At 42.0% G+C, this 1040678-nt stretch overlaps 3 protein-coding genes and 1 long non-coding RNA gene across 17 annotated transcripts; 2 read left to right on the top strand and 2 right to left on the bottom strand.

The window, feature by feature from the left end:
- Positions 1 to 137958: 137958 nt before the first annotated feature.
- LOC142830154 (uncharacterized) lies at positions 137959 to 230712 on the bottom strand. Of its 2 annotated transcripts, none has more exons than XR_016350003.1 (3): positions 230581 to 230712; positions 175002 to 175164; positions 137959 to 138521 (listed from the first exon to the last, which is right to left on the bottom strand). It is a non-coding gene; the product is annotated as an uncharacterized LOC142830154 (long non-coding RNA). The 2 variants fall into 2 exon arrangements; XR_012905135.2 differs by lacking the exon at positions 137959 to 138521 and adding an exon at positions 159209 to 163554.
- NCKAP5 (NCK associated protein 5) lies at positions 147638 to 806710 on the top strand. Of its 10 annotated transcripts, none has more exons than XM_075933271.2 (20): positions 147638 to 147946; positions 215122 to 215250; positions 368917 to 368990; positions 436009 to 436072; positions 472563 to 472696; positions 561706 to 561796; positions 599107 to 599256; positions 650744 to 650812; positions 658268 to 658306; positions 667133 to 667252; positions 705636 to 705740; positions 708755 to 708946; positions 712461 to 716281; positions 716839 to 717016; positions 721118 to 721196; positions 753605 to 753913; positions 758658 to 758797; positions 760802 to 760931; positions 765114 to 765301; positions 805104 to 806710. In XM_075933271.2, exons 2-20 carry the CDS (start codon positions 215182 to 215184, stop codon positions 805383 to 805385), a joined length of 6234 nt encoding a protein of 2077 aa, XP_075789386.2. In that variant the 5' UTR covers positions 147638 to 147946; positions 215122 to 215181; the 3' UTR covers positions 805386 to 806710. The 10 variants fall into 10 exon arrangements, with proteins under 10 accessions (XP_075789386.2, XP_075789385.2, XP_025034550.3 ...); XM_075933270.2 differs by lacking the exon at positions 147638 to 147946 and adding an exon at positions 180231 to 180488; XM_025178765.3 differs by lacking the exons at positions 147638 to 147946; positions 215122 to 215250 and adding an exon at positions 295965 to 296443 and having other exon boundaries at positions 561706 to 561787.
- A 1691-nt stretch (positions 806711 to 808401) lies between these two features.
- LYPD1 (LY6/PLAUR domain containing 1) lies at positions 808402 to 837441 on the top strand. Of its 4 annotated transcripts, none has more exons than XM_089779707.1 (3): positions 808402 to 808529; positions 810405 to 810542; positions 835674 to 837441. In XM_089779707.1, exons 2-3 carry the CDS (start codon positions 810509 to 810511, stop codon positions 835910 to 835912), a joined length of 273 nt encoding a protein of 90 aa, XP_089635833.1. In that variant the 5' UTR covers positions 808402 to 808529; positions 810405 to 810508; the 3' UTR covers positions 835913 to 837441. The 4 variants fall into 4 exon arrangements, with proteins under 4 accessions (XP_089635833.1, XP_075789384.1, XP_025034555.3 ...); XM_075933269.2 differs by lacking the exon at positions 808402 to 808529 and adding an exon at positions 808801 to 809079; XM_025178770.3 differs by lacking the exon at positions 808402 to 808529 and adding an exon at positions 809148 to 809741.
- GPR39 (G protein-coupled receptor 39) lies at positions 835965 to 978123 on the bottom strand. Its single transcript, XM_006137616.5, has 2 exons — positions 976521 to 978123; positions 835965 to 836797 (listed from the first exon to the last, which is right to left on the bottom strand). The coding sequence occupies exons 1-2, from the start codon at positions 977386 to 977388 to the stop codon at positions 836271 to 836273; spliced, it is 1395 nt and encodes a 464-aa protein (XP_006137678.2). The 5' UTR covers positions 977389 to 978123; the 3' UTR covers positions 835965 to 836270.
- Positions 978124 to 1040678: the final 62555 nt, after the last annotated feature.

The following is a 1040678-nucleotide window of genomic DNA, read 5'->3' as shown; positions in this document are numbered from 1 at the left end:
GAGTAAAATAAAGAGACTAAGAGATATTAGACACTGAAAAAACAATTCAGAGAGATGTCCATTGCTTTAAGCAATTGTATGAGTAGAATAATTTGTCACCAGGCTTTTAATGACTTCCTTTACAAGTAAAATCAGTTACAGTAATGATTTCTTTTGTTTGTTTTTGCTGCCTCATTATCTGAACCACTAAAATGTCCACCAAGTGAGAGGAGAGTATTTTAGTGCATTTTGTGTTATTGATATACACATACTCTAGAGCCCACAGAGCTTGCAGAATCAAAGAATCATCAGCAAATGAATGAGCATGCAGCATTTTGAGCATGTACTACAGAGCATGATGTACATGGTAAGTCTTAGCAGTATTAATGCAAAAGCAGAAGCAAAATCAGGACTTAAAGAGCAATTTCAGGCTAAAATTAGAGACTGTTTGAATCCTAAATCTTATGGTGTGTTTGAAATCTGAGTCCAGACACATATCTGGATTCTATGTACAGTCTCTATCTTTCTTATCATCCAGCCAGAATCTCTATATAGGAACTCTCCCCTAATTTTGGAGAGGTCAGCACCTGTAGCTCAAGTCCATCCTGATGAAAGCACCCATCAGTAGAAACTCTTTGCACATCTGTCTATTAGGGATGTTAGCATGTAATTGAATGGTCATATAATTGCATGAATTTTTAGTGGCTACATGACTATTAGATAGTTCCTGGGGTGGGGCCAGTGCACTCCCAACCCAACTCCCAGGGAGGCCCCTGTCACTCCATGCTGCTGCCTCTCTATCGGAGGCAGCAATGCAGGGTGGCAGGTGGGAGCTGGTCTGCGAGGGGATCCGGTTTAAAAATGAGCTCCCCATGCAGACAGACTCACCTGCTGCCCCTGTCCGCTGGGGTTTGAGCTCCCTACGGACAGAAGCTGCTGTTTCTTTTAAACAAGAGCAGTGTCTGGAGCAGCCTCTGTCTGTGGGGAGCTTGGGCCTCTCATGGACAAGGGCTGCTGCCGTGGAGCAGTATTTTAATCTGGCTTACCCCAGCACCGGCTCCTGCCCCCTGCTGCCTCTGTAGGAGGCAGCGAGGGCGGGCAGACGGGTCTACGGAGCCAGCACACACAGGGAGTCTGTTTGAAAATCCAGCTCCTCAGGTATATTGGCCCCTCACCCTCCGTGCTGCTGCCTCTCTATCAGAATACATCTAGATTGTGGTGCTATTTTGAGATGCTGAAGGTATCCCACAATACCTATTCTGCGTCTTTTGAACCATCCCGTTATTTCAAAATAGATTTTGAAATAATGGACTCGCTATTCTGACATCCCTGTAACCCTTGTTCCATGAGCGTTACGGGACGTTTCAGAATAGCGTTTTATTTCAAAATTAGATCGAAATAAGATAAATTGAACTATGCAAATTATGTATCTTATTTCGACCTATAGGTGCAGTGTAGATGCACCCTCAGAAGCAGCAGTGCAAGGGGGGCAGGAGGATCTGATGCTTGCAGGGTGCCAGCTTTGAAGTCAGCTCCTCATGGGCACCGGCTCCTGCTCCTCCCCACGCTTGCTGCCTCTGTTACAGAGGCAGCAAGGTGGGTGAGTGCATGTAGTCAACAAGATTAACTGATAAGCCCAGGCTTATCGGTTAATCATGTAGTTGACTACATGCTCACATCACTACTGTCTGTCCATTTAATTGGTTGTGCCCTTGAGACTAATAGTGGATGGAATCTAAAGAAATTCTCTTTATTTTCTCTGGTTAGGAGAAAGGCACCCATCCTTCCTACCTCAGCAGGTGATTTGTCTTTGTCAAGTGACACTTCACCTCTAGCTTTTTCTCCTCCCTTGGTCCCCTTTTTGTAACAATCGTTCTTTAACTAACTGGGGTACTTGCTTGAATCACTCCACTCAGCCATCTAGTATGGATTTTGCTGGGAAAGTTTAAATATAATCTTCCCACTCTCAGAATGTGCATACTGGAGGTAGGAGTGGTTCTCTAGGATGAGCAAAAGTATTCTGGAGGACTGTAGTGGCGTCCAAAATGGGGAGATTTGAGCTGATGAAGACAAATCCTAGAAAAAGAGATCCAGCAGGGCTGGATTGAGCGGTTCTATAGGGTCTGCAGCTCAGGGTTCCAGGCTAAGAGGGGCCCCACAAATAGATCTCTGGGCCTCCCAAAGCTTAGAAGCTTTGTTAGGCCCCTTAGCGTGGGCTCTGGGCTGCAGGCACTAAAGCGCCTGTGCGTTATCCGGCCCTATGTGGCTGGGGGGGTGGGCGGGAAGAAAGGGGATTCTGCACATTGCTACCCTTCCCTGCCAGGCTGGAGCTGCATTTCAACAAGCGCTGGGTGAAGCACCATCTCCACTCTCCCTTCGCCTGCAGGCTCTGCCCCCTTGCAGATGAGCCAGGGCAGTGCCCGCAATGCTGAGCCAGCCCTGAGCTTCCTCCTGCACCTATTTTCCTAATTCCCTCCCAGATGGTCTGACCCAAACCCCACACCTCAGCCCTGAGCCCCCTCCTATACCTTAACTCCTGCCTGGACCCTGGAACCCCACCTCAACCTCCTGTATTAAGCCCTCTCCCACACTCCAAGCCCATTGACCCCAGTCTGGACCTCTCTTATGCACCCCAAATGCCTTCCCTACAGCCCCACCATAAAACCCATCACTCCTAGTCAGAGCCATTCACCCAGTCCCAGACCAACCCTTCTGCCTCAACTGAACCCTGGAGACCCACAAAATTTAATTGCCCAAGGCCCCTCAGAAGAGTTAATCCAACTCTAGAATCAAGTACAGACTTTACATACTGTGTTTGTAAAGCAGTGTGAAACATGCCTGTTTATAAATTCTTTGTGGAGATATAACTAGCTGTATTGCCTTTCATACATCTTGGCTTTTAAAAGAATCAAAAGTACAGCAAATCCTGGTTCCGCAAGAACATCTATTGAATTTAGTAAAGTTGTGTGTCAAGGACATGCAGGACGATGATCATGTATGCAAAAACCTAGCAGTACCAAATGCTTCAAAGCTTACAGAATATTTTTACTTTTCAAACAGAAATTTCTTGCCCATCTTTTTTGTGGGTTATTCATACGTTGAGCAGCCTTGAAAGATCAGACTCTGTAGGCTTCAATACAAAAATATTTTTAACTGGGATATTTCATTTATCAAAGGTTTAATCTTGTGACAATGTATTTGTTGTTATAAGTGCCTGAACTGCTCAGTAGATTAAAAAGAAGGAATTGAATTCAGACTTAGAAATACAGAGGAACGGAAAAAAAAATTAGAAGCATTATTCGGTATTCTCCTACACCGTAGCAACGTGTGCAATACATTTTACTACTAGTGTGGCTGACTGAGGTAACTATCAGTCTGTGGCTATGTCTACACTCGTGGCTTCTTGTGCAAGAAATATGCAAATGAGGCTAAGCATGGAATATCGCCAAGCCTCATTTGCATACCTAATAAGCCGCCATTTTTGCAGAAGATGCTCACTGCCCCTTCTTACGCAAGAAAAACCCTCTTGCGCAATGCTGTTATTCCTGAAAATAATCGGCGTAGCGGCATTGCGCAAGAGGGCTTTTCTTAAGCAAGGAGGGGCAGTGTAGACTGCTCCTTCTGACACCAAAGCCTCTTCTGCAAAAATGGTGGCTCATTAGGTATGCAAATGAGGCTCGGTGATATTCCACGCTTAGCCTTATTTGCATATTTCTCACGCAAGAAGTTGCGAGTGTAGACATAGCCTGTGTGTTCTTATAGGTCCTGAATATAATCATGAGCATACCAGGGATATGTTCAGTCATGCAGTTTTTATCTAGAAAATTTAATCCATTAACATTAGGAATTCTTTCTGCCAGTAGATCATCAGTACTTGTTCATACCAGGGCTGGATACTAATATTTCAGTTTTGTTTGGTGGCTCATACCCATAGCTCCCTTTATTTTTATTTGTTGCTCTTCCATTTACAAGTATAATCCCAGTTGTTGGGCTTCCTTGAATACAAGGAATACTCCCAAGTACATAAGAACAGCCATACTAGGTTGGACCAAAGGTCTGTCTATCCCAGCATCATGTCTTCCAACTGTGGCCAATGCCAGGTGCCCTAGAGGAAATGAATAAAACAGGTAATCATCAAATGATCCCTCCCCTGTCACCCATTCTCAGTCTCTGACAAACAGAGGTTAGGGACACCATTTCTACCTATCCTGGCTAATAGCCATTATTGGACCTAACGTCCATGAATTTATCTAGTGGGTTTTTTTTCACCGTTAGTCCTGTTCTTCACAGCAGCTTCTTGAGTTCCACAGGTTGACTGTGCATTGTATGAAGAAATAGTTCCTGTTTGTTTTAAACCTGCTGCCTATTAATTTCATTTGGGGTGTGTCTACACAGCACAGTTATTTCGAAATAACTGACAAAAAAACCAACGTGAGTTTCTACACAGCAATTCTGCTATTTCAAAATAAACTCAAAATAATGGATGGCTTATTCCAACCCCTGTAAACCTCATTTCATGAGGAATAACGCCTATTCTGAAATAGCTGCTCCTCAGGGCCATTCAAATTAATTGCTCCCCAGTGCCTCCTGGGGCTCTAAACTGAGGTAGCACGTCCACATTAGGGAAGCATGCCATGGATTAATTTTGAGGCTTCCCTGCAGCATCGATGTGCTGTTTTGAAATAAGCTAGTTAGGAGTATTTCTTTCGGACTAGCTTATTTCAAAATAAGTGTGCAATGTAAATGTACCCTTGGTGACCCTAATCCTTATGTTCTGGGAACAAGTAAATAACTTTTCCTTATTCCCTTTCTCCATACCTGTCGTGATTTTATAAACCTCTATCATAGTCTCTCTTAGTCTCCTTTTATCTAAACTGAAGTGTACCCGTCTTTTTAATCTCTCTTCATATGACGTCCATTCCAACCCCTAATTTTTGTTGCCCTTCTCTGAACTTTTCCAAAGCCAAGCAGCACTGTTCAGCACTTGCTTCTCTGTAGATATTGTTACCCCAGAGTCTCAGTAACAAGCATAATCTTTTGAATTAATTTAGAATTTAGGATAAGGGATCTGATTGATGATGTTAAATGCTCTGGTTACCAGAAGGGAGGACCTTGACACCGTATCTGATCACCGGTGATTTCTCCCCCCCAAAAAACACGCTTGGAGTCCAGATTAGAGTTCACTAATATATTGTAGAATTTAATTTGACAAGTGCATGAACAAGAACAAAAAAACAACAACCAATAAATCCAACCCCCACCCCAAAACAGAAGAGAAGGAAGACAGAAAGACCCCAATATAGGTAAGGTATTTGTACATTACAACAGTCTCTGTGTTGCCAATGGTGGTACTGCTGCTTGTGACCTTCTACCTTTGGGTTCAGGTTAGCCCTTAGGAAGGAACCGCTCTAACAATTTATGGTGATAACCCAGGCCTGTTTCACGCCACCTCGCTCCATGAGGGAATGGATCCTGCACTCAGTGAAAGAGTGTCGAAGAAGCTGCACTCTTTTGGGCTTCTGGGGCCAAAATGCCTCTAGGAGGTCCTACTGGAGTGGAAACACTTAGCACTCCCTCTACTGCAGTTTGCAATCAAGCTCTCAGCCTACTGTGCCATAAACGTGGCCCTAAATTAAGCATTGTTTCTTTCAAATATGAAGATAAATTTTATGTGGCCAGGGCTGGACAATGCACAAGGGCTTTAGTGCCTGTAGTCCCAGGCTAAGGGAGCATCACCAAAAAATCGGCACTTTTGTTAGCCCAGAGATATTTTTTGACACCTCCTACCCATCTTAGCCCAGGGATCTGAGCAGCAGCCCCTAAAGCCCCTATCTTAACCCAGCCCTGCTCAACTCCTTTTTCTGGGATGTGGCTTTATCAGCTCAAATCCAGCCCTTTTCCTTCCCATGCTATGCTGGTACTGTTAACCCTAATCATTGTGACTCTTTCAGAATGTAGTTTTGATGGCTACAGATCCCTTAATTAATTACAATTTAATTCTCTCCTGAGCATATTGGCAGCATTAGAGAAGTCCTCCTGCTGTCTTTGAAAGCATCACGAACAACATATAAATGAGAACCTTCTCTCTGAAATGCCAGTTGTTAGGTGACTCAGTATAGATTCGGTTGCCTAGCTGTTTGCCTAGCTTCTGTCTGGCATGTGCTCACTTTTTTAAAAGTTTCATTTATGGAGTAATGTTCTACACAGGATATCTGGTCAGCTGATTTACTGTAGGAAAGCTTCAGGCATTTCTGATGGAAGGACTGTTGTAGTCACAAAAAGGGCTTTATTATGGCATGTGGCAGACTTTCAAAGTTTATAAGGGGAAACTTCCTGGAGCAGTCTTACCCTTTTCTTAGAAAACAGAAACTACGGGTCAGGATACATGTTTGGAGAGGAAGTAATCTCCAGAAATCAGTCTGGTAGATGCAAAGTGCTGAGGATTCTGGTTTTAGGAACCAAGATTGAAGCTTCAAGAGCAGGATGGGTTGGAATTTTCTGTTTCTCCTCAAAACTGTGGGAAAAGTCCTGTCTCAGGTTGGCTTATAGCCATTCTTTTTTAGATTCTCAGGGAAGCAGCACTGCTAGGAATTATTCTCTCTCTCTGGAACCATTTTTACAGTCCTGGGTTTCGGTAAAGCCTACTGGAAAATAGGGGAGTAGTGCTATGTTTTGACACTACCAGGCAATGCGTAAATCTGCTAGTAGAATGGCAATAGTAAATACGCATACAGAGAGCTGTCCTACTACAGTACTTGCATTACCCCTAGATGATACTGTTCAGTAGCAGGTTTTAAAATGGCAACTGTAACTTTAAATCTGGTCAGAATGCAATTGTAAATTTTTCCCAGTTGAGAAGCATCTTCAGAGTTTTTAAAATTTGCGCCTCTGCCACATTGTTCCCAATTTCTTCTGGCAGCCTGTGAAGAAGCCTCAATGAAGATATTTTTCATTGCCTTCTATGTCTCATTCAAGGACATGCAGAGTATGTACATGCATGATAAAAAGGCTGCTTTTTCTTGCAATTTTGTATTCAGGATTTTTTATTTCCCAAGTATCTTGGAAGGTGCAACTATGCCTTAGCTATGCCTAGAAATACAAAATAAGTATCAAATGAGTGAAGAACCTGACTTTTATGTCTGTCTGTCTCTAAGGCTATGTCAACACAGCAGTGTTATTTTGGAATAACTGACCTTATTCTGAAATAACATAGTCTGTATCTATGAAGCATTTATTTTGACAGAACATCAAAATAATGTTGAGCTGGAGGACTTCTTACTCTGACTCCTGTAACCCTCATTTTATGAGTAAGGGAAGCTGGAGGAAGAGTGCTCTAACTGCTTTGTAGACAGCGCCAACGCCCGAAATAAGCTATTTCAACTTAAGCTATGCAATTGACGTAACTCAAGTTATGTAGCTCATTTTTGCCTTTAGCACTGCTGTGTAGACATGCCTTAATACAGGGCTACTCAACTTGGAAGCCCCGGAGGCCACAATGATACTCAAGCACATGTTGAGGGCCACAATTTAGGTGTGGTTGCATGTACATACAAATACATATGCAAATATCATCTTTCATACTGACGGGCATGAATACTAAGATTAAGGCAAGACTACACAACACGCAGGCCCCGTTTAAGTCAGTTCTGCTGATATTAATAAAATGCAGTATTTACTCATTTTCCACCCATATGACAGCACTTTTAATGAGCAATGATAATCCAGGAATTTAACTATTAAAACACATATCAACAGAAGACCATTATATTGACTCGCCGTTAGGGAGCATGTTCCCAATGAAGGCCATGTTCAAAAGATCCTACCCACAGACCACGTGTTGAGCTCCACATAAATCCAAACTGTGGGCTGCATGGGCCCACGGGCCGCGTGTTGAGTAGCCCTGCGCTAATATATCAGTGCTCTTCATATCATCAGATACTACTGTACCCAGTACCATTGTCATCTTAACACTACATATATGGGTATTAATACATTAAAAATATTTAAGAGCTAAGATGAATACAAACTAATACTTACAGTGCTGTATCTATAGGTCACTGTCTCCTAGGTCACTTCTGTTGTGTCTTGTAGAAAATAGCTATTATGGACATCTTTAATTTGAAAGAAAATTCCAACACAGCCATTGATAAATTCTAGATCAAGTGGAACATGGAGTATCTTTAAATACTGTCATCTGTTATGCTGATAGATCTAGAACCATACCTGTGAAGGATAAAGGAAAAAGTGCATATTTTTATGGCTGTGCAATGTAGTTGGGAGAGAAGATATTGTAGAGGATAATACAACTTTAGCCAGATCCGAAGAAGAGTTGTGTGTAAGCTTGTCTCTCTCACTAGCAGAAAACTGAATCTCTGAGTTGAAGACAAGTGAAGGTCAACAAAGGCTTCACGAGAGTGGTCAGGAGAACAGAGGAAAACCAAAGGCTATCTCTGGGGTTTCATGGCATGATAGGCTCCCAACATTTTTCTAATGGATTACTCTCAGGCACAAAAGCATGTTCTCAAACATCATTAATTTTAAAGGAAAAAATATGTAGCACTTTGAGGACTAACAAGGTAGTTTATTAGGTGATGAGCTTTCATGGGCCAGACCCACTTCCGATGGCCCATGAAAGCTCATCACCTAATAAACTATCTTCTTAGTCTTTAAAGTGCTACATATTTTTTCCTTTTGTTTTACCAAGATCAGACTAACACGGCTACCTCTCTATTACTATTCTTCATTAATTTAAGTGAAACTTGAGGATATCAAAGATACAGCATTGCCCCATGAATGTAACTTTGCTTGATTTAAATGTAAAACAAAAACTTTTAAAATAAGGGATAGAGAGGAAGGATAGTCCAGTGATTAGGTTACTAGTTTAGTGTAAGCAGGGGAATTGTCCCGCTATTGTCGGGAACTTTCCTGGCTTCTATACCACCCCGGTGAAATGGACCAGCGAAAGGATCTGAGGGTATGTCTACACTATCCCGCTAGTTCGAACTAGCGGGGTTAATGTAGTCATCCGCAATTGCAAATGAAGCCCGGGATTTGAATTTCCCAGGCTTCATTTGCATGAAGCCAGCCGGCGCCATTTTTAAATGCCGGCTAGTTCGAACCCCGTGCCGCGCGGCTACACGCGGCATGGGGTAGCTAGTTTGGATTAGGCTTCCTAATCCGAACTAGCTGTACTCCTCATTCCACTAGCGGGGTAGTGTAGACATACCCTGAGTCCCTGCTCCCACTTCCTTTACCCCACGGCCTCCCTGATCCTGAGGGCTCCCCTTCCACTCTCCTGAGTAGCAGAGTCCTCGAAACTCTAACAAGGCTGGGCCCAGGTTTCCTGGGGCTTAATCCCCGACCTTGTAGTCACTTGGGGCAGGGGCTAGGGTGTCCCCACTCAGAGGTGCTCTCTTCACACTGCATGCTTTCTTGGCCCAGTAATCATTTCATAAGGTTCAAAGCAAATACAATTTATTAAACATCAACTGATTAAAGAGAAAAGAATAAGAAAAAATGAGAATGGTTAAATGAGAACACACAGTCCTGCTCTGTAGCACGGGGACATCAAAACAGCAGTCTGCAGAATGTAAGGACAGTTCACAATCTCTTCCTTATAGGCCCCTTAGAGGCCCTGGATGTGCTGCAGGGGGGCTGCAGGCTGGACACGCTTACTCTGGCAGTGACCACACAGCCTCAAGTTCTAAGTGGCCAGACCCCTCTCCCAGTCTGGCCTGCTGGGCCTCTTGGCTGGTGATATCTTCCTGCCCAGAGCCTCTCCCCGCACTTTGCTGGTCCCAGTTGCTCACCACACCCAGCTGCAGGCTGTGCTGTTTTGCCAGTCTCCAGCTCCTTGTGTTGCTTCTCTGTCCCTTTTGGCTCTCTGAGCACTGCCGGTCTGCTGCTCAACACAGGGTCTGCACTCCTTGGGCTGTGTATGCCTGGCTCTGTTGCTGCAGGACTGTCTCTCCACACAGCGTGTTCCTCTTAGCTGTGTCTCAGCTCTCTCCTTGCTCAGAGAGACCCAGAACAATCCCAGCTCACAGGGAGGTTGGGGTCTGGCCTCTTACCTTCCTCACTGGCCTGTCCAACCTGTCAATCAGGCTGAGCTGGAGTGTTGGCTGCTTTCCATTGTCCCTGGGGTCTGCCAGGGTATGTCTAAACTACAAAGTTAATTCGAACTAATGGACGTTAGTTTGAATTAACTTTGATAGGCGCTACACTAGCGCTCTGCTAGTTCAAACTTAATTCGAACTAGCGGAGCGCTTAGTTCGAACTAGGTAAACCTCATTTTACAAGGACTAAGCCTAGTTTGAACTTACTAGTTCGAATTAAGGGGTGTGTAGCCCCTTAATTCGAACTAGTGGGAGGCTAGCCCTCCCCAGGTATCCCTGCTGGCCACTCTGGCCAACACCAGGGAAACTCTATTGCCCCCCTCCCGGCCCCAGACCCCTTAAAGGGGCACGGGCTGGCTACGGTGCCCGTGCCAGGTGTAAGCCTGCCAGCACCCAGCCAGCAGACCCTGCACCTGGAACGGCTCGAGCCAGCCACCCAATGCCCCCCAGCCCTCCCCCTCTTCCCGGGACCCGGCTGGCGGCTCCTGGGAGCTTGCCCGGAACCGCAAGAGGCGGGTCTAGTGCGGAGATCGTGGACCTCGTCCATGACCTCCACACTAGGCACAGGAAAGTGGCCATCTAGGGCAGGAGAGCTGCCAGCCTGGCCACCCAGGAGCAGATGTGCATGAAAATCAAGGTGGTCCACTGAGACCCCTGAGCCCTGAGCTTACAATGGCCGTACTGGGTCAGACCAAAGGTCCATCTAGCCCAGTAGCCTGTCTGCCGACAGCGGCCAACCCTAGGGACCCTGGAGGGGATGGACTGAAGACAGTGACCAAGCCATTTGTCTCGTGCCATCCCTCTCCAGCCTTCCACAAACTTTGAGCAGGGACACCACTCCTACCCCCTGGCTAATAGCACTCCATGGACCCAACCTTCATCACTTTATCTCACTTCTCTTTAAACTCTGTTCTAGTTGTAGCCTTCACAGCCTCCTGCAGCAAGGAGTTCCACAGGTTGACTCTTTGCTTTGTGAAGAACAACTTTCTGTTACTAGTTTGAAGCCTGCTACCCATTCCTTTCCTTTGGTGTCCTCTAATCCATCTATTATGGGAACTAATGAAGAACTTTTCTTTATGCACCCTCTCCACCCCACTCATGCTTTTATAGACCTCTATCATATCCCCCCTCAGTCTCCTCTTTTCTAAGCTGAGAAGTCCCAGTCTCTTTAGCCTCTCTTCATATGGGACCTGTTCCAAACCTCTGATTATTTTAGTTACCCTCCCCTCTCCCAGCCTCTCTCTTCCCCTCTCCCACCTCCTTTTCCCAGTCTCCCCAAATTTTGTTCAATAAAGAGAGATTCTATTTTTGACCACACGTTTTCTTTATTTTGTACATCAGGAAGGGGGGCTAGGGAAGGGTAAGTGGAAGGAGGTGAGGGAGGAATGGGGTACGAGCCCCCATGGGGAGGACTGGGCTGGCTCTGTGGGCCTCTGGGGGTGGAAGCTGTCCTGCAGCCTCCCAATTGCCCCCTCTCCCCAGATGGCAGCCTGCGGCAAGTGCAGCCGGTCTGATGGCCGAGTGCTGTGATGTGCCCAGTGTGGGCACTCAGGGCACTCCAAGCCAGGACTGGTTTTCAAGCGGGGCACCCCTGAGAACTGTCTGTCCGGGGTGGGGGTCGGGTCCCTTTAAGCACAGCCCTCGGCTAGCCTGAGACAGCAGCTCCACGCTCTAAGTCCTCATCTGATGCCCTGCCGGCACTGCTTCTGGCCATCCTTAACCCTGGTTCAGGGTCCACTTAATGTGGACATGCTAGTTCGAATTAGCAAAACGCTAATTCGAACTAGTTTTTTAGTCTGGATGCGTTAGTTCGAATTAACTTAGTTCGAATTAACTAATTCGAACTAAGTTAGTTCTAATTAGCGCTGTAGTGTAGACATACCCTCAGTCTCAGGGCTCTGATTTCTCATGGACCCTTCCCCTTTTGATACTGGGAGCTGGTGAACCAAAAACTCCCACAGAGTTTTAGTAAGAGGCTAACAGTCCCCTTACATTAGGACTTGGGAGTTCAAATTCTGGTGTGCAACGAGGCAAGCCACTTACCCTCTTCCTTAGCTTCCAATCTGCAAAATGGAAGTAATAGCAATGATGTGTTGTGAGGATAAATACACCAATATTTTCAAAATATTTTGGGATAAAAAGAACTATGTACAGGTTGGACCAGAGGAAGTCAATTCTGGCCCACTCCTACCCGTTCGATTCTGCTCCCAGTTGCCAACCCCCCATCGACACATGGACTGGCAGCTGCAGGGCTAGCTGTCTGAGCAGGCCAGCATCCAGGAGCCCAGCAAGGCACTGGCACCAGCCAAGCTGCCGCCTGGATCTGAACTGCAGCTGCCCAATCCAGGGCTGCCCCATATTGCCACCAGACCTGGCCAGTCTACCACTGGACCCATGGCTGCCCCATGGCTACCATTACCAGCTCCGCTGCCTTGCAGCAGAGCTCCCGGGCTGTCCCTCCTGCTGCCCAAGTCCCCGTCATCGGGGCTGTCTGGCCTGGCAATATCCTGGTCCTGCCAGAGCATGGATGTTGCTGGACCAGAAAGTCCTGGTTTTCAGAGGCCTCTACCTGTATCATAATTTAGATAAGGGCTGACAGATGAGATTATTAAAACAAAAGATACTATGGAGGTCAGCAAATGTTAAGATGAGAGACAACAAATGGGTATAACAAAGAAACAAATGGAGTAATGAGTCTCAAGTTTACAGATTTTAAAGAGAAGACTATTCATCTTTGAACATTTACAGTTCCAGAGCCTTAAAATTCCACTTGTCCTGTTGGTGGAATGTGTCTTTGCTTTACAGGAATTCAACGCAATTCAGTGGAATATTTCCTGAAGCATTAGTTGTCTCATGCAAGATGGGAGTTTTAAGGTGCAGGCCTTCATGGAACTTTTCCATTGTTCTGTGGTCTGATTTACTACACAATAAAACTTTGTTTCTATCTGCTTCATTTAGGATGTTTACTAGGAATCGTGTATCCTAATCTCTTAGTAGAGTGCATGTATATTCTCTTAAGAATTGCCACATAGGTCTGGCATATCATTTATTTTGCATTTTGTAGAATGTTGAAAGGACAGAGGAAACAACATTAAAGGAGACAAAAGCTCCGTTTGTTTTTATTTGTTTCAGCTGCTGTTGTAAATACCTAAATATCCACAGAGCTTCAAGGTGGAATTCAGAAATCTCTCCTTTTCAGCAGACATACAGGATGGCTGGAAAGATAGAGAATGCAAATGATAAATGTAGTGCATCATCTAATCTTGTCACGTAATCATTCATCACTGGAAAAAATACAAAGAACTTAATTCTGCTGTCTCTGTTTTCCCTGGATTTTTCATAGCCTAGACAAGACAAAAAAAAAATCTCTCAACTCATCGTCTCATTCTAGAATTGACTTTAATAGATAGCAATTTTAGCATGATTTGAAATGATTAAAGCTAACAAAGCACAGAAACAATGCTATCTCCTTCACCAGGCACCATCTGCACAAACAGTTCAGGTGGGAAACCAAAGTGAGTCTTGCATTGTTATAGATTAATGGGATATACTTGAATAGGTAAAGAGATTAAGAACAGAAATAGGCTCCTTCCTTTGTGAAAGAAAATATACAATGCACAATACAATGTGGCATTAATGTTCCTGCCATTGAAAGGCCCAGAATGCATGGATTACCTAGATAGGAAAACAAAATCCCCATGTACCATTGCACTTAGTGTTTCTCTTGGACCCTTTTAACACTAGAAAATATTAATTCAAATCCTGAAAATATACAGACGTGGGCAAATCTCTAAAGACTTATTTATGAAGTTGTTGTGGACGGTACAGTCTTTTATTAAATGGAGGATGAGGAGGGAAAGACTAAGTGAAATATTGGATGGCTATTCACTAAGCCTATCTCTTCCTTATCTATGCCAAGACCACAATTGTTAGGAATTGCTGTGCACGGCTGAATTGGCAACTGTCAGAAGGACTATTCAAGCATGTGACTAGTGTAGCAAGTAGTGTTTAACGCTGATCACTTAAGTAGCAGCTGTTTGTTGGTGTTGATGATATGTGGAAATTGGGAAAACAAAGACAAACTTAGTTTTTCAGTACAGAGCTGCAGGATAATTAACACATGTTTGAGAGCCACGGTCTAAATCCAAAATATTGACTGCATTACAGCTGTAAGCATTTGTATAGAAGAGCTCTGGATAATCGAGGTCTTACTTAAATTCAAAATAGCAAATCACTAATATTGGTACCATACTGTGTTCTGACGCTGGATCCTAACAGCTAACACTTCGCAGCAGCCTGGAAATGGTATAATGGCAAGGGAGCCACACTGGTATAGTCTAGGACAATGATTTTCAACCTCCCCCCTCCCCGCATTTGTGGACCCCTAAAATTTCAAATGGAGGCATGGATTCCTTTGGAAATCTTAGACATAGTCTGCAGACCCCCAGTAGTCTGAAGACCACAGGTTGAAATTCACTGGTGTAGACCAGTGATCCACGTAGCTAGGTAATCTGCCTCTGAGTGACCAATGCAAAGTGCTTAGGAAGACCTGAAAACCCTTTAATGCTACACTATATATCATGGAGGAAATGTCTTCCTGTCCTAACTTGGTGTTCATCATTTCATGTCCTAATGCATGAGGATTAATAGTCCTAGTAACTTTATCCTAGCAGAATTACAGATGCTATTCTTGAATGTAAGAAGATTTACTCCTGCTACACTCCACTTCAGACCTGGGAAGATGCATGGAATCAAGCACATGAACCTGTGTTTTCCTCCAAGTTCTCAAACTTTTTATTTTCAGCTATTCTGAGCCAAGTTTGCTGAGCAGCTACCACTAGACTACTTCACTGAATGTACTGCCTTGGTGGAGGAAAGCAAACTCATTGCTAGGGGCTCCTTGCAAACAATTCTTGATGATGTAGATGCAGATGCCTGAACCATGTCTATGGGGTAATCAGGGGAAAGAGCTCTTGACTCTAGGTCTCTGGACTACCTCTCAAAGTCCAACAGACCATTTAAGAATATCTTGCCCTGTTCTCTGAAAAGATGGACAGGAGACTGCACAATTTAAAAGATTCAAGGGCCACCTTCAAGTCCCTCAGCATGCACACCCCTGCTGCATAGTGCGAGCCTGTCACACATCCAACAACCAGTCCTGGCCTGGGACCTTAATGCTGGGTCCACCCTTTGAACCACTGGCAACTTGCTCCCTGCTCTCTCTCATGCAAGGTGGTGTTTCTGGTAGCAATAACCTCAGTTAGGAGGATGTCTGAGCACAAGGCTCTAACATCAAAGCTCCCTTAGGTGGTGTTCTGTATGGACAAAGTTCAGCTCAGGCTATAAGCAGCTTTTCTCTGGAAGGTTGTCTCCCAGTTTCATATTAACTAGGCATCTTCCTCCTTGTGTTCTATCCAAGGCATCTCTCAAGTGGCAGGGACTTCACAGATCACTAGCCTTCTACCTTGAGAGAATAAAGCCATTCCAAAAATCCACCCAAATTGTTGGTGGATGTGGCAGATTGAACAGAAGGCCTTTCTGTCCCTTCTCAATGGATTTCACCATGGATTGGGTCCTGCAATTGAGAGTGCTGCCACCTGGCACGGGTGCCTGCCCCTCTGATCACTGATTACTCCACCAGGGCACAGGCCTCTTCCATGGTGCTCCTGATTCAGGTTTCTACCCAGGAAATATGCAGAACAGTGACGTGATCCTCCACACACCCTTTCACCATGCACTATGTAATTACCTACCAGGCCAGAGACAATGTGGCCTTGGGTAGAGCAGCACTCCAGTCAGTCGACAACTCCAACCCCACCTTCTGAACTGGGGCTTATGAGTCACCTGTTTGAATTGGACATCAACAAGCTTGACTCAAAGAAATAAAAACTGGTTACTCACCTTCTCGTAACTGTTCTTCAGGATGTGTTGGTCATGTCCATTCCAATACCTTCCCTCCTACCCCTCTCAGAGCAGCTGTCAAGAAGGAGCTGAGGGGGCATTGGGTTGGCTGAGCCCTATATTATATGCCATGAAGGCATGACTGTGGGGAGCACACAGGCTGACCCTACGGATACTGCTAGGGGAAATATCTTCCCGCTGTCGTGCATGTGGTGCGAGATATGAACTAGGGAGGTGAAAAATCATGTAATAGGGTAACTTTGTAACTGTTGGAAAGCTCAGCAGTTACATGGTTACACGTGCTGTAAGCCCTTGCCTGCTTGGCTCCTGGGGAAGAGACACCCATTTATTGATTAAATGGTTAGTCATTTACTCCCTAATATCCCTACTATGAACACCACATTTCTAAGAACAGTTATGAGAGGGTAACTTTTTTTTATGGTGCCTGCCAATATGTATTAGCACACAACACACGCTTACACTGTAGGTGTCCACCCAATTAGCTATCACTGGTAGATAGGGAAAATACTGACCTTACCACAGTATGATAATACCGAGCACACTACCAAGCATTTATGCAATAAAGGTCCATGGTAATTTGTAAAACAAAGCCCTGCTTTGTGACATTCATGGTTTCACAATGCTGACAAAACAAATTACAACATTATAGACAGGTAAGTAAGGGAATAAAAAACCATGAAGAAGGACATTAATAGAGGAAAGAGCCTTGACAAAAATGGGTTTGAAGGAGCAGTCTTAAGTGGATATTAAGGAGAGGAAAGTTCACGTGGAAGAAAAGAAGTGTGAGATTGTTGAGAGTGGAGGGCTGTGGGGTGGAGAAGTGACACATAAGAACGCACAAAGGCAAGCGTAGGAGACAGACAGGATAAAATGAGCAGTAAGAGGAGAGGGCTAGGAGGAACACAGAAGGGGAGTGCAAAAGGAAAGTATGTCATAGGGCGTGGAAGGAAAGGGCAGAAGGGATTCCAGAAAGAGGTTGATGTGACTGAAGGGATGGGAAAGAAAGGTGACTTTTGTAATACTAGTTGGTCTTCCCTGGTCTGGCGCCCTTAAACTTGTTAGTCCTGGAGGGGTCTGCTGCCACTGGCCTAGCTTGCTGCCCCTCCCGCCACTGGCTCTGCTTCTGGCTCCTGTCACCATGCTACAAGCCAGATGTGCATCCAGCCCTGACTGAACTTGCCCTCTCTTGCTGTGCCCCCACCCCAGTATACCTGCCACCTGTGACCACCCTCCCTTGCTGTGCCCCCACCCCGGTATACCTGCCACCTGTGACCACCCTCCCTTGCTGTGCCCCCACCCTGGTATACTTGCCAGCACCGTCAACACCCATCTGCTGCAGGGATCCCCGCTTGTGCTGAAGGGCTCCTGGCCATGCCACCTCTCGGTCTCCATCGCCCCTTGGCTCTCTGGACTAGAGAGTTCCAGTTTAGGGAGCTACAATTTGTAATCTTTTCCATAGATTGTACTGGAAAAAAGTGAGAAATGAGAAATCCTAGAAGAGTATCAGGTAAACATTTCAAACACCGCCCCTCCCCCGTACTTGAATCAATTTTGAAAATGGAACATAGGCACATTTGAAAATTACACCTTGTATGTATATATTGATTGAAATTGTTTTTACTAAATGTATTGATTTTATAAGCATATTGCACATTTGAGTTGACAATTTCTCCTGCAGGTGCCTTCCAAAATCCAAGCCTAAATTCTTGGCATGTTCATACTTAATGCAGTTCACTGTGCAGAAATGTGGTTTTTGTGTCAAATGACGTGTGTAATCACTCTTCACATTGTTTGCTTTGTACTGTTGCACTATAAACCTTTTTCAAGTTGCATCATGAAACAGTGTGACTTTGTGTGTGTGTTACAGGTCATGTGTTTTCCCCTTCAATCTGAGCAGCAGACGTAGGCACATATCTTGAAGTAGTTCAGGCCCTAATGTAAATGGTTCACACAATGCTGTAAGTTTTTTGACTTGAGAAACAATCTCTGACCTTTGTGTGTGTTGGCAGTTATATCTGATTGGCTAGGTGAAAGGCAGTGAATTGACAGGTTCAGATTTTCTCGGATTTTTTCTCATTTGGAGACAGAGCTTGTTTATGCCTGCAGAAGTTGCTTTCAGTTGTGTAAGAAGAATTCTGGTTTTACTGGGATCAGAAACAGCCCTTTGAACCCAATCTTTATAAAAATGAATTCCAATTAAACAAATCAACCCTAGAAAACTTTACATGTTTTGTTCTATAACTATAGCAAAGCCATCTGTTGCTTTCAGAAATGCACTTAGCGTGTTAATAGATGTTGTACCATTACTAATTCCTGTTAAGTGTAAACATCCCTCCTTTCTCTTTGGCATTTTAGAAGGGTTATAATAACTGTCTTTTTGGCTTTAAGTATATGTGATAAGTCACAGCTGATAAGTCATTTAGTTATCTAGAGGAGGACACAGGAATGAGACCAATTAAAAGAAAAGCAGTGTTACATAATAGCTATTCTATTGCATAGTAGCTATTCTGGTCTCTTAATCTCCACTCAATGGATATTTCTTGCCTGTTATACTCATAGCAAATGTCACTTTCCAAATCCTCTGTCCTTTGAAAGCACAGTAGTTTATTTAGAGTTAATGGGTTGGTGTAAGTCGAAACTGTGCAACATGATTAGAGAAGACTTTTCTTCACAGAAGCATCAGTTATTCACAACATACTCACACCTTGGGAAATGACTCATGGACTCATTTGATAGAAAGCTAGTGTACATAATCACCAGGAACAAGGAGGGGAAGGAAAACACACACAATCTATATGTGTAAAAATGTGTGATACTGTATGTGTACTATAATAACTATAGTATAACACAGAAATCATTTGGAAAGGGTTCAGAAAAGGGCAACTAAAATGATTAGGGGTTTGGAACAGGTCCCATATGAGGAGAGGTTAAAGCGACTGGGACTTTTCAGTTTAGAAAAGAGGAGACTGAGGGGGGATATGATAGAGGTATATAAAATCATGAGTGGTGTGGAGAGGGCTGATAAAGAAAAGTTATTTATTAGTTCCCTAAAGAAAAGAACTAGAGGACACCAAATGAAATTAATGGGTAGCAGGTTTAAAACTAATAAAATAAAGTTCTTCTTCACACAGCGTGTAGTCAACCTGTGGAACTCCTTGCCAGAGGAGGCTGTGAAGGCTAGGACTATAATAGAGTTTAAAGAGAAGCTAGATAATTTCATGGAGGTTAGGTCCATAAAAGGCTATTAGCCAGGGGATAAAATGGTGTCCTTTTCCTCTGTTTGTCAGAGGCTGGGGAGGGATGGCAGGAGACAAATCGTTTGATCATTGTCTTTGGGGCACCTGGTGCTGGCCACTGTTGGTAGACAGGATACTGGGCTAGATGGACCTTTGGTCTGACCCAGTATGGCTGTTCTTATGTTCTTATTTGCAACACTTGGCAGAGAAACCTTTGAGAACAATTTTAAATTCAGTGGGCCAGAGGCCAGAGAATAATGTTAAGAGACCTGAAACAATTATAGGGCATTCCTTCTGTAAGTTGCCCCAATATACATCCTTTCCGTAATAATGTTGTTGATGCTTGTAGGAACTGATTCATTATAAGCCCTCCCATTCCCCGCTCTTAAGTCGCACAACCCCCTTCTCCCAATTTGTGGAAATGGAAGTCAGCCGCAGGAAAAAAATTCCTCACTCTAAGTTGTTTTGCTATAAGTCCAAGTTTTTTGGAATGTATCTTGGACTTATGGAGAGAATGGCCTGTATATAATCCTGTAGGACTAAAAAGCAGCAATGAGAACTTTGATAATATTACAATACAGCGTAGTAGGGGAAAGAAAAATTCTTCCCTTCAAAACTCATAGGAGCTATCACTGTGAAGATTCAGGACATGCATTTGCAGAACACAGACAAGAAAAGGAATCAAAGAGAGTTCTACAATTCCTTCAGTAACTCACTACTAGCTTTTTAAAGCATTGAACAGATTTATTCACTCTTCAAAGATGATGGCACTGCAGTCAGAGCAACAATGTATTTTAGCAAGCCTAAACTACTAATTACTAGAAAGCTACAGTCCAAAATGCAGTCAGTTTTTCAATGCTCACATACAAGGACGTGAAAGTGAGTGAGCACTATTAGCTTCCATTGAAGTAAATGTGACTTCAGAGTGCTCAGTGCCTGTCATGCTTTTATACTGCTGTCTATCACAACAGTATCTGAATGCCTTTTATGGAAATCAGATGGCAATACTGAAGTCCTAAGTAGTAGATGTCAGAGTCACAGGCATTTCTCCTTTGTCAGGGTCAAAGCTCTGCTTGGTTTGGGGGGGTTAGTGGTTTTGTTCGCATGTTTTAGTTTATTTACTTTAATATGTTTCAAGGTTTTGGTAATTTTTTTTTTCCTTCTTGGTTGGCATTGCTGTATAGAAAAAGAGTCAGAATTAGAGGTGTACCGCTGTTGTGAGTATCATTCTTGTGGTGGAAAGGTATTTTTGTTGGTGGTGGTGGTGGTAGTGATATAGAAAAGGAAGGTTGTACCATGGCTTTAAGGATGGCAAGATTTTACATTCACCTAGAATCACAGAATCATAGAGCTGGAAGAGACCTCAGGAGGTCATCAAGTCCAGCCCCCTGCCCAAGGCAGGACCAAGCTCAACTAAATCAACCCAACTAGGGCCCTGTCAAGCCCAGACTTAAAAATCTCCAGGGATGGAGATTCCACCGCCTCCCTAGGTAACCGATTCCAGTGTTTCACCATCCTTCTAGTGAAATAGTTTTTCCTAATGTCCAATCGAGACCTCTCCCACCACAACTTGAGACCATTGCTCCTTGTTCTGCCATCTGTCATCACCGAGAACAGCCTCTCTCCATCCTCTTTGGAACCTCCCTTCAGGAAGCTGAAGGCTGCTATCAAATCCCCCCTCACTCTTCTCTTCTGCAGACTAAACAAACCCAAATCCCTCAGTTTCTCCTTATAGTTCATGCACTCCAGCCCCCTAATCATTTTGGTTGCCCTCTGTTGGACCCTCTCCAATGCATCCACATCCTTTCTATAGTGGGGCCCCCAGAACTGGACAAAATACTCCAGGTGTGGCCTCACCAGAGCCGAATAAAGGGGAATAATCACTTCTTTAGATCTACTCTTCCTCTAGATCTACTCCTCCTAATGCAACCTAATATGCTATTAGCCTTCTTGGCTACAAGGGCACACTGTTGACTCATATCCAGCTTCTCATCCACTGTAATCCCCAGGTCCTTTTCTGCAGAGCTGCTACTTAGCCAGTTGGTCCCCAGCCTGTAACAATGCTTGGGATTCTTCCGTCCCAAGTGCAAGACTCTACACTTAGCCTTGTTGAGCTTCATCAGATTTTTTTTGTCCCAATCCTCTAATCTGACTCTGGACCCTATCTCTGCCCTTCAGCGTATCCACCTCTCCCCCTAGTTTAATGTCATCTGCAAACTTGCTGAGGGTGCAATTCATCCCCTTATCTAGGTCATTAATAAAAATGTTGAACAAAACCGGCCCTAGAACCCATTCTTGGGGCACTCTGTTAGAAACCGATAACCAACCTGACATCTAACTGTTGAGCACTACCCATTGGGCCTGACAGTCTAGCCAGCTTTCTATCCATCTGACAGTCCATGTATCCAATCCATACTCCCCTATTCTTGCTGGCAAGAATATTGTGGAAGACTTTATCAAAAGCACCTGATGTACTTTAAAAGTTTTTTCCATCGTTGGAATCCCTTAACTGAGAATGCTTCATCTCCAGTTCTCATGAGCTTTCTTTTGGTTTTCTGATATGCAGTGTCCCAGAGAAACACAGATTTCTCACTGGTGCATGCAATAAGAGCTGGGCTTGATCCATTTATTATGAAGAAGGTTAGTTAAGGTAACATTTGAAAAACTGGGGTGCTTATTGAAATGTAGTACAGGTTGGATCTCCCTGGTCCAGCACTCCCAGGACCTGACCAGTCTGAGAATGGTGATCTGCAGCCAATGGGAGCTGGAAGCAGCCATTCAAAGTGCTGGTGGCCAACCAGGAACTAACCCAAGTGAACTGCATCAGGCCCATGGGCCTTTTGCCCACCCCTAATCAAATGCTAAGAGTGATCTGTTAATTCAAAATATCTTTCAGGGTGGATCCAGTAGGCAGCCCCTGGGAAACTCTGGCTTCAGTTTAGAGTCTCTGGCCCTGCAGAATTGAAATAACCAAAGAGATGGAAAATTTTCCTGTGGCTTGGTTTTATTTTCCTTCATTCAGCCTGCAAGCCCACAGAATGAGCTTGAGTGTGTGTTGAATTTCCCAGGTGTGATAGGTCTGTGAACCAATCTTTTGTGTTGTGATGATCAGTGATTTCCATGCCCAAGTTCAGAGCAAACATTTTCAAAGTTATAAAACAAATCTTACCTATTTCCTTATGGCCTGGAATACAAGACATTGCAGTGAATGCAGCAACTTAAAAGCATTTCATAGTCTAAATGCTTAAATATATTCTTATAAGACTAATGCCTATTTTGACCAAAAAATAACATACAGGTGAATTGGTCTGGTCTCCAGCTGTGAGTTTATAGTTCTTAGCTTATGCCTGCAGTTCAGACAAAAGCTGGCATCTGATCTATCAAAGTCAGGTAGAATTAGGAATTAAGTTGAGGAAATATTTGATAATGGGATATTCAATTTAACACAGAAAGGTATAACGTGGTCCAGTAGCTGGAGGTTGAAGCCAAATACATAGGGGCTACGTCTAGACTACATGGCTCCGTCGACAGAGCCATGTAAAATAGTTTATTCAGCATAGTCAAGAAGCGGGGATTTAAATAATCCCCGCTTCATTAAAATAAAAATGGTTGCCGCGCTGTGCCGACAATCAGCTGATCTGGCACAGCGCAGCAGTCTAGATGCGGCGTGGTCGACAAGGGAAGCCTTTGTCGACCTCTCCAGTAAACCTCATTTCACGAGGCATACCAGAACAGTAGACAAAGGCTTCCCTTGTTGACCACGCCGTGCCTAGACTGCCGCGCTGTGCCAGATCAGCTGATCGTTGGCACAGCACGGCAGCCATTTTTTTTAATGAAGTGGGGATTATTTAAATCCCCGGTTCTTTGACTATGCTGAATAAACTATTTTACATGGCTCCATAGATGGAGCCATGTAGTCTAGACATAGCCTTAGACTGGAAATAAGATGTAAATGTATAACAATGAGAGTAATTACCTGATGAAGCAATTTGACAAGAACTGTGATGAGTTCTCCATCACTGGCTATTTTTAAATCAAACGAGGATGTTTTTCTAAAAGATATGCTCTACATTTTTTTTCAGAGAAGTTCTATGGGCTGTTTATATAGAAGATCTGAGCAGATGAACACAAAGGTCCCTTCTGACCTTAGAGCAAGGGTTGGCAAGTTGCCTCAAGCCATCAGATCTGGCCCATGGACACCCTACCAGGACCATGAGGCATGCAGGCGCTGCTGTTTCAAGCGCAGAGCTGATCTTTTTGCCTCTCTGCTCTAGAGGAAGGAGGAGGCTTCATGTAATCTCCTGGACCTCAGCCCAATCCTTAGCTCCTATTGGCTGGAAACAACTGGTCATAAGGAACTGACCCCCAGACAGTCTCTCAGCTCCTATTGGCCAGAATTAACTAGCCAATAGGAGGAGATATATTGTCCTGGAGGACAGGAGCAGCACAAGTCTCTTCCCCCTTCCTGAGCTGAGACCCAGAAGTAGGGAACAGCCTGCAATTTCAAGGGATCTGAGGCTATAGCAGGCAGGGAGCCCAGCCTGCCTTGGGGGTGCTGCAGGGCTGCACCCCTGTTCTCCAGTCACAACTCCCTCCCAGACCTTGTACCCCCTTCTACACTCCTCCCCCAGGTCAGTATCCTCTCCTGCACCCATGCCCCCTCACCAACCCTACAGCCCAATCTCCTGACCCAGGTCACAATCCCCTCCTTCATCCAAACTCCCTCTCAGAACTCACACCATCTCCTGCACCCTAGTCACTTGCCCTGTGCACCTTTCTGCACTATCCTAGACCCCACGCTCACTCCACAGAAAAGTGTGGCCCTTGACTGCTTTCAAAACAAAAAGTGACCCCCCCCCCAAAAAATTATTACCCACCCCTGCCTTAGAATGTATGGGAAAAGTATTTATGTATAATGATATTCCTGTGGGAATTCTGCACCACTGCACAAGTGCAGAATTCATATGCCAAGCAGAATTCTTCTTTTCGCAGGCCCTCTCGGCACTAAATTGCAAAGACGCAGGAAAGCCTTCGTTACTGGCCTGCTGTTTCTTGATTGGTTAGTAAGTCCTTCTGGCCCTTTTAGACCACTGTTTAGGCAAACTGTTTTGCTGGTTACCTCATCCAAATGGATTTTCATTAACTGGCCATGTTAAGGCCCAACCCTCTTAGTTTTTGTGCTCTTGAAATCACAACTTGGGGAGAAAGGATTGAATTAACTTAAATCTGATTTCATGGGGCCTATTCTCAGAGTAAAGTGAAGAAAGGCATCAGAGTCTGTCCCTATGTAAGTAACACATGTGGCATCAATAGGAGTGATTTTCACCACACGATCAACTTCATATACCAATTTGATTTATTTACCATGGATGACCAGGGAGAACTGGCTGTTCAAATAGCATGTGTGAAGGACAGTCCACAAAAAATATGGCATTTTCTCTACTTTTATACCTCCCCGTGCCTTTGGGATTTTTTTATTTTTATTTTCCATTCTGCTACAGTTGCTTAATGATAGCCTATTACTGCAACTAGAGGCATTTATGCTGAGGAGAAAGCCTGAAGATTCATTGTGAATTTTCTAAGAGAATATGAGGAAAACCACTAACTGATCCTGAGTCAATGGATTAAGGTTAATAATGCAGTGTAATATTTTTTAGCAAATGTTATTGCAAATCAGTATCAGCAGAGAAGGAGACATGCATTCCCTGGTTGGAAAGTTAAAATTACTGAACAGGACATTTTCTCCTCTCCCCACCCCCGCTTTATAAATAAATTAGTACCACACAATTAATATTCTTTTTGCTACATATTTACCAACCAGATATGTCAGTCTCCCTTCTACTTTGTTCAAAATACATTATGAGCAAGGTGCTACCAAATTCATGATTCATTTTCATAAATTTCACAGTGAAAGCATTTTAAAAATCTTTAGTTTTATCATTTCAGATATTTTAAAATCTCAGATTTCACAGTGTTGTAACAAGCCATGAATATGTATGTTAAAAACAGCAAAATGTGCACATGTAAAATCAGCATTTCTCAAACTGGGGATCCCAACCAAAAAAGGAGGCGCAAAGATATTGTAAGGGGTGTTGTGGTGTTGCCACAATTACTTGTACACTGCCTTCAGAGTTGGGCACCTAGCCAGCTGCAGCCACTTTCCAGCCATCCAGATGTGAAGGAGAGCATAAAAATGCACAAAAGACCCGATTTCATGGTCTGTGATGCATTTTTCATGGCCACGAACTGGATAGGGCCTTAACTGAGAAACAGGGCTACATCCAAAGCCGTGCATCTGGGCACCTGCCAGTTTTGGGTGTATTCAGATCGAGAGCTGCAAAGTAGAGACCTCTGTCTGCTTTTATTTGACATAGCCACCTATTCCTGTTGGTGTAAGTGGCTAGTTTATTGATTTAAGTATCAAGCCAAATCAGTACGCTTTAGTCTGAGCAGGAATGAACCACGATGCTATGTGTTATAGCAGGGGTGGGGAACCTTTTTTGGGTCGGGGTCTCTGACCCACAGAAAAATCAGTTGGGGGCTACACATCAGTGAAAAGCCCAATCTCCTCCCCCCCCCCCCGAAGATCCTTCATTGACGTGGCCCCTGACTGAGAAAGAGAAAGACACTCCCCACATTCCCCTCACACACCAGAGCCTAATGGGGCCCAAGCTAGTAGATTTTGTGTGCTTCAGTCCCACCATAAGTGCAGGCTCCCCATTGTTGGTGGGTGGAGCCCTGAGCCTTGGGGGCTGGATACAGGCATGCCCCGGGCCTGAGGTTCCTCATCCTTGCTATATAGTAACTGTGCTATGCTTTTATGGCTCCATGCATTTATAAAGATCTGAGAGGATTGATCTTTCCAGCAACATGGCTGGGAATTAAAATACTCTTTTCAGTATATACCTTTCTCCTCCTACCCCACTGCCTCTCAAGATTCAAATCCATAATGGAGTTCAAAATATCAGTACTCTTTGGCCTCAGATCTCCCTGCTTTACAAATCAGGACAACACAAGCCCATAAAAGTCAGGAACAAAGTCTGAAAAAACAAGCTATAAATTGATGATTAATTATAATGAGAGAGCTTAAACAAGATAAAAAATGAAAGTTTTTTGTCTGCACATTTTAAAATAGTATACAGAGCACATCAAAATCCTTAGGGGTAATAAAAACGATTGTTTTACAGTTTAATGCTTTAGTTTAACATTTGAACCTCTCCCCTCCTCCAACTGAAGACAATGGGACTTGGCAAACTTTGGATTGTTTGCTTTGCAGGGTGTTTTTGTCTGAACTGAAACTGCTAGGGAGGCTTGATTACTTCATGATCATTCTTATATGGCAGAATTTTTCTCTTATTCCTGACGACTCAATCCTGTCTTTCATTGGCTCCACTGAAAAGGCTGTGTAAGGACCGCAGAATCAGCCCCTACCTATGTTAAATATTTTTAATGCAGTAATAGATTGCACTATTGAGTTTTATGCAATTTAACAATAAATTTCTGTTTATAAATGAAACAAAAGCAATTGCCTTTTGCTTACAGCGACCCCCTTCAAAATTGCTTCTGGGAGAAGTGTTTCTTAAAAGCTTATCTGTGTTGTGCATTTAAAACAAGAAAATGGGTCTTGGGTCTTTTACTCAGAACTAATCTCTTCATATGACAGCACTAAAAGCTTTTTTTCTCTAACATTTCACAAGAATCATTATATAATAGCAATGCGGTTTTAAAGGGAGAGCGCTTCTTTAAAGGGGAGACCAATTTCATGAGTTTTGCATCAAAATCAATATATTGATTCCTCCCCCACATTGAAGATATTCTAGGGCATGTCACATTGATTTTGAGCCGTTCAAATTCTGTCTGTCTCCTTTGTCAGATCCCAAGTGACAGTCTTCACTCCTTCTAGCAGCCACTCTCATCCTCCCTCCCCTTCCCCCGCACCTCATACCTTCCTGGTCCTCTGTTCTTGAGCTGGGAAATAATGCTCAACTTCTCTTCTGAGACATGGGGAAATTCTTCTCCCTCCAGAATTAAAATAAAGAGTATTTTAATTCCCAGCCATGTTGCTGGAAAGATCAATCCTCTCAGATCTTTATAAATGGGAACTGTTTTGGGGGTTGGGGTGCAGAGGTGCAATTCCCCTTTAGACCTGTTGAGATGGGGTTGCTAACTCTCCGGAACCAGATGGATCAGATTCTACTGCTGCAAATGGCGCCTGGTCTCTCCAGTTCGGGAGTGTTGGCATCTCTCAAATGGCGCCTGGTCTCTTCAGTTCGGGAGTGGAGGCAGCTCAGAGCTCTGGGCTGGTGCTGGGATTCCGGGTGGGATGTGAAGCCTGTGGCAGGGCTGGTTTGACCCCAGGAGTCGACGGAGCCCATGTCTTGACCAGCATATGGGAAGATCCTGAGGGCTGAAAAAGCCCAGGGAGCCAGTGGGTGGCAGAACTCCAAGGGCCAGTGGAGTCTGTGAGCCCAGTGGGACCCTGGGGGGCTGAGAACGTTAATTGGGCCAACAAATGGCAGGACCCTATGGGGCCAGCAAAGCATGTGGGACCAGCAGGACCCTGTGGGGGCTACCCATAGGCCAAGACACAGGGCTGAAGAAGCTAGTAGCAGGGCCTTGGCCCCTCGTTGTGGGGTAGTCATTTGCAAAACTGGGTATTCTACAGCGCCCCTCCCATGCCCTCCCTTCTCACACCTATGTGGCTGGTTGCTAGGTGTCAGTGTCCTGGTTCACCTCCACCAGTGATACGGGGTTCACCTCCACCAGTCTTTTTCTAATGACCCCTGCAGGCTCAGACAGTTAGATGACATTCATACTCATATTTCTTAGCCTGCCTTGAGAGCAAACAGACCTTTCCTGTCCACTGGGTAACCATGCAAGATATAGGAAACTGAGGCACACATAAGAGTAATAAAAATATTGCAGAAAATGTCCACTTTGTGACACAATTTAAAAGGTTTCTCTAATACCACAAGTCCTGTAAACTCACTCTAGGATCTGATGTGTGACTCAGACATCATCAATATTCTGTGACGGAAACTTTGTGAATAATTCTACTGACAATATGTGAACTAGAAGAGAATCTATCTATCTATCCCAGAGCTGTACTGGGTGTGATGGGGTGGCCACCCCTCACTTGCTGTGAAAAGGTTAATTAACTAGACAGGCCACATCTGAGAGGAATCAGGCAGTGAAGCTATTTTCTGATTGAGGGAGGGCTTCCAGCTGGGGAGGAGGGAAGCTGGGTTTGACATCCCATTTCCAGCGTTTGTATCCAAAGGGGCTGCTGGGTGTCAGTCACTGAGAAAGAAGGAACCTTGGAGGCTACAGGGATAGTTAGTTTCCAATTACTCCTTTGGTAAGCCAGGGGGTGGGAGTGTTAAACCCAATCCCAGATGGCGGGGGGTGGGGAGAGTATTATATGGTAAGGGAAAAGCAGTTAGGGTCTAACAGGAAACAGAACTTGACAGCAGATTAGACGGTCCCTCAGTTGGAATCTGGTGTCGAGGGGGGTCCAGGTTCCTCTGGTAGCTACTGAGTGAATAACACCTTGAGGTGGTGAATAGGAAGAATGCCTAGAATTACTGGAGAAACTCCTTTGCCCATTGGAATGGTAAAATGTGTGGTGTGACCTAGACGGGCGACTGAGTCACGAAGAGGCAGCAGTCCTACTTGAAGAACAAGGTGGAGGTGGGGGCTATGGACTTACATAAAGAGGTGAGAAGTTAATAGACAGCCATGGGACAGGGTGTTGACTTCCCAAGCCATTCCCCAGAGTGACCAGGAGAAGTCACTGTCCTGGCAGTGAGTGAAGTACCTCTCACAGGCCCCAAAAGACTGATGGGGTAAAAAATACAAAGACAGGCCTCTTTCTGAAAGCTTTCTATCAGAGTTCTGCATATGAAGGGTGTTGTATCATGAAAGCAAGGTACAGGCAGTCACCAGGTTACATCAATCCGACTTACGTGGGATTCCTAGTTACAAATGGGGGAGGGGGCGCAGCTAGTGCGGGGTGCCTCCCCCACTGTCACCGCCTCCGGCGGCGCGGGGGGCACTTCCCCCCAGCAGACCAGGGAGACGTGGAGCTAGCGCCTCCCCCCCCCCAGCAGACTAGGGAGACGTGGAGCGGCTTTTTTCGCCACGGAGGACACGGGTCTGCTGGGGGGAACAAGACACCAGCCAAAAGGGGGCACCCCAGAGCGGAAAAATTAATTTCCTAGGGAACAGCAGGAGCAGCAGGCAGTGAGACCCATTGTGTTACAGTCCCCACCTTGGGAGCAACAGCTCTTTCCCTCTTCAGCACTAGAGCTGCAAGTATCTTGTTAGCGTCACGTGAAATTAACAAGTCCCTTCCAGCCTGGCAGAGGTGAAGCTGAAAAATTACCCAGTGGTGTGGGTGGGCAAGAACGGGGAGGAGCAGGACAGAAGGGAAGAGGGGATAAGCCCCAACCCCACACCCTGGCTGGAGCGGAGCAGGGTAAGCCCCGAGGGGATGGGTCTGGTTGCAAAGTGGGTGAGTGGACAATGAGGATCCACCTGTGGCTAAACAGAATTTTTCTTTAAAATTAATCCTGTGGATAAATTCACACACACACTTCACAGGAAGGGATTTCCATTTTCTGCTCAGCGGAATACAACAACAGCTTTGATTGTATCAATATTTCACTGTGCTCTCCAATGACCATTGATTACACTTAATACCCATTTTACTGAACCATCTGTAGCAAATTCTATTTGGAACAGTAATATGCATTGCATAAACTTTTTTTAGTTATAAAAAACAAAGATTCTGTCTATTAAATGAATAACTGGGATCTTTCAGGTACCCCAAAAGGAAGATTTGGATATAGCATGAAACACTGAAACTTATGATCAATTTTTAATTAAAATATCAACCAAAAAAACCTTCATATCAAAACAGTGTGTGTTTTTCTTAGAAAAAGGAAGTTGTATGAGAATCAGGGTCTTTTCCACCTAACTCCAGCTCCCCCCCCCCAAATATGTACCCGTTCCGACTTACATACAAATTCAACTTAAGAACAAACCTACAGTAACCCGGGGACTGCCTGTACTAACAAACTTCAAAAGGACTTTATTTACCAAAAGTGAAACCTCTTTATAAAGCTGCTGCATCCCTCTGTAGCTCTCACTCGGCCCCCAGCTAATCTTCTCCCCCCTCCTTCCTGTTTCCTGTGCTTCCAGACTCCCAACAGCCAGTGCTCTCAGTTCTAATTATTACAAGCAGCATCTAAAACACCACATTCCCTCCTCTCTTAAGAAGCACTCTCAATTATAAAATAAATATTGTTGTTATAACCACAGCAACAAATATGGAACAAATCACTATACTGCTGGCAGTAATATTACACTGAAAACACTGTAAATACTACATAATAGTCTCTAGTCCAGACAGGTGATCGTCTGGGTCTGACAGACCATCTCTCAAACCCCGTTTCTAGTGCAATGTCTTGTTGTGTTGGTACTACAATGAAGTCATCCAATGTGGCCTGGGTGTTGACATCATCTCCTATTGGTACGGCAGGTGCAAGATAAGAAGCATTCCATACATGCCCATCAGAAAGTCGATAGGTGCAAGGTCCCTTCTTCTCAATGATTTTAAGAGATGTGAATTTATGGTCCCCTTTGCGTAGAATTCCAGGTTTTCTTACTCTAACGAAGGAACCACACTCAAACTTCGGTTCCTTAGCACCCTGCCATTTGTCTGTGAAAGCCTTATACTTTTCTTGGTTCTGTCCAACTGTTTTTCTCACATCATCCTCTTTTGGTGCATCAGGTCTTGACTAACAATCCAGCAATGTTCAGTTTGGTAGTCATCTGTTTTCTATGTAGTAACTCTGTGGGTGATCTTTGCATTGTGGCATGTCATGTAGCCCTATATGCTTGCAAGTAATCAGTAGTGAAGGTTAACCACAATCGCCCTTCCAGTTGAGTCGTTTGCAAATTCTCTTTCAAGCTTCTGTTAAACTTTTTGATTTCCCCATTGGCTTGAGGGTAACACAGGGATGATTTTCTATGTAAAATGTTGCTTTCTGCTAGAAAAGTTTCAAATTACATGGAAGTAAATTGACTACCATTATCTGAAACCAGTTCTTTGGGCTTACCTTCCCTGCTAAAAACTGTAGGGTATGTCTACACTACCCCGCTAGTTCGAACTAGCGGGGTAATGTAGGCATACCTCAATTGCAAATGAAGCCCGGGATTTGAATTTCCCGGGCTTCATTTGCATAAGCGGGGCGCCGCCATTTTTAAATCCCCGCTGATTCGAACCCCGTGCCGCATGGCTACACGCGGCACGAACTAGGTAGTTTGAACTAGGCTTCCTAGTTCGAACTACCGTTACTCCTCATTCCACGAGGAATAACAGTAGTTCGAACTAGAAAGCCTAGTTCGAACTACCTAGTTCGTGCCGCGTGTAGCCGCGCGGCACGGGGTTCGAACGAGCGGGGATTTAAAAATGGCGGCGCCCCGCTTATGCAAATGAAGCCTGGGAAATTCAAATCCCAGGCTTCATTTGCAATTGCGGTATGCCTACATTACCCCGCTAGTTCGAACTAGCGGGGTAGTGTAGACATACCCATAGAGAGGACCTTAATTACTGTAGCAGAAGAGATTTGTGATGTAAACGCTACTTCCAGGCCATTTGCTGATATAGTCTATTAAAGTGATGGCATAACGACAGTCAATTGGAGCAGCATTAAAGGGTCCTATAATGTCAATCATAACTTTTTCCCATGCAGAATCAGGAAGAGGAACAGGCTGTAATGGTGGGGTACATATCACTGCTATCTTATCATGCATTTGGCAAGTGACACAGGATTTTATGATTGCTTCAGTTTGAGAGTCCATTCCTGGCCATCTGTTATGCTTAAACGAAGCACACAAAATCTTTTATAGGGGAAAAGGCAGTATGCCACATTTATTGAGAATACAACAGTTGTATATGCTTTTCAGTCACTCACACACAACACCATACACACACACAGTCCCACCAGATGATGTTATAGTTACCAGTCCAGAGTCTGTATCAATCTAGTGGCCAGCGAGATCGAACACAGAGGGAGAGCAGGGCCTTTCGTCGGTCACGATCCGATGCTCATCTGGACTTGGTGGCAAGATGAACCCAAAGTTCCATAGTAAGGCACCCTGCTTTTATAATCCTCTGTCCCTGTTGAAGTCTATGCATTTCACTGTGTCAGTCTGTGATCAGTTACTGTTATCTTGTTGATGTTAATCATTCTCAAAACATCTCCAAGAGGCTCATCCTGTCCTGGATTGTTAATCAGTTATTTTTAGGGGTGCCTTCATCTTAGAGCCATCAATCTGCCAATCTGATCAATTCCTGACCGTGGGTATGCACTGATGGTTCCTCTCACGCCGATATGTCTCTTTGCAGTCTGTCTTTTAGAGTTTGTCTTCATCCGCATTGCCCCATTCTCTCTTGACCATCTGGCTCTAACGATGACCTTCACACGTTATCTCATTCACACAAATAGTCTTTCACAGAGTCCTTCAAAGGTAAACAGTATTGTTTTATATTAAGCAAAACTAAAATCAAACAATTCACATCGAAGGCCCGAGCCTTCAATATTTCTAATCTCATTAGCATAGACACAATACCACAACCCTGTCTCTTTACTTATTAACCTCACTAAACTTTAAAACAAAGGAATATATAACTAAAGGGCTTAATTTAATAAAATATTAAATGTGATAATGTGTTACCTTACATTGCTAGATTATTAATCCTAAAATACAAATATAAAAAGAATAAAACTTTCAATTCCAACACACCAATACAGATCCCGTAGTCATTGTTTGGTTCTGACAATTCCTTGGTGAGTATCATGTGCCAGGTGTATGAGTTTTGACTATAATTCTTCTGGCACAAGTAGCCCGTGTGTATGTGATAGCAAACAGCCATTAAGAAAAGGAAGTTCATCCTGAACTCTAAAATAAAGCAGCAAAACTGTGTCAAAGCTTTTAGGGTTACTGGGCCATCTCTTCACCAGAAATTCCCATAGCTTTTGTTGAATTGGACATGCTAAACAAGCAGCTTGGAATTGCTCTCTTGTAACTTCAGTAAGAGTGCTTGTAATAAGAGCAACTACTTCATCCTCATCCTCTAGTGAACCATCTGCTATCACATTTTGGTTTCTGGGCTTATATTCTAGTTCATAATTGAAAGAAAATAGTTTTGCAGACCATCTAGCAATACAATTTCCTGCTCTTCCTAGTCCTTTTGTGGTTAGCAATGTTGTCAAAGGGCCGTGGATTGTGCGCAACTTGAATGTGCAGCCCCACAGGTAAGTTCTCCATTGTTCAGTAGCCCAGACACAAGCAAGTGCTTATTTTTCAACTGTGGAATATTTTCTCTCAGCATCACTGTGGGTATGTCTACACTACCCTGCTAGTTCGAACTAGCGGGGTAATGTAGGCATACCGCACTTGCAAATGAAGCCCGGGATTTGAATTTCCCAGGCTTCATTTGCATAAGCGGGGAGCCACCATTTTTAAAACCCCGCTGGTTCGAACCCCGTGCAGCGCGGCTACACGGGGCACGAACTAGGTAGTTTGAACTAGGCTTCCTAGTTCGAACTACCGTTACTCCTCGTGAAATGAGGAGTAACGGTAGTTCAAACTAGGAAGCCTAGTTCGAACTGCCTAGTTCGTGCCCCGTGTAGCCGCACTACACGGGGTTCGAACCAGCGGGGTTTTAAAAAAGGCGGCTCCCCGCTTATGCAAATGAAGCCCGGGAAATTCAAATCCCGGGCTTCATTTGCAAGTGCGGTATGCCTACATTACCCTCCTAGTTCGAACTAGCGGGGTAGTGTAGACATACCCTCAGTGTCCTTGGCAACAGTCCTCTTTGTGTTGTCCTCATGAAGTTGTGTGAGGACAGCCCCAAGTCCATAATCAGAAGCATTATGGACACAATTGTGGGCAATGCAGTACTGAATAATGCTACTACTGGACTATGTACAATCCAGTCTTTCACAGTTTCTGAACTAGCTTGTTCATCTGTTGTCCACACCAAGGTTATCATAGAATACTAGGACTGGAGGGGACCTCGAGAGGTCATCGAGTCCAGTCCCCTGCCCTCATGGCAGGACCAAATACTGTCTAGACCATCCCTGATAGACATTTATCTAATCTACTCTTAAATATCTCCAGAGATGGGGATTCCACAACCTCCTTGGGCAATTTATTCCAGTGTTTGACCACCCTGACAGTTAGGAACTTTTTCCTAATGTCCAACCTAAACCTCCCTTGCTGCAGTTTAAGCCCATTGCTTCTTGTTCTATACTCAGAGGCCAAGATGAACAAGTTTTCTCCCTCCTCCTTATGACACCCTTTTAGATACCTGAAAACGGCTATCATGTCCCCCCTCAATCTTCTCTTTTCTAAACTAAACAAACCCAATTCCTTTAGCCTTCCCTCATAGGTCATGTTCTTTAGACCTTTAATCATTCTTGTTGCTCTTCTCTGGACCTCTCCAATTTTTCCACATCTTTCATGAAATGCGGTGCCCAGAACTGGACACAATACTCCAACCGAGGCCTATCCAGCGCAGAGGAGAGTGGAAGAATGACTTCTCGTGTCTTGCTCACAACACACCTGTTAATGCATCCCAAAATAATGTTTGCTTTCTTTGCAACAGCATCACCCTGCTGACTCATATTTAATTTGTGGTCCACTATAACCCTTAGATCCCTTTCTGCCGTACTCCTTCCCAGACCGTCGCTTCCCATTCTGTATGTGTGGAACTGATTGTTCCTTCCTAAGTGGAGCACTTTGCATTTGTCTTTATTAAACTTCATCCTATTTATCTCAGACCATTTCTCCAATTTGTCCAGGTCATTTTGAATTATGACCCTATCCTCCAGATTAGTCGCAATCCCTCCCAACTTGGTATCATCTGCAAACTTAATAAGTGTATTTTCTATACCAATATCTAAATAGTTGATGAAGATATTGAATAGAGCTGGTCCCAAAACAGACCCCTGCAGAACCCCACTTGTTATGCCTTTCCAGCAGGATTGTGAACCATTAATAACTACTCTCTGAATACGGTTATCCAGCCAGTTATGCACCCACCTTATAGTAGCCCCATCTAAGTTGTATTTGCCTAGCTTATTGATAAGAATATCATGCGAGACCATATCAAACACCTTTCTAAAGTCTAGGTATACCACATCCACCGCTTCTCCCTTATCCACAAGACTCGTTATCCTATTAAAGAAAGCTATCAGATTGGTTTGACATGATTTGTTCTTTACAAAGGTTGAACTTCTCTGTAGTAATTCTCATAATGGTTCAATGACAGACGCATAATTGGGAATAAATTTTGCATACCAGGAGGTAAAACCCAAAAAGGAACATAAGGTTTGCAAAACTGTTGGAGGAGGAGCCTTTGAAATTGCTAGGATATTACCTGGATCAGGTTTTAGTCTAGCCGGTGAAATTGTATGCCCCAGAAAGGAGAGTTCTGTTTGTCTAAATTTGCATTTAGACAAGGTGAGCTTGAGGCCTGCTGTACTGATGCATTTTAGTACAGACTGCAGGTTATTCTCATGCTCCTCGGAAGTATTTCCAAACACAATAATATCAGCTAGATAGCACTGTACTCCATGCTGATTCTTCAGAATCCATGACATTTTTTGGATGGCACTTGGAGCAGATGTAAGACTGTATGAAACACGTTTAAAACAAAATAGTCCCTCATGTAATAAATGCTGTGAGGTCTCTGCTGTCTTCATGCAACATAACCTGGTGGTATGAGCTCTGCAAATCAAGAGTAGAAAACACCTTTGCTCCACAGAGTTCTGCAAACGGTACTTCTATGTGAGGCAGTGGGTGGCTGTCAATCACAACAGCTTTATTTGGCTCCCTTAAGTCCACACAAAGGCGAATGCCTCCATCCTTTTGTGTCACCACTATAGGTGAAACCCATTATGATGAGTCAATCTCTTCAATAATATCCTTTTGTACAAGTTTTTTAAGTTCCTCTGAAACAACTTCCCTGACTGAAAATGGTAAGCGCCGTAACTTCTGTCATACAGGCATCATATTGTTTCATTTTAACTTTGTGCACAAAGCCATAAGCACAGTCAAGTTTCTCCTCAACCTAGTCTTGGGTCCCAGCTGAAACTGGTGTGTATACTGCAAGAGTGCTTTTCTGAGGAAGATCAATTCGTCCATTAACTACCCTGAAGTTTAAAGCAGCCAGTAAATCTCTGCCATGGATAAGAATGCCTTTGTGGACAATGTAGAACTCTGCAGTTACACAGCAACTGTCAAAAATCGCCATTGCTGGCAGGCAGTCACGTACTGAAATTTGATTTTTCAAATAGTACACCAAGTGAAGTTTGGATTCAGTAAGAGGCACATCTTTAAAGTAATGCAAATAGATGGAATCAGGTAGTATAGATACTGCTAAGCCAGTGTCCAACATTAGCTGAATAGGATGTGATTTGCCTGAAGATGTGGCAGAAACATTTACAGTGCATGTTATCTGTTCTGGAATATGTGCAGTAGTGATCTTGTCCACACTCAGCACAGTAAAATCTGGTATTGTAACTGCATGCACCTGTCGATTGGACTGGCTACTGCGGCATACCTTAGCAAAATGCCCAATCTTATTGCAGTGATTGCACTGAGCTACTTTTTCAGGACTTGTGTAGCTTGCGAGGTGTTGTGGGGATCGACAGTGAAAGCATGCTTTTGCTGTGCTTTGAATTTGCTGATTCTGTAGTTTTTCATGAGTTTTCTCCTTGTAATTGTTTGTCTGCAGTGATAGTGGACTTTTCTGCAAAGGAGTCACAGCCTGGACTGGGTTTCCTGTGTCCATACTCATTATTTTGGCTTCTGCTATAGCTGACTCAATCTGGGTAGCAATGGTTATTGCTTTTTCCAGTGTAAGTTGTTGGTTGTTTTCTCAGTGAGCTGGTCTCTAATCATCTCATCTGCCATATTCCCAAAGCCACAAGTTACAATCAGACTCTTCAGAGAAGCAATATACTGCATTATAGTCTCCCCTGGTTTCTGCTCACGCTGGCAAAATCTATAGTGATTAGCGATTACACTTCTGGCACAAAAAAGTTCTTTAATGCAGTGAGTGCAGTCTCATATTTACCATCTGCAAGGGGAAAAGTGTAAAATATACGCTGCCCTTCTGCTCCAAGGCAGCGGGTTAGCAGAGCACATTTTCTTACCTCAGAATTCTCTGTAGCACTGATTGCAAGCAGATAAGCCTCAAGCATATGAATCCAGGCAGTAAAAGCAATTGGAGGCTCACCTGGGCTTTGCAGAAAGGGTGCAGGTGGGTTCAGAGGCAGAAGAGCCATCCTCATCGCCAAAATGTTGTATCATGCAAGTAAGGTACTAACAAACTTCAAAAGGACTTTATTTACCAAAAGTGAAATCTCTTTACAAAGCTGCTGCATCCCTCTGTAGCTCTCACTCAGCCTTGGCTAATTTTCTCCCCCCTTCTTCCTGTTTCCTGTGTGTAAGCGGGGGAATGGTCCCGCTATTGTGGGGAACTTTCCTGGCTTCTATACACCCCGGTGAAATGGACCAGCGAAAGGATCTGAGTCCCCACTCCCACTTCCTTTACCCCACGGCCTCCCTGATCCTGAGGGCTCCCCCTCCCCTCTCCTGAGTAGCAGAGCCCTTGAAACCCCAACAAGGCTGGGCCCAGGTTTCCTGGGGCTTAATCCCCGACCTTGTAGTCACTGGGGGCAGGAGTTAGGGTGTCCCCACTCCGAGGTGCTCTCTTTACACTGCAGGCCTTCTTGGCCCAGTGATCACTTCATAAGGTTCAAAGCAAATACAATTTATTAAACATCAACTGGTTAAAGAGAAAAGAATAAGAAAAAATGAGAATGGTTAAATGAGAACACACAGTCCTGCTCTGTAGCACAGGGACATCAAAACAGCAGTCTGCAGAGTGTAAGGACAGTCCACAGTCTCTTTCTTAGAGGCCCTGGATATGCTGCAGGGGGGGCTACAGGCTGGACACGCTAGCTCTGGTAGTGACCACACAGTCTCAAGCTCGAAGTGGCCAGACCCTTCTCCCAGTCCAGAGCCTTTCCCCACACTTTGCTGGTCCCAGGTGCTCACCACATCCAGCTGCAGGCTGTGCTGCTTGGCCAGTTCCAGCTCCTTATGTTGCTTCTCTGTTCCTTTTGGCTCTCTGAGCACTGCCAGTCTGCTGCTCAACACAGAGTCTGCACTCCTTGAGCAGTGTATGACTGGCTCTGCTGTTGCAAGACTGTCTCTCCACACAGCTTGCACTCCTTAGGCTGTCGGTGTCTGGTTCTGTCGCTGCAGGACTTCTTCTGCACACAGCTTGCACTACTCTTTCAGCTCTCTGTTTTTGCAGGACTTCTTCTGCACACAGCTTGCACTCCTTGGGCTGTGTCTCAGCTCTCTGTTTGCTCAGAGAGAGCCAGAACAATCCCAGCTTACAGGGAGGATGGGGCCTGGCCTCTCCCCTTCCTCACTGGCCTGTCCAACCTGTCAGTCAGGCTGAGCTGGAGTGTTGACTGCTTTCCATTGTCTCTGGGGTCTGTCAGTCTCATGAACCCTTCCCCTTCTGAAGCTGGGAGCTGGCAAACCAAAAAACTCCCACAGAGTTTTAGTAAGGGGTAACAGTCCCCTTACATGTGCTTCCAGACTCCCAACAGCTAGTGCTCCCAGTTCTAATTATTATAAGCAGCATCTAAAACACCACAAAGGGTTCCGTCCTTTGTCACTCAAGAAGCAGATGTATATGGGAATAAGCACATATCTGCACAGATTAAGAAGGTGTATTTCTAGTGAGTCAAAATTTATAGCTGCTTGATGGGTCTGATCCAATGCTCAGTGACGTCAGTGGGATTTTTCCCATTGATTTCAATAGGTTTGGGATCAGGGCTGATAGTACTCATATTTTTAAGTTAACTAAAACATTTAGGGCTGGATAGTGATTTTTTACACATACATCCATGTTGGGAGCTCTGCAGGAGCATTTCACCCCAGCTGAAGATCCGGCAGCCATCATGACTAAATGGAGCATGATGCTTCCAAGAAGGTTGAGGGAGCATGCCCTCCCTTGCATCCATCCTTTTAGAGGGTATGGTAGGGTAGGACTGGGGTAGGGAACATAATTTCTATCCTTTGGAGAGGGCAGTGCTAGCCTGGCATAATCTCTGTGTTTAGGGGAACATAAGTTCAACTGCTGTATACAGGCATCCGTTTTTGGGTGCTTTCCTTCTCTCAGAGCCTGCTGTTATACAGATGCACACAAATCTGGTCTGCCTTTTGCAGGCCCTTTTGTAGGCCCTACAATATTGAAGTTGTTCTCCAGTGATAGGCCCAAGACCATCCTTTCTGAAACAGTGGCCTCAGACTCAACAGAAATATTCCCAGGGACTCTCTGTAAGAACTTGGGTAAATCACCGAGGCCTATTTTTAAAAGGTATTTAAGCATTGCTACACTCAATCTTGCAATGCTCCAATAATTTAGGATCTTGTCTGCAAACAGGATTTAGGGTCCTAAATGCCTAAACCTCCTATGAAAATGAAATTTAGGCTGTACGTCATTAAGTGTGGTGACACAGCACAGCAGTGTCTAGCTAAGTTTGAAACCTGGACCTTAATCCCTGAGGGTATGTCTACACTACCCCCCTAGTTCAAACTAGAGGGGTAATGTATGCATACCGGACTTGCTAATGAAGCCCGGGATTTGAATTTCCCGGGCTTCATTAGCATAAAGCCGGCGCCGCCATTTTTAAAAGCCGGCTAGTGCGAACCCCGTGCCGCGCGGCTACACGCGGCACGGACTAGATAGTTCGAACCACGCGGCACGGGGTTCGCACTAGCCGGCTTTTAAAAATGGCGGCGCCGGCTTTATGCTAATGAAGCCCGGGAAATTCAAATCCCGGGCTTCATTAGCAAGTTCGGTATGCATACATTACCCCCCTAGTTCAAACTAGGGGGGTAGTGTAGACATACCCTGAGTCTCCATTCCTCACCTGTGAAATGGGGTTTAAAACATTTATGTACCTCATATGCATATTCTGAGAATAGATTAATTTAAGGTTTGTGATCTGCTCAGATACCACGCTAATGAGTGCCACAGATGACTATAAATGAGAAACTGTTCTATGCACGATCCCCTTTATAGTGGGAAATTAGAACCCAGTGTTTTAAAATGCTGTAAATGTGAAATGAAAATGTAGGGTATTTCCAATTTTTTTCTTTTTGTGGGTCTAATCCTGAAGTCCTCACAGCAAAACTCACATCAACTTCTAATGGGACTGAGAATTTTCAGGGCTATTTAAATTTGTCATGGCTATATGGGAATATCAGCTCATTTTAAGATGGTTTTAGAAGGAAAGTGGAAAGGAGGAGGCATTCATGTTTGGTGCTGATTGCAAGCCTGTGGGAGCTTAACGACACTTTGAAGTGATTGTTCAAGGAAAGATGGGGGGGGGGGGGGGAAGGAACATAAAAAATGCTTGGAGAGATTCATGTTCTCTCTTCTTTGGAATAAGGGGAGTCAGTGTGGTTTGTGTGACCTTGGTAAGACCTGCCAGAAGTGTTAATAAAGGATTTCTGTGAGCAAGAGACTGTAGCTGGAATCACAAGACAACTTGTTTAAATCCAGTATGATTCAGCAGATAAATCACAACTGAATTAGTTTATATCAGATAGTTGGTTTCCTAATCTTTCCAACTTTAGAATTCTTCTACTGTAGAGTAAGATTGATGACACCTAGAAACTGATGATCTGCTTCTCTTGCCATACCAGTAAAATGACATTGGGTGAAATCTTAGCCTGGTTGTAGACAATGGATATTTTGCACTTTACTTCAGTGGGGCTAGGATTTAATTCATTGATTCAAATGCATTAACTCCTGATGTTTCTCTCACAGTGGTGAAAATCAAGTTGCTAGTGTTTTGAAGGGTGGTGAGGACAAGCCACAAGAGTGAAATGCCTGCAAGCTGCATGGATTTTTTTTAAACACCATCGCAGAGACTCAAATTAATGTTTACCTCTAAATTAAAAAAAAAATAAGCAAATGGGGGAAAAAAGCCACCATGGATAAACAGAGTAGAAAAGGCACCCCTTAAAAGTTGGAAGTCCAGTCTCACAGGGGAAATAGAAAGGATTATAAATTCTGGCAAGTCCACTGTAAAAGTGTAATTAGGCAGGTAAAAGAGCAACTAGCAGGAAACACAAAGTAACAGCAAAATTAGGTAAATCAGAAGCAGGAAGCCTGCCAAACGATCAGGGGAATCTCTGGATGATTGACGTGCTAAAGTAGCACCCAAGGAAGACAAAGCCATTGCCATGGACAGCTGGTAATACAGGCAAGGGAAGGCATTGCCTACCTTGCCCAGCCACTCGGGAGGGCCTGGGGCCACACGGTGCAGCTCCCTGGTGGCTGGGGAAGGCTGGTGCCACACCATGTGGCAGCCCTGGTCCTCAGTTGGGGTTGGGCGGAGCTTGGCTGAAAGATGGGGGAAAGGTTGGGGTGAAGGGGCATAGTCTTGGGGGAAAGGATGTGGCTTCGGGCAGAAGGGGCAGGGCTTTGGCTGACTTCCCAAGCTGGGCCTTCACCCACTGCCCACTTCCATTGCAGAAAAGTTAAATTAATTCTTTGCACCGGTCTTTCCCATACCTAAGCTATTCTTTTTATGTGGCAAATCTGCGGAGTTGTCCAAGACTGTGGTGTCAGTAAATAAAGCTTTGGAACAAATTGATAAATTAAATTGTAACAAGTCACCAGGACCAGATGGTGTTCTCCCGAGAGTCCTAAAAAAACTCAAATATGAAACTGCATAATTATTAACTCTGGTATGTAACCTATAATTTAAATGAGGTTCTGTACAAGGTGACTGAAGGATGCTAATGTGACACTGATTTTTTTAAAGGCTCTGGAAATTATCCTGGAAATTACAGGTCAGTAATCCTAACTTCAGTTTTAGGCAAACCAGTTGAAACTATAATGAAGAAGAATTATCAAACACTTAGATGAACACAGTTAGTCAGGGAAGAATCCTGCTTCTACCCTTATCAGTAGCAGGGATCCCATTTAAGCAAAAGAACTGGACCTTGTGGGTCCACTAGAAAGGAGTGGTACAGGACAAAAGTATATCTTAGTAGACTATGCTACGTGGTATCCTGAAGCGGTATCCTCTGTGAATGGCCATGGCCCACACAACTGCTGAGGAGCTCCTGAAAATATTCTCAAGGGAGGAACTGCCTAGATAAATACTTATGTACCAAGGGACGAATGTGACCTCAAAACTCATGGCAGAGTTGTGCTGTTTATTGAACATCCATGCTCTCAGAACCTTGGTCTACCACCCTCAAATAGTTGGGTTGGTGGAACAAGTTAACAAGACGCTGAAGCCCATGCTACACAAGTTCATGGAAGTCAATCCCCGTCACTGGAATAAGATGCTGCCTGCCTTGATGTTTACAGTGAAGGAAGTACCCCAGTCTTCCATGGGTTTCTCACCCTTCAGACTCCTCTATAGAAAACTGCCCCAGGGGATTTTGGACCTCATGTGGGAGGCCTGGGAGGAACAAGAGATCCATGCTCAAGGGTCAGTGCAGTACCTTTTACAACTGCATGAATTAAGCCGTATGGCCTGGGAGAATATGGAGCAAGCCCAGAATGCCCAAGCTGCCCAGTACAACTGCAGGGCAAAGACTTGGATCTTCAAGCTGGGATATCAAGTGTTGCTACTGCTGCCCTAATCAGAGTCAAAACTGCTAGTGAAGAGGCAAGGACCATTTGAGGTAACTCGACACATGAGGCTCGTTGACTATCAAGTGTAGCTGCCTTGACAGAGGAGGGGGACACAAACCTACCATGTGAGTCTCCTCAAGGCCTGAAAGGAGTGAGAAACGCTGCTGATCACGCTGTATCCCACTGAGCCAGAATTGGGACCATTAGCAGAGGGAAGCCCCACGCTCCAACCCACCGATGTCAGACGAGAACTCAACCCTGAACAGCAAGAACAGCTGTCAGCTAATGAATGACTTTTCACATGTCCTGTCAACTAAGTGGGGAAGATGAGCCTGATGAGCCACCCCATCAGGCCAGAAGATACGACAACCATTGCCCGCTCCCCAGAAAGATATAGGACACAGTATGGGAGGAACTGAACCAGATGCTAACCCTGGGTGTAGTGGAGGAGTCTAGGAGCGAATGGAGGAGCCCAGTATTACTGGTGCCCAAACCAGGTGGAGCAGTCAGGTTCTGTGTGGACTTCAGGAAGGTGAATGCCATCTCAATTGATGCATACCCATTCCCTCATGTAGATGAGCTGCGGGAGTGGCTAGGCCATGCTAGGTTCATCTACCATTGATCCAACCAAAGGGTTCTGGCAGATCACTTTAACGCCAGCATCAAAGGAAAAGACAACATTCCCAACACTCTTTTGGGCTGTTTCAGTTTACCACCATGCCCTTTGGCTTGCATGGGGCAGCAGCCACCTTTCAGCAGCTTATGAACAAAGTCCTGGGTGCCCACAATGTCTATGAAATTGCCTACATTGACGACATTGTTGTCTATAGTAACAGTTGGGCAGAACACCTACAGCACCTAACCCAAGTTCTGCCAGCCTTGGCAGAAGTGGGCCTTAGTGAAAATCCGTCCAAGTGCCACTGGGGCCAACATGAGGTAAGCTATCTGGGCTACACCATTAGCAGAGGACAACTCCAGCTGCTGATAGATAAAGTGTAAGAGCTGCAAGACTACCTCACTCCGACTACAAAGAGGCAAGTATGGCAGTTCTTAGGGCTAGCGGGATACTACCAGTGCTTTATACTGAACTTTGTCACCCTAGCTACCCCTCTTATGCACCTCACAAAGAACCCCCGGTCTCAGCACATTGAGTGTTCAGAAGACTGCAAAGTCACCTTACAGACCTTACATGAGCAGCTGACCCAGGAACCAGTGCTCATCAGCCAGACTTCAACAGTCCATTTGTTCTATATATGCCTCACGGGCAGGTCTAGGAACAGTATTATCATAAGAGGTAGGAGGGGAAGAACACCCCATTTTGTATCTGAGCTGTAAGCTGTTCCTATGAGACATGTGGTACTCCATAATAGAAAAGGAGGCTCTCATGGTGAAATGGGCTGTGGAGACCCTGAAGTATTACCTGTTAGGGATCCGATTCACCCTGGTTACAGGCCACACACAGTTAAAATGGTTCCATACCATTAAAAACACCAATGTGCGAATCATGTGCTGATACCTGTAACTCCAGACTTATGAGTTTCTGGTGGCACACTGGCCAGGGAAGATCCATGCTAACACTGACTTTTTTCCACAGGCTGGGGAGAGCGGTGAAGGGGCATCCCCCCAGGAGCGCTTCTTAAGGGGGAGGGTGTGTGTCGGGGTGTACCAGCCTCACACTGGGAAAGCTGGGGTTAACCAGGCTCACCTGGCAGAAGAAGCCCAGCCCCCTCAGCCCTGCCAGGCATGCTCAGACTGCAGTCAGGGCTGGCTGAGACACCAATGCTGCAGCAGAGGATGTGTAGGAAGAACTCTGGAAGGAGGCCAGCAGAGAGGGGTAGAAAGTAGCCCAGGGTGGGATATTGTAGCCCATGGCTCTCAGCGTATTGTGGTGGGATTCCCTGCTGAGAGAGCAGTGAAACATGCCACTGCTAATAGGACCCTGGGGTGGGGCCTAGTGGAGTAGGGAGGGCCTGGGTCCCCCTGCCACCTCCTCAGTCCCTGAATTGGGGGGAGCTAGCACCTGTTTATGACTAGCGACTCTGACTGCTAGGCTGCATTGCTCTAGTGAGAGGAGTGTTTTCTATAGACGTTGGCCACTGGGCCACATTGCCCTGGTGAGAGGGGCATTTATGGGAGACTCCAGCTGCCATGACACATGGTCCCGATGGGAGGGTCATGGATATATAACCACAGTTTCATTGCAGAATATGCTGGGTTGGTCATGGTCCCAAGAAGCACAAGGACATGGCAGCTCCCCCTGGGAGAGGAGTGAGTGAATCACCCCACAACAGTGTTTCACGATAGTCCTCTTTTCTCTGTCCTTACTTCTGTCTTACTCTGGTACCATGTATTGTGGTGTGGATTTATAGGAAGGACGCATAGTCTTGACCCTGAGAAGTTAGACTTTTTATTAGAACTATATAAGACAAAGGAAAAGCCATGCTCTCCTAGCTGTGCATCAAATAAAGCTGACTTCAGACTGTTTCCAGACAACTCTTCCTAGCATGTACTTTGCTCTTATACTCCTGACAGTTTACTTTGTACTGTACCTTTGTTTGGGGGAAAATAAGCTGAAAAATAAAGTCTCTTTATTCTTCCTGCTCCTCTTTGAGCTATCACTCCAGCACTTCAGCACCCCTGTCCTGAGCTGTGGCTCAATTCAATCTCTATTTGAATTCCTCTATGTCCTCTTTCTCCAGCCAGCTGCAGTTCCCCAGGTTTTTGTCATTTCTTGGAGTTTCACCATCTTACGGGAGCTCTTTTGAGGAATACATCTTCTTAGCTCCTTGCTCTAATATGTTTCCTGGCTTTAGGCTTCCCTGCCCCTTCCCATATGAGTGCTGGTAAATCTTTATCAGGCTCCTTAGATAATTGCCTGCCACTAGCCATCTAGGAATTTAATTTCTTCCAGATTAGTCTGAGTTGACTCATTTTTCCTTAGGTAGGCTGGTCCCAGACAGCCCCTGGGATAGAGTAGAAATTGGTATCTGGAGAGAAAAGTAGGGTCCTTTCTTGTTTCTGTGTGATGTATAAACAAGGCCTTGTAGGTTTTGTTATACATTGTTTTTCATCTTTGGGTTTACCTTAGATTTATCCAGAATATCTAGCTTTGTGTTCTCTGCTTTTGCTGGCAGTCTTCTTGAAAATGAAAGTGGGAGTATTCGGGGCCCTCAATTTAAGAGGTACGTAGTTAGGTGTATGTATAACTCTTACAAAGAAAATTTATTCCAGGCATGTGGTGGGAGTGTAAGCTGCGTATGTGTTTAAAACAATAGCAGCTCTGGAGTTTTGGACAGAGTCAAAATTGTTTCCAGAACCTGCTGGAAAAATTCCCATTGACTTAAATGGGCTCTCAGGGCATATCTACGCTAGGAAATTATTTCAAAATAGCTAAAATTGAAATAACTCCCAAAATAACTATTTTGAAATAAGCTTATTACCCGAGAAATGCAGGACTACAGTCTTGGTAGTGTGCTTATTATTTCAAAATAAAGGGAGTTATTTTGAAATAACTCCCTAGCATAGACCAGGGCTCAGTGGTTCACATATCTGTCTCTCATGAAGTCTTAGGTTGTGTCTAGACTACATCCCTCTTTCGATAGAGGGATGTAAATTAGACTCTTCGAAATTGCAAAGGAAGCGGGGATTTAAATATCCTGTGCTTCATTTGCATAATCGCGTCATGGTGCTCTTTCGAACAAACGCCATTTTGAAAGTAAAACCGCGGTATAGACGCGGTTCTTTCAAAAACATCAGGCTTTTTCAAAAGATCCTGTATTCCTCAAAGTCAGGAGTACAGGATCTTTTGAAAAAGCTTGCTGTTTTCGAAAGAACCGCGTCTAAACTGTGGTTTACTTTCAAAATGGCACTTGTTTGAAAGAGCGCCATGATGTGATTATGCAAATGAAGCATGGGATATTTAAATCCCTGCTTCATTTGCACTTTTGAAGTGTCTAATTTACATCCCTCCCTCAAAAGAGGGATGTAGTCTAGACACAGCCTCGGTCAAGCCTGTCTGGCAAGGAATCTTCCAGAAAAACATGGAAGCTATGTCCTTTTTATTTCTAATGTAAAAATAAATACATTTAAAGGGTAGAAAAATAAATGGATTTGATTAAAATTAAACATTTTATTGTATTTTGTCAATAACCTTCAAGTTCAGCAAAAAGTATGTGTCAGGATATATTGATAGAGGCGGGAATGGTATTTTCCAGCTTCTCAGAAGAGGTTAAAAATGTATAGTATCATAAACGTTAAATTAGTCCAAATGCATCACAATAAAATATTCTCTGCATCCTGATTCCTTATATCTCAGGAATCCCCTCTACAAACTGTTTGAAAGAATTTTTCACTCACAACAAAACAAAAACATTTTGTCCCCTGAGATGAAAAATATTTAACAACTCCATGATATGCAATTATGGTAATTACAGTACATTTATAGCTAAAACTACATAATCTTACTAAGAGGCAGATTAATCATTTAAGAATTCCCAGTTTCAACAAAGGCTTTTAAAAGCAGATGGTAAGGAAAGAGCTCTATGGTATGCTGTTAGTAATAAAGCTGTGATCAATATTTCTTTTGGCCACTAGCAGAAATATTACAGCAGTGTTTGTGCCTGTTATTTGTGATGTTTGGCACCCACACTTTTAAAACATTGGCTAGTTTGCTATTTGTATTCAACATGTAGGAGTTTGATTAGCAAGTTTTTTAAGAGGTTGGTTTTAATTTTTTTTATCCTAATGTATAAGACTTGAAATTTCTCAATACTTGGTATAAAATGCTTTATAGCTTATAGTTTGGAGCGCCTGAGTGGGTGGATATCTTGTGTCCATATTTATTGGCAAATAAATGCTCTTTTCAGTTTTTGTATGGCACATTTTACAGTTTAAGCGTGGTAGCCAAGTTATTCTGTAACTGGAAAAACTTAAAAAACAACAAATAGTCTAGCAGTACCTTAGAGACTAACGAACCATGTAGATGGTATCATGAGCTTTCGTGGGCACAACCCACTTCTTCAGATGAATGGAATTATTAAAAGTCCAGTTTCTAAATAGGGGATGGTGGGGAAGAGAAGGAAAAGGAGGGGAGGGGAAGAAATAAACAATTAGGCTACATCTTCACTGCAGGCTTCTTGCACAAAAAGGCTTATTCCTCATAGAAAGAGGAATAATTCTTGCACAAAAAGCCCTCTCTTCTTATGATTTACTGTAAATTTTCTTGTGCAAAAAAGTGCTTGTAGCGTGGATGCTCCATGAGTTTTTGCATAAAAACAGCCGTTTTTGTGCAAAAACTCTGTAGTGTAGATGTAGCCCTAGCGTCCATGCTACATGAAGCTGATAGATAACGTACCAAATGTTCTTAAGTACCCATAGTTTTTTTTTTATGTCATTAAGATGTGGAATGTATCAGGCCATCCAGCCAATGTCTTTGTTAAGATTTCTGTTGTAAGAATCAAACTTGTAAATGAAATTAAATTCTGTAGTTTCCATGTTGAACTGGCTTTTGAAATTGGTTTGAAATAATATGGTGACTTGGAGATCCATTAGTGAGTGTCCAGGCAAGTTAAAATGTTCCCCAATAGGTTTCTGTGTGTTGTTGCCTTTTCAGATACCATTAATTCTCTCTCATAGAGACTGTCAAATTTGGCCAATATACATGGCAGAGGGCATTGCTGGCATAGATCACATTAGTGGATGTGCAGTTAAATGAGCCTCTGATGTGGTGGTTTATGTGGCTATGTCCTATGATTATATCAATTGTGTAGATATGGGGATAGAGTTGGCACCTGGGTTGATTACAGGGGTGTGTGCCTAGATGAGTATGATGGAGGTGTGTTGCATGGTTACTGGAAAGAATTTGTTTGAGGTTAAGTGGTTGTCAGTAGATGAGGACTGGCCTGTCCCTCAAGGCCTGTGACAGTGAGGGGTCATTTTCTAGGATAGGTTGTAGATTGTTGATAATGCATTGTAGGGCCTTAAGTTGGGGGGCTGTCGGTGATGACAAATGGTGTCCTGTTTTCTTTTCTGGGTCTGTCTTAAAGTGGCTGATGTCTGGGTACTCTTCTGGCTCTGTTGATCTGTTTTTTCACTTTTCTGGGTGGGTATATAGATCCTGTAGGTGTTTGTGGGATTGGAGCAAATTCGGTTGTATCTTCAGGCTTGACTATAAACAATAGATTGAGAAATGTGTCTTGTATGGAAGCTAGAGGCATGAAGGTAAGTGTAACAGTCAGTAGGTTTTCCGTATGTGGGATTGGAGCAAATTCGGTTGTATCTTCAGGCTTGACTATAAACAATAGATTGAGAAATGTGTCTTGGATGGAAGCTAGAGGCATGAAGGTAAGTGTAACAGTCAGTAGGTTTTCCGTATAAGGTGGTAGAAATGTGTCCGTCATGTAAATTCTACTGTAGTGTCAAAGAAGTGGATCTCTCTTGCGGACTGGTCCAGGCTGAGGTTGATAGTGGAGTGGAAATTGTAAAATTCTTGTGAAAGTCTTCATGGGTCTCTTTCTCATGGGCCCATATGATGAAGATCTCATCAATGTAACGTAAGCAGAGTAAGGGTTTTAGAGGGTGAGGGCTGAGGAAACAGAAATGTTGGCATACTGTGGGGCCATGTGGCAGCCCATGGCTGTGCCGCTGACTTGAAGATATAAATTGTCCTCCAATCGGAAATAGTTGTGGTTGAGGACAAAGTTGCAGAGTTTTGTAATGAGGTATGCAGTAGTGTCACCAGGGATTGTTTCCCTGACAACCTGTAATCCATTTTGATGTGGAATTTTGTTGTAAAGAGCTTCTACATCCCTGGTAGGCAGGATAGTGTTTTCAGGAAGATGACTGATGTTCTGTAGTTTCCTCAGGAAGTTAGTGGTGTCTTGAAGGTAGCTAACTATGCTGGCAGCATAGGGTCTGAGGACAGAGTCAATATTGCCAGACAATCCTGTTGTAAGTGTGCCAATGCTTGAGATGATGGGTTGTCCAGGATTTCCAGGTTTGTGTTTCTTGGGTGGCAGATAGAAGACTCCTGGTCGAGGATTAGGGGGTGTATTTGTGTAGATTTGGTCCTGAGTTGTATCGGGGAGTTTCATGAGCAGTAGTTGGGGGTTTTTTTTTTGGTATTCTTTAGTGGGATCAGAGTAGAGAAGTCTATAGAATCTAGTATTGGTGAGTTGTCTGACAGCCTCTTGTTCATAATCTGGTCTGTTCATGATGACTACAGTGCCCCCTTTGTCTGCCTCTTTGATTATCAAGTTAGAATTTTTTGGAGGCCGTGTATAAGCATTGTGTTCTGCATGACTGAGATTGTTACATGTTTGCTAACAATGTCAGCCTGTGAACGTGACATTTTACAGTGACATCTAGTGGCTAGTTGGGTTAATCACAAACATGTATTAGAAATCTATTCCCTTCTGTCATACCTCCATTTCTGTCACTCACTTGGACTTGCTTCCTCTGTCGCATGAAGAACAACTTATTGTTATAAATACACGCCGAACAATTTGTTATTAACATGGTTTCTGTGGTATTCTTTATTTTGGGACCAAGAATAATCTTGATATAAAAGAGACTAAAATAATTAATAGATTTCAAATTGTACTTTTCATTTTCTATAATATTTCTTCAGACTATAGCAGTTTGCTCTGGCACTTCTGTATTATTTTAGCAAGCAAAGTTTTTTTTATTTTCCTTGACTTTTCAACGAAGCTGATTTCACTTCTTTTATAGAAAATGGTTCTTTAACTTGTGCGTAGTTAGAGGAGACTACAATGAAATCATGTGTTGCAGAAAACAAACATGGTTCGTAGATAAATCACATCTGTAGCTGCCAAGGAGCAAACTTAAAAAAGGCAAAGCACAAATTCAAAGAGTAGATTATTACCATTTAGGCACCCATTTCTGCAGAGACTTGCAGGTGGTTAAATCAGTGGGATATTCACAAGTTAAGCATGAGTAAGTCAAATTGGATGCCATAGCAGTACCTTAGAGACATTAGATTGATGTTCTTTCTATGAGTCTTTCTGTTGTATTATAAATCACATCTTTAAAATGTTCAGATTTTGTGTAGGTGTGCAGAAAATTTTGCTGATTCATACGGTTAGTTACAACAATCTCCTTTTTTATTTACTTTGTTATGGTTACCTACTGCTTGCACTGTGCAAAGCTGGTTTTTTGTGAGTATGAAATCCTGTTCAATTTAACTTGCAGTGTGTTTGAAATATATAGGAATTTTATTTTTGGTTTGCAAAATTTAATAAGCGTGCTAGTTTGGCTACAGAATAAGGTAAAATGGCTGTCATAGAGAAAACAATTAAGTCTGAAAAAATCCAGTTTCATACTTCTTTTACATTAACAAAGTTGAAGCTGATTCCAATTAATTTCTATGGCAAAAGAATGGGTTGCCATAAAATAAAAGATTTTCTGGGTCAAGCTTTTCTTAGAGCTGTTTGAAAAAATTCTGATGGAACATCTTCCCTTGGAAAATATTGTTTTGCTGAAAATAGAAATGTTTCATAGGAATGTGTCAATGGAAAATTTGACAAAATTAGGCATTGAAATGGAATATTAATTTTTGAATGTATTGTTTTGTTCCAACTTTCTCATTTCATTTAAACATTTTATATTATATACTGATATTTGATATTCTGTGTTTTGACATCATAGAAACAAAACATTCCCATGATGTCAAAACAGAATACTTTCAAAAGGTTGTTTTGACATGTCTGAATGAAAACTTTTCAAAAATTCTGTTCTGCAAAATATTTTGAAATTACATCCTCTCCCAGTAGAGGATGAGAACAAAGTTCAAAATATCAGAATTTCTCATGGTTTAGAAGTTGCATTTCCCTGACCATCTGTAGTTTATGTTGACTAAAACCCACCAAGTTGAGAGTCAAGATAAATCCCTGTTTTGTCTCTTCACTTCAAGACATCTGAAAACTGGAAGGCTCTTCTGAAAATCTGGCTACTTATCTCAATGTCTAACTTAGCATTTAGGAGCCTAATTGGCATAGTCTACTATACAGGCAGTCCCCGACTTACGTGGATCCGACTTACGTCAGATCCCTAGATACGAACGGGGTGAGGCAACTCCCGCACATGCGCAGCAGCATTCCCGGGGCTCGCTCACCTGGGTCCTAGGATCCTCCTCCTCCTCGGGCCGGCTCCGACTGGGGTCCCGCAGAGCTGCCGGGCAGAGGAAAAGTGCCTCCCCACGCCCGCTGCTCCCCCCACCCCCCTGCCAGCAACAGGCTGCCCCCTCCCCTGAGCAACAGGCTGCCGAACAGACAAAAGCAGCCTCTCTGCCCCTCCTCCCCTCTATACATGCCGGGCTCCCCGAGCGCAGCAGCGTCCCCGGGGCTCGCTCACCTGGGTCCTAGAATCCACCTTCTCCTCTTCGGCCGGCTCCAACTGGCCTCTGCCTGCAGCAGCTGGCCACAGGGACAGGGATCCCGCAGAGCTGCCGGGCAGAGGAAAAGTGCCTCCCCACGCCCGCTGCCCTCCCCCCCCCGCGGCCTCGCATCCTGCACGCCTCCCCCCTCCCCCCCTGCCAGCAACAGGCTGCCCCCTCCCCTGAGCAACAGGCTGCCGAACAGCAGACAAAAGCAGCCTCTCCGCCCCTCCTCCCCCTATACATGCTGGGCTCCCTGGGCAAACAAAGACTCCACCAAAACAAACAAAGTGCTGGCCTCATTGTGTTAGCAAAAAAAGGACCCTCCTCCTAGAACCCTGGGTGGTGTGTGGAAATAAAGCTATTAGCTCAAAGCATGGTGCAGAGCTGTTTGGTATTTGATGAGTTACTCCTTTAGTCCTGAGTTTGTCACAGGGACAGAAATAGATGTGAAATCTTCTGAACAGGGGAACAGACAGCAAAACAAACATTAGAGGGGAGTTAACCTTTCCCTATGCTATCCAAAACTAAAAAAAATGTTTGGCTAGAGTTTCCCCTACAATATGTACCAGTTCCGACTTACATACAAATTCAACTTAAGAACAAACCTACAGTCCCTATCTTGTACGTAACCCGGGGACTGCCTGTATAGCTTCAATGATCCTTTCACAGTACCTTACATAGCAAAATGTGTTTTGTTACATTTTTGGTTACATAATTACAAGTCCCACTAATGAATCAGGATTCTTTTGTATGATCTTAATTATAATCTAATGTACTGTGTAAACTTTCAGAAAATATCTAATAACAATCTGATAAGAAATAATGAAGTTTCTACCTTAATACTTCAGCAATTTTTGAATGCGACATACCAACTGTTATGTTGCTGCCCTCTCCTGGCTGGCTTAGCAGAATGCTGTCTTTAGCTTTTAGGGTACATACAGAACTGCATTTTTTTTTAGAGACCACCATGATAGCATTGATTCTACTCCTTCTATGTGATTTGTGGACAGTTGTGTCCATGAGTGTATGACTATGTAACATTATATTACTGTTTCATAAAATATTTGCTGATAGTAATGTACTAGATGCAGTTTGGACTCGATAACCTCTTGAGGTCTCTTTCAACCCTCTGAGTCTAAGATTGGCCATATGGTCAGTTATAGTATGGCATTTGTAATGTATCTGCAGGTTAATTGTTTGAAGAGATATTAATCTCCGTTGCTGATTTTTATTGTAGCTTGGAAAATGCAGGATTCAGGGTTGCATGCAAAAAAAATGACTGCCTTTACAAGATCCCTATTGCCAGGGCAGGAAGGATCCTAAAACGTCCATATGAAACATAAGAAAATCAAAAACTACTGATGAAATTTCAGCCAGAATGTGTATCCCTGTCTAGACAGGGCAGCACATAGTATCCAGGAGCAGGAGGAATGTTCAGTCAGAACTTTAAGTCTGGTTATGTTTTATCTTTCAATTAACTGTTTTGATAGTGATTTGCTGTTTTAGAGCAGCTGTTTTCTAGTGACTGAGAAATAGGACTCCAGGTTTCTGTACAAAGTCTCTAGCTAGTTTGTTTGATCTTTAAAAATCATTTAACTGCTCTGCACTGAGTATCCCCGCCTGCATGAGACACTTAGTGATCCATCAATGAAATGTTCTGTAGAAATGCAAAATAATTATCTTACTGCAGTGTCTTCCCCTGAGGGTACATCTAGACTGCAGAGTTTTTCCGGGATACTGCTAGTATCCCGGAAAAACTCTGCCGCATCCAAGGAACGTGTCTGCTCTTCCAAAAATTTTTTCGAAAGAGCAGATGTGTTTTTTCAGCATCCCTGTAAACCTCATTTTACAAGGAAGAAGGTGTGGAAACCATTTCATATTTAGCTAGAAGCCATCTTGTATAACAGAAACCATTTCAGCTTCTTGCTTTTACACGTAGACCAGAGTGAACTTTCTATCACCCCCATGTGCCAGGCCAGACAGATGTGCTATTGGAATGTGTTAATTGAGCTGGTTGAGAAAGGAGATTCACTCCCTAGTACCTGCCCACCATCTTGCTGATAAGGCTTTGTTTTTCTAAGTTTAATTGATGATTTCTGTAATTGGATGCCCTGACGTCAGACTGTTTGGTTAAGGGTATAAAGATACTAGGATTGATTGTATTAGGCAGCCTTACTGGGCCCGGCTCTGCTGGGACCACGTTTGGCTCACTTTGTGCCTTATTGATCAATAAAGCTGTTTGTTAGCTGCCAAAACAGAGGGAAGCCCTTGCTTCAACAACTGGATGTTCCAAAAGATGTTTTTTCCCCCACATTTGGCCCAGTGTAGACAAGCCAAATTTCGGAAAAGCCTCTTCCAAAAAAAGAAGCAGAAAAAGCTATGCAAATTGTGGTTCGCAATTTGTGGTTGCGGATCTTTTTCTGGAAGAACTGTGTAGTCTAGACTCAGCCTGAGCTCTGAATGGAAGTGTATCAGGAAAGCCCTGTTTTAGAGTCAATGTAAAAGATCTTTTCCGTGAAGTTATAAACTCTTCAATTAGAAGTTCCTAATGGGTGGTGGGTGGGCTGGAGGATTCAATAACCATAGCAACACTATCAAATGCCTTTTCATTGCCAAAATAGAAGAGATTTTTACTCCTTCTCTCTGCTTTTAAAAATAAACAGCCAATTTTTTGTGGGGGACTGTTAGGGGGAAGTTTGGGGAGTGTTTTTTTCTGCTTTTTTTGAAGCTCCAGGGATGGTCATAGCTGGGGAAGAAATGCTTGACAGCATAGCCCAGTCCTCTGAGATGGTATCAGATATTCTCTTTCCCAGGTGCTTGGCTGCAATGGATTTGGTGCCTGAAGCTGGGAAGGAATCCCAAGTCAGATTAGCGGTGATACTGGGTTTTTTGATCTCTCTCTGAGGTGTGTGTGTGTGGGTCCTTTGCTATGATTACCTGGACATATCTCATTTAATCATTTCCCTGCCATTACAGAAGCATCTGTTAGTGATGCATCTTAGTCCTTCCTATTGTCTACTTGTGACACGAAATCTAGTCTCCTAGATTGCACATTGTAATACTTTGGTCGCTAGCTTTAGTGTGCGGGTGCTGAGTGGTATTGTCAGCCTGGGATATAAAGGAAATCAGACTAAATGATCTCATGGTCCCTTCTGACCTTAAGTACAATGATTCTATGAAGGTGCCACTCTTCTGGTAATTGAAAGTACTGCCTGCTTGAACTAGAGTTCATCTGAAGAAGTGGGCTGTGCCCACGAAAGCTCATGATACCATCTCCATGTTTTGTTAGTCTTTAAAGTGCTACTAGTCTATTTGTTGTTTTTTAAGGTTTTCCTGTTACAGACTAACTCAGCTACCCCTCTGTAGATTTCAGACGATCCATCAAGAGCTCTGTGATTGGGTTGTCTGCTAAGGGCGCCATATATGGGGGCTAAGGTTCCAGTAGCCCCCCTCCCACGTTTGTTATAAAAAGAGGGAGCCTGGATGATTAAGAATAGCAAAAGGCTGGGCATTCCAGCAATTGAAGGGTTGTTAGATCATCATGAAAACATTGCTGGGTACTCCACTTAAAAAAGAGGGGAGAAAAAGAGTAGAAATGAGTGTTGTGCTGCAGGGATCTACATTTGGACCAGGGCTGTTAAACTTCTCATATATGTTCTTGAAAAAGGGATAAACAATGACTAATCCAAAGCTCTGCCCCTTGTTTATGTGCCTTATCAGGGCAGGGCAGTTTGCATGTTCTTATGATCCCAGGAGCAATGATGGCAGGAGCTTAGTGCTCCTGATAGATTCAATGAAGCCAGAAAGGTTAAGGGGAGAGGAGCCAGATGAAGCATGAGGGTTTCCTCCTCCCTCAACCTCTGCATTTGGTGCTTGGCTTTTACTGTGCATGCTCAGTAACATTACTGAAGCCTCTCTCCTCAGTTCGCCCCCTCATGCTCTCACTGTCTTCCTCAGTTCCCCCCCATCACAGCATGCTCAGGTCCACCCCCCCCCCCCATTTGAAATGGCACCCTGTTGTCTACTCTTCAAGGATAGTGGTGCCTTGCATTATTTGGGAGGAAGTGCCATCACTGTTTCTTTAAAGGCCCAGGGCTAGAAGCCTTGCAGAATGGGTGGGGCAAACCAATTCTCACCCAGCCAATTGGAGTGAGCATTGGGGAGGGGACCAGCATATATGCCGCCTTCTCCTTTTGGAGAAAAAAAAACCCTATCAGGAAAAGGACTATCTGTTGCTCCATAGCTGGTGGCTGAAAGGACTAATGGCGGGGGTGGAGGCGAGGAGGCACCGTTGAAGGGGGAGTTGGCTGATGCTCTGCTTTGGGCTTAAATTACAACTCCAGCTCCATGGAGGAGAGCTGGAGACTCCCGTTGTAAGAAGAGACTAAAGGAATGTGGGAAGTACAATCCAGCTCTTAGAGGAGTGCTGGTCCCCCTGAACAGGGGCAAGGAAAAGCCACTAAGAGGACTTTGTATTGAGGGGGAAGTGACAGAGGCACCATTTCAGATTTTGTTGGGGTGAGACAGCTTTAACCATGATTTCAGAGCAGGGGTTGGCAATAAGATGATGATGGTTCACCAGGGTTAGCCCCTGGCACGCTGCCATTGCTATATTTACCTGCATCACTGCAGGTACAGCTTTTGCAGCTCCTGTTGGCCATGAATTGCCATGCTGGCCAATAGGAGCTGCGGGAAGTGGTGTGCACTGGGACATTGCTTCCTGCAGCTACCATTGGCCAGAAACGGTTATCCGTGACCAATGGGAGGTGCAAATAAATAAAGTGGTGGCTGCTTGCCAGGTGCTGATCTTGCTGAATGGATTGAAATTTGCCCACCACTCTTTTGGGGCTACTTGGGGACTTCAAAAGCCTAGTTTTCTGGCAGATAATGTAGACATTTTGGGCAGGATTTCTATATGAAAAAAAGACAAATATTGGATCCACTCAGCTCTAATAATAGCATATTTAGTTTAGAAGAGAAGACTGAGGGGGGATATGATAGCAGTTTTCAAGTATCTAAAAGTGTGATAAGGAGGAGGGAGAAAATTTGTTCTCCTTGGCCTCTGATGACAGGACAGGAAGCAATGGGCTTAAATTGCAGCAAGAAAGGTTTAGGTTGAACATTAAGAAAAACTTCTTAATATCAGAGGGTATGTCTACACTACCACCCTAGTTCGAACTAGGGTGGTAATGTAGGCAACCGGAGTTGCAAATGAAGCCCGGGATTTGAATTTCCTGGGCTTCATTTGCATAAAGCCGGGCGCCGCCATTTTTAAATGTTTGCTAGTGCGGACTCCGTGCCGCGCGGCTACACGCGGCACGGACTAGGTAGTTCGGACTAGGCTTCCTAGTCTGAACTACCATTACTCCTCGTGAAACTAGGAAGCCTAGTCCGAACTACCTAGTCCGTGCCGCGTGTAGCCGCGCGGCACGGAGTCCGCACTAGCAAACATTTAAAAATGGCGGCGCCCGGCTTTATGCAAATGAAGCCCAGGAAATTCAAATCCCGGGCTTCATTTGCAACTCTGGTTGCCTACATTACCACCCTAGTTCGAACTAGGGTGGTAGTGTAGACATACCCAGAGTGGTTAAACACTGGAATAAATTGCCTAGGGAGGTTGTGGAATCTCCATCACAGGAGATATTTAAGAGCAGATTAGACAGATATCTATCAGAGTTGATCTAGACAGTGCTTGGTCCTGCCATGAGGGCAGGGGACTGTAGTTGATGTCCTTTCAAGGTCCCTTCCAGTTCTAGTATTCTAGGAACTAGGGGTCATAGTGGACCACAGGCTAAATATGAGTCAACAGTGTGATGCTATGGCAAAAAAAGCAAAAATGATTCTGGGATGCATTAACAGGAGTGTTGTGAGCAAGACACGAGAAGTCATTCTTCCACTCTACTCTGCTCTGATTAGGCCTCAATTGGAGTATTCTGTCAGTTCTGGGTACCACATTTGAAGAAAGATGTGGAGAAATTGGAGAAGATCCGAAGAAGAACAATAAAAATGATTAAACGTCTAAAAAACATGAGCTATGAAGAAAGGCTGAAGGAATTGGGCTTGTTTACTTTGGAAAAGAGAAGACTGAGAGGGGACATAAAAATTTTCAGGTATCTAAATGGGCATCTGTAGGGGATCCACCCCCGGGGAGGGGCTCAAGTCCGCCCCCCCCCAGTTACCAAAGTCGTTTACAACCCAATGTGACTCACTTTGCTCGTTCGCTCGGCGGTTGGGGGAAGGGGGTCCGGGCCCGCCCTCGCTCCGGACCCCGACCCAGGGCCCTAAGGTCAGGGATAGGCTCCCCACCTAGCGAGGGGGGTGGAAAACCCTAAACTCCCCCGCTCTCAGGGTCCGCGTCCCTTCCCTGGGCCACTTCTTCCCCCAGAGCCCATAGGCTCACCTGGGCTTTTCCTCCGCCCCTGCCCAGGGCCTCCAGTACCAGCGTTCGTTCCCCGGTCCTTGGGGGGGAGCGTCTCCTCGGCGTCCCCCTCCCTGGCTGGTCCACGGTGCCCTTTTAAACTGCCCGCCCGTCGCAGGCAGATGACGTCCACTCCTTCGTCCGTCTCCAGCCCCTCCCCGGGCCGGCCTCCCCGTGACGTCATCGCCACGTCTGCTTGCCCCTGCCCCCTCTCCGCACTGCCTGCCGGCCCCGGCTCGTCACCCGGCCGGTGCGCCGGCCCCCCCGCGCTGGGGCAGCGGGCTGCTATCCATGCTGCACCGGGGGGTGAGCCTCCCCCCCGCGACCGCGGCGTCCCGGCGGTCCCTACGCTGCCTACCGGCCCCGGCTCGTTCCCCGGCCGGTGCGCCGGCTTCCCCCGCGATCGCGGCATCCCGGCGGTTTCCGGGAGGGGCAGGGCTACCCCGCCACAGCATCACATGGAGGAGGGGAGAAAATTGTTCTCCTTGGCCTCTGATAGGGCAAGAAGCAATGGGCTTAAACTGCAGTAAGTGCGATTTAGGTTAGATATTAAGAAAAACTTCCTAACTGTCAAGGTGGTTAAACACCTAAATAAATTGCCTAGGGAGGTTGTGGAATCTCCAGTGCTGGAGATATTTAAGAGCAGGTTAGAGACACATCTACCTGGGATGATCTAGACAGTGTGTGGCTCTGCCATGAGGCCAGGGTACTGGACTTGATGATCTCTTGAGGTCCTTTCCAGTTCTATGATTCTGATGTCTTGTGGCAAGTCACTTACGGGACACTGTTAGCTTTAGATTTTTTATATTGCCACATTGTTACTAACTCTGCGGCGAGAGAGACCCCTTCAGAACTCTTGGGTTGTATTTCGGCTCTGGGAGGGGTGTGAGAACTACTGGATTACAGCTGGGGGCAGATACATCTGGGTTCTGTGTAAGACCATCAGAATAGTAATAGTGGGTCAGACTAATGTCCATCTAGCTGTGGCGGGGTCCTCCCCGCCCCTTTCCCTTCTCCCCGTGATTAAAGCGCTAGCCACCGGCCCGGAGGCCTTGTCTAGTAGCCGCAACGGGCCCGGAGGCCTAGTCCACAGTCACAGCAGGCCCTGAGGCCTAGTCCAGCAATCGCCGCAGGCCCTGAGGCCTAGTCCAGCCTCCGCAACAGGCCCAGAGGCCTAGTCCACACCCTAAGAGGTTGGGGTAGGGGGGTCCGGGCCCTCCCTCTCCACCGGACCCCAACCCAGGGCCCTAATGGTGGTGGGTGGTTCCCACCACTGGCTTAGCGGGGGGGGGGGGTCTTCCCCGAAACGTGCTGAGCCCACTGGGGCCTTCCCTGCCCCTTGCCCTGGGTTGCTTCCTACCCCAGCCTTGTGGCCGATGGAGGTCCCACCTGGCGATGCTGGGCTTGCAGCGGTGGCAACGTCGGCTGGTCCCATTTCTGGGGCAGCAGCGCAGGGGGGTGTCTCCTGCAGCGGGGCGGGCGGCCCTCTGGCGTCGGCGTTGGGGGCGTGCTCGCCCCGGGGATGGTAGTAGCAATAGCGGCGGTCCCTCCGGCTCTGAATCTGGTGGCAGGGCCAGCGGCGGGCCTGCAGCTTGGGCCGGAGCTCCTTCCTTCCTGGCGGTCTGCCCCAACTGAGCAGCCCGGCAGTCTTTTATAGTGAGGCTGCACTTCGAGCATGCCCAGTAGGGCTGTGGGGGAGTGGCGTGCTCTACCCAATAAATGGGCTCCTCTCCCTCCTGCTCAGTGCGGGGCAGGTTAGCCCTGTCACACTAGCCCAGTATCCTATCTTCTGACAGTAGCCAATAGCAAGTGCTTCAGTGGGAATAAACATAATAGGCAATAATTGAGTGATTCAACCCATCACCCATTCCAAGCTTCTAGCAAACCGAGTTGAGGGATATACTGAACAGAGTATTGGATCTTTGCCCACACTGGCTAACAGCCATTGAGAGATCTATTCTCCATTAATGTAGCTAGTTCTTTTTGGAACCCCATTAAATCTTGCCTTCATAACATTCTCTGGCAAAGAGTTCTCCCCCTTAGTCATATATTTTTTTCACACTGAAAAGTCCCAGTGAATGGATAATATAAAATTTGCATTTTTATAATTTATGTATAACCCACACACCTACTGGGGTGTGTCTGGACTACAGGGTTTTTTCGAAAAAAGTGGCCGTTTTTCAAAAAAATTCCCCTGCATTTAGACTGCCTCCGCGTTTTTTCAAAATTAAATTGAAAGAACGCGGTGGTTTTTTCAACCATGGTAAACCTCATTTTATGAGGAATAATGCCTTTTTTCGAAAGTGCTTTTTTGGAAAAAGGCTTTATTGAATGCAAACAGGGATTTTTCTAAAGAGAGCATCCAGACTGCATGGGTGCTCTCTTTTGAAAAAGTGGCTCGCTCTTTCAAAAGAAGTGGTTGCAGTCTAGATGCTCTCTTTCGAAAGAGGCTTTTTTGTAAGATTCTTTAGAAAAAGCCTCTTTCGAAAGAGGCTTACAGTCTAGATGTAGCCCTTGCGTGGTTCACTGACCCACGTAGTGGCACTTAGACCACATACAACAAGAGATAAGAACAAGTGAGCTCTACAGCCTAAACTGAGAGCGAGTTGGCTTTACACCTCAAGCTGTAGTGACGCCTACTCTAAGCTCCAGAAGTCCCAGGTCTGAATCTGCTTGGTGATAGTTACATATGTGCTCTCTTAAATTGCAGGTAAAGTGATGTCAGTAAGGGGCGTGAAAGTGGTAATCCTTTGCCAGTATATTCGCTGAAAGTGGGGATTTCAGCTTCAGTCATGCATGTATTCTCACTTTGCATCTGTCATAATTGCTGAGTGCTATATGGCTACCACTAGAGCTGGTAGAAAAATTTCTGATGGAATGTTGTTCTGCTGTCAAATGCTGATTTGATCAAATCAAAACATTTCAATGAGGTTTGAAGCACAATAAAGTCTAATGTAACACAATGTTTTGACCTTGTTGAATTGAAATATAACAATATGGCCAAAATGAAATTTCATCTTGCTTTGGGAGGACACCAAATTTCAGCCTCAGAATTTCTCATAGGATGGAAATACACATTTTTTCAACCTGCTCTTTCACTGTTACCTGTTTGCTGAAACAATTCATTCAGCTGGAATTGCTTCCACAGAGAAGCTTGGCTCCTCCCTTCTTCCCCAGCAATATCTCTGCTCTGTATAGAGATCAATCCCTGTAAAGCTGTTGTGATAACAGAATGCTGAGACATTTTTGTGACGTCTGTAATTTTCATGGAAGTAGGTTGTCAAGTTTGTTTTGCAACAAAATACTAAAATTTCACCTTTTGAACCCTAAGGGGAATATTTAGTGACTTGCTAAGTTCAGGCCAAGTTCTTTATTTATATGCCTCAGTGTGATGGGGTGCTCTGGCCCCGTACTGGAGCGAGGGAAGAGCCCATGAGGGGGGGCGGGCGAGCCCCTCCCACCTGGTGCTGCTGCATATGCTCTCGCCGTGCGCTGGGAGATTTAAATGCCAGTGGCGCTGTAAGGGAGGCGGGAGGAAGAGGGGGCGGATCAACAGCGGCAGAGAAGATGATGCCACTGGCTGCAAGGGAGGGAGATTTCTCACCCTTGCCGTGGCTCCACCCTCCAGAGCCAGCCATGATCCCCAACTGCCGGGACCAGGAGGGACCAGAATCGCCCCCTCCAGGGACTTTGCCTGCAGAGCGCGTAAGACTGCCCCCATGGCTGGGGAAGACGGATTTTGGAAGGCCTGAGGAAGGTTCCCCCCCCCCCACCTGACGTTGTGAGGTAGGCACCGTGCCGGTAGGAAGTGGCCCAGGGTGGGGAGGACCTGAGAGGTTGACAAGTTTCGGGGTTCTGCCCTCACCAACCAGGTAGTGGTGATTGTCCCTACCCTTAGGGCCCTGGGCCAGGAGCCGGTGGAGAGGAAGGGTCTGGGTCCCCCTACCTCCGCCTGGGGGAAGGCAGGAGAGCTCTCTGTCGGCCTCAAGACCCTCTGGAGTGTAGCCTAACAGTGAACCCTGGAGCTGAGGATTTATAGCTAGACGTATTTAAGGGCCGAACTGTGGACCCCAGGGCGTGAGCCCCTATTAGATTGGATATAGAAAGGGCAAACTGTGGATCCTTGCTGGAAGTCAGCATCTCCCCTTCCCCACCCCCCTGTATAACACATCTCAGAATCTAAACTGAAACAAACTTTGTCCAAACCTGCTTATCTCATCCAGGGCAATAGTCTAGCGTTTCCAGCCAACATGGCTGTGGTTGTCCTTTCATGAATACAGAGAGCACTGGCCTTTTTATTTCTTCAGTGAAGGATAAAATGCATGAGCCCTGGCATCTCTCATTCATTACAAATGAAGCATTGTGTTGAATTGTATGCAAACCAGGAGAGATAAGTGAATCAACATCATCTGCCTGTCCCATAGGTGAATGGTGCACAAACATGAACAAAATAGTCCAGGCACAAACAGTACGACTCCTGCTTCTATGAGTTTGGGGAATCTGTAGTGGAAGTTATGGAAAAGCTTTTTTGGTGGAAGAAAAACTAGAAAAATCTGGAAAACAGTTCTGAAGAATGATCTGAGCAAGGAAATGTAATTTGTTTGGTTCATCAGAAGGAAACTGTATTCCCAGTTGTAAAGAGCAATGTGGGAAGTGACACCAAAATGAGAGTAGAACTGGAGCAAGCAAGAGTGTGCTCATTCTATTTAGTGAGGATAAAAAAATATCTGACCAAGTGGTAAGTCTAAACACCTCACCTCTTATTCTGAAATATCTTCTTCTGTCAGCTTGGCTTGGCTGAAATCTAATTGTTCCTCTTATTTTATATTTCAGAAATGACATCTTAGTAATGTATTCTGACATGTGGTGGAAAATAGAGTAATTCCATTTTTCGTACTACATCCACAGTGAGAGTTACATATCCCGGAATGAAATAATGCAAAAAAGCAGGAAGTGAAACCACATTCATCTGCTGCCAAGACACAAATGTGTAATACAGACCCAAAAAGAAGATCACGTCATTGTAATGCAGAAAAGTTAAAATGCTGTGGGATGCATCCTCTCGCTGAAACTCTTTCTGGCACCTCCATGTCTTCATTTAATTTCTGAGGTAAATAATGTTCAACAGTAAAAGGGAGGGGCACCAAATTCATGTTCAGGATAGGTAAAAAGAAAGGCACGAGCAGCTTAACTAGCTATATGTATTTGGCTGGACTTTGGAAATGCAGAACCAGAGCACAAACAGACTTTTACAGCTGGATTCTCTCTACTACCTTTACTTTTTCATTTAATTCCTTTGGCCAAAATAATTAAAGCTCAGGAAAAGACAGCTGTTCCCTCTCAGTCGGTAATCTCAGTGAAGGCATATCTATGGTCTCTTGCGTGAGTTCAGTCATGCCCATAAGTTGTAATGATATGGTGCCAGCTTCCCAGGTGGCTGGACATTTACCCTAGAGCAGAAATGCCCAAAAGTAATGGGTTTGGACAGGATACTTATATAACATTGTAGGTGCCATTTCTTCTTCAGTGATCCTGACTTTGTTCCAACATTCCCATGTTGAACCTACTTGAATCCATGCTCATGATTTCAAAATATATCCATCAAGAACAACTGAAGATAGAACTTGTCTAACACGTTCAGTCAATACTTTTTTTTAATGGAAATGTCCTTTTTTCAAAATAAAGAATATGGAATTTTTTTGTTTAATATGAAATGCTCTTCCTTTTAGCAAGAAAGGAAAACATCAGGTTTTTTAAATCACCTAAAAGTCTTGAAGAATAAATAGGTGGTGTTTTTTGACTAGCTTTCCCTTAGGTATTTTCATTAAGGAGGTCTATTAACAAAACAAGTTGTTTTGCAATAGATGTCTTAGAAATCATGGCTAATGAGGGGTACAGGAAACCCTGGGACTGATTTTGGTTCCTGGTGACAAACCATACCATGGAATGAAAGAAGCAGATCTTAGCACACAAATTGAACATTTGGGGATTGAATGGCTCAGTGAGACATACAGCCTTTTGTTTCTGGATAACTGGAATATTTCTGGCATATATTAGTCATTAAAGTGATACAGCATTTGGTGGCCGCTATAAAATGGGTTTTGTGGTTTCAGGCCAGTTCCTACTGGACAGATGACCACATTACAAAATCACCTTCATAAGTGGCCCCATCACCAGCAGTCTCAAAGTGAGAACAAAGAGGGGTAAGATCTCGATGAGAAATACCATCTCCATTTTTACTAGCCTATACACTAATTCCAGGAGACGGGGTAACAAAGAGGTGGAATTTGAATTTATGCTCAATTCCATCTAGCTGGCATTCCTGAAACCTGATGGGATGATTCACTCAATTGGAATGTTACAATCAACCTATGTAGGAACTAAAAGTTAGCCTTTGCTTAGGTACAAATGATTATGTCTTAATATAATTTATAATGTGCAAATGGAGCAAAGTTAAAATCAATAATATATTCATTTGGTTCGTTAAAAGGAAAAATTGCACAGACCTGAAAACAGTTATGAGCCAGATCAGTTGGGAGGAAAAATTTAACCAAAAAAATATGAATAATAACTGGGAATTGTTTAGATTACTTTACTAGATGCCCCAAAAGCCATAAATGATGAGGGCAGCCATAGGGATTTAAAAATTTCCCTTATTTAGAAGGGAAATGAAGGAAGCTATAAAAATGGATATGGCAACAGGAAGAAAGGGGAAGTTGTTGATGAATATAAACTAGATGTTTGGAACTGTAGAAAATTGACAAGGGATGCAAGGAGAAATCTGGACAGCAGAATTAAGGACAATCAGGAAATTTTAAATTATTTTAGAAGAAAGCGTACTGACAGTGGTATTGGTTCATTACTAGGTAGAAAAGGTAGAATTATTCATTCAGAAAAGGCAGAAGTTTTCAATTAACATTTCTGCTCTGTATTAAAACAGATAACATAGTCTCATCATATGATGATGATATTTCCATTCCATTACTCTTTGTTTAACAGCAGTTACTGAAGGATGTTTAACAGCAGTTACTGAAGCCAGAATTTTAAAATCAGCAGGTCCAAATAATCTGCATCTGTGAATTTTAAAGTTGCTGGTTGAAGATCTCACTGTACCATTTAATGTTGATTTCAATAAGTTTTGAACCATTGGAGAAGTTCCAGAAGACAAGCAGAAAGCTAATATTGTGCCCATATTTAAAAAGGGCAAATGGGATGACCTGGTACTTATATGACTGTCAGTGAGATCCTGGACAAGGTAATGGAGCATCTGATATGGAACTCGATTAATAAAGAATTAAAGAAGGGTAAAATAATTAATGCCAACCAGCATAAATTTATGGAAAATAGCTTGACAAGATCTAATGTGCTATCTTTTCTGATGATATTGCAAGATTGTTTAATAAAGGTAATAGTGTTGATCTAATAAACTTAGATGCCTGTAAGGCATTTGACTTAGTAACACCTGACATTTTGATTAAGAAACGAGAAAAATATAAATGAACATGGCACACATTAAATGGGTTAAAAGCTGGTTAACTAATAGGTCCCAAAATGTAATTATAAATGGGGAATCATAATTGAATATGTATGTTTTTAGTGGAATTTCACATAGATTGGTTCTTGGCCGTATACTATTTTACACTTTTATCAATGACCTGAAACATCATTGATAAAAGTGTTTGCAGGTGATTGAAATTGGGAGTGTTAAATAATCAAGAGGGATTTGTCACTGATATACAGAATGATCTATATTGCTGGTAAACTGTGTGCAAGAAAACAGACTGACTTTTTAATACAACATCTAGGAATAGAACTGGGGACTATTTTTAAGGAAGCAGTGACTTACAAAGATTTGGGCGTTATATTGGAGGATCAAATTAACACGAGCTCCCAGTCTGAAACTGTGGCCTTGTGGACTAAAGGTCATAGATCAGGGAGTCACAAGAAGGAGGAGAGTGCTTACAATACCTCTGTTTTGAGCACTACTGTGGTCACTACTGGAATACTGTGTCCTGGTTGACTGTCCCCCATCTAAGAAGGATGTTGATACATTAGAGAGGATTTCGAGAAAACCTGCCTTATAGTGATAGACTCAAGGAGCTCTTTGTTTAGTTTAACAAAGAGAAGGAATAAGGGGTGATGTGATTATAGCATAAAAGTAACTATAGGTTGAACCTCTCTAGTTCAGCAACCTCGGGGCTTGACCGATGCCGAACCACAGAATTTGCAAGACCATGGAGTGTCAATATTGCCTAGTAGCTTTACCAACCAGGGCTCTTAGAAGACACTTGCTGGGCTCTTAGAAGACATTTAGGGTTAACTTTGAGCTAAATAACAGCTCAGAACACTGAGAGCCAGGGCTGAGGGCTGTAAATAAATTTTATGGGACTGTGGGAAACTTGGCCACACCCATAGTAAGTGGATATCTGGCTAACTGAAATCATGCCAGACCATGAATGTTGCTAGAGAAAAGTGTGCCGGACTAGAGGGCTACGTCTACACTGGCCCCTTTTTCGAAAGGGGCATGCTAATTTTAAACTTCGGAATAGGGAAATCCACGGGGGATTTAAATATCCCCCGCGGGATTTAAATAAAGATGTCCGCTGCTTTTTTCCGGCTTGGGGAAAAGCCAGAAAAAAGCGTCTAGACTGGCCCGATCCTCCGGAATAAAGCCCTATTCCAGAGAATCTCTTATTCCTACTCTGCAACATGGAGCCAGAGCTGCTGTTGTACCAAATAAAACCAAGCAGGATCTTATGAGGGGGGATAAGGCAAAAAGCCACATTTATTGTAAAGATAATAATAAAAATAAAGAAAAGATAGAAGCAAACAACGTTGTTTAACTACTTATTCCTAACACTACTTAAACCTTATACACTCTGGTTCCATAGTTTTTTAGTTCAGTTCTTATAGGAATTTTTTCCTATGCCAGTCTATGGAAATTGCTGTATCATGCTGATGTTTCCAGGGTGGCTGCCAGGTGCTCATCAGTGATCTCATCGGGTGGACCTCCAGTTTCTCCACTTGACACCTTTTGGTTGCACTGGCACCTGACGCCTTCTTTAGCCCTTTGTTGCTGTATTCTCAGGCTGGCACCTCTCAGAGCCATTCATTCATCATCCAAGCACTCTCTCATACATTCATACAGTATTTTGTATAATAATAAAAGTTGTAGTTACAGAAAGTTTCTGGGTGGTATTGCTTAAAACATTCTCTGAGTGCTGAGTAAAGTTACAATGTTTCAAAGAGAACAGGCGTGAATTATGTAACAATGCCCTTAGTTAATTACAGGGCTTGGCTCCCATAGCAGAGTTAGTGGCTTGACAATGCATCCTTACAATGTATCTTTGCAATGTTAATTTCAAGCAGCCCCTTGCACAAGTTTGAGCATGCCCTGGAGCATAGAGAGGGGGGGGGCTGTTTCTGGCTACATAGGATTATATTTTTAACAGTTCTAAGTTACATGACCTAATACATTATATTCTAAAGGGACAATAATAATAATAATAAATCTAAACATTTAACAATCTTAACAAATAATAATAATAATAATAAGAATTAATAATAAATTTAAACACTAAGTTGTGGGGAACAAATTATGGGGAGTCACTTCCATTTGGAGGAATTATTTTTAATACATTAATATGTTATCCCTACACTGCCTCTGGGCACTCTAGTGCTTCTTGTGGATGCATTGCTCCGAGCCTGGCTGCACTTTCTGAAGGTTGCCATCTGGGAGATCCATCGGGGGGCTGTCAATATCCAGGAGGCCCTACGGGAGAGCTTCCACCCTATGGAGCGCTAAGAGCCTCTCTGGTCTTCCCCACTGGGGGCTTGTGCCTCATTCCTCCCTCATATCCTTCCACTTACCGCTCCTTAATCCCCATTCCTGATGTCAAATAAAATACACGTATTTTCATGAACACAAACTCTCTTTATTTAACAAAACTGGGGGGGAGGAGGAATGAAACTCTGGTGAGACTGAGGAAAGGAGGCAGGAGAGGGGAAGAAAGAGGGTGGGAGAGGGGAGGGGGAAACCTGGGAGGAGGGAGCTGGAAGGGGGAAGAAGGGAGAGGGGAAGCTCAGGGTTGGGGGTCTCCCTGGACCACCTTGATTTTCATGCAAACCTGTTCCTGGGTTTGCATATGGACCTTGTTGACCAGGCTGGTGGCTATCCTGCCATAGATGGCTGCATTCCTCTGTGTAGTGCAGAGATCATGGACTTTGGGGGTATCCCTCCCCACAAACCTGAATAAGGTCCATGATCTCTATCCTGGAGCAGGAAAACGCCTGCCTTCTCCGGGCCCTGGCAGGCTCCTGGGAGCTGGCAGACTGCACCTGGGGAGTGGTGTAGGGCTGGCTGCCAGTGGCTTGCTGGCTCTTGTTTTGGGGCCACTGGGTCAGGGGCAGTGACTGCTGGCTCTGGGCTGGCAGGCTTGGAGCTGGCACCGGCACTGTGGCCAGAGTCAACCCCTTTAAGGGCTCCGGGGAAAGGGAATGGAGAGGAGTGTTCTTGGTTGAGGCTGGAGTGGCCACCAGGGCACCCTGGGAAGGCTGGAGGCCCCCTATTTCGATATAGGTGTCTACACAGCACTTATTTCGAAATAGCTATTTTGAATTTGGCGTTATTCCTCGTGGAATGAGGTTTACTAAATTTGAAATAAGTGCTCCGCTATTCTGAATTAATTTCGAAATAGCGGTTTGGCTGTGTAGACTCTAGTAAAGTTATTTCAAAATAACGGCTCTTATTTCGAAATAACTTGGCTGTGTAGACATACCCTAACTGAAAAAAACGTAAACAGCAAATAGTCCTGTAGTACCTTAGGATATGTCTACACTACAGCACTAATTCGAACTAACTTAATTCGAATTAGTTAATTTGAACCAAGCTAATTCGAACTAGTGCATCTAGACCTAAAAACTAGTTCGAATTAGCATTTTGCTAATTCGAACTAGCATGTCCACATTGAGTGGACCCTGAACCAGGGTTAAGGATGGCCGGAAGCAGTGCCAACAGGGCATGAGATTAGGACTTAGAGCATGGAGCTGCTGACTCAGGCTAGCGGAGGGCTGTGCTTAAAGGGACCCAACCCCCACGCCGGACAGACAGTTCTCAGGGGTTCCCCGCTCGCTTGTCTAACTCGATGGAGGACAGCAAACCAGTCCTGGCTTGGAGTGCCCTGAGTGCCCACACTCGGCACATCACAGCACTCGGCCATCAGCCCGGCTGCACTTGCTGCAGGTGTAGGGATAACATATTAATGTATTGAAAATGATTCCTCCAAATGGAAGTGACTCCCCATAATTTGTTCCCCACAACTTAGTGTTTAGATTTATTATTAATTCTTCTTCTTATTATTATTATTATTAGTTAAGATTGTTAAATGTTTAGATTTATTATTATTATTGCCCCTTTAGAATATAATGTATTAGCTCATGTAACTTAGAACTGTTAAAAATATAATCCTAGGTAGCCAGAAACAGCCTCCCCCCCCTCTCTGTGCTCCAGGGCATGCTCAAGCTTGTGCAAGGGGCTGCTTGAAATTGACATTGCAGAGATACATTGTAACAATGCATTGTCAAGCCACTAACTCTGCTATGGGAGCCAAGCCCTGTAATTGACTAAGGGCATTGTTACTTAATTGAGGCCTGTTCTCTTTAAAACATTGTAACTTTACTCAGCACTCAGAGAATGTTTTAAGCAATACCACCCAGAAACTTTCTGTAACTACAACTTTTATTATTATACAAAATACTGTATGAATGTATGAGAGAGTGCTTGGACGATGAATGAATGGTTCTGAGAGGTGCCAGCCTGAGAATACAGCAACAAAGGGCTGAAGAAGGCGTCAGGTGCCAGTGCAACCAAAAGGTGTCAAGTGGAGAAACTGGAGGTCCACCCGATGAGATCACTGATGAGCACCTGGCAGCCACCCTGGAGACATCAGCATGATACAGCAATTTCCATAGACTGGCATAGGAAGAAATTCCTATAAGAACTGGACTAAAAAACTATGGAATCAGAGTCCAAGGTTCTGCTGCCAGCCTACCAGGAGCTTCAGATGCGCATCTGATCAGGACTTCGCTCCCCACTACCATCACTTGTGTACAGAGTACCTGGCCAGTATTCTGTCACAAGCAACTTCCAGGCTGGTAACTATACACAGAACTTGAATGAATGGATGTATGAATGAATGGTTTATATATATATATATATATATATATATATATATATATACACAAGTGTATAAGGGTTAAGTAGTGTTAGGAATAAGTAGTTAAACAACGTTGTTTGCTTCTATCTTTTCTTTATTTTTTATTATTATCTTTACAATAAATGTGGCTTTTTGCCTTATCCCCCTCATAAGATCCTGCTTGCTTTTATTTGGTACAACATTTTGGTGGAGAATGCGAAAGGGGGAATATTGGTAAAAAGCCTCAGGTATTGTGAACATTAGTGTGCACACAGCTGACTCTACAGAGAGCAGTTCTATTTTTTTTTCTTTTTCTCTTTTTTTTTTTTTGGTTAACCAAAGCCTGCTGACCTCCAGAGGGTAGAGGCTTCACAAAAGAGCTCATAATAAAGAGAGGCTACGGTTATTTATTGAAATAATCTAGGCTGTGTAACTAGAAGCTACAATTATTGAAATAATTTAGGCTGTAAATAGAAGCTACGACTATTGAAATAATCTAGGCTGTATAACTAGAAGCTACAATTATTAAAATAATTTAGGCTGTTAAAAGAAGCTATGATTATTAATTGATAGTCTAGGCTGTGTCACTCGCTGCAAGGGTTCAGGGGTGATAAAGGAAACTACACAAGTATTAAAGATGTTTAAGAAAAGTCCAGGGAAAGCAGTCTCAGAGGGAGGAATAGAGTTTGAAGGAGCTCTAACCTCACATTTCATAAAAAAATAACACCCTTTAAACAAATCCTTCAGAGATATGGGCACAGTCCTTGGACTGGACAAGCCCTTGAAGATGTTTGTAATATTTTGGACCTAGAGGATAGATTGGCACAGTATATCCTCATGTACAAACCTTCTAATGCTGCCAAAGAAGATGCAGCAGCAATTTGGCTATTATGGGAGGCATGTAATAACAGTTACCTCCACTTAGCTACCTGCAAAGAAGAAGAAAAATCTCTCTCTGCAGGAAAAGCTAAACCCAAAAGAAAAAGGAAAAAAAAACCACAGATTCAGTTTGGCTCTTATAAAACCTGTAATAAGGTGTTCCTCAAATTAACTAATTATAAAAATTCAAATAGGAAACTGCAAAATGTAAAAGCCTCTGCTGCAAAAGCAAAAAGTTGAAAATGTCTGTCCCTCAGTAAAGTGCTACATTGTCCTGCATTTTGCCTCAGTATCCAGACACAGTTAGATTCCCTTAAGGATGGGTACTGAGAGTTAAAGTAGCACTCTCAAAGTTTTCAGGGATATGCTTAAGGAAAAGAACCAGGAGGTGTGGGGTTTAGTGAACAAGGCCACCCTCCTTGCTAAACTGGTAATGGGACAAAGCCTGTGTCCATGGAAAAGGGCCATTCAGCAAGAAAAACAGGATCAGGCCCAAACAAGCAGGCAGGCAAAAGATAAATTAAAGGCCTTGTGGTAAAACTGGGAAAAAGCAGTAAGTACAGGCACTAAAAATCTAAATTCTTAAAACAATACTTACAAGAAGTAATATCTAAAGCAAGGCCAGTTTTCATTTTAAGAAATAAGAAAGCGTTTTAGGAAAGAAAAAAAAACACAGAAAAGTTAACTCTACAGAGTATGGAAGGAATTGAGCAGTTGTGAAAATGCTAAAATGTTATAGAAAAAAAACTTCTTGGTTTCTTTGCAGCCATTCTGAAGGAAAAATGGGCCCTTTTCCAAAAGAGTGTCTGTAAATAATCCAGGCAAATTTAACTAAAGAACTTCAAGGGGGTTCTATTGGGAACTTAACTACCCCCAAATGAATAAAAGTGAATGTAATCTTTGTACAGGTATGTAAAAATAGTGTTAGAAATATTCAGAGAATATATGCATGCATCTGTGTGTAAATATAGTGTAAATAGTAGGTAAGGTTTTTAAGATCCAGAACTCCTGTTTTGTAGGTTAGTAAACTGTTTTGTATGCTTAAAACAAATTGGTTTGTTTTGTTTTCAGTAAAGCCATTTCATACCAAGTTGTTTAATAAAAGTATAGGAAAACTCAGTGAGCATAAAAGAAATAGTTACACCCGATGCAAAAATTAATATGGCTAAATAACATTATAAACAAAGAATGCACATTTTCCTGTAACATGCAATGTATATTGTAAAAGGAGGTAAAAACTGCAAACAAATCAAAATCCTGTGAAGGCTTCAGGAGCCACAATAGGATGTAATTTCCTTTTCAGGTTGCTGTGAGAGAGAGCAGGACTTAAAGTAAAAACTCAAAACTGTAAATCTCTGGCAAAAGTTATAGTGTCCCTTTTTAAAACAAAGCTACAAACAGCTTTTAATCTAAAAGCAAGCCAGAAAGTGTTTGTGGTGCAAATGCCCTAGCTGGCAGCACAAAAAAATGTTTGCAGGTAAATAGATAGTTTGATTAGCAAACTACCTGAGACCAGAACAAAAAGGGGTCTGCATATGGAAAAATTTCGAGATGGTTTTAAACACACTGGTCTCAAAGCTAAGTTGTCTAAATAAAAGGCATGCTATCACAGGATACTTAAACACCTATTGGTAAGATCCACAGGGCTACTTGTTGTTTAATGCTAATGTTCATAAGTAACCCTGTAATATGTACATGATTTTCTTTTTAAAAAAAAGAAAAACCTTTAAAATGTTAAAATAATCATTGGAAACACATCTCACACTTAAAACCCTCCCAGCATTATAGTAATAATGCTTCTTGGTTACTCTCTATTCATAAACCTAACACAGCAGAAACTTACTAACTTAGTCTGCTGTATAAGAGGAAAACTAAAGTACACCTCCTAAATTTAATAATTACACAGTGGGGTAATTCACCCACAAGAAGGGGTAAAAAAAAACATAGAAATCTGTTTTGCCTACAAAACAAAAATATTTAACTATAGGAGTAAGTGTAAGCAGAGAGGAATAAAAACATATTTGTAAAAGAGAAAGTATGTAAATAATAATGCCACCCCCAAAGGGGTAGAAGCATGTTCTTGTTTTGTCTTTCAGAAAATCAAAACAAGATGGTACCAGCTAAATACCCTACAACACCATGGATGTATTGTTGCAACAAAGATTGTTTTATGTTTTGTGTTTGTCTCATGTCTGTCTGTCTTACTAACTAGTATACTATGTTAAAGATAATCTGCACTAGGCAGGAAAGGTTCAATAAGCATTAAACATTTTAACTGCATTTAGAGAAACCCAGTGTGGATGGCTGTGGAGAGATCTCAGAGGGACTGAGAGTTGTTTCAGAAGAGGCAGAATCAGCCAGGGAATTGGAGCAGTCTGGCAACCAAGTGACTGGGTATGACCAGCTTGCTGGGAAGTCAGTGTGTTTGGGACAGGAGTGTTCCCAGGGGAGGCACACCCAGTCAGGCCTTTTGTCTTTGGAAGAGGGAGCTTTGCATTTAAAACCACAGGGCAATGGGGCAAGACCTATGTGGCCAAGGAAGGCTGCAGATTTTTCAACCTAAAAACCCAAAATTGTCAGCGTACACTTGGGATGGATTTGTTCCTGCTACTTATGCTAACTTTCATAACCACTGTACTGCAGTTACTAAGAATGTAACAATGTTCAATGTGCAGGATATTGTACCAAAACCCTGGAAATGGTTAAAAAAATGTACGCAAAAGCACATTGTATGTTCAAAAGCCTTGTAACACTGGTATTTTACTGTTAGTACTTGTAATTAGTGTTGAAGCTTCTCACCTGAGAGAGGGGAATTCCAAAATTGGTGTGTGATGTAAAAAGGGAAACTGAGGCACACCACCAATTTTGTTTTCAGGGCTAAATGCAAAGATGCCTACACTATGTGGGATGAGAGCACGTACATTCATGCACTGTTAATTGGGTTTCAGACTGTTGCCCAAGCTGCCCTGGATAAAATCACTATTTTCTCTCGCTCTGGGCAAAGTCACCTAACCTGGATAAAAAGAATATTTGTTACATTACAATCACAAACACATGTTGCCTCACAATACAATCTCTTAAACAGATTAAATAGAAAGTGACACTACGAGTATACCAGATATCGTAGTGTCAAAAGGGGGAGTATGTAGGGATAACATATTAATGTATTGAAAATGATTCCTCCAAATGGAAGTGACTCCCCATAATTTGTTCCCCACAACTTAGTGTTTAGATTTATTATTAATTCTTCTTCTTCTTATTATTATTATTAGTTAAGATTGTTAAATGTTTAGATTTATTATTATTATTGCCCCTTTAGAATATAATGTATTAGCTCATGTAACTTAGAACTGTTAAAAATATAATCCTAGGTAGCCAGAAACAGCCCCCCCCCCTCTGTGCTCCAGGGCATGCTCAAGCTTGTGCAAGGGGCTGCTTGAAATTGACATTGCAGAGATACATTGTAACAATGCATTGTCAAGCCACTAACTCTGCTATGGGAGCCAAGCCCTGTAATTGACTAAGTGCATTGTTACTTAATTGAGGCCTGTTCTCTTTAAAACATTGTAACTTTATTCAGCACTCAGAGAATGTTTTAAGCAATACCACCCAGAAACTTTCTGTAACTACAACTTTTATTATTATACAAAATACTGTATGAATGTATGAGAGAGTGCTTGGACGATGAATGAATGGTTCTGAGAGGTGCCAGCCTGAGAATACAGCAACAAAGGGCTGAAGAAGGCGTCAGGTGCCAGTGCAAACAAAAGGTGTCAAGTGGAGAAACTGGAGGTCCACCCGATGAGATCACTGATGAGCACCTGGCAGCCACCCTGGAGACATCAGCATGATACAGCAATTTCCATAGACTGGCATAGGAAGAAATTCCTATAAGAACTGGACTAAAAAACTATGGAATCAGAGTCCAAGGTTCTGCTGCCAGCCTACCAGGAGCTTCAGATGCGCATCTGATCAGGACTTCGCTCCCCACTACCATCACTTGTGTACAGAGTACCTGGCCAGTATTCTGTCACAAGCAACTTCCAGGCTGGTAACTATACACAGAACTTGAATGAATGGATGTATGAATGAATGGTTATATATATATATATATATATATATATATATATATATATATATATATATATATATATATATATATATATATATATATATATATATATATAAGTGTATAAGGGTTAAGTAGTGTTAGGAATAAGTAGTTAAACAACGTTGTTTGCTTCTATCTTTTCTTTATTTTTTATTATTATCTTTACAATAAATGTGGCTTTTTGCCTTATCCCCCTCATAAGATCCTGCTTGCTTTTATTTGGTACAACACAGGCTGCCATCCGGGGGGAGGGGGTGGTGTCAATCGGGGGGCTGCAGGAGAGCTTCCACCTCGAGGAGCCCGCAGAGCCACCCCAGTCCTCCCCATTAGGGGCTCGTACCCCATTCCTCCCTCACCTCCTTCCACTTACCCCTCCCTAGCCCCCCTTCCTGATGTACAAAATAAAGGACACGTGTGTTCAAAAATAGAAACTCTCTTTATTTAACAAAATGGAGGGGGGGGGGGGTAACCTCTGGGGAGCCTGGGAAAAAAGGAGGTGGGAGAGGGGAAGAGAGAGGGTGGGAGAGGGGAGGGCAACTAAAATGATCAGGGGTTTGAAAGAGGTCCCATATGAAGAGAGGCTAAAGAGACTGGAACTTTTCAGCTTAGAAAAGAGGAGACTGAGGGGGGATATGATAGAGATCTATAAAAGCATGAGTGGTGTGGAGAGGGTGCATAAAGAAAAGTTCTTCATTAATTCCCATAATAGAAGGACTAGAGGACACCAAATGAAATGAATGGGTAGCAGGCTTCAACTAATAAAAGAAAGTTCTTCTTCACAAAGCAAATAGTCAACCTGTTGAACTCCGTGCTGCAGGAGGCTGTGAAGGCTAGAACTATAACAGAGTTTAAAGAGAATTTAGATAAATTCATGGAGGCTGGGTCCATGGAGTGGTATTAGCCAGGGGGTAGAAATGGTGTCCCTGGCCTCTGTTTGTGGAAGGCTGGAGATGGATGGCACGAGACAAATGGCTTGGTCATTGTTTCGGTCCATCCCCTCCAGGGTTCCTAGTGTTGGCCGCTGTCAGCAGACAGGCTACTGGTCTAGATGGACCTTTGATCTGACCCAGTACTGCCATTCTATGCTCAGGGCTCAGGGTCGGGGTTCTCACTGGACCACCCTGATTTTCATGCAAACCTGCTCCTGGGTGGCCAGGCTGGCAACTATCCTGCCCTAGATGGCCACTTTCTTGTGCCTAGTGCGGAGGTCGTGGATGAGGTCCATGATGTCCGCACTAGACCAGGTGGGCACCCGCCTCTTGCGGACCTGGGCAGGCTCCCGGAAGCCACCAGTCTGGTCCCAGGAAGAGGCGGAGGGCTGGGTGGCAGCAGGTGACTGGCTCGAGCTGTGCCAGGTGCAGGGTCTGATGGCTAGGTGCTGGCAGGCTTGCACCTGGCATGGGCACCATAGCCAGCCTGTGTCCCTTTAAGGGCTCCGGGGCCAGGAGGGGGGCAGAAGAGTTTCCCTGGTGGTGCCCAGAGTGGCCACCAGGGAAAGCTGGGGAGGGCTAGCCTCCCACTAGTTCGAATTAAGTGGCTACACAGCCCTTAATTCGAACTACTTAATTCGAACTAGGCGTTAGTCCTCGTGGAATGGTTTACCTAGTTCGAATTAAGCGCTCCGCTAGTTCGAATTAAGTTCGAACTAGCGGTTTGTATGTGTAGCGCCTATCAAAGTTAATTCAAACTAACGTCTGTTAGAGACTAACAAAAAATGTAGATGGTACCATGAGCTTTCAGCGGACAGGTTACGTTAGAGGGGCTGACTGTGAGATCACCCCCATCTCCCGCTCCGGGACTGCCACAGTCTTGAGTCCTCCCTACCCTGCTGCCGTTTTAGGCTTTTAAAGAAATCTTATTAAAGGCACAGAAAGAAACCATCCTGACACGCAGCAAGAAAAGCAAATATGATAGGTGACCAGATTGGCTTACTGGGGACATCTTTGGTGAGCTTAAACACAAAAAGGAAGCTTACAAGAAGTGGAAACTTGGACAGATGATTAGGGAGGAGTATAAATATATTGCTCGAGAATGCAGGGGAGTTATCAGGAAGGCGAAAGCGCAATTGGAATTGCAGCTAGCAAGGGATGTGAAGGATGACAAGAAAGGTTTCTACAGGAATATTAGCAATAAGAAGGTGATCAGAGAGGGTGTGGGGCCCTTATTGGATGAGGGAGGTAACCTAGTGACAGATGATGTGGGAAAAGTGGAAGTACTCAATGATTTCTTTGCCTCTGTCTTCATGGACAAGGTCAGCTCCCAGACAAATGCACAAGGCAATGCAGTATGGGAAGGAGGTGGACAGACCTTGGTGGGGAAAGAACAAGTTAGGAACTATTTAGAAAAGCTAAACATACACAAATTCATGGGCCCAGATTTAATGCATCCGAGGGTACTGAGGGAGTTGGCAAATGTCATTGCAGAGCCTTTGGCCATTATCTTTGAAAACTCACGGAGCTCGGGAGAGATCCCGGATGATTGGGAAAAGGCAAATGCAGTGCCCATCTTTAAAAAAGGGAAGAAAGACATTCCAGGGAACTATAGACCAGTCAGCCTTACCTCAGTACCCAGAAAAATCATGGAGGGGATTCTCAAGGAATCCATTTTGAAGCACTTGGAATAGGGGTAAGTGATCAGGAATAGTCAGCATAGATTTACGAAGGGCAAGTCGTGCCTGACCAATCTGATTAGCTTCTATGATGAGGTAACTGGCTCTGTGGATATGGGAAAGTCAGTGGATGTGATATACCTTGACTTTAGCAAAGCTTTTGATATGGTCTCCCACAATATTCTTGCCAGCAAGTTAAGGAAGTATGGATGGGATAAATGGACGGTAAGATGGATAAAAAGCTGGCTACACCGTCGGGCCCAACAGGTAGTGATCAATGGCTCGATGTCAGGTTGGTGGTTGGTTTCTAGTGGAGTGCCTCAAGGATCTGTTCTTGGACCAGTTTTCTTCAGATCTTTATTAATGACCTGGATGAGTGGATGTATTACACCCTCAGCAAGTTCGCAGATGACGCTAATCTAGGGGGAGAGGGATAGGGTCCAGAGTGACCTGGACAGATTAGAGGATTGGGCCAAAAGAAATCTGATGAGGTTCAACAAGGCTAAATGTAGAGTCCTGCACTTGGGACAGAAGAATCCTAAACATTGTTACAGGCTGGGGACTGAATGGCTAAGTAGCTTTTCTGCAGAAAAGGACCTGGGGATTACAGTGGATGAGAAGCTGGACATGAGTCAACAGTGTGCCCTTGTAGCCAAGAAGGCTAATGGCATATTAGGTGCATTAAGAGGAGCATTGCCAGCAGATCCAGTGATGTGATTATTCCCCTTTATTTGCCTCTGGTGAGGCAGTTCTGGGCCCCCCACTATAGAAAAGATGAGGACACGTTGGAGAGGGTCCAGCGGAGGGTGACCAAAATGATTAGGGGGTTGGAGCGCATGACCTATGAGGAGAGACTGAGGGATTTGGGTTTGTTTAGTGTGCAGAAGAGAAGAGTGAGGGGGGATTTGATAGCAGTCCTCAACTTCCTGAAGGGAGGTGTCAAAGAGGATGGAGAAAGGCCGTTCACAGTAGTGACGAATGGCAGAACAAGGAGCAATGGTCTCAAGTTACAGTGGAGGAGCTCTAGGTTAGATATTAGGAAAAACTATTTCACTAGGAGGGCAGTGAAGCACTAGAAAGGGTTACTGAGGGAGGTGATGGAATCTCCATCCCAGGAAATTTTTAAGTCTGCGCTTGACAGGGCCCTCGCTGGGTTGATTTAGTTGGGACTTGTCCTGCCTTGGGCAGGGGGCTGGACTTGATGACTTCCTGAGGTCTCGTCCAGCTCTATGATTTTATGAGGTGGGAGGGGGTACTGCAGCCTCACAGAGCAGGTTGGTGTTGCTTTTCCTGCTTCCTCTGACTAGGGAGCGAGGGAGAGTGGAGAGTATGTGTATTGCTCCTCTGCCCCTCCCTGGGCACCTGGGAGTGAGAGAGTTGCAGCAGGCTGGGCACTTCCCCTTTCTCCCTAGTCAGAGGAAGCAGGAAATGTTTCTTGTTATGTGTGGCTGCAGCCTCTGCCTTCACTTGTGCACATAACCAGCCCTTGCTTTGAATCCCACATCCCCATATGCCCCCTGCCCTGAGCCCCTCCTCATACCCCCCCAACTCTGATTTCTGCACCTTCTCTGGCCCCTGAGCCCCGCACTTAAAATTTTTAAATAGTAATAGAAATGTAGCCGTGTTAGTCTGGTGTAGCTGAAGCAAAATGCAGGACTATGTAGCACTTTAAAGACTAACAAGATGGTTTATTAGATGATGAGCTTTCGTGGGCCAGACCCACTTTTATCTGAGGAAGTGGGTCTGGCCCACGAAAGCTCATCATCTAATAAACCATCTTGTTAGTCTTTAAAGTGCTACATAGTCCTGCATTTTGCTTCAATTTTTTTAAAGGTACTGTTCTATTGCAAATCCCTCACCTATAGGAAATTTAAGTTACTTTCACCCCTGAACAGAACACAGAACTTCTCATGGTTTTGCTCTCACTTATGAGTGTAATTCCCTCTACTTTGTCAGCTCTACTCCTGATTTACCCAGGGTTAATGAGAGCACAGTCAAGCCCCTCTGACTGCAAGTCAGTCAGATGGTAGTTAGTTACTCACTGGGCCAATTTGCGCCTACGTGAAGCCATTATGGTGAACATGTAAAAGGACTCTTAATAAACTCCTGGCATTTTTTATTTAGGATCAGAAAAGAAAGTGGATTCTTGTATTTATTTACCATACATATAAGAAAAGAAAATGTAAAAGGGAAAGACCCATACAATAGCGAGAGGGAAGTGGTGTGACAATTATAGACTACAGAAATTGTTATTGCTGCCTTGAAATGAAAAAATTGTATAATTGTATTCTTTCCAGTTTGCATGCAAGAAAAGAAGGGTTTTGTTAGTAGAAAATAGACAGTAGCTACTGTTTATTATTTAATCCAACAGGTACAAGAACCGTAAGATCTAATTAAAGACTCTTCGCTAAATTGATTTCAATGTAATTCTACTCCAATGACTTCTGTGGAATTACATGCAGGGGGGCATTAAGCCCCTTGTTCTCTGCTTCCATGCTTTGTTCTGTCTCTGACAACCCACAGTTTGATGGCACTTTCTCTTTCAGTAAAGTATCTGGTATCAGTAAAATGCACCACCAACAGTAGTGTGGCTTTGTATTAGCGGGGCAGGGGATTTCTCAGCCTTGCTCAGTAACATAGGAGTGGTCCAGGGATACTGAATAAACAATTAATATTAAACTTAATGCCAGCTACACCTATAAAAATCTTGTATAATCTTGCTTGCCTAAACTCTGGAAGTCTAATTCTATCACAATAGACCCTGTATTTACTAAGAGGTCTCATTAAGATGGGGTTATTCCCAACATTGTATGATAAATTATTTAAAAACTTAAACAACAAATAGTCTAATAGCACGTTAAAGACTAACAAAACATGTTTTAACTCAATTATTTAGTTAGGGTTCTGTGTTACTTTTGCTTCTGTGCACGTGTAGCTTTTATTGATGGAAGTAAAACATACTTATCAAGAGGGCAACAGGCCCTCCTGAACAATGGAAGTTTCCGGAAAAACTTGCCAGCTGTCTACACTGGCCACTTGAATTTCCGCAAAAGAACTGACTTCCTACTGTAAGAAATCAGTGCTTCTTGCGGAAATACTATTCTGCTCCCATTCAGGCAAAAGTCCCTTTTGCGCAAAGCTTTTGTGCAAAAGGACCAGTGTAGACAGCTCAGATTTGTTTTCCACAAAAAAGCCCCGATCGCGAAAATTGCGATCGGGGCTTTTTTGTGGAAAAGCGCGTCTAGATTGGCACAGACGCTTTTCCGCAAAAAGTGCTTTTGCGAAAAGCGTCCATGCCAATCTAGATGCTTTGTTCCGAAAATGTTTTTAAAGGAAAACTTTTCCATTAAAAGCATTTCTGGAAAATCATGCCAATCTAGATGCAGCTGCAGTGTTTAAGGAAATTATCAAAATTGGGTCATAATCATTACTTTCCAGCAGATGGCAGTGCATGGCCTCTGAACAGCAGCAGGTAGAAACTGATTCACAGTAAGACACAGAACAAAATAAATGGGATGGAGATGATTCCAGTCTTATTAAAACACAAATTCCAAAGTATGTATCATATGTTGCCCCTTTTAAAATATATGAATATCTTTATGTGCATTAAATGATATTTTAACTTCTGCTTTAAATGCAAGTGGAATATAATAAGACTTGTGGGCTTTTGGAACCAAGACATTAGGTTGCCCTGTATTTTACGTGGCCATCTAGACAGGTAGTTTATTCCACAGTAATCCAAATAGGTTCTTGAAAAGGAGAGGAAGGAATTGTATCAGCTGGCACTGAATAATTGCAATGGAATAAAGAACATTTAATAACTTACCAACACAGCTGTAATGAGTTAAACCGATGGAATGACTTCACCATTACTTTAGGGCTCCTCTGTTCAAGTCATAAAAGACAAGCCACATGGTGATCTTTAAAATCTGCCTAGTATCCTTAATGCTATTTCAAATAGAGGAAGCTGTTATTTAAAAGGTTACAAGGTGGCTTTTTATTCCCCTCTCATCGCCTTATCATATTTAATGAAATTCAGGTCCCTTCTATTAGTATTAAAACAATATTGAGATTTGTTGTGGCTCAAAGCAAGAAAAGGTAGAATGGTAAATGCTCAGCTTGTGCCAATAACTCACTTGGTTGTAACACTCATGGTACAACTGTGCAAAGGAGGTTGTAACCTCACCTTTGCTGTGGGATTCCTAGCTTTTGTCAGCCTCTGTCCAAGCCGTAATGCTAGTGGATTTATATATTTAACTTGCACATTAAAGAGGAAATTTCTTAATGGAAAATTAGAAACTGCTCACTGTTTACCCATGGGAGTAAATCTGGTCTCCCCCAGCTGTTCCAGCCCATATGTAAATTTATACTTAATCTTTTAAAAAAATTACATTGCTAGCTAGCAACACAGTCTGTCAAAGTGATAGGTGCTGCTCCAGTTCCTCTAGAGCCATTCTGACTATACTTGTGCTTTCAAGCTGGAATGCAGTTGAGAAATGGCCTTGTAAGAGCTGTTCTAGCCTACAGGGTGAGCGTATATCTACAAATGTTGTTAATGGATACAATTTTTTAATCAACAGGCCACAGTGACTTTCAGAAATAAGTAATAAAAATAATCAAAAACTTGTTACTCTGCAATTAGCATCTTAAAAGTTTTCCCAGAATTCACAACATATAGTCATATTAATAGACATGAGTGATAGCTAAGATCCAATACATATCCACTTATGTACTGTAGCAACCTTCATTAAAGAATCTCAAAGCACTTTACAAACATACATTAATTAAGAATCATACTCGTAGGAAGTTATATCCATTTTACAGATGGGTAAGAAAAGACAAATGACTTATGCCAGTGAAAAGAGCTGTTAATAGAATACAGAATACCAACTCCCAGTCCTCTGCTCTAGACACAAGTATTTAGACACTAATACTGTCCCTGTCGAAATTCAAATTTTTCCAAAAAAGGTTTAAAAAAAGGAAAGAAATCCAACAAACCCTCAAAAGAAACATTTTGTTTGACCCAAAATGAATGGTTTTCAATTTTTTCAGTTTGTCTAAAATATACTTTAAAAATTAATTTTGGTTGAAATCATTAGGAAAAAATGATTTATTTTAAAGTTTATCCACTTAACTAAAAAAATCAGTCATTCATATAGATCTGCTTGGGGCTATTGATGGCTTTGGTCTGGAGTTATGTATATGAATCAAGCATTGTGGATATGCCTTGGAATCCAATTTTGCTCCTTTCATGATCTGTACAATTGTCTCACTTAATGAGGGTCTTTCCTGTTGGAGAAATTTTCAAGAGTAATAAGAAGATCGGGTGCTGATCTAGTGATTTTTTTCATTCAGAAATCTCTAATTTTTTTGTTAAAGGAAGATCAATATCACCCCATTTTACAGATGGAGGAACAAAGCACAGAGCAGGAAGTGAGTTTCCCAATGGCACCCAGAAAAGAAAGGAATAGAACCTGTCTCCCAAGTGCCAGTCTAGTAGTCTAGTCACTAGACTTCAGGCATGAACCCACTTACCTTAATCATATTTTTCATGTTTTTTATTGGCTTTGCTAATCACTGGAGATATTTATATTGAAACAGGAATGTCATGCTTCAATGGATCCTGTAACTGATCTTTTCCAAAAGAGTTTTTGTTTATAATAAAGAAGAATGAATAGGGTCACAACTTAATTTTTGTTGGTTTCAGTTGTAAACCACTAATAGCTTTGAGGCCTTGGGGAGGAAGTTGATTGCAACAGGATTGTAGGAGTCATGCCCCTTGTCACAGCCTTAGTTTAAATTTAATCTGCATAATACATGTTAGTCTAGATGGTCTCTTGACATGTATGTTTAGAAGGGACATTATGCAAACAGGCAAGTTCTTCTTAGTTTCCCCATAGTCTCCCTTCCTCTTGTTTCTATTTTTAACCTTTGGACAGACCTCATGAAGATTTCTGTGTGCAAACTTCTGTGTAATGGCAGAATCCATTCCAGTTACAATTTGTGAGCGGGCCATTCAAATGGTCGCCTTGCTTAAGGCCCTTATGGTATGATGTGCCAAGCAATCTTAACACTATCTTATGATACAAGGAGCCCAGGCAGGCATATGTAGCTTTTGCAGGGGCAAGTGCTTTATTAAGGCTCAATTTTGAGTAAGGGCAAACGCCCCCTTACCTCTCTATTGTTCCTTATTTGTATGACCATAGCCAGGCCTGCTGGCGGGAGGTGGGTGGACAAAAGGGACTGGGGCCTCATGAAGTGCACTCTGGGCAGTGCTTCAGGCTGCCTGGGGTATGCACAGAATGCACTGGGATGCTCTTCAGGCTACTTGGCCAGGCTAGGTCCAGCTCCACCTCTTCTGCCCAAGACCCCACCTCTTCCCCACTGAGCCCTCCTCGCCTTGCCTAGGGCCCTGGAGAGAGTTAGCACCTCCGACCATAATGCTTATGAACTTGGGCCATGGACCAGGATCCCATTGTGCTAGGCATGGTACAAATGCAGACCAAAAAGATGGTCCCTGCCCCAAAGAGCTTACAGTTTGTAATCCTTTGTGAATTGTCCACAGCGGTCTAGGTGAGGGACACCAATGGTCTGTTACTACTCTTCCTCTGAAAATGAATGGCCAGTGCGTGGAGACTTAGCTAAGACATGACAGAAAGGCAACCAACCCCAGGCTAGGTAATTGGCATTGTTCCATAGATCTTACCATTTCCCCTGCTTTTACCATAATCACCAAACTATCAGAAGGCTCTCCCCAATCATCCAAAAAAAGTCTAACATTCCTCTCGCCCCCCTCCAGGTTGAGAACCTCTGTTCTAGAAGAGGGGAGGGGACATGCTGAAGTTTTGCCTCATGATAATTTTCTTGCACATCACATGCTATGTCTAGTTCTAGGGAGATGTAGTCCTCCATAATTTCTATATTGCACAGGGTACCAATATTCTTTAATCAGGGACTGCTCTATGGGAGTCCGGTAGCATAGGCAGGGGAAGGTTTTCCCTTCCCAAACCTCCAGGCATGGCTCTGCCCACACTCCCCCCCCTAAAAAAAAAACATTCTGGGGGTGGAGTGTTGCTGTGCTCTGGGACCTGGGGGCTGGAACTGCATGGTCTCCTCCCTCCCTGGTGCACCAGGACTGGGGCCGGGCTGTGCATCCTTCTTCCTCCCTGGTGCTTCTGGGGTGGGGAGGCTGGGGCTTCCTACCCTCCCCCTTCCACTAGTGGTCAAGGGTTGGAGTGGCTGGGGCCATACCGCACACCCTCCTATCTCTCCCAGTGCTCTGGGGCTGGGGCGAGCACTCATCCACCCAGTCCCTTCCCGCTCCCCTCTCTGTGGTTGGTGGTGTGTGTGCAGTGCACTGCCCTGACCCTTCATAGGGGGTAGGGCCTCAGAAAAAGGGGCGGGGCTAGAGGTGGGGGATGGGCACTTGCCTCCTCCAGCCCTACCTTCACCAACCACCCAGGCCACTGTTCTCTCTAATACCAAGTAGAGATTTAAGGTGCCCAACATTTCATAAGATTGGCCCTATAATCAAGAGACAGATTTGTCCTGGCCATTCAGTTGAGGAATAAAGTAAATTCTACCTGTCCATCTCTGACAAGAATCAGTGGAAAATTGTATACAGAATTGCTATGTTCATGCCATAATGTTGAAATTTGTGGGAAATTGCAGGGAACTCTGTAGATTATTTTATTTTACAATTTTGAAACTTACTGTAATGGTTACTAACTACTAAATCTGTGGCTTGAAATTGATATTAAATTGTGTTCTCAGGCAAATAAAGACTAGATGAAATAGCAGCTAGGGGTCTCTGTGTAGCTATACCAGGCAGCAGCATAAGAGGTCCAGATGTATATCAGATTCGGCATTTTACTCTGGAAATGTGTAGATGCAAAGGTATTTGCTGCAAGTCCAGGCTTTGCGATTCCAAAGCACCTCCTGCTTCTGCTTTCCCATTAACTTTTTTTTCTTTTGTGTTTCCCATTCTCACATCTCCTAGAAAATGCACATCAGTTATAGGAATGTGATACCTTTTACTTTTTCTGTTGGGGTGTAAAATGCTGCTGCACAGATTGCTTGGTAAAGTGGGTCAGGGTCCTGCTATATATTTGTCTCCTATTTTGCTGCTTGCTACAGCTACTCAGAGACCCCTAGATCTATTTTATCTGCCAACACTGCTTAAAACTCCATGAAGACTCAGAATTTGGCCCAATGTCATTCTTTACAGTTCTCCAGCTCCTTCCGTGTTTTCAAATAATGTGAAATAGATCACAGCACTCTGAAAGATAGATAAACAATTATCAATTCCATTTCACAAGTGAAAGCCTTGTGAGGGGGGGACCATCCCACACAGAGTTGACAGGGGTTCCGATGGCCAGATAGACCAATTAGCTCCACAGTCTGCACCTGGAGGAGGAGTTAGGTAGCAGGGAGATAATTGAAAGCAAACTCAGCTGGGCAGGAGGGAGAGGAGTGCTGCTAGAAAAGTCTGTAGTTATGCCATGGAAAGAGTGTTTGGTGGCTACAGAGACAAGTTGCCTGAAGAAGAGATTGGCCAGCCCAGAGGAGGAGGGAAGGCTAAGCAGTATGGAAATGTCTCAGGAAAAAGCAACAGGATGCAGGGAATGGACTCTGGCTGTTGTACAGAGGTCTATGAGCCAGAACCTTGTGTTGGAGCTAGACTTGGGTTCTCTGCCTGCCCCTACAGCAGTGGTACTGCCTGAGACTACTGCAGAGTAGGAATCCTGAGGCCTTTCCCCCACAATGGGGACCTGGTTGGACTGCTGAGGCCCCTGAGAGCAAGGGGGGGGCTGCAGAAGGGAAAGTCAGGGGAATAGGCACTGACCTGAGTGAGCTAAACCCAGAACAGCCAGGAGGGCAGCGCTGTCCTAGAGTGGTGGGTGACAAACTCAGAGAGGTTAAAGGATGGCTTGCTTATGCCATGAAGCAGCATCATAGGCCTTTAGTAGTCTCATTTGCTTCAGTGGGACTGTTTGTGGAGTAAAGTACAACTCTTTCATGTTGCACAAGACCAGACAGTTCCACCACAACACAGAATGTTTCTGTGGTAGAACCATAATCAGAACAAAGTTTTCCAAAGTCCTAGTTCTGACTTTTGAATGCCACACTGGTGACTTTCCATTAATGGAGACTCTCTGTAGTAGTTGGTTACAGTCTCCTAACTTTAAATACATTGCAGAAAGAAAGGTAACTAACCAAAAGTAAGGGCAGAGGAATTTTGCAAAATGTGGGCAATGGGACCATATAAACCTGATGGACTGGTTCAGTTCCTTATGCCTTGAATTTTTTAGATCAAAGAAGTGGAATAGGTTATAGCATTAGAAACATGAGACCTCTGCAAATGCAATTCTTCTAATTTTATTCCTTTACAGGGTAGCTGACTCACAAGGGAGTGGATGATGTGGGGGTTTCTCTATTTGTAGATCAGAAGATCCCACAGTTTCTGTTTGAAGAGTTTGCTTCAGTTTAGCTTGATAAATGGCAGGTGGCTTATGGATGTTAATATATTTAATTTGTTAGGGTATTTTTTTCCAGCTTACACAGATGGGGAGTGTGATGGGTTGGATCACATAGATCCCCTTGAGATTATTACTTGGTGTGTTAACCATACCACTGAACCTGCCTGCCTCTGGGCCCCCCCCCCCACCCTGTCCTGCTGGGATGAGGGGCTTGGGTGCAGGAAAGTACTAAGGGCTGATGGCAGGCAGGCAGGAGGGAAACTCGAGGTGTGGCAGGGGGTTGGAGCTTGAACTTACTTGGTGATTCTCTGCTAGGGACATGGAGGAAGGGCTACTTTCCCCTGGCTGTGGCAGCTCAGTGCTGAGGCTGGTGGTGAGGGGCTCCCCTGCACTGACTGTGGTTGTTTTAGGACTTGGGGAGAGTCTCTTCCCCGCTGCAGCCCTGCACAGGGCTCAATAGCCCCAGTGTGGGTCTTAATGGGAAGCTGCACAGCCATGCAGCTTTGGGGGAATTCAGGCTGGCTCCTGTTCAATCTTAGTGCCCCTTAGGTTGTGGGTATAAAGAGAGCTGCTGTATTTGTTGCTTGGATGTGTATGATGCTGTACGGTCCCAGAGGTAAGGTCCCCACTGCATAGAGCTTGCAATCCAAAAGCCCCCCGGCCTGGTTTGTGCTGCTCTGACACCTAGGGTGCCATTCATCTGCTTCTGCAATGTCCATCCTCCCCCTTCTTTCTCCTCTAGTACTTAGGGCCCTACCCAAAAGCAAATTGGTGCAAACTTGTCTTTCCCAATCCTTTATATGCTGAAGGACGGTGGCTGTCCCTGCATAGCAGCTGCGATTGTGATCCTTCTGATGTATAAGTTGCCTGCAGAGAGGAGAGACAAGGCCCATTTCCTTTTCTCAGGTGGAAGTGACCCAGGACACAGTGTGCTGGGACATTTTCTTCTAACCCACAGTCAGTGGAAATTGCAGCTTCTACGTTCACCTGGAAATAACAGCAAGAACAGGGGAAACAAGGTTAAAATGAACCAATTATTTGAACCCTTTCTCTGAGACTTGAAAATGAATTCAGAACCTATCATCTGTGGGTATTTTAAAGGAACTTACCATGACCCAGGGTGCTAGACAGCTGGTTTCATTAATAACACCAGAAGCAATGGAAAGCAGCAAGGCACACCAAAGTAAATGTGGTTTTTGTACTTACTGCGAAATTTACTATGATAAGTACTATGTGTTTAGAACAGAGAGGGTCAAATTAAATCCATTGACAGGTGGTAGATCAGGGATAGATTTGGCTTGTGGCATCAAAAAGGAGTGATACACCAGGTAAACTGTATCCACTCCATGTTCATTTCAATATGATTACAAAAATGAGTGCTGCAGCGTGTATCGAATTCTGCCTGCTTGGGATTCACGTTGGGCACAAAGAATATATCACCTCATCCATGGAGCAGAGAATGTGGTTGGTAACACAGACTGCTCGATTGTGCTAGGTGCCCTGTAAAAAAAATATAAATATCTATCTATCATTGTCTCAATCTTCATAATCTACCCGTCACATTCTTAAGGTTAAAGTGGAGAACAGCTTGTGAATGTTGACTCCATAGTACATTGGCATCCAGCATTAATTCTTCTAGAATAAATACACATTGAATTGTGAGGTTTAAGAAGCAAGAGATTAGAGAAGTCACATGCAGCGAGTGACAGGGAAATAGACACATCTACACAGTGTCTGAAATGGATTAGACTGTATTAATAAAGAGAGACATGCATACAGTGCTATCTGCTAGCAAGTGAGGCAGTCCTGTGGAGGGGGTGCAAGTTTCCCATGGAATTAAATTAAATTATGTTTAATCCCATTTATTATTAAATTAAATGGCAGAGTAGCGGGAAGCCCGCATCATCTCCATAGGAGCCCTTCGGTCTTTAGTGTCTGGCCCTATATCATAGGGTGTGAGCTAGGCAGAGAGAATCCCCACAAACAATATCCTCTGTTTCAGGGCACAATTGTACCACTGTATATTTATTCCTTGTAAGAAAGCACATTATTGCCTATTGTTGCTTCATTAGTTCTGCTCAAGAGAGGAAAGGAGAGAAGGCAGACAAAGGACTCTTAGACAAGATGGACAGACAGTATTAGCAAGAATTTAATCAGTATTGGAGAGCCACTTTTAAAGATCTCTGATCTGAGAGATGGAGGTTAGTAACATATAAAGCCCTCCTTTTCTAGCCTTACATAAAGGCAGGAACTAAACACTGCTGCAGATCTGGCCATGCTCTAGAATCTTCTCAGAATAGCTGTGTCTAGACTGGCAAGTTTTTCCGCAAAAGCATCTGCTTTTGCAGAAAAACTTGTCAGCTGTCTACACTGGCCGCTCAAATTTCCGCAAGAACGCAAACGATCTCATGTAAGAAATCAGTGCTTCTTGCGGAAATGCTATGCTGCTCCCGTTCGGGCAAAAGGGCCAGTGTAGACAGCTCAGATTTGTTTTGCGCAAAAAAGCCCCGATCGCGAAAATGGTGATCGGGGCTTTTTTGCGCAAAAGCGCATCTAGATTGGCATGATGCTTTTCCACAAAAAGTGCTCTTGCGGAAAAGTGTCCATGCCAATCTAGATGCTCTTTTCCGCAAATGCTTTTAACAGAAAACTTTTCTGTTAAAAGCATTTGCAGAAAATCATGCCCGTCTAGATGTAGCCACTGTTTAAATGATGTGATAAAGACAATGTTAGGTGCTTGTTATGGTGTCTACCTCACACATGGGCTGAAAGGTTAATTGCCTAATTCAGCCTATAGGCTGCACCTGAAGGAAAGCCATGGAGTGCTAAGGCCTAATTTGCTGATGAAAGCCTTCTGGGGCAGTTGTCCTGGCTGGTCAAACCAGGAAGTTGGTATCAGGGAGGAGCAGCTAGGATGCAAACAATGATCACTCTCTGGGAGTTGTGTTTTGAGGCTATAGGGTTCTGTCTTTTAAGTTATGCCCTGTGAGGAAGGTGTTTGAGTTGGTTTGTGTGGGGTGGAATGGGAAGCTGTAAGGAGGAGTCAGAGGATGCGCCAGGGTTTGAGGAAGAGCCACAACTGCCAAGTGTGTGTCCCTGACTGGAAAGCTGAGAGAGTGGGTGGGCCTGGGTTCTCCACCGGGCTACATGGATGGTCTCTGGTATCCCAGCAGGGACATACATGGTGAGTGACTAGATGGAAGGCTGAGTCACAAAGAGGAGGCAGCAGGTTGTGGAGCGAGAGAGGGAAGTAGAGAAATGGCTTGCAATTGTGGGCAGGAGTGTTGAGCTATTCCCCTGATGACCAGCAGGAGGGACCATCCTAGAGGTGAATAGAGCACAATTCTAAGTACTGAATTTGTAAAGTCTGTAGTATGAGGATTCTGGCAACTTTAGTGGATGTATGTCTCCTCTTACTGTCTTAGCAGAATTATCATTAAGAACATCATGCTCCCTTTGAAAGGCCTGTTAGCAGAGAAGTCAGATTTCTAACTCCATGATGGATTGACCAACCAAAATTGATGATCGACCTTTATTTTTCAAGGGGGTCAATGGATTTATTATATCCCTTATCTACGTACTTAGGAAGCCAGTGAATCTAGTACCCTTTGACTTTTCAGAAAGCCTTTGACAAGGTCCCTCACCAAAGGCTCTTCCGCAAAGTAAGCAGTCAGGGGTAACAGAGGGTCAGCTTGTGGATCAGTAACTAGTTAAGATAGGAAATAAAGGGCAAGAATAAGTGGTCCATTTTCAGAATGGAGAGAGGTAAATGGTGGTTTCAGGTCTGTTCAATATATGTTGCTATTCAACATTCATACATAGTCTGAAAAAAGGGGAAACAGTGAAATGAGAATTTTTTGCAGATGATTCAAATTACTCTAATAGTTTAGTCCAGAGAAGACACTGGATACAGAGAGTGGATAACAGAGGGTGGATCTCTCAACAATTGCCTGTTGTGTTCATTCGCTCTGAAACAGCTGGCATTGGCCACTGTCAGAAGACAGGATACTGGGTTAGATGGACCATTGATATGACCCTGTACAGCCCTTTTAATGTTCTTAACGAGTGTCTGTAGTCAGGACAGAGAGGAGATTGTGGGCATTCATGTTTGCACTGGGAAATATTCATGCTTTTGCTCACTCAAATGGAGAGGTGTTTTATGCTTATTGTCCTACATGGATAATACAAGAGAACAAATCGCCTATATTGCCATAGCTGCTGCATTGCCATGGAAACAGATATGGTGTATTGCCTCAATTAAGTGACTTAATGGATAAATGGCACCTTGAGTCCATTTTAAGCAACACTCTTGACATACCTGTAAGTCTATTTATACTCCTTTACAGTTGGTACTCAGTTGCCATTTTCCAATATAAAGATCACACTATGCTTTTTTGTTCATTTTGAGACCGATCTCTGGGCATAGAATGGTAAATCAGACTTTGCTGTAACACTACGGTTCAATTGCAGTTCTTCTATTTGTAATGACTGTTTGTTATGCACAAAATGAAGACATTCTTTGCCCTGAAGAACTTAATCTACATGCTCAGTTTTCACTCTTTAGTTTAAGAACTAATTAATTTATTAGTTGAATAAATATTAGCATAATAATGACAAACTTCTATTGCATTGAGCCACTTTTGCGTTCTATTGCTTTGTTCTTCTAAAGTCTGCTCACTTTGAGAGAAATGGGGGTATTCATGATATCTTTTTGTCAATGGCTCCTATGTAGAAGGAGATATATTCTGAATCATGTTAAGTTTCCATCTCACTTGTAGGCAGGTGTCAGGTGGGAGTTAGTTTGTCAAAAAGAGATCTCAGTTGTCTCATGATTCCAAAAGTCTAAATAGGTCAACATGAACATCTTGTTCATGAAGTCAATGCTGCTTAGAATCCTGGAAGCATCATATTCTCTCTTTTTCCTAGTGTTCCTTTCTAATCCCCTTCTTTTTTACCTATAAGCTTCTCTCTAACATCCATCTTGTTACCCAGTCCTTTTTTTTGGGGGGGGGGGAGGGAGAGAGGAGGGCTTGGTTCTGCCAAGTTCACATTGCATGAAGATAAATGGGTCTCTGCTACTGAGCCAATTTCCTGTGCTACCATTGCAATGTGGTGGGGTCAAGGGCTATTCTTTCAATAGCAGAACAGATATAACTGGCTAGTCCTGTAAGTCAATCATTGGGTAATAAAACAGACTACAAAATGCTATCTTTACTCTCTACATTGAAAAGGTTCCAGACCCTCTTTATAAATGTTCACATGTAGTATGTGTAACTTAAGGAGGAAATCTGTAGCAATTTTTTGTCGTTCCCCCTTCTCTCCCCCCCCATGTAACTGTACTAGACCTCTCTCAAACAATGCTCTGAAGAGATCTGTACAGTATAAGGTCTGGTTTTTATTTTATAAATTCGGCTTATGATTCATATCTGTAATATTCAGGCACTATCTAATGTAAATTTATGTATGTAAAGTAAAAAAACAACAACCTTGAAGGTGTTTAGTTTGTGCATATTAGACTCATTTACCTTTAGGCTAGGTAGACTTAATGTTATCTGAAATGTTGCCATGGCAATAGTTTTATGCTGTCCTTCCTTTTCCACACTATTTCTTCTAGAAGTTAAAAAGACCGATACTATCATGGCATTGGTGAAATAGAAGTAAAGCCTTAATTATTAAATACGGATGGCTTTTATCCTGTAAAAAGTAGCTTTGGTGAAGTCAAGGGCCTTGTGCTAGTTTGCAGCAGTATCCAACCCTGAATTTTCACCTTTTTTCCTACCCCCAACAATAAATAATACTTCAAGTTCAAAATTGCATTTGTGATGCACAAGTTTCCTGAACAATGGACTCTGCTCAGTCACGACAGATGACTGAATCATCTCACATCTTTTTCACCTTATTACTGTCTCTGGATAAGGTGATTGGTTTGTGAAGACAAAGACCTGGCAGGAGGGATTAATGTTTTAATTTACCAAGAGTCTGTCTTTTTTTTCTTTGAAGATTCCATCAAAAGTTCTAGCCTGTGCAGTAGTGAAGTGCCTGTAAGTGTACACCCTCTCCATCATGGCACTGAAGTATGAAGGTCACTCACTGAATATATCAGAAACATGGTTATATAATTTGAAGACATCAAAGCAATAATAGATGGTAAAACTCATTGAAGGGGAAGCAGCCTGTCACACTGTTATAGCTCAGATTTCAATGAGGAAATAGGCAGCAGCTAAAATGAAAGAATCAAGAATGATTGTGTTCATATGATCCTTTATTTTGTAGGTGAACTTTCATCGATGTCTGAGAGCTGTACAGTGACACATCAGGAAAAGGTAGGGATTATATGCTAGCCAAGTGAACTGCTAACTTTTAAGACTATTTGACAGAAAGGAGCTGTAGTCAAGGTAACAGAACAGAAAATGACTGCTATCAGTTCAATCTTCGATCCTCTCAGAAGGCGCAATATTGTCTTGTATTGACTGCTCAGGCAGCGTACTTGTGGTAGGTAGTGCAACCACTGTATTCTAAAAGCTATTTGTTTTATATTGATCCTGTACTGACTCGCTATATCAACATAACTTTCTAATAATGCCACATGATAAATGCATGATTTGAGGGGATGTGTTATGTTGCCTCTCCTTCACTGAATTGAATTCAGTTTCACACTTGGAGGTCTGCTCCACCATAGTGATGTGGTTTAGCGGTTGAGCACTGAACTGGGAGTCAGGACACCTGAATTCTAACACTGGCTTTGCCACTGATCCACTGTGCAAGTTGTTCAACCTCAGTCTACTTTTGTTATCTGTAAAATGGAGATAACGGGGAGTTACAAAAGCCACACTTCTAAAAGCACATTTCAAGTGCTATAATCATGTAGTTAAAGTTTCATACCTGGAGGGACAGATTTGCCCTTCTTGTTGGAAAGGGCTTGGGCCGGGGCTTGTAGGGTATGTCTACATAGCAACATTATTTTGAAGTACTTAATCCGTGTCTACACAGCAGGCAGTTGTTATGAAATGTCGATATACTGTCAAGCTGGAGGACTTCTTATTCTGATTCCTGTAATTCTCATTGTACAAGGAGTACTGGAAGTTGGAGAAAGAGTGCTCTATTTTGAAATACGTCCTGTGTAGATGCTCCCAATTTTGAAATGAGCTACACCAATTGCATAGCTAACTTACATAGCTTATCGAGTTAAGCCCTGCTGTGTAGATGCACCCTTACTGCCAAAACAGTTAATGACCTTAGCCTGCAAATGGAATGCATGACCTTTAAATTCATGCTGAAGACTTGGAACCCCCCAGAGTACATAGTCCACCATGTTTGAAGACAAAAACTATTGTTAACTATGTAAATGGCACCCTTTTTGCTTTAATACCTTTATAAAGGCATATAACAGTTACAAAATTAATTGAATCCTATGCATTAGGATGAAAAGAGAAACTAAATGGGATGCTAGATGTGACTGGGTATATTAGCCCCATCACAAGGCTATCTTGGAAGCCATAGATCCCTAATCTGTTTTCTTAAAAAAAAAAAAGTACTCATAAATATCTGAGAATGGAAAGAAAAGCTAGCCTGACTACAAGCCCTATGTCCTCTTGTAAACAAACACATCTCTCACAGCTTCACATATGGGCCAGATTCTGTGGCGCTTCCTCAGGTAAGTCAACAAGGGCTGAAATAACAGCCACATTTGGCCCATATCCTTCCGGGATCTCTTCTAAAGCTTCCTTATCTTGTGTGTTTAAAGAAACAAAACTGGGTCAAATTCTGCTTTCAGCTATATATTTTATTTAGTAATCCTTTCTGCAAGAAAAATGGGATTCTTATGCACCAGAGGGTCCAGTGTCACCTGAAATCTGTTGAGGAGGATCATTCTCTCTCGTACTAACACCTTAAGCAATCTACTCTGTTTATTTAGCCTTATAGCAATAGCTGACATGTAAGGTTAAGAATAATTGCACTACAACACCATGTCTATTGTAAAGAACAAAAGGAAAAACTATGTAGCACTTTAAAGACTAACAAAATGGTTTAACAGGTGATGCGCTTTCGTGGGCCAGACCCACTTCCTCAGATCCAATTCTGGAAAAGAATTGGCATGACCATGTATACCAAAGGAATACAATGAAAAAAGTGAACATGTTGTTAAACTGACTAATCAGATTTAGTACAGAAGGTGGGGGGAGGGAGGGAATAGCTATTTGAGTCAATGAATGGCTAATCAAGGGTGATAAGTAGGGAAGCTATCTTTGTAATGGTTAAGGTAATTAGCATCTTTGTTAAAGCCCATTCGTAAAGTGTCAAATTTAAGCATGAAAGAAAGTTCTGAAGTTTCCCTCTGTAATCTGGTGTTAAAGTCTCTTTGAAGTAAAATGCATGTATTAAGGTCGTTAAGACTACATCCAGGTAGGTTGAAATGAAAAGCAACTAGTTTTTCCTTGTGAAAATGTCTGAGGTCTGATTTGTGGCCATTAATTCTTTGGCAAAGTGTCTGAGAAGTCTGTCCAATATACATAGCAAAAGGACACAGTTGGCACATGATGGCATAAATTCTATTTCTGGATGAACTGGAATATGTGTTCTTGATCATATAACTGACATGGTTAGGTCCAGTGATGGTGTCACCAGAGTAAATATGTGGACAAAGTTGGCAATGGGGTTTGTTGCAAGGGAAAGTTCCAGGGTTGGTATTAATGTGGTATGTCCTGTGGTGTTTGGTAAGAATCTTCCTGAGGTTAGGTGGTTGTCTATAGGAGACTATGGGTCTGTCTCTTCCCCTCCCCCCCCCCCCCGAGCCTCTCGGAGTGTAGTATCCTGTTTCAGTATAGGTTGTAGGTTATTGATAATGCATTGGAGGGGTTTAAGTTGGGGGCTATAGGTGATGACAAGTGGTGTTCTGTTGTTGTTGTTTTTTTTTCTTGGATCTATCTTGAAGTAGATGGTTTCTGGTTATTCATCTGGCTCTTTCAATTTGTTTTTTTTATTTCCCCTGGTGGGTAATTGAGATTTACAAATGCTTAGTAGAGATTTTGAAGTTTCTGGTCTCTGTCAGTGGGATTAGAGAAGATGCTGTTGTACCCAGGGCTTGACTATAGACAGATTGTATGGTGTGTCCTGGATGAAAGCTGGAGGCATGTAGGTAAGTGTAGCAGTCAGTAGGTTTTCTGTAGAGTGATATGTACTTTTCCATTAGTGATTTGTACTGGGGTGTCCAGGAAATGGATCTCTCATGTTGAATGCTCCAGGCTGAGATTGACGGTAGGGTGTAGGCTGTTAAAGTCTCTGTGGATTGTGTCCAGTGTTCCTTGGTCATGGGTCCAGATCATAAGGATGTCATAGATGTAGCATAAATAAAGAAGTAAAAAGGGATGAGATCTGAGTAAACATTGTTCTAAGTCAGCCATAAAGATGTTAGTGTACTGTGGGGCCATGTGGGTGCCCATGGCTGTGCTGTTGATCTGGAGGTATACGTTGTCCCCAAATTGGAAATAATTGTGGGGGAGAACAAAGTTACATAGGTCTGCTACCAGATTGGCCATGGTATCCTCTGGGATCATGTTTCTAATCACTTGTAATTCATCTTCATGTGGAATATTGGTGTAGAGAACACCATCCTTGCCACCATGGATGTAGAAGCTATCAGGGAGGTTATCGATGTTTTGTAGTTTTCTCAGGAAGTCAGTGGTAACTCGGAGATAGCTGGGAGTGTTGGTTACATAAAGTTTGAGGAGAGAGTCTACATAGCTGGATAATCCGGTAGTGAATGTGCCAATACCTGAAATGATGGGACGTCCGGGATGTCCAGGTTTATGGATTTTTGGGAAGCAAATAGAACAATCCTGGTCAGGGTTCAGAAGGTGTTTCTGTGTGAATTTGTTCCCGAGTAGAGGCAGGGAGTTCCTTAAGGAGATAGTGTAGTTTCTTTTTGTATTCTGAAGTGGGATCAGAGGAGAGAGGTCTGTAAAATGTGGTGTTGGAGAGTTGTCTAGTTGCCTCCTGGTCATAGTTTGACTTATTCATAATGACCACAGCGCCCCCTTTGTCAGCTGGCTTGATTATGTCAAGGTTGTTTTTGAGACTTTGGATAGCATAGCATTCAGTATGGCTGATATTCCATGTCACTTGCTGTTTGTGCATAATGTCAGTCTGTGCATTGTTGAGGAAGCATTGTATATAGAAAACCAGATTGTAATTACGACCGTCAGGGGGAGTCCACATAGAATTTTTTTTTCTTTACAAGTCATTATGAATAAGCTCATCACCTATTAAACCATCTTGTTAGTCTTTAAAGTGCTACATAGTTTTTCCTTTTGTTTTAGCAAGATCAGACTAACACTGCTACCTCTCTATTACTATTGCAAAGAAGTTCTTTTACTCTTCTTCTGTCTGTACAAATATATTAAACTTGTGATGTGATGGAATCCTAATGGAAATATAAATATTCTGTGTGTGCCAATTTTAAGGCAATGTTTTCTCTTTTTTTAAGAGCATTTACTCATGAGTAGGGTAACTAAAGTTCCATTCAGATAATATTAAATAACAAGAATAAGAAATCAGCAAATTCAAGAATTGAAAAAATACTCTAACAATTCAGCAAGGCAGTCATTATGAAAGAATCTTTCCGTATTTCTGTCAGTCTGCCTATTCATTTAAGCTCCTATCATATAATACAAACTTCTTTGTATGGTTCAGCATGCCTCAATTAAGACTTTACTGGCTCATCACCAAGTTCTGTACAAGCTGTCTGTTGGCACATTATACTTAGATCATAGTGAATGTTTCTAAATTTCCCAAAGTTTTCAGAAATTTTACAACCTCCACTATTTTTTTAAAATCCTAACGTACAGTTTTTCAGTTAGAGATATTGTTGCTGTGCACTGAATCCTCATTGGACCTTGGATAGCCAAAGAGAGGAAGTACATCTGACTGTTGCTTAGCATAATATTTCTGGTACCTATCAGGTAATAGAAATACCTAGAACCAGAGACTTTTACCATTAACAGCTTGATTGTGCAGATCATAGCTGTCATCCCTCCCACAACCCAGGTCAAGTTTTTACTTTTAAAATACACGTTATTAACGACTGAATTGATAGGGCCTGAATCATTGCTACCAGCCATATATCTAGCGAATGTGATACACAGCAGTGCTCGTTAAGTGCAAGGCTGAATTAACTCTTCTGAGTGCTGGGACTATTAGAATTTGTGGAACCCTCTAGGTTCTGGGATGTGGCCCAAGTGAGGGGCTGAGAGGGCAGGAGGGGGCTGTGGGTTGAGGAGAGAAGGTAGGTATACGAACAGATCAGTTCCAGCTGGGGGTGTAGTCTCTGGGGTGGAGCTGGAGATGAGGTGCAGAAGGGAGTTCCAGGCTGGGACCAAGGGGTTTGGAGTGTGGGAGCAGGCTCAAGGCTGGGGGGAAGGGGAGAGAAGTTGGAGTGTAGGAGAGGACTTAGGGCTGGAGCAGATGATTGGGGTGTAGGGTGCTTACCTGGGGTACCTCCCCTTTTGTGAGGGGCAGGTGGCTCTGAACACCAACATGCGCTTACCTGCAGGCCCTGCCCTCCATAGTTCCCATTGGCCATGATTCCTGGCCAATGGGAACTGAGGGGGTGGAACCTGCAGGCAAGGAAAATGCACAGATAGAGCTTCCTGGTGCTCACAGATCAAGCCCAGTGTGTGAGTGGTGGTGGGGAGGAGTGTAGTGGGGAGGAGTGTAATGTAGCATGCTGTCACCCCACTCCAGCTAGGCAGAACTGGAATGCAAGTAATCTAGTGACTACAGACCGGGGCTCTGCACTTTAGGGGATGTAACCCATGGCCCTATGCCACCGAAAGTCCTTTTCTGAATCCAGCCCTGGTTCAGTGTGTCTGAACTCTAGTTCTTGGCCTCAGTGACCTGTATGTGAGTGTAAACCACACACCTAGTGGGTATGGTTCACTGGCCCATGCAGTGGCACTTCAGACCACTTACAGCAAGAGATAAGAACAGGGAAGCTCTACAGCCTAAACCAAGAGCCAGCTGGCTCTATAGCTCAAGCTGTAGAGGCTCCTACACTAAGCTCCTAGAGGTCTCAGGTTCAAATCTGCTCCATGGCAGTTACATGAGCATGTTAAAAGGCTAATCCCTCTGTCATATGATGCTAATCAGCATCAGTTGTGTGACTGAACCAAAATAAAGGACATACAAATATTCTTGCAGGAAACTTAAAATGATGTGGGATTATCTCCTTTAACAAATGGTCTGTGATCTGAGTTTTGTGATTAATTATTGAGAATTCTTTACATCTAAAACAGAGAGAGGGGAACTCCAAATTTGTGAGGCTTGTAGGTTCCTTTGTGAACTGTATGATGTCCCCAAACAAGGGTAGCTGTTGAGAGTTACACAATGAGCGTTTTCAGGATCTAGAACTTGTTGATATAAATGTCTGCTGTTACATCTGCCCATGGAGCTAGCTGTGTGACTAGTGGCTCCCATAATTCATTGAGCTAATTTAGCTAAAAATAGTGGTGGTGCCATGATAGTGTGGGCAGCAGCAGTGACAGCCCAGGCTAGCCACCCTGATTGTGTACCCATGTGGTCCAAGAAGTAGGAGGGTGGGGAGGCTTTCACTGTTGCCCACGTAACTGTGGCTACTAGAGGTTGCATCTCTAAAATCCGGGATTCTCTGGTCCGGCAATATCTGTGGTCCGGCATAACCACGGATGTTCCAGGATCAGTGTGTCCCAGCATGCTGCAGGGGGATGGGGACCCAGGAGCCATTGTGTGGCACAGTTGTGGGGGCATGATGCTTGGCTCAGCTGGGTTTGTGGGGGCAGGAGCAGGTGCACAGTTTAGCTGGGCTGGGGAGGGGGGCAGAATCCATGCAAGACTCATCTGGGCTGTTGGGGGAGGGGGGAGGGCAGAGAGCCAGCGTGATGAGGTATACCTGGGTGGTCGACAAATACCTTTGATGTCGACACCTGCGCATCCAGACTATCACGCTGAGACGACAAACAGCTGATCAGCTGTTTGTCGGCTCAGCGCGGCAGCCATGTAAATTTAAATGAAGCGGCGATTATTTAATCGCCGCTTCATTTTCCTATGTCTGGTAGCCTAATCTACATGCCTCTGGTGACAGAGCCATGTAGTCTAGACGTACCCTGTGTTGTTCATACTCTTAGAAGCCTCTATATTATCAGTGTTTTGCCTGGATTGGTTATTTTGATTGATTCATCTTTTGTGTGTTTGAGATGCTCCAGGTGAAAATGACCTTCATTTTAAATACAAGTTTTAGTTATCTAACTTTTTGTTTGGCTTTAGGTCAACATCTAAAGGAGAATGAGAGAATGGCTCTATTGATATCAAATGGGAGTTCTTGCCACTGATTTGAGTGGAAAAGATTTCTCACACAATGTTTTACAACATTTTTTTACTAGTCTTGTCAGTCTTTAAATATGATGAGTCAAATTCAGGTCTGGAGTAAGAAGATGTATCTCTATTGGAATCTACTGATATGATTTTCAAACAGAAATGGAAAGAACACTTCAATCACGAGACCTACTTACTATCCTCTTTCTATACCGAAAAAGGCACTGCTATGTGCATATATCTATGTATGTACACAAATATATTTTACCTGTTTTTTATAGATTGCTCTTCAGGTGCTCTGGGACCATGATTATACCTTGGTCTTTGGCAGTGTTTAAAAAAAATACTGCTCCTTTTTGCCATGGCCGCCTTGCGCATCTGCATGAAGATATATCTTAGCATGTTGTTTACCAAGTGTCAAAAGAGACAGATGTGACAATGAGTGATTGAAATCCTCATTGCAAAATTTCTCTCAAATCCTCCTATCAAGCTATAATCCCTGATCTCACTAACATCCACACTCAGATAAAAGAAAGTCCACTAAAGTTCATACAATGGGTTTTGTATCTCATAATCACGTTGAACAAATATTCTAGACATCAGTTGCCCAGTTAAAAAGAAAGTGGACAATGGTAACATTCACACTCCCCTCCAAAACCAAGCCATTTCCTCATTAAGCTGCCTCCATCTTTCAAGTCTTCATTCTGTTCTGTCTCTGGGCCTTGGCCAGAGAAATTTAGATAACATCAGAATCATAAATTATGGCCCTGATCAGTCCTCTCTATTTTTCACGTGGGCAATAAGACAGTGGTGCCTTATGAAAAACAGCTTGACATTTACATGAGGAAATCACCCTGAGGGGGAAAAAATTATACTTGGCTTTAAGCATCTTTTAAGTCCTGTACTGAGTTGTATGTGGGCAGTGCAGCAGGGCTTGCTTGGAACCCTTCACAGCCTATGTGAAACAATGAGGGGATATCTCCAGGATGGGTGTTCCTGTGTAGGTAGAGCCCTGCAGGTTTTCAGATATCTGCTTTATATCCATGGCTTGTTTCTCGTGGATATAGATATGGATATGAAATTTTGTAGGGCTCTGTGTAGGCTGGGAAGGGGGGTGGCAATTTTGGTGGGTGGGCTAAAGGTGATCCTAGAAAAGAACCGAAGGAGCTATGATTAAGTATATCAATATTCCTGTACTCTGAGCAAGTGTCATGGAGGGACAGTGGCTGGTATTCTTAGTTGCAAAGTGTGATAGTAGTTGTTAAGTTAAATGGCAATCCTGCAACATTGCCACGGGGTGGGTGGGTGGGTGTGTGTGTGTGTGTGTGTGTGCGCGTGCGCATTCTTCTTTCCCAGCTCCCACATCCTCCTTCCAATTTACTAGGGTTTTATATGCTGCAGTGAATCCCACCCTTAATGCAGTTAGGTCACAAGGCTAAGAAAAGAGAGCTTTACCCTTGTTTAAAACATGACATCCTGCATAAAGTCTCAGTGAGCTTCCATTCATACACTAGGAGCTAGAACTGAGTTAAAACTTTTCAACTTGGGGCGGAGGAGAGTGTTCATTGAAACATTTATCAAAAACAAGTATTTTGGTGGAAAAATTGCTGTATTATTTTGCAAAAAAGTCTTACTTTTCAAGACCAATTTAAAAACTTTATTGAAAATGTTACATAAATATTTGGCTATTAAAATGTTCTTGGTTTTTTAATGTTTTTATAGATTTTAATGTTGGAAAAATCTGCCACAAACTGAAAAAACATACTTCAAAACTAAAAGCAATTTTGAAATGTCAGTGTTTTTCAGGAAAATTTTTTAATTTTTTTTAACCAGATCTTATGATAGCAAATCTGATTTTTATTAGACCCAATCATATCCTAATATAACTCTGTAGTAGGTGGGGATGGGTTTATCTTATGCCTTTACTGACTTGATTTATTAGTCCAAATGCAGTCCTAAATGTGTCTACATCTCTGTAACACCAACAATAGATCATCCCAGCAATTTGGAGCATGTAATGGAGGATAAAGAATCTGTGCTGCTGGTATGAGATGAATATCCTTGATTGGACAATTTCTGTCTCATTTTTTTACTCCTTTATGTGCATTAGGATTCAAGTTTGCCTTTGACAACTTGAGGAATGCAGTATTTTTATATTTAATATAAACTATCTGAGGATTTTAGATGCTGTCTTTAAAGATTAATGTGAATAGGTTTTTAATGTGTAGTGCTATATTTTAAAAACTTTGAGATGTGAAAGTAAACGCATCTTATTTGGGTTAGAGAACATCTTGTGCAGTTAGAAATGCTATGTGACTAGAGTGCATAAATCATATTTCCTTTTGCCAATAATTTTTATGTATTGGCTGATTCACACTGTAAAACAGATGCCAAGATATTAGTAACATAAATCATGAAAATGGAATAGCTGCATATGTGATAAGTAGTTACAAAATTCATATTTAACTATGGAAGAATATAAGTGAATAACAAAGTGCCAACATTCAAAATGTGATAGATGGAGTTAATCCACTAGTCTTCTTCAGTCTACATGGACTCCTATTTAATAACTTAGGGTTAATTAATAACTTGGGTGAAACACAGTTTGATCACACTTCTGTCTGTGGATAGTCCAGTAGTGAGAATACTATCTTCACATCCAAAAATCATTGGATTCAACCTCATTAGAATCTTACAGCATCACTAGAGGACTAAACTAAGACAGCTGTATGTAGAAGTTTTCATAAGACTTGCCCCGACTATGTATATAATCTAGGAAGTTTTAACAAGACCTAACCTTGAGTCTCCTTATTGCACACAATGAGCAGAAATATGAAAAAGGAAAATATGAAGTGCAAAGAACCAGAGTGCTAATGAGACTCAGTGGTTAACTCTTGCTTTCATTATAAAGTCAGAGATGACTATAGAATGCTAATCATACTGTAGCCATAGCATTTTGCATCCCATGCCTGTCACACAAAGGGTTGGGCTAATTACTGACCCTGTCAAAGGAGCTGTTTGAATTATGTAGCTTTAAGATGGAATTTCCTTCTTTTAAGCAAACATTCCTGTCATTATGACCTTGCTCTGCTTTGTTTAATATTGTATGTTGATGAACCAGACCAGAAACCATCTCTCACTTTATAAATGTTTGAAAAAATATTTTTAGGATCACAGTTCGGCTTAAACTTATTTCAAGAATGGTTTGAATGAGCCAAGACCGCTTGCTGAGTATATCAGCTGTGAATCCGTATGGTGGTGGGGAATGTGTTAATTCACCTAGTGTAATACAAATGTGTAATTTTTCCATTTAAGTAACACCACAAACTACCTGGCTATTTAAAAATAAACGTGTTACTAAAATTTATATCCTGTAACAGTAAAGCAAATTAGAATCAATGGAAAGAAGGTGCAAACTTCTTAAAAGTGAGGATAATTAACCACTGGAACAGTTTACCAAAGAATGTGGGAGATTCTCCATCCCATGACTGCATTAAATCAAGATTGGATGTTTGGCTAAAAGATAAACTGGACCACAAACAATTGGGCATGATGCTGGAATGGGAGTGAAATTAAACAGTCTTCGTTAGGACAACAGACTAGATGATCACAATGGTCCCTTATGTCTTTAACGTCTGTAGGTAAAATCCTAGTTTCACGGATGCTAATGGGAGCTTTGCCAATGACTTCAGTGGATCAAGGATTTTACCTTAGATAACACTCCCTTCTCAGTAAACTGTTTGCTTGAGTTTGTTCCCTTTTGGGGGGGCTTAATCTAATGAATATATGAATAAGACCCAAGAATTCAATGTATTTAATATGACTTGAGGGGAACTACTTGCAATAATAAGAATTGTGATCTATGCTAGTGGAATTCCAGAGAAACTCTAGTACTTCGATGCCCCTACTCTGGATTTAAAACAAGATCAGAATTTTGTCCTACTGAACTACTTGTTAGGAGTAAGGCAAAAAGTATTTGGGCTTAAATTGTAAAGAGAATGTATGTACGATAAGCAAGTTTTATCAATAACTAGAAGCAGGCCCATCAGTGGAAGAGGGAGGCTAAATCAGACAATTGACCAGGTGCCTGCACATTTTCAAAGGTCCCAGAGATCTGTGGCTGCACCAGTGGCAGTGCAGTGGAGCTTCCTGCCTGCCCTCACTTTGCACCACTCCTGGAAGTGGCCAGCAAGTGGGGAAGGGGTTCTCTGTGGGCTGCCCCCACTCTCAGTGCTGACTCTGCAGCTCCAATTGGCTGGGAATTGTGGCTACTGGGAACTGCAGGGATGGTGCCTGTGGGCAGTGGCACCATCATTTCCCAACCCCATCCTAGGATCTGCTGCCAGAGGGGTGTGCTGGTTGCTTTTGACAGGCACCTGAGGTAAGAGCTTCCCGAAACCCCTTTCCATTCCCCTACATCCAAACTCCTTCCCAGAACCTGCAGCCTCATCCTGCACCCAAACTCCCTCTCAGAACTGGCCAAGTGTCAGGCAGTCCATGTTTGTGCAGGCATGGCTTGTGCATATGTGGGCCCCACTGACTGTTCTGCCCTGGTGCCTGAAATTGCTTTTGGGCTTGACTAGATGCAAACATGCAGGGTCTACAGCCCCTCTGCCTGCCTTTGTTTTTTAGGAAGCTAGACGAAGATCATATTTAATGGTGAGCTAGGGATGTGGTGTTTGTTCTTTTCCCTGCTACCCTTTGCTAGCTGGTATGTTGGCATTTTTCTTTTTGGATCAAGAAGCCCTCATTATCAGGTTGCAGATGTCCTGGCTCAGTCTCTCTCTATTCATAACTCAATTTTCTTTTCCTCAAGGACATCAATTCTGATTGCGGCTCTTATAAACACATTTTAATATGCTGTGAGTTGCTAGTAAAATTTCAAAATATGCAGCAGAACAAAAACAGAACTATTAAACCATGACTCTCCCACATACGCTCTCTGCAGTGCACAGGAGTCTTGCTGAAAAAACTATTAAAAGGATGATTGCAAGTGTTGTGAAGTTAAATGCATCTCATAGAAGGTGTATTAACAGCTCCTGTTATGGTCTTGCATGACCATTTATTAGTGTTAAACATTAGTCAGAAGGTAAGTATTGGAGATTGGTAACTGTATCCATAAATGCACAAAACGTGTGTGACAGTTCTATAATATCTGGGAATTTTGGCCTCTGTTATGAGAATTTTTCAAGTAGTTCACTGTGATGAATAGCAAGGATCTTTATATTCCTCTTTTCCCAAAAGTTCTTACTGATAAATTTCTTGATCTCTGCAGCCATTGGACCAAACAGAGATGATGTGTCTGAACTGAGTTACGTGCTGTTAAGCAGGTGTAATGAGGCATAAAAGAAAAATGTTGGTGTAGTTTGCATGCTGAGGGACTGCAAGAAGGCATAGTCTCTTAGACTCTGTATGACATGTTCAGAGGGGAGTTTGTTGGATGCCAAAAAAATGAATATTGACAAAGAAAATGATTAAATTGTATAGTGCACAAAACACTTGTATCCACCCCACTTACTATATGTAATGACTGGTGATGAGCTTTAATGTATTCTGACTCTGACCTGACAGTGATTGGAGCTATACAAGATCTATGCATTCATCATGAACAATGAATCTGGTCTGTGAGGTTTCCCAAGCTACCTGGTAACAGCTGGGTTATGGCCTATGAAGCTACTAACTTGCCTGATTAGATTTAAAGTACCTGTTAAATCTAAAGGAGAATGGATAAATATTAAAGTGCCTAAATGCCATTAAATATTTCAGTTCATGTTGATTTCAGTTATTAGGTACCTAATATCTTTAAAAATCAATTGAAGATTTGTTTACATATCTGCTGAAATACCTTAGGGATTTTTGGCTCCTAAATCTCTTACCTGCTTTTGAGAATTTTAACCAGTTTATTTCTTGAAAATGTTTTCAGTCTTTTCCTGTGAAAATGGTTTCAAAATGCAAATTTATGCAAATAGATCTAATTGTCTGAACTCTTTGCCTTTCTTTTTTTTTTTTTTTTTGTATAGAGGTGGCACTAGGGGGAACAGAAATGTCTATTCATGGAAAGAGGGTAACAAAAATAGTTTTCCACATCTGCCCAAAATGGTAGAGCTGTGACTGACAGGTTGCCTCTGTGGACTGAATGGAGACTTGCTTTCATTCACTGGCTGATCCAAGAGGCTTAAAAAGAAGCATGTGAAACGCACATGTTTGCTAATAGGAGCAGAGTGTGTTAATATGAAATCACCTGCAGTATCTGGTTTCAGGAATATTTTTCTAAAGGGATAATTTACCCTCCAACATCCTCATTCTCTAATAAAACTACACTTACATGGCAGCTTTCAGTCCAAAGGATATAAAAGCTTAAACTGTATAAGCTTCATCTACTGTGGAGCAACAGATGCTAAAGATCTCACATCTCTTTTTATAATAGGAGTGTCCTTCACATAGTATCACAGACAGGACTTGAATGTTTAAAAGCTGGGCCTGGAACCCCTAATACATTATATTCCCATTAATAAGGCTGTCCAAATTCCATACTGGACAAATTGCACCTTTTGGAAGTGCTCCCTGTGCTCATGTCATATTTCTACTCTTCAGATTTTTTTTAACTCATTGTATTGAGGGCCTAATCAGAAAACTTAATAGCAACTCAAATCACACTGGACACAGAGTGCAGGCGTGAGGAAGAAGAAATATTTCCTTCTAATGTAATCTCAAATGGCTAGGTGTGGGAAAGGTTTGCTGTTCTGTTCTGTAAATAACCATTCTGTGAATTCCTCTCCAGCTTTACAGAGCCAATTGTGGAGTAGAGAGCTACCCCACTAGGACACTTATTTTGCATAAACCAGTTCAAATGTCTTGGCTACCCAATGATTGAAACCTCACTGTATATTACTTCTGAGCAACTAGAGGGATGTTCACTGGATGTATGTGTGTGTATATATGTGTATATATGTGGTTCTTTCTGGCTGACCTTGCTGATAGGGGCCTGTTAGTCAGCTGGGGAGCCATTCAGCTGAGCAAGGGACAAATATATAGACCATGGTAGGCAAGATTCTAGAGACGTTAATAAGAGATGAGATCACAAAACATCTGGAGAAATAAAAGCTTACAAAAACTAGCCATCTTGGATTTATAAAATGTAGCTCTTGTTTAACAAAGCTGACCTTTCTCCCCCCCCCCCCCCAAAAAAAAGAGATAATGCAGAAAGCAGAGAGGAATGAAGCAGTGGACAAAATCTAATGCTATCCAAAAGTCATTTGATTTAAATAGTGTACAGGAAACTTATGAATAAAGTTAGCAAGCACAGCACTAGAAACAACTTCTCAGCCCTGTTCAAAGAATTGGGCAGGTACATGAACTGGTGGTATATTAATGTGCACAGTCATTAGCTATCTGCTTTGGACCAAGTGGACCCCTAAAATTTCTTGGACTCTATTCTTGTTCTGTCACAGTGTAACTTCCTAGGATGCTTCTACAGAAGAAAATAAATAGAGCATGAGAATTGGCCCTGGATTACTCAGGTACATGGAGGAAAAAATACACCAGAAGAGAACTTTGGTAGGGATGGTTTCATTTTTTATTTATTTAGGGCTGTTTCCCCATGTATGATATTTTAAGATTAACACAAACAGTATACCCACACAACCTGTTGTACATGGCCATGTTGCAGAATTAAAGAGAATGACATGACACCAGTCTAAAGATCATTTCTCTTCCCCCTCCAATGCAATGCACTGTGAGACCCTGCTGATTGCTAGGAGGGCTCTGGTAACATCACACCTGTCCTCTGCATGGTTCTCCATCAAATTCAATTTGAAGTCTGACTCCTTATCTTCAAAGTGTTCCATGGTCGCAGGACAGCTCAAAGATCATCTGAAGCTGTAAGTGACTATGGTTGACAATTGTGCAGATCTTGCATAGTGGTTCTCTCTCCAAGAGCAGTAAATCTTATCTGTGCAAGAAATAGAACTTTCTCCAGGGGATGGTTTGAGACTGTGATATGAACTAAGGACCATTACAAATCTCAGCATTTTCTGCTTTAATCACCAGTAATGTCTTAACCTGGCATTCTCTAACACAATGTATGACTGCATATGTACAAATGTGTATTTTTATTAAAAAATAAACCCCTATATCCTACCAGCACAATATGCTCAATTGCTTGTGCTCTCCTACTAGAGATTGCATGATGGAACAAACCATACCTGACTGATGCGTAGTTGAATTCCTTAAAGTGCTACTAGGAGATGCTCGGACACTACAGAGGTGAGCATGGAATAAGAAATGACATACTATATTAACAATATTTCCATCTTGCAGATGCTCTCTATGGAAGGCACAAAGCCTTGAATTATTGTCTGTGTAAAACAATAGCTAAGGAACAGACCTTTAGAATTAGCGTCTCACAATAGCTTTTCACAGGTGGCATGAATATTTTCGTACCCTAACCCTAAAGTATTCACCCGTTTTCTTCCTGGCTGTACAGTGATGCTGATGGGTCCATGGCAACATTGGAAACTGGTACCCTCTACCCTTCACCACTGAGAGGAGGCAGGGAAAGCGGGGTGGGGCAGGAGAGGGGAGAGAGTGTTGGAAAGTGAATGTGCACTATGCTCCCTGCACAGTGGTGGTTCAGCTCCTATTCCACAAAACTATCTCCAGAACTCTGTTACAGCCATTATGATGTGGTAGGTGTGGTCACCATGCTGCTTAGGTATAGCCTGCAGTTGGTTCTCTGTCAGGACAAAGGAGTTGCAGGGGTAAATTTAAATGACAGGAGCATAGCAGCACTTGATTTAGGGGTGCCTCTCAAAAGGGGACTTGGGCAAACTGACTTCATCTTCCTCAGGCAGCCCTACAATAAGGACTAGGGTCTGCCTGCTCTGTATGTTCTCGATCCTTGAGACTGGATTGGCCCTTGGATAGACCAGCCTCGTGCCAGAGGAATTTTTAGCAGTTGAGTAAAGCCCTTACATGTATTCACATGTCTTTCTAAATAGCTTTTCTGAATGAGGGCTTCAGGACAGTTTAATGGGCCTGCAGGGTGAGATTTTGCCCCATTGTATTCACCTGGAATTATTGCACAAGACTGGACTCTGTCCTTGCTGGAGATGCACGTTTTTTATCTAACAGCTGAAAGACACTTCACAGTGAGAGAGTGCCTGAAAACACACTTACAGATTTCTTTTCTAATTATGCAGTAGTGTGACTCCAATGAAAACACAGCCACTTCTATAAGAGAGAGTAAGTAAAACATCGTGTCAGTTAAAACCAGCCTAATGTAGTGCCTTGCAAAACCTTCAAATGTAGTCTGTGATGATGCTGGGTACTGTTGAAAAGCACCTATTATAGGGAGAGAAACCGTTAATGGATGCAAAACACCTTGTGCCATCTTGGATCCCCTCAAATAACAGGGAATCCATTTTGACTGTTTTTCTACTCCAGTCCCATTACACTTTTTGCTGCAAGATGGGAAACTGCTAGATCACCTGAGCTGTAGAATGCCAACCATCGCCTCCTTAGATAAGGGCCAGAACGTTGCTGAAATGGGGATGCTGTGGCTCACGCCTTCAGAAGGGTAGGCCACCTAGCAACACACGGTTATAGAGAAGGTTTTCTACCTGCAGGAGAGAACAGCTAACAGCCTGTTGTTCTAATACAGTCTCAGCCCGTCCACCCATGACATGGCAGGGAAGAAGAGCTGTGTCTGCATCGAGACTGAGCTACCCTCAGCCTGTTTCTGAGGTCCTGCCTTCCACCTATTGTACCAGCTGGATGGAGTCGGGAGCCAGTCCTGTTGTGACGACGCCTGGGACAGATATGCAGGGCATGGTAGAAATGTAATCAATCCTATATCTCACCTACCTGGGGCCAATCTTGGAGAGGGAGGAAAACCCTTAGACTGTGTCTAGACTACATCCCTCTTTTGACAGATGTAAATTAGACACTTCAAAATTGCAAATGAAGCGGGGATTTAAATATCCCACGCTTCATTTGCATAATCATGTAATGGCGCTCTTTCGAAAAAGCACGATTTTGAAAGTAAAACCGCAGTCTAGATGCGGTTCTGTCAAAAATGGCAGAGGAGTACAGGATTTCAAAAAAGCCTGCCATTTTCGAAAGAACTGCATCCAGACCACGGTTTTACTTTCGAAATGGTGCTTTTTCGAAAAAGTGCCATTACATGATTATGCAAATGAAGCGTGGGATATTTAAATCCCAGCTTCATTTGCAATTTCAGTGTTTAATTTATATCTATCGAAAGAGGGTTGTAGTCTAGACACAGCCTTACTATCACAGCCTGCTCTCATCTGTGTTTCAGCCCTATGTTTTAGCTGTTGGGAGTTCTTATAGTGGTACTTACTACTTACCTGTGTTCTGTTCTTACCCTTGTTTACTGTTAGCCTAATACACTTATTTTTGTTTGCACCTCACCTATTCTCTTTTGCTGAGGGGAAAATAGAAACCCCATTGAAAGATGTGATACAAGAGAGACGATCCATAGGACTGATTTCCTGGTCAACTAGAGAAAATTCAGTTAACACTATGTTTCTTCTCAGAAAAGCATGCATACAGTAATAATGGAAGAACAATCTCTGTATATTTTTTACCTGTTTTAAGTCTGAATTTATTTGCGCATGTTATTAAGAGTCAATGACGACAAAGCAATTTGAAATAGTTGGGTGGATAGTGCAATAGGTGGTCAAAATACAAATAACTTTTGCTTAATATGGAATTTTTAGATTAGCTATGTACACAAGCAGCATGATACCATCATGTCATCCCCCTTCAGGTAGTGATGCAATTGCACAATTTATTCTGGAGCTCTTGTACTCTTTCTGGCATGAACAATTACAATAGATATACTATGATATTCTGTGTCACAGATATGTAAGTAATTTCAATACTTACAATGAAACATAGTGAGATTGTTGTGAAAACTAATCCCAATTCATAGAAAGGTCCTCTATACAGCTCACAATAAGGACACAAACTTAAAAATGTTGGATTGTGCTCCATTGAAGTCAGTGGCAAAACTCTCAGAAGCTATTGGGACAGGATCAGGCTATAACTGAGCATTGACTTTAATTCTGAGACTAACTGGGAACATTTAGAAAATGGGTCCAAGTATAAAAACACCATGTCCCTGAATAGTGGAAGAATTTGGAATCTGGATCCAAAGCTTCATGGGTTAAGCCCATCTCTGATTTAACTTGTTGCTCATCTTGTTTACTTTGGCTATCTCCATTTTTCACTAAATATGGGAATGGGTGTAATTCCTTGTCATTATTAAACGTTTTCCTTGGAGAGGAAAAAGCTTGAGCATTCTAAATTGTCCTCTTATTTATACTACAGGAAACCAACATAGTTATGCAAACCATAGCCAAAATAATCATGTGCTGCTGTATAGAGTTCTAAACTACCTCATGGACAAATAACTCCAATCTGGAATTCTTCCCAAGTGTGGGATTCTTAATGCTTCAGCAACTGAGGGTAGACAAAAATCATGTCATAAGATATAAATGTGAACTGCTGGTAAACCCTTTGGTAATGTGATATAATGTAAAATATGTAAGACATTAACATAAATGCTTTTTTAAAAAAGTATTATCTGTCACAACTGTTCAGTAGATGATCAATTTGTGTTTTAATTTATACATATTTAAATGTTCTGTAGTTTGATCAATAAAACCTAGCCAAAATGTTTTTTAACCTTTTTCTCCCTTGCATTTGAAAACATTATTCTCAGTACATTAGAATAATCTCACTCAAAGATGCCATGTATGTCGTGTGTACCAAAATTCATAGAGCATAAATTCTGCACAGACTGACATTAACAGTCTAGAATGGGAATCAAGATCCAAAACTTAACTGAAACCATGAAAACTGATAATTTGGTGTAAAATAATGTAGGTCTCTGAAGGAGGATTTGGCCCCTAATTTGACTTTTAATCACGCTAGGGTGTGTGATATGAACACCCATTTGTGGTTAGTTGCTCTGAGTCAGCAACTCTTCAGGCCTGACATTCTCCTAACACATTGTCATATCAAGAGGTGGCATGTAATATATCACTGGAAAACTAATAGCTCTCCTACAGACAACCACCTAACCTCAGGATGATTCTTACCAACAACCACAGGACATAGCACACTAATACCAACCCTGAAGCTTTTCCTTGCAACGAACCCTGTTGCCAGCTTTGTCCACATATTTACTCTGCTGACACCATTATTGGACCTAACCAATTCAGTTATAAGATCAAGAACATGTATTCCTGCTCATCCAGAAATATAATTTGTCATCATGTGCCACCAGTGTCTGTCTGCAATGTACATTGGACAAATGTTTCAGACACTTCGCCAAAGAATCAATGCACACAAAACAGATATCAGACAGTATCACAAAGAAAAAACAGTTTCTTGCCATTTCAACTAGAAAGGGCATTGTCTCAACGACTTGATTACCTGAATACTGCTTCAAAGGTATTTTACACCAGACTTGAAAGAGAAACCTCTGAACTGTCATTCATGCTTAAATTTGACAGTTTACGCCGGGGTCTTAACAAAGACGCGAATTATCTTAGCCATTACAAAGATAGCTTCCCCAATTATCGGCTCTAATATCATTAGCTCACAGACATTTACCTTCCCCCCCCCCCATTCCGCCCTCTGTTCTGAAATTTGATTTGTCCTTTTTATGTGTTCACTTTTATTGATTGTATCCCTTTGGTATATATGGTCATGCCTATTTACTTCCACAATTTGATCTGAGGAAGTGGGTCTGGCCGGTCAAAGCTCACCACCTAATAAACCATCGTTAGTCTTTAAAGTGCTCCTGTTTTTTGTAATAGCTCACTGATCATTAATATTATTGTACTCATCCTGCACATACATCATGCAAAGAGCTATGGATATGTTCTAGACTTATGTTTTTAAAATATATTTGGCAATCAATGCATAACTTTAGATAGATTTTCCTCCAGCAGGAGGGAAGGGAGCCCTTACCTTTCTTTCTTCCATGACATTAAACAAAGTGTGGAAAAAGGAAGCCCCATTTACATACAAATCAGTGGGGGAAGGAGGAGTTGGGAAGTCCTTAAGAAAGGAAGAACAGTATGAGGTCAACCTGAGTCGGGGGGGGGGGGGGAGGGGGAAGAGAATGAGTCTTGAAAGATATAAAGGGAAAGAGAAGCCATCTTAGCATTTGTCACTGAAAAGACACAAAGTACCAGAGCTTTTGCAAGCTAAGAAGGATGGATTCTTCATTTAAGGTGGCTGTCATCTCTAAGAACTGGATATAAGTGAAAAATCTGCTTAGGCAAAGATCTTTTATTCAGGAAGACAAGGGAAACCAGCACGTACTTCTGTGGAAGGTCCTGACTAAGAGAGAGTTGGCCATGTCTAGGGAAAAAAAGATTGGTAAGCAATCTACCTTAAACCAAGACAGTAGTTTGTAAGCCTCTGGCACTAGAAAGCATCTTTTACTTTTATTTGGTTGTAGCCATTTGATCTTTATCACTTGTACTTGAACTTGCATAATAAACTTGTTTTACTTTTGTTGAATATGAGTCAACAGTGTGATGCTGTTGCAAAAAAAGCAAATATGATTCTAGGTTGTATCAACAGGTGTGTTGTAAGCAAAACTCGTGAAGTCATTCTGCCACTCTACTCTGCACTAGTTAGGCCTCAGCTGGAGTACTGTGTCCAGTTCTGGGCGCCACATTTCAAGAAAGATGTGGAGAAATTGGAAAGGGTACAGAGAAGAGCGACAAGAATGATTACAGGTTTAGAGAACATGACCTATGAAGCCAGGCTTCATGAACTGGGCTTGTTTAGTTTGGAAAAAAGAAGATTAAGGGGGGACATGATGGTGGTTTTCAAATATCTAAAAGGGTGTCACAAGGAGGAAGGAGAAAATTTGTTCCTTTTGGTTTCTGAGGACAGGACAAGGAGTAATGGGCTTAAAGTGCAGCAGGGGAGGTTTAGATTGGACATTAGGAAAAAATTCCTAACTGTCAGGGTGGTCAAATATTGGAATAAATTGCCAAGAGAGGTGGTGGAATCTCCCTCTCTGGAGATATTTAAGAACAGGTTAGATAGACATCTGTCAGGGATGGTGTAGACAGAGCTTGGTCCTGCCTTGAGGGCGGGGGGCTGGACTCGATGACCTCTCGAGGTCCCTTCCAGTCCTATTATTCTATGATTCTATGATTCTAATGAAAAACAGCCCAGCATTGTATTTGAAGTGATTTGTTAACTTCAGTTAAAGCAACTTGCTCCTGTGCCATTAAAGCGACTTGCTGTTGTCTATTAAAAGGAACAATGGACTTCAGTGCACCTTTGAATGCTTCAGGAAGAGACTAGACATTTTGGGACAGGCTGAAATTCAGGAGTGGAAGTTTGTTGGGCTCACTTGGCTAGTAGTAACTGGAGTATGACTATGGATGTTACCCAGATAACCAGTTAATTGATAAGTGAGTGCTTAATCGGTTAATAGTCCCAGTTAATCACAACAACCCCCTCCCCCTCCTCAGCATGCTCTGCATTGTAAACTCAAACTAGCAGGCTGGTTCAGTCCCAGCCCACATGTCTGAGTTGTAAATGAAGAGCACGCGGGGGACCTGTCTGCCATCTTGCACTGCTGCCTTTGCTACAGGGACTCTCTGGTAATGGGGCCAGGAGTGCACTGACTGCTGGCCCTGCCCCTTGGGTGGCACCAAGTAACTATGTAACCACTAAGAATTTTAGCTATTACAGGCTTTTAAAAATAAACTATTTCTAACATCCCTAACTATGACATAACAAGTAGGCTGCTAGCATCAACAAGTAGGCTGCTAGCTGTGGAAACAGGCCTGGGTGTGGTCTGGGAGCATTTACAGAGGGAGCTCCAAGAGCAGAGCATTTTAAGGCACTTGGGCTGTGTCTACATTACATACTTCTTGTGCAAGAACAAGTGTTCTTGCGCAAAAACTTGCCATGTGTCTACACTGCATGCGTGTTCTTGAGCAAGTAAATTTACAGTACAGAGTCGGAAAACAGAGCTATTCTTCTCCCCATGAGGAATAAGCCCTCTTGTGCAAGAGCTCTTCCAAAAGAGGGCAGTGAAGACTGGCAACATGAATTTCTTGAGCAAGAAGCCCCTATGGCTAAAATGGCCATCAGAGCTTTCTTGTGCAAGAGAGCATCCACGCTGCCATGGACGCTCTTGCGCAAAAGCACATCTCTTGAGCAAAAGCACATGACAGTGTGGACGCGCCTCGTGTGGAAGATCTTTTGCACAAGAACTCTTCCGCAAAACAGTTCTTGTGCAAGAAGCTTGCAGTGTAGACGTAGCCTTGGGGGTTAAAGGATGAGCAATGACACAACCTCTCTCTAGTCTGAATTGCACCCCAAAATGTGACAGGGTGACATCATACCTAATTACAAATTAAACACAATATGACACTTTATTTTGAAGCTGCTCCTTTGTGACTTTACAAAACAGACTTTCACACTTTAAAAGAAACTAGTGAAAGACCAACCACTGACATAACCCAATACACTAGAATCAGATTCTCAGCTGTATACTATGGAACTATTACAATTTATAGCAGCTAAGGATCTGCCATCCCTGACACATAAATTGCAAACACATTCTACTCATGGCAAACCATCCCAAGTGAGGCAGAGGTGCTATGACAGTACAAAAAAGAGGACTTCTTAGCACCAGACTATGGACTCGTGTTTCAGAGTTGTCTTGCTTGTGCTCTACAACACAATATTTCTTCACAGATAAAAGGCAAAGGTCCAGTTTATGTTACAATGGTATATTCTCCATCTCTTGATGTCTTCAAATCAAGAATGAGTGCCTTTCTGGAACATATGTTTTAGTCAAACACAAGTTATTGAGCTCTGCAGAGGGGTAGCTGGGTGAAATTCTATGACATGTACAGGCAGGCAGTCAACATGAGCTAGTGGTTCCTTCTGGTCTTGAACACTATGAAATATTTTTCTGTAGAAGTAGGCTTAAGATTTAAAACAACTTGTGTTTGTCAGCTTTCATGGATCTCTCTAAGACCTATTCTTTAAACCAGGCCTTTGGTAAGATTGATAGGGTAGAGCAAATGTCATACGTAATTTTTTATATTGGCATTTGAAACTTTTTTGGGGCTGAACCATCTTTTTAAAATTTTGTGACTTGTACTGATGCCATATGGCAACTTCCATGTATATTTTGTGTATTATATGTGAACATAAATAACTATTTTTCCACAGCTGGGGAAGAGAGAATGTTTGTATTGCTGAGGTCACCGTTGACTTTATATTTGTATGTCTTATGAAAAGATACCAGGGAGATGGAACTAACATCTGTCTTATGTCACCTTCCTTGGAACTGATGGTTTCCAGCTAGTTTGATTTCATCCACCTCTTCAGCAGACTTTCACACAAGGAGGAAGTCAAAGTTGCATGTTTCACAGCTCTGGTTCAGATGGGAGGCTTGAAGACTGTTCACTTTTGGAGATCATCACCCTTATTAAGAACAGGCCTAAAAACATTTATAAAAGTAGCACAGCATAATGGTGTGATTTGTAACCATGGATAAGTCATCAATTATATTCTTGCCAGATAACAAGTATTACAGTACATTGTATATGCTTGGCAGAGGAGCCAGCTGGCCTTGTATCTGCAAAGCAATCTGGAAAATGTAGGACAGCTTGTGGGTAACAGCACTGACATTCAGAAGGTTTGCAAACCTCCTACTCAGTTTTAACCATTTATTATTTATAGTTGATAACAGCTGGAAAATACTTTGCTTATGAGCTAGCCTGCTAATTATGATACCTCAGGCTTGCGTGAGATAGCATGATACAGCATGCCACCCTGTACTATCTATCACGGAGCTATAGGAATAGTCTTTTTTTTGTCCTCGTTATCGGTTGTATGATTGGGTCTCCAATGTGCAGGTGCTGCTGAGAGACATTGTCCTGCTTAAAGACAGATGCCATTAAAAATGATAGACAGCATGCGCTATGGCTTGTTGCGATTACAACTGCAGCAGTATTCAAAGGCAGTGTGTAGTGATCTCATTAGTCTCTAGCCTGCCTCCTGAGCAGTCTGTTGGAAATCTTTACAAGGGCAGCCTCAAAAGGAAAAGTAATGTCATGTTTTGATACTACACCAGTCTTGAACAGCAAGCAGGAGACCTGCTACCTGGGGGAGATACCAATTTAAAAGAATAGGGCATGTCTCATATTACAGGTTTGCAAAATGGCTTATCCTCACAGTGTAGACTTAGTATAATCTTCTCAAAGGTCTACAGCATCCAGAAAGGAAGTGAAGGCATCCAGAATCCTCTGGATTTTTTTCAAGCTGAGATGTTTATCTCCTTGCTTTGCAGTCAGCCCCCACCATATGTTCATCTTCTGTAAGGAATCCAAATGGGACATCTGCAGAGTTGTTAGAACTTTCAGTTCAGCTTATAGCTGTGAAGGAAAACACATGACATGGATGACCTTCTGTTATACTCAGTCCAGCTCTATGACCCCTGTTTTGGTTGATGTTTGCAAATATTATTAGCACAGTGACATTCTGATTTTGACTGAACCAGGTGGATTTTCTAATGAGGATCAATTTTGGGGAAACCTTTTAATCACTGCATCCAAGTGACCACTACACTGAGTGCCCAGACACCTACCTGCAAGTAACATCATTTTTTTCATAAGCATAGAATGAAAAATAGTTTTAATAGTTTTCTGAAGCCTTGATAGAGTTTGAAGCTTGGCATTTTAATTACTAAGGTCCAGTCTATGTTACAAAGTTAGGAAACACAGTGTGAGTGTAGACCCTGCATTACCTTGGGCAACTCTAACTGTCCTCCAGAAAGTGTCCCACAATGCCTTATACTGATCACTCTGGTCATCATTGTGAATTCTACTGCTCAGCTCCCAGAGACTAGAATCTCCTTCCCCCCCATCAAAGCCCTCCGAATTTTTGAAATTCCTTTTCATAGAATCATAGAACCATAGAGCTGGAAGAGACCTCAGGAGGTTATCAAGTCCAGCTCCCTGCTCTAGGCAGGACCAATCCCAACTAAATCAACCCGGCCAGGGCTTTGTCAAGCTGAGACTTAAACACCTCTAGGGATGGAGACTCCACTACTTCCCTAGGTAACCCATTCCAGTGCTTCACCACCCTCCTAGTGAAATAGTTTTTCCTAATATCCAACCTGGACCTCTCCCACCACAACTTGAAACCATTGCTCCTTGTTCTGCCCTCTGTCACTACGGAGAACAGCCTCTCTCCATCCTCTTTGGAACCTCCCTTCAGGAAGTTGAAGGCTGCTATCAAATCCTTTTTGTAGTGGGGATGACTGGACACAATACTCCAGATGTGGCCTCACCAAAGCCGAATAAAGGGGAATAATGACATCTCTGGATCTGCTGGCAATGCTCCTCTTAAAGCACCCTAATATGCCATTAGCCTTCTTGGCTACAAGGGCACACTGTTGACTCATATCCAGCTTCTCATCCACTGTAATCCCCAGGTCCTTTTCTGCAGAACTACTACTTAACTGGTTGGTCCCCAGCTTGTAACTATGCTTGCGATTCTTCCGTCCCAAGTGCAGGACTCTGCACTTGTCCTTGTTGAACCAGATTTCTTGTGGCCCAATCCTCCAATTTGTCTAAGTCACTCTGGACCCTATCTCTGCCCTCAAGCATATCTACCTCTCCCCCTAGCTTAGTGTCACTTGCTGAGGGTTCAATCCATCCCCTCATCCAGGTCATTAATAAAGATATTGAACAAAACCAGTCCAAGAACCGAACTTTGGGGCACTCCGCTAGAAACCGACCGTCATCCTGACATCAAGCCGTTGATCACTACCCGCTGGGCTCGGCCTTCTGTCCATCTTTCTATCCATCTTACCATTCATTTATCCAATCCACATTCCCTTAACTTGCTGGCAAGAATATTGTGGGAGACTGTATCAAAAGCCTTGCTAAAGTCAAGGTATATCACATCCACTGACTTTCCCATGTCCACAGAGCCAGTTACCTCCTCATAGAAGCTAATCAGATTGGTCAGGCATGACTTGCCCTTTGTGAATCCATGCTGACTATTCCTAATCACTTGCCTCTCTTCCAAGTGCCTGAAAATGGATTCCTTAAGGATCCCTTCCATGATTTTTCCAGGAACCGAGGTAAGACTGACCGGCCTATAGTTCCCTGAATCGTCCTTCTTCCCTTTTTTGAAGATGGGCACTACATTTGCCTTTTTCCAGTCATCCGGGATCTCTCCTGATCTCCATGACTTTTCAAAGATAATGGCCAAAGGCTCCTCAATGACATTTGCTAACTCCCTCAGTACCCTTGGATGCATTAAGTCCGGACCCATAAATTTGTGTACTTTTAGCTTTTCTAAATAGTTCCTAACCTGTTCTTAACCCACCAAGGGCTGTCCATCTTCATCCCATCTTGCGTCACTTAGCGCATTAGTACAGGAGCCCACCCTGTCCATGAATACATAGGCAAAGAAAGCATTGAGTACTTCAGCTTTCCCCACATCATCTGTCACTAGGTTACCTCCTTCATCCAGTAGGGGCTGCACACCCTCTCTGATCACCTTCTTCTTGTTAACATGCCTGTAGAAAACTTTTTTGTTATCCTTCACATCCTTAGCCAGTCGCAATTCCATTTGCACTTTTGCCTTCCTGATAACCCCACGGCATTCTCGATCTATACGTTTAAACCCCTTCCTGGTCATTTGTCCAAGTTTCCACTTTTTGTAAGCTTCCTTTTTGTGCTTAAGTTCACCAAGGATTTCCCTTGTAAGCCAATCCGGTCTCCTACCATGTTTGTCTCTCTTGCTACGCGTCGGGATGGTTTCTTTCTTTGCCTACAATAAGGATTCTTTAAAATACTGCCAGCTGTCCTGGACTCCTTTCCCCTTCATGTTAGCATCCCAGGGGATTCTGCCCATCAGGTCTTTGAGGGAGTCAAAATCTGCTTTTTTGAAGTCCAAGGTGTGTATTTTACTACACTCTTTTCTTGCTTTGGTCAGGATCCTGAAATCTACCATCTCATGATCACTGCTTCCCCTATTAGTTCCTCCCTGTTTGTGAGCAGAAGGGCAAGCTGCCCACAGCCCCTGGTCGGATCCTTCAGCACTTGTGTCAAGAAGTTATCCCCAACATTCTCCAAAAACTTCCTGGATTGCCTATGTACTGCCGTATTTGTTTCCCAACAGATGTCAGGTGATTAAAGTCCCCCATAAGAACCAGGGCCTGTGATCTGGACCTTCTCTCAGTTGTGCGAGGAAAGCCTCATCTAACTCATCCACCTGATTCAGTGCCCTATAGCAGCGACCAACCACAACATCACTGCTGTTGTTTGCTTCTTTAAACTTAACCCATAGACTCTCAATAGGTTTTTCTCCCTCTTTATACTGGAGTTCAGAGCAATCATAAAGCTCTCTTACATATAGTGCAACTCCTCCTCCTTTTCTCCCCTGCCTGTTCTTCCTGAACAGTCTATACTTTTCCTTTGCCCAACTTGGTGCGCACTCTTAGCAGCTCTTGATTGTTGAATGCAACTGCTCAGCTGACCATGCCAGACCTGTTTCTTCTAGGCATAGATAAGAGAGTCTGAATCTCCTGGACCAGTAGGCAGAAGCGGCTTTGCAAACACAGCTCCGAATCAGCTGTAGAAACATCTACACCTATGAGCAGATTGCTCAGGAGATGCAGGGTTCCAGTGGGGACCAGCGGAAAACCTAAGCATCTGTGATTGGCATACCAGAAAGCCAACAATCAATCTAGTGCCAAGTGGCAGACCTGCTGGATGGGGCTCCGGTGGCGATTTAGAAGACCCAGGACTCCAGATGCTGCTGCTGCAGCTTCTCTTTGCCGACATCCTCCCTCCTTCGGCGGGCCTGGTAAGTACGCACTTTGCTGACACAGGGAGCCAAGAATGCACGCACATAAACCGTGTCCAAACTGAGGAGGCTCTGTGATGATATTACTTGAGTAGACAGAAGAGTGTAGGATAGGCATGGCTGAACATTAACATGTGTAGCTGGGTAGCACTCAAACTCTGCAGAGCAAAATTGTCCCCTGCCTGTGAAAAATCCAGACAGCAATAAAATAATTTTAATCTAAGTGTTGCAGAATACACGAGGAGCAAACATTTGGGCATCAATGAAAACTGGAGTAGGAAAATTAGATTACATACACATCATTTCCAAATAACTACAGATGAAAATCAGTAGACCCAAACACCGCTATATAGGAAATCCCTCCTGTATATTTCCATTATTTTACTCTGTCTTGCTGCCATGAGAAAGGGACTTTCCTACTTGCTTTAAGATTCTGTTTCCAAACCATGTGAAGGGCAGAAAACTTACCCCCTTCCTTGGGATTTGAATTGCTTAATGAACAAATAAGGCAACATATGATGTAGTTCAAATATTTGCCTTCAGTTTGGCTGATTCCAGGGTTTCCATTTCAGCCCTCATTCAAAGTCTTTTCTATTAAAAAAAAAAAGATCTCTCTATCAGGGCAGCATAGCTGGGAACTGTTTCTCCTTTTACATTGTCTTCAGCCAAAATACCTCTCTCCAGGCTTCTTAATGCTGGTGAATGCAAATTTAGCCCCTCTCCAGGGCAAATCATTAATTTTCAGCCCCTGTTTCAGGGTAGGATTTCTATTTTCTCTGTTCCTGAACTCAAAGGTAGTGTTCCCTGTAAGCTGTGCACATGCCTCTTGGGAGAAATGTAAATGCCACTCAGCTAATTAGCAGAGCACCCACAGCTAGATTTTGTATATCTACTGGTGGTGCACATTTGCATGTACCTTGATGCACATAAAAATTCATTCCACAAAGGGATGGGGAAAAAAATCCACACATGGATGGGAAAGAGTAGAGGGAACATTGCTCATGGGTTCTCAAACTGGTAGTTGTGAGGTTATTACATACATAGGGGGTTGTGAGCTGCCATATTCCATCTTCAAACCCTGCTTTCCCTCCAGCATTTATAATAGCATTAAACATTTTTAAAAGTATTTTTAATTGAAAAGTGGGGTTGCATTTAGAGGCTTGCTATGTGAAAGGGGGTCACCAATCTAAAAGTTTGAGAACCACAGAAAACTTCTCAACAGAGTGAATTTAGGCGTTCAGAACTGGAAGAGGGCATGGATATGCACCTGGAAGTGTTAGTGCCACCCACCCGAGTGAAGCACCAATGTGGATTTAGTAATTAGAGTTCTTTGCACTTAATTTAGGTTGATGCTGAGAAGTAGCAGGAATGTAGATAACTGAGGATAACTGCAGTGAAGACCCAGCCTTACAAATGCATCTAGCATACCCAGTTCCACTGGCTTAGCTCCTCTGGCCTGTTCAGTAATAAAACAATTCCTGAAGGCTAGAATCACTGCATATTCTAGCTGCAGGCTGTTAGTATTTTATATTACTTCAGTATTTCTTTATTAGGACAAAATACTATAAATTCCATTGTAATAAGGAACTAGGCAAAAAATGTAAAAATTGCCACAGTGACTGCATACTAGTTTTTATCCGTTTAAAAATATTTTGGCTAGGGAAAAACTAGTTACCTGCTCCTGCTCCAGCTCCTGCTCCTATCGAAAGTCAATGGAAAGATTCCCATTGAAGGACAATGAGAGTAGAATTGGGCATTAAGATTGAATAAGACCCACCATTAATATCTATAACTCTCAGTATTATTTACAGTAAAGATTTAAAAATAAAATAAACTGTATAAAAAGTAAATTGATTTGTTTCCTCTTTAATAATTGTTTGTATGGGCTTGACATTCATAGAAAAGGCCATTTATGGTAAGCGGTTGTTGTACTGCCCACCCCAGATTATAAAGAAGCAATCTAGCAAGATTTAAACAACTTCTTTTAACCAAATTAATATAATCTACACTATGATGGCTTTATGTTTCAGGTCTCTTAAATTACTGCAGAATCTTTTTATGAGGCCTGCGGGAAAGTCGAAGGTTGTGTTCTTTGCCTTCTTTTGTAAATATGTTACAGTCCATTTCATCCAGAGTCTCGCTCTTTTCACAGCTGGTTGTAGAGTCAGATCAATAGCCTTTATTATGGTTTAAATTACTTAACATCATACTTTGTTTTGCTTTCTGAAATGTGAAGAACTCAGGCCTGTAACAAAAGTACTGGTGGTTGTTGGACTGAACACCTAAATCTTTGTCATTTATCCTTTTTGGAATTTACCTGTGTAAATAGCAAATATTTTGTTTAGATCTATATATTTTAAAAGATTATATTAAGTTTTTAATAATGGCTCAATGAAATAACTCCATGATTGTTTATGCTGTATCAGCATATACTTCTTAATTGCATAGGTTGTCTTTTTGCCTGATGGATGCAGAATTATGAGAAGTGAAGTATGACAAACTATGCTGATTTCAGAGGAATGAATGTCAGAGACCACTTTTTCTGTCCTGTGGTATTCAGGCTATTAGATCATTCAGATCATGTAGTGTCCCTCAATGGAATCTAGGAGATCTGTACCATCACTTGGTTATTAGACAGCTTTGTAGAGACCCATAAAATAACAGCACAGAGTGAGTGACCTTGACAGCTCCCTGTACCACTGCAAACTTTATTATTTAAGCTGGTTGGGAATTTTATGTCAAAATATTTTTAGTGGAAAATGTGGTTTCGGCTGAATAAAAACTGTCCATGGGAAAACTTAAGTCTTTGTCTACAATAAGTGTCAAGTGCAGCCTTGGTAGCATTGCCGCATGGCAGTGTGGCCACGGCAGGGGTGCGAGGAGAGAGGTCTCTCATCACTCATTCTTGGTAAATCACCTCCACATGTTCCCAGCTCTGTAGCCCAGTTTATACTGGTGCTTTGCCTGACTAACTTGCTGCACTCTAGGGGGATGTGTGTGTGGCAGGGAGAGCGGGGCAGGAATGGGCTGTGGGGTTTTTTTTTTTTTTTAAACACCACGAACCAGAAGGTCGCAGCTTAGTATAGTGGCAATGTAGACTTAACCTAAGTTTTGCAACATGTTTTTGCTTTTCTGTTAGGAAAATCAAAATGAAATATTTTGTTTTTGCTCAGATCAACTTGCAGTTCAGCTAACCAAAAACAGTTCCAATTAATTAAATGTGGTTTTGTTTCAGATCTTTCTGACACTAATCAGCATCTGCCTGAGCTGCCACAATGTCTCAGGGAAGTGTAGTTCAGATACCTGCAAGGCTCTATGCAGCAATTTAACTTCAACCCCATTCTGTGCCCTTCCTGGCTCTACCCACTCTTCCTGCCCTACCCTGACCCAGCAGGCACTTCCTACCACCTCCTGCTCCTCATGATCTCCAGGCTGGGAGGAACTTGTTCTCTGCCCATCCCCACTGCCACTGTGGTCCTGGGGCCAAAAGAGTCCTGTGCCCCCTGCTTGAACCCTTCCTCCACACCTGGGATGCATCATTCCCCCAAAGGTTGGACTCCATATTTAGACTAAAACCCCTTCATATAGCAGCCTCCCTTGTTTTTGATCCACTGTGGTGCATGATGGAGGTTCTATGATTCCAGAGCTGTCAAGCATCTTACACCAACCTTTGGACTGTCAAGGAGCAGGGCACAGGCTTCACATTGGCTGTGTCTATACTTAGATTTTACCAACCAATCATCAACAGCCTTAATATGGAGTCCCTGTGGATACTCAGATCTATCTTGACACCTAGGTAAGTTAACCTTTATGATACATGGTCTCTCTCTAACGCCAAAGATCACAGCAATAACCCTAAAGGACCAGTCACTTACTCCAGGGCAATTCTACCTTTAGATCTCATGCCAAAGACATCATTTGTAGCCAATCCTATAATCTATCTAAAGATTTATTAACTGGGGGAAATAAGGGTTATTTACAAGTTTAAGGCAGGCACACAAGTATACAGGCAAATAAGTTCCAGTCTTAAGTTTCAAAAGTAATAGAAGTTTCTATAATAAGAAGGCTCTTCAGTCCTTTAGGGCTAAATCAAGTCAAGTACTGGGAATCTTTTGCTTATAGTTAGTAATTCTTTCCCCCTCAGAGTTCAAGCAGCATACAAGATACAGTTCCATCTTGTTACGGCTTTATATTCCTGCACCCCTTCTCCTTCTGCTTTGAGTTGCAAATTCAGCGGAGGGGAGGAATTCGCTTATCTCCTCTTCATGACCACAGCAGAGTTGCAGGGCTGAGTCTTTGGTTCCCCTGATGTTCTACAATATTTTGTATGGTTTTAAGGAGCCTTCGTTGTCGGGCATGAGAGAACACTTCCTGTTGGAAATTAGTGATGTTTCTGCCCTCTTATGAAACACTGAAAAACACCCAACCCAACCAATAAAATAAAATCAAATCAAAACAAAAAAACCCCAGGCCCCACAATCCCCTCCTCACACACACAGAGAAAAAAAAAAACCCATCCTGGCTTTGCTTGTGAAATTTCATACCAAAGTGGGAGGAAAAAAGATAAAAGCTGTTGGGTTTGGCCCCTTTCTCGCTGTTTTTCTGAACCTAAAAATGCAGCTTGTGCCCTTCCCCTATAATAGTTCAAGTTCATTCTTGATTTTTTACTTCTTTCATTTTATTGCCTGGGGGGTAGGTGGATCTGCTGCAGTGAGGAAAGATGAGTAAACTTGACCTGAAACTTAACAGATGGTAAATTCACTGGTTGGAATTGCATACTTACACTTCAGTACTAATTATTTAACCATACCTGTCAACAAATCTGCAGCGACCCATACAAACTTCATGGTCTGCATTAAGAAGTGAGTGAGAATGGAGCAGAATATGAAGCCAGTCATTTCATCATGAAGTCATTTTTAAAGAGCTTATGTTCCTTCCCAACTTTTTGATCAGTGGCGAGTTTCTTCTGAGACAACAGCTTACCCCATTTGGTTGGTGAATGTCAGGTGGGCCACTCATCTCTGATGGCACCTCCTGCTGGTTGCCTTGGTGATAAGCTCCGGACAGACATTGACATTGTCTCTGACAGAGTCTCTCTTTGTCCTCTCAGCCTACCGACTCCTTTTGTTCCAGGAACTGCAGCCTCCTTTTTGTGACTCTTCCCAGGGGTGCGGGTGGGTAGGTGTGGGAACAAAGTCCCACTGGAACAAGAAGTCCTAGGAAATCCACTATCCTTTGCCTGGTCTATGCCATTTCCTCAGTGACTTCTAGAGGAACCCAGGTGCACCCTCTACTCCAGGTTCCAGCTCAGGGGCCCTCCAATCAGCAGACAAAGCCTGCATTATCTTATCTGCTTCTTTCCCCCTGAGCCTTTCCTACCTTCCTGACTCCCCCAGAGGTCCAGAGTGTCCCAATTCCCTGCTTCCCAGGAACATCTGTGGACTAGTCTGTATAGTCCCATAAGTCCTTCCTTTCTCCCAGGGAGTGACTACCTTCTACAGCCCCTTCTGTTGCCAGTTACCTGGTTTATCCAGGTACCTTCTGTTCCTGTCCAGCGATCCTCATTTAATCAACCTCTGGCTTCTCTGCCATGTGCTGCCTGGCAAGTTGATTGGCCCATCTGCCACCTTAACCCCTTTAAGCCTCATGTGAGGTGACACCCGAACACAGTAGGACACTGCTTAAATGACAAAATTAATGGAAGTGCAGAGTCTAGGAAACCAAGGTACTGCAGCAGCTAATAGCAATACAATGGAGTCAATACAGTTATTCTTGGGAATAACCTGCCTTTTACTGATATATTAATAGTACGTCTGAATGGAGATCCAGTAGGCTCCAAAGTTCTGCCATTGTCACCATGTTTATTGTATGAATCTTGCTTTTTTAAAACTCACATTTCTGATTTCTAAATTAGGAACAGATTTTTTGCATCTTTGTTCTATAAAACCATAATTTATGAGTTTCATGCCATGAATAAGCACTTCGGGGGAAATTCACTTCCTTTCCTTCCATTCTGCACAGAGTAAATACACAGATACCATGTAGAAAAGTAGATGGTGGATGGGATCTGTTTCTCAGACATGTGAGAAGCACAAATGCAGCCCGTAGCTCTCCCTTGGCCCATATTCCACTCCTGCACTAGAACAGAGTTGCACTGCACGCATGGTGGTTTGTAGCTGCTGGATCTCTGCAATCATGGATCCTGAGGTGACAGCCCATTTCCAAACCATCTTTGTCCTACTGAGCTGATATGGAGTTTCATTTTTCCATGCCCAAGGGTTGCTGAATCCTCTGCATTCACACTGTGCAGCTGCTCAGAGCTCTGCTGTACTGGGAACCTTCTGCAACCCCTTTCCCACTCTAGGAGAAGCCTATCTGCCTCTTGCAATCTGCCGTGCTGACATTACCAAAGTGTATTCCCTCTACATTTTAATGGAACTTCAGAAGGTTGAACCAGGATTTCCTTTCAGTGCCCATATGGAGATTTTTAACTGGGGAAACATCTTTTTTATTATTTCATTGACAAGTCACAGCATGCCACTAAAATCACAATAGGATCCTAAATATTGCAAACCTGCTAGGAGCCTTCAGGCTGGTAGCCAAAAGCTTTGTTTCCATTAATCCTCTGTGAGACAAAATGTGGTGAGTTTTTTGTTTAGCTTTGCATTTTTTTTTTTTTTTTTTTTTTTTTGCTATTCCTTGCAAAAAAAATAGCATCAGAGAATTAATCAAATGTTGGGAAGTTCAGAAATTAATCATCCATTTTTAACAGATAAGCAGCCACCTTTCAGCAACATCTTCAACACTGTGCATACTACATACAGGTGCACATGGAGTATAGGTCAAAAGAAAAGAGGCAGCAGCAAAAGAACAATGACATGCCCCCTATCTGCTTCTGTGGCATTAGATGAGTCAACCTATCAAGAACAATCAGTCTAGCATCAGGGAGACCCAAAGGGGACATGTTGTAGCTTTCCTGTATCAGCAGTAGCGTCTCTATTGATGCTTTGTTAAAGTTACCGTCTAGTGAGGCCTCATGCATGATTGAAATGCTGGTTATTGCAATTGCTGTGGAGCAATCAATCATCATGAAGGATTCAAGGCCAGCCTGATTCTGGGCTCTTTTGATGTTTTCCTTTGTCTGATAGTGATTTTAGGATTCCACTCAGTGTTTTAAGAGCAAACAGGATGATTGTTCACTATGAACTATATAGTAAAGAAATTTCACTGTGATTATAACTGCTCGGTGTGGCAATGTTTGTTGTTAACCAACTAATTCCCAGGTGTTCCTTCATAGTCTTTAGCTTGCTGTCGATTCTGTTCTAAATATATATTCTTATGGATTATTTTTCAATGGCATCATTCAAGCATCTTTGTGAAGTCACCACACAGGTATCACCATCATTGTGATAAATCATCATTCCTGTTTAAAGTTTTACAGCCAGACTTTAGGCTAAAGAAGGGTGGGCATCTTCACTGGAGAGGCTTCACCTTCAGATTATCTGAAGGATTTTCAAGAGCTATTCAAGTGCTTTGCCGACAGCCAAAATGTATAGTTGGTGGAGGTTCAGCAGAAACAACATCATCTGCTTAGAAATCTACATCCCTCCCATTCATCCAAGGTCGCTCTCCCACTGGACGAGGTGATACTTGAGATAGCCAATGATATATGGCAAACTCCTGCCACGATGCCTCCGACCAATAAAAGGGCTGACAAAAAGTATTTTGTGCCGGCAAAGGGGATGGAATTTTTATTCAACCATCCTCAGCCTAACTTCCTGGTTGTTGACGGAGCTCAACAGAGGGCCAAAGCATCCCAATATAAAACCACCACTGGAGATAAGGACAGTAAACGCCTAGATCTCTTAGGCAGAAAGGTGTATTCCTCTGCCACACTAACACTCTGAATGGCCAACTACATGGCACTATTAGCAAATCATAATGTTGACAATTACATGAAATGAGTTCCTCTACTCGAATACCTCCCAGAGACTAAGCGTCAAGTGCTCAAAGCAATCGTCCAGGATTCACATCGCACTGGACACAGCAGATGCAGCAGCCCGGACAACAGCTACATCCGTCTTAATGCGCAGAGCCTCATGGCTCCATATGGTGGCGGTGCCAAAGGAACTCCAATCAAAAGTCGAGGACTTGTCCTTTGACAGCCAAGCCCTCTTTGCAGACAAAACAGATCAGGTGCTTCACTCGGGCAAAGATTCACTCACAACACTCAGGACCTTAGGCATGTATACGCCCCCATACCGACGAAGAAAATACACACCTCATCAGAGACAAAGATCCTTCTCGTACATGGCACTGCAACCACGACAATATGAACACCAATGACCCAGACAACGGCCTCAGAGATAATGGCCACAAACCACCAGACCACCAAACCAACAGGCAACTAAGCAGTAAGTTTGACGTGTGGATCGAGGGATTGCAAACCATTCAAATATCACCTGCTCCAAATGCCAATACTGCACTTTCCCACAACTGCTTAAAGCCCTTTCAACACCATTGCACCACAATAACAACAGACCGATGAGTCATGCAGCTAATAACATCAGGCTACAGTAATCCCCTTTATGTCTCTCTCCCCAACCATCCCTCCCCTCCCGTCCTTATTCAGGGACCCATCTCACAGACTCCTCCTCAAACAGGAGGTAACTCACTTACTCAATATTGGAGCAATAGAGAGGGTACCAAAGCCCTTCGAAGGGAGAAGGTTCTACTCCCGCTATTTTCTAACAGAAAAAATCTGGGGGTTGGAGGCCCATACTAGACCTTCGCCATCTCAACCAATACCTATGCAAGCAACATTTCAAAATGGTGACCCTAACAACCATCATACCAGCACTCAAGCAAAAAGACTGGTTTGCATCCCTCGATTTACAGGACGCCTATTTCCATGTGACAGTTCATCCAGCCCACAGGCGATTCCTTCGATTCCTGGTAGGTTCTGATCACTACCAGTACAAAGTCCTGCCATTCGGCCTTTCGTCAGCCCCCAAAGTTTTCTCCAAAACACTGGAGGGATGGTGGTGGCCTTCCTACGTCAACTAGGGATCATCATTTTTCCCTATCTGGATGACTGCCCCCTCAGGGTATGTCTACACTAGCCTCGAACTAGGGAGGCTAATGTAGGCATTTGAAGTTGCAAATGAAGCCCGGGATTTAAATATCCCGGACTTTATTTGCATCTTCCTGTCCAGGCGCCATTTTTAAATCCCCTTAGTCTGAACTAACTGCCCGCGGCTACACGCGGCAGTCAAACGTTAACTCGAACTAAGTCCTTAGTTTGAGTTAACTGTTTCACCTCATGGAATGCTGCATAGTTAGTTCGGACTAAGGGGATTTAAAAATGGCTCCCAGATGGGAAGATGCAAATAAAGCCCTGGATATTTAAATCCTGGGCTTCATTAGCAACTTCAAATGCCTACATTAGCCTCCCTAGTTTGAACTAGGGGGCTAGTGTAGACATACCCTCAGAGCTCAATCATTCGACGAAGCGTTAAGTGCTGTCAACACAACAAGAACTCTCTTTGACACCTTGGGCCTTATAATCAATGCCCCAAAGTCATCCCTCATACCACATCAATCCATAGAGTTTATAAGTGCTCGCCTTGACTCTGTTACGGCATGCGCCTACCAGCTCCAGACTTCACGCTATCCAGGATGTTGTACAGATTCTTACTACCAGTCCCACAGTTTCCATACTTACCTGCCTACAGCTTATGGGACACCTGGCAGTGACAACATATGTCATAGCAAATGCACGACTATATTTCTGATGCCTTCAGCACTGGATATCTACAATATACGCACCTCACCGACACGACATACACAGAATGGTTACTGTACCAAGCACGGTCAAGCAATTCCTGAAATGGTGGACCATTCCCCACAACATGCTGGCAGGTATACCATTCCACCGACCCCAGCCAACCATCCAGATTATAACAGATGCATCCCTACTCAGCAGAGGGGCCCATATGCAGGACAAACAAGTTCAAAGTTGTTAGTCAGCCCAAGAATCTCTCTATCACATAAACCTACTTGAATTACGAGCCGTATACAATGCCTGCAACCACTTTCTTCCTTGGATCCGCGACCAGGGAGTGCGAATACTTACAGACAACATGACAACAGTCTATTATATAAACAGGCAGGGAGGAGCCCGTTCCCGTTCCCTATGCAACGAAGCTGTACGCTTGTGGAACTGGTGCAACCGATACAATGTGATACTTACGGCAGCATACCTCCCTGGAGAACACAAAACTACAGCAGATATGCTCAGCAGGCACTTTGGCCAACAGCACGAATGGGAACTATACCCCGAGGCCCTACAGAGTATATTCTCCCACAAGGGTCACCCAGTGGTAGATCTCTTTGCCACATAGTACAATGCGAAGTGTGTTCATTATTGCTCCAGAGCGGGCATCGGCCACGCATCAAAGGGGGATGCTTTCCTATACAACTGGAGTCAACAGCTTCTATACGCATTCCCTCCCATTCCCCTAATCCCCAAGGTCATAGAGAAGGTGGCTGTGGACAGAGCAAGACTAATTCTAGTAGCACCATTCTGGCCGCGCCAGACTTGGTTCCTTTACTTGTTCTGCATGTCGCCTCATCCTCCATACCATCTTCCCAGTTGCCTCGATCTACTGACACAGGATCACGGGCAACTGCTTCATCCGCAACTGGATCGCCTCGCTCTGTCCGCGTGGCTCCTAACTGGATCCAACAAAAAGAAATGAGCTGTTCCAAAGCTGTTAAGCACATTCTCTTACATAGTAGAAAAGCTTCGACTCGTAATACTTATGGAACCTGCATAAATGGAGAAGGTTCCGTGAATGGTGCTTACACACAGACCTGGGCCCTGATGAAACACCCTTACATTTCATCTTGGAATATATTTTGCACCTCAAAAACCTCGGACTCTCTTTGCTATCACAGCTTTCCGCCAACCAATTGATGGCTATACTGTCTTCTTGCTTCCCACTATGAGAAGATTTATCAAAGGGCTGACCAACCTCTTTCCTGAGCACAAGCAACCTACAGACCCGTGGAACCTAGAATTGGTCCTAGACACTCTGATGCGACCACCGTTCGAACCTTTGGCCACATGTGACTTCAACACTCTCACCAGGAAGGTGGTGTTCCTCTTAGCAATCACCTCAGCACGCAGCGTAGAACTGGCAGCACTTTCGGCTTCACCTCCCTATACCATTTTCACAGCACAGGGAGTCATCCTATGTCCCCTGCCATTGTTTTTACCCAAGGTTAATTCCAGTTTCCATATAAACAAACCCATTATCCTGCCCATGTTTTATCCAAAACTACACTCTTCTGAATGTCACGCAAGACTTCACTCCCTCGACATCTGCAGGGCTTTGGTATTTTATATTGAGAGATGTCCCAACACCTACTAAGCTCTCTAGCCAACCACTCCAAAGGTCTCCCACTTTCAGCACAGCGAATATAAAAAATAATAGTATCCTGTATTGCAAGATGCTATGAATTAAGAAACATCGTGTTGCCACATACCATTAGATCCCACTCTACCAGAGCAGTGGTGTCCTCAACAGCCTTTCTCAAAGGAGTTTCCATCAAGGACATTTGCTGAGCAGCGACTTGGTCCTCCAATCTCACCTCTGAGAACCATTACACTCTACCAAAGATCATCATGTCTGACACGGCAGTAGCTACCGCAGTCCTTTCCTCAGTGGCAATGCACTAACTCTGCACCCACTGCCTTATTCCGGCTACTGCTGTGGAATCACCCACAGTGGCGCACCCATGATGACACTACCTGAAGAAGAAGAAGTTACTCACCTTGTGCAGTAATGATGGTTCTTCAAGGTGTGTGTCCCCATGGGTGTGCCATGACCCTCCCTGCTCCCCTCTTCGGAGTCTGTGATTGTGTCTTTCAGGCCTTGACGATCAGGAAGAACTGGCGGGAGCCGGACCGCATGACCAGAAACGGCGCGAAAAGCCACCAGATGGCTGCTGCACATGCATGGTCTGGCAGACAACGGCTAAAAGATCTCCAATCTGTGGCACCGTGACAAGCCTGACACCCACAGTGGAGCACCCACAGGGGGGGGGGGGGAGGACACTTCGAAGAACTATCGTTACTGCACAAGCTGAGTAACTTCTTCTTTTGAAATAATTTCCTAGTATAGACATGCCACAAGAGATGTTCTAAATAATCCACTGGACTGTTTTGAACTGAATTGAAACCCATATGTGAAATTTTATTTGTGGGCTGTTTCCTTGAGTGCCACAAGATGATGATGCTTTCTGATCCACTGGTAAACTTGGTTGCAAAAAATCACCTGAGCTGGCAAGCTCCTATTACCATTGTCGAAATACAGAATTCTGGGGCTGTATTTTATGCTCTGTTGTATCAGTTAAGGGATCCATACAACACAGAAAGGTGCTAAGAAATAAAATATCCCTATGAACCTGGGGATTACCATACTTAGAACATAAGAACGGCCGTACAAGGTCAGACCAAAGGTCCATCTAGCCCACTAGCCTGTCTGCCGACAGTGGCCAGCACCAGGTGCCCCAGAGAGGGTGGACCGAAGACAATGATCAAGCGATTTGTCTCCTGCCATCCTTCTCCAGCCTCTGACAAACAGAGGCCAGGAACATGACTTCTATCCCTTGGCTAATAGCTTTTTATGGACCTAACCTCCATGAAATTATCTAGCTTCTCTTTAAACTCTGTTATAGTCCTAGCCTTCACAGCCTCCTCTGGCAAGGAGTTCCATAGGTTGACTACACGCTGTGTGAAGAAGAACTTTATTTTATTAGTTCTAAACCTGCTACCCATTAATTTCGTTTGGTGTCCTTTATTTCTTCTATTATGGGAACTAATACATAACTTTTCTTTATCTGCCCTCTCCACAGCACTCATGATTTTATATACCTCTATCATATCCCCCCTCAGTCTCCTCTTTTCTAAACTGAAAAGTCCCAGTCACTTTAACCTCTCTTCATATGGGACCCGTTCCAAACCCCTAATCATTTTAGTTGCCTTTTTCTGATCCCTTTCCAAGGCCAAAATATCTTTTTTGAGGTGAGGAGACCACATCTGTACACAGTATTCAAGATGTGGGCATACCATAGTTTTATACAGGGGCAGTAAGATATTCTGGGTCTTATTTTCTATCCCTTTCTTAATAATTCCTAGCATTCTATTTGCCTTTTTGACCACCGCTGCACACTGTGTGGAAGTATCCACGATAATGCCAAGATCTCTTTCCTGATTTGTCATAGCCAAATTAGCCCCCATCATACTGTGCGTATAGTTGGGGTTATTTTTCCCGATGTGCATTACTTTACACTTATCCACATTAAATTTCATTTGCCATTTTGTTGCCCAATCACTCAGTTTGGTGAGATCTTTTTGGAGTTCCTCACAGTCTGCTTCTGTCTTGACTATCCTAAACAGTTTGGTATCATCCTCAAACTTTACCACCTCACTGCTTACCCCTTCCTCCAGATCATTTATGAATAAGTTGAAAAGGATTGGTCCCAGGACTGACCCTTGGGGGACACCACTAGTTACCCCTCTCCATTCTGAAAATTTACCATTTATTCCTACCCTTTGTTTCCTGTCTTTTAACTGGTTCTCAGTCTAAGAAAGGACCTTCCGTCTTATCCCATGGCCATGTAATTTACACAAGAGCCTTTGGTGAGGGACCGTGTCAGATTTTCAGAAAGCCTCTAAGTATACTATATCTACTGGATTCCCCCTTGTCTGCATGTTTGTTAACCCCTTCAAAGAACTCTAATAGATTAGTAAAACATGATTTCCCTTTACAGAAACCATGTTGACTTTTGTCCAACAAATTATGTTCTTCTACATGCCTCACAATTTTATTCTTTACTATTGATTCGACTAATTTGCCCGGTACTGAAGTTAGACTTACCAGTCTGTAATTGCCAGGATCGCCTCTAGAACCCTCTTTAAATATTGGTGTCACGTTGGCTACCTTCCAGTCATTAGGTACGGAAGCCGATTTAAAGGATAGGCTACAAACCACAGATAATAGTTCTTTTAGAACTTCAATCACTCCACTTGAGTCTGCAGTGTTGAAACACAGACCTCCCCCAAACCCAAACTTTTCTTCTTGATTGTAACATCCTCTTCTCCCTTGTTCAGTTCTAAGGTGACCACAAATTCCCTTATTCTAGGAGGATTGCCCTACTTTTCCCAAGCCCTAATCCATACATGTGTTCATTACTGCTTGCTTGGGTAACTGTAACTACCTTTGTTCTGTTGTGTCCTAGCTATGCTCTCAGCTTGTACAAAATTCAGCTACATAATTACTCACTTGATGCAGGATAATTGACCATATCACTGTCTTCTGACTGAAAGAGCTTTACAGTCTTCTGGTAAAGGAGCAGATCAGTTGGAAGACCCTGCAGCATACGTCTTGCTGTGCCCTGCTTTATCTTCATGACCTTAGAGCAACTCTAACTTGCTTTACTATTTACGGTATAACCCTATATCCCTCTCATATTTCCACATACATTACAAACAAAGACAATACTGTCAAAACATTACTTAAGTTCAAAAAAATGCAGAATATTTAGTGTTCTTTGTACAGGTTTTTGTAATGACATTTAATACAGGCAGTCCCCGGGTTACGTACAAGATAGGGACTGTAGGTTTGTTCTTAAGTTGAATTTGCATGTAAGTCGGAACTGGTACCTATTGTAGGGGAAACTCTAGCCAAACATTTCTCCAGAGCTCAGTTTTATTCTCCCACACCTCACTTCCCTCAGTCCTTTATTCTCAAGCTGAGGTGTCTGCTGAGAAAAGCCGCTCCGCATCTCCCTGGTCTGCTGGGGAGGGGCGCTAGCTTCGCGTCTCCCTGGTCTGCTGGGGGGAAGCAGCTAATGCGGGGTTGCCTCACCCCGTTTGTAAGTAGGGATCCGATGTAAGTCGGATCCATGTAACCCGGGGACTGCCTGTATAGTAATGCAGGTATTTATTTCTATAGTGTGATCCATCACCAGCTTTCAAAGCTCATTATTAATATGATTAAGCTTCACTACTAACTATGTTAGGTGGCATGATCCCCATTTTACTCACGGTGAAACAAATGCATAAGTGGGAGTAAGTGATTTCCCCAAAAATCATATGCTAAATCTGTGGCCAAGAACAGAATCCATGTCTTCCAGTGTCCAGTCCTTTTGCTTTAATCAGTAGGGCACTGTCTTTCAGAGACTTTTGTCTTCAGACTAGGGATGCTAAATCCCATTTAATCAGTTAAACTAATGTCCCAGGAGAGCCAGCAGCCCTGTGTGGGGGTCCTGCAAGGCTGGAGCTGCCCTCCTCCTACAGCAAGCTGCAGGCAGGGGGCTGTTCCCAGCACCAGTTTTCTTTAAGTAGGTAAGCATCACCCGGTAAGGCATTTTGATTCTTGTTTGGCAAGTTTCACCTTTTAGACAGAGTTACAGAATGCATAACAATATGTCTTTTGCATTGACTATTATTATTAATATTATATAATTTTAAATATGCGCACACATTAACAGCCGGCTCTTTTTTAGAAGCTTTTATTAAAAGATCTTAAGCTAGTTTACAAACACAAGTAATTTTCCCCACTGCGCTTTGAGTTAAGTAAGCACTATTGAATACTGCAGATGGGTAACAGAGATCGAAGAAGTCAGCATAACTTATGCAAGGCTACGCACACACAGCGATTGCCAGAGCTGGTGAAGGAAACCAGGAGTTTTCTTGCCTTGTTTCCTCCTAGACCATGCTCTCTCCCACGAGTGTTCAGGCAGACATTAAATACAATGCAAACGAATGTTTAGATACCACTAGTGAGACTTGTAGTGGATATGGTTACATAATTAAATGAGAGAAATGTATATGTAGGAAAAATAAATCATTAAGAGATTGCACATAATGAATATTAACTTCTTATAGCATTGTCAGGTAGATGGTGCTGTGCAGTAAGTAAAACGGGTCAAACGAATAGCAGCTCCTTGCTGTGAAGAGCTTAGTTATAGACACATGCCTGTGAGGAGTTGGCCCTGACCCTGCAACTGACTCTGCAAAGGAGGTGTCTGCATAGGTGTCCCTCATCCTCTCAGTCCATTGAAGTTGTTCATACCGCACAGACACAGTGGGCGCAATCTGAAACAGAAGAAACACTGAGTAACACATTTCAAATGTGCAGCACCAAGCCCTGTCAAGCACCACCTGTACTTTCAATACAGAGGGTTAGATTTCATTACAGCCTTTAGCTTTGGATTTGTGGTTAGTTCAGTTTAAGAGGACTTTACAAGGATTCTGATGCTAATGCAAAATCCCCAGCTATGATATTTGCCTGTTGTCTGGTTCTGTCCCTATGGGAAAAGGCCTGGAATAGCTCATTTTTAGGTGACGGCTTTAATTCAGGTTCAACAAGCAAGTCAGCTGCTTTTCTGCAGCTTCACACTGCTGAGGGATGAAGTTCTGCTTACCTGTTCTTCCAGAGCAGTATTCCTGGAGAAACATTAGATCTAGTTATGATCTGAGCTAGGAAATGTAACCCTTAAAACAAGAGCTTTCTGGGACAATCAGCTCATTCTTCAATCTACCTCTGGTAGCAGAGCTCTGTGTTGTGGTAAAACTGGGACAGGGAATGTTATGACCAAAAGGAGGACCTTTCTAATTGCAGCAGCTGTTCATCTCCTCGGAGGTAAGTTTGAGATTCTGAATAGCAAGGCTGTGCTTTTTTTCCCTTAACAATTTGGCTATCTATCTATTATTGACTTACCTACAGTGCTGAAAACACTAGTCTGTAGCGCCTGTCCCTGAACCCTTTATTTTTTGTTGACATTCGAAAAACCTAAGTACAGGGTTGTTTTCTTCTCCCTCCTGTAAGCTGGCGTATAAGTGTACAAAACACAAGGTCAGACACAGTCTGACTTCAAGAGCCCATTTTCTAAATCTTATGCTATGTCTACACTGCAGTGCTATTTCAGAATACTGGAGATATCCCAAAATACTATTGTGTGTCTTTTGAGCGCACCTGCTATTTCGAAATATAAGGGGCTCTCTATTCTGATGTCCTGTAAACTTAATTCCACGAGGAGTAAGGGGCATTTAATAGTGATTTATTTCAAAATAAATGCTGTGTAGACAGTGCCAAGTTTCGAAATAAGCTATTTTAAAATAAGCCACACCATTTGCATAGCTCAAATTGCGTATCATATTTCAAGCTATGGGTGCAGTGGAGACACACCCTTACGGACATTAGGTAGTGGGTGTTACTTCGCTTTTTTTGAAAGTAAGCAGACTGTCAGAGAAATGAAGGGACTTGGCCACAGTCACATGATCCTATTATTGGTACTGTGCATATGGCTCTCTGTGCCTATGCAAAGTTGCATTATAGTCAGCATAGATTTGCAGGGACTCATGAAACTGGCCATACTAATCTGATTGTGGCATTACTGCCTGAATAAATAGAAGAGTTCTTGACTCCCAGTCCTGTGACCTAACCAACTGGCCAAATTTTGCGCTCTCTTACACCAGAATAAATCCTGACTAATTTGGTTAAAATTAGTGCACATAGCTGGATTGGCAGTGGCTTACATGCAGAATTTGGTCCCAAATGTGCTCACGGAAATGTACCCTTTCTAGTTAGATTAATAATAGACATTAATCTTTTGAAAGACCTTACTAAAAGTATTTTCTTTTCTCTTGTCTGCCATATAGTGACATTAAGTTGTGTAATCTTGAAGTTAAGACAATTTTAGACTCCTTTGTACTCAGGCTTAAGTGTATAGTAAGTTATATTTTACCTGTCTGTCTCTGTGGAAGAAAAGCTTTAATTTACATCTTAATTTAATTATGTCCCAGCATTCTGTGCCTAAAATGCATGATGAGATGATGATAACATTTCCTACTTATCATGCTTACCTGCCTTTTGGGAGGGGTTAGAGGCTGAATTCACAGCCTATATAGCAAAATGTCTGTATGGTATTTTGAATACCATTATTAAAATAATATGTGAAACAAAATGTTTAATAAATACATTGTAATAGGAATTGCTGAGCAATTATAGTTAAAGGAAGCATAGTGCACACAGAGAAATTTAAGGCCTTATCCTGCAAATCAACCCCCCTGTGTCCATATACAATTCCATTGATGTGAGTGGGACTCTGATCAGAATTGGGCTAGATGTACCAACATGTGGCAAAAATCAAACTTTAATCTGCATTGTCTCATGGGTAATGTTATATATCACAGTACTGTGAAAATCTAAAAGGTTACTGAAAATCAAGTGTTGGTGAGTTGTTTCATTAAACTAATGAAGATCGTACAGTTACACATTATAATTGGTAATGCTGTCCTTGCAGTGACTTCCCAGGTTGGTTTTCTTACAGGTCTTGGCTGCCAAATTGATTGAATGGAGTCTGAGTAAACAAAATACTTAGCTTTACTACAGACCCCAAGGTTCTGGCTGTTTTGGGATCCCCAGTTTTCTTGCTTGGTCCAGTCCTCGTAACTCATGCACACACAGCCAAAAGCATAGCAGCTACAGCAGAATAAGAAATGAATCTGCAGAGTTCACCTTGAGTTGCCTTAAAAGATTAGTTATTTACTTCCACCCTCTCCCAGGTGAACAACACTGTATGAGTGGTATGGAAATGGCTACTTAAAGATGCCACACCTTATATCTGCATGTTCCAGAGAAAGCTGGCACAACCGTACCTTTTTCATCTTTTGTTTTTCTTTAATGAATGCATGCCTAAAAGTTGTTAGTGCATGACACCCAAACCACGTTCTGTCTAGTTACATGTCATTTTATCAGGCTAGCCAGAAGCATGAAGTAAATGAAAATGATACATTTGTCATGGTGCATCCAAGTGCTCATTTGAAGCTGAAAACATTACCTGAGGGTAATGTCACATGAGGGGTGATTTTCAGGAAGATGATTTTAGACTAGTTTGGTTCCACCTTGGACTTCCTGTTTTTATGTTGTCTGGATTGATTGCCTAGTCAATTTCATTTACATGTAATCTTTAGTGCCCTCTGCATACTTACTAACCCTTCATCTTATGCTCTGAGAACTTAATCCCTCATTTATGTAAATTCCTACCCACTTCATTTGTTAGCTCGGCAAAACAATCAGTAAACTATTTTCTTCTATCTTGGTGGACGCTGTCAGCCTGATGCAGTTATTCCAGCAGAGCATGACTGAAGTGAGTCTACCTCTGCAAATTATATATCATCAGGGTCATTAATGTAAAAAGTATCAGGAGAAGCACTTGTGCATTCATGGATGTGTGGAGCCTGATTGGCATTATTTGGCCACACAGAAAGTATTTCTAAGGACCATTCCTCAAGCTTGGCAGGGAATTACTATATACCGTGCAAGGATAATGTTGCTGATAATAAGTACAAAAAGGAATGTTTGCAAACATTTCTGTTAAAGTATTTGTTGTATTTATTAAAGATTCAGTCCTTTTATTTGTATTAACCCGTGACAAAATACCCATTGATTTCAGTAGTGCGTGATCATACCTTAAAAATAGCTGTTGACTTCTGGAAGTAGCTCTCAGGCCCTGATTCTGCTGGGAGCTGGGCAGAGAGTGTGAACCATTCTTTTAGCACATGTGTCCTGGCCGTTCCACTTCTCAGGCAGATTAGTGACAGAAAGAAGACAGCAGTAGGGGTTGCAGCCAGTCTGAACGCAGATTAATATTTAAAACAGCTTTTCCCCTTTTTGATCTGATTTGAGGAAAAGGAATGCCAGTACAAATTTAGGAACGTGATATCTGATAAGAAGAATTGCAAACGGATGTTAAGTCTGAGGGCATTGTACTCCAGTGAACTTGCAAATTGATGTTAATGTGCATTAATGTGCTCTGGTGCTTGAGCTAAATCTGTTCAGGGCATGAATTTGGCCTTAAGCTCAGTCTATGCGCATTCATTTTTTAAAAAGGTTTCTCCTCCATATAGATGTATTGCATGACCTACGCATAAAGACTTATATGTCATTGCAAATACCAGAAGATCAGGAAGGTATGTGATAGGTCATGGTACAAGATGTCAAAGCACGTCTATCAGATGCAAACTCTGGAGTTTCAGCAACGTAACTTGAAGTCAAGAGACATTGCCCCTTGAAAGAAGGTCAAGGAAAGTGATACTTCAGGGAGTGATATTTGAACTCTCAATTGGAATTGGAGATGTATTTGTTGGGGTGCGGTTTCTTGTGAAAGAGTATGGTGCTTCTAGAAGGGTGCAACAGGCAATAATAGATAAAATGGTGCATTTGGGGAACACTTTTCAGGTCCAGCTCTGGTGTCTGAAGAAGGCAATCTCACCATTGTTCAGAGTTTCAGAAGGGTAGCAAAGTTAGTCTGTAACAGGAAAAACTTAAAAAACAACAAATAGTAGTAGCACCTTAAAGGCTAACAAGGGTTGGAATTTAAATTCATTCACAAGTTTAATTCTTATGCAAATGGTATGAACCAGGATATGGGCTAGCTCACACATTATCTTCCACATCCTAATGACTTAACCAACCAACCTAATAATGGAGGTGCTAATTGTTCTTATCAGCCTTTTGTAACTATTTGAACTATCTACTCACTGTCTCTCTTTTTTTTCCTCCCCTCCTTTTTTCTCTCTTTTATTCCCCTCCCCCCCCTCCTTCCCTTATTTATTCTTGGATCTGGACTTCTAATACTCCTGTCATCTGAAGAAGTGGGTTGTGCCCATGAAAACTCATGATACCATCTACATGTTTTGTTAGTCTTTAAGGTGCTACTATTATTTGTTGTTTTGTAAGTTTTTCATTGTGCAGAGTATTTGGCATACTGTAACAGTAAATTCTCAATCATCGTTAGACTCAGACATCTCATTTCTGCATATTATTGCCTGCAAGCCCTTGTGCTTCCCATCAGTACTTATCTTATGATTGCTAACACTCTTGGCAACCTTACTTTTTTATATCTATTGTTGACTTGGGGGTAGATTGCTGTGTGCAGCCACAGCCCTGAGCAGGGAGGAGTGCAGAGATAGGCTCCTGAGGAATCTGGAAGTGGCATTGCACCTCCATAAAGCACAATTCCACCCCAACCCTCCCACTATTCAGGGATAATATGCTACACCAGTTGGTTTCCAAAAAATTTTTCCTCATGACTCAGTTGAAAAAAATTGTTGGTGTTCCCAATCCAACATAATTATATCTTTTGCTTAGAGTGTAGGCTCGGGAGGGAGGGAGTAACAGGAATGAGAGGTCTGAGATGCAGGAGGGACCTCCAGATTTCAGAAGGGCCTCCAGGCTGGGGTAGTGTGTTGGTGCTCGTGGTTGTTTACAGGCTTATCTCCAGTGGCTCCTGGTCAGCGGTGCAGCAGGGGTACTAAGGCAGGCTTCCTGCTTCCCCTCGCACTGTGGACCATGCTGTGCCCCAGAAGTGGCCAGCAGCAGGTCTGGATCATAGGCGGAAGTACGCAAGCAGCTCTGCCCACTGCCCTCACCCCAGGTACAGATCTTCCCCCATTTGGAAATTGACCAGTGGGAGTGTGGAGCCAGTGTTCAGGGTGGGAGCAGTGCACAGACCCCTGCGGTCCTCCCCCACTGCCTAGGAGCCAGACCTGTTGCTGGCTCTTTCTGGGATGCAGTGTGGATTGCAGTGCCAGGACAGGCACTATTCACTCACCTTTGCACCCTCATTAGTCATGGATCACTCTACAACAAGGTGACCCAGTGCCTGACAATGTGTGACCCAATGCTGTGTCATGGCCCATAGTTTGAAAACCACTGTGATACATCATCCTTTAGGATGCTTCTCCAAGTGCATGTAACCAGCTCCTAAGGCCACTGTGGAAGGGGGGGGACCTTGGTTCTGCTGCATCCTACTTCCCTCTGCCTATCTCTAGAGGAAGCAAAATGCAGGACAATGTAGCACTTTAAAGACTAGCAAGATGGTTTATTAGATGATGAGCTTTCGTGGGCCAGACCCACTTCCTCAGATCAAATAGTGGAAGAAAATAGTCACAACCATATATACCAAAGGATACAATTTAAAAAAATGAACACATATGAAAAGAACACATGTGATTTGTGATCCCAGACTAACACAGCTACATTTCTGTCACTATCTCTAGAGGGTTCTTGCAGCCCCCCCCCCTCTAGTCTGCAGGAGCCTAATGAAGGGAAATCTCCTTCTGTCTCTCCCTCCCCCTGCACACCTGAACTCTTGTATGGGACGTTCTGGCCTACCATGCAATCAGCACTGGAGCTAATTGAAATCTTTTAATAATGCTCTTGGGGGAGGAGGGTGGTGTTGAAATCAAGATGTTTTGTAGAAATCTATCTATTGTAACAATCATTTTGTTAGGACATTTGAGACCAACTCATCCATCCCAGACTACCTCAGCACATACTTGAACCCACTTCTCCCATATGCTGGGTCAGTGCCTTAATTACTAGGCTATCTGCTATTTTATGTGTCTGTCTTCTGCTAGCTGCAGGAAAGTAGTGAAGAAGTCCCATTAGGGACGGGGGAAGTATTCTTTGCTTGTTGATGCTGTTGCTTTTGAAGGCTTGATAATCTTTTCTTTGATAGCGCCTGTATGTCTTTCTCTCTGTTTTTGAAGTAATACTTTGCCTTCTCACTTTGCTTGGGGCTATTAACTGGCTTCATAGTCAGTATTTCAAATGCTTACATTTTGTCAGTGCAAAGGTTCTTCTTGTGTAACAGCTACCAGAAAATCAGTTAGCATAGAGCTTTTTTGAGGCTTACTGTGGTGGTGGCTTGTATCTGCCATCAGACTTGTGAATAAACTAGATTCTTCTGTGAAAGTTTGGTCTAGCTGTTCCTTTGGAAATTTTAGCCAGCTCCTTAAATGGAATTAATTTTAAAGGTAGCTATTGAACATAAATAAAAGCTGATTGTCTTCAACGTCCTGTAACACATGAAAGGTTGCTTCAGATTTCTGGCTCGCATTCATGATGCTGTGCATCGTGATCCTAGCAAAAGCAGAAATAGAACACTGGTCTTCCATCTTCTAAAACACAGGCTTTACCACTTCAGAGAGGAGCAAGGATGAAATGGTCTGTTCTGTAATCCTGTCTCTTCATGCACTCCCCTCCCCACCCCAGTCAGGGCTGTTCCCCACTCTGACACTTTGAGTGCAGAAGGTGGGGGTGGGAGAGGCGCAAAAACCCTTAAATAGGTTGCCTTTATAGGTTCTGCTTACAGAAAGCAAGCAAGCAAGCCTCCTCAATGTCACAGATGCCCTGGCTCTGGAAAAGAGGCTGCCACCATCAAGTGATTTAAACCCTGAAACAAAAGGAAGGAATATTTGAATTCCTTCCCCAGGGGTACTCCCAAGATCTTTTGCCATAAGAGAGCTTGAAAAAAGAAACAAAAAAGCACAGAAAACAAACTATCTCTGATAGCTGACTTCTCAGGCTAGAGAGACACTGAGGGTGTGTCTAGACTACATGGCTCCGGCGACAGAGCCATGTAGTTGAGTTTACTAGACATAGCAAAATGAAGCGGCGATTTAAATAATCGCTGCTTTATTTATGTCAGAATGGCCGCCACACTGTGCCGATCAGCTGTTTGTCTGCACAGTGCGGTAGTCTAGACAGGGATCAACTGACCCCAGATCCCTTTGTCATCAGATCCTGTAAGCCACTGTCTACACAGCCCCACCAGCTGGGCCATGTAGCAGCTATTGGATCTGGAACTGAGGCCACGGTGAGGCTTCCCTAGTAGGGACAGCCTCACCACTGCCCTGGCTCCGGCTCCAGCTCCAGCTCCAGCCCTGCCCACAACTCCATTCACCCTGCTGCTGCACGGTGAAGTGGGTAGAAGGGAATTCTTTTAAAGGCAATGTGCCTGCTGCTGGTCCGTGGGCCAGTAGTTGGGAACCACTGGTTTAGGGTATTGAGGGCTGGCAGGTCAAGGGTCTGTATCCTTATAGATTTAGGGAACATAGGTGCAAATTTCCAAAATGTTGCACAGAATCAAATTATAAAGCCATATGACTCAAGATTAGTATAATTAAGTCCTTCTCCTTTTCAGATAGAGCTCTTGAAATGCTATTTTTTTCTTTGCAGGTGACAAGTATTGTCATAATTTCTCTGAGAACTGTTCACCGTTAAAAGTAAAAAGCAGTCTTCATTGTACTCCTGCTTGAGCATAAACCTCTTTTCTTTTGCTCCTTCATTCTACCCAGTACATCAATGATAAGTGAACTCGCTAGCAGTTACAATTTCATAGAAGCCTTCCTGGGTTGCAGAATATTGGGTTTTCTCAGATGCCACGTGCTCAGTCAGGCACAGTTTGGAAGTGTCTCAGTGCTTTTAAACCTGACTTGTTAATATTTCTACATCAATTTTCAATATTGCAATTTACTGTCTGAATTCTTCTGGGTTTTTTTTAATGTCTTCCCATTTTTTCCATGCTGTTGTGAGCCCTTAAATCACTCTATATTACAGAATTAAAAAATACACACTGCACAATTAGAAATGGGATGAATTTACTAATTTAAATAAGACAGCGAAGTCCACTTATTATGTACATACTTAACCTCTCAGGCAGCAAAACATAAAGAAAAGGAGAATATGAGCAAATGTTAACAATTCCAATGTAGACTCAAACTTCTCTTGTTTTGTTTTTTACTATTGACTTGTATTCTATAGTATCTCCAGTGCCCAGTGTGTATTTCCTACAAACATTTAAATTGATAAGCCTTGTTGAACTGTAAATGTGTCCACAATTGTGCATGAGACTCACAAAAGAACTTCTAGCACTTCTTGAAATCTTCAAAAATATAATTGTCTTTGATTAGAAAAACTGTAAAGCTGTAGCCCTTTCAGTACATTTGTTTCTATACCAGGATTTTTTTCTTCAAGATTAATTAAGACCTTTAACAGAAAATTATTAATTACATCATCACAGCTATATAATAGAGTTCACTGTAGTTATGTAGGAGTCAATGGTATTCAAACTACATCTTTGATGAAGTAATCAGACAGCTTCTGGGTCCTGTTTCAGCTGCTATGGGCGTGCTTCACATGTAAATTACTGTCAAATGGATTCTTTCTAAATTCCAGCCAATTAAAATACATTTAAAGTGCAGCCGGTGGAAAGCAAAAGACTTACAATTGTGCAAGAAAGTTTAGGGCAATGAGATAAAATTCCCAAGTTTGGCTAACAAGATTATTAACTAATGCATTTTTGTAGAAGTGGGGAAACCAAACAAAGAGCTCCCCTAAACTCCAGTCAGAAGCAAAGATGACACTTTTAACACTATCTTAAAAGAGACAAAGCAGGGAGTGTGTTTGTTAGGGTGTCAGTTTTCTACCCGTGGCTCTTTAAACCATGTAAGTTTGGCAGCTTGCCCTATGTGGTGCTGCATACAAATATTGACAGAACACAGTGGTATTTGTTAAACCCCTTCTTGAGAAGCAAGTGATTAAAACTCTGAAGGAAGATCTGAGAACCTCAGACATTTTCCCCCCTCAATAACATTTACAGAATGAAAGCGAAAATACTGAGTTTGGTCAAATGAAAATATTGACCTTCTATTTCTGCTTTGCCTTGGAGGTAAGGACAGATTTTTGTTTGTTTTAAATCTTATTATTAAAAAAGAGCTTACATTTAGAACATTGAAAGGTGCTGTTAGCACTTTTGATTTAATCCTGTGATTTGGGAGGAAGCTGTGAGACTGTATGTGTAAATAGACAGAAGATGTTACCCAATAACTTTGTACCATCAGCATTAATATTCTAGTGCCCAATATGTGCTTGAATCTTTACAGACATTTTTAATACCCATTTGTAGTTTAATGTCTGGTACTTTCCTGACAAGTTCTACGCTGCATTCTGTCTAGTTGTATCAATAGCAGGATTTCAAAATTTGCTGCATGTACCATACTTGTGAAAAGTTGTTTTCTCTGCTATCTAATGGATCCATTGTCATTTTCGCTTTTCAGTGCAAACCAAGGACTTTTAAAAATGTGTCACCTGCTCTTTCTTTCATGTTTAATGAGTTGTTTTATCTGAAAATATCGGCTTCACATTTTCTGGTATTTAAAAAAATCCACATTAAGTCGCTTTAATGAAAAGTGTGCATTATCCCATGTAAAATAGTCCTTTGTAAATCATATCTGATTTCATTTATTAAATTCTGATATACTCTAAATATAAATGTTTGAAGGGACCTCAAGACAGTATTGGTTTATATCCATCATTTCATCTCAGCACTCTAAATCATCTAAGATTCCAGATAGATAATTCCTATTTCCACACACTTTGGTCAGTACTTTCTGGCTTCACTTTTGCTAACCATGAGCAAAGAATCTTGCACATTTCATGGTATGGGGTCATATTTCAGTAACAGGGATTCAGTTAAATGTGCCTTGTTAATCGTTAATGTGCAAGTAGCACTCAGCATATGCCAAGCTGAGACTTAGACAAGGTTCATGTGCCTACTGACAAAATAAATGCTGGTAAATCTATGCAATGAGAGTTTAAATGTATGAGTTCACACATCGTATGAAAATAAGTCTCCTGGAGTAAAAGCAAGTAAATTCAAGAAATACATATAACATTTCCCTATATTAAGGGCCTTGGTATTGGAAATTTTGCTCATGAACCTAGTCCCAATGAAGTGGATGGCACTATTTGTTTGGCTAGATACAATACACAGTATTAACTAGTATACAATTGGGGTCCACAGAATGAATGTGAATAATATTTGTAATATTTACTGTGGGCAATGGTGAGATACAGAAATCTATACATATAAAAAGCTCCACATGCTCCCAGATCCCCCTCAAAGACTAGAGCACATGTTTAACTTTAGACAAGTTTTTGCAGGATTGAATGAAAGTCTGTTTGAATATATAATGCAGTTTAAAAGCCTAGACAAAAATAGAAGGATAAGTGGGGGAAGCGTTCAGCACCACATTAAAAAACAAAAACATAAAACCCTCTGCTAGTATCAACATACCGGGAGCTAATGCTGCAGCAAAAGCTGCTTTCATGTTACCATCTTCTATATTTACCCACTTTCCTAGAGTTCACTGAGATGCTAAATATGATTATGATTATTGTTAAAGGGCACACTGAGAAAGTAACTTTTTAGGGGATTATGAAGCATAGTAGGGAAAGATGCCAGAGGCTAGTACACGGATGCCAGAAAAATGGATTAATTCCTCTGACACTTGGATTGTCTATATTCTCTTTATTAGGAGTTTCAGAAAAGGCTTGTTTCAAACTGAGAATTGTTCTCAAAGAGGCTTGATCCAGTTAGTGTAAACCAAAAACTGAATTTAGCCTTTTCTAGTCCTGGACTTTTCTGTAAGCTTCATTACAAACATGAATGATTGGTGTCTCTGGCTTTGTTTCTGTAAGACAGATCTATCCTCCTTCTAAATTCCATGCTCTATCTTCATATCATATAGTAGCCATTGGCCATAGTATTACTATCAGATATCAGAACCCACTGTACTATATACTGCTCAAAGCGAGAGCCAGCCACTGCTCTGAAGAGCTTACAGTCATACCGAAGACCGAGTGCATGTTGTAATTTTGTAGGGGATGCAGTGTATCATTGTGCCTAACTAAAGAGCTGCTTCACATGCAAAACACAGCTCATCCTTAACTATGGAGTCATGATAGGACAGACACAGAGCAGAAGAAGAAGCAGAGGCATGAAGAAGTGAAGCAGACGTTGGTAGATGATAGTGTTGATCCTGTACCTCAAATGTGGTTTGACTCCAATAGGAGTTTTGTCTGAATTTAGACTGTGGAATCTGGTCTCATGTTCAGAATAGCAAGCAGATGTAATCTTACTCTTTTCTGGAGCTTATGTTCCTTGCTTTTGCAGTATTATATCCATTACAGGCAGTCCCCGGGTTACGTACAAGATAGGGACTGTAGGTTTGTTCTTAAGTTGAATCTGTATGTAAGTCGGAACTGGCGTCCAGATTCAGCCGCTGCTGAAACTGATCAGTTTCAACAGCGGCTGAATCTGGATGCCAGTTCTGACTTACATACAGATTCAACTTAAGAACCCCAGGCATCCCCAAGTCAGCTGCTGCTGAAACTGATCAGCGGCTGATTCCAGGAAGCCCGAGGCAGGGGCTTCCTGTAGTCAGCCACTGGTCAGTTTCAGCAGCGGCTGACTTGGGGATGCCTGGGGCAGAGCAGCTGGGGTGCTGCTGGTTTGGTCCAGTAGCGCCGCTGCTCCTCGGCGCTACTGGACCAACCCAGCAGCACCCAAGCTGCTCTGCCCCAGGGTCCTGATTCAGCCGCTGCTGAAACTGACCAGCAGTGGCTGAATCACGACGCCTGGGGCAGAGCATCTGGGGTGCTGCCAGGTTGGTCCAGTAGCGCCCAGAGCGGCGCTACAGGGCCAACCGGCAGCACCCCAGCTGCTGTACCACAGGCGTCTGGAGCAAAGCCGTGGAGCACGGGGGCAGTGGGACAGCCCAGACGCGCCACGGCTGTCCTGCTGCCCTCGGGCTCCGCGGCTTTGCTTTGCTTTGCTCCCCGTCCCCCTGGTCTGCAGACCAGAAGGACGGGGAGCAAAGCGGCGGAACACACGGGCAGCAGACAGCCCAGCGGCAGAGCACGCGGGCAGCGGACAGCCCAGACGCGTCTGGGCTGTCCGCTGCCCGCGTGTTCCACCGCTTTGCTCCCCGTCCTTCTGGTCTGCAGACCAGGGGGACGGGGAGCAAAGCAGAGCAAAGCGGCAGAGCACGCAGGCAGCGGACAGCCCAGACGCGTCTGGGCTGTCCGCTGCCCGCGTGCTCTGCCGCTTTGCTTCCTCTCCCTGGTCTGCTGGAGACCAGGGAGAGGGCCCCGTTCGTAACTGCGGATCCGACGTAAGTCGGATCTGCGTAACTCGGGGACTGCCTGTACTCTGCTGCTGCTACAGCAGCCGCTACTATTTTCATGTCTTTGATGGACCAAATATGAAAGCCCTCATTGATCAGAAGGCTAGAGCAATGAAAAAAGAATCATGCATAGCAGAACAGATGCACTGCTTTTCATAGGAACAACAGGAAAACTTTATTTGGTTTCAGAATCAAGGGTAATTATTTTTTTCTTATCTCTTATATAAAACATGGCACTGTGGGCATTATATCCCTTTCTAATGGCTGGTCCATGTTAGAGGATAAGAATGACAGCATGACCCAGCTGAAGCTAATGGTAAAACACCCATTAACTTTGGTGAAGCAGGATTTCACTTAAACTGCTAGCAGTTAATGGAATTGCTCCTTTACTGCTAGAAATTGAGGCCTAAAGTGTTAGTGTTAAATATCCCAAGTTCAAAGCCGTGACTCATAGGAAAGGTCCATACAATTACAAACTCAAAGACAGAAACAAAGATGAGATGAAATGGGAGTCCCAGAAGATGGTATTAACTTGGAGTAAACTTTGAGATTTTTATCAGGACTTTAACAGGGTTCAAAAAAGAACTAGATAAATTCATGGAGAATATGTTCATCAATGGCTGTTAGCTAGGATGGGATGGAATGGTGTCCCTAGCCTCTGTTTGTCAGAGGCTGGGAATGGGCGACAGGGGTGAGATCACCTGATGATTACCTGTTCTGCTCATTTCAGTGAGGGTACATAAAAGACACAACAAAGAAGAGCAACTGCATACTTACCTATTTTTCTAGGCTACAAAAATGAAGGGACGGAGCATGTTTATACATCAGGAAGGATACTACCTGTTTTCGCCAGACTCTTAATCTGTCTTTCCAGACTGCAGAAATAAAGGGAAAAAACATGTTCAAGGGTAATGCCAACTGAGGCTGAACTCCTTAACCACCAGAGCATAGCCATCCCAGGCTGCTATTAATTTTTACATATCCCAATACTTTTGCAACTGGTAGTTCTGAGGAACAAGGAAAGAACCTGGCTTACTTTTCATATTCAGGGTGATTTTTCCAGAAGTTAGGAAAAAATATTTTTACTTTTAAATGGAGCAAATAGTGTATGGAATCACAGTGATGCTACGTCTAGACCACAAGCTTCTTTTGAAAGAGAGCGTCTAGACTACAAGCAGATTTTTCGAAAAAGCGAGCCACTTTTTCGAAAGAGAGGCTAGACGCTCTCTTTCGAAAAAACACAGTTTGCATTCAATAGCACCTTTTTTCGAAAGAGTACTTTTGAAAAAAGGTGTTATTCCTCGTAAAATGAGGTTTACCGTGAGCAAAAAAACTGCCCCATTCTTTCAATTTACTTTAGAAAGAACACGGGCTGCAGTCTAGACGCAGGTGAACTTTTCTTGAAAAAACCCTGTAGTCTAGACACACCCTGAGATACAAAGGACTTGTCTACACAAGAAAAACTTGTGGTTTAAACTATACAGGTGTTCAGGTATACAATATGATTGTCTCAAATTTCATTATTTTTCCAGCAACTAACAATGATAAATGAGAGGGAATATCAATTGAATGTGAAAGGCTTTGGCAATCAGTGCACATTACTGTGGTTTGCTAAATGGTACTCATGCTTTAATGGAATTACTGATTTTACTATCTGTGTCCTGCCCACATTACCATAGTGATTTTCCTATCCAAAGCCAAAGGGCTTTTCTCTGATCTGTGGTGGAAACCGCTAAGTAGGGATACAGAATCCTTTAAAAATTGCTACTTCTGTGGTAACCCACATGAATGTCGTCTTTATCACCAGTGAATCCACCCTAGATCCTTCAACTGGACACATTGCTGGGAGCTTTGTTTCCCTCAGGCTAGGTAGTGTTTGTAGACACAGTTTAATATAAGTCAAGTGTGGCCAAACTACAGCTCATGAGCCTCATGTGGCCCTTTTACAGTTAAAGTGAGGTTCACAGAGCTCGCTCTCCTCTCCTTGCCCCGTTCTCTGCCTACCACTCTGGGCAGGTGTTAGCCTGGGGCTTCTGTCCTGTGGTGGAGGGAGGGTACAATGGGGACGAAAATCAAGAGGGTTTCATCCTGTGCCCCAGTAGGCAGTGCCCCACAGGGTAGGTTATGCGTGTTTTGTGGTTCTTGAACTTCTGAAGAGTATCGTATGCAATGGAGAAGGTCAATAAATGTGGCCACTCTAGATATAACTCATGACTTTAGCTGCACTTCCTCAGCAAAAACCCCAACAAAGAACTGGTACCCTCTTCTCCATGTTCTCAGTGAGGAAATAATCTGTTACTGGTCCCACCAGATTACTTTCTTTCCCATCCTTTCACCCATGCTGGCTCAGTTATGCTAGGGGGAAAAGGCAAAGATAACACCTGCTTGTAGCTCAGGGTTCGAACTAGGGAGGCTAATGTAGTCATTCAAAGTTGCAAATGAAGCCCGGGTTTTAAATATCCCGGGCTTTATTTGCATCTTTCCGTCTGGGTGCCATTTTTAAATCCCCCTAGTCTGAACTAACTGCCCGTGGCTACACGCGGTAGTCAAATATTAACTCGAACTAAATCCTTAGTTCGAGTTAACTGTTACACCTTGTAACAGAGTTAACTGTTACACTTCATGGAAGAAGGTGTACCAGTTAACTCGAACTAAGGAACTAGTTCGAGTTAATGTTTGACTGCCACGTGTAGCCACGGGCAGTTAGTTCGGACTAGGGGGATTTAAAAATGGCGCCTGGACGGGAAGATGCAAATAAAGCCCAGGATATTTAAATCCCAGGCTTCATTTGCAACTTCAAATGCCTACATTAGCCTTCCTAGTTCAAACTAGGGGGCTTGTGTAGACATACCCTCAGAGTGGTTGGTTTTTTGAAGCACTTAGGTACACACAGGTATTTTTCTATACAGTAGGTCAGTGGTTCCCAACCTTTTTAAATATACAGACCCCTTTTCAATCTATTAAAATGTTATGGACCTCTAGCCCAACTAAACCCTTCCTGCCACCCTAATAGCTTTTGAACAGTAAGAGCAGGGTGTTGTATTCATGTAACATGATCACGGGACTAAATATGTAATACATTTATAATTACAGAATACATAAATATTTTCATTACTTAAAATACATACATGTTTTTATATAGTGTACACTTATTTTAATTTATATTTTAAACTTTCTGCAGACCCTGTACAGTACCATCGTGGACTACCACAGGTTTGCAGACCACAGGTTGGCAATCACTGCAGTAGGTTATCTTACGACACTACATATCATTATGGATAGTGCATGGTTACAACAAGATCACTAAAAATATACTTAACACTAAAACTATACTGACATAATTTAATCTTCCTTTGATTCAGAAGGCACTTCAGTATCTTGCAGTGCCTAAGGCTCATCATTATTACCATTATCATCATTATCACCATCAATTATTATTGTAGAAGCGGAGGTGTAGATGAGGCAGAATCTGTAAATACCTATGACACACCATGGAAGTTACTCTTTTTGAATAAATCCCTGACATCAGCTTACAGACTTGTCTTCTGCCTTTTTTGTGTACAAGTAGAGTGCAAAATGTGTAATTCCATAACATGCTGGTCCCAGTTACTAGACTGAAGACTTGTATTGGGTGATATAAAAAAATCTGGTTAATTGAGATTTCTGGTTAAGTGCTGGATAATTGAGAAATTACTATACATGATTGTTGGAACAAGGAACAAAATGTGTTGTCAACATTCTGAGCTCTTCCAATAATAATGCTGTTAACCTTTATATCATGGCAAAATATAAGGAGGAGTAGAGTTAACCTTGGGCTGCATGTACACTGGAAGCTGAGAGTCTGATCCCCAGCTTAAGTAGGTGTACATGAGCTAAAATAATAGTATAGCCACCATAGCTTATATAGTGGCAAGCAGCTAATTGCTCCGAGTTCATATCCGTCGGGATTGGACAGGCAGTGGAACTGACAGCCACTGTGGGCCCCTGGACAAGGCATTTCTCTGTGTGTGTGTGTAGGGGGGTGTGGCTCTGTGCTCCCGGAAGGGCCGGGGCCTGAGGCAGAAGGGGCAGTGCCAGGGGCAGCCAGTCCTCAGCACCTCCTGGAGTGCGGAGCGTTTCCACACCCCAAGCCACATGGAACATCCGGTGCAGTGCTCTAGCAGCGATTTAAAGGACCTGAGGCTCTGACAGCCACAGCTGCAGGAGTAGCGGTGGTGGCAGCCAGAGCCCTGGTCCCCTTTGAATTGCCAGGTCGTAGGGCAACTGCATAGCCTAATCACCTGCCGACAAACTGCCTTCCTTTGTCAGAGGGCCTGTGGGCAGGTGATTAGGTCATGACACCACTTGCCACTGCTTGTGATTCCGTGGCTACACAACTATTTTTTAGTCCGTTAGCTCAAAGAGAGTTACTGTTATGTCTATGCAAGCTGTGAATCTCACCCCAGGCCCAAGTATAGATGGAGCCTTGGTTTATATAGACTAGATTTTAAGTGTTACTCACTTGTTAGTGTTGTGATGAAATGAGCCAGTATTGCTTAGTCTCTTCATGTGTTCTGCTAATTTAATCATTTAGATATAGAAAACAATGTGCAATGGCTTTGAAATAAGAAGTGGCTTCTAGTTTTTGAATGTATTTCTGCATCTTAGGGATTTTTAAGTACACACACACACACACACACACCTGATCTTACAAACTAAATTGGGGTAAGTGTGATCTGTAATGGGAGTTTTCAAGGATTACCTAGGATGCTAAGAGTAAATGGTGTTTGTGATTCAAGGTGAGATTTCCCTCGAAGTCAGTGTAATATATGGGGCATGTATGTACAGCTGTATATAAAATATGTATTTTAAAGTACTTTGTGATCTTCTGGCAAGAAATGTGCAATATAGACACTATTAATAATAACAACTGAGTTGATATTTTATTGGCTGTAGTTCTGAACCATAGAACTATAAGACAGCAAAAAGTAGCAAATCATCCTGCACTCTACTTGGCTGCTCAGAAAAACGTGAACAAGAGCCAAATATGAGTAATTTTGAAACTAAGTGACTGTAAATAGATTCTTTGTTTATTAAAAGGAGACAGAAGGGAAAAGCTGTAGTCTACATCTGACAGATATCATGGTATTGTATAACACAAGGACTATGCATGGATCTCATATACTACAAAAGGATGTTAGTAGAAGAACCTGCCATTACAGGTATCTACTAGGAGCTCTCCAAGAGCACACCAAATTGAGGGGTTATAATCTTATTGCAGCCTCACTGTTCAAAATACTATTCTTTTCTGTGTATAAGAAATCGTTAATGAAAGGCAACCCTTTCGTCTGCCTCCTGAGAATTTTACCTAGTTGTACCCTGAGTGAAGAAACAGGGTACAACTAGGTAAATCTGAGAGTGATGCTGACTCTACCCTTTATCAGAAGATTAGTCTATTTAATGTGATATTCCACTTGTGATTGTATAAAACAGCCTCCGTATGCAGCAATTAGAAAAATCACATAGAACAAATGTGAGCCTCAATAATATTTGCCATTTGCATACTCTAATTTATTCACCTTACTTACTTTGGCACCTAAGGCTATATCTACACTGCAACTCCCGTGTCTTAACAGCAGCCTGTTATTTCAGTCTCACTATTCTGATGTTCCTGTAAACCTGATTCCAACCTCATTCTACTGTGTAGACAGTGCCAAATTATGAAATAAGCTATTTCAAAATAAGATTGAAATAAGATACGCAATTTGCATAGCTCAAATTGTGTATTTTATTTCGACCTATGTTGCAGTGTAGACTCATACTTAGAGACTAATGAATGTTGTCACAGAACTGTTCTTTGTTTTTAAAGTTACAGACTAACACAACTACCCCTCTGAGACTTACTTATTTTGAATAGTACTTTCATCTTCAAGTAGACTCACTGGGGGAAGATCCTCAGGTGGTGTAAATTGTTATCACCCAGTCAAAATCAATTATTGAACTTCAGTGGAAGTATGAGTCAACAGCGTGCCCTTGTAACCAAAAAGACTAACGGTATGTTGATGTGCATTAGTAGGAGTACTGCCAGCAGATCTAGGTAAGTGATTATTCCCCTTTATTCAGCACTAGTGAGACCACATCTGGAATATTATGTCTAATTCTGCCCCCTGCCCATTACAGAAAGGATGTGGATACATTGGAGAAAGTCCAGCAGAGGGCAACAAAAATGATTGGGGGCTGGAGCATGTGACTCATGAGGAGAGGCTGAGGGATTTGGGCTTATTTAGTCTACAGAAGCGAAGAGTGAGGGGGGATTTGAGAGCAGCCTTCAGCTACCTGAAGGGGGGTTCCAAAGAGGATGGAGAGAGGCTGTTCTCAGTGGTGACAGAAGACAGAATGAGGAGCAGTGGTCTCAAGTTGCAGTGGGAGAGGTCTAGGTTGGATATTAGGAAAAACTATTTCGCTAGAGGGTGGTGAAGCATTGGGATGGGTTACCTAGGGAGGTGGTCGAATCTCAACCCCGAGTGGTTTTTAAGTCCCAGCTTGACAAAGTCTTGACTGGGAAGATTTAGCTGGGATTGGACTCTATGACCTCCTGAGGTCTCTTCCTATGATTCGATGACAGTTTTCATCATCTGAGGATCTGCCTCATTGGTTTTAATGGGACTATGTAAGGAATAAGGCAGTGTTTGATTAATGTTAGGGTGTCTGATTCAAGCTACAGAGACTGGCAACACATTTTTAATCCAATTTGACTGAGCTTTTAGATAATGTTTAAAAGTAAGGGCTAGATCTTCAGTTACTACAAGTTGCAATCACTCCATCAAAGTGCATAGGGAGCAGTGTTGATTTTTTTTGTAATATTCTTTATTATAAAATGGATGCCTATTTTGTAAAAAAAAAAAAAAAAAAAAAAAAAAAGTCGTCACTCTTGGATTAGATTTGTAATATTATGTGAGTTTTTAAAGCAAGTCTTTTCATTCAGAAATACTGGAGGAATCTTTTGTGTTAGTATTTCTTATTCATTTAAAATGTTATTTCTTTTAGCTTGGTCATACTGTCTGAGAATTATGTACAGAGCATATTAGGACTTCCTGAGCTGTATAGCGTAATGATCTTGAAGCAATTATTGTTTTAGAATGATAAAAACAGATGTTTTGCAGGACTGGGTCCTTAGCCACACAAGTAGATCCAGTGAAGTCAATGAATCTACACACATGAAGGAAGGTTTTATAGAGTGGGCTCAAATCATAGCTTTTCTGATCCATGTCACTTCTGTAGTACCTTACTGATTAAGAAAATGCTGAATTGACAAACCACTGTACAGAAAATCCAGACTGTGGCATGAGGTTTTATCTGTATCAATTCAGTTGGAATTAGTAAGACCTGAATATAAATTCTTGTTACTCAGTGAAGAGTATTTTTCTAAATATTGGTCATAGATGTTCTGGGGCATTGAAGCTAACAGTGAAGCCCAATGTTGACCTTCTTTAATAAGATGGAAGATGAGAACCTATGGAGTCTCCTATAGGATCCAAAATAGATCTTGGTCCAAGTAGATTGGCTTTTGGATTAAGGATTCTATACACTTTGTATTCTGCAAACCACTCTATTACACAGAGTATCATAGATGATTCCAATGCCCTGATACTTAAAATAAGACAGTTCTGTTGGCCACGAAGAAGGACTCTTTCGATTATTTTTGTGCTACAGTCTGAGAACTGCTGAGACAGAATATTGCATATTTTGACTTGACTCCAGAGGCTACTTTATGCGTAGTTTAGGTGCAACCTTTAAGTCCTTTGCAAATGCTGACTACAGGGCTCAGTTGGACAGTTTGTGTACTTTGCTTTAGAGAGAAAATAGTTCTATAATTATTCAGGAAAAATATTTAATGTTTGACACTTTTTTCATATATATGAAATTTAAATATAGTTATCAGTTGTACAACTAGCTAAACAGTAATCAACGGAAAAGATTGTCTCAATAACCAAACCAACCAAAATGGAAAAAGCTGGAAATCTTTCAACAAAATAAATTCTGTTCTTCTCAGATGTCATGAAAACTGATGTCACTTTTAATTCTTCTGCAAAAATTGCTGCAGTTTGCAGCTAGTCAATGCACTCATTTTCTCCCTGACCAATCTATACAAAGACATTCTGTATACATTTCTATTTTCTGTGCCAGAAATGCATTCCTGGAATATAATGGAGGCCTTTTTGTTTTGTTTTTTATTTAGAAATGGAGAGAATACTTTCTCCATGAACTTTAATAACATTTGTTTATTATTATAAATTATTAGACCAACTTCTTTTGGCAAACCAAAGTGGAATCCCCCAGCAGTAAACTTCTCATTACATTATTTATTTTGTAAATATTATGCAAAAAAGAGCTTTGTATGACAGGTTTACATGAGTAACATAAAGCTTCATGTCTATAAAGGGAGGGTGGCTTTTAATGGACTGAACAAGAAACTTTTCTAGCTTCAGATGGCAATTTAGCCTTTATAAGTGTGTGTTGTTCAGACTGCTTATGATTGCAGTGGTTTGGACCATACCAGAAGTTAGTCTTTGTTGATGAGATCAGCTTTATTGTTGCAGTGTTTTGGGAATATCTGCTTCTCTGGAGATTATATCCAAGATTCTGGAGTGGAAACCTCTTTCAGACTACGTGAAGCAACTAAAGTACTGGCATGGGCTATTTAGGGAGGTGGTGGAATCTCCATCCCGAGGGGTTTTTAAGTCCTGGCTTGACAAAGCCCTGGCTGGGATGATTTAGTTAGGGTTGTTCCTGCTTTGGGTAGGAGATTAGACTCGATGACCTCTTGAGGTCTCTTCCAGCCCTAGGATTCTATGATTCTATGATTCCAAGTCATCTCAGAGATGACTATAAAGGAGAAGTGGTGTACAATGTAAGTATTAAACTTACCCGACAAAATAAAAAGATTAGAAGTGTTGGCTTATGAGTGACAGAACTGGATCAGATGGATTCTACCCTTGCACAGCCATTCAACCTTCTGGTGAAACACACTCATTTTTGGTTTGTGTGTGTCTGCTGTGCCGGTCCTTGTTTGTTAACCCAATGATAGGTGGGTGGCTTGGCGAGTAATGCTCTACTCTCTTGACTTCAACCATACCTACATATAATCAGAGGCATGACAGGCAGATTGATCACAGTGCAATATATCCCCTAATTTCTCTCTCTCCCTCTCCCAAGAAAAAGTGCACCTATGTGTCTTTGTTCAGTTGGATTTTTTTCTTTCCTTTTTTTTTAATGTATTTTGTTCCCCTGGTGTCTTGTCTTGAGTGTCTGACTGTGGATTGTATTTTTCTTGTTACTGACAGCAAGTAATACATGCTGAAGGTGATCAATGCAAGTTCAAGCTTTGTGATTTATTTTTAATTATCTCTTCTACCATACAATGGAGATGTATAGCACTGTGTTAAAATCAATGGGAAGTGGGAAGAGGCAGCATAGAAGGACCACCGGTGTGATGTGCCCATGAAGAAGACAAATGTGGATCTAACATGTTTTGGATGAGGTATTTCCAGTAGGTAGAAAGCAGTATTAGGATCATTGTACAAGGCACTTGTAAAACCTCATTTGGATTACTGAGTACAATTCTGGTCACCCATGTTCAAGAAAGATCAATTTAAACTGGAATGGGTGCAGAGACGAGGTACTAAGATGATCAGGGGAAGGAAGGGTCTGTCACATGGGAGGAGACTGAAAGGGTTTGGCTTGTTTAGTCTGGCGTGGAGAAGGGAGGTAATTGCTCTCTATAAATATATGAAAGGGGATAAATACCAGGGAGGGCGAAGAGCTAAGCTAAGGGACAGTTGGCACAAGAACAAATGGCTATAAACTGGCTCTGAACAAAATGAGGCTGGAAGTTAGAAGACCGTTTCTAACCGTCAGTGGGGGTAAGGTTCTTTCACAAGAAATCCATGTTGCCCATCCACACTGACTTCTTGCCCAAGAGTTCTTGTGCAAAAAGGCTTATTCCTCATGGGGAGAGGAATAACTCTTCCGCAAGAAGCCCTCTTTTCCAATGCTGTACTGTAAATTTACTTGCACAAGAAGGTGCATGCAGTGTAGATGCTCTGCAAGTTTTTGTGTAAGAACAGTTATTCTTGCGCAAAAAGCCTGCAATGTAGACGTAGCCTTATAGTATAGACAAATGAGTCTGTGGTTCCTTCTGGCCTTAAAGTTTATGACATATTGGCTGTGTCTACACTGGCATGAATTTCCGGAAATGCTTAAAACGGAATACTATTCCGTTTTCAATTTTTCCGGAAAAGGAGCGTCTACATTGGCAGGCTGCTTTTCCGGAAAAGCCCTTTTTCTGGAAAAGCGTCTGTGGCCAATGTAGACGCGCTTTTCCGGAAAAGATCCCCGATCGTCATTTTCGCGATCGGAGCTTTTTTTCCAGAAAAGACTACTGGGCTGTCTACACTGGCCCTTTTCCGGAACAGTGTTCCGGAATAAGGACTTATGCCTGAGCGGGAGCAGCGTAGCTTTTCCGGAATAGCGGCTGATTTTGTACAGTAGAGCGTCGTTGCTTTTCCGGAAATTCAAGGGCCAGTGTAGACAGCTCACAGCTTATTCCGGAAAAGCAGCTGATTTTCTGGAATAAGTGGCCCAGTGTAGACACAGCCAAAGTGATCAATAAGTACTGAGCTTACAGAGAGTTGTGTAGTACCGACAGATGGAGCCTGGGACCTCTGGAGCTTCGTGCACCAGCCTCTACCGCTACAACTCTCAGCTAAGGTTCTAGAGCATGCTCATTCTTTCTCTCTGTAAGTGGTCTAAGTGCCACTATATGGGACAGTACATCACATCCAGAAGGTGTGTGGGTGACAGTTGCACATATTAAGGCGGTAATTTTAAAACAAATTGTATACAAGCCAAGAACATCCAATGTAAGACTTGGGAAGAAATTAGGAGTTAAGGAAAAAAATGTTTAAAACCTGTTATACTGATAAGAACCATGTGAGGCTTTAAGTATGATTAAAATATTGATTCAGAGATCTTGGAACTTCACTGCAATTCCACAAGGGCTATATAATTAAAGTTCAAATGGCTAAGAGTAAACCAGTTTTCTGAGTTAGCTTAATTCTTATTTTTCCAAATGCCTCATATAGTCTCTAGCTAGAAATATCATGAATATTATCACATATCTCTCACGCTTACAGTACTTTTGGCTGGAAGCATGACTGATTTTGATAATATTTCAAGTATTTTGAATGGAATTATTGGTTGATCATCAAATGTAATTTATAGCTGCTTTAGTTTTTGCTTTATGTATTAGTCCTGTAGCACTGTAATATGGTTTCCCAAAGAACTGGCTTTTTCTCTTCTAGGCTCAAATCCTGATTTGATTTAATTTACGTTTTCCATTTACTTCAACATAACATGCAGTCCTTAGGGTTTGATCCAAAGCCCACTGAAATCAATAGGAGTCTTTCCATTGACATCAGTAAGCCATGGATCAGGCCCATCAAGCAAAATTATCTGTCTCTGCTCTGAAAGTACATTACAGAAGGTTGGGATCTTCAAAAGTGCCTAAGGGAGTTAAATGTCCAAATCACAACAAATTCCTATTTTAGTATATAACTCCTCTAGAATCTAGTGGAAGCAAAACAACAGGTAATTCCAGTAAATGTCAGAATGTCAGGCTGAACCCTCACTAGATATAGAAGATGTTCCATTATACTCCAATGGACATCTAATTCTTCTCACTTTACCACTCTCAGACTATTAGGAAATCAACAAGAAGGGTTATTGTCCACAGAGGAAATCACAACTAAACCAGCTAGGAGCTCACCCTAATAACCTGCACGGAAAACATCACATACTGTAACTTCTCATGACATTGAGGGGAAGAAGAATGTCCTACAATACTTCTCACAGCATGGGAACAGGCATGAGTTTGTCCTGTTAAAATCCGTTAAGTTTATTAGCAGACAGTGGTGGAAGACCTTGGAAAAACAGGAAGGTGCATTGTTTTCATTCAGTGCTATTGTATGTAATGAGAGATTTGACTTTTCAGGTTAAAAGAGACAACTGTCTCTAAAAAAAAAAAAAAAAAAAAAAAAAGATACTCCAGTGAATATTTGAGGACTTACATTCAGTTGTTCCCCTCAGGAAATTTTATTCATTTCCCCCAGAGTTCAAGCTTATGAGAAAAGTCTCCATTAAGGTCTCCTCTTCATGGGTGTGAAGAAGCAATCAACACAATCTTTTGTCCTCTGATGTTCCACAATTGGTTTGTCCGGTGTCTACCAGGCTTGTGGTAAATTAGTATTTCACAAGTTCTTAATACTTGGGGCTGGGGAAGAGAGGAGTTACAGTTTCAAAGGAAAAATTTTCTAGTGCAAAAACTTAAATATTACCTTATAACATGGGATACAGATATAATGAAATTCGTGCAGGTAGCAACTTCCAAAAGCATTTCAGAAAGCCAAAACACATTTTAATAAACCTAATACCTATCTGAACAATGTGAACACATAGGTGAGCCAGACTGGTTTGCAGCTATGCATTTGTCAGTGTTCAGTTAAGACCTACAGGCATTGGTATGAGTTGTCCTCTGGTCTGCTACCATTAAAATATATATTTGCTGAATAATATCTGATTAGCTTAGAACTGGTTGGCTATCCAATAAGTGTTAATACAGCAGCAATCTCTAATGAATACTGGAGATAAGAGATTCTGTTTGCTGAGTAGTAAGTACCATCTAATCAAAAGGGGTTTGTCAGGGTACTCTCAAGAGTAGCTGCTGAGTAATCAAATGTTTTTGAAAAATCTGGTTCTTCATGTCCTATCTAATCTCTTGTATGCCATAAGCGCTAGGTAACATGAATAGTCTCCAGTTCCTTTATAACTGGATGTCACAGAAGCTGGGAAAGTTAAATGGCAGCTTAATTTTCATGTCTAGACCTTCTCATTAGCACAGCTTCCCATAATATCAGTTTATTCTGTGTATTGTTCCATTGCATTGTGGAAAATCATAGAAGTACATATCTGTTAAAGCTAGGTATGCAAGTTTTTTGTAATCTGTCCCTGACAGCATCTGTCAAAACAATACAGGAAAATCCTCGGGCTTGGTATGTTATTAGGGAATGGGACTGTTTGTTTATTCACTAGAAGGAATAAAACACATTGAGAAGAAGCCAGAGGAGAGAGATTGATTCAGTTATAAAGACTTCCATCTTGCAGCTACAGGATATTTCAGTTCCAGCGTTTCACATCAATAATAAACAATCTTTATGGGAATCATCAAAAGAGAAAAAGAAATGAGGGCTAGAATATATATAAAAAAATTTGGTGCCTGCTGTAGCGACATGAGGTTCGATTTGAAGATTGGAAAGAAGCATGTTCCGTATCACAAGAGCTTGAATTTCAAATAAATGTTTGCCAGCTATATGAGGCATTATCAATAATGTATCATCCTAATTCTTTTGAGATGATCTGTTGATGCAAGCCATTGGAGCACATGGTACTAATAGGAGCATTTATTTGATTTACGGAGCTACAAAATAGCAAATAACTAGAATTTTTTTAAGCGACAGCCTGCATAGCCTCTTGAACACAGTGCAGTATAAATCATGCTTGTCTTTCTTAAGTGGTCTCCAGTGGTCTCAGGGTATAAGTAAATGCACTTAGATTGGCATCTTCATAGTCCATTTCCAATACCTGATTGACAGGTCATATTTTGTTGTATTATGCATTTTCTTTTAGATCTTTAGTAACTCCTTCATCCCCTGGATATTTGATGCTCATAGCAGGACATCTTGGAAAGGAGTGTTTATATATCTGTATAAATGTGTGTCCTCACACATTGTGTCTCTATAAATGTGTGCCTTCACACTGTGTATTGGGCCTGCCTTTTCTTAGAAAGATATACCTCTGGAAGCATGCTGAGGAGATAATGTGAAATCTTTTCCAGACCTCTGTTGGGTATTAAATATAAACATACTCAACCCTAAAGCTGCAGTGGTGGTTTTGCCCTCATGTTTTGCAAATTCAGGTGACAGTCATTGTTTGATAAACAGATTTATTTTAACTCCTTGTCCAGTATCTAACAGCACTGATGTGTGTATGTATGACACATGCATGCATGCTTGCCCCCACACTCTCGTACAACATATACTCCTATTAAAGCATGTTTTTGAAAATGTATTCACCTCAAAATTGATGGGATTTGTAGATGTTGGGGTGTCTGTGTGTACTGTCAGTGTTATGTGCCCTTATTCATAGTTTGAGAGTCAAGCTTAGAGCTGGTTGTGTTTCATATAATTGTCCGGCAGCCTGTCTGGTAGAGGAGCAATCTTACTGTGTGCTAGAAGTCTCTTCCTCTGCTGGCGGGTTGTTTGCCATGATATACAGCTTTGAGGGGATGAAAAAAAGAAGAAACATGAAGGGTTAAGCAGAATATGGTTGACTTGGGAAGAAGGATAGATGGGATTAAATACAAGGTTTCCTGCTTGTATTTGCAGTTCTTTCTGTAAATCAATGAATGCACTCAGGAGTCTTTTGAGTGATTTAAGAGCACTGGAGGGTAGTAAAGGGAGGCTGGGTGGATTTGGACGGTAGATGTAAGAAGTGTCCTAGCCTGAATGTGCAAAATACATGTTTAATGTAACCCTCTTGACTTCAGAGGAGTTCAAGCAGGGATGAATTTGATTGTGTACTAAAATATAAATGCATACAATTATTTTGGAGGCAAAAAGAAGATAATTATATTTCTTTCTTAGCTTACAGTGTGGAAGAGGAGTTAAAATTCCATATTGGTTCCTATTCACAGATGTATCCCTGTCCCTTCTAAGAGAATGATGCGAACTGGAACTTCATTTTGCATCATTTTATGGGTAATGGTTGACATCCCCTAGCTGAAGTGACCTAGAATTTGAATAAGTACTGCCATTGTACATTGTTTGTGTGGTTTTGTGCTGAGATAACATGGGTGCCTTGAAATGTGCCATGAACAAAAATGTTTGTCTGTTTATTGGTGGAGGCTGAGAGGGTTGCTGTCTGAGAGACAGCTGCGTGCAGTGGAGCAGCCACAAGCAGGGTACAGCAGGTCATTGTGGTTTTTGGTCTTGGTTTTGGAATGTTTGATAGAATGGAACTTTCTATTGGAAACATTCAGTACAATGGACCCCACTTCTGGCCTGATCCAAAGACTACTGAAGTCATTAGAACAATTCTCATTGATAGTAATTAATGGTCTTTAAATTAGGCCCTAAATCTGGACCTGTTTGCTTTCTTGCTGTTGGAAAGGGAACCAGCTCCGCAAATGCAGCTGGGTTGATTTGCATTAGAATCCCCATAATGCATAGTTTAGCCCAAGGGAGAAGAAACCTTTGAGGAACAATATCGCCCCACCAGAAAGCCTGGGACAGAAACACTGATTCCAAATTTGCATTCATTTTATGGCCTGTCATAGGAGATGCAATACTAGTCCCAATGGAAATAAACTCATGTATGTGCATGCTGCAGGAGCCTTATTTTGTATAATTTTAAAAATGCACCGAAAAGCTTTATAACACCCTTATGTGATGGTCTTTGCTGGATGGTAATCACACAATCATATCCCAGCATACCTATGTACAATACAAAGAACATCATGTGAGTCTGTTGATTGACTCAGCAGACAAGAATAATGATGAGTCAGATTCAGTTCCTTGTTGGGCCTTTCTTAAAACCAAACCAAGATATAGGAGTCTGCTTCACTGGAACAGGCAGCTTTTCCCAGGTTTTTGGAATGATAATTATAAAAATTTGTATGCCTTTCCGTAAGGTCTTACTCTTCTGACTTTAGTGAAAGTATGGTCGGGTCAAGACTGTAAGGAAGGGCTGGTGGATATGAATGTATATAACCTTTAAGGGGTTCAGTATGTACCATTGTCTGTGGCATTGTCTTACTCCCAAAATAAGGCTGCTGTTGCTACAAGGGAAATAATAAAGGAATGAGAATATTTTCACTAATTGTAGATTAGAGGACATTTTGGAAGAAAGAGCAGTTTGACTGTAACACCTCAGTGTACTTGCATGCAATCACATTTAGCTTTGATTTTATAGCATTTACAGCCTTTGGTGTCTATTCTACCCCATTAATGCAATGGCAGTTCTTTATGTGCTGAGGGAAGTACAGACTCTAAGGTAAACTGTTAGGAGTGAATACATTCTTGGAGTCATCTATCATTCCAAAAAAGAAAATTTGAATTCCCTCCCTCTCTTATTTAATTACTTTCACTTTTAAAAAGTTACAATATTTAAATGTAAACAAACATCTGGCACAATATATACCATTTCTGCTATCTGTATACATAAATTCACATTATAATTACTGTTTATCTTTCCAGCTACTGTGAACCATTGAATCTTTAAAGAAAGAAAATATGGAGCTTGCTTGCTTACAATTCACCAGTGTTGTCTTTATCATACTTTAATAGCTTCTAACTCAGTTATTTCTGCTTGGAAAATATTTTATTCTGTTATCTGTGTTTGGACAGGTGCTTATAAGAAATACAAGTAGTGAAACTCGGGGCCTGATCTGAAGTTACACCAGTGTAGAATTAAATATTTATTCATAATGTAAAAATCTTGTAGATTGGTCCCCAAGTCTTTACCGCTTTCAGCACAGTATTCAGGTCCTGGAATTACCTCTGTTCATGTACACATCTCCCATCTTTTATTTCTTTAAGCATTTGAAAAAAAAACTATTAAACCTTTCCTGCCTTGCTATTGTCATTAAATCACAAACAGAATAGATAGGTAGCCTTAACATTCATATATTTTTAAGTCTCCAAAGATCTGATTTCAAGATTTTATCATTTTCTTGCAAATTACTGTTAGTGGTTTGTAGGTGTACTGATAATAAAATTAAGGTGTGGGTCCCCTTGTACTAGGAACTGTACAGAAAAGTCACAGAGGATGATTTCTGATCCAGTCTGCAGCAGACAGACTGGTTGCTATAGATAAACATGTTGCAGATCTTTTGGTGGAAGTCTCAGGTCACCAATTTCTCACTCAATCATTTGAATTTAACATATAAGATATTCTCTACAAACATTTCATGAACAAGTCATAGCACAAGTATTTTCTTGAATACTGTGTATAGATGTGGTTGCTTCATCTCAAAAAAGATATATCGGCATTGGAAAAGGTTAAAAAAAGGGCAACACAAATGATTAGGGGTTTGGAACGGATCCCATATGAAGAGAGATTAAAAAGACTGGGACTTTTCAGCTTAGAAAAGAGGAGACTAAGGGGGGATATGATAGAGGTACATAAAATCATGACTGGCATGGAAAAAGTGAATAAGGAAAAGTTACTTATTCCCACAATATAAGAACTAATGGTCACTAAATGAAATTAATAGGCAGCAGTTTTAAAACAAACAAAAGGAAGTTTTTCTTCTCGCAGCACACAGTCAATCTGCAGAATTCCTTGCCAGAGGATGTGGTGAAGGCTATGACTTTAACAGGATTCAAAAAAGAACTAGATAGATTAATGGAGGTTAGGTCCATCAATGACTATTAGCCAGGATGGGTAGGAATGGTGTCCCTAGCCTCTGTTTGTCTGGAAATGGGTGACAGGAGAGGGATCATATGAGGATTACCTTTTGGGTCCCCTTTCTTTGGGGCAATTGGTATTGGCCATTGTCAGCAGACAGGATACTGGGCTAGATGGACCTTTGGTCTGGTCCAGTATAGCCGTTCTCATTATCACAAACACATAAGCACTTAATGGAGTACACCTGCTTTAGGTGTTTTGATGTTATTTCCAAGAGTAGCCATATTGAATTAGTAGGACCTTTGAGTAGGTTGAGCTTCACTGATTTTGCTTCATAAAAAAAAAAATGTTATTCTAAAATAAAAGCCATCTTCATGAATGAGGCAAATCATGGGTCTTGGTGTTGTACCAGAATGGATCGAGTGAGAGAGGCTATAGGAATATATGAGGGTATGTCTACACTACATTAGTTAATTCGAACTAAGCTAATTCGAACGAACGCGTCTAGAACTAAAAACTAGTTCAAATTAGCGTTTTGCTAATTCGAACTAGCATGTCCACATTGAGTGGACCCTGAACAGGGCTTAAGGATGGCCGGAAGCAGTGCCGGCAGGGCATCAGAGGAGGACTTAGAGCGTGGAGCTGCTGCCTCAGGCTAGCCGAGGGCTGCGCTTAAAGGGACCCGACCCCCACCCCGGACAGACAGTTCTCAGGGGTGCCACTCTTGAAAACCAGTCCTGGCTTGGAGTGCCCGGACTACCCACACTGGGCACATCACAGCACTCGGCCATCAGACCGGCTGCACTTGCCGCAGGCTGCCATCTGGGGAGAGGGAGTAATTGGGGGGCTGCAGGAGAGCTTCCACCCCCAGAAGCCCGCAGAGCCAGCCCAGTCCTCCCCATCGGGGGCTCGTACCCCATTCCTCCCTCACCTCCTTCCACTTACCCTTCCCTAGCCCCCCTTCCTGATGTACAAAATAAAGATAACGTTTCTTCCAACATTGACTCTGTTTTTATTGAACAAAACTGGGGGAGACTGGGAAAAGGAGGTGGGAGAGGGGAAGAGAAAGGCTGGGAGAGGGGAGGGCAACTAACATGATCAGGGGTTAGGAACTGGTCCCAGATGCAGAGAGGCTACAGAGACTGGGACTGTTCAGATTAGACAAGAGGAGACGGAGGGGGGACAGGATAGAGGTCTCTAAAAGCAGGGGTTGGGTAGAGAGGGTGCATTCAGAAAAGTTCTTCATGAGTTCCCATAAAGAAGGACTAGAGGACACAAAAGGAAAGGAATGGGTAGCAGGCTTCAAACTAGTAAGAGAAAGTTGTTCTTCACAAAGCAAAGAGTCAACCTGTGGAACTCCTTGCTGCAGGAGGCTGTGAAGGCTAGAACTAGAACAGAGTTTAAAGGGAAGTGAGATTAAGTCATGGAGGTTGGGTCCATGGAGTAGTCTTAGCCAGGGGGTAGGAGTGGTGTCCCTGCCCAAAGTTTGTGGAAGGCTGGAGAGGGATGGCACGAGACAAATGGCTTGGTCACTGTCTCCGGTCCACCCCCTCCAGGGTCCCTAGGGTTGGCCGCTGTCGGCAGACAGGCTACTGGGCTAGATGGACCTTTGGTCTGACCCAGGATGGCCATTGTAAGCCCAGGGCTCAGGGTCGGGGGTCTCAGTGGACCACCTTGATTTTCATGCACTCCTGCTCCTGGGTGGCCAGGCTGGCAGCTCTCCTGCCCTAGACGGCCACTTTCCTGTGCCTAGTGCGGAGATCATGGACGAGGTCCACAATGTCCGCACTAGCCCAGGAAGGTGCCCACCTCTTGCGGTCCCGGGCAAGCTCCCGGGAGCCGCCAGCCTGGTTCCGGGAAGAGGAGGTGGGCTGGGGGACATCGGGTGGGTGGCTCTGTGCCGTGCCAGGTGCAGGGTCTGCTGGCTGGGTGCTGGCAGGTTTGCACCTGGCACGGGCACCGTAGCCAGCCCGTGCCCCTTTAAGGGGTCCGGGGCCAGGAGGGGGGCATAGAGTTTCCCTGGTGTTGGCCAGAGTGGCCACCAGGGAAACCTGGGGAGGGCTAGCCTCCCACTAGTTCGAATTAAGGGGCTACACACCCCTTAATTCGAACTAGTAAGTTTGAACTAGGCTTAATCCTCGTAAAATGAGGTTTTCCTAGTTCGAACTAAGCGCTCCGCTAGTTCGATTTAAATTCGAACTAGCGGAGCGCTAGTGTAGCGCCTATGAATGTTAGTTCGAACTAACATTGTAGTGTAGACATACCCTAAGATTTTTTTCATAATATACTATAAAAAATAGAGAACCTTATTCAATACACCAGAGGCTGGGTCTAGACTGGCATGATTTAGTGCAAATACTTTTAACAGAAAAGTTTTTCTGTTAAAAGTATTTGCGCAAGAGAGCGTCTATATTGGCAAAAGATTTGCCTTTGCGCAAAAGCATCCGTGCCCAGTATAGATGCGCTTTTGCGCAAGAAAGCTCCAATGGCCATTTTAGCCATCGGGCTTTCTTGCACAAGAAATTAAGGTGCCTGTCTACACTGGCCCTCTTGCACAAGTATTCTTGCGCAAGAGAGTTTATTCCTGAGCGGGAGCGTCAAAATATTTGTGCAAAAAGCACTGATCTCTTATATTAGAACATCAGTGCTCTTGCGCAAATTCTCGTGGCCAGTGTAGACAGGCGGCAAGTTTTGCGCAAAAACGGCCGCTTTTGCAGAAAATCTTTCCAGTCTAGACACACCCCAGAGTGATTCATTTAATGTGTTTTTTTTTATAAATGGTTACATTCAGTATACAGTTATATTTAGATTAGGTTGTAAATGAGTAAATCAGCACCACGTTTCTAGGTCTGGTCCCAATATTTTGAAACCTTTAAGAAAATCTCTGGCATTAATTGGACCTCATTGCAGAAAACAAGAGCTCTCAATTTATTTAGATATCCTACGGCTATAAAAACAGTAAATTGTATTTGTTTTATTACACATGCCAAAGGCAGGGACACTGGAGAAATAAACTACCTTCAAATTATTGAGAGGGTTGGAGCAGGTGATAGGGACTTAATACCTTGCACCTCTAGAGATATGAATTCATATAGTACTACTCTAAGCAACAAACAAAATGTGTATGGCCTCACTCGGCTCCCTAGACATTCTTTCACCTATGGCACTATATAAATATAACATGAATTAATAATTCACATCATACACAATATGAAACATTTCAGCATTCTCTTCTCTGAAGAATCATAATGCTAGCAAAGCAGAAAAGGTGCAATGAAGAAATGAGGGGTCGCTGTGTGTTGCAGCATGCTTAGGTTATCTTAGTCGCCGAGGGAGTTCCAGAGCTAGAAGCATCAGCTTGAGTTAAAGAACGAGGCTCTCTGAATCTGGCACCTGTAATACACTTACCTTCTCTGTGGATCAGGATGTTTAAAAAACGTTGACCAGAAGGTTCTACTTGGTTATAGCCCATGATATCGAATCCCTACTTTTATAAGAATTTGCATACGATACAAAGGAGATTCTGTTTTGGGTGTTTAAAGAGTGTGAAGAAGAAGAAAAAAATCCCATTGTTTGAACTAAGGTAGAAATAGCACAGTGAGCAGTCATGTGACTTTTTAATAACAAGGGAAGAGGGAGTGGTTGGCACTGCTTAGTACATACTGAAAAACTTTTTGGTTTGTAGCAGATATAGCAACACTGGTTAACTACTCTGAGACGTAAACCCTCAGTTGATCGAAAAGCATGTTATCATTGAATGTTTCAAACAATCAGTGATGATAAATGGAGATATTGTGTAATATAACATCTTGTTATTCTTAATGTGAGTTAAGGATTTTGTTTCACTTGAATGGACTGAGTTATATTAGGCTTTCACCCATATGACTGCAAGCCTGTCCTGGTTTTCCTTCATATTATAAAGATAAAGCATTCTCTTCCTTCCTCTCGTTCTCCAAGCAATGCACTCGGAGTAGTCAATTAAACCTGTGTAAAGTGGGTGTGCAGACAGTGCAGAATCAGGGCCACAGGATATAATTCTGGTCTCTGTTACTCTGCTGTCCATCTAAAATATGTCAGTTAAGTTACATTATATTTGCACTAGAATAACCAAGCCAAATTGGTATCATGGTCTCAAACTGGGCTCTGAAAGATATGCACACAACTGTCATTGGCTTCAATAGAAGCATTTCAGGGAGAACTTGGATGGAAAATATGTGCATCCATGAGAACAAAAGTTTGGCTAGTAACTTTTATTTTGATGTAATAAATTATTGAGGAGCCAGCTACATCTAAATGTATCTTTCTCTTTTATTTTTTGCTTTAAATGCCTATTCACAGATTGAAGAAACAAATCAATACAAAAGCCTCCCAAACAAACCCCAAAACATTCTGGTAACAATTGTTCCATGGTGTTTTTTTATAATGTATGACTTTATTATGTGAGCGGGGTGGCAAATTGTCCTCTCTAGCAGATTGACTCACTTTACCTGTGGGGAAGAGACAGCTGAAGAGCCAGGAGGGAAATCTGCCAATTCAGAAAATGTATTGTAATAAATCTATACTGAGACCACATTGTTTGTTTTGAATGTTAGTTTGTATTTGATGGTTCTAATCTAACTGAAGTCTTTATCATAATGTTTGAAATTGTACCTTAGGGCTGAGATTATCACTGAAACTTGCAGAGGCATTTGATGTTTATTCCATGTTGCTCAGTGCATTTCTATTGCTGCACAAAGAGTTTCTCTCTTTGTCATGTTCAGTAAAAGAAATACAGCAGAGAACAGTGTGATAAGCCAGAACAGACTCTCTCTTCACTGGATACAGCTGCCTTTTTCTATCCAGAGAGGAGGAGAGAGATTCTTTGAACCCTTTAAAATAGAATGACTAGACTTCTTACAAAACTAATAATTTCATATCTATTTTAACATTGTTTCAAAGGTCCAGGTCAATTTGATGATAAATCTCTAACCAGCTGCTTTGAGAAGTTTTATATATATTTCAAATACAAAATAATTAAAGCTGTGGTTGAAATTCTGCTGTGTGTGCATAGGCACTGAGAGGAGGCTGAAGCACTCAGGGGGGAAAAAATAGTGGGTGCTCAGCACACTACACCCCACTGGTCAACTCCTCTCTCCCCCTTCCACCTATCAGAAGCCCCGCTGATCAGGGCTCCCCTCTGGCACGATGCTGAACAGCTGGTTGCAGTGGGTGGGAGGTGCTGGGAGGGAGAGGTACAAGGTTGGGGCATGCATAGGAGAGGGGCAAAATGGGGGTGGAAAGAGGTGGGGTGGGAGTGGGGACTTGAGGGAGTGGAGTGGGGGCAGGGTCTGAGGCAGAATGGGTGTCAAGCACCCTGCAGTGAAGGGGAATGTTGGCACATACGGTTGAGTGCACAGTTTATCACTGCATTCCCATGACACTTTCAAAGAGGACAGCAAGATGTGTACTTGGAGACTTGCTCTGAAGTGCCTGTTTTTTTTTTAAAGCATTTGAGAAAATGGTGTTGCCCAGTTGTTGAGACTGGTAGTAGGAATTCTTGGGTTTTAATTGACCACTGATTCCTTCTCTGGCCCTTGGACAGGTAACTTAAACTCTATGCATCTTAGATTTGTAGCATTAGGCTGTTATGAAAACAACATACTGATGTCTGGGAAATACTTTGAGAGGCTCTTAAAAGTGCTATAGGTTTGTATAAGTGGTCATGAAATAATATGGGAAGCTTTGACAGCAACAAGAATACATCACAGGAGAGTGGCTCTAGATATTCCTAAAGCAGTCAATATTATTATTTGTGATCACTTAATAGTGCCAGGACTCTGGTAGATGCTTCACAGGTATTGGCTCTTCACTAATCTTGGTGAAGATAGCAGAACACTGGGAGATTTGAGGTGGAGCATGAGTCTCTGTGAATGGCTCTAGGGTTGTTCAACATGCTTTATTTGTAGTGCCTTGGGAAAGGATGGTCTGATGTTTGATCACTGATGAAATCATTTACTTTTGCTGGTGTATATGAAATCTGAATCAGGCTCAATATTTCATGACTGCTGCAGGAATGAGCAACTGTAGTGACAGTTTCCAGTGGATGCAGTGGTTATTCTCTAGGACAATTGCAGGCAGCAGCCACAGTGCCATAGCTGCTGCTGTATTTTGATTCTGTGTGTGTGTGTGTGTGTGTGTGTGTGTGCGCGCACACTCTCTCGCTGTATGTGCACTTGCATTAATGAGACTGCTTGTCCAATGTGACTGGTCACTTACCTGATTGTACATACACTAAAGCGAATGAGAACAGGTACTGCAGCAGGTTGTCCTTGGTCAGGATCATAGTGGAGCGATTGTACTAGGCACTTTACTTTCTAGCGGGAGTCGGAGTTGGCAGAACATGGATCCCTGAACAAATGGTCTTGGAGGTGTGAAAGCCCTGTAGGAAAGATGCCACAGTGAGATTGATAGGCAATGAGGTTTGTGAAGGAACCAAATGGAGTACAAATCCAGCAAAGGGGAAATTGAAAGTGCAGAGATAACAACAGCTGTTTTTCTGTCCCGCACAGAGAGAGAGAGAGACGTCCTCCCCTTCTGATGGATGGGAAAAGAGGGAGGGAGGAAGAGAATAGACACTTTTCTTCCTCCCATCAGTGAAAGGATGAATAAAGACAGGGGCTCAGAGGTAGATGGAGACAGGAGATTAGCAATGTTGCTGGCTTTCTCTGTTCTTTAGTCTTCAATGAGAGGCTCATTCTTCCACTGTGCTCCACCCTTGTGTGTGTGTGTGTGGGGGGGGGGGGGGGTTGGGGAAGGAATCGATGCTTTAAATATTATGTAAATACATACATATAATACACCAATCTAAACAAAATTAATTCTTATTAGCATAATCCACTTTCCTCTGGATAAATATTTTTAACGTGTTGATATGGAATTATGTCTCAGAAACACATTGAAAGGCTGCTTTTTCCATCCTGATGCTTATCTCCATCTGGTGTGTGCATGTGGAGGACACTGCATAAAAGTGTCTGAATAAAATAAATTTCTTGTTTTGCCATGAGCATCTCTAATCATTGTCTCTTTTAATAATGGATGGACACTGAAAGATGTTATAGCAAATGTTCCCTGTTTGGGTGGGTGGCCCTTCCCACCACCACAGGCGATTATCTATATCTATGAGCTTTGACTGCATCAGAGTGTCAGGTTTGGGCTGAGCATGTTAAATAACGAGACTGATGTGGCTGGATGTGTGGCAGGAGGACCATGTGAAAGAATCTGCTCTGAGACACTCCATTTCAATGACCAGTTCATTGAGTAAAGGATCACATAGGCTCTCACTCAGGACTAGAAGGTAGTCTGGACTGGAAAACCTGATCAGCAAAACCAATTGCCAGCAAAACCAATTGCCTGAAAAACCATAAAGCCATCCGTTACAACCTGGTGGCCATGAAAACAGATGCCTGCATTGGAAGAATGTGGGTTTCACAAGCTAACACCTATACTTTTTGACAGAAAGAGATTACATCCAGAAGGAAGGAGTAGTGTGAGCTCAAACGAATCAGTATTTTCATTAGAGCTGCCACCATGCTATCACATACTCATGCTTAGCTGTAGGATCTTGGCACTACCATTGGAAACAGACCAGTGTGGGGATACCATTCTGAACTACTCCTGTGTGTGACGAACATTAAGCTCTGCCTAATTCATTTCAGGACTGCAGTCAGGGTCTTAAACCTTCAAAAGGTTTATACATGTGTTTAACTTTGAGCATGTCCATAAATCTTCGCAGGATTTGGGCCCTTGGGATTGTGTTGTTTCTTTGGGTCAGACCCAAAGCTCAATGAAGTCATTGCCATTGATTTGAATGAGCTTGCTGCTTGTTTTTAATTGTAATACTTCCAGAGACCATGGGAGTAGGGGACGGAGAAGAAGAGTGAATTACCCTAAACCAGTTTTGTATGATACCTGCATTTAATTAAGCATTTAACATGCAAAACAAAGTTTTTGATTCCCTGTTGGACAGGGAGTGGGAATTTAAACTTCACTCACCACCACTGTCACAGTGACACAAATCAAACTTTGCTTAAAATGTGTGTGTTCTTATTGTCAATTTACAAAGAGTCTGCTTCTCAAAAACTCTTATTGTGAAAGCAAATGTTCTTTAAGGATAATGGGCAGGATTTTGGAATCAGATGATCCCTGTCATAATAGGATGGCATTGTAGCAGTGGCGAGGGTGCTTCCTATTGGTTGCATATCACTGTTGTAGCTGGCAGAACAGGTATGTTCATTTTAGGTTCCCGAACGGCTGTTGGAGGAAATCTTTCATATTAGTCCTATTAGTTTTACATTTCCATATGTGTTCTCGGGATTCCTTTGTTATAATTAAGGATAAGATTTTGGATGGTACCATCATTGAGTTGGAGGAGATATTCTTGCACAAATGCACTTGTGCATGATGCACTATTTGCTGAATCACCTAGTTAGGTACTCGAGAGGTTCATAAAGATCTGGGGAATGCACATGCCATCCCATAAAGCTGTCAATCAAGTATTGGAAAGACTGTGGAGATGCCATTCTAAGTGCATGTACTTATCCCCCGCGTTTACTTTGAGATCACTTACAATACACAAGCTAGATTTATACTGCACAATGACTCCCTTAGATTGTGGAATAACCAATCAGAGGACTGTTTATTATGAAATATTGTTAGCTGCTTTCTCTGATATCTGAATTCATAAATTTTAAGAGGGAGAAATCTCTTGTTTGTTACAGCAAGAAAGCCTTGTCTTGCCAAAGACTTCTCTTACCTCTTCATTTCCCTTGGCATGCAGGGGAGGGAAGAGTGAGCTTTGGAAAATCACCTAGCAGGGAAAACAACAAAACCGTCCTGTGTGATCAAAAGCTTCCCAGGCTGATCAAACTGTTTCAAGTGAAGTTCATGTGTTGACAATGAGAATCTGAGGAGATGGATCCCATACTCCCACATACTCTTTTCATTTAGCTCATTTGTTTATCCTGTCTGCTTGCTACACTCGAGCTAACAGGCTTCGGAAATGTTTACTGTGTGAATGTGCTAGGAACCAAGATATGTTCAGGGCATTTTATTGTCCTACTGTTCAGGACTTATTTATGGAGGCTAAAGTGGATGTTCAAAAAGTGTAGGACTGCATTAATCTGGGGGAAATTCTTTGATTTCTAGGAGGCACTCCAGATTTTCACTGGTGTAGGAGCTAGCAGAATTTGCCTAGTCAAGAGAATCAGTTTGTCAATTAAGAAAGGAGCACCGTCAGTTCAGTGGTCTGTGTGAAGGTACATTTTGCATATTCCTAACTGACTATTTTTAATGTCTAGCATCTTAGCCTTCCAAAACCTAATGGCTGCTACTGCATCCACTGATCTCAGCCCTTTCTCACCCCAGGAATAACCGAAGGACTTCTCTTTACCACCACGCTAAATCGGCAACACTTCCAGATTACAGATGGGCTTGTTCCATGAAGCCATACAGAGGCCCATTACCATTTCCTTGCATGCAATTCTCACTACACTACCTGCCTGCAAGACTGGGGGGAAGGAGGAAAGCAGTTTTAGGAGCTGAAAGCCTTGTGCTTGAGTTATGTGGTAGGGTAACATGCCTCACTGAAATGCATTCATCCTCAAGGTTCTTTGCAAACGCTATGGGTCAGATTGTGGGCTTTCCTTTGGCGAGCACTTGTGAATTGTGCCATTGCCTTGAGTAGTCCCGCTGATGTAACTGCCCACTATTCTGTATCGGGGCCCACCCTACTTCCATTAAAGTTAATGGGAATTTTGCTTCCAGATTTTAATGGAAGCAGGCTTGCAATGACTCCATTGTGAGACAGCGAGTAAGTAATAGTATAATAGTAGAACTACTGGTGCCCTAAATTGGTTAGGAGGAGCTGTACAGACATACATGGAGAAATTCTAGAGAGACTTTATAGCAATCGCCTCCATCTTCAAGAGGAGACCACCCTGTGGTCTTGTCCCAGATCTTTTGTCCTGAACAAAATGGTGCATTACACCAGACTACGGACATTACCAGGGGTAGTCCTTACTGCTGTGAGCAGCCCCTTTGACTTCTACTCAAGACAGTAAGATACACTGCTGTTACTTAATCACTAAAACCAGGGATACATACCGATGAGAGAGAGCCTTTTCATAATGAAGGCAAGACGGGGCCAGATCTTTAGCTGGAATAGCCTGGTATTTGTGACATAAACTACTACTTGAATTTGGTACTCAACTGTTCTTCAGTTTTTCACTCTGGTGTTGAATTTTCGTTTTTGTTTTCAGAAGATAAATCAAGGTCTATTTCCCAATACTGAAGTTCCTGCCTTGTTGATGAAACACAAACAGATTACATATATAGAGAAGGCAATTGCAGCTCTCATGCAGTGCCCTTCCTGTGTGAAAAATTCTGACATAAAAAAATCAGCTTCTGAGAAACAGGAGCCAACATCCAGAATTCACACCAGTCCCACTCTAGACTCTATTAGCAGAAATCCCCAAGACAAAGTGTTTGGCCAAATCAGCGGCAGAGCTAGTTTTGTGATGTGTGTTCTACAGACTCGTGGGGACTAGAACAGAGTCTGTTATACTCATTTCACTTTTAAAACACCATTTTTTCCAAACCACAGTCCCTGGAAGAAAAGTCACTACATTTATATTTTCACCTTTTAAAAGTGAAAAAATTAATTAGGATTTTATTGTCTTTAAAAGTGTTGATGAAATTAAAAGTGAAACTATCTTGTAAGTCATGATCGAATCAAAATCAGTTATAAGTACAGCAAAACATCAAGGCTGAATACAAAAGTTAGAAAGTCTCAGAGGAGTAGCCATAACTTTAGATGGGGAGTCTGTCACTTTAAAAACAATGAGTAGCCCTATGGCACTTTAGCGACTAACAATATATATATATATATATATATATATATATATATATATATATATATATATATATAGTATCATGAGCTTTCCTGGGCAAAACCCACTTAATTAGATGATGAGCTGGAGAGGAATAACAGAAACCAAGTTATTATAACAGGAAAAAAAAAAGGTACCTGTGGATTCTACCATAAGAATTTAACTGAATATTTAATTTCAGCACAATACTGGCATCTTTTTGAGGTTTCCCTTTCTATATATGCTTGTATATAGTTATACATGTATACATATACTAGAAGTATATGTGAATAAATACTGAAAAGTCTGCTGCTGTCATTTAAATCTCTCCCTTTCCATTTTCTAAGTTGATTAGGATGTACTTAGTTTTTTTTTCTGTTTTTGTGACTACTGATCATAAGAAAACATAATTTGGATATTAGAAATATTTACTTACGTAAAACTGAAGCTTCTACTAAGATGCAAATTGTGCTTCAGGAAAGATAGTTGGGCTTTTCCTCCTCCCCTTCTCTTTTCCTTTTTGACAGTCAGTTAATAAAGACTCAACAATAAGCAGCTGCCAGTGATGTCATTTGGGACTTTGTTCACGGAGCTTGTATTTACAAGTACCAAGCAACTACATAACAGCAGAAAAGCCAGCTACCAGCAAACTTCAAGTCTGCAGTTACTGTAGGACTTTGTGGATGGTCTAGAAAGCTAACCCTGTTCTTCTGACCACAGAGTTTTAAAGTTTGATAAATAAACACTGGATAAACTCAGGAGAATTTCTGGACTGCAAAGATTTCTTATGGTTGTGATTTCTCTAGGACTGTGGCGTGTTTTAATTGAACAACTACAAGTAAGGCTTTTGCTGTTTTAGTACTTTATCATATTTGCAAAGCATCTTTTAAAATATGGTATTTATTTTTTAGTATTACTACTGGTGGTTTTGTTTTATTATAACAGCATTAAGTATGCAGTTGCTAGCAGTAATTACAGTCAGACATCTGAATATGTTTCAAGTGTGGCTAGCAGTCCCATCTTGCAAGGGCAATAGAAAAATCACAGCTATGATTCTCAATTGTATGTTTGCATGTGATGGTGTGCTAACCTGCCTTTTTTCAATATGACTGTAAAACTACACTGATTATAAAACAAAAAAAAATACGTATTTTTTATAAGTTGTTTGATGGTTTTGATGGTGGTTCCTGAGTTAGTGTCATGTAAGGACAATCAAAATTCATTCAAATACTTAACATAGTTTCCCTATGAAGTTGTATTTCCTGCTCATCTATACTTAGATGGAAGGCACAATTAATATGATTCTACTTTTAATCTCTGTACTGGTTCTGGAAGCAAAGAAAGTTTTTAAAGTTAGTCGTTCATCCAGTGAAAGCATTCAGGTAAAATGAGATGTATGCTACAGGTCAAACCTTCTTGTCTAGCACCCTCGGAAACTGAGTGGTCCTGAACCACGGAGTTTGCTGAACCACTGCAGGTCAAGCCTTCCTACCCGGCTGTAGGCTCTGCTTCTGGTTGGGGCTGCACTCCCTGCTGAATGCCTCGCTGCCTTCAGCCTCCACCATGCCAGTCTTGGCTAACGTTGTGTTCCCACTGTGCCAGTTCGAGACAGAAGCTGGCCCTGCTGCCTCCAGCCCTGACTGCGGCTGCGCTCCCCACTGCCAGTCCTGCCCAGGCTATGCTTCTTAACCTGGCCAGCCAGGGCTTTCTTGTCTAGCAATATCCGGCTGGACCATGGATGTAGCCAGACCAGAGAGTCCTGGATTTTAGAGGTTCAAACTGTAGTACAACAGGAGCAGTAGCCATTTTTATTTTATTTTTGTTTGCTTCAAACAATGAATGATAAATAACAAAGCTGAGACACTACTGAAAAGGCCTGCCCTGATAAGTGCTGTTAATAATATTTTGTATTTCTTTAGTGCCTTCAATCCACAGATCATAATGCTCTTTGCAACCACTAATTAACTCAGCTTTACAACAACGCTGTGAGGTTGGCAACAGTATTATCCCCGTTTCAAAGGGGAAGGTCTGAGGCACAGAAGTGACCTACCAAAGGTCACCCTCCTCACTCTTCTGAAAGGCTTGGAGCAAATCCCAGATCTTTCAATTCCCCATCCCATGCCTGAGCCAGAAGGCCATCCTATTTATTATATTGTCTATTCCCCAGATCACAATCCTGGGTATAAGGAGCTCTCGACCTTTTTTATTACTGCTTTCCTTGACTTAGTGATATATTTTTGTTGGGGAAACAAAACACTGTTCCTAAAGTAGGAGGCAAAAGGAAGCTTCTGCTGTCATACATGTGAGGGTTAGTCAGCATATATTACATCTGACCCCAGTTGAAATTCAGTATAAATAGGCAAGATCCCTTCTTAATTCTAATACTACCACATTGCTTGCCACCCATTTTGGCCTCATTACAAAGGCCCCACAATCCTGTAAAATGTCTGTAAGGATCTGTCTGGGTGGATCCATGCCCTGGGATTGGTGCCCTGGGGCTAGAATCACAATGAGGCTTTAGGCATTGCAAAACTAAACACTTGCAGCGCCCAATTTTTTTTGGAGCCTTGCCACCTACTTGAAGGGAAAGCCCCTAATTAAACATCCAGGCTTCCTGTTCCATTGAGGTAGTTAGATGGCTAAGAATCCACAGAAGCTGTCACACTTAGAGGGCAGTTGCCTAAATTTGCCAGTAGAAAATGTGGAGGAGACGTGGTGTGGCCTGTGCCTCCTTACGTCACCCCTCAAAAAGAGTTTGGCGCTTCCCTCCAACTCTGACGTAGATGCCTATCTCTGCTCATGATTCACAGCCACAGATCCTCTCCTGCAGATAAGCATCTAAGCACTTCCTAATGTTTATTAAAAACAAACGCATTTCATGAAAAAGCAGTGATAACTCCCTCTCCCCTTTATCTTTTAGCCCGGTAGGTACAGCACTCACTCAGGATGTGGAAGAACCAGATTAAATTCCACCCTCTGCCCAATGTGGAGAAGAGATTTGAATTTGGGTTCCCTACTTGACTGGAGTGCCCTAATGGTTCTGTTTGGGGGCATTCTGGGGCAGGTCTCTTGCTCACTCCTGTTGTATCTGTGTATATAGACAATTAAATATGCACAGGAATGGGGGGGATTGGAACCTGGCTTTCCCATCTCTTACATAAGTGCTAAGTCATTCTTAGTTACTCCGGTCGAATGCATATTTAAGTATTTTATGCACAGTAGAAAACTTCTATAGCAGATTCTGAGGCCAGGTCTGCACTACTGGAGAAAGTCAATCTAAGATCTGTAACTCCAGCTATGAGAATAGTATAGCTGGGGTCAATGTACCTTAGGCTGAATTTCTGTGGCATCCCCACTGTGAGAGGTCTTTCCTTACTCCTTGTGACCTGGCTGAGTACTGCGATTGATGGGGGGGTACTGTCATTGGTTGATTTAATGGGTTCTTACTAGACCCACTAAATAGAACTCAGGCAGATTGATCTCTGGATGGTCGATCTCAAAGACAAGCCCCGAGAGAGCCCTGTCCCAGAATACCTCATAGTCAAGTGATTAGGGCCCCATCCTGTGAAGAAATAGAGAGCTAAATTCAAATCCATTGTCCATTTCAGGCTAACAGATTTCAATAGGAGCAGGAACAAACACTAAAAGCCTTTGAAAGTTTGGGCCAATTTTTCTTACATATTCCTTGCCTTTTGATGGCAACATAATATGTTACAGGCCTATTTTATATTTCACTAACCCAAATTAGGATACTCAAGAGAGTCCCAACCTGTATATATGTTAGTTGGACTTTTGCCTTGCTAAGGACTGCAGGAGTGGGCCCAGAAAATGTGCCTGAGGATGACATTATATATATAAAATAATCCTCTATCATTTAACTATAGTGTTAAAGTGGAAAATTGCCAGCAACACTTCTATTCTTCTAAATAAATGGAATTAGTGTGTACTTTAGCCAGTCAAACTGACAGGTGGGATTAACTTTGGACAAAACCACTGCAATTGTGCAAAAGGAGCAGCAGGACTAAGATTTTAAGCACTATTGTTACAGGGACTGATGCTACAAAGTACTCTACAACTCCCACTGATTTCAGTGAAAGTTCAGGGAGTTCTGCACCTGGCTGGATCTAGACCATGGTAAAACAGAAATACTAATCTGGCTATGGAAGTGTCTCGTTTCTAAAATGCAGTTCTATTACCTACAATAAGATTAATGTACAGTAGAAATAGCATGTTATCCATAATGCTTTCAATACCTTCATCCATTCCACGCATGCCTAATGATGTGTGGTCATGCTAAAACATTGATTACTTCAGATATTTCTGGATGGTTGCCAAATTAATCAAGGTGTTCTCAGCATGAGGAATGGGATTGCTATAATCTGAACATTACCTGGAGATCTCGCTGAGATTTCTTTGACTGGCTAATGTGGTATAGAGTGTCGCAGAAGGTACTAAACACTGTCCTTAAATTGCCTTTAAGCAATTATGGATAATGTGAACTCTGTGAAAAGTAGCTTGGACACTAAAACTGTGGATAAAAATGTCACTGAAAGATGCACAATTTACTTTGAGAGAACAAATACTGTTGTTGAACTGCATGTTTGATAGGCTTGTCACAAAATGATAGTTTGTTTTCCAGAGCCTGAATAGTTTTAGATGGTGTGCATGTACAATAAATCTATGCAACATCGAATATATAACAAATTATTTTATTTGAATGCTAATTGATTATAATAATTCATCCTTCTCTAAACTGTTAAATCAAACAGTTCACCATGCCCTTTTATTCTGTTTTTTTTGGTCACTCACAAATAATACAAATAGGAAAAGTTAATTAAAGCATACAACAGTGGAGACACATGTAATTGCTTGTCTTATTTTAATTGCAGCTGCACTGAGGTGAATGTGTAAATATTTGGGATAGGAGAATGGCAGAAACAACTCTACCTAGTTAAGCATTGTTAGTAATTACCATTCATACTTTGCCCTTTTCTTGCTATGACAGGTTATGATAACTCTACCCATACTAAGTAGTACTGAACTCTGCAAATAGTCACACTGAAATCAATTGGACTACTTGTGGAGGAAGGTACTTCTCAAAACTCTGGTCTACACTAGGACTTTATTTCAAAATAACTGCCCCGAAGGTCAAAATTATAAGTGGAGTGTCCATACCACCAAGCCTGTTGTTATGAAATAATGGGCCACAGAATTCGAAATATGTACTTCTGCTTTTCATCAGGAGCAACACTAATTCTGAAATAGTTACAGTATTTTGAAATAACAGCAGTGTGGACGCTATTTCAAAATAATTACTTCCCAGAGTAATTCAAACTTGTTACTCGCCAGTGCTTTCTAGGGCTCTAAGTCTGAGGTAGCACATCTACACTGATGGAGTCTGCCTTGGACTAATTTTGATGCTTCCCCATAGTGAGGACACACTAGTTCTAATTTGTTAAATTGGGAGTTAAGTCAAATTTAGTAACTTTGAAAGAGTTTCCTAGTGTAGGCATGGCCAAAATGAATAAGGGTCTCACTATTTGACCTTCAATTAATCTGTTCAGTTAGTCTTTATCTTCAGTGCAGTGCTGATATCCAGAATTGCATTTGTAGAGTAAAGGCAGTATGCAGTATTCCTGGCAAAGCAACTTTTGGGTGGGATAAAATAATGACTGAATTTCCTCTCTTTCATTATTTTCTTTTTGCTAGTTTCCAAAGCACCCAGGTGTATCTTCTTAAGATATGAAATAACTTGGCTAAAATACTCATTTTACTTGGCTAACTATCTGGAATCTTACACAATGGTTCACACTGATAAATTTTTGGGGGTGATTTTGTCCGTAGAGAGCTATGTTAAACTGAATAACATAATTCCTTGCTGGACTGACATTTTCACTAATGCTGCTTAAAACATATAGATATGTTCAAGGGCAAAATTTGGGGTTTATTTTGGAAGCTACTGAAAGATTAGTTTTTTAAAATAAGAATCACTTCACTATAACAGCATTGCATCTATATGTGGACCTAATTAGACTGAAATTCTTCCCTGGCTTTTAAAATAAACACATGGATAAGATGTATTTGAAACTGTTTTACATTTATAGGTCCAGCTCCAATAAGTCATTAAGCTGCCATTACATACAGCAATAGCACGTGCTTTCAAGACAACGATATAAATGAGAAAAAGATTGTTTTTCAGAGTGTATGCATTTGATTTGGGGTCCAAAACCTGCAGTCATTGTGTAGGCAAAACTCCAGTATGCCTCAGTGGGAATTTTGCCTGAGTCAGTGCCTTAGGAATTGACTCTTGGCAAAATACTTTGTCCTCAGTCTTTTATATGCAGCTTGTGTGAACTCTGCACAGCTCATGTTTCTCTGATTGCATTTAGAGGGTCATTTATTGTGCAATGTTGTCTGTCCTTATAACAGATGTTAAAGGATCTCCCTTTAAAGGCTACTCCTCCACAGCATCTAATTATAACCTACACAAAAGCGTAACAGATGTTATAATTGTCTTTACTCTTTGATTAAATAGTTTCTGCATGATTTGCTTTCTTGTCCCCTCCTTTCTTCCCCTCCCTCAGTTTCTAAGGTCTTTCTGGACAATTCACATGTGTCTTCAGTTTGTTGGCAGTGGCCGGGGTTGTTTTATTTTTCCAAATGTGTGATCTTTTTTTGTTTTCATTGTTAATATTTAACAGATTGTTATGTACTGTTGGACCAAGAAAAAGTAACACACACATTGTGATTAGAAAATGTACATTTGAATGAATTTTCCTCTTTCTACAGGTTGTAATGCACAATAACTGAGGAATAGGCATTCAAATGTGTGGGTTATTTAACAGCATGTGTATTACCACATATCATATGCCATGAGTGCAAAATAAATAACGAGTTGAGAAAAACAGTGAAGCTAAAGTCCTATCTGGGAGCTCCAGGAGGGATTATATCTTGGAAAGGACAAATTTTCACCCAGGGCGTGTCTAGACTACAGGGTTTTTTCGAAAAAAGTAGCCTGTTTTCAAAAAAATTTCCCCTACGACTAGACTGCTGCCGTGTTCTTTCGAAAGTAAATCGAAAGAACATGGCAGTTTTTTCGACTGGAGAAAACCTCGTTTTATGAGGAATGGTGCCTTTTTTCCAAAAGTGCTCTTTCGAAAAAAGGCGCTATGTAATGCAAACTGTGCTTTTTCAAAAATACTGGTTGTAGTCTAGATGCTCTTTTTCAAAAGAGGCTTTATCGAAAGTATCTTTCAAAAAAGTCTCTTTCGAAAGAGGCTTGCAGTCTAGACTTAGCCCCAGATCACCTGCCTGTAGAAGAGTTCATTTGGTAATCCATGAGATGTAGGACCTGTCATTCCTTCATGGTTTGCACAGTCAGTGTGGGCTAATGTTCAGGGTGGAGTGGTCATGTTCTCACCTTTCCTCACCCCTTGTGGAAAGAATTGTGCTCATGAGGGGCACTGAGTGGGCAATCCCTGTGCACACCAAGCCCATAGCCCTTGCAAGAGGGGGTGTGGAATGTGGGGAGAGAAGGAGAAGGATCCTTGTGCTTCTCAACTCCATGTGCTATGCTCATAATGCCCAAAGGATATCTCACCTGTATGCCGTTTAAGACCTTTATTTTCATATGCTGTTTGAAAACCCAGCTTGTTCCTGTGCACCCTGAGGTTAAAGTGTTAGTGTTTGGTGTTTGGTTGCAAAAATTTGGGGTAGTGGATGGCTAAGAGATAGGGGATGCCTCCTCCTGCTTTAATAGATTAAATATAATCCATGTCTGGAAAGACCAAAATGAACTACCATTGCAAACCCTCTGATCTCTCCTCCGGTCTATCCCTTCCCTTCCTTCTTGTTGCTGTTCTACTTTTGACACAGAGGGGCTGCCAAGCCTTTCTTGATCCCTCACCTTGTGAGCTGTCTCTCTAGCCACCTCCCACCCCAACACACATGATACCCATGTATCCAGCCTACTCGTAGACTTTCTTAGAAGGGTTTCTGGCTAACATACATTTTGAAAATGAGGTAATGAGAGAAAAAAAGTTTTGTTCCCCTCCCACCCACTTTTATGAAACCAACATACAACCCCATATAGGGTCTGATTGAGTCCATAAGGCGGGTGCAGGAAGACAAGACAATGGAAATCTGTCTTGTCATGTTGTCTTGAGTACTGCAAATTGAGACAGAGTGAAATTCAACAAGGGTTTACGTACCTAACCATCAGGCAGCTACCAAAACAGTTGCAGCAGAAGTCTCTAACTCAAGTCACTGTATGTACCATACTCACACTCTTCCACTTGCTTCCTATTAAGAAAACATTAACTCAAAGACTACAACTCCCAGCATGCAATACTGGAACTAGCAATACCACATTTCCTCCATCTTAAGAACCAACCCTATCTTGCAAAAACAACAATAATAATACAATAGCTTGCTAAACTATCTTAATAAATACCAATTAAATAACTAGCAAATAAATAATAATTAAGAATAAATGGTTGTTTAATTACAGTTACATTTCTAATTATAACTGAGAACTAATCTCCTTTTTCATTAATAATTACCTAACATAATCTCAAATCCATGTAGGTAGCTGTCTGACTCTGCTAACACATCTGTCAGGCACAATGTTCTGTCAGTTATCCTGTACTATCATCAGTGGCAAAGTAAAATCATTAGCACTAGTTAGATGGTCTGAAAAGAAACCTCTTTGCTTTGTTTTTGGTAAGCAGGTGCTATATAAATAAACAACATTTCGTACCTGACCATCTGACAGTTTGTAAGTATAAGGTCCTTTTCTTTTTGCACCTCTCCCCACTCTCCACCCCCAACTATTTTCAATGACAATGCGATTCCAAGTTATCCTTTTTATACGCTGACAAATCAACCAAATGCAGCTTTCAGTTCTATGGCCCCACAATATTTCTGTCTATATTTGTGTGTTGTTTCTGTTGAACTTTTGGGTTTTTTTTATTCAGCTACACTGATATACCAGATATAGGTCCTGTAATCCATACAATAATTCAGAAGGTGACCTTTGAATTGTGGCATGATGCATAGCTCTTGTAGATTTGTAAGAAAACTGTAGTGAAGGTCATCTGTGCTTCAATTTCCAACAGAGCTGTTTGCAGACTGTGTTTCAAATATCTGTTGAATTGTTCAGTTTCTCTGTTTGCTTGAGGGTAATAAATGGATGATCTTCTATGTTTAATATTCCTTTCTGCTAGAAAAGTTCGATATTTCAGTAAGGTATATTGCATTTTATGATCCACTTCAGGTTCCCTTTCTTGCTAAAGACTGACAAGAACTTGATCACTGTGGCAGAGATGAGATGTGACCTAAACATAACTTTAGGCCATTCACTAAAGTAACATAGTGACAGTCACTTGACACATTGTCTGATGGCAGCCTCTTCCTTCGCTGCATCTCGAAGAAAAACAGATTATAACGGATTATAATGTGTCATCATTATCTGGTCACGTAATTTGCAAGCAGGGCTGGCCTTACCATGAGGCGAACTGAGGCGGCCACCTCAAGTGCCAGACTGTGGAGGGGCGTCACTAGGACCCAGAGTGTAGAAAATTGTGTCTGCTTCTGGTGCATATGGATTCTCTCTGCAGTACCCTGAGAGGAGTAGAACAGGAAGAAGGCAGAATTGAGACCTTTCAAAGTTTTGGCCCAAACTTTGGGGGCATGGGGGTGTCATTTGAGCTCCCCGCCTCAGCTGCCAAAATGTTGTGGGCTGGCCCTGTTTGCAAGTAATGCATATTTTTATATCTGCTACAGCTGGATCATCCATTCCCATCCACCAGTTTAGGCAATGTGGATGTTTCATTCTTACAATCCTCTGGTGTGTGTTGTGTGCCAGCTGCATGAGTTTTTTGGCTGCAGTTCATCTGGCACAATGAACCTGGTATCATCTTGTGGAGAAAGTCCGTTGTATACTCTAAAGCAAGATAGCAGGACATTTGAAGTTGTGTGACCATTTTGTCATTAACAGTCCCTGAAAATGTTTTTAACTGGGCATGCAAAGGAAGTAGGTTTAAATTGTTTTTGTGTAACTGCTGTGACAGTACCTGTTTTAGGTACAACTATTTCATCATAATCCTTGATCGGTGTGTCAGATGAAGGCAAGGGCATGTGGCAGAAACAATTAGCCATCACATTTTTAATCCCCAAGCAATCTGTGTCATATGTGAAAGACAATAGACTTGCTGACCATCTAGCAATTCATCTTCCTACTCATTTGCATCCTTTAGATATTACTAGTGTTGTCAAAGGGCTGTGAGCTGAATGCAGTTTTTGAAAATATGGCTCCAAAGGTAACTTCTCCATTTTTCTGCAGCCCAAATGGAAGCAAGTGCCTCTTTTGCAATGGCTGAATAATTTCTTTCCACTTCTGTAAGTGTTCTCAAAGGAAATACAACCATCTTCTTGATACTGTCATCATGGATTTGCATAAAAATTGTCCCCAATCCATAATCTGAGGCATCCACCCTCATAGGTAACCATGCAAATCCAAGGTTATTTAATCAAATCTTCACTGCTTTGAAAGTAACTGAAGATTTCCTGGTTTGTGCTTGTGACAGTTCTATGACTGAAGCATAATTTGGAATGGGGGACTGATAGAATTGCTGTACCTCTGCTCAAAGTGGGGGTGTCTCTGTGTTCTCAGAAGAGGCAGGGCCTCAGGTGGAAGGCCGGAGCTGGGTCTACCCACCCCACACCAGCCCTTCAGTGCCACTCAGAGTGCACTGCATGGGGTTCCAGTGGAAATTGAAAGAGCTCGAGGATTTGGCTGCAGCAGTGGCAGCGGCTAGGAGCTCCAAGACCTTTTGAATCACCAAGCCCTCGGGTACTTGCTCCATTGGCCACCCCCACTCCCTGTGGGTGGGCTTGGTTTGGAATAAATATGGCATATCATGTCATAAGACCTAGGAGAGCCCATGAGATCTGTGAGTCTGTCCGAGATGATGCTTTTGTAGTTGCCAAGACATGTTTCACATCAGGTTTCAGTCCCATCTGCAAAATTGCATGCACCAGAAATATCTATTATGTCTCTCCAAAGTGGCATCTGGCCAAACTCTGTTTCAGCCCTGTTGATGTGGAAGATATTTTTTGGTTCCTCAGGAATCTTCCTGACTACAATAACACCATCCAAATAACTGCGGACTCTTGGCTGGTTCTTTAGAGTCACTGGCATCGCTCTATGGAAAATGATGGGTGCTGATATAAGTCTGTATGATACATGTTTAAAGCAGAACAGTCCAGCATATGGAATAAATGTTGTGAGATCTCTGCTGTCTTCCTGAGATGTAACCTGGTGATAAGTTCTCCGTAGATGAAGAGTAGAAAACATCTTTGTGTCTTGAATATCCACGAACACTGCTATGTATGTGAGCGGATGGCTGACAGTCACAATGGCATTGTTAGAATCCTTTAGTTACACAAAGATGAAGAACTCCATCCTCCTCCTTTGTCACCACTTACACACCCATTCAGAGGATGTAGTGTCTGCAGTGATACCGCTCTGTACTATTTTTTTTTAAGTTCTAGCAATACAGCATCCCTGACTGAGAAAGTTAGCAGGTACAGCTTCTGTTGCAGAGGTGTCACATTAGGTCCAAGTTTAATTTTGTGAACAAATCCAAATGTACAGCCCCAAGCACCTCCACTCCACTATCCTCGTTAAGTGTAGAGACTGGAGTTTGCGGTGGTGTCAGCCAGGTGAGACAGAAGCAATGCCATTGACTACTCATGGTGTCTGCCCACAATAGGAGAAGCGCAGGTATAATATAGCATTCCATTGGTACACAACATGGATCAAAAGTCAAAGTTACAAGTAAGGAGCCAAGCACAGGAACATACCACATTAAGCCCAAGCTTGGTTCAGCATGTGGCACACAAACACATCCAATGTACTGTAAATAAATTGATTTAAAGTATTATTGAAACTGCTGAGCCAGTGTCCAGCATTAATTCCACCCTCTGGGGTTCCTTCATGCTAGAGCAGAAACATGAACAGTACATGCTACTTTATGCATAGTGTACTGCTTTCATCTACACTCAGAACAGCAAAACCAGGTCCAGTGCTATTATGTACTTGTTGAATAGGCTACTTGCTTCAGCACAGTTTAGCAATCTGTCTGGTCTTTTTACAGCGATTGTCCTGAACTCCCTTTGCAGAGCATCCTGTGTAATTCATAATGTGTTGTGTAGATCCACAATAGTAATATACTTTTTTTAGTGAGTTTTGTAGTCACTGGATCTGTGGCTTCCCATTTGCATTGCCCTTGTCATTTTTTGACTGCTTTGTTGTAGTACATCTTCAGTGCCTAGACTATTTTTGCCTCCACTATAGCTGGCTCAGTGTGATGAACAAAGCTTATATTTTTCCGTAGGGTCAGATCTCATTCAAGTTAGAGGCACAACTAATATGAGGCACAAGTGTCCTTCTCCACAAGCTGACTTCAAATAATCTGCCATGTGGCCAAAGTCACATTCAGTTTCCTTAAAGCAGCAATATCCTGATCTGTCAATTTCTCCTAGTTTCTGTTCATGCTAGGAGAATTTGTAGTGTTCAGCTACCACATTTACCTTGGGCACAAAAAAAATCTTCAGTGCGGCAAGTGTAGTCTTATATTTATCACCCAGAAAGGGAAGATTGTAAAATATATGCTGCTCTTCTGCTGCAAGATAGTGAATAAGCAGTGCATGGGTTGTTTTGTTTCATCAAGGATAGAGTTTTCAAGCACTCTTATCCAAACATTAAAAAGTACCCGACTGGTCAAATAGCTTTAGGGGTGGGAAGGGCACCCTTGTGACCACTTTGTTGAGACCAAAAGGGTGAAAGCCACAAAGGTATTTTGTTTTGTTTGTTTAGATAAACCACCATGCAGCTCCAGAAGCAGATGCCCCGACTCCAGCTATGACTGACACGCACACTAAGGGTATGTCTACACTGCCACCCTAGTTCGAACTAGGGTGGCTAATGTAGGCATTCGAAGTTGCAAATGAAGCCCGTGGAATGAGGTGTACCGGTAGTTCGAATTAGAGAGCCTAATTCGAACTACCTACTCCGTGCCGTGTGTAGCCGTGGGCACGGAGTTCGCACTAACGGGGATTTAAAAATGGCGGCGCCCGGCAAGATGCAAATGAAGCCCGGGATATTTAAATCCCGGGCTTCATTTGCAACTTCGAATGCCTACATTAGCCATCCTAGTTCGAACTAGGGTGGCAGTGTAGACATACCCTTACTGCTTTTTGGTCATTTTTATACATGACTTCCAGCATGTAATACTGAACATACCATCACCACATTGTTTGTTTATCAGTTTCTGACTGAGTTCTTACACTCAAACTGTTAAAGAAGCGAACTGTGCCTGGCTAAGCTGGTTTCTGAGTTGTTGTTTGGTTGTTCAAAATCCATGTAGTACTGTGATTTTCTTCTCTTTCCTCTCAAAACACCAGCATGGCTTGAAATGATTTCCATTACTTTTATTTAAGAAACCCAGCCTGCTTTGAGACTGAACCTGTCTGCTACTGTCTAAGGCCAGGTCTACACTGGATCTTGGGTTAAGGGACACAGCTCCAGCTAAGTAAAATACATAGCTGGAGTTGGCTTGCCTTAAGCCGAGGGAGACCGATGGGAGCAGCTTCCCTTACTTCTTGTGACTGCCAGGAGTACCAGTAGCAACTAGAGCTGTCCACAGCATGTGATTTAGCCGGTCTTAATTAGACCCATTACACGAAACACCAGAAGATTGATCTCTGATGCAGAAAGTGAAGATGTGGCCTAACTTATAACTTTCTCTTTCTGTTTTTGGATGACCAAACATGGTCATTACTCCTAGCCATCTGGAAATTTAGACTTTATAATACCAGATTTATACGGTTCCTGAAACTTTACTCTGGTGAAACACCTGCTAGGATTCTGGAATATCTTAACAGTATCCATAGAGCCTAATTGATAACATTTGCTGCAATGTTGACAATAAACCCTCCTAACATAGCACACATCAGTGTAGGTTTTATCAAACACTGCTCTGAAATATTTGTATTGGTCTGCACTAAAATACTTGTGCCTTAGCAATATACAACACCATTTGTCTGGGAACCTCAATGCGCTTTACAAACTGTGCTGTTCATGGATCTACAAAGAGTACAATATCTTTCCACTGCTTATATCCAAAATCTCATTAATTGTGAACCCTTCCCATTTATAAAAGAGAGGAATAGAAGAAATAAGAAAAAAAGTCTAGAGCGCCAGCTGTGCTTGTGCAGAGTATTTTAATTATCCAGACACCTGTCCACTACCAACTTATAGTGTTTCATATAGGTCACTGAACAGCCAGATGATGGTAATGACTTTCATTCACTATCATGCTGGTGTGAATTTGAAACAGTGATCCATAGGTGAAAGGCTAAAATTTCAATTACCATACTCCAACCCTTTCAATTCCCTGTATTTCACTGGTGCTAGACATCCCATATTTCACATCTGTGGAACATTTGATAAATTATGACATATTAAAAGATCATCTTAAATCACTAAGAATTTTAACATCTGTTAATAATTGCTACTGAACAAGACTATTAAAGAATAAACTGGCAAAGAGTGTCTCTAATAAACACACCTCTCCCTTATGTCACTGTTTTGAATGTTAGGAATCATTATGTTCCAAGATTTTCCTTACTACAACCTAAATCTGCACAAGCAAAGGAAAATGCAAAATAGGCCGGAAAAGGAAAAACAATACAACACCATGGAAAGTCAGCCTCAGACTCTCTACTCAAGAACTAATACAAGTCTTAAACTAATACAAGACTCATATTCTACCATGTTTTTATTGGCTAAATATCTAACATAATGAGGTTTATGGGAAACATCCGTCTTTAATCAAATTAATTACATTTCTTCTCTACTCTGTCTGTCTGTCTGTCTCTCTCTCACACATATAGACCCTCTACCTTTAACAAGCCATTATTGAAAATTTAGGGGCTAGATTCTGACTTTAGGCATATCTCTTGGCCAAGTATAGTGCATTCGCTGAATTGCCCCTGGGGTGCACCTTTGAGTCACAATTCCTCCCTGGCTTCCTCTTTGCTATGCTGGGGTGGGTGGGAGTGTGGGAGGGGGTGAGGGATTTTACAGCTGGTTTATATTACCAGTAAGTTATTACAGTTTTTCTGTCTCCTACTAGTTCAGCTACTCTGGCCAGCAAATAGTGCGAAGCCAAGGTACGGCCCCATACTCCACACACCTGCTTTGGGAAGGGTGTTAGTGGGCAAGTAGCTCTACTTATTCTTGTTTGCTCAGACTGAGTTACCTAAATATGGAATGAGGGGAGGGGACTTTTGCTCCTTCACAAAGCTATGTTGTCCAAGTCATGATCCAACCCTTTCATTGTATCTTTTGTTACCGAGAGATCATATAACCAGCCGTTTTAAACAACAATGAGTAAGTGCTCTTTCTTGTGCCACATTTTTTGCATGCGACATTTTCCTTTAGTGGAAAATCAAGGACGATCTTTTGGCCCAAACATCATGTATTGGGCCAAATTCTGTTCCTGGTTATATCCATGCAACCTTGTCTATGACAGTGAAATGGCACTGATATACATTAGGGTGGAGTTTGGCCTGCTGTCCACTATGTATGAAATTGTGGAGGTAGAACAATACCTCAATCTGGGGGAAAAGAGAGAAGGGAAGTCATATGGTCACTAAATCAGAATAATAATACCTTGGCAATTCTATCGCCTGTGTCACACAGGAGGTCAGAATGCATGATCACAACAGCCCTTTCTGGCCTTGGACTCTCTAATGCAGCAATAGTACTTGCACAGTATTTTTCCTCATTAAAGCTGCTGGAAAAAAATGAACTAATCCTTAGACTGCCTTAGATGAAATATATTATTATCCTCACAGATGAGGAAGGGAAAATAAATAACATGCCCTAGACAAAACAGTTTGTCAGAGCTGGCTCAGAACTTGGGTCTGATCATCTGGTGAAGTGAGTAGCTTCAACAGCTTGTGTGATCGAATCCAAGGAGTTCTTGATTTTCATGCTAATACCATACCTTTCCCTTTTCACCTGTCTAAGAAACATTTCCCTGTGCTCACAGTATGGGTGTGTGCATATTGTTGTTTGTTTTCCTGATCATGTGTAGTGGGGGTGGGTGGAGGGTAGTTTTACCTTGGAAAAATGAGTTTGGAAAACAGTTATATCAGGTCAGAGTCACTGGCAGCCATTACTTCCACAAGAAAGAGAGATTAATTATTTCATTCTAGTGTTACCACCACAAAACATGCAAATGGGCCTCATACTACAGTGGATGAGGATCCATTTAAATTTAAAATAAATAAGAACTTAACCTTTGTTTCCCTCCAACCCCATCTCCTAATCTCTCTCCATTACTTTAGTGTTGTTGTTAATGGTAGCCTGCCATATAGTCTACGTTTCTCTTTGGTGTCATTTGCAATAACAGAGTGCAAACTCATTAAAGAGATCAGTAGGATGATATAAAAACACAGAAGAGTCATCAACCTCTAGCTAGGAGTTTCATGAGCATTCTACAATTTACATTTTTATTACGTTTCTGGCAGATGGCAAGAGTGGACGTGCGTCTGTGGCAGGCAGTGCTTTTTCCAGAGAAGGTGAAGTAAGGTAGTGGCAGCAGCTGACTGCCTGGGGGAATGTGAGAGGCTGTAATTTATATTTTTCCAAAGCTAAGCTCTCACCCTAATATAGATCCACCACTGCAGTGTAGAAAAAGAGACTCATATAAAAAAGAGATGGAAAAAATACTATTAGGTTCTGTCATCCATCCTGTCAGTGTAACATTGTTCCCTATGGTATATTTTTTGTGCCTTGTCCTGTCTTGTTTTTAATATCACAAGAATTTCAAATTCCCTTGGAAGATGATACCGGAGTTTATATTTGATTTCACTATAGGCCAGCTTTCCCCCTAACTACTCAGTGTCTTTCTTTCCTCCTTTTTTCTCTTTTTAACCTCATTGTACATGCTCTAATCAAGTCTTTGTTGTCTTTGATCTTTGTATATATCTCTCAGGCAAGTGTAGATAGTTGTGAACTCCCATCCCTGCCTCCTCCTGTAATTGTTTAAAACAATGATGCACAGCTTTGTTAACCTTTCGCCACAGAAGCCAGTGCCTTAATCATTTTTTCATTGCTGTACAAAAGCCCAATGAACACAATCAGCAGTATACTGAATTCTAAGGGTAACATCCTGGCCCTGTTGAAGTCCATGGGAGTTTTGACCTTAATGCTAATCGGGCCAAGTTTCCATCCAAAATTCAAAGGAATTATTGCATCATGCAGCACATGATGATTCCGTCCTTCCTTGACTTCAACCTCTCGATCCTGTTAATTTAATGTATAGATGAATGTCACAAACACATTGGAGTGTGCATTTACTTTGAAACTACTGTGTGTTCAGATTTGTATCAAAGGTAGGTGGGGCTGAGTCACTTCATGGGTTCCCTGGGTTAGTGCCTGTATGTCTCACCTAAAAGATTGTTTGGGAATCTGGCAGGGCGGCTGGCCCTTTAAGGAGAGGTGCGTCTCAGTTTCCACTGACACACAGCCAGCCCCAATCCCAGGTGGGGAAATCAGGGTCATGTGACTCTGAGGTAAAGGAGAGGCCTGGTTATGGCAGGAAGGGCAATGGAAGGAGTTGGGGGGGGGGGGAAGGCAGGGGCTGCAAGGGTAAGAAGGCTGCTGCAAGGGATGTGGGAGCATGTATACTGAAGGCTTTTGCAGGAAACTAGGAAACTCAGGGGAGAAAAGACTCAAACCATATAAGGCTGGGAGTGGCCTGCTACAGCAGCAAAAGACTCTAGGTAGGAGGATGTGGAAGTGGCTTGAAAGACTTTCAAGCATGTCTGGACAGGACTTAATGAAGGATGAATTCCTGAAATTTGAACACGAAGGACTTTATATCTGAGCTGTTTACGATATTAAACCAGCCCAAATAGAAGTGGTGGTGGCTGCAGAAAAACCTTTGTGAAATTACTGAAAAGCCTTGAAAAAAGGAAACTGAGGCAGGGATACTACAAGATAAATCCATGCCATGAGATGGTGATCAAGAGGCAGTGACCCTGATATAGTTAGGTTTCTGTTTTTGTTTTAATTTTGCAGACTTCAAACTGTTACAAGGAAAAATAATTGTTGGAAACTATATTGCATATGTATGATTTTTTTTAATAACAGCTAATACAGGAGCAGAAACAATTCTTACCAATTTCATTTATTGCTAGAAGAGTGGCTAAACAAATCATTATTTTATTATAAAATAAGATGTCTATATTTTCCAGATGCCTGTTTCTTTTCTTTATCTTTTTCATAGTCTAGAAATATATAGACTTGTGAGACTACCATACAGTGACCAAATCCCTATCTGAGATTATTCATGAGATTTTCCATTATAACATTATCTAATCTGTTCTGAACCATAAAGATGAATAACTCTGTTTTCTAATCTTCCTGCCTTTACTCCTAAGATATTGTCATTTTCTTTTTGCCCCCAGTTTTGAGTGTATTTATGCAAAAGCATTTTTTTGTTTATGGCTGTGTTGATTTTGTTGCAAAACTTAGGATTAAAATGTGCTTTTTTAAGCACAGACTAGAGCAGGCATCTTCCTGAAAAGAGGTCAAAGAAGAAATGTGACTCAAAGACACCAGAGATGCAAGTCTTCCCCTGCTTAGTCTCGGTTGGTAGTGATGCCAGCCGTAAATTACTACATTCCCCAACCTACATTTGATCCCCTGCCCAATGCTGCCTCAGAATATTGGCGAATGAGCACATTTACTTCAAAGAAAGAGGGGATGTTCTTCCTGGCCAACTCTCCTCCCTGTGTGAGTGCATAGTTCAAGACCCCATCTACCCCTTAATTTCTTCATGGTAGTTTTCTTGACCATAAGCTAAATTGAAAACAAATAACCAGTGTGAATAGAATTTCTACCTGTTTTCATTAATTGTCCTTGTCATTCTACCTGTAAGTATACATACAAAAACGGATACAAATAACTTTGTTCAACACTTCCCCAATATCACACACCTCGATTTTTAACACTTTTCATTTTTATTAAGGAGGAACCAGGTTGTGCCATGCTTGTTCACACTGGGCCAGATTCTCTAGTAAATTAAATTCAATTTGTACTGTATAAGAAGTACAAAGTGAATTTTTAAAGCAGCTGAAGAATGCCCTTGGAGATTTTTCCCTATTTAGGGCAAATCCCTTCTGTTGCACAGTGGTGAAGATTGCCTAGGTGCATCCTGTGCTAGCTATCTTCTTACCACCAAAGTAAGGGAGAAGAAGGTGGATGTCAGAGGTGTGGGTGATGGAGGCAGGTTCTTCCAATCCCTTGTGATGTAAGCTTGGCATATGCAAGATTAGAGCTCTTCTGCTCTACCTTCTTTTACAGCCAAATAGTCCAGAATCTAAGAGTCACTTAGGTTGACACTGATTGAGCACATCTTGGAAATAATGGAGCACGGGGTCACTGAGTGATGATTTACTCCTCAAGTGATCCCACTGAAATGAATGAGGGTACTTGTGGTATAAAGTGCAGAATCCTATAATGTCTAGTGCCATCTATGGGATGGAATAAGAACTATTCCATTGTGTGTTATGAACCATCTGCTGTAACTGCCCTCAAGTGGTAGGGCTTCTTGTCCTTTGAAGCTAGAGAAGCTAAGTTCTGTCTTTGGAGCCACTGGATGAGATAACCCTGACCTCTCTCAGCTACTCAGCCCTGCTCGAATTGTGACTTCAGCTATGAGGTTTCAACAGGGGTTATTCACTGTGAGAAAGTGGATGGGAAATGGGCAGGGAAGAGAAGAAGCCATGGTTCTGCCTCTTCATACTTGTTAGCCAGGTGCACAGTGGAGAATAAGCTGCTGCACAAAAGAGAAGAAGCAGTTTCCTGGATTCCAGGGATTATGACTTGGAATCAGTTTGTTAAATGCAGTGGGTGGAACAACTTCCTGAGGCCACTTATTGCAGTGTTCCAGCTGAGTCCATTGTGAGGGTCCAAATAGCAAAGGAACAGGTGTGCAAAGTGCAGATAACCATGACACCCTCAGTGGCCGCAGAATTGTTAGAGTAATTTCTGAACAAATTATGCAGTCCATACTCAGGAAAATGCTCATTGAAGTCAGTGGATTGCTACTTTGTCAAAGCAGGAAATGTGAGATTTTTCTCTACAAGTGTTGCTAATAACAGAGGAAAAGAAATTTCAATATATGACTTTTATCTTTAAAATTTTCCTTTGGGCCCTATTAATGGTTTATAACATCCCGGCACGCTTCATAGAATCGAGTCTGATGTTCAAAAAATATGAATAAATTAAGACTGGGTTATAATTTCTCATGGCCATGAGTTAGAATTCACCAGTAAATAATCATTCGTTCTCCTGGGCTTTGCTGCTATTGATAAAACCAAATCAAGTTGTGCTCTCAGAGGTCATGAAGAAGGTACTTCATCTGTCAAAATCTTGCTTGGATTCACTACATTTTTGACATAAAAAAACTCTGCATAGCAACATGTTTCTTTTTATGCCTCTAGCAAGAAGTGAGCAAAAACTGTGCCTTTAAAATTGCCAATGTTAGCCAAATTGGTACAGTATATGAATTTTTTTTTTCAAAATACTGAATTGCTCAGGGGTTTGGCAATGAAATATTTTTGTGTGGGTGATAGTGACCTACAATTATTGTTATAAGACCATCAAGAACTAGACTGAGACCATGTGTTCGGATTGCAACGCTAACACCGTAACAGGCACTAACCATTATTCTTGTTAGTAGTTGCAGCAGGGCTGGGATGGGCTGAAGATGGGTTCATAGAGAATGAATGTCTTTTGGTGATATGTCTAGAACAAGAGTGGTAGGGAGGCAGGGGTAAAACACAGTCCTTCTGTCATCAGGATTGGTCTATCTGGTATCTTTCACAACCACTAAATTCATTATGCAACATTTTAATTGGTAAAACCAATTGATGCTCCACTCATAAATCTACTCCTGATTTATACTGATGAAAGAGAAAGAGAAGAATCGGGCTCAAAGAGCCAGATTTGGTGGTTATGAAGAACCCGTGGTTAGTTTATTGTATGCTTCTCTCTTTTACTGAAACAAGTTTCACATACACTAACCAGTATGAATTACCTCACATACACAGTAACTTTGGATTTGGCTCACTACTGAAAGTAGTTCCCGGAGAAAGATGTCTCTTTTTATAGCAAAATGCAGGACAAGGTAGCACTTTAAAGACTAACAAGATGGTTTATTAGATGATGAGCTTTCGTGGGCCAGACCCACTTCCTCAGATCAAATAGTGGAAGAAAATAGTCACAACCATATATACCAAAGGATACAATTTAAAAAAATGAACACATATGAAAAGGACAAATCACATTTCAGAACAGGAGGGGGATACAGGGGGTGGGGGAAGGAAGGAAGGTAAGTGTCTGTGAATTGATGATATTAGAGGTGGGGAGAGTGGGATGTTTGTGAGTTAATGGTATTAGAGGTGATAATTGGGGAAGCTATCTTGGTAATGGGTAAGATAGCCTGAGTGTTTGTTCATTCCTTTTTGGAGAGTGTCGAATTTTAACATGAATGACAGTTCAGAGGATTCCCTTTCAAGTGCAGATGTAAAAGGTCTTTGTAGCAGAATGCAGGTGGTTAAGTCATTGAGGGTATGTCTACACTACCCCCCTAGTTCAAACTAGGGGGGTAATGTATGCATACCGAACTTGCTAATGAAGCCCGGGATTTGAATTTCCCGGGCTTCATTAGCATAAAGCCGGCTCCGCCATTTTTAAAAGCCGGCTTGTTCGAACCCCGTGCCGCGTGTAGCCGCGCGCACGGGGTTTGAACAAGCTGGCTTTTAAAAATGGCGGAGCCGGCTTTATGCTAATGAAGCCCGGGAAATTCAAATCCCGGGCTTCATTAGCAAGTTCGGTATGCATACATTACCCCCCTAGTTCGAACTAGGGGGGTAGTGTAGACATACACAGAGAGAGTGTCCTTTCTGGTTAAAATGGCAAGAAACTGTTTTTTCTTTGTGATCTTGTCTGATATCTGTTTTGTGGGCATTAATCCTTTGGCGAAGTGTCTGAGATGTTTGTCCAATGTACATAGCAGACGGACACTTTCGGCACATGATAGCATAAATTATATTTCTGGATGCGCAGGAATATGTGTTCTTGATCTTATAACTCACTTGGTTAGGTCCAATAATGGTATCGGCAGAATGAATATGTGGACAAAGCTGGCAACGAGGTTTGTTGCAAGGGAAGGTGTGACGGCGCGTTGGGGGTTCCCCGTCTCCTGCACCCCGAAATGGCACAAACAGACTGCACCAGCCAGTGGAATTGAGGGTGGTTTATTGCTCCTCCAGCACAGCGCAGCACAGATGTAATCTGGTTACAGGAACTGGGGCTAAGAGGCCTCAGTGCCCCCCCTTTGAGATAGGGGAGTCCCAGCCCCCTCCCCAGCTCCTTATACCCTGCCTTCCAGCGAGGAACTAACTAAATCCCCTTCCAGCCCTGCCCCCCAGTCAGGGCAGCATTCCACCTTCCTTTGTTCCTCTCCATGGGGGGTGTCTGGCCACTGGTTCAACAAGTTTGGCACTACCTTTGCATAGTGAGGTTTTCCCTGCTGGGTCTTGCTCCAGACAGCAGGGGTCACCACAGCCCAGCAAGTACCCCCACTACGTCACAGTTCTCCCCCCTCCGAGAGCGAACTGAGCAGGGTCACTCCGCTCGTGACCTAGGGAAGTTCGGGTCCTCTGCGTGGGAACCCGCCCCGGGGACATGGGTGCTCCCCTTGACTCAGGCCGGCCGTGGCAAGGCCCCACATGAGCTGGCTTCCCTCTGTCCACTCGCCACCCCGCTCCAGGGCGACTGGCGCAGGCCTGTCCTCGGGGGTCACACCCACCCTTCCGCTGGCCTTGATCTCTGGCCAGGGTCTCTCGGGCCGGGGCCATGAGCCCAGTGAGCCTTCTCTGGACAGCCAGGGCGGCTTCCACCCCCGAAGCTCCATCCAGGGAGGTCTTCCCCTCCCATAACTCTCTCAGCAAGCCCAGAGGGTCTATCTGGGATAGTATCAGAGGGGTAGCCGTGTTAGTCTGAATCTGCAAAAGCGACGAGGAGTCCTGTGGCACCTTATAGACTAACTGAAGTGTAGGAGCATAAGCTTTCGTGGGCAAAGACCCACTTCGTCAGATGCATGTAGCCACTACATGCATCTGACGAAGTGGGTCTTTGCCCACGAAAGCTTATGCTCCTACACTTCAGTTAGTCTATAAGGTGCCACAGGACTCCTCGTCGCTATCTGGGATAGAGACCCCCAAGCCACTTTCCTCCTGTCTTGGGCCTTCCCGCCCCTCTGGCAGGAGTCACAGGACCGGCAGTACCGCTGCACGGCTGTAAAGATTCCCGGCCAATAGAAGTGCTGGAGCAGCTTCAGCCGGGTGCTCCGGATCCCCCGGTGGCCCCCAACGGGGATATCGTGGGCCAAATACAGCAGCTTGAGGCGATACTTTCGGGGGACGACCAGCTGCCGCTGGACACCCCATGCCCTCGCCTTCCTGGGGGGGGAGCCATTCACGGAACAGGAGTCCACGCCCCCGCAGGAATCTCTCCTGGCCACCTCTCCCCCGGGGCTGAGCTGCACGGAGGCCAGCCTGGTCCCTCAGCCTCTGCAAGGAGGGGTCTGCCTGCACCTCAGCCTGGAATTCAGCTGCTGAGGCAGGGATCGGGACCTGTTCCCCACCTTTGCCTAGGTCCGGAGTCCCAGCCTGGCTGGACCCCGTGTCCGCTGGGATGGGACCCTGAGGACGCTGCCCGGAGTCCTTCCCTGGACCCAGGTTGTCAGCCCCCCGCTGGCTCTGGCTCCGGCTCCGGGTAGTGACTAGAGCCCGCTGGGATTCATGGGGCCACTCCTCTAGGTCATTCCCCATCAGCACCTCGGTGGGCAAGTGCGGGCGCACCCCCACTTCCTTGAGGCCCTCCTTGGCCCCCCATTTCAGATGCACCCTGGCTACAGGCACCTTAAACGGGGACCCGTCTATGCCCTTCAGGGTCAGCTGGGTGTGGGGTAGTATCCGCTCTGGGGCCACTATGTCGGATCGGGCCAGAGTCACCTCTGCCCCCGTGTCCCAGAAGCCCGTCACCTTCCTACCATCCACCTCCAGGGGTATGAGGCACTCGCTCCGCAGGGGCCGTACTGCCCCCACCCGGTACACGGAGAAATCCGCCTCCTGAGAATCAGACCTCCCAGGGGAGGTGCACTGAGCATCCTTCCCCTCTCTCTGAGCTGAGGTTTGCCTGCCAGCCCCTGCCTCTGGGCCAGCCTGCCCTTCCTCCCGCCCCAGCCAGTTAACCCTGGAAAGTCCCCGGTCCTGGGACCTGGTGCACTGAGCCCTCTTGTGGCCTTTTTGCCCACAGCGATGGCAAGTTAGGCTTTGGGCTGTCTCTGTCCAGGGCCTGGCTGGTTCTCTGGGGTATCGATGACTGGTCCTGGTCCCTGGGGCTCGCCTCGGAGGTGTCTCTCTCCGTTGCTCAGCCAAGATCTGGTCTCTGCGCGGTTCCCTCTCTCTCCGGGACTCCGGTTCACACCCGGACCGGCTCTCCGTGAACTCATCCGCCAGCCTCCCAGCCTCCTGGGGGTTCTCTGGTCTCCGGTCCTTGAGCCACAGCCTCAGTTTGGGTGGGCACACTTCATAGAACTGCTCCATCATGACCAGCTTGAGCAGCTCCTCTGCAGTCTGGGCTCCGACTCCAGACACCCACTTGCGGCAGTATTGCGCCAGGCGGGAGGCCAGATCCACATAGGTCTCCCGTGGCCCTTTCTGTACCCCCCGGAACTTCTTCCTGTACATCTCGGGGGTCAGCCCGAACTTGTGCAGCAGGGCCTCCTTGACTCGGTTGTAATCCCCTGGCTGTAGGTCCTCCAGCTGACTGAGCACTCCGGCCGCCTCCTGGCTCAGTGCGGGGATGAGCTCCTGCAGCCAGTCAGCTGGGGGAACCCGTTGCAGTCCACAGGCCCTCTCAAAGGCACTGAGGAACCCATCTATGTCACCCATGTCCTTCAATTGGGCCACCACGGGCCTCTCCAAGCATCTGGCAGTCCTGGGACCCTGGGGCCCATCCGCACTTGACGCAGCCGGTGCCCCGCCGGTTCTCCGCTCTGCCATGGCCAGCTCATGCTGCCGCTGCCTCTCTCGGTCCTCTACTTCCAATTCCTTGATCCGCAGCTGGATCTCCAGCCGCCGCAGCTCTGCTTGGCTGGCCCCTGCCCTAGATGGGCTGCAGCTTGCAGGCCTCCTGGGGGAAGCTGTCTCATCTCTCCGGTGAGTTCCAGCACTCCTCCCCCTCTCTGAGCCTGACACACTCTCAGGGGGGGTCTGGCTGCTTCCTCTGGGGACAAGATCCTGGCCCTGTGGCTGGTCGTTCTCTTCTAGCTGAGCAATCAGCTGGGCCTTGGTTGCTTTCTGCACAGGCAAGCCCCTCTCTCTGCACAGCCCCACCAGCTCTGCCTTCAAGAGTTGGGCGTAGGCCATCCGCCCGCTGGTCCCCTTGGTGCAGACTCACCAGTCTAGTGCTGCAGCGCCCAACGATTCCCAGGGACCGCTTCACTCTGTCTCCAGCATGCCTGGCTCCAGGGCTCTTGCTTCTCCTGCGCCTTGTCGCTCGCCACTGGAAGCTCCAACCACGGGGTGCAGTGCATCCCACTTCTGACACCAGTGTGACGGCGCGTTGGGGGTTCCCCGTCTCCTGCACCCCGAAATGGCACAAACAGACTGCACCAGCCAGTGGAATTGAGGGTGGTTTATTGCTCCTCCAGCACAGCGCAGCACAGATGTAATCTGGTTACAGGAACTGGGGCTAAGAGGCCTCAGTGCCCCCCCTTTGAGATAGGAGAGTCCCAGCCCCCTCCCCAGCTCCTTATACCCTGCCTTCCAGCGAGGAACTAACTAAATCCCCTTCCAGCCCTGCCCCCCAGTCAGGGCAGCATTCCACCTTCCTTTGTTCCTCTCCATGGGGGGTGTCTGGCCACTGGTTCAACAAGTTTGGCACTACCTTTGCATAGTGAGGTTTTCCCTGCTGGGTCTTGCTCCAGACAGCAGGGGTCACCACAGCCCAGCAAGTACCCCCACTACGTCACAGTAGGTACCAGGGTTGGTATTAGTGTGGTATGTCTTGCGGTTGTTGGTAAGAATCATCTGGAGGTTAGGTGGTTGTCTGTAGGAGACTATGGGTCTGTCTCCCAGAGCCTCTTGGAGTATGGTATCCTGTTCCAGTATAGGCTGTAGTTTATTGATAATGTGTTGGACAGGTTTAAGTTGGGGGTTGTAGGTGATGACAAGTGGTGTTCTATTGTTGGTTTTCTTGGGTCTGTCTTGAAGTAGATGGTTTCTAGGTATTCGTCTGGCTCTTTCAATTTGCTTTTTTATTTTTCCGGGTGGGTAGTTGAGGTTTATAAATGCTTGGTAGAGATCCTGAAGCTTCTGGTCTCTGTCAGTGGGATTAGAGCAGATGCGGTTGTATCGAAGGGCTTGGCTATAGACGATGGATCATGTGGTGTGTTCTGGATGGGAGCTGGAAGCATGTAGGTAACTGTATGAGTCGGTGGGTTTTCTGTAGAGAGTGGTGTCTACTTTTCCATTGTTGATTTGTACGGTGGTGTCCAGGAAGTGAATCTCTCATGTAGAATGGTCCAGGCTGAGGTTGATGGTGGGGTGTAGGTTGTTGAAATCTCTGTGGAATATCTCCAGTGTTTCTTGGCCATGCGTCCAGATCATAAAGATGTCATCGATGTACCGTAGGTAGAGAAGGGGTGGGAGTTGAGGAAACGTTGTTCTAGGTCAGCCATAAAGATGTTAGCATACTGTGGGGCCATATACTTTTTATAGTCTTTGAATTAGGCCAAGCCGAGACTTGAAATCTGGGTCTGCCACTAATCCCTGGACAATAGGATATTCTGGGGTGGGTGTCTCTAATTTTAATCAGAAATTCCATCCTGGACCCAAGACTCTCTTTCCCAATGGAAACCAATATTTAAATTCTGGTGTTCCTGAGAAAAGTTTTGGCTTTAACAAATTGGCATTTTTCAGAGAGAAAATATTTCATCAAAAAAAGTCCTGACAAGCTCTAACATTAGGTGTTTTCAAATCCCCATGCAACATCATTTTGAAGGATCAGTCTCCTAAGGAGAAGAACACATCCTTCTTCCTACCTTCATCAGTCACTGTCTTAACAACCCATTCATGCTTTGCTGCTTTTTAACCGTTATCATATTTGTCCAAAGAATTTAGTTCACAGTTTAAATGCTTCATATATTCCATAAAAGAAAACAGTGGAGTGTAATCCTTTGACCTTTTCAGTGTTTTTTGGTGGAATTTACTGACTGTTCACTTTCTCCCTGCAGTCTGGCCCTTAGAACCAGGATAAAAACATACAGACAATCCAAATAGAACTGCTAGAAAGGTTACAGCAGTTGGTTTATTAACTATTCAGAGTATTTTTACCAGGAAAGATTTTAACATGTACAGAAAATGGCATCAGATGAATCACAGTTGTTATGGACTAGGGAAATGATAACCCATTCTCCTTAACACGTTAACACCATAATCTTCTTGATTCTTATTTTATGTCATTTCAACCCACCCTTTTCTCCTTAAATACATCCCAGTTATCCATTTAATTTACCTGATAAAATAGTAAGATACAAGTCTTTTAAACTTTTTTCTTGTGTATTTCATCCTGACATTTAATGCTGTATTCCAAGTTTTTTGAAATTCTTTGTGTTATTTTGAGAACATTAGTAGGTTTGCTTGCTTTAATTCTTTATTTGTTTGGCTCCTCGAACAGTTTTTGTAAAGTGGTTTGCTAGATGATTTGTTTGACAAGCAGGAATAAGAATGCCTTGTGTGAAACGAGCTTAGAGGTAGGTGGCAAAATTGTCATGTAGACAGGGTGAAACTTCAGTAATTGTGCAGATTTGTTTTATTCTATTTCTGGGATATTTGATGTAGGCGTTTGCCTCTCTGAACCAAGCTCTTCAGTGCCTCTAGGGATATTTTTTCCAAGGCAAGCACTGCATAGGGCTGTTCTAGACTCTAAATTGTTCATCTCAAAGCTTGGGGTCTTGCTGGGACAGATGAGGAATGTAGATGGGGATGCTACAGATTGCAGAGCAATTTATAGGCCTCCCTTAGGGCTGCTCCACACCCACCAAAGCTCCTGTAAGTCCCAGAAGCAGCATTAGAGGTTAGTTAGTAGGATCAGAATCTGGTAAAACAAGTTACACTGCTGGAAAACTGGTGTAAAGAAGACTGGACTCAGGTTCCTTATTTGTAGGCATGTCGTTTCTGACTTTCTTGAAATTGGAATTTTTTTGATTTGATGTAATTTTCCAGAGCTAACCAGAAAATTAGATATAGGGGCAGAATGCATGGAGTAGAGTTGTTTCTTTCCTTTTAATTTTCATGGCATTCTACTTAACTAAGTGTTTGGCATTCAAATTTTTCTAATTTAATTAACCCACTAATATTAGCACACAACATAGGCTAAGATTCTTCCCTTTCTCTCTGTAGAAAGGCAGTTTTCTTATCTGAATAATCTCCTAATCCAGTAGGTGGAAGCGAACAATGTGTACATTAGGGCTAGCAAACTATTAACCAATCTAATCAAATACCTATGTGCATTGAGTTTTACCTGGCTGAGCTGTGCTCATAGTGTTGCTGTGGAGCATATTGTAGAGAAAACAGAAATGTTTAATTTAAAAATGCATAAATGCAGATGCCCATGCAGCTTTCTGTTTTCCTCCACACTAGTAGTAAACAAACTTAAAAAACAGCAAATGGTCTGGTAGCACTTTATAGACTAACAAAACATATAGATGGTATTATGAGCTTTTGTGGATGCCCATGAAAGCTCATGATACCATCTACATGTTTCATTTATCTATAAAGTGCTACCAGACCATTTATTGTTTTTTAAGATTATCCTGTACAAACTAATTCAGCTACCCCCTGAAACTAGTATTGAAGACAGCTATCAGCTAGGTCTGCTCAGAAGAGAATTCCAGAAAGACTTTTGTTTATCAGTATTTAAATCTTCAACACTAGCCTGCTGAATGGCATTGGAGGGAGGAGAATATGCTAATGGAACCATTTTAATGACCTGCTTTAATCAGCATGGAAAACTTTTTCGTGCTTTGCAGAAGTAGGGTTTTGTGGTGATCCGGATCTGAACTGTTTGGAAGGACAGAAAAGTTTCACAGAATTGGTATAAGCTTTTTGGCTGATGCAGGTATAGGAATATAACAACACTGTTAAAATATAATGAATATTCTACAGAATATTGAATTGCAGTATTATGGCAGTAAAATCTATGATTTTGAATACTTTATTTTTTCTCATGTCTGTTTTGCAAAGGCTCATAGAATTCTTTACAGTACTTCAAAAGTTTGAAATGCTTCTGTGTTCATTTTTCTTAGAGACACATGCAATACCAACCCATAAACCTCAGTGTCACAACAACAGTCTGCATAAGCACCCCTACTGCACAGTAACATACTAGTGGGTATGGTAACTTGGAGGATAACATTTCAGTTAGCAAACTGATTTCAGGAGGATTGAGTGACTTAAGGGATTCACAATGAGATAGACAGACTTTCACCTCTAGGTCATCTGTTTAATTCAAGTCTATGTCTGCACTGACTGAAAGTTTTTACTATCTGATGGCTATTTGGTGCCCTATACAAGCACTTAAAATATTTCTCCCATTTTCAGAGGTATTACTAGTTCCTTCTGCATTCTCCATTTCAGATATAGAACTCTCAAATAGGCTGAATTTTTCTAGAAGGAAGAAACTTTTAAAATGTGACCAGTGTAAGAGTTTTGGTGGTTTTCTTCTAGTCTTTAGTTGGCTCATGATCATATCGCAAAAGAAAAAGTATCCAGAATTAGCACTCCTGTTGACAATCTCAGTTGAGGAGTTCAAAGACTGAATGGGCTATGGAGACTGAATAATCTTATTGCCCCAGGGATGTTTGCCCTGTCAGTACTGAGGTATGTAGAGGAGTGGGGATGTTTCAATTGTACGGGAGGATAAATAGGGAGACTTAAGTGTCACACTGACAATTCTAGAGACTGATCACAATCACAATTGCTACATTCTTATATCTATATACAGAGAGAGAGAGTTTCATGTTTCAAAAAAAAAAAGACATGATTATGGGCTAAATTTATGGTTAGCATAAATTGGCATTGCTCTATTAAAATCTGACTCTTATATTAAACTGTCTTGAAAGTTCATCTAGGTAAGATAAAGTTATACTTTATCAAGCAGCCATGGTCTATACATCAAAGTATAGCCTTCCCTCTGAAGGAGACAGCATGAATCAGGAAATGCCATATGTGAATTGCAGATGGAGCTTCTGTAAGGGTATGTCTACACTGCAAAGTTAATTTGAAATAACAGACGTTATTTTGAATTAACTTTAATAGTGTCTATACATACAAACCGCTATTTCGAATTTAATTAAAAATAGTGGAGCCCTTAATTCGAATTTGGTAAACCTCATTCTATTTTGGTAAACCTCATAGCTATTTCGAATTAAGTGCTGTGTAGACACTTAATTCGAAATAGGGGGCCTCCAGCCCTTCCCAGGGAGCCCTGGTGGCCACTCTGGGCACAACAAGGAAAACTTACTCTCCTCTTCCCCAGCACTGGAGACATTAAAGGGGTATATCCTGGCCACAGTGCCTGTGCCAGCTCCAAGCCTGCCAGCCCAAAGCCAGCAGTGGCCACCGGGGTCCCTGACCCAGCGGCCTCAAACCATAGGCCAGCAAGCCACTGGCAGCCAGCCCTACAGCGCTCCCCAGGAGCAGTCTGTCAGCTCCCAGGAGCCTGACATGGGCTGGAGAAGGCAGGCACCTTCCTGGTCCAGGGTGGAGATCATGGACTTTATTCAGGTTTGGGAGGGGATGCTCCCAACATCCATGATCTGCGCACTAGACGGAGGAACGCAGCCGTCTATGGCAGGATAGCTGCCAGCCTGACCACCAAAGGCCACATGTGAACCCAGGAGCAGGTTAGCATGAAAATCAAGTTGGTCCGGCGAGACCCCCAACCCTGAGCCCTGAGCTTCCCCTCCCCCTTCTTCCCCTTGCTTCCCCCTTCCATCTCCCTCCTCCCAGGTTTCCTCCACCCCTTTCCCACCCTCTTGATTCCCCTCTCCTACCTCCTTTTTCCAGTCTCCCCAGAGGTTCATCCTCCCCCCCCCCAGTTTTGTTCAATAAACCCAGTTTCTATTTTTGAACATACGTGTCTTTTCTTTGACATCAGGAAAGGGGGCTAGGGAGGGGTAAGTGGAAGGACGTGAGGGAGGAATGGGGCACGAGCCTCTGGTGGGGAGGACCAGGGAGGCTCTGTGGGATCCTCGGGGTGGACGCTCTCCCTCAGGGCCTCCTGACAGCCCCCCGATGGACCCCCTGGATGGCAGCCTGCAGCAAGGGCAGCGGGCTGATGACAATTACCCCATGAGATGCACCGGTGTGTCCAGGGCCAGCTCTGGCTCCATGTGGTCAAGTGCTGTGGTGTCCCGAGTTCGGGCAGTCAGGGCACTCCAAGACAGGACTGCTTTGCTGTCCCTTATGGAGGTAGACAATCAAGCAGGGAACCCTGAGAACTGTCTGTCCTGGGTGGGGGTAGGGTCCCTTTAAGCCCGGAGCTCAGTTAGCCTCAGACAGCAGCCCCACACACTAAGCCCTAACCTGATGCCCTGCCGATGCCCTACCGGCAGTGGTTCCAGCCAGCCTTAACTTTGGTTTAGGGTCCACTCAGTGTGGACGTGCTATTTCGAAATAGCAAAACGCTATTTCAAAATAGTTTTTGTGTATAGATGAGTTATTTCGAATTAGCTTAAGTCAAATTAACTATTTTGAATTAAGTTAATTCGAAATAGCACTGTAGTGTAGATATACCCTAAGTTAATAACAATACACTAATTCTCCTGGATGTTTATTATAAGGTCCATCTCCCCATGTACTGAACATTTTTTCCCATTATAAAATAAGTGTGTTTTCCCATTATAAAATAAGTGTGGTGTTAGCCTGAAAGTTTTCAAACCCAAAGGTATGGCTTAATTGCTGAGTTAACCCAGGGTCTTTCACAAATCTTGCACCATACCCACCTCTATGAACATATACAGTTCTCTGATCCAAGTTTAGTCGTACTTTCAGCCAAAGCTAGCTGGCCTGCTTTGGACTGCCATTGAAAGTACAGATTTGGTAGTTACTCAAGCTGGTAACCCCCTGACTTTGCAATGAAGAATTCATTGGTAGAGAATCATGGAGCATCTCATCTTCTTGTAGCACAGAGCATTATGGACCATTTACCAGAAATCCTAGTGTCATTGATAGGTGAGTACAGCACCAGTGAAGACACACGAAGTTGGGTATGGCTTTGCAATGTGGCTGTCACACACACACCTGGCCTAGACTAACTTGGGTGCTGGCCGTCTGATTTAACTCTGCAATAAAGAAATCCTCTCAGAAGCATCAGGCGGCTGATGATAAACTGAAAAGAGAAGGCTGATAAATTGTTTTATCCACATATGCAGTTACAGTACTCCTTATGACTTGAGCAAACTATTAGTGAGTGGTACAATACTTCAGGTCTATTCCTGCTAGACAGCCATTCATCCAGAAGATGAAGAGTCAATCATGAGGCATGTGTTTTCTAGTCTGAACTGCTGTAGGACTGTTAGCTGGCCTGTAGGTTGATCACTAGGAGATCTTAGAGGCCTACCAGAGAAATCTTTTTCTTTGGAACAGAAAATATGTTGAACAGAAATACCTGTTCAGAGATAAAAGCTTGCTTTTCAACATTTTAGCAAAAGATTTGATCATTCATTTGAATAGATTATCCTGTTTTGAGGCCCAAACTGCCCTTCAGTGTGTGCTCTAATTTTTTCCATCCCTGTGCAGAATAAATTCTGTTATATCCACTGAGGCATGTTCAGATGTGCAACAGCAGTAGAAACTGTTGGTGCAGTCTGCTAATTAGCTGGGCGGGATTTGAATCTCTGTTGGCTGGCCCTCCAAGTGTTCAGCTTACAGGGAACATTGTGGCCCTTTGGCTTATCTGAACTCTGTGGCTATTTCCATTTTGGAAATCAGGCTTCTTTAAGATGTCAGGAATTGGACCCACCCAAAAGCAGAGGCACTCACAATTATTAGTTACTTTTCAACACCTTAGCCCACATCTGATGGGTTATTATGTCTAGATTGGAAATAGGTAGGGTTGGACCTAGATTTGGAACTCCTTGATAAATCTAGACTGTAAACTCTTTGGGAGCCTTGTCTTCACATATATGTATAAAGTGCCCATAGTAGCCCCGTGTTGGTATTGTACACATAATTGATAGTGAGTCCTCCAGGAACTATTTGTATAGCAGATTTGGGAGTGGTTTCTGGAGATTTACCCTTCCTCTGAGGTAATTGCCTCCAACTTATGACTAGCTCACTCCAAGGAGACCCTACTAGTCAACAAAAATGTTCCTTGGGGAATGTTAGGCTCAGCTGGTATGATGATGAATGGCTAGAGATAGTGTGCAAAGATGATAAAAGTAAACCCTTTCTTTTGCTCGTGTCTGGTGTTCTAAAGAGAACAGCACTATACCAAGTTGCCACTATGTCTTTAATAATATCTATTGTGGTGTTACTTATGAACCATGGTAAGTCATCTGAAAAAATGGTAACTACAGTACTTGGTAACTCACTGTTGTGTTCCCTCATTATCTCAAATGAATAACACATTTAACATTTAAATTGGCAAAAAAAAAAAAAAAAAAAAAAAGAGCAAGCAAGCAGAGGTTTACTGTAAACAGCAAACGAAAAGGAAAAAAAGTGACTGGAGCAATTATTGAGATTTCTTCTCTGATTAATTGACATAAACCTTTAAGTATTCTCTCACTGGCTTCATTTTTTGGTAATTAATCATTGCTCAGACTAATTTACAAGTATTATATAGACAACTGGCTGAATTTTGATCTCATATCAGTACAAAACCAATGGTGACAGAGATCTGAATATGGGTAGAATGGGAAATCTGACTCTAGATATGTAATTATAAGGACAAATTCTGATTCCCCTTCGTCACCTTGCCTAGTTTCTTACAATAGTAATCCCAGCAAAGTCATAGGGCTGCTTGTTCCTCAAGATACTATTCAAATTAAGTAAAAGGAGGCAGAAACCAGTTCTTAAATATTTAGTGGTAGATTCTGCTCTATTTTAGTCTGGTTTTCCATTAAATACAATGGAGTTGGCACTGAGTAAAATTGTGAGGATTGCAGCCTTGCTGAAACCATTTTCTAAATTCTATTTCTGCAACTGGCCTTGACTAAACACTTTGGATCAAATCCTGGAATCTTTCTACAGGGAATACTCCTCTGATCTTGCAGGAAGTTAGCTCAGAGTAAAAGCTGTAGACATTGCCCTTTGAATACCTCTGTATTGTCAATGTTGGTTGCAGTAGAAGTTTTCAATACTTGGCTCTATTTTCATGGGTGTATCTATTTGCCTCTATTTGAGTCAGATTTTGATCAAAACTCCACTATAATAAATCCAGAATAGCTTCATTAACATTGAAGAATTTGTTTCAGATTTACACAAGTGAAGCTGAGAGAAACATCTGATCTACATTCCCAAAGTACAATAGACAAACTCTTGCATGCACAATATATATCTCTTAGAAGTTTGACTCTTTTAAGATATTTTCTGTTATTTTGGACACTTTAAAATGTTTTTGTTACATGATGCAGTTTTTATTGGAATTAATAGAAAATGTCACCAGCAATGAGACCATTCATTTCCTCTACTTCAGAAGTACAGTACCAGAATTTAGGGTCTGTATTATGCAGGAGGTCAGACTACATGAACAGAATGGTTCCATCTGTCCTTAAACATTTATGAAAGGTCTTCTGGGTTTTCAACTCCCAGAACCTTGCAGGATTGGGCCCAATATTTGTGCCTCATAAATATAACACAGGGAGTTGTGCCAATAAATGAGGTTTACTGGGGAGTTTGAGCAACATGAACTGTTTGTTTTTTCAGACAGCTTATTAGCTCTGCAAACCCATTCCCCAGTTCTTTTAGTAAAAGACCATAAAAACACAGGGGCTCTGATAAGCCAACCATGAACAGTATCAATATATGTCTGTTAGGTTGTTGGGTTTTTTGGTTTTTAAGATATCACCCCACTATGATCAGTTCACATTTTTCTCTGAATGGATCACCATTTTTGGCACCGAAGACTCGTTTTTGGAACACAGTCTATTGCATTCACAAAATCATTAGCTGCTGGATTATTAGAAAGCAAATAATGAAAGACAGAAACTGTTAACTAGCATATTGAAATGTGCATTTCATTTTTTCAGTGATGCTGGAAACAGCCTGACGTTTTTAGTAGCTCACAAGGAAAACAAACCAGCACGACCATGGAGAGAAAAAAGCAACTAGAGAAAAGGGAGTTTGGGAAAAGACTATCTCTGGACAGCAGCCTTGTGGTAAGGACTAAAATACTAATTTACTGTTGTATGTTTTGGCATTAAAAGTATTGCTCTTTAATTACTATATCTCGTAACGCTGTACATTTTTTTTAAGCACACGTTTAAGACATCACAATGGCAAATTCTTGTGTGATGATAACTACAGAGCTATAGGACTAAAATAATTTTACAGCATACTAATAGGAACACATCATATAGAAACATGCCATTAGGTTTAAGTGAACTACATTGGGGATGAATCTGGCTTACATGCATGAGGATGGCATTTAGAAACTTGTCAGTATTATATAAGATAAATAGGCATGGTGATCTCAGGCCCTGCAGCACTCTGCTGTATTTCTTTATACTTTCTATAGAAGAAGTACAGTAAATCCTGACATTCTCTGACTCCAAAACCATCACAGTTAGTTAATATGTGCTACAAAGTAATGTCATCATCTAACGGAAGCATCAGTTGGTCTTGCTTTGAGCATAGGATTGGAGTAGATGATCTCCTGAGGTTTCTTCCAACCCTAATTATCTATCATCCGTTGGCACATGCTTTGGATCAATTATTATTGATCTATCCAAGGACCTTATCGTGAATTTAATGAGAGCATGATCTTGGTCCTAAATCTGCATTCAGAAAGTAATGTTGTAGCTGCGAAGTGTAATAAACAAAGAATTCTTTTACATATCTATCATACATGTTCAGTTTGGAAATTATTTGAAAAATGTGTTTTATAAGTAGTATGCTGAATCAGAATAAAACAGAGACATTTCACCCTGCCCATATTCACCTCTGAGAGTTTTGCAGAGGTTGCTCCTTATTTTGTGAAGGGAACTTTGTCCTTGGTAGGAATGGCAGAACTGACACCTTTTCAGAGTAATGAGACTCCTGGGAGCGATTCTAGGGAAAGTGGCTGGCATGCTTAGTGAGTCCCCTCCATTGTACAAATGCAGGAGAGAATGGGTCTTTCTTGACTTGTACTGTCACCTGGCCAGAGAACAAATGTAAAAAGAGGACATGATTATGGGAACAGTCACCACTTATCTGGGCTCTGAAACGGAGCTGTCAGTTAGGGAGATGAAATGAATGTGCTGCAAATCACTCCTTGTACTGTATAAAATAAATATGGGAAAGGATATTCCCTACTCTTAACAGACTTCCAGTGGCTTCAGTGAAAGGATGTCTGTAAGGAGTTATGTATGATGTGAGGTATGGATTTTATCTTCCCCCTTGTGAGCAACTCCAAAACATCCTGGTGTTGAGTATGCTTTTGCAGTGTACCATCTTTTCCTCTAGGTAGGTCTGCAAAATTGAGCCTGCTGCAAAGTCTGCAACCTCCCAGGACTTGCCCAATCCAGAAATGTTCTGGTATTTTCAGCTAGATCAGACCCAAAGTAACAGTGCTATAAAATGACTTCCATTATCTTACAGTCTGAGTGCGCAGAAGAGGGTGCCCAGTTCTATCAACTGACAGACTCATATGTAAGCAAGATAAAAACAAGCGTTTGTTGTACAGTCATAGAATATGGGTTGTGTTTATTATTTCTAGGCATGTAACTCCACTCAGGCAAACTCTGGTCTAACATCTCTAGTTAAAGTTCATTGATGTGTTCCCAAGATTTCAGCCACAGACAAATAATAACCATATACAGAGAATTTAGGGCAAAATCAGCAATGTTGATCGCTGCATGGATTGCTAGAAAAAGTGTTGATCAGTATGGAAAATAAGTGATTTTACTAATGTTTTACTTATCCAAAGAATTCTCCATAGACTAATTTTGGTGCTTACTGGTGTCTAATCAACCCCTTAAAATGTAAATGTTGTTTTACTGGGGAAGCAGGTGTTGTCTCATGTATAGGTTCCTGGTTTCCTGCCTCCAGTCAATGCATGAGATCAGACTACTTCCCCAGTAAATCAAAATGTTGTGCATCTTCTGCAATGTTGTGTACCTTCAGTGGCATGGTAGCATTTCATATTGACTGCCTTGTGACTAGACCAAGTTCAGCAAGGAAAAACTGAACACTTTATCTCTCTCTCCCTTCCTGAAAAGTTCTCCTCTGTATCATTATCGATAACAATAACTTTATTTCTGTTGCCACAACATCATACTCTTCACTTTCCCAGCATCCATTCTGTTGTTGCATTCCTTTGGAACACTACATTTCTAAAATCTATCCACTTGTCTTCATTCTACCTTCAAAGTTCCTATCTCTCCTCTCACTCTCTTATCTTCCCATAAACCCTCCTGCCGAGCCACTCCCTTGAAGTCTTATTTAAACTCTCTTGTGTTGCAGTATTTTACAGGCTGGACATTATGCTTGGAAGAGTCAACTGTGATTTGCCACTAAGACAGCATCTCTGCTTTCTGTGGAGCCTTCCAGCAGTAATCCACTATAAAAAAATATTATTTATGTGTATTTTAACACAACATGTTCATTTTTTTACCCTGGGCCACAAAATACAAGTATAAACAGGAGATAAAGTTAACATGAATAATAGTGTGCTGTGTTATGAATCTGTACCATTTTCTCCATCTTCTTTTCTATGTGATCTCCTTGTGGAAAGGAACACTTCTTCCATGAAGTAATGCACAATGCAAATCTCTTTTAGCAGATATTAAAACTGACTAAACCTTAGTATTTCTCAGTGATCTTTAATGTCGGTGGATTATCTCTGTGTCTTCCTCTTAAAGTCTGAATATATTGGTTCTGACCCTCTTTCAGAGGAGGAAAGGAAATGAGAAAAAGGAGAAAGAAAGCAATTTCTGAAACTAAGATGGGCTCAAACCATTCTGGGTATAAACTTGGCCTTTCCTGAATCTAAATTTTACCAGCTGAGTATGAATTTTACCAGCATTTGGTGTATTTTGGATTTAGCTCATTACAGAGAGCAGTTTGAATGCCAAACCTGGAACAACATTTCAGCTTCCATCTGGAGTTTTCACTCAGGCCAATTGTTGTCTAAATTTGGAACCTTTGAATAATAAAGGCATGAGAAGTGACACAGGCATGTAACACTATTCCTCGCAGAACAGTACAGAGTTGCTTCTTTTTGGATCCACTAAATAAAGTGGGAAACTGAATGTACTTAAGGCAAAGTCTTTCAGGCTACATCTAGACTGCAAACTTCTTTAGGAAGGGGTTTTTCCGGAAGAGATCTTCCAGAAAACTTTTTTCAAAAGAGAGCGTATACACAGCAAAAGCACAATGAAAAAACGATTTTCCAAAGATAGTATCCACCTTGATTGCTATCTTGCATTTCAGTTGTGATTACTGTGAATGGCTTGGCCACCAGGGCACCTGTGTTTTTTCTGGAGGCTTCTTATTTTGAAAAAATACTCTCTTCCACGTCCACACATGCCTTTTTCCAGAAAAGCTTTTTCAGAGCTTCTTCCTCGTAGAAAGATGTTTACCGCTGTCAGGAAAAAACCCTCCGTTCTTTCGACTTTCTGTTGAAAGAACGCAATAGCAGTGTGGACGAAAGTGTAGTTTTTCTGGAAAAAATGGCCATTTTTCTGGAAAACTCTGCAGTGTAGACATACCCTCAGACAAATAGTTTATTTGACAAAAAAAAAAAAAAATGCAGTTTCAGGACAACCTGAAACTATGTGTGGATTTGACACCAATAGTTTCGTCCAGTCACAAAGAGGCTTGAGTGCAGGGGAGGGGGTTTGATAATGATGCTGCCTACTATCTATGTCTCTCCTCCACCCCATAACCTTTAGCACAGTTGCAAAACTGTAAGGAAAGGTCTTTAAAATGAGGCCACATAAGCTGTTCTCAAAGATGTAGCCACAAAAATATGAGTTTGATTCATTCTGTAAAGCCTCATGGATTTTCTACTAATTAAAAAGTTCTAATGAATATTTCCCTGACTACTTCAGCTAATATAGTTCAATCCATTTGTTTCTGGTGAGACTGTGAATCCTCTTGCCCTTAGTAACAGCAAAATATCCACTTTATGCCCTATTCCACTCTTGTTAGGTCAAGAGAAATCTTACTGCTGACCTCAAGAGAAATGGATCACTCTGAGGTTAAATGGTCATATGATTACTTCTATTATTATAACCAATAGAGGTCTACACTGCTGCCAACAACTTGGAGAATTTCAATACATAGACCAGTGTTTCTCAAAGTGATCCGTGAAACCACATTGACAAAGCTGCTAACTGGCCATGCCAGTGTGTTTATTTACCAGCACTGTGGCCACAGATCCTCACGGCTCCCATTGGCTCCGATTCACCATTTTCAGTCAAAGGGAGCTGTGGGAAGTGGTGGCCCAGCCAATGCTACTTCCCATGTCTCCCCTTGGCTGCAAATGGCATACTAGAGCCAATGGGAGCTGCGAGGTGTGGTAAATAAACACACTGGCGTGGACAGTTAGCATCTTTGTCAAAGTGGTTTCACGGATCACTTTGAGAAACACTGGTATAGACGATTAATTAAGACTTATAGGCAAAGCAGTCAAACTTGTAGAGCAGTGACAACCCAGGGTGGCTTGAACAATTTGTATAATGGAGGGGCTGAGAACCATTGAACAAACTGGAAATCTTGTATCTAATGGAAGCCATTTCAAGCCAGGGGTGCAGGAGCTCCCTCAACACTCATTGTTCCAGCCCCTATGTGACACTGATATTTATAGTTCCATGTTCAGATGAAAGGAATAACAAAATATTTACTTGGTATAACAACCGTCATAGAAAATCCTTCTATGACTTCAGAATACTACCACCCTTTTGTGTTCTTCCTCATGGTTGACCTTCCCTGCCCACCTTTAATAAGAATATTGTTTTGGAATAGGGATGTAGAGTAATTTCTATCACCCATATTGGTTTCATCCCTGTAAAGCTCTATGGAAGTTTTCTCTTAGGAAAATCTCTGATTACATGTTACAGACAAGACATGGTTATTATTTAAATCAGAGACTCATGTGGGGAGTTAGGATTAGAACTCCTGATTTTCATTTTCAAAAAAGCAAGCCTCCATCCCTTCAGAGAAAGGAAAGTACTTAGAGATGATCTTATTAATGGGAATATTAAACAGTTAATTAATAAGCATATCAACAAGCATGAGGCTTACTAATTAACTGGTTTATCAACCTTTGCTGGCAAACTCCAGTGGTGGCCAGCCACAGAAGGCGATGTGGGCCAACTGGCAGGACTCCATCGCCATGGTGGGGCCAAGTAGTGGACCAAGTGGCAAGCCGTGAATTAAATCGGTTAACTATTTCAGCACACTACTTATTAAAAAGTTTCCTGTATCCTGTCCATGGGCCAGCCAAAGTCCATCCACCTAGATGGAAGTAGAGTCCTACATTTTTCACAGATCCATGATGATTGCAGGGCAGATGGGCCACAGCTGAGTGATATTGCAACACCAGGGACCCATATTGGAGGGCTGTGTCTACACTACACCCCTTTTCCGGAAAAGGGATGCAGATGAGACAAGTCGGAATTGCAAATGAAGTGGGGGATTTAACTATCCCCCGCTTCATTTGTATAAACATGGCTGCCACTTTTTTCCAGCTCGGGGCTTTGCCGGAGAAAAGCGCCAGTCTAGACGGGCTCTTTCGGAAAATAAAGCCTTTTCCAAAAGGTCACTTATTCCTCTTAAAATCAGGAATAAGGGATCTTTCGGAAAAGGCTTTATTTTCCGAAAGATCCCATCTAGACTGGCGCTTTTCTCCGGCAAAGCCCCGAGCCAGAAAAAAGCGGCAGCCATATTTATACAATTGAAGCGGGGGATATTTAAATCCCCCGCTTCATTTGCAATTCCGACTTGTCTCATCTGCATCCCTTTTCTGGAAAAGGGGTGCAGTGTAGACACAGCCGAGAAGTAGACTCTGCTTTAGCACCGCTGCACAGTGAGTGAGGGGCAGGCTCATTCTGAAAATCTAATCACACAGAGTCTTCCACACCTTGAGGGCAGGATGCAACCTTTAGTAGTTAAAATAGATAAAATAAAATAACATGAAATTCAAAAGAAATTATACCAAATAAAAATAAATGTACTGGGCTTTTACATTACTCTAGATTGCTCTGTAGGGTCACAGTCACATCAGTGTTATGCTATGATTATTGAAGGTAGTTCAATATAAGTTACCTAAAATAAAATGCAAAATATAATAATGTCAATGTAATAGATTATTTGAAATATATTATTCAGCTATTTTGGTATTTCTCTGTGTTTTACAATGAGTAATTCTGTGACACCTTAAAGACTAACAAGTATATATATTTAGTATTATGAGCTTTTGTGGGCAAAACTCACTTCTTCAGATGAGATGAGCTACCTGGAAAACTGTATCAGTTGCACAGTTTTCTAGATAAGCTGTGATCCCTAGTAAACAAAGGAGACAGAACTGGGACTCAAGTGTTGTAGAAGCCTATTTGTTTGGTCTAGAGTTTGTAATTATTTTCCACAATAAGCTTTTATCAAGACTGATTCGGTATAAGTAACTTATATTGAAAGTCAAGTAACTTAGACCCTAAATTTAAGTTCTGTTAAGTTTTACAAAATCTAATATTAGAGGTGCTTCATGATTTTTAGCTTTTTCAAATAGCTTTTTGCTTGTTTAGCTCTCCCTTTAAATAATTTGCATTCAAAACATTGAACTAGTGAATGACAGCCCTCAAATGTAATATACGAATGGTTGAGGGGAAGGAAAACTAGCCGTTCTGTATTTTTTCCAATCTGAAAATGCAAAAGGGAAATGGAGATGTATTAGATTTTTAAAACATCTTTCAGTTTGAGTAAGGGAAAGATATTAGCATCAGTGTACTTTTTTTATAGGGTGTTTTTAACCTCGCAAAGTCCCTTTTATCCAATAATAATTTCAACTTATTTCATAGGTGCTCGACCAAGGGGTGATGGGGATGCTGCCACACACCCCTGTCTTGAAGTGGTTTTCATCCTATACAGGATTTACAGTTGGGTTCAATGGCTCTCACCAACTCCACTATATAAATTGTTCTAGCACCTCTGACTTATTTGATTTGTGGTGAGGGATGTTGGGCCAGAGTATGCTATTAAAGACCTAATGAAAGGACTGACTGTATTTCAAGCTGCCATAAAAGAAGATCTCTCCAAAGTAAGTAAATAAAACAACTTTTCAAGAAGCAGCTGTGAGATTGAGAGATTTTTAGAATGTGTTATTATCCCGTTGAGCACATCTAGCCATATATTCACTAAGTCTAATACTCTGTGAAAATAAGAAAAAGGCCCACCAGAAGTCTAGGCCCTTGCCTGATCCAAACTATTCAGTTGTCCCCAGGACACTTTTTGATCAAAAAAGTCAGTGTTACAAGCTGTGCTCTTTTTTATGTGAATAATTCCCAAGCTGACTACGCACTTGGTTGGCATTTGCAGCTGTGATGGCATTTAACTGAGCAGGAAGTTTGAGAATAGTTTCTTTTCAAGCAAGCCAGCATTAACAAAATAAGTTTTCACTTAATTATGTGGCTTTTACATTTAAGAGCAAACTGCAGTAAATGGTTTCTTTGGTGGCTCATGAACTGTGCTCTAGTACTTTCAGCCTAGTCATACACTGCTGTGATTTTCAATTGGATTAACTTCAATGACACCACTATGCTGTAATGAGGGTAGCACTATAATATAATAAATTGCACTTTAGTATGGGAATAATGGCTACATCCACAGTCCAGCCCTCCTCAGGTTGTATTACTCTCAGATCTAAAAACACTAGGTAGAGTCCTGTCTAGTCAGTAGCTGGATAGGAGTCCTACTGGGAAGGAATGTGGTGTTTTCTAGTGATTAGAGCACAGAACTCAGATATTCTGGGCACAAATCTTGGCTCTGTGAGCTTGATCAAATCTCTTCCTCCATTTCCTCACAGTAAAATGAAGCTGTTAGTACTTTCCTACCTCACAAAAATGTGGTGAGTTTTGACTTTCTAGTGTATGCGTATAAAGTGCTTTGAGATCTTTAGATGAAAGGTGTCATGTACAAAATATTATTAAAAACCCTACAGAAATCAGTGTTGGTGCACACAGAAGAGAATTTTTATTTCTACATGAGAATTCAGCCAATGTCCTGAACTGCTAGAAGCATTGTATTGTTCAAAGTGTTATCTTTTACCTGATATGTACAACTAGTTGAACACTTGTGGACTTTAAGGATTATGTCATTTTTCATAAGAATTGAGCAGATAGGGAGACATCATCCTTTTCATTGTGCCACTATGAATCCCCATACTGCAGGTTCAGTTGAATATAATATTCTTTCAAATTTTCTGTCTTGATATGCTTGGATAGCGTTGCACCTCAGAGCACAGAGACGGATGAAGATTCCATTTTGATTGTGTGTGTGTTCGTGCTAATATGCTAGCAAGAAAATATCTGTGGAAAAGTTATATGTAGGCTCAGCCAAGTCAAGTCAATCCATTTTATAAATAGTTGGAGATGAAAGAAAAGATTCCTTTAAAGCTGTTCACTTTATTTATTCCAACCTAGATCTCAAAATGAAAGACGCATACGCTGGCATCACAAACTGTATTTTAGAGCTGGTTAAAAATATAATTTCCGTCCTGTGAGGAATTTTGAGCTTTAAAAACTAGAAACATTTTAGCCAACTCTACTGCTCCCACTGTCAACAATCCTGGTCAAAATTATATATCCTACATGGAACATACTTATTGATCAGGACTCATTGATCCAGGGGCCTTTGAGGATAGATCATCTGATTCCAGCCATGTTACTTTAGTAGGTTTCCTCAAAATGCTTGTCAAGGCTCATCTACTCCTAATAACTTGACTCCTTACTTTGTTTAAGTTTCAGAGAGGTAGCCGGGTTAGTCTGTAACAGGAAAAACTTTTAAAACAATGAATACTAGCACTTTAAAGACTAACAAAACATGTAGCTGGTATCATGAGCTTTCGTGGGCACAACCCACTTCTTCAGATGACTGGTTTGTTTAAGTTGCCTTCTCACCAACCCTCACAAGATGGCTACCCTCTCTCCTTTTAGTGGTCCATTTTGCCCAGATAAGCAATGAATCAGGACAATTGTGAAGTATTCAGATTCCTTAGCAGCAATAGCAACTAATTTTCTGGGCAACTGTCTGTATAAATCCAGAATAGTAATAGAAATGTAGCCGTGTTAGTCTGGGATAGCTGAAGCAAAATGCAGGACTAGGTAGCACTTTAAAGACTAACAAGATGGTTTATTAGATGATGAGCTTTCGTGGGCCAGACCCACTTCCTCAGATCAAATAGTGGAAGAAAATAGTCACAACCATATATACCAAAGGATACAATTAAAAAAATGAACACATATGAAAAGGACAAATCACATTTCAGAACAGGAGGGGGATGCGGGGGGTGGGGGAAGGAAGGAAGGTAAGTGTCTGTGAATTGATGATATTAGAGGTGGGGAGAGTTAGATGTCTGTGAGCTAATGGTATTAGAGGTGATAATTGAGGAAGCTATCTTGGTAATGGGTAAGATAGTTTGAGTCTTTGTTCATTCCTTCCCAGAGAGTGTCGAATTTTAACATGAATGACAGTTTAGAGGATTCCCTTTCAAGTGCAGATGTAAAAGGTCTTTGTAGCAGAATGCAGGTGGTTAAGTCATTGAGAGAGTGTCCTTTCTGGTTGAAATGGCAAGAAACTGTTTTTTCTTTGTGATCTTGTCTGATATCTGTTTTGTGGGCATTAATCCTTTGGCGAAGTGTCTGAGATGTTTGTCCAATGTACATAGCAGACGGACACTTTTGGCACATGATAGCATAAATTATATTTCTGGATGCGCAGGAATATGTGTTCTTGAGCTTATAACTCATTTGGTTAGGTCCAATAATGGTATCAGCAGAATGAATACGTGGACAACGCTGGCAACAGGGTTTGTTGCAAGGGAAGGTGCCAGGGTTGGTATTAGTGTGGTATGTCTTGTGGTTGTTGGTAAGAATCATCTTGAGGTTAGGTGGTTGTCTATAGGAGACTATGGGTCTGTCTCCCAGAGCCCCTTGGAGTATGGTATCCTGTTCCAGTATAGGCTGTAGTTTATTGATAATGTGTTGGACAAGTTTAAGTTGGGGGTTGTAGGTGATGACAAGTGGTGTTCTATTGTTGGTTTTCTTGGGTCTGTCTTGAAGTAGATGGTTTCTAGGTATTCGACTGGCTCTTTGAATTTGCTTTTTTATTTCTCCAGGTGGGTAGTTGAGGTTTATAAATGCTTGGTAGAGATCCTGAAGCTTCTGGTTTCTGTCAGTGGGATTAGAGCAGATGCGGTTGTATCGAAGGGCTTGGCTATAGACGATGGATCGTATGGTGTGTTCTGGATGGGAGCTGGAAGCATGTAGGTAACTGTATGAGTCGGTGAGTTTTCTGTAGAGTGGTGTCTAATTTTCCATTGTTGATTTGTACGGTGGTGTCCAGGAAGTGGATCTCTCGTGTAGAATGGTCCAGGCTGAGGTTGATGGTGGGGTGTAGGTTGTTGAAATCTCTGTGGAATATCTCCAGTGTTTCTTGGCCATGCGTCCAGATCATAATGATGTCATCGATGTAGATAGAGAAGGGGTGAAAGGGGATGGGAGTTGAGGAAACGTTGTTCTAGGTCAGCCATAAAGATGTTAGCATACTGTGGGGCCGTGCGTTTACCCATGGCTGTGCTGCTGATCTGGAGGTATAAGTTGTTCTCAAACTGGAAATAATTGTGGGTGAGAACAAAGTTACATAGGTCTGCTATCACGTTGGCAGTGGTGTCCTCTGGGATAGTGTTTTTAATTGCTTGTAATCCGTCTTCATGTGGGATGTTGGTATATAGAGGTTCTACATCCATGGTGGCACGGATGGTGTTATTGGGGAGGTTATTGATGTTGTGTAGTTTCCTTAGGAAGTCAGTAGTGTCTCGGAGATAGCTGCGGGTGTAGATGCTCTATATACCAACCTGATAGAACCCGGAGCGTTCGTGGAATGAGGAGTACAGCTAGTTCGGATTAGGAAGCCTAATCCGAACTAGCTACTCCGTGCTGCGTGTAGCCGCGCGGCACGGGGTTCGAACTGCCGGCATTTAAAAATGGTGCCGGCCGGCTTCATGCAAATGAAGCCCGGGAAAGTCAAATCCGGGGCTTCATTTGCAAGTGTGGTATGCATACATTACCCTCCTAGTTCGAATTAGGAGGGTAGTGTAGACATACCCTTATATATATTTTGGTTAGTCTCTGAAGTGCCACAGGACTACTTCTTGTTTTTAAAGTTACAGACTTAACATGGCTACTTCCCTGAAAAATTTTCATGGAATGGAAAGTTGAACAGAACATTTCAATTCAGAAATGTTGAGACATTTCATTTTACTGAAGTGAATTGAATCTTTTTTGTTTCAATTTATTCCTATGAGCAGCTGTGGTGCTCATGGAAGTTTGTAGTTTGGGTTCCTCATCCCACTATTATCCTCAATGGGTCAGGGTTCCTGGTAGAATTACATTTCACATAATGCACCCACCAAGGGAACTGTAGGGCATCAAGAAAGAAATCCAGCCAGGGAACCTGATTGAGGATGGGCCACCCAGGCAATAACTCCCATTGAAGCATCATGGCAATGTGGCTGGACACAGATTAATGTCAAACTGAGAGAAACTAAAATATTTCAATTTGTTTTGACAACCTGAAACTGTGCTATATGGAGCAACTTCACCTGAAATAAAATATTTTATTTGCATTTTCCCAGAGAAATATTTTTAAAAATAGCAGAACTGAAATTTTCCCATGCAGAAACAGCATTTTCCATAAGAAATTGATGCAAATGGCACTCTCATGACACGCTCTACTCAAGTTAGTGGGCCAAAATTTGCCCTCTTTACTTGTGCTTTTTAAGTACCTTGCTCCATGAGCAGTCCCCATAACTTCAATGAGATTGATTATGCAGAAAGGTACTGCTTGAAGGAAGTAAAGATGGCAGAATTTGACCATTGTAAGGGCTTGAATCTGATCACACTTGCATATTTTACACCAGTTAAACACCATTGAATTTAATGGACTAGTTCCTAATTTACACCAGTATATCAGAAACAGGTTCTAAGTGTATGCCCATTTTTATAGCTGCTTTGTCTCATTCGCTTTCAGTTACCAACTACTATCAGTTCCTCCTACTGTTTTATAAAGGCGTAGGGTTGAATATAATTCTTCCCACATGTTCTTTTCTGTAAGTTGGGCTGCACTGTGATACTGACTCTTTGGCTGAATTTTGAATCTTTTTGAATTATACTTGGCTCTTCTCACTGGCTGAGCAGCATTTTTTTTCATTTATGGTTCCATTTGTCGGGACTGTTATTTACTTTCTAACCAGCTTGTAATCTTGGTTTCATCTGCGACTTCAAGCTTTCCTTTGAGTGCCACATCAACCAGATTGTCAAGACTTTATTATCAGCATAGGAATTCAGCAATGCGCAGGCCACTGCTGCTTCAGCAGGCTGCCGAAGTTTTGATTTATGCCTGGATAACAGCACGGTTGAATTATAGCTATATCTGGTTCACAGACCTCCCAGACTGGCTGTTAACTTCTCCAGCTTGCGTGAAATTCGGCAGCTAGAGGACATACAGCTCAATGTTTCCAGCAATCAACATACCACACCTGTACTAGGAATTATGTGCTGAATTCCTTTCAAATATGATATTCTGCTTATAGCACTTAAACCACAAAAGCTCTGAATTTGCCCACTCCACATCTTCAGTTTCTCATGTTCCAGGACTATCTCACAACCTGTATGCTTACAACATATATAATTCAAGAGTGTGTGTCTTTATTAGGTTGTGATCTGTAATCCCCACTTGCCCTTGAAAGCTAGGGAATCCCTTGATTTACCCTAGGAATCCCTTGATCCTCTCTTCCTTCAGTAGCAGAAAATTTATAGTTATATAAAATTTCAGGTTTACATCTATCAAATGATCTGAAAAATGCTTTATTAAGGATACTATGTAACCAAAAGCTGATGAAATGTCTCTTAAGTTCTCAGAGTCATTTTTTCTTATGTTGCCTATCTGTAAATTTTGATTATTTTTGCTGGCAGTGTTTGCTTATATGTGGAGAGTATAAATGATGTTTACTGAGATTTACAGATAAAAATCTAACTCTTATAAACCTAATTATTTTCCTATCTGTAAAACCCACAAGCCAAGATTTTCAAGTGTTTAGGGATTCTGAGTTTCTCATTTTAGGGTGTTCTTCTTCAGGCATCCTTAAAGGCCCTGATTTCCAAATATGTGAAAGTCCTTCTGAAAATCAAGTCCCTTTCAGGCATTTTAAGCTGAGCACTCCAAGATTCAAGCACCCCAGTCACTGTTCACTTTGTAGATCTTGGCCATTTGGCAACTTCATCCCTGGTATCCTTCCATTTATTTCAAATATTCATATTCAATACTGCAAATTGAACACTGCAGAAAATCAAGCCATACTTGCCATGCCAATGTTACATTTCGTATTTATATTCTGATTTAAACACCCAAATATTAAGGTAGTGTTACTTGTGATTCCATAGTAGGAGTTAGTTGAGCTTTTGCATTTACAGCAGGAATTCACCCATTGAGTTATGTATGACGATTGCTGTCTATCATTCCCCAAAACCACAAATGAAATTCTGAAGATTTACAAGTTATATGTTAGCTAATCTGAGTTAAAATTAATTTAAAAATTAGTCTTTAAAAAATTAGCACTGTATGTGTGGCTATTTCTTTGTCCTGAATGATTTTAATACTGGACTAATGCAGACTCTACAAATTTCCCTTATAGTTAAACTAACTAAAATGTCATGCATTTGTTACTTTATTTTTTTGTATGATTAATGGTAAATTTTGCTATTTTTCTACATCGCAGAAAGTGTCTTCTTCTGTAGAGACTGTTTAATAATGTTCTCGTACATAGGAAAACCTCTGCCATTTCAAATTGTTTGCAACAGGATTGAGACCAATGGTTAAAATGTCCTCTTTCAAAATGGCCACTGTATTCTACTGGGAATAATAATAAATGAAGCAAAGCAGCCCTCAAAGAAGATGGTAACCCCTGACAGCACAATATCCTGAGTTATAGGGACATAATGAGGGAAAAAATGAAGGAAAAAATCAAATGTGACTTTTTAACCTAGGGCTACTGATGGTATTATTGCGAACCATAAGTGTATGATTTATGTATGGTGTCATTACAAAGCAGAGTTAACGTGGTTTTTTGTGCCAAGAAATTTTATACATCTATTTGTATGATTATTAATAGTCTTGCTGCCATGTCAGTTGTGATAAGGAAGAACTCTAAGGAACATGTATGTTTTGCAGGAAATGTTTGGTAATAAGGTAAATGCTCAGCTTCCCTTTCAATTAGTACTGACCCAGTGCATCAACTTCAATGGGATTGGTACTCTTAAATCACAGAGATGCTTTTGGAATTCCCACCAGAGCTCGCAGTATAGCTTGTAAAGCTGCGAGTATTAAGCATAATAAAATTTACAAAGCCACCCCCATAAATTATCTCAATGATTTTCTGTAATCCTGATGCAGTGGGTATAATCAGTCGAAGTTAATGACACTACTCACTTGCTCTAAGGATGTTTTTGGTATGAAAACAAAAAGGGTAGACAGTTGTTGAAGCTAAAGAGCTAATAAGAGCTAATAAGAAATAGAAACAGGCCAACCTAGAACCTTGGATCCAAACTTCCCTCAGCGTTTTGGCTTGAGGCCCATCTTTAATAAGAGGCAATAGTGAAGATACAATGTATTGTTAGCCTGTGGAATTCAGGATTGTACAATGTTGTTGTCATGAATATTGTGGCTGGATTTGTAAAAAAGGGGTTGGTAATTTTATGACATCTAATGTTTTTAGCTTTGCCAGTAAAATTAATGATAAGTGTAATCTGACCACCTGCTTCAGGGGACAAAGTAATCACCTGTAGAGCAAGGACAGATTTCATACCTTCCCAGATGTATTACACAGTTGGTTGGGCAGGATAGGAAGGTGCCTGCCTTTCTATGCTGAGGGGCTGTCCTTTACCAAAGGGAGGATTGCTAGCTGACTAAAAGGACCAGTAGTCTGATCTGGTTTGTCAAATCATATAGTATGCTCCTATGGAATGAATATTAAAGTAAGTACTAAAGAAGAGTTTAGGGATGTTTGGGTTTAGTATTCAAAATAGAATTACTTTGAATTTATAATGCTTCTTTAATCTACCTCTTAGTCATGATTTTCAGTGCTAAGGATAACAACTAAACAGCTCTGTTTGAGAGGTGATTTTTTTTTTTTTTTACTGAAGCCCTGATTGATGATTCAAACATCAAAACAACAGAAGAAACTGAATCTGCATAAAAAAATGAGTTGAAAATATCTTCTAGCTCCTGCTTACCTTGTCTTGAGTGTTGAGGTTTGAGATTTCTGCCCTTTTTTTCCACTGGGAATGTAGACTGATAAAGCTACCTATCATTGCTTGTCACACTAGTTAAAATAGAAAGTCCAATGTACACAGCAGCACACTCAGCTCAGCTTTGAACTCTGTCTTCTTATTTTCTTTCATACATAATAATATGTAACATTTTTGGAAAGTAGGAATCCCCAGGGGCAAGATTTTCTTTTAAAGTTTAAACCATTTTAATGTGATTATTGAGCACCCAGAAGCAATTGTAAAAGGGAAATATGCTGTCTGAACTAGTTCTTGTTTATTTAGAGTAGGTTAAATTACATGGTGGATTAAGACAAGTCGAAGAAATGGGATCCAGTTAGCTCAGTGGAATGCTATTTATTGCTCACTTTCTGCCTCACTAAAACTGTATATTTCAGTGGCATTTTTTGTTACTACTTTAGAATGCCTTAATCTTGCACTGTATAGTATAAATCACTTTAATGTGAATTTTGACATAGAGAAAACACAAGGTTATTGTGCTTGTTCAATATCTTCTTTAAAAGGCCTTCATTTAATATGCGCCTCTGCTTACCAAAGAGATTCAAAGTAGAGGTGCTGGGTATAGTATTTGTTGTGGGAAATTATTTTTCTCCTGTAGAAAAAAAGCTGGTGGATTTATTATTGCAGTCTCTTGGAGGAAAAGGGTTTTTTGTCTCAATGAGGGGACAGAGGCATAGTTTTCAAACCCTACACTGCCCAAAATTTCATACTGAAAATGGATTCCAACCTTCTGCTGTTGCTGGGAGTAGGAGAGGCAGAGGTGGAGACAGTTTTCACTGAAATGGATCACAGCTTGATATTTGGAGGGGGTGTGTACAATATTGCATGCCACTTTCCTCTTCAGGCTGGAACTGACAAAGCTCTATTTGCATAGAGGAACTTCCTCAGATTCCCAGTGAAGGGAAAAGAAAGCTGTGTTCTGTCCCCTTTCCCTTGCACATGCAAGTATGATTTTGGGGAAAACTCCATATTACTCTTCCATGCAGAAGAGAGACTGGCTCCAATGTTCACAGAAAGCAGATGGGCCCTAAACAGACAATATGACCCGTTTTTGTGTAAAATATAGATTTCATATCCTGGAGAATACATGGGAGAGGAGCAGTTTTATAGTCCTCAGAGGAGTGATATGTGTCTTTGTATTCCCCACAATGTGTTTCTTTTTAAAGAGAGAGCAAAATAAATAACACTAATGACAGGACCAAATTCAGCAGTGACATAAATAATGGTTCAATTTATTTGATGGGTGTAAGTCTTAAAGTAGAGTAACTAGCAAAGATATGTTGTTCAGTGGGTGTTAAATATGCAGATGTGCAAATGTCCATGCCAAAGGCAAGTTAGGGGAGAAATCCTGGTGAATGAGATGAACAACAAGCTGTGCTCATTTTACACACTGAAGAAATGGCAAGGCGGTGCAAGTGACACTACTCCACCACTTAAGGTGGTTATCAGATCCAGTCATGCCTGACCCTTGGCTTACATCACCATTGAATTTAGTCCATAGCAGGAGCGTACTGGCAATCAAAATAGGCTCGGGAAATGGGTTGAGAATGGCCTTCCCCATGACATCACCCCTGCATGCCCCTCAAGCCCCGCCCCCTGCGTCATGTCCGGCACGCAGCGCAGATGGCGAGTCAGGCTCTGCGTGTCGCATACAGTGTGGACACAGAGCCACTCGGTATGAGGGGCAATGACATGCAGACACAACAGCCCACCAGACGATGGCCCACCGGGAAATTCCCGGTATCCTGCCAGGCCAGTCCGCCCCTGGTCCATAGATTGTCTTGGGAAGTACAAATACTTACACCACACCTGCATTTGGCTCATTATGTTGAAATAATGTTTGGCATGTGATAGAAACAACGAAGGGCGTGACACGGTTGAGTTCACCAGATCCAAACCTGTTATAGTGAATAGAGCACTGTGAATATACGCTATACATATATTATGTAAAATATGCTAAATAAAAAACCTAACTGCTGCCCTAAAGACATAAAAACCTGCATATTATACAGAGCACCAACAGAGTGATAGGTGGCCTTTCTAGCTGGAATGCTTTGAGGAACAGGTGGGCCTTCAGAAGTTAGTTTTGTGCTAAGGAGAAGAAGGTGTGTAGGTGGGAGTTACGTGCATGCAGTTACTGAGAGGAACAAATGCCTCCAGCTTCACCCTTCACCATTGTTGGCAAAAAAAAGCACATCTACACTTGATTAAGGTTGGAGATGTGAATGTTAATTTGCATTTCCTAGCTGCAACTGGCTTTTTTTTGTGGCCTAGGCATTATTTAAATGCACATTTTACACTACATTATCTTTGCATTTTATATCTTTAAAAAATATCAGGTTGCTACATGTTCCAGAAAAAGAATGAGAAAGAATTTCCTCACAAGTCATATGCAGCTTATAGCTTTATGTGACTTTGAACTAAGTTTATTAACTTTCCCCACCTGAGACCTCCCCCCTAAATATTTGTGTATTGCTTTTAAACTGCTTCCTTGGAACTCTTTGCCTCCTACAGGCTCTTCATGCTGAGCCTGATTCTGCATCTGTTTCATATCTACAACTCCCACTAGAAGCTTAATGTGCAGAACAACTGCAGAATGGGTCAAATATATATACATGTGCAACCTTATTGAAATCCTAGAGGGTTGCCTGGGTGAACTTTGGGGCAAGAGAAAAACCTTATGGATATGTGGTATTAGACTAATGGTCCATCTAGCCAGTATGCTCTCTTCCAACCGTGGACAATACCCGATGCTTCAAAGGAAATGCACAGGCAATCATTAAATTCGCCATCCCCTGTCACCTTGTTCCAACATCTGGCAGTCAGAGGTTCATGGACACCCAAAGAGCATGGGGTAACATGCCTGACTATCTTGGCTAACAGTAATTGATGGACCTAGCCTACATGAACTTATCTGATTCTTTTTTTAAATATATTTATAGATTTGGTCTTTACCATATTCCCTGGCAACAAGTTCCACGTGTTGTCTGTGTATGGGGTGAAGTATTTCCTTTTGTTTGTTTTAAACCTACTGCCTATTAATTTAATCTTTTCGAGATAGGATGACCAAAACTGTACATAGTATTCAAAGTATAAAGGCATTATAGTATTTACTGTCTTAATATCTATCCTAATGATTCCTAACATTCTGTTGGCTTTTTTGACTGCTACTGTATATTGAGTAGATGTTTTCAGAGAACTATCCATGATATCCTTTACTTTGTATTTCATAAAATACAATGTGGTTGGTAGTATATTCCTACTGCTCTCCTTTTATTAGTACAGTTGATAATGTAGGATGTTTACAATGTTTGTTGTAGCAAGAATGACTGTGTTCACTGAGGCTCATCTTACACAGGAGGTTAGAAGTCAAGGAAGAAGGGATCAAGGAGAGGATATTTAATAGAATATTTAATTTTCAGTCAGTAGTTTCAGCTTCGCTCTGGGAACCCAAAGCACTTATCCTGCTCCCATAGAGGTCAGTGCGTGTTTCAGGGAATAAGCCTGGGAAGTTATCATTCATCAATCAATAGTAAATTAAATCACAAGAACAATTCATTCAAGATTAATTTGGATGCTTCTGGGCCTTGTTTCCATTCTCCTCCAGAGCCAGATAAGGAAATTCAGTTTCTAATAGAAAATTAACTTCTCTTCATCCATGTAGAATCTCCTGGCTGTTTACATTTTCTGTTCTTTCTTCCTTACTTCAGTGCAGTCAAGAGATGCCACATACTGCATGGCACATACAATATTTGTGGGAAAGGCCAGCAATTAGCTCTTAGCTCTTTGAGTGTCTACAGGTTGAAATCTTGCCACATACAGGGCATATTATTTCTCATTATGTTCATTTTCCTCTCTGGAATTGGTCTTATCTTTTCAACATAATATTCATCACAGTATTGAATGATTGTGAGTATAAGTAGTCTCACGGCTACTTTTTCCCTAAATAAATCTGAGCAACTTGATGATAGATGTCAACAACTTGACCTTGTACTCTAATGTGGCAGTTTTGAGAGACAACTTTGCAGGATATGTCTGAATGCAGCCAATATTGTCAAATTTACAGTTCAGTTTTTGCTTCTGTAAACTTTGCAATAACAATATTGACTGTCAAAGCAAAGAGTATTGTTGAATTCTGTGCAGTTGTTGGGATACAATTAAATGATGGTGTCAATAAGATTCAAGCCTTTCTTTAGTCAGCCTAAAACACTGGCAGAAAATAGATACAATCCAGCGTTTGTTAGTGAACTGAAGCATTCTTCTGGGGAGCGTGACTTCAGAATGTTGTTTTATCAAATACTCACTCCAGGTGTAGCATTCCATATAAAGCAATCAAAAACATATTGAGTGTTTTGGTTCCCTTGCAATTTTCTAAGATGTAGTCTTGTCCATTCTAGCAAATATTTCTGAGAAAAACAAGTAGCAAAGCTGTCATTGCCTGAGTTCAAGTCTTTTAAAAATGTAATCATACCACAGCTCAAACTTCTGTGGCACCTTAGAGACTAAGATATATATATAGTATCATGAGCTTTTGTGGGCAAAACCCACTTCTTCAGATTAATCTCATCTCATCTGAGGAAGTATGTTTTGCCCACAAAAGCTCATGATATATATTTTTGTTAGTTTCTAAGGTGCCACAGGACTACTTGTTTTCACAAAAGATGAAACAGTGAAAGGAAGAATCTCACCAAGCATAGGACTCCATAAGCACTTACCTTTGAAACACTTTTTTGGAAACATTTATTTAAGAAAAAAACTGTTTATTTTTAAAATAGTGTTTTGCCTCTTAAGATCAAACTTTGAAGATCGAGTTAAATTTTAAACTTAATTGAGAAGAGGAAAAATTCTTCACAAAAACACAAGTACTCAGACTTCCAGTTAAAACAATTTAATTGTGTTTGGAAAATAGAATTTGTGAACTTTGGATTTAAAAGGCTTATATTAAAACCTACAACATGTGATTTAAAGGCTCTTCTTGAGTCTCTTGTATACTCTATGTACCTTGGCCACTAGAGAGCAAGATGAAAAATAATAATAATAATTAATAATAAAACCTTGTATTTCTGCATCCCTCCAATAGAAGGCAGTGGTGCACATTCATCTAAGGTTCCATTGATATTTACAAATTTCACAATGAAAATTCTTTCTTCACAATTTGCTTGATAACTTGGAATTTAAATTTAATAAAATAAGTAGTTTGTTCAAAACTAACCGTTGCTCAATTCTGAATGGGAAAAGGTGTTAAGGGTAAGTATTTGGCACTTTAAAGCAATGCACTATTGCTTCGGCACTATTCACAATTTAGCATGATTCACAAGTGCATTGCATATTAGAGAAAATGATAGAGATGAAAAGAGATACAAGCAATAGTACCTAAAGCAACTACTTATTGGAACTCATATCGTGGGTGGCTAGACACATCCCACCTTCATTTTATTATTCAACATGTCCCTGCTAGCTTTGTGGTTCCATGCATGCAAACGGTCAGAGAAAAAATATCTTAAGATATTTTAAAATACAAACAAATGACTAGATGGATCATTGAATCTGATTGAACAGTGCCAAATGGGCACCACCATTACCAGTATAATTCTGCTCTGCATCTACACCAGCTTCCAGGTGCAGCCAAATAAAATCACTGCTCAGTGGTATTACGCTATCTCAACAGTTCCCTTCATTAAGATCAGGGAATAACTGCAGTTATCTCAGTGTTGCAATGTATGTGACATGCACATGTCATGGTAACAGGTATGTTGCATAGTCAATGGATGACTGGGTACATGTGACTGTACAGTGGGAAGAAGGAATATGTCAGTTGGACCAGGAGGTATGAGAATTGGAGATGGGCGTGACTAATGACCAGCTATCATGGAGACCTTTCTTTGGGATCCAAGATCTGCAACTTTTGGAGGGAGAAATAAATATGGAGCATCTACTTTCTGTGGCATGCTCCTCCTGACATGTATGGCTCTCCAGTTGGATATGTATCTGGATATAATTCCCCTTGTATGGAACTTTGAGAAGATGGAGATGGTGTGAAGAGATTCGATGTAGTCAATGGAAGGTGGTGTTGCAAGCGGGGTGCTGGGGCAATGTGTATAGTAGAGGTGCTGAGAACCATTGAACCATACTTGAACTCTTGTATAGAATGGAAAACCCTTCAAGCCATGGTAGAGGGAATGGTGTTCACAGCTCCCCCAGCATTACTAGTTCCAGCATCTATGACTGCAAGAAGGCATTTTTTCAATGGGAGCCTCGCCACTGTTCAGGGAAGAGGAACCACGTGAACTTTTTGGAGGCTTCCATATGGGGCCCAGCTGAATACCAGGATTCCAAGATCTGCATAGATGTTGGCCATCCACAAGTTAGGACATGAAATCCCCTTCCATTCCAAAAAGAGCAAATCCTACCAGCCCTTCCCACCAGGAAATAATAGAAAGGAAATTCCACAAGTGGAAATTCAGAGAAATGTCCTGCCTTCTATGGGAGATTTCTTTGTAATATGGTCCAGTGCAGCAGGGCCTGAGCTTAATTAATTCATGGAAGCCAGAGATTACATATGATCAGTCCTCAGAACTGGGCAGGTACTGGCAAAACATAGACACGCTTGCCTAATGAAAGGAAATAAAACTGTTGCATTTGAAAAGGGAGAGCAATCAACCACTAGAATAATATAACATGGCTTGTGGTGGATTCTCCATCACTGGAAATTTTTAAGTTAATTTTTTAAAAGACATCTAGTTCAAACAGGAATTATTTCAGGAAGTCCTATGGCATGTGTTATTCAGGAGTCCAAGCGAACGGATCACAGTGATCCCTTTCAGCTTTGAAATCTCTTACTCATTCTCTGGGACTTCTGCTACTTGCGTCTTGTAAATGTGATGCCGATAGTATTAATCTTACATTCGTATTCTGCCATTACACCATTGAATGGTCCTTTATAAAGCAGGGCTAAAAGTAATCACTAGAGCAGGCGCAGTAGGGTGGGTAGTATATATGTTCTCCTCCAGAAGTAAAGAGAGGGAGGTGCCACTATGAACTTGAGTTCAAACATTGTCTCCTTCCATTTTCAATGCTCCTCCTGTTAGCCACCTGTACAGTGCTAAATTGGTGATTGTCAGAAGAGACAGCAGGCAACACAAGCTGAACCTACATGTCAACCTTGGTTTTCCCTTTAATGGTGAGCCAAAGCTTTAGGGTTTGTAACAGCTTTCACACAGCCCAGTCTCTCTGCTAGCTCTTCTCCAGTCAGCATGCTAAATATAGGAGGGGAGAGGATAAGAAAAAGCAGCATAGACAGCAACTCGGAGTAGCCACCTGGGTAAAAATCCAACCAGAGCTACAGAAATGTAATTAGGCAGCTAGCCTGAGTGGCTGCTCACACTATCCCAGCCACACTGTTATTTTTAATGTGCTGGCTTCAGCAAAGCATGTGTGTGTCTGTCTGCCTGTGCTAGGAAGCACACATTCAGTTGCAGCATAGACAAACCCTCAGTTCCATTTTCCTAAAATGCTTTGCAATCTTGGGGGAGATAATCAGGGCTTTCGAAGGACGAGGTATTATTATGTTATCTCACTTCTATCTTCTGGAGAGACGTGACTAGCAGTCAGGTAAATTAATATCTGGATAACCTCCCATCAGCTCTACTAGGAGAAGCACATAAAGAAGAGCAGCAGAGGAGGCAATGTTAGAGATGTTTTGTCATCTTCTAATGACCTTGTCCTTTTCTTCTGCCACTGTCATTCTGAGAGTGACAGACGAGAGTAAAGTATGCTTTACCTAGCAACATGCAAGATTTAGAATTCTTCTAACCCTTTGGCCAGAGGAAATGCCACAATTATACAAACTAATTTAAAACCAGGAATTGACTAAAAAGTATAAATAGCAGTTAGCTAGTGAAATCTTCTCTGAGTAAGGGGGTCTTTTTCAGAAAATGAAACTGTGTGTTAGACGGCTTTTGCAGAAAGCTGTGTCTCTTCCTATTCTCTCTGTGCCGACACATAAGGTTGTGATGTGTCATGTCTGCTTGCATTTGTAGTGTTGGCGTATGCTAAATGATGTAACTTAATGTGACTTGCCTTACTTCTCTCCTGTCATTAGTGGAAAACTAACATAATGAAATCTTTTGGAACATGTATCTTTCTGTTCACCACTTGATCGTGGCTATGTTGATCCTATAGCATTTTCTAGAGCCATGTTATTAACTTTGGTTTTGCTATTTGTCGTGTGTGTAGACAGGGATCTCCCTTACTCTTGATATTTTTTAATTCGCTTTTCCAATACAATCTTGTCAAAGTACTTTAAAGGTCCATACTACTAAGTTACCAAGAGCAAACATTCCAATGGGAACACTAGCAGGCAATTAGAGTGAGTTGTGACTTTTTCTCTGAAAATTTTTTTTTTGGGGGTAGAAGCATGCCAATTTGTTAAACCTCCCTCCACAAAGTTTAGATTTTATTGGGAAGGCTTTTCATATTTCATATTCTTGTCAAAATGAGAGGGTAAAAGAGAGAATACACGTCATCCCAGTGTATTGAAAAGCCCAGTAGTTACAGAGCTTTTTCAAGTTGTGCAGGATCCAAGTCCAAGGATTTGCTTTGAGAAAGGCAACGTAACGATTTAAATCCAGGTCTTCCATATCCCAAGTGAACTCCTTAACCATTGGTCTAATGCCTATTTTAGAGCAAAGTGAATCCTCTCTGGTTTGTACTAAACAATTTAAAAAGACTGAGTGTAGTTCTAATGCTTGATGGGGAAAAGTTGTTGAAATCTTGACGATTTTCATGGGGTGGATGTGAAAGCCATTTTCTTCCCAGCTGCCCAGTCAGTACCTGCATCCATTTTAAAATGTTAATTTGGGTGACTGAGGTGAGATGGGATAGAAAATACCTGCAAGGAATTTTTAACTAGAAAGGAACTGTAGTTCAGCATCAAACACATTGAATCTGAATCACATGGTTGCATTCTGAATGGGGAGATGTATACAAATATAGGTCATAGCACTGTGTTCTAGTGAGTACAGAAATGGAAAACGGGCCTAATCCCAATCTCAGAGTCTTTTGTGGCTTGGGGTTTTCCATGTGTATTTTCCTTTCAGTAAAGTGGGAGTAATGCTCCTTACTGCACCAAGGCTTGTAAATCATTTTGGAATGAAACACACATACACACACATACCCTTTTTAATACTCAAGGACTAAGTCATCCCTTCAGTTACACCCCCATAATTATAGATGACATACCATTTTCTGAGGGCTGAATTTGGTTGCGAGTTAGGTACAGTATGTCTGTGAAACTAGTGGCTATAACATTTTGTAAACACTGTATTTTTCCCCCCTCTGGCAGAACATAGACATTTACATTCTTCCTTCCTTAAATGAGACATGACTGAAGTGACTGTATCAAGTTAGGAAAGCTGAAGGTTTAGAAATTTTAAAATCATAATTTAGATTATCCGTCACTCAGCAGTCAGAGTACATGCTGTTGACAAAGCAAAAGGCAGTGACAAAGGGAGAGGTATGTATTTTGGTCCAGTTACTTGAACATGACACTTTTATACAAAAATGTGTATTAAAAGGTTTTACTTGAACGAGCAAAAGCAAGGAAATTCTGCCACTGAATCCTTATTTGGAGCCTGTTTGGCAAGAGATTGTTGCTCACATAGTTCATCTTACAGACAGTTCTACAATATTTGGCAGTGTTGAGCAATCTAAAAGTTGGCACATGGTTCGATAAATATATACTACTATGGGAACCTTTAAAGATATAGTCATCAACATTTTGGAAAAGCCACATAAAGATTCTCCCTATTACTGAAAATTGTTTGGCCTCACTTATGCAGCATTGTGTGGAAAATGTACAGATAAAAGGAGACGCTTATGAGATTATAGCAGTTTTAATGTCCTCTGTATTCTCTTTAAGGATAAGAATGTCTCGAGGGCAACACGTTGATACCAAAGCCATATGGGTTTTTCATGTGTGGCCAATGGGTTTCCTACCTCTCCCTGTGCGTGGAACTGTTGGGAATGTGGTGTTAGAAGAGTGAAGCAAATCTTGGGAATGTCAGGGCTCTGTATTAAATTCTGTCTCCATTCTCATAGATCCTTGGTCATGAATAAAGAGGGAACTTCTGTGTTACTTCGTGCTCAGACCTGGTAGTGTGGTTGAGGAAGAACACGGGTAAATGGAGTTTATCCTCTTCTCATTTAGTAAATATGGAGGTTTAGGTCACCTATTTCTTTTTCTACCAATATACCACTGACCTCACCCTTATCCAAACTATGGCACCATGCCTGTCTCCGGTTGTGCTGCCTTTTAGCTGCTGTCCTATGCTCTTCTCTGTCTTGACTATGTATCTTTTCTGCCAGCCATTTGTGAAGGGGAAAAATACAGCTTCATATGATGGAGGTGAAACAAAATACAGGACTATGTAGCACTCGATGGAGGAACATTGTACATATTGCTCCTTCCACGTGTCCTCCTCACCATGACCTAGCTAGGGAGCACAGCATCCCTCATGGCATTAGCATTGCTTTCATATCACTTTTATTTGTATCATGATGTCAATTAAAATTATACTATCTTATTTTAATCTTGGTGCTTCAGTTACATTCATGTCTAAACAGTTAAGGACCCAATCCTAAGTCAAAGTCGGGGAAAAGTCTCCCATGGATGATGGGTTTGGATCAAGGCATAATCCACATACCATATTTGTTATGTATTCATTATAATATCAAGCGTCTGTGGTACCACTATGGTTTCTCTATGGCCATCTGATGATCTTTAATCTAATGGAAAGTGGAGTGCCAAAAGGCATGGAAGAGGCACACATGTATAGACTGTATTCCTTACCTTAGTGCTCTGTACCGCCAGCTGCCTGGGAGTCTAAGCTGGGTCAAACACTTTGAGGCCATGAGAAGGCTTGGGTTTTGAGAGGATATTGAAAGAATGATTTAAGTTTGCTATCTGAGTTTGTAACGACTCTTGACACAACTAAAACTTATATCAGGCTGTTCATCTTTAAAGCACTTTACGATTCTTTATTAATTGAAATTAATTGAAGTTCATCCATTGTATCACCAGGCTCTGTATAAACAAGGGTGGGCCTTAAACAAGGGTGGTGGTGGTGGGGGGGTCAACTGTGATGGGGTGGGGCTGTGGATTAGCCTCCCCGAGTCAGCCCAATGTGCTGTCAGGCTCTTGCAGTGATTTAAAGAACCTGCCGCAGCAGTGGCATTGCCCAGTAGCCCTGATCCCTTTTAAATCACAGATCCTGGGGCAGCTGCCCCTGTTGTTGGGACTGCAAAAATTACACATGAGGCTTATGTTATGCAGAGAGCCTTACATGGGCATTTTTACTTGGTAAATCTAGCCCTTGGATCAATGTTCCCTCTAATTTTTTCCATACTTGTGCAAAATAAATGTGATGTGCACCTAGTATGCATATAAAAAGCATATGCGTATCAGCACCACGATTAGAAACACACGCTACTGGCTCTGGGTGCTGTGTGTGCTCTGTTAATCAGATGGATAGCATTTGAATATCTCCTGGGTAGCTGCCCAAGTGCTCAGCTTACAGGGAACACTGCCTCAGACTCATCCTCCCCAGTCTCTTTTTGCTTGCTGGGAACGAAATGAATGGATGCACTGTATCTTATCCTACAGTGACATATCCTGTGTCTTCTTATTTCCCGTTTAATGTCTAGATCAAAAAGTTTTGTTGATCCCTTGAATTGTCACATAAGATAGATTTCACCGGACATCCTCCTGAGCCTCCATTTGGCTGGAGGCCTGGAAAGTGACAGTGGTTTATAGGATATGAGGACAGACAAGTTTCTGCACTCAACATTGTGATATTGAGTGTAATGTTTTCGTCTTGTACATGTTAATTCAGTGTAGAGTCATGACTGCAAGTTTCTATGTGATGTGTAGCATTCATCAGGTCTGCCACCAAGAGTAGATGACTTTCCTAAAAAGCCATTCAGATGTAGTGCTTCTCAGTAAGACTTTCTGTGTTTTCCACCCATTCTTTTACCTTGAGATGCAGGATGGGAGTCTGGAATATAGGTTACGAAATATAGGTAATTATGAAATATAGGTAATTTCTGGAATTAGTGTACTATCTTTCTTTAAAATTCAAAGACTTCTTACTCATTATGGAAAAGAACTATTTTAGGTCTTGGATATCAGAAATGGCAACACACAGAAACCTGTAGGAGCACATTTTAACCTACCTGGGCACTCATTAATGGATTTAAAAGTAGACCTTCTGCAAAGGAATTTAAAAAACCAACTACAGAGAGAAACTATAGAACTGGCCTTCATATGCAAATTTGACACTATGGCTATGTCTACACTAGCCCCTTTTCCGAAAGGGGCATGCTAATTTCACAGGTCGTAATAGGGAAATCCGTGGGGGATTTAAATATCCCCCGCGGCACTTAAATAAAAATGTCCGCCGCTTTTTTCCGTCTACACTGGCCCCGATCCTCCGGAAAAAAAGCCCTTTTCCGGAGGATCTCTTATTCCTACTTCAAAGTATTCCTATTCAAAGTAGGAATAAGAGATCCTCCGGAAAAGGGCTTTTTTCCGGAGGATCGGGGCCAGTGTAGACGTTCTTTTCCGGCTTTTCTAAAAGCCGGAAAAAAGCGGCGGACATTTTTATTTAAATGCCGCGGGGGATATTTAAATCCCCCGCAGATTTCCCTATTACGACCTGTGAAATTAGCATGCCCCTTTCGGAAAAGGGGCCAGTGTAGACGAGCTCAGACTGTCCTGGCCTGAACAAATACATGGACTAGACAGGCCGTTATACTTAACACCCAACTGACATAAAAAGCTAAGTATGGGACACTTAAAGCCCACTCAATGAGCTTTATTAGCACTGACACTACAACTGACAGTTTTTTTCCATTCCTCTTCTCACTTCTTTTTCTGTTATAAATTGGGATGTTCCTCCTTTTTTCCTCCACATTTATCTGAGGAAGTGGGTTTATTTAAATCCCCGCTTCTTTGCCTATGCTGGGTAAACTAGTTTACATGGCTCCGTCGATGGAGCCATGTAGTCCAGACATGCCCTAAGGTACTAAGGACTACTTGTTTTTTTTTAAATTACCTTTGGTCTAATTGAATATAACATGGCTAGGCAAACACACAGTCTCCAACAAGTGCTTTCAGTGACCTGGTTGCAAAAAATGAAAATGAAAAATATTCTCTGCATATTTCTCATTCAATAAATCTAGAATTATAGATGTTCGAGATCAAAAAGACCTATTTGGATCATCTACAGGTTGAATCCTTCTAGTCCAGATCCTTTGGGATTTGACCGGTGCTAAACCAGAGAATTTGCCAAACCATGGGAAGCCAATATTGTCAAGCAGCATTACCAACACTTCCACTGTTTACTGGGCTCTTAGAAGACATTTAGGGGTAAATTAGAGCTAAACAACAGCACAGAACCCTAAGCGCCAGGACTGGTGGCTGTAAACAAATTTTATGGGACCGCAGGACACTTGGCCACACTGATGATAAGTGAACATCTGGCTAACTAAAATCATGCCAGACCACAGATATTGCTGGACCAGAGAGTGCCAGATTAGAGAGGTTCAGCCTGTAGTACACTGGCCTGCCATTACAGGATTGTTCCCCATGGTGTATTTCCTAAAGGTACCCATCAACAGGGTTTGTTTCTGGTGCCTCATTATGTCAGTGTAGGTATTGTAATTTCAGTGTACCTGTAAAGTTTCTGGCTGCTCCTTTAGCTAACATTCCTGTGTTCTGTCTATTGTATGCTGTAATATCTCCAGTTGAAATGTACTCTACATGTAAAAGCGGCAAGGAGTCCTGTGGCACCTTATAGACTAACTGAAGTGTAGGAGCATAACCTGTAGCACTCGTTTCTTTGTTCTGACTGTTCCATAGTTGGTTACACTTATTTCATCCTCTGTTCTAGTTCATGTACACATCACCTCAGGACAGGATGCAGAGATAAAATTTCTTGATTCCTTAAATGACTGCTTCTTGGAGCAGCTGATTCTGGAACCCACAAGAGAAGAGGCAATTCTTGATTTAGTCCTAAGTGGAGCGCAGGATCTGGTCCAAGAGTAAATATAAATGGACTGCTTGGAAATAGTGACCATAACATAATAAAAGTTAACATTCCTGGGGTGGGAAAAATACCTTAGCAGCCCAACACTGTGGCATTTGATTTCAGAAAAGGGAACTACATAAAAGTGAGGTTAGTTAAACAGAAATTAAAAGGTACAGTGACAAAAGTAAAATCTCTGAAAGCTGCATGGAAACTCTTCAAAGACACCATAATAGAGGCCCAATTTAAATGTATACCCCAAATTAAAAAATGCAGTAAGAGAACCAAAAAAGCACCACTGTGGCTTAAAAAACAAGTAAAAGAAGCAGTGAGAGATAAAAAGGCATCATTTAAAAAGTTGAAGTTAAATCCTATTGAGGAAAATAGCAAGGAACATAAATTCTGTAAATTTAAGGTGTCAAAACTGAAGAATTGTCCCAGATTGAGGTGTCATTGGAGGAAATTTTGGAACAAATTGATAAATGTAACAGTGCTAATAACTGGAGCATTTTTTTTTCTATTTGATTCAGGTTGGTACTGAATTGCAAACCTTTGCTTGTGTGAACAAAGATGCTGGGTCAGTTTTTAGAGTGTGGGTGCTGAAGGCCATTGAACCATTGAAAGGTCCAGAAAAGGGCAACAAAAATAATTAGGGGTTTGGAATAGGTCCCATATGAAGAAAGATTAAAAAGACTTGGACTTTTCATCTTAGAAAAGAGGAGACTAAGGGGGGATACGATAGAGGTCTATAAAATCATGACTGATGTGGAAAAAGTGAATAAGAAAAAGTTATTTGCTTGTTCCCACAATTTAAGAACTTGGGGTCACCAAATGAAGTTAATAGATAGCCGGTTTAAAACAAAGAAAAGAAAGTTGTTCTTCGCTCAGAGCATAGTCAACCTATGGAACTCCTTGACAGAGGATGTGATGAAGACGAGGACTTTAACAGGGTTCAAAAAAAGAGCTAGATAGATTCATGAAGTTAGGTTAATCAATGGCTTTTAGCCAGGATGGGTAGGAATGGTATCCCTACCCTCTGTCTAGAAATGGGTGACAAGAGAGGGATCTCATCAGGATTATCTGTTGTTCCCTCCCTCTGGGCCATCTGGTATTGGACACGGTCAGCAGCCAGGATACTGAGCTAAATGAACCGTTGGTCTGACCCACTATGGCCGTTCTTATGTTCCAGGTCTGGTTCTGCAAGTGTATGTGTGCTCAGCTGATACTGTACTTTAAATCAGGTGTCTAGTACACTGCTATGACATGCATTATTTTCTTTATAAATATATACAGCATGCCACAGGAAGGGGGAAGTTTGATGTGCAACTTGAAAAATTGATTTGGAAAATTCATGCTATAACTGGTATTTGAGACTAACTGCACAGGTGACTATTGAAGTAGGACCAAGAAATAGCTCTGCTACAACAAACCATGAAGATTTGACATACTATTCTCAAAAATAATCTTTGTTAAGTCATAGCTCATGTCAGAATTATGACCCAGAGGCTGATAAGCTAAATACATCATTTTTCTATGTGAACATAAAAACATGTACGTTGTTTAAAAAATCTTGATAATTGAAAAAACACCTAAGACATAGTTAAAATGAGATCAGCCCAGCAGTGAATCAGTTTGTTTAACAAGAGTTTTAGCACTTTGCCCTTTATCAAATATATCAGTTAGAGCTTGATTGTGATGTCCTTACTTGTGTAACATAGCACTATAGTTCTCAAGTGTTCTCTCTGCGATCAGTGGGAGTAGTTGAGGAATAATGCATATTCCAACATAATTAATGGCAACCCCAATCTAGCCCTTAGAATCCAGAAATACTGATTTATGTGGGACTTATTGTGGCATAAGTGCAACATTTCCTCTAATCTTTTCCATCCCATCTGTAGATTTTTTCCATCAACGTGCAGAATAAATTTTTCTGTGCACTGAGGTGTGTGTGAATGTACCACTGGTTGAAATAAGAAACCTAGCTGTGGCTGCTCTGCTATTCAGCTGAGCAGCACTTGAATCTCTCCTGAGTGGTTGTACAAGCACCCACCTAACTGGGAACACTGATAAGGTTCCACTTAACATTATCAGAATCTGTCTCCAACTGAGCATGTGTACCGATCATTAACATGAAAGCACTTATTTTAAAACTTCAGCTTTCTACTTGCAAGTGGAGATGTTTAGATTTTCTGTGTCCCTTCAAACTTTTTTGAGTGCTACAGAGGCTATTCGATCATCACTGAAAATTCTTAAAACTTCAGTGGGTGTTACAACAGTAGGAACACTACCTTTGACCTGATTGGAGTAAACCTGGGGAAATAGTCTCCCATCATTTGCCACATTTTCAAATCAAAGCCTTTTAAAAGCATTGCATTTTGTAAATTAAAGGTTGAAAAATCAGTTGAATAATGCCACTCTAGAACTCACTGCAAGTTCCTCCTTCCTTTAGTCATTACAGAAATTATTTTGTCTAGGATCATGCTGCAATGTGTATAATTCCAAAGCATAGATATTGACAATTAATATAACTGGAACTGAGCAAAACTACAGGCAGTCCCCGAGTTACGCGGATCCGACTTATGTCGGATCTGCAGTTACGAACGGGGCCCGTCTCCCTGGTCTCCAGCAGACCAGGGAGAGGAAGCAAAGTGGCAGAGCACGCGGGCAGCGGACAGCCCAGACGTGTCTGGGCTGTCCGCTGCCCGCGTGCTCCGCGGCTTTGCTCCCCGTCCTCCTGGTCTGCAGACCAGGAAGACGGGGAGCAAAGCAAAGCTGCGGAGCACGCGGGCAGCGGACAGCCCAGACGCGTCTGGGCTGTCCGCTGCCCGCGTGTTCCGCGGCTTTGCTCCCCGTCCTCCTGGTCTGCAGACCAGGGGGAGGGGGAGCAAAGCAGAGCAAAGCCACGGAGCCCGAGGACAGCAGGACAGCCACGGCACGTCTGGGCTGTCCCGCTGCCCCCGTGCTCCGCGGCTTTGCTTCGGATGCCTGTGGTACAGCAGCTGGGGCGCTGCCGGTTGGTCCCGTAACGCCGCTCTGGGCACTACTGGACCAACCCGGCAGCACCCCAGATGCTCTGCCCCAGGAGTCCTGATTCAGCCACTGCTGGTCAGTTTCAGCAGCGGCTGAATCAGGACGCCTGGGGCAGAGCAGCTTGGGTGCTGCTGGGTTGGTCCAGTAGTGCCGAGGAGCGGCGGCGCTACTGGACCAACCCAGCAGCACCCCAGCTGCTCTGCCCCACGTGTCCTCAAGTCAGCCGCTGCTGAAACTGACCAGTGGCTGACTACAGGAAGCCCCTGCCCTGGGCTTCCTGGAATCAGCTGCTGATCAGTTTCAGCAGCAGCTGACTTGGGGATGCCTGGGGTTCTTAAGTTGAATCTGTATGTAAGTCAGAACTGGCGTCTAGATTCAGCCGCTGTTGAAACTGATCAGTTTCAGCAGCGGCTGAATCTGGACGCCAGTTCCGACTTACATACAGATTCAATTTAAGAACAAACCTACAGTCCCTATCTTGTACATAACCCGGGGACTGCCTGTAATTAAAATGTAATTTTACTTTTACATCTGGGGTGCAAGTTAGAGCACATTGTAATCTTACCCTATACTGCTCTCAAATTGCCTAATATTTTGTTTTCAGTGGTAGAGAATTATATTATTCTGTAATTTCTAAAAACCAATTGGGGTGAGAAAATTTCAAGCAAATAGGAAATAAACATATAAAATAACTGTTTAATATATATGTTAACGCAGGGGCGGATGAGAGTTTTGTGGGGTCCAGGGCAGCACAATTTCGCGGGCCCCCTTTGGAGAAAAAATAGAAAAAGGTGTCAAATGTGCAAACTGAAGGCTATTTTCATATTACATGTGAATTGGGTAAATTTGATAGAAACTTAATTTAGTTGGATAATTTTTTATTTTATTTATATTGTAATTCATTCGTAAACAACATTCTGCATTAATAATTAAACATTTTCATTTGTATTTAAGTCTGTTATAGCTGTCCAGCTCTTTTGGCAGCTGGGTCTCTAACAGCCGGTAGGAAAAGGGCTTCTCCCCAGCATCAGCCCCTTCTCCAGCCCCAGGCACTGGAGCAGCGAGGCGCCCCGGGAGCAGGGAAATCCTGACCTGGTTTAGAAGAGGCTGGCTGCTGTGTCCAAGCCAGCAGCCTCTCAGGAGCCTACAGAGCAGCTGGAGGGAAAAGAGACAGCACCTCAAGCTCCATGCAGGGTCAGAGGAGGGGCCATAGAGGCTGCCCCGACTGGCCCCTGCCAAGAAAGGGAGCTTGGACACAGCAAATGCGCCTGCCACTGTTGCCCCCCCGCCCACTCCCAGGAGTGGCCCGAGCAGATCGCTCTGCCAGCCTGATGCTGCGCAGTTTGTGTGCTGGGTCCCTTCTGGCTGGGGGCAACCACCTGGCTCAGTTGCCCTGTGTCCACGTACGTCTAGACTACAGGCTTTTGTCGACAGTAGTTTTATCGACAGATATTGTCGACAAAGCCTCAGTTGACAAAGAGCATCTAGACTGCATCCAGTTCTGTCGACAAAGCAAGCCGATTTGTCGACATGGCAGTGTAGACGCAAAGGACAGTGTAGATGCAATAATGCCTTCTGTCGACAGAACTCTGTCGACAAAAGGGGTTATTCCTCACAGAATGACGTTTACAGCTGTCGACAAAACTGCTGAGTTCTGTCGATGTTATGTTGACAGAACTCAGTGGCAGTGTAGACGCAGATATAGTTTTGTCAACAAAAGTCCACTTTTATCGACAAAACCCAAGGCAGCTGTGTGGGCCCCCGGTGCCTGGCTGCTCTACGACTGGGTGCTGGGGGTGGGAAGGGAACAGTCCCCGATGCTCAGTCCCTGCCCAGGCACCGACCAACTATTGTGGGGCTCACGGGGCTCCCCCACACCAACACCACAACAGAGACCCCCCAGAGCACCTGCAGGCTGGCTGGGCTGCTCTAGAGTCAGAGCTACAGACTCTGGGGGGACGCTCTGTGGGACAGGGCCCTGAGAGCACTGGCCACACGCTCCGGCATCTCTCTGCCCGGGTCCCACCTGCTCCCAGGACCACCTGGCTTCCCTGTGAGGTGCGGGGCAGCGGCGCCCTCTAGTGACGAAAGATAGAAAGTGACCCCACTGGCACGGGGCCTATTAAAGCGCGGGGCCCGAGGCAACCGCCCCGCTCGCCCTGCCCAATATCCGCCGCTGTGTTAACGTGACAAGAAGAAGTGAAACAGTAGAGTAGGCCTGGAGATCTTCATTCTGTTCTTGACTGCTATAGACTCAGGCTGTTCACTTAATGTCCTTGACAGTGTTTCAGTTCCCCACACATAAAATGGAGATGATTTCTTTTTTTTCTTCGTCTATCATGTTTATTTCGTTTGTAAGTTCTTCTAGACAAGTACTGTTGTCCTTAATTGTGTGTACAAAGCTCAGTCCAGTAAAGCCTGATCTTGGATGGGGACAACTCTCTCTACTGGAATGCAAATAATTAATCGTGATAATATGCAAATCAGTTGTGGCAACTTACCAGAGCAGATCTTGTTATTTCTGTTTAGACAGCATGTTTACAAGGAACCAATCATCCCTAAACTATATTAAGAATCTGCTTGAGTTCAATGATACTTCTGTAGATCCCAATCCTGAAAACACTTGTATACTTACATAATGTTACACAGTGTGTAGTCCTATTAAATTATTTTGTGAGATCAAGGCTTCACTGATTTCAATGAAATAGTACAGGTGTCACTGAGAGCAGGATTTGGGCCTATGGTCAAAGAAAACTTTATGAATCGCTTCCTAACCTAAGTGGGTGGGAATGTAAAACTACACCTTTTTTTTTCTATGTGGGTGCGTCAACACTGCACCATTATTTCAAGACAACTAGTGTTATTTTGAAATAACAATGTGAGCATCTACACAACCATTCCATTATTTTGAACTAATTTCAAAATAATGGATGGCTTATTCCGAAATCTGTACACCTCATTCTATGAGGAATAATGCCTAATCCAAAATAGCTATTTCAAAATAAGGCATGTCCAGATGCTCCACTGCTGCTATTTCAAAATAGCCCCTCACCAGGGCCATTCTAAGTTATTCCTCCCCAGTGACTCCTGGGCTCTAAATTGAGATAGCACATCTGCATTAGGGAAGCCTTTCTCTGACTAATTTTGAGGTTTCCTTGAAGTGTAGATGTGCTATTTCAAAATCAACTATTTCGGAATACCCATATATGTATCAACCAGATAGGCCTTAAATAATCTAAACAGACACTGTCAGTATGGTTTTGACCAGCCTTCAATAATTAATAGTTGAAAAAATTATATGCAATTGTGATTTTTTTAAAAATCATGCTAAATTCTGCCATTCTTATTCCAATAGACTCCCGCTGATGGAAGGTAGGGACTGAATAAGAATAGCAGGATTAGTTAATTAATGTTTACTAAAACTGACTGAATAATTTGTAACAATACTCTGATTAACATTCCTTCTTTTCTGCTTATGGAATATTTTCAGGTAAACTAAGTGATCTTCAAAGAGCTGCCAATTTGATGTGGGTATTCAATATGTAGTATTTATTTGGAAATAAAGTTGTCTTTCCTGGTAAACTTTTGGACAGCAGTCAGATGTTCTGAATTGTTCTAACTGTATCTACTTTGATTTGCCACCTCAACTCATTTAATCAGTACAAAAATTCTAAAGCACTCACTAAAATCAAGACTATGTCTATGTTTTATTGAAAAGTTTACTCTTAAGGATACCATAGCAGTTTTAGTAGAAAGAGGAGGAATAGAACCTGGTATCTTCAAGAAAGAATTCCCATTCTTTTCATTGTTGAGCAAAGTGCGTCTGTCTGTTTCCCTCCATACCAGAACTAGGCACATGGTTCTTTGGATCTGGTGGGAGTTTTGTGTAAATGAGGACTTCTAATGGGTTTTCAAGCCCCCTCACCACAGTCCTGCAAACACTTAGACATGTGAACACTTTACTCACAGGTGTACACCTATTGAAATCAATAAGACTGTATTTAAAGTTAGGCACATGCTTAAGTGTTTGCATGATCTTGGCCAGAATTTTGTAAAATGCTCTGTGACTGTCCTGGGAAAAGGTGTTATACCCGTACAACATATACTATTTTGTTTTATTTGTGCTTTTAAAGTGAAGAGAAGATAAATGAAGTAATCCTGCTGGCTTTCCTGCACTAGAAGGTGAAATCTTATCAAGCATATCACCAATTTAATACCTTGGAATTTCTTCAGTGAGAAGGATCCTTTGAACACACTGTAGAACTATCCACAACACAAAATCCATATTGTACAGTAATAAGGATTGTATTTTGACAGGTCAGACAAATTACCCTTGAAGATTAAAATCTTAATTATTAAAAGGCATGATTAAAGAGGATTATTAATTCTCTTAGGAGTCTTGTATGTATTATTCACTATGATAACAAACCTCATATGACCACAAACTTCCTGGTCTAGTCTAAAGGCTCAAGTAATGAATACATATTTGAAAATTAATTTCTCCAGTAAAATCAGTTAAGGCAGTATTGTGATAGTACTGTATTTTGGAAATCAGTGTTACACCAAATTAGCAACTGTTCTTCTAACTTAGAAAATCTGTCAGCAAAATTGGCAACTTCCACTTTTTAGGCAAGCCTAGCTAGAGTATTTGAGTGCTAAATTATTAGAACAGATGAACCTTTGTTAATGGAAAGCCCTTCAGGTTAGTAAATTGTATTATACAATTAATGAGACTCTCAATTAACTGATAAAAGGTTTCTTAAATTTAATTTGATTACTCAGTTAAAGATCAAAGTGAAGTATCAATTTGCATTCTATCCAATGAGGAGGGTTTTTTTTTTAGACAATCAGTGAAGTAAGGGGTAAATTTGAAAGCATTTTCACTTCAACCACACATTGTAATAAGCTCCTTTACACACCATGTCATCACATTGACTTCGGTGGGATTACATAATTATAAATAATAAAAGAATTTGGCCGTAATTAATAGCTTGTATACCATTGTTAGTTCATGGGTAGAAGAATGTCAAAGCATTCAGGTCAACGGGCAAGTATTTAAATTTCTTTGAGTCCACTCCAGAAGCAGAAGGGGTCAAATATGAATATAACAATTGATGGATCTTGATTCAAAGTAATTTGCAAATCAAAACATGTACAAGGTATTTGTTATCTCTGAATGGTAAATACGATGAATAATTACACTGACACAAAAGAAAGCAAGATTACCTGGAATTTGTGAAAAGAAAATGCTAACTTTTTTAGTCACAATAACAAATCACTAAGGCCGTGTCTAAACTACAGCCCTCTGTTGGCAGAGGGATGTAAATGTGATGTATCGAAAGTGCAAATGAAGTGGGGATTTAAGTATCCTGCACTTCATTTGCATAATGGCAGCCTTTGCTTTTTTTTTTAAACGGAGCTATCCGAAAAAACCCAACAGTTTAGATGGAGCATTTTTGACAGAAATACCCTGTTTCGAAAGATCCTGTACTGTTTATTTTTAGGAGTACGGGATCTTTTGAAACAGGGCATTTGTGTAGAAAATGCCCAGTCTAAACTGCTGGGTTTTTTTCGAAAAGCCCCGTTTCAGAAAAAAGCGGTGGCTGCCATTATGAAAATGAAGTGCAGGATACTTAAATCTCCACTTCATTTTCACTTTTGAATCGTCTAATTTACATCCTTCTGCCGGCAGAGGGGTGTAGTTTAGACATAGCCCCAGTCTATCCTTTCCTTCCCATTCTCAAATGTGTTGCTATAATAAGAATTGTATTGACATTAACCAAGAATATTGTCAACAAATGCCAATACAATTTGCATCAATACTTACACTGCATTTGAAAGTGGGAATTTGGGGCTGCAAACCTAGATGCATCAAGTCAAAAAATAAAAAGGTGTGATAACCCTGCTACATGTGGTTATAGAAAGACTGCTCTTGGAGTGCTGTATTCAGGTCTGGAAATTTCAATAGCAGGGAAAAAAAAGGATGCATTAGAGGGAGCTCTGAGTGGGCCAGTTAAGTAAACTACATCACTCAAGAATCACAAGAGTTAATTCTGAAAATCTTGGGTAAATAGAATTGCATTTGCAATTTTGTATAAGGCCTCATTGGGTTAGTTTTATCTAAACAAAATCTTTACTGTGTTTGGATTAATCCTGTGGGGAAAAGTCACTCACCATGGGTTACACAGTGCTAAATGGAACACACAGATGGTCAAATGACTGGCATGAGGATGAATGACTAGTTTGTTTCGCATGGATGGATCATGAGCCAGGCTGAATTTTAACTCAGTTACCACGTGGTCCCAAGAAAGTGTTACTTTATATCTTAGTTCTTTGATGGAACCTTAAAAATTTCTATCTGGCTAAAAATGCCAAGGTAGAAATCTGGATTCCACTGAAGTCCATGGCATAACTCCAATTCACTTCACTAGGCTAGGGTTTTGTCCTAGTTCTCCTGCTTTGCACACTTTCTCACCTGCAGGAAGGAGAGAGGATTTAAATTAGTCTCATACTCAATCCTTGAGACATAATATATTTTAGGTAAATAAATCCAAACAAAAGGAAACAGCAAGATGCTTCAGAAGACAATAATATTGCAACATGACATGAGTTTATGGAAGAAGGGGTTTGACCAGCATAATATCACAGAGTACGTTGACATTTGCTCCCTAGTTCGGACTAGGGATGCAAATTCAGATGAGAGAAGTAGCTAATGAATCCAGGATTTAAATATCCCGCACTCCATTAGCATTATCTCTCCAGCGCGCTAGTTCAAGTCACAGCTGATTCGATCCAGGAAGTGCGTGCCAGGACACGTTAGTTTGTTGGTTCGAACTAACGTTATTCCTCATTTTTTGAGAAGAAATGTTAGTTTGAACCAAGGGCTTTGGTTCGAACTAACGCATCCCGGCGCGCACTTCCTGGTTTGAATCAACTGTGATTTGAACTAGCGCGCTGGTGAGATCATGCTAATAGAGCATGGGATATTTAAATCCCGGCTTCATTAGCTACGTCGCTCATCTGCATTTGCATCCCTACTCCGAACTAGGGAGAAAATGTAGACGTACCCACAAAGAGATTATTACATGCCAACAGCCTAACAGAGGAATTATAGATAGTGTTTTGGGCTCCAGGTATATAATCAGCATGTTCAAATTCATACACTACGTTATGCAATGGAGTTGGCACTTGAAGCTGTTCTGCAGTACATTTGTGTGTTCTTTGCAAGATACATTACCCCATTCCTAGGTGACTGCCATTATTTTGTGTATTCATTAGTTGCACATCAACCAGTGAGGACTGATATTTCTTTAGTGAATGGGCATTTCAGATTATATTTCTATACTTAGAGGCAACTGTTTTCAGGTATCATTCAAATCTGTTTGAAAGCAATTTTAAATCAGCATTTATCTCTTTATTGTGAAAATATATCTAGCAAGCGAAGAACCAATTCAGAACCATACTGGGAGAGGGAAAAAAACGCAGACCCACACTGCAAGATGAAAACAGGCTGTAGTGGTATGTATGTAATATAAAGCTGTTTTGCAGTCTATTGCATGCATACATTACAGCCTGACTTTCTGGAAAATAATTGTTCTTAAAAGTAAAATATGTAAATTAAGTGTATTAGAGAGGTGAATAGCTATCTCATGCACATTTTTTTATTTACCATAATATATATGCATTTCCAATAACAAATAAAGTGGCCTGGAAGCTGTCTGGAAAAAGAACAATATGATTAGGGGCGCTAAAGGCTGATTTGCATCTAAAAAATGTAGTGTATGCTCATTTATGTGCAAATGTAATGGAAAAAGGCTGCAGGTAAAGTGGCTAAAGCCTAAACAAAATAAACACTTAATTTTCTTTTATTGTACTCTGTGACTATTAATAATATTATTGTAGTAAGGCAGGAACATTAAACTAAGCAGGGGAGCAATAAATGTTCCTAGACTGTGCAATGCTGTTGATATTAGTGGCTAATAGCTCCAGAGTTCACATAAAATGCAGATTGAAGTACAAAGAAGATGTTTAGTGGGAGTCAGCAGTGGCAGTGAACTGTTTACAGGTGAAACCAATAACCAGAGGGCAAACACAGCAGGGGTAGTTTCTGCAAAAAATATCAAGAAAGGAACTTTGTAAAGCCCTTAATCACAATGTTGCTATTCTCAGGGAAGAGATTTGATAACCCCCAGTTTCTTTCTCTTCAAAACTAACTTTTGAAATGATTCATTATAATATGCAGCATTTCCATTTCCAAATGTCATGAAACAAGTATACATGTGAATGCCAAGAAAAAATATGATTTAAGAAAATCATTCAAGGTGTATGACAGATGATTTGATATAACCCCATGTGGTATAGGGGATGAGAAATTGAGTTTGGGTTTAATGTACCATAACTAAACTTACTCACTGTGACTTACAGAAGAATGCAACACTTAACAGCCAAAGGTAGAAAACTGGGTTGTATGTATATGTCTCAGAACTAGACACTTGCTGTTTGCCTCAGATTTATATGAGATATAGAGAGAGATAATATTGATTTACAAGAAATGTAAATGGTAATTTATCTCATTAAAGAGAGATTGTTGGTATCCCACCAAGTAAAGTTTCTTGTGCTTCTTGTTACTTTTGGGGAGTAAATGTTTAAAATATTAAAATCTAGATTTAAGAGAAACTGTTATGAAAAGGAGTAATGTAGAGTGTCAGAAAAGTGTGAACTGTCTAGTCAGCAATTATTAAATAATTATTTTTAAAAGAATCACACATTTATTATAATATATGCCATTTAACTGTGTGAACCTCTTTACTGAGAGATTTCCCATGAACGAATTTATAATTGTTCGACTGTCTTCTAGGCACAGTTATGTGCTGCTATTAATAATTATCATTACAGCGTAGTCTAATGGTAGTGGATGAAAAACATTGCTGAACTGGGACACAGCCAGCAAAACTTTTCCCTAATAGTGATCTATTTCACCAGTTCCAAGAACTGTTGCTTGACTAGGTATAAAATAGGTATGAAATTAATACAATGTAATGCAGAAATGATCAAACTCAAATTCAATGTCCAAATAACAATACAGGAATGGATGTATGAAAGAGGTTGGGGTTGTGATATTGAGAGCCCCACTGCTTTAGTTTTAAGTGCCTAGAAGATCATTTTGATTGAGTGAATGAATGGGAAGAGAGACTGGGATTCACAAAAGCCAGCACGTTAGGCAGTGAGTTTCAAGTCAGTGTTTCTCAACCAGTGGTACGAGTACCCTTAGGCTACGTCTACACTGGCCCCTTTTCCGGAAGGGGCATGTTAATTTCAGCTATCGTAGTAGGGAAATCCGCGGGGGATTTAAATATCCCCCGCGGCATTTAAATAAAAATGTCCGCCGCTTTTTTCCGGCTTTTAGAAAAGCCGGAAAAGAGCGTCTACACTGGCCCCGATCCTCCGGAAAAAGCGCCCTTTTCCGGAGGCTCTTATTCCTACTTTGAAGGAATAAGAGCCTCCGGAAAAGGGCGCTTTTTCCGGAGGATCGGGGCCAGTGTAGACGCTCTTTTCCGGCTTTTCTAAAAGCCGGAAAAAAGCGGCGGACATTTTTATTTAAATGCCGCGGGGGATATTTAAATCCCCCGCGGATTTCCCTACTACAATAGCTGAAATTAACATGCCCCTTCCGGAAAAGGGGCCAGTGTAGACGTAGCCTTTGAGAGAAGTCTGGGGGGTACGTCAACACAACTGAAATTTAGAGAAAACTGAATTTTTGTTTTAAGTTTTACAGCGCTTTATTATTTTTGTACTTTTTACACCCAAAATTGTCATCGACCATCCGGCTACGATTAAGTTGTTTAAACAAATGTGTTGCAATGGTAGAAAAAACATTTGTGTGTCTGAAAACTGTAGGTACGGGGGGGGGCACTTATAATTTTTTAAAGGGTACATTATAAAAAAGCTTGAGAAACACTGGTCTAAGCAATGGGAAATGCCAGTGAGAAAGGCATGTACTAATCCCCCAACACTCTCATGGAGAGGGACATCCCCCTGGAGCCTGGATTTATTAGCGATCTATCTCTGCTAGCAGTTCATAGCCAGAAGCCCTTGTTGGAGTTGGACACCTATGCCATTTTTACAAGAAGCTGCAGAAAGGGAGGGAGGAGCAGCAATTGCTCGCTTACTATTTACAGCTCAGGGTGCTCACCAGTATAGTGAGAGACGCCCTCCTCCCTCCAGTTCAAATTCCCTCCTCTCCGTCACACAGAGAGATGGGATTTGAACAGGGATCTGCTAACTCACACACAGGAGACCTGCCCACTAGACAGGGATATTTTGATCTGAGGTCTCCTTCCATCTCTCCTTCCAGCTCTCCTCTTGAAATTGTTCCACAGAGAATAAAGGATGAAAGTCATTAATGAGGCAGAAGTTGGCCTTGAACCACGGGTCTCCTACATGTCATGTGAATCCCATAACTAGGGTTGCCAGGTGTCCGGTTTTCTACCGGACAGTCCAATATTTGCACCCTCTGTCCGGTAGAAAAATTCAGAAAATACCGGACATGTGCAATGTCCAGTATTTTCTGAATTCCTGACTGGGTGCCAGACTGAAGCCTGATGGGGGCGAGGGAGTGACTGGGAGGTAGGGGCCACGATTGGTGCTGGGAGCCCTGTGATCACATGCAGAAGCCGAGCCGGGTGGGGCAGGGTGGGGAAGGGTGGGGCTGGGACTCCCAGCCATTCCCCCTGCCCAGCTTTTGCACACGGCCAGAGGCTCCCAGCGCCAATCGTGGCCCCACCTCCCAGCCGGGAGCCTCTGGCTGCCTGCAGAAGCTGGGTGGGGGGAGTAGCTCCCATCCCCTCCCCCACCTGGCTTCTGCTCACAACTAAAGGGAGTGCCTGGCGGGGGCACGGCCCAAAGGTCTCCGTCTGTGGCCAGTGGCTGCACCCCCCCCACCAGGTCTACTTCCCGCCCCCCCTCCCTCCCTGCCAGCCCCATGGCCCTGAACATCCCCTCCTGCCAGCTCTGCTTACCGCCCCCCTCCTCCCGTCCCTCCTTCCTCCCATCTAGCCCCACTGCCCCTGTACACCCCCCCTGCCCCGCCCCGCCAGCTCTGCTTCACACCCCGCTCCCCCTCCCAGCCGGTTCTTCCCCCCTCCTCCCTACCCACGATCAAGTGTATCCGGTTTTTTGGGGGGGTCTACCTGGCAACCCTAGCTCTACCTACAGGATTAACAACACATGAAGAAGTGCCTTCTCCTCCTCTTCAACTGTTGTTTGAACTTGGGGGCCTAATCTGGTAGACAGCCTCTGTGCACACCTACTGAATTAGGCACAACGAGGCCAGGTAGTGAAATAGCATTGTGCACGCCCAGTGGCACAGTGAATTGCACTGGAGTCTAAAACTGGGATCTAGACATACAAACCTCAGATTAAGGTGCCTAAGTACTTTTGTGAATGTAGCTGGTAGCGAAGGTTAAGTTACTCTTGCATTTTTATTCAGTGTGCTATTACAGGTTATGCCTTTTCAGACATTTGAATAAACAGAATTTTCTAATCTGGCCAACAGACCATCAGTTAGGATACTTCTCTTTTACTAATATCTTTGCTCCATATACATATATTTTTAGGGTTGTTTGTTTGTTTGTGTTTGCAGTAGGAGTGATATTATAAGTAACTCCCGTCATTAAAATGCTGTAACTATGAGCAGAGCATCACAGTAGGTGTTCATTGATTGGTACATCTCTCTTGAAACATACATTTCTGCAACACAAAGAGAACAAGACTTTAGAGAAAATGGAGTCCAAGGCCTTTGAAGATAATTGAGAACAGAATGTGGCAACATACAATTTTCAGCTTACATGTGCCAGTATCCAAGTATGGATGAGCTTCTCTGTCTCTTTCCCTGGGCAAACAGGAAGAATAAGCTCAAATATGACAATTCTTCAGAGAACATACGTACACCTATGGTCAGTACTGTAATAAGGGCGGGGCAAGCGAAGGGCTCGCCCTGGGTGCATCATAATCAGGGGTACAAAGACAATAAATAATTACTGATTGTTACTTATTAATTATCTCTGTAAAATATGTTCCTAGAGACATTTTTTAATTTGGAAGGGCGCATAATTAATATTTTGCCCCGGCACAAAAGTACCTAGTTATGGCACTGCCTTTGTTCCTGTACCCATTAAAGCACCTTAACCGGCCTTCACATACACATCAGAGAAGAGTGGGAGGAGAGAAAAAAAGAGCTACTAGTGCTAAGTGTATGATTTAAATCTAAGGTTAATTGATGCTCAAATATTTAGAAATGGGTAGAAGCCCGTTAATAAATAATATGATTAAATTAATCATTTAATTCAATAATTTGGGATTTAATACATTGCTGCAAGTTTATTAAGGCATTTTAAACTATTTGCGCTGTGTGCTATACTACTTAGGGTTGTGCTGAAATGCCATGCAATTTACCCCCAGAAGATAGTCTCAGCATGTTAATTTGTTAGCAATCTGTGAATTGTCTTTTAAACAGTAGTAGTCTCATTTGGAAGTCATAAGAGTTTTTATTGGTCCACAAAGATCAGGTATCATGGAACTGTTACCCAATTGTCTACATTCCTGAATAAGAAAGAGTAAATTATATAAAATTGACTGGGACAACTTTTTGTTCCCTCTAAGTTTACTAAAGGGTACAGTCTAACTTAATTGGGGGTTAGTGCTGCTGCTTTGATAATTTATTAGCCATCCATTAGAGTTAAAAGAACTATTTTTGGCTTGGGCATATAAACAAGAGAATATAGGGGAATTTTTCTGAAGGAATCTCAGTGCAAAAATGTATGAAGTTTGAATAAAAATACTTGCATTTTATAGCATTCAAGATCTAGTCCATAACTTCTTGAAATTAATGGGAGGAGGAATCTTGGAAATATGAGGTTTTGCTTTTTGGTATGTATAGGTATTCCCACTTTTCACAGGCCTAGCATTTTAATGCGATTCTTTTCTGTGTGTACAACAGGCCTGAGCAACCATATTGTGCTAAACTCTCTACAGTCACAGAGTAAGAGACAGTCTTTGCCTCAAAGAGATTACAACCTAAATAGTCAAAGGATGCACTATTGTGTTATGGTGAGAAATTTCAGTGATTTACACAATATCAAAAAGTAAGTCGGGGCAAAGTAGAAAATTGAACCAAAATCTACTAAGTGCCTTAATCACGAGAACAATTCCTGTTAGCTGATTTCTTCCCTGCATTTTAATGTGTTTCTGCAGAGCTACAGGATGTGAAATATTCAAATCAAACTGAGCTCAGATAATAAGTCACATAGGATGAAACCTATGGAATTGCTCAAAATACTTACACTGTTGGGGTACATCTAGACTACTTGGCATAGTCAACGAAGCGGGGGTTTCATGAGGCATACCAGAGCGGTCCACAAAGGCTTCCCTTGTGGACTGCGCCGCGTCTAGACTGCCACACTGTGCCGGATCAGCTAATTGTTGGCTCAGCACGGCGGCCATTTTTATTTTAATGAAACGGGGATTATTTAAATCCCCACTTCACTGACTATGCCAAGTAAACTATTTTACATGGCTCCGTCAATGGAGCCATGTAGTCTAGACGTACCCTTGGTGTCGTATAGTCTACTCAGAAATTTCATGTTGCTTGTATGACACATAACAAAGTGTAAAACAATCAATTTGCAAATACCTTGAGGATGAAGGGGTCATCACTAACAACCAGCTTGATTTCCTTTGATAAGATTACTGCTTTGGTGGGACATAATGTATATGGAATTTAGCAAGGATTCTGGCACAGTCCTACTTGACATTTTCATAAGTAAACTGGAGAAATGAGGGATCAGTAGAACTGCCATTAAGTGGATACATAATTGGTCAAATAGCTACAAACACAAACTATTAGTGGAATGTCAGATTAGAAGGAGGTTTCAAGTAGGCTTCTACAGGGATCTGTTTTGAATCCAGTGTTGTTTAACATATTTATTAATGACCTGGATGTAAGACTAGAGCTCTTACTGATTAAATTTGCAGATGATACAAAGCTGAGGAGAAGGATTGCAAACATTTTGGAGGATAGAACTGAAATTCAAAGGAATCTTAACAAATTGAAAAAGTGGGATATAAACAGCAGAATGAAATTCAACAAAGAGAAATACGTAGAAGAAAAACCAAATGCACAAATACAGAATGGGGGATAACTGGCTTTGCAGCAGCAGCTCTACAGGGAAGGATATGGGCGTTGTGGTGGATCACAGCCTCAACACGAATCAGCAATTCTGTTGCAAACTAAGCATCCTTTCTATACAGTGGTGATAGTATGGCTGTGCTTGGGGATGATTAGCCCTCAGCTGAAGTAGCATGTCCAGCTTTGTTCACTGCAGTATAGAAAGGATGTAGAGAAAGAGAAAAGGATCCAGAGGTGAGGAATGGAGATGGTCAGAAGGATGGATTGCAAACCCTGCCAGAAAAGGCTGAAGAAACTGTGTGGCTGCATCTAGACTGGCATGATTTTGCAGAAATACTTTTAACGGAAAAGTTTTTCCGTTAAAAGTATTTCCGCAAAAGAGCGTCTAGATTGGCACGGATGCTTTTGCGCAAAAAGTGCTTTTGCGCAAAATCAACCATGCCCAGTATAGACACGCTTTTGCGCAAGAAAGCTCCGATGGCCATTTTAGCCATCAGGCTTTCTTGCGCAAAAATTAAGATGCCTGTTTTCATGATTATGAGGGTTAGCCAGCAGCCTGGGGATCAAGGGGTTAACCACACCTAGCCAGGTGGAGTGACCAGTAGGAATGTAGGTGGGACTTTCAAACTGGGACAAAGGATTTTTGGGTTTTTTCCTCTCTCCCTTTTGTCTCTCTGGGTGAGTTCTCTGTAGCTACAGAGAGGGACAAGCATGTCTCTCTGTCTCCAAGACATCATTCTTCATTTTCTGTAAGTAGGGTAAAGTTTAGGTAGTTTCATTAGGCTTTATTGTTTTAAGGGTTGGGTATGGGATCTGAGATCTGGCACTGTTTAAAAGATGTTTTGGCTTTTCTTTGTAACTAAGTTCTAGGCCCATGGAGTTTCTCCATGAGTATATTTTGTTACCTTCCCATCTAGTCATTATGCCTGCAACAGGAATATTGTTGTAATAATAAAAGTCTTCTCTTTTCTTTTTATTAACCTGGCATTGGTTACTTGTGTGACCTGATTTTTATAATAAGGGTGAAATTTCCCAGATGATCTTTCCCCCAATTTCTTTATCAATATTTGGGTGGTGGCATTGGAAGTTTTATTCCCAAGATCTAGGTTTTTAAGATTTGGGGGGAAGTTTTATACCAAAGCCTGGTAGATAAGGCTTTGGGGTACACTTGCTGGCCCCCACTTCTGCATTTATCATGCCAGAGTGGGGAAGGAGCCATGACACCTGTCTACACTGGCCCTCTTGCGCAAGTATTCTTGCGCAAGAGGGCTTATCCCTGAGCGGGAGCGTCAAAGTATTTGCGCAATAAGCACTGAATTCTTACATTAGAACATCAGTGCTCTTGCGCAAATTCAAGCAGCCAGTGTAGACAGCTGGCAAGTTTTTGCGCAAAAGCAACTGCTTTTGCACAACATATTGCCAGTCTAGACACACCCTGTGTGCTTTGTTTGGAAAAGAGGAGATTGAGGGGAGGGGAGGACATAGCAGTCTTTAAATATTTGAAAGGATGCCATAATAAAAAGGAGGAAAAGTTCTTTCTTGCCACAGAGAGCAGGACAACAGCATAGCAGATTTGGATCAAGTCGCAGGAAAATCTTCCTAATTGTAAGAAAAGTGGGTTTATGGAACAGACTGCCTAGGGAAGTCATGGAAGCTCCTTCACTGGAGGTTTTCAGGAACAGACTGGATACCCATCTGTCTTGGATGCTTTAGACACAAGTTCTGCCTCTTGGCAGGGGGTTAAGCCAGATGACTCTTGCAATGCTTTCTAACCCTGTGGTTCCATGATTTGATGACACAAAGATACACAGCGATTGCAAGAAATTAGTGCTCACTGAGACCATAGACAATGGATTGCTCATAACCTTTTAGGCTTTGTCTTCATTGACCCAAAGGCTTTTAGTTGTGAACTAACATGCTCCTTGATGTCTTAGGATAGGCTTGTGAAATTCCAAGAGGAGACAAGTCACTTCTTGTATAGATGGGCAAGGTCAGTATTCATGGTATACCTTGCCTAATTTATTTAATAGAAAAATTTGTGTCCACTAAGTCCTTCCTCCTCCTCCCCCCCCCCCCCCCCCCCATTTCCCCGAGCAGAATTGCTCATACTTCTCTGGTTAAACACATGGTTAAAAATTTGCCTTTTGGCGGGGAGGAGGTGAATCAGTGAAGGCACAGTCTTGGAATCCTGTAAATGCAAAGGCTTAATAAAGGCATAATTCATTTAGGGGTGTCCATCTGCCATAACAGTTAAACACTGAAACAGTAATGACATTATAATATTTGACACTCCTCCAAACTCCTTTCATCTGAGGTCCTCAAAGTGCTTTAATTAATTTTCGTAGCGCACTGTGGAATTAAGCAAGCATTGTTAAGACATTCATTTTCCAGACTGGCAAAGTGAAAGAGAGGTTAAGTGTCCTTCAGAGTGCCACAAGTAGGTTGCAGTGCCAAGAATACAACTGAGGTGTTCTGATGTTGAGTTCTCCACTCTCATCAAACATCTTTGTAATCAAATGTGAGTGCACGTTCTTAGAACTGAAATGAAAATGTTTTCAAAGCAAAGGTAAAGACAAAAGTCAAATTCCAGCACAGGTGCAATGTTGAAAAACTACTACAGGTTGTACCTCCCTTAACCGGTATTCCTGGCCCGGCAAAATGAGTGGTCTGGTGTGGACCACGAGTGTTCCTGGACCACAGAGCCCAGAAAGAGGGAGGTCTGGCGGCAGGGCAGGAGAGCCGTAAGGGGCATTGGTGACTCAGCCTGGAGCCCAGAGTGTGTGTATGGGGATGAGAGGAGAATGGACAGCATGGTGGGGAGTTCTGGCCTCAGCAGCAGTCAGGGAGCTCTGGCCCCATCCCTGGGCACAGAGCTCCGGCTACGTTCTGGCTCCAGAGGCCAGGGAACTCCAGCCCCAGTCCCAGCAGCAGCCAGGGAGCTCTGGCTCCAGCTGCAGAGCTCTAGCCTCAGCTGCAGAGCCAGGTTGCTGCAAAGCTCTGCCCCAACTGTGGAGCCAGGCGGCTGCACAGCTCTAGCCGTGGTTACCCAGTTCCAGCAGCAGCAGGGGGCGGGGAGAGCCCCGGGAGGCTGAGGCAGCAGCAGAGGCGGGCTGGAGCCCTAGCCCGGTGACAGCACAGCCACGATGGGAGGGACCTTCTCTGGTTTGGCAAATCCCCTTGTTTGGGGCCAGTCAGGTCCCCAGGGTGCCAGAACAGCAAGGCCCAACCTGTATACAAATCAACATAATGCTAGATAATATCCCTCTCACAGTTAATAACATGTTCTGGGCACGATCAATATTCCCCAGGAAGACTCAGTGTACCTGTTCAAATCCCAAAATGATTTATTTGAATAATCTGGACCTTAAATTATATAACAGAGTATAATAATCGAGGGTATGTCTACACTACCCCGCTAGTTCGAACTAGCGGGGTAATGTAGGCATACCGCACTTGCAAATGAAGCCCGGGATTTGAATTTCCCGGGCTTCATTTGCATAAGCCGGACGGCGCCATTTTTAAATGCCGGCTTGTTCAAACCCCGTGCCGCGCGGCTACACTAGCAAGCCATTCCGAACTATCTGTATGCCTCGTGGAACTATCTAGCCCGTGCCGCGTGTAGCCGCACGGCACGGGGTTCGAACAAGCCAGCATTTAAAAATGGCGCCGGCCGGCTTATGCAAATGAAGTCCAGGAAATTCAAATCCCGAGCTTCATTTGCAAGTGCGGTATGCCTACATTACCACCCTAGTTCGAACTAGGGTGGTAGTGTAGACATACCCCTACACAGTAGTGTAGAACTAGCATTTTTCAACCTTGCTAATATATGGATGCTTCAGAAGCTTTTGGAAATTATTATTCCTCCTTCTCCCACCCAGGCACATCCTAAATACAGTCTTCCCCTGTGCCTAATGTGCATATTCAGAGTATTGGCATTGGAATGGATAGACTGTTTTTCTTTCTAAGTTCTCCATTTTCTGCTATGCTGTATTTCACGGTTTTGTTTTTCAAATGTCATATTGTATTGGTAACATGAGAACACTGGAATTGCAGGTTGCATTTATAAAAACAGGAAACATTTCAAGACAAATAGCTGGTATTTAATAGGTTGCAGGTTTCAGACTTTGATGTCAAACCAAACTTTTGTTATTTTTGGCTAACATTTTCCTCTGAAGCTGATGCAGCTTAATATTAATGCTATGGAATTAAGTAAGTAGTTTCAGTGCAAGAGGCTATTTTGTCTGATCACCTGCTTTCAAGAGAACTACATGGGAAGCTTTTCTTTGCAGTTAAGTCATCTACTTCATTAACAATGATGGGAGTTTTATCCAGTCATCAAGAAATGATTTTATCCTAGGATGTTAAAAATTGGTTAATTTAATAGTCAAGTAACCTCATGAATTTTTATCCGTTAGTCAACATTCTGTAGTCCCCAGGGGCGGGTTGGCAGCAACTGTATCGGGGCAGCAGTGCAGGATGCCAGGCAGGAGCTGGTCCATGACAGAAACCAGTTTAAAAACCAGCTCCCCTTCTGGATTGGCTGCTTGTTGCCTAGTGCTGCTGCCTCTTGAGGCAGCAGCATGGGGTGGCCACAGGTGTCCATGTGTAAAGGGGGTCTAAGCTCCTGAACCTGGCATGAGCTGGAACTGAGCCAGGCGGTGTGCCCACCTGGCTCCTAATACAGAGCTGCAGCCAGGGGTAAGTTCTGGACTCAGCGGGAGCCAGAACTGAGCCGGGCTACTGGCCAGCCTGCAAAAAATTTACAGACAAGGGTGAGGGAGGGAAATATGTGTAGTCTAAATGTGTGTAGTCTATAGCATTAATCTATAAGCTTTTGTTTATTGGTTAATCAACTACATTATTACATCACTACTTTATCCCCCTTGTGCTACATTTGCTACACGGACAGTTCTATACTATGGAGACAGGTCAATCTAAACTATGCAGCTTGAGTTGTAATATTAGCATAACTCAAATTGATGTGGTTTAGATCTATTTCCTGTGGGGTTAAAACCAGGCTGGGCTGACAGAAAAAACTCTCCCATCAACTCCCCTTACTCTTCTCATTCTGGTGAAGTATCTGAATCAAAAGGAGAGCAATTAGTGGTTGATTTATTGTGCCTAGTATCCCCCTGCTGGATCAATGACTTCTCTGTCGATCAGGCCCATAGTGAAGACATGCCCTAGGTTTAGAAGTGAGTGGGAAAGTTGCTGATCCAATTGGTCGGGTTCTGACCATGATACTTTGGTGCTTGCTAGAGCTTGTAAATTATATTCACACAAGTGATCTATAAAAATGTCAGGTTTCATATTTATTCTGTCACTAACTCCTTTTTTTCATTTGATTCTTCTAACTCCCAGCAATGAAAAACTCATTCTGGTAGTTCAAAATCAAAAACATGATAATCTTTCTGTTCTTTACATCACCACCATCAGTGAAGCGTCTGTAGTTAGAATTTGGCTAACACATTCATTAATGATATGCACATAATTGTAGGGTGCAGCTTGCTCTGCCATAGTGATGTAACTCAAGTCGCATAGCTTATTTCGGAATTAGCCCTGCTGTGTAGACGTGCCGTTAGTGTCTTATTTCTGAGTATAACCCACATATCTGCTATACACTGGCATCTTGAGCAACTTGCTAGGGAATTTAGCAATTGGGATTTTTAATTTTTTTCTGGCTAACTGTGACAAGTTACAGAAAAAGCAATCCTTGATATATACAACATTTGTTCTTCAAGTGCTTGCTAATGTCCATTCAACATAAGTGTGTGCCTGCCACATGCATTGGTGCTGGAAGTTTTTCCCTAAGCAGTACCCATAGAGGCTGGGGTCTCCAGTGCCCCCTGGAGTGGCGCACACATACTGCACTATATAGGGTGCCCCCCAGCCCCTCCCTCCTCAATTTCTTCTAACCCCCAGTGATGGTTCTTGAAACAGAATGCTTCAGCCATGACTATAGAAAGCATTTCTTTGCACTGTTGATAGTTCTCAACAAACTGCGAAATACCTGTATATTATTGGATTTAATACCTTTGAAGAGACTTTGCCTGGGGGGCAGGGCCTGCTCCCCTGGATTCAAAGTTTGTGCAGAGTACTACAGGCCCATGCCAGTCAGCCATCTGCATGCTGATTGCCTGCGTTGCCTAGGGGAAGGACACATCTTGGACAAATGTCGCATCCGCACATCCTTCCATCCCAGAACTATTAAAGAGTGAAGCATTCATCTTAAAGTGCTCTTAATAGAATCCACACTTACCCTGCAGGATCAGCAGTTGGACTTGTCACCAAGTACCGATGCCTCAGTGCGCAGTGCACCGCTGGCATAGGCAGCTCAGTGCGCAGTGTACCGCTGGCATAGGCAGCTCAGTGCGCAGTGCACCGCTGGCATAGGCAGCTCAGTGCGCAGTGTACCGCTGGCATAGGCGGCTCAGTGCACAGTGTACCGCTAGCATAGGCGGCTCAGTGCGCAGTGCACCGCTGGCATAGGCAGCTCAGTGCGCAGTGTACCGCTGGCATAGGCGGCTCAGTGCGCAGTGCACCGCTGGCATAGGCGGCTCAGTGCGCAGTGCACCGCTGGCATAGGCGGCTCAGTGCGCAGTGTACCGCTGGCATAGGCGGCTCAGTGCGCAGTGTACCGCTGGCATAGGCGACTCAGTGCGCAGTGCACCGCTGGCATAGGCGGCTCAGTGCGCAGTGTACCGCTGGCATAGGCGGCTCAGTGCGCAGTGTACCGCTGGCATAGGCGGCTCAGTGCGCAGTGCACCGCTGGCATAGGCGGCTCTGTGCGCAGTGCACCGCTGGCATAGGCGGCTCAGTGCGCAGTGCACCGCTGGCATAGGCGGCTCAGTGCGCAGTGTACCACTGGCATAGGCGGCTCAGTGCGCAGTGCACTGCTGGCATAGGCGGCTCAGTGCGCAGTGCACTGCTGGCATAGGCAGCTCAGTGTGCAGTGTACCGCTGGCATAGGCAGCTCATTGCCAGTCATTGCCCATGGCCCTGGGCAGGCCTGCTAGGAAGTTGGGCAATAGACAATTCCCCTCGTAAGGATAAGACGAAGAAGGGTGACCAACCAGTGGACAGGCTGGAAAAGTCCCAGAAGGCACTGAGCCCGGCGTCCAGGTCACCTTCATCAGTGCTGGAGGTCCATCTCCCCTCCACGCTGGAGGCATTCCAGGCTGCACAGGACGTATGTGCTAGGCCAGCACTGCCCCCTGATGCCAACGGGGCCCCAGCATAGGGGTAAACTGCCGTTTGGCTCCCGATCCTCTGGCATGGTCCGATTGTGCTCTGCTCTGTGTCCAAGAGGAGAGCTCTCCAAAGTCCCCATAGGTCTGCACATGAGAGACCAGGGCAAAACGTGCAATCTCCCATGTCATCTGAGTCAGTATGCAGACCTGGGTAGGCACATACCCCCCGGCACCAGAGGCATCAAGGGGATAGTGATTCTCCCTACTTGCCACACTGACATTGGGACCTCTCTCCACAGCACTGGCACCATTTGCAGTATTTGTAGATACTTACTGGCACTGAGCCTTTCTGGCCAAAGAGGAGCATCCTGTTTCTCCCAGTCCCTGTCTCAGCACTGTGGAGCCTCTCTCTGGCACCGTTCTCTGGACTCAAAGAGTGGCTCTTCAGAGCGTTGAAGCTCCTGCAGACGCTCTGGACATTCCCAGTCCCTGAGGTCTCCGTCAGTAGCGGAGTCTCAGTGCTGGAAAAGCTGCCATTCCCGCTCCTCATCATGGGCGTTGGCAGGCATCTTCTGCTGCAGAGTGGTTTCAGAAGCGGCTTCCATCCCCCCAGCGCAGCAGTTGGCACAACCTTCAGTACCATCGATGTCAGCACTGCTGGTGCTATCCCAGGGCACACTGTGGCCACTGCCTCAGTTGCAGGAACAATGGTGCCCATGGACTCCCTGGGACTTCTTGGTACACCCCCTGCTTACCCGCTTTGTTTCCAGAGCATCCCAAGCCTCCTTGGTGCTGCCAGGGCCTCATGGACCACAAGAGGACATGGGGACACCAGCCCCACCCTCAAGAGATGGCTGGGTCAAGTGACCAGCCCCCGCCTTGCGAAGAAGGCCAAGTGGCCCTGGCTGCCTCCTCTTCATCGCTGGATGAGGCGATTGTGGCTTTTTCCCCAGTGATGCCCCAGGAGGGATTGAGAGCCCACCAGGACCTTCTCAGGTTAATAGCATTGGCTTCCAGGCTGAGGAGATGCAAGAAACCTCAGACTCATTGTTCAGAGTCCTGGGTCAAGCAGGGCCTGTCAGGGTGGTTTTGCCCCTGCATGAGGTTGTCACCAAGATTACCAAGACAGTATGGCAGACCCCCTCCTCCATCCTGCCTATAGTGAAGAGGGCTGAGCAGAAGTACTTTGTCCCAGTGGGAGACCATGACTATCTATACATCCACCTGCCACCCAACTCCCTTGTGGTGGATTCAGTTAACCACAGGGAGCACCAGGGTCAGCCAGTCCCCACTTCCAAGAACAAAGACTTGTTTGGTAGAAAGATTTATTCTTCAGCCAGTTTTCAGTTAAGGGTGACAAACCGCCAGGCCTTGTTTACCAGGTATGAGGTAAATACCTGGCAGGCATTGGCTAGATTTGAAACCTCCTTGCCCAAAGCTTCTCGCAAGGAGTATAAGACTCTTATTGATGAAGGGTCCTCTATATCCCGGGGTCCAAGAGGACAAGGTTTAAGCCCCAGTTCTCTGAACTAAAGGGTCAGTATCCCTATCAGGAGAGAGCCCCTTCATGCCTTATGCCTTCCAAGTAGAAAAAGGGCTGCAATCCCCCATCTGGCCAAAAATCAACCAGGCAGGAGAAATCCCAGGGAAAGCATTCCTTTTGAGGGTGCACCTGGGGATGACATACTGGACTCCCAAGATCCTGCCTGTTGTCCTTCAGGTTCCATCCTTTCCTCCCGGTATGGAGGGACATTACATCAGACCGTTGGGTATTAGCCACTGTCCAGCATGGCTACACCCTCCAGGTCTCCTCCATATACCCCTCCCACCCTTCGCTCCTGCCCCTCTTCAGGGACCCTTCTCACAAGCAGCTTCACAAACAGGAGCTGTCCCAGTTGCTTCTGGTGAGCGCAGTAGTGAGGGTACTGCCAGAATTTGAGAACAAAGGTTCTACTCCCGCTACATTTTGATCCCCAAGACGAAAGGGGGCCTAGGGCCTTATATTGCACTTGCCAGGCCTCAACAAATGTTTGGTCCACCTCAAGTTCCATATTGTCTCCCTGTCCTCTATCATTCCCAACCTGGATCCCGGGGACTGGTATGCCGCCCTCAACCTCAAAGATGCATACTTCTAAATCACCATCTTCGAAGGTCACAAGTGCTTCCTGAGATTCGTAATGGGAAAGAACTACTACCAATTTTCTGGACTGCTCTTTGGCCTATCTACAACCCCCAGGTTTTTTACCAAGTGCATGTTGGTGGTTGCAGTATACCTGAGGTGGCAGGGTGCATAGATGTACCCTTACCTGGATGACAGGCTTGTCAAGGGCCCATCCAGGCAAAAGGTCCAGAGTGACGTGCGTCTCCTCCTGGACATGTGCCACTGGCTTGACCTGCTGATAAATGAGAAAAAGTCCCTTTTGGTACCAGCTCAGAGGATAGAGTTCATAGGAGTGGTTCTGGACTCAAGGCCAGAGCATTGCTCCTCAAGAGAGATTCAAGGCCTTGTCAGCCCTCATTCAGCAGCTCACAGATGCCCTCATGACTGCAGCATGAGTGTGTCTCCAGATTTTGGGGCATATGGCTGTTTGCATGTATGTAGTGCCCCCGGCCAGGCTCAGAATGTGGCCCCTCCAACCATGACTGGCCTCTGTGTATGTACCAGAGAAACACTCTCTATAAAAGGTGGTGATGGTCCCACCCCAAGTTCTGTGAGCCCTGGCCTGGTGGATGAGCCTTGACCGAGTCATGTCAGACATTTCATACCAACTGCACTTGAGAGAGCTAGTAGCCGACGCTTCGGAGTATGGTTGGGAAGCCCATATGGGAACCATTCGCACTCAGGGCATGTGGTCTGCTCAAGAGAGAGCACTCCACGTAAAAATAAAAGAGCTAAGAGCGATCAAGAATTCATGCAACGTGTTTCTCCCTTATCTCACGGGCAGAGGGGTGCACATCCTAACAGACAATACCAGCACCATGTACTATATAAACAGACAAGGAAGACCTTGCTCCTCAGAGTTCTGCAGGGAGGCTATGGGACTCTGGGCATTTTGTATCCTGCATGGCATCATGCTGGAAGCTGGTCACCTCCCAGGGGTTTGGAACGCAATCACAGAGTGTCTCAGCAGAGAGTTTTCCTCTCATCACGAGTAAGCTCTCCACCCTGAGGTGGGGCTCTCCTCTAGTGGACATCTTTGTGACAAGAGACAACAGAAGCCAGTTCTGCTCCTGGTCAGCCTCAAGTGGGGCTGTCTTCTGGATGTGTTCCTGTACTGGTGGTTGGAAGGTCTCTACATCTTCCCTCCATTTCCCCTCATCGACAAGGTCCTGCAAAGGTCAAATGGAACAAGGCAACAGTGATCCTCGTTGCACCAGCCTGGCCTCACCAGCATTGGTTTGGGGCATTGGTGAATCTGGTGTCCCACATGCTCAGATGGCTGCCACTGAAGCTGTACTTGCTTTTCCTAGACCAACAGCGATTGCTCCATCTGAATCTCAGCTCGCTCCATCTAACAGCACGGTTCATCTGTGGTTGAACCCCCAAGAGCTAGCATGTTCAAGTGACGTTCAGAGGGTTCTCCTCAAGAATTGAAAACCCTCCAACTGGACTCATTTCTCCGTATGGGTGCAGCAATGGCAGGTTACCCCAGCCGAAGATTCCCTTCAGGAAATCCTGGACTACTTGCTGCACCTGAAGTGGCAAGGTCTTGCTTTGGTGGCTATTTCTACATTTCATTTGCCCATTCAAGGTTGTTTGGTATTCTTTCATGATGTCACCTCCTGGTTCCTGAGAGGTATAGAACACCTCTACCCTTAGGTCAGAGATCCTTTCCCACAGTGGGACCTGAACCTGTTCTTGGCACAGCTCACAGGCCCTGTATTTGAGCCCCTGTTCATGTATCCCTTGTTGCCGCTCTCCTTCAAGATAGCCTTCCTGGTTGTCATCACTGCAGGATGAGCTAGACAGTGCGTGATCCTGCCCTGAGGGCAGGAGACTGGACTCTCAAAGTCCCTTCCAGGTCTAATATTCTATGATTCTTTGATTCACTTCAGCTGGACAGGTGTCAGAGCTCCATCATGGATGTCAGAACCACTATATACCCGGTTCTTCAAGGATAAAGTCCAGCTGCAGCCTCATCTTGCCTTTGTCTCCAAGGTGGTTTCTGCCTTCCATGTGGACCAGGACATTTTTCTGCCAGTTTTCTATCTCAAGCCTCATGCAAACAGTAGTCTTTTACCTGGAAAGGACATTTGCCTTTTGCAGTTCCGTGCAGCTTTTCGTGGCCTTTGCAGAACACAAGAAGGATTTCCCGATTTCCTCCTAGCGATTGTCCAAATGGATCACTTCCTGCACCCACATGTGCTACAAGTTGGCAGGGGCCCATTCACTGGAGTTAAGGCCCACTCCACCAAGACTCTGGCTTCCCCTTGTGCTTACCTTGCTCATGTCCCAGTCCAGGACATTTGTTGAGCAGTGACATGGTCATTGGTACATACATTCATGTCTCATTATGTCATCACGCAGGAGACCAGGGATGGTGCTGCATTTGGCAGGGCTGTATTGCAGTCTGCACATTCTCATAACTCCTACCCACCTCTGCAGACATTTCTTACAGTCACCTATGATGAATGGATATGAGCAACCACTCGAAGAAGAAAAGACAATTACCTGTTCTGTAACGTGTTCTTTGAGATGTGTTGCTCATGTCCATTCAACCTTCCATCCTCCTCCCCTCTGTTGGAGTTCCAGCAAAAAGAAACTGAGGAGGGAGGGCCTGGGAGCACCCTACATAGTGCAGCATGCATGCTCCACTCTGGGATGAGGATCCCAGCCCATACAGGCACTGCTTAGGGAGGAACTTACGGCACCAGTGGATGGAACAGGCATATATACCTATGTTGAATGGACATGAGCAATACACCTCGAAGAACACCAGTTACAGAACAGTTACAGTTACCTGTCTTTTGCTGTATTTCTGAAGCACTTAGGAGTCCTAATCATGGATCTAGATCCCATGTTATTAGGCACAGAGCAACCACAGCACAAAAAAGGGCCCCTGTTCCAGATAGTTTATAAATACATTATAGTTGAGGAATTACTATGCAGTAGGTCTGTATATTTAGCTTTCTTCTTCTGCTAATGTTGTGCATTTTGAGTTTTTATTATGGGATTGTGCATATTAGGAATATTTAGTATCATGTCATTTATCTCTGTGACACAGTATCCATTATTTATAAATTATTTATAAATTGCAGAATTGTGTTGGAGAATTTGCAGAAATATATTGTGGTGTGTATCAGAGCCTCAGACTACAAAATGTAGATGAGCGGACTAGAGCATTTGATGATCTGTACTAGCTAACATTTATCTCATGGAGAGGGCCGCTGCAAAGCCTATGAACCACATAAATTCCACTAATATCCAGTTTTGATGGATTAGGAGGAATTTAAGTAATGCACAGGCCTCCAACTGGCTTTCTGCATAGAGGTGAATTTCACTCTACTGTGAGCTCTAATTGGACCATTTTCCGAGCCCAGCTTCCTGCAAAAGCCTTCCTAAGAGAAACAGATAGGGAGGGGTAGGATGGCAAAGAGAAGAAGCAGGAAGGAGTGGAAGAAAAACTTTGCAAGTATAAATGAATGCTGAGTGATTGTAAACATAGATGGAATTCTGAGTTAGAACAGGTTGGAAAGATAATGTACAGTGTAGCATTTCCCGTTATTTGAATATTTTAGAGGCTCTGCAATCACTGCTAAGGGGGACAGAATCCAGTCCTTTACTAGTGGAGCATAGGATTAACATTCTATCTGTGAGTGAATGAATTCTGTTGGTTAGAGCATGGGGTTGACTATCCATAAATTCTGGTCTTGCTCCTCCACTGCCTTATGAACCACATGTCATTACGAGCCTCACTTTACAGGTTTGAGGAAACAGGGCTAATAGCATGTACCTACTTCACAGAGAAAGGTCTAATGTTTGTGAAACACTGACTGATCCTCTGATGAGAAGCACTATATCATTGTGAGGTATGTGACTCGCCACTGAGCCACCTCCTGCTGGCTGCGCTGGGGATTAGCTCTGTAGGCCAGTGCGCCCTCTTCTGGTGATGTTTTGCCATTATCACTTCTACTCCAGGGACCCACGGCACTCCTAGGACCATGGCATCCTCATGATGACACAGTCCTCTGGCTGTGCCACTCTCCTTGCTCCCCTGCTTCTGGGGGACAATATCAGTCTCTCAGTCCAGCCACTTCCTCAGGCAAGTGTGGGGAGACCTGGCTCTGCCCACTGTTCCAGGTCCCAGTCCAGAGATCCTGTACACAAACACCACTTGTTGTGTCCCCTCCAACTCCACTGTATCTCCCAAGGCCACTTCCCTGTGGCCCCCTGCATCCTCTTTGACTTTTCTTCAGAGCCTTTGCTTCCTGATTTCTGCAGCCCACCAGAAGCTGTCTTTAGTTCCTGGGTCTCTGCCTGCCGCATTGCTCAGTCAAGGGTGTTGCTGCCCTCTGCTTGTAAGTCAGCCAGTCTTCCTTCCTCCTCAAGCTCCAGGGAGCCATTGCAGCTTCTCTGTACGGCAGCTGTTCTTATATAGGCCTGCAATCGCTGATTGGCCACTCTTATAAGCCCTTCGATAATTGGCTACCTCACCCCTCAGGGCCCAGCGTAAGGCAGGTGTCCCATCACAATTATGATTATTATTATTTTATTCTGCCTTCTAATTAATTCCTCTTTAATACTCTGTAAATACAATGGAAAAAAGCTATGACTTTTTGTTAATATAGATTATCTACAGTTCAAGATGGTGTGAAACATACAATTGTTTGGGGATGCGTCTTAACTTGTAGTCTCACCAATTTAAAATGTTTGCAACAGTAGACTTTGCTATCCCATAAAATACATCCTATTTTATGGGATATGGCAAAATATGCCATATATTCCACAAATCTTTAGGAATCAAACAGATACTTCATAAAAAACACCCATGAGAACAGAAGGCTCAAAAATAGGCAGTGGTTAAAAGAAAAACAGTGTATTTTTCAAAGGTTACAATTTTTCCTTAGATTTTACTGCTCATTCTTTTAAATGTTGGGCAAGGTTTTCAAAAGTGCTTAGGTTCCCATTAATTAGACCCTCCTGTGATTAGCAGTGTGCACTAGAGCATTGCACTGTAAGTCCCCCATATGGACACTGTGGGAACTAACTGTAGGGTTCCTAGTTTGTGTTAACATACTGCCCTTCAAACAGGACTACATTAACCAGAACAAGGAACCTTTTAGTTGGCACCAGCAATCTCCACACGAGGGTACATCACTTTGGTGCACGTAGCTCTTCAAATCCCTGTAGTTTGAACTGTAGGACCGGGTAGTAGTTTTCAAATTTTTTTTCTCATGACCCAGTTGAAGAAAATTGTTGATGCCCGCGATCCAACATAATTTGAATGGAGTGTAGGCTCCAGGCTGGGGCTGAGCACGAGAATTTGGGGACATAGGAGGGGGCTCTGGCTTTGGGGGCGGGGACAAGAGGGACTTAATCTTCAGTGGCTCCCAGTCAGTGGTGCAATAGGGATGCTAAGGCAGGCTTCTTGCCTCTCCTAGCACTACAGACCATGTTGCACTCCAGAAGCAGCCAGCAGCAGGTTCCCAGCCAATCAGAGTGCACAACTATTACTCAGGGCAGGATCAGTGTGTGGAGCCACGTGCACTTTCTCCTAGGAGCTGGGCCTGCTGCTGGCTGCTTCTGGGGCTCAATGCCATCTTCAGTGCTAGGAGAGGCAGGTAGTCTGCCTTAGCACCTCTGCTAATCACCTGATCACCCTGCCACAACGAGGCCCAGTGCCTGACCTTCCACGATCCAGGACTGGGTCACAACCCTAAGTTTGAAAACCACTGGTGTGGCCAACACTGTGGCAAAGCTCCCTGTGAACTCAGTGAGACGGTCTCACTAAAGTTGGTGCAAGGAAGTGTAAATCACGTCTTTGTGTGCCTAGGAGCTACCTTGTTCCCAGATGGATTCAAACAGAGGGAAGCAGGTGCTTGCTCCTGCCATTCTCTCCAGCAGCCTTGGAAGACGTGCTCTAACTCATGCTGAAGCTCAACAGCCATTCTGCAAGTAGGAACTGCTGCAGGGAAGCATGACATTAATGCACTTTCAGCCACATTGGTTGCTCCCCCTTCTGTTTACTTTTACAGCCAGTTTGCCCCTAAAGAATCCCCTGCCACTAGCAAGATGCCAGCCTCTCTGGTGCTGCACCATCTTACACTGGTGGACTTGGTGCCAACAAGTATTGTTAGCTGGAAGCATGAACTCTGAAGTACAAGCATTTCAAAGGGCATGAATCCCTGATAAACAACTAGCAGCTCTGCTTTACACACTTCCATTAGATGATATACAAAGAATAAATATTATGTCCATTGCTCATCAAACAACAATAATAATCCGAAGAAATAAACACGGGCAGAGTTACGTTCCAAATAACCCTGTTTACTATACACGCAAGGCCTAACTTTATAGATTCTACAGCTCTGACTGGTTTCTGGAAGTGACTGAAAACATAGAACACATTTGGAGGGCTCACAAAGTTAATATTATTCTGAGTGAGAACTTGTGGGGAGAGGTGTGGGGGGGAACACCTGGACAATGTATTTCTTGGGTGTCATGGGGAGGCTATCCTCTTTTGGAATAATATGGACAAGATTAGGCAACCCCTGTTCCAGGGCAGATCCCTATAAGCTCATAAACTATAAAATCAAAATAAACTCTCATAATAGTCTAGTCTGACCAGGCCACAAACCTCACCTATCCATTCTCATAGGCTCATTGTGGCGGGTTTTAAGGGTGCAAGCCCTGCACCCCCGAAATCCCCCGGGCTGAGCCAGCGGGGTGGGGTGGGGCTCCGCGTACCCACCGCCTTTCAAATGCCCAGTTGCCCCGCCCTCCGGGGTCCACGGGCGAGTCTGGCCCCGGGTGCGATCACCCCTCACCCCTTGCGGGGTCAAGGGGGCTCAGCGGACCCGGACCTGAATCTTCCCGGGCGGCCCCCGGTCGGGGGCCCGACCGGGGTTCTTGAGCCGTCCCTCTATTCTCTGCCCCCTCGCCTCGTTGCTCCTCTCTGCGGGGGAAGGGGGGGTGCTGCGTTCGACCGTCGCCGCCCTTTGGGCTTACGCTGAGGTCGGGGTGTGGGGAAGTGGGGGACCCGGGCCCGCCCTCACCACCGGGTCCCAGCCCGAGGCCCTAAGTGAGATGGGTGCTTTAAAGCGCTCCCCTCACGGCAGGCGGGGCAGCCGCCCGAAACTCGCCTGCCCACGGGCGCCAGAACGGCCCCGCCTCGGACTCCTTCCACTCCCGCTGCTCCGGCCCCCTGGGCCGGTGCAGAGTCGAGTCACTTACCCCGTCGTAGACGCCGGGTTCATCCCAGGGCGAGCCTCCAATTGCCGGGGTCGTCTCCCTTGGTCGCCCGGAAAGCCGGGTGCTTGGGGTGCCGGGAAGCCAGGGTGGCTGCCCGCTCGCTTCCCCCTCCTTGGGCGTCCCGGTGCCCCTGTTATGGGCGCAGCCGGGTGACGTCGGGGCGTCAGCCCCGCCCCCTCCAGCGGATCCCCGCGCGGCTCCGGCCGGAGCGTGCCCGCGGCTTCCGCCCGGGGTGCGAACCGGGGCGCCCGCGCCGGACGCCTCCCGGGCCCCCGGTGTTTCCCCCGTCCCCTCTGGCGCGCGCCTGCCCCCGCCTTTAGCCGCTGCGGAGCCGGCGGCACAGCGCCGAGCGGCTTCTGGCCGTCCCTGGCCGCCGCTTTCTGCCGGAGCGGGGGGGCCTCCCCCGCCCCTAGTGTGGACCCTGCCGGGTCCGTCACACTCATAACCTCTTGCGTTAAGGTTGCTGGACATCAGGAGTAGACACAGACCTAGAGAACAGGAGAGGCAGGTGCTGGAAGAAAGAAAGTGGATCTGAGAGCATAGTCAGTATTGGCTGAGACTACTGTCTTTTTAAGGGCCCGGGAATAGGAGTAATGTAGTGTGGAGTGGGTGAGGGCTCCCCTCTTTTCCAATCTAGCAGAATAAGCTTGTGAAGAGGGCAGTGTGTATTCTGCTTCTTCCCTCACAAGAGAGGAGACACCTGCAAGGACACTGTGCCTTCTCTCCTCCCAGGCAGGAAAAGGTGTAAGTAAAAAGGAGCCAGCTGAGAACTGGGGAGCCAACAGCCTTGCCGGGCCCTTGGGCAATGTGGGAGACAGGGCAGTTCCGTGCAGGTGGTGTGGAGCTGGGCCCAGGGCAGCCAGTCTGCAGCACTGCCCAAAGCACTTTACACTGCCCCCCCGCCCCCCAGCCCTTAGCACTACATGGAGTGCACCACATAATGCTCCAGTGACGATTTAAATGACCCAGTGCTCAGACTGCCACTACTGATTCACTGGCCCTTTAGAATCACTGTACCCTGGGGCAGTTGCTCCCTTCCCTCCCCATTAGTGAGCCCGGCTGGGAGAAACCAGTTTAGGGCTGCAGCTGGCCTGAATCAACAAAGCCCCAAGAAAGATGGCTATGCAGGCTTGGGCTGAGAAGAGGAAAAATGTTGGCACTACTACACAGGCCTTTGAGGAAGGGTTGGGAGATTCCTGAAGCAAGAAGAAGGGTTGGGTCTGAGGTGCCAAAAGGCTATATGATGGGGCAGAGAAGCTCCATACCAGCAAAGGAGGGGGTAAGGAGAGCCTTTAGCCCCAGCCAGTCCTGCCAATGCTAAACCTGGAGGGGGAAATAAAAGGAGAGAGCCTGACTCAGTTCAAGGCCTACTGTCTGGGAAGGAGGAAGACTCTCTGCCTGAGGAGATCATCAAGGAGTTAAAGAGGCTGGCCTGCTAGCTGGAGCAGCCAGCCTAAGGAACAACTAAACCCCAAGGAGTGAGCAGTGCTAAAATCAGAGACTGTTTGGGAATCAGGCCCGAAGGAAAGGGCAGGAATGTCCCACCCCAGATGATGGGGTATGGCCTAGTATTGAGTTATGTTCGCTTTTTGTTTGTAGAGCCCTTCACCCCCACCCAGAAAGGGATAATACCAGTGGGAAAATTAATTGGTAGGTGAGAGTCGTGCCTCAGTGGACAATGGAAAAAGAGACTATTTCTCTCCCCAACCCAGAGGGGCCTAGGCTGCCTATGTACACAAGGGGTGCTGCTCCAGCCACACCAATGCAGACATGTATTTGGGAGAGAACTAAATAAGACCTTGTAGAGATGGGTGGGAGCAAGCTTATTTTACATATTTGGTCTGTGTATAAATACTTGTAAGAGAAACCTGAGGACAAGGTTCTGGCAGAGTTACCTCAGGCCACGAAGGCCTCTTTGGGATAGCACTTCAGCATAGGGAGGTATAGCAGGCTGTCATTCAAATGAAGACTCAACATGGGTAAATTCCATATGGAAACATTACAACTATCTCCACAAGGAAGAGAAACAACTGTAAGTGGCAGTAATACCTGCCAAAATGGTAAATCCAGGAGTTTTGAGATAATCAGAAGTGATACATTTATTGTCAAAATCTTTGAGAGAGACTGACTTCCTTTCATGAAGTACTTTTACCACAGCCATCTGGATTCTGGTAACTTCCCTCAGTCCTGATGGAATTTCCCCATATAATTCCCCTGCTGGCTATGTCCTGTCACAATGGCACGATTATGTTGTGTCACAAAGCTATGGCGTGAACATATAAAGGGAGCACACTTACTTAAACTGATCCTATTGTTAGTTTCTAGACCCAGACTGACAGAAATTATTCTATCTCAGGCAGATGTGGCAAATTGAAGATGTGAGGAGCAAAAATCCTCTGTCTTGTTTATAATGAAAACTCCCAGTATGGCTGGTTGTTCTCTGAGATGTGGGTAATGCAGTTTTTGTTCTTTTGGGATGGTAGTACTGCTGTAAATGGAAGGAAGAATCTTGGTGCATTGGAACCACTTAAGTCAGGAGTCACTCTGTCAATGACAACAGTAACAACAAAAGGGTATAGATGAATAGATTGATTTTTTTGTTGTTGCCTCTCTCAGCCCTGAGGACTTACAATCTCAGTCTGTATATGTGGGTATAAGGGCATCAGGCCTATTCTCAATGGGAAATTTTGAAAAGAGAGGTTTTGATGCTCCTTGGTTTTAACAGTGTTACAGTTGGCATTAATATACTTGCCCCTTGTCCTCCTTGCTTCCGATTCCCCGAGTATTTCTTTAAGGAAAATAATAAATCGATTATTTCTCTTACCTACCCTCAACCCACTTCCTGACTGTAATTATCTTTGCCATCAAGACATTTGGCAACAAGAAAGATACAGACAGAAGGTGACACTTGGATGGGAGATGCTGCACACAAAAACCTGTTAGCTGAGGAGTGAGAGATCTTTATAAGAGCAGAATCCAATATAGAAAAAAAATCAAGGGCCAGTCAAAATGGCATTGGAGAAGGGCACACAATTCCATGAGTACTGCAGTTCAGGAGAGCACTCATTAAGGGCTGAGTACTGCATTCTTTCAGTTGCCAAAACTCCCACTGCAATCAATTGTGCCAGGAATGTAGGCTCAGGCCCAAAGTGAAGACACGCAAAGAAAGAAACCCAAATTTCCAGCAGCTGTTCAGATGAAAATTAAATTCAGCGCTAGAGATCTCACTTACACCACTATTCAGTGTAAAGAGACCAGGCTTAATGTAAAGCAGAATCTGTCACACTGAGCTAAGTTCTGCAGCCAGTTATTTAGAAAGCAGAATTTGGCCTTTTCTACCTTGATTACAAATAGGAATTTAACAGTTTTCAAGTACAAATCTTATGAGCTTTTGCGTGTACTTGGAAAGTACCCTCTGAGCTAAAAGCTAGCTGCCTCTTGGCTCATGCTGTAGAGGTCTCTTGATCTTAACTGTTGCTGTGATCTAGGTACCACTTGCATTGCTCAGTACCCACACTAGGGCTATGTCTACACTCATGGTTTCTTGTGCCAGAAATATGCAAATGAGGCAAAGCGTGGAATATCGCTGAGCCTCCTTTGCATACCTAATGAGCTGCCATTTTTGCAGAAGAGGCACTTGCACCAGAAGGAGCTGACTACACTGCCCCTTCTTGCACAAGAAAAACCCTCTTGTGCAATGCCATTCTTCCTGAAAAGTAATCGGCATAACGGCATTGCACAAGAGGATTTTTCTTGAGCAAGAAGGAGCAGTGTAGACAGCTCCTTCTGGCTCAAGAGCCTCTTTTGCAAAAATAGCGGCTCATTAGGTATGCAAATGAGGCTCAGCAAATTCCATGCTTAGCCTCATTTGCATATTTCTGGCACAAGAAGCTGCGAGCATAGACATAGCCTAGATGTGTGGGTTACAGATGCAACCACAAACAAATTAATTAATTCATTAAAATTAAGTGAAATAAACTATTTATACTGTGTTGGAGGCCTGAGTCAATCTGATTAATCTTTTAGGATTCTGGGTCATAAAAACCCAAGCACAATCAAGAGCAGCAAACCATTTAAGCTCATTTGGGTTGAGAATCCCACTGCCAGAATATCTCCAGCATAGAAAAGCTTCAGGGGGTAGCCGAGTTAGTATGTAACTGGAAAAACTTAAAAAACAATGAATAGTCTAGCAACACCTTAAAGACAATCAAAATATGTAGATGGTATCATGTCATCTGAAGAAGTGGGCTGTGGCCACGAATGCTCATGAGACCATCTAGATGTTCTGTTAGTCTTTAAGTTGCTGCTAGACTATTCATTGTTTTTTAAGTTTTTCTAGTGTAGAAGACAGTTTATTTAGTGGGAAGGCCAGATACTCAGCTGATGTAAATCAGTGGTCTAAATTCATTGGTGTATGTGGGGTTGGAAATGAATTTTCCCCAGATCAGATTGGTAGTTGCTGGGGGGAGAAGGAGGGATTAACCCTTGTTTGCAGTGTGAGAGTGTAGGACACTTGTCAGGATTATTCATGTACATCTCATTGAAACATTTCCTTGCCATGGTGTGGTCCTCAGGTACTGGTGCAACTTGGTCCCTCCTATTGTCTGCTGGTGACAGATAAACATGGTACTACTGGGTTTGACCAATGGTTCACTAGCCCAGTATTCTATTTTTCAACTGTGGCAGATGTCAGAGACAATAATCAGAATAGGGTAATATCTAGTGATACATCTTCTGTCACCCAATCCCAGCTTCTGGCAGTCAAAGGTTTAGGAGCACCTAAAGTATAGTGTTGTGACCTTGACAATTTTGGCTAATAGCCAATGATGGACCTATCTTCCATAAATGTATCTCATTATTTTCAAACCAATTTTTTGACTTTCACAACATGCCCTGGCAAAAAGTTCCAAAGTTTGATTGTGTGTTGTATGAAGTGCTTCCTTTTGTATGGTTTAAATTTGCTCCCTATTAATTTCACTGGGTGACATCTGGTTCTTCTGCTATATGAAGGTGTAAATAACACTTCCTTATTTACTGTCTCTGTACCATTTGTAGTTTTATAGACCTCTTTCCTATACCCCCTAAATCATTTCTTTTTTCCCAAAGATGAACAGTCTCAGCTTTTCAATCTCTCCTCTTACGGACAATGTTCCATACCTGACTCATTTTTGGTCTAATTTTTCCTGTTCTAATATATCTTTTTTGAGATGCAGTGGCTAGACCTGCATGTGATATTCAAGGGGTGGACGTGCTATGGATTTATATAGTGGCATTATTATATTTTCTGTTCTGTTATCAATTCCTTTCCTAATGGTTCCTAATGTTTTGACTGCTGCTGCATACTGAACAATTGCTTTGAGAAAATTTTCCATGATGACTTCAAGATCTTTTTCTTGAGTGCTCCTTTAGTACCTTGATCTTTTGGTCCTTTTTGGTTTACCTCATTATGTTTTTACATTTGACTTGCCAGAGTTTATGCTTCTCTCTCTTTTCCTCAGTAGGTTTTGACTTTTAATTTTTAAAGGATTCCTTTTTCCTTCTATCTGCCTCTTCTCTCTGCTCTTTAGCTATGGTGGTATTGTTTTGCTTCTCTTATTGGGGTACCACAATCGATCTTGTGGAGTTCGATTTAGTGGGGGTAGTTAAGACTTGCTAAATCGAACTCAGAGGGTGCCCCCCTCAGTGGCTGGTACTTCTGCTTCTGCAAGGAGTAAGGGAAGCTGACGAAAGTGTTTGCACCCATTGGCCTCCTGCTGTGGGAATGGTGGGGAAACTCAAAACAAAGTATGTCAGCTCCAACTATGTAATTAATGTAGCTGGAGTTGTGTATCTTGATTCAATTGACCTCAGTTTGTGGGTGCTAGTTGGTATTGTCAGCCTGGGATATTCAAGAGATAAAATTATATGATCTGTCCGTCCCTTCTGGCCTTACACTCTGTGATTTGTCAGTTAGAGCTATTTTCACTGTTGCCAGATCTCATGATATTATCACAAGTATTATGAGGTTTGTTTTTCTAAAAGCGCCAGGTCTTGGAGTCAAGAGAGATAGCTCTCCTGGTTGTGCAAGAAAACTGGAAACATGAATCCTAAATGTTCAGAAACAGAAGGAGAATAAAAGGAATCCCAGATTTATTATTTTTCTAAAAATCTCTTTCTTAAACCAGTCCTGTAGTTTCTGGGGAGTCTGACTCATGATTTTTGAATGGCTGGTATTGGCAATACTATAATTTTTGCCAGAAAGACACTGACTTGGAATATTGGAGGGAGTGAATTGAACTCTGTGTTTATCTAAAACACACAGTAGCTCCCTTTTTGAGCAGTCTGTTTCTGTGGGATTGACAATCTCTGGTGCATGCACCTCTTATTTTCTTTCTGTCTCAGATGACTGTTTTCCAATTCAGTTCTGCAGGACACTCAGTGAACAGATCCTGACTTGCACATAGAGTTGCTTTGAGTAAAAAATGCCCTCTTGCCCATTTATTTTGGAGCACAGCAAGTTTTGGCAATTGAAGCTGCCCAAAGGAAGTTTTCATGAATCCTGGAGCAGCTGCGACACTGGGAGGAGAATAAATATTTTATTTTACGTACAGACACAAAACACACTCCTGCTTGAATCCTTGTGCCAGTGCCTCGACTACATGAAAGTCTAGAGAAATGATCTGCCTCAGCCCAAGGGCAGCTCTTGAAATTGTGAATTGTACAACTCTGTCTGTGGTGGCTAAGTCAATGCATCTTTATTCTGTCTTGCTTGGTCTTCAAATGTGCTATTAAACTCATTACCCTTCCGCTCTGTTTCATAGCTGTTGGAGTCCAAAGCTCTGCAGAAAAACACAGGTACCAAGTCCACTATGAAATGGTTCATTTAAAGAGTTCAGACATACTGCACTATCCATGCCGCTACATGTTGGCTGACTTATAGGGCACCCAGTATGTAGCACAGCTCCATTAAATATCTACTTGAAATCAGGATACCACAGCCAGCAACAGCTATCTTCAGGCAGGCTTTAGGCATTGTGTCCTTTTCAATATTATGGGTGGACACCTAGGGAAATAAATAGCATCACTTGAGAATGTCTTCTGTTTAAATTGTGTGATGCATGTAACACTCCCCCAGGATGGGAATGTGATTTCTCATTAAACTAGCTTAGGTTGAAACCAATGGATAGGAAGAGATGCAAATCTATATAAGGATGATCATGAACCTGGTAAAATATATTTCTTTTAGTAAGATTAAATTATCCCCCAATTTAAATCTACTCAGGGCACCATGGTATGGAGTAAGAAGTTGTCAATATAATAATAAAGAACTGATTTTTAGCAAAAGGTGTTTGTCTTTTACCAGGCTTTCCATGCAGAACCAGAGGGCTCAAGATAATACAGCCCCACTTACATTACATCACTGACGTAAGGAGAAAAATCATGCCCAAGGTACTGGCTTTGTCTCCAGTTGGCACAGCTACAAACCTTGCTGTGACAGAATGGTTATGGGGTAGTGGAAGAAAAATAATCCTTTCTTCTAACATTGAACAAGGAACTTTATTAGAAGAAAGCAAAAATTAATAGACCAAGACTCTCTGCCTCTTTCCTTGGAATAAGGAATTCCTGAATTCTCCCTGAATTGAGCCTCTCTTCCTTCTGCAGAAACAGTATAAATGTCCTAACACATCTTTACAAAGTAGTCACAGGAAAGTTGGGAAAGGTCCCCAGAAACCTGGGAATGAGTCATAAGTTTTCCTCAAGTGAAAAGGAGTCTGTATGTGGAAGTTGGGAAAGGGTGGTATTAAAAGGCTGAAGAGAAGTAGCGCTGAAGTTTGGAAGAGTTGGATGAGTTTCTGAGAGGGGTCTGGAAGATCCCAGCCAGATCTCTCAGCTTTGTATCTGCCCAGGTGCCTGGCTACGTCTGATACAAGGGATCTGACTTGCTTATGCCAGTTATGTTGTGTTCAGAAATGAAGAGAAGAGAGACTCCTGCCAAGCCAGCAAGATTGCCTGATCCTGCTGGTCCTGTCCATGCTTTGGCACCATCTCAACACCCTAGTCCTGACCCAGGGTTTCCTGCCCACATCTAGCAGCTGATGCTGTGATTCAGGACTGCATTGGGTCTCTGCAGGGGTTCTCCATCTTCCCCCAGAGGAGGGAGGACAGGGCCTGACGTGGTTGTGCACTTGGGTTCATGTCCTCTGCCTCCAGGCCCTGCAGAGGCTTCTATATGATGCAGGTGGAGCATGCTGGTGCAAGCTTTCCTTCACTGCTTCTGAGGGCTCCGATATGACTGGCAGCTCCTTTATTTGAGAGGTCTTCTGTGAGACCTGTCCGAGCTTCCAGACTTCTGCCAGGGCCTTCTCCAGACCTGGAAGTTGCTTTTGGTGACCAGGTCCTTGGGAGCCACCAGGGGGCAGACCTCCTTGCGGAGCCCCTGTTACACAATCTCCATCTCCATGTGCAGGCAGCGGAGTCCCCCTCAGTGCACCAGAGGTTGGTCCTGACAGAAGTCACAGGATCAGAGAAGTGCTTCTCCTCCAGACAGGGAGCCCAGTGCGCAAGTCCAGAGCCCCTGGCTGGGTGGGGCTCATTAAGCAGCTGCGGAGCTATGCTGTCATGCAGTGTAGAGGGGAAAATGCCCAAAATGGATTACCAGAATTTATGCACTTCACAGTGACATTTTTACTAGACATTTGGTAGCCCTAACTAGCATGCAGGCAATAGGCTCTTGTACAGAACTGACATGACTGAGGCAGAATTCCTTGTGCAAGTTTATCCTCATCCCCTCAATACTAACTTCTAACCTACAGCTTCAATTAACTCCCTTGGAGAGGGCAGAAGAGCGAAGCCAGAAGAGGAACCAGAGTTTGTAAGGCCACTGAGCAGAAATTTCAGCCACGGTTTGGGGGAGCCAAGGATAATATCTGGGATGGCTACGCCTGCTTGTCCTAAAGTCCAATATATCAGGGATATAGTCCCTGAAATATTCTCAAACCCTGTGAAACTAGAATACTGCCCCTGCACAGGGAAATCACTTTCCTAGAGGAGATAAAGCACAGATTTTTCTATACTTAGAAGTTAGTTTTCCTCCCTTTAAATGGCTCAGTATTACACAGAATCCATGAAAGCAGTATGTCCAGCTCCAAATATTCAGGAATTGTGAGTCAGGCCCAGAAAATCAGGAGATTGGTTTAAGAATTATGAGATTAAAAGATACATTTGAGGTCACTGTGTTTGCCTTCTAATTTTAGATCTTTTATAGGTCTCACTTGAGTGGTATTTTCAATATTTTCTGCTCAACCATGAGGGCTAGAAACTTACTTTAAAAAACTGAAAGCTGAGATTCTTACCTAATCCTGGTAATCCAGGATCTGGGTTTTTTAGGAAAACACCAAGTATTGTGAGACTCGCAATGCAACCGTGAGAGTTGGCAGTGAAGAGAAAGATTTACCATAGTAGTGTATATGCTGCAGCACCGTGAATGCAGGAAAAGAGTAGGCACTCAATAATGGAGACCGCTGAACTGTGAATAAGGCTATAAAACCTTTCTTTCTTTAATGAATTTTTCCTACCTAGCTTTTCTCCTCCGTCCGGATCTATTGTGCGGGCAGGCTAGCAGGCAACGTGCTTACCTCAGTTAATTCACTTTCAGACTAAAAATAGTAACATATCTGTAATGTGTGCTTAGCATTCTTTGGAAAATGCCTTGGATCTACAGCCTGGTAAGTCTTCCAAGTAGACTTGCGCTACATTGTGCTAGCCTGTAGCTAGAATTGTTTTTTATTTTTAGATACAGAATACCCTAACTTGGAGACTATTCAAAAACTCTATGTAATGTACAGAGTCCCTTGGAAGCACATTTTGTACAGTTTCTTGGTTCTCTTCCTCCCAAGGGCAGTCTAATGGGGAATTCCAAATGTATCATGATGGATAATTTCCCTCAAATCCTTTAATTTTAAATCTTTCCTTCTAATTCTAGTGCTAGTTAATCTCATTGATGCTTCATGTTATCTGCTGTCTGTATAGACTTGGATTTGACCTAATAATAAATTGCTGTGCGTGACACTGCAAATACTTGATACCTGCAGAAGATTTCTATTTGATGATAAATATTGGCAGCACCTAAAAAAACAAAAATGCAAGCAGAATGTGATTTTAGCCCCATTTGACAAGAAAGCAAAGGGGGTAATATAATAATTTTTTTTCATTATGAAGTACCCTACATACGTTTTTAAAAATATTTTTTATATGAATGTACTGAATTTTATAATTTTGTGTACTGGAGGAAAGAGGTTCAGTTCTACTTGATCTCGTTCATATATCTGGCAGTAATATGCCTGGATCAGCACGTTAAAAGCTGCTAGTTCTGGATTTCCATTGATACTATCTGTTGTTGTTGCTTTTGAGTAAATGAATCCTCAAGTTTGCACAAATCAGAGTTTTCAAATGGCATCCAAGCAAGTTAGCTTGCCTTACAGCTATTTGAATATGCATATGAATTTCATTTCCCGTAGCCATTTTGTTGATCATGCAACTCTGATGACAAATTTACTACACTGAAGCCAATTTAAATAGGTTTGCATTTCTTAAATATACTAGTTGATTAAAACTTCCATTTAGTTTATGAAGATGGGGAATGATTTGATATAGACACAGAAGGCATTACTCCATTAGCATTTCTGCTTAAGATTGTGTCAGATTCCTCAATTGATGTAAATCCAGGGTAACTCATTGCACTTAATAGAACAGTAGAAATGAGATGAGAAATCCTTATGCCTGTAATGACATGTTCTTATAGTGAACAGTAGCAATGTGGTCAAGAATCTTCAGTTATGGTGCAATCTAACACTATTTTGCATAATGGTGGCATGATGTGTCATAGAGTTAATTGTAAAGCCATTCCGCTATGCCAACCCTTTAATATTGCTTGGAGGAGTTCTGCTTTGCGCTGTCATTCAAACAGTCTCTCTCGAGTGCACTGACATGGCTGGTAAAATTTATATATTTCTAGTGAGTACACTGCCTCCATAGTGCATGCATTTGACAGTATGCAGTCACTATTTTTTTTTCTAACCGTACTTGCAAGAGTTGGCAGATCATCTACAACAATGACAGAAAGTTTAAGCTTTTGTAAAATTTATGTTTTGAGTGTTTCTTGGAAAGGTGTGAGGTGATAGGTATTGATAACTTCTAGTTTAACACGGGTTTGCTTGTTTAGTTGGCAGGTGATTTTGGCTGGAAAATTATGAATTGTTACTGCTTTGCCTGTACAAGCTATGCACAACAGACAGGTTTGGACTTACTTTATCTCTTTTCTTAGTTTTGCAGCAATAACCTTTTATTTTAAAAGGCATCGTTATGTTTTTTCCTAGTCTCTGTGTTCTTCCCCCCACCCCCTCATTGATATTTGGTGTTTGTGTACTGGAGGAAAGAGAACTGTGGCAGTGAATGACCTTTAACTGTCCCCACAGTTTAATTTCAATTTTATGGGCTTAACAGAGTTGATCCCACATCCATTAACATTTGTGACCTGGAGCTGTGCTTGAGCAGTGTTGAGCTTCCCTGATTGTCGTGAGCCAGCAGTGGCGCTTGTGGCTTCAGTCCAGTGGGAGGAACCAAGGCTCAGGGCTTCTGGCCCATGATGTGGAGACTTGTTGCAGGACAGCTGGAATTAAGATGGTGCTAGATTTGGCCCATGAGCTTGAAGGTTCCTCATTTCTGCATTAAACAATACATTATATTAATATAGCTGTGTCTAGTGTAAGTAATGATTTAGTATATGTGTAAGTGAGGCATTTCCCTTTCATTTGTGAAATGTTCAGCCTTATATGCTAAAAAAAGAACTTTAATAATTGATTAACATTTTTTATTGTTTCTCATGAAAAAGTAATGCAGTTCGGTTTGTTGCAGGATGTTGTTGCAAGTGCTAATAGGGCAATTATACTAGATATTGTGTGATGTACAGTATTCAGAGTTTAATGAGCACACACTAAGGTGAAGGACAACTTTGAGTATAACACAGATTGGCTTTTCCCTACTTAGCAGATGAGATTATAGGCAATTATTAAAAGTGAGTTCCAAAACAATGATATATATTCATTATCTTTTGACAACCGCATACTGCACACAAATTTAGTTCAACAGATTTGTTGTTGAAAATGGTGGAAGAGAATATTTCTGCTTTTTATTCCAATATAAGGACAGTACAAACTGTTTTAGGGATTTGAACCTAAGGGGTTGTATTTTTCAAAGTGCTGAAAACTAGTTTAAATATGGTGCCTCTGATGACAACCAAAGTCTCATTGCTGATTGACTTAATTGAGAACAGAATTATGCCAATGCTGATTGTTTTTGAAAATCCAACCCAGTGTTTTCTGACCCACAAATGACTACCACCAGAACCATTACTTTTCCTTCCTCCTCTGTAACACGCTATGTTCTAAGAGGCTAATAGCCATAATGTGCATGTGACAGACAGGTATAAGAAAAAAATGAATATTCTCCTCTTGGATTAACTGGATTGTACTCAACAGTAGTATTATGTTTTACTCGCATAAAACAGACACAAAAAGATCCAGGCCTTTTATTCTCCTTCAGGCCAAGCTCCTACTGATAAGGGATTCAGAGGGGTAACTGAGTTACAGCTGATGTCCAGTCATCTGAAGAAGTGGGTTGTGCCCACAAAAGCTCAAGATACCATCTACATATTTTGTTAGTCTTTAAGGTGCTACTAGACTATTTGTTATTGATAAGGGAACTTGACCTGTGTAAAGACATTTGTGTTAAGCCTAGCAAATAGCTCAGCAGATAAAATTGAAATTGGTGAGAGCAAGAAGTGAGCTGAGGATAAAATTTGGGAGTGCTACTGTAACCCACACAACTTCTGGGGATTATGTACTGTCCTACCTAGTGGCACTTAGACCATTTTACAGAAGGAAAAAAATGGATTTGATCTATGACCTTAGCTGAGAAAGAGCTAGCTTTTAGCTCAAACTGTAGAGGTTTATGTACTAAGCTTCAGAAGTCCCAGCTTTGGTTCTACCTGCTGGTTTAATGCTATGTTCTAAGAGGCTAATAGCCATAATGCGCATGTGACAGGCCGGTATAAGAAAAAAGTGAATATTCACCTCTTGGATTGATTGGATTGTACTCAACAGGAGTATTATGTTTTACTCACATGAAACAGACACAAAAAGAGCCTTTAAGGTTCACCTTTCAGTTAAATATATAAAAAAATATTTCAAAAAAAGGATTAATAATTGGAGTGCTGAAAACTGTTAACTATTCTCCCTAACCCTACATGCTGTAATATATTTGTGATCTGTTACTGAGATCCTCCATATTTCATGAATATTTAGAAAAAAGCAGACTTTGGAAACTAGCCCCACAAAGCCATATGACTGTTTTTGTTTGTTTGTTTAGTTTTTAAGAAGGCTGAAATTGGTCTGCACACTTAGTTGAAGAACTACTTCTCACTATCTGAAATGTTAGTAATCGGCTCCAAACACCATCGGGGGATACATCAATTGGCAGCAGCTGTGGAAATCTATTCAAGTTAGTGTTCCCAACTAAACTGTTTGGGTTATGTAGGAGGAAGCGAGAGAGAATTCCATTAAGTGCACATAGACTTTGGGAACAAGCCTTGTAGTAAGTCATTTTAAGGCTCATGGTATTTTGCATACAATAAAGTATTAGGCAATGCTTCTGTGCATGAGAGATTCGTCTTTTATATTTTCCCTTCATACGCGAATTGTGAATTAGATTCTGTACTATTAAAAAAACAAAATTTGAAATAATTAACCATGGAGTATTCTCCTAGCTTTGGGAGCATCCCCATTGAAAATGTGATCTCTAGGCTCAGAACTGTTGCTCTTCCTAAGGATTTTTTATGTTTTGTTTGTGTTTTATGTTTAGTATTTGCATATTATTGTCTAGCACAGGTCTTGTATTTGTGTCACTGTTTGCCTGTGAGCTTCCCCCCTCCTCTGCCCCAGTTAATAATAATAGTTACAGGGCCAGTCTGTCGAGTGCTAAGAATCGGATCTTACATTATCATACCAGTGTTATTCACTGATGGAATTTGAATGTATCAACTGAAATTCACTAAAAAATGCTGGGTTGACAAAGTGACATGTGGCATTTTGTAATCCTAATGGATAGATTATGTCAATAACACAATATCCTTCATATGTAGACAAAAAATCCTCTGCCATTATGTGATTAACAGTAGCAGTTGTCTACCCTATTAGTGTTGAGTCCACTCAGTTTCCCCAATAAAAATATGCCATTAAATAGGTCACAGTGGGAATGCCTGTCTTTTAAACAAAGAATAATAAAGAAATTAAAATATTCTGCTACCTGTTCTCTGTTCTATTTCATTGTATTCATTCCACACATAGTAAACTTGTATCCACAATCAGAAATCAAGCCTTGCTTGGGAATCTGGCTTACAGTAGCTAAGTATTCTGATGATATTGATAGTGTCAAAGAACTTCCCTTGTTTCAGGCCTTCCATAGTTGTGAAATATGGGTTCGCGGTTTTTACTATGGCATGTCAGTTAATATTAATAAAAAATTTAAAAATCTTGTTGTAAAAGACTAATATTGATCCGCTGGTCTCCGCTAGAGAAACATTATGTACAGGTGTGGATTTAGATTACAAAATAACCCTCCAAATAATCACAAGCTCACTTTTATTTCTGCAGAGTCTTAGCCTTAGAAAGCAGCAAAAATGCAGATGGAGGGGATAGGATGGCTCAAAGGATTGCAAGTAGGCTGTAAAGCCCTTCTATGTGGAATAACTATTTGTATCTGTGACGGGGCAGTCCAACCCCACATTAGCCAAGGGAGGCACCAACCGGCCTGCTAGGCTGGAAAGGACCTGCACCTGCAGCAGTGCTGGGCATGCTCCAACTGCGGGCCAGGTATAAAGGCCAGGGAGATAGCTCAGTTGGGGTTGGCGTCCGAGGAGGGAGGAACTCCCGCCCAACTTCCAGAGCCACTGCCGGACCAGCCGCCGGAGCAAGAGCCGCCGGGCCTGCCGCCTCCGCTGCTACAGTCCCCAAGCCAAGCGAGACGGCAATGCCAACCACAGGGGGCAGCCTGCCCAGCCGTGGTGGACAACCCCGTCGCCGCTGCCCCAGACGTCGGGCCTGCCAACGTCACAGTCATTGCCAGCCCAGCGCCTGCAGGTGGAGTCTCCGTTGGCCAGGGGCTGGGGTAGGAAGCAACCCAGGGCAGCGGGCAGGGAACCTCCCGGTGGCTTGGCGCGTTTCGGGGAGAACTCCCCACGGAGCCAGTGGTGGGAACCACCCACCACTACTAGGACCCTGGGTTGGGGCCCGGTGGAGAGGGAGGGCCCGAGCCTCTCTACCCCTTCCTCCCAGAGCCTGGACTAGGCCTCTGGGCCTGCATTTGTAATGAACTAGGCCTCAGGGCCTGCAACTGTATTGGACGAGGCCTCAGGGCCTGCATGTGCATTAGACTAGGCCTCAGGGCCTGCGTTTGTAACGAACTAGGCCTCAGGACCTGTGAGTATAAAGGCTCGAGTCCAAGGCCGAACGGTGCGGGGTGGACACCCCACAACAATATCCCACCCAGATTTTCATTGACCTCACAACTTTGATGGTGATCTGATGGTAGTGGCCATTTGTTGGCATATATGAGATACATTTGGTGATCTTGGGTTAGTCCATGATGAATAGAGAGCCCATAACTGGAAAACCACCAACATAATGTTCACCACAACCCTGAGGTTGGTCTGTTGAGGTAATTTAATACTGCATCCGGGTTTGTATGAAGAAGCCCCTCTTGCACCAGAAGTCAAAATTCAATATAGTCAATAGAAAAATGTGCAGGGATCATCAGATCCCATGCAGTTCTCCAGTGTTTTCCAGTGAGTTCCTATGACAATTAAATGTAACACATACATAGAGTTCTGTTAAGTGTTAAATACTCCTTTTACCTAGGAAGTCCTGCTAACATGAAAGGCATACATCATTTGGGCCCAAACATTTCTAATTTCACAGTTGTCTTTTAAAAAAAAACCTTTTGTAAGCATACACACAAGGTTTGTCAAATGGTCATAAATTTAAAAAAATAGAATACCATTAGGTCATTCTTTCTGTCTCCTTTCCTTTGAGACTTTGTGGAGTTTAGTTTTAAACTTTCCTAAGCAATGGAGCTTCCATCACTTCTAACATGGGGCCTGATCGATGTAATTGACTTTAAGTATCATTATCAATGCCCAGACAGAGACTGGGCTGAGGAGGTACTTCTGCATTTCCCCTCCCTATACACATCCCATCTCCCAGAGGAACATGTAGTTTTTTAATCATTAACAGGCCAGTTTTTACTGAGTGCTCCCTTCAGGTTGTATCTGAGATGCTGTTATACTTCCATATAAAATATTGAAAGGAAATAGTACAGTTGCTCAGATGCAGCTAGTTGGTAACAGTTGATATTTTAATGATGATAACAGCTGACCGTCGAAATACCATATGGGTTTAGCATAATAATTTTTGCTAGTGGAAATAATTTGTCCCTTTAAACCTTCAGTGCAAAACTTTGCACCATCGATGGCTCCATTGGGAAAATTGCCTGAAACCTATTTTGCATATACATATACACATAGGCTACGTCTACACTGGCCCCTTTTCCGGAAGGGGCATGTAAATTTCACCAGTCGTTGTAGGGAAATCCGCGGGGGATTTAAATATCCCCCGCGGCATTTAAATAAAAATGTCCGCCGCTTTTTTCCGGCTTTTAAAAAGCCGGAAAAGAGCGTCTAGACTGGCCCCGATCCTCCGGAAAAAGTGCCCTTTTCCGGAGGGTCTTATTCCTACTTTTTCCGGAGGATCGGGGCCAGTGTAGACGCTCTTTTCCGGCTTTTTTAAAAGCCGGAAAAAAGCGGCGGACATTTTTATTTAAATGCCGCGGGGGATATTTAAATCCCCCGCGGATTTCCCTACGACGACTGGTGAAATTTACATGCCCCTTCCGGAAAAGGGGCCAGTGTAGACGTAGCCCAGGTGTATCAAAAGATAAATTCACAGAGGCCTAACAGTAGCTTGCACTTGCATCATCACTGAGAATCAAATGGAAATTCCTTGTTTGCAATCCCCAGAAATAAAGCCCTGCAGTGAATCAGCTTTGTCATAGTCATGTATTTTCAGAGAGGAGGCATTCATTGCCCACGTTCAATGACATTTTAATGGGTAAGACTGGCCCATAAGCTGTGCTTTCTTTAATCTTCTTTGAACCCAATCTATGTAAAGGCTTGTTCTGATGTTGCTTTAAAGATAAACTGTAGATGAGCATGCACACTTTTAAATTTCTAGTTATTGGAACTATTTTCTTCTTTTTTAGTTGTATCTATTATATTTATAATAAGTGATCATCAAGGGGTACCGCCTAACTACAGACTCTACTCACATGTCACAGTGGAACACAGATAAGTTGTGTGGTTAATTTACACTCTTTGCTTTTCTCCCCTCTGTAAGAGTTCACAAAGTACGATATATTCTGCATGGTGATAGTGTACACAGGAATGCGAGCACAGGAATGCACAGGATAGTGTGCATTAATCTCTCTTCCTTTTAGGTCAAACAAATGTTATGTGTCCTGGTAATGTTTTGATAGGATTTTAATATTTGCCTAAGATGCAGTAGTAGAAGCACACCTACTTAGCTGGGGCTCCAAGAGTAAGGTTTAGAACAGGTGATATAATCTAACTTGACAAACTAGTTAAATATTGACAAGAAGCGGAAGAGCAGCAGCACTCAGGCTGAAGGAGAAAAGTAAGGTCTGGCATTCGTGATTCCACATATCCAGGATTTATCCAACCAAAATGAACAGCTGGAGTGGTCCTAATGATCCACCCGAGTATAGTCTTCTGCATAGTTTACCTTTTCTTCAGTTGTTAAAGGTAGGTCTGTTTGCTCAGAAAAATTATTCTTATTGGTACAGAACATTAACAGTAAATTGTGAAGATGCCTAGAAGCTGGTTTAACTTCAGGGAGATATTTTTATTGTCGATTGCACCATTACATACAGGCTTATAGTGTTCAAAATTTAATGAATAAAAAATAAGCAAAGTCCTTTAGTGACATTAAAATTGCATGTTTTATAGCCTATAATTTGACCTTTTGCAATGATGATTTTGTGTGTTCATTTAAAAATGTTTATCTTGTTGACAGAATTTACCTTAAGACTGCTTTTAAAGGGGGATGGTTACTAATGGAGAGACTTTGTCAAGGATATTCTGCGATTATTATTTCATTTAAAATAACAGCGATGTAGTCAAAGGCTTTTTTTGTTGTGTGTTGCTTTTTTAAAAAATGGTGTGGTATTCTATTATTGCACCAAATCCTTTTATAAGCTGGCAGGCTGGGCAGAAATGCTGTCCCAAAAGGATAACTGAAGAGAGACATAAATAAAACCTGACACATTAACTGCCTTAGGTTTCTGTAGTTGCACATTTGGAAATTAGAAAACATAGAAGAGACACAGAAAACTACCATGTTTGCTTTTCAGAAAAGGTGATTAAATAATCAGCAGCTGGAATTTACACTCTACCTTTTAACACTAAATAACAATAGCTAGTCAGCTTCTGTTTTATTCCCACAGTAGTAATGAAATAGTGGTCTACAAAAAAAGTTCAGTCTTCTGGGTTTTTCTTCATAAATTTTTTAGAAGAAAAAGGAGAAATAATAATAATAATAAAAAAGAATAGTTCCAAGAAAATATTAGAGAGAGCAATAAAACTCTCCCAGTTTATTTTAACAGGAGTACTGTTTGGGAAGCATCTCTTTAAAATATAATGTTTGAATAATGTATTGTTGATTATCTGACTCTTTACAGAAAGCGCTGGGTGGTGTAATTCCAACGTGCAACATGGCCTATCCATGGCATGCACTTCTTGGCAAATATTCTTTGCTGTATGGAGCCTTATTGAAACATGGAAACATTAATGTAAACCTGCTGGACAGTAGTTTGATGGCTCATTTGTGAAAGCTTTCAAGAGAACTATGAAATACATATTACATTTAATAACAATGAGTAGTCCTGTGGCACCTTAGCGCTCTCTCTCTCTCTCTCTCTCTCTCTCTCTCTCTCTCTCTCTCTCTATCTCACTATATACAGTGTGTGTGTGTGTATATATATATCTATATATATATATAGATATGTAGATATATATATAAATTATGAGCTTTCATGGGCAAAACCCACTTCCTCAGATGAGCAGAATGGAGAAAAAAGGGGGGACCCTCACAATTTATAACAGAAAAAGAAGTGAGAGGGAAGGAACTGTAATGCCGATGCTAATGAGGCTACTTGAGTGGAATGGAAGTGCCCCACATTTAGCTTTTGATGTGAAAATTTGACATTAAACTGGATGATTCTGTTGTTTAAAGCTGTGCTTCTCAAACTATTTGGCCCATTGCACACCTGGCCAGGGGCAGATGACCGTTTTGCGGGGCCCCGGGCAGCATAACTCCGCGGGGCCCCCCCTTTGCCACGGCGAATGCGCCGTGACGGCATGCGCATGCGCGGTGGCGCCACAGCGCATGCGTTGGGCTTTTTTAAGCGCGGGGCCCAGGGCGGCTGCCCCGTTCGCCCTGCCCTATATCCGCCCCTGCACCTGGCTCTATGCAAACCTTTCCGCAGACCACCAGTTGCTAATGGAAACTTGCTGTTAATTACATAATTATGCCTGAGATATTTTGCTAGTGCTGTAGTTGGGGAGAACAGTTTATTTTAACCAATAAGGCAGGAAATACTAATTTAAATAATTAAACAGATTAAGCATTTTAACTTCCTTATGTTTGTTTAGCAAACTTCATTTTAAATAAAGTAAAATATTAATTTATGTCAACACAAAAGGTTGCCATTTTTACTTTATTTATGGCAGGAGTGGGGAACTTTTTTTGAGTCAGGGGCTACTGACCCACAGAAAATTCAGTTGGGGAACCACACAAGTGAGAAGCAAAAAAAAAAAAAAAAAAAAAAAATCCACCCTCCAAAAAAACCCCAACCCTCAATGATGTGGCCCCTACACTGAGACACCTCACTCCTCTGGTGCTCCAGCCCCATGGCGGTAGGGGGAGGGACTGGGAGGACTGAGTTTCAGGGTGTGAATTTTGGGGACCCCCCTAGGTTCTGGGGTGGGGGACAAAATTGAAGGGTTCAGTGGGATAGGGATGGGGGTGCAGGATTGGGCAGGGGGTGCAGGAGGGGATGAGGGTGTGAAGTCTGGATGGAATACAGCGTACAGGAGTAGGCTAGGAATAGGATGGCTGGCCAGAGGAGGGGGCAATAGCAAGGGAAGGTGCAGTGTGTGGCCAGGAGGGAGGATGCAGGAGCAAGGGTGTGGGTAGAGAGTCTGGCCAGGGGGTAGGTGTCTGGCCAGGGGGAGGGTGCAGGAGCAGGCTGGGGATAGGGTATCTGGCCAGGAGGGAGGGTTCAGGAGTGGGCTGGGTGTGTGTGTTTTTGATGGGGGGAGTGCATGACAGGAGTGGAGGTGCAAGGTCTGGATACAACGGAAAGGGGGGCACTTGCATTCGTGCCCTGCACTGCTCCTAGGCACCATGTTCCAGGCACAGCCTCCCGCTGTATATGGGAGTAGCAGGGAAAGCCTCCAGGCAGTGTGTTCACGCACAGTTGTTTCCCCAGCTGGGGGAGTGGCAGCAGCAGCAGCAGCAGCAGCAGCAGCAGTGCTCAGAGTCACTTCTGACTCCCTTTCTTCCCCGCACGCTGGATCGTGCAATGAGGCTCGGGGCTTTCTCCCTCCCACCCCAAGTGAGAAGCCAGCGCTGGCGCTCCAACCTCGCAGGGGGAGGCTGGAATGCCAGTGTGGCTACCTGCCGCGGGGGGAACAAGCGGGATTGAGCTCAAGCCCTGGACCACCTGGAAGGCAGCTGTGGACTACGAGTGGTCTGCAGACCGCAGTTTGAGAACTACTGGTTTAAAGCCAACAGTCTTCTGTGGGAGAAACAAGCCTCCTTTATTGACTGAGATACTCTCACTTAGAGGAAAAGCTTTCAACCACTTGTATGCTGGAACATTGTCCATCCTGGCTGAGATCTGGGAGCTCTTTATACAGGGATGAGCTTTGAAGTTTTTATTTCTTGCTCAGGCAAATTTCCCATTGAAATCACTTGTATTTTTCCTGAGTAAGGGCCATGTAAGACACAGGATTTTACCTATTATAATTCCCCCAAGGAATGCAGAACATGTTGGTAAAACCATATATGGTATATCTTGCTTTGGTAGTGATACATTATTCCTTCATTTGATACAGATGCAATTGATGAATTACCAACACCATATTCTTGGGAAAAATATGTAATTTATGTGTTGTATGATATGCTAGATTCATTGGAGGGTAAATAAACCAGACAGCAGAAGAAAATGGATTATATACAAAGCTGGCTAAATAGTTGTAGTTGCTAATGATGTGAAGCTAACTATGTTCCTAAATGACAGTCTTGCTGTAGGCTAGCTTGATAGCCTTATTCTTATGATTAGTTTTAAATCTTGGAAATGTACATCACTAAGAACACACCATACAGAGTTTTTTGGTTTCTTTGTGGAGGTGTTTATAAACTCCTATAAAGGTGTTCCATGTTGTTTTGAAATGTATTCTAATTAAACTGGTATCACTTGGTGAATAATGAAAAAATGTCATTAATTATTGGTTGGACCCTGCCTGGAATTCTTCCACGTGAAGAATTTGTTCGGTATGGTTCATGACTGCCATTTCAGTTTCATACTGATGAAACTCCACTGAAATCAATGGAATTGTACCATCTTAAAACAAAGTTACCTAGAGCTGAATCAGGCCCTCGTGATGCAGAGGGAATTCTGCACAATGAAAAGCAACAAGATTGGGCATAAAATTTAAGAAAGGAAATATGAGGGCAGGGATCCAGTGCAATAAAAGGAAATAAGGTTAGCTCGCACTCATATCATCTTATATGGCAGGTAAGGGAATTGTGTCTGTTACTCAAAAAAATTTCTGGTACAATTCATGCTCACCATACAAAATATACTGTAAAAACAAAGTATATAAAATCATATTTTAAAATGGGAATCATCTCAAGGCATCTTATAATGAGAAAAAAAAGCTGTAAACTGAGCAGAGAGGATTTTAAACTTTGCTGTTGAGAAGAGCTGGGGTTGTTTTTCTGTTCCCAAAGAAAACATTGTCACAAGACAATATACAAATCTTAGCCAACCATGACGAAACAAGAGGAATCTAAAGACAATTTCATATTAATTGAACTGTAAACGTTCTGCTAAACATTAAGGCTACATCTAGACTGCAAGCCTCTTTCGAAAGAGGCTTTTTTGAAAGATACTTTTGAAAAAGCCTCTTTCGAAAAAGAGCATCTGAACTACAACCAGTGCTTTTGAAAAAGCAAGCCTCTTTTTTGAAAGAGAGCAGCCAGGCAGTCTGGATGCTCTCTTTCGAAAAAGCACCGTTTTTTGAAAGAGCACTTTTGGAAAAAGGAGTTGTTCCTTGTAAAACGAGGTTTTCCGCGGTTGAAAAAACTGCCACGTTCTTTCGATTTACTTTTGAAAGAACACGGCAGCAGTCTAGACGCAGGGGAAGTTTTTTTTAAAAAAGGCCACTTTTTTCGAAAAAACAAAACAAAACCCTGTAGTCTAGACACACCCTAAGACTCAGATTGAATTTGATCCCTTTGGGCCAAATATCCACTGGGTCCTGTTCACTCTTTAGATTAAGTTAATAACAATGGACCATATGCTTCCATTTGGAGTGATGCTGATGCAGAGGGCAATACAACTATGGAAATTACCTTTGAGAAATTACCTTTGAGGGACAATGGCTTTGTGGACCAATATGCAGGCAATAACTGTTCTTAGACTTTTTTTATTTGGATGTGACTTTCCCTTGTGCAGAAGCTTCATGGGAGAAAAAATGTAGGAGTATCATTTTCGAACATCAGGTTCCCATCACCAAGCATCTAGTGAGAGGGGCGTTCAGTAGTTGTATGACAGGCAAACTCTTCTACTAGTGCTAAGGGGTGAGTTACTGGCAGTATGCTAACATAGAGAGAGAGGACCCATAATGTGTATTCTTAGTCAACTAACCCCTGTACCCAGTTTTGAGTCCTTAAGGTCTGCTTGCACTGCAGGTTCCCCAGGTCTGCCTATGAGCAGAGGCTGCAATAAATCTGTGGCACAGCCGATCTACAGGGAAATCTTCGGCTTCTCTGGATTTTTATGAGGGAGGAATTGTTTCTATTTACCCAAGAGAACCCAATTCAGGGATGTAACATAACTGTCCAACGTAATACAGGATCACCACACAACAGCTGGGCTATAATGTGATCCAATGAAACTTCAGGGTAAATTAGACATGGGCCTTGGCCTGTAATAATGACTGATGTTGGAATTTGGCTAGGAGGCCAGATTTAACCATGTACTTACAGGTTTTTAATCATGACAGTGGATGATCTGTGATGTCAGCTTGACTTATCATCTCTAACAGCATGCTGCCCCTGAACACCATGCTAGCTCCATATTTTGTGACTAATTTGGGAGGAAGAGTGAGATCTACTGATTCACAAATACCACTTTCTATGGCACCTATTTTCCCTATAATTCTCCAACCCAAAAACTGCTCAATCCTATTAGATACAGGACAAAAATAGAACATCAAATCCAAACTGCCTTGGAAAAACTATTTCAGTAGGAGGAGGATGAAGCACTGGAATGGGTTACCTAGGGAGGTGGTGGAATCTCCATACCTGAACATTTTTGAGTCACAGCTTTATGAAGTCCTGGCTGGGATGATTTAGTTGGGGTTGATCCTGCTTTGGGCAGAGGGCTGGACTCGATGACCTACTAAGGTCTCTCCCAGCCCTGGGATTCTACAATTCTGTGAAAATGCAGGATTAGGATTTGAAATCTTGACTCCAACAGTCAAAAATCTCACAAGAGCATTGCTGTCATGATACTGGTCAAAATGTAGTAGGAACATGAAGAGACTTACGCCCTCTGGGAGATGAAATCTTACAGTAACAACTTGGTAAAATTTTGGTGCCGCCTGTGTCTGGAAGCTAGCCCTAGTTTGACTTTGAATCTGAACACTGTCCTAAATCTAATCCAGATCCCAAGGTTGTCTCCTTTATCTCATCTTCATTCCTAGCCTCTTTCACTACTAAATTCTAAGCAGGACATTTGCCTTTTGACACCTTTATGGACATACCTATTGGAAGTGTAGCCCTGTTGTGCATGGTCATAATAAACAGGAGTGTAAAGGAAATTACCATTTGTGGTTCACAAATCATTTGGTGCTAAATTAACTAAAACTTCTATCTATGTAGTGTAACCGTGTATAGGCTACTATGGAACAGTCATCTAGAGTTTTTATTACATTTGGCCCTGAAGTTGTAAAACAAAATAAATGAAATGGAACTGAGTCAGACCTTCTGTTTGCTTTACTCTAGTCTCAGAAAATATTTGCTTACATAGACGCATGAAATATTTTGAACAAATAAATTTATTTAATGAACATCTTTGAAACTAGTAAGGAAGTATTGTGGTTCAATAGGAAAAATAACCTGAAATAATCAAATTTAAAATAATTTATTTTCTAGTCACTTGTCATTGAGTATCATATTCCTGTTCTTTCTGTAGCCCCCAAACCCTGGAGCTATTCCATGTGATTTATCTAAACCAAATGTTTGGCAGAGAAGTAGAGTTTTCAAAATTAAAAGATGTTCCTCTTTGAGTCTGGTTTTGTTTAACTTTGGAAATAGAAGCTTGTGTTGAATAGAGTTTTACTTCACAATTAAATGGATGAAAAGTACAGTTTGCAATATAAAGCAGAGTTGGTAACTTTGGGCTTTTTGGGTGGGAGTTTGATAAAAGAACAGAAATATCTCTAATGAAATTTCTCAAGATTTTTTCTTAAACATAAGGCTAAATTAGAACAGTTAAAATGTTCTAGGTTTTTAGGTCAAATCCACTAAGATCACTTGAAAATAGATTGATTGTTAACAATTTAACAAACCAGTCAAAATAACAGAATCAAATATCACCTAAGTGCAAGAAATTTTGCCCATCTCCCTTCAGTGTGTTAAAGTAAAGTAGCACCGGCAGTTGTGGATCAAATTATACATTTCTTAATACAGTAAAACTCCCATAAAAATCTATGAGAATTTTGCTGAATAAAGAACTACTGAATTTGGCTCTTTTGTCATGTATTAGGTGTGCTATCCTCATTCAAATTAGAACTAGCCTCCTCTCAATGCTCACACACTAATGTTCTGCATTCTGTCATTAGAATACAATATTGGCATGATTTTTTTCAGGAGCACTGACCACTTGCAGCTCCATGTATCTAAAGATGAATCTTGATATTCCAGTAACACTGTAGAAATCTCTGTATGAAGTCAGAATGTTCATTGGTTATATAACATTTCAAACTATCACTATGAATTTTTGGCACATCAGCCTTCATAATTAGACCTGAATGAAATCCTCTTTTACTTTCAAATCCTTTAGGCTTATTTGGGTTGGGAACCCTAACTCTTGGACCTATCTTAAGGCTAAACTATTATTCTCACTAAAAGTTGGGGATTTTCATTTTGAAATGAGCACTGATCCTTTTTAAATATTTGAGACGTGTTCTATGTCAATTTCAGCTAAGCCCATCTTTCCATCTTGCATGCTGAAATATAACTTTACAGTTGGAGTTTTTTAGAATTATGTTAGATGGATAATGGCTGAATTTTTTGACAAGAAAAAATAAGCCCTGGAAAATGTCTGTGTTCTGTGAGGTTAGTAAAGGAAATTTCCTGTACACAATAAAGAAGAAAGAAAGATTTGAACAAATGATTTTGGCGGTGAATAAATCAAATTTATTGTTTGAGTTCTGTCCTTTTGTGTTCAACAAAAAGATAAACAATGGATCTATACATTATGTGCATGTTTTATTGTGAACAATCAAAAAGCCCCCTACAGGAAAAATTCTCTTGTTTCAAATAGTAGCCAGAATCCCTTTGACCTTTCAATGTATCATCCAAGATAGTAATGGTCATTTGGCTATCGTAGATCGCTGTCTCCATCTGGTCTACCAGCTGGCTGCCAGACATATGGGAAAGAAATACTAGGAATCAGACTCACAATGGCAGGCCAGCTAGAGTCATCAGATGCACTGCAATTGTGTCCAGTTGGTTCAAAAGGGCTGAAAACTGGTTCACTGTTGTTTTGCATCATGTTTGCTTTTGACAATTGGTACATTCACTACCTTATCATTTAATACTTCACATCTATTACTATGCATACATAAGTATTCAAAAACAGAAAGAAATGCAGAATGCAAGCACAGAAATAATTATATTTTCATATAATCATACACTATATAAACATCTGTTTGGCACTCCCTAATGAATATTTAGCCAATATGTAGCAGAGCCAATACAGAAAACTGATGAATTAATTAACAGAAAAGTATGCTTTTCAATATTGTGTGCAACTGCAAGCATGTTGGATTTCCCATTAACTTCAGCTGTACTGTTCAAATAGTTAAGTGAATTGTTGAATTGAGGCCTAACACTAGTGAATATCAAGCATAACTCCAAGGAAGTCTAATGGAATTATATTAGTATACGTGAGATCAGAATTGGCACCGGAGTTTACACAGAAACTCAACTACATTTGAGCTCTCTGTCATCTTTTACTCAAAACTGAAAGACCTCAAAATTTGCTTTTATGTGTACGTGTAGCATTTCCTATATCGGTTTTATAATGATTGAAAATTTTAGTCCAGTTTGGACAAGACATAATTTTTATTTTCTGTACTAAAGTCATTGCCATTTTGTTGCTGTATTTTTCAGTTTCATTCTGAGTAGTTGGGTTTTATTGTGTGGTCATGTAACAACAAGGAATATTCACAAAGGTTAAAGATATTATACAGAAAAACTGGCAATTCAGAGAACAAAATGACATTTAACTTAAAAATTGTTAAAAGTCCAAAAAAGAATAGATTTAATTAAAAATGAAAGTGCTGCATTTCTCTCCCTTTCCTTTTGCTCATTGTGTGTCTGTTTAGAAAAGTGTAAGTCACCTGAGGAAGGGACCTGTCTTCTCACATGTCTGTAAAATGCTTAGCACACTTTTAGGCTTTGAATCATAAGTAATGGTGGTTTGGTTCTGATAGTAGGTCAGATCTGAGGCTGGGAGGGTTCTATTTTTCAGATCTGACTTTAGTGTGGTAAAAATATTATGAGATCAGGATTTTTTTAGAGATTACAGTCAAACTGGTAGAAATCTTATAGGAACAGTTGCTGATTTTTCGCTATATGACCTGGACTGTGGGTAGAAGCAGTTCAGGAAATATAGTTTAAGTAAACTAGAAAACACGGGGGACTACTACTGGAAGAGTTGCTTGAGTAAGTACCACAGAATTTGGACCCAAGTAATTTGCAAGTGGAAGGGGAGTGATGAGAAACACCCTCCCCTCCCACCCCATGCAGAGGTCCTAGAAATTGCTTTGGAAATGTCTATCACTTGATGCAAGCTGCTATATCCCAAAATATCCCTAATAAAATGTTTTTATTATGAGCTAGGACTAAAAATTCTTGCTAAGTATTAAAGAGCAAGACACAGCACTGGAACAAAGTCCATTGCAGGTAGGGCAATTTCTCCTTCCTTGTCTCCCATTTCAGTACTAACATACAAGCATAAATCCCTTATCCACTCTTAGATTGTAACCTCTCCTTTCACACACTTCATTACTTTTGTTATTTTTTTTCTGATACAGTTTACAATTTGCATTGCACAGCACTTTTATCTACCAGTACCTATTCAATATATATATGATCATATTTAGGAATTCAGCTGTCTATTTAATATTTTAAAGAATGTCTTCCATGTGCTTTTCAGGTCTTCATGGAAAGTCCTTTGCTTGATTATTTTTTAATCTTTCATTTTGAGAGTCCTGTCATTCTCTTATCCCTTGTTTTCTCCTCTTCTCATTTTTCTTACCCTGTGTTGTGGTCTCTTACTCCTTCCTCCTGTTACCTTTCTCTTCTCTTTTGTTCCTAAACCCTAGCACAATTATATTTCCCACAGCTTCTCTTTTTAAAATGACTCTCAACTCTTGCCTTTCTTGGATCACCATTCAATCAGCCTCCCAACCCACTCACTCTGTTAACAAGTCAATTGCCCAGTGGCCTAGCTAATCTACTTCCACCTGAATAATCTTCTGTCTATATCAGTGTTTCCCAGCCAGGGTTCCACGGAACCCTGGGGTTCCGCAAACCATTGTCAGGGGTTCCGCAAGAAATCGTGGAATGAATACATAAAAAAAATGTTCTTACAATGTAAGCTGACATATATATAACAGCTCTTTACAAATAAATTTTCTTGACAATAATTTAGCAGTACTTGAATTGCGCTCCCCGCTGTCAACTTTTTCTGGCCAAGCAAATGTTTTCATAGGTAGGGGTTCCTCGGGATATGAAAAATTATTTTAGGGATTCCTCCATGCGAAAAAGGTTGGGAATCACTGGTCTATATAATAAGATTCCTAAAAGATCACTGTATCATGCTGAAGCCTGGTATATCTGTTGAATCACTGTGAAGCAACAGAAGCAGCGACAAGCATAGCTGTGAACTTTTATTGTTGAGGTTGAATCATCACTGGGATTCGTGGTCTGTTATGTCAAAGGTTCTCTGCCATTTTGACATTATGTATTATACCCATGCAGTGTCTAGCTACAGTGAGGCATGTATTTATGTCATATGAAGAGTTCCAGGCTATTGTGATAACAGAAGTAACTTAACCAGTCACTAATTTGCATGCTACAATTTCATTGGCTGTATGAAGGCTTGTGCACAGATGGTCCACCTGCCACATTGTATGTCCAGCTGCCATTCATATAAATTCACACAACTCTCCCAGCACAACATATACACAAATAAACACAACAATCCACAAAATAACTTCAAACATGCACAAATTAAGACAAATCTCTCAGCACAAGCTCAAAAGACACAAATCAGTAGAACCACCTAAACACACCACAGCCAGTATAGACAAGAATCCTGAGCACATGTGGCGCCTTACAGCAGGTTAAACCCCTCATTCTTCACTAATACAAATCTAGACAAATATTACAGGATTGTCACTCTGAAGTCTAGAATGTCTGAGTTAGTGTGCAGAAATGGAAAGTATCACAGAATTCAGTCACAACTGCGCCTTGTGAGAACCCAATGGAATATGGGAGTTCACAGGTTCTGGAGAGATCAGAATATGACAATTGATCAGAAAAGTGGAAGTAACAGCTCTGAGGACTAATATGGAGTGGTTGTGTCTTCAATCGAGGGGCAACTGTATGAACAAATTAAGCAGAACAAATAGAATCAGGAAGAGTTCTTGCCACAGAATGACACATGGAAATAAAAGCTCCCATTTTCAGCTGTTTTACTCACATGGCTTGACAAAATATGCCCATGCAACAGTACTGGTTTTCAGTGACTAATCCTATAGTACATTAGTGGCTTGAAGTGAGCTTCAGTTTTGAAGTCACCAAAATGTTTGTGCACAACTTGTCTCACTGCATGCTTGGGTCTAGTAATTACACATCATTTCCTTCTCCCAAAAGGAATTGCAAAACATAGTAAATCGGGTAAGGTCTGTCAATTATATTGTCTGTCTGAGTCATGATGAAGTTATTCAATGGCATTTCAGATGTAATGACCACCTATCCTCTTACGGCTAGGTAAATAGACAATTAATTACATTGCTGTTTCTGCCCCACTGTGTGGTTTTTATATTAAGAGATTCTTAGTGATAGCTGTAGAGTTGAGATTAATTAATACTTGTAATTATTTCTTTTTAATTAAAGTCCTCATTAGAATTTCATTAACTTGAGAATATCTACTTGATAATTGAATTAGGATATTTGCAGGGGAAAGAGGGAAAAGAGGGAGGAGAAAGGACAGTAAGCTAAATTTTCCAAATTCTCAAGCCTGTGGCGCACAGTCCAAGGAGAAATGGGTACCTTGCTTTCCAATGTTTCCACTGAGGCATTACTAATCTATACCCTTAGAGCTGTCACACAGGAGGCCCAACAGCTTCCTCTGGACCCTGAGCAAGGCGGAAGGGGCAGGGCCAGGGCAGCCAACCCTCAGCGCCAACCATACTGTGGCGCTGGACCCCCCTCTGCAGCCCTCAGAGCTTTACCCATTGCTGGGCCTGGAGTTACGCAGCCTCTTGTGTGCCTTTTCCTCAAAGGCATCGGCTCTGCTACAGCTCCTAGATAGAGGACTTACCCCAAGCAATAAAGACTTGTGCTTTTCAGTTGTGGAGGTGTCTGGTTCAATCCCTGGTGGTACCAGTGATGATGATTGTTACAAAAGTGGTGGCTTCTTTAAGATTAGAACTGTTGTGGGTCTGGCTACATGGGTTGAGCTTCTCAGGGGAAATAGGTAACTCATGCTTAGGACTCTTTTGCAGCTTGCTACTAAGGAATTTAGATCAATTTTTAAAAGAGATAGTCAGAGGTGTACAGGTGCCAAACTGCTTCTGATGCCAACTAGTTCGACTTCAACACAAGTTAGGCATTGAGCTGCTTTTGGAAAATCCCACTACGCACTTATCTACAGATTTAGGTACCTAAATACGTTTAAAAAGGCGGGCTCTGCATTCTTTAGCCCAGATCAGTGATGGGTTACATGAAGCCCATTGGGGTTCTATGTGCGGCCTGGAAGACATTTTGTTTATTGTTGCCCAGGTATAGGGTTGCCAGATTCTGCTGGTTTCCTTCCATGTCAATTTTTTTACTACTGGCATTATTAAAGTGACATACATATAAAGCAAGAGCACGTGAAGTGAGGTGTGTGTTGACCGCACATTGACTGTGAGAGCAATGTGCTCCTTCCACGTCCAGTCAGAGTGCTGCTACAATTCAATCAGCATAACCCAACAATTCTAGGTATGCAAGAGAAGTCAACAAAACTACCCTGTCTCGGGAGATCATCTTGGTTACAACAATCTTGAGGCCCACTGAGATGAAGGAGGACCACTCCTTCAGCCACTCACTAGCCTAGGTTCCCAATTGTTGGCTCAGGCTATAAACACTTATGCTTCAGCTAGAAAGCTTACAATTTGATTTAAGCCATGGACTGGTTGTGTCAGGCTACATAGGTGAAGGCAGGCTAGAGGACCAGACTGTTCTAAGACATTTCCTCATAATCTTCAGGGGCTAGTATAACCCATTGCACTATGGTGTTCGGCAATACAAACTGATCATGCAGCAAGTTTTGTTACAAGAGGAATCATTTCTGCCTTAGTTTCCAACTGCATTGAATAATTTCTTGTAACAACAAGCTTTAGATTTAACTGAGTTCTAAATCTAGTTGCTGCATAAATGGACACAAATAATCAATGGTTTAGTTTTGCCAGCAACCTTGCATCGTTAAGCTACAATGCTCAAACAGATTAATGAGCAGCATCTAGAATGCAATGAATGGAGACATGCATTAGGCACTAAATTTTTATCCCAGTTTTTACACATGCAGCTCCCACTAAAGCATGTCAATCTGTGCCTCTATCCTGTGATTTCTGTTATAGGAAACTACCCATTAATTTTAGTGGGAGAGCAGTGTGGGTAAGAACTATAGTGAGGTCCCTTATAATGAGAATTCTTGTGGAGTAGAAGAGAAAATGGTGAGTTTAAAAGAGGATGAGGGAGCATGGAAAGGCTAATACGAAGCATTTATTGAACTATCCATTGATAAATTCATGCTTTATAGGACAGTTGTGACTGTTCTGAGAAGGAAGAATGAGAAGATTTTAAGTGAAAAGTCTCTTGATTGGCAAAACTGTGCATTTGTCGAAGTACAATGGTGTGATATTCTTGTATAAAGATTTAATAGGAACCAAAAATCTGGGTCTTTTCTGTTCTTGGCTGGAAGTAATTAACACTTTCCATAGATTTGTTGTTCTTAGATTCTCAGTTATTTTTGTGTGCTTACATTTTGAGGTCAAGTTACATAAAATGAGTACATTCTAGAAGCAGAATGTAGGCTGGTAATGGAACATTTTGCTGGCAAAATAATCCATAAATTGTTTTTGAACCATTTATATAGCAGTTCCATGTCTGGGTATCTTCAAGTTCTATGCATTGTTGAAGATATTCCCTGTTTTAACTCTAGGAGTAATATGTTGTTATTAATAATATATGTGTTTTCAACATCATTAATAGTTTCCTCAGTTCTTCTTTAATTATTTAATATACTCACAGAGCTTCAACTTTTCTTTCCACGCTCACCCAAAGAATGTAGTTTGGGCCTTTTATAAGTATATGCACATTCAGAATAAATTCTGAAGTGTGTGTAAACAAATCTGGTACCAAACTATATTAAAATGTTGGATAGGGTCTCCAACAGGCAGAATCTCTGTTTCCCCAGGAATCATCATGCACAGAAATTATTTTCATGGTAGAACTCTAGTCAGGCTATTCACTGAAAGGTTGCTCTTTGAGATTCCATTCGTTTGCTCTGAAATGTATGTTTTTATACACTGGCTTCAGGTAGGAGAAGGCTAGAACCTCTCATGAAGGATTCAGGATTATTCATTTTGATCCATTTAAGTCAGAGTTTCATATTATCTTGTGAATAACTAACAAATATAGTCTGAAATAGAGCTGCCCTCATTTGTTTGCCCTTTTTGGTCAGAAAGCCTCTCAAAACTTCCATTGTATCACTCTTTACTCACCAGGATTAAACTTCAGTGCAAATTTATATGTGTCTAATAAATTGTAATGAAGAGGAGGAAGCTTAATCATAAACAAAATGGTAAAAACAGTATAAACAATACAGCAAGTTAAGAGGAAATGACAACATTAGCTAGGAAAGTGCAAAAGGGAGATCAACGAGCCAGGCCAAAATACCATATTAAAGGATACTTTCTTTCATGCAAAAAGGATGATGGGGTGAGGGTTGGGTAGGAGTTCTCCCTCAGAGGCTGTGTCCAGACTCAGGGTTTTTTTCGGGAAAAGTAGCCTTTTTCCGGAAAAAACTTCACCTGCATCTAGACTGCAGCCGCATTCTTTCGAAATTAAATCGAAAGAACGCAGCTTTTCTTTCGACGGCAGTAAACCTCATTTCACGAGGAAGAATGCCTTCTTTCGAAAGTGCTTCTTTCAAAAGAAGGCGTTCTTGAATGTAAATAGGGCTTCTTCGAAAGAGAGCATCCAGACTCACTGGGTGCTTTCTTTCGAAAAAGCAGCTTGCTCTTTCGAAAGTTCCGCGTGCAGTCTAGACGCTCTCTTTCGAAAGAGGCTCTTTCGAAAGAGCCTCTTTCGAAAGAGGCTTGCAGTCTAGACATAGCCTAAAGGAATGCTTCCTCCTTTCCTACACATTCTCACTCTGAGTTTCTGAGTGCAGTGCAATTTTGGAAATTTGTTCCCAAATGATTGCTTGTATGAACTTTTGTTGTCACACGAATGAGATTCTTCAGGAGCTGTACTTTTGCCTGACCTGTCCCTAGTAGTCTTGAGAAGCCAAAGTAGAGTTAGTAGAACAGAACTTTACTTTGCACTGAGTTTACAGAAAAACTTCGATCCATAATAGTGGACATAAGAAACTTTTCTTTGGTGCACTTCAGTGTGTTCATTATGCTCAGTTGAAGACAGTTTGTTTCTGATAGAAATCTTAGAGATAAGAAGAATTTAAGATGGCAGAAACCTTGTAGTGATCATTATTTTCGTCGAGAAAAGATTTTTTCCCCCAAATGCTTTGCAGCGCTCTTTTTGGGAGCTACAGGAAGAGCTGATCACTTTTGAAAATCTGGTCTTTAATATAGTGCTGAATATTTTCAAATCTGAAAATCATTTGAAATCTTTCTAAAAAGTTGAACCATTGACAAATAGGCATGGTACTCCAAGTATCATTATCTTCTGTTAAATTTCTCTTCTTTCAAGCCAGTGTACTGGTGTCTAACTATATCTGAGGATGCACAGTAAGCAGGTTTTTCTTGGAAGATTTTCTTCTTTTGCTCAGAAATTTGAGATAAACATACATAATTCTGGATTCTTTGGCCCATTTTATACAATATATGGTTATGTTTGGATCCAGACACAGAGAGGCAACAAAACTGAGTTCTCATCATAGATAACTGCTTACTGAAAAACTTCCCAGAAGTGTACATTACTGAACAGCATAGGACATTTTGAACCCAATCCAAAGTTTTTCCACTGACTTTTTCAGCTTTGTTCCTTTATTTTCTTTTATTTATTGTTAACCATAGAAGATGGCTGACCATATTTATCACTTAAATTGCCATATTTTACCCTAATCCCACGTGGTTCATTGTTTTCTAATGTCCTCTCCCCCAGTCTATTTATTGTAGTAGTCACCCTTTGACTCTTGTCTCATACTTGTACTTTAAAGCGAGACTGTAAACCTCCCACAACAGGATACTGACCCTCAACTGCATTCTTCATGTAATACCAATAATGAATAGTAAGAATGAAATCACAGTGAACTTGAAGATAATTACAAAATAGTAGTCTGATATAGAAGCTGCATATTCAGTATTAAGCAAAAAGCATCTTGTGTCATTGAATAATCCTTTATAGTGTCAGCCCAGGAGTGACACAAATGGACATGAGAAGGAACCACATATAGGCTGTAGTGGTCAGAAGGAAGGAAAAGCTGAATGGCGGAATGTTTGAAATCTTTCATGATTTCCAAGAATGGTCCAAGAATGCACATTTCCCTTTAAGATCATGAGGATTCGTTGGTCAAAAAAAGTTATCTAATGTAATTAATAATGGGAAAGAACACAGTCAATATTCAAGATTGTTTCTATCTCTTTACCTTTATGTTCAATCTTTCAAACATACGTAAATGTCTGTAATCTGTGTTACTGGGTCAGCCATTGTAGATTATCTCTAGAATAAATAGATTAGATTAAGCTGCTCTGTAAATGAACTGTTGTTCTGAGGCTAAGCCAAATGCTATAATGAATAGCTCCAGAAGTCTGCCATAACCTACATTATAACTTGTGACAATCAGGTGCACATTTCATTAGATTTACAGTTATATTTGAGTCTGAATTAGGTAAAGATAAAATGGGCATTTAATGAATAAATTTAAACTCCTGTTTACATATTCTGATCATAGTCATACTATATTACCAGTTCAGAAAAGGTATGCCTTATAAACAAAGATATTTTATAATATTTTAATCGCTGAAATTTGCCTTCAGAAAGGCAAGGAGTCCTAAACCTATAGTACAGCTATTTGAAATTCAGTGGATTTGGTTATCAGAGATTCCTGTGAATTTTTTCCCTAATTTCTTAAGTGTTTTGCTTTGCTTTTCAGGTCCAAACAGGTCCAACAACTCATTGCAACGCTTAGCTCAGCCACAAAGTTTGCCTGGTATAGGATTGGTTGAAATGACCAGAAGTCACCAAAATTCACATAGGTTCTATTGAGAACCTATATTTTAACTCAGTCTATGGATGTTCTTTAAGCATTTGCTTATTGGATAGTCGAGTCAACTTGTTGATTCCCCCCCTCCTTACTATCTCTATCTGATAGAGGCAGCGGGGGTGGGGGGGGAAAGGGAAATGAGGTATTTCAAACTGGCAGCACCACACGGAGCCCATTCGGGCTCTGTGTGGTGCTGCTACTTTGAAACGCCGCCTTGGCGGGGGACCTGGTGTTTCAAAGCTGCGTCACAAAGCTGACCCCACGCTCTGTACATTTCAAAGGAGGAATGCAGAAGTGCCCATTGACTAGTTGAGTAGTCAATGTCCATCAACTACTAGACTAGTTAATTACTCGATATGTAACTTCCTAACTCAATCCAGATTTCTTCGGAATTCAGCACAGTTTTTAATCAAGCTTATGCACCGTTTGTACAAATATTTGTGAATTTCAGAGCCTGGCCATAGTTTCACATTTGTAACAAAGTGGAATGTCTCATGCATTGATTTTGTGTTGAGTTTTTGATTATATATGTTTCAATCAGCCATAATCTACAGTACACTTGCACTGAGACAAGCTACATATTTCCTCACAGCAAACTTGAAAGTAATAAATATTGGTTGCCAAAACTCCTAAGAAGTCTATATTCACTATATGAAGTGTAGATAGAATGTTGGCCCTCTCTTTTTACTGAAATCGTACAAATAATTGGATCAGTCCTAAAATCATTTCACTCCTTCTGACTCCTTCAAGATCTCTGACACTAAATACTCTATACACTGTGTGCTAAATGCCCACCCAAGAAAACCTATAAACCGTGTACCTGTGTGAGCACATTTATGGCAGCTGAAGCTTCCTAGTTTTTCAGTTGAAGGTCAAATAATTATAACAAGCAGTCAGTGGCGGGTCCTAGAATTCCCGCCGAAAAGATTTAACTCTTTTCAGATGTTGTGAGATTGAATTTATTAGAAAAGGGCTCCACAGTACAGTAATAATCAAATTTCCTTGCACTAAAGCGAATTATATATTTCTAGATCTTTATCTTCTGATAAAATACATGTCTATTTTCAGGGTTGCTGAGTGTAATCCTAGGCTGCATTCTTTAGGCCTTTTCTGTTTTCTAAACAAGTCCAGGGTGTGTATGTGTTGTGCCTAGATGACATGGTAAAGGGCGCACTATAAATTATTAAAATTAAATACATTAATAAATATGCACAGTTTTCCCTTCAGTGCCAGTAGTTACCTCCAGATTCTAACAACTGAAGCTGATATCTACTGCAATAGTTCTTAGGTCTGTTTAATGCCAGTCTTTTCATGGACACCTCACCTAATGCCCAAGTTCCACAGCTCCCTTGGGGGCAACTGCAGTGTTTGGTTTTATAAAAGCAGGTAATATTTTGATACTATAACAGCTAAACTCATTGTCATGCAGTGGATCATGATTCCTTAGTTAAATTCTCCAACCAATTTTGTGTGTGTTAATTTGTTCCCCTGAGTATAAGGCTCTACATTTATTAATAGAAAAGCTCCTCACATTGATGCCCTTGGTGCTCTAATCACTGCCAGCCACATTGCAGTTTTGTTCCCTTCTGAAGTGTGTTTACGAGCCCTTCAACTTGTTGCAATGTCAGCGAATTTGGCCATGGTTGAACTTATACATCTGACAAAGAAACACTCGTCAGCAGACTTAGATTCCTGCAGCAATCCAAATAGGCAGAAATACACAAGAGAGCTCTGGCAGGACTATAGGAGGGTTCTGTTGGAAGACTGATGAATGCACAATTGATACTTTCGAGGACAGTATGACTGCCTCTTATTTCAATTTCACATGCTTCTTCACTGTCATGGAAACAGCTCTTTGCATCACCTGGAAGTGCTCCATGGCAGACTTCTGGATATAGAGTTGGCCACAGTGATCAACACATTCAGGATGCCCAATCTTGATTATTACTGCTCATTATATCTAGGAATTAAGCCACATGCCCTGAAGAGCTCCAGCTGGTAGCCTCAGTCTGTTTAGTAACACACATAATTGTAAACACATCATCCTGGTGCTTTGTTACCTGCGTTGGCTTCCCCTTGAATATAGAGTTTAGTTCGAGATCTCTGTCCTCCTAATCAAAGTCCTTGCTACCTGAGAGATCACCTCTCCTTCTATAATAATCCTGATCATCTGCAACAGCTACATCCTAACAAAGCAATCAAACTGCCTATGAATATTGGAGGTTCTTGAGTGCAGGATATAGGATTATTGCAGAAGCCAAATTTAGGCTATTGAGCTCACTCCTAAAAGATATAAAGATGACCACAAAACTTACTCTTTTCAAATGAAAAGGAAAACTAATTTCTTCGATTATTTAGGCTGAACCTCTCTTGTCTGGCACTCTCTGGTCTGGCAACATCCAGACTATGTCTACACGACAGAGTTGTTTTTTTTTAAACTTAACTTACGTCCACACCGCAATTGCGTTCTTTCGGGAAAAATCGATTTTTTCGACATTGGTAAACCTCTTTCTACAAGGAAGAAGCCTTTTTCTGAAAGATCTCTTTCAGAAAAAGGTGTGTGTGGATGGAGAAGAGGGAGTTCTTTTGAAAGAAGAGGAAAGAGGAAAAAGCATAGGTGCCCTGGTGGCCATTCCATCCACAGTAATTATAGCTTAAATGCGAGATAGTGTCCATTCAGTATGGATGCTATCTTTTGAAAAACCAGACAGCTTTTTCAACGCACTTTGGCAGTATGAACGCTCTTCCAGAAAAGCTTCTTCCAAAAGATGCTTGCAGTCTAGATGTAGCCCCATGGTCCAGTATGATTTTAGTTAGCGGTACATCCACTTATTATGGGTGTTCCCAAATATCCTGTGATTCCATAAAGTTTATTTACAGCTACCAGTTCTGGCTCTCAGTGTTCTGTCCACTAAGGTCATGTCTATGCTGGCATGTTATTTCGAAATAACTCCCCTTATTTCGAAATTACAAGGTGAGTGTCCATACTACCAGACTTGTTATTTCTAAATAACAGGCTTGTTATTTTGAAATAACTCCTGCTTGTGAAGAGGAATAAGCTTATTTTGAAATGTTTATTTCAGCAGTTATTTCAAAATAACTTATTTCAAAATAACTTGGTAGTATAGACATAGCCTGAGAGAAATTCCAAGTGCAGACATTGGAGGAGAGGGGGAGAGAATTTGCATCCCGAAGTGATTTCCCTTCTCTAAGTAATTCAAAAGTTAAGGAGTATGATTTAGACAATGTGTTACTTACTAATGCAATAAGAATGCACAGTTGAAATGGTAGTAAAATCTGCAAGTTCTTCCTTTTTTGCGCAAAGCACTCATAAAATAATGCTTAAAGGCTGATCACAGATGCATAACATAATCCAGATAAAGTGACAAATGTAGTTTTCAGAATAAGGGATAATACGCATAGAATGCAAATAGCAAACTGTATGATGAGTGTACATTATAAATTGCATAATAAAATAAATGCTTATTATTACTCAAGTGCTCTGTGTTATTCACAAGGTACCATATGTCTTAATAGCATAATTATGGTATCTGGAACTGAAGAATACTGGAACTTAATTTTTTCCCCCATTTTGGCATAAGTTGCTTGATTATCCAAATTTCCTGTAAAGCTCATTTATTGGAATAATTAGAAACAAATTGCTCAGATCCACTTTGCCAAACTAATCTCCTTTACAAATTGCCACTCTAATGTCATTCCAACTATCTACGGTATCCTGAAAAACTTTGTCATGAAGAAATGCAATATAAGGTTTTTTAAATTAATACACAATAATCTTCTGATGAATGTTGGATAGCACATAATGAGCTTAACTGCTATAGCTTTCAGAAGCAACTGCAAGAAAAAATATGTCTGAAATGAAGGTTTTCTTTGCATATGCTATCAAGTTCACAACTGAACAAAGCAATAAGTTAGCCTGTGCTCAGGTCCTTTGCACCAGGATATTCAGCAAGTCCCATGTAAGCTGGGTTGAGCAAAAACTGACAGAAAGAAAATTTGTTATAAAGACCGAATAAAACTACTCAGTAGAGAAAACCTTGTTAGACAGTCTGAACCTAGACAAGAAAGGCTGAAGAATGAAGTGCAGGCCACTTGACCAGACAATGGGCACTCGCAGGACATGAATGCCACCCCATTACAGGAAGAAACAGTGCCTTCCACGCAAGCATTCTTGCATTGAATCCAAGAGATTTCTTTGTGTTTTGTGGCAACATCATCTGCTTTACAGTCAATATCTCTCTTTGGGTATGTCTAGACTGCATCACTCTGTCAGCAGAGGGATGCAGCTTAGGCAAGTCAACATTACAAATGAGGCAGGGATTTAAATATCCCGTGCCTAATTTGCATAAAAATGGCTGCTGCGTTTTTCCAACTCAGCACTTTGTCTGCAAAAAGTGGCAGTCTAGAGGGGGATCTGTATAGAAAGAAAGCCTTTTTCGACAGATCCTGTAAACCTTCTTGCAGAAGGCATAAGGGATCTGTTGAAAAAGGCTTTCTTTTTCAACAGATCCCTCTCTAGACTGCCACTTTTTGCCGACAAAGTGCTGAGTCAGCAAAATGCGCTGGCCATTTTAATGCAAATTAGGTGCAGGATATGTAAATCCCTGCCTCATTTGCAATGTCAACCTACCTAATCTGCATCCCTCTGCTGACAGAGGGATGCAGTCTAGACATACCCTTTGGCATGCTGCAAAGGAGATACATCCTGTATTCAACATCAGCTGTCAGGTGAAAGATCCTCACAATGTTACAAATCTAACTGTGATTCCACTGAGTGACACTTGCTGGATGGGCCATATTAGCAGTGTGAGGCAAGTGAAGTACCAATTGATTCAGGTTTAAAAAGCCATGATCGAACTGGTGCCGCCAAGTGAAACCACGGCCAGAATCTAACATCAGGCACAAAACTTGGCAAAGGAGATCATTAACTTCTAGACTCTGGTTGTGACTTGGCATGAGTTTTGGTTCTAAGTAAACACTTCAAGCAAAACATTACAAACTCAGTCAATGGACATTGTGACTGCTACTACTTCGATGAGAACTGCCTTGATTTTGTTGTGGCTTACAGAAACAATAGATTTGAAGATGCCAGCACTACTGCAAAAGAAATGGCAAACTTAGTCCTCAAGGAAACTCATATCCATTGGAACAAGCAGCAGTTTTGTCTGCTAAGGAAGAGATGAGGTGATGGGAAGGCAAATAGGATGCTAGGAATTATTAAGAAAGGGATAGAAAATAAGACACAGAATATCTTACTGCCCCTGTATAAAACTATGGTACGCCCACATCTTGAATACTGTGTACAGATGTGGTCTCCTCACCTCAAAAAAGATATTTTGGCCTTGGAAAGGGTTCAGAAAAGGGCAACTAAAATGATTAGGGGTTTGGAACAGGTCCCATATGAAGACAGGTTAAGGTGACTGGGATTTTTCAGTTTAGAAAAGAGGAGACTGAGGGGGGTTATGATAGAGGTATAGAAAATCATGAGTGGTGTGGAGAGGGTGAATAAAGAAAAGTTATTTATTAGTTCCCATAATAGAAGAACTAGAGGACACCAAATGAAATTAATGGGTAGCAGGTTTAAAACTAATAAAAGAAAGTTCTTCTTCACACAGCGTGTAGTCAACCTGTGGGATTCCTTGCCAGAGGAGGCTGTGAAGGCTAGGGCTATAACAGAGTTTAAAGAGAAGCTAGATAATTTCATGGAGTTTAGGTCCATAAAAGGCTATTAGCAAGGGGATAGAAATGGTGTCCCTGGCCTCTGTTTGTCAGAGGCTGGAGAAGGATGGCTGGAGACAAATTACTTGATCATTGTCTTCGGTCCACCCTCTCTGGGCAGCTGGTGCTGGCCACTGTCGGCAGACAGGGTACTGGGCTAGATGGACCTTTGATCTAACCCAGTATGGCCGTTCTTATGTTATGAAGCTTGGAAGAAAAAATTCAAAAGGGAGGTTTTTTGCTCACTCATTGATGCTGCTTAAATGTCCATTGAAGAAAAGTGTGGGCAAATGAAGTACCATAAAAAGAACTGTGGGGTTTTGTATGACCTTAGTAAATTTCTGGAGGACAGGAACACGCTCTTGAATAATTGTACAAACCTTCACCGGACACTGACACATGGGAATGTTTGCACATTAATAAAGACTTCTGTGCCAAATTGGACAACATCTGTCACATTATGCAACATGGAAAGCACTTTCCAGTCCAAGTTCTCCAATTCATTTTTCTAATGTGTGGATAGCTTTCAGGATTTTGTTTATGCTGCTGATCACAATTGATATGCACAACTTTCCAAAGCTCAGGTTCATTAAAACATATCTTCAGTCAGGGGAACCTACAGTTTTGCCAGTTCCCTGGTCAGTCTTTGGATCTTTCTGGTGCCATGCTTCAGTGTGCAAAAGCAAAGTCAAGAAAAGTCCTTTTGAACCAAAGGTCTAGATTCCACATGCTAGGAGTATCATCTACTGTAACACTATTTAATACTGCTCCACCCAGTTTTGTTGCACAGTTCAATTTCTTGCTGTGAGTACTTTTCAGTTATTCTTAAAATTTTAAAGTTTCTACAAGCTTAGAGGAAACCATTTAAATGCTTATCTATGGCATGGATAAATAGAATTCGGATCCTAGGATGCAGAATTATTGTCTTGTATGACAGGGATAAATCCTGCCTGCTTCTGTGCATCAAAGTTGTGAAATGGGCTACAAATGCAATACAAATAAGATATTAAAATGTATCAAATGTAAGGAGGGCACTGAAGGTGGACCTTACTTTGGGGTGCCATGCCCTTCATCCTGAAAGCTTGATTTGATGAGGGTACACAAGAAAATGTACACTCACACTCCCATCAGCAGTGTAGCTGTTTGCTGTGATCATTTAATTACTCTAGGAATGATTAGCAAGTTGAGCCATCTGACTTGTAATGTGGACTCTGTAGTATCTGCGTAGCCACCCAACTCTCCTGGATCCATCCTCAGGTGGTCAGCTCAAGCCACTACCTGTCCTGCAGCATCCACACTGCCATTTTCATGTGCTAGTTTGAGCCTGTCTGTCTGGGCTGGGAGGCATGCTGCCAGCTGCAGAGTAGTCCTATCCATTTAAGTTAATGGGAGTTTTTCCACTGACTTGATTGGGGTCAGGTTTCCACGTTGAGATATGTCCTTTGCTTTCGAACAGGGCTGCTGATGGGGGAGAAGGGTGGGCAAAGCGGGCAGTTGCCCACGGTCCAGCAATTTAAAATGGTCCAGAGCTCTGGGCCACCACAGCTGCTATCAAGGCAGCAGCAGCGGCTGGAGTCCCAAGACTTTCAAATCACTGCCAGAGCCCCATGCAAGACAGTTCTGGCAGCACTGAGGCTGACTGGGAGAGGCTAGCCTTTAGTCCCACCCCTTCTGCCTTCAGCCTTGCTCCTTCTGGGGTGCCCAGGGCTGAGCGACTCTCCATATTGCCACAGGCCTGACAAAGTCAGTTGCCAGCCCTTATTTGAATGGTAGGGTGGCTCTCTCTAGGTCATAATGGTCTTGTAACTACAAGTAGCGACTACCTGGTACTTTTTGGAATGTGAATAAAAATACCTTTTCCACAACGAATATATGAAAAGTAATTGTTTTTAATAGATTACTAATAGGATGTTCTGCTGAAAGAGGTTAATGAGAAAAATGTGTATTCAATCAGTGTACAGTAGATTTAGATGAGAAGATGTGAACATCTTTACTTTTTTGCAGAAATTTGTAGCTGTTTCTTAGTTATGACTTTGATTCCTTGTTTCAGAGGGGTAGCCATGTTATGCTGTAATGGAAAAAACTTAGATGCTGTAAGACCATTCATAATTTTTTAAGTATTTTCATTCCTTTGTTATTTCTGTTGTTAAAATCCAGAAGACTCATGATTTTAACCATAAAGTGGGTGAAGACTGTTTATCTATCATGGCCTCATAGTTGTTGTTCACTTTTACAAGAATGTAATAGAATTTTAATTTACAGTCTCATTTGTTCATTTCAGATCAACAAAGATCTAGTTTTATACATTCAGTTGCTAATTTGTAACACTGTTTTTGGAATGTATATTGTGATTTCCAAACTTGATTCCTTATGCATAGACTTGACCAAATATGACAATTTCCCCAATACAAATTTAATAAGGTTCTATCGAAATTACTCTCCAATATTACAGAATTTAATGAATAATTATATCCCTTGAATAGGTTTTTATGGAATTTTATAGCAAAATGGAACTGATATTAAATTCTATAAGATTAGAAAGAATATCATAGTTCATTATATTATATAGAATTTTTTATAATGATTTAATTCTTTAAATGGAGGGGGTAATGAAGAAGGGAAAGAAACATTAAGATCTGTTTAAGACATTAAGGTTTTTTTTTACCACTAAGTATACATTAGTAAAACTTAAAATCGATTTCATTAACTTCTCTAAATTATGTAGACATTAATAGCATTCTTATTATTAATTCCTTCAATTTGTTTATATGAGAACTTGATAGGGTATTTATTATATTTTTTTGCTATTCTAGCTATGTATTAATGAGGCTCATTAAATCTAATAGAATTTGGCAATTTATCACACAGATTAAAAGCCCTTTTCACATCACCTCCACTCACCCTTTGTTTGGAGAATGTCTTTGGCATAAATCAGGGACAGAGTGCAATTTCCCAGGTTTTCTTAGAAACAAAATTGCTGAAGCTCTATGTGTGAGTTCCACTGCCTTCCCTGTATACCTCACTTTTTGGCAACCATTCTTTTCCCATCCCTTAGTAAAACAAAGAGCTAGTCCAGACTTTTACAAGTGCTTAATTCATATTGCAAAAAAGTTTTAAAAAATTCATAGTGTAATATGATAATCCTGTTGAGGGCAATCGTTGGCTTCCTCTGACCATATTTCATCAACTACTTCCAGAAGGACCATAGAGATGCTTTACAAACACTGTGAAATACTCTAATCCTCTATTCAGATTTAACTTGAGCAATATAAAGAATAATGCATCCCCAGCTGTGCATAATGGGGTTGTAAATTCCATCGAGGGTTCTGGAAATATTATAAACCACAAGAGTAAACTCAAGAAGTATTTGATGTCTCTAAAGTCACACAATCAAATTATATAGCCTTGAGGGAATATCATCCTTTCCCATGTAGGAGGTGGGGAATGAGTCAAACCACTGCAAGTATCAGCTGACTTGGAGAGTAACTTCTTAGTGTAGTGGAAGTGGAAACTATGGGAGTATAATTCAGAGTCTACAGACACTATGTGGTTGGTGCTCTGTGTATTATTTACAGTGGTGTGGCTAACTGAAAGGGAATGAAGTTGAGAGTTTGTGTATGGTAGCATATCACATCAACTATCAAGGAGTCTCACATAAATTCATCTAAGTGTTCTGTTTAAAGGCTACAAGAATATTGACCAGTAGGTGAACATATGATTCTGTGGTGGTGACAGATCTCTAATTATAATATATTATTCCCCCCCAAGGGACATCTATTTTTCTGTTACACTGTATGATTCTTTTACTTTTAATGGTGGCTTAAGGGAAATTTAAACAATCAAGGATCCCTAGGAACATAAAGGTTTACTGTTAACGTGGTGCTCTGAAGGAGCATAATAAAGATGATGAGGCTTCTTATGTGAGGAAAAAAAGATACAGAAATGGAGCTGGAAACTATAAAGATGATCTCACTGTTCTTCTGAATCTGCACTTCTTTCCTGCCCTTCCCACTAGTAACAGATGGATGCTACTTATCTTTGATGGCAGCCACAAGATCCATGACCCAAGCTACAGGATTGTATCTTTCCAGAGCTTTGGAACGTTGACTTTGGAGCTACCACATAGGCTTGTGACTGACATTGGTTTTTCTGAGCTACATTAACCTTAAGGATGCACCTTTCCTCCCAGTTAATTTTTTTTCATTCCCAAGAATTCTCATACTTTTTCTTTATCTCATCTGCTTGACATGAGCATTGATCCTTCCCCACTCCAAATAACTCTGTTGAATTCTTTAGTCAGATCTTCTCTGATGGAAAAGTTTGGTTCTGTGTTTTCACGGCTGCTTCCTGTGTAAATACATGCGCTCCTTGGATTGTCCTGAGTCTGAGGAAGGTAGGAATTTATTAGGTAGCATAGGTTGACCTTGCTGGGTGCTAACGCTAGGTCTCCAGTTATAGTACAGCCAAAACAGTGTGACCTGGATTGCTTGTGAGTGACATGCAGTAATCAATCACATCCTGAGCTTTTCAGCTTTACAAAGATACACAGCAAGCAAAGAAGACAAGTAAGTTGTTTCAGAGCATAGCTGATTAGATATTTTTCAAGCGCTCTTCAATAGTGTGACTAGTTTAGTCACTCCCTTCATCATAAATACTTTAAAAAGTAGGTACATGTCAGATCATTGGCATTATATGAAGACATTTCAGTCAGGGAAAATATTGAATTGTGTAGACACTTTTTATGGTTACCATGAGACACTGGAGTCTAAATTTTGCATAATCATTCCCTAGGACAATCATTACCTTGTACAAGTGCACATTCCATCTGTTTAAAATGAAGGAAAGTTCTTGGGCTCTCAGCTGAAGGCAATAACAGTAACTTTGCTGTTTATAAAATTTATTTTGTTTCTAGCTAACTATCTGAGCAGGTAGTTTCTTCTAATCCTGGAGGAGGGAGACAGAAAAAAAGATTCTAAGGTCATTAGTGTGCAGAATTATCTCAAACACAATAGATTTTCCTCATGACAAATCACACATAATCTCCATAGCAACCTCACATAATTATGCATAAGATTTCAATGTAGTAACAAAAATATGCATGGCAGGAATGGTAAAGAATAGCTATATAGGGTGAGACAGATGTGGGGATAGATGGTGTATAGACAGATTGAAAAGCGGCTGTTCTAAGATTGGAAATGAACAAAAGATAAAAAAGATTGCCTGCTTTGTGTTTTGGAGACTGGTGTCATTAAGTCAGTGCATTATCTGGGAATTGGATACCAAGGGCTGAAATACCTAACAGTAATACAAAGATTCCTGCTAGTGCCACAATAGTTAGCAGAATGTCACCAGCATTTTATTACAAATCCTACTTTCATGGGATTATGATGCTATAAAAATTCTCTCCAGGTTGTAACTTGGCATCCAAGATCTTAAAATAGCAACAGTTTTATATTTTTAAATCATGTTTCAATCTGTTTGGACATCTTTGAATAATTGGAGTGCAAAATAATAGGTCTAATTTTGTTGTCTCTTTCTAAAGATTTTAGAATTCAAAGACAGTACATTGTGCAAAGTGGTAGCCCATAAAGAAGACTACAGTGGAACCTTTCTCTGCTCCAAATCTGTCATGCATAAAATAGTTTTCATATCTAAATGTTACAAGTAACTACTCTTCATTCATGTGGACAGTGGTTAGACTGCATAGGTGTTATTCATTAGCAATACAAATGAAAGCATAGATTACATACCATATGCTTGCAGATTCCAAAACTCAGGACACAATGAACCTAATATGGAAACAAATCCTTCTAGGTAGTAAATGTCTCTTGTAAGGTGATAAGCCCTACCAACTTCCATTGAATTCTGTAGAAATTCAGAATTATTACTTTTGAAGATCAAACTGGCACTCAAAAGTTATTTTGATGTAATATTATGGCATGGCTATGATTTAAAAATTATGATCGATCATCTTAAAATTGAATCATGATAGGTCTGATCCAAAATTCAATTTCTAATCTAGTCCAGTTCTAAACTGAAGTCAGTGTGAAATTTAGAAACCTAGAAATGTAGGGCTGGAAGAGACCTGCAGAAGTTATTTAATTCAGCACCTGCACTGAGGCAAGACCATCCCTGTCAGGTATTTGTCTAACCATGGGTCGTGGCTTATAAGGGCAAGCCGAAAGCTGGCCATGACATGTTTTGTTTTCCTGCACCTCTGCAGGTACAGGCAATTGCAGCTCCCTTTCACTCTGGATCTCTGTTTCTGGCCAATGGGAGCTGCAGAAAGTGGTACAGATGGAGACACCACTTCCTGCAGCACTCATTGGCCAGGAATGGTGATCCATAGCCAACTGGAGCTGCAATCAACCGTACCTATAGAGGTGCAGGTAAACAAAGCATCTCACGGCCAGCTAGTGGCTTGGCTTTATAAGCCTGACCCAGAGTCTGAAACCCCCTGGTTTAATCTGTCCTTAAAAACCTGAAATGATAGGGACTCCACAATCTCTCTTAGTAATTTATTCCAATGCTAATGTATACCTTATAGACAGACATTTTTCCTAATATCTAAACTAATATCCCTTCCCACAGGTTAGGTCCATTACTTCTTGTCCTACCTTCAATGTCCATGAAGAACAACTGATTACTGTCCTCTTTATAGTAGACCGTAACATATTAGACGATTGTTATCAGATCCGCTCTGATAGATCCGTTAAAAGCATTTGCGGAAAAGAGCGTCTAGATTGACACGGACGCTTTTCCGCAAAAGCACTTTTTGCGGAAAAGCGTCCGTGCCAATCTAGACGCAGTTTTGCACAAGAAAGCCCCGATCGCCATTTTTGCGATCGGGGCTTTATTGCGCAAAACAATACCGTGTTGTCTACACTGGCCCTCTTGCGCAAAAGCATTTGCGCAAGAGGGCTTTTGCTCAAATGGGAGCAACATAGCATTTCCGCAAGAAGCACTGATTTCAGACAGTAGGAAGTCAGTGTTCTTGTGGAAATTCAAGCGGCCAGTGTAGACAGCTGGCAAGTTTTTCCGCAAAAGTTACCGCTTTTGCGGAAAAACTTGCCAGTCTAGACGCAGCCAATGAGTTTTATTAACCTTTCATCATTTCTAAACCTTGTAGAAATTTGTTGTTCTCCTCTGCATTTAACCAGTCTGTCTGCATCTTTCCTTAAATGTGGCACTCTAAAACTGGACACATTTCTTTTGCTGATTCGTTTCCAGTGCTGAGTAAAGTGGGATACATAGCTCCTGTGTCTTACAGATTGTGCTCCTATTAATGTGCTCCAGATTAATGCTAGTCATTTTGGCAGCTGTATCATCTGGTTGGCTCATATTCAGCTTTTGACCCATTATAACTCCCAAGTTGTCTTCAGCAGTAGAACTGCCTCATCAATTAATCCCTGTTGTGTATTTGTTCATTCTGTTTTTACTTCCTAAGTGTAGTACTTTGCACGTGTCTTTATTGAATTTCATTTTATTGATTTCAGATTAATTCTCCAGTGGGGCTGCAGTGACCTCTGGGTCAAATCCTATCAGAATGTTGCTTTCACTTCGGTTAACATTTTTTAATTTTGAAAAGACAAACTAATGCATAGACACTACATTCATTTAATACTACATACTTTATTTTTAATTCAAGAATGAATGCAAGAAAATTCAGAGGTAGAGTCCATCAACATTTAAGCCCTGATAGAAGTGGATAAAACTGCATAAATGCCAGTGTAGATACACCCATTTCCACCATGTTTAAATTTCCTCTCCATCTATAATATTATTCATTGTGACTGTGCTAAGGTAAGGGAGTGGTAGAAGTAAGTGTACTCTTCTTGCATTGTTGGGCTCTGTTTTTGTGTGAGAGATGTCCACTGAGAAAAGGGGACATTAGGATGAGTTATTGAAGCACCTTCATTTTGGTCCACAAGTGAACAAAAACTAGCAGCTTACCAGCATTCTCAGCTATTTTATTCTTCCTTTGAGTTACTTGATTATACACTGAACTCAGAGTCTGTGTGAAACTTCAAGCAAACTTGATGAGAATCTCCAGTTTCATAAATAATCTAGCAAACTATTCCATTCTCTCCACCTCCAAACGTATGGAAAACATACCTTTTTCCTTATAGATTCTCTGGTTCCTGGCTTTCTCCAACAGGCCTTACAACTCTTCTTATTCTTTACCTCTTACTGTTTCAGGGGTCTTGTAAACTTGCACACTCTTCTCTCCCTGCATCTGGTGGGAGACAGTTGGCTTATTCCTACATCTGCTGCACTGTGGGCATCAGAAATTAAGATCTCTACACTGCAAACACTGCAAATATGCAAACACTGCATATTTTTGCGGACTGGCAGCTTTCTCAGCACTCCAGCCTTTGTGAGTAGGAATAGAACAGGAAAGAGGATGCTTTTAGGAGACTGATTTCAGTGAGATTCCTAAATGTCCCCTGGAAAGTAGCAAAAAGTTTTTTTTATCTCTAATCAACCAGCACTAGCTTTACACCAGGGTAATTCCATTTACTACTTTGAGGTTGCTTCTGATTTACATGGGTAAAGTGAGTCAAGTCCATAGTAGTCTTGGTTGCTGACGAATCAGAAATACAAAGAATCCACTTCCTTGATATATTTCAATTACTTTTGCTGCCAGTCCCTGCCAAAATAAGGAAGGGGTCAATTGTGTAAAGTATCTTTCCAGACTGCTATAAAAGGGGTGGGTAAAATTCATGTTTAATTCTGACTGAAGGATTAGGTGGTTTCTTATTTCATTTGAACAGTTTCAAATATCCTTAGTTTATTACCTTTTCGTTATCATCATATCCATTATATCACACGTTAGCTAACAATTAGGCACAATATATACATGTTGTTAGTCTCTGTGCCATAGAATTACTCCTTGTTTTTAAAGTTACAGACTAATATGGCTGCCCTTTTGCGACTGAGGACAAAGCTTAAGCCTGGATTTTGTACTTCCTTCATGAATTTAAATACAATGATGACCAATCTGCATTGTGCTAAATAATGTGGGATATCCTGTGACATGTCATAATGAATTATGTTAACCACAATCCAATTTTCTCCTAAGATATAATAGCTTTTGGTTCTTGTCCTAAAATGCACCAATGCTTTTGAATCATCTTTCAGAAAAATCTCAGCATTATCTTAGTATACTCTTATTTTTTTGTCCAAATAATTTTTATCATTCATGTGTTTACAAATATCAGACATTATGAACAAATGATTATGCAATCTATATATATTCATGTATGAAATGTAATAGATTGAACGACATTATTAAACAAATGTAGTTAAGTAAAATAAAGGAACTAAAGCTTCTTTCATAGAAAGAAGGAAGCAAGTATTGCATCCGTTGAACTCTATTAACATTTCCTACCACAAGATGGTCTTTCTGTTAATATAGAACATAATAGGCCGATTTGTCAGTAGATATATGCTGAACTTTTTATTCAACTCTCAGTATATTTTATTTGCATATAAAGTGGCACATTTATGCTCAACAATAACTAGCCCTGAAGGAGCAACATTTAATAGGAGAATATAATTATTCTACTCAGCTCATAAACATTTTCTTTGGGGCAATGGGCAACCGTTTAGGATAAGCTCCATAATCATTCATGTAAATTATCTTAATATTAAAAACCTGAGCCAGGAAATATTTAAGTTGCAATAATGTTTTGATTTTATTTTAATGAAAGGCCTATATTTTCCTTGTGTGACAAAATGGATGAAGTAATATCTTTTATCCAACCAACTTCTGCTGGGGGGAGAGAGAAGCTTTTGAGGTTATACCACGGGTGTGAAATAAAAAAATGACAGCCCACAGGGTTAGTCTCTAGTGGGCTGTCATCGTTATGTTTATTACCTGCGCCTCTGCAGGTATCAGAGGATCGCAGCTCTGATTGGCCATGAATTGCTGTTTGCAGCCAGTGCAAGCAGCGGGAAGCATTGTGGACTGAAATGCCGCTTCTTGCTGCTCGCATTGGCCATGAACAGCAATTCATGGCCAATCAGAGATGCGATCTTCTGATATCTGTGGAGGCACATATAAGCATGGAGGTAGAGGCCCGTCAGGGACTAACGCTGCAAACTGGATCCGGCCTGCAGGCCAGAATTTCCCACCCCTGGATTATATAGAGCTTTTCTTCATGTCTGGGAAGTACACTCAGAGCATCACAGCTAAATACAAGATGGATCAGATTGTTTAGCATAAGTAATTAACTCTTATATCAAGGGACCACTCAAGGTGAAGTGGCCAGTTAACACAGTCATGGGGTGTGGCGAGGAAGAGAAAAATGTAGCTTGGTGATGAGGGAGGTTGTGGGTTATAGATTTTTGTAACAAGGCGTTCATCCAGTGTCTTTATTTAGTCCATGATTTTTATTGTTTAGCAAAGTTATGAATTTAAGTTCATAGTCTCATCTTTTCTATATCAGCCATTTCAGAAGTCATGTTAATAAATATCAGTGTGTTCTCTGCCCTTTTTTATGCCTACTATGCATCCAGTTTTATGTTTTGAGGGTACATATATTGTTTATTATAACATAACGACATATACTGTGTGAACCACAGAGGAATTGCTATATTATTCAGAAATAATGAGTGCATTATATAGAAGCTGATTATAATAAAGCTTAGGAAGGAACTATCAGTTTCACACATACAAAATGGGAAGTGACTGTGGAGGAAGGAGTACTGCAAAAAGGGAGTCATAGTGCACTACAAGCTAAATATGAGTCAACAGTGTAACACTGTTGCAAAAAAAGCAAACATCATTTTGGGATATAGCAACACAAGTGTTGTAAATAAGACAAGAAGTAATTGTTCTGCTTTATTCTGTACTGATTAGGCCTCAGCTGTAGTACTATGTCGAGTTCTGGGTGCCATGTTTCAGGAAAGATGTGGATAAATTGAAGACAGTCCAGAGAAGAGCAATAACAATGATTAAAGGTCTAGAAAACTTCCTAACTGTCAGAATTGTTAAGCATTAGAATAAATTACCTAGGGAGGTTGTGGAATATCTATCACTGGAAATTTTTAAGAGCCGATTAGATAAACACTTGTCAGAGATTGTCTAAATTATGATTGGTCTTGCTGTAAGGCCAAGGTTCCTTCCAGTTCTATGATTCTATAATTAATTATTTTAATGTTTCTAAAAGGGTTGGTTCTGGCCAAATACATAGTAGATTCATAAAGCATTTTCATAATGATTTATTTGTTATGACATTTGTTTCTTGTAAAGTTTTACTACCTCAGTATTTTTTTCAGAATTTTGATATGTGACCTCAGAATGAAGAAGGAAGAAGAAACAATGGCATTAATTGGATTAGGCAATGTGCAATTATGGATAGAGTTTGACCCATTCTCCTTGTGTTGTGTGGGGTTTTCCATTCTTCCTTAGCATGCACATCAGAACATATGGTACTTGTGGTCCAGATACTGATTGCACTTACACAGTATGTATGAACACAGTTGATTTTTTAGATGACTTGCTCCAGATAAATACCAGCATAAATGAGATCTGAATCTGATTGATTGTAACAATATCATCTTTTTCTTGTTTGCTATGAGGATTGGGGCTTTGTGGTGAACTCTGCTTTTACTTTCTGACGCTTTGCCAAATCCCCAGCACCATGGTCTACCATCAGTAATTTAACTCATGGCAGGAAAGGGAGGGAGAGGGAAAGCTATGATGGTCATCCAGTTCTATAAAGGTCAGCCAGTTTGCTCTTTGAGCCACTTGGCTGCTATCTCTCTATAGAGTGACATCCTGCCAGTCCTGCTTTCACTTTCTATCAGTCATAACAAGAATCCAATTTATGTGACTTGAACACAGGTCTCCCACACAGAAATACAATGCATGGTTACTTCAATAACATGTCGACTCTTACGTAAAGTAAGTTGTCATGGGATAAGAGGGAAGGACCTATCATGAACTGATAACTAGTTAAAAGATAGGTAACAAAGGATAGGAATAAATGGTCAGTTTTCAGAATCAGAAGAGGTAACTAATGGTGTCCCCCAAAGGTTCGTCCTGGGATTAATCCTATTTAACCTATTTTAAATGATCTGTAAAAAGGGGTAAAAGTGAGGTGGCAAAATTTGCAGATGATACTAAATTGCTCAAGATAGTTAAGACCAAAGCAGACTGTGAAGACCCTCAAAAGGATCTCACAAAACTGGGAGATTGGGCAACAAAATGACAAATGAATGTTAATGTTGATAAATGCAAAGTAATGCATATTGGAAAACATGATCCCAACTAGGGATGTAAGCGACTAGTCAACTACCCTATAAATATATGCTTATCGGGTAGTTGAGTAGTGACTCAACTAATCGCTTCCCCCACCTTGCTGCCTATATCAGAGAGAGGCAGCAAGGGGGGAGCAGGAGCAGGTGCTGGGGGGAACCAGTTTAAAACTTGCTGCGGCTCTGCTGTTTCCCCCCTTATCGTCTAAACCACTACTTGATTAGCTGATTACATGTTATTTAACATCCCTAATCCCAACTATATGTACAAAATTATGGGGACTAAATTAGCTATTACAACTCAAAAGAGAGAGATCTTGAAGTTATTGTGGATAATTCTCTGAAAACATACACTCAATATACATCAGCAGTCAAAAAAACAAACAATGTTAGGAGTCATTAAAAAAGGGATAGAAAATAAGACAGAGAATTGCCACTGTATAAATCCATGGTACACCCACATCTTGAATGCTGTGTATAGATATGGGTGCCTCATCTAAAAAAAAAATCTTAGCATTGGAAAAAGTTTAGAAAAGGGAAACAGAAATGATTAGGGGTTTGGAAGACAGATTAAAAAGAATGGGACTTTTCAGATTAGAAAAGAGGAGACTAATGGGGGATATGATAGAGATCTATAAAAGCATAACTGGTGTGGAGAAAGTGAATAAGGAAAAGTTATTTACTGGTTCCCATGACAGAAGAAGTTGGGGGTACCAAATGAAATTAATAAGTAGCAGGTTTAAAACAAACAAAAGGAAGTACTATTTCATGAAATGCATGGTCAACCTATGGAACTCCTTGCCAGAGGATTCAAAAAAGAGTTAGATAAATTCATGGAGGTTAGGTCCATCAATGACTAGTCAGGATGAGTAGGAATGGTGTCCCTCGCCTCCATTTGTCAGAAGCTGGGAATGAGCAACAGGGGTAGGATCACTTCATGGTTACCTGTCCCATTCATTCCTAGGTCCTAGCAATGGCCACTGCCAGAAGACAGGATACTGCGCAAGATGGACCCTTTGGTCTGGCTCAATATGACTGCTCTTATGTTCTTCTTATCTTTGGAAAGTCTACATTAATCTTCATTAATTAATCTTCTGTTACTTAATAATCCACTGTTAATCATTAATTATTTATAATGGGCTGGTGGTGTTATTAAGCACTCATATTTGCACTAGGCATGGTCCCAGTGCTGAAGAGTTTACAGCATGATGACCACGGAAGGCAGGGGACAGGTTGCGTAGCAAGAACTATTATACTACAGCAATTATGCAACTCCACTTATGCATACATATATCTTGGCAATTCTGCACTATTGTGAAGTGGAAGATAATACAGATAGTACTATTGCTTCACATAGGCACTGGTCAAACAAAGTACTTAAGCACAGGCCTAAAGTCGTTTGCTGAACAGGGAGGGATTTAAGCATGTGCTTAATGTCAACATTAATGATGATGTCATTTTATTCCTTGTTTGGCTTTAGAATTCTGTTTTCACTTAGAAACTAGGGGAAATCTCTCCCTTACTCAACTGCCATTAAATTAAATTAAATGAGTGAGTGATATTCATGATGGCACAATTTGGCCATAGGCAATTGTTAGTTTTGTAAATGTTGTATTTTAAAAGTACTATACAAACATTTCTATTATTATTCTTAATTCCATTGTACTTTAAATGAAATTGATTTGGAGCCTGTTTCTATAGTACTGAAACATTAAGAAGTCAAGGGGGGAAATGGCAATGTCAGAAATGCTAGCGCTTCAGCACAGAGTTTGAACATGCCTTTGGACTATAATGATATGAAAAAGCTATAGACAAATGATCACAAAGATAACCTATAAAAAATGTAAATTGCCATTCTGCATTACTATGCAAATCTTTGTTAGTAAGGCAAATGGAAGAGATGGACACAAAGAGTATCATACTTTTTATTTAAGTAGCTGAAGAAAATAACTACATATGTTTTAGCTTATTATGAGTTTTCCATTCAAAATGAAAATCATGCGGCTGTTAGTTACAGAAAGCTATTTGTTAGAGCTTCAAACTCAAATATCTAAACTTGGGAGCAGAGTGGTTTCAATCTCATGATGTCTGAATATTCAAACTGTTCCAAGTGCAGGAGTCAAAGGACTTGGTGAAGAAGATCGATTTGTCATGCTGTCATTGTCAATGCACTTCGGCTTTGGGGGAAGCAGGGCTCAGTCAAAGCTTGGGAAACAGAGAGGAAAGAATGGTTGTGCCTATATAAGTAAATGCAGGGATTGGTGTCAAAGTGTGTGATGGGAGCATGTATTTATCACATGCAAGTACTTTTTTTTTTTGGTGATTGGTTACATAATGGTCAGACTTATAATCAGTGAAAGAGGGATTACACAAAGAGAAAGGAGAGGAGTTAAGGAAGCAAAATATTGGAATGAAATTTCCCTTTTCTTACTTTACAGCAAGAGGGAAAGAACTTTTTAGCTTAAAGCAAAAGGAAAGTACCTTGATATAATTTTGTTTACCCTGTGAGATTTTCAGGCTCTCATGCCTCTACAGAACTTTGTCCCAGGGCTGTATATGTACCTCAAAAGATGATGAAATGATAAATATCCATCATGGAAAGCATGTTTGAATTATAGTTATGCACCCATGATATAGCTATTGAGTTTACTATTCTACTATGAAGATTAAAGCTTGTTGTTTATTAGCCCCATCTTCATCCCAGTGGAAATCCATGAAGTGAAAGTGCCAGATAAAGTCAAGTTTGTTGTACTTACGACGCTGTAGCGGAAGGAAGCTTTCTGTCTGCACTATGACAGGAGCAGCAGTGGCCTTGCAGTAATTGGGAAAATCAATGACTTGGCAATCATGACCAGAAAGCTGCTTCTATTAAGTGCAGATTTATAGATATTCCAGGAAAAGTACTGCTCCATTCAAATGGCACAAAACACTTTCAAGACAGCAATAGAGCTTTAATAGATTTTGTTTCTGGAACTAGCAGCATATTATACAGGTTATCTTCTAAGAAGAGAAAAATTTGAAGTTAGCAAACACTTTTCTGTGGACTTCTATTTTTTTTGCGGTTTTTCATTATTTCTTACAAAAGATCCTACTATCTCTGAAAAATACGAAGGCTTCTCAGTTACACACCCACAATAAGCAATGCATGCCAATCATCAGGGTACCTATTCACAGGCAAGTGAGCCTATCCCAAAGGAAGAAAAAAATCCAGAACAACTCCACTCCATGATCTAAAACTGTGGGGTAGCAGCTCATTTAAATTAGCCGCCTGCTCATTGTCTGCCTCAGTTCTCCCTCCCACTACAGCCGAGCAACCAGTGGTAGTTACTAGAGGCCTAAGGAAGGCTGTTTCTGGTACTTTATGATATTATGATTCTACCTCTTGAGAATGATTCCTGCCCAGATTACAGGTTAGGGGTACTGTGAGTGTCTTATCCCTGGTGATGGTCCACCCCATTGCTTTGTGTGCATGAGTGACTCATCAGGAATGACACTCTGTGAAGCACTTGGCTAGGTTCCTGAAGCAAGATGAAATCAGGTGGATTGAGATTCCATGCTGTGAAAAATCAGCTCAGAATTTTTGTCTAATACAACGGGCTCAGAGCTAGCCCTCTCCCCCCACCCTTCTTGTTCCTTGCCAAAAAAAATCCCCCCTCACTCCAGGATCCCCCCAAAATTTCCTTAGATGTTTTCTTGTGAGGTGGGTCTTTTGGCCTGATCCCCACATCATTCCCTCCTGAAAATAACTTTCCCCAGGAGGCAGAACTGGGGGTATGCTATCTATGTCCTTTAGCTTCTTTCTTGAGGCTCCAGGTAACTAAGGGCCAATGACTCTGAAATCCACATAAGAATTTGGTGAAAGAAAACCATCTGACCTCTTCCCACAGCAGGAACTAAGACTAATTCTTTGTAATTTAGTTGTTACATTTCCTATGCTCCATAAGACTTGGTGAAGTGGCTAGAGAACTTTGTGGGGTTCTTAGCAGTTGTGTATTAGGAATTACAGGCCATACCTGTTAGCATGATGTTGCTAAAAGACCCTAGAGATTTCCCTTGCTATAGTACCAAAATCTACAAGTGCTCTGCAGTCAGTGTAACTATGCTGATCTGAAAGATTGTCAGGTAATTCCACACAAATTAAATAAATGAAATTTTTCAGGCATCTTGGTATTAAGGGTTGCTCAGAGAAACATACCATGAAGCATGCACTCACCTCTCCTGGATAATAATTAACAAGCTCCCCTTGAGATCTTGCTGATCTGTTTTCAGTGTTTTTGCCAAATGCTTGCCCTTTATCACCCTCTTACGATGCTCCCAAGGTTCACAGTGAAATTTGTTCAACTGTTTGCAATCACACCAAGCCACCCATCCATCTCCATGCAGTCACGCAGAAAAATTCTAAAATGCCAAATGTAATGGACATTTTTCATTAGCTTCAGAATCCAGAACTTCTATGCTAACCCTAGACTTATTTACAACTTACAAGGAGAGCAGTATATATTTTTTTATTACTCGAAAGCTCATGAGATCAGTTAACAAAACGTAATAAATGCACAGGAGCCAAAATATCTGTCATTTCTGTAATGTTAGAGGACTCTCCCACTAGTCATAATGCAATCAGCATGTTGCACTATTGATGGTACGTGCTTAACATGTCAAGCAGGTTAAAGGTGGTCTGTTAATTTACTTTTATCCATCCTTCTCTCATCAGTGATTTAATACACTCCCTTGAACTATAATAATGATGAATTATGTGGTTAGTTTTTTAAAAAAATTGAAACTCTATTTCATTAATCAAGATTTTTCTTTTTGCAAAGTAGATTTTTGAAATATTTATGGCATAGATGAGGTTGCTACTGTGCTTACTACTTCAGTCATGGTGTAGAATGATTCTTAGTGTACTGGAAGTTAACAATCAGCTTTTCTGTCAACAAAATGCAAAACGTAGACCTTGATTTCTTATTAATGATGTCATTACTACTTTTCTATATAGTCTTGCTTAGAACATGAGGGTTTTGTACTGAGCTGCATTTAACATGGCAGAAGAAACCACCATGATAAAATGAATATTGTTTACGTTCAGCTTTTGGTTAATAGGCTTTAATAACTCATATTACTACTTTCCTGCATTTAATGTTTGTTATTGTAAACTGTATTTAAAACAGAGGGAGATCAATGAGATATCCCAAATTGTTTGAAAATATTTAAGTTTTCAGGAAAATTTTCCAATGGGCCTTTAAATGTGCACCCATCGTATAGGTAGATGCCCATGGGTGGATCTCTGTAACTATGCAGATCCCACTTATTTCAGTGAGAATTCATACAAGGATCTATCTGTAAAGATTCATTTTGAGGAGCAGGCACTACATTTTTTACTCTACTATATTAATATAATCCTTCATCTCTTCCTTACCTCCTCCATCCTTTACCTTTCTGGCTCCAGGAACTGATGCTGTGAGATCCTCAGGGGAGAGACCAGGGCCAACATTCTCAAAAGTTACTAGTCACTTTGGATTCACAACCTGAGACACCTACATGATTTTCAAAAAGTGCTGATAATGCATCATATGAAAATCAGGTATGAGCTGAGCACCAAAAAATGGAGACATCAAAATCCCTACTCACTTCTGAAAACCATTACCCATGTTTTCCCCCTGCAACTTGTTCAGCATACACACAATTGCACATACAAACCCTATGAATGCATGAAAATATGGGTTTACCTATTCATGCGCAAGGATTTGCTGTACAGAGTTGGTTGCATATGCAGATTTTGCTGGCTTAGGTTGAAAATGTGACACTTGGTTATTTGCAGAAGTTTGCAGAGTAAAATGATCTTATGGATACTTGCAAAATACAATGGAAAGAAATGCCCTAGAAAATACTAGTCTTCCCACAAAACACTTTATTTTGGTATTTCTGCATAACACTCTTCAATGGATTTCAAAGCAAACCGGATTCTAAGCAGTTTACCAAGAGTCACTTTGAAGGATGGCAGTATAAGGAAAGATCTTCGCTCCTCCAATTTGCCTTTTAACCTTTAATAATAACAGATTATCCCTACAGTTGTCATAGTAGGTAAAACTATGGTATGATGACACTATGGCATCTGCATTTAATTCAAACTCTTGCCAGATTGATTGGCTCCAAAGGATAAATAAAGTCCTTCAACTGCAGCCATGTGCAATAATAGATCTTCGAAGAGATTTAGTTACACTTACTAGCATAAGATTGTATTTTTCTTTATTTCACTGAAAGCTTCTTCCAAACCCATAATGAAAATGACAGAAATTATACTCTTGTGACAATGTCATATGCACTCTAGCAACATGTCTTGAATAACACACACCATTAAACAAAGTTTTTGAAGTTGAGCATCCATTTATTTTTTTTAAATAGATTTTTTTACAACCCCCTAGCGTCATTGTTATTATTGTACTAGAAATATTTCTTATAATTACTACACTTAACAAAGAAGGACTTAGTGTCAATAATTTTCATGCCTGATAAAATATTGGTCATATAAATAAGCAAAATATTATTTATACCAATTTAGACTTCAGCCTGGCAAATGTGTAGGCATCTGAGTAACTTTATCAATGTGAGTTCAACTGAAGACATATTTAAACAATGACTTCTTTTTGGCATGTACACTTACTTTAATCTTGACTTTTGTTAGTGTAAGCCAACAAATGCTAGGCTGCAGATCCCTGGCAGCAGTAAGTCTGTATGTAGAGAGAGTGCAACAGTCCAAGTTGCCCACATCTGCTTCCTATTGGAGATCCCAACTCCCAGAAGTAGGTGGAGGCATCCTTAGAGGGGGTTAGGTCAGGCTGGTGCAAGCTGCACTAATTCAGTGACTCAGCTCAGCAGCCTGCACTATAGGTTTTTATAGAGTTCTGTCCAAGAGGAACTCAAGTAGAATCCTGAGAGGAGGGCAGTAGCAATACTTCCTCAATGGTAAATCCCGCTTATAGCCCAAAGCCTCCCCTACACACAAGGGGGGAGGGGTATAAATTGCATACCTTACTGTACAAAGGTGTGACTCTGGATTTATGGTGCTGAAGTTCAAAAAACTGCAAGGAGGTGATATACATCCATGTAAATACTGATTTTTTTTACTTCTTGATGGTTTCATTAGGCAGAGGCATGAGTTATGCTTTAGTGTAGTGGACTGAAAGCTAGAGACTCATAGATGCTTGCTCTGGTTCTGATACTGACTCTCTTTGGGATATTGGTCAAATCACTTGACTGTTGTCAGGCTTAGTTTCCTGATCTGTAAAATGGAGATGATAATATTTATGAGGATTAATTAGTTTATGAACTATATTGTGCCAGTGGTATTGTATTTATTTTTTTAAGCAGACCTGGTTTCCAATGTGGGAAATCGGCTTAGAAATCAATGTCTAGATGGTAGCATGAGGTTTGTAAAGTTGTTTAAAGATGTGAAGAGCTGTATAAGTACTTAGCATTGTTATTCATAAGAAATCAGCTGTTCAACTGACAAGTAAAATAGGATTTGTCTTACTTACATTTTCGATTTTAAATGAATACAGGCCAAAATTGCATGTCTATAGAAATTCTGCATTTCATCTGGGAGCAAGTATATGAGAAAAGCAACCACCTGAGGTTAGACTAATGGTTTCAGTACAGAAAGAGCTAGTGGCCTGATACCATTTGTCTTCCACTGCTAGGAAAAAGAAATGAAATACAATAATTCCTTTTCTATAGTCTCCCAATCCACAATTGTTATGGGCTTTATAGTGATATCTATTCTGATTTGTTATGAGGTATGCCTCTAAGAGATTACAAAGCAGAGGGTACAGTGATGTTTGTAAGAATTATAGTGAAAATAGTCAACTTTTCATCCATTTACCAAACTGTTCAGCATTTTCATTTCAAAGCAGGTGAGGCTATAATAAATATTGGATGCAATATTTTTTTACCTAGAGAAAGAGAAAGAAAAAGCAAAATAGATGAATGAATGGATGGATGGATAAATAGATCGAATCCATTAATATGCTGTGAGTTTTGGCTACTCTTGTTACAAATGAAGGGGGAGAAGAACCCAAACCTGGTCGTGTTTGTGTTATCACTGAACCTTTGGGTTCGTCTCTTCTAAGAACCATGTGTTCTATTTATTTTCAAAGTCATGGTTTAGGAAAGAAGAAAGATTTTATGGATCAAGCTGCAGAATAGTGTTTTATTTCATAGACTGCAATCTTGAGTATCTACCAATGTACATGGCAGAATCGTTGAAATTGGCAGAATGCTAAAAGCTCTTGTCTATAAACAGATAGTATGAAAAAATGATCAGTAGTGAGATTGACCTTTGTTTCTGCTGATATGTTTCTGGCCTTCTGAGTAGCACTTTTTTAGGGAATTAGATAATGATCACTGAAACAGAAGACAGGCAAAGGAACTGAAGACCATGAGATTGCTCTTCAGAATGATAATTTCCCAAACTTCTGTCCTGATAGTGCCCCCCAAAATAAAATGCATTGTGGACAGATACTTGTTTTCTCAAGGGAGAATTTCTCTTTATGAAAGATTGCATCTCAAAAAGTGGTTAAATTATTAAAAATAATGTTTAAGACATTTTTTCTAAGGATAATCATCGCTGATTTATTTGGGGAGTTTTGCATTAACACGCATTCTGAGAAAAAAGGAAATGGACATTATAATTGCAGAGCTTAATGAAAATCTTTACTTAATGGGTAATGGTGGTAAAAACATGGTGACAAAAATTAAGATTAGCACTCATTGAAAAAAATTGTGAAAAATTTAGATTATTTTGTCTAAAAGCTTTGAAAACTCAGTTATCTATCGAACAACAGTTTTGATGGCCATTTTCTAACCAGTCCTACTTAGGCTGTATAAAGAATAGGGTAGAAAATTATTCTAAAAATATTATAATGTTTTCTTACAACACATAATTAGCCTGTTGAATTAATTGCCACAAAATAGCACTAAGACCAAGAACTTTAGCTATCCAGTTTTGGGTTTTTTGGTATCATCTTCAGAAGCAGATGCTTCTGGCTGCTGTCAGAAATAGGATACAATATTAAATGGACCACTAGTTCAATCCAGTGTGTCAGTTTCTAAATTTCTCTGATGCTCATTTTAAAATAACTTATTTGCTGAAAACAATGAAAATGCCAATGTGATGATTATAGTCTACATATAGAATTTTGTAGTCCACCCAATATTGGTATATAGACACTTTAGAAATGCCTCCAAATAGATAGTCCTCTAATATATTTTCGTATTTACCTCGAACTAGGGATGCTGATAGTGCTGCTGCAACTCCTGGCTTGAATTTGTTTCCCTCATATAGAGGGTTTACACTTTTGTTCAATGAGTCTTGACACTCCTGCTATCAAATCTGTTTTGCTGCTGCAAAAGCGTAACATTTGTGACTATCTATTCACATTTTTCTTGTTGATATTGTCCCTGGCACTGTGTTAGGCATGGTAGGGGTGAGCAGGGATTGTTTATTTGCAATTTCCTACCGTGTCTCATACAGAGTGTTTTAGGTATGTTTGTAGGTTATCATTTGTAACAAGCTATATTGTTTTAAACTTGAAAATATTTTTAATTCTTATTGGGACAAGTACCCCTTTTCTGTCAATTAAGGTGTTTTTAAGTCTTTTTATAGATAGGGTAGGTACTTTTCTTATGAGCTCCAAAAGGCCTTTCGAAGATGAATGTTTAATGTTATAAATGTCCTTTCATGGATAGCCTAGAGGTGATATTTCTCCTATTCAGTAATTCTTATTTTTTTCTTTCTCTGTCTTTTATTTGACGTGTCCTCTTATATGCATAAATATGTACAACTAATACTTTTATTTCCATATTGCTGTGCTGTTAAAGTGAATTGTGACATAAGGTTTTATGTACTAAAATCTGACTTGTGTTTTATATGTCCACATACTTTTTCATTTGTGTGAATGCCAATCTACATGTTTAAATATGCCTTTGGTTCTTTTATTTGCTTCTTGTTGCCTAAGGAATCTTGCCATTACTCACAAATGTAAACTTTCATGTTGTTTTAAGTTCCACTTTGATTACAAGAGTTGTTTTGTTTGACAATAGTAGATTCCACTGAGAAATAATATCTGACAATGTGCAAATAAATTACCTATTTTTTCTGTCAGCCAAGTTTACAGTCATAGAAAAAACACATAAAAGCAAGAAAAAAAAATCAGAGCAGGTGGAAATCTTGAGTAAGAGTAAAAAATATAATCTGATTGCAGGAGAAAGATGGAAAATCTAATTTCTTTAGACCATGAAGTCCCATATGCAGAAGTTGAGAGCACATCATTCATGTTTACTTTTGATTGATTAGTCATAGTTATTGGGAGGGTGCTCAGTTTGGCATTTCCCCTGCTCTTAATAGGCACCTAAGGTGACCTTCACTGGTATCCCAGCTGGTGTTCAGACATGCTTAACTTCTTAAAACTGGCGCAGAGCATGATGTTTATATATTTAAGTAGTAATGTGTACAGAAATAGGCCCAAGGTTTAGTAAGAATACAATAATTGCTTTCCTTTTAACAGCAGGTGATGCATTTCCCACTGAGGAAAATATACTCCTGCTGTTTTAAGCCTAAGAGCAACAGGGGGAAATGCACATGGAAACAGGAAATGTCACAGAGCTAGATATTGGGAATTCCATTTGCAGATACCAGAAAGCATTGTCACTATATAAAATGAAACTCTTAATTGACAGATTTAATCAAGCTGCAAAGCAAATAATCAGACGATATTTAATCACTAATTCCAAATTTTTAAAGAACAGAAAGTGGTAATAACAGTTCCCTATGCTTTTTTCTCTCCTCTGTTGCCTTGGCTGCTGTACCAAAGGTTGGCAATGAAAAAGCTGAAAGTATGAATAACTATAACAGCTTCAAGGACTAATTCATACAACATAAGTGTTTCATTTGCAGTGTTAACATCAATTATATATTGCAAGGACAACTAGCACATATGCTACTCTGTAGTTTTAATACAGTTGAATAATTAATGTATTCACATGTGCATACACTGCTAATAGCAATGACCGAAAATTGCAAATGTATATAGAACATTTGTAAGAACCTCAACTCTTGCTGTCTAAGACCCTGATTTTGTATTCAGATTTTTGTACTCATATGGGACTTCAATTAAGTTAATGGTGCTTCATGAATGTAGGTGATCTGACTACAGATCAAAGACTGTGCCTTTATTCTATATGTGTTTGTACTGTGCTTAGCACAACAGTGGGACCCCAAATCTAATCAGGCCTCAGGAAACTAGTATAACAATTATTTAATAATAATTAATATAATGTATATTGATGATACAAACAGGTTAATTTTCAATCAAGTCTGATCTACTGAGATTGTTACATGAGTAAGAATCATGCATCATAGTGTTACCATTCCAGTGCAATTGCAGTAGTACATTTTTTAAGACGATGTTATGAACTTTCCAAAACCTTTGCCGGAATGCAAATACTGTAATCAGATATTCTCATGGCATAGTCAATTCTTCTCTAAAGATTACATGTCTATGAATCTTTTGGGTTTTATAAGAATGAGAGTGCCCGGAGGGTTTCCTTTAAGTGATTATTGGTATGTATACTGGGTGGGGCATGTTAAGCAAAGGCTATTTTTCTTATAAAGCAGTTATAACATGTCAGTTTGGGCAACAAATTCTCACTACTCTCAACAAAACAGTACATCTCAGCTTTACTCCACTTCCCAAATTAAGTTAAGGATGTACTGTATATGCTTTGATTTGAAAGCTGACTTTCTTAAAAAGTGCTTTCACCATTTAGCACTGATCAATGTTAAGAAACTACTGTAATTGCATTACTATAGAGAGCAGAAATCTCAGCCTTGATTAATAATTTGGCACAGATCTGAAAAAAGTCTCTTCAATGAAGCTGGTTATGTAACTCTGTGCTGTAGAGGAAGGGTCATTCTAGCTCTCACAAATATAATTTTACTACTAAGATGAACATTGAAGATTAACTAGGGCTCGATGAATTATTTTAATTGGTTTATTTTGTCTATAATATTACACAAATATATCTGGTGTTGGATACCTGTTGAAGGGGAAGAATGGTGCTGTATTTAAGGCACTGGACCAGGCAGAGATCTGGGGTTTTACTTTAGTTGTTCAGTGCCTCAGTTTCTCATTCATAAAGATAAATTATTTTTGTCTTTCTGAGGTGGTGGAAATGGTGGTGCCATCAAGATGTCATCAAGAGCACTTGTGAAGTTTTGTAAATTGAGGACTGTGCATTCTTCACTATAGCTTGAGGATTCCATTTGCCTTCTTTTTTATCCTTTTTTTTTTTTTTTTTTTTTTTGCTGGCTATACAGACACCTGCAGATTCAGCATGTCTTTCTGGTCCCAGACATCTGATGCATGCTAACGTGGGGGTGCAGTTCAGTCATCCACATAAATGATCATGATTTTAAAATATATGGTTAGACTGATTTGTTTTACAAACTATAAATGTAAATATCAAAGAAAAAGGAATTCCATGTTGCCCTCCTTTATTCCCCTGCAAATGCTGAAATCAAAGAAACAGTGTTTGGCTGCAATGGGCCAGATTATTGACAGTATTAAGGTGCCTAAAAATGCAAATAGGCACCTAAACATTTTTTAAATCTGGTCCTGTGTTCTTTTGGATCCTCTTTGCTGCCTAGTAAAATAAAATGTGTTAATACTCTCAGCCCATACTGACCTCTATGGGAGACTTACCTCAGTAAGAAGTGTATAGTAGGAGTAACAACTGTCAGAGAGCTCATGGTTACAGGGGCTTAGGGCCTGGTTTTCATTTAGACAAAGGCTTTTTAGCACCATGCTTGCAGTATAAAATGGCTTTAAAGTGTGTGTCAGTCTGCACTGTCCTTAAGAGCCTTTTCAATTACTAAAGCTGTGCAAAGTATTCTTAGGACAAGTGAGAGACTGGGCCGTAATGCTGTAAAGCAAACGTGGGGTATTGGGACAGTTTTTATACTGGGGGTACTAAGAGCCATTAAACCAAACTATAACCCATGTGTATAATAGAAACCATTTCAAGCCATGGGGTGCTGCAGCACCCCCCGGTATTCCTAGTTCCAGCACCTATGGTAGGATGAGACAAAGTCAAGAGATTACTGTGACATAGTGTGGGTACCTTGCTGGTTGCTAAGCTTGGGTTGTGAGTGACCTCCACTGGCTGCTGGCTGCAGCACTGCCCAGCAGGGCAGGGGATGAGTCTTTATGCAAGGGGGCTTCAAACCTGTCTGACCAGTTATCTCCCAAGGAGTAGAAGAATGGGAAAAAGGGGAGTGGAGCCCTGGCTGGGGGCAGGGCTGGAAGTGAGGGAGTTAGTTTCTGTCTGGGAGCATGGAGGAGACAGACTAGGGAAAGGGACTGGAATTTAGGGGCCCAGTCTCCCCCATCTCAAGGGGGGCTGAGGCATCCTAGGCCTACCCTGTAACCAGATTACATCTGTGCTGTGCTGTATCCTGGAGAAGCAATAAACAGCCTCTATTCTACTGGCTGGTGGAGTCTGTGCCATTACAGGGGTGCAGGAGATGGGAAAACCCCAACGTGCCGTCGCAATTACTCAACTGCAACTCTTCTTTCGGTCTAGGCCATAGAAAGTCATGGTCATTTCCTTTCAAAGGCTATTTTTTGGACCTCATAGCTGACAGGTGGCTCCATTTTAAAGTTCAAATCTTGCTCCCATGGATGCCAATAGCAAAATTCCCCTTCACTCCGATACTATCAGGAGTTGGCACAATGAGTAATGAGTAAATTACATCCTGAAACTGATGTATTGTTTAGGTGGGGAGTTATTGTGGCAGACTCTGGAAATTGCATGACATGTATTTATATAGAAATATGAAATAATTAGAAACTCTTTATACTGATTAGCTTGGATTTGCTCTTAAAGCTTCTGCATGTAATTTATGAAATAGTGTTATTTTCATTACTCAGGCATGTATACAAAGGAAACAAATGATCTTCTTATATTTTGTGGCCAATCAAAGGAAGAGTTAAGTGGGCCATACACGATTCTCTTAAAACATTAATTTCCTGTGTTGTCTTCAATATCCATGATAATGAAATGTTGAAAATAGCCACTGGGTATTATTGTATGAAAGATAAATTAGATCATTCCAGTTAGATAGAAGTCTTCTCTTAAGGTTGTCATCAGGACATGATTACTGTAAATTTTTCTATACATGAGAAATGCCAATCTTTGAAAGCATTTCCTGCTTGAAAACAAGCGGTGATTTGTCAGGATCTTTTCATTTAAATACTGTCAAGCTGATGACAAAGGAAGTGCTCTTTAAATGAATGATTAAGTACTACATCTCATGTTCAAAAATGGCTTTCCCCCCCACTGGGCTTAATTGTAAGAGCTCAGTGGAACAGGCAGATGCTTATCACTTTGGAGAAGCGAGCCATATAAGATTCCATGGGCATGCCTGGGCAAGTGAAACTAAAGTTTACCTACAGGTCTGTAACATGCTACATTTCATACTTCCTTGTGTGGTAGGCTTTTGCTTGTAGGCTGTGACTTTTAAGGCAGGACTACACTATCGAGCAATCTCAATCTAGCTGAAATTGGCATATCTGAGGTCAGGTTGCCACGGGGTCTCCACTGTGGGGCTCAATAGGAGAAATTCTCTCTTTGACTTCCCTTATGCTTCTCATTGTGGTGGAGTACTGGAGTAGAAAATAGAGCAATCGGTGGCTGATTTAGTGGGTCTTCACTAGACCTGTTAAATTGACCCCCAGGGGATTGATCGTTGCAGTGCCAGTCTCTCAGAAAGTGTAGACATGCCCTTAGTGGGATAAATAACTCCTTTTGGTGGAAGCAGAATTGTGTCCAGGGTGCACAAAGTTTGTTTTTTGGGAGGAAAGGGCAAAAAGATTCTTCTGCCTCTTCTAATCTCTGCCCTGCAATTTTAGTGTTTTCAATTACCTGAGTGCAAGAACTATACACTGCTTGTAGTGTGAGCATCCCAAAAGCGAATATATAGAGGAGACCATATTGCCTATGGCCTGGCATAGACCATGTTCTCCTTGTATGCCAAAGAATGTTATTGTACACAGTGGCTCCTGAAGCACCTACTAGTGCATTGTGATGCTCTTCCAGCTACAATACAGGGCAGAACTTGTAAGATACAAGCCAGCCCTTTCTATAAAAGTATATATAATGCATAATAGGATGGGTGCACAAGTTTTTTAGGGCATGGAAGAAGTTTAAATCACCACTTTCTATTATGGAATCTTTTTGAAACTTTTCCCCAAATATTTCAGAAATTATGTTTCACTTTGGAGTTTCTCACTAAAGCTAATTTAAGCTCAGACAATTTATGTATTTTAGACATATGTCTGACCTTCAAATCTTTTGCAGATCATACTGTATATTGCCTAGGATCCACGCACAGGATACATGTGTGGATCAAGTACAGTGCATTGACCTCACAGATGCAAATTGTTACTAAGGATGTTAAATTGCAATTATCTAGTTAATCGTGTAGTTGATACAATTTGTATCTACTATATGATTAGTCAATAGGGAGGCCCTCCGCAAGGCCACAGTGAGAGCTGGCTAGAGTCAGGACTGAGCAATCCAGTTCACGCTGGCTCCGGAGTCCATTGTGACTCTGCATTTTAAATGTAGTAAGAGCCGCTGTGCTCTTACTACATTTAAAATGCAGAGGCGCAAAGTCCTGGACCAGCACAAGCCAGGACTGTTCGGTCCTGGCTCACACTGGGTCCAGCAGCCCCTGTTCATGGTGGCCCATGCTGCTGCTGAAACAGCCCCTGCCCGCAGCCAACCCTAGCCACCGCAGAGGCTGTTCCAGCAGCAACCCATGTTCACGGTGCCAGAGCTGGCATGGACACAGGCTGCTGCTGGGGCCAATGTGAACAGAGGCTGCTTGAGGGCAGCAGCCAATGTATCCAGGGAGTCCCAGCTCACCGCTGGGACACCAGCGGACAGGGACTGTTGCTGAAGCAGCCTCCTTTATCCCTCCTTTATAGAGGTGGGGGGAAAGGAGGCACTACAGAGACAATGCTGGGGAGAACCAGCTTTTAAGCCAGCTTCCCCCCAGCACCAGCTCCTGTTCCCCACCTTTCCTGCCACTCATACATATGAGTATGCCTTGTACAGAGGCAGCAATGCTGAAGAGAAGCGAGTAGTTGAGAACTCCATTTGACTAGCCGATAAGCATAAGCTTATCGGATAGTCGAACAGTCGACTACTCGTTTACATCCCTAATTGTTACCGTTATTTATGAGTCCTCAAAGCACAAGAGTAGCTTTACAAGTTCTAGATCCTTGCATAGGACCACTATTCAAAGCATGTTTATGTACAATAAATAATACAGTAAAAATCATTTAATAACAATGTTTACTATTAAGTGCTGCCATTAAAACTACAGAGGAAAATTGAAACTTTCAGATATCCCTTGTCTGTCTTCATGTTGGAGTGATAGCATCTGAATAATTTAATCAAGAGTAAAATGACTTCTAGGTAAAGCTGAGTAGTGATTGTCTTTCTGACACGCAGCATATGACATCAATCTGGTGTGAAAAAAGAGTCTTTGGGCACAAGGTTATAATATTCTAAAGCAGTTTCAGAGTTGTTGATTTTGATTGTCACCTTTTCCCCCCCTCTGTCTCCAAACAGTGAAAACCACAGTTTCTGCAGAGAAGTCTGGTGGTATGCCCCCACCAGAACAATTCAAATGGCTAAAACTTCTGAAAGTCTACAATAGAGCCTCCAGTTCAGAAACATGACTCATAACCTATAGCCTTAGATTTTCCAGTTGATCATGATAAAAATCTTTAAAATGTTTGAGCTGTAATTCAGGTAAATATTGTACATGCATTTTTCCAGTGAGTCAGATCCAGCTATGAGAACAAGTCTGGTGGAAGCCTAAAGGCTAATTCTTGCTCACTCTCTCACTGTATAAATAAATCACGGTAAATCAGAATTAAATCTCCTGCAGTCTGAAAGACAAATGGACCGTAAGTATTATACTGAAGTATTTTAGACATAATGTAGAAGGAATACCTATTGTAAAGATATATTTTTGTAATGTTCACTTGCAGTATGTATTATAAAGTGAAAAACTAGCATGTAAGGATAATCTGGATTGTCACTATGTATCCTGAATTGCATTCAATTGACAAATACTCATCTAAGCCTATATTTGTGACTATTCTGAGACTTCTTGGCTACAGTTTTGTATATGGTTCAGTCTTATTAGATTAAATGTGATACTTAGCGATAACTTTGTAAAAAATACTTCTAGGCATGTATCTTTTTGGGGCATGCAGTATGCAGGGATTTAACTACATGGTTGTCATTAGTATTACTAAGAGATGAACAACTAGAATTTCATGAGTTCAGCTGAGAAAGTATCTTCTCTGACTATGTACTAGTCTTATCCCTTACTGCACCTGTGGATACAAAAAATGCTGGACTAAATTAAAGTTGTCGGTTTAAGTTTTTTCATAGTGGAAATAAAATTAATTTAACTTGTATAATATTACTACTTTTTATTACTTGTTTGGTATCCACTATATGTGTAATGAAAACCACCTGTAGACGTTGCAAGGCTGCACTGGGGATAAATGATGCATTGGTCCTTTTATGTATAAAATTACATGATGATAATGATTAATAATACAACGGTGCAAGCAATAAGAGGGGAACGGTGTGATTTATTTAACTATACACCAGAGAAGGAAAACTACTCATTTCCATTTTTTCTACAGTGACATGTGAAGCCCAATTAAGTTGCCTTTTGCAAATATTCTAGGGAAGATCTATCAAAATTCATCTTTCCTCCATCCTGCTAGAGGGCAGGCTGGGAAGCCATTCTTCAGCCATTACTTTTGACTGTAGACTAATAAGCGTCTGCTTCCACTCTGCACTTCTTGTTCCAAGCCACTTTATCTATTCCTGTCCTAAGCATGGATGCAGCTGCCCTTCTCCTGACTCAGCACCAAACCAGCTCTTCAGAACTGCCTGTCTTGAAGTGGTGCATATTCAGCGTACCAGCACGCAGATGGAGGAAATGTGTCCCTACATGGCCTCTTGCATAACATCTCTCCCTTATTCAGGGCTGATGGGGCATGGTAGGAGCACACTGTGTCTTGTGTAAGATCCGTGCAATGGGATGAATTTAATCCCAGTGACACATCCCTGTGCCTTCTGTTATAACCACTGACTTCAGTGGGATTCAATGGGTGTAACAAAGAGGACAGTTTGACCCAAAGTATTTAATAGGCATGTAGGCTCAAATATTCCAGTTTTAATTTCAGACCTGTCTGGGACATTGTTGAATTTTCGTATTATAGTTTGCCATTAAAATTTGGTACATTCCTTATGCTAAATCTCCCTAAATTATGTCTTCAGCTAATGCCACATGATGCTGTGTAGTCTATACAATATTTAGGAAATGCCAGATGCAGATGTTTAATCCCAGGGTTAGAGAGGGTTAGGTTACCCTGGGGCATTCTGTTGGCTCATGCAGGAAATGTAAACTCTTTCTTTAAAAAGTAGAGTCCAGAGTTAGTTTATTAGCTATACTGCAGTGAGTTGCTATTGGGGCTGGTTTTTAGATAAGTGATTTCCAAATCTGTAGTGCAAGGAATATTACAATTAGTTTCCTCATCCAGCTTCAGAATGTAATTGTTGTCTCTATAGAACACTACAGGTTGCATGGGTTTTTTGTATTTGTGGGAAACAAACAAAACAGGGACCAATCCTGTAGTTTAGTTTGTACTGAGTTTTATTCTCTTAAAACTTTCACTGGAGTTAATGGGAATTGTTAATGAAAAAGGAGAGCATATTTTAGCAATGACCCTGTCCTTGGCTTCAGTCCTATTCAATAGTTATTAGCCTATGTTGACTGCAATGAAGAACTCCAGCACTTCCAGGCGACATCTGGGAGTAAGGTCGATGCTAACATCTTAGAACAGCCACCGCATTGGTTCATGTCCACACTACCCTCCTATTGGTGGTGCACATTCAGGGCTGCTGCTTCCATCTACTTAGAGGAATAGTCTTGAGGGGCGGGGGGGGTTAAGAGCCTGTATTCTGCAGAACTCCCCACCAAGAGCCTAGGTACTCCTCTCCCCTAAGTCTACGCTCCCTGCTCCCCACCAGAATCCCAACTGGTCCTCTGAGCTCCTGGCTCCATGCTCCCTGCAGGGAGCTCAGATGCTTACCTCGGTTCCATACAGGAAGTTCCGCGCCTGGAAAGCGAGTGGCTCCTCGCTGGGAGTGGGGAGTCCAGGCATCAGCCTGGCTGGGTGCAGAATTCTGGGAACCTGTGGGGCAGCTCAGCTGGGAACAAGGACCTGGGAGTCCAGGGGCAGCCTAACTCAAAGAAGGAGTGCAGAGCCCAGACTATGTGCAGCAGCCTGGCGATGGGGGGAACCAGGAGTCCAGTGGGAGCATCTGACAACAATCACAGCCAATAGCTGATGTATGTAACCCACACTGTCTACACAGATATTGCATCACCCTAAGTATGCTGACGGAAGCTCTGTGCCTCTCTTGGAAGTGATGTTATGTTGGTGTAGCAGGCCACATACACCTGTAGGAGCAAGGTTGTAGTGTGTACGCTGTCATAATTCAGTCAATACAAGCTACTTTTTGTCAGCTAAACTCCATAGTGTAAATCAAGGCTTAATCTTCCTGTGGAAGAAAGAATATATCTCAGAGCTCCTGGATATCATGGTAAACACATATTACTGCAGCCCTTTGTGTCTCCCACCAGCCAGCTCAGCTGTCCAGGAAAGAATGGAGGATACAGCTCCTCCTTCACCCAACAACTCCCCACAGCTATTAAAATGCTGGTAGGGAGCATTCCTGCTCTCTGAGGGGTGGGTAGAATGCAGGGACACAAGGGTCATATCTACACTAGGAAACTATTTTGAAATAACTAAATTCAACTAAAGAACTCCCGATTTACCAAATTCGAACTTGCGTGTCCTCACTCTGAGGAAACAGCAAAATTAGTCCGAGGCAGGCTCCATTAATGTGGATGTGCTACCTTGGACATAGAGCCCCAGGAAGCACTCGGGAGCTGAGAGAGACCTCCCGGAGGCCAATTAGTTAGAATTAGTGGCCCCAAAGTGTCCACACTAATGTTATTTTGAAATTGCTATTTTGGAATTAGTGTTAATTCGTGTGAAAAGCAGGAATACAGGGTTCGAGTTCCATGGACCATTATTTCAAAATAACAGGGTTGGTAGGGTGTACACATGGTTTATAAATTCCAACTTGGGGGGGAGGGGGTAATTTCGGAATAAGGTCCGAGTATAGACCAGGGCAAGGTGAAGTGTTTCTTATATGACTTCTTCAACTGGAGCACCATGGGGACAGCTAGATTGAATGTGGCCCTTGCTTTAAAGCTCAGTCCTGCTCCTATTGAAATCAGGAGTTTTCAGTGAACTCTGTTAGAAACAGAATCAGAGTCTGTCTGTCTGTCTCTCTCTCTCTCATATATATATATGCAACCGGAGTTGCAAATGAAGCCCGGGATTTGAATTTCCCAGGCTTCATTTGCATAAAGCCGGGCGCCGCCATTTTTAAATGTCCGCTAGTGCGGACTCCGTGCCGCGCGGCTACACACGGCACGGACTAGGTAGTTCGGACTAGGCTTCCGAGGAGTAACGGTAGTCCGAAGCCTAGTCCGAACTACCTAGTCCGTGCCACGTGTAGCCGCGCGGCACGGAGTCCGCACTAGCGGACATTTAAAAATGGCAGCGCCCGGCTTTATGCAAATAAAGCCCGGGAAATTCAAATCCCGGGCTTCATTTGCAACTCCGGTTGCCTACATTACCACCCTAGTTCGAACTAGGGTGGTAGTGTAGACATACCCTCTCTGTGTACACACTTTATATAATATATGTACAAGGGAATATATAGTAGGTTATATGGGGGCAAATTTTCTTCTGATACAAATTGATGTAGCTGTGCTGAAGTCAATATTCATAAAATAACCGGAGTGCTATTTTGCATTCTAGCAGAATAGACCACAGTTCAGCTGATGTTACTTCAAAAACTTGCTTTAACAAGTTCAGTTCTCCAATCACAAAGTTTGTGGTGAGAGCAGCACATACTATCAGACAGGCGAAAGACAGAGTGACAGCAAGAAACAATGAAAGCAGGATTCCTTTCAGCAGTCTCAGCAAAAGGGAGGTGAGGGGGGAGGATGTCTGGAGTCAAGGAAACCCCTGCCACTGCACTCACATTGCCCTCACATTGCTAATCTTCCGCTTCTCTGTTGTTATGACAGGCCAAAACATCCAGTAGCTACTCTATAAGGCTTTGCAGCTGTTTTTTTATCAGTATTACTTTTGCTAGATAACAGACTAATCTGGTGATTAGAGCTGTGAAGCTGAGAGTTGGGAATCCCTGACAGTTGTTTTCATGCTTTGTCACTCTGGCAACATTGGTGTTATACTTAAAATCTTGGTTCCTCAGGGTTACCCCAGGTTACTGCATCCTTACCTCGAAATAAACTGTGCAAATTGTGTAGCTTCTTTCAAGGTAATTTTAAAATAACTTATTTCAAAATTTCATGCTCTCTATATTGTGCCAAATTTTGAAATAAAGTGCTCTTCCAAAATGTCTCTTAACCTCATTGAACGAGGGTTACAGGAACGCTGGAATAGTGTGTCGATTTTGAAAAAAATCTATTTCAAAATAACAGTCTGCTTTAAAGATGCAGAATTGCTATTTCGGGATACTTTTAGTATCCCGAAATAGCTCCACAGTGTAGACGCAGCCTCAATTAAAATGGGTAACATAATTATGCATGTTTTCCTGCAAGGCTGTCTGATGCATATTTTACATTTCTAAAGCATTTTGTAAGCTTCACATCGAGGGTCCTATAAAGTATTTTAATGTATTTCTATAATGTAGAACTCTGCCAGGAATTGCCAATGTGTATGTGAGGACTGTCTTGGGAGTGAAAGGAAGGACAGAGGCCAAACATTTCCTGATTGGGATTTACCTGTTGTTTGCATGGATGACAATTTTAAATATAAGCTGCATATATTTTGAGCGAATACCCAGAGGGAACGAGGAACATGGTGTAATGGTAGTTCAAATTAGCCTAATTCGAACTACCTACTCTGTGCTGCATGTAGCCGCGGGCACGGAGTCCGAACTACCGGGGTTTTAAAAATGGCGGCGCCCGGCAAGATGCAAATGAAGCCCGGGATATTTAAATCCCAGGCTTCATTTGCAACTTTGATTGACTACATTAACCACCCTAGTTCGAACTAGGGTGGTAGTGTAGACATACCCAGACTAAATAGCTCTCGATGGCTATGTCTACACTGGCATCCCTTCCGGAAAAGGGATGCTAATGTAGCACTTTGGAATAGGCAAATCCGCGGGGGATTTAAATATCCCCCGCAGCATTTGCATTAACATGGCTGCCGCTTTTTTCCAGCTTGGAGATAAGCCGGAGAAAAGCGCCAGTCTAGATGTGATTCTCCAGAAAATAAAGCCTTTTCTGGAGGATCTCTAATTCCTACTTGAAAGGGGTGCCAATGTAGACACAGCCTATATGTTTGGAAATAGTGCAGCCTTCCCACATAAACATTGCACATATGAGATAGCCACAGAAACTCTTTGCTGGATTTCCCCAAACTTTCAAATGGACTCTCTGAATGCTTTTCCATCCATGTTATAGCTCCCTGTCTCCTTCATTCCATGAGTCAGATGCAAGTACCATATGTATAAACAAGTCAGATTTTTCCAACCAACACCTACTTTCTGTGTATTCTGGTTGATTGTGTTCACAAAAACAATGAGAAATCATTCAGAAATTGTAATTTCCCTGGGAAAGTCAGAAGTTGATTAATTAAAGGCTTTCATTTTAATGTTGCCTTTCTCTGATATAGGTCCAGAAACGTTAACAAAGTACTTACACTATGTAATGTTTATTAATTTAAATTGGACTTGACATAAACAAGATTAGAGCTAATTATTTCATTTAAAATTTAAATATTGTGTAAGATAAACTCATAAAACTGTTGAACAGTATTTATTATGCAGCTTTATTTACTCAATTGTTTGCTATCTAGTAAGCTTCTTTCAGTCTGAGTGGCTATCTTTTCACCCTTGAAATCTTTAAGATACAAAAGTTTTTGTCCCTGTCTAAAAGTTACACTTAATTGTTAACAATTTAGAATTATTACTCAGCTCTGAAAACTTAGATCATTCAACAAAAATAAATGTTGCCAAATTTAGTTGGACTGTGCTATACATAGAGATCTCAAACAGATAAAGGACCAGATTCTCTCCTATGTGTGACCACTTTACACCACGTCTCTGGCACAGAAGAGCCAATCTGCCATGACTGGCAGTAAATTTGGTAAAAGAACCACCTCGCAGTAAAAGAATCCTCTGGTGATGTAGCTAGAGTTGCCAGATGGTTTCAACAAAAATACCAGACACACTTGACATTACATCACAATCTACATTACATCTTATTTAGAAAATACTGGACATTTATATTTTCTCATTTGTATTTTCTTAATTTGTTTCCCAAACAGAAAGCTCAAATACTGGACTGTCCGGTTCAAAATCAGATAGCTGGCTACCCTAGATGTAGCGACAACATAGTCGTTCCTAAACCACCACTTATCCCCACTCTTTTGGCTGGCACTAAGAACATGTCCAGAACTTCCCTCACCCAGCTATCCATGGCTGCTGGAATGGCCTTTGGGATCACTGGCAGTTGCTGCAGGTTAAGAGAGCCTTAGAACTATTGCTTTTACTTAGACCAGGGATCAGCCCAAGTAAAGGGAAATGCTTAAAGCTGCCTTTGCAAGACACTGCCCCACCTGTGCTGCATTTTATACTGTTTGGCTTTAACAAAGGATGAGGGGAAAAACCGTTTAAATTTAATTCAGTAACAGGCCATATCCTGATTTACTTATTATTCTGTTCTATTCAGGGAAATCTCATATTACTATCAGTGGGAGTTGTGTCTGAATAGGGACTGAATACAAAGTGAGAGACGATGTCCAGATTTGACCTCTAACAATAATGAAAAATGGATATCCACTTCTATGAAGGAGATATAATTATGATGCTATCATTACTATTTATCTTCATATGGCATAGTTTTGATAATCACATTAACAGCATATATATCTGATGCTCTGTTCTCTTAAATAGGGCTATTAACACTCAATAGCTAACTTATTTAGTATTCAAAATTCAAACTTTCTGGCATTATCGTTCTTTCCCATCTCAGGTTAATTCGAGTAAAGGCTTAAAACACTCTATATTTTTCTTATTAACCATCACTCTCCGTGATTTATTTCTTCTGAAAAAAAATCAGCTCTGTGTCTTGAATTAAACACAGTTTTTGTGTCATCTCAGGACAAAACACATTTATTATTTTTTATTCACACAGCCTAGCAGAAGAACTTGCTCAAGACTTAAGACAAATATATACCACTCCCCCAAGCAACCACGACCAGGAGATTTGTGGCCCAGAAGGAATGCTGACTGCTAACTTTCTTAGATGCTTGTGCAAGCAAGAATACTAAATTCTAGACATATTCATTTAGAGTTTTCATTCCTGTTTTTCTCCCCACCCTTTGTTATCCTTTCCCTTTTGAATGGACACCCCCTTCTCCTTTCATTCATATTCCTTCTAAATGGCGACTTCTTCTGCAAAACCTTCCAGTAATAATACATTAAATAATAAGTCTTATTTCTTAAAGTGCTTGGTCAATGTCTAATCAGTCATTTGGGGATTTTATATTGCCACCCATTACTATATAATTTCAGCTCCTTCCATCTCAATCAATAGCAAGAGCAAGAGTCCTCAGTGGACTCTCTGGAAGCTGTGGTGCCTTTCCTGATTTGGAGTCAAAACTCTGCTCTTTGCTTGTTTTTTGAGGAGGGGGCCATTGGCAGTGGTTTGGGAACTGAAAAGATGTTGTTTTGTGAATATCACTTATGGAGTAAAGTCAAAGGGGAAGATTTTGCAACATTTCCTAAAGATGGCCAGACTGAATTCACCTTATCTCCTTTGTGAAACTGATCTATAGTTCATGACCAAGAATGCTTTGTCCACAGCTCTGAAATGCTTCACCATGAGTTTTGTAATCTGTATTGTTCAATTGGTTCATAGATGAAATTTGGACTTTGATGTAGTGGGGAGTTGATCCATTAGTTGCTTTGAAAATTGGGACCAAGACATTACACTTGCATTAAACACAGCATACAAGCCACTAAGGGTTCGTCTACACTAGCTCATTAGTTCGAGCTCGGTAGGGAAATTAGGGCAAGCAGAGTTGCAAATGAAGCCTGGGATTTAAATATTCTGGGCTTCATTTGCATGTTCCCAGGCGCCGCCATTTTTAAATCCCCCTTAGTCCGAACTCCGTGCCCGCAGCTACACGCGGCACGGAGTAGGTAGTTCGAATTAAAGATACCGTTACTCCTCGAGGCACCCGGGAACATGCAAATGAAGCCCGGGATATTTAAATCCCGGGCTTCATTTACAACTCCGCTTGCCCTAATTACCCTACCTTGCTCGAACTAATGAACTAGTGTAGACGTACCCTAAGGGATTATGAGCCTATGAGGCAATGCTCACTACAGCTTTAGCAAGAGAGAAGCTGTACCAGCTGGAGCTAGTACATTGTCTTCACATTCACCTTAAGATTCCATGAATTACAGCAATCCAGCGTGGAGATGACACATGTATGGATTAGTATTTTCACTGCCTGGTCCTCCAGGTTTGTGAGAAGTTAAAAATTAGAACTTTGAAGTGTCACGCAACTTTGAATAGGGCTGTAAATCTTCAATAGAAGGTATAAATAATGTCTTAGTTCTTACAGGGAAGTTCTTAGAGGCTACATGTTTATTTTATTATTCTATGTGTGCGGCAGCATACAAGCTTATAGCACTCAGTAAATAACAAGTAAAAAAGTTAGGTTTTGAAGTCATAGGAGATATGGCTATTTAGTCCAGCTGAAAAGCTATCCCTCTGTTTTTTCATCTGGATGAGCCATGGGAACAGGATTCCCCTGAGGATGCTGAAATGTTTCTATTTCTGCCACTTTAGCTTCTCCTTTTCACCCTGTAGTGCCAGTAGAGAAACTCTGTTCTGTGTCTTGCATAGGTACCTTTTATGAGGCTTTTAAAATATCTCACACTCTGATTATTAGGAGGAGAGCAAGAAGGAATTTGAAGGGTAAAGTATCAAAATAAAATTAATTTGGTAAGTATAAGCAGAATAAATTGATAAATTATGTTGCCTTTTTGGCCTCTTTTCCCTCCTTTATCATCTTACTCCTACACCAATGAAGTCCAGCTCGCTCTTGTGGTTTTCTGCTCATGTCAAGACCCATCTTAGAGACATACCTGGTAGAGTTTTATAAAAAAAATGTTCATTTTCCAACAGCTTTCCTCCAGGTGAGAGAGCTGGATAGTATTCATCATGATCATTTCTAAATTGGCACGTGCATAGCCATATGCTGCTCACCCTTTGAATTATTACTTCTGCATATGAGGACAAAGTACCTCTAGAAAATATCCACTCTTCACCAGTCTGGAACGTCCGAGCCCTTCCTTACTAGATCCCCAGTTTGTTACATTAGAGCCAGACCCTTAGCTGATGTTGAGTGGCATAAATCCATTGAACTATTTTACTCCAGCTGAGAATCTGTCCTTTGTCCTGCAACACTTACCTACATTGAGTTAGTTCAATGAGTAGTTCCACTGAGTTCACAGTGTCTACCCATCAGGACTGAGGGTTGCAGGCTCAGTTCCTTTAACTAATGTGTGCTCTTTCAGGCTTTATTAAATTCTGCTCTCATACATGTGGATAGTGACATGTGAATGGGTCCAAAGTCAAAACTAAGCTGCAGCAGAAATGAGACCCAGCTGATTTTTATGAAAATAACTGGCTTCAGAAGAGTTGGTAAATCAGTTTTAATCATTTCAGCTGAGATTTAATTTGAAATGTTCACTGAGGCTTAAGTAATTTTGAACAATTAAGAAATCTGCTCAACATATTTGTTAGAGCCATCATTACCGTTTTCACCAGAATGTTCATAATGCACACAGCATGTGAAGAAGGTTCTTGCCAGTTTTTTACTCAATTGAAAGAGTTTTTAAATGTGCAGTTTGGTTTTAATTGCTAATAAAATTAACAGTGAAACTACCATGTTGAAATCAAGTAGGAAAATAGTAATTTGGCAAGAAGAGCTATTTAAAAAAACCCTTTTCATCAGCTTGCACTGTTTAGTGATAGCAGTTACCTAACACTAAAAGTAGGCAGTCTAGCACCAGATGCAGTGCTGAAGGAAGTGACAGAAATACCTAATACAAAGAGCTTTTATGTTTTTCCAAGTGATTTATTTTAGAGCACTGCTGAATACTATTGTATGACAGACAGCTCACTAAAATCCCCAATTCTCCTTACACTTGGACACATGTAAAATTCATGATTCAGAAAGGACTAGGTATTACATATAAAATATATATATTTATAAAGTGTGTGTTTGTATAGCGCACATTTTGGCAGCTGCTCCTGGGGTTCCCCGGCTCCATGTGCATGGAAGTAGCTGCTCCCAGAGTCCCCTAGCCCCAGCCTGGCATTTACAGTAGCTCTCTACCCCCAGGTCACTGTCCCTGCAGGCGGCCCGTGGCCAGACTGGCTCTTTTCCCAGTTGCTCTCAATCTCCGTGGCCGGAGCGCTCTGGTTTAGCAACATCTGTCGTCCTGCCAGACTACGGATATTGCTGGACCAGGGAGTCCCGGACGAGAAAGGTTCACCCTGTAATACCTAGCCCTTTCTGAATCATGTATTTTATATGTGAGGAGAACTGTGGATTTTAGGGTGCATCTACACTGCACCATAGCTCAAAATAAGATATACAGTCTGAGCTACACACTTTGCATAGCTTACTTCCATGTTATTTCAAGATAGCTTTTTTTGTAATATGGCACTGTCTATACAGTGTGCCAAGGGGCCACAGGTGTGCCACAGTAGTGCCAGGGTAGGCTCAGCCTACCTTGGCCTATTACGCCTGCTGCCTTTCATTCACTGGCTCCCTGGATGCCTTCAAGGAGCAGTGGGCATTGTCCCGGCTTCTTTGCTCAGTGTTCCCCACTGGGCCCTGCTTTGACCCTATGGCTCTCACGCCTGCCCCTGTTTTTTATCTTTTGTTATCCCCTATATTTACTTGAGTCTTGGGTCTGGTAGCTTCTCCCTGTAGGCCAGTGGCGTAGCAAAGAGGGACGGGGGATGAGGGGGCACAGTTGTCCCCTGGAGCCATGCTAGGGGGGCATCAATTTAGTCCCCCTCCACTCCCCCAGTCATCCCTCAGCTTGCCTACTCCTCCTCTACCCACCTCTCTGCCCCCAGCCCGACCCTCCTCCATCTCCACTGGCAGGGTTAGTGTGTGTGGGACCCAGCCCCAAACTGGAGGGGTTGGGGGAAGATTCAATACAAGCTTCTCCCACCTCCTCCCAGGGTCGGGCTCAGCTGTGCGGCAGGGGTGGGGGGAAGGCGCAAATTTTGCCTTTTCCCCAGGGTGCATAACACCTTCACTATGCCTCTGCCATAGGCTGAAGAAGGGCCCTTTAGATGTGGGTGGGCCTGCACCTGCCCATCCCAGACTCTCAATAGGTGCTGTTGAGTCAGCCCTCAGGTAGCAACCACACTGCAGCTTTGACTTACCACTTCAACAGAGCCTGTGGGACTCAACCCTCAGGCATGCAGCAGCAGCCAATCACTAAACAGAGCCCAAGTCAGATGACCCCTAGACTCAGGTATTTCCACAACCGCACCAGAACTCTAGGTCACTCTAGATCCTTCCCAAAACCTTAGACTCTGACCACCCAGCTTTAATCTCTGGCCACTGTTCTGATTCTGGTTTGGCTCCGACTTCGGTTTTGCCTTAAGCTTCTACTGGTTCTTGATTTCAGCACCACCCATGGCCCAAGTCCAAACCTTTGCCTATCTCCTAGAACTGGAAGGGACCTTGAAAGGTCATTGAGTCCAGTCCCCTGCCTTCACAGCAGACTTCTAAGGTCTGATTATTGACACCTCTGACTCAAAGATGAGTATGTAATTAGTGATTTGTTGGATCAGGGCCTATAATCTTAATCATTTTATCAGTTTAGCAAAGTTCATTAATATTATTGACTGTGACTTCTACAAATGGATTACCCACAGAGTATATTTCAATTTACCAATCTTAGTTTCTTACCTCCAGCTTTTGCTCCTTGTATTCTGGGACCATGACATCCTACTTTTCTCCATTACAATCAGGGCTGAGGACAGATTTCACTCAACCCGGAGTGGGGAGAAGGATGGCTTCAGGCCTATGAAAGGGGTTGGCCTGGAAGCTAGCCTACCTTAGCCAGACCTTCCCTGTTCCTGGGTGTGCGCCACCCAGGACGCCGGCAGAGATTGAATGGCCCCAGGCTTCAGCTGCTGCTCAGACTGAGTTAGCGGCCATAGCAACCAGGTGCCCCAGGGCCCTTTTAAATTGCTGGGCCCCAGGGCGGCTGCTCCCTTTGCCCCTTCTCCAACCCGCATTGATGGTCCTGATTACAATAGTTGGGAAAGTGTTCAGTTTTCTGTGTTCTTAGCTAGCAGAACAGCATGGCTACGCCAAAACAAATGCACATCTAGTGCACTGAAATACTGCATTTCAGACCCAAATTTCTATTTTTGAAAAAAAAAAGGAATGGTTTTGATGGCTTTGCTGTGTAACAATCATGTAACTCATTTTTTACAGCAGAACAGCTGCACAGTGGGAAATTTCATATTTTGTTCTGTGGAGAAACATGCTTAGACTCATGTAGAGTCTTATGCTGCAACACAAGAAAATGACAGGCTTTTATAGAACTATACATTTGTCTATATGGATAGAACTACACACTAGTGTCTATATGTAGTGTCAATGATGTAGATATTGGGATAGAGAGTACGCTTATTAAGTTTGCAGATGATACCAAACTGGGTGGGGTTGCAACTTCTTTGGAGGATAGGGACATAATTCAAAATGACCTTAGCAAGTTAGAGAAATGGTCAGAGGTAAACAGGATGAGGTTTAATAAAGAGAAATGCAAAGTGCTCCACTTAGGAAGGAACAATCAGTTCCATACATACAAGATGGGAAGCGACTGTCTAGGAAGAAGCATGGCGGAAAGGGATCTAGGGGTCATAGTGGACCACAAGTTGAATATGAGTCAACAGTGTGATGCTGTTGCAAAAAAAGCAAATATGATTCTAGGTTGTATCAACAGGTGTGTTGTAAGCAAAACTCGTGAAGTCATTCTGCCGCTCTACTCTGCACTAGTTAGGCTTCAGCTGGAGTACTGTGTCCAGTTCTGGGTGCCACATTTCAAGAAAGATGTGGAGAAATTGGAAAGGGTACAGAGAAGAGCGACAAGAATGATTAAAGGTCTAGAGAACATGACCTATGAAGCCAGGCTTCATGAACTGGGCTTGTTTAATTTGGAAAAAAGAAGATTAAGGGGGGACATGATAGCGGTTTTCAAATATCTAAAAGGGTGTCACAAGGAGGAAGGAGAAAATTTGTTCCTCTTGGTTTCTGAGGACAGGACAAGGAGTAATGGGCTTAAAGTGCAGCAAGGGAGGTTTAGATTGGACATTAGGAAAAAATTCCTAACTGACAGGGTGGTCAAATATTGGAATAAATTGCCAAGGGAGGTGGTGGAATCTCCCTCTCTGGAGATATTTAAGAACAGGTTAGAGAGACATCTGTCAGGGATGGTGTAGACGGAGCTTGGTCCTGCCTTTAGGGCGGGGGCTGGACTCGATGACCTCTCGAGGTCCCTTCCAGTCCTATGATTCTATAATTCTATATGATATGGGTCTGACACACCGCCCTATGATGGTTTTACAAACACCACACTGAGCAGCCGTGGGCCCAGGCTGCCCTAGCAGTCCTGCCTGCAGGGCTTTAACAAGGATGGGGAGGCAGTAGAAGGAAGAAGACAGCTGCCCTGAGCTCAGAGAAGGATGTCCTGCCCAGGAACACCCTGCCTCAGGCCTGACTTTGCAGACCAGTAAAAGCCTATGAAGGGGAGAGAAGTGAATGAGCGTGCAGATCGAAAAGTTGGCAGAAGTGGCTTAGTCTGTAAAACTAATGGATTTGGGTAGGAAGTGATCCACGGAGGGTGACAGTTTAGCACTGCAATGTGCCAAGTGTAACTGTCGTCCTGTCTGCCACTGGGCCCTGAACCACAACCTGGTGAAGAGAGAAGGCATGGGTTCCCCTATCCTATAAAAAAAAATTAATGGAGATTGCCTATCTCCTAGAACTGGAAGGGATCTTGAAAGGTCATTGAGTCCAGTCCCCTGCCTTCACAGCAAGACCAAGTACCATCCCTGATGAATTTTTGCCCCAAATGGCCTCCACAAGGATTGAACTCACAACCCTCAGTTTAGTAGGCCAATGCTCAAACCACTGAGCTATCCCTCCCCCCCATAAGACACCTAAGCTGAGAGGCCAGCTGAGTGACTAGGACCCAGCCTTCACACTTCCTATGCAGAAGGGAGGACTGGAAACCTTTGGGGCTGAGGAGCTGGAAGGCAGGACCCAGTTTCCAATGGGGAGATGACATGCTGATCCCTGCCTGACCATATGGTGTTACTGTGGCTGGTTATGTACTTTTTACAGTAATATGCAGGGAAGGCAGTAATGTTTTCTCACAATGCACTCTGATCGTAGTAGAGGTGCCACATTTTTGGAGGGGAGTGCTAAGAACTCTAGATCTTAGTTACTTTGAGTTAGGTCTGTACACTGTGGTGTGGATGCCAAAGCCATAAGTTCATGCATGAGAAAATTCTTAACCTAGGGTTAAGATACAATGTAGATGCTCAATCCATGGTTCTCTAACTGACTCAAGTCCCACTAATGCTGGGCTTCTATTACCATGTAAATATATCCTCAGAGATCAAACAGCCAACAAGATGGAAATTTGTTCTGTGGCTTTGCTTTATTTCCTTCATTCAGCTTACAAGCCCATAGGATTAAACTTTCTTCCACATAGCACTTTGCAGGTGCAGTGGGGATAGGGCCATTAACCAATCTGTTGTATTGCAATGTTCCTTGATAGTTCATCTCATTTTGGTAGTCCTTCTGGATTGGTGTGGGTGGGAACTACTCCCACGCCTGATTTCACAAGGTCAGAGCAAACATTTTGAAAGTTGTAAAGTAAAACATATTTTTTCTTATAGCATGGAATACAGATATTGCAAGTGAGATTAATGCATGCAGCAATTTACAAGCATTTCATAAAGTCTAAGCACTAAATATTTTCTTATAAAATGAATAGCTATTCTGAGCAAAACTAACATGGAGGTGAAATGGCCTGATCTCCAGCAGTGTTCCCTATAATCTGTGTGCTTAAGCACCCACCCAGGAGAAAGTCAAATTCCACCCAGCTGATTAGCAGAGTACCCACAGTGTCCACACCTGGCAGCTTGTGTTTCTGCTGGTGGTGCACATCCACACATACCTTGGTGCACGCAACAGCATTTATTCCACACAGAGATGGAAAAAATTAAAGGGAATATTGATTTCCACTTTCAGGCTTGTTAGGTCTTAGCAAATGCTGCAGCCTGGACTACATCATATTTGGGCCTCTTTCTATTGACATCAGTGGTCTTTGGATAATGAATTAATGTGTTCATTATTTGATAAATCAGTTACCTCAAGCTTCCCTTGTTTAAGTGTCTCATTAGAAGGCAGGTATTGTATCAACTTCTCAAAGACTCAGTAAACGTTATTGGTTTTCCTCAGGTTAATCAGGTTGTTCTTCCCACAGTATTTTTACCTTGTCTGTTTGTACTCTACTGAAACCACATCCTATTATACAGTGCTCTCTCTGGCAACATTTCCACTGAAGTTCATATTGTCTTTTTCCTGAGGACTGCAGTATTTGTTCTGTTATGAACACAATGAAATAGATGTTTGATATGTCATGACTAGATCGTTAGAGGGATAAGCTGGGTGAGATAATACCTTTGGCTGGAACAACTTCTGATGGTGAGAGATGCCACACTGGCACTTCAAGTAGCACAGCTAAGTTTAAGGTAGAACAAATTGTTTAGCATAAGTAGTTAACACACATATGGTAAAGGACTATTCAAGGCATAGTGGCCCGTTAACATGTCTGCAGCCACAGGATGAAAGGATGGCATTAGTAGATTATTTAATGTTATAATAAACCATTAATCCAGTCTCTCTGTTCAGTCTATGATTTTTACTGTTTAGTAGAGTTAAAGCTCATCTTTTGAAGGTATATGCACACCATTATTTATACCTGTGCTGACTAGTTATATAAACCATCTGTTCCACCTCGCATTTTGCTGTGATGCTTGGAGTATTTTTCCCAGATCCAAAGAAGAGCTCTTTGTGGCTGAAAAAAAAATTGTTTTTTTTTCTCTTTCTCCAACAGAAGTTGGTCTAATAAAAGATACTACCTCACCCACCTTGAATCTCTAATATCCTGGGACCAAACAGCTACAGCTACACTGCATGAATAGAATATGTCATTTGGAAATGAGTCCCTTTCAAGTGAAATCTTTTTAAAGACTGACTCCTACTGCTATTCCAGAGCAGTTCAGTGTGGTTAGATGGATTAGTATTAGACAATGGCCAAATCCAACTGCTGTCATGTGCGATGGTAGGAAAGTGGACAAAGCTAGATTTGGAAGTACAGTACTTGACCTTTTGAAACAGCAAATCATTGTATTGTACCTGTTAGTCACAGCACAGATGAGATGTTTTTGATAACCACAAAATTTATATTTGAGTTGTGCTTGATCTTCATGTCATACTGACAAATCACCTGCTGCTAGCTTGCAGACCCCTAAGTGTAAATTGAATCGTTTTTCAGGTTTGCCATGGGAAGAACTTGACAGTAAGGAAGGAAATGTACAAAATAAATGTACACTTTCTTTTTCCCAATTGACTTTGAACACTTGACCATATTTTTCACAAAAATAGCTACAAAATTAACTTTTCACATTATTGCAGTAGAATTGTGTGAAATAAAACTATTGATTCTTTTGGCTGCAGGGCAAAGTGCACTCAAGTATAAACCAGAAGTGATTAATATTACAGTAAAATAAGATATAAAGGTGTTATTAATACTATTTTCTGCTATACATGATATAGTAAAAGCTATTCATTATTAGGGAGTTTGTTTCAAACAACTTGGTATCACAAGTAATTATCATTATGTGATTGCATATTGTAGCTTTTATAAGCCTAATGTACACATTCTGCACAATGATTATTACAGTTGAGCTCCAGAAATCTGATTTACATGATGACTACACTTCATATAAAATTTAACTCAGACAGAAATTGTATAGTCTCAAGAAAAAAGTTAATGGGTCAGATTCTGTTTTCCAGTGCAGTGATGTAAAACCCAGAATAACGCCACTGAAGTTTCAAAAGCTAGTTCAAAGGAAATTCGGTTAAGTAAGGACAGCAGAATCTGTCCTTATATTTGGAATCTACAATTGTGGATTTGGGGGAAGATAAGGAAGCTAGTGGAAAGCTAACTTTCAGTTCCTTACAAACAATGCCAAATTTCAAAAAAATATTAATGAGGGTATTCCATTTGCATACATTTTCTAAGTACAGAACAGCTGTCTAGTACTACTTAACTTCAGAGAACTTTTATAAAAGGAATTTTGGTTGTTTCATCAACCAATGTAACCTCTGAAGAACAAGTGATGTAGATTTTTATTAGAACAACAATGAATTACTGTGAGCAGAAACTTATGCTAAAACATTTCATAATATCCTCATGGGAATATTACTATAATAATCTAGTAATAATAGTCCATTGATAATTATTGGTATAATATACTATAATATACTATAATAATAATCCTTGTGCCAGTATTACTGTTTCAATTGACTTAATCATCAGACCCCTTTGATGTTGTAGTGTTGCTACAGGTACAATTGAAGAAGCCTTCTTTATTGTAGATGTAATTGCAGTTAAAATTTTTGGCAGTATGTGCAAAATGTATTTTAGTAATCTCACGATTATCTTTTTGATTGAATATTACTCAGATTTACCCAACAGAAATCAGTGTGTGTAGATAACAAATACTATAATTACTATCTATCGGTAATTCTATACTTAGTATCAGAGGGGTAGCCGTGTTAGTCGGAATCTGCAAGAATGAGTAATCCTGTGACACCTTATAGACTGACAGATTTATTGGGGCATAAGCTTTTGTGGGCAAAGACCCACTTTGTCAGATGCATGCATTTTTGCTCCACTAAATCTGTTAGTCTATAAGGTGCCACAGGACTTCTCGTTGTTCTCGTATACTGAGTTGTTATTATTAGATAGTTTTTAGTTTTTAATTTATTTCTTTTGTTGTTACTTAAATCCATAAATTAATAAAAGTTTAGTTATCTTTCTAAGTACCATCTACTCTCACCCAGTGCTAAACCCTATAATGTTACCCAATCGCTTAGAACAATTTCAGTCCAGGAAAATAAAAACTATATTGTATACATAAAATATGAGGGCTGAGTTCTTGCGACATTTATTGTCATCTTATGGAGAGATGAGATAATGTACTGTCCCCATTGTAATACCACTTTCCTTTCCTGAATTACAAAGATCAGTGGTTGAACAAAGACCAGCCATTAAGCAATGTGAACACAAAGTAAATAACACTAGACAAGCAACCAAGAATATAGTCTATGATGGGGCTTTCTAGTGAGTCCATAAAAAAGAAGAATCTTTGTCTCTAGAAACACAATTGGATTTTTTTTGATTACACAGTCATCTCTTTTTGTTTTACAGTATAAAATTTAAAACATTTTCTATTTTCATTAGATGTTGCCAGGGAATCATATTGTTAATAGTCTGTCAGATTAAAAGTACTATGGCTGTAATAAAGCCACTGGTATAGTAACATAGTATATTACACTATATATTATTCTGTGGGGACTTTCTGAAATATTTTATATAAATATCACTCTAGAGATATTTTCATCCTGGGGAGCTATTTTTCTATTGCTGAAACAAGCATTTCTCTGGAGAAATAAATTATTTGTTTAAGGAACAGACAACAGTATTTCAGCAGAAGAAAAATACTTGATCAGTGACTTTTGTTCTGTATCTGAAATTTCACTTGACAAAAACCACTGTTGCTTTTAGGTGGCTGATAATATCACACTGTTATCAAATCGCACCTGAAAAGTTTAACCTTAAAAAGGATCCTGGAGCTGAAAATTGGCTTGATATTCAAATTCAGTTTCTGGAGTAATATTTTTCCAAACTGCAAGCAACAAAATAAACACGTGGGTTAAATTATGTTTTCCAGAAGACATAGATTTATGCCAGAAACCCCCAGACCTGAAGAGAAAACATTATCCATCAAAGTCTGACCAAAAACCTACTGCCAAGAGACTTGGAGAAGAATTCTGGGTATAGGGTACAGGTGCATGCATAAATGTACTGTGGCCTATCATGACATTGTTGCACGAGGCATAAGGGATTGGTCGGAAAAGATTTTCCTTGTTGACCGATCCCCGTCTAAACTGCCGCTTTTTGCCGGCAAAGTGCTGCGTCAACAAAAAGTGGCAGCCATTTCTATTGAAATGAAGTGCGGGATATTTAAATCCCCGCTTCATTTGCAATAGTGATGTGCCTAATCTACATCCTGCTGTTGGCAGAGGGGTGTAATTTAGACACACTTTATGTGTTGTGTGTCCAAACATTCCATTGGGCCCTAACTGAGCTTCACACTCCCAAAATATCTCTGTTGGCATTTTACAAATATATATAATATGAAAAACAAACATATTGTTCTTTTTTTAGGAATATATGGACTCAAATAAATACATAGAGCATCTGGTGACCCAGCTAGAAGAGCAACGCTGGAACTTATGGAGGCAAGTGCAATTTCTGTGCATCTATTTGTTTTGCAAAGTGATAAAATAGACCATAGTTGGGGGGGGGGGGGATTTCTGCTGATTTAAGAGAAGATGGGCAGGTTTTGAGCATCCAGGTCTGTACTTCTGTTGAGGGGTAACCCAGAATATCCACCCACAAATATTAAACTCTCACATGAGTTTAACCTCAGATGAAAAACTCCACTGTGCGCCATACAGAAAGGTGTCACTGTAGAAATGGAATAATAGCTTTGGCCAGTCAAGAGTGTTAAATATACCTACACATTTCCCAACATACAGAAATACCCTGTTTTCTAAGCATTTGTAATTACAGGAGACTTTTTCAAATGGAATGTGAAAGGAGTAACATAACTGACCATGAAGTGGTGATAACACGCCAATGTAAGATATCCAGAATTTTAAAATCTGAACTAGCAATAGCTAACAATCCTGCTGAAATGAAAGCTTGTTTTTCTTACCAGCAGAAGTTAGTCTAATGAAAACTATTACTTCACCCACCTTATCTCTTCAATGAAAATGAGGCAGTCTTGATGCTCTAGTATTTTTCATATCTCCAGCTTTAACATTCATCACAATTGGATATCCAGAGCCATTTGCATGTCTAGAAAGTGTTCATATGTGTGTGTGTGTGTGTGTGTGTGTGTGTGTGTGTGTGTGTGTGTGTGTGTGTTAATATATAAGCAGTGGGAACTTCTGCTCCAACTTGATCAACTAAGAAATGTACATGAACACTTGAAAATCCCATTGAACTCTATGTGCTTAGGCAAATTAGATGGTATTGTGTTGGCCTGTATGTGATGGCCTTAACTTATGAGTGGAGAACATTTTCTATGAGTTCACCCAGCTCTGTTGCATTAAAATAGATATTCAATTTTAAATAATTTTTCTCTGGCTGTGCTTGCAACTTGATTGGATAGCTTATTGGGACAGTTTTACTGAAGTGTTTGCCAGAAACATGGCCCTTCTTCATTGTGTAAGCCAGTGATTCCCAAAATTAGGGTTGTGACCCAATACTGGGTTGCAGGATGTGGAGCACTGGGTCGACAAGAGCTTTCTGGCAGCCACATGATAAGCTGGCGGCGAGGGGATTCTAAAAAGAGATAATTATTGGGTCACAGGCATAAATGAATTTTTCCAACTGGGTCACAAGAAAAAAAGTTTGAAAACTACTAGTGCAAGCCATACTACTGTGCATTTTTTTGTATCTCTAAAGTTATTGAAGTGTCATTCATAAAATGGACAGCTTGCGACATGATTAGTTCTGATGTTATATTGCTGTTTCTGAAGTATTGCATTACATAGGTTGTCCCAGGGCTGTCCTTTGTAAGAAATGCTAGAAGACTTTTAAAAGTCCACATGATCTTTTCTGTGATTTTTTTTGTCTAAGCAAGAAATTCACAAATGCTAATTAACTTTAGATGACTTATTCCCTCTATAAGTGGATAACTTATTTTACCAGACTTGTATTAATTTGTGAAACCACATCCATTTTTTTATTTATGTAGTTCTGTAGATTTGTGTTACGGGTGATAACTAACGATCTGTAGTAAAACACTTTGCAGGCTGTGTTTGCTGTATAGTTTTTTGAACATTCATTGTCTCACTTTTTATAGGAGTAGGGGCCAAATTCATATCTGAAATAACTCCACTGTGAAGCCACTGTAATTATACAATGGATGCAGTATTCACCATCCATATATTTTTGTATGCAATAATTGATTATTTTTCTTTCTGCACATAGAAAGTTCATGAATATGAAAAGTCCTCCAAAAAGTTTCAGACAAGTATAATTTAATCTTCTCAAGTACGTTAAGTCAATCCACCTTAGATCTGACAGAGGGGAAGGAATAATTAAGTTCCTATAGTTCTTCAGTTTAAAATCCTGTATACTGTACTCAAAAAAGTTAGGTTTGCGCATTGCTCGATACAGCTCTGATGAATGTTCCTGTCTTCTGCAATATAAAATTGGATTAAAATAACATTTCTGACATGGATTTAGCTTAATTTAAAGATAGTAGACAAAAAATTGTGGACATTCTGTCTCCATTTTCTTTTAAAATTGAATTATTTTATCAGAAGAAGGGTTTTCATGTAAAATTACAGTATTCAATAAACTGCATTTGAATAAGAATGAAGGTTAATGGTAGCATATCTGAATAACAATATGGCAAACCAAAATTGAGCAAATATATAAGGACGTTATTGAATGGTTAACTGAATTCAGCTAGTTCTGCAAACAGAATGTTCTTTGCAGAATTAAACTTAGCACTTTCTCTTTATTATTATTTACAGAGGAACACTGGAATAAAACTTAATGACAATGAATACCATAAAAAGGAGACCAGAAGCAGAAAGGATTTCTGGAAAACTTTATTATAGATTTAAAAGAGAGAAATCTGTGATATGCTCAGAATTATGGGAATAACTCATGCTATACAAGAGTAGTACTAGATTGTCTAGAGTTAGACAGATGTCCTAATAAATCAGCATACACCACTTCTTAGAGTTCATTATGCCCTTGATTTGTGACTGCCACAATTTTAACCTCTTGGGTCATTGGGCATTGAACTGACATTGAACGATAGCCCCCAGTTTACTCTAGGCTAACTAATAAAAAAGACAGATACAAATTCTGAACATTTAGCTCCTTCAACATTACTTATAGCCTGCACTGATTTATAGCAACTAGTTTGAGACAGAAGAGACTAAAACTGATGTCACTGTGCCCATACAGAATGTACAACAGCAAACTAAAAGACACTTAATTAGATGTGGGAACCAACATTTCTTTTTCTTCTCATTTTACAGAGCTTGATATATTTTTTGCTTTTTTCATGTGGCAAAGCCATCTGTTGTGGAACTTAGAAATGTATTGCTATAATCACACTCCCAAGAGGACTGGTTATGATTGAGTCATGTTTCATAGCATTCTACTCAAACAGACCTCCAGATTTTCAGTTTCTAAAGAACTTCACAATCATAAGTAGAGCTACCTCAGCAGTGTATAAAAGTACAGCTGTTTTTGACCATTGCCTTTCTTACACTAACAACCTGAGAAGGCTTGTTGTTGTTGTATGAAGAATTAAGACAGTAATAAAGATATAAATTCATCATCTGAAACAAGGTACATACATATACTAGTAGCTGAAAATGTGCACTGTCACACTGGAGTAATTTGTAAGGTCATGTGTATAAAAGAAAAAGACAAAAATAGAGGAGAAAGTAGAAATTAGATCGTAACAGACCATTGTGATGATTGAACCTAGTGATATTCTAAACAAAAAGGATTCTCAATCATCCTTATAACTGTTTCTAGTGCATCACACTTCAGACATTCTAGGTTTCATTGTGATATTTGGGGTTATTGTGAGTGCTGATGGTGGCATTGTGCTGGGAGAGTTGTGTTAATTTGTCCATGTGCTGAATGAGGGGCACATGCTGTGGAGAGGAGCTATTTATGTATGGGGTTATTGTATGTGCTGCTTGCTGTGGGAGCGTGTAGACTTGGGGCAAGTCAGTGATTGGGGGAGGCGGAACAGAAAAATCCTGGTCCTTTCAGTAATCTACTTGGGCCCTGGGATCAGTGCCAGTTCCGCTGAAGCATGTGAAAGCTAGGCCCTGCATTCAGTACATGGACTGAAAGGGTGGAAACCATGAAGTCCTCTAAAGAGGTTGTCGAGCGTGCTCTAAAAAGTATCTAGAGTGTGTAAATTCAGTCCTATTTGAAACTGGACCACATCGACCGTATAGGTGTAATTCATAAGTCAGAAGGACTAAAAAGTTAAAAATTAAATGGTAACTGATCACAAAACCCAGTGACGATTCAGTCTGGTGGCATGCTGAACATGCTTATAACTCTTCATGGTTTCACACTGATAATACAGAGGTAATTGTCTTCAGAGTGACAACCTTGGAATCTTAATTTTTGAGATGGGTTTTCTTCTCTCTCTCTTTTTTAATAGGTATGACTTTTTTTCTTTGTTTTGTTTTTTCTCTGTCTTATTTGAGAGAAAAAAAAGGGAGTTGATGAAGCTACTGTAGTGGTTACACCACCAATGAATTTGTTTTGGTAGATCAGCAATCAAAGGAACATTTGGGATTATTTTAGGGTTTACCCAACACCTCACTCCATCATGGGCCTATATATAGTATCAAAAGATTTAACAGGAAAAGGTATTTTTTCTCTGCACTAGTATTTTCTTACACAGCCAACCAGTGCTGTTTTATATTAGACTAAATTTTATTAACTATATATAATTTTAAGCGCAGAATTATATGAAGGAAGTTCAGGGTTTGCTCCTGCAGTCTTTGCTCAATAACTCCAGAGGGGAAGCAAAATGCAGGACAATGTAGCACTTTAAAGACTAACAAGATGGTTTATTAGAGATGAGCTTTTGTGGGCCAGACCCACTTCCTCAGATCAAATAGTGGAAGAAAATAGTCACAACCATATATACCAAAGGATACAATTAAAAAAAATGAACAAATATGAAAAGGACGATGTCCATTTTCTTGCACTTGGATAGAAAGATGATGTCTGTCTGTATCTGTGCGAGTTTCTTCGTATGGTTGATGGATTTCCATTCCAAACGGCTAAATGTAGTGCCTTGCATGTAGAATAGTGATATCAGTAACATCAACATAACAATCACAACAGTGGATCTTAATGTTAAATTCTTGTAATTTGGGCTCCTAATTGCAATTCACTTTTTCCTTTAACAGAAAAAAAGAAGTGGTATTGAAGCACACTGTGCTTTTCTAGATTAAAAAAAGGTCTATTCCTGTTCCCATTAACATCCATGAACATTTTATTATTGACTTCAATGGAACCAGGACTGAACCTTGATCCCAAATTTTTGGAAGTGTTGGGATGTTCTTGACTTCACAGACAGTATGATCAGGGAACAAAAGAGAAACCAAACATATATGCTATAGAGATGGAGAGAGACAACACATGGACTCCATGGCATTTTTCAAAGTACAAGCTTTAAAAAAGAGGCTTTCTTAAATAACTTTTCTATACTTTCATCTAAAATATTAGCACATCTCTAGGCTCATGAGTTTAATGGTTGTAAACTAAGGAGGTGCCAAGCATTAAACAGGTTGCTTTTGCTGTAATCATAAACTTCCACTGGGAGATCTTAATTGGTAACAAGTAAAATTGCTTTGCAAGAATTCTTAATGGTGAACAGAGATTAAAATAACAACTGTGATTAGTTTTAAACTGCTTGACTAGAAAAAAAGACTAATCTTTTGGGAATATGATGCATGGCACAGAAATGGAAAACACTGTGTACTGTATGATGTTACGGCAGGGCAGACTTTGACAATAATATCTAGCACTATACCAACACAAAGGAAAACTCTGTACACGTTTATTTTTCTGGGAGGGAGGGCCACCCTGTAGTTTGACTGAACAGAAATGAGGTAAAAGCAGAGAAAATCTTCAGTCTTCATCATTCAGCCCACTTTCTCTTCCTGTAAGATTTCCAAATGATAGGTATATATTTCAGACAGCGATACTGAATGGGATTTCCTTGGGAATCTATCACTGTTGCCCTTTGGTCATCTGGCAGAGATCTTTGCAAAGAAATCATAGAATCATATAATCATAGGACTGGAAGGGACCTCGAGAGGTCATCGAGTCCAGTCCCCCACCCTCAAGGCAGGACCAAGCTCCGTCTACACCATCCCTGACAGATGTCTATCTCACCTGTTCTTAAATATCTCCAGAGAGGGAGATTCCACCACCTCCCTTGGCAATTTATTCCAATATTTGACCACCCTGACAGTTAGGAATTTTTTCCTAATGTCTAATCTAAACCTCCCTTGCTGCACTTTAAGCCCATTACTCCTTGTCCTGTCCTCAGAAACCAAGAGGAACAAATTTTCTCCTTCCTCCTTGTGACACCCTTTTAGATATTTGAAAACCGCTATCATGTCCCCCCTTAATCTTCTTTTTTCCAAACAAAACAAGCCCAGTTCATGAAGCCTGGCTTCATAGGTCATGTTCTCTAGACCTTTAATCATTCTTGTCGCTCTTCTCTGTACCCTTTCCAATTTCTCCACATCTTTCTTGAAATGTGGCGCCCAGAACTGGACACAGTACTCCAGCTGAGGCCTAACTAGTGCAGAGTAGAGCGGCAGAATGACTTCACGAGTTTTGCTTACAACACACCTGTTGATACAACCTAGAATCATATTTGCTTTTTTTGCAGCAGCATCACACTGTTGACTCATATTCAACTTGTGTTCCACTATGACCCCTAGATCCCTTTCCGCCATGCTCCTTCCTAGACAGTCGCTTCCCATCTTGTATGTATGGAACTGATTGTTCCTTCCTAAGTGGAGCACTTTGCATTTCTCTTTATTAAACTTCATCCTGTTTACCTCTGACCATTTCTCTAACTTGCTAAGGTAATTTTGAATTATGTCCCTATCCTCCAAAGAAGTTGCAACCCCACCCAGTTTGGTATCATCTGCAAACTTAATAAGCCTACTCTCTATCCCAATAGCTACATCATTGATGAAGATATTGAACAGTACGGGTCCCAAAACAGACCTTTGCGGAACTCCACTTGTTATCCCTTTCCAGCAGGATTTAGCACCGTTAACAACAATTCTCTGACTACGGTTATCCAGCCAATTATGCACCCACCTTATCGTGGCCCTATCCAAGTTATATTTGCCTAGTTTATCAATAAGAATATCATGCGAGACCGTATCAAATGCCTTACTAAAGTCTAGGTATATGACATCCACCGCTTCTCCCTTATCCACAAGGCTCGTTATCCTACCATTCAAAACCGTGAATGGTGAGGAGAAAGTGAATAAGAGAGTGTTACTTGCTCTGTCACATAACCTGAGAACTAAAGGCCACCCAGTGAAATTAATAAACATTAGGTTTAAAATAGGGATGTTAAATTTCAAGTCATCACTAATCAAGTAGTTGATGGAATTTCCATCAACTACTCGATTAGTCGATAAGGGTGGCACTCGCTATTCCGCTCCGCCTCTCCCTTTGAAATGTATAAGAGCCACCCGTGGCTCCTCTACCCACTCATACCTCCAGCACTTCTCAATGGATAAAAAAGCAGTCTTGCCTCTCCCTTTGAAGTAAATAAGAGCCACCTGCGGCTCCTTGCCCACTTGCTGAAGCAGTCTGTGCTGGAGGAGGTTCCCCTCTGTGCCTCTTCCTTTTAAATGTACAAGAGCCGCAAGCAGCTCTTGTACATTTCAAAGGGAGAAGAACAGCAGTGAGTGACTGTTTCAATCCCCGCTCGTGCTGTTTCCCCGCTGCCCTCTGCCTCCCTTGCTCACTGTGGAGATGGAGCTGGGGGAAATTGGCTTACATACCGGTTCCCCCCAACACCAGCTCCTGCTCCCCCACTTGCTACCTTTCTCTGATAGAGGCAGCAAGGGACGGGGGAAGCAACTAGTTGAGTTCCTACTTGACTAACCAATATGGATTTGCTTATCGGGTAGTCAACTAGTCGCTTACATCCCTAGTTTAAAACAAACGTAAGTACTTCTTCACAAAACAAAGTCAGCCTATGATACTCTTTGCCAGAGTATATAGAGAAGTCCAAAAGTATAACTGGGTTAAAAAAGAATCAGGTACAATCCTGGAAGATAGGTCCATCAATAGCTATTACCAAGATGGTCAAGGACATAACGCCATACTTAGTATGTTCCTAAAAATCCTTCAACTGCCAGAAGCTGAGGTTAGATGAGAGGGGATGGATCACTTGATAAATTGCCCCATGCTGTTCATTCCCTGTGAAGCACCTGGTATTGACCATTGTTGGCAGACAGGATACTGGGCTAGATGGGCTATTGGTCTGACCCATTATGGCTACTCTTGTATACTTATGTTTTTGTTCCTCCTGTGAATCAGTATTCTACCCACTCATACTTCCAACACTTCCTAATGGATAAAGACAGAATAAAAATGCAGTTTTAAGATGCCAGGCACATATATCTATGGTACAAGTTACAGTGTTAAATCTGAGAATGCATTACATTTGTAAATCTGAAGAACATGTCATTCACACACTGACACATTCCATTTTAACAGAATAAATCACAACCTGCATTAAGGTTGTGATAGTGTAACTGTAACAGAGCAGAATTTGGCTCTTTTTGTTCATTTCTTTATCTGGGTAGCTGCCAAGTAAAATAATTGTTTCATTTTTTCTATGTACATTTTGTGTGGTTTCTGTTATTGATTACTTGAAAATTTACCTACTGTTGCTCGGGTCCTTAACTCGAATAAGTTTTGTTATTTTTCTGCTGGCCACATCGGGGAGAGAGGACATTCCCAGCCATCAGTCACTGCAGCAGCTTGGGGCCAGGTGAGAAGTGCCTGTCAATGGTCACTGCAGCTGCAGTGAGCACAGCCAAGAGGGGGGGCAGACAGACAAACAGACAAACTCTCTGAAATATATGGTAGATAGCTGTCTTTTTCTCCACCTCTGTTCCTTGCTGGCCCAGTGGCTTCCCATCTCTAGCCACTTGCTGCCCTCTTTTGGTCATTGTGCACCATAACTGTCCCTCCTACCAGACTCCTCCCTCTCTATGTTATGAGAAACAGTCCCACTCCAGGCACATCCCATTATCCTGGCACAGCCAAACCTTGATTTTAAGTTATGACAAGAAGCTCTTACCGTTTTGAAGGAGTTCCTGAACAAATGGACTCATAGACAGATGGATAGACAGACATTTCTAATATATATAGTAAAATAGTAATGAAGTAATGGAGCTTACATATGTGAAACTTACAGGGCAGATAAGTCTTGCACTATTTTTAACAACAGAGAGCAATGCCTCAGTCCTAAAATACATCATATGATGAATTTACGTGAACTCATTTTTTCTGTGTATGAACCAACATTTGAAATTTGGGCCCAAGAGGGAAAATCTATTAAGAACATGTCTAATATTTGACCAAATATATATTTCTCTAGATCAATGTAAATTTGGATGGTTCATTGAACAGGGAATATGTAGCCACAAAGTCATTAAAAAGCACTACCTGCTTCATTATCTGTGAATTGAACAAGTTTTCTTCCTTTTCAGTCTCTCGTACAATGCCTTGTGTTACACCACAATTTTTAAAAAGGGGCTTTTCCATGATTTTAAGCTGGTTAGGTCAGTATTGTGGATAACTGGCAGATAGAAAAAGAAGGCATTTTATTGTGTTTCTGCACCTTATTGTATGAACTTGGAGATCACAGAATGCAGTGAGATAATCCATTCTGTTACTGAGATACACATTAAAGGGACCATCTCCTTGAAAAGTAAGACACACAACAGGAGACTAAAAATAAATTCAGTGTCTACACTAAATAGGGAATGGGTTAAAGATACAAAGCTCTACACAGATCTTATATAGTACATAAACATGAATTCTTTAAACAACATCAATCTGATGGAGAAGACTAGACTGCTTAGATATTTGCTAAAGAGTATAGGGAAAAACAGCTTCAGTTTTAGTTTAAGATGAATAGTATTTGTCTCAAAGTAAAGTTTAAATCACATTTAAACTAACAACATTATGGTGGGTACCTTGTCAAAAGTTAACACCTATTCAAAATATGTTAGTTCTATCAGTGTTCCTTCTTATAAAGAGAGACAATATTTCTCATGCTGATAATTTCTACTGAATAGCCTTTTTAAATGCAACTACTGTATCAGATTAAGAAATTAATATATCTCTTTAAATCAACAAGAAATTGTCAATTACAGTTGTTTTGATGGAGTGTTTTCTAAATTAATTTGACTTTAACAAAGCACAGCTTTGATATATTTTAGTATATAGAAAATATGAGGCAGTGTGTATGATAAGGACACAATACATGCAAAATGAATATTAATTTCTAAAAGACCATAGATCTTACCTAGTCCTCCTTGTTCAGAGAATGTTGATGGTAATATCAAGTGTAGTGATATTAATCTAAAAATATAGTGCATAATCTAAAAATACTTTAATAAAATTGTGTTTTATTAGGGTTTGAGGAGGAGTTTTCATTTGTTTGTTCACAGATGTATGTCTATCTTAATAAGACTCCCTGAACCATGAATAGGTTCATTTCTCTGAAATTACAAAAAATAGAGTTCTTGAGCAAAATATATTCCTTAGCTTTATTTGGTGGAATAAAGATCACAAATGTCCCCTACTAAGTTGAAAGAAGCAAACTCCAGCAGGGAAGGTCTACTTGACATATGGGTGTTTGTTAAATGTAAAATATATGAACAACCCAGAGGGAAGGTTCCCCATTTATATGTCGAGAAAAGAAATGTATAATCTTAGAAAGGTTCACTATTTGTTTCATGTTTTTATAAAAATGAACTTCTTTCTTTCGTTGGTAGTTAGGGTTAGAAGAATTTGGGATTCATTTTACCTTATCCCATCTGTGTAAGGCAGATGGTTATTGTCTGGGTCTCCTGAACTATGCACTGTGGTTCAGTTAGAGGGCACTAGGCACAGCATGTGTATATATATACAACTGTATCACTGCATGGATGAAATGTAGGTCTACAAAGAGCAATGTCCCCCTTGGAAAAATATTGGCACACATGCTAATGTGAAAATCTGTCTCGGCTTTGGGTTCTAATACTGAATCTTGTCATTAATGACAATTTACAACACTTGAACATGCAAATATATGTAGATGCTGCATGACATGTTGAGCTTGCAAAGCTTCTGTTAGGTTAGCAAGTCATTTAAAAAAAAAGCTGAAACTTATTTGAAGTCAAGAAAAAAAGTAAATAAAAAATAGTACTGAGAAATTTTTATATCTCCATTCTCACTAATAGTTATATTTTGCTATACTTTTAAAAATACTAAATTGTACTTTATTCCTCAAATAATCCCATTGGTCAAGGAATAGGGAACAGCGAGTGACAGGACCTAACCTTAGAGCTTAAATACTTCTGTAGACTCAGCCTCAAATAAAACAAGTTTATCTTTAAACCCACACCCTAAACCCACACCCCCTCTATTACATATAAAGCCCATGGAATGGATTCTGGCCTCAGGTATGCTAGAGTAAATCTGAATAATTTCATTAAAGCCAGTGGAATTACCTTAGATTTATAAGTGTCAACAAATCAGAATCTGGACCTATATCAATAGCCTATTGAAGTATATTATGGAAATATGTGTGGTAAGTAGACGAAGTCTGTGGAAATTTCAATGACAGGTTTCTCTTGTGTTTTTTTTTTAATTTTCTTCTTGGGTACAGAGAGAATACAAAAAAATGAGAATAGGGTGGCAGAAAAGCTTGTCTACCATGAACTTAAACACGTTGTTTACTTTGTGATTCTTTAAGGAAATACGCTAAATGAGTCATTTTACTCACAAAACTTATGAAATAAGTTGGAGAACCCAGTGTAGCCCAATTTTCCCTCTGCAAGATATAGGTCCTTAACACTAATTCAATAGGCTCTACAAGGCCACCTTTCTGGGCACTATTAAATTTGGCACCCTCTCATGGCACCCTTTTTCACAGTTTCAGAAGGCCAATAACTTAATGACCATGGAGACTGAATTCTTTTCCCATCTCTTGGAGGAGTAGGAGGCAGAAAGCCCTTCCAAACCTATATTGAATAGCACTCTCTGTGCTATGGGGGACATCTAGCACTGTTGTTGCCTGGCTGTAAATAGGACTTTTACCTACCCATCTTTCCACAAAAACTTTTTGCACAAGAGAGCATCCACACTGCGAAAGTGCATCGAAAAAGCGATGCCCTTTTGCGCAAGAGAATGTCAAGCCTGCATGGACGCTCTCTCGAAAAGAGCACTAATAGCTATTCACAAAATGGGTCATTAGGGCACCCGTACTTTTTTCGATAGGGATTTTTTGCACAAAAAGAGGCAGTTCCCCATCCACACACACCTTTTTGCACAGAGCTCTTGTGCAAAAAGGAGTTTATTCTTCATAGAAAGAGGAATAACTCTTGTGCAAAAACCCCTCCTTTCTGTCGATTTTCTTGCGCAAAACATGCTTGAGGTGTGGATGCTCCGTGAGTTTTTGCGCAAAAACTCTGCAGTCTAGACATAGCCTTAGACTCAAGGTATATTTTCTATAAATTGTGTGTGGTATGAGACCTTTTTATGTTAAGGAATGATATTGTTATCATGGGAAGTGCCGGACCTTGCTGGCCCCTGGGCAATGTGTGTGTGGGGAGCTCAGCTGCGGGTCTCCCTAGAAGGAGAGGGGCCTCAGGTAGAAGGGGGGGGATTAGGGGCAGCTAGCCCTCAGTGCCACCTGGACCACACAGCACTCTGGTGGCAATTTAAAGGACCCAGATATCCAGACTCCTTTAAGTTCCTGGTCTACTGGGCTACTGCTCCCTTTGCCATACCCTTCCCCCCCCCCCCAATTCCACCCCTGTTTGTCATGTCTGGGTTTAATATTCAGATGGTGTTTCCTGCATGTGGTAACCCATATTATCAGGGTATATGGGCCATTTGCTAGACAAGTGTTTAAAAGCAGGAATAAATTCCAACAGATTCTACTGCAGGGAGGGAAGGATCATGCATTTATAATGCAAACCTGTGTAAACATTCTAGAAATTGATCCCAGTATGGGAGAAGTTTCAGTTATAAAGCAGTATTCATTAGGGTGCTAATAACAGGAGCATTTTTTTTCTATTTGATTCAGGTTGGTACTGAATTGCAAACCTTTGCTTGTGTGAACAAAGATGCTGGGTCAGTTTTTAGAGTGTGGGTGCTGAAGGCCATTGAACCATTGAAAGGTCCAGAAAAGGGCAACAAAAATAATTAGGAGTTTGGAATGGGTCCCATATGAAGAGAGATTAAAAATACTTGGACTTTTCTGCTTAGAAAAAAGGAGACTAAGGGGGCATATGATAGAGGTCTATAAAATCATGACTAGTATGGAGAAAGTGAATAAGGAAAAGTTATTTACTTATTCCCACAATAAAATAACTAGGGATCACCAAATGAAATTAATAGGCAGCAGGTTTAAAACAAACAAAAGGAAGTTTTTCTTTACTCAGCACGCAGTCAACCTGTGGAACTCCTTGCCAGAGGATGCGGTAAAGGCTAGAACTTTAACAGGGTTCAAAAAAGAGCTAGATAGATTCATGGAGGTTAGGTCCATCAATGGCTATTAGCCAGGATGGGTAGGAAAGGTGTCCCTAACCTCTGTTTGTCTGGAAATGGATGATGAGAGGGATCATGTGAGGATTACCTGTTGTGATCCCTCCCTCTGGGGCATCTGGAATAGGCCATTGTCTGCAGACAGGATACTGGTCTAGATGGACCTTTGATCTGACCGAATATGGCCATTCTTATGTTATCAAACCTGGTACATAATGAAACAACAGACTCTTGCTAGCTCAGCTCCAGCTAGCTTGCTAATGCTAACAGTAGCAGTGTGGACACTGCAACCCTGGAGTCCATGGCCACTCTGCCACTTGGATCCAAGGTCAGGTGGCTAGCCTGAACTTCTGCCAGTGTCATAAATTTCATATTATACATTGTTCACATTTTTAGCATGTTAGCTCAAGCTGAACTAGCACAAGTTTATCTGCCAAACCTGGGAATGACTCCTCCCAGCTGCAGTGTAGACATATCCAATGTCCCTACACATGCAATGCAAGATTATTCTAAATGTTCCTAAGGTAAATGAAATCTAGGTGACTAAAGAGGGGAGAGTGCATGCAAAAATGGTGCGGGTCTTTCAGCATAGGCCCACTGAGACTATCTACACTGCAAATGGATCTGACATTTGCACCTGGTATAGATATATCCACCATGCCAGCTCATTCAAAAGAGCACTGAGGATGTGGAGGTATGCACCACAGCCTAGCAATGCAAATACATACCCAGGGGATGAGTCATGCTTGCAAAGTTTGTGCTGAAGCCAGTGTTGTTGGGTCCTTACTGCTATTTTAGCAAACTAACTCGATTAAAGCTAGCATGGGTATGGCTACATGAACAGCAAATTGCTCCCCAAGTTGCAGAGCGGATGTAATCAGAGAACCAGATCTATTAACAAAGTTTCCAGCACTTTAAAAGCATCTCCCTTTTGCCCAAAGAATACTTTGTTAAAATGCCACAGCTCTCAGCCAAATGTTTCTACTCTGTTAGACACAGACATGCAAAATTTACCTGCACTTTTGTTCTCCCTGAGCGGATCTTGGCAGGATGTGGGTCAATGTTGCGATATTTTTTGAAAATACAAATGGAACCCTCTTGTACGGTTGGCACTGATTCCCAATAAAATCAATAGCAAAACTTCCATTGAGGGAGCAAGATTGTGCCTATTGGCTTGAAATTAGTAGGAAGATTTCAAATAATTAAAATTCTAGGAGTGAGTTAAATTTAATAACTTTGGGTATGTCTACACTACAAAGTTAGTTCGAACTAACGTCTGTTAGTTCGAACTAACTTTGTAGTGTAGACATACCCAAAGTTATTAAATTTAACTCACTCCTAGAATTTTAATTATTTCATAGGCGCTACACTAGCGCTCCGTTAGTTCGAATTTAATTCGAACTAATGGAGCGCTTAGTTCAAACTAGGAAAACCTCATTTTACAAGGATTAAGCCTAGTTCGAACTAGCTAGTTCGAATTAAGGAGTGTGTAGCCCCTTAATTCGAACTAGTGGGAGGCTAGCCCTCCCCAGCTTTCCCTGGTGGCCACTCTGGCCAACACCAGGGAAACTCATCTGCCCCCCTCCCGGCCCCGGAGCCCTTAAAGGGGAACGGGCTGGCTACGGTGCCCGTGCCAGGTGCAAGCCTGCCAGCACCCAGCCAGCAGACCCTGCACCTGGCACGGCTCAGCCACCCACCCGATGCCCCCCAGCCCTCCCCCTCTTCCTGGGACCAGGCTGGCGGCTCCCGGGAGCTTGCCCGGGACCGCAAGAGGCGGGCACCCGCCTGGGCTAGTGCAGACATCGTGGACTTTGTCCACGATCTCCGCACTAGGCACAGGAAAGTGGCCATCTAGGGCAGGAGAGCTGCCAGCCTGGCCACCCAGGAGCAGGTGTGCAAGAGAATCAAGGGGGTCCACTGAGACCCCCGACCCTGAGCCCTGAGCTTACAATGGCCGTCCTGGGTCAGACCAAAGGTCCATGTAGCCCAGTAGCCTGTCTGCCGACAGCGGCCAACCCTAGGGACCCTGGAGGGGATGGACCGAAGACAGTGACCAAGCCATTTGTCTCGTGCCATCCCTCTCCAGCCTTCCACAAACCATGGACAGGGACACCACTCCTACCCCCTGGCTAATACCACTCCATGGACCCAGCCTCCATGAATTTATCTAAATTCTCTTTAAACTCTGTTATAGTTCTAGCCTTCACAGACTCCTGCAGCAAGGAGTTCCACAGGTTGACTCTTTGCTTTGTGAAGAACAACTTTCTGTTACTAGTTTGAAGCCTGCTACCCATTCCTTTCCTTTGGTGTCCTCTAGTCCTTCTTTATGGGAACTAATGAAGAACATTTCTGTATGCACCCTCTCCACCCCACTCATGCTTTTAGAGACCTCTATCCTGTCCCCCCTCCGTCTCCTCTTTTCTAAGCTGAAAAGTCCCAGGGTATGTCTACACTACAAAGTTAGTTCGAACTAACGGACGTTAGTTCGAACTAACTTTAATAGGTGCTACACTAGCGCTCTGCTAGTTCGAATTTGAATCGAACTAGCGGAGCGCTTAGTTCGAACTAGGTAAACCTCATTTTACGAGGACTAACGCCTAGTTCGAACTAGCTAGTTCGAACTAAGGGCTGTGTAGCCCTTTAGTTCGAACTAGTGGGAGGCTAGCCCTCCCCAGGTTTCCCTGGTGGCCACTCTGGCCAACACCAGGGAAACTCTATGCCCCCCTCCCGGCCCCGGACCCCTTAAAGGGGCACAGGCTGGCTACGGTGCCCATGCCAGGTGCAAGCCTGCCAGCACCCAGCTAGCAGACCCTGCACCTGGCACGGCACAGAGCCACCCACCCGATGCCCCCCAGCCCACCCCCTCTTGCCGGGACCAGGCTGGCGGCTCCCGGGAGCTTGCCCTGGACCGCAAGAGGCGGGCACCTTCCTGGGCTAGTGCGGACATCGTGGACCTCGTCCACGATCTCCGCACTAGGCACAGGAAAGTGGCCGTCTAGGGCAGGAGAGCTGCCAGCCTGGCCACCCAGGACCAGGTGTGCATGAAAATCAAGGGGGGTCCACTGAGACCACCGACACTGAGCCCTGAGCTTACAATGGCCGTCCTGGGTCAGACCAAAGGTCCATCTAGCCCAGTAGCCTGTCTGCCAACAGCGGCCAACCCTAGGGACCCTGGAGGGGATGGACCGAAGACAATGACCAAGCCATTTGTCTCGTGCCATCCCTCTCCAGCCTTCCACAAACTTTGGGCAGGGACACCACTCCTACCCTCTGGCTAATAGGACTCCATGGACCCAACCTCCATCACTTTATCTCACTTCCCTTTAAACTCTGTTCTAGTTCTAGCCTTCACAGCCTCCTGCAGCAAGGAGTTCCACAGGTTAACTATTTGCTTTGTCAAGAACAACAACTTTCTCTTACTAGTTTCAAGCCTGCTACCCATTCCTTTCCTTTGGTGTCCTCTAGTCCTTCTTGATGGGAACTCAGGAAGAACTTTTCTGAATGCACCCTCTCCACCCAACCCCTGCTTTTAGAGACCTCTATCCTGTCCCCCCTCCGTCTCCTCTTTTCTAAGCTGAACAGTCCCAGTCTCTGTAGCCTTTCTTCACCTGGGACCTGTTCCCAACCCCTGATCATGTTAGTTGCCCTCCCCTCTCCCAGCCTTTCTCTTCCCCTCTCCCACCTCCTTTTCCCAGTCTCCCCCAGTTTTTTTCAATAAAGACAGAGTCAATGTTGGAAGAAACGTTATCTTTATTTTGTACATCAATAAGAAGGGGGGCTAGGGAAGGGTAAGTGGAAGGAGGTGAGGGAGGAATGGGGTACGAGCCCCCGATGGGGAGGACTGGGCTGGCTCTGCGGGCTTCTGGGGGTGGAAGCTCTCCTGCAGCCCCCCAATTACTCCCTCTCCCCAGATGGCAGCCTGCGGCAAGTGCAGCCGGGCTGATGGCCGAGTGGTGTGATGTGCCCAGTGTGGGCACTCAGGGCACTCCAAGCCAGAACTTCTTTGCAAGCGGGGCACCCCTTAGAACTGTGTGTCCGGGGTGGGGGTCGGGACCCTTTAAGCGCAGCCCTCGGCTAGCCTGAGACAGCATCTCCATGCTCTAAGTCCTCCTTTTATGCCCTGCCAGCACTGCTTCCGGCCATCCTTAAGCCCTGTTCAGAGTCCACTCAATGTGGACTTACTAGTTCGAACTAGCAAAACGCTAGTTCGAACTAGTTTTTAGTTCTAGATGCGTTAGTTCGAACTAGCTTAGTTCGAATTAACTAATTCGAACTAAGTTAGTTCGAACTAGCGCTGTAGTGTAGACGTACCCCCAGTCTCTTTAGCCTCTCTTCATATGGGACCTGTTCCCAACCCCTGATCATTTTAGTTGCCCTCCCCTCTCCCAGCCTCTCTCTTCCCCTCTCCCACCTCCTTTTCCCAGTCTCCCCCAGTTTTGTTCAATAAAGACAGATTCCATTTTGGAAGACACGTTATCTTTATTTTGTACATCAAGAAGAGGGGCTAAGGAAGGGTAAGTGGAAGGAGGTGAGGGAGGAATGGGGCACGAGCCCCTGATGGGGAGGACTGGGCTGGCTCTGCGGGCTTCTGGGGGTGGAAGCTCTCCTGCAGCCCCCCAATTGCCCCCTCTCTCCAGATGGCAGCCTGCGGCAAGTGCAGCTGGGCTGATGGCCGAGTGGTGTGATGTGCCCAGTGTGGGTAGTCTGGGCAATCCAAGCCAGGACTGCTTTGCAAGCGGGGCACCCCTGAGAACTGTCTGTCCGGGGTGGAGGTCGGGTCCCTTTAAGCACAGCCCTCGGCTAGCCTGAGAAAGCATCTCCACGCTCTAAGTTCTCCTCTGATGCCCTGCCGGCACTGCTTCCGGCCATCCTCAAGCCCGGTTCAGGGTCCACTTAATGTGGACATGCTAGTTCGAATTAGCAAAATGCCAGTTTGAACTAGTTTTTTAGTCTGGATCCGTTAGTTCGAATTAGCTTAGTTCGAATTAACTAATTCGAACTAAGTTAGTTAGAATTAACGTTGTAGTATAGACATACCCTTTGTTAGTTTTAAAGATTTTTACAAAAATATTTTAAATTTGGTCACCTCTTCCCCATGCAGATTTTCGCTATGATTAAATAGTCATAGTGATATTATCAACTACAACTGAACTAGACCATTCATGATCTTGCTGCCTATCATATTTATTTTTAGTTTATTTCTACTTTGAAAGAGGTATGGAATGAACCAAACCATTTTAAAATAACAGACCTGATTCCAGTCTCTCTGATACTTTATTTCAAACTGGGGAAAATTTAGGAACATAGGATGGACCACACTGGAACTGACCCACCATGTTCCACTGGAACTGGTCCATCTAAGTCCAATGTCCTGTCTTCAGTAGTGACCTTGTGTGTCAGAGAAAGAAACAAAAATCCCCAAATAGACAGTTGGGTCTTCATATGTGACATCTTTGCTATTCCTTATATGTTACACTAGAGTTATTTGATTTCATGTTTACTTTAGAAGGTTCTGATGTATGAGTTATGCACTTTGGCACTGATAAAAACCATAAATGTTTTTAAAAGTGTGCTCTATGATCTATTAAACATTTATGTTAGATAAAATTAAGGGACAAGAACCAATTCAAAATGTGGTGTCTGCACCTATACATCCTACAGTCATAAACTAAGGGTACGTCTAGACTACAGGCTTTTGTCGACAGAAGTTTTGTCATACTGTCGACAAAACTTCTGTCGACAAAGAGCGTTTACACTACATTCAGTTCTGTTGACAAAGCAAGCTGCTTTGTCGACATGGTAGTGTAGGCGCAAAGGACAGTTTACATGCAATAACACCTTCAGTCGACAGAAACTCTGTCGACAGAAGGCGTTATGCCTCGTAAAATGAGGTTTACCAGCGTTGACAAAACTGCTGAGTTCTGTTGACATTATGTCGACAGAACTCAGCAGTAGTGTAGATGCAGGTATAGTTTTGTCGCCAAAAGTCCACTTTTGTCGACAAAACTCTGTAGTCTAGACACACCCTCAGACACACATAAAACTCATATAAACTATTAGTCTTGCAAATGGAAGAGGAAGTCAAGGAAGAACAGCAGCTCAGTGGTTAGGAGTAACAGTTTAATTTGCAGAAAGGTATTATTTACTTTGAGGTTGTTGTAAGTTGTAGAAAAATAATGTAGTTCTATTTTTAGTTATGAAATATTGTGGTCATAGATTAATAGCCTGTTCCTCCTCTATAAACTTCAGTGGATGCAATATTGTGTTCTAAATAGTTAACACTTAGCAAAGATATATTTAGATTGGGTTGTATTGACTAATCACATTTTTACTGCATATAGCAATACTGAAAGATTATCCAAATACTGGTATGAACTATACAGAAGCCTCATTTGCAAAAGCTGGATTGGGCAAATATGAGCAGAAGTAGGAAGGCATGCAAACTAAGAAAGTTGCTTGCCCTTTGACACTGTATTTTACAATCCATAATTTGGAGATAAAATCAATGGATTAGTACAGCATTTTTTGCATCTACACCTCAGAAATATTTGGGCTTTGTAATTTTAATCAGTGTAGTCAGCTGATACTATAAATGAACACATATACTAACCTGTAGCCTGTGGCCTGTAGTTTATTGGTGATATGCATACCATAGTTTGAATACCACTAATTTATAACAAGTATGAGCTTCAAAGGATTTAATGGTTATCAGTAAATGATGATAAAAGTCTACTTCACCTCACACAAACTGATGGAAAAATATTGGCATTGATCATCAACAGTTACAAATAGACAAAGGGAAATGCTGCTTGAGCACTGGTTGAATTTGACTGAAGAATGTTTACTTTGTATGTTTTGATGTTATGTTGACAACTTGTACATTAACATTTATGAAGCTTTAATTTTAATCTGAATTTATTGTTATTAATTATTGTTTTAGCCCCCGATAATTTTCAAGAACTGTGAAAATTTAAATAGATATATATTAAAATGCTGAAAAATAAAGATTGATCCTTTCTAAAATTATATATACATATTTAAACATGCAGTGCTGCTAAGTCGAGTATATAGTGTTCTGCTCTAACTTGCATGCTGAGATGAAACCATATGTGGCAAGCAAAATGTCAAGGTGAAACTGAAATGCTTATTTTCATGCAAAGGACACTAATAACTGTGATAACATTTTATTGCAGTGATGTTATTTCTATTATATCAAAAGCTTAAGGTACTTTATGTTCAGCCATTAAAACTGATGGCTGTTGACTGAATAAAGAGAAAGTTGTTCCCTGTGACTTCACTGCAACAATGTATTAAGCAACTGCATGACTTCAGTATAGGTCTTGAATTCAGTGGGATTACTCATGTGCTTATAGTTATGTACATGCTTATATGTTCTTCTGGATAGTAGCTGCCTGGAACCTTATAGACTTACTACGTTCTAATTGGTTTAGAGACATACCTATTGTAATGTGTTTGCTAATCTTTATCTGCGGTCCTTTGCCTTTTCCATTCTGACTTCAAATGTGGGATTATTTCTGTTCAGTTTATACCTACATTTCTGTCCTCTTCATTCTGATAGCACTTTCCTCCTGTTCTGTTACTGGTTCATTAACTTGTGCTTCTATCATAACTTTCTTTTTCCTAGTATATCCAAAAAAGGATAGCCTTCTAATTTGTAAGGAAAGTAGGCTTTAACAAAATGCCACCACTGTAATTTCCAGATACTCATCTCTAAACTCACCAAACCAGGGGGTTGACTAGAAAAGTTTCCCCCTCTCATTGTGTTTAACTGCCTCTTGTTGTTTTCAGAATACACATGAAGTCTAGAGCACATGACCTATGAAGAGATGCTGAGAGATTTGGGTTTATTTAGTTTGCAGAAGAGTGAGGTGGGATTTGATAGCAACCTTCAACTTCTTGAAGGGAGGTTCCAAAGAGGATGTAGAGAGGCTGTTCTCAGTAATGACTGATGGCAGAACAAGGAGCAATGGTCTTAAATTACAGTTTGGGAGGTCTAGGATATTAAGGAAAACTATTTCACTAGGAGGGTGGTGAAGCACTGGAATGGGTTACCTCGGAAAGAGGTGGAATCTTCATCCCAAGAGGTTTTTAAGTCCTGGCTTGACAAAGCCCTGCCTGGGATGATTTAGTTGGGGTTGGTCCTGCTTGGGGCAGGCGGTTGGACTCGATGAGGTCTCTTCCAGCCCTAGGATTATATAATTCTATGTGTTGTAACGTACATACTTTTTTATTTGCATTTATTGACTCCAATCTGACAAAATGTTCTGTGACACATTTGTATAAATTCTTCACATACTAAACTAACTTAGAATTTACTCATAAAGATTGGGGGTTTAAAACTATACTGTAATTGTGTAAATCTATAGTCTAATTTTTAATCCAAATTTTGCAAGGAAGTAAATCATCCATCTAGCAGTCTAACTGGCAGAAATCCCATTTGGCATAATTATAGTCACTTATCACTTTTTAGATAAATAATTCCAGCAAAATGGGCCAAGAACTTTCTGTCTTGGTGAGCATTTGCCAACTTTTCAGGATATTTTAAAAGACATCTATTTATTGAGTATATATTTCAGAATATTTAATACAAGAGTTTTTATTCTTTGCACTGTTGTATAGTCACAAAGTACTTTAGTAAAACTGTTTAGTTCTCCTGTTTACATCTGAAGATATGGAACTTTTATATATGCTTAAGAAAATATTGGGATTGCAAGTGTATTTTGAGTTTAGAAGTGCCATGGATTGAAGTGTTTCTTCTAAGAAATTACATCTTCCCAAACTTTATTAACAGTATATCCAGCATCTTGAAGAGTCACCGGTTAAATCCTTGACCAAAATCGTGATCTGTAAAAGTGCACTGATTTGAAACTAGTGCCGAGAGTCCAAGACCAGTTGATAGTTCTAATGTGTAACTTGCCTGCTCCCAGTACTTTTTTCTTTTTCTCGAGGGGAGGAAAATGTACATCGCACGGCTGCTCTGAATGTTCGGGACAAGCTGATAATCAGATTGTGGTAACTGTGTTAGTAGCGAGCGTTTGACCGTAGAGACCTAGGGCAGGGGTGGGCTCTCTGGTTGTGCCCTGGGGGATGGGCAGGGTTCTAAGCTTTCCGTGATCCTGCCTGTCCAAGCGTCTTGCCTTTCAGGCACCCAGTTCACAGCAGACAATAGCAGCCCGCACTCTTCCCTGCCTCCCTCCCCTCCCCGGGCTCGCCTAACCCCTGCTGCAGGCGCGGATTTGTCAGAGCCATTCAGTTGAGACTGATTATGATTGCAGCAGATGGGCTGGATTTGACAGCCCCGCTCCGAAGCAGTTTCGCGGGGGCCCGGGGAATTAGCAGGCCCCGGCCGCGCGCTGCCCTCCCCGCGCAGCGCCCGGGCACATGCGGCGCGTCCCGCAGCCCCAGCAGGCCAGGGAAGGAGCCGCTGGAGCGCGACCGAGCGGGAGAGGCGCGGGGCTCCCCGGCAGCGGCGCGGGAGAGCCGGGGAGGCGGCGGCCGCTGCTCGGGGCGGGCCATGGAAAGTTTCTCGGCTCGGGGGACCCCGGCCGGCTCCTCGCCCCTGTAAGGCGGTAGCTTCCCGCGCCCTGCTCCAGCATGTCTCGCCGCAGGCCAGGTAAGGCGCCAAGCCCTGCGCCCCACCTCCAGCCCTGCGCCGCCCGGGCTCCCGCCGCTGTCCCCGCACGCTGCTGCCCGGCGGGCTGGGTTAGCTGCGCCCGGAGGAGGCGCAAGGTCTGGGGCAGGTGAGAGCAACCAGCTGCTGCCGTACGGGCAGGGGAGGGGCTCGTGGCGCCGCCTGTGGGCCCGGGTCTGGCCGCCCGGGAGGCGTGTTTGTGCCACGCAGGGGGCACCTGCTTCTCCCCGCTGCTGCCGCCAGCGGCGCAGGTCTCTGTGCTGCCCCCTGAGCTCTGCCTCGCCAGCCCCAGGCGCCCTGCCCCCCCGAGGCAGGGCCTGTCTGGCACTTTGGCTCCTGCCCCTGCTCTGCCGTCCCAGCAGCTCCTGCCCCCTCGCCACCCAGCTCCCTCTGCTGCGGCGGCTCCTCCCTCGGCTGCTGCTGCTCCCGAGTGAGGGAGGCTGCACAATTGTGTGCCCTGTTGCTACTGGCAACTCCATGCGCCGAATTGCTACGCATCCATAAGCAGCTTAATTCTGATGGATGGCCCAGAAATATGATCTTTTAAAGATGACCAGTGAGACTGAGGCACCAAAGCTTTCTACCCCCCCCCCCGCCTGTGTATATACCTGTGTCTGTGTGCACGCGCGCCTATTTTAGAACGATTAGAATGTTTAATCTTTAAAAATTAATCCCAGTGCCTTCCCACTTGTGATGTGGCTGGTTTATCGAGGCTTTCTGTGCGACTGCGGCAGAGCTTTCATTTCTACCCTTCATTATGTATGCTTCTGTTGATTCAGATAAACGAAGCTTTTTATGTAATTTTACTTCTGTGTCTGATCATTGAAACAGACCTATCCTACTGACCCAGAAGGATGCTTGAAAGCTCTCCGGAAACAATTTGTTAACGAAATCAATTTGTTGCAGATAATAGAAATATCTGTTTTCCCATCTTCCACCTCCTGGCCCTCACTCTCCACCTTGTATGAAAGCTGGTCACTCTCCCTTCTTCCTAACCAGAGGAGTACACTACAGGTAACAAAGTACACAGAAAGAATGCTCTGTGTTTTCTGTGTGTGGCTGTGTGCTTAATATGAACAGTAATTGTTTTATCTAATGATTCAAAAATGGTCTGGTTGGCTGAGTTTGGAATCACTTCCAGAGCTGTGGGTGAGAAACCTGGACTAACCAAATATTTAGTTAATGTTTATGCTAATTTGTGCTGAGCAAGTTCTTTCCTTCCTTGTAAAGTGTTTAAGAATACTTTACCTTAAGTCTATAAACATTGTGTTTCCTTAGGAAAAAAAATCACCTGAATCTTGGTTATATGAAATCTTTAAGTAGGAGGTTGTGCATTTTTGAGTAGAGGTAGTGGGAAGTTTAATGAATTTAATTTGTTAAGGTTTTGTCTTGAGCAGCACTATGGTACACAATCTGATGTTTGCTTTTTGTACTGTATGCTTTTTATACTGTGTATTACTTCCTTAGTGTAAACATTTCAGTCCTGTTGCTTCAGATGAGCCAGGTTTTCTTTCTCTTTTTGTATTATGATGCATTAAGAAATATCCTAATAAATGTTTGTTCCAGTTGAAGTGAAGAGGTTTTAAAAACAAACACAAAACTTGGCCTAAGTAATCACATCATATATTGGTGGAAAGAAACAAGTTCAGAAGGAAATGAAATATAGTCACATTTAGTTCATATTCAAATAGAAAAGGATAGGAGAATGTAAAATAAACTTAAAAATAAAGTGTGAAATGATGAATTGCTGTTCATAGTATTCCAAAACCCTTTCAGTTGTTCAGTTGTTGTCTATAGAGCACAGTTTTAGACTATCATCCTCTGTGTGAGTTGCTCCTTAAATTAAAAGTTTTCCTGAAAACTTAAAGGTGGATAAAGACAGAAATTGACCTTGGAGCTTGCTTGCTTTAAGAATTATCCACTTTCACCCAAACAAGCATTGTTGCTAATTTCATATTCAATTTTAATCATGTCTTTTAGATAATCCGTTTGTTCTCATAACTGTAGGTAATACTTCCGGCCTAATTGTTTAAATGGTTTACAGACTACTCCTTGTAAATCTGTGCTTTAAAAATTGATATTGTTTATCATTCGAATGTTTGCTAAGTTTTTAACAAGCAAGGTAACAGTTCACAGGCAAGTGATTTACATCTGAGGGATTGACTGTATACATTTCTGGATTGCAGATAAGCTATGTAAGTAAACAAAAGTGCAGCAGTCTCTTATTGTGCATGACTGTGGAGATATCATGGGACCTTTTCACAAGTTAATATAACAAGGCATCGTGGGAACTGTTTGATCTACTGGACTTTTGCTTGGCAGTAGTTTACTCAAGGTTATTACACTTTGTTTGGAGACTTGTATTTGCTAGCCATTATTGCATTTTTAGTTCCAGGCTTCCCAGAGTTACAGGTTAGTAGGTCAATAAAATTTACTCTGAGATGTCAGAACTGACAAGTTCTGTTTTTAAATGTAGTTGGGAATGTACTGTTTAATATTCAAATATTGTAGGATTATTTTCCTAGAAATTTTAATGCAAGTGATAGTTATGTGATGATTAAATAAAAACATTTCTTCTGATCTGAATATCTAGATTGCTGTTTTTACTTTCCTTGGTTAATTGAGGAAACATAGGAAATTTATTACATTTCAGTAATTTTTGCTTTTGGATTTAGTTTACAGTGCTTGAAATCTAGTCATTGAGATCTGGAGCTAGAATCAATATAAATTAGGAGTAACTTCACTGGAGTTTTTACTTCCTTTGCCTCCACTGAGGTTTTTCTGGATTGTCAGTGATGGGACTGAAGTCATCATCTGGCCCGGAGGTAGACATTTCTTTTAAAAGGGAGTTATTTTGCTTGCACTACAGATCATAAGCAATACAGGGGAACCTCGGCTTAAGGTACACAAGTCAAGCTATGTAAAAAACGTAGCTGTAGTTGATATACCTTAAGATGAGCTTCAGTGCTGTCCTCACAGCGGGTGGTCAGTGGGAGAAATGCTCCCGTCAACTTCCCTTACCCCTCACGAGAAGTAGGATTACTAGCTCTAAGGGGGGAGCCCTCAGCATTTGATTTAGCGGGTCTTTATTAGACCCGCTAAATCAAACATTGGAAGATCAACTGCTGCAGCATCAATCTTCTTGCAAGTGAAGACGTGGCTTAAGTTACATTTGCAATTTCATATCATCCAGTGGGGATGTGTAATCCCAGTTAATCAGTTAACCAGTTAAACATTATGTTTAACCAGTTAACCAATTAAACAGGGGCAGGTAGGGACGTAACATTTTATGTCCAGGCCTGCCACAGACAGGGGCTTCTCTGGCTGGGCTGGAGCTCCTCTACTGTGGCGAGCGCCACAAGGCTGGAGTAGACTCTTCCTGCAGCAGTTGGTGGGTGCTCTAACCCCTGCTGGTTAACCATAATCAGTAAAATTCAGCTGTTAAGGGTGATGCTTGCTGGTTAACCATTCACATCCCTATTATCCAAGTTTATGAATGTTCACTATGTGTTTCCAGAATTAATGTAAACAGTTCGTGTCCTTCTATATCTTAGGTTGCAAATGAATCTATTCACCACTGACTTGTCCTGCACTTAGGAAAAATGCATATCTCTGTTACATGTGCTTGTTACAGGCTAGTGAAGAAATGTTTAGTAGGGCTCACAAACCATAAGAATGACCTCAAAGCGTCAGACTAAAGGTCCATTTAACACAGTGCCAGGTGCCCCAGAGGAAATGAACAGAACAAGTAATCCTCAAATGATCTATCCTTTGTCATCCATTTTCAGCCCTGCCCATCCTGGCTAACAGCCATTGAGGGACTATCGTCCATGAATTTATCCAATTATTTTTTGAGCCCTGTAAAGTCTCAGTTTTCACAAAATTCTCTGGCAGGGAATTCCACAGGCTGACTGAGTGTTATGTGAAGAAATACTTCTGTTTGTTTATTTTAAATCTGCTGCCTATTAATTTTATTTGGTGACCCCCTAGTTCTTGTATTATGGGAAGAAGTAAATAACTTTTCCTTATTTCCTTATTTACTTTCTCCACACCAGCCATGATTTTATAGACCTCTATCATATGTCTCAAATGTCAAGCTGAAAAGTTCTGGTCATATTAATCTCTCCTCATATGGCAGCCATTTCATGTCTTTAATAATTTTTGTTGCCCTTTTCTGAACCTTTTCCAATTCCAGTATATCTAGTTTTTTTAATGAGGTGACCACATCTGCACATGGTATTCAAGATGTGGACATACCATTGATTTATAAAAAGGCAATAAGTTATTTTCAGTCTTATTATGTATCTATTTCTTGAGGATTCCCAACATTCAGGGTTTCTTTTGACTGTCGCTGCACATTGAGTGGATGTTTTCAGAGAACTATCCACGTTGGCTGCAAGATCTCTTTCTTGACTGATAACAACTAATTTAAACCCAGTCATTTTATATATATAGTTGGGATTATGTTTTCCAATATGCATTACTTGGCATTTGAATTTCATCTGCCATTTTGTTGCCCAGTTACCCAGTTTTGTGAGATCTTTTAGAAACTCTTTGTAGTTTGCTTGAGAACTTAAATACAGTAAAACTCCAATAGTCTGGTACCCAATTGTCCGGCACTCCCGATAGTCCAGCATCAAAATGGCAAGCGCTCCTGATGGAACCAGGATGGAACCTGTAACTGCTCAGGTCAGCCACTTTCACGTGGGTTACAGCAGGGAGGCGAGGTGTTTGGCTCTGGAGAAGGAGAGGGGAGGGGTATAGGGGGAGTGGGTTATGCGTGGCGTCCTGGCCAGCTCATTGAAAAGTTGGCCGCTCAGCGGCTGTTCCAGAACCCGAGCATAAGGTTGGGGTGGGGGAGTGGGATCGGGTTACAGCAGGGAGGAGAAGTGTTTGGTTTCGGGGAAAAGGAAGGGGAGAGGGCTTGGTTATAGCAGGGAGGGGAGGTGTTTGGCTCTGGGGAAGGAGAGGGAGATTGGGTTACGAACGGCGTCCCGACCAGCTCATTGAAAAGTTGGCCACTCAGCACACGTGCCCCAGTGCCTGGAGGGAGATGCACATGTGTATTGGCGGCTCCGGGACCCAAGCATAAGGTTGGTGGGGGAGCGGGATTGGGTTGGGAGCATGCAGTACCTCCTGATACTCCAGCATATCCGATAATCTGGCACCACCTAGATCCCAAAGGTGCCCGATTATCGGAAGTATACTGAACCTTGAGTAATTTAGTATCATCTGCAAATTTTGGCACTTCACTGATTACCCTTTTCAACAATTTATGAATAGGTTGAATAGGATTGGTCCCAGTATAGACCCCTCAGGGACACCATTAGTTACCCCTCTCCATTCTGAAAACTGACCATGTATTCCTATTAGGGATGTCATCATGTAGACGATTACATGATTAACCAGTAAGCCTGTCCACCAAAGATCACAAAATATTCCAGTTGTTTCCAGTCCCAATGACTTACCCCAGGCTAATTTGTATCTCAGATCTAACGCCAAAGACAAGTCTTGTAATCAGTCCCATACTAAGCTATCTAAGGATCTATTAACTTAGAAAAGAAACGAGGGAGTTATTAAAAGTTTAAAGGAGGCAAGCATATATATGCAAAGGAATGGCAGCCTCTGGCAGGGGTTCTCAGCCTTTTTCTTTGAGCCATATATCCCCTGCAATCTGCTATAAAAACTCCATGGCCTATCTGTGGCATAACTGGTTTTCTGCATAGAAACCACAGGGCCAGTGTTAAGGAGTAACAAGCCTGGTAATTGCCGGTGTGCCCCACCAAGCTAAGTTACTCAGGTTTCTGCTTCAGCCCTAGATGGTGGGGCTTACTGTCCTGTACTTCAGCCCTGTGCTTTCTTTGGCTTTGTTTATACTTTTAAAATTAAAGAGTAGCTTGGGAGTGCTATAAATTAAAATGAAATTGTGGATGTGGAACAGTGCTCTGTGTAAACTAAGGATGTTAAATTTAGATTAAAGAACTAATTGAATGGTCGATGTAACAAGAATCTTGCCAGCTCTTGCTACATTTTGAAGGTGGAAATGCCGTGGGGAGCATGGCCAGAAGGGGACTCCAACAGTCCCCTGCTAGCCCTGTGCGCCCGGTGATGCTTTGCTTTTGAAATGTATAAGAGCTTTTAAGCTGGATCCCTCTGGCATCGGATCCTGCTCCCGCATTTGGTGCCTTTCTCTGATAGAGGCAGCAAGGGTGGGGGAAGCAACTGGTTGAGTCACTAGTTTACTATCCGATAAGCATTTGCTTATTGGATAGTCCACTAGTTGACTAGTCGCTTAGGGTATGTCTAAACTACATGCCTCCGTCGATGGAGGCATGTAGATTAGCCAGATCGGCAGAGGGAAATGAAGCCGCGATTAAAATAATCGCGGCTTCATTTAAATTTAAATGGCTGCCCCGCTCTGCCGATCAGCTGTTTGTCGGCAGAACGGGGCAGTCTGGACGCGATGCGCCGACAAAGAAGCCTTTCTTGATCGGCATAGGTATGCCTCGTGAAACCAGGTTTACCTGTGCCGATCAAGAAAGGCTTCTTTGTCGGCGCGTCGCGTCCAGACTGCCCCGATCTGCCGACAAACAGCTGATCGGCAGAGCGGGGCAGCCATTTAAATTTAAATGAAGCCACGATTATTTTAATCGCGGCTTCATTTCCCTCTGCCGATCTGGCTAATCTACATGCCTCCGTGGACGGAGGCATGTAGTCTAGACACACCCTTACATCCTTAATGTAAACCATCTCCAGGAGAGGAGTAGCTAACAGAGCTGGGAGATGGGAGTCCATTTCCACTAGCACTTTATAGCACTGGAACTTGCTGCACTCAAGGTGTGTTTTACACATCTCTTAGCCAGAAAGTTACAGTGCCATAAAGGGGCAGTGTAGACTTTGGGTTTCTGTCCTGGGTCCCAGTGAGTCCAACTCTGGTCCTGCTTGGTGAACCACTTGAAATCTGCTCACAGCCCCTTGCGGGCCCCAGACCTTTAGTTGAGAAGCACTTGTCTATAGTTTTAAGAGGAGTTGGTTGCAGTAAGCTGTCAGCTCTGAATGTCTTTTACGGTTAACTCAGGTTGGCCCTGGGGATCTCTGCTTCTGTTTTATAGCTCTGGCCCTGTGAGAGTGTCAGTCCAAAGAGCAAAAGAGAGGAAAAGTTTTCCTTCAGACTCTTCCTGTATTCAAACTGATGGTGGCTACCTGCGAAGAAGCAGTTAACAAAGTCTTTGTATTATGATGTCCCACAATGGCCCATTCAATTTTGATAGGCCTTCCTCGAGGGCAGGAGAAGACTCTGTGCTCACAGTTTGAGAACAAACATATTTTTACAGATGCAAAGCAAAAATGAAATATTACCTTATAGCAAGTGATAAAATATTATGTGAGATTAATGCATGTAGAAACTTAGACACATTTCATAAAGTCTAAAGACATAGTTAGAAGTCCAATACCCATCGTAACCATACTAATATGAAGCCGAAACAGATTAGTTTCCAGTAATGAATTTGTCAGTGCTTGACAAAGGCCTGAAGCCATGGCATGAGCTGGCACCTGTTCTGCCAGCATTACACTAACCACCAGACCATAATGTCATTTCTCTTTTGCACTTTCTCTGACTGTTAAAGTATTGCATAGAAAGCAGGATTGCCTATCTTGATTGGGATTAATCTTCTGGAGACTCCAGGAAAATCCTTGAGGATTGGCAACCCTAAAAGAAAATGGATCAGCCTTAACAGGAGAGACTGAGTTGCACGGGTGTGTACTGCCTTTCATTCTGAGAGATCCAAGTTCAAATCCCTACATCCTTTCCACTAAGCTAAAAGCTTATGTAATGGGCATCATCACTTTCTTCTCCCTCTCCCTATTTTGTGAATCTAGCCCTTTATTTCCGTTTGCTTTTATGTTTAAGAAGTACCTGGAAATAAATTGAAAGGAAACAGTTCATTTGACTATTCAAAGACATTTTTGTTAAGCTTTTCAATTTACTAAAGTTTCTCTGAATTTTCTGGTTCAGACGGAAGCAAGTTTTTTCAGAACTTCCAGCAAACTGAGTTATTAGTCCAGTTCTAATATCATGTGTAAATATATAAAAAAGGCTGATTCAAAGTCCTGAGGAGTAAATGATTCTTTCCTCTTGATATTTTCTCAAATCCATACCTACTGAGCCATAGTCAAAACACGCTGTGCTTGACTTTTATGTCACACCAGTTACGTTCTGCTGCAGCAGTTTCTGTTTTTTATTGAAGGTGAAATCAGAATGATGCTCATTGGTGATATTGGGATTTTGCATGCCAACATGCACATTATAAAAATATTGTCCACTTAAATCATATAGCATGTATTCATGTGAATATTGGGATTGCTTCTGATCTTGGCTGCTTAAATGTGACACATGAGCTTAGGAAGCTCTTAGATTCATTTCATAGTGTACGTTTGACTAGCTATTTCTCTTTCATGTGATATTGGCTTTGCTAGTGTTGCCATGGATAGTTTTTTGTAGATGGTTGCAGAGTGAAATGTAACAACTTAATTCCTAGTGGTTATTGATGAGTAAAATAATAGCTACCAAAAGAAACTGAATTTTATCGTGCTCACATACCACACACTATTGTATTTATGTCAAGCTTTGTCCTTGTCAAAACAAACACATTCTTACTTTTACTGATATTTGCCTGCAAAGCCTCAGAAATTACTATATAGTCTGTATTTCCTAATATTTAGTAAGGAAAAGTGAACTCTTTTTGATTTGCGTTGTATTTTTGACACATATTGCATACAATGGGTGTCCAGATTTTTTTCACCAAGGATTATTTGAGTGAATTCATGTGTTAAACCAAATGGACACTCTTCATTGTTTTCTTATTCAGAATTTTTTTTCATTTACTATCTCTCAGACTTCCATCTATCAATGTAGCATATGAGTTCTCTGCACATAAAATCAATAGCAACAGTGAGGTCCCATGTGGCCATCATGAAGTATTATGCTTCTGTGCTTTGCTGGGGTAAAAAAATCTGCTTTGGATAATTTTTGGTGTGTTTTCTCTTTTCGTCTGATGGCTTCTTAGACATTTTTATTTTTATTTTTTGGGATGGGAATGTTATTTGTTGTGATTGTCATTACTGTGGTGTAAAGGTTTTTACCTATGAGAGAGGCTTCACAGTGTTACTTAAAAGTGCCCAGACATAGGCTACGTCTATACTGGCACACTTTTCCGGAAATGCTTAAAACAGAACAGTTTTTCCGTTATAAGTATTTCCGGAAAAGCGCGTCTACATTGGCAATATGCTTTTCCGCAAAAAAGCCCCTATCGTCATTTTCGCGATCGGGGTTTTTTTGCAGAAAAGACTACTGTGCTGTCTATACTGGCCCTTTTCCGGAACAGTTTTTCCGGAAAAGGACTTTTGCCTGAACGGGAGCAGCATAGTTTTTCCGGAAAAATAATGACGATTTTACATTAGATCATCATTGCTTTTCCGGAAAAGCAAGCGGCCAGTGTAGACAGCTCACAGCTTATTCCGGAAAAGCGGCTGCTTTTCCAGAATAAATGGCCCAGTGTAGACACAGCCATAGGGTTTGCTTGATCTCCTCTGAAGGGTCATTCCGTAAATATATCCTCTTGATGATGAACACTTGGTCCCCAGCTCTCATGCACTGCATCTGGACTTGGTGATCTGCATTGTCCCAGAGGGTGCAGTGCATTGTGGTGTCAGGAGCCACCTGAACTGCAACCCTAATCCTGGCCCAGTGAGTGGCAAGTGATCACTGCTACATTCCCAGCGCAGACTGCTGGACATTCTGATATTTCTGGGAATGGTGTAGGCCTGCCTCTGCCGGCATGGTCTCCGGTCATACCACATGGAGGCTACCATGTGCGGTGGGTAATGTAGGCAAAGGAAGGCATTGCCTTTTCAAAACTGCCTACAGTGCCTGGCTGCCAGGGAGGACTGGGCCTATGGTGAAGTAGCTTGGTTCCTCGGCTGCTAGGGAGGGCTGGGTCTGTTGTGTGACAGCCCCAGCACTCTGGGTAACCAGGAAGGATCAGGCTTCAGGCTGGGGTTGGGCAGGGCTTGGCTGAGGAAAGTGGACAGGTTGTTGAAGAGGCATAGTCTTGGGGAAAGGGATGTGACTTTGGGAAGAAGGGGTGGGGCTTGTGCTTGCCGTCCCCGACTGGGCCTTCACTTACCGCCTATGAAGAATACCTTTTTTGAACAGGGTGCTATGCCACCCTCAGCAGCATGACTTGCATGACAGTGAATGCCATTTTGAAGAGCATTCCATTCCCACTAAAATTTTGTGTGACGTCTAAAATTTTCAAATTATACTATGAAATATATTAGGTGTAAAAAGACATGAGCTTTGATGTATAAACTATATAATGAAACAGATACGACGTTTGTTTTAATGCCTCTTTTTTAATGTTTTAAAAAGACTTTCCACATCCACAGTTATTCCAGGATAGATACATCACCCTTGTAGTCAGATCTTACTGTTCTGCTCATGTAAATAGTAGCAGGGCTGTTCATGCAGGCCAGGTAAGCTGGATTTGATCCCCTGTTTTTGACCATTAACATATTTTAGAGGTCATTATGACTAAGAAACCTGTGGAGCATTTCTGATCTTAAAAAGCAAATTCTTTGTTATGATCTTATATAATTCATCAGTTTTAATATGTACAGCAACTAGGAACATGTTTCTGAAACATTGCATCAAACATTTTGATAGCAAAATCTACTTGACTTAAAGTACAAATTTACAAATAAGTGAGGAATGTGATCAGTTTTAGAACCTTTAGTAAATTTTGCTTTAAGCTCTCCCTTTTGTATGGAGAAGGAGGCTTAATAGAGATTTTTTTAGTTGAGGCAAAATGATGTATTATGGGAAGTCCACCTGGAAGTTCATGGAAGGTCACAGATAAGAGTATGAAAAGGCAGGCTGGTGGGCCTGGACAATGCTACAGGGCTTTTATCATGGGCTCAATAGGTGCAATCTAACAGCAGCTGGGAATCAATACATAGGCACTCCAATCAGCAAGTTTCCTAGCAGCTGTCTCTATTCACAGGAAGGGGATGGTTTTAACTTCCAGGCCTGGAATATACAAAAATAGTAATTTGCTCATTTGCTTCTGCGGCAAAAAAAAAGTGCATGGCAGGCTAAGGGTCTGATCCTACTTCCTTTAAGTTAATGCCAAAATTCCTATAGAGAGTTAATGGAATAAAAAATGACACACTGTTTACACTGTTTAAAATGAGGCCAGATTCTCAAATATGTGCAAATCACCATAACTGCAGTGATCAAAAGGGGACTGCACCAATTTATGACTGCTGAGAAACTAGCCCATATGCTTTTCCTACAGCTGATCTTGAAGTAACAGAAGGACATGATGTGCAGTTTTTCTATGAAACCAGCATGTTAGAGTGAAAGACACACTATGATGCCTGCCTCTGAGCTTTAGATGTCCATATACACCAAACGTTAAGTGTTGTGTTTCACAGCTTGTCAATTTTGTTCTGCCACATAGATATGTTTTTGGATATAAGTCCTCAACTGTTCTGGGGTACTTTAAAATAAATAAAGATAATTAATCAGTTGTTTACAGTTATTGACACACAGCATCATTGGCACACAGAGTTTACATACCTATAAACCTTCATCAACTCTCTGCCTTCATGGTGTGTTTTCAATAACTTTAAAAAGTGACAATGACTAAAGGTCAAATCCTGCAAAGTGTTGAAAGCCCTTGATCTCCACTAAACTTACTGGGCGTTGATTGCACTCAACACCTAGCACAGGTCATTAGCATCTGGTAGGTATGACATCTTAATTTATGTAGATTGAGAGACTTGATCATGCAAAAATGTAAAAAACAATGAATAGCTCTGCAGCATTTTAGAGACTACAAAAAAAAAGTAGATGGTATCATGAGCTTTGGGGGCACAGCCCACTTCTTCAGGTGAATGGAAATAAGGAGGCAAATGTTCACCTTGTAAGCTTTAGTTATAAGGTTATAACACTCACCTGGGATGGGAAAGATCCAAGTTCAATCCCCCATCTCTGCTAGAGTAGGGGGAAAGAGCTGTCTCCCACCTTTAATCCCTGAGCTGTGGGATACTTTGATATGGAGCTCCCTCAGTCTCTCCTGCTGAAGCTGCTCCTTTTGAGATAGATGGCTGACTGTCTGTCTTTCTTCAGTTTAGAGATTAACAGAAATGTAGATAGTATCATGAGAGAGAGGCTCATGATACTATCTACATTTTTTGTTAGTCTTTAAGGTGTTGCAGTACCATTCGTTGTTTAAGTTTTTTCAGTTACAGACTAACATGGCTGCCCCTGGAGACTTTGTCCAGTTTGTGACTTGCTTTGGTGCTTAAGTGAGATAAGCATCTGAACACATGAAAGCAGCATAACATGCTTAGGGAGAAACTTAGGTACCTATAAGGTTCAGTGGGTATTTTGTGGATTGCAGTGCAGTCAAACCAATTAATTTGCAGGATTTGGCCAAAACATTTTAAAAAATGTGCAGCAAGTGTTGCCCAGAGTGTCTGAGATGGAAAATAGCATTTGAATCTACCGGTACATGTCAGAAGACAGTATAGTTTAGTGAAATGCTAACCTATGCCAAGAAGGAAATGTATGTATACTTGAAACATTCCACTCCTGCCTACTTCCAGGTTGCTAGGCTTCTTAATGAATGAAATCTTTCACTACTTTCTGGGTACCAATCTATAAAGAAAACATATTTCTTCAAAGTTTAAGTGGATCATTAATCATTTAATATTACTGTCCTACAATAACTGTTTTGTGTGGCAGATTGGGGTTCTCAGATATTTTTGACTCAATATATCTCTGGTACTGATTATTTGTGTCTTATGTGATGTCTAGTTTTCCATAGATAGGCGATCATAAATTGGAAAAGCTATGGTTCTGTCAGACTAGTAATTGATAATACAGCATTTGTGGGTTGAGTTCTGAGGGAATTCTAGCAGAAAAACTGTTCTCAGAGGATCAGTGTAAGTATATTCATTTATAAAAAAAATGACAAGTAGAGAATTAAGTGAGATTGGATTTTTTGTTTCATTGGTTGAAAGTATCAGTACTAAGAATAAAATAAAAAATATTTAGATTATTTAGTGATTAGTAAAATACATTTTCAGTTAGGAATCTAAAATATCAGTATACTGATTTTATTTTAGATTGTATCTGATGGTTTTACAATCTCTTATAATAATGATGTGATATCAGTATACAGTACATAAATAGCAACATGAAAGCATCTCTATGCATCTTTTATGTTTTTTAAATACGTAGGATATGCTATGGCTAATTCTCATTGAATCATTGAAGATTTAATTTTAACTAATGTTTAGCAAGGGTAGACTGGATGAAAATTACAGCTGCTGCCATTGACTCTGAGTGTAAGTAGCATTTTTATTTTATATGTTGTTCTGGGATGAGGGCCAGTTGGCTCTAAAGATAGTTTCCATAGCTACTGTCCTGCTCAGATAGAAAATGCTGCCCATAGCATTTTTCCTTTGTACCTTCACAATTTTTATGCTAGCTGTCAAGACAATTAATTTTCATCAGATTTATTAGTTATTAGGTTGTTGAAAGCAGGCAGCATGGGTGAGCACAAAACTCAGACGTGCTGTAATCTGATATTTTAATTTAAATGTATAATAGAAAATTTCTCTTTGCTCAAAACACATCAATATATTTCAAATTTATTAATTTATTTCTGCTGCCATCTATACTGAACCAGACTACAGTCTGTACTAAAAGATAAGTTTCTAAAATTTGAAGTTTCAGCTTACATTTTCCCAAAGTATAAGCAAATCTGAAAACAAATTTTAATGATGATATATATATATGTAATAGTTCAGGTTTTTAATTTCTTTTAAACTTGCTTTCCCTAGTTCACAACTTTCCTAAAACTTCTTTCATGGTTCTCAAAGCATGGAACTTGAAATTTGTTTCTAGGAGTAAATAACTATGTTGTATACTTTTCACTTTCAAAAAAAGTTTTCAGTACAGCATTCACTATTTGACTCTTCATTCAGGGAGAAACAAACAGGTATTGCGAAAACTACTAAAAGGCAGCAGTAATGTGGAGTTCTTCACATTGTGCTGAATTTATCCTTGAGTACTATTCTTCATGCTGCATGTGATCAGGTTAGCAATAAAACAACAACTGGCTCAAAGCCCCAAACTGCTTGCTGTCTTGTGTGAGAGAAATAGAGACATACTTGATTGTGTCATAGGGTACGTCTAGACTACCGGGTTTTGTCGACAGAAGTTTTGTCGACAGTATCTGTCGACAAAACTTCTGTCGACAAAGAGCGTCCAGACACATTGAGTTCTGTCGACAAAGCAAGCTGCTTTGTCGACAGAACCCTGTAGTCTAGACGCAACCCTACAGGCAATAACACCTTCTGTCGACAGAACTCTGTCGACAGAAGGTGTTATGCCTCGTAAAATGAGGTATACCAGTGTCGACAAAACTGCTGAGTTCTGTCGACGTTATGTCGACAGAACTCAGCGGTAGTGTAGACGCTGGTATAGTTTTGTCGACAAAAGTCCACTTTTGTCGACAAAACTCAGTAGTCTAGACACACCCATAGTTTTGGTAGCGCCTCAGAATATGGAAGGGGTGTCGGGTCATATAACAATCTAGTTAGATAAAGTATTGGAATGGCGATATCAAATTTGTAGTATTTTTAAAAATAATTTTATAGCTTCCTATGTTTTCCCACATTCTTTTTACGGATAATTTTTATAACACAGAGCTAACAGTTCCATCTGTGTGATCTCTGCCTATGTACATGTTTTCACATGCTGTAGGCCGAGAGTATTAATGCTATAATTTTCCAAGTCTATAACTGCAAGAGTATCCTTCCTGATAATTAATATAAAATCTGTTACATGAAGCTTGACGTTTGAAGCTTCTTTAAGCCTTACTTCTGTGAATAACCATCATGGAGTGAAATCTTGCAGTCATTTCTCAGGCTGAGTTTTCATTTATGACAGGAAATGTGTTGCCTAAGATAGGACTATATAATTTTGGTTTATGATAAATAGGCAAATACAGGGTTTATTTTGTGGCAGATGTAGAATTGCTGTGTAATAATCTAAAATTCCTGATGTGTAATAATTTTATTAATGTTGTTCAGTGTGGTGAAGTTACTGTATGTTATTAGAACTTCTTGTATAACTAAATAGCTCTAATGTAAGGTGGGGCTGTGGAAAGAGCAAAGAGAAAAGCGGCACAATAGATCTAGATAAGGTCATTCCCACCCGCACTTGAAAGACAAAGGGGCAAGCTGTTAGGTTCAAGGATCTTGTCTCCCACAGGTTGCTAGCTTTGTTTTGCTTGGAGTCTGGAAAGCAAAAGAACACTAAATTGTGAAAAGTGTTTCTCAGAAGTTGTGGAAGAAGAGACAGAGACTGCAGAGGGAGTCTCAAAAAGTTGTGCCTTCTCAGATACAGGGAATGGTAAGCCTAAGGGACATACTAGATGTGCATATAGTCTATTTTATTGTTTTTTAAGGTCTGGATTTCTTAGAAATGCTTTTGTCCTGAATAAATATTATTTTAGTTATAAGGATGCTATCTGGTAACCAATTTTCCCATTGTCATTGTCCTCAAAGAGGGAACAGAGCTTCAGGGTCTGAGACTAAATTAGATATCCTGAGATAATCGTGACTATTACCCAGGCCTGAAAAGTGAGGGAATCATGTGGTTCCACCCAGAGCCAGATGATGACTAAGAGTATGTCTCCAAAGCCAAGAAAAATGGTTCCTGGTGTGTGCTGACCGATTTTGGCTCATGGGGCTCAGCCTCTGGGGCTTTTTCATTGTATGTAAACTTTCTAGGTCCATTCTGGATGACAGGGTCCCAAAGCTTGGAAATACCTTTAAAGACCTGAAATCTGGAAGAGTGTGCACTTGATGAGATTAGGAGGGGCTAAAGATGCTGTTTGCTCCATAATCATATGAGTTTCTTTTCCTTCCTCTTTTAATGAAAATTATGGTTGAGAATGTTCAGCTGGTTGCAGCTGGTTATCTAGATTTAGAGGCAGGCAAAGGATTTCGTATATTATTGTGGCTAATAGTGACCAGTTGAAATGAACAGAAGCTAGGATTCCCAGGAATCTGGTTTTTGACTGGAACTCCTGGTCAAAAAGGGTCCCTAGTGGCAACTGCTGCTCGAGCTGTTAAAATTCTGGTTGGCAGTGTAGAGGGCACCTTGTCTCCATGCTGCTCCTGGAAGCAGCTGGTATTTCCCTCCAGCTGCTAGACTGAGGGGTGGTCATGGCATATTGACCCAGCCCCTAGCCAATGGGAACTGCTGGTGCACGGCAGGGCAGTTGGCAACCCAGAGGCTTTTAGCAACCAACAGACACTAGAAGTAATCAAGATTCAGATGGAGGATTCTAATAGCTCAGGAGCACGTCCTCATATTGCCCTACTCATCCACTCTGTAGTGCTGGGCTCAAAGTCTTAGGTCAAATGTTGGCGTTTGATAATGCTAAGTAATTTCTGAAGTCATTGATCTTCTCCAGTTATGCAATTCATTTTGTGAAACTTTCCCTTTTAAGATGTTGGACTAGATCTTTAACTGGCGTAAATAGATTGATTAAATTGATTTATTTGGAGCTATGTTGACTTACGCTATCTCAGTTTTTCTTAAAGTGGTCCACAGACCCACTCTAAGAAAGCTGCAACTGGGCCACTCTGTTTGTTTACTTATCAGCTCCACCGCCATGGAGCCTTGTGGCTTCCATTGACTGCGGTTTGCTGTTTGTAGCCAAAGGGAGCCGCGGGACCAGTGGCCTGGCTCATGCTGCTTCCTGCAGCTCCCCTTGATTGCAAAAAGTGAACTTTAGCCAATGGGAGCCACAAGGCTCCGTGGCTGCAGAGCCGATAGGTAAAAAAACTGGAGCAGCCGGGTAGCAGCTTTCTCAGAGTGGGTCCATGGACACTGAGGAAAAACTGCATTATCTGAAGATCTGACCTTCTTTAAAAGGCGAGATGTCTTTGACCCTGTTTCTGAGCATTTATTTTTCCCACCGTACTGTTTGTTCTTTATATATATGATGTGATCTGGAATTCATGCATAAAATTGTAGTTCTTAGAGATAAAGTAGAAATCACTTTGTACAGACAATTGTATGGATAAAGAATGAAAAATGCTATATTTCTAGGGTGATATTTTGGGGAAATGGAAAAGAGCAAAAAAATCTGAAAACTCAAAATGGAACTGTAATTTCAAGAACATAATGGAAGTTTTGTGTTCTGTGAGTTTCCATTTTAATTTTTTGCATCCAAAAATGGAATATAACACTAAGTATATTAACTCGAAATACATCTAAAAGTTGTTTAAATTGAAATAATTATTAAAGTTAATGTATAGTCCACAGTAAAGAGGACTACTTATAAAGTGCTAAGTTAACAATATGCTTGGTAGCCAATAGTGCGGAAAAAGAATTTTTGCATTCAAGATATGCATTTACCAGCTACATTCATGAAGGGTATATTTTATACTTCTGAGTGGATAAAAACATCTCATTTCCACATGAAATTAGATAACAATAGCTTTCATTCTGAACTGTGAAGATTTGTTTTATAGTATGTGCTATAATGAAAGGGGCAATATGTGATCTGAAATTTTTTTTTAGTTTACAATCCAATTTTAGTCTTTAATAGAAGTCTTTTAGGTTTGTTAGTTATTGCAAGGTGATCTATCTTACTCTGTAGGCAAGGGGGATTTAGAAAAATGTGTCAGCATTCATCTATTTCAGTGTATCAAAACACAGATTGTTTTTGCAACATAATTAAAACTAGTGAGCAGAGATCAACACCCCTCTCCTCTCTTCTCCCCATTAAAAAGAAAAAAGAAAAGAAATATGCCATCAGATTTTCAAAAGGGAAACCAGATGTGAACATCCCTTAGGTATTTTTCTTTCTCAGTTTGGAAAAGTTCCAAGATACTAATAATGCATTCATGACATTTAAAGCCGGAATTAATACATGTTACTAAATTGATACCAAAGTACTGAATAGTTTCTTTTGCATTCCTTTAATACAGTATGTCACCTATTGTTGCAGCTTTTGTTGTAATAGACTCTGGATGAACAGAAAACCACACTTCTGTCCAGTTTTATTTTAGGAAATTGTTATTTATTGTTGGTGTTTGGCTTTAAAATAGTTTGGTTGGTCATTTGTTAAAGATGGTGATTGTTAAAGGTCTAATTCTGATCCTTTGAATGCAGTGGTTCCCAAACTGTGGGTCAGGACTCCAGAGTGGGTCATAATGCCATTTTAATGAGGTTGCAAGGGTTGGTGTTAGATTTGCAGGGGGTGGTCATGGTACAGGACTGAAACTGAAGCGTGAGCCCTATCACTAGGGCAAAGCATGAGCCAGAGCCGGAGAACTTCAAGCCTAATTGGAAGGGCTCAGGTTACAGGCCATGCTGCCTGGGACTGAAGCATTTCAGCTTCAGCTTTGGCTCCCCTACCTGTGGCAATGGGGCTTGGGCTTTGTCTCCCCTACCAAGGACAGTGGGACTCAGGTGACCTCCTATGGTCATATAGTAACTTTTGTGTCCAAAGGGATCGTGGAGCAGTGAAGTTTGAGCACCTCTGTAAGAATAATCATGAGTATTTTGGACTAAGCAGCAAATCTAAATGGTATGAAGTGGGTATTTTCTGGCTGCAATTTTGACCTCAGTGAATTTCAAGGCTTGTTGTTGTCATAGATCTGGTTCAGTGTTCCCTGCTCCAAGCTTAATAGATTGCTGTGAGGGGCCCTAGATGCTGGATCCTATGTATTTTTAGGGCTTGTGTCCACTATGCAGTGGATCAGTGCTTCAGTGATTGATCCACTGGCCGTCGATTTACTGCATCTACTTAGATGTGATAAATTGGTCTCCAAGCACTCTTTTGTCAACTCTGGCACTCTGCCAGGACAAGAGAAGTAGCCGAAGTTGATGAGAGAGCAGCCCCCATCAACCTTAATGATGGAAGATGCCACAGTGAGAATGTTGACTTATGTTACATCCAAAGTCATGTAGATTAGATCGACGGTGGGGATTATTATAGACAAGGCCTAAGTTTCCATAGCCTGAACAGAGCCAGTCTCAACTTGAACAATGTTCAGATGTTGTCCGTGCCTTGGAGTCTGTAGGCACATTCTTGGGTTACAGATCTTCTAGAACAGGGGTGGGCAATAATTTTGGAAAGGGGGCCACTTCACAAATTTTGGAAGTGGCCGCGGGCCAACTCAGAAGGGGCAGGGCCTCGGGTGGAAGGGGCGGGGGTGAGAACTACCTTGCTGGGTACGGTGACCTTATTTTCTGAACCTGTGGCCACAGGTCACCTGGAGGTGCCCCAGAGGCACCGTGGCCACAGACCACCCCGGAGGTGCCACGGCTTGGGGCCACCCCAGAAGCACCACAGTCACATGGCCCTGGGCCGCTCTGGAGGCACCTTGGCCTGGAGCTGGCCACTACGGCCACTACGGCAGCACGTGGTCCAGGGCCAGCCACGGAGGTGCTGCTACCACAGCTTGGGGCTGCCCCAGCGGTACTGCAGTCACACTGCCCTGGGCCACTCCCCCCCGCTGTAATTAGGGGCCAGGGCCTGTAATTACCTCATGGGCTGAATAAAAACCCAAAGTGAGCCGGATGTGGCCTGCTGAGAGGCTTTTGCCCACCCCTGTTCTAGAACCTTGTCCTCAGAGCTTAGATCATTTGGTCTGTCAGCTCAGTCCCTGGAACCAGCGTTCATTCCTCAAACACCCCCTTGAAGAACGGTACCCAAAAGTATGAGGATTCTGTTTCCCTCTTCAAAGGGCCATATGGTGGCTGTAGCATATAATACACAGGTATTTTGTGTAGAATTCCAACATATGATTGTTCTATCACTTGGAAAATATAGACCCTTACAAGAACAATAATCACCTGCAAGCAACTACATGTGTAATGTTTCAGTGGTAGAAAGGAACAAATCCCCAGCATTAGTGGTACGTTAAATAAAGTACAGGAAATCTTTTTAATGAAAAATATTGTCAGAGCCTGATGTCAGGATCAAGTAGATGTTATAATGTATGGCTGACATTTTTGAAGTACGAGCAAAATAAATGAACAGAAATTATGAGAGGTTGGTCAAACACAAATGGCTCATTTAAAGTGGCATACAGGTTATTAATGAAATTTGTTAATACAGGCAGTCCCCGGGTTACGTACAAGATAGGGACTGTAGGTTTGTTCTTAAGTTGAATTTGCATGTAAGTCGGAACTGGCGTCCAGATTCAGCCGCTGTTGAAACTGACCAGCAGCGGCTGAATCGGACACACCTGGGGCAGAGCAGCTGGAGTGCTGCTGGATTGGTCTGATAGCGCCGACCCAGGTGTTCCCAAGTCAGCCGCTGCTGAAACTGACCAGTGGCTGACTACAGGAAGCCCGAGGCCCCCCAGCAGACCACGGAGACGTGGAGCGGCTTTTCTCGCCGCGGAGGATGCGGGCGGTGGGACCGTGGCACGTCTCGGCGGTACCGCCGCCCACGTCCTCCGCGGCGAGAAAAGCCGCTCCGCGTCTCCCTGGTCTGCTGGGGGGAAGCGCCCCCCCGTGCCACCAGAGGCGGCGACAGTGGGGGAGGCACCCCGCACTAGCTGCGCCCCCCCGTTCGTTATTAGAGATCCGACTTAAGTCGGACTGACGTAACCCGGGGACTGCCTGTAGTTGTATGGGAAGTTCATGTATGCCAGGGATGGGCAAATACCAGACTTTTGTCTGGACTCATTTCCCCAGGTTAGCTCCTGGCAGGCCATTTCTGCTGTATTTATCTTTGCTTCTGCAGGTATGAACGTTTGCAAATCCTATTGGCTGTGGCTCACCGTTCCTGGCCTATGGGAGCTGCAGCAGGTGGTGTCCTGGTCCACGCTATTTCCTGCAGCTACCATTGGCTGGGAATGATGATTCATGGCCAAAGAGAGCTGCAATCACCCATACTTGCAGAATCTTAAGTAAATATAGTGTTGGTGTCCCATGAAGGCTAACCCTTGCGAACAGCCACCATTTCATTGCCCACTCCTGATGTATACTAATAATAAGATATTATTTTAAAATATTAATGTACTAAATTAAACATTGCGTCATAATTAAACATTGTGTCGATTTTTTTCCCCAAAGGCATAACAACTAGGCACTTAACTCTCATTGACTTTCAATTGGATTTGGGTGCCTTCCTCTCAGTCGTACCTTTGAAAATCTTCCCCTACGTCAACTTTTTATATGAAAATAATTAAACAGTGTCCTTTATGGAATTCTCTGATTTTAACAAGTATCAGGTATCAGAGGGGGTAGCCATGTTAATTTGTATTTTCAAAAACAACTAGGAATCCTATGGCACCTTAAAGACTAACAGATTTATTTGGACATCAAGATTTCATAGGCAAACATCTAATCTGTTGTATGCATTGGTGAAGTGGGTTTTTGTCCACGAAAGCTTATGTCCAAATAAATCTGGTAATCTTTAAAGTTCCATAGGACTCGTTGTTTTAATAGGTATCAGGGTAGTTAAGTGGGGGGAAATAGTTGGTTGAAACTAAACCTCCTTCTCTTGAATGTACTTGCTTGTCAAGTCATTACAGTATACAAGCAGTCCCGGGTTACATGGATCCGACTTACATCGGATCCCTACTTACAAACGGGGTGAGGCAACCCCGCACTAGCTGCTTCCCCCCAGCAGAGCAGGGAGACGCAGAGCGGCTTTTCTCAGCAGACACGTCAGCTTGAGAATAAAGGACTGAGGGAAGTGAGGTGTGGGAGAATAAAACTGAGCTCTGGAGAAATGTTTGGCTAGAGTTTCCCCTACAATATGTACCAGTTCCGACTTGCATACAAATTCAACTTAAGAACAAACCTACAGTCCCTATCTTGTACGTAACCCAGGGACTGCCTGTATTCAGTTTTCTAGTTTAGTAATTCCCATTGGAAATTTGCGCCTACACCTTGAATAACTGAAGAAGCCTGTTGTGGAAGCACAATACTGCCTTGGGATAACCTTAATGATATGTTATATAGTTTTAATTCATATTGATTAAAATTTGAGCTATAAGCAAATTGAAAGGGCAGTCTGTATCTATATTTTACCTCCACAGAGTTGTAATGTATAAATCAGCAGTTTTGCCGTACGACTGAGGGTTTTGTGATTCTGTTTTGTGCCTAATTCTGCTCAGCTTATGCAACTTGTCATGTTAACACATGGGTAAGAGGGGAACATTTGATTTAATGTTATATCAATTGATAGTGTATTCACTGCTTTCTTTTAATCTCTCATCTGTTTTGATTTGAATTCTCAATGAACTTAAACCTTCACACAAGCATATAAAAACAGAACTTTGCTACTGCACTAATATTCTTGATGTGCTCTTTGCTTTCATTTTAGCATTGGTTAAATGTTAGACTGACTTAGTTAGCTAGTTATTTATGTGTTGGTTGAAAAAGCTGCTGTGGATATTCTAGTTTATATTATTCTTCCTTTAATTGGATATGCTTGAAACAAATTGCATGTAGCACCTTGTGATGTGCCTGTTTTTAGAAGTGGCAGCATATTTTGTGTTAAAATAAGTCTGCTTGTGTGTGCCAGCCACTGTTTGATTCAATACAAATCATGTTCTTTATATAGCCAATGTCAATCAGTTCCTTTTGAGTCAGGGCCCCTCTGGACATATGTCCATATAAAAGCAGTCTTTTCCCTTTCCTCTGTCTTAGGTCTGTAGAGACAGAGTGGGCTTGAGCTTGATGGTTCCAGTAATCATCTAATTTGTCAAAACATATATTGAGCCAGAAGCCACTGGCTTTGACTTCAGCTGCCTATAGCTAGAGTGATGGGAGAAACAATTATATCATTAATGTGTAATTGAATGTAATGCTCTAAGGCTGTATGAATATGAATTGCTAGATAGGTGACAGATGGACACTTCAGAGTGCGCCTCAGTGGTCAGAATTTCATTTTTTTTAAAATACATTTGTTTTTGAGACCAAGGCATTTTGTTTGAGGCATAAGGTAGCGTGGTTCAAGCCCATGGAGGAAAATTCTAAGAAGTGGTAACTTTTCTTAAAGTTCAGTTAAATTCTCTCTTTTAACTCTGACCTGTGTTCATTGCCTTTCAAACTTGTTTTCTTACCAGATTCAATGTGTACTAATACTTATAGTGATTTATAGAAAGTATAGAATTAGCCTCTTTCAGGTACTCCTACTGAAGTAAATAACACAGAGGCAGACCCTTTTGTTTAATAATACATACCACATTCAGGGCTTCATCTCTGTAATTTGGGTTTTCTCTGTAATTGATAATTTTATTTTGCATGTTTCTCTTTCTTGCCATCAACACATTTTTATCTTCTAGCAACACCGGCCTTTAATAGGAGTGTGTGAACTGTTAGATGTCACTCAGTTGTAAATATCTCTCAGTGCTTTTCATTTCTCTTCTATATCTTTTCTTTCCTCTGACTGAAGAGAGAGAGAGCAGATTGCTACAAATTACTAGAATACTGCACAAGGCATGAACATTTTGTGCAAGAAAAAAATAGTTCAGAAAGTGGACACCAAAGTTAAGAGAGTGAACAAAGAGTGAAACCATCTTCACTCTGTCCATCTCCATAAAGAAAAAAAATTAATCATTTTGAAGGCATTGTAGTCTTCAGTTAGAACAAGCCATGAATGATAGACGGAAGGTGTCAAAGCACACAACTGAAACTTCAGAGAGAGAAAGGTGTGATGTTTGGCAAACAAGACATGATAAAAAAGAGAAAGGGTTTGATTTTTGAGAGCTTATAAGCAGATAAAAACACATCAGGTTGTGTGATATGCTGAAAATAAAGATTGTAAAGAGTATCAAATACATGTTGTAATGATCCAGAATACTCTCATGGAAAATAGATGTTTAAGAAAATGAAAAGATGAGTTGGTAATGAAATTAGTAGATATTTTCCTTGGTCACTAAAAACACAACAGTTACAGTATATAGAGTTAGTGGAAGTCTGCAGTAGTATGTCTAAGTATTCCTGAAAACATTAGTTGATTTTAGGTGAATTAGAAACAGAAAAAAACAGGGAGACCAATATATATATATTTAAATGCAAAATGGAAGCAAAATGTGATGCAAAGAAACCGTGGTCCATGAAGGCAGGATAAAACAATTTGGCTCAGATTGGGCTCTCTCTCCAAAGCACCTGATTTAGTTTGCTTTTTTTAAACACTAGCTTCTTTCTTTCCCTACCTACCTATATATTTGCAAGCATATTTGGGGTCTTCTTTCTAAGGAGGCCTACACATTTTGCCACTTCATTCCTTTAGAATTATGGGAGAAGATTTAGGACCCTGTGTTACCTAAAAGACCTCAACCCTCTACCTCACCCTTCTTCCCAGACCTAGGTGCTGGAACTAAAGGTGCAGGGGGAGCAGCAGCTTCCATTGGTTTGAAGTGGTTTCCATGTATACAGGCTTACAGTTTGGATCAGTAGTAGCTCTCGCTATAAAAGTTGTTCCAGCACCCTGTCCCATATACCCTGGAAATATACGAGTGGGTTTAGTGACCAATATTTTTGGTAGCTTCAAGTGGTCTTTAATCTCAATGACTCTTGGCAAATTGGACAAAAGTTTCAAAAACTGGTGACACACTGAAAATATATGGAGTTATACACTACATCAAATCTAACTCATCTCAAAGGTGGAGTATATCTAAGCAAAAGATTAGATATTGATCAGAGGTTACCTTAAAAAAGAATGAATGCTGTGGCTGCCTGTCATTGTCTTTCACCACAGCTTATATCCAGGGCCGGCTTTAGGAAGTGCGGGGCCCAATTTGAACCGTTTTGACGGGGCCCCGGCAACCAGGATTTTTTGTTGACACCCTCCTCCCCCAAAAAAATCCCCACACAAATTTTGGTTGAACAAAAAAACCCCCCAAAAACCAGCACACACAAAAAAGTCACAGTCCCTTTAAATCTCCAGTTACAGGGCAGAGTCCCGCTCCTGCTTTCCCACCAAACCCAGGGGCCGACATCCCCTCCTGCAGCGCAGGGCGATCCCTGCGCTCAATTCACCCCTCCTGCGGCACACAGAAGCCGCTGCGCTCCTCTGGGGCCGATGACCCCTCCCGCAGCGCACCCAGCACACCAGCACACTTCCGGATTTAGGGCGCGGGGCCCTTTTAGCCGACCCTGCTTATATCTGACTGATTTCAGTTGTGACAATGTTATAATCCACAGATCTGTGAAATTAATGATCTGAATCTATTTTGTGGTGAATGATATTACAAATTTTAACTAGCACCAAGGCAGGCAGCCTAAGTAGAGAATAGGAGGTTGACTGAGTCTGTATTACCTTTTGACCTTGGATAGAGATACATTCGTTAGGAAATATACACTGTTGCTCACCGTGGTATATTAATAAAAGGAGGACTGGAGATTCCAGTGCTGTCAATCTTGAATCTTTCCCGAGCACTAAATGCTCATTAATAATCCTTTAGGGAAACGCAAAAGAGTTTCCACAAAATATCTTGTCCACGTGACAGATCTCCAGAGAAAATGCATCTTTAGTCAAGGGATTTGTTAACTGAGCTTTCAATTTCAGCTGGTGGTTTTTTGGTTTTTTTGTTTGTTTGGTTTTTTTTTTTTGCAAAGAGAAACATTTCTTCACAGCTTGTTGCAAAATTGTCCTCCAGTAACTAGACTAGGAAGAAAAAGAATTCACTATTACTTGCTGATGGCTGAGCTATTCCAGTTTTACGGCTTGTACTATCTTGCTCAGAATCTTCAAACGTCCTCATGTGTTTTCTGCAATCTTTTGGCTTTCAAAGCTTTCTCATCTTTAAATCTAAGGGAAGAAATAGGAATTGGTAGGCAAAAAATGAGGATAAGCCTATATACAACACAGATGTTATAGTCTAAAGCTTCACAAAAGAAATTGATAATCAGAGATAGGCAGATCATTAAAGAAATTGAAACCATTTTATATGGAGAACTGCTCAGTCAAGCTTAGAAATACCCACACATCAGATAAAAGAGGTCAGAAGCTGAATTACATTCAGTAGATGAAAGAAACAGTTAAGAGCAACCTCTATTGTCCCAAGGAGAAACATCTACAATCACTCACATAATAATAGTAATATACAGCCTGTAAATATGGCCTCTTATGCTAAGTATTGAGTAAAGTAGAATTGCCGAATGTGACAACACGCAGAAATAACATTATATGAAAAATAAAAACACTTCCATTGTAAATTACTGTAGGAAACAGTAAGCAGAAGGAAAATTCCTAAGGACTGATCATAAAAATGTAATTGGCAAAGAAGAGATTTTGATCTCTTATGCTGATTATCAATCTAGAGTTGCTCTGTTCACTTTTCTTGAGTTACTTCAGAGTAGGGGGTAAGATCTGAACTTCACTCTGTTTCTTAAAACTTACACAAGGGTTTTACCAATGTCATGTATCAACACCCTCTGGTGCATAGCTGAGACCTCGTCCGAATCTCCATTGTATTCAGTAAGCAAGAGTTGAAAATGCTTGAGGAGTGGACCCCCAAAGCATGCTGTGATAATGTGCAGCAGTGGTGGGCATGCAGTCCACTGAGGTGCTGTGTGTGGCCCAAAAGACATTTTGTTTATCATCGCCCACGCAGGGTTGCCAGTTTCTGCTGGTTTCCATCCACATATGGTTTTTTTCCTACCAGTATTATTAAAGTGACACGCATGTAAAGCAAGGGCATGCAAGGTGAGGTGCGTGCTGACTGCACACAACAGTGGTTATGAGATCCATGCACGCCCTCTGCATCCAATCACAGTGCTGCTATGGTTCAGTCATCACACTCCACAAATTCTGGGTACACAAGTGCAGAGAGCAAAACTACCTTACCCCAGGAAACCATCTTGATCATAACAATCTTGCAGCTCACTGAGATGGAGGAGGGCTGCTCATGCAGCCCACTCACTGCCCTTAGTTTGCTATTGCTGTTGTGTGGCAACGAAATGCAGCTTTGTATGGTGGGGACTGAGGGTTAGAGATATAAAGTGACAATTTAAAATATCCCTTCCCTGTAATGGCTACATTCCCCTGTTAGCAGCTGTTTGTGGCTCTTTCCTCCATTTTTAATCTGCTTTCTATGTAAAAGCTGAACAATTACTTTAACCCACCCAAATGATATTTCATAAAAGAGATCAAATTGTTGGACCATGAATTGCTGCTGAAAGAGCAGATGGGTTTGTGGGGACTGGAAGAGAAAGGTAATGGTCTGGAAAACAAATTTTATATTGACATTCAGTGGAGAAGATACAGAACATGGGAAGGTCATGAGATTGATACATGAGCTGTGGGCCTGTTGGTCAGAAGTTTAGAGAATGTAAAGTTTGTTTTAAATTAAGGGGGATATACTGCACGGTGCTGTGAACTTTCAATTCCTGTTGACTTTAATGGTGACCTGTGGGTGCTGAGCTCCTTGCAGCATTGTAGGCGATGGTCCCAATCTTGCAGACATTTATGAATCTGGTTGATTTTACAATGCAGTGAGTAGTTGCACTGAGGTGTGTATGTTTGCAGGCATGGATCTGATGGATTAGATCCTGCAAGTAGATCTGCCCCACAGCATCCCTATGCCTAAACACAACTAAAGTCAGTGAGGCCTCTCATGGGTGCAGGAGTGAGGTCAGGTGGATGCATTCATATGATCTGGCCCTCACTGAGGACCTTCCTGAAGTATCAGAAAATTCAAAATCTTAATGAACCTAGATGATGTCAAACATTATGAATTAGTATTCAGTAAGGGTATGTCTACACTACCCCGCTTGTTCGAACTAGCGGGGTAATGTATGCATACCGAACTTGCTAATGAAGCCCGGGATTTGAATTTCCCGGGCTTCATTAGCATAAAGCCGGCGCCGCCATTTTTAAAAGCCGGCTAGTGCGAACCCCGTGCCGCGCGGCTACACGCGGCATGGGCTAGATAGTTCGAACTGCGTAGCCCTTCCGAACTATCTGTACTCCTCGTGGAACGCACACAGGATTTTCTTACATAGGTGATTGATTTATCATTCTCGATATTGCATTAACATTAAGATTTGCATTTCTTAATGGAACAAGGAGTACAGATAGTTCGGAATGGCTACGTAGTTCGAACTATCTAGCCCGTGCCGCGTGTAGCCGCGCGGCACGGGGTTCGCACTAGCCGGCTTTTAAAAATGGCGGCGCCGGCTTTATGCTAATGAAGCCCGGGAAATTCAAATCCCGGGCTTCATTAGCAAGTTCGGTATGCATACATTACCCCGCTAGTTCGAACTAGCGGGGTAGTGTAGACATACCCAAAGTGACAAAAGGTAGCATGAACAACCATTCAGTAAGAGAAGGTGCTGGCTTTACATGGACCCTCTTGCCTTGTTATGTAAAATTTCCTATGCTTAGTTAGTATTCCAAATGACTTCTATTAGTCCTTCTAATCTTTTTTTCTTGTCCATTTTAACATTGATATTTCCCATGATGATGGTGATGATGATAATAGGGTCTTTGAACATTTGGCAGCTTGCCCTATCATATAATTCCTCCCAGATGCTTTTTGGAATGCAACTTATTGGCAGATATAATACAGTATTAAATGCAAATCTTAATGTTAATGCAATATCGAGAATGATAAATCAATCACCTATGTAAGAAAATCCTGAAAGTTCCTGCTGCAATTTTGAACTCTGCCAAATTGCTCTTCCTGTATATTTCATGGTGTCCATTGAACAACAGAAGCATTAAGGCTTACATTTAATTAGGGCACAGGAACAGAAAATACAACATATGTGCAATGTTGATGCATTCAGATTGCAGTAAATCCCATGGGCTAAATTCCATGCTGATTTATACTTACTGTGTTTCAGTACTATCGGGGGGATAAGGAAGGTGCAAATTAGTTAAGAATTTGGCCCCAAGTTTCTACTGAAATGTTAATCATATTGAGTCCTCATTAAATGTAGAGTTTACTTGATGTTTGTCACATTTCATCTGTGCCATAAAATATACACGATACATAATTTATTAGAGTTTGGTACTACAGTAAAACCTGTGTTATCCGGCACGCTCAGGGATTAGGGCGTTCCGGTTATCTAAAATTTCCAGTTATCTGAGGGTCCCATCAACCTAGGAAGAACCAATGGACAATAATAGTAACACTCAAGTTTTAATATTGGTAGTTTTATAGTACGAGGCAGTTGGTCTCACATTTCTATTTTGAGTTAAAGATGATTAGTACTTCTTAAATAAAAAATTGTTAAGCCAATCATGGTAAACCAAGCCAGGCCTGTGTGCCTGAAAATGTGACAGTATTGTGGCTAGGAGCAATGCCAGTTAACGAAGTTTTCTGGTTAACAGAGTGCCGGATAAAAAAGGTTTCACTGTACTTTAGAACACTTGACATTTAAGTACTTGAAGTCTCACACGTAACATTGTATTAATGTGAGTACAGGTTGGACCTCTCTGGTCGCGCACCCTTGAGGCCTGACCGGTCTCGAATTAGAGAAGTTTCAAGACCTGAGGAGATCCCCTGCTACCTGCTTCCCAGACCACCTTTCCTCCCCTTCCCTCTGCCATGCTGCTGCAGCCCGGACTGCCCTGTCCCCACTATCGGGGCTGCTGCGTCCCTGTCCTCGTCCCCACTCTCAGGGCTGCCGCAGTTACTGCATCTCCTGCCCCAGCCACACCATCAGGGCTGCCGTGTCTCTGGCCCTGCTACTGGGGCTGTCACGGCCCCTGCTGTGCTACCAGGGCTCGGGGCCAGTCCTAGCACCACTGGGCTCTGAGCCGCCAACCCCTTTGCCCCTGGGGCTCCCAGCCAGTACTCCCTGGTCCAGGAACACCCGTGGTCCTGCTGGACCACAGATGTTGCCAGATGAGAGAGTCCCGGTTTTTGGAGGTCCAACCTCTACTTGGATGTGATTTCCCTATAAGGTGCGGTGCTTGGTTATGTTTGTTTTTTAAAACTAAGCCTCCTTAAAGATGATGCAGTGCCATGCAATGTACTTGAGAAAAGATCCAGCATTCGTAAAGTTTTTAGAGTTACCACAGTGCTCGTATATCACTTCAGCAATACAGTTTTAACTAGGAGGGGGGAGCGGGAAGTTTGACCATAATTAACAAACTGCTCCATGGCCCTGACTGAGGACATTCTTGACATTAAGCACATGAGTTGTTCATTGAAGTCAAAGAGAGTACCCATATTAAAAGTTAGATGTATGCACATGTACTTTCATCGATCAGGAACTACAATTTAAAAAAATTGAGGTTATGTTGTAGCTTGCTTGTGTGAAAACAGTGACCTAAAAGCCTGTTACTATAGTCTGATTTTGAAGTCAATAGTAAAACACCTATAATGACCTAAGAGTGATCAGGATTTGGCACTCATAACTTCAAAAATACTGATACAGTTTCCTTTATACTTGATTATTTATCTTTTCTCAATTACAACTATCAAACCAGTCAAGCTAGAAATGTCTACGTTTCCAATTTATTGTGTAGTTTAGGCACAAATACTTGTATTGACTATATAGAGTTTGTGTATGCATGCACATGGAGGACCAGAAACGGAAAGATGAGATGATAGTTTATATTTCTAGCACTTTTATAAAACTCAAAAAACTACTCATTTGATTTTGTCTTTGTTGAACAGTTTCTCTTTTCTTCTCCTTCCCATCTATATTACCTCTGTTCCAAAAATATGCACCAAAAGAATAAAAAGGAACCCGTGGCACCTTAAGATTAACAATTTTATAAGGGAATCTTTTACTTCATGCATGTGATAAAGTGATTTGCAACTCACAAAAACTTACGCCCTCATAAAATTATTAATTTTTAAGGTGCCACCAGATTACAGGCAGTCCCCGGGTTACGTACAAGATAGGGACTGTAGGTTTGTTCTTAAGTTGAATCTGTATGTAAGTCGGAACTGGCGTCCAGATTCAGACACTGCTGAAACTGACCGCCAGTTCTGACTTACATACAGAATCAACTTAAGAACCCCAGGCGTCCCCAAGTCAGCTGCTGCTGAAACTGATCAGCAGCTGATTCCAGGAAGCCCGGGGCAGAGCAACTCTGCCTGGGGCTTCCTGTAGTCAGCGCTGGTCAGTTTCAGCAGAAGCTGACTTGGGACGCCTGGGGCAGAGCAGCTGGGGTGCTGCTGGGTTGCTCCAGTAGCGCCGCTCCTCGGTGCTACTGGACCAACCCAGCAGCACCCCATCTGCTCTGCCCCAGGCGTCCTGATTCAGCCGCTGCTGAAACTGACCAGCAGCGGCTGAATCAGGACCTGGGGCAGAGCAGCTGGGGTGCTGCCGGGTTGGTCCAGTAGTGCCCAGAGCGGCGCTGCAGGACCAATCGGCAGCGCCCCAGCTGCTCTGCCCCAGAGTCCAAAACAAAAGCCTGGTCTGCTGGGGGGGGGGGGGAGCACACTAGCTGCGCCCCCCCCCAGCAGACCAGGGACACGGGGAGCAGAGCCGCAGCGGCAGCGGGGTGCCGCGCCTCTGAGGCTTTGCTCTGGCAAAGCCTCAGAGGCGCGGGACCCCGCCGCGGCTGCGGCTTCAGTCCGGGTGCCTGTGGTCTGCTGGGGACGGTCCCCAGCAGACCACAGGCACCCGGACTGAAGCCGCAGCCGTGGGGGGGTCCCGCGCCTCTGAGGCTTTGCCAGAGCAAAGCCTCAGAGGCGCGGGGAACCGCCGCTGCTGCCGCTTCAGTCTGGGTGCCTGTGGTCTTCTGGGGACGGTCCCTAGCAGACCACAGGCACCCAGACTGAAGCGGCAGCAGCGGCGGTTCCCCGCGCCTCTGAGGCTTTGCTCTGGCAAAGCCTCAGAAGCGCGGGAACCCGCCCGGTGCCCCTGGTCTGCTGGAGACGGTCTCCAGCAGACCAGGGGCACCGGAGCAGCTTACGAACGGGGCTTTTTCGCCCCGACCTCCGGGGCGAGAAAGCCCCGTTCGTAAGTGCGGATCTGACGTAAGTACTTATTGTTTTTGCAGAAACAGACTAACACAGCTATCTCTGAAACCAAGAATGTATTTGAGAGAATTATGAGCAACTGAAAATAACTTGGAGAAGGGAAAAGTAGAATGGAAACTGCATCTCAATCTTAACTTCAGTATTCTTGAATATATATCATGTTGAGTAAAGGGGCTTAAAACTTTGCTCTTAGACCACTGTTTATTCACTTCACAGATGTCACACCTTATTGTACATTATGTTGATTTTTGGTTTGAGCCTTGTCCTAAGCTAGCATAGTAAGAATATTTTGCATAGTATTAACCATTTTTTTCATGATTATGAATGAAGCTTTTCCAGTCTTAAAGTTTTCCTGATTTTTCAACCATAAGAAACATAATCACTGTTACTATATGACCTTGTGCTGATCCCACTCGGCTTAACTTTTCAGCCTGCCTGACTTCTGGATCTATGAATTCTAATAAAAGTGTTAATATCTGCACCAAAAACAGTCATTTTCCTATGGTAGCTGGTCTGAGCCTACTTATTACTATTCCAAATTCTTTTCTGCCCTGTCATTTGGGGATTGAAAAACCATTGGCAACTGAAGACCATGGTTCTTGTTTAGGGCCATAATAGAGAAGTTGTCACAGGTGTGTAAACCCTCACTCAACATCATTGAGAATTATCCTGATGATTCAGCATTATGCCGTACAGCATTACAATTGAGGAAAACTTGATAAGGGAGAATCAGTATCTTCTTTCCTGATAAAGACAAAGCACTAACACATTGTCACTAACTTCCTGAAAAAAGCAACTTTATCAACAATTTTATGTCTTCTGGAATGCGGAGCTCTTAAAACATGCTGCTTGCTGCTCCCTTTATCTCTAATCAGTGGAATGAAAACTAAAAGTACACTTAATGAGCGCAGCAAGCTGTGTATGCTGTCCTTTTTGGTATCCTGCTGACTATTGGCTATTGCTGATGAAAAGTGTTTAAAGGTCAACAAATTAAAAAGGACTGATTCTTGAGCTTGGGACATTTGCAGTACTACTGAAGTTAAACAGCTATCTTGAAAACAAGACACAATCAGAGTTCAAAATTGTCAACTTTGTGACTATCATCAAGATTTTATTTGGGATGAAATTTTAGGCCTGAGAATAAAGATGCTGTTTTTCTTAGTGATACTAAGGTATCTTTCCGATCCCTGTGGAAGCACAGGTAAATACAGCGGTGGTGGCTCGCCAGTGACAACCCCTGGCGGCCTGCTGTTTTTTATTGCCCACCCCTGATATAGACACACACAATTACAAATAAATAGGGAACTATGCATTATTGGTGCCATTTTATATACAGGAATTATTCTAATGGTGTTTTAACAGTGTTAATATTCCAAAATGACTGCAGACAAAATAAATTAAGGTATTAAATATTTAGTTTTCCATTGAAGTTACATTTTTCCATTGCCAGATTCAATTAAAATTGTCATGATTTCAAAATAATGATTCAAAATTTCACTTTGGGACTACCGTTTTGATAGTATCAAATCTATTCTACACAATCTCCTATAGTAGAAAGCAATTTTTCAGCAACTGCTAACCACAGTGATCACAGCGCTGGTTAAAATTGAGTTAAATTAATTCACTACAGCCATACCACCTTGGGCCTGTGCTCTTGTCAGATCGCATAAACTAAATGGGGTCAAGCCTGGTTAGTACTTGGATGGGAAACCTCCATAGAAATAAGGGTGTTGAAGGAGGTGGTGTTTGTAATTCTGTGTATACAGTAGTATGTTTCGTCATAGGTCAGTATTGGCTCCATGCTGAAGCATTAGTTTAATGAATTTTAGAGACTGATTTTTTTAGGATCGTTGTCAGAACAAGGTCCTGGATGCTAATTATTATTTGGGGTAAGTGTACATGTGTGTTTTCAAAATTCAGCTTTCCTATCCTGCCATACATTTGTACTGCCTTGGGTACTCTTTACTTCCTGTCTTTCTACTATGTAATGTTGCTGTGAAGATGTTTTTATTTTCCTGTGGCAAAGGTATCTTCATTTGTATGGACTGGTACACCCATCTGGTAATAAAATAGTGTATGCTTGCTAACATGCAGTTTTGCTAATGTAGGTGTGGTATAATTATTTAAAATAATGTTTTACAAAGCATGGTTTTCAATCTGCCAATTAATCTCAAGAGCTCAGTTACGAAATGTTCACCAAATGAAGGAAAATACTAAGATTTTAAAATAATACTTTGTTTGTGCAGAGCTATGCAAGTTCAAGACAGTGTGAAAGTGACAAAGCTAAGGGTGAAACAAGTAAAAAAAAACCAGTCTCTCTCTTTTTTGTTGTTGTCAGGTTGGTGGAAAACTAGAAAAACTAATGTGTCAATATCATGAGTACAGACCATAAGAGGAAATAAAGATAAGGTACAGCTTTATCAGAAAATGATAATGTACAGTATGAGAGGGAAACTCTGGGGGTATGTCTACACTACCCTCCTAGTTCGAACTAGGAGGGTAATGTATGCATACCGCACTTGCTAATGAAGCCCGGGATTTGAATTTCCCGGGCTTCATTAGCATAAGCGGGGAGCCGCCATTTTTAAATCCCCGCTGCTTCGAACCCCGTGTAGCGCGGCTACACGGGGCTCGAACTAGGTAGTTCGGACTAGGGTGCCTATTCCGAACTACCGGTACACCTCGTTTCACGAGGAGTACCGGTAGTTCGGAATAGGACCCTAGTCCGAACTACCTAGTTCGAGCCCCGTGTAGCCGCGCTACACGGGGTTCGAAGCAGCGGGGATTTAAAAATGGCGGCTCCCCGCTTATGCTAATGAAGCCCGGGAAATTCAAATCCCGGGCTTCATTAGCAAGTGCGGTATGCATACATTACCCCGCTAGTTCGAACTAGCGGGGTAGTGTAGACATACCCTGGAAGTTGCTTAAGTCTTAAGAATGCAAGACATATTCTGCATTCACATCCAGGGTTTATTGGTGTGTGATTTAGACTTGGGGGAAAAAAAGGGCTTTGTCACGTTTCATCTAGGTATTGTGTTATCTGTGAAACCTGGGGAACTGGATTCAGTGAAGCATTAGGTTAGATTTTGGGGCAATCCCAGAAATTTCAAATCTTCTTAAGTTTTGATTGATGCCAAATTACATTTTTATTACAAAACATTTTTAAACATATTTTTTCTTAGCCCTGAAACTGTGTCTAATCTAATTGTGCATGTCTAAACCTTCTTTGAAAATTTAAATGACATTCCATCGCAGATAATTTTGACTGGATGTATTCCTGCAGATTTTATCACATGACATCTTTAATTCATGAAAACTCCAGGACAATCCTGGAAGGTGGACTACTCTAGCCTTGACTATTACTCTGGAGAGATATAATATCACTTTACCAATGTAAGGGGCTGAACCAAAATTTACCTGGCCTAAAAGCTACCGAATTTGAGATTAAGTTATAGCTAAGAGATAAGAGTTTGGGAGGTTCAGTATTAGGGTTTGGCCCATTAAGGAATTTAGAGTTATGACTTTTTAAGATTAGGAATAAGATTAGAAAATATATACTTAGATTTTGAAGTGAATAATTTACACAGCAAATACAGAATCTTTTGTGTGTGTGTCTGGAATATCTGAACTATATCAACATTTTTGTTCAAAGTTGTGTGTTTTTTTTAAATTAAGTTATTTTTGTCTTTCTGAATTGTGAAAAGTTAGTGTTTGATTTTGAAAAATCTGAGCTGGGTCAGTTAGCTGTGACTAACTGTAGGAATGTAGGCATGATTGTTTAGAACATAAATCTTTTTCTTTTGTGGGCCAAATGTACCTTTCTTGTCCCAGCTCATCATTCCACAGAAAGGTATGAAATTGTGAGAGATGTTAGTGGTTGGAAAAGTTTCAAATGTATTTGAAAGCATTGAAAAGTCCCCCTTCCTATTGATATAGTCTGAAGCGTGGTGGTCGAAGGCCAGGATAGGGATATGAGTGCCGTCTGTGGCCTCCCACTCCCCTCCCCCTGCAGTTGAGGAAGCCCATGTTGGTAAAGCCAGAGTGATGACCTTCCTATAGCAGCATGTTGTTGATGGCCTTGGGTGCCTGCATAAGCACAGCTCTGAGTATAGAGTTTCCCATGCTGAACTGGTTCTTGACGGAGTGGTATCTGTCCAGCATTGTGCGATCCAGAGGGTGATGCCGATGCTCTTATGCAGGGGAATGGTGGGTTGCAGTCCGGTGACCTGTCACCCAAGGACAGGGGCGAGCCATTCGCAGAGCTCCAGGAAAGTGGCCTTCCGCATGCGGAAGTTCTGCAGCCACCCCTGGTTGTCCCGTGGCTGCAGAATAAGCTGGAACTGGTCTCCCTGTGCCAGAAGCTGTGTTTGATGGTGTCCAAGGGACTTATGGGCATTTGCAGCAGAAGGAGTGCCAAGATCTGGGTGAAGGGGTCCTCCGGTTGAGGCTGGTCATCGTCCTATTGGAGCAGCATGTGGGTAATGTAGATAAACTGTGCCATGAGATGCAGCATGAGGCCCGTGAGCATGGCAGTACTTTGCAACAGCTCCGGCTCCACGATGTCAGTGCTGTGGCATCTGCAAGGCCAACCAGAGCACACTGTGTTGATCTGGTGTCCCATATGGGGGAGGCAGTGGAGGAGCGGTGTGTGAGACATGGTCATAGAGAGGAGACCCTGACAGCATGTGTTACAGCTTGCCTGACCAAGCAGCCACTGAAAATGTCTGCCCTTTTGGTGCCCTCCCTGGAGTGCTTCTAGGGCAGTGGTCCCCAACCTTTTGGGGCTACCGGGCACCCGGGGGCGGTGCTGTGCATGCGCTGTACGCCCATGGCAGGGGCCGTGCATGCGCCTTGTGCCCGGGGCCCAGTGCGCAAGAATGGCTTGGGCCGGCCCTGGTCACTCGGCGGGCGTACATAAATGCCCTGGCGGGCGCTATGGCACCTGCAGGCACCGCATTAGGGACCACTGTTCTAGGGGCTCTAAGTCTGTGGCAGGCTCCAGTCAGTGTGGCCGCACTATTTTGAAATAATTCTGAGCTATTTTGATGCTGCCTTGTAGAATGGACATGCTATATCGATTTTGTTATTTTGGGAGTTGTTATATCGATTTTACTTATTTTGAAATTACTTCCTAATGTAGACATGCCCTAAGAGAATTTTGTAAAACTTTTACCATTTTACATTTTTTCTAAAAGTGGCAATAAGTACACCTGAAAGTGAATTTGTTTCAATGTTTTGTCCAGTCCCTACAGAATTGTTTTTGTCTGGCTTAGGTCTGCTGTTGTAACTAAAATAATTCACTTTGTTGGTCTACGTCTAGACTGAACGCCTCTTTCGTAAGAGACTTTTTTGAAAGATACTTTCGAAAAAGCCTCTTTAGAAAAAGAGCGTCTAGACTACAACTAGTATTTTCAAAAAAGCAAGCTGCTTTTTCGAAAGAGAGCACCCAAGCAGTCTGGATGCTCTCTTTTGAAAAAGCACAGTTTGCATTACGTAGCGCTTTTTTCGAAAGAGCACTTTTGAAAAAAGGCATTCTTCCTCGTAAAATGAGGTTTTTTGTGGTCGAAAAAACTGCCACGTTCTTTCAATTTACTTTCAAAAGAACATGGCAGCAGTCTAGATGTAGGGGAAGTTTTTTTGAAAAAAGGCCACTTTTTTTTCGAAAAACCCTGTAGTTTAGACACACCTTTAATTACTTACCTCAATGGGTGTAAATATGCTTTGTTTATAAATAAGTAAATCCATGTAAATTCACAGCAGATCTAAGCATATTTCCTATTTTTAAAAGATTTTAAAAAATGAAAATATTTTTGAAAGCTCATCACAGTGTTCTTATACATTCAAAACATCTGAAAGGCTAAAACAGGTGAAAATCTATTATATTCTGTATCTCAGAGTAAAAATGCTTATCCAACTGACACTGTTAATTTAAAAATAAAACAGCTGAGAATGGTTACAAGTTCTATCTTAATCGGATTTGTGAATGGTTAATTTTCTCAGACAGTGGTTTTGAATAGCCAGTCTCATTTGGTCACAGTTAAACACAATGGACCTTATTCTCCCTTGCTATGCAGTTTGTATAATAATTTACAGTAATGCAAACTGTGAGTAAAATTCTGCCAACCTGGAATGGTACCACTTTGTATGCATTTGCAAGCACTTTGGTGGTGTATATGATTACATATGGTGCAAAGCAATGAATTACCATGCTCAATGGATCAAATTAACACCTGGTGGAATGCCATGAAGTCACACCATCGACTCATTTGGACCAGCACCATTACTGTGCCTCAGGAATGTGTCCTAGGGTAAACATCTGCTTGGAGTGAAGTACAACAGTTTCTTCATTTCTACGATGGGTCCCTCTTTAAAATAGAAACATAAACTTGATTTGCCTTCAGATAAACCCTGTTTTAGACACCCATGCAACAGATGGCTGTGCAGTGCCCTTAACCTTTTTAGTCATGCATAAGCTACTTTTTGATTTTGTGGGTTTTTTAATTGAAAAAAAAGCCTTTTGTTCTTAATTGCAGAATATTTCAGATATTCACATCTTGGTCTTGCAGCATGGTAAGATACTGTGAGAATGACCATCCGGGCTTTGTTTCATTAGGAAATCCCTCAGGAAAGCTCTCTTTTTGCTATTTCTCCAAGGCTCTTGCTGGTTGTACTCAGAATATTTATGTGCCAGAAAGATAAATCTTTTTATTAGAGAAAGCATAGATGGGATTTTTGGGTCCTCAAGATCTCCAGAAACTCTCAGCTAATTCTGCATTCAAATGTAGGATAGAATGGAGAGAGAAAATAATTTCCTTTTATCCTTTTCATTGAAGGAAAGAAGATTTCTGTTTGCAGAGCGCTGAAGTAGATCTAGGAGGGCCCCACATTGTTTTATTGTGTGTATTTTAATGTTGATTTTTCTAGCAGACTGTAAATATGAATAAACAGCTCGTATGTGCTTTGCTCATGAAATATCCTTAGGCATTTGTTTTGCAATTAATAAGTCAAAACCCCTCAAAGCATATGCTAGCTTTTCCACTAAAGCATGTTAAAGCAGTGAAGCAATGCATAAAAGCAACTATTTCCAGTGAATGAGCTAAATCCTTAACATAGGATTAACTGTTTTTGTAATTTTCTTATGGTAGCATCCAAGCAAAATACCTTAAAATACCTTAAAAAAGGGGCTCTGTTTAAAAGCAACATATTTGCATGAAAGGTGCTGTTAGTGTATTAGTTCTACCTGTACATTTTGAATGGATTTTTAGAGCTCTGATAGGTCGAAAAACAAAAACAGATAAAATAAACAACTTGATTAGATTAAATGTAAGATCCGGTTATGGCTCATGCTGGGTCTGGGAGCTCAGACCCCTCCCTCCCCGGAGAGGGGCTGCCCAGGGACTATAGAATAGTCAACTAACCGTTAAGAATTCATGAGGTTCATCGACTATTCAGTTAACTGACATTTAACATCCCTATCTCTGACTCCACAACAACTTACCCAAGAACAGAGAAGAATCCCTAATCAAGATAAAGGGCCCATTCCCATCTGTATTCTCTTGCTTAGTCCTTTTTATTTTATTTCTTCCCAGGTCAGCTTTTCCTGCCTCATATACTCAACTTTCCAAAGTGGTGGCATTGGTCTGCTAAAGGAGATGCACCGCTAACCCAGTTTGGAAGTACACTTCCCTATTTAATTTTCCCTTTGAACAAATCCTATTTTTCTAAGTACTTATAGGGCCCTGTTCATTGTAGTAACTGAATACCTGTATTAGACAGGAAGCATGTGACTAAGCTAGGTCTTCTCATTCTCAGTCCAACATCCTATCTTTTAGGCAATGCTTCTGTTTAACATTGTTTAAAATATGTTTCTCAGATACGACTTTCCTTATGCATCAACAAATACCAGTACAGAAAATGACCTTATTGTGGGTCTATACTAATATAAAGAATTTGCAGCATATTACCCTTTAAGATATAATGCATTTTTGAACAGTCCAAAGTAACTTGAGATGGGACGTAACACAATATGATATGAAACTGGTTTCTGTCTACACACACACACACGCGCGCGCCCAGGGATTTAAAAACAGATGATTTTCAACTTTCATATAATATTAATGATTTTAAAAGACATACAGGTCAGCTTATGTTTTGCCACGGAAATATTCCTGTCTGGGCAGATTTAAGCAATAAAGTCAGTTTCAGCTTAAGTTTCCTGACTAATTATCTCATCATTGAGAGGGGAGGAGGCTGGTTTTCTGTCCCAAGATACATGTGAGAATAGGGTCCATCTGACCAATACCATTACCCCTTGTGGAAGCCTTGCAGATCCTCACACACCTATGGTGGGCCACTCTGAAGCATCCCCTGGTTGAATTGTACCTAAAAGAATTTTGCTGCCCCAATTTTCTCATTTGTGCTCAGGCCAGCCCTTCATCATGGCACACAGTAGGCTCTGCAAGAGCTGATGCGGACTGCCAGTGTTATTTTCGGCGGAAAGAATTCCCAAGGAGTAGGTAAAGCATTTTTGCCTTCCTTCCCCACTCCATCTATGGAGCCTTGATAAGACAGATGTTCCACAGCTTTAGGGAAAAAGAGAATACTTCCTCCTTACATTTCTCTCATCTCCTTTCTCTCCTGCCCCCATCCTCACACTTTTACCAGTAAATATTGTCTGCTTTTTTAGGATGGCTATTGACCAGGTGAAATTATACAGTCTGTGTTTCAGCACTTGTTCTGGAGTTGGAAATCATGCTTTTTCAGTGTAGCCAGCTGTTGGTGGGTTTGAAGAGTTGAAGTATTTGGCTGTCTCTGGCTTTTTCACTGAGCCTTGTGTTATGCACTTGCACCGTTTACCATTTTAATGAATCCTCCATTGCTCCATAAATTGGTAGGAGATTGGGACTTTACTGTAATGGGCTCATGGGTATAGAATTCTTTCCCTGTGTTCCCCTTTTCTGAATTCATCTTGGTCTGTTCCCAGGCTGAAACTCAATCTCTAAAAAAAAAGTTTTGTTTCATACGACATATGCGAATTTGTCTACATGCAGATACAAATTGTGCATTATTAATTCCATATTTGTCTACTCTTGCTGCCTTTTACCCCTTATTTTGTGCCCCTTGACTGATTTGATTTGTTAAAATTTTAAAAAGCCAACTTGTATTTTAGTTTTTAGTTTTAAAAAGTGTATTTAAAACAGTTTGTATTGTGCCTCACAACACAGTGCTCCAGATATAGTAAGAAGGTGGAAAGAAAAGGTGGAGTTGAATAGTTGATAAATAGTGATTTTTACTTCAGCAGAGGAGTGAGGCATCTTTCAGCAGGCTAGATAGGTATCAGGTTGGTTTTAGTTGCAAGGCGTTAGTTGCCTTGCAGATTGAGAAAAGGAGATGCGTGATATCTGCTGTGAAATTAATATATGAGAGTTTTTCTATTGTCCATGCCATTTATTTAATTCAATATAAAGTTCTTGGACTGATGTGTGAATTGAAAACATGGTCAGGTAATTATATTAACTTCTGTTCCCTTCTCAGGATTGTCACTGTATGTATTTTTAGGTCTCAATCCTGTTTGGTGAATGGAAGTGAATAAAAGAAGTGAATAGAACTCTCTAAGGGTGCGTTTACACAGCAGGCCTTATCTCTAAATAAGCTATGCAAATTGAGCTATGTTCCTCATAGGTTTAAGCATTAGATGTGAGGTGGTAATACTCTTCTCGCTGCCAAAATGTTACTGTTTTTCTAAAGTTGCCATTCAAAGTGGCTGTATTGTTGTCCTCACAATACATTTGTATGCTTTAATGTGGTTGCATCACTAATATTCCCCAATAAGTATTGGACCCAGTTGAAAAATGCCCTTCATGCCTTTCTTAAAACAATTTATAAATGTTATATCCTATCTTTTTATTCTTTTCCTTGCTCACTCTACTTAACTACCATCTAATGCCGTAGTCACCAACCCGTCGATTGTGATCGTGAGGCCTCGACCAGTCGATCGTGAGGCGTTCAGGCACCTCCACCCCCTATTTTCCTCCCACCCTCGAGAAGCCCCACTATCTATCTCTAGTGTAGTGCTGGCTTCCCGCGGGGTGGACGGAAGTCCTGGGTGAAGCCTGCGTCACTTCCGGGGGCTCTGGAAGTGCGTAGCTGCTCCGCTCCCACAGCTCTGTCACGTGCTGGGGGAGAGGGCGTTGGCTCCAAAAGAGGAGTCCGGCGGCTTCCCTGGGAAGGGTGAGTTGAGCGCAGGGATTTCCCTGCACCGCGGGAGCGGGGGTCGGCCCCAGGGTTTGGCCTAGGGAGGCTCCCGTGGGGGTTTGGCCCTGCTGCAAGAGAGGCGGCTTGGACCCAGCCAAGGTGCCCGTGGGGGTTTGGCCCCGCTGCGGGAGAGGCGGCTTGGCCCCGGGGTTGGCCGTGCTGTGGAAGGGGAAAGAGGGGGCTGGCTTGGTCAAGCCGAGCTGCGGGAGGGGGGTTTGGCCCCAGGGCAGACACCTGTGGGGGTTGGCCGTGCTGTGAGAGGGGGTTGGCTGCGCCGCAGGACAGGGGGTTTGGCCCTGCCGCAGGGGGGGGGTTGGCCCTGGAGCAGGCACGCGCGGGGTTTCCCTGCTCAGCGGGTGGGGAGGGAGTCGGGGCCGGAGGAGGCACGTGCTGGCTTCCCTCTGTGTGGGGGGGAATCCTGAGAGGAGGCAGATAGAGGGGACTCCCTGCTGCCATGGGCACCCCGTCCCCTGTCTGCACTCCCCGCTCCCCAGTCCCCACTCCCCTGTCCTCAGCTACAGAACACTGTCCCCATTCCCGTCCCCACTCCCCAAACTCTGTCCCCACACTCCTCTCCCCAGCTACAGACCTCTGTCCCCACTCCCCTGTCCCCAGCTACAGACCTCTGTCCCCACTCCCGTCCCCACTCCCTGAACTCTGTCCCCACTGGCACCCTGTCCCCAGCTGCAGAAACCTGTCTTCTGCCCTCCCAGCACCCTGTTCCCTCTCCACTGCCCCCAGCCGCAGAACTGTCCCCACAAAATGTATAATTATAAATGCTTCATTTTAGATTTAAATAGCATGAATAAAAAACAGACCATTTATTTCATAACTATAAACACGTGATTTTAATGTTATATATCACATAATTTAAAAATAAACTGTTTATCAGTGTGTGTAAGTAAGGGCTGGGGATAGCAAGTGATGGACAGGAGGAGAATAGAGAGGGCGGTGCTTCAAGGAAGGGGCGGGGCTTCAAGGAAGGGGCGGGGTGGTAGATCTTCGCCTGTTCTGAGATTTAAAAAGTGATCTTGGGTGTAAAAAGGTTGGAGACCACTGATCTAGTGTCTTTTGTTTCACTTTACGCTATTGGAGTAAGAGCCTTCTCTCCTGTACCTTCTGCATACTATGTCTCTCTACTCCACGGCCTTCCATGATCTTTCTGGACAACATCCACAGATGGAGTAAACTGGCATTGCTCCAGTAGTGCTACCCCAGTATATACCAACTGATAATCTGCTCCCCAATCTCTCTTCAGATCCACTAAAACCATATATTTTCTGTCTCGTGCATAACTCTCAGAGAGACACTATGTTATTATTTACTGTACATAATTAGAGCTTGATTTTATACACCTACTCCTTTAATAAAACACATAGGCCTACATGAAGTCAAGCTAAGTATCTGAATGAGGATTCCACGTGACATAGGGTTGAGGTCTAATACTGTAAGTAAAAGTGAATTACAAAATTCTACAGAATGTGTTATTAATAGAGTTGGTAATGCATTCTTAGTTTCTTCTCTTGTTAGTTTATTAATCAAGTACAAATATAGTAGCATATTTGTATTTAAATATACCAACCTTTTAACCAGAGCTGCCACAGAGTGGAATAAAGTTGATGTGCAGGTTATGGAAAAAATGAGAACAATGCAATTTAGGTGAAGTTCTCCCATAAAGCCAAGATCCTGGGCTACTTTGCTACTTGTTTCAATGGAACACTCGATGCATAGATTGACTTCATTCACTGACATGGTGTCAGGTGTCACAAAATGCAACAATAAAGCTCAACTCCTTGAAACGTTTTTAGGAAAATTGGCAGAGGGAGAGCTTTGCCAAGACGATTACCATGGCAGTGTGGAAGAATGCTGCAATGACAGGCGAGCAGAGCATTCTCCCAACTAGTGAAAAATGATCTGCTTTTCATGTGCTTCTATTTCCATAGGGAGAAGTTTTCTGTGGCTCAGCTGCAGCGGGAAGTTGCACGAAGTAAGAGCGAAGGGACAATGGTAAGTGTCTGCTGATGCATATTTCGCAGTTCCAGTGGTGCCTTTTCAATTCACGCCTCAGACCCTTTCACGTTCCTGAGGATGCTCACTGAACTATTAGTCCTGCATTAAGCTTTATGATGATTTTACCAGTGATAAGTTTGGCAAAACTCGGAGTTGTACCAGAAGCACCCCTGTGTTGGAAATGTTTGTATTAGAGAAATCATCTCCTTGCCCCAGTGATGGGCTCTGCTGGAAATTCACACTCAGAGTCACATAAGTATCACTGTAAACCTAAATGGAAAATATCAAATTGAGAAATTGGGGTTGTTTAGTCCTCAGCTACCCTGTCCAAGCTGTGCAAAATGGAAAATGTAAGTAAGAAAGTAAGAAAGAAAAGATGACTAGTTTGATAACTTTAGAAATATTAAACTCTTAATTTATTTTTTACCTTCCATTGGGTGGTTGTTTTCCATCTATGGTGCATGGGGATGAAGCCTCTGCCTCTGAGTTAAACCAACATGGCTGGTTTTGGTTAACTGTTAACTTCAGTTGATAGAGGCATTATCACATTAAACCAACTTTCTTTTTGCCCCAACCATTTGACATTGCTTAATTTATTTGAAAGCCAGAGGAATTTTCCATTTGAGAAGGACTCTTCTTCACTTGAAAAGTCAGGAGCAAGGCGGACCCAAGGTCTAAAGCAGAAATGTTCAAGGTGCCTAAAACAAAACCCAGTTTCCTTGGACATGTGCATGAAGCTGCCATTGGCTAAAACAAAGTCATCCTTCAAGGTTCCCTCTAACCTGTGTGGGAGCACAACCCCGTAGTTGCTTAATGAGCCCCACCCAGCCGGGCCTCAGGAAGGGATGTATCCCTACCAGCTGGGAGAGGCTCACTGCTCTGTCCTCAGCAGGGAGCTGCTGCTGTGGTTGAGGGAGAAGTTCCCCTCTCCCAGCCAGGCAACTCCATGCAGGAGTCCTGAGTCCCTGGCTGGCTGGGGCTATGTTGCTTCGTATCTTAGAGGGAACCTTGATTGGATCTGAAAGCACAATTTGGTCATTGTTTGTTAAACTAAGCGGGGAGAGTCTGAAATAGTGACCGTATGGAGAGTGTACGTGTGCATGTAAAACTCCACTGATCTTGTGATGTAAAGTCTTGAAAACCTTAACATTTCCACACTTCCCCTTTAAATATATAACACAAGTGAATTTTAATGGCTAGTATAATAAAATGGAAGAGATTCGGAAGGCAAAATTGGAAGCATGCAGATAAAGATGAGTTTGAGTCTGAAGTCATAGCTTTTAAATTTGAAGCTAGAGAAATTCTAACAGGAAACAATGAACAAATTTTAACAGTGCAACTGATTAATCATTGGAAAAATTACCAAATTATCGTGGTGGATTCTCCATCACTGGCAATTTGTAGATCAATATTGGGCTAAACTAGAGCCTATCATTTAGAAAAAAACCACCCAAACAGGAATTAATTCATGGAATTCCATCCTCCCGTGTTATGTAGTGTCAGAATAGATGGTCAGGATTTATGAATCTATTGTATATATTGGAGCAGAGCTCATATACAAATTGAGGAAAATTATATATTCCAGCATTAAATCATAACCTAAGAGTCTGTAGTTCAGACAAAACTCCCCTGGTATCAAAGTTAGGCCTCAGGAAAGATGGCAGAGATTAGGCCCCAGATTTGCCACTGTGTATTAGTTTTCAGTATAAAAAAGCATAAAGCTCTGTTACCTTGATTGAAATGTTTCTTTTAATTTCATAAACTCGTTTTTAAAGTTGTGATTACTTTTTGTGAGAGAATTCAAGGCTCTTAAAATAATATTAACCTTCTGGACATGCATACTTTTTGAGTATGTGCGATTCCAGTGGATGTGTATCCTGCGCCAGGTAGAAAAATGTACACTACTTATAATTTGCTTCCCTACACAGGGGGATGCTAGTTAATTTTAGACATGACTTATGACCAGCTGTTACCACCTATGTACAGCCCATGGAAATTATAGAGAAGAAAGACTTGTTGCATTATCTGGTCCACCCGCCCTTTCAGCAATAGCTGCAGTGGGGATTGTTCAGACAGAGCAATAATTAAAAGTAAACATTAAGCATGTGTTTTAGATCCTATTTAAGCTGGGATATCCTTGCTCAAAATATGAATTATACACATCTGTATAAATAGCACATGTGGTAAGCAGTAATGAAATGCATCTTTAGGAGGAAAGAATGATGAGTGCCACTCATGGTGAGTTATCCCATCTTTTTGCGAGAGAAGTAATCAGGCGTAAACAGTGTATGATACCAAGCTATCAGACTGATATAGGAAAGACATTTTTTAAGTCCTTGGCTCCCAGAGTTATTCTAGCTCAGGAGTTCAATTTATTCTTGGCAGAAAATATACCAGGGAATGCTGAGGTGAAAGGATTAAATGAAGATTTTTTTCTCTCAAGATAAATAGTCTCTATCAAAAAATACATAAATACATTTTACCGATATAACAAATACATTTTAAAACAAGAATACTATAAAAGCTAGCATGTCACAGCTAGAATTTAGTGAATATAGGGAATAAATTATATGCTACTTATGACATGGAAAAATAGGCTAAGCTTAGCATTGTAAAATCGGAACTTCGAGAGAGTCTTCGAAACCAGTCCCTTGCACAAATGGCAGAAAGAAGCACCTTCTAGAGTGACCATCCCAGACAGGTGTTGGTCTAACCTGCTCTTAAAAGTTCTCCAATGATGGAGATTCCACATCCTCTCCAGGTAATTTATTCCAATGCTTAACCATCCTGACATTAAGGAAGTTTTTCCAAATGTCCAACCTAAACCTCCCTTGCTTCAGAGTAAGCCCATTACTTCTTGTTCTATCATCAGAGGTCAAGGAGAATATATTTTTTCCCTCCTCTTTGTAACAATATTTTAGGTACTTGAAAGCTGTTATGTCCCCTCTCAGTCTTCTCTTTGGATTTGTCCAGTTAGACAGTTGGCAATACTTATTAGGTGAGCATGTGGAAGTCCTGTCTGTGCTGGAGGAGAATGCTCAACACTGCAGCCAGCAGCTTGCTGGGCACCAGCCAGCCCACCTAAGTGCCAAGTGGACCACCTCCATACTGGTGCAGCTTGTGCGTGTGTGTAGTGGCCCATTGACTCCTCTGCCCTGGGTCTGGACAGGGCCAGCCCGAGGTATTCTGGCACCCTGGGTACGGGCGCGCGGCGCCGCCCCCAGGGCACACGACGCATGTGCAGCCTGGCTACGGCCGCTGGCATGCAGCCCAGGGCCCGCCCCTAAATCGCACGGTGCAAGCGCGGCCCAGTCCGGCCTGGCCATCGCTGCTGGCACACGTGCCGGGCCGTGTAGGGCCCCGTGGCCATGGGGGGAAGAGCACTGCTGGCCGGTGCCGTGGGGATGCGGGTGGGCCAATGCTGTGGGAGCTGGGCGCGCGGCGCCTGATGGCAGCTGTAAGGGACGCCGCGCGTCCCTTACAGCTGCCATCAGGCGCCCCCCATCGGTTGGCGCCCTGGGAAGCTGCCCGGCTCGCCCATGCCTCCGTCCGGCCCTGGATCTGGAACTGCTGTCAGCAGGCCAGCCTGTGATTGGAACATGTAATGGGGATAACGGGGCTCCTTAGACACAATTTTCTTACACTCACCATCCTCCACCTCAGTTGGACTCTTTGATGGAGCACAGGGCAGACTTCTGTATTCTTAGAGGTATTATGCAGTACCAAACCCAGGGCCTCTGTATTAAAAGCCCTAATTTGTGACTGGGCTGTCAGAGCAGCCGCTGCGTACCACGCAGCTCCAGCCCCGCCTGCGGCATGACCGCATTGCCACCCGCCACACAGCTCTAGCCTTGGCCAGGCCCGTGGCAGCAGCCACCACCTACCATGTGGCTCTGGCCCCAACTGGGGCCACGGTAGCAACTGCTACCTGCCACACAGCTCTGGCCCTGGTTGGGCCTGCGAGAACAACAGCACCCACCGCCCATCATGTGGTGCCAGCCTTGACAGGGGCCGCAGCAGCAGCGGCCACCCACCACGCAACTCTGGCCCTGATTGGGGCTGCAGCAGTAGCGGCCACCTGCCACCCACCATGCAGCTCAAGCCAGGACCAGGCCTGCCATGCAGCTCCAACCCCAGCAGCAGCCACTGCCCACCACGCGGACCACACGGGCTTCAGCTCCAGTCCCGGAGAAGGACTGAGACTAGGGCCAGGGCTGCATGGTGGCTGCCTTGCTGATCCTGGGGTGGGGCAGTTGACTGCCACGTGGCCCCACCCCAAGCAGCTGAGCAGCCACTGCATGGCTCTGCTGAGGAGGTGGGCACAAGGCAAATTGTTGGTGCACACCTGCGCAGAAAAAACACTGCTCTTCTGTATTCCATGACTTTTCAAAGATGATAGCAAATGGCTCAGATAACTCCTGAGTCAGCTCCTTGAGTATTCTAGGATGCATTTAATGAGGCCCTGGTGACTTGAAGACATCTAATTTGTCTAAGTAATGTTTAATGTATTCTTTCCCTATTTAAGCATCTGAATCTACTTCAGTTTTCACTGGCATTCACAACATTAGATATCAAGTTGCCCCCAACAAAGAAATTGTTGACCACCTCTGCCATTTCCACACTTTCTGTTACTTTTTCTTTCATCATTGAGTAAAGGGCCTAATCTTGTCCTTGGTCTTCCTCTTGCTTCTAATTTATTTTAGAATGCTTTCTTTTTACCCTTTATGTCTCTAGCTAATTTGATCTTGTTTTGTGTCTTGGCCGTTTTGCCCCTACATACTTCTGTTATTTGTTTATATTCATCCTTTTTAATTTGACTTAGTTTTCACTTTTTGTAGGACTTCTGTTTTTTTTGGATCATTAAAGATCTCCTGGTTATGCTGGCTGGTCTTTTGCCATGTCTTTTCTATGCAGTGGAATAGTTTGCTCTTGTGCCCTTAATAATGTATTTTTGAGCAACTTCAGTTGCTTTTCTTATTAGACTTGTTTCACATGGGATCTTATATACCAACTCCCCAAGTTTGCTAAAGTCTTCCTTCTTAGAATCATAGCGTTGGAAGAGACCTCAGGAGGTGATCAAATACAGCCCCCTGCCCAAAGCAGGACCAATCCCAACTAAATCAGCCCAGCCAGGGCTTTGTCAAGCCGAGACTTAAAAACCTCTATTGATAGAGATTCCACCACCTCCCATTCCAGTACTTCACCACCCTCCTAGTGAAATAGTTTTTCCTATTATCCAACCTAGACCTCCCCCACTGTAACTTGAAATCCATTGTCTTTATTTTGCTATTCTCCCCCCTACCATTTCTTAGAATCATGAACTCTGTCATTTCTTGATCACTTTCATCCAAGCTGTGAACAGTTTGATTAGCTTAGATTTATTTATTGTTCACAGTTTTTGTCAAATTGCACAGAGACTTTATCATTAATTATGTTTATTATAGTAATGCCAATGGGACAACCAAGAAGGGAGGCCCCATCGTGCTCCCAGCCTAGATGAGTTTAACAATGTCATAGACAAGACAAATTCAGGTTAGGATAGGGGAAAGGGTGGAGCACAGAAGCAGACTGAGCTATGAGATGGTAGCAAATGTTAATTCCATGGATTTGTTTTTTTGCGAAGCGAAGGGGATAAAGAGAAAGAGATAAAGATGACTTCACGGGAGAAATGGAGCAAATGTTGTGAAGTTTAGGTGAAAATATGGAGGGATGGGAAGTAAGAGGTTTGAAGCAAACAACCAGCAAGAACAGAGCGTAGAAATTCAGTCAGAACCATGAAAAGTTGTTTGAATTTCCTTTCCTTTAAGAAATGCCATACAAACATATCTAGAAATGGAAGCCATGAATATATAGCGAAGCTACACTTTGGACCTAACTGCAAAGGCATTTTCCTTCACTAGAACATCAAAGCTACATTATACTCTCAAATATGTGCATCTCTCACTTAAGTCGATGAGAAATGTGTATATATCTGTGATGGCAGTATTTTGATTTTTAAATTTAGAAGCTTTAAAAACAATCCAAGTAAGAATTTATTCCAGAACACAGAAGCATATGGAAACATCTGAAATAATGGAAACATCTGAAATAATAATAAAAAAAGTTGTTTCCTCAGACTCATGTAACTAAACAATAACCAAATAATATTTCCCCAAATTTTCATCAAACTCACCCTTTCCCCAAAAAAACAAAAAACAAACAAACCTAAAACAAACAAACAAGCAAAAATGAGCCCAACATCTTTTGGGCTTAGCATAAGACTGAAGTTCTTGAATACTGAATGCATGAATCAGGGACTTACAATGAAAATGCCTTATCAGCTGTGTGTTACTGCTTAGCAATGTTCTGATTGTAAAACAATTGTTTTGGGATTAAAAACCTAGAATGTACTAAAACTATACAAAATGCACTTTTCTAATATACTTTTTTTTTTAGTTCAGTGACCAGTAACTCTCACAGAATAAATCCTAGTTCTTGAACAATTTATTTATGAAAGTTAAAGTGGTACGATATAGTCTTTTATGTCTACATGGGTCTCACTTAGGGTAGCCCTTAGGCTCTGATTTACCGTGTTTCCTGCTGTGGATTTAAGTATTGCAAAGTGATTATCATGGCCTCTTCCCTGTATCCATCTATTTCACACCTGCACCCTTTTGTTAGAAACACACCATGTTAACTGAATGTGATGTCCCCACTGAATAGGTTTACACCCTTCTGTAATCCTCCTGCATTAGATTGATTTATGAATGTATCAGATTCTTTGTTAGCATGTAAACCACTAATTAATTTAAAGCCCTCTGTGGAGAAATTAAAGCCCTGGATAAGACTTTCAACAGGCTCAGATGGTGCTAATAATGGGAAGACAAGTTGTATTAATGAGTTTTTATGTGATCCCCCACTATTATCGCTTTACAATGAAATTTTAGCATAAACTGGTAGGCACTGTAAGTTTAAAAGAAAAGAGGGAGGAGTGAACTGCCAGAAAACAATCTGATTGCTATCAGAAATTGAGTTGCATTTTATCATACTTGTTACATTAGTTCTTTGTGTATATGCAAGAGTCATGGATTAGAAAAGGACAAAATATAAAACAAACTGTATCTTTACTTATAACTCAAACAAAACCTTTCATTTATTTATTCAGGTTTGAAAAGGTTTGACTAACACCATGAAATCTTTGTCTTCTTGTGTCTCTGAACTTGTCTGTTCCATCTGGAGGCAGAAGTGCTAAATTATAAAGAGAGGTCATGATCCAAAGCCTACTGAAATTAGTGGGATGTTTCCATCGCTTGAACTTGCTCAAATTTCAGGGAGATGGTATGGATGGTTATGTCCCCATTGGCTCAGATCTGTGTTCAAACTCAGTGTTCATTTGAAAATTCAAAACAATGCAAAACAAAATATGTTGTACATTTTTTTTTTTTTAGTTCAGTGAGGACCAGTAACAGTAGCAGGGAATAAAACTGGAAATTTCCAGAAAAGCTCCCTTGTGAAGATTTTTTTTAAAATTCAGCATTTCTGGTTCTTTATGTAGAGAGAGACATTTATCTCTCTGAGACATTACAATATGGACTAAACTCACTCCATCATAATGGAGGGTCCTGTTTTTGCTCCTCCACCTTCTTCTTCTTGCTGCCTTTACCTCTTTCAATCTGTTATCACTCTTTCTGCACTCTGTCTTCAGCTAGGGCACTGAATATGTAGCCTTCACCCAGGCTGATATTAATGCTACTCCATTAATCAACTAGCAGGAAATGCTTCTGAAACCTGTGTGGTCAGCATTTCCAGACAGCTAGCACGTGACATCTGTAATTTGCCCAGTCCTTACCAAGGAGTGGAAGTCCTGACTTTGCTCTTGAACTTAGTCTTACACATGGCAGCATAATGTGCTGCCTCCAGCTTGGAAACACTTTTCTATCACAGAAGTGATAAATCTGTGCAGTAGCCTTGAGCAACTGGAAAGTCTGTTGATGCAGAAGCATTGAGGTCATTCAAAAATAGATGTTGTTTAGCAGTAAATGAAGTGTTAAAAAGATGAGCTAAAAGAGGCTAAATTGTCTTCTTGCAACCCTGACATTTATGTCCCTGCATCCAAGAACCTAGCTACCTGTGCTCTAATTAAAAAGTAGCACATAATGAGGCAGACTTGCTATTTCCATTGAAGTTCCCTGACTTGAAATTGAAATATATTCACTTTTTGTTTAAATATTACATTCTTTCAGGTTTCAGCATGTTGTATTTTATCACGGAATAGCTGCATGTTTAAATGTATCCTTTGAACATTAAACACTGTAAAAACAAGATGAAGCCTGCTAATCCATATATCTTGCTCTTTTTTCTCTGCGAGGTGGTCTATTTTCAATATGTCCTACCTCCTCATTAGAACTACATCACATAGTCCTCACACACGCAAAAACTCAATGGCTTTAATGATAGTTATTATCATTGATAATGACTGACCAGTTTCTTTAGAAGTTTAGCCTAATGCACTTGGGCCTCATTAATTCCATCCTTCAGTGGGCGAGATGTCCTCATTTACAACTTTGCAACCTTTCTTTCATGGGGTTTCAAATGCATTTACTCAGAGAAGATTTGGCCGCTTAATTCTTCATGTTAAATGTGTTTTTTTATTTTCTCCAAACTTATAGATATATAGAAGTTTTTTGAGAAGAATATTCTTCATAATTTAAAAACAGAATGCTTCATGAATTTCAGCATTCATTTAACAACAGCAGTAACATAAAATAAAATAGATGCAGTTTCCTGTGTTTACCCGTGAAACTGTTGTATTGAAAATTGTGTAATGTTTAAGTTCTTTTGCTCTTTGAAGCCAATGTTAGTATCTACTACAGTAAAACTCCAATTGTCCGGCATCCAGTGGTCCGGCACTCCCGATAGTCCGGCACCAACTGGAACCTGGAAGTGCTCCGGCCAGCCGGACAATTGGAGCTGCTGGCGGGAAACGGTGTGGCAAGGGGCGAACCCTCTGCCATTTTGCAGGAAGGTGGGGGAAGCCCTGCGCCACCACTGAGAGTTTCCGGGAGGGGAGCGGGCTCCCTACCCCCCAGACTGCAGTAGTTATCGCCGAGCAGGGGGGTGAGGGGCGGCGCTGCGGGACCAACCCGGCAGCACCCCAGCCGCTCTACTCCGCCGTTTCCCCAAGTCCGCCGCTGCCGCTGCTGAAACTGACGAGCGGCAGACAAGAGCAGCTGGGGTGCTGCTGGGTTGGTCCCGCAGTGCCACCCTTCATCCCCCTGCTCGGCAATAACTACTGCAGTCTGGGGGGTGGGGAGCCCACTCCCCTCCCAGAAACTCTCGGCGGCGGCGCGGGGCTTCCCCCGCCTTCCTTTAAAATGGTGGAGGGTTCACCCCTTGCTGCACCGTTTGCCACCCACCCCCGGACGCAGTGCTGGTCCCAGCAGACCCGTCACAGCCCCCCCACCGGAGTACCTTCCGATACTCCGGCATATCCAATAATCCGGCACCACCTAGGTCCCAAAGGTGCCAGATTATCGGAAGTCTACTGTAGATAATTAACTTCAGAATTTGATTTACTTGTCAAATTCTTCTCTAAGAATGTGAGGAACATATTAAGTGTAACAGGAATTATGTGCACACATATGGGAAGGAAAATATTCCTAAAGTGTTTTTTCTTTAATTCCTACTGTTACTGATTCTGGCTTTCAACCAGTAGAGGGAGCTATATTCATTTAAAATAACATCCATAACCAAAGCTCAGTTAAACTACAAACCTTCAGCATATTCAAGGTGGAGAATTGATCACAGTGTAGTTCAAATACCTGGGCCATATCCTGGTCCCATTTGACTTCAGCGGGACTTAGATATGGCTTTGCATTGTTAGCAGATCACAATTCCAATATTTATCGGTCTGTTTCCACAGCATTCACAATTGCAGAACATAATACTTTGTCCTCGTTTTCAGCCTTCGTTAGGGAAGAAGGGGTAATAGGCAATAGGATTATTCAAAATACAGTATTGAAAAAGAGAAAAACCAAGCTTTGGTATAAAAGATTATGTTGCATAAGGCTTGAATGAAAAAGACAGTCAGTCTGTAAAAGCACAGAGTGTAAAGTAAATCGCCTTTGGGTGGAAACTGACATTTACGCATTAGATAACCCATGCAGGAGTCAATGCAGGCAGTGCAGCAAAAGTGCAGGAAGTCTATCACTATCCATTGGGTATGTTTAATATTAGAGTAGAAGTTGCCTTCAGCATAGAACAAATCCCATTTTATGGCTAGAAACAGATGTATGCTGCTCTAGACAGTACCTCACTTGCTAATACACACTAATAACAGCGAACAGTGTCCACTTTAATATTTAAAAGGTTAAGCAATCTTGAGTGTCCTCAGGCAACTGGGTGGATTGGTGATGAGACACATCAACATTATTGTGTTAATGGTTTTATAGAGGATGACCTGAAAATAGCCACTGTTTTGAAATCTAAGGAGAAAGTAAATGTATAAGCATTTTTGATACAAGTGTATTGTGTTGTTAATGGAACTCAATTAGTCATAAGATTTCTTGAAATTCTTTAAAATAATTAATGGATAAGTTGCATAACAATTTGAAGTTGATGCAAAATATAAAGAGAAATCCAGTGATAAATTGTGAAAATGCTATGGTGTCTTTGGTATTTTTATTTTTTTAGATCTTCTAAGAAAATTATCATATTAAAAGTATAAAAAATTAGTCAGTGTGTTCTCTTGGTTAATTGCCAGGATATTTCTGTGTCATTTATATTAATAAAGTAGAACTACTTTAATCAAAATAATGTTTTCACTGCTTTAATGGCGAGAACACAGAAAATCCGTTAAATTTATGTTTTTAATCAAGGAATCATTCATTTTATTTATTTTCTAAAAAAACTTTTTTACAAATATATTACTTTCTTTTTCTTTAGCCTTTTCATACTCTTTGAGCTAAATAGATACTGGTGCAAGTTTGTGCAGCTCTGTTTGATTTGAAGCTCTGTAAATCAGTAAAATACAGGACTAAATCAGTAAAGGTACCCTGATTTACATCAACTGAAGTTCGGGTCCTTAATGTCCTGGTAGCCTTCTATCTCGATGAAAGATCTTTTGATTATCACAATAATATATATGCTAAAACTTGTCATAGTTTGTGGTTTCTTATCAGTACCACTTCATAGAATTAGTTACTGATTCATCAAGTAACACATGACAAAAGCAATACAGAGGAGGGGATAAATCCTGCTCTAGTAACTCAAGCAAAAGGTCTCACTGAAGTCAAGTTAAGTAAGCAGGATTTGCTCCAGTGTAGGGACCAAGCTTTTTTGTTTCTTTTCCATGCCTGTCAGCTAAAGGTGAAACAAACATTTTTTTTGACTATTTATTTAAAATGTGCTTTGCAAACCTAAGAGACATGTTCATTCTCTCAAAGAGATAACCTTTAGTTTTGTTTATTAATGTGATGCAAAAAGAGAAGATATTGAACAGTATGGAGGACATGAGGCGAGGAAGAACAAAAGTTACAGCAGCCTAGGCTAGTAAGTGGGCCTCATGATTGGCAGTCCTTATCTCAATGGGCTGCAAGATTGTTTTAACCAAGACAGTCTCCGGATAGTATAGTATGGCTAACTGTGCTTGTGCACTGAGAATTTGCAGGGTGTGCTAATTGAACTGTAGCAGCACTTTGATTGGAGGCAGAGGGAGCACATGACTCTCACAGTTAATGTTGTGTGCAATCAGCACACCCCTCTTTGCATGTGCCCTTGCTTTCCATGTATGTCATTTAGTAATACCGGTAGGAAAAAAACCTGACACAGATGACAGCCAGCATGATCTGGCAACCCTATACAGGGGCAATGGTAAACAACATGTCTTGCGGGTCACACACAGAATCTGGATGGGCCGTATGTGGCCCTTGGGCCACAGATTGCCCACCACTGGGTAAGAGCAAGAAAATTATTCCATTCGTAGCACTGGCACGCCCTGTTGGTTCAATTAAATGTATAAATCTATATTTTAAATTAATGGATAATACTTCCTTTTTTTTGTTTTAAATTTGCTATTAATGACTATTAGCCAGAATGGGTAGGAATGGTGTCCCTAATCTCTGTTTGTCTGGGGCTGGGAATGGGTGACTGCAAAGGGTTCACTTGATGATTACGTTTTCTGTTCACTCCCTCTCGGGCACCTGGCATTGGCCACTGTTGGAAGGCAGTATTCCGGGCTACATAGACTTGTTCTGACCCAATATGGCTGTTCTTCCATTCTCATGTTCTTATGGAGTGCCAGATTAACTGAATGTCTGTGTTTACTCAAGAACAAGGGAAGCACAAACAGTGGAAAGAAAAGCTTTAGTACACTGTCCTGTCCATGGATCAGCTCTCTAGGAAGCTTCTGTACTACGAAGGGGTAGTTCATACTTCATGGCCCATTAAATCTTGGCCTCTCCAGTAACTGGGTTTATGCACCCTTTGATATTCCACTGAATGTTTTACAATGAAGATTTCATCACATAGTTTCCAAGTCTGGACTTGGGACACAGGCATTCTGATGTGCCCTGTGAGTTGAGATTAACTATGTCTAGACAGTGGGAATGACTCTCTGAATTGTATTATTTCAGTGTTGCTTGGAGTGATGCACTGCATATTTGTAATTCTAAACTCTAATAAATGGAAAAGTACCATGTTACGTGATACCTAAGTCTAATTCCCAGTGCTTTACCCAGCTGTAATCTGCCACCACAGTAATTTCCTTCCTTATTCTAAACCAAGTAACCAGCAATGCTTTCTGTGTACAATATAATAGTGTATGTCTTAACATGGTTAGACATCCATGAAAAATGTTTTTAATGATAGGTTATTCAGTACTGTTATGATCAAAAATTCACAGTAAGGTATATTCTCACTCCCTCTTTGTGCTGCGGTGTGCTTGGGAACATCACGGGGAAGGGACAGACACCCTGCATGATTGTCCCTTTGGATGCTGTCATGTGAGGTGCAGATGCTGAACACTTGGCAGGGTTGGGAAGAAAGTCTACAGCCTGAGGAGAAAATTCCTTGTTCGCAGCTCATTCAGGTGTTTTGTGTTCAGCTTCCAGCTCTGCCACAGATTTCCTGAGGAATCTTGGCAAGTGACTTAATCTTCATGCCTCAGCTCTCCCTCTGTAAGATGGGAATAATGAAATTTCCTTCCTCCCACCATTTGTATATCTTGTCTATTTAGACTAACACTTTCTGGGGCAGACACTTACCAAGCTTTCATAGGGTGTGTCAACACAGGAGGGCTTAACTTGAAATAAGCTACACAAATTGAGCCATGTCAATTGTGTATCTTATTTAGAAATATCTTATTTCAAAATTGGGGGCATCTACACAGCACTTATTTTGAAAGAGAACATTCTGCCTCCGACTTATCTTACTCCTTGTACAATGAGGGTTACAGGAGTCGGAGTAAGAAGTAAGAAGTCTTCCAGCTTGACAGTATTTCAACATTATTTTGCAATAACTGCTTGCTATGTAGATGTGGACTAAGTTATTTAGAAATAATGCACCCATATAGGGTTTGTCTAGACTACATGGCTCCATTGATAGAGCCATGTAGATGAGTTTACTAGACATAGGAAAATGAAGCAGTGATTTAAATAATCGCTGCTTCATTTACATCAAAATGGCCACTGCGCTGTGTTTGGCGGCACAGCGGGGCAGTCTGGATGTGCCACGGTTGACAAGGAAGCCTTTGTCTAGTAAACTCATCTTCATGGCTCTGTTGACTGAGGCATGTAGTCTAGACATACCCTTAGTGCCCAGAAAAGCTGAGCTTAATCTCGTTCACAGCTATTAGGTGCTACAGTAAGACAGATAATGTAAGCCCATTTACTAAGACTGGGCATGGGAGAGTGGATATAATACAATATGCCTAGACTTCATAAGAACAGGTTTGTAATTGCTTTTTATTGTCAAGTAGCATTCCTGGATGATCCTACCTGTTTGGAAGCTATTTCTCAAGATAGGAGAGAAATAATCACCCTTTGGGAGCATTCTTAGTTTGTCACTTAGGGTACATCTAGACTACATGCCTCTGGCGACAGAGGCATGTAGATTAGACTACCCGGCATAGTCTAATTAGACTACCCGGCATAGGAAAATGAAGCAGCGATTTAAATAATCACCGTTTCATTTAAATTTAAATGGCTTTCGTGCTGAGCCGATCAGCTGTTTGCCTCATCCCAGGAGGCATACCTGGGAGGTTGACAAATGCCTTTGATGTCGACCGCAGAGGTCCAGACTACCGCGCTGAGCCGACAAACAGCTGATCGGCTCAGCGCGAAAGCCATTTAAATTTAAATGAAGTGGCGATTATTTAAATCGCTGCTTCATTTTCCTATGCCGGGTAGTCTAGATGTACCCTTATTAGCCTTAGCTGTGGCTGCGGTGTTTCCTATTAAAGCAACTTTGTTCTTGACTTCACAATGAGAGTTGGACCTGGTTCTGTGATTATCTCTGGAAATGTGATGTTAGGTAAGGTTGCTTTATGCTGTTGATGATAAACCACCTCAAAAAGGAAAATATGTGCAGTTTACTGACGGAGATTTCATAGGGAGGAAAAATATCTCTTAACTAAAAAGCTGAAGAATTGCTGACACTAAAACTAGATCTTGAATCTTGTAGGTATTTCAAATTAATATCTTTTATGTACTATATTTAGCATATTAGGCTGAACCTCTCTAAACCAGGACTCTGGTCTGGCAACATCCGTGGTACTACTGGACCACGGATGTTGCCAGACCAGAGAGTTCCAGTGCAGGGCTCGCAGCTGGGAGCCCTGCAGGCTGGCAGGGTGGGGCTATCTGGCAGGTAACATGGTTGCCTGGTGGTGGGATTGTGTGGCTGCCCAGCAGAAGTGGAGTCAGCTGAGAGACCACCAGCCAGACCATAGCTGGAAGGGGGAGCGGTGACAGGTGGGCTCAGAAATGACCTCCCCGTGTCCAGTAAAATCCTTCATCTGGGACCAGTCAGGTCCTGAGAGTGCCAGAACAGGGAGGTCCAAGCTGTGCAAGAAACATAAGTGTTTAAATTAAGTAACTTGTAAGGACAAGGAATAAATTGTTGCCCTCATCGGACAATTTTTTTTTGGATAATGCCAACCTTTTGCGTACAACTGCTTCTTTAAAAGGTACAGAAGAAACTTAGCCAAAGTGGGCCTCAAGAAAAAAAAATCACTATGTAACAGTCTCTTGAGATACAGGGGAGATGTAGTCTAAAGGAAAATTTTCTTAGCACCTATGAAGATGATAGAACCCTGGAAATAAGCATGCTCTTTGCTTCTTGGTTTTTCAATGATTTAACTAAATGGGTGTCAGCCAACGGTCAGGGCAGTGTGTGCGTGTGTGTTACACCCAAGTCTTCAACTGCTGAGACACAAAGTCTCGTTGCAGTGGGCAGCCTAGGAGGCTGGAGGGCGCCCCGAAAAAATAGTTTAACGTCTGTGACTTTACTGCTAGGACCGGGGTCCCGTCGCAGAGGGCAGCCAACAGGTTCTCAGACGCCCCGAGTTTATAGGAAGAGCTTATTACACCTTAGATTTCAGCTGCTAGAATTCGTAATTCCTTCGCAGTGGGCAGCCTTGGGGAAAGACTGAAAGGTGCCCCAGTGGATTGTGCCACCTGGGTGTGACACAAATCCAAACGCCCAAGCTCTCCCTATATCTGTCCCTAATGACCGGCTGAAGTTCTTTTAAATTGTGCTTGGTTCTGTTACAGCAACTGAAGGAGTCAGGTTAAAGCTTAAACAGTTACTATATTATTGTTACAGGGTAAACTTACTTGTTAAATGCTACTGCTGTGTGACAGATAACACAGACACTACAAAGGACAGGACAGAAATTACACTAATAAGTCACTTACAGGTACCATGAAACCCTTTTGGTTCTCTGAGCTCTTATTAAATGCATGCAAAATAGACACATAGCAGGTATATATTCTCACCCCTGCGTTCCAGACTTGGCGTGGCCAGCGTCTTTCTCTCAATCCCTCGGGAAGAAGTAGGGCGAGGTTGGGCGTCCCACAGACCTCGGGAGACAATCAATACCTGCCAGCAGGTATAGATGATTGGAGCTCAAATGGGGTGGGCTGCTGAACCTCTTTTATACCCCTTGGGTTATGTAGGCTTCTTCCTGGTCTCAAGTGGCCAATTAGGAAAAATGGCTTTGAACACCAAGTTTCTCACGAAGGGTGCAAAGCATAATTTACACCTGGGAAAATGCAGACAATGGGCACCTCTGGTATGTGATGGGCGAAGATTCCTCTCCTGGGACAGTGCAGGCGTGTCAATTACTGGTACTAGCCATCAGGGCGACGGGAGGCCCCGGGTCGTCAGCTAGCCCATTTACTGACTGTTTTCTGTTTATGGTAGAGTCAGGGACAGGCAGCACACCTGCGTTCCCAGGGCATCAAAGGCTGACTGCCTTTCTCTTGCTCTCTGGGGGGGGAGGGGGGAACAAGATGGGGTTCGTGGAAAAACAAGATGGGGTTTGTGTCTGGCTACAATGGGCCAAAAGTTTTCTTGACATATCTGTTACTTCCCTGTTGACTTGACTTTGCTAGGATTGATACAGGGAAGAATTTGACACAATTTCTGATAAGTTATTGTATTAAGAAAAACCTATTTACTGTTTCAGTTATGTTCTTAGTATATGGGATTTGATACCAGATTAGAGATCTGGGTAGACTTCGAAGCACTTTATTGTTATGTATTATAGCAGCTGAGTTCAAACCCTGATTGTGCTAGGCACTATATAGACACACACAGAAAGAGATATTCGCTATCTCAAAGAGATTACAGTATAAATAAAGGCAGATACAGTATGCAAGTATTGTCATTCTACCTTTTGTTTGTTGGATGGGAAACTGAGGTCCAGATAAGTGATTTTCCAAGGTTATACAGAAAATGCGTGGTAGAGCCTATAAGTGAATCCAGATCTTCTGAGACACATTCCTATGTTTTAATCACTAGGCCATCCATGTTGGCCATCCATACTACGCAAGAATTATGAGCCTGATGGAGCTAGTTGGTAATTTAATGGTGATGTAATTTATTTTGCAGCAAAAGCAATAAATGGTAACTTTTGTTCAAGTAAGCAGTTTCTAAATGATAACACCGTAAAATCTTCTGTAGATATATAAGACAGTACCTTTGAAAAGTGATGCAATTGGGACATTGTACAAAGCAATTTCACACTTTAAAATTTGAGCATGGTTCGAATGCTTTTAATGGACTCTTAGGCTGGAACAAATGTCAATATAGTTATCGTGCTTTGCATCAAGTCAGCATCTACAGATGTGTGTAAGGCTAAGTAATAGGTCAGGAGAAACAGTCATTTGATATGATTAAACAATATATATATGGCAGGCAGTAGACACAGAAATGGTAAAACAAAAATCAAGGGACAGAGGTCTCCTATCAGTAGGAATTCTGTCACAATAGTGAATCTAGCTCTGCTGCTCTAACAGAGAAAAGAGGCTATTTGAAAAAAAAAGTTTTTGTAGTCTAACTCCTGCTGCTGCTTTATCTCCTAAGGAACCTGGGGGTGGGCCGGGAGTAGTAGAGAGCTGTGAGCTAATGAGATAGCAAAAGTATAACTCAGAACAAGTGTAATTATGCTCTGAAAAGTGATGCATCGTGTGACTCTAGTTGTATTGTCTCTTAACTAATATATACAATTTGCCCACTTTTCAGATAAAAAATATTTTCTTTTCTCCCATGTATCAGACCTGCAAACTCAGCCTACAATCTGAAAGACAAGCTTTTATTCTTTCTGATGCATGCATCTTCAGCAATAGTAAAGATTCCACAGTAGAAACTTAATTTAAAATTCTGTTGAAGATGCACAAGAAAATAATATTTCACATTTTTCCATTGTCTATAGCTGTGATAGCTCTGCAGTGCTCATATCAGTGAAAAACTGTAAAAAGGTATTATTTTTTACAAAAAAAGTAGCTAAGAATGTTGAATCCTTAAATCAGGGCTACTCAACTTTGGAAGCCCAGGGGGCCACAGTGATACTTACAGCACATGCTGAGGGCCGCAACTTAAGCGTGGTTGCATATACGTGCAAATATATATGCAAATAGCTTCTTTCACTGCGACAGGAATGAATATAAAAATTAAGGCAAGACTACACAACACGCAGGCCCCATTTAAGCTAGTGCTGCTGATATTAATAAAATGCAGTATTTACTCAATTTCCACCCATATGTCAGCACTTTTAATGAGCAATGACAGTCTAGGAATTTAACTACTAAAATGCATATCAACAGAAGATCATTATATTGACTACTGTTTTGTTTTAGCTCCCATGTGGCCTGCGTGCTGGGTGTTAAGTAGCCCGGCCTTAAATGAAGCAGTTGAGTAAATATGGTGCCATTTTTTACTGTTGCTTTTCTAAGCATAAAAGGATTACAAGTGAACATAGGAAACATTTAATAAACTGACATGTTCATAAGCAGTACCATAAAGAGCCTGGTAAAATGCTATGTGGGGGAGGTGACTGGTAACAAAGTATATATTGTATATATCAGCTGAGTATGAGATAGAAATGTAAATGTGAAATCTGTGACATCAGATTGCCTCAAAATCTTTAGGCTCTGATAACATTTCAAACCATTCTTGTTTTTTTTTCTTGTGATTGGAATGATAACCTCGGAGCTGTGTGGTGCTTGAAGGGCATTATAGCTCAGTTATCTGTTATTTCTATTGGCAGGATTCACATAGGTTTTTATTAAAAGGAAATAACTTCAAAAATTGCATTATATTTATTCTGTGTGGGATGTGGGTAGCAAACATTCTGCTTTTTACTTGTACAAATCTCTGTTCATCAATTGCTTTGTCAGAATGATGCAAAATTTTACAGGTCCACTCTTAAATCAACTGTAATCTTTTATAATACTCTTCATGTGGTTCCCATTTATGTACGTCACACACGTCTTGCTAGCTCCTGACTCAACTGTATAGATCCCAAGAATAAAGGGATCTGTACCAAACATAGCCTTGTTTGTATAATTAACATCATATAAGGGCCACTTGGGGTTGCACTAAATGCAAAAGGAATGAGATTTTTCAGGACATGGAACTATTTTGGCTTATCTAAAGTATCTTGTACATATTTTGCAAAACATATCTGCAGTATTGTTCTATATTTCACCTGTAAACTGCAGCTGAGATAAGACAGTGAAGCAATTGTAAGGGGAATGATCTTTTTGGAGATCTATTGCATTTTATCCTGCAGCCGGTCAGCTCAAATATAGTTTTCTGATCTAAGAGGTATACCAGTTGGTTATGGCAAGTCTGCTCTTTTTATGTTACGGTAGGAGAACATATGTTTTTGCACATGTCAGAGAATATGAGGAGAAAATACTATTTGCATATATAGAGGGGGATACACTTTCTCGCATGATGAATCTTGTGGGGGCTCATGTACTGTTTATTCCAGAGTGGGCTGCTCCTTTATGAACCAGAGGGCCTCCCACCTCTGATGGATTATCAGACCCAGCTGGGAAAGAGGTAAGGTGATTCTTATAAAGGACTGAGAAAGCTCAGCTGGAGGGGGAGCTGTGGAAGGTAGGCTGGCTCCTGTGAGTGGCCCCGAGGGAGGCCCAGGTTTCTGTGCCTCTTCAGCCTGGGTGGTCATGGGAATAGGGTTTTTTTGTCTGTCTTGGAGTGTTTTTGAATTAATAAACCATAGCACAAGGGAGAGACTTGAAAAAGACTCGGGCATGGTGTTAGTCCCTCCTGGCTGCAGGGGACAAGCCAGCAGCCTACAGTGCATTTAATATTCATATTGTGGTCACTCCCAAAGACTCAGTCAAGCTAAATGTACCTTCTTGTTTGAGTGCTCATTCAAGTTCATCCCATGTTAGGTGTGCGCCTGTTGCATTCACCATCGCCAGAGATTTTTCCCTCAGTAGATTCTATTGGGACGGCTCTAGCACTCTGGTGCCTCATAGACTTTACTCATAGACTTTAAGGTCAGAAGGGACCATTATGATCATCTAGTCTGACCCCCTGCACAGTGCAGGCCACAGAATCTCGCCCACCCCTCTTAGAATAATCCTCTCACCTATGTCTCAGATATTGAAGCCTTCCAATACTTTGAAGGCCCCAACATGCAGAGAGTCCTTCAGCTGTGATCTGTGCCCAATGCTACAGAGGAAGGCGAAAAACCTCCAGGGCCTCTGCCAATCTACCCTGGAGGAAAATTCCTTCCTGACCCCAAATATGGTGATCAGCTAAACCCTGAGCATGTGGGCAAGACTCACCAGCCAGACACCCAGAAAGTTCCCTATAGCAACTCCTATCATCCCTCCATTGACCTATTTCCAACTGGAAATGAATGGTCAATTAGTTACCAAGATCATGTTATTTCATCCAACCATCCCCTTATCATAGAATCAGAACTATGGGCATCAGCCTGGTACCAGAGATGTTCCAGCATAAACAGGAACTAGAGTGCATGTAGGTAAGGACACTGGAACCATGGAGTTCTTTTATGTTACTATATAGCAATTGATACATGAAACACATTAACCATCCCTTTTTGGAAATCTCAGTGTTTGAGTTGCAGATCTGGTATAAAACACTCTGGGTATGTCTACACTACCCCGCTAGTTCGAACTAGCGGGGTAATGTATGCATACCGAACTTGCTAATGAAGCCCGGGATTTGAATTTCCCGGGCTTCATTAGCATAAAGCCGGCGCCGCCATTTTTAAAAGCCGGCTAGTGCGAACCCCGTGCCGCGTCTAGCCGCGCGGCACGGGGTTTGCACTAGCCGGCTTTTAAAAATGGCGGCGCTGGCTTTATGCTAATGAAGCCCGGGAAATTCAAATCCCGGGCTTCATTAGCAAGTTCGGTATGCATACATTACCCCGCTAGTTCGAACTAGCGGGGTAGTGTAGACATACCCCCTCTGAGGTATGGAAGAATTCTGTATATCATCCAATAAAATATTTCAACCCTAAGGATGGTTCAGTCACCATTATTGCTGCTGTGCCGGTACACCACCATTTGGCTCTTAAAACAGTGATTTAGTAGCTGTACTACTGGGTCATGAGTTGTTGAATAAATACCAGTATGTCACAATCTCTTTGTTCTAATTGTAAATTCTTTAAAATCAGAGAATTGGGAAATAAAAAGTTTTTCATATTGAAGGGACTTTGGCACATGAATTCAGAATTCATAAACCTGCAATGGAAACAGGTTATGTTAGTGAAATTAAAAGTCACTTTTTTTAAATTGAGAGAGTTAAGTGATTACTTTTAAGGAATTGTTTTGCTTGCTTAGCTACCTTACTATGAAACAAGTCACCCAGTGATCACACTGTGCGGTGAAGCGATAGAGTAATCATCAGCAAATAAAAGTTAACATGATGCAGGGAGAAAGGTTTTATGCATTACTTATTACAGTTACTTATTTTGCTATTGATTTAGACTTATGCTGAACAATTTTTGAATACCAGATTTTCATACCAATTCTCTTTGCCCTAGTATCATTCCTAAGTTTTCATTTGATCTTGAAAAACATTTCATTATGTTTAATTTAAGGAAATGAGATTTCTTTAATTACTATCTGTAGAAGCTATTAGAAGCTCAATTACATTTGCAAATTCGTTTTTGAAAAGCTTTATGGTTTTAAGATAAAAATCCCATGATCTGATTGTAGGGGACTTCCTTGTTCAATAAGAAAGCCCTCCCCAACCAACCTCCCCCAATGGTGTTCATGCATAAAGGAAAGAATATACAGCTCAAAATGCAAAACTAATTATGTTAGAACTAAAGATCAAAAATTAAAACTGATTTCTAAGTTATACTGAATAATAAACATTTCCATAAAGAGAAAGGGCTGACAAATATGTTTGTTTCCCTTCATTCAGCATTGCAAATTCAATGTTTATACCGTTTTTGAAAAGTTCAGTAAGTGAAAAAGAGAAGATGTCTACCCAGGGATTCAGATGTTTTATATGCATATTGCATACCTGGAAACGGTTTGTATTTCTGTAGTGGGTTATATATGACTGCTATTATGTCTAGAGCAGTGTCTCCAAGAAAGATAGTAAAAGAAGTCCACATTGTAACTTCTAGTTTATTAGTCTTTGGAAGACTGAATGGTTTCAATGGTGACTCCAATTTTATGTGATCTGGGTTGCCTGTTTCACACAATTAAATGGCCATTTGGCAGTAAAAATGAACCCTTCCCCCCCCCCCAGCTGCCAACTGAGTGTTGGCTGTATACCACAGTTAAAGGGAAAGATAGTATTTCCAGAAAGTTTATTTAAAGTAATTTTCACTTCTAAAACAAATGCCGCCTGAAGCTCAACTGTATATACAGTACTGCATATGTAAAAGCTTTCTAAATTTCTAAATACAGATTAATTGTACAATTATAATGAAAGAGGAGCTTCAGAGCAGCAGTTATTTTCTTGCACAGATACAATTAAAATTGTTCCAGTGCCGTATAAATACAGCTAAATTAAGTTGCTGTCCTGCCACTTGGTGGCAATTTTGAGCTACTGCCTAATGAAAGCTAGTATGATATTTTATATGGAAGTAGTAACTGTAGCAGGAAAACTCTTTTAATTTACTTGAATTATTTTGAAATAATGCCATATTCTAAGAATATAAGCCATGCAATTTATGGTCTATTGTCATTAAAATATCAACCAGTAATAATAAAAGCTCTTCATTTCTCTTCGAAGCAAGCAAAACTTGTAACTGCTCCTCACTGAACAAATGTATTTGGGGTTTGCTCATGCAACAGAAGATGGGTTATGTTTAACAAAAATTGAAGCCATTTGTTCTGATTTATTAAATGTTTGTTTTTAGGCGTGATACACGTTAGGGTTGCAAAGCAGCTTGCTAGCACCTTCTTTTAGCATGAGAGATCCTTAGCTGTGCCTGTCAAGGGGGCAGCTCTCTGATACTCCCCGTTACAGGCAATGCAAACACTCCCCTTTTAGCCTGTGCAGGCTTTGTTGGCCCTCATACAGGCTGCCAATAGGCACACTCTTAACTCCTGAATGCTCTGAACATCCCTCTGTTGAATTCGGCCCCATATGTACTGGACATTCATAGAATGTCTCAAAGGAACAGTACACCACAGCTCACTATGAACACAGAACACAGCTCCGCTCAACACTTAGCACTTATAGTCAGTTTCAGCAGTGGCTGACTTGGGGACGCTTGGGGCAGAGCAGCTGGGGTGCTGCCGGGTTGGTCCAGTAGCCCGTGTCCTCCGCGGCTTTGCTCCACTTCTCCCTGGTCTGCTGGGGGGAGGGGGCGCAGCTAGTGCGCTACCCCCAGCAGACCAGGCTTTTCTCGCCGCGGAGGACGCGGGCGGCAGGACTGTGTCCTCCGTGGGGAGAAAAGCCGCTCCGCGTCTCCCTGGTCTGCTGGGGGGGGGGGGGCCCAGCAGACCAGGGAGACGCGGGGCAAAGCCGCGGAGGACACAGGCCCCCCCCCAGCAGACGAGACGTGGAGCAGCTTTTCTCGCTGCCGAGGACGCGGGCGGCGGGACTGCAGTGCTCTAGGCGGTCCCGCCGCCCGCATCCTCCGGGGCGAGAAAAGTCCCGTTCATATGTAGGGATCCGACATAAGTCGGATCCACGTAACTCGGGGACTGCCTGTAATAAAGCAGTACTACAAAATACTTTTTGACCATTCAAATGGTTTAGGACTCTCTGGATTTTCCTGATGTATATTGAGGAGCCAGAATATTGTTCTTTAGAACTTTTGCCTTTTTAGAATAAAGAGCTTAAGGCAAGACCGAAGGCATCAGTCACCGGTAATGCTGTTTTTATTCTCACGCTCTGCTTTCTGTGCTGTAATTGTAGATCCTGCTGTTCTGGAGCTTTAATGGGAATGGATTGTGGGAGAGATTATGACATTAAGAAATAATTGGAAAAAGTTAAGAACAAGAACTAGAGTGAATCAAGAAGTTCTCATCTTGAGCTTCAGTAGCATAGAATTATTGAATTGGAAGGAACATTGAGAGGTCATCAAGTGCAGTCCCCTGCACTCATGGCAGGATCTAGCACGGTAGCATAAATAATATCTATCAGATACAGGTCTATTTCTCTTTCACTGCAAAGCAACCACACAAAATTAAAGTCTAATGTTTAAAGATGTAAAGCTCTATATAATATGTTACTCCCTGATTTCCAACAAAAAACTCCTGAATAACTAGCCTACAGCTTCACACTGATATAAATAGATCTATAACTTCAGCACTGGAAAAGCTTAAAAAATGCTACCAACATTAGCAGTACAATTTAAAACAATAATAATGAACAAAGCATATTAATCACTGATGTCGGTAAGTTCACGACTCAACAGTTGCCTAATTTAATAGTCTTGTTACTGGAAAATTACTCAGATGTAAGCAGCTTGTAAAAATTGTAATAAGTACAAAAACCAAAGCACATCTTTTTGAATTCATTGGGGGTATTAGGTTTTTATGCTGTCAAAGTCCACTACCAGGAAAGCTGCAATATGCTGCATAGTTGTTTGTCAGTGCTTGGGTTTATTTTCGTAAAGAAGTATTGATTACAGAATGAGAAACATTTAGTTTAACAGCAATCAATGAAGAACAGACTAAGGACATTTTGAAGTCTGTATCATTTTAAATTTAAACTAAAATACAAAGCTCACAGTAATTTATGATTAAATAAAAGTGATATATATTTTCTAAGGTCACAATGTTTCCCCCCCATTATTTATGAGACATATACACTGATCAGTGTGCTTAATACAGTGAGAATATATACAATTACTGCTATTATTCAAGCAGTGTGAATATTGATTTTTTCTTTTGGTTCCGTGGCTGAAACTAATGAACACAAAATACTTTTTTGTCTTGGCAAAATACCAAACCAAAACACTCCCTACTCCCACCAAAAATATGGTTAAACAAAATGTTTCATTTAACTTGAAAATAAACATTTTATTTAGTTTTCAGCCTGTTTAAATGTTTTTTTTATGTTGTTATATGATTTTTTATTACAAACAAAGACATTTGGAAGCACTATAGTTAAACTGGTGGTAGAGGTAGTAGCAGCAGCTACTGCTTCCTTATACTCTATAGCCGTGTTGCTAAAGCACTAAAGTGGGATGTGGGAAACCCACCTTCAAGTTATCACGCTGCCTGATTTACATCTATCACATTGTGGGTGAATGTCCTTGCCACTATTCTGGGGTAAATCTCTCTCAGGCTTTCCTGTGGAAGCTGTTCCACTTTTTTTTATAAAGTGCTGTCAGGGCTGTTCCCCACTCTGGCACTCCGAGTGCAGAAGATAGGGGCCCACGAGAGGTCTTAAATACCTTGCCTCTATAGGCTCTGCTTACAAAAACTCCCCAGAGTCACAGATTTACTGACCTTGGGGGGTAGCTGCCACCACCAAATGAAACAAACCCCTTTCCTCTTGAACCCAGGAAGAAAGCACTTGGACTTCCTTCACTATTACTACCCCAAGCTCCTCTGCCTCAAGAGAGCTTGGAAAAAGAAAAAGGAAAACAAACTGTATCTTTGATAGCTGACCTCTCAGACTAGGCAGAAACACCCGAAGACAGACCTACTATTTCTTTCTAGGACCCAAGAATCAAATTATTGCCTTAAAAAAGATGATTTTGTTAATAAAACAAAAGATATACTTGATAAAGTGTACTTGGTTGCTAGGTGTTACGAGCAACTGAGTAAAACACATTAAAACACAGAGAACATCTCTGGATACACTCTTAGGGTATGTCTAGACTGTATCCCTCTGTTGGCAGAGGGATGCAGATTAGGCAGGTCAACATTGCAAATGAGGCAGGGATTTAAATATCCTGTGCCTAATTTGCATAAAAATGGCTGCCACGTTTTGCCGACACAGCACTTTGTCAGCAAAAAGTGGCAGTCTAGAGGGGGATCTGTCAAGAAAGCCTTTTTCAACATATCCCTTATGCCTCCTGGATCAAAGAAGAAATGCCCTGATTGCAACTAAATACACACTTTCCCTTTATTTACTTACGATCCCTTCCTGGTTCAGTCCACTTCCATGCCCCAAATTCCTTGTAGGCATGGTAATTCTGATTACTACATGTTGCTCCCTTCAGTCCTTAACTTAGAAGTCATACAAAGGAAGAGCAGACCAGGTATCTATATCCAATTCAAATTTCAGCACTGTATCCTATTGGTTCTTCTGACCCTCTGCTAACACCCTTGAGTTTAACCCTTAATCACTGAGTGCTGGCCAGCACTTCTATCCGTCACAAGTGTTCTAATAGTTATTGGAGCAGGAGATTGGAATCAGGGTGTTGGGACCTCATCCCAGGTGTGTAGGACAGGTGTAGGAGAAGATCTTTTGTTCTATCATGGCAGACTGCCTTCATAATTTATATCTGCGTCACATCTATTTTTTAACTTAACTCTTGCGTTTTTCTCCAATATAAACATGCCCCCTCGTGATCCTTCTTCCAATATATTCTGTAGTCTAAATTGTCCAAACAAGATCTACATTTCTACATACACAAATTTATTTGCAAATTCCTTGCTATGTATTTGTGTAACTCTATCACTTCTGCATATATATCATTTACACAGGCAAATGTTCCCCATGCAAACCTAGCAGCACAATTGACTACAGACTTTCTTTGGACATGTACATTTTATCATTTTCATGTACAAGTGATATTGCACAAAGTTGTATGTTCAGTGATTTGAACACGCATTCTTGTGTGTACATTTGCAAATTTGACCCAGGACATTAAAAAGTAGTCATGAATTGAATAGTCATGTAACTATATCAAATTTCAGCAGTTAAATGACTATTTGATAGCTCTGGGGGCAGGAGGGCAGTCAATGTGCTCCTGGCTCCACTTCTGGGGAGCCCTCTGCAACTCTGTGCTGCTGCCTCTGTATCAGAACATAAGAACGGCCGTACTGGGTCAGACCAAAGGTCCATCTCGCCCAGTAGCCTGTCTGCCGACAGTGGCCAGCACCAGGTGAGGGTGGACCGAAGACAAAGATCAGAGATTTGTCTCCTGCCATCCTTCTCCAGCCTCTGACAAACAGAGGCCAGGGACACCACTTCTGTCCCCTGGCTAATAGCCTTTTATGGATCTAACCTCCCCATGAAATTATCTAGCTTCTCTTTAAATTCTGTTATAGTCCTAGCCTTCACAGCTTCCTCTGGCAAGGAGTTCCACAGGCTGACTACACGCTGTGTGAAGAAGAATTTTCTTTTATTAGTTCTAAACCTGCTACCCATTAATTTCATTTGGTGTCCTCTAGTTCTTCTATTATGGGAACTAATAAATAACTTTTCTTTATCTGCCCTCTCCACGCCACTCATGATTTTATATACCTCTATCATAACCCCCCTCAGTCTCCTCTTTTCTAAATTGAAAAGTCCCAGTCACTTTAACCTCTCTTCATATGGGACCCGTTCCAAACCCCTAATCATTTTAGTTGCCCTTTTCTGAACCCTTTCCAAGGCCAAAATATCTTTTTTGAGGTGAGGAGACCACATCTGTACACAGTATTCAAGATGTGGGCGTACCATAGTTTTATACAGGGGCAGTAAGATATTCGGTGTCTTGTTTTCTATCCCTTTCTTAATAATTCCTAGCATCCTATTTGCCTTTTTGACCACCGCTGCACACTGTGTGGAACTTTTCAGAGAACTATCCACGATAACGCCAAGATCTCTTTCCTGATTTGTCATAGCCAAATTAGCCCCCATCGTACTGTATGTATAGTTGGGGTTATTTTTCCCGATGTGCATTACTTTACACTTATCCACATTAAATTTCATTTGCCATTTTGTTGCCCAATCACTCAGTTTGGTGAGATCCTTTTGGTGTCTCTCACAGTCTGCTTCTGTCTTGACTATCCTAAACAGTGGTATCATCTGCAAACTTTACCACCTCACTGCTTATCCCTTTCTCCAGATCATTTATGAATAAATTAAAAAGGATTGGTCCCAGGACTGACCCTTGGGGGACACCACTAGTTACCCCTCTCCATTCTGAAAATTTACCATTTATTCCTGAGCTTTGTTTCTTGTCTTTTAACCAGTTCGCAATCCAAGAAAGGACCTTCCCTCTTATCCCATGGCCATGTAATTTACACAAGAGTCTTTGGTGAGGGACCTTGTCAAAGGCTTTCTGAAAATCTAAGTATACTATATCTACTGTATCCCCTTTGTCTGCATGTTTGTTAACCCCTTCAAACAACTCTAATAGATTAGTAAGACATGATTTCCCTTTACAGAAACCATGTTGCCTTTTGTCCAACAAATTATGTTCTTCTACATGCCTCACAACTTTATTCTTTACTATTGTTTCGACTAATTTGCCCGGTACTGAAGTTAGACTTACTGGTCTGTAATTGCCAGGATCGCCTCTAGAGCCCTTTTAAAATATTGGTGTCATGTTGGCTACATTCTAGTCATTAGATACGGAAGCCGATTTAAAGGATAGGTTACAAACCACAGATAATAGTTAAGCAATTTCCCATTTGAGTTCTTTTAGAACCCTTGGATGAATGCCATCCGGTCCCGGAGATTTGTTAAGTTTTTCTATTTGTTCCAAAAGCTCCTCTAATGACACTTCAGTCTGGGACAGTTCCTCAGATTCATTACCCACAAAGGACGGTGCAGATTTGGGAATCTTCCTAACGTCCTCAGCCGTGAAGACAGAAGCAAAAAAATCATTTCGTTTATCCGCAATGGCTTTATCATCCTTGATTGCTCCTTTCATATCTCGATTGTCTAGGGGACCCACAGGTTTTTTAGCGGGCTTCCTGCTCTTAATGTACTTAAAAAACATTTTGTTATTTCTTTTTGAGTTTTTGGCTAGCTGTTCCTCAAAATCTTTTTTTGCTTTTCTTATTACATTTTTACACTTGATTTGACAGTGTTTATGTTCCTTTCTATTTATCTCACTGGGATTGGACTTCCACTTCTTACAAGATGCATTTTTGTCCCTCGCTGCTTCTTTTACATGGTGGTTAAGCCACGGTGACTCTTTTTTAGGTCTCTTGCTATGTTTTTTAATTTGGGCTATACATTTAAGTTGGGCCTCTATTATGGTGTCTTTAAAAAGTTTCCATGCAGCTTGCAGGGATTTGGCTCTAGTCACTGGCCTTTTAATATCTGTTACACAAAAATGAGGCGGTTAGTTAAATTCCCCTTTTTGAAATTAAATGCTAGAGTGCTGGAGTGCTGAGGTGTTCTTTCCACCACAGGAATATTAAATGTTATTTTATTATGGTCACTATTCCCAAGTGGTCCTGTAACGGTTATCTCCTGGACCTGATTCTGCGCTCCATTCAGGACTAAATCGAGAATTGCCTCTCCCCTTGTGGGCTCCTGTACCAGCTGCTCCAAGAAGCAGTCATTTAATCCATTGAGGAATTTTTTCTCTGCTTCTCCTCCTGAGGTGACATGTATCCAGTCAATATGGGGATAATTAAAATCCCCCATTATTATAGAGTTCTTTATTTTGGTAGCCTCTCTAATCTCTCTCAGCATTTCAATGTCACTATCGCTGTCTTGGTCAGGTGGTCAGTAATATATCCCTAGTACTAATTTCTTGTTATTGGAGCATGGAATTACTATCCATAGCGATTCTATTGAACATGTTGATTCATTTAATATTTTTATTTCAGTTGATTCTACATTATCTTTCACATACAGTGCCACTCCGCCACCACCTGGCCTGCTCTATTCTTTCGATATATTTTATGTATGATTGCGTCCCACAGATTTTCCTCATTCCACCAGGTTTCAGTGATGCCTATTATGTCAATCTCCTCCTTTAATACTAGGTACTCTAGTTCACCCATCTTATTAGTCAGACTCCTAGCATTTGTGTAGAAGCACTTTACAAATTTGCCACTGCTTATTTGTCTGCCCTTCCCTGATGCATTGGATTCTTTTATATGCGGTTGTTTGTCTGCTCTGGCCCATGGTTTGTCCTCTCCTCTCCTGTCCTTTTCCCATCCTCTCTTTCTGACTACAGCTTAGAGAATCTCTATCAATGGATTCTCCTCTAAGAGAAGTCTCCATCCGATTTACGTGCTTCTCCACACCAATCGGCTTTCCCCCATCTCTTAGTTTAAAAACTGCTCTACGGCCTTTTTAATGTTTAGTGCCAGCAGTCTGGTTCCACCCTGGTTTAGGTGGAGCCCATCCCTCCTGTATAGGCTCCCCCTCTCCCAAAAGTGTCCCAAGTTCCTAATAAATCCAAACCCCTCTTCCCTACACCATTGTCTCATCCACGCATTGAGACTCTGAAGCTCTGCCTGCCTACCTGGCCCTGCGCGTGGAACTGGAAACATTTCCGAGAATGCCACCATAGAGGTCCTGGCAGCAGGCCAGGGTGGCAGGCAGAAGCTGGTCCATGAGGGGTGCTAGTTTAAAAAGCAGCTCCCTATGAAGACCATCTCCCACCAGCAGCCCTGTGCTGCTTCTGATATACAGGCAGCAGTGTAGGGTGGAAGCAGCCTCTGTCTGGGGGGAGGGGCGGTAGAGGGAGAGAGGAGGAGGTCTGAGATCTTCGCGGACAGATGCTGTTCTGGCATGGAGCAGCCCCTGTTCATGGGGAGCTTGGACACCTGCCACCCCCCCCCCCCCCCGCACTCCTTTCTTCTATAGAGACAGCAGCGTGGGATGGGAGGGGAAGGCAGCTTCACAGCGCCAGAGCCTGGGGTGAGCTAGCTTAAAAGCAGGCTCCTTTCCAGCACTGGCCTCTGTAGGAGGAAGCAAGGGGGAGGAGGGGAGGGAGGCGGGTCCTCAGCTGTGTTCCCTCTGAGTTGCACAGCAGCACAGCTTCACAGGTGATTAATCAGCCCTGCTCAATCAGGAGTCCTGATCCTCTGACTGCATGGGGCTGGTTAATCACCTGTGCAGCTGTGCTACCCCACTGCTTAGAGAGAACATTGGTCCCTGGAGCCAGCATGTGCGGAGAGCTGGCTTTTCTCCACATATATCAACTCCCACCTGCCCCCCTCACTCTCTGTGCTGCTGTCTCTCTATCAGAGGCAGCAGCGTGAGAGTGGAGGGGAGCAGGCAGATTGGGCTTTCGTGGGGAGTTGGCTTAATACAGAGGCAGTGGGGGAGGGGGAGACATGCATGTAGTCGACAAGATGAACTGAAAACCCAGGCTTATCAGTTAATCGTGTAGTCATCTACCCACTGATTTCCCTATTGAAAAGATTTTACTAAATCAAGAATCTTAACATTCACTCTTCATTCTGAATCCTCTGGTTGGTAGGGTATTATGATCCTAACCACTAATCAGGCAACATTTTTAGTATGGCATGGTTATTATGGAAAATTGCTAAATGCATAACTGCAGAATTTTTCTACTATCCACGGATTGAATATATACTACTATAGACAATTCTTAATTAAAAATAGCAATGTCTTCAAAAAATCTTTTTATGTACAAATAGTTTTGAGAGCATTATCTTTTTGCTTGGGTTAAAACCACTAGAAAAGCATTTGCCAGAAAGCAGTATTAATTGCAAAGGAATTGTGGCCTTGTTATCAAAATCCTTAATAACGCATCAACAATTAAAATGAATTTGTCAGTAGCTTTATCAAACAACTTAACTTGTGGTTTAACACCTTGTGCTGGCTATTGCGGACATAATTATCCTTATGTTTTAGGACAATTAATAGTTACTATACAGGAAAAAGAGAAAATTCTTTTTGGGTCCAAAACCAGACTGAAAACCATAGAGGAGATTTTGCAAGTGGAAGCAGTGAAAGATGAGTCAGAACTCATACTTCAGAAGCTTGTTGATGAGAAGCTAGAGATGGAGTAGTCATTGGCAAGCAGGTAGGTGAAGTGAGGATTATTTTTAAAGAGGGGGTGATAGCAGCATTCCTGAGTGCAGGGAAGAGGAACTCCCAATCATAGGGAGAATAATAGGAGGAGGAGACAGGGAAGCTACAATGGTAAGAGTTTGTGAAGATAACTTCATTGACAAGATAATCATAACCAGGGCTCAACAAATAATGCAATCTACTCGCTCGTGGCAACCCGGAAGAACCCGGGTTCGGGCATGTGCAGATCGCCAGACAGCGCAGCTGGTGAGTGGGGCTTGCCGCGGTTCGGCAAGCCCTGATCATAACAATGGTTTCATGGCATTTTAAAAAAATATAACTTGTGTTTCTATTTTCATTTTTCTTCCCATCAAACCTGTTGCATTCTTATATCCCCCTCGGCTAATTTTATACCCACTGTGGACCCTTATATGGTGAGTTCTATTTTGTTCATACCCCATCACTTTGCTCAGTAGTAAACTATATCAAGAGAGCTAAAACCACACTGATTTCTAGGTGATTCAGAAATGCTGAATTTATTTCAATCACAACCTCTCCATCTTGTACTAGCCTTTCTATGGGCTGAGTTTGCTTCTTCTGTCTCACTGTTTGGTTAGAATGAAAATATTGTCTTTATTTTAACAAGGTGAGATTAGTGTTGCTAAGGGACACTTTTAGTGTATGCTGCATGTAAGTGAATTATAGCCTGGGTTTTGCAGACTCCTCAACTGTGGGAGTTTCACAATCATTCTCTTATTTTTGTCTCCAGTGTCCTTTGTGTCTAAAATTTTGGATAAACATGATGCACACCCCCCCACCCACCACCAATAAAATAACTCTGACATTGCAAAGTCAAGCAGTCATAATTTAGGAAATGCCAGAATTAACATTGATAGTTCAACATTAGTTCAGCCCAGTTTCATGTATTCATTTATATAGTTTTGCCCAGCATCCCCTAGGGACTGTTCTCTAGTGTGCTTGAGATGAAAGAGGAAGTGTATCTGTGGGACACACCCACATATAAATGCCCAGTTGGAACAGTGCGAGGGGAGAACAGAGCGTGGGGATCACCCACAGAAGGAGACTCTACAGCTTCATGAAATCTGAACCTGACATTGGAAAAAGGCTAGATTACAGACCTATTCCCTAATAATAGCAGGAAGTACTGTACCTGGTTACAGTAAGTAACTACTCCATTTTCCGGAAAGGGACTGCATGGAGGACACTCAAGCAAGAACTATGATCTGACAACTGATGGTGCATTTTGGAAATTACACCATTCCCAAAATGCTGTACTCAGACTGCAGGTCACAGTACGCCGCATCAGAATTCAAATGACTCAGCATCAAATTGGAATTTTAGCACAAGATAACTTCTCCTGGGTAATCAAAAAGTAATGGGAAGGCAGAGCCAGTAGTAAAGTTGGACAAGAGACTGAACCATTCTGCATTGGTTTTCGGTTTTGTCTTCACTGCTGTCCTGAGTGCACAGCCACATAACATGACCTGTGATCCACTTCAGCTTGGACTGCTGCTTTTGCAATTGCTTTGTGTGGCTATTTGAGAGGTTGGCATCAAATCAGGAGCCAGACCTGATCACCTTTTTACCATGGTCTCAGGGAGTTGGCTCCATTGTAGGGGCAAATTCTAAGGCCGCAGTCACCACATGGCAGGTACCGGGTCTGGCCCTGGCTGCCAGAGCAGGCTCCGGTCACTGCCACCATGCGGCCTTAGCTGCACCCCCAGCAACCCTCTACCATGCCGCCTCAGCCAGCCCCGGCCCGGAGCAGCCACTTGCCACACTACTCACCTTCCACCCAGAAGCTGAGTGCTGCTGTGTGGCTCTGCAAAGTAGGTGGGCTGGCGGAGAATTTTTTGTGTTCAGGCATGCACCTGAGCAGGGGCTATGGTCTACCCTGCAGGCTAAAGTCGAGTTAACTTCAGCTAGGTTAATTGTGTAGCTGAAGTCAAAGTACCTTAACTCAGCTTTTGGCACTGGTTATACAGCAGGAAGTCGAAGGAAGAACATTCTTCCTTCGACTTCCCTTACTCCTGGTGACAGGAGGGTTACAGAAGTCAGAGTAAGAAGCACGTTATTTCAAAATTATTTTGAAATAGTGGGCTTGCTGTGTGGACACATACTCTGTTCTTTTGAAATAAGCATGCAGTATAGATATAGCCTAACTGTGCACATGCCTAGAATTGTTCTTCTAACTGTTGTTGCAGCATTTCTGTAAACAGTTCTAATAAAACTGTAGTTTAGTTTTAGAAACATGGAGTTCTTTTGTATTACAGTATTGCCCAGCATGTACAGTACTACCTGGAGTCCTGCTGCTGGAGTCAACTCCCTTAACTTTCCCTGACCAATGTGTTTTCTTGAGTTGAATGCACTTGTAGTCAGTTCTTGGCTTATCACAGGCAATTCTTGCCTTGTACAGGCATGATAGTTCAATCTCTCATCCGGTAATTCCTTTTTTGTGAGTCAGCCCCTATTTGGTTTTGGGGTTTTAAGGTCACGGATTAGGCAGCCAGACATTTCTCTTTCATTTCATTTTCCCAGCAGCCTTATGGCTCCACATCATCATCATCATCCTCTTTTTAAGCCCCTCTTCCTCGCTGGACATATGGCAAGGAAAGTACATCTGTAATTCATGGTATTGTCAAAAACATTCAGCATTGGCCAAGCTCTACTCTCAATGAAAGTTTTCCCATTTCCTTCAATAGGAACATTTAGGCAAATACTGAGCACTTTTGAAAATCCTGCTCAGTATTTTAAAGCAAGACCCATGTGCATATATTTAGGACATGTGTGGTGTTGAGCACTTTCAGTCCAATGCTGAGCACGCTCAACTCCCAGGGAAGTGAGATGAAAGCATGGTACTGTTCAGTATCATGGAGAATTAGGTTCTGTAGGAGAAGGACATTAACTGGATAATTTAATTAGAACAGTAATTTATTTTCCAAAAACAAATTTCTTACTTTGAGAATTTTCCATCTTTGACATTCTAGGTATGGCAAGCAAGACAGGAACTCTGTATTCTCTGCATAATTCCCCATATTTTTTCACAAGTGTACAGATATTTAAATCTTTGCCAGCCTTCCTTCATGGCATCTGCTTATTTATCACTGTCTTTAAGATTCCTTATCCACTTGGTAATGCTCATATTTTTAGTCCCTTGGTTACTGCTATTGTAAATTATTATCCAGTAAGATTTATAGCTGTGAGACTTGTACAAATAATTTCCCCTGTTTAATGGCTTAACAGTAAGAAACATTTGTTGTTTTGTAATTAAACCATATGTATAATTTCTTCATGTATTTTTTGCAGGAATGCCATAAAAATTAGGTCAGCAGGAGACCTACATCAGAATCTTCAACCAGCCACAAATTGCACCACACTATGTTTATAGTGATTTTCAAAGTATATAAACGGTGTATGTAATGTAATTTGATGATGCATTAGCTTTTTCATAACTGATACCTGAGCTCTCTCACTAGTAGAACATTGATCAATCGATCAGTTTATTCGCCTGTTTGATGTTGTCCCATTTACATGCTGAATCTCGTGGATAGCATATTAGCATGTGCATTTTTTATGGTCCTAGTGGGTTTTGAAACTGCTTCTGCTTTTTTTTAAGCAAGTCATGCCTTTTCTTTAAAATAGGCATTTGAATTCACTAGTTTTTGGAACTGAGGTTTAGCTGCTAACTTGACATGTATTCCAGTGGTTCCCAACGCGGCGTCCGTGGGTGCCATGGCGCCCGCCAAGGCATTAATGTGTGCCCACCTACTAACCAGGGCCGGTCCGAGCCATTCTTGTGCGCCTGGCAGCCCCAAAAGGTTGGGGACCACTGATGTATTTAATCTGTACATGCTCTGTTTTGATTCCAAATCCCTTTACCTAAATATGTCTTGATAGCAGAAGTTGTTGTTATTAAACTTTTGAAACCTCTTTCTTTTTGGCTAGATACCTAGATTTTTAAAAGTAGATTCTTACCATTGAATTTTATAAAAATAAACTCTTCTGTATTGAGGTAAAGGGAAGTTTTGCCTTGGCTTAAAATAGAAGACAGAGAGCGAGACTTTTAATTTTAAAACTTTGTTCAATTCAGTGAGTCTGTGGGTCAAAGTAGAGCAGCTCAAAGTGATATGTGCATTTTACAGCAGTCTGGTACAGATTTGTGAACCTACCAAATCTGCCATCTCAATAGTAAATTACATTAATAAACTGAACACTCAAAACAAGTGGAAAAATTAGATATTTCTTTTATTCTTTTTTTGAGTGTTTGTGCATTTGGAATGTGGAAACAATGGAAAAATAAAAGTTCTTATTGCTTGAGATGTTTAACATACAAGTAGAACCTTAATCATATTGTAGGGAATATCTCTGTACTAGAAGGGGGAATCGATTAGATAACTTACTGAGTTATGTCTTTTCTATCTCTTAATGTATATTATTCTAATATAGCATTGATAGGCAAGAGAGTACTTTGATTAAATATCAGAATCACATGACTTTCTTGACATTATTATGACAGTTCACAAGTTTTGCCATTTTATCTTCAAAAGGAAGCTCCTTTATTTTTAAAATGTGGATACATAAAACTAATATATGGCCTTTGGGATATATTTTTCAGCGCGAGAAGCTGATACTTGAGTTGGAGGAAGAAAGGCATTTGAGACTTGAGAGTGAAAAAAGGTTACGGGAGGTAACATTGGAGTCGGAGCGTAGCAGAGCTCAAATGCGTGGATTGCAGGAGCAGTTTTCGAGGTACGTTGTGTTTGTAATTTTTATTCACAATGTAGAAACAACATTTTGATACAAAATGCCAGAAACCCTCTAGACAGCATGAAAGGAAGAAAAACATCTTATATAATTAATTGGGATAAACCTATTAGGCTTCTGGGTAAATGATTTATACATCCTATAACTTTTGAGATTTATATATTTTGTAAAATTCCATAGGCTGGTGTAAATAAAATCTGTGGGAATGTAATTACTAGCTATTATACTTCCCTATTATTCTTCCAGAAGTTCACATTATTTCTTAAAAAATGCGTGTCATGGTCAAATCAAGGTAACATTTCATCCCATGGAGTGACAAAGAAAAAACACTGCGCCTGTCATTGTTATCCTTTATCGCCAATTGAAAAAAATGCTTTTTAAAATCATTTAATAAAATGTGATAATTTCTTCTGAGCCATTGTCACATATAAAACACCCTAAAGGGCACAGACTATTTCCCTGTTGCAACATAATTTAGGCCAGTGTTAATTAAACTGTGTTCCGTGGCACACCGGTCTGCGAGGCAGTTGGAGGTGTGCCGCGGAGGACAACAGAATTCAAAATGGCTGCCCTTAAAGGGGCAAGTGACTTTTTTTTCTCAATAACTTTCACCTAACCCTTTCCCCCCGCCTCAATAACTTGGTGCTCCTCATTTTAAAAAAAGTTATTGTTTGATGTTCCTCAGTCTTAAAGTTAAGGAAACACTGCTTTAGGCCCATTTCTGTATTGACTTTAACAGAATACTGTGCTGGGGTAGGAGTCCACCAATGTAGATATTAACTGTTTCTCTCATGGTTAAAAAGAATTGTGAAACATTCAGTGGCTTTTTGTACAGCATCTACTTGAATGGAATCTTGGTCCATGACTGCCATAATAAAAATAAATAATACAATTATAGATGGCCAGTATTTTAGAAATGCTATGAAAATATATTTCTGTTGTTGTCAAAAGTTGATGGAAACTTTTCATGAAAAAATTTGAAAGTGGATCACATCTTTTTGTGAGGTTCTAGCATAGTGTTTGCTCCCTTGATATGAGTCCCATTGAATAATTCACAATATTTTAAATCCATCCACTGAACATAGTTGGTTGGATTTTTTTCTCTGTTACAATTTAATCTTAGTTTCTGGAAAAGTGCTTAAGCTCCTAATTGCAAAGCAACAGTTTTGTTTAACTTAAATCTTCCTGAATTATGTAAAAGAATCCAGTACTACTGGCACGTATTATGTCTTTCTGCTATAAATATTTAACTGGATGTTGTCACTGAAATTTCCAATGTTTCATGCACAAATCTTTTTAGCATTCCTGTAAAAATGTTTGACTAAATCTCCAATAGCTCAGTAAATAACTACCTCTGCTATTAATGGAAATCCCTATTTGTATGGCAAATTAATCTATGTCTTTCATTCCCATTTCTTTTCATAGTTCACTCTACAGCAAGTGTCTTAAAACTGACTTAGTTAAACCGGTGCAAAACGGTGTGTGGGCACAGTTATATTGGTTTAAAAATGGTTAGATGTGCTTGCTCCTATACATTTTCTAGGGCAAGATAAACCAATATACATATGTATCAAATTGCTGTAAGAGGTTTGTACCAGTTTAACTAAAACATAGCTTTTGTTAAAATAGTAAAATGCTCCTTTTGTTAAACTAGTATGAATATTGGTGAAATCTCTTGCTTCATTTTAGTCAACAGCAAAACTCATACTGATTTCCATGGGTCAGGATTTTATCACTTGTGGGTAGATCAGATTTTTGAATGACAACATTACATTGATTCAAACTCCATTTCCATTTGGAGTAACCAGGAAGGCTAAAAACTTCCCCCTTTTTTAGTGAAACTTTCCTTTTTTAGTGAAACTTTTCATTCTGCAGAAGATTATGGTGCTCACAGATTATGGCACACACATCATATACTTTTATCTCTGGACATGTGCATTTTTCAATCCCTATGTTAGAAAATAGTAAGACCAGTGCTGGTGAAATCCTGTGCCCCAGGGCAGTAGCATACTATGCAGATAAATGCAATGTTACTATTAGGTCATGATGTAGCATGCATTTAAAATATTCAGAACACCACAGAAAAACACTTTAATCTTTATATTGCAGTTGTGTACAATGGTTCTTGTGTCGTCTTACAAAGTATAACTGGGTATATGTGCTATACTTTTACCTTCAATTTAATTGAAGTATGTTTCTTGTTCATGACAATTTGATTCCCTGAGACTTAATTGGTCTGGCTAACCATATAGGTATTATTAGAGTGCATAAAAAAGAACAAGCCTTCAGGTTTCTATCAGAGTTAGGTAAGAGTCATCCAGGATAGGGGTACTCATTGTATTTAACATTTGGTTTCCTTTTTCCATTTTATAGCAACGGCATTTCTGATCTATTGGCAGGTTGCTATATAGTATGATCCCATTTCTTCTGTCTTTGCTTCCTTCCAGGGTTAGATACAATTTTTTGTTACTCCTTTTTGATTACACAGCTTTCATGATTGTTTGCAATTTGAGAAGATTTCTTTAATTCATTTCCTTATCTTTTGGATATTGGAATAGAAAGTGCCTCTCAATCTCTTCTTCACTGCTCTGGTTGGGCTGTGCTTTATGTGTGACAGTTTCAGCAACTTCTTGTAGCAATATGTACAGTGTCTCCCAAGAATAACCAAAATAGTATGTGTGATTTATAGTATAATTCCAGAAAGTGCTTTAAGTAGTAGACAGAATATAAATTGATCACAATGTCTTCTGTACATCATCATATTATACCAAATGTTGCTTGGGTGTATAAAGTACATAGGAATCCATTCTAAGATTAAATGTTAAAGCAGTAATAGAAGTAGCTCTGTTTTAAGTTATTGTGATTATTATTAAGTCTACAAAAACAAGTTTAATAAAATACATAATTCTGTAGTGTATCTGAAAACATGAAGGAGTTGGTTCTTTGTTTACATCACACAAAATATTTCACCTTGAGATGCCTTGGTTGTTGAAAAACCACAGGAGTTAAAGAATGTATGCTTCTGAAAAAGTACATAATTTATTCAAGTTGGGGCTGTAGGAATCTGTCAAATTATGTATCTTATAATTCTCATTGGATTATTTCAGTATTCCTCTCACACTAATATTGATCATAGAGTTATATGTGTCCCTTCTAACAGATGGAACATGTCCATTACAAATCCAATAACACTTTGCATAAAATGACAGTATGTCTCTCTAGTGGGCGCAAACATGTATTCTTTAGCTTGCTTGTGGTGTTCTTGATTCTGTCTGTATTCTGTTTGGTGTTGTTGGTGATGTCCTATCAGCAGATCAGACCAGAATCGATAACTAACTCCCTACCACAGGGGATGAAGGGATACTTTGCACTTCTGTCAGAATTTAATCACATCAAACTAACCTAGAGATTGCAACCTGTTTACTCCCCAAAGAAGCTTTATTGCAGTGCACAACAATCCATCTATGGCACAGACTTGAATCTTGGGTGGAATGGCTTGGAGATTTATAAGCCTAGAGACACCTGTATAGCCTAATATGGTGGGGTCATTTTGTCTAATGTGCATTTAACACCAGTCAGGCCATTAATCTTATTTCAAAATCGTCTTTGGATGTTAAAATGTAAATACTGCTCATGGAGGCGAGGCTGTAAATTTGCTTCCCCTTCTCCATTTATCATTAACCTAAGATTAGAGTCTTTCCGTCAATAGATTACCAAATAGCAAAAACTGTTTTAAGTATACATTTCCAATGGAGTCTCATGAACATAATAGCAATAAAAGGAAGGACTTTTCCTCTGAATTTAAACCATCAGATTTCTGATTTATTGCAATCTCCTGTCCTTTAGTGTACTTGAACTGAACCTCCATGGCTTCCTTGCATCTTTAGGAAGGAGTAGTACTATCATAAAGGCATATTTGTAAAGGTCTTACCTTTTCCAAAACTAACATGACTGATATGATTAAGTTAGTAGCAAGACTAGGATATATAAACAATCCAGAGATTGTTTATATATCCTAAACCCTGCATTATAGCTCTGTTACCATTTTAGTTTTCTGAAATACTATTTCCAATAGACTTTTCCCTCTTGCGACTACTGTGGAGACAAAGGTGACACACACACACACACACACACACACCCTTCAAAGTTTATACAATTTTCCTCCTTTAGGGTATGTCTACACTACAGCATTTTGTTGGAAAAACATCAGTTTTTCTGGCAAAACCTGAGAAATGTCCACACTGCAATCGCGTTCTTTCGAAAGTAAATTGAAAGAACAGAGGGGTTTTTTTCCAATGTGTGGACGGGGAAGAGGGAGTTCTTTTGCAAGAAGAGGAAAGAGAAAGAAGCACAGGTGCCCTGGTGGCCATTCCACCCATAGTAGTCATAGCTTATATGCAAGGTAGTGTCCATTCAGTGTAGATGCTATCTTTTGAAAAAGCAGAGAGCTTTTTCGATGCACTTTTGCAGTGTGGATGCTCTCTTTCGGAATAAGTTTTTTCAGAAGATCTCCTGTGGAAAAGCTTCTTCCAAAAGAAGCCTGCAGTCTAGACATAGCCTTAGAGAGGATGTGGCCATTCTTGTTTTCAGTGGGTCCTCACATTTCCATGCCAAATGCATCTGTAGGTTAAACCTGTGAAGCAGCAAGATACTTTAGCTGGTACTTAGGCACAGTTGGATTAATATTACTAAACCTCCAATTCCAAGGGAGAGTCAGCTTTGACCAAACTGCCCTTTTGGAGCAGGATTATTGAAAAAGTGGGACGTGGAGAAAATTGGCATCATTCCTTATTTCATTTTTTTCAATTGGGCACTGTGTTACTGAGTTAGATGGGGCAAGCAGTAGGTATGATATTTCTTGATTTAACTAAGGCTTTTGACACAATTTCACATGACACTCTCATCAGCAAACTAGGTAAATGTGAAATTACTGTAAGCTGGCTACACAACTGGTTGAAAGACAATATTCAAAGAATAGCTATTATTGGTTCACTGTGAATGTGAGAGGACATATGTAGGGGAGTCCCCAAAAGATCAGTTTTGAGTCTGATACTAGTCAATAGCTTCATTTAATGACTTGAATAATGAAACTGGCTGGGTTTGCAAGCACTCGAGGGAGAGGAATAGAATTCAAAATGACGTTGACAAAGTGGAAACTGGTCTGAATTCAACAAGATTAAATTCTGTGAAGACAAGTGTAAAGTGTGTAACTTTGGAAGGTAAAATCAAACACACAACTACAAAATAAGGAATAACTGGTGAGCTGATAGTACTATTGAAAAGGATCTCTAGGTTATAGTGGATCACAAATTGAATATGAATAAACAGTGATGCACTTGTAAAAAAAAAACTAATAGCCTTCTTTGGTGTCATATATAACCCATGAAAGGAAATTAGCCCACTTCACTTGGCTAGAGCATTGTGTCTAGTTGTGGTCACCACACTTTAGGATAGGTGTGTACAAAATAAAGAGAGTCCAGAGAAGAGCAACAAAAATGATGAAAAGGTTAAACTTGAGAAAAAAAGACTGAGGAGGATCGAATAACAGTGTTCAAATATATTAAGAGTTATAAAGAGGCTAGTGATTCATTGTCCTCTATTTCTGCAGAAAAGGATAGAATGTAGGAAAAGAACTAACAGGACTCAAGTTTCTGAGCTTCCGGGCATAGTGTGAAGTCCGTCTGCTTACTGGGGCTTTGGCTGCAGTGTGTGTGTGTGTGTGTGTGTGTGTGTGTGTGTGTACACGCGCGCACATGTCTGCTTAGAGCTGAGCGTGAGGTTTGTGTTAGTTTTAGTTTATACTGGTCAGTTGAATAGTTTTAGTTTATACTGGTCAGATAATATTGTTCTTATTTATATACATGTGCACATGGATAATGTGATGGATATACTTAAATAATAGAACATAAGAGTAACCAGTGTCAGATGCTTCAAAGAAAATTAAAAGGATAGGGCAATTATTGAGTGATCTATCCCGTATCACATCCAGGCCCAGCATCTGGCAGGCAGAGGTTTAGGGGCACTCAGAGTATAGAGTTGCTTCTCTGACCATCTTGGCTAATAGCTGTTCATGCATCTAGCCTCCATTTCTTTGTTTCAGTTTTCCTTTTGACCTTCATAACATCCACTGGCAAGGAGTTCTGCAGACTGACTATGCCTTGTGTGATAATCTACTTCCTATTTGTTTTAAACTTGCTGCCTATTAATTAAATTAAAAAAAATGAAAGTCAGGAGGAGGTGGTGCAAATATGATTGGACACCACCACTACTGTGACTTACCTAAATAAACAAAGATGAGACTGGAATGGTACATTGAATGCTAAGGAAGACCAAACAAGTTCTATTTTGGGCAGTCTGGACTTTACATCTTGGAGTCTTATGTGGCAGGAGAGAAGAATTATTTCTTAAGCAACTGTGGTCCAGACTCATAAGATAGAATTTTGATTTGTAGCATTTCAGTTCATGTGCTAGACTGAACCAGCCTTCTAGTTTTTGAGATATATTCTAATCAGGAAAAAAATCAAGAAAAAGGGCAGCTTTATATCCAGGTTAAATCTTATCAGTTTTTCCATTACAGATGTTAGTGTGGTTAGCATAAATTGTGTTTCTTTTGTAGTTTAAAAATAATTTCTTTATATTAAAACGTACTTGTGCCTAAGCACCATGAAGTGTTTTGTCTTAAAAAAAAACCTCAGACTTTCTCATGAGGGTCTTTTTTCTCTTACGTTGCTGGGTTTCATCTATGCTGGTGGAAAGAGAGATCACATACTGTCATCATAAAAATATACCTCACTGTTGTCCCTCCTTAAAGTGACTATAGAATCAGTATACACTCCAAAATGGCGAGAGAAGGTATTCTGTGAATAGGAGTTCTAATTGGCTACATTCATATGACACCTTTTATTTTATATTACACTTGTAGAGAGCTCTGAATTGCTTAGCCTTAGGCATTATTAAGGATGCATGTATTTCCTGAACACCTGCAGGCTGCTGAGGCACTAATACTGCAGTAAGAGCCAAACCTGTCTCAATATTCTGACATACTTGTAAATAATGTGATTGCTGGTCTGCTGAATCTCTTATTTGCTGTGAATACTTCTTTTAAAGGATTCTGGGAAATGATTAATTTGTGTCTGCCATGGCAAAAATGGACTAATTTATTTATTCTGATGCCCTCAGTTTTACTTTTGTGCTTACGTACTAGCTATTTTGTAATTCTGTATATATCTCAACCACATATTTGCATTTCTGGCAGGCTCTATCTATAACATACCCATTGTCTTCTTTATATCAGAACACTACTGGCACAGAGATCTCTCAGGTCTCTTGGCTAACCTTACAATTTGATGGTTCTTTTCCTTTGTATAATTTAGTAACCTTTGAGTTAGTCTATGCTAATTTTGGCTACCCTTTCTTTGAGAACAAACAAAATTGTGCTTCAGTTATGTATGGGTTCTGAGTACATCAAAAGTACTGGAAAATTAAAGGTTTGGTATACTGTCCTTTTCATATATGCACAGAGCATACCCCTGTTTACGGGATATGGTGTTGAGACGTTATCCCTTCCAGAAAGCCTCCACAGCAGTTGGCTTCTGTCAGTTAGGAGAGAGAAGGATGGGAAAGGTAATTCTGGCTGATCTATTCTGAATGCTACACACATATAATAGATCCTGAGAGCAAACTGTTTCTATTTACAGTAGACAATGTGCAGAGACAGTCTTTGAGGCAGGTGAGCCGGGCGGTCGCCTGGGGCCACTAACAAAGCCGGTCTTAGGAGTGGGCTGCAACTGCATTTTGGCCCAACCGCATTCTGGCCCGACCTCCCAAACCTTCCCCCCCAGGTTTCCCTGGTTACTCCCTGACCCCTTTTTATCTTTTTGCTCAACAAATTTTCCCTGGTGTTCTTTTTTGTTTTTGCTTGACAAATTTTTGTCTGGTATTTTTTTTTTTAAACCATCTGGCAACCCTACGGGTGAGCTGGGTGGCCACCCGGGGCCGCCAATTGGTAAGGATCAGCCCTGACAATGTGCAGTAACTTATGCTCTTTCACCATCTATGGTTGGTGCATTTTCTTTCCAAAATAGAATTCTGGATGATGCCAGGGAAACTCCAGACAGCATGCCTTGTGCAGTAGTTTTGCATTGCGGGTGGACAAGCAATAAGGGTTACTTTCCAGTGTCAAATGGCATTGTGGAAACAAGTTCTCCATGCACAATTAGTGAAGAGAGTGTAATTCTTCACCACTGCCACTGAACATTGAAAAAACTCCATGAGCTGAAATCTGCAATCCCTGCATGTCCCTATCAATGTTATTCTTAGCAAAAAAGAGTGGAGCCCTTCCACCGTGCTATGAAATGCTACACCAATCAAAATTCAAGGAATTTTGCAATTTATTTTGCACTTCAAAATAGCCACAATGTCAGAACTAATTTCATTTACTTTCCCTAATCACACATCAACTTTTCTTTACTCTTCTTAGTAAACTACCTTGAAAATCAGTGACAGAAAAGTGTTAACTAAGTATTTTGGGCCTCCACGAAAACATACACAATTTCCTTGACCCTTTATAGTCCCTGGCTGTGTCTACTTTGGCACCCCTTTCCGGAAAAGGGATGCTAATGTAGGCTTTGCAATAGGCAAATCCGCGGGGGACTTAAATATCCCCCGCGGCATTTGCATTAACATGGCTGCCGCTTTTTTCCGGCTTGGGGAAAAGCTGGAGAAAAGCGCCAGTCTAGACGTTATTCTCCGGAAAATAAAGCCTTTTCTGGAGGATTTCTTATTCCTACTTGAAAGGGGTACCAATGTAGACACAGCCCTTCAGTTTGAGATCATTGTACAGGAAGCATGACTTTCAGTCATAAGGATACACGTATGCTACTCACTATTTCTGTTTAGTTCTCATAGATATATTCTTAAAAACAGTATTTGTAATGAAGAAAATAAAAGAAATACTGACCATATTTCTTTCCAGTGGAATTTGTCATAGTTCAGTATCTCCCTTTAAATAAAGGATAAGTTAGCAACTGAAGTTGAGCTATGCAAGGTCCTGCATCAAGTGATATATGAGAGACTAAGCCTAGACTTATAGTTCATACCTAACTCAGTAGACTAGTCTCCCATCAATGATATTTATTAAAACAGGGAAGGCTATGCCCCAACCAGTGATACAGGGAACGGCAGGAGATTTCTGCAGCTATGGAACTGCGAAGTAGTATGTAGAGGTAAATATTTAAACAGAAATATACTGAAATCACGTCTCTGCTTTCCCTGTTTTCATCAGTTCATAGCCTCATACACTTTAAGGACAGAAGGGACCATCATGGTCTTCCAATCTGACATCCTGCAGATTGTACCCACCCCTAAGCTCTGGATGAGCTTCTGAATTCTCAAATCATGTTTTAAAGACTGCAAGTTGGAGACTCCATCTTTTACATTAGTTTAGTTTAAACTCGCAAGGGACCCATACTCCATGCTGCAGAGGAAGGTGAACCACCGTCAGGGGGTCTCTGTCAGTCTGACGCAGGGGGAAATTCTTCCCTCAAGGATGGTGCACAGTTCTTCCCTGAGCACGTGGACCTGATATCTGGGAAATAATTTTCTGTAGAAATTCAGAGTGCTCTCCATCTAGTGTCCCATCAACAACTGTTGGAGTTCTTAGCTGATTTCAGTCACACATCCACTACCTATCATTGTAGAAAGTAACATCATGCCATCCCTTCCATAAACTTATCAAGCTCAAGGTTTTTTCTCCCTCTGCTCCTCATGGAAGGCTGACCATTAGAAATCTTTGTCTAATTTCAAGCTTAAACTTATTGATGGCCTGTTTATATCAATTTGTTATGTCCACACTGGTGTTTAACTTAAATAACTCCCCTCCCTGGTATTTATATCTCCGATGTATTTGGAGAAAGCAATTATATCTTCCCTCAGCCTTCTTTTGGTTAGGCTAAACAAGCCAAGCTCTTTAAATCTCTTCTCCTAAGCTAGGTTTTTTATTCCTTGGATCATCCCAGTCATCTTTCTCTGCACCTGTTACAGTTTAAATTAATCTTTTTTAAATGTGGGAGACCAGAATTGCACGTGGTGTTCCAAATGAGGTCTTACTAGTGCATGGTATAATGATACAAACACTTTCCTGTCTCTACAAGAAATAGCTCACCAGATACGTCCTAGGACTGCATTAACCCTTTTCACTACTGTATCACATTGATGGCTCATAGTCTTCCTGTGATCAACCAGTACACACAATTTTTTCTCCTTCTCTCTCAATTCCAGCAAAAAATCTTAGAATCACAGAATACTAGAACTGGAAGGGACCTTGAGAGATCATCATGTCCAATCCCCTGCCCTCATGGCAGGACCAAGCACTGTCTAGATCATCCCTGATAGATGTCTGTCTAACCTGCTCTTAAATATCTCCAGTGAGGGAGATTCCACGTCTTGTTAGCCCCTAAATGCATCATCTTCTATTTTGCACTATTTAATTTACCGTATTTTCCGGCGTATAAGGCGACTGGGCGTATAAGATGATGCCCTAATTTTCTAGTTAAAAGATAGGTTTTCGTCTTATACTCGCCGTATAAGACTACCCCCCCTTAAGAGGCCAACCAGCAGCGCCCCAGCGCCCCTCCGCCTCCCCGGCTTTGCTCCCGGTGTCCCTGGTCTGCTGGAGATGGTCCCCAGCAGACCAGAGGTGGAGCAGGGAGACACGGAGCAGCTTTTCTCGCCCCGGAATACATGGGCGGCGGGACCGCGAGGTCCTGCAGTCTGTGTCCTCCGGGGCCAGAAAAGCCCCGGTGGATAAGACGACCCCCGATTTTTGGGGGATGTTTTTTAGCATAAAAAGTCGTCTTATACGCCGGAAAATACGGTAATCCCATTTCTATTATTTCTGTATCTTCATTCCCACTTTCCACCTTGTTACTGCCTCTAAACTTTTCATTAGCTTTATTAAAAATGTAGGCAAAATATTTGGTTAAGTGTTGGGCCATGCCTAGATTATCTTTAAACTCTACTCAATTCTCTGCAGTTAGCAGTAGGGATGTTAAATTTAGATTAATTGGCTAATTGATTAATCAATGCAGTATGCATTGACTATTTGATTAATCGATAAGGGCGCCTCCACCTTTGAAGTGCTGGGCTATTGCAATACTTCAAAGGCAAAAGCAGTCCCCAGCTGGCCCCATGCTCCCTGCAGTGTTTCATAGTGGCAGCTTCTGTTTGTATATTAGATGTATATGATTAGAAATTATGTTAGCAATGTGCTAAGACCCTAATTCAGCAAGGTCCTTATGCATGTGAGTTGTCTCGCTGAAGTCAATAAAGTTACTAGTGTGCGTGATATTAGTTTGGACTATGCTGAATTACATCACAGAATTGTAGTGACATTAACATGAAAGAAGAAGAAAAAAATACAGAAAATGAAATGGATGGAAAACTGAGTTGATAATAGTAATAGAATGAGGATACTAATCGTGTTATAGCCACACGGGTCCTAGAAAGAAGAGCTCTGTGTGGTTTGAAAGCATCTGTCTCTCACTAAGAAAAGTTGGTTCAATATAAGAGTAAGACATGGGGTAGGGGTAAAGGCAGGAATGCAAAGGCCAGATTTTTCTGCTGGGAAAGAGGCAGAGTTGTTTAAGATTCCAGTGCAAGCTTGAGACTCGGGAGACCTAGGTTCTGTTCCGGAGTCTGCCGTTGACCTACTGCCTGACCAATGGCAAATCAAATCACTGCTTTGTGCCTCAATTTCCCCATCTATAAAAAGCAAGTTCTGACCTTGTTTGTGAAGTGTTTATGTAACTGACATGCCTACTGGGTGTAGTGTACTGTCCCATCTAGTGGCACCAAGACAACTTATAGGGAGAGTAATGAGTCTGCTCTACAGCTTTAGCTAACAGCCAGCTGGTATTTAGTTTATTTTCTAAGATCCAGAGGTCCCAGGTTCGATTCTACCTCTCAGCATTTCTGCCTGTCAGTATTACATTTTGAGATCTAATAATAAAAATTGCTCTATAAGAGCTGGGTGGTTATTACTAGCTAAAGATGTAAAATGCAGTAAGGGGAAAGAATTGTTAAGCAGCTAAAAAGGAAGAGAATAACAGGGACAATGTAGGTCTGCTACTTACCTATCCAGGAGAGCACATAACAGATTAGAGTGCTGAAATGCTTAATGGCTACTTTGCATCAGTCTTCCCTAAAAGGATGATTGTAATAGGTGGTTAATGCAAAAATAATTAACGAGGAAAGGATGAGGTCATAAGGCAGAATCTGGAAGGAATAGGTTAAAGAATACTGAGAATGAGATTCAAATCACTAAGGCTCAAAAGAGCTGGCTGAAATAGTAGCAGTACCACTGGCAATTTTATGTGCAGGTTACATCGGAAGAGAGTGAGGTCCCAGAGGAGTGGAAAATAGCAAATGCAGTACCTGTTTTAGAAGGCAGAGAAATAAGACTCAGATTTACAGACCAGTAATTCTAACTTCAGTACCTGGTAAATTGTTAAAAATTGATAAAAGAGTTGATTTACAATTACCTAGAGGAAAACAGTAGATGAATAATAAGAGGCAATATGGATTTGACAAAAACAAATCATGCCAACTGATTTAGTCGCTTTGATAGGATAACAAGCTTAATGGATAAAGGAAATGAGGTGGGCTTAGTATATAGTGCTTTATTAATGAATTTGATACAGTTTCACTTTACATTTCCATGAAGAACCTGGGGACATGTGTAACTACTGCATAAGTAGATATGGACACTTGCAGCCATACTGTAGAGTATGTTTCATAAATTCAGTTAGAAAGAGGGTGAAGAATAATCTTGTCAACTCTGCTGGCGTTGCAACTCTGGAAGGGAATGCAAACACTGCAGAGTTTTGGAGGGTCAGAAACACTATGTTCTGAAGAAATGGGCTGAAATCCCTCCTATGGGGTGCAGCAAAAGCCAGTGTCAAATGCTTCACATAGGAAACAATATTTTTGCTTTCCTCAGCTCTGGCTAGGTTTCACACCTTTTGAGCATTACAGGTTCGAAAAGTCAGAGAAGTCCAAATGGTCTCTGGGAATGTGCTGCTGAAGTCCTCTACCTTTCAGAGCAACGTGAGTGCACCAGAATCAAGGTTACTTGCTTGCATCCATCATCTCCCTCACCGTGTAAATATTAACTTTTGTAACAAGGCCAGGGTTTCTCCCCAGCTTGCTAAGGGTTCACTGCCACACCGACAGTCTCTTTTCCAGGCAGTATATCTCTCCACAGGTAGATCAGATCAACAAAAGCAAGCTGCCTCATCTCACCCTGGGCTACAGCTCCGAGTAGGTTTTACCCTTTTATTTCTCAGGGTCCCACTGCCTCCTCTCCCAGGGGATGTTGGCAGTCATAGTTCTACAGGACTCCCTGTTTCTGGGGAGTAGGCTGTGAGAGCCCCATGTCCATTCTCTCACCCTTTCTTCTGAATGACCCTTAGCCTGAATCACCTTAGCTTCCCTTCCTCCCCAACTGTCTTTGTCCAAACGCAGGTGCCCTTTTTTAAAGCTCAACTGGTATCAATTGAACAGTCATAGATGCACTAGTTCTGCCTCCTTTTAAAATGTACTTTTATGACATTGTATGCTCCCCTGTGGGCACTGTGAGGACAACCCACTTGCGTGGGGGATGTAGGAGCAGTGCAATGAGTAGTCGATAGAGTGAGGTTCCAGGAAACTCACAAGCAGAGTGTATGTACATTGCATTGCCTCATGTGGCCCTGGCCTCCAAGAGATCTCCAGTCTAAAGACACATCTTTGGGAAACCCTTCTGGTTCAGGAGCTCTAAGTACCTTCTGAATCCAGCTCCTAATAGGAGAATTTCAGAATATACATGAGTGGGTTTTCCAGTATTAGCGATGATTGATTGATTGGAGAGGGCCGTAGGTTGGAGAGAGTTCAAAAACCAGCAACAAAAAAAACCCCAATATTTATAAACTATGATTTAGGATGAAAGAGATGGGGAAAGTTTAGTCCGGATTGAAGATAACTGAGAAAAGACATAATTATATGTAAAAATGTACAGGAAGGAAAGTTTGAGATGGGCCAGAGCAAGAGACATTATCATAACCTGGTTGATAAATATGACACTCAGTAAATGCTAACAGAATAAATAATAGCCATAAATTGCAGCAGGGTTAATTTAGGTTTAAATACAAAGAAGAAATGTAAAAGAACTGTTAAACAAATTGGAGAATAATTACAAGGGAGACTTTGCAATTACCATCCATGGAGGTGTTATAATGGATAGCCTATATATAACACCTTCAATATGAAGGTCTCAAAGTGCTTTGCAGAGATGTAGGGTGAAATTAATCTGAATGCAGACGGCTAGCACCAGACTTGTTGCACTACTTAGGTACCTTTTGAGCTCTGTTTTGACAATCTAAGTAGAACATAAAAACAGCCCTGCTGGGTCAGACAAGTGGTTCATCTAGCCCAGTATCCTGTCTTTCAGGATACTTCAAAGGGAATAAAAAGAACAGGCCAATTGTCAAGTGCTCCATCTCCTATCAGCCAGTCCCAGAAAGTGGTAGTCAGCGGTTTAGGGACATATCGGGCTCGTCTACACTGGCCCCTTTTCCGGAAGGGGCATGGTAATTTTTGAGATCGTAATAGGGAAATCCGCGGGGGATTTAAATATCCCCCGCGGCATTTAAATAAAAATGTCCGCCGCTTTTTTCCGGCTTTTAGAAAAGCCGGAAAAGAGCGTCTACACTGGCCCTGATCCTCCGGAAAAAGTGCCCTTTTCCGGAGGATCTTATTCCTACTTCAAAGTACATATTCAAAGTAGGAATAAGATCCTCCGGAAAAGGGCGCTTTTTCCGGAGGATCGGGGCCAGTGTAGACGCTCTTTTCCGGCTTTTCTAAAAGCCGGAAAAAAGCGGCGGACATTTTTATTTAAATGCCGCGGGGGATATTTAAATCCCCCGCGGATTTCCTTATTACGATCTCTGAAATTACATGCCCCTTCCGGAAAAGGGGCCAGTGTAGACGTAGCCCTAGAGTATTGGGTTGCATTCCTGATCATCTTGGTTAATAGTTGATGATGGACTTGGCCTCCATGAACTTATCTAATTCTTTATTGAACCCAGTTATACTTGTAACCATCTCTACATCCTCTGGCAATGATTTCCACAAGTTGACTCTGTTGTGTGAAGAAGTACTTCCTTTTGTTTCTCTTAAACCTGCTGCCTATTATTTTTATTGGGTGACTCCCGGTTCTTCTGTTATGTGGAGGGATAAATAACATTTTCTTATTCACTTACTCCGCACCATTCATGATTATGTAGACCTCTATCATACCCCTATTTAGTCGTCTCTTTTCCAACTGAACAGTCCCATTCTTTGTAATCTCCCCTCAAGTGAAAGTTGTTCCATACCCTTAATCATTTTTGTTGCCCTTCTCTGTACCTTTTCCCTTTCTAACACATCTTTTTTTTTGAGATGTTGCAACCAGCACTGCATCAAATAACACACACACACACACACACACACACACACACACTGCACAATTATATATAAGTGGAATTTAAATGATGCTTAGGCTTTGGGCTGGCCAGCTGCACAGGAGTGAATTTTATTCTTACTGAATTAGCCTCAAGACACCTCTGCGAGGGAAATATTATTACCATCATTTTACAGATGGGAGGGGTGGGGAATGAAGCATTGAGGCTTGTCAACATGAATAACTTATATTATTGTTTTGCATCAGTATAGCTGAACTTGTGCACAAGGCTGTGGGACCAATCTTATATGGTTTGAGTGGGTTATTTTGGTTTCATTTAATACGATTTCTCAAACAAAAACCAATGCAGTTACTAGCTTACGTATGTGCTAAGGCTTGAAGGAGTTTTTGTGTTATTTGACCCACTAGTGGCTCCTTCAAACAGAGTTTATTTTAAGGATTTTACACTAAATATGTTGCAGAAATTAAGATAATTTATTTAAATGTAACATTCTTGTGTTTAGACTGTAATTGTATTAATTTCAACCAATTTAAGATATACTAGCACATGTTAAATATTCACACAGACTTTTTAAAAGGCTCTTAAAACTGGAAATTTAAAAGATTTGATAACTTTTTCTGCTTTCTTTACCATCTGTTGTCTCACTAATGGCCTCAGACTCTCACAGAAACCAGGGAATCTTTATATTTAATGGTTACCCTATCATTCGCAAAGTCTTTGTCTTCCAGAAAAGATTGTTACTATTCATGTCTCTGTCTTCTTTTGAAAAAGATCAAAAATGACTCCCTCACTCCAGACTTATTTCAAAATTGAAAGTAAAATGGTGGAAATAGTCTCCTTTTCCTCATAAGTGTGGGAAGTAGGAATGAGGTAGTGAGGAGGTGCTACAGATTTTTCACCTAGCTTCCCCATGTGTAAGGATCAGCCCTGCCACTGACTCCACCAGCACCATATCTTGCCTGCAAGTGACTCCTCTGGGGTCCCACCAGATCTGTACCTAGGCAGCCCCACCAGGATCCTGCTGGGATCAGCACTCCCTGGGTTCCTGCCACCTGCTGTCCTCATGGGCACTGCATCTCATGGACACCACCTTTTGGGGTCCACGCTATTGGCCCTTGAGGCTTCCATGCCCATTTTGGGTCCTATTGCTGGCCTTGGGCTGTGCAGCTGCCTCTAGTTGTGGCTAGATTGCCAGCTCTTTCAGATGGGACACCATTAGCAGCAACGGAGTCCAGTCTGTTTGGTCTGGAAGAGTTGGCAACCATAGGTGTGATCCCAGGCTGGGGCAGTGAGGGTTGCAAAAAATGGTTTTGGGAGTACAGCTCAGTACCACCACTCTAAAAATAGTTCCAGCATCACTGCTTTTCATTTAAATTTCCTTGAAAGCTTACTCTATTTGTCATGTAAGAGCCAGATTTATCACTGTACCAGAGCTGGTGAATGTGGCACAAGTCTCTTCTGATTTGATTATATGCCTCTGTAATTTAAAAAGATTGACTTTGTCATATAATATCCATAAAACAAAGGAAAAAGGAGAATCCGGAAGGAATACCTAGGAGATGAAAATAATGTAGTGATAAAAGTCTTGAATCTTTACAGTGAAACACATAATGGAGAGTCATCTTTTAGACAGCCATGTCAATTATATCTCAGAAGCAAAATTTACCAAGGGATCTGGCTAAATGGAAATTACGTCACCCTAAAATGTTTAGAGGAACAGAAATAAGATTAGGAGAACAGAAAATAAGAGGATAGGAGAAAACAAATGTGACTTAAAAAATTGCCCACAGACCACTGAGGTAAGTTTAATGCTCCCACTTTTCCCTCCCCCAAATGTCCAGCTGGTTCAAGATGCAACAATGGCTTTTTCTCTCATCTTTAAGGTGACCAGATAATTTATTTTCAGTCTTCCATGCCACTAGTGGGATGTACAGTGGTCACCTTTAACATTTTGCTTTAAGTTAAAAGATTTTATCTTTCCGATGGCATTCCCTCTTATATAGAGAGGGAATCTTACTGAAAATGGCAGAAATAACGAGGATCTCCCACACTATGCATAAACCGTTCAAAGCTGGCTATGCTCATGTCAGTCCTAGTTTAGCAGTGTTTTGTTTTCCTACTATTACATATTAAGATATCCTTCTTAAAAGTAGGGCATATTTCCTGCAAGTTAGAAGAACAAATAACATGCAAAACCCATGACTATGAAGTAATCTGTGGACACTTGTCTTGTAGCTATACAGAAGTTGTGACAGCAGTTCCCTTTATAAGAAGCTTTGTGGATTTGTCATCTTGTTTACTTTTCAGTATATGCTATACTTGTGACTCCTTTTTTCAGGTTTGAGTAAATGTTAAAGGCCAGCTGACGCTGACAGCAAAGGCTGCTGTGAAACTTTAAGATGCACAGATTTATTCCACTTTTCTGTGTACAGTGAATATAAATATCTGAGTTTAGAATCAGGAATTTTCTGTTTGTAAAGACACTATTTTTCTGTATAGTGGTTGAAGTAATGTGCTAAAGTTCATATGAATAATGTCCATATACCATTTACTTTGTATTACAACAGTAAAGGTATCATTAAAATTCTACTATATATTCAGATTGACTGTAATAGGTGTAGATTAAATCATAAGGAAATATGATTAAAAAAAGGTGCCGTTACAAAACCAAACCTATTGGCTACGTCTACACTGGCCCCTTTTCCGGAAGGGGCATGTAAATTTCAGCAGTCGTCGTAGGGAAATCCGCGGGGGATTTAAATATCCCCCGCGGCATTTAAATAAAAATGTCCGCCGCTTTTTTCCGGCTTTTAAAAAAGCCGGAAAAGAGCGTCTAGACTGGCCCCGATCCTCCGGAAAAAGTGCCCTTTTCCGGAGGGTCTTATTCCTACTTCAAAGGGCACTTTTTCCGGAGGATCGGGGCCAGTCTAGACGCTCTTTTCCGGCTTTTTTAAAAGCCGGAAAAAAGCGGCGGACATTTTTATTTAAATGCCGCGGGGGATATTTAAATCCCCCGCGGATTTCCCTACGACGACTGCTGAAATTTACATGCCCCTTCCGGAAAAGGGGCCAGTGTAGACGTAGCCATTTAGTTTGGGACACAACCATGCTTTCCATTTATGAGCTGTGACTGCAAGCCCACTGATGGGGGGAGGGGCAATTGCCCTGGGGTCTAGTGATTCAAAAGGGGCAGGACTCTCTGCTACCACCAGAGCAGAAGCATCTGGGTCCTTTAAATTGCTGCTGAAGCACCACATGGCATGCTCTGGGTAGCTCTGAGGGCTCCCTATGGGGGAGAGGGCAGGGCCATGTAACATGCTCCAGGCAGTGTGGCCCCACCCCTTCTGCTCAATGTTCCACCCCTTCTGGGCACACAGAGCTGCCTCCCCCCCCCCCCCTTTCCCCAGAGGCCTGGAAAGGCTGTGAGCTCCCCTGTGTGATTGTAATCTTAAAGAGATACTGACAATATTGACAGGTCCCAAATTTTGCATACTTTTAACATACTACATTTTTAAAGAACACCTTTAATGGCAAAGGGATGTAAACATGAGCCATCAAATGGCTGAGCCCCTCCTGAGGTGACTACTGAATGGCCTTCATGCCTATTAAAATCAGCAGGATTTGAGGGCAAGGGCGGACTGGCCTGGTGGGATACTGGAAATTTCCTGGTGGGCTGTCATGTCCACACGCCATTGCCTCTCACTCTGAGTGGCTTCGCATCCGCGCTGTATGCAGCACGCAGAGCCCGACCCGCTGCCTGTGCCGCATACTGGACATGATGCGGGGGCGGGGCTTGAGGGGCATGCAAGGGTGACATCATGGGGAGGGCTGTTCACAACCTATTTCCCAGGTCTATTTTGATTGCCAGTACGCGCCTTTTTGAGAATACACAGCGCCTTGCAAGATTGAGCTCATACACAGAATAGATACATCTCACAGGGAATAAAAATATGTAATTCCAAGTGTTGGTTGCCACAGTATGATTGTAGGTGTGCACAGTGCTTTATAGGCAGCTTTCCTTCCAGTTTTTTCCCCATAGAAATTAACGATAAACAAATGCAAAAATGAGGGAAAAGGAAAATATGACAATAAATGGCAAACAGCTTCTTCCTGGACATAGAATTACTTATTACTATAGCAATGCTCTCATTGCCTGATATTTTCTCCAAAAGTATGAAGTTTGTAGATTGTTTATCCATCACCTTTTCAACTCCAAGTAGATAGAGCACTGTTCTCATTTATCTAACTAGTTGCTTGGACTGGTATCCATGTAGTAATGAGATAATATATAAATACTGTTTAAGGTATCTGAGACATAATTTAAGACTGGGGACACATGGTTTTATCCTGTGAAATTATACCCTCCTACAAAAATTATAATAAACATAAGCAACAAATTTAAGGGAAAAAAGTAGTCTGCATGATTGCACACAGCTAGTAGAAAATAGTCCTTTATCATTTTCACCACTTTGTAAACATTTTTGAATTTTCAAAAAGAAAATTACAGAATCTTTTGATACAAAATGGTTGCAAATCAAAACGTTTCATTTGAAAACTTTTGAACTGAAGCGTTTCCTTTTTTCATATTTAAAAAGAATTAAATTCATAATTAGTGAAAGTGACACACGTGAAAAATTAAGAGTCCAAATCTGCTTTTTTTTCCTCTTGAAAAATTTTAACCAAAAAGTTGTGTTCAGCTCTATTGATGGGATGCCTAAATAACAACTGGACCTAACAATTTGGTAAACAGACATGACTGATGCAATGTTCTACAATGAAAGGAGAGTTTTCTAGCCAACAGAAGAGGAGGCTGGAAGTCACAGCTCCTGAGTTGCACTCCCACTTGCATTACCACCTTCTATGACCCTGGGCAAAGCACTCAGGAGTGTACTGAACTGGTGACTCATGGGTGTGTAGGGTCAGAGAGTGCCACGACATCCCTGCTTGCCCTGTGCTTACTGCACAAAGCCAGTCAGAACTGTAAACTCAGCTGCTACCTGCTCATGCCCCCTGCAGTGGAAGCCATCCCATAGGGGAATTTGGCAGAGGAACATTTCCCAGTCTACAGAACCCTTCTTTTTTAAAATCAGTGAGGAGCCATTGTAAAAGTTGATCTTTAGCCACACTTTTGTCTTTTGCCTTTTTTGCTCTCTGATCCTAGAGTGCAAATGAAAGAGCTGGTCCCTAAATGCAGCAATACATACTTTATAAATATAATTTTTTCTATCGATTTAGTCTGCATAATCTCTTAAGTAGTTACAATAACTACTAGAAGTTGAATAATATTTAGGCTTAATCAGAGATGGTAATATTTATATTTTTTCAACATAGTGGCAGTTTGTAGACTGAATAGATTGGATTGTTTCACTGAAGAATTATTATGGTAATTTTAACTTTATCTAGGAACATGCAATTATTCCATGCTATTGTTTTAATGTAATGGACTATGCAGCAGTTCATTTGTTATTTCTGCTCAAAATTGGACAGTGCAGTTAGAAAAATTAGTATAACCTTTTTCCTCATAGGAAAATGTTTGGATTTTTCACTACAGGAATATTTTCAATATATTTTTAATTAAAAATTGCAATTCATATACAGGTTGAACCTCCCAAATCCAGGACTCTCTGGTCCATCAACATCCGTGGTCCAGCAGGGCCACGGATGTTGCTGGACCAAAGAGCCCTGTAGGCGGGGACAGCAATGCAGGGGTTGGGGCGCTTTGGCTCGGACCGGTGGCATCTGGGGAGACCTCCCCGCCCTAGCTGGTGAACCCCCAGCATTAGTGAAGCAACATTGCTGGGGAACCCCTAACATTATCTGAGCTATGTGACCAGGGAGTCCCGTCTCCAGCTGAGGAATTCCTGGTTCCAGCGGGGCTACCGGTGGCCAGGTGGCCCCAGCCAAGAACTCCAAGAAACCCCCAGTAGCAATGGGGCTGAGGTGACTGGGCGGCCTCTGCTAGGGAACCCCCTCGGCTGAGGTGGGCGGATGGAATCTCCAGCAGCAGCAGGGCATCCTAAGCAGCAAGGCAGGGTGACTGGGAACAAAATGGCAAATAAGATTTAATGCTTAAAAAGTAATACATATTGGAAAACATAATCCCAATGATATGTATACAATGTTGGGGAATATATTAGCTGTTAGGACTTGAGAGTGATCTTGGAGTCATTATGAGTAGTTCCCTGAAAACGTGCATTCAATGTGCAACAGCAGTAAACAAACAATGTTAGGAATCATTAACAAAGAGAGAGTAAGACACAGAATATTGTATTGTCTCTATATAAATCCATGGTAGGCCCACATCTTGAATATTGTGTGCAGATGTGGTCACCTCAGCTCAAAAAAGATACATTGGAAAAAGTTTAAAAAAGGGCAACAAAAATGATTATGTATTTAAAACAGCTGCCGTATGAGGAGAGATTAATCAGAATGTGACTTTTCATCTCGGAAAAGAGACAGCTTTACCCATTCCCATAACACAAGAACTATAGATCACCAAATGATATTATAGGCATCACATGTAAGACAGACAAATGGAAGTACTTCTTCATGATACAAAGTCAAAGGATATGTCTAGACTACGTGCCTCTGTCAGCAGAGGCATGTAAAACAGGCTACCCAACATAGTCAATGAAGCAGGGATTTAAATATCCCCGGCTTCATTAAAATAAAAATGGCCGCCACGCTGTGCTGTGTCAGCTGATTGTCGGCACAGCGTGTGAGTCAAGACGCGGATCGGTCGACAAGGGAAGCCTTTGTTGACCGCTCCCTTCTGCCTCGTGTCATATGGCTTCCCTTGTCGACCGAACCGCATCTTGACTCATGCACTGTGCCGACAATCAGCTGATCTGGCACGCTGCGGTGGCCATTTTTGTTTTAATGAAGCTGGGGATATTTAAATCCCTGCCTCATTGACTATGTCAAGTAGACTATTTTACATGCCTCCGCCAACAGAGGCATGTAGTCTAGACATACCTAAACTGTAAAACTCCTTGCCAGACGATGTTGTTTAGGCCAGGACTATAACAGGGTTTTAAAAAAAAGCTAGATAAATTCATGGAGGGTCGGTCCATCAATGACTATTAGCCAGGATGGGCAGGAATAGCGTCTGTAGCCTCTGTTTGTCAGAAGCTGGGAATGGGTGACTGGAAATAGATCACTTAGGGTATGTCTACACTACCCCGCTAGTTCGAACTAGCGGGGTAATGTAGGCATACCGCACTTGCAAATGAAGCCCGGGATTTGAATTTCCCGGGCTTCATTTGCATAAGCGGGGAGCCGCCATTTTTAAAACCCCGCTGGTTCGAACCCCGTGCAGCGCGGCTACACGGGGCTCGAACTAGGTAGTTCGGACTAGGATTCCTATTCCGAACTACCGGTACACCTCGTGGAACAGGATGAGGGAGCACAAGTTGTAGCTAATCCATTAGCAGTAATCTCAAGATTCTTATTTAATTTTTATGCAGTCTTAGAGACGTTCCCACTAAAAACAGTGGTAGTATCCATCAGGCTGGAGTAAACAATTAAGGGTCTCATCCTGCTTTACAGTACAACTAAGCCAATATGAATGGAACTATTTGTATGTATAAGGACTACACATGGGCCAGGTTCTAAACATCCCCTGATTCTCAATGACCAGTTAAATCAAAGAGTTAATGTTCTTGGCAATACAGAAATTCCTCTGAGTAAGGGTTTGCAGGATCAGGCCCTGAGTAAGTCCCATATGCTTTGACCAAAGGACTGCAATGTGAATATTACCCAAACACAGAGTATAGTATCTATCCCTAAATGGCTAATCATTTAAATGCCCTTGATATTTGTTTCTATGTCATTAATCATGCTGAAGTCACTTGATCTTAATATGGATGTAATATCTAATTCCATAGAGATTCTGCAGTAATTTAGCATCAATTACTGTCCACTTATTATAAAGTGTTTCCAAAAAACACAAATGTGATTATTTTTTGTCACACTATACAGTGTATTCTAGTTTGCAGATGTTGCAAAAAATTTAGATTGATGTGAGTGATTAAAACCATATTATATGGGAAATAATTTCATTTGTACCACTTGTGGTGCTCTCTCTGTAGTCACAAACAGTACAAATGAGGGCATGTTATTCTCTACTGTAATATTGCATTAAATAGCATTAATTAAATATGAAAATGTTGAGTAAAATCAAGCCTGTGGCACAGTAACTATTGACAGACTGTACTGCAGCCATAGACTTAAGGATTTGTATGTTGCTTTGCCCAAAACCTTGGACTTTGTTCTGGGAGACTATGATATGGAAGTGAGTCCTGCAAATGGATGTACAAAACCCTACAGTTGACCACAGAGAATGTTGATTATATGAGTTTCCAGATAAATATTTACGTTTCATGTACCTCAAAACAGATTTTCTGTGGTTTATTTTCATTTCATGATAAACAAATACCTGAATTGTAATTGAATCATTTTGAAGATAAGGGCTACATACTCTAGTTAATCTTGAAACGGGATGCATTTGGCCCTTTGAGCTCAGCTTTTGAGTAACTCAACAAAGTCCTAAATCCAATGCTTGCATCAGCAATTGGTTTACAGTGCTGTGCAGTAACCTGCCATATTTGTAACAATTGATTTTTGAATAGGAAAGTGAAGCAAGTGAAGAACGCTTATCTTCAGACCCAGGGTAGGCATCATGATGAATATTAAACCAGAATGGGGACTTCATTAAGGTGTGTGGCAGTGAGTCAGTCAGAACCACCAATTTCTATGGAAAAAATTATTGCGTGATTAGAGATTGCGTAGAAATGAAGGGCACAGTGAGAAATAGTCTTGGTCTACACTAGGGAATTATTTCAAAATAATAAACAAAACGTCAACAGCACCAAGTCTGTTATTTCAAAATAACGGGCTGGTTATTTCAAAATCTGTACTCCTGCTTTCCTCAGGCAATATCGTTTATTTTGAAATAGCATTAGCGTGGATACTCCTGTGCTGCTAATTTGAAATAATTGGCCTCCAGAAGCCTCTCACAGCTGCACTTTTGACTGCTCTGGCCATACCTGGCATCTCCACTGCTCCTCTGCTCCTGCAGAGCTTAAAACTCCTGGCTGAAGGAGACAGGCTTATTTTACGTAAGCATTGTGTGAGACAGCAGCATCCCAGGAACTTAGGTGACCCCAACGCTCCTTCGGCACCTGCCACAGCTGCCAGCACTCCTGCTGCTCCCTGGGTTGCCACTGGCTGGGGGTGCAGGAGAGCTCCAACCTGGACTGGTGCGGAGATCCTGGACCTCATTGAGATCTGGGAGGAGGAGACCAACCTCCAGGATCTCTGCAACAGAAAGCAAACTGTGGACATCTATGTCTGGATCACTTCTAGCCAGGCTGACAAAGGCCACAGCTGAATCCTGGACCAGGTCTGCATGAAAGTGAAGGAGCTGTAGCAGGCCTACCACAAGACCAGGGAGCAGAGCAGATGCTCCAGGACAGCACCGCCCATGTACTGCTACTTTGTGCATCCCATCGTGGAAGAGAGAGCTGGTCACCTCCTTCCATCCCGTTGTTGTAGCGTCTGGCCAGGACACACCTGGTGTCACCCTCTAGGAGGGCGGGATTTCGGATGAGGAGGAGGCAGCCAGATGACCATCTGTAACCCACACACCTAGTGGGTGTGTTTCACTGTCCCACATAGATCACTAAGCTGAGAGGCGGCTGGCTTTATAGCTGAAGCTGTAGAGGCTCCTGTGTTAAGCTCCAGAGGTTCCAGGTTCAAGTGTGCCCGATGGTGGCTACACATATCCACCAACCAAAAGCTGCTCCTCACTCTGGAGCCAGTCCCTCAGGATGTCTCCCAGGCCTCAAACAAACCCGGGAAGGCACTTGAGGTGAGTTCTATATCTTTCCCTATACACATGAGGGGGCAAGCAACGGGCTGCATGCTCCTCGCTTGGCCTACTTGGCTTCAGTGGTCACACAACCTGTGCACATGGAGTGCCAGTCCAGAGCACTCAGTCCCATGACTTTCTGACACAGGAACTCAGTGCTCCTTCTCTGACAGGTCTGCTTGTCTCCAGCCTCCATGGTGGGACACCTTCCCACAACAAGCCACCACTGAGTCTAGGGTCATGGAACCACACAGCAGTGTGCACATGGCACAAACTCATGCCTGCACTCAGGGAGCATCCACTCCCAGTCAAGCGTGGTGGTGAGGAGGAGACTGATCCTGTGCATGGGAACGTGCTGGGGAGGGGGTGGGGGGAAGAGAAGGAGAACCCAGTAGCGCTCTCTCTGGCAAGTGGCCTCTGCTGCTCACACAAACCTCCCCCAACACTTCTCTCCCTCCAGTGGGCAGGGATAGAAATTTTTATCTCTGTGGAACACCACCAGTGCTGGACTTGGCATGTGAAGGACACCGAAGGAAGCTGAGCTTCCCCGTCCCCGTCTCCCGCCCACAGGCTCCTCAGGTGGCCAGCACCTTCCCATGCCTGCTTGTCCCTGGGCTGTGGGTATAGCAATGCTGCCCTGGGATGTTTGTGACCCTGCTGGAAAGAGCCTGCTGTCCAGGCAACCTATGGCCTTTCTCGAAGCACGTTACATCGTCTGAACCGAGACCTTTGGAGTCAGCTGAGAGATTAGGGCCAAGCTTCATATATAGTGACTCCTGGGATGACTGTACTTGCTACTTTTCTTCACAGCTGGGCCAGCTGTGAGCTTGGCACATCCCCCACCTCCCACTCCATGTACCCAACTCTGTGGGACCCACTGGTGAAAGAGAGCCTGCGAGCCTATAAGGAGCTGATGCAGCAGCAGTTGGCCTGCCTGCAGTGCCTTGTCCAGTGGCTCGAGGAGGAGTACCAGGAGTGGGCAACCAGAGCACACTGTGTCCGTTTTGTGTCTTGTGAGGGCGGAGGCAGTGAAGGAGTGACATGTGACAGAAGAACCCCTGAAAGCACAAGTCTCAGCTTGCCTGACCAAGCAGCCACAGAAAGTGTTCTCCTCCTGGTGCCCTCCCCAGAGTGCTTCCGGGGGCTCAGTCCAAAGCAGGCTCTAATCAGTGCGGACACACTATTTCAAAATAATTCTGACATTTTGTTGCTTCCCTTTAGTGGGGACACACTATTTTGATTTTATTGAATCCAGAGTTATGTCGATTTTCCTTATTTCAAAATAATTTCCTACTGTAGACATGCCTGTAAAGTTCAGGGTTCCAAAATGATTTAGGAAAGCCGATAAAAAAGCAATGAAGTTATTAGGTGCCACTGCACTTGAGACCTCTCTGGCTGCCCATTGCAGGGAAAACCAGGTAAGAGAGGTAGTGGTGTTCCTTCCTTCAATCACCACAACACAGCAAGTAACAAAGTAGGGTCTAATGGTACCAAAGGTGGTTGGGTGAAGGCAGATCATTAAGCCTTATGGATACAAGGCGACACATATTTTTGCTGTGTCTCATTTATCTTCCGGAAAAACTGTTTTCTATCTTTTTCAGTTAATGCAGTTCTTATTAATTTAGACCTCAGGAGAATTCATTTATGTTTGTGTAGTATTTCTTAGTGGTATTGCATGTTATATTTAGCAGCAGAGGTCTTCATCTTGCCATGCTAGCAAAATAAACTGTTGACACATTCTGAAGCATCATTGCCTGGGAAATCCAAGTGCTGTTTGTGAGCAGCTCAGCCTGCATTCTCTGAGAATACAGATTAGATCATTAAAGACTAACACATTTTGCCCACTTATCAGTGTTTGCATACAGCAGAGTCTATTAATTGAATGAGGATGGTGAACGCTGATATACCATCTCACTCTGTCAGAGGGTTGCTTTTCTGTCTCTATCTGGGGGATTCATCCTTAATCGTGAAGACTGAAAAAAGCCAAAGTGACTAGTTTTCCGCATCTGTGTGTGCCTTTTATCTTCAGTTTACTTTGTCAGCTAATTTGCAAACTCTTTCAGCAATCTCTTGGTTTACACCTGTAAAATATAAAAGTGCTATTCATGGTAGTGTGGTAGACAAACTAAGTAACAATAATATGCCCTAATGCATGATCTTTTCTATTGGTCTAGCTAAAAATTAACATAAAACTATCAAGCTTTGAGCACTTGTAGTCTCTTAGCAGACCAGCCAAAACAGAGTGAGCAACAGATCTGTATAAAGCAACAGATCTGAGAGCAGAGTATTGATTCAGACTTAATAATTAAAGTCAGAGTTACAGTAGATCAAAGTGGAGCTGTGTTAAATAATGGTATGGATTAGACTTCCCCTTCCCGGCTTTCTTGTCAGTCATATTATTATGTAGTTCAAAATAAACACTTTCTACACAAGATGAGCAACATGTATTGTAGTGAATAAGTTGCACAGGAGAACTTGAAATATATTCATAGATAAAAAGCTAATGGGCTAGCTGCTTTTTGCTTCCACTCTTAAGGGTATCTTAGCTTTTTTCCCTAAGAATTAAGGTTTACCCACATTGTGGCCTGTACGTATCTTTTCTGTTTTGTTATCTGATAAGGCTGGCAGTTTTCTTAGCAGCAGTGTTTTACCTTTACACCAATGGTGTAGTATACAGGCAGTCCCCGGGTTACGTACAAGATAGGGACTGTAGGTTTGTTCTTAAGTTGAATTTGTATGTAAGTCGGAACGGGTACATATTTTGGGAGGGGACGGGGAGCTGGAGTTAGGTGGAAAAGACCCTGATTCTCATACAACTTCCTTATTCTAAGAAAAACACATACTGTTTTGATATGAAGGGGTTTTTTTTGGTTGATATTTTAATTAAAAATTGACCATAAGTTTCAGTGTTTCATGCTATATCCAAATCTTCCTTTTGGGGTACCTGAAAGATCCCAGTTATTCATTTAACAGTCAGAATCTTTGTTTTTTATAACTAAAAAAAGTTTATTCAATGCATATTACTGTTCCAAATAGAATTTGCTACAGATGGTTCAGTGAAATGGGTATTAAGTGTAATCAATAGTCACTGGAGAGCACAGTGAAATATTAATACAATCAAAGCTGTTGTTGTATTCTGCTGAGCAGAAAATGGAAATCCCTTCCTGTGAAGTGTGTGTGTGAATTTATCCACAGGATTAATTTTAAAGAAAAATTCTGTGTTAGGAACAGGAGTTTAGCCACAGGTGGGTCCTCATTGTCCACTCACCCACTTTGCAACCAGACCCATCTCCTCGGGGCTTGCTCTGCTCCAGCCAGGGTGTGGGGTTAGGGCTTATCCCCTCTTCCCTTCTCTCCTGCTCCTCCCCGTTCTTGCCCACCCACACCACTGGGTAATTTTTTCAGCTTCACCTCTGCCAGGCTGGAAGGGACTTGTTAATTTCACGTGACTCTAACAAGATACTTGCAGCTCTAGTGCTGAAGAGGGAAAGAGCTGTTGCTCCCAAGGTGGGGACTGTAACACGATGGGTCTCACTGCCTGCTGCTCCTGCTGTTCCCTAGGAAATTAATTTTTCCGCTCTGGGGTGCCCCCTTTTGGCTGGTGTCTTGTTCCCCCCAGCAGACCCACGTCCTCCACGGCGAGAAAAGCCGCTCCGCGTCTCCCTGGTCTGCTGGGGGGGGGGGGGCACTAGCTCCGCGTCTCCCTGGTCTGCTGGGGGGAAGTGCCCCCCATGCCGCCGGAGGTGGCGACAGTGGGGGAGGCACCCTGAACTAGCTGTGCCCCCCCCCCCCGTTTGTAACTAGGGATCCGACGTAACTCGGATTGATGTAACCCGGGGACTGCGTGTATATTAAATGCATTCTGTAAGTGCCCGGTATTCTATGTATCACCAGGTCTTTCAAGACATTGTGCTGCAACATGTGTATTTTGTGATAAGTATTGTTCAGAGCAGATTGCTAGAAAATTATCCAATGTATGAAATCAATTCCAAGAAATTATTAAGTGATAAGTTAATTTAAGGGTGAAAATCGAAGCAAACTTTCTCAATCTTCAATTAGGATTGCCAGATGGTTTCAACAAAAATACTGGACGCACTTGACATTACATCACAATCTACACTACATCTTATTTAGAAAATACCGGACATTTATATTTTCTCATTTATATTTTCTCAATTTGTTTCACGAACAGAAAACTCAAATACTGGAGTGACTGGCTGAAAACAGGACACCTGGAAGTTTTCCCAGTAGAAGACAGTAGAATCAGATATATAATCTGAATTTATCCCTGTTTTGTAAACTGTAAGAAACTCTTCATGTTACTTGAGTTTGATGAATGGCTTGATATAAAGCAGAGCCCGCTTGCTGTTCAAGGCCTACTTGATAAAGGACCATATATAGTAATACAATATCCATGTACAATTAGGGTTGCCAGGTGTCCAGTTTTCTACCAGACAGTTCGGTTTTTGGGTCCTCTGTCCGATACAAAAATCCAGAAAATACTGGACATGTGCAATGTCCGGTATTTTCTGGTTTTCCGGATGGGCGCCGGATGGAAGCCTGGTGGGGGTGGGGGGCAGTTACTGGGAGGTGGGGCGCGATTGGCGCTGGGAGCCCTGATTGCATGTGAGGAGGAGAGGCAGCCCCGTCCATGCTCCTGCGCGCTGGTCAAGCGTGTGGTGGAGCCACAGCCGGACTGACTCACGCAGGACGAGAGCGCCCTAGGATCTTCACAGCCCACGTCAGTCCTGCTCCCCACCAGCTGATTCGCTCCCCTGTCCCCTCCACCAGCTCTGCGTCCTGCTGGCCAGTTCCTGCTCCAGATCTTCCCTAGCCAGCCCTGCTTCTGGCGGCCAGTTCTCCCCTCCTCCTCCTGAGCTCCCCCGGCTAGCTCCACCCCTGGCGGCCACCCTCCGCCGCGGCTAGCCCCATTCCGCACTACCCTCCCCTCCACCAACCAGCGTTGCTTCCCGTCGGCCCCCCCATCTCCCTCGTCCAGTCCTGTTGCCCCCCCATTAGCTTTGTTTCCCCCCCTCCCTTCCCGGCCAGCACCGCTCCCCTCTCAGCTGGTCCTTCCTCTCCCTCCCACCATGAAGCGTGTCTGGTATTTATTTTTAATGACTACCTGGTAACCCTAGCAGTGATTCTATCCCTGTGATTACCACAGAGATTTAAACTGAGAAGCAACTTGCCTTCCCCCTCCCTCGAGTCCCCTCTGGCTCCCAACATCCCCAGTCCCCCGGCCCTTACAAGGCTGCCGGCACCAAAATGGTCTTGGAGTCTTTTTTTGCTCAACAACCTTGGTCTCCAGCCCCCCCTTTTTTTTCCTTCAACAGAATTTTTTCTCGGTGTTTTTTTGAGGGGGGGGGTTCGGTATTTTTGTTTCAACCATGTGGCAACCCTATGTACAATGGGTCCTCACATTATTTTAAGTGGCTGTAGAAGTCTTAGTTTGCTGTCCTGATGATTAATTTCTAAATAACCCTAAAGTGCTATCTGGGGTATGTTAGTGATAAGATTGCTTTTCAATTAGCTCTAGTGAGATTTTTTCAATTACGACTTTTTTCCCCGACAAAATATCTTATTAGCCTTAAGGGACTTTTGGGATGAACTGGTCATTTGATAAATAATTTCCTTTAATCCCATCTGTTGTTCCTAAAAATGTTAAGAACATGATTTAACAATATGACTCCTGGGAGTGCTTTTGTTCATCAAAATTTTATAGACAGTAGAGACTAATGCCAACTTTTGGTTTTCTATTGGAATCAGTGGGCATCAAGTAGTAGGATTAGCATGGCATCTGGTACTGCAACACTGCTGTTTCTTAATAGTGCAACAAGATTCAGTTATTACCTCTTGATCGCAATTCCTCTCAGAAAAAAACACCAAACATTTTCCCAAGGGAATACTTAGAGAACACTGATCATGTAAAATACATTATAATGCTTGGTCTGAATGGCCCCATCACCCATTTAAGTAGTTCCTAAAATTGTTTGATGTCGCCTTAAAATGTGTGAATTTAATTGCAGTTCTTCTGTTAAGTTTTCTGGAAAGTTTTTTAGAGGTAATACTAGAGGGTACAGAAAAACAAAATCTTTTTGTTTTATATTTTAACTAAGGAGCATTGCTATTAAAATCCCATGAAATGTTCAGTGTTTTGTTCAGCTCTTGAATTACTGCAGTTTATGGTACAGCAAAGTAATGAGCAATATTTTCTAATTTCAGACCTGCCCCCTGCATATTTCATATTTAGTATTTATTTCAGTGTTTCTCAATCAGTGAGCTTGTAATCAGGACTATTATACTGGCAACTAGTGTGTAGAACACACACAACATGATCCATTGCAGTGTTGGCAGAATGAGAAATGTTCATTGAGGTTGTTCAAAGAGGTTTCCTAGTCCTGCTGAACTAAGGAAAGAGGTTCTTTCTGAACCATTGCCATCTGGAGAGCATAAAGGAGTGGAACAACCTTTCATCATGAGGTTGGCATGTTACTGGTACAGTGTTGGCATTGCAAAATTCTAATGAAGAAAAATATTATGCACCAGAATGGAAAAAAAACAGTACTATAGACACTGAAGGAGTCTAGAAAAAATAATGAAAGATATTGTAAAGGTAACATTTTTTGCATCTTAAAAATATAGCTTTTAAATTGTGAAATAATTATAGTGATTGGATGCCATAAATTGTATGTAAGAGTATATTTACAATACAAAGCTTAATATGTGTGTGTATTAGACATACAATTTGTAATGCACACTATTTTCAGTGAATTGAGCTCCTTTATTTTGGTTTGCTATTTGTATTTGTTTGACAGCTGTGTTGCACACAAAAAATTGAAATTGTGAATTTTTTGCAAACCGCTTCCCCATGTGTGTTCATTTTGAGTTTTCTGTATTCATGATTCATTCTTTGAATTGTGTGTCAATGGTTTCTGAAGTCACATAGTATTCTTTCTGTTTCCCAGTTAAGTAGACACAGGTATTATTATGATTTTACTCTGGCGCTTTATATATTCAGTGATGTTAACTATAGGAAAAATGCTGCTGGGCTGTGTGAAACAAACAAACAGAAAGTGCAAAGAAAACAAAAGTTCAAGGAGAGCCTGTCTCCATTTGTAAACGGCTCCATGCAACTTCTATTTTTATCTACACTGCCAGGATCAACCTCTTCCCCATAGTGCTAGGTGCTGCTCGTCTCCACTGCAGTCCAGGTATGGGTAGATCAGCAGTTCTGGAGGCCTTAAAGAAAGAAAAGCAGCATATCACTTTCTACAGGCATAGAATTCTGCAAACTAGTGCTACAGGCTACTCTCCTTTCTGCTGCCATCTCTCCTGGGGTTGACACTGCTTTCCCAGTGTGTACAGTTACCCACTGCTGACAAAAGGAATTTCTCTGTCAGAATATGGGGTTAGATCCTGTGCTAGGACTTCAGATGAGCCTATGGCGCTAAAGTAGTTTTATTTCCTACATTCGCATTAGATATTCCTCTCATTGATTGCTGGTAGTAGAGGTCATGTTCACAGAAACCTTAGGGTATGTCTACACTAGCCACCCTAGTTCGAACTAGGGTGGCTAATGTAGTCATTTGAACTTGCAAATGAAGCCTGGGATTAAAATATCCCGGGATTTATTTGCATGTTCCTGGGCACCACTATTTTTAAATGCCCGGTAGTTTGGACTCCCTGCCTGCGGCTACACGCGGCACGGGCTAGGTAGTTTGAACTAAAGCCCCTAATTCAGATTACCGTTACTCCACCTGTGAGGAATAACGGTAGTCCGAATTAGGGGCTTTAGTTCGAACTACCTAGCCTGTGCCGCGTGTAGCTGCGGGCAGGGAGTCCGAACTACCGGGCATTTAAAAATGGCGGTGCCCGGGAAAATGGCGGTGCCTGGGAATATGCAAATAAAGCCCAGGATATTTTAATCCCGGGCTTCATTTGCAAGTTCAAACGACTACATTAGCCACCCTAGTTTGAACTAGGGTGGCTAGTGTAGACATACCCTTAGTGAAATGGATCCCCACAAGTGAAGAGCAAATGTCCTCTGTCTTCCTTTCTTCTCCCTCTTCCTCATCCTTCTTGCACTTCATCCTTCTTCTCTCCTGATCATTCCCCATATATCTTTTCTTGTTTCTTCTCTCCCCCACCTTATGTCTACTGTGATCTTGTTTGTCACTCACAAACACCAGAGTGAATTTCTAGGATGTTCAATATGATACTTCAGTTTTCAGCTGAAACAAGTTATCAAGAGTTAAATTATCCTAAAGTTGAGAGCACTGGGTGTCAGGTTTGGCTTGTTCTTCAGATTAAACAATATACTGCATCAAAGACAGAGTTGGATTTAGAAGATGAAGATTAGGACTGTTTTTAACTAATTCCTTTGGGAATTCAAATTCCTCTCATCTTGTTTAAATAATAGTTGTCCAATATTTCTGTGATCCTATAAATATAGTAGATAAATTTATTTGTATTTGGATCATCTTGCCTTACCTCCTGTTTTATTCCCATTTTCCAGTCAGTAGCATAAATTTATCACTGGTTTATTGAGTTTAATTAAATATTTGATAGGTGCTTACTTATTTTTGTTATGGTAATGGCTGATTATTATTCTTTCTGCAATATAAGCATGGAGAAGCTTATGTCAAGGTATACATGACATATAAGAATATGTATGTTTTCTTGCTACTTCTAGGAGTCTCATATCTTATTGCTGTACATGCAGACTCCTGGTAAAGTGAATGGGGTCATGCATGCATAACTCCAGTTAATCTGAATGTGAATTACATACAAGTTCCAATGGGGAAAAAAAATAGATGCTCTGAATGCATTCTCGTGGTGTAAGAACTTCTGAATTACTAGGATTCAATTTGGCCTTCAGATTCGCAGAGCTGTCTTGCAGGTAGGATAGATGGGAGCAGGAATAGTTGTATTTTTGCAGTTGTAGGCTTTACTTTCTATTTCCAATCTCTTTGGTCTAACCATCAATATATTACCTCTATTAAAATAATTAGAAATCTGTTTTGTATGGACAGAAATCAAACCTTGTCTTCCCTCTACTTCAATACATGAAAACCCTGCCTACTTATTGTTTAACAGCCTGTGGATTCCCAAATCAGCTTAACATTAAAACGTTTTCAGAATAAAATAAAATCCATTCTTCAGAATTGCTTTTCATCAGTTGAAATTGTGTAAATTAAATTAAACTAATATATTGTTAATGAATAACACAAATCGTATGTACAGTATCATACATTATTTATTATAAAAACTTTAAATGTTGCTTTCTCATAGCTGATTATAAAGATTTGTGTGTGTATAAAAATATAAAAGGCAGTATATTTTATCAAACTACATTCCAAAGATGAGCTTTAAATTTGTAAATTATGCATCTGTTTGATTACTATAAATTCAAAAAAAATGTTCACGTGGTGAAATAACTTTGCAGACAGAACAATTAACATTAAAAGAAAGAAAAATGCTGCTTGTCATGTGACTAGCTTTCCTGTTTGGGGTTTTAAGGGTTGAAAGTCTGGTTATTAGGGTGTGGATTAGTAGGAGATTCAGTCATCTTTGTGATGTAGGTCAGACACCAGCAACATGTGGTAAGAAAGGAAGCTCGCTCTTCCCAGTAGTATGTGGAAAGTGTAACTGTAAGGACTTTAAAATAGAGGACTGGACAAAATGATTAGATTTGATGTCCCATGTACTGTGCAACAGATTTGAAATGTATGAGTAATGAAGGCTTCATGTGGAAGAGCCTTTGATGGCACAGTGTGGGGCCAACCTAATGCTTTTTTAAGAAGCAGCCCAGTTCCTGAGTAGCCTTTTGTGAGAAGTCATTTATCCTAGTCAGAAAGTGGAACTATAACTGGCAATGTCCCTGAATACACACAAGAGGAGTATCACTCTGAGATCCTATTCAGAAGATCCTGAATTTAATCAGATGCTAAAAGAGGCTGTTTGCAGGTATTAAGTCCTTTTGGAGAAAGTGTTCCTATTGCTTTAACTTGTGTCTGGAATAATTAAATATGAACAACAGTGTAACATATTTAATGAAGACTGTATACCTAATAATTAATAATATTTAGCTTTAGCTTAATGAGGATCAATTCCCTTCTTAAGTTATTTAAATTTTGATCTGAGGAATTCTGTTCCTTCTTATAATATTTTATGTAAAATATAATTGTTCCTTATACTATGTTAAATATGTGCACTAAAACAATGGGTGAATTATGTAAGTTGCAGTTAGATTTGTCTTTATTTACCAGTTGTTGAGAAGCTTTTGTTATATTTGTAGTAGTTTCATGTAGAAGAAGTCGTCAGGTATTTGATCTAGTTTTCCTGCAGTAAAAGTGTTTAATTATCTGTCTTAATCTGAAAATGACATGATCATTTTAGAAATTCGTTGAAGTTCTGAGGCTCTTTTTCTTTTTCATTGTGTTTTTTTTAATTTTTTGCATTAATGTCTGCACGTGATCACTGAGAACTGTCTGTACATAAAAACCATTTAATTTATCTTGTATCTTTGGCCACCTGTTGATTTTTTATTATTTTAAGTGTTACTTTTCACAGGGAAAAATTTCTAGGCATTCAAGCATTTCTAAAATTTTAGTTCTTGCGTAGTACATGTTTATATAGAATATTTTTGTCTTTTCATAACATTTTTCTTTTGAGGATTAGCAGTCAGAACTATGATAAAAGAAAATGAGAGTTATGTATAGTTGGAAGGACTAGGCATCTTTGCTTTCCTTCCATTTGCTGTCTGAATTTGCTCAGTTTTGTAAGTTGTCAAAAAGTATAAAAGAAAAATGGAAGACTAATTCTTTACTATTAAGCTTTGACAATTAGAAAGAGTCTTGTTGGTGAAGAAGAGACATTACATGGGTTTGTAAAACACATCAAAGGTTTTCCCAGCGTATACTGCACTGTACAATGTATACAGAAAAGAACTGCTGAAAATTTGTCAAAGTGTGGATTTTGAAGATTTTTCCTTTTTATACTACAGTATCAGCAGCTTTAAAAAATCAGCAACTTCTAACTTTCCCCCATGTTACAGGCCTGAAGTTTCATAAAAAATTGACACCATAACAAGGGCCAGAGACTCGGCAAGTGACAAGCATTTTGCTCATCTCTTTTTCCCCCCTTTGGGGACGGATGCATGGCCAAATCAATGGCTGAATTTCAAAAGAGTCTAAGTCAGGGGTTGGCAACCTTTTCAAACTTAAGAGCCAAACTACATCAAAATTCAGAACAAGAGGTCAACAAAGAGCTGTATAAGGATGCCCATTTGCGTGACTGAAAATAAACAAATGAATATTATTGAGACTTGAAATGGTGATTTATAATAGAATAAATTTGTACTCACAGACTTTATTTAATGGGGGTGCAGTTTGTGGATGTGGGGGTGCAGGACTCAGGGTTGGCTAGGGTTACCATATTTGAACTTTCAAAAAAGAGGACACCTGGTGCCTGCCGGTGCCGCTGTGGCGGCAGCTGCTCCACTTGCACAGGGGGCCGGGCACCAGAGCCGGCAAACTCGTCTCTTTGCACCCAGAGCTTGTGGCTCTGGCCACCGCCTTGCTGCTGCCAGGGCTGCAGCTGCCCCCACTGGTTCTCATGGTACGAGGGGACGCCGCATGGTGGGCTCCCACTTCCCTACCTCACTAATCTTAAAATGCGTGATAGCACGGGTTCCAGTGGCACTGCCAATCAGTTGGCAGCCCAGGCTGCTGCGGGGCCAGGAGGAAAGAATGGGGGGCCAGGGAGGCTGCTGGCTGGGGCCCGTCCTTGGTCATGAAGTTAAAGGCACCGAGGGGAGAAGTGGCATGACTAGAAAAGGAATCCAGGAATCCTGCTTCCTAGAATCCTTTCCTTTCCCCTGCCTGCTCCACCACGGACCAGCCCTCACAGAGCAGAGACTGGAATCCCGAAATCTAATCAATAGACCCACTGCCACCTACAGGAATGGAAAGAAGCCAGAAGTTCTATTGTCCAATTCCCTGCTCCAACCCAGTGCCCCAGCCCTCCCCCAGAACCAGGCACCCCCAGCCCCTCTGCCCTAACCCAATGCACCCACCCCTTCCCCAGAGCCTGGCACCCCCACTGCTCTAATCCAATACCCCATTCCTTCTGCAGAGCCGGGGACATAATCTAGTGGGGAGGAGGGTAACATGGTAACTCTGTGAGAGGGGTCAACCCCTCTCTACATTGGACCTGCCCTGGGTCTCACCAGAGCCTTTTCCCTCCAGGTGCTGGGGTGCATGCGCAGAGCGGCCATGAGCGGTCCGGGCTTGCGGCTCTGAACGTTCCATTTGACAGGCACGTGCCTCCACCTCCTCCCTGATTCCCTTTGCAGGACAAAATCCTAGACATTTTTTGCCATTTAAAAAAGCTGGACAGACGGAGATTTAACAAGTGAAAAGGAGGACATGTCCGGGAAAAACCCAGACATATGGTAACCCTAGGGTTGGGGTGTATGAGGGACTCAGGGCAGGAGGTTATGGTGCATGGGAGATGCAGGAGGCAGGGCGGGGCACTGGGGGTGTGAAATAAAATATGTGAGGGGCACTGGCTGGGACTGGGCTGCTGCACCTGGGCAGCAGAGGCTGGATGAAGGGTCAGGCCAGGATTGCTACAGCTGGATCGTGGCCTCCCCTCCTATCCATGCCACAGTAGAAGAGGAACCACCAGCAATCCTTCCTGTAGTCCTGTGGAGGCCAGACCATGGGCCTGCCCCAGAATCGGGGCCGGGGAAAGAATGCTATGGCCAGATGGGGGCTGGGCCCTGATTGGGGCCTTGTTAGCTATGCTTCATTTTAAATAAAGTAAAATATTATGTCCAACACAAAAGGTTGTCCTTATTTATGTTGGGGGGAGCCCTTTTTGGGTCAGGGGCCACAGATGCACAGAAAAATCAGTTGAGGACCACATAAGCAAGAAGCAAAAAAACCTCCCAACCCTCATTAATGTGGCCTGCAACCGAAACACCTAACTCCTCTGGTGCTCCAGCCCCATGGTGGGGGATGGGCAGCGAGGCCTGAGGTTCAAGGCCTCAGGTTAATTAACTTTTCTGGGGTTCCAGAGTTAGTGGATTTTGTTGGCCCCCCTAGGTTCTGGGGTGGGGTAAAAATGAGGCGTTAAGTGTGCAGGGCAGGGCTACCAATGAGTGGGATACGGATGGGAGTGCGTGATCTGAGTGGGAGGTGGGGTGCAGGAGTGGGCTGAGGCTGCAAGGTCTGGGTAGGAGGTAGAGTGTAGTAGGCGGCTTGGGGATAGGGTTTCTGGCTAGGAGGGAGGGGACAGGAGCAAAGGAGGTTGGAGGAACAGGCTGGGGGTAGGCTGCCTGGCCAGGGGAGTGGGTGCAGGAGCGGGATGGGGTATGGGGTCTTGGTAGAGGGAGGGAGTGAGGGGAGTCTGGGCCTGTGGGGAAGGGGGAACACTTACTTGCTTTCGCACCCTGCTACCAGCCCGTGTCCCAGGCATTGCCTCCCATCGGTCAGAATCCGGCCAATGGGAATAGCAGGGAAAGCCTCCAGGAAGTGTGTTTGCTCTCTGCTGTTCCCCTAGCTGGGAGACTGGGAAGGGAAGTGGCAGCGCACAGAGCCGTTTCTGGCTCCGCTTCTTCCCCATGAGCTGGATCTGGCAGGGAGGCTCAGGGATTTCTCCCCAGCTCTTCCCACCAGAAGCCGGTGTTGGCACTCCAATCTTGTGAGGAGTTGAGCTCAAGAAGGAGGAGCTGAGCTTGAGCTGAAAAAGAGCCATATTTGGCTCCCTATTGAGCCTTAGGTTTCCAACCTCTGTCTAAGAGGTATGAAGTGAATGGTGAAAATCTGTAACTGCTAATTTCACAGCCAATTGCATTAGTATTCATGTTATTATTGTGCATGTTATTCTAGGAATCTAGCAAGATGTAGTGTTAGTTGCACATCATTTTAGATACAGCTTTATATGGCACTCATTTGCAGATAATAAGCCTTTGCTATGCCATTAATGTTTTAAGGCACTTTATATGGTATATAACTTCTACTAAGAGAAAATAAACACTATATATATTATAATATATAGGCTTAGGTGAACTTATAGAAATTACAATGGATAATGTTCATATATGTAAATACATTTATTGTAGTTGTTTGCACAATAGACATATTAGCTATATGCCCAAATAATGACATTTGGAATCATACCTTCATTACATTTCTGAGGAATAGAATGGTTATTTTCTAGCCCCTAGAGACATTTTAGCAATCAGGGTGAATCAAGTCATTCTGGCTGAGTGTAATTAATTTTCAGGACAAGCTAATATTTCTTAGTAGACTTCTCGCTTGGTGTAGATTTGCTGGATCATAGCAGCCCTTGCATAGATGTCTGTTCTTTGAAGATGAGATTTACATTCTTAAGCCTAAATTCTGTTTTAGATGGATGCACCTATTTTTCCATTGACTTGATTGGGAGTCACATGTGTAGACTGGTACAGAGTGCCGGTCCCTCATTGATATCTCCTCTTCCTGTTAGAACACTGATGGGAACAAAAAGATTAGAGCCCTGCAGCTAGCTGCTGCCTCTGAGATGTGCTGCTACCATATGCTGATTTTGTTTCATTTTTTAATGTAGTTGTGATTGATAGTTTTCTTTATGAATAAAAGTTGTTAATAGAACAAACAGCCATGGGAACTGAAAATGTGAGTAAGGATGCAATAAATTTCATGACAAGTGTTCTGAAATTCTCTCCAGTATTTTGTTGTATAATATTGTCAGCCATTTTGTCTCATATACATTTTATAGTGATCATTTGATCACAGATGTATTTAGATTGTAAGCTCTTTAGGGCACTGTGTTTGTACAGTGCCTAGCACGATGGGGCCCTGGCTGGGGCTCCTAGGTGCTGCCACGAAACAAAAATAATTAAATAGAGTCTGTTTCTAAAATAAGTGTTTATCTTCATCAGTACTTCCAGGGCCTAGTCCTGCAGCTGGACCCCCTGTAGGAGACTCCTGGTTATGCAGGACCATTGGCTCCAATAGTACTTCTTCACTCAGACATAAACATCCCTCATGGAAATTGATACAGTTGCAAGATAATTTCTAAATGCACATTTATGATCTGGCTGTTTTCTAAATATGTCAGCTTTGCATGACAGCCTTGCAGAGGAATCACATAAATGTGTAACCCTTCCTTCTTACCAGTGAACTACATTCTCCAAGATTATTTCAGCTACGGCAGTGGGTTTTTTCTGTGTGAAATTAATGCTTCCTGACAGGATTTGCCGTGTAGGCTTGTTTTCTTCAGTCTGAGCATTCATGTACTAAGCCTTTGCGTGCAGGGATTGCAGGTGGAAGGAAAATAACTTATCCTTATTTACAACTCAAAGAGTCGTAAATAATACAGCCTTTTGATATCCAGCATTGTAAGGTATTACATGTATTTCCTGTGCTTGAGCCGTTGAGTTTAAATTTCACAGCTTGCAAATGTTCTCTGAATTGTAATTTAACATTTCAGTCAAAACAACTCATTTGTCTGACTGAAGCTCATCACTGTAGAATTCCCCAGCACTTATAGAGTTACTAATTTTGAAGTGTAGTTGATGAATTTCATTCTTTAAGACACAGTAGCCTGAGTATATTCTGTGCTACAAAAATATTACACTACAACTATGAGTGTAGTAGACTGGTGTTGACTTTATAGCTATTTCCAAATTAGCTGTCTTCTAACCCAGTGCTTCCCAACCTTTTTTAAACCGCAGACTGGCAAACCCATTCACATAAAATAAACATTGTACTCACACACTTTATTTGATGGGACTTCTGCCACTGCATCTTTTCACACATTTATTTGAAGTTTACATCATAACTGGTCAAATTCAGCTTCACGCACACATCCCCCGACTCACTCAGAGGTGGACTCTGCCTTCTTGGGGCCACCCAACATGCTGAGAGTTGGCAGGCATTGGGGGTCCAGCTGGACTCTGGTAGAACCCAGGTATCCCTCCCTGCTCTAAGCACACCTGCACTCCTCTCCCCTTCTTGCAAAGAATGTAGGCGTCTGGCAGCCCAAGTGGCTTCCGGAGCTAAAGGTGGCTGCATCTAAAAGCCACCGCAAACTGCTTCCATGAACTGCCTGCTTCAGCTGTAGCAGCTGCTCGCCATGCGCCCAGGGTATACACCAATCCCTGCCCAGAGCAGCCGATATGGGCGTGGCCTGACAACACGCGATGGCCCAGCAGCCAGCGATTCGTGGCCTGGCACCAGTCTGCGGACCAGCGGTTAGGAACCACTGTTCTAACCCATTGATTAGAATAACTTGTCTAAATGTTTTGCTACCTGATTTAGGGATCTGCCTCTTAACTGTGCAAATTGTTTATTTAAGCAGGTGTTCGAGCCATTTTGGGGGGGTACGTTTTAATTGTATGGGAAAACATTCATGAGAAGAGGAAGTCTTCACATCTTTCATTTATGTCAAAGGCTATTCATGGTAGCAAAACCTCGCTAATTTGTACCAATGATCTACACACCTATTGCAATTTGAATTGTGCAATTAAAAAATAAGAAAAAGGCATGACAGAGTATCTTTTATTCTTATTACTGACCATTTAGCTTCAGTAATTTACTAGGGCTATGTCTAGACTGCAGGCTTCTTTCGAAAGAGGCTCTTTCGAAAGCATCTTTCGAAAGAGCCTCTTTCAAAAGATCGCGTCTAGACTGCAGGCGGATCTTTCGAAAGAGAAATCCGCTTTTTCGAAAGAGAGCACCCCGGGTATGTCTACACTACCCCGCTAGTTCGAACTAGCGGGGTAATGTATGCATACCGCACTTGCTAATGAAGCCCGGGATTTGAATTTCCCGGGCTTCATTAGCATAAGCGGGGAGCCGCCATTTTTAAATCCCCGCTGCTTCGAACCCCGTGTAGCGCGGCTACACGGGGCTCGAACTAGGTAGTTCGGACTAGGGTGCCTATTCCGAACTACCGGTACACCTCGTTTCACGAGGAGTAACGGTAGTTCGGAATAGGACCCTAGTCCGAACTACCTAGTTCGAGCCCCGTGTAGCCGCGCTACACGGGGTTCGAAGCAGCGGGGATTTAAAAATGGCGGCTCCCCGCTTATGCTAATGAAGCCCGGGAAATTCAAATCCCGGGCTTCATTAGCAAGTGCGGTATGCATACATTACCCCGCTAGTTCGAACTAGCGGGGTAGTGTAGACATACCCCCTGCGAGTCTGGATGCTCTCTTTCGAAGACGGCCTCTTTACATTGAAGAACGCCTTCTTTCGAAAGAGGAACTTTCGAAAGAAGGCGTTCTTCCTCGTAAATTGAGGTTTACCGCCATCGAAAGAAAAGCCGCGTTCTTTCGAAATAATTTCGAAAGAACGCGGCTTGAGTCTGGACGCAGGGGAAGTTTTTTCGGGAAAAGGCTACTTTTCCCGAAAAAACCCCTGTGTCTGGACACGGCCTAAGTGATAATACATAATACTAAAAATGTCTTGTAATGTATTTGTAAATGTAATGAATTCTCAATATTAAGACTGTACTACACACTCTATTCTTAAATCTTTACTCAGAACTATACATGTACCATTTCTGTATGTGTGCAAATTATGGATTATTAGAATTAGCACGTGAATTAGCAAGGGTCTAAAGAATTTGGATTTGAATATATGATTATAGTCTAATCCAAAGACACATACACATCTGGACTCATAAGTCTCCAGGAGAGGAAGAAATGGAACTGGCAAGAACAAGAAGAACACTCAGTGAATGTGCAAAAAAGTCAGATGCAGATTTGGTTATATTGCACCAAGGCAATTAAGCAGTAACCACTAATACTAGTACTTCACATTTATATAGCAGCTTTAATATTTTGTGTTTGGTTTTCAGAGTTCATTATAAACATTAATTAAGTGTATTTCACAGACCACACATGAGACAGGGTAATGATATTACATCTTTTCTACCAATGGTCGTATGGAGACCAGAGAATGCAGTTATTTTTCTACTGTCAGAAAGTAAGACTGAGCTGAACCCCGGAGTTTTGACTCTGATCCTCCAGCCGTGAGATCACACTGTTGAAAAATAAATGCAGATACTGATATGTAAGTGGATTAGCAATCAATATTGTATGGTATATTTGTGGATATGCATTAGGGGCTTTCCTGTTGGGTTTTTACCATGAAAGCTCATGTTAGTCTCTAAAGGGCCAATGGACTAGTTGTTTTCAATGTTACAGATTAACACAACTACCCCTCTGAGACAGTTTACAGAATGGTTAGAAATGTTTCCAAAATCATTCCCACATTAAATGAAGACCTGTGTGATACTTCAGAATATTGTCTGTATACTTAAAAAAATGCAGGAGTGTGGATTGTAATAATCCTTGTGCTATGATTAAGGGGAGGAAATTGTATGTGGGGAAAACACACACCATCCTACTCAGGGCTAGTGAGTAGGCGAGTGTTGGAATAGGTGCTGCTATATAAACAGCTGGCATTTAATTTGCCATCTGCTGTCCGCCCAGTTAATGTCCCTACACAAAAGCTTTACAATATGCAAGAAAAAAATCATTTCCAAAGAACTTTCTATTTTCTTATAATATCCTCAATTCTGATAGCCTCACTCAGTTTCTTCTCCATTATTGACCTACTCAGGAAAACCTGTTGACTTGAATGAGTTTTTTCCCCTCCCTAAATAAGAGTTTCAGATTTCGTTGATTACTTTATTTCTTTGGCTTGTTTTCATTTTAGTGTTTATGACACTGCAGTTTGAGCTGCTTAAATTTATTCTACCCAGACCACCTTTACTTTATTGATCAAGTAAATGTTTTCCAACATCTCATTGAGCTAAACATCACTGAGGATTTCCAAAGTCTTAGGGTGTGTCTAGACTAGGTGGCTCCATCGACGGAGCCATGTAAATTAGTTTATTCGGCATAGTCAAAGAAGCGGGGATTTAAATAATCCCCGCTTCATTAAAATACTCATGGCCGCTGCACTGTGCTGACGATCAGCTGATCCGACACAGCGCGTCAGTCTAGACATGGATCTGTCAGCTGGGAAAGCCTTTGCTGACCGATCATGTAAACCTCATTTCACGAGGCATAAGGGATCGGTCGGCAAAGGCTTTCCCAGCCGACAGATCTGCATCTAGACTGCTGCGCTGTGTCAATCAGCTGATCGTTGGCATAGCGCGGCAGCCATGTGTATTTTAATGAAGCGAGGATTATTTAAATCCCCGCTTCTTTGACTATGCCGAATAAACTAATTCCGTCGATGGAGCCATGTAGTGCAGACATACCCTTAATGCAGTGGTCCCTAACGCAGTGCCCGCAGGTGCCGTGGCACCTGCCGGTGCATTTATGTGCACCCGCCTAGTGACCAGGGCCAGCTCAAGCCATTCCTACAACCTGGGCACCCGGTGCATGCGTAGCCCCTGTCCCGGGTGCACAGCGCATGCATGATGCCACCCCTGGGCACGCGGCGCATGCGCGGCCCCCACCCCAGGTGCACGGCACATGCGTGGCCCCTGCCACGGGCGTGCGGCGCATGCACAGTACCATTCCTGGGTGTGTGGCGCATGCATGGCCCCACCCCGGGAGCCCGGCAGCCCCAAAAGTTTGGGGACCACTGCTTTAGTGTCTAAATAAAAGCTCTTGTCTAATCAGCATCTGTTTTTGCCACATTTGTTCCATGATGCCATGCTCCAGTGTTTGTGAAGTTTCAGTCACTTGAGGGAATATCAAACCCTGGATTGAATGAAATAAGTGAGGAGTAAGATGAGGTACTGGCAAAGGCCCCAATCCAGCAAACACTTATGAACAGACTTTGCTTTATTCACATTAATAATCTCATTGATTTGCAAGCATTGGCACCAGTACTACAGAAATCAGTAGCAATGGTTCTTTAAGGATCGTTTATTTTTTTTCATTAAATCCCACCATTTCCAGGGATAATTCAATTACTTTAAATTATATTAGTCTTTAACTTTACATTTCTCTCATCAGCCTTCATGTGCCTTTTATTTCTCATAAAAAGTACTTAAAAGGATGCTTTTAAGGTACTGTCTATAATTTTAAAACTCTTTTTTTTTTTACTGGCTATTTTTTTATAAATCCTTGAAAGCATAGGGCAGACTCCTGTTTCTTTACTATTTTTTTTCTCCACTATGCATGCTTATTGCTGTGTTACAACTGCTGCTCATGTGAATAGAGCAACTGATAGCTTTGAAAAAATAACCTCCTTTATAATATATATTGAGGATGATTTAAATCCAGTTGATGATCTAGATTAATAACTGTATTCTTCAAACCAATATACAAATAGGTCCAAAATGTGACCCTATATTTTTCTTCCTAACAACCTTAATTGTGTCCATGGTTTTCATTTATAGATCAGTCTAATAACAGTAGGATTTTTTGGTCTTTTACACTTCCTTTCATTCTAACATAGATAAGATGGTCTCAAAAGGCTTTGTCTACTCTTAGTATCCTTTAGCAAACAGTGTTTTAAGCATGGTTCACTGAAAAAAACCAATCAGGACAAATACCTCTATTATCTATTTTTTCTTGACCTACGAAATTGGTATGCCCAATGATCCTCTTTACAAGGAATAGGTTGGTCGAGTGAGAAATTATGGAAATTATCCTCAGGCAATATTATGTATTCAATTCACTCAGTCATGTTATATATTCTTCTTGTTAATGTGTTTGTTAGGAATTTTATATTGGGAAGAATTTATTCTGGAGAGAGTTTGGAAGTGTGTTTTGTGCTTCGATTTCCCTGTTTGACAGATCTAGCTATCTCTGAAACAGCAGTGGAAGCGAGCCGTCTGATTATTAGGGGTATGTCTACGCTACAGACTTTTGTTGGAAAAACGGCTGTTTTTCTGACAAAACTAGAGGAACGTCCATACTGCAATTGCGTTCTTCCGCAAGAAAATGGAAAGAACAGAAGGGTTTTTCCAGCATTGGTAATCCTCATTCTACATGGAAGAAGCCTTTTTCCGAAAGAGCTCTTTCACAACAAAGCGTGTATGGACAGAGAAGAGGGAGTTCTTTCAGAGAAAAGAGGAAAAAGCATAGATGCCCTACTGGCCATTCCATCCATAGCAATCACATTTTACATGCGAGATAGCATCCATTCAGTCTGGATGCTCTCTTTTGAAAAAGCAGATCACTTTTTCAATGCACTTTTGCAGGGTAGATGCTTTTTTTCATAAGTTTTTTTGGAAGACTACCCCCCCCCCCCAAGAGCGTTTTACACCATCTTTACCCTTTACCACACACTTGTCTCTGCATGCAATTCTACTGGCTCCATATGATGAAGCTGTCTACTATTCACTATCAGCTGTTTAGGTGAGTGTTAGTGCTAGGTAGTGGCAGATTGCTGTTTTTCTTCTTTAAATAGTATTATTTAGAACGGAAGGTACTTCAGAGCTTCCAGAGAATGACCTTATCTATGGAAACTACATTAATGCCTATCAAAAACATTTTAAAAAAAAGCTTCTTCCGAAAGAAGCCTGTAGTCTGGACGTAGCCTAAATGTCAGGAAATATGCCTTATTTGGGAGGAAAAAACTAAGAGCTAAGACAGATGTTTTACACACATCTGAAATAGTTTGCTTGGTCTCTCTAGTAACTGTTTATATATATTTATTGCCATAATTGGCATTAGCATGGAATTGAACTTCTTTATTCAGTTGTATACTTTAAGTGTTTTAATAGAAGTTTTTCATATATTTGATAGATGGGGACTTTTAATGGCACCAGAGAAACTTGGTAGTAGATCTGAAGGAACTTCCGATTTGATACAGTGTCACTGTCAAAGTCTTGTACTTGTTCATTTCTGTTAGTATTTCAAAAACAGTAAAACATGACATTAGACGAGAACAGAATTTATTTCTTAGTTTATGAGAGTTGGCAGAGAATAATGAAATTACAATCTATTACCAGAGCAGTTTGATAGTATTAATTCCCTTGCCTGGTTGCTACTGTAATAAACAAAGGATATTAATAAGGGCAGTATGCATTTAAGAATAAAAGAATCATGGAATACTAGAACTGGAAGGAGCCTTGGGAAGTCATCATGTCCAGTCTCCTGCCCTCACGGCAGGACCAAGCACCATCTAATCATCTCTGATAGATGTCTATTCAACCTGCTCTTAAATATCTCCAGTGATAGAGATTCCACAACCTCCCTAGACAATTTATACCACTGCTTAGCCACCTTATAGTTAGGATTTTTTTCCTAATGTCCAACCTAAACCTACCTTGCTGCAATTTAAGTTCATTGCTGCTTGTCCTGTCATCAGAGGTTACTCTAAAACGCATTTGGATCTAGTTTCTCATTTTCTGAGCTATTCTTGTCTGATACACACTATGGAATACATTGTGGATTATTTGAGAAAGTGATGCTTTAATGTCATTGTTATGACAGTTCATTACTTCTTTAAAATGTTACTGTAGAATTAATTATCATTATTTTAAATTACACACAAATAGATCTGATAGTGGTCTTTGTAAATATCCCAAACCATAGAAAGTCATCTTTCCATTCCATTTAATTGTGTTAATGGGAAAATTGATTCTTGATGTAGCCTCACCTCTGGTCTCACGAGTCAAAAGTTATGGTGGTCATATATATTTCATCTCTTTATCTCCCCATATTATACATGAAGCCCCTGTATCTTAATTCTGATGGGAAGGCTTACAAATTGCTAAGTTTATGTTATGCACTTAGTCATTCAGTTGTCACCTAAGTACTTAGTGAACATGTTTCATATTGTTTGCTTTTGTAGTTTAAATGGATTATTTAAGAATTAGGAGAAAGAGAATTAAAAGATTATTCTGAGCAATGAAAAACTGAGTTTCCTTAGTAACAAAACCAAAGCATAAGAGGGAACCTGAAACTGGAAATTTGAAATCTTACCCTGCAGACAGCTTATGCACCAAAATGAAATGTAGTTCAGCTAAGGAGGGTTTAAATAATAAGGGAAACTGAGATAAGAGTTATCCATCAAATGATGGTTGTGCCTGATGCTCTGTGATTCCAACAAAGTGTACTGTTAACCTTTTGTTTTATCAGACCTATTTCAAAGGCCTTCAAAGTTGTAATATTTCTCTATAAAAGGAAATTTAAACAAACTACAGCTTAAGGAACAATGAAAATAGTAACAAGTGAATATTGGTGTAGTGAAAAGATAAGTGTGTCTTGCATTGAACTTGACTGACTTGGAATGTTACAGTCTATGTAGTTTAGATACTTGGTTTACACTTATTTGTTTTCCAGTAATGATTTACTTGGAGTAATAATGCTTCATGAATTTATCTTTGAACATGCTAAGATATTGGGGGAACAAAAGTAAAGCCATTCTGATCTTATATCATATTAACAATACATTGCTTTCTAAAACTAACATCTTCAAACTTAACAGAACACATATAGGCATGTGAATATTTTCTACAGTCTGTTTTAGGGTATCTAGGATAATCTTCCTAAAGTGCTGTATTTGATATTTGAATTCATAATGTATTGCAATTGGAAAGCTTCAAGTAAATATGATTTTATAGAAAACTTTCTTTCAGTGTTATAATACACGCAGTAGATCGAGAAACTCAGACTGCTTTTTTTGCCCTCCCTTTCTCAACTGAAAATAACAATATTGCCAGAAATGTGCTTGCATATATATTCCACAAAAAAATTCTCTTTTTGCCCACTCCTAATCCTTTCCCACAGAACTCAGTCATATACTGTACATTTTCTTCAGCTGATTGCTGATATCAGTCTTGCTTTCTGGGCATCTATCTTCACAGACAGTTAATAAAACTCCGTAATATTTAGCTTAGGATGAATGGCACAAATGGACTTCAGAAATTGTGTTAAACAATTTCTTAAACAACGAATATATTAATAAAAGATTAACACTGAGCACATGAAAGTGAGCAGGAGTGTTTCCAAGCAGGAACTGGCCAAAAAGAGATCCAGAGGTTGATTTTTCACTTTTTCTGGCTTCTGAAATGTTTGTATGCTTATGCGTCTGGAGATGCTAATGGTGTGCTATGGAATCAAGAGCTATACAGTTGCTCCACTTTAACAGCTCCATAAGATATAGTTTGAAAATTAAATAACACGTCTTTTTACAATACATTTTCATTAAAATTGACAAAATATGTTCTAAATAATGATTTAGCAGGTGAGTATGGCCAATAATTTGATGTTCAGAATTATATTTTAATATAATTAACAATTAGTCTTATTTCCAACATGCTATATGAAGCTGAGCTTATTCTACTGTGAAGTGAGTTAGATGTGTGGTTTTAAGGGGAGTGAATCCTTTGATAATAACTGGGTTTACATTTACATGTTTAGGTTTAATTGGCTCAGACACATTTAAATAAGGATTTCAAACAAAAGTCAGTTGGTCTGTCTTTCTGTCTATCTTTTTTCTTCATATGGACTAGAAAAAGCTGTATACTGACCTATCAACCCAGAATTTTGCATGTTTTGGCTTCACATAAGAACTTTAGTTTACTCTGCTCCTCTTATCATTGCTGTTGTTTTAAATCCTGTTGACTGTAATATGATGCTGATGTTGGGTCCACGGCAAGTTCTTAGTTAACCAAACAAGAAGAACTGTCTGCCTTCCCCGATGCCAAGATTAGAAAATCGATATTATTGCTCAAGCAAAGGAATCAAGCAAATTGTAATTTTTCAATTTGTCCTTATTCACCTCTTTATAGACTGACAGTATATTTGCTCTGTTTGCCCTGGTCTACACTAAGGCGTTATTTTGAAATAACCCCCCTCATTTTGAAATAATTAGCAGAGCGTCCACACGACCAAGCCCGTTATTTCAAAATAATATTATTTTGAAATCTGTACTCCTACTTTCCTTGAGCAATAATGATTATTTTGAATTAGTGTGGATATTCCTCTGCTGCTATTTTGAAATAACTACTCCTCAGAGTAATTTGAAGTAATTACTCCCCAGTGTTTCCTGGGGCTCTAAGTCAAGGTAGCATGTCCACAGTAAAGTTTGCCTTGGACTAATTTTGAGGCTCTCCCCTAGTGGGTCATGCTATTTCAGTTTTGTTATTTCAGGAGTTATTATTTCAAATTTAGTTATTTTGAAATAATTTCTTAATGCTGACATGCCCTTTCTGTCCTCTGGAATCTCTCCCATCTTCCATGAGTTTTAAAAGATAATTGCTAATGGCTCTTTAGTTATCTCTTTGGGTGTGTCTAGAATACAGGGAAGTGGACTTTATTCGAAAAAAACTTTCCCTGCATCTAGATGATGCTGTGTTCTTTCAAAAGTAAATTGAAAGAGTGCGGCAGTTTTTTCGACCGTGGAAAACCTCGTTTTACGAGGAATAATGCCTTTTTTCGAAAGTGCTCTTTCAAAAAAAGATGCTATTGAATGCAAACTGTGCTTTTTCGAAGGAGAGCATCCAGACTGCCTGGGTGCTCTCTTTCGAAAAAGTGGCTTGCTTTTTTGAAAGTACTGGTTGTAGTCTAGATGCTCTTTTTCAAAAGAGGCTTTTTCGAAAGTATTTTTTTAAAAAACCTCTTTCAAAAGAGGCTTGCAGTCTAAACATAGTCTTTGAGTACTCTGGGATATATTTCTTAAGGCCCTGCTGACTTGGAGACATCAAACTTATCTTAGTATTGTTTAACTTGTTCTTTCTCTATTTTAGCCTCATATTCTACCTAGTTTTCACTCATGGTCACTAACTTAGACATCCAATCACTACTAACCTTTTTGGTGGAAAAAAAAAAAGGCACTTAAGACCATCTTGTCACATTTTCTGTTATTGTCTTTCCCCCACCTCGCTGAATAATAGGCCTACCCTGTCCTTGGTCTCCCTCTTTCTTCTAATGTATTTGTAGATTGTTTTCTTGTTACACTTTATATCTCTAGCTAGTTTAATCTCATTTTGTGCCTTGGCCTTTCTATTTTTGTTCATACATGTTTGGTATTTTTATATTATCCTTTGTAATTTGACCTAATTTCTATTTTTGTAGGACTTTTTAAAAATTTTCATTTCATTGAAGATTTCCTGGTTAAGCCAGGGTAGTCTGTTATCATAATTCCTGTCTTTCCTATGTAGAAATATAGTTTGTGGCTTGTATAAGTCTTAATAATATCTCCTTGAAAAACTTCCAGCTCTTTTGAACTACTTTTACTCTTAGAATTGATTCACTTGGGCTCTTGCCTACCAACTCCCTGAGTTGCCGAAGTCTGCCTTCTTGACATTCATTATTTTTATTCTACTTTTTTTCCTTAGAATCATAAACTGTCATTTTGTGGTCACTTTCACTTAACCGGACTTCCACTTTCAGCTGTTTGACCAGTTATCTGCATTTGTCAAAATCAAATTTGCAAAGTCTCCCTGAAATAAAGCCTTCTTCTATAATTTGTGTTCTGCTGTGCTATTTTTCTAATAGATGTCTAAGTATTTGAAACCCCCCATCACCATTAAGTCCTGTGATTTTGATGATTTTGTTTGTTGTTTTAAAAAATGTGTCACCCTGCTGTTCTTCTTGGTTAGGTGTTCTATGGTAGACCCCTACCATGACATCACTCTGTTTTTACACCTTTTATTCTTCTCTCGGTTCTTCCAACAAGTCTGTCTCTTATTTCCATTTGAATCTTAGTGCAAAGGTGCATATCTCTGATATGCAAGGCAATGCCTTCTCCCTTTTAGTCTGTCCTTCCTGAGTAAGCTGTACCCTTTTATACCAGTACTCTAGACATGTGTATTAGTGGTGATTGTATGCTATTATTTCTGTATCTTCCTGTTTACTCCCTATACATCTTGCATTAGTATACAGACCTCTGAGATATTGATTTGATTTCCCTTTTGTGTTTCCTCTTGTCTCTTCTTTGTCCCTGCTGTAATGACCTATTCCCTCCCCCTCCCCCCCCCCCCCCCCCCGCCCGGATTCCAACCCTTTATCCATATCTCAATGTCTTTAAGCTCCCTGAGGGGTTTTGCTTCCTGGTCCCTTGAATCCTAGCTCAGGCTGGGTCCTGAGGCTGCCTTTGAATACAAAGATACTCTTCCCTTTGCCTGATTGGTGGATCCCATCTTTGGTCAACAGCCCTTCTTCCCAGCACAGCATTCTTTGGTGCAGGAAGCTGAAGCCCTTCTGGAGATACCATTCATACAACCATGCATTCACCTCCACAGTACATCTTTCTTTGTCTGGACCCCTACCCTTGACTGGAAAAATTGAGGAGAACGTCACTTGTACTCCCAGCTCCCTCACCCATACTCCCAGAGTCCAGTACTCACTTCTGATCTGCTAAGGGTTCTAGCTTGCAGTATCATTAATGCCTGCATGGATGAAAAGTACGGAGTAGTAGTCAGAAGGCTGGATAATCCCTGAAAATTCCCTCTGTAATGTCAGAGACACAGACCTCTGGCAGGCAGAGCACCTCCTGAGATGCCATGTTAGGATGATTGGTGAGTACTCCGTCAGGTTTAGAAGAGAGACACTGACCACTGCTACCTTATTTTTCCTTTTGGAAGTCATGACTACAGTTCTCCCAGCGTTGGGGATACATGGCTTCTTTCCCTCCACCTTTGGGGGGTGATTGCTCATACCTTGAAGCCAAGTTAACATAATAGTTCTTTTTGTCACTTTGACCAGTGCATTGGGATCAGAGGTTGAAAACTGCCTACCACACTGTGACAGAGCCATATGCTCCTCTCCTAGTGATGTGATAAGTGTTCTCTCTAGCTGGATGGCTTCCTCAGCCTTGGAGTTTGCCATATGAATCCTCTCAATGAATTCCTTGTGAACATGAACACTCCTCAGCCTTGTCATTTCTTTCTGTAAGTACAATCTGGAGAGAGAGTAAACAGTGAGGCAGCAAAATTTGCAGATGATACAGTTAAAATAGTTAAGTCCAAAGCAAAGTGTGAAGAACTTAAAAAGGATCTCACAAAACTAGGTGACTGGGCGACAAAATGGCACATATATTTTAATGTTGATAAATGCAAAATAATGCATATTGGGAAATGTGAAGCAAACTATATGTATAAAACAAAGGGTTTTTAGCTGTTAACACTCAAGAGAGAGATCTTGGAGTCATTGTGGATAGTTCTCTGAAAACATCCTCTCAATCTGCAGCAGCAGTCAAAAAAAGCTAACAATATTAGGAATAATTTTAAAAAGAGAGAGAGAAAAAGACTGGGAATATCTTATTGTCTCTGTATAAATCCATGGTACGCTCACATCTTGAATACTGCATGCATATGTGGTCTTCTCATCTCAAGATATCTTAGCATTGGAAGAAGTTTAGAAAAGGGCAACAAAAATGATGAGGAATAAGGAACAGCTGTCCTATAAGAAGACATTAATAAGACTGGGACTTTTCAGTTTAGAAAAGAGGAGACTAAGGGAGATATGATAGAGGTCTATAAAATCATGATTGGTGTGGAGAAAGTAAACAAGGGAAAGTTATTTACTCCTTCCCATAATACAAGAACTAAGTATCACCAAATGAAATTAATAGGCAGCAGGTTTAAAACAAACAAAAGGAACAAAAACAAGCAAAAGGAAGTATTTCTTCACACAACACAAAGCCAACCTGTGGAACTCCTTGCCAGAGGCTGTTGTGAAGACTGGGACTTTAACAGGGTTAAAAATAAGAACTAGATAAATCCAAGGAGAATAGGTCCATGAACGGCAATTAGCCAAGATGGCAGGAATGGTGTTCTTGCCCTCTGTTTGTTGGAGGCTGGCAATGGGCGACAGGGAATGGATCACTGGATGATTACCTGTTCTGTTCATTCCCTCTAGGGGCACCTGAAATTGACCACTGTTGCAAGACAGGATCCAGGGCTAGATGGACCTTGGGTCTGACCCAGTGTGGCCATTCTTGCATTCTTATGTCCTTATGTTCCCACCTGCTTTCTGAGAGATACCGTCAGCAGACACCGTTCATACTGGCAGTCTCCCTAGCCTGGCTGTTTATGCAAGAGAATTGCAGGCCACAGACTTTGCAAATCCACTCCAGGTTGTAGGTAGAGGCATCCATGGTCTCATCCTCTGGACGCAGGTGGAGGAGACAGGAGCAGCACTGGCAATTGCAATGAAGCCTTTCCTAACTATAGTGATCATACTAGCTGGAATTACTCAGCGTTGCTTGGGAAACCAGAGGAACAAAATGTAGAAAAATAGTAGTCTATTATCTTTTTTTGAATGGTAGAAAAGTTGCACTGATTTCTATAGGCATTAAAATATAGGTCTGCGTCATCCCTGAAGGGGGGGAGGTGCGACCCTGGGTGGAGGGGACGTTACACATGGGAGGAGTGCCCCAATTTGCACCCGGGTCTGCAGGTGCTGCAGGGGGCGGCGCAGGGCAGGTGCCCAAGCCGTTGTGCGCGTGGGGGTTGGGGCACTATATGCCAGCACGGGGGCGGGGGAGAAGAGGGAACAGGGTCGCTTATGTAACCTCGTGGGTTGGAGGGGACAAATTCTGGACGGTGCTGGGGACCGCAGGCAGTGGGCATGGGACCTAGGATGGGTGGGGCGGGCCCTGCAGTGCAGCAGTTTACTTTTTGATTTTTACAGCTTGAGTTTGGTCCCGATCGGGTCCAAAAGTACCTTAAAACCTTCTCCTGGATGAAAGGTTATCCCGTGCAAAGTTTGGTTGCGGTAGCTCTTATAGTGTCCAAGTTATTAGCGCACAAACTTACAAACATTCTATTAGATTGCATCTCCCTCTCACAGACTCTCTCTTGAACATGTGTTTGTTAGCTTCCCTTGATTGCTTAGCCCGTGGCCTGTAAACCCTTCTCTCTTAGGTCTTCCCTATCCCTTCATTAATGACATAGGGGGAAGGGATCTCAAGGCTTACTGAGGTTGATCAAAGATGATCAAGGGAACAAAGGCTGAAACAATCCCCAAATGCACAATCCCAACTGATGCTGTAACTGGAAGTAACTTGATAAAGAGAAAGAAAGAGGGGGTATGTCTACACTAGCCACCCTAGTTACTCCTCTTTGCAGGAGGAGTAATGGTAGTTCGAATTAGGAGCTTTAGTTCGAACTACCTAGCCCATGCCGCATGTAGCCGCGGGCAGATAGTTCGAACTACCGGGCATTTAAAAATGGCGGCTCCCGGGAACATGCAAATGAAGCCCGGGATATTTACATCCAGGGCTTCATTTGCAAGTTTGAATGACTACATTAGTCACCCTAGTCCGAACTAGGGTGGCTAGTGTAGATATACCCAGAGAGAGAGAAAAGCCCAGCCAAACAAGTTCACACAGCCTAGGATTAGAACTTGTACCTTGTTCAGCAAGGTCAATGCATATTACAGCAGAAACCTTTCTGAATATGTAGCATGCACTCTGTAGTGTAGAAGCAGTACCTAGGATCCTTAATTATATTGTGTTTGGCCTTTGTATGTGGACTCTTAACGAGTGGGGATGCTCTTATATGGGGCCTGGCACAATTGATTCTTACAAGAAGAAACTATTTAAATGCATTTGCTGGCATATTTTGGGGGGGGGGGGGGGGGTTCATTCAGGTAAGATTGCCATTTCCCGATGTGAAATAAGGTAGGTCTATTACCATTAAAATTAATATAACAGCTTCCTATTACTTTATTACACTGCTGTTCTTTTGGAAGTGGTCCAAAGTACTTCTGATTCATGTTGTTTCAGTAAACCAGTGAGTGATTATTCTTTATATTGAGAGGAATGCTTGTTGTAAACTGAAATTTTGTTCTATTAAAGGAAGGGCAGCTGTGTTTCTGTACCAACAGCCTGAAGTTTCCAGTTATTTGAATCACATCTTTCTTGTACAACTATAAAATGATTTTATCCACCATTACTTGCTTGCTTGAATTGAATGCAATCACTGATTAATCAGAACTGTTAGAGTGAATGAATGAACATTGTAATGAATTATTGTAAAGGTTGAGTCATGGGTCCCACTTGAAAACAAACTGGCTGATCCAGCTTAATGAGGTTTTTCTGGAGTGTGTACAAATTTTAAATAATTAAAATTAAATTCAATCAGAATCTGTTGTAATTACAGCTGAAATTACAAGGTTATCATCGTTGCAAGAGGGGGAGAAGGAAGTTCAGTTATTTTAAATATTGGTGTTTTTAATCTCATATTATACGTCTCTATGAATAATCTGTTTGCAAGAATTCATGATGGTAGAAGTACCATCCACAGTGTTGACAGGTACCTCTATTGCATTGTTCACCAATATTTAGTTAATTGCAGCTCAGCATTTCCCTCTCTTTTTACAGATGCTCAGAGAAAGAGTCCTAAAGATTGGCTAGTTAGGAGAGAGAAGTAGGATCTTATGGGGGCAGATTGGATTCCACTCTTGTGAAAGGACTAGGATGGATCCATATCTGGGGATTTTTATAGTTTTCTGTTTTCTTATTTAACTAGCCAGTTAGCCCGTCATAAGACAGGATTTTCAGGTCTCTCCTCCATGTTGGTCTTCTCTCCTGAGCCTCCAGTCTCTCGCTCCATTTCTCTCTCTCTGTCTGTCTCCTCCTCCAACTGCCTCCCCTCCACCCTCTCTCTCAGCTCTCCTTCGCCTCCTGCCTCTCTCTGTCTCTCTCTTTCTCTTCTCCTCCCCCTTCTGCCTCTCGCTCGGGGGACTGCGGAGCCCAAATGGTCACTATGCCGCCACCCTTTGCCTCCCGCCATGGCACTCGTCTGACTTCTGCGCCACTCGGCCGGGCCACCACGGGAGAATAAGCGTCCATTTCTGTTTCCCTGTGGTGGCCCGGCTGAGTGGCACAGAAGTCAGCCAAATGCCACGGCGGGAGGCGAAGGGGGGGCGGAGTGATGACGTACACGGCCAGGCCCCGCCACCTGGCCATGTACATTACCGCTCTGCCCATCTTCCCCTCCTGCCGTGGCACTCGGCTGACTTCTGCGCCACTCATCCAGGCCGCCGCGGGGGAGCAAGCGGCTGTTTGGGCCCCGCACTCCCAATGCAGCATGGGCCACCCAGAGGGAACAGCCAGCATTTCAGCAACAATGCCCCCCAGAGGGAACAGCCCACATTTCAGGCAACAGCACCCCCCAGAGGGAACAGCCAGCATTTCAGCATTACAGACTCTCAGACACTGGGCTACTATATAGATGATACACACAATGCACTGTGCTAAATTTGTTTAGATTTGTTCATGCAATGTATCAGTATTTTATTTGAAATCACAAAGTGCTTTGAAGATTCAGCTCCATTTAAGTTTAAAGATGCTGAAAAAAGAGAGATTTTATTTTATCTAAAATTCAGTAAATTTGTGTTTTTGTTGAATGTGGAAATTGTGTGTGGGGGGGCGGCAGCAATCCTTAGTATCTTATTTATTTTGTTTTTATTTATTGCCATTTTGGTGGTGCTCATCACCATACTACTAGAGTGAATCTGTCTATAATGGAACTTAGAGGGTGAAAAAGTCAGCAATATAAGGAAAATAGTGCTACGAAAGACCTAAAATGTAGTAAATTACTGTTAAAATCAATTGGTCTGAGCATGCTGCTATTGGGTAGCCAATGGGAATTTTGCCTCAGAGTTCAACGTTTGAAGGATTGGGCCTGTCATGATGCTCTACTCAATATGTTAGTAATCAAAATATATCTCTAGGATAGTGCAAAATTGACTGAGCTGGGAGAATTCTGTTAGGTGAAGCTTAGAAATGGACATTTATTGGGTGTGCTTAAATAGAATGAATTTCTATTATCTAGCCTAACAACAGCACACATTCAACTCCTCAGATTCATTCTTTTCAGAGACACTGCAGCAATGTTCCTTAGATGAGAGAAAGAACAGTTAGGTGTTCCTGTAATGGTAATCCTAAATCCAGTTTGAGGTACATTTTCTTAACTACAGAAACAGAAGCAAACAAAATATTTAAAGGAAATTGCCCAACAAAATATATACATTTCCAGTTCTGGTGGAACACAAAACATTTCTTTGTCATTTACTCGTCCATCTAGAAATTGTGATTATTTTAAAATTCAAGGCATTAAGTATATTTATCAGAGAGGTAGCCATGTTAGTCTGAATCTGCAAAAGCAGCGAGGAGTCCTGTGGCACCTTATAGACTAACCGAAGTGTTGGAGCATAAGCTTTCGTGGGTCTGACGAAGTGGGTCTTTGCCCATGAAAGCTTATGATCCAACACTTTGGTTAGTCTATAAGGTGCCACAGGACTCCTCGCTGCTTAAGTATATTTGTACAACAAATCTGAGTATCCTGTCTACGGCAACTGCAACATACCAATCAAATACTGGAATTAAGTTTTCAGTTAAACTGAAAGCAATAGGACTAAGAAAGAGCTCAGGAGCAAACTTCATAAAACGTAAATGTAACGGTATAGATAGTTTTCAGTCAAAATGACAGTGAAACACTAAGTAAAACCTGTATGGAAAAATAGCTACCAGTTAATATGTCCGTATCAATCAGTAGTCACCAACCATGGTATTGGCACTACCTCAGTTTTTTCTCAAATTCAAAGAAGAGGAGGTATCCAAAGAACAACCAAGACAGTGTTTCAATAACAGCAGGTGAGTGCTGCTTTTACAATCACAACCTCTGTATCATTTGTTTTATCAGAGGGTCCTGTCACTAACATGAAAAAATGCAGATGATCCCTTTTTAGAAAGTTTGGGTCCAGATATGAACAGCTCCAAAGTTTAGGTGTATAAAAGACAAGGTTCCTGCCCTATATAACAGGGATAGGAGAATAATTAATCTCTTTACTATTACAGTATGTTCTGGAGTACAGAGATGCACACTTAAAAAACCATTAATATGCATTTCACTAAATACTTGACTCTCTATTTAATCTAATATTTCAATATAAATAGAGCTCAGAATTTAGTGAAATACACTTCAATGTTTTTAAGTATGCATCTTTGTCAGAACTTCACTCTATTATTTTAATATTTAACTACAGTTGACAGCAAAAAAACATTATTATATGGTTAATGAAGAAATGCCTTTTCCTGCTGTTATGTACAGATGCTCTTTGTTAAAATTATGATCTTTATCAGGTTGATTTTTCAAAGATAATATGGAAAAGTGTCTGTTTACAGTAATTGATTAAATCCCCCCCCCCCAACCTCTTTGGGCTAAACAATGGCTTTGTGGCTATTTGAGTAGAGGAGTGTTACTCTAGTCTAGCCCTGCAGCAATAGTGGAGAGAAGCATTAGGCCTTTATAAGACATATTGCCTCCAGGGGCCCTTGAGGAAATCCAGATAGGAGCAAAATTGCATTCTCTAGCTGATTCTTGCTAGTTAGTTGCAATTTGCATCACTTCCCAAGTTGTAAGTTTATTTTTATATAAATAAAGCACGGCTGACCTTGTTTTTGGTATTCACATATTTATAGCTAATATTACATTGCATATCCACTATTAAGAAAGAGTTCACTGTAATTTTATTCAAAGTCTCAAATATGTACATTTTGTACACTATATCTTTTCCTTAGTATGTGGTGGTACATTTGATTGTTGAAATGAAGTATTAGTGTTGCCATTCAATTCCATTTCTGCATTTTATGGATTATAAGATTCAAATGAACATCTCGAGCAAATGTGGATATCGAAAAGTTAACAAAACTGAGAAAAATAAAAATATCTTAGTTTCTCGCATACTATATTAAAAATAATGAATAGTTGGCACCACTGTATTCTTCTGCAAAGCTTCAGTTCAAACTGATTAACCTCAGATGATTGAAAATATTTCCAAACCGGTTTCAGCAAAATTAGTGTTTTTAGCATTTTATAATGGATTTTCATTGTTGTCATGGAATATTACTTCTATATTATGCCATGTGTCTTTAATGTATTAATGATATCTGTGTACCTCACTCTAAGGTAAATTTTAATGCAACTGATTATAATTTGGATATTCTTGACTTCAATATTTCAGATGTCTGAAATATATATATTAGCTGCAAGAGTAATTTGCTGTTTACCCTGTCCTTAATTAGTCTTTACATTACCTTAATTGGATTTTGTATTAGGCCACTAGAAATTAATTTATGTAAAAAATTATTTATTTGAAAGTTATTTTCCCTTACAAATTTTCTATGTCATTTAGTATCACTGCAAAATAGATTCCTATGATTTATATAAATATTTTTAATCATGCTTTTTACCTCAATAATAGATGAGTTTTCTCAAAGAAGGCAACAGGACCTCCTGTGAGCTTAAAGTTCAAAAGTTAAAAAGTTCAAAACACATCTGTAAGTGTTTTTCTCAACTCAGGTCTGAGGAAGGATACAGTATATATGAATGCGTAATTGGTCTTCCCTCACATTTTGTATGTTCTATCTAGATCTAGATAACACCAGCTCTTATTTGCCTTTTTTCTAAACTAATAGATAATGCTTGTGTTTTCAGTCTTCAATCTAGATGTCTTTCCATGACTATAAATCAATTTTTTGTCATTCTCTTGACCTTTTCTACTTTTATTTTTATATTTTGTTGATGAGGAAACTAAACTGAACTCAGTATTCAAGGTGTGGTCCCATCATTAACTTCTTTAATGGAATTATATATTTTTTGGTATATTTGGTATATTTTCTCTAGTCTTTTCTTAATATAACCTAATACTTCGTTTGCTTCTTTGATCATCACAGTCTTTTGATCAGATGTTTTCAACGAACTGTTTACAAGGACACCTTCTTTGTAAAAAGCTGTAGTTCATAATTATACATTAATACAGGTCAGACCCCTCAGGTTTGGTACCCTCAGGGCCTGAGTGGTCCCGGACAAAGGGATTTGCCGGACCAGGGGAGGTCCCTCCTTGAATGGCCCATGCTAAACTGCTGCTCCCCTCCCCCACTGTCCACCCTGCTACTGCCGCCCAAGCTGTCGCTCCCTGGGCCAGAGCTCTCCAGCTCCTGCTGGCCCTACAGCCGCCAGGGTCAGAGCTGCGCAGCCGGGGTCAGAGCTGCTCACCAGGATTGGAGCTCCCTGCCTACAGCTGGGGCCAGAGCTGCATGGCCACTGCCAACCCCCCTGCTACTGCCCAGTTGCTGGGGCCAGATCTCCAGGCTGTGGTGCCCCTCTCCCCCCAGGGCTCCCAGATGAGTCCCTGCCCCTTCCAGGTGCACAACTGCCCCATGGCCAGCTCATACATAACTGCTCCCTATATCTGGACTCTGTGGTCCAGGAACATCTCTGGTCCTGCTCAACCATGGATATTGCTGGACCAGAAAGTCCCTGTTAGGGGAAGTATAACCTGTATTAAATGTGATGTGTATATATATATCAGCAGTTCACATTGTTCTGTTCTTTTGTGCATTGGTGCACAATTCTCTGTCTTTTATGGGGCATTGGGTGGTCTATTAGCCCTGTCTGTGAGTTCTTTCCAAAGGTCCTCAACTCCTCTTTAGACTTGATTAATTGAAATAAGATTGTATCATTTCCAAAGATGGTTTATGTGCCTTTTATGGTATAGAGTGCTGTGGAATCCAGTTGGAGCTCATCTGAGATTTTTATTCAAGCTGGTTAGTATCAGAGCAACTACTGGTCAGCTACTGGTCCTGCTTGCTTATGAAGCAATATGGCAGTCTATAGTTGGGGCCAATAGCAAAGTTAAAGAACTGCGGAAACATCCCTGTGTGGCCTGCTATTGAAATCAGCCAAGGAAGAGCCCAGACCAAGGGTGAACTTGAGCAGCATTGAAGCCACACTGGCTATGTCTAGACTGCAGGCTTCTTTCGAAAGAGGCTCTTTCGAAAGCATCTTTTGAAAGAGCCTCTTTCAAAAGAAAGCGTCTAGACTGCACGGAGAAATTTCGAAAAAGCGGCTTGCTTTTTCGAAAGAAAGCATCCAGTGAGTCTGAATTAATTTCGAAAGAACGCGGCTTGAGTCTGGACGCAGGGGAAGTTTTTTTGAAAAAAGGCTACTTTTTTCGAAAAAACCCCTGAGTCTGGACACAGCCCCAGAGTGTGGTATGCTGTTATATCTTTCCAAGGCAAAAAACCACACCTGGCTACCTGATACATCCATTTAAGCACTTTGCAGAATTCTTCCTTACAGCCATAAAAGGTATTACATGCTGCTCTGCCTCATGACTGGCAGTTCTCACTCACACTTCGTCATGCACTCATACATATTCATAAGCAGGAGTACAATTGATCCTCCTATTAAGGCAATGTGATTTTAACAAGCATGTAACTTTATTGGGGACATTCCAAACGGGAACTGTCTAGACTGCAGCTACTCAACATAACAGGAAACTTTGTTCAAACTGCAGCTGAAAGGGCAGATGAAGGAGAGAGGGAAATAGAAGGGGGGGGTCATGCCTACTCAGCCACATTCCAATGCGGGGGCTGTGTCTGGCTGGCTACACATTGCAGCAAAACAGATTTCTGACATTCTTTCACCAGCCATCGAATGGCCAAATGATAGTAGAAGTATGTTTCAAAGCCATGAATGAATATTTCATACTACAGTAAAACTCCAATTGTCCAGCATCCAGTGGTCCGGCACTCCTGATAGTCTGGCACCAACTGGAACCTGGAAGTACTCCAGCCAGCCGGACAATTGGAGCTGCCCATCGGTGGCGAGAGGCAGGCAGCTGTTTAAGGCGGGCGAGCAGGGGGTGTCGGTGTGGGATGGTGTGGCGAGGGGCGAACCCTCTGCCGTGTTGCAGGGAGGCGGTGGAAGCCACACGCAGCTGGCTTGCAAGCGGGGAAACTTGTAAATGGCGGTGGTGGAGAGGGGGTGAGAGGCAGGCAGCATTCCCCGCCAACACCCTCACCCCGCCTGCCCGCCTTAAACAGCTGCCTGCCTCTCACCCCCTCTCTGCCGCTGCTGCTTATAAATTTCCCTGCTTGCAAGCTGGCTCCACGGGCCTTCCACCGCCTCCCTGCAACACTGTGGAGGTTTCGCCCCTCCCCATGCCGTTCCCTGCCGAACCCCCCTATGCAGTGTGGGTCCCGGCAGATCTTTCACAGCATCCCATTGGAGTACCTCCCGATACTCCGGCATATCCAATAATCCGGCACCCGCTGGATCCCAAGGGTGCCCGATTATCGGAAGTCTACTGCAAATGAAAAAATGGTGTTTCAGCTTGGTTCCCTTTAAAATGAATTATAATTTAGCTGTGTTCTCCCAGAAAGTAAGTATGTTTTCAATTTGAAACCATGGTACTGCAACCCCAAGTGGCACTAACTGACACTCCATGGCTTTTCTGCAATGTAGGGTGTAGGCAAACCTCCTTATAACATTAGTAGCACAACATAAAATGTTGTTCTTAGTCTCATGGTAAAACTAAGCTCTGGTTTACATGCCACAGGCTGATATAAGGGCAGCTTATGCCCCGGTGGGAAACAGGGAGGTAAGAACGTGTGATACAGCTAGGCCTTCATGCCCCCACTGGAACCCCTAGCTTTCTAATAGCAGAAAACCAAACATCTTGCCCCCCTGCTCCTGTTCTGACTCACCCACGTTGACGCAATCCCTCCACCCTCTGATACTCACTCTCCCCTGCTCTCACTCATATACTCGTTTTCACTGGGTTGGGGCACAGGGTTGGGGTGCAGGAGGAGATGAGGACTTCAGCTGGGTGTGCAGGTTCTTGGGTGGCGCTGAAGATGAGGGATTTGGAGTGTAGAAGGGGAGTCCAGGATGAAGGGTAGTTTTGAGGGGCCTGGAGTATAAGGGGGGCTCCAGGCTAAGGCAGGGAGTTAGGGTATGCGAGGGGTGGAGTCCCTAGGCTGGAGATGCAGGCTCTGGGGTATTGGCAAAAATGAAGGGTTCGGATTGTGGGAGGGGGCTGCTGACTGGGGCAGGGTTTGAGGTGCGGGAGCCCCCCTTAGCACTGTTGTGCTGCAAACTGAACATTTAATGGCCTGGTCATTATACCAGTGTCCCTTTTCAACTGGGTTTTCTGCTTGAAGCTGGGTGCCTGGCAGTGTAGCTCCCTGACTGTTTCTCTTCAGTCAGCAGATGCTCTCCTAATGAAGGCTCGTATCACCATGAGAAGGCAGGTAGGGTGGACATGCACCACTGCAGTGGCTGTAAGTTGACCTAACAAAGCTTGACTTCAGTCTGTAGTATAGATATGCCTAACATATGAAGGCACAGGCTAGCTATCCTTCAGATAGGCATGTTTTATTTCCAGAGATTTTAGCCTGTCTATAAAAAAATGTAGCCCCCATCACTTGCAGAGAGTGAAGCTGAATATAGGTTAAGTTGAACAAGTGAGACTTGATTAAACCCTGTGTACTGCTCTCTCCAAGTAGCTAAGTTTCTTCTAGTCTGATTTCCCTGTTTCCATGGTATTCCCTCAGTAACAGGCCCTCCAGGGAATAAGGGCCCTCTGACTTCACTTCCACTGATCAGGATCTACTCTGCAGCCTGATCTGCTTCTGGGAGAGTATGATGCATATAAATGTGTGTTGCTTAGAAACTTTATGTATATGTCCTCCACACTATTCTTTTAACATGCATTACAGTTAGAAAGTAACTTCTTAGAATTCCTTTGTTAGCTCTTTTTCTTCTATAGCTTTGGTAGGTTGTTTCATTTGTTTAACTCATCTTGAATACACTATATACAGACTCCAGATATGGAAACCTTAGAAATAAGCAGGAAGAAAATTCAGTATATTTTCTAATTAATTCAGAAATTGTCAGAAGAAATACAGAAAAAATCATTCAACCAGTACTTTCTTTCTTGTTTGGCATTCAGTAGATGTACTGTATTTTCCCAAAGTGTTAGAATAGCCCAAGGGATGGTAGACAAGAGTGACAGTGAAGATGAAGACAGTTCTTGCTGCCACCCACTTTGAAGGGGTCTAAACAATTGTAAATTCCTGACTATATGTCTTTAAATCACTTTATGAAATACCTATGCTTAGCACTTTTTGGAGGATTCATTCCTACTTCACTTGCAGAAGTTGCTAATTGTTCCTTCAAAATCAGAATGTTAATTATTCAGATATACATGCTTATACTTTGCATTGTGGGTTTTTTAATGAGGACATACTGAGCCTGTGTCATTGAGCCATCCTTATGTCATATAACTCTTTCCAAGTGGACTAGCATTTTAAGAATGAGGACATGTAATGAGGATATAGGGACATTTTATGGAATGAAAAATGCCTCTGATGTTCTGACTTGTATTTTCTTTTTATGAATTTTTAATGTCCCTTGAATTGCCCCTTTGATCTTATTCTTAAATCAATTCCATAATAAACAATAATGGTAGCTACCTTCTATTTTGTGTTACATAGGAGCAGGTCCTCTAAAATAGCCTCTCCTCACAAATCACAAACCTCTCTCCCCAGGTGCTTGTGCTATTAGTAATCCTCATAACTCTGGAAATTATGTGTTGTTTATTTTTTAGTACAGGCAGACCCCGGGTTACATACAAGATAGGGACTGTAGGTTTGTTCTTAAGTTGAATTTGTATGTAAGTTGGAACTGGTACATATTGTAGGGGAAACTCTAGCCAAACATTTCTCCAGAGCTTAGTTTTATTCTCCCACACCTCACTTCCCTCAGTCCCTTATTCTCAAGCTGAGGTGTCTGCTGAGAAAAGCCGCTCCGCGTCTCCCTGGTCTGCTGGGGGGGGGGGGGGGGCTAGCTTCGGGTCTCCCTGGGCTGCTAGGGGGAAGCAGCTAGTGCGGGGTTGCCTCACCCCGTTTGTAAGTAGGGATCCGATGTAAGTCGGATCCATGTAACCCAGGGACTGCCTGTATCTCTTCTGGAAAGGGGAGGGGAGAGCTGTAATCCAATAGAACTTTACATACAATTACTAGCTCAATTCCTGCAGTGTTCTGTATGTTACATGGACAGGGCTTTAGGCAGCTTTTATTCTTGTTTTGAATCCATGGTTTTGAATGTGATTCTAGCTGTGAATAATATGAGTGTAAATGAGTGCTTGTTAGTTTAATTTTCAAAAGAATTCCATCCACTAACATTTTCCTATCCAACTAAAAATAGGTAGAAAAAATTATTTCCGTGTGCCAATAGTTAAAATTTTCAATCAGGTTTATAAAGTCCAAAGCCATTTCACAAAATATAGTTCTCAAATTTTGGGCCTCTACTCCTTTTCTAATACTTTATTATGTGACCCCCTTTTTCCTCCCTGGGTTACTCGGGAGTAGGTCATACTCACAGGTGTGCTTGGGCGCCTGATGGGTTTAACATAAAAGAAGATCCTGAGTACCCCAGTGGTGATGATGTTTAGTTGGGAAAACCCGATCCACCCCCTTGCTGCTGTCCCTTGCTCATAAAGAACATACAATGGCGGTGCCTCCACCTGGCTGGCCCTATGTACACTTATCTAAATTGAATTCTTCAGAAATCAGGGCCTGCATTGTAATGAAGTAGTAATGGGAAACGATTTCTTCTTTTCAGCTTTTAATATATTTAATTAAGATTTTGAAAGGATCCATTTCTTTGTGGCGATACTTGCGTACAGAACAACAACTGAGATTTTCAGTAAACTTACTAAATTATTTCCTTGTTTAAGGGGCTTGTGGGGCTTTGTTTCCATCAAATTTGGGTAAAATGTGCTATCTGTTCACTCAGACCTGGTCTACACTAGGGGATAAGTTCGAATTAAGTTATGCCAGTTCAGCTACGTTAATTGAGTTAAGGACCTGAGCAACACTGGGTAAATCGTCTAGTGTTATATAAGTAAGATGTGACTGACGTACGTCTGTGGGGACTGGCGTTGTGATCAATTCTATCCATTATTGCAGTGGTTCCAAACCTTCTTTATACTACGGACTGTCTAACTTATTCAAAAAACTCATTCAAAAAACTTTTGGGGGTCCGGCATAGAAACGTTTGCATATTCATCATGGTAATTACGTTATTTGCATATTTGCATATTCATTGTGATAATTTGTTTTAAGTTGTCATGTGTGTTTTTGCATTGCATCTGTACACACACAATGAATAACGCATTATAGGTTGAAACTCTCTCTTAACCGGGAGTCTCTGGTCTGGCAACTTCCATGGTCCGACATGGATGTTGCAAGACCAGAGAGTCCTGGTGGAGAGCCAGACATATGGATCCCTGTAGGGCTGGCAGGGCAGTGGGCTGCCTGCAGGGAACTGATGGTGGGGCCACCCAGTGCATGGGAGTGGGGCTGCCTGCAGGGCAGGCAGCCCCAGCATGTAGGGTGTACACAGCTACCCTAGGAGCCCTGGAGTCATGCAGGACTGCTCACAGAGCCCCAGCACAGCTGCTCAGGAAGTCCCAGCGCACTGCGCTATCCGGAGTCCAAGCGCATGGTGCACGTGGCTGCTTGGAGCCCCAGTGCTGGAATGCCCAGGGAATCATGGCAGCGATGGCTGTCCAGCGGGTTGGCAGGACAGCGGGGACAGCAGGAGGTGGGGAGCTGGCTGGGAGGCCAGTGGTGAGGCCAGGAGAGCCAGTGACAGGGTCCAAAAATTATCTCCTCTGGTCCAGCAAAATCCCTCGTCTGGGACCAGTCAGGTCCTGAGGGTGTCGAACATGTACTTCTCCAAGTTTACCTGCTTTATGAGGGCCATCATCCTTCTTCAACTCCCCCTCACCTCATTTCCATTGCCTCAGGTACACCACTCCTGGACACTGGCCCCCCAAGCTGCCTCCAACCCCACCTCCAGCTTCTCAGCACTGCATAGGGTAAGCCCAACCCCCGCCTCGCTCTTCCTCTGCAATAGGCACCTGGCTTGTGCACCTGGCTCCTGTGCAGCCAAGTACTCCGGGCCCCGCTGGAAGGGGAAGCAGAAGAGCAGCTTGTTGCCTCGGCTGCCCAAGCTCACTGTAATCACGCTGATGGGGCTGGTGCTCTTTCCCATCCCCCCACCTTCATGGGGCAGGCGGAGGCGCCGCCTCTACTTCCACTGCTCCCCTTTTCTTCACAGCTCCCTGCACAAGTGGCAGCCATGGCCCATAGAGATGCCTTAGCTTAGGGGCCTAGAAGAAGCAAAGATTGGTGTACTTCCAGTTCCGCAATGAGCTCCAGGGCCGGCTAGCGCTGCTCTTATGGCCTGTGCTGCAGTCGGGTGACACTTTCCCCGGGGGTAGGCCCACACCTGTGAGGCATCAGATGCCCTTCTCCCCATTCTCCCTCCCTGCACCCCATGCTGCTCAGGCTCGGATACACACATACACAGGCCCTACACAGACCCCCAGAGCACCCGTCTGTGGCGCCACTCACCACATAGTTCTCTAGCAAGCGTGTCCAAGGCAGCGAGGGAGGGCCTGGCAGCATGCCGCAGCTGGCAAGTAACTGTTTACAGCTTGCCACTGGTCTGTGGACTGGAGGTTGGGAAATGCTGCATTAATGTATCAAACCCTTTGTCTGCCAGCTGTCTAGTGAAATGACTCCAATGTAAGTCAATTTCCTTTTTTCCCCAGACATTCATGGTTTGGGTTCTTAGCTGGTGTAAATTGGTATAGCTCTGTTGTCTGCAATAGAGGATCTGGCCTCACATCTTTAGATGTGCTGTTATGTGTGAAATTTCACCCATTTTCTTCATTAGCATGCTAATTGAGAGCCACCCTTAACAATGCCCACTCATGCTGAATAGTATCTTAATTCATAAGTAATGGAGTACATTGCTGCTCACCAGGAAAAATATGATTGTCCAGAATATGATTGTCAAGTACTTGAACATATAAACAGTCAATAAAGCTATACCTGCTTAGATTTATTTTGAATAATCTTCAAGTGTTCCTGAAAGATGACAGTATTAGAGACTGTCTTTTGTTTGTAGAACAGGGAGAACAGGAAGTTATGGTTTAAATTTTTCATAACTGTCTCACATATACTTTTCAGTCCCAGGAATGAGGAAGATCCCCTGCTGTAGAGGGAAGAAAACAAAAGCATTTTTCTTGTGAAGTGATTGCCTCTACATTCTTGTCATATTTGAATATATCTCAGGTACATCTATGGCCTTCATGGCCTTAATATCTGAGTACCTCAATGTTACATTTATTCATCCTCACAATATCCCAGTGAGGTAGAGAACTGTATCTACATTTTACAAATGGGAAACTGAGGCAGAGGCAAGCTAAATAACTTCTCAAGGTCACAAAGGAAGTCTGTGGCAGAGGTCTTGCAAGTTCTAAACTAGTGCCTTAAACCACTGTCCTCTCTGGGGAAAAATGCAGCATGGGTTGATTTATGTTCTCCATTAAAAAAAGTAATTTATTTTAATCATTATGAAAAATAAATCCTACAGATCCCCTTTTAACTGGTGAGCTTCCCAATACATATTGCAAAACAGAATGATATAGCTTTAAAAATACTCCTGTCCTTGTTTTCCTTCACTCCTGTTATTTGACAAGTTAACAAGTTAACGGTCAAATAGCACATTATTTAGATATTTTGGAGTACAATTTAAGAGCTTCAAATGAGGGCTCATCCACAGGACTCCCATTAAACTCAATGGGAGCTGCATGGCTAAAAACCATGCAGCAGTTTGAAAGTGTTCTTCATGCTGTGCAGAAGATAGATGCTTAAAGAATAAGTGCTTGGAGAGGGCGGAGTAAGTGATGGAATGGCTTAAACTCTTCAATCAGGCCAGAAATCCTCCTTCACCCTTACAGTTCACCCAAATTATTTTCCATTGGAATGGAGTCCCCAGTTTATGACTGTCCCCTGTTTTGCAAAGCAAGTATAATAAATCATACTGAAAATAAATAAAACAACCCTTTTCAATTGTAATGGTGTCTGGATGTTCTCATGTTTTCTCTGTCTCTTTTCATTTCTTACTTTCTTGTTTTTTCTCTCTCTTTCTATTCCTGCTCTTTCCTTGCATCTCAATTGTACCATCATACTCCCTTTATTTCAGTTCTCCCCTCTCTTTCCCACTTTCCTTCCCTCTCTTTTTTCTATTCTCTTTCCTGGTTCCCAAGTCTCTTTCTCTCCTCTGCTCAGTATTTCTACCTTCTCCTTGAGCTCTATCAATGCCTTTCACACTAATCTACCTATCTTTGTCTTTGCCCTCCCCCACCAGTTGGGACTGCTCCAGCTTCGAGTCTCCTCCCCTCCCCAGTTTGTGAGAGTTGCTTCCCCCCAGATTCATAGGGAGACATTACTAGCTATTCCCCTTTGTCAGGGAGTGAGGGGAAAGTGCACAGTTTGCTGTATTCCTCACTCTGGCTGAGAAGCACAGAGGGCAGATGAATCTGCACCTGCCCCAGCCAGTGGTCATACACCCCTCCCCTGTCTGTAGTTGCTGGAGCTGCAACAGCCATTGAGAGAAGCACTTCTCACCGGGCCCCAACCTGCTGTGGTAAGAGAGGGCTGTAGTAGTTCCCTCTCCCAAGGGTGGCCTGTATACTGTATACTGAACCACTGTATACTGTATACTCATCGCCAGCCCCACTGCAGAGCAATGATTTAAATGAAGTATGTGTATGGTCATTTTATTTTCCAAAAAACAAATGAATTGAGTGAAGGATCTGAGCAATGCTGGGTAAATCTTCTAGTGGTAAATATTTTTAAGCACGGAGTCCAGTTCTGCCCCAGGAAAATGTCATCGAAGCCAAAGAGGTTATCACAGGGATGAATTTGGCCTTGGAAGCCTAATGTGGGCTTTCTTTTTTTCCATTATTGCCTGATAAAAATAGGATAATGGGTGTGTGGCAGCAGCACAATGTATAACATGAGCAAGGGTGAATAACATGATTGTGCCTGGTCTTAGTGCTTGGAATGTGAAGCATTAAAACAGTTTGACAAAATATTGACTACAAGATTATTTTGTAGTCAATTCCACAAATGGTTAAATTCTGCATCTCCTGTACATAACATCTAGGCTTGTAGGATCTGTGTAAGGCTTTTTCAGGTCATGTTCAGTCATGATGTATAGAAGCTGTATTTTTATTGCCTCATTATCAATGGTTTGATAGTAGAAGATCTGTCAATATCATTCTTAGGGAAACTATTGCTGCCTAACATGATACAAATAATTAAGCCCTTGGAGACCATTATTCTAACTACTTATTACTTGCTCAACCATTTTGCTATATAGCTAGGATTTGGCAAAGACTAAGAGCATTAAAATTAAGCCCCCTCTTTCTTATAAGTCTCTGGAACAACTTGGGATTTGTTTGTTTGTTTTTAACTATCTGAGGTTTAAACCTGAGGTTTATACATTGTCACCTGACGTTTAGGTATCTCTGCTACCGTTACGTACAGAACTTTTGAAATCCATCATCTATATTAGTAAAACTTTGTTTAGAGTAAGGAAAAAATACTTTTTAGAAGAGAAGTGCAGTTTTTTAAAATTATTTCTCACCCTTAGTGTCATTTGTGTCTTTATTGTGGAGCGCTATACTAGGGAGCATCATCCTGGAGTTTATGTAGGATGGAACCTGTTTTTGAAGGAACTGAGCCTCAGTAAGTACTGTCCCTCGTGGAATTTCCATGCAAACAAGAGAGAATCGTACCATCCCTTAACTTAATGTAGCATATTCCTTTTTCTGTTCCCATCCAGCTTTGCTGGTCAGTGGAGTGTGGAGGAGCAAATATTCCCCACCTCACTGTGGTTTGTTGATCATGGGCTGCTACAGAGGTGTGCAATGATTTTTGATGCGGGGAGGGGGGAGGCACTCCAAGATTTTGGAAAGTGGTTGAGGGCCGTACTCTTCCATTATATTAACAGAGGAGATGGAGGTTGGGTGCAAAGGGGAGCTTAGGGTAAGAGATTGGGATGTAGGAGGAGACTCGAGTCTGGAAGGGAGTTGGGGTGAAGGAGGCAGCTGTGACCTAGGGCAGGGGACTGGAATGCCGGGATGTGGGATGTGACCTAGGAAAGAAGGGGATTGTGATATGGGGCAGAGGATTGGGGTGCCAGATCTGGGCAGGGGACAGAAGGTTTAGGTATGTTGAGTGGTGGGGAAGAGGGTTAAGGCAGGGAGGGGCTGGGGTGCCAGAGGCAGGCTGTGACCAGGAAACTTACCTGCCAGCAGCCAAACCAGCCTGCCTGTAGAGCTTAAACCTTTTCTCAGTCAGCCAACCTGCCTGCTTTCCTGGCCATGTGCTTCAGTGAATAACTGAGCTGAGGAGAGGGAGCATGGTTCTTTTTGGCTGTTATTCAAACACACAGCTTCGATTGGCTGGTTTCTGGCCAGAAACCACCCAATGGGATTGTGCAGGTGGTGGAGGCGGCTCCTGAAGCTTCCTCGCCCCCCCCCCCCTTCAGTTCTGAACGAATTGACACTCAGCAGCCGCATTTCTGCATGATATGCGGGGCAGCGAGGAAGCAGGGGAGCCTGCCTTAAAAATCCTCCGCAGGCTGGATCAAGAGGCGTGGTGGGCCAGATGCGGCCCACAGGCCATATTTAGCCCAGGTCTGGGCTACTAGGAGGCAGCAGTCTCTGAGCTCTGGGGCAGCTGGTGGCCCTACTGAAGCCTCGAGAAGGCAAGGAGAGGAAGGCTTCTTACTCAGGGTACAGCAGCCAGGCAAAACAAAGCCCTCTCTGTTTAGTCTAAATCTCTTGAAAATCCCTAATCAGATAATGAGAGAACAAAAGCCAAATTCTGGCCCAATGTATAAAGCCAGATTGTACCTGCCAGGAGCCTGAATATTATACATGTAATATGTAGATCTGGAGTATCATCAGGCTATAAGATCATGTGGTATAAATCTTCTCTACTGTAGAACTCAGTTGGAATAATCATTCATTATTCATGCAGTGTGGCTAGCTCATGTGACTTTATTGTGTGTGTTATGATATTTGATGCTTTTCTGAAACATTCAGCTTTTGGAGTCATATGATTACATAAGAATTTCAGTTTGCATTAAAAAAAATTCTTAGGCTTCATATTTTCAGAGAAAAACTGGATAATGTGAATCCCAAAGAATGAAAAATTCATAAAATACAAGACCCCAGTTCATTTTTTAAAACTTATTTTTAAGGCAAACTCATGATTTTCTGCAATATTTGGGTCTTGAGTAATGATTTTTAAATTCTCAAGTTTGTTCACATTGAAGAGAGCCCTTTTCATGTCTTTACGGGAGACTTCCTCCCATGCTCCCATTTGTGTAGACTTTATGACTGGCCATATGTGCAGTGCACTGAAAGGGTTTTGCTGTAGGAATATGTCTACAATACATAACTCTGGGGCACCAAGACTTTATCTCTCTGTTAAAAATTATGTTTTTAACAAAGAGTTCCTGAGCTCCCTATTCACTAAATAGATAGCACAAGTAGCTTCTTACTTTCATGGACATTAAAATAAATGAAAATTAAAGGAAAAAACAATGCATCAGCTTAGTGAAATATAACACTTTTTAGTTCTGGAGGAGTTAGGGTATATTACGTAGACTGTAATACAGTAAGTCTCTCCATATAAAATTGATAATATGCATAGTAGCCATTTAACCAAAATAATTCTGTATTTTAACTACCGTATTATTTTTTATTGTAAAATAACTATAATATTTGGAAATATTTTTTAGCACCAGACACATTTGCCAGGTATCTTGTTAAACTCTGAGACCATTGTATAAGTACAAAACCTTTCAAACTAGTAAAAAACCAGAACTAAGATCTTAAATACCATGCTTCATTCCAGTTGTGTGAGGGTGAAATATTGATATGAAATGTGCATCATTGTACCGTGACTCTATAAGTCACTCCGGTATTCATCTGTTCCTCACTAAAGTCATTGACGTTTGTAGGAACTGATGTGTTATAAGTCCTCCGATTCCCCTCTCCTAAGTCGCGCAAATAAAATCCGCCCCCCTCCCAATTTTCACAAATGGAAATCAGTCATGGGAAAAAAATTCCCCACTTTAAGTTTTTTCATCACAAGTCCCAAGTTTTTTGGAACATATCTTGGACTTATAGAGAGGACGGCCTGTATAACGATACAGAGACAGCATAGCTGCCAATACATTAAAATTATTTATATATGTTTTATGGCATACAATTTAGTCAAATAACTCATGGAAACAGCACTAGATCTGCTCAGTCACAGTAATGAACCAATGTAAAATAAAAACAGAGAATGTGTCTTGTTGTGTATTTCTTAGACCAAGGATTTGTGTCTGTCGGATTCTATTCCTTTAGCAAGTCACTTACCTCTTTGAGCCACAATTTTTTAATGTAAAATGAGTATCCAGTAGAGTTATGCTAACCTACTTACACCATAAAGGCTAAAATGCCCATCATTCTGTGATCATTTCTTAGTAACAGATTTATTGTATGCTTGCTTACATACATATCACTTTCTGATGTTTACAAACTATGCACTGTATTTCCTAGTATACACAGAATTATTATAGTTATTGATACCTTGTATGTGAATGAACAAAATATATTTTGTGGTGTATCATCTTTGTTTATTCACATACTAATTTGCAAAATTTGGTAATTTGCAGTGGCTCTCAGTCATTTGTCTGAGTTTAGAAAGTTCTGCTATAATAGCATTCAAATGAATGATGTGATGATTAATTAAGAGGCAAAATTATCATCACATATAGAAGCAACTCCTCCTGTCCTCTGTTACATGAATATAACCATAAGGGAATTGAGTCTTTAATCACTGTCTAGCACTTTGAAATCCCTGGTTGAAAGGCACTGTAGAAAAGAAAAATACTGTTAGTAATAGTATTAATTTTTGGTCAGTTCCTGAAGTCTGTTCTACTCAAGAAAAAACATACATATCCAATATCAAAGAGCTCTAGGGGATTTCTAAAGCCCTTAAAATTACCTCAGAAATCACAGGACTTTTGGAAGTGTTGGTTCCATGATAAGAGGAAGTTATTACTGGAATAACGATGATTCCAGATAAAGAATAATTCTTGAGTGCACAGTCATGAGGACTCAAACAAATGCAGGTGATGTATTCTCTGTAACAAGATGAGACCCCTTTTGATAGCCCGAGAAAACTCTGCAGGGAACATGTAGACTGAAAACAGATAGTGGTAATTCCTCTTGGAATAAAACACCCTTCCTCTTTGCTTTCTTCCACCTGCCATCAGTTCTGTGGATCACACTATTGTGTGTCTACTAGAAAACAGTATAGTATGAGGCTGAAAATTACATGATTCATGACATGAGGTTTAAAAACACTTGAGAATAGTTTGTTCATGTTCAGGGGATTTCCACAAATACTTATTGATGACAGACCTAGTTTTCACCTTGCACTTTTCACTGTCCATTTCATCCTTACAAAAGTTGATGTTGTTCTATATAGCATTGTCACTATTCATAATAAGCACACAGATATTTCTGTGTCCACACATAGATGCTCTTGGAATGATTGTGAAGCCTCATTCAAAATAAAACTAGCACTTTTGGTTGGTTTTAAATGGCATAACATACCCATGAGTGAATTAAAGTCTGTAGTCAGTGTTTTTTGAAGTAGTTTTATGAAATTAAAAACTATATAATATATTATGTTTATATAACACACAGGAACACAATTTCTCTCACACACACAAACACTTTTAAAAGATTAGAAACCCACGTTTACAGCAAGGTGTATAGTTAATTTCTGTGTTACTGATGTTTTGAGATATCTGACCTACTGTGTGACCTATATGTGTTGCGTGGGGCATGAGTGAAGATCAAACTTAAGAGTGTAAACTAAAACTGACCTGAGGGAAAGCTTTCTTTACACATGTATTTGTTTTTATTTATAATAAATTAGAAAGTGTAATTTTTTTCTAAAATCCTAAGACAATTAATAGGGGAAAATCACTCCCACCAATGGACAGTGCATTAGACAGGACCTCAGTCAGTAGACTTTTGCCTTAAACTTCAGTGGGGCCAGAATTAATGCCTAAATTCTACTTCCGACATTACCTGTGATCTTGGGCAAGTTACTTTACATTTGTGTGCCTCTACTACTTCTCCAATCCTTTGCAGTGTTGTCTGCTTTAGGACAAGAGCAATATATATAAAAATAGAATGATAGGACCCCAGTTTCAGTTGGGACTATAGGTCCTACTGTAATACAGATAATAAACGAATTGGGCTCCCATTTCTTTTTTTGGACATGGTAGGGGGTTGATTGGGGTGATGCAAGACATATTAACAGCTATATTCGAGTGGATGCTAAGGTCCGTTTTTTTGGGGGGGATGCTGCAGGGCTCAATGAGCTGCCTAGGGCCTGAGATGGAATGTTTTGAGTGGTGAGGCAACACACACTGATCTAGCATTTCCCAGTTGGCAAGCATTAATGCTGATGAACTGAAGGGAAGACAAATTGTACCCGTGTGCATGCTCTCTCTCTCTCAGATTTATTTCCTTAAATGTTGAATGGGTTTTGTGTATATGTGAGCTTTCTCCCATATGGTGCTATAATACACATGTTTTTAGAAGCCTAGTGCACTGAAAAACCCTGCAACTTTCGGTAAATGGAAAGGTGGGGAAAGGGAATGTTTTTATCAGAAGAATGAAAAACCTTGGCTGAAGCATACTTGGACTGAGGTAATAAGGTGGACTGGATGAGGAATTATGTTCCTAGCTTCTGTTTGTCAGAGGGTGGAGATCACTTGATCATTACCTGTTTGGTTCACTCTCTCTCGGACACCTATAACCAAGTAGTGGGCTGGATGGACCTTTAGTCTGACCCAGTATGGCCATTCTTAATGTTCTTATTATTAGAAGTCATGACTTTTATATTCTGAAAGAGAGGATGGCATGGGCAGGGAAGTTGCAAAGGCACTGGAAGAATCCTGTTTGCTTGCTTTGTATGAAGTATGCAACAGTCATGGTTGTTCAGTGTTATGCACCGACAAACAACCATGATGAACAGGTCAGAGACTGTTTTTATAATATTTTGCAGAGCATCCTCGGGAAGATCAATAAATACAACATTGTTACCCTGATCAGAAATCTAAATGCATAGGCTGGTGATGATAATGCTCGATATGAACACATTAGGGACTGATACAATATCCTAGTAGAGACTGAACCATGTGGCTTATACAATCTGTACATTGGAGGTATGCTTATGTCACACAAAAAGAGACATAAACTGACATGGTGATCAGATGCTGATCACCCCAAAACAACGTGCCTACATTGCCATTAGTAACAATGGGTTATGCATGAGTACTGTTTCTGGAAGTGGTAATCCTCCGGTTATGGGGGCAAATCAAAACTAAAGAAGATAACACCAAAGTAAAAGTTATACACACTACTACAAAGTTGGTAGGTGCAGGAAGAAAGTGCTTTTCAAACTGAAATTTAACAACAGATTCAAAGATTTAAAGACACTGATGCAGAATATAGAAGAATAATGTCATATTTTCAAAGAAACAATTATAGTTGCAGCCAAGATTCCAGTAGGGCTGGGGTCAGGGTGGGGAGAAAGTAGAATGGCTATAACCAAATACACAGAGGGTGACTGAACCATAGAATCATAGAATACTAGGACTGGAAGGGACCTCAAGAGGTCACCTAGTCCAGTCCCCTGCCCTCATGGCAGGACCCAGTACTGTCTAGACCATTCCTGATAGACATTTATCTAACCTACTCTTAAATATCTCCAGAGGTGGAGGTTATGTCTAGACTGCACCTCTCAAAAAATGAGGTTTACAGGATCTGTTGAAAAAGGGTTTATTTTTGACAGATCCGTGTCCAGACTACTGTTTTTTTTTGGTTTTTTTGTTTTTGAAAAAGCTCCGTTTTGAAAAAAAAGCAGTGGCCATGTTTATGCTAATGAAGCGCGGGATATTTAAATCCCTGCCTCAGCAATTTTGATGTGCCTAATCTACATCTCTCTGTTGACAGAGAGGTGTAGTCTAGACACAGCTGGAGATTCGACAACCACCCTAGGTAATTTATTCCAGTGTTTAACCACCCTGACAGTTAGGAACTTTTTCCTAATGTCCAACCTAAACCTCCCTTGCCTCAGTTTAAGCCCATTGCTTTTTGTTCTATCCTCAGAGGCCAGGAAGAACAAATTTTCTCCCTCCTCCTTGTGACACTCTTTTAGATACCTAAAAACTGCTATCATGTTCCCTCTAAATCTTCTCTTTTCCAAACTAAACAAGCCCAATTCTTTCAGTCTTCCTTCATAGGTTATAGCGACAAGGAGTCCTGTGGCATCTTATAGACTAACAGATGTATTGGAGCATAAGCTTTCGTGGGCAAAGACCCACTTCGTCAGATGCATGTAGTGGAAATGTCCAGAGGCAGGTATAAATATGCAGGCCAGAATAAGGCTAGAGATAATGAGGTTAATTCAGCCAGAGAGGGTGAGGCCCACTTCTAGCAGCTTATGTGGAGGTGTGAACACCAAGGCTACGTCTACACTGGCCCCTTTTCCGGAAGGGGCATGTAAATTTCACGAGTCGTCGTAGGGAAATCCGCGGGGGATTTAAATATCCCCCGCGGCATTTAAATAAAAATGTCTGCCGCTTTTTTCCGGCTTTTAAAAAAGCCGGAAAAGAGCGTCTAGACTGGCCCCAATCCTCCGGAAAAAGTGCCCTTTTCCGGAGGCTCTTATTCCTACTTCAAAGGCTCTGAAGTAGGAATAAGACTTTGAAGTAGGAATAAGAGCCTCCGGAAAAGGGCACTTTTTCCGGAGGATCGGGGCCAGTCTAGACGCTCTTTTCCGGCTTTTTTAAAAGCCGGAAAAAAGCGGCGGACATTTTTATTTAAATGCCGCGGGGGATATTTAAATCCCCCGCGGATTTCCCTACGACGACTCGTGAAATTTACATGCCCCTTCCGGAAAAGGGGCCAGTGTAGACGTAGCCCAAGAGAGGAGAAACTGCTTTTGTAGTTCGCTAGCCTTTCACAGTTTTTGTTTAATCCTAAAATGATGGTATCAAATTTTCAGATGAACTGTAGCTCGGTAGTTTCTCTTTGAAGTCTGGTCTTGAAGTTATTAGGAATGGCAATATACAAAAACCTGTAGGAGAACAGTTCAACCTCCCTGGACACACAGTAGCAGATTTAAAGGTAGCCATTCTGCAGCAAAAAAATTTCAAGATCAGACTTCAAAGAGAAACTGCTGAGCTAGAGTTCATCTGCAAATTTGACCCCATCATTTTAGGATTAAACAAAGACTGTGAATGGCTAGCCAACTACAAAAGACTGTATCAAATGCCTTACTAAAGTCTAGGTATACCACGTCCACTGCTTCTCCCTTATCCACATGACTCGTTATCCTATCAAAGAAAGCTATCAGATTGGTTTGACATGATTTGTTCTTTACAAATACATTCTGGCTGTTCCCAATCATCTTATTATCTTCCAAGTTTTTGCAGATGATTTCTTTAATTAGTTGCTCCATTATCTTTCCTGGCACAAAAGTTAAACTGAGTGGTCTGTAGTTTCCTGGGTTGTTTTTATTTCCCTTTTTATAGATGGGCGCTATATTTGCCCTTTTCCAGTCCTCTGGAATCTCTCCAGGCTAACATGATTTTTCCATGATTTTCCAAAGATGATAGCTAAAGGCTCAGATACCTCCTCTATCAGCTCCTTGAGTATTCTAGGATGCATTTCATCCTAGAGATGGAGAGATAGAGATGAAGAGAGGAGAGAATTAAAGAAGAGAATTCAACAAGAATGAGCGAACAGTAGAACAGTTATAGTGCAATAAGAGTTGAGAGCAAAACCAAGAAAGTTAAGACATGACCCACAAGATATAAGAGGGAATAGATGGAAAATAAAGAAGAGAAACTGAGGAGGCATACAAAAGAGGGGATTCTGAAAGCTTTTTCAGTTATCTAAAGCACTGGCCTCACAGTTCACTTACTATTGTGTCACTGTTAAAGCTTGAGACAGAACACTTGTAAACACAGAAGAAGGATAGCGAGCCTGCTGGATGCACAGACTACATGCATCTAACGAAGTGGATCTTTGCTCACAAAAGCTCCAATAATTCTGTTAGTCTATAAGGTGCCACAGGAATTCTTGTTTATGCAGATTCAGACTAACATGAGTACCCCTCAGATGAATTCTAAGTTATTCCACCTCAGTACCTCAGAACCCCAGGAGGTACTGAGGAGGAATAACTTAGAATGGCTCTGGTGAGGGGCTATTTCAGAATAGCAGAAGTGGAGAGTCTACACATGCCTTATTTTGAAATAGCTATTTCGGAATTGACATTATTCCTCATAGAATGATGTTTATAGATTTTGGAATATGCCGTATGTTATTTCAAAATTATTTTGAAATAACGGAATGGCTGTATAGATGCTCGTCTTGTTATTTCAAAATAACGTTATCTCAAAATAACAGTGCAGTGTAGATGCACTCTTAGGGACTAACAGGCTGAGTTTCAGTATTGTAGGCTGCCTTCAAACCAGGTTTTCACCTTGAGATAATGTACTGAAAGATGCTTAGAATATCAACCCAAGAAGTTTTTAATTTTCTTGTTTTTATGAAAGCATTTGATAGGAAGAGAAGTCCTCTAAAGGATCCCAAGACACCACAGAATTCCAGCAAATACTGTTAATTTGATAAATACCTTGTATGATGAATCTGTGTGCTACTACGGTATAGAGTGGAGACATGAGATTGTCTAAGATTTTTTCTGGTGTAAGGCAAAATTATGTACTATCTCACTTTTACATTGACATAGTTTTTGTGATGAGAAGCGTGATGGGAGCTGTCAAGAGGCAAGCTATGAGATCTAGATTTTGCCCATAATATAATCATACAGAATATTAACTTGGACAAAATGAAAAGACTCTTTACAAGCATAAAAGTAGAATCTGATGAAGTGACACTTTTTATCAATAGGCAGAGGACTAAGATCATGGAGACAGGAGAAAATGCTGTCAATTTTGGTGGATGTATGATTAATGAAGAAGAGTATAAAAGAGTTGATGAGTTTGTCTAAATTGGAAGTACAATATCTGCCAAAGGCCAGCTCACTAAAAAATGCAATGTCAAGAATTGGTAAAGCCAGAGTATCATTTTCCCATTTGTCAAAAGTAAGAAGATCCCTCTACATACTAAAATGAGTATACAGTGTTATTGTCCTTCTAACACACTTGTATTCTTCAGAAACATGACAGATGATTGATGCTCACAACAAGAAATTGAACACATTCCATCAATGTTGTTGAAGAAGAATTTAGGAAATTTATTGGAGAGATCATGTAATCAATGTGGAAATGCTAACCTGCATGGGCCAGCAAACTGTGAACTAAATAAAGGCTATAATGGTTTGGTCATTTTATCAGGCTACCCCATGGCAGAAACACAAGGTATATCTTAGATTGGCTTCGGCTTTTGGGAACGGAAAGTGTGAAGGAGAAAGAACAACCTATCATGGAATAATAAAAAAGGATGCAGATATCATGGAATCATGAATCAAACAGACAGCAGAGGGAAAAATGATTTGCCTCCTGTGGAGGCACTGGAGAATCTAAATCTGGGAAATAAGGTTAATGCTTCATTTCTGATTTGTCACTGTAAAAGTTCTCCTTTCCTGTTATCAAGTAATGCCTCCTCTGGACACTTCTCAAACCCATATCCTCAATTCAATTTCCTTTTGGACAGGTCTAAGTTTCTACATTATTGAACTCTTTACAGTCTTCAGGATCAGTGGTCTAAAAGTAGGGTAATGAGGTGCAGTGTGTAGTACATGCTAAAGATGTTAAAGTCTAGTCGACTAGTTGATTCCCCCACATCCCTTACTGCCTCTCTCAGATAGACTACAGACATGACCACGGAGCCCAGGGTTAGCTCCGCGTGGCACTGCCCCTTTGAAATGCCACCGCGGTGTTTGCATGGAGCTCGGGGTCAGCTGGGGACACCACAGCTGATCCCTGGTTCCAGCGGAGTGCGCAGAGCCTGGAGCTCCATGTAGCATTTCAAAGCGGCAGCGCAGCCTGGAGCCCGAGGTCAGTGGGGGACTCTGAGTCCCCTGATAACCCTAGGCTCCATGAGGGGGCTTCCACTTTGAAATGCACAAGAGCCCCCATTGGGGACTCTTGTACATTTCAAAGCTGGCTTGCTGCATGCAGCCCTGGCCCCAGACTGCACTTGGAGTTCCGCATTCCTCCTTTGAAATGTACAAGAGCCAGGAGGAATGCGGAAGTTACTATCAGCTAGTTGAGTAGTCAATGGAAATTGCATCAGAATAGGTAAATATTGAAAAAGTCTTATAGGGAAATGGTGACCAACATAAACACTTCAAAGACTCCTTAAATTTCAATTCATGCAGCAGAAATATTGATAACTTAGAAGACAACATCAGGCAGACCCAAATAGAGAGCAACTTTCAATAATGTTTGTGAACACTTTGAGAAAAACATCTGTGAAAACCTTGAGAAAAAGGGCAGCATCACACCACATTTTCAATGAGACATTCTTATGTGACACCTACCATGATATAGAGCGCACACAGGATGCTGTGATGTCATCATTAGACATGATTGACAACCGTATAGTTCATCACTGCCATTTTGGTTTAAAATGTACATACTGTCTCTCAGTCAGCCAGGGGAAGACCTCACTACAAGATTAAATCCTGATGGTAAGAGGCTATGGCTCAAACTGGATGGACAGAGCTGGCCAAACTTTAAAATAATGCACTAAATATTGCTGTCATATTCTTTAATTGTGCAGACTTTATAGTAGATTATAATATAACAATTATTTTTTATTAATGCTGTCATAAATTAGAAGCACTGGATGCTGACTTAATAAGGGAGCAGATTAAGTTAGTGTTGTATAGCATGTATGGTTAAGCAATTTCTCCTAAAATGGAAGACAGGGATTGAAATAAAAGAGGAATACTAGCTTATAAACCACAATGGCAATGCCTGATAAACTTTGCAATAAAGCTGAGTCTAAGGGCATTTGACTTGCCTTTTTTTGGCAGAAGTCTATTTATTCTTGCTCCTTTGTGTCCTTTTCCACTGTTATCTGATTAAAGGAATCTTAGGGCCTTTGGAAATCTAGAGTAAATTTAATTGTATTCCACAAAGAACAGTGTGTGGTCAGTCCTTACATTCACACACATGCATGCAATCCAGAACAGTCAACGTAATAGTCTGTGCACAGAAAATAAGCTAAGAGAGTTGTCATGCAACATATGACCTCTGTTACAGTGCTCTTCACAATTCTTTTTCGTAGGTGGTTTGATTTTTTGCACCTTCCGTGTTTTTCGTTCACATTATCGCTCTTGATCCTGCTAACACAGAATTCAGTGACAAAACTCCTACTAACTTCAATGAGAGATGGATCTGTTCCTCATTTTGTTTCCTGAATTAAGTCTGTTTACTCATTTTCATGGGCTATTCATACTATTATAAATGTATCAATAGAAAGAGATCCTGCTATACTAATAAATGTAAAAATGATTGGTTCACATTTTAGGAATGAAAATAGATGTACTCTTCTTTTATGGATTATGTTCCAAAGCAAAAGGATTTGGCCTCATGAGTAAAAAGACTCTGATTAAGGTCAGCTGATGAGCAGAAATGGCTCCAGTCTGCAACTGAAAAACTATGTTCCACTGTCTGCACTGGAGATTAAAACTGGCTTGTTCTTATTCACATTTGGTGAACAGATGGTTCAACTATTCCGTGAGCATTCTGGCAATGCAAAAACACGCACATTAACTAAAAAAAATAATAAAAATAAGTGAAATGTCACTGGGCATCTGACTAGGATCAGTGCATCACAATGCCTGCTTCTCAGGAAGTAGGATGTTGCTATCTGACTTTAAAGGAAGGAACAAAGTAAGCAGGAATGTTGTCATTAGATTAGTAACTAATTCTGATCAAACCAAAAGACTGGAATGACAACCCAGGGCAAAAAAGATACGTGAGGAGGGTACTATTATTCCTTGTCCTATGTGGTTAGCCAGCACCTTTGGGGCCTTTCTGGGTTCTTTCCATTGATTAAAAGAGTCAGGTATTTCTTTGGTGAGTCACCTTCATTTACAAAAAAAAGGTTCACAAAGTCCTATTTTTGTGGACTCAGTAGGAATAAGCAGGGACAGGTTGTTGCCTTACTCACAATTCCTCTCCTGTACTATCTGCTACCTATCAGATGCCACACTCATGAAAAGCTTTTCTGGCTCTCTGCCTGTTTTCTGTTTCTGACACACTTAGACAAAGCTGCAGCCAATCAAAGCCCTATCCTCCGTACTAGCAATCAGTCCCTATGGGCTTTTAATGTCCCACCAGGCTTAATCGTGGACTACTAGAACTGGAAGGGACCTCAAGAGGTCATCAAGTCCAGTCCCCTACCCTCATGGCAGGACTCAGTACCGTCTAGACCAGGGGTGGCCAACCCGTTAGAGACGAAGAGCCAAAATAGCGGTGGATAGAGTGTGAAGAGCCACGTACTGGGGAGGAAAGTTGTTGAGCTAAAAAAAAAACCCAGCACCGGGAGAAAACGGGTGAAAATAGGTGCCGGTACGCCGTCCCAGGGCATACCATCACAAAAAAGGGGAAAAGGTGAGAGGGACAAGCTCTGGGAGGGAATTTGGGTGCAGGAGGAAGTAGAGAAGAGGATGCTGGCTCAGAGAGGGGACTCCAGGTTGGAAAGTGCTGGGGTCAGGTAGAGGGTTAGGGTGCTGAGCAAACCGCTGTGAGGGTGCAGGAGTTTGGGTTAGGGTTCATGAGAGGCACAGGGCAGGAAGGTTGGGAGTAAGATGGACTCAGGACACAGATTTGCAGTGTGTGGATGGTGCAGGAGTGTTGTGACAGAAGACTGGGGATGTAGGGATGAAGGAGTTTGGGGATGTGAGAGGCTTAGGACAGGGGATTCCAGTGTATGACAGGCTCAGGTTTGAAGTCTGGGAGGGTGCAGGTGTATTATGATGCTGCAGCCAGATGGGGGCTTGGCTACAATTGGGAGCTTGTTGGCCAGGCTTCATTTTTAAATAAAATATTATGTCAAACACAAAATGTTTCAGCACTGTCTTCATTTATGAGAGGGGCGAGGAACCTGTTTTGAGTCGGGGCCACACAAGTGAGATGCAAAAAACAACCCCTCCAAAAAAAACCAATCCTCACTAATGTGGCCTCAATTGTGCTGGTGGGGACAGAGGACAGAGTGCTGCGAAGTGCGTGCTCTTCCTGGCTGTGTCTAGACTACATGCCTCTGTCGGCAGAGGCATGTAGATTAGGGTTGTAGGCAAAGGTAAATGAAGCCGCGATTTAAATGATCGCGGCTTCATTTACATTTATATGGCTGCCGCGGTGAGCTGACAAACAGCTGATCAGCTGTTTGTCGGCTCAGCGCGGCAGCCATGTAAATGTAAATGAAGCCATGATCATTTAAATCGCGGCTTCATTTACCTTTGCTGAATAAACAAATCTACATGCCTCTGCCGACAGAGGCATGTAGTGTAGACGTACCCCCTCTGTTCCCCATGAGAGCTGCGTGCTTCCTGAGAAGTTGGAGCTGGCATGCAATACCAGGATTCCCACTCCTCCCCCCGCCCGTCTTTCACCGGGTCCCCATCCCCTCCTCCAGATCCAGGACCTCCCCACTCTAACCCAATCCCCCTCACCTCTCCCAGAGCCGGCCCCCCCTCTAATCCAATCCCCCTCCCCTCCTTTCCCCAGAACCAGGCACCCTGCCCCCCACTCTAACTCAACCCTTCTCCTCTCCCAACCTAATGCCTGGATTCCGGAACTGGCACTGCTACTGCCATGTGTGTCTCCCTCTAGGAGGGCACTGCTGCCGCCACTACCGCCATGTGCCTCTCCTTGCAGGTGCAGGGCACGTGCGCTGAGTGGCCGGCCTTTAGCACACGCTGGCTTTGATGCCGAGTGCAAGGGACTGACCGTGAGCATGCTCTGGCTGGGATGCCAAGCGTGTGTGGCGGAGGGGAGTGAGCATGAGCGGAGTGGTGGCCATGAGCACACACTGGAATGTGGCTCAGAGTGGCCTGGCCCTGAGCAACCTTGTGCCGAGTGGCCAGTCTGATGATAATTTTTTAATAAAAAAAATTTAATCGAGAGCCACAATTTTTCCATCAAAGAGCTGCATGCAGCTCGTGAGCCGCAGGTTGGCCACCACTGGTCTAAACCATCCCACGTAGATGTCTGTCTAACCTGCTCTTAAATATCTCCAGAGATGGAGATTCCACAACTTCCGTAGGCAACTTATTCCAGTGTTTAACCACCCTGACAATTAGGAAGTTTTTCCTAATGTCCAACCTAAACCTCCCTAATGTATGGTTAAGCCTGCATGTGGCCTAGTGCCTTGGACAGTGACTTCCATTATCTCATGCTATCTTGCACTATAAAGGAATTTCAATGCTTCTTCCATTCAGCTTGAATTAAGTGTAGCCAGCATGCCCATCAGCTGTGACTGCAGATCAGTCATTGGCATGCGTGATGGTAACCTACCAGCATAAGAGCATCATCATTATTTCTTTTTTTAACGTCTGAGTTGAGATTGACTAAATTCTCTTGATGTTATAGTGCCAGATTGTGTCCAGTCCAGCATGGGATGTAATTGTGGGGAAGGGTTACCAACGAGCACACTTGTACCTCTCTAGAAGAACGAGCCATAGTCCTTGCACGCTACTTCCCTTCACACCAGCTAGCACCCATTTCAAGACTTATGTCTAAATTAGTCTCTCAACATTCTGGATTAGTTGGTTAGAACTTCTTCAGGAACTCCTGCTGCAGCACAACCTATGCTCAATCCTCAGCTCCAGGAGGAAATCAAGTTGGCATTTACTTCATTCTGAACTTCATTACTTCATTCTATATTCTAGTCTATGATTAACATATTCAATGTGTTGATTTATCTTTTACATTTATAGGGTAGTGAGAGTTGCCTTTTTATCTGAGCTACAAAGGGAGTTTAACAAACATCAGACAAACCTTCTCTTCTAGGTCAACTAGTTTGCTCCCCATTCCTACTCCTTAATCTCTTCACTACATTGGTGGCTTTTTATCAATGACAGCTCACCTCAACCCCTTTTTGAGGCAGGGCCATACAGAATCCTGCTACTGCTGCTGCTGCTTTAATATTGAACTTCTAATTTGGTGTCTGCTACATGTACAGGATTAAAGTGAAGGGGGGGACACAGATCTCTTCAAATTCCAACTTTTTCCTCTCTTTTTTATGTAACAACACACAACTGAAGACAAAATTGTGTGAAAACAGTATGATAATCAGTTTTATTATTTATGGAACTGGATTACTGCCCAGTTCTACCTCTGCTTTTGTCCAGTTCTGGGCACTACATTTCAGGAAAGATGTGGAGAAATTGGAGAAAGTCCAGAAAAGAGCAACAGAAATGATTAAAGGTCTAGAAACATGACCTACAAGAGAAGACTGAAAGAATTGGGTTTGTTTAGTTTAGAAAAGGGAAGACTGAGAGGGGACATGATAGCAGTTTTCAAGTACCTAAAAGGGTATCACAAGGAGAAGGGAGTAAAATTGTTTTCCTCGGCCTCTGATGATAGAACAAGAAGCAGTGGACTTAAATTGCAGCAGCATAGGTTTAGGATGGACATTAGGAAAAACTTCCTAACTGTCATGGTGGTTAAACACTGGAATAAATTGCCTAGGGAGGTTGTGGAATCTTCATCTCTGGAGATCTTTAAGAGCAGGCTAGATACACATTTATCAGGAATTATGTAGACAGTGCTTGGTCATAGCATGAGGACAGGGACTGGACTTGATGACCTCTCAAGGTCCCTTCCAGTTCTGGAATTTTGTGATGATTCTATGATGATCATTTAAAAGGAGGCTCAGTGATCTTTTATGCCAGACTTTTTATGGAGCCAGCTGGCCTGCACCCCTACCCCTTTACAAAGTCCTGAGATCAACAGCCTATTTTCTGCTCTTAACCTCTTTGCGGGAATGGGAGGAGTAAGATATATCCACTTTCGCAATCCTTCAGAAGGGGAATCATCGATACACTTGTAAATTTTTCTGACCCATTTTCACAGAGTTCTAGTTGTGATATTTTCTTTGAATGCAAACCAAATGTACACACAGTGCGGGAAATTATGAGAAAGAGTATTGTAATTATTCTTTAACATACCTTGGGAATAAAGGACTCCAGATCAGGAATTTTCTTTGGAGAAGAACTGCCCATATTATGCACAACTGACTAGAAATTCAGCAGTACTCACAAAAGTTGTGTTATTTCACTTTTGAGGAAAATTATGAATGATTTTTAAAAATAGCACTACTTTTTATCATTCTGCCGTTGCTACAACTAGGCTTGCTGACAAGAGTAGCAAAAGGACCAGCTGCCCCAGGATCTGGTGATTTAAAAGGATCTCCTGGCTATTAGCACTGCTACCACAGCAGTAGTACTGCATTCTGGGTGACTGGCTGCCCCCAGCCCTGTCCTTTCCACCCAAGGCCCCACCCCTTCTGGGAGCGCAAAGATAGCTACCCACCTTGCTCAGGGTCTTGGCAATGCTTTCTGCTCCCCTGGCAACAACACAGACATCTAGAAGATGCTTGAAAGCTGCATATGTTCTCTGATGTTTGTTAAACTGCCTTTGTAGCTCAGATAAAAAGGTAGCTCTCACTACTCTATACACGCAAAAGATAAATTAACACTTTGAATGTGTTAATCATAGGCTCAAGTGTAGAAGCTAAGAAAGTTCCAAGACAAGGCTACCCTATGAATATTAATTTGTTAGCAGGCAGTAGAATGAAGTATTTTGTTTTTTAAATGGTCCTAAACTACATGTCTTATCCACATGCTGAGATTTTTAACCTTTTCAAATGTTTTCATATTTTCATTGTCCAGGATGGAGGAGACAGTGAAAAATCTACTACAGAATCAAGGGCCTCCAGAGCAGAATGGAGAAGGAACAGTTAATATCATGAAGGTATATCAGGTATTGATGACTTTTAATATGTTTACATGAATTAAAAAAAACCTAACCAGTGATGGCTCTATTTTTCTAATATCCATGTCCAAGTATTTTTGTTCTATGTTTATGAGTTATAAATGTTGATAATCTGTTATTAAATAATTTAACATACCTGGTTCCTCCTTACTCTCTCCATATATTCTCTCCTGACTGCTTAAGGATTTCTCTTTCCAAAGTTACATTTTTATCTTCTTGCTAAACCTACCCTCCCCAAGTTGCCCTCCCTCCCCAAACCTCTTTGCTTTATTATTTTGATTGTTGCATGCTTCACAAGGGAAACATGAACCAAATTTTAAGCCCTATTAAAAAACATGAAATTTATCATAGAATACTAGGACTGGAAGGGACCTCGAGAGGTCATCGAGTCCAGTCCCCTGCCGTCATGGCAGGACCAAATACTGTCTAGACCAGGGGTGTCCAAACTTTTTTCAAAGAGGGCCAGATTTGATGAAGTGAACATGCGTGAGGGCCGGCCATTTTGCCTGACATTCTTTGAACCATTAAAATTAAATGCAAATTAACTATTTTATGCAAAGTTTATTGCAAACGGCATACTTTTCATTCCGTCACATGGATGACAAATCTAAACAGGTGTTAAATCACTCTGCCTTTCATATCTGAAGGCCAGATGAAAAAAAAATCCAGGAAGCTGAAATATATGTCAGGAACATTGTAAAGTACATTACATATTATTGATAATAAAGGTTGTCTGTCAATTTTAAGTTCAAAAAATATGAACAGGAACATAACACCAAGTATACATGTTGTGTCCAAATATATTTATAACTGATTTAGACCAACTGACATTAACTGAGATTTTACAATGTATTCATCTCAATACATATGGATTCGTTGGGGGCCATAAAAGATAGATATTGCCAAATTACCTGGGGGGCCGTATTAAACCGGAACACAGGCCGCAATTGGCCCGCGGGCCGGACTTTGGACATGCCTGGTCTAGACCATCCCTGATAGACATTTATCTAACCTGCTCTTAAATATCTCCACAGATGGAGATTCCACAACCTTCCTGGGCAATTTATTCAGTGTTTGACTACACTGACAGTTAGGAACTTTTTCCTAATGTCCAACCTAAACCTCCCTTGCTGCAGTTTAAGCCCATTGCTTCTTATTCTATCCCCAGAGGCCAAGATGATCAACTTTTCTCCCTCCTCCTTATGTCACTCTTTTAGATATCTGAAAACTGCTATCATGTCCCCCCTAATAAACATAATAATTTATTATGATAAATTATTCTAGAGTGCCTAAATTACAAGATTTTATCACTATACTATCACAGCACTGTTTTGTGGATCCATATTTTTAGAGGACATACAACCTTGTATAAAGCTGCACAAGTTTGTCTGAATTGTGTGGTAGGTGTGCTTTGTCACTTGAACCTGGGATGCAGAGAAGGAAATATCTCATTTGAAAAGAGAGAGCTAAGGGGTAGAGTAGAGATAGTTCTGGAGAGGAAAAAACATGGAAGAGCCAAGTTGAGAGAGGGAGTTTATACTGTGGCTTATGATTTATTACAATTTTACTTCACCACAGAAGAACATGATATTTGAAATAACTGAGGGTCTTCAGATTCTTTTGAATTTGTTGAACTATATTCTGCCCATTTACAATGACGTTCTGAAATGTCACTTATTGAAATATTTAATAAGGACAATCTCGATATTTTTAATAGTTGCATTTCCTTGGTCAGATAGACCAGGCCTTAGTGCGTATTCATACCTTTACTAACAGTCCTACAAGAAATAAAATGTAGAAAGATGACCTATTTTGCAGTTCTCCAGATAATGAAACAGTTGTGAAAAACTGTGCACAGATAGTCTCATGTTCCTTATTACAACCAGTGGATGAGGACAGAGTAAAATGAAGCCTTAAAACTAAATAAAAGTCACGTTTAATCAGAGGCTTTGGAATCATAGACGTTTAAGACTTAATCTAAAGATATGTGTATGTTCAAATAACTGACATGGAAAGAAATGTTAGAGAGCGATTGTGCAATTTCGTTTTTACAGTAAATGATTAAGAATCACAAAAGTCTCTGTTAACCTGTCTGTACTTTAGTTTGTCTGTAAACAGTGGATACAAATAGTAGCTAGCCTCACACAGTGTTGTTCTGCTGCTTAAATAATTTAAAACTGGGAATCTTTTATGGGAGGTCCTTTCTAATTGCAATATATATATATATTATTGTTCCATTTATTTGTTATATAAAAATCATGCTCAGAAAGTTTATTTTTATCTTGAAAGAATGGCCAGCCTAGTACATTATATGATATTCAGTGATGAACAGAAGGGTAAAAAATGAGGAAAATAGTTCTTGAACATTTTACTTACTCTGAATTAGTTTTAATTTCAGCCACATCCATATCACTTTGTTCAATTTTCTGCAAGATTTCACAAAAATAGGTTTTTGTTTGCTCAGATTTTGAGGACTATTTGAATTCCTGTGTTCACATGCCAGCAAGGACATTCACACAATATGGTTATTTGTTATTTCGTGCTGGAAGAGTCTACTAGATGTATATAGTGTTTGTCATCCTGTAACTCAGGTGACCAGTCATAACAAGCAACTGCCAATAGCTGAAGGCATCACCACAGCAAATAGTTTGCAGAGAATTCATTTTCTTAAAAACTCACAAGGTATTTGAATAGTCACTAATAATTTTATGAATAAATTACCAAAATCCAATTAGGCACATAAATTATAAACAGAAGTTAGATAAATTTGTCATGGTTTGTATTACAAATACTCTGTGCAATACAAAGCTGTCATATGTGAGGCATGCTAAAAAAAATCCCATTTTTTTATATAGCAACATGTTTCACCATTGGAAGTAACATATAAAAATAAAATCTTAGAGGTTACCTTGTCATTTTGATATACACCCTTCTTTCAGTGCAGTAAGACCACATGTGAACTCCTGGATCCTTATCCCAGTCTTACCAGGGATACAAACACAGTCCCCTTGGACTCCAGTCTATCTTGCTACCAGGAAAAACTGGAGTTTGTGATCAAAGGTTTCTCAGATTAAAAGATCACATCGTATCAGGTTGCTCCAAGTCCCAAGAGACCAGTCAGGGTACGTCTCAAACTACATGGCTCCGTCGACGGAGCCATGTAGATTTGTTGTTTTGACAAAGTTAAATGAAGCCGCGATTTAAATGATCATGGCTTCATTTAAATTTACATGGCTGCCGCGCTGAGCCGACAAACAGCTGATCAGCTATTTGTCCGCTCAGTGCGCTAGTCTGGACGCTCCCCTGCCGACATCGAAGCCCTTTGTTGGCAGCCCCGGTAAACCTCATCCCATGAGGAATAACGGGGCTGCTGACAAAGGGCTTTGATGTCAGCAGGGGAGCGTCCAGACTAGCGCGTTGAGCGGACAAACAGCTGATTAGCTGTTTGTCGGCTCAGCGCGGCAGCCATGTAAATTTAAATGAAGCCGCGATCAATTAAATCGCGGCTTCATTTGACTTTGCCTATGTGTCTAATCTACGTGTCTCTGACGACAGAGGCATGTAGTCTAGACACAGCCTCAGTGACTCCAGATCCATTGGTACTCTAGATCTTGCAGCAGTGACAATATTGACAGCTAATCGTATAGTAATCTAACTAGAGGTTTATTAGCTAAGAAAAGGAAATGAAAGTTATATAAATGCTAAAACAGGTAAAATATATGCATCAGTGGGTCACAGTTTGTAATTCCAAGTGGTGGCAGTGGTATATTATGCTGCCGGTTTCCCAAATATTAGAATTTCCTATAAAAATCCAAACAGTCTAGAGATGAAGGATCTTTCCTTGAATCCATACTTGTGGCTTTTCACAGAAAACAAGTTGACAGCTTCCAGCTGACTGCCCACATGGACTTTTTCATTGATGACAAAGAACAAGGAATGTTTTTGAGTCTTTGGCCTCCAATCATCATACACAATGATCATTTGCTTTGAAATGAGCTCTTTTCTGTTAGAATTCTTCAGTTGCCTTCTACAAGGTTTCTTCCTCCTTTGGTTTATACATATCCTTTAGTTATTGGGATATGTATAATGTAAATGTTTGTTACTACATTATAGCTAAGGCTACGATTTAATCATGGTTATTTTTAGTAAAAGTTATAGACAGGCATTAACAAAAAGTCTCAGCCTCTGAACTGTCTATGACTTTTCCTAAAAATGACTTTTCCTAACTAACTCTTAGGTGGTGGGGAGGGAAGGCACTCTCATGGATACTGCTTCTCTGGAGATAGGGGGGAGCTCTGGGAGATGCTCCTCCTGTTGAGGGGGGACGCAGTTCAGGGCTCCATTGATGCTGTTGCTGGAGGAGGGGTAACTGGTACTTCAATTGGGGGACACTCACCCAGGGTCCTGCATCCACTGCTGGGGAGAACAGCCTTGAACACTTCTGCTGCTCTTGGGCCACTGTTCTGGGGCAACTCGAGGATCCCCTGTCTGGTTCCACCCAATTAGCAGCCAGTGAAGCTGACTATAGGTCCAACCACAGCTGCTTGGGCAGCCCTGGAGTCAGCCGCACTGGTCACTGCAGAAGTCACGGAGGTCCCAGAAAGTCCAAGGATTCATAACTTCCATGAAAGACCTGCAGCTTTAATGTTACTAGAATACAGACAAGTGAAAACAATTCAAGTAATATCCCATTAGTGTTCATTATATTTACACACGAAATATACTCATATACATTTAACATTCACGTCATCTGTGCTAATAGGCAAGTGAATTGGCCCAGGGCTTTGGCATGAGTTGACATCTGTTCTGCTAGAGCATTCCTAATAGATTGGGCAACAATTTTAGTTTGCTTTGAAGAATAATGAAGATCATTGTTACCGAAATATTTCAAGACTGTAAGTATTGCCAGATTGTCAAAGTTAAGAGTGAAAAACCCCCAACATTCCAAAAGAGTTGCAAAGTTTCCAGACACATCCCCACTACACCACTTGGGAGGGACTCACTGCTCTGTCCTTAGCAGGGAGTTGCTGCTGTCACTGAAGGAGAACTGCCCCTCCCCCAGCAAGGCAGCTCTGTGCGCAGTGTCCCTGAGCTCCTAGGAAGGGCTCATGACTCAGCTATGGGGCCATGCTGCTGCCCACTTTAGAGGGAACTTTGGTTGTGTAATCCATTCTAACCCCCAGATCCTTTTCAGCAGTACCGACATTGCCAGTGTCCATTCCCCATTTTGTAGTTGTGTATTTGATGTTCCCTGACCAGATGGTTATGCTATTCTGTGGTACTCCTCCTTAGCAATGTGTCCATGTTTCCACTTTTTGTGTGATTCTTTTTTAGTTTGAAGATCATTAAAGAGCTCCTGATTGGATTCTTACTATTCTTGCTATATTTCCTTCTCAGCGAGACATTTTGCAATTGTGTCAGCCGACGGTCAGGGCAGTGTGTGTGTGTATGTTTCCGAGAAAAGGTTTTAACGTCCGTGCCTTTACTGCTAGGACCGGGGTCCCATCGCAGAGGGTGGCCAGCAGGCCAACAGACGCCCCGTTATATAGGAAGAGCTTATTACATCTTAGATTTCAGCTGCTAGAATTTCATAATTCCTTCGCAGCGGGCAGCCTTGAGGAAAGACTGAAAGATGCCCCAGTGGGTCCTGTCACCTGGGAGTGACACAGATCCAAACGCCCAAGCTCTTCCTATAACTGTCCCTTTAGACCGGCTGAAGTTCTTTTAAATTGTGCTTGGTTCTGTTACAGCAACTGAAGGAGTCAGGTTAAAGCTTAAACAGTTACAGGTTTATTGAGGAAGCTTATAAATCATATGGTTACAATGGCTATTGCTCTATTTCTTAACTATTAGCAAAATATAGGTCTTAAAAATGGTTACAAAGAAGATAAAGATAGAAAAATAGAAATAATGGTACCAAGTAACAGCTTACTCTTTCTATGTGTACACTTAAGACAGAGGACCACATCCAGGTACCATTTTTACCCCCTTCTGTGCCTCTCGACTCCAGCATGTCAGGCCAGGGCCGGTCCCTCAATTCCTAGGAAAGACGAAAATATGAGGTGGGTGTCCCCATAGAACCTCGGGAGGTCAAACACCTAACCCGACCAGCAGGTAGAGGGTAGAATGACACTCCAAGTGAGTGTGTGCTGGGCCCATCTTTTATAATCATGGGGTCACGTATTTCTCTTTCTTATCTTAATTGCCAATTGATGCTGGTCTGTCTGCTGTGAGACCAGTTCTTACAAGGGAGTTGTGAACTTAATTTACACTTGTAAGAGAGATTTGAGGTGATTAAATTTTGAAGTACAGGACATTGTTTTCTCAGTGGGAAATTCCTCTTCCTGGGACTGTGTGTGTTCGAATCAACATAGATGCCAGCCGCAGCCTCGAGGCCAGCTTATTGACTTAGCTGCTTCTCTATCCACATATCTGTGTTTCAGCTTCTCAGGATCAGATGAGCCAGCATAGACTATGCTGATATTATTGCTCCTTCTCTGCCCTGTGCTTCAGAGAGGCAAATAAGATGGATAATATGGAGGCAGGCTGTCTGGCCACATTCCACCCCCTGATACGACACACCACATCCCAGGAATGCAAGATGGTGGCTTGCCAGTGCCTCTTGCCCACCTTGGAGGAATTTAAAAGTACCCAATGGCCTGATTAGAGGGTTTAGGATCTAGGAATTGACTAGGGATCTTTCCTGGTTATGTGTATTGAATGTGCACACAAGAGATAGCTACATTAACTAGGCATTGCACAATACATAGGGTTATGCAGAAAAGGAGTACAACAATCAAAACAATTAAAACAGTGGTCATAATAGAGTGTAGGAAAGGAGTTAAGGAAAGTTCTAGCTGTTGGGCTAACCAATTTAGCCATGAGTTATTTACATTCTTAGTTACAGCATGTCTTATCCCATTCCGTTCATTGCCACTTCCCTTGCCTCCCCCCAAAGTTATTTTGAGGACTGCGGTGGTCGCTGTCATCGAACCATACCGGTCCCCATCAGAAGATGTCACTCTTGTTTTACCAGTCATTTGGGCTGAGAGGGACAAACTCGATTCCCAGTCCAGTGGAGGAGTTAAGTAAGGTGTTCTGGTACAGCAGTAGCAGTTGGGATGAGGAAGAAGACCATGGCGAATTGGAGTGCCATGTCTCATTTCAATAGTCTGTAACTAACAACAGTGGTTGCAAGCGCTACAACAGCAAGCGGTGTATATATATATATATATACAAAAGTTCATGGTGGTTTCCCGGATCCACACCAGCATTGGGAGGGATCCATCCCACTGGAGCACTGTTCAGGGATATTGCCTCAGTTTCCTGTGATAAAACATAAGGTTTGCCGGTCTTGGATACAATCCAAGCCTCAGTAATGGTTATTGGTGTTCCAGACTCCTTTTCCCTTGTAGGAGTGCAGTGAATGGATTTGTGTTCCCAAACTGGGGTGTTGGGACAGGGCTATTAAGCGGTTTAGTCCCATGACTGTAAACAACCCTGTTGCCACTGGGGTTGAGTAAGCAAAACCAATTCCTGAAACAATTTCCACTCCAGTTAAAACATACTTCCACCCTTGCTTACTGGTGGGTAGTGTACCAATATAAACTACTTGCCAGGTTGCCCATAGTGCTTTTCCATCTCTTAGTCTGGCAAACCATTGTCCTTCTGCTATATGTTTCCTGAGTTCAGCACATAGGGTGCAAGCTTGTACCAGATCTATGGCTTGTTTGTGGGTGATAGGCCACCCCCTGGCATGTGCCTACCGCACTGGCTCATCGCTTTCTGTGTGTCCCAAGGTTTCATGTAGCCAAATGTACAGGCGTTCCCAATCCACCTGGGCAGCAAAAATTTGTACTGCTGCATCTGCTAGGTTATTTAACTGTGCAGCTAGAGTATTATTCTTTTGGACACATGACTTATGCTTAAGGCATGTGGGGTTGCATGCTGGTATATCCATTTCCAATATTCCAATCTATGGTACTGGCCCTTGCCTCACAAGCTAATTGATTGCTGCCAGCTCTGCAAGTTGAGCTGTTCCTTCTATGTTGGTGGTCAGGGGTGCAGTGGATATGTCTGCTGAGACAGCAACAGCCTTCCCTGTCCACTTTCCTTTGAAATAGCCAGGCAGCCTGTATTCACATATAATGTTGAATTTAAAAGCAAGCCAAAAGTGTTATCAACTCAGCCTTGAAAGAGACAAGTTTCAAAGCTTGAGTTTCTAAACTAATAATTTGGTTTCTAGAAAGTTAAATGTCCTTTGAGTGCCCAACACAAGCACTAACCAATTTGTGCCTTGTCTGTTTGCAATTTTAAGCAAGCAGACATTATCCAACACAAAATAAAACTAGTCAATTTGAAATCCACAAAATAGAGTTACAATATAGAGCTCATTCTTTATGCAGTTAACCAATTAAGTTTCAGTAGAATCCCTAATTTTCCTTTGCAGATTTAACAAAGGTGTTCATAGACAAAATGTTTACATTTGATTGTTTCTTTGCATAGATCGTTTGCACAGTGCTTAAGGAAGAGGCTGCAAAGAAACAAGGTGTCATTTTTAAAACAAGATTTCCCTTTACATATTACAACCATCACTTAATTCCTTCCATTCTCCCATGGAGTCCACCTTTTATCTTCACATTCCCTCAAATCACTTGCTTTGTCCTTTCAAAGAAAATGTTTCTCATTCCTAGTAACTTTCCAATGTCTGCTCTACTTTCCTTATTCCTGCTAAATGACTTTTCCCAATGAGACAGGTTTGTCTACTATTAATTTGGTAAGGAGGGTGAGCTTGTTCACTAAGCCTCATACCTCCTGGTTCTTTTCTTAAGCATATTCCTGAGGGAAGAAAAATAAATAAATAAATCTGAGAGTTGCTTTAACTCTCAGCACCAATCCTTAAGGGAATCTAGCGCTGTCTGGGTACTGAGGGACATGCATTTCTACCTCTCTATGTCTGCAGCAGAGGTATCAGCCAATTTTGAAGAACACCTCTTTACAGGTTTTCCACAGAAGACAAAAGCTGCAGCTGTTTCCCTCTTCATTGGAGTTGAGGGTTTACATATCCAGAAATAGTTAGTCAATTTGTTTTGTAGGTCTGAAATTGTATGGATAGCAATTAACACTTGATCAGACCAAGGGCTATGCCCCAACCTTTGCAAGATTGTGTTCAAAAGGGGTAACATCTTTACAAATGCCAATTGTCTCAGTCTTCTCTCTGCCTTCTTAAAAGACTGCTTACATTTAAACTTTTCCTAGTATACCCAACCTCTTATTGGGACTAAAATAGCAATACCAGTACCTCCTTTTCTTTCTTTCTGGAGGGCTACAATTTGAACTTTCTGATCTCAGCTAGTTTGCTAATCAAACTTAGCTATTACCTGCAAAGCTTCTTTGTGTTGCCAGCTAGGGCATTTACATCACAAAGGAAATCACAACCTGTTGTGGCTCTTGGAGCTTTCACAGCATTTTAGTCTGTTTGCAGTTTTTGCTCATTTTATAGTTTACAGGAAAATGTGCAATCTTTGTTTACAACACTACTTAGCCACATTAAACTTTGCATAGAGTGTAACTCTTTCTTTATGCTTACAGTTTTCCTGTACCTTCATTAAACAACTTGGACTAAAATGGTCTTACTGAAAGTAAACCAAACCAATCTGTTTTAAACCTACAAACAAACAAGATTACTGGACCTTAAAACTTCATTTATTACTTACACTATATATATATATCTATACACAGATACACATACATTCTCTCTGAACCTTTCTTACACTATTTCTACATAGCTGTACAACAATTACATTCCCTTTTTATTCATTGGGGTAGTTCAGTTCCAATAGAACCCCCTCTCCTTAGAGTTCTTTTAGCAGTCTCTCTAATCAAATGTACAGATTTGAATCAAATTTGCCTGGATTATTTACAGACATTCCTTTGGAAAAAGGGCCCATTTTTCCTTCAGAATGACTGTAAAGAAACCACAGTTTTCTATCTACACCATTTTAGCATTTGCACAACTGCTCAATTCTCTCCATTCTCTGTGTTTCTCTTTTCTTAAAACACTTTCTTATCTCTAAAATAAAACTGGCCTTGTTTCAGATATTACTCTTGTAAGTATGCTTAAGGACTTAGATTTCCAGTACTTACTGCCTTTTTCTCAGTTTCTACTACAAGGCTTTCAATCTTATCTGTTACCTGCCTGCTTGTCTGGGCCTGATCCTGTTTTCCTTTTTCTGCCTGCTTGCCTGGGCCTGATCCTGTTTTCCTTTTTCTGCCTGCTTGCCTGGGCCTGATCCTGTTTTCCTTGCTAAATGGAAAGTGGCTCCTTTCCACAGACTCAGGCTTTGTCCCATTCTTTAGCTTGCAGGCAGTTCTATACTTACAGAACTGCACCCACAAATCCTCAGGATTTCCCCAATCCTTTTCTAACATTTCTCTATCCAATTTTGGGTTGCCCCAACCTTCCTGGGCAAACCCTTTCTCTATACCACTAAAATCCATGTCTATCATGACAGGCTTCATGTTGCTGTATGTGAACCAATAGCACAATCCTGCCGACTACGCCAATTCTGTCAGCCGACGGTCAGGGCAGTGTGTGTGTGTATGTTTCCGAGAAAAGGTTTTAACGTCCGTGCCTTTACTGCTAGGACCGGGGTCCCATCGCAGAGGGTGGCCAGCAGGCCAACAGACGCCCCGTTATATAGGAAGAGCTTATTACATCTTAGATTTCAGCTGCTAGAATTTCATAATTCCTTCGCAGCGGGCAGCCTTGAGGAAAGACTGAAAGATGCCCCAGTGGGTCCTGTCACCTGGGAGTGACACAGATCCAAACGCCCAAGCTCTTCCTATAACTGTCCCTTTAGACCGGCTGAAGTTCTTTTAAATTGTGCTTGGTTCTGTTACAGCAACTGAAGGAGTCAGGTTAAAGCTTAAACAGTTACAGGTTTATTGAGGAAGCTTATAAATCATATGGTTACAATGGCTATTGCTCTATTTCTTAACTATTAGCAAAATATAGGTCTTAAAAATGGTTACAAAGAAGATAAAGATAGAAAAATAGAAATAATGGTACCAAGTAACAGCTTACTCTTTCTATGTGTACACTTAAGACAGAGGACCACATCCAGGTACCATTTTTACCCCCTTCTGTGCCTCTCGACTCCAGCATGTCAGGCCAGGGCCGGTCCCTCAATTCCTAGGAAAGACGAAAATACGAGGTGGGCGTCCCCATAGAACCTCGGGAGGTCAAACACCTAACCCGACCAGCAGGTAGAGGGTAGAATGACACTCCAAGTGAGTGTGTGCTGGGCCCATCTTTTATAATCATGGGGTCACGTATTTCTCTTTCTTATCTTAATTGCCAATTGATGCTGGTCTGTCTGCTGTGAGACCAGTTCTTACAAGGGAGTTGTGAACTTAATTTACACTTGTAAGAGAGATTTGAGGTGATTAAATTTTGAAGTACAGGACATTGTTTTCTCAGTGGGAAATTCCTCTTCCTGGGACTGTGTGTGTTCGAATCAACATAGATGCCAGCCGCAGCCTCGAGGCCAGCTTATTGACTTAGCTGCTTCTCTATCCACATATCTGTGTTTCAGCTTCTCAGGATCAGATGAGCCAGCATAGACTATGCTGATATTATTGCTCCTTCTCTGCCCTGTGCTTCAGAGAGGCAAATAAGATGGATAATATGGAGGCAGGCTGTCTGGCCACAAATTGTTGCTTTAATATTTTCTTCCTGAGCTAGGGTTGCCAATTTTGCTTGGGTGTATCTGTGGAGGTTTCCTGGAGGTTTAATCATGTGACACAATTTGTAATTAAAGATTAATCTTTAATTATGTTGGTTACCAGAGCAGTATTCCTGTTTCTGCCACAGACTTCGCATGTGACGTTGGGCAAGCCGTTTAATTAATTGTTCATCGTTAAATGATGATAATAATATTTCCCTGCCTCACATGATGTTAAAGAAATCACAGTGATGGGAGCCATAAAAGTACTGGGATTGACAGAAAATATATAAACGTTGGTTATGTCCACACTGCAGCTGGGCGCATGCTTTTCAGTGCAGCTAGAGAAATGCGTGCTAGTTCTGCTCAAGCTAGTGTATTAAAAATAGCAATATAGTTGGGGTAGCACAGACAGCAGCTTGGGGCTAGCAACCCAAGTATGGTGAGCGGGTTTGTACTCAGGTGACTAGCTTGACCTGTGCTAGCTTCAGGAACCTTGTTACTTCTAGGATTTACCTGTGCTGGAAAATATACACATACCTTTAGATGATGAATACAAGGCTTTTAACATTACTTTATGAACCAGAAAATAGGCTCATTTTCACAAAAGCGTTTCCTAAATGGACTTTTTTTTTAAAAAGGACAAATTTCATATTAAAATGGGACAGTTTTCAAGTAAAAGCTATTCTCTTTCATATAAAAACAATGGAGAAATTACTCCCACCACAGTTTCTGTTGTACTTTGAAATGTGTTATCTACATGGATCCTGCTTTTGGCTCACAAGCACCCATGGTTGAAAGTAACTTAAATTTCTTAAAGGTATTGTTCTATTCCCCTTTTCCCAGGGGGCTCATGGCAGGAAGTTTGGGGGGGGAGGTGCAATATGACATTATAAGAAATTTAAGTGCGAGGTGGAGTGCAGGAGGTTTATGGCAGAGTGGGTGGGCGTGGAGGAGCTCAGAGCAGGAGGTGGGGAAGTGGGTACAGGAGTCAGGGCTGTGGGGGATGCAGGAATTTAGGTGAGGTTGTGAGGAGGGACTCAGGGCAGAGTGTAGGGGTGCAGGTATCCGGACTGGAGCACAAAGCAGAGGGTTGGTGTCTGGTAAGAGCGAGTGCAGAGGGACAAGGGCATCCTTTGGCTATGTCTAGACTGCAGGCTTCTTTCGAAAGAGGCTCTTTCGAAAGCATCTTTCGAAAGAGCCTCTTTCGAAAGATCGCGTCTAGACTGCAGGCGGATCTTTCGAAAGAAAAATCCGCTTTTTCGAAAGAGAGCACCCAGCGAGTCTGGATGCTCTCTTTCGAAGACGGCCTCTTTACATTGAAGAACGCCTTCTTTCGAAAGAGGAACTTTCGAAAGAAGGCGTTCTTCCTCGTGAAATGAGGTTTACCGCCATCGAAAGAAAAGCCGCGTTCTTTCGAAATAATTTCGAAAGAACGCGGCTTGAGTCTGGACGCAGGGGAAGTTTTTTCGGGAAAAGGCTACTTTTCCTGAAAAAACCCCTGAGTCTGGACACGGCCTTTATGGGGGACAGGAGGGTTTTACCCTCCAATTCCTACCATGCTGCCTGTTGCTTGCTTGCCCTCATTCTCAGAGGGTGAAAGGAAAATGCACAGACTGGATCACTCACTCCTCTTCCTCCTGCCCTTGGCAGCCAGGAGTAAGAGGAAACTGAGCTGTGCACTTTCCTCTTGCTCCCTGATAGGGACAGAGCAACAAGCAATATGCTGCTTAGCATGGCAACCTGCAGGAGAGCCCCTGGAGCCCAGCAGGGAGCTGTGAGGATTATGGTGGGGGTGGGGGCACCATGCAAAATCTCCTGTCCTCCCCTCCCTCTGAGTGTGCAAGCACAGAGGGGCACATAGCCCCAGCAACTGGCCGCTTTGAGAGGCCTCAGGCTGTGGCAGGCAGGGAGCCTACCTGAGAGTCCCAACTGAGCATGTGCAAAAGCCTGGTAGACTGGATCTGGCCAGCAGGCCATAGTTTCCCTGCCTCTGTCCTAGACCATGTACTGTTCCCCCTAGGAATCTTGTGGGTTGAATTAATAAAGGCTTGGAAATAGGTATCTTGTAGATCAAGAGCTGTAAACCAGTCCTGAGGCTCTAATGAGGGAGTTACAAAATCCAGTTGTCAACCTGGACTTGAAATGATAGGTGCATTTTTTGAAGCGTCTAAGATCCAGAATGGGATATCAGCAGCCTTTCTTCTTTGGGGTGAGAACATAAAGGCAATAAGTCACACTTCTACTGAACTCTAAGGGACACTCTCTGCTGCTGTGAGTTAGAAGAGGAAGTGAACCTTTTATTTTATCTGTGTCTTATGAGACATTCCCTAAAAATCCCTGGGTAATGGGGGGTGGGGAATTGTCAGAAGGGTTTGGAGCTAGACCGAAGTGCTTACAATCTTGGGGTGGATCTCTTGCACTCTTGATATTAGTGTCAAATCTGCTGCCTGGCAGAAGACCCGGACCCTGGAGAATCAGAAGAAGAGGTGGACGGTCATTGTCTTTGACTTGGATGAAAGCAACTGTTGAAATAGATTCTGGTGTTGAAAAAGAGGGTTCTAGTTACATTTAAAAGTCTAAACCTGTCCCTGAGTGAAATGGGATTTTTTTAATGCAGAAACTCAGATGAGCTGCATTTTTTTTTTAAGGCAGAAACTGAGCTGCCTCTGTTTCAAAAGCATTCACCCCAGGTAAGGGTCAGGTCGTCCCATTGATCAAAAAATAAACTTGTCTCCTTACTTTTTATACCTATATAAAACACCTATATAAAATTATGGCGTGACACCAAATTTTAATGTTTCAGTAACAGAACTCCAGAAATGCTTTCGGTTTCAAAGGGAGGCTATGATTGGAAGCAGATTGCTGGTAGGGCAAGGCAGATACAGAGGGTTTTATAAGCCCTGAAGAAAGTACCTGGCTTTGACTTCTTCCTGGTAACACACCTGAGACAATGGTGCAGTAGTGTACCATTCGTGTTTTAAAGATATATGCATATATTTAACTGGTTTCATGTATAAGGTCAAAATTGCATGAGGTATCAGAGACTTCTATTTATTTCATCCTAACTCTTCACATGTTTGAACTGAGGTCAGGAATGCCATAGCATCTATATCAGACGATAGAGAAGATAAAGGACCCAAATTGCTCATAATGCAGTGAGGGGGTTACACAACCCTGGCCTGCTGTCCCACAGAGCAAATTCACAGCTCATGAGGTCTATTGGATTTTTTCCCTGCCACCTCCTTTAGGAGGATGGGGAGAACAACTTTACACTCTACTATGAGACTTAGCCAGCTTTGCCCACTTTCGGAGCTCCATTGGCTCCACTAAGCAGAGTAGAAATTTGTGTCTTCCTCTGCCACAAATAGCCCTCAGGATAGTTTCTCCTACTGATAGTTTCTGTTCTAGCTTCTTCTGGTGCAAGCTTTGTGTATTCCCTGAATTTTCATAAATAGAGCTTAGTTTCATGTATCAAAGGGAGAGTGATGTTAATATACATAATTTAAAACTAAATTTTCAGATCAAAGAATATGCCTGCCCAAGCTTTCCAGTTCCTTTGCTCTTGTCTGCTTATTATTCAGTGTCATACGGCAACAACTATGTAGAGCTATGTATAACACGGTGAAGTCTAACAGCCTAGACCTAGCTCTAGATTTAAAATATGCTGTATATGTACCTGTTCCTTAGAAGAGAAGTTATTTTCTCATTCCCAGGCTGTTCCATCTGTACATTGCAAGGACTGGCAAAGACTAAGTAGCATGCAGTGGTAGCACTATATCGGACAGATCTGACTCTTTTCCTCTAAACTATCGTTATATTTCATTTCAGTCAGACGTTCTTTCTGTAGCTTTTCTGTGGAATCATTTCAAAGAACAAAATAGCAGCCTATTCACATTTCTTGGGACCTGTGCCTATCATACAGCCATAACTCAGAGATGAAGACACAAGAGCTTTGAAAAATTACACAGCCAGATTCACAGCCCACCTAAGCTGATTCATGCTGCTCTAATGCCTGCAGATAATCCTCCTGGGATGGCCTACAGATTCTCTGCTGAGGGTCATGTCCCCAATGGCTGGTGATAAATAAAGTCCAGATATGACAATCAGTTGGCTGCTTTTCCCAGGCTGCAATCTTGTTTGCCTATATCGTTCAGCATCTGCCTCTTAAACTTGTCTCCACCTCAGCTGAAAAACAGTTATGTTTTTGCAGCACTTCTAAGCTGTGACAGATGCATTGTCTTATTGCTAACGCATAAGAGTGGAAACATGGTAGAACCTGGTTTCTTTTCGTAGGTATGGATTCTTAGTATGGATTTCCCAGATGGTCAAGTCACTTAACTTCTATGTTCATAAATGTCTCTTTTTGTAACATTAATTAAATGGTACCTTCTGTGGCTGTGACGTATGATTTACTGAGGTTTGCAAAGCACTTTGAGATCCTTGAATGGAAGGTGCTATAGAAGTATAAAATATTATATGTAAATATAACGTATATTTATAGTTAATATAATATTTTTAACAAGTTTGTAAAACTGTGTTATACATTTTTTTGTTTAGCAACATAGCAAGAAGTGATATATTCATCAAGTTTTTCAATTGGGAATATTATCATTTTATAGACTGAACAACCTTATACTGGTATTGTTTGTTCTAAAAATAGTTTGTTGCTACTTTCATTACAGATGTGTTAATTAATAAAAGGGAATTTGCAGGATACTTTTTAAAAGCCTATAGTATGAACTACAACTTCAGCTACAAATTTAATCCAAATATTTCTTAAAGGACAGTCTTAGGGCTAACAGATATTGTTATGCCTTTTCTCGAAAATTCTTGGTCATATTTCTGAGGCAGCTAAATTAGATTTAACTTTCTCTCCTTTCTTAATTGCTGCTTCTGAGATTAAAGAAAGCAGCCAAGAGAAAAGGGAAGAACCAAGCTTTCTAAGGTAATCGTTAACATCCCAGATCAGAATCATGGATTTGAATCCAAATTCTCATCTCAAGCTAATTATTCTAACTGGGATGGTTCCAATCAGGATAATGCAATCCCAAATTTGAGAATGTTCACATTTAGATTAGGCCCTTTATAATTCTGTAGTCATAGACAGGGCCGTCCTTAGGATGTATGGGGTCCCATGCAGTACTATTAAACTGAGGCCCCTGTGCTCAATAGCATTCCAGAATGGGGAGAATGATGATGTTTTAGAGATGTGATGTTATAATCTTCCGCAACATACTAATAAAATATTTTAAAGCAAAATTGAAACTACGTTCCTGTCGATTAAGACAGTAAATTCAGAAACTGACAGTACAATAAAACTCCAATTGTCTGGCATCCAGTGGTCCGGCACTTCTGATAGTCCAGCACCAACTGGAACCCCGAAATGCTCTGGCCAGCCAAACAATTGGAGCTGCCCAGAGGCGGTGGTGGAGAGGGGGCGAGAGGCAGGCAGCTGTTTAAGGAAGGCAGGCAGGCACGCGGGCGGGGGGAGAGGCGTTGGTAGGGAATGGCGTGGTGAGGGGCGAACCCTCTGCCATGTTGCAGGGAGGTGGTGGAAGCCCCGCTCAGATGGCTTGCAAGCGGGGAAACTTGTAAGTGGCGGCGGTAGAGAGGGGGCGAGAAGCAGGCAGCTGTTTAAGGTGGGAGGGCGAGTGGGGGGTGTCGGCGGGGGATGGCGCGGCAAGGGGCGAACCCTCCGCCGTGTTGTGGGGAGGCGGTGGAAGCCCCACGCAGCCGGCTTGCAAGCGGGGAAACTTGTAAGAGGGGGCAAGAGGCAGGCAGCACTCCCTGTCGCCCCCCCCTCACTCCCGCCCGCCCGCCTTAAACAGCTGCCTGTCTCTCGCCCCCTCTCCGCCACCACCGCTTACAAGTTTCCCTGCTTCCAAGCTGGTTCCGCGGGGCTTCCACTGCCTCCCCGCAACACTGCGGAGGGTTTGCCCCTCCCCGCGTCGTTCCCCGCCGACACGCCCACGCAGTGCGGATCCCGGCAGATCAGTCACAGCACCCTGCCGGAGTACCTCCCGATACTCCGGCATATCCGATAATCCGGCACCCCCTGGTTCCAAGGGTGCCGGATTATCAGAAGTCTACTGTATATGCCTGGGGTTGGCAAATGCCTGTTAAATGACTTTATTACCACCTAAATGGCTCTTTTACAGGTTCAATGTTTTACTAAAAGATCTGGCAGACTTTTTTTTACTTTAAAGTTAACTAGATCCTATCTGAAGGAAGCAGAGCCACAGAACAGGGATAGGAAGAGGTGGACATTAAGACCAGTGAGGCTCCAAATATTCAGGTGCCATACGTAGCTGCTTATCTGTATATCGGAAAGGATGGCTCTGGTCATAGACAAATATTTATTGCATTATATAGATTTCTAGGTATGAGAAATTTTGATCATAACCACCTTCTCTGTAGCCCACAAAGCCAACAAAGCTTCCTCTAGCTCCTGCAGCTCTTTCTTAAGACAAATGGAAACTCCACTTTTAGATTTAGGTGGTCTAACAAACCTTTGAAGCCTTGTCACTGATAAATTGGATGCACAAAATGGTGCTGACACTGTTGACAGCTGAGAATCCCATCCAAAAAATGCATTTCATGTTTCATGTCCAATTGGTTCTACAGCCAACCAAATATTTCATGGTACCTGCCAAAGAGAACCTCATTTACAATACTCTGCTTGCTTTGTATCTAAATTCCACATGAGGCATAGTGGTTCTGGTTTCTGTATTGCATTGACTTTACTGCAGTTTCTTCAGATTTATCAAACATTTAAATCAGAGTAGAATTTGGCTCTGCTTGCTTCAGTTACCTGTAGACATTTTGCGACTCACAATTCTTACAGCCGTGTTAAATGCCATATTCCGTTTTAGCTTTAAAATAAGTTTCCTTGTGAGAAAAGGAATTTGCTTCAATTTTGAAATAATTTAATGGGCCATTCTATAATAGAGTACAAATACAGTGGATATTTTGCCAACTTATGCATGCATGCAACATTAGGTGGAGATTCAGGGTATGTCTACACTACAGCGCTAATTCGAACTAACTTAATTTTAATTAGTTAATTCGAACTAAGCTAATTCGAACTAACGCATCTAGAACTAAAAACTAGTTCAAATTAGCGTTTTGCTAATTCGAACTAGCATGTCCACATTAAGTGGACCCTGAACAGGGCTTAAGGATGGCTGGAAGCAGTGCCGGCAGGGCATCAGAGGAGGACTTAGGCTAGCCGAGGGCTGTGCTTAAAGGGTCCCGACCCCCACCCCGGACAGACAGTTCTCAGGGGTGCCCCGCTTGAAAACCAGTCCTGGCTTGGAGTGCCCGGAGTGCCCACACTGGGCACATTACACCACTCGGCCATCAGCCCGGCTGCACTTGCCGCAGGCTGCCATCTGGGCAGAGGGGGCAATTGGGGGGCTGCAGGAGAGCTTCCACACCCAGAAGCCCGCAGAGCCAGCCCAGTCCTCCCCATCGGGGGCTCGTGCCCCATTCCTCCCTCACCTCCTTCCACTTACCCTTCCCTAGCCCTTTTTCTTGATGTACGAAATAAAGGACAATTGTGTTCAAAAATGGAATCTGTCTTTATTGAACAAAACTGGGGGAGACTGGGAAAAGGAGGTGGGAGAGGGGAAGAGAGAGGCTGGGAGAGGGGAGGGCAACTAAAATGATCAGGGGTTGGGAACAGGTCCCATATGAAGAGAGGCTAAAGAGACTGGGACTTCTCAGCTTAGAAAAGAGGAGATGGAGGGGGGACAGGATAGAGGTCTCTAAAAGCAGGAGTTGGGTGGAGAGGGTGCATACAGAAAAGGTCTGCATGAGTTCCCATAAAGAAGGACTAGAGGACACCAAAGGAAAGGAATGGGTAGCAGGCTTCAAAGTGATGGAGGTTGGGTCCATGGAGTGGTATTAGCCAGGGGGTAGGAGTGGTGTCCCTGCCCAAAGTTTGTGGAAGGCTGGAGAGGGATGGCACGAGACAAATGGCTTGGTCACTGTCTCCGGTCCATCCCCTCCAGGGTATCTAGTGTTGGCCGCTGTCGGCAGACAGGCTACTGGGCTAGATGGACCTTTGGTCAGACCCAGGACGGCCATTGTAAGCTCAGGGCTCAGGGTCGGGGGTCTCAGTGGACCCCCTTGATTTTCATGCACACCTGCTCCGGGGTGACCACTCTCCTGCCCAAGCCGCACTAGCCCAGGTGGGTGCCTGCCTCTTGCGGTCCCGGGCAAGCTCCCGGGAGCCGCCAGCCTGGTCCAGGGAAGAGGGGGAGGGCTGGGGGGCATCGGGTGGCTGGCTCGATCCGTGCCAGGTGCAGGGTCTGCTGGCTGGGTGCTGGCAGGCTTGCACCTGGCACGGGCACCGTAGCCAGCCCGTACAGGACTATGTAGCACTTTAAAGACTAACAAGATGGTTTATTAGATGATGAGCTTTCGTGGGCCAGACCCACTTCCTCAGATCAAATAGTGGAAGAAAACAGTCACAACCATATATACCAAAGGATACAATTAAAAAAATGAACACATATGAAAAGGACAAATCACATTACAGAACAGAGGAAGGATGCGGGGGGGAGGGGAGGAGGAAAGGAAGGTAAATGCCTGTGAGTTAATGATATTAGAGGTGGGGTAGGGGAGATATCTGTGAGTTAATGGTATTAGAGGTGATAAAACAAAGTCCTAGGTACAGTAGCAATGTTTGCAAGGTAAATAACTGTTTTCTATGGACTGACTAAGACCAAAAGCAATTCATTTCATATGGGTCACTGAACAGCTATTCTACTTGTTGGCCATTACAAACCCATATTTGAGCTAGTGGTCTATTGGCAAAAGACTCCATATTCCATTAGCCATCTGTGATGAAGTGGGAATTGCGGGGATTTTATTTCTCTTGTTATGTTGCATGTGATTTCTACTGTCTTGTAGTAACCCCATGTGTGTGCCTCAGTTTCCATGGGCATTGCACCAATACCTAGATGGTGGTGGGATTTTCAGTGTGATAGACTTCCCCACATACACAATGGCTGATGCTTTCAGTAACCTTAGCCCGGGATGGGGTGTGAGCAGAGGTGTGACCAGGTGACACCTTTTGCCAAGCAAACAGGACAAAGGCTGGAGGCGAGGCTGACTGCAGGGCTGGGAAATGCTGCTGAGTGTGTAAGTTAGTCTTTGCTGGCTTGGGGTGCAGCGAGGGAAGTCAGGGTCCTTGGCTCCGAGCCCCCTTTCCTCATAATGGATTGTACTGTCTGCTTCTGATTACTGTGCTGACAAGTCTGTTCTACACTGTATCCCTGTTGACTAATACACCTGTTCTACCTGTTGGCTGAGAGTCACATATGGTAGATGGGGGTGCAGGGTGCAGTGACTCCCCACACCTCAGTGACACCATCTAACAAGCTATTCATTCTGCTTTGGCCATTTAATTAGGATTAGTCTGAAGTTTTTCTCAATTTTTCATTTCACTGTGCAGCTTCCATTTACTTTATATGCCTTCTAAATCTGAACTTTTTCAAAAGGAATAAATGTTTGATGATAGAACAGGCAATAAAAGCATCATCAGAAAATTTATTAATGTAACTCTGCAGAACTCTTCAATAAGGATGATAGCCTGTAACATTTAGGAGTATTTTCAATGAAGAATAATGTGTAGTAGATTTAGATTGATATGCAAGTGGTCATGGGTTCATATTAGAGACATAAAGAAAACACTTTGTTCTCTTATCCATCATACACATTTAATCTAGGGGATTTTACTGCTCACTCTGTTCACTTTGTAAGTCAAATCCATAGATGAAAAAGAGGAATTTTATATGTTTTGCCTGACAGCAGTAATGTTAAACTATGAACAATTTGGGATGTTTCAGCTTCTGATTTATGTGAATCCTTTTCTTTTCCTTCATATGTGGTCAGCTTCTACTGAACAAAAGATATAAACAAGAAAACATTATTACTGTATTTGTTGATGTGCTGTCTAAAGCAAAGAATATTCTACTACACCCCACTGCCAGCAGAAAATAAAACAAGTGAATAAATAGATTTCAAAATAAGAAACATCATAGGAGGCATATGTTGATTTCAAAGCAGATAGCTAATTTATACTGAATGTCTCATTTTCTCTTGTTGTAGTTATTCTGCATTCTAAATTGATTGCTTAGTTACTTTTACTTAGCTACAATATGCTGTCCAGACCTGGGTCACAGAATTTAATAGATGGAAAGGATTACTATAAGCAAATAGAAAACTTAAAAAAAATTCACGTAGCAGAAAAGTTGATGTTATTTGGACCTCATCATCTGCCCCTCTGCAAAGCATGTCAGTGGAGATACATCTTTAATTCAACAGATTCTCACTGTCATGAGGGTTGGACTTAGTATATAAAAATGCCTTGATGCACTTCAGGTCCTGTTGGGCGTCCTAGGTTACAAAAAATACATGAGGTTGCTATTAAAATTCAAAAGGCACATTTAAGAGTGCCTGAGCTAGAACGTGATGAGGCAAGAATCTTATCTGGTGATTAGGACAATAAGGCTTTGGGGAAAAATTGGATGCCACTAAGAATGAGATGAGCTTGTTGAATTCTCAGGCTTGTTGGAATTTCTAAGCAAATATCACTGGGAGCAATTACTGCCTTTTTTCAATGTGTCCAGTCAAATTACTTGAGTGAGTTGTTGCACAGCCCTGGACTATGTGTCTCTCATGGCCCTGTGAAGACTTCCTGGGAAGAAATCCCACATATATTCACTATCCATATCTGCAGCCTGAGCATTCTTCTTCCATGTCACACACTACGTCTACATTGCATCCCCCTTGCGCAAAAGCCTAGGCAAATGAAGCACAGATTAGGGTATTGCCACACTTCATTAGCATAATTAATATGGGGTTGTTTTTTTTGCGCAAGAGGGTTTTGCATAAAAAGGAGCTGTCTACACAGGTCCTTTTTGTGTGAAAACCCCCTCTTGCGCAAGAGCCATTCTTCCTCATTTTTTTTAGGTGCGAAAATGCCCCCTAATTAATTATGCAAATGAAGTACAGAAATATGCTAATCTGCACTTCATTTGCATAGGATTTTGCACAAGAGGGATGCAATGTAGACGTAGTCTCATAGTGAAGAATGGTGCTCAACACTGGAAGGTCTGCAGCAGAAATAACATTTAAAGTACATTGTATAGGATTGTACCAAAACAGTACAGCAACATTGCAAGAAACAACTTACAAAATGAATTATTACATCAATTACCTTGTAGGATGTTTTGTAAAGTGACATGTAGAGAGTATTGAGATCAAGTGCATGCATTTAGAACAGCAGAGAAGGCTCAAAAAGAACTGAATATATGGAAACCTAGGAGGCATCTCAGTGCATTTTGATAACTTCTAGAGAAGAAGCTTTCACTTTTAAATAATTGGGGGCAGATACTCACTAGGTGCTAGTATTAATGTTACTTTACAATATACTCACCTTTGCTAACTATGTGTTGGTAAATATGGCATGCAGGTTTTTTGTTAATTGGAGTTATGTGTACGCATGATTATAATCTAGCAGAGGTACTTTTCTGCTGCACAAAAAAATGTTGTTATCCTATGTCATATGCTTTTTGTCTGTTTCATTCCTGTGATAGATCTGTTTCTGAAGCAGTGTTGCCACATCAGATCTCTACTTGCTATGAGTTTAAATCAGTGATCAATCCACTATTTTTAATGAAGTCCAGGGCTGAAAAATTGAAGAGACTGTAACCAAAAACATAGAAGATGGCATTTCATAGTTCAACCTCTGAAGCTGATATAAGGACATGGTTTACACCTGCAGGAGCCTCACTACGACTGGGAATGAAACTGGCTTGATTTTCCACATAAATGCACATTGAGCACAATCTGGCTGTGATAATCATGGAGATAAGATTTAATTTCTCGGGGTATGTCTACACTACAAAGTTAGTTCGAACTAACGGACGTTAGTTCGAACTAACTTTAATAGGTGCTACACTGGCGCTCCGCTAGTTCGAATTTGAATCGAACTAGCGGAGCGCTTAGTTCGAACTAGGTAAACCTCATTTTACGAGGACTAACGCCTAGTTCGAACTATCTAGTTCGAACTAAGGGCTGTGTAGCCCTTTAGTTCGAACTAGTGGGAGGCTAGCCCTCCCCAGGTTTCCCTGGTGGCCACTCTGGCCAACACCAGGGAAACTCTATGCCCCCCTCCCGGCCCCGGACCCCTTAAAGGGGCACGGGCTGGCTACGGTGCCCGTGCTAGGTGCAAGCCTGCCAGCACCCAGCTAGCAGACCCTGCACCTGGCACGGCACAGAGCCACCCACCCGATGCCCCCCAGCCCACCCCCTCTTGCCGGGACCAGGCTGGCGGCTCCCGGGAGCTTGCCCTGGACCGCAAGAGGCGGGCACCTTCCTGGGCTAGTGCGGACATCGTGGACCTCGTCCACGATCTCTGCACTAGGCACAGGAAAGTGGCCGTCTAGGGCAGGAGAGCTGCCAGCCTGGCCACCCAGGACCAGGTGTGCATGAAAATCAAGGGGGTCCACTGAGACCCCCGACACTGAGCCCTGAGCTTAGAATGGCCGTCCTGGGTCAGACCAAAGGTCCATCTAGCCCAGTAGCCTGTCTGCCGACAGCGGCCAACCCTAGGGATCCTGGAGGGGATGGACCGAAGACAGTGACCAAGCCATTTGTCTCGTGCCATCCCTCTCCAGCCTTCCACAAACTTTGGGCAGGGACACCACTCCTACCCTCTGGCTAATAGGACTCCATGGACCCAACCTCCATCACTTTATCTCACTTCCCTTTAAACTCTGTTCTAGTTGTAGCCTTCACAGCCTCCTGCAGCAAGGAGTTCCACAGGTTAACTATTTGCTTTGGGAAGAAGAACAACTTTCTCTTACTAGTTTCAAGCCTGCTACCCATTCCTTTCCTTTGGTGTCCTCTAGTCCTTCTTTATGGGAACTCAGGAAGAACTTTTCTGAATGCACCCTCTCCACCCAACCCCTGCTTTTAGAGACCTCTATCCTGTCCCCCCTCCGTCTCCTCTTTTCTAAGCTGAACAGTCCCAGTCTCTGTAGCCTTTCTTCATCTGGGACCTGTTCCCAACCCCTGATCATGTTAGTTGCCCTCCCCTCTCCCAGCCTTTCTCTTCCCCTCTCCCACCTCCTTTTCCCAGTCTCCCCCAGTTTTGTTCAATAAAGACAGAGTCAATGTTGGAAGAAACGTTATCTTTATTTTGTACATCAATAAGAAGGGGGGCTAGGGAAGGGTAAGTGGAAGGAGGTGAGGGAGGAATGGGGTACGAGCCCCCGATGGGGAGGACTGGGCTGGCTCTGCGGGCTTCTGGGGGTGGAAGCTCTCCTGCAGCCCCCCAATTACTCCCTCTCCCCAGATGGCAGCCTGCAGCAAGTGCAGCCGGGCTGATGGCCGAGTGGTGTGATGTGCCCAGTGTGGGCACTCAGGGCACTCCAAGCCAGAACTTCTTTGCAAGCGGGGCACCCCTTAGAACTGTGTGTCCGGGGTGGGGGTCGGGACCCTTTAAGCGCAGCCCTCGGCTAGCCTGAGACAGCATCTCCATGCTCTAAGTCCTCCTTTTATGCCCTGCCGGCACTGCTTCCGGCCATCCTTAAGCCCTGTTCAGAGTCCACTCAATGTGGACTTACTAGTTCGAACTAGCAAAACGCTAGTTCGAACTAGTTTTTAGTTCTAGATGCGTTAGTTCGAACTAGCTTAGTTCGAATTAACTAATTCGAACTAAGTTAGTTCGAACTAGCGCTGTAGTGTAGACGTACCCTCTGAGAGGGGATAATTTTACAAATGTTTCCTTATTAGTAGCCAGACAATGAGTGTCAGGAATGAAGTATTGCTTTTTCTTTGTTATGCATTTCTTAATTTTACCTAGGGGGAGGAGGTGAGACATCTATCTACTAAGCTAGTTTTCCCTAGCATGTGTGTAAGCAAAACTAGTATCTGTATTACAAATAGCAGCCAACAATGGTACATCAAATATAGACAGGACTCTAGCATTTTTACCACTTAAATAGATTTGTATGATTGAGTGTTTAAATCTCTCAGCACTATCTAGTTTAGCACTTACAGCATTTTGAGCAATGGGTTAGTTATAAAGCAGGTACTTTTTTAATACAATCAGGACCAAGAGTGGGTCCCATCACCAGCAATTACTCATAAAGAAACCAGCCACTCCAGTTACAAAGAGCCTTGACCTCCTTGTAGTCATTTTTTTGTTTGACAGGCCACTGACACAAGACACTCTGATAGCAAATAAGTTCTTCTTCCAGTGAAGTGCCCATGGGTGCTCCACTGATGGTATCAGGCTCATCCCAATGCCGCAGGTCCGAGTTTTTCTCACAGAGAAGAGAACAAGTGACTGGAGATCCTTCCTCAGTCTTTGCCAGCTGAACAAATACCTCCGCAAGCAATGCTTCATGATGACTAAACTCTTGTCAGTCATTCCAGCAATGGACAAGGGGGACTGGTTCACAATCCACAGCCTTCAGGATGTTTATTTCCACCTCACCATACACCCATTGCACAGATGTTTTCTCCATTTTACAGTCACCTCAGAGCACTTCCAATACCGAGTTCTTCCTTTCATCTTTTTGTCCACCCCAGTCGTCTCAAAGACTCTGGCCATAGCCGTAGCATATCTATCCTGCAAAGGTATCATGATTTTTCCTTACTTGGTGATTGGCTCATACAAGACCCGTCCCAGCAAGACACAAAGAACATGCTTCTGTTCATCAGGAGATACTTTGAATCTCTTGGCAAAAAACTACCATATGTCCCACCCAGTCTCTGGCGTTCATAGGAGCTTGCCTAGATTCCAGGGCAGCACAAACATTCCTTCCATACCAGTGTTTCAAGGCCATAAAGAGCTAAGTTTCGGTCACAATGTCTAGTCCCACTGTGACCATACTTACCTGTCTTCGGCTTATGAGCCATATGGCTGCCATGACAGATGTGGTCTGGCATGCGCGACTGCATTTTTGTTGCTTCCAACACTGGCTCACCTCAGTGTACACTCCATCCAAACACCAAGTGCACAAGCAGGTTTTGATTTCCTCAAGGATCCTCATTTCGCTGTGATGATGGACCAAATCAGAGAATCTCCTCTCTGGTATCCCATTCCACCAGACACAGCCATCCAACCATAGATGCTTCTCTTCTTGGTTGGGACGTGAACCTGCAAAACCATGTTGCTCAGGGAAGATGGTACACCCATGAGTCCCAACTGCATATCAACTTGCTAGAGCTTTGTGTGATGCACAATGCTTGCAGATGCTTTCTTCAGCACATCCGGGGCTCCATGGTCTGCATCCTCACCACCAACACAACCACAATGTTTTACATCAATCGTCAGGGGAGTGCCCAATCTTGATCCCTCTGTGTGGAGGCGGTACGTCTCTGGAACTGGTGTATCCACAACATCAACATCATTGCATCTTACATCCCTGGGGTTCAAAATACTACTGTGGACACTCTCGGCCAACAATTTGCAGTAGACCACAAGTGAGAAATTCATACGCAAGTCCTACATGGTCGTTCCACCAATGGGGGTTTCCGTCTGTAGACCTCTTTCTGATACCTCCGCCCTGGAATAATATTGGGGGCACTTGGTATTCTGATGTAAGGCATGCTTCCCTGGGTACCGTCTTTCTTATCACATGGGACACTCATGTGATATTATGCCTTTCCTCCTATTCTGCTCATCTCCAGGGTCCTCCGAAAGATCGAGTCAGATGGGGTCCAGGTGATTCTAACAGTCCTAGTATGGGCAAAACAGATCTGGTTTCCCTATCTCTATCACATGTCTCTACAACTTCCCTACCCACTTCCCAACCAGTTTTCTCCATCCTCAGAATGTCTTGCTTCACAGTAGACACACCGCTCAAAATACCTACCTTTATAAATGGAAGCAATTTACAGCTTCGTATGTGAGTAGCAATATCCAACCGTCTGCTGCTCCTCTTCATACGATCCTCGGCTACATCCTTCAGCTGAAATAACAAGGTCTGTCAGTTTCCTCCCTCAGAGTTCACCTAGCTGTGCTGGCAGCGTTTTGTCCTCCGATTGACAGTTTCTCTGTATTTGAACACCCTGTTTCAAAAAGGTTTCTTAAAGGACTGATTAATTTTAATCCTCTTGCTCCTACCTGGGACTTGGAACTGGTACTCATCACAGTAACAAAACTGCCATTTGAACCCTTGGCAAAATGCTCCCTCTCACTATTAATGGCAAAGACAGTGTTTTTAGTAGCAATCACATCAGCAAGACAGGTTGGTGAGATTGCTTCCCTCATAACATTCCCTCCCTACACTGTATGTCATAAAAACAAGGTCATACTCTAACCCCATCTGTTCTTCTTGCTGAAAGTCTGTTCTGATTTCCACATTAATGAACATATCGTCCTTCCAACCTTTTACCCAAAATCTCGTGTTTCCCAAGAGATGGTTATCTTGCATACCCTGGATGTCCAGAGGGTACTATCCTTCCATATCAACCAAACACGACCCTTTCACGAATCACAGAAGCTATTCGTCTCAGTTTCCAAGCACTCTCAAGGAACGTAACTTTCATTGCAATGTATTTCCAAGCTGATAATGGCATTCATCACCCAATGCTTCTTCTTCTGAAGTACATCTCTCCCTATGTCTCCCAGGGTATACTCCACACAAGCGGTAGCTGCATCAACAGACTTCCTGAAGGGAGTCCCACTGAAGGACATGTGTTGCATGGCCACTTGGTCATCTAATCACACTTTCATGAGACACTACATGATCTCCACATGAGTGGAGACAGGTTCTTTTGTTGCCAATGCAGTTCTCTCATCTGTACATAAGTGCTAATCTGAAACCCGCCTACCACTGTTGCATACTGCTATGTAGTCACCAACAGTGGAGCACTCCCGGGGACATCGCTCAGAGAAGAAAAGACAGTTACTCACCTTGTGCAGTAACAACAGTTCTTCAAGATTACTGTCCCAATGGGTGTTCCATGACCCACCCTTCTTCCCCTATTCTTTGTTTTGGCATTCATGCAAGAGGGTGTATATGAAGAAACTGAAGGGAGATGGGCCACGCTCACAAATTGCAAAGGAGGAAACACTATGTGACCCCTCCCCCATCGTGCATGCGCAGACTGACCAGATGCTGCTTGAAAAACTCCAATCTGCAGCGCCAGGAGAATGGAGCATCCACAGGGACACACATCTCAGAGAACCGTCGTTTCTGCACAAGGTGAGTGTTACAGCTCAATTCCCCAACCTGGCACTTCAAGTGTAGATGTGGGGCCTGGCTAGCAGAATAAACTCTGTAAGAACCTGTCTCTGTAACTCCCAGAGACAAACTTGTCCAGTCTCAGTTTCCCTGAGACCCAAAAGAAAGACGATCATTTTGTTGCCACTATCAAGTGTAAATTGAAAATATAAAATAAGCCCTTTCCAGGGAAGAGGTCACTTGAACCCCTCTCTCTGAGGCAAAACTCTTCCCCCTGCTCCAATCTCCGTTTTGCTTGGAGTTGGGAAAACAAACAGAGGTAGTCTGCAGAGAACAATGGGGCTCTGCTTCTCCCAGGTAACTTAAGCACATTGATTTAAGGACACAAAAATCAACCAATACTAGTTAATCAAAAAAACCCACTTTTATTATCAAAACAAGACTACTGTTGAAAACATAGTAAATGACTGGGTGTTAAAAGCCATGGAGTGAAATAGACTCAGGGAGAATCACTGGGCTGTAATCCTTAGTTACAAAAGAGAAACAATTAACCAGCTCAGACATGATTTCCAAACCCCAAAACAAAGAAAACAATAAAACTTGATGGACTATCTAAACTTTTCCCTACTTTACACATTTCAAGGGGGTCCGTTCCTGGGAGAGCCTATCTCTCCTGCTACCTGGGGAAAACTGCACTGATCTCAAAACAAAGAAAGAGAGAAAAAAATCCTTTCTAAGTTTAAAATTCCTATCTGAATTTCATTGGCTGAATGCCTGAAGCCCTGTCCCTCAGGTTCATCTCCTTAGTTACATAACCCTTTCCTCACTCTCCAGGTAAGTCAGACTCTCCTTAGCAGCTCCTATTCATGACAGTGAGTAAATTACTTTTATTGCTAACAACTCTTATCCTGAAATGTACTGTGATGTAAATGGTTTTTCATATGCCTCATGCGGCTTAATGTTAAGACATGCAGTGCTCTATTTATTAATGCCTGACAGCTGATCAATGATTATGTTCTGTTATCCGACAAAAAGTCAGGGCAGGGGATTCTCAGGCTGTAAACTGCCAAATTGGATCTTAAGCTCCAGAGAGTAGGGACCACCTCCTGGCATATATATTTAGGCTGACCAGATAGCAAATATGAAAAACTGGGACAGGGTGTGGGGTAATAAGCACCTATATAAAACAGAGCTGTGAATATCTGGACTGTCCCTATCAAATTGAGACATCCAGTCACGCTATATGTTTGTACAGTACCTGGCACTGTGGCTCACCACTTCTGTTAGGCACTATTGTAATATAAATAATAACAACAGGAAAATCAAATATTTGTTTCCTTTCCAGACATTCTTTTTTATCTGGGCATATTTCTTTTCATGCTTCATAGGAGTAGCACACCTTATCACCTGTGACTATTTCAGAGCCTCTTGGACCTGAATTTGCTACTGTGTGATTTCTAAGCATTCACTCTTTTTGTTTAATGTTTTGTAATTAAATGAAACATTTTAATAGTAACTTGGTATTTTTCTAATGGTTTTCATGAAATTGTATAATTCCAAGACATGGTCAGATTTCTTCTCCAGTACCATAGCAAAAAGGAAGTATGACCTTTATGTTTCCTTCGATACATATTATTACTGTTGTTTCAGTTATAATTAGGATTATGAATGCGTCTTTGTTAATGAGAAGATTCTTACACTACCTGGGCAGAAATACTAGAAAGGACAATAGCTTTTTACCATAATGAAAAGCAGAAATGTATCTTTTGAAATTCAAGCAAGGTTTCATGCAATGTCAGTTTGTCATTTTCATCTAAATGTATTGGTGGGGAGGGGAAATTGAATTGCTCCCCCTTAGTGCATCTTTTTTAAATCCGGCTTCCTGACAAATCTCAGTGAGATTGTTACATTGTGAAGGTTCATAGATCAATGTCCTCAGTAATTTATATCGCCACGTAATTCGAGAACTCTTACCATTTCGAGGTTGTGCTGGGTCTGTCTTTAGCTGTTGGCTCTATTGTCAATAAGAATTGAGGTATTAAACCGAAAGATGCATCATCAGTGAGATACTTATGCCATTTATACACCATACTTAATATGTAGAAACAGCAGGTCAGGTCATTAACTGTTTTAAAGCAGTACAGCCTCATTGACTTCAACGGAGTTATATCAGTTTACACCACTGGAGAATCTAATCCAGTAGCCCAATCCTCCCTCCTTTTCCGCCCCTTCAGGAACAAGAACATGCTGCCTGGAGGCTTTCCCTGCTGCAGCAGGGTGCCAAGCCAGGTAAGCATCCCCCCTCATGCCCAGACCCTGCACCCATATCTCCCTCACTCACCTCCCCCCACCCAGAGCCCGCATTCCTGGCTTGCTTTGGCACCCTGCCCAAGCCCCCTCTTGTATCCTCCCTTCTGGCCAGACACCCTGCCCCAAGACCCCTCTTGTACCCTCCCTTCTGGCCAGGCACCCTGCCCCAAGAGCCCTCTTGTACCCTCCCTCCTAGCCAGACAACCTGTCCCAAGACCCTCCTGTATCCTCCCTCCTGACCTGACACCCTGCCTCAAGACCCTCCTGTACCCTTCCTCCTGGCCAGACAACTCTGCCCTAAGCTTTCTCCTGTACTCTTCTTCCTGGCCATTGCAGATCATCTTTGTGATTTATACACAAACATCACGAAGTATTTTCCAACCATAAATGACAACAATAACTGGATTTGAAATCCATTAAGACAAGTATAACAGGAAAGCCAGCCAGTTTTTCTATGCAAGATTATAAAAACCTAATTGAAATCACTTTAGGTGGCCAATTAATACAAAAATTTAAAGAAGTTTCTTTGATTACATTTTGAGGTGGCTTATGTCAAGAATATTCAGCTTTATCAAGACGTGCAATTTGTCAGTTGTTAACCTTCACCAGCACATACTTGTGTGAAACTGGGTTCTCGAATTATGCAGAAACAAAAACAAAATACAGAAATTGACTGAATGCACAGCCAGATATGCAAATCCAACTTTTTAGTAGAGGGTAGACAGGTTAGTCTGTAACTTTAAAAACACTGAGTAGTCCTATGGCACTGGAAAGATGAACAAAAATGTGTATACAGTATCATGAGCTTTTGTGGGCAAAACCCACTTCTTCAGATGATCTCCACTAAAGTTCATCTGAAGAAGTGGGTTTTGCCCACAAAAGCTCATACTATTACAGGTTGAACTTCTCTAGTCCGGCATCCTTGGGATCTGATCAGTTCCAAACCAGAGAACTTTCCAGACCACAGGAGCTCATATTTTCTAGCAGCCTTAGAAACACTTCCACTGCTGCTTATTGGGCTGTTGGAGGACGTTTAGGGGTAAATTAGAACTAAATTAACAGCACAGAACACAAAGCTAGGACTGCTGGCTATAAACAAACTTTATGGGACCATAGTAAACTTGGCCACATCTATGATAAGTGGACATCTGCTAACTAAAATAATTCCGGAGATGGATGTTACTGGACCAGAGAGTTCTGGACTAGAGAGGTTCAACTTGTATATGTATTTGTATTAGTCAAATGTGCCACAGGACTCCTCATTGTTTTTATTGATTTCTAGATTCTACCATGTATGTCTTATGAATATCATCATTGTGGGGAGGGGAGTATATTTTTTTCTTTACTCTTTTTTCCTCTTTTTGCACAATATCTCACATTCAGTTCAGTTTTCCTTTGGGTTTGTTGCTCTCAGGTCATTTTGCCACATTCTTTGTCTCTAATGGTAGAATGAGATCCATAACTAACTTAGTATGATCCAGCATTAAAACTCATGTTTTCTACAGATTTCTTGTAAAACTCACTAGTCTTAATCACTTAACAAAAACAATATTTAAATAAAATAACATTTCTGACTCACCTACTGATGGTACTACTGTCAGTAAAATGTTATGTGTGCCTCACTTTATTCACCTGGTTAGGTGCTAATCCTCAGAGCCCTTCTGCATATGCATATATTTAACACAAGTGAACAACCCCAGTGATCTCAATGGGACTGTCCTTGTGTATAAAGTTATACATGTGGAGAAATCTTTGGGGCCTTAGATTTTAAATTTCTTGAGGTGATAGTCCTCGTCCTCTGTTTCTTCTTCACATTATAAAAGGCACTGTTTATTCTCAACAAATGATTAGTGCCAAGAGTGGCCTTGCCACATGGCTGAACAAGGGCATGATGAGGAAAAAAGTTCCCTTCATATTCCTACATGGCTTTTCCCCATTTCTGTATTGAGAGGAAGCATGGCCAGATGCCTGGTATTCTCTCACATGTGCCTACTCCGCCATGGAGTTGGGCAGCTTCAGTTGATGGGTTCATGGATGGGTAGAGCCTCAATTCTATCTAAATATGTCACCCAGCACAGCCTACCTAGTTTGAGGGAAGTAATAATCTGCTAGTGGTAAAGATTGGTATCCAGTTACTACTTCCTGGGAAAAGAGTGGAAGAGCAGTAAAAGAACAGCCATACTGCTCTTTCCCTGGGTTGCTCTTAGAGCAGCTCAGCTTCTTGCTACCCTTTTTCTCTAGCGTAAAGGTAAGAGACAATTTAGCCCTAAATAATGATGATTCCATTACATAAGAACATAAGAATGGCCATACTGGGTCAGACCAAAGGTCCATCTAGCCCAGTATCCTGTCTACCAACAGTGGCCAGCACCAGGTGCCCAAGAGAGGGTGGACCGAAGACAATGATCAAGCGATTTGTCTCCTGCCATCCCTCTCCAGCCTCTGACATTCAGCCGGGCTTGAAGTTAAGCAAAATGAGTTACAAGTTATAACCCCAAAACACACATATCAAGTAAAATTAATTGAATGCACAATTTCTAGATGATTGAGCAAAATTTTAAAAAGCCTCTATGTCACTTTAGACTAAGCCTCATTTATTTTCAAAGGACACTTTTGAAAACTTCCTGTTATTTGATTATCTGTAGTTACTTATTAGTTTATATACTCTGCTGAAATAATGTCCAAGTAGTAGCCAAGTAATAGGTTCTGAGCTCACTACAGTAAAACTCCAATAGTCCGGCATTCAGTAGTTCGGCACTCCTGATAGTCCGGCATCAAAATGGCAAGAGCCTAGTGACTGAGCTTCAGCAAAAAATGAGTCACAAGGTAACAGCAGCAGCAGCGAACTGAGCAAAAAGGGTAAAAAAGGGTTAAAAGAACTAAAACATTACAGTATATTGTATACAGTATGTACAATAAAAAGGGTTAAGAACACTTTATATACGGTATATACTGTATACAGTATATACATAACCAGCTTATAGTACCTCCTGATACTCCGGCATATCTGATAATCTGGCACCACCTAGGTCCCATAGGTTCCGGATTATCGGAAGTCTACTGTATATTATATTCATGAATAGGCACTAGATCACTGGTCTCCAACCTTTTTATGTCCAAATGCAGGTGTTTTTGTTTAAATTTAGGGCAGTCCAGGATATGCACTGCCCCTTTTCCCAAGGCTTTGCTATACTCATTCCCACCCCCTGCCTTCCCATCGCTCGCTGTCCCCCACTCTCATACACTTTCAGTGCACTGAGGCAGGAGGTTGGGGTTCAGGAAGGGGTGCAGGCTCTGGGCTGGAGCTGAGGAGTTTGCAGTGTAGGAGGGGGCTCCAGGCTGGGGCAGAGGGAAGGATGTGGGGTGTTGGCTGTGAGAGGGAGGTCAGGGCTGGAGCAGATTTGGGGTGCAGGAGGGGGTTGGGGTGCAGGAGGTTCTGGTTCTGAGTGGATGTTTGGGATGCAATCTTGGGCCAGGTGACAAACACTGTGGGTGGCTCCCGGTTAGTGGTGCAGAGAGACTAAAGCAGACTTCCTGCCTGTCCGCTCTTCTGTGGCTCTGAGGATGGGAGGACAGGGGGGCACATGGCTCCACATATTGCCACTCTGACAACATCACCCCCTTAGTTCCTATTGGCCACAGTTACCCAATCCCATGACCAATGGGAGATGTGAGCATGCACGTGCAGTGCTAAGATCTCTGATGCCATGTAACAGGGTTGCAGCATCACGCTCGCTGCTTCTGAGAGCAATGTGGGGCTGGAGCAGCCTCAATGCCCTGACAGAGATCAAAATAGATAGACCAGTTGCTCGTGACCACTGTGCTAGATGAAAAAGGATGTCATAAATTAAGTTTATAAGTCTCTATATCAGTTGTCGCTAGATAAACTGGCTTGGTATTTCAGAGGCTGAGCTCCTGTTCTTGTTGCAACAGCTTTTAAAGAAAATGAAAGTAGTTTCTTAAAGTTCATGATAATCATAGAATCATCAAATACTAGGACTGGAAGGGACCTCGAGAGGTCATCGAGTCCAGTCCCCTGCCCTCATGGCAGGACCAAATACTGTCTAGACCATCCCTGATAGACATTTATCTAACCTACTCTTAAATATCTCCACAGATGGAGATTCCACAACCTCCCTGGGCAATTTATTCCAGTGTTTGTCTACCCTGACAGTTAGGAACTTTTTCCTAATGTCCAACCTAAACCTCCCTTGCTGCAGTTTAAGCTCATTGCTTCTTATTCTATCCCCAGAGGCCAAGATGAACAAGTTTTCTCCCTCCTCCTTATGACACCCTTTTAGAGATCTGAAAACTGCTAGTGTGTCCCCTCTCAGTCTTCTCTTTTATAAACTAAACAAACCCAATTCCTTCAGCCTTCCTTCGTAGGTCATGTTCTCTAGACCTTTAATCATTCTTGTTGCTCTTCTCTGGATCCTCTCCAATTTTTCCACATCTTTCTTGAAATGCGGTGCCCAGAACTGGACACGATACTCCGACTGAGGCCTAACCAGCGCAGAGTACAGCAGAAGAATGACTTCTCGTGTCTTGCTCACAATACACCTGTTAATGCATCCCAGAATCATGTTTGCTTTCTTTGCAACAGCATCACACTGCTGACTCATATTCAGCTTGTGGTCCACTATGACTCCTAGATCTCTTTCTGGCATACTCCTTCCCAGACAGTCACTTCCCATTCTATATGTATGAAACTGATTGTTCCTTCCTAAGTGGAGCACTTCGCATTTCTCTTTATTAAACTTCATCCTGTTTACCTCAGGCCATTTCTCCAATTTGTCCAGGTCATTTTGAATTATGACCCTATCCTCCAGATTAGTCGCAACCCCTCCCAGCTTGGTATCATCTGCAAACTTAATAAGCTTACTTTCTATGCCAATATCTAAATCGTTGATGAATATATTGAACAGAGCCGGTCCCAAAGCAGACCCCTGCGGAACCCCACTTATGCCTTTTCAGCAGGATTGTGAACCGTTAATAACTACGCTCTGAGTACGGTTATCGAGCCAGTTATGAACCCACCTTATAGTAGCCCCATCTAAGTTGTATTTCCCTAGTTTATTGATGAGAATATCATGTGAGACCATATCAAACGCCTTACTAAAGTCTAAGTATACCACATCCACCATTTCACCTTTATCCACAAGACTCGTTAGCCGATTAAAGAAAGTTATCATATTGGTTTGACATGATTTGTTCTTTACAAATCCATTCTGGCTGTTCCCTATCACCTTTTTATCTTCCAAGTGTTTGCAGATGATTTCCTTAATTAGTTGCTCCATCTTTCCTGGCACAAAAGTTAAACTGAGTGGTCTGTAGTTTCCTGGGTAGTTTTTATTTCCCTTTTTATATATGGGCGCTATATTTGCCCTTTTCCAGTCCTCTGGAATCTCTCCTGTCTCCCATGATTTTCCAAAGATGATAGCTAGAGGCTCAGATACCTCCTCTATCAGCTCCTTGAGTATTCTAGGATGCATTTCATCAGGCCCTGGTGACTTGCCTTTAACCTGCAAAAGACAGACACTTACATCTGAACAGAATCCTATTAACTGCCCTGGGAATTCAGGTTTGTATAATTGCCTATGCACACCCTTTTGTAGGACTGAGGCCATAATTCATTCAAAAGAATCTTCATGAGTACTGTCATTGCTAACAATGTACAGTTTCTCTTTTTTGAAAGTGCACAGAAAATTCCAATGTTGTTTTCAGTGCTGTTGTAGCCTTGTTGGTCTCAGAGTATTAGAGATACAAGGTAAATATCATTTATTTGACTAACTTGTTTTGGTGAAACATACAAGCTTTTAAGCTATATATGTCTTTAGGTTTTCTGAGAAGAAGTAGTTTTGAGAAGTCCTGAAGGAAAGCTCTGTGTAGATTACAAGTTTATCTCTTTCAACAACAGAATCTAGTCCAATAATTCATATTACCTCTCCTTTATGGTCTCTCAAAGGGGATTCCAAGGCATTCCTAGCAGTTACTTAGCTAATTTTACTGACTTTATAATAATGAAAAAAATTCTTAATCTTTTTAGGAAAAACTGTCAGAAGAGGACAGAAAATGCAAAGAAAAAAGGGAAAATATTCATATGGCTGTAGATGATTATTCAAAAAGTGAAAGTAGCGGTACTGAAGAGGAAAAAGAAAAGACAAAATTGCTATTAGAACGACTGAAAGCTCTGGAGGTAAGAAATAAAATAACTACACTTCTTATAGTGTGAATCAGTGTGATATAAATCCTGTCTTTCTCCATTCACTTAGACTCAAGTAACAGTATTTTTTATCATGATTCATTTATCCAGGATGGGCAGAAAGTTCCATTTTGAAACTACTCTTTCTAATGTCAAGGATCATATATCCTTAAAAAGTACTTCATAAATAATTTTAATTCAGTTCAAGCTATAGACTCAGTGAAACTCAATGACACTAAAATTTTTGTTATTCTGATTTTGTCTCTAGTGTTAATTTTGTAACTTCTGTGTAACATACGTGATTTAATAGCCATCATTAAAACAGCATAACTTCACCCTGATGTTTACTGCTGAACTTGTTGCGTTTGGAATACTTATTGTAGAAAATCTGACCATTCTTAATAGATTCCCAAGGAGAATGCACTTGAATAACTGCACTAAGTTCGGTGTGCATGGAATTAAATATGACACAATAACCTCAAGGTTTGGAATTAAAGAATGGACCTAACATAGAATGAAATTCTTATTCAGCACTTAGTTCACTGTAGTCTATTCAGGTTCATATACAGTGGTTCAGCATTACAGTACATGAATGCTCAACAGGAGATTTGCCTGAGTAGAGACTGAGAAAAAGAAGGGAAAAGATTCAGTCATTGGAGCTATAGATTTCTGGTTTAAGCAAACAGAAAAATTCTATCTGTTTGTGTTTCATAATCCACATAACAGACTTACTTGATTTGTTTGATTAAAACATACTCGCTTGATTTGTTTGATTTGATTAAAAATCAAGTTCAGTGTTAGTATCCTGGAGGATCTGTAAAACAAAAATAAAACATAAGCAATGGTAGGTGTGTTCAGATCTGTGACAGGATGCATCAGCCGCACACGGGCTGAAAGAGTTAACCTGGCCCAGTTGGCTGCGAGGGTCCCACCCCCACAGTCCTGCTGGGCACACTCCAGCTGGAGACTGGCCATAAAAACCTATGGAGTTGCTCAGTTAGGGCTGATTGCCTCAGGAGAAGGAGGTACTGTAGGAGCTCCTGGTGAGGAAGCACAACCAGACCAAACAGCAGCAGCCCAGCCAAGAGGGACTGCAGTAGGAGCCTCCAGACCCGAGTGTAAAGATGGAGAGGACTTCTTCTAAGAACTGGGTAGGAAGTAGGCCAGGGTGGAGAATTGCTCCCCAAGAGTTCCACATGTTGTGATGGGGTTCCCTGATGAATTACCAGTGGACCATACCACTCCTAACAGGGCTGTGGGCTGGGACCTGGTGGAGAAGGAGGGCCCAGGTTCCCCAACCCCGCCTCAGATACCCTCACATGGCGGAGATTGATTTATTACAGTGGTCACCAAACAGTTGATCGCGATTGACTGGTCGATTACTGAGGCACTACCAGTCAATCTCACTGCAGTATTCCCAGCTCCCTCTTGGTCCCCTCCACCCACAGCAAGTAGCCCGCCCTGGTGCTATAGTTTCCCGCCCCTCACAAAATAGGAGCCAAAGCCGGCTTCCTGTGGCAGGGAATGAGGGAAAAGTCCTATGGCTCCGCACCAGATTCAGCTTCTCAGGAAGCTGCTTCTCCCCTCCCTACAGAAATTCACGCACTTTCTTGTCTTGCCTTCCTTCCCCTGAGCACCAGGGAGGGAGGGTCGGGAGGTAGGGGTTTAAGATGGCAACGGAGGATCAGGAGTGGCTGGATTTCTTAAAGGAGCCGCATGTGTGCTTCTTTCAGCACTGCCTGCAGATCCTTCCAAGAGATACTCATCTTTTGGAGACTCCCAGGTATTGTCTGAGCTTCCCCACTCTCTCTCCCCTGGCCTGACACCCATCAGCACCCTGCTCCTCTCCCCTGGCCTGACACCCATCAGCACCCTCTTCTTGCCCCCTCCCTTCTGAACAAAAAGAGGAATGTTTTGATGCTGTGGCTACTGGGCATAAGTTGCCCTGAGCATTAAGTTGCAGTATAAAGACTTGGCGGCTGATAGGACACCCTATCTAGAATGAGAGTCTGAGGGGCTGCAGCAGACTGTCAAAACATAGTCCTCACTTAAAATTATACAAGGTCTCTATAGTTATGTCTGTAAATATATTTTCTTATTTAAGACCTAGACCAAAATATTACTAAAATAAAAATGCTAAATGTTAATTCTCGTTAATCCTACACAGAACTATTGCTTCATTATGCTGTATGTATTTTTCTTAGGTTTATACAACTTGGATAATGGTTTTTGTTTATTTCAGTCTTAATTTTATCATTTGTGTTGAGTGAGTTGAGGTTTCTTGAAATTTTCCAAATTTGCATTCTCAGAGCTCCCTTAGTCTTGTTTTCAGTCAATCTTCATGACCTTTGTGTCCTTTCAACTGATAAAAACCATTCAGTATTTATCAATTATTGCAACCTGCCTGGAAGGAAAAAAACATAACATTATGGATAGACAGAATTTGTGTCTGAGAGGTCAGTTAATAGGCTTCCTCACTGATGTCAGCTTTGTGCAGTAGCTTGTAAAAAACAAACACACACATAGGTATTAGCAAATACCAATACTTCAAGAATTAATCTACATAAATAGTCTAATGAGCAGTCAGAGAAGAAAAATGAACTGAAGAGCCAACATTAATTGTGCCCAAAGATAATTAAAACAAAGTGTTGTTAATTGTGTGTTGGTTTAGTGTTATATATCCTTGCCCTTGTTATTTCTTGGAGGGTATAAATTTTTATGTCAAAGGCTGAATGCTCTTTGGTTTATTAATCGAGGGACATACATTTTCTCAGTTACTTGCAATTAGCTGTTCTCAACCTTTAGTATTCTGAGAGTAATTAATGTTAGTATTTCATTAATACATTGAAAAAAACAGAAAATGGATATTTAACATTATATCCACAGTAGAGCAATTAGCAAGTTCCTTCATCTTGAGTATTCAAATTATTACAATTATCAAACATGATTCATGAAATTAGCAAGGCTAATAAAGCACATAGTAAAGTTAGTTCATCCATCTGTGCAGTGTTACACATTAAGATTATGCCTATAAGCAAAGCTCATGAATATTACTTTCCCTCTGTGGATAGATTTAGAAAAACTGGAACTGGAAAATTTTCAGCAAAAATCCAATTTTGGCTGAGTGTTTGCAGTTTTGGCCAAAACGTATAAGGTAAAAATTCAAAATTTCTGCAGAAAGCAGGCAGTTTTAATTGAAAAAAAGTTCCTTTGTTGGAAACGCAATTTTTCACTGGGACAGTTTTGTTGGAAATGTTTTGTCCAGCCTTTGATCAATGGACCACTATTTGGAGGAGCTGATTCCTTTTTAAAAAGGTATTTGTTGCTCCAGTGCATATTTGTACCCATATCATTTTTTGGGGGGGAAAAATGTATTACAAGAAAATATTTTCATTATATATTTATCTCTACAAGCAGTAGATTGCTGGCATTAGCGTACATTAATATCAGAAGAAGGCACCAAGAAATAATTGACATGGTATATTATGCAATGAACCCTAGCACAATGTGACATGTCCCATTAGTCAGGGATTTAAAAAACAGAGTAAACCCCTGTGTGTAAACACTGCGATGAGTAGTTAAGTACACCTTTTATATGCTGTAGAGTATTTTTATTTACTAACTATCAAAACACTTAAATTTTTTCAGGTGTGTGTGTGTGTGTGTGTGTGTGTGTTTCACTTTGGTTAAATTAATCACATGTATATCATTTATGTAAGTATAATTTGGGTGGTGTGGAAGTAAGTAATATCATTTCCTGCTTTCTTTGTGAGCATGATACAAAGAAAACTGCTTGTTACCTTTAGTGGAAAATTAGGTCTAAGGCCTCAATTCGGGAAAATACTTGTTTAAGTGCTTAAGTTCCATTGGCTTTACTCTAGGCCTTTCCTGAATAGAGGTGCATCCCCAAAATAAGGAATGTAAAGACCCTCAACACTGATCTCAAATAAACTGGTATTTTAAAAGTTTAAATAGCATTATAGATTAATAATGAGATAGAGATACTAAGTATAGGTAGACCAAGCAGCAAAATAAGAGTAGCTAATTTTGGACATAGTGTGAGATGCGAATTTTCAAAATGCATGTCGTCTTATCAAACAAAAGCAAAAATAAAGTAATCTGATTATAAATAATTTTATATCACAGATTTGTAATGTGTTTTCAACATGAGAATGTAACATAAGAACGGCCATACTAGGTCAGACCAAAGGTCCATGTAGCCCAGTATCCTTTCTGCCAACAGTGGCCTATATTAATGCCCCAGAGGGAGGGATCACAACAGGTAATCCTCATGTGATTCCTCCCCTGTCACCCACCTCCAGCGAAACAGAGGTAGAGATACCATTTTTACCTATCCTGGCTAAAAGCCATGGATGGACCTAACCTCCATGAATCCATCTAGCTCTTTTTTGAACTCTGTTAAAGTTCTAGCCTTCACTGCATCCCCTGGCAAGGAGTTCCACAGGTTGACTGTGCGCTGAGTGAAGAAAAACTTGTGTGTGTTTGTTTTAAGCTTGCTGCCTATTAATTTCATTTGGTGACCCCCTACGTCTTCTATTGTGGGAATAAGTAAATAACTTTTCCTTATTCACTTTTTCCATGCTAGTCATTATTTTATAGACCTCTATCATATCCCCCCTTAGTCTTGTCTTTTCTAAGTTGAAAAGTCCAAGTCTTTTTAATCTCTCTTCATATGGGATCCCTTCCAAACCACTAATCATTTTTGTTGCCCTTTTCTGAACCTTTTCCAATGCCATGCTTGTTTATCTTCCTAGCTCTGTTAATTCCTTTGGAAGTTACCCTAGTTAGAACACCTCCTCATAAAAATCCCACTCAATATGTTTAGCTCCATGACAAAATGTTATTTCAAAAGTTGGAAGAAATATAGTGTGTATGATTTAACAGTATTTGCAATATATAAATATTTTCACAACTATGCTGTTTGCATATGTGTATACATGCATGTATGGAGTGCTAGGATTTGGGCTTACCATAGGTTTCACCTAGTAGTTAAGTCATTAGGCCCTCAATTTCCCCTTCCTGGACCAGTTCCTTTCAGCAATTCTTCCAGAACTGATCTAAACTACCCTTTGGTGTGTATCAACACAGTCCTCCAGCTGGGTCACTAGTTTAGCTCATCCGCTCTTTCAGGGCAACAGTGTTCAACAAACTACAGAGGGACCAGTGTTCCCTGTAAGCGGGATGCTGGTGCAGTCATTCAGGAGGTATTCAAATTATGGCCAGTTGATTAACAGAGTGCCCACAGCTAGGTTTTTGTTTTTACTGGTGTGCATGGGGAGGTGCACATGAAAAATTATTGTGCACATGGATGGAATAAATCTGCACCTGGAAAGAAAGGAACAGTGATTTTTTTGTGACGGTATGCGGACCCATCATACTTTAATTGAATGGCATTTCCCTCGGGCATAGTGGCACCTATTTCGTAGGGTGGCTTGACTCCCAACAGAAGGTCACTCGGGACATGTGGCTCTTAAAGGGTCCATGACTGCATTTCAGCCCCCCGCGCAGTTTTGTTTATTTTGTTTTGTTTTTTGTTCAACAACTTTGAGCTGGGAGTACTGGCATCTTTTTTCTTACAAAAAAAAAGCACTGGAAAGGATTATAGGAAACATTGAGAGGGGCCCACATCACTATTACAAGAGACTATCCTCAGTTTATCTACAGGTCTCTGCAGTTGGCTGGTCCTTCTCATGAAGCTCTCAGCATCTCCATCTTCTCCTTACTTCTGGGAGGATTGGAACTGACAGCTATCTCTCCATATGACAAGGGTGTTTGATAAGGGACTCTGGGACATTCCACTCCACTGGGCCTATGAGACACAAGCAAAGTCAGTCACCCAGCCCCCCCTTGGGCCTCTCCCTTACCCCTGTCTCAAAGTCCAACAGAATATCACAAAGAAGGAAAAAAGGTAACCGAACCTTCAGCCTGCCTAGGCTCAGTTGGTATTCCCTTCTTGCCCAGCAGAGTCTTTTCTGGCAGCTTTGGTCTGGAGCTTGCAGAGTAGATCTGCCCTAATCCCCCATCTGAGTTGTCTGGCTCCCTTAAAGTTCTTCCTCCTACTTGAATATGTTCTGCAGGTTTGGAGAGGGGAGGGAGTGCAGAGTTACAGGGGCCCAGAACTGCTCCTTAACCCCTTCCATTCTAATGTGGGGTTTATACCCCACCTCACTCCCCCACACATGTTCTTTCAGAGAATGTTTGATAATGACTCATGAATTCACCACATATTTTAAGAGAAGAGATCATCAAAAAAAGTATCAAGAAAGTTTTCACATATTTGGCCAAATATACAATTTCAACGTCTGAGAAATTCACAGAGTGCACAGAGTTCTTTCTTTAGCTCCGTAGCCCTTCCTCGTCATCCCGTTGCTGGAGAGTGCTTTCTTTATGCTAAAGAAAATAATATATTTATCCTTAATCTAGGGAATAATTTGAACTACTAGCAAAAAAAGGTTTTTCTGTATACAGTGCTATAGACTTTGGGGAGCAACATCCTGAAACCGAGGAGTTGACACACTAACCCCAAAGAAACATACAGGCAGTCCCCGGGTTACATGGATCCGACTTACATCGGATCCCTACTTACAAACGGGGTGAGGCAACCCCACACTAGCAGACCAGGGAGACGCAAAGCTAGCGCCCCACCCCAGCAGACCAGGGAGACGCAGAGTGGCTTTTCTCAGCAGACACGTCAGCTTGAGAATAAAGGACTGAGGGAAGTGAGGTGTGGGAGAATAAAACTGAGTTCTGGAGAAATGTTTGGCTAGAGTTTTCCCTACAATATGTACCAGTTCCGACTTACATACAAATTCAACTTAAGAACAAACCTACAGTCCCTATCTTGTACGTAACCCGGGGACTGCCTGTACTGATGGGTTATTCTTTTTTGCTACCCACATAGGAAAAAATAATCTTATGTTCTAGTTACATAACAGGAAATGAATTCTTTGGATGCTAACAGTATTTTGAATACTGAACATCACCACATTATCTGGGAGCAAATAATGGTTTTCTTCGTGAATGATCTTGTGCAAAATGGCAGATATGATGAAGCCGGGGGGGGGGGGGAGGGCGGGGAACAGGTGCTGAGCATGGTATCCATTCTAGAGTAAAAACTGTGGTTAAAAGTAAAAGGTTTGGAAATGTGGCTAGTCCCAGGGAGGCACAGAAACAGGCAAACTATTACTAAATATTTTTTAAACTTTTATTAGAATACTTCCAATTATAGTTTTTCTTTATTAGTCTCTTACATGCGTGGCCGCCAAATAACTATTAGTAGGAGCAATAAGCAAAGTGCAATACAATAAATGAAAATTCCCTGAGCTTTTTCTAAGTCCCAATAGTTGTCAATAAGGGACCAGGGATTATCAACAGTTATGTTTACATTAATCTTACTCATAAGTCTAATTACTTATCTAAAACTCTTAACAATACTACTTAACAAAACTTTTAACTAAGTTTAGATAGCAATACTCACACTTAGAAAAAACACAAAGTACAACAGTAACAACAGCATAGTTGGTATACGTTACGCTCTACAGGAACTCTGGTTTGGTGAGTGGGAGGTGGCCTTCGGGTGATCAGTCCTTGGGCCTGGCTCGTATTCTGCCATCCAATGTTTATTCGGGATGCCTCAATTTGATACAGGAGTGGAAGCTGTTTTATAGAGAAAGCTTTTGCGCGCTTTTTGTGATAGGCTAGCAGACCCTGTCTGTTAAGTGACAGGAGTAAGGGAGTGAGATGGTTTCCTGTTTTTCCTTTTCTGCCTTATCGGGCATGGCACAGTCAGCACAACCAGCACGAACTTTACATGAACTTTTTGGGTCTAGTTTTGGTTCCTGTTCGACGCTGACCTTTAAGTTACATAGTGTAAGGGTTTTCATCAAGGGGAAGTTGACCTTTTGCTTGGATCGCAATACGCGCGAGAGGCCTGGCCAGCAAAGAGCCTACTTTCACAAAAACAAATATAAATTTTATTCTCAAGTAATATGCTGCTAAAAGGGACAAAATGACTTTAGGAATCCAATTGTTTTTTAAGCATAATTTTTCCTCATTAGCTGTTGAGTACTTTGCTGAATAAACCACCACATTACAACAGTGTATGTTTCTCAGTGAACAATACAGAGCAATTTACTAAAAGTGTTTTTACTGCCACCCTACCCAAGATGCTATTTTTTCCAGATGAGGTGTTATGTGCTCTTTGACAAAGTTTAGTATTCTCTCATTTGCCCTTTTAATGATCTTTATACACCCTGTATTAGTCACAGCAATTCTTTTTTCAACCTACTGATAAATACTCTAAGACTTGGCAGATTTATTTTTTATTATATTTTATTTTAATGGATAATGTGATTTTTAAGCACTTGTTTATTATTTTAATTTTCTCAGTGGCATGACATTAAGGGGCAGTGGGTCAGGCAATAATTATATAATGATAGTAGATATTGAGATTCAAAAATTTAAAGCTTTATATGTTTGTAAGAAATCTAATTCAAAAGTCTAAATTACAGAATTTTGCCCATAAAGTCTTGAGTTCTCACAGCTAGGAGGTTGAATCTAAAAAAAAAAAAACCAACCAATAATCTCAGATCTTTTCGTAGAGGAGAGGATGCAGTCCTGATTGAGTGGGGCAAAACTCCCAGGTCAGGCACATGACAAAGAGGAAAATCACCTCTCTTCTGAACATCTAAGCCCATACCCCATATTCTTGGGTGGTGAATGAAGGTATGTCTACACTACAGAGTTTAGTCGGAAAAATGGCCATTTTCCCAACAAACCTTGAGGAACATCCACACTGCAATTGCATTCTTCAGCAAGAAAATTGAAAGAACAGAGAGGTTTTTCCAGTATTGGTAATTCTCATTCTACAAGGAAGAAGTCTTTTTGCAAAAGAGCTCTTTCTCAAGAAGGCATATGTGGACAGAGAAGAGGAAGTTCTTTCAGAAGAAGAGGAAAGAGGAAAAAGCATAGGCGCCCTAATGGCCATTCCATCCATAGCAGTGATGGTTTTCATGTGAGAGAGCGTCCATTCAGTCTGGATGCTCTCTTTAGAAAAAGCAGATTGATTTTTCGATGCACTTTTGCAGTGTGGATGCTTTCTTTTGGAAGAAGTTTTCTCGAAAGGTTTCTTCTGAAAAAAAGCTTCTTCCGAAAGAAGCCTGTAGTCTAGACGTAGCCTGAGTGAGCAGGGCCTTGACAGCAGAGCAACTTGGACTACCTGTGCGTCTGAACTAACAGCAGGGATCTGTTACCAGACCTTGAAGACAGGCGCTAAGTGTGGGGGAGGCTGTGGTCACTCTCTACTTTTTGTAGATATTTTTTCCTCTCCCTTTTTGTGTCAGGAGGCAAATTGACATTTACTGATGACTAATGATTTAAATTGAATCCTTCCAAGCCTGCAAATACTATACATTTGTAATCAAATGAAAGAGATGACAAATAACAAATGGCTCAAAATCCATTATACCCCACTCTGTGTAGTTGAAATTCATGTCAAATTGTGATCTCTTGGATATCAAAACTCTCTGTGACATCAGCATTCCTAGTTAGCTGTTCATGAAATTCACTTAATTTTCTGCAGCAGTTATGCTCAAACACTTTATAACTCTTACAAAGCAAAAGTAATTTCATTGATAACTTCATTGTGTATGTGGACTTCTGAAAAAAGATAAAAATTAATGAAGTAAGGAGAGTAATGCAACTCTTTGGATGGTTTTCATTTTTTTTATCTGCTTTTAGCACAAGAGTAATTGGAGGTTTTTTTAAGGCAGTCAGGACACCCTGGCCAACATAATGTATTTTGAACATGCATCAACCCCCATGCAACACACTCCATGTGAAAAGGAGCATTATTAAGTTTGAGAAGTCACTCCGAAGTTAGGAAATGCTAGAATTAAGGCTGCCTTTGGAACCTTAATTTGAGACTCCCCTGTGCGTATTCATCATAATACAGTTTCCAGTTGCATGATCACAAACTATTTAATTCAACATAACCCCTGTCTTCTCTTTGCCCAGCCAGTCCCAATCTCCTCTTACTCTAAGTCCTAGTCCCAGTTTCCCTCTGCCCACCACCAGCTTCCAGTCCCTGGCCCCATCTTCCCCAGCTCTTTGATCCAATCAACTTGCCCCACTGTCCTCAACTCCAGCTTTTCTCCTGTCTACATTCAAATACAGCAGTTTTCTCCTTCATGCTTCCTGGGGCCTAGCTGAAGGGTCTCTGGAAGCAGAGGGGAGAGAGGCTTCCTTTTTTGAGTTCTGGTGCCTGGCACTGGCCCATAGCATCCCTAAATGCAATTGCAGGGAAAGTTCTACTTAGCCCCAAGTTGGGCCATGCCCAGTGTTGATGGAATTTAGCTGAAAAGTACTACCAAGTCTCTACTGAGCATGTGCAAGCTGATTTTTCTTACTTGGTCAAATTTGGGTGAAATTTTACAGGAATGGCAAAAAGCACATCCCTGATTCAAAAGCCTGCCAAATGTCATGTCCCTGCTGCACTAAAAAAGTTGCCAGTTTTTTAACATGGTAAAATCAATGTGTTTTTCCATGACTGACCCATTGTAGCTGAAATTTCCAAACAAAATTCTGTTTCAGGCAGACATCTGGCATGGAATATTTCAGCCCAAATGGTTAAAGTTTGGCAAAGTGAAAAGCAACTGAAAACTAGATCTTCGTGTTGGAAGTTTGAGACAACCTTAATAATAGATAGTGCTAACAACTCCACCTAAAATGCTAAAGATCAGCAAAACATTTGTATTGTGTATTATTAATAGATCACTTGGATTACTTGTGAATTTCACTTTTGTGTTCAGTTTAAGCTCTTTGAGTCTTTATTTAGTAACTATGTCCTCCCTGGCTAGGCAGGAGTATCACAAAGGGCTTAGCCTTGTGAGAGCTTGGGGCCTACCTGTCAAGCAAGCAAGGAAAGGGTTCCCACAATAGTAGTTCCATGCTCTGGGGAACCCTAGGACTGCTTGCTTCTCATAGACTCCCCTGACCATAAAGCATGTTCCTCAGTAAGGGCCAGGGGGACAATCAAGTTCATGGCTCTGAACCCTGTATACCAGCCTGAGGGGTATGTGCGAGGGGGCATGTGAATAGAGCCAGGTTTCATTCTCTTTGTGCAAACAGGGATTTTCTTGGAGAGAGTATTCCTATCTATCCAAACAGGGTAGCCACCAACATCACTGGACCTCTGGGCAAGGTGGGGAGGAGGTTCCATGCTCTCAGAAGGGGTGGGGCCTCTGGTGGAAGGGGAGCAGCCAGGGGCAGCCAGCCCTCAGTGCCACCCAGATCATGGCACCCTCCTCCCGCCCCCTCAAGCTTTTCATGGAGCATGCTGTGCAGCATTCTGGCAGCAATTTAAAGGGTCTGTGTGCTCTGGCTAAGCAGTGGCAGCCGGGAACCTCAGCTCTTTTGAATTGCTGGGCACTGGGGCAGTTACCCCCTTTACTGCCCTCCGTGGGTGGACCTGTATCCAAAGTACAGTTTCTCTGGTGCCTGGAATGGTGCAGCCCTGCACTACCAAACACAGGGCTGTAGCCCCAATCTAAACCTAAAAACAATAGTCGTTTTGATTAAACAGGAATTAAATTAACAAATCTGTGGTAAATACTGTCAGGTTTTGAAGGTTTATTACAAATCTCTGTGATACACAGACATTTATGCATTGTGGATAATTCAGCATGAAATAACTAGGTCTGACTGTATTAAGTGTTCCAGCCTGGTGTTTTTTTTTCTTTTCTTTTTCTTTTTTAAGTTCTCTTTGCAATTCTCTGAAAACCATTGCTTTGTATTGAGCAGTCAGGAAGAAAGCAACCTTTCTGTCAAAGGATGTCAGCCTGAGGGAATAAACCAAAGGGCACTGAATGAAAGCATTTTCAAAAGACAATTTTTTAAAATAGTAAACATAAACTTTATTAAAAGGTTTCTTCAAAATACACAAATCTTTGTGTGTGAAGATAGCTTTTTTCATCAACTAGGCCTTACCTTTCCTTAAAGAGAAATGAGGTTGTAGTTAAGGATTAGATAGAGCCTTGGGAAATCTGGGTTACATTCCCAAGCCAGTAGCTACAGACCTCCTGTATCTTGTACAAGTAATTTAATTTCTCTGTGCTTCAGTTTCTCATCTGTAAAAAATAAGGTTGTGAGAGGGCAGTCAAGTAACTTGGGGGAAGGATGCCGGGTTTGGATGGCTTTCTTTCCTTAGCGTTCATTTTATAGATGTGGACGCAGGAACACAAATTAAGGAACCATGTCACAATTGGGAAAGTGGAGACTTACCGGTCAGTAGGTTATCCCATTAAGGTAACAAACAATTGGTACCATTTTGTAAGAGGAAAACAAAGATTAGAGAGGAGTTGTGGGGCTAGTTAGTAAGTCCTGTCTTAGACTTGGCAATTCCAGCTATTAACATTAATAGTCCTTGTATGTGGTTTGTTTGCCTGGTGTTCTGGTCCTTCATCCCGCAAAAAAGAATCAGTAAAATGGGGATTTTTATCTAATCAACTGGGGTACCTATGAAATACTTAAGAAACTAACATGCTGAGGTTCTCTGAGAGGTGATAATACATTGTTTGTCTGTCCTGTGTATTTGACCTTCTTCAGGTCAAAAGCTGCCTCTTTCTGTGTATCTGTAGAGTGCCTAGAAAGTTGGAAATCTGATCTCAGCTGGAGCTTCTAGGGGCTTCTGTAACACAAATAATAAGTAACACTACAATGCCCTGAAAGAGAGTCAGTTAATTCCAAAAAGCAGACGTTTTGGTCTTTGCTACCTCTAACCCACATTCTATATTTAACGTACAACATCACTTCCACTTAAGATAGACATTGGTAACCAGTCAGTAATCCCTACAGGCTGTTAAATACCTACGTAGCAGGCAACCAGCACTCCTGCCTCAAGCACCTAAATTCTGCAATTTGCATCAGTTCCACAAGATGAGGAAATTAGTGACTGTAGGCTGCTGTCAACCCTGCTTTCTTGCACCAAAATAGCAAACCACTAAGGTAGCATAAAATTGTGATCTTGAATTTTTCCAATGAAAGGCCTAATTCATGTGTGAAAATCTTATTGCTTGCGGGTGAGTGAAACTCAATGAAAGTTTCAATAAACTGAACGATAGTAGACCTAGTTTCTACTAGAGAAGAGTTACAAAATGCCTCCCCCTTGATTCTAATTATAGTGTTTTGCCCCCTGACTCTCTGCAATTTATCATGGGAAAATGTGTTTTGTTTAAATAAATGTGTTTTGGGAGAAGGGTCACTTAGGATCATAAGATAAATCTTCAAGTGTATTAAAGGGGTAATTTTCCCCATATTATTACCATTAAGCAAATGAAGAAGTATGTCAAAACACTTCCCATGTTATGCTTTTATTATTCTATGGAGAGACACTATTTGATAACCATGTAGCAGAGAGAGAGTTTGTGTGTGTTTATACACTTATTTCCTTTGGGTGAACTGAAATTTCAAAGAGAAAGCAACTTAATTTTAATCTTTAATGTTGCAGTTTATAAATTCTGGTCTTTTAAACAGATATTCTCATATGGATTATGATGTAAATTGAATAAACTTTTGGGTTCTTATTTAGTTTGTTAGAAGATAGACTATTTTTTCACTCAAGAAAGCATACAGTTTCAGGCATCAAGGAGTGTAAAATCCCATTTGTAGCAAGAAGAAACTTGCTATTTACTGGAAGTGAACTGCTTCATCTGCAGTTGTTGCCTACAAGAAAGTTTAATCCTATTGCTTAGAATTTCAACATAATCATCACATTCCTAAAAATAATCTACAGCAAAGTGGCCTCCTTCAGTCATCGTATTTAATTTGATTCATCCATAAACAGCCTCTCTTCCCAATTTTCTGACTACTCACATAACCACATTTATTATGCTAATTAGTCACCATAGGTCAACCTAGTTAATCCAAATCATCTGATGCCTTTACTCTCAAACCTTTTTCTCCCAGGGAGATTTTACTGTGTAATTCTGAGCCATTTGGAAGAACCTAATCCCTTATAGTCATGAGGAGGAGGGCTGCATGAGTCCGAATTCCATAATAGTGGACCAATGCCTGAAAATTAAACAACATTTTCACATAACATTGATTTTATGAACTCTCCAATGCTCTCTCCAAATTACAATGCTATTTGGTTGTAATAATGATAAACTTTTTACTTCCCAGGGTTTAAGCAAATTCTCAAATAAAAAATCAAATTGATACCATTATGTCTAATCCGTTTCATAATCTACCAACACTTCCTTTGAATACATGACTATCTTATTTTTAATTATTTATTGTAAATCAAGAGGATACTTCCCAACCCACATTAGTTAGTGGATAAATCTGCTAGATTGCATAAGCATTACAAGAAGTACATGTTGAAGATATTTTAATTACTGAAATCTAATTATTAAAAGTATTATTTTGTTAATGAAAGGATGAAATGTAAATAAAAATGTGAATAGAGATGATATATTTACTTGAAAGAACCTAGGCTATGAAATATCTGTTGGTCTGTGATGGAGTATGTCAAGTATTACTGTCCCCAAATGGAGGTTCCACCCCCTTGGTGCATCTTGCCCAAGGAAGGTTTCCTTTTGGAAAAAAAGCAAAAAGTTTAGCTGCCCAGAGAGAAAGTACCAATGAGAATAGGTTCTTTGGTGGCTAGAAAGGCTGAGAGCAGATAAAAAGTCAACCAGGTGAGATAAAAACAGTTGGGCGCTTCCTCTCAGAGGCAGTTCTGTGTGAAGTTAGGAGAGGAGGTTATATCCTTGTCTAGACTGAAAAGGCCAATCTGGTCATTAGCTAGCTCTAACTGCACATTTCTGATTGAGTCGAAAAAATATTGTTTTATATTGTGGAATGTAAAACTGATATGTCCCCCTTAAATTGGACATCAGTTGACTGCTGTGATATTATCAGGTTCTTCCTTGTGTGTCCATTGATTCTGGTGAACCTGTGACATCCACATATTGGCTATATTCAAAGTTAATAAAGTATGTAAGATGGAGAAGGTACAAGATCTTTTTTATCAACCACCTTTTTTTTTTCATGGTTGCATAAAAGCCAACTAAAATCCTGGTCAATGTGCTCATGGCATGGAAAGACAAAGAATGTGTGTTGTGAAAGTAAGTCTCCCTGAAGGCGATGAAGAAAGTCCTGTCCTCCCCTTTGGATAGAGCAGAAACTACTATGACTGCTGAAACAATTGTGGTTGTCTTTGGAACTGGCTGATGGTGCACAGATCAACACACAACCCTTCCCCTCCCGCGAATGGAACATTGTCTTACTATAAATATGCATAATGAGTCATCATATGGGGGAAGGTACCATAGGAACATATACCTAACTATGGATTCAGTGTTTCAGTCTTTTTATTTTAAACAATCCCTTTTACCTATTTACAACAGCTTTTTAAAAATTGTCAGATAATAAAAAGCGAGGGTGGGAAGTAGTGGAAAGAGCACAACATAATGTTGAAAATGTACTTAACAATACAAAGGTTTTATAAAATTATATGTAAGGGTAATATATTTTCTAAGCACTCGTACAATAAAACTGCACATCACCAAAGATAGCCACTACTGAAAACACTTCTCCCAGCAGACATCTTATAATGAGTTTGGACTAAACATGTATTTGTGTCCTAAATATTTACACCTTAAAATTATTTTTAGAAAGAACTGACATTTTAAACAGATTAAAGCTATTTTGCTTCCCTGAGAAGCAGAAGGAATTTAATAAAACCGTGTCCATGCTTAGTGGCCCTTTCATAGTCTCCAGATTGCTTCATGTCTGTCTACAGTATCTCAGGTTAATATTCTTATTCTTTTAAATTGAGTGCAATAAGTTTCACTTGGGGGTTTGGGGCAAATAATAGGATAATAATAGCAACAGGTAAATCCTTTCACCTTGGTCCCTGCTGAATGCAATCTGTGGTTGATAGCTGAATGTTATTGATTGACTGTGAGCAATCAGTTTCTGGCAAAGCTACACTCATATCCACAAATGGCTTCTATCAAGCACAATCATTACAAAATAGCTCCTTTATTTGTAGACTCAGAAAAGGGTTCAAGGATTGAATTGGCATGTAACTTGTGCAGCTTTTGGGGGCTGATAGAAGATTTTTGCTAAAAATATTTACATTTGAGTAAATGAAAGTTTTGGTAGGCAAACTGAATGCCAAATTTTTAAATTCCAAAATATTTAAATTCCAAGATGCTGTTATGGTTTTTTGGTGTAGTTCAGGAGACATATGTATAAAACACACCTTCTATGTGTGATGTACTGTCCTATCTAGTGGCACTGAGACCTTTTACATAGCGAATGATGAGTCTGCTCTCCAAGCTCAGCTAACAGCCAATTGGCTTTTGGCTTTTGGCTTATGTTGTAGAGCAGAGGTGGGCAATAAAATGATGGTGCTTCATCAGGATTAGCTTCTGGTAGGCCACCACGTCTATATTTACACCAATTCCCACAGATCCCATTGGCTAGGAATGGCAATCCATGGCCAACAGGAGCTGCAATCATCTGTGCCTGCAAAGGTGCAGGAAAACTTAGCAGTGGCAGCCTATCAGGAGCTAACCGTGGCAGACCGGATCCAGTCTGAAAGTAGGTATTTGCCTCCTCCCTTTTCCCCCCGTGTTAGAGGCTCATGTGCTAAGCTCTGGAGGTTCCATGTTTTACTTGTCCTTGGGGCAGCCAAGGAGTAAACTCAGACAAAGAGTGAACTTGAGCAGCTCTGAAGCTTGTTTATTGGTACAGATTCTTAATGGTACAACAATACTCGCACACACATCACATTCATGCTGGCAGATGAAGGTAGGCTGCAAGTGCGGCATAGATTACTTTTGATTTCACAATTGGCTGAGGCTGGCCGGGTGACAGCTTTCCAGAGATTGGCCGCGAGGTGACAAGGGTACCTGAAGACCCTTCGGATCCATGAGAGGGCTCTACTGCTTCTGGTCCTGTCCCGAGTTTCATGTCCTGTTACATCTGGTCTGAGAAAACCCCACCTGGCTGCCTGTTACATCCATTTAAGCACTTGGCAGAATTCTTCCTTACAGCCATAAAAGATATTACATGCTGCTCTGCCTTATGATTGGTGGTTTTCACTCACACTTCCTCATGCACTCCATACATATTTGTAAGTATGAATACAATTGATTCTATTAAACCAATGTGCTTTTTCCAAGCTAGCTGCCAATATTGAGGCTTTCTGCTACTTAACTGCCTAAACCGCATGTGTTCAACACAGCAGGAAACTTGCTCAACCTGTAGCTGAGAGGGAGAAACTGAGGGGAGTCGTGTCCAGTTGGTTGCATTCCAGTGGGGGAGTGGGGACCGTGTGCAACCGGCTATGCCATGTTCGGTTCTGCATGTAGACAACCAGGGTCTGTTGGTGTTACACACACTGCCACTCTGTAGGTGGGACTCTCCCGATCAACTTTATATTGCATATGCACTGCGACCACGTGCACTGCCTTTTATCACCAGAATGGGAGATCATTTTGGCATAAGCCAGATTTCTCCTTGGTTAGCCAATTAACGTAGTTTTTAACAGAAGTTTCTGTTTTGGTTTCAGATACTTAAATGCTCTTACTACAAATGTAACTGTCCAGATTAGATTAAGGCTCCATGATAAGGCAGATGGTCTATGCTGTTTCCAAGTATATTGACACAGGGTTTGATTTTTTCAGTGCTGTCAATTCAGCTCCTTTCATGTGCACTAAATGTCCTTTTAAAAAAATTATTTGTATTTTTCTACTAATGTTTTATCCTGTTAGAATGTATACAAACAATGGAAACTATATTTGAACATGAAGACTTTCTAAATAATGTGTACTGAATTTATGGAAAAAAATTGGTGACTAGACATTGACTGTCTCTATATTATCTGCAACTCATCTAAATATAAGTTATTGCTTATAATCAAAGATATAGGCTTCCATTTTGGAGACCTTCCATAACAAGTATTTCATATTCCACTCCATTCGGTGGTGAATCCTTGCTGGGTTGCAATTAAACAATCTCATATTTTGAATCTCAAGTGCTTTTGCTTAAGTGTTTAAAAGACTTTCATATTTCCAATAGTAATCACTTTAAGTGTCGGTGGATCACTCTGTGTAAAGTACCTCACTGCATATCATCAGTAAGAAATGTAACTTCGCTTGTTTAACAATTGAAACTGAAAAAAAAAGAAAAGAAAATGCACTATCCTGTTCATATGAGATAAGATTTGCTAACAAAATACTGTAGCTATCTGCTTTCACTTTGTTTACTACTCTCTACTTTGCCATTTAAAATAATAAGTCAAAGTAATTTATTTTCATGTATATGTAATTTCTATTAGATAAATCCTGGAATTGATCCAGCCATCTCACTGTCTGCAAGGGAGTTTCACAGAGCAAGGGCTTTGTTTCTGAGAGAGCTTTTGCAGGATCAGGCTCCGCATTTCTAATTTACATATTAATGTAATGTGTTTTGTAATCTAATGAAGCAAGTCTCCAATAATAAATAGTTCACAGACTTAAAATAATACAAAGCTGGAATTCATGTCACTTCGATCTAAATAGGAAAATACCTTATCCCATCAGCATTCTTTCTTGGCTTCAGAGGAAATCCCATTAATTTACTTTAGCAGTTAGAACTGCAAGGTATTTGATTCTCACATAGTAAAAAGAATTTCTCTCAATTCATCATCTTCTATGGGCTTTGAAAGATGATGAAACATTAATGAGATTAGGATACCAACATAACTTTTTAAATGACAATGATTTTCTTTCTATTTAACTTGCAGAACAACACAATTTAGACACTAACATCCCAGATCTGGGTCAGATCCTTAGCTGGTATAAATTGAAGTCACTGAAGCTATGCTGATTGAGGTTAACTGAGATTCTTGACCCCTGTATTTGGGGGAGAGAGTACATTCAACTATATACACATATACATATCTTTGACAGATTTACATTATCAGAACATCATTGTTTTAGTATCCTTGTATAAAATCATGACCAATATAGAGAATGTGGTGTACCTAGATTTTAGTAAAACATGTGATACAGTCTCATATGACCTTCTTATCAATAAATTAGAGTAATACAGCCTAGATGGGGCTATTATAAGGTGGATGCATAACTGGCTGAATAACTTTTCTAAAAATTAGTTATTAATGTTTCACAGTCATGCTGGAAGGGCATAACAAGTATGGTTCCGCAGGGGTCTGTTTTGGTACCAGTTCTGTTCAATATTTTCATCAACAATTTAGATACTTGTATAGAGAGTACGCTTATTAAGTTTGCAGATGACACCAAGCTGGGAGGGGTTGCAATTGTTTTCGAGGATAGGATAATTCAAAATGATCTGAACAAATTGGAGAAATGGTCTGAGGTAAATAGGATGAAGTTTAATAAAGACAAATGCAAAGTACTTCACTTAGGGAAGAACAATCCGTTTCACACTTACAGAATGGGAAGCAACTGTCTAGGAGGAAGTACTTCAGAAAGAGATCTAGAGATCATAGTGGACCACAAGCTAAATATGAGTCAGCATTGTGACACTGTTGCAGAAAAAAATAAACATGATTCTGGGATGCATTAATAGGACTGCTATGAGCAAGACACAAGAAGTAATTCTTCCACTCTACTCTGTGCTGATTAGGCCCCAAGGAGAGTAATTCTGCCCAGTTCTGGGCATCACATTTCAAGTAAGATGTGGAGAAATTGGAGAAGGTTCAGAATAGAGCAACAAAAATGATTAAAGGTCTTGAAAACTTGACCTATCAGGGAAGACTGAAAGAACTGGGGTTCTTTATTTTAGAAAAGAGAAGACAGAGAGGAGACATGATAGCAGTTTTCAAGTATGTAAAAAGGTGTTACAAGGAAGAGGGAGGAAAATTGTTCGCCTTGACCTCTGATGATAGGACAAGAAGCAGTGAGCTTAAATTGCAGCAAGAGAGGTTTAGGTTGGACATTAGGAAAAACTTCCTAATGTTCAGGGTGGTTAAACACTGGAATTAATTGACTAGTGCAGTTGAGGACTCTCCATCACTGAAAATATTGAAGGGCAGTTTGGATAGACATCTCTCAGGGATGACCTAGATAATGGTTGGTCTTGCCATGAGGGCAGGGTACTGGACTTGATGACCTCTTGAGGCCCATTCCAATTCTAGTATCTAAAAGAAAATATTGTTTATTTGCTCCCATAATACAAGAACTTAATGAAAGCACCAAATGAAATTAATAGGTAGCAGAATCAACCTGTGGAACTTCTTGCCAGATGATATTGTGGAGCCAAGGACTTTAACAGTGTTAAAAAAAGAGCTAGATAAATTTATGGAGAATAGGTCCATCAATGGGTATGGGCTAGGTTGGGTAGGCCCATGGCCTCTATCAGAAACTGGGAGTGAGTAACAGCAATCAGTTCCTGTCGGAAGACGGACTACTGGGCTAAATGGACCTTTGGTCTGACCCAGTATACGTGTTTTTATTTTTCATGTTCTTGTTTTTTAAAATCTTTTCTTGGTTCACAGCAGTTAAAACCTAAATATTTATTCTGACTTTTACTAGTCAATTTAACCTGTCAGTGTGGTACATGCAAACTTTTAGATGAGTTATCATTTCAATCATTTATGTAAAAATGTAAATACAATGAATAAATCAAGCATGTGCTATGCAACAAATACCTGCTTTCATTTGAGCAGTAAAATCAACACAAGTCAAATTTATTTTATTTTATATATAAAGGAGGCTCTGCCCCCCGCCCCCAGCTTCAGGGCAGGGAGTCAACTGGAGGTTAGGGCCAGCCCGCAGACCCTCAGTCCCCCTGGACCAGCTGCAGGACTGGGAAGGGGGTGCTGCAGGCTGGGGACAGCCTCTGGAGCCTCATTCCTGCCCCCCCCCCCCACAAACCAGTTGCAGGGCTCAAGCCCCTACCCTGGCTCCTGCACCCTTCAACACACATAGCCTCCTGCACTGAGCCTCTCCTTGATAACCTGAGCAATGCAGGGTAAATTTTATAGTGTGCACATATATGTGTGTGTATACAGTATATATTTGCTTAATTAAGATTTGAAATGGTATTCAACAGCATATAGAAAGAAGAGTTTGATTTAAGACATCACAATTTTTGCAGACTTTTTTCTTCCATTTTTTCCAGTGCCTGAGATTTGCTATATTTGTGTTTGTGCTCCTACTTTGATACCATCCATCCCTGGCATACTCTCAAGTGTGGTTTACCCTTAATAAATCTGCCCAGATGGTCTCTTGGAGATCCTCAGTCCTTTTTGTCCTGAGATTTGTGAGCATCCTTTCTTCACCTCATTGCACCTGGATTATTAATCAGATGGCCAGGAAAGTGGCTTTCTCCCAGGATAGTGCCCTTTCTGCATTTTAGCAGTGAACAGCTGTCACCATCCCATAGAGACCAAAAGCAGCCATCTGATCTTTTTGACTTACGTGCAAAAATTTCCTACATAGTTGGAAAGGTGAATAGTTTGCCTTACATTCTGACCCATTAACATCTGAAATATACAGGTTCATAATGCCATCTAGAGGGCATAGTCCCTTCCTTTTCTGCATAAGGACTTGAGATAATACTTCTCTTATATACCTTTACAATTCAATATCTCCATAGTCCAGTCCTGATTAATATACACTACATGCAAGGTCCAAACTGGAAACCAATTTAGGTAAGAAAATGGAAATGCCCATTTATTGAGAGTGACAACTCTCCCTATTTAATTAATACATAAATTCCTTGTTATCCCCAGTCAAACCCTCAGTCAGATAGTCTTTGCTGACTTTAACACTCATTCACTTCCCTGAAATTTTAATGTGAGATAAGATCCTTTTCCAGAAGTAGTAGTGGTAAGAACTTTGAGTTTTTTCACTCTGCTGAAAAAAAAGGAGACTTACAAGTTAGTTATTTTACTATGTAAAATTCTCTGATGAGGTTGTTCCTGAATCTGACAGATGAGCATTATGTCCAAAAATTAAAGATCACATAAATGTAATACCATCATGTTTCTTAATTAGGCAAATGCATGAGTCACCTTGTCTTCTCAGTCTAACTTGCAACTCTCATTTACAAGTACTCGCTGCATGTCCACACAGTCTCTCTCAACATGCCTCTGTACCTAAGTTCCCTCTAAGATGCGCTCCTGCATGGGCATGCACTAAGAATTTGAATCCCACCCACTTCCTCAGCAGAGCCCATGCAATGGCTGTTCAGCTGCTCTGGGGTGAAGCCATGTGATGGGTTGTTGCTCTACCCCAGGAGCAGCTGGGTAGCCACCATGTACCCCTGGCCCTAGCTTCAGCCCTTCCCCAGGGGTGGAGATGAGGCCAGGGTGGTCCATGTGGTGGGTTGAGGCAGCTCCTGCAGCTGAGGCTGGGGTCAGAGCCACTGTGTGGCAGGTGGTGGCAGCAGCTACGGTGGCTGGGACAAGGATGAGATCCAGAGCTGGAGCTGCCACGTGGCAAATGACGGCAGCAACTCTGGGGGTCAGGGCTGGAGCCACCACGTGGAGGGTGGCAGCTGCTCTGGGCTGGAGCCGGAGCTGCATGGCGGGCACATCCGAACAAGCACATATGACATCAGTATTGGTGCACAAGACAATACTCACTCCACAAACAGATGGAAAATTTTAGATGGAACATTGTTCTGTACCTCTGTGTTAGAGAAGAAACAAGCAACCCAGGAGTGGATGGGGTAAAAGGAACTGCTTTATTGCCTACGAACGTTTACCTCAGACAGTCACACAATGTCTGAGTGACCCCGAATTGGCAGTAGTCAGAACCTTTTATCTATATTAGTATGTTAAGTCACACGTCTATAACTACTTTTCCTAAAACCTTATTTAGTAATGTTAACTCCCATAAAATGAATATTAATAAGTAAATAATAAATACAATTATACCTGCCCCTAATTGCTATTTATATAATTTCTAATTAAATCAACAATTTTCTATGCTACAAACTAGCATCTTACAGAGATTACAAGGAAGTTTACCCTGAAGATGTTATGCAGAGCCAATGTGGATAAACAAGAGATACAACAAAGTAGAGCAGCTCCATACTTATCTGGTTTCCTAGGCTGCAGAACAGAGAAGGTTATATATCAAAGGTAATACTGGTATCAACTGGACCCTATCGTCCCAAACTACAAAACAAAAGGAAAAAACATGTTTAAGGGTAATGCTGTAGCTGAATCCTGAACCACTAATGCAAAAAGGCCATTCCAAACCTATTCATTTTTTCACCCCCTCAACACTCTGGAATCTCCCACTTTATCTAACTTTACCGTAATGCCCTTGCAAGTGTTGTCTTCTCCTTGCATAGCTTAAACCTCTGAGGACTCTGCTTGCACTTTATACTCACAGTCTTTTCACTAGTCACATCTTATCTTTCATCCTGGCCTTATAGTGAACTCATTCCTGAAATGCCACTCCTCAAACACCTCTTGTCACCCTAAATCCACGGTAAGCAGTAGAGTCTTGCTCATATGTCACACTTCTATTTGAAATGCACAGTTAGCATTTCTCCTAACAGTCGGTTGCAGACTGGAAATCAGTTGGAAGAGGTTTTGCCCGAAAAAGTGACCTGGTTGGAGTACAGAAAACATCTCCCTGCCTTCTGTGTAGAGCAGTGGTTCTCAACCAGAGATCCATGATCCCCTGGGGCTTTAGGGGGCCACCAAAATAAACCAGAGAGCAGGATCAGCCTTTTATTCTCTGGGGCCCAGGGCAGAAAGGTGAAGCCAGAGTCTTGCCATCTGGGGATGAAACCAAAGTCCGAGCAACTTAGTTTTTTGGGGTCCTGTGCAATTTCCCTGCTTGCTTCCCTTAAATACCAGCTCTGGCTTTTAATTTACTAGATATGCAGAGAAACAGTTGTGGTAGAACTGGTGGGCTATGGAATTTTTACAGCATGTTGACGGGGAAGGAGGCTCACAAAGGAAAAAGTTGAGAGTCCCTGTTCTAGAGTATCAGAGGGGTAGCCGTGTTAGTCTAATCTGCAAAAGCGATGAGGAGTTCTGTATCGGAGGGGTAGCCATGTTAGTCTGGATCTGCAAAAGCGACAAGGAGTTCTGTGGCACTTTTGTCAGAAGTGGGTCTTTGCCCATGAAAACTTATGCTCCAATAAATCTGATAGTCTGTAAGGTGCAACAGGACTCCTCATCCCTGTTCTAGAGGTTCATCAAAGGCTGTCTTCATTTTTATGGAATTTTTCTGTTCTGGAGTTCAAACATGTCTCCACTCTGCTCTGTGTGCAGTGTTCTCACTCCCCAGCAATAACCAGACTGCTTTTGACTTTTATTTACATGCTCAGTAAACCCATCCTCTCAGGAAAGTCCATTGGCTATTGCTTAGCATTGTCCTGAAAGATTTTGTCATTGCATTTTATTTCATAACATATTAGTTACTACTGTCTCTTATGAGAATAAATGAAGTTACGTTCTTCATTTTCATTTAGACAATGACAATTTTTCCTAAAATCCAATCTATATTATCACAAAAAGCAATTATTTTATTAGGTGTCTAAATTTCCATAAAACAAATCCAAGCTCGAAGGACACTATGATGTTATTTAATCAGTCCTGTTTTCAATTTTAAAAAGCAATTGTTCACTTATTTTAAGACAAACCAATATATTTATCACAGACATTAAAATAACAGTGACTATTTCCCGAAAATAATATTTGTTTTGAGATAAACTTACATAATTTCAATAGCTTGTCTTAAATATCTACTATACTTAGTTTTTTAGACAGAATTTGACAATGTCACCAAAGGCTCTTAAGCTAAATAAGCTGTCAATGGAATAAGAAGGAAAGACCTCTCATGGATTGATAATTCATTAAAAGGAAACAAAGGGTGGGAGTACATGGTGAATTTTCAGAATGGGGGGAGGTAGAGAGAGATGTCTCCCAGAGGTTTGTTCTGGGACCAACCCGATACAACATGTTCATAAATGATCTGGAAAAAGGGGGTAAACAATGAGATGGCAAAATTTGCATATGATACAAACTTCTCAAGTTAGTTAAGTCCCAAGCAAACCATGAAAAGCTGCAAAAGGTTCTCCAAAAATTGGGGGACTGGGCAATAAAATGGCAAATGAGATTTAATATTGATAAAGGCAAAGTACTGCACATTGGATAACACAACTATACATATAAAATGATGGAGTATAATTTAAAGATCTTAGAATAATTGTGGATAGTTCTCTGAAAACATCCACTCAATGCACAGTGGCAGTCAAAAAAGCAAACAGAATGTTGGGAATCATTAAGAAAGGGATAGAAAACATGACATAAGATATCATATTACACAGCACCACAGTCAACCTGTAGAACTCCTTGCCAGAGGATGCAGTGAAAGCTAGTATTTTAACAGGGTTCAAGAAAGAGTTAGATTCATGGAGGTTAGGTCCATCAGTGGTTATTAGCCAGGATGGGTAGGAATAGTATCCTTGGCCTCTGTTTCTCTGGAGGTGGGTGACAGAGGAGGGATCACGTGAGGATTATCTGTTGTGATCCCTCCCTCTGGGGCATCTAATATTGTCCACTGTTGGCAGACAGGATACTGGGTTAGATGGACCTTTGGTCTGACCCAGTGTGGCTGTTATGTACATCTCTATAAATCCATGTTACACCCGCATCTTTGAATACGACATGCAGACATGGTTGTCCCGTCTCAAAAAATATAAATTGGAATTGGAAGACTTACCAAAAAGCGCAACAAAAATGATTAACAGTATGGATCTGCTTTCATATAAGGATAGATTAATGAGACTGGGACTTTTCAGCTTGGAAAAGAGGAGACAAGGAGAGATATGATAGAGGTCTATAAATCATGCCTGGTGTGGAGAAAATGAATAAAAAAGAGTTATTTGCTCCTTCCCATACACAAGAACTAGAGTTTTTCACACAATGGACAGTCAACGTGTGGAACTCCTTGCCTAGAGGATGTTCAACAGGATTCAAAAACAAGCTAGATAAATTCATGTACTATTAGCCAGGATGGGCAGGAATAGTGTCTCTACCCTCTGTTTGTCAGAAGCTGGGAATGGGCAACAGGGGATGGATCACCTGTTCTGTTCATTCCCTCTGGAGAACCTGGCAATGGCCACTGTCAGAAGACTGAGCTAAATGGATCTTAGATCTGACCCAGTATGACCGTTTTTGTATTCCCTCCACAAGAAACACAGGGTATGCATAAAATGATGAAAATTTCTTTTGTTAACAACCAATGTGCCCTGCTGGTGACCTCTTATGAGCAGGGCTATTTCCCAGTTGGTGGCCTATCTGAGTGAGCAGTAGTATGATCGATCCTAGATATATATTACGTTGCACAGTATTTCACACATTGATTTATTTGTGTTCTCTTGTACACATTTCCCCCCTGGACCAATTGATTAATCATTGATATTGCTCTTGAACTGCGTTTGGAATTAAGACAACGGCAACATTTTCTCGTAGTCAATAATAATGTTTATATATTTGGCTTCCCCGGGATTGATTCAGACATGGTAAAGTGGGTGTAATTCTACTGACTGTAGTAGAGTTGCATGTAGTTACCACTAGTCTGAGTTTTGCCCATTTTTGTGGTTAGTTATATAAATCAGACAACAGGCTGTATTCTGTTCTTCTTTTCATAGGTATATCTCATGTGAAATCAGCAGAAAAAGCTCACAGAATTTAGCCTAAGATATATGTGATTAGAGCTAAGCACACAATTCAAAACACTTCATTTTCTTTACTCAGTTTCTGAATTAGTCACAGATAGTTTGAGAAATCTGTGAACAATCTCATTCTTTTAAATTAGTCATAAAATTCCACAGCAATTATGTTTGCCTGAGCTTTGTTGCTAGTTTTTACAAGGAGGCATCTCACAATGTTGGTTAGTTACACGGTATCAAGTGGCGGCAATTTTGTTCCATAGTTGCATCCCTGACATGTAACAATCTCAGCAGGAAATGGGGATCTTTCTGTCACCTGTGCAATTCAAAATTTGTATTGGGTCCTTCAGCACTGGGCATGTTAAATAAAAAAAGATTTTTATTGTGCTACTGTACTGATTAAAAATGGCTTTAAAATAAACATTATTTGCACTCACCTGGTTTCCTTTTTATGCATTTTGTGTAATATTGTTGCATGTTTTCTATTTTCTGTTAATGGTAAAGTCACAATGTTTAACCCTGTTTAATGTTTAATGCTTAAACCCAATGTTTAAGCTTTTGAAAATTCTCTTTTTAAACAATTTCTTACAGAAGGCTTAGGGATTGGCTCTCAGTTTCAAAGGAGAATGCCATTCTGTTTTTTAAATAGAGATTTCTATCCTGTTTGCCCTGTCTTTCAGTTGAGTTTATGGGAAGTTTCCTTGACATTGGTAATGACTCCATAGGGGCAAGTAAGAACTCCGGTAAGTAAGAACTCTGACTGAAGGTTCCAGCTGCATCAGGTGTCCCCTAGGAATGGTTTAGTATAGCCATGGCGTGATGAAATATTAGATCACTTCTAGGTCTACCTCTGCCCAGCAAGGGCATCCATTCCTTTTGAAGGCAGCACAGATTGTAAAGGATGCCAAATTCCATCTGGTTTTGTTCTGATATGAGTGAAGTAAAATTGCACTGAAACAGCAACTTCATTTTTAATTTAACCTTTTGTGTATCTTGATGTAAACAGAGTGACTTTACAGGATGTTATTTGCCATGTATTGTGCCTGTAAAAAGAACAATAGATGAGATTTAAAGCTTTCAGGGAAAGAAAGACATTTGTTATAGGAGTTTTATTTCATTTGGCAGCAAGTAAACAATACTTTGCTGGTTCAGTTTTAAGAAGTTAGCTGTTGGCTAAGAAAAAATTACATCACATTATGTGATATTGTATCCTATCTGTTGCACAATGGACCAATTACCTGCCATGCTTGGTTGTGAGTTGTGATTTTTTTTGTTAACTCCTCACCTGAAGGGGAGAGGAACGCAAATGAAATCCCTGAGAAGAAGGTCATTTTGAAATCCCTGGGGGCAGTTGACTTATGGATGCACTTCTGTGGAATTGAATAAAATGAAATTGCAGCTAACGCTGCCTTTTAGGAACAAAACAATACCTCTGTGTGGTTAAATATAGAGAAACACATGTTATAAGTTCCTTTTAGGAATTGTGAAAACAGTTGCCATTAACAGCCTAAATTATGAGGAAAGACAATATTTTTATAGTGCAGATTAGAACAAAGTATGTACATTGTAGAGGGAGGAAAGTAAATAGATTTTAGTTTTCAATAAAAAATGTATCATTTTGTGATACAATTAAAGAATAATACTTGTACTCTTTCCCTCCTCCACTACAACAGATGCCCAAGGGGTTCTTGGAGCAAAACAAACAAATTGGGAAACTAAAAGAAGCAGGGATTACCTGACACTCAAGCAGTCTTTCTAGATCAGCACTTTGGGCTTAATATACATGGATCCATGTATTGCCCCTCCTAGGGTGTGATGCTGCTCTTTCTGAAGCTGGGTTGTGAATCTTCAGGATCATTGAGGCTTGTTGCTGTCTCTTTTTCAGTGGACCTGTCTCAGGCGGTGTCTACACTACGGGGTTTTTCCGGGATACAGAGGTATCCCGGAAAAACTGCGCCTTGTCCAATGAAAGCGTCTGCTCTTCTGCTTTTTTTTTTTTTTTTTTTTTTTGGCAGAAGAGCAAACATGCTTTTTTGGAAGCCCTCCTCCCACGAGGAATAGGGCTCTTCCAAAAGAGGAGGCTTTTCCGAAATTTGACCCAGTGTAGATGGAAAAAGGTACGCAAATTGTGGAGTGCAATTTGTATACCTTTTTCTGATAGATCAGTGTAGCCTAGACATAGCCTCAGCTGTCTGAGCAGCTTTCTCCCTGTTCGCCATGCCTTCTTGTGGCAGCTTTTCCTTTTTAAACTCCCCACTCTCCAAGCCATAGTGGTAGTGCTGAAGAGAGCTAGAGGAGCTTGTTAGTTACTTTACCCGTGCAAGGGTAAAACCTTCACAGGGTTTTATTTTGTTTTTCACCTCAGCCATTTTTCTTTAAGCTGAGCATGTGAAATTTAGGCACCAAACCTATAATAAGCTTCACCATTTACTGACCCAATCACATAAATGGAGTTACACCTGGGCACGGAGTGCAATTTGTGTGCAGCCAGTTGGAGCATCAGGGCCATAGCCATGTCTGATTATTATTCTGAAGATATTTTATTGTATTAAAGCACATTGTGGATTACTTAAAAAGTCATTTTTTTGACGTTTTATGGAATAATTTTTTGAAACACATTTTCCATTCATTTTAATGATGATTTAGATTTTTGAATTGTACTGAAATGTTCTATTCAGGAATATGATTTAATCTACAAAACTTTAAGGGACAGAGTTAAAACTGACACATAGGGCAATTAAAGTTGTATGATGTAGAAACACTTAAACTTCCTATTACTATATTGCAATACTTTATTTCTATTTGCTGTAATTGACATTGCCATGAAAAATAAAATTGTATTTCTCATTGTAATAGTCTTTAGGATGTCATAAATTGGTAAGATTATTAATTGTATGTTTATTCTGAAAAATCTCAAAAAGAACAGTGGTAAAATATTCAATACCAATCCCATCAGAGTAAAGTAAGCAACAAATTAATTTTCATAAGTAAATCTTGAAATGCTGACTGTTCAGTTTTAAGTAGAAGAGTATTTTGCTAGTAGAGGATGAATAGCTAAGGAGATCATAGAATGCGGAGAGATGAATAGAACATGTCACAGATGACAGCCCTGTGCTCATTACTACAGAAGTTTGAGAGATAGGATGTTATAACTTGATTCCAACATGAGATCTCTCTCTCATTCCAAACACCCGTACCATGCTTAACTTTAAGTACATGAATAATTTCTCTCAAGTTATCAATTTAAAAAAAATCATACAAAATGGTACTTTCAAAAAACAAAATTGTTTATTTGGCACACACATCATGTTCAGAAAAGTTTTAAGCGTCCGATCTGAAGCCCATTGAGGTTATGGGATGATTTCCAATTGACCTTAGTGAATTTTGCATCATAAGTCTTAATGGGATTACTAGAGTTCATTAGAAAATGGAATTTCCATCCCAAACACATTCACATATTTCAAAATTTCTTTAAACCCTGACTGGAATGAAAAATTGAAGTTTTGAAATTTACCATAGATAAAAAGTTTCATAATAGTTTGTTATTCATCAAAATGATCTCAACAAAATGTTTTGTTTAGATGTCAAAATGTTTTATTTTGATCATGTTGAAACATTAAAATAGATTCAATAACATACATATACATATAGATGTGTATATATAATAAGAAATAAAAGCTATGTTCCAGTGAATTCTTTGATTTTGACAAAACTGCATTTTCTGACAGAAAAGCCTTGATAGAAAATTTTTCAACCAGCTCTACTTATCTCTGTGCATATTGATAGAAAGCTGCCAAACAGTCACAGTGAACACTTTAGTGAGTTACAGTAAAATTGGACTCAGGAATTTTCTCTGAAGATTTCGTTGTTTGAAGCAGAGAAAAAGCTTTAAAGCAAATGCAACTAGCCAAACAAATAAATAAGCCTGTAGACCAAAATGACAAAAAAAAATCCCTGTTTCAGTGGTGAATGAAGTAAATCCTCTGTGTGTTTCTATGAGAGTGTGTGTATGTATATTTAACATAATATGCAAGTGTGTGTGGTAGGAACAGAGAGAGAGACAAAATGTTCTTAAATATGTGTCATGTTGGCATTAGGATTGTATTGCTTATTTGTGGCCTTTCATTAGTTCATCACAATTAAAATTTCAGTATTGCTGAACTGATTAATTTTATTCTTTGAGAAAGGTGAAAATATTGGTTATACTAGGTAGGAGAGGCAAAATAAATAAGAAAATAAGAATGGCCATACTGGGTCAGACCAAAGATCCATCTAGCCCAGTATCCTGTCTTCTGACAGGGCACAATACCAGATGCCTCAGAGGGAATGAGCAGAACAAGTAATCTCCCATTCCCAGCCCTGAGAAACAGAGGCTAGGGAGACCATCCCAGACCATCTTGGCTAATAGCCATTGATGGCAAATACACCAAGATGAGATGCTATATTGGATTCCAATTGTCAAGTGTGTCATTATAATATCAACTCATTTACAGGATTGAGCAAGGAGATGGGAGAAGTGCTTAGCAATTTTCAGAGCAGGATTGCCAAACCCAAGAGAATGAATTTAAGAAAACAAAGATACACCAGTAATTTGTATTGCCTTTTTGGAGTGAAAGGCACAAATGTACCCTTGCTGGAACATTCCCATTTTTGCCCTGGATTTGTGTTTTGACACCACTGCCTGTAGCATCGTGTCCTGAATAGAACAAGAAATATATGTGGTTATTCCATGTGGTGGGTGGTACTATAAATAATAAGAAAGCATTCTCTTGGACTTGACTACATCATTTTCCTTATTAGCTGTGGGCCCTCTCTTTAGGCAATGTCACATCTTTGAAATTTTGTTAGATCTGTGACCCCTAGAGATAGCGCATGCAATTTACAGTATTGTTGGTTTGTCCTTTCTTATATCCAATTTATCGTCACTGTTCTCTCTGCCAACAGTACACTGTTTGACCATCCCCAAAATTATGGATTAGTGGCATCTTTTACGTTTGTCATATAGAGATATAAAATTGTATCCTACAATGTTTATATGTGTGGTATATTGAAAGTACATTATAGCATGGGTATATACAAACAGTATATGCAAGAGATTCTGAAATTTTCCATTCACCAGAATTTCCTAAAAAATGACTATTAGTGATGCGTCTGTTTATAGCCTTAGAAATTATTTGCTGGAAGATAAGTCTTGGGTTATAGTGCATTCTGTTTTGCTAGAGCCTCTTTCTAACCTTCTTTTAAAATGTCAGTTCCAGACATTTCTATGGTATCAGGAAGGAAAATGTTGAAGGATTTAAAGGCTTGTTGTTCTTAACTTCCATATAGTCAACAGAAATAAGGAAGAACATTGTGAATCTTCAGCCAGTTAAAAATATGAGGCCATAACTGCTCTTGAAAAATCTCAAGAAATCTCTGCAAAGATATTTTGCAAAAAAATGGATTTATATTATCTATTTAAGAAGCAGCCTCATCTTTAGTAATGTGCGAAACTCATTTGGGGTTGTTTGGCTTAGCTTTGTGCAGGTCAGTTGTTTATCCAAAATAAGTAGAGCTGATGGTCAAGTTATCCCACCCATTCACCGGTTTGCAAAAATAAATGAACAATGACAAAACAAGGCAGAACTTCGACCTCAGCCCAAAAATAAAAATGTATATAAATATACTGAGACATTTTGAGAAGTTCAATTCAAATCTAAGTCCTGCCTGATTTTTATTTTTATTTTTGCTAACTGGTGAATGAATGAGATAATTTGACTTCATAATTTAAATCAAGCATTATTTGTTGTTCTTGGTAGCACTTAGAACTACATGGATCATGAAAACTATGCTACCTCTGTTGGTCCCTAAGGGCAGTCCACCATAGATGAGTAAAGGCATATTGGCAGGGCAAAAGGTGAGGGTAACAACTTTCCCTGTTCTTTTGCTGCCTTGGGGATAAACAGGGGACTTCCTTTCTCCAATCCAGTCACTACCCAACTACTTGCTCCCCTTCCCTTTTCTGCCTCTGTATCGGAGGGTATGTCTACACTATAGCGCTAATTCGAACTAACTTAGTTCGAATTAGTTAATTCAAACTAAGCTAATTTGATCTAATGCATCTAGAACTAAAAACTAGTTCGATTTAGCGTTTTCCTAATTCGAACTAGCATGTCCACATTAAGTGGACCCTGAACTGGGGTTAAGGATGGCCGGAAGCAGTGCCGGCAGGGCATCAGATGAGGACTTAGAGCGTGGAGCTGCTGTCTTAGGCTAGCCGAGGGCTGTGCTTAAAGGGACCCGACCCCCACCCCGGATAGACAGTTCTCAGGGGTTCCCCGCTTGCAAAGCAGTCCTGGCTTGGAGTGCCCTGAGTGCCCACACTGGGCTCATCACAGCACTCGGCCATCAGACCGGCTGCACTTGCCGCAGGCTGCCATGTGGGGAGAGGGGGCAAATGAGGGGCTGCAGGAGAGCTTCCACCCCCAGAAGCCCGCAGAGCCAGCCCAGTCCTCCCCATCGGGGGCTCGTACCCCATTCCTCCCTCACCTCCTTCCACTTACCCCTCCCTAGCCCCCCTTCCTGATGTACAAAATAAAGGACATGTGTGGTCAAAAATAGAATTTCTCTTTATTGAACAAAAACTGGGAAAAGGAGGTAGGAGAGGGGAAGAGAGAGGGTGGGAGAGGGGAGGGCAACTACAATGATCAGAGGTTTGGAAGAGGTCCCATATGAAGAGAGGCTAAAGAGACTGGGACTTTTCAGTTTAGAAAAGAGGAGACTGAGGGGGGGGATAGGATAGAGGTCTATAAAAGCATGAGTGGGGTGGAGAGGGTGCATCAAGAAAAGTTCTTCATTAGTTCCCATAATAGAAGGACTAAAGGACACCAAAGGAAAGGAATGGGTAGCAGGCTTCAAACTAGTAATAGAAAGTTGTTCTTCACAAAGCAAAGAGTCAATCTGTGGAACTCCTTGCTGCAGGAGTCTGTGAAGGCTAGAACTATAACAGAGTTTAAAGAGAAGTGAGATAAAGTGATGGAGGTTGGGTCAATGGAGTGGTATTAGCCAGGGGGTAGGAGTGGTGTCCCTTCCCAAAGTTGATGGAAGGCTGGAGAGGGATGGCATGAGACAAATGGCTTGGTCACTGTCGTCGGTCCATCCCCTCCAGGGTCCCTAGTGTTGGCCACTGTCGGCAGACAGGCTACTGGGCTAGATGGACCTTTGGTCTGACCCAGTATGGCCATTGTAAGCTCAGGGCTCAGGGTTGGGGGTCTCAGTGGACCACCTTGATTTTCATGCACACCTGCTCCTGGGTGGCCAGGCTGGCAGCTCTCCTGCCCTAGATGGCTACTTTCCTGTGCTTAGTGCGGAGGTCATGGACGAGGTCCACGATGTCCGCACTAGACCAGGTGGGTGCCCGCCTCTTGCGGTCCCGGGCAAGCTCCCGGGAGCCGCCAGCCTGGTCCCGGGGAGAGGGGGAGGGCTGGGGGCCATCAGGTGGCTGGCTCGAGCCGTGCCAGGTGCAGGGTCTGCTGGCTGGGTGCTGGCAGGCTTGCACCTGGCACGGGCACCGTAGCCAGCCCATGCCCCTATAAGGGATCCGGGTCCGGGAGGGGGTCAATAGAGATTCCCTGGTGTTGGCCAGAGTGGCCACCAGGGAAAGCTGGGGAGGGCTAGCCTCCCACTAGTATGCATTAAGGGGCTACACACCACTTAATTCGAACTAGTAAGTTCGAACTAGGCTTAGTCCTCGTAGAATGAGGTTTACCTAGTTCGAACTAAGCGCTCCGCTAGTTCGAATTAAGTTCGAACTAGCGGAGCGCTAGTGTAGCGCCTATCAAAGTTAATTCGAACTAACATCTGTTAGTTCGAATTAACTTTGTAGTGTAGACATACCCAGAGGCAGCAAGTAGGAGGGACAGGAACTGTTACAGAGGGGGAGCCATGGTGTTTCCTCCTCACCCCACACTGCTGCCTCTATCAGGCAAAGCTGCCTCTGCCCATGGCCAGCTCCAGCAGCAGCCCCTGTCTGCGGAATGGGAGGGTCCCAGCTCCCTGCTGAGACCCCCCACAGATGAGCAAGCCCATCTCAGTCCTGACTGTCACTGATCAAGGACTACTACAGCTCTGCATTTTAAATATAGTAAGAGCTGCCGAACTCCTACTACATTTAAAATAGAGAGCTACAGCGGTTCCGGTTCTGTCTCAGCTCATGCCGGTCAGGGACTTACTCCCACTGCAGCTCTGCAGTTTAAATGTAGTAGTCCAGAGCCATAGGGGGGTAGTTCTTGGACCAGCGTGAGCCAGCTCAGAGTGCCTTCCCATATCGACTAATCGTGTAGTCAATACAAATTGTATCGACTACACAATTAGTCAGTTACCTGCCACTTAACATCCTTAGTCCCTCCTCTGGCCTGTGCACAGGAATTTCTGTGGGGGATGGGTTTTTTTGTAAATGCGGATCTCAACTTTTTTTTAAATATAAGGGAATTCAAAACAGTCATACAATGACCATGCATAAGAGAGGTTAATTAAAAATTGGAGTGGAAACAGTGATTGGTAAAATGATTTTGTTATAACATGCTAAAAATGTACATAATAATAAAGGTTTTATAGAAAATACTTTCTGGGATCACAGTGGGCAGCATGTCTGCCATGGCTGCCTGCTCCCTCAGCCGCCTCTACCTGCTGCTGTTTCACCACTGGGTGAATGTGGGTGGGGTTTCCAGCCAGCAGGGCTGGTCCCGGGCCATTCCTCTTGGGGTAGGGGGGCTCCGTTCCCCTATCCCTGCCGAGCTGCCACCATCTCCCCGCAACATAGCGCTCTTCCGTCCCTCTAACGGAGCCCCCTCATGCTTACTTGGGAGACTATGGGGGGTGCATTATCACCCTTACCCACTCTCTCCCCCCGAGCCTGCTTCCCCAATCCAGTGGTGCTTCCTTTATGGATTACATAGGGAGAGAGAAAGGAAGGAATGATTTGGAGCATCTGTCAGCCCCTCTAATAGTTCTTTCCTTTCTTAAAGGAGCATCTCCAGCTGAGTTTCAGGAGACAAAAAGTCTGTGTGGATGGGAACACCAAGATGTTTCTTTTTTAAGATGTAACTTTTTGGCTCATGTCCTTTTTCCTGTTAGTTAATAACCACTTAAAGCAGGTGATGGCCAATGTGGCCTGTTACACCTGGCTGAGATGTCAGCTTCTCTTTCACCTCTGAGGAACTGGTTTGTCCTCCCTCCAGACTTGGAGTATATTTTAGTAACAACATACAGAAGAATCTTACAACTTTAAGTTGTCCAATGTAAAGGGTATATACAGGGGTACAGACTGTCACACTCAGGCTGTGTCTAGACTACATGCCTCTGTTGTCAGAGGCATGTAGATTAGACACATAGGCAAAGGCAAATGAAGCCGCGATTTAAATGATCGCAGCTTCATTTACATTATATGGCTGCCGCGCTGAGCCAACAAACAGCTGATCAGCTGTTTGTCCGCTCAGCGCGTTAGTCTGGATGCTCCCCTGCCGACATCAAAGCCCTTTGTCGGCAACCCCTTTATTCCTCGTGGGATGAGGTTTACCGGGGCTGCCGACAAAGGGCTTTGATGTCGGCAGGGGAGCGTCCAGACTAGTGCGCTGAGTGGACAAACAGCTGATCAGCTGTTTGTCGGCTCAGCGCGGCAGCCATGTAAATGTAAATGAAGCCGTAAATGTAAATGAAGTCTAAACTACATGCCTGACGACAGAGGCATGTAGTTTAGACATACCCTCAGAGATTTAAGGGCAAAGCAGAACTTTCTCCAGTGCCATTGTGGCATCAGGCAAATGAACTGAAAGCCAGGAGACTGTCTCTCCTGTCATCTCAATGTTCTTGTTACTGGTACCCAGATAGTGTTGTAGGGAAGGAGGAAATTGGCTGACTTGAATGCATTGGGCAAATATTAGAGCCATGGAGAGGGGAAGGGTGGAATCAGCCAATAAGTGAGGGGCATAATATGGGCAGAGATAGACTGAGGGTAGGAAGCTGATTGGGGGAGAGTTATAGACAGGCAGTGAGAGAGGGGGTGAATAGATTTAGAGCTGAACCCAGACAGAATATAGGGGGAAGAATGAGAGACAGTACAAGTATGTTAATTTTGCACAGTCAAAGGTAAGGAAATTCCAGTGTTAATATTGTCTTTGCAACTTCAATATGATCTCCTTATGTATTAGAGTGGCCTTTAATTATATGAACACATATTGTTATTTCTGTTGAACTCCTTCTTGTTTCAAAGTAGAGGCAGTCCCTGGGTTATGTACAAGATAGGGACTGTAGGTTTGTTCTTAAGTTGAATTTGTATGTAAGTCAGAACTGATACATATTGTAGGGGAAACTCTAGCCAAACATTTCTCCACAGCCCAGTTTTATTCTCCCATACCTCACTTCCCTCAGTCCTTTATTCTCAAGTTGAGGTGTCTGCTGAGAAAAGCTGCTCCGCGTCTCCCTGGTCTGCTGGGGGTGGGGAGGTGGCACTAGCTTCGTGTCTCCCTGGTCTGCTGGGGGGAAGCAGCTAGGGCGGGGTTGCCTCACCCCGTTTGTAAGTAGGGATCCGATGTAAGTCGGATCCATGTAACCCAGGGACTGCCTGTATAGGCTAAGCAGTGCTTATGGAATTAATTAAGGTTGGGTACTGAGTGAAGCTTTTGCTTGTAGGATCCCTGTCTCATTTGTTGCAGAAGTTGGAAGCTGCATGGTGAATGAGGGTGGGGAATGAAGGAAGAGAAAGAATGGTCTTGTGTCAGTTGAACAACACTCTGGAGACACAGTAATAGCACTATAACTCCTAATATTGAAGCAGTTATATCAGTATAATTGGAACCATGGAACCAGCAAAACTTATACCAGTACAAACAGTTCTACATTGGTGTAAATACCAGCGGGCTTTTATTCGCATAGTTTTATCATTAAAAATATCATGCCATTAACTATCATAACTATGCCAATAAAACTTGTATGTGATTACTTCCTTCCAAAGAGTACATTGCTGCTGTCTCTTGGAGATAGGCAGAATAAGATGAAGGTAAACAGTTCATCAGGGTCAAAGACTCAGAGGTTGCAGGCCCCTTCTAGAGCAGTAGTTTAAAAAAATCTCCCAAAGGATATAAGGTAACCAGGGAACATTACCTTCATTTATATAGTCTACAAACTTCTTAGGTTCAAGCCAGACCTTTCTGGATAGCTGTAAATGGTGGTAACTGTATAACTCTGAGCACAAAATGCATGATCTCATAGATTAAAATATTAAAAAAATGTCGAGTGTATTTGAAGTACTTTGGACAGCTCTTAATGTACTATACAGGGTATGACAAATGAGTGTCTGTGTAAATCAATAAACCTCTCTATAAAGGGACTACTGGTTTAGTATGAATAACAAGGAAATGCACAGAGTACCCAGTATTCTAGCTTTCTGTCAGTGTTTTTAAAGTTCACTGTCATAACTCTGTTCCCCTTGACCTTTATCAATGATACCTTCAAAGAATTTGAGTTGCTAACTTGACATATGACCTTTAAACCCTCATTTCCTTTCCCCTTAGTGCCAAATAAATGTCTGCTGTCCTGCCCTCCATATCCCTTTGTTTCATATCTTGACTCTGCAATAATTGGTTCTGGAATGAAAATCGGTCTTGGCGGGAGGGGGGATTCAGTGGGGTTTTTTTCTTCCATTGTATTTATAAAAGTGTTGAAGATGTAATACTTTTCATCTGAAGATCTCAAAGAACTTCTGATCTAATACATTATGTTTCATAACACCCTTCCCAGGTGGGGAAATATTGTAATCCCAGCACTGACCTATGCTGAAAGTAGTTGCTGGAGATATCATCTGCCTTTCTCACCCTGAAAAGTGGATCAACCTTAGAGATGAATGAATCTGTAGTAAAGACACAGTGGTGTCATTGCCAGACAACCCAAAGTTATCTTTATTTTCCAATAATTCAGTCGAACAATTTAGGAGAAAGTTGTCTCTAATTAAAGCAGCTGAAGGATGCTTAGCATTATCCAGTTACTGATTTAAAACCTTCTATTTTCCACTAGCAGTTTGGAGACTCTCTGGTACAGTTGAAAGCTTTTATTCCAATTTGGAGACATGAAGCGCATAAGCCTCTAAGTTGGCATCAGCACAATCTCATAGTGCCTTAATAGCATGCAAAGCAATATGCAGTGACTCATCTAATGGCAAGTTTTATGTTGCAACATGTCTTCAGCTGACTGAATGATATTATATGCTGAAGGTTGGAACCCCAGCAGATAAATGTTTTCCCAAATTCTGAGCTACTGAAATACTCATGACAGACCATACGTATTCACGGCCCCTGAGACTATTTTCCATGCTTAGACTGCTTTTGCTTTTCGGTTGCTTTGCTTTATTTTTTATGTTCCATGTATATAATGGACCTTAAGAAAACACAGAAGAAAAAAAGATGTGCACAATCCATTGGAATAAAAGTATAACTGTATCTAAAACCTTGAATGACTGCAGAAATTAGACAGTTGGTACTTTTAAAAGGGTTGTCATCAATAACCTTCCAGTTTTGGGTCCATCTCCTAGGTTATGTCAGGTACAGAACTTCTGTTTCTCTATTATGGCCCACAATTCATCTGAGGGCCAGTAAACATGCCTTAGCTTTCATTCTATAGGGGTTATCAGCTTGCTACATACTTCCGTCTTGGAATATAGAGTCCACGTCCCACCTTCCCACAAAAAATGTGTACTGGAAGCAGAATATACAGTCTCTCAGGACTTGTCTACACTACGGAGAAGAGCAACCCTTCGGAGGTCAATCTTATAGAATAATAGAATCATAGAACCATAGAGCTGGAAGAGACCTCAGAAAGTCATCAAGTCCAGCCCCCTGTTATAGGCAGGACCAATCCCAACTAAATCAACCCAGCCAGGGCTTTGTCAAGCCAAGACTTAAACACCTCTAGGAATGGAGACTCCACTACTTCCCTAGGTAACCCATTCCAGTGCTTCACCACTCTCCTAGTGAAATAGTTTTTTCCTAATATCCAACCTGGACCTCTCCCACCACAACTTGAGACCATTGCTCCTTGTTCTGTCATCCATCACTACTGAGAACAACCTCTCTCCATCCTCTTCGGAACCTCCCTTCAGGAAGTTGAAGGCTGCTATCAAATCCCCGCTCACTCTTCGCTTCTGCAGACTAAACAGACCCAACTCCCTCAGCCTCTCCTCGTAGGTCATATGCTCCAGCCCCCTAATCATTTTGGTTGCCCTCCGCTGCACCCTCTCCAATGTGTCCATATCCTTTTTGTAGTGGGGGGCCCAGAACTGGACACAATACTCCAGATGTGGCCTCACCAAAGCCAAATAAAGAGGAATAATGACATCTCTGGATCTGCTGGCAATGCTCCTCTTAATGCATCCTAATATGCCATTACCCTTCTTGGCTACAAGGGCACACTGTTGACTCATATCCATTGTAACCCCCAGGTCCTTTTCTGCAGAACTACTACTTAGCTGGTTGGTCCCCAGCCTGTAACAATGCTTGGGATTCTTCCGTCCCAAGTGCACGACTCTGCACTTGTCGTGTTGAACCTCATCAAATTTCTTGTGGCCCAATCCTCCAATTTGTCTAAGTCAAGCTGGATCCTATCTCTGCCCTCAAGCGTATCTACCTCTCCCCCTAGCTTAGCGTCATCTGCAAACTTGCTGAGGGTGCAATCCATCCCCTCATTCAGGTCATTAATAAAGATATTGAACAAAACCGGTCCTAAATCTTCTAGTGTTCAATTTAGCAGGGTTAGTGTAGACCCCCAAATCAAATGCTATTGGCAGCCCCCGCTGGTGTTGTGTACTCCTCATTCTGTGAGGAGCATGTGCTTCCGTCAGCCTCCCTCAGTTTAGACGCTGCAGTGGCTCGGCTTAAGGTAAGTCAGATCCAGCTATGCATTTTGCATTTTGAGTAACATTTTGCATTTTGAGGAGTAACATTTTTTTAGGAGTAATGTTAGTTCGAACCAAGCAGTTTGTTTCAAACTAACGCATCCTGGTGCGCATTTTCAGTTTTGAAATAGCTGGCATTTGAAGTAACGCGCAGGAGAAATCATGCTAATGAAGCGTCGGATATTTAAATCCCGACTTCATTGACTATTTCGAATGCCTACATTTGCATCCATAGTTCGAACTGGGGTGCAAGTATAGACATACCCAGAGGGAAAACCTATTTTGATTTATAGCCAACTTTTCAAATATTTATAAGAAGTGTTGCTTTTAACTCCATGTGAATCTCACAAGTCTTTCCTAGTCAGAAGATGGCTGGAATCTGAATTCTGGTGGAAGAGGAAAGAAGGATCATCCGGATTCCCAACAGAGAGCACTCTCAGCCTATGTCTAGACTTCAAGCCTCTTTCAAAAAAGAGCATCTAGACTACAACCAGTGCTTTTGAAAAAGCAAACATGCCCAGGCAGTCTGGATGCTCTCTTTCGAAAAAGCACAGTTTGCATTACATAGTGCCTTTTTTCGAAAGAGAGCTTTCGAATAAAGGCATTATTCCTTTTAAAACAAGGTTTTCCACGGTCGAAAAAACTGCCACGTTCTTTCAATTTACTTTTGAAAGAACACGGCAGCAGTCTAGACACAGGGGAAGTTTTTTCAAAAAAAGGCCACTTTTTTTGAAAAATCCCTGTAATCTAGACACACCCTGAGGTAAAACATCTGAGTTGTAAGAGCAGTGGAAGATTTTCACAATTCTCTACCATTCATTGTTCCAAAGAGCAAAGGCACATTGGTTTCGCCATTTTCAAGAAAGTTTTTTTTTAAGACTACTAAATCTGTTCCCAAGGTTATATGGGGGGTGATTGTGGTTTACAGTTAAGTGTTCTGTCACAATATGGAATGACAGACTGTATAAAGTATAGGTCTTTCAGCCTTACAGGTATTGGCACCACGGTTTTAAATGAAGTCTTTGAAGTGTTCCCTTCCTTGCTCAGTCATTATAAAAATGCCAAATAAATGGACATGATTTTCTCAGCAATCAAGAAGCACACAAGCCAAGCTAGCATAGAGTGGATTACATCCTTTCTGTATACATTCAAAGCCACTGATGTGAAAAAGTTTGTATTCTACAGGTATTTTCACTGTGGCAGGCAATGAGGAAAAATGTACTATTTATTATTAAAGTTGTCATGCTTAGACTTCCTAATTTTGTCAGTGTATTCATCAAGGAATGGCTTCCTGAAGTCATATATTAGGCAATAACATTCAAGTAGTCTTTGTTTCAGAGTCCATATTATTACTACATCACAGCAGTCAAAATCTGACAGACTGAAAGAAATGTAGGGCTCAGTTTCATTATTTTGTAGTTGTACATTAACTGTAGGACTTTATATTGTTAGCAGATCTTTTAGGAATCTAGACATGGGAGCAATCTGTATCCTGTTTTTTCTATGCTTACTATTTTAGAGCTAGATTGTGCAATACTTGTGCTTTCTGGTGAGTACTGACTCAAAAATGAAACTATAACTGCAAACTCACATAAATAGATTCAACACTCTGCTCAGTACATTCAAATATATCACTTCTATGCTTCAGATTGGGGCACCAGCATGAGGACAATTGATGGCTCCTCAAATTTTGTTTCTGTTTTCAGTTATGGAGTCACCCCCCAAATCTTAAAGTTCCCAAACATACTGAGTGCCACTCCATAGGACAAAGTCCTCATTTGAATCCTAACACTTGCTAGCAGCCATTTATTGATCCATGATCATCTTGCACCTACCCTCTTTGATCCATTTGTAGGTGACAAGGTGCTCTCTCTTCACAGATTAACTTACGTGACTATTTATGACTTATAGACATCGATCCTTCTTTAGTAAGTCCAAGCCTGACCTGAGATTTCGGTCCAGTAACAGAGCTGTTCAGTTCATCATAGCATGTCTAATGCGTTTTGATATGCTAGTAAGAAACTAGCCAGATTTTGCTGCAATGATGCCTTCTCATCTGTTATGGATCACAGAGCTCAAATCAGAGTTTGTACAAGTCTTTCAGCCAACCCATTTGTGGCTCTGTGGCATGGTGCTGAGGTAACAAGCCTAATGCCATTTTTCTAAAATTAAAAGATTTTCTACCATCTGTGCCGTTACGGTGGTTTTCATGCAAAATTTGCAGCCAGTTGGAATGGGCATCCACCTCTACTAGAGGGTTCTGCAAAATCAATATACCAGTGCTGCCAGGAAGCTGAGGGCCAGTCTCAGGGGTGTAATCATAGAATACTAAAACTGGAAGGGACCTTGAGAGGTTATCAAGTCCAGTCTCCTGCCCTCATGGAAGGACAAAGCACCATCTAGGTCATCCCTGATAGATCTATCCAACCTGCTCTTAAATTTCTCCGGAGCTGGAGATTCCACAGCCTCCCTAGGCAATTTATTCCAGTGATTAACCACCCTGACTGTCAGGAAGTTTTTCCTAATGTCCAACCTAAACCTCCAGTACTGCAATTTAAGCTCACTGCTTCTTGTCCTAACCTCAGAGGTCAAAGAGAAAAATGTTTCTCCCTCCTCCTTGTAACACCCTTTTAGGTACTTGAAAGCTGCTATCATGTCTCCTCTCAATCTTCTCTTTTCTAAACTAAACAAGCCCACTTCTTTCAGTCTTCTCTCATATGTCATGTTTCTAGACATTTAATGTCCCCCCCCCTTCTCTGGACTTTCTCCAGTTTCTCCACATCTTTCCTGAAATGGGGTGCTTAGAACTGTGACTCAGACTTAGCTTGTGGTCCACTCTGACTCCTAGATCCATTTTCTTCAGTACTCCTTCCTAGACAGCTATATCTCATTTTGTATGTGTGAAACTGATTGTTCTGTCCTAAGAAGAGTACTTTGCATTTGTCCTTAGTTAATTTCATTCTCTTTACTTCAGACCATGTCTTCAGTTTGTCCAGATCATTTTGAAATATGACCCTATCCTCCAAAGCAATTGCAGCCCCTCCCAGTTTGATATCATTTTCAAATTTTATAAACATATTCTCTATGCCAATATCTAAATTGGTGATGAAGATATTGAACAGAACTGGTCTCAAAACTGATCCTAGCAGGCAGGGAGGTGGGGTGGGTTCTTGAGTGGACTAGGAGATACAGCACTTGCCTGAAGAGGACAGGGCTGTGGGCTGGAGCCTCCACCCAGCAGGCCAAGCCCTGCCCACCCTGGGAGCAACCAGACAGCCAACAGAGGATACAGAACCCACCAAAGGTAGGGAGGTGGCATGTGCTCAGCTCTGGTGTGGCCTACGGGATAGTATAGTCACTTTCAGCATGACCATGAACCATTGGTAACTACTTTCTGAGAGCAGTTATCCAACCAGTTATGCACCCACCTTATGGTAGCCCCATCTACATTGTATTCCCTATTTTATTGATAAGAACATGTGAGACAGTAGAAAATGCTTTACTAAAGTCTATGTGTACTAAATCTACCACTTTCTCCTTATCCACAACAGGTTGGTTTGAAATGATTTATTCTTGAAAAATTCACGTTGTTACTTATCACATTATTATCTTCCAGATGTTTGCAGATGGATTCCTTAATTGTTTGCTCTCTTATCTTTCCTGGCACAGAAGTTAAGCTAACTTGTCTGTAGTTTCCTGGATTTTCCTTATTTCTCTTTTCATAGATGGGCACTATATTTGTCCCTTTCCAGTCTTCTGGAATCTTTCCCATCTTCCATTACTTTCAAAGATGATGGCTGATGGCTTAGATACCTCCTCAACCAGCTCTTTGAATGTTCTAGGATGCATTTCATCAGGCCCTGGTGACTTGAAGACATCTAACTTTTCTAAGTAATTTTAACTTGTTCTTGTCCTGTTTGTTCTGAACCTACCCAATTTTCACTGGCATTCAGTGTTGCTGGTTTAGGTATGTCTGATACGTGTTGGCAACATAAACATTCCTAAGCAAGTGGCTCTATTTGTTAGCATGCTCACCATATAAAAATTCTGGTATATGCCTTCATTTTTACTACTCCTACATGATTTACATGGAGCTTTTCTAAGACATATGTGTAGTTTGCTAGGTATAATAATATGAATTCCTCGATGTATTGTATGTTAAACTTTTCCGATGTAAATGGGTGCCAGATTACGGCTTTCTGTTTATTTCCAGCCCTTCAGAATAGCTTCATAAACCTGAGTTAGTGTGGAATCCCTCTTGGTTTCTTGCTCCAGCAAGCTATAAGTCACTGGGGCTCCTTCAATTTGTAATAAGTTTGCAAATTAGATAGATTTTGTTTTTGTTACAAGTTGTCCTTCAACTAGCATGAACAGATGATGGAGCCTGTCTGGGGTTGTGTGAGCATCTTTTCTTTTGAATTTTTTGCTGTAGATCGGGGTAAGGGACCTTTTATGGATTGGGGGCCACAGAAAAATCAATTGGAGGGGGGGTGGACACAAGTGAAAGGCAAAGAAAAAGAAACCACCCCTCACAGAAGTGTCCTCTAACTGACAAGGAGAACGACATTTCCCACATTCCCCTCCCACACCAAAGCCTATGGGGGTCCAGACTAGTAGATTTTGTGTGTTCCAGCCCCACGGTGACCCCTGCTATAGTTTCTGTGTTCTAGTCCTGTGGTGACCCCTGCTATAGTTTGTGTGTTCCAGCCCCTCAGTGACTCCTGCTATAGATATAACCTGCAAAGAAGAAGACCAAGCTTTGCATACTTGCTGCAGTTGTCACGGGAACTCCCTTTCTTAGATGGAAGATTGTTATTAGGGCTTAGTGGTCTATGACAAGGGTGAATTTCCTCCCATGTAAACATTGATTGAATTTTTTCATACTCAATATCAGACTTAAAGCCTCATTGTCTATTTATGCATAGTTACATTCTGACACTGAGAGAGATCTGGGGGCAAATACTATGGGTAGCTCACTGCCATCTGGCATGGTATGCAATATAACTACCTTACTTCCATGTGAAGAAGCATCACAAGGTAACTTGACAGGCAAGGATAAGTTACAATGCACGAGTGCACTATCTGATCAATGACCAACTGTTTTTCTTCCCAGAAAGCTTTTTGGCACTCATGTGACTATACTCAGTTTTGACCAGTCTGCAGCAAACCGTTAAGAGGATGCAATACATTTGCCAAGTGTGGTGCAAATCGGCTATAGTAGTTAATAAATCTTAGAAGTGATCTAAGTTGTGACACATTCTTTGACAGACGAGCTTCTAGTACTGCTTTAATCTTCTCCTGAGATTTATGTAGGCCTTATGCATTAATAACGTGCATATAATAAGCTATTGAGTCCTTGAAAAATTCACTTTTCATGCAACTGGCTCATAACCTATATTCTTCCAGAGACTTTAATACCCTCTACAGGGTTTCCAGATATTCCTCATCACTTCCACTGGTCACAGTGGGTACGTCTAGACTACAGGGTTTTGTCAACAGATACTGTCGACAAAGCATCTGTCAACAAAGAGCGTCTAGACTACAGCCAGTTCTGTCGACAAAGCAAGCCGCTTTGTCGACATGACAGTGTAGACACAAAGGACAGTGTAGATGTAATAACGCCTTCTGTCAACAGAACTCTGTCGACAAAGGGTGTTATTTCTCTTAGAATGAGGTTTACAGCCGTCAACAAAACTTCTGAGTTCTGTCGATGTTATGTCAACAGTACTCAGCGGCAGTGTAGATGCAGGTATAGTTTTGTCAACAAAAGTCCACTTTTGTCGACAAAACCCTGTAGTCTAGACACACCCAGTCATGTCATCCAAATACCATGGTATTCTCAGAATACCTTGCAAAACTATATTGCCATATGGCAGGAGCTGAAGCAATAGTAAACACTAACCTGTTACGCTGGCACACAACCTTTTGAGTGTATATTGCGAGGTTTGCTTTAGATTCTTTCTGAACTTCCATTTGCAGATACTTAAAATATCCACAAACCTTTACCACACCACATTTTTCCTCACTCTCTCCAGGATACTTTTGAAAGTAGGCCCTTTCTGCATAGACTTTCCATTTCCATACCTTTGAGTGAATACTGAAAGGAACAGGCTGAGTTTTGTGAAACGTGGGTTGTGCCTTCTTGGCTAGACTTATTTTAGCCTTCATGCATTTTAGAACTCCCGTGCCTTACTTGATTGTTCTCAGTGCCCGACATAGTATCTCTTCCAGCTGTTGTTCAGCTGTTTTAGTGTGGTGTTCTGAAAGGCTATGTCTAGACTGCAAGCCTCTTTCGAAAGAGGCTTTTTCGAAAGTATTTTTCGAAAAAGCCTCTTTCGAAAGAGAGCATCTAGACAGCACGCGGAACTTTCGAAAAAGCAAGCCGCTTTTTCGAAAGAAAGCAGCAAGTGAGTCTGGATGCTTTCTTTCTAAAAAGCCCTGTTTGCTTTCAAGAACGCCTTTTTTCGAAAGAGCACTTTCGAAAAAAGGCGTTCTTCCTCGTGGAATTAGGTTTACCGCCGTCGAAAGAAAAGCCGCGTTCTTTCGATTTAATTTCGAAAGAACGCGGCTGCAGTCTAGACGCAGATGAAGTTTTTTCGAAAAAAGACTACTTTTTTCGAAAAAAACCCTGAGTCTGGACACAGCCAAAGTGACTTTATAAATCTTTCTAGATTTCCAATCCAGAGAAACTTTACGTAACCATTCATAGCCCCACCAGGCTGAGCCTCCCTTCTCAACGATATATGAATCTAAGAAATATTATCTATTGTTAAACTCAACATTCTGTTGCATTATTCTAGTTGGTACTAGCTTTTCTCCCATCTATGTTTTAGTAACATTGATATCTCCCCCTCTTAGTTTTTTTTTTAAACTTTTCTCATATCCAAACATATGACTATGGGGGCAGCGTCCAATTCCATTTCAATAATTTTCCCCACCATTTGGATGCCTACCTGATTGCTGACATGTAATTATTGCTCACGCTATATCCACAGTAGCTACTCAGAGGTGTCTGCCTCTGTCTACAGGGTGTACATTGATATTCCTTTTTCTATATCCTAATTTGGTCTCTTCCTTATTTACTCCAGCGTAACTAACTGTTTGAATATGACTTTTTTATTGCACCTTCTGCAATGTGCATCTTTAAATCAGCAATCACAAGGAGTATGGGACCCTTTTCCAAACTGATGATATGTGTCTGTTTCCTGGGTGGACTGGCTCTTTCCTTATGTTACAGATAGTATATTTCTTCCTCCTTCTGTTTTAGCTATATCTATGTGTGATGTTTTCTTGAATGTTTGAATATCCGGCTCTCAAACTCCAACTGCTGCTTTTGTTGTTCTGCTTTTTGCTTCTACCTTTGTTTCTGCTTTGAATTCCCTCCTGCAGCTGGACCTTTTCCTGCATTTTGTTCCACCACTTTCCTGAGACACTTGGAGATTCTCTTGTAACCAATTGTTGTGCTGTATGAAGCAGCTATGATGCAGAGAATTTTATAACATTTGCTGATAGATGTTTCTGGAGTATACTGCTGACTTTTAAAACTGTTTATTTAGAAACATAAATAACCTTTTTCTGTGCTTCTTAAATACTCTCTAATTATAGACATTTCCTTTTCTTCTCCCGAGATATTATTTTAGGTTATTCTTGAATTAGAAATAAAGCCGGGTGAATTAACTAGTTGCAATTTTGCTCAGGTTTCTTGCTTGCTTCCTTCAGAAAGATAACTCTCCAGGCAAAATGTTCTCTTAGGCCATGTGGAGACTTGTAGAAAGAGTGCCACAGTCAATCTTCTAGTGTTCGATTTAGTGCAAGGGTCTAGTAAAGGAAGAGTAAGAAGGAGTTGCGAGGAATAAGGGAAGCCAATGGGAACGTTTCTCCTTCTGACCTCCCACTGTGGGAACAGCTCCAAAGTTCACCTTAAGGTACATTGATACCAGCTATTTTATTTACATAGCTGAATGTATTGATTGTTATATTATGAGCTGAGACCACACATAGATTACCAAGGCCAGCTTTAATTTACATATTTTATATTTTGTTTTATTTTTTAGTCTTTGAGAGCAATATAGTTGAAACTTCCTCTTATTTAAAACTGATGTATTTGTTCCTATTATATTTTGGGGGAATTTCCACAGAAGCTTCCAAAGGTGAAGACAGACTTATAAATAAGAATTCACTGATTTAACTCAATTTAAATGTTAATACGAGCTTGTGTTACTTTTTCATGTACGTTATGCAAAAATCTCAGAACAGTGGATTACTAAGTACAGATTAAAGCCGTTAGTATACAGGAAACTTTTAATTTTTCAGCTGACATTTGTTAGAATGGAATTCATTGTTTGACTTTAAGATTTTACTTAGACTTGTAAAATAGAATTCCTTTTCACTCTTGAAAGGATAGACTTGGGCATGTGGTTTTAATGTGATGGATTAAGAAAATTACTTTTTATGATTAGAGAGTATAATTTATCCATAAACTGTTGTGTGGCAACCATATCCACAATAACTCAGGGTATGTCTACACTACAGCACTAATTCAAACTAATTTAGTTCGAATTAGTTAATTTGAACTAAGCTAATTCGAATTAGCGCATCTAGATTTAAAAACTAGTTCTAATTAGCATTTTGCTAATTCGAACTAGCATGTCCACACTGAGTGGACCCTGAACCGAGGTTAAGGATGGCCGGAAGCAGTGCTGGCAGGGCATCCGGTTAGGACTTAGAGCGTGGAGCTGCTGTCTCAGGCTAGCCGAGGGCTGTGCTTAAAGGGTCCTGACCCCCACCCCAGACAGACAGTTCTCAGGGGTTCCCCGCTTGCAAAGCAGTCCTGGCTTGGAGTGCCCTGAATGCCCACACTCGGCACATCACAGCACTCGGCCATCAGCTCGGCTGCACTTGCCTCAGGCTGCCATCTGGGGGGAGGGAACAATCGGGGGGCTGCAGGAGAGTTTCCACCCTGAAGAGCCTGCAGAGCCACCCCAATCCTCCTCATTGGGGGCTTATACCCCATTCCTCCCTCACCTCCTTCCACTTACCTCTCCCTAGCTCCCCTTCCTGATGTAAAAAATAAAGGACACGTGTGTTCAAAAATAGAAACTCTCTTTATTGAACAAAACTGGGGGAGACTGGGAAAAGGAGGTGGGAGAGGGGAAGAGAGAGGGTGAAAGAGGGGAGGACAACTAAAATGATTAGGAGTTTGGAACAGATCCCATATGAAGAGAGGCTAAAGAGACTAGGACTTTTCAGCTTAGAAAAGAAGAGATGGAGGGGGATATGATAGAGGTCTATAAAAACATGAGTGGTGTGGAGAGGGTGCATAAAGAAAAGTTCTCCATTAGTTCCCATAATAGAAGGACTAGAGGACACCAAATTAAATGAATGGGTAGCAGGCTTCAAACTAATAACAGAAAGGTCTTCTTCACAAAGCAAATAGTCAACCTGTGGAATTCCTTGCTGCAGGAGGCTGTGGAGGCTAGAACTATAACAGAGTTTAAAGAGAAGTGAGATAAAGTCATGGAGGTTGGGTCCATGGAGTGGTATTAGCCAAGGGGTAGAAATGGTATCCCTGGCCTCTGTTTGTGGAAGGCTGCAGATGGATGGCACGAGACAAATGGCTTGGTCATTGTCTTCGGTCCATCCCCCCTCCAGGGTACCTAGTGTTGGCCACTGTTGGCAGACAGGCTACTGGAGTAGATGGACCTTTGGTCTGACCCAGTACGGCCATTCTAAGCTCAGAGCTCAGGGTCGGGGGTCTCAGTGGACCACCTTGATTTTCATGCTAACCTGCTCCTGGGTGGTCCGGCTGGCAGCTCTCCTGCCCTAGACGGCCACTTTCCTGTGCCTAGTGCGGAGGTCGTGGATGAGGTCCATGATGTCTGCACTAGACCTGGTGGGCGCCCGCCTCTTTTGGACCTGGGCAGGCTCCCCGGAGCCGCCAGCCTGGTCCTGGGAAGAGTCGGAGGGCTGGGTGGCAGCGGGTGTCTGGCTCGAGCCGTGCCAGGTGCAGGGTCTGCTGGCTGGGTGCTGGCAGGCTTGCACCTGGCACGGGCACCGTAGCCAGACCGTGCCTCTTTAAGGGCTCCGGGGCCGGGAGGGGGGCAGAAGAGTTTCTCTGGTGGTGCCCAGAGTGGCCACCGGGGAAAGCTGGGGAGGGCTAGCCTCCCACTAGTTCGAATTAAGTGGCTACACAGCCCTTAATTCGAACTAGTTAATTCGAACTAGGCGTTAGTCCTCGTGGAATGAGGTTTACCTAGTTCGAATTAAACGCTCCACTATTCGAATTAAGTTCGAACTAGCGGTTTGCATGTGTAGCGCCTATCAAAGTTAATTCGAACTAACAGCTGTTAGTTTGAATTAACTTTGTAGTGTAGACATACCCTCAGTTACTGCACCCTCTGGAACAGGGCTTATCAAGGGTTCCAGCAACAGAAATCCCATAGGGCTGCCCTTCACATTGCTTAAGCTTGGATTAGATTCTATTTCCATCAGATACTTTGTCCATGCAGGCTGGGTGTCAGTTTCAACCTACCAGGAGAAAAAAAATGATGTGCAAACAATCATTTCCAGTGTTTTTCTACCTTTGCATCTGACAAGACTAGGTTACAGAGGTGTTCAGAATGTCAGTGCTTGCAGTTCTCTTAAATTGTAATGCATTTTTTGTGGGTGACTTCATAAAACTCAAAGACATTTCAGTTTTATTTATAACAGTAATTTAAAGCAAATATATGTTGTGCATTTTATGAGGATATTTTGGATCCTAAGGAGGTAGGTACAGTACATGCATTGCATAAGTTGTCATCATGCAGCACAAAATACCCAATGGTTCATTAGTCTTTTTTTTTCTCTCTCTTACTGCAGGCAGAGAATTCAGCATTGGCTCTGGAAAATGAAAATCAAAGAGAACAGTATGAAAGGTGCCTCGATGAGGTAATGTGAATTTATCAAAGCTTTTATGACAGATTTCTCCAAACATAATAGAAACAAACAACAAACGAGAAGTTTCCCAAGTCTTTCCACTAGGTTCCCAGCCCAAGAAGTTCTGTTGTTCTGCTTCAGGCCCAAGTTCGTGACTGTGTCTCTAGCTGTCTGCTAACTTTCTCTCCTCTTACACAAACACAGCTTGCCAAACAACCCTTTAGCTCTGAGTTTACAATCAGGGAGCCCTCAGCTCACATGCCTGGTTTAGCATCCCCATGCAGCCCATTGCCTTTGGCAGTAGCTTCTGTTGTTTCAGCTATTTCTTTATATAAAGGGACTTAACTGCTCCTTCCCTTGGTCCTGAAAGAAGGATGCTTAGCAGGAAGCCCAGATTAACCAAAGTGCACTCCGTGCCCTTGCACAGAGTCCCCATCTTGGTGGGGATGGGGAAGCATTAGTGACAACTGGGGAGGAAAAATGGATGGGTAAATGGCATGTTAGATCATTTTCTTTTGCCTACTACATTAATCCTCATGCTGAAAGGGAGGGGTCCATCCTCTGACTTCCTGATCTCACCCCTGCTGCTGCCACTGCTGCTTTTGTGAGACTGCTGTGTTGCTTCTGCTGTGCAAGCAGGGCTGGCCCGAGCCATGTTGCAGCCCCCGGGCACATGGCGCATGCATGGGCCTGCCTCCCCCCCAGGGAACACGGGCCCGCTCTGGAGCACACGACACATGCACGGGCCCGCCCCCAGTGTGCATGGCGCATGCACTGCCCGGCCCGGCCACTGGTGCACAGCCCAGGGCCCACCCTCCCCTAGGGAGCATGGGCCCGCTCCCGGGACGCACAGCGCATGTGCTGCCCGGCCTGGCTGCTGGTGCGCAACCTGGGGCCCACCCCCGGGGCACACGGTGCATGCGCTGCCCAGCCCGGCCCAGCCACCACTGCTGGCACACAGTGCCTGGCCGTGCAGGGCCCCACGGCCATGGAGGGAAGGGCACTGCTGGCGGGCACTGTAGGGATGGGGGGGGTGGCGCTGTGGGAGCCGGGCGCGCAGCACCTGATGGCAGCTATAAGGGACACTGCACGCCCCTTACAGGTGCCATCAGGTTGGCACCGTGGGCAGCTGCCCGGCTCGCCCACCCCTTAATCCATCCCTGAGTGCAAGGCAGTGGCTAGCTGCACTGGGATCTTTTTATTTGGAAGCAAAGAATGCTCAGGATATTGCTGCTGCCTAACTCCTGTAGGAGCTGCAATCAGACACAAACACAATTAACAAATAATCCTTTTAATGCCCATGGGACCATGAATACCATGGACCCCTTTGAAATAAGCATACCCTTCTCCAAAGTTATTCCTGACCAGGAATGCTCAGTAGAGCTAGTCAAAAAATAAGAACAATTTTTTAAAAAAAATCATAGAATACTAGGACTCGAGAGGTCATTGAGTCCACCCCCTTGCCCTCATGGCAAGACCAAATACTGTCTAGACCAACCCTGATAGACATTTATCTAACCTACTCTTAAATGTCTCCACAGATGGAGATTCCACAACCTTCCTGGGCAATTTATTCCAGTGTTTGACTACCCTGACAGTTAGGAATTTTTTCCTAATGTCCAACCTAAACCTCCCTTACTGCAGTTTAAGCCCATTGCTTCTTGTTCTATACTGAGAGGCCACGATGAACAAGTTTTCTCCCTCCTCCTTAGGACACCCTTTTAGATACCTGAAAACTGCTATCATGTCCCCCCTCAATCTTCTCTTTTCTAAACTAAACAAACCCAATTCTTTCAGCCTTCCTTCATAGGTCATATTCTCTAGACCTTTAATCATTCTTGTTGCTCTTCTCTGGACCCTCTCCAATTTCTCCACATCTTTCTTGAAATGTGGTGCCCAGAACTAGACACAATACTCCAACTGAGGCTTAAGCTGCACTGAATAGAGTGGAAGAAAGACTTCTCGTGTCTTTCTCACAACACACCTGTTAATGCATCCCAGAATCATGTTTGCTATTTTTGCAACATCATCACACTGCTGACTAATATTCAGCTTGTGGTCCACTATAACCCCTAGGTCCCTTTCTGCCGTACTCCTTCCTAGACAGTCGCTTCCCATTCTGTATGTGTGAAACCAATTGTTCTTTCCTAAGTGGAGCACTTTATATTTCTCTTTATTAAACTTCATCCTGTTTACCTCAGACCATTTCTCCAATTTGTCCAGAGCATTTTGATTTATGACCCTATGCTCCAGAGTAGTCGCAATCCCTCCCAGCTTGGTATCATCTGCAAACTTAATAAGCGTACTTTCTATGCCAATATCTAAATCTAAATCAATATCTGATGAAGATATTGAACAGAGCCGGTCACAAAACAGACTCCTGCAGAACCCCACTTGTTATACCTTTCCAGCAGGATTGAGAACCCTTAATAGCTACTCTCTGTGTATGGTTATCCAGCCAGTTATGCACCCACCTTATAGTAGCCCCATCTAAGTTGTATTTGTCTAGTTTATTGATAAGAATATCAAGCGAGACCATATCAAACGCCTTACTAAAGTCTAGGTATACCGCATCCACCGCTTCTCCCTTATCCACAAGACTCATTATCTTATTGAAGAAAGCTATCAGATTGGTTTGATATGATTTGTTTTTTACAAATCTACACTGGCTGGTCCCTATCATCTTGCCACCTTCCAAGTGTTTATAGATGATTTCCTTAATTACTTGCTCCATTATCTACCCTGGCACAGAAGTTAAACTACCCGGTCTGTAGTAATATGAAAAATTGTGTCTCTGTTGTTTGGAAAGCTTCCGTATGCTAAGGCTGGGTCTACACTAAAAGTTCAGTTTGAACAAGATAGGCAACTCCAGCTATGTGAATTGCATAGCTGGAGTGGATGTACCGTAATTCATACTTTGGCACTGTCCCCATAGCGGGAGGCTAACGGGGGAAATGCTCCTGTCAACTTCCCTTACTCCTCGCGAGGAGTAGGAGTGCTGGCATTGATGGTGGTGCCTTCAGAATTCAATTTAGCAGCTCTTTACTAAGATCAACCTTCAGGGCATCAATCCGTGGGTAAATATAGACATAGCCTGAGAGTCTAGGTTCCAGGCACAAGCCCCATACTTCCCAGACAGGAGCTCCTTCCCTGGTCTTTTTCCTGTTTAGCCCAGATTCTAGGAGCTTCCTCTGCAATCCTCAGGATCGCCGATCATCTGCCTGGGATCTGCCTCTTTCCTTTCAGGATGGCTTGCATCTTCATTTTTACCACTAAAATGACCTGGCTGGATGAGGCAAAGGGACTCAGTTGTCCTGAAAACAATAGGCTCTGATCAGTCCCAAAGCTTCAGTAGATCAGCCCTCCGAAAGAAAGCTTCAGAGTCAAAATTATTTTTAATTTCCTACCCAACAATCAAATTAAACATGAATCATCATCTTTGGACTCCACAAAAACCACAGGATCTCATCCGTGTCAAACAGCAGAAGAAGCCACAGGTGGTGACTGCCTCAGCCAGACATGATGCTTACTGTGCTTACTGTGCCCTTTTTAGGCTAAAGGAAGTGCTGTGGATCAACTGTGTATTTCATCCTCTTCATGTCTTGCACAGTGCAGAGGGCTGGATTCAGAGCACTTCATAAACCCTGGGGCCTTGTGCTTCTGTGATGTTGCCCTGCCCCTATTTGGCACAGTGATGGTTGTAGGTCTCTCGGTTGACTGAGAGAATCTGCCATTGTCCTGTGGACCCTCCTTCCCAAACCACTGATTTCTATCCAGGAAGGCCAGAGTCTGTCCCAAGCAAAAGGTAAACTTGCCACCACATCAGCAGACTCTGTGGTTGGCCCTACATGGCACTATAGGCTTCGACCTGAGTGTGCAATCCCAGCATCACCCCAGCCTAGTCATGATGCAGTGGCAAAAGCAGAGCTTTCCCATGATACGCACCTCTGCTGAGGTGTCAATAGCCCTGACACCCTCAACAAACAAGAACTAAGGAGATGAAGGCATCAGAGTTCCCTCTTTCTGCCTTTCTTTGGGGAGCAAATAGCGGACTCAGCTTACATTTAAAACCTATGAGTGTAGCCTTGTTCACTCCCATTACTTCCTCCTCTGTTCCTGCTCAATGCCATCATTCTTTCTTCCTTATTCATTTCGTGCCCCTCATTCCCTCTTCAGGCTTATTCCTATGGCTTAAAATTTCATCTTCTCCAATCATTTTCACCAATGAAACTCAAATTCAAATATTCATAGACAGAAAACACACGAGATGTGAACGTAACTGAAGCAAAATCCTTTATGAATTCTATTAATATAGTCACAGATTTTTAAAATTAATTGCCCGTCTCCAGTATTTCATTTGAAGTTGACACATGAACATCTCTGGAATAATATTTGGAAGTAAGTAGCACTGAAATGTTCAATACTACACAAAGCAGAAAAGGAGCTCATTTATTTAAAATTCAAAAATATACTGTAAACCTATCTCTCTGTCTCAAGAAAACATAATGCAAGAAACAGGATTATCTTCCTGTATTTTATGGTCTTGATCTTACATGCTTAAACCTAGTTTCCTATTCAGGAATTTGACTGTCAGTTTATTGGAAAGCAGTAGTATAATGTTTATTCACATTAGTTGTGCCAGCAAAGATTTCTGTCAAGCTTGGTTGTACTGATAGAGAGAAAAATGTACAAATGACTGTTTCCATATACACAGCAGATGGATAGAATCTTAAAATGATTGCATATTAATATTACTATTATACATTTCTAATTAGCAACTCCACCATATAAAGGCTTCTTCAATAGGCACTTTAACAAAAATTAAAGAAAATATTTATCAGGGCTTCTGTTTGTTTAATTAGAAAACCCTGAATGTTACACAAATGGATATATTAAAAATACAGCTCTGTTAAAACAAATACTTCACATGCAGAAACCAAGGTGTGCTAAGAATGACCAGACCAAATTTGACTGAGAGGCATTGCAGCCTCATGCAGGAGGTCCAGCATGACTCAGGTGTGGCATTCCCCTCCCACATTAATAATAGAGGTTGTGACTCAGATTTCAGCCTTACTCTGGGCCTGAGGCAATGCACCAGGCTGAGAATCTGAAGTTAGGAACAAAATCAGGGAAGATTCTCCCTTCCCTTAGCATGGAAGATTCTCCTACCCTTAGCATCAGGGAGAGGGAGGGCTAGGAGTGGCCTTCCAGATGCACCCAGGGCAGAGCCTCTCCAGCTCTAGCCAGCAAGCAGAATCAGGACATCCTTACATTGTAAAGTGTTTAGCTAGTAATTTAAACACAGTCTGTTTTCCAAAGAAGTGTTCAGAGTTTCCTGGGAACTGTGGTCATTAGTATCTGTGAAAATCAAGCAGCATTTAGGCTTGTCTTGTGCTGGGACATCCAGGAAAATTAGTTCAAATTAAATGTGTTAATTTGAAGTGGATTAATTAAACCACATTAAATCCATATGTGGATGATGCTGATCAAAATTAAAGAGGCCTTATTTATGTAGTTTAAATCACTGTGGAAGTGAATGAAACTTTACTTTACTTTGATTCTGAATGAAGATGTTCACATATACTTTTTTTTACATGATTTCATTAATCCTCTTCAAATTCACACCTTTAAATAATTCAGATTAATTTTCCTGGATGTCCTATCTTCAGGCACCCAAGTTAGAAAAAATTGTCCAATGTGCATTAGCTTTTTTTTCTCAGCTGGGAGATTATTCCATTTACACTTCTCTGTGTAGTATATAAAGCTGTAAAAATAATTTTATAGGTAATGGTTTTGCAAGTGCTGTGTACATATTGCAAAGAATCCTTTAGTCCTTTTTGGTAAAGTAACCTTATGTCTACAGAAATAATGTATTAGATGTGATTTGTTCAATTTTCAGGTAGAGCAAACAGACGTTAAAAGTACATGCTAGAAGGAACACTGTCAGATGTAGATTCTAAAAGCCTGTAGGGCAACACCTGGAATATAACATATTTACTCCTGTGGGTTATTACAGTTCCAGTATTCGTCTGTCTTCTGTTAAATCATGTATAGAGCTATTTTGTGTGACCATTGTTCCACAGGCTGCCTTAAATTAGGGACCAGTTTGGAGAAAAAAATAGATATTGGGCCATTTTACGAGACTATGAATCAAATCAAAGTTTTGGGTCTTAAAGAACTGAATTATTTACAGAAATGAATTAGCTTCAGCTCTTTGCTCATGATTCAGTTCACTTGAATGGTCTTTTTTATATTTTTACTTTAAATTCACTAACAGTAAAGACAGGCAATGTAGATTTGTACTTCCAAGTGACAGCCTCATGTATTCTAGTTTAACTTTTAAAAAGCCAAAACGGACTAGAAACTAGGCTCCATGCATAGAGTTAAGCCTGTGATTATGTTTCAAAAAGGAATCACAAGAGACAGACTGAACATGTGACAATACATTTATAGTTTCAAAAATGTCCTTTGATTATGGTAATACATTTTAAATGAAATATTTAGCAAAAACATTCCTCTGTGTCAAAAATCTAAATAATAAGAAGACACTTGAATAAAATTTAAAAATTCCCTGCTGCATATACAGGTCAACTAATCAATGGTGTGTAATCTGATTCAAGTCAATTATACATTATGATGTGAATGCTTCCAATCATATTATGATAACTGTAGGTATTTAAATTTTCTGTCTCATTTGATTGTTTCTTGCCTGTCATGATAGATGTACCTTTTTGTTGATATTGAATCAAGAAACAATTAAGCTGATCACATCCTCAGCTAGTGCAAATCAGTGTAGCTGTATTGAAGTCAGTGCAACTACAGTGATTTACATCAGCAGGAGATATGACCCTTACTTTGTATTCTTTTCAACTGTTTTGGATCCAGAAGAACAAAACAAAGATTGGTAATGTCATATTAAAATTATTACGATGTATATGTTTGGTATGAAATGGGGAACCAGGAAAAATGTCATTATCTGATTTACAGAGTGGGTTTGGGAGTTTACTCCGTGGGGGAAATGGCTTACAGTAGGACACGTTGCACCTCTATAAACCAAAACTCTCTGGTCCGGCAACCATCATGCCACAGGGGGTGGGGAGTCTGGCACAATGTGAGGGCAGAGAGGAAACCTGGCATTCAGCCCAGCTGGGCTGGGGTGGCAGGAGCCGTGAAGGCCAGTGCACGGGAAGGGTATGCCAGGAAGACCCGAGCATGACCTAGCTGAGCTGCTGGGGGAGCCAGGAAGCTCAGTAGAGCGGCAGGGCAGGAGATGGGGTTGGTAGCAGGGGAGCCAGAAATGACCTCCCCTGATCTGGCAAAATCCCTTCTTTGGGACCAATTAGGTCCCCAGCGTACCAGACCAGGGAGCTCCAACCTGTATCCCTCTGGAAAGAGTCTCCTTCATGAAACAACTCAATATAATAATACAGTGCTCAGTAATATTATTTTATTATTTATTTCTTACAGGTAGCCAACCAGGTTGTTCAAGCTCTACTTACTCAAAAGGTAGATTGTTTCTCTGATTTTTGGCATGTAAACCATTGAATTAGAAATGCATGTTTTTATTCAGAATAAATTTTTCAGTTGGTGTTTCATTGATGCAACTGCAAAGTGTCAAAATATGACCAGTGTTCTCCCAGTAATCATCCTGAATAATAATTTTGGGAACTGGGTGCCTGCTAGGATTGATAATGGAATATATAGCTTCATCCCATTCAATATTTAGAATTGGCTTGGCTAAGATCAATAATTCTTCATAGTTCCTCCTATCTTTGTTTTTGTGTGTCCTATCCACAATGTGTCCTGTCTCCCAATCTGGTTCCTTTTGGGCATCAAAAAATAGCATCATAATCTTGTGGGCTCTCAGCAGAATGTAAGGGTTATAGGCGAAAGCCTGTTCCTCCAGATGGAAATGGAAGGTTTCCATATACACAGCAGAGGAATGGATAGTCTAAGGCTGGGTAGTAAAGAAGATATACAGGGGATGCTTGAGCTTCATGCTATGGAACTGTATTGTATTGCAGTTTTGCATATGGCAACAGTGCAGATTGGGATTTATGGGTAGGCCATGTAGGAATATCTGGAGGACAACCACCCATATTCACAAATTCTAAAGATCAGTGGACAGACCATATGGAGGGAACAATTAACATTTGCTAAAGCCCTACACACACTACCGTTACTACAAAATGACTCCATACGTGTTCCTCCTGATTGGGGAAGAATATTTCATCTCCACATCTTCAGAACAAAATCTTTGACTCTGTGCCACCAATTCCACCTTGCGTAGATTTGGAAATGAGTCTGCACTCTCAAGCTTTGTGGTGGTCTACAGAGGTCAGCCATGAGGCAAGGCAATCTGGGGAAGCTTATACTGTTGCTATATATAAAATCAGAGGATTGATCCTTGTGCACTTAAAGCAATTGCATATCTTATAATGGTGACATATTTGCTAGTGATTCACTTTCAATATTTTAGTCTATAATTTAGGAAATATTGTGTTTATTTTCCAAAAACAGACAGAAACGCTCTGAATCCTTTTGTGCTGAAAGTCAGATTTTTTATGACAACATATTTTCTCAATAATGGATCCACCCAAAGTCATAGGAACCATGGAGTTTTTGCAGATATAATAAAAAAGATTTAAATACATTTAATAAAGAGATGTGCTGAGTATTGATGGTATTTAACAGCTGCTTACCTACTGCTGAGTAGTACCAGCTAATTTAACATCCATGGAATGGAGAGGGTATTCTTCTAAATGCTAATAACTGTTAAGTGTTACAGTACTCCCACCTCTGTTCATACTGAGATCATTTATAAGAGGAGAGGAGAACAATAGGTGTAGGAAATTGGACTTTTTGGGTCACTCACAAAAAGCTAATCTCTATACAAATCCAGGTAATAACTGGTAAACAGATAAATCTACCATAGTGCAACTAAGCAGTAAGACATTGTAAGCCATGCCACAGTGAGATATCAAACCTCTGGGGCATAGTGATGCATGAAGACAAGCTGAGAGCTTTCAAAGATTCAAGAAGAGTAATATCACACAGTAACCTGTATTGGGTATGCTTTATTGTGATTTTGAAATTGCTCCACAAGGGCTAATTTTTGTTTAAATTAAGTATGTACTGTACTGTAAGGGATAAAGTACTACACCCAGCAGTGTATGAGAAGTCTGTGGTTCCACTGAGAGATTCTGATGAGATAAACTGAAAGAGTAAAGCCTGAGTGATTTGTCAATGTCACTGAAACCTTGAGATGGAATTACAGTCTTAAATGTGCTCTTCTGGAGTATATCGTGTTATAATACATAAGGAATTCCTCTGCTATGGCCAGCTTTTTACCAAGAGCATGCAAAAATGTGTGAAATTGTGAATTTTCCTGAAATAACCCCTGAGCAAAATTTCACGTTTTTATGCAGATTTTTTTGGGGGGAGAGGGGAGGAATTCACCCCATTTACAAATAGATTTTTCCTCTGGGAAATCTGAGAAATCAAATCTGCAAATACATTTTGTGTGTTTGCTGGTGGGGGGAGGGGGGTTGCACAGCCCTGTTAATTTATGTGCATATCATCAACTATCATTCTTCATGTATCCAGAGATAGCATAACTCAGCATGGCAGAATTAGTTCCCATGGGCAAAGAGGGAGGTAGTATTTTGAGGCTCCACACAGGAGGTGAATCCCCTGCACAATTTGTAACCTACCACTGCTAGGGTTTCCTATGTGCAACACATGGGAAAGAGCCTAAAAAAAAGGTAGGAAAATGGGGTACTGCTGCTACAGAGCATTTCCCTTTTCTTGTCAAGTTAACACTCTAGAAGCAGATTCCAGAAGTCTGGAGTAAACTGTGTGAAATAGTTTTTCACCCTTTGTGAGGTTTCCATCCCCTCTCCAGAGATCCCTAGTGCTCAGTGGAGAAAGTGTGGCTGGGTGCTTGGGTCTAAGTTTTCCTAAAGATCTGGATCAACATGGTGACATTGGAGTTACAGTGCATAATGGAATTGCCAATTGATCCATATATATGACCTTTGCTTTTCACCCTGCTACACCAGGGTCCTTGCAGGCAAGGGCTGACCCATGTTCTCTGCTTTAGGATCCACAAGGTCCCTTTCTAATCTTTAAATTGTTGCCACCTGTTATCTGGTATTACAAGTTTCCTTTCGAGCTGTGTATGGCGAATATGTGGACAGTAATGAAGCCTTACTACAGAGGAAATGGATTCAAAGGAAAGGCTGTGGATTTCTACAGTTTGAAGGAAAGCCATCATTTCCCAGCTGAGGGAAAATAGTTCTGGTATTGCAGAATAGTGCAGTGGGTGTTTGTAAGAGTAAACACCTCAAAGACTATGTGACACCAACAGCTGGCCTATATTTACCAGAAGTTTCACGCTCCAGTAGTTGATCTTCTAGTGTTCGATTTAAAGGGTTTAGTATAGACCCCTAAATTGAACACTAAGGGCGGCTTCAGCTGGTGTCCAATATTCCTCCTTTTGTGAGGAGTAAGGGCAGCCGAAGGGAGCATTTGCTCTGTTGGTTTCCCACAGAATGGATGCCACCATGGCTCGGCTGAAGGTAAGCCAACTCCAGCTACTCATTTTGCATAGCTGGAGTGGTGTGCCATAAGCTGACTTTCCAGGTCCAATGTATACCTGGCCTCAGATACTACAACACTGTGAGAGAAATTTGTGGAGTCACTTTTTTAATATCCACTCATTCTACCATCAGAAAAGGACATAATGAGATACTTCAGGATTTGTTAATTATGGTGCTACCTGCCTACTGATCAATTTACTATTTTAATATAACCAGGCATTCTACTTTACATGAATATTTTAATGTTCTAAAGACCTCCACAGTTTGCTCTTAAAGTGAAAGGTTTGAGAGGCTACATTGGTCAGGTTATGTCTACACTTGCAGAATTTTTTTGCTGACAGTTTTGTCAGTATTAGAAAACTGCTAAAAGAAAAGTGCTGCTTTGTGTTCACATTGTTATCTACAGGCATCAGAGAATTTTTACATATTCAGTATTTCTATTGCCAGTGAGAGTTGTGCACTGTAGTAGCCTACTAGGCATTGCTCTGGGACACACAGCAAATCATTATTGTGGTGGAGGGGTGTGTTTGTGAACTAAGGATATTAAATTGTGGTTATCTAACTAATCATATAGTCGCTACAATTTGTGTCGACTACACTACTAGTCGATAAAGAACACTATGCAAAGCTACATTTAAATATAGAGGTGCAGTGTCCCCGACCAGCGTGAACCTGGACTCCTCGGTCCAGCTCATGCCGACTCCACCACGCTTCATTAGCATAAACTCACCCGTGCGCTATTCCGCTCGCCAACTGATTCGAACCAGGAAGTGTGCTCAGGACACGTTAGTTCAAATCAAATCCCTGGATTCAAACTAACGTTACTCCTCATAAAAATCAAAACCAAGGGGTTTGACTCGAACAAACGTGTCTCAGAGCGCACTTCCTGGTTCAGATCAGATGGCGAGCAGAATAGTGTGCGGGCAAGATTATGCTAATGAAGCACGGGATATTTAAATCCCCGCTTCATTAGCAATTTCGGTAGGCTACATTTGCATCCCTAGTTTGAACTAGGGAGCAAGTGTAGACGTACCCTGAGAGAATTAAAGCTTTAGGAATTCAATACACCTCAAATAGATATCATTGCCTCATCATTTTTGAAGGCATCAAATGTGTAACTTAGGATATGTCTACACTACAGCGCTAATTCGAACTAAGCTAATTTGAATTAGCGCATCTAGACTTAAAAACTAGTTCGAATTAGCGTTTTGCTAATTCAAACTAGCATGTCCATATTGAGTGGATCCTGAACAGAGGTTAAGGCTGGCCGGAAGCAGTGCCGGCAGGGCATCAAAGTAGGACTTAGAGCGTGGAGCTGCTGTCTCAGGCTAGCCGAGGGCTGTGCTTAAAGGGACCCGACCCCCACCCTGGACAAACAGTTCTCAGGGGTGCCCCGCTTGCAAAGCAGTCCTGGCTTGGAGTGCCCTGAGTGCCCACACTTGGAACATCACAGCACTCGGCCATCAGCCCAGCTGCACTTGCCCCAGGCTGCCATCCGGGGGGAGGGGACAATCAGGGGGCTGCAGGAGAACTTCTACCCCGAGCAGCCCGCAAAGCCAGCCCAGTCCTTCCCATCAGGGGCTCGTAGCCCATTCCTCCCTCACCTCTTTCCACTTACCCCTACCTAGCCCCCCTTCCTGATGTACAAAATAAAGGACACGTGTGTTCAAAAATAGAAACTCTCTTTATTGAACAAAACTGGGGGAGACTGGGAAAAGGAGGTAGGAGAGGGGAAAAGAGAGGCTGCGAGAGGGGAGGGCAACTAAAATGATCAGGGGTTTGGAACAGGTCCCATATGAAGAGAGGCTAAAGAGACTGGGACTTTTCAGCTTAGAGAAGAGGAGACAGAGGGGGGATATGATAGAGGTCTCTAAAAGTATGAATGGTGTGGAGAGGGTGCATGAAGAAAAGTTCTCCATTAGTTCCCATAATAGAAGGACTAGAGGACACCAAAGGAAAGGAATGGGTAGCAGGCTTCAAACTAGTAACAGAAAGTTATTCTTCACAAAGCAAATAGTCAACCTGTGGAACTCCTTGCTACAGGAGGCTGTGAAGGCTAGAACTAGAACAGAGTTTAAAGAGAAGTTAGATCAATTCATGGAGGTTGGGTCCATGGAGTGGTATTAGCCAGAGGGTAGGAGTGGTGTCCCTGCCCAAAGCTTGTGGAAGGCTGGAAAGGGATAGCATGAGACAAATGGCTTGGTCACTGTCTTTGGTCCATCCCCTCCAGGGTACCTAGGGTTGGCTGCTGTCAGCAGACAGGCTACTGGAGTAGATGGACCTTTGGTCTGACCCAGTACGGCCATTCTAAGCTCAGGGCTCAGGTTCGGGGGTCTCAGTGGACCATCTTGATTTTCATAGAAAGCTGCTCCTGGGTGGCCAGGCTGGCAACTCTCCTGCCCTAGACGGCCACTTTCCTGTGCTTAGTGCGGAGGTCGTGGACGAGGTCCACGATGTCTGCACTAGACCAGGCGGGTGCCCGCCTCTTGCGGTCCTGGGCAGGCTCCCGAGAGCCGCCAGCCTGGTCCCGGGAAGAGGCGGAGGGCTGGGGGGCATCGGGTGGCTGGCTCGAGGTGTGCCAGGTGCAGGGTCTGCTGGCTGCGTGCTGGCAGGCTTGCAACTGGCACGGGCACCGTAGCCAGCCCGTGCCCCTTTAAGGGCTCCAGGGCCGGGAGGGGGGCATATGAGTTTCCCTGGTGTTGGCCAGAGTGGTTAGCAGGGAAAGCTGGGGAGGGCTAGCCTCCCACTAGTTCGAATTAAGTGGCTACACAGCCCTTAATTCGAACTAGTAAGTTCGATCTAGGCTTAGTGCTCGTGGAATGAGGTTTACCTAGTTCGAACTAAGTGCTCCGCTAGTTCAAATTAAGTTCGAACTAGCGGAGCGCTATTGTAGCGCCTATCAAAGTTAATTCGAACTAATGTCCATTAGTTCGAATTAACTTTGTAGTGTAGACATACCCTTAGATAGTTTTTAAACCACTTAAAATAAGCACTGTCCTATTAATGTATCTAGGGAAAATAAGTTTATAATTCATCCAGTGATACCTCTATAACTAAAGATATTTCAGCATGCTTCCAGTGGTCTCAGGGCAAGATTTTCTCATTGTGTAGTGACCTCTTTTGTATTCTCTGTGCTGGCTATAGTACACTTTAGATAAGAACCGCCACTTCGGCAGACAGGCACTTTAGTTACTTCTGACTATAATTTCCCACTCTGAGCAGCTACCTCATCAGGTTCATTCACCTCTGTGGGTCAATACATTGTTAATGCTATTGACAGACAAGCATATTGAAGCCAGAGGCCTGTTTCTCCACCATGTGATGAAAAATAAATGTACTTAGGCAGTGCCAGAATATAGCAGCTGTTCTAAATGTAAAGAAACTGAAAAGAGTGGTTATACTTTTTGTGGGAATAAATGTGCCTGCAGTTTATTTGCTCACATGAGTACCACTAGGATTGCAGTCCTTTCTGATTTTTGCAGGTCATGCTGACTGTAACACAGAGATCTCATGTCCTGCAAAATAGACTACCACCTTTATTATATAACTGTGTGCAGAGAGTTAAAGTCAAAGCCTACCTAATCACTATAGAATTTCACTTTGTTGCAGATTGCTATGTCCCTTTAAATGGCCAATGAGAGGAAGTCTTAGGCCCATATCTGAAATTTGTATTCAAATATACTTTCAGCCAAGCTGTACCGTGAGGCCAATTTATGGCCCTAAGTTTGAGAGTTGCTTTGTTCAAAATACTGTGCTATCAACAAACACTTCTGTCCTGCTGCTAAAGATAGATCTGTTCAAAAAATGGATCCAATATGTTATAGTCAGCATACTTTAGTGCTACTATCAATTGCTAGGTATACCTATGTGGTTCAGAATATGTGCCAGGTTTTGCTCCATGTACCAAATACTTTAATGATTGAAATTCCATAGGAATATCAAAAATATAAAGAAAAGTCACCACCTTCTGCAACAGCACAGAAATTGCAGAAGAGTGGAGCAATGAAAGGGTTGCAGATGCTGCCAAAAGCCGTTAATTAAAATATTATTTTTTTAATTTGCAATTGTTTACAATACTCACTTAGATAATTGCTGTTAAAATGTATTTGCATATTACCTTTTTCATTTTTAATTGGGCAAACATTGATTCCTCCTACCCTTGCAATTTTGATGGAATATACACCAACATGGCTAATGTTTACTTCATGGATTGTATATCAGCACTATCAAAGATGCCATTGTGGCTCTGAGAATAAAGCATTTGTTATGTTCCTTCAGCTATCTGGTTGCATAGCTCCACAGGACTCCTCGTCGCCGCTGCTGCAGCACGAGAGCATAAAACAGGTTTTGCATAAACAGTGGGTCTAGTAAAGTGGTCTTTCATTAATATTTTGCTAGCAGAATAGTGATCGCAAAAAGAACAAACATTTAGGATCTGCACGTAGGCCTGGGTCCAGAAAAGCACTTAAGTACGTGCTTAATTTCAATAGGTTTCTTATGTATATAAATAATGCTTGAAGTGCTTTTGGTCTTAGATGCAAGTGTGATAGACATCTAAAATCTAGACTATATCAATTCCCATTAGACCATAATAATTCTAAAGAAGATAAAATTAATGGGCTAAATTACTCGGCAATTTCTCTTTAAATAGTTATCCGTTCAGTTACAAAAATTGCATCATCAAATTTGACGATTGAAATATTTTATAGTGTGGAATTATGCTGGGTATATAAAAACACATACATGGTTTTCTAGTTTATCATGCCACCATTCACTCTGTTCTGAGCGGTGATTTGGACTTTGTGGCAACCTAAGAGATAAGGGGCTAAGATTCAGTTTTACTGCCCTGTACTAGACCTGGGGAATGGGTATAGCTAACACTATCCCCCTCTAGAGGTGAAAGATGAAAGGTAGCCTTTGGCTAATTGACCTGCACTCTTCAGCTCAGGCATACGGGCTTTAAAAACCAGAGATCCCAGGTGAAATCTCAGCAGCAGACAACCCAGCCAGGGTCATCATGTTACAAATAGTAGCTCTTATTGGTAGTTAATCTGGGTGAACCTTTAAAACTCGGGATGAGATTCGTCAGCCTAAGCTGTAGCAGACTCATCATCCTCTGTCTGTGGTCAAACCACCTCTAGAGTGGCTAGTCCAGAGCTGGTGGACAGGAAGACGTATGGAAGATAAAGAGTCTTGGCATTCCCCCCTTTTCAATGCAGCAGTTAGCACAACTCAGCCAGCATGGACAGTGGTACTCTTTTCTTTTTGTACAACTGCTCCAGAGCAAGCAGAAGTAGGTAGGGAAAGGGAGGAGGTTTTGGAGGAGCCACTTTGATCTACTTCTAGAATAGAGTAGCTTACAAAGCACATGGAACATTAGGGCTGCACTTAAAGACACAGTCCAGTTCTCTGAAAACATAATTATTCTTATGTTTTCTGATTTATTTTATGACCATATCAGTATAATAAAACACACGGCTGCTAAGGTTTAACTGGCATTGCACTCCAAAAGCATATGTACTGTAACTAATGTTTCTGCATATTAAATATTATCTTGGGATGATCAAAAAATCAGGGAAATGTTGTAGTATCTTGCTTTCTGATTTATTTCTGCTATTTTGAAAATTTTACTCATTTGTCTCTTCTTAAGCTTCCTATTCCATAAAATATTTTCAAGAGTTTTTCATTGCATAGTTTCCTTAATCCTCCTATTTGTTCTTCTATGTTGTAGGATCTAAGGGAAGAATGCATAAAGCTGAAAACAAGAGTTTTTGATTTGGAACAACAAAATCGAATGTTGAATGTGCTTTTCCAACAAAGGGTCAAACCAGCTTCTGACCTCCTTCTCCAGGTAAGAAGAAACCTTTGCCTCTGGAATCTGCTAAATTCAGATGCAGTACAATTACATAATATTAATCTTCCTAATATAATATTAGCTAGCAAGAAGTGACAACTCATAGTCATAATGTATTAGTGGAAAGCCAGTTATCTATCATCTCATACCAGTTGAAATTGAAAACATACACTGCCAAACTCTGGCTGTGCATCATGTGCAGAAGTGGAGAGAGAAGTGTATCTGAGGAATAACTTACTTTTAGAGTTATCATGTGCCGAAAGTGTCCATCAACACATATTACTTTTAGAGGTGCCTTCTCAGGATGATAAATGGGATGATATGTGGGTTCATTATTCCTTCGGGGGTGGGGGGGGCAAAAGTTGTCATCATATATTTCCATGATATTTTCTATTAGAAGGAAATCAGTCTGTTTAGCTTTCTCCATGTTTGCTGTAGTGATTCAATGCATTTTGTAGGCCCAGAGCAATATTTTATTTACCTTTTCTCTGAGACAAGACAGTCAAGAACTCACAGGTAGAGTGACCTATCTCCCACTCTTTCTTATTAGTCTCAAAAAATCAGGAAGGCTGCAGATTTCTTTTGATTTGGCATTTCCCTTAATATAAAATTACATTTATCTTCCCTATTATTCTTTATTCCCCTTCCCATTAGAATTGTCTTCCGATATCAAAGAAAAGTACATGAGAATACAGAATTTGGCCTATGTAAGAGCATGAGTAATACTCTTATGAAATTTCCAGGTGTTCCGCATATGTAAATGATGGTGAAATTTGGCTCTTAGGATGGCATGTATCTTTTCAAAGGAACTGGCGTCAGACCTATGACAAACATTATTTGAAACTGTACTGCTCCAAGTGCTAGGCAGAGAATGGACCTGCATTGGTAGCAGAAGGGAATAGATGATCTAGTATGTCTTTATTTTTAGCTTGCGTGAATTTGTAACATTTATCATTGTTGCCTCTCCATGGTTTAGCAGGCAAGATCTTCATATCTGCAGAATTTTTCTGGCTTCACTTGCTTAGTCTTTATTGGCCAAGTGACAAGGGGCACCAGGTTCATTCCTAAACGCCAGGTCTTCGATCTGTCAGCAAAGTGTATGTGTGTTGTGCAACTGAAACAGGTCATCAAATATATTGAGCCCTGGGGAAAAATCAAAGGAAGAGTGTCAGTGTATTTCATACTATCAAGGACTTCTTATAAAGGTGCACATATTTTTTGCAGAAAAACAGAATAGTAAATTTTGAATTACCACAATTTAGTTTCAGAGAGTAGCCGTGTTAGTCTGTAACTGAACAAAACTTAAAAAAACAAATATTTCTGCAGCACCTTAGAGACTAACAAAAAAATATAGATATCATGAGCCTTTGTGGTCACAACCCACTTCTTCAGATGAATGGAGTAAGGGACCCAGAGTACAAATAAATAGCAGAGAAAGAGAGGGAAAGTGGAGGGAAAGAGAAGGAAAGAAAATAGGAAAAAATATTGTCAATTAAAGTGTCAGTTCTAAATGAGGCTAATAGAGTGGGCTGTAAGTACCCGGTGTTTAGCTATTTATATCATTAGGATGTGGAATGTAGCAGCCCATCCTGGTCACTTTGTTCAAACCTTGATTACAGGTGTCAAACTTGTAAATGAAACCCAAGTTCTGCAGCTTCTCTCTCCAGCTGGTTTTTGAAATTGCTTTGTAAGAGTATAGTCACTTTTAGATCCATTAGTGAGTGCCCAGGCAAGTTAAAATGTTCCTCAACAGGTTTCTGTGTGTTACCATTTCACATAACTGATTTGTGTCCATTAATCCTTTGTCGTAGGACTGTCCAGTTTGGCCAATATACATGGCAGAGGGGCATTGCTAGCACTTGATGGCATAGATCACATTAGTGGATGTGTAGTAGTATGAGCCTCTGATGTGGTGGCTTATGTGGTTAGGTCCTGTGATGATGTCATTTGTATAGATGTGTGGACAGAGTTGGTACCAGAGGTTAATTGCAGGGGTGGGTTCCTGAATGAGTATGAAAGAGGAGTTCTGGCTGGTTGCTGGAAATAATTTATTTCAGGTTCAGGGATTGTCTGTGGACGAGGATTGGCCTGTCCCACTAGGCTTCTGAGAGTGAAGAATCATTTTCTAGGATAGGTTGTAAATTGTTAATGATTTACAAGTTTGACACCTGTAATCAAGGTTTGAACAAAGACCTGATCTGGATGGGCTACTGCATTCCACACCCTAATGACATAAAAAGCTAAGAACCCGGGTACTTAAAGCCCATTCAATTAGCCCCATTTAGCACAGACACTCTAATTGACAATATTTTTTCCTATTTTCTTTTCTTCTCTTTCCCTCCTGTCCGGGGCCCATCCGTGGGAGCACCGCACTACAGCCAGGGCTCCACTTCCTAGATTGGGTCCCGGGGTTACTCTGGCCCTTGCTGGGCCCCCGCTGTGATTGTTACTAGTGACGCTTGCTCCGGAGTCGCCACAGTGAGGTGCCCCTGCTTCCCTGTGCCTTCTCTTTGTTCTGGGTTGACTGTTGGTTGGCGGGGAAGGGGGGTTTGGTCCCTCCCGCTCTCCAAACCCCAGCCTAGGATGGGAGAACACTCGGACCCATGTCCTGACTGATGGGGTGCTGCCCGAAACTCACCAGCTCTCGGGCTTCCCAGGCCCGTCCTGGGCTACTTCCTTCCCTGCTGGCCCTCTGGGAGCGTCTCGCCCCCCTCCCCCAGCTCTTTCGGCTCACCCGACGTGTTACGCCACTCTCTCGGTCCGTTGCTATCCTCTAGGTCTGGTCTTCACCCTAGGGAGGGAGGGAGGCGCCTGTCTCGCCCCTTTGGCATTGGCTCACTCTTTCTCCCCCTTTCCCCGGGCGTCCATCTGCTTTTTATAGTTCCGCCCCGCTCCCCCCTGGGTCTGCTCCTCTGGGCCATTTACATCCGGTGCAGGGTTAGCCCTTCAGGCCCTTTGTCCATCGTCGGCTGCCGCTCGACAGTCTCGCCCTTCCCGCTGATCAATTGTTCCATGCCAGCTGCCCAGCAGCTGAACGGGCCTCCGCAGCGGGGCTCTCTACCACCCAGCGCGCAAGTGCGGGGCCATGCCGCCCCATCACACCTTCCCATCCTCTCCCTTTCTCTGCTATGTATTTGTACCTTAGATCTCTTACTCCATTTACCTGAAGAAGTGGGTTGTGCCCATGAAACCATGTACACTTTTTGTTAGTCTCTAAGCCAGGGCTACTCAACACACGGTCTGTGGGCTGCATGTAGCCTGCGGCCTATTTGTTTGCAGCCCCTGTTGCAGTTTGAGTTTATGCGGGGCTCAACATGTGGCCTGTGGGTGGGAGCCAAAACAAAAAAGTAGTCAGTATAATGGTCTTCTGTTGATATGCATTTTAGTACTTAAATTCCTGGACTGTCATTGCTCATTAAAAGTGTTGTCACATGGGTGGAAATCGGGTAAATATTGCATTTTATTAATATCAGCAGAACTGACTTAAATGGGGCCCGCATGTTGTGTAGTCTTGCCTTAACCTTTGTATTCATGCCCATTAGTGTGAAAGAAGTTATTTGCATATATTTGCATATATATTTGCATGTTTATGCAACCACACTTAACCTGCGCCCCTCTGCATATGCTGTGAGTATCATTGTAGCCCCCAGGGCTGCCAACGCCCTGTTCTAACCTGCTTCAGAACTATTTGTTGTTTTTTAAGTTTTTCCATATTTTAGCTTATCTTCTAAATTAATTTGCCCAATTCATGATCTTAGACTTCACCATTTTAACATATTTCCAAATTATATAACTCAATTCTCTTAGATTAGGCAATTAATTATATTAATCCTGGAAGAGATTCTATTTTGATATGCACTTTTAAACCCAGATTCAAAAAAGCTCTTTAGAAAGTTATCCCTATTCAGCAACATATTCAAGTGTGTATTTAAATACATCCCTGAGTCATGATGCTTTCTTGAATTGGGGCCAAATACCGTAATTATTTAAATGGTCTGTGGCTTCAAAGTTCTGATTATTCCTGTCACAAAATGCACATGTATAATGTACATACAGGCAACCAGGAAACCACAACTGTGGAGTTAACACGTACGAGCTTCCATGTGGAATCTCTGTACATTTAGCTGCACGTGGATGTTGTAAGGCAGTGGAGCCTGTTGATAAACTGTATAGTCAATTCCTTAACCACACTTTGGTTCATTATAAAATATACTCAATAGACTTAATAACCAATGCCAATCAGGTTTATAGCTATAAGCCAATAATAATTTAGTACAGGTCGGAAAAAGGCTTTATAGGATGCCAGTCTCTAGAAAGCCATCTCATGCAACATTCTCACATTTAATTTACATGTATGGTATCTCCCAGAGCTGCATATTTCAGGTGGTAATATTTATAGGATATTTTTATCACATACATATTTCTTGATACGTCACTAAATTCAACCCATCACATTGTCCCAGTTCATTAACTTGTAGTTCTTTTCCTTTCTTTATCTTCGTTTTGGACACTAGCATTCCTAGATACTTTCTAGGTTTGCATCGGGGTAGAAAAATCATATCTTGTCATCTTCCTTTGGGATATTCTAGTACTGGTCTGTGGGAATAATTTCCTCTCTCTTACTAGGTAAAATATACGTATCTCCTTTTCCTGGCAAGTCTCCTATCTATTTAAACCAAACCTTACTTCAGTTAGTGCATGGTGTTATGGGATTCCAGCATAAATGAATAGGAAGGGTAATAATAAAGGTATAGGTCAATTTAGGCTGCATAACTGCTATAGTATTTGTATTTAATGCTATATGCACTTAATGCATAGTTTATCTATCTATCTATCTATCTATCTATCTATCTATCTATCTATCTATCTATCTATCTATCTATCTATCTATCTATCTATCTATCTATCTATCTACATAATTGTGCAAGAGGATAATATACCTATGACTAATATATATGTATACATGCTAACCTCATATATTAGTCAAGCCCCAAATCCTGTTTCCCCTCCAGCATGTATAATAATGTTAAATGAAAAAAGTTAAAAGTGTTTTTAATTTATAAGGGGAGTCACAGTCAGAGGCTTGCATATGAAAGGATTCACCAGTATAAAAATTTGAAAACCACTGTACTAAGGCAAACTGTCAGCTGCATTTTGTGAGTTTTTGTGACCCACTGTAAGGTATATCTGACCTCCATCCTGACATTGCAACTCTAATCCTGGCCCAGTGCAGAGGGGAGATACGCAGAGGATGGTGGAGAGTGATCTACCGTCTATACATGGTGACCCATTTGGAACTTTGCATGACCCACTGGTGGGTTAAGACCTACCTTTTGGGAAACACTATTCTAAGACAGGTTGTGTGATCCATGTGCTTTAGAATGAAGCTCAAGATCTGCTTTCATTTACTAAGCACTATTGCCTACTTGTATTATTGTTATTTTCTAAAGATATAGTTGAGTTTAAAGAAATTATATAATCAGTAACTGTCTTTGCTTTACATGTTGTGTACATATTTATAAATTCTGAAAAGCATTTAAATGACTTAGGATAATAAGATCTGTAATGTAGGGTTGGGATTTTCAAAGAAGACTAACCCTGAGAGTTTTGAAAATTCCAGCCTAGGCTCATACGTCGTATTCAAAGTCAGTTGCTATTCATTTACTTAAATGTATAAAAATATTATCCTTTATTGACCATTGATTTACACAACACAATACAATATTATTTTCATACAAATCTCATCATAAAATTCTTTATACAATTAAATATAGTTACGAATTTGAAATAAATGACTACAGAGTAGTCATTAATATTAAGAGTTAATCTTAATAGTTTTTTTCCCCCTGTGGCTATCATGTATAACATTATCCTCAGCGACTTGATTGCATGTTACCAGCAGATTATTCTGCAATCAGACATTAATAAACTCTTTTACTTAAATTTAAATGTGCTTTTAAAACTATATAGGAATTTCTTGACATACCAAATTTGAATCAAAGTATGGATTTCTTCCAGTTCATTTCAGTGGTATTGAAATCTTGCATCAGTGAGCTTAAATGCTTTCAAAATAATGAATCACCAGTATCATAGGTTATTTTAGTGCCTTTGACTTTAAACAAAGCCTTCACAATCTGTTTGGTTTCTGCTTATAAACAAGAGGAGAACATTATTCACAATGATCACTTAAGGATGTGATACAAGTGATTTAAATTTGAGTGCAGAACATATTCCTTATATAATATTGAATGCACTGCTGTTTTTTCTCATGTTTCACACATAGATCAAAAAGAAAAACTGATTACTCCAGATTTAGTAAATTTCATGCAAGGAAGGTTTAAATGACAACTTTAAGAAGGCTTCACTGTAAAACAGTATCTGACGAAGTGCATATGACGAAGTGGGTCTTTGCCCACGAAAGCTTATGCTCCTACACTTCAGTTAGTCTGTAAGGTGCCACAGGACTCCTCGCCGCTACTGTAAAACAGTTATTAAATATTACATTTTCATGACTTTGGGATAAATATAAGTATTCATTAAATCCTAGGGACTGCTGGTACTGAACAACAAATGACTGTGTTTATCTGGGGGATTTGATTATGCAGATTGCTACATTAATTCTTGGATACTAGAAATTTTGCTGCTTCCATTGTGGGCAGTGCATGTCACACGGGGGAAATCTCATTCCTGCCTTAAAAAAATTAAGCAACCCAAGCCAGTTTCCAGGAACTGGAGGTAATTCAGTCTCTGCTCTATCACCTCTTTGTACTGGAGGTGAGTTTGTTTCAAGGCTCTCTGGAGACATGCTTTCCTGTTGCTGGAAGTCATTTATAGAGTTGCTATTAGGTGTAGGCTAAATAAGCAAGTGCCTAGGGTACCTAACGTGTGCTTGTTATCCAGCCACCCTTCTCCTTGACCTGCTGTGACAGATTTGTGGAGATTTCCCCTTTTAGAGGTGCCCTCATCTCAATAGCAACTGAAAAGCAGCAACTGCCAAGGCCATGACCCATGGCATTAATGGAGCTCCTGTCCAGTTAACCCCCATTTCTTTATCCGTTGGAGAGGGGGATGGGGAAGAGCTTGTAGCCTGTCCCTTTGAAAAGTATATAGAAGGAAAAATCAGGACCTCCGTTTCAGTGTTGTGAGTCCATGAGTGGAGTGAGTTTTGTCATGTGTACCAATATGAGGTCATGTGCGTTTATGAGGAGGTGTGCCACTACAAAAATCCTAGATGCACTATATATATTTTAATGTTATAGCAGAAGAAAGACTACTATATCAAGGGATAATTAACATGGTGCATGACTTTAAAAGTTTATTTAATATGAAATAAAATAAAGAAGAAAATTAATGATGAAAAAATTTCAATTGCTATATGGTATCTTATTAAGAAGGTGTGTGCTCTTGTTGTCTTTGTCAGGAAAGTAGAGTTGAAGGCAATCGGGGCCTGAGATGGCAGGGATTGGGTTGGGCTGTTGGGATAGATGTTTTAAATTGTTTTCAATTACTGGCTAAATGTTATTTAATGGGCTCACTTCTGCATGCTTTCTTGTGCACATATTGCTCCCAATTACCCAAGAAATGGGATTTTTAAAAATAATTCAGTTCTGTTTACATATCTCAAATCTTTCAGACAATTTGCTTTACCATTCATCAAAGCTGGTGTGATTCAGCTCTGGGGAAAGATTGAGAAATGAAATCCTTCTGTATATTTTATTCTTGTATTTTTATTTCTGCACGTAAGAAATCTGAATAACGTGGGTGAACAGCAAGCTTCAGTATTTTAGCACCAAGTTAGCACAGTCTCATTCTCAGATCTGAATTGCTCTCTTTGGCCACATCTACACAGCAGTGTTATTCCAAACGTTATTACTAGTTATTCTGAAATAAAGCGTGTCTACACTGCAAGCCTTTATTTCACAATAATGTTGAGCTGGAGGACTTTTTACTCTGACTTATGGTAACCCTCATTTCATAAGAAGTAAGGGAAGTCAAAAGAAGAACACTCTTACTTCGACTTCCTGCTGTGTAGACAGTGCCCAAAGCCGAATTAAGATATTTTGACTTCAGCTATGCAATTGATGTATCTGAAGTTGCATTGCTTAATTAAACTTTAAACCTGCTTTATAGATGTACCCTTTATTTTATGGCTGTGTAACTCTAAGGGTACTTCGAAGTAGGGAGGCAAATGAAGCATACCGAAGTTGCAAATCAAGCCTGGGATTTAAATACCCCGTGCTTGATTTGCATGTTCCTGGCCAGTCACCATTTTAGAAATTTACTAGCCCGGAGTAACTGCCCGCATCTACACGCGGCATTGAAACCTCATTGCAGGAAGAATACCAGCTAATTCGAGTTAGGGCTTTAAATCGGACCCCCATTTCACTGCCGCGAGTAGACGTGGACAGTTACTCCGGGCTAGTGAATTTCTAAAATAGCGACCTGTGGGGAAGGGCCAGAGGAGACAGGGAGGTGCAGTTTTTACTCAAAGCAGCCAGCAGATGGGGTTGCCTGGGAGGGGAGAGAGCAGAGGGAGGACAAGGAGCTGCTGCTGCTGCTTGTATTCAAAGCAGCCCAGTACATGTCGCTGCTGGAGGGGGAGGAGTAGAGGGGATGAGGAACTTCCCCCACTTGTTTTCAAAGCATCCCAGCACATGGTGCTGCCTGGGAGAGGTGTGGAGGAGGGGTGCTGCTTCTATTTGCAGGCTCACTGGGAAGGAGAAGGTGCCACTTCTACAGTTGGAGCTGCCTGAGAGAGTTGAACTCCCGACCCCCATGCTGACTCCCCCGCTCCTATCCCCCCACCAAACCCACCAACTTCCCTCTTTCCATCTTCTCCACCTACACAAGGTCAGGACTCAGGAGAAGCTAGCTAAGTAGTGCAGGCACGCTGCACAATTCCACTAATGAGATGGGCAGGTCTTAATTTCTTCCTGCATGGCCACTCAGCTGCACACGTTACAGGGAGCTGTGCTCCATTTTAGCTAACCATGTTACATCAGGAGAGAATGTTAGACAGGCTGAGATTTGGTTTTGGATGAAAAGGAGCTCTCAAGGAAGACAAAGCCAATGCAGAGAAGCTGAATGAATCCCAAGAAGGAAGTCTGTGGCTGCTGATTTGCCCAAGATGACATAGGTTATCTGTAATATAGGAACACAATTTTAATTACTGCTGTTACATTATTTGACTTTTTAAATCAGCATACATTCTGTTGGTAAAGGAAACATTTTATTTCTAAACGTTGCGTAAAATTGCCTAAAAATGAACTTTTCTCCATGAGCTGCTACTCCGTAACACACACCTTTAACTTTGTCAATTCAGATTGTGGTTTGTTTTCTCTTGAAAAAGAGAAATGAGTTCAGTGCTTTCTCTTCCAGTTTATTACCCTTTTCTGCCCTTACACGTGAAAATGGAATTACAGATACTGGGCCTGATTCTGATCTTACGTTGTACGCATCATTTACCTCAGAGTAACTCTACTAGGGTATGTCTACACTACCCCGCTAGTTCGAACTAGCGGGGTAATGTAGGCATACCGCACTTGCTAATGAAGCCCGGGATTTGAATTTCCCGGGCTTCATTAGCATAAGCGGGGAGCCGCCATTTTTAAATCCCCGCTGCTTCGAACCCCGTTAGCGCGGCTACACGGGGCTCGAACTAGGTAGTTCGGACTAGGGTGCCTATTCCGAACTACCGGTACTCCTCGTTTCACGCTACACGGGGTTCGAAGCAGCGGGGATTTAAAAATGGCGGCTCCCCGCTTATGCTAATGAAGCCCGGGAAATTCAAATCCCGGGCTTCATTAGCAAGTGCGGTATGCCTACATTACCCTCCTAGTTCGAACTAGGAGGGTAGTGTAGACATACCCCTAATGTCATTATTCCTGATTTTCCCCATTGTACACAAGGGAAGAAGCTGGTTCATTGAAGACATAGTGCCAAATTCTGCCCTTACATTCATACACTTGTACAAATGTAACTGAGGACAGGATTTAGCCTGTCATATATACCAAAGCCATTTTAAAAGAGCTTGTATATTACAATGAAAATCAAATAAAGGCATTAAAAAAACCAATTTTCCATTGTGCCTATATTTGTTAGCTGAATTCTGTTTTATCTCTTCGTACACGGAATTATTGTCATTGACGCTATTAAAGCAAGTTGAGATCCTTGGATGATAGGTGTGAAATAAGTGCAAAGTAGTGCTAGTAGTTTTTAATGATATGATTTATTTCATTAAATAAATAATAATCTTTTATAGAGTATAGGAAGTATAAAATAATATTGCTTATCATAAGACCAAGGCATCTCTGTTCCCAATCTCTCTTTTAATTGTCAGTTTATCTTTGACTCTAAAAATATCACTTTAGCAGCTTCAGAACAAAGCAGGAAGTCTTTTGAAACATCCACTTATGCCTGGGGGACGTTGGTGGGATTAATATAATTAATTTTTCGTGGATCTTCCATATTGCTTAATTGTGGCCTGAAAATTTGTCCACAATTCTGTGGCCAGATTGCTAAACTCTCACCTTAATGTAGGTAATACTTTTTATATTGACTTCTGTAATGATTTGAAGCTCTAAAACATGTATTTGAAGAGAAATACACTTATTTAGATGGACATATTTATCAACCTAGCAGAAAGGGGTAAATTGCTCCAACAACTTTATTATACAACTTTATTATATATGAGAAGAAATAATTGTTTAAGACCTGGCAGGAGTGGATGAAAGGAATGGCCCAGGGTCTGATCTTACATTCAGACATCTTGAAACATGATGGTGTTTTGAATACAGATAGTTAAAAGAGATGCTCTGTTGGAATATGCAAAATGTGTAGGTAAGGAGGAGACAATCCCAAAGATCACTGTATATTGCTAGAAAAGGATGTCAACAGTTAACCTTCATTTAAAAAAATATAAGCTGAAATCTGCATAAATCAGATTGGATAGCATACCAAATATCCAGACCCTGCCTCATGCATATGTGCCTTCTAAAGGCATGTTTATGAACTTTAGTTTTAACCATTTCAAGGCTCTGAATTTCCTGCAGAATAACCTTATTATTCACAAGCGACGAGGAGTCCTGTGGCACCTTATAGACTAACTGAAGTGTAGGAGCATTGGCTTTCGTGGGCAAAGACCCACTTCGTCAGATGCATGTAGTGGAAATTTCCAGAGGCAGGTATAAATATGCAGGCCAGGATCAACAGAACACCACTGGCCATCACCTACAGTCCCCAGCTAAAACCTCTCCCACGCATCATTAGTGATCTACAACCCATCCTGGACAATGATCCCTCGCTTTCACAGGCCTTGGGAGGTAGGCCGGTCCTTGCTCACAGACAACCCGCCAACCTGAAGCATATTCTCATCAACAACTACACACCGCACCATAATAACTCGAATTCAGAAACCAATCCTTGCAACAAACCTCGGTGCCAACTCTGCCCACATATATACACTAGCAACACCATCACAGGACCTAACCAGATCAGCCATACTGTCACTGGTACATTCTCCTGCACATCTACCAACGTAATATATGCCATCATGTGCCAACAATGCCCCACTGCTATATACATCGGCCAAACTGGACAGTCCCTACGTAAAAGAATCAATGGACACAAATCTGATATTAGGAATGGCAACATACAAAAACCTGTAGGGGAACACTTCCATCTTCCTGGACACACAATTGCAGATCTAAAAGTAGCCATCCTGCAGCAAAAAAACTTCAGGACCAGACTTCAAAGAGAAACTGCTGAGCTACAGTTCATCTTTAAGTTTGACACAATCAACTCTGGATTAAACAAAGACTGTGAATGGCTCGCTAACTACAAAAGCAGCTTCTGCTTTCTTGGAATTCACATCTCCAGATCAGCTGCTAGAAGTGGGCCTCATCCTCCTTGATTGGATCCACCTCATCATCTCCAGCCTGATCCTGGCCTACATGCATCTGACGAAGTGGGTCTTTGCCCACGAAAGCTTATGCTCCTACACTTCAGTTAGTCTATAAGGTGCCACAGGACTCCTCGTCGCTTTTGCAGATTCAGACTAATACGGCTACCCTCTGATACTTATTATTCACATCTCTCTACTGTGAATAGAAACAATTTATTCCTACCCTTAGTTTCCTATCACTTGATCTGTTAGTGATCCAGGAGAGGAGCTTCCCTATCATCCATGACTGCTTACTTTAAGAGTCTTTGGTGTGGGACTTTGTCAAAGGCTTTATGCAAGTCCAGATACAGCATATGCTCTGGATCACCCAGGTTTGTTGACCTCCTCAGAAAATTCTAATAGATTAGTAAGGCCTCTTTTTCATGGCTACTTGATTTCCTGAGAAGCCTTTGCTGCGGGACTTCGTTAGGGCTTTCCGAAAAGCCAAATACACTTCATCCACTTGATTGTCTCGTTCTGGTAATGTCTTATTGTTAAGTTTTTATATTTTTTTTCTAAAACCTCTTCTAGTGACACAGCAGTTTGGTGAGTATTTCAGCTTTGTCGCAACAAAAGGATCACTCTAATGTTGTTCTCTCCTCCAGATCACCTGCAGTGAAGACCTTTGGAAAGAATTCATGCAGCTTCTCTGCATTCTCCTCATTCCACGAGGAGTAACGGTAGTTCGAACTAGGAAGCCTAGTTCGAACTACCTAGTTCGTGCCGCGTGTAGCCGCGCGGCACAGGGTTCGAACAAGCGGGGATTTAAAAATGGTGGAGCCCCGCTTATGCAAATGAAGCCCGGGAAATTCAAATCCCGGGCTTCATTTGCAAGTGCGGTATGCCTACATTACCCCGCTAGTTCGAACTAGCGGGGTAGTATAGACATACCCATAGGGATTATCTAGACTACATGGAAAGAGGATATGCAAATTCTGCGGGAATTTGCATATCTTCTTCCAATTGCACTTTCGAAAGCAGAGCCGGTTTACGCGGCTTTTTGACAAAGGGGGGGGAGGGTTGCCAAAAAAGCCGCATCTAAACTACTTTCACTTTCGAAAGCTCTGCTTCCCACAGAATTTGCATGTCCTCTTTCGATTAGTTCTGAATAGTCTAGATAAACCCATAATGCCACTCTCCAAACAGTGGTATCTACTTTATCATTCCTATGTATTTTGTTCACAAGAATTACCATGTCCCCTTGATTATCCTTCACCCTTCACCTGCAATGGTTCTTACATCAAAATCCTCATTTAATGCTAGACTCTCTAGTTCACCCTTTTAGTATTTTGTCTTCTTGCATCTATATATAATCACGTGTATTTTGTCCATATTTAGTTGCTTTCCTTCATGTGTTATATTTAAAGAGGACTCTTTTATATGTGATTGTTCCTCAGTCGCTTTTACCTATATGTTACTACTTCTTTCCTATCTTCTCTACTGTATTGTGTGCCCCCTTCAGTAAGTTCATTCCTGAGGGATGTCTGTGACCAAAGCAGGTGGCTCTCCTCACCTGTCATCTTTCTCTAGCTCTATTTGTGAAAATCCTCTGTAATCATTTTTATTTTATGTGCGTTTGGTCTGGGGCTTCCATTTTGGTTAGATGAAGCCCATCCCTCCTGTATGGACTACTTCTTCCACCCCCAAAGTGTCTCAGTTCCTTATAAATTTAAATCTTCCTCCCTCTACCATCCTCACCTCTAGACCCTGAAGTGCTGCCTGTCTTGGTGTCTCTGCACACACAATAGGAAGCATTTCAAAGAATGCTACCATGGAGATTTTGGACTTTAATCTCTTACCTGCTATCATCTCTTCCCCATCACTGCCTATAAAGCTGCCCAGGTGTATTATGAGATCTGCAACCTTCACACCTGGTAAGCAGTTGACCATGCCATTCTTGCAGTGCTCGCATAACCCACTGTCTGTGTTTCTGCTAATCAAATTCTTTGCTATTGTTGCCTGCCTCTTCATAATAACTGGAATCCCTATGCCTGAAGGAATATCTTCAGAACAAGAGGACATCATTATTTCATCTGGAAGGTGGGTCCCAACTAGAGGATTGTTTCCCACTGTTCCAGCTTGATGGCTTTCCTGCCCTGAGACATTCATCTCCTTAACAGAACAGCCTCTTGCTTAGATAAACAACCAACCATTTCAATCCTGAGACTTCTCTCAGATGGAAAAGGGGCTGTATCTAATCCCCATATGAGCTTTTTAAAGAGACTCCAATACTTCGTATTTCAGAGAGTCAATGAATAACTTCTCCGCTCACTCACCATTGACTGTTACTAGTCACATTTCTGGACATTTGAACCAAGTGAATGTTCCTCACAGGCTTAAAATTAAGAACTTGGTTAAGTGCTTTGCTGGATAAGTATCAAATTCATGTTGATAGTGGACTATTTTCAGTATTAGGACAACTTTCTTGATGATGAGTTGTGTTATATTGTGCAATAGCTTCTCCAAGGGAAGAGATGGAAGCCTCATCACTTGGGACATTGAAAACTAAACTGGACACCACACTGGTAAATAGATAGTGGTGAACAATCTTCCATCAGCATTGTTATGGGCTAACTGATCCAATAGGTCAGTTCCATCTCTAATGTATGTATTTCTGTGATCTCCCTACTTGTCATGCTTGGTGTCTCCTATTTCAGCATTAGAAAGCTCACCATGCATATAATCCTGATGAACATGACAAATCTTTTCAGTGAAAATGATCCTCAGCAGCCAGCATTTCTCAAGTTCTTGTAATATAGATTATTAGTCATTAGGGCTGCCAGATAAAAGCAATAAAAGGTTGTCCATATCTATACAATCATGAGGGGGTTTTATATGTTATGGAGACACTTTTCAGATCCAGCCTCTAAAAACAAGGTTTGTCCATTGCCCAAGTGACAATAAATTGCCAGAGAACAACTACCAACAGTAAATAAAGTAAATGGTTTTGAGGCAAAATATAAATGGTCTTTAGTGTAATATTTATAAATTATTTTGAAATAGGAATACAATCCATTATAACATATGTGGGCATAATACAGATGAATGAAGATGGATGTTACACAGGGGAAGTATGGATCAAGAGAACAGAAGGATTGTTCTTGGTAACAGGCTCTTGGTAACAAAAATAAAATATTATTGTTCTTTACTCCTGTTAAGGCAGCAAAGCCGATACATACCAGTGAGACTGAGTGAGCTGTGGGTTCCATTCCATCTTATGTTGCCTCATCATCAATCATCATCAGAATTGTTTATTGTTTCCTTGGGGGCAAACTGTTGTCAGAAAGTGTGATGGGTTAAGTCATAGAAGTCCCCTTGGGTTGTCTCCCAGTGTGCTGATCATGACAGTGATGCCTGCCTTCCTGCTCTCTGGGGTTTACCGTCACCCTGTTCTGCTGGGCCAGACCCTCTACTTTCCCTCAGACAAGGCACAGAGTTAGGGTTACCACTCTCTATCAGAGCAACACAGACACTGAACCACTTCAGCACCTGGAGGCTTCGGCTCTAAGAGCTCAGCACCCAGGAAACATATAAGAATGATACATGCACAAAAATAGGGTATAGAGATTAAGCTAATTGTAACTGTAAAATTGATATGTCGTGTGGACTGTTTTGCATAAAGCATCTTTGAGTTATGCATATTCATATCCATAAGCCAATTTTACTAAAGCATGGGGAGGGGCATGACAGAGAGGATGCAACAAAAGTATAAGATAATGCTGTGGCATGGGTATAAGGACCTTTATTACTGATGGTAATGTGTGCACTGGAAAAAAACTTTTTTTTTTTTGCCTTTGGAGGCCAAGGTAAGTATGCAAAGATAATCATTAAAAAAATCGTTATACCTGTAAACTGAACATTTCAATATGGCTATGTTTAGACTACAAGCCTCTTTCGAAAGAGGCTTTTTCGAAAGAATCTTTAGAAAAAACCTCTTTCGAAAGAGAGTGTCTAAACTGCAACCACTTCTTTTAAAAAAGCGAGACGCTTTTTCGAAGGAGAGCTCCTAGACAGTCTGGATTCTCTCTTTTGAAAAAGCCCTGTTGGCAGTCAAGAACGCGTTTTTTTGAAAGAGCACTTTCAAAAAAAGGTGTTCCTCGTAAAATGAGGTTTACCACGATCGAAAAAACTACCGTGTTCTTTTGATTTAATTTCAAAAGAACTCGGCAACAGTCTAGACACAGAGGAAGTTTTTTTGAAAAAAGGCCACTTTTTTCGGAAAAAACCTGTAGTCTAGATACACCCTCTAAGAATAACAGAAAGGCAACAAACAAGGAAGCCCATGCTACCATTTTTACAGTTTCTTTTTAGAGGAACCCTTCACTTAATTTTTTATAAAACATTAAAAAATACTTTTTTTCTTTCTTCTCCTCTGTTGTATTTCATTTCTCAGAATCACACCTTCCTCAAAAGAGAAGCAACAACTTAACTCAGGGGCATCTTGGTTTTTCAACCTGGTGTGTTTACTGAACATAAATGCAAGATGTGAACTTGTCATGTAAATCCGTGGGTAAATGGTCAAAGTATAAGTGAAAGCTGTTTATAGATAGCCTGTAGTCTAGACTCTGAAATGTGTGAAAATTGGTGAGCTCTGTTTATTTTTGTATTTTGTTATGACCAGATCCAGACCATTTGTTTACTTTTTGGTGTATGACGTAGAATTAGCTCATGGTTTGGGGTGAAGTGACGTGAGATAGATTTTAATTAAATGAAAAGCTGTGGACATGTTTACTATTTTTAAGTTTACATAAAGTGCACATGAACAGTATGGGGAATGGTCTTAATGAATGCAGCTTAGATGGTACAAAGATTTATCACCATCAGTTTTAGGACAGGCACAGTATCAAAGATTTAATAGCTGTTGTAAATATGTGTAGTTGATTCATTTCCATGTTCAGTGTATATTATCCTGTTTCACTTTTTGTTATATAACTTGTATATTTACTCTTTCCTATTAAAATTGAGAAATCCTTCTCATTAGAATGGAGACCGGAAAATTAGTTTGGCTTAGAAAAAAAAAAGCATCATTCTAATGTTATCACAGTGGGCAAAGTACTAGCCATGTGTTACATATAAAAGCTAATTTCATGACATCAGATCAACTTTTAAAGCCCCCTAGTTGAAATTATGCAGTAAAATAAAATAATAGCTACTGCAGACCTGTCTTAAAAACAATACATATAAGCAACAGGTGTACTAGATAATTGTTTTCTCATCGTAGTGCATATTTCACACTCCATAACTCTCAAATGAAATGCCAAGAGAATGCATAAAATTAAATGATTCAAAGATTTAGAGGATTTCTGTTCTTTCTGATAAAAGAAAAATCTATTGAAATTCTAAAATGGTAGGGAAGTATTATTATTATTATTATTATTTATTAAAGTTGCCAAACATGAAATATTTATTTTGGTTATCTTAAAAGAGTAAAATTTAAACCAGGTTTACTGCTTGTAAATTATGCAACAGATGTGTATATATATAAATAATATGTATATAATATGTATGTTTGTATATTAAAGTAATGACTGATGTAATAAAATAGAGGATTGATTTACCTGTAGAATCACTGAAATGAATGCATTTTTTCATGAAAATTTCACTAATTTTTCCCCCGTTGCTATATTATGTAACAAGACAATAGAACTTTGGATTGTGAAACAAAATCAAACCTTATCTATTGTCTAAAAATGTCCATGCTAATAAAGATTATTCTTGATTACATTTAAAGTTTTTAAAACTTTTATTAAGTGATTTGGTGAATCTAGTGATTCTAAGTTAAACTTCATATACTTTCACCAGATGAATCTAACTAATGTTGTGTTAGGTGATTTTAATACACAAGATTATTCTATAAGATTTTGTGCTGCCATCTATTACAAAGCAAATAATTTCCCTGACACATATTTTACTATGTTCTTCATATACTAGTGTAAATATTACACAGTAGTTAAAGAAAAGATGGGGTAGTAGTTAAAGTGAAATGTAATCCATAATGAGTCATGAAACAGCTAGTCAAACAACCCAATTTTTTTGTATTGAATTTTACTAATGTGCACCTTTCTTTCGCATATGACCTATCCTCTGTAATGATGGTTTGGTACTGGTAAAATTCAGATCCTCATCCAAAGGTTATGACACTATTGACTAAATCTCTATTGACTTTGCTGAGGATGTGAAATACTGTATTGCAAGATAAAATCAGAACACAGATGCTCAATGAAACTGAAGAGTCCATTAGTGCTTTAACTCTTAAATTACCACCTGTCTTATTTCTTGATAAGAGCAGGCTGAAGGGGAAAGTTACATTTGTGGTTAAACATTTTGTAACATATTACTAGACTTTACTCTCAATTTAGTTTTTTGCATTTGGTGATGGTATGAAAATTAATTTCTGTCTCTATATGTAAGCAAGCCAAGTTTCATTAGTCTCTCACCTTTGTCGGGATACTGGGAGGAGTAGTGATTTGTCTGTGTCCTGTGTGGAATACAAGGACATCCTAAACTCTAGCTTACGGCATTTAAATTATGAAAACCAGCATATCAGGATAAATGCATCTTGAATTAATAACAGCACTTCAAAAATCTCAAAGATTTGTCTTTTTCCACTACAAAGTCATTGTGAATTGTTTTTGTTCTACACCCAGTTTGTAGAATTTGGATTCTAAACTTTGATATTCTGTTGTATTAAAAATTAATGTGTACTCTTTTCGAGATTTCCTTTCTGTTTTGTTGACTAAAATTCTTCTTTATATGTCAGCCACCCATGTGCATAATAATTGTGCATGCTGTACTTTTTTTGTGGACTTCAAATATTGTACATGTATCTGAGGAAGACTATAACCTTGTTTTTTAAAAGAGAACTTAAATGCTATTCTGTAAACCAGTCTTTGAGAGTTGCTTGACAATAACCTGACATATGGTCTTCCTTAAGGGTCAGAGAGCTGCCTGTGCAATGTTACCAGTCATTCCCAGCCTATGGGTGAATAACTAATAGAATTAACCTTTAATTTTGGTCTTCCATATAGTAACACATAGGACCAGATTTTCAAAAGAGTCAGGGCCAGAATTTCAAGTGTACAGTCAATATGCTGAGTTCATTTGGGATTCTTGTTACTTATTTAGTCCCAAAATAGGAGCTGATCTTTTCTGAAAATCTAGTCTACATAATATTTCATAGAACAAATCTCGGCCCTGCTTTCCTCTATGGAGAAGAGCTGGTCAGAGGCACAAGGCCACAGGATTCTAAGCAAAAATAAGGCTTCATAACCAGAGATAGTATTGTGACTCCCTTAAACGCTGCGCTGGCCATGGAGGTACACTGCTTCTCTGCCTCCCCCCCCCCACCCCCCCCTCCCGTTGTCAAAAAGCTGTGGAATTGAATAGGCCACATAGCTGGAGAGGGTTATCTCACAATAGCTCCAGAATGGGATCAATTTGGAAGGAGACTATGAGTGGAGAGGGGAAAACATCTGACTCCCATAACACTATCCTTTTTCTGTGCTTAAATCCCAGTTTCCTGGTTATTTTTTCTACTGGTCCTTTTTTCTATTCCCAAGCCAAGTCCAGAGTTAGATCAGCAATTTTATCACTGAATTGACTTCAAGTACAGCGCAAAGAGAAAGAGGCAGGAACGCTACAAAGCTCCTCACTGTAGGTGGTGAGTGCAGGTCCAAACCACCACATAGACATAGTTTCTTTTCCCCTTTACACACCAGGTCTGGCAATCCTCAGGAATGAGTAAGTCCATGTCTGTGCAGCTGACTGCCATGCTTCTGCAAGACCACAGTTTGAGTCAGGAATAGTACTTAGGCACTTATCTTCAGATCACTGTAAAAAAGCATTTAGTCAGTCCCCCTAAGAGATCTGGTTTCACTATTATGATCAATTCATTGTCTGATTTGGTGCCTTTTCCTCTCTACTTATTGTCAGAGAGTCAGTTTTGATTTATTCTATTCATAATTAATAATTGTTTTGTAAATAGTTTTTAAGGAGCCTGTTATGCCCTGTGGACTTTTTGGCTACGTCTACACTGGCCCCTATTATGAAATAGGCATGCTAATGTAGAACTTTGGAAAAGGCAAATGCGCGGGGGATTTAAATATCCCCTGAGGCATTCACATTTTCATGGCCGCCACTTTTTTCCGGCTTGGAGATAAGCCGGAGAAAAGCGTCCAGACTGGCGCTTGCAAGTAGGAATAAGAGATCCTCCGGAATAGGGCTTCCGGATGATCGCGCCAGTCTGGACGCTTTTCTCCAGCTTATCTCCAAGCCGGAAAAAAGCGGCGGCCATGAAAATGCGAATGCCGCGGGGGATATTTAAATCCCCCGCGCATTTGCCTTTTCCAAAGTTCTACATTAGCATGCCTATTTTGTAATAGGCAGCCAGTGTAGACATAGCCTTTGTGTGTATGAATTCTTCTTAGTGTTTGATATATGGGGGTCGGTGTTTAGTTTGTGTGATTGGCCAGCAATGGTATATTGACTGTTCCCTGATTGAAGGACCTAGTCATCCATAAACAAGAACGTGGACAAATAACTTTGGGGTACTGAGTCTTTCAGGAAAAGAGTGAAGAGTGTTTTAGAGAGAAAAACATGGCAGAAAACAAAAATATCTTGTTTTAATATTTTCTTTGCAAAAGATAGATAGTTATTTTTGTCTGCTTATGTGTGCCCAGATTTAAAAACATCAAGGATGTTTCCTAAGTGAGCATGGGAAAGACAAGTCAGATGTATAGGCTCTTCAGCAGGTTTTAGATTCAGTATTCTTTTATCACAGTCATACTGAGTAATTGTTGTGACTTTCCCTTTACACCACCTGGCACTTCTGCTTGCTAGTCCCCCATTCCCTCCTGGCAGCAGCAATGAAGCTGAATAGCTCTTTCTTGGCCCCTCCTAATCATACCAAAGAGCTTCTATATCACTCCAGTGAAATATACAAGATCTTGTGCTGTGTTCAGGTGCTGTTTCATAGAGTAATTGTTTCAGATGACCCTCTCCCCACCTCGGTAGCTAGTCACATTGCACAACCCCTCTTCCAGGGGTCTGAAACATGTCCACAATCTGTAGGCAAGTTTCAAGAGAGCAGCAAAACAAGCAGTAAGACTTCAGAAAACAGAGAAAGAAACCTGCCCCTTTATACTTTTCTGATTCCTTCTCTGTTTTCTGGGAAATTGTACTGTTGATTGAAAATGATCGGTTTGACTTTCTCAGGTCTACATTAGTAATTTACATCAGTGTCACTACATCTTATAGGGGTGTGGAAAATCGACATCCCTGAGGGATGTAATTCTATCAGACTAGTTATCAGTGTAGCTAGCAGTAGGTCAATGGAAGAATTAGAAGAATTCTACCATCAACCTCACTACCACCTCTCAGGGAGGGCTGGAGAAGGCCTCCTATTGCCATAGGTAATATCTTCATTGAAGCACTACAGCAGAGCTGCTGCAGCATTTTGAATCTAGATATACATCCAGTCTCTTCCTTTTAATACCCTCATTCCCAAAACCTCAATGCCAGTTTTTATATATGGGCTCTCAAGCAAAGACTTCTGGTATGAATGTGCACATCTGCATCTGAATACAGTCATGTGCACAAAAACTCCATTGTTACCATGAAAAAAACCAACCCCAGCTAATGTAGGGAAAGGGAGCAAGTTAGAGAATCTATTTTTTTCACTATTTGCCTGGTTCTACTCACAGCACTCCTTTGTGATAAGTATCACTGTATTTGTTTCACAGATGGAGAACCAGAGAGTTAAGTGACATACTCATGTCCATCATAGCAGTCAGAAACAAGTGCAGGCTAAATATGAAGAATTCCGGACTCCCAAATCTTTGCTTAATCCAGGACATCTGTAATCCTTAGAATAAATCTCTCATTAGAAACAATAAAACAGGGCAGTTAAACCTCACAGGTCTGGTTCAGATAAAGATGTTGAAATGCTTATTCAAGGCTTTGGGTTTGCAAAGTTGTGGTCCAATCCTGTAAATGTTTACTATCCTGTAATTTTGGAAAAGTGCATAAGTGTTTGCATGAGGTAGTGAGCCCTAGGACTGGAAATTCCACAAGGTGAGTTTTTCACATTCTATTTTGGGACTTTGAGGATCTTCAAAAATGTGGGGGGAAAGTGTTAATTGCACACTTTGGAATTTTAATTTAAGGAAAGAGACAAAAGGATTCAGGGAGCCATTTGAGCAATGATGCTGACAATTTACACCAACTGGGTGACTGCCCTCAACTCTTTCCTAACCAGTTTGTTCTGCCTTTAAAAGATGGTTTAAAGGGAAAGTGTTAAATAAAACGCGTTCCTTGCAGACCATTCTAAGGCTTTTTAACATTCTTTATAAAAGTCCAACATTTGGAAACACTTTCCAAGAGCAGAAAACATTGCATGTTCATCAGTGCTGGAGAGAGAACAATTATTAAAAAGTTATACAAGCTTTGCAAGTAGGAATAAGGACATTTTGTGGAAATCCTGCTACTACTCTGCCTTCCCTCCAATCTGCCCCACCATTTGCGATATTGCCATAAGTTACAGAAAAACATATTTCAAAATGTAGAACATTTTAGAAAAGGAAAATATGTCTTGGTCAACATTAATGTTGACAAATCCATGTTCTTATAATGTAACTGAAAGGTTATTTTCAGTGATTAAGATGCTGGACCCTGAGAAACAGAAGTGAAGGAATATTTCAGAAAATGGTGTTTCTCTCTTCTGATGTTGTATAGAATAAATGAATGATTTCAGCTAAAACTATGCAAGCAGGAATCTATTGAGAATACATAGCATGATACTTATTTGGGACACCAGCACCTTGCCTCTAAACTTCCTAGCAAAGCAGTGCTTAGCTTCCTCTATTGCCATGTATTGATCTAAAATACCTCCCCTGAATCTTGTGTCTCCTTTCCCCCTACAGGCAAAAGGTTACAGTTAGATAATAGTATTAATTTTCCAGACATCTGCACATGTTTTAATAGCCTTTGGAAGGCTTGAAATAGTTTCTGTTTGCCTACCACAGGGCTAAAATACCATTAAGGCCTGGACTGAAGCAATACATAACAATCACAGGCTCATAGTTCAACCTGACAATAAAAAAGCTAATTTATTTTATCAGAGGTTTAAATGAATATGAGAAACTCCTCTTTCAGCAGGAACTGGAATGCCATTCCTGCAGAAGCTCACGTGCATTTTGTATAATTATCCTTTCAAACTTTGACGATGTAAAACTGCAGCAAACCTTGCATATACATTTTATTCTGTGTTTTGTGTATGTGTGAGAGAGAGCGAGATTTATGTGCTTCTTTTTACTCCAGACATCAGAGTTTTTGTTCCTGACATCATTTCTCCTGAAAATCCCTTACTAACCAGACATACAGAAGAGAATTAGGTGACATTCATACCAGTCTCTGGCCCTTAATATTTGACTGTTTCTGCTGAAAATAACAAGTTAGAATTTTAGCATAAGAAGTAATGTTGTGGGGGTTAGGTGAATTCAGTTTTAACTTTTTATAATATACATTATGATTAGGCTATTTCTGACTATTTGAGCAAGAGATCTTGAGATTCTAGACAGTTTCATTTCTAACTCTATGCTGGAGGAAAGCTTTAGCTTATCCCATTATAAAGTGATAAAACAGCATTTGATAGCAGCAGCTTGTGTGATAAAATGATCATGGCAGCAGTGAGAAAGAATCTAATAAGGGAATTGATCTGCAGATTCCAATTCTGTAAGAGCCAACATCGATCAACATAAATGCCAATAACAAGATCGTATTGAGGTCTGCCTAATTCCTTTAGATGACTTTTGGTTCTAGTGACAGAGTCAGGAAGTGAATGTGAAAAGAAGTTTAAAGCTATAAGAATCACAAAGACAAAGGCCAACACTACAGTGTGCTATAAATGATATATCACTGGCTTTCCTGATATAAACTGCCTAATCACATGATGAAATTAGTTAATAATGTATAGTCAAATAACTTCTATATTATACAATGTATATTTTATAGATATCACTTATACTATAGCATAGCAGTTCACATTTATATGTTAAAATACTGCCCTTGGATACCCTGCTACAATAAAACTCAGGCTTGCCTTTTGGTGTTAAAGTATAGATATCTTGTGTAAAGAAGGTCATAAAAGATAAATGCTACAGTTCTTTCTTGTCATAAAAAAATATAAAACTGGTATTCAGAAGTGATTCTGACCAGTCTGAAATGTAAATGCGAAGTCTGAAACTGTGTGACTAATCTAAAAAGATAAGATGTCATAACTTGCACAATTTAATGTTACAATTTTTTATATATATGTAACTTGCTGCATTTGTATGATTTTGGGCTCCACACAGTTAAGTGGGAGGAACATTCATTTCATTCATTTTAGATCAATAGAAAAGTATTTATGATAACTATTTATTGCTTTCTATGTGAAACAAATGAACACAGAAAGTAAAGACTGATATTTAATAGGAAGGTGGAACATCTCAAAATACATTTTGCAGGAAAGCAGCTGACATGAAATACTTGAGGAGTCTTCAGTGAGGTCAATGAAATAATTAATTGCATTAATCATTTACTTTCTGGTTAACTGATTTTCAGGCTATTGGTGTAAAATGTTGACTGTACAATAATTATAAACCATTGGGAACTTCATTCGTATTTTTCCCAATAAAACAATTGACTTCATCATTGCTGCTGTATTTACAGTCTCCTAACTTAATGCTGTTAAAATGAGAACTAATGTTTTGGAGTTCTCGAGACACAGTGAAAACACTGATATAGTTATAAAATGAAAGCAAGGATCAGAGAGGATTATATTAAATCTTTCTGTATAACTTTTACTTAAAGCAATTTATAAAAATTAACAAAACTAGGGGGATTTGAAAGAGGAATAATTTTAGGCTTATAGTAACACAGTCAATAGAAGAATACAGAGAGATTATGCTGTTTATATTTATGCATCAACTATGCGCTTAACACCTGACAATTTACTCTCTAGGACATTTATAAATTTTTGCATTCAACTTTCTCAGCGCTTTGGAATCGAGTTCACTGCTTTTGCCTATCTTGGAAAGCCTTGATTACAACAAAGTGTAACAAGCCTGTAGAATCTGAAGCAAATACAAAACTATTGTTTGATATTTTGTGGTGGATTTACCTTGTTAACAGGATTTTCTGATGTAGTTGTAACTCCCTAATCTTCCATACACATGATTGTAATAGCTTATCCTTTTACTTTTCTTGAACATTGTGAGTTAAATCTCAAGTAAATTTGCTTGGAGAACTGACAAGCCACTATTAATGGTGGGTTTGAATTTAAAGTCTGACATCTCCAGACTTAGTTTTTAACAACTTCATCCTGGCAGGAGGAGGGAAAAAACAGAAATAAACAAAATGAAACTTGAATGGAGAAAAACTTTTGCTAGATTAATAGAAAATCAAAATAAAATCCACTTGATTTGATGAATTCTCTGTAATAGCTGGAAGCTCTTCTTTATACTAAGAAATTATTTGGCTTACTGAACTGTATTTTGTTTTAATCCCTTAATATTTATTTTGTGTATAACTTTCCCCACTGTTAATACTGAGCAATATTGTGGGCTTGTAATTTTGTTTCTTACATTTCCAACAGCTATTTGTAATACCAATAAGTAACAATTTCCAACTGCTTGCTTATATTACTGTGAGGCATTTCATATCCTGGGGTTCACTTACTGTAGGTTGGAAAACAAAACAAACAAAAAAAGCAACTGTACAGATGAAGCTACAGGAAAATAATGATGCAGCTGTGCAGATACAAACTGTAAGGAAACTAATTTTATTAAATCTACCAGTTGGGCTATAGAGAAGAATAAAGTAATAAGCCTGAATCAGTAATAAGGTGGATATTGATATTAAATATCTTGGGAGGTAAGACTACTCACATTCATTGTGCATTCAAGACAGAGATTCCATGTAATACTCCTTTATGAATATCACCAAATATCATCATTAGCTACTTGTCCTGTTAGAAGCAATACTCAGAGCAGGGGAAAGAATGAAGAGTGTACATTATGGAGCTAATTTTCATCATTTTTTCTTACATTTTACTTTCCCCTTTATGATTGGTTTTATGGTGCCTTACAGTCATACAAGATTATAAATGTTTACATGTCCAAAAATGTGGATGCAGAGTAAAGGTTTATTAATGGGTTTTATTGATTTAAAGATGTATTCAGTCTTACAAATACTGTAATATGTTATGTTAAATAGTCACAAGCAAATATTAGACTTGCTTTAAGACAGCATAAGGATCCTACTCCGGTTTTTACTGTACTTGCTTAAACATGGGCCTGCTGTGCAGGTGTGAGCTGAAGAAATTACCCATTTGAGCCACTATTACCTATCATATGATCTGTCAGCTGCCTCAGGAGAGTAACTTGACATTCTTTTTCAGTCCCTTGATTGTTCTGCACCCAAATATTGGGCCAGGATAGGGTTTAGGTCAGAACATCTCTGGCCATGCCTACTACCCACAAGCACCCCACTTTATTTTTCCCTCTCAATCAAGGGTACAAGATAGGGAAAAGTCAGGGATGGTTGGCATTTGGCTCTGCCTTGTGAAAAGGGCAGGACTGAGGAGGTGTGTGTGTCCAAATGTTTAGTACAAAGTTTATTGCAATGTTTATTAGGTCATTTGAGGTATGTCTGTAGACAATATTCCATCCACCCAGCCAACATTTGAAAACAAAGATCTGACTGCACTTGTGCAGAATGCAGAGGTGCATGGTTTTTAATCCTCCTGAATTTTTTTTTTAATTAAACTTCTTTTCCTGCTGCTAGGAGCCATGTTGTTATTCCTTCATCCTCTACTGATGGTCTCTGCAGAAAAACTAGGAAGATATATCTTTGGACCATTTGTGCGGCCTACAAGATAGAACCACATTTTATTCTCCAGAAAATGGAACTACTGATGTGGAAAGTCACATTACTTCAGTCTCCAATTTGGAGCAAAAGCGGATAAGGCATTTTATGAAGTAGACATACATGCACCATTAATACCCTTTGGGGAACTTCAGCTCACGAAGGGAGGTCTCTGAAAAATGGTAAAGAAGACAATGTGGAGCATCATCAAGACACTCTTGTATCTGGAAAAGGGTCTCTATAAAGCTGAGACCTGAATACATCCAAATTTATTACAAGCAATGGCATATATGGGAGGTTAGGGTAGATTGTCAGGGTAAATAATATTAAGAATGTTGTTAGGGAATTGGAAGGAAGCAAACTTTGAAAATTTGCACCAAAGAATATCCCTGAAATGACACTAAGTAATACCAGTAGTAGTATTAAAAGGATTGTAAAAAGGCATATGCAAAAATAACAACTGTAATGGGATATTGTATTCCCTGGTAATTTATAAACAGTGAAAGGAAGTGAATGCAAGTCCTTAAGTAAACTGGTTCACTAAGGGAAAATGCTCAGCATAGAAGTCAATATTGCCATTATAAACCATGAAAATAGAAAATATATAAACATTCTTGGTTATGTACTGCAAAGTTAGATTAAACAGTATTTTACAATGGATATAAAGTTCTTATTATAGTATAGTAATTAATTAGTAGGAAAGCAGAAACTTAATTTTCAGTGTTCCATTAGATTTATAACTTCCAAGATCTGAAATAAGTATTATGGCAAACAATTATGCATAATAATAATTTCATGCATTTTTGTAGATTAAAAAGAGTACAGTTCTAAGAAATGTTGCAACATTTAATGCTATTATAATTAGCTACACTGTGGGCTTCAGTAAGAATAATTTCCAATATCCTCACTTTGTGAGAAAACACTTAAAGCATCTTTATGAGGTTTTCAGTGCGCTTTTGTTTGCTTTTTAGCTGAAGCCCACTTGCAATACATGGCCGATTTTGCTGATCTCTTTAGAAGGCAGGCTTCACCTTTTGCCAAGAGTGTGTGTTTATAAACTCTAGTAGTTTATATAAATCTAAAATGGATGAATACTTTCTGAGGTTGAAATCCATTTTACAAAGACCTCAATTTTGTTTTCAGTTTCCTTACGTATAACTTGCGCCTTCTTTCTCAGTATTAAGCAAATGAAGAATGCATGCTTAATATTTTGGTTGAGTCATATTTGGTTAGAGTTCTAAATTCAGCTAATCCTGTAAGAAACAGGTGTAAAATGCCCCCCTTATCTCCCTGAAAACATTGCAATGAATTCTGTGCAATGCCTAGAAAGACCACAAGATCTAATTCCATAACAGTAACATTATCTTTAGGACCTCCTATAAAACCAACTATCAAATGTATTATGTTTTTTGAGGGAGGGAGATGGGGGTTGTCACATTATCTAGTGTGTGCAAATGGAACTGTTTCACAGTGTGTTAACTCTATAGGATCTTTGGAACCAAAAAGAGAAAAAAACTTGTAAAGAAATTGATGCAACCTAAACTGCTTTAGCTTGCTTGAGAGTTCTGAAAGGGGGGCTGGTGAGAGGATAACATGTATTTCTCCAGCTCAGGACTGCCCCATTTCTATGCATGTAGTCCTTGATCCACAACAGTTCAAGGACTATAAGGTTGATGCCATATGTGCCCCTGTTGGTCTTTTCTATTTAGGCCAGGGAAACTAAAGGGTGGAGGTTCTCCACATTACACAGGTTCTTGGAAGTAAAATCTCTTCTGATACTCTGTATTTTGCTCTGTTGCACTGCAAGGGCATAAATAATGTTTTAAAAATCAAGTTATCTTCAGCATGGAGGTATAATTACATAGGTTCTTTTACATAAACAAGTGTGTCACATGACAAGGTCCATGGAGAAAACAGTAGCACTTACAGCAAGTCATTGGAGCTCAGGTGAGATGAAGTCATTTGTGGAAGGGTGTCACATTCTGTACAGCATTTTTATTGATATTTTTAATAAGTAACATTATACATCTTCGTTTTTTTTGACACACACAAAGAAAAGACAGGAAAAGCAGTAAATGTGGGGGAAATTATTTTCCTGTCATTCTTACTTTATTGTTTCCTTAGTGTGGGGCTATATTTCCCTAATTATCTTAATCCAGACTTTGTTCGGTTACTTTATTGAAGTAGATCTTTCTGCTGGCTATATATCTGTTAGGCTATGTCTAGACTGCAAGCCTCTTTCAAAAAAGAGCGTCTAGACTGCAAGCGGAACTTTCAAAAAAGCAAGCCGCTTTTCCGAAAGAGAGCACCCAGGCAGTCTGGATGCTCTCTTTCGAAAAACCCCTGTTTGCATTCAAGAACACCTTTTTTCGAAAGAGCACTTTCAAAAAAAGGCGTTCTTCCTCGTGAAATTAGGTTTACCGCCGTCGAAAGAAAAGCCGCGTTCTTTCGATTTAATTTTGAAAGAACGTGGCTGCAGTCTAGACGCAGGTAAAGTTTTTTCGAAAAAAGGCTACTTTTTTCGAAAAAACCCCTGAGTCTGGACACAGCCTTAGAGCTTAATAGAATCCTACAAACCTCAGGACTAGAAAGGACCCCAAGAATCGTCTAGTCCAGGTGTCTGCACTGAGGCAGCCTTGCCAGACCCCTGGGCAAGGCGGGGAGGGGTCCTGCTCCATGCCTTTGGAAGGAGCAGGGCATCAAGTGGGGTTGCGACTAAGCAACTCTCTGCACCACCCTGAGAGCACTGTGCTTCCCCCAGGCAGCCTTCTGTGCTGCCTGGAGTGGGACATGCAGCCCTCTGGCAGCGATTTAAAAGGCCCAGGGCTCCAGCCGGGAGTTCAGAGCCTTTCATATCAACAGGCCCCAGGGCAACTGCCACTATTGCCACCAACCATGTGGGTGGGCCTGGAGGCAGGACTCAGTATAGTAGACTGTCCCTGACTGCGGTTTAGCTAACCTGTTCTTAAAAACTTCCAGTGATAAGTATTTCCCAGCTTCTTTGGAAGCCTACCCCAGTGCTTAATTAGCCTTCTAGATCGCAAATTTATCCTAATATCCAACCTACGACTCCCTGGCTGCAGATTTATAACAGCTCTTAACATATGAAAAGACTGTTGCTCTTCTCCGATGCCCCTTATGTATCTATATTTCTTAAAGAGTGTCACCCAAAACTGGCCTCACCAGAGCTCAGAAAAGTGAGACAATTACCCACTGTATCTTCTATATGACAGTGCTGTCACTACACTCCAGAATGATATCAGTCTTTTTCACTGCTGAATCACATTGTTGACTCATATTTAGTTTGTGATCTGTTATAACCCCCAAGAGCCCTTTGTGATGTGTATCTTTGTGAACATTTCCATTTTGATAACTTCGTCTATTTGATACAGAAATCTAGTGAATATCTTGAGAACTCATTTTCCTTCTTTTCTATTATATGTTACTGATTTACTTCTATTATTTATACATTTATAGAGTTAAAGACTACAAGCAAGGCTGGTGATTGACTTCCCCAGGCCCAGGGCATTGTGGGGGTGGAGCCTCTGGAGGAAGTGGCAGGCATCATGGCAACCAGCCTTTGGTACCTGCCCAGACTGTGCTTCCCTCAGCCAGTCCTCAATGCCACCCAGGTCTGTGGTAACAATTTAAAGTGCCCAGGCCTTAGCCACTCCTGCTGCTACAGTAGCAGCAGTTGCCCCAAGACAACTGCACTCTTCCCCCTCTCCCCCCCACACATTACACACACCTGGCTCAAGGAGTTCATTAGAATATAAGAATGGCGATACTGGGTCAGACCAATGGCCCATGTAGCCCAGTATCCTGTCTGCCAACAGTGGTCAATGCCAGATGCCCCAGAGGGAGTGAACAGAACAGGGGATCATCAAGCCGTCCTTCTCCATCACCCATTCCCAGCCTCTCACAGAGGCTAGGGATAGCATTTCTACCCACCCTGGCTAAAAGCCATTGATGGACCTAACCTCCATGAATGTATCTAGTTCTTTCTTGAACCCTGTTAAACCCTGGTCTTTACAACATCCTCTGGTAAGGAGTTCCACAGGCCGACCATGCACTGTGTGAAGAAAAGCTTCTTTTTGTTTATTATCAGAGGGGTAGCCGTGTTAGTCTGGATCTGCAAAGATGACAAGGAGTCCTGTGGCATCTTATAGACTAACAGATGTATTGGAGCATAAGCTTTCGTGGGCAAAGACCCACTTCGTCAGATGCATGTAGTGGAAATTTCCAGAGGCAGGTATAAATATGCAGGCCAGAATAAGGCTAGAGATAACGAGGTAAATTCAGTCAGGCAGGGTGAGGCCCACTTTTAGTAGCTGATCTGGAGATGTGAACACAAGAGAAAAGAAACTTCTTTTGTTGGCTAGCTACAAACTGACACCATCAGTTTAGGATTAAACAAAGACAGAATGGCTAGCCAACTACAAAAGCAGTTTCTCCTCTCTTGATGTTCAGACCTCCAGATCAGCTGCTGGAAGTTGGCCTCGCCCTCCCTGACTGAATTAACCCTGTTATCTCTAGCCTTATTCTGACGAAGTGGGTCTTTGCCCATGAAAGCCTATGCTCCAATACATCTGTTAGTTTATAAGGTGCCACAGGACTCCTTGTCGCTTTTCCTTTTGTTTGTTTCAGACCTGCTACCTATTAATTTCATTTGGTGACCCTTAGTTCTTATGTAATGGAAACAAGTAAATAACTTTTCCCTATTCACTTTTTCTACACCAGTCATGAATTTATTGACTTCTATCATATCTCCCCTTAGTTTCCTCTTCTCTAAGCTGAAAAATCCTGTTCTTTTAAATCTCTCTTCATATGGGACTCGTTCCAAACTCCTAATCATTTTGTTGCACTTTTCTGAACCTTTTCCAATGCCAATATATCTTTTTTGAGATGAGGCAACCACATCTGTATGCAGTATTCAAGATGTGGGCATTCCATGGTTTTATATAGAGGCAGTAAGATAGTCTCTGTCTTATTCTCTAGCCTTTTTCTAATGATTCCTAACATTCTGTTGGCTTTTTTGACTGCTGCTGAACATTGAGTGGATATTTTCAGAGAACTATCCACAATGACTCCAAGATCTGTCTCTTGAGTAGTTTTAAGTAAATTAGCCCCATCTTATTGTATATAATGTTGGGATTATTTTTTCAAATGTGCATTACTTTACATTTTTCAAGATTAAATTTTAATTTTCCATTTTGTTGCCCAATCACTTAGTTTGGTGAGATCTTTTTGAAGCTTTTCACGGTGTGCTTCGGTCTTAACTGTCTTCAGAAATGTATTATCATCTTCAAATTTTGCCACCTCACTGTTACCCCTTTCTCCACATTATTTATATACAGTTTGAATAGGATTGGTCCTTTTGAGGACCAATAGGGGACACCACTAGCTACCGCTCTCCATTCTGAAAATTTACTATTTATTCCTAGTCTGTGTTTCCTGTCTTTTAACCAGTTATCTCTCCATAAAAAGACCTTCCCTTTTATCCCATGAAAACTTAACTTCACTTAAGTGCCGTTGGTGAGGGACCTTATCAAAGGCTTTCTGGAAATCTAAGTACACTATATCTACTGAATCCCCCTTGTCCACATGTTTGTTGACTCCCTCAGTTAACTCTAGTAGATTAGTAAGTCAAGATTTTCCTTTACAGAAACCATGTTGACTTTTCCCCCAACAAATTATGTTCATCTATGTGTCTGATAATTTTACTTTTTACTATAGTTTCAATTCATTTGCTTGGTATTGATGTTAGATTTACCATTCTGTAATCGCCATGATCGCTTCTAGAGCACTTGTTAAATATTAGTGTCACATTAGCTATCTTCCAGTCAATTGATGTAAAGGACAGGTTACAAACCACAGTTAATAATTCTGCAGTTTCACATTTGAGTTATTTCAGAACTCTTGGGTGAATGTCATCTGGTCCCGGGGACTTGTTACTCTTAAGTTTATCAATCTGTACCAAAACCTCCTCTAATGATACCTTAATCTGGGACAACTCAGATTTGTCACCTAAAAAGAATGGCTCAGGTTTGAGAATCTCCCTGACATCCTCAGCCATAAATACTGAAGCAAAGAATTCATTTAGTTTCTCCGCAATGACATTATAGTCTTTGAGTGCTTCTTTGGCATCTCGATGATCCAGGAGCCTCACTGGTTGTTTAGTAGGCTTCCTGCTTCTGATATATTTAAAAAACATTTTGCTCTTGAATTTTTGGCTAGCTGTTCTTCAAACTCCTTTTTGGCTTTTCTTATTATATTTTTACACTTAATTTGACAGATTTTATACTCCTTTCTGTTTTCCTCACTAGGATTTAACTTCCACTTTTTAAACTATGGTTTTTAATCTCTCACTGCTTTTTTACTTTGTTGTTAAGCCAAAGTGGCATTTTTTTGGTTCTCTTACTGAGTTTTTTTAATTTGGGGTATACATTTAAGTTGGGCTTCTATTATGGTGTCTTTGAAAAGTTTCCATGAAGCTTGGAGGAATTTTACTTTTTTCGCTGTACCTTTTAATTTCTGTTTAACTAACTTCCTCATTTTTGTGTAGTTCCCCTTTCTGAAATTAAATGCCACAGGGTTGGGCTGCTGAGGTGCTTTTCCCACCACAGGAATGTTAATTTTTATTATATTTCAGTCATTATTTCCAAGCGGTCCTCTTGGACCAAATCCTATACTCTACTTAGGGCTAAATCAAGAATTGCCTTTTTCCTTGTGGGATCCAGAACCAGCTGCTCCAAGAAGCTGTCATTTAAGATATCAAGAAATTTTATCCCTGTATCCATGACATGTACCCAGTGCTTTTTTTGTGTTGGTACTGGCTGGTACGCAGTACCAGCACCTCGAGTCAGAGCTTACCTGGAAAGAATAGGGCCTACCAGCACTTCCATATGCAAATGTCTGACAGTCGGCAGGGCCATGTGTCTTAAAGGGGCCGCATCTCTTAAAAGGGCAATGCCGGCCCTACCCTGGCTTTTTTTGGGGGGGGCGGGGGGAGAGGGGCTCAATAACTTTTTCCCTGGAGTACCAGCACTTTTTTTTTTAACAAAAAAATCACTGAATGTACCCATTCAATATGGGGATAGTTGAAATCCCCCACTATTATTGAGTTTTTTATTCTGATAGCCTCTAATCTCCCTTAGAATTTCATAGTCACTATCAATATCTTGGTCAGGTGTTCAATAATATAGTCCTACTGCTATATTCTTATTAGAGCATGTAATTACTACCCATAGAGATTCTATGGTACATTTTGGTTCATTTAAGATTTTTACTTCATATGATTTTACGTTTTCTTTCACGTATAGTGCCACTCCCCTACCAGCATGACCTTTTCTGTTCTTCTGATATATTTTGTACTCTCGTATGATTATTAAATTACTTTCTATTATTTCTTTCTCCTATTATTTTTATTCTTACAACAATTTGCATTGTTCAGTTCATTATTTAGTGCCATGTGTATTGCTAACTCCTATAAAATCAAATATTTATTTTCAAAACATTTTTAGGGACTATCAAACCCTGAAGCAAGTCTTTAAGCTCTAAGACTCCAGAAATAACATTTCCAGAATGTTTTCTTGGGAAATAAACGTTAGTGTCTGTTCACCTCACACATCCCCATTTTCCTCTCTAATGCATAGCTTAAATTACAGAAACTTGCACTAAAAATCTTCTGCTAGGAAAGCGGAGGCGGTTGGTCTCTTTGAAAGAAAGACATCCCTTTTTAAAGGGTCCTGCCAATACCTGGGTATAGCATCAAAGACTCCTAAGTCTGAATCAATTTGAATTTTCCAGTGGCTTTCATAGAATCATAGAATCATAGGCCTGGAAGGGACCTCGAGAGGTCATCGAGTCCAGCCCCCCGCCCTCAAGGCAAGACCAAGCTCCGTCTACACCATCCCTGACAGATGTCTATCTAACCTGTTCTTAAATATCTCCAGAGAGGGAGATTCCACCACCTCCCTTGGCAATTTATTCCAATATTTGACCACCCTGACAGTTAGGAATTTTTTCCTAATGTCCAATCTAAACCGCCCTTGCTGCACTTTAAGCCCATTACTCCTTGTCCTGTCCTCAGAAACCAAGAGGAACAAGTTTTCTCTTTCCTCCTTGTGACACCCTTTTAGATATTTGAAAACCGCTATCATGTCCCCCCTTAATCTTCTTTTTTCCAAACTAAACAAGCCCAGTTCATGAAGCCTGGCTTCATAGGTCATGTTCTCCAGACCTTTAATCATTCTTGTCGCTCTTCTCTGTACCCTTTCCAATTTCTCCACATCTTTCTTGAAATGTGGCGCCCAGAACTGGACACAGTACTCCAGCTGAGGCCTAACTAGTGCAGAGTAGAGCGTCAGAATGACTTCACAAGTTTTGCTTACAACACACCTGTTGATACAACCTAGAATCATATTTGCTTTTTTTTCAACAGCATCACACTGTTGACTCATATTCAACTTGTGGTCCACTATGACCCCTAGATCCCTTTCCGCTGTGCTCCTTCCTAGACAGTCACTTCCCATCTTGTATGTATGGAACTGATTGTTCCTTCCTAAGTGGAGCACTTTGCATTTCTCTTTATTAAACTTCATCCTGTTTACCTCTGACCATTTCTCTAACTTGCTAAGGTCATTTTGAATTATGTCCCTATCCTCCAAAGAAGTTGCAACCCCACCCAGTTTGGTATCCTCTGCAAACTTAATAAGCGTACTCTCTATCCCAATATCTACATCATTGATGAAGATATTGAACAGTACGGGTCCCAAAACAGACCCTTGCGGAACTCCACTTGTTATCCCTTTCCAGCAGGATTTAGCACCATTAACAACTCTCTGACTACAGTTATCCAGCCAATTATGCACCCACCTTATCATGGCCCTATCCAAGTTATATTTGCCTAGTTTATCAATAAGAATATCATGCGAGACCGTATCAAATACCTTACTAAAGTCTAGGTATATGACATCCTCCGCTTCTCCCTTATCCACAAGGCTCGTTATCCTATCAAAGAAAGCTATCAGATTAGTTTGGCATGACTTGTTCTTCACAAACCCATGCTGGCTATTTCCTATCACTTTATTACCTTCCAAGTGTTTGCATATGATTTCCTTAATTACCTGCTCCATTATCTTCCCTGGGACAGACGTTAAACTGACCGGTCTGTAGTTTCCTGGGTTGTTCTTATTCCCCTTTTTATAGATGGGCACAATATTTGCCCTTTTCCAGTCTTCTGGAATCTCCCCTGTCTTCCATGATTTTTCAAAGATCTTAGCTAAAGGCTCTGATACCTCCTCTATCAGCTCCTTGAGTATCCTGGGATGCATTTCATCAGGACCTGGTGACTTGCTGACATCTAACTTTCCTAAGTGATTTTTAACTTGTTCTTTTTGTATCCTGTCTTCTAAACTTACCCTCTCTCTGCTTGCATTCACTACATTAGGCGCACCTCCAGACTTCTCGGTGAAGACCGAAACAAAGAAGTCATTGAGCATCTCCGCCATTTCCAAGACTAACTCTGAATTCATATTAAACCTGTGAGCTTGGGAAGGTGTAATTAGCAATATTTACACTTTTGAAAAACATCAGCCTATAATTCCAATAACAATATATTCAGTGGCTCACATTCAATAAATGGAGAATAGATATGAGTGAAACCATGTTAAAATATATATACCCTGTGTGTGGCAAATATTTGTAATGAAAAATATACTGAATGCAAAGTGTTTGTGGCAACTATTCAATGTTATGTTTGAAGAAATATGATTATGCAACCCATTTATAATTCAAAGTTTCCCAAAACCTTCCTGAAACTAGATAGTACCAGCTGAAACAAAACATTGAAGGAAAGCCAAATGAATATGTAACTTTTGCAAAATTATTCCCAAATTAATAATTAGTGGTTAAAAGTACTGAACTGCCTGGAAGAAAAGTCACTTTGCAATACTGGATGAAGCAGCAAAGGCCTTACACAGGGATGTGTATTTCTAGGTGGTTCATTCTCTAGAGGAAGAAATTGTGCAAGAGAGTGCCTGAGAAGCAGTCTGAGCACACTATGCAGTATGAGCTGAACCCTCAGGCCCAGCTTGCAGAAGCCTGGGTAAAGTTGCACTGCCACTACTCCAGATCAGTGTTTCTAAAAACTGTGCTCCGCGATCAGTTAAGACAAAAGGCGAGACATCTCCAGGGGCTCTGCCAGGTTGACAAACTGGAAACATCAATAGGTACAACACATACAATCAGTGGACCTCTGGGGCTCCGCATAAATTTTTACGCATGCAAATGGCTCTGGACCCCAAAAAGTTTGAGAACCACTGCTCTAGATGGATGTGGGTAGGATTTGCTGTCACAAGCTGCTACTTCCCCTCATACTAACAATGGTGGACCCAGGATAAACAGTTTCTGGGGTTACTGTGTTGCCTTCTCCCCAAATTCCCTAGGGTATGTCCTGCACAGTGTAACCCAGAGTGCCAGATTTCCTCTGCATGTTTTCTGCAACCTGTCCTCCTTCCCCTTCATCTCTTCCCAAAACCCACACCCATGTGTCACGTGAATGTAGTGCTTCTGATGTCTTGATTCTTCTCTGGTTACAGGGAAGGTGGGCAGGGTCTGACCAGAGGGCCTAACCCAAAACTCACTGAAGTCTGTAGGAGCCTTTTTGTATATTTCAGTGGACTGTGGATCAGATCCCAAGTGTCTATAATCAAAAAAAAGTTGGCTCACATGACCAACTGGACAGCAGATTTTGCTGGATTTTTTTTTCCTTTTGAAGTCATTGGTCAAGAAACAACATTCAGATAAATCATACATTTGCAATTAACACAGGTCAGACTTACTGTATACAGAAAGCTTTGGTAATTAGTATACCAACTAATATAGGGGAAATGGCATCAGGTTAGCAGTCCTTCCAAGCAAAGCTGAAATAAAGGCCTTCTTGTGCAATTGAACATCATGTGAATGTTAATGCACAAAATCCTCAGAGTCCCTTGCTCCCTGATGCAATTATTTTCTTTTCATATTAATTGTTCCTAACAGATGACATTAATGACTTTGAGTTAAAATGTGTGCAAGTCAAGGCTTCACAAGATCAATGCTGTTTAGAAATAGGGTCACTTTTGTAATCATTCACTCGGGCTGTAGCAACTGCTAAATAAAACCACGTTACCATGTTGATAGCTTTATAAATGTTAATTTCATCATAAATTTTTATAATTTTAAAATTCAAACTTGCTACACCCTCTGGATAAATATGAGTGTGGTCCTATTAATTTGACATTGTTGCATGTGAAATCATGATAAGTTCTGAAACAGGCATAGGGAGAAAAAGCTCAGTTTTCTTTGGATCAAAAATCTTTGTATTTCACATCCTGGACTTAGTAAGCATAAAATGGAAAATGAGGACAAGTGTTCTTTTACCACAGGGTTTTATTCTCCTTTGAAATTTAACTGCACTGTTTGGAATTTTTAAAATGCTGATCTGTTACATATTTGTCAAATGTTTATGCTTTGGTCATTCTCTTCTGCCAGAAACTGCATTCACGCATCTTAGATCTCTCGTCTGGGGATTTGCTTTCAGATGTAGAAAGGAACAGAAGTTTGATACAGTCACGAACTACTGGTGTTCAGATTCATGTGAGTCTTTGTGCTCTCTTTGAGTGCCTCATTTGGAGCACTCATTTCTGTCTATGAAGTGCGATGTCATGGGTGAGCCATTGTTGAGACAGATAACAATACTTTCCTTTCTTCTGTTCTCTGAAATTCAATATCATGTCCCTGGTTGATATAGTACACAGAAAGTGCCACTCTGTGCAAAAAAAGCATAAATCTTGACAATGTCCCCAAGATACCTTTTTGGGTATTGATTACATCTCAAAATCTCTGAGAAATGGTCAAGGAGCTTTTTATTAAAGCCCATGCACCATATTATTCATCCTACTTTTATGATATATTATGTATGAACTTTTAAAAATTCATGGTCTCTGCATTTTTTTAAAAATGGGGTTAGCTTTGTGCTTATTTGGCAAAACTTTAACCAGTGGGGCTTTCATGTTTCATTAATGGAGAGAAAAGTAACTTTAAAAACAAAAGTCACATAAAGATACAGAGAGAAATAAAGGGGATGAGAACAGAAAATCGAGCCTTTCTGTGCCTTTTGTCTTAAAGTATAAAAGTGTCATCAACAATGTAATCTGCTTTATAATAATACGTATTTTACTGGAAAGCCATTGTTTCAGAGGTTCACAAAGATGTTAATGACCCTCTGTACTTTCTGTAATTTAGCCTTCAGGTTAGATTTTTCTAAGTAGTAGTTTTATCTCTGCAATTGTTTGATTCATTCAGTTGTCTTTCCTTTTGAACAACAATTACATGTTTAAATTGCTCATACAGACTCCTTTTGTACTCTAAAGGTGGTGGTTTAGAAGTCATGATTGGGAGGGAAAGTCAGATTTTGCAATGCAAATCAATAAGCCAGTGTGCAAGTTAACTAAAAGTAATTAATTTTTAAACAGAAATTTTTAAAAAAATTAGATAGACCAAACCCCAACCACCTTTTAAAGGAACTACTGATGTAATTTAGAAAGCTTGGAGAACATTTTATTTACAGAGAATTTTAATGAGATGTACCATATTTTCCATCTTTTCTTACTTGCCATAAATGTTAGTGGTATTTACATGAAAATATTTGTGCTTAGATGTCCATCTGCCTCTTATTCTGAAGTCATAGGACCTGATGTCCCTCTCCTCCTAAAGGCGCAAAGGGGGAAAAGGGTGGGAATGGGAAGGCTCTCAAAGCTGCAGAAGGTGGGAGAAGGGGGGTGAGAGCGCTGCAGCATGCCATGTACTCCTCTTCCCCAGAATCTACAGAAGCCCTTCCATGCACTATGCACTTTGGACATGTCTGACCTGTTGGCTAGGTGCCAGCCCAGAGTGCACCAAACATTGTAGGTTTCTTAGCACCACAGCTGAAATGTTATAATAAGCAGAAGTTACTGATACTGTTGGCCTTCTACCTTGCAAGGTAGGATATGTGGGAGGGGGCACTAGTGATAGCCGTGAATGATGCCACTGGTGAAAAGAGATGTATTAACAAAGCCAAAGGACTCTATTGCAGAAATGCAGAAACTTGTCTTGGGTGTATCACCTGGTTCTCTAGCAGATTTGAAGGCCAGTCCTCCTGCACCCATTTCACTGCTTAGGAGAACTTGTGTCAACAACTCCCTGAAGTTAACTTGCTCCTGCTACCATTGCCTGATTTTTCCCAGACATGGGTTTTGTCCATGATAAGGAATGGTTATTTGCCCTGTAGTTAGCTTTGTCATGGGCAGAGCATTATGATGTCATTTGAGGAACGAGCAGCAATAGGTAACTCCTCAGCAATAAAAGTCCTGTTCTCAGCCAAATGGCGTTCGTAGTAATAAATGCAGGGAAAACACATACACAGAAAGCAATCCAGCCTGGAACAGAGTATATGGAGAATGTTCTCTAGATGGAATATTTTCCATAGATTTCCAGGAGGCATTTTTACATCCATTGAATCTATTTGACAGTTTTGCCAGCTGCTCATGTATTATATAATCTTAGATTTGTTTGTATTCTATTGGGATATGTATGTGAAAACACCCATCTAAGCATAACTACATCAGGCTGTAAACAAGAATGGAAATCAATAAATATCGCATAAGGCTTGGCTAAGAGATGATTTTCTAGTTTTAATGAATTTCTAAGCCAACTTTCTGGGAAAAAAATGTAGTAGTGTTGCTCTTTGGTCTCCCTGGTAATTAAAAGTTTCTGATTCTATATGGCGTTAGAGGGTATCATCATAACAGTATAACAGTGCAGGGGCTTAAAGTTTTAAAAAGTCTAGCATTGTTTGGCACAAAAATACTAGTTTGAATACAAATTAAAAGCATCCTAGATACTTCTAAAAAGGTTTAATATTTTACCTAACGTGCTATCTGCTCTTCATTACTTTCTTCCTCAAAGCTGGCATTTAGTCACAGTCAACTGAAATTGCATTTGGAGAGGGGCGATAACTACCCAAGTACTAAAAGCAGCCATAAAGTGTCAATAAATTGCATAAGCAGGAGGCTTCAGCTGTCTGAGAGTGACACAAAGATGGATTGTCCTACATCAGAGAGTTTCTTAGACAAAGCTTTGGACTAGATAGGAAACCAGAATTAGACTGTAATTGAGAGATTCCATTCTCAGTGGACATTCTGTTTGGGACACTAAATTAATTTACCTTGTCCAGTTTGCAGAGCCTCATCTGTTACATTGTGAGCCTATAATGCAGTTGTCAAGATGTACTTGTACTTTTATAACTTAGTTTGCGATATCTTACTGGAGCATGGTGCTAATATCTGCAGTATAATTCACACAGACTCAAAAAAGTGGTGCACATAGACCCACAGAATACAGAAGCCACAGTAAATATATACAAAGAATTGCAGGAACTGTGATTTTTTTCTGTTAATAAAACTAATCACATTTTACATCTATTCATTAATTTTGCCAGAACGTGATGGAATATTATGCAAGTGTAAACGGCACACTTGCATTTTGCCCTATTAACTAAATCAGTCAGGTAGAAGAGAAAATCATCTGTTTTTACCCATAAGATTGTTGCATTTCTTCTTGTGTTTTAGGAATGCCAGCAGAATGTGAAATCCAGCATACCTGCCTTGAAATGCCAGAGTCAGTTAAATATGACAGGGCCCAGTCGTCTATATCCCCGGAGCAGCTGCAGTAGCAGTGAACTCTCTCTATCGAGTGCTTGCAGTGAATATTCCAGTGGCTCCTCCTACACTTGGAATGATGGAAAGATGTGCAGTAAAAGGGTAAAGCAAACTGGTTTGTCTCCTTTAGTAACCCAATTCATCTGAAACAGAATGGAGTAGTCAAAAACTGTGACTACAGGCAGTCCCCGGGTTACGTACAGAATAGGGACTGTAGGTTTGTTCTTAAGTTGAATCTGTATGTAAGTCGGAACTGGCGTCCAGATTCAGACACTGCTGAAACTGACCGCCAGTTCTGACTTACATACAGAATCAACTTAAGAACCCCAGGCGTCCCCAAGTCAGCTGCTGCTGAAACTGATCAGCAGCTGATTCCAGGAAGCCCGGGGCAGAGCAACTCTGCCTGGGGCTTCTTGTAGTCAGCGCTGGTCAGTTTCAGCAGAAGCTGACTTGGGGACGCCTGGGGCAGAGCAGCTGGGGTGCTGCTGGGTTGCTCTAGTAGCGCCGCTCCTGGGTGCTACTGGACCAACCTAGCAGTACCCCATCTGCTCTGCCCCAGGCGTCCTGATTCAGCCGCTGCTGAAACTGACCAGCAGCGGCTGAATCAGGACCTGGGGCAGAGCAGCTGGGGTGCTGCCGGGTTGGTCCAGTAGTGCCCAGAGCGGGCGCTGCAGGACCAATCGGCAGCGCCCCAGCTGCTCTGCCCCAGAGTCCAAAACAAAAGCCTGGTCTGCTGGGGGGGGGGGAGCACACTAGCTGCCCCCCCCCCTCCCCAGCAGACCAGGGACACGGGGAGCAGAGCCTCTGAGGCTTTGCTCTGGCAAAGCCTCAGAGGCGAGGGACCCCGCCGCGGCTGCGGCTTCAGTCCGGGAGCCTGTGGTCTGCTGGGGACGGTCCCCAGCAGACCACAGGCACCCAGATTGAAGCGGCAGCAGCGGCGGTTCCCCGCGCCTCTGAGGCTTTGCTCTGGCAAAGCCTCAGAAGCGCGGGAACCCGCCCGGTGCCCCTGGTCTGCTGGAGACGGTCTCCAGCAGACCAGGGGCACCGGAGCAGCTTACCAACGGGGCTTTCTCGCCCCGACTTCCAGGGCGAGAAAGCCCCGTTCGTAAGTGGGGATCCGACATAAGTCGGATCCGCGTAAGTCGGGGACTGCCTGTATTTGCATTTCTTCTTTTCTACCCAGCCCTTTCAATGATTATTAAACTAGTTAGGAGTGGCAAATGTGAGGATGTTTGATGAGCTGGCAGAATAAACGTCAGGCCTCCTTCACTCTTGAAGCTAGGGATGGGGATAGGGTTGCCAGATGGTTTCAACAAAAATACTGGACACACTTGACATTACATCACAATCTACATTACATCTTATTTAGGAAATACCAGACATTTATATTTTCTCAATTATATTTTCTCAATTTGTTTCCCGAACAGAAAGCTCAAATGCTGGACTGTCTGGTTCAAAATTGGACACCTGGCTACCCTAGATGGGGAACCTATTTTGGGTCAGGGGCCGCTGACTAAGATTTTCCTTTCATGAGCGGAATGAGTTTTGTCTTGTGCGCCAACAATGAGGTCATGTGCACTTGTTCAGATTTGTGCCACTGTGGCACCCACCAGTGGCACTGCTCCCCAAGAGACTCTCCCAGATAAGGCCCCCCCCTTGGGGAGAAGGTGGAATGTTCCCCTCCATGAAGCACTGCTGTGCAAGCTGTTGTGAATCCCCTCATCCCCTCGGGGCAGAGGGAAGCTGCTGCCAGCACTCAGGGTTTGCAAAGAGTGAGGTGCTGGTGGTGGGGCAGTGACGTGTGGGGAGCTGGGGGAGGAGGCAGGGGGCTCTTGAGAGGCAAAAGAAAGGGGAAGGGGGAAGAAAGGGCAGGGGGCCGCAGCCCCAGGAGAAGCCACACCACAGTCTGGCTCCAGCTTCGGGCAGCTGCCACGCAGGCAGCCCAGGGAGCAGTTGGGAAGCCACTTTGCGGCCCTGAACAAAGCTTCAGCCCTGGGGAAGGGCTAGGGCTAGAGCAGACCTCAACCACGAGAGTAACCCACCCCCCATGGCCCCAGTCCCCTGAGCAGGCTCCGCCCTCTTCCTCCCCCCGGCAGGTCCCAGCATCCCCGCCATGCGATGGGCCCTGGCTGCCGGAGCTGGTCCCAGCCCCCCCACCATGTGGCCTCATCTCCCCCTTCCCCAGAGGCTCCACTCCACCACGCAGCCTCAGCTTCTCCCAGTTCCCCTCCCACCACGCTTCCTCAGCTGGCTTTGATCAGCCACCTGCCACGCTACTCACCTTCCAACAGCTGAGTGCAGCTGCATGGCTCTGCAAAGTAGGTGGGTAGGCAGGAACTATGCTGCTGACCCACAGAAAAATCAGTTAGATGGGGGATGGAGTGCCATTGTGGGCTCCCCAATTCTGCGGAGGAGGAGCCGGATCCAGTCAAGCCAGGGACTGCATCTGGCTCCTGGGCCTAAGGTTCCCCACCTCTGTTTTAAGCTATCTGGCAAAATTGCTTTCAGAATGCAACATGCGAAAACAGTGTATGCATTGAAACATGAGACTGGACTATGCCTGCACGGGCTTTATTTGGGCTGCCTGGATTTAATCAGGGTTAGAATTTGGAATATTTAGTAGATTTTGTAAAAGTATGTTATGGTTTAGGAGACAGAAAGCAAGTGAACTGAAAGGGCTTGGTTCCGCAATGCATAAGAAAAAAATAGATCAGAAGAGAGGTGTAGTGTGAGCTAATTAATGGTCTTGAATAAAGTGTTGGAAAAATCTAAGCTTGAATCATATAGGGAGCTTAGCCCCTTGACCCTAACTGTTAAGTTACCTCAATGCAAAGTGCTAATGGATGATGAATCAGCAATAACAGTGGGACCATAACAACTACCAGTGTTAATGGGGTAAGCAAGAGAGCTTGTATTGGTTTTAATAGTGTTCTATTCTCTATTCTGCATTAAATGAGCACATTGAAGGGTAAGCTTCTCTGAGCAACAACTCCTTTTTGACAGGTTTGGATTTTCTTCAGGGTTCTTGTCGAAAAGAAAGTTTCATTTAGTTTCCTTTTAAAAGCATGCTAACTTCAAATAGGCTTTTTTGAAAGAGGTAGAATAAGAAGGTAAAGAAGCAAAAGGCTTGGGAAATGGAAATTTTCGTCTCTTAGGTTCAGCTATAACTAGGCCCCTACCAAACTCACAATCATGCATGCACCCACAGACAATTAAATTTGGTTCCTTCTTCTCCATGTGCTTTTACACAATACTATACTGATTTTATGGGGGAGGCCAGGGTTTCTTAAATTGGAGGTCCTGACTCAAAAGGGAGTTTGAGGGGATTGTAAGATTATTTGGTGGGGGGAGGGGGAGAGAGTTGCAGTGGCTGTTGGAAGGTCACTAGCTCTGAAGGTCACCACCAGCAGCAGTGCAGAAGTAAGGGTGGAAGTTCCATAGAATGCCATCCTTATTTCTGTGCTGCTGTATGACATTTATTTATTTTCAAAAACTTATGACTGTGAAATTGACCAAAATGGAACATGAATTTGATAGAGCCCTACCAATGAAATAAAAAGTGTTACTTTTTTTTCTGACCAGCATTTTCAGTAATTTCTGATTTTTTTTTAAACAGTCATCTATGAGCTGGGATAAAAGAATAAGCATTGGTTCATCACTCCCAAGCAACCTCTCTAGTCCTACAGACGATCTACCTCCAACTCGTATCAAAGAGAACCACATTTTGGAAGGGCTGAAGAAGTTACAGAAACAGAAAATATTATTTGAACCATCTTCATTATTATCAAAATGGGGTTACAAAGATTGCATGGACTCCAATGAAGGGATATATTCCCCTGGAATTAAATGTGGCAGTCATGAAGAACAAACTCGTTGTAAGCCAATAGAAATAGGGAGTGTTTGCATCGAGCACAATAAAACTTTCACTTATGATTCAGATTCACATGATGATGCAGATGATGAATCTTCGTCTTTAGTGTTGCTGCATGAAATACCAAGCAAAGGCTGCAGGCTCTATTGTAATAAATTAACCCACAGTATTTCTGACAGTCTAGTTGGTTGGGAGCCTAATGGGAAACATTTACTTGAAAAAGGTTCTTATTTTAATTCAAAGGAAAGACCTGAAAAACTAACTAGTTTTGGCAATGGTTTTCAGTTGGAGGTAAAATCATGTCCAAATGTTAAACTGCCTGTACTACAGCTAGATCAAAGTGCTGCTAATCTAGGTTGGAAGGACCTTCATTTACAGTTTTCAGATACTGATGACAATGAAGTCATGGACGAACTGCATATAGAAAGCAGTGATGAAAAAAGTCCATTGGAGTTATCAACAACTCCCTTTATTGACAAGCATACCAAGAGCTCTGATGTGCTTGCAAGGACAGAGACTTCTGAGTTTGTATCTACTGATGGAGAGGAAAAACAAGTGTTCACTAAGTCAGATATTGGGCCAAAGACATGTAATTTCATTAAACAACAAAAGGTTATAGAAAAGACTTCTGAAGAATGCACTACTGTAATATTTGATGCTAAGGATGGTGAGCCTATTGAATTCAGCTCACATCAATCTGGAGTGGTCACGATGACTAGAAATGAAATTTCAATCAACCGACCACAAAGCGGACCCAATGCAAAATACACTGAACATATACCTCAGGGAATCAATAATTTGCAGACAGGAACTGATGCTAGAAACTACAGTGTTTTAGAAACACCTAAAGATGAAATAGAGAAAAAGACTCTTCAGAATAACGCAGGGAATGAAAATACAGTTGTTCCCATGACATGCAGTGAATCGTTACACGTTGGAAGAACATTGTTGCAAAATACTGTACAACAAAAGCTGGTGAAACCAGTGTACAATGCATCATACAAGGCCAATTCCACATCTACTGTTCATGCAGGTATCAATCAAAAACAAAGCTTGACTAAAATTCCCAGCAGAAGTAAGTATTCACCACAGAAAATTAAGGTGATGGACAGTGAGGAGTCTGCTGCAGCCTCATCCTCTGACCCAACAATCCTAGGAAAATCCCCAGCTTTTGCACCTGTGAAACTGTCAAGATTCAAAAAGGCACAAAGTCCAACACATAATCTGGATTCAAAAATAGACATACATATTCCAAAGCACCCTGCCCATCTTCCTGAAAATTCTAAAGGAAGTGATTGGACAAAGAATGCAGAGATTCCAGTTCCAGGATCACCGTTATTGCTGCGGCACCTTATAGAACCCAGTGACTTTGGAGAACCGCCAACCAGAGACATTCATTGTGATTTAACAACTGTAGAAATCCAATCCCCTTCACCACCCCCTCCACCAGGCCGATCAACTTCACTGTTAATAAAACCAAACTATGAACATTCTCCACCTTTATCCACAAAGCCAGGAGCAACTATTCCCAATGAAACAGCAAAAAATAGTCTTAAATCATCACCCTTAAAAGATACTGCAAACCCTGTTCCTTTTCAGAAACTATTTAATCATGAAATGCAAACAAAAAATACACCTCTCATGGCCAAAACTGAATTAGCTCATCTTCCAGAGAATGCAGAAATGAGCACCCAAAACATGTCTCAGCAGTCCTACAGCTCCCCTGGAGCCTCCCAAGGGCTTTCCAAAGTTTTCATAAAGAAAGCTTGCCCTAAAACCTCTAATCAATCAGTATTCTGTAGCAATCAGGAACTTTCTAACACAGGATTATGGACTGCTAAGACTTTCTCGCTAGCTTGTGTGTCACTGAAAACTGTTTCCCCACAAAGCACATATTCAGGAAAAAAAGAACTATCCAGTGACAATGGAGTTCCTCAGCCTCAAAAGATGCCAAATAGTTTGCCCACATCTCCACAATGTCACACAGCAAGTACTTGCCAGCCTCTTCTATCTCAGGTTAACCATTCCTCATTACAACTATTGTTTCAAGACAGTGACATGACAAATGCTGTCCAAAACTCTCATGAGAAAGGACTGAAAACCCGTCTCCCTGTAGAACTGCAACTACTTGTAAAATCTCCCCAGCTCCTCAGGAAGAGTTCTACTGTACCAGGGAAACAAGAAAAAGACAGTATAAATGCAGCTTCCAAAAGCAGTGTCACTTCATGTAAGTACGAGCAGGATGAATCCATGAGTCTAATCACAACAGAAACAATGGATACTAAATTAAGCGTTGCTATGGCCGATTCTGAAATAAAAGATAATTTTTCCATGGGACTTGGTATGAATACAGCATCATCTCTCTCTCCTAAAAACTGCAACATGATGGTAGACAGAGAAGATGGATTAGAAAACAAATTAGTTAAGAGATCTGTTTCTTCTAGTAATAAAACATACTTAAAACCAGCTCTGGGAATGAATGGAGCAAAGGCCCGTAGTCAAAGTTTTAGTGTTCACACAGGGGAAAAGCCAGCCACCACTGTAAGTGAAGGGCTAGGAAAAGTACGGACTCAGATCATTACTAACACTTCTGAAAGAGGAAATTCTTTAACAAGACAGAACTCTAACATGGAGGGATACCAATTCAAAGCCATTCCTGGATTAGTGGCATCAGAAACTCTTTCAAATATTTCAAAAGTCCCAGAAAATGTCTATTCTAGACAAGGTTCTGATGTAAGTATGACTAGTTCCAATAGTCAGAATGGTAGCCCAAGTAAACTACCATTCAGAACATCTCCAAAAGTGGACTTGCTTCACAGCGTTTCAAAATGTGAGGGAAACAAATCATCGTCTCAGAAAGATAGACCAAGTATATTTATCCACAGTGGAAAAACCAGTGAGAATTCTAAAAAGCATACGCTGAACAAAAAAAGCAACATACAAGTAGAATTGGAGTTCAAGTCATCACCTGCTATTCCAAAAGAACCAATTTCATCATTTCAAAATTTGGATAGAATAAGTTATCCTCATAAACTTGAAGCAAGCAAGTCACAAAGACAAGAAATCTGTGAGGTTACCCATGCTTTGAGTTCATCTGTTGCACAACCTACAATAGAGGAAAAAGTCATGTTGTGTATCCAGGAAAATGTGCAGAAGGGTCAAGGGCAAACGAAATCTCCCACTTCTGAGATGAAGCAAAAGACTGGGCCCTCTATAGCTAGCTGGTTTGGTTTTCGTAAGAGTAAACTCCCAGCTCTGAATGGTAGAAAAACTGATGTTCCTAAAGCAAAGGTAGAAAAGAAAGAAGCAAAAAGTTCAGGTTTTGGAAGTAAGCAGGCAAAATCAGAGAAAAAAAAAGATAAAAAGAGAACTGACCAACACTGTGAAGCAGAGAATGAATTTAATAAGAAAACAGAAACTGGTGACATTTTGAATGGTGATTTGAAAGGCAAAAAGAACACAAAATCTTCCCAAGACATCCCTGGCCAGATTAGATGTTACCAAAAGAGTGGTTCCTCCATCACATATTCAGCAAAAGACAGTTTTATGAAAGAACTTTTAAACAGGTAATTACTTTATGAAACAATTTGGGATGTGGAGATTTTTAAAAATAAAATGATAATCTGGCTCATATTATTTTGTTAACCAAACCAATAGTCTTTGAAATTAAAGAATGGTAAATTTGATCAAAGATGATAATAATTAAACTATACCAGAATGTAGGCATATGAAAACAGGAAGATTATGTACATGGCTTTTTCCTCCCATTCTTAGTGATTGTAGCCAGTAAATGTGTTCAGTAACTAGCCAGAATTAATTACATTTACTACTACCATACCTTAAGCTACAAAGACACTCTACAATCATTATACAGTGATTCCCAGTTTGCCCCACAGCAATCCCAAATATAAAATAAATCATTGTATGTGAAAGACTAAATTGATATACTACCTGAAATTGCAAGTGACAGATTTGATCAAGGCTAGTTAGAAACATTTATCACTCAAAGGTCTAGAGACAGAAAGATACAGAGAGGTTACTTTAAACATTAAAGGAATGGGAAAAGTGGAGTGATTGAAGAAGGGCAATGTAATTTATCAGAGGAATCACTTTCTACCTGCAGAGTTGATAAGAAAGCAGCTCAGCAGACAGAAAGTGGATCAAATAATGTTTCCTACAGGAGTGTGTCGAAGGGCAGCTCCCAGGGCTCTTCTCTTCCCAGCAACTCTATCAGCACTCAAGGAAGCCACAAGAAAAACAGCCAAACAAAAGCTGATATGGAAATTCAGCATGAGACTCTGGTAAGTTCTTTAGTGCACAAAAGCATTATTTCCCTTTTACTAATTTCTGGATGTGCTTTGCCCCTTATTGCCAGTGCAGACAAACAAGACAATCAATGCTAATATATAATAGAAAGAATTATGTGGCTGGAGAACAATGAATTAATGCCAAATATGGCAGTTTGATTCTGGGCCAAATTATATGACTATAAATCTTATTGCTTTTAATGGCAATTCAGTGTCTGTAAACATATTTGCACAATGATGCCATAATCACAAGGCATCCCAATGAAATAATGGGATCATTATCTGTTTTGTTTTGTTTTGTTTTGTTTTGTTTTACTTTCGCCTGCTTGTGTCAAACATTCTTCTGATCTGATCAAAACTATTACAAATAAAACATATAAAACTCATGAAAAAAAGGAAAGCGCTGAACCACATGTAGGGATGTTTGTTGCTGGATACCTGACTTTCTGTGTGAATTAAGCCCCTTAGCTACTCCTTGTAGCTTTGAAAATCTCCCCCGTGGAGTGAATTTTGTGCTTCTCTACAGTTTTTAATGGATCTGATACTTTAATTTATGCAGAAAATAGAAGCATTATATTTCCACAGGAAAATTGATTTAAGCACTGTCAGCTCTTAGGCCCTGATCATAAAGGTTATGCATGTATATGCTTAGCTTTACACTTTGTGAGTAGTGCTTGCTGTGCATCAGATGAATGAAGCTAAGAAAGAGTAAATCTTTGTGGGATTATGACCTCAGACTTTACTTTAAAAATACCATTAATTATGGAGTTTTAATATTTAATCTTGGAACTCAGCTGAGAGTGATTTCTCCTTTAAAGAAAGCTTCTCCCATGATGTTATAAAGTTCAGATAACCATGGCATTCAGATGTTTGAACTTCGACAGCATTTAATTTTGTATCATAAAACTTTTTTCACTTTTCATATTTGTGTTAACCACATTATCTAGCCTTTTTGCAAAATAATTTGAACACTTGTATCAGACATATACACTCTTCAGCATTAAATTAAGCATATAATTTTTGTTCTAACAAAATGAGTTATTAAAATACCGCACATCCTACCATTCCACATGAGAAAATTTGAAATACAAAGCAATTAAATAATTCTTTGGGTTATGTTTGAAGGGTAGAACAAGTTTCAAAAGATTTCATAAAAAGAATTGGAAAACCTCCTAATTTACTATTGATGTTAGAATGCTTGAGGTTCAAGTATCAGAGATATACTTCTAAGTCCAGGCAAATGTGCATTTTTATTTTCATGCAAATAATGTCTCTCCTAAGGATATACAAGGTCATTTTTAAAACACTTTCAGAGAGCATTGGCACAATGAATGCTTGGGAAAACTTTTTTGCTCCTGGCTTCTATGGTATCATCTCTTCTTTGAAAATGTAGATGTCCCCTGCATTATAAAACCACAAATTATAAGCATATCTAAGGCTGCCCTTGTAGTGTCACTGAAAGGAAAGAGAGAGAATGAAAGTCTGGAAATGTGCAATATGCAGGAAATTCAATCCAACTGATCTAGAACTTTGATAGCAAAGCCGAGCTTCTTATCAGAGCCACTCAATTTAACTATGCCCCATTTAATATGGTCCTGACAGCTTAGGGTATATCGTCACTGTACAGAAGTACAAAAAAGCTCTGAACCATTGCTTCTACAATTTCTTTTTCTCTTTCTTATTATTTTCTAATGTTGCAATAATTTGCTATGCTTTTTGTCTCTAATTTTGTGAAGTCTTTCTACATATAACAATAACAGTCATTTAGGACTTTAAGTATATCTTCAAGAAACACACTTCATTTTATCGGTGAAGTTCAAAGATTGTCCTTAATATACATAAATAATGGAGAAATGCTAATTATCCTATTTAGCTTCTAAGGACAAATTAGTCATGGTGAAAAAGCATTACCTATCTAATACCATACATCCCTTTGTGAAGCTAGAAATCAAAGAATTATAACAATATTGTTTTTGAAGATTCAAGTTGCCTCAGTTGGGAATTCCTTATTATGAATTTCGTTGAATTTAATTCCTAAATGAAATGACTAGTGCCAACATGTTGAGGACATTTAGAATAAAAAGCACATACTTCGTGCTCTTAAGTCTAACTTTTGAAAGAAATATGCTGTTAAATAAAATTTGTTAATTAAATGGAATTTCAGCTTGTCTTCCAAACTCCTGCAAGAGAAACAATTGAAACTCTTTAATTCATGCATCTTATTTCTAGCTCTTTCCATTATTCTTTGGTGCCAGCTTTCTTTGAAGAAGATTGCAAAGGATTCTGTTTAGAGAGATATCTATGATTGAAAACTCTAGTATGTGGTAGCATAGACCATCATGTATCATTTATAAAAAGGAAAAATAAATGCCTTTTGAGAAAACAGTATAAATCATTTAAAAACCATAAACTAAGAGGATTATTCTTCTCTTAACATTGTAAAGTACATTCAGTAATGAGGGTCAGCTCTGAAACTAACACTTGTACTTCAAACCTCATATAGTATGTACTGCTTTTTAAAAACCTGACAGTAATATGAGGCTCTTTTAAACATTAACATTCTAGAAAATGTCTTTTCGAGATTTTTTTTCTTACACTTCACAGAATTAAATCTTTTCTCTTTCCAAGTGCTAATTAAAGGCATGAAGGCCTGTTATGCCATCACTTATGCAGCACTTATCTCTAATTTTTGTGCATCTTTCCTGGCTCTCATTACCCAGCTCTCATATTTAAAAGATATAAAACTAGTGTTTCATTAACAGCAAGCTTAGGCATCACCCTTGAGAGATGTACACAACCACCAAATGCATCGTGATGAAGTTAATCAAAAAAGGTACCCTTGGGGCCAAATGTTACTCATGCACACAATTGGTCCTGTTGACATAAAACAATAACACTCCACATGTTCTTTTTGGACACAGACCTCAACTTGTTCATACCACTGGCCATTACTTCAGGTGAGGTGCAACAGCTTTGAAATGTTAGCATATTTTGGCTGCAATACTTCTGTAAGTTGATCTATGGTGGCTCATTCTGTTGTTAAAAGTGATCCTGAAGTAACATAGTCAGACTAGGGGTAGATTGTGCCATACCCTCACTTTTGTTGACACAGTATGGAAATGGGGACACAGAACAATTGTAAGCTAGATTTTAATCAGCTATAAGACTACTGTAACAGAGGGTATGTCTAGACCACATGCCTCTGCCGGCAGAGGCATGTAAATTAGACTACCTGACATAGTCAATGAAGCGGGGATTTAAATATCCCCCGCTTCTTTAAAATAAAAATGGCCGCCACGCTGTGCTGGCTCAACTGATCGTCAGCACAATTTAGCAGTCAAGATGCAGATCGGTCGGCAAGGAAAGCCTTTGCCAGCCGATCCTGTAAACCTCGTTTCACAAGGAATAAGGGATTGGTCGACAAAGGCTTTCCTGATCGATGGATCCACGTCTTGACTGCCGCATTGTGCCGATGATCAGCTGAGCCGACACAGCATGACGGCCATTTTTATTTTAAAGAAGCGGGGGATATTTAAATCCCCACTTCATTGACTATGTCGGGTAGTCTAATTTACATGCCTTTGCCGGCGGGGGCATGTAGTCTAGACATACCCAGAGGGTATAAGGTGGGGGAGAAGTCAGTGGAACCACCTGTATGAGTAAGACAAGCAGAATGTGGCCTATGAAGATTTTTTTTAAATAAATAGTTTTGCAAGTAATAAATCCTAAGATTTTTTTTTTGAATGTATATAAAGTCATATAGATACTGGGAATGGTTTAGGGCAAAAGTGAGTGATTATCAAGTATTAATAAGAGCACCAAGTATTTGAAAGAGTGAATTTTTGTGAGGGCTTGTTCTCTCTCAAGAGAAGAGAAGAAACAGTATGAAATATGCTGTTCTCTCAAGCATCACCTAGAAAATCCATGGGGATAGAATCACAATACTACAGAGAAGATCAGCATGGTGATCTTGGTGCATGATGCATTTTTTAAAATTATGATTGGCTTTCTAAGTAACCTTTAACAGGTGGAAAAGTCAACACCAGGGTTAAGTGATTGTTTCTTTACTTTAATTTTTTGTTGTACTATGTGCAGACTAAAGTGGTCACAGAAAGCCAGCAAGAAGGTGAAGAAGACACCATCACAAGCGCTCCATGTCAGAGTCACGTAATAGGTACAAAACTATATTTTATATGGGTATTATTTGTGCTTTGTTTTCCTGGTTAAAACAATGTTTAATCTCAGTAGCTAACTTAGCTACTGAATTGTCCTTTTTAATAAAGGACTTACTCTTTATTGAGTTGCCAGGCTAGAGGTACAGATATTGACCCCCTGCTCTACTACTCTGAAATCAATTGTGGAGCAAGGTGGAATTTGATGTGACTAAAGGTGTTGGAATCTGGCCCAGAGGTTACAACTAGAGCATTCTAGTATCCTGTGGCTTGGTCCTATAGTAATTTTCCATGCAAAACTGACATTGCTTTTTGTCAGAATTCCACCAATGTACAATCTGTAACTATATATTCTGCCTTGATGAAGGGATGGCGGATAGCTCAGTATCATCTCAGGAGCAGAGCAAGGATCAACTGTGACTCAGAGTCACAGTTTCTGATCTACTCCTCCCTTGCTCTGGTGGAGAAAGTTACTTCACCTCTTTTTTGTGGAGCAGCTCACTCCCATCTCAGCACCCAGCAATCCTTCTCTGACCAGTGGGTTGAAGCAGGGAACCCACAGCTGCTCCTACTCTGATCATCTTTGTTCCTCCCTAACCATTTGCTTACAGCAGAGATTATCAGATGAGTAAACTCTGCTCTTCTCACCACAGCGAGTATCAGAGTCACGCTCTGTATTGAGGAGCTATGACAGTCTAGCACAGAGTGAGTGTACAATGCAGCCCCTCTTTAAGGAAAAGTAACAACAGGCTGAACCTCTCTAGTGCAGCATCCTTGGGAACTGATCGATGCTGAACCAGAGAATTTGCCGAACCATGGGAAGTCGATATTGTCTAGCAGCATTACCAACACTTCCACTGCTTACTGGGCTGTTAGGAGACATTTGGGGGGTAAATTAGAGATAAATAACAGCACAGAATACTGAGCCAGGATTGGTAGCTGTAAACAACTTTATGGGATCACAGGAAACTTGGCCACACCCATGATAGGTGAAGATCTGGCCAACTAAAATCATACCAGATCATGGATGTTGCTGAAACAGAGAATACTGGACTAGAGAGGTTCAACCTATAAAAGGTTTAACTAAATAAATAAGAAAAGAATTACCTTTGTTGTGTGTTCTTCTGTGGCCTCACACAATTCCTCCTCTTTGCTATTTGATTAGTGTTTACTACTTTTCAGCATTTCTTAAATTATTGTTTCCACACGCTCTGATGTAATAAGGGTGGAAATATGGCCCAGTGGAAGAGGATCTCATAGAATCATTAGTCCACATTATGTGGGTCAGGAGGATTCTGCAGTGGCTGTTTCCACTCCCCTGTGCGGCTGGAAATTGCAACACAGGGTAGAATCTGACCTAATGTTTCCAGGGTACTGCCAGGGTATGTCTACACTACAGCGTTAATGCAAGTTAACTTAATTCGAAATAGTTAATTCGAATTAAGCTAATTTGAATTAACGCATCTACACACAAAACCTATTTCGAAATAGCGTTTTGCTCTTTCAAAATAGCGCATCCACACTGAGTGGACCCTGAACTGAAGTTAAGGCTGGCCGGAACCAGTGTCGGCAGGGCATCAGGTTATGACTTAGTGTGTGTGTCTGCTGCCTGACGCTCACTCAGCTCCTTGCTTAAAGGGACCCTACCCCCATCCCGGACAGACAGTTCTCAGGGTTCCCCGCTTGCTTGTCTACCTCGATGAGGGACAGCAAAGCAGTCCTGTCTTGGAGTGCCCTGAGTGCCCGCACTCAGGACACCACAGCACTCGGCCGCATGGAGCCAGAGCTGCCCCTGGGCACGCCGGTGCATCTCGTGTGGTCGTTGCCATCAGCCCGGCTGCACTTGCAGCAGGCTACCATCAGGAGGGTCCATCGGGGGGGCTGTCAGGATCCAGGAGGCCCTGCAGGAGAGCGTCCACCCCGAGGAGCCCTCAGAGCCACTCCAGTCCTCTCCACCGGGAGCTCGTGCCCCATTCCTCCCTCACATCCTTCCACTTACCCCTCCCTAGCCCCCCTTCCTGATGTCAAAGAAAAGACATGTATGTTTAAAAATAGAAACTGGGTTTATTGAACAAAACTAGGGGGGGAATGAACCTCTGGGAAGATTGGGAAAAGGAGGTGGAAGAGGGGAAGAGATAGGGTGGGAGAGGAGAGGGGGAAACCTGGGAGGAGGGAGCTGGAAGGGGGAAGCAAGGGGAAGAAGGGGGAGGGGAAGCTCAGGGCTCAGGGTTGGGAGTCTCACCGGATCAACTTGATTTTCATGCAAACCTGCTCCTGGGTTCCCATGTGGTCTTTGGTGGCCAGGCTGGTAGCTATCCTGCCATAGACAGCTGCATTCCTTCGTTTAGTGCAGAGATCATGAACGTTGGGGGCATCCCCCCACACCTGAATAAGGTCCATGATCTCCACGATGGACCAAGAAGGTGCCCACCTTCTCCAGCCCCTGTCAAGCTCCTGGGGGGGCAGTAGAGGGCTGGCTGCCAGTGACTTGCTGGCTCATGTTTTGAGGCCACTGGGTCAGGGGCCCCGGTGGCCACTGCTGGCTCTGGGATGGCAGGCTTGGAGCTGGCACAGGCACTGTGGCCAGGTTCTACCCTTTAATAGCTCTGGGGCTGGGGGAGAGGAGAGTAAGTTTTCCTGATTGTGCCCAGAGTGGCCACCAGGGCTCCCTGGGAAGGGCTGGAGGCCCCCTATTTCGAATTAAGTGTCTACACAGCACTTAATTCGAAATACCTATTTCGAATTTAGCGTTACTCCTCATAGAATGAGGTTTACCAAATTCATATTAAGCACTCCACTATTTCAAATTAAATTCAAAATAGTGGTTTGCGTGTATAGATGCTATTAAAGTTAATTCGAAATAGCGGCTGTTATTTCGAATTAACTTTGCAGTGTAGACATACCCTTTGAGATTACATCAGGAAAAAACAGTTTTCAAGTTGTCTTGTCAAGCTGTTCTGAGGAAGCTCAAAAGCATGAGTACCAACCTCAAGGCAGGCTGGTAAGAAGGTTTAGGTTGGACATTAGGAAAAACTTCTGTCATGGTGATTAAACACTGGAATAAGTTGCCTAGGGAGGTTGTGGAATCTCCATTTCTGGAGATCTTTAAGAGCAGGTTAGATAGGCTTCTATCTGGGATGGTCTAGACCAGCGGTTCTCAAACTTTTGGGGCTCCAGAGCCCTTTAAATGCGTAAAAATGTATGCGGAGCCCCAGTGGTCCACTGATTGTATGCGTTGTACTACAGATGTTTCCAGTTTGTGAACCTCGCGGAGCCCCTGGAGATGTCTCGTGGAGCTCTGGGGCTCCGCAGAGCACAGTTTGAGAAACACTGGTCTAGACGACACTGGGTCCTGCTGTGAGGGCAGGGGACTGGACTCGATGATCTCCTGAGGTCCCTTCCAGTTCTTGTGTTCTATGATTCTATGGTTCTAAGAAGGGTACCAACCCCAGTTTGCCTTCGATTTCTATAGTTAGATTTCATCAACAAAGGATAAAGTGCAGACTCCTCTAGCACTACAAAAGCCTTAACAGACAGTCCCCTTGTGTAGTCTGATCAATCTTGTCACCTAGACTAGCCTGCCTTTGTGATTGATGGCCCCTTACACCAAAAAACATAACAATATTCAGGTTACTCCCAATCCCAAAGGACTAATTACTTACTGCAGGTTAATTGCCCTTGAGATCTCACATCAAAGACAATACTTGTAGCCAATCCTGTGATAAACTCTGAAGATATATTAACTGGGAAAAGGAAAGAACATTATTTACAAGGTTAAAGCAGATAAATACATTTACACACAAATGAATTGCAGTCTTGACTTTCAAAATGTAATAGAAACTTCTATAATAAGTAAGCTCTTTATGTCCTCTAAGGCTAACCACTGGGAGCTTTTGCTTGTGTTTAATAATCCTTGCCCCTCAGAGTCCAAGCAGCATAAAAATACAGTTTCTCCTTGATGGGGCTTTTTATTCCTTCTCCTTCAAGTTGCAAGTTCAACTGCTGGGAGGAGTTCAGTGTTACATCTCTTTATGGGACATAGGAGAGTAATCAATAAAGTATTGTGTCCTCTGCTGTTCCACGAGGGTTTGTCGGATGTTGGTGGGACGCCTTTTGTTGGGTATGAGAGATCTCCCATTGTCACTAGTATTTCACTCTTGCTATACTTCTCTCCTGTCATGCGATTTCCAGTTATGCAGCAAACACTTAAATATTACTTTATAACATGGGACATTGTAAGTGAGATTAATGCATGCAGCAGTTGCAAGCATTTCACGAAGTATTAACTAAACATGTGTATAACTCTAATACCTGTTGTAACAACACTAGCTCACAGTTTAGCCAGTCTAGTTCCAATTATGTATTTGTTGGTGTTTGGCTGACACGTAGAGGCCTTGGCATGAGCTGGCACCTGGTCTGCGAATGTCACAATTCTCATTCCCCACAATGTTCAGAGCCTGGGGGGAAACAAAGTCATCAGATCATACCATGCTGTAAAACTAATTCTAAACAATGTGTCTTCTGTTTAGTTATGCGGGGTGAGCAAAAGGGGCTCCTTCAACCCTCACATCTCTTAACACACGCCTGCAGGGCCAGCCATAATTTGTCCCTGATTGTAACAGTGACAGTTGGACCCTGTGATGAATATTTAAGGGACTCCAAGGCTCCCCTGCCTGCTGCTGGTGTAGATTACAACCATTAATGGCTGAGTACCCATTAGTTGGGGTTTCTTTAAAAGATGTTTTGTTTTATCATTATTCTGGTAAGTGAATTCTTATGATAATTCGTGCTGCTAGGTTTTTGGATTAAATATTTTGACTTCCAGCTTGTTTTCAAGGCTGTGAAACTGTACAGTATATATAAACGCTGTAAAACCGTATAACATAGTCCCTTGACTTCTTGCAGTATTTAAGTGCACGCTGCAGCGTTAGCTTATAAGTACATATTCTGATGGTTTGAGACCAGAGTTCACCAGTGCTGATGTTTCTGGGTGGTTATTAAATAAAATTCTAATAACTTCTTGAGCTCAGACTTTAATCAGTTACAGTTTGCCCAATGGCAGGAACAGATTAAGGCAACTTGGAGCCTTAGGCACACCACAATCTCTCCCTTATGACTTCATCCCTCTGGGTCCAACTCTCCCAGCCTAGTAGTTCTCATTTCCCCTCCTCCATGGAGTAATAGCTCCTTTCCCTTTCAGAATGTAGGGTAGGCAAGATGCCAACCTTGGGCCACTACCTCCAGCGTCCTGCTCAGTCATCACCAGCTTCCCCAGCCCTACCTTCTAGGGGTGCCAGCAAGTTCAGAGAATCAGGTTCCACACAAGGGTGGGATCTCCTAGGATACTGGAAGAGGCAGGTGTGGCAACAGAGGGCACCCGTGAGTTTATACACGTTGCTCCTAGTTACATACCCTTTTACCTATCACATGCATTGTTGAGGCCTGCTGTTCAACTTTCCTGTCATCTACACAATTCTCTCTTCAGATAGTGATGGGGGGGGGGGTCGCAGAGAAGTGAGTTAACATCTCTTTTAGAGGCATGAGGCTGTTCACAACTCTGAACTGTTCTTTCAGGCTATCTGTGGACTTAGGCAGACATCCTTGCATCAGTTACATTAAGGTGATATTTTCAAGTCTTTTCTCACAACTCTGTGGGCTAGAAATATATTCTGTTTGTTAATGAAAGGTAAGACCATGCATTATCAAGTGACTTCAGGGCCTATGCCTTGATTAGTTTCCAGTCTAGGACATTCATCTGGGGGAGTCCAATACATTAGGCTTTATCTCTTTCTTTTTATACAAAGTAGCCATAAAAGTTAAGGGTTTTTTTTTTTAAATGTGTGAAACACCTTTATATTTAGTGTATAATACATCAGAGGAAGCTTAAATTCTAATCTATATCCAAGAAGGAACTGAATGGAATGCCACCTTTCAGACCAGCTATGGACATTTTGAATATTTAGTTATGCCACTTGCATAACTCCTAGTTACAAATAATCCTAACTGTACGTACAACATGATGGGGACTAATTTAGTTACAACTACTCAAGAGACAGATCTTGAAGTCTTTGTGGATATTTCTCTGGAAACATCCACTCAGCGTACAGTGGCAGTCAAAAAAGCAAACAGAATGTTAGGAATCATTTTAAAAGGGCTAGAGAATAAGACAAAGAATATCTTATTGTCTCTATATAAAACCATGGTAGGCCCACATCTTGAATACTGCATGCAGTTGTGGTCATCTCATCTGAAAAAAAGATATATTGGAATTGGAAAAAGTTCAGAGAAGGGCAACAAAAATCATTAGGGGTTTGGAATGGGTCCCATATGAAGAGAGATTAAAAAGACTTGAATTTTTCAGCTTAGAAAAGAGACTAAGGGGGGATATGATAGAGGTCTGTAAAATCATGGCTGCTGTGGAAAAGTGAATAAGGAAAAGTTATTTTCTTATTCCCATAATATAAGAACTAGGGGTCACCAAATTAAATTAATAGGCATCAGGTTTAAAACAAACAAATGGAAGTTTTTCTTCACTCAGCGCACAGTCAACCTGTGGAACTCCTTGCTATAAGATGTGGTGAAGACTAGGACTTTAACAGGGTTAAAAAAAGAGCTACATAGATTCATGGAGGTTAGGTCCATCAATGGCTATTAGCCAGTATGGATAGGAAAGGTGTTCCTAGCCTTTGTTTGTCTGGAAATGGATGACAGGAGAGGGATCACGTGATGATTACCTGTTGTGTTCCCTCCCTCTGGGGTATCTGGTATTGGCCACTGTCAGCAGACAGGATACTGGGCTAGATGGACCGTTGGTCTGACCCAGTATGGCTGTTCTGATGTTCTTGCACTGACTAATGCCCAGGCGCTGACCCTCACTTCGTTAATGATGTGCTGTGAGATCTGCTGGACCAGCTGGTGGTGGTGCACTTAAATGATCTTTTGATCTAAGTTTCTAAGAGGATTTGGAACAACAGACTACTCATGCCTGCATACTTTTAGAGAGATTATGACAATACAGGCTGTACACTAAACTAGAGAATTGTGCATTCAGTCAGACCTCACCCAAGTTCCTGTGTTTCATCCTCCCTTCCAGAAGGAATCAAGAAGATTCCACAAGGTCCAGGCTGTCCATGACTGCACAGTCCCTCAATGTGCCTGGCCTACAACATGGGGTTTTGTAGGCATTGCAAACTTCTACCAGAAGTTCATTTCAATTTTTTTTCAAACACGCCAAGCTCCTCACTCCAGTAAAATATCAAGTGATACTGGTCGCTCAAGGCCTGGTATATATTTGAGTAGCTGAGACTTGTTTTCACCATTGCTCTAGTATTGGCCCAGCCGGACATGATGCAAGCTTTAATTGTGAAAGTTTGTGCCTCCGGTATGGCAGTTAGGGGAATGGCAAGCAAACACTGCAGCTCGTTGCCTATCACTAAAGGAAGTTTAGACCTGCTGAGTGAAAATACGAGATTTTGGACAAGCTGCTCCTTACAATTAACATTGCCTTTGAAGTGAGGTGATATTGTGCAAGGGAGCTGTGACCTGGTCCACGTGATCACAAGAACCAGAACTATTTGTGAAGTGCCAAAGTCCTGAACTAACAACAACTTCAGTGCATCCTATTCTTCTCCCAGTTCAACTTTACCTTGTCCTACTGCTCTGGGATCAGAAACAGCAAAGTTGATGTCTTGACTCAAATATATGCCTCTGGCTCACAAGGCTCCAGGATGGAATCATCCCCTCATCTCAAAACCCATGATTGAAGTCACCCACTTTGATTCTGTGTATGGAAGTCCACAGCTTACTGTATGAGCTGGCCATTATCAACTGAGAACCACATGATGCCCTGGAAGGGATTGTGTTTATGAGGGACCACACCCATGTTCCCCAAAGACCTGCAAAAGTTACAGTTCTTCAATTGTGCCATAACTCTACCTTGGTAGGATGCTTAGGGCAATAAAAAATCCAACAATTAAAGTCCCATTTCTTCTATTGGCCACAATGAAGACCTTTGTAGTAGTTTGCCCAGCATCCCTCACCAGAAACCCCAGGCCTCTTCCAACATTTGAACAACCTATCTCAGCCTGGGAGGTCATTTCCTTGGATTACCAGAATGCAATGGTTTCAGAAGCATCCTGACAGTGGTAAATCATGTTTCTAAATTGGCTCACGTCATTCCCTCTACTACAGGTTTACCCTCCCCAGAGGAAAGCACCCAATTCTGGATAAACAACATAGTCCATCTTCCTGGCCTCGTAGATCATGTCATCTCCAACTTGGGAGCTATCATTTACTTCCTGCTTCTGGCATGAGGCCATGTGTTTATTAGGAGTCTATCTGCAATTGCCCTCTGCTTACCACCCTCAGTCAAACAGTAGTTATGATGCTTCATCAGACATCACTTGTGTCACTGTTCTTCACTGCTGCTCCGTGCAGTTCTTGTACAATAGTGCAGACCACACATCCACGAGCCACAGCCCTTTCTTTATCAGTGCAGGGTACCGCCCACCACTTCTTACATCCTTCCCCAGCCTATCTGCCTCAGACCTAATACAATGTATCCATCACATTCAAGAGGGCATGAAGAGACACCTTGAGAAGGCAAAGAAGGCCTACAAAAGGCATGCAGAGAAGCATCAACCAAGGGCCCTGCCTACTCCATAGGACAAAAGGGCTTCACTTTCAGCAGAATATCTCTGTACAGACCATGCCAGAAGCTAGACTATCTTCTCCTTGGCTGGCACCAAACTTGGTGACAAATCAGCCTGATTACTTTTCAGCTCCAGCTCCCACAGTCTCTTTGAATCCACCCCATATTCTATATCTCAGTGCTAAAAGCACACACCAAGAACAGATCACTCACCACCCCCACTGTTAACCCAACAATTCTGAACCCAAAGCACTTTAATTTTCAGCTTATCTGATCGGTAGTGTAGTTCATCCAAATGGGTATAAGATGGTAGCCCACCCAATGTGAATTGCCAGGGTATTACCAGGGAGCTTATCTCTGACTCACAAAGGATTCCCCAGAGCAATCTAATTCTGCTAACCCCTGGGAGGGCACAGATGCAGTCCTCCACTCAAGGAGAGACAGTTACTCTTCAAAAACAGATTTTTTCTTTATTGGAAAAGAATAAAGCAATTAGAGGATAATTTAATAAAACAAGAGAGAAAGTAATGCAGTATACAATAATAGTAAACCAGGTGTGAGGCTCCACCTATGAAGTCCAGTTGATAGAATCCCAGCAGATTGGCCCGCTATCCATATTTAAACCAGCAGTAAGAATGGGAAGCTCTTTGAAGCAGTAGCTTCTATGCTGCTTTAGACTGGGTGTGCCTTGTGTTTGCTGCTGGTCCCCTGGCTTGGTTTCTTGACACCTCAACTCATTGTGACCCCTTGCATCTGACTTGTTGTGTTGATCTCATTTGTCTCCTTCCTTTGACCTCCTGGTATCCTGACTCAGCTCACTCTTGACCCCCGTCTCAGGACTGTGGATTCTGGCACAGACTTATTAGGTCTGGCCACTCGTGCACTGGCAATGAAAAAGGGGACCTGTTAACAGTCTTCCGTTATACTAATGGCTTTTATAAAGAGATTGGTGTTCGCTGTGCCCATAGAAGGTGAGAACAAGAAGTAAATGGGTTTAATCTGCAGCAGGAGAGAAATAGGTCTGATATCGGTAGAAGGTTTTTCCTGATAAGAGTAGTTAAGTTATGGACTAGGCTTCCAAGGGAGTTAGTGGAATCGCAATCATAAGAATGGATTGAACCAACACCTGTCAGAGATGACCTATGTTTCCTTGGTCCTACCTCAGCACAGAAGGCTGCACTTGATGGCCTCTTGAGATCCCTGCGGACCCTATATTTGTGTGTCTCTGAGAATTTGTTTTATTTTTTCCATATAAAGTAAAGGTTATGTCTGCCAAGGAACTGAGACATGTTATTACCAATGTGGGGAGACAGAAACCCACTGGCTCTGTTTGAACAAGTGAGCTAAAACTAGCAGTCTTTTTCACAAGTTAGCTTGAGCAGACCTAGCATGTATCTGTCTATCCATGCTGGAAATCAAACCTCCCAGCTGCAGTACAGTTACATCATATCTACTATATAGTTGAGGTAGTTTGTATGTCTGTCTGTCTGTGAGTCTGTTTGTTCAAGAATGCCTCCTAAATGGGAAGAACTAGAACCATCAAATTTGTCATGCAGATAAAGGTTTGGTTGTGCATGGAGAAGGGGAATGCGATTGTTTCTCATTAAATGGAAAGTCAGGGCTGTGATGGCAGAGACAATTATACAGCAGAATGAACGCAAGGGAGGCAGCAAGCAAGTGCTCCCCTGCTGCCCTGACAGCTCTGGATGGCTGGGTCGAATGACTCCCACCACTCCAGCCAGCCCAGGGGAGAGGTCTCCAATGCCCTGGCTGGCCCAGGTGAAAGGTCCCTGCTGCCCTGACAGCTCCAGAAAGCCATGGAGCAGCTTCCAGGCAGTCAGACAGCCCCTAGCCTGACTTAGAACAGCAGCCGTTGGCTGGGCCATGTGGCACCAGCCATCCCAGGCTGGCGCTGAGGTGCAGCTGCCTACCAACCCAACCCCTATCCTGAGCCCCTCACACCCAGCCTTGAACTCCTGCCATGAGCCCCTCCTCAGCCTCCCAACCTTGACTCCTCCACCACATTACACTCCAAGCCACTTGCCCCGAGCCCCTCTGAGCCCCATCCCTGACTTTGGCACCCCCACACATTCAGATCCTTGCCCAGAGATTCCTATATCCCCAACCCTTGCCCTGACTCCTGCCACCCCCACACTCCCAGCCCCTTGTCCTGACGGACCCAAGCAACACTTTTAGTATGCAGATAAGCTTCTGATAGGCAGCATGGCACTCAGCCTCAGGCACTTCTGAATGTGAAGCCTGGGTTTTCCTCAGTTTCATCTTATAGCCACGAGTAACCCTCTTAAATTATCTGGGTGACGTCATCACCCCTCCTCTGGCCATTCAATGCTGGGTAAGAGCACCAGAGCAGCATAAAGGGTCTCTGAAGAAATAGATATTTTCCAGGGGAGATTTTCCGCAATACAGGCACTGCGATGGGTCATCTGCAAGCCAGCCTTCTGAGGACCTCGTCACAGGCTCTGGTGTTGGGGCTATGCCAAGAGTGGCACAGGGCTGGGCTTGTCTGTATGCAGGACTGTGGAGATGCTAGGCAGCACTGCAGTGATTCAAAGGCACGCCTGCATTTCACAGAGACCCCCAGGAATCTGTTGTGAGTTAAGCTTCCAACACCACTGCGGATCCAGGAATGCAAAGGTGGCTTAAGGCCACTTTAGTACCTCCTCCCTTGAGGGTGTGAGTTCTGGTCCTGTTGCTGAAATGTACAGACCTGTCTCCCAGGGTCTTCTATGAGGATTCATCCGTTACTGTCATACGGGCTTTAGAAGATGCAAGACAGTGCACTCTATAGGTGTCAATGTTGCTTAAAAGATGGAACACATAGAAAGGCCTTAAGCAGTGTTTTTGTTTTTTAGTGTTTGTATGCTGGCCCCAGTGCAGGAAAGAATGTAAAAAGCTGTGTTTCATTTTACCTACATAGGAATTTGCCCTAACTGAAAAACATGCTCAGGCATCTTTCCTGAATAGAGGTACTTACCTGAATAAAGGTTTTGCTGTGTTTTATGCTCCTCTTATGCTGGTCTCTTCCCACATTGATACTTTTGCTGCTAGCTCTCAGCATGACTCTCCATGGACACCAGACTCCAACAGGTCTGCATTAAATACATTCTCTTTCTGACTTTCTCAGCAGTCATTTCAAAACCATAATTCAAAGTTTATTATTGTGAGTTGTAGTGTAGCTACACTGTAATGAACCCATCACACTGTCATTTTTCTTCTATGCTCTAACTGAAGGAACTAAAATCTTACAAAACAGAGCTGAATGAGTTGAAGAAAAAAGACATTCTTTACTATAGTTGTCAATGTAAAAAGCTTAAATTGGTGTCAGTTCTGCACAATTAGCTAATATGCAAATAAGATAGTATTTTACAGCCTGCAAACTTGGTACCGTGTAAGACAACTCTGATTCATCATTTTCTAATAATTAGATCCTCCTGAGCTTGTTGTACAAATAGCATGTAAACTATTAGTTGCTAATCTTTTATTACTGGGCGTTTGATCTAAGTGGATTTTAAGATAGGATAGTCTTTTTGGGCTAGCCAAAAAAGAAGAATGTGGAATGCATATTAATAAAAATAATAGGTTGGACCTCCCTGGTCCAGCACCCTTGGGACCTGAATGATTCCAAGCCCGGGAGTTTGCAGGACCGAGGGGGGGTCAATGCTTCCCTGCTGGCCACTGTCCCCACTCCCAGCAGCCAGAACCATGGTCTCTGCCCCTGTCCAGTTAGGTTTGTAGCCGCTGGGCCCCCTGCCACTGGGTTTGCACCTTCCTGGCATGGCTGCGACGTTCAGCTATGGCTTCCCAGCCCTGGCCTCTCAGCCGCTGGCCTGACCAGGGCTCCCCAGCAGTCATTCCAACTGGAGGCTTCCCAGCTGCCGTTGGCCCATCCGCAGACATCTGGCCATTGGCTTCTTGGCTGCAGCTGGAACCTTCTGCTACCAGCTCAGCTGGGGGCTCCCCATCCACCGCAGGTTTCCTGGCCACCACCAGCCCCCTGATGCTGCCTCACACTGCAGCTGACCTGCCAGTCCCCCTGCCACTTGACTCCCAGCAGGCCACGCTTCCAGATACCGGGGCTCTCTGGCCAGCAATATTTGTGGTCCTTCCAGATAGTACTGGATTTTGGAGGTGCAACCTGTAGAACGTTTTCCCTTTATAATGCACTGGTGTCCTAGGACCATCAGTGCTTTACATATGTTAATTAATTAAGACTTCCAACACTTCTTTTGGGTAGGTAAGCATTATTATACCAATTCATTGATACTGTTATTGTATGCAGAGTTTGGCTCCAAGTGCTGGTAAGATGAATTAAAAATCAGCTTCATTGTTAATTGCACTGTAACTACTTTTAGCACGTGACATGCTAAGGAAATTATTGATAGGACAGGGATTCAAAATGCTTCAGGATTTACTGTCAGATTTAGAAGATTAGCCAATTTGTCAAAAGCACAAGATGCTCCCAGGTGGGCTGCATGGATGATATTTGTCTTGGGGTTTTAGTTTCCCCAGGTGAGCAGGAATTTAAAGTGACTTAGGGACAGTAGTCACAGCTCTTTGGATGCATTATTTTATTTCAGCAGTGGCTCTTATAGTTTATGATGGGCATATGATATGGGGTACAGATCCATGCATGATTAAATAAGATAAAAGTTTTGAATGAAGACTCAGGTCAGTTTCTCTAGCTAAATTCATCCAACATTAATTGGCAGACACTAGAGGTACGTTATATGTATAATGGAGAGACAGAACAAAACCTAACAAATGGTTGAAAGGGGCTTAAGGAAGCCCCAGCTAGACAGAGGGTCGGGCATTCAAACTTTTAAGTAACATTAAAAATGCTTTGTAGACGTAGGATTTTTGTGGCAGAATAAAAATACACACTCAGGTCAAGGTTTCTTTTATAGTTCTGCTGTACTATAGTGTTCAATTCCATTAAAGTTCTCGATAATCATCTCTAGCTTATAGGAGACACTTTCCTATAACATCATTTTTTGCTTTCTAAGAACAACCTTGCAGAAAAGTTCTGCAGTTTAATTTAAAAGCAATCTGATAGAAAAAGCAAGGTCTGCCTTTCATGTAGCTTTTTTGTACATTTCTTTTTTGTTTGTACAAAATTCCTTTTTATTTTAAAATAATGTTTGGTTTAATTCAGTGGCATTTTTGATGCTCCTGAAATTAGAAGTTATCTGTATTTTGCAAAAAGGTTTATATTTTAGGTGTGCTCTTTTAAGTTTTATACAAAAGAAACAAGGCAATTGATGAAAATTAATTTTCAGTGGGAAACAGAAATGTCCTGGATATCAGGTTTAACAGATAAATTGATAGCAAATTTTATAGACAAGTTGATAACAAGTTGGTTAGATGTAAAATGCTGTTGATGGTAAATAGGGTTGGCTTATAAAGTGAAGTGTCAGCAGCATTAAGTTTTTGTTGCGATGTCAAAAATCCATGCATAATATCCTTATCCAAAACTGCATCTAAACATTGTCTGATTCACTACTTGCAGCAAATTAATCCCAATAGCTTTACAGAGTATATAAAGTGAGGGGTGGTTGAGTACTATTACATTAATGCATTCGTTTTTCTGTCTACAATGTCAATCTATCTGTGGTATTCATAAGTCAAGAATCATCTTGGTATTTAAATGTTGTATCTCATGGACTTACTCTCTACTATAGGACAAAGCTTTGACTTATTTCTTAAGCAAATTATTCCATGACCCATATTTTCCCCTGGTAAATTTACACGCACATCAGCTAAACAGAAGGTCGTTTTGATAAAAAATAGCAATTACTGTAAGCTTCACTGAGGTGCAAGGGCAAAGTGTGGAAAGGAGACACTGCCATAACTCCTGACTAGGGTCATTTAAAAATTCATGCATTATCAATCAAATGTGCCTAAGTGCCACAGTCAACTTTTGGAACTCTTTGTCAGAGGTTGTTGTGAAGGCCAAGACTATAACTGTTCCAGAAAGAACTGGATGAGTTAATGGAGGATAGATTCCTTCAATGGCTATTAGCTAGACTGGGCAGGGATGGTGTCTCTAGCATGTTTGTGGGATGGATCACTTTTTGATTACCTGTTCTGTTCATTCCCGTTGAAGCAGCTGACATTGGCCACTGTCAGGACATGGGATACTGGGCTAGATGTACCTTTGGTCTGACACAGTGTGGCCATTATTTTATGTAATAACCAGGAGGCGGGATACATTCTCTCTCTCTCTCTTCCTCCCATCATATTCCCTGGCCCAAATTGTCTGTCAAATCCCACCATCACTCTTGTCAAAAGAACCCCAACTCTGCTATTTTACTCTTGATCAGCCCATGGGTTTAAGCATACATTTTATGCAGTTCCATAGATACTCCTTCAGCTGCTTCTTGCCATTATACCTTTTTTTCAAGATCCTAGGCTTCCTTATGAAGTCTTGGCCTTCAAAACAAACAAGCAGTCTTACTCCCAGATTCAGTCTCAGCAGTCCAACTGCATCTCTGTAAGGCCCCTATCCGGAACTGCTCTTCACACGGATTCTTATCCAGCTAGCTTATTAAGCTGTAGCCCTTAATTAAAAGAACATGATAGGAAAAGCGGAATTTCTTACACCCGTTTGGCTAGCCGGGAACCACGTTTCGGCTGCGGATAAAGTGGGAGACTGTCTCAGCTTCCGAGGCACCGGTACCCAAAGCCCATCGGTGAGGTCCAAATTGCTGTGCTCTGGTGCACCTTTAAATACTGTGTCTCTACCTTGTTTGTGGCAGTTTGGAAATATCCGGGGGTTACTCATTGCTTGTTACAGTACGGCTCAGTTGTATGCTTGTCCTTTGACTTTGTTTACATGATCAGTGCATTTAGGTAAACAAGATTGTTATGTTCCCACCCTTATCTACAATTCGTTCTTGCTACAATGGTGTATGTTCCTAGAGGCTTGCTTCTGGCTCATCAGTAGTAGGGAAAGAGGGGAAATTGGAAAAGGGGGAGAATGCAGGCCTCACCACCTGTATACTTGACATGTACAGAGTTCTTCTGCAATTGACCCCTACACTCAGGAGTGAACCTAGTTGGTTTCCTGCTCACATTGCCCTGAAATCTAAAATATACTGCGCAGGTTCCCAAGAATAGTTCTTGCTCAGCCCATTTTCCCAACTGAGCCCTTGAAGTCACTGGAGGCTTCTTTTTCATAGCTTATAAGTCTTTAATTGCCTTCAGCAGTTCAGCAAATTCCCAGAACCAAATATGGATCATTTTGCAGGCAGGCTACTGGGAGTAATGTTTTTCTTTCTAGTGATATTCCATCCTTAGACCTAATCATGCTATTGAGGTCTCACTGTTGTAATTAGTAAATATGCATGAAATTATCCCACCACCTCTTTTCCAACCAAAAATACGATTGAGAACCATTACATCACTCACCATTTTTATAAAATTTGGTGGCTGGTTACTTTGTTATGCTAATATTAAGTAAGCTGTTATTGGCTTGTTTCATATTTTTTCCATTCTGAGAATATGAAGATAGACATGATGGAAACAAACTCAATTAATGTAGTCTGTGCATTAAATCTGACACACATCATCTTGCAATTGGCCCATTAAGCCTGACATAACTGAGTAAATATATTTACTTTAGAGAGTCCTGAAAAACCATAGGCAGACCAGGTGAGGGCAATAGTGAATTATCAAGATAAAATGAAATCACATAACAAAACAAATGACAATGAACAAATTGATCTGTTGTAGGCTGTCCAGTTAATAAAGAAAGGTTATTGAAATTACAATGTAGTTAGGAATAGATACAGTCATTCAAAAATTGTTCAGATTTGGGGAAGATCGTGGGACCCCTCTCATAAGGTGTGAGTTGGCGTCTGAAGAAATCCTTTCTTGACATGAAAACTCCACACCTGAGAAAGTAATTTATCAATGTCAGTCTTAATTTCTTTCATCAGTCCATTGATGGAAGTTGAGAAGAATCATTTGGCAATCATCTTATCACAAATAGTGGTTGGTTGATTCATTTTACACATGATCAGATAAAGAAATGATATTTACTTTATCTTCCTCTTCAGCACCCAAGTACAGCTATGAAATATCTAAACGTCTCTACAGATGAAAGTGCTAGGTTATTGGCTGTAACAACACTGGTAGCACTGAATCAATTTCCAATCTGTTTCTGTTGTGTTTAGAACCTTTACTCTAAAGGTGTTGTGTTTAATGTGAGCAGTGGTGAAGGGTCACATGTTCCATGGGTCACCTATACGTGAACAGTGGTATCTGTAGTCATGTACTTACTTGTACAGCCAAAATAAAGCCTGTTTTCAAAAGGCCTGTGGGCACACACAGGTTGATAATTAAGCCTTAGAAGATCCCAGCCACTGTGAGTGTGTACGACGTTTTTCATGTGAGCACTCACTGAACTGAGACTTTAAAATGAGCTACAGCATATCAGCTGCATTTATGGCCTACTTGGCCTCGGTAACTCAGCAGTTTATTAACATTTATTCATATTTAAATTACTTACCTTTTGCGACGTCATAGCCTACCAGACATACATACGTTCTAACTGATGTGGCTCTCATAGTCATTTGGCATAGTATGAGGGAGTAGCCCCTATGAACTCATGCACAGATTTGCAGACAGGACAGACCTTCACTTGCTACTACCCTACAAAAGCACTTACTGCACCTGCCAATTACTATTCATCTTAGCTCTATGTCCCCTCCATGAGAGGGCCATTTTCAAAATCTCTGTACTGCTCAGTCTACAGGCACAGGACTGTTTGGCCATGCAGACAGGTGGGGAGCTGTCATATTCCAATGATAACATATGCTAATGATAACATATGCTAATGATAACATATGCTAATTATGTGCCCAGCAGCAGTGCAAAATATTTCAAGCAAAAGGGATGCAAACAGTTGGTTGAGTCCAGAGGTGTCTCTGCAGTTTGTTTCCTCCCTCTCATATCTATCCCAGAACAGATTAAATGTTATGTCAGTGTCTGATGCCGCCATGCCCTTATCACATTCCCCTCCACTCCAAAATGTCTTATATTCTGACCCAGCAAGTATTTCCCCTTTCTTTCCATCTTCAGAATTTCCTTTCTCTCTTTCTTTGTTGTGCATATGAGATATGGATTCACTGCCTCTTTGGAAAAGCTAGTGACTGACCCTAAAGGCCAAAGAAAGGCAGAAAGAAAAGCTTCTTTACCTGCACCTCTTTATTTGCACATGGGAGAGCCTTCCCTAACATTATGGGTTAACAGACAGTGGTGTCAAGTGGTCTTGCCCAGCTCAGTTATAAAAGATCTCCACCTGTTCTTCAGTCCCATACCCCCATGAGTGTTCCCATCCTTGGGATCCTCATGCATTTTAAGAGCCTTTAAAAATTGTGTGTGCAGATACTGTGTGCTGCCTACACCCTTAACTATTGTTTGGTTATTGAGTGTCTTCTGGAAAGTATTCCTGAAGTGAGGGTATGGAGGAGTCTGCAGTAATAGAATGTAATTTTATGTGTATATTTGAAGATGGTGGAGAATATTTGTGAAGAAGAAAGTAGCATACATTTGTATCTCCTAATTTATGTCAATTTACCTTCTTCACAGTCTGGCAAAGACAAATAATTTATTCCTACTCCAAACAAATAATACACATAGCACTTGCTAATTGCCAAGTCTCCTGCAGCAATTCTATGGTATACTGTTTAGCTCTCCTTTCTGTGGAGAATACGAATATCTTGGATCAACATTTTCTTGTTACGCACAATGATTTGCTGTTCATTTTATTTTTGTTATTACATTTATCCACCTGGAAATACTAAATTATGTAACTCGAATGATAGCAAACCAGACTTTTCCTACAGTTATATGCAGATGATAGTCTAATTAGTAATCTGGATACTGAAAATCCACTATTCTTCAGGATTTGAAATACCATTTAAAAACATTGGCATACATCCACTGTTCAGATGTCTCTGGAACTATATTGATTTATACCAGCTTAGGATCTGACCCAGTTTATCCTGGTTTATGTCATGCTTATTGAAAATACATCTAATTATCCCAATTAATTGGGGTATAAGTCATTATTTCCCATATGAATGTGATTTTCTTATATTTTAGACTTTTCTACTTTGCTTTTGGTTAGTACAGATTTTGGGTAAACCATATTTGGACACATCTTTATGTGTGGAGCTCTGGTCATGCATTTCCTGTTAATACTACAGGCAGTCCCCGGGTTACGTACAAGATAGGGACTGTAGGTTTGTTCTTAAGTTGAATCTGTATGTAAGTCGGAACTGGCATCCAGATTCAGCTGCTGCTGAAACTGATCAGTTTCAACAGCGGCTGAATCTGGATGCCAGTTCTGACTTACATACAGATTCAACTTAAGAACCCCAGGCATCCCCAAGTCAGCTACTGCTGAAACTGATCAGCGGCTGATTCCAGGAAGCCCGGGGTAGGGGCTTCCTGTAGTCAGCCGCTGGTCAGTTTCAGCAGCGGCTGACTTGGGGATGCCTGGGGCAGAGCAGCTGGGGTGCTGCTGGGTTGGTCCAGCAGCGCCACTGCTCCTCGGCGGTACTGGACCAACCCAGCAGCACCCAAGCTGCTCTGCCCCAGGCGTCCTGATTCAGCCGCTGCTGAAACTGACCAGCAGTGGCTGAATCAGGACGCCTGGGGCAGAGCAGCTGGGGTGCTGCCGGGTTGGTCCAGTAGCGCCCAGAGCGGCGCTACGGGACCAACCGGCAGCGCCCCAGCTGCTGTACCACAGGCGTCCGGAGCAAAGCCGCGGAGCATGGGGGCAGCGGGACAGCCCAGACGCGCCGTGGCTGTCCTGCTGCCCTCGGGCTCCGCGGCTTTGCTCTGCTTTGCTCCCCGTCTCCCTGGTCTGCAGACCAGGGGGACGGGGGCAAAGCGGCGGAACACGTGGGCAGCGGACAGCCCAGACAGGGCGTCTGGGCTGTCCGCTGCCCGCGTACTCCGCCGCTTTGCTTCCTCTCCCTGGTCTGCTGGAGACCAGGGAGACGGCCCTGTTCGTAACTACGGATCCAACATAAGTCGGATCCGCGTAACTCGGGGACTGCCTTTATTTAACATATCAGTAGTAGCATTAAGGGACTAATACAGATTTTTTTTCCATGAATGCTTGTTCATTATTTTATTTTTTCCAATTCATTTCATTTGTGCACTCTCTGATTTTCTATTGGAATATATTTTAGGAACAGCATATTTTTGTGAAAAGCGTATTTTAATCTTGAATGCAGAAATATGCTCAAAGTGCAAAAAATCAATTTCAAATTTTGATTTTAATATGTAATTACAAAATTCATATTATTGCCCATTAGTTTTATAACTCATTCAAGCCAGTTAAAAAGCCTATTGAAATCAATAATGGTCTTTTCACTGACTTAATAAACTTTGGGTGAGGTCACCAATCAGAACAGAAATAGTACTATGTGATTTATGTAAATAATCAATATGGACAATTTCAACTATTCGTAATTTAATCTCTACAAGCAAGAAATAGTCACCGAAGAAATTTATGAATATACCTGAGAATTTTGCAATCTGAGGATCATTCATAAACAGAAGAAAAATTGAATTTATTTTTCATAAATCATTTGTCTATCTCCAGCCAGTAGCAGGCAGAGTGGTACAGTCTGTTGTTTCAAACCACTCATGCTAATGATGTTTTTGAAACATCACCTAGCATGTATATTGCAGACATTTGTTATGAGGAAAACACTTTCTGAAAGAAATCAGTATTCATCGTTCTGGCTTTAGATCATGACCATTTGTCACCAACTGCTGCTTCCTGTTTACACCCAGTTAGCTTTCAGATACAGTGCTTAACATATCACCTGGTCTGGAGGAGCTGAACTTTGGTGCTAAAACGAGAAAGATTGTAGTTCAACTGAAAGTCACTCAGAAAAGTCTGTTAACAAGTTTTCACTACATTTATTGGGAAATAAAGCCATTCAGCTGCAGGTATTTATATATGTGGCTAGTTATTACCATTACAGTTAAGTAAAATCACCCTCTGTGCATAACTAATAAATTATGTAAAACCTTATTTAATATTTATACAGCTTTCTGTTAGCATTGTTTTGTGCTAATACACAAAAAGTGGTGATGTTACTAAAGTAAGTACAGTACATTGTCTTTTGCCTTTGCAACATGCGGCGCTTCCTGTGCACATCTTTTATGAATGACTTTGTAGTGCCAGAGACAACATTTACAGACTCAGAGCTCTGTCACTGCACTTGTCTGTTAACTAGCAGAAAAGCACAGGAGACACCCCTAATGTGAATGAGACCATGTTCCGGTTACAGAAAGTTCCTGTAAGAGCATGTAATCAGCGGTTCTCAGCCTTTTCAATCAAGAGTACCAGTTTTTCCTAGGCTAAGACTTGAGCAGTACCAGCCAGTGAACTCTGCCTTCCATCCCCAGAGGTACTAAGATTAAGACTGAGGTTTGGTCTACTCAACAATGGAATGTGAATAAAACCAGCAAACATTCTAACATGCAGTCCAGAGCTTATATATCTGTGGTGCTCTGTTCGGTATGTAGATACATGTGGGGGCCCATCACTATTCAGCCTCCCCAGCACCTGCCGCAGACAGGGGCTGCTCCAGCAGGGCAGGAGGGCTCCCCCCACCCCTGCCTGCAGCAGGCCCCACGAGATTGGAGCAGCCCCCTGTCTGTGGTGGGCAGGGAGCTGCTCCAGCCCCCACTAGTTAACCTGAACCAATAAGCCCCACCCATTACGGTTAACCATTCACATTCCTAATTTCAATCAGGGGAGTTGACAGCCTCACCAGGCCCCTGGGCAAGATGGGAGGGTTCAGCTCTGAGCTCCAGGAAGGGCCAGGGCTTTGGGCAGAAGGGGCAGGGCTGGAGTAACCAGCCTTTATTGCCATCCAATCTATGGCTTCCCCCCAGCCCCTCAGCTCTGGTGGCAGTTTAAAGATACAGTAGTGGCAGCAGCGGTCGGGAGCCCTGGGCCCTTTTGAATTGCCGGGCCCCAAGGCAGTTGCCCCCTTTGTTCCCCCTCCCCCACCTGAGGGCCTGATCTGAGTGCTAAGCATTAATGGCTTCATTCTCACAACTCTCTTGGGAAGTACGGGAGGTATCAGAAGTAGAACTGAGCCTCAGAAGGCAAGTTCCTTTCAAGATATGTAGGTGCCTCATTCCCATTGAAACCAATGGCACAGAAATGTATGAGAGGTGCCTACATAGCTTTAAAAATTCAAGCCAGAGAAATTAAGTCTCAGACTTTTTAAGGTACTGAGATATTGCTCCACTTGGCATTGCCACCTAAATCTCAGTTACAAAAGTGGCTTAGGCTCCTAAGTCTCAGGCTCTTAATCAGATTTTTTAAGATATTTAGGCACCTAGATATGCAGATAGGTGCCTACTGGGATTTGCAAAAGCATGGAGGTGCCCATGTCCCATTGATTTTGATGGAGGATAGATGCCCAGATGCTTTTGAAAGTCCTATTGAGCAGCCTATGTGCATCCTTAGATGCTTAAATACTATACAGATCTTGGCTTAAGTGACTAACACAAGGTCACACAAAAAGCCGGTGGCTGAGCCCCAATCTCCTGAGTCCCGCTGCAGTACCTTCTGTTGCCAGCAAGAGTGAGTCTCAGGTCCAACACTGGATTCTCAAAGTACAAAAAACACTATACAGGTATCTGTCAAACACAAGCAGTTTATTTCCTGACAGCTATCAGCTGTGCCCCTTAACTAAAAGAACAACATGATAGAAAAGTGGCATTTCTTACATCCTTTCTGCTAGCCGGGGAACCCGTTTCAGCTGCGGATGAAGTTGGAGACTGTCTCAGCTTTCAAGGTACCGGTACCCAAAGCCCATCGGTGAGGTCCAAATTGCTGTGCTCTGGTGCAGCTTTAAATACTTTGTCTCTACCTTATTTGTGGCAGTTTGGAAATTTCCAGGGGTTACTCATTGCTTGTTACTGTACTGTTCAGTTGTACTGCTTGTCCTTTGACTTTGTTTATATGATCAGTACATTTAGGTAAACAAGATTGTTATGTTCCCGCCCATATCTACAATTCATTCTTGCTACAATGACGTATGCTTCTGGCTCATCAGTAGTAGGGAAGGAGGAGAGATGGAAAAGGCGGGGGCGGAGGGAGAGGAATGCAGGCCTCACCACCCCAATACTTCACATGTACAGAGTTCTTCCACAATTGATGCCTACACCTTCATACTCTGACGATCCTTCCTCAGGTTGTGACACTGCATGTTTGAACTATGAAGGCATTGGGAATGGCAACATTTTTGCATTGCAACAGCAATCATTTATCTTTTTTTTTTTGTGCTTAATTTGGGTTCATCCTGTACATTCGATTTGATGATTTCACCTTCTCTTCATCTCTTATTGTCAACTAGGTACACAATATTTGCAAATCGTTAATTCTGATAGCAAGGTGAGAATGTACAACCAAAGTTATGTATCATCAAAAAAGAAGGAATTTGGTAAGGTAGACACCATGGTCCTGTTGTCTGACAAACCTTGAACTTTAGTGTTCTATGTTAACAGCATTGAGACCTCTTCAGACAAAAAGCTAGTGCATATTTTATAGTCTGAAATGGGTCTCTGAAAACTTTAGCAAGATTTAAAGAGGGATTGATGACAATATGGATAAACACAAATATAAACTAATGTTAATGTTAATAGAAGAATTATGGAAGAGATCTAATACATGCTTAAGGATTTATAACGATCTCTATGAAAATGAGACCTTCATGGGGCAAATTATCCCACACCTGCCTTCTGTGGCATTTCATCTTCCTCTCAAGTACCTGGTACTAGCCACGGTCAGAGACAAGTTACAGAAGTAGATGGGTTTTGGGTTGGATCCAGTCTGACAAGTTTTGTGTTCCTATAGTGTGCCCCCTATTCAGGTATGTTGGCAACTATGGACAAATATTGCATCTTGTTAGGGCTCCTCATCTGCAGTAGTAATAAGGCCTTTAAAACCACAAGTTTTTTTCTTTAAAATACCAAGAACACATTCACAGAATTCATCACATACCACTTCCTGGATTGTTATATAACACTAATATTACATAAAAGAAGGTTTCTTACATAAGATACCTCTGATCTCCGGTTTCATATTATATGCATTCTGGGAAATCTTTATTTGTAAAAAGAAGATAAGGTGAACGGCACAACAAGGAACTCTGAGGGCCTGACACACTTTTGTCTTTTTTTCACGTTAAAATTCCATATTGATATAATGGGGAGGTTAGCCCAACTAAAAACTCCTAAATGAAAAAAATAAACAAATAAAGCATGTACATGGTGGACTCCTCACAAGGCTTGGCTTTGTCATCCTTATCCATACTGAACAGTACCTTACACCACAAATACTGATTACAATGAGGCTGCCTGAAAAGTAAGATAATATTCAATGTGAGTCATGAGGCAAAATGAGGACCAACATAACTTATTAGGTACAAAGAGACACTCTAGGGTTGAGTGTCTACAAACCCAGGTTCAACCTGAAGAAATTTTTAGAGCGAGTCTGAATCTCTGAAAATAGTATTTTATAATGGAAGTGATGACCTAGCCTTTTAGTATAGTTTCTTAGATGCTCTGCTCCAATAATTTACAAACATATTCCGACTCATTAAAAAAAAGGTATTCACTTATCCTGGATACATGGAGAGTTTTCCAAACCATTTGATCTCCAAAAATGGTGGATCAAACACTCATATTCAACTATTATCTTTTTACCAGGTATTTGGTTTATTCAGGAGTTAGCCAATAAAACTGGAGTATAATTCTAGTTAATTAAAATATTTGTAGGTCTTTACAAATATAAAGTAGTATAAGATGTAAATATTAGCAAGTTTGGTGATACATTTAGATGCATGCATGTAAGATGATGATTAAAATAATCCTTAAGAGGTCCTTAAAATTGAAATAAAATGAATAAACTTCTCATCAGCAAGGCAATTAAGTACATAAATAATTTAAAATAATGGGACTGTTTATGTGGTTGAAGATAAGTATATGTCTGTGTATTTGCTGGATAAATATGTTTCTGGACATGTGTGCAGATAAGGAGTTACACTTTCTAACAGAACTAGTTTTAGATTCCAGCATGCTCTAATCAAAGCATTATTCAGTATTGACCTGTGCTATGACTGACAGAGCCTGGTCAAAAGTCAGTCCCCCTTAGCTAAACAGGGAAGGATTTCTGTAAATGTCACTAATCACAACAGCTCTGAATCAGATGACAGCACAAAGTTAACACAATCATTTCTGCTGGTTAGTATAATGTAAATAAACAGCATTATTTCTACATCAAAGTACTGAAATGCTTTCACAGTTATAACTGTAGTAGAGCTTGGAAAAGTGTATATAACATGGGTGAACAGGAATAAGTTTAATGGCAAGTCATGTAGATTGTCACATTGGCTATCTAAACTTAAAAAATGTTTTTTAGGGACATAACGCAACTGTGTTCACTCAGTATATAGGTAACTTTTCCTATAGGTAGTATAACTACTAGGGATGTAAAAAGGCATTTAAAAATGTAACTGTGTAACCACTAAAAATCCTAGTGGTTACACGGTTACATGCACTGCAGGCTCTGCAGTGAAAAGCTTACATATAAGCTTTATGCTGCAGAGTTCGCAGTGAAACTGGTTGCCTGCAAGTGTGTAACCTGTGGCGGGAGAGCTGGACCATGTTGGGCTTGCCACGGACAGGCTGCTCCCACCTACCAGCATTGGGCCTCATGGGGTTTGAACAGTCGGCTGCAGGCGGGTAGGGTATGTCTACACTACAAACTTCGATAGGCACTACACTAGCGCTCTGCTAGTTCGAACTTAATTCGAACTAGCGGAGCGCTTAGTTCGAACTAGGTAAACCTCATTCTACGAGGACTAAGCCTAGTTCGAACTTACTAGTTCAAATTAAGGGGTGTGTAGCCCCTTAATTCGAACTAGTGGGAGGCTAGCCCTCCCCAGCTTTCCCTGGTGGCCACTCTGGCCAACACCAGGGAAACTCATATGCCCCCCTTCCGGCCCAGGACACCTTAAAGGGGCACGGGCTGGCTACGGTGCCCGTGCCAGGTGCAAGCCTGCCAGCACCCATCTAGCAGACCCTGCACGTGGCACGGCTCGAGCCAGCCACCCGATGCCCCCCAGCCCTCCCCCTCTTCCCGGGACCACGCTGGCGGCTCCCGGGAGCTTGCCCGGGACCGCAAGAGGCGGGCACCCGCCTGGTCCAGTGTGGACATCGTGGACCTTGTCCACGACCTCCGCACTAGGCACAGGAAAGTGGCCGTCTAGGGCAGGAGAGCTGCCAGCCTGGCCACCCAGGAACAGGTGTGCATGAAAATCAAGGTGGTCCACTGAGACCCCTGAGCCCTGAGCTTACAATGGCCGTACTGGGTCAGACCAAAGGTCCATCTAGCCCAGTAGCCTGTCTGCCGACAGCGGCCAACCCTAGGGACCCTGGAGGGGATGGACCGAAGACAGTGACCAAGCCATTTGTCTCGTGCCATCCCTCTCCAGCCTTCCACAAACTTCGGGCAGGGACACCACTCCTACCCCCTGGCTAATACCACTCCATGGACCCAACCTCCATGACTTTATCTCACTTCTCTTTAAACTCTGTTCTAGTTCTAGCCTTCACAGCCTCCTGCAGCAAGGAGTTCCACAGGTTGACTCTTTGCTTTGTGAAGAAGAACTTTCTGTTACTAGTTTGAAGCCTGCTACCCATTCCTTTCCTTTGGTGTCCTCTAGTCCTTCTATTATGGGAACTAATGAAGAACTTTTCTTGATGCACCCTCTCCACCCCACTCATGCTTTTATAGACCTCTATTCTATCCCCCCTCAGTCTCCTCTTTTCTAAACTGAAAAGTCCCAGTCTCTTTAGCCTCTCTTTATATGGGACCTGTTCCAAACCTCTGATCATTTTAGTTGCCCTCCCCTCTCCCACCCTCTCTCATCCCCTCTCCCACCTCCTTTTCCCAGTCTCCCTGAGTTTTGTTCAATAAAGAGAGATTCTATTTTTGACCACACGTTTTCTTTATTTAGTACATCAGGAAGGGGGGCTAGGGAGGGGTAAGTGGAAGGAGGTGAGGGAGGAATGGGGTACGAGCCCCCGATGGGGAGGACTGGGCTGGCTCTGCGGGCTTCTGAGGGAGGAAGCTCTCCTGCAGCCCCCCAATTGCCCCCTCTCCCCAGATGGCAGCCTGCGGCAAGTGCAGCCGGTCTGATGGCCAAGTGCTGTGATGTGCCCAGTGTGGGCACTCAGGGCACTCCAAGCCAGGACTGCTTTGCAAGCGGGGCACCCCTGAGAACTGTCTGTCCGGGGTGGGGGTCGGGTCCCTTTAAGCACAGCCCTCGGCTAGGCTGAGGCAGCAGCTCCACGCTCTAAGTCCTCATCTGATGCCCTGCCGGCACTACTTCCGGCCATCCTTAAGCCCGGTTCAGGGTCCACTTAATGTGGACATGCTAGTTCGAATTAGCAAAACGCTAATTCAAACTCGTTTTTTAGTCTGGATCCGTTAGTTCGAATTAGCTTAGTTCGAATTAACTAATTCGAACTAAGTTAGTTCAAATTAGCGCTGTAGTGTAGACATACCCGTAATTAGTTGCTCCAGTCCCTACCAGTTAACCAGAAACAGTAAGCCTCATCTGTTCAGTGTGAGGCTTACCAGTTAACCAACTAGCCATTTACATTCCTAATAACTACAGCTACTACAACACACAGGGTCTTAATTTCTTTCACATTAATGGCCCACATTATGTAAAGAAGATGACATTTTTTTCCTGGAGCAGAGGGCATGTGTCACTAGAACTTGGGAAAAAACCCTACACAAACATTTATGAATTTTACCCAAAACCTAAGTGTGTGGTGGAAATCCTTTGTTTCTTTGGCTGAAATGTTTTAAAAGGAACCCAAAATAATTCACAGAAAGCAGACACTTTTCACAATAGAATTAATTTAGCCAAAACCCTAAATTTTCACTGGAAAATAGTTAATGGAAAACTCTCAACCCTCCTCGCTCATCACTTAGGCCTCAAAATAGTGTTTAAAGTGACACAAAACTCTTGCATGGGTTGTCTGCACGGGGATGAATGACTAAATTGAAAATGAAGGAGAAATATTCCAGCTCCTAAAATGAAGCCCCCACTCCCAATATTCTGACAAGTGTTCTTTCTTTGAATTAGAAACTTTCATCCTGTATCTAAAAGTTACACTGGCATAAACACCAGATTATGTAATGTGTTTTTTGAGCCAGATATGAAGAATGGCTGTTTTTCCCACTATTTTGAAACATGTCAGACTATTAATTATCACTCTTTCTTTTTTCATATTAGTATCTCCAGTGTATATAGATCTCTGCAAAACTGCTTTACCACTTAATAAACATCTTTAAACTATGTGTGGTATTGGCAAGAAGAGTTTAAACTACAGATGGCAGAACAGATCTCTTTATTTGCACATTCTTCTCTTCATCTGCAATACTAAAGCAACTACAAAAAATGTATATTCCTCTGCCAAATTAATGACAGTTTTGAAGCAAATTATTCCTTTTGAGCTCACACTACCATTTGATATAATTAGTCAAAGATGAATGCATCAGTTGTTTACTCTCTGGATTAGCAGCATAACCAGTAAACATACCTGAAGAAGCTGCAGCTACTGTAGGTAGAAATCAGACAAGAATTATTGTACAAACATGATTCTCTTCTCACTTGCAGTAGTTTTACACTGATGTAACCCTGTTAATTGTCATGGGATTATTCCTAATTTATACCAGGGGATGTGAGAGAAGAATCCAACACAATATCTACAAACTGATTAAATGTGAACTTTGCCCAAAGTCAAGGTTACGCAAATCTTGGTTGCAATTCAGGCCCATTTCTAATTAAAATGTATACCTTATTTGTCCTTTCCTACTTATCACCATATCTGTTGTTATTGCCTCACCCCTACTGCTGCCTTTCTGCTTATCCATGGAAGATCCATGGAACTTCCTGAGTGGGAATTACACATTACTATTCTCTCTTCATTTACCCATCTCTCCAAAGTCACGCTTCTGCCTGGAAGAATAAGTCAGACACATTTATTTGTAACACTAATAGTAATAATAATAATTTGCTCTGCCATGTTATCTGCTGACTGTCCTTTTACTTGTCCATTTTTCCTCTCCCATTTTATTGTCCCCTTTCTTGCATTTGACAGTACAGATTGTAAAATTTCTGGGGCAGAGATTATGGGTGAAATCCTTAACCCTCTTCAAATCAGAAGTTTTGCTAGAATTTAATTTGTACTGTGATTCACCTAGAGCACTTTGGATCAATGTCAATTTTTTTAAGAACAAAATTGTAAAAAAAATTACATGTGGATACTTTGTGTTCCTTATCTTCTTCAGAGTAACAGCTGTTCCTCCAATTCGTTATAATGATTTATTAAGAAAGATTTAATTTTATCCAAGAAAATTAAACTTTGGGGTAACAAGTTTGATATGTCTTAACAGGAATGATGGGAGGTCATCAATTGATGTAAGGCAAAAATTCTAGCTCTATGTGTAAAAGTCATTATGAATTTTTAACAGATTTGAATTGCACTTACCAGGTGTGAATGGGGCCAGACTATAAATGGTATTTATTTTTGTTTAATAAGACTTATTTTGTGCTCTCAGGTCTCACTGTCATCTAAATGATTATTTTAGGAACAGTTGGGGACTTCAACTTTTCAAGAACCATTTTTTGGCAAACTGCACAAGTCCTTATTAGTCATTCTCCTTGATTATGAGCTCTATCTTTCATGGATGTTACATTTCCTAGGATTTGTAAAGATGAGTCATGAGGAAGAGAGATTGTCTTGGCACAAAATGTGTTCTTTCTTGAAGCTGCTGCAAGAAGATCTGATAAGTCTTTCACTTCCACTTTGCCTGTAGTGAAGGGCCCCTGTTACTTTCTTGCATGATCATAATCTGTTATTTGATTTGAGTCCAGCACCAGCCATTGGTTTGCTGGAATTAGGAAGGACTGACTGATGTTTCTAATAGAATATTTTTTAAAACAATGTGATGGAAAAAACTGCTGCAAATAGAAAAGACATTACAAAATGTGTGTTTAATTGTATGAGCTGCTTCTTTTGCAGAATTCCCAATGGAATGCAGGATCAAACCCTAAAAGGCATGCTAAGACAGTTAGGGTCCAAAATATGTTCATCCTTTTATCCCTCTCAGTTTATTCCATGTCTCGGCTGAACCCCGGGAATTCTTTCCATTGTTTTCTGAGCTATACCTTTCCAAACTAAGATCCCCACATCACATCACTATCCTTCCAGTGAAGCAGAAATTAATTGAAATCTTTTCTTAACTCCTGTTTTTCTTTAGTTGGTCAGAGGTTTGTCAGTAAATGAGGTCTGCTTATGATCCAGAAGGTTTCTAATCCCTGCTAGTCCATGGCGATGTGACTAGGACAGACCCATTGAATATGACTTTCCTTAACACTGTTACAATCTGATAGGAACAGTCCACAAAATTCTAAGTACCTATGTTACTGTGGCTTTAAAAGGAGCTAGAGAGAATACAACTAAAAAAGAGGAAGGGTGATTCAATAGTTGAGGCACTTGCCTGGGCCTTGCCAGTCTTTTCACAGGCTTTCTGTGGGAGCTTGAGCCGGTCACTAAGATCTGATCTGCATTAAGAAATGAGGACAGCATAACTATGTCCGAGAAGGGTGTGAAAGACCCACCCCCAAATGATGAAGTTAAAATTACCTAACCCCTGGTGTTGACAATGCTCAGTTGACAGGATAATTGTGCCTTTGCCTATGGCAATGGGAGAACCTCTTCTTCCTGTATAAATAGCATCTTCACTGAAGAGCTAAGAGGTGCAGTTTCTCTGCTACAGCATTTTAAGTGTAGACAGCTCCTAAATCTCACTGTGTCTCAGATCCCCATCTGTGAAGTGGGGGTAACACTACTTTCCTAAGATAAAACCATTAAAGACTGTTAGGCATTCCTCTAGTACACTAAATAGGGGCCATATAAGTACCTGAGATAGATAGTTAAACCTACTCCTCTGACAAGAAACAAACATAAATAACCACTTCACAGTTTGGGAGAGTCGATAAGTTCTTATACCAGCATCAAAGTAAGCTAGTTAAGATGAAAATATTAAGTGGAAAGAGCCATTATTTCAGACAAGCAAAATGTGTAAGGGAGAAATATTTTCAAACCTGTAAGTGTGTCAGAAATGCTGCAGAGGAAAAATAATAGAAAGTGACTTGACCGAGCACTGCTAATGACAATGGCATTGAATAGTAAATAGGAATATCATAAAAAGATCAGTACACAGAAGCATAGAAACAGAGATGGAATTATTGTGCATCTCCTGCCAGGGCACAGTTGCTTGCTACCCTATACTCACCAGTCCTTTATTCAGTCTGGTTTAAATTGCTCAAGCAATGGACTTTCTACCACTTCATCTGGGAGGATCTGCAACAACCTGATTGATTTTACTATCAGGATATGGTTCCATGTATAGAATCTACATTTTGCTTGATTTCAAGCCATTAGTCCTAAAGCTTCCTCCTCCGTGTTTACGTAACCTATGCGCCTTCTGGGTGCGGTGTGCCATCCCATGTAGTGGCTCTTAGACCACTTTCAGAGAGAGGAAGAATGAGCTTGCCCTGTAGCCTTAACTGAGAGCCAAATGGCCAAGCAGTGGAGGCTCATACACTAAGTTCCTGAGGTCCCAGGTTTGAGTCTACCTGTTGGTGTTACATTTCCACTTTTAAAATATAGATAATTGCCGTAATACCCTCTACCTATGCCAGAGGGGAAGTCTATGAGTGAAAAAAGAGAGCAGCGATACGATCACACAGCTGCATCTTATCCACCCACTTAGGGGATCCACAGTTGCATCCGTCTCTCCATTTGGTGGCACTGAATCCTCGCAGTCGAGAAGGCCCAGGGGACGGTACTTGATGTGAGGCTTTGAGTCATGTCCTCCTTCCTGGAATTTACCAGCTAAAACACTTGATTCCCAGGTCAATAGTAACAATAATGCTGCAATTTGAATAGACAGTGCATAAGGCATGTGTGACTAGATGACATCCACTAAGCCAAAGTGTAAGAGGGCAGGGAGGTGAGCTGACTTGCTAGAAGAGGCCTTTTGGGGAACCTTTGGGGGCTGAAGATCTTGGTCATCTGCAAGAGTTGATGGTATAACTTCTGGCCATGGCATTTCAGCACCTCTTTTCTCCTAATGGGAGTAATGGTCTGTGGAGGAATGCACTCCTATTCTACATGTTTGCACACAGGAAAGAGAGCATTGCACTCTTAATTCTTCTACTTTTTCCTGTGATTCTGCCACTCACAGCACTTAATCATGTTAATGCTCTTCTTTGAATCTCTCCAAACTGTTAAAAATATAATGTAGCTCAGAGAAAGTCATACCAACCACTAAGAGTAGTAATACAACTTAGAAAGTTTTGCCTTTTATCTTTTTTTTGGGGGGGGGGGAATTAATTGCATCTGAATGTGTTTTATTGTGTTTAATGAAAAAGATGTTTCACACGAAGTACTATAAGTTATAGTTAAAATTAAATGTGAAATGTTTTTCTTTCCTTAAAACCTTCCCTTCAAGATACCCTTTTTTCCCACAGTCCCTTTCACTGTCTTTAAATACCAGTGATTCCTTTAGCTCCACTCCCATCACACAATCTTCCTGTATCTTAGAGTCTTGCTGCCAGATGAGAACATTGGACAGTGGAATAGGAACCTTCCCTCTCCCAGACTCAGGAAATCGGTCAAGTGGGCGATATGTTTCTAAACAAGAATCAGAAACTGAAGTCTTCAGGTCTCCTGAGCAAGTCCTTCCTTCAGCTCCTTCCATAAAAGCCAAAACTCTTGAGCGAGAAGTGCCTTCAACTGCAAAGAGTCCGGAATCTGTGGAAAGCACGATTAGTCATTCAACATCTGATCCTACCATGACTGCCAAAGGTTTCCAACCTTTTCAAAGTCGCCTTCCAAAACCAGTCTCCTCAGGTAAAATGCCAGTGACACTAGAAATTAGATTCTTTCTGCTCAATTGTCTGTTTCCATTAGAAGAAGTCTGTAATAATAATGTTAGATAACGGGAATGCTAAGTATGTAGCAGAAAAGATTCCTTATGTGAATATAAAAGGTTATCAAGTTAGTGACCTGAGCCTAATGGAATTTTGGTTGCTCACAATTCATATCTGCATCTCAAAGAATATTGTGTAAAATATTAAATCCTTTCCTCAAGAAACAATATTTGAGAGAAAAATAGAGCCAGCCCTGAGAAATGCCGACCACTCAGGATTTCCATTGATTTGAAGAAGAGTTGCATGTACTCAGCAAACTTTCAGGAGCAGGTTCTCAATTTGCTGTCAGTGACCATGTTGTTATATTAAACATTAAAATGACACATTCAGAAACACTTGCTTTCAGAATGGGACTTGAATTACAGAGTAATTTAGACTCAATGCATAAATTCAGTATCAACTATAAACACAAGTCTTTTGATATGTTACTGCACTGTACAAATGTATTTCTAGACAGTAGTAAAAACATTTATTTTGATGTATCAGCAGAATTTGCATTATTGCATATAAAACAATAGCTCACAGAGATGAACGAAGCATGTGAAGGCCCCAGTCCAGTAAAAACACCCATGAATATCTTTACATATATAAACTGAATTGAAAGACTGTAGTCCCATTGAGTTCTGTAGGACTGTCAATGTGTAAAGGTACGTGCATGTATGCATATTTGCAGGCTTGTGGTCTAAAAGTGCAAGTGCCAGGGAAAAAAATGGCTGTTCATTACTTTGTAGCATTTATCTTTATCGTGGAGTAATTTCTATACTTAAAATGGGAAGTATTGTAAATAAGCAGGTGAGATCCATCGTTGACTGGATAAAGTCATTTTGTGTAGATTACACTTCTAGCAAAGTTCAAGAAATTAAATATATGTCATGAATTTTTTTATTAATGAGCTTCTAAAAGGGAAGTAAAAGAATAGTTTTCAATTTGTAGGATTTCAACTTCAAACATTATTCATTTTATTGATTAATTACCATACATAGTAAATTTGAATCAGAAACTTATAACGCTTCCATTACTCTTTCTGTAACTAATTTGAATTACAGGTTGAACCTCCCTTGTCTAACACCTTCAGGACTGGATTGGTCCTGAACAAGGGAATTTGCTACACCAGGGAAGGTCAGGCATCTAGGCTCTCCCGGGGCTCCGCTCCTGGCATCTACCCCAGGAGAACCGAGAGATCTGATCTCCTCCAGCTCACCTGCCTGGGTCTGCTGCCCCTAGGCCACTCATGGGATTCTGCTCCCTTCCCCTAACCCCGCATGGGGCAGCAGCAGTTCCTGGAGTTCTGAGCCCCACATATGGCTGCAGCAGCTGCTCCCAGGGTTCTCTGGATCCAGCCCCATGCATGGCGGCGACGGCTGCTCCTGAGGTTCCCTGGCCCCGTGTACATCGGCAGCTGCTTCTGGGGTTCCCCGGCTTCATGCATGGTGGCGGCTGCTCCCGGGGTTCCCTAGAATCCTGGAAGCAGCTGGGTTCTGCCCCTGCAGGCTTCCACTAACCAAACGGGCTCCACTCTCAGCCACTCTGCAGCTGGGCTCTCTGCTCTAGCAATATCTGTGGTCCAGCCAGACCAAGGATGTTGCTGGACCAGGGAGTCCTGTACGAGAGAGGTTCAACTTGTGATTTGTAACAGTAGAAATTTTCATTGCACTAAAATGACAGTTGAATAGGGGACTCAATCTTAATATTGTTAGCAAACGTTTTTATGGACTCTAATCATAATAGTCATGCCTTTTTTCCAATGAAAAAAAAATAATTATTTAAAGCTTTCACCCAGCATACTCTGGTGTAAAAAGTAGTGCATTCAGCTAATTTAAGTGGCAGGATTATTTATGCGAAATTTGGTATCTGTAGGTAATTGTGAAGTATGACTTCATTTTGCACAAACAAATCCACAAACAACCAACCTCTTCAAAATATATAATAGATAATACAGTAAATTAAACTGCTTTTAGTGGTGAATGTACACATTTTAATTGTTCATAGTTCCATATTATGCATTCTTTGTATTACGGGAATTCCCAGAAGCCCTGCTAAGATTGGTGGTCTTTATTGTTAAAAACTGTGCACCTAAAGTCACAAAGGGCAGAGAGACACCTAATGTTTAGTCTCCTTGCTGCACAGTGGTATCCATGGCCCTGAGTTAGACACCAAGGCTCCCTATGCAGTGCATGAGGAGAGTTAGATGCCTAAGAATGGGAATCATACAAGCCAATACACTGAGCAGGAAGCTGCCTCAGCTAGTAGAGAGGAGAGGGGTGCTGCCTGAGCTCCCCCTCTTAATGAGAGTCAGGCACCTCCTCCACTTGAGACCTCCTGGCACCTAAGTCAGCTCAGCCCTTTCTCCCAGAAAAAGGGGGCAGCTGTTCTATCCCTCGTATAGCCTAGAGCAAGTGCAGCTTCAAAGCCATCCTGCCTGATCTGGAAAAAAGGACTTGAACCCAGACCACCCACTTCCCATGTGAATACCCTAACCTCTGGGCTACATGGCCTCCTGGGTGTGGCCTTACATCTCTCCCACTGAAGCTGTTCCACTTTGTATGAACTATAGATGCATTCACTGGGCCAGAGAGAGTGAGTGTGAGACTGTGACTCTGTAGCCCAGTAGTTAGTGCACTCAACTGGAGAGTCTGGTCTAAGCCCCCTACTCCAATGACCACATCCTAACTAAGTGCTTTAACCACTGAGCTACAGGCAGACCCACCAATGGCAGGGCAAAAGGCGCAGCAGTTGCGGCCAGAGCCCCACACCCTTTAAATTGCTGCTGGAGGGCTGTGCTGTGGGCTCTGTGCAGCTCTGAGGGCTGGGGAAAGGGTGACGCCACATTCCAAATGGGATGGAGGGCTGGTTGCCTCTGTCCAAAGCCCTGCGCTTTCCAGGAGAGAAGATCTGCCCTCCTCCCCTTGCCCAGGGGCCTGCACAGATTGGCAGCTTCCCTGGCAACAGGGCACAAGGGATCTGTAGCTGCCACCACCTCCTTAAGTGTTAATAGGTATCCTCTGAGAATGCCCACTTGATTGGGTCCTGCGGGGTTTGAGGATCACATGGAGGTTTAGGTAAGAGCTAGATGCTGGTTGTCAGGACATAGGCAGCTCACGAGCAGAAGTGTAGTATCATGGAGACTTTCCAGTGGAAATGTGATCTTCTACAGGGTTAGGTAGTATTTGAGCAGGTGCATCGAGGAGCTCCATTATGGGAGTCAGTGCCCAAAGTGACAAATCGTAAATCCTTCTGTGGATCTAGCTGTGTATAAATCCATACTAAGCGACAGTCTCTGCCCCCAAAGAGTTTACATTCTAAAAATAAAATGATTATTAAATCAGCAAAAAAGTCTACAGGGATAGATTAAGAGTGAAATGGTTTTTGCTTACACTTTGACAAGGTAGAGCATTTATTGCAACTAGAAAATGACTCTGATTTATTTAACTTTCGTGAAGCTATACCACATTGTCCTCATATAAGAATCCCAAGTAATGATCATGTGAGGCTAGACATATGGTTTAAATTTAGGATAAAGTCACCAAAGTATGTTTTGCTAAATTGCTGTTATTTAAATTGAACCTAGGACTAAACAGCCTTTCTTATACATTCCTCAGTATAAGAGAAGGTTTATAATTAAACGTATTGGAATGGAGTTGATTTAGCCATATTCCCAGTGCAGTACAGTAGAATGCAAACACACATTGTAGTTTTCATTGCAAATGCCTGTGCAGATTTTTAATCAAAGCTAAATAAAATATATTTTAGTACATATTATTTTTGAAGGAAATGTATTGTTAATTAATGGCACAGCAAAAAGAGATTCAGAAGAGAAATCTTAGTTATAGATTATATGCTACATGCTCGAATAGCCACATGTGTGACCTCAATTCAGCAGCGTGCTATAGAGTAGACTCCATGATTAAACACTGTCATTATAACAAATTGAATAGAAACTGCAAGCATTGAATTGCTTCATAAGAAGTCAGTAGCAGTAAGATTGCGCTGATTTTAATGCTAATATTCACTGCTCCAGCCTTGTAGGTTTGTATCTTAATTAAATTGTGGTAGAGAGATGAAAAAAAGTAGAATGCATCACATTTTGGGGTCAGCTCATTCTTTCCTAGAATATTTGTATCTGACCTTTCTTCTTTACCCTACTTCACTAAAAACACAACTATCATTTTATTCTGGAAAGAGCTATTTATTTTCTTCGGTTTTAGTTTTACATAATATACATGTAGTGAATAAAAAAAGAATTGATCTAAAAATTTTCTAGAATAATATATAATTTCCTACATATTTCTCTGTCAACAAACTGAGTTTGCTGTGTTTCGCGCCATTGGAATATAAAATAACAATACAGCTCTCCTAACTGTTTCCTAAAAATCATTGTAACATTTTGTTTTTCATTTGCAAAGAGTTTAAGAGGCAAAAACTGATTTTAAATTGTGTCTTGTCTTTTCTCCTGATAACTGGGAAGTGCTTTTTGTCACCCATATATTGAACAGCACTTTACTAAACAAGTAGTTCCATTGAAGAATGGGATTATTTGACATGAATAGAAGTATCAGAATCTGATCCATAATTGACCACTGGATTACACCGAAACACAGTCAAACACTGTTGTTAGTGTAATAATGATGAGATCCAGAAATTGCATAATCTCTTTTTGAATTCAGGAATAATTAACCCTCCAAAGCAAAGTGGACACGAACAAATTCTGGTGACTTCTGCTTCATTAGAGCATACTGAAAAAAATGTGGAAAACAAGAAGATTCTCCCAGATTGGAGCAGCAAGAAAGCCACTAAAAATGCAAAGGTATAACTGAAAGAAAAATACCGGTGGGGTAACTAATATGGAGAGCGAGAGAGAGCTCTAAAGACCATCTTTAACTGTAAAGAGTCAAAATTGCTAATTGACCTAACTATAATTAAAAGAATAATTAACAATCTAATATGTAATTCCTTCTGTCAGCAAATGTTATCCTTAATATTTATTAATAATACCATGCCCATAGGTATGCTAGGTACTTTCTCATGTTTTACAGACATTTATTACTTAAATATTATTATCTCCAGGCACTTTGTATATGAGGAAATTGAGTTACTCGTACATGGTGGTCTTTCTTTGCTTGATATTTTGCATTTTTAGAGGGTTTTTTCCCTTTTGGAGATAAGGTTCTTTCCTGAATTAAGTTTTTGTTTTTTTGGTGTGGTATGAGTGAGAGGATGTAATCTAACTGTAGTGTAAAAGGTACAGTAATGGGTTTTTTTCCCTTCATTTTGTTAATCCCTACAGTTGTTTGACAGTCTTTCAATCCTTTCCTGAAAACGATGAAAAAGACAGAGAAGAAAATGCACACACCCGTGTAAAGCTAGTGTTGATAGTTGCAGGGCAATGAATGATTAGAAGTGCCGGCTCTGATGGAAAAACAGGTGCAGCAGGTTAGAAAGTGAGAACCTTTGAGACATAGAATACATAGAATGATTTAAAAAATTAGCTCCTCAATAAAAGTGGGTTGCTAAACAAATTAACTCTGGTCCACAACTAACAAGTAGGCCTCACGCTCTTGTGAGCTAAGATCTTTCTTTATGTTGCTTATGCTGTAAGTTATGCTAGTATTTTTGTCTTGTGCTTTTTTAAAAAAAAAAACTGGTGCCCCATTCCTTTACAAAGCTGGCACAGACTCTAAGGTACACACAGATAAGTGGTTTGCCCAATCTCACATTGGCAAGTCTGTGGTAGAGCCTGATTAGAGTACTGTTACCTTTTAGACCCATATTGCTATTATTAGAATATGCCTCTTATACAAATAAGTAGCTGCCATTTTAAATCTCTAGCTAATGGGAGGAATGCATGGAGAAAACCAGCAGCTTCAAAACAGCTGTAGGAAGGTCTCTTTAAAAAAAAGTTTAAAAGTGGTTTAATTTAGTGATGGATAATTAGTTGATAATTGTACTTGTGGATCCTGCCATCTGGTTGATAATCAGCACACCAGGTACAAGTACCACGATATTCCAAATATCAGATGTAACTTCCTCCCCTCTTCTTTCTAAGATGGCTACTTCTCCTAAATCCTCAGCACTTCCATGGAGTGGGCTTATTAGGACAAGGGCTGCTCTTTACTAGGGTTCCTAGTAAAATGTCTGTGACTTTCCCTGTTGTGTACAGAGGAAAAGGAGTCAATTGTGGACTCTCTTGCTCCCCCTGCCACTGCCAAAAAATAGGAAGGGAGGGGGCATGACGTTAAAATGGCTGAATTTCTCACAGTGGTAAAACCATGCATCTTATGCTTGTCGTGCCCAACAAGTATTGATAAAACCTTTAGACAGCCCTGCAGATCATTTCTTGTTTGAATGCCCTATCTGCTATAAACTTGCTATCTTAGAAATACTTGAGAAGTTTTTAAATTGTATTGTAAATGCAAAAAAATAGATCTACATTATGTGAGGAAAAGTGTGTGACCTTAAAGCAGTTTTACAGAGGGAAGAGGCTCATTCCTATACATGTTAAGCTGTCCCTTACTCAAGGAGTCCTGTGTAAACCAATGGGAGCAGGTGAGGAAGATGGTACTACTAATGTGAATAAAGTGGCAGAATCTGGCCCAGTATAAGCAGGACTAACTCTTGGGACATATCTGCAAAATAATAGTGGCTAATTCCCATATTGTCAAACTTACGATTACATGATGAATGTTAGTTGCAGTAGTTCAGATATTTTATCAGAAGTTTTCTTTGATTCATGCAAAATGTTTTATATCTGAATAAAATATTCTTCCATGGTATATGAGTCATTCTCATTGTGCTATTATTACTGGTGTAGGACAAGGCACTGCGAGTGTGCACTTATTCTGCTAGCAGCAGTAGTGACACTGAGACGGAGCCAGAGTATGAAACAAGTGACTTTGGAACTGCAAGGGAAAAGTTAGTAGACTTAACAAAGAACAAACAAGGTAACTGAAAATTTATACATGATAATGTATAGTTCCCATCTCCATCCTGACAGCAGCTGATTGTATCTTTCATAGTACTGTATCTGTTTGATTTTCACTTTTTAACTCTTTCTTCAGATATAATTTTCCATTATGTATTTTTATTATAAAACTGCCATCATTGTTTTCTGTTCCACCAAAGTCTTTAGCTGCATTATTGCAGCAACAAAAAGGTGATTGTAATACTGTACCCTTTTTTAATTACATAGGTTAGTAGTAGGTTGCAATAACCGAGTGAGCCATGGCCATAGTTTTCTAACACTCCTGTGACAGTGGTTCTGCTCACACTGTTATAGTTAAAGCTCTGTCAGCCTTCCCAGTGTCTATTGCTACATTTCTGAGGATGAGGTTAAGTCACAAGAATTGACTCTTAATTGAAATCTAGCATGAAAATAAAAATGAATTCCTTGGGGTAATTTTGTTAAATTTTAGAACATAAGAACGGCCGTACTGGGTCAGACCGTATCCTGTCTGCCGACAGTGGCCAGCACCAGGTGCCCCAGAGAAGGTGGACCGAAGACAGTGATCAAGCGATTTGTCTCCTGCCATCTCTCTCCAGCCTCTGACAAACAGAGGCCAAGGACACCATTTTATCCCCTGGCTAATAGCCTTTTATGGACCTAACCTCCATGAAATTATCTAGCTTCTCTTTAAACTCTATTATAGTCCTAGCCTTCACAGCCTCCTCTGGCAAGGAGTTCCACAGGTTGACTACATGCTGTGTGAAGAAGAACTTTCTTTTATTAGTTTTAAACCTGCTACCCATTAATTTCATTTGGTGTCCTCTAGTTCTTCTATTTAGGGAACTAATAAATAACTTTTCTTTATTGGCCCTCTCCACACCACTCATGATTTTATAGACCTCTATCATATCCCCCCTCAGTCTCCTCTTCTCTAAACTGAAAAGTCCCAGTCGCTTTAACCTCTCCTCATATGGGAACTGAGTGCTAGATGGGTAATTTATGAGCATCAGCACCAGTGGAAGCCATCCTGCAATGTATGTTAGACATTTATGGAGAAGACTGCAGCAGGAAGGGTCACATAACTCTTTTGAAGGCAGTAGAGAGAGACTGTTTTTTTCAAAAAGTACTGAATATACAGTAATTCTTTCAGGTAGTATTCAAATGCATCCTTGGTTTACTTGCCACAAACAATTCAAGGGAGTGTATCAGACCCACACAAAATCTGTGCACCAATGAACCAACTTAAGCACTGAAAGCATGTGCATTTCTGAGAATTAAAGGGAGGTTTCAGTGATAGACTTTATGCTGGCTCTTTGCACAGGGGCGAGCTTCAAATATTAGAGTTTGAAGTGATACATACATTAAAAATACCACAGGCAGCTAGGTACTGCAGCTAGAAACCAAGGTGCCATTTGTATTTACTAGGACCTGAGCTGAGTGTTTGGTATTTGCAATAATAATCCATTTGGGGTGTTTTTTGACAGGGTAGAGTTGCTAATTTTGGTTGAACATATTCCTGGAGATTTTAGCACTTGACATAATCTTAAATTAAAAATTAGTCTTTAATTCCTGGAGACTCTAGGAGAATGCTAAAAAGTTGGCAATCCGCAGCAAAAGTGTGGGAGGTTGTTTATTGTATTGATGGCACGCTGCTATTTTTGTAATCTTTGGTTATATATGAAATGTTGCAAGTGATTAAATCAAATAGTCACTCTTGATATTTTGCTTAATAAACTGTAACATGAGAGAACTGTATTTTTTTAAATAGGTGTTGCCATATGTGCATTTTTTTAATCCATAACAAATGTTTTAAAGGATTTTGCCATGTGTAGGTGCCTGTATAACCCACACACCTAGTGTGGTTACTGAGCAATGCAAGTGGTACCTAGACCACAGCAACAGTTAAAATCAAGAGACCTCTACAGCATGAGCTGGGAGCCAGCTTGCTTTTAGCTCAGAGGGTGGAGGCTCCTATACTCTGCTTTAGAGGTCCCAGATTCAAATCTGCCTGCTGGTGGTTACACCTGCGCTAAATTACAACAGCCTTCAAATGTTGTGACAGTACTGTGAATTAAAACCACCACTTTTCTTAGAGAGCCATTCATTTACATAGCTTCTCCATTCGGGGTGGAACAGAACCAAAATGGATGCAAATTTCTGGGATGTGAATAAGGCAACACAAAAAAAAATCCTAAAATATTGGTATAGCGAGAGGTTGTTTTTTCTCTTATAGGACCAACATTTCTGCCTTCATCACTTTAAATACTGTTGCCTAGATGTGGTAAATAATAACACTGTGCTTCTATTGCAACTAGCATCCAAAGATCTCAACACACTTTACTGTATGTGGGTATGGTATTATCCCCATTTTACAAATGAGCAAATTGCAGAACAGAGATGATCTAGATCAGCAGTAGGGAATAACCAACCTGAAGGCTGGAGGCAGTTAATCAGGGTTAGCCCTGGCAGGCAGCTGCCGCTGTATTTACCTCTGCCTCCACAGGTACAGGCCCTCGCAGCACCTGTTAACCATGGATTGTCCTTCTTAGCTAATGGGAGCTGTGGAAAGCGGTATCCTGTTACATGCCACTTCCCACAGCTCCCATCACTGGGAACAGTGATCTATGGCTTACAGGAGCTGCAAGCACCCATACTTAGGGTTGCCAGATAGTATAACAAAAAATACTGATCACACACTCTCCCTCAAATTCTGTTGAGCAAAAAAAAAATGTTTTTTACCAGATGGAAGGTGCAAATACTGGACACCTGGCAACCCTACCCATATTTGTGGAGGCACAGGTAAATAAAGCAGCAGAGTCCTGCCTAGGGCTAACCCCGAAGAACCACTTCCATTTTATTGCCTGCCCCTGATCTAGATACTTATATGGCCCCATTATTTTTTTGTGTGTCAGAGCCTCGCAAACATTAATAAACTTATTTTTACTATATTTCATGAGGAAGGGAAAGATTTTAATTCCCATTGTCCAGGCAAGGAATTTTGAAGCACAAAGAGACAAGAGACTTGATGAATAGCCCATTGAAGTTAATGGAAGAAATCACTGATTCAGTGGGCTTTGGATCAGGCTATTAATGACTTGCCCAGTGACAAAAGAATTCTGTGGCACAGCTAGGAGTTAAACCTAGGTCTTTTGAGTCCTTGCTCTAAGCCTCAACTACCAGACCATACTCATTTTGTGCTCAGATCGATTTTACATTAATGTAACTCTGCTGAAGGCAGTGGAGACAATCTTTCTTTCTTTCTTTCTTTCTTTCTTTCTTTCTTTCTTTCTTTCTTTCTTTCTTTCTTTTTCAAAAGGTACTGGATATACAGTACGTCTTTTAGGTAGCATTCAAATGTGTGTAACAGCAAGGGCCAGTAGGAAAACAAATGCACCATCTAGAACCACTTTCCCTTGTGAGGTCTTACAACATAGCAGAGGGGTGTTTTTTTGTTTGTTTGTTTGCTTGTTTTTTGGGGGGGGGGTTGGGTTTTTTTTTGTTTTTTTGCTTATTTTGTTTTTTAACATGGGTTTCAGTATGAGTAGTGGGGACACCTGGATTTGGTTCCTAGCACTGCCACTTCCTGTATGGTCTTTAACACGTTAATACAGCCTGATTCTAATCTCACCAACATGAAACATAGGTTCTACATCACTGTCTTCATTACCAGCCAGTCAGTTAAGAATTTAAGATTTATAAAACAAATGAAAATGTGAATAAAAGAATGCTCCAAACCAGGCCAACCATATAGGCATGTGGCTAAGGAAGTTAGGACAGGAGGGTATTTAACAGATTAAGATGAAAATTTAAAATAAAAATATTTAAATAAAAAAAATCTACACTGAAGTCAAATTAACAGTCTCATCTAAAGTCATAAAAGAAAGGAAATTAAAAATCTGAGATATGCCCCTCTGCTTATCTCAGACGATTGTATTTGCCTTACAGATGGAAAGTCATCCTGAATTTTTAAGTATTAACTTTGAATGTCCTTTCCCAGTTGTTTTAAATCATATCCTTAACTTTTACGTAGTTTGTGTTATGTTTTTATTACCAACCACTGACCTTTCCAGTTGTCTTAAAGTATTTGTATTGCTATTAAAAACTACACTGTGATCCATTTAAGCTGTACATGAACTTTCTCTCAAATAAATGTGCCATGTTTTTAAAAATCTTTCCATAGCTGAGCAAGAAGAAAATACTGTGAGAAAGTCTTTTATGGGGAGCCCTATGTCAATCTTGGATTTATATCAGCACAGTCTCTATGGCCATTATGGAGGGGATGGACCTGAACAATTAACACATTACAGTTTTATTGAGCAGCTGAGTGGAGCTTCCAGTAAAGAAGGCAAGAGCAAAGAGCTCTCTGGTGTGAGTTATCTTGCTTTTTATGATATCACCTCTTACTTATCCTAATAATGTATTGCTCTTATTTATATTTGTTTTCTGCATTCATCATTAGTATTTACAGAAACTAAAAAGACATCTAAAAATATGGAATGAGTTGGTAGGGGAGTAAAGCAAACTAAGCACCTATATAAAGGAGGTTGTATACGTGATGTTATCTGTAGTGAGTTCTAGCTTACAACAGACATCCAAAATTTACCATTAGAGCCCTACAATTCACGACCAGCTTCTTTTTAAGGATAGCGGTAAAACCCATTATTTCTCTTTGCGAATGCCTACGCTGCAGCTAGCAGTGTCTCCTAACTCAGGCAGACACGTACCTGCACTGCTCAAGCTAGTGCTCGGAAAACAGAAATGCGGACGTTCTAGCACAAGCAGTGGCTTGGATTTGTCACCAAAGCACAGACCCAGGAAGTCAGGCGGGCTTAGACCTGGGCTTTGAGCCCAAGTTGCCTCCCCTGCTGCAACACCCACACTTCTGTCTTTGCATGCTAGCTTGAGCGGAGATGAGTCTGTCTCCTTAGTTGTGAGGCATGGTCCTCATTGTAGTGCTCCCTACTGAGTTAGTTTACAATAGGGCATGTTGCATTTAGTACAGCACAGGCCTATTAAATGGTATTTATGGGTATGTCTACACTGCCACCCTACTTCAAACTAGGGTGGCTAATGTAGGCATTCGAACTTGCAAATGAAGCCTGGGATTTAAATATCCCGAGCTTCATCTGCATGTTCCCGGGCGGGTGCTATTTTTAAATGCCCGTAGATCGAACTACCTGCCCGCGGCTACACGCAGCACGGACTAGGTAGTTCGAATTAAAGCTCCTAATTCGAACTACCATTATTCCTCCTGCAATGAGGTTTAACGGTAGTTCAAACTAGGGTGGCAGTGTAGACATACCCTAAAAGACTTCAAGTTGTAGTCTGCTATGGTTAGCAACTGTTCTGTGGACTCCCCCACATACTATCATGTAGTCAGACACAGCTCTGTTTAGACTACATCTTACCACCAATTTCTATGCAAACCCCATTTGACTTATTTAAGAGTTCCACAAATAGAGTATGATGACCCTTGCTATGGCAGTCCCAAAACCAGGAACACATAGTAACTCTGAAATAATGTACTCTACCACATCCTCCCATTCTCTCCCCCTGCCCACATTCTTGTTTTTTGTCCCTCCTCCCACCCCACCCCACCCACCCCATACACACACGCACGCACTCGCCAATATTCTCCTCCCTCTCTCGCTTTGTCAGTGAGAAGAACAATTTCAAGTATTAAAAGCAAGCAGTTACAGGTGCAATACATTTTTCCTGCTTGTTATACAGAGAATCTTTTCTTATGTATAAACTTGTATTTAAAAATAAATCTATTTCTCTAAGTATAAATTTTATTAAAAGAATCTACATAAGAACATAAGAACGGCCGTACTGGGTCAGACCAAAGGTCCATCTAGCCCAGTATCCTGTCTACCGACAGTGGCCAGCACCAGGTACCCCAGAGAGGGTTGACCGAAGACAATGATCAAGCGATTTGTCTCCTGCCATCCCTCTCCAGCCTCTGACAAACAGAGGCCAAGGACACCATTTTATCCCCTGGCTAATAGCCTTTTATGGACCTAACCTCCATGAATTTATCCAGCTTCTCTTTAAACTCTATTATAGTCCTAGCCTTCACAGCCTCCTCTGGCAAGGAGTTCCACAGGCTGACTACACGCTGTGTGAAGAAGAACTTCCTTTTATTAGTTTTAAACCTGCTACCCATTAATTTCATTTGGTGTCCTCTAGTTCTTCTATTATGGGAACTAATAAATAACTTTTCTTTATCAGCCCTCTCCACACCACTCATGATTTTATAGACCTCTATCATACCCCCCTCAGTCTCCTCTTTTCTAAACTGAAAAGTCCCAGTCTCTTTAGCCTCTCCTCATATGGGACCCGTTCCAAACCCCTAATCATTTTAGTTGCCCTTTTCTGAACCCTTTCCAAGGCCAAAATATCTTTTTTGAGGTGAAGAGACCACATCTGTACACACTATTCAAGATGTGGGCGTACCATAGTTTTATACAGGGGCAGTAAGATGTTCTGGGTCTTATTTTCTATCCCTTTCCTAATAATTCCTAGCATCCTATTTGCCTTTTTGACAGCCGCTGCACACTGTGTGGAAGTTTTCAGAGAACTGTCCACGATAACTCCAAGATCTCTTTCCTGATTTGTCGTAGCCAAATTAGCCCCCATCATACTGTACGTATAGTTGGGGTTATTTTTCCCGATGTGCATTACTTTACACTTATCCACATTAAATTTCATTTGCCATTTTGTTGCCCAATCACTCAGTTTGGTGAGATCTTCTTGGAGTCCCTCACAGTCTGCTTCTGTCTTGACTATCCTAAACAGTTTGGTATCATCTGCAAACTTTACTACCTCACTGCTTACCCCTTTCTCCAGATCATTTATGAATAAGTTGAAAAGGATTGGTCCCAGGACTGACCCTTGGGGTACACCACTAGTTACCCCTCTCCAATCTGAAAATTTACCATTTATTCCTACCCTTTGTTTCCTGTCTTTTAGCCAGTTCTCAATCCAAGAAAGGACCTTCCCTCTTATCCCATGGCCATGTAATTTACACAAGAGCCTTGGTGAGGGACCTTGTCAAAGGCTTTCTGAAAATCCAAGTATACTATATCTACTGGATCCCCCTTGTCCGCATGTTTGTTAACCCCTTCAAAGAACTCTAATAGATTAGTAAGACAGGATTTCCCTTTACAGAAACCATGTTGACTTTTGTCCAACAAATTATGTGCTTCACAATTTTATTCTTTACTATTGTTTCGACTAATTTGCCCGGTACTGAAGTTAGACTTACCGGTCTGTAATTGCCAGGATCGCCTCTAGAGCCCTTTTTAAATATTGGTGTCACGTTGGCTACCTTCCAGTCATTAGGTACGGAAGCCGATTTAAAGGATAGGTTACAAACAACAGATAATAGCTCAGCAATTTCCCATTTAAGTTCTTTTAGAACCCTTGGATGAATGCCATCCGGTCCCGGAGATTTGTTAACATTAAGTTTTTCTATTTGTTCCAAAACCTCCTCTAATGACACTTCAATCCGGGACAGTTCCTCAGATTCATCACCCACAAAGGAAGGTGCAGATTCAGGAATCTCCCCAACATCCTCAGCCGTGAAGACTGAAGCAAAGAAATCATTTAGTTTCTCCGCAATGGCTTTATCGTCCTTGATTGCTCCTTTTATAGCTCGATCATCTAGGGGACCCACAGGCTTTTTAGCAGGCTTCCTGCTTCTAATGTACTTAAAAAACATTTTGTTATTTCTTTTTGAGTTTTTGGCTAGCTGTTACTCAAAATCTTTTTTTGCTTTTCTTATTACATGTTTACACTTGATTTGACAGTGTTTATGTTCCTTTCTATTTATCTCACTAGGATTGGACTTCCACTTCTTAAAAGATACCTTTTTGTCCCTCACTGCTTCTTTTACATGGTGGTTAAGCCACGGTGACTCTTTTTTAGGTCTCTTGCTATGTTTTTTAATTTGGGGTATACATTTAAGTTGGGCCTCTATTATGGTGTCTTTAAAAAGTTTCCATGCAGCTTTCAGGGATTTGGCTCTAGTCACTGTGCCTTTTAATTTCTGTTTAACAAACCTCCTCATTTTTGTGTAATTCCCCTTTTTGAAATTAAATGCCAGGGTGCTGGACTGCTGAGGTATTCTTCCCACCACAGGAATGTTGAATGTTATTATATTATGGTGACTATTCCCAAGCGGTCCTGTAACGGTTATATCCTGGACCTGATCCTGCACTCCACTCAGGACTAAATCGAGAATTGCCTCTCCCCTTGTGGGTTCCTACACTAGCTGCTCCAAGAAGCAGTCATTTAAGCCATTGAGAAATTTTATCTCCGCTTCTCTTCCTGAGGTGACATGTATCCAGTCAATATGGAGGTAATTAAAATCCCCCATTATTATAGAGTTCTCTATTTTGGTAGCCTCTCTAATCTCCCTCAGCATTTCTATGTCAGTATCGCTGTGCTGGTCAGGTGGTCGGTAATATATCCCTACTGCTAATTTCTTATTATTGGAGCATGGAATTTCTATCCATAGTGATTCTATGGAACATGTTGATTCACTTAATATTTTTATTTCATTTGATTCTACATTATCTTTCACATACAGTGCCACTCCGCCACCCACCCGGCCTGCTCTATCCTTTCTATATATTTTATATCCCGGTATGATTGTGTCCCACAGATTTTCCTCATTCCACCAGGTTTCAGTGATGCCTATTATGTCTATCTCCTCATTTAATACGAGGTACTCTAGTTCACCCATCTTATTAGTCAGACTCCTAGCATTTGTGTACAAGCACTTTAAAAATTTGCCACTGGTTATTTGTCTGCCCTTCCCTGATGCATTGGATTCCTTTGTATGCGGTTGTTTGTCAGCTCTGGCCAATGGTTTGCCCTCTCCCCTCCTCTCTTTCCGACTACAGCTTAGAGAATCTCTATCAACGGATTCTCCTCTAAGAGAAGTCTCTCTCCGATTTACGTGCATCTCCGCACCTAGAATTCTTTTTAAGGAAGAAACTAATGATAACTTGTCTCCAAGGCTGGAGTATATGCCATTTCTGTGGGAATGCAGCAAATGATGGCTTCAAACACTGATCAAAGTCCCACCAAACTCTCCTCTCTGACCCTCGGTGCTTTATGACCAGAACGGTGTATTTTTCACCCAGAGGAGTGTAAGCCTGCTTGCTGATTGATATCATCCATAAAAGGTGGGCTTCCAAGATACCGTATCTCCTGAGAAGTGCAAACAGGGTGTAAAAAAGGTCCCCATTAGTCCTGAAGTAGATGGCATAGAGAGTCCTTTGGTGGCTGCTTAGAGAATGGACTATTGCATCCACGATTACCTGGATCCAGCTCCTCTTAAATCTCTGCCTGTGGTTCACAGGTAAACCTGCGGATATTTCAGACTCTAGGCTTGCAATAGTAGCTGTGGTAGACCTACATTGCTACCTCCAGGCTGTTTCTTCGCCAACCCTGACAAGTTCCCTGCAGAAAGGCAGATTGCTAGTACTTGGTGTGTGAAGAAGAGGTGAAGTATTTTTTGCTAAACCCTGCCCATTGCCTGTTAAAATAGTAGTGGTGAGCAATGTGCCTTCTTTCTCCCGTCCTTCTCCAGCTGGAGCTTTCAATTTCAAGAGGGCAATTAAAAACAAATAAAATGTGTCTAACTGAGAATCAGTGACTAGAACCTGGAGCTAATGACTCTAAAGAAGGCAGCACCAGCACTCAAGTCAGGGACTTTCAGCCTTGCTTCTACCCTGCATAACATTCCCACAGCAACCAGGCGCAGAAATTCCTCTTGAGCAATAGCAGCCTCAAGGAGTTTGGAGTGAACATGCTTAGGAAAATATCTAGGGCTCCTTCTCTGCAGAAGCCTCCCCCAGCTACAGGGCCCATAATCTCAATCGGATCCTCCTGGGATACCAGTCCTAGTGGCCTACTGACCTTCAGATGAGGACTAGCAAGAGCCAGGAAGCACTTGCAACATATTTTGGAGAGCCTACAGGTTCAGCTTCAGCTGGTGCTGTAGGAGATAAGCCTCCAGCTTCCATGCCTCCTCTTCATTATCCATCCATTCGCTTCCGTCCACAAGACTTGACATATACAGCTATTTGACATCATTTTATTCACTCAGCTCTGAGATCTGGACTTGAACCTCCTATTTTCTCATTTGTTGCCATGTCATTGGTTGTGGGTCCATCTTTTTCCCCTATTGCCCTTATTTCTGCAACCTTACATCTGCCAAATCCCTCATTCACATGCCATTGTTAGAGTCCTGCAAATCCGCAAATATTCACTTTATAGATATCTGCAGCTTGGATGGAGATGCAGATACAAATTTTGTATCTACAACCCTGCAAATTTGTGGTTATTCACTGTATGTCCGCAGCTATCTGCGTCCGCAATATCAATGCAGACTCATTTTTGAGGATGCAGATGGAGACACAAATTTTGTATCTGTGCGGGACTCTACTCTTTGTGCTTCTCTCCCTGTTTGATTGTACCTTTTCTCAGCCGGGGTAGCCTCCGACTATGTAGCGGTACAGCATCTAGCATATTTTAGGCTCTATTGTAAATATACAGGATGACAATCATAGAAAATAATGCAAGGGCTGTTGAATGTGGCACAATGGGTTAGATCACAAGAGAAAAAAATATTTTTCATCCTTGACCTCATTTTTGTACTTAAGAAAATCACTATACAGTTCCATAGAACTGGCCGTTTCTGTTAAAGAGCAGGGGGTATTAGAGGTTAGGCACAAAGTACACAGTCAGAATGTCATGGAGGAAACTTTCACAGCTCTTACTTACAGAACGCCTTCAAGGCAGTGCTCTGAACTTTCACTTCACTGCACACTAAATTCACTCACAGTCTTAGAAAGAAAATTCCTGATGGGTGCCTTCTTTGTTTCACCATCTACCAAGGTTTATCTAGTAACTAGACTGTGTTCTGAGTTTACAATTAGAATAAACATGAGAAAAGAAAATGACACTAGTGCTATACTAAAAAGGATAAATGAAGGAAAACAACCATTAGATGAATCATCTAAAAAAAAGTATTGTAATTCTGCTTTTACAAGGCCAAGGTCTTTTGCTATTAATAGAGTGATCTGATTTGGTTATATTATATCAAAGGGATTTTAAAAAGTTGAATTTGTACTGCATAAATTTTTTCTGGTATATTACAGTTTTTCATGTTTAAATAATGTGCACAATCAGCATTGGGTTAAAATTAAACAAAAGTCATTGAAATGGTCATAAGGATCTTATAAAAATGCATCATTATACTAGAAAACAGCAGGTATATCTGAGAACCAGCATTTATCATGTATTAAGTTGGGGGGCTTTTAAGATTATTTTTTGAAGATTTGAAACGGAGCTCAAAAACAGTGTTGCCTCTTGATGAACAGTGAAAGCTCAATAAAACACAAGGGATTTGCCTATTAGTATTAAACTTTTCAGAATGACAAATGAGGAGCAGTGACCATGAAAAGCAGGTTGCCCCTGAACTCCTTGTTTGAACCAGCACAGCAATTTTTTTCTCGGCTGTAATTTGTCCGCCACACGAAGATCCATAGTCTGTTTAAATTAGTCTCGTCTAGCTTGGAACATTACTCACAAAACATGGGGAATACCGGCAACAAGGACCATTGTCAATGATTCTGAAAAACCAAGGCACATTTTGGAAAGGAACTGTGATCTATAATGTGGCCTTCAGAAAAGAAGATGGTACGTGCCTGGAATTTAATTCTTGAATGATGTATGTGAAGACTTTTTTTTAAAAAAAGTGTCATGATGGACAGAATGAGTTTACCCTGCTTGTCAAAAGAGCAGTGTGCCGTGTCAGTACCTTAGCTCAATTAAATTGGATTGTAAGACACCACTAGTAAGATGGTGGTTTCAAGCTCAGTGCTGTAATGAGACATTTTGGAAGGAAACTCTGCTAACATGGCGCTATTGTAGTTTGATTTGTCTCTCCTCCCCCAGTACATTCACCAGTGCTATCCCCAAAATACACACATTCAGGAACCAAAAGCTATTTACATAGCAAGCCTTCAGAATATAAATCAATCAAGAGCCAAAATACCTTTCTCATAGGGGGAGAACTAAGCAGACTGTTAAAAAATTGCACATTGTTTCTAAGGATGTAAAATGAATAGTTAATATTGCTCAATCCAGTACTTGATCTGAGAGATCCTAAACTTTTTATTTTGGCAGCTGTTTTTAATATCTGCAAATTTCTGCTCACCCAATAATAGATTATTTTAAATCAGCTAGGCAAGTGAGGGCATGCCAGGATATTCTGAAATACTGTCATTCTTCAATAAAGCTAAAATATGTATACAAAAAAACCCATGATTCCAAAGAGAAGATTATTAAAATAAACTAAAGGACATGTATCTAAATTAATAGGATTAATGTATTTTCTGACATGATTTTTGCTAACCGAGTATTTCAAAAGTGGGGACATAATTATTTTATATGCAGCAGTTAAATTTTATTTTAATTAAACAAGAGCAGATATAATTTAATGAACTCCTCCTATAAGACTTGTACCAAAGACTGTCAAAGTCAATAGAAAGACACCCACTGATTTTGATGCGTTAGAACAGTCCCATAGTATATAGAATGCTGCTTCAATTATTGGTGGTAATAGCTGATAATTCCCTAAACCACTTGCTGACATCATGATCTCTGCTCCAGTTACTCAGGAATCTGAATCATGACAAGTTCAAGATGGAAATATTATTTCACAATTTGCATTAGTTCTGTGGTTTTTCACTTTTCCCTGTTGTTTGTACAGCACCTGATATAATGTGATCCTAGTCCACAACTAGGTCTCAGGTGCTAAGGCAATACATCTAATAACTAAGAATTTTTACTGCCTTCTTCCTGGCTGCAGAAAAGCATGCCAGTTAGTTTATCATCCTTATAACCCCAAAGCCTTATGAAAAATATATGTTCCCCTCTGTCTCAATCTAAAGGAGTCACGTTTTTATTTAATACTGTCGTTCTTCTTTCCTGTCCTCCTTCTGCATAGTTCAGTTAGAATTGTCGTTTTTTCATGCTTATATTTCAAGGCATGACTTGATGAGGGCAAAAAGGATGAGCTTCTTTGTAGAAGAAGAGTCGTGAAACGTTTGTATCCATTACAAGCTTGGGAATCTGTTTTTACTCAATTACCATGATTTACATGTAAACACTGACTTTTCACCTCACATTACAGTGTTTACTACATCAATGATTTAATTATAGACTCAATTAACTAAAGAGGCTTATTTGTGCATAAGTGAAGTTATACTCTTTTTTTCTATGCAGCAGAGTGCCTGTGTATTGTACAGCTGATTCATGAAGGAGATTTGATGCTCAAATCACCATGTCTTGCAATTCAAGTAGGTTTTAGAGCTAGCTGGAAAGTATGGGCAGAGGAAAAACAAATCAACAGAGGTTATTATATTATTATAGAGAAGTTATTATTCCCCCTTTATTTGGCACTGGTAGGGCTACATCTGGAGTATTGTGTCCAGTCCTGGGCCCCCCACAAAAGAAAGGATGTAGACCCATTGGAAAGGGTCCAGTGGATGGCAACAAAAATGATTGGAGGATGGAGCATGTGACTCATGAGGAGAGGCTGAGGGATTTGGGCTTATGTAGTCTACAGAAGAGAAGAATAAGGGGGGATTTGATAGTAGCCTTCAACTTCCTGAAGGGAGGTTCCAAAGAGGATGGAGAAAGGCTTTTCTCAGTAGTGACGGGTGGCAGAACAAGGAGCAATGGTCTCAAGTTACAGTGAGAGAGGTCTAGTTTGGATATTAGGAAAAACTATTTCACTAGGAGGGTGGTCAACTCCTGGATTGGTTACCTAGGGAGGTGGTAGAATCTCCATCCCTAGAGGTGATTAAGACCTGTCTTGACAAAGCTCCGGCTTGGATTATTTAGTTAGGGTTGGTCCTGCTTTGGGCAGGGAACTGGATTTGATGACCTCCTGAGGTCTCTTCCAGATCTAGGATTCTGTGATTCTATGAACAGAGAAACCAGTGCTTTTTTTGCTTTTGCTTTTTTATTGGAGGGAGGGGGAGGAATTAATGTATGTATCATTGTACTTAAGAGTCTTCTAAAATTTCCTATTAGCACAAGGGAGTATCCAAATAAGGACTTACAAAATAGTGATGATAATTAATAATTGTATCCTCATAAATAATACTTGCTATCCTCAAAGATCCAAAAGCCTTTCATGAGCAATGCATGGGCCAATCCAGCATCACTGAATTGAAGCCATAGATGGTGATGGGAGGCAGCATACAGGCAGGAAACCACTGCAAAGCATATTGTATATGAGTAGATAGAAAGGAAGTTTGGCCAAGGACTTAGAAGCAAATGCCTTTTCTTATAAAAAATGTCATTAGGTCTTTCGCATCCACTTTGAACTGACATGACCTCTGTTTTTAAGATCTGAAAGAGACAAGCACAGTAAACTTTATTAAACTCAATTTCTCTGGCTCAGAAAGGTGCCAAATTTGAACTGATCCTGGTGGTATTGGTTCTAGAGAGTCTAGCTGTTTCACACCAGATGCTAAGATCAATAAGTTGGCTCTTCTGACCACCTTGATAATCAGATATCAACTTTGGTTTTTTTTTTTTAAATTAGTCTATTAATTTTAAAATATTCAGGGCTGGGGAAAGGAATTAAACTCTAGAGGCTCATTACCTCTCCATAGAGTGGTACAGCACGGGCAGTGGTAGTACCAAAATCCCCCCATCCCAGTCTTGTCATTTCTAGAAAAGAACAATTAATTGTCCAAGCCCATACAGTCCCTATCCTAGCTCCGCAGACTGGCAATAATGGTGGTGGTGTTCTTGCATGGACACTTAGGAACTGACTCTCACCATCAGTTCTAGTCTTCTAAACAGACAGGGAACAACAGCATCCATTTCTCATTAGTGAATTGAACTGGATTTGAACCAACCTAGAATTTGCATCCTCCTGACAATCCCCCCAACCATCCAGCCCGCCTTCCTTCCTTTTCTCTTCCATTTATATTAGGCTGCATCTACACTGCAGGGCTTAACTCTAAATAAGCTATACAAATTGATCTACATCAATCGTGTATCTTATTACAAAATAGCTTATTTCAAAATAGGGAGTGTCTACACAGCACTTATTTCGAAATAGAGCCCTCTTCCTCTGACTTCCCTTATTCCTCGTACAGAGTTACAGGAGTCGGAGTAAGAAGTCCTCCAGCCTGACAGTATTTTGCCATTATGTTAAAGTAACTGCCTGTGGTGTTGACATGGAATAAGTTATTTTGGAATAGTGCTAGTTATTTTGGAATAGTGTTGCAGTGTAGACATACTCAGTGTCCGTTCCAGTTACCTTTAGTTAGGAAATACTTCATAATGCCTGTGGAAATGGAAAGTGTTTGCAGTATAACTCTATGTGCAGCAATTTGGTGTTCCTTAATATAGTAAACATGTGAAGAAAGGGTTCAGAATAGACCTGCAGGCATATGGGGGTGTAATTTGCACTCCTGCAAACCTGATGACAGCTGTGCCACTAGAGGCATTCATTACTAAGGGAGTGTACTTGGAGGGGAGAGGGGGCAAATGGGGATTCTGCCCTAGCAGCCCTCCAGAGGGAGCAGCTTTAAATTCTAGCCAGGGTCCAGGGGATTCTAATTGGTGGAGAATTCATTGAATCATCACATTTCCCGGGTACCTTGGCTCTTTGCACCTAAGCATGTTCACTTTTCTTACCAGCCCCAAATACCTCCAACCCATCTTTGGTGTTGTGGAAGCAGCTTGTGCAGCTTGTGTCAGCTCCTGCCTAGGCAGACTTTACCCCTCTAGCAGTTTGCAGCCTGAGTTCCTCCTCTGGAACCCACAGAGACATCAGGTCTGTGATATAATGATAGTCTGGTAGATCACAGACAAAACTACCCTTACAAAAAGGTAGCTTAATTTCAGTCTTGGAGCTTATCTGATGATTTTATCATTGCCTTTACCATTGTCACACTGTTGTCATCTTAAGGCACTTAATCTATATGTGCTTCTGCTTAATGGGTATCATTTTAGTTACTTGCCTCACTGGGGAATGTGAGGTGTAATTTATGTGTAAAGGGAGTGTTGAGACTCTCAGATGAATAATGCAATATTTGTTCCATCAAGGAACAATACAGTCTGGATAATTACACAACTTAACGTCTAATCTACTGTCTTGGGAATCTCATAAGAGTGACAACTTCAGTGATCCAATAAGATAATGGACTTTTTTTGTACCACTCATGGGAGTACTGTGAAATTAAAAAATATACCATCTAGCCTCAAGTTTGATTGTCTGAGTGTGGAAAAACATTAAATTAGAAGTAGATTAGGAGGTCTCTGTACATCAACAAATCCCAGAGACCTGTAATCTTTTACAGCAGTGACAGCCATGCTGGAGGCAATAGTGTAGACAGAACTCTGGTGTTTCCACTTGCATGTCACTGCTTTGACTTGCCCTGCATCTTGTATCAATGTTCTCTTTACTTTATATTTGCTCCAATGCATATATCCCCATAAAAGCTTGAGGGTGGTATGTGGTGTGTTACTTTGAGCAAAAAAACATTTGAGGAATTGGTAAGGGATAAGAGGAGGTTTGGATTATGCAAAGGGGTGTGTGATCTGCAAGCAGGGAGACTTGATTAGTTGTGGAGAGTGAAATAACAGAGCAAAGTTGGACAACTGAGAACTTATTTTCCATGTTAGTCTGAGAGCAGAGGCAGAGGAAATGAAAGTTCTGTCTAAATTTGGAAAACTGGAACCTTTTGGTTTTCCACGGGGTGGAAGAAGGTAAGAGTCTCGATCATTTTTCAAGGGTGCCATCTAATCCTACTGAGAGTCACTCTCCAGACAGTTCAGACCACCACAACTGGAATGGGTTTACACCACTAAGGTTAAGATTGTTTGCTGAGTCTGCACTGTGTGTAGGCCTGCCTAAATAATGGCCATTTTGGGCTCCCCTGAGCTGTAGCCTCACTCAGGGCATGGCCCTTCTGTTGGGGCGTGTAAGAGGATCCTTGGAAGGCAGTCTCCAAAACGCCTGTACTTGTGGAGTCTTACCCAGTCCTTCACACGTCTCCATCCCTTGCACATAGCATAGAAAGTCTAGAGTGGGGCTGAGGATGTAACCCTTCTTTTTTCTACACCCTTTGTTATTTCTTCATCTCTTGTGTTTCTAAATAAGAATTGTGTTTGTTCCAGTGATGAAGGAAGAATAAAGGACAGGAAATGGGAGTTTGTAGGGATGGAAGGAAGGTCTAACAAAGGATTGCAGGTGGCAGAAAGTTTATGGGAAGGCTGACAACAAGTGGAATGAAGGTGCATGTAAGTTGGTCTAGAACTTGACAGTGCTGGCTAAATGGTTGAAAAGTATCCTGGGTGAGATTCTCCTCTTACTTTATATCCATTTTACACTGGTATAGCCTAAGGGAAAGGATACTCAGACTATGTATACACTACGAAGAAAAGTTGGAAAAAGATTTGCAATTGGCAATTTGCTTATCTTTTTCTGCTTTTCTTCTAAAAGAGGCTTTTCCAACATTTGGCCCATCTTCATGGGGCCAAATGTCAGAAAAAAACCCTCTTTCAGAACATCCCTTCTTCTTTGTAAAACGAGGTTTACAGGGATTCTGACAAAACATGTCCACTTTTCCAACATTTTCTTTTGGAAAAGTAGATGCGTTCCTTGGGTGCGGCAGAGGTATCCCGGAAAAGCTCTGTAGTTTAGATGTACCTTTAGCCTTCTTTTTTCTCCTGTAAGGCACATTCTGACATCCTTACTCGCACTGAACAATGTTTTGCTCCATAAGATGCCTTATTCATTTCAGTGGGACCACACGCTGAGCAATTAGCCTTTCCTCTCTGTATGGGTGAAAGTATCCTTTTTGACCAAGGAAAACTTACTGGAGCAGGAGCATTCCCTACTTTGTCTAATATAGCCCATACCCTGCCTGGACTTAATTTATATTCTTTGCCCATCCAGCAAGCTTTTTTTTTTAATTATTTGAATTGCACAACCACAGTAATTTTGGTGTGAATATCTTGGACTGGTCCAAATATAAATGTCTTGGTGCTCATACAGGAGAACTTAGAGATGCAACACATGTCTGTTAGTGATAGTAAATGTTTATTTCCTTGTATAATTGAAGAATATATAAGAATTAAATAGATTCCATGGTGAGTAGGCATACGTAGATAAATTCTTCAGTCAACAGATAGCTAGAACCAAGAGCATACACTGAATAAAAATATAATTTGCTAACTGATTCCCTTAATTGGAGAACATTCTAAGCCATTTGTCAAAAAACTTGACAGATGTAGCCATTGCGATTTGCACTGTGGCTCAAAGTGCAATAATGTTTCTGCTATTTGTCATCTTACACTCTACAATCTTGCAATTTTGGAAATGAAGCTTTGGCTTTTATTTCCCTTTGCATTCATATTGTTGCCTTGAATTCAAATACTATAATCTAATACAATAACCCAACATGGAATTCAGTAGACATTAACAGCAACATATGACAAATATTATTAGGAAGTTTGTAAGATAATGTAATTGTTATAATGGTGGAAATGTTATTAGTAATAAAAGAAACAGATAAAAAATAAATTGAATACAATAAACACTGAGTTGACTCAATCATGATAAGGGGAGAAGGGGCAGACAGATATTCAAAAGAGTTCTTTGTTTTGTGAGTCTGGAAAATATTTTGTCTTGAGGAGCTTCTGATAGCAGAGTTAAATGAGATGAATAATAGTACAGCATTTTTGTGAATTGTTTTTCCATCTGAAATTTGCCTCCACCTATAACAGTGATATACTTTGCATAAAAACAGCTAAATATCATGAAGGGAGGGGCAGGAAATCACCGATCTTTTAATATCAGTGTTATATTCTCAACATGATGCATGTGGAATAAGTTACGTAGCTCACATTAATAGGGAGCTATGTGCTGCATACAAAATGTACTGCCAAGCCATTTCTTTCTTTAGCCCTGTAGCCTGCTTCTTTCTTTTCATTTTCATATGAAGATAGGAAGAAATGCTCAATCGCCCTTTTTATTTTTTTAGAGGATGGAAAGTTCTTGCTAATATCTTTTTTAAATTACATATTAAAATCTTTTTGAAGTCTGTTTTTTATCTTAATGGGTATGTCTAGACTGCGGATGGGTTTTGAGATACTGGAGGTATCCCGAAAAAACTCTGTCGTGTCCAGGAAATATGTTTACTCTTCTGCTTTTTTTTTTTTTTTTTTTTTTTTGAGGAAGAGCAGATGCGCTCTTTTGGAAGCCCTTTCTTCCTCGTTTTACGAGGAAGAAAGGATCTTCCAAAAGAGTGCTTTTTTCTGAAATTTGGTCCAGTATAAAGGGGCCAAATTTCTGAAAAGCCTCTTCCAAAAAAAAAAAGCGGAAAAAGGTACGCAAAATACCTGTAGTCTGCTCCAGTCCAGCAATGTACTAAGTCTGCTGTGTTTCATTTCCCCAAAGTTTCAACTTTTCATTTAAATAAAAGTCATCTGCTAGGTTTTATGCAACCTGACAGAAAAGACTGATTACATCTTTGGGGTAGAGGTAGAAGAAAATGCCATTATAAGTACATTGATTTAATTAGGGAATTGGAAATTAAGATTTTTTGTGAACCCATCCTGTTAATTTTTGGTTGCCACAGGCCCCAAAATAAAATATTTTCTTCTAACAATTTTTTTAAGATCTTCGCTTTTGGATTGCAGTTCTCCTCATGCAGCATTCATGAAAAGCAATATTTGTATTGAGAATGATAAACCAACAGGAGACTCAGCAGACTTAATAGCAATGAGTGACAAAGATTATATGGGAAGTTTGTAAGCTACAGCTGAGTAATTCAAATGTTCAGAAGAGTGATGTAAACTTTAGTGGCATGTATCTGAGTTCTCCCAGCCTGAACTGCCCTCCATTCGTCACTGAGAGGCAGCGTGACAGCTGATCACCCAGAACTGCCGCCTTCTGTAGATTACTTCATTCTTTGCTTGAGCATTAAGAGAGGTTGCTGAAACTTCTCAACACCATGAAATGCCTGTAGCCTCAAGGATTTTTTAACTACTCTAGTATTGTTCTTGGTAAACAAAAAAACAAGTAGTTATTTGGAGAATTATTTGAGTAATTGCTACACATTTAAAGTAATCCCTGTGATACCCTGTTAAATATGAACTCATCTTGTCTGTAAAATTGAATACACTATTAAGTGCACTATAAAACAAGGCCTCAAATGAATTTCAGTGGATGTTGAATAAAACACAAGTGGGTGGCATTGAGGAAATTAAATATGAATAAATTATATGGCAGCATATTTTAAAATTAAAATGTTAACCATGCATTAATAGTACATGACTTTTTATGGCAGGAGTGTTTAAACTTGACTGAGATACTATATCTGCAGCAAAGTTAGCAGGTGTGGTAGTGGAAGAGGAGGAAGAAACACATGCACAAGGCTACAAATGCAGGTGGTACATTTGTTAGACAGCCTAACACTGATGAGTAGAACCAAATAAGCATAACATAGTTTGTTGATGCTCAGTTTTGCAAGACTTACTTTACGCTGCAAAACTTAAATGTAGTGTCCTGTTCCTGGATCTTGTCAGTAAAAATGTAGGCCATTTTTTTCAAGCTGGGTTCTTAATGTCAGGCACCCAAATTTCTGTTTAGATATTAAATGAATGGCTTGATTTTCAAAACTGCTGAAATCTTGCAGCTTTTAGTGATATCAGTGAGAGTAACACACATTCAGCTTCTTTGAGACTCAGGTCTTTTATTTCAATGCCTAAATATGGATTTAGGTACTTACCTTTAGGTGAATTAAAACTAAATTTTGCCCTCAAAATTCTTGTCCTGGAGTAGTCTGAGTGACATCACAGAAACCTCCAAAGGCATTTTTCTATGGATTCCACCAAAAAGAAGGCTAACTACTGTGTTTCTGCATGAGAACCTAGGAATCTACAGAAAAGGTTGTGTCATAATAAAATGCCTGCTAATTTGAAGCAAATTGTATTGCATTTTCCATAACCATTGTAGCATTGCAGCCAGCAAAAACCATATCTGTCAGTTAGTCTTTTTAATAAATTTCATAATTTTTTTAAATTTCCACTCTTTTTTTCATGATACTGAAAACTTGCCACACAAAACAGTAGCTCTGAAGACTCCAATGTTACTAATCCACTGTAGGTTTCACTTCCCTACTCCGGCACCCTGAAGGAGGGCGTTAGCCGGACCAAGGGAGGTCAGCCCCTCTGCCGACAGACTCCAGGCTTGTCACTGCAGTGCTGCCCCAGGCCACTGAGTCTAAACTGCCCCAACCCTGGGCTCTCTGGATCACCAGGATGTTGCCTGAGAGTCCCAGACCAGAGAGGTTCAACCTGTACTCCCATAAAAGCTAGGTACAAAAAGGGAATCTATGCTGATTTCAGTAGTACAATGAAACAGAAGGAATACTGAAGCAGAATACAAGTTAAAAAGCAACAATAACCATCTGAAATATCTGAGTAACTGGGAGGATAATGGTTTGTTCTAACTGTCTAATAAGGACCAATATAGTGCGCCAGAACTCTGTTTGCGATTACTTCTAGAATTTGTGGGAAGGGCTGGTGATGGTGGTAGAGTATGTTTAGGAAGAAACTTAAAATATGAGGGCATAACTTAGTCTTTTCTGTTGCTCCATAGTGAAAATTATGTTCCTTTCTCTGTGGGGCAGAGGGAGGGCAGCATTGGTTTTTTGGTGGAGCCATACAGCGCAGGCACCGTGGGTGCAGGCACCTTCAGTGACTCATACCTCAGCTCTGGGGGGATTTTGCACCGTTGTGCAAATTGTGTTGGGAGCAGATCCAAGTGTTTTCCGCAACTGTCTTTAGATTGGGACATCTTAGAAAAGGCTGGGAAGAATGCTATAGACTCAGTCAGGGCAACAGTAGTGATCCTGGAATGGCTTCCCAGCCTGTGGGTGAAAAGGGAAAGGAATCTGAGTTGTGAGCAAGATAGGAGGCCTTGGATCGTTTACTGCATCACCAATAGCATATATGTTATGGACCAGAATTTGGCCTGTTCTCCACAGACCTGAGTATACAGTGTGTATGTAGAAATGTCCAAACCTTTACTCAGGCAGACCTACAAGATTAAAATGTTGGAAATCTCCAAGTGATAGGTCAGAGTGTGGTTTATAGTTGTTGGTGACACCAGCATTTATTAACCTAAGTTAAATCAACATTTGTGAAGCAGTCAGGAGTGTAACAAAAAACATTTCAAACCTTACTTTGGAAGAATCTCAAACATTGGGAACTGGCCATGTTCTGTTCATTGCAGCAGATGGCATCCCATTTGGTGTTTATTGTTTTAGTTTTGTTTGCAGCTTAAAATTTTGTTTCTAGGGGAGTTGGGTAAATTCATCTGTTTATATCTCTAACCCACCAAGGGCCTGATCCAAAGTTCACTGAAGTCAATGGAAGCAGTGCCATTAGCATCAGTCGATTTTGAATCAGATTATAGGTCTGCTGTTCTGAGGTAGCATTTCAGTATCTCTTCTAGTGAGGAGTATAATCCAGTTCTTAATATCTGTATAGGGAATTTCCTAGTTTTAGGGGGAAAACATCTAATATTCTGTACCAATAGTTGAAGCACAGGACTGTGGAATCAAGAATTAGGATTTTACTCCAAATTCTGCTACTGACTTTGTAGGTGACACTGATCAAATTACTTACTTTCCCCATCAGCAAAACTAAGAATAAAAATAATACCTCCCTGGTGTATTTGCAGTTAATTCATGAATATTTATAGAGTACGAGGTACTCAAAAGAAAAGTTGCTGTAGCAGTGCTAAGTAAATAATAACAATAATAATATTTGTTAATTATTTAATTTTACAATAGCATATATAGAGCCCTATTACTTGAGTGGGGTGTCATGCCAGCTCTGGAAACCTTCTGCATTAATCACGTTACAGTGTCTGCACACTGGGGGAATTTTAATTAAGTCTTTATAGCCATCCGAGTTCTGTTTGCTTACGCTCCAAAATATATCAAATGTAGTTGTTTTGTTTTCCAGCAAAACTTTTCAAACTGTTAATTTCCTAATATAACTTAGTTGCTGATTTTTATTATTTCCCAGTGGATTTGTTGCTGTGCATCATCTGGGATAGTATGTGATCACTCTGAAAATTGATGAACATTAGCACATAGGCTAATGTGTGCATGCATTCCTGTTGTATTTTAGTCCTCCTAGTGGCCTTTTATAATAACAATGATGTAACCTTTATTTTAAATACAGGAAGATAAGGTATAAAACATATCTCAGAACGGCTTACAGAATGAATAATGCAGTAACATTTCTATAATGCTTAAGACAAGACAAAATATCTTAAAACATGTTTCACCTGCATGTTCACTCCAATGTCAGGCTACCCCGCCAATTATACATCACTAAATACACACACTATGAGCTGCTTCATTCTGTCACTGGGGAAAACCCACAAAGAGGGCAAGAAACTACACAAGGTTCTCCTCAGTTAGTTTTTTCCTACAGTCTTTCCCTTGAGGAGATGGAGTTTACCCCAAGACAGGTAGAAAACAAGACCCCAGAAATTAGGGACCACCCTTGTACTTTTACCGTGCCTAATCTCCTTTCCGCAGATTTCCCCTTTGTTCCCTTGTTAAACTGACTCCTGTTTACCAAGCAGGGGACAGGGGAGGGTGAAGGGTGTTTCCATAGTCTAGGTGAGATTAGCACAAATGCTGACCAAGGCTAAGACTATCAGGACAGGCAGAGAAGGAAGACAGTGTGACTGGTGCAGCCATCTTTCTCTCCCCATCCTAAGGCTGCTCTCTTCACATAGGAATCTGCAGCTTTACCTAATGCCCCCTGTGTTCGGTCCAGGGAAGGTGATGCTGGAGAGGTAGCATTCTCTTCATCTGTGTCAATCCTTAAAGGCTGATTGAGCTTAGGTGTGTGGGCTGAGACTAATGCTCATATTTTAAACAGGATGAAGGTACCAATTTCTATACCAAACTGCGTATCAGTGGCTTAACTGGGGAAGGAGGAGAGTCTGTCACGTTCACCATAGTGGCTTAACTGGGGAAGGAGGAGAGTCTGTCACGTTCACCATCTCACAGCTATTTTAGCTAAGGTAGCTTTCTAGCTTTGTAACCTGCCGTCCTCCTCTTGGTGCCAACATACTCTGCTTATTCCTACTGTGAAGGGTATCATCTGCCATTTGGTTTTGTGTGTGACATGACTCACCTTTTTCCTGCATGTCTCTTCTTGTCTCTGTCATTTCCCTGTGGAGTAAGCCAGATGAGTCACATCCCAGGATTCTATCCCTAAGATATCTAGCAAATATTAGCTCGGTCTGTGAGCTATATTTGTAGCCACCCAGATGAAATTTAGGCCACAGACTCCATGACTTAGTCTAATTTTACCTTGTTACTACCCTGAGCAATGCCACCACAAATTATATTTTTCTACTGGACTGCTTTGTGCAGGATGTCCGGAAACACATCACTTCTGTGTGATACATAAAATACACCTGAGCATCCAGAGAAGTGCTCAGTACTAGGGATGTCGATGTGTAGTCGACTATATGATTAACTGATAAGCCTAGGCTTATCAGATAATCTTGTTGATTACTTGCGCCACCACCCCCTTGCTGCCTCTTTATCAGGGGCAGCAAGGGGGAAAGCAGGAGCCAGTGCTAGGGGGAGCTAGCTTAAAAGCCAGTTCCCCCCAGCACTGGTTCTGTGGTGTCACTTGCCCCTCCCTCCCCTCCCCACCCCACCCCACCTCCTGTGCTGCTGCCTTGGCAGCAGCATTGCAGGGAGTGAAGGAGGCTGCTGCAAAGCAGCTTCTGTTCGCGGTAGGCCCGAGTTCGCCATAGACAAAGGCTGCTCCACCTCCCACAAAGCCTGGACTCACTGTAGACAGAGACTTGTCCCTGGCAGCAGCCCCTGTCTGCGGTGGGCCCTACTAGGTACTTTAAAAATTACGTGAAAAGACGTGGTTCTTGACCCAAGCATTTTACATTCCTCTTCGTGTGCATGCTCATCTCGATTCCATTCCAGGTATGCGTATGTCCACCCACATGGCCATCAGAGATTTTTGCTTTTGTGGTATCTGGAGGGCCAGCAGTAGTGTCCCCTACCATGCCACACTCGTGCCCTCTCAGTTCATTCTTACCAACTGTGATGGTCAGTGAAAGCTCCTCTCTTGCTTGTCAAGAGCTAGTGGTTTCTTCCATTGGATGTCGTATCTTTGGCTCCCCATTCTATGACTGATGCCATTCACCCTGTCACTGATCTGCATCTAGATGTCCCTCCCAGTTGCTGGCACCATGGGAGCAGTCCCCCTCATATTACCAGTCTCTACAGCCTTTTCCTCCAATGCCAATCCCCCCAGCCCTGGGATGGCTTTCCCCAGGGTAGCCTGGCCAGTGTTATCTGATAGCCACAGCCAGCAGGCAGACCCAGGCATCGACTGCTCCTCCCTTATCACTGAAAGGTATTTCCTTTGGTGCAGAGGCCCAGGTCAGCCCATTGCCGCAGGAGTGGACACCGGAAAGTGCGCTGACTTCCACGGCACCACAATGGCAGCAAACTCAGTCACCAACACAGTGGCTGTATTGAGAGCATGAGGTGTGCCAGTGATCACAGTGCCCCCTTCATTGTGGACATCAGTGGCTGCATCAGAACACAGATTGACAGCTCAACTGGCACCAGAACTAGGACCAGAAGCTCATTCTGTGATTGGGTGGAGCATCTTAGTGGCTGCCAAACCCTCAGCACCTCTGCCAGCAGCAAGGGCCTCCTCCTCTCCCTCAGATAAGTCTGTTGTCGGCTTTCCCAGACTAGCCCACTAGATGACTTCAAAGAACACCAAGCCCTTCTCAATCAGGTTGCTGAGAATTTGGGGCTGGAAGTGCAGGAAATGGCCAAGCAGAGGGGCATCCTCATCAATGTTCTTTTTGACTCCATGCCTGCCCGGGTTCCCTCTCTGTACATGATAGAGTTCTCAAGATTGCTAAGGCTCTGAGCCAACTTTTCCGGGGGAGGGGGAGCTTCTCAATAACTTTCTCATCGTCTAGACTACATCCCTCTGTCGGCAGAGGGATGTAAATGAAGCACTTTGAAAGTGCAAATGAAGCTGGGATTTAAATATCCCATGCTTCATTTGCATAATGACATAATGGCGCTCTTTCAAAAAAGCACAATTTCGAAATTGAAACCACAGTCTAGACGCGGTTCTTTCAAAAACGGGGCACTTTTTTGAAAGATCCTGTAAGCCTGAGTTTGGGGCTGGAAGTGCAGGAAATGGCCCTGATTTCGAAAGAACCGTGTCTAGACTGCGGTTTCAATTTCAAAATAGCGCTATTTTGAAAGAGCGCCATTACGTGATTATGCAAATGAAGCACAGAATATTTAAATCCCGGCTTCATTTGCACTTTCGAAGTGCTTCATTTACATCCCTCTGCCAACAGAAGGATGTAGTCTAGACGTAGCCTTTGAGCCTGGATTACCGGCACCATTTTTCTTACGAAAAAAGCACTGACGACAGGAACCTTCAAGGAGAAGGTACACTGGGATTAGCCATTGCCACCCTTCCTTTTTTTGATTACCAGATCAGCTCGGACTCCCTAAGAGCCCTGGAATCCAAAATTGATAATTTTGAGGAGGAGCCCAAGAACAAAACCCCAGTCAACCTATTGGATCCTCCCTGCCCTTTCCTCAACTGCCTTTCCCCCTACCACTTGGTCTGGTCCCAGGTTACCTCAGATTTCTGGGTCCTAGATACAGTAACTTTGGACTATTCCCTATAGTTTATGAGTGCCCTTCCTTCCCATCCCACTGCTTAACCTGGTCTTCAGGGATCCCCCTCAGGAGCAACTCCTGGTTAAGGAAGTCAGCAAACTCCTACAGTTGGGAGCCATGGAAGCAGTTGCGTGGGGCATAGCAGGAAGAGGATGCTACTTCAGATACTTCCTAACACTGAAGGCTGTGGGGGCCTCAGACCTTTCCTGAACCTGTGTGGCCTCAGCAAGTCTCTCACGAAGTAGAATTTCTGCATGGTTTCCCTGACATCCATTACCCCTCTCTGGATCCAGGGACTGGTACACTGTTCCCAACTTAAAGGACACTTATTTTCATGCCTCCACATTCCCAAAGCACAGGCAGTTTTTCCATTTTGCAGTGGCAGGTTGCCACTTTCTGTTCACAGTGTGACTCTTTGGCCACTCCTCAGCCCCCAAAGTGTTCACAAAGTGCATGGCGCTGGTGGTGACTTACCTCAGATGTTGCAGGGGGGTGGAGGAGGCGTCCAAATCTTCCTCAATGACTGGTTTATCAAAGGCAGCTCTCAAGGCAGTTGTGGAAAAGCCTTGATCTGATATGCACCACCTGCAACAATATGGGCCCATTAATAAATACAGAAAAATCCACATTAGCGCTGGTCCAGCATATAGAATGTATCGGAGCATTTCTTGATTCCATGGATGCCAGGGCCTTCCTTCCATAAGCATGCGTTCAGGTCATGATGGATCTCATTCTCATGTGAAAAGACATCCAATCACCACGGCCCATGCTTGCCTGCAACGGATGGGCCACATGGCAGTTTGCACATATGTGGCTTTATTTACAGGATAAAGGGCTGCTTGGCGTAAGCCCAAGGGATTTCATCTTGGATCATAGCATGTATCCATCATTGCTACGAGCTGGCAAAAGAACCCCACCAGCAATTGTGTTGGCTCATTCCACAAGAGTGCAGGCATCTTTGGAAGCCTTTTTGGCTCAGGTAACCCCTGACCAATCCAAGAGATCTGTCAAGTTGCCACCTGGTTGTCTGTCCATACATTTTTGTTGCATTATGCGCTGACCCAGCAGGCACAAGACAACACTGGTTTTGGCAGAGCTGAGCAGCAAACTGCGCAATGGTGAACTCCAAGCCCATCGCCACTGATGCTGCTTGTGAGTCACCAAGGATGGAGTTGACATGAGCAAGCACTTGAAGAAGAATTTATTTCCTACCGTTCGTAACAGTTGTTCTTTAGATGTATTGCTCATGTCGATTCCAGTATACACTTGCCTGCCCCTCTGTCAGAGCTGTCAGCAAGAAGGGACTGAGAGGGCATAGATATGGACACCTGATAAACTGTGGCAACAGTGTAACACACTAGGGGTTACTACAGACGGCCCTATGAATACTCCTAAAGCAGAAATCTCCAATGGCCGTGCATGTAGGCATGCATGTGTAGCCCATACACCTTCTGGTTGTTGTTTACTGTCCCAGCTAATGGCAGAGAGTGAGAGAATGAGAATGAGCTTGCTGTACTAGCTACTAGCCAACTGGCTTTTAGCTCATGCAGTAGAGGCTCATGCACTAAGTTACAGAGATCCCAGGTTCGATTCCCCTTGTCAGCATTACACACATATCTATTGGAACTATAGTTACAAAAGTTTGGTGACTATTTTTTTTTAAATATTAGTGATGATATTGTGAGTGAGAGTAGGTCATGGGAGCCAGAATGGGTAAGAAACCACAAAGGTTATAGTAACATGGTTATAATGTATTCACACTTGAACAGTTCCTCTAATCAATTGTAAAACTTTGTGTTAACTATTTAAATCAAATTACCTGTTCTAGAGGATCTGAAAGAAATGGTTGATTAGGAGGGACTGGAATGAGTAGAAGGGTCATGACTTAATGGACCAGGTTTGGAAAGGGTTTTTGTTGCATGAGAAAAGACATGAAGATGAGTTTGAGGAAAGGAAATCAAGGGGGCACCGGGACAGGTATTACTGATGTTCCATTGATTTCAGCAGCATAGCAGTGGGACAAGACACAGGAAAAACAGGGAGTCCAGAAAATGTTAAGGATGTAACAGAAACTCATTAAAGCAACAATGATTTATAAATAAGGCTGAAATGTGGCTCCTGCCAAGAACTCTCTTTGACTGGTCTCTGATGTTCCACTGTGCCAAGGAAAACATATCATATTGGTTTCCCACCCACCTTTTTTGGAGCATTTCCTCTCTGCCAATTTGTGATTGGTGGGTTGGTGTCTCCCTCTCTCATAGCTTCTCGTACCAGTCCATACAGTAGTGGCAATCCGTTGCTCTCTCTCTTTCTCTCTCTCTCTCTTTCATGCCCTCTCAAAAATAAACCCATTCTTTGTCCCCCTCCTCTTATTTTTTTCTTTTTTTAAATGTTGATTTCAAAGGATTTTTTTCTTTCCCATTTTCCATTCTCCTCACCTAATTGATCCATATGCTTTTTGCTCCATTCTTCAAAAGTTGCATGACTTTCACATTCTGCTTCTGGTGGGAGGTGTTCAAAATGGGGCTGGACCACATCTTTTGCAGATGAGTTCTCTGGTGTGAGTGCAAAAACAAACTTTGGGCAGGTGAGCTACTTCTGAGCCAGTACCAATATAAACTTAAGCTGCTTCACTGGCTGGCTACGGGGTTAATGTGGGTGTAGGGTGGGGAGATAGAATCATAGAATACTAGGACTGGAAGGGACCTCGAGAGGACATCGAGTCCAGTCCCCTGCCACCATGGCAGGACCAAATACTGTCTAGACCATCCCTGATAGACATTTATCTAACCTACTCCTAAATATCTCCAGAAATGGGGATTCCACAACCTCCCTGGGCAATTTATTCCAGTGTTTAACCACCCTGACAGTTAGGAACTTTTTCCTAATGTCCAACCTAAACCTCCCTTGCTGCAGTTTAAGCCCATTGCTGCTTGTTCTATCCTCAGAGGCCAAGGTGAACAAGTTTTCTCCCTCCTCCTTATGACACCCTTTTAGCTACCTGAAAACGGCTATCATGTCCCCCCTCAGTCTTCTCTTTTCTAAAGTAAACAAGCCCAGTTCTTTCAGCCTTCCTTCATAGGTCATGTTCTCTAGACCTTTAATCATTCTTGTTGCTCTTCTCTGGACCCTCTCCAATTTCTCCACATCTTTCTTGAAATGTGGTGCCCAGAACTGGACACAATACTCCAACTGAGGCCTAACCAGTGCAGAGTAGAGCAGAAGAATAACTTCTCGTGTCTTGCTCACAACACACCTGTTAATGCATCCCAGAATCATGTTTGCTTTTTTTTCAACAGCATCACACTGCTGACTCATATTCAGCTTGTGGTCCACTATAAGCCCTAGATCCCTTTCTGCCGTACTCCCTCCTAGACAGTTGCTTCCCATTCTGTATGTGTGAAACTGATTGTTTCTTCCTAAGTGGAGTACTATGCATTTGTCTTTATTAAACTTCATCCTGTTTACCTCAGACCATTTCTCCAATTTGTCTAGATCATTTTGAATTATGACCAGAGCAGTCGCAACCCCTCCCAGCTTGGTATCATCTGCAAACTTAATAAGCTTACTTTCTATGCCAATATCTAAACCGTTGATGAAGATATTGAACAGAGCCGGTCCCAAAACAGACCCCTGAGGAACCCCACTTATTATACCTTTCCAACAGGATTGTGAACCATTAATAACTACTCTCTGAGTACGGTTATCCAGCCAGTTATTCACCCACCTTATAGTAGTATTTACCTAGTTTATTGATAAGAATATCATGCGAGACCGTATCAAATGCCTTACTAAAGTCTAGGTATACCACATCCACCACTTCTCCTGACTCCACAAGATGATTTACAAGGAGCTCCCCACAGCATGTTTACAGTGCTTAGAGTGGGTGCAGTTGCCTACTCCCTCCCAGACTTGTCTGGCACCACTAATAGAACCAAGCCCAAAATGAAAAACACACACTTATGACAAAATTCAGCCTTAATCATTAATTTCTTGGCATTTAAATTAGAAATTTTCTTTGCTTGTTTGTTTTTCATCAGTGCTGTAATTCTTAATGTAAATTTGGTGAGTGACTTAATAATACATTGTTTTACTTAACTAGTTGATTATTGCCTGAGAAGAATCTTTTTTAATAGGAGATTTGTGAGATTTTTGTTTGCTTCCAGTGAAATAACAACTTATTTTATTATTCAAACCAGACTTACTTCATGCTGTTTTCAATAAGATATTTAATAAATATGTAAATTTTAAAATTAATTTACTGCATACATTTGTCAGAGTGACTTTTGAACTGACAAAAGTTTGATGGATTGTAAAATTATCCCCCTAAAAATCATCAGACATAGTAAACAGAATTTATCAACCTCTGGTAATTTTACAGCTTTTTCTTCATCTTATCTTCTGTTAGGATCTCACTTAAAATTGATTATAATACAGAGTATTTCTAGAGCCATAATTCATTCATAGATTAATTAGATTTTAGGTTAATATCCCATCATAGTATGGGACATGAGCCAGCAGAGTGTTTTCCAGTTTTTACAGAGCTGCAGTAGAGAAACCTTGATTATTGTTCCCATGTGGCCTAAACCACCAAAACTAATCACTAATCAAATTCAAACCAAATAAGATGGAACATCCTTCATAGCATTTATTTTCTAGCTGGTTTACTCTGAGTACTTTATTGATACAACCAGGTAGACTGAAATGTACTTTAAACATTGCAAGAGTCATTTCTCCCCTTACTTAAATCTTGGGGTGTTTTTCAGCCTTGACTGTTCTCATTTTTGTATGTGCACTGTTCTGGTCTTTGTGTGTGTCCCTCTGTAGCTTCTGCCACCCCTTCCCACAAATTTTCTAGGTTCCAGAACAAGTAAATTGGTTGCAGGAGTTTTAAAACTGTGAATGTGAAATATACTTATGTCCAGGGTTCAACTACTGATGGATTAAGTATAGGTTTCAATATGGGCAGAGATTCCTGTTTTTGTTTGATTTCAATGAGTTCTCACAAATGCTATGATCTTAATACAAGCTGAAGTGGCAAGAAGAACCACTAAGCCAACATCCCTTTTTAAGTCTCAAGTCTCTCCCTGACCCACTGTGGATGCAAGAGAACAATTGCATTTCCTTTGCACAGAGAGGACATGTTACAAAGAGAATGCATACAGTAGGAAGAGAGTTACACTTCCATGGAAGTTTCGAGAGCCCAGAGTTGCCAATTGGGAGACTGGCCAATGGAATTCCAAGTAATCAGATTCTCCAGATAAAACACTTCACCTGGACATAGTAATTTTAAGAGCTAAAGTGAAAGGGAACTGAGGAGATTCTTGCTCCTAAGAACAACCCTCACAAAAAGCCTGTTAATTTCTGCTTTGTAGTGCTTAGTGGCAAATCCTGCTTCCAAAAGTGCAGGTGTGAACTGCCTGCTGTCAGAGAAACCTGTGTAGTTCTGCTGCCCAAAGGAGGTGGGATTTGGTGGGGGAGTGGAGGAGGGAACACAGGATATGCTCATATTCACCAGTTCACCCATTTTCAAACACTATCTTGTGTACTGCTGCACAGGAAGCCTCTGCAGTAAGAGCCTCTACATCATATAGGTGGTATGCATATGCCTGGTCCATAGTGGCCATTCCAGCAATTTAAATGGAGAATCTCCTGGGAATCCTCTTTATAGCCCTGTGAGTAGGCCTGCCAGTGCGTGGAGGCAAAGGGTCCTCTTTCCCCAGGGCCCAGCAATTCTAAAGAGCCCAGGGCTCCAGCTGCTGCCACAGTAGCAGAGGTAGCCAGAGCCCAAGACCCTTTAGAATTGCTACTGTAGTGCCAGGTGGCATGCTCCAGAGCCGGTACACTGCACAGTCCAGGTGGCACTGAAAGCTGGCTGACCCAGCTCCACCGTTGCTGCCCAAGGCCCTACCCCTTCTAGGAGCGTGGAGCTGGCTCCCCACACACATGTTGCCCAGGGGGCTGACAGTCCTGTCAGCCCTCTTGCCTGTGAAGAAAGATGCTGTCTTTCTTCCCTTTGCAAATCTCCTGCCATACAGTCAAGCTCCTTGTGCTGGGCACTGTGTTAGGATTGTCTCCCTCAGTGTATAAGGACTGGCTACTTTTCATAGCAAGTAGAAGAGGACTGTTTCTGTCCCATCTCTTCATGGTGCTGACTGCTCCTGATGCTGCTACTTGAAAACTGTTATTTCTACCTCTGCAGCTTCTGTCTCTTTCCTGTTGGGTCAGGTGGTACACCCTGGATGTTCACAGGCTAACATGAAGAGAATCTAGTTCAGATGCCCAAATGGGAGGGTTACTAGAGCAGAAAATAATTACCTAGCACCAGTTACTCTTCACTACTGTGTCTTAAAGGAGGCATTGTGCAGTGGAATCCTGTTTTCCATCAGTACAGTGGGTTACTCACACTGAGACAGTAAAGGACTCAGACATAAGTGGAGAGTGAGGGGAGAAATTTCTTTGTAATTACCAAAATAAATAGAAAGCCAAAGGTGGAACATGAAGACAGATAAGTGTGTGACTAATGCTTATGAAAAAGAATTTGAGAACAGTTCAGCCTTGTAGAAAGTTCACCGCTTTTATGGTGAGAGTTACTAAAGATTATATTTCATATGTGCGGATCATGCGTCCATTGGACTCCATGGGAGTTTGCCATTGGCCTCTATGTGGCCAAGCCCTCTAAGAGACACATTGTGAATTATCTTGTCAAAATAACTTGTTTGAACTAGCTCTTAGAGTTTCGTTCCTTATTCAGTTCTAGCCAGGATACTGGTTTTAAAAAGAAATGTTTTTAACAAATAGTAAATTTGAATTAAATAACTAGGCTATCCCCGTTTTATCCCTTCCCTGTTTAAGCTACCAAACAGGCTTTCATGCACCTCCACAGAACAGAAATCTGAATATTTAAATACCATACATTGAATAAAAAACTGATTAAGAAGCTAACAGGTAAAAGCATGTAATTTATGTATTCTTTTACTAACGGGATATTCAGTGGGTTATCATTGGCTACATACAGCTAAAAAATTCTGTTTAGAAGCAATCTTGAACTTTTAGATGGTTTTGTAGAGTAAGATAGCTCTAAGCAACTTAGTTTGGCTTTTCAGTCTGAAAATATTTTATTGTACATTTTCCATTTACTAGAAAATCAGAATAATTTTATTAGTTCTCTCCATGAGTAATTGTACATTGATTTCTGAAATACAAAGTTTATCCTGTGTGTCTTGTATTAATTTTCACTCTTTCTGATGCTAAAATCTAAAGTTTCAGTCTCCTTTCCCAACATAAATATTTGTTCCTTAATTTTGGTAATGACTCTGTGATTGAGGTTGATAATGTCACTATTATCTACTGAATTTCCTCCAGGAGAAGCAGAATTGGTGATTCCAGATCTGTTGACAGTTTGTGGCCTTACTTACTCGCTGGAGAAAGCAGCAGTGTTTAGGTTTTTTAATGTCTCTGGTCACAGTGGTCTGCACACCTGTTTGTTCTTATGTTGTTACTGACATCATTTTCTACTAAATTCCACTCAAATTATTCTCTCCTCTTCCACCGTCAACCACACTTTGCTTGTGTACTGTTTATGCATCCAGTTGCCATCATGGAATTTGAAAGGACCTTGAGAGATCATCTACTCCAGTCCCCTGAATTCATGGTAGAACCAAGTACTACCAACACCAGTGGTGGGCAATCTCTGGCATCCCATGTCTGCACCTTCCACCATGCACCTCTCATGTACTGGGGGACTGGAAGCCTGCAATTCCTACTCCTCTGCCTCCCCCCTCTCTTCCAGCCCTTTTGGAGCACCATGAATCTCTTCATTCTTGTTCTGTTCCTGCCCTTCCCCCACCCTCCCAGAGCTTGAAAACCACGAATCAGCTGTAGTGAGGGAGGGGTGCAGACGGGGGAGCACTTGTGGAACCCCAGTGTGCTGCAAGTTGCCTACCACTGTATTTCAATCACGTGGCCCACTGAGATGAAGGAGGGTCACTCACATGACCCACTCACTAGCCTTGGTTGCCCGTCTGCACCATTCCTAACAAATGTTTTTGTAACTTGCCCTTTAAAATCTTCAGTAACGGAGATTCCACAACTGCCCTAGGCAATTTATTCTAGACTTTAACCGCCCCGACAGTTAGGACATTTTTCCTAATGTCCAACCTAAACCATCCTTGCCGAAATTTAAACCCATTGCTTCTTGTCCTACCCTCAGAGGTCAAGGAGAACAATATGCTCCCTGGTCCTTGTCACCATCATTTATGTACTTGAGAACTGTTATGTCCCCTGTCAATCTTCATGCTGTGCTAAGAAATACAGATATCTTTGTAATACTTTGGCACATGCAGTTTCTTACCAGATCAGAAATGTTTCAGAATCTGAAAATCTTGGGTTCTAAAAATAGGCAAAAGAGGAGGCAACAAAGGGGTGGGATATATCAAATGCAGTTTATATACAAACAGTCTGCTATCTCACAGAGGCTTGTCGTGAGAAAGAAAGCATCTAGACTACAACCAGTACTTTTGAAAAAGCAAGCGCTTTTTTGAAAGAGAGCACCCAGGCAGTCTGGATGATCTCTTTTGAAAAAGCACAGTTTGCATTACATAGCGCCTTTTTTTTAAAAAAAAAGGCGTTATTCCTCACAAAATGAGGTTTTCCGCGGTTGAAAAAACTGCTGCGTTCTTTCAATTTACTTTTGAAAGAACTTGGTAGCAGTCTAGAAGGAGGGGAAGTTTTTTCGAAAAAAGGCCACTTTAGTCTAGACACACCCAGAAGGGTTATAATCTTGCTTGTTAAACTGTGAAGGTAATATTGTTGGTATACAATATCTGCTGTTATAATGCTTACATTCCTAGGGGCAACATGATACTGGGCACAGTATTCATTTTGAGTAACTGAATCTACTTAATCATGCCTTAAAAACAGATAAACATCTAGCCCTATTAGGAAAATTGTATTTTAGACACATATGGTTCTATTCCCTATTCATTAGGCAGTATCTTTTACCTTCCACGTTATACAAGAATTCAAACCACCATAATACCCCACACAACTCCACAGCAAGTTATTCATCAATAGCCATTTTGTCCAGGTCTGCAGGTGTGAGTCACGCAGAGCTCATGCTAATGAGCTTTATTTTCCCTAAGGTAATTTATTTACAGTGTAGAAGGACCAAAATTATTCTCCTTGTCACAAAAATGTAAATATTTATGTAGAACATTACTCTTCTATACATAGATATGGCATGCAAGTTTCTGGCTCTGTTAACAGTATCATTAAGCTGCACATAATACCATATGTAGAATACTTTAACCTAAGTGTATATTGTTTTCTCATAAAATGATGAACAGATCAATAATTTCACAAATACTCCATATCAATGCAATTTTTTCTTGAGGCAGGAAATAGAGGGCTTCTTATTATTTAGCTTGAAAGTCTGATAGGGTTCCTTTGAGAAGGTCATTGTCTGCTACAGCAAAATAATCATGGGATTTCTGTTCAAGCAGGAAAAAGAAAAATGATTCATTATTTCAAAAATTATTTTACTGTCAGTCTAGAAAATAGATGAAAGCTTCTGACAATATATAAGGGAGAACAAGGCTTAACTTATTATTTAAGGTTACGCTTTAAAGAGAAAAAAGTTCAAACATTACATTTTTAGCTCTGCTGTAATATAACAGAGGTCATGCAGTTACAACTTTCACCTTTGTAGTTTCCTGAATGTGATTGTACCACTATTTTCACTGTAGAGTTTTACCTGTCCACCTAATGTTCTCATCCATTTGGCTAAATGAGATCTGGAGACTGTTCACTTTCTATTGAGAAACGACCGATGCATTCTGTCCCTTTCTGTCTGGCTAATGGAAAACTACTGTACCTCAGCTCAAAGTGAAAGTGAACCTTTTCCTTCCAAACTTTGCCATGCAACACAAAATGGTCCTGAACTTGGTCTCACTTATAATGGTGTTGCAGTAGTGTAATTCCATTGATGTCAGAGGAGTTACTCCTGATTTACACAGGTGTACCTTTGATCAGAATCTGGCCCTCTGTCCTCAAAACACCTTTTTTATTAGAGGAAACTGTGTATATAGTAAAGGTGTCCTACTAACAATGCAATAGAGTAGTTTGTAACAAATAAAGTGGTGCATCTGTGTCTTTTACTGCGTAATCCTATTGTATAATAAATGCAAAACAGTTGTTATAACAACTACAGGACATCAAGATTGATAAAACTCTGAATTTTAAATGATAAACAGCACAGACTATGAGATCAATATGACCTTGGTTACAAACAGGCAGACTAACTTATGGAATTAAAAAAATGTAAAAAGCTAGAAAATTGTTTTGCCTTGTGGTATAGTTTTAAATAATAATATAAAAAAATCAAAAGCAAGCATACTTGATATCTCCTATTAGGGGTTAGATCTGAAATGAAAGACCTTGAGTTATACAATTAAGTATTGATTTTGTTGATCTATATTTAATTCTCATAGCAATTTAGTTGTTTTTACACAGGAGTGTTTTGCAGATATATGTTGCTTGGAGCAATACTCCTTTTGCTTTTGTGCTAATCTAAAAACTAAATTGCTCAGTGCATGCAAGGTAAAAGTAAGGTTTGTTTTATTCTAGTGTGTAACTGATTCTGAGTCCCTTAAACTACAGTTTAACTAAACTTAGACCTATTCGGTATTTTCATTAGTAATTTGGGTGCTCCTACAAGCCCAGTCTGGCTGGAAGGCACTGCCTCAGTACCACAGTGGTAGCAACCACAGGAGGTGGTAGAAGTGGACATGAATTATTTTCAGCAGCCATAGCTCTTCCTTCACTTTCCCTATTTCTGTTTGCTAGCCCTAGTCCAAGGAGTGCATTTGTGGCTTGTCCCTAAGCAATTGGGACATAGGGAAAAGAGGCTCCTTGCACCACTGGCCCCTCATCATCTGGCCCGATGACTTTTTTAATTAGAATGTGCATTATGAATTCTTTGTGTAGTAAAGTAGGAATATTCAATATATATGTCCAATATTTAAATGTGCATGCAAGTTAACTTTGTTTTCTTTATTTTTTGCTCTAAGGTACATTACTTTTGAGTTTAGCTCATCTAAACTACAGAACATAGGGTGTAGCCAAAATGAAAAAGTATTCTGATTCATGACCACAGTTTATCTCCGTGTAGATTCATAGACTTTAAGGTCAGAAGGGCCCATCATGATCATCTGACTTCCTGGACATCACTATCCACAGAACCTAAGCAACCCACTCCTGTAATAAACCCCTAACTTCCGGCTGAGCTACTGACATCCTCAAATCATGATTTAAAGGCTTCAAATTACAGAGTATCCACCCTTTACACTAGTAAACCTTCAAATGGTCCACGCTGCAGAGGAACAATGTACATTGCAATCAATGTAAATTGATTTCTAATTAATTTCTGTAGTATCTGGACTTAGATTCTCTCTTCTTCCTCTTCCTGCAACTGTGTACCACTATCAGGTAGTGTCTGGCTGAGGATTCCTGTGGACCAGGGGAGCTGTTGTAAAGTGGAAAAGCCAGCTCCAGTGTGTATGTTCCAGTTGCCCATACACACACTGATAGAGTGTGCTGCGATGGAGCACAGCATACGTACATAACACCAGTTCACAATTGTAATATTGTCCCACTGAGCTCCTAGCCAGTTGGCATTAACTGGAAGGCTGTGTCTAGACTGGCCAGTTTTTCCGGAACATCAGCCACTTTTCCGGAAAAACTTGCCAGCTGTCTACACTGACCGCTTGAATTTCCGCAAAAGCACTGACTTCCTACTGTAAGAAATCAGTGCTTCTTGCGGAAATACTATTCTGCTCCCATTCAGGAAAAAGTCCCTTTTGCGCAAAGCTTTTGCGCAAAAGGGCCAGTGTAGACAGCTCAGATTTGTTTTCCACAAAAAAGCCCCGATCGCGAAAATGGCGATCGGGGCTTTTTTGTGGAAAAGCGCGCCTAGATTGGCACAGATGCTTTTCCGCAAAAAGTGCTTTTGCGGAAGAGCGTCCGTGCCAATCTAGACGCTCTGTTCTGAAAATGCTTTTAATGGAAAAGTTTTCCGTTAAAAGCATTTCTGGAAAATCATGCCAATCTAGACGCAGCCGAAGAGTCTGGAGTTGATCGAACTTAAAACAATAGGCCATGGATGCTGCAAAGGTACCATAAGAATCAAGAAGGCTGAAAGTGCTCCCTGACAGCGCCTTCTGTACTGACTCGGTACACAGTCTGTGCCTGTATCTCTTGTATTTTCATCTGGGTGAATTTAATGTTTGTGAAAAGGCACTGGCTAGGCTGACCACCTTGGAGGATAAACCTGTGTGTTTACCCCAGAATAAGTACAGTGTGGTCAGCAGAAGTTCTCCCCACTGAACCTGCCTTGGCCCTGGGCCCTCAACTGGGAGCTATGTTTTGAGTAAGAATGTAGTTCAGTTTCCATTTCCATTCCTTTGCTCATATTGACATATTGGTGAAAGGAATGCTTGTTCACTATTTTCACATAGTTGTTTAGATATGTTTCTGATAGTAATAACACTTAGTCATTATACCTGAACTATATTTGATTTGAACTGAGCTGTATGAAGCCTGTGTATACCATTACAATATACTGAAAGGCTATGTATATCATTACCAAATCCCTGAGCCATCCAGTTTCTCTGAATATTTTATCTCTCTGCTATCCCACTGAAGGACCCTTATCAGCCTCAGAAGATACTGATTCACTCTAGAACTAACATCAAAAGTGCATTAGTAAATTAATGACTGAAACATGAGCAAAGCTAACCTCTTTGGGCCAAAGTCTTCTTTGTTACATATGTGCTACTCCATTGAAGTCAGGAATAGATCAAAATGCATGTAGCTGAGAACAGAATTTGATGAGTTATGTCTATTATTTACCAACATATCCTAATAATATTTTTAGTGATGTCCTTTTGTTTCACATATCAGCTTTTGTAAGCTGCCATGAAAACTGAGAAATATAATGTATTCTATATCCAAATAACCTACTGCTATACACCTTCCATAACTACTGGGTGGGTTATTAAAGGACAAAAGGATTCTTTCTTGATAATAAAATACTGCATTTTGGCCTTTAAAAAGTGGATATTTTTCATTATTCTGAGACAGACACAGTAGAGGTCCTCCCAAAAATTATTGTGCTTAAATTTTTTCTGGGTGGAGGAGATTTGGATGTAATTAAATTTATTTCCAGAAATATCATATTGTAACATTTTGCCCAACAGTATTAAGAATTACATGATTTCTTATTCTGAGGTTAACATAATATATTAATATGATAGGCAAGCACAATTCTCCTGCAAATTAAACTGTAGGGCTACTTCTAAACTACATCCCTTTTTCAGAAAAGGGATGTAAATTAGACGTATCACAATTACTAATGAAGCGGGAATTAAAATCTCCCGTGCTTCATTAGCATAAAAATAGCTGCCGCTTTTTTTCGGCACAGAGCTTTGTCAGAGAAAAGTGCCAGTCTAGACGCTGATCTTTCGAAAAATAAAGACTTTTCCGAAAGATCCCTTATGCCTCTTGAAAGAAGGGATAAGGAATCTTTCAGAAAAGGCTTTATTTTTCAAAAGATCAGCGTCTAGGCTGTTGCTTTTCTCCGACAAAGCTCCGTGCTGAAAAAAAGCGGCAGCCACTTTTATGTTAATGAAGCGCGGGAAATTTAAATCCTCGCTTCATTAGCAATTGCGATACATCTAATTTACATCCCTTTTCCGAAAAAGGGATGTAGTCTAGACATAGTCTAGTGAGGGTATTCATCATAAAGAATTTGTCTAATACATTAATGTATGATTCTTTTTTAATTGTTCCTACGCCATTCCCATACTCCCCAATTTACATTTCCTTTATATACTTGCTGTTATATAAAGATTGCATTGGGAGACTGATGATATCTGGGGGTTTTCCTTAAAGCTCCAGTTCCTGGAGAACTGTTATTACATGAAAATCTCCACTTTTACTTTAAAGCAAAGTGTCTAGCCCTAGAATGAGGCTTATAAACATGAACCCTAATGGCACAATACCTAATGACAAATAAAAAGAATACAAAATGTAGTGTTTAAAAAAAACCCTCCAGATTTTTAAGACAGTCTTATGATTTTGATTCTCACTCAAGATTGACAACTTGGAGTTGGCAATACTGAACACTGTTCAAAAGAGAAATCTAGAAAGAGAAGACATGTATTATACAAAATGAAAACAGTGCATCAGCTGAAAAGGAAAGGTTAAAAAAAAACCTTTACATATCACCCCAATGCTATCAGTAAATCACACATCTTTGCTCATTCAGGATTGCAATAGTGAATTAAAAAAAAATACCCAGACCATCTTCTGAAACCATTGACCTTGGTATTAATTTATATATATATATATATATATATATATATATATATATATATAATCATATGTCATAAAATATCTTTAACTTGTTCACGAAAACAAATGCTTTTATCTCATTTTCAATAATAAACACTAAGTGAGGGAATGACAACTTCCCAGTCCTTATGATCACATGTGTTCCAATTGTCAGGAACACATAAAACACCTTTCCTTCCTTTCTAATTCCCTTTGTATAATAGTAGGTACTATATCTACATAAAACGTGTGTGTATCGAATTTAAAACTATAAAGCCATTACAGTATTTACTTGGCATTTCAATTTCACTTGGTTCAGTGAATTAGTTAAAATTTGGTGTGGCTACCTTTCTTCCCCATAATTTTTTTAGTATAGTTTATTTGTTGTGACCCCTTCCTAATATTAAATACCTAATGTTAAATGGTGTGATTATACTGATGTACTATTTTGCATTGTATATTGCATGAGGATATAAGCTATTGAGGTTCAGCATATGCTACTCAGCTAACTGGATATCCATCTCTGTGACTTACACAATCTTTCAGACTATCCAGAGCTTTTGCTGTTATTTTAACAGTGTATAACACACACTTATTCGAAATAGCTCTATGCAGAGAATCCATGCATACACTGTAGCTCTTGCCACCAAATAAAAGGTGACATCCCCCATTAAAACCCATGAGAGTTTTTCCATTTACCTAAAAGATCCAGAATTTCACACAAAGCCTCATGTTTATCTCTCCATGTCTACATCCAAACATCCCCATTTAATTTATCTAAAGCAAAGCTGAATGTTGGGGAAAAGGAAAAGCCATGTGATTCAAATTTAGAAATCAATAGCTCATGTAATATTTCAGATGTAGATAGGTTGGAAGACAAGAGGCACTGTGTAATTGTTTTAAAGATGACATGCATAAGGATCATTTCATTCAGTCTACATGCAGTGTTCTATATCATTAATACTGTACAGCATTGTGTAAGGGAAAACTGAAATTACAGGGAAATTTAAGACAGTAACTTCCAAATTTTGATTTTGACTGGAAAACTGTGGGTTACATCCCTCCTCTTTTAGGGTATGTCTACACTACAGGACAATGTTGAATTAAGATTCGCATCTTCAGCTATGTGAATTGCATAGCTGAAGTCGAAGTAGCTTAACTCAACTTTTTGGTGCTGCCCACGCTGCAGGAAGTTGAAAGGAGAACACTCTCCCTTCAATTTCCCTTATTCCCATAATAATTTCCCTTATTCCCTACATCCCAAGCAGGATGACCAATATTGACCGGAGTGCCCCTTTCAGTTTGAACTAGACCCACTAATTCGACCCCTGGCAGATTGACAGTGGCAGCTTCTATTGTTCTCTGTTATGTAGACATACCCTTGGGAACAGTGGTAAGGACCACAGTTTTGTGTCTCATCCCAAAAATGGTACTTGCAGTAATACCAGTCCCATTTGAAATACGCATGGGATGCACTCACAATTGGACCAAAGAGAAGAGACCCACATGCTATGTCACCAACATTACTTCTAGCTTCATTTAAAGTTTTCCGAAAGGGCTCATCCAAATTCTAACATGGGTAGCAATATTAAGTCTGTAAGAGCTGACAAGTTCACAGTCTATGCTGGGATGGTTTCATTCTCCTCCTCCCCCTGCATTTTTTTAGATATTGAGTAGTTTAAAAAAAAAGAGCATCTTCCTATATCTGTTCTGTCTTCCCATTGCCCAAGATCTCTAAGGCTAAATAAATGCAACAGGAAGAAAGCATGCTGTATTTTAAACCTTAATCTTTTCCACAGACCCTGATGACTAGTTAAAATTGTGTGTTTAATCACCCAGGATCTCCGACTTCTGGTCGAGCTGTACTCTTGGGTGAGCCTGAACTATCCATCTAAACCAAGCAACAGTGTTTGTTCTTGGATTGCCAATAGTATATTGATCTAGTCATTGCTGCTTAATACTAATACTGAAATGAAGAATGACTGTAACTGAGATAGCACACCTCATTTAACAATGGGTATTTAAAAACCTTAGCACCCTTAGTCTCCAAGAAGCCCTTCAAATGTGGAATGTTATTTTTTATATTATCTGTAATATGAGATAAAAAAGACTGTATGTGAAAGACAGGTCATTTTTATTGAACTTTTCCCTAAACCACTGATAAACTAGTTTGAAAAGATATTTGAAAAGAGCTGTAGCCAACAAAGTGATGCAATTACACTTGTATAATACTACTGTGATTTTTTTAATATAATGTGCTAATACATTGTTCAGTGTTTCATTTGGTATAGTTTCAACAGAATTACACCACTTCCCAAAGTAGATCTAGCCAATATCTGATTGATTCTGGTCAGTGGGGATTGGATCAGTTCAGTGTAATTTCCTCTCTTGTTGCTTTCATTTCTATTAGGGAGGCTTTTGGTTCATGGAAATCAATAGCCTTACAGATGCAAAATGTGAAGTTGGCTTTTTTTTTAGTAAGTTTCATTTCTGTCTGAATTATAAAGAAATATATTTCCCCCCTCCAAATATGTGCCCTGCATGTTAGTTATTTGGTACACTCCAAATTCAACTCATAAACAAATAGTAATTTACATTTTCTCTCTTCACAATTTATTTTTTTAAGAGTAAATGAATATGAAGAGTCCAAAGATATTTTCCACATGCAGATTCCAGAATCTGCCACTTAAAATGTAAATGGCACTTAACTGTTTTGCAAATTGAGTCCTATTTGTCTCAGCAGAATCATTAAAGCTATGATTTAGCCCAAAATGGACTTTATTATTCCATTTAATTATACTGGAGGATTTAGCCTACAAGCCTGTAACAATCCATTCTATAACACTGTGAACGTTGGACAAACAATAATTGACTGTGTACGTACTATAGCTTTATTTTTGTGAGAAATATGATTCTAATACTTTCCTTACTGATTACAGAAATTGAAACAAGCTGAAAAAACAAGGGAAGATTCTGAGAATAGATTATCTACAATTTCCTTGGAGTCTCTCAATACATTTAACAGCAATAATGTCATTTTATTAGAAAAAGAGAAGAATTGTCTGAACAAGGTTGAAGGACAAAGGGAAGAAAATGGAAAGAATGAAGAAGCTTCTTTAAATAGCTCTGATAAGCATGGAGTAGACAATTTAGAATCCTTGAGTGATTCTTTATATGATAGCTTCTCATCCTGTGCCAGTCAAGGCTCTAATGATGTATAAAGACACTTTCTAGTGGGCTGCGAATGGAGCACTTATGGAACTGAGGGAAAAAAGGAACAACTGTTGAAAAACTTCATCCTAAATTGTTCAATTCACAGCGGGGTATTTCCTGACTTATTTTCATGACACAGCAATAAGAAAAGACAAGACTGTGATGCGTGAGACTGAAAATTGAACAGAAAAGCTGTTATACAAAATGTCTTAATTTTGCACTTTTATGAGTATTTGTACAGAAGTTGTAAAAAATTTTTGAAAAAAATATATTTGTAGAAGAAAGCAATAAATATTAAATGGTGCCATGCTCCTGAAATGACAGAATACTAACTTTTAAAAGTTGATGTTAATATTAACAAGCAAAGTTAGTGGATATTTTAAAGAAAGATTTATAATTGTTCTAGTCTTAAAACTGTATGTAGAAACACTGCTTTAACATAAACCTGGGACTGCCAAATTGTCTGTAATAAACCTTCTTGGACCACATTTTAAAAACGTACATTTTGTAATTTTTTTTATTTTAGTGCAATTTCAGATATGTTTCTCTAGGGATATGTGCATTTTAGTTGGTGTAATTCCTTATGTATCTGTTGATACTTCAAGAGGGTTTTGATGGTATGAGAATGGTTGGAATCAAATGCCCAGATCCCACTATACTTCTGCATCTGAGCAGCCCCACTGAGTTCATAAAGTTACTCATGTGCATAAGTGTTTGGAACATCAGGGTCAAAGTGATTTGTCATTTGATTTTGCCTGAGTAAAGGACTGCAGGATCTTGCCTTTATTGCCAACTGCAGTATCTACTTTTATATCTTACATACATCTCCTCCCTCTGTAACCATTTAATATAAATTTCTAAAGGTGGTATGTTGATTTTTCCAGCTCAAACCAACTTGGTTTTAACTCCATCTTGGAATCCTGGAAAACTGAAACAAAATTTGTATTTGTGATATAAACTTTTTTTAAAAAGAAAAAATGTTTTGGTGCTAACATCTGTTAATTCAACATATCTTTTTCTCCCTTATAAAGACTTTATATGTAAGGGGAAGTATATTTCAGAGGTTATGTGTATTTTTTCTAGTTGTGAAGTATTTATAACTGCTTTTGTACAGCAATTTATCTGTTAATTAGGTATATTTGGAAAATTTCTAGACTCTACTGTTATTTAGCAAATATCTGTTAATCTTTATGATATTGTATGATCAGTGTTATTTTGTTAATACTTTGTGCAATTTGTTACATTTAATTTTATATTTTAAGTAATGATGTCAGATTTAAACTTGCATTGTCTTTTTGGAACTTATTTCTAAATAAAGTTCATATCACATTTATAGGAACATGTATATTTTCCCAGGGACAAGCAGTCCATATTAGGGTTAATTTGTTTAATCAGATGGGTTTGTGAATTAATTGTCCAAGAAAATATCATTGCAAGTAAGTCCTAATAAGCCAGGGGAAGCAAATGAAATAAACACATTTGAATAAAAGAACACACTGATACCATATGCATGCAAAACATCGTGCGAGCCATTTCCTTTCTCCAATCAACTAGCCCTCAGTGCTCCAGAAATAATAAATGTGCAGATGGAATTCAATCATTCAAATGAATTCTCGACATGGCAACTAAAAAGTAATTTAAGCTTAATTCAAACCCCTCTGCTTGCAGACAAGATTGTGAGCGATCAAAGGGAAGCGTGTGGGTTGCCGAAGGATGAGGCTGGGGAAGGCGGCAGGTTGTAATGGGCTGTACAATGGAAATCATCATTTCACTCCAGCTACTTCATCTCCCAAATGAAGTTCGCCGCGGATTGTAGGAAAGAAAAGCGGCGCCACGTGGGGGGAGGCCCCAGGAGCCGCCAACTCGCTTCCAGCCAGCCCGTGCCCACAGGGAGGGTACAGTCCCGGGGATGCTCCTCGCTGCTGCGTCCCGGGGGGAAGCGCCTTTGGCGGGTGGGCCCTGCCCCGGCGGCTCAGCGAGGAGGGTGCGTGTCTGGCTGCCAGAGGGCGGGGTGTCAGCCCGGGACAGCGCTGGGCTCACGAGGCGGCCTCAGCCAGCGGGCGCTGCTGCGGGCCGGGGAGGGCGCTAGTGCACGCGGTCGCGGCGCGGGGGGAGGGCGCGCTGGGTCACAGCTCCGCTGGCGAGCGCTGCCGCTGCTGCTCCCCACGCCCCCCAGCCCCAGGGCCCGCTCGCCTCCCAGCGCACGTGCCCGGCGGGCCATTAGGGCGAGGGGAGAGCGTCACCCGCACCGGAGTGAACCTCCAAGGCGAAGCAGCGCGGCTACACAGCATGGGGTAAGAGTCAGACACCCCCTACCCCAGCGCACACAGATAGGCGGGCAGACCAGCGCCGTCTCGCCCATACAGCCACACACACGGGGGCGGGTCAGAGGCAGAGCACCCCCCCCCCCCACGCACAGACACACGGAGGTCTCATACACCCCACATACAGGTGGCTGGGTGAAGGTCAGCGCCCCCCACACGCCCATATAACAGACGGGGTGGGTACCGTCAAGCGCGCCTCACCCCCAACACACACAGGTGGGTGAATTAGGAGGAAAAAAAACCCCTCCCCCAGCGCACATCTGGGTGGATTAGGGGTATATAGTCCCCCCCCCTCCACACACACACACATGCACACAGGTGTGTGGAGGGGGTTAAAGGCTGCGCCTCTCCAGGGCCCCGTGCACACGCCCATATTCAGACCTAGGCGGGGTAGGCGCAGCGTCCCCTCCCCTCCACATACACATTGGGGGATGGGAGCAGAACCGCCCTCCCCCAGCTCAGACACACACGTTTGGGGGTTAAGGTCAGCGTCTCTCCCACACACAATTACCCGCTCCCCCCAGTAGATTAGGGACCGCGCGTCTGTGGCCACAGCACAGGTAACACCCTCCTCCCCGCCGCCAGGGGAGGTGTTGGGGGGAGAGTTAGGTTCGTGACCGCTTCGCCGGGGCGGACTGGGGGGGGCAGGACGACTGTCCCTGCCAGCCAGGGACGTGTGTGCTGGGGGCAGACAGCCCCCCCCCCTCCCTGCAGGCTAGGGGGAAGGAGCCCAGCTCTCCTGCAAGGAGACCCCGCCCCCACCTGCGGGCACTCCTACCCACCACAGCCGGGATCCGGTGGGGACAGGGACAGCGCCCGAGTCTCCAGGTCGGTAGCAGCAGCTCAGCGCCGGAGCCCCGCAGCCTGCGGAGAGCAGGGTTAGCTACCCCCCCTCCCCCACACAGACACCCCCCGCGGGGAGGCAGCACGTGCCCAGAGGCTGAGCTGCTAACCCGGGAGCCTGCCCGCGCTGGGGTGTTTGTGTCTCTTACTCCGCGGGGCGGTGGGGAGTCCCCCCCTCCCCCCACGAACTTTCTCCCGCCCCCTTCCCCGCGTGTGCCTGGCGGGAGGGGTCCCGGGCCCCTCCCCGGTCACATGGTGCGGGCGGGGGGGGGGGGAGAGGGAGACTTTTCTCTCGCCGACTCCCCCCCCGCTCCGGCCAGTCTCGGCTCCCAACTCCTGGCTGCAGCGCGGAGCAGGGCGGGCGATGCGGGCTCCCGGAGCTGCGCTCCGCAGCGGCGCGGGGAAGGGGCTCGGCGGCACCGCGCCTCGGCAGCCCGGCTGCTTCTGATGCGCCGCGCAGCCCGGGGCCCCGGCTCCACGAGGATGTGGCTCCTCTTCGGCGCGGCAACTTTCTGGGGACTAGTCCTGGCGCCAGGTAGGCGGCAGCGGGGAGCCGCAGGGCAGCCCGCCCCCGGGGAGGGGGGGTCGGGGCAGGGCGCGGCGGGGGCAGCCCCGGCTCTGGCCGCACCAGCTCCCGCCCCGCTGCAAACTTCGCGCTGCCCTGCAACAGCTGCAACTCCGCGGGCAAGGCGGCTCCCGGCACTGCACCCCGCGCCGAGCCCAGCCTCGCTGGCAGCCCGCCCTCCCTGGGCCGGGTACCCGCCCCGCGCCGCTCTCCCGCCGGGGCGCCGGGATCGGCTCCTCGGCCCAGCACCGAGGCCAGCTCCTCGCGGGGCGCCTGGCTCCCGGTCCCCGCCAGCGCCGGTGGGCGATTGCCCGGAGAACAGCCTCGCTCGGGCTCGTTTCCAGCAGCCCCTAGCATCGAGCCCAGCCCCGCTGTGTGGTGCCTAGGATCAGCTCAGTTTTGGGGGGCCCCTGCCAGCCTCCGCCCTGGGAGCAGCGCCTGTGTGAACCGAATCGGCGTCGTCAGCCAGACTTGGGGCCCCCCCTGGCATGTTGCTGCCCCACACAACTGAGCTCCGTGGGATGCCCGAGGGACCAGCTCTACTAGGGTCCCCTTCGAGATGCAGGGGGACCAGCGGGGCGCTCTTCACGCAGCGCCCAGTTCCCTGACATGCCCGAGGACAGCTCCTCTGGGTGAGGATTTAAGGGGGAGAAGCGCTCTTCCCCGCCCCCCCCCCCCGAGCATGGAGAGCCCGTGATAATTTGCTGCACTTGGTGGTGGAGAAAGACCTAGTTTACATGATAAAAGAGGGAAGCGACGACTGCTTTGCAGCTGTAATTGTGCATGGCAAAATAGTAATTAAATCATTTGTAATTAATTAGTAGTTAAGTAAACCCGACGGCACAGATTCGAGCTGAAGCGCATCTGTTAGCCCGGTTACTCTCCCCCAAGCATAGATTGTGCTTATCCCACTGCTTTAAGGGGACGCCAGCGGGATAGAGGGGGATCGGAGCAAGCCGGGTCGGTGGGTAAGTGGTATCAGTTTCATTTCAGTACTGTTTTTTGTACTCTGCCCCCTGCTGGCTGCCAACATTTGCTGTTGCTCTCCAGGGGGTTAGATAATTCAAAAGTGAGTGGATGGCTAGGCATTGCTTGGCTCCTGTAGACTCTCTGCTTGTACATAGTTAGCTGATTATAAAATGCTGGGTACTTCTGACGCAGGTTTGGAAACAAATCTTTTGACAAGATCCATATTTTTGTTTTGGTGCTAGATAGGAACAGCAGAGTGAAAAAAAATATGTATCATTTTTTTGGCATACGCAGATCTACTCTGAGAGCCACTCTCTCTGTTCCAGGGTTTGGTCTGCAAATACAGTGTTACCAGTGTGAAGAATTCCAGCTAAATAATGACTGTTCTGCTCCAGAGTTCATTGTGAACTGTACAGTGAACGTTCAAGACATGTGCCAGAAAGAAGTGATGGAAAAAAGTTCTGGTAAGAACTTAATAATTACACTCTTTCTGCTTTATTTAGTATTGTTTAGAGCTCTTAGCTCCATATGTTCATTTTCTCTAGCATAATTTTTTTTTTTTTTTTAGCTTAAGGCCTTTTATGTTAGTACTAAAGGGATTTTAACTCTAATGTATTGTATTTCTCAGCTACTTTACAGCACAATAAGGTTAATAATTTTCCTTTAAAAATGAAAACATTGAATCTTACAGGACAAATGTTAATAAAGCTGTTAAAATATGGTCTTTATGGGTCTCAGATTTAGTTTCACAGTATTAGAAAATTAATAGCAAGTGAGTTTAATCTCATTATAGTTAATTACATGGGCCTTTCCCAAGAGATGGAGGAAAAGTGCATCAAATTAGTTATTCTTTTCGTTATTTACTCCAGCAATTCACATAAAGTAAAAGTTGTTTTTATGGAATAGGAAGCTGAGCTATGGGATTTTATCCATAGATGAAGACAGGGTGCAGGGACAGATAGGCCAATGATTGGTAAGATCATAGTGGAAGTCAAGTGGACAAGGCTAAAAGAATTTATTGAGTATATGGAAGTTATCTTTAAAAATTCATTAGGGGCTCTACTACATTTGTGTTTAATTTTAGAATACGTTGCACTGCTTTTAGGTTTTATTCAAAGATCACTAATACTTTCAAGAGGAAGCCAGCATAGTTGTTGTTCTCTCACTAAATCATCTCTGGGTGATGCTGTAAACCAATTCATTACATCAAATACTTCAAGATTTTTCAGAGATTTTTTTGGGGGGGGACAGGAGGAGGGCAGTTGTTTTGTGTGTTAAACTTCAGGACAGGTCACACTCACCTCACTTAGTAAAAAGTCCCAGCTTTATCAGAGACTTTTTTGGGTTGGGCACTGTGATAGAGGAAAATTGCATGGCTGGTTGCTATTTCATACAGCTTCCTGCTCCTATCATAGCCTTGAGTTGTGATGTTTGCAGGGGCAGAAGGCGCTGGAATACTTCTGTCTCTCAGGAGTTCCTCAAATTAGGTATGACCCTGATGGGTCATGGTTCAGGTTGAGGAGCCCAACTACAAAAGACAGGAATACAGAAGCTGTATGTAGATGGGAGTATGTAGTACTGCTGATTTGACAGGACAGTATCTTGGATGGATATAGTGGCTCACAGCTGAGGGCAACAATTTATACATACCTGTTGATTAAGGGCAGTACTATATAGGATTGTTGTGGTATTTATGTTACCAAAGTTGCAGTCTTTCTCCTTCCAACAATACCAGATTCCCTCTGTTAATAAGAAATGTAAATAGAGCTACAGGTCTTGAAATATAAAACAGTTCCTATATTAAAAAAGTTATTGCAATTACAGTCTTCCACAGACCTAAGTGAAATTTACCACCGTGTTCATCAGCAACTCTGCTCTTATGGTTAGCTATAAATTAATGCCCTGACAACACTCCTGTCATCTGAAGAAGTGGATTGTGCCCATGAAAGCTCATGATACCATCTACATGTTTTGTTAGTCTTTAAGGTGCAACTACACTATTGGTTGTTTTTTTTAATCTTGAGAAAGTCCAACACACTTGGGACCTGTCCAGTGCTGAAGCAGAGAATTTGCCAGACCATGGGAAGTCAATATTGTCTAGCAGCATTACTAACACTTCCAATGCTTACTGGACTCTCAGAAGACATTTGGGGATAAATTAGAGCTAATACTGAGAGCCAGGACTGGTGGCTGTAAACAAACTTTATGGGTCTTCAGGAAACTTGGCTATGCCCATGATAACTGGACATCCAACTATCTACCATAGATATTGCCGGATCAAAGCATGCCAGAGTACAGAGGTTCAACCTGTAATAAAATTTCCTCTTTTATAAACAGAGAATCTCATGGTTGGCATTTGTCCTCAATGCAGGTAACACACATAATGCACTTTTAACTACTTTGTAAAGTATTTGGAATTTGTTCTGAACAGAAAGAAAAAGATTAAGGGAAGGCTAGTTGCCATTCAGTAAGATAACTCAATTTTAAATTGTGAACATATTTTGGGTAAAAATACTTTTTTTTTCTTTTTACTTCAAACTTGACTATCTTCTTACTCAGAAAAGGTGATAGAGGTTGAGACAGGTGTGGGTTGTGAGGTGTTTTGGACGTATGCATAATTTTAGACAAATATTTGAAATGAAGTTTGAAGGCTTTGTCATGTGAACACCCAATAATCTTTTAAATAGGTTTGAATGGATGATGTGAAGGAATTTGAAGTACAATTAAAATCCTATATAGTCAAATATAAATCCCACCCAATAATCATGTCAAGTAGCCGTATTTAACTCTTCCGCTTTCTTTGCTCTTATCTCCTTCCATTGCCACATTTTTATTCAAATTTCAAACTATAGTAGCCTCCAAAGAAACATCTATAACCTTGTTATCAGTTGAATGTTAGGCAAAAAAGTGTTTGCAGACATTCTTACGCAACAAATGATTTACATAAATGAATAAGTATCCAAAAGATTTAAGAGGCAGCCTCTCACATAGGTACTCACATAGCATAACTGAATAGTTCATATTTAAAACATCAGATTAACAACTCATTTTGCAAACTGTCTGATTAAGCGTGTGAGACTATGTTAAATTGAAAATATGAACAATTGTGATTGGGTACTAAAAATGTATGACTACATAAACTTGTCTTTACCACTTCAAAGAAACTGGCTTGCAATAGATGAACATCTTTAATGAAATGTTCTTTCTCGTCTTTTACCTGGACAAGATTACATTGCCTATAATGAAAGTCTCTGGACTGACATTTGAATTTTCCCATAGATGCCTGTCATGCAGTGCATAGCAGGCTACAGTTCATTCTTACTTGGCTTTATTCTATAAATGCAGTGCTTACTCATTTTAAGTTAGAGAGTTATAAATTCTAGTGAGGAAGTAAATTTAATTGTTAACTTATCTATTCCAAATTGAGTGAAATTTGTGGTACAGGTTAAGCTTCTTTCCTATCTACTCAGTCAGTTCCAAAAAGGATTGGTTATAAAGCAAGGAGGATTCAGTAATCATCTCATTTTTTTTTCTAACTGATATTTAAATACGTGTAAAATAAAATGTCTCATTCTCACAAATTACACTTAAACATTCATTATTTATAAGGGCATTTTAAAACTCAGTTTTAAGTGCTTATCATTGAAAACGGAAAATTATTTCAAACCTTGATTTTCATTTTGTAATAATATTTGAGTTTGAATTTTAAACCCAGTATATAAAGAATGTGCATTTGCATTTACTTGCCAGTGTGATCTTGTAATTAAAGTTTTTTCCTCTTGACTAGATACAGTAAAAAGAGTATAATTTAATTTTTATAGACTAGCCAATTTCTGCCTTTACTAAAATATAGCTCTGTCAGTAAGCAAAATGTTACAGGTTTTCCTAAACCTTATTTAACAGTTAAATGTAGTATATTGATATAAAGTTCATGGTCTGAAACAGTAACTTAATAGACCTAGTCACCCATCCTTTGCAACATACATTAATCTAGTTGTCTATTTTGCAGTCAAGGGAGTCACTGATTTACATGCTGTGATATGTATATATTATAAACAGGTAGGCAATGACTATTTTCGTACATATTAGTGGTCATTAAGTTTAACAATGACAGTTCAGTGGTTCAATTTTACTCTCTCATTGATAATACAAAGGAGAGCTGCAATTCTAAAAAGCATTGCTCGTTTATATTGTACACCTTTGCTTAAATCTTACTTTAGTCAAGGCAAACTCCTGTTTATTGAAGCTAAAATGAAACGTAAGCTACATTTAAACTTTTTGCAAAGCTTTCTCAAAATGCAGGTATAGAATGAACTTTAATAAATATGTGTCATCCCTAGATAAGAAATTCTAACAATCCCATGTCAAGTGTGACATTTTGCAAAAAAACAAAAAAGTTTAAAAAATCTTGGATTTTCATGATAGTAATGAATCCGCATATTGCTATCATTCATATTTAAATCTGAACAATGTAATTAGTATCAACCAGATGTTTCCGCTAATATTACAAATTAGCTCTATTTCCTAATTAAAACAATAATAATCATTGAAAGTATTTGGATGGTGAAGCAATAAAACAGGTACTTAGATGGGGTGACTTTTCTGAATGAGCCAACTGTCTCCCACTCCCCCCAACACACATCTTCTCTTACTATATCTGTTTATATTGCAGTACTACCTAGAGAACCCATTCAAAATGTGCAGCATTGGAGACTTCATGAAGTAAATGACAAAAATGTTCCAAGTTTTAGTTAGTTTCACATTTATTTATGCATTTTGCAATACTAAATTATAGGCAGGAATGTTAACATTACTGGCCTCCAGTAGGAGATACAAAAGTGCCATATTTCATTACAGAGAATGCACTTTGCCAACTCATTAGTTAACCTACTCTTTAAAAAGCGTCAATACTTCTTTTTGTTATAAAGAAGAATGGTGAGCTCTGGAGGAGGCACTGGAGACCAAATCAAATACCTTTGGTGCCATAGAAACTAACATAAAGGATAGGTTTTTAAGGTTAGCTTACTAGCGGAAGAAGCAGTTGATATTTGCAATCAGATTACGTAGATAAAATATTTGATGAATCAGAGTTCTCCATGATATTAATTCCATTTGCAACTGTTTCAGGAAAACATTGGAAACTGATTTTTATACCGATTTTGAGCAGGAAAACTACAAAGCCACTGCCTTTCAAACTGAAAGTGATAATACAAGAACAAAGAAATCTAATTCATGCTTCTTTCCTTTGGAGAGAATCAAAATGTTGCAGTTATTCATATGCTTATTAAATATAAATAAAACAAATTCTAAGAAATACAGCTTTTCTTCTGTGGGTGACAAGTGAACTGACCACCTGGGGCTTGATGCAAAATCCACAGAAGCCAAGAGGAATTGATCTTTCCAGTGACTTTGGTGGGCTTTGGATTAGGACCATGGGCTACAAAGAGATACAGAAATGTAGCACATACAGAAACCAATTAAATCTCCAAATGGAGAAAACAGTACAGCCAGCATCAAGATGTGGCACAAGGCAGTTTCTCATCACTATAAATAACAATGTTTTAAAAAATAGACTAAACCCTACAAAAAGAGCAGAGTAGAAGGAAACAATGAGAGGAGACAAATCAAAGGAAAAAGCTGAACAAATGTAAAATTCCTAGACCCTCTCTATGCTCAGTAGGTATAACAGGCTTTGCATTTTTAAAACAAGGCTTTATGCTTTTGCTACCTCCTTGTTATGTAGCTTGTAAATCTGTTTTCACTGTTTCTGCTACACCATTCACCTAATCATACCTACAATAGAAATGCTGCATGGAAAAATCCAAAAAGAGTTTTTTCAATAGGCTTTACAGAAAAAAGTTTTTCAAACTCCACCTTGCTATCTAGAGAAATTTAGATTGATAGTTTCCTTGTAAGTGAAGTCACCTTCAACTTCATTAATTCAATACATCTGTAATAAAAGGTTTTCTTTTTAAAAAAAAATTTACAGCAGCATTTCTCATGCATGCACTTGTATAAAATACTGCAGTATAATTAAAGCAATTATTGTAATTGTACACTTAAAGTAGTGCATAGGAACATTGGGAATATGATAATCATTTCACTGGTGAATTTTAATTGCTGTTTCTAAGGCTCTCCATGACACTGATGGCCAAGTCCCTTCTTTTATCAAGCAGAGGGAAACTGATGTTTAAGTTCTACCACCACTAATCCTACATAATACCTTTTCTTTGATGCTGCATTGAAGTTGCACCACATCAAAGGTTCTTAAGGGTTACACAGTGCACGACACCCACTGATTCAAGCACCAGTTACACACTGGCATTCAGGGGAGAGTGCACCCTCTGTGCCTTTATTGACAAAATATTACAATAGCCAACAATGTTTAACATCTTCAGAATCTCTCTGGGTATTACAAATTGCAGAAAGGCATATATACCAATTTCTACAATGGTTTCAGATTTGGGTATTTTTTTAAAAAACAATGTGAAAATTAATTAAAGTCTTTTGCTTAATAACTCAGTGCAGTTGAGCATAAGGAGGAGAATGAAGAGCTGCACATGAGCTTCATTTTGATATTTTCAAAATAGTATAAAACTTATAATACATTATATATAGTCCAATATATTTTTTAAAATTTTTTATAAAGTGACTTGGTGCCTGACATTGTTAGCAGCTAGGAACTTGTTCTGCACTATCAGTTACTCAACGGAATCAACGCATAGTAATCAATATCCACAGTAGCTAGTTCCTTTTTATTGTGGGTGTGAATAAAAGCTTGCATATGAAAAAAGGAATTATAGTATATGTCATTAACTTTCACTATATGCTATAAACTTTGAGCTGTTGATATATTACCATTGAGAAAATGTTTTTAGATGCCAAAGCTGTAGGGCATGTTCTCTTATTAATAAATTGCTTTCAGTCTTTTGGTTGCCTACAACACTGCAAAGCAAGCAGGAGATAAACTGAATTAAATGCATTAGATAAGGTGAAACCATGGAGAGTTTGTAATAAATGGCTTTTTTGTTTGTGTGCTTTTAAACATAATGATGGAGCTAGCAGTGGACTTCAAGTAATTTATGACTTGAAAACCATGAAAAGGATCCAAATGCAAAAAGTGATGAAGTGTTGTATTATTTTAAGGAAGTTTTGATATCTGGTCCAGTGAACTTCATTTCTCACAGGGCATGGACAATAGCTTTTTATGGTTTTCTGTTTCTGGGCCTTTATGAAAAATATGTACAGTGGTGCCTATAGGCTCGTATTGCTGAGCTCTGTCAGTTTTGAGATCGTGCCTCACGTTTCACATAAAATGAATCTGAATTTCAAAACCAATTTCCAGTGACCTGCCCAGATCTTCCTCTAGCTCCCGGGGAGCTAAACACAAGCAAGTATATTTAATGACAACAGTGTAGTTATTTTCATTTTATAATATGGGCATTTGTCAGCAAAACTGAGAGAAACTGCAAATGCAATGTCCACAGTACATGGTGTTCTGATGGTGGTATTACCAGTGACTCTTTCAGTGTGAACTAAAAATCATTCACTCCCCCATCCTCCCCAAACCAATGGCCTCATCCTGAAGTTGACAGCAGGATCAGGTTCTAAAGCAATAAAAGGGCAACAGTTCACCAAGGTTAGCCTCTGGCATGCCTCTGTCTTTATGTTCACCTGCATTTCTTCAGGTACCAGCGATTGCACCTCCCATTGGCCAGGAACAGTGATCCACAGCCAATGGGAGCTATGATCCCCAATACCTGTGGAGGCACAGATAACTACAACGGTGTGGGGGCCCGGCAGGGGCTAACCTTGGCAGATCAGATCCAGCCCGTGGGCTGGTCTTTGCCCATCCCTGTCCTAAAGTGTTAAACATCAAAAATCAGCAGTAGAATATATATTTAGATTTAAACCATAAAGACATACTTTAAACCACAAAATACTCATAAATTAGGTCCTTCTTTGTTTTCCCATTAAAGGTTGAATGCAGGTTTCTGTGTTAAACTTGCAAGAGCTGAGGACGTTGGGTCCTATCCTACAAATATGTAACTATGTATACTGACAAATAGCTTTACCCATGCAAATAGATCCACTAAATTTAATAGAGCTCTTGAAAAATATTTGGACTATTCAGAAGCATAAAATTATTTATTTGTGTAAATGTGTGCAGGATTGGGGCCATTTAACGCTCAAAATAACATAATGGCTCTGGCTGCCTAATTCAGTTTACAGGATTAGTACTGTAATCAATAATTGCAAGTAAAATGCTAAATTCTGATCCTGAAAGGTAAGACGCATGAGTTAATCCATAATACTAAAACTAGAATATATTTTGATCTCAATATCCATGACAGTTTTCTACCATGTAGAAAGAAAAGACAGATGATGAATGCACAAGCCAACTTTACTTGAAAAGTTGTACAATTTACCACTTGGCTGCCAGTAAATTGTGAAGAAGAAAGAGCTACAGCAGCAGAAAATAAAAGGTTAAGATTGAAAAATGAAAGTCGAGGTCTGACTAAAATGTAATTGTTTATAATTGTATTTGGCATTTACTAAAAATGTCTGTCTGTTAATACAGAAAAACCAGGTATTACTCTTAGACTTTGCTAATCAATGCATATTTTAGTAGTTTAATGCCTCACTTGCGCTTTGTGAAGCTGCAAGCAATAGGATGGATTTTCCTGGGTCATTATTTAGAACAACATTAACAAGCCAGTTTTGCTTGAGATTTGCAGTGCCATAATTGGAAGGCATGATTTGATGCTATGTTCTTCAATACTGTAAAATAAATCACAGTAATCTAGTCCCTTGTCCCCTCTATCCAGCAATTATCCTGTTTGCATCTAAGAACGTGTTCAGCTCTAAAAGACATGGGCATGGCAGAGAGGTCAGAAAGTGGGTAATCAAGCATCTTATAAAAAAAGGTGTGTTGCTTAAGACCACCTCTTAATATTGTATTTGTACAAATGCTTTAAAAATCAAGACCCTCAATAAAACTTATTTAAAAATTAGTTGCTGCAATCAGTCCAACCTTAAATTAAAAATGGAAAGCTATTTGGGGCTTGTCTGCATCAGGAGTTATTCAGGATGCAGTCAAGAATACGTCTGAAATGAGTGTCCAGACATGGAGTTATATTAAAAAATAGCTATTACACTTTACATTAATACTCTGCCTTAAGCCAAATTAACACTCAAATCATACAAGCTCTTAGGAAGAAAACACTAAAATAATGGATGTCGTTTCCATAACTACGCTACCTAAGAATCTAATTGTAATTGATATACCTGCTGCTTAATACATTCATAGGTTCCAGTTCTGGAATCCTTACTAGTAATGAAATGAAGATGTGGGAGGGGAAACGGTGGGTCTTGGTTTTAAAGCACAGGTCTCGGAGACATGAGAACTAAGTTCTGTCTCTGGTCATGCCGCAGGTTTCAGATCATTTAACCTCATGCCTCGTATGCCTCATCTATAAATTGAGGATCACAATTCAATATAGTGAAGATTAATTAGATATTTATTTAAGCACTCTAAGATGCGCTCATGAAGTGTAGTACATAAGTACAATTGTTATTAAAACTTAATTAGCTTCAGTGGGAGTTTTGAGAGGATAGAGACTGAAAAAATAGTCTAAAATAAAACGGTAATTTAGAGCACTTTTGTGCACACATGCTTGTGTAAAATTAAAAACATGCCCAGTTTTCATCTCTTCCAAGCAGGTTACTTTGCACTGGTTTGAGTCTTGCATATTAAATTATTGTAACAACTGTAGCTCTTGAACATTAATCTAGGCATTTATAAGCTGGTTTGGAATATAAGCTTTCTTTTTGAAGAATAATGCTGGGAAATGTTCCTTTTCCATCTTCAGGAGGTGGCACATTCTAATACATGTGGGACCTTATTGGATACAGTATTCATAAAGATTGAGCTCTGACTTACAGGAAAAAACTCCCAAAAAGACTTGTTGCATCAGATCACTGCATAATGAATCTTGTGAACAAATATGAGATGAACAGGGATGCTTATAACCATTGCCTGCTGAGTGTGATGTTTTGTCCTTCGCTAGACTGCCTAGAGCAGCGGTGGACAACCTGTGGGCTTTATGCAACCCATTGGGGTTCCATGTGCGGCCCTTTTTCCCCCCTCCCCACACCTCTCGTGCACTGGGGCACTGGCATCCTGCACTGCCTGCTCCTCCCGCTCCCTCCTAGCACTTTCAGAGTACCATGTCAGCTGATTCACTTGCCATCCCGCTATTCCGCTTCCCTCCCAGAGCATGAATGCGGCAAATCTGCCGTTCGCAGCTGTTGAAACTCTTGGAGGGAGGGGGATGAGTGGGGATGGCGCACAAATCAACAGATTCATGGTGCTCCAAAAGTACTGGGAGGGCAGAGGGCAGAGGAGGAGTAAGAAGTGGGGGGGGGGCTCCAATGCATGAGAGATGCAAGGGAGCAGAGAGGGGGTGCGTAGGCCACAGGTGGAACCCCAGGGAGTTTCCACCACTGCCATCATGCAGCCCACTGAGATGAAGGAGGGCTACTCATGCCACCCACTCACTAGTCCTGGTTGCCCAGCACTGACCTACGATGTGTCTAGACTATAAGGTTTTTTCCAAAAAAAGTGGCCTTTTTTTTAAAAAACTTCCCCTGCGTCTAGACTGCTGTCGTGGTCTTTCGAAAGTAAATCAAAAGAATATGGCAGTTTTTTTGACCACGGAAAACCTCAGTTTATGAGGAAGAACGCCTTTTTTCGAAAGTGCTCTTTTGAAAAAAGGCATATATAATGCAAACTGTGCTTTTTCGAAAGAGAGCATTCATACTGCCTAGGTGCTCTCTTTTGAAAAAGCGGCTTGCTTTTTTGAAAGTACTGGTTGTAGTCTAGATGCTCGTTTTCGAAAGAGGCTTTTTCTAAAGTATCTTTCAAAAAAGCCTCTTTCGAAAGAGGTTTGCAGTCTAGACGAAGCCCTAGAGAGTAATAAGTCTGCTATAGCCTTTAGTAAGAAGCACATGACTTGTAGCTTATGCAGAAGAGGATCATTTGCTAAGCTTTAGTGAGCCTACATTCAAGTCTTCCCCCCAATCACCAGGGTTTGTCAGTGTTACACTGAGCTTGATAAACTAGTGAGTGGGAAAGATGGTTTATGTCAAAGCCAACCTACTCTGTTACAAAGGCTGCACTAGTTCATCTATGGTAGTGTCCACTAGAGCAGGCTAATCCTCTACTCTAACCTCTTATGCCTTTTTCCAGTCTGTTTTTGACCATCTGTGAATGTATAAAAACACCTGAACTCTAAATAATCAAGCCCTATATTGTTTCATATAAGCCAAAAGTCATCATTAATGATTTCTATACATCAAAATTATATGTTCTTATTCTGGGACTACAATAAAGGTGGGGTTAACAAGGAAGGGCTGCATAGATTGAGTGTTGCTGTTCAATATATTACCGTGTATTCGTGAACACGGTGAGCCGATAAGCATGGTTACACACACGCGCACCCTGCTGCTGTTGTATTAGAGACAGCGGGAAGGGTGGGGGAGGTGGGAGCTGTTCCTCATGAGGAACCAGCTTTTAAGCTGGTTCTATATGCATCCTGGCTCCTATGGAGCCTCTTGCTCCCTCCCCCCTGCTGTTTTAAAAGTCCACTCCCAACAAGCACCAGCTCCCATGGGGCTGCCTGCCTCCCCGTGCTGTGACCTGATAGAGAGGCAGCATCATGGTGGGGTTGACAGGTGGGAGCTGGTAGGCGTGGGAAACTGGCCTTCAAACCAGCTCCTCATGCCTATCAGCTCCTCCAGAGCTGCCTGGCCCCTGCACTGCTGCCTCTGTATCAGGGAAGTGAGGAAGCAACTGGGAGCCAGCTTCCCTCGAGCACCAGCTCCCACCTGCCCCCATGCGAGTAAATGTGTAATCTCTAAAAAAAATTAAGTGGTTACATGATGATGCAAATAAACGTATTTTAACATCCCTAGTTGCTATGCCTGTCATTTAGGTTTCATGCCAACAAGTGGAATCTGCAGCTCTGACTTAGGTGCCTAAGGTCCCTGGACAATGCATGGAGAGTGTAGGGGTATGTCTAGACTGTGGGGGTTTTCTGGGATACCAACGGTATCCGAGAGAAACTCCACCGCATCCAGGGAACGCGTTTGCTCTTCCACTTTTTTTGGCAGAAGAGCAAATGCACTTTCGGGGAGTCCTGTATATCTCGTTCTACAAGGAATAAGGGCTCCGCTGAAGGAGGAAAAGCCTTAGGAAAAAGCTACGCAAATTGCAGAGTGTAATTTGCATAGCTTTTTCCGAAAAAAAGGCTATATTGTAGACCTAGCCTAGGTAGACATACATCAAGTCTGAGTGCTTCAGGAAAAACCCCTCATAACCTTGCAGATTTCTCCAGATCCCAAAATAGAAAAATTCAGAAGAACAAGAGGTGAGTCCATTTAGGATGCTAGTAAAACAAAGGTGACATAAGAATGCTTTATCACCATATAAACTTTGTATTAAATCTTGTCTTTATGAACACATGCAATAACACCCTAGACAGATATAATCAATCATGAATATGCAGCATTACAGTGAGGCTAATTATTATTACCTATTTCACATGATGTGTGCATGTGCATCTGATTCAGATGAGCTTGACTGAGGCAATAGTTAGTTTTGCAGCCTTTTGACAAGTAGCACATTCAAGAATACAACAGCAGCTTTATATGAGTTTCTGCCTTGTGTCTCTTTTTCTTTACAAAAGCCTATTGGAGGAATAGTTATCTAGGGACTTGGGGAAGTTTTTATATTATTTAATAGCACAACGATCAGAAAAATTATGATGCAAAAAGTGAATTAGAATTATAGAAATGTCTATTTTAGGACCTATTTAATATAAAGGCATTTGCTCTTTATTTAATTTTGCTTTTAGGCCAGATTTCTAAGGGGACTTAAGGCCAGAGACTCTCACTTCAGATGGTTACATCCAGTGTTTAGTCACCACTGGTATTTACAGACCCTTTGCTTAGCTGCTATCTTCCTCCTAAATTCACTAAGTATCTAAAATATTTATTGCCAAAATCTCTTAGGTGCCTAGGTTCCTGCTTTAGGGGATGCATGCTGCATCTCAGATAAGTACCTTCATGCCTGAAGCTGTGTCTACACTGGGAAGATTTGGCGATGAAAGTGCTGTTGACACGCAAAAGTTGCCAAAAGTGACAACTGGTCAAACCAGTTTTTCTGCCTCCCATTCTCCACATTTCATGGCCACATTGCTAGCTCCCTGCTGACAGATAAAACAAAGAATTGGGAGTAAGCATCCCACTGTGCAGTATTGTGGGAAGGTAGACCTGATCCCTGCACTTCCTGGGACTCCCTCGGTGCTCTGTGAGTGTTCCAAGCTAAAGTATGTCAAAGCAGCACAGCAGTCTCTCTAGCCCTCCCCCCTGCATCTGCAGTCTCCCTGCTGCTATGTTCCTAGCAGGGCAGAACAGGATCGTTCTAATAATTTGTTCTTTCTTTGTTCCCCAAAATGGATCAGCTCACTCAATTGTCAGATACTTCCTAAAACTTTGAAGGTGGGGGGGGAGAGTTGCATGCATGCAGGGCAGCAGAGATCACAAAACACAGCACAGCCGTCAGGCATTGTGGGATAATGTTGGAAGCCAGTTTTATTGGCAAAACAAACAGCAGAGTCCATATTCGCTCTTTGCCAACAATAAAGGGAGGGGAAAAGAAAAAAGTCTCTCGCACGAGTGGAAGTTTTTTGTTGCCAAAATTGTGTTTTTCTCAACAAAAGTTGCATTGCAGTGTAATGCTCTCACTGTTTTGTCGCCAAAAGGTGACAAAATGTACCAGTGTAGACCCCTACAAGCGTCTCAAATTTAGCATTACCCTCCAGGGCCCAATGAGGTGGGTGTACTCAGGGCATGCCTAATGCTGTATAGAACAGCCTTCTTGCTGGAGAAGAGCAGCTCCTGTATACCCATCAGCCTAGTGGCTAGAGCATTCATCTGGGAGACCCTGGTATAAGGGTCTTTCTTCTGCCTATTGAGAAGGGATTTCAACATGGATGGCCTAACCACTGGACTATAGTCATTCACGTGCTCTCTTGAGATTTAATTATTTATACCCAGTGAAACCGCTTCAGCAAGAGAGCGCCCTATCAGATTATCTGATATCCAGTGTCTAGGCATTCACCTGAGAGATTGAAGTGAGGGCTCTTACATCCCATGTGAGTGTCCTCACCACTTGGCTAACGAGCTTCCAACCCAGATAGATATCTAATTCCCTTTGAGGGGGCAGGGCTCTTAACTCTTCTCCTTAGCATGTGCTACTCACAGTGGGCTCTATCATTTTATTGGCTAGTTAAGGCAACTCCCAGCTCAGCTGTGTTTTGTGGACCCCATTCTGAGATGCTTTTTTCTCCCCACACAGTGGTTGCGTCTAGACTGGCGCGTTCTTGCACAAATACTTTTAACGCAAGAGTTCCTGTCCCTGTCTACACTGCCCTCTTGCGCAAGAAAACTTGCGCAAGAGGGCTTTTTCCCCGAGTGGGAGCATCAGAGTTCTTGCGCAAGAACACTGACGATCTTATATTACATCATCCGTGTTCTTGTGCAAGAACTCGCAGCCAGTTTAGACAGCTGGCAAGAATTTGTGCAAAAGCAGCCAGTGCATAGTGCATGTGGGCCTCTAGCTCAGGGTTTGTGAATTCCACCGGAAACCGGAGCACCTGAAAGTTAGGAAGTGCATTGGTTAATCCCCTTTGTGAACCTAACACTTCATTTCTTGAAACCACACTCAATAATTATTATTCAACAAGCTAACATGCACAGGCGTTTGGGCCCAATTGTGCTCTCAGAATGCTGTGCACTGGTGGAATGCGGGATTGTTTTAAATTCAATGGAACAATTGGGCTTCTTCTATACTTGAGTGCTTCCCAATAGTTGGCTGCTTTATTGTTGTTTTCTGTTATTCTGTGTGAGCTTGTCTTTATACTATGGCTGAGCTGTTCTGCCATAAGCTCTTTAGGCCGGCGCCTTGCTTTCTATTATGTATTGAAAGCACTAGCATATTCTAGGCAGTGCCAGACAAATAAATAAAAGAAAGGTACATTAAAGGCCCAGAGAAGCAAGCGGCACCACAAAGAACAAGACATAGAAACCTTCCTTTTGCACGCCTGCAGATTCTGAGTACCTTTCTGTTTTGCTGTCTTGTGCTAGTTTGTTTTTAATAGAATGGCTGTACTAAAAAACCTGCCTGTGCAGCATGGGAATATGCCATAGTTTTTGCTCTCTGTTGCTCACTGTGTGCTTCATCTGCAGTATATGCTGTAAAGGAATCCTCAGGGTAGACATGCTTTGCTTACCTCATTTTTGAGGCAAGAATAGTGGAATCTTTACTCACAGTCAAAAAATGTGATTGTGCCGCTACTGGGGTGCAATAGGCTCTCATTTATTTCAGTGATAGGAGCGACAATCCAATTTATGCAATGAATGTCATTGTACAGGATAGGGTGTGTAGAGGACATGAAGTAGCCTCCCGGTGGAAATTCCCATTGCTGTATGAAAGGAGTACAGGAACACCAGGCAGTAGAGACCATAAGAAGATTCAATTACCACATGAGGCACTACATGATTGTCAAAACCCCCAGCTATTTAGCAATCTATTACCTGAATGAATAGTACATGCAACATTCATGTCTGCAACAATTTGTTTCAATGGGTTTTCACCTCCGTGGTTTATTGTAGTGTTGGACCTAGAAAACATTAAATGTGACTTAGCTAGTCGCTGAACATATGTCTACACTACAACTGCTGCAGCTGTGCCACTGTAGCACGTGAGTGTAGCTGCTGCCTATGTTGATGAGCAATGCTCCTCTTGGTACAGGTAATCCATTTCTCTGAGAGGTTGTACCTGAGTCAATGGAAGAGCTCATCCATGAACCCAGCACTAGTGGCACTGATAATTAGGTTGGCATAGCTATGTTTCTGAGGAGTGTGGGTTTTTCACACCTCTAAGGTGTATAGTTATACCACTGTAAGTTTTTTTTATGTAGACCAGCCCTTTGCTATATGCAGTACTGTGTAGTGTGAAACAAATAAACTATACACTCTTTGAGGCAGGACATCTTAAGAGTCCAACTATCAACATAAAACAAAGCCAGAGACATGAACCACTAGCCATACTACACCTTACAGTTTTGAGCTTAGGACCCTTTGCCCTGTTTAAGATGTAAAGAGAGACTCTGAAGGGCAGCTTCATGAAGGGACTTAGGATCTCGCTGCCAGTTTTAGGAACCACTGTGATCTCCCCATTCAGTTGCCACCTATATTTTAGGCACCTATGTTTTGTGATAAAAGTTCTCATGTCTGAGCATGCACAGTGCTGCCTCAAATAGGCAACTGGATGCATAAGTTGTGCCTGTATCCCAGCATGCTGCCCATGTCTAGTTTTCCTGCAAGGCTCAGCGCGTGCTTTCTTCCACACAAAATGGAAGAGGAGGGGCAGAAGAAGTATCAGGCACTTCCCTTGAGCCCAAGGTAAACAACAAAATGATCTGGTAGCACTTTATAGACTAACTAAACATGTAGGCTACGTCTAGACTGGCATGATTTTCCGGAATTGCTTTTATCATTAAAAGCATTTTTGGAAAAGCGCGTCTAGATTGGCAGGACGCTTTTCCGCAAAAGCACATTTTGTGGAAAAGCGTCCGTGGCCAATATAGATGTGCTTTTCCGCAAAAAAGCCCTGGTCGCCATTTTCGCGATTGGGGCTTTTTTGCGGAAAACAAATCTCTGTCTACACTGGCCCTTTTGCATAAAAGTTTTTCGGAAAAAGACTTTTGCCTGAACGGGAGCAGCATAGTATTTCCGCAAAACCACTGACAATCTTACATGAGATCGTCAGTGCTTTTGTGGAAATTCAAGCGGCCAGTGTAGACAGCTGGCAAGTTTTTCCGGAAAAGTTGCTGCTTATCCAGAAAAAGTGGCCAGTCTAGACACAGCCTTAGATGTTGGGCATGAAAGCTTATGATACTATCTACATGTTTTGTTAGTCTATAAAGTACAACCAAATCATTTGTTGTTTTTTAAGTACAGACTAACTCGGCTACCCCCTGAAGCTTTAACCCAACGGTTACGGTACTGGACGATGAGATAGTCTGATGTGGTTCTCTCTCAATCTTCATTATTATAGTAATGGCACTTTATTTAAATAACTACTAAACAAACTAGAAGATGCATGAGAATGACTCTACAGTACAGAAATTAGGGTAGTTATCTGAAATGTGGGGAAACCCTTCTCATTAGTCATAGAGGGAATTTGAGCTACAGTTTACTGCATCCTGGCTGAGTCCCCTAATTACTAGGTTAAAGATTATAAGAGAGGCACCTCCTCTCCCTGCTGTTTTATGTGGTTTCAGGCAATTTTTCAGAAACTGGACTTAGACACCTGCCTCAGTCTCCTGGTTCCAGGAGTGGGTCCCAGGTTTGGCTTCTGAGTGGAGACAGGTGGGTAAGGCTGGGAAGTGTCTAGCTCTATCAGTGGATAGCAGCTTACACCACACTTTCTCATTTACATTTAATATTAGCTACCTTAGCTCTCTAGCTAGCAAGCTGGCTTTTGTAGCTCCCATTGTTAGATGCCTGTCTCTCCCCATGCACTGTATTGAGCAATTAGGCACCTCCTGATTGGCACAAGGAGAATGAATTAAGGTTATACAGGCAACCTTTATGTTTGTCATTTCCCAGTACTTGACTTTGCAATCTTCATAAAAGTTTTTAATGTCATTTCATATGGTCTATACAAGAAGCTTAAAGAAAATTGTGTGCGTTTCATATGATCTATGGAAGAAGCGCAGAGAAAGGTGTGTGTGTGTGTGTCTTCCATATGATCTATAAAAAGCTTAGAGAAAGTTGTGTATGTATGCATATATTGGAATATATATCTCTTCACTGAATGGTTGGGTAGGTATGCTGTAAGACCATCTTGCATGGTCAACATTTCAATAGTTATGCTGTAAAAATATTAGTTGACCACCACAATTGTCAAAGTGCTCTAACTCAAGCAGCTTACATGACATCTCCTTCACAAGGAAAAAGAAACCCCATATGGCAGCAGTCTGCTAGCCCACTGTAGTAATTTAGAAGGAGGAGCCACACAGAGAGCTGTGACAACTTCATTTATAGGTGGTGCATTGTAGCTAACCCAATGGCATCCATTCCTTAGCAGTGAAACCTGTAATTGTAGATGGCAGATAACTATCTGAAGCATTGTCTTTAGCTTGGTTACCTGGTGGAAAATTTGTCAGGAAAATGTTTCCAATAGTAGTATTTTCAGAAGGAGTGAGGGACAAAAGAGCACTTCCATCTCTAATCTTCACCACCTTAAAAAAAAAAAAGTTGTCAGAGGAAAGATGGTTTTGAGGTATACAAGCAATATGACCCCTAGAGGAGGAAAACCCAGAAAGGATGCCAGTTGTCTCATCTGTAATCCACAACAACTGCTAGATCAGCTAGAAGGCAGAAACTAACCTTTTTGGAGGAATTATAATTTTTCCTTCAGTCAAACTCGGGAGGCAATCATTTGTTCTACATTCATTCTGTTACCTCAAGAAACTAGAAGTGAAGAAGTATAGGCTAATCTTCTGTAATAATCATCTCTAAGATTTCTACAATTCAGGGCTTCAGATCTTTTTACCAGCTTTATAACAAAAAGATATGGACATAATAGTTGTTTTTTATTAGAAGAAAGTAAATTGCCTTGTTTATCAGCAGTTTTTCCCGTTTTTCAGATCAGCCAGGGCCGTTCATACCTATAGGGAGAACATGTATCTGCTTGGGGCATCTAGAAATTTGGGGCTCCACTGGGTCTTAATATCTGTGCACTCACCTCTTCCTATCCCTGTTCTGTGACTTCACTTCTTCCAAAGAGGATCTAGTTAACTTAAAAATGAAAAAGCCTGCTAGACCTATTAATAGAATACTGAACCTGTAGAAGAGCCATTTAAGCAGTAATGAAGCCATTTAACAGGCATTTTCCAGCTCCAGGTATACACGGTCAGTTTCTGAATTTACTGTGCTAGTCTACAGAACCTTAGTTTAAATTTTTCTTTAAAAATATTTCATTAGTGCATTTGCTGGATACTGTAAAATTACATCTTTAAAAATTCATCCCTTCCCTGTCCTCTCCCTCCCGGCTGCCATCAGGCATGGGACACCAGCTTAATAGTATAGCATAGGGCCCCATAAATCCTAAGGATGGCCCTGCAATCATCCTACTTGCTTATCTTTATTGTACCTTGTGAAAAAGGATTATAGCATGCCAGGCATAGCAAAAAGCTTTTCCCATATAACTTGAGTTGCTCCCTGACAGCTCCTAGAGTCATCTTGAAAATTCAGATAATTTCTATGTAACAGCAGCTCCTTGGAGTGCAGATCCATCTGTACTTTTTATTTTTAAAAAGATATCTTAGATGTGGAGAGTTCAAAGGAAGCCAAAGAGTTGCCACAAACCTAACTATAAGAATGCTGCACAGTTTTAATTATCTAAAGAAGAATCTGAGTCTAATTCAGATTACTGCTACTGCAGCTGGAAATGGGAATAAACACTCATTTGGGAATGGAATTTCCTATTGGAAGAAACAATCACGAAGATGCCACAAGAGATGAATGTTACAATAAGGTTTTATTGCCAGTCAGATCATCCGTTCTACTTAAGCATGAATGTGTTCCATCTGTGCATGAAACGAGAGAGCTAGAGTTTTAAAATTCCACCTGCCCTGCAGGAATGTAGTGTTTTGTTTTTACAGGAACTCTGTTATTCAATTGAATTCATGCTGGAGATAAGAAAGCCCTTAATGGCAGTTGAAGTTAAGGCTATAGGCATATATGAGCTTCATGACTGAGGTCTTCAGAGCTCCCTGATGAAAATCAGGATGCTTACATTTGAGGGCAGGAACAAAAAACTGTTTACAGCAATGAACACAGTCCTGCAGGCGAAGGAACACAACTTGGGAAGATCCATCACTTCAGATACCTAAACCATAAATCACTGTGGGTTCTCTCCATTTCACATTATTTGAATCATCTCAGTCAAAGTAGTATCCAGCAGCAGCAGAACTACTTATGAACAAAATCATGCACCTCTGTTCCTAACATTCTAGCAGCTTAATATTTAGGCAAGGAAAAATCCAGAGTCAGTGTTCTTCACATGGAGGACCTACTAAATATAGATGATAGAATGAACCAGAAGCCTGCAGCTGAGGGAGAGGGCTCTTCACCAAGCCTGATCTAGAATAGAAATGGGAAACACGCTGCATTCTTGTTCTCACTGAACACCGATACAGGTTGCATCTCCTAAATCCAGGACACTCCGGTCTGGCAACATCTGTGGTCAGGCACGGTCACGTATGTTGCTGGCCCAAAGAGCCCCAGAGCCCAGGAGTGCGATCTGGTTAGGAGTCCAGTGGCGGGAGAGACCCACCATCAAGACTGGAGAGCCCTGTCCCAGGGACCCCAGCTGGGCATGACACAGGGGGGCAGGCATGGAGCCCTGCCCTAGTGCGGCAGCAGGAGGACAGCTGCACAGTGCCATCCATGGAAAGCTCCAGCGGGGTGCGGCAGCAGCTGGGCAGCCTTTGAGCTCTGACCCAGTAGAGCAACTGCAGAGCCCAGTCCCCAAGAAGCCCCAGCCAGGCAGGATAGAAGCGAGGCCATGGTGGCTGAGGAGCTCCTTCCCCGGAAAGCCCCATCCAGCTGGTAGAAGCAGGCCAGAGCCAAACCCCAAGCCCTGTAGCTGTTGGGCTGGAGTGGAATCAGCAGGGGAAGGGGCAAAATTCTGGGAGGCTGGTGGCAGATGACTTCCCTTGATTGAGCATATTCCCTCTTTCAGGACTGATCAGGTCCCAAGGGTGCTGGACCAGGGAGGTCCAACCTGTACAAAAGAGGTGATTTCTCAAGAACTCAGCAAAACTACTTCTAGCATTGGTTATTCAAGTAACAAGGCTGGGACAAGGCTTTTCCCCCTCCAAATGCTGGAGGAAGATAAATGTGAGGAAAACACCAGATATTTAAAAGAAAATTGGGATGCCAGCATAATGAACCTACCAGGGGTAACACTGTTGCATCTCCTGAACAGAAAGGACTTATTTCCAGGTCATCCACATGCAAGCTTTGACATCTGTTTGTGAAAGGAAAAAGATCCTTGTAAACAAAGTTTACCCCACATAAGGCAGGTGTCCTCCTTTCAATAGTCAAAGATAAATTCAACATAGCAAGTGAAATCTTGGCTCCAGGCAGATCATTGATTTCAATGAGATCAGGCTAAGATACAAATTTTCTCTGGGTAAGTTGATACCAGCATCAGTTTTGAGGCAACATGCAAAGACCAATAGCTTAAAATAGACCAATAGTTGCTTTTCCTCTCTTAGCAATGTCACTGAGAGCAGGGCATTTTTCATGGGTATAAACCAAATTGACTGTGCATAAGCGAGCTTCACAGGAATAGGTGTGGAAGATGGGTTCATTTTGTAGTAGCTATTACTGCTTAAGGCCTCTACTAGACAATGGAGCTAGCGCATGGCTCTCTCCCCTTCCCCCCCCCCCCACTCCCCCACTGAGTCACAGGGGATTTTAGCCTTTGGACCCTATATATCATAGCTGGTTATCCACAAGCCACACTCCCACCACTTTGGCCACCCTCCAAACTCCTATTCTCCTAAGGCTACATCTACACTGGCATGATTTTGCGCAAGCACTCTTTTGCAGAAGAGTTCTTGTGCAAAAACTCTTTCAGAAGAGAGAGTCTGTTGTGCCAATAAAAGCAAGCAGGATCTTATGAGGGTGATAAAGCAAAAAGCCACATTTATTGTAAAGATGATAATAAAAAAAATAAGATAGAAGCAAACAATGTTGTTTAACTACTTATTCCTATCACTACTTAACCCTTATATATATATATATATATAAATATAAAAAAAACATTCATTCTTACATCCATTCATTCAAGTTCTGTGTATAGTTACCAGCCTGGAAGTTGCTTGTGACAGAATACTGGCCAGGTATTCTGTACACAAGTGATGGTAGTGGAGAGCGAAGTCCTGATCAGATGCGCATCTGAAGCTCCTGGTAGGCTGGCAGCAGAACCTTGGACTCTGACTCCATAGTTTTTTAGTCCAGTTCTTATAGGAGTTTCTTCCTATGCCAGTCTATGGAAATTGATGCATCATGCTGATGTCTCCAGGGTGGCTGCCAGGTGCTCATCAGTGATCTCATCGGGTGGACCTCCAGTACTTGGTTTTCTCCACTTGACACTTTTTGGTTGCACTGGCACCTGATGCCTTCTTCAGCCCTTTGTTGCTGCATTCTCAGGCTGGCACCTCTCAGAACTATTCACTCATCATCCAAGCACTCTCTCTCTTACATACATTCCTTAATTAATGTTTCCCATACAATATTTTTGTATAATAATAACTTTACATATATCAGCGTTGTAGTTACAAAAAGTTTCTGGGTGGTATTGCTTAAAACATTGTCTGAGTGCTGAGTAAAGTTACAATGTTTTAAAGAGAACAATTATGTAACAATGCCCTTAGTCAATTACAGGGCTTGGCTCCCATAGCAGAGTTAGTGGCTTGACAATGCATTGTTACAATGTATCTCTGCAATGTCAATTTCAAGCAGCCCCTTGCACAAGCTTGAGCATGCCCTGGGGCACAGACGGGGGGGGAGGGGGGGCTGTTTCTGGCTACATAGGATTATATTCTTAACAGTTCTAAGTTACATGACCTAATACATCATATTCTAAAGGGGCAATAATAATAATAAATCTAAACATTTAACAATCTTAACTAATAATAATAATAAGAATTAATAATAAATCTAAACACTTTAAGTTGTGGGGAACAAATTATGGGGAGTCACTTCCATTTGGGGGAATCACATTTTTAATACATTGATATGTTATCCCTACAAGTCTACACCGGCATGTGCCTTTGCGCAAGAGCATCCATGCCAGTGTAGATGCTCTCTTGCGCAAGAAAGCTCTGATGGCCATTTTAACCATAGGGCTTTCTTACATGAGAAATTCATGTTGCCTGTCTACACTGGCCTCTTGCGCAAGAACAGCTGCTCAAGAGGGCTTATTCCTGAGCAGGAGCATCATAGTTCTTGCGCAAGAAGCACTGATTTCATACATTAGAACGTCAGTGTTCTTGCGCAAGAACTCTCCACCAGTGTAGACAGGCAGCATGTTTTTGCGCAAAAGCGACCGCTTTGGCGCAAGATTGTGCCATTGTAGACACAGCCCTAGAGTTCAACCTCAAGGAGCCCTTTCTGGGTTGTGTACATGGGCACATAATTCTTCCAGTGACTCCTCAATAGCCTTATCTGAGCCTACCTAAGAACAAACTTGCCCACATAATTTACTGACCCATTAATGGGTGGCAGGTTTTAGAGAGGGTTAAAGATGTTTGTATGTAAGTTTAAAATTATGCTTAATTCTTCTCAAGTTAGTGGAAGTTAAGTATGTACTTAAAGTTAGGTATCACTTAAGTGCTTTCCTGTCAGCTAATTTGGTTATACATAAGTTTATGCTTCAGAACTGCACATTATGATTAGCATAAAAGCTTAATCTTGAGCATTGTTATTATAGTGCTGCTGAGGGGACAGGGGTTGGGGTGAGGAAGAGTAAGCAACAAACCAGAGATACAGCTTGAAAATCTTTGTGCTAGGAAGCAGCATGGTCCAAAAGCTGGTGTTCAGAGACATGAATTCTAACCCCAACTGTCACTGACCTGCTCTGTGACGTTTGTGTCATCTGGAACATGGGGATGTTGATACTTCCTTGCCTTGGTAAAGAGCTTTGAGTTGTACTGATTAATGAATACAATATTTAAAAACAAACAAAAAACCCTTTTAGAAGCCAACCATCACAGTGTACTGGTGGGGATGTTATTACGGAGCAAGGAAACTAAGAGGTAAGCAGCGGAATGTGCATGCTGGGCATTTTTTTCTTTAGCTATGGCATTCCCTTTCCTCTCATAAAGACAGTCTTGAACATAAAAATCAAAAGGCTTCTGGGAGGGATTTTAAAAAGCATTCATTAGCGACTTCACTTTACTCCAACTGACATGAACACTTTTAAAAATCCTACTCAAGGTATTTGTAAGAACAGGGATGGGGATTCTAATGCCCACGGGCTGGATGCGGCCCCCAGCTTGCCAGAAACCAGCCCTTGAGGCTCAGGACCCTCTCTCATCATTGGGAAGCCTGCAGACACTCCAGTCCTGCCCCCAACCATGGGGCTGGAGCACAAAAAATAAACTAGGCTGAATCCCCCCAGGCTCTGGTGTGTGAGGAGAAAGGGGGAAGTGTCTTTCCCCTTCTCAGTCAGGGGCCAGGTCAATGCAGGATTTTTTTGGCCCTCAACCCATAAAATTCCTCTTCCTGTTGTAGAGGAATAAGGTTTTTATTAATTTTCAAACATGTACCACTTAGTTAGAATTCCCTACACTTCCATCCCTTCTCCTCCTCCTCCTGCCGCTGCCGCCGCCGCCTCCTCCTCAGGTAAATTGGGCAAAAGAAACCCCAATGATTCACAGCTGTATTCTGTGCCATACCCAAAGCCACATTTCAGTCTGATCACATAAAGGAAAGGCCCTTGAAGTACTGAGTAATCATAACCTGTATTCCCTGTAAGCTGAGTGGTTGGGTGGCCATCCAGGAGAGATTCAGGTGCCACCCAGCTGATGTGCCCACAGCCTCTCATAGTTGGCAACATGTGTTTCTATTGATGGTGCATACCTGCACATGCCTTGGTGTACATAACAAAATGTATTCTGCTCATGGATAGAAAAAGTAAGAAGGAACATTGTTAATAACTGTTTATTTTACAACCTTTTAAAATATGGCATTGTACACATCAATATAGAATGTACTCAGTTTTGTTTAGTTAAAACAGTTTTAGATATTAGCTTTTAAAAGAACATCTTCAATTTTAACAAAGTATCATCTCTCTTCCAATTGTTTTTACTCTCTCCTAAAAATAATTGGAACTGAACATGATTAGAGAAATGTTTGTTGGTTTTCCTTGTGCATTGAACAGTGCTTTGTGTTTAGTCCTTTCTGCCTTCCCAAGTCAGTCTTGTTTTTCTTTGAATATTTTTCCACAAAGTAATAAGCAAGAGCAACATTTTTAAAACATTGAAAAAAATGGGAATTCTGATTCTCTAAAAAAATGTGCCAGGCGACTCAGGCCTGTAAAGTATCTGAAACTCGAGTGCCTTTCGAAGTAGACTAGATTTCAGCTTCAAACCTTTTAACAAGCATTCCCAGGGATTACATTTTTGGTTGTAAAATGTATGCCTTTTTATGCACATGATATATTTTACAACATTAAAAAAACCTAAAACAGAGATTTTCATAGCAATGATTTTAGACACACACAGCTGTTCTAACTTCTGGATGTGATAAGACTAAATCTCCTACATTGGTTTTAAAATTTCAACTAAGATTCCTAACTGTGTCTCAGACTCTTCAGACAGGATTCTAATGAATAGCAAAAGCATGTTCATATCAAGCTAAGTAACTTCTGTTCTGTGTCACAGGAATCCTCTATCGCAAATCCTGCGCATCCTCGGCAGCCTGTCTCATAGCTTCTGCTGGATACCAGTCATTCTGTTCCCCGGGGAAAATGAACTCTGTTTGTATCAGCTGCTGCAATACTCCGCTCTGCAATGGACCCCGGCCCAAGAAGAGGGGGAATTCTGGCACAGTGCCCAAGGCAGGCATATTAACTACTATTTTGCTCTTCAAATTGGCTCTTTTATCATCAGTGCATTGCTAAATTGTCTTGGCATAATTTGTTCTTTGTCCCCCTTTTTTGAAAGGCACTGCTGTTCTTTTGCTGCCATATCACTAAAGAAGAGTTTGGTCCAAGAACTGCCTTCCTCCCTCTCTTCTTCTTCCTGTTCCCCCCCCCCCCCCCCCTTTGGTCAGCAATTCATAAATTCAGTTGCCGGATTGAATTTCTAGTGTGCACTTTAAAAAATACATGGCACACAAATCTCATGCTCCATTTGTGTAATTGGAAACAAGTCTATCAGAAACAGCACTTAAAGAAGATATAGTTAATTGTTCAGTTTCTAATTCCTCAGTGATTTAAATTTCCATGTTAAGTTTATTGATAGTCATCTAACTTTGTCTTACACGGAGTCACATTCGTGTTCATGAAGGCCATTCTGTGCAGCTGGACTAGACTCTAAATTAGTCTCCAGTGGCATTGTTTCCAATCTGGACTCCAGTGTTTCAAGATTCAATGTTTGCGGACTGCAGTCAGGTTTGGTCTCATTCTGAAAAGTACTTAAGACAACAGGGTTCTTTCTAGAAGATCTGCGTTTAGATGAAATGAAGATCAAGGGACGCATAAAGCGGCCACTGCTGGTTTGAGAATTATAATTGGCTCTCAGAAGCTTCTGCTTGTTGGCATGTTCTATCGTCAGACGACACCGGAGGACTTGTAGAAATACGGTTCGGAACTGCTGAGAAGAGATATTGTACAGGAGTGGATTTACCACCGAACTGAAGTAAAAGAAGGTGTCTGCAATGGGAAGAAGGGTGATATATGCTCTGAAGTAGGGTACAGTCCAGTCCTGCTTAGGTTTAGCAGCCGCCATGATCCTTCGAATCTGATTGGGCATCCAACAGATCGCCAGAGTGGCAACAATCAGTCCTGTGAGCAAAGGGAGAGAGAGAGAGGGGGGAGGAAAAAAAACATATGAAACAAATCATAAAATATTTAGTCTCTCAGTTCTGCACTTACTGTGTAGGAAAGGGTACCAATTTCTCAGTGTTTTGCTTGACAGCTTTTCCTGCCAGTAGCAAATATTTTAACGGGTTCAAGGTCATTGCAGTTTATGATTGGATAAAGGTTGTATGAGATTGTATTTATTTCTACCTGTTGGCACTTATTAACTTTCAGGTGTTCTCTCATTGATATTTGTATCTTTGGAAAGAATGGGATGATTTTTTTTTTTTTGTTCCTACATTTTTTTTCTCTTTTCTTCCTTTAAACAAATATAGCCATATTAGTTCAGGCAATACCCAGAAGAGATCAGACTGTTTGTATTTTACAAAAAAAGTATGCATAACAGTATATTAGGCATTATTTTTGGTAATTTTCCTCTTACAGAAGATATTTTTAAGTAAAGTATGTATGGATCTTTTTAGGGTAATTAAAAAGATATATGTTGGGAATTAAATTCATGAATGTAAATGACACAGAAAAGACAAAAATGTAAGCCGTTTGAGAATACAGAATGTGTTCCAAAATGTGATATCTGATCAGTCTATATTTACATATAATGTGTCACTTCATTACTCTGTCTTAGCTGCATTTTTTTTTAAAGGAAACATTATCTAAGTACATATCTAAGGTTTCTGCCCTTATAGAGAACCCTTCAATGGAAAAACAGCAATAACAGAGTCTCTCATGAGAGTAGCATTTGAAGAAATCTATCAAAGTACTTTTTACACAGTGGTAGCACAAGGAGATGGAGAGAGGGAAGGAAATTACTCAACTTTAGCCAATATGGAAGCAAATGCTGGAAATCCTAACTTCTCATGTGACAGCATCACAAATTCAAATATAAATATTCCAAGAAGAGTGTATTAAAAAATCAAGAGTTTACAGTTGCCACTATTTCTCCCCTTGTCAGCCAAGGTGCCTTGTATAAAACACTTAATGGTAGCAGCAAAGTCTGCCTCCCCTACAGTTATAGAATAGTCTTGCAGAGTTCCATGGTGCAAGGCAGCACATTTTTACCAGATTTTCTCTATCCTTTGCTTTGTCGGAAAGGTAGAGAAATCTACCTTGCTGAAATCTAACCTGCTTTCTCAACAGAAACCATCATTCTGTTGATTCTTTTAAGTAAATTTAGCTTCATAGCTAGACCCTGCCTCCTGTTAATTCTGAAATAATAGACAGCAAAAGAGAAGAATGGAATGGAAAGGATAAGATCACTTTAGGGAGACGTGGAATTCTAAAACAGTGCAGTAGATAACATTTGTTGGCTTGAAAACCAGTATTTTACCAGAGTCAAAATTATGAATGTACAAAAAAATACAAGGTTTCAAGTGCCAGGACTCAAAAACAAGCAGTGTGTGTTTCAGTGTTCTCTATAAGCTGAGCCCTTGGGTGGCTACAAGCTATTAGCAGAGTGCCCACAGCTGTCCAGAGCCGGTATCCTGTGTTTCTATTGGTGGTGCACATCTGCACCTGCCTTTGTGTGCATAAAATTTATTCCAAATACAGGTGAAAAAAATTAGAAGGAACACTGGTGTGTATTCAATGTTCTAAGAATGGCAGTTTTCACAGTAATTTTATTTTCCCCTGGTTCTTGAATAAAGAGGTTCATTTTCTTAATAGGAGGCCCATTTCCCTTCTGTTCTAAAAGGACTGCCATGAATTTCTCCTCCCATTGACACCCTGATGGATCGAAAACCCAGTTTTCTGAGAATTTTCCCCCAGAACATTTTAATGAAATTTAATTTTAGAGGACACTACTGCCCTAAAGGATTGGGGGGTGGGGGGGAGCGGGGATCTCTCAGAGATCAATAGTCCTATATTTAAAGAGGCTGTGAAAAGGAGAAGTAGGAAACTGCTTAATTGGGTAGGGGACCAGATGAGACAGTGTGGACTCATCATCTGTCATCCCATTCTCTCAGTTCCTCGCCCCACCACATTCCTACACCAGTCTCTCTGTAGCTGTCTTGTGCATTTTTGTACTGCCTGTCCCTCGCCTCCCATTTTTGTTGCAACCTTGGTGCAGAGCTCCAGACTTTAATGTTTTTCTTTGCTCCCAGACCTGTAAATACCAAAGAGACATGGCAGAGAAGAGCAAAACAAATACCAAAGAGACATGGCAGAGAAGAGCAAAACAAATGTCTGGAGTAAGAACTTTTCTGATGGATTGTTTATTTAATTAGCATCCTTTATTATAGAATAGCAACGAGGTTTTATTGGGCTTAGACTAATTTTTGCACTCTGCAATCTGGTTACTTATATGGACCTCATCACCAAAGCATCTGCACACAAATTCTTACCACATTACAAAAGCTTGTTTCCTGTAGAGTAAATCCATTTGTGGTTTTGATTTTTTTAATTACAAGTTATTTTATCTTGCCAGAATACATAAAAATCAAAGAATTGAAGACTCTGCTTCAAAGATCTAATCCTTTGAAACCAAACAGTGTTTTTGATTCATTTTTATGGAGCTAACATAATGCCCAGGGACTTCTAATTTTTATCTTGTATCTTTTGACTCTGACCTTTATTTTGAGTCCAAACTGCCAAGTGTGTAAGAGTCCTCCCTATATTACTTAGACATATCTGTTCTGGAGGAATTGACTATTTGGGCACGTGTACAGCAAATGAAAAATGAGCTGTTTGTGCCCTTCTGCAGTATTGTGGAGGTGGGATGGGACGGCGGAATAGTTTCTCTGTAAATTTTGTCATTTTTAGAAGCACAAGTAATTCATTTTTACACATACAAAACCAGTCATTGTTTTAGCAGAGAGCACCACACAAACATGCTGACAAAAAATCATGTTTTATTCTAGCATTTGGTTCAGATACACTTTGCGTTACTTCATACCTCCAAGGAAAAGCTTTACATTCTCATTCAGATCTTAATATAATGTATCAAATATTTTGACTGAGTTACAGCTGAAATCAATTTGAATTTATATATAAGCTCAGGGGGCAGGTGGGGGATAGCATTTGATGTGTAATATGCAGATGCACTTAAACATTTGTGTATGAATGTTAATGAAGATCAGTGACATGAACTCACATATAAAACAAACTGATCTTTTCCCTGTGACTTCTACCTGCTGTATATTATATTCTTATGTCACCTGATCTGCAAAACCTGCCTCCCCTTTGCCAAAGCTTCATTTCCCTGCTGATTATTGTACTAAAATAACAAAAATAGTAGTAGCATGGGACACAGATTTATCCTTTACTGAGTGCTGTTTAAAAACAAAGCAATGCAGGTGTCCAACAAACTGAAGCACTTGAACGGTGGTGGGCAATAATTTTTGATCGGGGAGGCCCTCCAAGAATTAGGTAAGTGGTTAAGGGCTGTAGTCTTCCATGCTATTAATGGAGGAGGTATGGGGTCAGGGATGGAGGTGGGTAAAGGAGGGTGTTGTGACCTAGGGTTGGGGTGCAGGAAGGGATCCGGGGGGGATTATCGTTGCAGGAGAGGATTCTAACCTGAGCAGGTGCAGGGTATGAGAGGGGGTTATGACTGGGGGCAGGGATGAATGAGGAGGAGGAGAGGTTTGGGTTGTGACATAGGGCAGAAAGGGGTTGTGACCTGGCGAAGGGGATAAGAGTGTAAGATCTGGCAGGGTTAATAGGTACAGGAGCAGGGATGCAATGAGTTTGGGCTGTGACCTGGGGCAGGGTGCAGGAGAGAGGGTTACAAGGGTTGGGAGGAGGGCCTCAGGTACCAGGTGCAGGCCCTGGCCAGGAGACGCTTACCTTAGGTGGCTTCCAGCCAGGAGCCCAGCAGGACGCTGCTTAAAGCCCCTTGAGGGGGAGGAACTGTCTGGACACAGCCTGCGGCACAAGCCCGGCCCAGATAACTCCCCATGGTCAGAAATAGGCCAATGGGTGCTACAAGGTTGTGTTGAAGGAGGTGGCAGTGTGCAAAGGTCTCTCCATGGCATGCAACATGCAGAGGCACACGTGGCCCCTGCAGCCATCTGCTTTGAGTGGTGTATGGTGGCATGGCAGGCAGGAAGCCACCCGAACATTGTGTTGGGTCATAGGACAGTGGCTGGCTGGATCTGGCCTGCAGGCCATGTTTTGCCCACCCCCGCACTTGAAGCTTGAAATTCCCAACAACTTTAGAATATTTATGAATCTTCACAAATACATTAAGCCACGTGTCCAGAGCCTTGGAGGCCTTGCCCTAGCTGCTTGAACGTATACTAGTGAATACGCGCCAGCTTTTAAGTAAAAGTAGCTGTCTGCACTCATGATTCATTTAACATTGAACTCAGTAATTTTAGCTACCTTAACAAAACTCATGTATCTCAAGTGCTTAGAGATCCTTGGATGAAAGGCAAATACATTTAAACATTAAATAAGCTACACAACACTTTCCCCTAGCAGAGGAGACCCATTCTGCTAGTAATTTAGTTGTAGAATGTAACCCTCTTTTTAAAAATTGGGCATTTCATTGCACAAAGCCTGACAAATGGCTGCAAGTTTAAATTAAAATAATTGTTTGTAGAAAGCTTCATTCGGGAAGCTACAATATCAAAACCTCCTAAGTGATAAAGGATCATCTTTGCAGAAAAGTAAACGAATGTCTAAGAGCCAATGATATAAATATGCATCACTGGTACAGAATAGAATGCATTTGGCAGTCATTTCTCTCTTAACGATACTTTTTATGACTCAAAACATTTCCCCGGACTAGAGGATGCTAAATTAAATTCATTACGATCTTTAGTGGGGGATTTTAAATACATTCCAGCTAGCAGGATCCAAAGTCTGGAAGAGCACACAGGGACTTCCTACAGGTTTGGCTTGCTCCAGTGTTAAACAGACCAGAATGTGCCTGGTGGCTCTTTCCCCCTTTTCTTTGTTGTCAAAATACATTATTTCCAGACTACAACGAGGCAGTGCCAACCCAATCCACAGAACCTGGAGTCATCTAATGAAATTATAATTACAGTCACTAGGATGCTCCAATGCATATTTTAATTTTGATGCCATAGCCTATTAACCACTTCTGTAGCCACCGTCACATCAAGAACATTCACTTTGTCCAGTCCAATTATACTATTTTGCCCTGATTATTAATATTGAACCTGCTCCTAGTCTAACACTCAGTTGGCATCAGCAGAGTTAAATCTTGAACTTTATTTTTCTGTGATTAATTTAATGGCACAAAAGAGAGTTCTCAACATCTGCTTGTAAACTGACATTTAAATGGCAATTGTCAGTAGAATATAAGCATATGGTTAGCTGAGTTATGAGTCAAATGAAGACAGGGGTGCACTTGGTTCGGCAAGACATTTTTAGCTTTCTATATTTTATATTTTCATCCTAGGTATGATTTTATACTTCAGCTTAGGGTATAATGTGATATTAGTGCAGTACTGAAATGAAGACCCTCACACAAGCCACCACATTTAAATGACCTTTTGTAAAGCCATCTATATCAGAGCTTAGAAGAGGAAAATAGTAAAATCCGCATCTTACATAGTTGGCCATTTGCCTTTGCCTTTGCCACTTTTGTCCCCACCAATCCTACTCTTTTGGTAGTGGAGTTCCACCCAAGTTAATGCTAACTGGTTATTAAACCTTTCACAGTTAACCCTTGTGAAAATTATCACATTTTAAAAACCACATACCTAGTAGAAATTTAATGTAATACCACCTTCAGTTTTTGTTTTTAACTTGATTTAATATGGGCTTGAAAATCTACTTGTTTTCCATTGCAAATATGGGAATCTAAGCCCTCAGTTTTTGCAGTTTAAGGTTTCAATGAGAAAAACAGAATACTGCTTTCTTGCCCTTGGATTGCCAAAACGATCAAGGTTTGGAAGGTTAGTGTAGTGCTGTCTCCCAGAATCTGCATGCAGTGCATGGGTCTCATCTGCTTTCTGTTACTTGGAAAGCAAGCATTAGAATTAAAATAATTAAACTTTGGTCACTTCCATTGCTGTTATTTAGAATTCTGTTGGAAGAAGTGAAATTAACAAGAACATCACTGCTTGGAAAAGCTATGAACATTGGAATAAGCCAACAATGTAGCTAAATATGGGGAAAACACCCCCTCCTCCCAAAGGAGGCTGCCTAAGAAGGGTAGAGTAGTCCAGTCCCCTCTTTTCAGAAGGCAGAAAACTAAGGAAAGGATAGACCTATAACACTGAGGGAGACCTCTTTCCCATGTGGGACCCAGGAGGCTTTGGAGAAGTCTAGGAATTTACCACAAACACAGCTACTAGTTGTGGCAAACCTAGCTGGCCAACTATGCCAGTATCTTTTTAGAATCTGACATAAACAAGTCTACCATGCTGTGCTCAGCAAAGAACAGAGTTCCCTTTCCCCCCATTCATGCATTATGGAAAGAAGCATCATCTGGGTGTCCTAAAGAATGGCTCACCAGTTCACCCATTGGCATTGTTCTTGGTTTGGAATGTAATTAGAAGGAATGCAACTAAAAATGGCATTTGCAAAAATAAGGAAGGGGGAGCTCACCCATGTGAGGATGGGGGTTTGGGGATTAAATCTACATATGGGGAGGGGGAAGCTAAGAAGTTAGTCCACAGCCAGGCATGCTGACAGTCTCTGTAGGCCCCAGGGCGAGGGGAGGCAGGGGACACTACACTCCCGGAAGGGGCAGGGCATAGGGCGGAATGAGTGGAACCAGGAGGAGCCAGCCGTCAATGCCACTTGTAGCACAGCGCAGCTCCCCTCCCAAGCCCTCAAAGCCCCCTGGAGTGCACCACATGGTGCCCAGAGTGCCAATTCAAAGGCACACTGACCACCACCACTGCTGTAGTAGTAGCAGCAGAGTCCAGGAGTCCCAAGCACCTTTGAATCACAGGGTAGTTGCCTCCTTCATTCCCACTCCCCCCTCCTATTGGCCACAGCAAAATTTTACTGCCCTACAAGTTATATTGTGAATGGCGATAACATTTATTTCCCTGATGCACAGGGTGGAACAGTGATTAAATGCAATTACTTAGCTCTATGGTGCCCTGCATGCTAATTTTGCATATTCTTTCCCCATCCTTCAAGAAAAAATTGCCGTCTTTTGGCCTCGGAGACAGACTAAACCTCTCAAATCAATGTCCCATGGTCATGGCTGATTAATGCTACTCTTGCTCTTCTTTAGGTAATGGAATGTCTGCCGCTTTGTGAGACAACATGGAGAAGGCTGAGCAGACAAACAGTGTAGGAGCTGCCAGATTCTGCCTCAGGAAAAAAAAGAAGAATCCTCTACTCCTATTACAAGAGAGAGCTGCAATGTTTAGGACCATTACCACAGAACATTGCAATCCCATGCAGTGACAGGAATCAGAATGAGAGAGAGAGAGCAGGCATACACAAGCGTATGTACAACTGCAGGAGACAGGCAGGAAACAGAAAGAAAGACTTACACGAGCCAGCATCGGGTTTCTTACAAGTTGGCAAACATGACTTCATCGGACACCAACAGTAACCATGAAATTTCTCTCTTCATTTGCATTCTGCAGTTAGCCCTGTCTCTAAGCTTCATGCACACCTATTAGTTACCACAAATCATAAGTCAACTGTAACCTGCACAATGGAAAAGAGGGATAGTATGTCTCTTTCTGCTAGTGGTAATTAACTTTATATTTCCCAATAATCAATTGCCCAACCCTGAACTACTTAGTACAAAAAGACATCAGTAAGAGTTTTGTTGAATAAAGACTGTGGAATTATGCTCCAGCCACGATATAACATTTCTAGTGAAACCAAAGCATGGGAAGCACACAACTCATCTCTCGCATGCCCTCCCCCAAGTGTAAGCTTATTTTGCTGAACGACAACCACCATAATATATAGTAAGAGGCAGATATGAAATGACTACGAAAGCTTGTTAGTCCAAGAGATAATCTATTGACAGTGTTGTGTGTGTGTCAATATTTAGTTCAGGGGACAATACATTTTGATGTTCTCTGAAACAAGTAAATGCATGCATTGGTACATACATAGAGTTGGGTGGATACAACATGTATATCTGTGACCATAAAGTGGATATCTGCAGATTTGCAGGCTCTGCTGTCAGTGACTGAGACCAGCAGAGCCCTGGCCAGCACCCAGGCAGTGATGTGAATCTTCTGTCTGGGAGCCAGTTGCACATACTAATGTGACCAGGATAGCTGCTGGTTAGCCTAGTGCCCACTGCAGTGCTCAGGGCTGGAGGTGGTATAGGAGGAACTGCGCAGGTTGACTGCTGGCCTCTGCAAGTAGCAGCTAGACATGTTACCACTTTTGCCACTACAGTTCTTGGCCTTGTTGCTAGCTATGGCCCTGCTGGTCTTGCTCATTGTTGTTAGAGCCCTGCAAATCCACAGATGCCCACTTTATTAGGGCTGCCAGATGGTTTAACCAAAAATACCAAACACCCTCCTCATCCTCACCCTCTCCCCCCAAAATAAAACACTGGGGAAAAAAATTCTGTTGAGAAAAAAAGGGGGGAGACAAAAGTTGTTGAGGGAAAAAAAAAGGACCTCGACAGCAGTTAAGCAAAACAAAACAAAAAATCAGCATGGCCCCTTTAAGAAGAGGCTTTTTTGCTGGTGGCCATCTTGTTTTTCTGTTCCAGCCACAAGACAAGCCCCTCCAGAACCAGGTAAGCAGAGGGATGGGAGGGTGTCCGGGTGGGGGGGGGGGATGCATGGGGCTGGGCCCAGTTGCTGAGTGTGTTGTAGGGTTGCCAGGTGTCCGGTATTTTCGCCTCCTGGCAGGAAAAAAAAACCCAGAAGATACCGGACATTTTAGGTGTCCAGTATTTTCTGAATTTACCGGATAGGAGGTGAAAATACCGGCCTGTCCGGGTCAATACTGGACCCTACACTTTATATCTTGATATCGCATCCATGATATACATTTTGTATCCATACAGAGCTCTCTATGCAGTTTGAATAAGCTCATTAAATGATTAGGCAATTCTCTTCCAAGTCCCAAGGTTCAGAAGCATTCTTATTTCTTACAGCAGCAGCAGCAGCAGAAAAATAACCCTCGTGTTCCAGAAGGGGAGGAAACTAGCACAATCCAAATCTGGGCACTGGCTGGGAAAGTGAGGTTGGGGTGATGGTGCTAATGATTTCCATATCAAATGTGCTCCAGTCACACCAGCCAGCTCTGCAAACCCAACGTGGGAACTAAAAATCAGGTTCGGCTGGCTGCTAACCATGCATCAGCTCCAGTAAACAAATGATTCTGCAAGCCAGACCCTCCCCATTTTCATAGCTCAGTTATTTGTCACCATTGCCACGGGTGGGTTTGCACACACATAACATTGTACATGGAATGGAATAACCAAGTCAGCTGATCGCACAGAGGAGTGAACAGAATCCAGCGCCCTCTCTTAGTGGAGTTAGCTCTGCGGGGCTAATAGGAATAAAAAGGTAGCAAAAGCATCTTTTGCCACTAATGCAAGCAGATACCGAAAGGGCAACCTTGCTGAAGAAGCAGCTGTCCTTTTGCACACGGCAGTGCAGAACAGAACTAAGATCAGTTATTTTCATATACAGCCTGATGAGGTAATATTTTTGCAAGTCCAGTGGTAAATTCTTGGGTCAACAATAACTGTTGCTAGTAGGATCAGGCACCTGTGAGTCAGCCTCCTGTGAAGTCCTGCCCACCATTAATTCCCATAGCCATCACTGGGAGTTCAGTACACCTAGCACTTTGTAGGCTAGTGTACCACATGACTGTCTTGCACTAATCATGAAACAGGACCTCTCTTGTGTTTGTAGCAATATAATGCAGCCAGTGGCATAGGGCTTTGACATTTCGCCGCTTGATATTTAAGCAAAATAAACATGGCCTTCGTGAAGGGATCACAGTCCCTGTCATGGAGTGCAATAATTATAGTGTAGTCAGGAGAACCAGCCTCTCTCTCTCTCTCGCTCTCTCCCCACTCTGCACTCCTGGAAGGCCTTGAGCAGAAGGGACAGGGACTTGGCAGCTAGGGTTGCCAGATATCCCATTTTGAACCAGACAGTCCAGTATTTGAGCTTTCAGTTTGGGAAACAAATTGAGAAAATATAAATGTCCGGTATTTTCTAAATAAGATGTAATGTAGATTGTGATGCAATGTCAAGTGTGTCCAATGTTTTTGTTGAAACCATCTGGCAACCCTACTGGCAGCCAGCCCTCCATGCTGCCTGGGGCGTGGTCCACCTCCCTCCCCCCAGCCCTTAGAGCAGGGGTGGAGAACCTTTGCTGGATCAAGGGCTGCTGATGCATGGAAAAATCAGTCAGGGGCTGTGGGAAGGCAGTGGAGGGGCTAGAGTACAAGCACAACCTCCCCAGTGCTGGGGGAGGCCCCTAAGCCTTGGGGCCGGATCCAGGCAACCCAGGGGATGCATCCGACCCCCGGGCCTTAGGTTCCCCACCCCAAGCTTAGAGCCACACAGCGTATGCGCCGCTCCAGTAGTGATCAACAGCAGTAGCCCAGAGCCATGGGCCTCTTTGAACGACGGGGAGCCAGGGCAATGTTCTCATGGGCAGCAGGTATAAGAGGAAAGGGGAAGTAATGCCTCCTCTGGGTCTTACTGCTCAGTCTTTGCCCTCTATCCCTATTACAAATGTTCCTAAAGGCTCCCTCATCAGGTTTGCAGATTGGTGACTCGCCCCCAGGTGGATCCGTTAACTTAAAAGTGAAAAACTTTCCAGCTTGCCAGACCTATTAGCATAATAATGGCTCTTTCAGAGGTTCAGTAAGTGGTAATGAAACCATTTTACAGGCATGTACCAACCCTACATTTACTGACAAAAATCAGTTGTGCATCACTATGTCTTCAGGACCTTAATTTAAATATTTGCTTTAAATATTTCATTACTTTGTTGCTGAAGATTATAAAAATCACATCTCTAAAAAATCCTTGCATAGATATTTACAATGCACAATCTGAGTATTCAGCTTTAGTCTCGAATGCTTGGATCTTCAGACAAGATCTTGGGTATAGTTTTAAAATAAATTTTTCAAAAGACCACTCATCTAAAATACACATTTTATTTTTAATTACTATAGTACAAAAACTTGCTTCTAAAGTCTTCCTATCCTTTCTATCCATCCCTACTCTTCTTTCACCCCTCCTTGAAGAGAGCCCTTAAAGGGACAATATTCCTATTCTTTCCGATAGCTGGACAAACGAATTTCCCTTTTACTGCTGACTATTTGATTAACTAGTTTTAAGAAAACCCTCCACCAAAATTTATACCTTACTAAGTTATAAAATCCTTTGTTATGTACAAAAATAAATAAGTGTTCCCTTTTTCTAAAAGTAATGAATATTGTTATGAACACCCTGAATTGCTCTGACTTATTAATTTAGAATAATATCTTTGTTTTGGTGAGTTTCAATATGTAGCAATCTGGAATTATTACTTTATGAAGGTTTTAAAAGTATATTTAAAATATAAAAATCAGCTTAAAAATACGGACAAAGAAAATGTAAAAAACAGAGAAAATCTGCATCAAGTACTCCATGATATTTAATGTTGTATTCAGCAGGACAGCTGACTTGTCCTTTCCACAAAGTTTTTGCAGATACATTTCTGACAAACTTCCGGGTATATCAAAAAACCTGTGACTGGCAATTTTTTATTCACAAATTTAGTGTTTTTAATTAGGCACCTTCTGCATGGCCAGTCTTTACAATCTGGCATGCAGTTCAAAACATGCTCCATTTTCTTTAAAAAGAAATTTTATAAGAGTGTATTCTTCCATATGCCACTTGCTACATTTAGGTTCAGGGATTTGGCTGGAATGGGTGAGCAGAGAAAAGAGGGAGATCGCAGGGAGGGGACAAGGCTTGGGGTGGAGCAGGGGTGGAATATGGGTGGGGCCACAGGCTGAGGAGCCTACCTCCCTAAGCAGTGCTTCACCCACCTCCCATGACTGTCCCCTTGTAGCCCCCCATGTCGGTTCCTCCCACCCAACATCGTCGGATTGTAGCAGAACCATAGCAGTAGCTGAATCAGGGTCGTGGACTCACTGCGCTAGGTACCAAGAAAAGCTTCAGGCAGGGCTTTTACTTCTGAGTGCTTACTGTTGAACATAACCATAATAGAGATGATTCACACACACACAAACAGCTGTGTGACTTGCTGTGAAACTGATGTGTTTTGAAACATTTTAGGATTCTCCTATAAAGTCAGCCTTCAGGGTTTCAGCAGTTTACATACTGAACATGATAGGTGAATTGAAGCCTTTTTGCATGGTCAACTGTACAGAAAGCAACAGGTGGTGTGTCTTACAAAGCCGTTAGGTTCCTACTCATTCTGACACTAAGCACAGGAACTGGGAGACCGAACTGCAAAGTTATGGTAACTATATACTCGATTAGAATGTTCTACAACAACTTGCCATTTTCTCTATCAGAGAAGCCATTAATGTCTTAAGTAAATCACAGATGTTAATGGAATTAGTGCAGTCTGCTTGTAAATTACATGTTTAGAGCTTCCGGCCATTCCTCTCGCAAAGCTGCATAATGTCTAGTGTAGAATTACTGGCAGACTTGGATTTATGTGTATCCCTTTATAAAAGAACCCTGAGAGATTTTGGTGGCTCTGCTGGTGAGAGAGATAAATGGCATCAATGAGCACGAGGCCTATGTACAAGATTCTCCATATCACACTGCCAATAACCACAAAAGGATTGGAAAAGCTTGAACTCTTGGCCTTACTCACAGATGAGTTCTCATTTGCTCCTGAATGGTCATTCGGAACAAGATGGTGATCGGGGGTTTCCAAGGTTGGATTACACCAATGATGAATAATCGAGAGTACAGTTGACTCCAGTTCCCTCATTGAAAAGACTACTTGTTCTGCTTCTGTCCTGGGTCTGCTCTACTGCATGCACTGTTTCTCCCTTACTGGCAGAAATGGGCTGCTGCAAAACTCCATCACATTTGCCATGTAAGCTCTGCATAAAATGTTGTTTAGTATCTCACAGATACTATATATTGCAATTTCTGCTACCTGGGGCCTATACAAGAAATATGCATAGTAAAGTGTTATTCAACAAGAGCACCTTTTCAAGCAAACAAATGGTGGTCCATTTCAAAATGAAGAAATGCATACAATATTTCATTTAAAGAGGCATTCATATCTTACCAGTGGAGATAAGAGCTTATAATTTAACTCTTTTAAATTCTCAACTTTTAGAAATAACTGCAAGGAACATTTTCAAAGGCACAAGTTGGCACATTCCCATTTGGCCTTTGAAAATCTTCCCAAATCTCCCTTGTATAATTCCTTCTAGAAGTGTTTAAAAATTATTCTTCACCTTTTCCTGTTGAGATTACACACGCACCTTTATCTATCTATCTAGTACAAGTGCTTCTACTCTGAAGTCTTAGATTCCCTTCCACTAAATGCAAACTTATTCATGATGCTTGTCATTGGACCATATTCATTTTAATTGTGCACATATCTATTGATTTTTTCCCCATATCAAGGATAAGTCAGTACTTTGTGAACCAGGTCATAACTACAGGCTTGTGAGGGGCAAGAAATGGCTGCTAACTCCTTGATGATTTATTTTTACTACTGTAATGGGATCCCTGAGTTGCAACCTGCAAGTAGGGTCTGTCTGTGCTCCTTTAACTCTCCAGCCTGGAATGTCTCTCACAATGCTTTCCTAGAGACAAGTAGCAACCTTCTCCAAATGCTGTTCTCACTCAATACATCAGCCCCACATCCTAATAAACAGAGGCAGAAAGTAACTAAGTAGAAATACTTTGTTACACTACTCAAGAAATTGTCAGTATTTGTACCTGACTAAATTTATTTTTTGTGATACTTTGACTTTTATTCAAATAAGTATTTTTAGAAAATTAGTGTATTTTTTACTCTACTACCATTTCCAGAAGCGCTTATTTACCCACTATTTTCATCACCCCATTTTCACAGCCGCATGTGCAAAGCATCCAATCATCATGCAGTCATTTTTTTTTAAATAACCAGTCAACAAAGCACAATGACCCTGCCAATGAAGAAGCCTTTTAACAGCCACATCAGCACCTTTCCATTAAAAAAAAAACACTACCTATGCAGGGGTGGGGAGACCTGAGCCTCATGGACCGGATCCAGCATGTAGGGGAGAAGAAACACAGGGCTGCATGCTGCCGCCCACCGTCCCCCTGGCTGAGGGAATGTGGTGCTGGAAAACACTCACAGGAGGGTTTCCCCACTGCTCCCCCTGGCCAGATTTTGGCCAATGAGAGCAGCGGGGAGAGGCAGGAAGGGCGGAGCATCCCCCTCCACTCCCCTCATGGCCAGCCCTTAAATCCCCATCCCTCTGCTGCACCGCCCCCCCCCCTTCTGCCCAGTTCTTCCAGCCTTGGTCGGCTCCTGCACCCCCTCCCATCCAGCTTTCCCAGCCCCAGTCCACTCCTGCACCCTCCCAGAAACCACACCCTCAGCCTGCTCCTGCGCCTCTCTCCTGGTCAGACCTCCATTCCCAGCCTGCTCCAGCATCCTACTTCTCATCCAGACTCTCACCCTCATCCCCGTCCCCATCCCACTCACTTGCAGCCCTCTCCTGCACACTGAGCCACTCATTTTGGCTTTATCCCAGAGCTTCGGAGGTGGGGAGGGGGCTCTCAAAATCTGTGGAATAAAACTGGATGCTCAGCCATTAGAGCAGAAATGGTGGAAGCAGAATGCAAGTTACAGTTCATTTGGCCAAACCACACAAGATGGAACTTTGTTTATGGCTGTGGAGAGAATTCTATGCATACTGAATGAACAAGGAGAAGAGGAGAATGTGTTTGCAGCATTCAAAATTAACATGTAACTTACAGTTCTTTGCCTTATACTTTTCTTTTTGTTTAAAAAACCCTGATCATGCTGTTTTTAACCTAGCACTGTCTATTAACTATTCTACAGGCTGAATCCAGCAGAGATGGCCTTCTTGGCAGAATATGCCATGGTCAGCCCAGTGATGAAGGCACTAAATACTCTCCAAGCAGAGACCAGTGCACAGATAGGATGGCTGCTTCCTACACTATACCAGCTGGATTCAAAACTGCAAAGGCTCAAGATGTCCTCCAAGCTCTGTAGGCCACTGATAGATGTGCTTTAGTGTAGCATTAGAAGCGTTTTGGTGAAACGTTTAAGGACCCGGAGTTGATTGCAGCTGCCATCTTGCTGCCAAAGTTTAAGACTGCTTCGACCAAGTATGATGCTGTGATTAGAAAAGGTAAGAGACTGTGTTAAAGAAGTCAATACAGGCTCTCCCATGCAATAAGCTGCAATAGGCTGACAGAAACAAGTTTTCAGTTTGACTGGTTGTTTTTAGATGAGAATGTTTTTTACCTACTCACTAATATGTAGATGTTAAAAATGAAACGTGTATGTTTCCAATACAGGTCTTGACTACTTCAGACAACAACGGAGCCCTACTGGACCCATTTGAGCAGTAGAATGGTTCCTCTGATGATGAGGACTTCTTTGCTTCAATGAAGTCCTCTTGAATAAATGATACGGCAAGGCAGCTTGATGGGTATTTAGCCTACTCAGCAGACACTCTGAATCTGCAGTGGTCCTTTCCTGCAATGAGGGAAGTGTCCATCAGGGCCAACACACCTCTGCCTGACTCAACTGTCTGCGAGTGACTCTTCAGTGGTGCTGGACTCAGATTTTGTCCTAGGAAAGCAAGGCTTGACTGATAATTTTGAAAATCAACTGCTTCTAAGGTTGAACAAACATTTTCTGTAATGAATCATTATAGTGCTAAAATGATAAAAGTGCACGTTTGTGAATGTGGACAAAATACATTTCTGTAATTTGACTTCTGTATTTAATGTGGTCACTCGTTAGCTTTATATTTTAGAGCTGCAATTACATTCAAATTCCAGATTTGAAATATAAATGTATAGTATGTGTGTATGCAGTATATAAATATGTATATATATTTGTATGTGTATGCAGTATATAATACACACACACACACACACACACGAAAAATAATGGTGCTCTATGATAACTCGGGTAGTTAACCATACATTTCCATAGGATGGCACTTTTTATTTCTGAATTCTTGAGTACAATTAAGATGCAATAATTTTGTACTCTTCCAAGTAGTTTTCCAGGAGGATACTTTAACTTTTACTTAATTACATTTTTTTCAAAGTAGCGGTACTTTTACTCAAGTAGTTTTTGTGGGTACTTTTTTCCACCACTGCTATTAAATTGCATGAATGATCCTTGAGCCACTCAGGATCACACACAGAAAGGCACCAGCAAATCTCCCAAATCCACAGCCTTACACCCCTGGAATATATCATCTTCCCTGATCAGAAGCCTGCCATAAGCTCATTACCCAATTTGCTCCTCTGAGGGTTGCCAGATGGTTTCAACAAAAACATTGGACACACTTGACATTACATCACAATCTACATTACATCTTATTTAGAAAATACCAGACATTTATATTTTGTCATTTATATTTTCTCAATTTGTTTCCCAAATAGGAAGCTCAAATATTGGACTGTCCGGTTCAAAACCGGACATCTGGCAAATCTACTCCTCTTACACATACTGGCCTTTGCAACCTAAGCTGAAGTTTCCCAAGCACTCCAACCAAAACACAGTGCTTTAAATAAAATATAAAACCCATTTATTAACTACAGAATTTTTTTTAATGATTTTTTAAGTAGCAGACATAAAAGGTCAGAGAGAGATACCAAAAAAAAAAAAAAAAGTGTAAGTCCACAACCTACATCCTAAACTCTGTTAGGCAGCATTTGGATCAAGCAGTTTTCACACAACTGAATGTTGCAGATACGTTCTAGTTCTTAATACACAGGCTTCCCCTTTAAGCCTCGGGCCAGGCTCCTCCTTACAAGCAACAGCATTCATGTTGCTTCCAAAAGTAAGAGATGGAGGAGAAAGACAAAGGCACGATGACTGTCCTTATTTTATACCTTCAGTCCATTTGCTTAGAAAATACTTACCCAGACATGTCCAGGTGTAGGGTTGCCAGGTGTCCGGTGTTGACCTGGACAGTCCAGTATTTTCACCTCCTGTCGATAAAAATTTCAAAAAATACCAGACACCTAAAATGTCCGGTATTTTCTGATTTTTTCCCAGCCAGGAGGCGAAAATACCGGACACCTGGCAACCCTACAACACACTTGGCAACTGGGCCCAGCCCCTGCCCTTTCCTGGGCCTCAGCCGCCCTGGTTCTGCAGGGATCCCTGCGTTCTGGCTCCACCAAGAAAACAAAATGGCCACCGTCAAAAAGCCTAAAGAACTGAATCAAGGGGAAGCAATGTTTTAATATTGTTTATTTTGTTTTATTTTTTAATTATTTTTTTTGCTTAACTCTCGGGGTCCCTTTTTTTTTTTTTTTTGGTCTCAACAACTTTGATCTCCCCCCCCCCCCTTTTTTTCCTCTCAACAGATTTTTTTCCCTGGTGGTTTTGCTTGTTTGGTTGGTTGGGGTTTTTTTGGGGGGGGGGGTTGGTATTTTTGGTTAAACCATCTGGCCACCCTATCCAGGTGGGTTTTTCCAAGTCACAGAGCTGAGCAATCTCCCATTGTGTGATGCTTGTGCAGTCCTCTTACAGCATTGAAAATCCCTATTTTACAACTCCCCTGTTGATTAATGGTTGCTTGACACCATCCTGGGAGCAGATCACAGTCTTTGTTGACGGGGGAACTAGCCGTCGAGATTTTAAACTTACAACATATTTCAAGTAACAACCAAACAGCAAACTGTCATAACTTCATACACATGAATGATTTACATATTTGGACAGAACAGATTATTCAGCAGTACATGACATTTCATGTGAGATCTTACATGCATGTTTTATACAATATACACCAATCATATAACAGCAGTGAATATGGGTATTCCAGGTGCTGCTGTGAGGTAGAGTTCCACAACTACCTAATTCTTTTTTTTCCCCCACAGTCTAGCACCAGGCTAGCAGCACTAGATGATGTCTTGCTTTACACACATGCAGCAATTCAGCCTTCTCACAATCGGCCTCAACACCACTTTGGAAGGCATCGCACCTCTCAGGAGGGGATGGGTAGTTCACTCTCTATGATCATGCCACCCTGGGCAGGCTCAGCAAAATTGCTCGAAAAGGGTGAGTGTTAGTGGGGCATTTGATGTGTATGTTTGTCCAGTCTGGGCGTACATCTGTCTCATTTCACATACACTAATAAACCATCATTGTCCGGCTATGCTGGAAGGAGGACAGGAGACACGGGATGGGTTTTAATTAGGCTGCATCTATATTTCTAGGTATTAGAGCAATAGGTGGATAAAACTGCACAACGCCCATAATTCCCTAAACATGTACATATATCAGGGATGTAGGAGGAGGGGAGCTGCTGTCACTGCCCCTCTACCCATCCTTGTTTCCTGCCAACCTGCTGCTGGGATTCACCATTCTCCCCCTTTCCTCTCCAATGAAAGTTAAGCAGAAGGAGGGGTTGGCTTCTAGGTGTAGAAGTCATTGACATCCCCCAACCCTTCCATTTTTGCTCTTTTAAATGCTTTCCCAGTTGATTCCTCCTGATCAGTGTCCCTTCCCAATAGCAACTCCATGCTCACTTGGTCCAGGCCTGCTGTAGCAAGTCTCTCTAGCCCTTAAAAGAGCCACACATACACACTTCTGTTCCTAAAAAACAGACAATGAGCCGCACACCACTTAAGGAGCGGTGAGGTCATTATTAGATAGTAAGGACCATATAATACTGGCATGACCTCATGCAGCCCTCTCCAGGACTAGTATTCTATGAGTCTATGAGTCTAATTTGAACCAGGGATTGACCGTTCTTTTTTGGTTCACCATACTACTTAGCCTAGAGATGAAAAGCTATTAATCTCATCAGCTTTCAAAAGTGTCCACTTTCCACTCAGGATGAAAAAAATGCAGATATTAATCAAATTATAATTCAGAACTCCTTATTTTAAAAAAACAAACAAAAAAACCTGTTCTTCCTGCCAACCTGCTGCTGGGATTCCATTTGGCTAATATGAAAGGGGAATACCTGTACTCTAAAAAATAATTACTTTTTCCACAGGAATTTCATTTCAGAACTATTTTGTCACAGCTATCAAATGATATAGGTTTTCATAACATACATAACAAAAAATAAAAATGTCTTCATTTAAAAGGTAGTTTAAATAATGACAGAACTTTGGAGGAGAGGTAGAAAAAGGAAAATCTGCTCTTTTATTATTGTTTCTCCTCTGCAGAACTACTTCTCTGGAATGGTTGTCTTTGATTTCCTTTTACAGTGAATGAAGACTTGTTTTCTTTGTGTTAATCACTGAAAAATAAATTCTCCATATTTAAATTCATTGTTGCAACCAGCAAATGCAATCTGGAATTTTGCTTTTGCAAAAAATTACAAAATTAGCCACCACAGCTTTAGACACCTATACCAGGAGTCTCATCTAGTACAAGCCACTTCCAGAGTTCATTGAACAGTTAACAGCCGAATATAAATCCAGAGAGGTAAAAATATTAGATCAGCAGATATGAGAGATACTGACGAGCTCTGCCAGAAAGACAAGCCTGAGCTATATTTTATACAGAACCAATTGTCATAGTGGAAATCAACAAAGCTCTTCCAAACTAGAAAGATATTATCAGGCTCCTAAGATGCCTTTTGCATTCAAAACCATCAGATGAAGAAAACCTACCGCTTGGTAGCTAACAAGCTGAAAAAGGAATTATTGGTACAAAGAATAGCAAAAAAACCACATGACCGTCAGCTGTTTTTTAAAGAGACAAATGGTTTTTTGTACAGATTCAGTGAGAAAAGAAACCAGAGCAAGCTCTATTTAAAAAAGTGGCATGCAACTATTTAAATCTTGTATCAAAGTGCACAGACGTAGCAATGTCCAAACTAAGAGACAACAGAAAAGAAATTCATTATACCATTCACAAATTCAGTGGGAAAAAAGTGGCTAATTTGGTTGCTTATGCATGGGACAAGAAGTCTGACCTTAATTCTAGTCCCAGCTCCATCACTAACCCAGGCTATGTCTAGACTGCAAGTTTCTTTCAGAAGAAGCTTTTCTGGAGGAGATCTTCCAGAAAAACTTTCAAAAGAGTGTGTCTACACAGCAAAAGCACATCAAAAAAGCAATCTTCTTTTTTGAAAGATAGTGTCCACATTGATTGGATGCTATGTCACATTTAAATTGTGATTACTATGGACAGAGTGGCCACCAGGGCACCTGTGCTTTTTCTTGGAGACCTTTTTCTTTTTTTTTTTTTGGTGGGGAGGGGGGAGGTGGGAAGGGAGGGAGAAAGAAAACCACCTCTTCCCCATCCACATATGCCTTTTTTTGAAAGAGCTCTTTCGGGAAAAGGCCTCTTCCTCGTAGAAAGAGGTTTACCGCTGTCGGGAAAATCCCCGTCAAAACTTTTTGTCAAAAGAACATAATTGCAGTGTGGCCGTAAGTGTAGTATTTCTAGAAAAGCGGCCATTTTCCCGGAAAAACTGCAGCGTAGACATACCTCCACTGTGACTTTAGGAAAGGCATTCAAAATAACAAGGAACCCTGTGAGATTGAAGATAGTAGTGTACGCAGTGTGCTTTGAGAGTAAACACCAAGTGTATGCAGTATGCTTTGAGATTAAATACTCAAGGAAGAAATCAATTCAAACTGCTTATTGCAGAGAGAAGACATTGAATAGTATAGAAGCAAGTTAAGGTAGAAATTAAGTCTGGTCATGTTTTTATAAATTAGTATTGCAGACACAAAAACCATGTGCCTGCTCCCATTGTGTGGTGTCCACAATTAGAAGAATTATATTATATATATATATATATATAGCAAGACAGACAATTAATAACCCCTCCAGTAAGGGAGGAATCCAGGCATCCTTGATAGGAGATGAAGTCCAATCTACATCCGTAGTTAGGCTCATCTGGAAGGGAGTCAGCCTTCCTAACACCTTAATGCAGGAATGGGCTTCTCCCCACCTAGTTAACAGTGGAAAAAATTTACAAGATGGTCCCCACAGCCCAAACACTACTTTTCACCCAATGAGAACCCAAAAGGAAGGGAAGGAGAGATTCTACAGAAATGGTTAATTTAGGGTCATCTCCTTTGGAGTTCTTCTCCTCTGTACAATCCATAAATGCTCCCACATGGGTCAGCTGGAAGAGTTCCTATAAGTTTTTGCATCTGGAGAGCAACAATAACTTACCAGAGGTGCAGCCCACTATGGAAAGAAAGAGTACTGGAAAAGAGAATATACAGTACAAGAATACTCAATCTATCGCAAAAGGAGTTATAGAACTACACAGACATGAGAGGTTTTAGTACTTTGGATTCCACAGTGTACAGAAGTTATCATGGAGACCTTAGACTGATGCTACACCAGCTTCCTTAGGACTCTGGCCTAGAGCAAGTGGATATTCTTCTATTAGATTAGTTGCTTTGAAAAAATGAGGCAAAAAAAAAAAAAAAGTGAAAAAAATTACAAAGTTGGATGTTTCAGATTTTTGCTCCAGGGCTAATTTTTAAAGATCCAAACATTTATAACCTGGGAGTTTTCAGAAGGAAGGATGCTTGCTGGGAAATATCGTAATTAGCCATAATCTGTCAAGATAAGAGTGAAAAAATTCCCATTGCAGTTGCCTCGTTCTAGAAAAAAAAGTGTAAAATCTTGATTTCAGTGGCCTCTAATGGAGTGAGTGAAAGTAATGAACCCAGAAAATTTCAAGAGAATACAGACTCAAATCCAGCCTCTTTGAAAAAGATTGCTTTAAAAAGTGTGTTTGTGCAAGGGAAGTAGAAGAGGTACAGAATACCCAAACTGTCTCATTACAAATAGGCCACTGATTCAATTTTCTTCTTCTGGCAGTGGCCAATACCCAGTGCTTTAGCAGAAGGTGAAGAGCTCCTAACACACCTCGCTAGTTTATTAGATATATGCATGCCAGATGTGTATATATGGAATTTAATTTCCTGTGTAACTACTGCCAGTGTTGTGCAGAAGTATAAGGCTTGAGTATCCTTGTGCCATACTGTTGATTTTCACTTCAACTACAGTTTTACCTTATTAATGTTACTACAATAGTCAGTGGGAAAATTTTTAGAATTACTAAGGCTATATCATTTTTGAAAGTGGGACGTTAGTGATTTTGAAAATTTAATCCCATAATCCTTACGGTATATTTAACCAGGAATAGTGCAGTAACACTACCTGCATGCACACAGCAGCTTTAGAGTTTATCGGCAATCACTAACCTTGTCCACTTACACAGAGGCAGATGCGTCTTCATTATTTGTTGAAGAATTCAACAAAATCAGCGTGGGGCTTGCTAAAACAGACAGAGCTACCCAGAATCAGGAACGGACAATATCCTACCTGAAGACTGCCCACCACCTGTAACAAATGTCCCCTGCCCTTCATGCCTGCTGTGTTCCCAAAAAGATCCGCTGACCCATGTGACAACTCAGAGGAAAATCTTCAAAGCAGAGAAGCTACCATACACACAGCTAAGCAAGCACCATCTGGCTAAACGCTCCCCACTGTCCAGCCTCCCTTTCTTGGGAAAGAAAGTGGCAACATCTGAGCTCAAACAGAACCCATCCATTCTTAACATCCTGTATCCCTCATAGCCCATCTTCAGAACAGGACTTGCCACAGAAATGGCCTATTGGGTACTAATGAAGGTCTCTTTTTTCAAGCCTTTCCTAAGGAATTATGCAAGTAAGGATGAGATTTTCAAAAGCCATGGACTCTGGTCTAACTCTTCTCCAATTGATGTAAATGGGAGTTCGATCATAGACTGAAGTGTATCATTAGGCCAAAGTAATGTGCTTTTGTAAAGCCAGTCACCTAAACAGACTTTATTATGGACACACACTTCCTTCTAATTCAAGAGAGGGCAGAGCGAACACCATTCGATGTCTTTTGCTCCTTCATAGTCCGTACATTGAGCAATGAGATAACAAGATATTAGGGTCCTTATGAATATCTCAGCTAGCCAGTGTGCAGCAATATCCACAAATAGACAATACATCTCAGAAGTGATCATTTTCTCTTGTCGCAAGCGTCATCCTTATCCCATCAGATTAGGATATAAAAGGAAGAGTCTGATCAGTTGAACAATTTCCTTCAAAATTTGTTTTTTAGAAAAGAGTCAATCAAATCCCTTTCACTACTTTTCAGACTAAACAATAGAAGCAATTTAATCCCTTTCTATGCATGTCTCACCAGGTTCAAACACTTGTTAGCCTTCTGATTCACAGTTATACCCTTGAGTAGAGACCAAAACTAACTGCACTATTCCATGTGGAGCTGGACCACGCAATTTTCTCTATCTTCTGTAGCACCTTTCTGATGAATACTAAATGCAATGAGATGATAATGGAGACTTGAGAAAAAGTAATTAAACCAGAGCCCCTGCTAGCTGCCACGTTTCTCCACTCATGCACACAGTGTAACTAATTCCAGGCTAAGAAAGACAGGAACCAGACAGCGATGTTCCCAGCAAAATTATATTAAAGAGCAAGAGAAGATCAAGAGTGATTCTAATTATATGATAGTGCATCGGATCTAATTATTGCTAACATATTACAATTCTTAAGCAAAAAAATCAGTTAACCAACAAGCATACTGGTAAGCAGGAGGCTTAATGGTTTGCTTACCAGTCAGTGAGCCAGTGAGCTCCAGCGACAATCATCTGCATGAGGCCAGAGCAACCCCAGTCATGGAGAGACTGTTGGGACACCAGAGCCATGGCAGGGTTGGCAATGGGATCTCAGGGCTGTGGTGGGGCCAGGAATTAACACCGAAGCTAAAATGGTTAACCAGTTAAGTGCTATCATTTTACTGGTTAACACTTTTAACATTCCTAAATCAGGAATCCCGCATCAGGAAGGACTGTTTGAGGGGAACAGTGAGGTCATGGTCTGCCATCTAAATGAGGTCACCTGGCTTCTCAAGGTCATCTTTTTTCTGAATCACTGTAAATGCTACTACTTTCCTAAACATATCTTCTTTCATTGGTGGGTACAAATCTACCCCCCTTCACTTGATGCACAAAATACTCTAAATTAGAAAAAGGAAAGACCACCACTATATTTTCTCCCTCGGGTTATCCTCATAACAGTAATCCTAGCCAAGCATAAGAAACACACTTAATACATAATGTAATAGGATAGCATGTTGAATTTTTTGGTTATTGATCTATGTTCTACAACATACATAACCAACAACTTAAAATTAGATGGGAGAGGAAACTGGATAAAGAAATTAATTGACTTCTAAGGGGTTTTTTTAAATATAAATGTTTGTATAGCAGGAATTTGACTCCAGTTAAGCTCCATCATATTGTTGCTACTGGAAAGGCTTTGAGGGGCTGCAGGAAAAGGGGAACGTGCTGCCACAAATGAGGTGGTTGTGTTCAGGAGGAAAATTAAACATCCACATACAGTGGCTTTGAGGGGGAAATATTGAAGTGATTTATCTTATGACAAGACCCTGTCTTTCTAAAGGACCCCTCACCTCTTTACTTAATGCTTTAGTAAAGGAATAACATTTTAAACAGAACAAATAGGGTTGTTTTTCTTTTTTGCAGCTACAGTCTGTATTGCACAGTATTGGGAAAATGTGATGATGACCCCTATGGAATTGTGATATCATAAAATATGTGCTGTCTTTGTAATGGAAAAGCTCTCTCAGCAAGTACATATATAAGACAAGTTCCGCAACAAGGATGCATTATGAAACCAATATTACATTTGAGAGAGATCACTGATATTTTCATCCTCTGGACAGGTAACCTAAACTTCCTCGTAGATTTGCACCACAAGTTCAACCACCACCAATCATCCATTAAACTCTTTCTAAAACACTCCAACACCAAAGTCTCCTGGACACTTGAAATCAGCTTCAGCAATCGAACCCTATAGACCAACCCCATGGATCACCACAAGTGCTTTCACAGTAACCACACCAAACATCCCAACGTATCAGTTATCTACAACCAAGCACTCAGGTACCACAGAATATGTTCCAAGTCCAGAATATACAACACCATGAATACACTTACAACTGCCTCCACAAAACAAGGCCTCTCTACCAGAGAAGTAGGTCACATCATGGAATGAATGATCCCAGGGGAACCTGCATCAATATGGGGAAAAACCCCAAACCCCAAGTCCAACCACATACTCCTGGTTGTCACCCAACCACATACTCCTGGTTGTACACTGAAACCCATATGGAATATAATTAAACAATTACACTCAATACTTAATGCAGGACCTTCAAACCACCTCCCAACTTTACCCACAGACTAGGACCTATCAACTGAGAGCAGCACCAGACTCTTGACATAATATTAATCATAAACTAGGGAAATATAACCTAGATAGAGCTACTAAAAAATGGGTGCAAAACTGGGAATGGTTTTCCAACCAGAAAGTAGTTGTCAATAGTTCACAGTCATGCGGGAAGGGCATAAAGAGTGGATCCCACAGGGATGAATTCTGGTTCTATTCAATATCTTCATCAATGACTTAGACAATGACATAGAGAGCACACTTATAAAATTTGTGGATATGATGAAACAGGGAGGGTTGCAAGTGCTTTGTAGAATAGGATTAAAGTTCAAAATTACCTGGACAAAGTGTGGAAGTGTTCAGAAGTAAACACAATGAGATTCAATAAGGACAAATGCAAAGTACTCCATTTAGTAAGGAATGATTGCACAATACAAAGTGAAAAACTACTGTCTAGGAAGAAGTACTGTGGGGTCATAGTGGTTCATAATCTAAATATGAGTCAACAGTGTAATAAAGTTATAAAAAGAGTGAATAGAATTCTGGGTATACTAGAAGAGTGTTGTAAGCAAGATATGAGAAGTAATTCTTCCACTCTACTCTGTGCTGGTTAAGCTCTAAGCTGGAGTATTGTGTCCAGTTCTGGGTGCCACATTTCCGGAGATGTGAACAATTTAGAAAAAATCCATAAAAAAGCAACAAAAATTATTAAAGGTCTAGAAAACCTATGAGGAAAGATAAAAAACAATTGGATCTGTTTAATCTGGATAAAAGCAAACAGAGTGGAGATTATATTTTCAAGTACATAAAAGGTTGTTACATGGAAAAGGGCAAAAAAATACTCTTAATCTCTGAGCATAGGATAAGAAGCAATGGTCTTAAATTGTAGCAAAGGGGGTTTAGGTAGGACATTAGGAAAAACTTCCTAAATTGTCTAGGGAGGTTGTGGAATCTCCATCACTGAAGATTTTTAAGAGCAGGTTAAACTAACACCTGTCAGGAATTGTCTTCTAGATAATACGTAGTCCTTACATGAGTGCAGGGATGGACTAGATGCCTTCCTGTGGTTCCTTCCAGCCTGATGATTCTGTGGACAGATGCAAAATCTGCAGACATATAGGCTGTCTACATTACAAAGGAAAGTCAGAAAAAGATATGCATATTGCGAACTACAATTTGCATATCTTTTCTCACTTTTCTTCTGAAAGAGGCTTTTCCGACATTTGACACAGGGACAAATGTTGGAAAAAAACCCTCTTTTGGAACATCCCTTCTTCCTCATAAAACGAGATTTACAGGAATGCTGAAAAATGCATCTGCTTTTCCTAAATTTTTTTTGAACCAATAATGATCAATACCCCTAGCAAGAAATCTTTCAAGATCCATATGTTATCCACATGTCTATCACAACATACAGTGGCCCTCATCCCGTACACTAAATGCCCCAGGAAGTATGTGGGTGAAACCAATCACTTTGCTCTCAAATTAACTTGGAAAAAGTTCACCCTCAGTCCTTTGCTCAAAGGAAACTTGCCTGGCACCTTCCAAAGATGAGTCTGGGAGCTTAAATTCTTAACCTTTTCAGACACTAAAAATGACAGACTTAAAACACTGGATTAGAGCCTCATTGCAATCTGTAAGCTGCTAACCCTGCTTTGCTCTCCGAGTGCAGGAGTTTGACTGCCCACTTAACCTTGAATGATCTCCTAGATGTTAGGTCCTGATGCTAAACATTCTGTTTCACCTTGAATTCACAGGTGGCACAGAGTACATTTCCCAGACCTGAAGAAGAGCTCTGTGTAAGCTCAAAATCTTCTCTCTTTCACCAACAGAAGTTGTTTTAGAGACACAAGATAGATGGGCTATTCTACTTTTATTGTACCAAGGATAGGAAATTTGAAGTTTGGTCACTGTATCTAGCAGTTCACAGGACACTAGCTTCCTAGACAGACAGACAGAATCTTAATATGATCCAGAATAAACACCACAACAAAGCAGTATGTTCATGTTTTATTGTAAATTTGCCTTAATACAAGTTTTTAAAAATTATACACATCAAAAATGCTGCTGCTGGTTTCAAAATGCACACGCTTGTTTATTCCTTTGTTTATTAAGTTCCTTAGGCAAGAACTGTGCCTCCTTTGTGCTTGTACAGCACCTAGCATATTGGTGGACTTGTACTGATTTGGGCACTACAACAACAGAAATAATGCGATTATATGTGAGAAATTAATATATTATTTATGTAACTGCTTGCTCTTTTGATCAAGGCTCTCTCTTCCAATCAACATGCAGCTACGTACACTAGAATTTCACCCCTGGACTCTTTTCCTGAGTGCTTTCCTACTTCTGCTTGTTTATTTTTTCTCTCCCACAATTGTGGCATACATAGATGAGGCAGGAATTAAGACATCTCTCAACTTTCCACGGAGAAGTTCAAACTGCTGTGTTTCTCTATTCTAAACGTTGTAGCGGTTCTTTGCTCACTTACATTGGAAAGAACTGCCATCATTACTATTTTCAAAAATTATATTAAAAGACCAGAGTCCTTTTCCTACATCAGCCAGTTTACTCTAACCAATAATGAATATAATAAAAATCAAGGACCTATGTGCCAATTTTTCACTTTAGCCTTCCCATGTTTCCGTATGCCTAGGAGTTTTTCCAGTCCCTGTTCCCACATACATTCCCATCTATTGAACAAGGTGAAGTGACTCATGGTCCCCAAGTAAGCTCTTCAGAGAGAGAGATTATTTTTTCTTTCTAGCATTCATAATACAAGAAACTTCCACTTCCTTGCTCAGAGGATTTTGAAGTCCACAGGGGCATGCGCAAGAAGGAACAAGCAGAGGCATGGGCCCACCCAATAATCAGTGAGGAACACAGTATGCCCCCCACCTCATGACTGCAGCAAGGAGAGAGCTTCAGGAAGCTCTATCTCCCCAGAGGCTAGGTGAGGAGAGGGGGGCAACAAGTTCCTCTCGCAGGTGGAGAGGAGGGGTAGTGAGCTACTCATGGGACTGGAAGTAAGGAGGGGGGAGAGGGATCTTTTGTGCCCTCCCAAAAGGGGTCACAAATTTAAAATCCTACAGATCTCCCTGGAAGCCCAGTGCTGCCAAGGCTCCTATCTTCTACCACTACAATTCTGGGACTCCTGGCCACCAGCCATGAAGGACTTGCTGGGGGGTCTGTCCCATCCCCACCCCTTCCACATGAGACTCCTCCCCTTCCAGGGGCCCAGAGTCAACCTCTTTGCTAAAGACACCAGGCCAGTGCAGGGCACACCACTATGTCCCAGTGTCTACTTTCAGCCCTGATTATAAGGTCTAAAGCCTATGGCCTTCATCCACAGCCAGACTGAAAGAGCAGCAGCCTTTAGCTGAGAAGCAGGAAATCACACCCTCATTGCATCTAAATTACATTAAAATAATGTAATGCCAGGCTGTTAAGGAGGTGACCTTGTCTTAATGGCACCCAATGTCATCAGATAAAGAAACAGATCTTAAAATGGTTAAATAAAACTTAGCTTCATAGTATTTTGTCTGTCAAAAACTACTTATCAATAGGTGAGGTTGTGAAATCCTCATTTCTTTATTGTTCTGTCATTACAGTCCCCAATTCCCTATTGTTTGTCTGTAGGATCAGTCTGATTCTTTAATTGTTTCTGTCTGTTGTATAATTAATTTTAATAGGTGTAAATCAATTAAAGTGGTGGGCAAGAATTAGCTAGAGAATTATGTTACAACAGGTTAGGATTGGTTAGCAAAATGTTAACCAATTGTTTTACTAAGGGATAGCTGAGCAGGACTCAAGCTTCACTATATTAAATGGGGCTCAAAAGGAAGTTTTTTTGGAACCAACTCTAGGACACAGCCCTAAAATATCAGAGCTACCAGACCTCAACACTTAGCTAATGACACCAGACAGAAGCTAGCGTCCCCCAGATGGATGTGATCCTAACTGGCCCACAGGAAAAGTTCATCTGTACGATTGGGAATGGTGAGTACTGTACAAGTAGTGTGTGCATTCTGTTTTGGTGATAGTTAATAAATAGAGGTCAAGGAGGATGTTACTCCGTAATAAGGGTGCATCTACACAGCAACATTCTTTCAGAATAACAGCTGTTACTCCGAAATAACAATGCAAGAATCTACACAGCAATTCCATTATTGCAAAATAACACTGAAATAATGGGTGGCTTATTCCAACATCTATAAACCTCATTCCGTGTGGTATAATGCTTATTCTGAAATAGCTATTTCGAAATAGCAATAGTGTGGACGCTCCTCTGCTGCTATTTTGAAATAGCTCCTTCCCAGCGCCATGCAAAGTAACTACTTCCCAGTGCTTCCTGGGGCTCTAAATCAAGATAGCGTGTCCACATTAGGGGAGCCTGCCTTAGACTAATTTTGAGGTTCCCTGAAGTGTAGATGCTCTATTTTGAAATAAGCTATTTCAGAATATATCTTCTGAAATAGCTTATTCTGAAATAAGTGTGTGGAGTAGACGTATCCTAAAACTCTTTCACAGGCAAAAGATCCCATAAACCCTCATTCGGTTAAGCCCTGAGTACACAGGGAATGGGTGTTTATCTGGAGCCCACGGAGGAGTAGTGCCCGGAGCAGGGGGGGGGGGGGTCAACAGACTTGCTGGGCCACTGAGCAAGTTGGCGGGGGAGAGGGGAGGTCTGCACTCCCACAAGGGGCAGGCTTGAGAGGAACTGGGGCAGCCAGCTCTCAGCACTGCCTGGAAAGCACCGCACTGCCTGGAAAGCACCACACTGCCCGCTCCCCAGGCCCTCAAGGCTGCTTGAAGCAGGCTGCACGGCACTCTGGTGGTGATTTAAAGGGCCAGCCCTCCTGCACCCATCGCTGGACTGGCCCAGAGTCCATGGACGGGTAAGGTTAGGTGCCTTTCATTTGGAGCCTTACAAACTGGAAAGGGGGGGTGTCTAAATTATGAGGATTACGTCTTGAGACTAGCACCAGGTGAGTGTCCTTTGTGTGTGTGAGCAACAGAAATTTGGGCATGTAACACTGGAGCCAAAGAAGGAAAGTGATCCCCTTCTTCAGCTATTATAAATCTCACATTAGGAAGACAAATGAAAACCTTGGGTCCATAATTGTGCTGTTAGGTACAAGGCCAATATCTTCCTCTAATTTGCCACAATGGTCCACATTATTGTGGGGTTTTCTCCCCTTCAGAATATCTTACAAACTCAGTGACAGTGTATGTAGAAAGCTTAGACTGTTTTCCCCCTACTGTCTTATATAAATTTAACTTGGATAAATGTGACAGAAAACTTGTAAGTGGAACAAATAAGAAAGTAATCCAACTAAAGTGGAAAATCATCTTATTCAATGGGAAGTAATAAAACAAATCAAAGGAACTATTTGTAAAAATGCTGTGCAATATTGAAATAGCTACCCTTTGTTTTTATCTCATTCCCCTAGTTCATATAATAAGCTCATAAATTAATTAAGAACATTTATATTGGAGTGAGATTTTGTATGCTGTTAAACAAAGATTTATTTAATTAGTGGCCGATCAACAAGACCCTACATGTTTCTGACTACATCTCTTGATGGTATGAAATCTAGTTTCATTCCTCTCTGCCACCTGCATTTCTATAATACATTGTATTATTTTGAACTCAGTAAATCTTATTACTGCACACCATAGGAGGTGCTTACCAAAGAACTTTCTCTTTTATATCTATAAGATATACAGAGGCATCACAACATATTACTGATTGTCACAGTTAATTTTACATTTTTTATATTTGGTCAAAGTAGCAGTTGTTCTGCACTGAAACTCATATTTGGGATAACACACACACTCACACACACACAATCGCTCTTATAGTAAAGAAGAAATTCATGGCTGAATAATGCATCAATTCAAAAAGCAATCTCTTAGCTACAGGAAGCCACTTAAGTTCCTAGTCTGAACAAAACAAGGCATCGACAGAATGAACCACCTTGAAACTAAATGAAAATGGAGCAAGTTGAGCTAAAGACAGGAAAATATTATGTACAATGTAAGATTTTAACCACAATGGAGAATCTTGTTACAGATCAGTTCAGCTTTAAAAAAAATCCCACCAAGGAAACAAAAAGGTGGACTTAATTTTTGTTTGTTTTTTAAAGCAGACTAAATCCTTTTTGTTATACTAAATACATATACAGATTTTAGTTTTGTGTTTCAACAAAAACAATTTTAAAACTGAGTGGATGTGTTTTAAAAAGACATGATTTAGTAATTATGTTAGGGGAGTTTATAACCTGTTCTAGACAAGTGGTCTAAGCAGACCAGAGACAGGAAAACTACAGCCCATGGACCGCATCTGGCCCGTCAGCCATTTTAATCCAGCTCTCAAACTTCCACTGGGGAGCAGGGTTAGGGGCTTGTGTGGCTCCTGGAAGCAGCAGCATATTCCCCTTCCAGCTCCTATGTGGAGGGATAGTCAGAATGCTCCATATGCTATTCTCGCCACAAGCACCACCCACACAGCTCCCATTGGTTGGGAACCACAGCCAATAGGAGCTGCAAAGGTGATGTCTGCAGTCGGGGAGCAGTGCACAGAAAGAGGACAGGCCGCTGCTTCTATGAGCTATTTGAGGAGGTTACGCATAGCCAAGAGCCCCAACTTCTGCATCCAAATTCCTCATCTCCACCCCCTCACCCTTACCCCAGCCAGACCCCTCACACCTCAATTACTTTCCCCATCCTAGAATCTCCTCCTGTCCTCCAAACCCTGGGTCCCAATGCAGACCCACTCCTGCACCACAAAACCTTCATTACTAGCCCCAGCTCAGACCCCACAACTCTAACCAGATCCCTCATCTGCCCCCTCACGCCAATTTCCCCTCCCACAACCAATCCCAATTCCATCATCATTCATAGCCCTCCAGACAATTTCCATACTCTGGCACGGCCCTCTGGCCAAAACGTTTGCCTACTTTTGGGCTAGATCGGGGTGGCCAACCAGTTAGAGAGAGAGAGAGCCAAAACAGCTGTGGATAGAGCGCAGAGCGCCATGTATATTTATTTATTTTTATATATCTATTGATTATATATCTGTCTATCAATAGACAGACAGATAGATTACACAAAATGTAGTGATAAAAATAACATTACAGGACATTTCAGACAAAAACCAATAACAAAGTTTCTAGTCACTTAAAATAATTCACAGCCAGTCCATAGATCTTCAAAGAACTTGACAAGGAACAAACATGAAATTGAAAAAAAAACCTTTAAAAATACAGTAATAGTCTCACACTAAAAATGCATCCCCCCCAATGTATTTTAAATTTAACACAACTGCCCTATTATGTCCTGTGAGTTTTTTTAAATTAAATTGAACTGAGAAGTAAATTTGCACAATTTGAAGTGCCTGTTTCACTCCAGTTTGTTGATCTCTGGTATGGTTTCCTCATTTTTTTTAAACTTATGAAAATTATGGTTTCTTTATAGTTCTAAAAATTCAGGTCTGTTCCACACTGCAAATGAGAGGTTCAAAAACAAGGGAGAGACTCAAGTCTCAGAAGAATTGTTTCAGCCTGGCAAACAACAGCTTTTGAATTTTCTTTAAAGAAACACAGTGTAAACCAGGTACATGCTGATTCTTTTTTTGCCCTGGAATTTCAATATGACATCTGTTGTGTTGACTGCCTTATTCTGCATCCATGAAGACTTTGAGTTTAAGGTGCTTTAGCTCCCCTTCCCTGCTCTAAACCAATACCCCTCCCCCAGAGCCAGGCACCCCCAACTCCTCCTGCTGTAACCCAATCCCCCTTCTATCCCCCAGAGCCAGGTATCTCCGGCCCCTCCTGCTTTAATCCAAAGCACCTCCCTTCCCCCAGAGCCAGGATCGCCCATCCCTCCCCCCCAACCTAATGCCTGGGTCTCACTAGAACTGCCACTGCCACACGCTTCTCCCTCCAGACACTGGGGCACGTGTGCAGAGCGGACAGCCGTGAGCAGTCTAGTCACACGGCTCGGAACTAGCAAGAGCCACATTTCTTGGATCAAAGAGCCACGGGTTGGCCACCCCTGCCCTAGATGGAGGAGGTGGTCAATCTCCTGGAGGACAATGCTCTGGTGAGATGGGTCCCTGAAAAGAGATGGGAAGGGGGCGAGGGGTAGAAGAAAAGGGGATACAGTATCCACTCTTTATAATGTCCAGTATCCATCTATCGGTTGTTAAGGAGGACTATTGATGGCAGAAAGGTGCTAGATGTTGACAGAATAGTTGGTTGGGCTGAGGTTGCCTTAAGCAGAGAGGTGTTACCAGACTCTCGACCTGACCTTCAAAATGTTTGTCTCGAAGTTGATGATTGCGAGGTAGAGGGCCAATCAGGGGTTTGTCTCCATCTGGTTTGGCATTGCCTTCTTCTGTTATTAAAGTGCCTCTGAGCCTGACTAAAAGACATCGGTCTATATCTTTGAGTAAAAAATCTTCCCTGTTTTTGTTCTGTTGCAGGGACATGAATACCAAGAGTCTTCAATATGGCCCAGGCATCTTTAAGTGAGTAGAAGGGTGCATCAGTGGTGTTGGCAAAGAGCTTGGATCCCCGAAAAGGAAGATCATTCACTGTGGCCTGTACCTCACAGGAAAACCCCGACAGATGAAGTCATGAGGACCTCCTCTCCATAACTGCTGTCATGATGGAGTGAGATGTAGTGTTAGAGGTATCTAAGGCAGCTTGTAGAGCTGTGCAGGAAATGAGGGCGCCCTCATTTATGTTGGCCCCGAACTCCTCTCTCTTATCCTCCAAAAGGCTATCAATACATTGTGCTCGTTGCTCGAAAATATGGTATTTTCTGAGCATTGTGGTGTAGTTTGATATATGGAGTTGGAGAGATGCAGACAAGTAAGACTTCCTCCCTACAAGGAAGAGGTTTCCACTCCTTGTCATAAGGCGTGGTCCTATCTGCACTCTGTTTTCCCCTCTGATTAATGACATCTACCACTGAAGAGTTAGACGGATGGGAGAACAAGATGCCAGCCTCCTCTGGTGCGACGTGGTATTTATGGTCCGACCTCTTGCAAACCAGTGACATTGTTGCTGGCGTCTGCCAGATCACCTTGGCAGGATCCATGAGGGCTGGGTCCATCAGTAGGGATAGTGTAGTGGAAGGCAAGGCGTGCAGGATGATGGTCAATTCATGTTGAGTCTCAGGGAGGCTCACTAAGGAGACCTCTAGGACATCAGCCACCTTCTTGTCAAGTTCTATCCAGGGACTGTTAAGAGGGTGCAGATGAAATTGGCTAAGGCTGCACCTGTTGTGCTTCCTGGGCTCTTTAGGGTGACCAGGGGTCCCAGTAGGGCCAATTGGCTGGCAGTGGTACTGGAGGGGGCAGCCATAGAGGTGGCTGCCATTGCAGCAGAGCTTGTTGCTGCTGCTTTGGGGAGGAATGCTTTGGTGTATGGGTACCAGCCAAGAGCTCCTCATCTTCACTGCTCGAGAGTGGCAGTGCTGAGCCTGCAGGAGTAGAGAGGGTAAACCTGCTAGAGGTGGGTGTGCCGTCGGTGCCAAATAGCGGGGTCATCAGCACGGATATTACTCTGAGAAACTCTGCTCTTGTGAAAAGCCGCAGCGCCAGGGTCACTGAGGGCAACGTAGAGGGCTGTATGGCCACTATTTGCTGACAGTGCTGAATGTAGGGTTGCCGGTGCTGGGTGCTTGTGCCTCTCTGGTACCAGAGGCAGCGATGGTGCCGAACGAGACCTACGTTTCTTTTGTGCTGGCGGTGCATCCAAAGGAGCTGACTTAGCCCTTGCTTTTGTCGGCACTGAGATGGAGTCAGACAGTACCGGTGGCATCAATTTCTCAGGCCCCAAATCCAATGGGCACTCCAGTGCTTTAGTGCTCACTTTAGAGACGTCTTTGGACCCTTGGGAATCATTGGTGCCAGACGGTCCTGGTACTTCCTTGTTCAATGCCCTAGTCAAGGTTGGTGCAGGGAGCATTCTGGGTGTTTGCCCCCATTTCTTTTGAAGGGGAATCACCCTTACTTGAAGAATGAGATCTCTCCCTAGGCTGCTCAGAGGAAGAGTCCCTGGTGCTGGAATTTGAGGCAGCAGCCATCTCAGACATAGCCAGCAGAGAAAGTTGTCAAGGTGGAATGGAGTGGTCTCAAGGTGTTTTCAAGGGAGAAGAGTTTCAATTGTAGCTCCCTGGCTTTATGCATGTGGGCCATTAGCTGTTTGTAGTGCTGTCACAGGGTGGAGGCATGTGCCTGCCCTAGGCACCAAATGCACTATGAGTGCCCATCAGATTCGGGGACTGAGAGCCTGCAGGACAGGCAGTGTTTGAAGCCTGGGGAACCTGGCATCCAAGGAAGGAAATGTTGCCAAGGCAAAACGGCCTTAATAGCAAAGAGAAAAAAATTCTTGTAATAAATTAAGAATAACTATTTTAACAAACTGTGAAAAACTATACTAAAATATCGCTAAATTACACTAATAACAACAATGAACTATGAAGTTCTGAAAAAGGATGGAGAGCAACTTCAGTTCTGATCGACATCACTGGTGGCAAAGAAGGAACTGAAGAGATGGTTGACTGTGTATGCATAGTAGCAGCACTGTCCGTGCCATCTGCTTCACATGTGCAGCCTACCAGAGGATACTGCTACCAAAAATCTCTGACTAGGCACACAGCGGCACCTAGACACCTAAAGTGGAGTATGCACAGAGACACTCCTCGAAGAACAACTTTTCTTTATTTACTTTCTCCACACTAGTCATGATTTTATAGACTTCTAGCATATCCCCCACTTAGTCGTCTCTTTTCCAAACTAAAAAGTCCCAGTCTTAATTATCTCTCCTCATATGGCAGCTGTCACATACCCATAATCATTTTGATTACTCTTTTCTGAACACTTGATGGGGGAGGGAGACCAGCCGGGAAGGGGGTGGGGCAGCGCGGTTGACCATGGGATATGGGTGGGGTTAGCGCGGCTGGCTGGAGCTGGCAGGTGGAGGGTCGGGGCAGCGCGGCTAGCCCGGGGAGTTGGGGGAGGGGTCAGGGGCAGTGTGGCTGGCCAGGGGAGATCAGGAGGAGGAGAACTGGCCGGCAGGAAGCAGGGGTGGCTGGGAGGGGGTCAGGGGCAGCAGAGCTGTTCGGGAAGGGTTGAGGGAAGCGGGGGGGGGGGGGGGACTGACCCAGGCACATGCAGGTCCTGGGGTGCTGTCAGTCCTGTGCACGGTGCAGAGAAGCGTGAGTGAGTCCGGTTGTGGCTCAGGAGCAGGGCCAGGGCTTCTCCTCCTCCCCAAGGCATCAGACACAGCCAGGGCTCCCAGCGCCGATCGCGCCTCGCCTCCCAGCCACCCCCCATAAGGCTTCCATCTGGCGCCCAGCCAGAAATCCAGGAAATGCCGACATTGCACATGTCTGGTATGTTCTGTATTTTTTTATCGGACAGAGGGCCCAAAAACCAGCCTGTCCAGTAGAATACCGGACACCTGGTAACCCTAATTACCCTGGAGTGAAAGTTAGTGCTGCTCATGGCATTCTTACTTTCTGCCTCAAAGCCCAGCAGAAATACCTTCTGTTTTACAGGAGAATAGCTACTCAACTCTGTGCATGCCTGAAGCCTATCAAGCTTATGCTGCGTGGTGTTCACATATACATGGAGGTGAGGAGTTATGGATACAAGAAGGGAAGGTTATGAGTCTGCTGCTCTCGTCCTTAAGCATAGAGTTGCTTTAAACCTTTCCTCTACTCTTTGGAGGAGAAGACAATCAGAACCAGAGGCTGTGGAAGACAGTTAACATTTCAAAACTACTACGGGGTAAGCAGTCAAAGTAGCAAAGATTGAGTTCTGTCTCCTAGTAAAGATTCCAGGAAAATGACACATCTAGCATATGTCGATTTAGCCTCCTTCTATCTTCCCCCACCCCCAAGTCAATTTTCACTATGTGCCATTGTGTTTCAAAGTAATGTGAGAGGGAAATATAATTTTTTTTAAAAAAGGCTTTCCAGCTTCTAAAGTCCTTCAGAGCTCAGTGTTCCGTAGCAATCAAAATGTCTAAAAAATAAATATATTAAAGGTTTTTTCCAGCTAGAAAGCTTTCCAAGACGTCAGACTATTTTTTCCATTTAGCAAACTTCGGAGTAGTATACACATTTTACATTTTTTAAAATAAGCCTGGTTCACTTAGATTTAAAACAGAATGATGTGAAGTTGTGTACTTGAGTGGTATGTGAATTTAAAAATATAACACTAACTGAAATGAAGAATATTTTTAACTTAAAGTGCTTTCAAACTGAGTCTATTATTAGAGAGGTTTAAAACATTGTTTAGTTTGGACAGTACTGAACGCCTTTTTTGTACTGCATGAAAAAAGCACTCATCATAATCTGTTCCATAGTTAGCTATTCATATACAAATGAAAAACAGGGTATTAAGTGCAGTAAAGCACTCAAAAGTCAGGAAATGACAAATTTAAGATCGCATACATATCCTCAACTCTTGTGCTTATGCATTATATTTCAGACTACTTACTGCTTTTCTACAGAATACTATTGTTCCACCCTAAACTATTGGAGACGTACAGATGTGTAAAATGAAAATACCAAAAAAAATTTAAAAACTTCTTTGAATGGCTGGAACCTTTTTCCCAACCTATTAAAAAACAAAACAAAACAAAATTTCTTTTGATAGCAAAAGAAACCTAGAAGGGGGCTGGAAGTGAGAGTCTGCTCTGAAGGTTTGACTAACTGGGATTTAGAATGGAAATTGTTATATAGCTGGAAGTGGAGAGGTCACATTTACAAGACTTCTCAGTGAACACCTTATGGTGAGATATGTAATTTTGTTTTATCATAAACTGCTCCTAGACCCTTAAAGGAACCTGAGTTATGTCAGGGTTACCGTATATTGTACAAAGTTTATTAAAAATGCAGTTAAAATATGTCATGGTACAGCATCGGAGGGGTATGGGCATTGGTAAGTTTCTCCAGGTCTAGGCTGCTAGTTCAAATCCAGCCCCTGTATGTTAAATCTTTGGAAGAGGTACCAAATAGAGGAGTGTTTATATGCCGTGTGTGAAATGAGTTCGATTGGCTCTCTCCAGGTCCTCATTACAAAAAACAGTACCATACTTTGGCAGAGGCACTCAGGGAAAACTATCATTCATTATATTACAGTAATGCTTATTGCTTAAGTATATCAATTGAGATGAGGCACTACAAAAAACATGAAGTCTGAAGAGCTATTGTGCAAGTAGACATGACAAAAAAGGGAGCATTATTGTCTCCATTTTACAGATCAGAGCTGAAGCACTAGTCATATTTAAATGACTTATACAAGGTCACAGAGGAACTGTGCAGCAGGACAGAGAACTGAAGATCTCCAGATTTTATCCACAACCCTTTCCCCCACCTAGACATCGTCCTTCAGCTCAGATTTCAAGCACATTGGTGGTCCGTGTGGGGAAGATTGGTCTATCATTGTCCAAGTTGTGTTGTCTCTGTAACTAAAAACTATTACTTATCTGTACTGTAATTACTATTCTTTGAAATGTGTGTGCACATGTGTATGACACGCAGGTATCAAAGCTGGAGAACATTGTCTAGCAGTACCAATGGGGCAGCACTCACATGCTTTGGCACTTAACCTCTCTCCTGCCTATTTAAGGACAGCATCCGCTGCTTCTTTGCACCAAATGTTAAGAGTAAAGACTGATGCAGAGGGAGGGTCATGGAACATTCAGCTGTATCCACACCTCAAAGAACAACAGATACAGTACAGGTTGGTTACCATTTTTTCTTCTTTGAGTGCTTGGAGAGGTGAATTCAACTCAGGTGGCTCATAAGGAGATGGGGCTCAGACCCCACTTAAATGACACAAATGCCTTGCTAAAGTTTTCATCTGACTTAGATGCAGCATAGTGCTTGGCAAAATACATACAGAACACCAGATAGCAACCCTGCAAATGTCCAACATCTAAACATCAGCCATTGTCAGATGAGCCTATAATCTCTGAAAAGGTATGGACAGAGCTTCTTCGTATGCGGTCATAATGCAGGAAGTTATCCACCTGGAAATCATGTGCACACAGACTGCCTGCCGCACCATTCAATCTGCAGAGGTGACAGAGACAAAATGATGAATGGAAAGGCTTCGTCCTCACCAGGCAGCTGATACACCAAGTATCATCTCACATCCATGGAATGAAGTGGCTGTTCGTCCACATTTGGCTGAAGTTTAGGAAAGAACACCAGTAAGTATTTTACTAGGGGAGGGTGAAATTGGGAAATCATTTGCCAAAAGTTTTGGATGAGGATGTATGGTCTCACTTTGTAGAAATTACATATCTGGGAATGTGCCTTTAAGGACCACAGTGGTTACTCTTCTTGCAAATGTAACAATAAGGAAGGCTGTCTTCTGGAGAGAGAACAGGTTGTCAGGGGCTCAAACACAGGCCCCATAAAGGGAAGCTAAAAGTACTAGGATCACACAAGGAAACTGGCTCTTTCACAAGTGTGTTGATATGAGTAAACCTATTAGAAATCTTGTTATAATAAATAGAGTTTGAGAAAAATGGACTGCCGTTGGATTACAGGATGAAACTCCAAGATCATCCTTAAGTGGACCCTCAAGAAGCTGAGAAATGCATAAGGAACTGTAGCAGGACTCCAAAATTTCTGGAATGCATGCTAGTCCTGGTTGAATCACTAAGTGACTAAATCAAAAGTCATTTCCACTTGGCTGAATAGGTAGCTCTGGTGTTTAGCCTAACAACTTGCAAAGAATATTCTTCCTCCTCCTCATCTAGCCATGCTGCATCCATGCAATGAGGTACAGAGTACTGAGGACTGGATGCAACCCCAGTAGCTAAAGATAAAGAAGAAGAGCTATCATTGTTCAAACCAATAGATGGAGTAGGTTGCAGAACAAATGTTTCTTGGCCATGCTGAAGAAACAAGAATGAATTTGGTATAATCCAACTTTAACTTCAACCTGTGGAATTAGACAGAAGGTGTGTATATTGACTATAATAGAGTTTAAAGAGAAGCTAGATAATTTCATGGAGGTTAGGTCCATAAAAGGCTATTAGCCAGGGGATAAAATGGTGTCCTTGGCCTCTGTTTGTCAGAGGCTGGAGAGGGATGACAGGAGACAAATCACTTGATCAGTGTCTTCAGTCCACCCTCTCTGGGGCACCTGGTGCTGGCCACTGTCGGCAGACAGGCTACTGGGCTAGATGGACTTTTGGTTTGTCCTAGTACGGCCATTCTTATGTTCTTATGTGTATCCTCAACAAATCCTAATTCAGGTGGAAGGTGTTGGCTAAGAAGCCTGGACTGAAGCCCACTTGAGAACAAAACTGATGCAACTTCTTGCCATCTCTCATGACAAAAGAGGTCTGTAGTCAGGATGCCCCATTCTGAATGAAGGGCCTTAGAACCTTGATCTTGAAAGATCACTCATAGTCCGAAGGAAAAGACAATTGGACAGGTGATTTTGGACCCCCTGGAAATGATCAGTGGTGGGATCTCCTTAATAGAGGACTGTTAAAATGTTCTTGCCACCTGACAAAGCTGGTTGGAATGGGCTTGTTTGCAACACATGGAGGTGGCATTGTCAGTAAATACATGAACTGCTGCACCAGTCAAGTAATCCCAAAAGGCTGGTTAGGCTTTGGAAAGGCTCGAACTCCAGAATATGTTTATGAAAGAAAGCCTCGTATTCCAACAAGTCCCAGATTTTCATTGTCCTTAGATGTGTTCCACAACATACTGAAGGTAGCGCTGGCAACCATGATTATGAGCCGAGAAGAATTAGTAGTACGTAAAGCAACACCCTGGCATACGTTACTCCAAACTACCCACCAGCATAGAGAATCTATGTTTGCTGGAAGCACTTGGACAGATGCGACTAATGATCGACAACTTGGGTGAGAGACCAACTTCAAGCATGCCTCAAGAGGATGAAGGTGCAATCGCACACAATAGACGACATATTGCCACATGCGTTTTTGTATTTAGTAACTTTAGGCATATAAAAACCATAGCTGATGGTTGAAATGGGATGTATTGATTCATGTGACTAATTGCTTGAAATAATTTGGTCAGCAGAAACAAACAACCTTGAACACTATTTTTTGAGTTGGTATTCATGTTCAAAATCAGGCTCCAGCTGAGCAGCTTTTGGCTCCATCTCCTAGCCAAGCTCTGTCTGTGGGCTCACCCCCATACCACCCTTGGCCTCCTCCAGTCCTGGGCTTCATCTGCATAGTGTAGGCTTCTTCTTCCAGCCTCAGGATCCTAGGGACTGGCCCCCTCACTGTGGGCACTATCAATTCTCCGTATCATCTCTAAACCCCCACTGCTTTCCTATCCACCTCCCCATCCAGAGCTTAATTGTACCCCAGAGCTAAGTAAGTGTGCTGTGAAAAGTTAACAAACAAATATCACTTTTCACAGCAGCAGACTTACCAGCTAGCAAGTCTTTACAAAGCAACAGAAACAACAGCAGCAAAGAGACAGCTAGAAGCAACTGAGGAATACTAGGGCAGTGGCTAAGGGCCAAAGGGCTCAAGAGCTGAGACACCCATGAGCATTGCTAGTTCAAGTTCTCTGGCTTTGGTGCGTTGGGAACCCACATGGAATATGTCTGCAACCACTTGAAGTAGGTGACGACTTATGTCTCTAGGGCTTCCAGACACTTAATAAAAATAGTTCAACAATTCAATCCAGCCTTTCAAACTATCGAATATCTCATTGCTAGTTACATAGGTTAAATGCTTTGCCATGACAATTAAGTGATTTAAAATAAAACTGACAGTTTCTTCCCTGGCCAACCCCAAAATGTGCTGTCTTTCAACTGGGAGAAAGGAGGAAACCCAGATTCAATTGCACAAAACTGCACATCATATTTCTTTTCTCTTGAAATTTCATTATGGGCTTGAAACTAGAGAATTGCCTTGCCAGCTCTTGCCTGCTCTTCCAGTTATTTCTGTCATTTTTTAATAATTATTCATTAATTGCACACTATGATAAGATCCTCACTGTTTTGAAGCATTTTCCCTCTGGCCCCCATACTATTAAAGACCCTGATTGCCTGCCAAAAGCGTAAAATTAAAAATCAAAGAGCTACCTCTGAAAGGTTTAATATGTGCCACATAAAGTTTCTACAGCTCACAGCCATGTAATTGCATCACCAGCTAACAGTACCATCTCTCTGTGTTTGAAATGCTTTTCTTTGAAACACAAGCCAACTGAGAGCAGGTTTTACATTCCATGCAGGCCAGCATTTTGCATGTCCTCTGTGTCCTTCCCCAATTAAGCTCAGTTTCCTTCCTGTAGGTGAGAGATCATGGTCACCTTGCTGTAGATTTTCTCATCCCACCCACTCGAGGATGCCCCACAGAGAGGAAAAGTTGCCAGTTCAATCAGGAGGTTTTAGAAATACCTTTTCATTTCATTCAATCCTTCTCCTCACCCTCTTCTGCTCATTTACTCTATGTTCCTTCCAATATTACAGCTTGACCTGTTCTACCCAAAGAGGTGCACTTGCCCTACAACTGAGAAACAGCCTCTTCCAGCCAGTCATGAGGTGGTATAAAAGGTACTATACATTTTGCACCTAGCCTTTCTAGACACATAAACCTGTGATCCTGCCAGCCAAGGTTTTTTTTGGATCTTTCTATAGTGCAGTGGTTTTCAAACTACAGGTAGGGGCCCAGTCTTGGGTCATGGAATGTCAGGCACTGGGTCTCCTTGCTGCAGGGGTTATCAGGTGACCAGTGGGGGTGCTAAGGCAGGCTTCCTGTCTGTCCTGGCACCACAGACTGTGCTGCATGCCAGAAGTGGCCAGGAGCAGGCCCGGCTCCAAGGCAGCAGCGCATAGAGCTCTGTGCATTGCCTCTGCCCCTAGCACTAGATCGGCACTCCCATTAGCTGGGAACCTGCTGCTGGCTGCTTCTGGGGGCAGCATGGTCTGCAGTGCCAAGACAGGAAGGAAGCTGCCTTAGTACCCCTTCTGCACTGCTGCCCAGGAGCCCCTCAAGTCCTTCCTGCCACAGCCCTGATACCCCAAAGCCAGAACCCACTCTTACGCCCCAAAACTCTCATCCTTGGCTTTGTCCTGGCGTTCTCATGCTGGTCAAATTATGTTGGGTCATGGGCATCAATTATTTTCTTCAACTGGGTCATAAAAAAAACGAAGTTTGAAAACCACTACTCTGGTGCACGTGCAGAGCCCCAGCTTTTTCCTTAACCCCCCAGCTGCCTTCATTCTGTTATTTTATTACTTAATTTTGGAAAGTGGATGACATTTTATAAGTATTCCCATTTCTAGTGACAAGGAGCGAGTTCCTGACAGCACTGGTGAGGCAGTCTCAGTCTTTGCAGGCAATCCTGACTTGCTGCCTCTACCCACGTATTCCTGTACTTCAGTTCCATGGTGAAGTCTCCCACAAATGGTTGACTGTTGCAGGTTGAGAGTCAATGCCCACTGATGTGAGAAAAGGGACTCAGCCACAATGCTTCATTTAAAGAAATGCTAAAATCCACTTAGACAAAAATAGTTGAGACACCCAAACATAGTAACACAACACAAATCACTTGTGTTTATAAAGGTGCACTACAAAACTTTATTGCACTTTACTGATCACTTTAAAATTAGATTTTTCTACCATTTTTCCTCTTTAATCCCATTTTATGGGTGCACTGTCAGTGTCAACACTTTTTCTTCCCAAAAGATGGTTATTTTCCATCCCTTTTTATTCATTTTGCTAATATCAGCTATGTCGTATGTCAAACTGGGTTTCTTTTTTGTTGGTCCCAGATACGGGGTCTTGGAGATCTGAACTGAAATAGCAGGAATGTTTCATTTTTACAGAGAGATCTACACAACAACAAAAATGCTTTTCTTCTCATTCAAATGCCTGAACAAGGAGCTGAATCATTATTATAGACAAAACCCAAAAATTAAAACTGCAAGAATAATAACCAACTTCCCCTCCCAGCTTGATGTCTCTGAACTTACAATTTTTTCAGCCATCCATATTATTCTCTACTCAGAAAACTTTTGCCCAAATCTTTCTTTCTTCCTTATAATTCAAAGTGCTATACAGTTTCCTCTCTAGCACTATTGGAAATGTGGCCAATGAGATTTTGATGAATCCACAAAATATAGCCTATTGTAACAGTTTTTGTGACCTTGGAAGCCAGGTGCATTTTGTATTTTTTTTTTAAATCCTCAAAGAGAGGAACAAATGGGGGGGGGGGGCCATATATTCACTGGGCCCTTGGGCCAGGCACAGAAGGAGGGGCTCTGTGTCCTTGGAAGCGGCAGGGCTTGGTTTACCTCTCCTAGGCAGCCCTCAGCGCTGCCCGGAGCACCCCATGCAGTGCTCCAGCAATGATTTAGAGGACCCAGGGCTCCAGCTGATGCCATTGCCACATTAGCCACAGTCAGGAGTTCCTGGCCCTTTTCAATCACCTGCCCATGAGGCAGTTGACCCCTTTGCCTCCTTCCCTCGCTCACCACTGACAGGCCTGGGAGTAAAAGATGTCACCATCTCAGGTGAAAAGAGTTAATGGGATGTGTATGCTGAGGGACTTGACTAGCATGATTATGATTAAAGTTTCATTATAATTTTTATTAGACAGTGGTTTCTAAGGGGTTTGACTCAACAGCAAAATTTGGCTCTGCGCTGACACTTTGCATACAATAACTCTGTAGGCATCAAAAATAGCTTGGACTTCAACTCAAAGGAAAGCATTTCATAATGCAGTACAATTGCTGTTGGTTTTTACTAATACCACAAGCAAAAGTATACACATCTTAAGAATATGATTCAGAAAAAATAAATGTATTTGACATCTAGAACACTTAGTGGTGGATAATGTAGAACGTTAAGATTCTAACAGGAACTGGGACTACTGCTCCTAGTTCTTGTACTTTTGGCACAATATACAGGCCCAGGATTCTAAAACAGCAAGAGCTAATGTATAAAACACAGAATGTTATGAATGTGGCTAGAAGGCTGACGTGTCCAACATGGTTAATCTAGTGGGTAGGGAGTAGATGAGCTTGAGCTATCTATTAGCTGGGTATCTATGCTTAACTTAGAGCCAGAAAAAGGAAATTAAATCAACCATTTGTAAGAAAGAAATGATGCAGTGGTTTTATATCCAGCCAAACGTGAGCATCTTTAAAAGGGCAGACCCATCTATACTAGCATGTAAACACTACAGCTAAGCTTCCAATTAAGACACAGTGGGAAGATATCAGACTAAGTCTAGATTACATTTTAATTTCGAAAGAGGATATGCAAATTCCCATTGGAATTTGCATATATTCTTCCAATAGCTTTTTTGAAAGCAGGTCTTTCGAAAGTGAAAGTAGTCTGGGCGTGGTTTTTTCCACAGGGGAAAAAAAAAACCCTTTTCCAAAAAAACACTCTTCCCTTAAAAAAAAAAAAAAAAAAAAAAAAAGGTTTACACAGTTTTTCGAAAAAGGGTTTTTTCCCCAAAAAAACCCCACATCCAGACCACTTTCACTTTCAAAAGACACACTTTTGAAAAAGTGATCAGAAGAAGATATGCAAATTCCTGCAAGATAAGGGACATCCCCTCAAGGTAGGGAGGTGGGGTGGGTTCTGGTGTGGCCTGGGGATAGGGCATCAGCCTGGGGAATCAGGGTGATGGGCTCAAATCCCAGCCTAGCCCACACCAGCATTGGCTGCTTCCTGGGTGGACCCAGACCTGCATCCTCCTCTGAAATTAAAACATAGTCTAGATGTGCCCTGTGTCTGAGGAGAAAGAATACCACTTAGAGATACTGGGTAGCATTTTCAAAAGCACCCAAGCAATTATATCACAGCACTGCCTGCACTAGCAGGGCTTAATTTGGGACTTGGTGGATCATAGTTACTTATGTAAAGATACTGGGGAGGGGTCATAGTTACTTAAGTAGAGTTACAGGGTTAAACTTTCAAGTTGATGCAGATATTGAGAATCGCTTGATTTGTACCACTTTGGGTTGTCACTATTAATTATCCATGTTACCATGGAATGGAAATTGTTTATCACTTAGGGTACATCTAGACTGCACTCTAAAACCAAAGTAAGATACGCAATTTGGGCTGCACAAATTGTGTATCTTATTTCGATTTTATTTCAAAATAGGCTATTTCGAAATTTGAAGTGTCTACACTTTAAAAAAAAAGAATAAATCAAGAGAATCAAGTTGCCAAAGTAGGTGGGATAAAGGTAAAAAGAGAGAAAGTGAAAGTATTAAAGACAACTGGAATGGGACATAACTGTCTGGTCTTTTCACATGGAACGATTTCACAGCATGATTACAGTATTTCAGTGAATGTTACAGAACACGACTTCTACAACAATGTTATTTTAAAGTAATAAAAGAATGCTCTGCTTGACTAGGACCACATTTTATATATACACCTGTACTCTTGTTCAGATTTTCATCACACTAGTTCACATCCTGAATTAGTCTGTCTGTCTATTTCTCATTTTCATCCTGATGCGCATGTGGGGTGGGAGGATGAGAGAAATAACAGATGGACCAGATAAGTTTGCTTTTTATTCAGATAAAGAGCAAGCTTTTCTGGCCTTGAATAGTTTGTTTTGTCTAAAAAGTAAGAATAAATCAAATGCTTAGAGCTGAGTGGAGAATAAGCCTCATATTAAGATATAAAAGCAATATTGAGGAAATTAAAATATAAAGCTATTGTCAGAAAAAGAACCTCTCGGTGTTGGGCCAAAATGTTTTTCTGATTTGCAAATATGAGTCGTTATAGCATGTTAAATGAGCAAAACCTCCATTGATGTGCAGAACAGAGCGCACACAATGAAGATGAAGACTCCAGATAAAGGATCTGAAAGAGTTTTTAGAGGGAAGGAGAATTGCTTATTAGCTCAAGCGAAATTAACCGCTACCTGTATCAGATTAAAAAAAACTGAAATTGCATCATCATTTTATGATTTTATGTGCAGGAAAATAAAGTTCAGACATAGAATGTGACCATTTCACAAATCCAATGAGATACTGTGGGCAAAATTTGTCATGCTAGTTCACATTAAATGGAAATGGACTCTAAGTGAAATTAATAGGTAGCAGATTTAAAATAAACAAAAGGAAGTATTTCTTTACATAATACAAAATCAACCTGTGGAACTCCTTGCCAGGAGATATTGTGAAGACCAGGACTTTAACAGGGTTCAAAAAAGCACTATATAAATTCATAGAGGAGAGGTCCATCAATGGCTATTAGCTAACATGGGCAGGAATGGTGTCCCTGGCCTCTGTTTGCCAAAAGCTGGGAATATATGACAAGGAACTGATCATTTGATTACTGTTCTGTTCATTCCTTCAGGCATTGGCCACTGTCAGAGGACAGGATGCTGGGCTAGACAGACCTGTGGTCTAACCCAATATGGCCATTCTTATGCTCTCAATGAGGCTGCTTACCTAAGCATGAAAAAGAAGGAGAGAATTGGGATCCTAGAACCAGATGGCAGAGGTATAGTCCATGAGAAATTAAATTTGTGACCTCAGCTCATCTTTCAGAAGTTTCACTTTTGTATGGTTGTGGCGGTGGTGGATTTTGCAGAGCTCACACACTCTGAGTATCACTAGAGATACTTCTTTCACATCAGCACTGAGGTACATTAAACCAGACTGATGATTAATTACAAAAATCGGACTTTCCATTTACTTTTCCATCCCTGTTGATCAGATACCATTCACATAAGAAGTCCTTATTAACATCTGCATCACTATTGACTTTAATACTGTACAATTGCATACTTAGAACTCTGAACAGAGTATTGACATTTCATAAGCTTCAAGGGGTACCCGAGTTAGTCTGTATAGGAAAAAAAAACAATAAATGGTCTGGTAGCACTTTATAGACTAACAAAATATGTAGATGGTATCATGAGCTTTCGTGGTTACAGCCCACTTCTTCAGGGAAAATGAAAATTTCAACAGCATTCCCTAGCACCAAGATGTAGACTTTTCTGTGACGTTTTCAAGAGCATGGAAAAGGGGGGCAAATCAAAAGGCCTGGCACCTGAATGCTAATCAGAGAATAGTCACATTTGCTTTGGCTTTCACTTTGGCTCTCACTTTGGCTCTTTCAACATCACTCAAGAAAGAAATACTGAAGTTCACTACACACAAATAGGCACAAATGAGTTACCTGAAAATGGTTATATTGAAATGTCTAATTGGTAGCTTGAGGAATACTAGAGTGCTGTTAAAATACGGATCAGGTTGCTCATTTTATCTAACTCAACTCCTCTTTGAGTTGAGCAAACTGACTAATCTCTACCCTTAAAGCAAAGACATGAAGTTGCTAATTCACATAATTATACCCAAGACTTCCACTGAAACCCCATCTTGTAACTTAAGATATTAGAGCACTCTGTGCCACTAAAAACGATGCACATAAAGCAGATGGAGTACTAAGTTTATGTTGGCAGAGCTCTATTGACTATGTAGGGCTGGAGGGTCAGAGGTGGCAGACTCATTTCAACTTACGGAAACATTAGTTTGTTTTTCTTGTCAGAATAGGCCAGTTTACAATAGATCTTGCTGAATAATTCATTGCATGAGTCTTCATGTGAGTATTTTACTGTCGGAATATCTAACATACTGCACTAATCTATAAATACTGACTATAAATGTTCCTACCAGATAGCTTTCTTTTATGCAGCACTGGTCTTTCCCTCCCTCCCCCTGCTTAAGTGCTGTAGGAGACAGCATAGATATTTTACTGTCTCTCTTTTAGCAACACCAAATGCTACAACATTAGTGTTATTAACATATGCATTAGCTCAAGCTGATTTGCTCTTCCAGCTGCTGTTCCTAACTCCCAATGAGTGGCTACAGCAGTGAATCAGATAACACTAATGAGTGTGTTAATGAAGCTCCTGCAGTGGAATGTGTAGCTTGGAGACCAGCATTAAAAGCATATCCTCTACTCTTGAAAACTTAGATGGTTCACTGCAGTTGATTTTTATTTATTTATTTACTTGCTCACGACTTAGCGTAAATTCCTACTCCGAGGATTCAGCAAGAGGAATGTCCAGGACGGAGAAATTACAACACAGCAATCTATTTTGAATTCAAAAGCAGAGAATTAAAGTTAATTAGGAAACATATTCCAGCTGGAGTTTTGCCAGCTCCTCTCTGCCCTGTAAAGAGCTGCCAAACCTTTGCTCGCCTTTCATTAACTGTCTGTCTGCTCTTGCTTTCCTGAGTTTGTCCTCAATAAATTGTTTCTTTCCCTTTTATTACTTTAATAATGTAGTCTCTGTTAGTACTAGAGCAGAGATTCTGTTTCTGCAATTTAATTAAACTAAATTTCATAAATCAAATGCTTCCTTTTGGTGCAGGGAAAAAAATTATATGTGTGTGTATATATATATATCAGACTGACTAGTGTTGAAGAGAGAAAGGCATTCAAAACAGTCCACTGATTGCAAGCATTCCCCCCCCCCCCCTCAAAATTCAAACACAAACTCAAAATATGAACCCATATGGAGTCCTGGAAACAAAGCTAGTTATGGCTTCATTTGTGTTTTGAAAAATAAGTGGTATCACACATACACCAAAAAAAAAAAAATCAACACAGTATAAATAAATAATGATGCCTAGCATCGCGGTAGAAGACCACTAATAGAAAAACCCTGCAGGCTTTCAGCACTGCAGCCCTCAGGTTAATCAACACAGGTTTCCCCCCCTTCCCTAATGCAGCATCTTCCAACAGAGAAGTCATTGCTTTTCACAGTTATTTCTCCCGTCGCTCACTGGGAAACCAAATGGTGTGGAGTTAGTTTGGCAGCACTTAGTCGGCACTGCACTTCAGTCTGATTATAGGGGATCATATACTGCCTGGATCTGTGGAAGTGGCAAGGGAGACCTCTGGAGGGACCAGCACATTGCTGCCAATCCAAATGAGCATGTTAGGATAAATAGGGGCAGAAAGGGAAATTTAACCAGTATTTTATGTCCTGTTGATTTTCCCTGGCATGGGGCAGGAAAATGTGCATGCAGACATCTGGGTTGCTAGGCGGTGTTTGCTTCTAAGAAATAGCTCTGAAAAGATGGTGCCTCTCAGCTTGTAACAGATGATTTGCTTAGAGCTGAAGCACAAGGTAGATCTGTTGCTTTAAAGAGGAACTCACATGAGGCTGAGGCCAGGTCTACGTTAAAAGGGAAGGCCAAATCAAGAGAGAGACAACTCCTGCTACGTCAATTACATAGCTGGAGTCGACGTATCTTAATTCGAGTTTTCCTGCTGTCCCCACAGTGGGAGTCTGACAGAAGCAAATGCTCCTGTTGGCTACCCTTACTCCTTGCAGGAACAGGAGTACCGACTGCCAACAGGGGTGCCCTCTGAGTTTGATTTAGGTCTTTACCTAAATGCCTAGGGGACATTTACAGAGGAAACTTAGATGCCAAATGAATTTAGGGACCTGCAGGGTTACATGGTAGCCAAATGGTCAATTTACAGATTGTCATGGTGCCACACAATTGCATCCTCAGTCTCTAAAGAGAAAAGTGACTCTTGGAGAGAGCACTGTTCACTTCTGAACTCTGCCACAGCCCAGAGCCTGGTTTAGAAATTCATTTTCAGCCTCCACTTCCTTGTCAGTCTCCAGTACTTGACATTTAGTCTGTAGCGAGTGTCACCATGCAGCCTCAGTGAAAGACAAAGGACAACATTTTGGCTCCATAGCTAAACAACTCTATTATTTCTCCTCCCTGTCCTCCTCCCCCTATCATAAATGGTTTGGTCTGCACCAACATTTAAGTCCTAAAGCAGCTCACCTAACTGCAGAGACACAGAGAGAGATGCAGCCAGCACCCATTTTGCCCTTAAGATTCCAGGCATGTTACATCCAGAATACACCTATTCCTTAATCACCACTGGGTTGAGGAGCATTATCTTCAAGACTGCTACCAGACCCACTCACTCTGCAAAGAAATGCACCAGATTACCTTCTGTTTTAATTTATTACAGCTGTAAAAGCATTTTTTAAAAAAGGTGCGGAGTAAATGGAGTTTGCGCAAGGTGGGCTTTCACTGGCCTTTGGGGAACTTCATGAGTAGAGATGCCCGGTATCCAGTATTAACCCAGACAGTCCAGTATTTTCACCTCCTGTCCGGTAAAAAAATTCAGAAAATACTGGACACCTAAAATGTCCGGTATTTTCTGGGTTTCTTCCTTGCCAGGGGGCGAAAATACTGGACACCTGGCAACCCTACAACACATTCAGCAACTGGGCCCAGCCTTCGCCCCTGGACCTCCTGCTTACCTGGTTCTGCAGGGAAGCTCCCTTTGGCTTGACCAAGAAAACAAGATGGCCACCAGCAAAAAACCTAAAGACCTGAGCAAGGGCAAGCAATGCCTTCCCGTGGTCTTAGTACACAACCGCTTCTCTTCCTATCCCTATTCTGACTCTGCATGCAATTAAAGGGGCCATGCTGTTTTATTTTTTTATTTTATTTATCTTTTTGCTGTTAGGGTCCTTTTTTTTTTTTTTTTTGCTCAACAACTTTGGTCTCCCCCCCCCCCACTTTTTTCCCCCCTCAACAATCTTTTGAGAGTTGAGGGGAGGGGCTGTTTGGTATTTTTGTTGAAACCATCTGGCAACCGTATTCATGAGCAAAACAGAAACTCAGCCACCAGTCACTCCCATTGCTTGGGGACGGGCGCAGTCACTATTTCTTTGAATTCCAACTCGACCCATCATACGAGTTGCTGTGTTATGACTCTCCCTGTAGGAGGGGTTCTTAGAAAGACAGAATTAGAAATAAAACACCCATGATTGGTAGCTCATCAATATATAGGGACAGACTTGAGCACACATTGTTGGCTCACGGTGCTTTATTCTGCTCAAACAAACTAGGCCGCTTAGATATTTGCCTACTGAATTTACACAGAGTTGTAGCAGCCAAACATGACTTGCATGGCTACATCATCCTCTCCTCATTTAACTGCCTCCTATCAGCTTAAAAATTTCCTTCCCAATTGTATTTGTATAGAGAGTCTGTCATGGCAATACTGAGTCCGGAAATTGACTTTCTGTGGCTATAGAGGGTATGTCTACACTGCAATAAGGGATGGGGGACCCTGGCACCAAGTCTGAGAGTCTAGGTCAGCTGAGGCTTGCAGGACTTTGGCTGGGGGCTGAGGGATAGAAAATTGCTGAAAAGACATAACAGCCAGGAATCCACCACAGGCCTGACACTGAAATTACATAATCCCACAGACAGAGTCTGCTTCAGATGACTTGGGCCACCCGTGCCCAGACTGCAGGTCTTTTATTAGGAGAGTAGACATACCCTAAATACAAATAAATGAGCATCTTATCCTCACTGGGACTAACCAGATACAAAGCACATTTACGATGCTTTCCTGAAGGTCAATGTTATGTTAGTTAATACTATAGCAACAAGGTTATCTGGATGAAGAAGGCATTCAGCCAATTCTCAGAAGCCTCTGTATATTTGGCACTTTTGTTAAAGCCCTAGCTCCTGGAAGTACATGACTAGGCGAGAATCTCAGCTTCCCTTCCCTAAAGGGCACAAGTTTCTAGTCCTTATGGTTGTGAGAAAAACCTTGAGAACATGAACTGACACACAAATAAAGGGTCAGAAACCAGGAGACTAATAAAACCACCAAATTATTTTTTTTAAACTTGTGGTTTTTAATCCTATCACATGATTATTTTGAGTCCTGGCTCATGATTTTTGAGCAGTCGGGAAGCATATTAAAAAGGTAAGACCATAATACCTTTTTCCTGCAGTCAAAGCTTTACCTTTTCCTCCTACACCTGACTACCACAGCTGTACCACATGCCAGAATGCTGAAAATCTGCCCTCCCCAATTGCACCTACCTAAAATCCAACAAACATAAAAAGATCTTCATCCACCTTGGATGAGAATCCCTTTGGTGGACCCTGTCACAAAGAATTTGAGAGCCCATTACCAGCATGGAAACCCAAATAAAAAATCATCAATTGAGCTCCAAAAGAAGTGATGAGATTAGTTGAAAAATTGTGGGATTTAAAAGATGCATTTTGAGAGTTTATTTGCCTTCTGCATTTGGAGCTTTTCTGGTAAACTGGGATCAGAATTACATTTTTCCTACAGGTAGGAGAACCGGAAATATTTTTCTCTGGTCATCCTGACAATGGATGAAAAAGAAAATGAAAGCACATAAAGAACAATAGATGACAAACAGTATTCGGAGATCAGCACATGGAAGACAGCTTACTGAAGTGCAAAATACTGTACAAACATGGATGAATTAAATCTCTACAGATTTAACCATGTGATTATAGTGTTATCTTCTACAAACAGAGATAAAGGTTAAGTGACTTGCCCAATGTCACCTAAATCAAGAGTGAGGAGTCAGAAATACCACGCTTCCTTCCCCTATGACATTCTGAGTAATTCACAATACATAATTCAGTGCTCAAGACACAAACAAACAGATCACATTCAGTCTTGTGAAACATAATGGTATAAACTTGCACCATGGTATAACAGGTCTAATCTCTGCAGGCAATACTTTCAAAGTTCTTTTTTATTTCTTTAGCTCCGCCTCCCGCCCCCCTCCCCCACCGCCCTGCACTGCACTTACCTAAAATTCAGACTGTTCCCTCTCCCGCTTCACTCCTCAATATTATTTTTATAACCTTTTGATTAAAACACTTTGGAAATAAAAAATAAAATGATCCAAAGGTCAAGAACGCACACAGAGGTGACACACCTGGAGAGTGGGGGAGGGGGGTCACATGGCCCCCTAGATTTTAATTGCTGAAGCCAGGTGCCCTCACAATTCTCCTCCCCCCAAAGGCAGAGGTCAGATTCTGTCCTCTTTTACATTACAGCAGTGGTCACCAACCAGTAGATTGGGATCTACTGGTAGATCTTGGAGCCTCTGACAGGTGATCCTGACTTATTTGGCCAGGAAGCTATGAAGTGCTGGCACTTCAGTTGCCCCTCCGCCCACTGTCATGCTGCTCCTGCCCTCTGCCTTAGAGCTGCCCCTCTGGGAGCCTCCTGCTTGCTGTAAAGGGTGTGGGAGGAAGAAAGGGGGGTGCTGATGTTGCAGTGCTCCCTACCCCCCACACTTCTGTACCCCTATTTCCACACAGGGAGAAGGGGATGGAGGGAGCTTGGCGATGCAAATCTCTGTCGCTCTCATACACTGAGTGTGTCTCTGTCATTCTCACAAACACACACTGTCCTTCCCTCTCACCTCCCAACCCTACACATAGGTGAGGGGCTGTTGTTACTGCTTGCAAAGTGTGGGGTTTTTATTTTGACTGGTCTGTGCATTTCATCATTTTCATTTCTCTCTCACGCTTAAATGTAATTCTTTGAGTAGTGAGTTCTAAAATGCCAAACCTGTCGTGGCTGGAGTCCTTATCCCTGTGGTCATTGCTGCTCCTGGATGTGTCTGGCATGTCCCTGCAGCCCCAGAGAAAGGCAGAACAGGGACTCCTAGCCACTCCCCCCACCCCCGCCAGACTTTTGCACACTTCCATAGGCTCCCAGCACCGATCACGGCCCCACCTCCCAGCCACTCCCCCTGCCTCTGCCAGGCTTCTGTCCGGCACACAGCCGGAAAAACAGAAAATACCAGACATTGCACATGTCCGGTATTTTCTGAATTTTTTTTACCGGACAGAGGGTGCAAAAACCGGACACCTGGCAGAATACCGGACACCTGGCAATCCTAGCTGGCACATGCCAGCCACAATGTTTTAACTGCAGTGCAGACAAACCCATTGTGACCACTGCTAAGAAGTCTCAGTTTCATTAGGTTTATAACTAATTTAATTTTTGGAGCGCTCGTGACTTGGCAAGGCTGGGTTGTTACGGGCTTTTTAAGATTTCAAATGGCCAAGAGAGAAATCAGCCCTTGTTTTCTGTTATCTGACTATTGTTGTGCACTCTAAAAGATGATGAATGAAGGAGAAAGGAGTAGCTTTTTACCAGATATTGGTTTTCTCTAAGCATCTGATATCAACCAGTCCAGAATGTAGGTCTTTTCCTCTTTTCACTGTATCAGTGGCAGATGCCAATCGTCTTCAATTAGTCTCTCAGAGTTCCTTTTACAAAGCTTACATTCTCAGGTATAAAACTAGAGTGTTTCTGTAGCAGCCAACTGCTTTTTCCATTGAAACTGTCAATCAATCAATAAGAAAGGAGGGATCTTAGACAGATGGGTCTAGATGTTCAAAGGAAAAAAGAGAAAAACAATTTATGGGTAAGAAATTGGTTTCTCTATTGCTTCAAGCATCTGCCACTATGGGAAGTGGAAACAGCAATTATTAGCTTCCTGTCACTTAGTGGGTAAGGGTATTCTATCCAGCAGATCCTCTAAGTGTAATATGCTTGTTTTAATCATACAGCTGTTGTGAATATTCCAACACTCCCAAACATTTCAAATTCTGCCTAGAGAATTGTGTTTAGAAACAAAAGTTTAAAGGTGTGGGGGATGGGTTAATAAAAGTGCTCTTGGAGACATAACTTATTTAGCCCTATGAATTCTTTCTAAAGTATGTTAAAATAAAAGATGCTGAGGACCAAGACCTGATGTGCTGTTTGAAATACAACTTAAAAATTGTCATGCCTCCATCCTCATGGTACATCCAGACATTCAAAGAGTTAATCAGTGATAAATAGAACCCACTGGAAACCAAGCTAAATATCCCAGATGGAACAGACTGGATCATCAGTGACTGCAGGCTTCCTGACAAAAAAGATTGAGTGAAATTGAAATCTATTCTCTCCTTTTTCCTAGCTCTTGTTAAGAAAGTCCAAAACCTGTAACTCTCACGTTACACACAAGAATTATAACAGAAAAACTTAAGAAATTCAACTTTGTACTTTTATTGCCAAATTGCATCAAAGCAGAGATCAAATAGGAAGACAACTGCCCCTCTGCACTGCACAGATCTACAAAACCTTTAGCATTTTGTCAGTTTCCCAGTTTCCTATCCTCTTAACCTTTGTATTCAGAAACAGCAGAGCAAGACCCTGGTCAAAAAAGACCATCAAAACAAAGGATAATACACAGTTTAGAATCACTCTTATCCTCCCCCAGATAGTGGTAGTTTAGGAGCCCAGCAGTGGACTTAACAAAAACTCTGACTACTTTCTTGCTACCAGACACTGACAAAAGAAACTGACTGAACAGCTTGTTGGGTTCTGGCCAGGTTCAAAAAGTCAGCTTTGCACGCTGAGAAAGAGTGGCTAAGCTCTACTTGGACAGACCATTGCATGTATTGCTGACTTCTGAGGTCCTAGGTGACAAAGGGTCATTTATACAACTCTATACCTAGATAGCAGAGCCACCTACTGGCACAAAGAATTCCTTAATACCCTCCACTCTCCTCCTCTCCTCTGTAACTTACATTATTAGTTACACCGCTCCATAAATGTGTCTAGCACAGAGTCCCATTTTGCAGAGCTCTGCAGACTATGTTTCCCTTGCTTTGTCTTTCCTGTATTGAAGCTCGTCCCTTTTATTTGTAGGGAAAACTTTGTCACCCCATGACAGAGTACTATCAGCAATAGCCCTGTCACTGAAGGCATTTACACTGCAATTAGACAGTCAAGTTGCCAACTTTCTAACAACAGAAAACCAAACCCCCTTGCCCTGCCCCTTCTCTGACACCTCCTCCCCGATGCATTCGATCCCCCCCCCCCAATCACTTGTTCTTCCCCATCTCCACCCATTTTCAGTGGATTGGGTCAGGGTATGTGTGTACAGGCCTTGTGGTGGAGTTGGCCATGAGTAGTCTGGGGTGCAGAAGGGGTTGGGGCATGAGAGGTCAGTCATAGTGGGGGCTCTGTGTGGTACTTATGTCAGGTGATTCCCAGAAGCAGCTGGCATGTCCAGCTTCTAGGTGCAGGGATGACCAGAGGGCTCGCTGTGTGCACTGCCCATGCCTACAGGCACTGTCTCCACAGCTCCTGTCGGCAATAGTTCCCTCTTGGCCAATGAGAGCTGCAAAAGCTGGCATTCTGGGCAAGGCTGTGACAGACCACAGAGCCCCAGTGGCTGCCCCCACACCCAGGCGCCAGACATTTCAGATGCTTCTGGGAGGCAGGGAGCCTGCCTTAGCCCCTGTGCCGCCAACCAGACTTTTATTGGCTCAGTCAGCAGTGCTGACTGGAGTTGGCAGGGTCATTTTTCAATCAGGAAACCCTATTAGACAGCTGTGGGTGGCCCATGCCAGTTGACTTGAGCTTATGGAGTCGGGGCTAAGGGGATGTTTATTTGCAGTGTAAATGTTTAGGAGTGGGTTGCATTTCAAGATGCAGGACCAGGCCTGCTGATGGGTGTGCGTAAAGGGGGCAGTTGCCTCACTTCTGACGATTCAAAGGGGTCCAAGGCTCCCAGCCGCTGCTGCCGCTTCTACAGCAGCGGTGGCTACCAGAGCCTTGGACCCTTTAAATTGCCACTGGAGCACTGTGCCATGCGCTCCAGGCAGCTCTGTGGGCTGGGGGGTATGTGCCATGCTCCAGGTGGTGCGGAGTGCTAGCTGCCCCAGCCCCACCGCTTCTGCTTGAGGCCCCACCCCTTCGGGGAGCACAGAGCCAGGCCCCCTCTCCTCCACCTTGCCTAGGGTCCTGCAGAGGCTGTTGGCGTCCCTGCCTAAGTCTCTGCGAGGTGGGAAAGTCCCACCAGAGCGCAGGCTGCAGCTTGAGCCTGAAACAAATACGTCACAATTAAAACAGTTGCATACCCCAAATCCTGTCAGCCCAAGTCAGCCGACACAGGCCAGCTGTGGGTTTTTAAGTGCAATGAAGACATACCCTGAGGTTGCTGCAGCACTGAGAAGAGTGTAGGGTTAACTAAAATTAAACTATCAGCCTCTGCTGAGGATTACTGATGCAAGTGGCAACTGCTGGGCTAATAAGACAAGAGAGAGAAACAGGGAGGAGGGGAGAAACTCTGAAGGAATTCCTTTACTGAAGATAGAAGGCTGCATGGATGTCATCAGCAGCTGTTGGAATGCAACACATTCCATTATACTTTGTAAGTGAAGAATAAATGTGTAATGTTAGCCACAAACACAGCATGTCATTAAGAGATCAAGAAACAGGCTAAGTCGTGACAGAAGTGCCCTGTGAACATCCACTTCGAAAACAGTGGATTCCTCATATACTCATTCTTAACACACACACACACACACACACACACACACACACACACACACACACACACACACACACACACCAGCATTACAGAGATTTATATTTGGGCAAACACAAGCAATTACTAAAAAAGCAACAACACTTTGATGGCAAAGTCCATTTGTCCACATTTCTGAGATGCAACTCAGTGTGTCTCAATGGGATCAGAGCCCAGGTGACTCTTATATTGTGAGCTGTGCTCTCAGCCAAAGCTGTCTAGTATCAAAGAGCCTCCTTAGAGTTGCACCTTTTTCCAGAATAGTGTCCCTAGCCTCTGTTTGTCAGGGGCTGGGTGACAGGAGAGAGATCACTTGATGATTACCTGTTTTGTTCCCTCCCTCTGGGGCGTCTGGCATTGGTTGCTGTCTGCAGACAGGATACTGGGCTAGATGGCCCTTGGTCTGATCCAATATGGCCGTTCTTATGGTTTTTTAATCTTCTTTCACTCTTGCATTTTCAAAGCCGTGAGAGCATTTTCTGGATTTAAAATAAAGCATGTGTAAGCTGGTCTTGTCTGTGCTAATTAGGTATCACTCACTACTGTTTTATTGACATCAGATGTATCATGCTGCCATGCAGCAAGCTAGATCTGTCTGCAGAGGTCTTCTACTTGGCATGATCATCTTTCTCTTCTTGAGGTGAACTGTTGCCTCTGAATACTAATAACCCAACTAAAGAATTCTCTTTGCTTTTGAATAAAGTAAGATACAGGGCTTGCATTCTGTTTGCCCTTTCACTTCACTGGAACCTCCCGTATAATTTGCAGAGAGGGGAGAACATCAGCATCTAAGCCTTCCCCCCTCTTTTTAGAATATTTGTGTTTTATGGGCCCCAAAATGTTATTTTTAATGTATTTTTTTAAGAAGCTCAAGTCTACAATAAATTTCACGTGCACCCCTCCTCCCAAGCAATGCAGATTTTCCATTCAGTCATCTTGCACTTTTCAATGCAACGGAGGTGGATTAAGTACCAGAACTGCGGCTGGTGCAAGTTTCTGGAGCAAACCAGCACACATGTTCATACTGTGATCTTTAAGACAGAGATAAATATTTTCATTAATCAGTGATATTTCTCAGTATTTAGGGGAGAGTTCTAAAAATCTCCAGATTGGAGCCAATAAGCCATCCATTTTCACAACAGCAGTTACTAGGTCTGAACTTAGATCCAAGTGTTGGCCTTATTGTACGAAAACTAAAATGCTCTTCAGAAGAATTTAAAGCTGTTGAAAACTCTACCTTAGCAGCAATGCCACATGTAGATCTTAATACAAACTATTCTTAAGAAAAAGAGCTACCTTTCAACTTTTTTCCCTAACATTATTACTGGTCTTCGCTAAGAGGTGGCTCAATCGTATCTTCACAGAGGCCTTGATCCAGCAAAATACTTCAGTTACATACATAACAGTGCACAGTGGAGTCTTGGAACTACTCACATGCTTAAGTTTACGTGCTTAGGCAGTTTGGGAAATTGGAACAAAAGCACAGAACTTTGCTACCACTAGCACAACAGAGATACTTTTTCGGACATTCTCTTCATGGCTTTATAGACCAAATTCTTTAATATAGGTTTATAGTTTCAGCAACTCATGCCCAGACTCCACCCTGACTAGGCTCTGAAACCAGAAGAGAAAGTAGTTCACAGGCTGACCTGCCCCTATTTGTACACAGCCTCGCCCATAAGTTTAAGATCATAGTCCTAACATTTAGTTTCTTTCATTCACATGTCTGCACCTGAAATCCAAATTCTCAACCCCACAGTGTTTGCTGGGGGCTTTCAAGAAAGACAGCCTCAGTTTTCATGCTTCCAAATAAGCACCTTTCACAATCACCAAACTAAAAACTTAAAAAAGGTATTAGACAAACCCAGAAACCCTAATGTGCAAGCATTCTTTTTTTTAAATACCCCTAACTAGCCAAAAATGCCTTTGATGGCTCAACAAAAACATCTGCAACTCTTGCTGGATTGAAATGGTCAGCACTAAATAATCACTCCAGCTTCTTCAATGATAGCTAGATTTAAATTGTCAGCAGTATTGTACAAATGAACACATTGTTACAAATGGTTGGGGCTGGGGGGGTTGTTTTTTGTTGGTTTGCTTTTTTTGCATTGTTAAATCCTAACTCCCTCCATCAAGCAATTAAAGTCATTTGTAAATGTGAAAAGTTAATTGACGAATTATAAAATTAAGGCTAATGGACTCAATTATAATAAATGTATGGGTCAGTGCCTATGGCAATTTCTCTACCCCTTCTTTATTTCAAGGATCAACATAATAATGAACTCCATTTCACATTACTATTAGCAATGTATACTCTAAGTTTATATATCCTGCTGTTCCCTTCATGTAGCGGGAGTGATACATTTCTGTTTCAAGTTTCAAACCAAAATAGATTCCTTTACACCTTTCATAACATAAGGTGTCCTTACTTAATCCTCCCCAGACCTCCGGTAGCAGATGGTATTTCAGCTGAGAAAGGGTTAAGTGCATTCTCCTCACAATGAGGTTGGAGGCTCATGGTCCCACTCGCGACCCCATAAATGGGAGTGGCTTTCACAAAATAATCTTGAGTCTTGAGGCAGTGATCACAGGAGCACCCAAGCCTGAAGAGAAGATTTGAGCTGATTTTTGCTGCTGTTAGTCTGTGCACTAAACCCAAACCCCTAAGTGAAATAGGTGAATAGGTAGGTGGATAGGATTTGTGTTTGTTTCCTCACACATTACTCAGGGTATAAGCAATATTTCTCATAGTCCAAAAACAAGCTTTAAGGAACTGCTCATGCCTAATAAAGATTTAGAGAAGCCTATTGGCTTGACTATATGGACTCCAAGGTCTGTATTGAACAGACCACTGGAAAATAACCATAGAACTCCCACAGTTGAAAAAAACAAAAACAAAAAAAACAAACAACCCAGCCATTCTTCCCCTAAAACATACACTTGAATAGTCTTGACAATTAGACATGGCAGTGGGACAAAGAAGAGCAAGAGAGACTGGATTACCCATCTCCCCCTGGATCTCAGCCAAATACCTATAGAAAGCTATCTAGGAAAATAAAAAACATTGGGTTAAATATTGGCTCCATTGAAGTTAATGGCATATACTTTAGTGGAGCCAGATTTTGCCCACTATTTCAAAGTTTTGTACTTGTGTCTCTATCCCCCTAGAGAATTTAGAGAGCTACCCATGTCTCACTATTGAACACAGTACATACAAGTGCAGTGATGCAGCATGTATTAGACAGAAAGATCTTTCCCAATTGCCTCCTTAGCATTGCTTAATATGGGAATTCCAGCATCTAGTCCCTTATCACAGCCCTTGATAAGGGAAAGCCAAAACCATACAGTAGGACAACCATGGGACCACTCTTGAGCTGAACCTTAGTAGGCCAGAGAGTTTCTCTTCAAATATGTTGATTGATACCCAACTCTGAGGCACTTTGCCCTTGTCTGAATTTCTCTCTCACTTGTTTGCTCTTACACCATCTCTTTGATTAAATCAATAATAATTTGAATAACAGCAATCACACCAGTTCTTAAAGGATACTTAAGTCACCATGAATGAACACATCAGCTCTCCAGACCCCATGCAGAAGCATTATTTCAATGCTTATCTAGCTCCTCACCCTGCCAATCCATGTGAACCTCCCCCCTTTCTTGTTCTTATTTCATCCAATTAAGAAAAAAAACACTTAAATTACGCAGATCCTTGCTTAAGATATGACCCAATCATCTCTATATGCAAAGGCTCACCCCTACCAACTGCAGAGATATCAGTGTCAGCAGTAATATCAGCAAACTCGTCTGTTATGTTCTCAATAAGAATACTTCAGTATCTGACCCACTGTAACACAATCCAACTACATGGAATTACCAGTAATCACACTTTACCCTGGAAAGAATCACGTTGTCGGGCTGGAGTTGGAAGAGGGGGGTAAATAAGAAATATTTGCCTAGTTCATATTAGAGAATTTGACTCGGTGCCCTGGAATCAAACTAAAATTGGCACAGATGAAACTGGTATAAAGCAACATGGAAAAGAGGACAAAGAGTGCCTAATTCTATGAGAAAGGTCAGAAACAGGGTCATACTATTGAGTAGTCAGCAATTGCCTCAGGAATGGATGACAATGATATGTAGGCATATTGGGTAAAACTTTACACACACTCAAGTCCCATACTGGGTAGACTGTCCCTAGGTGTAACAGAAAGCTAAAATATTTGTAACATCTATTCTTGGACAACATTTGTATTTTTCCATATTTCAAACTATCCTTAAACTGTAGCTCTTCACCACCTTCTTTCCCAGCTACTCAATCTGTTCTGTAGCACAAGTCTGTACTGTGTGGCTGCGTCTAGACTGGCATGATTTTGCGCAAATACTTTTAACAGAAAAGTTTTTCCATTAAAAGTATTTGCACAAGAGAGCATCTATATTGGCATGTGCCTTTGCGCAAAAGATTTGCTTTTGCGCAAAAGCATCTGAGCCAGTGTAGACACTCTCTTGCGCAAGAAAGCTCCGATGGCCATTTTAGCCATCGAGCTTTCTTGCGCAAGAAATTAACGTGGCTGTCACAACTGGCCCTCTTGCGCAAGAGGGCTTATTCCTATGTGGGAGTGTCAGAATATTTGCACAAGAACCACTGATTTTGTACATTACAAAGTCAGTGTTCTTGCGCAAATACTCACGGCCAGTGTAGACAGGCGACTGCTTTTGGACAAAATCATGCCAGTTTAGACGCAACCTGTATGTCTATCTACAAGTAGTTTAATTTGTGCAGGTCAAGATCAATGGTATTTGGCTGGAAGACTGAAAATTAATTTTTAACAAGCCAAAATTCTCATTCTGAAGCTTCCTTAACCTTAAGAATGCCTAGCATAACACAGACGGATCCTTACCAGCGGGTGGGAACAGTCTAAGACCCCTGAAGCTAAATGTATGAGCCTCTAGTGCACAAGTTAAAATGCTGATGGCTCTTAGCTAACGGCATAGATTCATTTCTCTAAGTGGTCTCAGTGCCATTACCTGGGACAAATCACCACACCCAGGAGGTGCATGTGTTACACCAGCACAGTAGTACAAATAGCACAGCTTTCATCTTTATATCCACATAGTCTATAGATTGCATTACAGATGCTGTTCTATGGCCAGACAAGGGGCACACTTTTGTAGCTTTGGAAAAAGGTAGTGTCTTAGTAATGCTCTTCATGGTCTAGGTTGAGACTGTATCATGGTATAGCCATGTCAGTCCCAGGATATTAGAGAAAAAAAGTGGGTGAGGTAATACCTTTCACTGGACTGAATTCTGTTAGTAAGAGAGAGAAACTTTCAAACGTACACATAAATCTGTCTCTCTCTCCCCGCAGAAGAAAGTGGGACAGCAAGACACAACCTCACTCACCCTCTCTCAAAAAACCTTCTGAGCATTTTCATTTCCCCTTCTCAACGACATAACTCGTAACATCCCCCCTCCCAATTCATTATATAATCATTGCAGCGAAACACCTTCACAAGATGAAGTCATGAGGGCCAGCTCCCAGAGGCTGTAACAGGACATTCTGCTCTTCTTCGAGACATTGCCACAGGGAAGAAGCCAAGCAGCTGTTGCTATATAGCTCCCTTTTCATTGTTCAACAGTAAACATATTGAGTATCAAAACAAAATTCTTGGAACCCTTCAAGCTTAATGATCAAGCAACTCCTCCTTGGAATCTGCCAGGAGGCATTCAGGGCACCCACCCGGGAGCACACATCATTAACTTCTATTTAAAGTAATGCCTAGTGCTCAAATGTGAACGTGATGGGGATAAGGACTTCACAATTATTTAGATTATGGAACGTAAGCGTCGTACAATATGGCATATGCAGGGAGCTTCATGCTGCGGCATACTAATTGTAAATCAGAGCAAAACAAACTATTCCTATCTTTTCTACTGTGTCAATTGTTTAGTTATTCCTGTACAGTTACATCATGGATCTGTTATCCTGGGGAACATCAAGGTTAAGATGATTAAGTGTAAGTAATATAGTTAATGATGATTAATGTGCAGTGGAGTGGGACTTTGAATACATTTGCATAGAAGCGGGATACGTTAAAAGGACTAAGATACCCTGCATGAATAAAAGCCTTCTGGAGTGACTGGTCTTCTATGCTATACTGATATAACACAATGAAAGTGGCAAAATGTAGAGAGATCACATCATTAACCATTCAAATGCAGCAATCCACAGGGCAGTGCAGTACAACTGCTGTATGGTGCACAGAAGCTTAGGAATGACAAATGAAGAATTCTATCTCCAGTTGACAGTACAGGAGGCACATATGGACTTTCAATGCATTGTAATTCAAATAAAGGCATGCACACATCATGCAAAAAATTAAACTTGGCTCTCCAAGAATTGCCATGTGCATTGGAGGGTTTTATTTGCTTTTCTCCCCTCATCCTCCTTATAATCCTGTCCCCTAGCTCTAACAGCAAGAAACTCTAATAAGCAGTTTTGCTAAGCCCATGCTTTGAAAAATCATGATCTAGGCCCATATACTCATAATTTGGTTACAAAATCCATTAGATTACAAATAAAGTTAGGGTTTAATGCCTTCTGCGTCATTAGGGTGCACTTATGTCAGGTTTTTGGGCCTTCTGCCACATTCATGAGTGATAGAAACAAGCTTTAAAAAAATTAAAACAGATTTTCACTTAATCACATATACCTAGGAGCTGTGTCTTTTAACAAGACTCATGGTTCTTACATACTGAGCATTGCCAACACTAGGTAAATTGCATATAAAAATCACACAGAAAGTTAGGTCTGGCCTACTCTGAGAGTTTAGGTCAAATTTAGTTGCATTGGGTTGATTTTCTAAAAAACTGACTCCATACTACCAAGCCTGTTCCATCACCTTAAAAGGCCACTGAAGTCAATTTACGTACTCCTGCTTTTCACAAGGAGTAAATGCTACATTCAATCGTACATGATCAAATTTCTGGTAGTGAAGGCACAGCACTATTAAAATCTATGTACTTGGCTTCCAGGAGGTGTCCCACAGTGCCCCGCAATGACAGGTCTGGCCACGACTTTCAACTCTACTGTCTCCAGGTGAACAGGAAAAGGCTGGAGAAAATTTGAATTTAATTTCCTGTGTGTCCAGCACGGCAGCAGATCTCAGAGCAGGCAGCACATTTGAGCAGCATACCTGACCATGAATTCAAGTTCCATGAGCTCCAGGAATTCCCTGGGTTGCTCCATGAGTTCCCAGAGTCACAGATGAGCACCAGAATGGAGCGTGCAGGAAATCCTGGACCTCATTGCTGCATGAGGAGAGGAATCTGTTCTCTCAGAACTACAAACCAGCAAAAGAAACACCGATACGTATGCCAAGATTGCATGGGACATAGAGGAGCAAGGATATGCCAGGGACACCCAGCAACATCGAATGAAAATAAAGGGACTGAGTCAGTCATATAAAGAGACAGAGGAGGCAAATGGGTAGTCTGGAGCATCGCTGCAAACATGTAGAAGTGGTTGCATACAATCCTTGGCGGGGACCTGTCTGGCTTCCCTAGCCAGTCCATGGATTCCTCCCAAGACACTCAGGTAGTGGCATGAAGGCAGAATGGTGGAGCAGGAGGAAAATGGTCAGCAGGTGAGCAGAACAACGGAAGGCCAAGAACTTTATAACGTTGGACACAATCCCCTCCTCCCAGGACATCTCACAGTTGGGCACTGACCCTGGGGAGGGCACTTCTTGTGAGTTTACATTTTTTATCTGGCTAAAAATGGATTAAGGCAATTGGGTGTGATCTGTGGCAGCCACTCTGTCTACACAGAGGGGGGGGGTCCCTGGAGCAACTTGTTAACATGCCTGGAGATGGAGCAGGAATACTCCCTGCAAATCTTCATAAAGCTCTCATAGAGGAACTCTTTAATCCTTCTCGCAATGTTTCTGGGGAGGCTGCTTTATTCCGTCTTTCACAGTAGGATGCCTTTCCATGCCAAGCCAGCAGTCAGCGGTCTGACATCACTGCAGCACAAAGCATTGCAGCTCGAGGCCCAGGTTTCTGGCCACTCTCAGTCAACATCTGCTCCCTAATACCCTGTGTGATTCGGAGAAGACTGATCTCTCACATGGCAACCTGGATGAAGTAGGGGAAGTTATTAGCAGTTGCCTTTGTATTAAACCTCCATTTTCTCATGGCTTGAGTCCCTGCCCGCTGCCCACTCCCACCCGCATGCTACCACAGGAAGGGAAAGTTGCACTCTTGCAGCAAAAAGTGGGTGCCGAATACATGGAAACCCTGGCCCTGCTGTCACAACCTGGCCTCCTCCCACCCACCAGCTCATGTCCTGGCCTCTCCCTTGCCATGCTTGCCATGTAACTGAGTCTAACTGCTCCCTTAGAACCCTGGGGTCTATCTGCTGCAAAGTGTCCACCTAAAAGCATAACTGTGGCCTTGTACATAACACACTCCTATTGTTTGTAGACAGACCTCAATTTTGTTCTAACAGATTAGGCTTAACATTCCACAGTGCATCTTCTGTAACATCAGGAACAGCAGTCAGCCTCCTGTGCACTCTCCTGGCCCCACCAGTTGTCCACTTGGCACAAATCCTCAGGCAAAAATGGACTAGGAAAGAGATGTTCAAGGAGCAAATGCAATCCACCAACTTGGACAGGTAGCACAAAAGCAAGTGGAGAACTATGGTGCTGGAGGAGATGTGTGCAGAGCAACAGGAAGGGAAAGAATGGGAAGTGAAGGGAATGGGAAGTGAAGCACCAGGAGAGAGAGTTGTCATCCATAGCGGATGTGATGGATCACATGGCAGCACTCCAGGACTCCTTTACGGATGGGTACCCTTTCCAGTCCTCATGGACCAATGTTCCCTCCTCCCCAAGTTCCACAGCCTCCTCTCAAAGGGGCCTTGGAACATGGGCAGGTGTGGGGAATCAAGGGCAGCCTCACACTCAACCTCCAGGAATGCATCGTGAACCAAAAGGCTGTCCTCCTTACAACTGTGTGCAATGCCCCCAAAGCTCCCATCCTGGACTCCTTTTCTTTCACTGATTTGTGTTCTCTTAATAAAAATAAGTGCATGATTTGTGAAAATAGTCTTTTTATTGGTAGTATTGAATGGATGGAGGGGTGGGGGGGATTTACAGGCAAGCACATGGGATGTAGGACACCTTGTTGAGAGCAACATGCATGACTCTCAAAATTGGCCATTAATAAACCTGTCTTTCAAAGCCTCTCTGATTAGCACTGCCCCTCGCTGTGCTCTCCTGATTGCTCTGGTGTCTAGCTGCTCCAAATCCCTGGCTAGGTGCTGTGCCTCCGCATTCCACCTAGTTACATTTTCCCCTTGCTCTCACAAATATTATGGAGCACACAGCAGGCTTCCACAGCAAGGTCAATGTTGTTTTTGCTGGGGTGTAATCTAGTTAGCAGATTGTGGAACCTTCCCCTTAAACTCCCAAAAACATATTCTATCCCCATTCTGCATTTGCCCAGCCTATAGTTGAGCTTCTCCTTGCTGCAATCCAAGCTACTTGTGTACGGCTTCTTAAGCCACGGGAGCAAGGGGTAGACGGGGTCTCCAAGGATCTCTATTGGCATCTCAGCATCTCAGATCGTAATTTTCAAGCCGAGGAAAAAAATTCCAGCGGGTAGCTTGTTGAAGAGGCAGGAGTCCCTCAAGATGCACCTTTCCTGACCATCCCACATTTGTGTGGGTGAAATGGCCCTTGTGATCCCCCAGCTCCTGCAGAACCATTGAGAAGTGCCCCTTGTGGCAGGGTTGGGCAAACACCAGCCTGTAAGCTGGATCTGGTTTGCTAGGGTTAGCCCCTGGTGCACCCTCACACCTCTGTATTTACTTGCGCCACTGCAGGTATGGAGGGCAATCACAACACCCATTAGCTGTGGATCACCATTTCTGGCCAATGGGAGCTGTGATCACCCGTTCCTGTGGAAGTGCAGGTAAATATAGCAGCAGTGGCATACCAGGAGCTAACCCTGGTGAACTGCCACTGTTTTATTGCCCATCCCTGCCTTGAGGTTTATGTACTCCTTTGCAAGATGATCAGGTGCCAAGATGGGGCTGTTTGTTCCATCTATTGCCCTGCCACAGTCAGGGAATGCCCGCTTGGGAAAACCCTCCACCACGTCCTCCACATTTCCCAGAATCACTACCCTCCGTAACAGAAGGGTACTGATTGCCTTGGCTACCTGGATCACAACAGCACTCTCTGTAGATTTCCCACTCCAAATGGATTCCCAACTGACTGGTAGCTGTCTAGTGCTGCAAGCTTCCACAGGGCTATTGCCATTCGCTTCTCCACTGTCAGCGCAAGTCTCATTCTGGAATTCTTGCACTTCAGGGTGTGAAAAAGCAATTCCCAAAGTTCCATGAAAGTGGCCTTACGGCATGTGAAAGTTTTGTAGCCACTGCTGATCATCCCATACCTGCATCACAATGTGGTCCCCTCAGTCTGGTCTCTCAGAACCGGAATTGGCATTCCACTCTGACCAGAGGTCTGAATGTCAGCGGCATTTGCAATTTGCTCAAGTGCTTCACAGAATAATATGTTCATGTACTCCTGAGATTCTTCCTCATTCCAGGGGATCCAGATACATCTGGACATACTCCAGCATTAAGCACACCTAGTTTAACATCAGCATCATAAAGCTTTGATGATGAACCATCTGTGTGGATAACAAGCAACAGAAAAAAGGGCGTGAATGGACTGTTTGCTGTTGTGGGGTGGGGTGAGGGAACACCGCTGACAACTTGTATCCAAAACCACGTACTGTACAGTTTTCCTCCTCTTTCATCTATATTCCTCCAATCTTCCTGCCCTTTCCCAAGATCTCTTCATCTTCATTATTTCCCTCCCTCCTTTCTTCTCTCCCCTTCAGAGCATAACTTAAGAGTACAAAGGGGGTGCAGTCACTGTGGGAGAGTTCCCCACAGTGCATTGCTCTCAAAGTTGACGGTAGTCACCGTACTGGGGAAACACTACTTCAAATTACTTTGAATTCTTGTGCATAATGGGGACATACATGCACCTTCGACTTGACAAAAATCAGGTGCTAAAAATTGAGCTTAATAAATTTGACCTTATCTCATAGTGTAGATGTGGCCCTAAAATTTCACAATTCAAAAACAAAAACAAAACAAAAAGAAATACAGAAAGTAAGTATTCTACAACAACTTGGCCATGCTGCAGCTACTCTGTATTTTCTGATGCTTGGTAAAGGAAACTTTTCATGTGCTGAAAAGGTTGGTATTATACTAGGATACTGAAACAGAAAATAGTATATATACACACTTATAATGCCAACAGGTGGAATTGAACATGGAACCTCTAGAGCTTAGTGCACAAACCTCTACTACATGAGGTAAAAGCCAGCTGGCTATTAGCTAAGGCTTTAGAGCCTTATTATTTGCTCTATAAGTGGACTCAGTGCCACTAGATGGGACACAATCTTCTGCCCACCCTTAAACAACGAATGGTCCTGTAGCACCTTAGAAACTAACCAAAAGAATAGATGGTATCTTGAGCTTTCATGGGTACAACCCACTTCTTCAGATGACTACATGGGACAGCACACCACACCCAGAATGTGTGGGTTACATGCACATATCATGACATGCAGCTGAAGTGTCATAATGTTGTGTTAGAAATCTAAGAATAATCATTCTAAAAATTAAGTATTTCATTGCCTAATCTTCATATTACATTACATATTAATCTTAAGATTCCCTGCTTTATTGTGGTTCATGTGTTTACAAGAAATAAAGGAGAGGTGCGGTTTCATCCTTAGAATGTATCTGTGTATGATCAAAATACTTTAGTAGAGCAACCTTAACTGAAAGAAAGGCTCCTTAGCAAATACATCCTTAAATCCTCTAAGCTGATCTAGGTTAAAAGCACACAAAAAAAAAAACACACCACACACCACACACCTCTAGCATGCATACATGAAAATGCTGACTTTCTAAACTTTCAGAACGGAAAACACTGAACCATTTTTCCCCCCAAACTTGGAAGTCCCCTGTGAGGTCTATAAACAAGCTAATTTGACATAGCTAGCTTCAGCCAGCGTTGAGTTATGTTTGTGCAAATTTTGACTCTGAAGATATGGGAGAAGTGTATTTCTCCCATGCTTGCATAAATCAAAAACAGCTGAACCAATTTTGTTTAAATTAAAAAGAGAGAAAAAGACCAACCAGGCATGTGGAACTACAGACTATAATGCCTGAGAAAGACATGAGCAACAAGGAAAAAATTTGAAGGGAAACTCCCTCTCAGCTTTAACCAGAGCCTCCATTACCGGTGAATATTATCCATATATACTAAGAACATGGTCTTGCTTTGGGAATTAATCTAAGACTCAAAGTCATTGTCAATGCAGAGGTTCCCAATGATTTCAGTGGAAATTGAAGTGGTGCCTTAAACTGATGGGGCACATGTCCTGTAACATTTAGTTAGCTGAAATACAGATGGAAATGGGAACACTTTCTTGTTCCATGTATTTATTTGCCTCCTCTATGCTCTCCTCCTCTTTCACGTATATTTCTCCAATCTTCCTGCCCTTTCCCAAGATCTCTTCATCTTCATTATTTCCCTCTCTCCTTTCTTCTCTCCCCTCATCCCCAATTCCCGTCCCACTCTCCTCTGCCCTATTTGCTTAGCACCTCAGCCACTGGCTTTCTACTCTCCTAGCAACCAGAAAATGGTTGTGAGGAAAATTTAACCAGAAGTTAGAGGTAAGACAGAGAAAAAACAATGGGAAAGGGTTTTAAGCAGGGGGTTAAGCAGAAAGACCTGCCCCCCCCCACATTTTTTAAAAACTTATTTAAGTCTGGGCTACATGAAATGATGAAAATAGACTGCATGGAACTATGGTGAGGGCCCAAATAAACCTGGATGGTATAAAGCAGCTGGCCTCTGGACAGTGAATGGGAAACTTGACTGTGTCTGCAAACACACTCTCTCTTCTCTAAATCCACCTCTATACACTGAAGGAGCTCTCCATGAGATTTTGCAAGGCCAGTCTACTACCCTTCTCTTCATCTTACCTTAAAATCTCACCCCAGGGTTTTGAAGTTATGTGACAATGGGTAGGTTGACCGGTCAGTGTTCCCTGTAACCTATGCACTTGTGTGGTTGCTGAGGTGAGATTAAAATGTGGCCCAGCTGATTAGCAGAGTGCCCACAGCTAGTTTTTTTGTTTCTATTGGTGGTGTTCATTTGCACATGCCTCAGTGCTAATAAAAAAAATACTCCACATATGGATGGAAAAAATCCGCACCTGGATGGAAAAGACTAAAGGGAACATTGCAGATGGCATCCTGCAACCATTGTTTATAGCACTTACAGTTGGTTTATTTTAATAACCTGGCATTCCTGCTGCTGTCTGTCCTATTCACTTGTTACTAGAGTGCGATGTTATTATAATATACTGTATATATATATATATATTTTGTTAGTCTGTAAGGTGCTACAGGACCACTCATTTTTTAAGTTCTATTAACCTGTTCTGCCTCAGCTTATATAAATATCATAATTTGCGGAGCAAGGATTTTATGAGTACATGTACAATGTTTACCTGTAGGGATAACATATTAATGTATTAAAAATGATTCCCCCAAGTGGAAGTGACTCCTCATAATTTGTTCCCCTCAACTTAAAGTGTTTAGATTTATTATTATTTGTTAAGATTGTTAAATGTTTAGATTTATTATTATTGCCCCTCTAGAATATAATTTGTTAGGGATGTAGTATTAGGTCATGTAACTTAGAACTGTTAAAAATATAACACTGTAGCCAGACACAGCTCACCTCTCTGTGTCCCAGGGCAGGCTCAAACTTATTGTTACACAATTGACGCCCATTCTCTTCAAAGCATTGTGAAGCAATTAACCCTAATCGCAAAGTGAAACATTGTAACTTTAACAGCAACTAACTCAGCACTCAGACAATGTTTTAAGAAATACCACCCAGAAACTTTTGTAACTACAACTCTTATATATGTAAAGTTATTATTATACAAAATACTGTATGGGAAACATTAATTAGGGAATGTATGTAAGAGAGAGAGAGTGTGTGCTTGGACGATGAATGAATGGTTCTGAGAGGTGCCAGCCTGAGAATGCAGCAACAAAGGACTGAAGAAGGCATCAGGTGCCAGTGCAACCAAAAGGTGTCAAGTGGAGAAAACCAAGTACTGGTGGTCCACCCTATGAGATCACTGATGAGCACCTGGCAGCCACCCTGAAGACATCAGCATGATGCAGCAATTCCCATAGACTGGCATAGGAAGAAATTCCTATAAGAACTGGACTAAAAGACTATGGAGTAAGAGTCCAAGGTTCTGCTGCCAGCCTACTAGGAGCTTCAGATGCGCATCTGATCAGGACTTCGCTCTCCACTACCATCACTTGTGTACAGAATACCTGGCCAGTATTCTGTCACAAGCAACTTCCAGGCTGGTAACTATAACAAATACACAGAACCTGAATGAATGGATGAATGATTGAATGTTTTATATATTATATATATATATATATATATATGGGTTAAGTAGTGATAGGAATAAGTAGTTAAACAACATTGTTTGCTTCTATCTTTTCTTTATTCTTTATTATCTTTACAATAAATGTGGCTTTTTGCCTTATCCTCCTGCTAAGATCCTGCTTGCTTTTATTGGTACAACATACCATGCAGTCTAAATGGCCAGACCCAAACGCAAAACAAATAATAGATAATCTAATAAGTTTTTCATGATCTCTAATTAATACGGGAATGTCTATACACATATGTCTTGGTATTTGTTTGGCAGATGAACTTGCAAATGAATTCAAAATGTCTAAAAGTTATTACAGGTTGTAGCTGTGAAAACTGGCACTCTCTGGTCTGGCAAATCCAAGCACTAACAGGACCGCAGATGCTCCTGGACCAGAAAGCCCGAGAGCCTAATGGCAGGAGGGCCAGCTGAGGTCGGGAGCAATAGAGTGAGCAGTGCGGAGAACCCTGCAGCAGCCCCCAGGAGTGCAGGTCTGGGGCAGGAGCCCCGCAGCACAAGCCAGAGCCAGGGTCACCCATGGAGCCGTCAGCAGGTGGTGGGTTTGGGGGATACTGGCAGGGGACCTCTCCTGGTCTGGCATATTCTCTTGTTTGGGACCAGTCAGGTCCCATTGGTGCTGGAACGGGGAGGTCCAACCTGTGTATTGACTAAAAACCCACTTAATGTTATTAAAACTTAGCTGAAAGAAAAACTAATCAAATGACAATGAATGGTCTACTGTGAAGAGCCAGTTTTCATAATGAGGATCATAATCCTGGTTTACATGTAAATTACACACAGCCCTGCAGAAAACTCTAAGTTACACAAAACAACAGAGATCAAAACCAAAGGACTCAGTATACCTCAACAGTAATCATTTAACATAGCCATTGTAGCATTTAGGATGCTGAAGAAGGCATGCATGCAGGGAACAGTGAGTGGCATATCCAATATATTTTCTTTAAGAAGTCATAGGTTCCCAGCCTACCCTGGATATTTCCTTGCCACCTCTAAATTTATCTTCACAAGAACCTTGCTACTTCTGTACATTGCTGCCCCCTTCTGTCTGAAGGGATTTCTAATCTTAAAAAGATTCCAGAAATAAATTTCAGTCCCTCTCAGTCTAAATTATATCCCACCCAACCTCAGTTATAGTCCATGCTATCATAGAAGAGGAGCTGACTAAGTATCCCTTGGAGTACATGTAGTTTATCATCCTAACAACTCTCAAGCTAGTAATCACACCAAAATGTGGCATACCGAAAAGAGCTATATAAATAAAACAAAGTCATGACCATTAAGTGAAAGCATAAAAAATATGCACTAGAGGCCCAATTTAATAACCTACTCCTACCATAGACCACTAAATCTTCAGGAAAAGTTGCTCTTGAAAAATGAAGCATCTGCCAAAACACTAGCATGCCATGGACTTTTGCAGTTCACAAAACTACTCCTCTTGCATGCATATCACCTGCACACATCTCTCACCTTTTAAGGTGCTAAACAAATATAGGAGTCAACCAGAAACAGTCATGCTCTCATCACAAATATTAATACAATATTTTCTGATACTGAAAGGAGAGAAAAAGGCATTTGTTCAGGCTTATACAATTTCTATGGAATGACAACTCAATTTGATTATTTTTACTGCTGTATGAGTGTGAAGTATTAAAGTGACACAGAGCACAAAAAAACCCCCCACAAACCAGTGACAACACCGAACATATTAAGGGAAGTAAAATATCAAGTGGTTGATTATGGGTATTTTAAATGAGTGGGAGCCAGGCTGTGCAAGTGAAACAGAGCCCCTGTAGAAACAGGCAATGTTCTCTGGGTTTCATATTATGTCACCAAGTCATAAACCTCAGAGAAAGTTCATTAAGTTTTTACAAGCCCCTTAAGTAGACAAAGCGGATTAAAAAATGGCTTCAGTGTTTGCAGACAGATCCCGGCTTCAAAGAACTTGAAAATAAGGGCTTCGTCCTACAAAACACCTAGTTCCAAATCTAGTTCTTACTAGATGTGAGTCAATCAGAGCACTCTGAAGAGCCAGACCTGAACCCAATAGCAAAGATCTGACCCTAATGGTTTCCAACAGGAAATCAGACAAGTGATTTCTATTAAGTTTTAGAATTTGTTCCAGCAGAAGACTCAAAAGGTACAGGAATTTGAAGATGGAAAGTCACAAACTCACCAACCAAAAAAATCAATGCAGTAAAGTCATTGAGGTCTGTACAGCTCTCCTTAGGAATCATCTTTTAGTTCCTTTAAATAGAACATGTTGCCACAAGAGAGTTCAAGCAACACTACAGCAACAAGAGGCGTGGCACTAGGAGTGAATATGATGCACTCCTACCATTCTAAAGGCCAGAAGTGCCAGCAATGGAATCATCTACTTGGATACCCTGCAGAGAAATACAGACCATTAGATTTCCCTGTATTGATCCCTGCTTCACATTCAATAGCTATGCTTGAGCTAGGGCAGATCTTTCAGAAAAGCAACCAGTTGACATTTTAAAGTTTCCGGTAGTGGAGAATCTACCACAATCCCCAGCAAATTGTTCCAATGGTTAATTAACCTCATTGTTCAAAACCGCTTACCTTATTTCTAGTTTAAATTTGCCTGCTTTCTACTTCCAACCCTAGTCCTTGTTTTGTATGTGCAGCACATTCCCAAACAAGTATAAGGTTAAATATGTGCACCATTGTATTCTTCCATTATTATTATTTTTATTATTATTATTATTCTGTTTTATGAGGAGTCATTTGCATAGGAACCTGGGCAAGAAATGGTCTTTATTGTCTTGGGTAACAAAAGTCAGTTTTTTTCCAGTCTGAATCATTATAAAGAGATCTCCATTACAGTCCACACACACATTCAGTATTTGAGAGCACTGCCACTTAATCAAAAAGTGTTTTGCTTTCACAGCATCACTTTCTGTAAAATGTAGCATGTTTGGGGGAAGTCTAATAAAGGAGAAAGGTATACACCACCCTCCCTCACAGCATGTGTGTTAATACAGTGGCATGGAAAATTGCATTTAAATATGGCGAGAGCTGACAATCAAACGGCTCTCTGCTGATATTTTTCTATCTTGAGAGCACAGCAAAACTTTAGATGATGGTTTAATGCACAGTGGGTAGTAAAACAATGTGCAGGTGCATTATGTTGACGACACAAACTAGTTCTTTGCCCTGTAACTGTAAGGTTTCCCTAGTGCCTGTATCTAGTTTTAAACACGCAGCAGAGCATACCCACCCCACTCACATCCCAGGCTCTGGATGGGTTAATGTGAGCATGAGATGTCTATTCACATACCAGGATATCCACATATCTGGAAAGTCAGCAAGACTATCCCAATTGGACAGGAGCTGGCTATGGCTAGTTAGTGTAAAGCCTGTAGCAGAAAAGGACTAACAAAAGATGTTCCTCCAGATTCATGCAAGGGTCAGTGAAATGGGTCATATTTAGATTGTTAACAGGCCACTGTGGTTTGAAAATAGGAATTTATATTTACTGACTGGACAAAACTAGATTATTTAATGTGTGAGGTTAATGAGACAGCTGATACAGGGACACAGGAAGTGCTCCAAGGAAGGACAGATTTTTTAAATGAAGAATGTAGACACACTAAGATGACAGAATACACTATCAGAGGGCGAGTGGGCACCAGGAACACCGAGTAAGATTAAAGACGTTCTAGAGGAGACTAAGAGGGTAGTGCTATGAATGTACAAGGAGCATAGCAGGTGGTGGGGACAGCTTCTGTACCTGAGTCTGCTGCATCATGAAACATAAAAAGGAGAAGGAAGGGACTGGCCAGGAGACAGTCTGCAGTCATGCTCTGGCAATAGTGAGGAAGAAGCTGCAGAGGGGAGAGGAAAGAGCCAATTCTGCAATCCTAGCCAGACAAGGTGAAGGCTGGAAGGAAAGCTGGCTGCATTGAAGGAAACACCCTTGGGCAATGGGCTTATGGAAGGGCAGGGCTGGATGAGGATTTTAAAAAGAGAATTAAGCCTTGAAAGAGAGGTTCTGAAAGAAGACTTAGACTAAAGGGCAAAGGAACAACAGAAGGGGGAAGGGGGGGCTGTATCCCAAGCTGTCCGTGGAGAGAGAGAGCAGCTAGGGAGAAAATGCTCCTCAAGTAGACCTGGGAGAACAGAAGTTCCAGAGAAGAAGCCCTGAGGGTAGGTGGCTCAGGGCAGCCAGGCCTTGGGAGAATGAGAAGCCTGCTAATGGGGCAAGCAGCATGCAGAGGATTGGTTCTGGGAAGGATATATGTTTTGTTCCTCGGCGTTGGGACCTTATTACACTAAAAAGGGACTGACCTTTATGACTTGGCCAGAGGGCCAAGACATGGAAATCCCAGTGAGTAGCAAAGGGCTAGGAGGAGGTGCTGGAGACGAGGACCCCTCATGCACAATCTCAGCCAGACATGAGGAGGTGTTACAGATGGAGAGTATACTACATTGCAAAGCTGCTCTGCCCTAAAACAGGTTTGGCTAAATGTTCAGAGTCCAGAGACAGAACCAAATTATCAGAGGGCTGCAGGTCGGTCATGCTATTTTAAATTTGCCAAGAAGTCCTCAAAGCATTAGTCTGACTAACTAGTCACGGGCGTTTTCAGTCAAAGTCAAGGACGGGTCATGGGCAGTAAAGCAACAATGGCAATAGGAGATGTTGGGGTGGTGCTTGTGGGCAGAGGCAGCTCACATGCCTCAACTCCTAGCCCCTCCCACACCCAAACTCCTGCAGCTCAGGGAGGAAGGCACAGCCCCAGCTGTGGACAGTGTGACTGGTCCAGGAACTCCCAGGCCTGTCGCGCTTGCCTCTGCAGAAGTCACAAAGGTCCCAGAGAGTCATGAAATCCAGGACCTCTGTGACCAACTCACAGGGTGAGTCATTATAGCACTTGAAATAAAAGTGAATGATCTTCCCTGAACATAATATATCAGTAGTAAAAGATTTGCCAGTTCTGAGTCAAGACCATGTGGTTTCTCTCTGACTCATCTACCTGTTTACACCTCTTTAGTCACTTTCCAACTCCCCTTCCCATCCATCTTGCAGTCAGGGCTTCCTGCTCTAGCTTTGTAAACAAATCAGAGTCAGTCGTGTAAGGGGTTGAGGTTGGTTCGTGTCCTGGGCTTTTTAAGCTTGATGCCCCTCCCTAGCACACTTTAGCCCCAGTCATACTGTCCCCATAAGCTTCTTAAAATCAGTTCTGATAGGTGATTAGGCATTTTCTATGCATCCAATGGATCAAGGCCCAGCAAGCATAGTGCCAACAGTAGGCAAGAGCTGAGCTCACACTGAGGACCTCTGGGAGCTTAATGCACGAACCTCTATTGCATGAACCTAGTCAGGGCTGTAGCAGGTTCATCAATCTCTAGCCACCACAAGACAGGGACAGAGCCACACCAAGCAGGCCTGGGTTACACACGCATAACAAAAACCCCGGGGGAAGAGGACTCCTTGATGCATGCGCCTTTGACAGACTCACTGAGGGCGTGTTCTGGACACCCTTCCTTTGTGACGATCACAGAGACTGAAGCATTTTCCTTCTCTCAACAATCTGCACAAAACTCTCAAACTGTTTAAACACTGATGAAAAAAAGAGAGGAAAACAAATCAAAATCAAGACCAAGAGAAAGGCTACATGTAAAATAATATACCCTGAATTGTAACACAGAGTACCTGGATGTTATGTGAGGATACATACTCAAAGTAGCACAGCTGCCACAGAGAAAAACTGTTCTGGGATAGACCACAGCTGTGAAGTCCCACCAGTTCCCTTCCCTAATGCTGGAAGAGCCAGAGATCTGGTTATTTAAAAAGATTTGACTGGGCACAATCATTGTAAAATATTGGTTGGCCGCACTATTATGAAACTGTGGTGTACTGGGTTGTAGATTTAGATCTTGTTGTTATAGTAACTGAGTTGGGTCAGCCCAGCTAATTTGGGCTTGTTCTAGTTAGTTCTGTGCTATGCAAATGACATTAAAGAAGAGAAGAAAGTGCCAATATTTTTAAGTGTTGTAGGGGCTAAGACCTACTCTCTGCTACGCAGTTTGCTGCTCCCTGTTAAGCCAGAGACCAAATCTTACAGTGACATTGTGGAAATCCTGGGGTCACATTATGTTCCAAAACCATTAGTAATTGCAGAAAGGTACAGGTTTCATAACAGAGACCAAAAAGAAAGTGAAACAATTGTACAACATGTTGCACATTTGAAAAAGCTTGCTGAACACTGAATTTAAGGAGATGTTAAATGATGCCATACGTGACAGGTTAGTGTGTGGCCTGCACAGTGAAGCTATACGGAGGCGTCTGTTAACAGAAGCTCAGCTCACCCTTCAGAAGGCCATTGATATTGCAGTCTCCATGGAACTGGCCACACAGGAGGCACAATACCTCAGTGCACCCCCTAGGGTGCATAAAATGTCCCAAGAACCCACCCACAAAACAGTGGGGAGCCAGGAATGTTACCGCTGTGGTAAGCCAAGTCACCATGCATCAGAATGCTGGTGTAGGAACCTAGTGTGTCAACAGTATGGAAAAAAAGGACACACTGAGAATGCCTGCAAACAAAAGAAAAAGAGGCCTGTGGGCTGACAGAACAAAAAGGAAAATCTGCATACCATCGAGCAGCTGCCTGATGATCAAGGTGACACCCTGTCTGAAGAAGAAGTGCCATGCTATGTTTTGTCTTTCGAAGGGGGCTCCCATGAATATTGGGTAACCCCACTGTTGGATGGCAAACCTGTATGCAAAGAAGTGGACGCTGGTGCAGCAGTTTCATTGGTCTCAGACTTGGTGTATAAGGAAAAGCTGAAGCATCTTCCACTTAAGGCAACAAAGATTGTTCTGAAGACATATACGGGAGAAGCAGTACCGCTATCGGGCACTACTGATGTTAAGGTGGAACTAAATGGACAGACTGTGGAATTACCACTGTTTGTGGTGAAAGGCCATTACCCAGCCTTCATGGGGAGATCATGGCTTAGGAAGATCCCACTGGACTGGGCAGAAGTGCACCGGATGACTAAAGAAAAAACAGGTCTGACCAATATATTAAAGAAACATGCTGCTGTTTTTGGAGAGGATCTGGGAAGTATGAGGGGAATCACCATGAAACTGAACATTAAACCTGGTAGCCAATCAAAATACCTGAAGGCCAGAACTGTGCCATATGCTATCAGGCCAAAAGTTGAAGCGGACCTGGAGCGCCTAGTCAAAAATGGAGTCCTAATACAAGTCCATGAGCAACTCCAATAATTCCAATATTGAAGAAAGATGGTTCTATTTGGATTTGTAGGGATTTTAAGGTCACTGTTAATCCTGTGTTATGTGCAGAGCAATACCCCCTTCCTCGCATCGATGACATCTTTGCGGGCCTGGCTGGGGGATAAAAGTTCAGCAAGATTGATCTGAGTCAAGCATATTTACAGATGCAAGTTGATGAGGAATCCCAAGAGCTGTTGACTATTGTGACGCATAAAGGGCTTTATTGTTACTGTCGCTTACCCTTTGGAATAACTTCTGCCCCAGCTTTGTTCCAGAGAGCTATGGAGCAGATCTTGTGTGGCTTGCCAGGAGTCCAGTGCTATCTTGATGACATCCTGGTCACAGGCAGGAACAAGGAGGATCATCTTAAGAACTTAGAGGCTACCCTACAAAGACTGGAAGAGTATGGCCTATGAGTCCATAAAGGTAAGTGTGAATTATTTCAGCCCTCTGTTGAATATTTGGGACATATCATTGATGCTACTGGCCTGAAAAACCATGGCAATGTATTCATGTTGATTTTGCTGGCCCACTTGCAGGTAGCATATTATTGGTGGTGATAGATGCTCATTCCAAATGGCCAGAAGTCTGTATAATACCTTCCACTACTGCTGAGAGTACTATCCAAAAACTACGAGGAATCTTTAGTCATTTTGGTCTTCCTGAACAACTTGTGAGAGACAATGGTCCACAGTTTGTTTCTCAGGAGTTTGGAAATTTTATGAAAGCAAACGGGCTCCATCACATCACTTCAGCACCATATCACCCAGCCACAAATGGATTGGCTGAAAGGTTTGTCCAGACAATGAAACAAGCTTTGAAATTGGTTAGAGATTAACTCATACAAAAGCATCTGGAGACCTTCTTACTATCCTACAGAAACACTCCTCATGCTACAACCAAAGTGTCCCCGGCTTTTCTAATGATGGGACGTCAGCTGCGCATGTGCTTTGATTTTGCAGAAACCTTCAGAACCGCAACAAATTGTGCAACATCACTAACAAGGTCAAGTCATCAGGTGTGCATCCAGAGCAAAAGATTGAATCTTTAGTCCTGGACAGCCAGTTTTGGCGTGGAACTATGCTCCTGGAGCTAAATGGGTCCCTGCCACTATTATTGCTCAAATAGGACTTGTTTCCTATACAGCCAAGACTGCCGAGGATCTCATCTGGTGGCAGCATGTAGATCAGTTATTGACAGGTTATTCCTGCTCCCAGGGCACATCTCCAGTTGAGTTGCCCATCCTTCCCACTGCTGGTGAGCTACTGTGTCAAGAATCACCTGCTCCTGACTCTCCTCCTCTATCACCACCAGCGGTGAACAATAACCCCCTCCCTGAGCAGACTGATCCAACAGCCTCACGTGTTCACACTTCAAGTTCCCAGCCCAGTGTCAGGCCTGCACCCATAACATCTTTGGGTGCAAGAACACCAGATGTCTGCTGTAATCCACCTAGAGAAAGGAAGCCTCCTCAATGGCTGGACCTTTAGTTGATATTAACTCACAGACGGAGCAAAATAATCCCCAGGGTTAGATAGGAACTTGAGGCAGTCTACCATCATTTCATAGTTAGTTTTTGTTTTCTTAAAGGGATGTTTTTATTAAGGGAGGGAGTAATATGTTGTGTATTGGGTTGTAAATATAGATCTTGTTGTTTTAGTAACTGAGTTAGGTCACTGAGGTCAGCCCAGCTAGTTTGGGCTTGTTCTAGTTAGTTCTGTGCTATGCGATAAAATGGACACTTGTATCTGCTCAAGTTCTCTGCATTTCCACCGATTTCTTCCTATACTCTGAAACTCCCCACGACATAACAGAAACCATTTTTTTAACGCTGACAGACACATTTTTCATGCTTTAAAATAAACAAAACTTCAAGACGTGTTTCAGGAAGGCTGGTTCTGAGATGTTCATCAGTTTATACAATGGCAAAAAGAAAGGAAAATGAACAGATTTTCTTGTGGTAACCAAAACACTCAGGAGGTTGCTTGTTTGATTTGGGGTTTCTTTTTGTTGTTGTTGGGTTTTAAAAAAAAAAAAAAAAACAGATTGTTTAAAAAAAAGTCCTCTGGTAAATACATACTATCAGGAAACCTATCCTAAGAGAGAAACCATAGGAGACATTCCTTGATTTAAAAATAAACACAAACGCACGCACACACACACACTTCTTAGTATTCATAATTTTGAGGGGAAAAATCTATTCTATTATACATATGCACAGAGGAGTAAAACCTGTAATACGAATGAGGACACAAGACATTAAAAATGTAAATTAAGAATTAAATAACAAAACAATGGAATTCTGCCAATAGTTTTATAACCATACAAATTGCTAATCAGTATCCAGTGTCATGTTGGTAGATTTGTTCAACAGGGAGTACAAAGCTGTAGACAAGATGAAAGACTACACTTTGTAAAAGATGTAAGCTCCATGCTATAGGCAGGGTATTGCACATTTATATCCTTTAGAACAGAGACACTCACATGCATCCAGACACTTCAGTAATGTTACCAAAAGATGTTTCAGAAATTTGTTAGTTGTGCATAAACAAGCTCTGATTTTTCACATCGGTCTGTAGGCTTTTTATCATCAAAACCGATTGCATTCCCTTCCTGCTATGAACTGTCCTTAAATGCACTGCACAGTCAAAACTTTACTACGTGTTGCATCCTTATTTCAGACAGCTTAAAAATTAACGGACACAAAATGTCTATGCTATCATCACTATAGCATAGATTACTAAAGGACCCTACATCAAAAGAGAAGTTAGCCAAGACGGCACACACGTAAAGACTTTCTACTTCCAGGAGTCTCAGGCCAGATCTAACTAAATGGGAAGAGTAAATTAAGATATGCCACTCCAGCTATGATAATTATGTAGCTGGAGTCAATGTACTTTGATTAGAGTTTATGTGTTGTCTCTACAATGGTAGGCCACTGGGAGTCAGCTTCCCTTACTCTTTGCAAGGAGCAGGAGTAGATGGGGGCACCCTCTGAGTTCAATTTAGTGGGTCTTTATTAGACCCACTAAATTGAACTCCAGAAGATCAATCAATCGATCATGGTGGCGACGATCTTCTGCTTAGTGAAGTCCAACAATCCTAAGACTCTGTCACACCCTAAGACTCTGTCACATGAAATGTTCTAAAAAATTTCCACCCTGATTGTGACCAGAACAGGACTAAAAATTACTCTATTTCAATCTCTGAGGAAAGCAAGTCAACAGTCCAATTATATCTGCTTCAATTTCCCTCTGATAAATACTACTAGTTTATCTATGGCTAAGAAATAAAGTCTTTGAAACTGGCAACAGAGAAAAAGATTTAAAGATTCCTGTAATTGATCTTTCTCCCTGAAACCATTTTTCCTGCACTGCTGATATGAAAATCCAAATATCGGGGACAAGAAAGTATAAAAAATACTTAGCTGTATGAAGGAGCCTCTAAATACAGATCCTTCTTCCTTCCCCAACATTATACAGTGCGGATCTGCAGAGGACAATTCTATCATATCAATTTCGTGCCTCAGTTTCCTGGTCTTTTACAACAGGAATAATAGGACTTACCTCCTTCACAGGGGGAGGCAAGGCAAAGCAATTTGTGGAGTGTTTCACAAGTCTTGTCACACAGGCATAAAAAGCATTGTGATTATACGGTTCATCTCAGCTATTTTAATAGTTATAACTGCAATCCATGGGCTCCAAAAACCACAGAGCTGAAAGGTTCAGAGATAATTGCATTTTAAATAATTTGCTCTCTTCGTTTAGTGTTCTGATGGTCCACAGCAGCCTGAAGAAAGTCCATGTATTGACACTACATCTTTCCACCATCACCCGGAGCTGTGATCAACTGTTCCATCACTACCATGTCTGCACAGCTAGTTCTCCCTCTACAGTCTGGTCACTAGCTTTCAGTTTCTGCTATTTATTTTTAAAATAATAAATCTAACAGTTTTGCACATCCTTCTGTACATCAGTTAATGAGTACAGATGTACTCCTCTGTTTCCACTAGAATCCATGGAAGTGTATTCAGCCTCCATCATGCTGCAGCTATACTTTGATGTATAGTCCCTTCATTCTATCAGCACATGGCCAAATGCAGACCTTGAGGGGAAGGGGACAGTTTACCTTTTCTCCTCACTGATTGCCTCTTTCCTTGTGTTTCATTGTGATAATGTTGCTCACAGAAGGGAGAGTCTTTGTTGCAGAGATCTTCATAAACAAGGTGATACTAGCAGAATCAGGCAACTAAATGTCCACTCGGTCTGCCACAGTGTTTCATGCCCTCCTACCTATCCCCCTCCCCCAATCCACTGCCTCAACTTACACAGCACCAAATGAGGAGCATTCATTGTGGTCAATGTAGTCACATGTTAACATCTACAGGGAAAGAGCAAAGATCTATCCAAGCACTTTTTATGGCAAAGAGAGTCCTTTATGTGAGCACACAGTCAGCCTGTGGAACTCCTTGCCAGAGGATATTGTGAAGACCAGGATTTAAAAAAGAACTAGATAAATTCATGGGGGTTTGGTCCATCAGTGGCTATTAGCCAGGATGGGTAGGAATGGTGTCTCTGTCCTATGTTTGTCAGAGACTGGAAATGAATGATAGGAGAGGGATCACTTGATGATTCCCTATTCTGTTCACTCCTTTTGGGGCATCTGGCATTGGCCACTGTTGGAAGCCAGAATACTGGGCTAGATGGACCTATGGTCTGACCCAGTGTGGCTGTTCTTCTGACTCACTCATGAATAGCTTTTATCCTCCTGCGATAAGGACACCCTTGTGAAGCAGAGAAGTACCAATATGCCTATTTTACTGATGAGGAATAGAGGCACAGAGGAGCTTATGTAGTCCGCCCAAAGTCAAACAGGAGATCAATAGCCAAGCTAGGAATTGAACCTAGATCTCAAGTCCCATTCTAGTGCCTAACAAACAGGTGATCCTTTCAACCCCAGTCGAACTGTAGATCCCATAGCCTCTGAGTTCCATAATCTAATGTGCAAAATAAACAGTGGTAGTCTTATCTTGGCTTACCATACTCCGAGAGTTATACAGCAGAATACCAATTGCTGCCTGCAGGTGTATTGTGGATATTACTGTCAAAGGCAAGAACAAAGCCAACAATGCAGATTTGCAGGATTGAAGAACTGGAGGGACCATTGTGATCATCTAGTCTGACCTGTACAGAAGAGGCCATAAAACTTTCCCCAAATAATTCCCAGCGACTATGTTACAAAAACATCTGACCTTGATTTAAAAATTGGAGGAATCACCATTAACCAGTTACCCCAGGGATAATTACTCACTGTTAATAGTTTGTCTCCTATCCAGTCAATTGTGTTACACCTGTCTGATACATTCAAGAGTGCATTATTCAATATTTGTTCCCCATAGAAGTACTTCTAGACTGTAATCAAGTAACCTAACAGAAAACAGAAGGTTAACAAGACAGACTCAAGGAGCTCAATCCTAATATGGCAGATTTTCTATTGCTTTAAACATTCTCATGGCTCTTTTTAGCCCTCTCCAATTTATCAACATCCTTCTTGAATTGTTGACATGAACTGGACACTGTATTCCCAAAGTGGTCATGCAAGTAACAAGTAAAATAACTTCTCTTCACCTACTCAAGATTCTTCAGTTTATGCATCCAAGAATTGAATTAGCCCTTTTATCAACAGCATTGCACTGGGAGCTCTTGCTCAGCTGATTATCCATCCTCATCACCAAATCTTTTTCAGATCTTCTCAGGATAGAGATCCTTCCCTAGCCTGAAAGTATGGCCTGTATTCTTTGTTAATAAATGGTTACATCAGATTTAGCCATATTAAATTGTATATGGTTTGCTTGAGCCCCGCTTATCAAGTGGTCCAAATTGCTTTGTGAAAATGACTTCTCTTCATTAATTACCACTCTCCTGGTTTATATCATTAGCAAACTTTGTCAATGAGAAATGTGTGTTTTCTTCCACGTCCTTAATAAAAATGTTAAATAGCACAGGTCCAAGGAGTGATTACTACAAACACACCTACTGGATGATGATTGCCCATTTACAATTACATTTTGAGATCAGTTAATGTGTGCCATGTTAATAATACATCATTCTAGTATTTTAGTGTAATGCAGTACTAAATCAAATGCTTTTCAGAAGTCTATTTTATCAGAACTATTACCTTTATCAACCAAACTTATCTCATAAAGACAATCAAGTTGATTTGACAGGATATATTTTCCTTAAACCCACATTGAGTGGCATTAGTTATTCTCCTTTAATTTTTTATTAACTAAGTTGCGTATCAGCCACTCCATTATCTTACCCAGGATCAATATCAAACTGACAGGCCTATAATTTTTCTGGTCATCACATTTACCTGTTTTAAACCATTAGCACAACACTTCTTTCCATTCTTCCTAAACTTGCCTGATATTCTAGAATACTCAAGGAGCTGATAGAGAAGGTATCTGAGCCTCTAGCTATCATCTCTGGAAAATCACGGGAGACAGGAGAGATTCCAGAAGACTGGAAGAGGGCAAATATAGTGCCCATTTATAAAAAGGGAAATAAGAAAAACCCAGGAAACTACAGACCAGTTAGTTTAACTTCTGTGCCAGGGAAGATAATTGAGGAAGTAATTAAGGAAATCATCTGTAAACACTCGGAGGGTGGCAAAGTGATAGGGAACAGCCAGCATGAATTTGTAAAGAACAAATCACATCAAACCAATCTGATAGCTTTCTTTGATAGAATAACAAGTCTTGTAGATAAGGGAGAAGCAGTGGATGTGGTATACCTAGACTTTAGTAAGGCATTTGATAGTGTCTCGCATGACATTTTTATCAATAAACTAGGCAAATACAACTTAGATGTGGCTACTATAAGGTGGGTGCATAACTGGCTGAATAACCATACTCAGAGAGTAGTTATTAATGGTTCACAATCCTGCTGGAAAGGTATAACAAGTGGGGTTCTGAAGGGGTCTATTTTGGGACCGGCTCTCTCCAGTATCTTCATCAACAATTTAGATATTTGGCATAGAAAGTACGCTTATTAAGTTTGCAGATGATACCAAGCTGGGAGGGGTTGCGACTGCTCTGGAGGATAGGGTCATAATTCAAAATTATCTGGACAAATTGGAGAAATGGTCTGAGGTAAACAGGATGAAGTTTAATAAAGACAAATGTAAAGTGCTCCACTTAGGAAGGAACAATCAGTTTCACACATACAGAATGGGAAGCGACTGTCTAGGAAAGAGTATGGCAGAAAGGGATTTAGGGGTTATAGTGGACCATAAGCTGAGTATGAGTCAGCAGTGTGATGCTGTTGCAAAAAAAGCAAACATGATTCTGGGATGCATTAACAGGTGTGTTGTGAGCAAAACACGAGAAGTCATTCTTCCGTTCTACTCTGCGCTGGTTAGGCCTTAGTTGGAGTATTATGTCCAGTTCTGGGCACCACATTTCAAGAAAGATATGGAGAAATTGGAGAGGGTCCAGAGAAGAGCAACAAGAATGGTTAAAGGTCTAGAGAACATGACCTATGAAGGAAGGCTGAAAGAATTGGGTTTGTTTAGTTTAGAAAAGAGAAGACTGAGGGGGGACATGATAGCCGTTTTCAGGTATCTAATAGGGTGTCATAAGGAGAAGGGAGAAAACTTGTTCATCTTGGCCTCTGAGGATAGAATAAGAAGCAATGGGCTTAAACTGCAGCACGGGAGGTTTAGGTTGGACATTAGGAAAAAGTTCCTGATTATCAGGGTAGTTAAACACTGGAATAAATTACCCAGGGAGGTTGTGGAATCCCCATCTCTGGAGACATTTAAGAGTAGGTTAGATAAATGTCTATCAGGGCTGCTCTAGACAGTATTTGGTCCTGCCATAGGGGCAGGGGACTGGATTCGACGACCTCTTGAGGTCCCTTCCAGTCCTAGTGTTCTATGATTCTATTATTCTGAGACTTATTAAAAATCTACTTTAATAGTATAGAATGCTCCTGAGCCAGCTCTTTTAAAAAATCTTGGACGCAAATTATCCAGAGCTGCTGAACTTGTTTCACTTTAGTAGCAAGGGAGGAAACTCTGGAAAATCACCACATGAGGTTGGACCTCTAGAACCTGTGTGCTAGAGGGGGGGAAATAAATCTATTCAGGCTTCATGCAGATGAAAGGAGTTCAAACAACTACAGCTGTCAATTTTCTCCACCAGTGTAGACCTGGCCTTAACTGGAGACTGAGTACTGAAGACTTGTTCTTCATCTTTTTTTTCCTGAAGTACCACTCAGTTATTGCACCATTAAATACAGAAAATTAATTAGTAACAGAAAGGATGGTCTTATGGTTGAGGCAATAGCATGGGATGCAGCAAATGTGTGTTCAATTCCCAGTCCTGTGCGAAACTTCTTCTATCATGTTGGAACTCCCTTGAGCCACCCTGCACCTCAATCCCTCTACAGGACCACAGACGGGGTGACAAAGGTGGCAACTGCCCTAGAGCCCAGTGATTTAAAAGGGCCTGGTGCTCCAGGCCACCACCACTACTGTTATATTGGCAGCAGCTGTGTCTGAAGCCCTGGGCCATTTAAAGGGCAACCAGAGCACCTGATGGTGCATGCCCCGCAGACCCAGTTGTGTGGACAACTGGCTGAGGGAGGCGACCCCCAGCCCTTCTCTGCCTGAGGTCCCACTCCTTCCAGAGGGCCTGGAGCTGACTCCCTGCAGGGCCTGGCAAAGACTCTTGTGAGCCCTATCTGAATATTTCCACTCATTTTTCCATTTAAACTACAGGAACTGACTCATAATGTGTTTTTCTATGGGTCATAGCTCAGCGAGGTCCCACGATTGACTGAGTCTCCTAAATACTACCATAATATGCATAAAACTCCCACCTCTCAATAGAACAACTGGTGCTTTATGTGCACAAACGGAGAGTGAGTTTCACTTTTTAAGGAATATTATAATGAACAGAAAATGTTTTATTGCTCAATACTGGCAGTCCCCGAGTTACGCCGATCCGACTTATGTCGGACCAGGGAGACCAGGGAGAGGAAACAAAGCGGCGGAACACGCGGGCAGTGGACAGCCCAGACACGTCTGGGCTGTCTGCAGACCAGGGGGATGGGGAAGAAAGCAGAGCAAAGCCACGGAGCCCGAGGGCAGCAGGACAGCCACGGCATGTCTGGGCTGTCCCGCTGCCCCCGTGCTCCGCGGCTTTGCTCTGGACGCCTGTGGTACAGCAGCTGGGGCGCTGCCGGTTGGTCCTGTAGCGCCGCTCTGGGCGCTACTGGACCAACCCGGCAGCACCCCAGCTGCTCTGCCCCAGGCGTCCTGATTCAGCCACTGCTGGTCAGTTTCAGCAGCGGCTGAATCAGGACGCCTGGGGCAGAGCAGCTTGGGTACTGCTGGGTTGGTCCAGTAGCACCGAGGAGCGGCGGCGCTACTGAACCAACCCAGCTGCTCTGCCCCAGGCGTCCTGATTCAGCCACTGCTGGTCAGTTTCAGCAGCGGCTGAATCAGGACGCCTGGGGCAGAGCAGCTTGGGTACTGCTGGGTTGGTCCAGTAGCACCGAGGAGCGGCGGCGCTACTGAACCAACCCAGCTGCTCTGCTCCAGGCGTCCCCATGTCAGCCGCTGCTGAAACTGACCAGTGGCTGACTACAGGAAGCCCCTGCCCCGGGCTTCCTGGAATCAGCCGCTGATCAGTTTCAGCAGCAGCTGACTTGGGGATGCCTGGGGTTCTTAAGTTGAATCTGTATGTAAGTCAGAACTGGCTTCCAGATTCAGCCGCTGTTGAAACCGATCAGTTTCAACAGCGGCTGAATCTGGATGCCAGTTCCGACTTACATACAGATTCAACTTAAGAACAAACCTACAGTCCCTATCTTGTACGTAACCCGGGGACTGCCTGTACAGAAATAAGCCAGTGAGGTGCTGTTCACATCCACATTAACTCTAATGTTTTGGCATATATTAGAAGATATTGAAATATTCCAAGATTTTCACTTAGGATTGAATTCTACCTGGAAATGGAACTGTAGGTTCAGGATTAGGATTTGAGTGCTTTTCATCTAACACTCCACAAATTCTAAGAGGTTTGGATCCCAGGTTCTCACCTATCTTGGCTAACATGATTTGCAGTTAAAAGAATGGAAGTTTGTAATGTAAGATTGCCAAACAATTCTAAGGAAGAGACAGCAATGACTTCTTAAACTCCATAATTCATGTTATTTGCAGTATCAAAGCACATTGGAAAATGGATATGTTGTGTTTCTTTTGAGAATTCAGATTTCTATATTATTAAAACAATTTGGGTGGAGGAATCTGATAGATGTAAGGTTTCACTTTTCTCCAAGTACATTGCCAGCAAGATAAGATATGTAGTGGCTTCATATTCCCTACCTGAATGCTTCATGTACTATTTGCAACAGAAGTTGTGGGGCTGTAGTTAGCCTCCAATGAATGAAGCATGCATTTATCATGGCAAAAGGTTTTTTTTAAATATTATTTTATTACACTGCCATTGGTTGAGTCAAGTTCTGATAATTAAGATATTGGATATTGATGAGGAGCTATTCTGCCTTTACTTTTGCTTTAGGTGCCTGTTGACAGATGCCGAAGATAATTCACATTGATGCGTGAAGTAGACATTGCTGAAATGCTGGCAACGTCTATAGGGGGAAAAAGGTACAGTCTCACTTTAGAATTACTTCTGGTTTGTAGCATTCCCTCCTGGTATATTGGATTGAGAGTGTTCAACACTTCATCTGCTTCCAGATCTAGGACTTGTTCAAATGTAGTTTCAAAGGTAACCAAAATGTAGTGTTGCAGGAAAACATTTACTGTTCTTCCTGGAATCAGTGGTGAAGGGTTCTGCAAATTGCCATGAATCCACTCCATCTTTCCTAACAAGAAAGGGGACAAAACACTGCCTTCAAAGCTGTCTGCATAGACTGACCAGTGGGAAGCATTCCCATAGTATTCAGATCTTTCTGCTCTCCCTTTGCTAGAACCGAGGCTTCATTAATCATTGTAGTGCCACTAGGGATGATGGGAATTTTTCAATAAAACCAAAACTTTCCACTGAACACTGGAGGTTTCAATTACATTTTGATTGGGAAGATGTCTCAGATGCAAGACAGACTCTCTGGTCATTACAAGAAAGATCCTTGCCCCTACCTCCTCTCCAAAATAGCCCACAGCCTGTTGATGAGGGCTCTTGGTTGGGATGTGAAAAACCAAAGGACCAACTCTGAATCATGCAAAACAAATTTTGAAAAATCTCATTTTTGTTCGGTCTAATTTTTTTAAAACAAAATCTGGAAACCTTGTACTTAGGGCTTGCTAGAAAACAACTGATGCCCTCAATAGACAGAGGAAATATAGGCTGATTTCTACAGAATTAAAAACAACAACAACAGAGAATATGGATGTCTGGTATATTCAGACTATTGGATCCATTTTATAAACACTACTTGAGTCTGAATGGGCAAATGATTTTATTCTGATTTATAGGGAAGAGTTACCTGAGTTTCCCGCAGGAACTAACATCAGTGGTGAAGGTGATTCATGCAAATCCCTGAGCCCGTAACTACTCTAGAGGAGTTGGCACATATTTAACTTGGTATAAAAAGGCTACTAAATACAGAACTGAAGGAAGTGGCTAGGCTGACAAAGCACAGGAGGCCCCTCTCACATGATCCAAGAACTGCCATGACACCGAGTTGTGGGAAAAGGCTGAAGGACTTTTCTCTCCATCTCAGAGAGTCTCCATGTCAACGAGGAACGATTACTTGATAAGCTAAGACCTTCATGTAAGCTGTGTATTGTTTACAAGAAATGCTGTCTCTGTAATGTACTTTACAAAGGCCGGCTAGGCATTGCCTAACTAATCCTCTCTTTGCCTCTGAGGCAACATCGTTTTCAGGTGCTGAACCAAAATCTTACGCTTGCTTGGCTAACCAGGTGAATGGCAGGAGGAATTGTAGCTTAAAGTCCTAGTCTAGAGGTAGAGTTGCAGATCATGGTAAAGAAAGGTCTCAGGACGCTAGTTAAATAGGGTGCTCTGAAGGCGGCCACAAGGGGGTGAGCTACAACTAGTTGGGGAACTAGGACATGATCCTCCTCCCCCTAAACACTGCAGAGCTGCACACCAAGCTAGCCCCCTGGTTTCCCTCCACACAACTTTCAATAAAAGTTAGGATCTGAGCAAGACGGAGACATAGCTCTCCCCTGAGGAATTTGTATCCCCTACATTTTCACATAGGATCAGAAATTCACCTCCCAAGAATTTCTCTGATATTGCCTAATTTCTAGCAATTAACACCACCTTCTCTCAACCCCAGAAATCCGTCTCTCTCTCAATGGATGGCATATGGTAAAAGTACACTGGTAGGGTAGTTGTCGATTAATTGGGGATGGACAAGTAAATGAGTCAATAGTTCCTCTGAAGAACTACAGGTTAGATTTACTTATAGCCAAATAAGTGCCACAGAGTTTACATGTGCAGGACCACCTGCACATTTGAACCACAGATTTTAAAAGTAGAGCCAACTAACAGTGGAATGCCTTCAAATTACAACACTCGAAGTGTCCGGGCTGTCTCAAATAGTTGCTTTAAAGGAGATAGGTAGGGATGAGAAAAAGAAACCTGTAACCAGTTGGACACGACCTCCCTCCCTCCTCTTCACTGGTGTCTAGCTGTCTAGACATACTCCTCTGCTTTTCCCTTCTTCTCTGACCTTGGCTTTCTTAGTTATAATTTGTTACGCTTTTTATCATGCCTTTGGTATGCTATCTTTAGTACAATGCAATTTCTTGTACTCAAGGCCGTCATGAGTCCCAACTTTGCTTAGAAACCATATTGATTATGAATAGGTATGTAACCTGTAGCATGTGTGTGGGTATGAATGAGAAATACCCAACCAAAAAGGCAGTTTAGGATCTGTGACCTTTTAAGGCAGACAAAGACCCTGCAAGCAGATACCTGAACTGAGAAGTGGCCAGAAAATCTCTCTCCTGGACAAAATGTAACATCACAGCAGAAACCTGGGACCGGCCCAGAGGGCTCTCCCAAGGAATATCATGGTCAAGTCTCCAGGAAGCTGATGCCTGGCTAGCACTCCAGCCACCAGCGAAGTCAAAAGTAATCTACACTGCATTTGCAGCCTGCCTCCAAACTGCCAGCATGACTGTGGTTGGTGTGTGAGAGTGAGAGAGAGAGAGAGAGAATCACTTTACTCTGACAAGTCTGTGCCAATAAACAACCCCAAAAGCAATAATGCTCCAGCCCACCCTTTGTCTGGGTTTCTTCTTCAGAAGGGTTGAGAAAGTGCAACAAAGCCCAGGGTTATTACAGCCTGGAATCCAGGCCAAAGCACCATGCAGCACTTGTTTTCCAGGCATTGCCAATAACAGGTCAGTGACTTCTCATCAGAGTATCGTGCTAATGCTGAATCACTGGCTCATGTGCTGTGCCAAAGGATTTGCAAGCCTGACTGTTAGGCTAGGGAATCATTAGAGATGTTTTCACAGTGCTAAGAAGCCATGTAAGCAAGTTGTACCATGCTAGTACCCTTGGTTTTAATGTAGATAGCTCAGTACAGTTCATTTTAGCAACAGTTTCTATTGCCACTTCTCCCCTTCATCATCTCCCCATTTATCAGCAGGTTGGACGGAGCAAGAATCTCTCTACCCTCCTTACTCAAGAATGACAGCAAAACACAGGTCCCTTGCTCAATGTGACAAATTACTGTTAACTGTTCTAAACAATCCTGTGTTATAATACATAGGGGTTTTATAGCACCAACGGATCCTCTGGCATCTTGCCTTAAGGGCAAAACATTTTTGTAGCACAATTGAAATATTCAATACAATTCATTGTGTAATATACACTGGCCTCCACCTGGAATGCTTTTCTCCTGGGCTACAGAACTTTTGAGCTGTATTTACTATGAATGAATAGAAAGGAGCCTGAGGATAGTAAATACACAGGGTAATCCCAATTCATAGTTTGCCTTCAATTAGGGATGTGAAAAGTTAACTGGTGATGCTTACTGGTTCCTGTTTACCAGTGAGGGCTGGAACAGCCCATGGGGCTCACTCTGGCCAGGTGCTGCTCCAGGTGTTTCTGGGGAAAGGGGAGTGCTGAAGGATGCAGGCAGGGGCTGCTCCAGACAGGCTGAAGGAGTCCCTGTCTGTGGCAGTGGGGCGTTCCAGACCAGCTGTGGTGGAGGGAGGGACCGCTCCAGATCAACTGGACTGGAGCAACCCCCCTTAATTGGTTAACTGGTTAAACGTGAAGTAAACTTCACGTTTAACCTGTGTGGCAAAGCTTGGACCATAGCCTGAGGGTCTTGCACTTCTAGGCAGCTACGCAATACCTCTAAGGCTCGCTGTGACCGTCCCTTTACAAGAGGCAAGGATCACAGCTTACTGAGCCATCCTCATCATAGGAAAGTCCAAGAATTGGGGTGAAGCCCCCTCCATAGTCCTGGTCTCCCCACTCTGGGGCAGACTCTGTAGTGGGATGAGGAGGGTTGGGGGGAACCTGGGCGCACCCACTACTCTCACTTCCAGCTCGGGGACCCTAAGGCAGTGGCAACTGGCAGCGTTTCAGTCTAGCAGCTTTTTTCCTGGGCCACTTCCCCAAATGCTCCTCCCAATACCTTCTTCCTGGTAGCTCAGTGAGTCTCTTCTACTCCTGCACAGCATCCTCCTTGCAGCCCTCAGCTCTCCAGCAGCACACCTCTTTCTCTCAGCCTTTTCCTTTTTTTCCCCTTGCCCTTCCTTTCAAACTAGTTCCAACAGGCCTTAATGGGCTACAGGTACCCTAATTAACCAGCTTCTTCAGACAAGCTCTTAATTGGCCCTAGGTGTCTGTCTGCTTTGATTACCCAGTTCCCTGTGTATTTGCCTGCCACCAAACTATTGGATCCCACCTAGATACCAAGTGAAGGAATCTCCCATGACCAGCAGTGGGTGGGGAGCCTAGGTGGGCCAGTCTCTACTCCACCTTGGTTCCATGGCCTACCGAGGACATTGGCTGAAGAATCCTCCATGGCGCTGTGAGCATGGGCGTGAACTTGGCACAGTTCATGCCTGTTCCCAACACTTGCCCCTTCTGTGGCATGAGGGAGGCCCTGGCGCCAGGTTACAGCCCCTCTTTTGGCTCCTCCAGAACCTCTTGTTGCACTTCTCCTCTCCCCTATTAATTTATGCACACCCCATCCGTGGCCCCACAAAGTCGCAAGACTTCCTCGTCAACCTCCTCCTGGCTATAGCCAAATGGCAATTTACAAGACCAGGGAGCAAAGGTTGGCTGAGGGAGGGGCTTGTGGCTCTGGGACCTATTTCTGCATCCAGGCAGAGTTCCACTGGGCGGTGTCCACTGGCTCTCTTGAGACCTTCAAGGGGCAGTGGGCTCTGTCTGGGGTTTTCTGCTCAGTGTCCCCATCCCTTGTTTTGACCCTATGACCTTCACAACTGTCCCTGTTTTCTCTTTATTTGTTCCCAGTCATCATTTGGTGTTCTAGGCTCTGTGGATCCTCCCCAGGGGCTGGGGGAAGGTCCTTTAGATGTGGGTGGGCTAACACCCACCCACCCACCTCCCAGAATCCAATAGACCAAACTATTGTAGACATCTGCCCTGGGTCGGTCACACCGGTTAACCAATTACATGGGATTTTACATCCCTACCTTCAGTATAGTTTAAGTCTACCTAAAACATACATTCTCTAAAACAAGGTAGCAAACACTGTTCTTTGGTCTAATTTACATGCACGCCCAAAAAGTCTTCTGCTACATTTGCCCCAACATCGGGATACATGGCTAGTAATCAGGAAGGTGACTGGGAGAGCACAAAAGAAATTTTAAGCCTAAAATACAAATTACATTCACATACTCCATGTTTTGTATGTCTTTAAGGCTATCCATAAACAAAAGAATAAACAGGAGAAGAATGGCAAAGGGGAACAAGGATAGCTGATCTGAAGTTGTTTATTTAGTATCGAGTGTATTATTTACAATCATCTCAGATGGGTAGCCTTGTTAGGCTGTAACTTTAAAATCAACAAGTAGTTAATCTCTAAGGTGCCACAGGACAAAAATATATATAGCATGATGAGTATTTGTGGGCAAAACCCACTTTCGCAGAAGAGCAGAGTGGAGGGAAAAAAGGGGGACTCAGAATTTATAACAGAAAAAGAAGGGGAAAGGCAGAGGGGCATTGCTGGACTTGGAAGACAGGCCAATTCTCTCCTACAGACAACCCCCTAACCTTAAGCAAATTCTTTCCAGCAGCTACCCATCACACCCACCCAGGAACCTACCGCTATAATAAACCCTGTTGCCAACTCTGTCCACACATCTGTACAAGGGACACCATCACAGGACCTAATCACATAAGCCACCACATCAGAGGCTCATACAACTGCACATCCTCTAATGTGATATATGCCATCCAGTGCCTGCAAAGCCCCTCTGCTATGTATACTGGCCATACTGGACAGTCTCTACAACAAAAGATAAATGGACACAAATTAAATATTAGAAATGGTAACACTTACACAACCCAGTAGGGGACATTTTAACCTGCCTGGGCACTCGTTAATGGATTTAAAAGTAGCCATTCTTCTACAAAGGAATTTCACAAGCTAACTACAGAGACAGTGCAGATGGAAATTCCATTGATTACTCAAGTCGCTTATTAACTGTTCCCTAATATCCCTACTTCATACAGGTGCAATTTAAGTAAAGAACATTTTTGCTTTGGGTAATTTTTTCCCCACCTCTTTGTGGAGATACATTGTCAGATAGGAGGCTGTGGGAAGTGTTACAAAGTTTCATTTACACCTGTCTGATTGTTTGACTCAGAACAAGATAGCCAAACTCAGTTCCTCACAGCTGGATTATTCAATCTTAATCCTTCATTTTTAACACAGTAAGGTGATCAAGAAACTCAGTACAGACAGGCCTGCCGGTGGGGGGTGGGGGCATGATTCAAAAGAGCCCAGGGCTCCTAGATGCCACTGGTGCTATTGATAGAAATGTAGCCGTGTTAGTCTGGTGTAGCTAAAACAAAATACAGGACTATGTAGCACTTTAAAGACTAACAAGATAATCTAATAAACTATGAGCTTTCGTGGGCCAGACCCACTTCCTCAGATCAAATAGTGGAAGAAAATAGTCACAGCCATATATACCAAAGGATACAATTTAAAAAAAAGTGAACACATATGAAAAGGACAAATCACATTTCAGAACAGAAGGGGAATGCGGGGGGGGGGAGGGGGAAGGTGAATGCCTGTGAGTTAATGATATTAGAGGTGGGGAAGGGTAGATGTCTGAGTTAATAGTGTTAGAGGTGATAATTAGGGAAGCTATCTTTGTAATGGGTAAGATAGCTGGAGTCTTTGTTCAGGCCTCCGCGGAGAGTGTTGAATTCTAGCATGAATGCCAGTTCAGAGGATTCTCTTTCAAGTGCAGATTTGAATGTCTTCTGAAGTAGGATGCAGGTGAGTAGGTCATTGAGACAGTGTCCTTTCTGGTTGAAATGGCAAGCAACTGTTTTTTCTTTGTGATCCTGTATAATCTCTGTTTTGTGGGCATTGATTCTTTGGCGAAGTGTCTGAGACGTTTGTCCAATGTACAAAGCAGACGGACACTTTCGGCACATAATAGCATAGATTACATTTCTGGAGGTGCAGGAATATGTATTCTTGATCTTATAACTCACTTGGTTAGGCCCAATAATGGTGTCAGCAGAGTGAATATGTGGACAAAGCTGACAACGGGGTTTGTTGCAAGGGAAAGTACCAGGGTTGGTATTAGTATGGTATGTCCTGTGGTTGTTGGTAAGAATCATCTTGAGGTTAGGTGGTTGTCTATAGGAGACTATGGGTCTGTCTCCCAGAGCTTCTTGGAGTTTAGTGTCCACAGTTTAGTGAGCACAGGCAGCAGCTTTGGGACCCCAACATAATGTTGGAGGAGACGGGGGATTGGGTGATAGCAGGGAGGGGAGGTGTTTGGCTCTGGGAAAAGGAAAGGGAGGGGAGAAAAGGGGGATTGGGTTGCACACGGCATCCCGGCCAGCTCATTGAAAAGCCGGCACCAGTGCCAGGAGGGAGATGCATGGCTATACTGGAAGCTCTGGGACCCGAGCATAAGGTAGGGGGGAGAGGAAGGGAGGAGGATTAGGTTGGGTGTATGCCCCCTTATAGTACCTCCTGGTACTCTGGCATATCTGATAATCCAGCACCACCTAGGTCCCAAAGGTGCCGGATTATCGGAAGTCTACTGTAGTACAAATAATTTTCACACACAGTTTTGTTGTAGCATATACTTTTACACACACACTGCATGTAGCAAGATGAAATATAGCAAGCCCTGATTTTAACCACAGTGGTTTGTTCTAGTCTAAGAAGAGTCTGCACCATGTACATTTTGGGTCACTTAAGTTAGCCTGTTCCTTGTCAGACCAGAAAAGCTGCATTTCAAAGGCAGCTTCACTGCTGTCTGTCATCTTCAGCTGTTTACACATGCCATCTCTGACAAGCAGAGGTGTAAATTGAAAAACTAAACACATAATGACTGATTAAAAGAAGGCTCACTTTGTGAATCCTGACAACAACCAATAGAAAGGAGCTTCCTTAACTCAGAGTAAGAAGGTGGTAGATGATCATGCCAGGCCTGGATAGAGCAAAATTCTATCAAGACAGAACTAACCCCAGGGCAAATCACGCCATTATTTCAAAACTGATTTCAGTCAGATATGAGAGTACTGTAGTAAGGAACAATCTGCAGTTGCTGTAAGTGTAACCTACTGGTCAGTATGTGTTGCCCCCCATAATCAATCCAAAGAGGATAAGAGTCCACTACTCTTCCCTAGCCACCAATTTAGTTTCTGTAGCTCAAGTTGTACACACCTGTGCATTTAGGCAAGTAGGTCCCTGGTATAGGCCAATATGGTGGCTACCATGGAAACACACCACAAAAGGGGTGTTATGGATGGTTAGGAGCAGACTGCAGGCTTGTTAGACCGACGCATAACCATTTATAATTAGCTCATAAAGGCTTTGTATAGGTGTGCTCTTAATAAAAAGTGTGTCTTGTCTCTAGCCCTTCCAATTGCAAAGATAACCTTCAGAATCCAAATTAAACACCTGAGTCTGCAGAGAGTCTGAACCAATAGTTCAGTTGTGACCTGTCCTGATTCATAGAGGGATGCCAGCTCTGAAACATAACAGCAACAACTTACATGCCAACAACAGCCATTTAACTACTGAACAAAGCATGCATGAAAGATGACCATCATATGATCATATGACTTTTGGTTTCACTAGTGGGCCTTGTTTTGGACAGTATTCACCACTTACTGTCTACGCCCCCCTCTCTACTTCTGAACGTTGTGTAAAATGGAGGTGCTTGGAAGCAAACCAGAAAGAACAGTAATGAAATAGCTCAAAGCAGGCTGCTCAACAGGAGAGAGCTTCAAAAAATAACTTTCATTAAAGAAGCTACCAACAACAGTCAGATCAGTCTATTTGATGTTTGAATTGGAGGCTAAGCACAGGGGTGAATTTCACTGCCTGTGATCAAACTCATCCTCAACTGGATATCACTAAGCCAACTCTGGCAGGGACAGGCATTTATCCCTAGATCCAACTTCTGAAGAGCAAACCTTTTTTTTGCATATGAATGGAGCAGATGGCATGTGTCTTACAAAACTGTTCCCTCTGGAGGATACCTCTGAACCCCCTTGCAAGGGCTTTGTCCCCCTCTCTCCACAAATTACTCAGATCAAACAGTGTTTAATATAGAAGAGAAGCATATGCCTTTCCTTTGGCTAATGCATTATATTATGCCATTAAGAAGCATGCCAGATCTGGCTTCTCCTTCCGTTCAGTGTATTATACTGCTACTGGATTGATGTGTATGTCAGACAAAATAGTTCTGCATGGCCTAGGCCTCAGTAATTGGATTACACTGATGTGAAACCCAAAATGCTGTATATTCTCAGGGGAAAGTCTCTTCTTTTTCAGACTGCCTTTTGAGTCTCATGGAAATGAAGTACAAAGACCCCCAAACTAATCTCACTTTAAGCAGGATATTTTTCAATCGAACTGTTGAGGGGTTGATTTTCAATAGGCATTTTGCAGCTAAAAGTCTCGTACGCCACTTTGAAAAATTTACTTGTAAGGGCACAACTTCAAAGAGATGCAAAGAAATCCATACTAATGGCCATGTGTGTGCTCAAATGCACCCTGCTGTATTGCCACGCTTGTAGCGTGCAATAAGTCTCTCTGTTGTATCAAATACTGAGCACTTTACAAGAGAGACAGAAATCCCCCTCCACCGGTGTGGAAGCAAAGGCACAGTTTCTTCCCAAGTCTCGGAGCAGGCCAGTGGCCAGAACCCAGGTCATCTCAGTCTGAGTCTAGTACCCTGTCCACTGAAACACACTCCCTCATTTACCATGGATGATAAACCAGCAAAGGCAGAAAAAATTATGGTCTTATCAACAAAGTTTCAAGTGGCAAAAAGCCAACTGCAGGAGCAGCTAGATCAGCTTCAGAGTTTTTATACTGGAAGCAACCTCTCTGTGTCAGTAAAAAAGATTCACACTACTGACATAAAAATACCTGTAAAAACTTAAATATAACCTGAGGCTAAGTCTGTCACTTAACATGCATAGTTAAAAACTCTTCATACGGAGAAGCCCTGACATGCTATTGCGAATGTCCTTACAGAAAGAGGATTTGATGGCAAGTCATTAAGATAGCATGGGGGTCCCCATTTTCTTTGCTCCATTCTGACTGTGATCTTCAGTCTAAGGTAATCACATTACAGGGATTTGCTGTAATTGTGCCTGAAATAAGATGGGTAAAATGGTGGCTAAAAGCAGTTTAGAGTAGACCTTGGAATGGCCATGGGCAAATCATTTAGCTTCTGCCAATTCAGTTTAGATGTCTAACAGCCCTAGTACTAAATTATACATTTGGTCAGGAATTATTCAGAGGATACATCGACAAAGCAAAGAAAAAACCCACAGCTGGGCATGCCAGACTACTTGGGCTACGAGACTGGCCTATTATTCCCTAGATTTCTGGGCTCAGGAAGACCATCCCACCAACAGTATCTGAGAGCCCGGATTCCAGCCCAAACCCAGAAGTCCACATGGCAATCAAACACCCCTTTAGCCCAAGCCCTGTGAGCCCAAATTTGCATCAACTGGTACAGGCCAGCCACAGGGTTTTCTTTGCAGTGTCGACATCCCAGAATGATTTTTCCATCCAATACTGTGGATTCATCACAGCTGAATCTTTCATGGACATCCATTTTAGGAAGGAATTAGGTGAGGAGGAAGAGGACTGAAAGGAAGTGTAAACAATACTTTGTTATGATTCCATAGCTGTATTAAAAGCGATCTCATCATTCTAAATGTCATTTTCTGCTTCCCCACCCACAGGGGCTTTGGGCTGTGAAAAAGGCGGAGCCTTCAATCAAGTTCATGCTCACCTTTATTGGCTCGTCAGTGCTACACCAGTGCCCTGAGCCCTCATCCCGCGCTTGGTCACCATGCTTAGACGAGAGTCCTACACCTGACGCTAGCGATTCAAGGCAGGTAGGGGGGTTCAGGTCCTCCTTCTCTCCGAGCCCCAGCGCAGGGCCCTAAGGACTGGGGTCACAGACCCTGTCTGGTTGGTGGGATGCTTCCCACAACACACCAACCCACGGGCTACTCAAAAGCCACGCCCTGGGTCGCTTCCTACTGCCTCCGGTCTTCGCCCATTTGGGCTTCTTCCCTCTGCCTGGCATCACACAGGTGGTCAGACCTCCGGCTCAGGCTGCCTCCGCTCCTAGCTCCTTGCTCCCCCCTTCCAGGTGTGGTGGCATTTAAATGCCCCACTGTGCCTGCACCATAGCCGCCGGGGTCAACGTGCCCTCCCAGGCTGACCCCACCCCCATTGTCTGGCAGCACCCTGCTACAGCTCAGCTGCAGCTGCAGCTGCAGCTGCCAAGCATGCCTTGCAAAGGTACCGTGCCCCCGGAGGTGGCCATCCTGCCCAGCACGCTGGGGACAGTGCCAGTAAGTGCAGGGCCCGCTTGGTGCCCCGTCACAGGCTGAATTAATAAAGAGAGAGGGGAGAGAGAGAGAGAAAGAGAGAGAGTTAGGCCTGACCCAAGGGAGCTGCCATGCTGTCTGGAGTTATACACAACCTCAGGCACAATATCAAAAAGCAGGGCAGACACCCCAAAAACACTGGTATGTTGTAAGTAGAGGTCACCAATCCTGTAACAAATGCAAAGTCCTGAAGCTCAGTAACAGTCTCATTGAGGAGTCATAGACAATCTCCAGTTTATCTCGTTATCCTGCCAAGTTGGACTTAGTGATTAATTGTCACTTACACCAAAGATTACAACAACAACGACTAATTTCCATCCAGTCCCAAAAGACCTGTCTCTCACCCTTGTTATTTTCATACCCAGATCTCACTTCAAAGGCAACTCTTGTAGCTAATCCTATAATAAAACTAACAAAGGATTTATTAACTAGGGAAGAAATGAGATAGTTATTCATAGGATAAAGCAGGTAATGTGTGTACACAAATGACTTATAGTCTATGGGTACGTCTAGACTACATGCCCTTGCCAACAGAGGCATGTAAAATAGGCTACCCGACATAGTCAATGAAGCCGGGATTTAAATATCCCCGGCTTCATTAAAATAAAAATGGCCGCCATGCTGTGCCGATGATCAGCTGAGCCGGCACAGCATGGCGGCCATTTTTATTTTAATGAAGCCAGGGATATTTAAATCCCGGCTTCATTGACTATGTCGGGTAGCCTATTTTACATGCCTCTGTCGGCAGGGGCACGTAGTCTAGACATACCCTATGGTTCCAAACTGTGGTGGATTTGGTAATGTCAGCAGTGAGTGTCTTTTAGGGCTAACCCAGTTTATCCTGGATCTCTCTGCTTTTGTCTCATAGCTCAAGCCCTGCAAGAGTCCAAACAGCAAAGGGATGGAGAATTTTCAGCTATCTTTATTTCCTTATTTAAGCTAAGGAGACAAGCTTCCTTGCATATACCATCTTCATGGGTCATGGTGTGCAAGGGCCATTAAGCCAATCTTTGTATTGATGTTTTGCGATGGCCTACTTCATTTTGACAGTCCTTCTTGAAGGATGGAGGAACCCCTCCTCCAGCCTGAGTGCACAAGTTCAGAACAGGTATCTTTACAGGTATAAAGCAGGTCCCACCTAAGCAGCAGGATAACAGCCTGATACACTCCCTCATCTGGACAGGGAGAGCAGTGCATCCGATGGTGCCCTGCTCACCCTCCACTTCTCTAGACAGTGTCCATCAAGGTGCCTGTCAGATAAGGAACCAGTGAATCAAAAGGATATCTGCACCAATGCAGATATAGGTCACTATTGGGAGAAACAGAGAGGGATACCCAGCCAGGAACTGTCAATAGCATGTGTCATGGGAGCTGTTCCTGAATTCATAGTTAGAACTTCTCACAGAAAACAAGCTGACAGAGGACTGGTGAAAGGAGGAGACGTGGTACTCCAAGAAAACCCCCTTAACTCGAATTAACTTAACATACCATGAGGAGTACCAGTTAATTCGAGGTAAGGGAGTTTTCTTGGAGTACCACGTCTGTATGCGGCAAGTTAATTCGGGCTAGTCAATTTCCAAAATGGTGACCGGTCGCGACTATGCTAATCAAGCGTGAGATATTTAAATCTCGTGCTTCATTAGCAACTTCGGTCGCCTTCATTTGCCTCCCTATTTCGAACTAGGGGGCAAGTGTAGACGTACCCATAGTGACCAGCTGCCTTCCAATCCACATGAATTAGCACTTTCCTGTTTAAGGTCTTCATTTGCTACTCCTGGAGGAAGTCTGCACCACTGTGCATGCACAGAAAATACGTTATCAAGAAGCCACTGTGGCACCAGAACAAAGCAGCCCCACCTGCAGATAGGAAAGAGCAGAGGATGCATTTCTCACAGTGCTCTTCCCTATGGGGCCAGGTCAAGAGACATGGGCTACGGGGGCCAATGAGACTGCTGGGGAGGGTGTCAAGACAAGGGTTCAAAAACATTAGTGGGGGGGGGACAGACTGAGATGGGAGCAAGGGTGCAGGGATACATGGGTCAGTAGGAGGCTGAGTGGCGGTGGAGGCTACATGGGGATGAGTGGAGGGGCACATGGGAATGGGGCAGTCCTGTCGGACAAAGAATGACTAGGGGTTAACCAGGGTCTGTATGGCTAAGTAGCAATTCTGCAGAAAAGAACCTGGGGGTTACAGTGGATGAGAAGTTGGATATGAGTCAACAGTGTGCCTTTGTAGCCAAGAAGGCTAGTGGCATATTAGGGTGCATTAGGAGGAGCATTGCCAGCAGATCCAGAGAAGTGATTATTTACCTTTATTCAGCTCTAGTGAGGCCACATCTGGAGTACTGTGTCCAGTTCTGGGCCCTCCACTATAGAAAGGATGTGGCCGCACTGGAGAGGGTCCAGCAGAGGGCAACCAAAATGATTAGGGGGCTGGAGCACAAGACCTATGAGGAGAGACTAAGGGTATGTCTATACTTGCACCCTAGTTTTTAGACCAAAAAATGAGGAGTAACATTAGTTCAAACCAAGGGGTTTGGTTCGGCACTTTCACAACGGCTGTTGATCAGAGTAACGCGCTGGTGAGATCATGCTAATGAAGTGTGGGATATTTAAATCCCCGCTTCACTAACTATTTTGAATGTCTACATTTGCATCCCTAATTCGAACTAGGGTGCAAGTGTAGATATACCCTGAGGGATTTGGGTTTGTTTAGTCTGCAGAAGAGAAGAGTGAAGGGGGATCTGATAGCAGCCTTCAACTTGCTGAAGAGAGGTTCCAAAGAGGATGGAGAGAGGCTGTTCTCAATAGTGAGGGATGTCAGAACAAGGAGCAATGGTCTCAAGTTGTGGTGGGGGAGGTCTAGGTTGGATATTAGGAAAAACTATTTCACTAGGAGGGTGGTGAAGCACTGGAATGGGTTACCTAGGGAGGTGGTGGAATCTCCATCCCTAGAGGTTTTTAAGTCTTGGCTTGACAAAGCCCTGGCTGGGTTGATTTAGTTCGGTTTGGTCCTGCCTTGGGCAGGGGGCTGGACTTAATGATCTCCTGAGGTATCTTCCAGCTCTATGTTTCTATGACTCTCATGCTCTCTAATAATCCCCCCCTCCACACACACACACACACACACATATACCCCCAAATGCCTTCCATACTTCTCCCACCCACACCCAACCACCTCCAAGTTCATTCCCAGGCTCCTTTCCAACAGTTATTTCCCTTTCACTCAGCTCCTCCATTATCCCTGTCTCCGCAAGCCTTTGCACTTCTTCTGGGGAGTGCAGGAAATATATTCCTGCATTGTAATTTAAATGAGTTATTACTCAAAGTTCTGTATTAATGTGTCTAATTAGGAATCTATTCAAAAACATTTCCTGAATCTTTTTGCTGTCTGTAGGGTTACAGACATATTTGCTGACAGGTATTTTGAAATAAAATACTAAAATAATTGAAACTGGCATAATTATGCAGAATTTAAAAATTTTTAATTCTGGGGAGCAATTTACATTACAGAAGGCTTCTTTATCATTTGATAGGTAATTTAGTTACCGGTGTATGTACAATATAAACATTTACTACTATGTTATAGCAGGATATAGATAAATGAAAACAATCCATGGAGCATCCCATTAGTTTTCATGATTGTGCACTCAGCTGGGATGTGGAAAAAAAGAACCAGGCACAGCAGGGACTTTAAATTGGGTCTCTGCACTATTCTGGCCTGGTTGGATGTCTCTCTCATAAAAGCATTTTAAAAATGTCTAGTTTTCACTCTGATGTGGAACAAAATGTAGCATTTCAAGACCTTGAAATGATTCACAAAACAGAATTTTAGCAAGTCCTGCCAGTTAAGGACTCATGCAAGGGTACCATTGAGCATGAGTCAAGGCATGAGGTTTGTCCACGGGTGAAAACTCACAGGTTGTGAAATCAACTAGTGGGAGCAGGTGTCTCATCATCTTAAGAGGTTGAAGGCTCAGTTCTAACAAATTCTGAGTAGAGAAGGTCTCTCTTCATTCCCAAATGTTTTCATTAAAAAGTGATGGGATGGGGAGAGGGGGAGAAACAGAGTTCATTTTGAACTTTTCAATTTTTGAGGAAAAATGGTTTGTTTGTCCCTCCCTCCCTTTCCTCTTTGTCCAAAAATGGGAAAGACCATTGAAGAAGAAAAGGGGGGAGGGGTATTCTAGATTTTAATTTTAAAAAAATTGGAAGATTTTGCATTTTTTTTTCCATCAAAAAATAGTTATTTCTCAAGCAGGCTCTAGAGCGGAGCATCCCCGACTCCCATTTTGGTGCTCATGAATGCCAAATATCCTCCTTTCCCATTGATTTCATTCCAGGATGAGGCCCATAAAACTAGACTAGACAACATGTCAGAGAGAATAACCTTGCATTAGAAGGGAGATGCCCTGCATGATTCAGTAGGTCTTTTCCATGCCTTATTAGCACAGGGAATATAGCAAGTGACTAGCCCAGTAAATTGCTTTAGGTTTAAGCGCTGTCTTTCCAAGTTTGCTCCAAAATGAGAGACCCTCTTAAATAACATGTCCTCCTTTCAGTGGAGCAATAAAATGAACTCAGACCTAATGTACTAAAGATAGTGGACTTGATAGCGATCATTAACTAAGAATATTTTCCATAAAAATGTTGCTTTATAGAAGTGTCATTGCTTTTTAATGCATTTACCTATATATTCCTATTACTCAAGCATGTAAATCAATCTGTGCTGCAGCATGGATAGATATGCCAGCTCACACAAATTTGTCTCTTAAAAACTATCATAAAACGAAGTAAAAAACCCACTTTATAGTAATTTTGAAATATACATTTGAAAGTATGTGTTATTTTACATGGTATCTGTACTGTTGCTTTGCAAACCTAATGCTTCTGAAGGAAGAGCTGAGTATGCTTTCTGTGCCTCATGAGTTGAGGAGCATTTAAGTCTTTAAACTTACAAATGAATTTATTATTAATTTATATTTGATAATACTTAGGAGCCCTAATCATGAAGAAGGACCCATTGTGTTTAGGGCTGTCGTTGCCTCTTGCAATTGTTTTCCCCCCTCCAGCCTGAAGTCCATGCATTTTTTTTATTGCACTGACAGAAGAAAATTTCCTTCAGCTACCCAAAGTAGGGGGAAGCTTTGCTACTACTGGCAAACATTATTAGAGGTACAAGGACTCAACTTTGTTCAGCAAAGTCACTCTAATTATGCCATGTAGCTACAGGAAAACTGAAGGCAAAGTTTAAAAAAAGACAACAAGTGCCCAGTTTTCAGAAAACAAATGGAGTTCCTGAAAGAGCCCAGGTGTACCAGAGTACTGAGCCCTTCTGAAAACACACACTCACCTATTCATTTATTTAGTAACCTTACTGCAGACTTTATTATTATTTGTAATCTGTGTAAAAAGCTGCATGTTCAATCTAAAATGTGGGGAAAAATTAAAACGACAAAGCAGAACTAGTTGTCAACAAAGGAAACTTAGATGGACATGTAGGAAGTTAAGCCACATTATGTAATTTGGGTGCATTACAAGCAAGGCAGTCAATACCAAAAGCACACCTTACCACCAATCACAAGCTAATTCTGAAAGAGCAGCTTCCTACATCCATGTCTATCTTACTGTCTCCTCTCTCTCCATGTCCTTCTAGCATCAATCATTATTTTGCAGCTCATATTCTTCCACAGCAGTAGTCATGTAATGTAGCTTTCTGCTGCTGCCAGCTCCTTCTGTAGGTGGGAAGCTTAAAGTTCTCTCACTAAGCCAGTTTCCTAAGTAAAGCAGTAGATAACATGAGCTGGTCCTTAATCATGCTATTCAAATGCTGCCTGACACTAAATTTGCTGCTGGCCTATGAGAGGCTTGTCCTACCTGAATGAGCCCATTATGGCTAGGATACAAGGAATTGATGCAGCTTGTCTGAACATCAAACACATACATTTCAGGCTTATTGATTTAAGTAAGTTACGAAAAAAGCACTCTCGCTGTCTTAGTCCTACAAAGGTAAAACAACGTGGATCTCACAACTCCTTCGGGACTAAGGACATGCAAGGGAAAAAACAATTCACTTAAAAAACCCTAATGTACTTATCTCTGCCTGTCCTTTGAAATTAACACTCAGGGAGAGTAAGGCTTTCGGAAATTTAAAGATAGATCCAAATTAGAGCCCAAACTGGAGCTGCCCTGAAACTTGGAGCTAGAGGGAACACACAATCCAGACACAGCCCAGAGGACTTCAGGCTGCATAGACAAAGGGTTGAATAATTTGTTTAGACGGAGCACAACTTCACTTCCTCATTCATACAATTTTCTCCCTGATGCAAGCAACGAAAATCTATTTTGATATCAGTGACTCAGAAGAGTCTGCAAAATTGTATCCCATTATCAGCATGAACTATTGGTCTTTGAAAATGTCCAAAATATTGGCTTGTTTATATGTTCAGCAGGCATTAAAACTGACACTTCTGTCACTCAGATGGAAGATTATTCTTGCGGACTAAGCGTGTCTGAATTAAGTGTGCAGTTTCATTGCTCTTTCCACACTCCATAAAATTCTTTTGTACATGATATTGCAGATTTACTAGAAAATCTCAACCTGTACCATATATATAACTAGAAACCTGCCATCCCAAAAGCAGGAAGTGCAGGCACTGATTCGCCAGCTAAGTGTCAGAATGTTCAGGGCTACAAAAAAATCACTTATTCCCATCCACTAAAATAAATCAAACAACAAGCTAAGAACTCTATGCACCCCTTTTCCCTACAGGGAAGCTTTACTCAGTCTATTTGGAGTTATAGCTACACAAGAATGACAAAAGAAAACATTGCATCAAAGCAGACCAGTTAGACAACCAGTAGCAACTGCCTCCCAAGACAAAAAATAGTCTGTGTTTAATGAAGGCATGGGAAGAGGGGAAGGTTGGAGGAAGACAGAGAGAGAATGAAAAGCAGCACAGAATGCTAACTGAAGAGCAACTTTAAAAGAACTGAATATAAAGAGAATTTAACCAAGTTCCTAAAGGTAAACTAGGGAGTTACAATATTTAAATGCTGTCAAGGGGAAAACAAAAACTGAAAAGCAGTCTAAGTCACATTCCCATCAAGTTTAAGTTAAACAACTTTCCACAGCCTGATCCTAGTTTATTTTATAAGTAGGAAGAAATACATTTCCCTCTGAGCAACTACTAACACATTTAAATATCCACTTCAGTTTCCATTATTAACATAATGTGTGTCTGACAATTTGAGTCTGCAAGCAACATTTTGACTTTGATGAAGGAGGGGGGGCAGTTACCAACTGAATGCACTTCATTTTCATGCACTAATCTTTGCTGAAAATCTAAAAAAATTAAACAGCTGCAGGAGCTTTTGCTAGGAAACAGGAATAGATGGAATTCCAAAGAAAAATTATAGCCATTTAAAAGAAAAATTTGAAATGCACATTTTAAAAAAGATACACACATTTTATAAAAGATATTTTATAATCTGTTAGGTAAAAGGTTAGAGTTCTCAAAGTTATCCCACTAGTTTTCAGTGAACAGGGACATTTCTTACCAAGTCAGAGTTATTTTAATAATTTTAGTTTTAATATGCAATTACTGGTTTATTAAAGTTAAGAGAAGATCAGTTTCCCCATTTGGAAAATGGTAATAATACTTGTTTATTCCCATTCTTTGCTTGTCTTATTAGTTTAGGATTGTAAATTCTTTGGGGCAAGGACTCTAGCTCTTATCGTCTTTGAAACAGGACAAGACTGCAGCACACTAATGAATATTAATCTGTCAGCTGCATTCAACAGCATAGGATGCTAATGTGAGGTAGATTCACACCCTCGCCTACTGCAAATCATTTAAACCAGTTTGTGTAAATAACCAGTGTGTGTCTTTAGAGTGCATAACAAAACAAGGTCCTGATTTCAGGATGTGAGGTTCTAGTGGAGTGTAATAACTTCCTATGAATTCATAGCCCAGCATCTGGTGTGTCCAATTTCCAACAGTCTTTTCAATTGTGAATAGAGTTGCCACATGGTTTTTGACCGGAACGTTGGATTGCAAAGGGATGCTGGTGACTCTAGTCAGCACTGCTGATTGAGCTATTCAACATTTGCTTGGTGTGGGATTGGCAGGCTGCCTCCCCAGCTCCATGCAGCTCCCTGAAGTGGCAACTTCCCCAGTGGGCTCTGTGTGCTGCCCCACCCCATACGCCATCTCTGCGGCTTCCACTGGGAGCCACAAAGGCAGTGTCTGCATGCAGAGGCAGTGCACAGAGGTGCCTGGCTATGTAACTTCACCTAGGAGATGAGGGATATGTAGCCGCTTATGGGGAGCCATCTGAGCAGAGGTGCAGACAGTGTCTGTGGGCTCCTAGGCAAGGTTGGGGGTGCAGCTCTGCACTCCTAGAAGGGGTGGGCCCTGGGCCTGTCAGTGCCACCCAGAGTGCTCCATGCCTGTCCCCCCAGCCTTCGGAGCCTCCCAGAGTGGGCCACGCCAGGCCTGGAGCTCTGGCTGTTGCTGCTGCTTCAGTAGTGGCAGCCATAAGCCCTGGGCACCTTTGAATCGCTGGGCCCTGGGGTAGATGTTTCCTTTGCCCCTTCCTTCCCACCCCGGCCTCTGTTTGAGGTGAGCACTGCCCGGAACCCAAACCCTCAGCTCTGAGCCCCAGTGCACACCCATATTCTGTCCTGGAGCCAAAACTCCTTCCTACATCCCAACCCTCTGCGCCAGCTCGGAACCCCCTCTGCACTCTCATCCCCTTGTTTCTGGCCCCAACCAAGAGTCCACATCCCCAGGCAGAGCCCTCATACCCCACCCGCTACCCCAGTCCAGATCCCCCTCCCACTCCCAGAACACCCTGGATCCTTCTCCTGCACCCTGAACCCTTAAATCCTGGGTCCAGTTCATACCCCTTCCCACACCCCAACCTCAACCTAGAGCTCCCTCCCATACTGTATACCCCTCAGCACCAGCCTGCAGCCTCCCTCTGCACCCTGCCCACAACTGAAGCCCTCACCCCTCCTGCACCGCAACCCTCTGCCACAGCTGGGTGAAAATGAGCAAGTGAGCGAGGTTGGTGGAGAGCCAGTGACGGAAATAGAGGAGGTGGAGTGAGTGGGGAGGGAGAGCAAGGTCTTGGAGAAGGGTAGAATGGGGTAGGGTCTCAATGTGAGGCAGGGCAGGGATGTTCAGTTTTGCACAGTATGAAAGTTGGCAACCCTACCTATGAGACCCTCACTAGAAGTTAGGCTTACTAACAGCAGTGGCCATCTGTTCTAGAGTTTTTTTCTCCTATCAATACAGTCATCCAATAAGTTGGTCAAAAGAATCACGTTTTGAGTCAGGACTTTCAGAGTGCAAGGGATTTTGTAAAGTGTCTTTTTATAGCTGGACTGATTGTGAAAAGTAACTTTGCCATAAAGTTCATCGGCTGCATTACTTTTTTCTAGCCCATCAGTTAAATTGCTTTGAAGGGGGAACTTCCAAAGTGCAACAGCTCTCTGATTTCCCCCAATTCGTTTTTAAATAGCATATGGCCTCCCATTACCATGCACATTGAACTCAAAATATTAATGAAAGTTACGGATGTGGTCCAATAGAAGGACAGCTGTCATACACAAACTCGCTGGTCTGCTTGAATCATGTTGATAGTATCATTTATATTGGCTAGAGAGGAGCACATCGCTTATCTTGTCCTTAAATATTTTTCATATGCAATTGGGAGTTAACATAAAACTGTCTTTTTACATCTAAATTATGTTAAGTGTTTAAGAATTTTGGTATTAATAAAAATCTGACCTCATATACAGTTTCACATGGTCTTGTGAGGCAACAATAGGCAAAGGGAATTAAAGCATTCAAATATATAAAGAGACTCCAGTGGGTAATGCCTTAATTCTCTTATCACTAGTAAGGACATCCTAAATCATGAAGATCTAGGAGCAAAATTGTGGGTATGTTTAAAAGGGAATTCTATACAGATTCCCTCAGACCTAATAATGAGCCAGCATTTTAATTTGTAGGCAGATGGAGGGGGGTAGGAAAACTATTCATAGTGCCATGGAGGGCAATTCAGATCAATGTCTGCTGCTAAACAGCTCCTGATACACAAGTATAAATTTAAGAAGGGCAGCACAACTTTGACAGTAGCACAGGTTAGAAAGGCAATTGAGGTAGGAGACAAAACTTCTGATGGCCCCCACAGAGGCCAGTTTTTCAGTCATCAGCTCACACATGGCTACGTCATTTTTGGGGAGAAAGGTATTTCAAATCCAGGGAATTTCTTTAAGCAGGTCCTAACTGTTTATGGAGCGTGAGGTATAGAGCATTTTTTAAAAATTAATAAATAAAAAAATAAACAATGTTAATCTTGATCCCCAACATTTAGGTTGATACTCTCAGAGCAAGAAGTATTTAATCCACAAGTAGTCTCACTGAAATCAATCTGACTCTAAATCAGAAAGAATCAAAATAAAATGTAGCAAGTTAACTGATTTAAAATGTTCTAATTGAAAAATTATTGTTGTGTTGTGGTGAAACTACATGTTAAGCAAAATTATAGACACTGATTCAACCAAGAGCAGTTTTAATTCTGACCTTGAAGCCAAACAATTCACCACAATTCTTTAATGTTACTTATTTTTGCCTCTCTGCTTCTTTGATAAAACTACTTCTTGTAACACTCTGATAGACACAAAATCATGAACTCAATGTGATTTCAAGGACAACTGAAAAATCTGAGAGTAATACAGAAATTGCATGTTCTTGGGATAGGAATCAGAACAATTACTCAAACTTCTTTAAATAAATTTGTGGCACCTAACGTTAATCAGCTTTCTTAACCTCGAAAAATGGAAGTGAATGTAAATTCATTTATATTCATTAACTAGGGAGCTTTTCTATTTTAAGATACCATAGAGGTTATCATGAAATTATTGTTTCAACTATTCCTGTAGAACATCAGCCCTCAGATCAAAAACCATCTATTTTCACTTGAAAACAAAGACTTTCCCTGCTCGCCTTTCTGGTTCTGTTTAATTTTAATCAGAAATAGACTGGACAGTGATCAGAAGGTACTTTATTAAAATATAAGAAAACCAAGCCAAGTTGCTACTAAAAACATTTGCAGCTCAGGGAGACTAGATTTTTCTAGGCTGGATAAAAGGATACAGAGCCTATCACATCTAAGTCACCATTTTTTAATTATTTCTGACCCAGGACAGCTTGAGAGTCATTACAGTTTAATTGCTGTTCACATGCAGTGAAGGACTAATTCCACTTCCTAGCGGGCATTATAATAAGATATCTACTGCAAGTGCCACCTTTGCACTTTGAGTCGCTCTCAGGGCCGGTTTAATTCTTGGTACTTTTATTGAATGAAGTTGCCATTGCGAGAGGTGGTTCTTCAGAGTCATAGCTGAGTTACCTCTGATGAACTTGTTTGAAGATTTAGGTATACGAAGATACAGTGGTAACAGATAGGGCATGGGCAATTTCCTGCAATACCTGGAAAAACTTTACTGAATCAAATTTATGTAATTCTGTGGGAGAATAGGGCCAAAAGTTTTCACAGAACTAAACAAGAGCTGGGGGAAAAATAGTTAAGCTAATTAATTTAGATTGTGACACCTTTGAAGAGTACCAGCACCTGGAGAGGGGCTCACACATATGGATCCAAACTTTATTCTCTAGGAAGCAATAAACCAACTTTTGGTTAACTAGCTTGAGTTAAAAACTGACTCAGGTGCTTCATTCTGATCCAGGAAGAGCAAGTTTTATGAGCTTTCTTGGATAAAACTCACTTCATCAGATGAGTTGGAGATGAAAGCTCATGATACTAGATATAGCTTTTTGTTAGTCTCTAAGGGTGAGTCTACACAGCATCCTACAACTTGAATTAAGATAAGCAATTTGTGCTATGCAAATTGCGTATCTTATTTTGAATCTATTTTGAAACAACTTATTTTGAAATTTGGCATGTCTACACAGTGCTAAATTTTGAAATAACGCAGTCTTTTGAGCCATCCCTTAGCCCTTGTGCAACGAGGTTTATTGAGATAGCAAAATAGCACACCCATTATTTCAAAAAATATTTCAAAATAACAGGTGACTTGTGTAGATGTGGGGCAGCTATTTTGGGATACTTCCAGTATCCCAAAATAGTTTTGCAGTGTAGACATACCTTAAGATGCCACAAGACTACTCATTTTTAAAGTTATAGACTAACACGGCTACCCGTCTGAGACTTTTTAGCAAGAAAAAAGACATTTTTCCAAAGAAAGAGTCCCAATCCTTAGGGAAGATTTGGAAGGATGGACAACAACCAGAGGCTTTACTGAATTGGGGTTGAAGGGAGGAATGATTTCTGACAAGTTTATTAGTAGGCACATAGGTTCTTTCATTATTCAAAATTCATTTTCTCTGTAATACTTTGCCCTTAAAATTAACTGTGCTTGCTATATAACCATGGGCACCTGTGCTGTTTATGGCATTTACGTTGAAAAGCAAAGCAGGCCTGTTTAGAGTCTCTGATTTTGCTGGGGACTTTATAATGTAAGCAGGGAGCTAGGCAGCCCGGAAATACCTGTCAAGATGGAAAGACACATGTGTCTCTACTTATGAAAGGCAATGGCTAAAGAGCCAGAAGCCTAGAGCAGGTCCCCTTGCTGGCTCAAAGAGAGAAGCACAGGTGCAGTTGCCCAGAACTGTGACATTTTGGACAAATGAACTGGTACACGAGGCAAAAATGAAACAGGTTGCCTTCTTGGAGGGCTCCGTGCCACTATGTGAGCAGACTCTCAGTTCCTAAAGCAACAGAGATCAGTATAAAGCCACTTGCGTGCATGTGGAGTGGTTGCCTGCTAACAAAGCTGCTACTGCTAACTCGCCACTACAACAAAGGGAATTTCATCTCTTCCTCTTTTGACTTGAGAATGGCGGTGTTGATAGCTAAGCAGAAAAAGGAGGAGTAATAATGGCTCCAATTCAGGAAAGTGTCACTTAACTTGCTTTTCTGAACTGCAGCCCATGGAATGATACTCAAGTCACTAGTGTGAGTGATAGAACACTTGCTCCAGGCCTCCAGATTAATTTACATCTACACACAAACATACCCTCCTTCTCCTCATCCTAACCCATCTTTACCAGGCATGGAGAGCAGTATAAAATTGTCATTCCATTCTGTTCATAGCTGCTCCTTCATGAAGCCCAGCCTAGGCATGTCCCTGTGCGAGGTGTCACACCAGCTGGGTGGTAGTTGGCTTTTCTGTCAGACTGACCTTGTCTGCATTTGCATCATCTTTAGCATCTTCTAGTCTTTGTCTTCTACAGTATCTCTACCATCATAAACTTTTCAATTGCAGCGGATTCTTTATCCTGATTTCACATTCTAATCTCTTAATGCCATTTGCCTTAAAATCTTTCCACTTTACATTTGTCACCTTCCAATGACCTCTGATCTCTGCCTCCAGCCTTCTGATGCCTGCTTCATTTAAAGCAGCATCCTCCAGAACAGAAAGTAATTCTGTTAGTATGCTGGTTGGACACATTTTCACTTTAGTACCAATGTTTTACCTGTCCATACTTTCACCAGCTTCTGTGCAATACTTCTAGCCAAAGCCTATCTTGTCTTAACTTTATCCTTGGTGGATACATCGGCATTGATCAAACTTCCCGAGTACACGGGAATGTACTTGGTTTCTGACTTCCACAGTACTTCATTTCACTACTTTGTCTGTTGTCCCATTTCCAAGATGCAACCACTTTATCTTCTTGGCTTTTATTGTAAGCCCAAGTCAACTACACCAGTTTAACAAGGTAGCAAAGCCCATCGTAATTAACTCAAACATGTCTGATGTAGCTTGGGCATCTCTACAGGCCAAATTCTACACCCCAACTGATAATCTTAGACATAGATACTCCACCAAGGCGCAGAATACCAGCCTTGACCTCCAGTCCAAAAATGGGCATTAGGATCAGTGTGTCTGCTTTTATGATTCCACAGACAGTGTTCCCCACACTCACAACCACATTCTTTCACTGCCATCAGCATGGCCATAGCAAGCAGAGGTACAATATCTTCCTTTATTATAGTGGTTTTCAAACTTTTTGGCTGGTAGCCCACCCCACTCAATGCTGACCTTTCAGCGGACCATCAGCCAATCACCCATGATGACAGAATGGGCACAGGATGGGGAGAGGGGAGGGGAGGGTTCTGGTCAGGAGGTTGGGTGCAGAACCAGGCTAGGGGCAATAGAAGGGTTCAGGAATGGGGTCCAATGGGAGCAGCGAGGAAAGCCTCCAAGCGAGTGGTTTTCTGTGTTACCATTCCCTCCACCACACACAGCAGGAAGTCAGTGCTGGACTCCAATCTCACAGGGGGGCCTGGGGCACTTGGGGAACCACTGCTTAAGATGGCCTTTTCAGACCAGACTTTGAATTCACAACTGAATGTGCCAGCCTACAGGGAACAGATGACTCAAGGGTGGGAAGGGGAAGTCCAGGATTTAACCTTAAGTGAGTAAGTTGCTGCTTGGAGTGTTTCACCGACAAAAGTTGAGCGCCATATTGCAGAACTAGAAGCTTTCTTTGAGCAGGCTAGAGAGATATAGCCAACAGTGGATATTGAAATGGGGTCAGTAAGGCACGTATAATGTGCTGTCCTTGTACTCAAATAGCCAAAGGTAAGGGCAAATGCCAAGCAATGAATGTATATAAATATATTTGTAAAAGACACTTAAATATGTACGTAATGGATAGTGGAGTGCTGGTCACCACTCGGTGACTAAAGGGTTAAACTCAGGTAGCTAAGTGGTGTTGTCAGGGAACCAGGAGAGCTAATGAGAGAGGATGTTGAAATCTGAATTGGAAAGATATACCTGTCTGCTGTTTTCTTTGTGGGAGTTTTCAGCTAGGAGCTGGGGAAACAAGATGAATTAAACAAGGCAGAAGAACTACCATGCCTACAAGGAATATTGAGCATGGAAATGGATTGGACCTTGAGGCATGGATTGTAAATAGATAGGAAAATGTCTATTTAGTCGCGATCAGGATATTTTCTTTGTTTTGTTGTTTGGTTAAACTTCCATGCCAAGTCCATGTGTCCATCTCCCCTCTCCCCTGCCCCCCACCCATATACTGTATTTTTAAGCTGTAGCCCAGAGATACCACTTCTCTGTGTTTTAATCTGTTTTTTTCAGTTGCTCTGTAACATCTAGCAATCAAGTGTGCTTTATCAATACTTCTTTTTGTTTTGTTAATAAAATCACCTTTTTTGAGGCGATGATAAGAACATAAGAACAGCCGTACTGGGTCAGACCAAAGGTCCATCTAGCCCAGTTGCCTGTCTGCCGACAGTGGCCAGCACCAGGTGCCCCAGGGAGGGTGGACCGAAGACAATGATCAAGCGATTTGTCTCCTGCCATCCCTCTCCAGCCTCTGACAAACAGAGGCCAGGGACACCAGTTCTATCCCCTGGCTAATAGCCTTTTATTGACCTAACCTCCAGGAAATTATCTAGCTTCTCTTTAAACTCTGTTATAGTCCTAGCCTTCACAGCCTCCTCTGGCAAGGAGTTCCACAGGTTGACTACACGTTGTGTGAAGAAGGACTTTCTTTTATTAGTTTTAAACCTGCTACCCATCAAAGAATGATTTGATTCTTGTGTCCTGGGAGGTAACAGCATGCCTAAGACTGAAAGGTGAGCTATCAGAGATTGCAGTTTGCTTTTCTCTTTTTATTACCACAAGAGATCTGGGAAAAGAGCTTGGGAGTACCCCTCAGGATGAAGTTCAAGTGCTTCTTCCTGGGTCCAAGAAGGTGGTTATTTTGGTGGGTGGGCCTATCTCCCAAGGCCAGGGAATTTATGACTTCGGGGAGCTTTTAAGCAGAAGCCAATAAAGGCAAGGCATTTTTTAGGTCTCTTGTGGGCCCCCAGTTTCTGCACACAGTCAGAGTGGGGAACAGCCTTGACAACATGTAACCAATAATAGAAGCATTATCAATTCCAGAGGTCAAACCCAAACATTCCGGGTAGGGTACCCTTGAGCTTTTAATGAGATTTTTCTGCAGATTATATTTCAAACAAAGTTATTTTCTTTTGGAGGAGAAGCTGGCTGAAAACAGAAGCAGAGAGCACTTCTTAATTTTATTAGTGACCTGAAGAAAGAAACCCTCACCAAGAATGCATTATGTTCTACCATAAAAGGAGGCAGAAAAGTATAGATATTAACAAATAGAGGGTCAGCTCTCCATTAAAATGTAGCAGAATGCTCTAGTTTTGATAAAGCTTGGAGAAATGATTCTGAGAAGCAGGAATGGATAAGGGGTTAGGTTGTCAGGTTAACCTGATACAAGAAAATGGAAATGAAAGCTGATATTTGAAGGGGAGCGAATGGAATCCAGAGATGGCCTGTGCAGGAATAATTTAAAAACAAAATGCCAGTCTGACAATGGGGAGAAAGTTGGGAACACTCACCCCAGCATCAGAGCTCTGCTCAGTGTGGAAAAGGAGGGGGAAAAAAAATCAGGCATCTGTCCGTGGTTCTCCAATTTTGAAGTCAAAGCCCCAAGATACCTCTGACTTGCCTCTCTGAAACAAAGTTTGTTGAGTTCCTATGCCAGCGGAGGACTGGCAAGGTGGAACTCTGCCATGTCCTAATATAACCACATACCAGAAGGGCAGCAGCATGTATACACAAGTAAGGAGGACCCCTACTCTGTGGAAATTTTGTGCTAAAGAGCTGCAGGTGCAATATTGCACCTTTACACTTCTGGAGTGGTAGAGAGGCCAGGTCTACACTAGATCTGGAAGCTTGGCTCAAGGTACGCAACTTCTACACAGAATACTTAGCTAGAGTCAACTTACCTTAAGCTGAGCTTGGCGCCATCCCCACTGTGGGAGGCTAATGGGAGCAAATGCTCCCATTGGTTTCCCTTATTCCTCACAACTGTGAGGAGTACAGATGCTGGCTAGAGCTGCCCTGCTAAATGCTGGCTAGATGCTGTACTAGACCTGCTAAATCAAACACCAGAACATCGATCTCCAATGCTGCTAGAGAAGATGTGCCTGGAGAGGCTGCTGTACCATGGTTTGAAAATCTGTCCAAGTAACTCCCTTCCCCTCTCTCCCCCCCCCCCCCCCCCCGCCAACTTGCCCAGCCCTCAGGGATACAACATGGAGAAAACAGTTACTTACTTTGGACATATACCTTCTTCAGTGGAAAGTCCTGTGTCACAAGTTACAGTGCTCAGCACCTTCTAAGGGAGAATTAAAAAAAAAAAATCTAGGGCCAGACCCTAAATATCAGTGGGCAGAGATCCAAGATCTTCAGTCTGTGTAACTGGGCAGAGCTCCACTGAGGAGCCAGAGTCTCCTTTTTGCAAGCCATACACACTGCACAGCTTTCCCAAAGGTTTTAGCTGAATTCATTAGCTCCCCTTCCCGCCAGCTAATTTGTAACACAAAGAAGAGTTGACCTTACATTTAACCCAAAAGGTATCTGTGCTATTGGAGTCTGAGGAAAAGATAAGTCAATTTCAGGTTCCCTAGGGTAAGATTTTGTTGCTTGATTAAAGAAAGAAGTGACTCTTCAAGTATACTTACAGTAAAGGTATTTGCCATCTGCCTGAGACTGGGAATGGTAGTGTCCTGAACTAATTAAATCAAGTCTTCTGTGGTTGTTAGAGGATTTCATGTTTGAATTATGCAAAGCTCAAATCTCTTCATTGTATATCATTTCAAAATGAGAATGTTCTGCACAGGGCCAAGGAGGCCCAAGCGCTACCTTACTGCCAAAATGGATGTGGTTTGATTGAAGGCTAACAATAGGGTATGGCTTGGTTTTACTGCGCTTTGTTCACACTGGGGCATTTTAGAGAACATCCCCCTGCCTGTCTGCAAACACACATCCGGTCATTTTAAAACTTCACATCAGTCTGATCAGGTTAAATCCATTCTCTCTTGGAAGAAAGAGCTCACAACGCCGGCTGTTAAGTACCAGACGCTGGGCACAAGGAGACTCAGAATTGAGGAGGTCATGGATTAGTACTTCCAAAGCACAGACTGGGCTGGGAAAGCAGAAAATAAATGAATGCTCCAAGGTGAGTCTCAAATATGGGATGCAGACAAATCAAATAGAGCGCACACATCGAAGGGCAAACAGGAATTGCAGCACATCAAACCTGGTGCACCCTGGGTCTGCTCTTCTCAGGACACAAAGCTACTTGCCTGGGAAGGGCCAACAGGCAGGGAAGCATCTGAGTGTATATTTCAGGTGGAAATCGATCTCATGGGTTTCCTATTCTGACATCGGAACACTTGAGCTACTTGCCAGCAGGAAGGGTCTCCAGAGAGAGTCTGGTGCACCTTCACTAGCTCAGGGGTTCATGCAGTCATACAGTGCTCATCAAGTGACAAATACAAGCCTATTCAGCGGTGCCTGTTGGTATAAAAAGACCCCGCACTGCACACTCCCTCCCCAGTCAGAGGAAACAACCTCATTTCTGGGTCAGCCATTAATAAATCACAAAAGCCCATAATCAAGGAGCCACATGCTCCAATCCTTCCTAGAGAAGGCTTCTACATTTTCATACTACTCCCAACATGAAGATATCTGAGCTAAGTTCCCTCCAAGGTACGTGCCTGAAGCCACCAAGTGTTGTGCACTTAAGCTCCCCAGCCCTGGGGCTGCGGCACAACAAGGAAATATACCTCTTCTTCCCAGCTCCAGGGGTGCAACAGGGAGAAGTGCAGCTTCCCCAAGCTTAGCCCCAGACAGTGGGGAGAGAGTTTGGGGGAGTCCTCATGGCTTGCAGCAGACTTGGTGTAGTCTGAACCCCAAACCCTCATCCCTAGCCCCATGCCAGGGCCTTCACCTTCCTACATCCTGACTCTGCCTCAGCCCTGAGCCCCCAACTTCAGACTGTGAACGCTTCATCCTGAGTCCCAACCCAGAGCCTGCTCTGCCAGCATCCCAACCCTTTGCCTCAGCTCTGAGCCCCCACCTCTCCCAACCCCCTCAGCCTCACCCCACCTCACATCATCTTCATATTGGTGCAAGTACCAAAATTCATTCCACACACAGATGGGAAACAACAATCTCTCTCATTTATCTGAGTGCTTTCAAGCCCAGAGCTTCAGTAGCTTTCTGAAACATCTGATTAGCATCAGATCAAAATGGTCTCATTTAAGAAATCTGAACATGTAGCTTATGTGTTCAATGCGTAAAGAATGTAATTGCACAGGGCTAGATTATTCACATTCGTGAGCTATTACGCATATGAGTAGTTCCATTAAAAGTCAACAAGACAGATTTTATCTACATATGCAGGCAAATGATTTTGAAAATCCTACTGGATATCATGTGCATTTTTAGGTGTCTAAATATCTTTGAAAATCTGGCCCAGTGAGACTATTTCTTTGTTTAATTACTCACCAATGCAAGTAAAAGTGGCTCACAATTTAGCCCATACAAATTATTACCAAATAAGAATTATATTAGCTACACTAATAGGAATTAAGCACCCTGCTCCTAGCAGCTTTCAGTAGAATCTGGGTACCTAAAGACCCATTGGCTACGTCTACACTGGCCCCTTTTCCGGAAGGGGCATGTTAATTTCAGCTATCGTAGTAGGGAAATCCACGGGGGATTTAAATATCCCCCGCGGCATTTAAATAAAAATGTCCGCCGCTTTTTTCCGGCTTTTAGAAAAGCCGGAAAAGAGCGTCTACACTGGCCCCGATCCTCCGGAAAAAGCTCCCTTTTCCGGAGGCTCTTATTCCTACTTTGAAGGAATTCCTACTTTGTAGGAATAAGAGCCTCCGGAAAAGGGAGCTTTTTCCGGAGGATCGGGGCCAGTGTAGACGCTCTTTTCCGGCTTTTTTCTAAAAGCCGGAAAAAAGCGGCGGACATTTTTATTTAAATGCCGCGGGGGATATTTAAATCCCCCGCGGATTTCCCTACTACGATAGCTGAAATTAACATGCCCCTTCCGGAAAAGGGGCCAGTGTAGACGAGCCCATTGTGTTTAATGTTTGAAATGTAATGTTGATAAATGTAAAGTAATGCACATTGGAAAAAAAAATCCCAACTATACATACACAATATGATTCGGACTAATTTGGCTACAACCACTCAAGAGAGAGATCTTAAAGTCATTGTGGATAGTTCTTTGTAAACTTCCACTCAGTGTGCAGCGGCAGTCAAAAAGGCAAATAGAATGTTAGAAGTTATTAAAAAAAGGATATAGAATAAGACAGAAAATATCATATAGCCTCTATATAAAACCCTGGTACACCCACATCTTGAATACTGAGTGCAGATGTGGACACTTCATCTCAAAAAAGATATATTGGCATTGGAAAAGGTTCTGAAAAGGACAACAAAAATGATTAGGGGTTTTGAACGTATCCCATATGAAGAGAGATTAAAAAGACTTGCACTTTTCAGTATAGAAAAGAGGAGACTAAGGGAAGATATGATAGAGGTCTATAAATTCATGACTGGTATGGAAAAGGTGAATAAGAAAAAGTTATTTACTTATTCCCACTATATAAGAACTAATTCACCAAATGAAATTAATAGACAGCAGGGAAATTAATAGACAGCAAACGAAAGGAAATTTTTCATACCTCAGTGCACAGTCAACCTGTGGAACTCCTTGCCAGGGGATGTGGTAAAGGCTAGAACTTAAACAGGATTCAAAAAAGAGCTAGATAGAATCATGGAGGTTAGATACATCAATGGCTATTAGCTAGGATAGATAGAAATGATATCCCAAGCCTGTTTCTCTGGAGGTGGGTGACAGGGGAGGGATCACGTGAGGATTACCTGTTGTGATTGCTCCCTCTGGGGCATCTGGTGTTGGCCACTGTCAGCAGACAGGATACTGAGCTAGATGGACCTTTGGTCTGACCCAGTATGGCCGTTCTTATGTTGTTTTGGGGAAAAAATGATCTATCCTAAATCTATTTTAGAGGTCCAATTGGACAAAAATCTAGAAAGTAAAGCTTTGCTTTGAAAGACTAAAGACCTTTTGACAATATTTTAGTGTCTAAAGCCTAATCAATTCTGCTGGACAAAAACACTTCATCTTGGACTTCTATTTATCCCTGACAAAACCATTACCAGTCTGGTTATTTGAAAGAGTAGAAGCCACAGTCAACCTACAATATAGTACTTGGTTATATCGTTTAAGCTAGCATTGTGTGGTTTGGACCAATTCACAGAAGCTGGCAAAGGAAGATTTTGACAAAACAGTCTTGCTATTTTAATAATCTAAAATTTTTCAATTATAACTAGAAATTTGTGGTGCTCCCGTTGTGTTCAGTACAGGTCCTGACACCATGATAATGAATAGAATATCTGAGCACCTCAATTCCTGTATGCCCCGCTTCTGACATTCTCAGAGTCCAATATTCAGAGAAACATTTTCTGAAAGTTGGCCTCTTCAAAAAGGTACCTCAATTGGGCATCTACAAATTGTAAAGTGTTGGGTTTTTGTTTTAAAAGCATCATTATAGTAGGATCAAAAGTGTGTTTTTAATCCTGCAAAACTATTTGACGAAAGGTAAATAGAGAAAACAAAAGATGTTTCTTCAGAAGCTTTATGGCTTTGTGTTGAAAACAGAAACATTTATTTTTTGTTTCTGTACAAAATTTTCTGGTTTCAGTAGAAGGACAAAAACCCAATGTTTAATTAAAGTCAGACAATTCACAGGCAATAAATAAAAATTCACAGAAGTCTGAGACTTGTTTCTCACTTTTGGTAAATGGGAAGCCGCAGGACAGTGTCTGTGACTTGTTCCTGACAAAATGGAAAGCCACAGGACAGGTGGGAGCTCTGGGGCCCCCACCACCACTCATGCTGGCCAGGGGAGATCCCCCACTTCCCATGAGAGCAGAGAGCTGCTAGGATTGCCAGATGGTTTAAGGCCTGGCTTCCTGGGCTCGCCTTGTAGAGGGAGGGAGGCATCACGTGGCCAGCTCCCAAGTCTCGTGGGCCAGAGCAGCGCGCACTCCACTCCCAGCCCAACCTGGTGCCCCCCTAGCATGGTGCCCAGCATGTGCCCCCTCCTGTCTCCCATTGGCTAGACTCTGCTGTGCTTCTCACTCCCCCACCCCCGCCAGATGTGGCAGGGGAAAATTGTCACCACCGGGCTTCCATCCCAGGGGAATGGGAAATACCAGACATTGCACATTGTCCGGTATTTCCTGTTGTTTTTTTTAACCAGACGGAGCCCACAAATACCGGACTGTCCGGGTGAAAACCAGATACCTGGCAACCCTAGTGCCCCCACCAGACACAGTGGCTTGGAGCTTGGAGGCCCCCACTGCACTTTGCTACCACTGCAGATCCCAGCTGCCATGGGCTGAAGTCATGGATTCTGTGACATCTGCAATCTCCATGACAAAACTGTAGCCTTAATAATTGTAAAGTGCTAACCAGGTTTTCATTTCTGAAAATGGTGACCCCTGTTCCTACCCCAACCAAGATCTTTGGCTGAACTATGGTTCAGAGTTTGACCAATAACACCGAATGACAACATAACATAGGAATTATAACCCACTATGTAATACAAGAGAGTGAAAAGGCTTTTTAATAAAGATGCAAAAAATAAAATAAGTATTTACCTTGTTTAGATGGTCATCTAAAACTCAGGAAAGGTTAGTGTGGCTCTTGTTGGATTCACACACACATGCTGTACTTTCTAGAGATTAGATGGTTTATGTCTTTGTGGGGATTTTAGGCTTTCCACACTATAATTTAAAGCTGAAATAAGCAGAATCCACTGTAATTTTTTCCCTGTTGTACAGCAAGCAGTTTACCAACTGTTGCAGATACTGTCACTTTTAATTGGCCTCAAGTGAAGGGAGGTTTTACTTTTAGCATAATTAGACTGTTTTTCTCACCCTGGGGATAGCAAAGTGTTACCCAGAAAACAAGAAGAGTAGATTAGAGCCTAAAGGAGGCCAAAGTGTTTAAGGAGTTATTACATTTTGCATCTTTGAATGAAAAAAGTAATTACACTGCAATAGAGTTCTTAAAATTGTTTCAAGTACGAAGTTCAGAATATTAAAAGTAATATAGCCCCACGAATAGTTAGCCAGAAATCTAGATTTATCACTCATGTACATTCTGTGCAATCCCGATGAAATGATGTCAGCTCAAAATTGGATGGTCGGGAAACTATCTTTATGTGCATACATTAATAAGACTTGTAAGAATGTGAGTGTTATTCTAAAGTTATGCTCTATAGAGAAATTCAGGGGCCTGAGCTACAGGGGAGGCAGACTACCTGATCACACCCATCTCTTCTCCATCCTCAGACTACATACATTTCTAAAGAACTCTTTATCCTCCCTTCATTTCAGCTGTACGTGGCCTGTGTCTGGATTGTCACTCACTGCCCTTCAGCTGACATGCAAAAGGACACTGCAGTTACACCAAATGAAAGGGCACAGTATGCCCCTTACTCCGGCAGAGACAAACAGCTCTAGCATATGCCCACCTCTTCCCCTCCTGCCTCTGGCACTAATACCAGGAGGAAGTCCTCAGTTAGATCAGAGAGATTTTTTAGTACTCTGGCCTCTTTCCATCCAAAGGCCTTCAAAGTACCAGCAGTACTTAAAATACTGTTACCCTGGTCTTAAAACCTCAGCCTCTTACTCCCCACTCTGAAACTGAGGGTGGGGAGTGTGGGGAGGGGAAGATTAGCAAGATTGTCCCATTACCCTCTTCTCCATCTCCAAGGATGATGTGCATGGTGGTACCCAGAACTTTTACCTCAGTATGTTCTTTCATAGACACAAGGAAAAAAGCCCAACAAGGGTTGATAGGTTTGCAGAAGTGTTGGTGGTGACCAGAATGCTCAGAGCCTTCACCCCTCCCCCAATTAAAAATCCCCCACTTTTTTTTTTTTTAAATCACCAAGGGAAGCAACTGGGACCAGGGTACACAAGAGTGAGCTGGGTTGAGACCTAGCTCCAAACATTCGTGGATCCAGGCCCCAGGACAGGAATATTCTTGGTGCTGTAGCACCTTGGGGCCATATAAACTTGTTGCGTATGCACCCAACATCTTTCTCTGAAGCTTATCCCTGCTTGGGCATTGTGAATAGACAGAAATCTTCCATTCTCCCCCCCTCCCCCCCTCCAAGATAGCTCCTGAGAGTGGGAGAGAAAAAAAGAAGCCTTCAAGGACTCCTTATAACAAGCTGCTAATTTAGGGACAATACAGGGGTTTGGAGCGGAGGAGGGCCAATAATAAAATATAGAGAGACTGCCACCAGTAAAAGCCTGGTGCACTCAGGTTAAATAAGACAGACTCTACAATTTTGGAATGCCATTCTCTTCCTTTGGACAACATAGGAGGATACCAGACATTAGTATTCCCCTCTGACAATATTTTCTGGCAGTCTCCTTCTGAGCTAGGCACCAAGTCATGTACAGATTGCTCACACACCTTTCCCACTTTCAAAAGATAAAGACTCATTTGTGGCAAGTTCACAGATGATTTATTAAAGTCATCATCTGTGAAAATTAAATGCATTATCTATTCCCCTATTGTTTCGGATTCCGATTATACCACATTTCACAAAATGAAATCTTTTGTTTTCTAGCTGATGTTAAGACCATTATCTTTAAACAATAATTGCTAGCCTATGAGTTTTAATGAAAGAACTTTAATATCAGAGAATGTATTAGTAATTTGGAGCTTTCAATTTGATCCTACATAACTCCTTGACTTCCTAAATGCAGATATTAGAATCTCAAAACTAACTGCACAGCAACAACTAGCAGATTAAAGCTTAATTTTCTCCTCTTCTACCATTGTAACAAGTTGATCCCTAGACTTGCAGTTTTACTTGGTAGCCAACAGAGTTGCAGAAGTAGTCAGGAAAAATTTCAAAACAGTATTTTCCACTGAAGATCAGCTGTTAATATTTTAATTTTAACCGTGTCATATCCAGATCCTTCTAGGCAAAATCAGTTGTAACATATCCCTTCAGATTTTCCTTTGGGGAGTTCGTTTACACTACTAGATTTCATCTGTCTGGTTACTAAGGGGGAAAGAGATCATCTCTCTGATCTTTTATATCGGATATCAGGGGAGCAGGCATCATCAGCGGGCTCCCAGGCAAGATGTGGGACCTCAGATTGAAGGTGCGGCACTGGGGCAGCCAGACCGCCCTCAGCTCTGTCTGGATTGCAGCGTTGCCCCTCACAGCGCTGCCTAAAGATCATGGCGTTCCCCCTCACGGCCACCCAGAGCATGTAGTGTGGTGCCCCTGTCTCCCTAAGGACTTTCCAAAGCATGCCATGTGGCACACCCGCAGTCATTTAAAGGGCCTGGGGCAATTGCCCCCTTTATCCCTAATTTTGGCAGGCCTGTCACATGCAAGAGTAAAATATCAACAAGCTCAGATGACTGCTATACTAAACCTGCCTTCTGATAATCTCTTACAAGTGAAAGAGGAACTGAGAGGGTGAAAAAAAAAAAACAGAATAGGTTTAGCATTATTGCTGAACATTAAATCTATAGGCCAACTTTTTTGCTCCCCCCAAAGTTTTGTTTTAGAATGATCGCTCTGGCCTCATGTCTGACACTCTCCCCTCACTCCTTTTTATTATTAAAACTATACTCATTCACTTTGTCCAAATTAATTTATAAAGGCGGGGAGTTTAATTTTGTTGTTGTTATGATGTAGTAGTTAGGGCTTTTAGAGCTAAACAGTAGTCTCACTCCCCGGCACATGTGCACTTAACAGCTATAAAAGGAAAGATGACCCAGAATATATATATAATAAATTCATGAAAAATTAAACCAAGCTGCATGCAGCAGCATGAAACATTTTACAGCTTGCCTCATGAACCCTGCCACATGTCAGACAAGTTACATCATCTCCCAGGCACATCTGCTCGGCGAAAGCTGCTTGCGTCCCTGCCTGGGCTCCCCAGGGCTGGTAGAGGTGGCGGATTTGTGAATCCACGTTGGCTTCTCACAGCTACCCATGTAGCTCTCCCCAACCTGGCTCCAGCTGGCAGGGGGCTGCTTGGGAGCTGGCACTACCTGGCCAATAAGAGTTGTTCAGGCCGTTATGGGGAACCCTGGGCCCGTGGAGGGACCATTGCAGCTCATATGACAGGCCTGCAGCTCCGAGGCACATAGACAAACCCTGGTTAGGGCTGAGCAGCAGCTATGGAGCCCTGAGTCCCTCTACTTGCCCTGAGCAGGGGGCCCCATAAAGGTGTGACATGGGCAGGGGGCTGCTTTCACCCCACCTCATACCCCAGGTGCAAGAGGAAGGAGGAGTCTGGGCTCTAAGCCCCATTCTGGCTAGGCTGGGAGTAGGAACACACAGGTATTGGGCCTAGGGTGCAGCACTGTTCCCCCTCTTTTGGGAAGGCTCCATTGCCCTTGCCCTAGGAAGTCGAAACACAAGCGCAAGTGACCCCATTAAAAATAAACTTGAGACCCACTTTGGGGTTGTGATCAACAGTAAGAGGTATTTGCAATCCAGATTTCCAGTGGCTGGCTATATTTTCCCCAGTATATAGTTAGGATTCTGAAGTTTGTTCCCATTTGTACGATATTACCTCAGATCTGCCTTGATCTCTCCTAAATACTATATTACTAAATCCCTACTTGCACCCATCTCAACAATAAAGTTACTACATCTTGGACCATTACAAAAGGAGGCTCATTTCAAAAGGTGTAAACTTCCCTTGTAGTTAGTGTTGTGCCCAGCACTAGTTCTGCTGGTGATGCTCTTTTATTTCCGTTTTGTTGTTGTTCTTATTTACTTATGTCCAGTAAACATCTATAGGGTCAGTGTATTTAGCAGCACTGTGAATTAGGGATGTAAAATCCCAATCAATTAGTTTACTGGTTAGCTGGCTAAGCAAGATCCCAGGTGGGGAACTGCTCTAACCTAGCTGGAGCAGACCTCAGCCTACAGGGCTCCCGCTCCCACTCCCAGAGCTGGGGCTGCCAGTGAACTAGGGCTGCTCCCGGCTAAGCAGTTTCACAGTAGAGATGTGAATGGGTATGTGTCAGCCCCATTTCTCCACTTGTCCCCCTCTGCCCAACCCAGAGAAGCTACATTCTATCCAGCAGCTGTCCATGCTGTAATTTTGTTTGGAGATGTTAAATCACTTCCCATCATTGATTTGGAGCTCTGGTGATACCGAATGGATGATACAATCCAACCCAGAGGTAGCTGTCTTTCAGTAGAAGGTGATTGATGATTCCTTTCATATTTTACCTGAAGACTTCCACTTAAAAAGGACCACGTCACTCAAGAGCTGTTGAAAAGTCATTTACCCTCCAATTAAATCCAGCTATCTCTGGGGTGAAATCCGTCTAACAGAACATGGCAATACTACAGAACCATTTAAGACAGGGAGGAGATCTTGTACATTTGAACACATGGGGAAGTTTTCCAGTAACCAGATCATAATTATCCAGGTACAAGCAGGACACTTGGGAATGAAGGCAGACATTTTTAGGGACAACATGTAGACAAGACCTTTGCTTGTATGTCTAATTGAAAACCAAATATAGTGTTAGGAGATTGATTCAGCATCACTTCCTGAATTATCCAGGTGTTCCCTTAAGTTCTCCAGTCAAACACTTATCCAGCTGCCGTTGCTAAATTTATGAGATCTGGCAATATCTAAGCATTAGGTGGTGTTGGTGCATATAGTTTTTTGATTTGTGTAATCAGAGTCTCTTGCCAAAGAAGGTGCCATCAGGAAATGTATGGTTGGGGGAAAATGTACAACATACACAGATGAAAACAATTACCAGGCTACAACATATCCATCTTCAGGCACATGTCCAATAAAGAGAACTTGAGAGGAATGATTAAAGAAATGAACCAAAGGGTATCAGTGGAACTCGGTTTCAATACATGGAGTGGAGTTCCAGTCTGGAAACTAATCAATTAAGTTGTTCTTTCAATTTTTGTCCAGTCTTCATGCTATAGGAAATCATTTCCAGCCTATGAAGAAATGTCTAATTTTCCTGTAACAGAAGTCCTGCCATTGTCAGGTTTTGCAGCAGCTGAGTCATCCATAGATGACAAGCACATATTTTTAAACAGCGAATTTGAAGTAATGTTCTCCCGAAAATCCATTTGCCGAGTGCCTTACAAAATATATTTTTCTTGGGATCTTTTGAAAGGCTATTTCTATACACAATACTTTTATTTTGAGCTACACACTAATCTGCCAACACAAGATTGTTCATAAGGGGGATAAAATCAAGTGCACTTCTCCAGTTTTTTGAGGACCTTTAAAAAAAATTCTGATTTAAAGAAAAATGCTCGCATTGGTCAACTAGTTCAGTTTAGCTGCAATTAGCTGATGCGGTCAGCTCTCATACCTGGCATTGTGTAGAACTAAAAGATTACCAAACTAATGAGTAGCAAACAGGAGCCGCAGCATTTTTTTTGTGATTAAGCTAAATAGCACAGTGGGAGGAGGCATCTATGTGAAGAGTCAATACCAGGTGGTGACACAATAGGGATGAAAGAGGAAGTGTCTAGCCAGTGGATAGGATGCTGGTCTGATATTCAAGAAACTTGTGTTCAATTAATTCCTGGCTCTGCCACTGACTTCAGTGACCTTTGGTAAGTTGCTTCTGCTCTCAGTGCCTGTTTCTTCTCCCACCCCTTTCCCTGTCTTATCTATATGGATTGTACGCTCTTTGGGGGAAGGGACTGTCTCTTCCTATACAACATATAACTGGGGTGGTCACACTTACTGGCACATATAACAGTCTTGGGAAGTGTAGAGCTGGGGCACATCTGCTGAGAGCCAGGAGGTGGAGCTTCGGCCCTACTGCTGCAGGGATCCTGAGCCCTGGCAGGTACGCTCTGAAGGGCTCAAGCCCCAAGTTCCTCCCTCCCTTCCAGGCAGAAGTTCCTGCTGCACCACCCTGCTGCAAGGCAGAGGTCCTAGGCTTCCCAACCCAGCCTGGTAGGGGAAGAACAGGAAGGTGATGTGAGGGGCTCTGCAAGCTGCACTTTAATAGTAGGAGAGCCATATGCGGCTCAGGAGCTACAGTTTGGTCACCCCAGCATGTAGCACAACCTTGGTGCCACTGGAAGACAAATCAGATCCAAGTAACTCTGTCTTGTGGCAGAACCCTAAATAATCTAGTACATGGTAAACTCCTCAGCGGGGAGACCTCTCCATATCGGTCTAATGATGTCACTCTACGTGCACTGGCACTATGCCAACTCACCCTAACAGCACCCAATTATAATGGCTTATAATGAAGCAGCTACACAAAGCTTGTGTGGAAAGTTCCTATTCCTGCTTATTAAGGAGCCTGGGGGATATTGGCCACTATGTTTCTTCTGTAATAGCAGGGAGGCAGCTGAGCTGTCCCCGCATGCCAGGAGCACTGCATCCCACGCGTATAGCAGAACTGGCTCTCTAGGGCTGAGAGAGGGGCAGAGCCAATAGGTCTGTGTTTACACAGATGCTTTTACAGTCAGGGAGGAGCTGTGGCTCAAACAATGAGGAGCAGCACCTACTGAGGGTATGTCTACATTGCAATTAGGCACCTGCTGCTGAGCTGCTGACTTGGGCTGACTTGGGCTCAGGCTATAGGGATGTTTAAATGCAGTGCAGTTGTCCAGGCCCAGGATGCAGCCTGGATTGTATGACCCCCATACCTCCCAGGATCCTAGATCTCGGGTTCCAGCCAGACCCTGAATATCAACATCGCAATTCATCAGTCCCTTAGCCTGAACCCAGTGTACCTGAGCCAGACACCTGCTGCTGTCCCATGCCAGCTAACAGCAGTGTAGACATACCCTGAGAAGCCACAATGCTGCTTAATGCTTCAAGCAGGAGACACGGATTTCTCAGCAGCATACCAGTAAGAGTGGCTGTGTACCAGTCCATGTTAAAGCACTGCTATAGCAGCACTTTAAGGGCTGTGCCGGCAGGGCCGCTGATGTGGGGGAAAAAGCGGAGAGCAGACAGAGCCCCAAGCCCTGTAAATCACCACTGTAGCCCAAGGTGGGGCAATCCAGGCAGGGCAATCCAGGCAGTGCTAAAGGGCTGGTTCTGGAAGTCTGACCCCAAGTCTGTTCCTTCTAGCTGAGGCCTTGCCCCTTCCAGGAGCCCAAATCTGTCCCCCTCTCTGCTCCCCCCACCCACCCCTACACACACACACAACTTGCTCAGAAGGTCGGCCACCCTGCGTAGCAGTAAGTCCTTTAAGTTACTTTCACCCCGGGCATAAATCTGAAAATGCAACACTCCGCTAACTTCTTGCTTCATCTTCAGCAGCAGAAGTTTGAACATAAAATAATGCACAAGCACGAATCATACAAAATGACTTATTGACAGCCAAGATTAAAATCTAGAGACTTGCCTTGGTGCTGATAACACCGGGACCGAAATAACCGTCTAATAGAGATACACTTTATATTGATGTTTGCAATGAACAAAGAAGTACTGTCAATTATGAGTCATTTAAACAAAGCCCACAGAGTATCAGCCCAATTTCTACTTGCTTTACTCACACAACTAGTTCCATTGGAGGGAGTGAAGTTTCTCATGTGACTAAGATGAGCTGGTCTGTTTCCAAGTGATGAGAACACACACAGTGAGGAGGACAGGAAAAGTTGCTTGTAAAACCTCCTGAAGTGTGCCCATCTGAAGTTCAAAACACTTAATTTGAGCTGTGTAAGCAGTGAGGCACCACAGTGCTTATATCCACTGTAACATGTGAAAGGAACAGCACTGTGCCACTTAGAAGGGCATTACACTTAACTGTTACAAGTCAGTCCTCCAGCTCATTGGAAGAACTTCACCCTGCTCCATGGGTCTAAACCTGCCATAAATCCAGCTTGCCCATAGACCAAAGGATTCTACCAGCACTATGGGCCCAGAATTATTGTTACGGCTCCCATGCCACTCCCCTCCCTCCATATCCAAGGCAGCATGAAGAGGGGTGTGGCCAGATATCCCTGCACCCCAGCAATTTCCAAATGCCTGAGCAGGCTAAACCACCACCAGAAGAACTGGGGAAGGCAAAAATAGTTTGAATCCACCTTTATACATTCTCTACTCCCCCCTCCCCCGCCCCCCACATCATATGTCCTTGAGTCATGATCCAGAATCTGGTCCATTACGTCAGGATATTTACAGATTGTCAGACTGGAAGTCAAACAAGCATCCTGACAACATGAACCAAATTTCTGCTCTCAGGTATGGCTAACAGAACCATTTGATTCTGTGTATTTCCATAGTCTCTCTTGGGACAGAGCTTTGGCTGTGCCTTTGGGTCCTGTGCTTCTGTTAGATAGTGTTCTGCCTCTAGTGTGGTGGGAGGCAGTGAGCCTCTGAGGCTGGAGTCACAACCTACTGAGGCATGCATGCTCATCACAGGCTAGCCCATAATATGGGAGGGGGAAGCCCGCTATAGTCCTGGTCTCCATATCTAGGCACAGACTCTGTAGTGATGCGGGGAGGATTGGGGGGGGGGGGGGGGGGAGAAGAACCTGGGCCCACCCACTATTTTGGGTTCCAGCCCAGAGACCCTAAGGCAGCAGCAACATATGGAGTCTGTTCTAGGGATGTTATAGTGTAGTCGATTAACTGGTAAGCAAAAACTTACAAGTTAATGCTGTAGACCACACACATTTTCCCCCTCCTCAACCAGTAAATTTTTTTAACAGGCTGGCCCGCAGCCTGGCTCAGTTCTGGCCCACGCTGGGTCCAGGAGTTCAGAGACCCTCCCACCCACACACGGGCTGCTGCCGCCCTACACTGCTGCCTCTATCAGAAGCGCAGCATAGGGCAAGAGGCAGCCGGTCCGGGAGGGGGCTGGTTTTTAAACTGGCTCCTCTCACAGACCAGCTCCTGCCTGGCACCCTGAGGTAGAGGCAGCAGTGCAGAGGGGCAGAGGGCTCTTCGGAGTGAGGCCAGAGCACACTGGCTGCTGGCCCCACCTCTGGGGACTATAGAATAGTCAACTAGCCAATAAGAATTAATGAGGTTACTCAACTATTCAATTAACCAAACTTTAACATCCCGAGTTGGTTCTACTCCCCATCTGGCAACTATTTCCCTAGGTCATTACCCTAAACAATCCCACCCAGTAGCTTTCCTCTGATATCTGAGCAGCTTATCCTGCTCCTCCACTGCACCCTGCCTGACTTGCAACTCCCAGCTCTCACCCAGATGCCTCTCACACTCAGCACTTTAGCTCCTTCCTTCCTCCTTGCATGCCTCTAAACTAACAGTCTCAACTAGTACTTGATGGGACTAATCGAGGTGGTCTAATTAGCCTGACTTCCTTGGCTCGGAAAGGCTCCTAATTGTCTCCAGGTGTTCTAATTGGCCTGATTGTCCACACTGCTTCTGGAAAGTTCCAGCCCTTGCCAGTTTAGCCAAGGTACAGGGACCTCCTTAATCTAGGGTTAACATGTATGCCTTCAGGTACTCTTCTGTAGGGAACAAAGGTTGCCTGAGGGAGGGGTCTGCGAGTATGAGGCCTATTTCCGTTCCGGTATCCGTTCATGCATCTGGGAAGAGTTCCACAGGGTGACATCCACTGGCTCTCTTTAGGCCTTTGAGGGGCATTGGGTGTTGTCTGGGGCTTGCTGCTGAGTGTCCCCATCCAGTGCCCTCATTTTAGCCCTTTGACCTTCACACCCGTTCCTGTTTTCTCTTTATTTGTCCCCTGAAATCAGTTGGAGTCTAGGGCTCTTTGGATCCCCCCTTCAGGCTGGGGATAGGTCCTTTAGATGTGAGCGGGCATAACCATAAGCCCGTCCACCTCCCAGACCCCAATCGAAGTACTCTTCTATAGCCGTCTGACCTGACTGTCACACTCTGATTGTATTGTATTCTTCCTCAAATGCATGTTCTCTCTAGGCTATATCCATTCCTATTTGCATCTTGATTCCTGCAAAGTACCTATGAGATTCTGAAGTGATACAGTAAACATTTTCGCACTTGTCAACTTTCCCAATTTCTTTTCATTATTTCTAAACATGGAAGAATAAAATGGCACTTAAAAAAGCATCCGTTTTTACTTAGGTTCTACTCATCTATTAGATTTATGAATTTCTGTTTTGTAGAAGTTTTCACTGAACAACTAGGAGGAAGAAAATGCTAGATCCAACATCTAACAGCAATAAATACAAAAACATCTTGCTATACATTGTCATTTACATTTCACATTAAATGCAAAATACATTGGAAATGAGCAAATATTTGTTTTAATTTGACCCATCTGTTTAGCAGAGAAGGCTGCTAAACCAACAAATTTAAATTCAGCAATTTGTAAACAATTTATATGTTTGTTTCTTCTGGGTTAAAATTGCCTTCAAGCATAATTCTTATGAGATCCACATATTAAATTGCATTGTATTATTCTCATGGATGCAGGCCATGATTTTTTCCTCTTCAGTTCATTAATTTATTTCCTAACCCAAGTTAATTAGTGAGACTCATATTGTTAAAAGCCATCGGAAATATGTTGTAAAAATCATTTCAGGAAATTCTTGAAAGCATTTTCCAATACTCTTCATATTAAGCACCAGCCAATTGCTTTCATTTAGCTTTTAACACTGTTCCTGACCCATTTCAAACTGAACAAAGGAAAAAAAATAGAATTAGAGACAGGGATTGTGAGGCTGGCAAACTAGGTGCCAGTGCTTATTAAGGCTTCAGGTCTTGGCCAAGCACTGACAAATTCATTGCTGGAAACCAGTCTTTCACACCTGTGTATCGGCATCATTAAGTGGGTATTGAACTTATAACCATGGGTTTAGAGTTCAGACTTTATGAAATGCCTGTAAGCTGCTGCCAGCATTATTCTCACTTACTTTTATCACCTGCTAATAAGGCAATATTTAAGTTTTTGCTTCAGAACTGTATATAAAAAAGTGTTTGCTATGAAACCGTGAACCCTGTCAGGAGGGATTAGCCTTGATGAACAGGAGACATCAAAACTAAATGGGCCATTGTGGGACATAATGAAGTCTTTGTAAATTGCCCCTTCACAACCAGGAAAAGGCTGCATACAAAGGAGCTCAGCACAGCATTTTTAATTCTGAAAGAATAAAATAAAAACACCTGACAAGAACATTTTTCATCTGTTTTTTTGCTGTTGAGTCTCTCTGAGGGCTGGACCTATGAAACAGAAGCAAAGATCCCAAGGGTCGACCTGGGAGAGTCCTAAAGACGTTCAATATTGATAAATTATTACCAATCTGTCACCTTTTGACACTGTAGACTGATTTGTGTATATATATTTGCCTGTTTTAATCTGTAATAAAACTCTCATTTCTTAGTTAATAAATCCTAAATTAGTTTAGAATAGGATTGGCTACATGGGTTGTCTTTGGAGTGAGATTGGGGTGAGTGACTGGCCTCTTGCGACTAAGAGCAACTTGTATATTGTGTGATTTTTATTGATACCAACCAACCATTGCTAAGGCCAGCTTGCCTGGACAGTAAAATGGATTGGGGCATTTAATGGGACCATCTGGGACTCCTTGATAAGATGGTTACTGTATTTTAGGAGTTCAGACTTGTTATTGGGTTTGTGAAACCTAATTCTAGAACACACAACCTGTCTAGAGCGTCCACTCTGAGGCTGGCACTCAGGGTCGTAAGTCACTCCAGACAGCATGCCACGGGATAAATGGGAAGAAAAGCCACATTAATTTAGTTTCACCTCTACACTCACATAGAGCTTGTCAAGCCCGGCCAAAGAGCATGTGGGGTCCAAGGCAGCACATTGATCTACACAGCTCCCAGTCGGGTGGGCAGGGTCAGGAGCTGGGCAAGTGTGGGGGTCTGAATGCACGGGGGCCAAAGCGACTGCCTTGCTCACCTTGTCCAAAGGCAGGGCCTGGAGCTTGTAGCAGGATCGGGGCCTTAAACTGGCTTGAATGCAGTTGTGGACAATTATAGCCTTCACCTCCAGTGAAGGGTCTTAGTGGCACTCTTGATCATGCCCTGCTAGAGTCACAGCAAATCCTCGTTTCACTGGCTTGTGAGGGGCAGGCCCACTGATGGGGGGAGGCAAAGAAGAAAACTGCCTCAGGGTCTAGCAATTCAAAAAGACCTGTGCCTTCAGGTCGCTGCTACTGGACCCAGGTCCTCTCAATCACTACCAGAGCCCCACATGGAGTGCTCCAGGCAGCACTGAGGGCTGCCTGTATTAGGCATGACATGTTCTGGGCAGTACCGAAGCTGCCTGGGGGAAGTTAATCGCTCCCTACCCCGCCGGCGCCGCCACCACCTCTTCCAGGGGCACAGAGCCATCCCACCCCACCCCACCTTGCCCAGGAGGCCTGGTAAGTCTGTCAGCCTCACTGGTGAGGGGAGCAAATTACACAAATATCTTAAAGCTCCCCCTGCAACTAAGACCTTAAAGAGCAATGCTGTCCGTCTCCCTTGCTCTATGCAATGTGCATTAGTCATTGCCTTCTATGCCAGCAGGCAATTACATTTCAGCAGTGCTGCATGTGAAGTTGCTTTATCACATTTATGCAGGGCCTTTCAATTCAAAGGATCCCAAAATGGTTTGCAGTATCCTTAGAGAGCCACTTTAGAGACAAGGACCAGAGAAGAGTTTTGACAAAATAAAAGTGTGTGGCCTGAAACTGCCTGTCTCACATTTGAATCCTGCAGAACACTTCCTGCATTGTTTGGCCCCACCTATTGTCCAGCCCTTTTAATCTGGTTACTGAGATGTAATTATGGAGTAAGGTTAGATCTTGTCAGTGGTGTCTTTTAACTGCCTCTGCAATTCTCGCACAGACATAATACAGAAGGGGATGAAGAAAGACCGGATCTCTTTTCACTGTAGCTAGAATTTCAGGGTCTCCATTTCCCCCCCTATTTCACAGACCTCTAGAAAAGACTTGGTGGGCCGCAGCTGATACCAAGAGTACAACTAGCTAGGGGACTATGGGACCGTCAATGTGAAAGAGCTTATTAGTGTCAACCGCCTCCCTGAGGTACCAAACAGAGTGCCACTGCACTGAAATCCTGCTTGGTCTGTGCAGTCATCCACTAGCTTGTCCATTTACTATAACCACTCTTGTATTAAGCAAGCCAACGAATCAAGGATTTGCTGTAACTCTAGCAGGACATGATTAAGGGTGCCTCCAAGACCCTCCCCAGGAGGTGGAGAATGCATGGATCACAGCCTGGAAAGATTCGGAGCTGGTGAAATGACAACTTGATTAGTTTTAGTCTGACAAATGTGGCGCGCGAGAGAGATCAGAATACAACGTAATTCCAAGGTTATGGGCCTTCAAATAAGACCAGAGGAAAAACAAACGAAGACAACAGCAACCTGTGAGACCAAGTGAATTCTCCAGCCCAGTTTCAATCAATCCATTCAACTTAAATATTAGCAACCACTGACCAAGTTCAGCACGGGACACTGCCAGGTACCATTCTGAACAGAACGACATGCATCACAGCTTGCTGAGATTTAGATTTTGCGAGACAAAAAAATATTTGCAGCAGCCACATATTCAGGAATTGAAGAGGGAAAAAAATGCCAGAGGAAGAGTTTGAAACCAAGTCACTGCCACTGCCCTGCCTACCAGACCAACACTGACACTGTATTTCACAGTAAGGCCAGCTTCATTAGTCCACAGGGAGAAAAAACACACAGAGTAACCAGGCAGCATAAAGAACAAAAAGTAAATTGGATTTTACTTTGTGACTTCCCTTCAAATGGTTCTAATGTAGTAGAATGTTAGTAAGACACAGGCCAGGGAATCAGGTGTTTTAAATATATTTACAATGTAAAGGTCCCATTAAAACAGGGGTCAGGAACCTCTTTTGCATCAGGGGCTGCTGACCCACAGAAAAATTAGTTGGGGGGTGGGGGGTCCAGCAGCATAGGCTCCCCAATGCTGGGGGAGGGGAGCCTTAAGCCTTGGGGACCAGATCTAGGCAAACTGGGGACTGCATGTGGCCCCTGAGCCTTTTGGTCACCACCCATTTAAAAAAAAATTTTGGAAGGAAAATAGAGTGGTGTATTTACCTGTATGAATAACTTACTTAAATTCCCATTTTGGACCCACATCTCACACTGTAACGCATGCTTGGGCCTTAGGAGGGTGAGAAAAAGAGACCTCTACGTTTCTTCTTGACTTCTACAAATAAAACATGCTCTTACCTAGGAAGATGATGGTCTGTTGCCTGGAGTTCTTGCCCTCTGCACTCTCATTTTTCCTTAGATACTGCTCCTGGTGTCTTTGTGCCCCCTTAACTGCCACCGTCCCTTTCTTGAGGATCATCAGGGTTTTCATCATGCTGCGGCACATGAAGGCCACCGCTACCAGCACCACAATGTACACAATGAAGGCGCTGAAGATGCTGGACTGGAAGACAGTCCACTTGGAAGAAAGATTTGTGCATATAGTGACATTGGGCCTCACGTCAGGCCAGTGGTGTCTGGAGGTAGGTGTGACACAGGCTGTCTGCCCTCGGTAACCCTGGACAGCTTCTAGGGGGTATTCGGTGCCCATCACAAAAAGCAGGGGCAGGGCCACCAAGATGGAGATAACCCAGACCAAGGTAATGAGGATCTTCACCTTATGGGGTCCAGAAACAGACTTGAACTTGAAAGGGTGACAGATGGCAACGTACCTCTCGAAACTGAGAGTGGCCACGTGCAGTATGGTGGCGTAGCTGCAGGCCTCGAAGAGGAACCAGTACAACTTGCAGGCCACGTTGCCATTAGGCGTGGAGAAGGGGGTCCAGATAATGCTGAAGAACTCCACAGGCATCCCCAGCAGGATAACCAGCAGATCAGAACAGGCCAAGCTCACCATATGGTCCGTGACCTCTTTCTGCAGATAGCCTTTCTTCTGCAGCACTCTGGTGGTCTGGATGGTGACGCTATTGCCCAGGATCCCCGCAACAAAGACAAAAGCATAGACGAAAGCTAGAGAGATCTTGATCCACAGGGAAACCTCAAACTCAGAGATATGGCTGTGATCAATCACATTAGAGCAATTTACCTGGCCATTTTGCTGAGCCATGATCTAGTTCAAGGAAGTACAAGGAAAAACAAAAATAAAAACCTCAGCTTACCAAATCTCTCTGCTGTTCAAGTAAATAGATCTCTCTTTCTCCCTTCACATTCACAAGCTGATACAAGCAGGCTGTAGCAGAAGGGTATACAAGCCACACCTGCCCAGAATCAAAGTTAGGTGGTTAGCTACAGAGGCTGTGTCAATAAGCCAGCACAGGTGTGGTGGGGAGGAGACAGCATAGGTCTCAGCATGCAGTCCCCTTTTCTTAGGACTGAAGCAAACTTCTTTTCATTGTTCCTTTGTTCTTCTCTGCTGAAATCAGTTCTGTTTCCTCAGATGCTCCAGGCAATGAACTGCAGCGCTGCACCTCTTCCATTCGTATCACTATCTGCTACCTTGCACCCAGACTTTCACTACTTCAGACTTGGAATGAGATAAGGGCTAGTACAGTTGCCCTTGTTTAACATTAACCTGTGGCTATAGCAAAGGCAGGATGTGGTCACCTTCCAGCAGTCAGGTGGGTCGGGGAAAGAAAAGTGCCACAGCCTTTCGAAACAAGCAGCCTCCCCTTCCTGAAATCAGATCCCTGCTGTTGTAAAAGGTCTTTACCCTGAGCCTGTCAGCCCGCAGACAAACAAAGGTGGGGTTGCTGTGGGAGGTGGAGACTGGACAGAAAATAATTATTCACTAGTTTCTCTTTGAGCAGAATTCATTTTTGTTCTATGCTGACTTTAGTCTCCTTTGTTGCTCTGTTTTATATTCCCTTTAATCAGCTCGTTCCTCATGGGTGGTTGTAATGTAGCAGAGCAAAATCAAGTGGGCCTAAGATTCTTTTCAGGTATAATTTAATTGACTTCAGTGGAGTTATATTGAATTCCACTGGCTAGTCCAATATTTTAATTGCAGCCCTCTATAATCAAATAGTTTTCTTAAAGTAAGTAAAATAAGGTACTGGTGAGGGGCTGATTTTGTAAAATACATATTTAGGATGTAAGGGGTGTTCTAACAAGTTTTGAAGTAAGTCAAATTCTGGGCATCAACAGATTAATAGGATCTCTTTACATTTCAATTTTTTTCCTGCTAGATAACAAATAATATAGATAGCAATCCTAATCATGCTCATTCCTTCCAATAATCATGACTGGCAGGGATTAGCTGCAGTTCCCTCTTCTTCTGCCTTGCCCCAGAGGGACTGAATTTAATACATGCTTTAGTTTTAGTTTCATGTGGGGACTCTAAAGGCTCCTGTGGTAATCCCTGGACTCAGTGATTTGGAGGAGGGGCTGTAGGGGTTAGGAGAACTTCATATTACAATGCAAGTTGTTTTTCCAAAAGTGGCAGGATAACTTGAGCAGCTATAATCATGCAAGCTCCTGTTCTAGCACTAGAGCCAAGAAAAGGGGGTTCAAACAGGATTTTTTTATTAACTAGACAAGTTCAGGTCACATTTTATCTCAAGATAAAAGAAAAGCATTAGAAAAATGTTATTAAGCAGCCTCCTCACATTCAGTGGTTATCTCTACATGTTGGCAGCCCAAGTACGTGATGAACAAAGGATGCCAATAGCTGGATAATCAGCACCTGTTTCAGTGGGTTGTTTATGAAGCCCTATTGCAGAGAAACCACCTCAAACCTTCCACAACTGCAAGCCCCATAGCCCCAGTCATCTTTCCTTATGTTTGATAATTCAAATTTGTTCTGCTCAGACAAGCTTTCTATTATTACCCAATTTCTTTCACTTAATTTTACTTTATAAAAGTGTGAACAAAGATTACATATGCATGACTGAATCATGGAAATGAAGCTAATTAAAATTTGCTGCTTACCATCAAAGGGAAGAAAGGGGGGTCCAATAGGATTAGATCTCCCCCCTTTTCCACACCAATTATAAAATGCATATGCAATTTTGCAGTTTTCAATATTATCTTTAGAATATACACAATGTTTATTAACTCTCTTTGTTAGAGTTGTGGTACCAGAGAGGGAATAGGAGTGGAAAGAGAATATTTCCGTGCCCATAAACTGAAACCATAAAAAAATGGTCTGTCATTACAGATCAGAATAGCTGTCCATTTATTCTTCAATATACTTACAAGAGAAAATTCTTCCTAATGACACATAGTTAATGGTTTACTGCAATATGAAGATTGATAACTCTCATATAGGTTTATTTTAAATTGTGTAGCAGAAAATTATATTATTCACGAGTGTCTAATCTTTTGGAGATCTTATTGAGCTCTTTAGCTTACAAATATCATGCGGCAATGAGTTCCACCTGTTGATTTTGTATTGTATTCCAAATTTTCTTTTATTATTTTTAAATTAATTTACATAGATGGACACTTGTTTTTGTTTAAGAAGAAATGGTTCTTTGGAGCATGCAGCTGATCTTTGGGTTGGTCATCAAGAGTTCACCAGTATTACCACAACAACTATTGCAATTTTAACACCGCTCTTATGCTTTTGGGAGAGAAGAATTGTGTTTTTTCACCTGTCTCATAAAAACATGATGAAAGGCTGCCTACTCATGAATCTTCTCTTATTCAAAATGACCACAATCTCCTTTTACCTATCAATGGGACTGAAGCCTGCAAGATGGCCACCATTTCCTTACCATGTATCTGCATGGGGAAGTGAGACTTCCCATAATAAAGAAGTTGGTGGCCACTGCCCACTGTTTTCAGTAAGGTTGGCTTTTCAGTCTGAAATTATAACACATGCTCTGGCCGAGGAGCACAGGAAAGTTACAAAGTTAAAACACAGACTGAAAAATTTGATTATTTTGAACGTCATGATTTTTTTCAGTTAATCTGATGATCTTTTAGCATCTTACTTGTGATGTTTGATGTCTTCAGATTGGAAATAGTGGTGCTCAGTCATCAGGGCTGGGAGAAGCCCAGGTAGGTAAGATAGCATTTCTTTTCACTGTTAGCACACAGCAGTGCTGGCGGGCTGCAGCCAGTGACTGAGGGTAATGTAGGAAGCTCCAAAGTGAGTGTGTCCACAAAAGGTAGATGTAGATCTGAAATTCTGTGTGTGCTCTGCTCTCTTCATGGGCCAGTTAACATTAACTCCTGCAGTAATCAGAGATGACACAAGGGGGAGACATGGAAGGTATCAAATGTCTGTCCTTCCCCCTCTCCTCCAGCCCCCATCCCATTTTCCTGCCAGGGAACAGTAGGAAGAGGGGCTCTGTTCTCTGCTTACAACCTCCAGTCCCTCGGTGCTCATACTTAGCCGCTTGACATGGAATGGGATGGAGATGTTGTTTCTGTCTGAGAGAGCCTGACTGGGAGGCAGCAGCAGCCCACTCCCTGTCCAGGCTCGGCTGCTAGGGCTGTTCCTAGGTGTATACAAAATACATGGCTGTGTAAGGCATCTGAAAATTTGGGGCACCAAATTTGAGGGTGCCCCTACACACATGTGTGTGCTAGTTTGCCTGAGGTTGGCCCTAACCACCTCTGTTGGTTCCTCTCTGGACCCTGCCTCTGGCTGCCATAGGGCATCTCCCTGTGCTCTCCCCCACGTGCTCCTCTCCGCCAGCAGCAGCCAGCTAGTGAGGGCTCCCTGCTGCTAGACAGCAGGCAGAGAGGAGTCCCCAGCCTCTGCAGCTCCGCACCAGCCCCAGAAAAGCTCCTGATTCCCAGTAGAGGCCAAGGAAGCAGTGTGGTAAGGGGGAGGCCCCAAACCTAAGGATCCCAGCAGAAGCTGCATGAAGATGGGAGGGAAACACCAGATTCCCACAGAAGCTGCATCGGGGGGCCTCATTTATGAAGGGACCCATAATTTGTACAGACGGCCCAGTCGGCTGCCAGGATGGGAGGGCTGTGGCCATGCCCGCCAATGGGGAGGGCAAAGAGGGCAGTTGCCCCAGGACCTGGTGATACAACAGGGCTGGAGCTCCCTGCTGCTGTTACTGCAGCAGCGGCCAGAGCCCTGTGCCCTTTAAATTGCTGCTGGAGCACCATGCAGCACACTCCAGGCAGCCCTGACGCAGGCAACCTAGGTCCAGCCCCTCCCTGTCTGCCTGAGGCCCCCCCTCCACCTTTCTCTGGGGCCCAGCGAGGCTGTCGGCCTTGCTGGCTGCAACTTTCTCAGTCCCTGTCTCTGCAGCAGTGCCCAGGAGGGGAGCAGATGGCTACTGCCCTAGAGGCTGGGGACAGGAGCAAAGTGAGCCAGAAACACACTGGGAGTTGGGGCACTAATGGGCCACCCCCTGCCTGAGCCACCTGGGCCTCTCTGCAGGGACAGAGGTGGAACAAAACAGAGGCCCCACTCCCTTCCACCCCCCCCCCCCCAGCAGCCAAACCTGGATAGGGAGTGGTCTGCCACTGCCTCCCAACCAGGGAATCAGACGTGGCTCCATCCCACTCCCACACAGTTGGCAGGGAGGGTGTTTGAACATGGCAGAGGTCAGGGACTTCATGGTGTCCCTGGGCTGGGAGTGCAGCAGGAAGGTGGCCCTGGGCTGAGGAGACATACAGGGTGGTCAAATGTACCGCTTTACATTGTGTTCCCCCCTACACACACTGGGGCTGTGTCTAGACTGGCCAGTTTTTCCGGAAAATCAGCCGCTTTTCGGGAAAAACTTGCCAGCTGTCTATACTGGCCGCTTGAATTTCCGCAAAAGCACTGACTTCCTACTGTAAGAAATCAGTGCTTTTTGCGGAAATACTATGCTGCTCCGGTTCGGGCAAAAGTCCTTTTGCACAAAACTTTTGCGCAAAAGGGCCAGTGTAGACAGCTCAGATTTGTTTTCTGCAAAAAAGCCCCGATCGCGAAAATGGCGATCGGGGCTTTTTTGCGGAAAAGCATCCGTGCCAATCTAGACACTCTTTTCTGAAAATGCTTTCAACAGAAAACTTTTCCGTTAAAAGCATTTCTGGAAAATCATGCCAGTCTAGACGTAGCCTGGGAGTAGGTATCAGTCTAATGTGGATTTGATAAATACTGTCAATAATGGGCATACAAATATGTAAGTAATATAGAGCATTGTGGCAAGGGTAGTGCTTATGTAAATTGTTCTTCTATGGTTAGCGTTCTGCTTTAATCCCGGTGAGGCTTTAGGCAAACCTCTACTACAAAATTAGTTGACCTAGGTTTCATCACTCTATAGCCACCACCATGATTACATCTATCTTGCATATCCACATTATACTCCCTTGACTGGGGGTACGCATAATCATCGATTTAACTTGCACTGATTCCACTGTCAGTGTGCGGCATTGTAGGACAGCTTCTAAAAAGCAACAACAGTTGATGTAAACAATGCAATGTCTACGTTGGCACTGCATCAACCTATCACATTGACTTCAGTGCTACACCTCTCGTGGAGGTGAAATGATATCAAGTCCTTGTAGTAGGTGAATTATATCAGTGGAAGCTACATTTCAGTATAGACAGTTAGGCTTTTTTCAGGAAGAATGGCTCTAGCGCAAGAGGGTTTTTTTGCACAAAAACGAAGCCTCAATTATGCAAATATGGTAGGGCAATATTGCACACTTTGCCTCATTTGCATATTTTTTGCACAAGTGGGGGCAGTGTAGACGTCGCCCCCATGAATTAGATTAACATAAGCTATTTTGTGTCAACCTAGCTCCAGTGTAGTGCAGAGTTTAGTTCTGGAGAAAATTGCTTGACAGATAGATCGGATAGGTATTGCACAGGTAGTTGCAGTGCAACCTTTCCTGCATGCTGCCTTGACAATGCATGTAGTTCCCTAGAAGGTGAAAGGACAGAGCAGTTTCCATACCAGTCAGTTCTTGGCTCTCTTGTTCATGGCCCAGCCCTGCAAAGTGTTCACAAGATCAGTCAGTAAAATTTTTTAGCTGGTAAAAATTGTAAATGGGAACTGATCGAGGAACAAAAAACTCATCTGACAGATGCCATCACGTTTTATGTAAATTATTTGTAGATTAACCTCTTTCAGTATGCAGGGACACCATACAGTTACTGACTCATAATACATTTTTCCCAGCTGTGTAATTCCATGCACACTGATTGGTTATGGGTGCCCAATTTGCATAATAATTATGTGGTTATTTCTCAATTACCATACACTATGCTAATCACTGTGTTCTAACTGGCTGACAGCCATTATTAGATTTGCAATCTCTCTGTAGAGTTTTTCTCAATAGCCATGTTGTGAATATGCAAATCTACCCTAATTGACTCTAATAACTCTGCTATGATTGGCTCCCATGTTCAAGGTGCTTGACAGAAACAAAGAAATCACCTCATCTTCTCACTTCCTCTGGCTGAAAAACTCCAAAATTTAAATGAAAGAGGAATGAAATCTTGAGCGCCAAAAAAGTGAGGATGTGAAAGGCTTTTTGTTTGTTAGAAATATTTCTGACCGATGTTCCTCTCCCATCACAGTTTCTGTCCTCTTGTCCTCCGATACAATTGTCACATATTTGTCTGGCCCTCATTTGTTTGCAGAGGAAGAATCCTAGTCTTCTCTAATTCACCTCTGAAACAAAAGGTAAACAAATTGATACTACAGTTAATCTGAAGAGAAGATTCATAGGCTACGTCTACACTAAGAGGATGTGGCAGCATAGCTATAGCTCTGTAGCTATGCCAACATAATCCCATAGCATAGATGCAGCCTACAACTGAAGGAAGGAGTTTTTCTGTCAGTGTAAGAACAGCACCTTTCTGAGTGCCACATCAAATGCTGCATCTGACTTAATTAGCTTAATTAACACTGGTCCTACGATTAACAGGTAACTTCTTTTTTTGTTATATATTCTCAGATTCTATAATTTCAACTCATCTAATGAAAGATGGGTTTTACCCATGAAAGCTCATGACCAAATAAAATTGTTAGTCTCTAAGGGCACAATTACACTATGAGGAAGAAAAATGTTCCAGAGATTGATCTTCTGGCATTCAATGTAGCGGATCAAGTATGAACCTATACTTTGAATGCTGAGGGCAGCTCCAGCTGGTGTCTGGTATTCCTCCTTTCGTGAGGAGTAAGGGAAACCAATGGGAGCATTTGTTACCATTGGCCTCCTTCTGCGTGGATGGTGTAGAAACACGGTTTAAGATACGTTGACTCCAGCTACGTAATTAACGTAGTGTAGACCAGGCCTAAGGTGCCATGGAACTGTGGGATGACAGAAGCAATCGTCCGCTGACCAAACTATTCCGTCTACACTGGGGATTAGGTTAGTCTTCCTTAGCTACAGCACTCAAGCATGTGAGTGTTCCTGTCCATGAACATTAGCTATATTGACCTAAGTTTTAAGAGTAGACTAGGCCTTAGTGGCCTGTCTAGGCAGGGAAAGGGATACCCTTTATAACATGGATTCCCAAACTGGGGGGCATGAAGAAATTCCAGGGGGGGTGCTAGGTGACCCAGCCACACACACACACCATCAATTCCACCCCAAGTTTTGCTGCTATTTTTTTGGGAGGGGGGGGCATGAGGGTTTCTCAAAAATCAAAAAGGGGGGCATGATGCCGAAAAGTTTATAAGGACAAAGATTCCCAGAGAGACTCTAGGTCCGTGGTCCCCAACCCGGTGCCCGCGGGCGCCATGGCGCCCGCCGGGCTCTTTACATGCGCCCGCGGAGCAATCTGGGCTGGCAGGTGCCAGCCCCGGGCGCATGGCTGGTCCCGGCCCCAGGGGCGCCGCGCGTGCCCTTGCCGGCTCTGGCGCCGGCCTTGGCCCCGCCCCCGGGAGCACCGCGCGTGCCCTTGCCGGCTCTGGCCCCGGCCTTGGCCCCGCGGCACTTACGGGGGGAGCGCCGGCCCCGGGCGCGCGGCGCTTGCCAGGGGGCGCCTTCCCCGGGCGCGCGGCTATGGGGGGGGGCCGGCCCCGGCCCCGTGGCTATGGGGGGGCCCCACCCCCGGGCATGCAGCTGGGGGGGGGCGCCCCTGGGCAGGCAAGTGTCCCCGCCCCCTGGTGCCCGGCTGGCAAACGGCCACGCCCCTTGGCGCCCGCCAACCTGAAAAGGTTGGGGACCACTGCTCTAGGTGGTGCCCTTTAAAGCTCTTGTTATGCACGAGCCACGCACAGAATAAACGAAATCTCTTGCAAATACCTCAAGCACTGAATAATTACTGCCTGCATGGTACCAGGAGTAAAAAGAAATTAAGAAAATACTCTGAGTGGAAAAATTGAGCAGTTAAAAGCTCCAACAGACCTGAAAAACTCTTAGGACATGTGGCAGACAATTGGAGAAAGTTCAAATAGCACTTCATTCAGAAAGGAGCCTTATATTTGTCAGGGACTGGTTCTGAAGCATTTGATGTGTTTAAATATGTATCAGTTAATTCAGGCACAGGATGGAACTGTAGTACAGAAATCGGAGGTGTATTGAAAAATGAGACATAATATGAAGGATATAATTTTTAATCACAGGGAACCACAGGAAGGTGAAATTATAGAGTAGCAGGTGACTGACCTGAGGGAGAAAAAACAATCTTGCAATTTGGAGGTGGGGAGGGAATCTGAGCCCCTGATAAGAGACTTGCGCATGATTTAAATTCTAGAACAAAAAAAAACACAAAAAAATTAGAGCAAGACGACTGAAAGACACAGAATGAACCATTTTCAAAGCACTGTTTAATTTGCCAACCAAAGCCAGCCAGTCCAAAATAAAGCTTATCAAGGGTGGAGAATGCTCTGACACGGGTGAACATGATTGAGAATTTAAAATACTACAAGAAAAGAGATGCGAGGCAGACAGGTATGCCGAGTTCAAAGTCTGAAACCCGCAAAAACAGTACATGGAGCTACACACATTGTGGCAACCCATACAAGCCACAACAATGCCCAAAGGAATAACCATCCATTTTATAGCTTGGGCAGTAAGAAATTTACGTAAGGGCACATAGGAAAACTATGAAAGACTTGAGAACTGAACATAGATCTCCTGCATCCCAGCCAGCTGCCTCACCTATAAGACTATTCTCTTTCCTACACTTGCATTAGCAACAGAACCTGTAGCTTCACAAATTCAAGAGAAACAAATGCATAATCTCTCCCTACCACAAAAGTTGCCTTGACTTTTATATTTCTGATTAACTACTAATAATAAATAAAATACAGCTTCAGAAGGGTAGCCGAGTTAGTCTGTACATGATAAACTTAAAAAATAACAAATAGTCTGATAGCACTTTAAAGACTAACAAAACATGAAGATGGTATCATGAGCTTTTGTGGGCACAGCCCACTTCTTCAGATGACCAGAATGTTGAATGTCCAGAACCAAAAATAAATATGGAAGTGGGGGAGGGGACGGAAGCTGGACACATTTCTCAATCTATTATATACAGCCATCCCAGACACGTTTCTCAATCTATTGTATACAGCCAAGCCCTAAGATATAACCGGATTTGCTCCAATCCCACAGACAGGGACAAACACCTAGGCTACGTCTAGACTGGCATGATTTTCCGCAAATGCTTTTAACGGAAAAGTTTTCCATTAAAAGCATTTGCGGAAAAGAGCTTCTAGATTGGCATGAACGCTTTTCCTCAAAAGCACTTTTTGCGGAAAAGCATCCGTGCCAATCTAGATGCGCTATTGCACAAAAAAGCCCTGATTGTCATTTTCGCGATCGGAGCTTTTTTTGCGGAAAACAAAGCTGAGCTGTCTACACTGGCCCTTTTGCGCAAAAGCTTTTGTGCAAAAGGACTTTTGCCTGAATGGGAGCAGCATAGTATTTCTGCAAGAAGCACTGATTTCTTACATGAGATCGTCAGTGTTCTTGCGGAAATTCAAGCGGCCAGTGTAGACAGCTGGCAAGTTTTTCCACAAAAGCAGCTGCTTTTGTGGAAAAACTTGCCAGTCTAGACTCAGCCCTACAGGATCTATATAGAGCATTCCTAAAACTGAAATACCCACCTGGAGAAGTGCAAAAACAGACTGACAGAGCCAAAAAAGTACCCAGACAGTACTTCAAGACAGATTCAAAAGAGAAAACAACAGAATTCCACTTGTCATTACCTACAGTCCACAACTTAAACCCCTCCAAAGCATTATCCACAATCTGCAACCTATCTTGGAAAATGATCCCTCACTCTCAGAGGCCATGGGGGAAAGGCCTATTTTCACCTACAGACAACCCCCCAACTTGAAACAAATTCTTTCCAGTAACCATGCTACACAGCTACATCATAAGCATCCAGGAACCCAGCCCTGCAACCAGCCCCGGTCTGCCCACACATCTATATGAGCGAATTCATCACTGGAGCCAACCACATCAGCCACCAAATCAGAGGCTCATTTAACTGCACATCCAGTAATGTGATCTCTGCCATCAAATACCAGCAATGCCCCACTGCTATATATATTGGACAAACAGGACTGTCCCTACGGGAAAGAATCAATGGCCACAAATCAGATATCCGCAAAGGGATTGTACATAAATCTGTTGGTGAACACTTTAATCTGCCTGGTCACTCATTAAGAGATCTTCAAGTTGCTGTTTTGTTACAGACCAATTCCACAAGCCAAATACACAGGGAAGGGTTGGAACTACAATTAATTCACAAGTTTAATTCTCATGCCAATGGTCTGAATTGAGATACTGGATGGCTGGGACGTTATCAACCAACCAAACAATGAAGGTGCCAATGGTTCTTTGTCTGTGTAGAATCTGGTGTTAGTACACTTCCTCTCTAATTGCTAACTAATGGTTCTTATCTGCTTCTTTTAACTATCCAGTCTTTCCCTGCTTATAGACTATCAGTTTTACCTGTTACATACTGCTCAGCTTTTCCTTTGATATTAGATACCCACTGCCTCTTTCCCCCTCTCCCATTTTTTCCCCTCTTCCCTTTCCTCCTCTCCCCTTCCTTATTTATTTTTGGTTCTGGACATCCATCACTACAGTCATCTGAAGAAGTGGGCTGTGCCCACAAAAGCTCATGATACCATCTACATGTTTTGTTATTAATTAAAATACAGTTATGGCTGCAAAACACATTCACATTCTGCTCTGGCTCCAGTCTGTCTAGAGCTGTGTTTTGAAGAAAAAAAAGCAACCCTGTTCTCTGAGCACACATGATAACGTTAAATGTGCTTATACTACACACAGCATTCTGTTTCACTGCCATTGTTGCCAAGGGCACACCCAATTTGTTTGTCCCTGACAGGAGGAGCGAGTTAGGAATCATTGTGACAGGCTTTGTAAAAGGGATAAGCAGCCTCATTGTGACAACAGTGTGTAAAAGGGTTAAGCAGCCTCACAGAAGCAAGAAGAGAGAATTGGCTCACCTCAAAGAGACTTCAGGAGCTGCTTTATGGAAGGAAGGGCATTCCACTATGACTCATTAAAAAGAAAACCTGAAACAAGGAGGGTTGGGTTTAGTGGCTGAGATAAGCAGGAAGTAGTTTCTTTGTAGGATTTTTTACACTCTAAAACCAAAGAACCAAGTTTGGGTTTTTTTTCATTCCTCTAGATCAGGGATGGGCAATCATTTTTGATAGGGGGCCATGCCAAGATTTTGGTAAGACTCCATACCCTCTCCTGCACCCCAATCCTGTACCCTGAGCTCCCTTCTGCACCCCACCTCTATCCCAGCCCCTGCACTTTTCCACGATGGGTGTGCAGGAGCTGGGATGGAGGTTGGGTGCAGAAGGGAGCTTGGGGTAGGGGACTGGGGTATAGGAGAGGATATGGAGTCTGAGACGGAGGGTGGGTGAAGGAGGAGGCTGTGATCTTGGGCAAGGGCTTGGGGTGCATGCTCCAAGAGGGGATATGGGTGCAGGAGAGGATTTTGGTCTGGGGGAGTGGTGTAGAAAGGGGTACAGGGTCTGGGAGGGAGTTGTGTCCTGAGGGAAGAAGGAAGATGGGAAAGTGGTTTGAATGGTGACCTGGGGCAGAATGGGGCGGTGACCTGAGGCAGGGAGCTAGGGGAGGAAAGGGCTGCCAGAGGTAGGCTGTGACTGGGAGGTGCTTACCTAGATAGCTCCCAGTAAGCAGCCCTGCAGGACCCCAAGGCTATGTCTGCACAGCAGCGGTATTTCGGAATAACGGATGTATTTCCGAAATAATATAGTCTGCGTCTACACACAAGCCGTTATGTCAACATAATTTTGAAATATGTCAAGCTGTAGAACTGCATACTCCAAATCCTGTAACCCTCATTGTATGAGGAGTAAGGGAAGTTGGAGGAAGAGCACTGTGTCTCGAAATAACTGCTGGGTAGACAACGCCAAAGGTCGAAATAAGCTATTTTGACTTAAGCTACACAATTATCATAGCTCAAATTGCATAGCTTATTTAGCCTTGCTGTGTGTAGATGTTCCTCAAGGCAGCCTCCCTGCCTGCCACAGCTCCAGGCTGCTCAAAATGGCTGGCTGCTCCCCGTACTTTCTGCTCCAGGCACTGTGGAAAGGGGTAGTCTTTGTGCACGGCTCCCGATCCTAGCAAAAATCTCTCAGCTCCCACTGGCCAATTTCCAGAAAGCCTTCCCCTCCCGCCAGCACCCTGAGCACAGTCACAGGGAGCAACCAGCTGCTTAAAGAGTGTATGGCTGCTCGGAAGCAGCTAGCTGCTCTATGCCTTAGAGTCCCAGCGGGGCAGCCAGTTGGCTACATTTGGTGACCAATGGGCCAGATCCAGTGGCTTGGTGGGCCAGATCTGGCCTGCAGACTGTATCTTGCCCACCCTTGCTCCAGATAAAGAAAATATGTTCTAACTTAAAAACAATATTATCCCTACCCCCGGTAATCCCACACAACTGGCCACACAGAGGGGCTGTGTCTAGACTGGCAAGTTTTTCCGCAAAATCATATGATTTTGCGGAAAAACTTGCCAGCTGTCTACACTGGCCGCTTGAATTTCTGGAAAAGCACTGATGATCTAATGTAAAATCATCAGTGCTTTTCCGGAAATACTATGCTGCTCCCATTTGGGCAAAAGTCTTTTTCCAAAAGATTTTTGCCCGAAAGGGCCAGTGTAGACAGCATAGTAGTTGTCATGGCTCCTTCCCCACTCTGGCATGATAAATGCAGAAGTGGGGGCCAGCAAGTGTACCCCAAAGCCTTATCTACCAGGCTTTGGTATAAAACTTCCCCCAAAATCTTAAAAACATAGATCTTGGGAACAAAACTTCCGCTGCCACCACCCAAATGTTGATAAAGAAATCAGGGGGAAGATCATTTGGGAAATCTCACCCCTAAGATAAAAATCAAGGCACACAATTAACCACTGCCAGGTTAATAAAAGAAAAGAAAGAACTTTTATTATTACAACAATATTCCTGTTGCAAACATAATGACTAGATAGGGAGGTAACAAAATATACTCATGGAGAAACTCCAGGGGCCTAGAACTTAGTTACAAAGAAAAGCCAAAACATCTTTTAAGCAGTGCCAGATCTCAAATCCCATACCCAATCCTTAAAACAATAAAACCTAACGAAACTACCTAAACTTTACCCTACTTACAGAAAATGAAGAATGGTGTCTTGGAGAGAGAGAGACATGCTTGTCCCTCTCTCTAGCTGTAGAGAACTCACTCAGAGACAAAAGGGAGAAAGGAAAAAAAAACAAATTCCTTTGTCCCAGTTTGAAAAGTCCCACCTACATTCCTATTGGTCACTCCACCTGGCTAGGTGTAGTTAGCCCCTTAATCCCCAGACTGCTGGCTAACCCTCATAATTATGACAGTAGTGTTTTCCGAAAAAAAGCCCCAATCACAAAAATGGCGATCGGGGCTTTTTTGCGGAAAACCGCGTCTAGATTGGCCACGGACGCTTTTCCGCAAAAAGTGCTTTTGCAGAAAAGCATCCTGCCAATCTAGACGTGCTTTTCCGAAAATGCTTTTAATGGAAAACTTTTCCGTTAAAAGCATTTTCGGAAATTCATGCCAGTCTAGACGTAGCCAGGATGTTTGTTCGGAAATCATCTGTATGGAATCTCAAGTGTCGTTACCACAGAGCATAGAAAATTACCATCGGTAGCCTTGGAACTCAAGCTTAGGCACACCCAGGAAGGACACATGTATCACTCCCTGCTTTTTGAACTACAGGCAGTCCCCGGGTTACATGGATCCGACTTACATCGGATCCCTACTTACAAACAGGGTGAGGCAACCCCGCACTAGCTGCTTCCCCCCAGCAGACCAGGGAGACGAGAAGCTAGTGCCCCCCCCCCCCCAGCAGACCAGGGAGACGCGGAGCGGCTTTTCTCAGCAGACACCTCAGCTTGAGAATAAAGGACTGAGGGAAGTGAGGTGTGGGAGAATAAAACTGAGCTCTGGAGAAATGTTTGGCTAGAGTTTCCCCTACAATATGTACCAGTTCCGACTTACATACAAATTCAACTTAAGAACAAACGTACAGTCCCTATCTTGTACGTAACCTGGGGACTGCCTGTATTTATTCAGATGAATATTTAATGACTCTCAAATGGAAGTCAAACTGCCTGCTCAAGCCAAGGCTTTTTATCATTTTTTTAACCCATCAGTTAATAGTGTCTGTAACATTCCCTATCTGAGTCTGGGACAGGTGTTGCATTAAAATACTGGTTTAGAATAGTGTTTATAACAGTGTTTCATCCTTTTGTATATAGCACTATAGCTCTAGGCAGAACTTCAGAATTTTTTCTCCACTGGATGGCTTCAGCTGACAAGATGTAATAGAACCATTGTGGACATGCATCACTGCAGGCCCTATCATTTCCACTCCCTGTGTTTCTGAAACAACAGGATTAATATGCCAATTCCTTGGAAGATCCATGACTACCAACTTCCCAGCCATGTTGCCAAAACGCTACAATTCATACAATTGTCATTGGTTCAGGTTCTTAGTGAAATGACTGTGTAACTCCTGGAAATTGTTCACTTTGAACTCTGCCAGGAGGAGGGGAGTAATAATTGTGGCAGTGCTAAGATGGCTCCCTGCCAAAGGAAGCAATGAAATCCTTGCTAATGCCCATCTTGTATTTGTCCCCTTGTCATTTTCAGTATGTGAGTTCATGTGCCCAGATGAGTAATTAGACAGCCATTCTGCATACATTTTAAAACTTAACTGATAAGGTTTAGGCTGAAGGATGCTCTTTACTCTACTTGAGAGCAAACCGCATCAGCGGTGTCACTTTAATAGGGACATTTCTCTTACCTGTTTCTCATTTTCAATGAATATCAGATCTCTACACTTAAAGTACTCTGCCACTCATTTAAATGAAAAGCTGTTCAGATTTATAGCGTCTTTCTTTTCAAGCAGTTTAAAGAACATTAACTAATTCAAGCATTAAATTCTCCTATGAAATAAATAAGGAATGTATTGGGACTGCTTCACCTGCTACAGAAATAATGCTGCCACCTCTGGGGTATAGTGCAGCAGCAGTTGTTTAATTCAGCGATTCTACATATATAGAGGATGCCATATCTGATCTAACTGCAGAGAGAAGATAAGTAGAAGAGTTAAAATTTAGCCAGAACAAAGGGGGTCCAATCTTTTTCGTAAAAACCACAATGGGAGTTTTAATGATGTCTTAGTCCAAAGACAAATCCGCCAGGAATGTCTTCACTGCAGACTTAATTCTGATTCTCAGGACCTAGGTCTAAGCACTCAGGTTAGCTTTACCTGGGCATTAATGGCCACATTGTAAAGCCACAACCTAGTTACTGCTATACTCACCCGCATGTGTCACTAGGACTCCTGCAAACATAAACCATGTAGCTCATTGTGTGGCAGTAAGGTGAGCCACTCCATGATTCGTTTCCAGTGAATCGTAGAGTGGAACTTGTCTGCTTTTTTGGGAATACAGGAGGAATTGTGGGAAGGATGGATGCATTAACAAGCATGTTGTAAGCAAAACACAAGGGCTACGTCTACATTGGCCCCTTTTCCGGAAGGGGCATGGTAATTTTTGAAATCGCAATAGGGAAATGCGCGGGGATTTAAATATCCCCCGCGGCATTTAAATAAAAATGTCCGCCGCTTTTTTCCGGCTTTTAGAAAAGCCGGAAAAGAGCGTCTACACTGGCCCCGATCCTCCGGAAAAAGCGCCCTTTTCCGGAGGATCTTATTCCTACTTCAAAGTAGGAATAAGATCCTCCGGAAAAGGGCTTTTTTTCCGGAGGATCGGGGCCAGTGTAGACACTCTTTTCCGGCTTTTCTAAAAGCCGGAAAAAAGCGGCGGACATTTTTATTTAAATGCCGCGGGGGATATTTAAATCCCCGCGCATTTCCCTATTGCGATTTCAAAAATTACCATGCCCCTTCCGGAAAAGGGGCCAATGTAGACGAGCCCCAGTAGTAATTATTCCTTCCTACTTCTGAGCTGATTAGGCCTCAACTGGAGTATTGTGTCCAGTTCTCAGTGTCATATTTCAGGAAAGATGTGGATAAATTAGAAAAAGTCCAGAAAAGAACAATAAAAATTATTAAAGGTCTAGAAAACAGGACTTATGAGGGAAGAATGAAAGAACTGGGGTTGTTTAGTCTGGAAAGGAGAAGACTGAGAGGGGACATGATAACTTTCAAGTACCTAAAAGGGTGTTACAAAGAGGATGGAGGAAAATGATTCTCCTTAACCTCTGAGGATAGGACAAGAAGCAATGGGCTGAAACTGAAGCAAGGTAGTTTTAGGCTGGATATTAGGAAAAGCTTCCTGTCAGGGTAGTTCCACACTTGAATAAAATTGTCTAAAGAGGTTGTGGAATCTCTATCATTAGAGATTTTTAAAAGCAGGTTAGACAAATACCTGCCAGGGATGGTCTAGGGTGCTTGGTCCTGTCATGAGGGCAGGGGACTAGACTTGATGACCTCTTGAGGCTCCTTTCAGTTCTTAGATTGTTTGCCTGAAAAGTCTTTGCTTCTGACTCATGGTAATCACACTGTCTCTGCCTCAGATACCCAACCGGCATTTATGCCTTTGAAAGTCTCCCCCTGAATGTTAGCTCCATATGTTGGTGACTGTCCCTTGAATAAGCTGAAGCCCCACACAAACGGATTGCTTTTATATGTACTTATATTTGGTACTGTTTCCAGTCCTGGTGGTTCTAGGGTTATTATTGTAATAAAAATAGCACTCTCTTGGGGTATGTCTACACTACCACCCTAGTTCGAACTAGGGTGGTTAATGTAGTCAATCGAAGTTGCAAATGAAGCCCGGGATTTAAATATCCCGGGCTTCATTTGCATCTTGCCGGGCGCCGCCATTTTAAAATCCCCGGTAGTTCGGACTCTGTGCCCGCGGTTACACACGGCAAGGAGTAGGTAGACTCATAGACTCATAGACTTTAAGGTCAGAAGGGACCATTATGATCATCTAGTCTGACCCCCTGCACAGTGCAGGCCACAGAATCTCGCCCACCCCTCTTAGAATAATCCTCTCACCTATGTCTCAGATATTGAAGCCTTCCAATACTTTGAAGGCCCCAACATGCAGAGAGTCCTTCAGCTGTGATCTGTGCCCAATGCTACAGAGGAAGGCGAAAAACCTCCAGGGCCTCTGCCAATCTACCCTGGAGGAAAATTCCTTCCTGACCCCAAATATGGCGATCAGCTAAACCCTGAGCATGTGGGCAAGACTCACCAGCCAGACACCCAGAAAGTTCCCTATAGCAACTCCTATCATCCCTCCATTGACCTATTTCCAACTGGAAATGAATGGTCAATTAGTTACCAAGATCATGTTATTTCATCCAACCATCCCCTTATCATAGAATCAGAACTGGAAGAGACCTCAGAAGGTCGTCAAGTCCAGCCCTCCGCTCTAGGCAGGACCAATCCCATCTAAATCAACCCGGCCAGGGCTTTGTCAAGCCGAGACTTAAACACCTCTAGGGATGGAGACTCCACTACTTCCCTAGGTAACCCATTCCAATGCTTCACTACCCTCCTAGTAAAATAGTTTTTCCTAATATCCAATCTGGACCTCTCCCACCACAACTTGAGACCATTGCTCCTTGTTCTGCCATCTGTCACTACTGAGAACAGCCTCTCTCCATCCTCTTTGGAACCTCCCTTCAGGAAGTTGAAGGCTGCTATCAAGTCCCCCCTCACTCTTCGCTTCTGCAGACTAAACAGACCCAAGTCCCTCAGCCTCTCCTCGTAGGTCATATGCTCCAGACCCCTAATCATTTTGGTTGCCCTCCGCTGGACCCTCTCCAATGCGTCCGCATCCTTTTTGTAGTGGGGGGCCCAGAACTGGACACAGTACTCCAGATGTGGCCTCACCAAAGCCGAATAAAGGGGGATAATGACATCTCTGGATCTGCTGGCAATGCTCCTCTTAATGCATCCTAATATGCCATTAGCCTTCTTGGCTACAAGGGCACACTGTTGACTCATATCTAGCTTCTCATCCACTGTAACCCCCAGGTCCTTTTCTGCAGAAGCCTAATTAGAAAGCCTAATTCAAACTAATTAGAAAGCCTAATTAGAAAGCCTAATTCAAACTACCTACTCCATGCCGCATGTAGCCGCGGGCACGGAGTCCGAACTACCGGGGATTTAAAAATGGCGGCACCCGGCAAGATGCAAATGAAGCCCGGGATATTTAAATCCCGGGCTTCATTTGCAACTTCGATTGACTACATTAACCACCCTAGTTCGAACTAGGGTGGTAGTGTAGACCTTGCTGTTGGGTAGATTCTGTCTGGCAGGCTGAAGTGACCTCACGGACCACATTAACTGGAGTTATTTTACCATATGTAAGAATCACACAAAAACTGTCGGCAGCTATAGCAATCCCATGAGCTCTGTATAACTTCTGTAGGATAAATTGCACAAGGTTCCTGTGAAAGTTCTCTGCATCACCTCAGTTCTCACTTTCTGTTCTCTGCTCCTCTTGCTCTCTCTCAATTGTTTCTGCCTTTGTTATTTATTGTTTGTATTGTGACAACCCAACAGTATGCTATGTGCTTAGACAGCTATAAGGACAAGGTCAGCACTCCCAGGAACTTAGGGTGAGATTTACAAAGGCATTTATGTGCCTAAAGATGCAGGTAAGTGCCCAGTGAGATTTCTGCAAGCACTGAAGTAGGTTAAACACCTAATTCTGTTGGGGCAGGCACTGTCATTTTGTTCTGTGTTTGTACAGAATCTAGCAAAATGGAGTCCTGATCCAGGCCTCAGGTGCTACCATTATAGAAATAATAAGTAGTGATAATGTGTCATGATTCAGATCCCCAAAACAATGAGATATTTTGAAAAGATCGGGGGTTGGCATTTGCCTGGGAGTTTTATGTTTAGTGTGCATGTTTGTGTGTGTGTGCACATGCATGGAGAGAGAGAGAGAGAGAGAGAGCACACACGCCTGTGTGGCCCACTTTCTCCAATGAACTGAGTCAGGTGATTCTGGCCAATGTTGAAGGAGCTCTCTCTGCCACATCGGCTCATCCCTTATATGGCAGTGAATGCCACCCCCAGTCTCCTAATCAATCCGGCCCCATCAGTCCCCACAACAATTTGGCACCCAACAGTTTAGCCCATCCCCACACTCCTCACCCCACATTAGTTCAGGCTTAGGTGCTACCCCTCGGGCCTCACCCAGGTCCTCACCACATTTAACCCTAGAGAGGGGCTGTAATTGAGCCCCCTCTCCCACTACCCAAATTAGGAGAAGCAAGAGGGGAGCAGGAGGACCAGAGGATCTGTCTCCATTGCTCAAGGAAAGGGAGGAGAAATGGAGCCCCTGCCGAGCTGGCGGGTACTTTCTGGACTCCTTGGGCAGAAGAAAAAGCTTCCCCTGGGGAAGGCTAGAACCCTGCCCTGCCCACACTCTATCCTCACTCAACCCCAGGCCCTACCACTGCTCCTGCCTAGCCCACCCCATCACTTGCCACATTCCTCCTCTCCTCTCCCATCTCCCACCACTTCCTGTGTCCCTCCTCTCTTCCACACTCCCCTTCCTCCAGGTCCCCACCTCTCATGCGCACTGTGTCCCTCCTCTTTTCCACCCTCTCTCCCACAAGGCTTCCACCGCCTTCATGGACATGGCAAGCGGTGGAGGAGGGTGGCCCTGTGGGGGCTGGGCCTGAAGGAGAGGAGAAACACCATGATCAACTGGGATCTTCAGAAAGCAGGGTGGAGTGGAGAAGAGAAGAGATTAAATCAGGCAGTGACAAACAGTGGGGGCTCAGGGAAGGGGTGGAGCAGGGACAGGAAGGGGCAGAGTGTAGGCAGGGCACCATGGCCCAGGAGTCCAGCCGAGCCTCCCAAGCTTATTATACCCACCAACTTTGCTGCTCCTTCTCCTCTCCTCTTCTGTAAGAATGGTTTCAAGTGGCTAAGGAGAGAAGAAGAGGGAGAAAGCTCTTCATAGAGCAACTCTGACTGGTTGCTCATCCCTGTGGGGTAAGCAGCCAAACAGAGAGGGCTCAGATTCCTATGAGGAGAGAGCTTCATGCATCACCATAAAACTGGCTCCAGCCCAGTCAAAATTCTGTGACTCATAAAAGAAACACGAGAAGTGGCAGCACTAATAATAACAACTCTTTTGAAAGTCAACACCATCTAAATATGTACCGGCTAAAAATACAAGTTGGATGAGCTTAAGAATTGTTCATTTGACCGGGTAGACTTAGCACATGTCTTGTAAGCATCACATTTTGCTTGTAACGTGTTTTATTGCTTGGAAAGTGGTCTCTGACATCTTGTCATTTCCACTGACAAGTTAAAAAGCTCAGGAGGAATCATGGGTATTTGGAAAGGTGCATGTGCTGGAATTGATAGCAGTCTTCATATTCTGGGGATGATCTGTAAACACCATTTTGATTATAAAACTGTACTTTGCCTTCTCTCTTCCACTGTAGCCTTCATTTTGAGCTGTAACATCCAACACACATCAGGAATAGGGCTGTCAAACGATTAAACATTTTAATCGCAATTAATTGCACAATTTAAAAAAATTAATAGCGCGATTAATCATGTGCAACTCCCCTTTGAAACACCGCCATGGTGTTTCAATGGGACAGCACTGCATGGAGCCTGGGGTCAGCTGGAGTTCCCTGGGGTTCCAGCTGACCCCGGTCTCCATGAAGCACTGCCCCTTTAAGAGGCTGGAGTGGCACTTCAAAGAGGCAACGCAAGTGAAACTGGGGATCAGCCGGGGACTCCAGCTGAACCCTGGCTCCACTTGTGCTGCCCCTTTGAAGTGCCAGAGCGGCCCTTCAAAGAGGCAGTGCAGCATTAACGCCTGCGATTAATGCGTTAATTTTTTTAACTTGTTAATCCTGTCCTGCGTTAATTGCAGGCGTTAACACAGGTCAATTGACAGCCCTCATTAGGAGGAATCCTTGCACGTAGCAAGGAACTATTAATAGGAATAATCAAGAGTTATGAACCTGGATGGACTTCCACATTCAAATTAAAGTGCTCTAGAACTATGAAATGGCTGTAGCCGAGGAGAGACAGTATTTCCAGGTTGGATTTAACTGAGCAATTAACCACCTGACCAGAGATTTAAAGCAATGAACCACCTGACGTGTGTGTGTGTGTGTGTGTGTGTGTGTGTGTCAACTGACAGAGGTGAATGGAACTTTATAAAAGAGCAAGGTCTGCTTTTAGGAGAGTTTCTCTCACTGACCATACCAAGAAGGCAAACCTGGATGGGAGAAAAGTCTCAAAGTGGTAACCGTGTTAGTCTGTAACTTTAAAGACAACTAGTCCTGTCTCATCTCAGAGACTAACAAAAATATAGAGTATCATGAGCTTTCATGGGCAAAACCCACTTCATCAGAGGAGCTGGATTGGAAATAACAGAAACCAAGAAATATATAACAGCAAAAAAATAATACCTGTCAATTGTAGGACTGGTGCTAATGAGACTAATTAAAGGGGCTGTGTCCCAGTCTTAGCTTTTGATGTAAAAATGCAGTTGTTAAAGGCAGGAGAGACTGGCTTTATAATGCAACATCCAATTAATGTCTTTCTTCAAGCCCAAGGTAGCAGTGTCAAATTTGTAGACGACTGCCAATCATATTCATGGGTAGGAGAAGCAGGAAGAGAGGCAGAACCCAAGGGCCTGCAAGGATTCATCAAAAGGTGGTGAGAACTCTGGAGGGAGGATTTCACATATAGTTAATGATTTTCTATAGAACTGTAATCTCTTATATTTTGCCAGTGAGTAATGTGTGATTGGTTTAGAAATTCCTTTGCAAAGTCTCGGTGTCAAAGTCCCCAAATGGGAAAACTGTACCTAGAGGGCCTCCAATTTTGATGAACCTCTGAGAAGTGTGCAGTAGCTCCTGGAGAGACTTGGGAGATCTGCTGTTAGTTTCAGGGCTTAGCCAGTTGGATTGTGGAGTCTGATATCTCAGAAAGGGGTTTTAGATGAAGGATCTTCAGGCTGAGGGTGTTTGGAGTCCCAAAACAAGAGAGATTGCATGGACTCTTCCCAAACCCAGCACATAGAATCTGGAAGATCAGTCTAAATGCAGTAACATGATGAGCATCCAACAGGGCTGTATGTGCATTTTAAGAGAGGATGTGGAAGCTTTGGTCAGGCATAGGTACAGCGATGGAGAAGTGAGAGAAGTACATGAACATAGAAGCAGTGACTCATGCCGCTTGGGCAAAGCAAAAGAGGTAGAAGTGGGAGTGGAATATGAGAAGAGGCAGGAATGAGGTTGGGTAGGGCCTTCAATATGGCTGCAGAGACCTACAGTCATCCTTCAATTTGGCAAGGGAAAGCAGAAGACAGCATGGAGCTGCAGGTAACATCTCAGCATAATGCAACATTTAAGTAAAAATAAATGTAAGTGTTAAACATAAGGTCTTTGTGCTGTACAGAGAAGGACACCACAGTAAGAAGCCAGTGGAAGTTTGTGAAAGGGATTGAATGTGATCAGAGCAACTAATTCCTCTTGCAAAGCAAAACTATGACAATTTCACGCACTACCTTTGCAGTTCCTGAAGTATCATGGAAAGTGAAAACAGTTCATAATACAGTGTTGTAATTCTACTCTTCACCATTACCACATTGTGCAAAGCAACATTGTTTCATTTCTCTTTTGATTGCTGCAGTGCTCCTGAGCTTGCTAATCCCCACAACATTTGAACCTTGTAGGTGGAGCTCTTTTACCCTGTGTAGGAATGATACGGAACCTTTTGTTCTATGCTGTAAAACTAGACTGACCTTGCTGGGACTGATAGGGCGTCATCTGCCCTGTGGGTGCTTTAGGTAGCATATTCCTGCCCTGATTGGAATTAGTGGGAGCTTGGTCAAGAACCTGAATAAAATCATGATTTAAAGTAGCTCCACTTCAAAAAAGACACCAAGTGCTAATATCTTTTCTTAGCTAACATTGTCCCACTTAAAAAACTTCACTTAAAAAAACAGCTCAATGACCATTTCCAACGGAATAAATACAAATGTTGGAAATTACTAACCACTTCTACAAATGGGATTCTTCTCACAAAATTGCCCTTCTCTTGTTTAAATCAAAAGCTCTTGTAGGACCAGTTCTGCGGTGTTTACTATTTTATACTCTAATAAAGATTTAATGTTGCAGTTGACACCCTGATGAGGAGAGAAGAAATTCATCCCCACATGCAGTGCGTGCTGAATAGCTAAAAGAGTCTCAAAAAATTGTCCCTACTGGATTCCCCCGTAGAACATAAACGGATGAAACCAATACACCAGGATTAGAAATGACATGCATTTCCATGGAAATTACTCCGAAAACCTATTGCAGGAAATAGAGATTGAAATCCTTTTGTAGAATTTTAAACCTATGGAATTTAACAGAGAGCTATATCTCTTCCACAGAATTCCACATGTTGTTTTGATATTCTGTAGAATGAATATAATTGCCTATTAAATTCTATAAGATTCTTCCCATAAAGGTTTTACTAATTATCTCTCCTTTTCTTCCATATTGTGGTCTGATAACAAATGTGAAATACTGCACTAATAAGGATTAAATAGCTTGACAAATACATGATGCATGTACACAGAACACCCAAGGGCAGGATTTTTATCAGAAAACAAGAACACTGTGTGTCCTGTTATATAAATAGGGTTAAAAGCCACAGATCACATGAAATTGGTACCTAAATTGGCTTCAAAAAGTATTTTGCTTTTTCATTCACAGAAAGGATGTGTACACACTGGAGAAAGTCCTGTGTAGGGCAACAAAAATGATAAGGGCCCTGGAGCACATGACTTAAGAAAAGAGGCTGAGGGATTTGAACTTATTTAGTCTACAGAAGAGAAAAGTGAGGGGGGATTTGATAGCAGCCTTCAACTACCTTAAACGGAGGTTCCAAAGAGGATGGAGAGAGGCTGTTCTCAGTAGTGATGGATGGCAGAATGAGGAACAATGGTCCTAAGTTGCAGTGGGGGAAGTCTAGATTGGATATTAGGAAAAACTATTTCACTAGGAGGGTCGTGAAGCACTGGAATTGGTTACCTAGAGAGGTAGTGAAAACTCCATCCCTAGAGGTTTTTAAGTCCCGACTTGACAAAGCCCTGGCTGGGATGATCTAGTTGGAATTGGTCCTGCTTTTTTGGACTCGATGACCTCCTGAGTCTCTTTCCAACCCTATGATTCTATGATTCATAGGATTTAAGGCTAAAAGGGACTGTTACATCTAAAACACTCTTAAATTGAAAACATTAAGAAATGAAGAATCTACAACTTCCTTTGGTAGTTGTCTTTCTCACTGTTCAGTTTAGAAATTAGGCATATGCTATTAATTTGTCGCCTTCAGTTTTCAACTTTTGATTCTTGTTATACCTTTCCGTACTTAATTAAAGAGCCCTTTGGTAGTTGGTATTTTTTCTCCACGATGGTACACTGTAATCAACTTCCCTTCCAATCTTCTTTTTGGTAAAATAAACAGATTGAGTTCTTTAAGTCTTTGACTGAAAGGCATGTCTTCTCGTCATTTTTGTGGCTCTTAATAAATCCTTCCAGTTTTTCAGCAGCCTTTTAAAAAATGTCAATACCAGAAATAGGTGCAGTATTATAGTAATGGTATCTCACAATGCTACATACACCGGTAAAAATCTGCTTCCTAGGCCTTTGTTTATATAGGTGATCCCCCCGACTTGCAACGTGATTGGTTCCCGGGGAAGTGTTGCAAGTTGGGGGCATCGTAACTCGAGCCCTCATTGACGATAGGCGCCATGTGCCGTCAGGGGTTTTCAGCCCCTTCCGCACTTTAAAAAATAGTTGTAAGTGCAGGGGGTCGCAACTCGGGCTGTAGCAACTCAGGGGGTTCCTGTACATTTAGGGATCACATTGGCCCTTTTTGACAACGTTATCTTAGAAGTTCAGTTGCTTGTCCACTTTGACTCACAAATCCTTTTCAGAGTCTCTGCTTCCCAGGATATGGTCTCTCAATTTGGAGGCATGGGCTGCATTCCTTGTTCCTAGATATAATTTGCATTTGGCTAATATCAAATGCATGGTGATTCAATGGGCACAGCTTACCAAGATTGGTCCAGATATGTCTGTATGATTGTCCTGTTCTCCTCATTGTTTACCCCTCTTCCAATCTTTGTGTCATCCACAGATTTTGTCAACAGTGATAATATAAAATAAAATAAAATAAAATAAAATAAAATAAAATAAAATAAAATTGATGTCAATGTTGAATTATGGTGGACCTAGGATTGCTCCCTGCAGAAACCCACTAGACATATCCCCTTTTGATATTTCCACATTGATAGAAGTGGCGAGGAGTCCTGTGGCACCTTATAGACTAACTGAAGTGTAGGAGCATAAGCTTTCGTGGGCAAAGACCCACTTCGTCAGATGCATGTGATAGATTTCCACTCCATATGGCTAAATGCAGTGCCTTGCATGGTGTCAAGTGATAGATTTCCATTCCATACGGCAAAATGCAGTGCCTTGCATGGTGTCAAGTATCTGATGAAGTGGGTCTTTGCCCACAAAAGTTTATGCTCCTACACTTCAGTTAGTCTATAAGGTGCCACAGGACTCCTCACCGCTTTTGCAGATTCAGATTAACACGGCTACCCCTCTGATACTTGACCACATTGATAGCTAGCTTTTTAGTTGTCAATTAGCCAGTTCTTAATCCACTTAGCAAGGACTAGTTGATATTGTATAGACCCAGAGGGTTTAAATTAATTGATATTAAGTCAAACGTCTCATAAAAATTAAATATGTTATATGTATGCAGTTACCATCATTGGCCACAATTCTAATCTCTTCAAAGAAAGAAATTAGGTGTCAGACAAGACCTATTTTCCATAGAACCATGATGGCTGGAAACAATTATATCCCTATACTTTAAGTCTTTATCAGCTGAATTCCTTATCAGCTTTTCCATTATTTTGCCTGTGAGTGATGTCAAGCTAACCAGCCAGTAGTTACCTGGGTGTACACATGTGCTTTGTGTGAATATTGGCACAATATTAGCATTCTTTCAATCTCCTGGAATTTTCTCAATATGCCAACATTTATAAAAAAAAAAGTAATATTAACAAGCCAGAGTTTTTCTTAGCATTTCAGAAATCTTGGCTGCAAGTTATTTGGACCTACTGATTTAACAATATTTATCCCTAGTAGATGTTGTCTAATCTCCTCCTCCTGTGCTAGTAGGACAGGAAAATACTTCATAATCTTCATGTGATATGAGTACATCATGCTACTTCTTTCCAATTGCAAAGCAGAAGTATTAATCAAACACTTCTGACTATTCTGCATTATTATTAAGAATTTTACTGTCTCCATGCAGTAGTGGGCCTAGTGTTTAAATAAGCTCTGAAAGATTTAGTCTATAGCTTGATTGGAAAATTAATTGCTATCAAATTGATCAGTGTTACATTTCTATGTTCCTTTTTCTCCATCTCAATAGCTATTGTATATAGTATGATTTTGATCAGAAATCTAGTGAAATCAGGGGAGCTGACAACCTGCATGGGGCCTGAGCAAACTGGGGAGCCTGGTTCTATGCTCCCAGAGAGGGTGGTGCCTCAGAAGGAAGAGGAGGAGCTAGGGGCAACCAGCCTTCAGCACTACCCAGAGCACAGTGACCCTCCCCCCTATGCCCTAAGAGCTGCATCGTGATGCTCCAGTGGCAATTTAAAGGTCACGGGACTTCGGCTACTACCACAGTGGCAAGGGTGGGGGCCAGGAGCCCAGAGTACCTGGGCAGCTATCTCCTTTGCCTCCCTCCCTTTGGCAGGACTGACTGACATTAATGGGAATCTTTTTATACCCTTCATTGGGCTTTGGATCTGATGCCCTGTTGAATGACACATTACCCTCAGGACCTTTTTCAGTTGCTCCTATTCTCCCAACCTTCACCACTCTTCTAAAGTCATTAACTAAGGACAATACATTATTCCAATAAGTGGGTATCTGAGCTATATTTCTGCAAGTAATTACAAGTAGGGAGCTGGTACCTTGAAGAACTGAATCACTTCCATCACCCATCTTATCAAACTTTTGCTATACGCATTGATATTGTCTTGCTGATATGCAAGACTTTATGTATTCTGTATCATATATGATCTCGAAGCACTGGAACTGAAATGCTCAAAGTGTGACAATCAATAGTCTTTCATAATGATGCTAATGAAGTTGCTAATGCAAATGCCAAAGCAATAACAAAGCGGGATTTCAAATTGTGTAACAAAGTTCCAAACAGTATACTTTGTACTATGGTCATTTTCAGTGCAGAGTTTTAGATAAGGTTTTTTCCTACAGATACGGTTGCAAACTGTCAGATTATTGTGAACTTTGGACATTGATATAGGCCTTTTAATTAAGATGTTATTGAATGCAACACAATGGTAAGGTGATGTGACAAAATGCTGGAAATAAAACTGATTACGTTTGAGCATTTTGTCTAGAAAAGGCAGATAGTGATGCTGGAAAAGTCACGGCAGCAAAAATATTGTTCAAATAAAGAGAACATTCAGAGTTATGATTGTGGTAAAAAAGCCTGAAATAAAAACATGAGCCTGGTCCAGGAGTGATTGAAAGTTGCTCCCAGTGAGGGCTGCTGGTTCTATGAAGTAAATCATTGACCTCAGCCCCTTCCCTTATTGACGGGGCTCTGTTTTACAATTGGGCTGTTTTACACCTATAATGGGGTGGCACTCACCTCATGCACCCCCATCTGGGTTTCTGTTCTGCCTCAGTTTATTAGCCAAAAGCCTCTTTGGCAACTCAGTCCTCTGGCCAAGTCACTTTTAGGCTACGTCTAGACTACAGGCTTCTTATGGAAGAAGCTTTTTTCAGAAGCGATCTGAAAAAACTTCCTCTGAAAGAGAGTGTCCACACTGCAAAAGAGCACTGAAAAAGCAATCTGCTTTTTCAAAAGATAGCGTCCAGACTGAATGGATGCTCTCTCACATGTAAGTTGTGATTGCTATGGATGGAATGGCCACCAAGGGCACCTGTGCTTTTTCCTCTTCTTGCAAAACAACTCCCTCTTCCCCATCTACACGTGCCTTTTTGCAAAAGAGCTCTTTCACAAAAAGGCTTCTTCCAAGTAGAATAAGGACTACCAATGCTGAAAAACCCCTCTGCTCTTTCCATTTTCTTGAGGAAGAACGCAATTGCAGTGTGGACGTTCCTCAAGTTCTGTCAGAAAAACAGCCGTTTTTCCAACAAAACTCTGTAGTGTAGACATACCCATAGAGAGTCACAAGCCCTTTCCAGCGTATACCTCTAACAGGGGCCCATCCTGGTGTCCTCTGTCAAGTGTCTCTGTGTCGGTTTCTCAGTCTGTTACCACACTTAGGATGAGAGTGGTGTTTCCAGGGTTTCTGGAGATACTAATTTGTCTTATGTCAGGGATTTATCTTCCAGTTCATAGTCACTAAGCAATTCTCCCCACAGAGATGCTTGTTCAAGCCAGTCAGTTACCTGGTTCTCTCTCTGCCTCAAGTCTGGGCTGCAACTGCACTGACTCTGGTGCTGCAGCTTCTTATGTAGTCCTTCCTGGCCCCTGACTGGCTGGTTTCTTCCCAGTCCCTCTAGCCAGCCTGGAGGACTTCTCTATGGCCCTTACAAGCCAGAGGGTCTGATTCTCTACTTGGTAAATAGCACAAGGGGCCAAGACTTATTGAAGAGTGAGAGAGACTGAGTTACTATCACTCCCTTAGATTGATCCCCGTGAGTCGAGATTAAAGGCACACTAACAGACCTAAGAAGTTTGCCCTGACACTGCCCGTGCTGGTCCTGTCCTGTGATTAGAGAACTTACTACACTCTCAAGGTCGCCAGGCCTGTTGATCAAGCACCCCATGAGCAGTAAATTAACTACAGAAAATCTTGAAACCCAGATCCTTTGTCCTTGGACAGTTCCCTGTGCACCACTGCAGCAGCAAAATGTGGACTGAAAACAATAGTCACAGAGGACTCAGAAGATATAAAGCTGGGATAGCCAGCCACCTCACATCAGTCTGGATGGGGCTTGGAGTAGGGATCTGTAAAATGTTTAAAAATATTAACCGTGTAACTGATAGAATTTCCATTGCTTGCACAGTCAAATGAGCTCGGCGGGCTCCATGCTCCATGCTCCCACTGCTGCTGGCTCTGGCCTCACAGGGTCCAAGCTGCCACTGCTGGCTCTGCAAGGTCTGGGCTCCTGCCGCTGGGCTGCAGGCCGCCACAGGCTCCGGGCTGTGGGATCTCAGCTACTGCCAGCCCCGCAGACTCCTGGCTGCCCACCTACACTCCCTAGCAGAGTTTAAATGGTAACAGGAACCCATAAGCATTAGCATATTGGTTAACTGTTTAAACTCTGACAGCCCTAGTTTGGGGGCACGTTTGGTTTGTAGAGCAGCTCGTTGGGAACATCTCTCCATCCATACAAATCAAAACAGCCTTGGGCCTATTCTAAATGTTATCATGGGCTGGTTTGCTTGTTGGAAGCCTCTAGAATCTTGGGCTTAGACAAGTGGCATAAAGCCATCCGTGCCAGACCATTTCTCTGCACTGCGCTGGCTTCTCCGGAATCACCCCCATATTTCTTGTCCTCTTCATCTGAAAATATGGGTATAACATATTTTATTTATGATTTGCATTACTATTGCTCCTAGAGGCCCTTGTCATGAACTTGCAGCCTATTGCAATAGGTTCTGTGTTGTTTGGCTGGGAAAATACTCTGCCTGATTCAAAATAAGGGATTTAGATCTGGGCTGCCTACATCCCATGTGAAAACCACTGTGTTTAAGAAGGGCATCTCTATCATCATCTGTTTCTCCTCAATTGTTTTCTAGGTGTAGTTGGCATATTCGGAGCCCACCTACCAGATCAGGCCCTGCCTAGTTTGTGAATCCTCCTGGAGCATAGACATGAGTTATCTGCCATGCAATTAAAACCATATGCCAGTGGCATCTGAATATTGGAGTTAAGTGCCTAGTGCATCCGTGAGGCAGCTGAATCCCCTTGTAAATCTGATCAGCCCATCAGCAACTTCAGTGAAGTCCCTGGGGATATACTCACATATGAGAGAAGAGAATCAGGCACTATCAAAACACAACATCCCCAGCCCACAAGAGTTGCACCACATAGGGCAACACCATTGCCTAATAACACTTGCTCATCTTTTAATATTAAAGAGACAGTTCATGCAGTACAGTTAATTATTAACCCAGAAGGAGAAGATTCAGCAGCAGATAATAGTCTATATTTACAGAGTGCCTTTGCAGAGCTCCCTTTGCACTATTTTTCCTGAAGCAGCTCAAGAGTGTGATTTACTTTTTGAGCGGTGGGGTGACCTTGAGTAAGAATATGCAGAGTCAGTTTAATAATCCACTAGCAAAATACTTCCTGTGTGTATCTGAAATTGGGTTCATATGGCCAATGAAGATTTTTATCAAATTGCTTCTTTCACTTTTGTGGGGGAGCATACTGATGATCAACTCGGTGGGCATTTGGCAAGGCTGCTGTTCATTTTAGATAGCTCCTGCCATTTCAGCTCCTGAGAGATCTGTTTCTTTTTTCTTTTTTTGTATCCTAATGAAATAATTATTTAAAGTCAAAGACTTCTGGTTACCAGGCAACCTATAAATGAACTGTTTTGGAAAAGGATGAACCTATTGAATATCTTCCACAGTGTTCTCTCTCCATTGTAAGAGAGGCTAGTTGTTGAATGATCTGTTGAATATAAATGGCTTTTTCCCTCTGGAACTTTTCTGTAGTCAGAAAAGTTAGTAAAATCCATATATAATTACAATAGTAACAAACATTCTCTATGTTCTGTCGACTTATACTAATTGCTAGGGAGCCTCACTTCCCTTTAAAAGGACTTACAATTTTGCCCTGTTCCTTAAATTAATCCAATGCTTGTGAAAAGTAGTAAAGGAGATAGCCTGATAATTCTGGAAAAGGAAAGACAGAACATTCAGTGGCCGTGCAAACTTCTCTACTTCATGCCACACTACTAATCACTTCAATCTTGCTCTGGAGTGATTAGCATAGAGGTTGGCATTGCATGACTTTGGTCCTAAAATCATGGTCCCTGATATCCTCACACCTCAGAAATGGGGTGTCAGCCTTGCAGCCTGTAGCACTGTGCTGAGATGTCTACCCATGCTCAGACAGAACCAGAGAAAGCTCTGTGGCAGAGCTGAGGAATGTTGTTGTTGGTTTCGGCCATTGAATGTGAACATTTTTATTTCAGAAGGTTGAGAAAGCTATCCGTCTTAGATTTGATTTTAACAAATAGGGAGGGACTGGTTGAAAATTTGAAAGTGGAAGTGACCATGAAATCATAGAGTCCATGATTCTAAGGAATGGTACAAGGGAGAACAGCAAAATAGAGACAATGGATTTGAAGAAAGCAGATTTTAGTAAACTCAGAGAGCTAGTAGGAATTGCATGGGAAGCAACACTAAGAGGAAAAACTGAATAGAATTGGCAGTTTTTTAAAGGGACATTTTTAAGGGCCCAAAAACAAACTATTCCTGGGCATGCCAGCCAACTTACATTACTACTACATTTGCACTTGAGCAAGGGATGGGTGTGTAGACAGGGGTCAAGTTAACATGGTAACACTGAGTTACATCATGTGTTGTTTTTGCAGTGAAGACCAGCCATACAGTTCAATAGTCATGGTAGTTCAGGCCTCCTATCTGGCTTTTCCTGCAGTAATGAAGAGGCTGCCATAACAATGGGCTGGAGACCACCACATAAATTTATAAAGATCACTAAACAGCCACTGGGTTTTGACAAGTGTCCACAGCAAGTAAGGCTTTAAGTAAGACTTTACGTTTGTGTGGTTACTTCCCATTGCTTGTGCTCAAGTCAAGCTGGGAACCAGGGTTCAAGCCATATCTCTTTGCAGTGAAGATGCAGCCCCATGTGGACTTGGATCTTGGGATTTCACCAAAATTATCCCATGGGCCAACTTTCTGTGTCCTCTCTATCCCATGAATCTCTAATAGACTCAAGGAAAATGGAAGTAACTGTCCCAATAGCATAGTCACTTGGTGAGTAAGAATTTAATCCTTCCCTTGTTTTTTGCAAACATGCCTTCGGAGAACTTTGTGTATTTCTAGAGGAAACATACCCAAAGAGCAAAGCTTCATGGTCACAGAAACACAGCCAGATTTTAGTTAACCTCTGGTGCAAAATGAGCAAAAACATGGATTTTGGTAAAAGGGTCAAGAATGACCATGCAGAGAAGCAGAGAAGATGACAGCATTGGAAATTTGCCAAGCTGGAGACCAGTGTAGGGAATGGATTAATCAGCTCAAGACTAAGTACAGGAAGTCAGGGACCTCAACCTCACCTCAGACAACTCACCACCATCATGATGATTTTACGAGGAGTTTGATTGGGTGCTTGGTGGTGCACTGAGCATGGAGCCAATGATGACATTTGATGATCTGGTCAATTGAAATGGCATCTGCTGGTCCCAAAGTCCAGTGTGGGGTCTGGCAGAAGCCAGCAGCAGGCACTGCAGTTGACACTGGTCCTAGAGCAGCAGTAGCACATCGTGGGGCATCTCTGGAGGAGCTTTAAGGAGAGTGGCAGTGGTGTTCTGGATGTTTGCAGACAGTCATAATAAGCTAAGCCATGGGCACCCCAGAGAAGGATCCAGTTGCTTCCCTCGTGAATTCTGAGCCAATCACGGGTGCTGGTAGCTTTAAACTTTCCCCGTAACAGCAACTCCAGATAGGAAGTCACCTTTCAGGGATGTTGTCCAAGGCCACCCTGGTAGCTGACCAGCTCGCTCCACTCACGGATATGCTGGGCCCTCACTATATATTTGAATACAGTACTTCAGTTTCATTCACTGTAGGTTTCCCATTAGCAGCTTGGAATAATATATAACCCCTTAACAATCAGGCATCCCAAGAACTGCTCTGGCCAAGATGGGGAAGGCCTGAAATCACAGAGAAAGCTCACAGCTACCTACTACCCCTCTGTGACGGACCGGGCAGGGTCTGGGCACAGCTGAGGGCATCCGCCCAGGGTGAATTGCTCAAACTTGGGCTCCTTACAACCCCTGACTGGAGGCCCTTCCCAAATAGGCCACAAACCAGTCGCACAGAGCGCTTCAGCTGCCTACCTGGCCAGCCAGAAGCCTCACGAGCAAAACCCCTCAGGCACCTCAGCTCTTCCTGTGCCCCAGTCAGCCCCAGGCCTGCACACAGGTGAGGGGTTATAGAACCCAATCTCACCTACCCCGAATGGGTTCTTCCGATTCCAAGAAACCAGCCACAGTTCCCAGGTCAATTTACACTCTGGATCTTACTCACAAGATCATGCTGAGCCAATCCTTTAGAATCTAAAATCTAAAGGTTTATTACTAAAAGAAAGAAAAGCATGAGAGTAAGGTTGTTAAGGAGAATACATTACATGCATCGAATCACCCAGTTCTTGATACAGGCTCATAGTGGAGCTGTTATAACTGCTGGCTTAAAAGTCTTTGGTATACATCCTATGTGAGGATGGGTCCACAGTTATTTCCGGCCTGTGGTTCCCTGCAAGGCCCCCTCTGGGATCAAAAGCTGAGCTGAAGACCAAGATGGAGGGTGTCACATGGCACTTATATATCTCTCCTGGCATCTTCTTGGCCACAGCAGGTCACCTGGTCAGTGGCCAATCCCTGTGTTCCATGCTTGTAGCCCTTAGGTATCAGTCACATTCCTGAGATGTGTATTGGCACCTAGAGATTCATTGAGGGTATGTCTACACTACAAAGTTAATTCGAACTAATGGATGTTAGTTCGAATTAACTTTGATAGGCGCTACACTAGCGCTCCGCTAGTTCGAACTTAATTCGAACTAGCGGAGCGCTTAGTTCGAACTAGGTAAACCTCATTCCACGAGGACTAAGCATAGTTCGAACTTACTAGTTCGAATTAAAGGGGTGTGTAGCCCCTTAATTTGAACTAGTGGGAGGCTAGCCCTCCCCAGCTTTCCCTGGTGGCCACTCTGGCCAACACCAGAGAAACTCATATGCCCCCCTCCCAGCCCGGACCCCTTAAAGGGGCACGGGCTGGCTACGATGCCCGTGCCAGGTGCAAGCCTGCCAGCACCCAGCCAGCAGACCCTGCACCTGGCACAGATCGAGCCTCCCACCCGATGCCCCCCAGCCCTCCCCCTCTTCCCGGGACCAGGTTGGCGGCTCCCGGGAGCTTGCCCAGGACCGCAAGAGGCGGGCACCCGCCTGGTCCAGTGCAGACATCATGGACCTCATCCACGACGTCCACACTAGGCACAGGAAAGTGGCCGTCTAGGGCAGGATAGCTGCCAGCCTGGCCACCCAGGAGCAGGTTTGCATGAAAATCAAGGTAGTCCACTGAGATCCCCGACCCTGAGCCCTGAGTTTAGAATGGCCGTACTGGGTCAGACCAAAGGTCCATCTAGACCAGTAGCCTGTCTGCTGACAGTGGCCAACCCTGGGGACCCTGGAGAGGATGGACCAAAGACAGTGACCAAGCCATTTGTCTCGTGCCATCCCTCTCCAGCCTTCCACAAACTTCGGGCAGGGACACCACTCCTACCCCCTGGCTAATACCACTCCATGGACCCAACCTCCATGAATTGATCTCACTTCTCTTTAAACTCTGTTCTAGTTCTAGCCTTCACAGCCTCCTGCAGCAAGGAGTTCCACAGGTTGACTCTTTGCTTTGTGAAGAACAACTTTCTGTTGTTAGTTTGAAGCCTGCTACCCATTCCTTTCCTTTGGTGTCCTCTGGTCCTTCTATTATGGGAACTAATGAAGAACTTTTCTGTATGCACCCTCTCCACACCACTCGTGCTTTTATAGACCTCTATTATATCCCCCCTTATCTCCTCTTTTCTAAGTTGAAAAGTCCCAGTCTCTTTAGCCTCTCTTCATATGGGACCTGTTCCAAACCCCTGATCATTGTAGTTTCCCTCCCCTCTCCCAGCCTCTCTCTTCCCCTCTCCCACCTCCTTTTCCCAGTCTCCCCCAGTTTTGTTCAATAAAGAGAGATTCTATTTTTGAACACATTTGTCCTTTATTTTGTACATCAGGAAGGGGGGCTAGAGAAGGTTAAGTGGAAGGAGGTGAGGGAGGAATGGGGTACGAGCCCCCGATGCGGAGGACTGGGCAGTCTCTGCGGGCTTCTGGGGGTGGAACCTCTCCTGCAGCCCCCCAATTGCCCCCTCTTCCCAGATGGCAGCCTGCGGCAAGTGCAGCCAGTCTGATGGCCGAGTGCTGTGATGTGCCCAGTGTGGGTACTCCAGGCAATCCAAGCCAGGACTGCTTTGCAAGCGGGGCACCCCTGAGAACTGTCTGTCCGGGGTGGGGGTCGGGTCCCTTTAAGCACAGCCCTCGGCTAGCCAGAGACAGCAGCTCCACGCTCTAAGTCCTCATCTGATGCCCTGCCGGCACTGCTTCTGGCCATCCTTAACCCCGGTTCAGGGTCCAGTCTGTGTGAACATGCTAGTTTGAATTAGCAAAACGCTAATTCAAACTAGTTTTTTAGTCTGGATGCGTTAGTTCGAATTAGCTTAGTTCGAATTAACTAATTCGAACTAAGTTAGTTCGAATTAGCGCTGTAGTGTAGACATACCCTGTCTCCTTGCTAATTAGCATAGCCAGAGGCTGAGCTTTCCTTGTTCAATTCTCAGCCACAGAGAATTTTCCAGCATCCCTACGGAGCACATGTTTATAACTCCACATAGATATTATACAATTACATGAAGAGCATATACAGAATCAGTAGAAAATATGCTTTCGTTTGACACCTCACATGGCCCCCCTTGTACCAACTTTTGGGGCAAACACCCCCCTATGGCTACAGCAGTGATCTGGCTGCTTCCCGTAAAATCCAGTAACGTGACACCCTCCAAACGCAACTTCTGCAATTTTTGGGGGGAGGGGAGAGCTACTGTGATTTTTTTTGACTTATCATTGTCTTTTTACTTCTTTTGCTGCAATTAATGCTGCTGTGTCCCAGCTTCTGGGGTCTGAAACTTTCGTCTCAAAATAAGTTCATTTTGGAAAAGTAATATGATATGTCCTTGAAATTCCACAAGGATTTTCCTGTACTCCTGCACTGAGTTATTTGAGAGACTAATTCTCAGTCTTGTCTGGTTCCCTTGTCTTCTCAAATTTTGCAGGAACTTCACAGCTCACCCACACTGTTCCAGAAGCCTGGCCAATGGACCATGCCGAGAAGAAGCATTTCCATGATGGACGTATGATTGACGTTCTGGACAGATGCACTTATGACTAGAGAAAAGAAAGATGAAAGGCTCCAACTGGCTGCACAGCATGAGGACAGGGTTCCAGCGATGGAGCAAGCACTTGCTTTGCAGTTCCTGGGCTCCTGAGCAAGGTTAGGGTACTCTGCTTTTGGTCCTCAAAAGGGGCGGGGCCTCTAATAGAAGGGGTGGGACTAGGAGCTAGCCTCCCCCAGACAGTCCTTCAACACTGTCCAGACCATACCAAGGGCTCTGGCAGTGATTTAAAGGGCCCAGAGCTCTGGACCTCCTACTGCTGTGGTAGCTCTTTTAAGACACCAGGCATGGGGCAATTGCCTCTCCTCTCCCTCCCCCACAGTCTTGGAAGGGAGGAGGACAGAGCTCAGCAGAAAGAAGTGTGAGCAGCTGCTGTCTTTAACAGCCACGAGAGGACCACATCCTGCTGCACCCATTCCATGGCTGAGTGGCCCATGCAATCAGGCCCAAGAGTGGCTGGGCAAGGCGACTTTGTCCCATGCAGGCCTCCATATTGGCCCCTGCCTCCATCCCACTCCCTCCTGGGCCAATAGTGCAGATGGCGAAAAGGGGAAAGGAGATCGCGGAGGTGGAGGACATGTAACAGTGCGGGTGTCTGTCTTGTTCATGCTTCACTGGATGCATGTCTTCATGCTGTTTGTGTGGGAATGGCTGCTGGCCTGTCTGGCAATGAGGTAATGTACTTATCTAAGAAATGTCACAAACAACTTTCCCGATAAAAGAAAGCTTATTTACAATCACTGATTCCCATCATACAATGTGCATGTCAAATAACAAAGAGATACACCTGATCTAGGACAATGGGGGAATTTGTATGCAAACACTATTCCTCATTATAGTTAACTACATCGCTTATGTCCTCCATCAATCCATACCGCGAATCAGCTCCTCTCCCCACAAGTGTATTTTATGGCAATCAGCTCCTGCATTCCCCTCCCAAATTCCAGCCCCCCTCCCCCCTCCCGAAGCACATTCTGAAAGGTATTATTTCTCCCTCTTCCGTTGTGCTATGTAAGTCCATAATGCAGGAGTACAAAGCATCCCTGACTTATGTTGCCCAGCTGTATCCAGCTCCAGCAGCGGGAGGCAGACTTTCTGGCTGAGGATACCAATTCTGCTGCCTCTTGCTGTCATAAGTCCTATCAAGGGGAAATGGTGCACCTCTGGCTTCAGGAAGCTTGCAAAGAGCACAAGAAGCCAGTAGTGCAGACAGCCTTTATAACACGGCAATCCAAACTGGATCTGTAGACTTTCCAATAGGATTTCAATCTGCTAAAATTATATTCAACCACCATCCCACACCTGCTGGGAGTATCATTAAACTGCTTTTTGCCAGGGCTTCTGAAATCTGAGTATGGCTTTATAAGCCAACATAAAAGGGGATACTTGAGTCCCCCCAAGATAACACTGTGGACAGTAACTCCATCGATGACAATGGTATTTGGTGGGAAGAGTGTCCAAGCCTGCCTATGAATATAGACTTCTGATGAAAAACTATGACATCATGAAGTTTTCCAGGGCAGCCAAAGCTGACATTAATAGATCAGCCTCTGTGGGTCCCGAGAAACTGTATAACAAAGGAGAACTACCCTTTGCAGTTCATGTGCTCCTTGAGGAGGGCAAATGATGGAGACATGAGTCCATCAATGACCCTAGCACCATTTGGCAACTACACCCTTTCAAAGCCAGCATTTACTTCAGGAATATCTTTTATGTCTGCCACCATGGGGTAAACTATATGCTTGCCTGCCTCAACAAACTCCTCCTCCACTTATTGCCTCTATATGAAACTATGGTACGCCCACATCTTGAATACTGCGTACAGATGTGGTCGCCTCATCTCAAAAAAGATATATTGGCATTGGAAAAGGTTCTGAAAAGGGCAACAAAAATGATTAGGGGTTTGGAAAAGGTCCCGTATGAAGAGAGATTAAAAGGACTGGGACTTTTCAGCTTAGAAAAGAGGAGACTAAGCAGGGGATATGATAGAGGTCTATAAAATCAAGACTGGGCATGGAAAAAGTGACTATAGAAAAGTTATTTACTTATTCCCACAATATAAGTACTAGGGATCACCAAATGAAATTAATAGGAAGCAGGTTTAAAACAAACAAAAGGAACTTTTTCTTCACCTATGCTATGTCTAGACTGCAGGCTTCTTTTGGAAGAAGCTTTTCCAGAAGAGATCATCCAAAAAAACTTCTTCCAAAAGAGAGCGTCCACACTTCCAAAGAACTAGAGGAGTTAGAAATCTCAAGACAGGAAAAAGCACATGCATCCTTAATTATATTTGAAACCTGTTCTTCCTAATGGGTGTCTCTTGCCAAGCTAAGTAGAGGAGCAAGCTTGTGCTGTTTCTGCAAATGCATCAGCAAAAGTAGCACACATGCATGCAGCTGTAAATATCTGGCGCACAGCTGTCCAATTTGGTATTTACATTATTTCAGACAAATTGAAGGGCAGGTGTATAATCTGGGAATATATCCAGGTTTTTAAAAAGTGAAAGCACTCACAGGGAGAGGGCGGTCATGTGTGGGTTTTTTTCTTGTGATTGTAGTGGTAGCATTGATCTATTAAAAACCTAAAGCAAGAAGAAATATGTAATTTTTTCTTCACGTTTTTATACGTTGATTTAATTCTGTAGCATACAGTGAAATAGCTTCATTTACAGCAGGGTGGGAAACCTTTTTTTGGTCGGGGGTCACACAAAAGCAAGAAACACAAAAAAAGTCACTGACATAGGACTGAGAAGCAGAAAGACACTCCCCACATTTCCCTCACATGCCACAGCCTAGGTTTTGTGGGGACCCTAAGCTTTGGGGTGGGGTCAAAATCAGAAGTTCAGTGTGTAGGAAACAACTGCCGGGAAATGGGCTTGGGGTCCTGGCAGGAGGGAGGATGAAGGAGCCCTCAGGGTTTGGATCCAGGGGCCATATGTTCCCTCACATGCTATGCCAGAAGATCAAGACAGTGCATGTCAATAAGCTTCTTCACAATATAGTCAGAGTCTTGTAAAGGGGCCTTACTGTAAATCCGAATCAGCCCCAAATGGTTCATTTGAATGCCAATCAACAAGAACTTCTACACTGTGTTTATTTCCCCCCCTTCTCAAGATCTGTCTTCAAGTTTAAAAAGTAGTGATTTCCCCCTTTCAGGATTCTCCTATTCTGTCAATATTATCCTATAAAAGTGTGACAGAAAGTGAAGCTTTGGATAGGACTTTGTGTCTCTACAATTAATTCCCACAGCTACAAGTACCAGAGCAGAAATCACCATAGCTATAAGATACTTGTTTTCTTACTGGCACAATATGATGGTTCATACTGAGGGGGCAGAGGTTCCCACAGTATTGTTTGTGACTACTCCAATACACATGGAAGAACGGTAATGACATCACAGAAATAATACTTGGTTCCTCAGAATAAAAGAGTTGCTGGTTCTGTACTGGGTGAAGAGATTGAAGAGATAAAATATCCTGCCTGGCCTAACTTCAGCTACATTCCCAACAACCGTTTTCTGAGTATGTTGGAACAATTCTCTCTCTCCCACTCTCTGCTTATTCTTCCTGCTACTGCACAGTTACAATAAATGCACAAAATCTCCCGTGCTCGGGAGTAATCAAAACTCATTCTTCCTTTGAGGTTACCTACAGACACTTGCATGCTGGAAGATGCTGAGGAAAAAGGAAAATGAGGATGACTTTGTTATCTACATTATAATGATGGCAAGGTCATCAAAACAAACAGGAAAAAAGCTTTGCTAGAGCTATTGTTTGTTAGACTGTACTTTCATCTCGGGGCAAGTGATAGGGCTACAGACTGTTGTGGAAGAGTAATTACAATAATTTCAGCCTCAATTAATTCACTCCCCCCAATACCTCAAACCTAAAGCTGTTCTTCTATGGAAGTGTCACATCCCACAAACATCATAATTGGGCTTCATGATGAATGGGAGCTGTGATACAGAACAGGAGAGCAGTAGGAAGCTGGCATTGGCTCCTTTGCTGGAGAAAAAGACGGGAAACAATCAGATCATTCTTGAAGTCTTGAAAGCTTAGCAGTAGGCTTTTGTCTGACGAAGGAAAGGAGGAAAGAAAGAACTGAAGAACCAAACAACAGAACACTGGGGTGCTCCAAATGCTCAGGCTACAATGACGGACATTCTTTACATAATTATAGCGGAAGAAGTCAAGTTCTCTTAGTCTTGGATCAGAGGCTGGGTGTTTCTACAGTATTGACTGTAAGAAAAAGTCATTGAATCAGCAGGAATGATTCATGCAGCAAGGGAAAATGCACAAGTTGGGAATGGTTGTAAATCAATCAAGAGAGAAGATTGGAAGACCACTAAAGAGCATGTCGCCAAGCTTCAGAGATGCACTCCACCAGTTTATAGTAGAGGAGATCTTTACTATATATATACAAATACTTTTAAACAGATTGTTTAAATGACTGACCCAATTATTAATATTTGGGTGACCGAGAGTCTAGAAAGGAAAGGTTTAGCCCCAGTTCTGTAACTGACATTGTGTCACTCTGGATGAGCCATTTGTGGAATTTTGAAACCTGGGAACTTATTGTAATTTTTGTTGTGCCTGCTTGTGCACTGGTTGAATTCAGAAGCAAAACCCCATTTCATTTCAGGAGAAGAAAGTAGAAGCCTATGAAGAATACCTATCACATGGTGATTCGAGAAACGGGAGGAGGAAGAAAATGACTACAGGCAGTCCCCGAGTTACGCGGATCCGCAGTTACGAACGGGGCCCTTCCTCTCCCTGGTCTCCAGCAGACCAGGGAGAGGAAGCAAAGCGGCGGAACACGCGGGCAGCAGACAGGGCTGTCCGCTGCCCACGCGCTCCGCGGCTTGGCTCTGCTTTGCTCTGCTTTGCCCCCCCCTTTGCAGACCAGGGGGACGGGGGGGGGGGGCAAAGCAGAGCCAAGCCGCGGAGCACGCGGCCAGCTGACAGCCCAGACGCGTCTGGGCTGTCAGCTGATCGCACGCTCCGCGGCTTGGCTCTGCTTTGCTCCCCCGTCCCCCAGACCAGGGGGACGGGGGGAGGGGGCAAAGCAGAGCAAAGCAGAGCGAAGCCGCGGAGCGCGCGGTCAGCTGACAGCCCAGACGCATCTGGGCTGTCAGCTGGCCACGTGCTCCGCAGCTTGGCTCTGCTTTGCCCTCCCCACCCTGGTCTGCAGACCAGGGGGACGGGAGGGGGGGGGCAAAGCAGAGCCAAGCCGTGGAGCACGCGGGCAGCGGACAGCCCAGATGCGTCTGGGCTGTCCGCTGCCCGCGTGTTCCGCTGCTTTGCTCCCTGTCCCCATGGGGACGGGGAGCAAAGCAGAGCAAAGCCACGGAGCCCGAGGGCAGCACGTCTGGGCTGTCCCGCTGCCCCTGTGCTCCGCGGCTTTGCTCCGGACACCTGTGGTACAGCAGCTGGGGAGCTGCCAGTTGGTCCCGTAGCGCCGCTCTGGGCGCTACTGGACCAACCGGGCAGCACCCCAGCTGCTCTGCCCCAGGCGTCCTGATTCAGCCACTGCTGGTCAGTTTCAGCAGCGGCTGAATCAGGACGCCTGGGGCAGAGCAGCTTCGGTGCTGCTGGGTTGGTCCAGTAGCGCTGAGGAGCGGCGGCGCTACTGGAGCAACCCAGCAGCACCCCAGCTGCTCTGCCCCAGGCGTCCCCAAGTCAGCCGCTGCTGAAACTGACCAGTGGCTGACTACAGGAAGCCCCTGACCCGGGCTTCCTGGAATCAGCCGCTGATCAGTTTCAGCAGCAGCTGACTTGGGGATGCCTGGGGTTCTTAAGTTGAATCTGTATGTAAGTCAGAACTGGCATCCAGATTCAGCCGCTGTTGAAACTGATCAGTTTCAGCAGTGGCTGAATCTGGACGCCAGTTCCAACTTACATACAGATTCAACTTAAGAACAAACCTACAGTCCCTATCTTGTACGTAACCCGGGGACTGCCTGTATATTTATTTTCTTTTTTTCTAAGACATAGAAGGACCAGCAGATTAAACAAGTGTATTCTAAACACTGTCATGTCTTTCTGGAGCTCAATCAAATACTTAATGGAATTTTGTTGACTGTAGTCCTGTGCACCATGCAGTGCAATAATTATGCACAATTAAAGCCTACTGCGCAATTTTGCTACCATAAAAGCTCATTGACTCACATCAATTTAAAAAAAATGAAAAGATCCGTTGCAGAATCCCTGTCCATGATTAAATGCCAATTCACAATTTCATCTCCATGGTTTCTGTATATTTTCTAATTGTATTCCTTCCTTCTTTTCATGGTCAGGATGTTTAAAGCCGAAGCTCCAAAGAAGGGGATCAGAACAGCCATTAAAACAGCTTAGGAGGACATTTCCATGCTCAGCATTTAGCAAATGTGCTTCTGATTCTACCCTTCCATGGTTCTTTTGTTTAAATGGTACATAGTGAGGATGGAACAATTACAAAAACAATTATGGTACTTAAGTAAAGGTCTTATAAGTAAGGAAAGCTGTGCTCAGGCTGCATGATAATGAAATGTGCATGCTCATTGTGTTGTATGAAATCCACAGCAACCATTAAGTGTAAGGTGATTAGTCACTTCCAGAACAACTAGTATAAAAAAAGACTAACCTACACATTAGGCTGGGCTTACTGTATAATATATAGTTTTAAAAGGTCAGGTAAACATGGGTCCCTTTATAAAATATTACAGAATTTCTAGAGTAGGATGGTTAATTGCATTCCAAAACCAGGTAACAGGCACTTTCATGTAATTTGGAAAGGGGGAAGTCCTTCAAGGAACAAATAGGAACTGTGTTCACATTCAGTTGCAGGTTTCTCAGTTGTCAAGGAGATGTACAATCATTATGGCTTCATTCTTTCACATGGATGCTCAGAAATTCCTTCTTTCATTTTCACACCGTCTAGACTGCAGGCTTCTTTTGGAAGAAGCTTTTCTGGAAGAGATCTTCCTAGAAAACTTCTTCCAAAAGAGAGCGTCCACACTGCAAAAGCACATTGAAAAAGTGACTGCTTTTTTAAACGATAGCGTCCGCACTGAATGGATGCTATCTCGCATTTCTGCTGTGATTACTATGGATGGATTGGCCACCAGGGCACCTGGCTTTTTCCTCTTTCCTCTTCTTTCGAAAGAACTCCCTCTTCCCCTTCTACATACACCTTTTTCCAAAGGAGCTGTTTTGGAGAAAAGACATCTTCCTTGTAGAATGAGGATTACCGATGTCGGAAAAAACCTTCTGTTCTTTCAATTTTCTTTCAGAAGAATGTGATTGCAGTATGGACGTAATTTAAATTTTTTTGGAAAAACTGCCATTTTTCCAAAAAAACTCTCTTTCTGACACTAACTGGCCACCTGCTTTGCTCACCTCTGGGACAGACTATTGCGACATACTCTATGATCCAGAAGCAGAACTGATCAAAGGTTTTTGTATTTTCAATTATGTTTCTTGCTGTTTTGCCTCAAACTTACAAAGTAAAGTTTTTGCATTTTTGACATGCTAACAAAAAAATTGAAAAATAAAGAAACACTCTCCTATCCAAAAAGTCCATTTTCTAAAAACCCAGTCATCTGGCACCTACAAATGATTCAGCAAGTAGCCACCTGCCTGCTACTGTAAACAGAGGACATCCTAACAATCCAATAGCTGTTATGCCTATCTCAGTACAGAAACTTCATTTAATAGCTATGTTTTGACCACTCAAGCTCAATTTCAGACTCATGAGGCTTGGGGATGAGGTTCTGATTCTAAGTTGCTGAGGCTCAAAGCCTTTGGAGCACAGTGCCAAACTCATCTCCTTCCGAAGCTCCAAGCCTACAAATAATTTAAATAATTAAATTGTACAATGGTCAAGTCATCATGTGCCAGAGACACTTTGGGAGTAGGGGAAAAAAAACCTTTTGACGGCCATGAATTGAGAGTTCTTGGGTAGGCATGGACAGTCTGTCCATTCTCCCTAAAACAAAACCATTCACTGCTAAGTGTATGGATGAAGTATAGCTCCTTCCTGATGCACAATAAATGAAACACATTATTTTGTAATACTTTCCCAACCAGGTAGGTTCCCATTGTTTGCATGGGATTATGGAGGATCAAAAAGGATTTGATGATGCTCGTTGTATGTTAAATGTTAAACCATGTCTGGGGAGACCATAGAGTGACTCAGAATGGAAGTGTCATTATGCACTTATGTTAATAAGATTAAGATCAAGGAAAAGAATGTTTTTGGCAAGTCATTGGCCAGCAAAGGACAACACGGCTATTTAAAGGGATATAATTCCACTGAATGTCTGGGAGGAAGATGTATACATACACTAACAATAGGAACAATATTTTTGAACTTGCCATAGTACATTTAACATTGCAAAATCACCTCTAGAATCACATCTTACAACTTTAAATCATTTAATCCCACAGTACTGATCAACATCACATGCCATTAGGAAAATATTTATTTTTGCCAATATGCGATTACATACCTCTCTATAAACAGTTTGTGTGCCAACTGTACTTCGGTAGGACAGCTTAGCTTTGCATAATGTATCCATCCTCTCTGTGTTAAGAGAGGCTCATACTCTCTATTTTAAAGAGTCCAGAAGGACAATAGAACTGGAGTCCAGCTTTAAATCCAAATGTCTTGCTTTTGTGTGGTTATCAAACATTTTAATATTTGTGCATACTACACATGCTAATTACCATTTAAATCTATTAGCCCTAAATAGTGCATGTTTGGTACTATAATCTCTAGATGAAACCTAGACACTAAACCTGAAATGTCAGATTGTGAAAGAGTCACACTAAAATGTAATTTAATACCCAGTACCTCAACATCCTTATTCATGTGGCATAATTTCTTACAAGTTGGTGCCTTTACCTTTCATGCATTTAAGACTAACAGTAAATGAGTTGATTGAATAAAGATAAAATCTAAATATCGGACAAGGCTATTAGCAGCAGAAAATCCTATAGTGCTGTGTTTGAGTAAGATAGAAAATTTATAGGTCACTGACTAGAGCCAAGGGGATCAATTAGTTATATACCTTTGTCTGAAATAACCACAGGCAAAGAAATCCTGCCAACCTTGGATTTGAATTTAAAGAGTAGACTATCAAGAAAGGGATCATTAGTAATAGCCCTGACTAAGCTAGCACATTTAATTAAGAATAAACACTGTTTCAAATAGAAGTTTCTGATTCTGACTAAATCTTCCTGAAAGCAGGTTGTGCTGATAGGCAAGTCAAAAATAGCGGCACATGTCCACTTATTTTACCAAAGGATCAAGAGGATGGCTTTTAAGAATAAGCCCCTACAGGAAATACTGGCAATGATACTAATAGAGGTGAAGTGTAATCTGCTATTCTTCTCTACCGGAGCATTTTACTAAGCTGCATCCTGGAATTTATAACAAGGATTCAGGCAATGGTTGTGCTAAGAACAAGGAGCAGAATAATTTAGTGGCTAAATTATTAAAGAATTGTTGACAAAACAATTTTCTTACAAAAGTATTGAAAGAGAAGATTCCAAATACAAAACACAGCAGAGCTGAGGCACTAATTTAAAAAGGTGAGATTTACAAGATACAATTATCAACATGAATGTCCTTTTCATGGATAAAGAAGCTGAACTGGATGTAAAAATGGTTGATGCACAAAAAAAAAACCCAAAAAAACAAACAACAAAAAATCCACAACAGTCCATAGGCTGCTTTCTGATTTGCTTAACTTTTGGACTGATCAAGATGCCCAAACACTTTCCTATGTGCTAAGCAAAAATCCAATAAATGGTTAAGAGATAAAGTTGATAGGAACTAGGAAACAAAAATTAGGGGAAATTGTTTACCCACAATTGTGTTTAGCTGAAGATTACACAGAGGGCCAGACTCTTGGCTGATGAAAGTAGACATCACTCCATTATAGCAAAGAAGCATGCCTTCTCACATCAGATGACAGTCTGATCTATACCATTCTTGAAAGGAGCAGGGATTTGGGCACCTGCAAACAGTCTCAGTGGGCTCTCCCTCATCTCCAAGTTGTGAGGCACTGTTCATAGGAGTCGTTAATGCCATTCCTGCTGAGATGCTTCAGCTGTTCTTTCCTCTCCACACATCCATTTCTTTTGTAGTGGAAAGTGATAATCCTCCCAATATCGCTTCAAATTAAAAGGAGAAAAATGTTAAACACACACACGATTTACAAAAATCTCAGCTTGGTAGGGCGATGAGGGGGAGGGCAAGAGGTAATCCTTTGAGATGCCTGTTTTCGGAGAACACCAATTAAAAGAAAGTAATTATCTCTTCTCAGGAGACATGCATCCCAGCAGACCGTGGAAGAGAGGACTTAGGGCTTGAGCTTCACTGATTGTAAATCTTAAACTGAGAATTTTCTAGCTCAGGCTTGAACCTGGGGGGCTTTGGTGTCCACACTGCAGCATACAGACCGGAGTCCAACCAGTGTAGAATTGCAGAAATATTAACCACAACAGGTGCTTGAATGGCTTCTTAGGGCTATGAGCAACTGCTGTCTATTAGAGCATGGTCAATATATCCCCTTTCTCCAAATCCAGAGTGCCTTGCTTAAGGACCTTCTTTGTACACAGATCCTGAGCTGCAAAGTGGTCTTCAGCCTTCAGTGCTGCTGTATTTTAAATTGGTCTGCTGTACATTAAAAGCGAGTTTTACATTTGTTCATCTTTTCCTAAGTTCTGCACTACTACTGTCTTTCCCTGAGAAAACCCACCCCATTGAAGGATGGGTGGAACCTGCACTATTTTTTTAATAATGTGAATGGTCAGCCCTGCTAATCTCCTGCTCATCGCCGTACGCCATCTGCCTTTCTTATTGCTCTTTCCTCTCCTCGTTCTGATCTCCTCCATCTGTGTACATGTGGGCAAACAGTCCGATTCCCTGGGAACTTTAGGACCTAGCCCTAACTCATCTCTGCTGCTGAGTTAGTCCTTTGATACTGAGATGATTCTGTGATGGCATCTATGAAGATAAACTGCCATTTGTTATATTTTAAAAAATAAGTCGCTTAGCTATTTGGAGCAACGCCACTCTGCCTCTACATAGCTGGAAGACTTACTTTTAAAAAGTAACAAATGGTAGTTAATCTTCATTGCTGCCTCTAGAGAAACATCAATATTAAAGGACCTGGCTGAGCAGCCACAGCAGAGATGTATTACTGTTGGCATCTCCAGTTGGGACTCATTAAGAACTTTGGGAACTGGGCTGATTGCCCAAGAAATACAGGCGGGATTGGAGAAGAGGAATAGCAGGATGTAAGAGAAGTCCAGGAAAACAGACAACCATAGATCAGCATGGGTTATAGCAGCGTTGGCTGAACAGAGTCCCAAATGCTACATTACCAGTAGTCCTTTTAATAGTAAGCAATAGTTAATTAGTTTTGCATCGTATTTTTCCTCTTCAGAGTAGAAAGTACTTTACAAAGTTATATGAGCATCATCATCCTCATTGTACAGCGAGAGCAGTGTTCCTCAAAGTGGGCTGCGGGCCCGCTTTGGGAAAGCTGCTAGCGGGCCCGTGCCGCTTTGTTTACCTAAAGGGTCCATAGCCACAAAGCCTCATGACTCCCATTGGCTCTGGTTTGCTGTTTCCAGCTAAGGGGAGCTGTGTGTACAACCTCAGCATATTTCCTAGCCATTCTATTCAACAGGGAGTGTGTGTGCATCTCAGACACTTTCCCTTAGAAATGAGGCTTATAGCTTACAGGGTCTCTTTCTGCTCTCTCTCTCTCAGAACAGAAGGGAAATATTACGTTGTTACAGCTTTTATCTTGGCTATTCAGACCCTTTCTGTTGCCAGAGGCCATTTTATTGCATGCTTTCCAGCACTAACAAATGTCTGTGCCCCATTTCCTGTGTGTCCTCCTATTAATACGAACAATTGAAACCTCACTAGCAGCCTGGGTTCAGCAGAGGGCAGGGCTCTCCCATTTCCTGGAATGATCTATTTGCATATGTCCCATTGGCCAAGGGAGGTATGCGTCAAATGTACGGCCTGACTTATTGAGGGAGATCTCCAAGCTTCAGTCCTATGGTGGGGCTAGGGGCTTGTGCACTGCAGGGGAAGGAGTCTCAGGACTTCCATCCTGCAGGAGGCACCTACTGGGACTACGGGCTTCATACATGCAGTGAGGAAGGGAGTCTTTGGTTTTAGCCCCACTCCCGCTAAAGCCCTGGGACCTGGCAGGGGCATCCCCTGTGGCTCAAGCCATCCTCCCCTCAACCACCAGGCAAAAGCTACAGAAGCTACATGGGGGGCACAAGTGCGCCCTTATATTTTTGCCAGGTTTGCTGATGCCTTCCCTGCCGGACAGCTGCTGGAGCCCAGCAAGCAGAGAGCTGCTGGACAGTCAGTGGCAAACAGCCGGGAGCTGCACAGCACTGCTGGTTTGCTGCTGACACTCCCTGTGGAGCTAAAGCAGCAGCCCCTACTTGCAACTCCCAGCTGTTTGCTGCTGCCTCTCCCTGCAGAGCAAACATCTGGGAGCTGCAGGGAGGGATCGCTGATAGTAAGGTGGGGGCCTGATGTCTCAAGATATTTGGGAGACAAATCTTTGTGCCCTCCCCCCATCTCAGCAGGTATCAGTTGTCTCTGACAGAAGCCCTTAGCTTCACCACAGGCCAAAATCCCTTAATCTCCCCCACTTCCCATTGTAAGTAGAGAATGGAACTGCATGGATGCTTTATTGTACATTCCTTCTGGATGTGTTAATTGGGGAGAGGGCATGTACATGAGGCAAGCTGTGTCTGTAGAGGGGACAGAGTGTACAACAAGAAGGGTCCATTCCCTGATTTTCCACTTTGTCGTCCTCCCTTCTAGATCAACACATATCAACCTGTAGCACATGTCATGGACATGATCCTGCAGCTTTTATGCAGGCTTTACTCTCATTATGCTACATACTTGCATCCCCCTCACAATCGTACAAGCTAGCTCCACACACTACTCCAGCGGATCAGAGTGAAGGTCAGGAGTGGGCAAATACTGGCCCATAGGCCGCATCCGGTTCCCCAAGGTTAGCTCCGGCAGGCCGCCGCTGCAGTATTGACCTGCACCTCCTCAGGTACCGGCAATTGCAACTCCCATTGACTGCAGATTGCTGTTCCTGGCCAATGTGAGCTGTGGGAAGCGGTGTCCTGGGCCATGTCACTTCCTGCAGTTCCCATTGGCTGAGAATGGTGATCTGTGGCCAACGAAAGCTGCAATTGCCTGAGTCTGAAAAGGCGTAGGTAAATATAGCAGTGGCAGCACCCTAGTGGCTAACCCTAGTGAACCCCCACTGTTTTATTGTTCACCTCCGGTGAAGGTCTTTGTTTGAAAGATGCTTTAAACAAAACAATCTACCAGTACCTGAGTTCTGGTAAGCCTTCTGGGTTGAAATGTCAAATGTAATGAGGAGGAGGAGTATATTTTACATGTTATGAAGTAAACAATGCTCCCCTGGCATTATGTAAACAAACACATTACACTTACACAGTTTAATAATGGATTTTACTCATCACCGTTAACGGTATAATTCTAGTAATTAAGCCAAATAAGCCTGGTAAATGATGCAGCACATTTCCCACAAAGTATAGCCAATTTAAGTAATTAACTAGACTTTATAGGTTTAACCATCTTCATGTCACAGCAAAATTGTAACGTACTAGAAAATACAAAAAAACCTAAATTAATTTTAAACAGCACTCTAGATTTTTGCTTTAAGTAGAGCTTCTAAGTAAGAAGAAAATAGAAACGTTCTCTGAGTTAAGAAACCAGTTATTGTAGAAATGTTAAAAGCTACCAAGTATTTTAAGCAATATATTATTAGGTTACAAATAGAGCTAAAACTGATACAAACATTTTCTATTCAATTTGTCTATACTAGAACCACTATATATTTTTTAAAGTGTTAAAGCTTCTGAGACAACTTCCCCTATGAACAAAGGTCATTTGGCTCCTGCCAGTGAAGTAGCATCAGGGTGGTTCACAGAGGTGGAAATGTGGTTCACAGAGGTGGATGATGAGTGAAAAGACAAGAGAATCCTCATAATTTCCACAGGGAGGTAGAAAATGCCTCAGAGAAACAGATGAGGGGATTGGTAACCAGTTCAGACACACTTGTAAGAGTCAGCAATCTGGAGATAAACTTATGAAATGTAGCTTGGAAGCTTTTCTCTTTCACTAACAGAAATCGGCCCAATAAAAGTTATGGTCTTACCTATGTTGTCTCTTTAAACATACACATTTATTAGGGCGCCAACAATTACAAGTGATTTCATAAGAGGATACCAGAAATGCATTTTAGGTCTGAAAGTGTAATGAGAACTGACTTGCACAGGCATCAATGGCACAGACAGGATTATAACTCAGGAGTTCCTCACTTCGTTACTAACCGTCAAGCCCAAGAAATACCAAATGTTAAATTACTGTTGGTTAATAGTTTGCTCTACCATATGTTACAGCCTTAGTGCTACAGGAAAAAACTCAGCCAATGGCCGGAAGAGAATTTCTGGTATTCAGGAGATGTACAAATGAGAAGTACACATGCAACAAAAAGGGTTCCCTAATCATTATGGAGCACAGAAGAAATGACCAGAGAAATTACTGCTGAATTTTCTGTGAAAAAAAACCTGGGTCTTTTTTAGCAGAATTACTTTAATCCAGGTATGAATGCATTAGAGATTCCCTACCTGGTAGTTGGTTTGCTCAACAACGAGAAATAATCACATATTTGACTTTGCAGCAGTAATATTCAAATTATTCATAAACACTGAAATGTGGTTTAGTGATAACTTCCAAATTTGACAATTTGATCTATCACTTCACAAACGCTTCCCAAAATATTGAAAAAAGTACAGAAACTGTACGAAATGGTTATTTACCCTGTGTAATAACTGGGCCTTTGAAATGTGTATTTCTAAGAGTACAGGCAGTCCCCGAGTTACGCGGATCCAACTTACGTCAGATCCACAGTTATGAACGGGGCTTTTCTCGCCCTGGAGCAGCTTTTCTCGCCCTGGGAGCGGCAGGACGCTCAGATGAGCCGCGGTCCCGCCACCCGCGTTCTCCGGGGCGAGAAAAGCTGCTCCCAGTCTCCCTGGTCTGACCAGCAGACCAAGGAGATGGGGAGCAAAGCCTCGGAGGACGCCCGCAGTGGGACAGCCGCGGTGTGTCTGGGCTGTCCCGCTGCGGGCGTCCTCCGTGGCTTTACTCCGCGTCTCCCTGGTCTGCTGGGGGGCGGGGGGCGCAGCTAGTGCCCGCTCCCCCCCAGCAGACCAGGCTTTTCTGCCCACGAGGCCTGGGGTAGAGCAGCTGGGGCGCTGCTGGGTTGGTCCCACAACGCCGCTCCTCGGCGCTACTGGACCAACCCGACAGCACCCCAGCAGCTCTGCCCCAGGTGTCCTGATTCAGCTGCTGCTGGTCAGTTTCAGCAGCGGCTGAATCAGGACGCCTGGGGCAGAGCAGCTGGGGTGCTGCTGGGTTGCTCCAGTAGCGCCAAGGAGTGGCGCTACTGGAGCAACCCAGCAGCACCCCAGCTGCTCTGCCCCAGGCGTCCCCAAGCCAGCCGCTGCTGAAACTGACCAGCGGCTGACTACAGTAAGCCCGAGGCAGAGTTGCTCTGCCCCCGGCTTCCTGGAATCAGCTGCTGATCAGTTTCAGCAGCGGCTGAATCTGGACTCCTGTTCCGACTTACATACAGATTCAACTTAAGAACAAACCTACAGTCCCTATCTTGTACGTAACCCGGGGACTGCCTGTACTCCATTTTATGAGTGTTTGTACCCTTTGATCAGAGATTTCTCGTAGCACAGCCATTTGACCTGCATGTGTGTTACTAAGTTTTCTGCTCCATGTTGTTATATAGCACCGAGAGGGGGAAACTCTCCTCGGTTTCTTCTTTGTTATGAAGTTCCACATTAGGGAACTCTGAAGCAGATGGAAAGGGAGGACACGTAGTGGAGTATCCATAGGGACACACATCTCAAAGAATCACCGATACTGCACAAGGTAAGTTTTAATTACTGTATAGTGCTCAGCAAAAGTATGTATAGAGGTCCAAGCCATGGCTCTATATATTTCAATGATGGGGACATTTTTGAGAAAGGCAGCAGTGGGGAAATAGACCTCATGGAATGAGTTTGTTTGTCCAAGGGTGCTTGGAGATTACAAGATCACAATATCCACTCACAAAATCTTTGTTAGAGACAGCAGACCCTTTTGATCGGTCTGTGATTGACACACATAATTTGGGACTCTTTCTAAAAGTCCTATCAGGATAGAAGGCCAGCTCCTTTCTGAAGTCAAATGTGTGTAACAGTGCCTCTTTGGCCGGTAGGGTTTAGAGTAGAAGACTGGGAGATTAATGGGTTAATTAATATGGAATTCTGAAAGGATCTCTGGTTAAAACTTGGTGTGATTTTAATATGACCTTGAAAAACATTGTGAACGGGGTGATGCCATTAGGGCCCCCTATTTTATCAACTCATTGAGCCAACATTATGGCTACCAGAAACACTGGCTTCATCAATAAATGGCAGAATGAGCAGATAGTCATTGAGGCAAACAGAGATCCAGATCAAGGTCCCAAAGGTAGAGCAGGACATTTGGGAAAGCAGAACTTCTGCAGTGTCAAGAGTGTTGTCAGTACTATGTCCATAGCCTGCACCAATGTAACAGTGGCTGAGGGAGTTAACAGAATGTCAACCACTCCAAGGGGAATCTAGACAGAATCTGAATGGGCTTCTTCAGTGTTGAACGAGAAGAGGTAGCACTTCATGCCATTGACGGTACTGACAACTTCTTGGAACCTGGGACGTCATAATCTGTGGCTGCGTCTAGACTGGCAAGTTTTTCCGCCAAAGCAGCTGCTTTTGCGGAAAAACTTGCCAGCTGTCTACACTGGCCCCTTGAATTTGTGCAAGAACACTGACGATCTAATGTAAGATTGTCAGTGTTCTTGCGCAAATAGTATGATGCTCCTGCTTGGGAAAAAGCCCTCTTGCGCAAATGCTTTTGCGCAAGAGAGCCAGTGTAGACAGGTAAAAACTGTTTTGCGCAAAAAAGCCCCGATGGTGAAAATGGCGATCGGGGCTTTCTTGCACAAAACCACGTCTAGATTGGCATGGACACTTTTCCACAAAAAAGTGCTTTTGCGCAAAAGCATCCGTGCCGATCTAGATGCTCTTTTCCACAAATGCTTTTAACGGAAAAACTTTTCCGTGAAAAGGATTTGCGGAAAATCATGCCAGTCTAGACGCAGCCTGTATGTTTGACAGTGACTGCAGTATCTGAAGAACCAAGAGTCTCATGAGTATGAGGTCAGAGAGCAGTGGGTGCCCAAGTGGCTGGACTTATTGCAGACTGCAACTACTTTGAGGTAGATTCCTTCAACTGGAGAACTCATGAGATGGTCTTTGGGAGTCTTATGAAAGGAATCGTGGGTCTTCCTCTTAGTTGCCCTTGAAGAGAGCTGTTTGGACACAATGGAGGCAGTAGACTTATTCAGAGACTGGTATATGGTTGGGGGGGGGGGGTCTCCTGATCAGAGATATAGACTAGGCACAGCAAGCACTCCTTAATAAACCAAAGTTTGAACTCCCTGTTTTCTCTGGCTGTAGGATTTAATGCCAAACAGAAGTTGCACTTTTGGGGAATGAGATTCCCTATGGAAATGGATGAACCAGGAGTGTCCATCATTCACTGGGTTTGCATGCTAGCTACATATGAAACCAAGAGAGCTGGGTATGCCATTCTAGTAGAGTAAAACTCCCAGAAAGGAAGAAACTAACTAAAAGGTATTAGGAAAGCTTAAACTCACTCATACTGATGTTTTAAACTACTACAGCTGAAACTATTACTAAGAGTAACTATAACTGAGCATTAAGAGAGCTGAGAGGACACAGCTAAGATAAAACGCAGAACAGGCAGTCCCCGAGTTACGTGGATCCGACTTATGTCGGATCCCTACATACGAACGGGGCTTTTCTCGCCCCGGAGGATGCGGACGGCGGGACCGCCCAGACGCGCCACGGTCCCGCCGCCCACGTCCTCCGCGGCAAGAAAAGCTGATCTGCGTCTCCCTGGTCTGTTGGGGGGGGGCCAGCAAACCAGGGAGACGCGGAGCAAAGCCGCAGAGGACGCGGGCGGCGGGACCGCGGCGCGTCTCGGCGGTCCCGCCGCCCGCGTCTCCCTGGTCAGCTGGGGTGGGGGCCACAGCTAGTGCGCCCCCCCCCCAGCAGACCAGGCTTTTCTCGCTGACACCTGGGGTAGAGCAGCTGGGGCGCTGCCGGGTTGGTCCCGCAGCGCCGCTCCTTGGCGCTACTGGACCAACCCGGCAGAACCCCAGCTGCTCTGTCCCAGGCGTCCCCAAGTCAGCCGCTGCTGCAACTGACCAGCGGCTGACTACAGGAAGCCTGGGGCAGAGCAGCTCTGCCTCGGGCTTCCTGTAGTCAGCCGCTGGTCAGTTTCAACAGCGGCTGAATCTGGATGCCAGTTTCGACTTACATACAAATTCAACTTAAGAACAAACCTACAGTCCCTATCTTGTACATAACCCGGGGACTGCCTGTAATGAGAAGTGCCAAAGCTTTGTCTTGGGTTGACATGGTTGAGAAGAGACCAAGGGCAATTTAGCCACACAGTGCTATATCATAATAGCATGGTACACAGGACTGATTGCACATGAAGAGGCCAGACACACTTTTCTACGAGAAGTCTCCAAAGGCATAGAGAGACAAGCACACCAAGGTTACATCCACACTACAAGGTTTTTGCACAAGAAGCTTTTTGCAGAAAAGATCTTCTGCAAAAACTTCTTGCGCAAGAGCGCATCCTCCCTACAAAAGCAAGAGAGTGTCCAAACTGCATGGATGCTCTCTAGAAAAAGTTCTGATTGCTATTCACAGAATAGCCACCAGAGCATCTGTGCTTTTTTCGATTGACTCTTTTTGCGCAAAACCCCCGTTGCCCGTCCACACACACCTTTTTGCGCAAGAACTCTTGTGGAAAAAGGAGTTACTCCTCGTAAAAAGAGGAATACCTACACCGCAAAAACCCTTGTTCTTCTGATTTACTGTAAATTTACTTGCACAACATGCTTGAGGTGTGGACGCTCCGCAGTTTTTGTGCAAAAGCCCTGTAGTGGAGATGCAGCCCTAGAACAGAATATCCATATGGACATCACTTGAAGAAGAATCTCTAGTTTCACCTCTAGCAATATATTTCACTTTTTGTGGAAAGGTGACAATTTAAGCAGTCCCATGGCTCTTTAAAGTGTTGTACCGAATTACAAGGCAGGTTTTTTTTTTTTTTTTTTAAATAAGAAAGCAGCTCTCACCATAATTAGTCAGTCTATTGTAGCTTATGGAACTTGCTCATCATTGTCTGATTTTAGTAGTTGTCCCAGCTACCAGCCACAAATAACAGGACAGTTTAGTGATAATGGATGTCATCATGAAATGTCTCTAGCTTGGCTGCATTAGCCTGCTCAGCACACAATAGGTAAATTGAGGTTTCTGCTAGAGATACTGGTATGCAGCAATAGTAGGCTATTAAAGGCATTTTAGTTAGTTAAGGTTATGGCTCTACAACTAGCTCCGTGTGAGCGCAGAGTTCTGCACAAAACCACTTTCAGCACTTGGGCCTAAGTCTTTAGCCAAATTAGGCTTCCATGCTAAGTGCGAATGACAAACATCTGGGTTGGAAAATTTCAACTTGAACTGTTTTAAGTTTGGCAGAGATATAAATAACTGACAATAGGGCCTTCTGATAAAAAAAAAAAATGTTGGGCCCTTACTATGGCCATTGCTATCTGTGCCATCTATACTGAATTTTGGCAATGCCTATTTATACACTTTTATGGCACTGCAAGTGCAGATACAGCCAGGGGAAAACAGATTCTTCCTGAAAGTGTAGGACCATAAGGCTCCATCCCATTCATGACCCCACCCTTGTTCCTCCTCTTCTTCCTGAGGATTCACTCACAGCCAATCCAGAAGCTGGAGCTGGGAACCCAGACTATTGGAGCAGGTCAAGGTCCCCAGCCCCCAGAGATCTGTCCAGAGCAGGTAGAGGGTCTACAGCGCCTCATGGTTGCCCACAAGGTGCTCACCCCAATCTAACTCCAGCTTTCAGTCTGGGGGGACAAGGCATTGGGAGCTGAAGAGATGCCAGGCGAGCTGTAGTGAGCTGCAGTTTCCGTCTAATTTTTTATAAGTCCATGTGTGGAATGACTTTTTGGTATGTGCACCTTTATGGAGGAGACCTATCATCCAGCCACATAGCTTAGAGGGAACTTTAGCTGCAGAGCCTCCATCTGTCTTTGGCACGGGACATAGGCAAGGGGCTACTTTTGGCTCACTATAGCTGCCCAACCTCCCCAGGTTGCTCTTACCCAGCTTCAGGCCTGGCTGTGGGGCAGAGTTCCAGGGAAGAAAAGGGACTAGCCTATGTCAAAAAGTGGGAGATTGATGGCCCCTTGGGCTGCCCCTGTTCCAGAAACCCTGGTTTAATCTTCATGTTAAAATCTGCAACTAAACTGACTTCAGGTCTATAGAGTGTAGGTACGGATGTATTAGAAGCCTGATTTCAGCACAGAGTATTTCAGAAAGTTTAGAAAAAGCAAACATTTTTAAAGGTTAATTTCTCTAGTGTGTTTAGGTAAAAGCCTACAATTCACAAAAGATTCCAGAAGTAATTAAAATCTAATCCTGAAAGCTCAACTCCGTGGAGAAAGCATACCATGTAGTGCTGATTAATTCCAAAACAAAGGGTCAGAAACAGATGAGTCATGATATTTGTACTGCTAATGTCATTTGTGTAGTATGCACTGTAGTAGTTGGTCCAATAAAAGACATTACTTCACCCACCTTGTTTAATTTCTTATGTAGATGGCTTTCAGTAAACTGGAGCAAATAATGGATGTATACTACAGTAGCTCCCCCTGCTGACCAACTATGATATTCAACAAAGTATAAAGTGCAATTCCATCTTAGGATACAAACAGAAAATTGGCTAAAATTTGGAGAAGGTAACAAATTTACCTGATACCTGATTGGGTCTCAAACTGGACTGATCAGTTACAAGCATATGGGATCCTGAATGACTCAGAGCAAATCAAGACATTCTGATTCTCTGTTTTTTAAAGAAAAGTCATTTAGTGGACATATTGTAGTTTGCCTCCTAACTTTTCACCTCCACCAAAGACTCATTTAAATGCATGATTGACTCTGGAATCTTACTAATTTACTGCTGGTAAATACGGTCAATTGCTATTTGAAAAGTTTGAGTTCTAGGGATAAGGGTTTTATCGAAATTGAGAAATCATTTACATTGGAACCCATACTATGGTATAAAGAAAATTAAGATGGGTGTCAATTTTCCTTATAAAATTTTACCAAGATGTGTCAAATTCAGGCCTGACCTAAGGAATAACTGTAATGGAAGGGTTTAATTCATCAATGTAAAGTTTCATTCAGAGATTATTTGTAATTAAACATTTAAGCAGGCTTATTAAGTTTATTTAAGGCTAGGAACACATTAAAAGTTACACCTCCCAGACTACTTTACCTTCTCCCTCTTGTTGATCGACATGTAAACTACTTCCTTTCCCATTAATAAACAATCTGTGCTACCCACAATAATTGTTTATATGGAAATTATAAAAATATGTACTGGTTTTATTTTTGTAATATGATTAGCCGTCTTGGAAAATAAACCCGTAACTAGCCAGATCTCCGGGATCACACACATTTTGGAAACCATGAATTTAAAGAAAAATTGCAACCAGATGCTTATTTCTTTTAAGAAAACAAGACTTTAATTTTTTACTGATATACAATAAATATGAAATATACAAGACAAAAATTTCACACCAATTGACTATTACACAAGCAGTTCATTAGAATACATTACATTTTCTTTTTCATTAGCCCTTTTATAATATTTGGTACTGGATATTAAAAAGAACCCAAATTTAAATCTCTATGAATACAATTTTCTTCCATTTTCATTGTAATATATATTTCAAATAAACATACATGTGCTGATTTTTTAAAAAATATATAAGCAGTGTCTAAAATTCCTAATATATGCCTATAATTTCTGGGTTTAGGCCTGTACAAATTCTAAAATAACTCATTGTTTAATCTTTTTAAAATTCTTGTGGCTTCAAAAATACTATCATTTTTATTTAACCAAAATCCTTAAAAAAATTAATAAAGTGTCAGACTATAGAATTCCATGTTAAAGCTAATATTTATTTGCATATGACTGAGCTCTGTTTTTTGTTACTCCAGATTTATATTGGTGAAACAGAGATCATAAGTTGGTACTAAATTAAGTAACTTAAAAGCTACACAGGAGAGAAAGATCTTCATTTCAGAATTACTACAGTCATCCTGCTGTTTTCTTGGTTTTAAAAATCACTCTGGAAATCATAATTACATGTTCTTTTCTGCATGCATATTTTCATTATTAAGTTGAAATCAGATAAATTTCTACACTTCTATTTATCAAAAATAGATCAAGATTTTAAACTCTTTGAAACCAGAATTTATTTATGTGCAAATGCAATGTGCTTCAGTGATCAGTAATTGTGGCTCTGATCTCAAAGGGAAATGGGTTAAAAATTATACAGTACATAAATATTTCATAAAAGATTTATACCTCAAACTTGCCGTGCTTTAGAGTTTGGAAGTTTAAAGCGCTTTGTACAAGCATACACTATTTTTGTGGTTTCACTAATTTCTGAGGGCTGTTGTCTAGGAATCCTGGTTTTTGAATTCATTTCTTTGTGAAGGGTGTTGAAATATAGTACAAAATATTAATGTCCTAACGAGCATTAACATTTTATGTTACCATTAATAATTTCATGGATTTTTCTCATCTTTAAATGCTAACTACCTAAATGTCTAAAGCTTACCATCCTCAACAAACTAAATAATAATTTCCAAAATATTTTTTGTTTAAAAACCACATTATAAACCTCCATCCCAAAAGCCTCAGGTATCAATGTGTCACATCCAAGACTCATTGTGCCATACTGTGTGAATTTTAACTCCCCATACTGTGTGAATTTTAACTCCCCACTGAACTCTCTATGTTCTATGTCAAAGTCAGTGACACTCTGACCAAAACAATAGCTACTTCTAATGCAATTGTGTCTAGATTGCATCACAACTAGCAATTTAACTTTTAAAGTTCTTCTTAAACTTTTTAAGTTGCAGCATTTACTAGCAACTAGATCACTGTTTTATATCCTAGTCATTTCAAATTCAGATAAAAACAAAAGTCCCATGTACATTTCTAGTCACTGCAATTTTCAGAAACCACCCACCATCTGTTCAACAAGGTTTTGCTCCTTCCAATGAATGTGCTGTGTTTAACTCATTTTAAACAAATCTTCTTCCTTCATTTTCTCCCATTCTGTAACTTCCTTGGACACCAAATTATTTCCACTCTGCTATGAACACTGCTGTTTCTCAGGCTGATGGGAGCTTGTAAATCTCACTTAATATCTTTATTCAATTCTGTATAAGGTGTCAAGCCTTTCTCCAAAGCAACAGGCATTGGACCAGGATTATATGAAAAGAGTAGTGGCATGGAGGATAAAAGAACTGAGGGAATGGAAGAAAGAAAAGAGCCATGGTTGTTTGCCAAAGCTGTACAATGTTGAGAAATATGTTAGTAAGAGCACAAGGATTGCTTATTGTACACTTAACACTATGCTGACTGGCTAATTTCCCTAAGACTGAAGGCAGATATTTGTATAATTAAGAAATAACCATAGGATCATTGCTCAGTAACTCTACAAAAAGCCCTGCATTCTGATGTCAGAGACCATTCTATTATAATGGACAGCAATATTTCTTCCGTGGAATTTTCAGCAACTTCATATATTGCCTGCTTGAGGCACTAAAGAGACACTGAGTAATTTTAAAAGGGGAAATACAGGGATTGGTAAGGAATGTAATAAATGTAGGACTAACATTTGCCATTCTATAAAAAACATTTCCATCACAAGAAAAGCACAGTGGCCGATCATCATCAGATACAAAGGTGGGATCCTTAAACTATGGGCAGAGTAAGTATATATGCTTATCTGGTCAAGACTTGAATGGTTGCACTATTAAAACCTAAAAGAGCCCCAGTAGTGTTTGTAAGTCACAATGCTGTAGACAGCCAATGCAAAGGAAAAAGATGCAGGCACAATTCAGCCTCAGTAGTGCAAACCAGTTAGCAAACTTCCTGTTGCATACTAAACCAAGCGCAAACAGACCAGCCATACTGAGAAATTTGTCAAGCAGGACTTGAGGTTCAAGACCATGAGTGCTTGCATACTGATGTTGATAGTGATAATTAATCCTTCTAAAAATAAAATAAATCCTACAAAAATTGAAAGGATCCTTTACATGACTGGTTTAGAGCCAGACTTTATAACAAGAGACAAAGATACCCTACAATCTAAATAATAAAAGTTGCTTTCAACTTGGGTATAAAAGAATAATGACTTGAGTTAACTATATTTTTTACAGCATTAAGCCCCACTGGCTGATACGGTGCAAAATTCTACAGTAAGAAAGAATATTCCAGAGGAAATACTGTGTAAGAAGAAAGATCAAGCTGCTTGTGAGAGCCTTATTTCAATAAAATTCTGGCTCAAAATCCACTGGAAAACAATTAAAAGACTTCCATTGACTTCAGAAGGCCCAAATAAGTTGGGGAAGCAACTTTTCTGAACTAAAAATGGAAAAGACCAACTGAACGTACTTAAGAGCAGCCATACTGGATCAGACCAAAAGTCCATCTAGCCCATTATCCTGTCTTCTGACAGTAGCCAATGCCAGGTGTCCCAGAGGGAATGAACAGAACAAGAAATCATCAAGTGATCCACCCTTTATCATCCATTGCTAGCTTCTGACAAACAGAGGTTAGCGACACCATTCCTGCCCATCTTGGCTATGTATCCTGCATGAATTTATCTAGTTCTTTTTTTTTAACTCTGTTAAAGTCCTAGTCTTCACAATGTCCTCTGGCAAGGAGTTCCAAAGGTTGATTGTGCGTTGTGTGAAGAAGCAGTTTGTTCTAAACCTGCTACCTATTAATTTCATTTGGTGACCTCCTAGTTCTTGTTATGAGAACAAGTACATAACTTTTCCTTATTTACTTTCTACATACCAAACAATTTTATAGATCTCTATTATACCCACCCCTTAGTCCTCTCTTTTCCAAGCTGAAAAGTCCCAGTCTTATAAATCTCTCAATAGCAGCCATTCCTAATCTTTTTACTACTCCTCTTTAAACTTTTTCCAATGCCCAAGATACCTTTTTTGAGATAAAGTGACCACATCTGCACAGTATTCAAGATGTGGGCATAGTATAGATTTATATAGAGGCAATAAGATATACTTGTTATTTTCTATCCCTTTCTTAATTATTCCTTTTTTAAATGGCTGCTGCACACCGAGTGGATGTTTTCAGAGAACTATCCACAATGACTCAAAGATCTCTCTCTTGGGTGGTAACAGCTAAATTAGTCCCCATCATTCATATGTGCAGCTGGGACTATGTTTTCCAATATGCATTACTTTGTATTTATCAACATTAAACTTCATCTGCCTTTTTGTTGCCCAGTCACCTAGTTTTGAGAGATCATTCTGAAGCTCTTCACAGTCTGCTTTGGACTGCACGATCTTGAGCAGTTTAGTATCATCTGCAAATTTTGCCACCTCACCACCCTTTCTCCAGATCATCTTTATTTTGCAAAAGTCTCATTGGACTGTATGGAACATTATTCAAGGTAATACTGTTACTTTAGCACTGTACACTGAAATAAGTGTATGAACCCCAACTAGATATGTGAGACAGCAGAGTTAATTAACCCTGAATGCTAGCATCACCATCCTACCATGAACACAGAGGCACCCTAAAAATCAAACAGACCAGGAGTCCTATTAATTTCAATGCAATTTCATAAAGATTATGCATAGTACAACTATGTAATAAAAACTGGATAAGCACAATTGAGCAATTATGTATCTAAAAAACCTAGAACCATGGGGAAGTATGCTTTTAATGACATCCTTATCTAGGGAACCAGGATGAGGGAGCTAAGTCAAAGGAAACAAAATATGAAAACAATATTCAAATGAAAACCATGAAGAATTGCTACTTCATTTTCAAATCAACCTCTTGAATATATGCTGTTTAAGACCATCCACATTTCCCTGAGCAATCATGCTACAATACTATATACAGTGCAAAGAACTAGGGTTAATACAGCATAATGCAAAACCAAGCCAAAAACAAACAAAAGCAAAAAACTCCCAAAGAAATATCAAAAAGTAAAGTAAACACTCATTTGCCAGTCAGTGTTAAATTCAGAGAAAAGTTTTCAGATCATTAGTTAAGAGGCACTATAGGTCTGTGACCAGGAATGGTAAAGAAAACCTTACACTTACATAGGTATGCACAAATGCATGTCATGCACTACAGCCTGCTCATATACATCACATAGCTATGTAAGATCCAAGGGTTTTTAGTCCTACTGTGCATTCTTTGAAAGGTATTTTCAAATAGCCACTACTTCATTATGTCTAAAGAAAACTAAGTGCCTAGCAAAATAACTATGCACTGAGGCCAGGTGTCTGCATAAACTCACCTTAAAATTAAGACTTTCCCCTCGTTCCATAATTTACAATAGATTCA

This window comes from Pelodiscus sinensis, chromosome 7 (assembly GCF_052426305.1).
Source record: "Pelodiscus sinensis isolate ZL-2025 chromosome 7, ASM5242630v1, whole genome shotgun sequence".
Classification (NCBI taxonomy): Eukaryota; Metazoa; Chordata; order Testudines; family Trionychidae; genus Pelodiscus; species Pelodiscus sinensis.
The sequence above is the reverse complement of the archived record's forward strand: the minus strand, read 5'-3'. Positions and strand labels throughout refer to the sequence as shown.

Excerpts from the sequence above, each read along its gene's own strand:
- GPR39 (XM_006137616.5), bottom strand. The coding sequence starts at position 977,388 with ATGGCTCAGCAAAATGGCCAGGTAAATTGCTCTAATGTGATTGATCAC. Across the intron at positions 836,798-976,520 it reads ACAGACCATCATCTTCCTAG|GACTGATTGTTGCCACTCTG; the intron begins GTAAGAGCATGT and ends CTTTGCTCACAG.
- LYPD1 (XM_075933269.2), top strand. The coding sequence starts at position 808,992 with ATGCGCCGCGCAGCCCGGGGCCCCGGCTCCACGAGGATGTGGCTCCTC. Across the intron at positions 809,080-810,404 it reads GGGACTAGTCCTGGCGCCAG|GGTTTGGTCTGCAAATACAG; the intron begins GTAGGCGGCAGC and ends TCTCTGTTCCAG. Across the intron at positions 810,543-835,673 it reads AGTGATGGAAAAAAGTTCTG|GAATCCTCTATCGCAAATCC; the intron begins GTAAGAACTTAA and ends TCTGTGTCACAG.
- NCKAP5 (XM_014580891.4), top strand. The coding sequence starts at position 296,366 with ATGAACAGCTGGAGTGGTCCTAATGATCCACCCGAGTATAGTCTTCTG. Across the intron at positions 716,282-716,838 it reads ATGAAAGAACTTTTAAACAG|AGTTGATAAGAAAGCAGCTC; the intron begins GTAATTACTTTA and ends TTCTACCTGCAG. Across the intron at positions 753,914-758,657 it reads TCCAAAACCAGTCTCCTCAG|GAATAATTAACCCTCCAAAG; the intron begins GTAAAATGCCAG and ends TTTTGAATTCAG.